Source organism: Muntiacus reevesi, chromosome 6, assembly GCF_963930625.1.
Source record: "Muntiacus reevesi chromosome 6, mMunRee1.1, whole genome shotgun sequence".
NCBI classification, from domain to species: domain Eukaryota; kingdom Metazoa; phylum Chordata; class Mammalia; order Artiodactyla; family Cervidae; genus Muntiacus; species Muntiacus reevesi.
The window spans coordinates 52,830,416-53,908,848 of NC_089254.1; the positions used below are offsets into that span (position 1 = coordinate 52,830,416).

Consider the following 1,078,433-nt stretch of genomic DNA (forward strand, 5'->3'; position numbering starts at 1 on the left):
ATTCTGTCTCCTGGAGGTGTGCTGAAATCTCTGGTCTGGCAATAGATCCCACCTACTCCCCACATCTTGATGGTTTGTGTTAGAATTGGAGCTGCCATGGACTGGGAGATTTTGCAGGAAAGAGGAAACCAGCCAAACTTTTGACAACACTATGGGTCTGTGAGACGGGACTGCAAGGTCAGTAACTGCTGACGTAATTCTGCCCCCTTTCCCTGGAATTTTGTCAAGGAAGTGGCAGTGAAGGAGGACCTTGTAAGTGAAGGGAATTCATGCAGCTTTGCCCGTCACACTTAATTGCCACGGTTGGAACCAAATTTAAATCCAAACTATGTCAAACAGACTTATTTTCAAACACTTTTTAGTTCAAACACTAAAAAGATGAAATCACTGGTTATCAGCAGATGAGGCTTGGGAGTTTACGAACTGGGCTAACTGAAGGTGAACTCAATCTAATTAAACCTTTGGCTCAGCTCTGGCTCAGTTCAACTTGTGGGGGATTCTGAAGGGTAAGTCCTTCACACTAACCACCTAGAATCTTTGAGACCCTATAGACTACAGTCCATGGAATTCTCCAGGCTAGAATACTGGAGTGGGTGGCCGTTCTCTTCTGCAGGGGATCTTCCCAACCCAGGTCTCCCATATTGCAGGCAGATTCTTTACCAGCTGAGCCACAGGGAAGCCCAAGAATACTGGAGTGGGTAGCCTATCCCTTCAGTGGATATCTTCCTGACCCAGGAATTGAACCAGGGTCTCCTGCATTGCAGGTGAAACCTAGAATGAAAGGCATGCTGTGTCTGCACAGACACCGATTATACTGTTCTTACATACTTCAGTTCAGTTCAGTTCAGTCGCTCAGTTGTGTCCGACTCTTTGTGACCCCATGAATCGCAGCACACCAGGCTGGCCTCCCTGTCCATCACCAACTCCCAGAGTTTACTCAAACTCATGTCCATCGAGTCGGTGATGCCATCCAGTCATCTCATACTCTGTCATCCCCTTCTCCTCCTGCCCCCAATCCCTCCCAGCATCAGGTCTTTTCCAGTGGGCTTCCCTTATGGTTCAGCTGGTAAAGAATCTGCCTGCAATGTGGGAGACCTGGGTTTGATGCTTGGGTTGGGAAGATCCCCTGGAGAAAGGAAAGGCTACCCACTCTAGTATTCAGTCCATGGGGTCACAAAGAGTCGGACGTGATTTTCACTTTCTTATATACATAATACAGACCAAAAGAGGAAAGGAACTGGACCATTCATCAAGAGTAAGCAGTCAAAAGACAGACTTGTAGATTACTAACACAGATGAATTTTCAAGCCAAATAGATGATTCTAGGACTGCTAATAAATATACCAGAAAATTTTAAATCACTGGATGGTACTTGGGGGGTGGGGGTCAGTACCTAGCAGGACGTGTCAGAATGTATAGCAGGAACCACAAAGAGGACTGATGTGGCATAGGCTAAGGAGGGCATCCACACCAGGGACTGGAAGAGATGATCATTGGAGATTGGTTACATAAGGATTTATCAAGTATTAAAATATTTTTAAGATAATGGGAGCAGATTCTCCTGATGAAGGAAATTGCAAACATGGAAGTGGAGAGAACTAGAATTGTCAAAGTTGTTGGAGAGAGGAAGTATTCGATATAGAAATTAATGTAGAGGTAATACGTGTAAGGAAGTGTGTGTTTTTATATGTATAGCCCCTAGCTTTGTTTACTAAGAAGGTCTGAGATTACTAGTGCCCGCATAGCAATGAACACACTTAGATCCCAGATCTGAATGTTATTCTGAGTATTATTCTCCACTGAAAAGGATCCAAGGCTCTCTGGAGAAGTAACTGATTACTTCTGCTGGAGCAGCAAAAGAACATGATGAACCTGGAACATATTAGTTCCAGAGAGCTTGGACAACTTGAGCATTAGGGAACTAAGTGCTCATACTGAGATATATCTATAGATATAGTATAGTATATTAAGTTGGTCAGTTGTGTCTGATTTTTTGCAACTCCATAGACTGTAGCCTACCAGGCTCCTCCATCTGTCCATGAGATTTACATATATATGAATATCTATGTGTGTATGTGTATATTTATACATACACACATACATATGTATTTCATGACTGGTAAAGAGAATAGTTGTATTAAAATGAGGCATATGTTAAAAAGTCAATAGAATACTAAATGTACGTATGTGCATGTGCGTGAGCACGCGCGCGCACACACACACATACACATATTTGATTCTAAAGAAAGTAGGAAAGAAAGATAGAGAACCATTAAGAAAAATAGAAAACAAATAGTGAGATAGCAAATTTAAAATGAACCTTATTGATAAGCATTGTTGTTTAGCTGCTAAATTTTATCTGACTCTGGGACCCCATGGACTAGAGCCCTAGCCCACCAGGCTCCTCTGTCTGTGGGATTTTCCAGGCAACAGTACTGGAGTGGGATGCCATTTCCTTCTCTAGGGGATCTTCCCAACCCAGGGATGGAACCTGCATTGATAAGTGGATTCTTTACCCCTGAGCCACCAGGGCTTTCCCATTGATAAGTATATTGAATGTAAATAAATTAATGGCTTCAATTAAAAGAGATTGGGGTTTCCCTGGTGGCCCAGTGCTTGAGTTCACCTTGCAATGCAGGGGACGCTGGTTCAATTCTTGTGCCACAACTACTGAGCCTGTGTTCTAGAGCTCACGTGCCACAACTACTAAAACCCTCTGGGTGAGAGTCAGTGCTCTGCAATGAGAAGCCACTGCAATGAGAAGCCATGATAAACAGTAGTCCCAGCTGACTGCAACTAGAGAAAGCTCAGTAGTTAACATTTTGGACCACATAAGTCTTTGTTGCAGTAGGCTCACTGCAGGATATTTAACAGTCTCTGTGACCTCTACCCACTAGATACCAGAAACACCATTCCTTTCCCTTCAATTGTGACAACAAAAATTTTCTCCAGGTATTTCCAAATGTGCCCTGAGGGACAAAATCACCCTTGATTGACAATGTCAAACACCCCAACATTCGAATCATAGGTGTCCCAGAAGAAGGAAGGGCATGAGAAAATACTTGAGGAGATAACAGCTGAAAACTTCCCTAAAATGGGGAAGGAAATAGCCACCCAAGTACGAGAAACCCAGAGAGCCCCAAACAGGACAAACCCAAGGCAAAATGCCCCAAAACACATATTAATCAAACTAACAAAGATCAAACACAAAGAGCAAATATTAAAAGCAGCAAGGGAAAAGCAACAAATAATACACAAGGGGCTCCCCATAAGGATAACAGCTGATCTTTCAATAGAAACCATTCAGGCCAGAAGGGAATGGCAGGACATACTTAAAGTCATGAAAGGGAAAAACCTACAACCCAGATTACTACACCCAGTAAGGATATCATTCAGATATGAAAGAGAAGTCAAAAGCTTTACAGAAAAGGAAAAGCTGAGAGAATTCAGCACCACCAAACCAGTTCTTCAACAAACACTGAAGGATCGTCTCTAGACAGGAAACACAGAAAGGTTTACAAAATTGAACCCAAAACACCAAAGTAAATGGCAATGGGATCATGCTTATCAATATTTACCTTAAATGTAAATGGGTTGAATGTCTCAACCAAAAGACAAAGATTGGCTGAATGGATACAAAAACATGACCCCTGTATATGCTGTTTACAACAGACCCACCTCAAACCAAGGGACACGTAAAGACTGAAAGTGAAGGGCTAGAAAAACATATTTCATGCAAATGGAGACCAAAAGAAAGCAGGAGTAGCAATACTCATATCAGATAAAATAGACTTTGAAATAAAGACCATGAAAAGAGACAAGGAAGGACACTACATAATGATCAAAGGATCAATCCAAGAAGAAGATATAACAATTATAAATATATATGCAACCAAATATATAGGAGCACCTCAATACATAAGGCAAATCCCAACAAGTATGAAAGGGGAAATTAACAATATCTTCAATAATAGTGGGAGACTTTAATACCCCCACTCACACCTATGGATAGATCTACCAAGCAGAAAATCAGCAAGGAAACACAGTGGTAAATGATACAATGGACCAATTAGACCTAATTGATATCTATAGGACATTTCACCTCAAAATAATGAGTTTCATCTTTTTCTCAAGTGCACATGTAACATTCTCCAGGATAGATCACATTCTGGATCATAAATCTAACTTTGATAAATTCAAAAAAATTGAAATCATTTCAAGCATCTTTTCTGATCACAATGTTGTAAGATTAGATGTCAAGTACAGGAAAAAAAACTATTAAAAATACAAACATATGGAGGCTAAACAACACACTTTTGAATAACCAACAAATCATGTAAGAAATCAAAAAGGAAATCAAAATATGCATAGAAACAAATGAAAATACAACCCAAAACCTATGGGATACAGTAAAAGTGGTGCTAAGAGGAAGGTTTATAGCAATACAAGCTTACCTGAAGAAACAAGAGAAAAATCAAATAAATAACCTAACTTTACACCTAAAGCAACTAGGAAAAGAAGAAATGAAGAACCCCAGGGTTAGTTCCCTAGTGGCTCAGACAGTAAAGCATCTGTCTGCAGTCCAGGAGACCCAGATTCAATCCCTGGGTCAGGAAGAACCCCTGGAGAAGGAAATGGCAACCCACTCCAGTACTCTTTCCTGGAAAATTCCGTGGATGGAGGAGCCTGGTGAGCTACATTCCATAGGGTCACAAAGAATTGGACACAACTGAGAGACTTCACTTTCACTTTCAGGGTTAGTAGAAGGCAAGAAATCATAAAACTTAGGGCAGAAATAGATGAAAAAGAAACAAAGAAGACTATAGCAAAAATCAACAAAACTAAAAGCTGATTCTTTGAGAAGATAAATACAATAGATAAACCTTTAGCCAGACTCATCAAGAAAAAAAGGGAAAAGAGTCAAATCAATAAAATTAGAAATGAAGATGGAGAAATCACAACACAGAAATACAGACACAGAAATACAAAGGATCACAAGAGACTACTATCAGGAACTATATGCCTATAAAATGGACAACTTGGAAGAAATGGATGAATTCTTAGAGAAGTATAACCTTCCAAAACTGAACCAGGAAGAAATAGAAAATCTTAACTGACCCATCACAAGCACGGAAATTGAAACTGTAATAAAAAAAAAAGTTCCCAACAAACAAAAGCCCAGGACCAGATGGATTCATAGGTGAATTCTACCAAAAATGTAGAGAAGAGCTAACACCTATCCTACTCACAGTCTTCCAGAAAACTGCAGAGGAAGGTAAACCGCCAAACTCATTCTATGGTGCCACCATCACCCTAATACCAAAACCACACAAAGATACCACAAAAAAAGAAAACTACACACCAATATCACTGATGAACATAGATGCAAAATTCCTCAACAAAATTCTAGCAAACAGAATCCAACAACATATTAAAAAGATCATACATCATGACCAAGTGGGTTTTATCCCAGGGATGGAAGAATTCTTCAATATTTGCAAATCAATCAATGTGATACACATTAACAAATTGAAAATTAAAAACCATATGATTATCTCAATGGATACAGAGAAAGCCTTTGACAAAATTCAACACCCATTTATGATAAAAACTCTTCAGAAAGCAGGCATAGAAGGAACATACCTCAACATAATAAAAGTCATGTATGTTAAATCCAAAGCAAACAATATCCTCAATGGTGAAAAATTGAAAGCATTTCCCCTAAAGTCAGGAACAAGCAAGGGTGCCCACTCTCACCACTACTATTCAACATAGTTTTGGAAGTTATAGCCACAGCAGTCAGAGAAGAAAAAGAAATAAAAGGAATCCAGATTGGAAAAGAAGTAAAACTCTCACTGTTTGCAGATGACATGATCCTCTACATAGAAAACCCTAAAGACACCACCAGAAAATTACTAGAGCTAATCAATGAATACAGTAAGTTGCAGGTTATAAAAGTAATACACAGAAATTCCTTGCATTCCTATGCACTAACAATGAGAAAACAGAAAGAGAAATTAAGGAAATAATTCCATTCACTGACTCACCATTGCGACTAAAAGAATAAAATACTTAGGAATAAATTTACCTAAAGAAACAAAAGACCTATATATAGAAAACTATAAAACACTGATGAAAGAAATCAAAGATGACACAAATAGATGGAGAAATATACCATGCTCATGGACTGGAAGAATCAATATAGTGAAAATGAGTATACTACTCAAAGCCATCTCTAGATTCAATGCAATTCCTATCAAGCTACCAATGGTATTTTTCACAGAACTAGAACAAATAATTTCACAATTTGTATGGAAACATAAAAAACCTCGAATAGTCAAAGCAATCTTGAGAAAGAAGAATGGAATTGGAGGAATCAACCTGCCTGAATTCAGACTATACTACAAAGCTACAGTCAGCAAGAGAGTATGGTACTGTCACAAAGATAGACATATAGATCAATGGAACAAAATAGAAAGCCCAGAGATAAATCCATGCACCTATGGACATCTTATCTTTGACAAAGGAGGCAAAAATATACAATAGAGAAAAGACAATCTCTTTAACAAGTGTGCTGGGAAAACTGGTCAACCACCACCTAGAATGAAACTAGAACACTTTCTAACACCATACACAAAAATAAACTCAAAATGGATTAAAGATCTAAATGTAAGACCAGAAACTATAAAACTCCTAGAGGAAGACATAGGCAAAACACTCTCTGACATAAATCACAGCAAGATCCTCTACGATCCCACCTCCCAGAATAATGGAAGTAAAAGCAAAAATAAACAAATGGGACCTAATTAAACTTAAAAGCTTTTGCACAATGAAGGAAACTATAAGCAAGGTGAAAAGACAGCCTTCAGAATGGGAGAAAATAATAGCAAATGAAGCAACTGACAAAGAATTCATCTCAAAAATATATGAGCAGCTCATGTAGCTCAATACCAGAAAACTAAATGATGCAATAAAAAAAATGGGCCAAAGAACTAAACAGACATTTCTTCAAAGAAGACATACAGATGGCTAACAAACACATGAAAAGATGCTCAACATCACTCATTATCAAAGAAATGCAAATCAAAACCATAATGAGGTACCATCTCACACTGGTCAGAATGGCTGCTATCAAAAAGTCTACAAACAATAAATGCTAGAGAGGGTGTGGAGAAAAGGGAACCTTCTAACATTGTTGGTGACAATGCAAGCTAGTACAGTCACTATGGAGAACAGTATGGAGATTCCTTAAAAAACTGTAAATAGAACTGCCAATATGACCCAGAAATCCCACTGCTGGACATACACACCAAGGAAACCAAAATTGAAAGAGACACATGTACCCCAATGTTCATTGCAGTACTGTTTACAATAGCTAGGACATGGAAGCAACCTAGATGTCCATCAGCAGATGAATGGATAAGAAAGATGTGGTACATAAATACAATGGAATATTACTCAGCTATCAAAAAGAATGCATTTGGGTCAGTTCTATTGAGGTGGATGAAAATGGAGCCTATTATACAGAGTGAAGTAACTCAGAAAGAAAAACACCAATACAGTATATTAACACATATATATGGGATTTAGAAAGATGGTAATGACAGCCCCATATACGAGACAGCAAAAGAGACACAGATATAAAGAAAAGACTTTTGGACTCTGTGGGAGAAGGTGAGGGTAGGATGATTTGAGAGAATAGCATTGGAACATGTATATTACCATATGTAAAACAGATGACCAGTCCAAGTTCAATGCATAAAACAGGGCACTCAAAGCCAGTGCACTGGGACAATCCAGAGGGACAGCCCAATGGGATGTCCCAGAGGGACATGGGAGGGGGGTTTGGGACCAGGGGACACGTACACCCATGGCTGATTCATGTCAATGTATGGCAAAAACTACCACAATATTGTAAAGTAATTAGCCTCCAATTAAAATAAATTAATTTAAAAAATTCACCCCTGATTGAGAACCACCTGACTAGATGAAAACCAAGATCCAACAATATGCTGCACATTCTCAAAGGGAAAGGATAGGGAAAGGATTCAAATACCAATTATAAAAAAAAGACTGGTATGACTATATTAATACCAGACAATGTAGATTTGAAGACAAAGGGCATTTGCAGAAATAGAAATACTTCATAATGATAAAAAGAATCTACCTATTAAAAGGACATAAATGTTCATGCACCTAATAACAGAGCTTCAAAATACATGAAGTATAGATGGACAGAAACAAAGGGAAAAGAAAATTTATAATCATATTTGGAGACTGAAACACTATTCTTTAATTAATTGATAGCATAACTAGATGAAGATCAGGAAGGTTATATAAGATTTGAACAATGCATTTAACCAACTTGACCTAAATGATACTTCTAGTATTCTAGGAGTGTTCTTAGTATTCTAGAGTACATTCAACAACTGCAGAGCATACATTCTTCTCAAGTGCACTTGGAATATTTACCAAGATAGACCATATGCTGGGTCAAAATGTAAGTCTCATTAAATTACAAATGACTGCAATCAAACAAAATATTTTCTATGACAACATAAATAAATTAAAAGTCAATAATGAAAAGGCATCTACAGAAGTCTTCAAATTTTTAGAAAAATAACATATTTCTAAGTAACTGCTGGGTCAAGAACAAAATCACAGGATAATTTTTAAATATTTAAAATTAAATGTCAAAGTTCTTCAAAACAATTTGTTTTCATACCACTCTTTCTCAGGACCAACTGGTTTTAGATAGTCCCCCCCAAAAAAGCTTCATTAAAATTCAATTGTTTTTGAATCCTTGGGCAGTCACCCTTTGTTTTTAATCTCACACCTATAGGAATGGAAAACCTAAATAAAAGATAGTAAATGTAAAGTTCACAGTTTATTATTCAGAGATAGGTGTAAAATAAATACAGATTTCCATCTTCCCTTATAAGCCCAGAAATCATTTTTAGTGTAGAGGATATTAGGGTTGCAGAAAATTATGGTTATAATTAGCTTTTTGCAAGTCATATATTTGCAACTAGGAATGATCTTATAATGTTAACTATGTTGTGAAAAGGAATTATTTTAGTGTAAGATTTTGATCAAGCTAAAATTTAAAAAAAATCTATATCTAGACATGTGAATGAAATTGCAGGAAAAAAAAAAAAGAAAAATCTAAAGTAACCAGTATTTTTTTAAAGGATAGGTTATCTTCAAAGAAGCAAAATGTATACTAATAACATTATTTAAGCAACAGCAGCAAGAAAAATCAACAGGCAATAGAATTATGCAATCAGTATGCAGAAAGAAAATAATGACCAACATAGGAAGTCTACACCCAGGACTTCCTATGACAGAGTGAATAAGAATCCACGTGGCAATGCAGGGGACATGGGTTTGATCCCTGGTCCAGGAAGAGTCCACGTGGAGCAACTAAGCCTGTGTATCATAATTAATGAGCCTGTGCTGTAGAGTCCAGGAAGCACTGTTACTGAGCCTGCATGCTGCAACTACTGAAGCATATTCGCCTAGAGGCTGTCCTCCTCAACAAAACAAGCCACTACAGTGGGAAACCTGCGCACTGCAATGAAAACCCAGCAGAACCAAAACTAAATAGAATTTTTTTTTTTTAAGTCTACACCCAGCACAAATATCCTGCGGCAACGAACATGGAATAAAGACGTTGTTAGGCAGCAGCCCCAGGGACATGAATTTGAGCAGACTCCAAGAGATAGCAGAGGACAGAGAAGCCTGGTGTGCAGGAGTCCATGGGGCTGCAAAGAGTTGGACACCGAACAACAAGGTAAAAATTAGAGAATTTGCTACCAGTAGACCTTCAGTTAGGAATTAAGTATATTCTCTGGGCAGAAGAAAATCATACTGGTTGGAAGGTTAGCTATGCAGGAAGCAAAGAATTCCCAAGAGAACCATAAATACATGGTAAATCTAAATGAACACTGAGTATGTAAAGTAATAACAACCTGTGGTTTAAAGTATCATGACAGTCGTTCAGTCATGTTTGACTCTTTGCAACCCCATGGACTGTAGCCTGCCAGGCTCCTCTGTCCATGGGATTCTCCAGTCAAGAATACTGGAGTGGGTTGCCATTTCTCTCTCCAGGGTTTAAAGTATAGAGAGTATTAAAAGCATAGGTAAATAATAGCATATTGATCGTATTTTCCAGTTGGAGTGTTAAAAGTACTAATTAACTTATAATTTCTAGGGTTAAAAAATGCCTAACTTTCAGACTAACACAGGAAAAACTATAATTAAAACTTGGTGACTTTCATTAAAAAAGCAAAAAAGAGGTGAAAATAACACATAGAACTGGCAGAATAGAAGTCATGTAAGATGACAGATTTAAATCCACATTTACTGTTTTAAGACTTAGAGCACAGTACATGGGAGTCTGACAGAAAAGAGTAACTGACTTAATCACTTTGTCCTAGTGAAAGTAAAAGTCGTTCAGCCATATCGAACTCTTTGAAATTCTCCAGGCCAGAATACTAGAGTCGGTAGCCTTTTCCTTCTTCAGGGGATCTTCCCAACCCAGGGATTGAACCCAGGTCCCCCACCTTGCAGACGGATTCTTTACCAGCTGGGTAACCAGGGAAGCCCAAGAATACTAGAGTGGGTAGCCTATCCCTCCTTCAGTGGATCTTCCTGACCTAGGAATCAAGCAGGTGTCTCCTGCATTACAGGCGGATTCTTTACCAACTGAACTACTAGGGAAGCTAAGAAGTCCTCTCTAGCAAGTTCCCCAAAACGGAAGTTTAAAAATGCAACTTGGTGAATACTTCAGGTATCAGAGCAGCAACAAGGCACTCTGCATCCATTCGATCTTCTTATCCTCACAATGAACCCCCTACTTGGAGGTGAGGATTGCCAGAGGGTGCTCAGTCAGTAAGCGACCAACAGGATCCAAAACAGTTCAAACTCATCCCAACCTGAGCATACATCCCACCATGACACAATTCCTACCATTTTATAAATCTAGTTTGGTCATGTTGTTTAAATATATCTTAAGCTTTTAACTGCTCAGAAGAAACAGATGGACAAACGTTTTGCAACAAACCCAACTTTTAAAAATTAAAATTCCTAAGGTTCCTCCAAGTTAAATAAACAGATTTTTAAGACAAATATACCAAACTTAGCCTATAGTCATGTGCACAGCTACTCATATTCAAAGCAAGCATTTACAGAGAGGCTATGCATCCTATATTTTTCCATTTTGTGGCCCACACTGCATATGCATTTCAGTTTCTCCTTGGTTATCCATTTAATTCTGCCAAGAATATGCATTCATTTCTTGTTAAAAGTAGAGTTTTCATTTCTGAAATGATTTATATGGGAGGACAATGTAATTACATTAGAAGACATTTTAATTTGCAAATTCATTTCCAGCCAAGATTTGTGCAAAATAAAATCTAATTTATGCCAAAGAATATCAAACTTGCTAATCAATTTTTTTAATGACTTCCCAAGAAGAAACTGGTGTTGGTTATGATTTTTTACACAGCACTGTTATCTTCCAACCATATTGCTTTTTAAAAGTATTCAATTTATTTTTATGCTCTTTCAGTAATGAGGATTGGGTTATCTATTTACCACAAAATGAGAACTTTGTTGCTCAAATGATAAAAAAAGGAAGATTTTCATTGTTTTCCTTCAAGTCATTTATTTCCAGGTACGTTCACTTTTATTTCTGTCACTTTTTTTTTCTACTGCTTAATCCCTAGGGCCCTCTATACTAATCTGTTAATTTTATATTATTCATACTGTTCATGGAGGAATTGATGCTTTTGAACTTAGCATTGGAGAAGATTCCTGAGAGTCCCTTGGACTCCAGGGAGATCAAACCAGTAAATCCTAAAGGAAATCAGTCCTGAATATTCATTGGAAGGACTGATTCTGAAGCTGAAACTCCAATAATTTGGCCACCTGATGTGAAGAACTGACTCATTGAAAAAGACCCTGATGCTGGGAAAGATTGAAGGCAGGAGGAGAAGGGGAGGACAGAGGATGAGATGGTTGAATGGCATCACCGACTTGATGGACATGAGTTTGAGCAAGCTCTGGGACTTGGTGATGCATAGGGAAGCCTAGTGTGGTACAGTCCATGGGATTGCAAAGAGTCGGACATGACTGAGCGACTGAACTGAACTATTATTCAATATAATGCTGAAGTGACTATAGCTTGTCCCAAGGCCATTACAAGAGAACAAGTTGGAGAAAGAAAAATTCTCACTAGAAAAAAACAAATGGATGACACATGGACCTTAAGCTCTGTTTCTAATGGAAACTCTCATGCAGCAGATGAAAAGCTACCAGGAAACATGAACTGCCTCATTAACTTTACGTCCTAGTTCTATCAGCAATTGATTTTTAATGCCTATGTTCATCATTTATGAGCTCTTCTCAGTCTTTATACACATTTACAATTAAGCTTTATAAGGTGAACTAGTCACATGGTGATGCTCACTGCATCAGTAGGAATAATTAAAGAATAATTCACAAAGAGGAAACAGAGCTTGCTGGGCCAGTACTGTTTTGTGATGCAAATTACTAATGATTAAATGTCGAATGTAGCAGCTATAACTGCCACTGTATGTGAATTGACCTTAAAAATCACCAACATATCATGAAGATACTTTTGGAAAATTGAAGTAACGTTGCTTTCTTTTTTTCATATTTCCACAGCATCTTTCAGCCAAGATCTCTGACAATACTGCACTGAGGCCATCTGCATCACCAACATATTTGTCACGGACTGAAAGATAACAGATTTGGAAATTGTTACACATCAAAACAAAGCAGATTACAGTGAGCCAAAAACATTAGTTTTCCAAATGGGTTTTAAAATGCCAATTCCATAGTCTCAGTAAATAATCCATTGAGCTTTTTAGAGTTGTTTGGAATAGCTCTTTTTTTATTTTAATAGAGAGCCATATTTTTTTAAAGTAGAAAACTAGGTTTCAAACATGCTTGTGATAGTTTTTTTTATAGTTGGAGGTGGGACAAAACTGTTAAGGCTAGCTTTGCCATTACTGCAACTAAGTTAAAAATAAATGTCCAAAACCAGATTGATTTGGGAGATATATTTGACTTTACCCCTAGAGGATAGAGGAATGCTAACATAGCCAACCTCTGTCATAAGCCTTGGTATATGTTAACTCATTGATTTCTTTCAACAATCATATGAAGGAGGTACTGTTGTTGTCATTATTTCAGGAATGAGAAAATGAGGCAGAGGGCTATGATAAATCACTAGGATCCTTCAGTAGGAAACAGAAGGATCCCATGTAGGTGGTCTGGCTGAGAAATCTAATTTCTAACCAATGTGCTGTCTCTCTTCAATTGTTCAAATTGAAGGCAAAGAGTTTTCTTTCATCAAAGGCACAGAAGCACATTTGGAGGAATTCAGGTGTATGCAGGAAGTCTTGAAGAATCTTTACAATGAAGCCAATCATTAATTCAATTAGTGGATCCTGTCAGTGGGTTCTTCCCTAATAGAAGACTGAACTGCAGACTTTCAGCCTCTGACATTTAAAGTCTTGCTCGATGCTCTACTATATATCATTTAATCCTCACAACAACTTTACAGACTGCAGTGCATTTATTATCTTAATTTAAGCCCACATGATGTGGACTTTTGGGAAAATGAATGCAGAGGATACCACAAATATTCTGAAAATGCCAAGGGTTTAATACAGTTCTACACCCCTTTTATATATTTGTAAAAAGTTGTGCCATAAAAATTTGAGGCCAAAAATATCAAAGTTATTCTGATAGTCTGTTCTATAATGAGTTTTCCTAACTGAAGTATAGTGGTTTTACAATATTGAGTTAGTTTCAGATGTACAACAAAGTGAATAGGTGTGTGTGTGTGTGTATATATATATATATATATATATATATATATGTGTGTGTGTGTGTGTGTGTGTATATATATGTGTGTGTATATATATTTAGATTCTTTTCCAGTATAGGATATTATATCAAATACAGTTCCCTATGTTATACAATAAATCCTTGCTGTTTATCTATGTCATACATAGTGGTATATACCTGTTAATCCCATACTCCTAATTTATCCCTTCTCCACCCCTTTACCCTTTGGTAAGTTTGTGTTCTATGCCTGTGAGACTATTTCTGCTTTGTGATATCACGTGCATTATTTTTTAGATTCCGCATATAAGTGATATTATGCAATATTTGTCTTTCTCTGCCTGGCTTTCTTCACTATGATAATTTCTAGCTTTTCTAACATAAATAAGTTAATATAGGAGGCGTATGAGGCAATGATGTTAAAATAATGTGGAAATAATATTGGCTGTTTCATAGACTGTCTAAATCCAAGGGATTCAAAACTGCAGAAATAGGAAAAGAAAAGGAAAAGCCCTCAGATGGGCTGGTAACCTGGCAACATGAGACTTTCAGGCTGTATTTTATAAAAATTACCAATGAAAGCCTGTTCACAGGGCTCTCTCCCCAGAGAGGTGCCCCAGCCTGGGGCAGTTCTTGGCTGCTTGGCAGGTTCACTACCTCCTGTGAGTACTAAGAGTGCAGCCCCATAAACTCTGATTTCCATGTCCTTTGGCTCTATCTCAGCTACGATTAGCCCTTACCTGATAAAATTTTGTCCTCATTCCTATTCTATTGCTTTGTGCAATCTAATATTCTTTACCACAGATTCCAGCTACTGTGTACAGAAGGAAATGGCAACCCACTCCAGTATTCTTGCCTGGAGAATCCCATGGACAGAGGAATCTGGCGGGCTACAGTCCATGGGGTTGCAAAGACTCCGACATGACCGAAGCGACTGAGAATGCACCAGCTACTCTGAGCAGCTTGCCTTGATGGGCCACTTTAACCCCTAGCTATGAATGAGGATATTTGGGGGGTGGGTGGCTGTTAGTTCTCTGGTTATCATTATGTAAGGTAGCTTATAATGCAAAACAATAATCATAAACAATCAGATGAAAGTATTTTTAAAATATTTTCAGATATTACAATTCTTTACCTTCACGTTAGTATTTTCCCACCAGGTTCTAAACCTGCTGTGTGAGAGGGGAGGATATCAAAGTCACCAAGGAAAAATTTTATATAACCCATACCTTTCTACCCTTCCCTTCTGCAAGACTATGTTATGATGAAAACTACCATTCTTAGCAGGGGAGTGAAGGGGATGTATAACCTACATTTCCCTAATTCCTCAAAACTTTTAAACTCAAGAGTTTCAGGATCCTTAGGAATTTATAGACTTTTTTTGATGGCAGGGAGGACAGTTCTATGTTTAAATTTACTTATGTAACAAGCTTTCCAAAGGGTAAAAGCATTCTGTTTTATGTTAAGTACTATCATGTAAGATGTATCAGTATATATTTTTTGCAGCAATTTTAATGATTCTTTCATATCTAGATTGATAAAGATGCTGCTAATTTTAGAAATATCAGTTAAAGGGAAAAACACTAAAGACTCCTCCTAATTCTCTGAAGATTTCAGAGTAAAATTATTTCTATCTGCCTTTTAACTTAAAGAAATCTTGGTCTTTAAATATGTATGTACTTTGTCATTTTCTGTATCTCCCAAGAGACTTTTCTATCCTGAAATCAGAAGGCATTCCTTTAGGTTGGTGGCCCTCAGGTGAATGAGAAATGCAGTTGAGATTGAAGAAATGATAAATCTGCTCAAACCATCTCCTCTTTCTTCCATCATGTCCAGCTATCTAGCTTGAAATATTCACCATTAAAACTGCACAGCTACATACCCAAGTTAGACAATTTGGAATTGTTGAGAACCTCTTTCATTAGTTGGCACTACTGATTTTATTAAATAAATTTAATAAATTTTACTTATTTACAATTTATACTCCATATACCTTTGACATATTTGAGATGATCAATAGTAAAACTATATCCATTATGGAAATAAAAAGTAATTCTTCCCCTCTTTCCTATTTATCCTTCCCAACAATAAGAAAAAAAGTGAGTCAACTTTGAATTCAACATTTGTTAAAATTATAGGAAAAACAATAAGCCAAAATAATATTTGATTATTTCATATCAGAATATTCTGGTAACCTTAGGCAAAGGCGAAACTGGATATATAGGGAAAAGGTTTTGTTTAGGATTAAGAAAATGTGCCAGTTACTAGGTTTTTGTCTCCCCTTCTAACTGTGTTATGTGATGCTGAAGTGGGGACTTTGCAAACCACTTTGCCAACTGGCTCCCTATTAAGCTCTGCCAATTATGGGTGTGTGTGTGAGAGAGAGGGGGGGGGTTTAAGTGTGTGGGTGTGTGTGTGTGTGTGAGAGAGAGAGAGTGAGAGAGAGGTTTTAAGTACATCCAACATCTTTCTCTTGTTTTTCCAGTTCTAAGGGAGGCAGCTGCTACCTCATTTTCTCTTTTTTTGCCTTTTCAGTCACCAAATTAACTTTACACTTAATTGATAATTACTTACGTTCTATTTTCTGTTAAATAAATGGTCTGACTTAGTCTCATGACTAGATCTAAATGGATACAATGATGGACACCAGGTCATGTCTCCTAATATATTTACTTGCATGAAGCAGCATGTCTCCTCAGAGAGTCACACACTCTTCCTGAGCTCTTAAATCAAAAGTCTTCCCATGAGATCAAGCTTTTGTTAAATATAATGTTTCTTTTAGCAAAGAAGCATGTAAAGCATTATTTTTTTTCCATTTTTAATTTTTGGTAAAATTCTTATCATTAAGATTGTCATTTGCTTCCTTTGGATGTGTAAATGGACTATGTTAGTCAGACCCATGACTGTATGAATTACACATGAGTAGAAAAGCTCCATTAGCTCCTCCCAAGGGCTAATTTTTCTATTTGAAAATGGTAAATAAAGTGAGGATGGGGGTCCTAGAAGGTTAAAAACTAAACCTAGCTAGAAGTCTGGTTTATTTAATGCTATCAGAATATTAAAAAAAAAAAAAATAAAGTTGGTAAGAAAGACTGCTAGTTCTATACAGAAAGATATTATATTGAGAGTCAGCAATTATTTTCTGCACAAAGTTTAATTTTCAACTTTCTGACAAGCCACCGTTACCTTCTCAACATCATTATTGTCATGGAAAAGTAAAGTCCACTTTTTCTTCCACAGACTAGTCCTTTCATAATGCACAATAACCAAGGCTCAGGGGTTTTCAAGACTATAAACCAAGATCATGAAGCAGGAAGGACCTGGATTGTGAGTTTAAAAAAAAGGTAGGAGCCAAATTTACTTAGGATTACTTTAACAGTGGAGCACAGAAGACAGAGAAATAGTATATTAAAGTATGGGAAGAAAAAACTATCAACCAAGAAATCTAAATGCAGCAAACTTTGAGAGAACTTAGATCTGCTTAAAAAGAAATACTAAATAAAGTCCTTCAGACTAATAAGAAATGACTCAGGATGTTAACTTGAATCCACAGGAAAAAACAAAGAGCACCAGAAATGGTAAATATGTGAATAACTATAAACATGTATAAATATTCTTATTTTTCTTATAATTACTCTGAGATAAAAGATTGTATAAAACAATAATTATATTGTTGTGTTTACAATATAAATTGATAATATATGGTACAAAAAAGAGGGAAGATACCTTAGAGTAAAGCTGCTATTTTACCAGAATTAGGTCTGTTTTAACCTGATGTACATTGTGATCAATTTTGATGTAAAAATAATAACTAGCATAATCACCAACAAAATAACTTTAAAAATGTACTTAAAAATTTGGCAGAGGAATTAAAATAATACACTGTTTGACATAAAAGAAGGATGTAGAGAAGGAACAGATAAACACAAAATGTGACTCATACAACTTAGTAGAAAGAAAATTAAACAATCTGATTTAAAAATGGGCAGAGAATCCAAATTTAAAATTTTCCAAAGAAGACATACAAAAGGCCAACATGTACGTGAAAAGATGCTCAACATCACTAATCAGGGAAATTCAAATTGAAACCCACAATGAGATAGTACCTCACACCTGTTAGGATGGCTATCATCAAAATGACAAGAAACAACAAGTGTTGGTGAGGATGTGAAAAAAAGGGAACACCTGTGCACTGTTGATGTGACATACATTGGTGTAGCCTTATGGAAAACAGTCAGGAAGATTCTCAAATAGTTAAAATAGAACTGCCATATATGAGCCAGCAATTTCACTTCTGGATATTAATCTAAAAGAAACAAAAACACTAACTTGAAAAGATAGATGGCACCACTACATTCATTGCAGCATTATTTACAACAGCCAAGATAGGAAGCAACTTGTGTATCCATCAATAGATGAATGAACACAGGCGATGTGATACACACACACATGGAATATTATCTGACCATAATAAAGAAGGAAATCTTGCCATTCATAACAACAGGGATGAACCTTAAGGGCCTTATCCTAAGTGCAGTAGGTCAAAGACAACTATTATATAATTTTACTTACATGGGGAACATTAGAAACAAAACCAAACGCTAAGCTCAGAGCTTGAGAGAATAGGTTGATGTTGCCAGAGGTGGGATTAGAGTAGACAAATAGGTGAAGGGGGTCAAAAGAAAAAACTTCCAGTTATAAAATAAATAAGTCATGCTGATGTAGTGTGCAACAGGGTGACTAGAATTAGTGATACTGTATTGCATATCTGAAAGTTGCTCAGAGAGTAAATCTTTAAATTTCTCATCACACATACACAAAAATATTTGTAACAATGGTGACAAATGTTAGCTACTAACTTATTGTGATCATTTTGCAATAAAATTATCAAGTCACTGCACTGTATACCTGAAATTAATAGAGTGTTAAGTCAATTACATCTCAACTTTTTAAAAATATAAGACATCTAGAAGATAACTGCAAAATGCAGACATTTTCAATGAAATCAATACTTGCACTCATGTGATTATACTCTAATTGAAAGGCAGAGATGGTCAGACTGGATAAAAAAAGCAATTATCCAATTATATGCTGTCTATGGAGACACAATACAGAGCCCAAGGCACAACTGGTCAAAAATAAAAGGATATTAATATACTTGGAGTGGCTACATTAAGATTAATGGACTTTAAGTCAAGAAATATTACTAAAGACAGAGGGACATTTCATAATGATGAATCAATATATCATGAAAATAAATCAGTTTTAATCTACACTTACTAAACAAAGGATAGACAATTAAATAACTATAATGCCCCACTTTCAATATTGGATAGAACAACCAGACATAAAATCAAAGTGGACATAGATAAATTGAACACAATTCATTTAATCTAAAGTGTAGATTGTGGTAAGTTAAGATGTATATAGCCACCCACATTCTATCCAACAGAGAATATATTGGGTTAGCCAAAAAGTTCACTTGAGTTTCTACACACAACAAACTCTCACAAAACTAAAAAAAAAAAACATATAGCTAATATAATTCTTTCTGGTGAAAATGAATGCTTTCTCCCTGATATCAGGAAGTCAAGGATATCTATACTCTCACTACTTCTACTTCAATGTTGTACTGGTGGTTTAGCCAACTTAATAATAAGAGAAATCAAGGTAATGTAGATTAGAAACAAAGATATAAAACTTTATTATTTGCACGTGGCATGATGTTATGTGCAGAAAACCCTATAGAATAAAAAAAACTACTTAAACTAATAAATCAGTTTAGCAAGTTTTCAGGATATAAAATACACAAAATTACATTATATATCTATGAAAACAATGAACAATCTGAAAACAAAATTAACAATTTCATTCACAATAGCTTCAAAAACAATAAAATAGGTATGAACAAACAGCAGAAGAGACATACATTTTATCTCCTGAACTTTGCTGAAAGCAAAGACCTAACTGAAGGGAGAGACATAACACATTCATGGATTGGAAGACTCAATATTGTTAGGATGGCAATTCTCCCCAAATTGATCTACAGAAGCAAGGTCAGCCCTATCAAAAAATCTCAGCAAGTTTTTGGTAGAAATGGGTGAGTCAATACTGAACTTTATATGGAAATACAAAGAACCCAGAACACTCAAAATTTTTGAAGAACAAAAGTTAGAGACCTTACACTTTTTTTTTTTTCAAAACTCCCAACTAAAGCTATAATCAAGACATTGCAGTGTTGACTTAAGAATTGACATATAGATAAATGTAACAGGAGAGTCTAGAAATAAACTTTTATACTTATGGTCAATCAGTTTTCAACAAAGTACCAAGCAATTCAATAGGAAAAAGAAAGTCCTTTCAGAAAATGGTACTAAAATAACTGAATATCCATATGAAAATAAAAACCTCAGATCTTCACATTATAACATTCAGAAAAATAAACTCAAAATGGATCACAGATCTAGATATATGAGCTAAAAATATGAAACTTCTAGAAGAAAACAGGAGAAAATCTTCATGATACTGGGTTAGATTTCTTAGAAATCCTTTTTGTTCCAAAACCATGATCAATAAAATAGAAAATGAATAAATTGGACAGACTTCATAAAATTAAAAACTTTTGCTCTTCAAAAAGCACCATTAATAAAAAGTCACAAACTAGTAGAATACATTTGCAAGTTATATGCCTGATATCCAGAATAGATTTAAAAAAAAAACAACACTTAAAACTCCATCATAAGAATTCAGGTAACCCAATTTATAAATGAGCAACAGATTTGGCAAGCATTTCATTAAGAAAAATATATGAATGGCTAATAAACCCATGAAAGGGTGCTCAATATCATTAATCATTAATAGTGTTAATTGCTCAGTTGTGTCCGACTCTTTGCGACCCCACAGACTGTAGCCTGCCAGTCTCCTCTGTCCATGGGATTTTCCAGGCAAGACTACTGGAGTGGATTGCCACTCCCTTCTCCAGAGGATCTTCCCGACCCAGGGATTGAACCCTGGTCTCCTGCATTGCAGGAGAACTCTTTACCATTTGAACTACAGGGAAGACCTCATTAATCATTAGAGAAATGCAAATTAAAATCATAGTGAGATACCATTCCAGACTCATCAGAGTGGTATAATGGAAAAGACTGCCAATACCAAGTGTTAGCAAGTATGAGAAGAATCTGGAACCCTCATACATTGCTGGTAGGAATGTAAAATGGTAAACAATTTGGCAGTCACTTCAAAAGTTAAATATTAGCTTACTATGATTATAGTTAACTTACAGCTCTATGGGGCTTTCCTGGTGGCTCAGTCGGTAAAGAATCTGCCTGCAATGCAGGAGACTTGGGTTGCCTTTGTTGGCAAAGTAATGTCTCTGCTTTTTAATATGCTGTCTAGGTTGGTCATAACTTTCCTTCCAAGGAGTAAGCACCTTTTAATTTTATGGCTGCAATCACCATCTGCAGTGATTTTGGAGCCCAAGAAAATAAACTCAGTCACTCTTTCCATTGTTTCCCCATGGAAATGTTTCCCATGTTTCCCCATCTATCTCCAATGAAGTGATGGGACCAGATGCCATGATCTTAGTTTTCTGAATGTTGAGCTTGAAGCCAACTTTTTCACTCTCCTCTTTCACTTTCATCAGGAGGCTTTTTAGTTCCTCTTCACTTTCTGCCATAAGGATGGTGTCTTCTGCATATCTGAGGTTATTGATATTTCTCCTGGCAACCTTGATTCCAGTTTGTGCTTCTTCCAGCCCAGCATTTCTCATTATGTACTCTGCATATAAGTTAAATAAGCAGGGTGACAATATACAGCCCTGACATACTCCTTTACCTATTTGGAACCAGTCTGTTGTTCCATATCCAGTTCTAACTGTTGCTTCCTGACCTGCATACAGGTTTCTCAAGAGGCAGGTCAGGTGGTTTGGTATTCTCATCTCTTTCAGAATTTTCCACAGTTTATTGTGATCCACACAGTCAAAGGCTTAGGACTGGAAATAATCCAAATGTCCATTGGCAAATGGAGGAATAAAGACATAGAGTATTTTCAAGGACAAGGAATTGACAAGGAATCCTAGGTTACCCTTCTTTAATCACACTCAATTCCCTTCCCCATTGTACCTCCCACTCCACTCCCTGTTCTGCCCATGATCCCTGGCAACCACTAAGTTCTCCTCAATTTATATAATTCTGTCATTTCAAGAATGTTGTATAATGAAATCATACAGATGGTAGCTAACCTTTTTGGATTGGCTCTGTTCACTCATCATACTGCCCTGGAGATTCATTCCAATTGTTGCATGTATCAATAATCCATTTCCTTCTTATTACTGAGTATTATTCAAGGATATGAATTCCAGTTTCTTTAGTCATTCACCCATTGAGGAAAGTTTGATCTGTTTTTAGTTGTTGGTTTTTCAAATAAAGCTGTCATAGACATTCATTTACGTGTTTTTATATGAGGACAAGTTTTTATTTATTTTATTTTTATTTTTTCTGGGATAAACACCCAAGAGCATAACAGCTGGGTGTTACAGTAGTTGCATGTTTAGTTTAAGAAATTGCCAAACTATTTTCCAGAGTATCTAGGAACTATCCCTTTAAAAGTTCTAGGCTGGGGAAAAAAAAAAGTTCTAGGCTGGGAACAGAGAGCAGATCAAACCTACTGAATGGGTTTGGCAAGGCCAGGCTATGGAGAAGATAAATGAGCTAAAGTCAAAGGTGACAAGGCCCTGAGTGCTGGCGACATGAATGATGCAGCACAGTGCTGCCCTCAAACAGTAAGTTAGGTCCCCAGACCGTGTGCTCTCCAGCAATAGCTCAGAGTCCTTCACCAAGAAAGGTGATCATCAGAAGGCTTACAAGGATGGTGACAAAACTGTTGACTTAAAACCTGACTGGGGCAACAGCTCTATTCCCCAAAAGCAGTAGCTCTTGAGTTTTTAAACTCATTCAAAAATCACCACTCAAACCTATGACAAGAGTTTAAACATGAAGCAAATAATCCTCAATCCTCAGCTCAAAGATGGTTTACAGAATATGGAGCCCCGGTCAGCAGAGACGAACTTCAAGAATTTCATCATGTCTGGTCTATACCAGAAGTTGGGTAGTGATTCCAGGACAAGGACACTGCTCATGGATCCTACCTACCAGGAACTGATGGAGCAACACACAACAGGCCATCTGACTAGGGCTAAAACTGCAAGATCCGTAGGTCACGACTACCCTCAGTGTCTCCTCCAAGGTGATCTGGGCAGTATGGATGAGGAGGAAGAAGCTGAGATGCCTCCACCACCACCATCTTCTCCCAAAAAGGAGACCAAGCCAGAGCCAATGGAAGAAAATCTTCCAGAGAATAAGAAACAGCACTGAAAGAAAAAGAGTTGGGGGAGGATGCCTATAAGAGAAAAAAAAAAAAAATCTTTGACTCAGCCTTAAATAGTACAACAGAGCCAACACCAGGACCCCACCAACATGACTCAAATGACCAATCAAGGAGCCAGGTACTTCACAAAGGATGACCAGAGTGAAAGTCAGGAGATTTGTGAGAAGGCCTTTGAAGAGCGGCTAAACAAGCAAGAAGGCTATCATCAACAGATTGCCAAAAGTTACACTCAAATTGGAAGAGCCTATTCCATGGAAGGAAAGTACAAGGATGCTGTCCATTTCTGCAAGTCTCTGGCAGAGCACCAAACTCTGCACTACATAAACCCAGGCCTGACTTTGGAAGAGAAGAACAAAGGCAATGAATGCATTCAGAAAGGGGACTATCCCCAGGCCGGAAACCATCAAATGGGAACCTGAGAGACACCAAACTGTACAGCAAGTGAGCTGCTTGCTCCATCGAACTCTTGGAGTTTCAGCTGCACTCAAGGACTGTGAGAAATATATCCAGTTAGAACTGACTCTCACCAAGGGTTATCCATGGAAAGCAGATGCCCTAAGAATCAACAAAGTGAAGCCGCTCAGTTGTGTCCAACTCTTTTTGAGTCCATGGACTGTAGCCTACCAGGCTCCTCCATCCATGGGATTTTCCAGGCAAGAGTACTGGAGTAGGTTACCATTTCCTTCTCCAGGGGATCTTCCTGACCCAGGGATCGAACCCAGATCTCCCGCATTGCGGGCAGATTCTTTACCCTCTAAGCCACCAGGTGGCTCAGACGGTAAAAGCATCTGCCTGTAAGCAGTATAAGACAGTATAACCATCTGTTGAAAAGAGTTGGACAAGAATCAACAAAGGATTACACAAAAGCCATGGATGTCCGCTATAAGGCACTAGACCTGGACCCCAACTGTAAAGAGGTAGCTGACAGTCACCATGGCTACACGGTGTTACAGAACCACCAACACAACAGCCTTGAAGATGTGAAGTGATAGGCCATGGCCAAGGTGCAATAGATGAGTGACCTGGCCATGTGGCTTATCTTGGAACAGATGCCAGAGAACCCTGGCACTCAGCAGACACTTAAAGAATCCTGCAATAACATGGACAATCCAGAAGCTGATGGAGGTGGGTCTGATTGCAACTGGATGACGACTCGCTCATCATCTCCTTCCCTTCACCCTCACATAGAAAAAGGAGCCAGAACTGTGGCAAGCAGCACGGAGCCGAAGGGACAGACAGGGAAAGGAGAACAACTTGTCTCTCTACGTTTATATAGATCTAGGTGGAAGACACAGAGGTTTGTACTCCAGTTGTTCATGCAGCCTCTCAGCCCTCTGAGCACTAACACTGTCTCTCTTGCTGCCCCCAGATTTCATGTCTCCCACCCGTGTTCCTCAGTCACTGTCCAAGCTGCTCTGCCACAGTTGGTGATTGGTGGGGTGGGGGGTTGTGGTGGGTAGGCAGGTGGCTCAGTTGTGTCCTTGACTCTTTGTGACCCCATGGACTGTAGCCCACCAGGCTCCTCTGCCCAAGGAGTTCTCCAGGCAAGAATACTGGAGTGGGTAGCCATTCCCTTTTCCAAGGGATCTTCCCAACCCAGGGATCAAACATGGGTCTCCTACATTTGTAGGCAGCTTCTTTTACCATTGGAGCCACCCGCCACGCAGGGAGGGGAGGCTGTTCTTTCCAACCTCAGGTCCCAACTGTCTTCACACTATAAACTCTATGACCCCTTCACCAACAAAACCAGCCAGTCAGGCCTGGTTACACATTAGAAAAAAAAAAAAAAAAAAGGACAGGAAAGAAAAAGTAGTTCTGTTTATTGTTAATACCAGACAAGATAAAGACAAAGAAAATATATCTTTGCTCAAGTTTAGGTCTTTTACAGGAAATAGGAAACCAGAAGTCTATTCAGATCTTCTTATCATAGCTTAATTAATAAAAGAAGGTGACTGTGCATTATTATCAAGGTTGTCTTTGGGGGGAGAAAAGCAACTAACAAAAGCTACTTAAAACTTCACAACTGTTTTTAATGTTGACCTAGGAGCTCCATGTTAGTAGAGCTTTCATGGTCTACTGATGTAATATTTGGCAATGAGAAGACTCTGGATGTTTTACTGAATATTTTGGGATTAAAATACAGGAAACATTCTTCCCATGTTCCCAAATGTATAACCTATTTATCTTGATTTATTTTCATAAAAGAACAAGCTCTCAGAATTATAGACACATGTTCTCTTCCCCAAAACAAAATAAACCATGTCTTTGAGGCTGAAAAATAAAAATTTCAGAAGATATTTGAATAATTTAGAAGATTCTAAGCCTTGAGACATAATATTCTGATTATGAAATCATTACTGCACAGCAAGTAATTTTGGCCCAATCTGTTCTCTTGAAATCTGAAGTCAACAGGAGTTCTGCGCAAGAGACAATCACGTTCTACCAGTACAGGACTACTCTCAAAGCTTTTCAGTTCATGAAATATTTATGCACTCTAAACTGGATTGAAAAATCTTTACAGGCATCTACCTGTGGGCAAACTATTCAGTGTTTTCTGCCTTTTCCATATACCAGCTGCCTAGAGTCCCACCCTCCCCTAAGTATTTTATACTATTCTCTACACAACTGTATTCCACCACATCTGAATATCTGAATGCAGATCATAGTTTCCAAAATACCTGGTGCAGAAAGGTCCCTAGAAGTCCTATTTATAATCATTATGTGGTCTGCAGTTCCTTTCATAAATACAAAAGTCACTTCTCATCCTTCATGACATTTCCCTTCTCATTCTATCCAGGCTGGAGCTGCTACAATGTCTGTCGTGTTCCTATCAGTTATGCACTATCAACACTCATTTTCCCCTGCAGCATTTTGTATTAATTCACTATTCCTATCTGGAAAATAAAAATTTTATTTAAATTAGTTTTTCCAATTACTCTAGTACAATTCCTTCCTTTCCCAAAATGACCTCTTATTAGTGTTGTAACACTGGCTTTTAGAAGCATTTCCTTATATTGAATAAATATAACATATATTCAATGAGTGCCTACTATCGCACTGATTATCACTGGAAATTCTGTGGTGAAAAAGATGGATAAAGTTCCTACCTTAATGGAGCTTACAGCCTAATGGTAAAGATAGACATTAAACAGATCATCACACAAGTAATTACAATGCTGGCAAGCATATGAAAAAAAAAAAAATGCTATAAATGTACATATAAAGGGACAAGTAGTCTGGCAGGAATTGTAGACTAGCAAAAAATGATGCTTAACCTGAGATCTGATAATAATTTGGAGTTAACAGAGACAAAGGGAAGAAGTGTGTCCCTAGAGTACAAAGGATTTTGGCATAGTTAGGAACTCACAGAATGTCACTGTGTCTGGAACTTAAGAGTATAAAGGGGAGAAAGCTACAGGGGAAGCTGGGGCCAGGTCCTGCGGAGTCTGGTAGGCTCTGAATTTTATTCAAATTGTATTTGAAATATTTTTAAGTAAGGGACTGCTATGATCAGCCTGCACTTTAAAAGGACCACTCCTGGAAAATAAAGTAACCATTTGACTTAGATGGTGGGGAGAACAAAAGTAGATGAAGGAGGACTATTAGGAACCTTTTATAGATGCCTAGAAGAGAAATGATGGTTTTCTTGGATAATTGGGTTGGCACTGAAGAGGAAAAGCACCTTAAATGTAGAACTAATGAGATGTGATTTTTAGCTAGTGCAACTGAATGACTTAGACAAGTTTAAGGTATGTAATTTCTGTTTGGAAATTGTTTTTCTTATTTTTTTATTTAGTTTTTAAATTGAAGGGTAATTGCTTTACAGAATTTTGTGGTTTTCTGTCATACATCAATAAGAATCAGCCATAGGTATACCCATATCCCCTCTGTTTGGGAGATTTTTGAGTAGGGGCTAGAATATAAGTTCTAGGATGATAGATTTTTGTTGTTGTTGTTGTTCACTGCTGCAACCCATGCCTCCAGAGATATTCATGTTGGAGGTGTTGAACAGGCAGTGAGGTCATATGCAATTGCAGCTCAGAAGAGAGATTTGGGTTGGTATTAAAAACGTGACAATCAGCAGGATGTAGCGTGGATCCTCTCAGAAGTCAGGACAATACGGAGCTCCTCTAGAGGAAGGCTGAAGAGGCGGAAAGTCAAGATGAAGGATTGTGCCCAGCTCACTTGCTAAGAGCTCTTTGCAGCACTACGTGATTGTCAAAGTATTTAATCTTTCTTATCATGTTCTCTGTGAGGCCCAGTCTCCCAGTATCTCCCATTAAAGTCTTCAGTTTGGACCTGTCCCACAGGAATACTAAGCCCTTCATCTCTCTCTCTTCACTCCTCCTTTCAAGAGCAGTGGATGAAAGGAAATTTAGGAAAGTGGGTTATAGTATAAATGGAACATGATGCCGAATTGTGGATGGAAGATATAGATTTAATGCTTGAGCCTTTCCAGCTATCAGCTGGCCCCAAGTCAGACTGGTAAAGTGCATTTTTTAGCCAAGAAGTCATTTCTATCTTCTTTATAACTCAGCATACATTTCACACTTAATTTCTCCTTAATAAAATAATAGTTAATAAAATGAGATCTTTTCATAGTATGACAGTTGCTAAAGAGGCAAATCTTCTAAAAACCAAACTGGTTAGAACCAGTTTCATTTCTAGAATTTCCCAACTTATACAACAATTAATTCAAAAGTGTAATTTGTTTATTCTATCTTCTGTGCTTAACAGAATGTAAACTGCACTAGGTAACCAGTGCAAATTGTCACCAAAATGGAAAAACCAGAAGTCACTGAGAGTTATGTTAAAAAACAAAAACAACACCCAAACACTCTTCTTTGTGTCCAGAATAATTAAACATTACTTCTTTCATAAGCAAGTTGAAATGACTTCTTTTCAAAAGCGGAGATTAAATGTTCATTCTGCTTAAGATACTTTTCTCATTGCATGACCCTCCAAACAACTCTAGTTAATGAAGTTCATTGAAAAAATAGGGCTATCATCATAACTAATTTTATATCATTAGATGAAAAGAGTTCAAATTTTTCAACCCTTGGTCCAGGAAGATCCCACACGCTGTGGAGCAGCTAAGCCCCCATGCTCCACAGCTACTGACCCCGCGTGCCGCACCTACTGAAGCCTGTACACACATAAAGCCCGCGCTCCCGGACAAGAGAAGCCACGCAGTGAGGAGCCTGTGCACTGCAATGAAGAGTAGCTACATTCCCCACAGCTAGAGAAAGCACTGGAGACCCACCACAGCCAAAATTAAAAAACAAATAAGTAAAAAATTGCAAGGTTTAAAAAAAAAATCTGTTAGTCTAATGAAAGTGTTGTTAGTCCAGTGACATGCAAATAGGTCATTCTATAAAATGGGAATAATGATGCCTGCCTCAAAAGACTGCTGTGAGAAATAAATTAACATTTGGAAAGCATTCAGAACAGCCTCTGTGATACACAGAAGCCAAATTATTTTTGGCTGCTATTGCTGCTGTGACTACTTACAGATACAGCTCCTGTTTATCTGCATTAAAGAGATCCTCAGGGTGGGGGTTATAGTTATGTTGAAATTACAGTGATTATTACAGTAGTCCCTCGAATCCTTGGGGGGTAAATTCTAAGACCCCCAGCAGATGTCTGAAACTGCAGATAGTACTGAACTCTATATATATTTGTTCCTATACACATATATCTATGATAAAGTTTAACTTATAAATCAGGCACAGTAAGAAATTAATAATAATGGCTAATAGAATAATTATTCTACACTGTAATAAAAGTTACATGAATGTAATCACTCTTTCTTTCAAAACATCTTGTACAAATTTAATACCTGTTCCATCTTAACAAAGCATGTAACATGCATCACGGCTGTAACATGTGGTTTGAGGTACACCAACAAAACTAGCATGAATTCCATTTTCCTTTTTCACAAAATCAAGTATAAAAGATCTTTGCAACCTTGGAATACAATTTTTTTTCTTTAGTTGAAAACTTTTATCTTTTCAATTAAAGGAAGAACTTTTTGGCTTCTCTTTGGCGTATTCAAGTTGCCAGCATCACTGCTCTTGTACAGTGGGGCCGTTATTAAGTAAAATAAAGGTTACTTGAACACAAGCACTAAAATACCATGACAGTCCATCTGATAACCAAGATGCTGCTAAATGACTCCTGGGCAGGATATGCTAGACAAAGGGCTGATTCACATCCTGTGTGGGATGGGGCAGGTTGATGAGAGAGAACTGCATGCAACTTAAAACTTATGAATTGTTTATCTCTGGAATTTCCCATGTAATATTTTTTCACTCATCTCACACGCTATTGCACTCATCTCACACACTAGCAAAGTAATGCTCCAAATTCTCCAAGCCAGGCTTCAACAGTATGTGAACCTTGAACTTCCAGATGTTCAAGCTGGATTTAGAAAAGGCAGAGGAACCAGAAATCAAAATGCTAACATCCTCTGGATTATCGAAAAGCAAGAGAGTTCCAGAAAAACATCTATTTCTGCTTTATTGACTACTCCAAAGCCTTTGAAAACTGTGTGGATCACAAAAAACTATGGAAAATTCTTAAGAGATGGGAACACCAGACCACCTGACCTTCCTCCTGAGAAATCTGTATGCAGGTCAAGAATCAACAATCAGAACCGGACATGGGAACAACAGACTGGTTCCAAATTGGGAAAGGAGTATGTCAAGGCTGTATATAGTCACCCTGATTATTTAACTTATATGCAGAGTACATCATATGAAATGCCAGGCTGGATGAAGCACAAGCTGGAATCAAGATTGCCAGGAGAAATATCAATAATCTCAGAAACACTGATGATCCCACCATTATGGCAGAAAGAAAGGAGGAACTAAAGAACCTCTTGATGAAAATGAAAGAGGAGAGTGAAAAAGTTGGCTTAAAATTCAACTTTCAGAAAACTAAGATCATGGCATCCGGCCCCACCACTTCATGGCAAATAGATGGGGAAACAATGGAAACAGTGCTAACTTTATTTTCTTGGGCTCCAAAATCACTGCAGATGGTGATTGCAGTCATGAAATTAAAAGATGCTTACTCCTTGGAAGGAAAGTTATGACCAACCTAGATAGCATATTAAAAAGCACAGACATTTCTTTGCCAACAAAGGTCTTTACTGGGGCCCTTGACAGTCTAGTCAAGGCTATGGTTTTTCCAGTAGTTGTGTATGGATGTGAGAGTTGAACTAAAAAGAAAGCTGAGAGCCGAAGAATTGATGCTTTTAAACTGTGGTGTTGGAGAAGACTCTTGAGAGTCCCTTGGACTGCAAGGAGATCCAACTAGTCCATCCTAAAGGAAATCAGTCCTGAATATTCTTTGGAAAGACTGATGCTGAAGCTGAAACTCCAATACTTTGGTCACCTAATGTGAAGAACTGCTTGGTTGGAGAAGACCCTGATGCTGGGAAAGATTAAAGGTGGGAGGAGAAGGGGTTGACAGAGCATGAGATGGCTGGATGGCATCAACAACTCAAGGAACATGAATTTGAGCAAGCTCTGGGATTTGGTGATGGACAGGGAAGCTTGGCATGCTACAGTCCATGGCGTCGCAAAAAGTTGGACACGACTGAGTGAACTGAACTGAATATTTTTGGACTATGATTGACCATGGGTAACTAAAATCATACAAAGCAAATCTGTGGCTAAACAAGGACTACTGTACTTTCAAAAATATGTTACACTGGTTACCAATCAGGAATTCTGGATATAAATCAAATAATTTTTAAGACACTAGAAGAGCCACCATTCAAAAAACTTCTTAAAAAAAAAAACTTATTTAAGCACATAATTGCTTTTTTGGGAATATCACTAAGAAAACAAATTTTCTTTCCACTACCACATTCCCCTAGCAGCCGTGCCAGTTTGCCCGAGACAGCCTAACTGAGAACTGTTTCCAGGAACCAGTGCCGGAAGGGACTTCATTGCAAGAGCTGACAAGGCCAATGACCTTGGCTAACACACGTCTCACCTCTGAAAATCGTTGATTTACTTTCTCCATTATCAGTCATTCTTACTTTTCCTAACAGTCAGACGCTGTCTCTCTGTCTCCCGTTCCAGACGTTGTAACTCCCTACACCTACTCAGAGTTTGTCCTGACCCTCAGCCAATGTTTGTCTTGGCTCTTCTCAATGCTTCCTGGAATATCAGAACAGGCCAATCACTGGATTCACCTCTGGATGGTTCTGACTCCCTCTCTCAAATCTACAGTCTTTACTGGGGCCCTGTGGCAGTTTCTCTGGTCCTGCTTTCCTGTAGGCCTGTCTGGGACTGTCTGCACCTTAGTAATGGGTTGACCAAAAAGTTCCATCAAGTTTTTTTCATGTTTCCAAAGTTCAAATGAACTTTTTGGCCTATTCAATATAAAAGGTGATTGAAGAAATCACTGTACACCCACAGGCTTCTTTATCTTTGAAGAGTTGTGAGTCCTCCTGAACTCTTTTCTTGCCTTCTGTTCTGTATCCTCCTCCCCTGATTGAACATTTTACAAGAAATAGAAGGAAGGATAAGCATACTAGTGGGTAGAGGGTTACTAATCATTGTGACCCATTTCAAAACTCTTTTCTCTCCTTCCTCCTACCCTATAATACAATCTGCAACAAAAAAGCTGGGTTACTTTCCTTCTGAGCTCCCATGATGGAGTTGGAAGGGGACCTGTCCAGAGTTGACTGACCAAGCTTTTTCATTTTGCTTCTTCAGAAGGAATCAAGAAGAAAATCCAGCTTACGTGGCAAAATCCCCCAACATGCCCACCAATGGAAACACCTGGAAGCACAGCTCAGCCTGGCTTACTGCAGACACAGACCAGGGCAAGTTAGAGCCACAGACCACTTCCAACACGAGCTCTACTCACTCCAAGGAGATGATCCAAACTTAAGGGTTATTGGTGCTTCTGAATTCACACAGACATATGGCTGTTGAGCCACATCTCAAGAAGCAAGTAGAGGTCTTTCTTACTCTTCCATCAACTGTTAGCCTGCAGCAGGTAAAGCCCACTCCACTAGAGAGGACCTACCACTAATTTTCTAAAGTGAGCCTACCACTGGAAGAACATTCAGAAATAAGTAGGAATTAATCACTGACACACACATGAATGAACCTTAAGATAATCATGCTGAGTGGAAGCCAGGAAACTTAAGAGCACTTACTGTGTTTCTACTTACATAAAGTTCCACATAATGTAAACTAACCTACAGTGACAGGAAATAGATCAGTGGTTACATGAGGATGGGGAGGGAACCCAAGAAGGAAAGGGAGAAAAGGATAACAACATGGCAGAAGAAAATTTTTGCGGATGATGGAGATCATTATCCTGACGTTGGTGCTGATTTCATGAGCATATATACATGTCAAAACTTACTAAATTGTAAACTTAAAATATGCACTACTTATTGCAGGTTAATTATATCTCAATAAAACTTTAAAAAGTGTGACTCCACCTCCAACTATTAATATGGCAAATCATATTACTAAATATAAAAAGCTAGATCAACTCTACATTCATGGAAATAAATCTCATGTAGTTATGATGTATTAGTTTTATAATGTAGTATTGGATTCTATTTGCCAATATTCTTTTTTGCATTCTCCCTCTTTTTATTTTATCCTTTATTTCTTTAGGTAGCTATTTTATTGTCAATACTGGAAAATCCCATTATCTGAATTTCATGTGATCTAAACTACTGTTTGTTGTGTTTGCAGACTTTCACTCAAACAAACAAGAATTTGCTTTCTTGGACTTCCCTTGTGGTCCAGTGGTTAAGAACCTGCCTGCCAATGGAGGGGACATGGATTACGTCCCTGGACCAAGAAGATCCCACATGCCGAGGAGCGACTAAGTCCAAGTGCCACAACTACTGAAGCCTATGTGCTCTGGAGCCCATGGGCTGCAACTACTGAGCCCACACACTTTGCTCCAGGATAGGGATGGTTTTTATTTACTTAACAACCTTGATTTCAGTTCACAGTTTTTTTCTTTTGCTCTTCAGAATTTACTTCCTTGCAAACTCAGTCATTTTTAAACTATATATTCATTGTTCAGGATCTATGTGCATTTCATTCAGCAGGGTAGCTGTTCAGAATATCTGACCCATAATACTGCCAAAAATGGACCCCCACTATGAGACCTCTCTTTTTTATTAAATTGGAGCTCTGTGTTACAAAGAATTTGGTCAGAGAGCAATCAGTATGTGAGTAGAAGTCTCATTCACATTTACTAGGCTATGCCTTTGGACTTTTTAACTTTAGGGTTTTGTGGACAATCTTTCCACAGTTTTCTAAACTGTTGATTGTGGCCACTGGGGACAGGAGATACAAATAACAAATGTTTATGGTGCTCTATAGCATGTTACCAACAATGAGAGTTGTGAATTTCTCAGTTCTATGATTCTCTTCTCTTAGCTTAGATAGCCACAGACCATTAGGCTTTGCATGTTTTATTAATCACACACTCACTGTATCATGACCAGTGACCTCAATCACTACAGCATAGAAACAACTAACCATCTCAGAAGACCATGTAGTTTGACTGGCTTTCTCACAACACAACGTAACCTTTTCTTTAACATCAGTTTGAACTCAAGGAAACGTGGAATATTCCTATGAGTTGAATCACATGAACCAAGTCACCTTGTCACAATGATTGCAGATCATATGTGAGAAGCAAGCTAAAGGATTCACACATCAATCAAAGTTTGCACTTCCCACCTGTGGTGGACAACCCACACCAGAAAGAGGGCGAAGACCAGCCCTGGTGCTTGAGACATTGGGCTATTACTAGGTACCAATATTAAGAGCCATACCTGTCCTGATATTTTTTTAGCCATTCCCAGTTTAAATTTTATGGGAATCAAGTAAAAATTCCCACATAATTACTTTCTCTGACTGTTGCTTTCAGGCTAGATCTCACCAAAGATGGAAGATTCCCACCTGAAAAAGAAGGGACTAAAACCATAGGGTGGGCATGGTGCTCAGTCAGTCCTGCCTTAGTGCTCAATGGCCTTGCCATTGCCCAGTCTCTCTGGTTGTTTCTGACCCACTATCTCACTCCTTCCTCACCTCTTCAGCTAGTGGGTCTCAAATTGTTGTCTGCATCAAGATCACAGGGGAACTTCCTAAAAACATTTTGTTTTAAAAAGTCCTGATTTCACTTAAAAACTAATAAGTGAATCCTGAGCATATATCCAGAGAAAACCAATATTTGAAGATACATGGACACCAATGTTCACTGCAGAACTATTTATAATAGTCAAGACATGAAAGCAACATAAATGTCCATCAACAGATAAATGGATAAAGAAGATGTGGTATATATACATACAATGAAATGTTGTTTAGTCATTAAATCATGCCCAACTCCTTTGTGACCCCATGGACTGTAGCCCACCAGGTTCCTCTGTGTCCACAGGATTTCCCAGGCAAGAATACTGGAGTGGGTTCCCATTTCCTTCTCCAGGGGATCTTCCTGGGATCAAACCTATGTCTCCTGCATTTCAGGCACATTTGTTACCACTGAGCCACCTGGAAAGCCCAATGAAATATTACTCAGCCATTAAAAAGAACAAAATAATGCCACTTGTAACACATGGATGGACCTGAAGTTTATCATACTAAGTAAGCCAGACAAAGACAAATATCATATGATACGGCTTATATGTAGAATCTAGAAAAATGATACAAGTGAACTTATTTATAAAACAGAAAGAGACTCATAGACATAGAAAACTTATGGCTGCTAAAAGGGAAAAGTAGAAGGTGGGGTGAGGGAAAAATTAGTAGGTTGGGTTAATATGTGTGCATGCATGCTCAGTTGTATCTGACTCTCTTCAACCCCATGGACTGAAGCCTGCCAGACTCCTCAGTCCATGGAATTTTCCAGGCAAAAACACTGGAGTGGGTTGTCATTTCCTTCTCCAAGGGTTCCTCCTGACCAAGGATCAAACCCACACCTCCAGTATCTCCTGTATTGGTAGGCAGATTCTTTACCACTGTGTCACCTAGGAAGCCCAGATTAACATATACACACTACTACATGTAGATGACCAACAAGGATGTATTCTATAGCACAGGGAACTACAGTTAATATTTTGTAATAACTATAAGGGAAAAGAATCTGAAAAAGAATGTGTCTCTGTGTGTGTGTGTGTGTGTGTGTGTGTGTGTATGTGTGTGTGTAGAGGAGGAGTAGATGGTTAGATAAGCATCACTGACTCAATGGACATGAATTTGAGCAAACTCCAGAAGACAGTGGAGGACAGAGGAACCTGGCGGGTTACAGTCCATGGGGTTGCAAACAGTTGGACAAGACTGAGCAACTAACACTTGCACTTTTCACTTTCAGGCACCATCTGAGGAAACTGCCACAACTACTCTAAGGTGGGTCCTTTTATTATCTCTCCTTTATAAGTGAGGAGATGGAGGCAGTAGGTATTCAATAATTTGCCCCAAATTACACAAATAGAAAACGAAACCATGATTCAAACCCTTGATCTTACCACTAGAAGAAAATAAAGCCCAGAGAAATGATACTGTTTGTGTAAAACCACACAGTTGGCTAGTCCTGGGGGCAAAACCAAGACTTCAGTCTTCTGATTACCCATGCAGGAGTCTGGGATCACCAGGGGTTGTGAACAGACACAGAGAACATTTTTAGCTGTCAGTTGGACAAGAGACTTGTTCAGAGGGCTAAGGGTAGGAAATGTACTCGGACGGCAAAGTCAAGTACCTATGTCTTCACCTGTAGCTGGAACAATAATCTGACTGCACATAGAATCCTTGCCTTCTGATAAAGTGGATTAAGGCTTCTCCTCACTTCCAACCAACACCAGACCAAAACTACTTCCACATGACCAGAAAGATAGTGAAGAATAAGGTACACACACAAAAAGACACAGCTGGGATTGTTCAAGGACATTGTTGCCGTGGGAAGATGTACCCCAGGGGTGGATAGTGCAACTGTAGAGGAATAGAAGGATTTTAAGGGGATGATTTTCTGGAATTAAGAGTTCACTAATGAGAAACCTGTATGCAGCTCAGGAAGCAACAGTTAGAATTGGACATGGAACAACAGACTGGTTCCACATAGGAAAAGGAGTACGTCAAGGCTGTTTATTGTCACCCTGCTTATTTAACTTCTATGCAGAGTACATCATGAGAAATGCTGGGCTGGAGGAAGCACAAGCTGGAATCAAGATTGCCGGGAGAAATATCAATAACCTCAGATGTGCAAATGATACCACCCTTATGGCAGAAAGTGAAGAAGAACAAAAGAGCCTTTTGATTAAAGTAAAAGAGGAGAGTGAAAAAGTTGGCTTAAAGCTCAACATTCAGAAAACAAAGATCATCGCATCTGGTCCCATCACTTCATGGGAGGTAGATGGGGAAACAGTGTAAACAGTGGCTATCTTTATTTTTCTGGGCTCCAAATCACTGCAGATGGTGAATGCAGCCATGAAATTAAGACACTTACTCCTTGGAAGGAAAGTTATGACCAACCTAGATAGCATATTAAAAAGCAGAGACATTACTTTGCCAACAAAGATCCATCTAGTCAAGGCTATGGTTTTTCCAGTGGTCATGTATGGATGTGAGAGTTGGACTATGAAGAAAGCTGAGCACCAAAGAATTGATGGTTTTGAACTGTGGTGTTGGAGAAGACTCTTGAGAGTCCCTTGGACTGCAAGGAGATCCAACCAGTCCATCCTAAAGAAGATCAGTCCTGGGTGTTCATTGGAAGGAGTGATATTGAAGCTGAAACTCCAGTACTTTGGCCACCTGATGCGAAGAGTTGACTCATTGGAAAAGACCCTGATGCTGGGAAAGATGGCAGGAGGAGAAGGGGACGACAGAGGATGAGATGGTTGGATGTCATCACTGACTCGATGGACATGGGTTTAGGTAAACTCTGGGAGTTGGTGATGGACAGGGAGGCCTGGCATACTGCGGTTCATGGGGTCGCAAAGATTCAGACACAAATGAGCAACTGAACTGAACTGAAATTGGAATTCATGATAATTCTAGGAAGCACTGAGCTAAAGGTGATATACTGGGATATACACATCATGATATAATAAGATGTATTTATGTTTTTATGGGATACTATTGGAAAAGGAATGACTAAACTATTTGTGAGAATAAAGTCTTTCAAATTGTTTGGAGCAGATGAAATGTTATGAGTAATAAATTTGACAGGACTCTAAGAAGAGTTGTCTTTAGTTCTCTGGGGAGTTTAGAGAAAATTCAGATTTCTAGGCTTTCTCTCAGATACTGATTCCTTCGACTGTCTGCAGACCTGGGAGTTTTTTTAAAGTACCAGCAGGTGTTTCAAATGCAATTGACTCATGCACAGTTTTAGGGAATCTCTGCTAATTATACAACCATGCACCTTACCCACTTATTATTATCTGTTATTATCCATTTATTTATTATTATCTATCATTTATTAACAGATACCTTAAGGACTTCCAGTCCTGTAGTAATTGAAATCTAGGAAACCTTTCAAAAATGCCTTGCAAAATTTGCCATTACTAGTTTTTCACAAACTGGAACTTTATCCTTTATTGACTTATCACGACTGCAGTTATACCAGATTAGTAAAATTTCATTTGCAATTGGCAGTCCCACACCCCACAGAAGTTGTAATTATGACAATGTACCTGGAACCTTAAGACTCAGCCCCACTCCAGGCTCTCCCGACAGTCCTTAATCAGTAGAATTTAAGAAACAAATGACCATCACTGTACCTTAGGTCTGGACACCCTAAAAATGGTCCTGGTACCATGTTCCAGCCTTAGCTCCAACTCCAGTAGTAGCATCTTTGTACCCAAGTCCCAGTACAGGGGTCTTTCCAGATTCTTTTTCATCAGTGATTTTGTGTATGTGTGTTCTGACCCCAAGGGCCAAAACCCCACCAATGAGCCAGCAATGGGCCTTTTTTTAGCTTTCTGACTTGACCTCTGACCTTCATGTACTCTCATGAGATTTCCCCTGATGGTCTAGCTGCCTTCATGGATTACCTTCCCTCATCCTTTAAGGGAACTTCCTACATCATCTCCCACCTTCTGCTGGGTCTATTTGCTATGGCCCTTCTCCAACCCAATTCAAGTTCTGATTTTGATTGTGTTTCTTAAAGCCTTGGAGCTCCCCCAAATACAGTGTTTTCTGAAATAATACCTCTGGCATACTTAAGAGACATTAAATCTCTGGTTATAATCACTTAAACAATAAACCTCTGAATCAATTTAAGAAATAAAATCCTCACATTTTTTACTAAAACAAAAAAGCAGCAGACTCACAGACAGCAAACTAGTGATTATCAATGGGGAGAAGGAAGCAGAGAGGGGCAATATACAAGTAGGGGACTAAGTTTGTATTAATATATAAACTACTATGTATAAAATAGATAAGTTATAAGGATGTATTGTAAACACAGAAAATAGAGCCAGTATAATAACTATAAATGGAGTATAATCTTTAAAAATTGTGAATCATATTTCATACCTGTAAAAAATAATATTGTACATCAACTATATTTCAGTAAGAAAAACCCTCATATATTTTTAACAGAATTTAAATTTTCTGGTTTTTTGGGATAGTTCTTTGTATTTTCTTCAAGTTCATGAATAATGGATCACATTTCTTGTAAGATGTCACATTATACTTGCAGCATACAAATACACAGTTTCTTAAAATGGCCTCCTGTCAAACACATATGATTTCTATTTGCTGTTAATGTAATTGACTAAACACTAGATTCTACTGATTATGCTTTCCCTTGTAAGCCACTTACTTTATAGGCATAAGCAGCTGTGTTTATGCTTCTGTGATTTGGGTTTCATTATCAAGTTTTCAGCACTCGATTCAAGAGCAATAGTCAGTCTAAGCACTCAGGCACCAGCTGGCAGTTCTTTACTGATAAAGGCAGTTTTCCATCAACACTTGTGTATGTCATGTAGGAGGAGATACAAAACCACCGCAAGCACAATGGTAGTGCATGCGAACAGGAAGAAGAAAATACTGTTACCTTGTCAGGAAAGAACTGATCAACAGTCACAGCCCTGAATTTAACCAAGGATGTAAATACTTCCTCCCCTGACCCTTCCTCAACAAAGAACGATGAAGAATTTTGCTTTTTAACTCAGGAATGTGGTTATAAGAATTCAGAGAGGAGGAGTTAAGAGAGGCAGGCAACCAGAGGGGGAAGGGAGAAAGGCTGACAGAAAGTAGCTACCAGGAGGATAAGAAGGGAAAGAATCCATGCAGAAAAACCGCAGGAAAAGGAGCCAAGGGAAGGATACGTCAGGGAACAGACTAATATACAGGAGAAATATTGTGGCAAGAAGCTCCATAGTACTCCAGCAGGAGTTTGTTTTCCAAACCCCTGTGACACATAACTACAGTTAGTTATTTTGACAACCTCATGAAGAAGAATATTGGATGAAGGACTTGTTGACATTTATTTTTGATTTGTGTATTGTTGGTTAGATGGTTCTCCAGGGTTTCAATTCTTCTTTGGAAAGTGTTTTTTAATCACACAAGAAATCTTCTCTTGAAAAAAAAAATTTTGATGACTAAAATCCAGTTCTAAGTTCAAGATTTATCCCCGGTCCTTCCCACCCCAACCATTTTATAGATTTTGGTGAAAATTCTTTCATACCTTATATTTTACATATATTTACATATTTTACATGTATGAACTTAATGTATGTGTTTCATTCAGGTTTCCATCAGATAAACAGAACTTTTTCATGTCCATGAGATTAATAGTAATAGTAATGGTCTCTCTTTCATTTTGGATAGTAGTAGTTTGTATCTTGCTTCTTTTTACCTGGCTAGAGGTTTATCAGTGTTATCTTGTCAAAGAACCAGCTTTGATTTTGTTAATTTTCTCTGTTAAGTTCCTATTTTCAATTTTATTGACTTCTACTCTAATTTTTTTTATCATTTATTTTCTTCTTCTTGCTTTAGGTTTATATTACTATTCTTTGTCTAGTTTCTTAAAGTGGAAGCTTAGATTACTGATTACACATCTTTCTTATCTAATATATGCATTCAAAGCTATGAAATTCCCTTTAAGCACTGCTTTTGCTACATTTCACAATTTTGATAGGTTGTGTTTTCATTTTTATTCTGCTAAAAGAACATTTATATTTCTCTAGAGCCTTCTATAACCCACAGTATTTTTAGGAAGTCTGTTGTTTAATCTCCAAATAGTGGGGATTTTCCAGCTTTCTTTCTGTAATTAATTTTTAGTTTAATTTCATTGTGGTCTAAAAACATACTCTGCATGATTTCTATACATTCATATTTGAGTTTTGTTTTATCTGTATTGATTACTAGAATGTAGTCTATCTTTGAGAATGTTCCATGTGAGCTTGAGAAGAATGCATATCCTGCTGTTGTTAAATTTGATTGACAGTTAATTGACAGAAATGTTCAGTTTAACTAAAACATCTTTACTGATTTTCAACCCACTAGAAAAGTCAATTACTATTGTACCCATAGTATTTAAACTGCTTTAATTCTAAATTTTGAAGTATAATAAAGAGTCAAATGGACATGTGTATGTGTATGTTTAACAATAAAGAGCTTGCTACTTCTTACATTCTAGAGTGGTTACCAGCTAAACTTTCAACATGGGGCAAGTATAGGAAAACCAGCTGCAAAGTAATATGGAACATCTAACTAGAGTAGACAGGAAAATGTAAGAATATTTATGTAAGCATCTGTTTGGTAAACTTGATACAATGCTAGTCCTTCCGTTGTATAAATAAACTTTCCCTCTGCCTTAACATGAAAGAATTTTAATTCTGTATAAACTGGGAAGCCTCTTTATAATAATACAATATGAAAATAATCTCATAATTTTAGTAACTGTGACCTTTACAACCTTGATATACATGCTTTCCTAGAAAATAGTTTTCTAAAATATTTGTTTAAGTCATTTCAATATCCAGCACTCATGAGTAAGATGATAGCTTATCACCTAGTGTAAATAGCTGGATTTTTCCTGTAAACTCTAATTTCCTCTCAAAAGTAAATTTTCATCTTTAGTTGGATTAAGATGGCAAACTTCCCTATGCCTTCCACCCTCCAGGAAAGAGAAAAAAAATGTATTTCTGAAAAGAATAAACTATTAACAGCACTAGATAATAATAAAGGGATCAAAAATTCTGAGAAATACTTGAAAAACAAAAAGTAGACAAGATCAGAACTGTGGGGGAAATATAGGAAATGAGAGCCCAAAACAAGACTCAAAGGGAAAGCTGCTATTGCAAGGGATTACTTTCAAGGAAGCTGCAAGTTCAAAGGACCCAGGAAGTAAAAGGAGGTCACTGGGCACATTTTAGGGTGGCCAAACTGGAGTTGGAACCCTGCCCCCTCCCTCACTTGCACTTGCTGAATAAAGTGTGTCTTCTGGCTATGGGACTCTATTTTGAACTTTTTGCTTTGTGTTTTTACTTTATATTTTGGATGGAGGCTTGCATGGGAACTAGCTGATGAGTGATAGCCTGCTACAGGCTAAAATGGGAACTATTCCCTCTGGTCTCAGCAAGGCAAGGCAGTGCCCAGGTTTTACTGTTTTACTACTCGCTTTATGGCTTACCATCCCTCTGGGAAATAGACACCCAGAAGATAAACTATGACACGCCCTTGATAAAGCACTAGGTCTTGCCTTTCTCCTACCATTTACAGAAGCTGGCTAACAGATCACCAGATTAAAAGATGTGAGGATGGAGCACTTATTCACATTTCTCATGATTCTATGTGAAGTTGCTTTGGCTAAACTAATACGCTTGGCCTCCTCAATGCCAAATTACCCACACACTTTTTGTGTGACTTAAGTCTGTTGATGCCACATCTGTCCAAGAATTCAGTTCAGTTCAGTTCAGTCACTCAGTCATGTCCAGTTCTTTGCAACCCCATGGACTGCACCACGCCAGGCTTCCCTGTCCATCACCAACTCCCAGAGTTTACTCAAACTCATATCCATTGAGCTGGTGATGCCATCCAACTATCTCATCCTCTGTCGTCCCCTTCTCCTCCCACCTTCAATCTTTCCCAGCATCAGGGTCTTTTCTAATGAGTCAGTTCTTCACATCAGATGGCCAGAATATTGGAGTTTCAGCTTCAACATCAGTCCTTCCAATGAATATTCGGGACTGATTTCCTTTAGGATGGACTCTTTGGATCTCTTTGCTGTCCAGGGACTCTCAAGAGTCTTCTCCAACACCACAGTTCACAAGCATCAATTTGTTTCTTGTCAATACTATCCCTATGAAGCTTTTAAAACAGCACAAAAGGAGATCAATATCAGCATAAACTGAAGACAGTGCAGCAAAAAGATGTTAAGAATGACGTTGCTTTAAATAATAGAGAGTTAACAACAGTTGGTTTGTGTCTCCTTTTAAACAAGCTTGCTCAAAGGACATACCAGTCTAGACTGTCCCCAGTCTCTATAACTGAATCCAAAGCAGCCTATCAGTTCTAACTATTACCTTCTCTATATACATGAAGGACAATGTTCTGTTTCTCTACAGAAGAAAACTAATCCGAGTGAGGCATTTCACTAGGTTTAGGACTCACCAGTCAAAAAAATGCTTAAACATCCCTGGGGGCACAGGTCTTCACTAGAACCTTGTGTGACCTTCTACTCTCCTCTAGGATACTTGGCAACCACCAAAGTGAATTAGTCATCCATGTCAGACAATTGATAGCATGCCAGGTGTTATCATACCCTAGATATCCTACTGCAATCTTATCAATCTCAACTAGAAAGAGTCCATTGACCAGAGGACAAAGTCTATTTAAGGCAAACAACAGAAGAAACCAGAACCAAGATTCATTTCTTTTCAGTTTAACTAATCCTAATTCTTTCCCTTGCCATTTGGCAAAATCCTTTTTCTGATTCAAGAGCTCCTTTTAAGATAATCACAAAAATGATAAATGAACATAATCTCCCATCTCCTCCACCACAGCAATGTATTGGTCCACTGCAATTTCCCACATGCTTTCCCTATCTTGTTTCCATTCCTTATCAGTTATCTCTTGGGGGGGGAAAATGTAGTCTGAGGAGAATAAGAAGACTAGTTGGGGGAAACTATCAGCTCAGTCGCTCAATTATGTCTGACTCTTTGCGACCCTGTGAATCGCAGCACGCCAGGCCTCCCTGTCCATCACCAACACCTGGAGCTTACTCAAACTCATGTTCATCGAGTCAGTGATGCCATCCAGCTATCTCATCCTCTGTCATCCCCTCCTCCTCCTGCCCTCAATCCCTCCCAGCATCAGAGTCTTTCCCAGTAAGTCAACTCTTTGCATCAGGTGGCCAAAGTACTGAAGTTTCAACTTCAGCATCACTCCTTCCAATGAACACCCAGGACTGATATCCTTTAGGATGGACTGGTTGGATCTCCTTGCAGTCCAAGGGACTCTCAAGAGTCTTCTCCAACACCACAGTTCAAAAGCATCAATTCTTTGGTGCTCAGCTTTCTTCATAGTCCAACTCTCACATCCATACATGACCACTGGAAATACCATAGCCTTGACTAGATCGACCTTTGTTGGCAAAGTAATGTCTCTGCTTTTTAATATGCTGTCTAGGTTGGTCATAACTTTACTTCCAAGGAGTAAACATCTTTTAATTTCATGGCTGCATTCACCATCTGCAGTGATTTTGGAGCCCAAGAAAATAAAGTCAGCCACTGTTTCCACTGTTTCCCCATCTATCTTCCATGAAGTGGTGGGACCGGATGCCATGATCTTAGTTTTCTGAATGTTGAACTTGAAGCCAACATTTTCACTCTCCTCTTTCACTTTCATCAAGAGGCTCTTTTGTTCTTCTTCACTTTCTGCCATAAGGGTGGTGTCATCGCACATCTGAGATTATTGATACTTCTCCTGGCAATCTTGATTCCAGCTTGTGCTTCTTCCAGCCCAGCGTTTCTCATGATGTACTCTGCACATAAGTTAAATAAGCAGAGTGACAATATACAGCCTTGACGTACTCCTTTTCCTATTTGGAACCAGTCTGTTGTTCCATGTCCAGTTCTAACTGTTGCTTCCTGACCTGCATACAGGTTTCTCAAGAGGCAGGTTGGGTAGTCTGGTAGTCCCATTTCCTTCAGAATTTTCCAGTTTATTGTGATCCACACAGTCAAAGGCTTTGGCATAATCAATAAAGCAGAAATAAATGGTTTTCTGGAACTCTCTTGTTTTTTTGATGATCCAGCGGATTTTGGCAATTCAATCTCTTGTTCCTCTGCCTTTTCCAAAACCAGCATGAACATCTGGAAGTTCACGGTTCACGTATTGCTGAAGCCTTGCTTGGAGAATTTTGAGCATTACTTTACTGGCGTGTCAGATGAGTGCAATTGTGTGGTAGTTTGAGCATTCTTGGGCATTGCCTTTCTTTGGGATTGGAATGAAAACTGACCTTTTCCAGTCCTGTGGCCACTACTGAGTTTTCCAAGTTTGCTGGCATATTGAGTGCAGCACTTTCACAACATCTTTTTTCAGGATTTGAAATAGTTCAACTGGAATTCCATCACCTCCACTAGCTTTGTTCCTAGTGATGTTTTCTAAGGCCCACTTGACTTCACATTCCAGGATGTCTGGCTCTAGGTGTGTGATCACACCATCATGATTATCTGGGTTGTGAAGATCTTTTTTGTACAGTTCTTCTGTGTATTCTTGCCACCTCTTCTTAATATCTTCTGCTTCCGTTAGGTCCATACCATTTCTGTCCTTTATTGAGCCCATCTTTGCATGAAATGTTCCCTTTTGTCTCTAATTTTCTTGAAGACTATAAACCTTAGGAATTAGCAGTACAAATGAGAAAAACAAAGTCTTATGACTAGATTTTGCACATATTAGAGAAAAGCAATGCTCTGCAGGCTTGATAACCATCTGGTAAATTTGAAAGACTCTAATGGTTATTTGTTGAGTTTAAAAAAAAAACAAACATTGCATAAAATGGCTTTTTACTTATTGGCTGTCCAAAATCCAGTTTCACTTCTCACAATGCATCAATTTCCTTTTAGTTCTTTTTCACATCGAATCAGCTTTTATTAAATGCACCCTCTTTGCTCTGATGACTTCTCCAGAGAGAGCTGTGCTGACTTCCAAGAGGGCATTTATTCAGCCTGAAGGGACAATTCTGTCCTCTCCACTGGAGTGCTACCTGAGGCCAAGATTGTTTACGCTCCTGCAGCTGTGGCTGTTGCTATAGGGTGCCATATTCCAATGTCTGCAGGGTGCAAATGACTTTCACAGGAGGGTACTTGCATTAGTTTGCCAGGGTTGCCATAACAAAGTATCACAGACTGGATGGCTTAAACAACAGAAATTTATTCTTCACAATTCTGCTGACTAGAAGTCCAAAGTCAAGGTATCTTAGGGCTGGTTTCCTCTGAGGGCTTCGCTCCTTGGCTTGTAAATGACTGTCTTCTCCATGTGCCCTCACATGCTCTTCTCTCTGTGTTTCTGCATCCCCAATCTTCTCTTCTTATAAGGACACCAGTCATATTGGATTAGGACCTACATATATGATCTCGTTTTACTTGAATCACCTCTTAAAAAAAAAAAAAAAATCACCTCTTAAAGATTCTAACTCCAGGACTTTCCTGCTGGTCCACTGGTTAAGTATCTGCCTGCCAATGTAGGAGAAAAGGGTTCAATGCCTGTTCCAGGAAGATTCCACATTGCCACGAGGCAACTAAGCCTAAATGCAACAACTTTTGAAGCCCACGCGCCTTAGAGCTGGTACTCCACAACAAGAGAAGCTACTGCAATGGGGAGCCTGGGTACCGCAACTAGAGAAAGATTCTGCACAGCAACAAAGACTCAGAGCAGCCATAAATAAATAAATAGATAAAACAAGATTCTATCTCCAAATACAGGCACATTCTGAGTTACCGGGGTCACAAATTTCAGGGGATAAGAGACACAATTCAGTTCATAACAATAGTCTTCTCCTGTTTAGTAGAGGGTGTTCAGATAGTGAGATCTGCTCCATGTTTCAAAATTTACCAGAGTCAAGCAGACCATGTATCAGAGGGTGGAAAGTTTTAGAAGAGCAATGAAGTTTGCACAAGCTGAATTCCCTTCAACATAAACATCAAAGTGAGATAGGTTGAATACAGAGCTATGAGGTAGTTTTTAAGTTCAATATTTGAACACATACTAACTCCATATTTCTTTGTCCTTCAGGTTGGTATTAATTATAAGGTTAGGAATAGAGAACGGGGTAGCAAGAAAAAGCACTATTTATTGTTCCTTGCCCCCAACTTTCCTCATCTCTTGGGAGACGAAGGCCACTCCATGCGGGCCTTCAGCTTCCCTTCCTCTCTATTCCCAAACATTTTGTTTCTTCATCCAGCCTGTCTTACTTCCCTCCACACTCAGACAGCACAGACCCTTCCACCTTCCCAAGGTCAACTTCACTACATGTGTCTTTGCTTCCATGGCAAGCAGAACCTCCAAAACTTCTTTCCTTTGATGACTTTTTCCCATCTCCACTGTCTCTCCCTCGCCAGGGAAAGGCCATAAGTCTCTCCTTCTCAACTGGTTATTTCTTCCACTATTCTAAAAGCAAAACAAATCAAAGTTCCCTCCAGTTGTGTGCTATCCCTCCTCCTGACTGTGGAGGTCTCAGGGTCAGCATACACTTGAATTCATTGATCACTCATCACCCTTAGTCCTGGCTCCCAGATGGGCACTGTTGACAACATCTCTTGAAGCAGTTTGCTCCGTTGCTTTGTTCTGGCCCTGCGGTCCTTGTTCTTCCCATGCTGAACTCTTGATCAAGTCCTCTTCTTGTCCCGTGGCCTCTCAGGAGGTGATCTCATCTGTTCCTATGACTCTACAATAAACCAATGCTCAAATATTTACCAAATCAATATAGTTCACCTTGACCCCAGCTGCTGACCCACCATGTCAACTTTTTTCACAGTAGATCTACCTGAATGGCCAATGGGCACCTCTGACATAGTATAAGCAATACCAAATCATCATTTTACCCTAATACCCACTCATTTTTTAAAATAGATAAACTGCTTTTTTTTTTTTAAAGAGAGAAATGTAAGGGACATTTATAGTTTAAGAGACTTAAGAGATATATCAACTGTATGGATCATATGTTGCATCTGATTCAAAAAAGCTGGGAAACATTATGGTATAATCAGGGAAACTTGAACACTGAGTGATGATATTATGAACTTGATGCTAAATTTTCTGTGCAATTAACAGTATTGAAGTATGTTTTTTAAAAAGTTATCATTTTGAGATGCACACTAAAATATTTATGGATGAAATTATGTGACATGTAAGATTTTTCCTTTAAATCCTCTGGGGCAGGAAAGGGACTGGGGGTTATAGATGAAACAAAATGAGGCATGAGTTGAAGCTGGTGATGTTTATGCAAGGAGTCATGCACATAATTATCTTCACTTTGACATCCATTTAAAATTTCTCATCATAAAAATGTTTTTAAAAAATCAACTAAAGGTTAAAAAATGAAATTAAGTTTTAAAAATATACATCTACTTCTCACTCCCCTAGTTTTGCTGACAAATCCTCTGCCCTTCATCTTTATCATTTTGCCATCCTTCTCCTTCCCATGACCTCAAACATAAAGGACCTGTATTGAGCCCATTTGCTTTCCCTCCAAAGAATACTTTGGTTCCTTCTTGTCCTCTTTCTTCTAATCACCAGGTTCTAATCACCTGGGAGTACAGGTTTTCATTTTTCTTTAATTTCTAATAACTTTCTGTCTCCCTATCCCTGATTTTCCTAAGAGCAGAGTTCATCCTAACCAGAATAAATACTATTTTAATCAGAATAAAACAATATTCTAGTTCCACTTGTATTCCCAGAACATCCCCTAGGGCAGACTTATTTTGAGAAAATAGAGTGATCTCTGAGAGGGCTTGCCACCTAGAATGAAGCACAAAAGGATTTCTGACCTTGGATTTGGTAGAAGTGAGATCATGAAGGAGGTTTGGGATTGATTTTCCTTTGGTCTTCGCAACTGGAGTTACACTTTCCTAATAATTGTTCAATAAGCAGAGATAGCTGGGCGTACTAGATAAGAGTACCCCAACTTCAGGGCTTCAGTTCCCTACTAAGAAAATAACTGTGCTTATACCATAGGATCATTATGAGGATTAAATGAGATAATATGTATAAAATGCTTAAAACAGTACCTGGCACATAGTAAGTGCTATTTTAAAGTTGGTAAGATACAATTCCTTTGGTGAGTTAGCAAATCCTTCTGTGATTAGAAACTGCCCTACCTCATAGTTTCCAGATTATATTCCCTAATTTTGATGAAACTAACCTTCACAAAATGAATAAAGAGCTTTAAAAGATGTCTGCAAAGGAAACAAGGAATAAAGATAGCCCTAATAATATAAATACAGGTAACAGTAAGAAAATGCAGACCTGATTTTTCTATTCCTAATATAAGCCCTTCGTAGCCATGCTGCAATGAAGAAGCAACGATGATAAAATTAAATCTGACAGGAAGTCAGCCAAAAATAAAAAGAAGCCAGAAATAACCGAGAATACTATTTGAAATATGAAATATGAGTATATACATCCATAATTGTTATGAATGAGCCTCTACAATCTGAAACACAGAGCTGCTGTTTTGTGAGTCAACAAATGGAAGATGCATCAGAGAAGATATAGTCTCAACAGTAAATGGTGTCTTAGGCTGAAAAAATGTTTTGTGAGAAAACTATGTTAGTTGGAGCTGCAACTTTAACTGAAACAATTTTCAATAGATTATTCTAGGTCACTATTACAGACAACGTATTAAAGTTGGGTGTGAACAAAATGCTGAAGCATATAGCAATGCAATTAATTACATAAAGACAGAATATTGAAATATAGTACATTCCTAATATTATACAAAGATGAGCAGTTGATAGTAAATTTTTAAATTTCAAGCAGAGATTCACTGGTTATCTCATATTTAAGAGAACTACCAGATTTAAAGATGCTGAATATTGCTTGTTCCCTGAAAAAAAATGTGATGACTGGTGGCAGTTAGTAATATGCTATCCATCAAATATTTTAAAACAAATGAACACACCTAATCTGTCCTTTAAAGGTAAAAGACAGAGAGAAAGCACCAGATTTTTGAAGGAAAGTCTTTCAAAATAAATTGTACTATATAAACACTACTTTGAAAACACATATTTGAAAATACTTTCATTACTATGCAATCTTTGGGGCAAAACCAGTGAAATATATCACAGAGATACATTTTTATGTCTAAACACTTTAAAAGCTTTGACATTATCATTTGTTTTAGAATCTTTCAAATGAAGAGTTTCATTGGGTTTGAGCTCCTTTTCAAAAAAAAAATATTAAAATGCAAAACCATCCAACTTCATTTGCAAAAACAAGTGATAGGCATAGGGAAGGTGGCATAGTGATAGGGAAGATGAACATTTACTAGCCACTTTTCAGTAAGTCTACATCATTGCTGAATAGGATTAGCAGTGATTTAGTAAGTACCTCCAATGAAGTACTTCTTCCATTCAGATCTAGAGCTCATTTTAGCTATTTTCCCAGCTAATTCACCATTAAAACCAAGTATCAAAACAAATTAAATCAGAACCAGGACTTTAAAAACAAAGAAGCATTTCTGTCACACTACTCTCACAAAAAATATTAGTATCATTATAATCACTTATACAAAGTACCTTTTAAAAAGTTCATTTGAAATAATTTTATCATTCAAAAATTTATATAGTAACCTATTTATAGCATGCATAATATACTAGTAAAGCATCTGTGTACACATACACATGTGTGCATGTGTGTGTGATTTCCAATTAACTAATATTAAATTCTATTTCCAACAAGATATTGTAAGGAGTTCCATAGACCATCTTCTATTTCACTACTGAATCTGATGAAAATTATTTAAAACAAACAAACAAACACCATTTAAAGTCAAGGGAAATGGTCCGAAGGATACGCAGCAAATAAAGAATTCAAAGTCCACTGAAATTAGTAACAACAGAGACTGTGATGTTTGAACCGATGTTCACTTCTCTACTATTCTCTCCCAGCTCAGTGACACAAAAACTCCTCTGCAGACTGGTGAAGACACACAGGGCTTCCTCTCCCCTCAGGGCCCAGCTGGAGGCCATCAGCCAAAAGAAGCCCAGTGTCAACATTTCTCATCCTGCCCCCATACCTGCTGCTGAGGCTAAGTTCTGATTGAATGCAGCTGAGAAGTGGGGCCTCGCTCCTTCCATCCATCACCCACCAGTGGGATGCAGGCTCTGCCTTAGTTATAGCATGCTAAGAAGGCTGAGGCCCACATCCCCTTTGCCACAACTGCTCATAGAATGAAGTATCACTCAGAGGGAAAAGCAAACTTGTCCCCACTTCCAGTTTAAGTCCTGGCTCACTTAGTATACACCCAAGAGAAATGATAGAATATGTCCATAAAAAACCTTGTATACAAAAGTTTATAGCAGCTCTACTTCCAATAACTTTTGAAAGTTATCTTTAAAAAAGAATGGGAACCATGTTCCATAAATTCTGTTGCTGACGGCACACAACCAAAAGAAGTTAGAGATCACTTATTAGCTATTTTTTTTTCCATTCCAAAGCCAGGGAAAACTTAATTTTTTTAAGTTTTCATTTTTGTCAGCACTACACTTGCACACAGTTTAAGACTCAACTAGCGTTACAAGATCAAAATACAGCCCCCAGTCATGTCCTCCATTTTCCCCTCCAGAGAGGTAGCCATGTTAATCTTTTCTAGATGTCTTTTGGTCATTATCAACTTATATCCAACAATATATTAGTATTGTTGTTTCTTGATTTGGGGGGAGGGTTTGTTTTAAGCATCATCTATTTATTTCCCATTATTTTAAAAAATGCAAATTTAGTTCCATTTCTTTCTCTTGTCCCACCAAACACATGGGCCCTTTCACCTTCCCATCCTCCCAGACTCTCCAAGGGGTGTCCACATTAACTTATTCGTTGTTCTTGGTGGATGGGTGTATTGAAGCTATATCCTAATTCTTGACATTTGTATCACTGTCTATAAGGCAGCCTCATCTATATAACTGCGGCTGTTTATGAACCAGCCAAGTTCTAGTGAAGAAGGGTGAAACCCCACAGATGGGGCTGAAACCAGTGCCAATCCCATTATATATACAAAATAAACTTTCAGGTCAGTTCAGTTGCTCAGTTGTGTCTGACTCTTTGTGACCCCAGGAACTGCAGCACATCAGGCCTTCCTGTCCATCACCAACTGCCAGAGTCCACCCAAATCCATGTCCATTGAGGCAATGATGCCATCCAACCATCTCATCCTCTCAACCCCTTCTCCTCCTGACTTCAATCTTTCCTAGCATCAGGGTCTTTTCCAATGAATCAACTCTTCGCATCAGGTGGCCAAAGTACTGGAGTTTCAGCTTCAGCATCAGTCCTTCCAATGAATATTCAGGACTGATCTCCTTTAGCATGGACTGGTTGGATCTCCTTGCTGTCCAAAGGACTCTCAAGAGTCTTCTCCAATATGACAGTGCAAAAGCATCAATTCTTCGGTGCTCAGCTTTCTTTATAGTTCAACTCTCACATCCATACATGACTGCTGGAAAAAACTATAGCTTTGACTAGATGGACCTTTGTTGGCAAAGGAATGTCTCTGCTTTTTAATATGCTGTCTAGGTTGGTCATAGCTTTTCTTCCAAGGAGCAAGCGTCTTCTAATTTCATGGCTGCAGTCACCATCTGCATGATTTTGGAGCCCCCCAAAATAAAGTCTCTGTTTCCATTGTTTCCCCATCATTTGTCATGAAGTGATGGGACCAGATGCCATGATCTTAGTTTTCTGAATGTTGAGCTTTAAGCCAACTTTTTCACTCTCCTCTTTCACTTTTATCAAGAGGCTTTTTTAGTTCCTCTTCACTTTCTGCCATAAGGGTGGTGTCATCTGCATTTCTGAGGTTATTGATATTTCTCCCGGCACTCTTAATTCCAGCTTGTGCTTCCTCCAGCCCAGCGTTTCTCATAATGTACTCTGCATATAAGTTTAATAAACAGGGTGACAATATACAGCCTTGACGTACCCCTTCCCCAATTTGGAACCAGTCTGTTGTTCCATGTCCAGTTCTAACTGTTGCTTCTTGACCTGCATTCAGATTTCTCAGGAGGCAGGTCAGGTGGTCTTGGTATTCCCTTCTCTTAAGAATTTTCCACAGTTTATTGTGATCCACACAGTTAAAGGCTTTGGCGTAGTCAGTAAAGCAGAGGTATATGTTTTTCTGAAACTCTCTTGCTTTTTCAATGATCCAGTGGATGTTGGCAATTTGATCTCTGGTTCCTCTGCCTCTTCTAAATCCAGCTTGAACATCTGGAAGTTCAAGGTTCACATACTGTTGAAGCCTGGCTTGGAGAATTTTGAGCATTACTTTGCCAGCATGTGAGATGAGTGCAATTGTGTGCTAGTTTGAGCACTCTTTCGCATTGCGTTTCTTTGGGACTGGAATGAAAACTGACCTTTTCCAGTCCTGTGACCACTGCTGAGTTTTCCAAATTTGCTGGCATATTGAGTTCTGCATTTTCACAGCATCATCTTTTAGGATTTGAAATAGTTCAACTGGAATTCCATCACCTCCACTCGCTTTTTTCGTAGTGATGCTTCCTAAGGCCTACTTGACTTTGTGTTCCAGGATGTCTGGTTCTAGGTGAGTGATCACACCATCGTGGTTATCTGGGTCTATGAAGATCTTTTTTGTATAGTTCTGTGTGTTCTTGCTACCTCTTCTTAATATTTTCTGCTTCTGTTAGGTCCATACCATTTCTGTCCTTTATTGTGCCCATCTTTGCATGAAATGTTCCCTTGGTATCTCTAATGTTCTTGAAGAGATCTCTAGTCTTTCCCATTCTATACAAATAAACTCTAGATCTAAACACTATGATACTTATAGTCTTCCACTCTAATTCCCTCCATTAATATCCAATCTCTTGGCCAGGCATCTATAGACCAGAGAGACTGACTTGCCTAAGATCAATTTACGTTTGTTGTATCATTCAATAACTGAACTTTTTTTTTTCTCTTCATCTTTTCCTTAACTTACATGCATGACAGACATTACATTACATTGCAGACATGACTCTTCAGGAGTAAAGATTGGAAAATTTTTCCTATAAAGAGCCAGAAGTAAATATTTTAGGCTCTATGATCATAAGGTCTCTGTCTCAACTAGTCAACTGCTATTGCAGTATGAAAACAGCCACAGACAGCCTATTAACAAATGATGAATAGACATTGGAACATAGATTTTCAAACCAAAGTTCCAGTATATTTTATTGTGAACACTGAAATTGGAATTTCATATTATTTTCATGTAAAAACTATTTGTGCTAATATTCTTTCAATTTTGTTCAACCATCTAAAAATATAAAAGCTATCTTAACTCATGGACCTTATAAAAGCAGATGGTTGGCTAGGTTTAACCCATGAGCCATAATTTGGTGATGTCTATCTTTGACTATGATTGACTAAGATTTAACCAGGGAAGTTTTCTAAAATAATTATTAAACTTTAGAAACATATTTATTTTCCCCAAATATCCTACTTAGGGATCATGGTGGGAGTAGGCAGAAACTATCAATAGCATTGCACTTGTGGTTTTAACACTTAACACCCCTCAAATCTAACTATATACAATTAAAATTAATTCTAGCATTGTCTGAGAACATAAACACAAACAAACAAACAATCCCCCACACTGTTTAGTAACCTGCTTGGCAAGCTTGTAAACTGAAAATTGAATTCACTGTTCAACTGAGTGAATTTTATGGTAACTGTAATCTTGAAAACTAGACAGTAGGGGGAGAAAAATCATCCAGTCTTTCTCAGGAACCTAGCTAAGAAACTTTCTTCCTTTTCTCAAGTTCTGTCTTTTTTTTCACTCCTTTTCTGTCTCCCTCTCTTTCTTTCTTTATTATCATTCATAACCTTTCACTTCTAATCACTGTATTATTTTCTAATACATAGATTATGACTAAGGAATAGAAAACTGGTTTAGAAAAGTCAACCTACCAAATTATTATTTTACTTATTTACAAGTTAATTTGACTGGATTTTCAAAATTGAACTGACACTAAACATCATCAGTTAGGAGCCAAACCTGTCTTTTGTTTCTGTGGAGATTTCTGGTAGCTTTGCTCCTAGTTGGAAACCTTACACATTCCCATCTTTACTAAATTATCATTGGCTTTAATTGCTTGAGAATCAATATTTATCCAGTTAACATTTACCCTCCCACTTTAAGTGTACATACCTAGATCTGAATACATCTTGTTAGAAGATGAAGTATATCTTTCTGATAGTTTTGCCACAGTGCTAGTGTGAGGGACGTACAGAGACCACAAAAATATAGAAGAAAGACAATTCTAATAAGCCAATGTAATGGTTTTCTTTCCTTGCCTCAATTTTCTTTACTGTTTGGCTATTTTAAATGTGATATGAACTCCATACATTTTTAACACAAAAAGAGTAAACGCTATTCACAATAGGAAAAAAAGAAAAATATTAAAACTGGAAGAAATTGTTACCTTCTCTAAACATAATCCAATACAGCAATAAGAAGGCAAATCACATTGATATACACTGGTGTGGGGGCGGAAATCAGGTTATGATTCCCGTTATATTTGGTCCTAGGACATGCACATTTATTTGACATGAGCATACCTATGCCTCTTTTCCATGGGTTTATGGAAGTACATTTGCTTTTCTGGTACCATGATCCTTTTCCATCTTTTTTCATTTTTTTCTCTAGCGCTTTGGGACAAATTTAGAGCAAAATGTACTCTTAACTAGTGAATCAAGGGTATAATCAAAGTAACATGTGTTAGAATGATTTGTTTAAAATGTTTACAATAATCTCTTCTGTATATTGTGATCATTTTATGAAAACGATTAATGAGATTTTATAATTAAATGACTCCTGGGGGGAGAAAATGCAAAACAAAAAACAACAAAAAAGTTTGATAGTTTATGAGTTAGACTCAAGCTTCTCTAGGTTTCCAAAAAGCTAACAGGAATTTCTGAATTATGAATTTCTTCCTGAGGCAAGTCAAACTGTAACTTTAGGAATTTCTGTAAGAAAACTACAATCTTGCATTATTTCCAGTCTGAAGCCAAAATATTCTTTTGAATTTTGGCTTAAAAACTTACATAATATTCCTAAAGTCACTAACTATCAAGCTCAGGGATGTTGCACAAATTTAATGTAGATACATTTTAAGTTCTCCAAGACCGGCAGACACAAATGGACATATGGTTAATTGAAACAGTCTCCAACTGCTCTAGAGATTTGGGGAAAAAACCCAGTGTATGAAATGTGACCATCAAATATACAAATGCCTATGTAATCATGCCCCACGTGTGTTCTCTCTCATCCCACGTGTCTGAGTCATTTATATTTTCTTGCTCTGATGCACAGTTCACAGTTCTAATAGTGACTTATGGGAAATAAAACCATTTGATAATGGTGTAAGTCATTATTAAGAGTTCTCATATCTCTTTTTTTTTTTTTAAAGCAGGAAAACTTTCCAAACAAAATTAAGCATGGAATCCCCAGAGTGGAGTGTTGATGATTTTTAAAAATAGGAGCTTTGAAAATGTAGATTTTTTAAAATAAGAGCTTACTTCATAAAACACGTGAGCAAACAAGATAGATTCCCTAAGTTGGGGGTTACCCACCAAGGTCTCAGGGACAAATCTGGCTTGTCACCTATTTTTATACAGCCCACAAGAATGGTTTTTGCATTTTTAAGCTGGTGAAAGTGAAAGTCACTCAGTTGTGTCTGACTCTGTGATCCCATGGACTGTAGCCCGCCAGGATCCTTTGTCCATGGAATTTTCCAGACCAGAATACTGGAGTAGGTAGCTATTCCCTTCTCCAGGGGATATTCCCAACCCAGGGGCTGAACCCAGGTCTCCTACATTGCAGGCAGATTCTTTATTATCTGAGCCACCAGGGAAGCCCTTTTGAAGCTGTTGAAAAGTATCAGAAGAATAATAACCTTTTATGAGACATGAAAATATATGAGATTCAGATTTCAGTGTCCATAAATAAAGTTTTATTGAAATACAGCCATGCTTATTTACTTACTTACTGTGTATGGCTGCTTTCATATTACAATACAGATTTGAGTTCTTGTGACAAAGACATTATTATCACTCACAAAGACAAAAATATTTACCATCTGGCCCTTAACAAAAAATGTTTGCTCACCTCTTCTGTAAATGAGAACAATCTAGCTCACTTCCTAAAAACATGCTTTACAGTTTACTTTCCACATGAGTTTGAGTAAACTCTGGGGGTTGGTGATGGACAAGGAGGCCTGGCGTGCTGCGATTCATGAGGTCGCAAAGAGTCGGACACGACTGAGCGACTGAACTGAACTGAACTAACAGGTGGGTACGTTATCTACTCTGCCAGTTGTAAATATCCCTGGGAACCGTTCATCACATCTACCTGAGGGCAAGTATCGTAACTAGTAAATTGGGTAGGTAATTTCTCAGCTCTCTGCTTCACCTTGTCAAGAACCTCAAAGAAATTAATGTGTCATTTCTGCCATCGAGGAGCTTAAAGTCTAGTTCAGAAGAAAACAATCTTCTGTTCTGCACTGGGTCAAATGAGAAACAGTTCATTTCTGTGATTTTTATCAGGAAACCATCCTACTAGGCCTGTGCTCAGAAAGCAAGTGAAAGCAAAGTCTGGAGAAAACCGGGAGGATATTTCCATCACAGCAAAGAATTTCAAGTCAATACTGGACTTTGCTGTTCTTAAGACCTTCCACCTTCTGCTTAGCCTGCCCCTTTGCTCTCTTTTGTTCTTTCCCATTCTTAGTTCTGCTCATCTCTAGTCCAGAGCCATCAGGTACTCCTTTTCTGCTTTACCTGCTGCTCACCTAAGCCTTCAATGTCCCATCTTTCACTCCAAGCAACTTATCAAAGTTTAGCTTTATGTTTCCTAAACAAAGATGATTCTCCTAAGAGAAACTCTGAAGCCACTTGTTAAGATAATACTACTTAAAAAAAAAAGACATAACAGCTGACAAGGGGAGGATGGGAGGAAAGCATCCTTGGTGAGAGAAAGGTTTGGAGATAGGTACAGGGTGGTAGGGAACAAGCTAGACAAGAAGAGAGTTTGTATAACAGGAGTTAAAAGGAAATAAGAGGCAAGCAAGCAAGATGTGGCCAAACGGCTTGGCAAAGGTAAAACTTAGCGAAAAAATGGAAAATCATTGTAAGTTTTTAAACATATGAGTAGCATGATGAAATTAGCACTTACTGAATGTGGATATTGAGGCTAGATTCAGGGGACAGGTACACGTAAGATCAAGAAGTCGGATAGAAGGATGTTGTAATAACCCAGTGGGATATGGTAAGAACCTGGACTTCAGCAGGAGCAATGGGGATGGAGGGGGAAAAATGACTATAAAGATTTTCTAGAAAAAAAAGAAATTGATGTGACATACCTTTAGGGGATGGGAGGAAGAGAGGAGGATAAAATTTGAGCCTGGATGACTTGAAAAATGGTAGAAATTATCAAATATATTATCACTTTAAAAATAAATACAGAATTTATCTTTCCTACTTTCATAAAAAGAATCCAGTCTTCTTATAGAAAAGGCACGTACACATATACATAGGGAAATAAAATTAAGACAGAGTCTAAATTAATAGAAATAAAGGTAATTGAGGATGATGTCATCCTCTGCCTAAGTACTAAATTTAGCTCTGAAATTCCTTGCAGCTGAGGCAGGTGGCTTTGCAGCTGTAACTATCTATACTATTTTCTTCAGAGACCATCACTTGTCTGGCAGTAAATTCTGGGAAAATAATCACAGTGATCTTTACTGAGTAATGCAATAGATATGGTATTAGTAGTGGTTCCTTAAAAAGACACAAACATACACACAAAAAGCTCTTCATATGGCCAAAGCATTGATCAGCAAGGGGAGAAAATCTGTGGGCATGGTGTTAAGTCAGTTCTGTGAAGGCTTTTCTAAATGAAATGAGGCAGGTATGGATCAAGTATGGTGATATGTGAGCCTGTTCAGGACTAGGGCATGGAGCTGGGCTAGAGTGCAGATGCAAGTCTTTCTTGTACTAGAAATACACAACCTGTATCCTGGAGCAAAAAGGAGACGCTAAGACTTGACTCAGGAGTGAAGGAACGAGAGGACAAGGTGAACAGTGAAGCTAGTTGGCCACAATTCTTCAAGAACTTCAGGCCACTTCTCCATCTTCTCTGGAATCTCATTAACAGAGAACAACTAGTCCATTACTTTCACAGGATCCTCACAAAGTTAACGAAAACCACCTTTCATGGTAACAGGAAATTGTCACAGATGCCTCCTTCCCGACCTGTCCCTTGGCATAGGGTGGGAAGTGAAGGAATGCTGAGGGGACGAGCTTGGTGGGGACCCCTGGGGAAGTCACATGCTCCACCTGGACTCTGCAGGAAAGGAGCATGGCCCATGTGAAATCTTAAGAAAAGGGTATTTGGACTTTCCTGGTGATGCAATAAGGGATACAAATCTGCCTGCCAACACAGAGGATGTGGGTTCAATCCCTGGTGTGAGCAGATTCCATATGCCACCGAGCACTAAGACTGTACCCACAGCTACTAAAGCCCGAATGCCTAGAGCCTGTTCTCTGCAACAAGAGAAGCCACCGAGATGGGGAGCCCGCATACCACGAGGAAGAGCAGCCCCCAACTACTTCAACTAGAGAAAGCCAACACACAGCCAGAAGACCCAATGCAACCAAAAATTAAAAAATAGAGAATTTTAAAAGAATAGGGTATTTAATAGTAACAACTTTCTCCCTTACAGTTGTTACCGTTAAAAATTTCAGAACATTTTCCTTCAACATTTTCAGAAAAACATAGTAAATCCTAGGCTGAACACAAAACGCATGCTCCGTAATCACCCTGTCCTTAACACACTGTAATTACTTGCTCTCTTGTCTGTTTTTCCCACTGAATAATAAATAAGTTTCAGAGGACAAGACACTGTCATCTCACTCATCACTGCATTGCCGGCACCTATCACCGTGCTCACTACATTCTATGTTGAGTAATGTCGAATGAAAGCCTTCCCACATTTTTCTCCTTTAGCTATTTGGACTATTCCTGATCCTGACTCAATTTCTTCCTAAAGCAAAGGGACTGTCTCTCATTCTGACTCAAGAAGTCTGAAGCTGTTGTATTGGTAGTCATAATTATTAATTGCATAGAATTTTGTCCTATTATTCTTGAGTAGAGTTGTTGTAACAATAAGGGTATATAGCAAATATTCTTTTCTCTTCATTCCCCTCTATTTCCTTCTCCGTAGTTCTTCCCAAATTCACCAAAAAATCCCTACCACCTCTTTGCCTCAGTTGTAAATAAAATTAATGACAACATGGCATTTATTGGATGTTGACCATATGACAGCCTTTGTTCTAAGCACTACATTTACAAAGAAGGGAAAAGAGACACAAAATAATTTTTAAAGTTGCACTCCCCCCCCAGTTCTGACAACCAAAAATTGGGGGGGGGGGGGGGCGCGGGCGGTAACTGACCCAAGCTGAAAACCATTGAGATAGACAAAGGCTTAGAAATGGAGACAGAGTTGAATGTTCCAGGTCAGTGGTTCCTAATTGAATGGCCCTTAGACTTGCAGAACCAACATCACCTGGGAGCTTGTTAGAAATGCAACATTTCAGGCCCCTCTCCAGACACATGAATCAGAATCTGTACTTTAACACCATCTCCAGGTGATCCATGTGCATACTGAAAGGTACTGCTCTAATCCTACCAAGAAAATGTAGGCATTTCTGAAAACCTTTAGGTATTAAGTTCTAGATAGTTGAGAGAAGGGAAGACTGATGAAGGTCTGGATAAACAGTGAGGAGGAGAGCAACATGGTGTCAGGCAAAAATTGTCTAAGGCAGATGGTTAAAAAAAACCAAAAACAAAAAAAACATAATGTTCAATTTTTTATTCAATTGTTTCCTGTGCTGCGAAACAATCTCTGGTGGCTTAGACAGTAAAGAATCTGCCTACAGTGCAGGAGAGCAAGTTTCAATCTCTGGGTTAGGAAGATCCCCTGGAGAAGGGAATGGCAACCCACTCCAGTATTCTTGCTTGGAAAATTCCATGGACAGAGGAGCCTGGCAGGGTACAGTCCATGGGGTTGCAAAGAGTTGGACACGACTGAGCAACTGACATTTCCACCTCCTCTGTCCTCTGTGTCCCCAAAGCTGCAATAGAAGGAGCCCTGCGTCTGTATTGAAGAAAAGTCAGCTGCTCCATATCTATGTTGATGAGGGGCAGATGGAAGAAACCAGTTGCAGAAGGCAAGACACAGGAGACAGAGCAAGAGTTCAGAGAAAGCAGAAGCTTCAAACAAGAGAAACACAGGCCCCAAGGCTCCAGCAATGTGTAAAGGGGCAGGGTTGCCGGTTCCAGGCATCACGCTCGTACTCAGCTGTGTCCAACTCTTTGCGACCCCACAGACTGCGGCCCACCAGGCTCCTCTCTCCATGGGATTTCCCAGGCAAGAATACTGGAGTGACATTGCCTACTTCAGGGGATCTTCCCCACCCAGGGATCCAACCCGTGTGCCCTGCATCTCCTGCACTGCAGGCAGATTCTTTACCACTAAACCACGTGGGAAGGTGGTTTCATGCATGGAATGGGGATAATATCCATTTTCATGTAAATGGAAGAAAGCCCCAAAGAGTAGGAAAGGGGACAGGCATCTGTAAATTTGCACCCAACTCTCTACATGTCCTATGGCTTGTGTGTCAAACTCGGTCACTTCTTGTTTCTAAGGAGATGTGTATTTTCAGAAATGAATCTTTTTCTGAGATCTCCAGTCTCATTTAATCTGTATTTATAACTAAAATTTCCATAGAATGCAAATCCTAATGTGGATATTTTAGTAACAATCTTTCTGTTAACCTCAAAATAAACAAGGGAAGAAGCAGCAGAGCAAGTGACTAACATATTTGTGTGACAGCCCATGCAATGAAATGGATGCTGCAAATGGATAATGAAACGATATTCGGCATATTAGCTCTCAATAGATCGAAAAAAAAATCTATTGGAGCAAACTTTAGCATGTCAATCAAAAATTTTAAAATATCAACTCAATTAAGACTAATTGTATTAATTAGTTTGAACAATACACACCAGCACACCAGGAGTCAACTGTTTCAAATAGTCGCAAGTTAAAATTTATGTTGAAGAAATGTTTGTTTTGAAACAATCTGCTTGATTTCCATTTTAGAAAACAGTTTGGTAGTCTCTTAAAAAGCTAAACATACACTTATCATATGATCCAGCTACCCTACTCCTAAGATAACTGAAAGACTATAGGCATACCAAGACTTGTACATAAATGCTCATAGCAGCTTTATTTCTAAGAACACAAATTAGAAAAAACCAAAAGTCCATCAACTGGAGAATGATAACCAAATCATTGATCATCTGCCTAATGGAATACAATTCAGCAATAAAAGAGAAAAGAACTATTTATACACAGTAACAACATGGACAAATTATTTATGCTAAGTGAAAGAACACGACCAGAAGTGCACATGTTGTATTGTTCTATTCATATAAAACTCTAGAAAAAGCAAACCACTATGTGGTGACAGAAAGCAGACCTGTGGTTTTCTAGGGAGGGGGCCGTGGGAAGGGAATTACGAAGGGGCACTGAGAAAATTTTCAGAGTGATGGCTATGTTCATTATCTTGGTTGTGCTAGTGGTTTCACAAGAACACATGTATGTCAAAACCCATCAAAGTGTACACTGTAAATATACGCTAGTATATGTCAATTAACCCTCATTAGAGAGGTGAGAGTTGGACCATAAAGAGGGCTGAGTACCAAAGAATTGATGTTTTTGAATTGTGCTGGAGAAGACTCAACAGACCCTTGGGACTGCAAGGAGGTCAGACCAGTTCATCCTAAAGGAAATCAACCATGAATATTTACTGGAAGGACTGATGCTAAAGCTGAAGCTCCAATACTTTAGTCACCTGATGTGAAGAGCCAACTCAGAGCAAAGGACCCTGATGCTGGGAAAGACTGAAGGCAAAAGGAGAAGGGGGTGACAGAGGAGGAAGTGGTTATACAGATATCACCAACTCAATAAACATGAATTTGAGCAAATTCTGGGAGATGGTGGAGGACAGAGGAGACTGGCGTGCTGTAAGCCATGGGGTCACCAAGAGTCTAACATGACTTAGTGACTGAACAACAGCAAAATTGTGAGAAAACATCATGCCACAAACTGTTTTTAAATGATAATCAGCCATAAATTAATCACAAGAGGAAAGAGTGCTAAGCACATTTAACATTTTCAAGCATCATAGGAATCATTCCATTTCTTCTTCAGCAGCACTGGAGCTGGGTGTACCTCTCTGTGAACAGTCCAGTGCTCAGCAGGCAGGCTACTGTAGTTCTGGATGTTAAACTGCTCTCATCGTGTTTCTCATATTAATTAAATCATGGTACTCATGTTGTGATTGTTATTTGGTCCACGTAAGAAGAAGTTGGCTAAAACTCAACATTCAGAAAACTAATATCATGGCATCTGGCCCCATCACTTCATGGCAAATAGATGGAGTCATAGTGGAAACAGTGGCAGACTTTATTATTTTGGGCTCAAAAATCACTGCAGATGGTGACTGCAGCCATGAAATTAAAAGACACTTGTTCCTTGGAAGAAAAGCTATGACCAACCTAGACAGCATATTAAAAAGCAGAGAAATTCTTTTGCCAGCAAAGGTCCATCTAGTCAAAGCTATGCTTTTTCCAGTAGTCATGTATGGATGTGAGAGGTGGACTATAAATAAAGCTGATTGCTGAAGGACTGATGCTTTTGCACTGTGGTGTTGGAGAAGGCTCTTGAGAGTCCCTTGGACTGCAAGGAGATCCAACCAGTCCATCCTGAAGGAGATCAGTCCTGGGTGTTCATTGGAAGGACTGATATTGAAGCTGAAACTCCAATACTTTGGCCACTTGATGCAAAGAGTTGACTCATTGGAAAAGACCCTGATGCTGGGAGGGGTTGGGGGCAGGAGGAGAAGGGGACGACAAAGGATGAAATGACTGGATGGCATCACCGACTCGATGGACATGAGTTTGAGTAAACTCCGGGAGTTGGTGATGGACAGGGAAGCTTGGCGTGCTGCCATTCATGGGGTCGCAAAGAGTCGGACATGACTGAGCGACTGAACTGAAGTGAAGCTTTTTACTCAAATAGGCTTTGGAACAGAGTTGAGCTCTATGGTTGTGAGAAAACCATGGATGTATCATTTTGTTTACATAAAGAGCTGGTTGAAGGCATGCTGCACTCACTGCAGGTTCATTTATCAAATGAGATAAATCTGTGAGAGCACTTTGTCAATTATAAAACAGTAGAGAGCTGGAAATAGTTTCTGCTACTGCTTCTGCTGCTGTTGATTAATTAGGATGGTGACTGTGATTATTAATTCATTTGGTCAATACAATTAGCTAATTTATATAGAAGCCTTGAATTCCAAAGTGAACTGATGCATTAATCATAAAGTTCACATGAAACTGATAACTAAGTAAATGAGCTAAGTGCTCCATGGGCACACCCGCAAAATGAGTGTGATCAGCACTGCTTTTGTCTTCTCTAAAAGAGGTATTATATTTATACATATATACACAAGTGTGTGGAGAGGGCCGGGGTGAACCGCGTATATATAGCAGCCCTGGGGATTATTAAGACTGTAAAGAAATGAGAAAGATTAAGTACAAGCTAGGCATTTTGTCCGGAGAAGGCAATGGCACCCCACTCCAGTACTCTTGCCTGGAAAATCCCAAGGATGGAGGAGCCTAGTAGGCTGCAGTCCATGGGGTCGCTAAGAGTCGGACACGACTGAGCAACTTCCCTTTCACTTCACTTTCATGCATTGGAGAAGGAAATGGCACCCCACTCCAGTGTTCTTGCCTGGAGAATCCCAGGGACGGGGGAGCCTGGTGGGCTGCCGTCTATGGGGTCACACAGAGTCGGACATGACTGAAGCGGATTAGCAGCAGCAGCAAGCATTTTGTGTGTCAAATAATACTCTAGTCAATGAGTGTCGTAAACAGTTAACATGAGGGCAAATAAACATCTCAAATAGTAACTCCTCTTTTACTTCTCTGCATGTTAGAGAATATTGACTTGAAGCAAAGATACCTCACAATCTCCCATTTTACAAGTGTTTACAGCTTCTTTTTCTGCCCCCTACATTTGACCTTCCCCGTTTCATTCCCAACCTCCTTTCTTTAATTCCCTCTGGCCTGCCGGGCCCTTGTAGGACAAAGCATAGGTTCAGTTTCTCTGCCTCGTTCTCTTCCTAGGATTTTCCTTTTTGGCAAGGATAACATATGTCAATCAGGGCCTACACAACTCCTCCTTTCACATACTTTTTTTTTTTTTTTTCCAGAGCAATGTCACAATGGTAAGTTTTTGCTAAAATCTAGTTTTTTGTGCTCATTTTGAGCACATCATATACACAAAGACCTTCGCGTGCTTCTTTGCACATTCCAAAAGGTTTGAAATGAAGACAGTTTCCTACTTCTCACCCGAAGCCTTCTTTGACTCAGGCCTCTCTCTCATTTCTGAGCCTGGAGATGGTCTGGGATTATCACTCTTGGGCCTAATTTCCCTCCTCAATGCACCATATAATGGATTTTTAAAAACACAACCTCAAGAGTGCTGATTTAATTAGTAGAGGCCCGTAGACTCAAATTTGGGAATCATGTAATATAATGATATAAATGTTGGTTTATATTTTGAATAATGTGAATGTTGGTGTGGAGCAAAGAGTAAATGTCTGGGAGGTCTGCTAGCAACTGGCAAGAGCCATGACACCCCATGAGCCTCATAAAAGATTCCTTTCCCATCAACTTTCTTGGATTAGCATTCTTTCTTTGGCCAACTATAGGAACTACCTTGTCTGCTGGGACCTGCAACAGAAGGAACTATAACCCAGGTCCCAGGGGACCGGCAGGAGGCTAAAGTCTGATTCTACTAAAATAGACCGAATACCACCCAGCTGGAGAGACTGCAGGAATGCACCTCTTACTGGGGAACCCTCTCACCCATAGGAGAAAGTATCAAAACCTGTATTTTTAATGCAACGCACATGGATATGACTGCTGTTTGCTGTAAAACACAGACAAAAGATAAAACATGTCAGTCTACGTCCACCATGAATACAGTCCACAAACCAATCCAAGTCTATCTGATTTTCCTTCAAAATATTTCTTAATTCCCATAACTGGTGTCCAGCCCAGGCCTTCCTTGGTTTTTTCATGTGCAGATTGCATAGCTGACATTTCTTAAAGGCCTGAGATGGGGCAGGCACTTTACATGCACAACTATTAATTCTAAAAGTTACATTATAACTCAAGAGTAAAGCTTTTACAAATGAGGTGTGGAGGAGAGCTATTGTTTCTGTCTGCCTGGCACCCCTTTCCTTCCTCTTATAGTCCTTTGGGGCATCATTCCTACCCCACCCCACTCCCAACAACAGAGCATTGATTAACCCTCCTCCCAGGCATGTGTAGGTCAACCATGGAACTGTAATGATGGGCTGGGGATGAGCCAATGACAACGACACAACAACTAAAATAGCTTTGTGCTGGCAACTATTCCAAATAGTTTCAATATTCAATCCTCACAACAGCACTATGCCATAGGCCCTAGTATTTTCACCCTTTATCAGATAAGGAGACAGAAGCACAGACAGGTTAAGGAACTTGACTATGGTCATAAGCTAGTTTTTTTTCTCAAAACTTAGAACTGTGGCTCTAGAAAGAGTCCTTTTTCTCTTGGTGAAGAAACCAGGAAGAGCTACAGTTACCAGTTACCACATTCCCTATTTCATAGTGAAATCTGCTCACAGCCCTTCCCCAGAGAGGAAGAGAGAATCCTAGTGGTTTTGAATCTCTAGTTTCATTTCTTGAATTCCCGCAGTTGCCTTAGCTTGACTGTTCAGCTTTCCTTCAGCTTTGGGAGTTAATCCAGCTTACTGTACAATGCCTTTTGTCTTAACACAGATTGAAAAGAGATTCAATCACTTGCCAGCAGAAGATTACTGGTTAACACCAGGAAAAAGAGGCTTAGAGAAGCTAGATGGCAGAGTTGGGAACACAGCCAGGCTTTTCTGATTTGAAAGCCCCTGTGCAGTCCACATGATCAACCCTCAGCTGGCCTGCCTGTCACAGCATCTCACCATGGCTGTTCCTTCCACTCACAACTGCACAGTAAGTCTTTCTTAAACAATGCTTTCATCACTTCAATTTCTCTAACACTTTTCCCCCTTTCCTGATGTATCTAGTCCACACCCCTCTCCCTAGTTTCTGATGCCCTCCAAATCAGGCCTCACTTAAACTTGAATGTTCCCACCATCCCCCACACATCAAGAACCCAGCCTAGTAATTTACACTGCTATCATTTCTTTACTCAAGTCCTTTCAAATGACTAAAATTAAACCTACTCAAGACTCAGTTCAAGTCTTGCCCTTTTCCAGGAATCTTGACCATCCTAACAATTATTAATTTCTTTAACCGGGAGCACCGGACTATTTTGTCTGACAGAAAGTTAGTTTAACAAGGCAAGTGAGACCAGTATATCCATCTTCATAACATATATACTTTATTTCATCTGTTAGCTGTTACATGAAAGTATTACTAACTCAAAGTGTAAAATAGGAGTTGTAAAAAAAGAAAAGAAACCAAATTGTAGAACTGATTCCACTTTAATAGTTAAAATGATTTCCTTTAATACATTTATCTCTTAAGTAAACGACTCAAGTTTTATTTTCTGTTAAGCGTCAAACACCAGAATTCAGATAAAAGTCCAACTGAATGGAAAAGAACAAGGACTATGATTTTCTCCAAACATATATTTCTTAGTTGAGATGATTGCCTTTTTTGCAAGTTCAAAGCCCTTCTTCCTCTGTGTGAGGTGTTTGGCCCCCCACTGATGGTTTTCGGTGAAGCTGGACTGACATTCCTGACATGCCCAAGAACTCAGTCTTGACCACACTCAGGAATATTTCAATCCAATTAAGTGGAAAATCACAAAGCTCACAGCCACCAGGATGAACTACTACTGTTTCTAAAAATGCTATTTATATCTTTCTTCTTCTGAACCTTAGAGTATATAACTTTCTGTTTAAGTAAAAACTGCTTGAGCCCTTGACTTGGAGCCACATATCATCAAATTTAAGATACTCCACTTTTACTAGATAATGTCCCTACAAGCCTTGTTTGGTCTGTACCACAATGTTCAGAAATGATTGTTAAAGGCAAATCAATAACATATTTAGACAATATAGGAAATATTCTTATGCCTTCAGGATGAGAGGCTGACTTCTTTAATAGAACATACAAAGTGGTAATAATAAAAGAAAATTGACAAATATGACTTTGTTGAAATTAAAAATATATATTCATCAAAAGATACAGTTAAGACAAAAAAGGCAACCCACAAACTAGAAGGCAATATGGGTACACATATAATCACAGATCAATAAGAAACAGACAAGCAACCCATTTTTTAAAAATGAGCATGAGCCCTGAATCATCTCTGCAGATAAGAGGAAATCCCAGTAAACAAGATACTTGTGAAAAGTGACACATTTCACTAGTAATTAAGGAAATGAGGGTTAAAATGCAATGAGATATAACTAATTACCTACCAAAATAGTTAAAATTAAGACTCAAAATAGCATGTTTATAGAACTAGAACTCACACACAGCTCTGGTAGAGGTATAAATCGTCACCACCATTTTAAGAAACTTTTGATCGATGACGACACCCTCTCATGCATTCCTTGGAAAATCTGAATAACATGAGTGAGAACTCACTACCATCTCCTCATCGAAACAGGTCCAGCACGTTGCCAAAAAAAAAAAAAAAAAGAAACTTTCCGGCATTATCAACAACAGTTGAAACTATTCACGCTATGACATAGAATTCCACTCCTAAATATATAACTCAACATAAATATGAGCATGAAAATTCATGGAAACATTATTCACAACAGCCAAAACCTGGTCAAAGGCCAAATGTCCATCAGCAGTAAGATGGATAAATTATATTCTATAATAGAATTTCAAAAATACCATATGAAGCAAAAGAAATGGGGGAGGGAGTTGCATGACTGTAGTTACATAAAGTTAAAAAATCAAGCAAAACTAAAACATAAAGTTAAGGATAGTGTTTACCTGTAGAAGAGAGAATTCACTGAGATGTACAGCTATAATCTGCATTTTTCAAAGTATAATATTAAACATTTAAAAATATGTTAAGAATTATTGGCAATGACAATTAGGAAATTATTTAATTTCTCAGGACACTTTCAATAGAGTAATTTGGCTAAAACAAAGATTTTAAGTTTTTATATATATAAGGTGAAAGTGAGAAAGAAGCAGAGGCAATTGGTAGGCAAATGCTGAAAAGAAGGAAGCTACTGAGATAGGCTGGGACCTGGAACCTTTTTCTGGAGTGCCTGTACCTGGACAAAGGTCTCCTGGAGCAACAGAACAGAAGGAAGTATAAGGGACTAAAAATAACTACATTTATGTGCAGTTAGACACAAAAGGGCCAAAACCCACTACCTCTTGTGAGGTGCCAGGCACAAAAGCAGGGCACATGACGCTTACACACGGCACCACCAACGAAGTGGGCAAACCACCTGTCTCCCTTCTAGCTTGAGCCAACTGTCTATCCCTACCCTCAGCCCATTTAAGAACCCCCAGCCTGCCCTCCTTGGGGAGCCTGCAAGGATACCTGTCACTTGTTTTTAAGTACCTATAACAATTGATGGTATGGAGCAGCGGCTGTGCTTTGCTGGAGCAGCCCTGAAGAGATACCCCACGTCCAAGGCAAGAGAAACCCAAGTAAGACTGTAGGTGTTGCGAAAGGGCATCAGAGGGCAGACACATTGAAACCATAACCACAGAAAACTAGCCAATCTGATCACAGGACCACAGTCTTGTCTAACTCAATGAAACTAAGCCATGCTGTGTGGAGCCACCCTAGACAGATGGGTCATGGTGGAGAGGGCTGACAGAATGTGGCCCACTGGAGAAGGGAATGGCAAACCACTTCAGCATTCTTGCCTTGAGAACCCCATGAACAGTATGAGAAGGCAAAATGGTAGGATACTAAAAGAGGAACTCCCCAGGTCAGTAGGTGCCCAATATGCTACTGGAGACCAGTGGAGAAATAACTCCAGACAGAATCAAGGGATGGAGCCAAAGCAAAAACAATACCCAGTTGTGTACGGGACTGATGATAGAAGCAAGGTCCAATGCTATAAAGAGCAATATTGCATGAGAATTGGAATGCTAGGTCCATGAATCAAGGCAAATTGGAAGTGGTCAAACAGGAGATGGCAAGAGTGAATGTCAACATTCTATGAATCAGCGAACTAAAATGGACTGGAATTGGTGAATTTAACTCAGGTGACCATTCTATCTGCTACTGTGGACAGGAATCCCTTAGAAGACATGGAGTAGCCATCATAGCCAACAAAAGAGTCTGAAATGCAGTACTTGGATGCAATCTCAAAAACGACAGGATGATCTCTGTTCGTTTCCAAGGCAAATCATTCAATATCACGGTAATCCAAGTCTATGCCCCAACCAGTAACGCTGAAGAAGCTGAAGTTGAACAGTTCTATGAAGCCCTAAAAGACCTTTTAGAACTAACACCCAAAAAAGATGTCTTTTCATTATAGGGGGCTGGAATGCAAAAGTAGGAAGTCAAGAAACACCTGGAGTATCAGGCAAATTTGGCCTTGGAGTACGGAATGAAGCAGGGCAAAGGCTAATAGTATTTTGCCAAGAGAACGCACTGGTCATACAAACACCCTCTTCCAACAACACAAGAGGAAACTCTACACATGGACATCACCAGATGATCAACACTGAAATCAGATTGATTATCTTCTTTGCAGCCAAAGATGGAGAAGCTCTATACAGTCAGCAAAAACAAGACCGGGAGCTGACTGTGGCTGAGATCGTGAACTCCTTATTGCCAAATTCAGACTTAAACTTAAGAAAGTGGGGAAAACCACTAGACTATTCAGGTATGACCTAAATCAAATCCCTTATGACTATACAGTGGAAGTGAGAAATAGATTTAAGGGACTAGATCTGATAGACAGAGTGCCTGATGAACTATGGACAGAGGTTCATGACATTGTACAGGAGACAGGGATCAAGACCATCCCCATGGAGAAGAAATGCAAAAATGCAAAATGGTTGTCTGAGGAGGCCTTACAAATAGCTGTGAAACGAAGAGAAGTGAAAAGCAAAGGAGAAAAGGAAAGATATTCCCATTTGAATGCAGAGTTCCAAAGAATAGCAAGGAGAGATAAGAAAGCCTTCCTCAGTGATCAATGCAAAGAAATAGAGGAAAACAACAGAATGGAAAGACTAGGGATCTCTTCAAGAAAATTAGAGATACCAAGGGAAAATTTCATGCAAAAATGGGCTCAATAAAGGACAGAAATGGTATGGACTTAACAGAAACAGAAGATATTAAGAAGAGGTGGCAAGAAGACACAGAAGAACTGTACAAAAAAGATCTTCATGACCCAGATAATCACGATGGTGTGATCACTCACCTAGAGCCAGACATCCTGGAATGTGAAGTCAAGTGGGCCTTAGAAAACATCACTAGGAACAAAGCTAGTGGAGGTGGTGGAATTCCAGGTAAGCTATTTCAAATCCTGAAAGATGATGCTGTGAAAGTGCTGCATTCAATATGCCAGCAAATTTGGAAAACTCAGCAGTGGCCACAGGACTGGAAAAGTCAGTTTTCATTCCAGTCCCTAAGAAAGGCAATCCCAAAGGATGCTCAAACTACCACACAATTGCACTCATCTTACATGCTAGTAAGGTAATGCTCAAAATTCTCCAAGCCAAGCTTCAGCAATACATGAACCGAGAACTTCCAGATGTTCAAGCTGGTTTTAGAAAAGGCAGAGGAACCAGAGATCAAATTGCCAACATCCGTTGGATCATTGAAAAAGGAAGAGAGTTCCAGAAGAACATCTATTTCTGCTTTATTGACTACGTCAAAGCCTTCGACTGTGTGGATCACAATAAACTGTGGAAAATTCTGAAGGAGATGGGAATAGCAGACCACCTGACCTGCCTCTTGAGAAACCTGTATGCAGTTCAGGAAGCAACAATTAGAACTGGACATGGAACAACAGACTGGTTACAAATAGGAAAAGGAGTATGTCAAGGCTGTATATTGTCACCCTGCCTATTTAACTTATATGCAGAGTACATCATGAGAAACGCTGGACTTGAAGAAGCACATGCTGGAATCAAGATTGCCGGGAGAAATATCAATAACCTCAGATAAGCAGATGACACCAGCCTTATGGCAGAAACTGAAGAGGAACTAAAAAGCCTCTTGATGAAAGTCAAAGAGGAGAGTGAAAACGTTGGCTTAAAGCTTAACATTCAGAAAACTAAGATCATGGCATCTGGTCCCATCACTTCATGGCAAATAGATGGGGAGACAGTGGAAACAGTGTCAGACCTTATTTTGGGGGGCTCCAAAATCACTGCAGATGGTGATTGCAGCCATGAAATTAAAAGACGCTTACTCCTTGGAATGAAAGTTATGACCAACCTAGATAGCATATTAAAAAGCAGAGACATTCCTGTGCCAACAAAGGTCTGTCTGGTCAAGGCTATGGTTTTTCCAGTAGTCATGTATGGATGTGAGAGTTGGACTGTGAAGAAAGCTGAGCACTGAAAAATTGATGCTTTTGAACTGTGGTGTTGGAGAAGACTCTTGAGAGTCCCTTGGACTGCAAGGAGATCCAACCAGCCCATCCTGAAGGAGATCAGTCCTGGGTGTTCATTGGAAGGACTGATGCTGAAGTTGAAACTCCAATACTTTGGCCACCTTATGCGAAGAGTGGACTCATTGGAAAAGACCCTGATGCTGGGAGGTATTGAAGGCAGGAGGAGAAGGGGACGACAGAGGATGAGATGGCTGGATGGCACCACCGACTCAATGGGCATAAGTTTGAATAAATTCCGGGAGTTGGTGATGGCCAGGGAAGCCTGGCGTGCTGTGATTCATGGGGTTGTAACGAGTCTGACATGACTGAGCGACTGAACTGAACTGAACTGAGCAATTGATACCTCTTATTGATTGTTATTGATTAGAGTCCAAGGACCTGAGTAGGTAATACATTCACTAATAAGTGATCCCAATGTAAACAGTGGTAACCATATCTGTTTATGTGCACATTAAATATACTGATTATTCCATTGTTAATTTCACTTGAGTACAAATTTTCACAAAATTGTTCTGCTTCTTATTGTTTAAATTAACCATAGTAACCATAAACTCAATAATGAACATCCATATTTCTATTCACTGAAATAAGAAACATTTTCAGTTTTGACATATAAATGGCTAATTTCGGAGGAAAAATCATTTTGACTTCAAATAATATATCTGGCGTAAAAATTTGGTCTTGAAAAAGAATATTGAAATAGAATATTGAGTTTTAATCAATGTACTTAAAGTTCATCTCACGTTGCAACCGCAGTCTATCTTCAGTATTCCTATTCTATTTTTCATATTCTGAGTGAGATGACTCAGCAATACCTACTGTAATTAAAAACATGATATAAATAGAGGAAATACACTCACTTATGAAAGTTAATGCAGAGGTAAATGGAAAAAAACAAATTTTCATTAAAGAAAGTAATTAATAAGAACTTTGCTGTGTTCATAAGTCTGGTTTCCTCACTAAAATTAGTTATTCAGGCTTCCATTTTGGAACTTGCTTACTTTCTTTTTATATAACACAAAAGCCATTATCATTTAATTAAAACTATTCTATTAAATAGCTGACCTTTCACTTCAGAAGACTTTTGGTGCTAAATTTGATCCAAATTCTAAGTGAAAAGCACCCTCAGCTGAAGGCAGCAGTATGTTCGTGAGTTTCAGAAAATCAGCGAGCTGGCTCTAAACCAGCCCTCTGTGCAATAAGTTTCTCTGCCTGAGTCCACACATCTCAGGGAACGGTACCCTTTGGGAGTGATTACTGCAACACTAATAAAGCATCTGCCCGCAATGCGGGAGACCCGGATTCGATCCCCGGGTCAGGAAGATCCCCTGGATAAGGAAATGGCAACCCACTCCAGTACTCTTGCCTAGAAAATTCCATGGATGGAGGAGACTGGTGGGCTACAGTCCATGGGGTCGCAAAGAGTCGGACATGACTAAGCGACTTCACTTTGACTTTTTTTTTGAAGCCACAGACTGGACAGTGTTAAATTCCACGGTCACAAAGCTATTCAAGAAATATTTTGAAATACTGATTAAATTTTGTATTTCACAGAATCATAATTTATGAAGTTGTTCTCCAAATGAAAGTCAATATTAAATGCATTTTGAAAATTTACCAAAAATATAAGCCTAATACAAGAACAAACCTTTTTGATTGCTATAAGATTGTTAAGATTATGTCAGAGGGTATGATCATTTTCCTAGCTATTAATACACATTGCCAGGTTTCTTCCCAAAGCAAGAGTACTGGGTTCTTTTCTGTGTGCTAGATTCTGTTTTACTTGGATATTTTTATGGAAGAGCATTTTATAGTATATTTATAATGTTAAGATGAGGCCATTGCCATAATGCATTAATGTATTCATCTCTCAAATACATGAAGCCAAATGATCTGCTTCATTTTTTATTGGTCTGCTGCTTGCAACAAACAACCACTAACTGATATACCACCCCACATGTAGAACACTTCACTTCCAGATAGTATATGTGCCTTTCTATCTGGACCTGAAGTCACAAAGAAATAAAGGTGAATTAAGGTAAGACCCAGCTCGAGAAGGGTGAGCAAGTAAGTATTTGGCTATGGGATTCTACTTTTCTTGTTCTAGTTGCACATTTTTCCTGATACCCAGATAGGGGACTGGAAGAAACCTGTGCAGAGCAGCCATCTACAGGCTTGCATTTCTGCAAAGATTAATAGGGCCTAATAAAGGCAGAGGCAGTATTTCATGCACTCCCTCTGCTCACAGGATTGTAGGTCAGCCCAGAATGCCTGTCCTGCTAATGTGTGGATGACCTTAGATCACATGCGCCTTCCTCTCTCAAGGAAAGCGCTGAGGGCTGTCACATACAAACAAGACAAGCTGTGAATCTCTCTCTAGTGTTACCAGAAGAAGATAGATGATGAGAAAATCACGTTTCTACATGTTTCTGTTTTCCAATTCCATTAGATTCCAGATCAAACATCTAAAAATCTGCGCAGAGAATGGTTCCCAGCAGGCTCCTGAGGACAAATAAAGGCCACCAGTCTAAAAGTAAGCAGCACTTTGTTTGTCAAAGAAAGTGAGATTAGTAGCTTGCCAGTAAATGCAGTGAAATGGAAACGGAATGGAAAAATACTTATTTTTAAAACAATAATGCAGAATTTAAATTTCCTATTGCAAAAATCTTGATAAGGCATTGGAAATACCATCTTGAAAAGATAATGATTTAGAATGAACACAGCAAGTTTTCCTGGTGTAGTAAATAGAATGCCATTGTTAACTTTCTTCCATGAAACAGCTGTATACGTGAAATGCATTTTAACAATTCCAGATGGTATCATGTAGGCCTACACCTTACCAAGTATACCTAACAATTTGCATACAGCATTCATTTCCAAAGAATAAGGGAAAAATAAAACTAGTAGCTAAGCAGAAGACACAGCTGCTAAATTCAATGAACTGAATAGCTGGTGTGAATCTTTAAGTGCATACAAAAGAGGCATTAAAAGATTCCTAATACACAAAGATATTCAGGATGTCAAATATTTATGTTTTTTTTCCCCTCACCAAAGCCCCAAAATTTTATGCAAAACTTCCATTTGAATTTCACGCAAAATTTCAAAAGCATTTTGTTTTTAAAAAATAATCACTAATCTGTTCCTCCAATCTGTAAGGGAAAAAAACACAAAAACTTGTCTGAACTTTCATCTCTGTTATCAATAATCCCTGAATCCTCCAGGATATACTGAATTTAAAAATTTTCCACCCTACCCATCAAAACAGGCTGCAGATAATAATTTGTATTTACTTTTTTCTCTCACCTGAGCATAAACCCTATGAGGGCAGAGATTATTTGTCATGATTGTACTCAAGGCCAGACACAGAGCAGGCAGGCATAGTACGTCTCTTTAGTCAATACACACACAACTGTTCACACTGAGAAAAAAAATTACATGATTGAGGAAAAGCCTTTTTTTGTGGGCCTTAGGAAGCATCACTATGAACAAAGCTAGTGGAAGTGATAGAATTCCAGTTGAGCTATTTCAAATCCTAAAAGATGATGCTGTGAAAGTGCTGCACTCAATATGAAAGCGTCTTTGGGCCTAGAAAAAAAAAAGAAAAAAACAGTCTCAAAGGCTCTTGCTGAATCATCTAACTTCAGAGAAAACAAAACTGAACTTTAGGTCCTGCCCTGATGCTCCCGGCCGGTTGTATCTACCTGGGATGTATTTCCCCTGCCCAGAAATCTTCCACCCCCTACAAGTGCCAGGGGCTCATCACCCCTTGTCCAGGGAACTTATCACCCCCTGCCCAAAACCTCCCACCCCCTGTTCAACCACAAATGCCATCTCAACTAAAGAATACCCAAAATGTCCCACCTAACTAACATTTCCCTTATTGCTTCCACAAACCTCCCTTTAAATATGGAGCCTCCCTGATCCCTCTCACGCTCAGCCTGGTCGTTAGGCTGACTGCCAGCCCTCCTTGCCTAAATAAAGGTAACCTACCTCCATTGAGGTCGTCTCTCCTCCTTTTCTGCCTCAGCCCGAACTATACCTTAGATTTTTGGTGCCAAAACCCAGGAGAGGGCGAGGCATTTGTCTCTCTCTCTCACTCTCCCTCCCTCTCACTGTTTTCCCTTTTCCCAGAGTCTGGGAGCATCAACGCCTGCCCCCAGCTCCCTTTCTGCCAGGGCTCATAAATTCTCCTAATGCCTTCATGAGCGGTGCAAGCCTTGTCCTAAGTTTTTATTGGTGCTTTGCCTACCCCCAGGCCTCTAGCTCTATCCCCTTTCTCTCTCTGACGACCTCCGAAACAGGGAACTCTTGCCATTCGACTGCTCTACATGCAACACTCCACTCAAGCCGGCCCCTAGATTAAGGTAAGATCCGTTCAGTGTTCTAGAGGCGCCCTAAACCTCAGTCCTCTCCGGGTCCCAGGGACCCCCCAGCCTCAGGCCACCATGTACGCGATGGTGGGGGATGCTCCACCTCGACACAGAGCTCTCTTCTCGTAACTCCTATTGTGACTATGGGTGACAACTCAAAATCCCAATAGGAGCCTCTGCTTGCCTTTCAATTATGGGGTCTGGCCAATCTGTCCCAAAAGAATCCCCTCTGGCCTGTGTTCTCAAAAATCTCAAACCGCTCTTACTGAACTCAAAGCTAACAGCTTAAAACAACTCTGCGTACAGATCTGGCCTCAATACCAATTAAACAACCAAGACTGCTAGCCTGAATATGGCACATTTGACTTTAGCATTTTTTTAAATCTCACTGACTTCCTTAAATGGAATGGCAAGTGGTCAGAGTTTCCATATGCCCAAGCCTTTTGGACCCTTCAGAGCAGGCCCTCCCTATGCCAGGCCTACTCCACCCAGGAGGTCCTTCTATGCACCTTGCCTCCCAAGCAAAAGGGCTCTTCTTCAACTAACCGCCAATAGCTACCATCCACACCCCCGGAGTTCAACCCCATGGAGGAGCCCCCTCCCTCCCCACCATCCCGCCAACCCTCTCCATCCCCCTCATCCAACTCACCTACTGACCCTGAAACCTCTCCTGACTCTCCCTCAACCCTGCTACCCCATCTCCCCGACTCCCCCTCCCCACTCCCCTCCCCATCTGCCACGTGGGTGGTCACGTACCCAGCACATGTTTCCCCTGAGAGAGGTGGCAGGACCAGAGGGCTCCACCTGAGTCCATGTGCCATTTTCATTGTCAGACATGAGCCAGACAGAAGAAAAGTTAGGATCATTTTCTGAAAATCTCACCAGATACAGAAAAGAATTCCTGAGACTCTCCCAGGCCTATAACCTCACATGGAGTGACGTATATTATATCCTAAATGCCACTCTCACCCCAGATGAAAAAGACTGTATCTGGCAAGCAGCAAAAGCCCACGCTGATCACTTACATAACCCAGACTATGATAACCCAATTGCTGATGAGGCAGTGCCTCAATTAGATCCCCACTGGACTTACCAGCCCGGTGACCCAGGTATCAGGAGACTCAATCATATGATTACCTGCTTTCTAGAAAAAATACTCATATCCATGTCAATTATGATAAAGTCAGGGAAACCACCCAAGGGGCAGACAAAAACCCAGCATTATTCTTGGCAAGCCTCACAGAGGCAGTCCAGAAGTACACCAACCTAGATATCACCACTCCTGCTGGTTACTCTACCTTCATGTTCAGTTCATCAGCCAGTCTATCCCTGACATTAGACACGAGCTTCAACAACTAGAGAAGGGCCCTGAGACTCCCCCAAAGAGACCTTCTAGAAATAGCCTTCAAGATGTTCAATAATAGAGAGGAGGAGGCTAAGAGAGAAAAAGACTATGAGAGAAGAGCTAAATATGCCTTTTTGCTGGCAGCAATTAAGGGAAGAGATCAGCCCGGCCCAAGTCATCCCAGACTGGGACTTAAAAGCGCTCCCCCCACCCCGCCCTGAACCCTGCTTCCGATGCAGCCAGTCAGGACACTGGGCAAAGGATGCCTGAACCCATGGCCCCCCACAAAAGCACGCCCAACCTGTGGTCACTGGGGACACTGGAAGATGGACCGTTCCCAGGGACACCCTGGCACTGCTGGGGAGGTCCCCATCTCCCAGACCTGGAGAGTGGAATATCCACAGGGATGCCCTGGCGCCCCTGGGGAGATCCCCACTTCTCCCCAGAACCCCAGCCCAACCCTATGAGAGTTGTTCCAATGGCGGGGCCCGGGTTCCAGCCCCCCAGCCCATGTCACAGACACGAGTTCGGAAGTTAGGGTAGACAGGGTAGTGGCCAGGAAAAAGACCTCCTTTATAGTAGACACTGGAGTCACTTTCTCTCTCTTAACTTCCTACTCTGGCCCAACTCAAGACTCAGAACTCACAATCAAGGGAGTCTCTGGAGTTCCCCTAAAGCCAAAAATCAGCCCTCCATTACTCTGTCGATTTGGAAAATCGACCCTCATACACTCATTCCTCATAATGCCTCAATGCCCGATGGCCCTCCTAGGGAGAGATTTGGTATCCAAATTGGGGGTCTTTATTACCATAACCCTCCTCGATACAGTCTCTATATTCTGCATGAAGATAACACCTGGACTATCCCTATCCCTCACCCCTGACCTCCCCTTGGATCCACACACCTTAGACCCCCCAAGTCTGGGACACTGACCACACATCCATAGCCAAACATTATCCCCTCGACTATAATCACCCAACAACAGTACCCTCTTACCCTGGAGGCCCACAAGGGACTTAAGCCTATCATAGACCGTCTTCTTCAAGCCTCTATCTTAATTCCTACCCATTCACCACACAACACCCCTATTCTGGCAGTAAGGAAGGGACCAAACTCTTGGAGACTGGTCCAGGATCTGCAAAAAAAATCAATGAGGTCGTCACACCAACATTCCCAGTAGTCCCTAACCCTTACACCCTCATGTCCACCATACCTCCGACTGCAACCCACTTCACGGTATTAGATCTCAAAGATGCTTTTTTCACCATCTGCCTCCATCCCCTCTCCCAACCCCTTTTCACTTTCAACTGGCAAGACCCTGAGACTCATGTTTCCCAAAAACTAACATGGACAGTTCTTCTCCAGGGGTTCAGAGACAGCCCCCACTTTTTTGGACAGGCTTTACAAAAGGACTTATAGACACTTGACCTAGCCTCGAGTTCCAGAAAAGATCTATTTCTGCTTTATTGACTACGTCAAAGCCTTCGACTGTGTGGATCACAATAAACTGTGGAAAATTCTGAAAGAGATGGGAATACCAGACCACCTGGCCTGCCTCTTGAGAAATCTGTATGCAGGTCAAGAAGCAACAGTTAGAACTGGACATGGAACAACAGACTGGTTAAAAATAGGAAAAGGAGTATGTTAGGGCTGTATATTGTCACCCTGCTTATTTAACTTATATGCAGAGTACATCATGAGAAACACTGGGCTGGAGGAAGCACAAGCTGGAATCAAGATTGCTGGGAGAAATATCAGTAACCTCAGATGTGCAGATGACAACACCCTTGTGGCAGAAATCAAAGAAGAACAAAAGAGCCTGTTGATGAAAGTGAAAGAGGAGAGTGAAAAAGTTGGCTTAGAACTCAACATTCAGAAAACCAAGATCATGGCATCCGGTCCCATCACTTCATGGCATATAGATGGGGAAACAGTGGAAACAGTGAGAAACTTTATTTTTGGGGTCTCCAAAATCACTGCAGATGGTAACTGCAGTCATAAAATTCAAAAGATACTTACTCCTTGGAAGAAAAGTTATGACCGACCTAGACAGCGTATTAAAAAGCAGTGAAATTACTTTGCCAGCAAAGGTCCATTTGGTCAAAGCTATGGTTTTTCCAGTAGTCATGTATGGATATGAGAGTTGGACTATAAAGAAAACTGAGTGCCAAAGAATTGATGCTTTTGCACTGGGGTGTTGGAGAAGACTCTTGAGAGTCCCTTGGACTGCAAGGAGATCCAACCGGTCCATTCTAAAGAAGATCAGTCCTGGGTGTTCATTGGAAGGACTGATATTGAAACTGAAACTCCAATACTTTGGCCACCTGATACAAAGAGCTGACTCATTTGAAAAGATCCTGATGCTGGGAAAGATTGAAGGTGGGAGGAGAAGGGGATGACAGAGGAGGAGATGGTTGGATAGCATCACCGACTCAATGGATGTGAGTTTGAGTAAACTCTGGGAGTTGGTGATAGACAGGGAGGCCTGGCATGCTGCAGTTCATGGGGTCACAGAATTGGACATGACTGAGCAACTTAACTGATATTTTGTGGAGAGGAACTATACATAAGTATTTAACATTTACCATACAGGGTTCATTTGAATCAGGCCAAGTACCAAACTGGGATTCACCCCTTATAATTTTCAGTACTTGGCTAAGATTTGAGGGGGTCCAGAAGCAGCCTTTGATGAGAAGCTGGGTGGGCAGGAGAGACCATGGATTGTAAAGAGGACTGTTCACTTGGATGAGAAGCTGTGGGTTGTAATAGACACATCCCTACCCTGATGCTTTTAGTCTAGTAGGTCCACACCACTCACTGAATATAGCTTCTAGAGCCTTAAAGGATACCTGACACATCCTCTCACATTCAATATACCTCTGAAACTATCATGTAAGACCCATTCATTCTTCAAAAATAGTCTGGTACTGGGCAGAGAGTGGAGTAAAAAACAAAATTCTCACTTTTGGGGAGCTTTGGTGCAGAATTGAAGAAGCCTATCCCCAAACCTGATGGAAAAACAAACAAACAAATAAATAGCAAATAACAATCAGTACTGAGGATTGGAAAGAGTCCAAAACTCAAACCTTACACTTGGAGAAATATTATCTAAAACCAGATCAATTTGGAACTAATGTGGGAAAAATGCTAGAAATCAACATGCCTCTTGGGAAAACAGTACAGTGGGCTGAAGAAGGAAGACAAAATTCTGAAGAAAAAAAATATATTAATGCTACTTTGAGGGACAAGACTGGGTACATGACAATCTGTGATAAAAATAAAGTATGCCCCAAGAGGAATTCTTCCATACAGTCAGTGGACAGAGACTTGATCTGGACTGAGAGAATCACACAGACCCTGTTCTTTACAAATTTCTACCAGGAGAAGAAAAGCAAAGATGGTATAAGAAAAAACATTTTAAGGATAATGTTCTTGATAACACACACAAGCTTGACCAGATGGAGGGGAGAAGAGTGAAAGGAAGGCAAAGCCTGAAGGAATTGGAAGCTTGTGCATCAGATCAGAATGAGAGCCCTTCGGGGAAGACATGGAACTCAAGCCATTGGTGGGGGGGGGGGGGCGGGTGTGCATTGTGTGGATGTGGAACATAATTTCAGGATAAAAGGACACAGCAGACCTGATTCAGCTATTCAGGACTGAGTCCCCTTCCTTCCCCAGGCTCTCAGACTTTGGTGTTGATGCATGTTTATACCAAGAGACCTCCCAAAATTAAGCTGATTTCATGATAACAATGAATTTTTTTAAAGTAACTAAAATTCTTCTCATCTATTACTGCATTTACTTGTCATAAAAATAAACCATTTTAGGACTGTTGAAGTCTGTAAAATCTAAAAAATGTTTCTTAGTCAGGCATATTTTACAAACCTATTAAAGAAAAAAATGATATCTCAACTGCATTCATGTGAATTGCTAATGCTTCATTCATGATGCTCAAATGCAATGATCACTGGGTGAACAACACTGTGGGAAATTTTTAATCTCAACCGTCATTATTGTTTTAGGTCATTTGTTTGCTTATGGTGACTAACTGTATACTTATTATTATATAAAAGTCTATTTCTGTGGTGCAAAAAACTGTTTTCCAATTATAAGCAATCTAATAAATGAATCTAAATAGCTTGATAATAAAGTAAGCAACCAGTGATTCATTCTTCATGCAACTCATTGCTTCACTACAGTAATAAACATCACTGTTCAGAAATACTTATAGAAGAAGTTTTTTAGACCCATGATTATTAACTTTTTCAGAAAACAGCAGGTTGACTCTACTTATAACTCAATAAAACCAAAATAAGCTGCTTTATTTACTTAATTGGAGCAAAGATCCCAGAAGCCAGGGTTTACAAATAGATGGTTAAAATAACTCTCCATTCCACTGCATTGTCAGAGGGTATTCATTTAATTCTGTTACTTTTGAGCATATGAAACCTGTACAAGAGAACACTATCCCTTGTTTTTCCACATTTTCTCTTCTGGAGATTAGAAAAACTGTTGCTGGCTTGCTATAGCCCTCAATTATTAAATCTTTAAGCTAAGGTCAGAGCTAATGCTCCAAGTACTCATTAATTCAAACTGGAATGCTTCGTGTTTGGGTAGTTTCTTATTCAGTATATTATCATCATGAGTGTGTATGGATGTATGTGTGTGTAAATAGAGTATTTTTTAAAAAGAATCATCTGGTAATTAGAGGGTTGCTTAGACTCTGAAGATAAGTTTCAAGTACTGTGAAGTCATAGAAGAGGTCAACATTTACATATTAATGTGGAAAGATGTACTGTTAAGAAAGCAAATTTCAGAATAATATTATGGTATCTTCTATTTGAGTATCATTAAAGACTATGACTCCTCTAGGAAAAAACCACCTGCTTATACTTCCAGGAAGGATATCCTGGAAACTGCTACTGACAAGAGAGCTGGAAATCAGGAATAGAAAGAAGATTCACCTCTCATTGTACATCCCAGACTCCCAATCTCTGCTTCTTCCTGCCCCTCAGTCTGCCCTTTGTCAGTTTCCTTGACTTGTTCCTCCTATAGTACTCACATCCGAAATGCTGGCAACCCTCAGAACCTATCCTACACGCCCTTCTCTTCTCCATTCTCCAATAATGACCTCATTTAGGGTGGTGGCTTTCAATATCCTAAAAAACTGATGAATCTCCAGTCAAAATTCCTATGCCTTACATCTTTCTGAAAATCTTGAACCATACAGCACATTGGTCCCTTAATGTAAGCACATAGTTGATGAATGCTATCTCAAATTAAATTTGACAAAAAAAAAAAATTCTTGTTTTTATCTCTGAATCTTTTTCAGTTAAATAAATTAAAACATTATTCCTCCAGGTGATTAAGTCACAATCCAGGAATTATCCTTCACTCCTCTTTTTCCTTTACACTGAATGTTCAGTTTATCAAGGAGTCTTCTAGTGTTCCCTCCAAAACATCCCTTATCCATTAATTTCCTTCTATCTCTCTGACTACAGTCCACATATAAGCAACCATCACATCCCACATGAACTTCTTATAGACTGCTCTCTGCTTCTTTTCTAGTTTCCCTATAATCCATTTCCCCCATGGTAGCCAGAATGATCCAAGTTGTTTTCTTTTTCCCCTCCTCTATTTAATATATGCCAATGTCTTCCCATTGCTCCTAGAACAAGTTACCCTGGATAGGAAGATCTCCTATTTGGGCTTTGCCTGCCTCTATGACGTCATCTTGGGTTGCTCCACTTCTTTTCCACTAAGTTCCATTACACGGCTTTCTTTTGGTTCCTCAGCTAGACCCAATGTGCACCCACTTTTGCACTTTTTCACTAACTGTTCCTTCTGTCCAAATCTTCTCCCCCTTATTTCTCAAATGGCTTATTTTTTCCTGTAAGAGACTGATACTCAGAAGTGGAGTGCTGCCATTATGAAAGCCTAAAATATGGCACTGGCTTAGCAGTGTCACAGCAGGAAGAATGGACACAGACTGCAAGTGAAAAAATCTGGTGACTCTTGTTCTGCTGCTGCAAAACTTTCAGTTACAGGATCTCCCGGGATAGGGCCTCTCAGGTGACTCAGTGCTAAAGAATCCACCTGCCAATGCAGGAGGCACAGGGGATGCAGGAGACGCAGGTTTGATCCCTGGGTTAGGAAGATCCCCCAGAGAAGGAAATGGCAACCCACTCCAGTATTCTTGCCTGGAAAATCCCATGCATGGAGGAGCCTGGCGGGCTACAGTTAATGGAGTCCCAAAGAGTCAGACATGACTGAGTGACTGAGAGTGTACATGTGCATGTGCGCACGCACACATACACACACACACAATCTCCTGCGATAATTTGGAAGGCAAATCATATGCCTACATGTCTATATTCTAGGAGAAGAGGCTAAACAAAGCCAGAATATCACCATGTAGCTGCAGCTCCTTGCCACCTTTTGACAAGTTATTACAAGAGAGAAATGATATCAGGCAAGAACTATCCAGTTTGTAAGAGGTCTGGAGCTTGACAAGGTTGGAAAAACTTAACTTACATACGCACTCTCAAATATCAGGAGCTAAGACTGTTTTCGCTCATATTCTTTTTCAAAAACCTTACATAAATCCAAACAGAGGAATAAAGCAGTGATTCTCAACTGGGGACATTTTGCTTCCCCAGGTAACACTTAGTGATGTCTAGTGACACTTTTGGCTATGACAACTGAGACAGAGTGATACTGGCATCTCCTAGATAGAAGCCAGGGATGCTGCTAAACATCTTTGAAAGCACAGGATAGCCCTACACAATAAAGACTTTACTAAGGTTCCCATAAGCCTCCTGGAAGAAAACACAGGAAACAAGTTCTTAGACATTGGTTTTGGCAGTGATTTTATAAACACAATACCTAAAACACAAGTGACAAAGCTAAAATAAATAATAGCACCACATCAAACTAAAAAGTTTCTGCACAGGGTGTGGAGAAAAGGGAACCCTCTTACACTGTTGGTGGGAGTGCAAACTAGTACAGCCACTATGGAAAACAGTGTGGAGATTTCTTTAAAAACTGGAAATAGAACTGCCATATGACCCATCAATCCCACTTCTGGGCATACACACTGAGGAAACCAGATCTGAAAGAGACACGTGCACCCCAATGTTCATCACAGCACTGTTTATAATAGCCAGGACATGGAAGCAACCTAGATGCCCATCAGCAGACGAATGGATAAGGAAGCTGTGGTACATATACACCATGGAATATTACTCAGCCATTAAAAAGAATTCACTTGAATCAGTTCTAATGAGATGGATGAAACTGGAGCCCATTATACAGAGTGAAGTAAGCCAGAAAGATAAAGAACATTACAGCATACTAACACATATATATGGAATTTAGAAAGATGGTAATGATAACCCTATATGCAAAACAGAAAAAGAGACACAGAAGTACAGAACAGACTTTTGAACTCTGTGGGAGAAGGTGAGGGTGGGATGTTTTGAAAGAACAGCATGTATATTATCTATGGTGAAACAGATCACCAGCCCAGGTGGGATGCATGAGAACAAGTGCTCGGGCCTGGTGCCCTGGGAGGACCCAGAGGAGTCGGGTGGAGAGGGAGGTGGGAGGGGGGATCGGGATGGGGAATACGTGTAACTCTATGGCTGATTCATGTCAATGTATGACAAAACCCACTGAAATGTTGTGAAGTAATTAGCCTCCAACTAATAAAAAAAAATTTTAAAAAAAAAAGTTTCTGCACAGCAAAAAAAAAAAAAAAAAAAAAAACAAAATGAGGTTATCTCAGAGTGGGATAAAATATTTGCAAACCACATATCTGATAAGGGCTTACTATCCAAAATATATAAAGAACTCACATAACCCAACAGCAGAAAACAACAAAACAATCAGAAAAAAAAAATTTTAGTTTGAAAAATGAGCAAAGGATCTGAATAGACATTTTTCCAAAAAAGACATTTAAATAACTAACAGGTCTATGAAAAGGTACTCAATATCACTAATCTTCAGGGAAATGTGAATCAAAACTACAATGAGGTATCACCTCACACCTGTCAGAATGGCTATTATTAAAAAAATAAGAAGTGACAAGTGTTGATGAGGATGTAGAAAAAAGGAAAACTTGGGCCCTGCTGGTGGGAATGTAGATTGGCGCAGCCAGAATAGAAAACGGTACGGAGGGTCCTCATTAATTAAAAACAGAACTACTGTATGATTCAGCAATCTTGCATCTGGGTATTTATCTGAAGGAAACAGATCACTAACTCAAAATGGTAACCACACCCCCTTGTTCACTGCAGCATTATTTACGAGTGTTAAAGAACCCGCCTGCCAAGGCAGGAGACACAAGAGATATGGATTCAATCCCTGGGTCAGAAAGATTCCCTGGAGGAAGGCACAGCAATTCACTCCAGGATTTTTGCTGGGAGAATCCCATGGACAGAGCAGCCTGGCAGGCTACAGTCCATAGTGTCACAAAGAGCCGACACAACTGAAGCAATTTAGCACACACACAAGACATGGAAATAATCTAAGTGTTCATTGATGGATGAATGGATAAATAAAATGGTATATACATACATTATATAATGGAATATTATTCAGCCATAAAGAAGAAAATTTTGCCATTTGCAGCAACATAAATGAAACTTGGAAGTTTTTTATGCTAAGTGGAGTAAACCAGACAGAAAAAGATAAATACTATATGATACTATGTGATCTCACATAAATATGAAACCTACTTAAACAAAAGGACTAAATCCTATAATTTTTTTTCCAGTTGAACTCTAAGTATTCCACAAGATTACTTCAGGTTCATCACGCGAGTGCCTCTCCTATAACACCAAAAGGTAGCTTCAGATTCTGCAAAGCAGGCTTGGGGCAAAAGTAAAAGGACTATTTGCAACTTATCTCATGCTTAATTAATGGATAGATGCCAGAAATATGACAGTGAAATAACAAGTGTAAAAATAAACATTTCTTTCATGCATTTCTTTCCAAGACAATTAAAAGTGTAAAGATTTAAGTATCTTCTTTTACAGGGAATTAACCTATAAAAAGGGTATGTTAGTATATTCTACTTTGAGAGTTGATGTAATATACCTTTACATCACTTCTGTATACAGGGCCTTATTTTGTTTTATAATGTGGCTTGGGCAGTGCTATCATGATGCAATAATTTTTAAATTTCTCCCACCAAATTATAATCACTAATACAGTGCTTTTCACATCACATTTCTCATTTGAGTTAAAACATTAGACAATAGAAGTAATATGTATTCATTTCAAATTTGTGAGGTCAGAAGCTGTTGAAAATTATGTTTACCTTTTCACGATCTTTACACTCAAACTAATAATTTTCATCTCCAATAGACTTAGTGATAGCCCCTCTTAATATTAAAGTACAAATGCAAGAAGGATTTAGCTGGAGGCCATAGTTTAAATCATAAGTGGCTCTTTCAGTTTCTTTGCATGAATTCTGCAGAAGAGCCCTAACACAATACACTTCCTGGAAAACATAAAACTCATTTTTTTTTTTAATGTGGTTAATCTTTAGGTTTAGAAGAAATCCAGAATCAAAACAAGTGAAAAAGACACAAGTCAGGCTAAAGTCGCATAGTTTTAAGAGCCCCAGCCCAGGAGATCTGGATTTTTGTTCCCTGAGTTCCATTAACTGACAGGGTGGTACTGACCATGGAGCCAAGCACTGGAAACTCAGGAGCACCATTCATGTGGCCCAAACTTGACCATGTGAACCGTGCCCCTTAGTTTTCTCACCGGCAAAGTAAGACAACGGCAACAGATATCTTTTAGGCTTCTCAAGTTATAGACTTGCAACCATCTTCTTCATGCATTTTCATTAATTACATAGGTTAGCTCTGCCTATCTTTTCAGAAAACTGCATATACCATTTGGCAATAAATTATTCATAATGTCAACACAACATTTCATCAATCTATTCCACAGAAAGTGAAGCTTGTAAAGGCACATTTTATGAAGACAGTATATGGTAGTAAATAAGTTATAGTCTACTGTTATTGATATAATAGTTTTTAACTTAAGGATTCCTATATTTCATTCTTCTATCCCAAGGTGCACAATTTTTACTAACTTAAAAACTAGTCAAGGAAATATATAGTGGTACATACAGAAAAGTGAAAGTGAAAGTCAGTCATGTCCAGGTCTTCGTGACCCCATGGACTGTATCCATGGAATTCTCCAGGCCAGAATACTGGAGTGGGTAGCCTTTCCTTTCTCCAGTGGATCTTCCCAACCTAGGGATTGAACCCAGATCTCCTGTATTGTTCACTGGGGCAGAAGCTTTACCAGCTGAGACACAGGGAAGCCATACATAAAAATAGGGAGAGGTAATTACAATATCTAAATAATAGCAAGTAGAGAAGATAAAGGGAAGAATTTTTGGAATAGCACACTATTATTAGTCATTTACTTACACTAAAATTTATCAGGTTAAGAATGTTCAAAGAAATAGCTTTATTAGCATCTTTTATTGCTTCTCTTATATCCTAAGTCACTGTAGAGAAGGTGGAAAGTAAGTGTATTTTTTCATAGTCTCTCTCTTCACATTTTATTGCCAAGGATAAACTGGAAATTAAATGCTTTTCATATTCTGATAAATATTCATTTATATGATGTTTATAGGTGGTTTCAATTTACTGAAAAGGTACTACAGGACATGCTGAAATTCTTACAGATTTATAAAGAGATTTTTTAAAATAAAAGTGAGACAGTGAAATCTAAATGCTATTGAAGGACCTACTTCCCTCAAATCAGATCAGGAGGGTTGGCTTTGGACATGGCTTGAATTGGAAGTGAAAAAAAGCAGATATAAAAGAGTTAGAGAAGAAAATAGAAGATTAATCTGAAAATAAAACTGGTTTTAGTAATTCTTTACTTCTTTGAATAGAAGCCTATTAAAATACTTCAGAAAGATCTGACAAATCTTGACAAGATGAAATGTAATTGTTTCCCACTTAAAACTTAATATTTTAACTACTTTTATAGACTGGGGATGAAAGTAGAGATTACTAGGGGCTTCTGCCTCCTATGCTAATGCCTTAGTTATCTATCGCTCATTAAAAAATCACAATACAAAGACGCTGGCCAAGGCTGGGTTCTCACCTGGTGATATAACTGGGGAAGGATCCATCACTCATGTGGTTGTTGGAAGTATTCACTTCCTTGCAAGTTATAGGATCTATGGAAGATGACTTGTTTAAAAACCAGAGGTGGAGAGAGAAAAAGTCAGCTAGCCAGACAGATTCTAACATAACATAACATAATCATTAGGCTGACATTCCTACACATTTGCTATAATCTATTGGTTAGAACCAAGTAAGTCACAGGTCCAGGAAAAGGAGGTAATTACACCAGGAAACCGAGGTCATGGGGGCTACCTTAGAGCTTTTTTGCCACAGTCCACCCTCTGGAATCAATAATTCACATCTCTTTCCTTAAAAAACTAGGAACAAAACCATCTTATGACCCAGCAATACCACTTCTAGGCAGATACCTTGAGAAAACCAAAACTGAAAAAGACACATTGTACCCCAGTGTTCATTGCAGCACTATTTACAATAGCTAGGACATGGAAGCAATTTAGATGTCCATCAACAGATGAATGGATAAAGAAGCTGTGGTACATATATATATATATATACAAAGGAATACTACCCAGCCATAAAAAGGAATGCATTTGAGTCCGTTCTAATGAGGTGGATGAACCCAGAGCCGATTATACAGAGTGAAGTAAGTCAGAAAGAGAAAGACAAATATTGTATCTTAACACATATATATGGAATCTAGAAAGATGGTACTGATGAACCTATTTGCAGGGCAGCAGTGGGGACACAGACACAGAGAACAGACTTATGGACAAGGGCAGAGGGGAGGAAAGAGAGGGTAAGATGAATGGAAAGAGCAGCATGAGAGCATATACACTAACATATATAACATAGACAAATGGAAATTTGCTGTGTGAACTCAAACTGGGGCTCTGTAACAACCTAGAGGGGTAGGAAAGGGTGAGAATTGGGAGGGAGGTTCAAGAGGGAGGGGAGATATGTACATCTATGACTAATTCATGTATGGCAGAAATCAAACCAATATTGTAAGTTCAATTAAAAAATAAATAAATTTTTAAAATTCATATCTTTTCCACATGCAAAATGCATTTATCTCTTCTCAAGATTCTCACTGCATTATAGTATCAGCTCAAAGTCTAAAATCTCATCATCTATATTAGGAATTAGGTTCAGGTGCAGATTAGGCTCTTGGGTGTAATCTGTTAAGTATAGCTCCTAAGAAACAATTACTCTCCATACTCAGACCTGATCCTTTGTATATTCTATCAATATTTATTCTAACTGGAATATTTGGTCCATTTCCAGCCAGCAGTACATGCATGTGTTGGTTAAGTTTCTTAATATTCAGGCATGGAAGTGACCTGTCAAAGTTGTCTGTCAAAATACTGGATTTTACTCTACCTACATAGGTTCTTTCTACCTCAAGTCCTTACCAGAAGAAATAGTTGGGTCCCATTTATTAGAAGAGAGTATCCATGGGAGACTATAGGAAAGATATTGGGTCAGCCAAAACCTTCATCCAAGTTTTTCTGTAAGACGTTACAGAAAAATCCAAACCAAATTTTTGGCCAGCCCAGTAATGCAGGATCTATGGACCTCTAACTATATTTGACTTTATTCTTGACTCAATCCATCTCTTTGGTTCCTGACCTCAAGTGCAGCTCCCACCACATTCCCAGGTGGATTTCCTCATCCAGTCAATCCTAAAGGAAATCAACCCTGAATATTCATTGGAAGGGCTGTTGCTAAACAGGCTGAAGCTTCAATACTTTAGCCACCTGATGCAAAGAGCCGACTCACTGGAAAAGACTTGGATGCTGGGAAAGATTGAAGGCAAAAAGAGAAGAGAGTGGGAGAGGCTCAGATGGTTAGATAGCATCACTGACTCAATGGACATGAATTTGAGCAAACTCCAGGAGATAGTAGAGGACAGAGGGGCCTGGCGTGCTACAGTTCATGGGGTCGCCAAGAGTCAGACACAACTTAATGACTGAATAACAACAACAACAACAACATCTTTAGAATTGTTGTCAGAGATCTGCTTCCAGCTCTAGTCTGGGCCAGGTCTATGAACACTCCCCCTTCCCAGGTTTTTCCCTCCTAAAGATTCCCGCCTATGAAAAACAGCTGCATCTCTTTGGAGCATCAGATTAACTTTATCTGCACTCTACACTGTAGGATTCATTAAATCATTTATTCACTCAATTAATGTAACTTCTATTGCAACCTCCTCTCCTCAACCCACAGAAGTGGATTTCTCTCCAAATTAGGTTTTGGGAAATCTAGGAGTTGAAGGATAAAAACAAAGGGATATTCATTCATCTTCCAAGGGACGAAAACCTTGGATTTCAAAGTACATCTCTCCTGACACAAAAAGCATGATTTTTCTAAGTGGTACTTTCCTCAAAAATTCTATATTTGAATCTCTGGGATTAAGTTCTGTATTTGAACATCTGGGTTTTTCCTGAGCATATGAAGATGTTGTCCCAACGCACTTGGAAGATGCAGTGCTTTAATCAAGCTGATTGTAAATTATGAAAGTATAAAAACATTTTAGTATAGGAAACACTTGACATTTCAAAATAATGGCTTTTTGTTAATTACTGCTTCTATAGAGTGAGAGTAAGGTCTCCAGTGGAAACTTAATATCATAGAGGAAACAGGTTTACTAGTTTGAAAATTAGTATCAGCCCAATTCAGAGAGAAACAATGTATCTTACCACATACTGCATTGAGAATATGCCATTCTTGAAAATCTTGGTGTGTGGAAGAAATTTCATATTTACAGCCAACATTACTGTAAAATAAATGAAAAATATTATTAATATATTATGAATTAACATTTTTATTATTAAAACAATAGTACAGAATATTCAAAAATAGATAGGGAAATAGGTAATCCTACCATCTTAAAAAAATTACGAATTATTTTATATGTTTCCTTTCGGGCTTCTCTACATAATTGTATATAGCTATAATAATAGTCTGCTTTCTAATTTCATGTACTTATTTTTCACTTATTTAAGGTGATTCTATGTTGCTAAGTCCATGATCATTTCTTCTAGTTGCATAGTCTTCTAACAAGTAGGTTCACTCAATTTACCTATTAAGATATTATTGTGGGGTTTTTTTCTTCCAATTTTTTTTTCCTGTTATCGATAATACTACAAGGAACATCTTCTTCAACAAGTTTTTCCTTTTATTTTAGCTTAATTTGGTAGAATGCATTCAATAAATTGACTTGCTTGTTAAAACATTACAAATCTTTTCATGGCTCTTGTTACCATGGCTCTTGTTTCTGTTACCACTCCGCCTTCCCTGAGGGCTCTATCACTCATCTTCCCACTTGCAAGGCATAAAAAATACCATTTTCATTGTTCTCAATCATTTCCTCTGAGTAGAAAAATAACTTGTTCTGCCTTTTAATTTCATTCTATGATTACTAGCAACCACAAACCCATTTTTACTGTTTCCTTAATATTTCTACTTCATTTTGGAAAGAAATTTTATTTGTATTTGCCAATTATCCTGGGGTAAAACTTTTTTGCTTATAACTGAATGTTCTTTTCATATGTCATCATTAGCTCTGATTACACACAATAAAATACTTTTCTCTATCATTTCTTTGGTGGTACAGTTTTTAAGAGTGATTGAATCATCAGCTAGAACTGCCAAATATAAAAATCCCTCACAACATATCTAACAATATTTGTAAACCGTAATGGATGAGCACAATCAGTTCTTTATTTTAAATCACCACCTTTATTAATCTTAACAGTACTCTACAAGACTCCTCCAGAATTTCTGCTATTCCTACAGGGCTAACTTATGCCATTATTCCATAAATGTTTCTTCTAATAACACTCAGTTTTTAAAAACAATCTGAACACCTATGAGGTTATTAAAAAAAACTTCAACATCAGTGACATGTTAATATAAATCAGTTCACATCCTTAGAGATTATAATTTTTTAAGATACATTTAACAAACATAAAAATTACAGTTAACAGTAAATATGGCTGAGACAGGAAAGAATCTGCCCCAGTGCGGGAGAAATGGGTTCGATCCCTGGGTCAGGAAGATCTCCTGGAAATGGGAATGGCAACCCCCTCCAGTATTCTTGCCTAGAGAATCTTATGGACAGAGGAGCCTGGCAGGCTAAAGTACATGGGGTTGCAAAGAGTTGGACACAGTTGAGCGACTAGCACATTTTTTTTTCATACTTTCAAACACAAATGCATCACATAGAAAAATTTATTAAAATGAAAAATAAGCATTTATGTTAGGTTCATTTGTAAGCAAGTATTATCTTCAATGTCTGCCCAAGAGTGATCAATACCCATAGGAAACAGCACCACTGCAAGGTAGGAAGATGACAGATTCTAGAGTCAGAAAAACTGAGTTCAAATTCCGCTCTGCCAGTTAGCAGGAACTGAGGGAATGCAACCATGTTGATCCACATCTGTTTCTCATCTACAAAATAGAATAATACTCCTCTCCACTCAGCATAGGGAGCTTTGCATACCTTTATTTATCCCACATTTTTACAAGACTGCTTTCAGGCAGAAATTTTAGGTTCCACTTTACATGGAAATTTCTGACTTTTCTATTTAAACAATGACCTCCTCTTATACTCCAGACTTCCTTTCTCCCGTTATCCATCTTCATTGTTCTCCATAGCACTGCTCACCTTCTGATACACTATTTATGTTTATGGTCTGCATTCTGCCACTAGAAAGTAATCTGGAGAGCCAGGATTTTGCTTTTTTAACTTCTGTATCTTCAGCCCTAGAAAAGTATACTCATAGGTATTTGTTGACAAATAAACCATGATACCTCTCTTAAGCCAGGTTTCTCATAGAATTTTTCTTTTATAATTTCTTCAAAAATTATTTTATAGGAAAAACATATTCTAAATTATGATAAATTTTTCACTTGTTATCTAATCAGTAATGAGATAACATTTTTCATTTTTGACTGGGAAAACTTTAGTATTGTGCTTGAATCCCTCCTACACATATTTAAAGTGCTATTTCTTTTAAACTAGAGTGTCAAATCTATTTTTCCCAATTTATTTTAAGTTGAGATTCAATGTGAAATTACCAAGGCATTAGATAGTGCATTCAATAAAATCTCTGGGCATTATGTTGAGCCCTTGGTGGAGTTCTCCAAGCTGAACCTCAAAGTCTAACTAAGCTTGAATCTAAAGAGTTGAGAGTCTTCACATGCAATATACATATTATCCTGTACAAAGTTATAAAAAGAGGCAACACATTTTGGTCTTATAATTCCATGTGGAAAAAGAGATGTAAGAAGTTTTCTCATGTGGTTGACTGGGAATGACCTCTTTGAAAATAGCTAAATCTGTCTCCTGGCTCTGCTGCTTATTAGCTGTGTGACTTTATTTAATAAAGTATTTAATCCCCTGAAACCTCACTTTCCACATTTGTATGTGCCCTCCAAGAATGGAACCTCCAAGAATGGAAACCCCTAGTCCTGTAGAAGGCCTGGAATCAAATTCTGCTGACCTTCAAAGTCAGATTCCCTGGGGAGTCCCAGTCGCTTTGCCAGATCCCCAGGCTGATGTGGCATTCAGAACCTTCACAATGTGGGAGAATTTCTTTGGTAAGTTAGTTGGTCGCCCACCCGGTGGGTATGGGGTTTGATTTTATCATGATTGTACCCCTCCTACCTTCTCATTGCGGCTTCATCTTTGGACATGGGGTATCTTTTTGTGGCGGGTTCCAGCATCCTCCTGTCGATAGTTGTCCCATAACTAGTCGCAATTTTGTTGCTCTCACAAGAGGAGATGAGCACATGTCCTACTCCACCATCTTGAACGGGAAGTCAGTTTCCTTGTTTGTAAAACAGCAAATGTAAAAGACAAGCTTTACCTAGTGAGTCTGTGAGGAGGATGCAACAAAATCAGCAAGGGAAGTAACGAGCACATCGCCCTACCTAGAGAAGCTCCAAAAACCACATCCTTCCCTCTGTTCCTTTCAGAGTCAGGCAGTGGGCTGACTGCAGGGAACTGAGTGTGGATCCACTTTCCCTCATCACCAGTTTCTCGACTTTAGGCTCATTACATTCAATGCAATCACTCTGGGCTTCCACTAACCCACCTGGATTAAGTTACTGGGGTTCCTGCCAGTCTCCTAGGTTTCTTGTGAGAACTAAGTGAGATAATTTACATGCAGTGCTTAGCATTTGGCCCCAAACACGCCTAGTGCTCAGGGAGAAAGTATATTTTTAGTAGTAATAATAATACAAATAAAATGTAAGTATAATAAAATGATGTTGAAGAACAGTCAGAAGGGCTAATTTCTCTGTAAGCTTATAATTTTCCCCTAAACCTACTTTGTGTGTCCATGCATGCTAAGTTGCTTCAGTCGTGTCCGACTCTTTGTGACCCTATGCACTGTAGCCCACAAGCTCTTCTGTCCGTGGGATTTTCCAATCAAGAATACTGGAGTGGGTTGCTATGTCCTCCTCCAAGGGATCTTCCCTACCCAAGGATCAAACCCACATCTCTTATGTCTCCTGAATTGGCAGGGGCGTTCTTTACCACTAGCCCAACTAGGAAGCCCAAGTTTACTTTATTAGACACAAATGTAATGGAAAAGAAAAATTCAGTTCTTAACAGAAGTCTCTCATTTAATTATTTGAGAGTGATATCTTTGTTTTAGGAAATATAGAAGGTTTTTCAAATTCCTACAACTTTCACCTTATTGAAAATTCTAAGCAGTAGCCCCCAGGTTCACCTTTGGGTCGGAGGCTATCCTTGAGGCACTTGTTAATTGCTAGAGGACTTTCTTGTGGAGATTCAGGTTCTGGAGAGCAACTGCTAAATGAAAATGGTCCTCATAGAACTGGAAGAAAAATGTTGTGTCAAAATACTTAAGGTTTTTGTGGTTTTGTTTTTGCTTTGTTGTTCTTGTTGTTTCAAATAGCAAGATTTTGGCTAAGTTTAAACTATAAAACAGAAGTTCTTTCTGTCCTTTTACTAATATCATCCATGTCAGGGAAGCAGCCTTAGGCTCCCCTAGTGCCACTGAGAAATAGAGAGAGAGAGAATATGTGTGTGTTAGTCACTCAGTCATGTCTGACTCTTTGCAACCCTATGGATTATAGCCTTCCAGGCTCCTCTGTCCATGGGATTTCCCCAGGCAAGAAATCAAGAATACTAGAGTGGGTAGCCACTCCCTTCTCCAGGGGATCTTCCCAACCCAGGGATCGAATCTGCATCCCTTACATCTCCTGCATTAGCAGGGAGGTTCTTAACCATCTGAGCCACCAGAGAAGCTCCATGCCACTGACACCAGTCCAAAGACACATAAGTCAAAGCAAGCTCCTGAGTCTATGATGACACATTTTATATATAGATCCCTACACAGTACAGCTCCAAACTCTCACTAGTCTAGGAGTTTAGTGGTTTGAAATGGCAGACACATCCTTTTACAGTATGCACTAGCTTACAGTTCAGTTGGCAGTCGTGTCCAACTCTTTGCAACCCCATGGACTGTAGCACACCAGGCCTCCCTGTCTGTCACTAACTCCCGGAGTTTACTCAAACTTACGTCCACCACGTCGGTGATGCCATCCAACCATCTCATCCTCTGTCGTCCCCTTCTCCTCCTGCCCCCAATCCCTCCCAGCATCAGGGTCTTTTCCAATGAGTCAGTTCTTCACATCAGGTGGCCAAAGTATTGGAGTTTCAGCTTCAGCATCAGTCCTTCCAATGAATATTCAGGACTAATTTCCTTTAGGATGGACTGGCTGGATCTCCTTGCAGTCCAAGGGACTCTCAAGAGTCTACTCCAACACCACAGTGCAAAAGCATCAATTCTTCAGCAATCAGTTTTCTTTATAGTCCAACTCTCACATCGATACATGACTACTGGAAAAACCATAGCTTTGACTAGACGGACCCTTTTGGCAAAGTAATGTCTCTGCTTATTAATATGCTGTCTAGGTTGGTCATAGCTTTTCTTCCAAGGAACAAGCGTCTTTTAATTTCATGGCTGCAGTCACCATCTGCAGTGATTTTGGAGCCCAAAAAAATAAAGTCAGCCACTGTTTCCATTGTTTCCCCATCATTTGCCATGAAGTGATGAGACTGAATGCCATGATCTTAGTTTTCTGAATGTTGAGCTTGAAGCCAAGTTTTTCACTCTCCTCTTTCATTTTCATCATGAGGCTCTTTAGTTTTTCTTTGCTTTCTGCCATAAGGGTGGTGTCATCTGCATATCTGAAGTTATTGGTATTTCTCCTGGCAATCTTGATTCCAGCTTATGCTTCATCCAGCCCAGCGTTTCTCATGATGTACTCTGCATATCAGTTAAATAAGCAGGGTGACAATATACAGACTTGATGTACTCCTTTTCTGATTTGGAAACAGTTCTATGTCCAATTATAACTGTTGCTTCTTGACCTGCATACAGATTTCTTAGGAGGCAGGTAAGGTGGTCTGGTATTCCCATCTCTTTCAGAATTTTCCACTGTATGTTGTGATCCACAGTCAAGGGCTTTGGCGTATTCAATAAAGCAGAAGTAGATATTTTTCTGGTATTCTCTTGCTTTTTTGATGATCCAATGGATGATGGCAATTTTATCTCTGGTTCCTCTGGCTTTTCTAAATCCAGCTTGAACATCTGGAAATTCACAGTTCATATACTGTTGAAGCCTGGTTTGGAGAATTTGGAGCATTACTTTGCTAGTGTGTGAAATGAGTCCAATTGTGTGGTAGTTTGAGCGTTCTTTGGCATTGCCTTTCTTTGAAATTAAGACTCACATTTCCTGTAGGTTCCTGGATACTGTGGAAGTTTTTGTCAGTCAGTTACCTCCACCTGCCAATCAGGAGACATGGGTTCTGTCCCAGCTCAAAATAATGAAAGATGTTCTTTAAAAATTGCTTCATTTGGTCTAGGGTCTCCCTCTGTTCTGTGACATTGGCACAAGTCAAGGTACAGTCCGCCCTTTGAAACTGCAGTTTCCATGCCCACAGATCTACACTGTATTTACAACTATGTACATAGTGCTTACATTGTATTATGTAATATAAATAATCTGGAGATGATCTGAAGTATATGGGAGGATGTTCATAGGTTATAAGCAAACACTATGTCATTTTACATAAGGGATTTGAGCAGTCAAGCATTTTGGTATTGGGTGGGGGACCAGTCCCCTGTGGAAATCAAAGAAGGACTGAATACGTTAGTTAGAAGAGAGCCTAAGGCTTTAAACTGACTCTCCCTATCGTTCCAAAGCCACATGGAAACACATTAGGAAGAGGAGGGACCTGGATCTGGCTCAGACCTCCAGGCCCATTTCAGAAAGCATCTCAGGTGGGAGACACTCAACCACTCTGTACCTCGACTTTCCCACCAATAAGATGAATCAGGATGCACTGCTGAGGGCCTTCTCACTGCTAACTTCATGTGGTTCTCTGACTTTGCTGATACTCAAGTTCTGGGCAAGATTTCTAAGGCTTGACTCAGAAACACTTTGAGAAGCAATCATTCACTCTTTCTGTCAAAAAAGGACAATAAGATTTTTAATATTTTATCAATATCTTATTACCTTAATAAGATATCTTTTTAAATCAAATACCAGAAATGAAACAAAATAAAATTTTAAAACAAGTAAGACAAAATAAGCGTAGCAACGTCCACTGCTACTGATAATTACTATTTATAATAGTTTGTGGAAGTCACCAAATCTGTATTTCTTCATTCTCCTCCATTTCTCTGAAAGACTTATATCCCATGCTCATCTTTTGGGAAAGTCTCTCATGGGTGGGGTCTTAGTCCTATCCTCATTCTCCATCCCCTTTTATGATTGCTTCTGACTTACTTCTCTCCTACTTGCCCCATTTTAACTCTGCATTTACCATAAAGTTAAACTCCTTTTCCTCTGCTCTTCTTTCTATATATTCTCTTTCTTAGGGGAAAAAAAATCACACTTTCTCATTTATTAACCTACATTTTCTATTGTAAAGATTTTTCCAATCCACATCCCCAGTGCAGATTCTGCCCTAATCACATGCATCTGTCTCTAGGACGGATATTTGTATATTCTGACCTGTAATTCTAACATGACCAAAATTAAATCAATTGTTTCCTCCTTCTCCCTTTGCAAGAAAAATCCAGGCTAGATCATCTCTCTAGTTCTTTCATTTTCATTAATAATACTGCTCTTCTCTCAAGCCATTAGGCTCAAAAGCTTCGGCTCTTTTTTTTTTTTTTTTTTTTTGTATTCTGTTGTGGTTAAGGGGGAGTCAAACTACCTATGTTTAAATCTCAGCGTGGCCACTTGCTGGTTTTATGACTTCAGAAAGCCATTGAACATTTCTGTGCCTTAGTTTCCTCATTTGTAAAACAGGAATGGATAATGAGGAGAAGTGCAAGAAGTAAATTCTAAACACACTAACATATTTAGCATATGCCTTATAGCCAACGCATAAAAAAGGGAGAGATGTCTAAGTGACAGCTTAACTTTTTGAGGTATCATGAAAAGCAACCATGATCTCTGAAAAATGTCCCTTATCACTGTGAGGAATAGAAAGCCAGGTTGCAAGGAATTCTAAATCTGACCAACAATCCAACAATTCAACAGGCAGGTTTTTTTCAAGTATGAATATTTATTCAAATTGTGGTCAGGCCCAAGACGGTTTAGGTAATATGTTCTAAAATAATTTTGGCTAATAACTTTTTATTTAAGCATGACAATTTCCATTTTTATTGTTTTATAATATTTCCTTCAGATATCACTGCCAATATATACTCAGAATAACATTTGTGGAAACCAATTATTTGCAAACATGTTGAATTTCACTGTCTGAAACTATAGCTTTAGTACAGACAAAAAAATTCCTCTAAATATGTGCTACCTGATAAATTTAAATGGGCTTGTTCTTCTTTCTTAAAACACGAGACCAACAAAATTTATGGTATTTAATAAAAGTGAGGCATTCAAAATCTCCAACTAATAATTTTTAGTAATTAATGGCTTAGACAATGATTTGTTAAAATTGTCTAAACCCAATTTGGTGGTAGGAGGACTGGAAGAGACCTACTGGGGAAAATGCCTTGAGGCTAATTTCTGCTTTGTTATAACTTGTTCCACAGAGCTTTTGAAAACCAATCTTGGCTCATAAGTACAAAAACTCCATCTCTGCTATTGAGCTAAGAATAAGTGGGTGGCTTTCTAAGGAGGAGGAGTACCACTCGGATGCTAAGAGAAGTGTGGGTTGGCAAAATTAAGGGCATCATCACAGAAGATCCTCAGATAAAGCTCTCAAAGTGCACATTCAAGCACTTGGCATAGCCTTAGTCCTACCTCTTCAATATCTTTTAGAGAAAGAAAATAAGTTCATCAGAAGAGTTATTTAAGTCTGAATATGTGAATAAATGAAAATCATCTAGAGCCAAAAAAACACACAAAAAACAAAAACCAGTGAGTGCTTGTAAAATCAACCATCTTAGTGTCTCCACAAGAAAGACAACACGGTTTGATGAGACTTCTTTTCACACTCAGGTTTCAAGTCATAGTGATGAGCATGCCATTTCCAGACACTGCCATGAATCAAATTTTTCTCAGATGTTTTCCTTTCCCTGATCTAAGGCACTGGGTTTCAAAGTATCACAATGAATTAAGAATCTTTTTACACATTGCTTTCTTGCCTGCAAGTCACACCATTTTAGTTCCTAGTTATTCCCTTTTGCAGTCAGAAAAACAGTATTAAAAGAACCCCACATCTGCTTCTATGATCCCCACATTAAAATTTACCTGTGTTTTAAATTTAGGCTCATGTTTAAAAGGCTTTTATCAAGCTTTAAGAGAATGAAATTCATTAACAAGGTGATACAGTTGGCAGCTCAGGCAGTAAAGATTTTGCCTGCAATGTGGGAGACCGAGGTTCGATCTCTGGGTCGTGAAGATCTCCTGGAGAAAGGAATGGCTAAAGAATTCCATGGACAGAGCAGCCTATGGGCTTCCCCTTCCATGGGATCACAAGGAGTTGGACACATCTGAGTGGCTAACACATTCACAGATATGCTAACTGCTCCAACTCCACCACCCATTGAAACTGCACAACCCGGGTAACATTTCCAGAGATTCTGATGTACAGCCAGGGTATCTGAACTTTTATAAGCTCCCCAGGTGGGTCTAATGTGCAGCCTCTGTTGATAAGCACTGCTCTGGAAAATTGGTGATCTCAATACTACAAAGTGTTTATATTTATCAGCCTCATTAGGTTGTACACGCTTTGAGCAGAGCAGATAGATTAGGTTTTTCTATCTACTACTTTAGCTTCTGTTTTCTTCTATTCTTTGCAAAGGTAAATCCAAAAGAATGAGGCTGCATAAATATTTATTTAACAAAGACCTAATGATAACACTGATCCAGCCTCACTAGTTGTTCTGAATCACACACACAAAAAAACACTACTTTGTATTCACAGCCAAGTACTTCTTAGGATAATAATAATAAACAAAACTCAATAATGAAAATCATAATACACAGTTTGCACTTTTCTTTTTTATATATATATTTTATTTATTTTTTTTATTAGTTGGAGGCTAATTACTTCACAGCATTTCAGTGGGTTTTGTCATACATTGATATGAATCAGCCATAGAGTTACACGTATTCCCCATCCCGATCCCCCCTCCCACCTCCCTCTCCACCCAACTCCTCTGGGTCTTCCTAGTGCACCAGGCCCAAGCACTTGTCTCATGCATCTCACCTGGGCTGGTGATGTTTCACCATAGATAATATACATGCTGTTCTTTCAAAACATCCCACCCTCACCTTCTCCCACAGAGGTCAAAAGTCTGTTCTGTACTTCTGCGTCTCTTCTTCTGCCCTGCATATAGGGCCATCGTTACCATCTTTCTAAATTCCGTATATATGTGTTAGTATGCTGTAGTGTTCTTTATCTTTCTGGCTTACTTCACTCTGTATAATGGGCTCCAGTTTCATCCATCGCATTAGAACTGATTCAAATGAATTCTTTTTAACGGCTGAGTAATATTCCATGGTGTATATGTACCACAGCTTCCTTATCCATTCATCTGCTGATGGGCATCTAGGTTGCTTCCATGTCCTGGCTATTATAAACAGTGCTGCGATGAACATTGGGGTGCACCTGTCTCTTTCAGATCTGGTTTCCTCGGTGTGTATGCCCAGGAGTGGGATTGCTGGGTCATATGGCAATTCTATTTCCAGTTTTTTAAGGAATCACCACACTGTTTTCCATAGCGGCTGTACTAGTTTGCATTCCCACCAACAGTGTAAGAGGGTTCCCTTTTCTCCACACCCTCTCCAGCATTTATTGCTTGTAGACTTTTGGATAGCAGCCATCTTAACTGGCGTATAATGGTACCTCATTGTGGTTTTGATTTGCATTTCTCTGATAATGAGTGATGTTGAGCATCTTTTCATGTGTTTGTTAGCTATCTGGATGTCTTCTTTGGAGAAATGTCTGTTTAGTTCTTTGGCCCATTTTTTGATTGGGTCATTTATTTTTCTGGAATTGAGCTTCAGGAGTTGCTTGTATATTTTTGAGATTAATCCTTTGTCTGTTGCTTCATTTCCTATTATTTCCTCCCAATCTGAGGGCTGTCTTTTCACCTTACTTATAGCTTCCTTTGTAGTGCAAAAGCTTTTAAATTTCATTAGGTACCATTTGTTTAGTTTTACTTTTATTTCCAATATTCTGGGAGGTGGGTCATAGAGGATCTTGCTGTGATTTATGTCAGAGAGTGTTTTGCCTATGTTCTCCTCTAGGAGTTTTACAGTTTCTGGTCTTACATTTAGATCTTTAATCCATTTTGAGTTTATTTTTGTGTATGGTGTTAGAAAGTGTTCTAGTTTCATTCTTTTACAAGTGGTTGACCAGTTTTCCCAGCACCACTTGTTAAAGAGGTTGTCTTTTTTCCATTGTATATCCTTGCCTCCTTTGTCAAAGATAAGGTGTCCATAGGTTCGTGGATTTATCTCTGGGCTTTCTATTCTGTTCCATTGATCTATATTTCTGTCTTTGTGCCAGTACCATACTGTCTTGATGACTGTGGCTTTGTAGTAGAGTCTGAAGTCAGGCAGGTTGATTCCTCCAGTTCCATTCCTCTTTCTCAAGATTACTTTGTCTTTTCGAGGTTTTTTGTATTTCCATACAAATTGTGAAACAATCAACTTCACCTTTTTCTCAAGTGCACACGGAACCTTCTCCAGAATAGATCACATCCTGGGCCATAAATCTGGTCTTGGAAAATTCAAAAAAATTGAAATCATTCCAGTCATCTTTTCTGACCACAGTGCAGTAAGATTAGATCTCAATTACAGGAAAAAAAATTGTTAAAAATTCAAACATATGGAGGCTAAATAACATGCTTCTGAATAACCAACAAATCATAGAAGAAATCAAAAAAGAAATCAAAATATGTATAGAAATGAATGAAAATGAAAGCACAACAACCCAAAACCTATGGGACACTCTAAAAGCAGTGCTAAGGGGAAGGTTCATAGCATTACAGGCTTACATCAAGAAACAAGAAAAAAGCCAAATAAATAACCTAACTCTACACCTAAAGCAATTAGAGGAGGAAGAAATGAAGAACCCCAAGGTTAGCAGAAGGAAAGAAATCTTAAAAATTAGGGCAGAAATAAATGCAAAAGAAACTAAAGAGACCATAGCAAAAATCAACAAAGCTAAAAGCTGGTTTCTTGAAAAAATAAACAAAATTGACAAACCATTAGCAAGACTCATTAAGAAACAAAGAGAGAAGAAACAAATTAACCAAATAAGAAATGAAAATGGAGAGAGAACAACAGACAACACTGAAATACAAAGGATCATAAGAGACTACTACCAGCAGCTCTATGCCAATAAAATGGACAACTTGGATGAAATGGACAAATTCTTAGAAAAGTATAACTTTCCAAAACTGAACCAGGAAGAAATAGAAGATCTTAACAGACCCGTCACAAGCACGGAAATTGAAACTGTAATCAAAAATCTTCCAGCAAACAAAAGCCCAGGACCAGATGGCTTCACAGCTGAATTCTACCAAAAATTTAGAGAAGAGCTAACACCTATCTTACTCAAACTCTTCCAGAAAATTGAGATGAAGGTAAACTTCCAAACTCATTCTATGAGGCCACCATCATCCTAATTCCAAAACCAGACAAAGATGCCACAAAAAAAGAAAACTACAGGCCAATATCACTGATGAACATAGATGCAAAAATCCTAAACAAAATTCTAGCAAACAGAATCCAACAACATATTAAAAAAATCATACACCATGACCAAGTGGGCTTTATCCCAGGAATGCAAGGATTCTTTAATATCCGCAAGTCAATCAATGTAATACACCACATTAACAAATTGAAAGATAAAAACCATATGATTATCTCAATAGATGCAGAGAAAGCCTTTGACAAAATTCAACACTCATTTATGATTAAAACTCTCCAGAAAGCAGGAATAGAAGGAACATACCTCAACATAATAAAAGCTATATATGACAAACCCACAGCAAGCATTACCCTCAATGGTGAAAAATTGAAAGCATTTCCCCTGAAATCAGGAACAAGACAAGGGTGCCCACTCTCACCACTACTATTCAACATAGTGTTGGAAGTGTTGGCCACAGCAATCAGAGCAGAAAAAGACGTAAAAGGAATCCAGATAGGAAAAGAAGAAGTGAAACTCTCGCTGTTTGCAGATGACATGATCCTCTACATAGAAAACCCTAAAGACTCTTCCAGAAAATTACTAGAGCTAATCAATGAATATAGTAAAGTTGCAGGATATAAAATTAACACACAGAAATCCCTTGCATTCCTATATACTAACAATGAAAAAACAGAAAGAGAAATTAAGGAAACAATACCATTCACCATTGCAACAAAAAGAATAAAATACTTAGGAATATATCTACCTAAAGAAACAAAAGACCTATACATAGAAAACTATAAAACACTGATGAAAGAAATCAAAGAGGACACAAACAGATGGAAAAACATACCGTGTTCATAGATTGGAAGAATCAATATTGTCAAAATGGCTATTCTACCCAAAGCAATCTATAGATTCAATGCAATCCCTATCAAGCTACCAACGGTATTTTTCACAGAACTAGAACAAATAATTGCACTTTTCATTCCAGAAATTCAACTCTATTTTCAAGAATCATCTTATCACCACCCAAAATAAGACTCTTTGGTAAGAAAGTTAAAAATTACCAGTTGGGCCAAAGGAATATCAGGGTTGGGTATCAGGTATATTTCTACTTGGTTTAGAATGTCCAGCAGTTCAACAACCTAAAACTGGAAGGAAAAATTTAATACATTATCTAGCTTAGTCATATTAAATTCTAGTGTTTGATGGTCACCCTTATAATGACCATGACAGAGCCTTATTTTAAGAGCAATAAGAACTTTTGGCTTCACTGTCTAATCTTAACGTGACTAGATCAGGGTTTATCCAAATGATATTTTTCTGATATTAATATACATAATTACTTTTCTTAAAAGAGATTGCAGCCTCTTGAATTACATCTCAAGATATTATAGACTAAAGGTAATTTTTCTGGTTTAAAATTGGTTTCTTCTCTGTTTAATACCTGTAGATTCTTTTGCTGTTTCGAGCTCTGTACTTCTGCACTTAAAAGGTTAACACATCCCCTAGTACAGAAATTGAAGGACCCACAACTTTTAACTCACTCAAGCTAGTCAGCTTTGCCTCCAGCGAACTTCTTCCAGTAGTTATCATTGATACATTGCTTCTAGCTGCTTTATCTGGAGAATGAGTTAAAGTTTCTGCTTGGATTTGAATCCTGGCCCCACTCCTTGGAAACTACAGGTTCTTTAACCTCTCAGCTGCCTCAGTTTCTTCATCTGTACACTAGTGAAAAATACTACCTACCTCACATAGGTAATTGAAGAAGTACTATCAGTGCTAATTACTGTCCTTGTGCCTGGTTGTCTCTGCCATTGCTTTTCATTTTTACTTGTTTGATTGTTTGTTTAGAGGGAGTGGAGGTGAGGAACCCTACCATTTGCAACTCCATCCAGCTTACAACATAGCCACATAGGAGTAGCAGTCTATCCTTTCTAATTTGTCGGCCCCTCTGACTCAGGGACTGTAATTTTGGTGTGGCCTGGTTTGCCAAAGCAAAAGTAAGGCACAGGGGAATTTCTGGCACTCATTTCCCAGAGACTATAAGTCACACACACACACACACACACACACACACAAATGCACATGCACACAAACTCACCTGCACACATGCACACCTCTTTTTGGTGGACAATGAGGAATAAATGTGAGAGTAAGCCTGAGGCTGGGAGGCCTCCTGGAAAACTAGTGCAACCACCTCTCTGCATTTAGGGAGGTGGGGGTGCAGTTGCAGAGACTAGTATAGAAACCAGAAAATGATGCACTTATAGCAGCCAGAATCTGAACAGTACATTTTACATGTTTTTGATCCACCCATGTTTCTCAGGACACTAGGAACTGGGCTATAATCTCAATGATCCACAGGGCAAGGAGGGATTTGTGGGAACTGGGACGGAGGAGCCTGGCCCAGCCTTGGCCCCTGACAGCATCTGGAACCCAGCCTTCCCACCGTAGCCCCACTAGCCCAGTGTAGTTACCTTCATCCAGGAGCACTTGCATTCAGTAATCAGAGCCCTGCATAGCGCCGGGAGGGCCGCGTTCTACAGCTGGGACTGCATCTGCATCCCCAACGCTCTGTGCTGAACACCAGCTGGACCAGGATTTCTGACCCCTGGGGCTGGGCCTGAGGGCCGCCAGAGCAGACAAGACTGAGGATGCGAATGGAAGGCAGTCATTGTCACATCTCCGTCCTGGGCACCTTTATTAGCGTCACAGAGAGACCCTGAGGACCAACTCACCTGGGGAGAAGGGGAGGGGTAGACTCTGAGAAAGGACGGTGCCTCTCTAGGAGGCCACCTAGACCCAAAAGGCAGAGCCTGTGGGGGTTACCCTGAATACTTTGAACAAAAACTCTTTCCTCGAAGCACATCCGGACCAATATTTCCACTTATTGGCCTTACCGCTGCCCCCCGTTCTATTAATAATGAGACAAATTATTGTTGTTTCCTTGTTAATTTTTACCTTTGCCTCCCGCTTACATTCCTGTGCTAGTGTCCAAGAACGCCTTCTCCCTCGCTCCCTGTGAGCCTCTAGGTGCAGAGCCCCGGGGATAGGTCCCGCCCACGTGGCTAAGCCACGCCCACTCCCGTCCCCACCGCCACAGGGCGCGGCTGGAGGGCTGTAGCCCCGCCCAGACCTCTGGGAACCTCTGACTGGCGAGGTTGTTCCAGTCAGAACCCAGGCTGATAGGCTCATGTTTGCCTGAAATTCTTCACTGTAGTTGTCTTAAAACTCACTTAGAAGTGCTAAGCTTTCTATTTAAAATGCAGTTGGTCTTTTTTACCCAAATCGGATGTGTTCAGTCACATTTTTTTTCTGAAAGGCTAAGACAGCCGTTTCAGAGGGAAGCTGGTGTTCCGGAATCAGAGAACTTGGATAAGGGTGGATAAGGGACTTGGGGAGGACAACTCTGTCTAACACGCCAAGCAGGGATTATATTTGCTACGGATACCATGGGCAACATAGGCACCCCAGGCCTGAAGGAAACCAGGGCTCAAAGAATCACTTCCCTACTTTACCAGGCCCTGGTGGCGTTTGGGTATTTGGCATAAAAAGCCAGGGAAAGGAAGCACAGGTTATGATACAAACACTAACATGTTAATTACAGTTAAAGAGCTTGAGCCAAAAATAATCATTAAGAAGAAAGTTAAGGACTTCCCTGGTGGCAAAAATGGATAAGAATTGGCCCGCCAATGCAGGGGACACAGCTTCCATCCCTGGTCTGGGAAGATTCCACTTGCCACCGACCAACTAAGCCCAAGCTTCTAGAGCCGGGGAGCCACAAGGACTGAGCCCAGGTGCGGCACCCAAGGAAGCCTGTGGGCTTAGAGTGTGCTCGGCGACAAGAGAAGCCACTGCAAGCAGCAGCCCGCACGAAGCAAGGAAGACCCAAGGCAGCCAAGTACAAAGAAATAATTTTTTAAAGAGCAACTTAAGACTTTAAAAATCTGCAAAGCAGGTAGGGAAGACTTCACAATCTACAGTAAAATGTAATGACCTCTCCCCGTGTACCCTTTCTGTATCTCATACACACAGTATAAATGCCTCTTCAGGTCCTTTCAGCTGCATCTCACACTCCCTTAAGCTTTTCACCCCAACTCAGACAGAACTGGGCTGTTTCTGTTTTCTTAATCTATACTCTTTGATCTGTTGGAACTAAAGAGAAAATATCCTCTCTCGTTATTCCTTGATAAACTTTTGTCTAAACTTTCAGTAAATGTGTCACAAAAAGAGAAAGGAAGACTGACTTTATTTTTTAATGAGACAAGGGAGTTGATTGTTTTGTCTTCCTAATTTTCTATTTCTTCATGATTATTAGCTTTTCTTGCTTTCTAAGACGCAAGACACATATTCCAACCTCCTTGTTCGCGTAAGAGCAGTTTTGTTTTTCATCTGAAGGATCACACAGTGTCTGATTTTTACACTCCAGAAAACTAGAGATGACATGATCATCTTCAGTTCCTGAAATTAAGCAGATATATAAACATATAAGCTAAAACAGGGGGCCACACTGATTTGCAGTTATTTCACAAAGTTCTAGCAGAGTTTGCAAATATAAAGACTTGTGGAATTACCAGTAACAATGGCCCATGGGAACAAAATAATTTTTAATTAGATTTTAAAAATACAGTTCAGAAGGAACAGACTGACACTACATATCTCCTGACTAGGTATAGAAGACTGATCACCTTCCCTTTGGACTTAATACACTCAGCAACATAGGATGATCCCAGGAGAATGTCCAATAGTAGACATTCTAAAAGATCACGCCATGCTGGGTGACCTGCCATCCCAGGCAAGTGAGGACAACAGGAAGTGAAGAAGTGGGAACCACTCCATTCCTAATTGAAATGCACATCAACTTCCTCTGTCCTCCACTTTCAGCTGCCTCCCCCAGAGATCATTTTGGAATACAATATCAACACTGCTCCAAATCACTTTTTACTAAGCTCGTTTTCCTCTGCCAAAATCTTCTTCCTAATTACTTAGCTTTAGAACACTTAACTGTATGCAACTTATAAACTTCCTCATATGTACAAGATCAGGAAAAGTAGAGAAAAGCAAAGTGAACGCAAGAAGAGTAGACAGGATAAGGAGAGGGAGAAGAGGATAAAGAAAAAAGAGAATGATGGTTTCTGGCATTGCCTTTGACCTCCACTAATACACAGTGTTGTCACCATGCCCAGAATACAACATGACTGCCGGAAAGAGGAAAGAGGGAGCAGTACCCTTGAAGTAGTTGCCTATTCACATAACCACAACTGTCATACTCTTTGGTAGGTCCTGCAGTGTTTATCTTCAGCCACAAGCTTTCTCCTCATTTCGTATCTCCACTTGTCTGTCTACTAGATTATTTCCACTTGGATATCTTACTGTCACTTCAAAGTAACCATTTCTAAAATCATTTTAACTGGCTTCCTTCCCAACCAGCTCCCTGTCCCTGCATTTTCATTGCTATTAATGGCCCCAAAACTTTCTAAATCACTCAGTCCAATTCCCAGTGCCAAAATTGATGCTCCTCCCACTTCTTACCTTTGTACCATCTATGTTTCCATTTTCCTGATACTATTTCTCTCCTCCATCCCTTGCTTTCCATTCTTAGTCCTATCAACCCCTTATCATTTTATGGGCACTTGAAGTTCTAAAGATGAACAATAAAGTCACATATTTTTCTGACTGACTGAGGATATTCTGAACTGAAAGGAAAAATTACTAAAGGGAATCAACTAAAGAAGAGGTAAAAACTGTAGTAATAATAGTTAACATTTCTTAAATGCTGTCAAGTACTTCTTAAAGGTCCTTTACATAGATTAACACATTTAAGACACACAGTAGAAGTCTGTGAAATGGACCCCATTTATACCTTCCTTAAGATAGGTAGAAAAATGCAGCAGTGTTAGAGAAATTTGTATGGTGTAATGGATTGAAGGTCTCAAAGTCATTCTTTTTAAGATTTCCCCTTGGATATAAGATTCTACCTCATAGCTGAAATAAGTAGAATTCTCCAAATTCTATTCTATTCTCAAGGGGTTATCTGTAAAGAAACAATGATTCAATCATTCAAAACATTCACTGAGCACCTACTGACTACCATTGGCGATGGATGGTTTTTGTGTCATTTCACAGACTTCTCATCTGTGTCAGCTCCTCCCATATTATGTGGGAAGCTCTTCCCTTATTATGGCTAAAGCCTTACCTGCAGCAGATAAGAGGCCAGAGAAAAGAAGAGCCAAGAAAAGGTAATGAATCTTCATAGTAAGGCAGCTTGGAAACAACTGTCTTAAAAAGACAAACCAGTATAATGGAGATGATTCTAGAACCAGTATTCCTGTACTTAGAGATCTTTACACAAGAGCAGGACCGTACATGTCTAGGTCTCAGATTTGTGGGGAAGCCAACTCCCCACAGCCCCTGTGTACTTCCTATTTGTTTAGATCACATTATGACATGGGTAAGCCCTTATTACATCTTTAGAACACTTCTTGCTCATCAGCACCCCTCCACACTATCTCAGTGACCCACCATTAGGACCTGACTGTGGGGCCTCTTATCACTTAGCAGATCTCTATTTTGATGGCCCCCAGCAAGGCAGCACCATCTTTCTGGACACCTATTCCACTCCCTCCACAAAGGAACAGTATTTCCTTTAGTCTATACATCATTCCTAGTCTAATGGCCTGTTCACAAAGATCGTTATTGCCTGAAACACTCACATAAGGTCATTAAGTAAACCTGAAACTTCAAGACTTTAACTCAACTTCCTCTCCTCCTAAGTCTAACAAACATTGTTGAAGATTGTTCTGAGTTTGCGCTAATATTTCACTTTCACTTGCTTCCAACTAGGCCCTGAGGGTAGCCTATGTGTTAAGCATGACACCCACTTTCTGTGGACTATCTTCTCTGACCCTGTGCCTACAGAGCATCTTATCACAGTAATGTTCACAGAAATTTGCTGAACTGTTGAACTGACAGCCTAAATTTTTTCTTTTTTTACTCTTTTATTGAGTCTTCTCATCTCAATAGGGTGTATAGATCAGAACTAAACCCAGTTTCATTTTCTTTTTTTTACACATACTTAAAATCTTCCTTCTTTTTTTCCTGAAAATATTGAGCCATCACTTGTGTATCCCTTCATCTCACCTTCAGTCCATGTTAGAATCTCTCTTTATCTCCATCCTTTCTTTTCAGAAGTGATATCACTCCTTCCTTCAACTGTAACCTGTGTGTGTGTAAGTCGCTCAGTTGTGTCCAACTCTTTGTGACCCCATGGACTATAGAGTCCTTGAAATTCTCCTGGCCAGAATACTGGAGTGGGTAGCCTATCCCTTCTCCAGTGGATCTTCCCGACCCAGGAATCGAACCAGGGTCTCCTGCATTGCAGGCGGATTCTTTACCAACTGAGCTATCAGGGAAGCCCTTCCTTCAAAATCTATGTCATCTTCCTAGGCTCTTTCTCTCCCATCTTTTTCTATTTTCCTCAGGTAGGCCACAGTTGCTAATAGATTGATATCATCTTGGATCACAATCATTTTAAATATTCCCAAAAATGAATGGAGAAGTTATATTTGGGCATAGATGGCTAATGTAAACCATAGCACAACATTAGAGTCTGTTTGACACAAAGAATTAATGATGAATCCTTCAAATAAGCTATGATTTTATATTTTTATCATATATCTTTCTAAAAATAATTTAAGGCAGCTTACTTAATATACACATAATAGATTAAAAATGAGCAATTATAAAATTAGGTTGGTTTCATAGATAGAAACTCCTCTGAGAATTTAATAAAATACAGGCTCTCTTCATCTTGAAAAAAAAGAAATACCTCCAGACACATATCCATAGAAGTCCGTATACAATTTAAGAATTTCACAGACTTCCCCATCTCTAGCCAATGCCTTAAGGATACGTGATCCCAAGTTGAGGATCTCTGCTGTAGAAGAAATCATATAAAGGAAGAAATAAAAAATCTAAGCGACCAAAACTTGGGACAATCCTGGGGAGTCAGAACCCCAGCCAACAAGCTAAACAGCTAGGAATTATGAATCACAACACTCAAAAAGACTGAAGGTCAGGGAATGACCATTATTTTGCCCTCAGGGTATCAGTTCCCATAACCCATTGTCGAAGTAGAAAAGTAACCCTAAAGGCAAAGAAGCAGCAAAGTTCTCTCCCCTCCTCACCACCCTGCCCCCCTTCTCCAAATAAAGTGTACAGTAGCCACAGGGCAACAATCACAAACCTTCTAGCTAGAGATCCTTACTGTTCTATTCAAAATCCCCTTGTACATTCAAAGGCATCAGCCAATTCCAGGGCAGGTCTTAAGGCAGAATAAGTCAAGTGGGATGAAAGAAGTATTGGAAGTTTAATAACAAGCAGTTACGGTGGCTGGTGGGGAGGGAGTAGTGCAGTGGTTAAGAGCACAGATTCTAGAGCCATACTACCTGGATTTGAACCATGAATTCTCCAACCATGTGACCTTGGGCCAGTCACTAACCTCTTCATGCTTCAGTTTCTTCATCCCTAAAACGGAATTAATTAAGTGGGCGTGTGCTTAGTCGCTCAGTCGTGTCCGATTCTCTTCGACCCCATGGACTGTACCCTGCTATGCTCATCTGTCTGTGGAGATTCTCCAGGCAAGAATATTGGAGTGGATTGCTGTGCTGTCCTCCAAGGGATCTTCCCAATCCAGAGATCGAATCTTCCCAACCCAGGTCTCCCACATTGTGTCTGGATTCTTTACCATCTGAGTCACCAGGCAAGCCCAAATAAGAGGTGACCCCATATTATTTGAATCTGTTTGATTCCTGAATTAAGACAGAAAGGCATGGGGCTTTCTGAGCCCCTTTCTGAGCCCCTACCTCATGGGGCTATGATGTGGAGTAAACATTGTTTACGCTTGGGACCTACTAAATGCTATGCAAGTGCTTGTTATTCTTAGGCACTATGTTTACCTACTAGATGAGACCTCAGCCAGCACATATCTGTCCTCCAGTATCTGTCCAGTGCCAGGGTGCAGGAAGAGCCCACACCATGCACCTTCCCAGCTGCCTCTGTCTTACTGTTATTAATTGGGTCATGCTCACTGAGTCCATCTCTGAAAGGGCACTAAATAAGACAAAAAAATACGTTCATCCTTTAAGCAGAAGACAAATGACAGCTTCTGAGGCAGAAGACAGACAGGGCCCCCAGGGTTAAGCAATTGGAGAGTCATTCTCTATTGACTGACACTCCAAAGACAAGAATAGCAGGGCAATTAAGGGAGGAGGTTGGAGACTGCACAGACCACATATTTCTCATTCTGAAGTCTGGAAACCTCCCTGACCACACGCGAGCAGAAAAGGCTCCTTGGAAGTGAAAGGAGAGTCATGTCAAGGGACAGTCTACTCAGCTGGCTTTTCAGTAGGATCCATCTTGGTTAAGAGATGCACACACACACGGGAGGATCCTGAGTTATACCAAATATGGACTGTGAACCAGGCAAATCAAAATACTTGGCTGAATGAAACCTGGAAGAAATACTCCATAAAAGTAATTCAAACTGCTACAAGGGTGTGACTCAGGGACTCTCTGCTTGAATCTGCCCGTGTGTCTATCCACACATACTGTACTCTTTTTCCTCTTAATAAATACTTCACTTGTTTCACTACTTTTCATCTTTGTGGGAATTCTTTTCTGTAAAGCCAGAGGACCAGGGCCCTTGTCACTGCCCATTGGCCTGGAGACTAGGATCTGGTGCTTTCACCACCATGATCCAGCCCAATCTCTGGGTCCAACCCAAGCCCTGCTCCAAGCCATTGCAGGCTGAGGCCATCTGAGATCAGTTCCAGATATTTAGTAGAGGGGCAAAGCAGTAAAAACCCTCTAGTCTAGAAAGAAGAGGTTAAAAGAAATAAAATTCGCTCTGTACTCAAATAAATGAATGGCTCAGACAGGAAGTCCCTTTGTGGGCAGGACCTGTATCTCTTCAGTTCACCAGTGTATAGAATGTTGCATAGGGGCTGCCCGACACAGGGGAAACACTCAATGCATGAGCGACTTAAGTCTCAGCAGTTTACTTCAATACTGCGATTGAAGTCACAAAGACGTGAGTGGGAACTCCAGGCTGTCTTCCTCATTTTCCCAAGTCAGCTGACAAGATAAGACAATAAAGAGAAACCCATCTCTCTGCTCTCCTCACCCCTCACCCACTGGCATATCCTCTGAGAAATATTTATAGCTGGCAGAGATTCGCTTCAAATTCTTTGACCCTATCTTTTAGAAACTAACTTTGCCTTTTAAGTTTTGTTTTCAAATTTAAAATACATTTGATAATACATTTCAAAATACTATAGTTCATTCTTATTCGCTGAGTGTCAACCATTTTTTCTTAGTCTTTCAGCTTTAGCAACATCATTTGCACTTTTTTTTCCAGCTCTACGATAACATGCCTAAAGTTAAAGAAATCTATTTTTAATAATCCATATGTATTTCTTGAGTTCAAAAGGTTTAAGACCAAAGAATTGCTTTGAAATCTTAAAATAGATATATATAGAGAGATATGTATGTGTGTATACATATACATATCTATAGATATATATGTGTAATTTTGATGTGGAGACACTGCATAATGCTTTTAATGAAAGATTTGATGCCATGATGCAGAAGAGCCAAGCAGCTTAGGTCAGCCCTATAGAACAGGGCTTCTGTGAAACAATACATAAAGCTACCAATTTCAGGGGATTTATTTTACTTTCAAATCCTTAAATCAGTTAGGGAAGACCCGCATACATACATTTTTAAATTGAGGTTTCTGACCTAAGTAAAAATCCATCAAAAAGCAATTTTTTATACTGAAGAGGAAATAGAAATATTCTGTATTAAAATTTAGAACAGGGAACATCAAGTCGTTCTATATTTTAGGTCTGTACTATATTCAGTTAAGGTAGAGTGTAACAGATGAGAGAGAGGAAAAAAATACAAGGAAAATATAAGAAGTAGGTAGACAAAAAATCAGTATTCCTTACATTCTAAAAGAACAAAAGTTGAGGGCGTTCACAAGAACTACTTGAAGTCATCCTTACCTAACCTCAGAAAAATCCAACTTTTTAAAAATTATTTTTATTTTTCTAAATTTAGACTGGAAACAAACAGGCTTTACAAAATTTATAACCACTGAGTGAAATATATACTTTAATAACATCAATTACATTATCTAGATGGTTTCCATTTGGGTCCCACAAAAAAAATTGCTGAATCTTTTGACAAAGAAACAGCAAAAGAAGTAGTCAGTTTTCAAGAATGATGTCGATTGACGTTCTGCCTGCTTCCCAGGTGGCTTAGCAGTAAAGAATCTGCCTGCCAGTGCAGGAGATGGAGGTTCGATCCCTGGGTCAGGAAGATTCCCTGGAGTAGAAAATGGCAACCCACTCCAGTATTCCTCCCTGGAGAATCCCATGGATAGAGGAGCCTGGCGGGCTCTAGTCCATGGGGTTGCAAAGAGTCGGACACGACTGAACAACTAACACATTCACTGTTACACTTTCACTGTAGTCTTACAGCAACGTCTGAACTCTAATCTCTCTTTCTACAGTCATTTTTCTGCTTCTTTTAGTGTTATTATAGATAAAGCATTTCTTCCCTCAGATTTATCAACATGATACTGTAAATAAATTGTGACCCATTCATCAAAGGAAACCATAGAGTAGCTCAAATTTATAAATTGGGGCTATATTTATTTTGATAGATAAAATAAACATTATGTGTTTAGAAAAAGCAATTTGCAAAAGGATACATACAGTCTGATCCAAATATATAAAGCTTAAAAACTTTATGTAAACTCTATGTTGCTTGTTAGTTAGTTAAGTTGCTCAGTCGTGTCCGACTCTTTGCAACCCTGTGGACTGCAGCCCACCAGGCTCCTCCATCCATGGGATTCTCCAGGCAAGAACTCTTGGCACATGTAAATGTAGCAAATAGAAAAGCATGATGAATACATAGCTTAGGGTAGTAGTTTTCTCTTGTGAAAGACATATGCGATTTACTAGCTGAAATATTTTGTTTCTTAAAAAGCTCTCTGAAGCAAATATTGCAAAATATTAAGATTTATCTAAGTTGTATGAGGGAATATGGACATATCCTTCTCTAAACTCTTATTTGCTTGATGTAATCTGTAATTTTAAGGAAAAAATAAAGTAAATAAGTTAATTTCTCAAGTAACTAGAAAAACAATAATAAAATATCTTCAGAGGAAAAAGGAATTCATAAAAATTAAATTTAAAAGAATGCAATAGAAAACATAAAGGAGTTAAACCAATCAATAAAATCAAACACAGCACTTTGAAAAGCTCCATAAAATAGATAATAGCTTTGAATCTTTCATTTAGAATAAATGAAAAAAAACAAATAAACATCATTAGTAATGAGAAAGAGATATTTCTTAGGTTGGTGCAAAACTAATTGTGATTTTACATTATTGAACTTTACTGTTTGATATTGGAATACATTCTTAAATAAATGTGGTTATGTTATACATCATTTTAATGCACATTTCTCACTTTGCTTTTTTGCTAAGGACTTACTACTTGCTATTTATTTTTTATTTATTTTAGACTATAGAAACCACAGTAGACAAAAAGCAAATTCAAGTGATTCTTTTATTTGAGTTCAAAATGGGTCATAAAGCAGAGCAGACAACTCACAACATCAACAACACATTTGGCCCAGGAACTGCTAATGAACGTATTGTGCAGTGGTAGTTCAAGAAGTTTTGCAAAGGAAATGAGAGCTTTGAAAAGGAGCACAGTGGGCAGCAATTGGAAGTTGCCAGTGATGAATTGAGAGCAATCATCAAAGCAGCTCCTCTTATAACTATACAAGAAGGTGCCAAAGAACTCAGTGTTGACCATTCTAGGGTCATTCAGCATTTGAGGCAAATTGGAGAAGGTGAAAAATTTCGATAAGTGAGTGCCTCATGAGCTGACTGAAAATTTTAAAAAATCACCATTTTGAAGTACCTATTGTCTTCTCTTATTCTACACAATAACAATGAGTCATTTCTCTATCGGACTGTGACATACAAAGAAAAATGGATTTTATACAACAACCAGTGATGACCAACTCAGTGGTTGGACCAAGAAGAAGCGCCAAAGCACTTTCCAAAGCCAAATTTGCACCCCAAACAGGTCGTGGTCACTGTTTGGTGGTCTACTGCCCATTGGACCCACTATAACTTTCTGAATCCTGGCAAAATCATTATATTTGAGAAGTATGCTCAGCAAATCGGTGAGATACACAGAAAGCTTCAACAGTTGCAGCTGGCATTGGTCAACAGAAAGGGCCCAATTTTCCTTCACGACAATGCCCAACCACATGTCACACAACTACTTCAAAAGCTGAACAAATTGAGCTATTTAGTTTTTTTGTTCTTTTGTTTTAGTTGGAGGCTAATTACTTTACAATATTGTAGTGGTTTTTGCCATACATTGACATGAATCAGCTATGGATTTACATGTGTTCCCCCTCCCAATCCCCCCTCCCACCTCCCTCCCCATCCCATCCCTCTGGGTCTTCCCAGTGCACCAGCCCTGAGCACTTGTCTCATGCATCCAACCTGGGCTGGTGATCTGTTTCACCCTTGATTATACACTTGTTTCAATGCTATTCTCTCAGAACATCCCACCCTCACCTTCTCCCACAGGACATGGAAGCAACCTAGATGCCCATCAGCAGACAAATTGATAAGGAAGCTATGGTACCTATACACAATGGAATATTACTCAGCCATTAAAAAGAATACATTTGAATCAGTTCTAATGAGATGGATGAAACTGGAGCCCATTATACAGAGTGAAGTAAGCCAGAGAGCTATTTAGTTTTACCTCATCTGCCATATTCACCTGACCTCTCACCAACCAACTACCACTTCTTCAAGCATCTCGACAACTTTTTGCAGGGAAAACACTGCCACAACTAGCAAGAGGCAGAAAATGCTTTCCAAGAGTTTGTTGAATCCTGAAGCATAGATTTTTATGCTACAGGAATAAAGAAACTTACTCCTTGTTGGCAAAAATGTGTTGATTGTAATGGTTCCTATTTTGATTAATAAAGATGTGTTTGAGCCCAGTTATGATGATTTAAAATTCACAGTCCAAAACTGCAATTACTTTTGTACCAATCTAATACAAATACAGGTGAGATTTCCCATACTATAAAAAATATTAAATTTTCCAATATCAACTAATTTAAAAGTATTATTATTTTATCCTAAAAATATAGATTATCAAATTGAACCAGAGAGAGGGGAAAAGTGTGACTATAGCAATAACTGTAAAAATAATTGCAAGGATTGTCAAAGCTCTGTCCTAAAAATAGGCTCCAATCCCAGATGGTTTTATAAGTTTTACTAAACCTATAAAAGGCAGGTAATTACTATGTTATATAAAGTCTTTCAGAGCATAGAAAGCATGAAAATCTTCCTATATCATTCTATAACAACAGTCTAACTTTATTTCAAAAGTAAGGATGGCTTAAAAATAGAATGCTAAAAATTATCTCATTTTAAAACACTGATGTAACAATCCTAAATAAAATGTTATCTAACAGCACCCAGCAGTTTGTTTTTAAAGTAACACATCAGAGCTATCAGAGACATTAGTCATTCCTCTGGGTTGCCTGGTGTCTGAAAACTGGCCCTTTATTTAGGGAATTCCCAATCTCCTATCAAAGAGGCTCCCCATGCTACATATGATATTCCCCAAATTCTCCCAAAGCTAAAGCAAGAGGTACATGACCCAGGCTTTGCTCATCTGGTACCACAACTCCAGACTTTGAGTTGGAAGCAACTGGTATGAAGAAGCAGGGACAGTTCAGAATCCATTTGTTGGGCAGTAGAGGCTACATCCAAGCACAAAGATGATGGAGCCAAAGGAAGTATCAGCTGACCAGCTTAAGTGATAAAAATAGCAGCATTGTGCTCTGCAGTGTATCTTCACTGGACCAGTTCTTTGAAATAATGTAAGGCTTTCTTCTGGATCATGCAGCCCGATTCTTCTGACTTCCTAGATATTCCTTCTCTGATTGCTTTCTACAAACTGCTCTCCTGTTTAACTTAGCATGAGTTGGTTTTGTTGCTTGCAACTAAAAACATGAACTAATTTGCTGACAAAGTAGAGTTTATACCAGTAATGCAAAGATAATTTAACATTAATAAATCTATCTATGTGATTCAAAGACAAATAGACTAAAAAAGAACTATTATTTTACTGCCCAAGACTGTTTGATGACATTCAAAATCTCTTACTGACTAAAAATAACACAAAATAAAATCTTATCAGCTAAGAATAGTAGGAACTTTTCCTAATTCATAAAGGATATCTACCAGAAACAAAAAACAAACATCATACCCGATGTGAACCCACTGGAAGTAATTCCACTTGATGTCATGAACAGGACAAACAAGTCTACTCTTACTAGGACTATTCAACCACGTACCAGAGATCCTGCCCAATGTAAACAGATAATTAAATAAATGAGATAAATAATAGAAAAATGATCAAACTATCATTAGTTACAAGGAAATGTGTTTGCTTACCTAGAAGATCAAGAGAAACCAAATGAAAAACTGTTAGCTTTTTAGAGGGGTTAGTAACTTGTTGTTGTAGAAACACAGGCAGATGTAAAAACATCTATAAATTTGTGATATACTAATAATAATTATTTGAATACAGTAGAAAAGCTACCATTTATTTATAATAGCAAAAGAAATATAAAATATATAGGAAGACACCTATCAAGACTGTTTAAAAAGTATATGAAGTATACAAAACTCAATTGAAGGACATAAAATTATATTTGAATAAATACAGAGGCCCACCTTGTTCTTGAATGGTTTTCTCCCAGAGAGTTATTATTGAAGTGAAGTGAAGTCGTGTCCAACTCTTTGCAACCCCATGGACTGTAGCCTACCATGCTCCTCCATCCATGGGATTTTCCAGGCAACAGTAGTGGAGTGGGTTGCCATTGCCTTCTCCAGAGGATCTTACCAACCCAGGGATTGAATCCGGGTCTCCCACATTGTAGGCAGACGCTTTACCATCTGAGCCACCAGGGAAGCCCATGGGAGTTATTATTAACTTAATTAGTATAATTTTATTCAAAATCCCAACAGGATTTTTGCTGTGTATGTAACTTAACAACCTTATTCTAAAGTACACTTGGAAGGAAAAACATACTCAATCATATCCAGAAATGTTTGAAAATAGAAAGAACAAGAGAGGAACTGCCCTAACATTTATTTAAATATACTTTGCAGCCCTAATAATAAAGAGTATTGACTTGGCACTGAGATATACAAACACAGATCAGTGAAACAAACCAGAGAGTTCAGAAATTGCCCTTCAGATGCTCCATGGTTCTCCATTTCCATAATGGAGTACTTGATGAAGCTGATGTTTAATATCTGTGTGGAAATGAAGAAATTTCTAAACATAATATGACAACTGGCTACACCTTAGAGTGGGGAGAATTCAATCTCTTCTCCCTATCAAACATAAAATTAAATATCTAAGCACAAGAGGATTTTTTAAAAATGAGAAAAGTTTTTAAATCTTGGTAAGACAGACACAAATGTGTCTAAATCTAAGACAGACACAAAATGCAGAAACTATCAAGAAAAAAATCTAATAAGTTGGACAACACCAAAACAAACCTTTATATGGTATAATGTACAAAGTTTTTAAAAGGGGAGAGTGAAGACAGAGTATCAGAAAACACTCAGTTACAGACAAGGATCTGTGCTCATAATACATAAAGAGAACATACTCATAAAAAGAAAATTCCAGTTTTTCACTTGTTTCTCCATATACTTTTATATTGTTTGACTGTTTAACAAGAATTTTCTCATACATGTTTTTTTAAGATTAAAAAGCCAAAAAGAAATTTTGACGTAGAAAATAGCATCACTCTCTATCAAGGTTGTCTGTCTCAGCTTTTCTACCTAAAAATATCTCAGGTTCAAGACTTCAAAGTCTATGAAAAATATTGCTCCATCTACTCAGCTGTTTAAGTTTAAAATAATCTTACTTAAAAGGGGGAAATCAAGCATTATATGTCTGTTCCCTGTTGCAGCATTAACAAAGACAAATAACATTGCCATAACTTCCAGTCAAGATGAATTTGCAACTTGGGCTGCTTTAATATTCTTAAACTAGAATTAAAAAACGCTTGATAAATGATTCGCAAATAGTAGTGCTATATCATCAAAATAAGGATACCAGAAATAAATTAGCGGCCTTGTCTCTTCTTAATATGACTGTTTAACTACCACAATGACTATCTTGGTAAGAAAGTCCCATAAACTTGGTGGCTCAAAATGACAGAAATTTATTCTCTTACAGTTCTGAAGGTCAGAGTCTGAAATAAAGGGGATGGGAACGTGGGTTCATTCTGGAGTTTCCAAGGGAGAATCTGGTCCATGACTCTCCTCTAGTTCTAGTGGCTGTTGGCAATCCTCAGTGTTTTTTGTCTTGACTCATGACTACAGTCCAGTGTATGCCTTCTCCTTCACGTGACATTTTCCTCTATGTCTCTCCTCTGTCTGTGTGCCTCTGAGTCAGCTCCTTTTCTGGGGATGAATTGCACATAAAGCCCTTGGAGAGAACTTTTAACACCTATTAAGTGTTGTTATAGGGACTAGATCTGATAGACAGAGTGCCTGATGAACTGTGGATGGAGGTTCATGACACTGTACAGGAGACAGGGATCAAGACCATCCCAAAGAAAAAGAAATGCAAAAAAGCAAAATGGCTATCTGAGGAGGCCCTACAAATAACTGTGAAAAGAAGAGAAGCAAAAGGCAAAGGAGAAAAGGAAAGAGATAACCATTTGAAAGCAGAGTTCTAAAGACTATCAAGGAGAGATAAGAAAACCTTCCTCAGTGATCAATGCGAAGAAATAGAGGAAAACAGTAGAATGGGAAAGACTAGAGATCTCTTCAAGAAAATTAGAGATACCAAGAGAACATTTCATGCAAAGATGGGCTCAATAAAAGATGGAAATGGTATGGACCTAACAAGAAGAAGATATTAAGAAGAGGTGGCAAGAATACACAGAAGAACTGTACAAAAAATATCTTCATGACCCAGATAATCACAATGGTGCGATCACTCACCTAAGAGCCAGACATCCTGGAATATGAAGTCAAGTAGGCCTTACGAAGCATCACTGCGAACAAAGTTAGTGGAGGTGATGGAATTCCAGTTGAGCTATTTCAAATCCTGAAAGAGGATGCTGTGAAAGTGCTGCACTCAATATGCCAGCAAATTTGGAAAACTCAGTAGTGGCCACAGGACTGGGAAAGGTCAGCTTTCATTCCAATCCCAAAGAAAGGCAATGCCAAAGACTGCTCAAACTACCACACAATTGCACTCATCTCACATGCTAGTAAGGTAATTCTCAAAATTCTCCAAGCCAAGCTTCAGCAATATGTGAACAGTGAACTTCCAGATGTCCAAGCTGGTTTTAGAAAAGGCAGAGGAACCAAAGATCAAATTGCCAACATCTGCTGGATCATCAAAAAAGCAAGAGTGTTCCAGAAAAACATCTACTTTCACTTTATTGACTATGCCAAAACCTTTGTGTGGATCACAATAAAGTGTGGAAAAACAGATGGGAATGCCAGACCACCTGACCTGCCTCTTGAGAAATCTGTAGGAAGGTTAAGAAGCAAGAGTTAGAATTGGACATGGAACAACAGACTGGTTCCATATCAGGAAAGGAGTTATGTCAAGACTGTATATTGTCACCCTGCTTATTTAACTTATATGCAGAGTATATCATGAGAAATGTTGGGCTGGATGAAGCACAAGCTGGAATCAAGATTGCCGGGAGAAATATCAATAACCTCAGATATGCAGATGACACCACCCTTATGGCAGAAAGTGAAGAAGAACTAAAGAGCCTCTAGATGAAAGTGAAAGAGGAGAGTGAAAAAGTTAGCTTACGGCTCAACATTCAGAAAACTAAGATCATGGCATCTGATCCCATCACTTCATGGCAAATAGATGGAGAAGCAATGGTAACAGTAACAGACTTTATTTTCTTGGGCTCCAAAATCACTGCAGATGGTGACTGCAGCCATGAAATTAAAAGACACTTGTTCCTTGGAAGAAAAGCTATGACCAACCTAGACACCATATTAAAAAGCAGAGACATTACACCAACAAAGGTCCATCTAGTCAAAACTATGGTTTTTCCAGTAGTCATGTATGGATGTGAGAGTTGGACTATAAAGAAAGCTGAGCACTGAAGAATTGATGCTTTTGCACTGTGGTGTTGGAGAAGACTCTTGAGAGTCCCTTGGACTGCAAGGAGATCCAACCAGTCCATCCTAAAGGAGATCAGTCCTGAATGTTCATTGGAAGGACTGACGTTGAAGCTGAAACTCCAACACTTTGGCCACCTGATGTGAAGAACTGACTCATTTGAAAAGACCCCGATGCTGAAAAAGATTGAAGATGGGAGGAGAAGGGGATAACAGAGGATGAGATGGTTGGATGGCATCACTGACTCAATGGACATGAGTTTCAGTAAACTCTGGGAGTTGATGATGGACAGGGAGGCCTGGCGTGCTGCAGTCCATGGGGTTGCGAAGAGCAACTGAACTGAACAGAAGTGAACTGAAGCGTTGTTATGCTGGAAGCTCAGGTATGTTTGGATGAGCAAACCTGAGTTTTCTGAGTGTGATCTGAAAAGCTTAACAATGATAACAACAATAACAGCAACAACTATGAAAACAGCCTCCCTAGATTTTGTATCATTTAGGGAACTTCTCGGGGTGCCCCACCTATACTCCATCCATTCTTGTCTATCCTCAAAGGAAAGCATTTTTCTTTTTCCTTCCCAAGAGAGTTGCTTGGGCTTTGGGTTGGACATTTGGAGCTTCCCCCACGGTGGAAAAGAATGTGACGCCTTTGACTTGAAAGCTGAGACCCACCCCCTCCACTCCCCGCAGAGCTGGACTGTCTGAGGGAGAAGAGCTCCTAGCATTAAAACAGGTGGAAACAACCCACCCAAGGGAGACAAAAGCAATGAGGGAGCAGAGGATGACACTTGTCCCCATTCCCATCAACATGTCAGTGCTTACAATTAAAAAGAACAAACTGTTAGAACACTTCTATAACGATTTAAAACTGCTACCTATCACCATTTAGAACAGGTTGAAGAACTGGATTGGGGTTGATGCCAAGGATGAAGAAACAAGTACCATCTGCAGAACTGAGGCTGCCTGGCACTGCCTAGAGTCCAAGTCCAAGCTGGGGTGGATTAAGTCTATAAGTTGGAAGATGGCACCAGGATCAAGGTCATGTAGAACTGAGTGAGAGGTCATCATCCAGAAACAACAAGAGGTACTTGATCAACTCTAGGTGCAGCTGGCCTGCTGGTTCCCCCAACAGTGGAGCCAATCAAAGACCAGTCCTATGAGAAGGGTCCATCCCATGACATAGGGCCTGTGTGTGTGTCCGTACTACGCCACTCCAGCCGTGTCCGACTCTGTGCGACCCCATGGACTGGAGCCCGCCAGGCTCCTCTGTCCGTGGGATTCTCCAAGCAAGAATACTGGAGTGGGCTGCCATGCCCTCCTCCAGGGGATCTTACGACCCGGGGGTGGAACGTGCATCTCTAACATCCCCTGCATTGACAGGTGAGTTCTTTACCACTAGAGCCACCTGAGAATCTTGCCCTAAAAAGTTTAGAAGAGGAATGGAGCTTGTAGGAGGTCATTTTTTAAAGATTAGAGAAATAAGTTCCTTCAATTATTAGATCAGAGGTTGTTATTTAGAGTCTTTTCCAATACTATGCACTGATATAATGGAAACAGTGAGAGACTTTATTTTCTTGAGCTCCAAAATCACTGCAGATGGTGACTGCAGCCATGAAATTAAAAAACACTTGTCCTTAGAAGGAAAGCTATGACAAATCTAGAGAGCAGAGACATTACTTTGCTGACAAAGGTCTGTCTAGTCAAAGCTATGATTTTCCCAGGAGTCATGTATGGATGTGAGAGTTGGATTATAAAGAAAGCTGAACGCTGAAGAATTGATGCTTTTGAACTGTGGTGTGGAGAAGACTCTTGAGAGTCCCTTGGACTGTAAGGAGATCCAACCAGTCAATCCTAAAAGAAATCAGTCCTGAATATCCATTGGAAGGACTGATGCTGAAGCTGAAACTCCAATACTTTGGCCACCTGATACAAAGAACTGACTCATTAGAAAAGACCCTGATTCTGGAAAAGATTGAAGGCAGGAGAAGGGGACGACAGAAACTGAGATTGTTGTATGGCATCACCAACTCAATGGACATGAGTTTGAACTAGCTCCGGGAGTTGGTGTTGGGCAGGGAAGCCTGGTGTGCCACAGTCCATGGAGTCGCAAGGAGTCAGACATGAATGAGTGCCTGAACTGAAATGAATAAAAAATAATGCTAATCATAGCCAAAGTCACTATTTTGAATTGGTTAAAAAAATTATATAAGTTCTCAAAATTAATAAGTGAACTAAAAACACATGCATATTTTTATCAAGAGTTAAGTATGCAGTTTTGGGTGAGAATGTGGGGCCATAAGATACACAATCACAGAAACATCTTTGTATGAAAGGATTCACTTTTGTTTTTGAAATGTAAAAACTGGCATCTTTATTATTTCTAGTCTAATCTGGATCCTTATGTGATAATGAGCTTTCACATAAAAGTAGTTACCATGGTGGCCAGAAACCTCCTTCTCTCTAGATGAAACATTAGTATTAATATTTTAGACCCATTATTTTCAACTGTGTTCCTTCTATGTGTGTCTTCCTCATTAATATTACAGCATTAAAATGATCCACAATACACTTAAACTCTTCACTCTGACTATCAAGATGACTCAGCCACCCTGTCCTGTAAATAATAAGGTTCCGACATTTACAGATTACTCCTGTCATCTAAAAAGTGGTTAAAGTGAAAATTACCCAGTCCTGGGAGACGTTCATGTGACCCAAGGTTTAGGTTTTTTCTTGGGATTTATAACCTTGACAGTTAATTTTGCAGGCCTCTTTTAGAGCCTGTCATTTAGCACAAATTGACATTTAAGCAGCTTCTTAAATGGTATCAAAATGTTAAAACAGCCTGGGTTTTTTTTTTTTTCCTATTAACATCACCTATTATTTATTATTGTAGTCAGAGAAGTGAATCATCAATTTTCCCCTTTCAACATTTTCCTAGGACTTAGAGGCAGTAGAGAAGACAGAACATCCTCAGTCAGTTTTATTTTCTTCTTCAAAGAGGAAAAATAAACCACCTAGATTAACATTAAAAACTGTGTGCAGCAACAGACATGACAAAGTGAAGACAAACCCCTGACTGAGAGTTACAGTGCATTAACCATAAAGCCTTAGCTACCATTAAAAAGACAAGCGATAATAAACGCTGACAAGGACGGGGAGAAAAGGGATCTCTTGTGCAGTGTTGGTGAGAACATAAATTGGTACAGCCACTGTGGGAAACAGTATGGAGGCTGCTTAAAAATTTTTAAATAACTCATATGATCTAGCAATCTCACTCTGGGGATTTACCTGAAGGAATCAAAATATTAATTCAGAAAGTTATTTGTACCCTGTGTTCATAACAGCATTGTTTACAATATCTAAAACATGACAACAACATAAGTGTTCATTGATGGATGAATGGGTAAAGAAAATATGATATATATGTGAAATTTACACATATATACACAGTAGAATACTATTCAGCCATAAAAAAGAAGGAGCTCTTGTCACCTGTGACAACATAAGTGGACCTTTAACCCATTAACTAAATGAGATAAGTCAAACAGAAAAAGACAAAAAACTGTATGACCATATTTGTAGTGGAATCTAATAAACAAACAAAAAAACTCCAAAAAAAAAATCACTCTGCTATATTTAAAATGGATAGCCAAAAAGGATCAACTGTATAGTACATGGAACTCTGCTCAATGTCATGTGGCAACCTGGACAGGAGGGAAGTTTGAGGGAGAATGGACATATGCATATGTATGGCTGAGTTCCTTCATTGTTGCTCTGTAATTATCACAACCTTGTTAATCAGCTATACCCAGATACAAAATAAAATGTCTTAAAAAATAATAAAATATAACAATAAAAATGTCCTTGTTGGAAGGGCACACATGTGTATATTTATAGGTTATATATAAGTACATAATTTATATTTTTTTAAAAAATCAGAATTGTGGTCACCAGAGGCAGGGGAAGGGAGATGAGGGAATTGGAAGAAAGGTGGTCGGGAGATAGAAAATTCCAGTTATGAAATAAACAGGTACTGAATGTAAAATCATGACTGTAGTTAACAATACTATATAGTATATATGAAAGTTACCAAGAGAATAAATCCAAAAGTTCTCAACACAAGGAAAAAATTTTTTCTTTCTTTTTGTGTTTTTACGAGGTGATGGATATTAACTAAATTTATGTGGCAACCATTTCACAATGTATGTAAGTCCTTATGCTATACACCCTAAACTCATATATGAGTATGTCAACTATATCTCAATAAAACAGATAAAAGGGCTAGTCCAGAATATATGTTTATATTTGTAGAACAACTATAAATACTTAGAAAAAAATAAAACAACTCAACAAGGAAAAGGGAACAGAAAGTAACAACTTAGAAAGAGAAGGGCTGTTTAAAAGATGCTCAATCCTAAAAGTCATTAAAGAAAGTGAAATTAACATAAGGAAATGCCATTCTGTGCTTGTTGAGACTGACAAAAATTTGGCAGTCAGAGGGGAAGGTGAACTGGTCTCTGTTCTCTTATATTCAATCTGTCACACCACTTTCCAGCCAAATGGCTCCTGAGCTTAGAGGGTGTGGGCAGGCTGCAACTCTGGCCAGACCTGATGGAGAGAGATGAACCACAGGAACATCTGGAGACCAACAGCAAAAATGCCTGAAAGGAAGGGGAGACCAGACTGAGGATTCTAGATAAAGCTTGGCATGTGGAGATCCTTGGTCCCCTGGATGAAGGCTACTGCTCTTTCTGTCCCCTGAGGAGCTAGAGAGGAGCCACAGAGGAGCCAGGCAGGTGTACGAATCTTCCCCATCCTCAAATATGGGAGAAAGACACCCTTTGCTAGCATTTTGCTTCTTTTAGGAAGATTGTATTTTATTTTATTTTTTTGAACTCCAGAAACAGAGTTTAGTTAACTTGAAGGGATGCATATTTATTACAAAAGTCCACACAGCAATACCACAGAAGGACTTCAATCGCATCAGCATAGAACTCAATCTCTTTGAAAAGAAAAGGACAAGGTCTCCTTGACAAAAAGTGAGGAAGTAGAAAGGAACTCTCGACTCTCTATCATTATATACAAAACATCACCAAGGCTGCCACTTTGGTCTTTTATTGCAAGGTGAGGTCCTTGTATGTTTACTTTCTCATCAAGATCGTTCTTCAGAAAAATGGATCTCTTCTTGAAATCTGAAATTGCTTGAATGAAAAATATATCCACAAGGATGGGATAAGGCCAGGTCATTACTTGTTCAATATCTCAAACTGAGAAAGGTGAATTAATTCTTGAATGAAACAACTGTAAACTTGTATTGAATTCCACTGTTTCAATTTTAAAAAGGTACGCTAGTTAAAAACAAGAGTATCGGAAAGATTGTGGATGGTATGTGTCTCTGACAAAGAAATAGTTAAGTGGACAGATGAAAACCATGCGGGAGCTGCCCAACTCTAGAAACAATGAAATCCCCAAGGACACTCACTACCTGTTTGGGATGTTTAAAGAGCACAATTGAAATCATCTGTTGAAAAACAGGTGTGAGAATAAAATAAAGGCATTTTGAGATATTTAAAATCATTTCTAAGTAATTCTTATATTAAAGGAGAACTCACTAAAATTACTGATAAAATCAACATCAGTGGGAGTATGGCACTTTTCCTGCATGGCAGACAGCCAAAGCAGAAATATACATTCTTAAGTACTTTTATTAGAAAGCCAGAAAGACAGAAAATAAATGCAGTAAGGTTTCAACTCTAGCTGATAGAAATAGAACCAAACCAAACAAAAAATTCATGAAGGAATTTAAAAAGATATAAGCAGAAATAAATAGAAAATAACCCACAAAGGTAAGCTTAGATTAATTAAAGTTAGTCCCTTGAAAAGCCCAATAAAATTCATAAGCCTCTGGTAATTCTGATGATAGGGAGAGAGAGAAATAACACCAGAAATAAGAATGAAAACATAGCCAAAGATAATACATGCAGAATTAACAAATTAAAAATTCAAGAGGAAAGAACTATTTGGGACATAAAGATTATCAAGACAGTATCAGAGAAGATGTAAAACTGAATAAAGAGTCATAGAAAAATATTGAAAATATAATTTTTAAAAATCTGCCTTTTAAAAAAGGCAGAGGTCCCAGACTATGTTTTATGGATGATTTCTGCAAAATCTTGAGAGCAGATTGCTTTTTTGTTTTATTTAAATTGTTTCAGAGCATAGAAAAAATATAAAACTCCCTTCCTTGTTCTATAAGGTTAGCATAACACCAAATTGAGCAAAAATGCCAAAAATAGCCTTTTCTAAATCTTACATAAAATTATAAAAGTAAGAAAAAAAGTTTAATTACAAAACAAAACTAGCAGCATATAACAAGAAGAATATGTCATGACCAAGCAGGATGTTTCAGAGAATAAAAGTGTGGTTAAACTGTTAAACAATGGTATGTGTATTAACTCCTCGTATAAATATCAATAGAAATACAGAGAAATTTTTTATGATCTTGCAATAGATGCTGACAAAGGAGCTTTAAAAATCCCAAACCTACTCCTGAAACAAATTTACTAATTCAGGAATAGGATGAGAATAGGATGCTCTGTAAGAAGTTAATAAGAATTTTGCTCCCACTCTTTTAGTCTGGTTAGTGAGGAACAAAAGAACGTGTTACCCCTTCTCAAGAGGACAACCAAGCTATGGTCTAAGTTCTCCCCACCCGTAGCAAGGATGGAGCTTTTGTGTTTCCCGGCTAGTAAAGGAGACATTAGCTAAACTCAAGCACTGGCTACCCTGGAGATTTGAAGGCTCTGTGATTAGAAGACCTGGTCCCACCCTCCCACCCTGGGCTATTTAAACTAGACTATCTAAGAGATGGCAGAAAAAAGGGGGCTTTGACTTGGTGGAATTTGAAATAACAGCTTGACTGAGAACTCAGATGAGGAAAACACTAGTTTTTACAGAGGAGGTGACTTGAAGGGTGCCGGATGACCTGAGCCAACTGGTATGTTGCTGTGGCTCTGAGTTGGCTGGGATCCTGTTGCTGGAGAGACAAATATCAAGGCCTTGGAGACTCTGAGCCTGCAAGGCTGAGACTCCAAGTGCCTGCTGAGATCCTCTTGGCTCTGCGGCACACCATGCATGCTCCTGTGTTCTTGTATATGCTTGTGTGTGTACACACGCTTCTATGTGTGTACACATTTGTATGTGGTGCTCTGAATTTTGGCTTATCAGTTATCACAGTGAATATGCAATACTTACAAGGCACTTTAAAACTATGAGAACAAACAGGAGAATTTTGTCAGATGATCAAATGTAAGATCAACATGTGAATGTGGCTTGTTTTTCTGCATGCCAGCATTAACAAACCTGAAGAGTCATGGGGAAAGTATTCACTCGTGCTAATAACAAAATCCTATAAAACAACTGGGAATAAACATTACAAGACATGTGTCAACACTGTGAGAAAAAAATTGTAAAACTTTATCGAAGGAAATATTTAAATGCTTGATTAAGTGAAATGACATACTATGTTTCTGGATATACTGTTTTTCTAGTTGTGTAAGAAGTGTCAATTATTTAATGTTTCTGTGCTGTTGGTAAGATGGAAATAAAAATAATATTTACTTCACTGGGTTGTTATCAGAATTAAATGAATTAATTTATGTAAAGTATAATATAATCATTATTATTAATATAAATATGTCCATTTTCATATTTATCTAAAAGTTCAATGCACTTCTAAATAAAGTCCCAAAGAGACTTTCATGAAGCATGAAAAAGATATCCCTTATTCCTCTACATGTACATAAATATTAAAATTATCTATGGACATTAAGAAAATTATGATAGGTAACTTGCCATGCTGAATTTCAAAACACACTTTGAAGAACTTCAGTAACCAAAACCCTGTAGTATTTCTTAATAGAGAACTCTTTCAAGAATAAATAAGAGAATAAAATAAAGGACCTAAATGTACTCCTGTATCTGTGTATGTGGGATATGATATAAGATAAATGGAACATTTGAGATCTATGGAAAATAATTGATTAATCAAAGAATTTTATTGGAACTAATAACTATCCAATATACTTTTATCCAACATCAAACACAAAAATATTTCTGGACACATTCCCAATTTAAATGAAAAACCACAACTACAAAAGTTTTAAAAGAAAATATAAGAGAATGAGTGTCCAGCTTCAAGGAGATATTGCCAAGAATGTTGATCAGGATTCAGTTGAATATAACAGAAATTATTCTCTCTGGCTTAAGCAGAAACCATTAAATATAGAGAACCTGAAACTTTGAAATGGGCTTCCCTGGTGGCTCAGATGGTAGATAACCTGCCTGCAACGCAAGAGACCTGGGTTTGATCCCTGGGTTGAGAAGATACCCTAGAGAAGGGAGTGGCAACCCACTCCAGTATTCTTGCCTGAAAAATTCCATGGACAGAGGAGGCTGGTGGGCTACAGTCCACAGGTTCACAAAGAGTCAGACACAACTGCATGACTAGGCATGCACAAAGCTTTGAAAATTATCAGAAGGGATTTGTGGAACAAGATCTAATCAGAATTTTCAAAAAGATTTCCAGAACTTTACTGCAGATCTGGCCCACCACAAAATAATCAATAACAAATTCTGTTGTGGTCAGAAAACTCCATGATCAGAAGTGGGGAAATAGCTACTTGTAGAACACTCCATGGATAAAGAAAATGTAACACATGTATATAATGGAAAAGTACTCAGCCATTAAAAAGAATGAAATGATGCCATTTGCAGCATCATGGATGAACCTAGAGAGTGTCATCCTAAGTGAAAGAAGTCCAGAGAAAGGGAAATAGTGTATCATTCAAATGTAGAATTTTTAAATGATAAAAATGAACTTATTTACAAAAGAGTAACAGACTCATATACTTGGAGGACAAACTCATAGTTACCTGGGGGAAAGGTGAGGGAGAAGGGACAGTTACAGAGTTTGGGGCTGACACATACACACTGCTGTGTTTTAAATGGATAGACAGCAAGGACCTGTTACACAGCACAGGGAACTCGGTTCAATATCATGTGACAACCTAAATGGGAAAGAATTAGAAAAAGAATAGATATATGTATATGGATAACTGAATCACTTTGCTGTAACCTGAAACCAACACAACATTGTTAATCAACTGCACTCCAATATAAAATAAAAAGTTAAAAAAAACACCATTCCATTTCAATCCTTCCCACACCAGCTAACTGAATCCCTGCACCACCATCCACCTTGTTTCTTGATATTCATGGAAGTAAAAATGAGGAATTGTGGTTTCTACTACTGTTGTTTCTCTAAGCCAAGTGCCCCTTCCACCATGCTTGCCTATGGAAATAGCTAGAATAGCACAGTCACAGTCACACCTCATGTCCATCTTCTAACTACTGGGGAGAAGGTGATTTTCTGCTAGGAAATACTAGTTCACATGTAGAACCCAAGTTTTGATGGATTTTATAAAATGTAATCTTTTACATTCTACCCTTCTACTTTGTAGTCTTTATCATGAAAAGTGTTAGTCGCTCAGTTGTGCCCGACTCACCCCATGGACTGCAGCCTGCCAGGCTTCTCTGTCCATGGGATTTTCCAGGGAAGGATAGTAGAGTGGTTTGCCATTTCCTTCTCCAGGGGATCTTCCTGACCCAGGGATCGAATCCATGTCCCCTTTTTTGTAGGCAGTTTCTTTACATACTGAGTTATCAGGGAAGGCATGCTACAAAAGGGCTGGAATCTCACCAAGGGGGTTTATTTACATTTCACAATAAGATAGACAGAAAAGTCAGAACCCATAAAGGAAAAGATTGAGAGACAAACTACATAAAATTTTTATATAGCAGTAGAAGCCATGAACAAAGTACAATAAACAACAAAAAGCAAAATACAGGGGTGAATACTTACAGTATAGAAAGCAGATGAATATCAATATTCATAATATATAATGATCTCTGCATCAGTAAGAAACCAATGCAGTAGAAAATGAACAAAGCATCAGAACAAGCAATGAATAGAAAAAGAAATATACATGAAAAATAAACAAAGAAAATATTCTTAACCCAACTAGTAAAGAGTGGAATGCACATTGGAACAAGGTAATGTGATTTTTATCAATTTAGATTAGATTAGAAAAAAAATTAACTGGTAATATACACAGTTGATAGAAGTATAAATTGCCTTTTTGGAGGGCTATTTTTTTTTAATAATATCTGACAAAAATTTAAATGCACATGCCATTTAACTGAACATTTTCACTTCTATGAATCAGATTTACAGAAATCTGTTTAATGAAGCATTATTTGTGCTTCTGAAAAATGTAGATAACTTAAATGATTTTGAAAAGAAAGCATCTTAAATGACTTAAGTATGGCCATTATATGAAATAACAAGTCATCAGTTTTTAATATCTTTATTTATTCATAGTATCCTGAAAATAGGCACAGGATTTCTGGGGCAGGGACTACTAATTACAATAACAACACTGTTCCTATTTGTTCCAATTCCTCCTTTTCTTGGGATGATAGAATGAGAGCCTGATAATTGTCATCCAACATACACAGGGGACTGTACTGAAGGTGAGAAGTCCCATAAATATGGGACACCTGTTTCCCCTACATCTCTCCTGAGAAGGAAAGAAATTTTGCTCCCTAAAATAAGCAAACTCTCCTTGGGAACAAAAGGAAAGGGGTGATGAGCTCTTTCCCTATGGAATATAAATATAATAAATGTCTCCAGGAGGAAGAAAGGACAAATATCTCTAAGTTTACAATCTTGGAGTATTTCCAAGGAGGAGGAGATAAGTTTATTACTCTGGATGTGAGCAGATGGCTCTAGGTCTAAAACTGTGGAATGTGAGAAACAAATGGATCTGGGGAAATGAAGACATTCTGTAGCTTGTCAATCTCCTTTGCTAAGGAAGTCAAGGCTTTGGGATAGTCAATACAGCAGAAATAGATGTTTTTCTGGAACTCTCTTGCTTTTTTGGTGATCCAACGGATGTTAGCAATTTGATCTCTGGTTCCTCTGCCTTTTCTAAATCCAGCTTGAACATTTGGAAGTTCATGGTTCACATACTGTTGAAGCCAGACTTGGAGAATTTTGAGCAGTATTTTGCTAGCATGTGAGATGAGTGCAGTTGTGTGATAGTTTCAACATTCTTTGGCATAGCCTTTCTTTGGAATTGGTATGAAAACTGACCTTTTCCAGTCCTGTGGCCATGGTTGAGTTTTCCAAATTTGCTGGCATATTGAGTGCAGCACTTTCACCAGCATCCTCTTTCAGGATTTGAAATAGCTCAGCTGGAATTCCATCACCTCGACTAGCTCTGTTCATAGTGATGCTTCCTAAAGCCCACTTGACCTCACATTCCAGGATGTCTGGCTCTAGGTGAGTGATCACACCATCAAGGTTATCTGGGTCATGAAGATCTTTTTTGTATAGGTCTTCTGTGTGTTCTTGCCACCTCTTCTTAATATCTTCGGCTCCTGTCAGGTCCATACCATTTCTGTCCTTTAGAAGTGTCCATCTTCACTTTATTGACTACACCAAAGTCTTTGACTGTGTGGATCACAACAAATTGTGGAAAATTCTGAAAGAGAAAGGAATACCAGACTACCTGACCTGCCTACTGAGAAATCTGTATGCAGGTCAATAAGCAACAGTTAGAACTGGACATGGAACAACGAACTGGTTCCAAATCAGGAAAGGAGTATGTCAAGACTGTATATTGTCATCCTGCTTATTTAACTTATATGCAGAATTCATCATGCAAAATGCTGTGCTGGATGAAGCACAAGCTGGAATCAAGATTGCCGGGAGAAATATCAATGACCTCAGATATGCAGATGACACCACCCTTATGGCAGAAAGTGAAGAAGAACTAAAGAACCTCTTGATGAAAGTGAAAGTGAAGAGTGAAAAAGTTAGCTTATGGCTCAACATTCAGAAAACTAAGATCATGGCATCTGGCCCCATCACTTCATGGGAAATAGATGGGGAAGCAATGGAAACAGTAACAGACTTTATTTTGGGGGGCTCCAAAATCACTGTAGATGGTGACTGCAGCCATGAAATTAACAGATGCTTATTCCTTGAAAGGAAAGCTATGACCAACCTAGACACCATATTAAAAAGCAGAGACATTACTTTGCCAACAAAGGTCTGTATAGTCAAAGCTATGGTTTTTCCAGTAGCCACGTATGGATATAAGAATTGGACTATAGGGAAAGCTGATTGCTGAAGAATTGATGCTTTTGCACTGTGGTATTGGAGAAGACTCTTAAGAGTCCCTTGGACTGCAAAGAGATCCAACAAGTCCATCCTAAAGGAGATCAGTCCTGAGTGTTCCTTGGAAGGACTGATGTTGAAGCTGAAACTCCAATACTTTGGCCACCTGATGTGAAGAATTGATTCATTGGTAAAGACCCTGATGCTAGGAAAGATTGAAGATGGGAGGAAAAGGGGACAACAGAGGATGAGATGGTTGGAATGGCATAACCGACTTGATGGACATGAGTCTGAGTAAGCTCCAGGAATTAAGGATGGACAGGGAAGCCAAGCATGCTACAGTCCATGGGGTCGCAAAGAGTTGGACATGACTGAGCAACTGAACTGAACTAGGAGGTCAAACAATGCAGAAACATAAAAATATTCTCATCCTGACAATAAACAGATGAATAAAATGTAAACTAATGATATTTATACCCAGGATAATCAAAATATAGAATATTAAATGAAAAGTCAAGTACAAGGACAATGTATAAAGTAGGATCTCATCTATATGAAATTGGTAAATCAAATCATTAACATCGTATATGTGGGGGGAAAGAAGACAAAAAAGGGACTTTAGCCTTAACCATATATATTTGTTGTTGAATTTGAGTATAGAATCAGGGGTTATTTTAAAAATATCTTCTCTTCTATATTTTCCAGATTTCCTACAATAACCATATATTAGTTTTATAATAAATGATATCTTTTTAACAGTCAAAACCAGTTGTTCATTCATCACCAGTTCATTCATCTTTAAACTTCAAAACAGCCACAAAATTAATAAATTGAATGTTATTGAGTTAGTCCAAAAGGGAAATGGTATACTATTATTGATAGAATGTGATTCTTCTCTTCTACTGTTTACGGATGTTTGTCTCACAGTAACTTTTTAAAAATCACATTTGTTTAGAAACATTTATTACATATCTATTACATACTTGGCATTATAACTGGCCCTGATGCTATGAAAAATTACAGCTTGTTCCTCTTTGAACAGCACACAATCTACTGGGGTAATAGACCTGTGGTAGAATATATTGTGGTTCCCTGTGATAAACAACAATGTGTGAACTAAATGTGGTGTGGACCTTGCAAGGGAGGTTCCCTCCTGCCTGAGAGATACGGGAAAGAGTTCATGGAAAGGTGACATTTGAAATAGCTCCTGAAGAAATAGCACAATGCTGATGAAGGGAATTGCAACACCAGGTCATTTGATCTTTATCAACCCACTAAAGAGTATTAAGACGCAGTGCAAGCTCAATTTGCAATTTGATTTTTGAACCAAACAAAAACACAAATTTCTACCATATCAGAGATGCTTAGTCCATGACAGAGGTACTCTTAAAAGTCTCTTGGACAGCAAGGAAATCAAACCAGTCAATCCTAAAGGAAATCAACCCCGAATATTCATGGGAAGGACTGATGCTGAAGCTGAAGCTCCAATACTTCAGCCACCTGATGCAAAGAGATGACATTGGAAAAGACTGATGCTGGGAAAGATGGAAGGCAAAAGGAGAAGAGGGCAGCAGAGAATGAAATGGAGAGCATCACTGATTCAACGGACATGAATTTGAACAAACTCCAGGAGAAATTGAGGGACAGGGAAGCCTGGTGTGCAGCAGTCCATGGGATCGCAAAGAGTCAGACATGACTTAGTGACTGAACAACGACAATAAGACAGAGGTACATTTGACTGAGCTGAGTGGGGGTCTCTAGAACTGGTATTATCACAAGTTGGGGGAGTTGTCTAGGTGGATACAATTCTTAACTCTTAAAATGTAAGTCATGTGATATAAATGTTCTGGACAAAATTAAAGTAGGAAATAACTTAGGGATTAAGTTTTGAGTCTTAAGGTCCTTTGGCTCAAAGTGGAAGTTCTAGCTCCTGCAACATCCACTCTCCATTATCCCAACAGAGATTCAAGTGAGAGGGAGTCAGATGAGCATGAAGACTAAGTCAGTAGATCTCACAGTATGGTCCTCAGGTGAAAAGCATCAGCATCGCCTCCAGATATGGTAAGAAAGGGGAAGTCTCAACACCCACTCCAGACCTACTGACTCAGAAACCCCAGAGACGGAGTCCAGCAACCTGCATGTTGACAGGCTCTCGGGGTGATTCTGATGCACACTGCACACTCAAGTTTGAGACCCACTGTGCTAAGGCAAGCTCTCAGACATCAGTGTACAACCAGGTATCAGATTTCATTTAACCAGCTATCTTTTATTGGCAACCTGTGTGTTAACAGGCTCTCGGGGTGATTCTGATGCATACTGCACACTCAAGTTTGAGACCCACTATGCTAAGGTAAGCTCTCAGACTTTAGTGTACAACCAGGTATCAGATTTAATTTAACCAGCTATCTTTTATTTATGGACCACTGGTGAGGAGGAAGCATGGCAGGAAGGAGGATTTAAGAGAGATATTTTGCTATTTTTCTCAAATACATGTATATAAATAATATTTATGTCAATGTATGGCAAAAACCACTATAATATTGTAAAGTAATTAGCCTCCAACTAATAAAAATAAATGGAAAAAAAAATACTGTTTTTGTTTTACAGAAAACCCTTCAAGTGGTAGAATGGGTCTTTCAGTTGCTATTGTTCTGGGACTTCAGAGAATCCATGGAGGCTCAGTCTCCTAGGATGAGTCTTTACAATGACAAAGCAGATGATCTTTGATTTGTTATGACTTGGGGAAGGCAGGAAGATGCTCCTTGCCTCAAACACATGTCCAACCAGAGGCCATGTGACAAAAAGTCTACTGTCAAAGACTCATTTTTCCCCCTTAATCTAAGCATTTCCCTGAGTATCTACTCAAAATTCAAATCCCATCTGGAGCAATAATATTTCAAACTGTGACCAGGCTGATTCAATCGTGAATTCACTAATGACAACATTTTCTTTTGAAATAAGAGGTTCAGGAAGTGTACACAGTAAAGCCCTGGCCTGCTGGGGAGGGGTATGATTCTGATAAGGGAAGAGTCATTGGAAATAAATTTCTACTTTTTTGCCCACAATAGATGTAGATTCTTCAGAGTCTAATTTCAGCCTAAATTTAGATAAACTCTCCTCCCCTTCAATGCCTTAAATTCTCAGCTGTCAAAAGTCTAACAGGTTTAGGGTTTTAAAAATGTTTGACAGTCTTTGAGTGCTAAATATGTTGAGGAGGAAAAAAAAATCCACATCAATGTATGAGAGAGCATCATTCTGGCTAACTTCACTCATTACTCCTATTATTAGTGCCAATCTAAGAGTATCTAGAGTCGTTGATGAAACCAGGGAAGTCATTTATCTGGCACCCAAATACTATCTCCTGGTAACAGCTTGTTTTACCCCAGTGAATGAAAGGTTGATTAAATTATAACCAAATGGTAACAGATGCTCAAAGTCTTGACTTACTTACGGAACTGCAGTGGGAAGACAAGTACTATTTTTCATTAAGATACACACTTATATTGCTTATTTCATATATTTTGCTTTCCTTGATATTCCTACAAGATGAGGAGAAAGGATTCCCTATATTTTAGTATACAACCAAGCTAAGTGGTTAATTAATAACTTAGACAGGGACTATAAACCACTTCCCTTGATGCCTAATGAAGAATAAGATGTCTCAGGATTTTCTTTCCATTCCTGGCAGCAGAGGTGCTGAAGAGATAAACAGCTAGAGCCACTAACATAAATCATTCTTGAGGAGATACACTCTGTGACCTTTGGGGGAATCATTTATACTTGTATAACATTGAAACCCAAGGTGCTCAGAACTCTTGGGGAAAGTTATTGTGCATATGCATCTTATGTATTTAATCTTGCCACTCCTTAAGAAAGGAAACAGACACAGAGTTAAAAATATGTTTTCCTGGAACTATATTCCCCAGCAGGGAGAAATCAAAGAAAGCTCTCATCCTGACAGTAAAGAATCTGCCTGCAATGCAGATACCCAGGTTCAATCCCTGCAGAAGGGAAAGGCAACCTACTCCAGGATTCTTGCCTGGAGAATTCCTTGGACAAAGGAGCCTGGAGGGCTACAGTCCACAGGGTCACAAAGAGTCAGACGACAGAATGACTAACACTTTCACTTTTTCACTGTAACATCCTAGTTCTGTCTGTTCTTCAGCTTTTCCCTTTACAACAGAATTTTCTTGATGGCAAAGATACTCTTGGGCAATAATTCTTGATTCTCCATCCCCACTTCCACACCCCAAAATCCTGAGCCTCAAAAGAAGACACTAGCATCCTCCTTGTGCTCAAGACTAAACCCTAGGAAACATCCCAGATTCATCTCTCCCTGTGCTCCACTTCTAGTCTATGAGTCCAACCAAGTCCTACTTCCAATTTACACATATCGACACAACCATTTCTCACCACCTCCACTGATACTCTGCCTTGCCACCAGAATCCCTCACTTGAACCCACTTCCCTTGCCCCCCACAGTTCACTCATTACATAAGAGTTTGAATCATCTAAAATACAAATCAGGTTTACGACTACCTTACTTCAAACTCCCCTGTAACTTCTGAGTATAATTTGATTTCAAATTCCTATCATGTTCTATAAAACCCTGACTGTTTATCCTCCTTGTGTTCTCTTTGTCTGCTCAGTTAGGACCCTTTAATTTCGCTGTTCCTCTGGGTTTTTTGGTCCTTGAAACACACTCAGCTTCTTAACTTCTAAGACTCCTTCCTGGAAAGCCCATCACCCAGATCTTTGCACAGCAGGCACCATCACATCATTCAAGTCTCAGCACATATGTTACCACCTCAGAAGAGAATTTTCTGAAATGTTCACCCAGCCCCTGACCCAGTCATTTTATCACCTAATTCATATATATTTTCTTTGGATTACTGACATGCATGACATGTTCCTACTTACTAAATATCTGTTCCTCAGCACTAGACCATAAACTCCATGAAAACAGGAATTTTTGTTTCACCATGGAATTCCTAGAGCCCAGAGCAGTGCCAAGCACAGAACAAGCCTTGATATTTGTTGAATTAATGAATAGACTCTTCAGAAGAAACCCACTCTATAAAGGTTACAATTTTATATGTAACACTAAGAACAATGAATTCAGCAAATATTTTTATGTGTCTATGAAGTGTCATGCACTGTTCTAGGCATTTCTTTGGAGTTGACTTGCATTCATCTACTAAAGTTGAATAGAACATGATTTTGACTGTAACGATATGCCAGTTAACATCCCTTTAAAGAAAAGCCCCAATTGAGAGATTAGGATTGACATATTCACACCACTGTATTAAATTAGATAACTAAAAGGACCTACTGTAGAGCACAGAGAACTCTACTCAATACTCTGTAATGGCCTGTATGGGAAAAGAATCATAAAAAGAGTGCATGAATGTATATGTATAACTAATTCACTTTGTTGTATACCTGAAACTAACACAACATTGTAAATCAACTACACTACAATAAAAATTAAAAACCAGAAAAGCCCCACCTGAGGTGCATAAGCTGTACCACTCACTCATGACATGGGTGTTGCTACTAGGGCTTTCAAGGGCATCACTAAAATGCACGGTCTTGCTATCATTTCTGGAAAAACGAATCATAGAACACCTTTCCTGAGGATGGTGGAGGAAAAATGCCTTTGCAAGTATGCAAGAATAAGCAGACAGGGTGCAAGTCTTAGGTCTGCTATTTACAACATATGTAACTTTAGACAAGTTACTTTATCCCTCTGAACCCCAGATATATAATTTTTAAAGATAATAGCCTTAATAACTTCCCTACCTACTTCAAAGAGTTATAAACATCAGTGAAATATTGCAGCTAAGAATACTTTGCATCCTGAATACATTTGTGGCTTAGGATTATAGACATGCACCTGCTCACCTACACAAAAAGGATAACAATCAAGTATTAAATGATTTATGAATTATAGTTGCCATATCATCAATTAGCTCACATTCAATGCAAATGACTCTTCACTAGAAGAGTAGCTGAAACTTTCCAAACACACTTGTTTGTAATAAATTTCATTACAAATAAATTTTTATTACAAATTAAATTTGTAATAAAGAACACAGCCTCATTTCTGAAGTCTCTTCCTTGACCTGTCCTTGTATTCGAGTCTGCCACCTAAGAAGGAGTCCCAAGCATTCAGTATGATCATCAACAGTATAGCAATGTCTCCTTCCTAAAAAGAAACAGCTCAGAACACAGACCAACCTGTAATGACTGCAATGACATGCTTAGTAAACTAAAACTCCCCAAACCATTTCTTCCTGAAGCTAAATTTTAGCCACCGATGATGATACCAGTTGAGAATAACCGGCGTACTGAACCCCAAGTGTGAGTGTAACAGGTAGGCAAGGCCAGGATCATCCACTCTGATGGAAGAGTCTATGTGGATAATTCCTAGGCCTCTCTGGACACAGCATAGATACTCATAATCAATGACTTTCTCTACTGGCATACATTTTCCAGCTACAGATTTGATAAAAGGGAGAGGAGAAAGTGCCACTTAAAATTCTAGTGATTTCTTGACAATTGTCCCTAGACAAACCCACATGATATTTTTAATGCTTTCTCTTGAATACCTTGCCTTGGAGGCTGTCTGCTGTTGCTCTGTCTCTCTAGTTCAAAGTCATTTGTATTTCATCAATTATTAGGTACCTATTTAATTTGATGATTTCTTGAGGCTCCTTCTTAATTATTTAAATACTCAAGAATATAAACTAAATAAGCTTATGTGAATGACCAGCTTAAAACGACTTTCCACAATTTTCTCAGATGGGCAGGTTTGAGAATTTGCCTGTAAAAGCGCCAAAAACATTTAAGGAGGATATGACTTTGTAAAGGAAAAAATGAGAGGTTGTTCCAGTTGAGGTATCCATCAAATTTGCTTGAGACTATAACCTAAATGTTAGGACTCATCCTTTTTTCTGTCTTACATGCCCAAGTCTACCCTCTGTAAACTTACTCCTTCTGAACCTCGCAAGGGTCAAACTGTAAGGCTGACTTGTAAGTGACCAGAGTGTATAAGGAGATTCCTGGTGAGAGAAGAGGGTAACTTCAGAATCAAAGATCTTGGTGCCTGCTGCTGATTGCTGCCCCATTATAGTTCTGTAGGTGGTCTCCGGGCTTGTCACTGAATTCTGGGTCTGCATCCAATCTGGAGTCTGTGTTGGGTGACTGTTGATCTAAACATTTGTAGAGAGTCCGATTGCTATGGAGCTCAGAATTAGACACAAACTATGTGTGTGGGGTTTTGTAAGAAGGAAGACAAGTTTAACTAAAATTGAAGAACCACTGATCTCCACTGTCTGTTTTCTCCTCATTTCTGCATTCTTTCTAGTTTGACTCACTGCCTTGCTGCAAACTCAAACTCAGAATATGCCCAGCTATGAAACACAACCTTCCTTCCTCTGGCCAATGTGGACTGCTTATCTCATCCCAGCCCTAAGCTCTCCTTAGCCATCTTCCCCTGGGCACTTTCCTGGTCCCATCCTTCTCCTGAGTCTCCCCCTATTCTCTGCACATCTTGCGATAGTGTTTGATCTTAGTCCAAAGGTCAATATGCAAATTCATAGATCCACTATACATGATAATCTCTGACCCAGTTCTTAGGAGCCTACTCAATGTAAAAACTATTTTCTCTCACTGATTTTAAGTACATTACCCTAACAGACCCCTTTTACTTGCTATTCTACACTATGGAAGATATATATACATATATATGCACACACACACATTTAACAAGAACCTAATGATACACTGTGCTAGCTGGCCTGTGGAGTTGTTCAGGAAAAGGACTTTTCACTAAGTATATGTGGTTTTAAACATAAGCCAATCAGAACAGGGATTTTGTATTAGATATCTATATAGCTGTCTATAAATGAATTCTTGATACTGGGCAACAGACTTAGGAAAGAATGAGTCCTCAGGTCTGGCAGGTAACTATCAGGAAATTTCTAGGTAATTTTGGCATTAAAGTGAGCCTTCAGAAGACCTGAAAATCCAGCCTCTAGAGATGAGCCATTTCACTCAAAATTCAAGAGGACATATATCTTTAAATTTGATAAAAGATTTTATACCCTGTACCCTAATTTCTGGCTTACATATAACGTACAAATGATATTGTATACTGTCACAACTGATGTTTTTCCCAAAGGTACCAGCCATGTTATCAGCTCATAAAAACTGAATAATATAGATGGCAGGTATAATATAGATTATATATATTTATAAATGATAGTTATTGTCTTATTATTTAAATACTGTTCTTGTCTGTTTTAGCCAGAATTCCAAGATGGATTCCCAGATTTCCTATCCTCTAGTTATTCAATTGAACAATAATATCGGTACTGCTGTGATAGAATTTTTAAGTTATAAATCCTCAAATCAATTGACCTTAACATATAGAGGCTATATGAGTAGACCTGACCTAATCGTATCAGCCCTTTTAGAGGCAGAGTTTTTTGTGGCTGGTAGCATTGAGGCAAGAAAAACGTTCTGATGCACAATTGCTGGCCTTGAAAATGGAGACGGCATGGTGCAAGGACCAGAGAGCAGCCTGTAAGAGCCAAGAGCCCCCCAGCCAACAGCCAGCAGAGTAATGGCAACCTCAGTCTCAGAGCTGGGAGGGAGGGAATTCTGCCAACAACCTGAATGAGTGCATTCCTTCCTGAGCCTCCAGACGAGAACTGTTCCCCTCTCACAAACCAATGCCTTGATTTCCACCTTGTGAGACCCTAAGCAGAGAACTCAGCCAAGTTCCTGCCAGACTTCTGGTTTACCTAATAAATGAGTGATAAGCCACTCACTTCATGGCATTGATAGAAAAAATGGCTAATCCATTATTCTTCTATAAACTTACATGTCAGGCTTCTTTCATATCTAACATTTTCATGCAGCTTTGTACAACGTTAAATATCACATTCACATGGAGAAACAGCAAGGCCACTGGGTGACCATCAGGAAAGGTCCGCTGACTATTCTGAAGATCATGTGTTGAGCTACAAAGGGCTATAATAAGAAAATTATTCACTTGGCTTTAATAACAAGCCTAAATAGAAGAATCACCAGAACCATCTAACCAAAATGATTCGAGCAATCATTTTTAAGACTTGATTGCATATTTGGAAGTTTTAGCAGAGATCTCTACTGAGGTTAAATGCTTAATTTTAGAACAACCAATCTTCCAATAAAAGTAAGTGATTGTGAAAACAAAGAGGCAGAACTATTTTGGATGATTCCGTGGAGACACACAAGTAGACTCATACTTACAGACATGCAAAAGCAGGTTTTAACATTCCACTACCCAGCATATCTTAACATTGCTCAGCAGGGCTTACCTTTCTCCAACTTTCTGCCTCCCTCTCCACAGAATAAATATGTATAGTTGGGGGATGAGGAAGTTGGTGATCCTCAGGGACCACAGACATGGTGCATTAATCAGAATTCCACAGGGAAGGCAGTACCATGTTCCCTCCACTCAGAGTCTGGAAATAGCTCAGCATGATTCTCTGATTAAATATTAATGAAGTGAATAAGACCCTGCAATACAAAGCAGCAAAAGAAAATTAAACATTTCCCCAGGGTAAAGTCTACAAATCATAAAAAATTAAAACATAAAACTAAATATTTACAAATATTCTTTACAAACTTAGGGTTGTTGATGACTCATGCCCATGGCAAGATCACAAGTCCTCGGGGAGCTTCGAGACCTTTCAGGGATCAAGCAAACCTTGTCCTGCTTGAATGTGCACCAGAACTACCACGTGGGGGTTGGTAGGGACAGATGATAAAGCATAGACCCTCAGAACCACCCCACCCCAACCCCAGAGAGGCTGACTCAGAAGGTCTGGGAGGCAGAAGACCTGGTTCGGCAAATGTAATAAGTAACCTGAAGGGATTCTGGTGGGCATCTAATCTAGGCAGCTCTGGTAGAGTCAGTTTCTTCACAATTATTTCACAAATCTGGAGCCCTCACAGTGCAACATGCTGGCCACTGTTCTGCAGCTTATGCAGGACCTACACTGTATCTGTGAATTATTCAGGCACTTGGCAATTTTCTTTCACAGTTACAAATGAGATCATCCTAAGCAGAACTAACTTGAGAATAAACATCAGTGAATAAAATTTTTCCCATTGCTATTTCTTTCATCCACTTATTAATTCAACAGATAATGAGAAGCTATTTTATGCCTAGCACTGGAAAAGGTCCTGGAGATTTAATGATGCATAAGTAAGAAATTGGTGACTCAGGCAGTAAAGAATCTGCCTACAATTCAGGAGACCTGAGTTTGATCCCTGGGTTGGGAAGATCTGCTGGAGAAGGGAATGGCAACCCACTCAGTATTCTTGCCTGGAGAATTCCATGGACAGAGGAGCTTGGCAGGCTACAGGCCACAGGGTTGCAAAGAGTTGGACACAACTCAGTGATTAACACTTTCACTTTCAAGTAAGAAATAGCCTCTACTCTCAGGGTGCTCACAGCATGATGTCATTAATAAGCAAATATAATATAATATAGTGGATGGCAGAGAGGAAAAATACAAGGAGTAGAAAGAGTATTCCTGGTAGTAGGAACAGCATGTGCTAAGAGCTAAGAAGGAGGCTTAATATGGTGGGGTGGAGTATGTTTGTCTGAGGGAAAGTGTGAGAGTAAAAGAAGCATTTGTCAAGAAGGAAGTAATTGTGGCATTCAAAGGAAGGAACGATGCTCTCTGGGCCAGTAAAAGTTAAATGATCCAAATAAATTAAGGTAGGCCATATGCTAAGTCTAGCCTGTGAGCTGGATGTATTTCACTTGCTCTTCCAGAGCAATTTCACTCTTGAGGCTTCTCTTCCCTGCTTTGCGTTCCAGAGGCTCATGTGTATGAAGTGTATCAAGGGGCTGTGTTGCTTTCTGGCCTCCGATTGGGTCCAACCAATGGGAGACACTAGTAGATCAAAGAGAGAGAGAGAAGAGTGACACTAGCTACATGTCCCCTTGACCATGGTGAGACTCTGTCCCTCCACCAAAGACAGCAACACCTCTCAGATAGACCCCTGCAGCTGCTTTCTCTCCCTGAGTTCCAGTAACTTCTTTTCTTGCTGCTGCAGGCCTAGAGAGGTGACATTTCTCTACTATTGTCAGTTCTATTGTGCTTCACCATTTCCTGCTAGTTTACTTTGACCTTGCCCTCTTTCCATACATCTTTGTAAGCAGTCCTTTCACTAAGCTCTCCTCCTTTACTTGGTTTAAGTGAGCCATTTATTTTTTGTCTGCATCATGACCAATAAGCTACCATGGATTGCATGCTTCTTACACTGACAATGCAGAATTAACCTGACTGTTAAAACAGTAACTGTCATTGTTAACAGTTACATAGAAATTACAGTTCACTAAGTATGTTTACATATATTATCTCTTTTTTCATTCTTTATTCATGACTAATAAAACTCAGACTTCACCTGCTCTACTGGAATAGTAATTATACATAATGAATGTAAATGTGGATGTTTACTAGTTAGTCCAATTCTAAACCATATTCTTAAGAATTTCATAGCCCAAATGTTGTATAGTCTTTTAAAGCTAAATAAATTGGAACCTCATTATATAAATTGGTTCTGTATCCTTCATCTGGGTTCCAAGTTTCTCAAATTAGCTAATACTCATTATTCAAGATTTCATTTCTACTGGAAAATTTCTAAGGGCAAATTGTCAGAAGAGGCAGCATGGTGAATCAGAATTTAGTCATGAGCTGGTGGATATCTAAACCATATTTTACAATGTTAATTGAATCAATTAAGAATAGAAATCTGACAAACCAGTTGTTTGTCATACTTGGAATGGGAAATCTGACATTGTTAGACTTGCTGCTATATAGACTTGTTCCATTGTTGCTATATAGATAGATTGAAACTGCTGTTGTTCAATCATATCAGACTTTTTGCAGCCACATGGACTGTAGCCTGCCAGGCTCCTCTGTCTATGGATTTCTTGCAAGAAGTACTGGAGTGAGTTGCCATTTCCTTCTCTGGGGTTCTTCCCAACCCAGAATCAGACCTGGACCTTTTGCACTGCAGGCAGATTCTTTACCATCTGAACCACCAAGGAAGCCCCTATAGGTAGATTAATGACCATATTAACTGTTTTCCCTCTTTTCAACCACTTACTTCTTCTGTATATGGACACAACCCAAATCTCCTCACAACCCCTGTTGTGATTGGCTTATGTTTAAAACCACAGATACTTAGTGAAAAGTCCTTTTCCTGAACAACTCCATAGGCCAGGTAGCACAGTGTATCACTAGGTTCTTGTTAAATGTGTGTGTGTGCAAATATATATATATATGTATATATATACATATATCTTTAATAGTGTGGAAGAGCAAGTGAAAGGGGTCTGTTAGAGTAATATACTTAAAATCAGTGAGAGAAAATAGTTTTTACATTGAGTAGGCTCCTAAGAAATCTCCTTACTATATCAGTAAGCAAAATCTACAGAATTATTTTAAAAATTTATAATTCTAAAGAGAGAAATGCAAAGAGGAACTATATCTACTGATATAATAAATCTGATAACCAACTTCATGGGATACTCAATTCCCAAAATAAGTAACTCCACAATGATTGGAGTTACACAAAATGGAGTTAAGAAATATGCAAAATGTAACCTAATATTTGAGCGGACAGTCTGTGCCTTCATAGTGAGGATACTGTTGTTGAAGCTCTTATGGTAAATCAAGGGAGTTTGGTAGTCTTCTTTCTAAGATAAGAGAAGGTGGATGGGACAAAGTTAGAACTCAGATTACCTATAGAAAAGTTGGACTTTCCCCTCAGACTCCCAACCCCTATACCCCAAAGCCAAAAAGCCTAAATCAATGGATGTCAAAAAATGAGATTTCTAATTTACAATAATCAAGACATATAATAATCACAACAATCTAAATGTCCATTGACAGATGAATGGATAAAAAATATGTGGTGTATATATGGGTTTCCCTGGTGGCTCAGATGGTAAAGAATCCGCCTGCAATGTGGGTGACCTGGCTTTGATCTCTGGGTTGGGAAGACCCTCTAGAGGAGGGTATGACAACCCACTGTATTATTCTTGTCTGGAGAAACCCTATGGACAGAGGAGCCTGGCAGTCCATGGGGTCGCAAAGAGTTGGACACAACTGAACAACTAGGCACATACACATACACACACACACAGCAAAATACTACTCAGCCATAAAAAAGAATGAAATAATGTCATCTGCAGCAATGTGGATGGACTTGGAGATTATCACACTAAGTGAAGTAAGTCAGAAAGAGAAAGGCAAGTAACATGATATCATATATATGTGGAATCTAAAATATGACATAAATGAATTTATTTATGAAACAGAAACAAACTCACAGACATAGAGAACAGACTTGATCCAATGGGGAGTAAAGGGGTGGAGAAGGAATGGAGTGGGAGTTTGGGATTAGTAGATGCAAATTATTATATATAGAATGGATAAACAACAAGGTCCTACTATATAACACAAGGAATTATGTTCAATATCCTATGAAAAACCATAATGGAAAAAAATATGAAAAAGAATGTATGCATATGTATAACTGAATCACACTAGAAATTAATGGTGTGAGTCAACTACACTTCAATAAAATAATTTTTAAATGAGATTTCTAAAATCCATGCTTAATTCTGATATATGTCTATCAAATATAAAATAATCCCCCTGAAAAATTGTACACAAGACCCCATCTCCTTTCAGGAGAGAAATCATCATCATTAGAGGGTATATTCCAGATGTAAAAGAATGTAATCTAGGACTTGAATATATGACTTATAATACTCAGAACCTCAATTTGAATAGCTTTTCCCAAATTTATCAAGTCACACTTATTAACACTTTGTCCAGGATAAAGCTTTTCTAACCAAGCTCCTCCAGTTTGAGATAAAGCTTTCCTAAACAATAATGATTTGAGCTAATAGTTCTAGAAAGAAATAATTTGAGGGTGTGAAGAGGTGAAGAAAGTTGTATAATAAATACACATAATATGTATGATAGAAGGAAGAGAAAGCATGAGAGTAAAAGAAATATTTATTTTATTTTATTTTTTTAATAAGGAAGTAATTGGTGACATTCAAGGCACAGCTTAGTAGGGGGTTATGTATCATACTGTCACAATGAGCAGACAGAGAGAATACAAAGATAGTAATCACAGTCAACAAAAAGAAGAAATAAGAAGTTTTAAAAAGGGAAAGCAATCTCTGTGGTGGTTGATCTATCTAACTAACAATATAAGCTGTTTCAGGAGGTTTTTATCCTTAATGGATTTATCATTATAAAATATGGTCTTAAAGACATGTACCTGCCCATGATTAAATTCCAATGACTTGGAAATTTTGCTTATGAAAAGGAAAGAATCTATTCTTGTACTACTCTGTACTCCTAGAACCTAGCAGCTAATGCCTGGTACACGGATACCCAGAGCTTGTATATCAAGTCAATCACTAACTCGACTAGTGTTAGAAAGGGCTCAAGACCAAGGGAAGGTTTCTTCATGTTCGAAGGGAACTGTGTATTTTTGAAGGCAAAGTAGATGAAATCAGTGGAGGGAAGAAATTGATCATGTTAAAGAAAGACCTTGACTAAAGAAAGCCATGGAAAAAAATTCTCAGTAGTGATAGTCAAGGAGGGTACATGAGCCTACCTCACTGTTACTTGGAATTGTTTCCATTTCTATGCTTCCTTTCTGTACTCTCTTCAGTTTTCCTTTCCCCTCAACTTCCTAGTCCTTCCTTTTTATTTCTTCTTTTCATCTTCTCTTTGCCTCACCTTACTTCTCTCTCCCATTCAGCTGTAATAGAGAAGTAAAATAAAAATAATAATGTTCAGTTTTATAAAATTACATTGTGTTATGATTGTTCTTAAGCTTAAAGTAGGTGAATAGAATGTTTAATATTTATCTCTCTCTTTTTTTTTGTATATAGCTCTAGAACAAATAGGTTTTTCTTTAGATAAAAGACAACATTTTAAAAAGTCTCATTATAACCTAGACTCTTGGAAAAAGAATTTAATTTTTGGGAGAGAGTGGGTGGTTTGTGACAGGAAGCATTATGATATAGTTTAAAACATGGTATTTAGGGTTAAACAAACCAAAGTTGAAATCATACATCTACCACTTGCTAACTGTGGGATCTGAGCAAATTTCATCACCTATGAAGTGGTGCTATTATCTTCCTTTATAAGAGTGGCCCTAAGTTGTAAATACAGGAATGGTTTTAGCCTAGTACCCAGCACAGAGTAAATAATAATGGTAGCCATTGCCATTATTAGCTGCTTTGCATATCCTAATCTCTCTGAACAGATGAATTAAGCCAAGGAAATATTCTTCTAGACATGCATCTCTTTATGGTCCCAGTTTGCACTGATAAATTTACCATCATTCTCATTATCCTTATCTAAGATCAAAAAAAGAAGAAAAGGAAAACAAAATCAACCTAGTCTCTTGCTAAAATATACAGAATTAACTACTGATTGCAGCCAACTGCCCCAAGATGCAGCAATTTTGAAAGTAAAAAGTGCATGTGTTGATTCGACAGTTCAAGAGACAAATAAGCACATCAATTTTAATTTAACTTCCCAAGTTCACAAGCTGTCAGTCAAGATCATTGTTATGCCAATCATCTGGCATTAAATATTGTTATGATCTGATATCAAATCCACAGAAAAACACTCAGAGTGACAGTTCAGTGGAAAATTCCCAGTACTTTCCCTCTGTAGTCTGGGCTGGTAAGGTTTAATTAAAACAACCAAATTACAAACTGCTTCAGAAGATTTTGTAACAAAATTGCTGGCTGGCCTTTAAGTGATAATGGTGCTACAGACCACTGCTTACTGTCACATGGGCTTGCTTAGACAGGAAAGAATTGGTCATCGATTCAGTAATAGAAGCTAAGACTTTTTATTGCCCTCCTTTTTGCTTCTTTTACTGACAATGATAGTAGGAGATTTAAAGTTTCAGTTATTCTCATAAATAAGCCCAATCATGGAAAAGCAAAGGGAAGGACAGATACTTTAAAGGTCAGGTATCTGAAAATCTCTGAAGGCTAAATAATGTAAAATCTTAAAGACTTTGAATTCTATTTCAAACAGTAGCAGAAAATTACAGTTTGGTCTGGGCTCAGGCAAGTCACAGCTTGCCCCTACAGCTTATTCCCAAGGGTTTAGAATTGGAGGAAAAAGCCACTTGGTGCTTCAGGCCTGTCGAGTGAGGATGCAAATAGAGCACCAAGCTTCTTACTTCAGGAACAGTGTGTTTTCCTGTGAGCACTTTAGAGCCAGAGAAGCCTGTTAAGGCTTGAGTGTTTCCTCATTTTTTATGGCTGAGTAATATTCCACTGTGTATAATCCATGTGTATATATACATACACACACCATAACTTCTTTATACATTTATCTGTCCATGTGTATGTATGTACATATACATACATACACACACACCATAACTTCTTTATACATTTATCTGTTGATGAACGCTGAGGTTGCTTCCATGTCTTGGCTATTGTAGATAATGCTGCTATGAACACAGAGTCACACATGTCTTTTATAAGTTAGGGTTTTCATTCCTTTGAATATACTCACTTAAGTATAACTGCTGGGTCACACAATAGTTTTGTTTTTAATTTTTTGAAGAACCTTCATATTATTTTCCCTAGTGACTGTGCTAATTTACAATCCCACCAACAGTGCACAAGGGTTCTCTTTTCTCCATATCCATGCCAGCATTTGCTATGTCTTATTTTTTGATATAGACATTCTAACAGATATAAAATGATATCTTATTGTGGTTTTAATTTGCATTTCTCTAATGACTAGTGACTTTTGAGCATCTTTTCATGTATCAGTTGTATAGCTTATTTCAAGAAATATCTATTCATGTCCTTTGTCCATTTTTAAATTTAGTTGTTTGTCTTTTTGCTGTTGAATCATATCACAAGATTTTTTAGATATAAATTCTGGTTGGGGGCTTCCGTGGTGGTTCAGTGGTAAAGAATCTACCTGCCAACGCAGGAGATGCAGTTTCAATCCCTGGTCCAGGTGGAACCCACATGCCACAGAGCAGCTAAGCCTGTGCATGACAATTAGTGAACCTGTGCTTTAGGGACTAGGAGCCACAGCTGCCGAGACCACAGGCCCCAGAGCCTGTGCTCAGCAGTAAAAGAAGCCACGCAGTGAGAAGGCAGTGCAACGCAGCTAGAGAGTAGCCCCTGCTTGCCACAACTAGAGAAAACCCACGCAGTAACGAAGACCCAGCGCAGCCAAAAGCAAATAAAATTGCTTTTTAGAAGAATCTGGTTGGTGAACCATGATTCATGATTCACTTGGATATTGGGTATTCCTGCATCCATATGTAAATAAGTAAATAATTGTTTTAGTACTTGCTGATCATGTACAGTTGGCTTAGAAAATGCACACTAGTCAGAAAGTCCTTAATTATATATACCAAGTTAATTTAAATGTGAATTTTTAATTATATATAGTTTGAACCACAAAAAGACTTTTAATACAATGTCTCTCCAAACTGTCAATGTTTCTAGCCATCAAAAATGTATGAAAAAATTTGTATATTTTGCTCACTCATTATCGACAATATTCTGTGAGCACTCACAATAAGCCAGGACCTCTGTTACATATTGGGAATTAAAGATGATCCAGTTCATAATATAGAGAGAGTTTTATTCTTGTATTCCAAATTTCATTATTTTAGCCTATAGTATTATATAATTTGATTTACCTTCTATTGTCCTAAGAACAGTAAAATAAAACTTTAACTTAAACTTCCATTTATCTAACATATTTTGAATCATATCAAGTCACTTGAAATTATCACAAGCCAAAGGAAACTATCAGTTTCACAAGACTGAATATCTGTGTCAAAATAGTCTCTTACAATAGAATTATCATCTATTTTTATGTTTATGGATTAGAGAGAAAAGAAAAACCTAAAATTGATTAACTGCAAAAAATTTACTCTAACTAGAGGGCACACTGGACTTACAGCATACAGTCACATTGTGGACTGGCAGGGGAGTGAAGTAGGGCTGTGGTTCCTAGAAAATGTTTATGAGTTCTTTAGCAAATAAATAATCTGTTGTCATTAACATATTCATTGGTACTGTTCAGATACCCTAAGTACGATTTTCTAAATGCTTTTGAAAACAGCTTATTGGACTAAGAAACTTCACTCAAGTAAATTGTTCATTTCCTTTGCTTTCATGATTAATGTTCACATCCAACACATTTTTCTTAATGCAAAGATAAAAATTCTGACTACAGGTCAGAATTATCATCAATTCCGATTAAATCTGTTAATGAAGTGTTTGTTTTTGTGAAGAGTACTATTCAAACCATTAATGTACATCCCAAGTAGTTCATAGTGACTTTTTTTTATTATGCAATCAAGTGTATTCACAGGGATAATATGCCCTTGTCTATTTACTCTGTCCTTTTGTTATTTACTCATTGATTTATGAAGTGCAATACATTGTAAAGGCTCTCTTAGTAATTATGGGAAATTACTAAGGTTCCTCTGTATAGCATTTTTCATTATGCTGTAACAAGAGTTCATAGAGAACTCAAATATGTAGACTAAAGATTAATGTTTGTGTCCAAGTGATAACAAAAATTTAGTAAATCCAGTGCGAATGTCAGTTAATTCAGAGAAAAAGAAACTCACCCAATGTTTGATTGATCATGTACATCAGTGGTTGGTAATCTTTTGAAGGTTCAAAGACCATTTTGAGAATTTAGTGAAAGTTATGGATTCTCCCTCTCAAAAATCTAAACGAGGTAAAGAACTTACAGTGGAGAAAAAAAAGTGATTTTTCATTTATCAATCAATTATTGTATGTTATTAGATAGTCTCCTACTGCCAATGCCTTATCGCTTTCTGAGCTCTAAGGGTTTCTACCAGTACATTTATTAAACAAGTTCCACCTGAACCACAAGTTCATAATTATAACTTGAAAATAAGTTCATGCCCTAGAGGCTTGCTGTACTCCTACTTTTACCTACAAGTTCCCACATAAAGGTAAGGTTCCTAAGATGTCTTGTCACTGAGATAAATATTGAGACCCTTGGACCCTCTCAGGGTAGAGACTTCTCATCCATGATTTTGTCTCTGCCCTTTTAGAAGTTCAGTACTCTTCCACCACCACCAACTTTCCCTTCTCTCAATACATCTCTGAATCTAATCCATCACACTACCCCATCTTCCCTTCCAAATGATGCTCTTGAATTCTTCAAAGTTCCTCACCAGTAGACACTGTATCTTCAATGTCTTTTCTGAACATTCCTTCTCTTTGCCTTAAATGAAACCAGGTCACCTCCTAACAACATGGCTTTCTCTTCTCAAGTAGAGGCTATTTATTTCCCTCTCACATTGCACATACAAAAGGGTTGGAAGATAGATCGTACTCCATGCTTTCCAATATAACCGCAAATCATTCCCCCTTCCTTTTTGGCTTTGAAGCTCATCCCAGCCAGCAATAATAACTGTTCTACCTTCTCAATGCTACCATCATCTTATCTCTAGTTACTTCTCTCCTTTGACAGGATTACATCCGAGATCTTAGACTGGGATCTTCCTTATCATCACAACTTCTGTCATCATTCTTAAAGTGATGACATCATCCACACAGATCACCCATCAGACATCTCAGTGTCTCAGTTTGTCAGCCACCTCAATTCCAGGGATGTTTTCTTCCACAGCATCTCAGTCAGCCATTCCTATGACCATATCGTGAGTCCTTCCATAATGTTTCAACATCCCACTTCTAGCTCCCACCTTCTATTTCTCTGAACTCACTTATTCTATTAACAATCTCCTCCACTGCTACAATTTTCAATCTTAACCTTCTGTCTGTTACTAACATGCTCATCTTCTATCTTCAACTATCTCTTTTGGTAATCATCAAGACTATCAGTGGCTGTATGCTCTTGCCTTTGACTGTACTGTCCTAAAAAACCATGGTTGAACCTGAATATCCACTTTTCCTGTACCTCGATGATGCAAAAGTACATCATTTAAATTCATGAACACTCATCTCAAATGGGCAGGCAACACATCCTGGAATGTCTACAGTGTTTCCTTAGTAAGTTCACTTTCCCACTCTCTAACACAATTATTTCATATGCCCTCCCCTCTCAAAAAACCTCCTACCCCCCTTCCCTTTGTATTCTCGCTTGATGACCTTGACTCATACTTCATGAGAAAACCCACATTATTAGCTTGGAATGCGCTCATATCCTCACCTCCATATGTGAAGCCTGCCTGTTTCGATACCTGTTTCCCCATTCTTCTTCATGTTACAATGGAAGGTATGTCTCTCTGCTCTCAAAGGTGCATCTTTCACTTGGACTCCAGTTCCCATCACATCAATCTTTTTTTTTGTGTGTGTGGTTTTATTTTTTTTTTTTTTTCATTTATTTTTATTAGTTGGAGGCTAATTATTTTACAATATTGTGGTGGTTTTTGCCATACATTGACATGAATCAGCCATGGATTTACATGTGTTCCCCATCCCGATCCCCCCTCCCACGTCCCTCCCCATCCCATCCCCCTGCGTCTTCCCAGTGCACCAGCCCCGAGCACTTGTCTCATGCATCCAACCTGGGCTGGCGATCTGTTTCACACTTGATAGTATACTTGTTTCAATGGTATTCTCTCAGAACATCCCACCCTTGCCTTCTCCCACAGAGTCCAAAAGTCTGTTCTGTACATCTGTGTCTCTTTTACATAAATCTTCCAAGTTAGACAGGTTGCCCTCTCACACATCTCACAGCCTGGTGAGGATGCCTTACAGATTCATAAATCCTAAATGCCAGAGGCAGCACTGCTCTGTCTAAACTCCAATCCAAACACTACTATACTCCCTGAAGGATCTTGTCTGGCTCTAATTATGGAGCCACCACAAGACACAATCTGAGTACCAGTCATGTGGCAAATCAGGGATCCTTCCAATGATTACCTTGTTTTCCCAACCCCAGGCTAGGTATCCATTTTTTTTTTTTTTTTTTTTTAGAAATGGACAGGGAGCCCTCCTGTGATTCATGGGCTAAGGCACCAGTCTTTTCACCTTGGAAGGATATGTAAAGATTTTGACTAAACTTTGCAATTTTTTATTCTCATTTTGTAGGGAGGCAATCTGTCAATGTACCTTCTAAAGTCTTTTCAACACTTGTTGCACTCAAGAATTTTAGAGTGAGTGAAGAGGTTAGAGACTATTCACTTAACTCCCATTTTAAAGCCTCAGCAAAGCAAAGTGACTACGATAAAATCACACATTAAATAGTAAAGAGCACAGTATTAGCATCATGTTCTCTTAGACAGAAGCTATTTCTACTGTGCTATTTGTGATTGTGAGCTCCTTGAAGTAATCATACCCTAGAAGTATTATTACATGAGCATCTGACCAAAAGAATACGAAGTAGATTTACGAATTCACATAATGGATTCTATATGGATACCCAAAAGATACCCATAATTATAGGCTGGAAATCACTTACCAGTGTGTGAAAGTAATGCCTGGAGTGAGCCAACTCATTAACTATGTTGTTTATGACAAACTCCTTCAGGGCCTTATTGTGAAAGAAAACCCAGTTCTGAAGAACTGTGGCCTTAGAAGCTGCCTTTAAACAGCTGGACGTAAAGACAGCTACCCTCAGTCTCCTTTTTGTTTTAAGAAAACCCAGGGAATTATTTAAAAATTAATTTTACTTTATAATTCATCAACCGATGACAAACTAAACAGCCATGCACCAGGCACCTGCTCTTGCCCAAAAGTGTGCTAGGGGCTGGGTGTACAGGGACGCCTTGATGTCACTTTAGCTCTCAATTACCCGTGGTCCTACATTGAGGCACCCATAGTACGTTGGCATAGTGCAGCCACCTCAGAAGGCTAGCACAAGTGATTGTCTATTAATAACAAAGTACTAAAGTTTGTAAATGTTTACTTTAAAAGATTAGAACAGATTCAGTTATCCCTATAATAATTTTGTATTCATTTACTAGCATCATGATATACATTCCTGAGTAGGATTAGAAGGGATGGAGTTACAATTTATCTGAATAAATCCATGGGGGGTATGCCAGCAAATGAAATATGTCAAAATAGAAAGAATTATTGACAAGCTCTAGACTACATTCAGTGGGAGAGGGAGACAGGCAGACAGACAATGATCACAGAACAGTCTGTTTGGTGCAATCATCTGCACCCGGTGTAAATACAGGATACTTTGGTAAGGCAGAGAAAGACGAAGTGTCACAGAATTGTCAGATCTATCCTGAGGAAAAGAACAAAGCAGGAGGCACAGCTTTCCCATACTTCAGACAACACTGCAAAGCCACAGCAATCAGCATAGTGTGGTGCTGACACAGAAACAGACATACGCGTCAACGTTACAGAGTGAAGACCCCAGAAATAAACCCACACACCTAAAGCCAATTACTCTTTTACAAAAGAGGCAAAAATACACGGTGAGGAAAAAGTCTCTTCAGCAAGGATCGTTGGGAAAGTTGGACAGCTGCATGTAAATCAATGAAGGTCGAACACACCCTCAGACTATACACAAAAATAAACTCACAATAGCTAAAGACTTAAATATAAGATATGACACTGTAAGACTTCTAAATAAGAACATAGGCAAAACTCTCTGACATAAATCATACTAATGTTTTCTTAGGTCAATGTCCCAAAGCAATAGAAATAAAAGCAAAAATAAACAAATGGGACCTAATCAAACTTACAAACTTTTGCACAGTAAGGTTAACTATAACAAAATGAAAAGACAACCTACAGACTGGGAGAAAATATTTGCAAATGATGCAACAGACAAGGGCTTAATCTCAAAAATATACAAACAGCTCATACAACTCAATAACAAAAACAAACAAACAACTCAACCAAGAAATGGGCAGAACTAAATAGAAATTACTCCAAAGAAGACATACAGATGGCCAACAGACACATGAAAAGATGCTCGACATTACTAAATTAGAGAAATGCAAATCAAAACTACAATGAGGTATTGCCTCACACGGGTCAGAATGGCCATCATTTAAAAGTTCACAAATAACAAATGCTGGAGAAGGTGTGGATAAAAAGGAATCCTCCTACACTGTTGGTGGAAATGTAAGTTGATACAGCCAAAATGGAAAACATCATGGAGGTTCCCCAAAAAACTAAAAAAAGAGTTGCCACTCGATCCAACAATCCCACTGCTGGGCATATATCTGGACGAAACTATAATTCCAAAAGATACATGCACCCCTACGCTCATAGCCGCGCCATTCACAATAGCCGAGACACAGAAACATCCATTGATAGATGAATGAATAAAGAAGATGAAGTACATATATACAAAGGAAGTACATGTATACATATATACACTCACTAAAAAGAACAAAATAATGTTATTTGCAGCAACATGGATGGAATTAGAGATCATCATGCTAAGTGAAGTAAGTCATAAAGAGACAAATACCATATGATATCACTTATATGTAGAATCTAAAATATGACACAAATGAACTTATCTATGACACAGACTCACAGACATAAGAAATAGACTGTGGTTACCAAGGGGGAAAGGGTTGGGAGAGGGATGAAGCTGGAAATTGGGGTTAATTGGAGGGTTGGGTTTGTTTCTACAGAATGGATAATAACAAGGTCCTACTGTATAGCACAGGGAACTATGTGATAAACCACAATGGAAAGAACATAAGCATGCATATGTATGTGCTATGCTTAGCTGCTCAGTCGTGTTCAACTCTTGCAACCCCATAGACTGTAGTCTGCCAGGCTCCTCTGTCCAGGCAAGAGTACTGGAATGGCTTGCCATTTCCTTCTCCAGGGGATCTTCCTGACCCAGGAATCGAACCCAGGTCTCCTGCATTGCAGGCAGATTCTTGACCAACTGAGCTACGAGCGAAGCCATGTATTGCTAAATCATTTTGCTATGTAACAGAAATCACTACAATATTGTAAATCAACTATATACTTCAATTGTCTAAAAAATACTTATAAGAATATTATTTTTTTAAAAAGAAAGAGAAAGGATCAGAGAAAACTGTACCAGTAAGAGAAGTTGCAGTTAGGATTAGAGGAAAATGTGCCCCAAGACATAACTAATATAAGGCTGATTAGGAAGACAGAACCAGGAGCTGGGTTAGGATAGCTTCAGCAGTGCCCACATTACAGGTCTTGGCCCCACCAGTTTAAAATCGAAACACAGTTGTTGGTAGTGTGGGCTATCTAGTTTAACTGGAGAGACCCGGCAAGGTTCACAGTCCAATACACAGTTCTGCAGTCAACTTCCAGAAGTATAAGTCCAGCAGGGACCAGACAGGGTGCATGCACAGCATAGCCAAAAACTTGTTGGTAGGGGCCAGAGCTCAGATTCAGATTCATCATTTGGACAGATAATCTGGAAGGAGGCTGTCTGCAGCTACCAGAATACACAGGATCGCATAGCAGCAGGGGAAGGGAGTGAAATAAACCAAGATAGAACTCTGATCTTTCCTCTTAAGCTTCAGTTTTAGTATGTGGCAGAGATGAGCCAGCAGATGTCAAACAGAGTCAAGCAGCAAGAAGCTGCAGAGGGAAAACAAAATGGCAATATCTTTGCCAATGAAAGGCTCACAGTCTAAATAGGGAGAAAGAAACACATGAGAAACAAGCTCCAGAGAAGCTTGGAGACACTTCTGTACAAGGTACAGAGTGGAGCACAGAAGACAGAGGCATCAGTTCAGCCTAGGAAGGCTGGGTAAAGGTATTGAAACGGAGGTGACCAGTGAATAGACTTGGAAGATAAGTAGGTGTTTTGTTTGGCAGGACTCAGAAGGGGCAATTGGGAAAGATATTCCGAGCAGAGGACACAGCATAAACAAGAGTTAATTGGACACTGGGAGAGGTCTGGAACATCCAGGGACTCTATGTGGATGAAACAGAGTCAGTCAGGACTGATTACATGATGGTGGAGCCCAGTGATGGCGTATTTCTGAGTATTTTTGAGTATGAACCCAGTCCTGCACAGAATGTAAAACTGATCAATCTGTGCTTTACTATGTAGATCACAAAAGATTTTTAGATTTGTTTATTCTAGTAGCTTTGAGATACAATTCATATACCATATGATTCGTCCATTTAAAATGTACAGCTCATTGATTTTTAGTATACTCACAAATGCACGCAACTCACAATTTTAGAATATTTTCATTATCTCAAAAAAACCCCACAACTTTTAGCTGTCAATCACCACACTCTGTGCTCTCCACTAGTCCTGTGGTGGTTTAGCCGCTCGGTCGTGTCCGACTCTTTGCAACTCCACGGACTGTAGCCTGCCAAGCTCCTCTGTCCATGGGATTCTCCAGGCAAGAGTACTGGAGTGGGTTGCCATTTCCTTTTCCATCCACTAGTCCTAAGCAGCCACTAATCTTCTTTTTGTCTCTATAGATTTGCCCATTCTGGACATCTAATAAGAATGGAATCATGTAATATGAGGTCTTTTGTAATTGGCTTTTTTCACTTAGCATAATATTTTCAGGGTTCATCCTTATTGTAGCATGTATCATGTATTTCATACTTTTTATAACTAAATAATATTTGTTGTATTATATACTATATTTTGTATCATCCATTCATCCTTTGATGGATATTTGGGTTGTTCCTACCTTTTGGCTATTACGAGTAATTTGACTATATGTATTTGTGTACAAGTTTCTTTGTGGACATAAGTTTTCAATTCTCTTGAGTACATACCCTACTGTGGGATTGCTGGGTTATATGATAACTCACATTTAATGATTCAAGGGAGCCAGACTAGTTCCCAAAGTGGATGCACCATTTTATAATCCTACCAGTGGTGTATGATTTTCCACATCCTTGTCAACACTTGCTATTATTGCTTTTTTAGATTCTAGCCATCCTACTGGTTATCAAAGAGTACCATTAGAGGTTTGTAAGTAGGGAAGAATTAAAATCTTGATTTTAGGAGGATGACACTGATATCGAGACATGAAAAGAACTAAAATAGAAGTGGGACTAGAGATAAAGGATTTAACAAAGAATGAACCTGTCTCTTCATTGGCTGCTTAGAAAAGATAACAAGTGAAAATGCTACCATTGCTCCAACTACTTTCTCCATATTAGAGTCTTCCCTTCACATTGTTTCCTCTAAGAAATTTTCCTTATAATTTTAACAACTACTGCAGGAAAATGGGGGGCCACTTTCTGAGAATGCACCCTGCAAGGGCCTCCACTTCTCAGTTACCATCAATTCCAATCTTCCAGTTTGTTCTTCCAGGTTTTATCCACCCCCAGTGATGCTTCTGGACACAACTAGAGACATTCCAGTTTACAGTGGATTAGCAAGTGCTGGCAACTGATTGGCTCTAGAAGGTGGGAAAGAGAGAAGAACCTTCCTCTAGAGACTCCCTGGTTTCTATCAGTGGTGTCTGAGGAAAGTAGCAGTTCTCATCACTCAGATACAAAAATAAGACCAGGAGAGAGTGGACTGAAGTACACTGACTTCATCTCTGGGGGATGGCAAAGGAAGGCCTAGGCAGATAGCTGGATAGAAGTCCCTGAGGTAGGAGTTCAATTGCCTGTTTTAAATGTTTAAAGTATATAGACGCACAGAAGCTGGTATTTGCTATTTTAAATGCCTAAAATGTGCCATCCAACTTGCCCTTTGCTTTAGGAAATGGAGTTTAAAATCAGGAAATTTGGCCTGGTATTCAGTCAAAAAGAAATTTGGGGGAGGTGTTCAGTTAAAAAATAATAGCTATGCATTTCTCCAGTTCTCTTCTGTTCTTTGCTTGTGATGTACACCTTGTCTCAAAGTCTATAACTAATTACAGATTTCCCCCAGTACCTGAATTCATTCATCCACCCAAATCAATCATTCACCATAAATTTGCTGAGTGACAGGTTCTGTTCAGGTGCTCAAGATACAATTTGTTGAACAAAACATAGCCCAGCCCCTCCATGGAGTTATTTCCATGGTTTTTGTCACTCAAAACTATTCATTTTTCTGGAAAAGGCAATCATCTAGCATCTGGGAATTGAGCTGGATAGGAATATTTTATTTCATGCATCAAATAATTTTTTAATAACTGCTTAAACCATCTTAGAAAAAGATTTAAATTGTTGGCAGTTCTCATAGGATATCAAACTTTATGAATAGCATTGAAAAAATGGTTATAAAATTGTTTGACTCTCTAAAGGATATGTTTTTAATTTTCTAAAGTAAGATAAGAACTGAAAATCTGGTTTAAAAATGGAAATGCAGAATAAATGTTAACTGAAGACTGTAGCACTGCTTGCTTCTGGCTCAAAAAAAAAAAAAAATAGAGGGGTGGATGGCAACATTGATGTTTGCAAGACTTTTATTTAAGGGTACAATTTCAGTGATAAAAACGATTAAAACCCTAGACTAACACATTAGCACCTTTTTATTCAAACAGTAATTTTTGTTGAAGTGTCATTTACATAAAACAAAACTAACTCTGAGTGTACAGTTTGATACGTTTTGACTAGTGTATACAGTGGTGTACAAACAGAATTTTTGGTGATGATGAAAATGTTCTGTATCTATTCAATATGGTAGTCATTGATCACACTGGCTATTGAGCACTTTAAATGGCTTTGGGACTGAGGAACTGAATTAGTAACTTTCATTTTAATTAATTTAAATCTTAATTTAAACAGCTGCATGGGATGCTGGACAACCATATTAACGCCCAGCATTTCCATCACCCCAAGAAGTTCATGCTGCTATCATCTTGCAATGTTACTTTAGTGTCCTCTACTGACAAAGCCCGGCATTACACTAACTGGCAAAGAAACGTTTACAGGTTGCAGCTTCTTAGTACAAAACAGGGACCGGAGGACCAGGTTGGGAGCTGAGAGAAGAGACGACTTGCTCAATACATGCATGTTTAAATGTGATGGATCTCAATTTATCTATTTTTTCTTCATGTTTTTTGTGTCCTGCCTTAGAAATCTTTGGACTTCCCTTATGGCTCAGCTGGTAAAGAATGCGCCTGCAATGTGGGAGACCTGGGTTGGATCCCTGGGTTGGGAAGATTCCCTGGAGAAGGGAAAGGCTATCCACTCCAGTATTCTGGCCTGGAGAATTCCATGGACTGTATATTCCATGGGGTTGCAAAGAGTCAGACATGACTGAGCAACCTTCACTTTTACAAATCTTTGACTAATGTATGATCATAAATATTTCCTTCTATGTTTTCCTTTAGAAGTTTATAGCTTTAGCTCTTACAATCATCAACCTGTGTCAGAAATTCTGTATGCATACAAGCAGCTCATGCAGTTCAATATCAGAAAAACAAACAACCCAATCAAAAAATGGGCAGAAGGGGACTTTGCTGGTGGTCCAGTGGCTAAGACTCTGCACTCCCAAAGCAGCAGGCCCAGGCTGACCCCTGGTCAGGGAACTAAATCCCACATGCCACAACTAAGACCTGGTGCAACCAAGTAAATACATTTTTTTAATGGACAGAAGACCTAAATGGATATTTCTCCAAAGAAGGTATACAGAAGGCCAACAAACATGAAAAAATGTTCAACAGTGCTCATTATTAGAGAAATACAAATTGAAACTACAAAAAGGAATCACCTCACACTGGTCAGAATGGCCATCATCAAAAAATCTACAAACAGTAAATGCTGGAGAGGATGAAGAGAAAAGGGAACCCTCTCACATAGTTGGTGGGAAGGTAAATTGATACATCCACTATGGAGAACTATGTGGAGATTTCTTTAAAAAGCTAGGAATAAAACTACCGTATGATTTAGCAATCCCACTACTGGGTATATACCCTAAGAAAACCATAATTGAAAAAGACAGATGTACCCCAATATTATTGAAGCACTATATCCAATAGCTAGGACATGGAAGCAACCTAGATGCCCATCAACAGATGAATGGATAAAGAAGTCGTGGTACATATATACAATGGAATATTACTCAGCCATAAACAGGAATGAATTTGAGCCCATTCTAGTGAGGTAGATGAGCCTAGACCCTATCATACAGAGTGAAGTCAGTCAGAAAGAGAAACAATTACTGTATAATAATAACGCATGCATAGGGAATCCAGAAAATGGTACTGATGAACCTATTTGCGGGGGAGGAATAGAGCCTCAGACACGGAAAACAGGCTTGTGGACACAGTGGGGGAAGAAGAGGATGGACACAGCGGGGGAAGGAAAGGATGGGATGAATTGAGAGGATAGCACTGAAACATACACATTACCACATGTAAAACAGCTAGCTAGTGGGAAGTTGCTACATAACACAAGGGGCTCAGCTCAGTGCTCTGTAACAACCTGAGGGGTGGGAAGGGGTCGTGGGTCTGACGGAGCTTCAAGAGGGAGGGGACATATGTATCCTAGGGCTGATTCACGTTGGTGTATGGCCTAAACCAACACAACATTGTAAAGCAATTATCTTCCAATTGAAAATAAAAATTTTTAAAAACTTTATATGGTTTGAGGTTAGGATCGACTTTACTATTTTTCCATATGGATATTCAATAGCTTTAGTATTTGTTGAAAGACATCTTTTCTTTCCAGCCCTGAATTACATTAGCACGCTTGTCAAAAATCACTTGAATGTATATATATTTCTATTTATATACTATTAGAATTAAGACAGTTACTACGATGAGGTATCACCTCACACTGGTCAGAATGGCCATCACCAAAAAATCTACAAGCCATAAATGCTGCAGGGGATATGGAAGAAAGGGAGCCCTCTCACACAGTTGGTGGGAATGTATCTTGATACATCCACTATGGAGAACTATGTGGAGATTTCTGTAAAAACTAGGAATAAAACTACCATATGATCAAGCAATCCCAGAGAGAACTAAGAGTATGCTAACAGAACTAAGAGAGTTCTATTTCTGAACCCTCTTAATTATTTCATTTTATTAGAAAATATTTGACTAGGTAATACACATACATGTAGTACAGCATCCATAAAGTACAAAATATCCATGGTGAAAAAAACCTCCTTCACTCCCTGTCCCCCAGGAAGTTCTCTCTCATGTTTTCTTCTGTAACTTTCATTGTTTTATTTTTTACATTAAAGTCTTCGACTCATCTGAAAGGTATTTGTTTCAGCCTCACTGAGATATTATTGACATATAACATACATAAATTTAAGGTGTACAGTGTGATGACTGGATACAGATACCTGTTGTTAAATGATCCCCAAATAAGATCAGTTAACACATTCATGACCTCATATAATTGTGTGTGTGTGCGTGTGGTGATAATGTTTAATATCTAAGTCTTAACAACTTCCAAGTATATGACAGAGTGTTGCTAATTATAGTCACCATGCTATTCATTAGATTCCCCAAATCTATTGATTTTACAGCTGGAAGTTTGCACCCTTTGGCCAAGATTCCCCTTTCTCCCACTCATCTGAACCCAACCCTGCAACCACCATTCTACTTTTTATTTCTATGAGTTTACCTTTTTAGAGTCCACTATAAGTAATATCAATTAGTATTTTTCTTTCTCTGTCTGATTTATTTCACTTAGTAAAATGTCCTTAAAAACTATCCATAGTCACAAAAAAGAGGGTTTTCTTCTTTTTTGTGGCTGAATACTGTATGTGTGTGTGTGCGCAGGCACACATTGCATTTTCTTTATCCATTCATCATTAGACACTTAGGTTGCTTTTATGTCTTGAGTATTTTAAGTAACGCTGTAATGAACATAGGAGTGGAGATATCTATTCAAGAGAGTAGTTTCACTTCCTTCAAATATATACCCAGAAGTGGGATTGCTGTAGCTCTGGTTTTAATTTTTTGAGGAACCTCCATGTTGTTTTCCACAGTAGCTACATCAGCTTACATTCCCACCAACAGTGTACAAGGGTTCTCTCTTCTCCACATCCTCACCAACACCTGTTATCTCTTGTCTTTTTTATGACAGCCATTCTAGCAGGTGTGAAGTAATACTTCCTTGTGGTTTTGATTTGCATTTCCCTGATAATCAGTGATGTTGAGCATCTTTTTGTGTGCCTGTTGGCCATTTGGATGTATCTTGGGGAAAATATGTGCTGCGACTACTGAAGCCCGTGTGCCTAGAGCCCGTGCTCCGCAAGAGAAGCCACCGCAATGAGAAGCCCATGCACCGCAACTAGAGAAACTCCGCATAGCAACAGAGACCCAGGGCGATCAAAAATGATAATAACAAAAAGGATTATACAATCTGCAAAGAGATAATTTTACTTCTTCCTATTTGATGTGGATGACTTTTAAACCTTTTTTATTTTTTAATCTCATTGTTCTGGCTAGGAGTTCCAGCACTGTGTTGAATTAGAGTGGTGAGAGTGGGCCTCCTTGTCTTGTTCCTGGTATTAGTGAGAAATCTCAAACCTTTCACTGTTGAATATGATGTTAGCTTTTGGCTTGTAATAAAGCAATTCAGACTGTATACATCTCTTTTTCACTTTGTCATATCATTGCTTAATTTTGTGTTTTTGTTTATGTGATGACCAAAGAGAAATTTTAATGAAAAAAAAAATACTTTCATGAAATTTACTGAAACATTACTCAGAAACAGTTTTTTTTAATCAGCATTTATAGAATATCTATTAAAAACCAGGCAACCCATTAGGTATTAGAGAAATGAAGATGCTTATTTTGATTTTAAAAATCTTTCAAAATTTATTCTATGATAGACTATCTCTGAAAACATAAGAAACTGTTAACAGGTTTACCTCTGGTGAGGAGACAATTTTTATACTTTTTTTTTACTTTTTGAATTTTGTAGTCTATGTCTATTAATTACGCAAATAGTCTTGTTTCTAAGATCCTACACACTCCACAAATCCTCTAGAAAATAATTGGTAACATGTAATGGGTTTTCATAGCTCATTAAAAGTCACTCCACATTGTAGCAAATTAACAAATTCTGGCAAACTTTTGTTCATCTTAATTTTTTTCTAAAGAAAGGAGTCTGTTTACCTCAGTTTTCCAAACAGCATAGCTTATTATTGGTTATCGAGGATCTTATGACCCTGTTCTTAATTAACCTGTTCTTAATTAACCATGATAGTTCCGTGGGGAAGATTCACGCATACAGCACACATTTCTACTTGAAAATCAGCTTATCTGTACTTAGCACCAGCTCTTCCAAAGTGCTCCCATGGCTCTCAACTGAGTCCTCCTTCCCATGGTGATGTAGCATGTCAATCCCTGTGTCGATAGAGATTATGAGACCCCTTTTCATCTGTTCCCAGGCACCTCAGCACTTATCTCCGTCAAGGTACTGAGGAAAGCTGAAATGAACCCCTGTGAGTACTAAATACGGTGAGACTGAGCTCTGAAAGAACGGCTGATGAACTGCTGTTTCAATTGCATGAAAGTGAAAGCCACTCGGTCGGCTCCAACTCTTTAGGACTCACGGACTGAAGCTTGGCAGGCTCCTCTGTCGGTGGGATTTTCCAGGCAAGAATACTGGAGTGGGTTGCCATTTCCTCCTCTAGGGGATCTTTCCAACCCAGGGATCAGAACCCTAGTCTCCTGCATTACAGGCAGACTCTTTAGCGTCTGAGCCATATAAAACAATGAATTAAAATGTCCATTATCCTGGGGGTGTAGAATGAAAGAGAAGACAGGTTAAGTATCGCATGAGACACCACTTTGAGAATGTATAAAGGAGTAGTCTAACAGGGGGGTAAATGCCAAAGGCTTCCTTGGCTTGCAGTCAGTCTCAGAAAGGGGTGCAGATCCTGCTACAGAGTAGAGAGCGCTGAAGGAAGATAAGACAGAGCAGAGAGACCATTTAGAGGACTGGATTAAGGCATCACGAGTGGGATAGCCAGGACAGGCCAAATACATCAGACAGTAAGAGGAAAGATCTAAAATATAGTACCTGGGTAAAGTCAGTAAGACCTGAGAACTGACTGGCAGTTAAAGAAAAGAGAATAAAAGCAGGACTCTGGATCCAGGGAATAATGGCCCTGTATTATTAATAATTCTGGCTTAGTAATAGTAGCAGAAATATCAGCTATTAGTAGTATTAATTACATTGGATTGAAACAGAGAGAGGGGTGACTTTCCAGGTTCCCGGGTTACATGACCAATAAATAGACATGCCTTTCACTGTACTGGAAATACAGGTTTGGGTGAGAGGAAGCAATGAAAAAGATGCTGAGTTAGAGGTGCTTGGGAGATAGCCAGTGGGAAGCATACAAATGTTGCATTTGTGAAAACTAGTCAAGAGAGCAGTTGAGGTCTCATAGATTTGTGAGTGGTCACACATAATTGATAGTTGATGCCATCAGTGTAAACGAGAAGGAGAGAACTAGAAGAAACACACAGCATGCAGGAAAGGGGGTGGGGTGGTGAGACGGAAGTCCAGAGAACTTGCAGGGAAACCAGAAGGAGACAATGGACAGGAGAAAAGAGAGAGTTTGACAGAGACCTGATCAGGTGTTCCTTCCTCCTCAGATAAACCCAAGTGAGGTTTTGTCTAGAAATGAACAAGGTGTGAGGTCCTTCTCGAGGACCTCAGGCCCAGCTATCCAAGAGCAGCCCCTGGTGTACAGCTTCTTGGAAGCCTCCATCATAGCAGTGGCTCAGGATACAGATGTCCTCCTCTGCACTCATATCTCAGGTCAGCCAGAGGCTCGTGGATTCCCTGAAGCAGAGAAGTGTTGATCCCACTGTTCAACAGCTGGCCCAAAGCAGCTTCAAGTCAATGGGAAAACTTTTAGAAAGCATGGAAGGTTGACAAACAGTCTGCCTGTTAATAAATAAGTTAGAGGCTACATTTCATTGGAAGTGTAAATCTGACACCCTCAAATTCCTCTATGTTATAGTAGTAGAGCGATGTCTTATTTGTACAAGGGAAATTTCTAGATAAAGTTTACTACTTAGGAATTAAACCTTTAATCTGAGCCATCTTTTTGTCAACCTCACTAAAATTTGCCTACCTTCTCAATACACAGTATACTAGATGTAATACAACCTTGCTTGTAAACACAGCATCATCGTTATGATCATTATTTATTATGGGAAAAGATGGAAAGGGTGAGTGGTAACATTTATTGTGCACTTACTGTATGCCTGATGCATAATACTGAACTTCACCAATGATCCTATACACTAGGCACCATCTCCATTCTGCAGATAGAGAAACTGAGGCTTAGAAAGATTAATTTATTTAAAATCAAGCATATATCTTCAGTAAGAATTGACATCTACTGTCTGATTCCAAAGCTTTCCTATTATCCTTCCCATGCTTTCCCCTCCAAGTTTTGAAAGTTGTTTTTTATAGCCATTTCTTGCTGGGGGTTTCCTCAAGGACTGTTTACCCCTTAGCTAAACAGGACAAGTTGCTGAACTTTTACAAGATGACTTACCTCTCTCCTCCCCTGGTATCACTTTCAGCATATTAGCTTCAGCAATAATCCTTCCCTCCTCCTAATATCTTTTTACTGAAGCTTAGGCAGCTTGCCAGGGAAAACCAAATTATCAATTTTATTAAATGAGTAACATAATTTAACACGATATTTAAAAACGACTTCACATCTCTCTTGTGACTCTTAGAGACTTGTCCTTACTATCAGTTTTATGAATATATTCAAGAAAGTTAAAGTTAACCAAAGTCTAAATTGCTCTGTTTGTCCAACAACAAGCCCTTCTCCCAATCACCTGCCCATATGTGGGCCCCAGAGATTGGTCCAGAGAAGGACAGGTACCCAAGTCAAGCAAACAGGACCTTTCTTAGAGATTTCCCTTGCTGGGGTTAGCAGGAAAAAGACACTCTCATCACTGGAAGCTATTACAAGATGAGCTCAGAGCTTCCCACGAGTCTCTGGAGACAGCTCACTGCTGTGGTAGAGAATGACTGCAATTATTCCTAGCTCTGCAACTGCCATGATCTTATAAACTTGTAAATCTTTCTCCTCTTTTTCCTGGGGGTAGTGGATGTGTCATGCATGGACTTTAGTTTCCAAATCAAGGATCAAACCCGCATACCCTGCAGTGGAAGCTCAGAGTCTTAAGCACTGGACCACAGGGAGGTCTTCCTCTTTATTTTCCCTAAGCTACTTAAACTTGTATTCTGTCACCCATCACTAATAGAGACTTTTGGCCAATAAATATAGGCATTAATCATGAATAGTAGTTCTCAATTTTGACTGCACATTAGAAGCATCAGGGGAGTTTTTAAGAGTCCCAGTGTCCAGGCTACATCCCAGACCAATTAAACCAGAATTTCCAGGGGTTGGAACCAGGCATCAGTATTCTTATAAAACTTCCCCTGGGGTATCCAGGGTGCAGCCCGAATAAGAATCACTGCTCCGGAACAGCTTTAATTCTAAAGTAGTCTATCAGAAACCAACAGCAAAGAATGAGTCTTTGTATGGTTGTAGTACAAGGATATACTTATAGATCGGTGGAATAGAATTCTAAGTCCAGAAATATAAATATGTATTTTTTTTCAAGGACAACTGATTTTTGACAAGGGTGCCAAGATCATTCAATAGGAAAATAATGGTCTTCTCAGCAAAGGATGCTGAGACAACTGGATAAACACATACACAAGAATGAAGTTGAAACCTTACCTCACACAAAATACAAAAATTAATTCAAAGTGGATCAAAAACAAAAATATGAGACCATAAACTCTTAGAAGAAAATACAAAGGTAAATCTTCACAACCTTGAATTATGCAGTAGATTCTTAGATATGGTACCAAAAGCTTGAGAAAAAATAAATAAATTGAACTTATCAAGAATGTTCTTCAAAGGATACCATGAAGAAAGTGAAAAGACAATTCATAGGAGAAAATATTTGCAAATTATATATTTTATAAGGGACTTATATCTGGAATACATAAAGAGCACCACTAGAACGTCTAGCCTTTAAAAAGTGAGATAATAACAAGTGTTAACAAGGACTTGGAGAAATAAGAAACTCTCATACACTACGGATGGGAACGTAAAATTGCACAGACCCTGGAAAACAGTTTGCAAGTTCCTTAAATGATTAAATGTGAAGTTACCCTATGACCCAGAAATTCCACTCCTAGGTATATACCCAAGAGAAAGTAAACATATGTCCACACTAAAAACTGCTCATAAATGTTTATAGCAGCCTCATATACAACGACCTAAAGGTGGAAACAACTCAAATGTCTATCAAGGATGAAGGGACAAACAAAAGGTGATTTATCCACAGAAACGAATATTAGTCGTCTATAAAAAAGGAACTAAGTACTGATATATGCTACAATATGATGTATCTTGGAAACATTATGCTAAGTGAAAGAAACCAGTCACAAAAGACCGAATATTATATGAATTCATTCCCAGAAAATGTCCATAACAGGGAAATCTAAGAGACATAAAACATGTGAGTGATTGCTTAGGATCCCGAGAAGGACAGAAGAGAGGAAACCAGGGTGGCAATAGCTAACGGGCACAGGTTTTCTTTTTTCAAATGATGGAAATATTAGTATCCTAAAAATCATGGCGATGGCTGCATAAAGCTATGAATATACTAGAAACCATTACATTGTTTACTGCCATTGGGTGAATATTGCATGGTATGTGAATTATATCTCAATAAAGCTGCTAATAAAAATCTGCTATTGAGTTCAATAATATGTAGGACATGATTTTACACTATATCATTTATTTCAAGTTTACAAACAAAATAATTGTAATGTTTATAGATACATATACAGTATATGTCTTTAAAGTGGTTCAGGCAGAAAAACATACACATTTCAAGATAATGGCTTAGCTTTGGGAAAGAAAAAGGAGTAAAATTGCAAAGGGTGCAAAGAGGGCTTCAAACACATCTGTAATATTACATTAAGCCAAAAGCAGAATAATTATATAAAAGCAAGGTGGTTTTCTTTAAAAAAAAATTCAATTACTCTTTCTTGTTGGCTCTAGTAAAGACCAAATTGACACAAGCAGCAATCATCCTAATTGCTAAGTCGATATTGCCAAAATCTATCTTAATAGAAACATAAAATTTGTAAGATACCTCTATGTGCATGCATGCTTAGCTGCTTCACTCGTGTCCGACTTTTTGCAACCCCATGCACTGTAGCCCACCAGGCTCCTCTGCCCATGGGATTCTCCTAGCAAGAATCCTGGAGTGGGTTGCCACGCCCTTCTCCAGGGGATCTTCCTGACCCAGGGATTGAACCCATGTCTCTTATGTCTCCTGCATTGGCAGGCAGGTTCTTTACCACTAGCACCACCTGGGAAGGCCCTAAGATATATTTATACCTCTACTTGGTAAATTTTGAACAGAAATAAGGATCTGGGTCGATGGTTAATGAGGACTCGCTGTACTTTCTATCTCTTGATCATCTTAGTCTCTTCAAAACTCCTTGCTTTCTACCCTATTTTACTAAAGAGCTTTGACCAAAAATAGATGAAATATAATCTAACAAGTGTCTGACTAATTGAGGGATTTTGCATATGATCTCATTTTCATTCAGTCTAGAATCTGACACTTTTCCTCCACAAATGACCTGGGCTATATAGGCTCAGTCTCAGTCTGCAGGCCCTCCCCTGCGATGGTGTTGAGCCACAGAAACAATCATGGGAACCAGCATGTAAAATATCCTGGCCTAGCAGCTCTAAGACCAAGAGCTAGATTGCTTTGTTAGATTTCTTGTTGCCACAAGATGGGAATGATAGCCCTTTCACAATGTTTGAAATACCTCCTGTGAACAGATCTCGTGTGATTTTAGTTCAGTAATTTCAGTGCAGAGATCTGCAAGACTTCTTTGCCTCTGTCTCTGCATTTCCCAATCCCCTACCCCACATTGTTGACCCTGGTTTTCAGACAGATGCCACAGTGCCTTGGCAAAAGAGACTCAATATATTATAGATAACGCTTCAAATGTGTTTCCAATAAATAGTCCTCGTTTCAGACCAAAAAAAGGGGGAACAAAAGAACAATTTTCTTTTTTTTAACCATGCTTGTTTCCCAGACAGAAACCACAAATTTACTAAATGACAAATATCTAGAAAATAATATGTGCATTTAAAGAACATGATTTAAACTCTCCTTTAGAATGACACTAAAGTATTTTTAAGTGCTTTTTTTTCTTCATAGCCAGTTTGCTTTCTGCATGCTTGAGTCCTTACTTCTTTCAGTGATGAGGGATGTGTTGCCTGGGTCCCTCCAGAAACACAGAGAAGACAGTCATGTGAGGTGATCTGATGTCATCACAAATGTAATAGAAATGAAATGCCTCCCAACCCTCTAAAGCAATATTTCAAAGCAGATCTGATTCAAGCCCACTCTTCCTCCTTACTCAACAAGACTGAAAAGAAATTAGGTATTTATGGATTTTGAAGCATATCATCTCCTAGGATCATACAGGAATCCCAGTCTTTACAAGATCTAAAAAAATGAGGAGGGAGGTCTGATTCTCAGTCCCTGTGGGTAGTGCCTGCAGCCACTGGTTTCCATGGCAACTCCACTCCCAGCATCCCAATTTCAGACAAGGAAACCTTCTCCACAGTCCACGTGGCCAAGTACTTCCTGGTGAGCCCTCTCCAGGACCTGTTTAAGTCCTTGCAGCCTCATCAGGTGACAATAGTCCTCCCACAGTCCCAGATGATTTCCTCCAACAGAACTAGGTATGCCTCCATTTCCCTTCTCCATTAGAAAGGCAGGTAGATGGTAGACCACTGCCCACTTCAATTCTTCAGCCTCCAGGATCTCAACCTTCCCACCCAAAAACCTGTCTTGATTTGTCTCCAAGGCGAGTTCTCCTGCTTCACCACCCTTTGAAAAGTCTCCTCTTTCTAAGGCACTCTGTTCCATGGGGATTCTCCAGGCAGGAATACAGGAGTGTGTTGCCATTCCCTTTTCCAGGGGATCTGCTAGACCCAGGGATTGAACTCAGATCTCCTGCATGGGCAGGCGAGTTCCTTACCATCTGAGCCACCAGGGAAGTCCCTTTTAAGACACACACTCACACAAAGATAGTTCACTCGCCCTCACCCTTACCACCTCAACCTCTGAGGAGTTCTCCTTCTTGGGAAAATAGAAAAGGGGGCAACACGGGAATTTTCCTCTCTGCTGAGTCTATAATATGAGGCAGAGAGAGAGATTTTTAAATAAATCAGAGTTTGGTTTATAAGATACCGACTACCCTATATCACCTAACAGCCTGAATTTTACCTAACACTTTCACCATTAGATCTAGTTCTGATTACAGCACTGTCCACAGAAGGCCATAATTCATTCATTTACTCACTCAAAGGAGCAAGTTTGAGGATAAAGATGAAGAGTCCAGTCGGGGATATGTTAAAGTTGAGGTGCTAAATGGTGACCTGAATGTAGGCAATGAAATATAGAACATGGACACAGACATCTTGTTCCAGTGTTCAGTGCTATAGGCATGAATGACAGGCTATGGATTAAAAGAGAAAATGGCCTCAGACCAAGGCCTGAGACACCCACCAGCAAAGGAGACTGAGGATGAAAAGCCTGAGAGGCATAAAGGAAAGCGACTGTGTGGCCACAGACGGCCAGGAAGACCAAGTTTCAAGGAGCAAAGTATAGGCAGCTCTTTGAAATACAGCTAGCCAAACATTCCCTTGGGCGATGGGAGAGAGGTCTCAGGATCTATTTCTTTTCCATTAAGAGTTTAGCCACCACTATCATTCAAGCCAGTTACTTTAGCTGATTAGAGCTGGAACTTTGGAGAGCAAATGGGCCCTGAGGGAACTGGATGAGATGGATATAAAAACATTCTGGGGGACTTCCCTGGCAGTCCGGTGGTTAAGACTCCACTCTCCCAATACACAGGGCATGGGTTCGACCTCTTATAGGCAAACCAAAATCCCACAGTGCAGCCAAGTTAAAAAAGAAAAAAAAAAAAAAGAATACTCTGGAGCAAGCCTGAGTGCCGTCAGTCAGTCCTGGGTGGACTTGAGCTTAATCTTCATCCACTCCACACTGATATTTTATCTCCTTATGTGGTAAAATGACTGTCTGGCTGCAAGAAGCTCTGCCCTTCTCTCTTCCATCTATGGACAGTTCCCTCTCTGCTTTTCCATTTTCAAAATTAATCCTAAAGGAAATCAATCCTGAATATTCATTGGAAGGACTGATGATGAAGCTGAAGCTCCAATACTTTGGCCACCTGATGTGAAAGGCTGACATTAGAAAAGACCCTGATGCTGGGAAAGACTGAAGGCAGAAGGAGAAGGGGACAACAGAGGATGAGGTGGTGGGATGGCATCACCGACTCAATGGACATGAGTTTGAGGAAGCTCTGGGAGTTGGTGATGGACAGGAAAGCCTGGCGTGCTACAGTCCATGGGGTTGTAAGGAGTCAGACACATCTGAGCAACTGAACTGAACTGAACCATGAATGTATATTGTGTTCTGTATTCACAGTTGCATGTGCCACACTTTTTAAATGGACATTTCTCAACTGAAGTGGTTTCAAAACCAAAATGTGCAATAGCTTCTCTAAGCCTCACCCTACCCTTGGGCCTAAGAGGGTAGGATCGAGTGAGAGTGTTTATGACATGCATTGCTTGATTTTAGGACAAATGCTTAGAGATCTGCCTGTTAGGACACCTCAAAATGCCATATTCCTTCTGTCTTCCCCATACTCATTTTATGAAGACCTATATGTAGAGGAAAATATCGGAAAACTCAATTACCTCCTGAATTTGGGATGGGCAAGGCAGCCAATCTAAAGAAGAAGAAATAGCAAAACCTCACAAGGGAACACGTCTAGCCATGTAAATAGCCCTATAGAGAAATGTAGTAAAATTAAAAGAAAAATGCTTCTAAAAATGACATCTTGTCTGAAAAAGCCAGTGTTGTATCTCTTCAATAAAATATAAACTTCTAAAATAAAACGCTATAATCACTAGTTCATCTCTGGTCTTTCAAGAAGACTATAAAGAAGTCATTTTTCTCTCTTTACACATACTAGCCCACCATCAATTTAAGTGACTTCCCTACAACCACAATGATGGTGCTAGAGGGTTACCACTAGAACCCAGTCCCAAAAAGCTTGAAAACTGGCGTAAGACAAAATTCAGTCTTGGATCCATAGATTGTAATCCTCAAAACAAACAAAAAAAAAATCACTTCACTATATTTTAATGAATTCATAGTTCTTTGATACACCTCCCAAAATCTGTTTTATGGTAAAACTTCAGAGTATTTGACAATCATTAGTTCTACAATGTTTAGTACTGTATTAAACAAAAGTCCAGTTTCTCTTCAGACATGAAAAAGAGTAGACACTCCCTTGTGAAGACATCCATCCACATATGAGTTGCCAGGGTATATTCAAGAGCAGAAAAGAAAAAAAGATATAAAAGAAAAAGTGTAGTAGTTGTAAAAGAAAAAAAATTTTTTTTTGCTTCAATTGGTGTTGATTCCAGGTGAACATTTGAGGCTGAAATTTTAAGACCTCTCAAACAGAGGCTGCTGCCACTTATGATTAATCTTAAAACAAAAATTTCTTCAACAACGACAAAAAACCAAACAACTTGATTTTAAAATGAGCAGAGGATCTAAATAGACATTTTTTAAAAGACATACAGATGGCCAACAGACACAAAAAGATGCCCAATATCACTAATTATTAAGGAAATGCAAATCAAAGCCACAATGGGATATCACCTCATACCTGTTAGAATGGCTATCATCAAAAAGACAAGAAATAACAAATGTTGGAGAGGCGGTGGAGAAAAGAAAACCTTCATACACTATTGGTGGAACTGTAAATTGGTGCAGCCACTGTGGAAAATAGTACAGAGATTCCTCAAAAAGTTAAAAATAGAAACTACCATATGATTCAGCTATTCCACTTCTTATTATTTATCCTAAGAATACAAAAACACTAATTCAATAAGGTATATGCACCCATATGTTCACTGCAGCATTATTTACAATTGCCGAGTTAGAGAAGCAACCTAAGTGTCCATCAACAGATGAACAGATAAAAAAAGATGTGGTATATTTATAGATACAGATCTGTATTATACATATACACTATATATACATATAATGTATAATACATATGTATAATGGAATACTACTCAAGCATAAAAAAGAACAGAATTTTGCCATATGCAGTAACATGAATGGACTTGGAGGGCATTATACTAAGTGAAGTAAGTCAGACAAAGACAGATACTTTATGATATCACTTATTTTTGGAATCTAAAAGATACAACAAACTAGTGAATATAACAAAAAAGAAGCAGATTCACAGATATAGAGAACAAACTAGAAGTTACCAGTGGGAAGGAGTTGGGGAGGGGCAATATAAGGCTGGAGGATCAAAAGGTACAATTAATCATGTATAAAATAAGCTATAAGGATATAAATACTGTGCAACATGGGGGAATACAGCAAATATTTTATAATAACTATAAATAGAGTATAATTTTCAAAATTGCAAGTCACTGTATTGCAAACCTGTAACATATAGTGTATTATACAGAAACTGTTCTTCAATTAAAAAAAAAAAGGACCTGGAATAGGTAACAGGGAAGTCAGCAGAGCTCTCTATCCCTTCTTTCTGATTCTTTGTATCTGCTTTGTCCTTCCTCCCAGGGCAAATGCATTCTATTTTCTAGCCCCCATAGGGGTACATGGGTCACCCCACAGATAAACCCGAAGTTCATGTGTGTAAATGATTACATCATTGGCTTTGATCCTTCTCCTTACCCACCACTCATCCCTCAGGCCTCATATCCACGCACTGCGCCTTATGACTTATAGCTCTACCAAGGGGCAGAGTGTATTTGTCTACATCTCAATGTTGGGTTCCACCCTTGACTTACTAGGCAAGCAAAAAGAAGGTGATGTTGAAGTGTGCCAGCTCCAACCCCAGGCTCTAAAGGCCTGCCTCATTTCCACAAGCTCCTCTGTGTTCTGCTGTTGCCCTATGTCCTGGCCCATTCAGGCTGCTCTGACAAAACACCATAAAACTAGGTGGCCACAGATTTATTTCTCACAGTTCCGGAGGCTGGGAAGTCACTCACAGAGATGACATTCTGCTCATTCACAGAGATTAATCCCACTCTCACAGTTCCCACCTGAAGGTGAGGTGGGTGGTTATTGTCAGCAGGTACCCCAAAGGAATCTGTTTGATGTACAAAGTGCTCCCTGCAGGTAAAAATTGTTTCCTGTGAGAAAAACTGTCTCCTGCAAGAAAGCTCTGAATTTCAGAGGCAACTTAACTTAGGAGAAAGAAAAGAAGAAAAACAGCCATGTTCTTTAAAGGGGGAAGCTAGACAGCAAGAAGACTTGTTTAAATGCTGTGAATCACAGGATTTGGGTAGAATGTGATCAACAGTTCACAAGGAAATCAAGTGTGGAAGAGAAGGAACAGAAGGCAATTTCAGCGCTCAGTCCTCTGTGAATTCAGAAGCATCGCTGCTCCCGACCACTCATGCAGGCACAGATCTGTGCCCCATGGAGGGGGAAGAGCTATCTCCTAAGGAAGAAAATAGTCCAGGAGAGAAAAAAGAAGCTGACATAATCACAACCACTTCAACTTTAATGAGTACACAGGTGATGGCAGTCCCTCAGTTGAATGGGCATTTCAGATCAGTTAATAAACTCTTTAAAAAATTATTCAAATTAGCTTCATGATAACAGGAAAAATTGATAAGTTTCTAAGTTGTTTTTGTCCTAAACAGTGCATTCTTTTTCCTCTAATCATTATTTTTGAAAAGATATGATGAGAATTTTTGAACATTTAAGTGGAGAGAAATGTTTTAAACATTTAAATGGAGAAATGTTCATAAAAATGCACATTTGCATCTAATATTTAAATAACTCTGATTTCCAAACCATTTCCCAAAATACTAACATGAGGAGAGAGATTACATTTTTCCTTTATGTCACTTCTAGAGAAGAAAAGACTGATTATGCTTTTATCTACTTACATAAAGAGAAGCAAACATCCATATATCCATATTTTTGAAATACCATGATTATTACACTCTGTGCTGAAATTTAAATTGAATAAATAACATTATATAATAAATCATAGCCAAATGGACTACAAATGGTTCTTAAAATAACTGATATAATTCTGAAAGCAATGCATAGTACTTGCCAAGAAGCAAAGCTTTCTGAAGGGTTCTTTTTGGAAACAATTAATTAATAACAGTCACTAATGATAATGAGGGTATTTGGGAGGTACATGGTGTCCCACCAATTATTTGCCAGGCAAGCAAGAAATTTTTGAACAAAGAATCTAATTTAAAGAGAGAGTTGAAGAAAATTGAGAAGAAATAGAAAGCTGTTCCAGATATTTCACAAGAAATCATGCTGGGACCAGAGTCAGCTACCAGACCAGCTCTTCAGTGGGTTTAGGTTTTAATAAAAATGGAAAGAAAGAGCTGGTCTTTGGGTTGTGTTTTCTCCTAGGCAAAACTCCCAGAGGGAAGGAAATTCAAATGACTTCTACCTACCATGAAGACAGCGTAGATCCTTACACTTACCCCAGACCTACTGAATCTGACCTATTTCACTGAATTTCCAATTAGATGGAGAATATGGAGGAGTTCAGTATCCTTTGCTATCCCACTTCAGAGGAATGTAGATGGAGCTCGATAGAGCAGAGAGAGAGAGCAGGCTGGTCACAAGAGTGGGACTCACCTCTCCCTGGGATGGAGAAGTAGGAAAATGACCTGCATTTGGGCTCCTCTCTGGTTGATGGGTGGCCTCACCACACCAGCAGGGGGAAGAGTGGGCAGGCTGACAGAGAGGACCAGCTCCTGAGCACACGCAAATCATTTCATCATCTTCCTGAACCAGCTGGAAAGATCTAAGAACCACTTGAGTTTCCACAATTACAGATGGGAGCAAAGCTAAAGAAATACTTTTCTATCCTCTCTTATATTTTAACTCCATTTTAACCTCCAGGATGGCATGGCCCAGAAAATTTTTTTTTTTTAAAGAATGTGATGATGTAATTGCAGATGGCTCATATCTTGAACTAGCATGTAGTATTATCAACAGATAAAATGAGATATATACACAAGTGTGTACATTTATATACACATATATATTATGGCAGTGTTCATATATATGTAAGTACATATGCATTTACATATACCTTTTTTTTTCCAGAAATGACAGATCTTGCTGATGAATTTGATGATAGTACATGTGGTAGATGGTGATACCATTTACTGAGAAGGGGAAACGAGGAGAAGAGTCAGATTGGATCAGTGGGGAGCTATAAACATGAGCTCAGCTCAGTATGTGCTCTGTTTCAGATGAAAATGCCAGGTAGGCAGCGGATACAGTCTGTAGAGTTCAGAGGAGAGACAGGGTGGAGAAGTTAAATTGGGTGTCCGTCTACCATTAAAGCCATGGCCCTAGATGAGCCCTCCTGTGAGGAGAGGACAGATAGAAAAGAAAAGCCATCTCAGATTTGAGCCCCGGGGAATAATGTTTCTGTGACTGCTTAGACAAAGCAGGAGAATGGGAAACTAAGTTTTATGCTTAACTCAACAGAATTTCATAGAATTGTGTTTTTCCAACTCTAGTCCATGGGATACTCAGTGAGAAAAGGGTTTTATGAACAAATCAGCGTGTGATGTGCTGCATACATAGTTCCCCTTGGAGCTTCAGAGTACCAGAGTAATATGTGCAGATGAAAGATTCAGAAATGCCCTACAATGAAAACCTTGGTTTAATTTTATTGAACAGAGAGTTTCCTAAGTCAGAGGTCCTTGAAATGTTGCCCCAGCCCAGCAGTGGAAGCATCACCTGAGAACTTGCTAGAAACATCAATTCTTGTCCCATCTGAGACCCACAGAATCTCAGGCTTTGGGGTACGACCCTGCAGTCTGTGTTATCACAAGTTCACCAAAGTGACTCTGACGTATAGCCTGAGTCCTACACATTGACCCTTTTTATAGTTTTGGCAAATAATAGCGTTTTCCCAAGTGATTTACTTTTATCAATAAAGGTTTTACTTGCCAAGAAGTAGCAACTGTTATGAGAATACTTTTTCCACATTAAAAAAAGTGAAACCTCTTGCCTTCCTAAACAGGTCAAATTATCTAGATGTGCACTATCTGACAAGGTCGCCATTAGCCACCTGTGTCTCTTTACGTTTAAATTAATGAAATTGATTAACATAAAAATTCAGTTCCTATGTCACATTAGCCACCTTTCAAGTACTATCTATGTGTGGCCAGTGGACAAGGCAGATACAGAACATTTGTTGAACAGCAGTGACTTATGCAAGAAATAATTCCCTTTTTTTTTTTTTGCTACCAATGAATGACTCACAGTTAACAATTCAGAGAGCAGAGCAGTTGTGATGCATGAGCATAATCCTCACTCCTCCAGACATCAGTCTTGAGAGCGAGCAGAGAGTGATGAACACAGGTGAGAAAAGCCAAGGTCTAGAACTTTCAGCTCAAATGTCTTCCTCATTTTCCCCACAGAATCTTAGGCGCTTCCCACTCCAAGTCTATGAAAATTCTCCTGCTGCTGCCCAGGAAACCTTCTCACTCACAACCTAGTTCATTCACCACTCCTCCACCACTGGTGTAAATTCTGGCTGTCAATGCCATTCTTCTACATGAGACATTCTGGCCCCTCAGCATCTTCCAAACTCCTTTCTGTGGTGGTCATACCCAGTAAACGAACCCAGGCTTTCTCAAATTAGATGTCTTCCCTTTGCCAGCCTCCCTTGCAGGCTCTGGATAGGCATGTGACCTACACTCCACCCATCAGATGCATCCATGGAGATTTCAACTTGGAAGAAAGCAACACAATTAGAAGTCAACACTCGGGTACTCCATGACTACCTGCTGGTGAAGATTGGGGAGGGTGGCAAGAGAGAGCATCAACTTATAGAGGCAGCAGGGGGATGAGCTAAAGGCAGTGCACATGCTCAGTGTCAGGACCAGCATCACAAGAAGACGTACACCAGAGCAATGAACTGACATAGCTTGCATCTTGTTCCCGGCTTAAAAAATCCCAGTCCCAGTCTCTGGCTTCTTGGAAATCCTGTGAGCTACTTCATCATTTAATAAATTCCTTTTCAGTTCAAATTAGTAAGAGTGGGTTCCACTACTTGTAAATAGCATCCAAAGCAGAAATTCCTACCAAGTGGAAAAGAATTCTCTCCACAGCATTTACCCACACACATTGATTAGTGACTTGTGTTAGACTCTGCCAGGGACTGGGGATGTATTTATAGAACTTGTTCTCAGGGTCCTTAAAATTCAGAGAAAGACAAATCAGCACACCAAGAAGAACTTTAAAACATTGTAGGTGGCCATGAAATACAAATGTAGCAACAGGGAGGCCCAACAGATAGGGAGGAGGAGGGCAAGTTCAGAAAATCTTCAAGGAGATGTCCCTTCAGCTGAGTTGTAAAATGTAAACAGATGGTTGACATGCCAATGAGCAATAGGACAAACGAGAAAACATTAGCGAAATCAAGGAGATAGCCGTGGTCTTCCATGTTCTGGGGAAACAGTCAAGACATGGGGTTGCTGGGAGAGGAAGTAGGCAGCAAGAGAAAAGGTTCAAGAGGTCAAATCAACACACTGTACACCTTAAAGTTTTACACTGTTATGTGTCAATCATATCTCTAGAAAGCCAGGTAATATTTTTAAAAGGCTGGGGAAACAGTAATAATAATAGCTAAGATCACCTGCGTGCTTGTCGTGTATACTAAATAGTTTGCATTGCTTTTCATTCACTCCTCACACAGCCTCAGGTAGTAGATGACTACTTTACCATTATTTTACAGGCCAAAAAAAAAAAAAAAAAAACTGGGGCACAGAATAAGTGACGTGCCCAAAGTCACTCACACCTAGGGAGTAGCGGAGGAGGTTTTCACCTCCTGACCCAGCTCAAGTCCGCACTCCTAAGCCCTGCTGCTGCCGTCAGGCGGGTGCCAGTTCAGAGAGGATTCTACTCCCCATCCTAAGGTGTTTGGACTGGGTTCTCTGGCAGCACTGAAAGATTTCAGGCAGATGAGTAATATTATCAGACTTATGTTTTAAGATAAGCATAAAGTGTTTCTGGAGTGGAGAGTGAACCCATGTGAGTAATGAAGGGAGACGACTTGACTCCAGTCCCCACCACACTCATACACACACGCCCCTCCTCCTGGGGCCTACTCACAAAACCAGGGTAACAAAAAGGAGAGATTCAGGGGACATGATTCAAAACCTAGCAGAAACATGAGTTTTTAGCAGAACAGCTCGAAACAGACCTATGTTGGAACCATAGCTCTCAGTGGAGGAACTCTGGGACCCCAGACAAATTACTTCAACTCTCTGAGCTTCAGTTTTTCTATAGAAGCAGAGAATGGAATATAAATCCCTTCCCCCAAACTCAGAGTGGAGTCAGATGTGTTTCCAGAAGTTAGACTTTCTGTATTACAGAACAGTAACACATTGCCCTTATCATATTTTATCCAACACAAACAGCAAGGTCTGACGCAGTCCCCTATAATCAAATCTATTAATATTTCTGCAGCAAAGCATATGACTATTCACACTGAGTGGGATAAGTCAAAACTATAAATAGCTTCACATAAGATCAAGTCAGGTTTTCCTGTCAAAAAAATTCAGGTCAGTTTCACATTCAAATGTGTTATTAAAAAAACTTTCAAAGATTTTGGGGTTTCAGAATTACAGATAAAAGATTATGCTCCCCTTATAATATCCTTCTCTTATTTGCTTCATAGCTGTTTTAAGATTTGGGGTAATGCATACAAAGCCCTTGGAATCTGATATTCTCCTGCCCGACGACAAGCGTGACCCAGTATCCCACTTACAGAGACCTAGCTTCAACTCTGCTGTCTTCAAGAGCTCCCAAAGCTGGGTACGTCTTCAATCACAGCTTTTATCATGAATTCTAACCTTTACAGTCTCTGAGCCCTACCACCAGTCATAATTCTCACTTCACATTTTTCTCGGGGGCCCTAGCAAGTCTGTGCAAACAATCTCCAAGTTCCTAAAGTGGGTCTTAATGACCAGTCCTCCCTCATCACCCCCATACATAGACCTGTCTTCGGGGCCATTCTGGGAGTATGAAGCTAGGGTGAATCTCACCATGGGGGACTTCCCCTGCATGCACACTATTTTTGAAGGCAAAATAGTGTTAAAATCAGCAAAAATGACCATGAAGTATAAAAGATGGGGGAAATGATCAGAAAACCACATAAAACCTCAGCAAGACAATGATCCCAAGGAAACACTTACAGACTGCCTACCATGACCCAGGCATGATGCTGCTGGTCCCCTTGATGTACCCTAAGACAGCACAGTGTCTGCCTCCTCTCCTCTCCAGCCTCTTCTGCTCCCTTGCCTCAATCAAAGTTTGGCTGAATCATCATCACCAGCTTCCATGAAACCGTGTTTTTAAAATCTACTTAGGGCTCGTATACATCAACTAGTTTCTTCCTCATAGTCACAAGGGGTTGCTATTATTAAATCTATTTCACAGGTGAGGAAACTGATGCTGTGAGAAGGCTGGTGGTTGGAAACTATGTCTTATCCTTCTTCTCTTTGGTCATGATCTCAGCCAGCCAGCCTTCTCACAGCAGATAATTTCCATAAAATTCTGGTTGTTTTGGTGGGCAAAGCCATAGAAAAAAAAAAAAAAAAAGGTCCAGTGATGCAAACGAAGACCAATAACACCCACAGACCAAGTCACTTTGCATGTTTGCCTGGGGATCAGACTGGCGATCAGCCCTGACCGGAAGAATTTCAGTAGAGAACAGGAGAGATGCTGTTTTGTCATTTACATGGTTACTACAAAGAACAGTGATTCCTAGACTTTGACTGAGAATTAGCCTCACCCTGGGAGATTTTTTTTTTTAAGCCCTTGAATTGTATACACTTTATTTATTTAATTTTGGCCATGCCACGCGGCATGTGGGATCTTCGCCCCCCGACTAGGTATTGAACTCATGCTCCTTGCAGTGGAAGTTCAGACTCTTAACCATCTGGACTGCCAAGCAAGTCCTACTCTGAGAGATTTTTTTTAAATCCAGATTTCCAGGCTCTGTCCACAGAGACTCTGAGACCATGGACATGAGTCGAAGGCTGGGAAACTGCCCTTTATTATGCTCCCCAGATGATTCTCATGCAGAGCCAGTCTTGGGAACCAATGACCTAGAAAATCAGAAAACACAAATGACGGGAAAAAAATCACTTTGCACATACCAAATTCTAATTTCTGGCAACTATGAACTCTGTGGCTACACTGGGGACAGAAAGAAAATGACCTTGGAATATTAATACATGCAGCTGTAATAACTCTTCACACTGGAGAATAACCTTTGGAGAAATGATACAGAGCCTTTATGAGGGAAGCACAAAATTATAAGTTGCAAAGCCTAAAATTGGGCAGAACAACATGTGAATAGCGGGCATCTAGAAGATGCTCTTCAGTAGGTCTGTGTGAAGACTTTCTGCCTGTTCCTCACCCCCTCTCTCCCCTCCAGCTCCCCACAGCCCTCCTGCTTCGCTTCCCAGGTGGAAGCTGCCTTGGGTTGCAGGGAAGATGCTTCAGAAATCACATGGAAACCAAAAAATTACTTCTCTGGTTAGCATCTGTGTGGCAATATGTTTATTGCCTCTGTTCAGCCCTGAGCAATTGCCAGTGAAGCCAGAAAAGAGGGCAAGAGCTCTATTCATCTAATTACTTCAGCAGAAGAAAAATGTGTTAATTAACTGACCTTAATAATTCATACATATCCAAACCGAGGGATCACTACATTGCATGCAAGGGCCAGGGTCTGAAGAAAGGATCATCAACAGGATCTCAGGGACAGCCTCATTTTGGAAAGGTGATCTATTTTTGTTTTCTCAAGAACAAATTTACCACCTTCAGAATAATTGAAGAACCTCTCTGCAAATTATGAGTTTGCTATAATACCTTGATTCCTCCAATTTCCACAGCCCCTCCGGGGGATGTGAAATATTTTTAGAATCACAACAGCCTAACGCATTAATTGGATTTCATTATGCTGGCTGCTGATTGGAACATTCTACAGGAAAGGGAATGTGACTGTATGTGTCCTCTGCAGACTTCCAGATTGAAAAGATGAGGGAAAACAATGAGGCTGGCTTTTCTGAGGAGTTAATAGAGTCATTCAAATCACAGTTTTCCATGCAATATGCTGCTGCATAGAAACCAGCCAGAAAATTAGATCAACAGGCCTCCGCTCTTAAAGTAAGTCAGAGACAGAAAAAAGATGTTGATAATTTCCTTCTCAAAGACTGTGGGACCCTCAAGCAGGTATACTGTTTATGTGTGCCTTCCTGGGGTTGTAGCAGGTAGAGGGGGAGACCAATTTTTAAGGCCACGGAGAGAAAGGGGGAGATGGATCACGGGGCACCTGCAATTGGGATGAAGTCATTTTCCAAAAGCACCTATTAAACAATTACATGGACATTGCAGACACACAAGCATATATTTGGAGGCTTGGAGTCTATTTTGCAGACAATGAACAGAAACAGAGAACAAAGACAAGCAGGAGGTTCGCCAGCAGGTCAGCAAGACACAGTGGTGATGACAAAGATGCAGCTGGCAGGGGAGGAACAAATGCGCCCCTGGCAGCGACTCCAGCCCATCCAGCCAAGGCCATGGCTGCAGCGTACGTGCCACAGCTGAGCCCCAGAGCCAGCAGCAGGGCCAGGGGGACACCTGCCTCTGCGGCACAAGGGACCTTGCCAGAGACCCAGGCAGAGGCAGGAATAGGCCAAGAGGACTACCTGGAGGCAGGACCCCTCCCTGGCTCCCTGGGTGTTGCTAAGTGTTGAATTGTGTCCCCTTCTTCCCCCAAATCCATATGTTGACATCCTAATCCCCCAGTGCCTCAGGATATGATCTGATTTGTAAATAGGATTGTTACAGGTACAACTGGTCCAGATGAAGTCATCCTGGTGGAGGATGGGTCCCTGATCCTGTATGACTGATGTCCTCATAAAAGTACACCATGTGAAGAGACAGACAGGCACTGGAAAGATGCCTTGTGAGGATGAGTTACACTGCTCAAGCCAGGACACCACCAGAAACGAGGAGAGAGGCCTGAACTGATCCTTCCTGAGCACCTTCAGAGAGAGGGCAGGCCTGCTGACAGCGTCACCCCAGAGTTCTGTTCTCTAAAACAGTGAAACAATAAGCTTCTGCTCTTCTAAGTCACCCAGAATGTGACCCTTGTGACGGCAGCCCGAGGAAACGCACTGGGCCAAGAAGGAAGGTGGGAGTGGGCGAGAGGGCTGCAGCCCCTGACACTGGAATCCAGCCGCCGCGCTGCAAAACCCAGTCCTGTGATTTCACACAATTGGCCAGCTCCTTAAGCCTGTTCCTCCAACTATAAAACGTTTAGGGATTCCCTGGTGGCTCAGTGGTAACGAATCCGCCTACCAATGCAGGAGACTTGGGGTCGATCCCTGGTTCAGGAAGATCCCACATGCCTTGGAGCACCTAAGGCTGAGCGCCATAACTACTGAGCCTGTGCTCTGGAGCCCACATGCTGTAACTACTGAAGCCCACAGGCCCTACAGTCCATGATCTGTAATAAAAGAAGCCACGACAGTGAGAAGCCTGTGCACAACACCTAGAGAGTAGCCCCCGCTCACTGCAACAAGAGAAAAGCTCAAGCAGCAATGAAGATCCAGCACAGTTCAGTTCACTCACTCAGTCATGTCTGACTCTTTGTGACCCCATGAACCACAGCACGCCAGGCCTCCCTGTCCATCACCAACTCCCGAAGTTCACCCAAACCCATGTCCATTGAGTCAGTGATGCCATCCAGCCATCTCATCCTCTGTCGTCCCCTTCTCCTCCTGCCCTCAATCTTTCCCAGCATCAGGGTCTTTTCAAATAAGTCAGCTCTCCGCAACAGGTGGCCAAAGTATTGGAGTTTCAGCTTCAACATCAGTCCCTCTAATGAACACCCAGGACTGATCTCCTTTAGGATGGACTGGTTGGATCTCCTTGCAGTCCAAGGGAATCTCAAGAGTCTTCTCCAACACCACAGTGGAAAAGCATCAATTCTTCAGTGCTCAGCTTTCTTTATAGTCCAACTCTCACATCCATACATGACCACTGGAAAAACCATAATCTTGACTAGACAGAACTTTATTGGCAAAGTAATGTCTCTGCTTTTTAATATGCTGTCTAGGTTGGTCATAACTTTCCTTCCAAGGAGTAAGCTCCTTTTATTTTCATGACTGCAGCCATCATCTGCAGTGATTTTGGAGCCCAGAAAAATAAAGTCAGCCACTGTTTCCACTGTTTCCCCATCTATTTGCCATGAAGTGATGGGACCAGATGCCATGATCTTGGTTTTCTGAATGTTAAGCTTTAAGCCAATTTTTTCACTCTCCTCTTTCACTTTCATCAATAGGCTCTTTAGTTCTTCTTCACTTTCTGCCATAAAGGTGGTGTAATCTGCATATCTGAGGTTACTGATATTTCTCCCAGCAATCTTGATTCCAGTTTATGCTTCTTCCAGCCCAGTGTTTCTCATGATGTACTCTGCATATAAGTTAAATAAGCAGGGTGACAATACACAGCCTTGACGTACTCCTTTTCCTATTGGGAACCAGTCTGCTGTTCCATGTCCAGTTCTAACTGTTGCTTCCTGACCTGCATACAGGTTTCTCAAGAGGCAGGTCAGGTGGTCTGGTATTCCCATCTCTTTCAGAATTTTCCACAGTTTATTGTGATTCACACAGTCAAAGGCTTTGGCATAGTCAATAAAGCAGAAATAGATGTTTTTCTGGAACTGTCTTGCTTTTTCAATGATCCAGCAGATGTTAGCAATTTGATCTCTGGTTCCTCTGCCTTTTCTAAAACCAGCTTGAGCATCTGGAAGTTCATGGTTCACATATTGCTGAAGCCTGGCTTGGAGAATTTTGAGCATTACTTAACTAGCGTGTGAGATGGTGCAATTGTGGGGTAGTTTGAGCATTCTTTGGCATTACCATTCTTTGGGATTGGAATGAAAACTGACCTTTCCCAGTCCTGTGGCCACTGCTGAGTTTTCCAAATTTGCTGGCATATTGAGCGCAGCACTTTCACAGCATCATCTTTTAGAATTTGAAATAGCTCAACTGGAATTCCAGCGCCTCCACTAGCTTTGTTCGTAGTGATGCTTCCTAAGGCCCACCTGACTTCACATTCCAGGGTGTCTGGCTCTAGGTGAGTGTGGTTGATCACACTTTGTGATTATCTGGGTCATCAAGATCTTTTTTGCACAGTTCTTCGGTGTATTCTTGCCACCTCTTCTTAATATCTTCTGCCTCTGTTATGTCCATACAATATCTGTTCTTTATTGAATCCATCTTTGCATGAAATGTTCCCTTGGCATCTCTGATTTTCTTGAAGAGATCTCTAGTCTTTCCCATTCTATTGTTTTCCTCTATTTCTTTGCATTGATCACTGAGGAAGGCTTTCTTATCTCTCCTTGCTATTCTTTGGAACTCTGTATTCAAATGGGTATATTTTTCCTTTTCTCCTTTGCTTTTCACTTCTTTTCTTTTCACAGCTATTTGTAAGGCCTCCTCAGACAGCCATTTTGCTGTTTTTGCATTTATTTTTCTTTGGGATGGTCTTGATCCCTGTCTCCTGTACAATGTCATGAACATTCATCAACAGTTCATCAGGCACTCTATCAGATCTAGTCCCTTAAATCTATTTCTCACTTCCACTGTACAGTCATAACGGATGTGATTTAGGTCATACCTGAATGGTCTCATGGTTTTCCCCACTTTCTTCAATTTAAGTCTGAATTTGGCAATAAGTTGTTCATGATCTGAGCCACAGTCAGCTCCCGGTCTTGTTTTTGCTGACTGTATAGAGCTTCTCCATCTTTGGCTGCAAAAAATATAATCAATCTGAATTTGGTGGTGACCATCTGGTGATGTCCATGTGTAGAGTCTTCTCCTATGTTGTTGGAAGAGGGTGTTTGCTATGATCAGTACGTTCTCTTGGCAAAACTCTGTTAGCCTTTGCCCTGCTTCATTCCGTACTCCGAGGCCAAATTTGCCTGATACTCCAGGTGTTTCTTGACTTCCTGCTTTTGCATTCCCGTCCCCTATAATGAAAAGGACATCTTTTTTGGGTGTTAGTTCTAGCAGGTCTTGCAGGTCTTCATAGGACCGTTCAACTTCAGCTTCTTCAGTGTTATTGGTTGGGGCATAGACTTTGATTACTGTGATATTGAATGGTTTGCCTTGGAAATGAACAGAGATCATTCTGCCATTTTTGAGACTGCATCCAAATACTGCATTTCAGACTCTTTTGTTGACTATGATGGCTACTCCATTTCTTCTAAGGGATTCCTGCCCATAGTAGTAGATGTAATGGTCATCTGAGTTAAATTCACCCATTCCAGTCCATCTTAGTTCGCTGATTCCTAGAATGTCGATGTTCACTCTTGCCATATCTTGTTTGACCACTTCTAATTTGCCTTGATTCATGGACCTAACATTCCAGGTTCCTATGCAATATTGCTCTTTACAATATTGTTTTATGTGTGGGGCCACCCACAATGGATGGCTCATGGTGGAGAGGTCTGACAGAATGTGGTCCACTGGAGAAGGGAATGGCAAACCACTTCAGTATTTTTGCCTCGAGAACCCCATGAACAGTATGAAAAGGCAAAAGATAGGACATTGGAAGATGAACTCCCCAGGTCAGTAGGTGCCCAATATGCTACTGGAGATCAGTGGAGAAATAACTCCAGAAACAATGAAGGGATGGAGCCAAAGCAAAAACAATACCCAGTTGTGGATGGGACTGGTGACAGAAGCAAGATTCGATGCTGTAAAGATCCAGCACAGCCCAAAATAAATAAATAAATAAAATTTTTTTTTAATTGTTTAGATAGTGCCTGTCCATAGGTTTGTTATGAAGGTTAAATGAGAGAATCCTAGTCACATGGTTAGCCTCACATGGTAAACATAGAATAAATGTAAGTTAGCTTCTGTTAAGAGGCTACAGAATCGGATTATCAAAGTACGGGTGACGGGGGACATCCATCTGTAATCTTTGCATCCTAGATTTTGCTTTGTATACCCCATAAACTAATGCACATTTTCTGCCATGACAGCTAAAATTATTTATCTGAGTGACTGATTCACAAACATCACAATTCTCTTCAAATCCCTTTTTCTATATGGCTGTTTCATTAAATTACTCTTAACTTGCAAATCCTCCATTGAACCTTCTTTTCTTTATGCATCTTCATCCATCTCCACCCACAGCCTTTCCTCCTGGGAAGATGTGTTTTCCTCCTCACCCTTTCTGTTGACTTCACACACCTATGACTATAAATCCTCCCTGCTCTCTAGGTGTTCTGCCTGGAGACACCTCCCATTGCGGGCCCTACCCTCCTTTCTGTAAGCCCCCTCTAGTCCTACCTTCTCCCCCAAAACCCATCCACATTTGATTATCGTGACTGGAAATAAGAGGCTGGTTACCACTCAAACCTAAACCACATCAACTACCTTCTGACTCCATCTCACCCACAACTGATAAAATTAAGCCATTAAAAAATAGAATAGATTAATCCAGCATCTCCTCATTGCCCCAGGAGGAACTCCTTCTCCACGCCCTGGATGGAAGCAGCATGTGCAAGATGAGGGAGGTCTGTGTGGGTGACAGGTCACAGGAGAAAGTCTCTGGGCTCCTCTCCTGCCCTGCCCTACACCAGTGTTTCTAGACACTTGCAGGGAAAGGCAGAACAGAGGACCCAATAATTCATCTGCAAACTCACACAGAAGGAAGCCAAGTCACCCTCCCTTCACCATTTTCATCACCAGTTCAGCCCTTGGGGGTCTCCCCCAACCCATTTCAGAAGCAGCGTCCAAGATATGGGTTGGATCAAGTGCCACAGCACACAGAATTCTAATGAGAGAAGCTCTTCCACTCTACCCAACATCTTGCTATCAATCAACAGCAGTAGATGGTTCCCATTTTTGCCTGCCAGCAACTCTCTATTTGGAGGAACCAGTCCCTTTCTGTTCTGTATGAATCTCATGACAATCAGGCAGTGAAGCCACTCCACTGACTCTTCAGTGAAAGATCTAGCCCCAGGTGATGCCACTCACTAAGAACAGAACTGTCAGTTTCTCTCAAATAAACAAGGCTCAAGGACAGCAGCCTATGGGGCCCCTTGTTGCACAGATGGAGGCAAATAGATGCATGAGGGGAAAAGTTGTCACCCCATATGCCAAATAAGGCTGCACCTCTCTTTTAGGTCTTGTGATACCAATACAGTTACCAACCTGGTCTCCATCTCACTGAGACCTGTTGCATACAGGTACTTCTGGGAGAAGAGTTGAGGGGACATGAGGAGGTGTGCCCTCAGCAGAGAACTGTGAGGACAGTAACAGTGGCTGGTCAGGTGGATGGTGTGTCGGAGAGACTGGCCTCTGGAAGGGACCCTGATATGTCCCTTCCTCCCAACTTTAGACTCTGTTAAGAGTGTGGGAAATTCTGAGAAACAACACATACCGGTGGCTCATCTCCTTTCCACACTCGGAGAGACACATAGACAGCCCAGCCCTGCAAGGATGGAAGATAATCAACAGCAGGGAGCTTTGCAATCTTTCAGGACAGTGAGACTCGACGCTTTATGACGCTTTGTTCCCTACATTCCTCCTACCCTCATACCCCAGCCCCACCTCCCCACCCCCACAAGGGGAAGAGAGGAGAAGTCCCTGGGCTCCTGAAGTAGCCCGGCCTGTTACCTCTCCGAGAACTTGTGTGTGTGTGTTTTCTGAGCTCCAGGAACATCTGCATAGGGCTTTGCAGAGCCCCACTGAAATTCCTGGCTTTGGCTCTTCCTTAATTTACAGCTTTACTGCCATCATCAGGAAGGCTCCAGGCAAAAGCAGTGGTAATTCAAAGACTCTGTAGTCGAGAGGGCCCAGAGGTCTTGGAAATTTTTTGCTTGGTTGAAAGCAGAAGCATACCCAGGGAAGGCTTTTTAGCTCTGTTCATCCCCGAAACATCTTTACAAAGAAAACTCAAAGGCAAATTTGAACTAGAATAAAGTAAGTGTTATTGTAAACAGGAAGTGTTATGGGTCTGCTAGGAAAATGAACATTTATTTGGAAGTTACCAAGAGAAGCCAGTCTGAGATCTGTATACCCTGTGCTCTGCATAAAGATTAGGTTTGTTACCGGAGGCATTTATGAAGAGCAATTGCCCCCAAAGCGCCTGGTAGGAGGACTATTCAGAGGTCATTTTTCTAATCTGAGACTTGTTGGGCAGGGTAAGATGTGCATACAGGTGTCCCAGAAACTCGAGTCATCACTGTCTGTCTTTGCGGCCTTGAAACCATCTGCACTCCCCACCTTAGCCACTGACCTCCACCTCCCATGCTGCTGGGACAGGGTTGCCAGCTCCACCACCACTGCCATTCTGAAGTCGATTAATGTTCTTGGATGTGGGACTGTGTCGACACAAAAGCATATTTCAGGAACATGCTCCTCTGTTCCTGTTCTCATCTCCCAACCAGATCCACTTCCTAGCTCTGTTTCTTACAAGAGCGCCTCTGTTTTCTCAATCACCAGACATGCTTTCCCTCCACTAACCCTACCCATAAACCCACTGTGTAGTGAAGAGTTAACCTCACCCAGAATAGAGGTCTGGCCTTTGCCCTTGGCTCCTGGGAGGTGATCTCTAGGCCCTTGAAATGTCCTTCCTGATTTGTTGAGCTGGGGCCCTCAGATAATACAATGTGTGATTTATGGGATGTTAGGTAGGACCTGGGTTAGGAGGATTTTCCAAAGATGGTCACAACAATATCTTTTATTCCATGTGCCCTTTGAAGGTCTGAGCTGACTGTGTAAAGGATCCAACTATTCTGAGGCTGTCATGTTGTGAAAAAGGCCATATGTGGGTATTTCAATTGATACCCTCTGCTCAGGTGCCAACATGTGAGTGAAAACACCAATGATTCCAGCCCTCAGCCATCGAGTTACCCGCAGCCGTTTGAGTCTTCTTGGCTGAGGTCTCAGATATTGTGAAACAGAGAACTGATTCCACTGTGCTCTTCCCAAATTCCTGAACACCGAATTCTATGAGCGCAACAAAATGGTGGCATTGTGCCTCTAAGCTTTCCTCCAGTTTGTTACCCAGCAGGTAGCTGATACACTTTCCTGGTCATCCAAGTATGGATTAGACTCCCATTCTCTGGACTCCTATGACATCTTGTGCCTTTCCCATTCTAACATTTTGTACTCTATTATCATTGTCAACTCACTCACCTGTACCCCATGCTAGACATTTTCTGTGAAGTCAGACACTACTTTAGGTATCCCTCAGCACTCTATGCAGTGTCTAGCAAAAAAAAAAAAAAAGGCAATCAGTAATAATTTTTCAACAAATAACCCATAAAGTTGTGCCACAGGAGCACAAGACAACCTTCCAAAAACAGCATACAGCGGGACAAAAAGTCCAGAACGTGCACCTGGTGAGTCAGATGTATCATTTTACTGTATGAAGCGAAGCACCTCAAGTCAATGAGAGGGTTAACAAGAGACCAAGCCCAGTTCCACTACAAAAATAGCTTTCAATTTGTGAATTTTTCATGAAAGGAAAGCAAGTTCTGCCCTGGAAGAAAGATCCAGATAACAGAGAGGCCAAAAGGTCAGGAGTATGGCTCTGGATGGTAAATTACACTTTGAGTTTAGACCACAAAAGGATTCAAAGAAACAATATCCAGCCAAACTTTATCTAAGGCCTAAAATTAATTATTAATCATAAAGCCTGACCCAAAGCTACCGAGGTGAGAACTGAATCCTGTTTTCAAGAAAGTCTTCTATGCTGCTCAAAAGATCTAAGGAGAAGGGCCAGGGTGTCACACAGGGCAATGATGATAGGATCAGGAAGATTCATTTACTGGATATGGAAAATTAAAGATTAACTATTAATTATGGAAATATAAACACTTAACTCCTTGGCCAAGTAAAAACTTTAAAAACATGGAATATTATCTAACCTTATTTAATCTAATTTAATCTAATCTATGCAGTCCATGGAGAAGGCAATGGCACCCCACTCCAGTACTCTCACCTGGAAAAATCCCAAGGATGGAGGAGCCTGGTAGGCTGCAGTCCACGGGGTCGTTAAGAGTCGGACACGACTGAGCAACTTCCCTTTCACTTTTCACTTTCATGCATTGGAGAAGGAAATGGCAACCCACTCCAGTGTTCTTGCCTGGAGAATCCCAGGGACGGGGGAGCCTGGTAGGCTGCCGTCTATGGGGTCACACAGAGTCAGACACCACTGAAGCGACTTAGCAGCAGCAGCAGCAGGCAGTCCATGAAATTCTCCAGACCAAAATATTGGAGTGGATATCTTTCCCTTCTCCAGGGGATCTTCCCAACCCAGGGATGGAACCCAGGTCTCCCACATTGCAGGCAGATTCCTTACCAGCTGAGCCACTAGGGAAGCCCTCATTTACTGGAAATGAAAAATTAAAGAAGTTTTCCTAAGGAGAAAAGATTTTATTCAGAGAAGCAAGATAAAACAACCAATTCTGGCAAATGCTGGAGGAACATACTTGCTAAAAGACACTCAACCATTGGAGAGGACTAAAGTCTTTGAAACATTAAAGATGGTTCTTTAAAAATTTAAAAGACTCAAATTTTTACTGATTTTTTTAATACGTAAAACACACACATGATATAAAGTTCAACAAGTATAATAAACCATAATGGAAAAGAATATGAAAAATATTATATTTATATAATATAGTTATATAGTTTTTTATATATAGTTATATAGTTATAGCACTTTATATATTACATATATTTTATGTGTATATATATAGTTATGTATACATAGTTTTATGTATATATATAACATATATATAGTCTTATATATATAAAACTCTTTATATATTACATACATTTTTGTGTATATATATAGTATAACATATATATACTTATATAGCTATATATATAAAACCCTTTATATATTATATATATTTATGTGTGCTCAGTCACTTCAGTCATGTCCAACTCTGCGATCTTATGGACAGTAGCTGCCAGGATCCTCTGTCCATGGGATTTTCCAGGCAAGAGTACTAGATTGGGTTGCCATACCCTTCTCCAGCAGAGCTTCCCAACCAAGGGATCAAACCCTCATCTCCTGCATCTAATGCATTGAAGGCAGATTCTTTACCCACTGAGCCATTGAGGAAGCCCAGTATATTTATATATGTATATAAATGCATACATAATCTTATATATATAACTGAATCACTTTGCTTTGTACCAGAGGCCCAACACAACATTATAAATCAACTATACTTCAATTAAAAAAAGAAAAGTAAAATAATTCAATGGGTATTAAAGAGTATAAACTACAAACTAAGACTCCCTAAGAGTGAACTTTAAAGACCCAGTTTTATTATGAAATTTTAGAATCTTTGAATTGTGCTATTTTTGCTTAATTCAAGAATAGCATTAGGAATAATTTTCTCTGTGCCAAGAAAAAAAAAATCTATTCAATCTGTGTGTGGGGTCATTATTACTGTCACTTTCCATCTTGACTCAACTCTTCTTAATTTCAAGTTACTTTCCCTCCTCTCCACATTTTGAGACTTAGGACCATGGCAAAATCCTACCACCTAGTGGAAAAATTCTCCATCCTGCATTCTAGATCCTTTTTAGAATTCAGAATGCATGAGCTGTTTGCCTTTGGTTACATATGTAGGTTTTAGGGGAATGAGCTGCTAAAAAAAAAAAAAAAAAAAAAAAAAACCTTTAAGCAATGAAAGATTGTGTAAATTTTGGCCTCAGAGATTTCAGTAGTGTTACCACCTCTTAGGTGGGAAGTAGTCACTGGGAAATGCAGAGATCTCCAACCACTGTGAGGACTTTTTTCCATTTTTGTGTTTAGCATTGATAACATCAAGATATGGGCACAAGTGGGTGCCAGGAGGCACAGTTTTAATCTCCTGTACATGTTGAGCAAGATAAACTCACATCCACATCTGTCTCTAGGAGTCAATCAAACTCAGACAAAATGTAACCTTCACCCTGAAGTCTGTGAAGCAGGATCCCCTTCTTTCAATAGATTTTGAGGTTGCATGTTTACAATGAACACACAGCAATTCTGCTTATTCATAGATGTGAATTTCCTGATGCTTTATTTAGCTTGACTACTCTATCACAGGAAATCATGTTGAAGGCAGAAAACTTGCCACAGAAAGTATAGACTGAAGATCTGACTAAGGCAATGGAGCAGAGAAAGAAGAGGAAGAAAAAAACTGAAATTTTCCTGGGAGACCTCTATTTCAACAGTCTATTTCAACACGAGATCAACATGAATTGACCTTGAAAGAAAAATAAGATCTTTGCACTTTTCCACAATTGCTTTCATCTTCCATATGGAATCTTAATTTTACTTCATGCCATCACTGGCCCCAACCCGAGATGACTACAGACAGGGTAGAAGAAAAAATCATCTCTCTCAATAGGGACACAAGAATAATACTGCTGGTATTCCAACATCCTGCCTGGTATGTGTTATGTCTTGCCTGCTTATCTGCTAGAATATTCCAGTGCTTCCACATCACCCAGCATTTGATTTGTTCACTTTGGAATTCCTGCACCATGAAATAGAGTGTTTCCCCATTCATCTTGCACTTTCACATTTCACACTGTAGAATCCATTCCCGGTTACTCAGTCCTGATCAGAAGCAGAAGCTCCATCTCCCATTTCTGAAGGCTTGTTGCCAATATTTTTCTCAGATTTCTTCACATTAACTGATGTCCTTCAAAGAAATTCCCTTTTGGGCCTAAACAGGAGCATCTGACACATTGAACTAGTAGAACTCATGTGCTTTTTAAATTAATTCTTTAAATAAGAACACACACAACTATATTTTTGTCTTCTGTACCTTTAAATCTCTTCATGGAAAAGCAAACATTCTTCTGATCTTGTGGGGGAAATGCAAGGCAGACAGTTTGATGGGAGTACTCAACTTCAGCATCTTTTCAAGTATACCTAACTTCCTAAAAAGGAGGAAAAAGAGAGCAAATTGCACGGGACATATTACATCTCTGATATAGGTCATAGCTTTGCAGGGAGTGTCAGGAAGTCCAAAATAAAAATAAAATAGAATATATAAACAAGTAACTAAAGAGAATAATGTAACCAATACCATAGGCTATAGATCCATAACATCTCTTATTTCTAATTTCTCAGATGAGCTTTGGAGAACCACTCTAAGTGTTCAGTGGTGTCTGACTCTTTGCGGCCCAATGAACTGTAGTCCACCAGACTCCTCTGCCCTAGAATTTTATAGGCAAGAATACTGGAGTAGGTTGCCATTTCCTATTCCAGGGGATCTTCTCAACCCAGGGTTCAAATCCATGTCTCTTGGGTCTCCTGCTTTGACAGACAGATTCTTCACCACTAGTGCCACTTGGGAAGCCCTAGAAAACCACTCTATTCACCCATAAAGTAGCCTTGAGTGTCAGAGACAGAATTCTAAGCTAAATAAATCTCTGATCTAATGCTTTCTTAAACTAGGACAACAGTAAAGACCAAAGAATAAGTAGATATGGAGCTAAAGAGCAGTGACTCAAAAACCACTCAAAATGCAACTAAAGGTGAGTGCTAAAACAATTGGAAATGGAAACTCTGTCTAGGAAACTGATACTAAATAGATACAGGAAAAGCTTGAGAAGAGGAAATGCGGTGTCACCCTGTGCGTTGGCACAGAACCCTGGTCTTGGTTTAAGGCTCCACTGTTGCCTTCTTGAAATTCTTAGTAATTTACAGACAAGGGGCCTGACTTTCCATTTTGCACCAGACACCCACAAATTTGTTGATCCTGCAATAAATTCAGAGTGTAAAGAACTTTACCACTATTGGCAAAGTGTCTGTTTTCCCTCACATCCGAAATAACAGACAAACCTGCAGAGAGACTAAAGCAATAACAAGGCAATCCACTCACCTCCTTTCTCTGCAAGATCCCCTTCCTGTCTTCCCTGACAACTGAGCTTCCCACAGTTATCCCGCCCCAGGACAGCAGGCACATGTTTAAAGAAGACATGACTTGACAGCCTCTGACTCAGCCTGGTCAGAGTCCACCAAGCAGTGAATTCCTCCTTAGAGGCTGACATTAACACTCCATGTTAATAAAGTCTTTCTTTGCTCAACTGACAACTCAAATCTTTCTGTATCATACCACATTTCTTCTTGCAGAATCCGCAATCTGCCTTTGATGAGTAAAGAGCTACCACTGTTAAACAGGAGAGTGGGCCTTCAAGGCCTAGGGTGCACGATAGACTCATTACTCCAAAATATTATCAATAAGCAGAAGATTGTAGGAAAGACACGTGTACATAAATACATCCCTAAGAGCTGAAGATTCTTTATTCATTCATTCAGAAAGTCTCCTGTTGCCAGACACTGTCAGGCACTAAAGATTCATGGATGAATAAGAAAGACATGGCTTCACATTAAACCAGAAGTTGCTGGTGCCATGGTTCTAGTATCTGGAAGGACAAATCTGTAGGCAAATAAAAATAATTAAAAAGAACAAAGCCAACACAGAGAAGACAGAGGATCGAGAGAGGCCCTGATGGTTTATGAATTCCTAGTTGCAATTGTTCCTGAGACCCAGGTTCTGTGAGCCAATAAATTTCCCTTTTGCCATAACTGATTTTTTTTTTTAAGACATGGTTTCTGTTGCCATGGTGATTAGAGTCCAGGTAAAACTGACTATGAGCCAAGGGCTATGCTAAGTGCTTCACAAGCATGTTATCTCTCTTCAAACATACCATTAGGTTGATGATTATCATTCTCACTTTTATAAAGAGAACTAAGGTGGAGAGAGGTTAAACTCCCTTCCCAAAGCCAAACAGCTATCAGGAAGCAAACCTAAGATAAAAATCTAGTGTGCCCAACTCCAAGTGTTTCTGATGCCTGAAAATATTAGGGTAAGTCTCCCTGAGGTAATAAATCCAAAAATGTTTTAGAGACGCTGTCTGAGAAGAGTCTGATTATCTGAAGAAGAGGTGTTGAGATGGAGGGATTAGAAAAGGTCCCCCCAAACAGAAGAGACACCATGAATGAAGACATTGCAGTGGAAACGACATGCTATGAGTAAGGACCCACAAAGCAGGATTTGGGAACTATTATAGATTTTTTACCAGGGAGAATATGGATTTACATTTTTAGAAAGTTTATTCTAATGACTTCACAGAATGAGAACTTGAAACAAACCAACCTTGAGTCTGAGAAACCAGTTAGGAGGATGTTGTGATCGTTCAGACAAACAACAATGATGACGCTAAGTAGGGCACAGCTGGGCAGGGGGGGGGTAGGGGGAGGAAAGAATGGATATGAGAAATGATTTATCAATAGAAGGTAAAATAAAAAAACCTTGATAACTAAATTGCATATGGTAGTAAGGAAAAGGGAGCAGAGGTGGCCCTCAAGTTCTGATTTGCAGATGGTGATGCTCCCAGCTAAGCCAGGGTATACAAGAAGAGGAGTAAGTTTCATGGGGAAAGGCAATTAGCTTTATATTGGACATGTTGGGTTTATCTAAGTCTGGATACTGGATACGAAATTAGCTCCATACCTGAAGCACAGTAGAAAGATCTAGATTGAAGAAACAGATGTAGCAGTTCATCTATAAGTTAAAAAGGCATTTGAAAACATAACATGAAGTAATCCAGAAGAGCAGGAGCAGCAACAACGAAGAGGCAGGTAGAGCAAGAGGGGAACTAGGAAGAAATAGAAGAGAAACCCTACAGGTACAGAAGGAACCCAGGAGAGTGCTGGCCCAGAGGTCAAGGGGGTGAGGAGTTTTGCAAAGGGAATGATCAACAATGTCAAACGCAACAAAAAAGATTCGTTAAGAAGTTTAAGGCCCTCCCTGGTGGTCCACTGGTTAAAAATCCACCCACTGATGCAGGAGACACGGGTTTGATCAGTGGTCTGAGAAGACTCCATGTACTGCAGGGCAGCTAAGCCCACTGCTACAATTACTGAGCCTGCAAGATGCAACTTCTGAAACCTGCACACCCTGGAGCCTATGCTCCATGACAAGAGAAACCCCCACAACGAGAAGTGCGTGAACCACAACTAGAGAGTAACTCCTGCTTGCCGCAACTAGAAAACATCCTCGTGCAGCAACAAAGATCCAGTGCAGTCAAAAATAAATAAATAAATTTGTTGGGGGAAAAAGAACAAGTTTGAGAAATGGTCATGGGATCTAGCAATGAGGTCATCCATTATAACCTTAACAAGGACAGTTTCGGTAGACAGGTATCTACAAGTGTCAGATTGCATCGTGCTTTGAGGAATGGATGGGCGGTTAAACAATAAGAGACAGTGAGTGTAGGCTATCATTTTGAGAAGTCTAGACAAGGAGAGTAAGAAAAAAAGATAATGGCCAGTAGGGGTAAATGGAGAAAGATCTCTATGAATGGGGGAGACTCAAACGGGTATCTACAGGAAAAGAAGGAGCTAGTGGAAGGGGACCGATTGACTAATCAGAGCATGGTCCTAGGTTAGGAAAAGAGGTTGGTATCAAAGTGAGAAGGCAGTTCACCTTGACCTGAGTCTTGAGAAGAAGCCATGGTTGGGGTGAGGTTGTAGGTAGGTCTACAGAGAGAAAAGGTAGCATCTGGAGCAATCTTCCAGATGGCATCAACCTTCTCTCTGAAGGTAGAATGACCAACCATCCTAGCCTTCCAGGGAATGAAGACTCCCATGAGTGATGGTCAGCCTGTTGTCTGGGACGGTGCCTTCCCTCCTCTGAATTTTTCCAGCTCTTAGTCTCTGGGCCACAAAATTGGAAACTTAACCATGATTTATCTCTTGTTTTGCCTCTGTGTGGTAATCTTGTCTCCCCTCTTAGGGATAAGTTCCAGGAAAGCAGCATGTCTGCATGGTGAAAAGATTCTGGAACTTAATAAATTCCTGTTGTTTCATAGGAAGATACTTCCCAACAGAGGCCTGACAATCAGTTACCTTGTGTGGACCTTCCTAAAAGCGGGGTCAGAGAGGCCCCTTCCAGAGAATTTCTCCAAATCCAAAAGAGCTATCAGCCCCTCACTAGAGCCAGCAGAAAATCTCTCCCTCACCTCAAACCCCACTCTCATCTTCTTTATGTGAGTAAGAAAATGACTGGCCACTCTCATTAACCAAGTTCTTACCAAGTGCTAGGTGTCACTCTGTCCAATCTTCATGGCAACACTGTGAGGCAGGTATTTTTCTCATTTTTTAGATGATGTGACCTAGGCTCAGAAAAGGTAAGTAACTCAGCCAGTCACACAACTCATGAGCAACAGATCCAGATTCAAAGGCAAGTCCTTCAATCCCAAAGCCCACCATCTTCCCCACCATCAAGGTGGTCTCCTAGCCGGGTGGCTGTTTCTCCCAGGTGTAGCCCCCAGCTGTCCTATGTCTGATGCAACCATTCACTCTCCCTTCAGCATCACCCACTACATTTTAACTCTTGCCTTCTTTCTTCCTTTCAAATTGTCCTCCTTCCTCCGAAATAACCAACTGCCACCAGGTGTCCCTCCTCTCCTATTTGTCCGCACCACTTGGCTCTGTTGCAAGTCAAAGCAATGCAGACAGCCTGGAAACCCATCCTAGCTTAATCCAGTTACACAAATTCCCATTATTGAGCCATCAGTTAGAGCCTGGGGATGCCCAAATGCGAACATCATGCAAAGGGTACAGCACAAATACACAATGACAAGGCAAAATCTGAGAGGGTCACATGAAGTTCTGGGCTCAGAGGAGGTACAGCTTGCACTGAGGACATGAGGAAACAATTATGAATGATTCCTTTGTGACTGCCACAAGTATTCTGGAAAAAACCTGGGTTTTCTCTCATCTGTTCTAAATGAAGTTTAAAAATAGGTCCTGGAATGTACCTCAAAGGCTAGCTAATGTCTTTTCCATCATTATTTTTTGAGTCTATAAGAAACTGTTTTTGAGCCCCTAAATGGATTTACAGTAATTCAGAAGTTGACCCCATCTCATCAATATTAAAGAAGTTTGCTAAGTTGGGTGGGATCAGTGAAGAGGATGTGGAATAGAATTCTAATTTAGCCTTTTTGTGGCAATATTTGAAACCACTTTGGGGCATGGAACATTGGACATTTTTAGCCTTCAAGAAATGGTAATTAAATTATTAACTGGTTTTTTGATTGTTTGACCTGCCTCGTTTGTTCATCAGACAATAAGTGCCCTGTAGCAGCAGTATTCCACATTCAGGAAGGATATTCCTCATAGAATAAGCTTGTTACAATCCATTTCTTTGAGGATTCATGCATGAAGAATGAATCATGTTTCACAACTTAAAAGAGGATGTGAGAGTCAGAGGAGGCCAAGAAACAAAGAGAAATTAGGATCCTGACTTCTGTTTCCACAGTCCATTTATTCTTTATATGTGGAGAAGACACAGGCAGCATTTGCCAGCCTCCATCCGAGAAATTTAAGATGCCACAGCCTGACAGGTGGGATATGTACATCACTCCAAAGGGGCCTTATCTGCCCTTATTAACCTTTACATCCTACTCCCCATGAGGCAAGTGCATGCTCAGATATGTCCAACTCTTTGCGACCCCATGGACTGTAGTCCCTCAGCCCCCTCTGTCCATGGAATTTTCCACACAAGAATACTGGAGGAGGTTGCCATTTCCTACTCCAGGGGATCTTCTTGATCCAGGGATTGAATTTGCATCTCTGTCTCCACTGTATTAGCAGGCAGATTCTTTACCACTGTGCCACCTGGGAAGCCCCACATTCCTGGCCTAAAAACAATTGTCTACAGAAAAATCCCTACGTATTTTATTGGCAAGACCAACCTTGAAGTAAAGAAGAACAAAATTTAAAATTTCTCTGATTTGTTTTTGATCAATAATGTCACCTTCCTCTAGGTGCAGTTTAACTTCTCTTGGATGGTGAGAAATTCAGAGGTAACACAAGTTGTATCCAAATGAACTCTTAAAAAAACAGAAAATGCAACTAAATTGGACAAGTTTTTAATCCTTGCAGTTTAAAGAGTTGCATCTCACCGCCTAATAGCTGATCGAGTCCCTGTCTCAACAGTTTTGCTCCTCAGGTGCTGAAGATTGAATTAATCACTTGACTCACTTCATGGCCTATCACTGTCATTGGCTTCAGGTGACTATTGACTACTTGTGGTATTGACTTTTTTTAATCCCACCAACTCTGAGTCACTTAAAGCTGTTATATCAAAGAGAAGGGTGACCATTTCTAGATGTGATTCTCAGTACCCAGGAAATGTCAATATTCTGTCCAAGAATCCATAAAACGTCTTCAGATGAAAATACACAAGACAGGAAGGTTCCATTCCAAACAACCACAAGGCATAGTCTGATGTAACTGGGGTGAGGGCAGGGGGATTCTAAGAACCCTGAGCAGCATCACTTTTCTTAAAAACAAAACTGAAATCTGTGTCTTGAGATTAAGATTGATCACAATTTTTTCAACCTTTGAAAAGACAAACTGCCAGAAAGTTGACCAGCCTGGCTAGGCCTGTCTGTCTCATGTTCCAAGAAGCCCTCAGGTTATGATACTGCAAAGCTTCTACTGCAAAAATAATTATTCTCTGCTCTCCTGGGACAGAAAGTTGAGCAGACCCCTTGTTTGGCTTCCCCCGACAGACTCCTCACCCTTCAGCATTCCCAGGTTCTCATTCACATCTTCTGCTATTAGAATAGCCCTCCATGGGTCCTCCAGACAAGTGAACAGCCCCTTAAACTGGAGCCTCAGCCAAGCAGGTTGAGAAAGCAGAGAGGAAAGAAAAATATGTGCAGGAAGAAATGGTGGATTCTTCTGAAGACTTTTATGGGTCCTTTGACTAGAGACTAATAGTGTTCCCTGGGGATTAAAACTAATAACCACAGATGATCAGATGGTCCCCCTATTTATATACAATTTATTAGTAACTTAAAAACAACAGAGCCTGAAAGACTTTCTATCAACTTCCTGGTTCTCACCAGCAGCAAAACACTCCCACTTTACAGACAAAATTCTCTAAAATCAGGAACAGAGTCAAGAGAGGTGGAGACCTCACTGTAACTCATGCATAGAGAATCCAAACACAAGCTTATACTGAATCCATCATTTGTCCAGCCACTCTACCAAACTGTACATCAGACTCATCACAGCAACTTTGTAAGACCGTGAATCCCCAATCCCAAGCCCTACCTGCTAAGTCAGAATCATGGAGAGTAGAATCCAAGAATCCGGGTCTAAGTCTCCCAGGTGATACTTGGACAGTCATGGACCTGCTTTTTCCTGTCATGGTAACAGATCATGACTGGTTTCTTACACATTTTATTTGCACAACCAGATCAGAAACCCATTTGGAGCCAGGATGACACCCTAGACCCTTAAATCCTCTGCAGTGTCAGCCCACACAGGGGGGCACCACGTATATACCCAACGCTTGCTCATTACAGGGAATTAAGTTCATTCTGAGTTGCCTTTCTCTGTTCTTTTTTTAATCCTTTCATCTTCCTGCAGAGCAAAATTATATTTCAGTAAGGTTTCCCCTATATAAAAAAAAATTTACTGAGAAGTTTTTATCTTCACCAAATGAGAATAAGCAGACATATGGATTCCAATAAGAATATTTTTAATTTCCTCTTTAAAATATATTTCCTGACTCTGTGGAAAGATAGTTCGTAGTCCTAGAATTCTTTCTCCTTTTCACAGCTTCTTCCGGGCAAATTCATTCACAGAGGAGATAGATTACCAATCTTTTCTGGTGATCTGTTTCTTTTGCTCATCCTCTACTGACTTTAAATGGGGTCATTATTTTAAGCGGGAATAAAATTATTTTATATACCATAACTCAGAGAGATCTTGTTTCCATTAAAATTCTAAGACATAAAAATGGGTTATAATACAATGGTTTGTGCAGTATAATTCCCCAAGACGCCTCAGTCCAAATGTCACACACACCAAAATTGTTCTCTTTTCCATCACAGACTGCTGTTAGAAAGAAAAGGAAAAAAGCTATTGTTTTGTGTTATTTTAACCCTCCTGGTTTTCTTGTTCTTACCCAAGAGCCTTGCTTTGGAGACTGGAGTCCACTGGGGGAGTTCTGGTCAGATGACCCTGGTCTTTCCGGGAGAGAGAGGGCCCATGTTCCCTAAATTGCGGCCGGCATCCACACTGTGAAGCTGGGACCTCCTCCTTCCAGGCTGTTCCACACCCCGATGGTCTCCAGGTGTCACAGCAGGGTGTGGTGTGTGGGGCTGGGCCTGGGTCACCCACAGGTGGTTGCCCATCAGAACCACCTAAGGAGTGTCAGCAAGGCTCCCCAGGGGCCTCACGATGGATGACCCTGGGGTCAGAAGACACGGTAATCCTTCCACCACCGCAACACCAGGAAGGGCATGCAGACAGCCCACTGCCAGAAAAAAAAAAATCATCTCTTCCTGAGCCTCTTGTGAACACTTTCCTTCTCTTTCCCTGTCAGGACATGAATCAGTCAAACAGTCCCTTCTATTTATTTTTCTACTCCTTTGCCTTCCTTTCCTGTCCTGGCTCTCCCCTGACACTGCCCACTCGTGGAAAAGGCATTAATCCAGGACAGACAGACAACTCCTAGCTCCACTCAGGGAGGCAAATGCAGATCCTTCTGTTCTTCAGACTAGATCATTTAGGCAACAACCAATCCTCTGGTTTATATTGACCACCTCTTGTAAACTGATGGCTTGGAAAAAGAAGGCTGAGTGCCAAAGAATTGAGGGTTTGGAACTGTGGAGCTGCAAAAGACTTTAGAGTGTCCCTGTGACTGCAAGGAGATGAAACCAGTCAATCCTAAAGGAAATCAACCCTGAATATTCACTGGAAGGACTGATGCTGAAGCTCCAATACTTTGACGACCTGATGCAAAGATCCTACTCATTGGAAAAGACCCTGATGCTGGGAGAGATTGAGGGCAGGAGGAGAAGAGGATGAGATGGTTGACTGGCATCACTGACTAAACGGACACGAATCTGAGCAAACTCCTGGACACAGTGAAGGATAGGGGAGCCTGGCATGCTGCAGTCCATTGGATCACAAAAAGTTGGACACGACTTAGCAACTGAACAAGAACTTCTAAATTAGCTTAAGTTGTTTTGCCAAAAAGCTATCTATCTCCACTATCCCTGGTCAGATCAGATAAGGATGCACAGCAGAAAAACATTTAGCCCTAAGGTCCCATCAGGAGATGTTAAATTTAGTTATTTCTCTTATACATCTACTACTTTTAACATTAACAATAATAATTACAACAAAAACTAGCATTTATTGAGTACTTTGTTTCTGACACTGTTGTAAGCCATTTATCATTTCTTTTAAGACTCACAATAGTAACAGTAGATTTCATAATTATCCAACTTTACTGATAAAAGAGGAAAGAGGTTAGTTTCCCCAAAGCCACAGTAAATGGTAGCACCAGGACAAATCAGACAGTTGGGTTCCCCAGCCTGTGTCTCAACCACCATATCTGACTGCCAAGAGACTACTTGTAACCAAAAGGTATAACAAATTCTCAAGACCTAATGTCCGGTATAGTGACAACAGTTTAGCAGTACTGTATTGTATACTTGAAATTTTCTAGGAGTATAGATCTTAGATCTTTCCATACACAGCACACACATTCATACAAATAGCAACTATGAAGGTGATGAATATGTCAATTAGCTTAATTATGTGACCATTTAACAATGTATGCATAGATCAAAACATCACTACAGACCTTTAATATAAACAAATCTATGTCAATTATACGTCAAAGCTATTTTTTAAAGGAAAAAAATGCATGATTTTAAAAAAATTTATTTTTATTTGGAGGATAATTGCTTTACAATGTTGTATTGGTTTCTGCCATACATGAACATGAATCAGCCATAGGCATACATATGTTCCCTCCCTCTTGAAACTCCCTCCCACCTCCCACCCCATCCTACCCCTCTAGGCTGTCACAGAGCACCTGGTTGAGCTTCCTGCATCATACAGCAAATTCCCACTGGCTATCTATTTCACATATGGTAAGGTATATATTTCAGTGCTACTCTCTCAATTTATCCCACCTGCTCCTTCCCCCACTATGTCCCCAAGTCTGTTCTCTATGTTTGTGTCTCTACTGGAAGTGTTAGTCGCTCAGTCATGTCTGACTCTTTGCAACCCCTTGGACTACAACCTACAAGGCTCCTCTGTCCATGGGATTCTCCAGGTAAGAATACTGGAGTGGGTTGCCATTCCCTTCTCCGGGAGGTCTTCCCGACCCAGGGATTGAACCCCAATGCATTGCAGGCAGATTCTTTACCATCTGAGCCACCAGGAAGCCCTTGTGTCTCTATTGCTGACCTACAGATAGGTTCATCATACCATTTTTTCTATATTCCATATATATATGCATGATTACATGATATCTGCTTTTCTCTTTCTGACTTAACTTCACTCTGTATAACAAGCTCTAGTTTTATCCACCTCACTGGAACTGATGCAAATTCATTCCTTTTTATGGCTAAGTAATATTCCATTATATATATGTAACAAGACCTCTTTATCCATTCATCTGTCAATGGACACCTAGGTTGTTGCATGATTTTATTAAATAAAAATTTTCCAAATGTTAACATTTACCATAGTTCCTTTAAACATACACACACACACACACTTTTATTTTCCAAACCATTTTGGAATTGAAGACATGATGTCACTTTTTCCTTAAATGCATACATCTGTGTTTCCTAAAACAAAGATTCTCATATAACCATGATATGATTATTAAATCAGGGAATTAACACTGACATAATACCACTATCTAACCTACAGACCCTATTCATATTATTCCAGTTGCTCCAATAATAACTTTAATAGCAAATTTAAATCCCTGTGTTGCAAAAAAGGAGACTACATGTAGCCAGCAATATTTTAAAATATAAAACACCATCAATACAAGTTGTGAGTCTGTGAATTAAAATACCTGGAGCTAGGGTGCCTGGAGTTCCCCAGGCTGTGTGGATGACTATGGCTCTATAGACACCATACAGGCAGGACAGTGCAAATCCAACAGGACGGACCCAAAAAGATGGATGAAATGATGCATCAGGCACTATACTACTTCACATTATAAAAATCATGTATTTCTTACAATAAAGATCACTTATTACTGAGCACAAAATATCCACTTTGTAGGTAGAAAGGGGGAAAAAAGCATTACAAGAACAAATGAGTTCAAAGAAAAATGGCTATTTTTAAAGAGTTGTTGCATCAGCTCATCTGTGGTCTCTGACACAATGTTACAACAAATCTTGGCAAATAATTTTGCCACACCACATCAACAGGTCAATAATAATTTTCCAATAAATACAAATTTCAGTTTTAAAATATCCTGCATGACATCAATTTTAAAAAAATAACTATGCAGTACAAATGTTTTTGAGTGGGAGAGAGCTTCAAGAGGAAGGGGACATACATATACCTATGGCTAATTCATGTTGATGTATGGCAGAAACCAATACAATATTGTAAAGCAATTATCCTTCAATAAAAAATAAATAAATTAAAATAAATAAATACATTAAAAATTAACTTTAGAAAGGGTTGAGTGTAAAAATGAATAGGTGAAACATCTTGTGTTTATTTCATTAATATTTACTGTTACAAAATGTGTTTTTATGTATATAACTTTAGAATAAACTCAAATTTTTTTTCAAATGTTTTTAATGAACTCAAAATGATAGAACAATAATATATTTCACACAACAGACTTACACAGTATATTTATAGTAAACATTTTCTAAGATTCGTGCTCTTAAACTCATTTATATTGCAACATATCTAATTTCACAAACTCTGTGCCTTACCTTTTTTGCTGAAACAAGGCAGGTTCCAAATATTCCAAATATACAATTTCTCACTGTAATTTAATAAACCTATAACTTATAAACCTATCAGATTTCTGCAAAATCAATCACCGGGTACTGAAGGATTTTTTTTCCTGTCGGAAAGTCAAAAAGCTTATTTATCTATATATAACTACATATCTCCTTTGTTCCCCACTTGAATGTAAGCTTCTGTAGAATACAGTGGTTTGCAAAAAGCAATAGCTCAATAAACATTATTTTAATAACTCAGGCTCTCTCTTGTGGTACCCACCTACCATATACACTTAACTACTATCAACAAATACCTGTAGGCAAATAGCTCTGAGTCGATCCATCCCCCATCCCTGAAGAAGTAAGAGTCAAGTATAATCACCTGAGCAGAATCTGTTTTATTGAAAAGAATTATCACCTGATTCCTTTGAATACAAACAATTCAAGAAATCCCTTAGGCTTTCCCGGGAGTTCATAAAGATACATGAGGGGCCATGAACTTTACTGGCCACCGTGACCTTATTTTGGTGACAAATCTCCTTTGGTAGAAGAAGCTGACATGCAGAGCCAAATTCCCTTTCTCATTTACTGTTGTTTCTCCTCCGTGCCTGCCACCCTTGATCCTGCGAAAGCTGAAGGACGCTGCCACAAAACGAGCCCCTTTCTGGCAGCTGCCCCCAGCCCCCCTTGCCTTGGAGTTGCTCCCATCCCTGTAAAAGAAACTCAGCCTTTCATGACCCACAGAAATGCCCTTGGTGGTTCTTAAACCCTACACCCTCCCTGGACCGTGAGAAGCTCAGGTGTTAGCAGTTGCTCTTGGACGATTCATTTCTTTAGTTCTGTTCTGAGTCCAGCTGGTTGAGTCGCTTTACGATGATGCTGTTGATTTTCTTAAGATCATCTATGTCCTTTCCTTCAGCTGCTAGTCGTCTTGACACATCCTCCATCTTGTTGCCGGTTTGAACTTAAAAGTGAAAAATAGACAGCGTTATGCTGGTTTCCAGAGTGTTCCATTGCAACTCATCAGAGCCCATGGGGGTGCTCAGCTGGAAGCTGAGATGCCCTCTTGGCAAATCCTCTGCTCCAATGACCCATGCAGCCCAGAGGCCCAGGAGAGAAACTGCTGAAGTTTCCTATGAAGTGAATTATTTTTACAACCCTTTTGTGCCAGACTTGACTACCTTTGGCAGCTCTGCTCAGATTTTGGCTGAGAAAGACACTGCATGAACAACCACAGGAAAACTGCCAGTGTCTGATTATCCCTGGAGAAGGGATTGTTATGTTATCTCATTCTGAGACCCGTTCTCAGCAAAGGCTTTTCACTCATCATTTGGGAGGTGAGATATTTTGGGTTCCAACCCATAGGTCTCCTGGTTCTAAATTACTAGTCCATAATGAATGTATAATAATAATTCTCCCCAGCCATTTTGAGAGCAGAGAGACCATATTTACAAAATAAATAGAACCCCTGGGTATTGAGTAAGCCAGGAAGTGGAACACTCTGAGGCCTACTTGGCAGTTAAAATTTCCAAGAAAGGCAGCACAAAATCAGTATTTAATACGTGGACTCTGTATTATTTCCATTTCAGGCAAGTGTTTTCCAAGATAGCTTTCAGGAACTAATGAAGGTGGTGACATACCACTGAGTGACCCAAAAACTACTGTGGGAAGGTGTCAGAACTTCACCTTCCGGCCTTGGGACAAACTGCTGCCCAGAAGCTACCTCCCCTTTGTGTCTGAAAATTACGTTTGGATGAACTGTGGTCTAGAACATGAGTGTGTTGGCGCAGAGCCAGACAGAAGAAACACCACTCGCTGCTGGAGAGAAGTGTGAAACAAGGAAATCCATAGCATGCGACATCCTTTCCTCTCTCTGGAACCTTCTACATGAGTCAAACACAAAAGGAAGTAGCAGGCATGTTGGACTAAGTCTGTTCCACAGTATATTACCTCCAAATTAAATTCCAAAAGAGAAAAAGGATTCTATATGCAAAAACATTAGAGAAAAATCACATACTGACTTGCACTTTGGAAATTCACAAAAAGTAAAATAAAATACCTTGAGTATTACCAACCCAGCAATTCTCAAACTCACTAGACCATGGAACCCTTTCTTAAATGAAGGCAATACTTAATCACATCCCACACACCTAGTATCTAACATTGCTTGGCCCCTGTAAACCTACAGAGGCAGGTAAGCATCCTGGGTAATCTACCCTTGCTGGCCGGTATTCCTCTTCAGAACAGCGATTGTGACAAAAACACAAGGCCCAGTAGTTTAATCAATGTAATCAGTGTAAAATAGCCTATTTCTCTTGCATAAAAATGCCAGATATAAGTTCTTACACTTCAGTTAAAATGATACAAATGTGCACCAAATCCCAGTGAGAGCAGAAAGTTTCTCTCTTCAAAGATGAGCACAGGCCAAGTTCATTTACCGAGGCCTGTGCCAACAGGGCTTCCCTGTTGGCTCAGATGGTAAAGAATCCACCTGCAATGCGGGAGACCTGGGTTTGATCTCTGGGTTGGGGAGATCCCCTGGAGGAGGGCATGGTAAGAATCCCCATGGACAGAGGAACCTGGCAGGCTATAGTCCATGGAGTCGCAAAGAGTCAGACACAACTGAGTGACTAAGCATGCAGGCACATGCCAGCTCTGGTCTTAGGTTGGGCTAAAGTTTATCTGCAAACCACCGGAAGCCTCTTATTGTTACTGCAAAAGGCAGTGGAGTGCCAGGAGTTCTGGAGGCAGATGGGCCAGAGTATGAATCCCAGTCCTGCCTCGGATTAGCTAAATAAACAGGGAGAGTTAAACTCTCTGGGCTTTCACCTTTCATCAGTAAAATAGAAATATTAGACACTACCCTGAAGGGTAAAGATTTAAGATAATGAATTTAATGCATCTGGCACAGAGGAATTGTCCAATAAAAAGACATTCTTCTTTATTCCCATCTTCTTTCTGTCTCTTGATATGACTTTGCCCTTAATATAAAACCCTAGAAGCAAACATAAAATAAATCCTATTCATAAAAGAGGGTATAAGATGGTAATAAATAACATGGTATTTGATGTCAGGCAGGGGTGTCTCTGAGCCCTGATTAGGCACCCTTGTCTGTGGACCTTCAGCACAGTAATTAATCTAAGCTTTAGTTTCAGTATTGATAAAACCAGAATAACAACAGGTCCCACACAATAGAATCGTTATGAGGTAGTGAGCAGACATGAATGTTTACCATGGTGCCTGGAAGAGAGTGAGAACCCAATACATCATATTTTTAATTATCATTACCCTTAGCCTTTTCCCAAAAAAGAAAGCAGTCCCTCTGGGCTGCTTCCCTGTAGAGATGACAAACCTAAAATTTCCCAATAGTTTAACTCAGTCATTTCCCCAGACAGTGAGGCAGGATGATATTTGCAGCATCCAATTTTGTGGTATAACATTTCTGAAGAGTAATCCACGCCGTCTTTCCTGCCCATCCTCCATAGAATAATCAGATCCAAGGGCACCGTTACTGTAAGGAGAGTTCACACTGTAGCTTCTAAGTGCAAAAGGGCATTAGCAGGGTGACAGAGAAGCAATTAAATTACATCACCCCTTCACGCCAGCTCTGAAACCTAGACCAGAGATAGAGCTTTAAGCTGGATGGGAGATGAAGTTTTGGGGAGGAAAAGGGAAAAGGTTAGAAGCTGTGAGAGGCATGCCCTCTGCCCACCTCCCATCACCACCACTGCTACCTCCACTAATCCTGAGTGAACTTGAATTAGAGGCATTTCAAACACGTGGAATCCACTTCTCATTTAGGCTTTGTGAAGGCTACAAGGCCTGCGGGGCAGAAGCAATGACTGTGGTGGATGCAGGCAAACAGGTATCAAGGATGGCTCCCTCTTCTCGGCTCTTCCACTCTTGGCGGGTGTGGGAGAGAACTGAAGTGACTCCAGACGGTGGTCTACAGGGACTGCTCAGAGAGAGCACGGGGGCTCCCCTGAAGGGGCAACACGCACAAGGAGAGCGCAGCATTGAGTGGACAGCACCCCGCCCCAACCTGAGGCGGAGAAGCGGGGCACTGGGGCTCCGGGCATCTCCTGGCTGAGGAGCTGTGTGGGAAAGCGTGGCCGCCGCTCAAGGGCGGACGTGCGGGGCCGGGACGAGGACAGGCGGGACACCAGCCCAGACAGGGTCATGCAGTAGACAAGCGATCGCTTCACATCCCAGCCCTGCCTCTGGGCCCTTGCAAAGCCCAGCTGGTGCTTCTAACCCATTTCAGGAAAGTGAGGAAAACTGGGAGAGTGATGGAAAGTTACAGGCCGAATTCATGGAGAAACTGTGTGTTGGATTAAGAAAACCCAGAATTAACTAGGATAAGCTGCCTACCATTAGCAGCTAGGGACTCTGGGTGAGAAATTAAAGTGGTACAGAAACAATATCTGGCAAGGAGGGTTTCTGTGTGCCCCAGTAACCCACCCAGAGCAGCAGGGTGCCCGGGGCATTCGCGCCATCTCATCCTTCAGTGGCAGTTCTGGGTGCAGGAGGCACTGCCTCCTTACGGAAGCAAAGCTAAACAAGCAGCTGTCAAGTAAGGGCAAAGCAGTGATGAATGGTACCTACCTATCAGAAATATCACAAAGGAAACCAGTGTCAGGCTGATGATCAGCACGATGATCAGCCCCACCAAAAACAGACTGTGGCTTCCATTTCCTGAATCAGTGCTGACGTCCTGGAGTTTCTCCTCTAGAGCTGATGTGAAATAACAACAACAACAACAAAAAAAGGACTCCTCAGCATACAGGCTGTCAGTGAACTGAACAGTCCCCCAGAGTTAGAGACGTAAGATGATACAACATTGTAAATCAACTATACTCCAATAAAATTTAAAAAAGAGAAAAAAAAAGGTGTGAGTAAGGGATACACACCCGTTTTCCCTCTGATCACTCTGAAAAGAGACGTATACTTTAGAAATGTCTTTGCACTAGTGCTCTTTGAGAAATTTTCACCTTCTTTTACATTAGTATATTCAAAGAACAAGCCTGGTCAAGCTGTCTCTATAACCCCTGTTTGGAAAATTCTTTGACGATCGTGTTAACACTGGTGTAGCCAGACATGGATCTTTCTTTTGCATGGGGTGGGGATGGGGTGGTGTAAAGAAGTTAAGGACTTGGAGTGACAGAGGCTCTATTGCCCTTTTCCCCAAAGCGACCCAAGAATACAACACAGCTGGCTGTGGGCCACTTACTCTGAGTGAAAGTCTGAGCATTCTGATATATCTCCCAGAAAACTTTATTTCCTATAAAAATAACCAGCTATTCCTACATCTCTTTACACAACAACATCAAAATGAGCCTAATGTACTTGGTTTCTTAAAGTTGTTTTCAGGATGGACACGCTCTGAAAGCAAGATTCTCTTAAACGCTTTGCTGTTGAACTGAGAATGCAACTATGCTTGGCTCACCCAAACCATGAACTGTCTGCATTTGGTCGCTGCTTTGTAAGGCCTATTTGCTTAATAACACCCAAATTAAATTGAAAAATAAATACAGAAACTTGGGATCATGGAGATCCTTGAATTACCTTCTGTATTTTCTCCTACTATGTATCAGTCCCACACCCTCTACTGCTTGATTACGGAGAGAGGGGGGCAGAGGTCCCATGCTTTATAAAGATATCCTGCCTCACACCCTCCACAGCTTTTCCTTCCTAATCACAGCCAAGGCATAAGCTGGCACTCAAACACCAACCTTTATTAAGACCAACTGTAGTAAAAACCGGTGAAATTCTGAATGAATGAAAGAGAAAAACAAGCATTCAAAAAGGATACAGAAGAGAAATAATAGACATAAAATTGGGACAGTATGAGTTTCGAGTACATGTGAAACATCAAGTGGACATTTACCCCCTGAGTTGAAAGGTCAGCATTTAAACTAGAAAAGATAGGGCACAAATAACCTGATAGAGCTCATTTATAATATTTAGGGGACAAGATACACAAGTAGCATTTAGTATTTAGTGTATTTTTGTTTTCCCCCTCTTCTTTCTAATGTGTTCATTGAGGAGATTTGTACATTTAAAAAGTTGAAGATGACTTTTCTGCCCAACAGAACATGAATGATCTTTGTTATACTAGATAAATGTGTGGAACATTTTCTCAGCAATCTGCTATGAAGTCAGACCTGTCTAGGAAAGTGGGCACACTCAGTAACCTGGCTGTGGTCCCCAGAAGCCACAGAAGCAGCCAAGAGGCATGCATTAGCCTCTCGGAGGCCATCTCGCAGCCTCCACTCCTTTCCAGGGAGAGAAACTCCACAGGAAACTTCTCAGAACTTTTGAAGATAAGAGTTTGAATCCTGCTTAAGAGCCAGGAAAGCCCATAGCCTGGCAAGTCTTCAGAGAGCAAAAGCAAACATTGCCTAATACTCAACAGCAACTCTAGTGCCCACCCCGCCCCCACCACACCCACAGGCCCAGCTCAGCGCTGGCTATTTTTAGGTGACCCAGAAGCCAGGACTGGCCGCCAGGCCTGGGAGGGCACACGTACGGAACAGCTGCTGTGATCCGGCAGGACAGAGGTTTAGTTTGTTCAGATCGTTTATGGAATCCACAACGTAAAGCTTTCTATCTTCAGGAATGTTGCGAGAGCCGCTGTCCTGGGAAGAACGTTTCATTGTCCCTGGAAGAAAACACTGCTGTTAAGCCAGAGAGGCTGGGCTGGGGAGCTGGCCTTCACATCACAGCCCACAGGAAGCTGGGCCGGCCCGTAAAGACCCACCCACACATATGACTGTCAGATGAAGGGCTAGAGAAGTTAGCTTTTCCTTTGGGGGATGACACTGTAACTCTTCTTTCTGCTTTGCTTACCAGGGAGCTCAGAGTCAAGCACAATTTTAACGCTATCATACCCTGCTTATCAGAACATGCTCCTTCCTCCTGCTCAGATTTCTCAATTTTGTCTATATTTCCCCTGGGTCTCTCTTTTTTTTTTTTTAATTTTGTAGTTGATTTTTAAATATTTCATATTCTGGTGAGACTTCTCAAATCCTTTGTACAAGATGACTATGTTTAAACACATAAAAAGATAAAATTATGCCAAGCAAGCCTGTGGTCATAAAGATTCTAAGAGAAGAAGAAAATATTGTGAACTATTCTAATAGAATAGGCTTATAATACAAAACTATACTTCTTATATTCCCCTTCAATATGCTAGAAGTTCATATCTTAAATATATCCTTTAGTCATTACAGACTGGCTCTGAGACCTCAGGACAAAATCTTAGCAAACTGAGATGATACAGAGAGAAATGTTTCAGCTGTTGGAGGCTAAACTTCAGGACCTCTGAGGTTTCCTCCCCCGAGCTCCTTTAGATTTTGCCCACTTACGTAGTTAATTCTGAAATTGTGGTTTACATTTAAGGTAATATTCTCTAATGACAGCATAAGTTCAAGCTACGCTGAAAAAATCAGAACATATTGAAAAGTTCTCTTTTTAAGTTGTCTCTCTAGCACAACAGAGACCTTGTGGCATCTTAATTACATGAAAAGAAGGTTATAGGAACACAAATTCCAATTGCTCTCAAAGTTTTCTCTTTCACAGTCATCTCTTTTCATAAAATGAGTCTAATAGTGGTGTGTGATTTTTTGATTGAGAAAGGATTTTAGACATGCTCTCATTTAAGCCCCTTTTCATTCCACAAATGAGGAAACTGAAGTTCAGAAGGTAAATGCCCAAAATCACACATTAGCTAGGTGCAGAGCTGGAAGCAGGCCTCTTGCTTCTGAGATCACTGCCCCTTTCCTGTGTGACCTTTCTTCTCCATCACCTTCCCTAACCCTTTGTGAAGACTCAGCTCAAACCTCACCTCCAACCTGTCTTTCCTTTGTGCCCTTGCTGGATGCTATACTTTCTTCCATCATAACATCTGTACTATTTCTTCACATTTATTTGCTTACTTCTTTGATTTCCTCAACTGACTGAACACTCTGTAGGGTAAGTACCCATTCTATTCTTCAAATGTCCAGTGCCAAGTTTAGAAGCCAATATCTAAAATATTTTATCTAGGATTTAAATCTCACTATTTTCAAAGGGATTTGAAGCTGTTGATAATAAGAACACTAACATAAAACTGAGGTTAAAAATCCTCGTATCTATCTGAACTTTAGTAAAAAGCAATGTAATAAGCTTCATGCCTGCCTATATATGGCAACACTATTGACTTCCTCTTAACATTTTAAAAATTTCCTTTAATACACAGCTACCAAATAAAGAGAAATGTGATTAGAGTTAGGAGAAACCAAACTCAGAAATGGTAAATGGTAATCAATCATTTAATAAACAGATTAAACTGCATTCTAAAAACATTAAAACCCATAAATTTCCTAGCAATACCTAAAAACCTATTAGTACTTGTAAAAAAAAAAAAAAAATGCCATCAGAACCCTAGCTAAGAAAAGCAGGGGGCTTGTAAAGTTATGGACTAGTTAAAATTTTTTTAAAAGTCTAAAACTAAAAGGGCATTTCAGTTATTCTGAAATTTTAATTAACAAGAACAACTAACTCCCTGAGTATTTTAGATAAGATACTACTGAAGCACTTTAGATATACTGAATTCCAAATATACTTCATGGAGCATTCTGAAGGGAATGACTCTGACCAGAAATTAAAAAAAAGAGCATGTAGAGCAGCAGGGCCTAAGAGATCAATCAAATCTTTTTCTTTCATAGATAAAACCAAATGTGTTGACTGATGCATGGTTACAGATTTCTAAACTACTCTTTTAAAAGGGTTTTATATTTTATCATCACTTTACACTTTGCTATCCCAAACACCAATATTGGATGAGGCATAAAGGTTGTGTCACATCACAGGATCATCATTTAAACACAGCTTCTATTTTAGGCTTGGTAGCTGACACGTGCTTCATTTTTGGATCTGACTTGCCATCCTTGAGCCTTAGCTTCCCCTTTAGGAATGTAACTGCCATTGCTTAAATCTCATACTGAGGCTGAATTAGCATTTACAAAGTAGAAGACTAGCTAGAAAAATCAGAGCCACAAAAACTGACTTAAGAGCCATGTAGCTAATAAAATCTCCAAATCACTAACCTTGCTGTCAACTTAAGTAATTCAATGCAACATCAAATACAAAAGCACTAAGATACAACTTAGAATGAAAAGTGCTCTGAAAGGAATAATCTTTATTTGGGTAAAGTCACAATGTAAATACTATAGATGCTATGTCAATGCATTTTTAAATTAAGTGCAACATGCAAATGGCAAATAAACAGCCAGTGAGAAAACCAAGTTGGGGGGTGGTTCATGGCAGCTAAGAGTCAGCAAACAATCCTGAGTAAATGGATACAAGATCACATGGCCCTCAGACCAGGACCCACAGCTGTTTGACACCCAGTTGTTGCTATCTTTGGCATTTCCGTATGAGGGGCATCTGAGAACAACCAGTACGGCTGGAAAAGCCAGAGTGTTACTAAATTCTGCGCTTCTCTAACTTGACCCTCCTTCTTGACTGCGCTGTGCAAATCTGCAAAGCCTCACCCGTTTCCCAGAATCTTTCGAATATTAATACCTCTAGCCCAAACATGTAAGTAATTTCATTTTTTCTCCAGTTTAGATCAATGCTAACAGATGGTTCTTTTTGTCTTTTAAGAATTCTTTAACTGCCTACTAATAAACATTCTGACCAATGTAATTGTCTATAAAGTTTGCTTTGCACTTTTTCCCAAAGGTGCTTGGTATCATACCACAGAAATAACTCATATGGGTATTGCTTATACTACAAAATCAGAATTGTTATAATAGAGCTTAATTCAAATCTAATAGAAGCTTTATTGAGTGAGCCATGGTAATTTGTTCTTTAATTCCATTTCAGAGGTAGTGTCTCTTCACATTCAGGAAGTAATTTTTAAAATCAAGGCTAAATCATTTCTAACACAAGTTAGAAAAGCACACAGCACATCCAACAAAAGACATCCCAACCTCAAGAATCAGAATTCAGTCTGAGTAACAGCATGCAAATTACTTACGAAAACGAGAGCTTTGACTCCTGGGGTGCCAGGGGGAAAGAATATTCAGAGGCAACTATAAGACTTTCTAGAAATTCTGTAGCTCTTTGCCTTCCTTCAGCACATGGGTGCTCCTAGAAGGCCCAGAAACTCCAGCGTGAAACTGTTGGTCTATATCCAGTGTTAATTTGGCCAAGTAGTTAAGATCCCAAACATTGATTTTTTATAATGTCTAAGGTTTAAATAAATATATTACTGAAACTATGCTTTAAAAAGAAAAAAAAAAAAACACCACACTACCATGCCTTGCTTTAATTGGTAACTGATGAGGTTCTTACTGGACGGAGATTTACGTCCTTATTTGGCTGATATGGAACCTGACGCAGCTCCTGCATTCTGCCACGGGAGCTCCCATGGATAAATACGGGGAAGCAGGCTGGAGCTGCCACTGACAGCTAACCACACAAGACTCCAGACCAATCAGAGGACGACAGTCAACAGGAAGAGAATGAGGTTGTGACAAGTCTAACCAGGAGGACAGCAGATCAGAGGACTCCAGAGCTTCCAGCAGCTACAAAAGGGGATGGTGCGTGGGAGATTACATGGCTCCTGGCCCACTGTCCCCACTGCCGGTGGTGGAAGCACTTCATCTCATCAACTTTCCTTTTCAAAGGCTTTATTCTGTGAGTTTTTAACGCATCCTTCTTTCTCGGGAATGTCAGCCTCTGATATGGTTCCCTCTCCCATGTATAGCAAAGAAGCTGTGGTGAGACAATCCCACAGGCCCACCGCCCCAGACTGACTGCCCGGGCAGGATACTAATGATTAAGTGGTAAACAGATATGTAACCCTTTATGATCCTACTCTCTCTTGCCATGACTAGACATACACTACCTTGCCGACAAAGGTTCGTCTAATCAAAGCTATCTATGGTTTTTCCGGCAGTCATGTGTGGATGTGAGAGCAGAACCATGAAGAAAGCTGAGCACCAAACAATTGATGCTTTTCAACTGTGGTATTGGAGAAGACGCTTGAGTCCCTTGGACTGCGAGGAGATTAAGCCAGTCAGTCCTAAAGAAAATCAGTCCTGAATATTCATTGAAAGGACTGACGTTGAAGCTGAAACTCCAATACTTTGGCCACTTGATGCAAAGAACTAACTCATTGGAAAAGACCATGATGCTGGGAAAGACTGAAGGCAGGAGAAGGGGATGACAGAGGATGAGGTGGTTGGATGGCATCACCGACTTGACATACATTAGTCTGAGCAAGTTCCAGGAATTGGTGCTGGACAGGGAAGCCTCGTGTGCTGCAATCCATGGGGTCGCAAAGAGTCGGATACAACTGAGCAACTGAACTAACTGAACTGAGACAGACATTAACTCACCCTTGAGCACATCGATTAGAAAATGTCTGCTCTACAAAATTTCTTTTATATCTGTATTTAGTATGGACCTCACTCTCCTTTGGGGGAAAAGGAATGTCATCTTCTAAAATTCATGAAGAAAGACTGTTAACCAGTAACTGTTTTCTCCGAAGCACATAATGCATTAAAAGTTATGCAAAATTTCTTGAAAAAATAAGGATTTTAATCATCATGTTCATCTTTAATCTCCCAACTACCTGATCTGTTTTAAACCATCTATTCTTCAAAGAAAAAAAAAACCCTCATTTTGAACACTATGTATTTTTCTCTCTCCTGTAAACCTAACCCTTGAAGTATTAGTCACCCCCTTTTGCCCTCAGGGACAAAGAAAGTGGAAATTAACAGTTCCTCACACCAAAGTCTGGATTCAACCATATTTTACATCAGAGAGGGGGATAAGGTTTTTTTTATGATGTGTGACCAGTAAACTTCTGGAGAACCACTTAAGAGCAAAGCAAGACAACCTACTTCATTTTATCTGCTATGTATCTAAAAGGTCAGATCCTGAAGGGTTTTGAGTCACAAGAAGAAAACAGGTATTTTCATAAGAACTGATCAATTTGGGGATATTTTCAACTATCTTACTTTTTCTTTCAAATATTATATCTCATTCCCAGGAAATTAAAGTATATACTATCAAAGACTTGAGTCAAAGATGCCAACTGATTCAAAATGAATGACTAAACCTCAAAGAGGTTACTAGGCAGGGACCATTTAAAATTCCTGTAAGCCAGCAAGGTTAACCAGTATCAAAGAATAAATTGGTCTATCTACACACCATTTTACTGCTCTGAAAAAAACTCAAGCACTTTCACATCAAATCCCGTTATCCTGCCTAGCAGCTACTCATCAATTTCATGAAAATTGATGTATATTTAATATAATTTTATAATTATAATTTAATCATATATTTATATGTGATTAAATATTTATATTTTAATATTTAATTTTATATATTTAATATATCTATATTATTTATATTTATAAATATATATATATTTATATATATAATTAATTTATATTTAAATATACTTAAAATATATATTGTATATAATTTAATATTATATATTTAATATATATATTAAATATATATTATATATAATCATAAATTTAATGTATAATTAATACTTGCTTACTACTTCTTCCTCCCAAAATTCCAATCAAAAAGGCAGAATAAAAGTTATAGAGCCATAATAATAAACATAGGAGGTAACAATCCTGAGCAAGATTTCAGCAAATGTATTGAATACAGGAAGGAGAGAGCGGTTGGTATGTAGCTTAGCAGACAGTCACAGGACCATCACTGCTGAGTAAGTGATGGACCCTATAGAATTCAAGTAGGCTCAGGAACTGAAGGCAACAGTGAAGTACGGAGCTAAATACAGGCAGGTAATTTCATGTTAGCTAAAAATATAATGCAACAGCAAGATTTGAAAGCTGTTACAATCTCTCCCAGAAAGAAAAAGAAGTAAGGCCAGAGGCTCAATCCAGCAGCTCTACCATTTCATGGGAGTTCCAGCTCATAGACAATGTGCATGTGTCTATGTGGAGGATGGGGGTTTGGTGTCAAGAACTTAGGATTTCCCAGATCGCCAGTCTACCAAAACACAGTACCACACATTTTTACAGCAGAGACAGATTCAAAGAACAAAACAAATCACAAAGTAAAATTGCATCAGACATTGTCGCAACACTTTTAATTAGAGTAGAGCAATGCCTTCAAAATTCCAAGTTTGGTTTTCTACCTAGAATTTTATATACCAAGCCAAAGTACCTGTTAGACACGTAAAGTTTCAACATAATTGACCTCCCACACACTCATTCCCAGAAGTTTCACTCACTCCATTTTAACAGGGAAGTAATGGCTCAGAGGGTAACGCATCCACCTGTGATGCGGGAGACCCAGGTTCAATCCCTGGGTCGGGAAGATCCCCTGGAGAAGGAAATGGCAACCCACAGCAGTATTCTTGACTGGAGAATCCCATGGACGGAGGAGCCTGGTAGGCTACAGTCCACAGGATTGCAAAGAATTGGACACGACTGAGTGACTTGACTTAACTTTAATAGCAAAGACATGGGGTCCAGATGTGGAATCCAACTTGAGTGGAAAACAGATCCCAGCATGGAGCCTCAGGCAACAGCTGTACACTCAGATGAGAGAAGGTAGTCTAGACTGAAACAACAAAGAATTCAATATTCTTTTGGGCACTATGTGACAAAGAGACTAAAGAGGAGTTTTGCAGACTTACTGGGACTGTGGAAGAGTTAAATGATGTGTGTATAAAACCAAGACAAGATGTCCTGAGAATGGTAATGTAAGCACAGGAAACCATCCGGTTCAGAAATGAATAGAAAATATGGTGACTATAATGTAAACAATGATGCTGATTTAGGAAAAAAATGGGGAGGGGGGTTGGTAAAAAGGCAGAAATCCTTACCTATCAAATTGAGAAATAGCTGTATAAGCATTTTACTTAGCACTCTGAAACCAAAGTGCTAGGAAAAAACTAAAGGCTGAAATGAAAGCCTGAGAAATGGGAAAGAAAGGAGCAGGGAACTAACTTGCTTATAAGCACTGAAGTACTACTGAAACCATATATATACATCCCTGGCGGCTCAGTGGTATAAAGAATTCGCCTGCACCGCAGGAGACTAGGATTCAGTTCCTGGGTTGGGATGATTTCCTGAGAAGGAAATGAATGGCATCTCACTCCAGTATTCTTACCCAGGGAACTCCCATGGACAGAGGAGCATGGCAGGCTACAGTCCGTGGGGTCGCCAAGAGTCGGACACAACTAGTGACTAAACCACCACTATACATTGCTTTAATAAAAATTCATTAATGTTCTAAAATATATAAAGAGTAAATTGAAAATTTAGAAAAACTACTACTTACAATCTCTTCTCCATGGTCCTAAACTACTCGGAATATAAAGAGGTGACAACATGCAACCCCAGATTTGGGATTCCAAGTTTGTTTTCCATTGCATTGTATCTGAGGGCTGGAATTCACCCTCCCAGCAGCAGAAACAGCTCCATGAGGCAGCCAATAGGGGGCACATCAGACCTTCCAGGAGAGGGTGAAGATGTGGCAGAGGAAGACTAGTTTAGAAAAAATACCTCTGTGGATTTTGGTCCTTATTTGCATGCTGCTTCCACCCCCCTCTTATTACTGTTTACTACATTAATATAAAGAAATCTGTAAATTCTAAACTGCAGGTATTACATATGCAATGTTATTTTAACATAAAGTTTTATAATAAAAAATCCTAGTACATTGTCAAAATGCCTACAACTTCCCATAAAGTAAAAAAAAAAAAAAGCATCTCATGCATCTCATGGGACAACCAAGAAACAATGGTCTTAGAAGTAGCTGAAATGTCAACAATATACTGCACCATTTTTTTCATTTATTTTCATGTTTCCAAATATACAAAAGGAAGTTCTGTTTTACTCTCACTACCCCACTTTATCATTTTGAACTCTATACATAAACTCATAAATGTTTCTTCTACTAGAAAAGAAGCACCTTTAGTGTGAAAAGATCTTTATTTCAAAATAAAGAGCACAAGGTCTTACACAGCAGATAAAATTAGTGTTACTGCCCTCAGTGGTCAAGGTTAGCAACTTTTCTGGCTTATATTAATTCATCATCAACAACGGATGGACTGATTGGCCTGTAAGTGTAGCTGTAAGTCGCATGGTATAATTCCTTTTGTTGATCCTAGTGAGAAAATTATTAGGTTCCACTTAAAATTGAAAAAAACAGCAGCTTTTCCATATCTAGCTCCCAAAATTGTATCCTGAACTCATCTGTGTAAGATCTTTAAGTTAAAAACTTTATCTATATCATTATAGTCAGTATTTCTGACAATCACAGCATAAGAAATTTAACTTTGGCTAACAGTTTTTCTCATCATGAAATCAAGTGAAATATCTTATGCTTGCTTTTTGCATAAATAAAAAATGACCAAACATTACAATTTATTTATGTTTACTGATTATATATACAAAGAATATTCAATAATCAGGACTTACCATCTGCAATACTATATACATTAAATTATAATATAACCCCTACTACAAAAGCTATCTGTTGACCAAGATAAAAACTGTCTCTAGAGATTAAATACATTAAAATTACAAAAAAAAAAGGGAAATTAGAAAGTGGTCTTCAAATGCTAAAAATCTAGAAGAATTCTCCAACATCTGCTCTCTTATCACGACATTTGCTTCGAGCTTTTGTTCGAGCTTTGAAGGCTGCAGAATTATATAAATGCTGAAATGGAAAAAAAGGAAAATATGTGTGAGCCAATAAAGTTTTAGATATTCTTATAAAGTAAGAAAAAAAGGATTATAATGTAAACAATGATGCTGATTTAGAAAAAAAAAGGGGGGGTGGGGGGAGAAGTAAGAAGGCAGAAATCCTTACCTATCAAATTGAGAAATAGCTGTATAAGCATTTTACTTAGCACTCTGAAACCAAAGTGCTAGGAAAAAACTAAAGGCTGAAATGAAAGCCTGAGAAATGGGAAAGGAAGAAGCAGAGAACTAACTTGCTTATAAGCACTTAAGTACTAGTGAAACCATACATATGCATCCCTGGTGGCTCAGTGGTATAAAGAATCCACCTGCAATACAGGAGACCGGGGTTTAGTTCCTGGGTTGGGATGATTTCCTGAGCAGGAAGTGAATGGCATCTCACTCCAGTATTCTTGCCTGGGGAACTCCCATGGACTGAGAAGCCTGGCAGGCCACAGTCCATGGGGTCGCCACGGACTGAAAGGAAAGAAATGAACTAATCTGACTTTAGGTATACTTTAAATGTTTAAAACACACAAAGAGTGAGGGAGAAGATTAACACATGATAGTTCATGACGATTCTGTATGAAAAAAAATCCAACATAAAATGTCAAGAAAATTTTTTAAATAATAAAACCAATGCTGTCAAATATGTTTAATAGCTACATGCATTCATTCAACACTGAAAATAATTAAAAGTAGTAGAATAATTTTGGAAGGTAATTTGGCAATACATCTCAAAAAATCATAATCAAGCCCTATAGTCCCATGCAAGGACTTTATCCAAGAAATAATCCAAAAGAGAAATAAATGTAAAAATCTCTGTATTTATTAGAAAATTTTACAATGCCCAACAATCAAGTATATGTCCATCAAAATAATTAAATATAAAGGTTTTATAAACATACAATAAAATAATTCACATCCACTAGGATGACTATAACTTAAAAGGAAAATAAAAACAAAAAAAAGTATTGGTAAGGATGTCAAAATTTGAACTCTCATATTGCTAGTGGGAAAGTAAAATACACTGCAGCACTGTAGAAAACAGTTTGGTGGTTCCTTAAAAAGTTAAACAACAGAATTACACATGACTGAGCAACTCCACTACTAGGTATATACCTAAAAGAATTGAAAACAGGTGCTCTAATAAAAACTTGTACATATATGTTCAAAAAAAGCGCGATTTAAAAGGATCAAAAGTGGAAACAAGCCGAATGTCCATAAACTAACAGAGATAAACATGTGGTGTATTCATACACCATTCATACACCTCATTCATGAGGATTATTCGGCCACAGAAAGGACTGAAGTACTGACCACCCTACATTACGGATGAAACTTGGCAACAATATGCTGTGATGTGAAGTCGCTCAGTTGTGTCCGACTCTTTTCGACCCCATGGACTGTAGCCTACCAGGCTCCTCCGTCTATGGGATTTTCCAGGCAAAAATATTGGAGTGGGTTGCCATTTCCTTCTCCAAACAATATGCTAAGTGAAAAAAAAAGGTCACAAAAGGTCACATTATATGATTCTCTGTGAAATACCCACCACAGGTAAATCCACAGAGAAAGAATGCACATGAGTGATTGCTTATCAGCAGCTGAGAGGAAAGAAGAGGTGAACAGAGAGTGAATATTTAATGAACCTCAGTTTCCTTTTTGAGGTGATGAAAATGTTTGGGAACTAGACAGTGGTGATGGTTGTGCAACACTGTAAGTGTATTAAATACCACTGAACTGTACACTTTATTTTATGTTACGTGAACTTTACCTTAGTAAAAAAAAAAAAAATAACATGGATTTTTGAAATGTTATGAAATTCTCCAGGCAAGAATACTGGAGTGGGTAGCCATTCCCTTCTCCAAGGGATCTTCCCCACCCAGAGACTGAACACAGGTCTCCTGCATTGCAGACAGATTCTTTAATGTTGAGCCACTGGAGAAGCCAAATAATATTAATCACTATTTAATGTTATAAACTCTCTAAGCACATTTGTTCTCATCTGTAAAATGAATCTGGTACTGACTAAGTTTAGGCTCAGTCATCAGATATGAAAGCACTTTTGTCAATATTTATCCTTAAATATATAAACTTCATAGAACAAAAGGAAACAAAAAATGAAAATAGTTTTTATGTTAATAGGATTATGGATAAAAATTTCTCGTCTTAACCCTCCATACTCTAAATGAACTAAAGTTTCTATACTTATTAGTCGAGCTGTCTGAAACACCATGGAGAACTAAATATAGTTCATAGACATAGCTAAATGCCTGTCACCTAGCAGAATCAAAGCTTTGGCTCCACTTTTGTGCATTCAGTTCTCCTGAAAACAAAAACCAAACCTACCCTTTCAAATCGAGAAATCTTCATTGTCTTCAATGCAGCAGCATCAAGCATCACTGGGGGTCCAAGTTCAAATACATTGCGGAGGAATTCATTTGACTTAAATAAAAGAGGCAATAAGGCTCAGTATTAAACATCAGTTTTTCTTTTTTTTTTTTACTACATAAACTGAAATCTGAAATCTGGTTAACAGAAGTTACGTGGAGTTTATAAATATGAACGTATGTCACTTATTTTCTTTCTGTTTCTCATAAGACCAATTTGTTTCCCAATGCCCTGAGTTCAAGAAAGCTATGTCAAACTAGTTGCTTTCCTACAGAGATGTCAATAGTGCTCCAACAGTCAGAGATGCTCCACCGAGTTTACACTATACAAAAACAAAAAGGACAGCTTCATATTTATTCACCTTAACTTTCAAAAATACATTTGCTATTGAACATAACATATACTGAAAACAGTCTGTATATTCAAACTAATTTCAAAAGCAGTGAAGTGAGGTACATTCAAAACTACTCTCAAATTTAAAAGTAAACATACAGAAAGGATGTCACCCACTCACCTGCAAGTGGTACTGCATTCCTGATCCGAGAATCTCCTTAAAGGTATCATACGTATGTTTTTTGACCCAGCAATCAATATACATCCTTTCAGGACCAAATTTAACAGTTTCTGTTGGAAAATCCCGTTCCTGGTCAATAGAAGAATAAAAATTTTAAGAGGAACCAAAATGATCTAAAGAGATCCTACATAACCCACATTACTAAATACACACATACATGTTGAAATGAATAGTATGGTTTAAACCAATACCTCCATCCCTGAAATAGGAATAGACTGGAAAGCAGAAGTACTATCCTACATAAAGAGTGCAGAATTTGTCTAGCTGCAGTAGACACAGCAAAACTACCTTCTTGTGAATGTTTTTTCATTTCAAAAGCACTCAACAAACACTGGAAAAGTCAGATATTTGTACTGGTTTAGGACTGGGGGTAGGGAGGGTTATAGGACAAGTCAGAAAGACAAGATGCCCCCACAAGCCAGTGGTGAAATTAGGGAAGCAGAAATCTAGGAAAGGAAGTAAAGACAAATGGTGTTACTAACAGACCAACCAAAAAGGAGGAGCAACCAGAGGGTTCAGAGGGCCTTTGAAGATCCTTATTAAGAAAATGAGAGATAACATTTACAATTTCAGAGATGGAGTAATTTTGCCGGAAGACAATTTCTAAAGTATAACCATGGGGGGAGAAGAGGTAGTGGTGGAAGTGAAATGGAAACAGGAACAAATACAGGATAGGGTTTTCCAAATGAACAGAGAAGAAATCCAGAATACTGACAGAACTTGAGACAAAAACAAAATAGGTGCTCTATATTTTAATAAATCATGAACAAGGAAGAGTAACCCACGTGGTGCAGTGGTAGAGAATCCACCTGCCAATGCAGGAGACTCAGAGACATGGTTTCCATCCCTGTCGGGAAGAGCCCCTGGAGGAGGAAATGGCAACCCACTCCAGTATCCTTGCCTGGGAAATTCTATGGACAGGAATCTAGTGGGCTACAGTCCGTGGGTCAGACAGGACTGAGGGACTTGAGCATGCTCACACAACCCAGAAGGGAGGAAGTGATTTCCACAGAGGCAGGAGGAACAAAGCGATGGGACCTGACTGGGTGGGACCAATCCAACCGCTGTCCCCACCTCTCTCAGCAGACACAGGATCTCATGTAATAAAAAAGAATGTGAATGCTAGATTCACATGGATATGCCACTCCCTGGGCTTGTGACTTTGGCAAGTAATTTAACCTGTTTGGGTCTGTTCCCTTGCCTATAAAGGCCATCTATACGTCTACCACATAGAATTATTACAGGTATAAGCATGTTTTGTGAAGCACATAGAGTGCTTGGGCTATTACAACAGCTCAAAACAACGACAATGAGAAAACAGTAGAATTCTATCATTTCATCATTTCTTATTTCAGAAAACAGAGACACCAGGAAAGAACTCCCTATAAACTCACGTGTATCCTTACCTATTCCTCTCTCTTAAATCAGACAGACCCTCCTCCCCAGTTCAAGGCTAATCATTCTTTCAACGCCTCATACCACAAATCTTTCACTTTATTTTCACAGGCTCCTTTCTCCATTGACTCCTTTTCCCATAAACTGTCTCTAGCATTTAAAACAGCAAACCCTCCCACAATCCAGTCATCAGCCCTCTTCTTCCCATCACAGCCATGTTTTTTAAGTCAAGACACACTATCTCCACTTTTTCACCTCCCATTCACTTTTCAATTTACTTCAGCCTGGCTTTTCTCCCTTCATTCTACTGAAGCCGGTCTTACAAAGGTCACGTCCTTTGTGACAAATCTCACTGACACTTTCCGTTCCCTCTCTGGACCTCTCCGCAGTGTTTGGCCCTCAAAGACGGCACAGTACAGTGCATTCAGATGCCAGAGTTATTACTTGCTGTTTTTTGACTATTCCTCTGGTCTCCATTTTTCCTTAAAAAGATAATTCTACTGCTTAAGACCTATACTGGGACCGAAACAAGAAAACTGTATGTCAAAGCACCAACATATCAAATGTTTACCAATTTAATACATGAACTTCAAAATGGGTTTTTGGATGAAAAGAAATGGTGTGGCTAAACAACCACACCCCAAATGGACCATTGTCTGCAGCATCTGAACAAGATCCAACAAGGAAGCAGAGTCCCTCAAAGAAAGCTGGGTTTCAATATAAGAAAAGAGACAAGATCACTGAGGAAAGCTCTGACACACGCAGGTAGACTGGAGCTGAGCTGGAGGACAGGGAACCAATCCAAGGGCACAGAAGGAACAGAAATGAGATGAAGAGGAGACGGTGGGTCAGGCCTGGGAGCGAGGTCACCAGAGGACAGAATTATGAGGCGAACGCAGGGCTTTCACTTCTACTGATAGCAGAGGGGGTGGGGGGGCAGAGGGAGGAGACAAGAGGCCTGTTAAAACTGGTTCACATCGAGATTTCACACGTATCTTTCTCAAGAGACTCGGTACTTTCCACCATGACTGGCCTTGGCTGAGGGACTTGTTAACAGAGTCTGTGGAATCCTACTGACCTTAAAATCTGTTACCCAGAGAGGATCCAAAGACAGAAAATTAGAAATCAGCTATAATCCAGAAAATCTACAACATGTCATTATTTTATCTTTTGGAGGCTATAGGATCTAAATACAGGAATAGTTTGTTTCTAAATTCCACTCAAGAAAATCACTTGCTTATTTGGGGATTTTACCTCACTAATTTTAAGACCAACAAGATCAATGCTTAGTATGTATGTAGGTCTGTTCAAGTCAGGGTTTTTTTTCCTCTCATTTTGTTTTTAAAAAAACATCCTGAATAAAGTATTACCTGAGTAAACATAAAATATTATAATAAAGCAATTAGTATTAACATTAACCAAAAATTTAGATCACAGAGGACCTGTATACTAATTTATACCCTAGGTTTTACTTTTTTTAATGTAAATTAAAATGAAGAGAGTAGTTCTTAAGCAGGCTACATAAGAATCATTGGAACACTTGAAAATTGGATCTGAGAGGGGCTTTAGTATTTTCCTTTAAATGCCCATTCTAAAATTTCATACATATCACACTGAAGGACTCTTTACTAATATTCTTGAAAGAAATGCCCTATTAACATTTATCGAAGAAACTTATCCTTAACCATGCACTATAAGCCCTAAAGGTTTCTAAATCAATTTATTTGCCAGGTAGGCTAAAGCAGGTTAGAGGTCTATAGAAAGGATTCAAGCATCAGAAAATGATATGCTGGGTTTTGTTATTTTGGCTTTCAGCACCTAGCTTTCCCAAGGAGCTCACAAAGGTCTCTGCTTAAAGGTACTGAGGGATAGGCAATAATTTACTATTTACAAAAATAATTCACTATTCATACAATACTAAGTATCTATATGCTAATGATAAGCACCAGGTCTTGAATGATGGCAAGTACACCAAAGTGAAGTATATTTCTATCACTATGAATCTTTTTTATCTTTTTCAACATCAACAAAAGAAAAAAAAAATAAACCTTTATAACATCAGAATTAATTTTTCCTTTGTTTAAAAAGAAAGAAGTTTTTTTCATTTTTGTTGTTAAAAACTTGCTCAGTCTTAAAATGAGGAAATGAGGAAATTATTTAGCTCAAAGGTGAAGTTCAATCAGCAGAATCACTCAATTGACAAGTCTGGCTTAAAACAATCTATTTTCAAAAGAATTAATTAACTATTAAAGCATTAAGAAGCCTACCTCCACCGCCCTCAGGATGTCTCTGAACACTGACCGCTGCTTTCTCTTGTCCACCTTGGCCCGGTGCTTATTTCCATCTGTAGCCAAAGTCCTAAGGATCTGAGTTAAAGACTCCATGTCTTCATAAAAAAAGTCCTGGTCAGAAAAACACTTATTAACATGTAAAAATTTAATCCAGAAATACTGTCTACAAGATGATACACTACCACCAAATAATGAACATTCCTCTTCTAAGTATATCCAGATACACTCAACTAACACTTAACTGTGTTCCAACTGTATTCAAGACGTTACTGGGACTTCCAAGTTCAGTGACAGTCAGATACACATAAACCAATATAGTTTCTACCCTCTGGTTCCTCAGACCCCAAGGTGCATATCCCCAGAACTCCAAATTTCTTTATAGCAAAAGGGCAAGCTATTAGTAACGCTTTTTAAAGCTCCTAATTTCTAATTCACTGACCACATTTCAAATAAACAACCAAGTATTTACATCAGGTGCACAACTCAAGTGATTAAATTATTTCAGAAAGAAATATATTTTAATTCCTTTTGGAGGGAAGCCACAAATATATTACTATTTGCTATGACCTTAAGTTGACTATAGGCTTCTTTATTACAGTTTAAATGGCTATACTTTTAAGAAGTCTATTTTGGGTGTTTTTATTCTCTAACTAAATTTTACAACACATTAAAAACTAAGCGATGATTCAGAATTATTTAGTTGACCAAAACTAAAGCAGACAGAAGGTGAGACATCTCCAGCTCTAGTTATTAACCTTTTTTGCATTAGTGGTAACAAGCATTTAACTTATTCTATTAAAACAAGAAACTCTTATTTCGGGCATTCTTCACATTGTACTGTATATATTTATTAATTGTTCAAATCTCAAAAGGTACAGATGTAAATTTCTGTTAATGCCTAAAATGAAAAAGATTATTATACTCATGGAAAATAAGCTTGAAATCAACACAGCTATTTTTTTAAGTACAAGTATTTTCTTATTGTCAGTATTTTAGAGATTGTATATTCTTAACTGTTCTAATGAATGTTTTCTTTCATGTTCTAATTCAACTTCCTATGGCTGACTTAGCTGGAAATGACACCTGTTAATAAGACTTTCATCTAGAAAAACGGTTACCAAAACTGAAAAGGTATTATTAAAACAGTTCAATGTTATATTGATGTCTGTATTTATATTTCACTAAATTTGATTCCATCATAACAAAATAAGAATTGTTTTTAGCACTTGTGTTTGTTTTTGTTTAATTTGTGGACAAAGACTTACAAACAAGTTCGAAAGTAAGTCCTCTTTTGCAACCCACAACTCATTGTTCAGTATGAGTTTTGATACAGATAAGAAGGAACATGATTCATAAAATGGGTGTCTATTGATGAGCATAAAGATTGCTTCCAGGGCTATAAAGTTAAATAAGCTTTTAAATTACCAGCTGTATTGATCCTAGTACTCAATTTTAATGTTGCCATAAAACAAACAAAGATGGGCTCCTTTTCTTAGGCTTTTATTTTCGGAATACAGTGTCTGGATTTTCCAAAGGTATTGGCATATCCCAATGATCTCTGTCAAGTTTTAGGGTGTGATAACTTAGGAATTAATATGATTTGAACTTGATAAGCTTTTAGAGAACTAGACATCCCATCTCCTGACCCTAAACAGGATCCTATAGTGAACTGCTTGAGGAAACTGGATCTTAAAGACATCACAGCTGTGGACTGAGCAGAACATTTTGTAAGGGCTGCCTTGAAGATGACAACTTTGGAGGAACTATGGTGACTGGCAGTGGAAAGAATCAGAACGTGTGAAAATCCTTAAAAATTTATTGACTTAAATAACTTTGCCTATGTTACGAATAAAAAGAAACCTTTGTGCAGAAAAAAAAATAAAATAATTGTTTTACTTGTAGAAACAAGTACATTTTAGGGACTAACAGTTTCCTGCTTATTTCACTGGCTATTAGTTCTTTTGTATTATTCTCAAAAAAAAAAAAAAGTATGGAAGATTTAAACATATATATGGGAGAATACACCAAAAATTAACAAGACTCTATGCATTACCATAATTTGTTCTAAGCACTGGGAATCACTGCCAGTGGTTCTCAAGAATCTTATCTCCCAGCAGACATTTTTTTAATCAGAGGAATCTGATATAAAAAGGGGATAGTTAATACCACCCACATCTCGTAAGTTTATTGTAAGGCCTAAGTAAAATATATTTATATATTCTAAAATTACATAAAACACAGTACATAAATATCCATTATGCTATAGTTTTTTTATGATAGTCTGTTTCAGTATAATAATTTAAATGCTTCAAACAAGTCTAAAGATAATTATTTCAAACAGCTGTAATAAGTTAAATGGTTTCAAAAGTTGAGTGGAATTAAAATGAAATGAAACCATAGAAAACTTAAGAGTTCAAGTACACAAGATGAGATGCTGATGGTCACAAAAATCATGCCCTAAACTAGTATTTTCTATATAGTAGTCACCAGAGCACTGATTGTAAATAAAATGAAATAAGCTGTACTAAGTGTTAAGAAATAACCATAGGGAAGCCAAACATTAAAACAGTTTGATCCCTCCCCACTTCACTGCAAAGCGCTGACTACTATTTCCAGAATGGTTTTATCTGACAATTCAACTACAGAAACTTTTATTCTTTTCACTCCTGCTAATTGAGGCAGAATGTCAGGGTATGAGAGACATTTTTACATGATCCGGTTATCCTACAAACAAAATCAAGAAGTGAGAAGCATGCAATTTAAGGCCTGGGAAATGTGTTTTGAGTACTCAGATTTTACTTCCACTGTATCTCTGTCCTGAAGCACTGCCCCTGTCAGCTTAGGTGGAAGATGGAACAGAGAGAATTAGGGACGGTCTGAGAATACTGTATTTTGGTACAATTTCCTGAACTAGTTTATCACATGGCCCTCAGACCTATAATTTTATCCACTAAATAGTCCTTCTCTTAGTTTAAGTTTGACTAGAGAGCTCTAAAAAGGCTACTACTAGACTACTAGCAAGGGGGAGATGACATGCAATTCAGCTAACAGTGTAGGAATAGCTACAGGTTTCATGTGTGGCTTGCCATGTGCCCAGCTCTGTGTCAAGTGTTTCCAGGGTGCCCCAGGAGGTAGAAGGACTATTATCCTCTTGTGTAAGAGGATAAATGACTCACAATGGTCCCAGAGGGGTGGTAGAGCTGGGATTTGAAGCTAGGTACCTGTAGGTCATAAAAAGACTCAGAAGTTTTCATTGTGTGAAAGCTTTGATGCATAAGCCAGAGATGTAGCCCCTAAAGAGGTACTAGGGCCTCGGGTCACATTAACAGAGGCTTGGGGCCCCCCTGCTCACTGGATCAGCCCTCTGACCTCATACCAACCCTGTGAGGGTGGCAGGGCCGGGCTATCATGCCAGGTGACAGTTGGGGCAACCAACTTGCCCCACGAGGTCACACGTGAGTCCCAGGCAAAACTAGGGTCTGTGAGCCAGATACCCTGCCATCCCAAGCCAGAGTGAGGGACTAGCTTTCTGCCCAGCAGAAGCTGGGAAGGGAGGGGAGTGGAAAGCTTCGCCTGCCAATGTAGGGGGGATGGCTTCAATCTCGTCAGTGAAGAGCCCACACGCTGCAGGGCAACTAGCTGGTGCACCACAACTGAGACTGTGTCCTCTGCAGCCCGCCTGCCACTAGAGAAGCCTGCCCGCTGCAACAACGATCCTACCAACCACAACTAAGACCCAAGGCAGCCAAATTAGTAAATGAATATTTTAAAAAATAAACAAATACAAAACTTACTTAACAAAAATAGCAAACAAAACACTTTCGTTCTGTTTTATAACACAGTTCATTTTTGTGTTTGACAAGGATTTGGTCAAATTAAACATGTTTAAGTGACTTCTCTTGACTATCACATATGATTTATTAAGTCAGAGAAGGTAAGATATGCAGGTGGCAATACTATTTACATTTATGCAAATTTAAACAAATTCAACATATATAATTTAAATTGCATCATTAGTTCACTTTTAGGATGTATTTCAAAGGAAAAAGAAAAGAAATTACCATTTCTAGTCAGTAGAGGAATACAAGATTAAAAACTAGGACACCTGGCTTCCGTGCCTTGAGGTTAAGGTGCTATTAACTAATTCAATAAAATTAAATGGATTGCTAAACTTGAGTCCAATTTCTCACATATGGAGACTCATTAGCTACTGACAGTGTGAATAACTTACTTTTAATTCATACCAGCTTTCTTTCAAAATAAGGAAGGTAGGCGGGGGGCAGCCAAACACAGGCCAATAATGGAATGTGAAAAACCAAGGCAACTCAGAACATGTATTAATCTTATTTAGAATTATCCACTGTTAACTAACTTCTTTAATTGCAGAAAAGTGTCATTACAGAAAATAATCTTTCTCCTTAAATTGAAAAGCAGCTAGGAAGTAACCCAAGATTCACAAGAGAGGTCACAAACCAGGGTGACCAACTGTTCCATATAACTAGCCTAAGACAAAGGGCTTCAGGACATAGGACTTTTCAGTGCTAAACATGGAATACCACCAGGATGGTGGATCATCTCTCGGTCACCTACCACAAACTCAAATACCCCCAAAAGCAAAATTGTGGTATTAAAAAAAAAGAAAGAAAAAAAGCAACCATGAGTGGCCAGCAGTAGAGAACTACAAAGCACATGTCCCAGGCTAAAGGGACATGTTTATTTTCATTTGTGGCTTAGAAAGGGCTTCTCTGGTGGCTCAGACAGTAAAGAATCTGCCTGCAATGCGGAAGACCCAGATTCCATCCCTGGGTAAGGAAGATCCCCTGGAGAAGGAAATGGCAACCCTTGCCTGGAGAATCCCATGGACAGAGGCGCCTAGCAGGCTACATTCCATAGGATAGCAAGGAGTCGAACAGGACTGAACGAATAACACACTTGGCTTAGAAAAGTTAAACATGACGGTAACTAAACTCATCTAACTTAATCCCAAACCTACACTGACATCATATTTCATCCATTTGTCTAACATTTATTGTAAGTGCCTAAATTACCTTAATGTGCCTCAGGTCTGAGAAATCTAAGCAGATCCAAAAGATTATACAGGACAACTCTCCATGAGTAATAAGAGTGTACTTTAACTTCAGTTCTATAGGCAGCAATGATTAAGTATAATGAACTGCACTCAAATACTGCTCTACCAACCAACCAGTATTGGTTTATGCTCTTATTAAGTATTACATCATCACTGCCAAGAAGCAGGACAACCAATCATTAGGTTCTCAAGCGGGCCATGCTCTTGAGTTATCATTCAATTCTTAATTGTGAGGGTAATGACAGAATAATGGTTCTTGTGACATCTTTACCATCAAATACTTACACTCTCCATTCCTCTGGCCAATTCAAACAGAAGTGCCAAAGATTCACCAGCAGCTATTCTCATGTTTACATCATCAGAAGAAAGGAGACTTGGAAGTTTATGGAAATGCCTGGAGAACAGCCAGTCATTACTATGTGAACGCAACCAATTATATCAATAAATGTTGTTTTTATAAAATAAGAACAAAAAATACATACACCTCAAGCTTTTTCTTCACTTCATTGATTGGGCATATGGTCAGTAATAATGTCCACGCGAGAAGTGAGCTGATATGAAGTGCTGTATTAGGGGTGCTACAGATAACATTAGTGTCTTTCTCTTTGAGATAGGACTTGGTGAAGATGTTTTCCAAACACTGCAGAGTTGAATACAGCTCCTAATGCATAAGAGCAGGAAATAAGATTACCATCTTAAATGAGAAATGTGCAAATAACTGGATTCAGAAGGCTCTCTACTTACAGTAATGTCATCTGTGGCAATAAAACAGCAAACACCAAAGCAAGTTGCACACTAAAAAAAGGAAAAAATAAGTCAGACATTAATTTTGCCATTTTCTTACTAATTTTACATATTCCTGCTTTTATAATTCAACATGAAAAACTCATCAGCTACATGACTATGTTAGGTCCCAAGTATAGTATAAAAAGAAGGAAAAAACAGGGTTAAGAGTTAAGGGAAGTGGGCTTCAGCTAAAACCCAGTAAGGTCTGCTAGTAAACTTAAGAGTTCAACTTTAGCAAAGTTACTCCATTTCACTTGGGTCTTCCTTCATTCATCTAGCAGATCATTTCAAGCCAACTCCAACTCTTTAGAAGAAAAGCAAAGATAAACCTAGACAGCATATTAAAAAGCAGAGGCATCACTTTGCTGACAAAAGTCCGTATTGTCAAAGCTATGGTTTTTCTAGCAGTCATGTACAGATGTGAGAGTTGGACCATAAAAAGGCTGAGCACTGAAGAATTGATGCCTTCAAACTGTAGTCCTGGAGAAGACTCTTGAGAGTCCCTTGGACTGCAAGGAGATCAAATCAGCCAATCCTAAAGGAAATCAACCCTGAATATTCACTGGAAGGACTGATGCTGAAGTTGAAGCTCCAACACTTTGGCCACCTGATGCAAAGAGTCGACTCATTGGAAAAGGCCCTGATACTAAGAAAGACTGAAGGCAAAAGGAGAACAGGGCGGTAGAGGATGAAATGGTTAGATAACATCACTGACTCAATGGACATGGATCTGAGCAAACTCTGGGAGACAATGAAGGGAAACCTGGCGTGCTGCAGTCCATGGGGTTACAAAGAGCTGGAAACAACTGAGCAAGTGAACAACAAGACATCCAAGATTACCAAGGAAAAACCTACCTAATAAAACAGATTCAGTATATTTATATATAATCTACTTCCAACATTATAGGAGCCATTAAGTCTCAGAACACTTGTGCTAATTATATAAAAGCAGAATTTGAAATTTATAAAGTTTTATTACTCTTCATTTCCCTTTTCTCCATACATTATCACTAAAATGCCCTCATGTTGTTCCAAGTACCACTAAGGTGTAAGTCTTTAAAGGCATCATTCACATGCCCCCAATTTTAGCGAGTTCTGTTCCAGTACTATGAGGACACCTGTAATGTTAATCTGCTTGCTGCCACTATTTTATTCTCATTAGGTTATCGTAAAAATTAGACACTGTTAAAGTTCGAAAGTAGCTGAAGCATTATTTTCAGTAAAAGAAGATTTCAATATGTAATCCTCTCCTAAGTAAGCAGCAGAAGCCAGAACACATCTCCTAAGAGAAATGGCAGATTAAAAAGTAGAACTGCCTTCATTTAATAAAGATTCCTTCTACTAATATGTAGAAGAATGCCAGAGTTTTGCTTTTTTTTTTAACTCACAGAAAGAGTGAGAAGGATGAAGAAAGTGCCTTGGACAACCACAACTCACATGCAACCAAAACTAAGTGATCGCCCCAAATACCAACAACAGTGTTTTCTGTCAAAACATTTCAAATACCCCTCACACTCCCGAGCAATTCTAAAGCTGCAAGAAACTAGCCAAAAAGGAAGAACAGAAAGGTAAAGAGATTACTAACTACTGGGGGGCAGAGATTCCTATAAAATTACCAAACTCCTACTCCTTTTCCTCTAGACTCCTCCCAGCATCTAAACAGTTGGTAAACCAAGGAACTCTCAGCAGAAGTGACCTGCCTCCGTCCTCCAGCTTTCCTCATCTCACTACCACTGCTGTCATTTGAAAAGAACCTAGAGGCAGGGCAGAGCTGCAAGACGGATATGCCAAGGGACCTTGCTGGCCTGACCAGGCACTGATATGTACAAGAGTAAGCTTTTATTAAGCCACTAAGACTTCAGGGTTTACCTGATAGAGTAATGTCATTTAGCTCGTGTGTGTGCATGCTAAGTTGCCTCAGTTGTGTCTGACTCTCTGCGATCCTGTGGGGTGTAGCCCACCAGGCTCCTCTGTTCATAGGAGTCTCTAGGCAAGGATACCAGAGTGGGCTGCCATGCCTTCCTCCAGGGGTTCTTCCCAACCCAGGAAAGAACCCAAGTCTCCTGTGGCTCCTGGACTACAGGTGGATTCTTTACCACTGAGCCACTGGGAAAGCCCATCATTTACCTTAAGTAACTCTAAAGAGGAGGCTAATAATTAGTATTAAAAAGTTTTAAACAAACTGGCTCTCTTGCTAGAAAAACAGCTTAAGATTCAAATTCACTAACAATAAATCCTTATGATCTATTAAGGCTCTTAAGATTCTTAACATCCATTAAGATTAAAATCCACTTCCTAAATCCGCTAAGACTGCCTCATGTTTCTGTGATAAAGCAAAAGATGTTTTGTGTGATCATTTAAATCACTTATTTAGCCTCACAGAAACCAACAACCAACTCCTCCAGCAAAATTCACAATCTTACGTATATAAGTGGTAAATATCAATCAGAAAATGAAAGCTTTTCCAAGCCCCCCAAATCAGATGAATATTTCAAAAGCCAGAGTTCCCTACATCAAGCAAAGCTACCCATGTAACTCCAGCACTCAGCCCTCTCAATGAGGACTCTGGGTCAGAATTAAGACAACAACAACACTCCATTACATCTCTTGGAATTAAAAAAATAACTACACAATAAACATTGTCTAGACCATTTGTTTAAGCTCCAATAAAAAGTGGGTAGTCCTAAATCAACATTGCACTGTACTTCATATAAGCACATGATCTTCAATTTCAAAGCTGTAGAAATCTGCTCTATAAGGGATGTTCTATTGAGCATCAGAAAATTTAAGAAAAGAATTGTCATATTGAATCTGCTCACTAAAAAACAAATGAGAATAAAATGATAATAAAACCTTCTATATTTTTGAAGATGCTATTTTCCTAGATCATCACAAGGTCTGAGTATCATGCCTAGATAGATCTATAATTAAAAATTCTATACTTACAGTTTGCCTGGCCTGGATACTAGCTGTTCCATCACAAATTATTTTCTTCAGGATTGGTCCAAGAGTCTTTAAAACCTCTTCACTTTCAATTCCAGGGCCCAACTGAATACAAAGAACAGACGCTAATGCTGCAGCTGCACGCTGCTCATCACCTTTACCTATAAAAGAAGTCACCAGCAATTATGACAAATCATTTTCAGTAGACTTCTTAAGGCAGCAATTTCCCAAATTTGTTCTATTTCAAAATAGCATCTACCAATTATGAAACTCAAAGTATGCTCAACGCTTTGGCATGACCTATAAATCTAGTGAGGTTAAAGATCTCAAACTCTGGAAGCAGGCCACACTCGAATCCTAGATCTATCACATACTAGCCAAATGACCTTCAACCAATCACTCTTATTCTCAAAACAGTTGCTCGTCTGTAAAATGGAAATTAACACCTATTTTAAAGAAGAGTACTGTAACAGGTCAGCAAAATAATGCATTTCAAGCTAATCTGACTTTCTAAATCCTTCATGAACTCACAGAATAGTGCACAAAGAGCTCTTGAAATAACTTGTCAAGCATTTCAGATGTACACAGCCCATGAGGTAAACTAAACCTTCAGGGCTCTCCTCCACCAATATTGTTTAAAATAAGCAAGGGATTAAAAACACGTATTCTTGGGAATTCCCTGGTGGCACAGTGGTTAGGACTCCACATTCTCACCGTAGAGGGCTTTTTTCATTCACTCTTTCGTTAGGGAACTAAAGTCCCAAAAGCTGCATGGCACAGCCAACTATAAATAACAGAGTCTTTAAAACTATACAAATACGCCAATATAAGTGAGTGAGTGAGTGAAGTCACTCAGTTTTGTCTGACTCTTTGCAAGTCAATGGAGTGTACCTGCCAGGCTCCTCCATCCACAGGATTTCCTAGGCAAGAACACTGGAGGGGGTTGCCATTTCCTTCTCCAGGGGATCTTCCCGACCCAGGGATCAAACCTGGGTCTCCTGCACGGCAGGCAGATTCTTTACGATCTGAGCCACCAGGGAAGCATGTTAATATAAAGATAAGTGTAAACTAACTCTCTTGACAACTGTATACATCAAGGGTCTGCACAAATTTTGAATTTACGTTATTATCTGATAAATTAAATGTCTATGCAGGTTGTAACAAAATTTTAAAAGGTCTAATCCAACTACCTTATAGGATACAGTTTCAATATAAATACTTTTAACACAGCCATTGTAGTCTCTCAAAGAAGTTGGCTCTGCTATCAACTATACCAATAACAAGTTATATAACTTTAGACCAGTCTTGAATTTCCTAGGCCTTTCATTTCTCTGCACAGTGAGAGGTGGATTAGACCAAAGGTTTCCAAACACCCATTCTTGACAAAGCTTTCACCTGAGGGAAAATGAGAATAAAGACAAATGTTCTTACTTGGCAAAATAATTAAGCTGGTATCCCCAAACCTTTTGAATTCTGGCATTTTCTAAAATTGAAAGTCTTTGATAATACTAGACTTAATCTTTAAGGTCTCTCTTTATTCTTAAAAGTTCTTTGATGATAGAGGATCCTAATATGAATTCTAGAATCTCTATGACAAAGTTCAAGAATTCAAATATTCCAAGGGATATTCTGAAATGATGTCATTAAAAGTATGATCAATGTTTTAAATAAGAAAATGAGGTAGATAATTATGGTACTGTTTTAATTTTAGAAAAATGAAGTAGGATGGCTTTTTAAGTAATACTTTTTGTTGACATCTGACAAAAGTTTTCAAGCCTTTGTTATGTACAAGAGAATGGCAAACACCTCTTTTAATACAACTGAAGTTGACAATCCACCCCCAGTCTTTCCTAGTTTCAAATGCTTACTACATTTTTACATTTTGAAACTACAGTTTCAAAAGCTAACAAGTTTGATTTTGAGTTTTAACAAGACTGATATATTCCCTGTCAAGTACAAGGTTACAAGAGTGAGCCAGACTTTTAGTGTTATTAACAAATGTTACTGCACAGAAGGTAGCAAATTCCTTTTAGGTTCTGTAACTGTGGCTCTAAAGTAAGGACATTACCTTTTTTCAGGCAGCGCTCAATGCTATCAGTTAAAGTCATTCTTCTTTCCAGAATAAATTCATAAAGCATCTTTGAAGCCAGTGCATTTTTAATACCTTCAAGGGCTGCCTGCCTTGTTTTCGCACTATTTAAAACAAAATGTAAGAGAAAGAAGATAGAGCTGGAGTGTACCATCAGTCAATGAGACTTGTAAAAGACTAGTTTCCTCTCAATTTTTTCTATTTATAGATTTTTTAACATATAATTTTCATGCTCACACCACTTTTCAAATAATAATTTAATTTTCATCTACAACTCACCCTACTACATATCATAGCATTTTTCTGCTTATTCATTTAATAACCACAACATTAAATGACCACATAGTATTTCATAGTTTCAGTGTATAAGGCATGTTCTTCTACATTACATATTCAAGTAAACACTTTTTTTTTTTTTTTTTTAACAGAACAAAAGTCCAGAGTTCTTGTTTGCATCTTCTGGGGTTTTTAATTCCATTTGTTTTAATTTGGTTCTAGAGTTACTGTTAAGTAAGAAAACAATTTGGCTTTAGTATTTTTCAATAGCTATCCTTTCTAGTTGAAGATTAACTTTTAATTCAACAAATACACTTCAATTATCAAACACAAATATGTGCTCTTATTCTAGAACAACAACTAACCTGAGTCTATTAATCTAAATTCTAGTGGCATGCTCCTATCTACATTAAAAGTCCAAAGGCGCAAAAAACTAAAATATCCAAAGTAAACAAATCAAGCTTTAGGAAAACATAATGCTCAAAGAAATAACTGCACATATTTTATATAAAAGGTGGCCGATCAAAATCAACCAGAATGAAAAGAGCTTCCAGTAATTCCCACCTCTTATCCAGGGTCAGGTCAATGAATCCCTTCAATTTATACTCTAAGTCTTCTTGAGTTCCTTCCTCGTCAAGGACTTCTGGCCCTACGGAATAATAAAACCAACCACTTGTAATTTAATCAGAAAAAAGCAGATAGGGAAAGTAATAGAATACTTAGCTACAAGAATTCCTTCACCTTAACAGCCTTTTATCTAATGTCGAAAATCTAGACTGAAAACTCATACCATCTTCAGCAAAACTGGAAGGATCGCTGTAACCACTGCAATGGCTCATTGTTTCAATCGATGCATCCTCATCACTGAAAGGTTGAACATTTCGATGCTGGCCACCTAGTAGGTAAAAGAGGGTGGAGGTAAATGATTTTGTTGTCATATATGCAAATACTTAACTTGGGAATTTTAAAACTTACTTAAAGCCAGTAATAAAAACCCAAACTTACTTAAGAGATAATTTTTTTTTTAACAAAAGAACTCACTTAAATATTCCTAATATAAGTCAACTCACCTACTATGTATTTCAGACCACCAGCTATTTACAATATACATCAACTGCAGAAATATATCAATCATCTAGTATGTGACCATTTTTGGTAAAACAAAACCAGTATTACGGATAAAAAAACTACTTCCCCATTACTTCAAATCATTAAGACAATAAAAATAGATCAACATAAAAATAAGAAAAATGCATTTTCCAATGAGAATAACATTAACTGGTGAATAGGTTAGTTTTTAGGTTACACATGTCTTATACAAAGGGAAATGTGAGGAGTTGTGGGATGGTAGTTTTAAGTAAGACAATTTGAATTGAGAGGATGAAAAAAGTTTAAGATAGAAGTTTTAGATGCTGATAAGTGGATCCAACATGGCACAGAAAATGACGACAGCAACTGGATGAAGAGACTGATCACAAAAGAACTAGTGTTAGTAAGATGTGTAAGAAAACACAAAGAGCTCTGATGGACTTTCTACATGATACCAGTGCAGTGAACTGCAGGATTTTTGTTCCCAAGTCATGGAAGACAGAAGAGCTGAGAAGTCTTGCGAACTAGCATACAAATCACTTAAGAGGCAGGACTATGAAATGGTCCTCAAGCACTGCACAGAGGCCCTCCTTCCTCTTACCAGCACTCTACGGTGGACTTCACAGGGCCAAGTCCACTGGAGAAAGCATCTACTCAAGAGTCCTCTTAACAGAGTTGTCTCATGTTTGCAAGTAAAGAATTATAGGCAAGATGCAAGCTGATAAAGATTGTAAGCATTGTGTGCTCAAAATTGGGAATCTGCTTTGAAGACCTTGAGCAATGCTCAAGACTTGACTTTTTTCACATGCCAATTTCAGAAATGACTCCAGTATTTTAAAAACCTACTTTACTGTAGTGACTAGTGACTAAGCTGGATGATGACTTTCCTACTGTGATGGCTGTACACATTTACATTTGTTCCTAGTCAAGTGTTAACATTCCTGTCACTCCCCTGGGAAGACAGACAGAGCTCTTTCAGTTTGTCTGAGTATTTTTGGTCAACTAAGAGTCGAATTTTAAGACCTTAAAAAGATGTTCTGGTATTTGATATAGCATAAAAAGCCTGTTAGACAAATCACATTCAAAAGAAAGGTTCTAATATACCCAAAAGTTTTAAAATATCAGTGCTATTATTAAAAATTTAAAATCTTCCTTTTAAACTAGAATCTTCCTCTCAATTTCATTAATCTAAGGAATAAATCTATACTCCTAGTCACTGTCACTTCTAATTATTTTTGTTTTGTGGGAACTTCATATTAATAGAAAGATTATTCAGTCATCAATTGCAATGAGCACTGAGTTAAAAGAAGTCCCCAATTCCACCCCAAAAGTGACCATGAGTCACCTGATTTAACTCTGAGTTCCAATCAAAGATTGCACTAGATATCTCTTAGGTCCCTATGTTCAAGAAATCTGTATCATTTAATAAATCTTAAGAAAGGCTTCTCAAAAATTCTCTGCGTATAATTAAGCCTGTTGCTGTCTTTTTTATAGCTTTAAAAAATCAAAACAGAGATGAGGCTTTAGCAGATTTTTAAATCAACACAGGAAGCAAGTGGCCTTCAAATCTGCTTGCTATCCAAAAGAGAATAAAGTGTGCCAATCAAAGTAGTGAAGTATAAAGAATAAGCAATGAAGCCAAGACACCAAAACTTCCTAATCATAGTGCTTAGGAAAGAATAAACAAACAAACAAAGACCTATGACATCATATTCTATTTTTGGATCTGTCTTCATGTGTTTTCATGATCTGAAGTCATGGCAATAGTTGAGTCATCAGCTTAATTTTTACAAATATTTATTCACAAATAATCTTTTATTTTTCACATTCAGCCTATTTTTAAACTGTCAAAGAGAGTGTCCTATCCAGGTGTTACTCAGCTCCCTTCTCTAAGTTTCAATGATTTCCCAAAGCTCAAGGGGAAAGAGATCATTTAAAAAAAAAAAAAAAAAAAATCGAGGGGAAAAAACCCTGTATGAGTGTCTAATATCTAGGTCACACTCATCCACCTTGTGATCCTAAGTACCATTAATGAGGTGGCCCTTTAGACACATTAAGTTCTTATTTCTTAAAGGGCTTACTTACTAACAAGGCTTTGTTCTTTCCTAAAAATGCTCTCTTCAAAATAAGTACTATGAAAAACACACACACTTGAACAACAGGTCAATTTTATTAGCTTCCTGGACCCCCTCCACTAACTTAAAAAGTATTTAAATGGGAAACCCAAAACAATAGAGAGAAGTTGGTTATTTCTTGGTTGTACATGTGAAGATTTCATATGAATCCCATTTCTTCTATAGATGTCATTTTAAAATATCAGTAAGGTAAGAGACTTTTAAGTACAAGTTTGTGAAAATTTTCCATCTCTTCTACTCAACTATTATTTATTTGAGTAAGTAATATTCAGGTGGAACCAATTTAACCTTTTCAAAAAGTAAATCTCACCCCCAAGCCCCAATCAGAGGCAAGCACAGCTAACAAGTTCTAGTGTAAACTCCAAAGACAGTCAAAGCATGTACAGTTTTATAAATTATCAAAGAATTGTATTCCTGCTGCTGAAGTCACAAATGAGAACCTCAAAGTAAAATTTGCAAAGGCAACCCCCCCATTGCCTCCTGAGATTATTCTCTAAGTACCAGGAAGGAAGGAGGCTGGACAGGAAGCTTCAGAAGGGAATAAATGTTCCTTAGCGAATCAAGGAGGCCATTACCATTTTCAAAATGACTTTAGCTTGCTCCATCTCTGTGTTTGTTTCAACAAAAGGTAAACTTGAAGAATTAAAATTAATAAGGACCTTCTGGACAGAATTTAAATGTTTACTTCTGACGAGGAGAAGACGAAGCAGAAAGGTAAAGAGGTATCAATTCACACAGAGCAACTAGATGTATTTTATATTTTGATCAAGAATCAACTTCATACACACCGAAAGCAAGCATTCAATCAAAATAAAGATATTAAAAGGGGGGGAACTGCATCTATAATAATTCATTTCTACTGTCAATTATTAAATAATACATAATCGCAAGTTTTTCGTCTTGCTTTTTAAATATCAGTTTCCAATTCTTTAAAAAAAAAAAAAAACTGGCCTATTTATTTGCTAAAGAACGAAGGCATATCAGCCTGAGGGTTAAAGTGGCAACTGTGTTCACAAATATATATGGCTAAGAGATTCGAAGTGATAACATCTGCGGTTATTTTAATACTTAATTTCAAAGTTTCAACAAAGCAATTATTAAGTGAGATGGCTTTACCAGGTTTAACACTAGCTTTCAGTATGGTGTGTCTCGTTGGGAGTTTCTGCTTGAAGTCATTTTTTCTTAGCCGTATAGTTAGGACTAAAAAATCATTAATTCAGTTAAGCACCTACCCATCCAGTAAAAGTTTCAACTCTGCAAAGAGGAATCAAAAAAAAAAAAAAAACCCTAAACTTTTGGCCAACTGCAATCTGAGCTCCTCACCACTCCCGCCTATTCCAGACTCCCAGCGGAGAACCTACAAAATATAGCACAAAGGAGAACGCAGTTTCTGCCCCCGGGAGTAGGAGCTGGTTTCGACGGGTCGCACCAGAGCCGGGGACTCGGGATTTGTGCGGGTGCCAGATAAATGTAGGAGCAGAGTCTACGCTGGGACAGTGGACCCCAGCCTCTGGCGCCTCGGCCGGGCCAGGTGCACACGCGGGATGCGCAGGAAGGCAGCCGAATGGGATGGATGCCACATGGGTTCCTCTGCGTCACCCCGGCCCCACGGCGCAAGGCCCAGGCCGCGTGACGCAAGAGCCGGTCCAAACCCGCCGGACGTTTGGCATTCCCGAGAACTCCATGTTGGAGCCGAGTGGTCCAAGACGACCAGTGACAGCATGGACAGAACTCCGAGCTCGGCACCACCCTCTGTGAAGAAGAGCTCTAGAGAGCCAGTACCAGTCTCTGAAAACACTTCCTCTCCCGCCCAGCTCCCAGTCACCCCCAACCACAACCCATTCTCAGGGCAAGAACCCATCTGTCCCTCTCCCTGCCCCGCGGCCGGTGCCCAAGAGTTCGGTTCGCACGCCAGATCCAAATCGCGCGAGGTTCGGCCCCCAAGGCATGCTGGGAAGCGTAGTCCGCCGGCCACGCCAAGCGCCCCGCCAACGCATACGTCTAGAGGAATAGAACTACAAATCCCAGGGTGCCCTAGGCTAAGCGACTCGCCAACCCGGCCGGTATCTGGGATGCCGGCGGCGGGGATACTTTCTTACCTGCTGTCGCCGCCGTCGCTGCAGCTGCCCCTGAGCCGCCGCCACCACTGCCACCGCGGTGGGCAGTGTTCCGCTTCTTATTCTTCGGCATCGTGGGACGCCCGGTGCCGCCTAAACTCTAGCTTAGCGAGGATCAGCCGATGGAGCTGCACTTTTTACTCGTGCGTCTGTGCGACGGGCGGCTGAGTGGCGAGTCTTCGGCTAACAACAGAGGCGAGAAGCGGCGCGGGTAAGAGCGGGCGATGGCGGCAGCTGAAATCCCCGTGAAGAGCTGTGATCGGAAACGATACATGTTTCTCTCTAGCGCGGGAGCTAAGGCGGGGCGGTCGAGGCCACAACGCCTTAAGTAGCAGGACCGCCGCCTGTCGTCACCATCCGTGGGCGGGACTCGAACTCTCACTAGCCAATCCCCATATAGCTCCCCACCCAAGGCCGACTTCGGGCGGGCGAAGGATGCTCACCACAGCTCCCATGCCGCAAGTCTTCCAGCGGCGCCCGGGGAGCCGGCCTTCGCTGCTGTGCTGAATCATGGGAGATGTAGTCGGCGCCGTGGAGCCGCCTCCCAGCTCCTCCCAACTGGCTTTTCTGCGCACATGCTTCCTTTCTCGTGACCCTTCCACTGCCTGCTGGCGGCCCAGCCTTGGAATTGACGGAGGTGGCCGCCGGCGGTGAGCAATGCCGCGGGTATGCCACATGACGACAGCCAGCCTCCAACTGGGAGCTACGCAATCCGCGTCGCTGGTCTGTCTCCAGAGACTCGCGTTCTTCTCTTTAACCTTTCCCTTGCTTGCGGCCTCTGCCCTGGCACAGAAACCTCTCTAGTTGGGAACGTTTCCGTGGTTTTAGTAGTTGAATTCGTTTAGCGATAATCAGTATCTATAACTGAATTGTGGTTCAGGGCTATGTGCCCCCCCCCCCCCCTCACCTTCAAAAAGATGTGCTTTAATCTGCTTGGGCTTCCCAGATGTCTCAGCGGGTAAGGAATCCGCCTGCAATGCAGAAGACAGAGGAGACTCGGGTTTGATCCCTAGGTGGGGAAGATCCCCTGGAGAAGGAAATGGTGACCAACTCCAGTATTCTTGCCTGGAAAATCCGATCGAGAGAGGAGCCTGGCAGGTTACAGCCGATGGGGTCACAAAGAGTCGGACACCACTGAGCACAAGGCACGTTGACAATCTACTTAGTCGTGTAGTTCTTCTATTTCTCCTAAACTAGAAAGATCTGGCGACTCAGATTTCTATGAAAGAATGTGTCCTTTGACAAATTCTTCCTGCCAGTTAGGAGGTCAGTCTGGGAATAAGTATTGGGTTTGGGGAATTTAACAGCTGGTAAAACAAACATGAGCTATAAATACCAATAATCTCAGCGTTTTTTATTTTATTTTCCAAGGTGAGTCTAAGATCTGTCTTCCTTGTTATATTTGCTACATATTTAGAACCTGTTATTGAGTTCATATATTATGCTTATGACAGACCGAACTCACTGACTCACTTCAATGTAGGTGACTCATCCCCCACTCCACCTCTCTCCTGAGCTGCTTCTCTTATTTTCTTTTGAATGGCGTATAGCACATTTCCACCTGAATGTTCCATATGCACTCAATCCAGCTTCTGGAATACTGCGTTTCCCTCTCCCTGCCTTCCTTTCATGTGTTCACAATTACTGCTATCCTCCAATATGCCCAAATCGAAACCTGGTTTCCCTAAAACAATTAGTTTTTCCAAAAACTCCTGAATTCATAAGCTCTTCTCCAATTACACATGACCTCAGTTGGTGCCTAGGCATTTTAAAGGATCTTGCCAGTCATTTAATTGACATTATGCTATCTCATGCATGATAATGTTGCCAAATTTATTGATATCTCCCCTATTTTATTAATTCACATGGTTTAGTAGTTGCTCAAAAACATTTTTGGTTCCCATTACCAATATGTTAAATGCCAGTCCTCTTCCCCTGATCTGCACTCCCTCTGCAGCCCACGTTTCACTGCTTCCTGGTACATGCCCTGTACTTCAGCCACACTAACCTGCTCCTCATCAACAGTACACAGCTCTACTCTCCTAACTCCATTTTATCATTCATTGTCCAGTGTTCTTGTAATGTTCTTCCACCCACCTTCACCTTAGAATGTTATTCATCTTTCAAGATTTAGCTCAAATTCTACTTCCTTCTGTTAGAGAAAGACAAATATCATGATACCACTTCTATGTGAAATCTAAAATACAATACAAATGAACCTATTTACAAACCAGAAACAGACTCACAGAAAACAAATTTACGGTTACCAAAGGGGAAAGGTAGACGGTGGATAAATTAGGAGTTTGGGATTAACATATAGGCACTATTATATATAAAATAGTCAACAAGGACTGATTGTATAGCCCAGGGAACTCTACTCAATACTCTGTAATAACTCTACTCAATACTCTGAAAAAGAATAGATATATGTATATGTATAACTGAATAACTTTGCTATACACCTGAAACTAACAACATTGTAAATTAACTATACTCCAATACAAAGTAAAAATTTTTTTTAACTTTTTTTAATAAACAAGATAAACAAGAAGGTCTGGCTGTATACCTCAGGGAACTATATTCAATATCCTGTGATAAATCATAATGGAAAAGAATCTGAAAAAGAGTATATATATGTAAAACTGAATCACTTTGCTATACAGCAGAAATTAATGCAATATTATAAATTGACTATACTTCAATAAAATTTAAAAAAGAAAACAATTCTACTTCCTTCATGAAGCCTCCAACCAGAAATGTTTCTTTTTCCTCACAGCTCTTAAAACTCTTTAAAACTGTCTGTAATGCACCCATGACACTTATTACATCCCCACAGGCCACACATCCTATTCAAAGGGCAACATTTCAGGGTTGCTTTTACTTTGTTTAATCCTGAAGCAGCAAGTAAACCTGATAAGGATGCAAGTTGGTGGACACAGCTCCTACTGATGACTGTGGCGTTGGCCCACGTTGAGTGAGGTGACCCCAGACTGGAGGATCATAGAACGATACCTTCCAATAACCCCAGGCTCTTCATCCTTCAGAAACAACTCATACTATTCATAAGGCAATGATTTTGCTACTCTTTGAGCCAGATAACCCAGGTTTCATGTACCAGTTCCAAGCCTTGAAGCTTGTGCTTTGCCTGCATTTGGGGCACAACCCTTTCATCTGCATTCATTCACATCCACTTAGAGGCTTTTCTTGGGCAAGCCTAGTCATGGCCTACCACATCATATACATACTTGTTTTACGTTTATTTGTAAACACATCTGTCATCTCATGAAATTAACTCCCTAAAAATGAGAACCTTGTTTTCATTATCTCTGTCTTTCATGCCATCTTTGTAATTACAGATACTATGTGTTAAATGAATGTTTGAGAAATACTTGTTGACTAGATTTTTCTGGGTCAAGAAACAGCAGAAACATTACATACATGGAATGTCACTTTCAGCATAATGAACCCTACAAGGTATTTTTGATAAAATCATCTTACTATCTCTTTACATCCACAGTTAGTTCCAAATCAGTACAAGTACCTGAAAAGTGTACCCATAGACCTTATAAAGCTGTGGTCCTTAACTCAGTGTATTGGTTTTGCAACATATTTGAAGAAATTATAAGACTCCAAACCATATCAAGAAGTCACAAAATAAATACAAATACCAGGAAGAAAGGGGAACAGAACAAAAAGGCTTTCTCCCAGCCAGTCTCTGCCTCTGCAGGGACTTCAGCCTATATCTCAACAATTACATTTTAGTCAAATATGACTCCAAGTCACACGGGAGTCTAGAAGACAAGATTTTTAGTTAAGCTCATTGATAATCAAATCTGAGGTTTTGTTGATGAGAATGAAGATCACGGATATAAGACAGGAAATAGTCTAATAAATAAATATTACTTATTTGTTACCAACTTGACCTTATGCATTTCTTCTTACTTCTTGAAATCAGAGGAAGATGTATCTTCCTAAAAAACACAACCTACCCAGTTTAACATTTCTCCTAACAATTGTCACCATCATGTTGCAAAAATAAATTTTACATTAATCTGAATGTGTGGTCACACTTGAGAAGGGTTCTAACCTTTCATGAGGTCTATACATTGAGGATTTGGGTTCAGGAACAAGGAACACAAATAAGACTCGGTATTCAAGTCTTGGTATTGAAGACAAACATGAAAGGATTTCTTTGACTGGCTTTAGTCATGGCTTCCTTGGAATTCTTTGCATAGCTTTAAGCAGAAATAAATGCCTCCCAGATTCTCCATGTAAGACTTGTCATCATCTGGTTCCTGCCTGTTTGTCCCAACTCACTTGTCCTCCCCTAATAACACAGACCTTTCCCTCCTGCCCCCTGGGATGCCTTGCAGGTCTGTGAGGTCACCATGCTCACACAGGCCTGGTACTGGCCCACCTCTCTGTCTCATCTCCTGAGCCTCTTCTCTCCCATGCCACTTCAGACACACCTCAAGTGTCTTCTTTGCCAACTAAAAACAGAGTTCATCCCCCCTTACGACTTGTAACAGTCTTCCCTGGTGCCTCAGACAGTAAAGAATCTGCCTGCAATTCAGGAGACCCAGTTTGATCCCTGGGCTGGGAAGATCCCCTAGAGAAGGGAATGGCTACCCACTCCAGTATTCTTGCCTAGAGAATTCCATGGACAGAGGAGCCTGGTGAGCTATAGTCCATGGGGTCGCAAAGAGTCAGACACAACTGAGCAACTAACTTTAAAGGCTTGTAACAGCTTTTCCCTCTGCCTGATACGATTATCTTGTGAGCTTCCTACGGTTGCCATTTAAACCTCAGCTTAAAGTGATGCCTCCCTGACTATGCCTGCCGCTCTCTACTCTCATGTGGAAGGGGCGCCAACCCAACCCAACCCACCCCCCCTGCCTGGCCTGTGTTATTCTCCTAAAGCACATCTCCACTACCTAGTATTTTTCTAGTTCAATTACCGTCATCCTTCTGCCCTACCAGAATGTTAGGATGTTGAGTAAGGAGTTTTTCTTTTATTATTTACTGTTTTTTTCTTCAAGTTCAGTACTGGAACTTGGTAGCTATTCAATTTGTGTTTACTGAATGAATAAATGGATAATTCAATTTCACTGCTCTGCCTGGAACATTCTCCACAATCTGTGCCCCCTGCCACCATCCTTTAAGTCACAGATTCTGAATACTCCATTCTTCATGCCATCTCATTTAAGTGTCTCTTTTCTGTGTTCCTATAGTACCTTCCCTGTAGTAGCATTAATTATAGGTATTGTAACTCCTGATTGCTTGTCCATTTCCCATCAGTCACAAAGTGGGCATAGTTCAAATTCATTATCCCTGAATCAGATGCTGGGGCTTTACACACACATGTAGCACCTTTTTGCAAATTAGAAAGAAAGGCCCCGGCACCCAGCTTGATGAGTGCTAATGGACTGGAATTCACCCTCCTCACCTTAGCAGGGAACAACCTGTATACCTGTACATAGTACGCCTGGTAGACACTAATTGTTTAATTCAATGAGGGAGTCAATTTCCTCTACGTCTTAGTTTCTTAAAGGCAAAAAAATTAAGGTGGGGGAAAGGATGAGACCGAACCATTACCAACAGTCTGTTCTGTCACTAGTACTATTTAGGGTTATCGGGTTTTTTTAAAACCACTATTGAGGTATAATTGGCATATAAAAAGCTGTATATGTTACACATTACTATTTTAAAAATGGATGACCAACAAGGACCCATTGTATAGCACATGGAACTCTGCTCAATGTTATGTAGCAGCCTGGATGGGAGGGGGGTTCAGGGGAAAATAGATACATGTGTATGTATGGCTGAGCTCCTTCCCTGGTCACCTGAAACTATCACATTGGTAACCGCCTATGCTAAGTCACTTCAGTCGTGTCTGACGCTTTGTGACCCTGTGGACAGTAGCCCACCAGGCTCCTCTGCCCATGACATTCTCCAGGCAAGAATACTGGAGTGGGTTGCATTTGTTAACTGCTTATACTCGAATACAAAATAAAAAGTTTTTTTTTTTAACCTGTACATGTTTAATGTATACCATTTGATAAATTTGGATATAAGTATGTACCTGTGAAACCATCAGCTAATCAATGCCATAAAACATATCTATCATACCACCTCCAAAAGTTTCCTCTCACCCTTGTGTGTGTGTGTGTGTGTGTGTGTGTGTGTGTGTGTGTGTTAAGAACACTTCATTCTAGGTTCTTTTCACACATGTCATGTCATGTACTTCTTACAACACCCCCATGAAGGAAAGATTAGTTTTTCTATTTTGTGGATGAAGAAATGAGCTCAGAGAAGTTTTGCAACTTCCCCAAGATCGTACCATTAATAAACAGTGAGTCTGTGATTAAAACCCAGGCCCATGTGACTCCAAGGTCACCCCTGGCTGGCCTTGGCTACACAGGAACCTGACTGCATGTTCCTAGGAGTCGCAGGTTATATGTGCAGTCTGCTAGCACAGGTCCATCTGGGCAAAATCTTGCCTTGTTCCTTTTTTATAGTGTCTCTCAATTTCTAGAGTTTCTGACTGCCTGATGATCGTTCAGTAGATTTAGATTTTTCTGATATTTCTCAGGCTGTGGCAGAATTATATTGTCAAAGAGCAATATTTTTCAATCAAATAATTTTTAAATATTTATTTTTTAATTGAAGGGTAATTGCTTTACAGAATTTTGTTGTTTTCTGTCAAATCTCAACATGAGTCAGCCATAGGTAAACATATATCCCTTCCCTTTTGAACCTCCCTTCCATCTGCCTCCTCATCCCACCCCTCTAGGTTGAATTTTCATTGTTACATTTTAGATTACATTACTTTCCTAAATGTTTGTAAGTTTTGTTTTGTTGCTAGGAATGGTGATAATGCAACATGCTAAATTTGAGGTCCCTGTTTGTTTTAAGAAAGGAAGAAAGGATACAGTGGCAAATTTAGCTAGGACTCTGAAGCCTTAAAATATATTTTATTTGCCTTTTTTCTTATTCTGGAGACATTTCTTTGTGGTTTTCAGTTCTGAAATTGCATTTCAATTTAATGAAATTTCTGACAAATAAAGGACAGTAAGAGTAAGTTTAATTGTCTTTTTCTAAAAAGAGAATGTTGCTTATCTCTCAAAGCTATGGTATTATCCATAACACAGTGTAAGGCTGTGTTAGAGGAATACTGTGAGCTATAAGCAACATCATATGTACAACTAGGCAGTAATTTTTATGATATCTTATATTGGAAGAACTTTTCATGCCAACAGCACACGTATGAATTATTTTTTCTTTCAACATAAAGATACTGTTGGAGTTTTTCATTTGGATATCCTCTGACATTCATACCAAACAAAATCAAAATCAACTTGCCCTCTACCAATTCCTCTATCCTTATACAACCAGTTCTCCTTCTCTGCTTTCCCTGTATGTGGTAGCACCAATCTTGCCAAAATATCAGAGAATCTCCAGGTTGAAAAAGACTTGAGAGGTGATCTACTTCAAAGTCCTGTCTCATCTAGAAACACTTGAACAACATGACTAAGATTCAGATCTCTAACTCAGTCTTCCAGGATTTCAAACCCTGGCCACACAACTTGCAATGGATTCTTGAGCAAGTCATTTCACCATACTATGCCTTCGTTTCAATGAGGATAATAATAGAAAATGTTTCAGGGGAATGGAGTGAGGAATACATGCAATAATACATGTAGAACACTTAACCCAGTGCCCAGCACATAGTAAATGCTCAATAAACATTAGCCTTTAAAATTAGCAAACAGACCACTATGGAGCACACTATAGAAGTTCCTTAGAAAACTAAAAATAAAGCCACTGTATGACCCAGCGACCCCACTCCAGGACATATATCTGGAGAAAAAGACACATGATCCAAAAAGATCCATGCACCCCAGTATTCATTGCAGCACTGTTTACAACAGCCAAGACATGGAAGCAATCTAAATATCTACTGACAGAGAATGGATGAAGATGTGGTACATTTATACAATGGAATATTGCTTAGACATTAAAAAGAATGAATTAATGACATTTGTAGCAAAATGAATGGACTTAGTAATTGTCATACTGAGTGAAGTAAGTCACACAGAGAAAGAGAAATATGGTAGGACATCCCTTCCATGTGGAATCTAGATAGAAATGATACAAATGAACTTATTTGCAAAAGAGACACAGACTCACAGACTTAGAAAAGGAACTTATGGTTGCCAGGAGGAAGGACACAGGGGAAGGGATAATTAGGGAGTTTGGGATGAACATGTACACAATGATATTTAAAGTGGATAACCAGCAGGGACCCACTGGATAGCACATGGAACTCTGCTCAATGTTTTGTGGCCGCCTGAGTGGGAGGGGCGTTTGGAGGAGAATGGATACATGGATTTATACGGCTGAGCCCCTGCTGTACACCTTAAACTATCATAATATTGTTAATCAGCTATACCCCAACACAAAATAAAAAGGTTTTAAAAATTAGCAAGCAGATATTTATCCATCTTAAACTCTGCCAGTGCTAGGAATCACCGAACTTTTCAAGACAGTTCATTCGAATATTGAATAGTTATCATTTTTAGGAAAGTCTCATATTCCTTCAACAAACATTCATCAAGAATCTGCTATGTACCAAATACTGTGCTAGAACCTGAGAACGAACAGGTAAGTGAGAACAAAGTATCTGGCCTCATGAAGTCCCCAGTCTAGCAAGAGAGCTCAGCACCAGGTGACCTGTGGCCATCCTGCCCTCTCTGCCCACTTGGGTCCCCCAGGGACATGACCAAGGAGCTCCGTCTTCTCCTAAGCAACTAGTCCAGCTCCCCAGGGAATTCAGTCTTTCTACTACTTGCCTCTGTGAGCCTCCATTTCTTTATCTGTAAATGAGAGTAAATAATTCCAGAATACTACATCACTGGACTGTTGTAAAATAAAAGGAGATTATTATGTGGTCTTTGAAATCTGTTAGCTACTCTATAATGATGAGATACTCTTTTGTGTTAAGTCAAAGAAAGAAATGACTCCTCTAATGATGAGAAGGGAAGCTCTTTTGGCTGGGAGTTGACAGAGGCAGTGAGAAGAGGAAATATACCAAGCCCCCAAATCAGGTTAATCTCTAAACACAAGTGGACTGAGGCAACAAGCTGTCAACCATTGTTTCCCCAAACTTCACTAGTGCTTCCATATCTTGTTGGAAGGTCTCCAAGTTTTAGATCCAAACAGACCTAAAGTCAAAATGCCTTTTTCTACTGCTTCCTAGTTGGGTGACCTTGAACGAGATGCTTCATCTAAACCACAGCTGAATCATAACTGAGAGACACTGAAAGTCTGAACTAGCCTTTTAAGCAGAGGTGAAGTCATATCAAGCAGTAAATAGTGACTCTCATCTGCCCACTACAGACATGAAAAAACATTAAAGCATTTGCAGAAAGAAAAGAATGAAATAGGATTATAACAAGAAGTAGACACAAAAGATGGAACAGCCCGGCTTCCAGTCCTCTTCCACTTCTAGACAGCAGAACTTCCAAAGACTCAACTGAATTCCTGCTCTGGGTTCCAACATACAACCCTGAACTGTTAAAATATAAACTCTTTCTTTTTGCTTAGGTTAAGTCTAGTCAGTTACAAGCCAGAGTAACTGATAATTCTTCTTGGCACTCCTCCTGTTTTCTTGAGCCTAGTGTCTCTGGGAAATCCAGGAAACTGTCCACGTAGCAGCAAGTGGGACTTGCAAAGCCTATCTTTTAGTCTCAGATGAAAGGCAGTAGGAAGTAGGAACAGATTCTCCAACACTTTTGAGGCATGTTAGCATTTTTCTAAATTATGGAGAATGAGTGAACTGCCAAATTTCATTCATCATCAGTGATATTTACTGTGAACCAATCCAGCCAAAAGAATTCTGAAAAGCTATTTTAAAAAACTTAAGCCAAACTAAACTGACCATACTAGGTTTATCACACTGAAATAATCATATTAAATAGTTCTAAAATTATCATTCTAATTATTTTACCAAAAATAAGAGAAAACTGGCTACTGAACACAAACTAAAAGACAAATTTTTATTAATAAGAAACATTTAATATTTTTTCATTCCACTCAAGAAAGGCTTTTGCAATTACTTTGTACGAGACATCATTGATTGCCTACCCCAAAACTAGGTGACCCTCCTGCATTCACAAAAGTCCAGTTTTGTCCAGACTGGCAACTGCTGTGAGTGGCCAGGTGCTTCAGGGAAGGCTGAACCCAGCCTCATCTCCAGGAGTTGGGTCATTATGGATCCCATGATTGATTCCTCTTACAAATGGTTGGTTTAGTCTTAGACACTTAGATGTAATTCTAGTCAATGAAGTCTAAGTGGTGAAGGGTTTTACAGAAGGATTTTCCAAGAGAAATACAAAGGAAAAGATGGTTTTCTCTTTCTTTGAATGTTGTCATTTGTGACCATGACGACATACAAAGTTAACATTCCAGGAATGGCCAAAGTGAAAATGAAAGTCGCTCAGTTGTCTCTTTGTGGCTGTATAGTCCATGGAATTCTCCAGGCCACAATACTGGAGTGGGTAGCCTTTCCCTTCAGGGGATCTTCCCAACCCAGGGATCGAACGCAGGTCTCCTGCATTGCAGGCAGATTCTTTACCAGCTGAGCCACAAGGGAAGCCCAAAAATACTGGAGTGGGTAGCCTATCCCCTCTCCAGAGGATCTTCCCGACCCAGGAATCAAACTGGGGTCTTCTGCATTGCAGGTGGATTCTTTACCAACCGAGCTACCAGGGAAGCCCCAACAAATGGCCAAAGGAAAGGATTAAAGAACCTGTATGAGACTTTTTAAAAAATTAGTTTATTTATTTTTAACTGAAGGATGACTGCTTCGCAGTCTTGTGTTGGTTTCTGCCAAACACCAACATGAATCAGCCATAGGGATACCTGTGTCCCTACCCTTCCTCTTAAACTTCCCTCCTGGCTCTATCACTATCCCACAACTCTAAGTTGTTACAAAGCCACAGTCCAGATTCCCTGAGAGAACCTGTATGAGATTTTTGAGTCACTCACCGAATCACTCAGCAACTGGCACCACCTACCACCCCTAGACCACCCATTATGTGAGATAACAAAGTCTCTCAACATTTCAGTCAATTTTAACAGGAGATTTCTGTGACTTGGGGCTGAAAGTATCCCAATTGATATGTTATATCTAATGATCCCCTTAAAAAGATGGTAGCATTTGGCAATTTCTAACATTCTTATATGTGTTTAAGAGTGAGTTGAATAAAAATAATCCCAACTCTTCCCCTACAACCCTTAAAATTCCCATATGGTTTCAGAGAGAAAATGTCTTTGGAATCCTCACTCCTGTCATCTGCTGTTTTGTACAGAGAATGTGCCAACACAGTACCACTGCCCACTTCATGCCGCCTCCACAGGATTCTGTCCAAGAACACCCTGTTAAAACTCTTTCTTTGGAGAGTTTCCTTTCCTCCACTCCCGCCATTAGCATGTACAAGTGTTTTATGGGCTTTTCCCCCCAGTGTCCTTTTCTTTCTCCATCTTTGGCATTCCTCATTAAGAGTCTGTGTTTCCCTTAATGTTCTTAATAGAGTCATTTGTTGCTATTGTTAATTGGCATCAGAATTTTTGTAACTGAAACATCTTTCAATCGGAGGAATCAATTTTTCTGTCACTGGTGTCCCAGGTAGCTAACTTTCATTATGCTTAGGTTGATGACTCATGAGTGGTAGTCTTCCTTCTAAACAAGGACTGCCATGATGGGTTAGCAATGGTGCCCTCTCTATATTCTAAAGATCAAAGGACTAAAATGTATTCTACCCACATGATAATAGGGTTAATTTAATTCTAAACACATAGGTCATAACTGTAATTTCTTTCAAGATTATTTTTTTTGTTGGCCTGATTTCAATAGCCCAGACTTTTTATATAGGAGGTATCTTCTAGTCTCAAATTATTTCCATTCATGCATCCGTGCAAATTTGCCTTTTGTCTCCTAGTTCTGGTTTTCAGCATGCATTTTAAGAAGCCTCAGACTGATCAATGAACTCTCAGAATAGGAAGCAAACCAACAACTTTTATACTTTTGTGCTCTCCATATGCTTAAGGCAATATTCAGTAATGTTCTTTCCTACTCTTGTTCTCTGAAGTTCTACCTCTTATATCTTAAACCACCTTATCCCCATCCCTGGTGTTTCTCACCAAAGGTATGCACAGTGCTACAATACCATTTTTTCACAACCTCAGAAGCTAGAAGACCTGCTTACATGTTTTCTTTAAAATGGAGTGGCACATTTTGCCAGCTCTACTGTTTACTTTTTATTGATATTATCCACTTGTTATATTTCCCCCGATTTTTTAGATAGAATCAATAGCTCTGATTTGACACTTAGATACCTTCAATTAACTAATATGTTAGTTTTTAAATTTTCAAAGATGACACCCAATGTAATATCTAGCTTTGATTTTTCTTCTAAATTCTAATACTGTGCATCCAGTCACTGACTTTTACTGACATTTACTGCCCCCACAAACTCCACATATTCAACAAATTAAAAATGTACACATCTACTCTGCCCCTATCTGATGCCTGTTTCTCCTTTGGCATTATGAATCATGGTTAAGGGCTCCACTATCCACCTTGATATCCAAGTGAGAAGCCTACCCTCATTCTCACTGATAACTGCCAACTGTTACCCAGCCTCCTAAATCACCTTCTTGCTTCTGGTCTTGCTCAGCTCCAAGTGGACAGAGTGATCTTCCATAAGACAAACCCCATCACTATCTTCATGAAGATTTTCCAGATCCTACTTCTGTTTCTGCAGAATGGCTCATGTGGCCCCTAGTACTTAGAATTCAGAGAGGTTTCTGTCATGGGGAGGCAGTGTAGCCCTTAGTGGTAAAAAGTGCATTTTCTGGAGTCAGACCATTAGTATTTGAACCCTGGCTCCACCACTTACCTGGGACAAGTTACCAAATTTCTGTGCTTCAGTTTCATCTTCTATAAAATAGCTTCTATAAAACTTCTATAAGTTTCATCTTCTATAAAATAGCTCAGTTTCATCTTCTATAAAAAATCTTAGTGTTGTGGGACTTATTGGGAAAATTAAATCAGACAATACATTTTAGCAGTCACTGCAAGCCTGGAACATAGTAAGTGAAACTGAAAGTCACTCAGTCATGTGTGACTCTTTGCAAGCCCATGGACTATACGGTCCATGGAATTCTCCAGGCCAGAATACTAGAGTGGGTAGCCTTTCCCTTCACCAGGGTATCTTCACAACCTAGGGATCAAACCCAGGTCTCTCATTGCAGGCAGATTCTTTACCAGCTGAGCCACAAGGGAAGCCCCCGTAAATATAATAATAATGATATCATTTTAGAAAACCCATGACTTCCATTGCACTAACTTGCTTATAGTTTTCTTTAATATATTTTGAGTTTCTTGCATCTAATTCATCCTTGTAGCTTAGCACCTGGCACTGGTCTGAAAAGTAGTGGACATGCCATAAATACTTTTTGATTGATCGACCATGTTACTGCCTGGCTTGTCACCCTTCACTGGCTCCTGACTGCCTGTAGTATAAAATCCATACTCTTTAGAACAGTTTCCAAAACCTCTGAAATCTGCCTCCTACCCATGTATTCTGTCTCATCTTCTACACTCCAGCTAAACAAGATCACTCACAGTTCCCCCAAAGACACTTTTCCGTCAACCATGAATGTCTTCCCAATCCCTTTCCCCAAACCCAGTGAACTTTTGATATTCAAGACCGTAGTCAACTATCTTTTCTTTAAAGTCTTTCCTGACCTTCTTACAGATAACCAGCACATCTGAAAACACAGGCAAATACATAAGAAATGGTCTGTTTATATTATGTTATAGAACCTTGTGCACCAGGACCCAGGAGAAAGGAGCAGTGACCCCACAAGAGACTCTTCCAGGCTTGCCCGTGAGTGTCCAGGGGTCTCTGGCGGAGGCGTGGGTCAGTGGTGGTCTGCTGCAGGGTTGGGGGCACTGAGTGTAGCAATACATTCATGGGATCTTTTGAGGGAGGTCAGCATTATCTTCATTGTCTTTATCCACCATAGTTTGGCCCCAGGTAAATAGCAGGGAGGGAAACAGCTCCACCCATCAACAGAAAATTGGATTAAAGATTTAATGAGCATGGCCCCGCCCATCAGAACAAGACCCAGTTTCCACCTCAGTCTCTCCCATCAGGAAGCTTCCATAAGCCTCTGATTCTTCTCCATCAGGGGACAGACAGACTCAAAACCGTAATCACAGGAAACTAACCAATCTAATCACATGGACCACAGCCTTGTCTAACTCAATGAAACTATGAACCATGCTGTGTAGGGCCACCCAAGATGGCTGGGTCATGGTGGAGAGTTTTGACAAAATGTGGTCCACTGGAGAAGGGAATGGCAAACCACTTCAGCATTCTTGCCTCAAGAACCCCATGAACAGTATGAAAAAGCAAAAAGATAGGACACTGAAAGATGAACCGCACAGGTTGGTAGGTGCCCAATATGCTACTGGAGATCAGTGGAGAAACAACTCCAGAAAGAATGAAGAGATAGAGCCAAAGCAAAATTAACATCCAGTTATGGATGTGACTGGTGATGGAAGTATAAGGTCCGAAGATATAAAGAGCAATATTGCATAAGAAACTGGAATGTTAGGTCCATGAATGAAGGCAAATTGGAAGTGGTCAAACAGGAGATGGCAAGAGTGAACATCGACAATTTAGGAGTCAGAGAACTAAAATGGACTGGAATGGGTGAATTTAACTCAGATGACCACTACACCTACTACTATGGGCAGGAATCCCTTAGAAGGAATGGAGTAGCCATCATAGCCAACAAAAGAGTCCGAAATTCAGTACTTGGATCCAATCTCAAAAACGACAGAATGATCTCTGTTCATTTCCAAGGCAAACCATTCAATATTACAGTAATCCAAGTCTATGCCCCAACTAGTAATGCTGAAGAAGCTGAAGTTGAAAGGTTCTATGAAGTCCTACAAGACCTTCTAGAACTAACACCCCATAAAAGATGTCCTTTTCATTATAGGGAACTGAAATGCAAAAGTACGAAGTCAAGAAGCACCTGGAGTAACAGGCAAATTTGGCCTTGGAATACAGAATAAAGCAGGGAAAAGGCTAATAGAGTTTTGCCAAGAGAACCACTGGTCATAACAAACACCCTCTTCCAACAACACAAGAGAAAACTCTACAAATGGACATCACCAGATGGTCAACACCAAATTCAGACTGATTATATTCTTTGCAGCCAAAGATGGAGAAGCTCTATACAAGCAGCAAAAACAAGACCGGGAGCTGACTGTGGCTCACATCATGAACTTCTTATTGCCAAATTCAGACTTAAATTGAAGAAAGTAGGGAAAACCATGGGAGAAGGCAATGGCAACCCACTCCAGTACTCTTACCTGGGAAAATCCCAAGGATGGAGGAACCTAGTAGGCTGCAGTCCACGGGGTCGAGAAGAGTCGGACATGACTGAGCGACTTCACATTCACTTTTCACTTTCATGCACTGGAGAAGGAAATGGCAACCCACTCCAGTGTTCTTGCCTGGAGAATCCCACGGGAGAGCCTGGTGGGCTGCCATCTATGGGGTCGCACAGAGTCGGACACGACTGAAGCGACTTAGCAGCAGCAGCAGCAGCAGCAGGGTAAACCACTAGACCATTCAGGTATGACCTAAATCAAATCCCCTACAATTACAGAGTGGAAATGAGAAAGAGATTTAAGGGGCTAGATCTGATAGACAGAATGCCTGATGAACTATGGACGGAGGTTCATGACATTTTATAGGGGTCAGGGAGCAAGACCAGCCCCAAGAAAAAGAAATGCAAAAAAAGCAAAATGGTTGTCTGAGGAGGCCTTACAAATAGCTGTGAAAAGAGGAGAAGCAAAAAGCAAAGTAGAAAAGGAAAGATATACCCATTTGAATGCAGAGTGCCAAAGAATAGCAAGGAGAGATAAGAAAGCCTTCCTCAGTGATCAGTACAAAGAAATAGAGGAAAACAACAGAATGGGAAAGATTAGAGATATCTTCAAGAAAATTAGAGATACCAAAGGAAAATTTCATGCAAAGATGGGCTCAATAAAGGAGATAAATAGTATGGACCTAACAGAAGCAGAAGATATTAAGTAGAGGTGGCAAAAATACACAGAACTGTACAAAAAAGATCTTCATGACCCAGATAATCACGATGGTGTGATCACTCACCTAGAGCTGGACATCCTAGAATGTGAAGTCAAGTGGGCCTTTGTTCATTATGAACAAAGCTAGTGGAGGTGATGGAATTCCAGTTGAGCTATTTCAAATCCTAAAAGATGATGCTGTGAAAATGCTGCCCTCAATATGCCAGCAAATTTGGAAAACTCAGCAGTAGCCACAGGACTGGAAAAGGTCAGTTTTCATTCCTATCCCAAAGAAGGGCAATGCCAAAGATTGCTCAAACTACCACACAATTGCATTCATCTGACACACTAGTAAAGTAATGCTCAAAATTCTCCAAGCCAGGCTTTAACAGTAGGTGAACCGTGAACTTTCAGATGTTCTAGCTGGTTTTAGAAAAGGAAGAGGAACCAGAGATCAAATTGCCAACATCCTCTGAATCATCAAAAAAACAAGAGAGTTCCAGAAAAACATCTAGTTCTGCTTTATTGACTATACCAAAGCCTTTGACTGTGTGGATCACAATAAACTGTGGAAAATTATGAAAGAGATGGGAATACCAGACCATCTGACCTGCCTCTTAAGAGATCTGTATGCAGGTCAGGAAGCAACAGTTAGAACTGGACATGGAACAACAGACGGGTTCCAAATAGGGAAAGGAGTACGTCAAGGCTGTATATTGTCACCGTACTTATTTAACTTATATGCAGAGTACTTAATGAGAAATGCTGGACTGGATAAAGCACAAGCTGGAATCAAGATTGCCAGAAGAAATATCAATAATCTCAGATATGCAGATGACACCACCCTTATGGCAGGAAGTGAAGAAGAACTAAAGAGCCTCTTAATGAAAGTGAAAGAAGAATGAAAAAATTGGATGAGATGGTTGGATGGCATCACCGACTCAATGGTCATGAGTTAAGTAAATTCCAGTAGTTGGTGATGGACAGGGAGGCCTGGCGTGCTGTAGTCCATGGGGTCGCAAAAGTCAGATCCGACTGAGCAACTGAACTGAACTGAACTTATATTATATTACCATTCAGGATGAAATAATGTATCTTCACTTCCAGACTTCATGGCCACCCCATGGCTAAAACTGATCCTTCCCTTCTTCATTCTCTCACATCAACGTCTTCTGTAAGCCTCTTCTGTTTGCCTCTTCTGTAAGCATGGATGACCTAGGACTCAGCACACAGAGGCTCTTATTCATCTTTGTATCCCAACCACCCAATTCTATGACTGACATAGATGACACATGTCACTGAATACTTTTTGAATGAGTAAAATTTCAACATTTTTGGATCCTCGATGTATAAGGTAAGGAAAATAGCTACCCTCTGAATCATCGATAGTGAATATCTCCAACATAAAAATCCCCTCCTGCAATCACGTTATCCCTGTTGTTCCAGGCAGGGAAGCAAAATGCTTGCCATGTGCCCTACTGATCTCATGCTGCATTTCCTGCACTTAGCAGTCATGCCTTCTTTGAATAAATATTCCCAATTTTGACAAAGGAAAAATTTAAGAAAATGGGTCTACTTTAATCAGTCATCATTATTTGATAACTTCAAAAAGAAAAATATTGATAGACAGTAAAATAAATAAAGGGATTCCCAAAAGACTTGGTGTTAAAGAAATCACCTGCCAATGCAGGAGATTGATCCCTGGCTTGGGAAGATTCCCTGGAGAAGGGGATGGCAACCCACTCCAGTATTCTTGCCTGGGAAATCGCATGGACCGAGGAACCTGGTGGGCTACATACAGTCCATGGGGTCACAAAGAGTTGGACACAACAGACCACACAAGCACAAAATAAACAAAGCATTTCAAAATCAGTGGCACATTTAAATATGAATGTTCATATTAATAAAAGCCAATTGAAACTTTATAAAGAGCTAGTTTCTAAACTGGGCTTCTTTGCTAGCTCAGTGGTAAAGAATCTGTCTGCCAATGCAGGAAATGCAGGTTTGGTCCCTGGGTTGGGAAGATCCCCTAAAGGAAGGCATGCAACCCACTTCAGTATTCTTGCCTGAAGAATCCCATGGACAGAGGAGCCTGGCATGCTATGGTCCATAGGGTCTTAAAGAGTTGGACACGACTGAAGTGGCTTAGCATACACTCACCCCTCTCACCCACAGCAGATTTCATCTGGCTTATGATAAAAATCCCAAGTCAGTTTCCTTTCAGCAAACTCTTCAATGAAATAGTTCTTAAAAATGGCATTTGGGAGACTCAAAGAAGCATCGAGAACCGGAAGGAGACCATAGCAGGAAGAAGCCAAGGTACAAGGCAGGAAATATTCCTACCTACTCAATGGGAACACATGATATCCAGGAGGTCCATGAAGAAAAGTCCCAGAGAAGCTAATTTGTACTACTCTGATCTAAACAAACTTTGGTATGAAAATACAATGGACCATGTTAATGTTCTAAATTAGCAGAGCACAGCAGATTAGGACAAATTTGAGGTCAGCTTTCTTAACTTTTTTGAGCCACAAACCACTTTAGCAGTCTGGTGAAACCATGGACTCTTCTTACATTTATGCTTTTAAAAGTATAAAATAAAATTCATAGCATTACAAAACAAAAAAAATTTGAAACAGAATCTCAAAATATTAAAGTAAAACAAACTTTCATTAAAAAAAAAATGACATTTGGCCAGGAAAGTAAACACTTAACATGACAGTTTCATGACATAGTCTGTGATGTGGAAGACAGCCTCTGGCTAGTGATCATAACCATACTGCCAGATGGATGTTCTACAGTCTCACACTGACTGGTCTAATGAGGGAACCATTTAGAGGCACTCTCTGCTTCAATAATGACTCATTGTCCTGGGAAACTTCCCTTTCTATGAGAATGAGCCCTGGAGTAGCTTGTAATTTCATGGTCACTATGACAATTCTGAACCTTTCAGAGACGCTCTGGATCTGTGGATCTGATTTTTAGGGAGTGCTGGAGTAGGGAGGTAACAACACCATCACTCATTGAAATCTAAAGTAAAATTATCGTCATCCAATAAATTCAAATTACTCTGTTCACCATTAATCCAACCTATAAAAGGCACCTAGCAAAATGAGCCACAATAAGTACGTATTCATGGCACAGTAGCACCCAAATCTAGGCACTTTCTCAGAGGAAGTTGCTAAATGAGAAGAGTGATTCAAAAAGAATTAAACACTTCCAAAATGGATGACTCAGTAACCAGTAAATATACATTCTGTGGTGACTTCTTGAGTGTTTAGCCATAGGGAAAGTATTAGGTTTCAACTACATGTTTATATTTGCTATAAACAAATACCATAAACACATTATATTGTCAATTCTTTTTGAATCATTCCGCACTGTAATATGGGTATGCTAATCTGTGGTCTGAAATAGAACTTAGATGGTCTGTGAAATCTCTGAAATTACATTCAAAAATATTGTGTAGTTGAGAATTAAAGTTGTTTCATTTTATTCCACATTACAATTTGGTTTTATGTAATAACATGGAATCAATAAAATTTTTCATTAACAGATTTTACAATGTTGTTGGTTATTACTTAATTACTAAGTTAATCTTTAATTTAGAATGTAATTAACTCCTATGGTATTTTAAAGTCTACAGTAGAAAGATAGAAAAACCATCATATTAAGCACCTTCAACCCTGGGTGCTATAGTACCATTATTATTGCTCTTGCTGTGGGACCCAGCGTCACTGCAAACCCATAAACAACCTTTTCTTACTTGTACAAAATTTTAGAAGGCACCAAGATGTCCTTCCTTTTGGGAGGGAGGCAGTCTTGTGCTGGGGAGCATTGTTGGGCATGGGAAATGCAGACTAGATTTCAGTACCCTCTTTACCCATCTGGGTACTTCTGTGTAGTACACAGATCATACAACTGTACACAGCCCTGCTGGGACCCCAGTGAAAGTGAAAATATGTTATGACCCTTCTCTACTTTCTCTACTTAAAATATCTGAACACAGACCAAGACATACTCTTACTAAAAAAATAAACAAAACTAATCAATTTTAAGATCTGCATGTTTTTAGCAATTTAACATCTCTGAAAATGAATTGTTTCTTACAGTACTATACCCAGTCAGTCACTCAATAAATTTTATATAATGAATACAGTTACTAGGCAAAAAAGAGAAGTAAAATAATTCTAACTCCTATTTATTATGTTTTTACTTAGAATAATATATTATTTCCTGCTTGAAATATGATACCCTGTAAATTATAGAGTGCTTTTCCTTGTCCTCTGTTTTCAAATACTCCTTAGACTAAAATAATCCCTGCTCAATCCCACAGCACTTTTTTTTACGCTCTTCTTGTGGCCTTATTCCATTCTGCTTTGTGTTGTAATAGCCTGCTGTTCTGCAAACTCCTGCTGAGCAGGGTCTGTGAACCTCTGCCTTCTCTGCTACGCGGGCAACAGAGAGGACAAATAGAAGCCGTGTGGCCCTGGGAACCGACTGCCTGCAAGATCATGAGTAAGGTATTCAGCCCCTCCAAGTCCTATTTCCTCACCTGTGAAGTGGAGACAATGACACTGAACATATGAGATTGGTCTGAAGGCTTGAAAACAAATGAAGCTGTGAATGACTGGCACTGACTATCACTATTTTTTGGAGGCAGCCTGAGCTTTGGGACTGGACAGATTCAAATCCCAGCTTGTCACTCAGGGTGTCTCCTGACTACAAGTCACTTCTCTGAGTTTCAGTTTCTAAGCATTGTGAATGTTAGATTTTTCCCCCCTGTCTCATTGACTGATGTCTTTACCTTCTAACACAGAACCTAGCAGTTGCTGAATGGACCAATGAATGGATGAAAAAATGAAGGTAATTCCTTACAACACTATTGTAAAAATTACAAAGAGTGTATATATAAAATGCTAGTCATGGTTACAGTGCCTGGTAAATAGGCCACAATAACTGACTTCTGATTCTCAAAACAAATGAATATGAAAAAATTGGACTCAAAATGCTCTGAGCAGGCTTTCCAGGTAGCTCAGTGGTAAAGAATCTGCCTGCCAGTGCAGGAGACACCAGTTTGAGCCCTGATCCAGGAAGATCCCACATGCCCCAGAGCAGCTGAGCCTGTCTGCCACAGCTGCGGTGCTTGTCCTCCGGAGCCCAGGAACCACAGTACTGAAGCCCTCAGGCTCTAAAGCACATGCTCCACAACAAGAGAAGTCACAGCAACGAGTAGCCCCACTTCTCACAACTAGAGAAAAGCCCGCGCACCAACGAAGACCCAGAACAGCCAAAAATAAATAAATAAAAATCATTTTTTAAAATGCTACGAGCAAAAACAATGCTATGAACACCCACACCCATGTATTTATCATGTAATTACAGGAAGAGGCAATAAGAGCATGTGGCTGTATGACAGGCCAATGACTAATACCTTCTACTATTAAACTAATCTCCAAAGCAACACTGATACTGGCAGCAAGAATCATGTGTTTAATAACTTTGTGGAGCACTAAGGATGTGGAAAACACCAAAATGGATAAAATATTTAGGAACAAATGCATCTATGTCAGCGACATAACATGGCCATGCCTGCTTTCCAAGAATCTGAGATCATAGATGATGGGAATTTCCATGTCAAAAAGAAGTTCCAGGGAATTCCCTGGCAGTCCAGTGGTTGAGACTCCAAACTTCCACTGCAGAGGCAACAAGTTCAATCAGTGGTTGGTGATATAAAATCCCACATGCTGTGCAGCGCAGGTTTCCTCCCACCACCCCCGCCCCACCCGCCACCCCTCCTAAAAAAGAGAGATTCCAAAAAGAGCATAATGAACAGAATCAGTCTTTTTTTCCAAATATTACTTTCATAACTGAGACCTTTCTGCTCCTACCTATTAATATTTTGGCAAAAGGAGGTAGCCTCAGTGACTTTTGTCACAAATACAGATAGTATAGAAACACAAGTATGGATGTCAGGACAAGGGCGTTTTCTACTGCCCTGGATACTACACTCCCATTAGTGGAAGATGAGGAATGGGTGGAGGATGGATAAATCAAAGCTGGGAGTCTAAAGGTAAATGATTACACGTCATCTGTAACTTGGCTCCCAAGGTGATCTCACCTAAACATTGCAAATCAACACACATCATCCTTGTTCTCCAAGGTAGGAAAGCAGACTCCATAAACCATATCAGAGTACTACTGATGAAAGAGGGAGAAGTCCAAGGCTGTTATGCTGAGTGATCAATCTGAATTTCCCATATCTATATATTGAGAGTTTTAATTCAAAATACAAAGTAGGACATAGAGTTAAAACGTTTTGTGTCTTCATATAATCATTTCTAGGCAAAAAGGTCTAAGCAGTAACCTTGAGGCCTAGACTTGAGCTTCCGCGACTCCTTGTGTGCTTTTTAAGTCTTTGATGGGGGGAGCAGATTTCTGGCTACTGCAGGGAACGCAGGGCACGGGGAGGAGCAGCAACACTGCTTGGAAGATGCTGACCAGAAAACTTCCTAGGACCAAGGATGCAGGAAGGAAAGACGGGAGGGCAGAGAGAAGGTGGGAGGAAGAGGAGAAGAAAGAACGACAAAAGAAAGAAACGAACCTAACAAGTTCCATCCATCTCAAGGAGTAACGATGTAAAACACTGAGTCGAAGGAGCTCTGAGAAATAGCCCTTCCACTCAGCCTGGCCTCTGGGTGACGGCGCCGGGCAGGGCTGGGGGTGGGCGGGGCGGCGGGGCTGGGGTGGGCGGGGCGGCGGTGTCTATCAATTAGCTGAGAAACGTGGTGCCGACCTGTATAAAACAGGATGCTGGGAGAACCCTCGATTTCAGACATCCGGCTTCCAGTGCCCAGGGCCACTTCTGGGGGTACCAAGCTGCAAACAGATGAGACTTTGACATGAGTCTTTGACACTCTCCTTGCTCCCTTTATATAAAATAACTTCTAGTTTTCTCCTCTCATTTGAGCAGTCCCCATCGGAAGAGACAGAAGTGGAATGAAAGGCAGCTAGGAGTGAGTGGGTGTGTGGAACGGAGGTGGGAAATGGCCCCACTCCTGGACATGGGTTCAGCAGGGTTTAGTCTGGGCAAGCCATAGATCAGAGACCTTGCTAGTCTTCCAAGGCCAATAAGGTCAGAGCTCATGCCACGTTTAATAAAAAGGAAGCTTATCTTTTACTAGATTCTTCTTCCAGCTACCTCTGAGAATCCTTGAGGACTACTTTCCTGCTCCCAACCTCTGCACCGGCCACTGTCTGTTCTCAGGGAGCAGCAGGAAGCCAAGCTCAGCTCTCAGCAGGTCATCTCTCCCGTCTCATAACTACCTTCCTAGGCTGCTACCAGACTTCATTTCCTGCTTAATTTACTCCAACCATCCATGCACAAAGCCTCAAAGATAAGAAGGCTAGGGCTGTAGAAGAGAATCACAATATAACAAACAAGGTTTTCCCAAAAAAGAATTGGGCTGCCAAGTCCTGCAGCCCTAGGTTGCATCCATTCTATGTCACTTAGAATCAGAATTTTTTGTTTTCTTTGGTTCAAAATTCCTATTGTGGAATTACGATGGACAGACCCAAACCTCTTTGTCTAAGAGAAGGCCCTTGACCTCTGCAGGTGCTGTCAGCTGTATCACACCTTCGATTTGTATCCGCCAACATGTAACAGAGAGAGAGAGAGAGAGAAGTAGTGTGAGGATGCTGAGAAGGAGGAGATGAGAAAAATTCAGTATGTAACAGCAGCATTGGGCTTCCAAGCTCAGAACTGTCTCCTAATATTAACATTCTAGCTTTATTTTATTTACGTAACAACATTTCTCCATAATAAGTTTTCTCCTTACAAGAAAAACTGAAGGACTATCAGTGGGAATTTGAACCAAGCTGCAATTTTTGTAACATGAGGCCATAGAGTATGTTCTTTTAAGGAAGATGCTAGGCCTGCCTTATCTCTGAAGAAAAATAACACAATGAGACTGCTCTGTGTACTGAGATTGCTAAGATATTATGAGTCCCATTTTAATGTGTCTGAGTGAGAATCTGTTGAAGCAGAAGGGACATTATGGGGGAAAGTCTTAGGGAGTGAAATTAGATTTTTCATACCTGGAGTAGGAGCTGCTCAGATAGCAGAAAAATCCTGCAAAGCCATTCATCAGGTGGCAATGCAGCAAAAAAAAAGACAACTCTTCTTACAGGGGAGAGGATGGTCCGGGACAGCTGTGTGACTGCAGTGGACAGGATGTCATATTCCAGATATTAGAACCACAGAATAACTAACGTTCAAGGCCTTATAGCCCAGAATGAACATTCTAAAGTACAAATTGTCTTTGACTTAATATTATCAAAAATCAGAATTTTAAAGTGTCATCACATGTTGGCTATATACCAGGGCCATAATATACAGTGATGTCTGCTTACCCCAGAGGCTTTCTGTGGGTATGAGACATTCCCAACACCAGTCACCACTGAAGAGCCAAGTCAGATTACACACGTATTTAAGATAGAGAAGCCACAACTGGTATAAAAATAAAGCAAGAAGATTGCTAGTAAACAAAGTTCAACAGAATACAGTTGGCCCTTGAACAATGGGACTTAACTGTGTGGGTCTACTTAGACAGGATAGTTTTCAGCAGTAAACACTACAGTACCACACTGTCAGTGGTTGGTTGAATATGCAGATGCTGAGAAGCTGAGGATATGGAGAACTGACCATAAGTTATATGTGCATTAACCCCCATGTTGTTCAAGGGCCAACTGTAACTGCAACTAAAGCAGCTCTACAGTAGATAGGTCATAAAGGGCTAAAGCACCTTTGGCAGACAGGGATGCTTGAAACTATAAACATTTGGAGAGCATTTCAGAGAGAGGAGGTAAAAGTAGCCTCAAGGTAAAAAATGTCAAGTTGGCAAAAGGCTGTTGACAAGATGACAAAAGCTTTTGAGGAGAAGAATGATACGATGTCAATGGTTTTCCTAGGGTGATGACTTAGAAAGAACTACAGAGTGAAACCAGGTTTCATTTTTGTTTGTTTTGATTTTCTTGAAGGAGGAATACCTGTGCTCATAAAAATGCTGGAGAAGAATTAAAACTAGTGATTTAAGCTTTGGAACATCAAGACTCTGTTCCTGAAAATGAAGGAAGCGGGATAGGACAGTACAGAGGCCTTGATATTGAAGTGGAGAGGAGGTGGGTTGGGAGGTGACACTTCCCACCAGTTCTCCAATGTCTCCTGCCCTAAAGCCCCAAGATCCAAAGTTACCCATCCCTAATCCTACCCCACCACACCTCCCCTTAACATGTTCCCTGCAACCCATTCCTCCCCATTTTCTACTCCGCAAAGGGAATGGATCAGCAAAGGCTTTCAGGGACACTCTGCCTCTTGTTCATGTCTTTCATTCATTTATTTATACATTCTTAATTCCATTTATAAAGATCATTTTCTACGTTCCTAGGGAGGTAAGGCAAGCAAGACAAAATCCCTGCCTTCACAGAGTTTGATTTTGAAGGGAAACATGTACATTTCAACAATAACCTTCTGAAGACAATGCCCAGCCTCTACAGCCTGACACAGTTACTTGAAGAGTGAAATTTCCAGGGAGGGTAGAAGACGGAGTGACAGTATGAGAGATGCCTCATACTCACATACTCAATGTGACATCATTCAGATGTCACACGGAATATACATCAGTCCCTTGGTGGTTGGAAGAATACCGATCAGGTAATAAGTCCATGGTATATCAGGTAATAAGTCCTAGGTAATAAGTCCATGGAACGCATACATGAAAAGCAAAGATAACAAAACTTGTCCATCTTGAAGACATGTTAGCAAGGTAAACAAACCTCTAGAGAGGACTTTATGTGCCTATAAAGGGGCAGTGGTTTTCCCACCCTGATTTTCCACCAGCAGCATATGCTTCCCTCCCTCTATTCTTCTCTTCTTGTCACATTCTTGGTCTGCTATGTGCTTTTCATTTTCTCCATGCTCTCCTGCCCAGGATCACCTTCTGATTTGTGTTTAAGCTCAATAAACCATTTCTCATCTCTGCCAGGCAGTAGAGGGTACAGGTGAAGAGCATAGACTTAAGTGAAAAGGCTTAAGTTGGACTCTCAGTCTCTGAGCAATGAACATCTCTAAGCCTCAGCTTTCTTGTCTGCAAATGCAAATAGTAACACCTACCTTGTGGCCTGCTTCTGAGAATTAAAAGCGATGTTCCTGTCAAGTCTTCATGAAATGTCAGCACCTGGCAATCACCAATAAATGACAATAAATCAATTATCATTTATGACAATAAATCACCAATAAATAGGTGACAATGTGACCAGATAAAACAGCTGATGTCAGCCCACCCAAAGCCTGACCAGTTTGGGCTGTTGAGTGAAATTAAAAAAAAAAAAAAGAAGAATAAAAGAGCATTAAACATCAGGATGAATTACACAACCCTTCTGGATCAACCTTCTACTACATTTACCTAGAATGAACCAGAGGCCATAGGAGAAGGAGAATAGTCCAGTTTTAACAGCTCAGCCTTGCTAGGGCCTCTGGGGTTGACCTTAATAATAGTAATAATAGGAAATGCTGAGTCATCCAGCCCCCAGGGTGAGGTGGGAACTGAAATTCTCTATGGCAGGCCTCCCTTCCAGAGCCTACTCATCCACTCTGATCTCCTGACCCACTTGCAGCTGACCTTTTCTTTGTCTCAGGCCTCTTTATGTTCTCATCTCTTGCCCACTGATCCAGCTGGTTATTTTCCTTCCATGGACATGAACCTCCCAACCTCAGTTCTTGAGCCACAGCCAAATGAGCAGGTGCTCTTACCTGGGAATTTCCACCCACTAATCAGGGGAGGCTCTGGGCAGAGGAAGGTGCTAACTTTCTTCCTGGGAACATTGCTCAGATTCTTCTTTTAAAAGAGCTGAATGGGGGGAGGGGGAAACAAATTTTAAAACTTGCTCACAGTGGAAACGGATGAAAGTGAAGGAAAGGGAAAAAATTAGATGTGTTTTGCAGAAGATAGATAAGTGCAACTACTCATCTATTTCTATGATGAATTTCCTAATCCGATCTGTGCAGTCTGAGGGTGCTGCCAGAGTTATGGAGGTGGCTTGTCATCTCTTCTCTGTTATAAATTCTCCCATAATAAATATCAGTGTTGGTAACTAATTGACCCGTGCTTTATGCAGTAGGACCATGAGATGAATGGTTGGTTCTGATTTTCAGGCTGCAAACCCATGAGACAGGCTGCAGATGCCCAGAGATAGCGAGCTGGTCAACACCCTATTAAAATAGAGCCACACGGGAAATGCATTTCAGCATCTTCACTAACCGGAGAACCTGTGTTGACAAAAATACTTGCCCTTTGAAGTCCTGAGTGTACAGCTGCCAGCCCTACGCTCCCTTCTAAGCCCTCACTTCCTATTTCCCCAGTTGTGAAATGTGGAGTGGTTAGAAGTCTCATGCACAAGGTCTGAATGGTCACAAAGGCCTTCTCTGTCCCCACTGCCCCTCTTGCAACCCTGACCACATCCCCTGCAAGTGACAGCAGGTGGGAGTGGCCAGCAGTCCAAAGAGCAGCAGCCATCAATTCAGCCACTTCCTTCCCTCTTGGGTTCCAATCTCTGATAAGCGGCCTCAGCCACCCCCCCCCCCACCCGGTGATGCAAACACAGCCATCTGGCTGTGGGGACATGCACAACCTGGCCGTGACATCTTTCTCCGTACTGACCACCAAGCGTGGCTGTAGCGTGGGTGAGGACTTCCAGCCTGGCTGCTCCATGCATGACCCTCCAGAAGGGCCACTGAAGAGGATCCCTTCCCAGCAGAGAGAGAGGGTGCAGCTCTCCACAGGAGACATGCACCCCCCACTCTACTCTCTGGCTCATGGAGGCCACTCTGTTGACCAGCACTTTAAAGACTTACAGGCTTCCCTGGTGGCTCAGTGATAAAGAACCTGGCTGCCAACGCAGGGGACACGGGTTTGATCCCTGGTCCAGAATGATCCCACATGCCATGGGGCAACTATGCCCGTGAGCCACAACTACTGAACCTATGCTCTAAAGCTCAGAAGCTGCAACTACTGAGTCTGTGCTGCACCTGAAGTCCATGCTCCCAAGAGGCCACGCTCCACAACAAGAGAAGCCACGGCAATGAGAAGCCTGCACCTCACAACTAGAGAACAGCCCCCATTTGCCTCAACTAGAGAAAAGCCTGCAGAGCAATGAACACCCAGCACAGCCATAAATAAAGAAATATTATTTTGGTGCAAAAGTAATCACAGTTTTGCATTGTTGAACTTTGCTGTTTGCTATGAGAATACATTCTTAAATAAATGTGGTTATATTATACATCATCATTTTAATGCACATTTCTTACTTTACGTTTTTTGGGGTTTTTTTTTTTTTTCTTTTTTTGCTGATGACTTATTACTTGCTGTTTATTTTATATTTATTTAGACTAGGGAAACCAGTTCAGTTCAGTCACTCAGTCGTGTCTGACTCTCTGCAACCCCATGGACTGCAGCATGCCAGGCTTTCCTGTTCATCACCAACTCCTGGAGCTTACTCCAACTCATGTCCATCGGGTCAGTGATGCCATCCAACCATCTCATCCTCTGTCGTCCCCTTCTCCTTCTGCCTTCAATCTTCCCTAGCATCAGGGTCTTTTCCAGTCAGTTCTTCACATCAGGTGGCCAGAATATTGGAGTTTCAGCTTCAGCATCAGTCCTTCCAATGAATAGGAAATGTTAGAAAAAAAAGAAAATTTGAGCAATTTTCTTATTCTAGCTCAAAAATGAATCATAAAGCAGCAGAGACAACTCACAACATTAACGCATTTGGCTCAGGAACTGTGAAAAGAAATTTTGGAAAGGAGACAGGAACCTTGAAAATGAGGAGCGCAGTGGCTGGCCATCGGAAGCTAATTGAGAGGATCACTGAAGCTGATTCTGTTTAAAAAATATAATTCTGTTAAAACTATATGAAAAGTCGCTGAAGAACTCCACATTGAACATTCTATGGTCATTCGGCATTTGCAGCAATTGGGAAAGGTGAAAAAGCTTGATAAGTGGGTGCCTCAGGAGCTGACTGAAAATTTTTTTTAAAAATCGTCATTTTGAAGTGTCATCTTCTCTTACGACAACAAACCATTTCTCAATCAATTGTGACTGGTGGCAAAAAGCGATGACCAGCTAAGTGGCTGGACCAAGAAGAAGCTCCAAAGCACTTCCCAAGGCCAAACTTGTACCAAAAAAAAGGTCATGGTCCCTGTTTGGTGGTCTGCTGCCTGTCTGATCCACTACAGCTTTCTGAATCCCAGCAAAACCATTGCATCTGAGAAGCATGCTCAGCAGAAGGCACTGAGAACTGCAAGGACTGCAGCTGGCACTGGTCAATAGAAAGGGCCCAGTTCTTCTCCACGACGTGACTGATCACACGTCGCATGACCAATGCTTCAAAAGTTGAACACATTGGGCTACAAAGTTTTGCCTCATCTGCCATATTCACCCAAGCTCTTGCCAACTGACTACCACTTCTTCAAACATCTAGACAACTTTTTGCAGGGAAAATGCCTCCACAATCAGCAGGAGGCAAAAAAATGCTTTCCAAGAGTTCATCAAATCCCAAAACATAGATTTTTACACTACAGGAATAAACAAACTTATTTCTCATTGGCAAAAATGTGTTGATTGTATTGGTTTCTATTTTGATGAATAAAGATGTGTTTGAGCCTAGTTATAATAATTTAAAATTCACAGTCTGAAATTGCAATTACATTTGCACCAACTTGGTAAAGACTTGTCATCTGCTCACTAGGTCCTAAAAGTTCTGATTTATTCCAACACTTGTGCCAAAGATCAAGTCCTCAGTTTTCATTCTTATTCACATTTGTTTGCAGGCTGATTTTTCTTCAGGTCCTGGTCGGTGTGTTTATATCAATTATTTTGGTTGTTAATGAAATGAACCAACATGAATTCATCTAGTTAGTTGGATTTTTTGTTGTGAATTATTACTTAATGAGAAATGGGACAGAATCATGGAAAGAGAAAAAATAATTAACTGTTAAAGGTTATAAAAATGATCATTTTATTAACATTTTCTGATTATAAAACTACTATATAATCATTTTATAAGATATAGCAAGCCCAGGAAAGTTTAAATCACCAAGATAAAAAGCACAATAATCTCAACATCCCACAGTAATAACTGTCCACATTTTGATATACTGATATTTCCTTCCAATCCCTTTTCCCTACAATCTTTAGTGGGACTAGGAGGCCTGTTTTTATTAACAACGCTCTTCAGCCAAGAACAGGCACTGTGCTAGGAAACTGACATAAATATTTGTTTGCATTTCCAGCAACTTGGAAACATAGGTGTTGCTGAAATTGTGGAAACTGAGCCCCAAGAAGATAAATTAGCTCAAATCCAAGTTAGTTCAAATCACTCCCAGAGCAAAATTTTCTAAGAAGTGGACTCCAAACTGAAGCCTGCTAGTGAATTTTACAGAGAGAGTGAAATGATGAGAGGAATGTGGGAAGGTTGATGCTATTCTTAGTGAGAGTTCGATCTATCTAGTTTATTATGGAATTTGATCTACTGAAAGAAATTTCTTCATTTGTATATAGCCATTTTAAAAAGAGACACTTATTTCTAAACCCCAAACATTCACTGCTGGTCATTATAAGAAAGACCAGAAAGAAATAGCTGGAAAGAAATGGAGACATACTTCTGAAATATCTGCAAAGCAGCTCAGCTGGAAGTTTGTACACAAAAGGAGAAAGAGTAAATCGTTAGCAATTTGGGCCACAGTCAACACAGCATGAAGCTGAGCAATGTCTTGGCTGCTAGGGACTGCCAGCTGCAGATAAAGTCCCAGTGATGGGGTCCCGGGTTATTGGCCAGACATGAATAACAACAATGAGGACAGAAATGTAATTGGAGTTCTGCTAAAATCATCTGGGCTCAGACAAAAATATATACTTAGCAATTCCTGTACTAGCCCACTACTAGCTTTGGAGCATTAAAGGAAGAACATACAAGAAATGGCTTCTTTCATTTGCGGCAGCATGAATGGACCTAGAGATTATCTCATTAAATGAAGTCATACAGAGAAAGACAAATATCATATGATATCACTAATATGTGCAATATTAAAAAAATGATTTAAATGAACTTATTTACAAAACAGAAATAGACTCACAGATGTAGAAAACAAACTTGTGGTTTCCAAAGGGGATAGCTGGGGGCTGCGGAATAAATTAGGAGTTTTGGGTTAATATATACATACTGCTATATATAAAACAGAAGGAAAATAAGGAACTACTGTATAGCAAAAGAAATTATATTTGATATCTTATCCTATAATGGAAAAGAATCTGAAAAAATACATATATATAAAGAATACATATATATACACACAAACTGAATCACTTTGCTGTATGCCTGAAACTAACACAACATTGTAAATTAACTACACTTCAATTATCTATGCTTTTATTTTTAATTTTTAAAATTATTTGTCTTTAAAAAGTTGGAATATAGTTGATTTACAATGTTATCTTAGTTCCAGATGTACAGCAAAGTGAGTGAGTGATACATATACATATATTCACTCTTTTTTAGGTTCTTTTCCCATATAGGCCATTTCACAGTACTGCTAGAGTTCCCTGTGCTATACACTAGGTCCTTATTAAACTTCAAATTTTTTAAAAAAGACTAAGAAAAAAGAGAGAGAGAGAGAAAGAAATGGCTCCATTGCCCACAAGGAGCTTAATTCATTCAACAAATATTTATTGAGTTCTTCCTATATGCCAGAAACTGTGTGAGCTGTTTGGATTATCAGTGAACAAAACAAATACCAACCCCTGCCCAGTAGAGCTGACTATTCAGTAGGAAAAGACAGACAACAGAAAGCAACCAGTAAACTGAGGCAAGCTGTACAAATTCCACAACTTTCGATGGTTAGAGTAAGAAGAGGAAGCCTTACCAGGTAAGCTCACAAATGGACGGTCAACAAGGAAACATACACGGTCCTTCAATCAGTTATTCACACGAAATGCATTTATTTTCAATGTTAGGGTCTGCTTTTATTTTCCTCTTTCATTTTATATTATTATTAGTTTTAAAATTTGTAAGCTGTTTCCACTGTTCACTATATTTAGAGAAGTGTAACCTCCTCCTCAAGAGGCAGGTCAGGTGGTCTGGTATTCTCATCTCTTTCAGAATTTTCCACAGTTTACTGTGACCACACAGTCAAAGGCTTTGGGATAGTATGTATGGATGTGACAGTTGGACTGTGAAGAAAGCTGAGCGCCGAAAAATTGATGCTTTTGAACTGTGTTGTTGGAGAAGACTCTTGAGAATCCCTTGGACTGCAAGGAGATCCAACCAGTCCATCCTAAAGGAGATCAGTCCTGGGTGTTCATTGGAAGGACTGATGCTGAAGCTGAAATTCCAATACTTTGGCCACCTCATGCGAAGAGTTGACTCACTGGAAAAGACCCTGATGCTGGGAGGGATTGGGGGCAGGAGGAGAAGGGGACAACAGAGGATGAGATGGCTGGATGGCATCACCGACTCGATGGGCATGAGTTTGAGTAAACTCCAGGAGTTGGTGATGGACAGGGAGGCCTGGCGTACTGCCATTCATGGGGTCACAAAGAGTCGGACACGACTGAGCGATTGAACTGAACTGAACTGAACTGAACTGAATCTCCTCCTCTGTCTTCTTGGTCCCTTTCTCCTGCTCCTTCTAGGAAATCATATTTACTAACTTTTTTTGAGAGCCAGCTACTGTTTTCATTTCTTTCTTATCTACTTATTTTTTATTTATTCCATGACCTTTGTTTTGGGCAAAAATAAGCAAATAATTTTATTTCCTTATACAAAAGGTAGGGCTCTCTGCCTGTTATTTACTTATCTAATCTTGGTTCTGAATCTTGCAAAAGCAAGCTCCTAAAAAGGGAGCCATTTTTTCTTTTTTAATAGCTTTTCTATTTTTTATGTAACAAGTTCCCTATTGATGGATATTTGGATTGTTTATAATCTTTTGCAATTATAAACAATGTCAGAATGAATAACTCCCTGCACATAGTCATGAATTTATAGAGAATTTTAAAAATAGAACTGCTAAGTCAATAGGCAAAGGCATGTGCAGCTGTATTAGTTAAGTCCAAATTACTTTCCATACAGGCTGGACCATTTTGAACTCCCAACAATTATGAGAATGCCTGTTTCTCCACAGCCTCACCCACAGAGGGTACTATCAAACGTTTTGAGTTTTGCCAGTCAGATAGGTGAGCATTTGTTATTTTAAAACAGTTAAAATTCACTTTTCTCTTAATAGAAGCAAGATTGAGCAGCTGTTTAGATACGTAAGGGACATTTTTCTGTTTTGTTTTGTTTTCCTTTTTTGAACAGACTGTTCATATCTTTTGTCCAGTGTGCTTTCTTTTTTTTTTTTTTTTTTTTTTCAGAGTTTTCCTGAGTATTCTTGTTTGGAATCAGCTTTTCCGATTCCAGTGGGGGTGTGGGGGGGAAGGTCACTTTGAACACAGTCATCATAAACGTTCATATTAGCTTGAGGAGAACCGGCATCTGGCACTGTGCTGTTGAATCCAAGAACGTGGTGAGTCTCCATGTCTGTTCAACTCTACTTCTGTCCTTTACAGGAGAGCTTTGAAGTTTTCCTCCTATCTGTTTTGCACATTTCTTTGTACTCATCTGGCAAAACCACAACAGGATGCAGCTGAACTGAACGTGGTTGGAGAAAAGTCCATGATCATACTGACTGGTCTTACTTTACATTTATTACCACAAACCTCAAGTGGTACCCTAGTGCTCATAGGCAGTCACACTGCCCTGTCTTTCAGCCTCCTGCTCTCCTAGACAGTTATTCACACTCTCTCTTCCTCTCCTCCCCTATTCTCACTCAGCTCACCGAGAAAACCACACACAACAAAAAAGAAGAAATCAAAAGAGAACTTCTGCAGCTTTCCCATAGGAAAATAATGCCAGCCACCCAAATTCAAATCTACTCACATACCCTCCTGCTGAGGGGGGAAAAAGATACAGATCAATACAGAGAGAGAGAAAAGCTTGTATCTTCAGAATAACTAGGAGATAGAATAATGCAAATTTTAATTTAGATGTAAATAAGAAAGTAGAAATCCAGAGTAGCAGTCACTCAGAGTTTACCCCAGAACATCAGACTTGTGAGAACTGGGTAGAAGAGAAGAGAGAGCAGCAGGGTAGCAGAACCTAAATAACATCAGCTGGGGTTCACCACCAGCAGGAGAGAGGGGGGAATCAGGTCTAAGACGGTGAGCTGGTTCACGCTCCTCCACTGAGCTCTCCAGGGAAGGGCTGATCTTACCCAAGTGTGTGTGGTCCATCTTGACCACTGCAGGGAGACTGGGGGATGCCCAGGAAGGCAGGTCACAGCCAGAATGAGGGTTCCTGCATCACTCCAGGAAAGTCTAGGGCATGTGTAAAGGTTTGATTTCCATGACTGAGGCCTCTTCTAAATTCAGTTGATCGGGGTGAAGGCCTGGAGAACTGACAGTCACACTGGGAAAACAAGACAAACACCAAGCAATTAATAACCAGCTTATATTTACACACTGATATATCTTAAATTATGCAGTAGAGACAAGTCAGGAATAGTACAGTATACAATAAGGTGCCAATCAAAGGATGCAGGGGTAAATACAAAAGATGGTTGAGAATGGACATGTGTCCTGAGCTAGAACCATCAGGGCATGGGTATCTTGATGAGAAATGGAGCCTCAAGGTAGATTCTTACCCCTGGCAAAAGATTAAGGAGACTGTTGCCAAATGGACTTAAAAATTAACAGGTCAGAGGGTGTACATTGGTGATCATAAGGTGGCTGATGGACGTGTTTCCATTAAAAGGTCTCAACTTAACCAGCAGAGGGCAAGAGAACACAGAAATTGTTCCAGAATTTATGGTTTTATAAATGTTCGGAATTGAAGGACTGTAGATAGGTGTGTCTTTCCAAAAGCAAACAACAGAAATAATCACAAATGTAGCCATTTTGAAAAAATAATTTATTTAAAAACTGCATGTCTAAAGCAGAGACTGATTACTGTTGATGTTTCAACAAATTCTTGCTGTTTTAAAATTGAAAATCACACTTTCTTTAAATGGTACATGCATTTCTTTATAGATCCTTACATGCTTGGCAAAAATATGAGAATATGTCTGAATAATACGACCTAACATTTTGAGAAACACTCTTGTTTGAAGATCCCATAAAGGTTCTAAAACTTCAATAAACATACATAGCAGTGATTAATATGATAAGTCTCAGAAACAGATATCTCTGAAGAACTTAATGCTATTGTAAATGCAGCATGTTTGGTAAAATGGGCTAACAAATGCCAAAATGTTAAATGGGTTGTTTTTTAAAAACAAACCTGTTTTATCTACCAGCTAAGTAAAAATGGAGGCAGAGCTAGTGAGAACGGCCCTTTCTAGTAGACAGAGAGCAAGAGCAGGCTTGAACCTCAGCAAACTCTTGAGGGCCACAGGCTGCATATCTGCTCCCTCCAGGGTCCATCAGCTCTTCTCATGCTGCAAAAACAATCTTTACTACTCAAATGAAGTTTCAAACCCACAGACTCCAGACCCACATATAGAAATTGCAGCAAAGTTCCTCCAGGTGTTTAAAATGTGCCAATGTGCCATTCACACAGTTAATTTGAGAATGGCAGGAGAATATAAAATCCCCCAGACTGAAAGCCTAGAAACCAGGGTTCTGGCTCTAAGGTGGAGATTAACTGGGTAAACCACCGAACCTCTCTGGTCCACATAGTTTTTCATCTATGAAAGGAAAGTATAAGAGCAGGTGATCTCAAAGATCCCAACCAACTCATAGATCCTAAAATACTGTTCATTTTGTCCCTGCCTTCTGTTTCCCCATCTCAGTTAACATGTGAGCTAACAAAAGTGTAAGATACTAGTCTCTGTACAGGAAAATGTGTCATTTAAGAGAAGACTTGTGAAGACAAGACCCTGAGAAAATAAATCTCTACCAATAGACTTCCAAACTTGAAAGCAGGATGTAAGGACATTCATTTTATTTTATTTCATATGCTGAGTGGAGGATTTTGGTGCTGTTCAAACCACATTTTTGAAGTCAGCTTCAGCTTGGATATACAGCCTGCTTTTACACATCCTTGAGTCTTACTGAACCATGATTCTTGGGCCTCCTAGGTCATTGAACAATCCATGTAGCAACGAAGACAATTAACAGAAGGTAGGTCAGCTAGTTCCAATACTCCTGTAGGCTGTGGAGTAAGGAAGCATTATTTCCTGCCCGGACTTTAGACCATCTGTACTGGCTGAAACATACTCAGCGCTAATGAACAGAAGAGTCAACCAGAGGAGCTTAAACCATAAGGAATGAGAAGTTCAGAGCTGCTTTTCCAGGGTGGTTGGCAGCTCAGTGGTTTCATCCAGAGAATTAAAACCTGCTTGTCTCCAGATGTCTGCCAGGTCGCAGGCAGCCCAGCCTCACATACCAGCTCTATAAGCAGGGAGGGATGAAGGGGCAAATGTAGCTTTCTTCTCCCGCATCTCTTGTTCTTCTCAGGGAGGAAAAACACTTCCCCCACCCCTTGACTTGCTCTTATATTTCATTGGCCAGGGCCAGATCACGTTTATTTCTAACAGTTCTAGAGGCTGGGAAGTCTAAGATCAAAGTACCAATTGAACGAGAAATCCTCAACAAAATACTAACAAACCGAATTCAACAGCGTTATAAAAGGATCATACACCATGATCAAGTGTGGCTTATCACTAGGACGCAATGATGAATCAACAATTACAAATCAATAAATGTGCTACACCACATTAACAGAATAAAGGAGAAAAATCACGTGATCATTTAAATCAATGTAGAAACAACATTTTAAAAGAATTTCTATTCTTATTGGGATGTAGTTGATTTGGGGATTCCCACATGGCTCAGTGGTAAAGAACCTGCCTGTCAATGCAGGAGACCTGGGTTTGATCCCTTCATCGGGAAGATCACCAGGAGGACAGAATGGCTACCCACTCCAGTATTGTTGCTGGGAAAATCCCACGGACAGAGGGGCCTGGAAGGCTATATAGTCCAAGGAGTTGCAAAGAGTCAGACACGACTGAGCATACATGCATGAAACAAACAGCTGATTTACAATATGGGTGAGAGCAGTGGTTTCATAAAGGCGCTAAGCCCATTCACGAGGGCGGTGCCTTCATGGCTAATCATTTGCCAGTGACTGCACTTCAAATACCATCACACTGAGGATGAGGGCTTCAACATATGAATCTGGAAAGATAGAAGCATTCAGTGCCCCACAAATGAGTTTTAACATATTTTGTTTTCTGCTCTACTACTTAGCTTACTGGGTTTCTCTTGCCCTTTGGCTGAAAGAAAAGTCTCTGTGTTGAATAAGCAGCCAGACTATTCCCAGGGAAGTGACTAGAGACACTTCCTTGGGAAGACTTTCTTGGCAGACAAACAAAATGCATCCTGTGTGTTTCCGCAGCAGCCCAACAGAGAGCAGCACTGCGCGGCTCACTCCCTCCTGGGGGTGGGACCGCACCAGTTGTCAAATTAATTTCTTTCTTCTTTCTGAAACGCATAACACAGTTCATTCTGGCTCCTATCTATTCAAGAGTTTAAAGCCAGAACCTTAGACAAAGGGATTTTAATTGCATACTGATAAAACATCAAAACTATTGTGCATAAAGTAACTGTGCAGTTTTAAAAAATAGTGCCTTCAGGATTACAAGAGAGATTTGCCCCTGTGAGTGAAATCCCATTTATAACCCATCAAAAAATCTGTAACCTTCAAGCAAATTCTTTGCTGTAAGCCATGAGACTCTGTCTTTCTACCTTTCAAATTGCACAGTAACACAGTACACTAAAAAGAGTGGTCGGCAAATTTGGTTAACCTGTTTTTAACTTGAAAGGGTGCTTTTTACCTCCCTGTGAAAGCCTTAATGATGACTAAGGGTCATTGTTTGGGAAAGTTGCTTATTTCACAGAAAACAGCTAGTGTGCCTCATGCTAAACCATGAGGAGTGTATCAGAAGGTCACCTTCTCTAACCATCTTTATTTAAAAGAAAACACCCAAAGACAGCAAGGATGTGACGTGACCTTCACGGTCATTCAAATGAGATAAAGAAGTATTCTAGGTTAAGGCAGAGATATTCAGTCAAAGCATGGTACTGCCACTGGTACCCAAAATAGTCAAGATGGGCTAAAGGGTTTATAGGACAATTGATGAGACCATTGCTAATACCTAGAAACACAGAATCATCTCCCCAAAGGGAAGTTTTTGTTTCTGTTTGGGTAAGACACTTTCTATCAGGGAGTGATTAATGAGAGGCAAGATATAAAAGGTCTTACCTATTTGTCACTATCCTTAGTATTTAAGCCATAAGGCAAACATGAGTATATATACACACAAGTACCTATTTCTATTTGAGGTGAGGAACTGCCCTTCAGTCACCTAGCTTACTTTTTAGTCCAACTGACTCTTTTTTATTTTAACAAAAGAGTTCATATACATCTCGGCTCTGAAAACCCTAACAAGTCTGAAGTTACAAAACAAACAAACAAAAAAAACCCCCCACATATACCCCTGCATTCTCATTATCAAATCAAAAGCCTTTTAGCAGCTGGAATTCTTTCACTTGCAGCCCTCGAAAACCTCTAACTCTTCTGTTAGATTCTCCAGGGTACGCAGACGTTGCCTCATTATTTTGGTTAACAGTGATTGCAAATGAACCCCTAGGTCACATAAGTACGCTCACCACTGCTTTACGGAAACCATGTGGCATGTCCTCATGTAGCTAATGACATTCCCCACATGCGTGTGTGTATTCCTAAACTTGTCAGGGGTTGTAGCTGAGCAACAACTCCATTGAAGTTGTAACTGTCAATGCAAGATAAATGTTCAAATAGACTTGTTTACTGAAGTTTAGCATACTTGCAGAAAATTACAAAAATATTAAGAGTATAGGTCAATGAAAAATTACTATTGGGAGGAAGAATACATTAGTAGGAGTTTGGGATTAACATATACACACTACTATATATAAAATAGATAAACAACAAGAACCTAGTGTATAGCATAGGGAACTCTACTCAATATTCTGTAATAACCTTTACAGGAAAAGAATCTGAAAAGGAATGGATATATAAAAATATACGTTATAAATGAATCACTTTGTCATACACCTGAAACTTATACAACATTGTAAATCAACTATACTCCAATAACAAGCGGGGGAGGTTGGTATGAATGTGATTTTGGTGAAGAGGGTATGTGTAATCAAGCATGCATCTCGGTAGAGTGTTGCTACTAGTCAATGAGAAACAGATTTCTTTTGAATGCTTTAGTGCCTTTCTAAGTATAAGAAGATGCAAGAATCCAGGTTCATAAAAAATTTATCCCGAAAATATCGTATTATCTGGGGGCCAGTTCTGTCAGTTTTCCTATAGCACAAAGTGTTTGGATTCTTCGGCAGGATTTGGGGTGAGATGGGGAAAATTTTTAATAAGAGAGGCTAGTGTTCCCAATGCAGGGGACCCAGGTTCGATCTCTGGTCAGGGAACTAGATCCTGTACGCCGCAACTAAGAGCCCACATGTGGCAACTAAGAGCCCGCAACTTAGCACCGCAGCTGAGACCCAGCACAGCCAGAATAGAGAAAAAGAAATGTGAGAGGCTTATAGCAGGTGATTCACATTCTTCCCGGAAATTCAAAGCAGGAAGATGGAAACGACCACCTGGACACCTTAACCATCCTAAGAACACACAAAAGTACTTACTGAGTATAGTCTATAGTCTAGGATTTCTCTCCAAGCTTCCTGAGCTGAAATAATCTGCCTCACTGGTTATCATTTATCTCCCTGGCTCTGCCACAACACACCTGAGTCAAGGCTTTCGTTCCAGAGGCCTCACTTTTAGAGGCAAGTGACCTCAAAGCAATTTAAGAATTGTGAAGAGGAGAGGGAGAAAATTCCAAGCCTTGATAGATGAGCAAGTGGATGGAACCCAGGATGTTAAGCCTGGAAGAGACTGAAGGGATGCATTTCCAGAGCCGAGGCCTGTCTCCTGCTGGCAGTGCTTCCAAATGGCACACTACCCTCTGGGAGTGTTGGAGGGTGAGCTTTGTCTCAGGAACCTTTGTGTTCCCCCAAACTGTCTTCTCAGAGAGAGGGTTATCCTCAGGCATAATGGACGAGGTCATTCCCTCTTGGCGAGCTCCATCTCCCTTGAAATGTCCAGTGTTGAGGAGAGAATAATTCTTCAGACATGGATTTGGAACTGAAAGGTGGGCTGAGAAGCTAGCAAGAATGGACTTGCATATCTTAAGTCTAGTCCTCCAAGGTCTGCATCTCAAGAAGGAAAAACCTTCAGAAGTGAATCCCGGGGGAAAATGGGAGAGATCATGGTTTCTAATACAGCATGAGGTCGGCCAGAATGGAAGAAAGAAATCTTAGCAAATCTAACCAGGTCAAATATAATTCAATTTAATGATTTCAAGTTATTTTCAAGGCCTGCAAATTCCCATATTCCCTGTTGCTATTACCAATTGGGAATTCCAAAGGAATATATAGATTTCTGGTCCCATGGCTCCTTGGTCTTTGGGGGTGAATGGTGGACAGTAGCAGAGAAGAGACCCTAGTGTCAGAGAGAACCATGTGTTTTTCTCATCAGCCACTCAATTGACTTCAAGATGTCGCTATGGAGACCTGTGGGACACAATTTTGAAATATAAGAAATCCAGACCAACACTCTTTGGCAAGTAATATCTTAAATCTCATCTAAGAACTCTTACCTCCCACTTCTTGTCCTTGTTTTTCATAGCATCTGTAGCATATTTCAAGAACAGGATGAAAAAGAAACTCTTTTTTTTTTTTTTTGCCCTTTAGAAGAATCATTTCAAAACTTGTGTGGTAGATTGATGGCAGTGATTTAAATGGACAATGCACCCTCATCCACCTCATCTTTTGCTGCAAGGGTGATCCACTGGTATTATCACAAGATCCTTGAGCTGTTTTATCTTAGTAATTTGTAGTGGTGATAAGTTTGAACTGCTCTACTCAACACTCTTCTAATGAACACGTGTTGCAAGGCAGCCAGCTTGGCTTAGAAGTACAATCAATCCATGGAAGGGAGCAAATACAGATGGGTAAAGAAACAGTCATTATAAACAATACTTATTGAAAGGTTGGTAGGTGCCAGGGCCCATTCTAGTGTTTTATTCACATGTATAATTTCATTTCATCATCACCATGGTCTAAAGGAGATAAGAGCTATCATTATCCTTCTGCTATGGAGGAGGAATCCAAGGCACAGAGAGGTCAAGTGACTATTCCAAAGCCAAACAGTTTGTAAGGGCTGCCATCTGGATGCTGTGCCCATTATTTTGTATTCATTCTCACAGCAACATAGTAATTCAGTGCTCCCAATAACAGCCACTTTCTGGAGACAACCAGTTTGCTCCAATATATGCAATTCTAAATTTTCCCCAAATACCTATGCTGTCTGCCAAGCGTTTAGCCTTTTGAAAGCAGTAACAGAGCCAGGTGGGTCTGATTTGATGCAAATCTTGAGAATGAGCTCAAGGTTTCTTAATATTTCTTAGCATGCACTGATTTGTTTGACACCTTAAAACAGCACTTGCAAGTGCTTCTTAAGAGTGGATCCGTTACACTACTTTTCTCTTTAAGACAAAAAGTTCACTATGTCAGCTGTGGGCTGTCATTAAGTTCAGTGTTCAATTTCTCTGAAGACAATATGTTTTTCCTGCCTTATAACATTCACTCTACATTGCTAGTTTCCATCTTGGCAAAATTTGCACCAAATACTACCAGTCTTTCCACTCTGCCCCGCCATCCCTGCTCCCACTGCCATGAGATTTTATTCCTTCCATTTTGCCCCTTCTTTTATCCATCTGACACAGCTTAGGCCAGGATAAGGGGCTCTGGCACATTTTAAATGAATTGGGACAAGTTAAAATTAAGAATCAGATTTCTGAAACAACAAAGTGGGCATAAAAAAAACAGGCCATTAGGTCAGATTGCTACACTTACGGCAAAGAGGTTTAGCTCTGAAAGAAATGGAAACTCCGCAGGTCTTAATGTTTGTAGGAACAAGGGCTCAGGTAAAACTAAATCTTATTTTTTATTGGGCTGACTGAGATTTTCTCTGAGCTGTACTGAAGTCTGAGACTCTTTCTACCCAAATTTCCTTATTTTCCTCTCTCCTTTCACAGGTGTGAGATCTACTTTGTGGTCCAAAGGCTTTTCCTGCCCACTCCTGTTCCCTCTTCCCTGTGCCTTTCACAGGCATCTCCCCAAATAAATCTCTTGCACTCCCGACTCTGTCTTGGCATTTGCTTCCTGGAAAACTGAAACTGGCACAATGTTCTAGAATTTAGTAACCATTTAGTCAACACTGTAAAGAAGTGGTATTGCATTTTCCTCATATTACATTTAGGCCTACATATAAACAAATTTTAAAACAATATGAATAAATACTGCAAACTATTTGTCAGCTACCATATGCAATTGCTGTGAACTATGCTCTGGAACCACAGATTGGAACATGAGGAAAAGCAAGGACATGAGCACTCAGCACAGCTGGAAAATGATATTTCACTGTGCAAGAACCTATTGCATTCAAGTTATCTGAGAGGAGGTACTCAACAGTTAATCTGTCTTCTCTTTACTATACATCTCTGCTACTCAAATCCTCATGCCGAGGCAGCATTGATCTCTAACGTCTGCTATAGTCAAACACAGACATTCAGGACACTCAGATGCCATCACCTGTTGCCTAAAAGCACTGTGGGCAGGAGTTGTGGATAAGTGTCTCCCTGGGTCCTGAATAGCAGGAGTCATGAGAGTGGGTGTATGATGTTACACGCTGTACTACACCAGAGCTGAGTTCTGGATCCCAGTGACAGGGTATTGCATGCTGTTAATAAACTTACGCTTTCTGTATCGGTGAAATACAGATGTTGAAAGCACAGGGCTCAGGAGAGAAAACCATCTTGCTTGGATCTAAGGATGGTGCTGACCCTTAACAACGACATCCAAAGGACGAAAAGAGGGAGGCAGTCACAGCAGTTCCTGAGCACATACAGAGGGAGCACCTGGGAGTCCAAAGGTCCTAGCCACACTTGGCTGCACATGATCCTTGGCTGCTCCAGCCAGTGGGAAAGTCAGGATAACAGGCACTCGGCAAAAATGTTTGTTCAGGGAATACTTGCTGAATCAAAGCACCCAGGCAATCCAACAGTTTCCTTGATATTGTGTCTTCTGCCATGAGAAGAAGACACATTTTCCTACTTAACATTTTCCTACTCTTTCAAAAACCTCCTACATACCTTCTTCCTATATGAACTCCTCGCTATTCAAGACACAGAGAAGCAACTACATCCTAATACTTAGTACAGGCTCAATTACAGTTCAATTAGACCTAAAATGAAGATCATGCTGTACTCTAAAAGTTCTTAAAAGTAAAATTCTATATTTATTTTGGTTTCATCATAAATATTCCACTACAAGCCAAGATGGAATAACAGGGACCATATTTATTCTCTCACCTCAAATAGGTAGAAAAAATGGAAAAAATATATGAAACAACTATTTTCACACATTGGAGAACAGGCAGAGCAGATCCATGACCTCTGAAAGAAAGGAAATAAACAAGGTCAGCCCTACAATTGTACCACACTATCTGGAGGTAATTTCCAGGCTGCAGTACAGAAAAAAGTAAAAACGGGAACCCAAACAGACCCCAGAAGTCTTGTTGAGCTGAAAAGCAGATACTGGCCAAGGCAAGTAGAATTTTCAAGACAAATTACCAGAAAGAAGGGAGTTGCTGAGAAAGAGAGCTCTGGAACTCTACAAATACCCTCAAGTATTTGGCTGAGTTCTACTGTTCTCTTGTGTGAAAGGAAATTACCCGAGGCCAGGAAAAGACCCACTGGAAATGAGAAGGCATAACAATTCCCAATGCTCTCACAGGGCTGGCAATGGTGTCTGCTCTACAAGCCTGATGGAAAAGTTTTTCATACGTGGGGCACTAAGAAGAATCATCAAGAGTGTGCCACCTTAGCAGGAGGGCTAAGTTATTTCCTGACTGAAAGCAACTCTGGACTTGCCCTGACAAAGCTTAAAGGCAAGAAGTTGAAAGAATCCAACTGACTCCAAGTAACTTAACTGTGTGCCAAAACAAAATCCAACACAATTTAAAATAATGCAGTATAACCAAACATTCAAAAATGTAAAGTTCACAATGTCTAATATCTAACCATAAGTCACCATGCATGCAAAAAACATGAAATATTATCTATAGCTAAGAGAAATTTTTATTAAAAAACCATGGAACTAGAAAAGAAGAAAATGGTGGAAGTAGCAAAGATGCTGAAACAGTCTTTATAAATGTGGTCTCTAATCAAGAAGATAGAGGAAAACATGACCATTACGAGGAAAGAAATAGAAGATTTTTAAATGACCTAAGTGGTGCTTTTAGAGATAAAAAATACAATGTTTGGTTGGAAGATATACTAAATGAGATGGATAACAAGAATGATGATGCAGAAGAAAAGATAACTAAAGTTAAAGAAACAGCAGTAAACTATCTGTGCTAGGCAGAATTCTAAAATGTCCCCAAAGATTTTGTGTCTTGCGTATGTGCATGTAACATAATCCACAAGACAATGAATATAACGGATTCCACTCTGGTGATTGTCATATTCTAGGATACCGATGAGGCTTCCCAGGTGGCTCAGCCGTACAGAATCTGCCTGCCAGTGCAGGAGATGCAGGTTCAATCCCTGGATTGGGAAGATCCCTGGGAGTAGAAAATGGCAACCCATCCAGTATTCTTGCCTGGGGAATCCCATGGACAGAGGAGCCTGATGAGCTAGAGTCCCTGGGGTCATAAAGAGATACACACGACTGAGTGACTAAGTATGAGGATACAGATGCTGTTAAAAAAAGACAGATCATCCAAGTGGGTCTGACCTGAGGATGAGAGGCTTTGAAAGCATAGTGCTTCTCTGGATAGTCACAAAGAGAAAGTAAGGGATCAAAAGCAGGAGAAATATCCAAAGTACTAGTGCTGGCTTGATGATGGAGAAGCCAATGTGGTAAGGAATGTGGGCAGCCTCCACTTGCAAAGACCAGCAATGGGCTGAGAAGCAGCAAGGAAATGGGGACCTCAATTCTACAGCCCCAAGAAAATAAATTTTGTCAACAACTAGTGAGCTTGAAAGAGGATGCTAGCCTCAGATGAGAATCTCATTCCCAGTGAACACCTTGATTTCAACCATGTGAGATCTTGAGCAAAGAATCCAGATGTATACTATGCCAGACTTCTGACCTACAGAACTGTGAGTTAATAAGTCAGTATTATTTTAGGCCTCAAAGTTGGTGGTCGTTTGTTACACAGCAATAGAAAACTTATCCATGAATCAGAGATAAAAGAGATAAACATACTTGTGCACACACATAACATCAGTGACTGTAAGGAATATCAAGGAGACCAACAAACGTATAGTTGGAGTTTCAGAAGAGAGGGGGAGGAGAGATATTTGAAGATATAATGGCCAAAATTTTTCCAAATTTGATGAAAACTATAATCCAGAGATCTGAACATCTCAACAAACTCCAAGCAGAATATATATTTTATAAAATGCCAGACAAATGTGAAACACTATGTACAGAGAACAAAGATAAGAATGATAGAAAACTTTTCATCAGAAACCATGCAGGCCAGAAGAGTCTGGTACAATATCTTTAAAATACTGAAAGAAAATTGTCATGTTAAAATGCTTGACTGAAACATTAGATAAATAAAAACAGAGCATTCATTGCTAGAGGATCTGTATTAAAAGAAATATTAAATAAAGTTCTTCAGGCAAAAAGAAAATGATATTGGTTGATTTTATCATAATGTATCTTCTGCTAATTGATATAAGCACCTCGAGATTCAAGTCATGAACGCACACATACACACACACATGATTTGCTTTATGTTTAGAAAGCATGAATAACATTTAGCCCAGTCATGCCAAATATACAATAACCCAAATTCTTACCATGTAAAATATACTTTCTGCTCATTAGTTTTTAAACAATGGGAGGCATACAATAGGAATGTGCTATATGACTCAGGGAACCCACACCTGGGCTCTGTAACAACACGGGGCGGGGGGATGGGGAGGCAGGGGGGAGGGAGATTCAGGAGGGAAGGGACAGATGTACACCTATGGTTGATTCATGTTGATGTTTGGCAGAAACCAACACAATTCTGTAAAGCAATTATCCTTCAATTAAAAAAATAAATATTAAAAAATGGGAGGCATAGAAATTAGTTTACTAATTAATTTACTGAAAGAGAATTTACTAGATGAATTATAATGAACCTATAAAAACTACTATGTAGATTTTACAGGCTCAGTGCCTCCAAGTAGATCATAAAACTTGATTGACATTAAGCACATTCTAGGAAATTATCAGCAGATATCTAACCTCACTTTATTAACAAATATTCAACATTAGCTATTATGTAAAAACAAAATAATTTATTAAACTGAGGATCATCTGCCAAATAATTATTTCAAAACTCCAATGCCATTGTTGTAAGAAGCCACTATGATAATCCCTAATGATTCCCACTAGCTAATATTCATGCCCTTGTTTATCCCTCTCCCCCCCCAGTCCTATGGACTGGATTTATTGGCTCACTTCTAATGAACGAAATATGGCAGAAGGGATAACATGCTACTATGGGGATTAAATTATAAAGGACTAGCTTCTGGTTCTCTCTCTCTCTCTCTCACCGGCCATGAAAAGCCAGTTTCCATGTCATGAGGCAGCCCCGTGGAAAAGCCCTAATGGCAAGTGACTCAGGCCTGCCGATGACCACGTGAGGGAGCTTTAGGGTGGACCCCGGCTCTACCCCAGCTGAGCTGTTAGATGATACCACAACCCCAGCTGACAGTTGACTGCAAACTCCTGACAGACCTGGAGGCACGCAACCATGCTATGCTCGGATTCCTGACTCAGAAGAATACTTTAAAAGTCTCTAAGGATTGGGATGATTTATTACACAAAAGAAGATAACTAAGACAGTTATCAAAGGTTCCACTGTTTTACTTATAAAAAATTTCTAAAGATCCTTTCTATGTAACATATGGGGAAATCATTCTACTTGTTACTTTGTGTACAATCGTATTATCATAGATTGGTTAGCAAGTCAGCATGTGGTAAGCTATTACATGGAGATACAAAGTCAGTAATAATTAGGTACCACAATCTACTCAACTGTTGTCATCAATGAGCAATGTTGTAAGAAGACAGAATTTACCAGGAACCAAAGTAACACTGGTATTATCCATCTCTTGTTACTGTTTTATAATCTTAGAGAATGATTAGGTTCTTTTAAAAGTGTTCCAGAGATATCTGTAATTGCTGATGCTAGGTTCAAATTAAACAACTTTCTACCCACACAAATGGGTAGAATTACATGATGACTCACTAATTCTCCCACTGAACAGAGCTGCACACAACCTTTTGGCCATCTGGTTAAGAAAGCACCTTTGGGACTAATAATCTAGAACTCTCTGGGACCTAATAATTATATCAGACTAATGCATGTTAACTCCTGCTGGCTAAATAATAACATCTGGGCTGGAACCATGACACAAGAAGATAATTAAAATAATACTGGTGGAGCAGTCTAAAGTTGATAATGTTATTTGTCATTCATAGTTTCATTTGCTTCTTACCAAAATTCTTATGTACTAAATGCTGTTTTTATTACAAGCCTCTTTCACCATGCTACATTCTTTGCCATGTATCTAAGACAGGGTTTGATAACTCTAGAATTCAAAGACAATGTGCCACAGACTGTTGTTGATCCCTTAAGCCATGAAATGCCTGCATAAGAAGTAAATAGACCTACTGTAATGAGAAAAATCTTGCTACCCTATTACCTTCCCAATCTACACTTGGCTGGACTTTGAAACTGTGTCTATTCCACATTGCATAAGAAAAACTTTGGTTGCTTTACTCTGACTTAATGAGCCAAATTCTTTGAGCCAATGATACCTTCCCTACCATCTCCATAAACAAAATTGACCATATTTGTTATGGGAAAAGGCAGTCCAAAGACATGGTAATGAGTGCCTACTGTGGGATTTCCATCTTCTGCAGAAATTCATGGCCCCATTCACCACAGCATCATATGCCTCCTAGAAAAAGAAGCAATGGGTAGTTCATTCCTGTCTAGAAATTGGTGTGTAGCCAGGGGTAACATGTGCATGTTCACATCTGCCTAAGGCAGGGTGTAAAATGTGCCCATGAATTTAAAAATTCTCTAGTCAGAACTAGCTTCAGGAGGCATGCTTTTGCAGCCAGGCTTCACTTAGCTGAAAAATGTTCGCTACAGGTTCTTTTGACTCTAATGTTGCAAGATATGCGGACAAGCCAAGTTAGTTTTAAAAATCTTCTTAAGCTGTACTAGCCATGTATTGGATCCTTGATGTTATCTAATATTTTTCATGGGTGTTTTGGATTAGAAGACATAGTACATACATGGGAGGATATTAAACAATAACTATTGCTGGCAAGAGTCATCAAAAGCTGGAAAATTTTTGAATGAAAAAGAAAATACGTTGTACAATAACATGTTTGGCAAAGACCACTAGTGGTGTCCCAATTTCCATTCTCCACTTCTATTTTTTTTAAATAATTTATTTATTTATTATTTTATTTTTGGTTTCATTGGGTCTTTGTTGCTCTCTGTGGGCCCTCTCTACTTGTGGCCAGCAGGGGCTACTCCTCCTTGCAGTCCGCTGGCTGCTCACTGCGGTGGCTTCCCCTGTTGTGGAGCACAGGCTCTAGGTACACGGGTTTCAGTAGTTGCAACACGCAGGCTCAGTAGCTGTGACACATGCTCCATGGCATGTTTAATCTTCCCAGACCAGGGATGGAACCTGTGTCCCCAGGGTTGGCAGGCAGATTCTTATCCACTGTACTACCAGGGAAGTCCCAGCCTATTTATTTTATATTAGAACTCTTGGTTTTAAGCTAGGCACATGGTCATTTGAAGCAAAGCTATTTCTCAGTAGCTCACCAGGAGATATGGTCATATCTCCCAGTTCTGGCCAATGAGACATGTGTTGTGTGCAATATCTGAAAAATGTCCTGCTGACTGGAACGCAGACAAGATGACTGAAGCACAGGTAGCCGTCCTGAACCATGAGGTAGAACTTGTACAGTGAGGATGGTGGAACCACAAGATAAAGGAACCGTGATCCCTACACCATGAGGACTATCTAAAACAGCCCTGAGTTACCTCCAAACTTTGCTTACGTAATAGAGTAATAAATTATCTTGCTTATATTATTACCATTTTGGATTTTCTGCCACTCACACAACAGAATTAATCTTGTCGACAGGGCAAAAATATGTGTATTCCATTTCAGTAAACCTATGTAGGTATGTTTGCATAAGGGTTGTGTAGGTGTATGCGGGTGTGTTGCATCCAGCCTCCCAGCATTCATTCTACCATTTTAATATCATTCTGATTTCCTTTTAGTGAGTTTCTCCTCTTTTGCTGTGTGATGCCATGGTGGATGGCCAAAACCAGGTGCCTCCCTCCCAAGGTGGTCCCTGGACTCACTGTTCATCAGGTTCTTCTTTCCACTGCCCTGTTTCAGCGAGAGGCAAGGCAGAATTTCTTAAAGCTCAGTCCTAAACACTTTCCACTTCTTGACTGCACTTCCCCACAAAGAAATTTAATTTAATCCACATCAGTTTCTGCTACTTTTAAAAACAGGTAATTCACAAAATACATCTCCAGGCTTAACCTGTGCTTTGAATTCTGTACACTTCTATTTCCCTTCATGGATCACAGCCTTGTCATGATGAAGGGATGTGTGTAACTCAGTGAAGCTCTGAGCCATGCCATGCAGGGCCACCTAAGACAGACGGGTATTGGGAAGAGTTCTGACAAAACGTGGTCCCCTGGAGGAGAAAATAGGAAACCACTCCAGTATTCTTGCCTGGAGAACCCCATGAACAGTATGAAAAGGCAAAAAGGTATGACACTAGATGAGCTCCCCAGGTTGGAAGGTGTCCAATATGCTACTGGGGAAGAGCGGAGGGCAATTACTAATAACTCCAGAAAGAATGAAGCAGCTGGGCAAAAGCAGAAACAACACTCAGGTGTGGATGTGTCTGGTGGTGAAAGTAGAGTCTGATGCTATAAAGAACAATATTGCATAGAAACCTGGAATGTTAGATCCATGAATCAAGGTAAATTGGATGTAGTCAAGCAGGAGATGACAAGACTGAATATCAACATCTTAGGAATCAATGAACTAAAATGGATGGAAATGGGCAAATTTAATTCAGAAGGCCATTATATCTACTACTGTGGGCAATAATCCCTTAGAAGAAATGGAGTAGCCCTCACAGTCAACAGAAGAATCTGAAATGCAGTACTTGGGTGCAACCTCAGAAATGACAGGATGATCTCAGTTTGTTTCCAAGGCAAACCAGTCAACATCACAATGATCCAAGTCTATGTCCCAACCACTGATCCTGAAGAAGTTGAAGTTGACTGGTTCTGTAAAGACCTACAATATACACTGTAGCCTGCCAGGCTCCTCCGTCCATAGAATTTTCCAGGCAAGAATACTGGAGTGGGTTACCATTTCCTTTTCCAGGGGATCTTCCTGACCCAGGGATCGAACCTGGGTCTCCTGCGCTGCAGGCAGGCTCTTTATTGTCTGAGACACCAGGGAAGCCCTAAAAATACTTTCTAGAAAAAAAAGATGTCCTTTTCATCATATGGGATTGGAATGCAAAAGTAGGAAGTCAAGAGACACCCAGAATAACAGGCAAGTTTGACATTGGAGTACAAAATGAAGGAGCACAAAGGCTAACAGAGTTTTGTCAAGAGAACATGCTGGTCATAGCAAACCCCTTTCCCAGCAACTCAAGAGACGGCTCTACACATGGACATCACCAGATGGTCAATACCAAAATCAGATTGATTATGTTCTTTGCAGCTGAAGATGGAGAAGCTCTATACAGTCAGCAAAAACAAGACCTGGAGCTGACTGAGGCTCAGATCATGAGCTCTTTATTGCAACATTTGGGCTGAAATTGAAGAAAGAAGGGAAAACCACAAGGCCATTCAGGTATATATATAATATATATATATATGATATATATATATAATCAAATCCCTTATGATTATACAGTGGTGGTGATGAGGAGATTCAAGGGATTAGATCTGGTAGACAGAGTTTCTGAAGAACTATGGAGGGAAGTTTGTAGCATTGTACAGGAGGCAGTGACCAAAACCATCCCGAAGAAAAAGAAATGCAAGAAGGCAAAGTAACTATCTGAGGAGACTTTACAAATAGTTGAGGAAAGGAGAGAAGTAAAAGGCAAGGGAGAAAGGGAAAGATATACCCAACTGAATGCAGAGTTCCAGAGAATAGCAAGGAGAGATAAGAAAGCCTTCTTAAATGAACAATGCAAAGAAATACAGGAAAACAATAGAATGGTAAAGACTAGAGATCTCTTCAAGAAAATTGGAGATATAAAGGAAACATTTCATGCAAGGATGGCACAATAAAGGACAGAAATGGTAAAGATCTAATAGAAGCAGAAGAGATTAAGAAGAGGTGGCAAGAATACACAGAAGAACTCTACAAAAAAGGTCTTAATGACCTGGATAATTGTGATGATGTGGTCACTCACCTAGAGCCAGACATCCTGGAGTGTGAAGTTAAGTGGACCTAAGGAAGCATTACTATGAATAAAGCTAGTGGAGGTGACAGAATTCCAGCTGAGCTATTTCAAATCCTAAAAGATGATGCTGTTAACGTGCTGCACCCAATACGTCAGCAAATTTGGAAAACTCAGCAGTAGCCATGGGACTGAAAAAGGTCAGTTTTCATTCTAATCCCAAAGAAGAGCAATGCCAAAAAATGTTTCATTAATAGCGATTTTGTGTGTGTGTGTGCTCAGTCGTGTCTGACTTTTGCAACCCTTTGGAATGTAAGCCACCAAACTCCTCTGTCCATGGGATTTTTCAGGGAAGAATACTGGAGTGGGTTACCCTTTCCTACTCCAGGGGATCTTCCCAACCCAGGGATCAAACCTGTGTTTCCTGCATTGCAGGTGGACTCTTTACTGCTGAGCCGCCGGGGAAACACCACATGCTAGCAAGGTTATGTTCAAAATTCTTCAAGCCAGGCTTCAGCAGTACAACCCGGATGTACAACCTGGGTTTAGAAAAGGCAGAGGGACCAGAGATCAAATTGCCAACATCAGTTGTATCATGGAGAAAGCAAGGTAATACCAGAAAAACATCTACTTCTGCTTCATTGACTGCACTAAAGCCTTTGACTATGTGGACCACAACAAATTGTGGAAAGTTCTTAAAGAAATGGGTGTACCAGACCACCTTACCTGTATCCTAAGAAACCTGTATGCAGGTTAAAAAGCAACAGTTAGAACCAGACATGGAACAACTGACTGGTTCCAAATTGGGAAAGGAGTGCAACAAGGCTGTATACTGTCACTCTGTTTATTTAACTTATATGCAGAGTACATCATGTGAAATGCCAGGTTGGATGAATCACAAGCTGCAATCAAGACTGCTGGGAGAAATATCAACAACCTCTGATATGCAGATGATACCACCCTAATGGCAGAGAGTAAAGAGGAACTAAAGAGCCTCTTGATGAGGGTGCCAAGAGGAGATTGAAAAAGCTGGCTTAAATCTCAACATTCAAAAAACCAAGATCATGGCATCTGGTCCCATCACTTCATAGGAAACAGATGGGGAAAAAGTGAAAGCAATAACAGATTTTATTTTATTGGGCTCCAAAATCGCTGCAGATGGTGACTGCAGCCATGAAATCAAAAACTGCTTGATCCTTGGAAGGAAAGCTATGACAAACCTACAGAATGTATTTAAAAAGCAGAGACATCATTTTGCCAACAAAAGTTCATATAGTCAAAGCTATGGTTTTTCCAGTAGTCATGTACAGATGTGAGAATTGAACCATAAAGAAGGCTGAGTGCCAAAGAATAGATGCTTTTGAACTGTGGTGCTAGAGAAGATGCTTCAGAGTCCTTTGAACTACAAGGAGATCAAACCAGTCAATCCTAAAGGAAATCAACCCTGAATATTCATTGGAAGGACTGATGCTAAAGCTGAAGCCCCAATTCTTTGGCCACCTGATGCGAAGAACTTACTCATCAGAAAAGACCCGGATGCTGGGAAAGATTGAAGGCAGGAGGAGAGGGGATGGCAGAGGATGAGTTGGTTGGATGGCATCACTGACTCGATGGACATCAATCTGAGAAAACACCAGCAGATCATGAAGGACAGGGAAGCCTGGTGTGCTCAGTCCACGGGGTCACAAAGAGTCGAACACAACTTAGTGAATAAGTAACACGTGTATCAGCCAGGACCCTGGAAATGAGCGGTATCACTCAAATTGTACCCTCAGATTGGTGCAATATGAGTGGGTGGACAGAATATAGGAAAACCACTGGAGGCAGCACAGTGTTCTGAAACAAGCAAGAGCACTGCTGGACCCTAGAGAGAAAGGGCTTGGTGGGTGAGGCTGTCTGAGAAGAGTAATGGCATTTGGTTCAGGGTTGCAGTCAGCCAGCAACTCTGCAGGGAAGAACCAGGTAAGTAAAGACCTGCCTCACTCCTTTTCCTCCTTTGATCCTCTGCAATTGCTCCCATTGAACCAACCCAACCTAAAGCCAAAAGCAAAGGGAATTGTTTGCTGTAGGAGAACTTCCCAGGGCTGCAGGCAGTGTGGAGAGGAGGCTGGAGATGCAGATAGAAAAGCTGTGGCACAACCCATGTATCCACTTGCCTACTTCACATCTTTTGATGTCTCAAGGCACTTCAAATTCAGCATGTCCCCAACCAAACCATTCATCTAACCCCTCTTAAGATATAGCCAGCCTGGTCTTCTTTCATGCTCCATTAGCAATATATTTATGGAAGCCAGAAACCTGGAGGTCATTCCTGACTCCTTTCCCTCTCCAGAGTCAGTCTATCACCAAGGCCAGCTAGTTTTGAGGTTTTTTTTTTTTTTTTTCTCCCTTTTCTTTTCTTTTGGCTGCACCACAGGACTTGAGAGATCTTAGTTCCCCAGTCAGGGAATAAACCTAGGGCCTGGCAGCTAAAGCTAAGAGACTCATCACTGGACCTCTTGGGAATTCTCCCAACTGGTTTTATATAACCTAAATTCAGTGAAAGAAAAAAAAAGAAGAAAAAACACTTTCTCATGGCACTTTGATTTTTGAGGAGAGATGGGAAAACAAGTAAGGAAGGCCAGGCCAGGACTGCCAGATCCCTATTTTTTATAAGCCCTGTTGGGGACTCCCCTGGTGGTCCAGTGATTAAAACTCTGCACTTCCACAGCAGGGGGTGTGGGGTCTATATCTGGTCAGGGAACTAAGATCCTGCACGTGGCGCAGTCTGGCTAAAAAAAAAAGTCTTGTTCTTCAGCTTCTCTTCAATCTCATGAGACCGCTATATTCTTCTGGTAGAACATCTTTTGCTTAATTTAGCGAGAGTTAGTTTTCTGCTGCTTGAACAAGGGCCTTAATGAAGAAAGCAAAATGTTTAATTAGGAAACTAACTGAAAAAATACTTGCTCCTCAAACATGTTATCACTCTTCAGAACTTTCAAGGTGTCTGAAACTTTTCTCTATTTTTAAATGTATTTTCCAAATAGAAGCCGTAAAAGAGCATTATGTTAATTTAAAAATGTTGAGTACAGCTATGTATAAATTCAATCACAGTACATGTTCCTACGTGAACAACAGGCATCTCTTGGAGGAAGGAGTAGAGGTGATTTGTATTTTCCTCTTTGAGTTTTGGTCCCCATGTTTTTTATTCTGGGTACCTTTTATTTTTATCATTGGGTTTTACAAAGCAAATAAGTGTTGTCTTAAACATAAACTATACAAATTATAGTGTATTGGTGCTGGGAAAAAGATAAGAAAGCTCAATACTGCATACCAAGGCAAATAGCAAGAAATAGCTATTATAGAACTGTTCTAAACACAAAACTAAGGGCTGGGTCTGAGGCAAAAGACAAGAGAAGGGTTGCTTAAATGAGAGAAAACTACCATCAAAAGGGATTTTTCTCACCAGGTTTCAAACTACTCAAGAAAGTGGTTACACTTCTGCATATTTAAGAGTTGTTTCTGAGCTTATCAACAAGAAAGTGTTTTCTTTTTCCAAATTAGGCTATGGAAATTCATTTTCAACCAGTCTAAAAGAGATTAATCACACCTGGGATGCTTCCTTAGAGCATAGTATAGCAACATCCCCAAGGTGAGCCTCCAGAGGGAACTGCTGGGTTCCTCCTACAGCTAAGGAGACAAACCATCCAATGCAGACAGTGATCCATAGCAAAGTCTCAGCAGAAGACTCCTCTGCAGTGAGCTAATCGAGTAATAACAATCTTGTAGTAACAGTTACACAACAACAGCCATGCAGCTTTCTAGAAGCTACTTATTAAACCTCATGTACTTTATGTTTTCCTACCAAAATGAACAGTTTCACTAATAGGTTTTAATTGATAAAGTAGAACATTTGCCTCATACAAGGAGGAAATCCTTAAAAATATGTGTGTGTGCACATATATGTGTCTGTACATACATATATATATAACTATAGAATTGGCAAAATTTTATCATCCACACTAAAATGTTTAGGCATAGAGCCAAAAATCTCAGAGGATGCTTTCTTCTGGCACAAATAAGTGTGTGTTAGTTGCTTAGTCGTGTCCAACTCTCTGCAACCCCATAGACCGGCACAGCCCCAGCAGGCCCCTCTGTCCCTGGGATTCTCCAGGCAAGAACACTGGAGTGGGTTGCCATTTCCTTCTCCAAAAGGAACTATAGAAAGAAAGAAAGTAAAGTCGTTCAGTCGTGTCCAACTCTTTGCAACCCCATAGACTGTAGCCTACCAGGCTCCTCCATCCATGGAATTTTCCAGGCAAGAGTACTGGAGTGGGTTGCCATTTTCTTCTCCCCAAATAAATAGTAATAATGGATAATTTAAAAGAGCTCACTAAACTGGATTATAACAAGTTATCTAAGTATGAGATCATGATGTTACATATTTAATGCACTGTTCAATCAACTGCTTTAATTATAGTTTTGGTTACATCTGTGAAATGTAACAACACTGTCTATCTCATAAGATGTTATGAAGATCAAAGACATATTAAATTTAAAGTACCTCAGAACAGGGCCTAGCATACAAGAAGGTTTAATAGGACAAATGATATTTCATTAAAAGGATATATCATAACTCAATTCCCTACAGATGGTCCATGGACACATTCGGTAGATAGCTGCTCAGAGAGAGTCAGAAAGGTGAGAGCACACACCAGCTAACCTCTGAGATGAGAGGGTGTTGGTGGCATTTAGTAGAGAAAGAACAGCAACAGTGACAGAGCTACAAGGACAGTCTTGAACTATGAAGAATTCGCTCACCTCTAAGGTCACTATAGAGTGAACTATTGCCGTTCCTCTTAACGCAGCGATCCCACTTCCTGTCATTCTCTTCCCATGGATTTACTTGCAGACAAACAAGCAAAAATGGTAAGTGTAGAAGTTTATTCAATGTAGTTTTGTTTATCATAGTAACAGTTACAAAATAAACTAAATGTCCTTGTTAACATGGGACTAAATAATAATATGCAGTACATTCAACTAGTGGAATGCTATGCAGCTGTTTACAGAGATTGAGAAACTTCCCTGTATGCTAATATGGAAAGATTTCCAAGATGTCTTCAATATTAATTTGGAAAAGAGTGATATACATAGCATGCTAACACTTGGGGAGCAGATAAGAAGCCATATTTACATATTACTTTATTTGTATACAAAATACAAGAAATTAAAAAACATGGTTATGTAGAAAAGGGTTTGCAGGCAGAGGTAGGAATGAGGTAGATGGGATAGGTAGATTTTTTCAATGTTTGCCCTTTTCTTTTTTTTTCCATTTTTAAAAATTTTTGCTGGGCTCCACAGCAAGTAGGGTCTTAGTTTCCCATCCAGACATGGAACCTAAGACCCCTGCATTGGAAGTGCGAAGTCTTAACCACTGGACTGCCAGGGAAGTCCCTGCCTTTTTCTAAAAAAAAATAAAAGAAAAAAATTAAAGTCATGAACATTGTGCTGTTTTTTTTTTTTAACTAAGAAATAGGGGGTGGGGTAGGTTTCCCTCAAGCATTTGTGGAATCTGGGCCAAGAACAGAAATGGACGCCCACAGACTCTAAGTCTAAACATGTAGAAGTTACACAAAGAGATCAGGCTTGTTCAGGGTAGCGCCATACACTGTATAGAAGCCATAAATCAAACTAACAAACTGTTAAATAAAATATGTTCTCTTCTCCTACCTTGAAAAATAAGTTTCTTAATGACAAAAAAAGATAAATAAGGGTGGTCCATTGATGGTTTGGTGATGTTTGGAAGAGTGATACAATAATGATGTACATAATACACAATGTGTTTTGTATTTACTCCACACTTTTTTTTTTTTTTGGACTTCATTTCAATAAAACCACTAATTATTTAGTTTTAATCAAGATTTTTGAAAGTGAAAGAGGAGAGTGAAAAAGTTGGCTTAAAGCTCAACATTCAGAAAACTAAGATCATGGCATCTGGTCCCCTCACTTCATGGGAAATAGATGGGGAAACAGTGGAAACAGTGTCAGACTTTATTTTGGGGGTCTCTAAAATCATTGCAGATGGTAATTGCAGCCATGAAATTAAAAGATGCTTACTCCTTGGAAGGAAAGTTATGACCAACCTAGACAGCATATTAAAAAGCAGAGACATTACTTTGCCAACAAAGGTTCATCTAGTCAAGGCTATGGTTTTTCCAGTGGTCATGTATGGATGTGAGAGTTGGACTGTGAAGAAAGCTGAGCACCGAAGAATTGATGCTTTTGAACTGTGGTGTTGGAGAAGACTCTTGAGAGTCCCTTGGACTGCAAGGAGATCCAACCAGTCCATCCTAAAGGAGATCAGTCCTGGGTGTTCATTGGAAGGACTGATACTGAAGCTGAAACTCCAATACTTTGGCCACCTCATGCGAAGAGTTGACTCATTGGAAAAGACCCTGATGCTGGGAGGGATTGGGGGCAGGAGGAGAAAAGGACGACAGAGGATGAGATGACTGGATGGCATCATCGACTCGATGGACATGTGTTTGAGTAAACTCTGGGAGTTGGTGATGGACAGGGAGGCCTGGCGTGCTGCGACTCATGGGGTCGCAAAGAGTCGGACACGACTGAGCAACTGAACTGAACTGAACTGAATCAAGATTTTTGCAAATTTGAGTTCTATAGACAGTGTGTTAAGTTAGCAAATCATTATTGAGTAATTAAAGTTTTTTCCTTAATTAGTTTCAGTTTGAGGAAACTGCCCTGCTGAGGCTGAAACAACTAGAATTGTCAATAATTTTTAAAGCAATACTTAGATTGGAAACAAACTGAAATTTAGATATCATATTCAAGCATTATAACAGCATCCTTATTGCAAAAATTATTACAAAATATTTACATTTATCCCATTAATGCAGAGTACATCATGTGAAATGCCAGGCACAAGCTGGAATGAAGCACAAGCTGTAATCAAGATTGCCAGGAGAAATATCAATAACTTCAGATACACAGATGATACCACCTTTATGGCAGAAACTGAAGAAGAACTAAAGAACCTCTTGATGAAAGTGAAAGAGGAGAGTAGTTGGCTTAAAACTCAACATTCAAGAAACTAAGATCATGGAATCTGGTCCCATAACTTCACAGCAAATAGATGGGGAAACAATGGAAACAGTGAGAGACTTTATTTTTGGGGGCTCCAAAATCACTGCAGATGGTGACTGCAGCCATGAAATTAAAAGATGCTTACTCCTTGGAAGAAAAGCTATGACCAACCTAGACAGCATATTGAAAAGCAGAGACATTACTTTGCTGACAAAGGTCCATCTAGTCAAAGCTATGATTTTCCAGTAGCCATGTGTTGGACTATAAAGGAAGCTAAGTGCCGAAGAATTGATGCTTTTGAACTGTGGTGTTGGAGAAGACTCTTGAGAGTCTCTTGAACTGCAAGGAGACCCAACCAGCCCATCCTAAAGGAAATCAGTACTGAATATTCATTGGAAGGACTGATGCTGAAGCTGAAAGTCCAATACTTTTGCCACCTGATGTGAAGAACCGACTCATTTGGAAAAGACCCTGATGCTGGGAAAGATTGAAGGCGGGAGGAGAAGATGATGAAAGAGGAAGAGATGGTTGAATGGCATCACTGACAGGATGGAAGTGTGAGTAGTCTCTGGGAGTAGGTGATGGACAGGCAAGCCTGGTGTGCTGCAGTCCATGGGGTCACAAAGAGTCGGACATGACTGAGGGACTGAACTAACTGACAGACTGATAAATTAATAGCAGTCAGTTGTCCTTTTAATCATCTCTCAAAAGTGATATTTTTATCTATACTCGTGCTAAGTCACTTTAGTCATGCCTGACTCTTTGTGACCTATGGACTGTAGCCTGCCAGGGATTCTCCAGGCAAGAGTACTGGAGTGGGTTTCCATGCCCTCCTCCAGGGGAATCTTTGTGACCCAGGGATCAAACCCATGTCTCCTGTGGTTCTTGCATTGCAGGTGGATTCTTCACTGCTGAGCCACTGGAGAAGTTCCATTTATATCTATATAGTATTTCATAAATTCTTTTCATTTTTGAATTTTCAATGCTGAGATATTACAAAGAAAACTAGAAATAGCACACCTCCTTCAGTGCCCTACTTCAAAGGACTCAAAATCTCAGAATTTGCCCAGATCTTCCTGAAGTATGAATACCACTGGTTTCTTCTAAGTTGGGAAACTAAAGGACATCCCTGGTGGTTTAGTGGTTAAGAATTCACCTGTCAATGCAGGGGACCCAGGGTTTGACCCCTAGTTGGGCAAGATTCCACATGCCTTGGGGCAACTAAGTCCGTGCACCACAACTACCAAGCGTGAGGGCCCTAGGGCCTATGCTCTGCAACAAGAGAAGTCACAGCAACGAGAAACCTGCTCACCATGAGTAGAGAAAGCCCACATGCAGCAACAAAAACCCAGTGCAGCCAAAAATAAATAAATGATAAATATTTTTTTTAAATTGGGAGACTATATACATCAAAATAAATTATGGAAAAGTGTCCGTAATACTTAAAATCTCAAGACTGATAAGATGGTAAAAAAGGACCTCTGAAGTAAATTGACACAAGTGAGGATGTGGTCAACATAATGCAGTCAGCAATGAATTACTCTTCTTTCAAAGTATCTCAAACCACGACAGAGCTGAGGATGTAATGGCAAATAATTTCACAGAACCACCAGAAGCACGTAGGAAAACCCATACCAGCCATACAAGACAGACAGAGACAGATGCTGAGAGCTAGGCGATAAAACCTTCTCTAAAGAGAGCTGTTAGGGGGAGAAAAACCCCAAGCCACAGAACGAAAGGCAATTAATCCAGTTATTTCAATAAACTTGGACTTCTTACTACAATATTTCTAGAACATCCATGTGACTGTGATCTTGACAGTACAGTCATCTATTTATAATAGAGCAGCAAGGATTTGATACAAAATTACAATATTCCAAGAGTACTTTATTAATATATACAGTTAAAATTTGATACTCTGATTACTCACTAACAGGATATATCTTAAAGTAAGGGGAAATGGTTATTAAGGAGTAAGAGGAAAAGGGAAAATTAAAGGCGTTCATCTATATAGAAAGATGATTGTATAAGGTGAGCACTGAGAGGGCTGATTTATCAGGGTGGACCTATTTTTATCCATAACTCCTATGTTCACTTCTTACAGCATGTGTGTAGATTGTGTTGCAATGACCTGTTTATCTGCTTCCCTTACCACTATACTCTAAGCTTAAGGTTAAAGTTGGTGACTACAGTGTTCTTCACTGTGTTTCCAATAATTACACGTGGTCTAACACACAGTAGGTACTAGTAACTGAATGGATGAATGGGTGGATGAATGGATGAATGGATGGATCGGTGGGCAGATGGATGGGTAGGTGTGTAGGTGGGTGAATAAACGGATGGGTGGATGGGTAGGGGAATGGATTAGCTCAGGTGTCTCTGGTGTTAGGGAGCAGCACAATCCTTGGCGACAGTAAATAGGAAAGTTTCCTCATGCCCATGGGAAGCTGGGCTGCAAATGCCACAATCACAAACATCTGTCAGATACCACTAACCTCTGCAACTGTTTGCTCAAATTCCTGGTGCTTACCTTCAAAAAATTTCATATGTTGGAAGAATAATCTTAGAAATCCAAACCTAAAAACTGATATAAAATATATCATATTCTCACAATCGGCAACACCTTTCAGAGACAGCTCTGGTCAGTCAATGCAAAGTTATCTTTTTTTGACTGAAATCTTTCCTTATTTTAAAGCCTTATTGAGAAATAATTCACATACCATATGATTTACCCATTTAAAGCACACAACTCAATGGTTTTTAGTATTTTCACAGAATTGTGCAACTGCCAAAATGAATTTTAGAACATTTTCATCACCCCAAAAGAAACCCTGTACCCAATAGCAGCCTCTTCTTATTTCTCTTTCCCTCATCTCCTGGAAACCACTTATGTCCTCTCTATTTCTATAGATTTCCTGTTCTTGACATTTCATATAAATACAATCATGGAATACGTGGTTTTTTGTGACTGGCTTCTTTCACTTTGCATGATGTCTTCAAGGTTCATCTACACTGTAGCATGTATCCGTACTTAACTCCTTTTGATCACTGTAAAATGTTCTAATGCATATCACATTCTGTTTACCCATTCAGCAATTGATTGACTTCTGGGTTGTTTCCATTTTTTGACTATTATTAACAATGCTTCCATAAACAGTCATGTGCAATTTTTTGTGTGGACATAACATTTTCATTTCCCTTGGGTATGGCACAGAGGGGAATTTTGGGGTCATTCATTATTTCTATGTTTAACCATTTGAAGAAATGCACACTCTCCCAAAGCAACTGTACCATTTTACATCCCATCAGCAAAATATGAGGGTTCCCATTGTTCCTCACCCTCATTCACCCTTGTTTTTAATCTTGTTTTTTTTTTTTTTTTTTTTTTTTTAACACAAGACAATCTTGTAAGGTAAGCAGATTCTGACTCCTGGACTCCTATTCCCTGACTCCCATTCCCTTTTATTCCCTCTCCTTCCTAACTGGGTCTTCTGTCAAGAACCCACATTCCCAGTGCAATGTCTCTTTTCATTCCTATAAGCTGCTATTGCCCAAGCTCTAGAGCACTGATTCCTTCTTAATTCCTCAGCCATTACGCTTTATCCTTGAAGTCCCTGAGGGGTGCCACACTCAAGAAGTGCAGATTAACAACCCCAAACATCATTTTACAATAACTCAAGTTCTTTCCTTGATTTCTCAACACCAAGAAAGGAGTTGGGGTAGACACACAGACACATGGTCCAAACCCCTCTGAAGGAAGGAAGGACTTTCTTCCCAGCTGGGAGTAGAAGGAGGAACGTGTGGTGCAGTCAGCTGCAAGGAGCTGCTTCTCCTGAGTTCTCTCCCTTTCCAAGGCAGCCCACATTCTCTGACTGAGCAAACTGGAGATTTAAAGGCACATTCATTCTGGTCTGGCAGAGAACACTCTCTCCACAGTTACTTGCCAAATTGGCCAAGGTTCTGTTGAGCCTGCATTTTAGTTCAGCTTCAACCTCCGCCCAATACTGTTTCCTTCATCTTCCCTTCACAGGTGCTGATTCCTAATAAACATCTTACACCCATCTCAGCATCTGGTTCCAGAGAACCCAAGCTATGTGAGTTTGTACCAGGAGCAGTCCAACAAAGTAGGCAATAAGATGGGATTATCATTTACCTCGGGCAGGTGGTGAGGACACCAGTTACTGGTAGGAGGAACACAGCTCTGGGGCAAGGTGGTAGCCTAACTGTTAAAACTTTCACCTGTGGTGAATTGGGAGCATGTACTGGTAGGAGGGGAGGTACCAGCTAGAAGGATTTATCAGGCATTTGAGATGTGTGGAGAAAAGAGCAGGTGCATGGATAAGAGTATTTGTGTGATCGCTAGGAGTCAGTGACGTGCTACAGAAAGATAATGAGCCCACCCTGTGTTCTGTTCCCCTCTCACCAAATGTACCATTAGACTGACATACTTGGCAACTGGTGTAACTCCCACGTCAAGTCCTTGGTCTGCAGGGTTAAGAACTGTCATGGGAAAGGCCATGTGGAAGACTCTTGAACCCCTTCTCCCTTCAAGACAGTGACTCTGCATCCTGGGGGGAAAAGTAGAGATTAGTGTCACTCTTAAAGATAAAAAAGATGCAGGGGTGGTGGTTCCCAAATATCTCCATCTAATTTGCTAATCCAGACCCTGAAGAAACCAAATGGACCCTGGAAGATAACTGTAGACCAGGGGTCAATGAACTTTCTCCATAAAGGTAAGGGTAATAAATATTTAGATTTTGCTGGTCATAGAGTTTCTGTTTCAGTTACTCAATTCTACAGTTGTAGCATGAAAGCAACTACAGAAATTTGTAAATGTGGCTGGCTTCCAAAAAAACACGGTAATATATTTTTTAAATAAAATAAATTTAATACACAAAACAGGCAGATGTGACTCTCAGGCTCAGGTTTGCTGACTCCTGCTAGACCACAACAAGCACGACCACATTGAGCCTAAATTACAGCCACCATCTTTGCTCGATAAAGTAGCAAGGCCTCCGGAATATGTCCTGTGGTCTTGACATGGTGAATGACTTTTCTATCACAGCCAAGAAAGGTGATCAGCCCCGACTTGGGGAAGCCACAGGTTTTAGATCCCCCTCATTCACAAGCTGGGAAGAGTGACAGGGGCATGTGCAGAGTGAGGGATGTCCTCCACTCCTCACCCCCTTTCTGCTCTCTCCTTTCCTCCCTCCTCAGATGCGAATGCTCAGAGTTGCCTCTGCCTCCTCTCTCCTCTCTGCATCCAAACAGCTCCTTCTCTATCCCCCCTGCCCTTGCTTTCTCCCGTTTGCCTTTCCCTTATGCTCTGGGGCCCTTAGCCCTGGCATTTCAGCTCCCTCCTTTCCTCCTCTCTTGGCACTGGAATCTTGCCGTGGCTCAATCCTGCCACATAGCTTCTCCTGGAGGCCCCTTCCTCCACTTTCAGAGCCTTACCCCATAGCACTTCCCAAACAGGTGTCCTGTGGACTATCCCACAAAGTATGCAAACGTTTCCATGAGCCACTTGGCTTGGGAAATACTGGGCTAAATAAAATTAGGGTTTTTTTTGTTGTTGTTGTTAAAAAGGCGGGGGGGGGGGGATCAAAAATAGTTCACATTCACATCAAATGGACAATATACATTTTTAGTTTTACCCTAGAGCTATGTAAACTTCTGCCTTCTGTTGTATTTATTACATAGATATATTACAGGAGATCTCTGTACTATCCTAGTATTCCTCAGAACATGACACTTACCAATTACATTATGGGCATTATGTTGATTAGGCCAGACAAGCAAGAGGTGACAACAGGATAGAGGCCTTGGTAACACCTTCACAGATGTTCCAGGAGATGTGAGATAAACTCTGAATATATAGGGGCCTGCTACATTTATAGCTCAGTGGTCAGGGGTATGCTGAAATCCCCTTCTAGAGGAAAGACAAATTATACATCTTTTACCATCTACCATGAAGAAGGATGCACAATGCTGGTAGGCCTGTTTGGATTCTGAAGATGTTGTTTTCTACAGCTAGTGATAGCTTCATGGCCCATGTACTGAGTGAGGTGATTGGCTGCTGGATTTTGAGGACTGCAAAATGGGAAAGGGCTCTAGAGCAGGTTCAGGCTGTGATGTGAGCAGCCCTTCTGGCCACAGTGGCAAAGATGGAGGTGATTCATGGGCCAGAAGTATGGACTCTCACTTAGCAAGACAGATCTTTGTAATGGTCACCCCTTTTGAGTGGAAAGAGAAGGGCCTAAGGCTAATAATTACCACTGTTGAACAGAGACAAGCAATGAGCCAGCCCCTGGTATGACACCATTCCTTGAAGAGACCAAGTGGCCAACTTGCAACGAATTGACTAGACTGGGCCCCCTCAAACCTAGAAAAACCAGCACTCCAAGAATATACACACATTTTGGCTATAGATTTGCCTTTTGCATCTGTAGGCCTTAGCCACGACCACTATCTTAAGGGCTTACAGAGTGTTTGATCCACTGGTATGAGATCCCATACAACATCACATCGGACTGTGGGCCCACGTCCCAGCAGAAGAGCAAGAGCGGGCCCAGGACCACGGGCTCCATGGGCCGCAGCACATTCCACATCTCTCAGAAACTGCCCAGCCGAGAGCGCCTCGGCCGTCGGCTGAGGGCGCGGCTGAAGAACGGTCATTGGCATTACTCTGACAGGATGGGGTCCCAATCTCCAGGGTGCGAAATCATCATCAAATGAAAGACCTTTCTACGCTTCTCCCAGACGTACCGACTGGTTAGCCTTCAGAGCATAGACTCCATCTTCGTCCTGCTTCTGGAGCACCTGGCCTGGAGTAATAATTATGTCGACCACAGCAGTGGTGCATCAGAGTCTCTGTCCCCCTTCTCCCACCAACTTTCTTCTAAACTTTAACCGCCTCAAGTTTTCTCTTTTTAGTGCTTCCCCAAAGCACCTTCTTCCTCCTCAGGCTGCACAGTGGAAAGTGGGCCCCAGACTTCGGGCCTACCTGTCAGGAATCCCTGGGGACCCAGGACTATGGACCCGCCCCTCCCTCTCAGCCTCTCTCTCTTTGAAAGCATATTTCACCTCATTCACTGCCAGTCCCCAGGGGAGACGAAGCTCTGGACAATCACAGGTTATATTTTTGTCCCAATCACACATATCCTTTCAGTGACAGTGACAGCTAATAGCTTAATGAAGTAAACCGTAGAGCTATTTGCATTTTTTAAAAGTTGTTAACCCCAAGAATGCCTTTATAATGAAGAATTTCAGGCAACAATGACTAATAACAAAGTTGAGTGCTCCCTCTACCCTTCCAAACACACTGTTGGCTGCATGCAACCCCTTGGTTCAGTCCAAGAGCATTAAGATAACAAAAATAACAAATGACTGAGTCTTTATTATATGCTAGCCATGGGCTGGGCCTCTTACATTCCTCTAAACCCCACACCAACTTTGGGTTAGATACATAGCTGAGACTTGGAAAACCAAGTGGTTCCCCAGGGGCACGCAGCTTGGAAATGACAGAGAGAAAATCCACTCAGCTATTTTGACTTTGAATGCCCGGCCCACTGGAGCAGCCGGAAAGCCACTCCCAGCCGACACACAAGCCAGGCAGCCTTAGCAACAGCTCAGCAGGACAGCACAGAGATCTGCACACAGTTTACTGTTGGATACACATCCAAAAGGTATTGTTCGCCATTTAAGGTCTGAAATAATACACCAGCCTGCGGACAAAATGTTTGAGTGGCACATTCTTGGATCAGTAGAGAAATTTCCAAAGTTTTGTGTTAATTTCCTTACTTTAAGCAATAATGAAGCTATGTACTTACCCGTGTGAGAGCTGTGAGTTAGGAAAAGGCCCTTATTTTGGCGTGTGAGATGTCATATTGGTGAGGTGCTCATGCTCTATTGTGTCTGGCTCTTTGCAACACTACGGACCAAGTCCATCAGGCTCCTCTGTCCATGGGAATTCTCCAGGCAAGAATACTGGATTGGATTGCCATTTCCTACTTCGGGGATCTTCCTGACCAGGGGTCAAACCCATGTCTCTTGCCTCTCCTGCATTGACAGATGAATCCTTTACCACTGCGCCACCTGGGGAGCTCCCATAGGTGGGGATGGAGAGCTGCTACTTAGCCATTTTCATTCAGAAATCTGAGTATAGATCTCAGTGAAGGTCAGCTGTTGTAGATGTGTGCTCAGAGCCAAGGAGAACGCTGTGGCCTCAGTCCTTCAAGGACCACACAGTGCTTGAGCCCCAGTGCAGGGTTTAGTTCAGTGAATGACAGCTGACAGGGTAGAGGCAGAGCACCTATGAGCTGCTTCCCCTACAAGCTGCCTCCCCTTCAATGCAACATCGCTGTTGTCTGATTCTTTGCAACCTCATGGACTGCAGCACACCAGGCTCCCCTGTCCTTCACTATCTCCTGGAATTTGCTCAAATTCATGTCCATTGAGTCAGTGATGCTAACCATCTCATCCTCTGCTGCCTCCTTCGCCCTTTCCCTTCAATCTTTCCCAGCATCAGGCTCTTCTCCAGTGCAATACTGTCATTCCTGTGAATTTTATTAGGTCCATCCGGTGGTAGCCCTTTTAGAAAAATATAGAGAAGTGGGACCTGGGGGAAAGGCAAGCAGGACGCTGCAGCCTTGGGGTGGCCAGGTGGGCATTGGGCACGTTTCCCTGCAGGAGGACAGTCCCTCTCCCAGGAGGGTTGGGGTCTGATAGCTCTGGCAGCAATGGTGGGAGGTGGATGGGGAGGGGGGAAATGCAGGACGACCTCAGGCAGCAGAAGACTTAGCTGGTTCAAAGGCTGTTCCGCTTTAGTGCCCACCAGGGATTCCTGCAGCCAGGGTGTCTGGAGAGGTGGAAGCACACTCAGAGAGCTCAGACCAGTGCCTAGTCACTAACCAGTTAAGAAGCATTTAATATTTTCCTGATGCTCACTAATGTACTGGGAACGGCCCTGGTTATGACACATGGGGACAGGATAGGCTCCTGAGGAATACTGGAAGATCTCTGCACAGCGCTGTGACCAGAAATCCTTGGGCTACTGATCATTTGTTCCAGGGGCCAGTCTTCTTCCAGAGTTGTCTGGACACCTGGAGACACACTGCAAATAAAATTAAATACAGAGGAAACCACATATGTTAAATAAAGTCAAAATACTAATGAAAGTTAAGATACGGTAATATATGTGCATCTTTATTAATGCATTCAACAACAAGATCCAGCGGTGGGTGAAGTAACTATTGAATTAGTAATGAATGTAAATGGTATTTTGAGATGTCTGTGACAGCTGGATGTGATATGAATGTACCTGTGGTTTCTATTCTCAAAAGCACTGCTAATTCGACTGTGATTTGTTGCCTATATTCACAGTAGAAGGAAGTACTAAATTTGACTTTATGACTGTAAGGTTAATGGCAATAAAGATATCATTTCTCCCATTCATATTCAGAGAGCCAGTGGGGAAAGTCCGGGGACCCCAGGTTGCTAATCTCCATTTAAGACCGTAGCACAGACCCAGTCCCTGATGTTTCATGCTAAGACATCCTGAATTCGTGTACACTGAAGTCCTGAGTTGTGCGCCCCAGCAGCTGGTGCCTAAATGCTTATCAACCCATGATTCCATGGGAGGTATGAGGCGGGTACACTAGTGTCCTGATTTCCATTATGACCCAATTCCTGGGAAAACGCTCCCTTTATTATGTAAATTCCTTGGAAAGCTCGGGTTGCCCTGGGGTCTCCAGTATACAGCTGCACATATCAAGCATCCAGGTACCCAGTGAGGGGACAGCTCCCTGTTGTCGTGTGTGAGTGTGATCACCAACTGCCTTGGTAATGCCTGAGACACAAGCTAGACACAAGCTAGAATCCACCTGTGAGGGCATGGACGGCACGTCCTTGACTGTGTTTGTAAGATTTATACCTATGTATAGGTTGATGAATTTACAATTATCTCCTGGTAAAAATAGGGTTGAAGAAAGACCATCTCCCACACAAAGACCTTTAAATAAAAGTTAGCAGTAGTAGATTTACTATGGCATGAGTAGAGTAAGCTGGGACTAACAAATTTTGCAACATAAAATGAAACTCAAATTTGGTCATTACCATTGATGATATTTAAGTTGTAGCTATTATTTCAGGGAAGAAAAAAGCAAACAGCTTCCACCCAGGACACCAAATAATGCTGCTCTTTGTGCTATACACCTGAAACTGACACAATATTGTAAACCAACTATCCTGCAATAAAAAAATTTTTTTTAATTGTTGCTCTAAGAGAATGTCAACCCACAATTCTGGAAGCTGCTGATAAACACTCAGAAACTGTCTTGACTCTTGTTAAGCCTTTCTGAACACCAGAAGTAGCTGTAGCTGGAGGCAGTGAAAACCACACGCCCAAATCTTGACCTCTGAGCTATCTGCCCAACATTTTCTTTCTTGACCTCAAGGATGCTCTGAAATTACCTACACAATGAAATTCTCCTTTAGAATGTTTGTTTTAGACTCTGTGCTGTCAGATATTGACAATGTACCCAGCAGTGTGGCATTCAAGAATATAAATACCATTTGGCCATCCATACACTGAAGATTCTGTGTAAATTATTAACCGGGCCCACGGTTCCATAATTGGCTTTGTGTGAGCTATAGCTTTGCCTTTAGACTTGCTGACCAGTAACTGCCAGTGGTGGGACAAAGATAGCTCCTTCATTTCTACTCAAAACCCTTTTGTTGTTCAGTTGCTCATTTGTATTAAAAAGCAGACACCTTACTTTGCCGACAAAGGTCTGTCTAGTCAAAGCTTTGGTTTTTCCAGTAGTCAGGTATGGATGTGAGAATTGAATCATAAAGAAAGCTGAGTGCTGAAGAATTGATGTTTTTGAACCGTGGTGTTGGAGAAGACTCTTGAAATTCCCTTGGATTGCATGGAGATCCAACCAGTCAATCCTAAAGGAAATCAGTCCTGAATATTCACTGGAAGGACTGATGCTGAAGTTGAAGCTCTAATACTTGTCCGATCACAAAGAGTCAGACACAACTGAGTGACTGAACTGGCTGACTGACTGACTGACTCTTTGTGACCCCATGGACTGCAGCATGCCAGGCTTCCATCTTTCACTATCTCCCAGAGTTTGCTCAAACTCCTGTCCATTGTGTTGATGATGTCATCCAACCACCTTATCCTCTGACGCCCGCTTTTCTCCTCTTGCCCTCAAACTTTCCCAACATCCAGGTCTTTTCCAATAAGCCAGGTCTTCGGATCAGGTGGCCAAAGTACTGGAGCTTCAGCTTCAGCATCAGAGCTTCCAATGAATATTCAGGGTTAATTTCCTTTAGGATTGACTGGTTGATCTCCTTGTAGTTCAAAAGACTCTCAAGCATCTTCTTCAGCACCACAGTTTGAAAGCATCAATTCTTGGGTGCTCAGCCTTCTTTATAGTTCAACTCTCACATCCATATGTGACTACTGGAAGAACTACAGTTTTGACTATACAAACTTTTGTTGGCAAAGTGATGTCTCTGCTTTTTAATGCATTCTTCAGGTTTGTCATAGCTTTCCTCCCATGGAGCAAGCAACTTTTAATTTCATGGCTACAGTCATCATCTGCCGTGATTCTGGAACCCAAGAAAATATAGTTTGTCACTGCTTCCATTTTTTTCCCCATCCATTTGCCATGAAGGGGTGGGACTGGATGCAATTATCTTAGTTTTTTGAATGTTGAGTTTTAAGTCAGCTTTTTCACTCCTCTTTCATCTTCATCAAAACCCTGGAAGGTAAGGTTCTGTCAGGTTGACTCCTCATGGCCTAATGAGACTGGAACCTGTTCTTCCTCATTTAATCCCTACCTAAGTCACATTTCTCCTTATACCCAATCAAAACTTGCCAAACTCAGTCTATGAAGAAGTAAAAGAAGGAATCTGAATTAAATGACTGACATCAATATTCAGAATATAGAGGAGGAGGCCAGGAGAAAAATGGGTAATTATAATCAGGATTCATGATGATGAAGATGATGATGGCACATTTATTAAATGCCTCCTACACGGTGGAAACTCTGTGATTTATGAGCTAACACCTGTGTGTCTTTATGCTACCACCACACTGCTTTGATTACCGTAATGTTGTGATATGCTCTGAAATCAGGAAGTGTGAGATCTCCAATCTTGTTCTTTTCCAAGATTACTTTGGCTATTTGGGTTGCTTGAGATTCCATATGCATTTTATGAGAGTTTTTCCATTTGTGCAAAAAAATGCCTTTGACATTTTGATAGGGTTGCACTGTGGGAATTAGGGGATACACTTTAAAAATACAACCTTATTTATTTCTTGTGACACCCTATGAGATAGGTTCTATTATTTCTGAAATGCACATAAGAAAGTGGAGGCAGTGATCTTGTACCTCTTTACAAAATGTTGACACTGAGCTGTGGAAATTCAGGCAAGAGTTTTAAATTTCTTTCCCACTACTAATAATGAATATTATTATCATTATCATCTATCTCCATTCTTTTACCTTATTCCTATAATCTACTTTTGTCTGTGGAGTGTCTTTATAGGAGTGAGAGATTTGGCTCCAGAGCCCCAGGTCCCCAGACAGGGCTTTGACAACTGGATTATCCCAGCGGTGAGATCACAATCTGCCTGGAAAAATCAACCCCCACAGCTCTAACAAATTAGCATTGTAGGTACTGGGATGGTTGTGCTCTTCACAGAGGACTATGCTAGGGCCATGACTAAGCCTTACCCCTGTACGTGTTGCTGTGGGAGCAGCTCTCCAGTGATTCACATGTGGTAGGAGTTCCAGAGATGGTGCCTGAAATTTATTGCCCAGGTGTACATTTCATGTGATATTAGTCAGAATCATCCTTAGGGAAGGTGTGTGTGAAGCAGCCCAAATGAATAATGATTTTTAAAACAATTTTTCTTAGGGAAAAGTTCTAACATATTCATAAGTACAGAGTAGTATCATGACTGTTCATGTCTGTGAGTATTTTTATAAGGATGAAATCAAGTTAGAAAGAACATCAAGGACAGCTCTGAAGAGGAAAACAATTTGAGAAGACACAAAGGAGGGAGTGATAAATGGGAGGGGCTGTGCTCAGACAAAGGCTCTTTGTAAAATGGATGACAGAGTGATGGTGCACCACACCCTCAGGAACATTCCTGATGCCTCCCACAGGATTTAGGAATAAATCCATCATAACAAAAGTTAATATTTATTAAACCTTTCCTATGTGCTAAGCATGATCTTATAAACTTAAGAGGCAGCCATTATTACTATGATGCTAAACACCATCAAAAAAGCAAGAGAGTTTCAGAAAAACATTTATTTCTGCTTTCTAGACTATGGCAAAGTCTTTGACTGTGTGGATCGCAATAAACTGTGGAAAATTCTGAAATAGATGGGAATACCAGACCACCTGATCTGCCTCTTGAGAAACGTGTATACAGGTCAGGAAGCAACAGTTAGAACTGGACATGGAACAACAGACTGGTTCCAAATAGGAAAAGGAGTATGTCAAGGCTGTATATTGTCACCCTGCCTATTTAACTTATATGCAGAGTACATCATGAGAAACGCTGGACTGGAAGAAGCATAAGCTGGAATCAAGATTGCCGGGAGAAATATCAATAACCTCAGATATGCAGATGACACCACCCTTATGGCAGAAAGTGAGATGAACTAAAAAGCCTCTTGATAAAAGTGAAAGAGGAGAGTGAAAAAGTTGGCTTAAAACTCAACATTCAGAAAACTAAGATCATGGCATCTGGTCCCATCACTTCATTCGAAATAGATGGGGAGAGAGTGGAAACAGTGGCTGACTTTATTTTTGGGGGCTCCAAAATCACTGCAGATGGTGATTGCAGCCATGAAATTAAAAGACACTCCTTGGAAGGAAAGTTATGACCGACCTAGACAGCATATTAAAAAACAGAGACATTACTTTGCCAACAAAGGTCCGTCTGGTCAAGGTTATGGTTTTTCCAGTGGTCATGTATGGATGTGAGAGTTGGACAGTGAGGAAAGCTGAGCACCGAAGAATTGATGCTTTTGAACTGTGGTGTTGGAGAAGACTCTTGAGAGTCCCTTGGACTGCAAGGAGATCCAACCAGTTCATCCTAAAGGAGATCAGTCCTGGGTGTTCATTGGAAGGACTGATGCTGAAGCTGAAACTCCAGTACTTTGGCCACCTCATGCGAAGAGTTGACTCATTGGAAAAGACCCTGATGCTGGGAGGGACTGGGGACAGGAGGAGAAGGGGACGACAGGGGATGAATGGCTGGAAGGCATCACTGACTTGATGGGCATGAGTTTGAGTAAACTCCGTGAGTTGGTGATGGACAGGGAGGCCTGGCGTTCTGCGATTCATGGGGTCGCAAAGAGGTGGACACGACTGAGCAACTGAACTGAACTGAACTGAACTGAAGCACCATCTTACAAACTTATGAGATAGCTATTATTATTATTATTTGTAAGATGCCCATCTCACAAAAGACAAAATTGCAGCTTTGAGAAGTTAAAGTTCACTTTTAAAAAGTTCTGTGGCTGATCAATGTCAAAGGCAAGATTTGAACCCAGGATCTTCTGACTCAAGAGCCTCTACTAATAATATGCCTGTGTTTACAAAGCCTGATTCTTGGGCTTTTGGACTCAAAACCACTAGGGGACTTGTTAAAAGTAAGTCTGCTTATTATATGTACCATGGTGAGAGCTTGCTTTTATAATTTAACCCAGGTTACTTCAATGGTTGGTGTAATAACATGCTACTGAAAGAAATTCACTAACCAAGGCATTTAAAAAACATGATTAATACTGTCATTGGTTTCAAGGGAGATTTAAATAACTATATTGTCATTTTCTGAGGGAAAGAAGAATGTGCAAAGATGAAAGCTATCTTTTAAATTAATAAGCCAGATTCTCTCCAGGGCTTAAATCATTCATTGATTGTAAGGCAGGGGCATGGAGAGTTAGAAGAACTCTTTAATTAGTGCCTTGGAATTTCATTGATAACAGGAAATATTAAGTATCACGCTGAAATTTCTTTTAGCCGTTTGTAACTGGACTACCACAAGGCTTTCTTGGGTCCAGGTTTTGCCTGGTACATCCCCCCCCCCCCCCCCCGAAAAAAAAAACACCAGATCAACTCCAGAAGCCTTAATAAGAAACTTTCATCAGGGAATATTCTTTTCTTAGTCTTAATGAATTTTATTAGAAGGAATAATCTCAAAATAGAACTGATGATGGTTAAAATGTCACATTGTACAATTTGTTGGAGATTTTTAAAAAGACCAAATTGACTTGATGAAATTTAGATCTGCAAATATTTGTTAAGGGTAATTAAATTTGATAAAAACAATGGTCACAAAAGAAAATTTACAATGGTAGAAGCTATAATGGATGCAATTTGATATTTGATAGATGTATTAAATACTTCCTGAGGTGGTACAATGGTAAAGAATTTGCCTGCCAATGCAGGAGACATAAGAGATGGAGTTTCGATCTCTGAGTTGGGGAGATCCCCTGGAGTAGGAAATGGCAACCCACTCCAGTATTCTTACCTGAAAAATTCCAGAGGAACCTGGCAGGCTACAGTCCATGGGTCATAAAAGAGTCGGATGTGACTGAGCATGCACACACACACAACACAAAATAGAAATAAATTCTCACTTCAGAAAATGTATTATGCCAGCATTCGTAAACATGGAGTCCAAGGGACTGTAGTCAAAACATTCACCTGGCATGAATGGTCAGAGTCACGCTAGGGAGAGAATGCCCAGTGCCCACCAGAGGACGGTTTCTGGAACTCAGGCCTATGTGTGGAGACAGCCTGGTTAATTCTGCTAAAACCCCATAGCCATGTCTAGGTATTACCCACCTCTCCAGCTATCCCTCCTGCCTTCCCCTGACCTCCTCTAGTTAACTTAAGCGATTCCCCAGCTTAGGTTCCCTGGCTAACACTGTTTCCCTGCCTGGCAGGTCTTTCTATGCCCCTAATTCCTACCCTTCCTTCCAGATGCAGGCCCAGCTCATCCTTGTTGCCTCCCATGTGGCCTCCATCCTGCTGTGATCCAGACCTTGTCCTTCCGCATAAACTCCTCCTTCCAAAGTCACCAAGGACCTCCATGCTGCCAAATCCAAAGGAGACTCTCAGATCGCCTTCTCTGTCTACTACTCCCTCCTGATAAGAAACCATTTCTTCCAAGTTTCCACTACCTCTTGTGTAATACAACGCCATTTGGCCAATGACAATGCTCAGAAGAGCTGCAGCTGTGGGCTCTTATCAACCTGCACTCAGGGCAGCCCTCAGTCCTAAAGAAGGAAGTTGGGCAGTATCCACCACACACCCCCAAACTCAGCAGGGTCCAAAACCAGACGCATTTGATCCCGACCATTCTGTTTTCAACTTTTCCCTCTGACTTTCACTATCCTAACTGAAGTTCTCATCACCTTCTGATCAGATTAATTTGCTAGCCTCCTTTGTAAGCTGGACCCATTCCAGTTCATCCTTCACACAATTAGCTAGTTTTTCTTTTTTTTTTTAATCTATTCTTTTTTTTTGGAAAACTGGTAAAATATGCCTAACATGCAATTGACCATTTTGACATTTTAAATGGCATTAATTAAATTCACATGTTGTGCAACAACACCAGTCTATTTCTAGAACTTTTCCCTTACACTGAATGGAAACTCTATAATTGTCAGTCACTCCCATTCCCCCTCCCCAACTCCTGGTAACCTCTAATCTATTTTCGGTTTTCCAAGGAATGTATTTAAGGAAGACAGCTTACATTCTTCCTCAAAATATCCTCAGAGTCTTCAACTCTCTCTGCACTGGATGGTCTGCCCTCTCTGACCCCTGCAGCCTCCCTCATCTTTACCATCTTGCTGCTGCCTCTCCCTTCACCTTCTCTTTGTGTCCCACCTCCACCAGCTCTCAGCCTGAGACCTTCTCCACCCACATAGCCAGAGGCAAAGTGCAGTCTGGCTTTAATCTCACGGGGAGCAGCCTCTTGTACTCCATTTTAACTCCAGAAAAACTTGTTAATCACTCATTCATGTCTGACTCTTTGCTACCCTATGGACTGTAGCCCACCAGGCTCCTCTGTCCATGGGATTCTCCAGGCAAGAATATTGGAGTAGGTTGCCATTCTCTTCTCCAAGGGAGAAGATTCAGGGATCGAATCTGTGTCTCCTGCAATGGCAGGAGGATTCTTTACCGCTGAGCCACCAGGGAAGTCTAGAAAAACTTGATGTCCCCACAAATCTATTCTATAATTTCCTCTTAGAGGTGACAGTGGAAGGAGACCAAATGCAACATTTGCCTGTTGCACCCAAGACTATTTCCAACTCACAGCCTGACTGTCCCCCTCTGCTTCTCTTACGGGGTTGCTGAAACTGCACTGGCCTTTGGAAACTGCACTGCAGGGATAGAAAGTGGGCTGGGCCAGTAGGTGGGGCGGGTCAAAGTGAGGGTGGAATGTTGAGGAGACATTAATGTTAAAGAGCTGGGGCAATAGCATACAGATGGAGAGAACATACCAAAGTAGGAAAATCGAGGTCGGTTCAGTGAACAGGAGGAGGCCTGGTTGCCTGGAGAGTAGCGGGCACAGGAGAGTGACATGAAATGAGGGTGGAGGTGAAACTCTTGGGGGCTTTGGGGATTGTGTAAGAAGCTGCCTTGCCTCCACATTTGATGGGAAGCTCTCTCTGTATGAAATATAAAATCCACTATGAGGGTTTAAATAACAAAGGGGATTTATTGATTCAAGGAACTGAAAAGTCCAGGGGACCTTGAGGTGAAGGCTCTGGTTTCATTTCTCAGGAATTCTCTTCTTCGCCCTTCTCTTGAGAGTCTTTGGGCTCGTTTCTCTCAAGGTTGAAAGGTGGTTTTGGCAGCAACCAGGGTACAGGTGTCTTTTTTCCAAAAGGAAAGGGACGGTCTAGCTTCCCTGAGCAGCGTAACAGAATTCCTCACCTTCACTCTGGGTCACCCTGCACCAGTCATGGTGCGCAGGCCTCTGCTACGCCCCTCTCTGCATAACCCAGTCTCTGCAGGGACGTTCTTACCCGCAGCAGGATCCCCCTGAAGCTAGGGCTGGGGTCCATCCCAACGGCATGGCTGCTGGTTTGGACTTCATCTTCGTAGTCAGCAACAGAGGTGTTGAAATGAGTTGCCTTTTGGGACAGTAAGCAAGTAATGATTTTTATTTTTTGATTTGTCTTTCACTTTCTCTTCCTCCTTGATTCTTTTTTTTTTTTTTTTTTACTGTTTGCAATTTACCACAGCATATTCTTTTGTTCTTCTAATGCTTTTGAAAATCATAATCTACATGGTTTTACTAGAGTTTTATTTACTGCTCACTGTGTATCCAAGTCAAGTGACTGAAAATATCCTCAAAAATGCTTTTTGTAGTCTAATTTTACAAGCCCAAAGGACACAGCTTCACTTGAATATTAGAACACTGTGAGATTAATATTAATTTAGCTGAATGTTTTCAGTTTGAATTAACATGCTTGCAATGCCATTCAATCTTGCAAATTGCTATCCTCAGGAACTGAATGTGCTTTAGCTTTTCAAAGTATCAATTATAAGGCCTAAGAGTTCAACTACAGCTCCTGGTTTAATCCTTTAGCTATCCATCATCTAAAGCTTACAGATAGTTGAATTAAACTTCAAGGATGCAGGGTGGCTATTTTTGCAGACTAAGCAAACAATAGGCGCAATTTGATGCCCTTGATAGAAGTGGACTGGTACGTTAATTCTACATATAAATTCAGCAAAGTAAAGAATTTACTCTTGTTCTCATTCAAGTTCGACTCCATCCTCTCAAAAACAATTCCGATTACTTCATTCATTAAAGAACTTCGGGACTTGGCTTTGTCTCATTTTGAATTTCCATGTATCATGTCATGGATTTCTTTGCTGTGCTCCGCTCCATCTCTCTGATCGCCAGTTATCTTGACCTCTTTTTACTCCTGTTTAGGATCCAAGTTCCTGACTAGATACCTCACAACACTGTTTTGAAGGTCAATATGGAGAAGCTGTGAGGACTGCTAAGGTTTAAATAACACGTTTACTTTTGTGATAATACAGCATCTGTAGTTGTAGCAGTTACTGTCCAGGCCCTTTTGTATTACAGCTTCTTCAGTCTTTGTGTGAGGGTTTTCGCCAATCTCCTGAGGGCACCGGACCTATATGCAAGGCTCAACCCATGACCAGTGGAGTTGGTGGACAAATATCCCCAGCTTTTTGCCCCTTGGTGGTGCTGGTAGGCAGAGGGCAACTCTAACAAGTGTTCTATGCAATCTCTCAGAGGTACTCAGTAAGGCTTCTTTAATGCACACGGTTCTGTGCTCCTTCCATTTTATTTTTCACTTTCTGAACTGGTATTTCCTGGGTTTACCTCTCAAATTGACCACCTGTCCTCAAATTCTTAAGGTCTGCTTCTGGGGAGACTTAGCCTAAGACCCTAGTTCCAACGGCTTTTCAACCAGTATTCGTGCAGCCAGCTCACCAATGACATTCTAGAATTCTAGGGCTTTATCGCTCAGCCTTAGTCCTGAAAGGAACTAAGTCTGCTTTGTCTCCTGATTACTGGGACTTAGTGTATTTAGTGTTAATTCTCTGAGAGGTAGTTTCCTAGTAATTCTGGCCACACCTACCATTTGCTGAGAGACTGTACCTTACAGAAAAGCCAGCTGAAACATGAGTCAAGCGGATGGAGATGAAATATCACCATTATTGCTAATAAAGATGATATTAAAAAACATGGCTTACAGCTGTGGGCAAGTGAGTTTTCTAACACTGAACCCCAAAGCCGGGCAGTCTTATGCACAAGGTCATAGGCAGCGTTGGACAGCTGAAGGACTCCAACTGCCCTGGCAGAGCCTGCTACTCTGAAGTCTGCAGAGAGGAGGAGCAGAACAGGGGGTGTTTTCTCTGTGGAGGCATATCCCAAAGAGAAAAAGGAGGAGGAAGGGGCTGCGTCACACATGCCGAGCTCCTATTCTCCAAATTTCCCGTTAGAAAATTCATTCCTCCCTTGTAGGAATAAGTGGGGCCAGAAAGAAACCCAGAATGTTATTGTAATGGATTCCTTTCCTCATAGAAACAAGATGCTAGGGGAAAGGAGTTCCCTCTTTCCAACATTCCCCAGGTTTTTATTCTCTTAGTTCCCTGGGTTTAACCACTACACTCTGGGCCGACTCAGAGTGTGACCAGCTCCCTTGCAGGAGATCAACCATCTTTTAATATGATGACAGTGTAGCCCCCACCATTATCATACCTCCCACCCTTCCCACTCAAATGGCAACTACTCTTTCTTCGTGTGTTCTCCTGGTCCTGGTGGTGAAAAGTGTAGCTATTGCCCTAAGAAGGCAATTTAGTGACTGAAGTAATCATAGGCCATGCTGAACCCAGTTGAAAGTTCTCCAGTTCACTTTTCATTCTGAATTATATCTAACCATGTTGTTTCGGACAGTCTATCAGAGGTTCTGCCAGGAGATTATATAACATTGTAAAGATGTTTTTGGAGAAAATATTCCAGTAAAATACTGGTGTTCCCAATTTAAATACAACCCCTCTACCATTGTGAATTTCCCAGGGAGAAATCAGAGTTCTAAGATTAGAATTCTCTTTTCTGCGTGAGTTAAAGTTAAAAGGCATTAGCCTAAAACTTATCCTTCCCAGGTTCTAATTCTTGCCTGACATCCCCCCCGGCCCCAACCCCTGCCCCCAGCTGTGCAAGGCAGCATGTAGGATCTTAGTTCCCCAATCAGGGTTCAAACCCATGCCCTCCACAGTGGAATCTAAGTCTTAACCACTGGACTGCCAGAGAAGTCCCTAATTCTGCTCATTGTGAACCAGAGGGGTTCTTCATATCTGTGGTTCTTTCAGTAGCTTGGACAGGGTCTCATTAGAACCACTGGTGTGGCTTTTTTCAGAGTCGCAGAAGTTAAACATCACATTTCCATTATATGTCACTTTTTAAGGAGTATCATCAAAGCACTCAACACCAACAAAATGAAACAATAGAAAAAAATCAATACCAAGACCTTCAAGTAGTTATCAAGACAAAGTGATGCTTCCAGAACTTTGCACTTTTCATAAATGAGACTCAGTGTCATCTTGATTCTGGCTTCACAGGATGCTAGCCCATCTGTGTAAGTTATCTGAATCCTTGATCTGTAAACAGACTCAACTGGGAGGAAGCTCCCTCAAGAAGTTAAAGCTGGCAACATATTTTGCCATTCCTGTGGGAAGAATCAACAGATATTTCTCTCAGGGTGACATATGAGACTGTAGGAGGTCAGAACACACCATCCCAATATATGCCCTCTGGCATAAGGATTATTTTGAGCTGAAGGCAACTGAGCAAAAGCAGGTACAATATGAGCTCTTTGCTGTCTCCTATCTTGTGAAAAATGGTATCACAAATTCCTCTGTGAAGGTTTCCCCATCCCAGTGCCAGCCCCTCATTGTCCATACCAGAAAGAGAATGACAACTTCCAGTAATATAGGAGACAGGCTGGCCCCATGAGTCTACACAACCAAACCTTACTAACTAGGTTAGTTAGCTACCATTGGTTACCCATATATTTGCCTTCCTACAGTTTGCTGCCCCTAGAAGCTCCCAAGACCTTTCCATTTGTCTTTGCATTTCTAAGAGTATCATGCCCTACTGACTGAGCTAGCCATGCACCCTTGACACCTTTTAAATGTAACCATTTGTTCAAATGATATAAAACCTCCAGCTTTAAGCTGTTTCTTTGTGAGTTTTCTCTCTTTCTAGGACACTCCCTCATCATGTAAAACTTGTAACATCAAAGAAACTTGTATGTCTTTTCTCATTTTAATATGTCTGTTAACAGACTATTGTGCAGACCCAGCCAGAGAACCTAAGGGGGTAAAGAAGAATGTTATTCCCCACAATTTTTGCATCCTTGCAATGATGGGAAGGCCAGCCATGAGTCTGTTGTGAGATCTTTCTCTCCCACCTTGACTCTTAACACCCCTTAACTTCTATTTCCCCTTTCAACCCTCTGTCTCCAACATTCCCTGATCCATGGAATCTGGGCTTTAAATAATGACACAGTGGCTCCTACTGTTGCCTTTTGCTGTGGAATTGCTTGGGCGTGTGAAGCCTGCCATGTAAGGGGAGTTTTTCCTTCATTCCCCGCAGTTTGTTTCAGCTGGAAAATGTCCTCACCAGGCTCCTGAACTAAAGCTGTTGTTGACATTTCTGCAGCTTGAATTTCTAGGTGTATTAGGATTAGTTTCAGATATGAATGATAGGAAATCCAAAATAACAGGGAGAAGGCTGAGGTTTACTTTGCTCACATAAACGTCTAGGTCAGCATTCCAGTGCTGGTGTAGCCTTCCAGCCACACTAAAGCTTCCAGCTACACCTCACTGTCCCATATGCAGACATCTACATCCTAACCAAAAGAAGGTAGGAAAGGATCAAAGTAAAGCAAAGGGTACTTCTGCCCAGTTTCTTAAGGAAGACATGTAAGAACAGGCATACCGTAGAGACACTGCAGGTTTGGTTCCAGACCACTGCAACAAAGTGAGTATCGCAAGAAAGCAGGTCACATGAATTGTTTGACTTCTCTGTGCATATAAAAGTTGTGTTTACACTATACTAAGTGTGCAATAGTGTTATGTCTAAAAAAACAATGTACATACCTTAATTTAAAAATACTGCTTAAAAAAATACTGCTAAAAAATGCTAACCATCATCTGTGAGTCATAATCTTTTTGCTGGTGGAAGGTCTTACCTTGATATTGATGGTACTGACTGATTAGGGTGATGGCTGTTGAAAGTTGGGCTGGCTTGAAATAGAACAACAATGAAGTTTGACTCATCGACTGACTCCTCCTTTCACGAATGCTTTCTCTGCAGCATAAAATGCTGTTTAGATAGCATTTTATCCATAGCATTTCTTTCAAAATTGGAGTCAATCCACTCAAGCCCTGCTGCTGCTTTATGAACTAAGTTTAGGTAACATTGTAAACCCTCTGTTGTCATTTCAACAATCTTCACAGCATCTTCACCAGGAACAGATTCCATCTCAAGACACAATTTTCATTGCTCATCCTTAAGGAGCAACTTTGCTTCCATTCATGTTTTATATGAGGTTGTGGCAGTTCAGTCACATCTTCAGGCTCTACTTCCAATTCTAGTTGTCTTGCTATTTCCACCACATATGCAGTTATCTCCTCCACTGAAGTCCTGAACTCCTCAGTCATCCACAAGGGTCGGAATCTTCTTTCAGTCTCCTGTTAATGTTGATATTTTGACCTCTTCCCAGAAATCACAAATACTCTTAGTGGTATCTAGAATGCTGAATCCCTTCCAGAAAGATTCAACTGGCTTTGCCCAGATCCATTAGAAGAATCACTATCTTTAGCAGCTAGAGTCTTAGAAAATGCATTTATTAATAATTAGACTTAAAAGTTGAAATGACTCTGATCGATGGGCTACAGAATGGATACTGGGTTAGCAGACATCAAGACAACACTGATCCAGTTGCACATCTTCATCAGAGCTCTTGGGTGACCAGGTATATTGTCAACGAACACTAATATTTTGAAAGGAATCTTTTTTTCTGGGCAGATCTAAAGAGTGGGCTCAAAATACTCAGTCAAACATGTTGTAAAACAGTTGTGCTGTCACACAGGCTTTTTGTTCCATTTACAGAGCACAGGTAGAGTAGATTTCACATAATTCCTAAGAACCCCACAATTTTCAGAATGGTAAATGTGCACTGGCTTCAACTTAAAGTCACCTGATGCATTAGCCCAAACAGGAGAGTCAGTTGGTTTCTGAAGGCTTTGAAGCCAGGCATTGACATCTTTCCTCCAGCTCTGAAAGACCTGGATGCCATCTTCTTCCAACAGAAGGGTGCTCTGTCTACACTCAAATTTGTTGTTTGGAATAGTCACCTTCGTAAATTATCTTCTACCTTGCAGCAGCTTCTGCATCAGCACTTGCTGCTTCACCTTGCACTTTGATGTGATGAAGATGGCTTCTTTCCTTAAACTTCATCAACCACCCTCTGGCAGTTTCAAACTTCATCTGCAAGTTCCTCTCCTCTCTCAAGTTTTCAGAGAACTGAAGAGAGTTAGGGCCTTGATGTGGATCAGGCTTTAGCTTCATGGAATATTGTGGCTTGTTTGATCTTCTATCCAGACCATTAAAATTTTCCCTGTATCAGCAGCAAGGCTGTTTTGCCTTATCATGCATGTGTTCACTGGAGTAGCACTTTTCATCTCCTTCAAGAACTTTTCCTTTGTGGTCACAACTTGGCTGTTTGGCAGGCCTAGCTTTTCTATTTCACCTTCCCATGCGCCTTCCTCATAAGCTTAATAATTTCTAGTTTTTTTATTTAAAGTGAGAGACATGTGACTCTTACTTGAACACTTAGAGGCCAATATTCATTGGCCTATGTTCAACACTGTGTTTCAGGGAATAGGGAGACCTGAAGAGAGAGATGGGCTGTTTTGGTGTGCTCATGGCATCCCAAAACAATAACAGAAACATCAAAGATTGATGATCACAGATCACCATAACAAATATAATAATAATGAAAAAGTTTGAAATACTGTGAACATTACCAAAACGGGAGAAACGTGAAGTAAGCAAATGCTGTTGGACAAATGAAGCTGATAAACTTGATTGATGCAGGACTGCCATGAACATCAATTTGTAGAAAATGCAGTATTTGATAAATGCAATAAGTGAAGTCGCTCAGTCTTGTCCAGCTCTTTGCGACCCCATGGACTGTAGCCACCAGGCTCCTCCATTCATGGGATTCTCCAGGCAAGAGTACTGGAGTGGGTTGCCATCTCCTTCTCCAGGGGATCTTCCCGACCCAGGGATCGAACTCAGGTCTCCCGCATTGTAGGCAGAAACTTTACTCTCTGAACCACCAGGGAAGTCCAATACAGCAAAATACAACAGATACTCTGTACTGCAAGAGAGGCTGGGAAACGTGGTCTTCATTCTAGGCAGTCATTGTGAAGTGAAAAGGAAAGTGAGTCACTTAGTTGTGTCTGACTCTCTGTGACCCTGCAGCTTGCCAGGCTCCTTTGTCCATGTAGCTTAGTTGTGTCCAACTCTTTGCGACTCTGTAGCCCACCAGGCTCCTCTGTCCATGGGGATTCCCCAGGCAAGAATACTGGAGTGGGTTGCCATGCCCTCCTCCAGGGAATCTTACTTGGATCTAACAGGGATCAAACCCAGGTCTCCCTCACTGCAGGCAGATTGTTTACCATCTGAGCTACCAGGGAAGTATTATTACTAGAAATAAACAAATCCTGAAGGGAACTGGACTACCAGACTAAGTGCAGTGGTGAGGATACGTACCTCTGGCAAGCCTCCTCAGCACACCAGAACTTCTCCTGCTTTTGACTGGTCCAGGCCTCTGGTGGTAATCCTCTCTGCTCTGCCTTTTCCAGCAATAGAGGATATGTCCTAGTGCCTGATTTCCTCACTATACCTTTCTAGAAGGAACAGCTGAGTTTGTCACAGTATAACTTAATTCTTAAGTTGATCCCTGTCCTTCTCTAACACATATAGGCTAATAGTATGTGTCAGATCTGATGCTTCCCTTTAAAAAAAACAAAAAAAACAAAACACTTAACTCTCCTTTCCGGTCCAGTGTTACCTTTCTCACCTAGATTTTGTCTAATGGAGTCTTGTGTTCTGAGAGATAAGTTACTAGATTCTGGTCTTCTCAAAGGCAATCATTGTTCAAAAAAACCTTGGGCACTCTCACTTTTCAGAGTTAGATATTCAGCATGGATTTTTTGACTGGGCTCACGGCCAATTCAGGGTTGTATTTCATTTATCATTGTTCTGGTCACTTTTGCCTATTATGTTTCGCCTTTCTTGTTGCCTTCATTTAGAGTCTTAATTCTCAAAATTTCTCAGGTGTGCTCTCTCTGGGCACATTATAGTGACATCTGGAAACTCCTTTAATAATCGCGTGAATAGTTTACTTGCATTGGACTGCTATTCCCCTCTCAAGTGGTCCAGACTTTCAGGTTCATTTGGCACCACTGTCCAGTCTTGGAGGAACAGTTCCCTAGGGGTTCTTTCCAAGGATGCTCTGCGTGGTTCTAAGAGAGCACCTGCACAGTAGTGGCCTGTATCTGTGCTCCGTGCTCCCTCTGGGACAGTTGGTACAGTTCGCTGAGGCTTTCCTTATATTCTTACTCAATTTCCTTGGAACTAAGTTAATTATTTCTGTCCTTATCTTCCAGATGATCCCACCAAATATCTACCAATTTAAGAAATGATCTCTTAAATGAATGAAACTTCAAGTACAGTATCCTGTCCCTTCAAGTACAGGACAGACATTGAAAGTCTGTCCTTCAATTTCACTTTTCCGTTAATGTCTATTGAATCCGTTCTGCAAGATCTCAACTTTATCTCCAAAAAAGGTTTCTCCTTCTAAAGCCTAGTTACCCTTCACTTATTTGTTCTCATCCTGTCATTGTTCCTGTCCTGAGACTGAAGCACATTCTAGGAACACTCCAGACATTCCCTGATTTCCCGAACAGATCTGATTTCTAGAGACCCAAGTTTCTAGGCACAGGATAATCACCTTCTTGACCTTTTTTCTTTTTTTTAAAAAAAGATTTATTTATTAATTTCGTGGCTGTGCTGGGTCTTTGTTGCTGCATGCGGGCTTTCTCTAGTTGTGGCAAGTGGGGGCTCTTTATCGTGGTGCACGGGCTTCTCACTGCGGTGGCCTCTCTTGTTTCAGAGCACAGGTTCTAGGTGCTCTTGCCTAAGTAGTTGCAGGACGTGGGCTCAGTAGATGCAGTTTGCAAGCTCTAGAGTGCAGGATTAGTAGTTGTGGCCCATGGGCTTAGCTGTTTCATTGCATGTGGGATCTTCCGGGACCAGGGATTGAACTGGTGTCCCCTGCATTACATGGCGAATTCTTAACCACTGGACTTCCAGAGAAGTTTGACTTTTGTTTTATTTAAAACAATTTGTGTCTTTAACTCAGGTAGTTTTTTCATTCAATAAGGGCTCCTATTTATTATTTGCTGGTTTTCAATGAAAAGCCTTGTTATGGGTGTCTGCATGGGACCTTGGCCAGAGCTCATAATAACTTACAATTCTAGTCAATTTTGGATCACATAGTGGGAGATTAGTCTTGAGATTCTGCACAGGTCATACCATACAACTTCAAGATTAGTCTTGGGGCAGTGCCTCCATAAGGTGGCATTCATAACTGAAAACTAGAACTTCAGAATGGAGACACAGATGTAGAGAATGGACTCGTAGACCCAGGAGGGGAAGGAGAGGGTGGGAAAATGGAAAAAGTAGCACTGACATGTTATACACGCTCATGTGTAAAATGGACAGCTGGCAGGAAGCTGTCATTAGTTTGGCGCTCTGTGATGGACTGCAGGGGTGGGTTGAGGGGAGAGAGGCTCCTGAGAGAGGGGCTATATGTATAATTATGGCTGATTTGAGTTGCTGTGGGGTAGAAACCAACACAATACTGTAAAGCAATCTTCCTCCAATTAAAAAATAAATTAAAAAAGAAAACGAAAACTTCAGACTCCAGTGCTCTCGAGCACCCACGCTGTAAGGAACCCATTGGTAAAGAAATGATAGAATTAGAAAATCACCATTTTGCAAGCCCTAAAAAAGTATTCTAGATAATATATACCAATGGACACTAAAATGGTTTGATGGCAAACTTTATAATGGTGCTTCAGACTGACAGCACCAGATGCAGCAGACTAGACACACTTTTCAACTAGGGACAATGGAAAACATGATACTAAGATATTGTTAATTTTATTTAAATGTTATCATGTTATTGTGGTTCTGTTTATAAAAAAATGATACTTCATGTGTTAGCCATGTACACACTGTAGGGGAAAGTGAAGTTGTCTTGAAGTTCATTTTTAAGGAGTTTAATAACTCTAGGTGGAAAGCAATAATAATATAGTCAGATCTTGATTATCCCCAAATAGTGTCCAAAGAGTGCATCGTCCAGGACTTTGGCCATTGCTCCTCTCTTCTGCGGCTCCTCTGATGGTCACTACATTTACAGCTGACCCCATGTAGTACGAAAGGCACACATCTATCAGATTTTGTGACTTGTTGGATGAAGAAAGTCTGTGGGGAGGAGGCTGAAACTACTGGTTGAAATCAGATTTATAAATAATTTGAACATTTCATTTCTTTCTGATTTACATGTCTTCCTTATTATAGATATGAGTTACAATGATTACATAATAAAACTTTAGAGTCAAAATACAAAAAGCCTTCATTTTATTTAGTTTCTACTTTACTTTTGGGAAAAAAAATCATTTTTTAAAAGTTTGTTTTACCAAGGACTAATCCTTTGCTGATGTTCAACTTTAAAGTATTCTTTCGTGTCTGTCTCATAGGAGAAGACATGAAACATTGCTTCTGTGGCAGTTTCTTCTAGTTTTTCAAGGACTCATGTAGAAGCAACTGGTTCAAAATACTGCTTTGTTTCAAAGCATGCAGTTTAGATGTATCTTCACTAATGACGGCAATATTTCCATTTTGTTCCTGAGCTGTCAGGTCACTTTCACTGTCAGACAGTGTACAGAGCAGAGTGTCATTTTCATAAGTTGGAAAGTAATACCTGAAAACAACCACAAATATACTGAATAACCAAAACTATAGATTATCTAGAAAATTTCTCAGCAGTTGAATGCACACATTACTATAATTTTGCTAGTTTTCTTTGCCAATAGTTTCAACTACATTTTGCAAAGGCTGTAAAGAATAGAACTTATGAATTAATTTTACTTTGACCTTTATTGGCTGACATCAGTTTTACTAGTATTTTTGTTAGCTGGCATTTCAGCCTTTGCTTGATATTTAACATAACAAGATACCATCTTAAAAGGTAGCCTACACTACTATCAGGCAGCTCTAGCTATTAATTTAATACCTTCTTGTATAAAGCTAAAAACGACATTCCTCTCATTTCTATTCAAAGGTTTCAGTTCTCCCCTAGGGATAGCAAAGTTCAAATACAGTTACTCTTTCATACACTACTCCTTCAAATGTCCAATAAAAACAACTGTTTCCGAGTGTGGGGTTCCCCCCCTCCAATCTAATCATCACTATTTTCTTCATTATAAATTAAAAAAATTAAAAACATCTATGGAATTTTAAGTCTACTACTCTGGTTCCTTCTCTGGACAACACACTCTGGAGTTAGTTCTGAAATATAAAGATTTCGACTTGTATAAGAATTATAGGAAAAAAAAAAAAAAAAGAATTATAGGAACTGGGTCTCAGGTTAGTCCAGGGCTGACTCTGCCTCTCATAAATCTGGAATTTTCTAAAGAGGAAAAACTAGAGCTTTTTGCCTTGACTCCTGGGGGCTTTGATTTAACATCCCCTGAGAATAGAGGTATCTCTCTGGAGCTGGAATCCCACAACCTCCCAGAAGTTCCCTCAACTGAGATTATCCAGAGTGATTTGAGAACCATCTCAGAAGGCGAGACTGGCAAAGGATACCTGGGAGTCTGAGACCATCTCAACAGGTACATGCTAGAAGAACAAATGCTTGATGTTTTTAAAAACGCCAGGATGCAAAATATGCATCAAAAGCCCTAGTAGTGGTATACTGTATGACACAGTAGTTTTATGTCTAGGAGTTTATCTAAATGTAATAATTATGTAAGTGTGCAAAAATGCAGGCATATGCATCTATTTAGAAGAGCAAAACATAAAAATCCTAAACATCTAGCAAATTAGGGTAACATCCATACAATGGAATATTTGGCAACCATTAAAAATGATTCAATAGATGTGTAGTGGATATGCTTTTAAATACTTAATAAAATATAACTTAAAAATCTGTATTTCTATACCTGTATATAGCTATTCATATCACTACACCATAAAATTTGAAGTAGTTGATTACGTCTGTAACAGGGAGATTATTTTAAAAGCAAGGTTTTTGAAGATTTTTACTTTTTACCATAGATTTGCATTTATTTTTCATTTACGTTTAAAGGAATTAAATAAATGGATGAGATAATGGAGAAGGAGCAAAGAAATATATGTCTGGTTGAGCAGAACTCACTGTGGTTGATCCCATGTCTGTTTTTCAGGAAGCAGCGAAGTATGTTTAGCTTCTTCCATATGAATCCTTAAGTCTGCTTTGGACCTGAACTTCTCATGGCAGCCATAGCATCTACATTGGTGAATCTGCCTCCGAATGAAATTGACCAATTTCACTTGCTGATAGAAATTCAATCCTGAAAATGATAGTATACAGAATCATCAGACAGTTGACCAGACCCATTTTTGCACTGTTGCAATTTTTTTTAAAAGAACCACTTCTCTTTATTAACCAACCTTAAGAGGCAGTGCAGATTTAAAGCAAAATAATAGATAGAAAATAATAACAGCCCAGGCATTGCTCTAGTCACTTTTCATGCATTGATACGTTTAATCTCCACAATACCCTACCACATAGGTGTTACCGTATCCATGTTATACACCAGGAAACTGTCCAAGGCTGCACAGCCAGTAAGTGGTAGAGCCAGGATTTGACACCAGGCTGTTGGCTCCACAGCGCATGTTCTTGACTATTAGCCTATCACATACACAACACATATACATGTCTGTAAGAGCTATAAAGTAAAGTAACACTTTCAAGAGTCTAGGAAAGTAGTCGGTGAGTTGAGGGGTGGGACGTGAGCTTTTATGGTCTTGGATATATTAGCAAGTCAGTACTTTACGTCTTCATGACACTAATATTTCTGTCACAGTGATCTACTTGGGTACATCTACAATAAACACTTGAACTACACTACCAAGCAGTGCAGTAGGTGTTTTTCATTCACTATCCATTCTCTACAACATTCTGCTGAGCTGAGGCCCAATGTCACACAGCTAGTAAGTGCTGGAGCTGGACTGTGAACTCCAGTCTGACTTCAAAATCCATGCTTTTTCCCATTAGCCCCTCCACTTTATGATAGATATTAATCATTAACTTGTATGCCCTCCTCCAGGGGATTTTCCCGACCCAGGGATCGAACTAACGTCTCTTATGTCTCCTGCAGCGGCAGGCAGGTTCTTACCACTAGTGCCACCTGAGAAGCCCTGTTTTATTTGACATCATATATGTAGGAAAAAAAAACTATAAATCAAAACCATAATTGAATGTTGTAGTTCAGACTGTGAATCACTGTTTCAGGCAGTCCCACTGAGACCATCTGTGGAGAGACACGTTTTGGCTGTACACTGTCCAATCACAACTGCAGAATGTAGGCATCGTTCACGGAACAGTGTATGAAAAAAAGCAGCATCATGGAAAACAATTTCCGAATCAAACTTACCAAGTTCTGACTTTATTTTGAGGAGATCAAATTCATGTGCATCCTAAAAAAAAGGAATGAATGTATCTGTGAGCATATAAATTATTTAATCTTTCAGGATGAAAGTATAAACAGACAGCTTACTCACAGGAGTTTGAACACTGCAGAACTCAGTCTCAGTTCATCATCTGTTTGCAAAGTCTTCGAAATCTACATCCAATTGCTTTATAAAGCACAGTCCAAACAAGTCATGTCAATCAGTTAAAACATTTAGTTGTTCACAGCTTCTATCTCCAGTTTTTATCATTTACTCTGCATGCATTCTGCAGTCTGACGAAAGGGTCCTCAGTCTCTAGGTAAATGCAGACCTACTGTACTGTGTCTGGACTAGAATTATGACTATAGGTCCTTTGCTTCACAAGTAGCTGGGTAATTTTAAATATTCTGCTTTTCCTTTTATACTGTCAAATATGGTGTTTAAACCTGCAAGTTTCTTCTCACTCATATCTCCCCACAAATTACATGTCTTTTGATTTTTACGATGCACAGGCTTATTTTTATTCTGCTCCATTCCTGCAATCGCCCATCTGGGTAAATGCTTCAACTTACAAGCTTACAGAGAATAAAGACCATCTAACTCTCTGTGAAGGCATTCAGTGTAGCACCACAGGCAGGATAATTAAGAATTCCATGATATGTTATCACTTAAAGTGACTCAGCAGAGGTTGAGGACACCAGTCAAGGATCCTGCAAAGGGAATTCTTACGCAGGATAGAGGGACCAAGGCACCTTTCAATTCAAAGAAATTAGGATATTGTGAGATTAGGATATTTAAGACTGGAAACTATACACCTGCTTCAGTGACAACATGCTTCAGACAAAATAATTCTCCTTTCTCTTGAGTAAATGTCTATAGCCTTTTGAACACCTTCCAGGTCCTTGTTTTACTGAACTAAGAACAGTTTTTATGAATGAGAATGAAGGTGGGTCAAACAGGAGAGTCTGCTCCACTACTGAAGAGCTGAGTGGGGGGATGGGAGAGAGGGCACATCAGAATAATCCAGTAATATTTTTCTATTATACTCAACTCAGCTCCCAATATAACAAAAGAATAGCATGCAGAAGAGAAAACACGAACTGGAAATGTCCTCAAATTTCTTCTCTTCAAATCCTGGTAACTGAGGGAGCTGTAAAACCACACCCTGGGCCCTGTCCACCTCCATGGCTCCCCACCCTCATCCGTCCCAAGGGCTCTGTAAATGGCAGCTTTCTCTCTCCTGCTCTCCTTGTTCACCACAGGGGAAGCACTGGGAAAAAGACTCAGAACCTGTCCACACCCCGGGTATTGTTAATCGTGGTTGCAGATCCTACAGGTTAAGGCAGGACTCTCATAAACACCTCAGAGGTGGGATGGCATCAGTGGTCTGTGAAATATCAAACTGACAGTCCACCCAGGTTCAGTGAACTCCATTTAACTGCCCTAAGTTCTGCTTCTCTTTGATGGACCCGCCCTGACTCCCATTTTGCTTACAGCACTTTAAGGAAGGGGAAAATAATCAAGAGACTAAAGGTATAAATGACTAAAGGTATGATGAGGTTGCAGTAATCATCAACTTCTCCCTGTCAGAACAACAAAACAAATGTCAAATGAATCAAAGTATCTCACCTCCATGTGGACACACAATTTCTCAATTGTTTCTGCTTGCTTTTCACAAAATAGGCAGACAGCAGACACAGGGTGTTCTTCCCAATCAGACCAGTCACTGTGTTAAAAATAAAACAGCAAACATGGAGCTTCAAGGGTAACTGAACAGTGACCTGGTATTACTTTCTGCTTCCTAAGAAACCCTGCCAGTCCCTTTCAACTCTGACATTTCTGTAAAGACTGTCATATTATATTATGACTTTTTGATACAATTTTTGAAATTCAAAGTAGCACCATGAAATTAATATAAATAGCAAACAGGTGCTGCTCTATTTTCTTATATTTGCCTCTCTTTCTGAGCAGTTATTTCACTACAAAATCAGCACCATGTCTTTCTGAGACAACCAGATTTAATCTGCAGAGAAGACATATCAGGAGATGGGATGCTCTCTCATTAACTACAACCACTAAGTGCGCATGCTGAGAGGTGCAGTCAGTGCTGAGTGTGTTTCTGCATGAAAAATGGCGTCTTTTAAAAAGGCAACCTTGTATCTTTCATGTGGGAAATACTGATCATTTTAAATGGGGTAAGTGTTAAATTTGATGGCAGATATAAAAAAGCATACAGGGCCCCTTTTTTTTTTTTTTTTTTACCACTTTCTCCCTTCCTTGCATTTATTTTTTGAGATACTATCAACTTCTTGTCACTGCTAAACCAGGAGAAGCAAAATCCCAGGAGAGACAAAAGGCTGAACAGCTTTGAGTGAGAGGAAGATGAATAATGGGGAATCCTTTTAGGTTGAAAAGAATACTTCTTGAGCTTATAATTTCAAGCAAAGAAGCTGTGAATGTTTTAAGTTAGTCATCAATGGGATGAACACAGAACAAAGTTAACCGCAATTTAGTTGTTAAATTCTCTAACAGTAAGAAGCATGAAGAGTTCAAAGATCATATCAGTTTAAGGTCTAGGGATCAATGGACTAACTAGTAAAGAATTTTGGAGTATATTTTCTCTGAATTATATATTACCTGTGTGTTCAACGATCAGCTGTAGTAGCAAAACACTATTTAGTTGGAATAACAGTTGTTTTAATTATGTCCAACTTATTTTGGTGTTATCATTAATTTTATTGAAGTATAGTTGATTTACAATGCTGTGTTAGTTTCAGGTATGTAGCAAAGTGATTCAGTTATATGTATATATTCAGTTATATATGTATATATTCAGTTATATATGTATATATATATAATCATTTTATCAATATATGCTTTTAATAAAATATCTGATAAAAAATCTGGTATTTTTATCAGATTCTTTTCCATTAAAGGCTATTACAAGATATTGTCTAATCTCCCATGTTATACAGCAGAACCTTGCTGTTTACCTATTTTATATATAGGAGTGTATATCTATTAATGGCAAACTCCTAAACTTATCACCCCCTTTCCCTTTTAGTAACCATAAATTTGTTTTCTATGTCTGTTAGTTTATGTTTTGTAAATAAATTCATTTGTGTCAAACCTTTAGATTCCACATATAAGTGGTATCAATTGATATCTGTTTTTCTTTGACTTACTTTATTTAGTATAATAATCTCTCAGTCCATCTATGTTGTTGCAAATGGCATATCATTATATCATTGTTTTTTAAGGCTGAGTAATATTCCACTGTATACCACATCTTCTTTATCCATTCATCTGTCCATGGACATTTAGGTTGCTTCCATCTTTTGGTTACTATAGTGCTGCTATGAATGTTGGGGTACATGTATCTTTTCAAATTAGAGTTTTCATCTTTTTCAGATATATACACATGAGGGGGATTGTTGGATCATATGCTAGCTCTACTTTTAGTTTTTTAAGGAACCTACATAATGTTCTCCACAGTAGCTCCACCAATTTACATTCTCATCAAAAGTATAGGAGGGTACCTTTTCCTCCACACTTTCTTCAGCATTTATTATATGCAGACTTTTTGATGATGGCCATTCTGACTGGTATGAGGTATCAAAAGTTATTTTGATTTCAAGTTTTGGCTATATTACATGAAATGATGCATGGCTTACAAAAAGGGTTCTCTTTCTTTTTATTCTATCTTTTCAGAAGGTAACTTAAAATCAAACTAAAGAACTATTTTCCTTTTCTTAAAATACTGTGATTAAGTACCATCAATAATAAGTCTTACTCTTCCTGATGCTCTAGCAACTCCCGATCATCTTCTAGTTGAACTTCTTCCCAAGATTTTCCAAGTTCCTTTGAAGGAAGAACAGAGGGGTTAGAGATAAAGAGGGGAGGTGAAGGGGAAGAGGGGAGAGGAGAGAGAAAGTAGACAATGAACTCAAAACAAAACAAGACAGTACCTAAACGCAAATAGTTTTAAAACAATATAAGCAGAATATAGCAAAGCTGCTATTTCAGGGTAAGAAATGATACATTCTAACTCAAAGTTTAGGATTTAGGATATATCCTAAATGGTTAGGATTTCAGATATATCCTAAATCAAACATTTAAAAAGCATGTAACAATGTTTAATAACATTTTAATATGCTTTTTTTTTTTTTTTGGAGAAGCAGAGATAACCTTTCAGTCAAATTCTTTCCTCTTAAATGTAAGTTAGCGTTTCTCAGCCCTGGATGTACACAGGAACCTCTTGGGAATCTTTCAGAAAAACCGCTAGGATCTTTTGAGAGAGACTCTCCTAGCTGGACTCTGTTTCCATTTGAGGTTCCCAAAAGTCAGTTTCCCAGACAGCAGCACAGTGACCTTTCTGCAGGGTACCTCGCTGTTTGTCTAACCCCTCCCAGGGCTTCTCATACTTAAGACAAAATTCAGAGGTCTTCCCATGGCTTATAAGGCCTCCATGGTCTGCCAGGCTCCCTCTCTATCACTGTGTTCCAGCACTTTTTCTCACGCTTAGCTGGCTCTGGTCAGACCACTCTGGTTCTTGCTTGAACACAGCAAGTCGACTTCCACCTGGCTACTTCTACACTTGTTGGCATCATTTGCCTCACATATCCTAACATGGTTCTGTCATCCTGAATGTTACCACTTCTTTTTCTGAACACTGTCTAAAACACCCCTTTTTCAAGTTACTTTTTATTCTGCTAGGACGCTTTATTTTTCTTCAAAGCATTGATCATACCCTGAAATCATTTTGTGGATCTGTTTTCTTATTTTCTGTCTTCTGCACTAGAATGTCTGTGAAGACACGGGTTTTGTTCACAGTTATATTTCCAGAGTCGGGCATACAGCGGGTACTAGAAATTATTTTTTTGAGTTGAACTGTAACTGAAAACATCTAAAAAATGTGATGCCAATTTAGATTTTACTTCAGAAGTTCTGTGCATGTTGAGTAAATAGTTAACGTATAAAAATCACATGGTACCAGGTAATAGTTGGTACTCAAAGCCCTTTTATCTCTTACAGTTCATGGAGGAGTTTCGCCTTTGCAGGGCTATGTCAGACAGTTAGCCATAGTTTCAGCAAAACTTAATGTGGTGACGAGCAGGAAGGCTTTCCTTTGGCCCGACCATGTCTCTTTTCCCCCTTGAGTCATTTTTCCTTTCCCTTGGCTTTTCTTCTCTCTCTACTCAATCTTCCCACTGCGCCACGCAAAAACAGACACTGCATTAAGAGGGATACAGAGAAATATTACTGGGCACTTTCCCAAGCAGTTAAACTATGCTAACTGTCAAGTCCAACCTCACCTGATATAATACAGATATTCCTGTTTTACATCCTCTTTTTTAGAAAAAACATTACCAGAATTCACTCTCAGTTAGAAACATTTTCTCAAGGAAGGTATTCATTTAACTAAAAACAAAGGACTACAAGAGCCATTATGATTTAGACAAAAAGAAAATCTATCATTTGTCAACTTAATGAGAGGTTTTGCAGCTGTCATTATCTATCAGCTAAATGATGCATAAACTCAGACACGCAGAGATTTACCATAACGTCATTAGAGACAGTTAATTTGGACTCCATAATGGACTTCCCTGAGTCGTCATGAAGTGTCTAAGCATCATTATGAACAGTAAGAATGGCCTCACCATTGCCAACAGGATTCTTATTAGATGGAATTTTTGGTGATGAATTAAATCTTTTATGCACTGGTTGGTCTCTTTGGACATGGACTCAAGGCCACTGCTGCAAGATATTACTCAAGGATGGGTCATTTGGGGTATTACCATTCAACAATATAGGCAAATGTTACTTATCAATAAATGTTTTGAGCCCAAAATGATGAAAAATATCTTTCACTGTCAAACTTCCAAAGTCAAAGCATTACTTTACAGCTTTGTCAGTATTGAGTACAACACAGGGATTTATCTAGGCAATACAGCACTAACCATTTACCGCTTGAGAACAAAATGGAACTCTGTGTTCATTAGTATAATAGGAAACAAGTGATTTGAATGTGACAGTGGCTGAGACTTTCCTAGAGTGTTCTGCCTTGGTACAGTTAAATGTATGATTTATTACAAGAACAAGACACAAAGAGAAAAAAAAATTTAGTCTCTGATTAAGACACTGTGCCTACTAATGAATCATATCAGGAAAGAGAAGAACACACACACAGAAAACAAAGTTGAGAAGGCATGTCAGTAAAGATGTTCAGAACACCTCCTCAAACCTCTGCATCAGATGGCTTGTGATCAATGAGAGGGTGGGAAAAAACATGGGGAAAAAAAGGTCCCTTTCACCCAGCACCCTTTCATCTCTAAAACTCACACACTTATACATGCTTACACACAAAAAAATCCATCAGAAACAGAGACAGTGTTTAAATGTAAATAATTACAGTAGAGAGAATTATAACAAAACTGAAAAACAGGTTAAGAGCCTACTTTTGTTGGGGCTTTCCTGGTGGCTCAGCAGTGAAGAATCTGCCTGCCAATGCAGGAGACATGAATTTGATTCCTGGGTCGGGAAGACACCCTGGAGAAGGAAATGGCAACCCATTCCGGTGTTCTTGCCTGGGAAATCCCATGGACAGAGGAGCCTGGTGGGCTACAGTCCATGGGGTCACAAAGAGTTGGACATGCCTCAGTCACTAAACAACAACAATTTTTTGTTACAGATGGGTTTGTATATTTTAAAACTAAAAAAATTTAAATAAAAAAATGATACCACTGCAAAAATACTTCCCTTTAGTAAAACTCAGGCCTTGAACCATGAGTACCTACAGAACATGTAGCTGAAGCCTTGAAGATGATGTTAAACAGTCTGCTGCCCTCTGAGGCAAGAGTATTTGAACATGAAACTGCCTGGGACCTTCTCCCCTTAGCTGTTCCCCCCATTCAACCCCCATTTCATTGAACCCTTCTGTTTGTGAGAAAACAAAGCATGAACTCTAAGTAGATCATTTAGATTATTCAAAAGACATTTATATATTTATTTGCAAATCTATCAGTATTTAAAAACTGACATGAGTTATTAAACAGGAAAATTATTTCTCCCAAGAAAGAAGATGGAATCTATCAATTTGCTGAGCCCAAAAGGGACCCCAAACAGCCTCTTTGTTTGTTGTTTATTGATCTCCCACCTTTTGTGACTCTCAGAGTGTATCTTGCCAGGAATACCCTGGATGCTTCCATTACTGCTGGTCTGAAAATTCTGTTCTAAAGAGGGACACTCTGTGGGTGCATGACTCAATTGCCGCACAGATCTACTACAGGAGAGGTCAAAACATTAATTCTGCACACACCATTACAAAGTGTTGAAATTAATGTGCTTACACATCTGGTTCTCATACCAACCTCTAAGTTCCTTGAAAGTAGCAGCTGTTCTGCCATATTTTTCTTTCTGTTCCACCAGCATCTGGTACCTGGAAAGCACTCAAACCTTTGTAGAATGTATGAAGTCAATGAAATTTCTTCTGAAGGAAAGAGGATGTGAGAAATGGATGTGTAGACACTAGCTACTAAAACAACAATTCAGTCTTTTGCCTACATCCACGTACTCATGTCAGCGTTTTCCCTCAGAGGAATAAACAATGAATGACTCTCATTTCTGTTTTCCTTTTCTTCTTCTTTTTAATCCTTAAAAAAAATAAAGCAGGAAATCCCTGGTAGTACAGTGGTTAGGACTATGAGCTTCCACTGCTGGGGGCCTGGGTTTGATCCCTGGTTGGGGAACTAAGATCTTGCAAGCTAGGTAGCGCAGCCAAAAATTTATAAAATAACAATAAAAAACTGACCTGCTCTTTAAAGTCCTTAAGAAAAAAAAATGTGTTTATTGCTTAACTAAACTTTTAGAATAGTTTACTCTTGATAATATTTATTTTTCATTAATGAAGTCTAAAAGAAAACTAAAATGAAAAACCACTGGCCCTCATTTTTCTCCAACTATACACTATTAATATTTGGAACAGTTTTTTAAAATATATTTAGCCTATATATTTTTTATACCTTTATTTATAATATTCCAAGAACACTGTTAAGATTAATACTTCTGATAAGCACTCCTCTAGCTTAAGGCACTGATACATCTTTAGAAATGTTATTAGCTTTTTCAATTCTTTCCAAAGGTAAGTTTACATCATTTCCAAGCTATGACAAACCTAGACAATGTATTAAAAAGCACAGACATTACTTTGCCGACAAAGGTCCATATAGTCAAAGCTACGGATTTTCCAGTAGTCATGTATGGATGTGAGAACTGGACCACAAAGAAGGCTGAGTGTCAAAGAATTAATGCTTTCAAACTGTGGTGCCTGGAGAAGACTCTTGAGAGTTCCTTGGATAGCAAAGAGATCAAATCAGTCAATCCTAAAAGAAATCAACCCTGAATATTCATTGGAAGGACTGATGCTGAAGCTGAAACTCCAATACTTTGGCCACCTGATGCGGAGAGCCGACTCACTGGAAAAGACTCTGATGCTGGGAAAGACTGGGGGAAGGAGGATAAGGGGATGACAAAGGATGAATCAGTTGAATGGCATCACTGACTCAATGGACATGAGTTTGAGCAAACTCCGGGAGATAGTGAAGGACAGGGAAGCCCGGCATGCTGCAGTCCATGGGGCTGCAAAGCGTCGGACACGACTGAGTGACTGAACAACAACAACAAGGCATCATGACACTTTAAGTTTTTTTAAAGAAAATCTTTCCTATGGTTTCCCTGGCAGTTCAGTGGTCAGGACTCTGAGCTTTCATTGCCAAAGGTTCAATCCCTGGTTGGGGAACTAAGATCCCATAAGCTGTGTAGCGTGGTCAAAAAAGGAAAAAAACAAACAAAACCAAAAAATCCAGAAACAAAACACTTTATTGTTTTTGGCCTCAATGGAAAAGCATAGAGAGCTAAGACGGTTAGGGTTGTGGGTTAGAGCCCTTAAGGATCCAATTAAAGTCAGCTTTACCTTGACCATGGGTCATCTTCTCCTTTGGTATAAACGATAATAGGCAAAGGGTGTGTATGTGTGCAGATCATTAAGAATTTATCACCATTAACTGACCAAATCCCCAAACCAACCCAAAGTATAAGAGGTGGGTACTGGTACTATTTCAACTGTAAAAACGGAGGAAAAATTGAAGGAAACTGATGCAGAAAGCTTTAGCTATGTGACCCTGGAAAATTAACTTCTCTATGCTCTAGTTACCTAATCTATAAAAGAGGATAATGACAAAACCTGTGTCACAGGGATGTGGTTAAGAGTAAATGACTTAATATAAATACCTAAGACAGTACCTGGCACATCCGTGCATGCGTGCTAAGTTGCTTCAGTTGTGTCCGACTCTTTGCCACTATATGGACCATAGCCCCCTCAGGTTCCTCTGTCAATAGAATTCTCCAAGCAAGAATACTGGAGTGGGTTGCCAAGCCCTCCTCTAGGGGATTTTCCTGACCCCAGGAATGAACGTGGATCTCTTATGTCTCCTGCATTCGCAAGAGGGTTCTTTACCTCTTTACTAGCACCACCTGGGAAGCCTGTACCCGGCACATAGTTGGTACTCAAAAGCTGCTAATTAAAACCAAACCAGGGAGAATGGGTACGTGTACATGATGTACGGCTGAGTCTGCTGTCTACCTGAAACTATCACAACATTGTTAACCAGTTATTTCCCAATACAAAATAAAAAGCTGAACCCCCCCCAGCAAAAGCCTTAAAAAAAAAACTATCAATATTACCCTGAAGTGATTTAATTTTCATTTTATATGTTATTAAAGCCTTGACATTCTCCTGAAGTACCTCCTTCAAGCCATGATTCATCCCCCATGAAATCCGGGCTCTCCGTGGGCAGTACAATCTAGCGCGCTCATCCAGAGCCAGCTGGTCCTCACGGATAATTCCAGTTTTCCCAGCCGCACTATTTGATGCCCGTATCGAACTTTTCTAAAAGTGCCAGCAAAATCTGAGTGAGCAGTTTCTCTGATGTCTCCTCTAAAAGATAAACACCTCCAGCTATGTACAAGGTTCTGCTAATCCTAAGCTCTTGACTATTAGTTTAAAAGAGCCCCAGAAGGAAGTACTAGTAAATTGCTTCCACAGCTTCCTGCAGTAGCTGAATATTTCTTGGAGCTAACACTGAAGTCCATTCCGTTAGACTGGGCTGGGCCCTGAAGTAGCGTTTGCTCTAGGAATTAATGGCTGAGTGATTTCAAGAGAAGACTGAAAGACTCAAAGGGTGCCTTTACCTTTAGCTAGTTGTAAAACATTTGTAGCAAACCACAGCAACCTCTCAGAGACAATCTTTAAACACATGCTAACCTTATTTCTCAAGGGGAATTTTAATATGCTAAGGATTAGTTAGAACAGGCAAAAATTTTATCCTAAAGCAGAGACTTCCAACATAATTCAGAATATGCTTTCTGTCCAATAGATAAAATGGCTCATTATTATCAATTATGCCTTTTGTGGCCAATGGACTTGGATTAAAATTCTTTCAAATTAAGAGCAAAAAACACTTTCTATTTGCTTTAGAAAGCTGTCAGAACTGGAACTCCTCATCTTTTTATCAATTCCAATGCAGGATTACTTAACTCCTTCTCTTGTCATGAGTAGTTTTGTTAGAGAACCACTGACTGCAACTGCCAATCCTAGACAGGCACAATAACAACCACTTTGTATGAGTTATCATAAACAACAGGAGGTCCTGGGAAGTAATGCACAACCAACAAGTTACCACCAACTGAAAGAATTCAGGAAAGGTCAAAAGGAGAGAGGAGATGCCAGTCCATATGTCCTACTAACTTCCCAGAATCCTTCCTGCTGAAATCCATCTTAGCTGAGAGATGTGCACGCCACCAGGAATACCCATGAGTCAAAATGATTGGCCACAGACAACCAGGAAACTAAACCACTTACCATAAAACCTGAAACTGTGAGCCATGTGGCAGAACAGTTCTCCTGGGTTCCTTTTGCTGCTCTTCCCCTGGTGCCCCTTCTCAATAAAGTCTCTTGCTTTGTCAGCATAAGAATCTCCTTGGACAATTCATTTCCAAGTGTTAGACAAGAGCCCACTCTTGGGCCCTGGAAAGGGTCCCCCTTCCCACAAGAGTTTCCTTCCTTTGCTATGTATACGTAAAACAAAAATCAGCAGGCTGGGTGCAGGGCTGGTATCACTCTCCAGTCAGTATGTCAATCAAAAATCTCTTTTTAAATTTACAAATGCACCTAAAGAGAAGGACATTTGCCTCCAACTGAATACCTCTTCTTACACAAAAAGGACTGTAACTACAGAGGCCAGTAAATGGTACGGAGGTTTCTGGGCAAGGAGAGTTTACAAAGTATTTAAAATCCTTGACATGGTAACCCCATCAATCCAAAATATATATATATTTTGTGTGTGTGTGTGTGTGTGTGTGTGTGTGTGTGTGTGAAAGAAAGGCAAAGATATTTTAAAGGGGGAAAAGGTCATGAGTGAAGAGACTATAAACGATTATCTAGCACAGTACCCAGCACACCCAGAAAAGAATATAGAAAAGAACTTAGAAAAGAATATAGAAGTCCCTGTATTAATATATACAGAAGTATATAGTATACTGGAGAAGGAAATGGCAAACCACTCCAGTACGCTCGCCTGCAAAATTCCATGGATGGAGGAGCCTGGTAGGCTACAGTCCACGGGGTCGCAAAGAGTCGGACATGACTGAGCGACTTCACTTTCTTTCTATAGTTCCTTTCGGAGAATGAAATGGCAACCCACTCCAGTGTTCTTGCCTGGAGAATCCCCATGGACAGAGGGGCCTGGTGGGCTACAGTCTATGGGGTTGCAGAGTTGGACACGACTAAGCAACTAACATACATACATACATATAGTATACGGAATATAATAGTATATAGAATATAGAAGTCCCTGTACTCAAAGTGGTGGTGGTGGTTTAGTCACTCAGTCGTGTCTGACTCTTGCGACCCTGTGGACTGTAGCCCTCCAGGCTCCTCTGTCTATGGGATTTTCCAGGGAAGGATACTGGAGTGGATTGCCATTTCCTTCTCCAGGAGATCTTCCCAACAAGTAACAGACAATAAATGGGTGGCAATGTGTGGCTATCCAGATGTTTTACATTTATTTATTTGAGCAAGATCCCTATGAGTTCTAGAGACACAACCTTTTTACTATATAAACAGCTGGCAAATTAAGAGACAAATCAAATCACGTTACCTTTTGTAAACTAACCATTTTAAAACTAACCATTGCTTCAAAGTATCCCTCAACCACATTCTGATGTTTGTAGACAGGCAATCAAATTTTAAATTATGAAGAGAAAAGAAAGCCTTACCAAATAATTGATGACATAAAATCGGTCATATTCTCTGTTCTTAGGATTGATCCGACGATGCTGTTTTTTCCTCATATGATCTTTAAGTGTATTTTTGTCCCTAAAGGTCTTCTCACAATACAAGCACTGCAAGCTACAAGACACAAACATTGAGATTAAATAAGTCCCTTGAATAGCTGTTGCAGCAGACCTTTATTATTATTATTACTGGGCCTTAAAATTTACTCATTTTTTAGGTCTCATAGAGTTTTCAAGTGGGATGTAATATCTTTTTTGGAATCCCTCTCCCTTTATTCATTTGGCTTTAAAGGATGTGTATTGTGGTTTATTTTGTAGTTGGCTATACTGGTCAACTTGGCTATTTAGTTAAAACTATGATAAAGGTATCAATTACCCAAAAATGATTTTGGTGCTTTACTAATTGAATTGAAATATCTATTCTAAAAATGAAAATGAAGGTATAATTATATATAATTATAATATAATTCTTCATATAATTATAACGATAACCAGCACTGGCTGCTTCCACTGAGTGTAATGATTAGTCTGTGGTTTGGCATACCCTGTGACCTGATTTGCAGGGTTTAACTCCTAGCTCCAGCTGTGGGACTTGGTCAAGTTACTTGCTATCTCTGTTACCACTCATTTTCTGATCTCTAACCTGAAGATAACACATTTTAGAGTATACTTATGACAATGTATACATATAAATTTATAACCATGAGACTAATTTACACAAAATATGAACAATATATGAACACATTTAAACCATGCTTTATTTCTATATATATGAATAAAATGCCTAGCATATTCATGGCACACAGTAAGTGCTACTTTTACTATCTTATCATTCACATGTACCTTCTGCTAGAGTATTTTCCCTAACTGGGAATCATTACCTATGAGGCAGTAATGACCAGTTTTGAACAGATTACTAGCAAAATGTCTTTTCTCATACTAAGCTGGACAGTTGATACTGCCTGGAACTTCTACCCTACAGTCATGAGTTCTACTTTCTAGTCACAAAGAATTCATGAAAACACTAAAATTATAACCGAGCAGGACACTGTGGGGCATTCCCAGGACACAACACTTCCACCATGTCCTCTGCCTGCCTCTTGCCTGTAGAAAAGTTGCAGTCTTCCAGGCCTCCCCTGAGTCACAAAAGTCTATCTCAAGAATTAATGATTGACAAGATAGGAACATGTAGTGACAAAAACAGCAGTTGGGTCAGGAGAACTTGCATGAATTTGAATAGTAAATCAGCCATATGGCAGTCATGGCATCTTTAGTTCCTTCTTGAAGTACCTGATGACCATGGGCACGTGGGCTCCAGATCTACTGGAACCTGAGGATTGATAATGTTAACCCTTGTGACACCGGCCTGTTACTGCAACATCAATCAATCAGAGAACTGTACATAAGCTGATCAAACATCCTGTGATTATCCTCCCTCAACTTGCCTTTAAAAATGCTTCCCTGGATACAGACATAGAGAACAGATTTATGGACACGGGGTGGTGGGAGGGAGGAGGAAGGAGAGGGTGAAATGTATGGAGAGAGTCACATGGAAACTTGTGTTACCATATGTGAAATCAAGAGCCAGGGGGGATTTGCACTATGACTCAGGGAACTCAAACAGGGCCTCTGTGACTATCTAGAGGGGTGGGCTGGGGAAGGAGGTGGGAGGGGGTTCAAGAGGGAGGGGACATACATATACCTATGACCAATGTTTGGCAGAAGCCAACAAAATTCTGTAAAGCAATTATCCTTCAATTAAAAACTAACTAAATTAAATTAAAAAACTGCTTCCCTGAAACCCATTAGGGAGTTCTGGTCTTTTGAGCACGAGCCACCTGTTTTCCTTGTGTGGCCCTTGCGATAAACCTTTCTGTGTCAAACTGATGTTTTGGTTTGCTTGGTCTCACTGTGTGTTGGGCACATGAACTTGGGTTTGACAACAAAATGACTGAAATAAGTTTCTGTTGCTATTTTGAATTCTTTTCCATCTTTACCAAACAACATCTCAATTAATTTTTATGCCACAGAAGTAACTATATTCTTTTATAGTAAACAATTTATGGGCAATAATTTGATTAAGGATATTCATTACTGCTAGTCTTGCTAGAAAACACACCTGGTATTATTTTATAAATGAAGGATCATTCATTAAAAGAGTGAAGAGACCTGTTTTAATGTACTGTTGATACCAGAATATGAATTTAGAATTTTATAGTAGGTATTTCTTGCTCAATGTTACTGCTCCAAATGTTGTGGGCTGAGACACCACATTATTAGTACTATATTTAAGTGAATAAAGTTAGGGTTTGAGAGTAAAACCTTGAGCCCTTCCTTAGAAAGAAGAGTGAACCCACATTTTGGTGATGTAGAGAATTTTCTTCCCTATTTCTACAAGTTAAACAGTCAGAATATAACCTCAAGAAAAGTGGAGTGTTATGATATATAAATGTAAATTAACACTAAAGTTAAAAAAATACAAGCAGGATGCTATGTTTCACCTAAAGTTGAAAAATATCTAGGAATCTGACTTTACTAAATGTGTAGAATAATTATAGAGAGAAGTATAGAAATTATGAATCCAAAGTGAAGAACAGTAGTTACTCAGGGAGATACTAATGAGGAAGGGAACAAAGGGAGACTCAAGGGACATAGTAACATTCTCTTTCTTATGCTGGTAAGTATATTTTTCATACCCTATATAGTGGTATATACATTGTTTGCTACATATGACATTTATATTTAAAGGTGACTAAAAGGCAATATGATCTACACAAAATAGACTGTCATATAAAATGTGAACTCCTCCAACATGAGAAATGAGAAAATTCTATTTTTTTAATTACTTGTGACTATTAATTTTTAAAAATTCACAATGGAGTCCAAGGTTAAGATAGCTTTAGGTTGTGTTTCATAAAGATGTACTTACTTGTCAAGCTTTTTCTGTAATGTACACAGAAATTCACTGCAGTTTACAATGTTATCTGGCAATCCAATGTTGAAAGCATGTTCTCTGGCCATGTGGTTCAAAAGAACAGATCTAGGAAGAAATTTGAGCCATCTGCATTATTTATAACTCATCTAGGAACAAATCAGGTCAGAAGTAGCATTTATATAATGATAACAACACTAATTAGAAGACAAGCAAAGGTTAAACACGGCGACATACCAGAATGGGTTACCATTTCCTTCTCCAGGGAATCTTCCCAACTCAGGGATGGAACCTGAGTCTCCTGCATTGGCAGGTGTATTTTTTTTTTTTTTTTTTACCACTGAGCCACCAGGGAAGTCTATGTAATAGTATGCATAAACATATCAGTTCTTTAAAGGGAGTCCACAATCTGTCACTGAGCAGGATTACACTCTACTGGTAAATTGAGCATCTGTCCTTTAAACTATTAAATAAATGTGCTTTGCCTACCCTTCCAATTAATGAGGAAGAGACAACCGCTCAAGCGAAATATATAAACAAATATAACCCAGGATCACAGACATTTAGTTAGCTTATCATTGGATGCAAAACTGGAATCCACAGTTCACATATCTAATTTCATGTAAAGGTTATGATAACTTGCATACACAATGACCATCTTTTTGATCATTTCATGTATAGAAGGAAAATTTTAATTTATGTAATATAGTGTAACTTTTACACAGAAAAAATCTTATGTGTAAAATACATACTTTGGGTGTTTACCACAAATTTAGTTCATAAAACAAAGGTGACAGTTTTGGGGAACTTATTAGTACACATACCAATGATAGACTATGTACAGTGACATTACACAGTTTATTTTTCCTAGCTTGTTTAGATACATAGCTGGCCCCAAATTGCTTTCATTGTTTTTTTTTTCTCTTTAGAAAGTAAAATATAGCAACCACCTTCATGAAAATGTTTTTTTTCTTTACTATGTAATAGATACATTTATTAATCTCATAGTTCATACGTCCATTTGTAAAATCACTTAAGTATTACAGACAAATATGAATAAAACTAGTATGTGCTGGACTACTCCACAGTACCTTCTGGGCCTGTAAGGGGGTCCCCAGGGACAGCCCAGACAGAGCTGGACTTTTCCAGGGGTTCTAGGCATGAGGCCCAGGCAGAGGAAGGGTCCAGGCAGAAGCAGAGGTGGGGTCCTCTTTCAGGAATTGGGATGGATGAGTGGCAGGCTATGTGAGGCAGACAGTTGGAGAGCCTCCCCTAACCTCAAGGCTGTACTGGGGCAGAGTTCAGTGCCTCTAGATCCAGACCCTATATTGTACCTGGAAGGATTCAACAATCATTAACAGCTGGTTCAAGGCCTATGGATGAATTAGGAGGATTACTTCATCCTAGTCTGTGTGGCATTAGGATCTCTCACTTTTTTAAGAGTTGTACTGAATGTACTTATGGGAGATTACTGCTCTCATTTCTCTGGGACCTAAAGACTTGATATCTAGGGTCCATAAGTTAAGAGATGGGAGCTAAGCCAATGCATTTTTCCTCTCTCAAATATTTCTCCCTTGTTTCATTGTAGGAATAAAAGTTTCCCTACATAGTTAAACAATGCAGTTTGCCTGAAGCAGCATCAATTGGGATAAATGACAGGTTGGCCACAAAACTTAAAAGGAAAATCTGGGGAATGAGATGATCATAGGGGATTTTCAACAAAGTTCAAGCACCCTTCTAAGTATCTAGAAACACACATGTGCAGGGCTATGTGCATCCCAAGGAAATCCCTGAGAATACCCTAATCTTTCACCTGTGGCTGACTCTGAGACTCTACACAAGCAGGGAGTGAAGGTTAAGGCAGAGTTGTAAACTGATGGAGCACTGAAGATAGGTCTCAAGCCAAACACAGAACTCCTTGGCAAAGGGAAGAAGGTATGTTTTCTCAAGGCATTTAACTAAATTGCTGCCATATCATCATTGAATGCTGAGCTGAGTAAATATGTTCAGCAGCCATACCTGACAAAGAATACATGCTTCAGAGAACGAGTTCAGGACACTCACTAAATACACAAATAACAACAACAAAAAGTCTGGTTGGGTAGGGACAAATCTAATTTCTGTAGTTATCACATTATTTAAAATGTTGAGTTTTCAACAAATTACAAGATGTGCAAAGAAAAGAAACTATGGCCTACCATATGAAAAGAAAGTAGTCAGTAGAAACTGTCACTATTTCTGAGTTAGCCCAAATGTTGGACATAACAAAGATCATAAGATAAATTAGATTATAAAAATATGTGCAAAGAACTAAAGAAAACCATGACTAAATAATCAAAAAAAGGTATGAGAAGGATACCCTGACCAAAATGGGAATACTAACAAAAAGAAAGAAATTCAACAAAACAGACAAATTCTGGAGATGAAATGTATAGTAACTGAAATGAAAAATTCACTAGAAGGGCCCAAAAGAAAATCTGAACTGGCAGAACAAAGAATCAATGAACTTGAAGATCAATTGAGATTTTCCAGTCTGCAGAAGAGAAGAAGAAACAATGCCGAAAATTAAATTGAGCCTCAGAGATTATTACATCTACCAATCTATGTAAAATAGGATTCCCCAAAAGCAAAAAGGATAGGGGCAGAAATAATATTTGAAGAAATAACAGCTAAAAACTCCCCAAATTTGATGGAAAACATTAACTCAAACATTGAAGAAGCCCAAAAACTTCATGAAGAATAAATTAGACAGACTCATACCAAGAGAAAAAATGAAGATGAAATCAAAGACATTCCCAGAGAAAATTCATTGTTAAAGGACTTGGCCAATAAGAAACTAAAACAAATTCTTTGGGATAAAATAAAATGATGCTAGACAGTAATTCAAATATACATTAAAAAAATAAGCACCAGTAAAGGTAGCCACATAGTCAAATATAAAAGGCAGTATAAATGAATTTGTTTATAAATCTTTTCTTCCCATATCTGATATAAAAATAACTGCATGAAACAAAAATTTTAAAGACATGTTAATGAGTTTATTATGTACAAAGATGTAATTTATGTGACAACAATAGCACAAAGGAGTAGGGGAGAAGCAATCCATCTTGGAGCAAATTTTTTGTGTACTGTTGAAATTACACTGGTATTAATCTGAGTTCAACTGTTTTAAGTTAAAATCTCAATTGTATTCCCCAGTGAATTATAGTGGATAGTGAGTGGACCACTAGAAAATAACTCAAAAAATAAGGTAAAAGAAACAAGGGAATTGAAATGGTGTGCTAGAAAATGTCTACTCAACAAAAAAGAAGGCAGTAATGGAGGAAAGAACTTCTTAAAAAATTAATAAGTAAAGAAAGTAAACAGCAAAATGGTATAAGTAAATCCCATCTCATCAGTAATTACACTACAATAAACATAAATATAGGATAGCAAGAATGTACTCATTTTTCTATCCTTGACCATTACCCACGCCATATGTTTTTCTATTCTTTTTATGCCCAGGCTGGAAGAACAGAAATATAATCCCCAAACATTGCTAATATCGTGCATAGCCAGAATCAGATTATATTATTAATCTTTCATTATAAACAGACCTTTTCATAAATAAGAGCTGCAGAAGGAAAGGGGACATTTTATAAAAATAAGACACTGCTTATCTTTATCATTGGTTAAAGCTATCTGGCAAGTGGTGCAGTGATAAAGAATTTGCCTACCAACGGAGAAGACGCAGGAGACACAGGTTCGATCCCTGGGTTGGGAAGATCCCCTGGAGTAGGAAATGGCAACTCACTCCAGTAATCTTGCCTGGTAAATTCCATGGACAGAGGAGCCTGGCAGGCTACAGTCCATGGGGTTGCAAAGAGTCGAAGAGTGAGCACCCACACATGCATGTGCACTTGGTTGTATGGTGCAAGATAAAGCAAACTTCTCTCTCTGCAACAGGCTGACTGCCTTTCTCTATCAAACTTTCACTCCTTATATCCTTATACCCATGTATCCCTGAGTTTAATATAAATCATAAGGATATATATTTCAAATCATGTCAGTATCTACATTTATCATAAAAACTTAAGCTATAGAAAACAAAAATATTTGTAGATTTTTAATACTAGAGATTCTTAATAATAGTCACATGGCTCCTCATTGAGTTAATAATAGTCTTAATGTTAAATCAGAAATAACATGTTAAAAGGAAGTAGCAGTGCTTGGTAAGATTTTTGATAGGGAGGTGGTCCTCACTTCCATCCCCATAAATCCCTTTGATATAGATAGTGTTAAAAGCATAATGACTGGCCTGGCATAGGTTTCCCTCTATGCTAACTTATCTATATGAGTATCAAATCTTCTAAACTGGTGTTTTTAACATTGATGCTTCATCCAAACCCTTTTCTAAATTCAAACAAATAGTTACCCTCTCCTTTTCCATGTTTTTCAGACAACAATGTCAGTTACTGTGCTTAGCCGTTTTTTTTTAAACTAAAGACTGCTTTCCTTCAAGTGGGCAGCAGAATGATTGTGCACTCTAGGTTGTCACTAAAACTATTCTCATTCCCTAGAGGTTACAACTTCATGACTTGTATTTAAGTTAATGTACACTTGTAAATATTACTGTTGTATAAAAAGAACTTAGTCTGGTCTTTGTCTTTGGCTCCAGGCACTGAACTTCAAAAATCCTCGGAAGTTCTCTAAGATTATTTTTGTTATGCCAATAAAGTGACTTGTGGTAGGCTTCTAGAATGCTTCAGAATGGGGGTTGATTGCCAGAAAGACTAAATAACTAAGTGATCAAAGTTTAGGAACCCAGAGCCACCCTGACCTTCAGAAAGGAGAGAGGATCTGGAGACTAAGTTCCATAATTAAATTAAGTATGCTCACATAATGAAGCATGTAAAAATTCTGGATACCAAAACTCAGTGAAGATTCTTGGTTGGTGAATACACTGACATGACAGGAGGTGATAGATTCTGATTCTTTGAGAAGGCACAGAAGTTCTGTCTTAAGGACCCATCCGGACCCAGCTCTACGTGTCTCTTAATCTGACTGTTCCTGATTTGTATCTTTTATAGCTAACACTTTTCTGAGTTTTGTGAGTCATTCTAGTGAATTAATGAACCTAAGCAAATTAGAAGCACAAGCTGGAATCAAGATTGCCGGGAGAAATATCAATAACCTCAGATATGCAGATGACGCCACCCTTACGGCAGAAAGTGTAGATGAACTAAAAAGCCTCTTGATGAAAGTGAAAGAGGAGAGTGAAAAAGTTGGCTTAAAACTCAACATTCAGAAAACTAAGATCATGGCATCTGGTCCCATCACTTCATGGGAAATAGATGGGGAAACAGTGGAAACAGTGGCAGACTTTTCTTTTTTGGACTCCAAAATCACTGCAGATGGTGATTGCAGCTATGAAATTAAAAGACGCTTACTCCTTGGAAGGAAAGTTATGACCAACCTAGACAGCATATTAAAAAGCAGAGACATTACTTTGCCAACAAAGGTCTGTCTAGTCAAAGCTATGGTTTTTCCAGTGGTCATGTATGGATGTGACAGTTGGACTGTGAAGAAAGCTGAGTGCTGAAGAATTGATGCTTTTGAACTGTGAAGTTGAAGAAGACTCTTGAGAGTCCCTTGGACTGCAAGGAGATCCAACCAGTCCATCCTAAAGGAGATCAGTCCTAGGTGTTCATTGGAAGGACTGATGCTGAAGCTCAAACTCCAATACTTTGGCCACCACATGTGAAGAGTTGACTCATTGGAAAAGACCCTGATGCTGGGAGGGATTGGGGGCAGGAGGAGAAGGGGACGACAGAGGATGAGATGGCTGGATGGCATCACCGACTTGATGGACATGAGTTTGAGTAAACTCTGGGAGTTGGTGATGGATAGGGAGGCCTGGCATGCTGCGATTCATGGGGTCGCAAAGAGTTGGACACGAATGAGCGACTGAACTGAACTGAACTGAAGCAAATTATTGGTGGAAATCCCTGAATTTGTAGCCAGTTCGTCAGAAGTGCAGCTGTTCAAGGGAATCTCTGAACTTGTGTGGTGTCTAAAGAGGGGGCAGTCTTGTAGGGGATGACCGCCCTTAAACCCACAGTGAAGTGAAGTGAAGTGAAGTGAAAGTCGCTCAGTTGTGTCCAACTCTTTGCAACCCCATGGACTGTATAGTCCATGGAATTCTCCTGCCCAGAATACTGGAGTGGGTAGCCTTTTCCTTCTCCAGGGGATCGTCCCAACCCAGGGATCGAACCCAGGTCTCCTGCATTGCAGGCGGATTCTTTACCAGCTGAGACACAAGGGAAGCCCAAGAATACTGGAGTGGGTAGCCGATCCCTTTTCCAGTGGAGTCTGATGCTAACTCTGTGTGGTTCGTTTTAGAACTGAATCAGAGTATATCAGTTGGTTTTAGGCCAGTTGGGGTTGGTGACAGAATTACCAATTCCCCATTTATTTTCCCCCTTAGATCTTTATCATTTTTAATGCTTAAAAATAAAACACCAAAAGCTGCTGAAGGTTTAGAGTTTACAAGTTAATACAGAAGGGCACATCTGTTGCACATGATCTTGGCCTGTCAACAGATATTAAAAAGCCCTACAACATTAAACACAAATCTATTTCTGGCTTTTAAAAAATTTTATTCCCCTACTTTGCTTAGAGCAAAACATTCCATCTTTGATGTTTGGTGTATTAAAAAAAAATTACTGTGGATATATTAAAGGGGACCGAGCCAATTCATGTAACTTAATCTATATAAGATTAAAACACCCACTGTGAGTGTTTTGATAAGTTTTCAGATTAAAAACAGTAACATTTAAATACATACACAACAGCTACCTGTTTCCGATGAATTCCTCATTGCAAAACATACAAATGCCATGAAAGCTGTTGTCATTTCGTTCTTGTTGCTGTTGCTCCAGAATTTCTTTCTGTAAAGGAAAAACAGATACATTATGTTATCTTTAATAAATGCATAGCTAGCTAGTGAAAAATGTCATGGTCTGGTTGGGAGGAAACTGGAGAGAGGCACAAAGGAAGTATATGAACACTGATGATATTTCAAATTTCTGCATTCCTGTTCTTGTACCTAAACTCCAGGTCTATACAGTTAAATGCCAGACAACATAGTATTTGGATAGCCATGTGGGAAACAAAGTCAACAGGGTCTTACCATCCTTTCCCGACTCTGTCCTTTCTCCTCTCTTTATCAGTCATCTCCCAATCTCACTCTCTTCCAAAAGCAAAAATGTGCTCCTTTCTGGAATTCTCAGTTTAGTTTGTAATCAAGTTCTGATCAACGCTTTTTACTTGATCTTTCATGTTACTTCTTGCCACCAATCCCAGTGCCATCACCCTCAATCCAGTCTTTAGTCAGTCATTACGAGATTACTATGAGTAAGTCCCCTAGAGGGTCTGCCTGATTTTAATCCTTTTTTCTACCATATTCATCCTCTCTTTGGCAGGTAGAAAAATCTCTTAAAATTATTTTCAGGTACAATTATCTTGTTACTCTCCAATTGATATAATTTAAAACATGCATCAGTAACATCCTAGTCTATTCCCATTTCTGCCATGTAGTCAGTTCTGAACTCCAGTACAACAGTTAAAGAGTTCAGAATCTGAACCACTGAGAAGAACTAGATTTGAAGCCTGGTGTGCTGCACCCCATGGGTTTGCAAGCAGTCGGACACAACTTAGCGACTGAACAACAACTACAACTCACTTGTACTTGGTATTTTATTTAACCTCTATAATACTTAAGTTTTCTCAATTTTAAGGTGAAAATATTACCTCACAGCATTGTTTACAGGATAAGATCAGAAATTTGTGTAAAGAATTCAAATTGCACATGTGTATGGTCAGGTCACTCAAGATAACTGTTCTCCTGCTCTCTGTACATCTCCTGCCCTATCAGCTCCTGCTTCACTTCTATCTTACGTACATGACTGACCATAAAGAAGGCTGAGTGCCGAAGAAATGATTCTTTTGAACTGCCGTGTTGGAGAAGACTCTTAAAGAGTCTCTTGGACTAAAAGGAGATCAAATAAGTCAATCTTAAAGGAAATCAACACTGAATATTCATTGGAAGGACTGATGCTGAAGCTGAAGCTCCAACACTTTGGCCACCTGATGTGAAGAGCCCACTCATTGGAAAAGACCCTGATGCTGGGAAAGACTGAAGGCAGGAGAAGTGGGTAACAGAGGATGAGATGGTTGGATGGTATCACTGACTCAATGCACATGAGTTTGAGCAAGCTCTGGGAGATGATGAAGGACAGGGAAGCCTAGCGTACTGCAGTCCATGGGGTTGCAAAGTGTGGAATACGACTGAGTGACTGAATAATAACAACACATGACTGACATTCCTACATACAAGCCTTAGGCCCCAGCTAGTGATTGTTCTTATCAAAGGGGCAGTGAGGGGCATGCCCCTTTACTGGTCTCCTGGTAACCAAGGAGCTCATCTGACCTCACTTCCCCTCTAATTGGTAACTTGCTTTACCATCATCTCTTTTGCTTGCCTTATCTTCTGAATGGATATGAAAACTCTTTGAAATTAAAAGAGAGTATTTTACGCTGTTCTTATTTTACATCTGCATACTACTTTTCAACTACTCTTGTAACATGAAGCTCAAAATAGGAACTTCATAAAGTCTATTACTGACTCTATAAATATTTGTAGGACAGCCTAAAAATGAGCTAGTATCTAGAAGCTTAACAAATTCCATTGGTATGTCTGGAAATTTATCACCAAACATTTAGAAATATTAATTCACTGAAGAAAAAAAATTAAGATACTGCCACAATAAAAATCAATTCAATCAACTTTTGCTTTCAGTCATGATGAAAATAATGGATACTGGACTTCCCCTTCTTCTGTAAACTACTATAAAACAAGTTGCTTCATATATTGTATCTGTTTTCAGAAAATGGATAATAGCACTGTGATGGATGAGTAAAAATAAATAACACATTGCCAGTTTTCTGTTGGGTAGTATTTTCCAAATCACAACACAGGGACCCAAATGAAGGGTATATATCTACCTCAGTTGGTGGAGAAGAAAAAAAAAAGACTGGCATTCAGCATACTTTAAAAGCAAGAGAAATTTGTGGGACAATGTACTAGAGGGAAGAGAGCTTCAGAGGAAGAGCTCAAGAAACCCGGACTGGGATTCTTTATATCTTTGTCCAAATACTGAGCTCTCTCTATATAGGGTTAGTCCCTGGTGGCTCAGTGATAAAGAATCCACTGCAGTGCAGGAGACACGGGTTTGATCCTGGGGTTGGGAAGATTCCCTGGAGAAGGAAAGAGTAACCCACTCCAGTATCCTGCCTGGGAAATTCATGAATGGAGAAGTCTGGTGGGCTACAGTCCATGGGATCGAAAGGGTTGGACACAACTGAGTGACTAAACCACCACCACAACCAATGTACAGGACAAGACTCTGTGAGGCCTGATAGGGGAGTTCCCAGGGGCTGTGAAGCTTAATGGCGATTCTAGAAGTCACAGCACTGGACTCAGTATGTTGGAACCTGACACACAGAATGAAGAGACTTTACTCAACACTTCAGGCACACAGCAAATATAAAAGAACACTTTTTACTTCATGAAGCTTGGGGCTTTCTGTTGGTGGCAAGTGGATAGATAAAAACAAAAGAAACAAAGGGAGTAAAGTTGATGTATCAGAAAATTTTAATTATCACTTTTTAAGTTAATCTTACATAAAAACTGAAAGTGACAGTAAAAGTCAAATTAAAGGAAAAGTGAACCTTCACAAACATGTATAGCCCAACTAAAAAAGAGAAAACACATCTCAGAGCCCTTTATTTACAACTATGTTAGCAGCAACCAAAAAAACCCAACAGATAATGCTCTTGATAAATAAAGATCACTTTAAATACCCTGCAGTAAGGCTGAGCAATACTTTCTTGGCCTGCTCCTGTTTTTGGACTATGAGACCAGTTAACACTTATTAAAATCATCACTCTGGCTCATATTTCTCAGGCTGGTGATGATATAACCCAAAGTTGGCTAAAGAAATATCTTACTGAATATTTCCCTGGTTTTGATTCAGCACAAACATAACACATTTCTGAGTTTAAACCACAGTGATACTAAGCCATCTACAGTTTACTTTGGCCAAATTTAAGTTTTATCAGTTGACCCTAATTGGTACAACCTAAGTACAGACACCTGAAGCTGTGTGTAAATTCTTCTTAGGAGAGCCCAATTTGCATTCTGGTGAATTAGAAGGAGCATGGACTAGACAGGGCAGTAAAGCCAGAAGCCACTTTTTAGTGGCAAGTAGCTAAAACTGCTCTGTTCTATTTGCATGCTTGAGCTTCTCTCACGTGGTGGTACTATGGCTTCCTGGCTGGTTTATCTGCACTACCTACAACCACAGTGAGAGAGACAAGGATTCTAGTGTTCTTGTGTCACCCTTGATCTGGCTGGTCCTGTACAACTTCTTTCATTTTTATTTAAGTTCATTCTTTCGAGATCTGCCTTCTGCTCGTTGCCCAATCTCTTTTTAAACTCTTTCCCAGACCTTTTGCCAAGTGAAGCTGCTTAAACCATGTGTTGTTTCACCTCTGCTTTCTGTTTATTTGCATAAGACCTCCCTCATTTTAATATTATCAATGTAAGAAAGAGTTCTATAAGGCAGGGAATAATGGACATGGCATGCCAGGTAGTTCAGCTTTACTCAGATTCTCTGCTCCAATTGTTCAGTTCCAACTTGTATTCTGGCCATATTTGACTCTTGTGATTGCAATGACATGCATACTCTACCTATTCCTTCTTGGTTATTTTCCTATCTCTCTATTAACATATTCTATTTCTACTAACCACAACTAACCTCTCCAATAAGATTTCCTTTCTGACCAATACTGCTCAGTACTGACCTTTTAGAATTTGAGAACTGAAAGGGACCTTATGAAACTACTTACTAACTCCCTATAAAGAGATGTTAGGGTGACCTGGTTAAAGCTACAAAGCTACTTGGTGCCATATTTGAATACCAAATTTGCTTTTTTCCCCAGATGGCACCCAGTGCAGCATATTTAGACACAAAGTATATGACAATAAGTGTTCTATTTAGTAAACAAACCAAGTTCAGAATCCAAGGTGTAGATATCTGCAAAGGCAGGGCAATTTAAAAAATTTCTTACAGAATATCGACACACTATCTTCTTATGCCACAGTCTACAATGTTACACTGACATCTATATTGTTTAGTCTTCAAGAAAACTATGTTCCAACCATCTCTACTAATAGAACATGAGCTCCTTTATGCACAACTTATTAGAGTAGAGTCTTAAAAATACCAGATAACTAAGTTTATACTGCTGGTGCAACAACAAACTCACTACAAACCTGAATGCTCTCTTAAAATCAAAATAAAATTCTCAAAGGAGAGGAGTTTATAAAACACTTGATTATCCCTTACTCATAAAAGATTGGCACATCCTAAAAAAAAAAAAAGGATTGGCACATTTTATGCCAATTCTTAATAGCATCTCATATAGGCTATAAAGAGGTGGCAAGAATACACAGAAAAACTGCACAAAAAAGATCTTCACGACTCAGATAATTATGATGGTGTGATCACTCATCCAGAGCCAGACATCCTGGAATGTGAAATCAAGTAGGCCTTAGGAAGCATCACTACAAACAAACCTAGTGGAGGTAATGGAATTTCAGTTGAGCTACTTCAAATCCTAAAAGATGATGCTGTGAAAGCGCTGCACTCAATATGCCAGCACATTTGGAAAACTCAGCAGTGGCCACAGGACTGGAAAAGGTCAGTTTTCATTCCAATCCCAAAGAAAGGCAATGCCAAAGAATGCTCAAACTACTGCACAATTGCACTCATCTCACATGGTAGTAAAGTAATACTCAAAATTCTCCAAGTCAGGCTTCAGCGATATGTGAACCATGAACTTCCAGATGTTCAAGCTGGTTTTAGAAAAGGCAGAGGAACCAGAGATCAAATTGCCAACATCCGCTGGATCATTGAAAAAGAAACAGAGTTCCAGAAAAATATCTACTTCTGCTTTACTGACTATGCCAAAGCCTTTGACTGTGTGGATCACAATAAACTGGAAAATTCTGAAAGAGATGGGAACACCAGACCACCTGGCTTGCCTCCTGAGAAATCTCTATGCAGGTCAGGAAGCAACAGTTAGAACTGGACATGGAACAACAGACTGGTTCCACATAGGAAAAGGAGTACGTCAAGGCTGTATATTGTCACCTTGCTTGTTTAACTTATATGCAGAGTACATCATGAGAAATGCTGGGCTGGAGGAAGCACAAGTTGGAATCAAGACTGCCAGGGAGAAATATCAATAACCTCAGAAATGCAGATGACACCACACTTATGGCAGAAAGTGAAGAATAACTAAAGAACCTCTTGATGAAAGTAAAAGAGGACAGTGAAAAAGTTGGCTTAAAGCTCAACATTCAGAAAATTAAGATCATGGCATCCAGTCCCATCTGCCATCGTGGCAGATAGATGGGGAAACAGTGGAAACAATGGCAGACCTTATTTTTGGGGGCTCCAAAATCACTGCAGATGGTGACTGCAGTCATGAAGTTAAAAGACGCTTGTTCCTTGGAAGAAAAGTTATGATCAACTTAGACAGCATATTAAAATGCAGAAACATTACTTTGCCAACAAAGGTCTGGGTAGTCAAAGCTATGGCTTTGCCAGTGGTCATGTATGAATGTGAGAGTTGGACTATAAAGAAAGCTGAGCACCGAATTGATGCTTTTGAACTGTGGTGTTGGAGAAGACTCTTGAGAGTTCCTTGAACTGCAAGGAGATCCAACAAGTCCATCCTAAAGGAGATCAGTCCTGAATATTCATTGGAAGGACTGATGTTGAAGCTGAAACTCCAATACTTTGGCCACCTGATGTGAAGAACTGACTCACTGGAAAAGACCTTGATGCTGGGAAAGTTTGAGGGCAGGAGGAGAAGGGAATGAAAGAGAATGAGGTGGTTGGATGGCACCACCGACTCAATGGACGTGAGTCTGGGTAAACTCTGGGAGTTGGTGATGGACAGAGAGGCCTGGCGTGCTACGGTTCATGGGGTCGCAAAGAGTCAGACACGACTGAGCGACTGAACTGAACTGAATAGGCTATAAAATGGAGAGCTTTCCTCAGCAACAGTAAGTTGGTAAGATATTTACATAAACAAATATAACAGCGTACTCTATATGTAAGTTATCCTAAAAATTGGAATTTATTATTGGTTATTAATTTAAAAGTTCTAAAGTGCTTTTTTAAGAAGTCACAACTGATAATTTTTAGAAACAGAGGTTACACAGAGAATTTTATATTGTTATGGGAAAGGAAAGTGGAGGATGAGTTTTACTTTTTTTCAATGAATTGCTTTCACTTGATACAGCAATATATTTTATTAAGTATATATCTCAAAAAATTTTTTAAAAATTTTACTTATTTATTTATTTTTGGCCATGCTGGGTCTTTGTTGCTGCGAGGGCTTTCCCTTAGTTGTGGCAAGTGGGTGCTACTCTTTGGTTGCAGGGCGTGGGCTTCTCATCGCGGTGGCTTCTCTCGTTGTGGAGTGTGGACTCAACAGCACGTGGGCTTCAGTAGCTGCTCAGTGGTTGCTGCTCTGGGGCTGTAGAGCACCGGCTAAAGAGCTGTGGCACAAAGGCTTAGCTGCCCTGCAGCACGTGGGATCTTCCCAGACCAGGGATCGAAATGGTACCTCTTGCACTGATTGATAGGTGGATTCTCTACCACTGAGCCACCAGGATGTTCAGTTCAGTTCAGTAGCTCAGTTGTGTCTGACTCTTTGTGACCCTACAGACTGCAGCATGCCAGGCTTTTCTGTCCATCACCAACTCCTGGAGCTTGCTCAAACTCACCGTCCATCGTGTCCTCTGTTGTCCCCTTCTCCTCCTACCTTCAATCTTTCCCAGCATCAGGGTCTTTTCCAACGTGTCAGTTCTTCACATCAGGTGGCCAAAGTACTGGAGTTTCAGCTTCAACATCAGTCCTTCCAATGAATATTCAGGACTCATTTCCTTTAGGATGGACCGGTTTGATCTCTTTGCAGTCCAAGAGACTCAAGAGTCTTCTCCACCACCACAGTTCAAAAGCATCAATTCTTTGGCACTCAGCTTTCTTTATAGTCCAACTCTCACATCCACACATGACTACCGGAAAAATCATAGCTTTGACCAGACGGACCTATGTTGGCAAAGTAATGTCTCTGCTTTATAATATGCTGTCTAGGTTGGTCATAGCTTTTCTTCCAAGGAGTAAGCATCTTTTAATTTAATGGCTGCAGTCACCATCTGCAGTGATTTTGGAGCCCCCCAAAATAAAGTCTGCCACTGTTTCCATTGTTTTCCCATCTATTTACCATGAAGTATGGGGCTGGATGCTATGATCTTAGTTTTCTGAAAGTTGAGTTTTAAGCCAACTTTTTCACACTCCTCTTTTAGTTTCATCAAGAGGTTCTTTAGTTATTCTTCACTTTCTGCCATAAGGGTGATGTCATCTGCATTTCTGAGGTTATTGATATTTCTTCTGGCAATCCTGATTCCAGCTTGTGCTTCATCCAGCCCAGCATTTCTCATGATGTACTCTGCATAGAAGTTAAATAAGCAGAGTGACAATATATAGCCCTGATGTACTCCTTTCCCAATTTGGAACCAGTCTGTTGTTCCATGTCTAGTTCTAACTGTTGCTTCCTGACCTGCATAGAGATTTCTCAGGAGGCAGGTTCGGTGGTGTGGGATTCCCATCTTTTTCAGAATTTCCCACAGTTTATTGTGATCCACACAGTCAAAGGCTTTGGCTTAGTCAATAAAACAGAAGTAGATATTTTTCTGGAACTCTGTTTCTTTTTCAATGATCCAGCGGATGTTGGCAATTTGATCTCTGGTTCCTCTGCCTTTTCTAAAACCAGCTTGAGTTCACAGTTCACATGCTGTCAAAGCCTGGCTTGGAGAATTTTGCACATTACTTTGCTACCGTGTGAGATGAGTGCAATTGTGCAGTAGTTTGAGCATTCTTTGGCATTGCCTTTCTTTGGGATTGAAATGAAAACTGATCTTTTCCAGTCCTGTGGCCACTGTTGAATTTTCCAAATGTGCTGGCATATTGAGTGCAGCACTTTGATAGCATCATCTTTTAGGATTTGGAATGGCTCAACTGGAATTCCATGTCCTCCACTAGCTTTGTTTGTAATGAGGTTTCTAAGGCCTACTTGATTTCACATTCCAGGATGTCTGGCTCTGGATGAGTGATCATACCATCATGGTTATTTGGGTCACAAAGATCTTTTTTGTATAGTTCTTCTGTATGGTCTTGCCACGTCTTCTTAATATCTTCTGTTTCTGTTAGTTAGGCCCATATCATTTCTGTCCTTTATTTTGCCCATCTTTGAATGAAATGTTCCCTTGGTATCTCTAATTTTCTTGAAGAGATCTTGAGTCTTTCCCATTCTATTGTTTTCCTCTATTTCTTTGCATTGATCACTGATCTTCACAATGATCACCAGGATGCTGGGGAAATTAAATAAGTCTTGTTTAGGCTTAAGAGACAAAGCACAGCAGGCCTCTGGCCTTGCTTCCAAGCTGCATGGACACTGCCCTGATGTGCGTGCCCTGATTGCCTGCTGTGAGTGTGAGCCTTGCAGTGCCATAGATAAGATATGGGAAAATCCTGGCACTGTTGAGCCCCTGGAGGGGGTTTGGCCAGCCAAGCCCCAGGCTTAACACTCAAGTTTTACAGGATAGAGCAAACAGCATTATAATGAAACAAGAGCTGCAATCTGCTCACAGATTGATGATACCACCAGTTTGTATCCTGAGACTGCAACCGTGAACCCTGAACTTTCTGAAGTCTCACCCACAGAGCAGACGCACTGCTTGGGACCCTTTCCCAACGGGGACTCCAGATGTGCTGCAGCACAGGATTTCCGTGCTGCATCCACTTTAGTCTGGATGTTGGTCAGCACCCAATTCAGTGATATATATCCTTTGTTGTTTCTATTCTCTTTTTTCTTTTAATGTTAGTATATTGAAAGTAAGCTAGATAATTCTCTAATAAATATTGGTACTATTTATTTGTATATAATGAGTGACTTATTTTGTTAACAAATCCTTTGAACCTAAGATGAAAGTGAAAACTCTCAGCAAAATACAGGGAAGCCCTTTAATAAGTATATATCTCAAAAGCATAATTACATGTTTGTCACTAAGATGACTTTTTGAGAAAAACAGGTGCATCTACATCTTGCATCTAAGTCAAGATGCAAGTCATGATGCAAGTCAAGATGTAGAAATGAACTAGAATGATAAAGCCAATAATTAAGGAATCTAAATATATTGAAGTAGAATGTAATTGTTTTTGTTTTATTCTTTAAATATATTAAGAAATAAAATAATGGCAATGTGCTTTCCCTCTTATCCATTCTAACAGAGCCTACTCTATGAAGTTTCTGTCTATACATTATAAAACAAATAGGAAATTATTATTTCTTAATATAGGAATAACAAATATATACTGATATACTTTGAATCAAATTTTACTTATGCATAAATCATGTGAAGATGAAAAAGAAACTATTTTAATTCCATAACTATTATGTCTATAATAGCTTTCCTCATCTTGTAATCAACTCAGCAAATTAAGGAGACAGTTATTTATTTGCTGAAATTGGCTCTGCTGACAGTGATGTTAAGAACACCAAATAGTTAGTAAACCTGGAAGCTATTCAAGTCAGGTAACTTGGTCACTGTCTGATTTATTTATTTTTTTAATTGTGAAAAACTTCACAAGCAGGAAAGTTGAAAGACTAGCACAATGCACATCTGTATACCGAATCAGTTCAGTTCAGTTCAGTTGCTTAGTCGTGTCCGACTCTGCGACCCCATAAACTGCAGCATGCCAGGTCTCCCTGTCCATCACCAATATCTATACTCAATAACTTCACATTTTGCCACAGCTTCTCTCTCTCTCCTCCCCTCCCACACACCATACACACATATATATTTAGCACTAAACACCTCTTGCTTTGCTGAACCACTTGAAAGTAAGCTGCAGACTTCACAACACTTCATTCCTAAATACTTCAGCATTCTTCTACTGAAAATAAGGCCATTCTCCCATATACAACCACAGTGCCATTATCATTGTATCTAAGAAAATCAATAATTCCAAAGTAGTGTCTAACACCTGGGTAATAGTTAAATTTCTTCAGCTGCCTCAAGTGTGTCTTTTACTGTTCATCTCTTCCCCAGCTCCCACCAAGACCTTCCTAGGTTTACACATTTCATTTGTTTGTTAGGTGCTTGGGCTTCCCAGGTGGCTCAGAGTTTAAAGTGTCTGCCTCCAATGTGGGAGACCTGGGTTCGATCCCTGGGTCAGGAAGATCCCCTGGAGAAGGAAATGGCAACCCACTCCAGTATTCTTGCCTGGAGAATCCCATGGATGGAGGAGCCTGGTAGGCTACAATCCACGGGGTCGCAAAGAGTCGGACACGACTAAGCGACTTCACTTCACTTCTGCCTCCAAGTCCACCTCCCTCCACCCATTTTTTTAAATCTTTTTAATCCAATTCCCCCACCCTCTGAATCATAAACCACAAAATAACTAAACAGCCTGATGTCTGTTAACTAAATGACTCTGATGTCTGGAAAAGGGAAGTTTTTCCCAACTCAATAATGGTCTTCTAAAGTATATGGACAATAACTGTTCAATGGAAGTGCTCTGCTTCCTAAGATCTCTACTTACTCAGACCCTTTGAATGGTTAGCAAAAATCTAGGTGAAAGACAGCCACATCACCACTATGCCCCTCCACCCTTATTTCCATTGATGCTAACTTGGTGTGATGAGATAAAACAATACAGAACTTTAAGGATTCTGTATTTCTTTCTTCTGTAGCATATATATTGCTCACTTCTGATGAAGTATTAGTGAGGAAGAAACTGAGTGGAAGACACTTGTGACAAATAAGAACAATTTTTTTTTTCTTTTTTCCCCTTTCCTCCTGCTCTTCCTTCCTTTCTTCCTTTGGTAAGATTAGTGTTGGTTAGGATTAATGATAGCTATGCTTGAAGTCATTTACAAACAGAAAAATATAAGTTTTGGAGACAATTCATAGAAAGCATCACAAAGATGCTTTCTACGGCATCTTTGACGGCATATCCGAGCCACCATTTTTGTGCTTTTATTTTTTCTAAAAAAGTCCCATGCTGGGTAGATATACTAGATTTTATTCATGGATTTATAGAATAGAGGGATGAAGAGAATGTCACAGATGTTATCTGTTTGAACTGCTCAAAGTGGCTGATGAAATCAGATAAAATTTTCATTACAAAATAGGCTTGGATAAAAACCATAGTTGTAAGAATATAACATCAGCTGATGTATTAAGCAAAGAGTCATAATAACAAGCTGTATGTTTGTGTAATTGGTTTAAAATGTCAAGAATGGTAGCAAAGGGGTCAGCACATAGTGTTTCATCTTTATTCATAAGCTGAAGCAGAGGAAACATTAATGAAACGGCAGACATAGCAGATGGTGTGCAACACAGTCATAGAGGACTGACATGTAGGTAGAAAATGAAATTCGTGAGTTAGTTTGGAAATTATAAAAATCAGCCAATTTGGGAAAAAGCAATTTAGAAAATGTCAATTTAGGTAAGTATTTGTATACAGGAAAGAAAAAAACTGATGCTTAAATGACAAATCCAATGGAAACAGCTTGTATTAACATAGGGAAGTAAAACTAAGGTTGATGTTATTCATACTATATCAAAAACACTTCATAGATACTGACATATCAGATTCATAATAGTGTCCTGGCTGAATGGCTACACGAGTGATTATGAGAGAAAAGAGCAGACTCCTAAGGTTCCCTCCCAACCAGCTCAGAGGCAGGAGCATGGCAGAACCTGCTAGGAATTCTCAGTCCAGGGGCTGAGCTGCGCTCCTCCCATACAGAACACCACAGATCTCCCTACCAAAGTTAGAACAGTGGCCCAAAGGCTCCACAGAAAGGCAGCAGAACTCCTTATTCCTCCTGCTTTCCGTTTCTAGAACCATGGATTATCTCTGAGGTATCTGGGATTATTTAATTTACACCTCCATCTTGTTCTCATAAGTATTTCAAGTGGTTATAAAGCAACATAGCAGAAAAACTAGTAAAGGAAGAAAGAAAAATTAGGGTGGGAAGGGCACACAAATTGAAGATAAAAAATAAAAAGAAGAAATAAAAATGTACATCCACACATTCAAATCTCTAGGTGCTTCAAATTTGGCTATTGGCTTTCTTAGAAAAGGGAAACAGCTGGACAGGAGTTCATGTAACAAAGAATTTTGCTGGCTTTGTCCCCTGTTCCTAGGAGATAACCTCTAAAGCCCAGGGATTCCTTGAGTGTTTGGAGTGTCTTTGTTACTCCTGGTGGGCCTTTTGAAGTCACCTGATAGTTTACGCTAATGAGATAAGTCCAGGATGGGACTGCGATGTTCAAAAACCAACATGTGATCAGTGGGCTATGGTTTTTTTTTTTTTTTTTTTTTTTTTTTTGGGCTATGGTTTTGAACCACAGGACATCAGCCTGAATTCAGGAAGGGGAAGGGAATGGGAGTTTGAGTTCAATCATGTGGTCAGTGAGTCAGTCAATCAAACTTAATGGAGTTTCAGCAAAAACTCTAGACACCAAAGCTCAGGTAAGGTTTCCTGAGTGTGTACTGTTATAATATAATACTGTGTGTATTGTTATACACTGATGTATCAGAAAAGCAATACCTCCCTGGGGATGATGAAAGCTTTGTGTTTGGGGTTCTCCCAGACCTCACCCTATGTATCTCTTTGGCTGGTTCTGATTTGGACTTATTTCTACAATAAAATCTGTAATCATAAATGTAGGCTTTCCTGAGCTTTGTGAGTTATTATAGCAAACTAATGAATCTGAGGGGGCATAGTGGGAACCCCCTGAATTTGTAGCCAGCTGGTCAGAGCTGAAGGCAACTTAGAGAGCCCACAATTATGGCTGCTGTTTGAAGAGAGGATAGTCTTGTGAAGTCTGGCCTAACTCTGGGAAGTCAGAAGCCATTAATAATAAGTATACCATGTGACAGAATGGGCAATACACTTAGAATGTGTATGTGTGTTAGTCGCTCAGTCGTGTCCCACTCTTTGCGACCCCATGGACTGTAGCCCTCCAGTCTTCTCCGTCCACAGAATTCCCCAGGCAAGAATACTGGAATGCATAGCCATTCCCTTCTCCAGAGGAACTTCCCAACCCAGGGACTGAACCCTGGTCTCCTGCATCACAGGCAGGTTCTTTTACTGTTTGAGCTACAGTGAAGTCCATATACTTAGAACAAATAGACCAAACAAGATAGACTGTGTCTCATATTGATTCTCCAAAGTCAGTTCTCATGCCAAAGCATATCCCAAAACTTAGTGAAAGCAATGCAGAGGGGTAGGGTAAGAATCATCATGATACAATAGATAGCTGTTTCCTTCTGTCTGGAGGTTGACAGCTTAAGATTTCCTAGAAAAACTGTGGCCCTCCGTAAAAAAATTTTCCCTGAACATGTCTTTATAAATATTGGCTGATAATATTCTCAACTTTGTCCTTCCGGTCAAGTAGCTTCATTGTTGCTTTTCTAAGCTCTGACTTGGATGCGCAGCCACTGGCCTTAGAAGGCAACTGGGAGACACCTGAGTTGACTCTGTCTTATAAAAGCTGCAGAGTCCTAAACATGGACAGGAGTTGACATGGGAAGTCATTTCATTCTTTGTCAAAAATGACTCAAGGGGACAGCCACACACTAGATAAAAAAAGAGTCCCCTAAAAAAATCATTTTTATTCCCCATCTCACCCCCCCAACACCAACTACTAGCCTCCAAAGTTGTACCTCATTTATCATGGTCACAATTTTTAACACAGATTAAAGTTTAAAGAAGGTGTCACCAGTTGCCCAGCTCTGATTTTGGGGAGGGGGGTAAGTTGGGGGCTGTCAGGAATGTACCCAAAGAACACCTGCCAATGAGTGACATAATTTGTTGGCACATCCTCCAAAGACAAACTTCCAGCAAAATGTATACCAAGGTACATTAAACATAGTAATTTACTAATACAATATTCACTGATAACTATGCCAAAAGGCCAAGACCGACATAAATCACAGCAGGATCTTCTATGACCCACCTCCCAGAATATTGGAAATAAAAGCAAAAATAAACAAATGGGACCTAGTGAAACTTAAAAGCTTTTGCACAACAAAGGAAACTATAAGTAAGGTGAAAAGACAGCCCTCAGATTGGGAGAAAATAATAGCAAATGAAGAAACAGACAAAGGATTAATCTCAAAAATATACAAGCAACTCCTGCAGCTCAATTCCAGAAAAATAAATGACCCAATCAAAAAATGGGCCAAAGAACTAAACAGACATTTCTCCAAAGAAGACATACAGATGGCTAACAAACACATGAAAAGATGCTCAACATCACTCATTACCAGAGAAATGTAAATCAAAACCACAATGAGGTACCATTACACGCCAGTCAGGATGGCTGCTATCCAAAAGTCTACAAGCAATAAATGCTGGAGAGGGTGTGGAGAAAAGGGAACCTCTTACACTGTTGGTGGGAATGCAAACTAGTACAGCTGCTATGGAGAATAGTGTGGAGATTCCTTAAAAAACTGGAAATAGAACTGCCATATGACCCAGCAATCCCACTTCTGGGCATACACACTGAGGGAACTAGATCTGAAAGAGACACGTGTACCCCAATGTTCATCACAGCACTGTTTATAATAGCCAGGACATGGAAGCAACCTAGATGCCCATCGGCAGATGAATGGATAAGGAAGCTGTGGTACATATACACCATGGAATATTACTCAGCCATTAAAAAGAATTCATTTGAATTAGTTCTAATGAGATGGATGAAACTGGAGCCCATTATACAGAGTGAAGTAACCCAGAAAGATAAAGACCAATACAGTATACTAACACATATATATGGAATTTAGAAAGACGGTAACAATAACCCTATATGCAAAACAGAAAAAGAGACACAGATGTACAGAACAGACTTTTGGACTCTGTGGGAGAAGGCGAGGGTGGGATGTTTTGAGAGAACAGCATCGAAACATGTATTTTACCAAGGGTGAGACAGATCACCAGCCCAGGTTGGATGCATGAGACAAGTGCTCGGGACTGGTGCACTGGGAAGACCCAGAGGGATGGGGTGGGGAGGGAGGTGGGAGGGGGGATCGGGATGGGGAATACATGTAAATCCATGGCTGATTCATGTCAATGTATGACAAAAACCACTACAATTTTGTAAAGTAATTAGCCTTCAACTAATAAAAATAAATGGAAAAAAAAATTTTTAATAAAAAAATAGATATTAAACAATAATAGGTTTTGGAATTTATTCATGACAACTAGTTAGTAAGGCCAATTGTCTCTTTTAGTAGACAAATACATATGTGTGCATATCTTTCTAAATTCTATGAAAAGAGGAGAAGCATCTACTTTAACCAAATTGGCATTTAATCACTTAGAATTGATACTTTTGAACTGTGGTGTTGGAGAAGACTCTTGAGAGTCCCTTGGAATGCAAGGAGATCCTTCCAGTCCATCTTAAAGGAAATCAGTCCTGAATATTCATTGGAATGACTGATGTTGAAGCTGAAACGCCAATACTTTGGTTGCCTGATGCGAAGAACCGATTCATTGGAAAAGACCATGAAGCTGAGAAAGATTGAAGGCGGGAGGCGAAGGGAACAACAGGGAATGAGATAGTTGGATGGCATCACCGATGTGATGGACATGAGTTTCAGCTCTGGGAGTTGGTGATGGACAGGAAAGCCTGGTGTGCTGCAGTCCATGGGGTCGCAAAGGGTTGGACACGACTGAGCAACTAAACTGAATTGAACTGAATCACTTAGATATTAATTAAAATAAAGCAGAGGGAGGAAGAATTTCACTCTGCTTAGGATGAGGAAAGCCACAAGAGAACATCCTTACAATGAGAAAAAGTTGGATTAAAAAAAAGACAAACCCCAAACAAACAAAATCCCTGCACAACTTATTTTGACTCCAAGAAAGCTGAAATCAAAAGGCAACCAGACAAACTGAATTCCAAAAGGTGATAAACTCTGAAGAGAGGCAGGGATACAGGAACTATTTCACCTTTGGCAGAGCAAGAGATGTAAAGGGCAAGAAAGAAGAAAAGAGCTGATATTTTAAAGAGCCCTGGACAAAAGGGGATCCAGCTCTTTTCCATAGGCTTCCTCCGAGATCTCGGGAGAAAGACTGGCAGTAGGGCAAAGAAACATGAACAATGGCCCTCCCATGGTGTGATAGTCAGTCATGTTCGACTCTGCGCCCCCATGGACTATAGCCTGCCAGGCTCCTCTGTCCATGGAATTCTCCAGGCAAGAATATTGGAGTGGGCTACCATTTCCTTCTCCAGGAGATCTTCCCAACCCAGGGATCAAACATGGGTCTTCTGCACTGCAGGCAGAATCTTTACCATCTGAGTCACCAGGGAAGCCTACTATTAAGAGACATTTCTAAGTATAAAGACAAGTCAATTAAAAAGTATCTGTAGATAACTTGCTTGACTTTATCTTATAATGTATCGATAATATATTAGAATATTTAATGAATCCATACACCTTTTTCAAAGGAATACCTGAAACAGAAGTAGCAATAAAGTTCTAAATGATAATCATCAATTAGATGAGATAATTTAGATGAAGCTTGTCTCTCTTGAAGACATGAGGACTGGGCAAGTAGTCAGGAAGAAAATACAATGTGCTTTTAACTTTGCATGAAAAATAATGTTCAATTCCCTGTTGCTTAACATACTTCTGTTTTCGTCACATAAATCACAAATTACTGTCTGAAAACTTTATTAAAACTCCGCTTCCGGCCTTTGTGTTTGAATCTGCTTGCTTCCTGGGACCTTGCTAGCTTCCGTCAGTTCTTTAGCACACAGCTGCTGGCCAGGGGAGGGACTGTGGTACCACACGGATAGAAAGCAGAAGTCTGCGCTGCTGGGGGATGGGGCGGGGATACTAAGAAGTAAATTAGAGTATCACTGAGTTCTTTCTGACTGTACAAGAGTGTTTTGTGGTATAAGAGCTGGATATAAAGACAGACCTGGAAGATCCTAACTTGGAAGTTTGTAAGCAAGTCTGACTGCATTTTTCTTAGAATGTTCAAGAAAGTTATAGGCATGTATTTTGGTATAAAAGGATTTAAACATAAAATAAAAAAATTTACAATGCTTAAAATTTACAGAGATGAAGGTTTTTCTGTTTAAGCTTGGGGCAGGTATAGCAAGAAGCTGATGGAACAGCAGGGAAAGACGGCAGATGGAGGAGACCCGCAGCACCAGTCTCTGCCCATTCTGCACACCTGGCTAAATCCAGGGACCTGAGTATATTCACTTTTTGCTTACACGCTGAGATTATGAAAGATCCTCGCAAGAAAAATGGATAAAACATGAGCGTTTGGGAATCTCTGAGGAGGACACGCCTTGAAGAAGAATCAATCCTGGAACAGTTTAGAATTTTTTTGTGTTTTCAGCTACTTGATTAAAGTTCAGGGTAAAAAATGAAGCAGTAGATGGTAAACAAAATGGAGGCTTAAAAGAAAACTAATAAAAATTCTTTTTAGGCAGATGCAGAAAAAGGTCTGTACTGTTGATACAAATGAGTCACTGGCTTTCTTCTGAAGTGACTTGTTTCCAATACGAAAACCCAGACGGCATACCAAATGACAAAGCCCCTGATACACATATGGAACCCTGAGCAGCCTTTGCTCTTAAAGAGTGGGAACAAACATTTGCTACTTCCAAGCACAGCACTGGGGATTCTGGACTGGCACTCCTTTGGGGAACAGACATCAAGGCATGAAGAATGGTACGTCAGCCATTGCTGGTAATAAAGAAAGCAATCAAAGAAGTCTACTGCCTACTTCCTACTCTTCCTCCCCCGTACCAACCAGAGTAAATGATTTGAAAATAACAAGGATAGGTCTATTTTAAACAGGTGACATGGACACTTCATCTGGCTAAAACACACGTCACTTATTCAGCCAAGATTTCTCAAAAGTTAACTAAAGATTTGGTTTTACAGTGGGCATTGCAACCTATGACTTCTTCTGGTTCATAATTTCAAATTCAGAATAGGTTTCAATTTTTCCTACCCACTGAAAAAAGCCTTTAGTAAATTAACCAGTCAACATAAGTTTTGAGTATCCACACTGTAACTGGTAGCTGAATCAATGCTCCACAGAAGGCAATTTTTCTTAAATCATTCTAGTCATCGATTTGAATTACTCTAAATATCTTTATGTTCCAGAAGTATTCCAAAGGCATTCATTAGCCTATAGATCCATTTTAAAGGCTTATCTTGAATACAACCATCTCCAAAATCTCTTCCTTTCCCTTCAGAAAAGCCATGAGATTTTAGAGAAGAGCATTCAAGTAGAATAAATAGTGAGTGGTGTTGGCTGGAGCGTCCTGTGTCTGAGGAACAGAGACACAGCCAGGGTGATGGGACACAGTGAGCATAGAGAGTGGGTGAGGGGGACAGGTACCCACCTCTTGAGATCTTGGTAAGGAGGCTGGATTTTTATTTTAAATAAATTTAAAAGTATCGGCAAGTTTTAATACTAGAGTTATGTGAACTGAACAAGTTACAGTAAAAGCTTATTTTTTTCTATCATACCCTTTATTTTATCTAACACTCAAAATGAGAAAATTAAAGTATAAAAAGCCCGATAACATTAATAATATAAGGATTAGGGGACAAGTACATAACAAAGAAAAATGGAAACATGGACAAATTTTATATATGATATTGATGTCCTGTTTCAACCACTTTCAGGACAGAATCTGCCTGTAACTTAAATATTTTAGAAACTCTCTGACCTAGGGTCAAGTAAAAAGCTACTTTTCCCCAAAGAATTGCTCTCTTAAGTGTCAAAAACTGCTAGATAACCCTGGGAAAGACTAACTTGCCTGCCAGAATCTGATGATGTAAGCATTTGAATTTATGTTAGCAATGTAAATCATGCAATATACTTAAAAACACATCTCTGCAGGTAGAGGCAGGAATAACTGCATTAAAACAAGGATTATCAAAGGTACAATACAGTTTCCTAAATGTAAAAATCCAGTGTTCTCTGCATTTTGAGATGGTGAAAAGTTAAGTTCATGGCAATATCAAGATGTCTTAAATGAATAAGAAAATGTATGTCAATGACTAAAGGAAGACAGTAAAACAAAAAAGTCAGGGAGAAATTTCTTAATTGGATGATGATACACACTCCCCCAAATCCATGAGATCTGATCTGACTAATATCTCACCTTTTTGAAAGATATCAGTACCTCCCACCCTTTTTGAAACTGCAAAGATGAAGGCAATAACCATCTGTTTGCTACACAGGACACACTGTCAGTAATTTTCTCCTATTTTGAATCTCTATGAGGTGGCTTTTGAAGAGTAAGGAAGAGACAGGATAGTGAGAATATCTTTAAAAAACTAACTAGAAGAGAAAAAAAATTATATAGCTTTAACCATTTACATGGAATAGATCATCACAATGAAAAAAAGAGAAGTTGAACTGCAGAACAAAAAATTGCAAGAGTTAATTAAACACATGAGAGCTAGAAAAGCCCAATTTTTTTTCTTAATTAAATCGCTTAAAAATTCAGGACTTTATTTCTTATTGTATATATTACTTGGATTACCTACATTTCTTAATGAAACTTTTGTTTAAAAGATTTTTAATTAATTTGTTACAATATTGTTTCTGTTTTATGTTTTGAATTTTTGGCCATGAGGTATACGGGATCTTAACTGCCTAACTAGGGAATGAACCCAGACCCTCTGCATTGGAAGGTGAAGTCATAGCCACTGGACTGCCAGGGGAGTTTCTTAATTTCTATTTGTAAAGATATAAGGGACTCTACCCTACCTAGGCAAGAAAAGACAGACTTTAAAAAACTGAAAAGTGCCATGGGAGACTGTGAAATACTCACTTGCCTTTTACACTAAAGAAGAGAGAGGCTATCAGCATGAATCAGTATAGTATTATCTACCTATGAAAGTATTTTATTGGCTAAACTCAGGGTCAGGTATACCTTATGTTTCTATAAAGATAGAAGAAATTTGAAAAACACATAACCTTCGAGTTTTAAAAGAAAACATAAGCAGCTTTGTGCTCGTGCTCAGTCACTTCAGTCGTGTCGGACTTTTTGATCCTGTGGACTGTAGCCCGCCAGGCTCCTCTGTCCATGAGATTCTCCAGGTAAGAATACTAGAGTGGGTTGCCATGCCTTCCTCCAGGGATCTTCCTGACCCAGGGACTGAACTTGAGTCTCCTGCATTGCAGGCAGATTCTTTACTGCCAGGCCACCGGGGAAGGCCATAAGTAGCTTACGCTGAAAGAAATAAGAACTTCTATTTACCACTGACCTAAGATAACAAGAAATTGGATGAAAAAAAATCTTAGCAATGGAACCAGAATACTACTATTTATTTTCCTGTTCATCCACTTTTATTAATCCTAAAAACTGTCTATTTTGAAAATGTCACATTTGCTTATAGAAGGAAGTTCCAATATGATAAAGGATCCTGGTAAAGAATGGTGCTTGGGCTTGGAAAACAAGAGCTTGAACTCTTTCATTCCTACTTAATACAGAACAGGACTGAGGCCTTGAGCACATCTCCTCGTATCTTCAAACTTGTTTTTCCATCTAAACAGAGACAATGGTATTGCCTTAGTGATCTCACAGAGCCAATGTATATACAAATTGCCATGTAAATTTTAAGTTCTTGTTGAAGTTCAAAGTGGTAAACTTTAGGATTCAATTTAGTATTGTTTCAGACTGTGCTTATATTTGTTTCCTAAATGAAAACATTAACTAAAATGAAGGTTAATATCACTCAAAGGTCACTCAAGCTAACTTCATCTCTGGTTGCATTGTTAATAATAATGTTATAGTCAAAGGGAAACATCTTATATTTGGGAGTTACTCTAGATGCAATTATAAAATTTATGCTACAAAGCTAGGAATTATGCAAGAAAGGTATAAATATATATTACTTTAAAGTCACTGATATAATTTGATCTTTTATTAAAAATCTCTGAAATCTATAAAGAAAGTGGCACAAGGGAGAAAAATTTTAGTGGGGATATATAATTTCATTTTGCTGTCTTACTGTGGGGTGGGGAGGTGGGATATATGAAGTAGCATTAAAAACAACCACAACAAAAAACCGTTTCTCTCCAGAGGAACAAACTGTTATATAGGTTAAATTTTTCATAAAATATTTATAGTTGTCATGAATGACCTCTCAGGCTGACATTTATAACAGGGACCAAAAAAAAAAAAAAAACCCAAACACTCACTTTCATGCAGCTAAATGAATGCTTCCCCTCATCCCAATTTAATTAAAAGTTATATCTTGCCCTGAGAACTTATGAATGTCATTTATCTTCTACTGTGGGCAAATGTAAAAAACTATTATTATTTTTTTTTTATGCTTAAGTGAAAAGTGTATGCCATGATTAAGTATGTCTGCCTCAGCTATTTTATCTCTCTTTCTTTAATCCAGGAGATCTGACTATACGGCACTATAGAAATACCACACCAATACTTCAGGATCAAATTTAAGTTAATACTTTATGAACAAGGCTCAGAGAAGATAAAAACTGAACCTGACAGTCTCAACCATTAAGAGGCATCTAATCCAGTAGGGAGGACAGGTTTTTAAATAACTATAATTGAAAAGCCAAGTAAAATACTGTTACTAATCGAGTTTAGAAAAGGTTATTAATTCTGACTGGCAGCATCAGGATGTTTTTGTGGAAAGTGTGGTATTTGAGCAATGTCTTGAGAGGTATGTTATTTACACAGGTGAGGCTGGCGTTCCTGATTGATGAAGCATATTCCTGAAAGCACCTAACACGAGTAACTGAGAGATATGGAGTGTTTTCACTAGAGTGCAGTCTCTTAAAGAGTAGGGGCTGTGGCCTATCTCACCCACTGCTATATCAACAGCATTTGGAACAGTGTCTGGGGCAAGATAAATATTAAATAAATGAATGAATAAACTGGACCCTGGGTAATTGAAAGAAAAAAAAATGGGGAAAGATACTGGAAATGTAGTTTGAGCCCAGAGAAGCTTAACAAAATGTAGGTGAAAAAGACCACTGTAAGTTTTAGGAGGATAAAGTGATCTGCTATGTGTTTTAATATTAAACTTCTAAAGGCAATGCCAACTGATTAGAGAGGTGATTTCATTTACAAGGTAACGTAAAAGGCACCAGGAGCACAAAGAAAAGTATGGATACAGGACTCAGAGTTGGAACTGACAGGACTTGACAAATGACTAAGGTGTGCAAATGAGTTAAAGATATTCCAGAAATTTCCAAACTGAGTGACCAGGGAAATGGTGGTACTATTATGTAAGAAGAGGAAAACAAGCAAACTGCAAATTCTGGTTCAGAAAAAAACAGTCAGTTTTAGGCACATTAAAATTAAGGTGCGGATTGAAAATTCATATGGAAAAGTTCAACATATCGGAAGTTAGAATTGGCATTGAGAGGTAAGCCAGCAAGAAAGCTGGAGATGAACTCAATCAATGGATATTGACTCTGACTGCCTATTTCTGTGGCAGCATCAAAATTTAAGCCATCAGCATAGCAGTGGTATTTATGAACATGCATACAGGGACCTTGGAGAAGTTACCCATTTAAAACAAAAGAGGGGAAAGGATTACTGGAAGAGATTAAGATAGAATGATGAGATCAAGGGAGTATTTTTAAAGAAGGAAGCTAAAGGGAGGAAGGGGTACAAGGTATTCAAACCCTCAAGAATCTTTCCTAATTCTGTCATTCTCCCTTCAGAGTGCACATGAAAAAGTTCAAGTAAGAGTCAAGTAGGAGTCAAGCTCTTAAAAAAAAAAAAAAAAAGCAAACCTGGAAACAGAGACAAATCTTGTAAGTGTCACAAGGAACCAGTGTGGTCTAGAAGAAAATGGAAAAAAGCGGATCATTTAGACTCTATATACCTCTGTTACTTGTTCAGAAGCAAGTTTTTAAAAAAATGAAGTTTGTAAAAAATACTAACATGAATTTAGCAGTATAGTGAGTACTACTGAAGGATATTTAAATACAAGACATAATTCCTGCCTCCAAGATATTACAAAGCCATTTTGAACTAAGAGTAAATCATACAAAGGTATTTACACCAAATCCTTTCTTTAGAGTTCCAACTGAGAGAGTAGAGATGAAGGATATCAATGCAAGTCTCACTAATGCAAATCAGGAGGGCAAATGCCACTCTGGTTTGACGTCCTCTCTCACGGACTTGAGATCCTATTGACACTGAGTTGAGATCATTCAAACACAGAATGGATTATATACCCATTACCATAAAGCAAGTTAATGGGTTTAAACTACATTTACGCACCTTTCAGGTATAGTATACCAATGCACACTATTTAAAGTGGTTGAAAAAGTGCTTGTCTTTTAACATCCTTACCACCATTCACTGTTACTCTTCTCAAATCTTGTTAACATGATAGAAGGAAAAAGGTGTATTATTGTTTTGGTTGAAAGTTTTCATTTGATCATTTGGGTTTCTTTCTGGAAATGTCTGTTACTGATTTGTAGAGCTTGTTATACCTAAAAGACATCTTGTTGTCATTGCAAATTCCCAAAGTGACAGACTATTTTCTTGGGCTCCAAAATCACTGCGGACGATAACTGCAGCCATGGGATTAAAAGACACTTGCTCTTTGAAAGAAAAGTTATGACAAAGCTAGAAAGAGTACTAAAAAGCAGAGACATCACTTTGCCAACAAAGGTCTATATAGTCAAGCTATGGTTTTTCCAGTAGTCATGTACGGATGTGAGAGCTAGATCACAGAAAAGGTTGAGCGCCAAAGAACTGATGCTTTCAAACTGTGGTGCTAGAGAATACTCTTGAGAATCCCTTGGTCAGCAAGGGGATCAAACCAGTCAATCCTAAAGGAAATCAACCCTGAATATTCACTGGAAGGATTGATGCTGAAACTGAAGTTCCAATACTTTGGCCACCTGATGCAAAGAGTCAACTCACTGAAAAGACCCTGTTGCTGGGAAGGATTGACAGTAGAAGGAATAGGGGGCAACATTATGAGATGGTTGGATGGCATCACTGACTCAATGGACATGAGTCTGAGCAAACTCCAGGAGACTTGAAGGACAGGGAAGCCTCATGTGTTGCAGTTCATGGGGTTGCAAAGAGTCAGACATGATGGAGCGACTGAACAACAACAGTGTGGATCCACATGTATTTTCCTCCTTTTTCTACAACTCTTCAAATACCCAGATCAATGTCACTGTTAAGGCACAATATTATTGTATTTTTTTCTTTTTTTGGCCACACTGACGCTGTGAGGCATGTGGGGCCTTAGTTCCCCTACCAGGGATCAAATCCATGCCCCCCTGCATTGGGAGCATGAAGTCTTAACCACTGGAGCTCCAGGGAAGTCCGAGTATTATTGTTATTTGTACTACTGGCAACATTTACTGAGTGCTTTCTTCCTAACAGGTACTGTGGTAAGTATATTACATACATTATCTCACTTAATCTTCACAAGCCCTATGTTCTATCATTATCTCTATTCCTGAGATAACACATTTGCCTTTATTTCTCTAGATTCTACACTCTCTTATGACATGAATTACACCTTGTATAAACATCTAGTTAAGCTGGAATTCAGTGAATATGCATGTATGTATGAACTGACTTCATCATTTTTTTCTTTTAAGCTGCCATAATGCTCACTTTCATCAAATTTACCACTTTGTCAGAGTATAAAGTTGCTAAAAAGATGGGATGTTGTGATTTGTTATAAGAAATATGTATTTGGCTTTAGTCCCCATTTCTGGCACTTAGCTCCTAAAATGCTGGGAATTTCATAAGTGTTGAGAGCCATAAACGTGTTTCTTGTTATGTTAATGAACTGACTTTTGGAGAGCACATAGGCAACTTAAGGATGAAGGCATACAATGTGATTTTGAAGGTTGGAACTTCATATACGTCAATGGCCAATGATTTAATCAATCATGCCTAGTATTTAATGAGGTTTTAATAAAAATCCAAGCACTACCTGGGAAGCCTACCATAAAACCCCAAAAGGACACGGTTCAGAGAGCCTCCAGGTTGATGAATCAGAACATGTCTACATGCTGCCTTGCATGTGTGCATGCTCAGTCGCTAAGTCATGTCCAGCGTTTTGCCACCCCAAGGACTGTAGCCCATCAGGCTCCTCTGTCCATGAGATTTTCCTGGCAAGAATATAGGAGTGAGTTGCCATTTTCTCCAGGGGATCTTCCTGACCCAGGGATTGAACTCATGTCTCCTGAATTGCAGGCAGATTCTATACCACTGAGCCACCTGGACATGCTGCCTTGGTGGGCCTCAGATTTCATGGGGACAGAGCTTCTTTGGTATCTCACCCTAAGTATCTTTTCATCTGGATGTCAGTTCACATTCATTAGCATGCTTTGTATCATTACCAGTAATTTAGTGAGTAAACTAGCTTCCTGAGTTCTGTGAACCAAAACCAAGGAAGGTGGGTGGTCGTGAGAGCCACTTTATAGAGGTTTATAGCCAGTTGGTCAGAAGTACAGGTAAAACCTCGATTTGTGAATGGTGTATGAAGTAGATATATAAAGAATGCTCAAACCACCACACAATTATAGTCATTTCACATGCTAGCAAAGGAATGTTCAAAATTCTCCAAGCTAGGCTTCAACAGTATGTAAACCGAGAACTCCCAGATGTTCAAGCTGGATTGAGAAAAGGCAGAGGAACCAGAGATCAAATTTCCAGCATCCGTTGTATAATAGAAAAAGCAAGAAAATTCCAGAAAAACATCTACTTCTGCTTCACTGACTATGCTAAAGCCTTTGACTGTGTGGATCACCACAAACTGTGGAAAATTCTTCAAGAGATGGGAATACCAGACCATGTGACCTGCCTCCTGAGAAACCTGTATGCAGGTCAATGAGCAACAGTTAGAACCAGACATGGAACAATGGACTAGTTCAGAACTGGGAAAGGAGTATGTCAAGGATGTATACTATCACCTTGCTTATTTAACTTAAATACAGAGTACATCATGAGAAATGCTGGGCTGGGCTGGATGAAAGACAAGCTGGAATCAAGATTGCCAGGAGAAATATCAATAACCTCAGATGTGTAGATGACATAACCCTTATGGCAGATAGCAAAGAAGAACTAAAGAGCCTGTTGATGAAAGTGAAAGAGGAGAGTGAAAAAGCTGGCTTAAAACTCAACATTCAAAAAACGAAGACTATGGCACCTGGTCCCATCACTTCACAGCAAACAGATGGGGAAACAATGGGAACAGTGACAGATTTTATTTTCTTGGGTTCTAAAATCACTGCAGATAGTGACTGCAGTCATGAAATTAAAAGACACTTGCATCTTGAAGAAAAGCTATGACAAACCTAGAGAACGTAATAAAAAGCAGAGACATTCCTTTGCCAACTTCCAGTAGTCATGTATGGATGTGAGAGATGGATCATAAAGAAAACTGAGCGCTGACGAATTGATACTTTTAAACTGCAGTGTTGGAGAAGACTATAGAGAGTCCCTTGGACAGCAAGGAGATCAAACCAGTCAATCCTGAAGGAAATCAACTCTGACTATTCACTGGAAGGACTGATGCTGAAGCTGAAGCTCCAATACTTTGGCTACCTGCTGTGAAGAGCTGATTCTTTGGAAAAGACCCTGATGTTGGGAAAGATAGAAGGCAGAAGGAGAAGGGGGCGCCAGAGGATGAGATGGTTGGATGGCATCACCGATTCAATGGACATGAGTTTGAACCAGCTCCGGGAGATGGTGAAGGACAGGGAAGCCTGGGATGCTGCAGTCCATCAGGTCACAAAGTGTCAACTGAGGGACTGAACAACATATGAGGTGGATGTCAGTCTTGCAGGTCTGAGCCCTTGACCTGTGGCATCTGATGCTGTCTTTGGACAGACAATGTCAGGATTGAGCTGTACTATATCGACAGAGTATCCAGCTGGTGTCAGAGAATTGCTTGGTGGTGTGAGTTAAGAGCCCATATGCTGAAGCTGGTGTCAGAATCTTCAAAGGTTACCTCAACTTTATAGATGGACATATTTCTGGAAACTTGAATCTATCTACAGGTATACAGTAAAGATTCTGTGTGCTGAGTAACAGTAACCACCGAAGTAGTACAGTTTAAGTTCTTATAAAGAAACCTATAGGAGTACTAGGATTATGATAGCTGATTATTCTTGACTAAGAACACTGTAAGAGTGAAAAAATTCATGAAAATAAAAAATTATGAATAAGTACTACCAAACAAAATTCATAAAATGATAGCAAATTTATCCTGACTCTGCGGATTTCTTATATATTACAATAAGGAAAGAAGAGAAGTCCTCTTTCTTCATTGGGTTTGTTGCTACAGGAAAAGCATAATTTTTCTTATATATAAATCAATACCCAACAATACCATCTCTGCTTATGGGAGAAATAAACAGCTGGGATGTTTATAAAACATAATGTGCTTCAGGGGACTTTCTCAAATCTTATGACTTTAGTAGACAGAAATTATTTTCCTCCTAGATCTCTTGAGGATTTAGCAGAAATACTACATTCTCTTACAATATATCTAGCTGAGTCCAAAGATACAGGGAACACTTCAGTAAATACTAAAAGAAGAAAAAATGAGCCAGTCATTTTCAAGTAATAGTTGAGATTTATTGACAAATAATGGAAAATTGGATACTTTTAAATAAAATTAGTAACTTCAAAAAATCAACCAATTTCTATTCAACTTCTGAAAATGAAAATTTTCATAATTGTATATGCTGTTATCTTTTGAAAAGATACTGCAATTTTCAAATTAGTGTACTTACTGTTAAGGCGGAAAATGAGAAAGGGTATTACCATCAAACTATATGCTTAATTCATAAAGAGGAACAAAAGAAGTGCTCGTGCATAGCACATTCCAGTGGGAGAAAAAAAGTTAATCAATTCAACTCAATTTTAGCTGAGGGCATTTTTCCATGACTGCTGAACCCTAGCATGTCTCAGGCAACTAAAATTACACTAAAATGTGTAAGCTCTGTTGTTATTTTAGAGATAATCCAGGAAGCAAAACAAAGCCAAAAATTCTCTCTGCATTTTTAACATGAAATGCTTTAATCTTCAATCAAGTGTATACTTTTTCTGTTTTAAGATCTTTATGCATTATCTCCTTTTTTGTGTATATTTGAAAGTTTCCAGAATAAAAACAAACAAACAAAAAGAACAATAACAAAAATGATTCTGTATTTCCAACACACTATTCATTGTTTAAAATAAGTCTTACTACTTACCAGTCTCTGCTTTTGAAGTTCTTCTCTAAGAATTCTATCTTCTGGTAAAACATCACATAACAAAAAATAATTGTCTTGTTCTTCTGTTGAGATATGAGAAAAATAAATGAGAAATGTTATTTTTCACTTAAAAAATTTTTTTTATTTCTTAAAAAAATCTCTTCTGGTGTATAGTTCTGTTTTAGCTTCATTGAAGTTATTAGAAAATATAAACAGAGAAATTTAATTTTAGCTATTATTTTAGAGAATTACAACTAAAGAAAGATTATTCATTTGAATTTTTGGATTGCAGGGGAAAGATGGTAGTCAAGATGTACACTTACCAGATGGAGCTGCAGAGTTGATTCTTATCACACTACAAAAATCTGTAACGGGCTGTTCAGTGAACCTTTTCCTCCAATATAAAATGTACCTTAGAACAATCATAAAGAAAGAATAGTGAGAAGACGCAATGAACTACTTACTTGAGAATGATAGGATTTTATTAGAACATTTAATTATCTTAAAGCAAATAATCAAATGTTGACTGAAAACTGCTAGAAAATTTGTGAATAGAAAGGCAATAGAGCATTGTAGAACCATGAAATATTTAATGAAATAACATTACCCTGTAAGGGCATGAAAATGATTATGTTTTACCATCCATAAATTCAATAAACAGACATACGGGAAAATTAAAATGAATTATTTTTATGCAATAGTGAAGTTTTTTTGAAAATCACATCTATGTTTATGTGAACTTAAAATGCAACAATGATTAAAAAGGCTTCATCACACATTTTCCAATAAATTGAAAGCTAGGTGTTTATCTTATACATCAAAAGAAGAGATCATGATGACAATGCAACAAAAGGTTTGTCTAAATTGAATATCTATATAACAAGATAGAACAATTCCATATTGTCCATGCTGTATATGAAAGGAGGGAAATTTAGCTTTTAGAAAAACAGCCAAGCTTACAATTCCTGTATCTAATGAGCTGAGTTAGAAGAAGGACACTGGCTAAATTTAAAAGCAAAGCATAATAGCCAGACTTGTGTCATTTGATGAAAGAGGGAGAAAGATGACAGGATTCAACAAACTGCTCATCTTTCCATTTACCTAAAAAGATTTATATTAACAATTGCAATCCCATTTATCAAATTATACAAAGAAGAGAATGTGATCTCCTTCATGGAGGAGAAAGGAGATGGAAAGGTAGACTATATAGTTGACAATTTATCAGAACACATGGATAAAAAAAGAACCTTACAACAAAGAACCAAAACCTGTGAAAGAGATGGAACGTAGTGATACAGATAAAGTACACAGAAGCAATACATTTAAATGGCCTGCTACAGCACCAAGCAGTGTTCTGCATATATAGGTCCACACTAAATGCTTTAAAGAGGTAGAAGAGTATCTAAAGACTCTTGTAAGGTTCTCTAAGTAGCCTCCAACCCCCAGTATTTCAGCTTTTTTTAATTCTCTCCTTAATTTCCCAAACCTATAGTCCCCTATAGAAAGGACATACATTACATATTAGGGGGAAAAAATGTGCTGGGAGAGAGGTCTGAGAGAGATAACCATGACATGAGCTTATATAAAATATAAATGGATAACAACACCATGTATAGAATATACAAGTAAAAGAAGTAAAAGAATAATGTGTAACAATAGAACCAGATGCTTTAGTTCATTCTTCTCATGTATAACCATGCTATCAACCTGGATGGGTAAGAAGGGGGAGAACCCTTTCCTTATAAAACAGTGCTAGACCTTATTTTAAGAGATCTGAAAATGATTATCTTAGGCTCCAGCTCACCCTCAAATGATAAATAGTATAAATAATGAACTACGACCCTATGGCTAGCTTACTAGCTTCCACATTAGAAGTAACAGAGCAGAAAGCATTTCAGATCCATCAAAGAACACAGAAAGAGAAAAGGCACCTCTAAAAGGCTTATTTCCTTTGCCATCCTGGCCAGCTTCAGCAATCTTCCACTTCCCAGTTATCTTACACAGTTACTCTCATTCTCCTCCTTTCCATTTCCACTAGTTGCTTTTTTTCCCTCTCCAGGGGAAAGAGAAAAAAAGGCAAGAGAAGACTTAAGAGAATAAAAGTGACATTCCCAGGCACTTTTCTTACTCTTCCCTTAGCATATTTTCTATTGCAGAGTGGTGACACGGATGAAGGACCACAAGAGAACGTCCAGTAGAGATGTCAGGAATAGAGGACGGATCGTTCTTCCAAACGGAAATACACAGACATCTATTTTCATGACTAATCAAATCCACACAGCAGGACCAGGTGCTAAGATAACTGACTTAAAAAAACAGAAGAGTCACGTTTTATCTGGAGCTCCCTCATGGCTACCCCTAGAATACACCAAGGAGAGGTTCATCATTCTTGATTACTATTCCACTGAAGTGGGTGATATCCTCTGGGAAAAACAGAATAGTGACCAGCCCATTAGAGTACAGTTTGTTAAAAGGCAATGATAACTGCATGAAGCAGATGACCAGATAAGAGCAGATACTAGTGATGAGACTTTCCTGTGAACTGTCATTGATTAATTCTGTAACAGAGTCAACACAATAAGAGTCTCTTACCTGCACAAATTGTGAGTTAGAAGTAGTTTAGCTTTCCAAATTAAATCTATGGTCAAACCCTCATAGTTGATGTTTTATCAACTGATTACACCAGCCCCGCAGGCAACAGTGAGTAGAGAGAAGCAGGAGGGCCTTTGCCTTTAGAGATATAAATCTGAATTGAAAGGTTTTTTAAAACTTCTGAAATTTGGCTTACTCATTTGCAAAATGGATTGCTGATAATTAAATAGGATGATACATGTAAAGCGGCACCCACCATTCTGGGTGTTTAATAAATGACCGGTTATTATTATAAGGAAAAATAACATAATTAGATAAAACCAGAGTAATAAAGAATTTGTTTATTCCAAAGAAATCCTGGCATCCAAAACAACAACAAAAACAATGATAACATTTCATCAAACATGTAATGAGCAAGTTACAACAGTTGTATTAGCAGTGTCAGAAGGCACACACGGGTGCCTAAGGTGGAGGAAGAGTAGAGTGATCAGAGGATGATAACTACGAGCAGCTCCTGTTACTGAGACCCTACCTGCCCAAGCTCACACAACTGTGACCTTTCAAATTGGGATCTGTTGTCTCCAAATCTTAAGTCTCCTACAACATCATGTCTCTCATGTCACTTGAGGACCAATTTACATAAGAACCTCAAAACAAGAAAAAAGCAGGAGAAAGCCTCTAGGATTATATTATAGTTGTAATGGATAGTTGAAGAATTTCCTCAGAGACCATGGAGAGACTCAACTTCCTTAGAGCCCTTGGAAAACAGTTTTTGACAGGGCAAGACCAAAGTACAGAAATGAAGTCTGAAGGGAGAGGGAAGGTCTTCCCTTTCTGAAAAGCATACTCCCTAAAAGCAGCTCTTAATCTGAACTGCTCCTAATCTCCTGTGTAGGTATTGAAAGTTTGCACCAGCTGTTTGGGGCTGTGGAATTGGAACTGCTTGACGAGGCAAGAGAGATTCTGAAGTGAAGTGAAAGTCACTCAGTCGTGTCTGACTCCTTGCGACCCCATGGACTGTAGTCCGCCAGGCTCCTCTGTCCAAGAGATTCTCCAGGCAAGAATACTGGAGTGAGTTGCCATTTCCTTCTCCAGGGGATCTTCCGAACTCAGGGATTGAACCCTGGTCTCCTGTACTGCAGGCAGATTCTTTACCCACTGAGCCACCAAGGAAGGTCCCAAGAGAGACCCTACAGTGGCACTAATTCTTCTGAAGTGCTGATTCCAAAAGTCAATGACTCTGAGTCTCCAAGGACTTCCACGTTCACTCCTATTCTCTATGGTCTTTGAAGAGAAGGTTCATGTCACATATTTGTTTTGTATCACTGTTTACCTCAATGTGGTAGGCACAAGGGACATGATAACTAACAGCAGCTGACTTAAAATCATGGAGACAGCTTGTCTGACAGAACCTCAGTTATGCTCCTCAAATTGTTAAGGCTTCCCATGGCGTGAAGGGAGAGAAATTGTTGTTATATTCTTATAGTCTAGAGGCCTTTACAGTCATTAAAAGTTATTTTATTGCTCCATGAACAAGTAGTTATGAATTCTGGAAAGGATGTTTTTTAGACACCATCTCTAGGAACATCTCTGAGATGTTGTTAGCCAGTTTCTGAGGAAAAGAGAATAATGCAGGTAAGAGGTCACTCCAATAGACACAAACTTGTCATTTGAGTGGTCTCCTCCTGACCAAAGGTTGGGTGACACCAACATCAAATGAAAAAAATCATGCTACAAAAGTGAAATATTATCATAAACTACCATATAAGTTAAATATATTATCATATCTTATGATATATGAACAGATCTGAACTACAATAAATTTTTGACCTAAGTCTAGATTTAAGATACATCACAGTTATCACATAATAGTACTTTTAGTTTACCACAGAATTAAGAAGTGTCAATATATCCATTTTCCTGTGGTTGGTAAAAACATTCGGATAAATTGTATTCAACCAAGAGATGTCTTAAAGATAGCAGATGTTCAACACATGCATTTATGGCATTTTTTCCTACCCACTAAAACTTATTGTTCCATGTTAAGAAATCATTTAGTACTTCTTCATTTTTTCCCTACTTCTTTAGTTTACTTAAAGCTACAGTTGCAGCCACCTAATACCTAAAGGAAGCCAAGAAATAATATGTGGTATGGATCCTTTATTTGGAGGAGAGTTATCACAGCATTTCATATTTTATTAAAAAGCCACAAAAGTAATTATTTGGTCATCAGCAAATACTTTCTTTCAAAGAATTTTAATCATGTCTAGCCAGAAATCTTTGTAGTAATACCATCTCCCCTGTCCAACTCCCCACTGTAACTGGTGTGCTACTGACAGAAGCATAAAGATTTGAGATATAGTTGTTAATTAAGTAGCATGGAATGAGTGGAATCTAATATAGAAAGGAGCAAAGAATTAAGAGTTAACATTTTTCTTCTGGAAAAGTTTTATCTATTGCATAAAGCTAGCAAATAGCTTATATAAATAGCTATGTTAATAAATGGATCAAAGGAGAGATTTTGTTAATTCGCTCTTGGAAAGTTTTACTGTTACTTTGTTCCAATAAAGAAAATGTTAAATATATTCCACATTTTTAGATGAGAGCTTATTTCTTACAAAGGATGAGGTAAGTGCATCTCTTATCTATTATTTATCATCTTGATTACTTATTGTACTCAGAAGCAACAACTCTTCTCTGAGAAGCGTATATAATAATTATTACATATATTAATTATTCAAGCTATAAAGCAGTTCTGAGTGAATTAATCCATGCCAATTGAACTCACTGTCCCTTCCTCCCCTCAATAACTGTTAAGAAAAAGTCATACAATGCTGAGAAGGTTCCAGTTTAATTCTGATCACAGCAGTCAATGCGTGTACTGTTTTGGAGAGGAATTTTTAGTTTCCTTAAAAGCAGGCAGGTAATACCTCAAGGAGGCTGAATATTTTAAAAGATACTAAAGCCTATTCATATACATTCCTGGTCAATTTGAATTAATCATGTTTTTACTTCCTGAGAATGAAACTAATTTAATTATGGGACAGTTGACAAGGAAAATCTAGATTTCCAAATTTAAAGTACACGCACACATTTTATTTAGAAAGCACTTCTATCAGACAAACATCTTTTTCTTTTTAATTAAAGCATCCATTTTATTACATGGTTGCATTTAGAATGTGATTGATCTTAACATTTGATTATCAACTCCTAAGGCCTGAGACCTAGCAAATAATTTGATTTTCCTGCCCACATACAGATGAGATTGACAACAATGATAAAAAGGGAGATTGATTAGAACAAATATAGCCACTTAGCTATCTTACATAAGTACAGAGGATAAAATACAAACTCTGATTCAGACATTCCTTACAGATTTTAGAAGAGAAAGAAAAATTCAACATTACTCAATTATCACTGGTTGATCATCACATTTTTCTGCAATTTCTGAGGGAGAATTTGCATTTATATCACAAAAAAGAGTAAGGAAATATAGTTTTACATCAAAGAAAAGCCAAGTGATAAAAAATTTAGAAAAGCATAACTTAGCTGATACTCCTATCAATGGTTATTTGAATAAGTAAACAATTCAAAGCTCTCTAGCTTAAGTGTCTAAAACAAAATCAACAGATATGACTACATGTAACTTTGTAGCATGTAAGAGAAAACTCCCAAAACACACATACACACATGTATATACATATATACATACATATACAAATATTTTAATTGAAAATAAAGAACAATGGATGAGAATGAGAAGCACAGCTTCTCCACTGAAAGCTTGTAAAAATCAGTTTATTCTAGGAAATTCCTTGCTGGTTTAGTGGTTAGGACTGTATGCTCCCACTGCAGGGGGCCCAGGTTTGACCTCTATTCAGGGAACTAAGATTCCCACAAGCGTTGTATGGTGTGGCAAAAAAAAAAAAACAACTCATTTTAGGAGTTGGTGACATATATTCTTCATATAACTTTCTATGCCCCTTAAGCATACAGCCCCAAGGCTACTCAAATGCTGAGTGGCAATGCTGAATGGATAAAAGCAGCCACCACACAGGAGGCACACAGCGGACATTCAGAATAGGTGCTACGCAGCTGCGAAGGACCAAAGGGCTACAGAATAGCTAATATTACCCCTGTGGGCACTGTGCTTATTTGTCCTTAAAAAACAAACTTACTCTAGAAGTTTAGAGTACTTAGAACCTGAAACAAAAATTTCTCAAAACAAATTTTACAAACCATAATTAGATTTTCAGGTCAGCAACAAACGCCTATTGAAAACTTAAGCTCTAGTTGCAGAAAACTAAGACTTAAAATATGCCTTTTGTAATCAAAACATAATTAAAAATTTGGCTACTATTTATTGGGTATGAAAGATATCAGATGCTAGTTGGTGCGACACATACCCTGTTTTTATATAATGCTCAACAATCTTATGAGGGGTGGTGTTACCCCCATTTTATAGATAAGAAAACTGATGCTTAGAGAAGTAAGTGGCTTGCTGGGAGTCATATGGTAAGAAAGTCACTGGGCCTGCATTCAATCCTAGGCCGGCTGGGTTTCACAGTCTACTCTTAATAATACAGCTTGATGTTTGCAAAACCCATCCTAAGAAAGAAGTCGCTTGCTAAGAATAATGTGGTCTGGCAGATACAGAATTTAGATGCAAGGACATTACAATATCTGGGCTACTCTAATGTTCTGTAGGGAAACCAATGCAGAACATCTCAAAATGGGACTTTACCAGATATACCAAAATGTGTGCTTTCAGTAACTATACTAAGCTAGTTAACTACCACCATATTGTTTGCATGGTGTTTTCAACTAATAATGACCTATACATAACTACTCCATTAGACCTGCTTAAGAGAAGGCATGTCTCTTAGACAATCACTTCTGAGAAGCAGTCTAGAATTGGCGAGTCTAGCTCATTTCAGGATCCGGCTACACACATTAGGTTCCTACATTTCTCACCACGTCCAGTGTTGGCAGTTACTCAGCCACTCACACCTATCTTCTCTTCATCTTCTTCATCCTCTTCCTCCGAGCACCTCAGTCACTGACCTTAGCTGCTGTCTCCTTTTATACCCCTTATACCCCTCGGGGTTGTTGAAAGACTCAGTCTTTTTCTGATTTTCAACTTTATCATAACACTTAAGATCCAAGGATCCCCTTTCCCCCAAACCTCCCTTTGGGTGGCTTAAAAAAAATTTTTTTTTTTTTTTTTTTTACCAAATTTATTCTGGGCTGTCAGGAAGAACTTACTTAGCTGGAGAATGTATGTATCCTGAAATATAAAAAGGACATCAATCTGATAGAGACCAACAATGCCAAAAATTTCATGAGATGTGGTAAAGGGAGTATTATCAACTCTTTAGAAAGTTGGTCTACTTCCAGAATTTGTAGAAATACAAGAGCATGTCACATTTTCAAATACAACTTCCTCAAGAATGCAAATAAGCTCAAAGTTGAAAAAAGGCTAAGGTGAAACCTGAAAAAGAGTATGAATTTTCATATTTCTACAGGAATAATTAAGTTATACGTTTCCACTATGAAATAGTAAACCTAATTCTTCTATGGATGAAAACAAAATTTACCTTCGGAAATCAGCAACCAATTTGACATCAGCTATGACAATCTTATGTTCAATAATCATGTGTTTCAGAAGTTTGTCTTGTTCAACCACAGGAAAATGTTCTTCACAGAAAATACAAGGCACAGATGGAGAACCTTCTAAGCTGGTGGTGCCACCTGGACTTTCTGGCAGAGAAAGCGGCTCCAAGATATAATCCTTAGTATCTGGGAGAGACAAAAAGTAAGAGGAAGAAAGCTGAAATCAAGTCCCTTTAGAAGGATGATTTCTTGACTATTGCATTAAAAGGATCCTAAAGATGTTTACATAATTTCAAAAAGAAAATACACAGTACCAGAGAGCAAGATACTTTATTACATCTTAAATAGCTTCTGCAACCCAGAGGCAAAGAGTATTACAAAGCAGTTCAAACTCCCCATTTGTTGGCTTGAATGGGGGAAACTCATTTGTCAGGACAGCTGTGCAACCTCATTCTTGGACAGTGGCCAATGGCAGCAACTCTAGGGGGACTTGAGGGGGAGGCAGCAGCAGGCTGGGTTAAGGCTGTAAGTCTCAAAGTGACCTATGGCCGAGAGTCATGACACTGGGAGGTAAATGGTATATACTGAGGCTACAGGTGCTGCCAGGACAATCTTCGAAGCTGCTTCCTCTTGCACCTGCAAACTTTTTCCTGTGTCCGCTCATCTGTCATGTGAGAAGAAGGCAAGTCTCATGCTGGGTTGACACAGCATGTGCTGGGTGGCCCAGGAGGCAATCTGTGATTTGATTTATGTCTATCATTTGCTTATTACACAGCTATGCATCATAATTCAAGTTCTTGTGAACAAAGAGATGAATGCTCAATCACTAGACATACATGATGAAGCTTTTTCATGTCTACACTATTCCTTTCCCTAACATCACCTACAGAATCTTTAAGAGTTGAGGTGTTTAAGGTCTACAGCTCTGAATTAAGGGCCTTGAATTAGAGACAGTTTTATCAGGAGTCCTCTTCAGTCTTCTAGACTGAACCTGTCACTGTAGGTACACTACTGAGTGGTTAGCAACCGGGTAACTAATGGAAGGCATTCGGCGTTTGAAGAAGGGCAGACAACGTTAGAAAGACAGCTATTTCACAGACAGCAGTCTCTGGAATTAGGTTACTATTTAATTCTATTGTTAAATTTTATTTATTTTTTATTTTACTTTACCATATTCCTAAAGGCCTTCTTAAATGAATAACTAATTGAATCAGTTACTGGTACACTGCTGACCCTGGTCTCAGAACTGGATCAATGATGCAAGAGGGCAGCATTCATTCACTCATTCAACAAAACCTAGCTAAGTATCTACTGAGTGCTGGCTGTTTCCTGTTTGATGCTGCATGATACTATTCTTACCATCAAGGCTAAGGGGCAGATAAGTTAAAAGGATAAAGAGAGAGAGAGAGGAACAGAGAGAGGCAGGGAGAGAAGAAAGGGGAGAGGGGCGGGAGAGACAGAGAGAGAGAGAGGCAGGAAGGGAGAGAAGCAGGGAATGTACAGGGCTTACGGGAGCATGGGATAGAGGAGTTTAAGTGAGCTTCAGGAAAGTGTCCTGAAAGGAATGTCCTCTAACACATCACTCGTAATAGAGGATGCTAAATCAAACTGTTTATCTTAATTACATAAAATTATTAAATATCAAGAAAGGAGAAAACAGGGTACACATGACAGTAGGGAGAATATGAAAAATGTTTAAGCATTTTAAAAGCATTATTAGTAAAATTGGCATGTTACCAATTATTACATTCATTAAATCAGGTAATGAAATCAAGGATTTCTGGAATGCTATAGCTCTTTAGTTGTAGGATATATTTTTCAATTACCTGTTAAATTCTGTAGGAACTTAAACCTGCACATGATATAAAATAGGTGAGGAAAGAGATACAGATATACTTATGAAACTCTACAATATTTTACGTTCCCTAGAATAAGATAACAAAAGGCAGCGGATTCTAAGTAGGCAATAACCTGCCACTAGGAAATCATCTTCTCCTAAATTTGCCTGAAATATCTGTAAATTCACCTATCTTGACTGAAGAAAAGAAACAATATATTAATAATCACCATCAACAGCAAGAACTGACCTTACTAGATGTTCACTATTTGTAAATAAGCAGCAAAGTGTTTAGAGAACTTTCTAAATCCTAAATTTCTTGTTCGATTAGTATTATCACAACCCCCATCTTTCAGATGAGAACTGAGACTTAAAAAATTAAATAATTTCCCAAAATCACAGTGTAAGTAAATGGTCTAAGCCTTACAAATAGCTGTGAAAAGAAGACAAGTGAAAAGCAAAGGAGAAAAGGAAAGATATACCTATTTGAATGCAGAGTTCCAAAGAATAGCAAGCAGAGATAAGAAAGCCTTCCTCAGTGATCAGTGCAAAGAAATAGAGGAAAACAATACAATGGGAAAGACTAGAGATTTCTTCAAGAAAATTAGAGATACCAAGGGAACATTTCATGCAAAGACCGGCACAATAATGGACAGAAATGGTATGGACCAAACTAACAGAAGCAGAAGATATTAAAAAAGGTGGCAAGAATACACAGAACTGTACATGTATTCTTTACATGTATTCATAGAATTGTGACTGGTACCCCTATTCATACAGTCCTTTCAGACAGAAACCTGAGCGGCTTCCTCATGTCCTTCTCCTTTACTCCCCGTGGTCAACATTAATCAGGAACTCTCAGTTTAATCTCCAGAGCCTCTTCTTGTTCCTCCCTTCTGAGCACTGCCAACATTGCTGCCTCAGACAAGCTTTTTTTTTTTTTTTTTTTAAGTAGGTCCTTGTTGGTCATCTTACTATTTTTTAAAAAGAATACATTCGAATCAGTTCTAATGAGATGGATGAAACTGGAGCCCATTATACAGAGTGAAGTAAGCCAGACAAGCTCTTAAACTTGAACATCTGAAATAGTCTTCCCACTGGTTAGTCTCCCCCATCTTCAGACATGACCTCTTTCCAATCCATTCTCCCCATATCAGTTTAATAAAGGAGTGGCCCTTCTTCCTGTAGGAAAAGGCCTAAACTCTGAAAGGATTTAGGTATAGGTTGAGAGATCAAAAAAGATCTTAATGACCCAAATTATCACAGTGGTGTGATCACTCACCTAGAGCCAGACATCCTGGAGTGTGAAGTCAAATGGGCCTTAAGAAGCATCACTGTGAACAAAGCTAGTGGAGGTGATGGAATTCCAGCTGGGCTATTTCAAATCCTAAAAGATGATGCTGTGAAAGTGCTGCCCTCAACATGCCAGCAAATTTGGAAAACTCACCAGTGGCCACAGGACTGGGAAAGGTCAGTTTTCATTCCAATCCCAAAGAAAGGCAAAGCCAAAGAATGCTCAAACTACCGCACAACTGCACTCATCTCACATGCTAGTAAAGTAATACTCAAAATTCTCCAAGCTAGGCTTCAACAATATGTGAACCATGAACTTCCAGATGTTCAAGCTGGTTTTAGAAAAGGCACAGGAACCAGAGATCAAATCGCCAACATTCGCAGGATCATCGAAAAAGCAAGAGAGTTACAGAAATAACATCTACTTTCGCTTTATTGACTATGCCAAACCCTTTGACTGTGTGGATCACAATAAACTGTGGAAAATTCTGAAAGAGATGGGAATACAGACCACCTGACCTGTCTCTTGAGAAACCTGTATGCAGGTCAGGAAGCAACAGTTAGAAGTGGACATGGGACAACAGACTGGTTCCAAATCGGGAAAGGAGTACCTCAAAGCTGTATATTGTCAATGTGTTTATTTAGCTTATATGCAGAGTACATCATGAGAAACACTGGGCTGGATGAAGCACAAGCTGGAATCAAGATTGCTGGGAGAAATATCAATAACCTCAGATATGCAGGTGACACCACCCTTATGGCAGAAAGTGAAGAAGAACTGAAGAACCTCTCGATGAAAGTGAAAGAGGAGAGTGAAAAAGTTGGCTTAAAGCTCAACATTCAGAAAACTAAGATCATGGCATCCAGTCCCATCACTTCATGGCAGATAGGTGGGGAAACAGTGGAAACAGTGGCAGACTTTATTTTGGGGGGTTCCAAAATCACTGTAGATGGTGACTTCAGCCATGAAAGTAAAAGACGCTTGCTCTTTGGAAGGAAAGCTATGACCAACCTAGACAGCATATAAAGAAGCAAGAGACATTACTTTGCCAACAAAGGTCCGTCTAGGCAAAGCTATGGTTTTTCCAGTAGTCACGTATGGATGTGTAGTTGGACTGTAAAGAAAGCTGAGCATCAAAGAATTGGTGCTTTTGAATTGTCATGTTGGAGAAGACTCTTGAGAGTCCCTTGGATTGCAAGGAGATCCAACTAGTCCATCCTAAAGGAGATCAGTCCTGAGTGTTCATTGGAAGGACTGATGTTGAAGCTGAAACTTCAATACTTCGGCCACCTGATGTGAAGAGCTGACTTACTGGAAAAGACCCTGATGCTGGGAAAGACTGAAGGCAGGAGGAGAAGGGGACAACAGAGGATGAGATGGTTGGATGGCATCAGCGACTCAATGGACATGAGTTTGAGTAGACTCCGGGAGTTTGTGATGGACAGGGATGCCTGACGTGCTGCAGTCCATGGGGTCGTAGAGTCAGACAGGACTGAGTGACTGAACTGAACTAGTAATTTGAACCCAAATTCAAACAGAACATTCTTCTGCCTCCAACATCAAAAGGCAATTCCTCAATCTGTATTTCTTCTTTAAACTCTGTGTTCAGTTTTGAATTCATATGTACTTATATTTACATATATTCTGCCAGTGTCCTCAAATCTCCCTCGTATCACCCCCACCAGCAACTCTCAAATCTCAGCAGCCCACATACTTCAAAAACCAGTGGGCATAGTTATCACTCAGTTCAGTTCAGTTGCTCAGTCTGGTCCAACTCTTTGCGACCCCATGGACTGCAGCATGCCAGTCTTCCCTGTCCATCACCAACTCCCAGAGCTTGCTCAAACTCATGTCCATTGAGTTGGTGATGCCATCCAACCATCTCATCCTCTGTAGTCCCCTTCTGCTTCTGCCTTCAGTCTTTCTCATTTATCAGCATCACGGTCTTTCCCAACCAGTCATCTCTACAGTTATCTTTACCACTGTTATTATTTCCTGAGGCTTTACTGCAAACTCTCTACTATTCTTCTGTGTATCATGTGCCTTCCCTTTTGTATATGTGTTCAATGCCAGTTTCTCTTTTTTTCAAACTATTTCTCAATGGACCTAAATGTTCACACATACTAAAACCAATTGCTTATTGTTCCTGTAAGGGGATATAGGAACAAAATCATATGAGTCTTCAAATTTTATGTATGAGGCATGTGTGGTTTGAGAGACACTAAGTTGTACTTGGGAAGCTGAGTTACTATGTATCCAGAAAACAAAAAAAATTTAACAGAACAATTTTAGATTACAAGAGTTAATAATTTTCTCCTTACTCCCTGATCATTTAGCATTGTGCTCAAATTCTAACAGCATTGATTATAAGACGCAATTTGTTTGCCTTCAGATTGTTAGTCTCTGGAAGACAAGGGGAGTACTGGTCATCTTTATTTACCTGGCACATACTCTGTGTACTATTATCCTACCATGAGTACCCACCATCAAGCAGTGTATTGACTTTGTGCCAGGCACTGTTAAGCACTTTACATGTACAGTATTGAGTCAATTAATCCCCTCAATAATCCTATGACAGAGAGTCAGTTTCTACATCTATACTACAGTTGAGGAAACATAGTCACTGAGAGGCTAAGTGGCTTGCCCTAGACAGCTAGTAAGTAGTAGAGCCAGGATTTGAATCCAAGCAGTTTGGCTCTCAAGCATTAGTAGCACTCTCAACCTACGTTGTTCTGTTGCATCTGACTCTGCAACCTCATGGACTGCAGCACATCTAGGTTTCCCTGTCCTTCACCATCTCCTGGAGCTTGCTCAAACTCATGTCCATTGAGTCGGTGATGCCATCCAATCATCTCATCCTCTGTCATCCCCTTCTGCTCCTGCCTTGTATCTTTCCCAGCATCAGGGTCTTTTCTAATGTGTTGGCTTTTTCTATGATCCAACAGATGTTGACAATTTGATCTCTGGTTCCTCTGCCTTTTCTAAATCCAGCTTGAACATCTGGAATTTCTTGATTCACATACTGTTGAAGACTAGCTTGGAGAATTTTGAGCATGATCTTGCTAGCATGTGAAATAAGTGCAATAGTGCAGTAGTTTGACCATTCCTTGGCATTCATTGCCTTTCTTTGGGATTGAAATGTAAACTGATCTTTTCTAGTCCTGTGGCCACTGGTGAGTTTTCCAAATTTGCTGGCATGTTGAGGGCAGCACTTTCACAGCATCATCTTTTAGGATTTGAAATAGCCCAGCTGGAAATAGCCCATCACCTCCATCCACTAGCTTTGTTCATAGTGATGCTTCTTAAGGCCCATATGACTTCACACTCCAGGATGTCTGGCTCTAGGTGAGTGATCACACCACTGTGGTTATCTGGGTCATTAAGATCTTTTTTGATCTCTCAACCTATACCTAAGTCCTTTCAGAGTTTAGGCCTTTTCCTACAGGAAGAAGGGCCACTCCTGTTTTAAATTGATATGGGGAGAATGGATTGGAAAGAGGTCATGTCTGAAGATGGGGGAGACTAACCAGTGAGAAGACTTGCAGATGTTCAAGTTTAAGAGGTTGTCTGAGGCAGCAATGTTGGCAGTGCTCAGAAGGGAGGAACAGAGAAGAGGCTCTGAAGATTAAACTGAGAGTTCCTGATTAATGTTGGCCACGGGGAGTAAAGGAGAAGGACATGAGGAAGCCGCTCAGGTTTCTGTCTGAAAGGACTGTATGAATAGGGGTACCAATATCACAATTCTATGAATTCATGTAAAGAAGCAGGATTTTATTTACTAAAAAGTGAAAGTCGCTCAGTCATGTCCGAGTCTTTGTGACCCCATGGACTATACAGTCCATCGAATTCTTCAGGTCAGAATTCCTAGGGGATCTTCCCAACCCAGGGATCGAACCCAGGTCTCCCACATTGCAGGTGGATTCTTTACCAGTTGAGCCACCATGAGCCACTAGGGAAGCCCTATTTTGTGAGAGGGATGGTAATAAGAAAGTTTTAGATAGCTCAGGTGATCTGCTCAGAATTTTAAGATACTCCTGACAGGCCTGGTGGACAAAGACAGCACTTACTAGTGTCTCATGTGATGGATCTGTAGCATTCTTTGTGTCTGCCAGCTCCCCAGCTGCTTGACCTATTCCATCTCTCCATGCTCAACAACAGCAAATATCTCTGCTGTAATTAATTGTTTTCAGGTATATTTCTGCCACTAGGGTGTGAATTCTTCAAGGTCAAGGACTAAGTCTTACTGATTTCCAGGTCTCTGGTGTAATTATACAGTGCCTGAAATATAGATTACATTTGACAAGTGTTTGCTGATAGATAGTGGACCAGAGGTTCTTACACCTAGACTTACACCTTTAACTCAGTTTCTAGGTAAATTCTATTTTAGGGAACACCTGTGGCTGTCTATCTTTAGAGGAACTTTCTCTGCCCAAGATTGAGAGTAGTCCAACTTTATTTATAGCCAGATCTTCAGTGCTGTGGCCCTTGGGGCAACATCGCACTACTAATTAATAAATAATGATATAAAAATTACATTGAATTCCAAGATCACAAAAAATACTATTGAGTATAGTAAAAGTATTTTACCTTTAATAAGGGATTTAAAAAGTACTCTTGATTTTTCCTGTGAATTAGTAATGCAAATTGTAAAAAAAAAAAAAAAAAGTAAATAGTTCATGTAAATTAGTCTGGTTGAAGCGAGCCCCTCAAATACTAAGCACTGTATCAGCAGAGGCAACTCAGTAAGATTTTCCTAACAGTTTATTTCCAGCAGTCACCATAAGAATCATATTTATATCTTACCAAGTGGTAAAAAGACAACAGAAGCAGAAATATATAATTCTTTGTTACAAGAACCTTAAACTCTAAAAGGCCAGAGGAAGTAAATTGTATCTAGCTCCCTTTAGCAAGCAAGCAAAGCATCTTGGAAATTCTGTTTTGGCCCCAAATTGGCTTCACACATTTGTTACAAATTAACAACAAATTATCTGCTCTAGTTCTCACTTTGAACAGCAACTCTGTTCAAATGAACTGTGAAAAATACTATCCCCAAAGAACTGCATTTTTGAGGAGACGCTATGCCGATCATAAACAATTTTATTGACTGTGGGTAAGATCCTCAAAGTGGCAAATAAGTATTCTAGAATAGTGCTTCTCAAGTTTAACGTGCACATAATCACCTGGAGATTTTGTTGGTGCACCTGATTCAGAAGGTATCGCGGTCAGGGAAACGTGCCAATGAGATCTCTGGCTGCTATGACCGTAATTGAAAGAAAGCCTCAGTGCGTGCTCTGAAATTCCACTTCTACTGAAGCAGAGCTTTCCATACAGTGCTCTCAGTAAATGACTGGAGGCAGCAGAAATAGTAAGTCAGACTCATTCCTGTGAGAGATGGAACTTCAAGACATGTAACATTGGCTGGAGGACTCCCCCCTGGCTTGCCAGAAAACTGCTTAGCACTGTGCTACACTCTTAGATCCTACACAATCCTCCCTTAGCTCTTCCTTCACACAGGTCAGACCTACTTCTCCTTTTTCCCTCTGGCGTTTTCCCTAACACATCTCTTAAGATGTCAAATCCCATCTCGGTGTGTGGTTCTTGGAAGACATGAATGATCAAAGTAGAACGAGGAGGCAGATAGGCTTAAAATTCTGCGTGTCTCAGTTCCCAGATGTCAGCCCACTCATCCATCCATAAATCACACTCTGAGTGGCAAGGTTCGATCCAGGGAACAAATTAGTCACAAATTCACAACATACCGAGGTGGTAGGAGAGGTAGTCCTAGACTTTACAATACATCATTACTGCCAAACAGATAGTTGGCTGCTGGCACCTTGAAGAAAAAACAAGATGACTGATGTTTCTGTTGGTCTTAAGTCCAGTGAGAGAATAAAAGCCCAAGTCAACAAATAACTGATAACTTCCCCAGCATTCCTTTCTAAGGACCTTCGGTATATCCCACACATCATTTCCCCTTTAAAGAAATCCCTGCAACCTGCTTTTGCACACTGTAAGTAGTCATGCCCTTCGCCAGGGGATCTTCCTGACCCAGGGATTGAACCCAGGCCTCCTGCACTGTAGGCAGCTTCTTTACTATCTCAGCCACCAGGGAAGCTCCACTATCACCACACCATTAGTGAAACTGAAAACAAACAAACAAAAAAAAAAGGAGTAATTTGGTGATATACTCAATCCAGATAAAGCTGGCTTAGTTTCTTCTCTCATGTGATCATCCACTTAATTGAGCAGTTCAGCTCAGTTGAGTCGCTCAGCTGTGTCTGACTCTTTGCGACCCTACAGACTGCAGGATGCCAGGCCTCCCTGTCCGTCACCAACTCCTGGTTCACTCAAACTCACGTCCACTGAGTCGGTGATGTCATTCAACCATCTCATCCTCTATCGTCCACTTCTCCTCCTGCCCCAATCCCTCTCAGCATCAGAATCTTTTCCAAAGAGTCAGTTCTTCACATCAGGTGACCAAAGTATTGGAGCTTCAGTTTCAGCATCAGTCCTTTCAATGAACACTCAGGACTGATCTCCTTTAGGATGGACTGGTTGGATCTCCGTGCAGTAGAAGGGACTCTCAAGTCTCCTCCAAAACCACAGTTCAAAAGTGTCAACTCTTTGGTGCTCAGCTTTTTTTACAGTACAACTCTCACATCCACACATGACTACTGAAAAAAACAGTTTTGACAAGACGGACCTTTGTTGGCAAAGTAATGTCTCTGCTTTTTAATATGCTATCTAAGTTGGTCATAACTTTTCTTCCAAAGAGTAAGCGTCTTTTAATTTCATGGCTGAAGTCACCATCTACAGTGATTTTGGAACCCCCCAAAATAAAGTCTGTAACTGTTTCTGCTGCATCCCAATCTATCTGCCATGAAGGGATGGGACTGGATGCCATGATCTTAGTTTTCTGAATGTTGAGCTTTAAGCCAACTTTTTCACTCTCCTCTTTCATTTTTCATCAAGAGGTTCTTCAGTTCTTCTTCACTTTCTGCCATAAGGGTGGTGTCACCTGCATATCTGAGGTTATTGATATTTCTCCCAGCAATCTTGATTCCAGCTTGTGCTTCTTCCAGCCCAGTGTTTCTCATGATGTAGTCTGTATATAAGTTAAATAGGCAGGGTGACAATATACAGCCTTGACGTACTCCTTTTCCTATGTGGAACCTGCCTGTTGTTCCATGTCCAGTTCTAACTGTTGCTTCCTGACCTGCATACAGGTTTCTCAAGAGACAGGTCAGGTGGTCTGGTATTCCCATCTCTTTCAGAATTTTCCACAGTTTATTGTGATCCACACAGTCAAAGGGTTTGGCATAGTCAATAAAGCGAAAGTAGATGTTTTTTCTGGAACTCTCTTGCCTTTTCAATGATCCAGCAGATGTTGGCAGTTTGATCTCTGGTTCCTGTGTCTTTTCTAAAACCAGCTTGAACATCTGGAAGTTCAGGGTTCACATATTGTTGAAGCCTGGCCTGGAGAATTTTGAGCATTACTTTACTAGCCTGTGAGATGAGTGCAATTGTGTGGCAGTTTGATCACTCTTTGGCATTGCCTTTCTTTGGGATTGGAATGAAAACTGACCTTTCCCAGTCCTGTGGCCACTGGTGAGTTTTCCAAATTTGCTGGCACATTGAGTGCAGCACTCTCACAGCATCATCTTTTAGGATTTGAAATAGCCCAGCTGGAATTCCATTACCTCCATTAGCTTTGTTCATAGTGATGTTTTCCTAAGGCCCACTTGAGTTTGCATTCCAGGATGTCTGGCTCTAGGTGAGTGATCACACCATGATTATCTGGGTCATGAAGATCTTTTTTGTACAGTTCTTCTGTGTATTCTTGCCACCTCGTCTTAATGTCTTCTGCTTCTGTTAGGTCCATACCATTTCTGTCCTTTATTGTGCCCATCTTTGCATGAAAATTTCCCTTGGTATCTCTAATTTTCCTGAAGAGATCTCCAGTCTTTCCCATTCTATTGTTTTTCCTCTATTTCTCTGCACTGATCACTGAGGAAGGCTTTCTTACCTCTCCTTGCTATTCTTCGGAACTCTGCACTCAAATGAGTATATCTTTCCTCCTCTCCTTTGCCTTTTATTTCTCTTCTTTTCTCAGCTTTTATAATGACTGTCCTCAGACAACCATTTTGCCTTTTTGCAGTTGTTTTTCTTGGGGATGGTCTTGATCCCTGCCTCCTGTACAATGTCACGAATCTCAGTCCATAGTTCTTCAGGCACTCTGTCTAAAAGATCTAATCCCTTAAATCTATTTCTCACTTCCACTGTATAATCGTAAGGGATTTGATAGGTCATACCTGAATGGTCTAGTGGTTTTCCCTACTTTCTTTAAGTCTGAATTTGGCAATAAGGAGTTCATGATCTGAGGCACAGTCAGCTTCCAGCCTTGTTTTTGCTGACTGCATAGAGCTTCTCCATCTTTGGCTGCAAAGAATATAATCAACCTGATTTCAGTATTGACCATCTGGTGATGTCCATGTAGAGAGTCATCTCTTGTGTTGTTGGAAGAGGGTGTTTACTATTACCAGTGTGTTCTCTTGGCAAAACTCTGTTAGCCTGTGACCTGATTCATTCTGTACTCCAACGCCAAATATGCCTGTTACTCCAGGTATTTCTTGACTTCCTACTTTTGCATTCCAGTCCCCTATAATGAAAAGGACATCTTGTGTGTTAGTTCCAAAAGGGCATAAAAACTGGAATATTGAGATAGGTAGAGTATTTTTTTTTTTTTTGCTTTTGCTGTTTTAATTTTGAAAATGCTATAAATAAACTCCTAGTTTCCTAGGCAAACATTTCCTTTACATTTGTTCTTTATAGATATTAATGTAATTTATTTGATTATAGCTTGCATGCGTGCTTACTCACTCAGTTGTGTCCAACTCTTTTGCAATGTCATAGACTGTAGCCTGCCAGGTTCCTCTGTCCATGGGATTTCCACGGACAAGAATACTGTCCAGGAAAGAATACTGGGGTGGGTTGCCATTTCCTCCTCCAGAGAATCTTTCCGACCCAGGGGTTGAACCCATGTTTCCTATTTGCAGGCAGATTCTGAACCATCTGAGCCACCTGGGAAGCCTTTGATTACAGTTTACTTACATATTTTAACAAGCCTGGACAATATTTTGAAGTCTATTCTCTAAGCTTTTGATCTGAAGAAACCATGTCTTTCCAGAGGATTTAAATGCCTAATCAATTCATTGGTTATGTGTTGATTTTATTCTGAAAAAAATTAAACTCCAAGGCTGATTGATTTCTAAATTCTTGAAAGTAAAATTACACTACAAAATGGCCTTCTACTTCCTAAACCAGTCAGTTCTTTGATTTCTACAAGTGGCTCCCCTTGCAGATGCATTTGAAAAACTGCGAAGATGGGGTCTAGGATTTAACCATAATTAATCTATAAAGCTCAGAATAAGGATATAATTAATATATTTATTTAATTACCCTGGGGCTAATAATTCATTCTGTAAATTAATGAGGCCCAATATTTAAAAGGCCAATTTACTAAACTCCTACTAAGAGTGGGAGTCTGTGTGGGGATGGACATACACCAGCCCCGTCACATGGTTTCAGCGGCACACTGGGACAGAGGATGAGGCTGCGCTGGGTCAGTACACACATCGATACTGGTGGAAGGCCCGTCCTGTCCTCTGGTGTGAAAAAGTTAACAGCGCATTCAACCCTTCAACCTAATAAATTCATACTTGAAAATTTAAGGAGCTAATTTAACAGGCAAAAAGCTATGAAAACTTTATTACAGCATCATCTATAAAGTAATAGAAACAACCTAAATCTCATGCAAATGGAAATTGTTCCATAATACATGGCCAATGTGTGCTGCATAACATTATGAATTTGCTAAGTGGCAATTATGAAAACAATGGAGAAACACTGACAAACATGTTTGATATTATCTGAAAAGAGCCTAATCCACAATGCTGCTGCTGCTGCTAAGTCGCTTCAGTCATGTCCGACTCTGTGCGACCCCATAGATGGCAGCCCACCAGGCTCTCCCGTCCCTGGGATTCTTCAGGCAAGAACTCTGGAGTGAGTTGCCATGTCCTTCTCCAATGCATGAAAGTGAAAAGTGAAAGTGAAGTCACTCAGTCATGTCTGACTCTTAGCGACCCCATGGACTGTAGCCTACCAGGCTCCTCTGTCCATGGGATTTTCCAAGAGTACTGGAGTGGAGTGCCATTGCCTTCTCCCTAATCCACAATGAATTGCAAACAATTCCTCACACATACACAAACATACATGTACATACACTCAAACATAACTGCAAGGTTTGAAAGAAAATATACAAAATAATGAGATATTATGAATGCATTTATTTACCCTAAATTTTCTTTAACATTGAAAATTTCTTAAATAAAAATATGCTATCTGATGAGTTCCTAAATGTGACAGTTTTACTCAGTCACTATGTCGTGCTACCTGAGATGAAAAATTTTGATTAAACTTGCCATTTAAAAATTGAATGCCTATTATGCATAAGGTATATTCTAGATACTATAAGAAACAGAAAGATCATTAGTAAAATCCCCTATCGTGAAGAAGTTGTTAGTCTAGAAGAAAATATGAGACAACTATACAACAATTATAATATGAGTGAAGTTGACCATATCAAGGGCTAAGGATAAGGATGAAAAAATAAATCTGGAGAAACAAGGGGGTGTCTTCATTGAGGATTCAAAGGTAAAGAATTTCAGGAAGTACACATAGGTTGTTTAAAAGTCCAAATAGTTCAACTAGTGCTAGAGTCTCATTAAGAAAAGGCTGCAAAAGTAGGTGGATCACATGCTGAACCTTAATGCCAAGTCAAAGATTTATATTTAATTTGAAAGTTGTGAGTAGATCCTGAAAGTCTTTAATCAGGGAAGTAACACGATGTATTAGGTCACAAAGCAAGTCCTAACAAAATGAAAACACGACATACAAACATTTGTGGGATGCAGCAAAACTAGTATTTACAGAGCAGTTTATATTGGTAAATGTGTATGTTAAAAGGAAGATCTCACATAAACAAATTGTAACTCAAGGAACTAGTCAAAGAAGAACAAACCAAGCTTCAAGTGGACAGAAGGGAAACAAATAAATGAAATAATGAAATAAATGAAATAGAGAATAGAGATAAAGAGAATAGGAAAAAATACAGAAGAAAGTCAATAAAATTAAGAGCTGGTGTTTTGAAACGATAAACTCAAAATCAGGAATGAAAGAGGGAGATACTATAACTGATAACACAGAAGTACAAAGGATCATTTGAGGCTACCACGAATAATCATACTCCAACAAACTGGATAACCTAGAAGAAATTAATACATTTCTAGAAACATACAATGTACCAAAACTGAATCACGAAGAAACAGAAAATCTATAACTATAAGGAGATTGAATCGGTAAGGAAAAACAAAGAAAAGCTCAGGAACAAAGGTCTTCACAGAAGAATTCTATAAAACATTTGAAGAATTAGTGCCAATCCTCAAACTTCTCCAAAATACTGAAGAGGAAGGAACACTTCCAAACTTATTTTATGAGGTCAGCATTACTTTGATGACAAAGCTAGACAAAGGCACTAAAGAAAACTACAGGCTAATATCCTTAATGTGTAAAGATGCAAAAATTCCCCACAAAATGCTAGCAAGCCAAATTTAACAGCACATTAAAAGGATCACACATTATAATTGAGTGGAATTTATCCTTGGTATGCAAGAATGGTTAAGCATATGAAAATCAATCATTATGGTATATACCACATTAACAGAACGAAAGCTGTAAATCACAGGACCATCTCAATAGATGAAAAAAAGCACTGACAGAATCCAACATCCTTTCGTGATAAAAACACTCAACAAACTAGGAAAAGAAGGAGTTTACCTTTTAAAAAAAGTAGATCACCTTAACATAATAAAGGCCATATATAAAAAGCTCATAGTGAATATCATATATAATCATTGTGAAAATTGAAGGCTTTCACTCTAAGATGAGGAACAAATTAAGGATGCCCACTCTTGGTATTTATATTCAATATAATACTGGAAGTCCTAGAGACTAGGCTAGAAACAAACAAGAAACAAAAACGGCATCCAAGTAAGAAAAGAAATTATCTTTGCAGATTACATAATCTTGGATGTAGAATATTGTAACGGTTATACACACAGAAAAAATAGCATAGAACTAATAAACAAATCAGCAAAATTGCAGGACACATAATCAACATATAAAAATCCATTGTGCTTCTGCTATATACCAGCAATGACTTTTCTGAAAAGTTAATTCAAGCAATTCAATTTATAATAGCATCAAAAAGAAAGCAATATGTAGGAATAAACTTAACCGAAGGGGCAGAAAGATTTGTACCATGTAGTAGATTAGAGGTTGCAGAAATGGCTTGATTTCCTGCTCAGATTACGACTCATGAGATGATATTAAGCTCCTTTGCATTCCTGTAATATGAAGGCTGTGCAGAATCTAAAATGTTGGCTGGGGCCTCATTACCATGCTACAAATTCTTACTTTCAAAACTAGGGAATGGTGAACTGTGGTTAAGTTTCCTTTCTCAGGCAGCTTTCTTGGCAATCGATTACTTGTCTGGTTTACACATGATTCATTCTTATCTTAATCCATTCCATAAAGAGGAATTAGTAGTGTCTACTTTAATAATGCAGTAGTAACAATAATGTGAAAGCAACAGCTGTTTGAAATATAAGTTCGTGACATTTCAGAGGGAAATAAATCCTAGGAAGAGAAAGTAAATGGATAAAAATAAATCCTTTCTTATTAATATGATAAATGATTATTTGTAGATTTTAAACCAGACAAGATTTCTACTGTTAAAAATGTACTTTAAAACATATATGGTTAAGTATATTTATTTCAACAGAAATATTTTCTCTAATGCTAAACTTTATTGGCAAGGAGAGATTTCAAATCCAAAAGGAGTTGGAATGAAAGATTAAAAAACCATACTTTGTGTTATTATTTTAAAAGCTGCCTCACATTACTGATATCTCACATCCTCTACTGCTCTGACTGTATACTATCAAAGACACCTCGGAGTATTTCAATGTAAAACTACTATAAGTTTTTATTTGATAGAAGTGCTGGGATTCCAAGTAGAATTCAAGGCTGTGTGTGTGTGTGTGTGTGTGTGTGTGTGTAAGTAGAGTTCAAGGTTGTGGTGTGTGTGTGTATTTCATTCTAAGTAATGCAACAAATAGGAATTATGTCCTCAACTTTATCTCCCTCCCACCAGTAGAAGGCAGTAGTAGGCAAGAGGCAGACATGGATTTGGGACTATAAATCTGGAAATAAAAAAGGTATTAAAATTTTCACCTCAGTTAATGGAAAACTTAGTTAACCAGGATAACCTATTTCAAACAATGCTGATGATCCTGACAGAAGACAATTATAACAAAAGACACTGACAAACAAGACTTTTAGACATGAATGAAGAAACAAAGCTAACTGGTGAATACTCTTATTTACTGAAGCGGTAAAGAATCTGCCTGCAGTGCAGGGGCTGCGGGAGACATGGGTTCAATCCCTGGGTCAGGAAGATCCCTTGGAGACGGGCATGGCAGTCCACTCCAGTATTCTTGTCTGGACAATCCCATGGACAGAGAAGCCTGGCTGGCTACAGTCCAAAGGGTCGCAGAGTCACACAACTGAAGCGACTTAGCATGAAGTATGCACACACGGAGGGAAAAGATGGAAAGGAAGGAAGGGTAAATGCTGACTCATAAACACCTGATGGTTATTTGCCTACCTTATGCTTTCAAACAAGCGGTGTCCAGTGGAGATTTCACAGTGCGGCCACAGAGGTTGGGTTTAACCTAATTTAACTGATTTGATTTGACAGACAATTACCTTGGAATGAATATTCTAGTCAATATTTTAATGAAATGGGTTGGCAACTAGAAAATTGTAAATACCTATCTGATATTTCCTTATCAAGTATAATTAGTGTTTTTGATAGAATCATAATTTTTTCTGAGTTATAGAACTAATACATTTCTAGTTAAAAAATTAAAGAGCTATGTCATCTTTTACTTTTAATGTCTGATATCTTAATTCATCAATATAAATAATTTGTTACTACAAGAGACAGTTTTGTTTACAGGACAAGTTAAAAATATTTTTAGGCACAGAAAAGTACATTAAGAAATAGGAACTTCTCAAAAGCACCACAGAGCACTGATTCAAATTCTTGTTTTAGAACATTTTACTTCTTCACTCTTATATACATATATATGTATGTATATATCAGATGTCAATGAGTTCCCTGAAAAAATTAGTTTTTTTCTTTCACTTAATGAAATGTGTCGTTAACAGTTCTACAGATGCATTTCTGTATTTGGCTTATGTCCCAAACATATTAATAATGTAGAATAAAGACAAGCAGTAGTTTCAAATCAGTATGTGTGCTGAATGGACTTTCATGTGGAGAAAAGAACACATTAACTGAGTATGTTCTCTGCTCTTTTGACAAGCAATTTTGCTATTTTTAATACTAAATACAATGACAAACTGTAAAACTAAGAAAACCTGTTAATTCTTTTTTGATTTTTGAGTGATATGTTAAAGTTAACAACTACTAATTTATTCTAACTCCTTTAGAAGAAAATCTATTATTAATACAGTGGACCTTGGCTATGGTAGTACTACGAGATTATTCAACACTGGATAAATCAGCTGAGATTCCATGTGACGGATTTTAACTGTAGAAATAGTAAAAGACCTCTTTATAAAAGCCTTCTCAGCAATAAAGCAGCTCTGTAATAATGAGGCTCTAAAGAATATGAGGATAAAAAATAATAACAGATTGCTTCTAAGCCCTGATATTGAAATAGAAACTTTCCAAAAGTTAGGCAAAGTCTTAGCTGATAGTCACTGTATCATTCAGTTTTATAAAAATATTTCTCTAGAAAGTAATTTTTCCCTCAAGCCCACTTTAAGGCAAAAGGTTGTGCTAGATACTGGGGAGCAAATGAAGAAGAGCAACTCTGCCTTCAAGGAACTCATGTCTTTTCCACCAGGGAGGCTGGTCATGTTCAGATACATCTCACACAACCTAGAATGTCAGAAGAACCAGAGGAGAGAAAAGAACGAAGCACAATGCCAAGGCAGCCTGCATCCACCAAGTGAAATATGAAGCCCTGGATGCGTTTCTCAGTTCCAGTCACACGCCAGCAAGCGTGGGTAGTTGTTTGGTCTTACTTTGAGGTCTTTAACAAATCCTTTCTCTTCACCTTATCTGGAGCTGCTGCTTTTATAACAACATTACTTATGAGTAGTCTTTTAAAAAGCTTCGGCAAAACGCTTGAGATTCGATCATTTTATTTCAGGACAATTAAAGGAAATAATTCTTAATTTACTCGTCCACTGACAACCTCTCTTGTATCTTCAGTGAAGTTTAGTATAAATCCTACCTCCATAATACAAAATAATCTTCTCTAAATGTGACTATATCACAAAAATCACTTGACTTCCAATACAAAAAAGAAGAAATAAAAAGAGGCTGGACAATAAAACACACAACAGATTTTAGTTCTAGAATTTCAGATATAGTACTAATTCCCCATGGTTTACATCATAATTACAAAAATTAACCCAAAAAGTGATATAAATTTTTTATCTCTAAAAGAATAGGTGGAAGGTAGTCTACATAAGGTTGTACATGTTGCAAATTATTCATGCAACAGCAAATACAGACTTTTGCCAGCAGTTAATCTGACTAGTGATGTCCAAATGCAACTTTACTAAAAATGATACTTAATAAATACCTTTAGCTATTTCTATTTTCAGGTAGTGATTCTCAAACCTGACAGTATATATAACTCACCTAGGGAGCTTTGGGAACACGCTGCTTTTCACACAGACATTCTAACATAATCACTCTATGGTGACTGGAACATGTTTTATGTACATCCACAAAGTACTGTTGAAAGGAAAATGTGTTATGATCAATTCTATGACTTCATAATTTAGTATAAGAGTAAAATGACAGACATTTTACAGAGGAAGATTAAAAAATGATTTCTGGATTTTAGAAAAACAACATCTTTTCTATAGGTTTTAGAAGGGCTATTTTGTGATAGATATAATTATATTTTGTAGATAATACGCTGACTAGAGAGAGAAAGAGCTTACCTGGAGGCTCAGACGGTAAAAGAATCCACCTGCAATACAGGCGACGTGGGTTCGATCTCTGGGTTGGGAAGATTCCCTGGAGGAGGGCATGGCAACCCACTCCAGTATTCTTGCCTGGAGAATCCCCATGGACAGAGGAGACTGGCAGACTACAGTCCATGGGGTTGCAAAGAGTCGGACACGACTGAGCGACGAAGCACAAGAGCACAAAGAAAGCAAGCACTGTATTTATGAAAGGTAATCAAATTAGTCATTACAATATGTTTCTTTAATATAAACCTGCTCATGTGTGTGTTAATCACTCAGTTGTGTCCAACTCTTTGCAACCCCAAAGACTGTAGCCGGACAGGCTCCTCCCTCCATGGGATTCTCCAGGCAAGAATACTGCAGTGGCTTGCCATTCCCTTCTCCAGGGGATCTTCCCGACTCAGGGATCGAACCTGGGTCTCCTGCGTTGCAGTCGAATTCTTTACCGTTTGAGCTACAGGGATGGGGGAAACCTGCTCATATACACTGGATAAACTGAAGAATAATATCAGCATAACAAGGAAGTTGTATTATTTCATGTGTATATTTTTCCCAGCAAAATAATGATTTGAAGCAATCACAGCATGCTTTCTCATTATTTAAAGAAAGTCTTAGCAATATATAACAATCTTTAACAAAACTCCTGAGAATTCTAGTTAAGTTCTTCCTTACAGCAAGCAGGGGCTTCAAGACTGCTACTCTTTCCATTAAATCAAGCTATTCAAGGAAGCTGATAATGCAGATGAGCAAGGTGCAATGACTTCTCTTCCTGTATTTTAAAAACACCTGACTGACAAAGAGAGTATTTTCAACAAATGGTATGGAATAAATGGACATTCACAGGCAAAAAAACAAAACAAAACAAAACAAAAAACCCAAAAAGAATCTAGGCACAGACCTTACAACCTTGAAAAAATTTAACTTAAAATGGATCAAAGATCTAGCTGCAAAACACAAAATTGTAAAACTCGTAGACAACAATGCCAACTAAAGATGCCACTGGCCATCTGGCTCTATAAGGAGTGAGTAATTAGCCACCATGGTTGCTAACCTTCAACACACCCTGAAAGGAGTTCAGGGAGATCAGGAAAGAGGCACTCTGCTCTGGGAAAACTGGCAGAACAGGCCTTCAGATACTGAGGTATTTTCATGAGAAAGTTGTTTTTTTTTTTTTTTAATGAACCTGGATTCTTGCATCTTCCTATACTTAGAAAAGCACTAAAACTATTAACTAAGATATCTGCACCTCATGATTAGCAGCAACCTTCCACCAAAAGGAGTGCTTAGTTGCATATGCCACCTTTGCCTAAATCATAAATATATGTCCTTGATTACCTCTTTGGAAAGGATTCTCAGAGTTGTCTGAGAGGTTGTCTTCTGGGCAACAGTACTTAGTAAGAAACTGAATAAACTAGACTTACAGCTTTTATGTTGCTCATTTTAAAGTTAATAATAACAGAGGAGAAAACTTTGATGACGGTTGTAATGCCTTTTTAGACACAACCCTAAAGAAAAGATCCATGAAAGACAACTGATAAGCTGAACTTCATTAAAATTAAAAACTTCCAATCTGAAAAAGACAGTATCAATAAAATAAGAAGCTGAAGCTGAGCCACAGACTGGGAGAGAAGATTTGCAAAAGATATACCGGATAAAGGACTGTTATCCAAAAATATACAAGAACCCTTAAACCTGAACAATAAGATAAAAAACAGCTTGGTTAGAAAACGGGCTGAGGATTTTTATTACCTTTTCATTTAATTTTTTCATTGAAGTATAGTTAATTCACAATATTATATGAGGCTGAAGACATTAACAGACATCAAAGAAGATATACAGAAGGCAAATGAGCATGTGAAGAGATGTTCTATATCATACGGTTCCAGGTAAATGCAAATTAAAACAAGATTCCACTATCCAGCTATTAGAATGGCCAAGACACTGAACACACCAAATGCTGGTGAAGATACGGAGCAACAGGAACTCTCATTCACTGCTAGTTGGAACACCAAACGCTGGTGAGGATATGGAGCAACAGGGACTCTCATTCACTGCTGGCTGGAACAACAAATGCTGTGGTTACTTTGGGAGGCTGTGTGGCAGTTTCTTACAAAACTAAACATACTTTTACCATACTATCCAGCAATCGCACTGCTTGGTGTTTATCCAAAGGAGTTGAAAACTGATGCCCACACCAAAATCTGCACAGTTTACAGCAGCTTTAAGCACAATTGCTAAAACTTGGAAGCAACCAAGATGTCCTTCAGTAGGCAAGTGGATAAATCAATCTTGGTACAATCCAGAAAATGGAATATTATTCAGCACACAAAAAATAAATGAGCTATCGAGACATAAAAGTACATGGAACAATCTTAAATGCATATGACTAAGCAAAAGAAGCCAATCTAAAAACGCTGCATAGTGTATGATTCTAACTATATGACATTTTGGAAAGGCAAAACTATGGAGACCATGAAAAGATCAGTGGTAGCTGGGATGGGGGTGGGAACAGACGATTATGTAGAGCATAGATGATTTTTAAAACAGTGAAAATACTCTGTATGATATTATAATAATGGATATATGCCATTACACATTTGTCTAAACCATTAGAATGTACAACACCAAGGATGAACTATGTAGTCCAAAATAAACAATGGGCTTTGAGCAACCTCATGGACTATAGCCTATCAGGTTCCTCTGCCCATGGGATTTTTCAGGCAAGAATACTGGAGTGGGTCGCCATTTCCTTCTCCAGGAGATCTTCCCGAGCCAGGGATTAAACTCTGTTCTCCCGCATTGTAGGCAGATGCTTTACTGTCTGAGCCACCAGGGAAGTCCCTAATGTAGGTTCACCCTTGGTTAAAAAAAAAAAATTTTTTTACCATTCTCGTGAACAATGTTGATAATGGGAAAAGCTATTCGTGTGTTGGGGTAAGGAGTATATGAGAAACCTCTGTACCTCTCGATTGTGCTGTGAATCTCAAACTGTTCTTAAAAAATGTCTTAAAACAAAATACCTGATTGATAGATGTCTACACACTGAGTCGCATATTTAATTTTGATAAAACTGACCTTCATTAGGAGCAAATGTCTCCAAGGAGCTACACTTTGAAGGAGACAGCGTGAATTCCAGTGTTCAATGACAAAGAATTAACTGGACTGTGATTCTGAATGTAAACCCAGTGGAAACTTAACCATGCTGCTCTTTTTACTAGGACTGCTCTGGTTTACAAAGTTCTATTGGTTTTGAGTCATCTCTCCTTACCCTTATCTCTCAGCCTCCACTCCCCAACAAAGCCTATTTGTATTGCATGCTTCAGTAGAATGCAAAGTTTTTCAGGAATGCATATAAGGTTACTAGGATAGAAGCACCTTTGTTACTTGTAAATAATGAAGTATTTTTAGGGCTTCCCCTCCTGGTTCAGCTGGTAAGGCATCCACCTGTAATGCGGGAGACCTGGGTTTGATTCCTGGGTTGGGAAGATCCCATAGATAAGGCAAAGGCTACCAACTCCAGGATTCTGGTCTGGAGAATTCCATGGACTGTATATGTATAGTCCATGGGGGTGCAAACAGTCAGACACGACTGAGTGACTTTCATTATTTCACACTGGGACAGAGGAGGGCATCTAGTGATAATATAGCTCAGCTGTTAGACTTAAAAACCCTTAATAAGAGAACCCTGGGGCTAGGGAATCACAGTACTCCACACAGAGAAAAAGTGCTTCTGCTACAGCACATCCTAGCTATAGCTAGTGAGGACATAGAATCAAAACTTCACTTTAGGGATAAGAAAACTGTGACCTAAAATATTTTTTCTACTTTAAATCTTGTCTCCCTAGTAAAGTATTACAACAAGCCTTCTTGAAGAGGCCAATGCTCATTATGCCAAATGACTGGCCATCATAACAGTTTCTGCATCACGTTATAGCCAAGTCAACAAGGAGGCTTTGTCCTTCCCCAATGCAGTTCCAGTTTTATTCTGCAAAACAATTACAAAATAGTACTTGTCTTACCAAGACAAGCTTTATAACAATTTTACTGGAATGAATTTATTCTCCCCAAATCTAGATATAAAATTGCCATTCTGAGAGAGAAATACTAGATAGAGAAAGACAGTAGGTATCACTCAAGAGTCCCAGTCTGTAAGATTCAGGGCACTGACACGTGGAATATCAAAGAGGTGCAGAGTCTTAAAAGTGAAGAAACCTCTCAAGAAATCTAGACTAAAACAAAGTGCTCAAGTGACCGTGCATTTGAAGTTATTAAGTGGCAAATCAATGAAACCTCACTGTTTATCTAAACCACCTAAAATAGATATACAGTAATTAAAAAATTACTGTCAATTAAAAAATTTACAGTAATTTAAAATAAGCAACCCAAGGAAAGAGTATATATACTGACAAAATTGCAGCCCATCCCTAGTTTTGGTATGATTTACTTTGATTTGAAGGTACATAATTCCACAAAATCCACTTTGGATTTTAATTTGGACATGCAAAAAAAAAAAAAGAAAGAAAGAAAGAAAGAAAAGAAAGTTCAGAAGCAATGATCTATAAACCATTCTTTGTAATTCCTGTGTTATAAAATCACTTCTAATTTCAAGTTTTCACCACATGATTCTACGTGGATAAAATTCTATACAAAAAGAACAGAAAAAGACAGAAAAGAAACACATTGTAAATCCTTAAGGACCATACAGATAAACTCACCTTCATACCAAATTGTCATGAGGTACCTTAGACTTTTCAGAAATCCACTCAAAACCATTCAGAATCATTTGGATGAGTCTTACAATGAGCCAGAGTTAACAAAACTTCAGCTTTCTCCATGAAAGGAGATGCTGAGCTCCACTTCGTGAGAATTTCAATTATCAGAGGGAACAAGCAGGGAAATCTTGGGTAAGGTCTCCAATGGAACAAGCTGCCACCACTATTATTTTGAAAGTGCAGCGGCCTCAGATCCCTTTGTGGAATGAGACATCAATAGTAGAGAACACCCGGTTCTCCCCTATGCTTCTCAGGTCTGATGACTCAAACCTCCTAGTCCTCTTCCAGTCAGCAGATATTCACTACCAGTGAGACGTACACTACAAAAAAGAATGGAAAAACAGGAAAGGGAAAAAAAAAATGAAGAGAACTTTTGGAAGCAGGCAAGAGATTAAAAAACAAACAAACAAAAAACACTCCAAACAGCCAGCAAAGCAAGTCACATGTTATCAATCATTAAAAGGGCTGTTCATTGCCCTTGCTCTCTTCCCTCCATTCCCCCACCTCTTTTCATTCTCAGATCTGACTCTATAAAGCTTTAAAGCACATATGAAATAAGACTTAAAACATAATAGGGAAACATTTGATTGATAAAATCAATAAAGATAAGATCAGCATCAAACTGGAAGGACTGATGCTAAAGCTGAATCTCCAATACTCTGGCCACTTGATGCGAAGAACTGATTCCTTGAAAAAGACCCTGATGCTGGGAAAGATTGAAGGCAGGAGAAGAGGACGACAGAGAATGAGATGGTTGGATGCCATCACCAACTCTATGGACATGAGTTTGAGCAAGCTCTGGGAGTTGGTGATGGGCAGGGAGGCCTGAAGTGCTGCGGTCCATGGGGTCGCAAAGAATCAGACACAACTGAGAGAATGAACCTAACTGAACAGCATCAAAAGACATGAGATTTTCTTTAACAAGTGGTGCTGGGAAAACTGGTCAACCACTTGTAAAAAATAAAACTAGAACACTTTCTAACACCATACACAAAAAAAAACTTGAAATGGATTGAAGATCTAAATGTAAGACCAGAAACTATAAAACTCCTAGAGGAGAACATAGGCAAAACACTCTCTGACATAAATCACAGTAGGATCCTCTATGACCCACCTCCCAGAATATTGGAAATAAAAGCAAAAATAAACAAATGGGACCTAATGAAACTTAAAAGCTTGTGCACAACAAAGGAAACTATAAGCAAGGTGAAAAGACAACCCTCAGATTGGGAGAAAATAATAGCAAACGAAGCAACAGACAAAGGATTAATCTCAAAAATATACAAGCAACTCCTGCAGCTCAATTCCAGAAAAATAAATGACCCAATCACAAAATGGGCCAAAGAACTAAACAGACATTTCTCCAAAGAAGACATACAGATGGCTAACAAACACATGAAAAGATGCTCAACATCACTCATTATCAGAGAAATGCAAATCAAAACCACAATGAGGTACCATTACACGCCAGTCAGGATGGCTGCTATCCAAAAGTCTACAAGCAATAAATGCTGGAGAGGGTGTGGAGAAAAGGGAACCTCTTACACTGTTGGTGGGAATGCAAACTAGTACAGCTGCTATGGAGAACAGTGTGGAGATTTCTTAAAAAACTGGGAATAGAACTGCCATATGACCCAGCAATCCCACTTTTGGGCATACACACCGAGGAAACCAGATCTGAAAGAGACACGTGCACCCCAATGTTCATCGCAGCACTGTTTATAATAGCCAGGACATGGAAGCAACCTAGATGCCCATCAGCAGATGAATGGATAAGGAAGCTGTGGTACACATACACCATGGAATATTACTCAGCCATTAAAAAGAATTCATTTGAATCAGTTCTAATGAGATGGATGAAACTGGAGCCCATTATACAGAGTGAAGTAACCCAGAAAGATAAAGACCAATACAGTATACTAATGCATATATATGGAATTTAAAAAGATGGTAACAATAACCCTATATGCAAAACAGAAAAAGAGACACAGATGTACAGAACAGACTTTTGGACTCTGTGGGAGAAGGCGAGGGTGGGATGTTTTGAGAGAACAGCATCGAAACATGTATATTATATAGGGTGAAACAGATCACCAGCCCAGGCTGGATGCATGAGACAAGTGCTCAGGCCTGGTGCACTGGGAAGACCCAGAGGGATCAGGTAGAGAGGGAGGTGGGAGGGGGGATCGGGATGGGGAATACATGTAAATCCATGGCTGATTCATGTCAATGTATGACAAAAACCACTACAATACTGTAAAGTAATTAGCCTCCAACTAATTAAAAAAAAAAAAAAAGACATGAGGTTTTCCAAGTCCCAGCACTCTACTGAATACTGAATACTGAACATGCACAATAACTACTAATTAAAACAGAAAAGTCAAAATAAGTTATTTGGGTTGTATAAAATAAGCTAATGGGATAATAATTCTGTTTAACACACGCAATATACTTACGACTATAAGAGGGTATAGCAGTGGTCAAAGGAATCTATTACAGAGCAGAAAGGTGCTTCACTCTGAATTTCACTACCAGCTGTCACTTCTGCTGTGTTTCAAACGTTTACTTTACAGCAGGGGAAGGGGATATTGTTATAATAATTTGGGAAGCTTTGTAAACCACTCATCCAGATGAAAGCCATTGTGTTGAAGAAATTCTTATTTAAAAAAATGAAGTATAGAAAGTTTATTGATATTAAAGAGTTGAGTTCTACATTTATTAAGATAAATACACTGTTCTGGTGCATTAAGGGATTACAAGAATGAGTTCTTCAAAATTGAACATATGTGTGACATCAATAGTTCCCAAAGAGAAGACCTAGACCTATAAATAGCCAAGGGATATTTTACAAAACACGTTATTGGCACTGCTATTTCTGGTAAGCAATTGTTTTAGGAGTACAGTAAAACTTTAGAGCTTTCAATGGGGTTTTTAGTGTTCCACAAACCTAAGCCTTATAATTATTTTCAAAAGTAAGTTTGTTATGATATGCTGGTGAGGTCTTCAAATATCTTACTGGATATTTCTTAAGTTATTGTAACTCTTACCCACCATCCAAAAAAGTAATCATTTCTCGGTTTGTGATTTTTATAGCCAGTGATAACCCTGGACCATTGTTAGTGATCCACGGGCCAGACAGTAACTATACTGTCATCTTAAGAATTTAAAAAAATGCAGAAATGTTGATAATAGGCAGAGTTGCCTTTCCCTGTAGTAAGATGACAAAACTCCTCACAGTTTCCATTTATTTCTACCATTTAAAGGCTGACAGAGCACAGTCAACAACATGATTGCCTCCAGGAGCTTCATTCTGCACTCTCTGCTCTGACAAAGCTGAGCTTTCCTCCCTACAGAGAAGCATCCAGAACTGTTCTGCAACTTTCACCTTTCCTTCTTATTCAAAACAAAACGTAAGAAAGTGCTCTCAGCTATTTTCTTTACATCTTGGTTGACTGGTGTAATACTTTGATTAAAACTCTCACTAAAATAGTTTGTCATATAAATTTCTAAAACAAAATTTTTAGACAACAAAAATGAGTACACTGTAGAACTTTTAAGCAAAACCATTCAGAAATAAGCATAATTAACATTATGATGATTTTTCTTAATATATATCTCAGCACCTATTTTATTAAAAATCCCCAAAATACTTTCCTTATACGTGTTTTTTCCTCCACTTAATATGCTGTAAGGAACTTTCCATACCACTAAATAGTCTTGTAAAAATTACTTACAATAACCAGAGTTTTCTAACCTTGGAACATAACAGTTCACAGATTTCTTGCTATTATAAACAAAATTGCAATGAATATAAGTGTAACTAAATTCCTGCCCTTTTTAAAAATTTTTTATTTTTCCTGCCCTTTTAAAAATAATAATTTTCTTAGGATTAATGAGAAGCAGAATTTTTAGGTCAAAGGGTACCAATATTTTAGTGTGGATCATTTATATCTTTTATTATGGAATTGGTAAAGACAGTCTGGTCCCTAGTTAATAAAAGGTGACATTAGCAGAGGGAATTAGACATCATACTGCTTGACTCTGGACATAAACTTGATTCCTTTCTTTTATTCTGATATGAAGAGAGTCCGGAAAGACGGTCAATAATCTCCAGCTATAGGAGATTCCTCTCTAGGGAAACAGGGCCCCACAGGGAGGGCCATATTATAAGTGTGACTTACTCCTGCTTACAGATGCAGCCTTTGCTCAAATGTTTCTCTCAACTGGATGTCAGCTAGGGCCCAGAGGAAGCACCCTGCATTTTACTGAAGTCAGGGTTGCTGGGTATTTTTTTTTAATCTTACTAAAAAATTTGCTTACAAGATTATTTCTGCCCTTGTCCCATTCTCTCAAGCCTGAAGACACTTCTGCAATACTTTTATTGATTGTTAGCCACTAACCAAGAGCAATTACCCCATGATCTAGAGTTATTATAAATAATTACTTAATATGAGTTAAATCATTGAGTTTGAATGGCTTGTATAAACACTCTTGGGTTTATGACCAGTGGTAACTGGGGTCTGAGGGCCAATTACATATCAATGCCCAGAGCAGTAGTTCTCAAAGTGTGGTCCCTGGACCAGGAGCATCAGCATCACCTGAAAACTTGCTAGAAATGCAAATCACTGGGCCCCCATCCAAGACCTAGTGAATCAGAAATTCTGGGGTGGGGCCCAGAAACCTGCATTTTAACAAGTAACCTGTTTTAACAGGTGACGCAATTTAAGAACGAAAGGCCTACTGACTTGACACCACAAAATCCTCTAGTGAAATGTTTATGTTGCTTTGGAGGGTCCATTAAGGTACAAGCGCCACATATACTTTAAAAAATTAGACTAGAGAGGAAGGTGGGGAGAACTTGCTGTGTCATAACAGTGTTTGGCTTAGAAAAGTAATTCAGAAAAAAGAGAAAAAAAAAAGAAAAGTAATTCAGTTTTTCTCTAAGAGTAGTTAGGACTAGAATCATCTAAAACCAAATATACAAAAAGCCTCCTAGTGTAGAAAGCAAATGATATCTGTTTAAAGGTGAAATAAACATGGCATAAAATGCTGACAGTGTAAAGTCATGTATTAAGCATACATAAAAATGAAAACGAACATCATGTGCTATGCAACACTGGGGAATGAGGCAAATTTGAGGTGGTACACTGCCCTGATATGATGATCTAATGGTCTAAAACTGGGCTTTTATAGTTTAAGGCCTTTACTCTGTTTAAGGCCAGATTGAGGAAGATGATGGATTGTTTCTATTAGGCAGTATGCTAGGAAGTTCTACACAATCTCTGATTTAATTATCAGAAAATATTCTATAAGCAAGGCAGTCTTATTAAGAAGTAAGAGAATCACAGTTTTTAAATTTCTCCGAATGGGTCAGTGACAACTCAATCCATTACCAAACTTCTGAAAATCACTTAACAGGCAGCAGCCTCATTCAGTGTCTCTATTGTGTAGCTAGCTAAAGGTCTACCAACGCCCCCTCCCCACTGGACAGTACTGCTTCTGAGAGTCCAACAGTCTCTGATCACCATGGCTCCCCAAACCCAAAATATGATCAGCACTCTGCTCTGTCAGAAAGACTATGCCTTTCAAGTCCAGCAACAATAAATCCAGCTTTTTGATTCAGAGATTGAGTAATGACCTCCTTGACCAAAGGGTTACGCAGAGGATTGGAAGCCAGGCAGTCTGATTTCAGAACCCGACCTTAGAGTCATTATACTTTCCTTGAGCAAATATCCTAATGTTTGAACTATAATGGAGAGATCTTGACACCCTCTTTCCTTTCATGACCACAGAAATATTGTTATTTAAATACAGCATATAGTGACTTATTATTGCTCCTTTCTATTTTTATTATTTTTATGGACACTGTGAATGGCAAAGTCCTTATTAAAGTTAGGCAGTACTAATCATCAACATTTACAAGCAAAAGTATCCATATTTTAACTGAAACAAACTTAAAATAACAAGCTTAGAAGAATTTCTAAATATGAATAACAACATACTTTTGTAGTAATAAGACAAAATGTATTTTTAAAAATAGACAATCAACTATATTGTTTAGAACATTGAGAGATAATTCCATGGAACAAATTTTTTACGTCATTAAATGATGCTTATTTATATAACTAACTTATTAAGCTTTTAACATATTAGTGCAGAAAATAAATCACATGCAGTAATTTTTTCATAGATAAAAAACATTTAAGGCAAATAGACAAAAAGAAAAAAACCAAAAGAAATGAAACTAAAAATATTATCTGTCATGGGAACTTTAAGTCTAAAGTTCTCTTTTTAATGACAATATTCTCTACACTGTTCTCCCCTTGGCTTTCTTTCTGAGCTTTAATATAAAGTTGAAAATTCCTGGCCAGTAGCTTGACCATTTTACAATCCATAAACGTGGACAAGCAGTCTATACACATGGCTCAATAACAATCTTTTTAAATTTAATTGCTTTTTAAAACATCTCAGTAATTTGGAAGACAGAACATGAGAGAGAGAAAATCTACTAAGGCCAGAAAGCTAGAGGGGCAGATTGTAGGAAGGAGAGTTATTAAATGCAGGCAGGCTGAAAGCAAGCTCCGAGAGTTGGTGATAGACAGGGAAGCCTGGTGTGCTGCAGTCTATAGGGTTGCAAAGAGTCAGACATGACTGAGCAATTGAACTCAACTAAGGCTAAAAGCAGTGTACAGGATTCATTGTAGAGAAATATAAAGTAATGATTAGAGAACACCAAATTCTACAGGAAATGAATATACCCTTGGTACTCATATGCTACAAGACCCTGAACAGAAGCATAAATATTTAGTAGAGGATAAGACTCTATTAGCACAGTGCTTAAAAAACTAAGTAGATTTTTTAAATGTTTATTGCCTTGGTATAAGTCAAAGGATGCTACTTAAAAATGAAATAACTTTATTTGGAATAAAATGTAGTTCAGGTCACCTTGCTTTAAGAAAGTCTTTTATTACAGAATATTCAAGTAATAGCAAACACAATGACACAAAAGCTTTGACTAAAGGCTTTGATATTCAAGAGGATTAAACAAATGAGCACTGGTGTCTTTTAATGGAGAGCAGATTATGAAGAAACTCATAAAAACACAATTCTAAAGGGACCATGAAGGTTAAAGAATGTAAGGATTTGGGACCAAATGTTACATGTGGTAAATTTCAGACAAGAAGCACAAAAATAAATTAGGGGAGAGGTTAACACTAGAAAATGAGATTTTTGTTTCCACCTTCAATACAAATTATCATTCTTTTCTCCCAGAAAAAGCATGAAATCAGGGCCCAAATGAAGTACAGTTGACCCTTGAACAAGGCGGGGGTGAGGAGCACCAAGACCCTTGCAGCTGAGAATCCGCATTAACCTTATGGCAGGCCCTCCTCCTCTGTGGCCCCACAGCCTCAGCAGCCACTGCGGATCATGCAGTACCACTGTATCTACAGGAAAAAAATCCAGGTGTAAATAGACTCTCCTTGTTCAAAACCCTGCTGCTCATCAAGGGTTAAATATAAACACCATTCTTGATCTGAAAAATCGAAAATACAATCAAAAAGTAGACACAGCTAGGCATATAAAAGGCCATTCATTAACTCTTTATGGAATTTAGAAAACTTATTCAGCATCTTCTCATTTTTTTTGGTTTTTAATAGGCAGAAAACCTTTGTTGGCTGTTACGTAAAACAGACTTTGAAAGTAAAGTGAAAGTGAAAGTCACTCAGTTGTGTCTGACTCTTTGTGACTCCATGGATTGTAGCCCACCAGGCTCCTCTGTCCACGGAATTCTCCAGGACAGAATACTGGAGTGGGTGGTAGTGGTTTAGTCACTAAGTCATGTCCGACTCTTGTGACCTCATGGACTGTAGACTGCCAGGCTTCTCTGTCCATGGGATTCTCCAGGTGAGAATACTGGAGTGGGTTGCCATTTCCTTCTCCAGAGGATTTTCCCAGCCCAGGAATCGAACCAGGGTCTCCTGAATTGCAGGCAGATTCTTTACCGGCTGAGCTGTGAGGGAAGCTATTCCCTTCTCCAGGACATCTTTGCAACCCAGGGATCAAACACTGGTCTCCTGGATTGCAGGTGGATCCTTAACCGTCTTAGCCACCAGGGAAGCCCAAAACAGACTTCATGAATTGTGAAATGAGATACAGTTGGTCTCCAGGTACCTTATGACTACTTTTGAAGGAAAATGTCAAAGCTGAAACTTCATTCCAACCAACCAAGTACCTGGCTGAAGCAGACAATGCCATAATATATATAGGGGATGCTCAGCATGGAATTCAAAGATTCTAATGCTGTTCCTAGAAAGACACTCAAAATTCATGAAGCTACTTAATACCTCAAGTTTTTATACTTGTTGGAATTATCTCAGTCTGCCTGAGCAACCTTCTATGTAGGAGAACCACTGAGGCAAGTTCTGCTTAGAGATTGTTATTAGGAGTTATGGCAGCCTACCATCACAAGGCCTAATCTGTTTCTCACATACGCCTCCATGGTTGTACGTGAATGATATTAACAATTCTACCAAGTCCTTGGAAGAACTGTTAAAACTAAAAGAAAAATACTGCGAATCTGTAAGAAGTAAACCTCAGATGAAGAAAAAGGCACTTATCTATGCTCTAACTATTCATCACAGAGGTTGGGATGGTACAGCAACCGGCAGCACAACTTTCGGTTCCATAACCTTTGCTCTCTGCCGAGCCGACCCTCCTGATTTCATTCTCTTCTTGCCCTAGTTTTTGAAAACTGTTGCATTCCTTACACTCTGAAATGTACTGTGAATACTAAAATTTAACCAGCACCTAAGGCTGCCTGCTTCCTAGAAATAACACCCCTATAAAAGTAGGATTAGAGGGTTTACTAAAGAATACCTTTTGGTTTTAATGATAGAAAAAAAAAAAACAACAAAAAAACAACCTAATATCCAACAATAAGAGAATAAATGAATTACAGAAACAAAGCAAGTCATCAAAAAATGTGTTTTGAGAGATTTAGTGGGATGGGGAAATACTCAGGAAAAAACCTGAACAAACCCATATTCATACTATGATCCTTACTTTTAAAAAAATACATATTTTTAAACAGAAGGAACTAGCAAACAAAAAACAGAAGCAAAGAAAGCTAAGCTAGAAGGGTGAAAGGAATTACTCTCGTCTTCCTTCCTCTTTCTCTTTAACTACCATGCAAGCCGTTATGCCCCTATGTGCCCAGGATGGATGACCTGAATCATTTGGTAATTTTTTAAAGATTTTATTTTTTCTCTAATATATTTGCAATTTACCCTGTGTCTGAGTAATGCTTAATTCACATCATCTATAAAGAAAGCTGAGCGCCGAACAATTGATGTTTTTGAACTGTGGGGTTGGAGAAGACTCTTGAGAGTCCCTTGCACTGTGAGGAGATCCAACCAGTCCATCCTAAAGGAGATCAGTCCTGGGTGTTCATTGGAAGGACTGATGCTGAAGCTGAAGCTCCAATACTTTGGCCACCTGATGCGAAGAGCTGACTCATTTGAAAAGACCCTGATGCTGGGAAAGACTGAAGGCAGGAAGAGAAGGGGACGACAAAGGATGAGATGGTTGGATGGCATCACCGACTTGATGCACATGGGTATGAGTAATCTCCGGGAGTTGGTGATGGACAGGGAAGCCTGGCATGTTGTGGTTCATGGAGTTGTGAGGAGTCGGACACAGCTGAGCGACTGAATGGACTGACTGACTTGGTATCTGGGATGCTGCACAGAACCCTTTAATCTCTTTCCTAGGAAGGGCGTGCTAGAGGCCGAAGCCCCAAAGTGAGGGCTGCGCAGTCTGTCTGAGCTGTTACTTTTGGGCACACGCTAACATATTCAAAACTTCCCCTGCCAGCTTCTCTAATAAAAGCCCTGAACAACAAAGTCTCTCCTAAAACGTTGTCTTTTTCCTTTTCTCTTTTTTAAAAATAAAAGTCCCTTTGAACATTGCAAACAAAACTATGAAAAGCAAGCAATTAAAAAACTTCACTAGATAGTGTCTCCAGAATTATAGTTAAGTAACTTTTTTAATGGTTAATAATATAGAAGATACACCCCCTATCAAAGTACTGGGGGAAAAAACAACTTTGGGATGTATCTCGCGTTAGTTTCTTTTATACAGATTTGAGGGTCAGGATATTCTTCACTCCTCAACTTTACTCTTGTGCCAATTAGAGTTAGGTGTTTTTTAGAAGGAAACTGATTTTCCTTCTGATATTTGGAATACAATGGTAACAAAACTCCATCATTTACTCCTTTATAATACATGGTAGAATAACAAATCTTGATTTGGCTTAATTTATGCAAAAACAAAAAAAATTCATTGTATTTTATTTTATTATATTTGGGGACCATTAAACAAAACCAGAACATCTGCTGGCATGCTAAATGTCTTTCTAATTAAATGTAGCAGCTGAATGAATCAATTCATTAGCAACAAGCCTGGTTTATTAGCTCATTAATACAGATGGTTAATATCACGAAGGGAAGAATAGGAGAATCTCAAAAAGTACACAAGCACTGCCAAGTGATGTGGCCATCAGGGAGAATACTACTGAAGCAGAGTGCTCAGAACTTGGCTTTGCAAAGATTAAACTAAAGATCAATGTGCCAATATGGAAAGGACACTTGCAGAGATCCAGCTTGTTTCGCTTTCTTTTGTTTAAGGTCATAAAGGCAAGCTGGTAACATGCGAATAAAAATAGATAAAAATGTTCACTGGAACTACAGAATTACTATTTTTGTGCTAAACAGTAAAACATTATGAAAAACATTTTTACAAGTTTAAATATAATGACTAAATAAGAAGGCTTCCCCATTAGACGGCCAGATTTAAAAACAATACAAAGAAACAAGCAAACAAAAAACCCATTCCTATTTGAAGATATGCCCAGGTTGCACTGAGTCATCATTTAATAGAAATAAAAATTTTAATTATTAATTATTAGTGAACAGGAAAAATGATGAAATATTTCACCAATAGGTCACTTATCTGGCAAATTTAAATTCAAAACAGGAGACAGTAGTAGGAATAGGGTTGTCAGATAAAATATAGAATGCCCAGTTAAATTCAAATTTCAGATATACAACGAATACTGTTTTAATATAAGTATGTCCCAAATACTGCATGATATTGCAGGGTATATGCTGAGTAATGTTTGGGGTATATAATAAAAATGTTATTAGTTGCTTATCTGAAATGAAAATAAAACTGGTCAGCAACCTTTATCTTCATTTGCTTAATCTGGAATCTAACAAGGAAGGGAGAAAAAAAGGCTGCTGTGTATTCAAATTAGATGTTAAAACTCATGCAGTTTATTCACAGGAAGCTCAAGATTCTCAGTCTATATACTAGCAGCCTCATGCCAAATCTACTCATCTGATATATTTTACTTGATATGCACAGTATTTTAGTATCAGTTAGCTACCAGCATTAAAACTGAAAGAGTACATTACACATTAAACATAATAGTTTCAGATTCTGATAACACTGGGAGTCCATTTCCGCATGTCAGTAATTCAGACCGGATGGTTGCTTTCTTAGGCAGCGGAGGCACATTCCCACCTGCCATGACCCTCACCACTCCCTATTATTCCAAAATCATGCTGAAGACAGCAGTAATTTAGAGTGATATTTTCTACCCACTTCCAACATTTCTGTTATATGGCGGCTCCTTGAATTTCACTGAATTTGTGGCCTGGGTTCTGCTATACATATTTATTTTATACCCAGTTATCTTTACCAAAGATCTGAAGCCACAAATTATGATATGGAGAGACGAAATGCCACTAAAGTCTACTTCTCCACTTTAAAACTTTAAAACTGGTTCCATCCCCCAGCCCAGTGCCCAACATACAGTAGATGCTAAATGAGTATTTATTCGATTAATTGAATGATCATCAAAGAGGGTGAAGCAAGAATAACTATGGCAACAAAAAAACAAAACAAGGAAAGCTATTTAGAAATATCTGAATGGAATTAGTAGGTAAAAATATGAATGTTTGTTGTTGACAGCCATCAAGACATGATGTCTGCAGTCAGTGATATATGAAAGCCTTTTGGAAAAATACTCAACATAATAATCTTCAGAAACCTGGCAAAGCTCCTTAAACAAAACATCATATTGTTTTCGGAGATGCTGTTGGTAAATTAAAGGGCACTACAATCTGTTACCCATGGAAAGGATTTGGAATTTCTTTTTATTTCTCAATTCTAACCACATTCCCTTAGTACTGTGAATTTTGGAATAACACGGAAATGCAAAGAGAGGAAAGAACAGAAGAGTTTTTCTATAAGGCTTGACCAATTCAGTCCAAGAATTATATTAATTAAATACCTCAAAAAAGCACAGAAGAAATATCCTATTCTAAACTCCCACTTTCAGATTTCACTAATGGACTTCCCTGGAGATTTTCTTAAATGACTAATATATACTTCTATTTCTTCCATCTTTCCAGATCCCTGGTATATTGTAGCTTTATTTAAAGGATTTTTGTGATATTGCATATAAGACATTTAGGAGATAAATCTGGGGTCACTGAAATAGCTGGAGTTGGACTAGTTGAGAGAAAAGGACAAAAAGACTTCAAATCAGAATTATTTCAGAAAATTCAAAATCTGTTTGCCATGCCTATAGTAGGTAAAAATCTCTTATTCATTTCAAAAATACTTATTGAAAATCTACAGTCTAGGCACCAAGCCAAGAGAAAGGATTAGAGAGATGAAAGCATGGATCCAGCTACCAAAGTGCAAGTAGAGACACAATTACAAAATGTGTGCATCTGTTATAAATAATGCTAAGTATAAGCACAGGGAAAAATACAGGGTACAAAGAGCACTTCAGTGTGTCAATCAAAGCTGAAGAAGTTCACTGCCTGAACTAAACCTTAAGGGCAAATATGAGCAACTGAGAGGAGCACACCTAGCTGGAGGGAGCAGGGTGGCCACAGGCACTCTGAGGAGCAAGAGAGGCAGAGACAGGACATTCAGGGGACTATGAATATTACTGTTTGTTGGATCACAGAAAAGGCAAGAGAATTTCAGAAAAACATCTATTTCTGCTCCATGGACTATGCTAAACCTTTGACTGTGTGGATCACAACAAACTGGAAAATTCTTAAAGAGATAGGAGTAGCAGATCACCTTACCTGCCTCCTGAGAAACCTTATGCAGGTCAAGAAACAACAGTTAGAACCAGACATGGAACAATGGACTGGTTCAAAGTTGGGAAAGGAGTACGTCAAGGCTCTATATTGTCACCCTGTTTATTTAACTTATATGCAGAGTACATCATGCAAAATGCCAGGCTGGATGAAGCACAAGCCAGAATCAAGATTACTGAGAGAAATATCAATAACCTCAGATAATGCAGATGACACCACCCTTATGGCAGAAAGTGAAGAACTAAAGAGCCTCTTGATGAAAGATTAGAGTGAAAAACCTGGCTTAAAACTCAACATTCAAAAAATGAAGATCATGACATCCGGTCCCATCACTTCATGGCAAATAAATGGAAAACCAATGGAAACAGTGACAGATTTTATTTTCTTGTGCTCCAAAATCATTGCAGATGGTGACTTCAGCCATGAAATTAAAAGACGCTTGCTCCTTGGAAGAAAAGCTATGAGAAACTTAGCATACTAACAAGCAGAGACATTACTTTACTGATAAAGGTCCGTCTAGTCAAAGCTATGGTTTTTCCAGTAGTCATTTATGGATGTCAGAGCTGGACCATAAAAAAGGCTGAGCACCAGTCCATCCCAAAGGAGATCAGTCCTGGGTGTTCACTGGAAGGACTGATGCTGAAACTGAAACTCCAATACTTTGGCCACCTCATGCAAAGAGCTGACTCATTGGAAAAGATCGTGATGCTGGGAGGGATTAAGGGGCAGGAGGAGAAGGGGAAGACAGAGGATGAGATGGCTGGATGGCATCACTGACTAAATGGACATGAGTTTGAGTAAACTCTGGGAGTTGGTGATGGACAGGGAGGCCTGGCGTGCTGCGATTCATGGGGTCGCAAAGAGTCGGACACGACTGAGCGACTGAACTGAATTGAACTGAACTGAAGAACTGATGTTTTTGATCTGTGGTGTTGGAGAAGATTCTTGAGAATCCCCTGGACTGCAAGGAGACCAAACCAGTCAATCCTAAAGGAAATCAGTCCTGAATATTCATTCATTGGAAGGACTGATGCTGAAGCTCCAATACTTTGGCTACCTGATGCAAAGAGCTGACTCACTGGAGAAGACCCTGATGCTGGGAAAGATTGAAGGCAGAAGAAGGGGTGGACAGAGGATGAAATGGTTGGATGGCATCACCAGCTTGATGAACATGAGCTTGAGCAAGTTCCAGGAGTTGGTGATAGACAGGGAAGCCTGGCGTGCTGCAGTCACAAAGAATTGGACGTGACTGAGCAACTGAATTGACTAACGAATATGATGAACGAATTCTGATGAATATTACTAATACTCAGGGATCTGACCCCAATATGGAAGGAAAGGCAACAGTCTTGGTGAGATAGAGAGAGGGTCTGAACTAGGACAGTGGTGATCAAGAGAAAGGAGCAAGTGCCAGGTGCTGATCAGAATCACTCTGTTTGTAATGTTTGGTTGGATCAACCTCTGGATTCCCAACCAAGGGAATCTTACTGATCTTGGTTTCTGAACTCTGTTTGGCTCATTTTTGTAATGCCTGAACATCTGGCTTTAAGACTGGACCTAATCACCAACAAGTACAACTTTCTTAGGCCTTGTTCCAACATCCTGGTATACAGATAGTTCAGCTTTGTGATAACCACCAGTTTAAAATACCTTAACTTTCAGAGTGCCTGTCTCCAGCTCAAATTTCTGCCTGGATATCCATATTTTGGGTTTTTTCTGCCTCTTAAAATTTTATATAACAAAATAAACTTATCCTTTTTGCACTTCTCTGTTCCATCTGATTCCTATCTTTCGAACAAAAGTTCTCTAAATCATGCCTCCCAAAGATTCTTGCTTTTACTGCCTGCTTTTGGTGTGTTTCTGCACATAAAGGATGAATTAGTATAAGCGGAAAAGGCACTATTTAAGATACAGTTGACCCTGGAACAGCATGAGTTTGACCTGCACAGGTCTACTTATGTGTGGATTTTTTCCATTAGTAAACACTACAGCACCACGTAATCTGCAGTTGGGTGAATCTGCAGATGTGGAATCGTGAATTTGGTTATATTCATATCTACAGCTGTGTGGAGGGTCAGAGTTCCTAACCACAGTGTTGTTCAAGGGTCAACTGCACTCCTTTCAAAAAGGCAGATAAGTGTCAGCATCTACGCATACGGAACAGAAACAGAAAACAAAAACACCACATGCTTTTATGGTCTGAGCCATTACCGATTATCATAGACTTACTGGCAATTAATTAGCTTTTTAAAAAGGCTGTTAATAATGGATAAATAAGGATCACAAAACATTTTCAGGAGCTAAAATCAATTACACTCTCCACTGTCATATTTTATCTCAACAAAAATTGATATCCAGCAATGTTTCATAGTATAAACAAATTTAGGTGATATAAGAAACAAAAAGTAAAATAATTTCTAACTTTGTTAGCAAAATCCAGCAAACTGGATGTGACGCTGTTGCCTACTACAGTTTTATTTTAGAACTTTACACCTATGGTTCTCAAACTTCAGTGTGCATCCAAATCACCTGGAGGACTTGTTAAACCAGTATTAGGGCTTCCTGGTGGCCCAGTGGTAAAGAATCCACCTGCCGAAGTGGAGACATCAGATCCCTGATCCAGGAAGATCCTACATGCTGAGGAGCAATGAAGCCCACGTGTCACAACTATTGAGCCTATGCTCTAGGGCCCAGGAACTGCAACTACTGAGCCCATGAGACCCAGAGCCTGTGTTCTACAACAAGAGAAGCCACAGCAATGAAAAGCCCCCAAACTGCAACTAGAGTGAGGCCCTCACTTGTCACAATTAGAGACAAGCTCACACAGCAATGAAGATCCAGCACAGCCGAATAAATAATAAATAAAATTATATAAATATAAAAACAGAGTACTGGGATCCATCCTGAGTAGCCGATTCAAAAGGTATGGGATGTGGCAAATGAATTTGCATTTCTAACACGTGCCCAGCTGCTGATGCTGCCGGGGAAACACATTTTGAGAACCACCGCCATACACCAACATGGGGCATGAACGTGGGGAGAGAAAGTGGTATTCCAATTGTGGTTTATCACCTTCGAAAAATCCTCTCTAAATCACAGGCTCCAATTCAAGCCAGAAAGTTTAGCAAGTTAAGCCTTGATCATGGGGAAAATTCCAAAATAGCAATTTCTTTTAAGCAAAGAAAATAATAAATGCAACCGTGTTTCATGGCTATTTTAACAGAGATGCTCTGTGGGAGAGAGCTTAAGATGTTGCAGTTTCATTAGCATTATCCAGTGTTGCTATGGGGACCAACTGGCGAGGAATCATCAGTACACAAGAAAATGAAAAGAGGGAATTGTTGAATTAAAAAAAAAAACCATTTCTGAGAAAACAGTCAAGTCATATCGCCCATTTTCTGGCACTTATGTAAATTAAGGTATAAATTCTCCTTTAATAAGGAGATCTATAAAGATTCACATACAAATCTTTCCGATTTCAGAAGATGCAGAATTCAGGGAAGGAAATAAAATTTTAAGAAGAAAGGAAAGTGGCATTATGGGGTTTACGGTTAGGCATGATGACCCCAAGGCTAGGGGCTATGTGGAAAGGATGCACATTCTGCTCAGTTAGATCCACCTTTGCACAGAATGGGAAACAGAAGGCTCAGGCAGATACCACACATCCTCTGTGGAGGGGGAAGCGGGGAGGATAGGTGGATGGCCTGCTTGCAGTTTCGCAAATGATGAAACCAAGAGGAAGAGAGGAAGAATAACTTGAGACAGAGAGGAAGGACTAACTTGAGAATAAGAATCAATTCGGTTTCTAAACCATCTTGCACCTGCTACCAATCTTCCCTCTTCAAGTCTGCTTTCATTACATCAGTTCCTAAGATTAAGCCCTAGTGCCTCCCTATTTTCTTTCTCAACAAATCTCAAATTTTCTGCCTGCTTTTTTAGCTTAGACCTAATGTCTACCTACCTACCTTAACCCAGCTTTTTTCTCACTGTCCCTCATACTAAAAAAAGTTGTTGTCTTTTTTTTTTTTTTTTTTTTTACAACTTGAGGAGGAATTCCTACTTGGGATTTTCCTCTCCTTGTCAGACCCAGAGTGTATTTTCCCTTCTGTCAACTCACCCCATGTTTGTGTGCTAAATTTAATCATTTAAAAAAAAAAAATTTATTTATTTATTTATTTCTGGCTGTGCTGGGTCTTCGTTGCTGCATGTCCCTTTCTTTAGTTCTGGGCACCTGGGCCTACTCTTTAGCTGCAGTATGAGGCCTTCTCATGGCAGTGGTTTCTCTTGCTGCAGAGCAGGGGTCTCGGGCGCAAGGGTTTCCGTAGTTGTGGCGCATGAGCTCAGTAGTTATGGCTCCCGGGCTCCAGAGCACAGGCTCAACAGTTGTGGTGTACAGGCTTAGGTGCTCTGTGGCATGTGGGATCTTCCCAAATCAGGGACTGACCCCGTGTCTCCTGCATTGGCAGGCAGATTCTTCACCACTGAGCCACCAGGGAAGGCCTAAATTTAATGACTTTTAATTGTGATCCCAAATGCCGTAGACTCCAAGGAATCCCTTCAGGGATGAAAGAACACCTGGAGCAGATGGCTCCTTTGGCTTCCTCCCACTCTCTCTAACTAAAGAAGCCCAACTTTTAGAGGTTTTATATATTGGGATTTTGTGTAAGATAATTTGGAAAATAGTGCTACTGCTTAAGGAAAAAGCTTGAGAAACACATCTTTCTAATGTACCAAATCATTTGTTATTCAATAAAATATTGTTACTGGCACTTCTGTTTCATGTATATATGTTTTGTCTCATAAATTATACTGGAAGCTCGGTAAAATAAGCTTTTTTCCCCCAGTGTGCTCAGCTCAGCAATGAGCAAAAGGAGTCCATTTTCTTGACTGACTCATTTTAAAATTCATTTTGTAAATGAACTGGTAAAATTCATACTGAGCTGACCTCTACTGAGGTGAGTGACATGATGTTTTGCCTCTCTGCAATGAATATTTCAGATTTTTAAAATCAATGCTTCACAGAAGGTAGGGTATAATGCAAAGCAATGAACTGATAAAGACATGATGTTTTAAATATCAGCAGAAAAGAAGACACATTTTTGTGGAATGGAGGTTTTTCAATGCCTATTAAATCAAGCCACCTAAATTAGCAATTTGTGGCACTAGATCAGTTTTGGGACATATACTTAACTAACTAACTCTGTTCATGCCTTTTAGGTTTACAAAAATTTTTGTAGACTGATGCACAAAAATACAAATTACTACATTTTGCTAAACTACATGCATTGCTAAGACTGGTTATTTATGTTTCTCTTATCTCATTAGTTAGGAAATGTACAACTAACAAAACATTCACTTTGGTTATTTCCTTTGGATTATGAGGGCATTTGAGATGCAAGAGGTTAGCTTATTGCAATTAAGGAGAAGAAAGACAAGGCTGCCAAGTGGAACACTGAGCTGAGAATAAAGTGTCTTTGTCACCATAGGGCCCTGTTGTTCTTTAAGCATTTCCTAAAAGGGTGAATGAAGAGAGCAGGACAGCATGGTAATACTGTTCCTGTGTCCAGTACAGGAGTAGAACTGTGGTTTTCTTGAGTCACTGAAAAAACAAAACAAAACAAAACAAAACACCTCTTTCCTGGCCAAAGAGTACATTATACATAGGTAGGGGCTTCCCAGGTGGCTCAGTGGTAAAGTATCCGCCTGCCAGTGCAGGAGGCACAAGAGAAACAGGTTTGATCCCTGGGTCAGGAAGATTCCCTGGAGGAGGAAATGGCAACCCACTCCAGTCTTCTTGCCTGGGAAATCTCATGGACAGAGGAGCCTGGAGGGCTACAGTCCACGGGGTCACAAAGAGTCAGACACGATTGAGCACGCACACACTCTCATATGTATATATACGCCCAAAGGAATCTAACTGCCTGATTCCTGAAGTCAGGGTAGGATAGCAAACCTAGAATCTAGGGACCTGCAATGTTCTCTGCCAATGATCTCAGAAAAAACATTTGATACTTTCCAGCTTTGCTTTCTTATCTGAGAAGTAATGATGAAGCACACTCAAAAGCGTTTAGGCCTTTTCATTTAAGTGCAGTGACAATATGAATAACATCCTGACCATGAGATCCAGTAAGACACTAAAGATATTCAGCATTTCAGGTTTGCAGAATTGGTAAGTCAGTACACAGAGAAGGAAATCAACTAAAGAGTATTTCTGAAGTACCTACACAGACTGTTTCAGGAACCGGGCTAGTTACTGGGCACAGAACAATGAATGAACATTGATCTTGTCCTTGAGGAAGTCAAGAGAGGAGAGCAGGACTCTAAACAGGTAAAACCCAAGACGGTCTACTGAGTGGTGTCTTATGAAGGGAGGTGACAGGCAGGTATTTTGACAAGGAATGCTCATGGGGTGAATATGATATCTGGAAGTTTTCACATGGGATGCTGTAACAGAGAAGTCTCCAAGAGGAGGTTTATTTAAGTCTACGTTACTAGGCATTCAACATCAAATCTGAGGTATGATAAATCTTGGTTCTTTGTTATAGAAACATAAATAAGAATTTAGTAGTCTAAATTGTTTTCTAAAATCAAAGAACTAAAATTTGAAACAGAAAATGGGGGAGAAAGTTCCATGGAGACTGGCATTTTTGTTTGCCAAAACTGGGTGAAGCCTAACATTCTACTGTAAACATCCTTTTTAAACCCAGGCAAACTAGGATGCATAAACAATCAGGGGCCACTAATTTTATTTTTTGGCTGCGCTGGGTCTTCGCTGTGGTGTTTGGGCTTCTCTAACTGTAGCACATGGGTCTAGTTGCCCCACAGCATATGGGATCTTAGTTCCCCCACTAGGGATCAAACCAACATCCCCAGCCTTAGGGTGGCTTCTTAACCACTAGACCACCGGGGAAATCCCAAGGGTCACTGATTTCCTAATGATACTTGCCCTCAACCTCCTTCCATTGTGGAAACTGCTTATCAAAGAAAAGGTGAGTGTCTTGATTTAGGATGTTCTGGGCATGGATTTTTATAAGATGTCCAAACTTATGGGTTGAATTATGTCCTCTCAAAAAGACACATTTAAGTCCTAGTCCCTAGAATAGCTCAGAATCTGACCTTATTTGAAAACAGTGTTTTTAGAATTAAATTCAAATGAGTCATTAGAGGTCATAATCCCAACATGACAAGTATCCTTATAGAAAGGGGATATTTGGACACAGAGCAAGCCACACACAAATACAGAGAATACAACGTGAAGGAGATGGCACAGATGATGTACCTACAAGTCAAGGAACGCAGAGATGACCAATAATACCCCATGGACTGCAGCACGCCAGGCTTCCCTGTCCATCACCAACTCCTGGAGCTTGCTCAAACTCTTGTCCATTGAGTTGGTGACACCATCCAACCATCTCATCCTCTGTCATCCCCTTCTCCTCCCACCTTCAATCTTTCCCAGCATCAGGGTCTTTTTCAATGAGTCAGTTCCTTGCATCAGCTGGCTAAAGTTTTGGAGCTTCAGCATCAGTCCTTCCAATAAATGAATATTCAGGACTGATTTCCTTTAGGATTGACTGACTGGATCTCCTTGCAGTCCAAGGGACACTCAAGATTCTTCTCCAACACCACAGTTCAAAAGCATCAGTTCTTCAGTTCTCAGCTTTCTTTATGATCCAAACCACGCATGACTATTGGAAAAACCATATCTTTGACTAGAAGAACCTTTGTCTGCAAAGTAATGTCTCTTTTTTTTACTATGCTGTCTAGGTTGGTCATAGCTTTTCTTTCAAAGGGACAAGAGCCTTTTAATTTCATGGCTGCAATCACCATCTGCAGTGATTTTGGAGCCCCAAAAATGGTCTGTCACTGTTTCCATTGTTTCCCCATCTATTTGCCATGAAGTGATGGGACTGGATGTCATGACCTTAGTTTTTTGAATATTGAGCTTTAAGCCCCCCTTTTCACTTTCCCCTTTCACTATCATCAAGAGAATCTTTAGTTCTTCTTATGGCTTTCTGTCATAAGTGTGGTGTCACTTGCATATCTGAGGTTATTGGTATTTCTCCCCGCAGCCTTGATTCTGGCTTGTGTTTCATCCAGTCTAGCATTTCATACGATGTACTCTGCCTATAAGTTAAATAAGCAGGGTGACAATATACAGCCTTGATATACTCCTTGCCAAATTTGGAACCAGTCCGTTGTTCCATGTCCGGTTCTAATGTTGCTTCTTGACCTGCATAGAGATTTATCAGGAGGTGGGAAAGGTGGTCTGGTGTTCCATTCTCCTGAAGAATTTTCCCAACTGTTGTGACCCGCACAGTCAAAGGTTTTGGCGTAGTCAATAAAGCAGAAGTAGATGTTTTTCTGGAACTCTCTTGCTTTTTCAATGATCCAACGGATATTGGCAATTTGATTTCTGGTTCCTCTGCCTTTTCTAAATCCAGCTTGAACATCTGGAAGTTCATGGTTCACATACTGCTGAAGCTTCGCCTGGAGAATTTTCAGCATTACTTTGCTAGCGTGTGAGATGAGTGCAACTGTGCGGCAATTTGAGCATTCTTTGGCATTGCCTTCCTTTGGGATTGGAATGAAAACTGACCTTCCCCAATCCTGTGGCCAATGGTCAGTTTTCCAAATTTGCTGGCATATTGAGTGTAGCACTTTCACAGCATTATCATTTAGGATTTGAAATAGCTCAACTGGAATTCCATCACCTCCACTAGCTTTGTTCATAGTGATGCTTCCTAAGGCCCACTTGACTTCACATTCCAGTATGTCTGGCTCTAGGTGATTATCTGGGTCATGAAGATCTTTTTTGTATAGTTCTTCTGTGTATTCTTGCCACCTCCTCTTTATATCTTCTGCTTCTGTTAGGTCATTACCATTTCTGTCCTTTATTGCGCCCATCTTTGCATGAAATGTTCCCTTGGTACCTGTACTTTTCTTGAAGAGATCTCTAGTCTTTCCCATTCTATTGTTTTTCCTCTATTTCTTTGATCACTGAGGAAGGCTTTCTTATCTCTCCTGGCTATTCTTTGGAACTCTGCATTCAGATGGGTATATCTTTCCTTTTCTCCTTTGCCTTTTGCTTCTCTTCTTTTCTCAGCTATTTATAAGGCCTCTTCAGACAACCATTTTGCCTTGTTGCATTTCTTTTTCTTGGGGATGGTCCTGATCACTGCCTCCTGTACCATGTCAGAAACCTCCATCTATAGTTCTTTAGGCACTCTATTAGATATAACCCACTGAATCTATTTCTCACTTCTACTGCATAATTGTAAGAGATTTGATTTAGGTCATATGTGAATGGTCTAGTGGTTTTCCCTACTTTCTTAAATTTTAGTCTGAATTTGGTATTAAGGAGTTAAAAATTTGAGCCACAGTCAGCTCCTGGTCTTGTTTTTGCTGACCTTGTAGAGCTTCTCCATCTTTGTCTGCAAAGAATATAATCAATCTGATTTCAGTGTTGACCATCTGGTGACATCCATGTGTAGAGTCGTCTACTGTATTGTTAGAAGAGGGTGTTTGCTATGACCAGTGCATTCTCTTGGCAAACTCTGTTAACCTTTGCTCTGCTTCATTTTGTACTCCAAGGCCAAAGTTGCCTGTTATTCCAGGTATCTCTTGACTTCCTACTTACGTGTTCCTGTCCCCTATGATGAGAAGGACATCTTTTTTTGGTGGTAGTTGCAGAAGGTCTTGTAGGTCATCATAGAACCACTCAACTTCAGCTTCTTTGGCACTAGTGGTTGGGGCATAGACTTGGATTACTGTGATACTGAATGGTTTACCTAGGAAACGAACAGAGATCATTATGTCATTCTTGAGACTGTGCCCAAGTACTGCATTTCGGAGTCTTTTGTTCACTATGATGGCTACTCCATTTCTTTTAAGGGATCCTTGCCTTCAGTAGTAGATAAAATGGTCATCTGAATTAAATGTGCCCATTCCTGTCCACTTTAGTTCACTGCTTCCTAAAATGTCGACGTTCCCTCTTGCCATCTGATTGACCACTTCCAATTTGCCTTGATTAGCGGATTTAACATTCCAGGTACCCATGCATTATTGTTCTTTACAGCACTGGACTTTACTTCCATCACCAGTCACATCCACCACTGAGTGTTGTTTTTGCTTTGGCTCTGTCTCGTTATTCCTTCTGGAGTTACTTCTCTACTCTTCTCCCATAGCATATTATGCACCTACCGACCTGGGGAGTTCATTTTTTAGTGCCATATCGTTTTGCCTTTTCACATTGTTCATGGGGTTCTGAAAGAAAGGACACTTAAGAGGTTTGCCATTCCCTTCTCCAGTGGACCACGTTTTGTCAGGACTCTCCACCATGACCCGTCTGTCTTGGGTGGCCCTACAGGGCATGGCTCATAGTTTCATTGAGTTACACAAGGCTGTGATCCATGGGATCAGCTTGGTTACTTTTCTGTGATTGCGGTTTTCACTCCGTCTGCCCTCTGATGGAGAAGGATAAGAGACTTAAGGAAGTTTCCTGATGGGAGAGAGTGACTGTGGGGGAATCTGGTTCTATATCTGAGGTGGGGGCGGGGGTGGGGGCTGGGTGGAGGGCGGGGCTATGCTCACTAAATCTTTAATCCAATTTTCTGTTGATGGGTGGCTGTGTTCCCTTCCTGTTGTTTGGTCTGAGGCCAAACTATGGTAGGTGTAATGACAGTAATGGCGACCTCCTTCAAAAGGACTGATGCCCGCACTTTTGTATTTCGTGCCCCTGACCCCACAGCAGGCCACTGCTGACCCACACCTCCGCTGGAGACTCCTGGGCAGTCACGGGCAAGTCTGGCTCAGCCTCCTGTGGGGACATTGCTCCTTTCTCCCGGCTCCTGGTGTGCACAAGCTTTCGTGTGTGCCCTCCAAAGTCAAATTCCCTGCGGGTTCTCAGTCCCTTTGCTGGATCCCCAGGTTGGGAAATCTGCTGTGGGTCCTAGAACCTTCCACAACTTTGAGATGACAAATTTCTCCTGTTTAAGGTATCCAGTTGGTGGTACTGTATTATGGCAACCATAGCAAACTAACTGTGAACGAAGCATCTCCCTTGGAATGGTGTGGAAAGAACATCAGGACAAGGTCGAAGAGGTCACAACCACAAAGAGCCCAAGTTCTTCACTTCCTTTCCTCTGCCTGCTCTTCCTTCTTCTCCTTCTTTCACTTTCAACCTGTGTGAAAAGGGTGGCTTGAAGCTTTAGCTCAGTCTTTCTCACCTTCACCCAGCTGCACTAGCCCTCAAAGCTGTGGATCCCAAGGCAATGTATGGGTTAACTGCTGTCAGTGGCTTAGGGTGGAGGTGAAGGGACAACTGAAAAGAGAAAATGAGGACCTGAAGAAACTATGAGGAAAAATGACTGGTAGAAGAGTAGTCACAAACCCATCAGAAAGCCAAGGAGTTAAGTTCCTGAACAGAAAGTTAGTTAAAAAGAACATGTATGAGAAAAAGAATTTTTTTGGATATTGTAAACAAGAATAAATGTTCAACGGACATAATCTGAGCTCTTGTATGCCAGTAACCAGGTATTCAAAGTGAAATAAAATAACAGAATTTGTGCTTCTTTTCTTAGATTAGCAGTGTGTACAACACATTACACTTCATTATACTTCAACTGGTTATAACTGCCTTTTGAAAATTTTTTCTAATCACACAAATAATTCTATATTAGGCCTTAAACTACTAAATTATAAAAATTACATTTAATGCATGGAGAAAATGTAAATTAATGTTTTAAGAAACATATCAACTGATCACAAGACCATAAATTTTAATCTAGATAGTTAATACAATTAGGAATCTAACTGACTTCATAAACATAGACATTGTCAGGTATCTTATCAGAAAGATATATTACAGAATATTTAATATTTACTTTTAAAAACCACCTGGTTAAAGAAAATGTATCTATCCTTTTTTTTATTCTGTGTACCTCTCTTTATTTAAAAATTCATATCTAATAAGGTTTCTGTTTTAATTCTAAAGAAGTTAAAGTCACCTGTAGCAGAATATACTGACCTGATGAAGAGAGGTATATAATGATCTAAAATTACAACAGAAAAAACGACTTCAAACCTCAATAGGTTACACTGAGTCTAGAAGAATGCCTGTTATTAGAAATATGGGTGACAAAGAAATACAAATATATGTTTTAATCATGTTTAATAATGCATTCACTGTCACAGGAACTATATCTTATTTGCACAGACAGACCTCCTTTTATAAATGCTTCTAAAAGTGTCATTTGGGTTCTAGTTTAAACTATTAGACTGTGCTTAATTTCAAACATAGAAAGTGAGTGATTGCTAGTGAAAAGATAATGTAGAATTTTAAGGATCAATAAAACTTAAGTTATTTACCAAAGCACTCACAACCATTTAAGCTTTTCATTCTAATATTTACTTACTTCAACTGTACAACCTGGGTGCTCCATTAATACAGACTCCCAGGAAATCCTCTTTCTCATCCATATTTTCTTTACCTATTCACTACCGAAGGAAATAAGAAATTATTGACCCTACATTTTGAAAGACTAGCAGGGGCATGGAAGACTGTCTAACAGACTCAATCTCTAACCAGAAGAAACTAAAGCCCAGAAAGGCTCAGACACCATCTGCCCCAAATTACTACCTGGGTCTAGTGTAATTAAAGAACAGCACCTGGAAATAGCCCATTAAGAAGAGTTACGGCAAAACAAAGGGTTACTACTGCTGGTATGCCTTTCTTTTTTGATCTCAAATGCTAAAAAATCAGCAGGTAAGTTAAAAAAAAAATCTTGAAACAGAAAAACAAAGTTGAGTGTCTCACACTTAACTGATTTCAAAACTTTCTAAAAGGCTATGGTAATTAAGACAGGGTGGTACTGGCATAAAAAAAGATCAATACAGGTCAATGGAAGAGAACTGAGAGTTCATAAATTTATCCTCAGAATTTATAATCAACTGATTTTTGACAAGGATGCCAAGATAATTCAGTTGGGGAAACAGTCTTTTCAACAAATGGTGCTGGAACACCTGGATGTCCACATGCAAAAGGAAAAAGCTGGGTCACTTCTTTGTACCATACACAGAAATTACCTAAAAATGCTATCCATTCAAACAGATAAGTAAAATGATAACATGAGAGAATATGTTTTGGTATAATGGTAATGCACTAAGAGTAAATAGATTTGGGGGTTCCAATGACAGCACTGCTTGCAAAAAGCTAGTTGTGTGACTTGTAATTTTTGCTCAGTAACTTGCTTATCTTCTAAATGTAGCTGAAGTGATAAAATGAGATCAAGCATGGAATGATGTTCCAGAAAATATGACCTGGTAACAACATGGGGAGGACTGTGGAGGACACTCAGTGTCCTGAGTCTGCAAGGACAGTGGCTTCCAATAGCTAAAAGGCAGGAGAAAGAAGACAAATCCAATGGTGCCTCAGCTTCAGATCTGGACATACAGGAGACACATTTCTAATCCCATCCCAGTGGCCAGTGTTACGTCAGATGTAATTCTGATATCACTGACTGAGCATCTGAATATAAAATACAGGAGCAGAGTGTATTGAAGTCACAATCCCAAAATGGGAGCTGAAACCAGAAACTGATGATGGAAATAAAACACTAAGAAGAGAAAACGCTGGGTTATCTTTTGTGTGGTGGCAGGCAGTCAACAGGAACATTTCACTGAAAAGGTGAAGGTGCTATATAAACTGGTCTTGAGGAATAAGTAGGGGTCTGACTCCAGGGTTGGGAAGATCCCTTGGGGGAAGAACGTCAACCTACTCCAGTATTTTTGCCTAGAAAATCCCATGGACAGAGGAGCTTGGCGGGCTATAGTCCATAGGGTTGCAAAAGAGTCAGACACAACTTAGCGACTAAACAACATAAAGTAGAATGTTAGGGAAAAGAGATTCTAGGCAGAGACTACGAGTTAAGATTAGATTGGTAAGAAGATGACAAAATTTCTCAAAATATGCAGAGATAATGGAAGGGAACTATTGAAGTAACCTTAGGCTTTGGAACCACCCGCCATCACTCTCAAGATTACATGGTACTCCAATGGCTACAGACAAAAATTCAGTGTCATGAGGTTGATGGGGTAAGAAATGCATCACTAGACTCTCGCTTTGGACACTGCATAAAGCATATGATACACAACCTCTCTAACAACAAAACTGCTATTAAATTATTACTCAGATTCAGGACTCAAGGGGATCTTGAGGAGAGGACATGCCAGATAGCAACCAGTTTCAACTCTTACCCATCCCTTACAATGCCTAGACTATCATCAACTAGCTGTGGATCATTTATGCACACGTATGTCTACACTTACAGTAACTTCAGAGAAGTGGGCTCAATGCTCAGCACTTTATTTGTAATCTGGCTTTCAAATTAATTCAAAGAAGGCAAATCAACTCAAAGCAGGTGCTGCAGAGGAACACCTGAAAATTCAGAACATCGTCCTGCATGAATTTAAGTGTTAATTTACAAACTATTCCAGACAGGATGCTGCTGCTGCTGCTAAGTCACTTCAGTCGTGTCCGACTCGGTGCGACCCCATAGACGGCAGCCCACCAGGCTCTCCCGTGGGATTCTCCAGGCAAGAACACTGGAGTGGGTTGTCATTTCCTTCTCCAATGCATGAAAGTGAAAAGTGAAAGTGAAGTCACTCAGTCGTGTCTGACTCTTAGTAACCCCATGGACCGCAGCCTACCAGGCTCCTCCATCCATGGGATTTTCCAGGCAAGAGTACTGGAATGGGGTGCCATTGCCTTCTCCTCCAGACAAGATGCTTTGTTCTTATTCTCTAAATGGACACATCTTATTTGATTTCACAAAGTTTCTTCTATTGTCTAGTTGATACCTTGTTCCTTTTTCCTACAATTCATGTTGTCTTCCCCTGAGACTTTAATTCCAATTATGTTGACTTGAAATCTCTATCTTGATTCCCCAGGTCTCATTATTCACTTTCAAAATAATCTATCTAGTCTTTAGTGTACTACATTTATGGGACAAAGGCTTTGAAAACACTGTAGTTAGAGGGGAAAAAACCCTTTTTTAGGTGAAGGGGGTGGCAGTCCCTGGATACTACTCCATTTTCATTAAGAGAACTAGAGAAAATAGCAGAATATTTTAAATTGATATCAATCTTCTATCCTAATGAAGTGGAAACTACTATCTTGTCTGCTTTTCTGAAATAGTAGATTAGACTCCTCTCCCACAAATTACTGACTTCAAGCAAATGCAACTGATATTAAGAAGGAATACATAAGATAAGCCATACACAGATCAACCAAAAGATTCTTTTAATTAGTAAAGTCTTACAGGTGACTTGTTCCTAATACACGATATAAAACAGTACCATGCTGATGCTTCCTTACTTCAGAAATGAAAAAACATGTCATTCATGTTAAAGAAAAACAGTAAAGGACATTTATGGGCAATGAAGTAATCTCTTACAACAATAAATTATCAAAATGGAAAAACAGGAGAATGTGGAGATAGAAGCACAAAAAAGCAATATGAAAAATCACAGTCTGTCTTTAGGATCAGATGGCATTCATTAGACACTTCAGAAGTAACTTGACTGCTCTCTCATAGATACACACACACAAAATGCAGCTTATCACTAAAAAGAAGTATTACAGTGGAAGACTAAATACCTCTGAAAGGATAACTTTGGACTTATCAGCTGTGCTAAATCAGAGTTAAGGATCTGTATTAGATATGTATGTAAGTTTTCAATAAGAGAAAATTTACAGCAACAAAGCAGCATTTCCCCATTTGGGTTAATCAGACTAAACTTCACTCCAATTAACACATCAACATTTTTTTTTACATAAATACAATAGGCACAATTTTAAAGATATATAATCATCTTCTCTCCCAAATGATGTGAGGTCTTGGTTGAAAATTCTTAGACAATCTGTAAAAAATCTGGAGCTTAATTAGGAGTACTAGACAAAACTTGACATTGATCAAAGCAAAAATTTCAGGGGTATATGGTCATTTTTAATTATGGAAAATATATCAAATTTTCTGAGAAAACAAAAATTTCATAGAGATAATAAAAACACAACTTCAAAAATATACTTTCATCTAGAAAATAAAATTTAAAAGTGCAGATTTCCATATGACAGAGTCCAGTGAGCACTTCATGAGCAGGCTTTGCTCTTCCATTTGTGCCCCTTAATCATCTAATGTGGGACTCACACCTGAAATGTGGTTACAAACAAGGTAGAAAAAGAAAACTCACAGCTATCCCCATGGTTGAGAAGCAGGAGATTAAATTAGCAGGGCCAGGCAATGAGGAGTCCTGAATAAAAATACTCTTTCATTTTAGGATTTTTCCTATTGACACAGAGAAATTATAGCTGGTTTGTCAGCCGGAAGGTTATATGATGCTTTAGAGAGACTTATTTGGTGGCTCAGTGGTAAAGAATCCGCCTGCCCCTGTAGGAGATTGCAGGGTCAATCCTTGGATAGGGACGATCTCCTGGAGAAGGACATGGCAACCCACTCCACTATTCTGGCCTGAGAAATCCCAAGGACAGAGGAGCCTGGAGGGCTACAGTCCATGGGGGTCACAACGAGCAGGACACAAGTGAGCATGCACGAGGACGTTTAGCGTGGCATCCAGTCTGGACTACACGAGGACTGTGCTCTCTCACAAGAGCCTCTGAAGGCTGTACTCGTCTTACATCAGAACTGTCGCAGGGCTGTTCCTCTCCAGCAAACCTGCTTCATATCTCTCACCCATACAGCACTCCTCACCACGTAGGAGCTAACCCAGGCTTTTTTGCAAGGCCCGCCAACGCCTTTTGAACACAGCCGTCGTGCCCCGTCTAGCCTTGCCTCCCCCTCCACCACGCCATCTCAGGCTCTGGTGACATGCCGAGGTGCGGGTTCTCCTGGCCTTCTCTCATGCAGCCTCCACTATTACGAAGACCCACCGCACCCGGCAAAGACCACTGCCTAGGTCTCACTCGTGAAGCCCACCCGACCTCTCCGACAGGCCAAAGACGGAGGCAGGGGCTACAGCTATGCCGCCACAAGCCGAGGAACGCCCCGTGCCATCAGGAGCTGAGAGAGGCACGGAAGGGCTCCTCCTCTCAGAAGAGGCAGAGTGACACTGCTGACAGTTTGATTTCTGCCTTCTGGCCTTCAGAACTGAGACAGAATCAATTTCTGCTGCTTTAAATCACCCTGTTTGTATAATCTGTTACAGGCAGCCCTTGAGAATGAACATAATGCATATCAATGGAACTATTAGCATTAAAACTTTTCTCTCTACAAGCAGGTAATGGGATTCTCCTAGATAATTATAAAGTGTAATATGATTAAAGCTACAAAGAAGTGTGTAGCTAATTCATACTATGGTTCAAGAAAAGCTTCACATAAAAAGTGACACTTAAGCTAAGATTTGAAAAATGAGTATGACTAGCCCAGAAAGAGAAACGGAGGAGGTATATATTTATAATGAGGATTATAATATTTATGAAGTATAACTTATGAAGGATATAACATAAAAAATGTTGCCCATAAGTATATGAAAATGTGTTTTAGTTTACACAAGCATGTGTGCATTTCACAGAAGGGTCCAAGGATCAGCAAACATTGATAACATTCTAATAATTTTTGATATCTATAAATAAGGTGAATTCAGAATCTGATTAATATACTATCAAAAAGGCCAGCAAACATGTGATTTTTAGAAAAGGTGACAAAAGAGCAATTCAGTTGTTTCACTCATACACTGCTTGCCTAAATCAGTTTACTTGGAAACCACATTTAATTTAATAGTGAGAATCCTGAAGAAATGGAGACTTGCCAGTTGGCTCTGAATACTGCTAACTAGAAGTGAATAACAATGGCCCCATGAATCATTTCTAAATTGTTAAAAAAAAAAAAAAACTTTCAATAAAAAATTCCTCTGCATCACACTAGTTGTGGATTTTTACATCAAAGAGATGTCTGGATTCATCATTTCATTTATAAACAGTAATTCAGAAACTCTGACATTTCTGACAATGATGCCAAACACAGGCAATGAAAAAAACTGCAACTAACCTATATTCTTGAAGTTGATGAAACTTGATAGGAGAATGTAAATTAAAATTTTATAACCTTAAATAATGCATTAAATAGCTATGGTTACCTGGTTTAATAAGAAGCACAGGCTTGAGTGCTCTGGAACAGCAGATCAGAGATTGGTTACTTAGGAACAATTTCCTTTTATATCGCTCAATATTCAAATCTCAGTTCAAATATACTAAGAGCAGGACACTAAAATAAACAAAAGAAAATTTGAAGAGCTCTCATATTGTGCTAAAGTGGGTAGGTTTTGTTTATACAAATATTAATTTCAATGCTTCCTGGAACGTTTTCAAAAGAATTTTGACTTTCTGAATATGGGAGGGGGGCGGGGTGGGGCGCGGGGAGGGTGCGGAAGAATGCTCCTTAGAGGATGTCACATCTCTTTGAGATAGAACAAATAGCTGTATTTACTGTTTTTATCGTGTGTTTAGCACTCTACACTTATTCCTTCTCCACTAAGGGCTTGAAGTAAAACAAGAAAGCTATAAAATGAACAACAATGGTTATAGCTATTATTATTGAAACAGGGTGAACAATCTCTTCTTGAAGATGTTTATAGATGGAACTACTAAGGGTGTCTAAGCTCTTAATAAATATGATCAGTTTATGGAGGAGATGACCCTGATAAGCATTTGCCAAATCAAATTCCATGGAACACTAGGGTCTCATTAAATGTTAATAGGTGCTATTTGAGAAAAAGATAGTGCAGTTAAATATTTGGGAAACTGTAATGTAACATTTATCTCTTTAACAGCCACAAAAATTTGTATGCTAAAAAGTCCTGAAGTAAGAATGCTTTGACGTTCTGTTTAACTCAGTATTTGCACATGAAAGTCTCTTTGGTTAAAATACTTTTTCCACCTTAGAAATCAATGAAGTCCTGAAATACTGTCCCTAAAAACATAAATAGATAGCATACTAAATTCACATCAGCCCTACCTACTTCCATCACACAGATGAACAAAAACAAGAACACAATTTTCTATGAATGTTTCTCAAAAGTATGATGTCAAAGAAATGAAGTTCTTTTCTGTCCATTACTTACAGGTTTAATTCATTTTTAAATTCATTTAGACCCTAAGAACATGTAAATCTATATGGTTGGATGTACTCTGAGTTTCATTAAATGAAAGTAAAACCAAACTGTGCTCTATTTATGGAAACAATGATAACAAGTGATACTTAAAAATACCTTATTAACAAGTGGGAAACAATTAACACTGAATTTTCATCTGTTTTGTCAAAAAAAAACTAAGATGTTTCAAAAGGAAAAAGACCCAAGACAGGAATCTTTCTCTGTGGCATCAAATACCCACGTAGTCTAGGGGTCATGAAAAAGAAAGGCTATTATCACCTTATACTTGAGAATTATATTACAACTGGCTGATTATTCACGATTAATGAGCGCAGGGTTAGGAGTTCAGTGGCCAGATGGGCAACTGTAATGAGCTGCCTGGAGCTGGGGCCCTGCCGGCACAGCCAGCCCGCGTGGCAGGGGCCCTACAGCAGCAGCTTGGCTCTGCCCCAGCAGGGACCACCTTGAGCCAGCGGCTCTAAACCAAGTCAGTCTTGTTGGCTTCATCTCCATCTGGGTCTGGAATGCTAGTCACTGGGCATGTGACTCATTTCTCAGAACAAAGCCTCAACTTGTATATCTTTTTTGGTAACTGAGCCTTCAACCTGCTGTCCTGATTCTGTAAACTGTCTGATTTCATACCTCAGCCAGAATAAATGTCCCTGTAAACCTGTTTCCCTAAGGCTTTTTAACTGACTTGAATCCTGTCTCTCAAGTCCAGTTTTCTTGTGAGTGTGTTCCTGTTACTGACAAAGACTCTCTCCTTGACCAAACTTTATAGTCAGGTTCCTCTGAATCTTTTTCTTGATCAGGCCACGCTAGACCTGCATAGACAGGTTTTAGCAAGAATCCTGGTAAGTCAGTCTGGAAAGAATCCCCCATTCTCCATCTCTGATGGGGTTCCTCTGTCTCTACTATCTTCCAGGTGATACCTTACTACCATGGCAGACCTGTGGCAAGAGTCTTGTTGAGTCTGTATAACCCATGAAACTGTGTCCTCCTAAAATGCAGTTGCCCTGCTGAGTTTATGACTACCTCTCTATCTGAAAATTTATTCCCTTTCATGTCCCCTCTGACCTCAATCCTGTGCTAACTGAACACTAAACAACCAGAGTCAGGTGACTAAAATCGCCGTTGTTGATATTATCATTAACATACAAACTCAGGTTCTTTCTCCAGGGCAAGATGAGCTAATAGACCCCCGAGCCATGGATTACCTGGCCTGAGAATTGTAAACCAGAGACATCCTAACTCCCAAAACTACGATTAATGAATGTCACAACCAGCTTCTTTCTTCTTCCCCTTTAAAAAACCCCTAACTCCAAGACCAGGTTGGAGCGTTTGTGAGGCTTGTTTCTCCTGCTTGGAGCCCGGCCGACGATAAATTCTGACTTCGCTGCAAACTCCTGCTGTTACAGTTTGGCTTTCTGCACCAGAGGCACATGGACCCTTTGGTCCATTACACCAGAATGTCCCTAATGTTTCCTATTAGGAATTTTCTATCACCTAACCTACCCAACCTGTTCCTTATCTAAAAATCCTACCTTTCCTTAAACTAAGAATTGAGTCCAGTTTTGTATTGTGGTCTCTTCCCTTCCATTCCAATAGTTGCTGAATAAAATCTATTTTTTTACTCCTGTACTGTCCAGCTCTGGTTTTCTTTAACACTACCAGACACCAGACTTTCTACCTGTCTGTGCTCTGACGCCTGTTTTGTCATCATTATGGAGTTCTCTGCCTACCCTCTCAGCTGGTTCCTGATGACAGAGCCCAAGCAAACCCCAACCTATAAAAGAAAGAATCTCCATACACAGCCTGCTTTGTCCTGGAATGTCTTTCAAATCTCAGGAATTTCCTTACAGGACTGATGGATCACCTGACTTTATTAAAGACAGCATATAATTAAAGTCTAGTAATGGCAACCCATTTCAGTATCCTTGTCTGGAAAATTCCACGGACAGAGGAGCCTGGCAGATTATAGTCCATGGGGTCGCAAAGAGCCAGACACGACTGAACACACACCCTTGAGTCTTCAGTATCTCTTTCTCTGGCACATACCAATGCCTCCTGACTCAACTTTCCCTCTTCAGTATATTATTATCTGATTAAAGTTTGATCTTATCATTTCCTTTCCTCAAGTCTGCTGAGTCAGGATCTAACATTTGAAATCACATCATCTGCCTCAAACTGTTCAAAACTCTTTTCATTGTTCCATCTACCTAACATTTTCTCGGGGCAAAATGAAATGAGTTGTTACCTGATGCCTTTAGTTTTTCACTGTTCCCTCCCTTTGCCTAAGCCTAGGGCGCTTTGCCTTATTTCTGCATGTCCAAATCCTACTCAACTTCAAGGCCCAGCACCACCTGCTGGGTACCATCTCTTTCTTGCTCAACTCTATTCTGATCACTCTAATGGTCCTTAACACTTTCTACTTTGTAATACAGGTACTTATACCTCATTATCTTTCCTATTAGGCCATAAAACCCTGGACTGCAAGACTTATCTTGTTTCATCTTTGTATTCTACAGCATCTAAAATACAGAAGCTTGCACACAGTAGATGCTTAATAGAGTTTTTTGAATGAACTAATTCTCAGTTCTATCAAAGCCCTTTCAGATTTGCATCATTTATTAAAATATGGAAAGGAGAAGGGATGGGGTAAGATGAAATATGTCATAATGATCTATCCGTAACCTCTTGGATTAAGAAACTCTAGAAGTTGTGTGTTGCCTGTGGCTCTGCACCAATTTTCTAACTTGATACACTCGATTAGTGACATTAACATGTGCAACTAATATGTGTCTAATTCGAGAGAGAGAGAGAGAGAGAGAGATTCTTTCTACACAGACTCTAGAATTAATGTATAATTAGACTTTCTAGATGTTAAGTCTGTCTTCTCTTTCTTTTGTGGATGTACGGATGATCAGTTGAAAGAATGCTAACATAAAGAATTCCCCCATTTGCATACCAGAAAATCTTAAATACGAGTGCAAATAACTTCTCTAAAACTACAGAGCCAGTCAGAAGCAAAAGAGGGATTAAAACCCAAATCTTTTGACTCCTTGTGAACGCGCCACCAAACAATATAGTCTACGATCACTGATGCTGGAAAAATAACTCAAAAGTCCCAGTAGGTTACAGCATTACTTTCCCTCATGAGGATGCATATTTACAAAGCTTTCAAAAATCATCCATCAACTAGTATGTAAGCAATTCCAATAAGCTTTCAGACTCTTTTTCACTTTCCTCTTCCCTCCTCCATTTGTGAAAATTAGTTGTATGGTGCTTTAGCAAAGATAGCTTGATTGATGTTATGTTACTGTTCAGCAACAGTTCCTGCTATTAATTGCTTTATAATGGTAATTACGATTTGTGGTACAAGATTATTTTCTTTTCTAATTGGCTATTACTGGTGAATAGCAGCTTGTTACATAACAGAAAGACTGTGTTAAATAAATAACCACAATTACAATTCTGAAGTCCTTCTCTTAAAAAGCAAATCGAAGTTTTGAATAAAACCACTAAAAAAATTGTTAAAGGCAGGGCCTCAGTAATTACTCGGGGGAGGGTTCATCTTTCAGTTTAGAAAAAAAAAAAAAACACACGAAATAAGGACAGTGTTAGGGAAACCAGGAGATGGAGCATGCATTTCCTTTCTTTTAAAAATAACCACGTTTAAAAGCTTTATTCTGCTCAGCTCCTCAGTCAATGAATACAAATTGCAGATTCAAATGTTTCCAATTCTTCCCAGAGTACAATATGGAAACAGAAAGGACTTTCCAATTAGCTCCGGTAAAATACAAACGTGGAGCCCCACCAACTGCACTGAAACATCCTCAAGGATAAGGCCAGGGGTTCTTCATTTGTGCCCCATAGAGCACCCAACATGGAGCTGACTAACAGTCACAACCCATTCAACAGCAAATGCCATCACAGCACAGCACTGTCCCAGAAGATGAGGTGATCCAAAGCTATATGTGACAGTCCCTGTCCTCAAAGGGATTATTGTAAAATCAGGGGTGTATCTTGATTCAAACTCTAATGCTAATTAGTCTGTAATCATTTTAAAGTTCTACCTCCAGACTGCTGCAGTAGTGGCAGCAGTTGTGATGACAACAGGGAGGTCATATGACTTGTTAAAGGTCACGCAGGTTTTAACTCACAGCTACTTTGGAATCCAGGTTGTCTAATTCCAAAGACTCACAGTTGCCTCTTGTGATATACCTTCATCAACATTATTCATCTCTATCTTCACAGTATATCAAAGCTTACAGAGTGCTTTCACATATAATGCCTCACTCAACCTTCCAAAATATCAGTAAGGTAATTAACCTGCAGCATTTTTATGAGACTGAGGCTCAGAGAGGTTAAGCAATTTTTACCCCCCAAGTTCACACTGTGACAAAGCAGCAAATTCAGGATCAAAGTGCAGATTTCTAACTCTTAATCCAGGTTTTCCTTCCACATAGTTTTACTCAATGTATTAATTTAAATATATCACACATAAAGAAAGCCCCAAATTATCCCATATTAGATTATATTATTAATACTTAAAATATTCTACCATTTATTATTGAATCCCCCCTAATGTCCCTCTGCACCCTTGATGAAGCAAAGGTTTAAGTCCTGTTTAATACTAGAAATTTTACTTGGTTCCTGAAGACTGCACCTAACTCCAGTTGGCTATTTTACAAATAAATGACACTGGTCACAAAGACCATTGGCTGAGACGTAAAGAAAGGCAGAAGACTGATAAGTCGAATCCATCACCACTTCTGGAAAAAGCTGCCCTGCTCACCTTTGGGTCAAAGAAGTCAATACAATACACTTGTTTCAGCGAGAGATGGCAATTCTTCAAGGCACTGTCAGTGAAATGACAATCCATTAGGTCTCATAAGTTTGTTAAATAAATCACAGCAAAACTGAACCCCAGTTTGTGGCAAAGTTCCCCATGAACAGTTAATAAAGGTATTTAAAGATTCAATGACTGGAAGGACAGTTTAGGTACACTTCTTATTAAATGCTCATGAATTTATATATAGAAGAAGTATGATTTTTATTTTTCTATTTTATTTTTCACAGAATCAGTTTTATTTTATAGTTTTTAGCATTACAGTAACTGATCCTCTTTACCTCTGCTCGCTTCCCTTTTAAATGAACTCTTTGATACCTGGCAGAAAGTCCTTTTAGGGAAAGACTTTTCCTTCAGCTCATCTGTCCAACTGGAGAGGAAAGAGTTTTCAGGTATCAAACGGTGATGAGCATCAGGAAAGTATTAATATGATTTTTATTATCAGTCTGGTCAATATCATCTTCAGTGTTTCAAGATGGGTTGTATACGGGTATGTGTTGTGGAGGCTGGAGCTATTCTTCTCCATGAATGGATTATCTGTGTCAGTATACTCAGAAGTGTAGATTAACTCAGTGTGTCTCGTACCACAAGGACTGATCAAGTCCCTTAATAGAAACCTGGTCATAAAATGAAAAAGAGCCATTAAAGTTGTAGCACTCAAAACCAGCACCTGGAGCACCACTGGCACACATGTTGGACGCACTCCTGAACCTATGGCTGAAATAGAAGTCAGCATTTATTGAAGACCAGGAATTATACCCATCATTTCACTAACTGTTTGAATATTCCAGCAAGACAGACATGATTAGCTCCCATTGTTCATAGGTGAGAAACTGAAGATCAGAGGTTGTTTAACTTGCCTGTGGCTGGTTAAGTAACCAGGGTTTGATGCTAAGTTGGCCTGATCTCTTTTCTCATACTATGTTGCCTTTCTATAGTAACATAAGCTTTGGAACAAATTTATGTTTCAGGAAAGTCTGTTTCAGACCTCATCCAATGGACTTTAGTTACTATGAGACATGTTTCTAATAGTAATTGGACTAAAAGTTCTCTTTCAGTTACTGTGTGACCTTGTGCCAGCCGCTCTTTGCACCAGTTTCCTCCTTTGTAAATAAAAAGGGGATAATATGAATATCTATCCCAGGGATGCTGTGAGACAAGATAAGATCTCCAAAAACATTTGAAACAGTACTTGGCACAATGATTGCTCAACAAATGTTAGCTACCATCAGCATCATCATTATTATAATATCTCCTCTTAATATCCTACAAGTTGGGTCTCATGTACATTTTAAAGGAAAACAAAGGATGTTCTAAAGAAGGCCCCTTCAGAACCTGACATCAAACCCAGCAGCTATAATTCTTTTTCTTCCTTCACACCCTCTGGCCTGTACTTTCCAGGCCATCTGAGTATGGAAGGTTGTTTGAGCTTCTTGCCCATGAGTCTAAATGTGGGTGGTATATGTGTGAAGAGCTGGGAGCTGGGTACGAGGGGGCTGCACTGGGCAGAGCTGAGAAAGGGCATAAAGATAATACAAACGGCCTTCAGAGCACATAGTTGCAATACCAGTACAGAGCACCAACAGACACTCTGACAAGCCCTAGGAATGCATGGGCAGCCTAAGCAGTTATCACCACTACATTCCTAAGCTTCCCCTTGGTTACACTATAATTTGGACTGCTTCTAAGTGAAGCAGAGTAGGCAGTTTTACAATTCAATTAGGCATATTTTTATACTTAATTCAACTGATATTTACTGATTTCTAACTTTATAAAAGGAAGTATGTCAGTCTTTCATAAATATAAAATTCAATGAAATAATCACAAACTCTGCAAGGTAGGTATTACAGCTATGTTTTCATAAATGTAGCAAATGTGCAATAAATCTACCGCACACAGCTACTAAATGTCAGAATTGAAATTTTAAATACAGTTTTTCCAAGACAGGCTCTAGTCCTCCTTCCACTGTCATGTAAATATATGAGACTGGACTTAAGCCTTAATTCTGAATGATGACAACCAATGGAAAACTGGGTAACAGCCACATAGAAAATGGAAGACAGATTTCAAGGTCTATGTAGCAGTTTACTCAGTTATGAGTGCAAGGTTATAAAGGGCAGGTCTGAAGTATTCTTTCAAAAATTTAATCATTATCTAAAAACTAATCCTTCACTTAAAAAAAGACTGAAAAACTATGCTAAAATGCTAACTGTGATTATCTCTGACCAAGTTGACACTTCATGATGATATTCTACATCTTCCAATTGATATGCATAACTTTCACAAGCACACAACATCTACTGAGTTTTTCATTCTACTTCATTTCCTCTGCTTAAAACAGCAGTCATTTCAAGTACTTTGGATACATTTCAAACAGATTCTAACCATCAAATTACTATAGAATGTTAACTACACACAGTTCTGATAAGCACTGGATGTATAAACATAAAATAAGACACCTCTTACCCTCAAGAAGCTCACAGTCTACTGGTGTAGACAAAATTGCCACAAATAACTAAAACCTATTATGTTAAGTGTGATAATGGAGATTTGGGAAGGGAAGCAGGGTGTCTGATGATGAGGCTGGAAAAGTCGATTAAGAACCTTAAATGTAATGCATTAGAATTACACTGAAGATGTGAAGTGAAGATCCATGAATACATTTGGGTTTTGGAAGGTGGATTAAGAACAGCAAAATCAAGAGTCAGTGAGATCAATATGATGGTTTTGCAATCATCCAGGCTAGAATTCAGTTCGGGTCAAACATTTATTAAACACTGACAAGATGACAAGAACAGGGTCAAGCAGACAAAAACAAAAGACATGGTTTTGGTCCCCAAAGCAGAGTCTGGAGCATGGGGGATATGCATTGTAAGTCCAAAGAAGCATTATCCTTATCATCATCTACTGGGCATGCATTTGTAGGGAAAAAAATTGACTCTATCAGAATGCTACAATATGGAAGCACAGATTAACTGTCAGAAGAAATCACCTCCATCAGAAAAATTTCCCCAGTAACCTCCCCAAATGTGAGAAGTGTTGAGTCTATTTATTATCTGTTCCCAGTTTTAGGGAAAAATATGAAGTCCTAGTCACTGTTTGAATGTTTGGAAGGTGGTGGTGTGTCTGATCAGAGGATTCCCTGAAGGAAGATGGAGTCTAGCACACAGACCTCAGGGAAGGTGTCATACCTGCCTGCACACCACAAAGTGACTCATTTCAGCAGAAATCTTGCACAGTTGGGAGGGTTTCTATAAAAAGACTCCATAGTTCCTTCTGTCCCAGAATATTAAACACACAGATTGACATTTTAATTAGAATTAGAGGGAAACCTCTTAAAAGAGACAGTTTTTAAGAAATTAAAGATTTTTACAGGGAAAGACATAATTGATAACTGAACTGGCTGCTTAGCAAAAAATTATGAATATGTATACTTTTAACATCTGTAGTTCCACCCAAAATTTGTATCACACTTTATAGATTTTGAAAAGAATGTGGATAAAGTCACATGAAACATGGGTTATCAAAGGAATTCTTAACGACAACTTTACCTTATGATCTAAAAACCAACCATTACTGAGACTACTGGGCAGTTCTGAGTCAGGGTGAGGAATTTTTTTCTGGTACAGATAGCAAATTCACTGTTCAATACTTTCATTGAAAATAAACTGGAATCTAAAATTATGCTTTCCATCAGATACTCAATTCACTCTAATAGTCATCTAAACATTTATCCTGAATTAATGACAGTAATCACAGTTTTGTAAGGATCTGGAGAAAAGGATACTCATATTATTATTGGTGGGAATGTCTACTCACCATTGAAGGGGAAAATCTGACATCTATCACAATTATAAACATGTGTCACCTTTGATCTAATTTCTCAAGAAATACACACCCAGTGGACAAGGATATGTACGTAGAGCTGTTCTCTACATTAGTGAAAAACTAAAGCTACACTTACATGTTCATTAACAGAGGAATGGTTAACATATGGTGCATTCATATCATGGAATACTATGGGCACAGTTCTTAAAAACAATGAAGCAGCAGATGTACTGACGTGGAAGAATGTCTATAATAGAACACTGGAAGAAAGAAGGTGGCAGGTCTTTAAGCTTACACTGAATGATCCTTTTTTATTCAAAAGAAATAAAAACCATATAGACGTGTGTCATACATAAAATTTACTGAAAAGAATCCTTACCCAACCCCCAAGAATTGTTACTTTGGGACTGAGACTGTGTGAGGTGCAGGAACTTTGATTTTTTTACCTTACACATCTCTGAATGGTTTGAACTCTTGGTGATTAAAAGTTTTATAATTCTAAAATGACTAATGTATTTAAAAGTCACACAATGCTTTTGAAAGGCATACCCAATTTTCTTTTTTATGAGTTACTTTGTGAGATAAATTTACCAAAGATTCCACCTTCAAATGTTAAACAGGTAGCCTTTTGGAACTTTGAGAATCTGGAAAACTTTTAGTATGTTAATCCATAAGATAAGAGTTGACTATATGGCATATCCCAAAATGAACTGTTTAGGGTATGAATATAACACAATATTTAAGAATGGAGCTTACTAAAAATTTCTACAAAGAGGTACTGAAATAATTTCAGAACTAGGGGTTCCACTGAAGTGGGAAGAAGTAGCACTAACTCTGCTAAGACAAAAATTTAAGACTAAATGTCAATTTAACCATGAAAGCACAAAAAAAGCAAGAAATTAACAACAACAACAACAACAAAAAAAACCAGTGACAAGGATGAAGAACCACATTTAAGCCTCAAACCACATTTGTTATGTTAGGAAGTTAGACATGAGCAGCAAGGGAGGCCTGGCTGAAAGGGATGCAAGCTGATCTCTAAATTCCATCCCAGACACACCCAGGAGAGCTCACAGATATGCTACAAAATAAGCACAGACTTTTCAACTCTTGCACATGTGCCCTAGGGACACAGTGTGTGGATACAAAATAATCAAGGGGCTTCTCCAAGCAACCTTAGGCACTTAGGAGCCCAGTAAGGCTCATGAACATTCTACATCTAATTATAACAGACTGAACTATGAGAGGACACAAACAACATATCCTGCATATGTTACAACTGTCAATCAGCTTTGAGTATATGCCCATTTGCATTCCCTTTCATTGACTGGTGGTGGGTACAAGTTCTACTTTGCACACACCATAGGCAAAAGGGAGAGACTGGAAGTATGAAAGTGAGACACTGAATAGGATCAACAGGAAGGAAGAGGAGAACTCCTTTGGAGTCAGTCTGCTCCCATGTTTTAGGAGTGTCTGTCTGTCTAATAAAAGATCTGTCTGCCTGAGTCAAACTGAACTGTAACTTTTCTGTTATTCTGTACCCTTTAGTCTATCACTCTAAGTTTTTGGTGTGACAAGGCAAGAAACTAGGAAGAGAAATAAACTGACCTCACAGAAAAAACATCAACAGACTTCCCTGGCAGTCCAGTGCATAAGACTCTGCAGAGGGCCGAGTTTCCACTGCAGGAGGCCTAGACTGGGTCCCTGGTCAAGGAACTAAGTCCCTGCAAGCTGCACGGTGTAGCCAAACAAAACAGAAATCAAAAGGAAAAAGACAACTAGCTGTGTTAAATTATGTATCAGACAAAAAAAGAAGGGGGTAAGGTTGGTGATACACAGACTGTAAGGATACAGTTATGACAAACTAGACCGTATATTAAAAAGCAGAGACCTTTTACTTTACTGACACTTTACATCACTTAACTGACAAAGGGCTGCCTACGGTTTTTCCAGTAGTCATGCATGGATGTGAAAACTGGACCATAAAGAAGGCTGAGGGTCAAAGAATTGATACGTTCAAACTGTGGAACTGGAGAAGACCCTTGAGAGTCCCTTGGACTGCAAGGAGATCAAACCAGTCAATCCTAAAGGAAATCAACCCAAAATATTCATTGGAAGGACTGATGCTGAAGTTCCAATACTTTGGCCACCTGATGCAAAGAGCTGACTCACTGGAAAAGCCCCTAATGCTGGGAAAGAACAAGGACATGAGGAGAAGTGGGCGACAGAGTATGAGATGGTTGGATGGCATAACTGACTCAATGGACATGTGTTTGAGCAAACTCAGGGAATCAGTGAAAGACAGGGAAACCCAGGAATGCTGCAGTCCATGGGGATGCAAAGAGTTGGATAGGACTCATTGATAGATGGAGAGATGATAGATGGATAGAACAACAACAAAAGAAAGAAGCTAGGGATTCTAAAGATAACCTCCTCGGCAGCGTTCAAAGTTTGATTTTTGCTCTCTATACTAGGTCAGAAGACAACCTGAAAGGCAAGCAAAGCCAAAGTAGCTGCGATGACTTTCTCTGAAACCATGACTACAAATTACCATCTCCTTTCCTACTGCTCTAAGAACCCAGAGTTTGGGAAGATCTCCCAGGCTCGACGTTCAATCCTGGAGAACGCCCGGGGCAGTTGACAGGGGAAGAAGCTGTGAGAGCCATGCAGACTTTCTTTTCAGAGGCTGCTCCAGCCAACAACTGAGAAAGATCTGTAAAGAGCAGTGACCAACCAGTCTGCAAATGGAAATCCGCCCGAACCCAAATAAAACCTATCTCCCGAGGCCAAATCAAGCAAACCGAGGCAAGGGTAGAGTACTGGCGAGGAAAGAGGACAGCTAACTCCAGAGTTACAATCACACACGCGCAAACGTTGTCCCACGCCCACTCGGCAGCGAGAGCAAAGGTGGGAACTCCACACGTAGGACAGAACCCAGGGAACTTCCCTGGCTGCGGATAAGGCCATTTTATCCCATTTTTTCTTCCCTCCCAGACAGTCTCCAGCAAGTAGCCTCCTCCCACCCCATCCTGTCCCGCGGGGCTCCACCCGTGGCCCCCTCGCGCTCAAGTGGCCTTAGAGCTGAGGTCCGTCCAGCAGTCAGCTGTATTCCAGGTCGGAGAAAAACGAAGACAAAAAACCATTTGCACCTCAGAGGCACCGTACTCACCCTCATAACTGACACCGCCAGCTCCACCACAGTTGCCATCCCTGTCCTCCCCTTGGGTAGCAGCCCCCTGGGTCTTGGGAGCAGCCATTACGCGGCTGAGAAAAAAAAAAAAAGGCCGCAGAACAGGCGCGGGACCAATGGAAACGCGATTGGAAACAAATTCCCCATGACGCGGCTTTTCCTCCACGCCCACTCCGCGCCGTCACGATCTGGGCCAATAGAGTGTGGCAAGCGGGACGTATCCCCGCCCCTAGCCTCTAACTCCCGCCTCCTTCCGGGATGGAGCTGTTGCAGAACTACAGTTCCCAGCGTGCTGCGGGGCGCTAGGCAGGGAGGGCTAGAAGAGGCGCTGACGGGCGGGGGTGCGCCGGAGAGTGCCCCGGCGTGTTCGCTTAGTTCAGTGAATCAGAACAATGACTGCGCCTCCGGGTTCCCGGGAGCGCGTCGGAGGACTGTGAACAGCCGCCGCCGGGAGAGCGGCGGGCGGCGCAGCCTCGGCCGTGCGGTGTCAACGTTAGCCTCGGGAGCCTTCAGCGCAGACCCTGCCCAGAGACCGCAGCCCGCGCGGAGCCGCGGGGCTCCAGCGCTGCAGCCACTACTCGGGAGCTGTGCATTGTTGTGAGCCGGAGAAGGGGCGCGGGGATTACAAAGCCTGAAGACCCTGGACCCCTGTTTAGCCATGTGGATACCTACGGAGCACGAGAAATACGGCGTGGGTGAGTCTCCGCGGGGCGAACTTTTATTCTGCTTTGGTCCTAGTCCGAGCGAGTGCGAATTTCGCGTCCTTGCCCCTGTGCCCCTCTCGCTCAGCCCGGCTGCAAATGCCTGATTCTGGCATCGCGCTGCGGGTTCGGGGCTTTGCTCAGCCACCTCTTGGCAGAGGGGTGCGCGTCGGGGTCTCGCCCCTCAACGCCAGATGGGAGCTCTCGGCACGGGCTTCCCGAGGGAGCGCCGGGACGGCTCCGGGGAGCGCGCGGCCAGCCCGCCTGCTGTGGGCTCTGCCTGCGGAGTTTGGAGTGGCTACCGGGCGTGTGTGTGTCAAGTTGGAAAAGGAGGACGGACGGCTTTCCTCTCCCTCCTTCTCCTTTACCTTAAAGATGGCAAGGGCTGCAACGACTTCCCAGGGTGGAGAGGGAGACAACAGTCGAGGAGAGAGAACATCCCCAAAACAGAAGGGAGGCGCAGAACCTTCCCTGTGCCTTCCACATTCCCGGAGTGCGGAATGTGGCACAGTCCTCAGAAGAGCCGCTCTGACAGTCCGGCCCGAGCCTTCCTCTTCCCTCCCATCCCGGGTTACCCGGTGTGTGTGTGCGCGCTCGGAGAGGCGGGGGGAATTGGTAAATTTCAACATCTGCGCCGCTCTGCTCTTTGGTCTTTGGAGGGGAACGGGTATTTCAGCAATGTTTTTACTTCTGACCACCCTCTCTGCCCATGGTGGGGGTGGTGCTGGAGGACAGCTGTGGAGTGTTAATAGGGAGAAAGACTCCGAAAGCCTGGGTCTTCGAGGCAACGAGACAGCTTTTAGGAAAGACTACCCTGACACGGGTGTTAGGAGGAAAAGGAGCAGGGTAGCGCTCGCTGTTCTGTGTAAAGGTGAACAACAAAGGACATTAATATTGACGGATGAATACAGGAGTCTCCCTTCCTTTCCCTCCTCCCATTTCAGGCGGATTACAGTTCCCGTTTTTGTTGTTTGATTTCAGCTGGGTCGCTCCTTGACAGTTACTCCTTTTAGGTTGCGACTGTTAAGAAGGAAGGCTCTCTGACAAGCCTGAAGCAGCCAAATGCAATTATAACCTCTCAGAAGGTTTGACAGAGAAAGTATTATGATTTTATAGTATAAAATAAAATTTTATACTAAAAATCCATAGTACATAGTTTCCTGTAATGCCCTGTCCTGCTTATTGGTTTACTTTTTAAAAAATTGGGTGTAGATCTAATGATTCAGATGATATGTAGGTATCTACTTATGTTCTAAATTCATTTTCCTGTAATTTAAAAAATCTGGAAAGCCTTTCCAGGGAGTCATAATTACAGGGAATTTTCTTTTTCCCCCCAACTTCATCTGGGGATAGGACTTTGAAGTGTCCTGAAAGGGCTGTAGGATTAAACAGTCATTCCCCTGTATTATATGAGCTTTCATTTTGGATTTTGACTGATCAGCAAGACAATAGTTTGCCCAGGACCCACCTTTGGGAAGGAGTTCCAGTTTTCCCTGTCTTTGAAATGTAAGGGGAGCCTTTATCAGGTGCTCAGCTGGCAAGGAGATGTTTCCTTCTCTTCACCTGCCTCCGTTTTGGGGGTAGATTACTTCTTGTGAGGAAGAGACATTGTTTTTGCTGAAGTGTTGAGGACGCGGAGTGGCCCCTTGTCACCGGCTTAGCACTCAAGGCAGGAAGCACAGACATGGCCAGCAGCACTGTCCCGCTTGGAGTTGATCCCAGATGTTGCTTTCTTCCAAGTGTTAAATTATACAGATTATGGATGGGATTTATTTTCTTGATTTCTTTATGTGCCAGGTCACAGCTGGGGTGCTGGTATCGATTAGATCTTCTCTTGCTTTTCTCTTGCAAGCTGTGGGCAGAGGATTAAAACACACTCTGGGATTTCCTGGAATGGCAAACCGGATGTTATCAGTCAAGTGTTTTGGGCTGCAGCAGACACCTCGCCTTTGGGTGGTTGTGATTTGGTTGCAGAGTAGGGGATGTAGATGGGTGAGCACACATTTGGAGAAAGGTGGGATGAGATTTGAGATGAAAGCAGAGGGTGGGGATCTGTTGTGCTCATTTATGCAGTATAATACAGGATTGTTACCATCTTTTATTATTAATTTTTGAGCATTTGACTTATGAAATGCTTAGGTGTTTTTTAGACTCCATCTGTTACATGTGTGTGTGTATGGTGAAAATTTTGCAGGGATTCTTATGTGTGGACTTTATTTCTCACCACAGAAAGGACTATTTGTAGCTGCTTGTACTGAGCAACTAAAACACACACGCGCTACAAGTTGGTTTTTTTTTTTTTTTAATAAACTTGGTTACTGTATGTGCTTTTCTTTCTAGTATTTTATAAATACTCAAGAAAATTTATTTTATGGGCACAGATGTTTTGCTGATATTAGGTGTAGTAGTAAATCAATTTCCATATTCTTTGATATAAATCGATCTTTGTAACTTTGCTTGAAGTTTCCATGCACATTGTATATTTCTAACATACTTATCTCTCACTATCTATGAGAGAATTATGTATCTTTATATATTATTGTTTCAGTCTCAAGCAACATACTGTAAATATGGATAAAGTTACTTAAATTTCATACCTGTAGTAAGTTGTATCAGCGATAGGAATTCCTTTTCAAACCTGATGTGTGGGTACTATCCCCTCCATTTAATTGATGAATGGTCTTAAAACAATGCATACTTAGTCATATATCTAAGTGTTCTAGGGTATTAGACAGGTATAGTGATTAAACTAGAGTTCTGAGTAGTAAGGAACCTTGTCTCTTTGAAACATGTTAATAGGCACAATTGTAGACATATTTTATCTTGGGAGAGTCTGTTTAGCTCTTGATCTTAGTCAAGACAGTGCTTGCTCGCAGCTGTGTGACCTAGGGTAAGTCACTTAACCTTCCAGGGTCTCAATACACAGTTGAAGAATAGCCAAGGTTTTTCTCAGTATTAATTCTGTGGAGTTCTTCCAAACAAGTGTGTCCTTTGGTTAGGAAGATAGTTCCATTGTGTTGAGATTGTTATGAGAAAGGCAGGTTTGCTGTGACACATCCCACATGGTTTTCAACTAAGATCACAGGTAAGCAAAAGCTACCTGGCAGGCTGCCAGAACCAAGGTGATTCAGGTTGTTTGATTCTCTCTCTCTAGCAGGAACTCAATGGGCAGTGACTAAAACATTCTTGACCACCCCCTGACAACTTTCCTCACGCTGACTATCTGCCTTCTGTATGTTCTCATCTGTCATAGTCCCTGTCCCCTCCCTTAAAGTGATGGTAATTAGTCACAGAGAAAGTTAGGGCCATTACAGGTCTATTTCTACATTCATTTGCTCAGCAGGCATGCGTGAGCCAGTGAGCCTTTGAGAGCTGCAAACTGAGCCCCTCACCCAAGCCAGATGTTTTACATTTGTGAACCTGTTTAGGCTTAGAGGGGTAATGTGGGCTGGATTGATCAGTGCAAGAAAAATCCCTAAGGCATACAGGAAACAAAACTCAGAACAAGCTGATCTGAAGGTCACAGATATCCTTTAAAAAATGAAGTGTCATCATACTCATATCACTGAGTCCTCACAAACATTCCTGTCTTCCATTTATCCTAAAGTGGTTTTTTAAATCATCTAAGTAGGAATTCAGGTCTCCTAGGTGGCTCAGTGGTAAAGAGTCCGCATGCCACGCAGGAGATGTGGGTTTGATCCCTGGGTCGGGAAGATCCATTGGAGAAGGAAATGGCAACCCACTTCAGTATTCTTGCCTGGAAATCACATGGACAGAGGAGCCTGGTGGGCTACAGTCCATGGGGTCACAAAAGAGTTGGCCATGACTTAGTAACTAAACAATAGCAAAGTAGGAATTTTGTTCCTTTTTAAAGTCCCTTCTATTTTAATGGGGAGAGGTACCATCTCTTATTTACTCAGGATCTTTAGAATGTCTTTTTCTTCAGAAGCGTAATTTATTGGTAGCCTGTGTGGAAGAGTTATGAGGGAGTGTACCTTTCCTCTTAGCTGTTTTCAGTTTGTTAGCTGGCAGTCTTGAGATGTTTCTTGTCTTGTCGTACCATGATGTGTGCAGATAACATGTGTAGCTAGATAAAGATGTGCTACCTGGAATTGTTTGTGGCATTTAGAGACTGGTACAGGATTCTAAACTTTCAGTGGGAAGCAAAGAGCAGTGATTTGTACCTCCAAGTAAAGTATTACTGAAGTGCTGTGCAGACAGTGAGATGGCAGCCTACATTCATGATCTGGCCTCCTGTGGGAATAGCCTGTAAACATTTCCCCCTTTTGGTCATTCTCATAAGTGATGATTCTTTCACAAGGCCCCACAGTGACACTGAGATGCTGCCTTTCTTCTTTAGTCTTATTTTTTCCCCTAGAGGCTGTATAGTCAGAACTACAAAGGAGATTATAAACATTTCAAGAAACTTAAGGATTTCCTGTCTCTAGCTCCATTTTTTTTAGGAGACTACATTTGCAGAACTATCTTTGATACAGTATGCACAAATTTTAGCGTAGTCATTTTATGTTGTGAACATATACAGCCGAGAAACATTAATCTAAACCCAGCCATAATGCTGTAACCTTAGCATATTAATACAATGCTTTATAGTTAAAAAGATGTTGTGAAATTATTTTATTTGAATCTACTCTCTGAAGTAGAATACTTTCCATTTAAGAGATGAGGAAACAACTTCACAGAGTGTAAATGACTTACAGGCATGCGTTGGAGATATTGCAGGTTTGGTTCTAGACCATTGCAGTGAAGCAAATTATCACGATAGAGTGAATCACACGCATTTTTTGGTTTCCTAGTGCATATAGGTTATGTTTACACTATATTGTAGTCTTTTAAAAGTGCAATAGCGTTATGTTTAAAAAACCCTGTATATACCTTAATTTAAAAAGAAAAACAGCAATAAATAAATAAATATAAAGGGAAACCGCAAGCCATCATCTGACAATGCAAGGTTGCTACAAACTTTCGATTTGTAAAAAATGCAGTATTGGTGAAGCATAGTAAAATGAGGCACTCTCCATCAGTGAGTTTTGACATTGCTTAACTGTCATCCATAATAGGAAATTCATTTCCTGATTCCAGCACCACCCTACACACATATAAGTGAAACAATATTTACTCATACTTTCTGTGATCTATTGTTTTTCATTTAAAACATACATATATACAAGACTCAAATAATTATATTGTACACCTGAACCTAATAGAATGTTGTTATATTCTATATATGCCAGCTATACCTCAATATATTCTATATATGCCAGCTATACCTCAATAAAATAAATTTATTTATAAACTTAAAAAGACTATCACTAACTTTACTTAATGACTCAATGGGTCCTCACCAATAGTTTGAATGGCACTGCTTTAGATACCTCATTTGTTATACAGGAAGGACTGAAATTTAGGCCTTGTTGGGTTTCCTGATAAGTTCATTCATTACGTTGTTATTTTTTGACAAATATGTATTTGTATTTAAACTTAGACTTAAATCATATGTTTTTCTTATAAGTTAAAGTTTGTCTTTTTATATAATATTTCTCATTAACTATGAAACAAGTATCCAAAGCCATCACATGCGTTGCATGAATTGTTTCTTTTAGGCTAGGTGTGTCTTTCTGCTAGGGTCTTTTTGACAAGGGCTGGGATCAACTGCATAATGACCAATTTTAAGTTTTTATATATATATTTAATTTCCTTTGACAATGATCTCTGGCCTCTATAGCAGAAGAATGAATCTAATGAGCTATTAATTTCTTGCCAATTGAAGGGTTACCCACACCATTCTTTCCATCCTTTTATGTATTGCTGATCATTATTAGAAGAAACAAGGCAACTCATGTGACTTGTTTTCTTAAAAACATAAACTGGTAAGCTTATTTGGTCAGAGTATATATAATACTAAAGAATGAAGAAGTAATGTCTCCCAAGATATTTTTATTTTGGCTTCCCTGGTGACTCAGAGATTAAAGCATCTGCCTGCAATGCGAGAGACCAGGGTTCGATCCCTGGGTCGGGAAGATCCCCCGAAGAAGGAAATAGCAACCCACTCCAGTATTCTTGCCTGGAGAATCCCATGGACGGAGGAGCCTGGTGGGCTACATTAGTCCATGGAGTTGCAAAGAGTCGGATACAACTGAGCGACTTCACTTTCACTTTCTATAAATGTACTTAAGGAACAACTGTTTTACTCTTTGGCATTTAAAAAAATGTGTGCTAAGATACATTGGATATTTACCAAGTAAGAATCACCAAAAATATTGTTAATGCCTTTTGGTGACAGAATTGCAATAAAACTGATATGCAGTACCCTACTGGTTGTATTAAATATTAACGTGATCCTTTTGGAAATGAAGGTGTATGTATATGGGTGTGTGTGTGTATAAATATGTAAAATAGGCTTTGTGGAGCACTTGCTTTTCACCAAGCTTTGTTCTGAGAGCTTCTCATCTGTTTTCTGTCTAATCCTCGTGACAGCTCCATAAGGGAAGGTTCAGTTTTCATTCATTTTACAGGAAACTGAGTCATAGAGAGGTTAAGTAAGTTGTCTAAGGTCATGCAGGAAGTGGTAGAACTAGGATTGGAACCTCAAAAGTCTTCGAGTGTGCTTTCTTAGCCATCTGCTGTATTGTCTAACATGATGGTCAAAAGCAGGAGCTTGAATCAGTAATTCCACCCCTCAAAGTTCGCATGAAAAAAAATCAATAGTGGCAAAACACTTTATGGCAAACACTATATGCAGTTATTCCTTGCCATGTGGTCTGTGAAACAACATCAGTTCCAATATAGGAATAGTTGAATCACATTTGATTATCAGCAGAGCAGAATACTTTTAGTCATAAAATGAAAGAATTCCATAAATAATGCCATTTCTAAAATACATTCCAAGAGACTTATCAGGCAGTGCAGGGGGTGCAGGTTCCACCCCTGGTCAGGGAGCTAAGATCCCACCTGCCTTGCAGCCAAAACACCAAAATGTAAAAGAGAAACAATATTGTAACAAATTTAGTAGCAACTTTCAAAATGGTCCATGTTAAAAAAATAAAATACATTCCAGGTACCTAGTGTCAGGTGACAAAATAAATGAAACATAGATAGTGATTGAAATTCCATAAAATGCATAGCTTCATAGAGAAGATGGTAGTTAATGTGTAGCATATAGAGAAGATGTATTCAATAATTAATGCACAGGTGAGAATTGTTAGAATATTAAGATTATCAGCAAGTTATTTTTTTAAAAAACTCCTCCTGGTTGGAGATATGAGCACTATGCACCTTTAAAGCATGCACATTGTTCCTTCTGGATGATGGAGGTGACATAAAGGTGATCTAAGAAAGATTATTGCAGTATTTGAGGTTAAGAGACAAGTTCCTGAATCAGGTGAGCAGTCCTGCATGGTGTAATGTGGATAAATCTAAGATGTTTGGAATATGGAAACAACAGAGTTTATCATTGAGTGAGGAGTTAGGGGAAGGAAGAAGTTTAGGATGTCTTCCTGATTTCTGGATTGAACAAGTTGGGGAACATAGATTGTTGTTGTTTAGTTGCCAAGTTGTGTCCAACTCTTTTGTGACCCCATGAACCGTAACCCGCCAGGCTCCTGGGTCCATCTAGTTTCCCAGGCAAGAATACCGGAGTGGGCAGCTTACCATTTCTTTCTCCAGGGTATCTTCCCAACCCAGGAATTGAACCTGAGTCTCCTACATTGGCAGATGAGTTCTTTACCACTGAGCCACCAGGGAAGCCCCAGGTGAACATAGGTGCCATTTAACAAAAGAGATGTTTTTGCAGGGGAGGCTGGTTTATAGGGTAGGATTAAGAGTTTTGTTTGGCTTCCTAGAGTTGGCCATCCCCATCAAACATTCAGGTGGCAATATCTGCATAAACAAGAATAGGAGAGAGGTTATAGAGTAAAGAGCATGATTTGAGAGTCATTTGATTTAGGTGTGATAACTGAAGTGATCCGCTTGATTAATTGTATTGATTTTGATTATGTAGTCCGCTTGTCTAAGTTTTAAAGTGATAGAGCCTGAATTTTCCAAGAGCAGTCATCTCGAAGCACTTTATTAATACAGATATCCGGGGACTATAAAATAAGAACTATTAGCTGTCATGTAGAGTTGGTAGGAAGCTAGAGTTCATGGTTTTTTCTTGCTTCCCATTGGTGCATGCCTGGGTAAGGCATAAGTTACTTCTGTTTCTCTGACAGTTCTTTCTGAAGCAAATGTCTCATGCCAGATTTTGCATGTTTGTAAGATTTCCCCAGCAGGATGTTGAAAAACAGAAACCACAAACAGTATTTCAATAAACATGATTTATATATCCCTCAAACAGCATCTAACTGTATACACACATCTGGAAATGGGAAAATGCTCAGATACCCAAAGCAATATATTTGTGCATACAGACTGTGTGTATGTGTGTGTGGTAAATATGTAATACATCTTAGGAACCACAAGGTCAGATTTAGAATTCTTAAAGTTATACCACTGTACTCCTGAAAAAATATGTGATTTGAAGTGAGGGATTCCAGCTTAAGATAGCTTTATGTTCCTTTTCCCTAATGTAGCCTGTCATAACCTCCCACTGACATACTGCTAGATGTACACAAAGAGGCAGACATTAATGATATTAGAAATGAAGTCTGACAGAAAACCAACTGCCAAATTCAGGAGCAATTTCTCCAAGGTAGGTGCAACTACATTGTGAAAACCAGTTGGTGGCTTCCCTCTGCTTTCCCTCCTTAATAGAGAAGCTTCAGGGACCTCAGTGACCTGGGCAGGAAGACCCATTGCCCCTCTCTACTATCACCAAGTTGGAGGCCAGGTCAATACCTTCATCATGTGTGTCCTTTACCACCTGAGGTATCTCTAGTCCCTCTCATTCCAAATCATCTCTGTATGAGAGATGACCTGTGTAGAAACAGCTGGGACCGGAAGGTGGGTGGGTGGAAAGGAGTCTTTGAGGACACCATTTTGTCTTTGACAGGTGTACTATGGCCTTCATACAAAGTGTGCCTTCATGGGCACCTTTGAAGTACTGCAGTAACAAGGCATGCTGGATATTATATTGATAGTTTTGCTTGCAGTCTGTTGGGTACAGAGGAAGAAGCGATGGGATTAGAGATAATCTCATCTTAATTGCTGTAAACCATGGTGCAGTTTCCCTGGTGGCTCAGACCATAAAGAATCCACCTGCAATACATGAGACCTAGGTTCGATCCCTGGGTCAGGAAGATCCTCTGGAGAAGGGAATGGCTACCCACTCCAGTACTCTTGCCTGGAGAATTCCATGGACAGAGGAGCCTGGTGGGCTACAGTCCATGGGGTTCCAAAGAGTCAGCCACGACTGAACAACTAACTATACTTTCACACTTTCACACAATGGTACAGGATGGAGGGCTTCCCTGGTGGCTCAGATGGTAAAGAATTTGCCTGTAATGCCCGGAGAATTCCAGGGACAGAGGAACCTGGCAGGCTATAATCCATGGAGTTGCAAAGAGTTGGACATGACTTAGCAACCAACAGTTTTTCATGGTACAGGATGACTTATCACTGGGAACTTGGATTGGAGCAGTGTACCTCTTGCAGGAAGGAAGACTTGAAAATGGGACTGAACATACTCCTTTATGTTTAGCCCTGGCTTTGGTATTGCAGGGAGGTTCAAGACTCAGGTTGTATCAGTCAGGATCACATTTGTGTCCCTATCGAAGAAGAAAAGCAACTAAATCCAGAAACAGGCATCTGTCACTCTGTAATGAACTAGAACATGGCTGCTTCTCAGCTGGGAAAGAAGAGAGAAAGCATGACATTGGCACAGAAGGCTTTGGGAAATTGCCAGCCACACATGTGTATTTGTTTTCCACCCCGATTCATGACCCCTGTGTGTGTGCCAGAAAGAGGAAGTTGGTGGGATTGAGGCTGGTGAGAACTCTTCTGGTTATGAAATTTGCATGTCTTCTTGGGTGAATTTGATAACCTTTCCTCCCCCAAGTTGTGAACTGTTTTCTTAAACCAAGCAATTCATTGTTCCATTTTATGACAGTGTTAATTGGGCATTTTAAAAATAAAGGTAATATATTATTATTTTGTTTTGTTTTTGGCTGTGCTGCACAGCATTTGGAATCTTAGTTTCCTGATAAGGATTCAGACTTATTCCCCCTGCTTTGGAAGTGTGAAGTCTTAACCACTGGACCACAGGAAAGTTATTTCTCTAAACATGTCTCCCTGAGATCTTTAAGCAGAAATGTAGAGATGAGGTGTTTTTTTCCCTCTAAAATGAAAACGATCATCTCTGCCTTGGTGACCAGGGGTGAGCGTGTTCGGGAACATGGGCATATATTTGTGTGTTGTTGACATTGTTTGGTTTCTCAGTAGTGTCCTACTCTTTTGCCACCCCACAGACTATAGCCTGCCAGGCTCCTCTGTCCTTGGGATTTCCCAGGCAAGAGTACTGGAGTGGGTTCCCGTTTCCTCCTCCAGGGGATCTTCCTCACCCAGGGATCGAACCTGTGTCTTCCTGTGTCTTTTGCACTACAGGCGGATTCTTTACCACTGAACCACCTGGAAAGCCTGAATGTGTGTGAGGCAACTGAAAATAGCCCTAACCCAGGTCCTGGAGAAAACAGTACTCACTATCCTGGGGAGAGGAAGAAACCTGTTGGCCTTTCTCGAAGGATGTTCAGAATGGGTTGAAGAGTCTGTGGGGCTTCCATAATAACAGGCTTAGTGGTTAGCCAGACTCTCAATGAAATAAGAAAATCCAAACATGCATAAGCAGTTCTGTAAAGAGCCAAAAGAAGAACAATGTCTGAGAGTTTTCTCCAGAAATGTGAATGATGAACACTAACAACAAAGTATGAGAATTCCTATAAAAACTTTGCATATGGGTAAAAGTTAGCCCTTAGCCCTTTTCTCAGTTTTTTTCCCTAGGAAAATCATATTTGTATTAATTGCATCCTACATTTCATTTAATATTCCCATTTGTAGTTTATATAAATTGATTCAGAAAACCAGCCATTTATGTTCTTGGCCCCAAGTTAGAAGAGGAAATATTATGCATAAATTATGTAAAAATTATGGTAATGAGTTTCAAAATGAGAAAATTCCAGAAGTGAAGAATTGGGATACAAAGTTACATATTGCAGTGTTGTTACAACCAATTGTTACCATTGAGAGGTGGCATTTTTTTAGACTTTCTACTTTTTAATAATTTTCAAAAGTTAACATGAATTTCTTTTGTAATCAGAAATAATTATATGAACTCTTTTATAAGCTGAGCACTATTTCCTATATAGAGTTTTCCTTTCAGGATTAGAGGTTAGACTGGTGGAAATTGAGTCTGGAAGGCCTGAGTTTAGTTTGTCATTTATGCCTGAAAGTTTTTCTGTTTCAAAGTGGAAAAAAAAAAGTTTCAAAGTGGCTTTCCTTGCCCTAATATGCTTGATTACTTGTGATGTTGCTGCTTTGTTCATTTCCCAGTAATCACAGAACGGTGTTTTCAGAGGCTGTGGGGTACAAATTTTAGAAAAGAGCCCCAATTCCTCTTTGAGGAAGAGCTTCAAACAAATTCGTCTAAGATAAAAAATACTGTTCTTTCCAAGAAGTGTTTGTTCAGAAGATGAATGTTGATGTCACTGCTCACTTACATTGTTCTGTAAACTCTCCAGTGAGAATGTGGGTCCTGGGATAATTTATGTAAGAGAAATTGATCAATGTAGAGGGTCAAGAACTTGAAGAGGTTTTATTTGGCCATGGTGGGGGATAATTGCTTCTTTATGGGTGTTATGGCCTGGATGTTTGTTGTTGTTCAATCGCTCAGGCATGTCCGACTCTTTGTGACTCCATGGACTGCAGCATGCCAGGCTTCCCTGTCCTTCACCATCTCCTAGAGTTTGCTCAAACTCATGTCCATTGAGTCGGTGATGTCATCCAGCCATCCTGTCCTCTGCTGTCCCCTCCTCCTCCTGCCCTCAATCTTTCCTAGCGTCAGGGTCTTTTCCAATGACTTGGCTCTTTGCATCAGGTGGCCAAAGTATTGGAGCTTCAACTTCAGTATCAGTCCTTCCAATAAATATTCATGACTGATTTCCTTTAGGATTGACTGGTTTGATCTCCTTGCAGTCCAAGGGACTCTCAGAGTCTTCTTCAGCACCACAGTTCGAAGGCATCAGTTCTTCAGCCCTCAGCCTTTTTTATTGTCCAGGTCTCACATCCATACATGACTACTGGAAAGCCATAGCTTTGACTATACGAACCTTTGTAGGCAGAGTAATGTCTCTGCTTTTTAATATGCTGTCTAGGTTTGAATATTTGTGTCTCTCCAAAATTCTTATGTTGAAACTCTAACACCCAGCCTGGTTGTATTTGAAGTAAGGAGGTAATTAAGGTTGAATGAATCATGTGGAGCCCTGTTCTAATTGGATCACTGTCTTTATAAGAAGAGACCCTAGAGAGCTTGCTAGCTCTCTCCAGGAATTCAAGCATGCATGTACCTGAGAAAAGGCATGTGAAGATATAGAGAGAAGGAGACTATCTGTAAACCAGAGAAAGAGCCCTCACCAGAAATTGACCAGACTGGACCTTGATCTAGGACTTACAGCCTCCACAACTGTGAGAAAATAAATGTCTGCTGTTGAACCACCCAGGTTATTGTATCTTACTTCACGTAAAGTGAAGTCGCTCAGTTGTGTCTGACTCTTTGTGACCCCGTGGATTTTAGCCTACCAGGCTCCTCCGTCCACGAGATTCTCCAGGCAAGAATACTGGAGTGGGTTACCATTTCCTTCTCCAATCTTACTATGGCAGCCTGAGCTAATTCAATGGGTTAAAGCAGTTTTAGGCATTGTAGGAAGAGGAACAAAGAAAATAGAAGCAGAATCCTGGATCTCTGTGTAAGACATGTCATCACTGTAGCCCTTTTCTGTGGTCTGAGATCTAACTCCCTTAGTCTGCCCTTGGGAGCACAGAGTTAATTGAGTCACTGTTTAATGATGTTTATCTACCAGTAACTCCAGGAATGTGTTTATTTGAATAATGGCATTTATGTAGAGTTGCTCATAGCATCTTAAGTCATTAAATCACCTTAGGTTCTTTCAAAGAAACCAGTAAAAGTAGGGTCTTGAAATGAGTCATTTCTCCCTGCTATAATTATTTATGAAAAACTCAGGTCAATAAGTTTAACCGTCTGGGTTAGCACTTAGAACAGGTCATTGAAGTTTTACTATATTGAAATTTGGATGGAGACATCACTTCAAGTGTACTTTTTTTTTTGAAAGGCCTGCCTGGATATAGTACATACCAAGTCCCTGAGGAGAATAAATAATATTAGGTAATTTTTTTTTTTCCATTTTCTGTCCTTAAGTATGTGTTTCCTGGTAGCACATACTACATCCTGTTAAGAGTTTGTCACATTTTTTTTTCTTTAGTGATGATAAATATAAAGGCATATCCTGTGACACATTGATGGAAAAATTTATCAGGTGTGCCCGCTATCTATGAGGCATTGTGCTAACTTTATGGGGGCATATGAATAGGTATAGAATTGAGTCCCTGGACAAGTGAAGAAGCTAGAAATATTTCTTAGTTTTCTATTTAGTTTTCATAAAACATTTTTTTCAAGGTAGGTGTTATCTTTTTTTTTTTTTTTTTTTTAATATTTACTTGGTAATGCTTCACGCTCAGTCACTCAGTCCTGTCCGACTCTTTGCGACCCCATGGACTGTATGTAACCTTCCAGGCTCCTCTGTCCATGGAATTTTTCATGCATGAATACTGGAGTGGCTTGCCATTTCCTATTCCAGGGGATCTTCTCAACTCAGGGATCGATCCCACGTCTCTTGCATCTCTTGCACTGGCAGGCCGATTCTTTATCACTAGGACCACCTGGGAAGTCCCAGGTGGGCTTAGTAAGGCAATGTATAAATATATCAGAGAGAAATTAGTGTGAAGCTTAGGACATATTTTCCCTCAAGCTTTAAAAAGAAGATAAGGACTCAAAATGGTGATGCTATTCACTTGTGAGCCTTAGGAAATAGCCCCGAGGAGGGAGTGTCTCATATCCTGGATAACTCAGAACTTATCCAGAAGAATAGAAGGTTCATTTTAAGATATTCCCTGCACAGTGAGTCACCAGCTGCTGAGACTGTCCAGTATAAACACCTGAGTGGAGCTGTACTTTAAATAGCTGGAAAACCTTCTTCCTCTTCCTTCTGGGTAATTTCCACTTTCCCCTCCCCCCAACCTTGGACTCATTCTTGTCACCTAAACAATGTTAAGTATCTTGGACAATGGGTTGTCTTTTTTTGTGATTTCCTTCTGAGACTGGGTAGAGGAAGAAAGATGGATTCGGTATTAACTACGAGTGGGTGCTGTGTCCAACTTAGACACTCAGTCTTGTCCGACTCTTTGTGACCCCACGGGCTGTAGCCTGCCAGGCTCGTCTGTCCATGGGATTCTCCAGGCCAGAATACCAGAGTGGATTGCCATGCTCTTCTCCAGGGGATCTTCCCAACCCAGGGATCGAACCCAGGTCTCCTGCATTGCAGGTGGATCCTTTATCATCTGAGTTACCAGGAAGAGTGGGTAGGCAGGGGAAAATCCAGCCTCAAGATGCATGTTTTCTAGCGGTTAGGCCTGTGTGATTGGTGCCATGTATACACACTGAAGCCTTAGCAAATCTAGAGGGCAAGAATTTGTTCAAGGTGACTGACTGAGATTCGGATGCATAGTCCAAGTCTGAAGCCTGTGGCCTCTCTGCACGCAGAGAGGCCTGTGGTCAGAATCTGGAGGCCTAGCCCCTGGCTTTGGGTCCTGTGGACAGTGATGAAGAAATTGCTTACTAGTTGTATAAGATGCTGGCTTCCAGTATTATATGAAATAAGTATCTGCATTGTCTTTTCACTTCAACCTTAGCTTCTGGTGGTCATGGTCAGCCCCTCGTGTGCTGCTGTGCTGCCTGCCTGTGGGTAGGGCATGTGGAGCCCAGTGATGCTGGGGGGGGGCCTTGAGTGGGTCAGGAAATGGCTGGGTACCAGAAGGTTTGGGGGAAATATGGGGGCCGAGAGCCAAGCACCAAACAAGGTTGCATGATAGGAAGGAAGTAAAAGTGTGCATCTGTGAGTGAGGATGGACCTCGGCCAAGTGTGACCAGGACCCAGGAAGAACCCTGGAGTAAAATGCAAGTTCTCAGTGATGATGGGACTCGAAGAAAGAGAGCTAGCTGGGAGGGCGAGCTGATCAGCATTGATTGGAACAGCCATGGAAACCCTAGTCTTTGAGGCTGATGGTTCTGATATTGGAAGCTCTTGCTTTGCATGGACCTGGGCCCCATCCGTGCTCAGAGAAGCCTCATCTTGCTGGGCTGAGGATCAAGTGCCATGAGCCACCTGGGTGTGCTGGGTAGGCACCCCTTGTGGGGGCTACTGCAATAGCCTCCTCATTTGTCGCCTGCTTGTAGCCCCTTCTTTCTCTAGCACATGCCTTGCATTTTAACTGCAAATGATCTTTTCTCCAGGCCAAATTTGTTGCACTTCATTTGGAAACCCAAAAACAAATACCTGTAATGTTTCCTGTAGAGTCAGGATAGAATCCAAAGTCAAATGCACATCAGGCCCTTCGTGAGTTGGCCCCCAACCATTGTCCAATCCCTCCTGGGCATTTCTTCCTCCCGCACCCTGAGCTCCATGCTCAGGGCCAGGTAGAGCTTTTCAGAGGTGCTGAGCTGCGTCTGGACTCTTGGTCTTTGCACTTGGCTTGCACTCATCCTGGCTGGTCCATCCTCCTTCGGATCTTTACCTGAGAACCTAACTGGGGTGTCTCTTCTCTAAAAGCTCCTACATCTGACTCCTAGCAGAAACGAAAACCGCTCTTTATTCCACATCTGTGCCTGCAGCTGCCTCTCCCAGGGCTCTTGTTACTATCGTTTGAAACCGTCTACCCCTGCTACAGGCTGGGGAAGCCCTCGATGCTCTTCTGTCCATTTGATTTCCCTGGGGGGTAGCACAGAGCTAGCTTTTAGTAGGCTCAGTAAGTGGTGAATCAATGAATAAATGGTATTCTAGTCCATTCAGGCTGCTCTGACAAAATACTGCAGACTGGGTGACTTATAAACACCAGCAATTGATTTTTCGCAGTTCTCGAGCCTGGGGGTTCACAGTCATGGTGCCCACCTGGCCGGGTTCTGGTGAAGGCCCTCTTTGGGGTTTCGGACTTCTCATTGTCTCCTCACATGGTGGAAGGGATCAGGGAGCTCTCTGGGGTGTCTTTTACAAGAGCACTAATCCCCTTCATGAGGACAGGGTCTTCATGACCTAAGCACCTCCCAAAGGCCTTGCCTTCTAATACCATCGCATTGGGCATTAGGATTTCAACCTGTGGATGTAGCAGGGACACAGTCCTTGAGACCGTAGCCAGTGAGTTCGGTGGAGGAGGGGGAAACCTAAGCTCACTGTGTCGTAGTTTCTTGTTGAGTTTATCTGTCAGGTTGTCCAGAGTGTATAAACAAAGCTCTGAGGAGAAGAGGTCAAACAGACTAATCATGGCCTGCCCCCTACACCCTACAGGGCTCATCCAGAGGAGACAAGTAACTGCCAGCGGAGTGACAGAATTTGTCAAAAGTATGTAAAATTACCTACAGAAATTCTGAAGCATGCGACATAGTTCTGTTTGTTCTGTGACCATGTAAAATTGGCATCCAAAAATCCAGATGGAGAATAAAAACCAGAAAGTTGTGAGTGGTATTTCATAAAGAAACCTACTGCTAACCGCTGAACTCCATGAAGACAGGACTGGATTTTTCTTCCTGTTGTATTTTCTGTTCTTAGCGTAATATTTGCTACATAATACATTATAATTTATGATAAACTATAAAAATAAATTCTATTTGAGCCAGTATGTGAGTGATGGTTGCTCAGTCATGCCTGACTCTTTGCAACCCCCTGGACTATAGCCTTCCAGGCTCCTCTGTCAGTGGAATTCTCCAGGCAAGATTACTGGAGTGAGTTGCCATTTCTTCCTCTAAGGGATCTTCCTGACCCAGGGATCCTGCATTGCAGGAGAGTCTTTACCATCCAGACCACCAGGGAAGGCTTTGAGTCAGTATGGACAAGTCTAAATTTTTAAGAGTGTTTATCAGTCAAGTCTTCACGGTAGCATGGCTTGGATTATACTTAAATACCAGAAGATGCTCAGGCATATCTGTTTTTACATGCTTTGGTCACCATGTTCCAGTCAACTGTAGATAATTCTCTGGCGAACAATGTATCTTAGACATTCTTAGTGCTTCTTGCAAGTTTGGGATGCTTTTCCAACTTCTAAGTGATTCAGCTTTGCAACAAAAATTTCCTACCTCTGCTTTTTCAGAATAAGAGTATCCTGAGATTGCAAGGCAAGGCAGGCTACTGTCAAAAGACAGAAACAAAACTGTTATCAAATATGCAATTAGCCATTGGCAAGAAACATCATTTTTTACTCTACTGTGCAGCAAAAACAAAATATAGAGATATGTGGCATGTTGAAGAGAGAGACTACAGTTATCACTTACAACTCCCTATTTAAAATTTTTGTTTTCATGGGAGCAGCCTTATTCATTAGAACTTTTTGTTAGAAGCCATCTGTCATGTCCCATGTGTTGTATTGCAGGATGTGCTCTGCCCAAGGTGGCTGGCTGTGGGAAAGTCTCTGCTGGGAAGGAGAGGTGTCCTCTTTCTGGTCTGCATAGTGGAGTGATATGGGCTCACAGGAACCCTGATCAGTGTCCTCACTGACTGATTTGATGTGTATTTGTGCATGTGTTCTCAGTCATGTCCAACCCTTTGTGATCCCATCGACTGTAGCCCACCAGGCTCCTCTGTCGATGAAATTTTCCAGGCAAGAATACAGGAGGGGGTTGCTGTTTCCTACTCCAGGGGATCCTCCCGACCCAGGGATCAAGTCTGTGTCTCATGTCTCCTGCATTGGCAGGTGGATTCATTACCAACTGCGCCACCAGGGCAGCCCTACTGAGCAGATAAATATTTGAAAATATAAATTTATTAGGATAAAATGTTGATTTTATTGATGTTAGTTATTGAGGTTCTATTTAAGAGCTCATTTAAGAAAAAAAAAAAACAGGATAACTTTACTCTGAAAACCAAAAATTGAAAACCATTGACATAGCAGAATTTCTTGACATGAAACTGGAGTATTACAGGTAAATTTCAGTTACAACAGGCTTCATAATTCCTGTCAGAATTCTCTTGATGAGCTCACCTCTTTCTGCTGTGATTGGTGGTAGGGAGAAATCTGGTTTGGGGTTAGGAATTGTCATGGAATTATTGCATTTTCCAGAGCACATTTGCCATCTGGCACAGTTCGCACCATTTATATTGATGTAATAAAGCTCTTCATGTCTGAAAAAACCATTTGCTACCATCATGCTATAAATTACATACTTATAAGTTTGTCTTACGAAAGTAGGAGCTTAGGGTTCTAATTTTGGTTCCTTCATAATAATTGTCTGAACTGTAGGAAAGCATTTCTCTCTTAGGGCCTCTGTAAAATTATAGAGTTGGATGAGATGGTTTTCAGGTTTGCTTGAAATTCACTGTAAGTTAATTTCCTTGGCCAGTCATTTGACTAGATATCAGTGGAACTGTCTGGAATATTCTGTATCTGAAATGTTTCGGTTTGTGTTTAGGTAACTGAAGGTGAAGTGTATGAGATGTTTACTCTTTGTAGTGGTCTCTTCTGCCAGGCAATTTACTGCCTGTGTGGCCTTGTGTGTTTCTTGATGCTCTTGGGCAGTTCCCTATGGAATTTGGTTCTGTGAATTTGGCAAGTGTTTATAAGTATCATATAAAAGCACTCTATTCCCCTAAGTCTTTCTGTCCCTACTAAGGCATTGCCAGGTTTATTAACATGCTCATTTGAATATACTAAACTCCATACTCCCTTTCTGAATTGCAGTGTACCAATTCATAGAGAGCAGATTGGTGGAGGAGGTCAGATTTGGAAATAATTTATTTAGGAAGCTTCTTTTCTCTTTTGGATATGAAAAAGGAGCTCGGGGATGGAAATACAATATTACACTTAGCTGTCAAAAAGAAAAGAATCATCTTAGATCTTATTCCACATTGAAATTATAGCACTCACAGATCACACTATATAAAATTGGTCAGATTCCACCAACTGGTTGTGATTATTTCCCTAATTGGAAAAAATTAAGACTATTAATCATTGTGACACAAGGCAAAATGTCATCGTGGCATGACAGTCTTATTTTCCACCTGAGAAATGGTGGCTTCTGAGGGCAGAACCAAACCTCCTTCCCCCACTTTCTCTTCCCATTTCCTTTCTGGCTGTAGCTCTCTGCAGTAGATCAGACAAAGACTTACAAAAAGGCAGAGGGCATAGGAACAGAGGAAGAAAGCGTTCCTTTGTTTTGTATTCCACAGAAACATCTGTGAAAATGAAAATGGGGGAGGGGAGGGAAGACCTCCCAAACCAAGGAAATGTTACACAGACATTTAAAATTATTGCATGTAGCTAATTGACAAATAGACAAAGTCTTCTTAGGCATGGGGACATCAAAATGACTGAACTCTGAATTTCCCTTTTATTACTCCTAAATGCACTCAGAAGGGCAATGTTTGAAGCAATTTGCCAGAATTTTCTTATGAGGATAATAATTTTCTTAGTATAGAACTAATTATGGTTGTAACACATGAATTATTTTGGTATTGAGTTTTGTAATTTCTTAATGTTTTGGCATACTTAAAACTTAACTTGGGCAATTGCACACTGCACATTTAAAACAGGATTTAGAAGAAAAGGGTAATTGACAAATGCTAGTCTGTCTCATGTTTAGCTTTTAAAAATATAACTTTTTTCTTTAGGCATCAATATTAACTTGTATTAGCTTTTTTGAAAAAGAGAAACAAGCCTAAGTATCTGTTGAAAAAAAAGTGTAATTAGAGACCACCTCTGCCTCCCCCCCCTTTAATATAATAATAGCATTTTTGCTGTAAGATTTCTGTTTCTCTAATGTAAGCAACTTCTTCTATATGTCCCTAGAGTTTCTCTCCCCCTTCACAGAATTCTTGCTGCTCTTTAAAGAAGGTACTAACCATTTTGGAGTCTTTAATCTCTCCAAGAGGGAAAACTATTATGACATATTTGGTGAACATCATGTTCAAATACTGCAAACTTCCTTTTTTTTTTTTTGAGTGTCTCATTAAGCACAATGGGACATTTCTTGTATTTATATTTCCTCCTCAAATACTAATGTTAATTTGGTGTCAAATTGTTGATGCAGCAATATTTTCTGATGATATAGTTGATTACAGGCGGTACCTTGCTGTTATAATAATAGTGAACATTGTGTCAGGCCCCATGCCCAGGTTGTGTGCATGATATTTCATTTCATGCTCCTGACAATTGCATGATGTGGATACTGTTCTTATTATTATTTGTATTTTTATAAATGAGAAAACTGAGGCACTGAAATGTGTCAGAACCTGCCCATGATCTCAAAAGAGGTGTGGAACTGTAATTTGCTGTCATGCCTTTGCCATACTGTTAGTGTCTCCCCAGTCAGGTTTTTTTGCTCATTTGTTTTGTTTTGTGTTGGTGGTGGTAGTGTGGGACTGGAGGCTGTCAATTACCCTCAAGTTAAACTGTTGACAAAAGGCGTAGTTATTACTGCAGCATTTAATTGTACTTTTTTTTTTTTTTTTTTAAAACAGGCAAGTCCCTTGGGATAAAGGGGTGTAGGTAGCTACTGACACAGAGCCAAGGCTAATGGTTGGACCGCTCGTGACTTTGAAATCTTTGCATTGGGTTGGGCCCTTGACCATCAGTTCCCCTTGAGAGCTCCCTTGATGTCCTAGAGAGGTTCTCCAGACCAACTCAGCCCATCACTGTCATAGGGCTCAACAGAAGTGTGGACTGAGACTCAGCTAACTTAGGGAGTGTTTGTTGGAGCATCCCTAAGTGCGCTGGTGAGATGGCCCCTACATCAAAGTGACCCCTTCCCTCAACTGCCGCCAATGGTGGCAGGCAATCTCCCACCTTATGGTAGTTGCCATTTGCCAGGTGATGTGTAAAAGACTAGGTGCCACTTAGGAAAAGCAGTTTAGGACTGTGCCGTCATAATGTGGGAAAGGCAGATTACGAAAGTAGAAGTGCATAACAGTGGAGACCTGCTGGACCTTTGGGTTGGGTCAGGGGGATCTGGGCAGTATCAGGGAAAACTAATTATAAATCATTGTGCAAGTATTGCGGTCAGGCTGAGTGTCTCTTTCATTTCAAGTGACTTTTACCCCAGATAGCTGTCTGAGGGTGACCCATGTTTGGATTCCCTTGTGAATTCTTTGGGCCTGATAGACAGAATGTGACTTGACTGCTTACGTCCTAACTTCCCTGTGTATAAAATAGTAATACCCTGTTCCATTTTTAGGGGGGGTTTTAACTATTTTCAGTGCTTTCTCACTTGTCCTTTCAGATCCTTTTAGCCTCCTAGAAGGTGGCTAGGAGGGAGCTATTCCTTTTTAAAGAATGAGATGGTGAAGGCACAACAGATGAAGTGGCCAGTGGGGCATAAATCAAATTTCATTGGTCAAGACAGCCCAGATCTACTGTTCATTTGAAGAACCATCTCAGTTTATTTCTCTGTGTACTTACTTTACACCTCTGTACAACTTCGACCGTCTACCACATGCTTTGTGCATATATGTGTCCAGACAGTGGATCCAACCAGAACTTGATGGGTGGCCACCATCTTTAGATGAAAACACCAGCGTGAAGCCTGTACTTTGCTGCTGCATCCACAGACCAACCTCAGGACCATGCTGCAAGTGGTGCAGCTCTGTACTACAGTATCCTGCCTACTCTATAGTACAGTATTACTGGTGACCTATAGATTCTTTGGGCTTGCTAGGTGGCTCAGTGGTAAAGAATTTGCCTGCCCATGTGGAAGACGCAGGAAACAGATTTGATCCCTGAGTTGGGAAGATCCCTGGAGGAGGAGATGGCAACCCACTTCAGTGTTCTTGCCTGGAAAGTCCCATGGACAGAGGAGCCTGGTGGGCTACAGTCCATGGAGTTGCAAAGTGCTGGACATGACTGAGTATGCAAATGGATTCTTTATCATTTTTACAGTCCATGTCATTTCTTTTTTTTAAAAAACATGTTAAGTGTCCTTTTAAGGGAAACTAATGGGAAGCTTTAGTTTCTTGCTCTGTAAACAAGGCTAGTAATATCAGCCTTGCTTATTCAGGGGGTAATTATCATGATCAGGTGAGATCATTCTTGTGAAGCTGTGTACATTATAAAGTGCTTTACAAGCTTAAGAAATTATTATGGACGGATGACCCTGTATTCAAGATGGAAGTCTACACTAGTTAGAGTAATTGTGCATGATACCATCCATATCTGCTTCTCTCAAGACCCTCTATAAGCCCAAAGGGGGAGGTGTAGGGGTCACCCAGATGTTTGTGAAGGAGCAGAAAGACTTCTAAGGTCCCTTGAGAAAGACTTGGCTCACTTCCGGGAGCCAGTGTCCAAGGTGTGTGACCATAGAAACAGAGTTCTACTATCAGGAAGGAATCACCAGCTAATCTCCAGGAATCAGCTGGGTATTGATAAGGAGGGTCAGTGACATATTGCCTGGAATGAGCCAAAACAAAGATAGTAGCTTGCATCTTTAGTCTCCAAAAAAAAAAAAAAAACCAGAAAGGGAGAAATGAGAGACAAGTTGGAGCACATGCTTTACTAAACCTTGAATCAGCTGACGTTAGCCCAGATGCTAGTGTTTCCTGCACAATGCTCCTGTATGTGGCTGTGGTGGAGAGTACATTGCACTGTGAAGAAATTGCCTAAAGCAGCACTCACAGAAGGTGCCCACTGATGATGCAGGGAGGGAGGGAGGGAAGGAAGGTTTGAAATAGCCTGTTCCTGCCCCGATGTACAAAGTGATGGTCACCCATGCAGCTATATTCCTGGGATAGTCACTGGTTTACAGGGTCTTCTTTTGCCAGGCGCTGTGCTGGTGCTGTATTAACATGGGGAGGGGAGGGATTTGGGACCTCAGGAAATTTACTCCTCCATTCAATATGTGTTAGGTACACGCACTAGGCGTGTGCACTGTGCTGTGATTTCAGAGGTAAACAGCGAACTCCAAGGAGCTCAAATCTGCATGGACAAGGCAGAGAAGCGATCACTGATTGTGGTCCTGGGAGAGGCAGGTATGTCCAGAGGAAAGGCCCCTTCAGTCAGGGCAGGTAAGTGTCCTGGAGAAGTGGTATCTAAATAGAGTTGAAGGAATTGCAGGAGGTTGTGAGGTAGAAGAAATATGGGAATGAAATGGAATAATTAAACACAAGTAAGCTAAAGGTGTATGTGGAATGACTGGGAGTTGCACATAGGCGACTTCCATATAAATTATCATCATCTTAAAACTGCTACATGTAGCTGACATGTTGCCTTATTCCAGTTTAGATCGGTGACTCTCAACTTGGCTGAATCACTCACCCCCTACCCCTACTCCCAAGAGTGTTTGGAAATGTGTTGTTTTTGACAAGTATTTGAAAAGTCCTGGTGACTTTCACTGGACAGGGCCAGGGATGGTACATGCCTTTAGAAGAAAGAACTCTCTTTTCTCAAATGCCTATGATGTACTCACTCTTTGCAAAGCCCTCATAGGCTTCATCTCATGAGGTCACAAGTCAGTGAGTATGTCTACTGTTAATCTTAAGACACAAAAGTCAAAGTCCACAGCTTGTAGGTTATTAGTAGGGTCTGGAATGCTTGTTCTATTACTCTCTTACGTTTGAAATTGCTTTTGCTGCTTCTAGTTTCCATGTTTAATTGCTATTCTGATTTATAAAATTTTAATACCTTAGGTTGCCAGTATCTTTGTTAAGAGCAAGCACTTATTTTCTTCCTGTTCCCAAGTGGAGAACTCCACTAATGTAACAGTCTGTCTCTTCTCTGGCCCTTCTCTCCTTCCTTCCCTGCCTGGTTTGATTGGCAATTGGTTGGCCAGTTTGAGCCTGGAGACCAGGGTGACCTGGCTCAATCCTTCCTGTCCCCGGGGAATCTGCCTTCTGATTTGTGAGCTTAGTGATGGTGCTGGAGGCCTGCATGTTCCTGACCTAAACTCAATCTAGGGGAGTGTCAGCCGAGTCCTGCTTACAGTAAGGCGGTTTGTGTACTGCATAATGGGGGTAAGTGGCATTTGGAAGCCAGCCAGAACTCCACTGGGCCCCACCAGCTGTACTGGGACCCAAGCAGTTCCTTTTGCTCATTTGAACGAGGCCATTGTGTAGAGTGGTGGTCCTGTTGCACAACCCCAGAGGGCACTGTTGTGTTCTCATTGTGGTCTGTGTCTGCTGTTCTAGGTCTTGTATGCACTGCCTTGGTAGTGAGCCAAAGGTCTGCACACTCAATTGTGTCCTTCCCTGTGGTGGTAAATGTCAGAAGTTGACGTTTTGATCCCCATTGGTTTGACCTGCTTCCTTTATTTCTCCAGTGGATGAAAGGAATGCTGTGTGTGTGTGTATATATATACACACACACACACACATATATAAATATATCTGGTCCTTTAGTTTCCTTAATGGAATGAGGTTTTGATGTTCTGTGAGATCTAAATTTTGTTTCTCTCACTTGCAGTTTATACCTGATTATGATTACAAGTTTAATAGTATTGAAGAATGTAAATCATGAAGCTGAAGTCTCCCTTGACCTTTTTCTCTGCTTTCCTTTTTAGAAGCTATCATTGCTAGTGGTTTGGGGTAGAGCATCAGATCCTTTTCTGTTTTGTTGGTGTGTATATTTTTAAAAATGTGATCACGTTATTTTCTGTGGCTTAAAAAAGATCATATCTGTTCATGTACGTATACATTATAAATCTAGCTCTTTTATAAACTAATATATTTTAAAATTTATAATAATCATAACTATAATACTTAAATTTGAGGCTTACTGTGTGCCTGCACTGTTGTAAGCATTTTTTGTGTATGAGAACAACCTTATGGGATGTGTACTGTTCATAATGTTTTTTAACTCAAGAAACTGAGGCACAGAATCCAGGTAACTTGTCTAAGATTATGCAGAACAAGGGTATAAAACTGGTATTTGAAGCCAGGTGGCATGGCTCCATAATGCATGCTCTTAAATATATTTGACAACATATGGTATCAAATTCAAAAAGTGCCAAATATTTGTGATACAGAGATAGAGGTTCCCATCCATTTCATCCATGTAATCATGCTTCCTGTTACCCATTCTTTCTTTTGTTTAATCCCTGGAAACCACCATTCTACTCTTTACTCAATGTATTTGAATATTTTAGATTCAAAATATAAATGAAATCATGCAGGGTATTTCTTTCTGTGTCTGACTTATTTCATTTAGCATAATGTCTTCTAAGTCCATCCATATTACAGTTACAAATGGCAGGGATTTCTTTCTTTTTTAAGACTGAATAATGGTTCATTGTATGCATATACCACTTTTCCTTTATCCATTCATCACTCAATGTATATTTTACTTGTTTTCATACCTTGGTTATTGTGAATAATTAATTCACAATAATAATAATAATTAATTGTGAATCTTTTTAATAGTTGCATAGTGTTCCACACTGGGCTTTCCTGGTGGCTCAGACAGTAAAGAATTTGCCTGCAGTGCAAATTTGGGTTTGATCCCTGGGTTGGGAAGATCCCCTGGAAAAGGGAATGGCTACCCACTCCAGTATTCTTGCCTGGAGAATTCCTTGGACAAAGGAGCCTGACAGGCTACAGTCCATGGTGTTGCAAAGATTTGGACACGACTGAGCAGTTAACACTTTCACTCCACACTTGGATTATGTGATAATTTAAACCTCTTTTTGTGGTTTCCCGTTCTATGTTCTTCTGAACAATACTGCCTCAAAGAGTCTGCTTTTATATTAATATGCAACTATACGCACTCATGTAGTTATGCATATGTGAATATCTCTGTAGAAAATATACTTGGAAGTGTAATTGCTTTGTCAAAAGGGATGCGCATTTAAAACTTTTTATAATTTATCTTGACAAATTATATTCCCCCAAACCTCTACCATTTATATTTCCACCAACCTGCTTTGCTTTTCCCATGCTGACATTGGATATTATCACTAGTATTTTATTAGTCTATAAAAGTGATGTCAGGTGAGCAAAATCAGTAATGTTTGACTTTGGTGATCTTTTAGCTTATCCTATCATGCTAGGATTCACTTGCTTAAGAAGAGTTATGTGTAAGTTATTCAGAAACTCCCTGTATTATTAAGAAATATCTTCCAGTCTTTAAAAGACTTTAAAAGTGCCTTTAAAAGTGCAGCTATTACCTATCATTTCCACCTACTTTAGGAAAACCACCTTGGCAGCTTCACAGCCAGGGAATGCTTCCTAGGCTAGGGCAGAGCAGTTACTGATTAGGGAGTCTGTACTTCAGCCCTCTTTGCCAGCCCCTCCCTTGAAAGCAGAGAAGCAGCGAGGAGCCACAAAGTCCTGGGTGGCACTGTGGGGACCCCAGCTACTCTAAAGAAGGATGTCATCACTGAGGCAGTGTTTCACACAAACTGGCAGGAAGCTCATGCTGTCACGTGGAATTGAGAAAGCTCCGTAAGTGTCTCTACAGCTTGTGTTTTTATCTCCGTCTTGTTTCTTTTTTTTTTTCCCCATTTATTTTTATTAGTTGGAGGCTAATTACTTTACAATATTGTAGTGATTTTTGCCATACATTGACGTGAATCAACCATGGATTTACATGTGTTCCCCATCCTGAACCCGCCTCCCACTTCCCTCCCCATCCCATCCCTCTGGGTCATCCCAGTGCACCAGCCCCGGGCACTTGACTCATGCATCCAACTTGGACTGACAATCTGTTTCACACTTGATAATATACATGTTTCGATGCTGTTCTCTCAGATCATCCCACCCTCGCCTTCTCCCATAGAGTCCAAAAGTCTGTTCTATACATCTGTGTCTCTTTTTCTGTCTTGCATATAGGGTTATCGTTACCATCTTTCTAAATTCCATATATATGTGTTAGTATACTGTGTTTGTCTTTATCTTTCTGGCTTACTTCACTCTGTATAAAGGGCTCCAGTTTTATCCATCTCATTAGAACTGATTCAAATGTATTCTTTTTAATGGATGAGTAATATTCCATTGTGTATATGTACCACAGCTTTCTTATCCATTCGTCTGCCGATGGGCATCTAGGTTGCTTCCATGTCCTGCCTATTATAAACAGTGCTGCGATGAACATAGGGGTACACGTGTCTCTTTCAGATTTGGTTTCCTCAGTGTGTATGCCCAGGAGTGGGATTGCTGGGTCATATGGCAGTTCTGTTTCCAGTTTTTTAAGGAATCTCCACACTGTTCTCCATAGCAGCTATACTAGTTTGCATTCCCACCAACAGTGTAAGAGGGTTCCCTTTTCTCCACACCCTCTCCAGCATTTATTGCTTGTAGACTTTTGGATAGCAGCTATCCTGATTGGCATGTAATGGTACCTCATTGTGGTTTTGATTTGCATTTCTCTGATAATGAGTGATGTTGAGCATCTTTTCATGTGTTTGTTAGCCATCTGTATGTCCTCTTTGGAGAAATGCCTGTTTAGTTCTTTGGCCCATTTTTTGATTGGGTCATTTATTTTTCTGGAATTGAGCTGCAGGAGTTGCTTGTATATTTTTGAGATTAATCCTTTGTCTGTTTCTTCATTTGCTATTATTTTCTCCCATTCTGAGGGCTGTCTTTTCACCTTGCTTATAGTTTCCTTTGTTGTGCACAAGCTTTTAAGTTTAATTAGGTTCCATTTGTTTATTTTTGCTTTTATTTCCAATGTTCTGGGAGGTGGGTCATAGAGGATCCTGCTGTGATTTATGTCGGAGAGTGTTTTGCCTATGTTCTCCCCTAGGAGTTTTATAGTTTCTGGTCTTACATTTAGATCTTTAATCCATTTTGAGTTTATTTTTGTATATGGTGTTAGAAAGTGTTCTAGTTTCATTCTTTTACAAGTGGTCGACCAGTTTTCCTAGCACCACTTGTTAAAGAGGTTGTCTTTTTTCCATTGTATATTCTTGCCTCCTGTGTCGAAGATAAGGTGTCCATAGGTTCATGGATTTATCTCTGGGCTTTCTATTCTGTTCCATTGATCTATATTTCTGTCTTTGTGCCAGTACCATACTGTCTGGATGACTGTGGCTTTGTAGTATACTCTGAAGTCAGACAGGTTGATTCCTCCAGTTCCATTCTTTCTCAAGAGTGCTTTGGCTATTCAAGGTTTTTTTGTATTTCCATACAAATTGTGAAATTATTTGTTCTAGTTCTGTGAAGAATACTGTTGGTAGCTTGATAGGGATTGCATTGAATCTATAGATTGCTTTGGATAGTATACTCATTTTCACAATATTGATTCTTCCAATCCACGAACACAGTATATTTCTCCATCTGTTTGTGTCCTTTTTGATTTCTTTCATCAGTATTTTATAATTTTCTATGTATAGGTCTTTTGTTTGTTGCAATGGAGAATGGTATTGTTTCCTTAAATTCTCTTTCTGTTTTCTCATTGTTAGTGTATAGGAATGCAAGGGATTTCTGTGTGTTAATTTTATATCCTGCTACTTTTCTATATTCATTGATTAGCTCTAGTAATTTTCTGGTAGAGTCTTTAGGGTTTTCTATGTAGAGATCCTCTATGTAGAGGATCATGTTGTCTGCAAACAGTGAGAGTTTCACTTCTTCTTTTCCTATCTGGATTCCTTTTATTTCTTTTTCTGCTCTGATTGCTGTGGCCAAAACTTCCAAAACTATGTTGAATAGTAGTGGTGAGAGTGGGCACCCTTGTCTTGTTCCTGATTTTAGGGGAAATGCTTCTTCTCTGAGTGTTTTCTAAAGAAAAACCAGTGCCTTTAACTACATGCCCTCAGATTCCCTTTTGGAAATCTTTGGCTCCACAGGATCAGCTCACTTTAACTTTCAAGCCTTGAAGAGCAGAATTTCCGTCTGATCTGTTGGACGAATCCCAGATTGTTTTCTGTGGGATACTAGATTGCTTGCTGAAGGAAGAAGGGAATATTGTGTATCAGGGTGTGCTATGCCTCTAGGCCTCTGATCCTTTGAGTAGTTATTAAGTAATTTGAGACGGAATAGGTTTTATAGCCAGCAGGGGGTTCAGGGTTGGGCTAAGTTGGGTGCTTCCTTGTTGTGTTCTGTGCTGCCCAGCCTTGGGCTCAGTGGATGCTGTTTCTCATCTGGTCCATTTTCTGCCTAATGAATTCCGGGTCTGTCATGCTGACAACCGCTCAGGTTGACCTTGAAGTTCTCAAGTTGTAGTTTTCACTTTGGAATTTTGTTTGCTAGTCGTGTTCTTTTAAATTTAGACTTTTGAACTTGCTATAGAACAAGAAACTGATGTCATGCCCCTCCCCTTCCCCTTTAAAACTGAATTGACAGCTTGTCAGTTTCCTAACGACTTACTAGAAGTGCGTATAATAGGAAGAGTTTAAATTGAAAGTGTTTATGCTTAAGTTAAAGTGATACCAGTGTAAGTTTAATATTCATCACACATTTCAGATGCCTGTTTCATTGGCACATTCCTGATTTTGAGGCTTTTCAATAAAGCTGTCCTAATCTCCTAAATCTAGACAGTAGAACTGCCAGTTTTATTTCCATATTTCTAATTAAGCTAGGTATCTGTAAGATGGGGAAGAAAGGGTTTTAAGGTACACTAGTTTGTGTCAGTTAAAAATCAAGTAGTGATTCTAGAAAAAGTTTCTTTTGAAGCAGTTGTGTTCTTGAAGGTGTTCTTTGAGTGCCAAGCATCTTCATTTCAGGTTTTTTATGTTTGTGTCTTGGTTTAAAAGAAGACTCTTTGTGTTGGGTGTTTTACTGAAACTCTGTAATGAATAATGGTACATTAACACTGTATTGCTCAATGTCTATAAGGGAGGATTTTTAGAGAGTTCACATAGAATCTTTTCTCTTGTGGTCACCTCTGTCTATTTCTTTTTTTAATTTATTTATTTATTTTACTTTACAACATTGTATTGGTTTTGCCATACATTGACTTGAATCTGCCATGGGTGTACATGTTTTCCCCATCCTGAGCCCCCCTCCCAACTCCCTCCCCATCCCATCCCTCTGGGTCATCCCAGTGCACCAGCCCCGAGCATCCTATTCCTCAGTAAGCATTCTAACTTTCTGGGTACTTTTAACTTTTGAGAAGTTGGCTACAGGCATACACAATTCTTTTTTTGTTTTCACTTTTTTAGTCATCATAGGTTCATTTTATGTCTGAAGTTGCTGCATCTTTCAGGTAACCTTTATAATAAATATTGTCCTGATTTCTTGTGAATTGATATGTGTAGTGAGATCTTACACAAACCCCAAGTTTAGTAGCCTACTGTCCTTTGCACATATATTCTGTGTTCAAACTCTTCTGTGGTTCTGAACTGAGAATGAAAGGGACCATTGAAGGGAAGTGTGATGGATAGAAATATTATTTTTACTCTTTGCCTCACTTTTTTTCAAAGCATGCAAACGAGTCATTTCCACATGACTACCTGCTAGCAGCAACAAAGTGATGGCTTTGTCTTTGTAGTTCAGGCATCTGCTTCGTAGGCTGGGACTCTTGTGTGTGGTGTGTGTGTCTAGTGCTTGCAGACTGATAGGAGGAGAAGGTATAATAGCTCTTTTCCTAGTGTTTCTCTGCACTCCCTTCTGGTAAGTGTTTCTGGCTAAATTGTGGAGGCTAGAAGCAGAGAAGTTGAAAAGTTTTGTTATGTGAATCTTTTGAATACATATGGCTGGGAGATCTGAGTACTGAGGTCGCTGAATTCTCTCACAGCTCCCTCATTCCCTTGCTAATGTCTCATCTTCTCCTCTCCTTCACTCTCTTCTGGGAAAGCTCTTTATTTATTTATATTCTAGAATGATTTAGGACCATTCACAGTTAAGTAAGCAGAAAGGTTTACCTTAGGCTTCACTTCATAAGTACCTAGGCAAGTGATATGGCCAAACTCCTTACAGCTTGCGGCAAAAACACTGCAAGTTTTAGTACTAGTACCACGTGTTGATTTCATCTGTAGCTATGATAAAGAAGAAGGAGACCAAAACAGCCTTCAGGAAGATCTTAGGAATGAGAGAATGCTTCTGGTATCAATAAGCATTTTGAGATTGTCCTAATCCTGATAGTGGTCATTGAAACAGTTTGTTTATTGGGTTGACCATGGTTCCACAGCTGTTTTACCATGACTGAAAGTCCCATGGGATGAATATAGGCTGTGTTGTGTAGAGCTTGTGCTCAGCAGATGACGGCTGGTGGCCATCATGCCCAAGAGACTGCCCGGGGTGCCCCCATAGCATGAAGAACAGCATTTCTGCAAAGCAGGTGTCTTTTTTGTTTTAAGCACACCTCATGTCATGTTGATAAAGATTCGGATTTCCCCAAAAGGGCAACTGGTTTTTTTTTTTTAACCTTATGAAAAGGCTTATTTCAAATTTCTGTGAAAAAAAAAAAAAGATCAGTATTCCCCTTTTGTATTTGACATATCTAGGAATTGATTTTAAGAGAAATTGGTTTGCACATGTGTGAGAGTATTTTCTTTAATAATGATAGCTACTGGTATAAGGAACAATTACATTTGTCATGTACTGGGTTAAGTGCTTTTAAATGGATTATTAGCTTGTCTACGTCTCACAATAACCTTGTGAAGTAGGTGCTGTTAATATCATCCCTATATCTCAGGAGGGGGAGCCCCGGTGGTGCAATGGTAAAGAATACGCCTGCAGTGCAGGAGATGTGGGTTCATTCCCTGGGTGGGGAAAATCCCCTGGAGGAGGAAATGGCAACCCACTCCAGTACTCTTGCCTGGAGAATCCCATGGACAGAGGAGCCTGGTGGGCTGCAGTCCATGTGGTGGCAAAGAGTTGGACTTGACTAAATGACTGAACACACAGACACATATTCCAGGAGAGCTGTGTAAGATTTGGAAAGGTTGCTTGACCGAGGACACACAGGTACAGTAATTTGCACCCTGGGTTGTGTGATAACTGAGCATAAACTCGTGACAGATTCCCCGGTGTGTCCTGATTGTGGCTGATATCTATAACTGCAAGACAGGCACCACTTTTTAGGGACATATTCCCAGTGTCTCTGCATAACTACTTGGTCTGACTGTAACTGTGTGCCCTGGAGCTTAATTGTCTGAGTGGAATGAGAAGTTGGCTGGCAAGAAAATTCTTTTCCCTCCCACCCTTACCCTATCTCACTGTTTCTATAACCTAGGTCCCAAAAGGATGACCTTACCCAAGGTCTTGATGCAGAATGGTATATCAGTCTTGTCACATTTAGATGATCAGCATCTGTGCAGTAATTTCATTAAACACAAATAACTCACTAAACTTGCTTTTGTCTTAAGTGCAGCATCAGCCCTGAGCACTGTGCTTTCAGAGCAAATGCACTTGGTTAAAGAAGTAGATACTCATGAGACAGCTTACTATAATGAGCCAGCCTCAACATTGTTACTGAGCAGGACGTGGTGGTTAGAAGACTCCAGGGGGTTAAAAAGGGCTGTAATTAAAATACAGTAATTGGCAGGTTTGTGCACAATACAGATTTTTCTGTTTTGATTCTGAAAAAGCCAAATCTTTCTTTGTTTGTATGAGACTGATTTTGCATTGTTTGTATGAGTTTTTTTTCCTCCTAATAAACTGAAGGGCATTGAAATTTTTTTATTGTTAATAATGGGAAGGTAAAATGAGACGTGAGGCAGACAGAATTGGATTACTGTAGGAGGGAAGGACAGGACTCCCAACCCTGTGTTATTTATGAAGTCAGAACAAAACAGAACATAGCAGGGTCAGGGGAGATCTTCAGACGGGGTTCATGGACGAATAGACTTGTGATGAGTATGATGTGGTGGTGAGTGTGAGTGGACTTCAGGGAATCTTTTTAGATCTCACCTTTCATAAATGTTCTTGTAGTACTTGTAGTATCCTTTTCCTCCCACTCCCTTCTCAAATAAGTCTTCTGCCTCTGACCCGTCTCTCACATCTCTAGTCTTACCAGGCAGTCCTTCTGACTCTGAGTTCCAGACTCCTGAATTCCAGACAAAGGGATGATTGAAGTAGTGGTGTTGGTGTTGATGAAAATTAATGACTCTAATGACAGGATAACAAATACTTTTGCGATTCAGGTGGTGTCCAATCCTTTATTTTCCATAAATTGAAAGAGGACTTAATTGAGTTGTCAGTTGATCATTAAAAATAATTTTGATGATAGATCACCCTGAGATTGTTTTTGGCATATATCCCAGAAGGACTTCAAGCTATTGAGGAAAATTATTACGACGAATTTGAATTTCCATGTAGTTATTTGTGTGAACAAGTTTTCTCAGCTTTTATATTAAAAAAGAGGGAGAGGCAGATAGGAATAAAATTTATGCTGAATTTTGTCTCATGTTAGCCATTTTCATCTATAGATGCTTAATTTAACTGGAAGAAGTAACTGATTCATCTCATTAACTGATGCATTTCTAACAACTAATTTTTATTTTAATAATAATTTATAAAATTGTAATGTTTATGGTATTAGTTGTATATAACTAATAAATAATGCACATCAATTCAGGTGAAAAAATGAGCCTCTTATGGTTACAGGAAATTTAGATACTCATGTTTACATTTTTATGTATGGAAATTTAAGGATCCTGTGACCATAAAATATTTATATGTAAATTTTTAAAGTTTCTTGAGATCATAAGATTTACATATATATGATATTTTCTGTAAATTATGCATATATATATTATACATCCTTAATTTGCAGAGATATTTGGTAGAATGACTAATAAAATTTTCAAATGTTAAAAATTTTTTATGTTAAGATAAAATTCTTTGGGGATACTGGAATGGACATATAAATTCAAAGGGAATAAGGAACAATGAAAAGTTTTGTTATGCAAGAGCTTTTCAGTTTGTTTATGAATAATAATAGACATCAAGTCGCTCTGGTGTTTTAAGTTGGATACATTTTAAAGAATCATATTATACTTAATTTTCAAATTCATTGTATGATGCGTTGGAAATTTAATTCTTTCAAACTGTTGAAATTTCAGACGGAAAAACTTAGGTGTCAGTTTAAATGTGTGCAAGGGGAAACGTTGTAGTTCTTTTAGCAGACAGGCAAGCAAAAACCTTCTGGAAAACACTGGGATCTAGTGGGAACTAGGAGCTGGTCATGCTAGAATATTAACACAATGTGAAAGTGACAGAGCCTTAAAATCAGGAGATTTCATGCATCTCTGAAGCCCTCTGGGGTCACATGAAGAAAGGTACTGGGAGAAGCATTGTTTACTATCCTGAAGAGGTGGTGAGAACTTTAAGTTAAACTAGTAGTGATAATTATTATTATTGTATTATTTAAGAGCCTGCCTTTATTCCTTAAAAGCTGTCTTTCGTATATTTATGGATGTGTTTGTATGTGTCTGTGTGTGTGATCATATGGTGTGATGGTAAAGAGAAAGTTTTGGGAGTCCTTATACTAGAAGTAAAAGTCAGGGAGTTTGTGACTGTGTGCCGGGAGGCACACACGTACCTTTCTGTGATGGAAAGCCCACAGCTGAGCCTTCAACAGTGATTTGGAAGAGTTTCTGTGTCTTTAAGGTCACTGGGGGAGAACAGATCAAGGTAGGAAAGGCAGAGTGTGATTCAAGACTGTGATTCAAGGATCGCAGTCTCTTCCATTCAATGTGTGCACATGGCAGTTTCTGTTCTTTGACGATAGGGACCATCTCGGGCTGTATACTACCGTCTGATGGGATCTCACAGTCTCTCCCGGCCAACTGCTAAGTGGAGGGACTTCTGATGGTCAAGATTGAGAGTCTGCAGATGACGTGGCTCTGGCCATGCTCCACACCATACCTGGCAGGTCAGAGCAGAGCAGAAGAGTTGACGAATCGGGAGGGAATTGGTGTAGAGGAGGGGAGGTGGGGAAAGGCCCAGAGGAGGGGATAGCCTGTGCTGGGAGGGCCAGAGCCGTCCTCTCTGAGATGTCCTGTGAGTTACCTGCCATACTTGCTCCTGGAGGCCCAGTCCCCCTGCTGTCAGCTTGCACAGATACCTGCTTGCTCTCTTCTAGACTTACTTTGGTCAGTGTATTATTAGATGTAACATTTGCTTAGGTAACTTTCTTGGAGGCCATTTTCCACTTGGAATTTCTAGTGAAAATGTCTTGCTGTGGCATGGTGCTGGGCCAGCGCCTGTCCTCGGGCATTTCCAAGCTTTCTCTTGACTGATATAGCCGTGACCTGGGTCTTGGGGAGGTCTTTGTAGTGTACTCAGAATGTGTGGTAGCTTTGGGGAGCCAGTGATTCCTAAATATTGCCCAACTAATAACTATCTGGAAAGCCAGACTGGATCCCAGTGGAACCCTTTTGAACTAAGTGCTGCCTGTCTTTAAAAGAGCAGTGCAGGCTTCAGAGCCTCTTCTGTCTGGCTCTGTTATTAATCTCTTTAGGAGATGATTCCTTAGGGAACCAGGATAAGAGGACCTACTGCCTACAAAACAGCTGTCTTTAGATAGAGACCATGGAAAATAATCTAGTACAACAAGGGCTATTGTCCAGAAGTGACATTTTCCTCCTTCCGTGGAGTTGAAACTGTTGTGTGGAAACATGGAAAAGTAATTATAAATTGAGGAGGGGGGACATCATGCCTTTGACTGTTTCTTTCTTACCCAATGCACAAGGGAGATAATGCTTTTTAGCGATTTGTTTCCTCCCTGCTTTTTGAACAGAAATTCCATAAAAATCTGACACTAAATTAATCAGGCAAATGTATAGAATGTCAGACGGATTACATTGGATTCTGGGTAATCATTGGTTGACCTTTGAACTGTTGACATGCCAGATGTCTTTGGTATCAGTGAAATGATAAATATCCATGCAATCAGACTTGTTGTCATGAAACACTCACAGGAGGTGATTAAGCTCCTGCTAGTTCCTTCTTTCTCAATTTTGTTTGGATCTGAGACTGTGGTTAAGGTCTGCCCATGAGGGTCCTTCAGGACAGTAGGCTGTCATTTTTACCAGCACATCCATGGCAGAAAATAAGATTTTATACTTCATGGTTGAAAATGTGGAGCTATCAAAAAGTGTTAAGAAAAGGAATCAAAATTTATATATATTTTCACTACCAGGACTAACTTACTATTATTTTTTAAGGTCTATTCTTCATGTATTTTATATTTTTTATTTTTGTGTTTGATCTATTCTTTCTAGTAACAGGATTGTGTAATATGTACCATTTGGTAGTATGGTTCTTCCACTTAAGAGTAGAGTTTAAGCTAATGAATTTGTCTCTGTTTCAGAAGATAAACACTTGAAAATGTGAAATGTGAATTACTGTAATTTTAGTTGATTAGTGTCATCTGGCTTTGGAAGGAGCAATTGTCCTGATTTTTACCTCTAACACTGACAGTAACTAAAAGTCACTTGTTCTCTTCATGTGCTGAAAACAGCATTACCTGGCCTTTATTTGAGATTGTATGCTTCTAAAGGTTTGTTTCTGTCAGAGATAGAGGATAGATCCCAAGTAATTTGGTCAAAATTCTCTTCTTACAGGGACCTACTATAGGACCAGAAGAGAGAGACTGTCACACTAAAGTAAGCCCACAAAGAAGAGATACATTTTTCTTATTCTGGAAGTATTTCTCTTCTTTTTGAGGGCCTTTCTTGTGGCTAAATGAATATTGACTTTCTAGATGGAATATTTCCTTATACAACTGTGAAGAACCCTGAGATGCACAGCACTGGAAACTTATTGGAATATTGGCTTTGAATTTTATTTGGTCAATGATAACAGGGATGAAGGAGGAGGAAAAGGGCGTGACAGAGGATGAGATGGTTGGACAGCATCACCTACTCAATGAACATGCTGCTGCTAAGTCGCTTCAGTCGGAGCAAATTCTGGGAAATAGTGAAGGACAGGGAATCCTGGCATGCTGCAACACATGGGATTGCAAAAAGTCAGACATGACTTAGCAAACTAAGCAACAACAACAATGGGACCCCGCCAAGTTTATATGTTGAAGCCCTAGTTCCCAGTACCTTAGCAAGTAGCTGTCTTTGGAGATAGGGCCTTGAAAGAGATGGTTAATTTAAATGAAGCCTTTTAGAGTGGGTAGTAATCCAGTCTGATTGGTGTCCTTGTTAGAAAAGGAAATTGGGATATACAGAGTGACTCCAGTAGCTTGTTTGCACAGAGGGACAGCTATGTGAAGATACAGCAAGAAGGTGGCTGTCTGCAAGCGAAAGAGAGAGGCCTTAGAGGAAACCAACTCTTCCCACTAACTGCATTGACCTTGGACTTCCAGCATTCAAAACTGTGAGAAAAATAAATTTCTGTATTTTAAACCATGCATACAGTCTGTGGTTATTTTTTTCATGACAGCCAAGCAAATGAGTAAAGCAGGGTAGTATGTGTGTGTGCATGCTAAGCTGCTTCAGTCATGTCCGACTCTTTGCAGCCCAGTGGACCCTAGCCCACCAGGCTCCTCTGTCCACGGGATTCTCCAGACGTGAATACTGGAGTGGGTTGCCATGCCCTCCTCCAGGATTTCATCCCGTCCCAGGGATTGGACCCAAGTCTCTTAGGTATCTTGCCTTGGCACGTGGGTTCTTTACCACTAGCCCCACCTGGGAAGCCCATTTGGTAGTGTATTTTCTGAATACGTTAGTACAGGAACATTTCTCTGTGGATGTGAATGAGTCACCTTAGGAAGCAGGGATCTGGGAGAGGCATACCTGGATGGATGCAGAGTTTCCATAAAGTTCCCGATCCTGGATCTTGTGGTCTGTTCATTGTGTTTTTTGACATTACTGTGCTATATAACTTACATCTTTTTAACATTATGTGATTTTCCATGTATCAAATGGTCTATTAAAAATAAAGAAAAGACCTATTAAGTATAAAAAGAAAAAAAACACTTGTTTTTATGGATATTTAGTGAAATGAAATATGACATGGTCAGAATACTTTCTCATTGCCACCACTGCCTTAGTTTTTCTTTTCAATAGCTAGTCTGTTCTCTCAAGCAAATTGAAATGGGATTCACTAGTTATTTCTTAGAGGAACTAGATTATTTTTCCATTTAAAGGGAAAATTAATATCAGAAGTGAGCCATTCAGCTTTGCCAGTGTTGAAATGTGGAAGCTTATGCCACTGAAGCATGATCCTAAAATAGTGGCTGTGAAGGAAGATCAGGACTGTTTGTGAAAGCTATGTAACATTTAGAATTAGAAAGTAGAGTGTGGGAATGAGGGTATTTATTTTTAAATTTTAAATAAATTTTATTTATTTTTGGCTGTGTCCCATGTGTGGGACCTTAGTTCCCAGACCAGGGATTGAACTCACGTCCCCAGCATTGAAAGGCAGAATCTTAACCACTAGACTGCCGGGGAAGCCCTTGGGGGTGTGGGTATTTAGTGAAAGTGAGTCCAATCCGGGTTCATGTCACTTTAGCCTTTTTTTTTTTTTTTGGTACTGTGACAATAGAGATTTCTCACATTGATAAATCACATTTGAAATGCATGGCAGTGGTTGCAAGGTGTAATTGACTGGAGCATTGTGCTGGAAAAACACCCTTTTTAGCACATACGGTACTGCTTCTGAGTAGTCTGTCCTCTGAGGCAATAGCTGACAACGTTTCTGCATGTGTCAATATCTTGATAATTATTCATAGAGAGCTTTGGGCTTTAGCATTTCTTAGGTTAAATAAAGCATTTTATCAGGCTTTCTGGATACCTAAGGTTTTCCCTTTAGCACCCTAATTAAAAATATTTCTAAGAAAATTTTTGTAAAAGATGTTAGTTATCCTTTCCCTCTTAGACATTCTGAATGGAGCTTGACCTTTTGTGTAATTAATCAAGGTCATGATTATTTATGAAAGCATTTCTTGTTCTGCAATATAATGATGTCTTTGAAAAAAAAAATGATGTCTTTGGAGCTATGGAATTCAGTAGCGTTTGTTCCTGTGATAAATAACCCAAATATATGATTTTTTAATGTTTTCTTTGCTCTTTTACTTTATTCCTTTCCTGTTTTGTAATTAGATTATCACTTGTAATTTTCTTTGTTGCTTTTTGCAGCACTTCTTCCTCGTTTGCTGTGTGCTTTGCGTGTGGAGATGGAGATTGTAATAATTGAACTAATAGTGATTGTATATTAATCAGTGACCTTAGAGAACTAAGAACCTCTGCTTTAGGGAAAAAAAGTGCTAATAGACTTTGTGGTATCTAGTTGAGTTGCTCACCTATTAAGATTAATATAACCTCTCCTGGGTGCCTGTTACAGGTAAGCCCCACCCAGTGCAGGCACCTGTCAGTTCCTTACATTTCAGCTGGTGAAGCACAGAGGTGTTCTATCTGCTTGCTGTTTTAACAGCTATGACCATTTATGCAGTTGAGAAATAAAAATTTCTGCTTTTCCCAGTCTTGATTTGTACTTTGGGATGGGGCCAAAAGTCTCATCCGAGGCTATAAGGGAAAGGGCCACACATGCATCATTTAGACTTATTTACCTAACTCTATGTCCCTTAGCTATTGTCATATTTTTCAAAAATTTCTTCATGGAGTCAACCACAGAAGAGTTGATAATCTTCCCCCATAGAAAGTGCTTCTTCTAAAAGATTAAATATTTGGGTCGTAAAATTCTCACTTTAATCCTTCAGAGACTTAAATGAGCTTTTCCTAAGAGGCATCTTAATTTCAGTGTATAAAATTTCATCCTTCAAGTTGTGTTACTACTATTTTACTTAGAAAACTGTGGCTTCAGAGTGATAGTGATAACATAAATGTGTGTGTAGGTATCATCTTATGAAGGACCACCCAGGCTGATGGGTTCTTTTCAGATCACTATGCTTAACTTGCAATTTTTCATGGACTTCTGACCCAAATGAGGACACAGATGTACCTGATTTTCTTCTTCAGTGGTTTACAAATAGAGCTGCAAGTAGAATTAAAAATTAATTTTTTCATCAGCCATGGTCAGCGCTTACCTTGCCTAATTCCATGTATTACTTAACTGTGTTTATAGAGGAACATTTTGTATATGAGCTGGCAGTTTGTCCAAAAATGATGAGCTACTTTCTCTGCAGACTTTGCCTAAGGTGGATCAAAGATGTTATATTTAAAACTTGATTAATACTTGAGTTTTTCTTTTACTAGCAAATGCCAGATAGCTTTTCTTCCAAACAGAGATTATTTTCAAATACTCGTGAAGAATAAAGTTTTTCTGCCAGAAAATGTAATGTGTGATGAATTCAGTGATTCAGAAGTGTGATATGGTCTTCAGATTTTAATTTAAGTGAACCACGATCTTGACTGTATTATGCATCTTAGTCAACAGGTTTTTAGCATGTAGGACGGTTGTTATCTAGAGTCATGGAGAGTGAGAAGGAGCTGGTGAAGAATTTGGTGGCATAGAAGAAAGTCAAGATGTTTTAATTTTATAATGATGAAATGAAAAGGCTTGAATAAGCCTTAGAGATTATTTAATCTAGTACAGTTGACCCTTGGACCATGTGGGACATAGTCATACCTACCCTCTCTGCAATAGAAAATCAAAGGTAACTTATAATTGGTTCTCTGTATCCACCGTTCCAAATTCTCTGATTTAACCAACTGCAGATCATATAGTACTGTAGTATTTACAGTTGAAAAAAATCTGCATAGAAGTGAACCTGTAAAGTTTGAATTCCTGTTGTTCAAAGGTCAGTTGTATGTCTCTCTTTTTTTTCTTTTTTCCTGAAGAAACAATCAAGGCCTAGAGTGGGTAGTGGAATTTCTCAAGTTTACTCGGGTATGTGTCAACCAGTGATTAAGGAAACAGTATAGAGTCCTAGAGCATGTAAAATGAACCATGAACTTTATAAAGGATGATCACTAAGAATGAGGGATGGAGAGATGAACAGTTTTGATGATTGATAGCTTAAATTCTCTGAATATACATGACCCATCTCCACCAAGAGTTTTTGGTATCTTTGCTGTTCCTCTTTTAGCCATGAGTATTGTAAACCAGTGGGCTGATTTTCTAATGTTCAAATGGCACTAATAGATTCTGTGTTCAGGTGTATTTTCTTGGACATCTCTTTTCTTGTCTTTCACAAGCATTTTCTTCTAAAGGAAGGACTGGCCGCTGTGCAGCTGTGCATTAGGGAGTTACTGGTGACCTCAGCCAAGACTGAATTCAGGCCATCCGGCTACTGGCTAGATGTGTTGCCAGTTTAGCTACTTGACCACCTGCTTCTGTTTTTCTGTTTCACTTGCAAATGTATGTTGTTTGTTCTTCTGGCATCAACATCAATTTCCAAAAAAATTCCTTGGAAAAACTTGGAAAGGGGAAGTAAAAGGTTGATCACTGTTCCTGGTTTTGTTCCCTAAAGAATAACAACTCTTAATTGAGACCCCAGCACGTTGGTCCATCTATAGGCCATTTGACTGAAAGAAATTTTGTCCACTGATAAATTCTTTTGTAGTTGAGAACTATTGGAGATGTGTCTGATGGGAACCTTGAAAATTGTAAACCATTTTGCATATTTTTCTGTTACCCCTGCCTCAATAAATATGCAGTGGATTTCATTAATGAGAATTGAAGCAGTTATAATCATCAGAATTTATTCTTCCAAGCAACTATTAGAACCTAAGAGAAATTACTTTAAATATTTAATGTTTTTCAGTACTATTGCCTTTATTGAAAACAGAAGAATTGTTAAAAATTGGAGTATAGTTGCTATGTAATATTATGCAACTTAACAGGTATACTGTACAATGATTTATAATTTTTAAAGGTTATACTCTATTTCTAGTTATTTTAAAGTATTGGCTGTTTTTCCTGTGTTGCACAGTTTATTGTTGTAGCTCATTTTATACCTAATAGTTTGTACCTCTTAATCCTGTACCCCTGTATTGCCCTTCCCCCTTACCTCTCCTCACAGGTAACCACTGGTTCGTTCTCTGTATCTGTGAGTCTGCTGCTTTTTTGTTATATTTGCTAGTTGTGTAGATTCCACATATGAGTGATATATAGAATTTGTCTTTTGTTGACTTATTTCACTTAGCATAATGTCCTTCAGGTTCATCCATGTTGTTGCAAATGGCAAAATCTCATTCTTTTTATGGCTGAGTAGCATTCCATTGTATATATGTACCACATCTTTGTTTATTAACAATCTATTGATGGACACTTGTGTTGTTTTCATATCTTGGCAATTGTAAATAATGCTGCTATGAACACTGGGTGCATTATGGTTTTGAATTAGTGTTTTTGTTTCTTTTTTCCAGATATGTTCTCAGGAGTGGAATTGCTGGATTATTTGGCAGTTCTATTTTTAGTTTTTTGAGAAGCCTGTACACTGTTTTCCACAGTGGTTGCACTGATTCATATCCCACGAACAGTGTGGGAGAGTTCCCTTTTATCTATATCCTCTCCATTATGTTACATTAATAATTACTCATTATTATGTACAATCTTATACTGGAGTTTGTCACCCAAAGAAAGCAACCCACTTTATAGTCCATAGTGGACAATTTTTGTTTGTATTCATAAATTGAAGTCCAGATTAATGGTCTGCTTAATATTAATACTCAGTTCAGTTCAGTTGCTCAGTCATGTCCAACTCTTTGCGACCCCATGGACTGTAGCACGCCAGGCCTCCATGTCCATCACCAACTTCTGGGGTTTACTCAAACTCACTTCCACTGAGTCAGTGATGCCATCCAACCATCTCACCATTTGTTGTCCCCTTCTCCTCCCGCCTTCAATCTTTCCCAGCATCAGGGTTTTTTCAAATGAGTCAGCTCTTCACATCAGGTAGCCAAAGTATTAGAGTTTCAGCTTCAACATCAGTCCTTCTAATGAACACCCAGAACTGATCTCCTTTAGGATGGACTTGTTGGATCTCCCTGCAGTCCAAGGGACTCTCAAGAGTCTTCTCCAACACCACAGTTCAAAAGCATCAGTTCTTTAGTGCTCAGCTTTCTTTATAGTCCAACTCTCACATCCATATATGACTACTGGAAAAACCATAGCCTTGACCAGACTGGCCTTTGTTGGCAAAGTGATGTCTCTGCTTTTTAATATGCTATCTAGATTGGTCATAACTTTCCTTCCAAGGAGTAAGTGTCTTTTAATTTCATGACTGCAGTCACCATTTGCAGTGATTTTGGAGCCCCCCAAAATAAAGTCTGCCATTGTTTCCACTGTTTCCACATCTATTTGCCATGTAGTGATGGGACTGGATGCCATGATCTTAGTTTTCTGAATGTTGAGCTTTAAGCCAACTTTTTCACTCTCCTCTTTCACTTTCATCAAGAGACTCTTTAGTTCTTCTTCACTTTCTGCCATAAGGGTGGTGTCATTTGCTTATGTGAGGTTATTGATATTTCTCCTGTCGATCTTGATTCTATCTTCTGCTTTATCCAGCCCAGTGTTTCTCATGATGTACTCTGCACAGAAGTTAAATAAGCAGGGTGACGAGAATTACAGCCTTGCCGTACTCCTTTTCCTATTTGGAACCAGTCTTGTTCCATGTCCAGTTCTAACTGTTGCTTCCTGACCTGCATAGAGATTTCTAAGAGGCAGCTCAGGTGGTCTAGTATTCCCATCTCTTTCAGAATTTTCCACAGTTTATTGTGATCCATACAGTCAAAGGCTTTGGCAGAGTCAGTAAAGCAGAAGTAGATGTTTCTCTAGAACTCTCCTGCTTTTTCAATGATCCAGCGGATGTTGGCAAGTTGATCTCTGCCTTTTCTAAAACCAGTTTGAACATCTGGAAGTTCACGGTTCACGTATTGTTGAAGCCTGGCTTGGAGAATTTTGAGCATTACTTTACTAGCGTGTGAGATGAGTGCAATTGTGTGATAGTTTGAGCATTCTTTAGCATTGCCTTTCTTAGGGATTGGAATGAAAACTGACCTTTTCCAATCCTGTGGCCACTGCTGAGTTTTCCAAACTTGCTGGCATATTGAGGGCAGCACTTTCACAGCATCATCTTTTAGGGTTTGAAATAGCCCAGCTGGAATTCCATCACCTCCACTAGTTTTGTTCGTAGTGATGTTTCCTAAGGCCCACTTAACTTCGCATTCCAGGATGTCTCGGTCTAGGTGAGTGATCACACCATCCTGATTATCTGGGGCATGAAGATCTTTCTTGTATAATTCATCTGTGTATTCTTGCCACCTCTTCTTAATATCTTCTGCTTCTGTTTGGTCCATACCATTTCTGTCTTATATTGTGCCCATCTTTGCATGAAATGTTCCCTTGGTATCTCTAATGTTCTTGAAGAGATCTCTAGTCTTTCCAATTCTATTGTTTTTCTCTATATCTTTGCGTTGATCAGTGAGGAAGGCTTTCTTATCTCTCCTTGCTATTCTTTGGAACTCTGCATTCAAATGGGTATATCTTTCCTTTTCTCCTTTGCTTTTCGCTTCTCTTCTTTTCACAGCTATTTGTAAGGCCTCCTCAAACAGCCATTTTACTTTTTTGCATTTCTACTAATTAATCCACTACTAATTAATATTAGTAGTATTAAATATTATTAATTAGGCAGTTTATGCTGATGTTAGTGTTTAGAAAGATAAAGATTTCTTTACTTCTTTACAGATACTTCTTTGCCCCGTGAGGGTGTAATAATGTGTCTATCACAATGGGTGATATTTTTCCAAGTCTGTAGTGGAGCTCAAGCAGATCCTGGTTTGTATTATGGCTTTTCCACTTAGTAGGTTTTTGAGCCTTAGCTTCCTCATCTGTATAATGAAGTAATAGTATCCACCTCAGGATGGCCATGAATATTAAATGAAGTAAGACATGCAATGCCCTTTACACACTGTAGGACACATTAATGCTATGGAAGGGTTTTGAAAATTTCAGTTGTAAATAATGAGAGCATAATATAAGCTCTCAGGATCGTTGCAAGATTGGGTACATGAGATATCCATCTTTGAACTTTAGATAGAGCAAGTAGGCTTGGGGTATATGTACAAATGAAAGAAGGCATGTTTAGTGCAGTTTCTGACACAGAGTGAATAAGTGATCCAGATTGGTTAAAGAGCAATAGCTCTGATTATTGTTATTTGTTCAGTTTTTATAAAGTCTATCAAATGGGTACTTTATTAATATGGCTAATATAGACTATATAACAAGAATAAGATTATGTATTCAAAAACACCAAGTTTGCTTTGTAACCAGTAAAGATGAACAGAGTAATCTTAATAGGATCAGATATAAATTCCTCAAGGCAAGGTGTCTGGGTGTTTTGTTCACTGTTGTCTCCTCAGAAACTAAAATGTGCCTTGCATATAATAGATGCTCAGAACGTGTGAATGAATGGGTGGATGAATGTATATTAAAGTCATTTTGGAATGTGTGCATGCCCAGCTTCATGCAGTCCTCATTATGAAAATTTCTGTGATATAGTGATTAACAGTATAGATTCTTCTCCCAAGACAGTCTCATCTCAGATCCACTTATTGATTGTGAACCTTGGGGCAGTTATCCTGTATGCCTTAGTTTTCTCATCTGCATAATGGGAAAATAATTGTATTTCCCCCACTGGTTTATCATGAGTACTAAATTAATGAATATGTGTAAAGTGCTTAGAAAAGTATTTGCCTTGTTTCTACTAAGTTCTATGTAAATGTTTGTTAAATAAATTATTAAATAAACAATGAAGAAGTAAATAAAAGGAATTTCTTTGGTTACAACTAATTGTGTCTAGAATGGACACACAAGCCAGAGACTGTCATCCATCAGCTGAATTTGGGTGACGTTAGCAGGGTGTCCATCTAGCTCTAGAACAAGAGCTAGACCACATTCCGGGAAGTTACCCTTGGGAAGTTGAGAAATTAAGCCAATTAGCTGTGAGAAAAGTGATTGACCGTCCTGAGAAGGGCGGCCACTAGAGGCAACCAGGGCTGCGGCTAGTCTGGGCAGTGTTGTGGGTGGTGTGTGTTGCGCATAGAGAAACGGTGAAATGGGGCAGGGGGGCAGGGCCGAAGGAGGAGCACGGGGGCCGGGCTTTGTGAGAGCGCTCTGTTTGTGTAGCATGTACTTCCTGCCTCTCCCCACTCCCCATCTTATTGTTTGTTTGTCTTGTAACTTGAGTGAAGCTCTGTTCCATGCGTGACAAAGGACAGGGTGTGATTAGTCATTCACAACAACTAGCTTGGCGTGTCTTTATTCTCCTTTAGTAAATGGTTTCTGGTCTGTGCATGGTCTGTTGTGGGATGTGGCAGTAGAGACAACTGCAAGGGAGGACAGATCCACATCTGGCCCCCACTCACTCAGGCAGTGTTATGTGGCTTAACATATAATAAGCCCAGAAATCTGATACGAAGCAGTGTTGCCCTATTTAGTGAGGTCGGGTATACCTGGATAGTTCAGCAGTGCTTGAGAACACACCTTAACATTTAACTGACTAGATCCATAAGGAAAGGTTAAATTATGTTTACTATGGTTTATTTCCTTAAACTAAGAAGCATGCAGTTTATTTTGGGAAGTTTTCCTGTAATATCAAGTAAACTTTAAATCAGATAAAGTCTGGACATTGAATCGCAATTCTTTTAGTTGCAAGTGCTAAAAACCCATCTGGAAAATATTGATCATGTGAAGAGTCGTTCAAAGGCCTGGCTGACTTGGGGCAAAGCAGTACCCAGGAGGTTAAGTGGAATTTCTTAGGGTTCTTTCTTCTGTTGCTTTTGCTCCAGATCTACAAGGTTGGAGTTTTTAGATAAACGAGAAAACAAACCCTTTTCCTCTCAATGTCCCTACACAAAATTAAGTGAAAGAGTGCAGATACTATTTCGGTCTCATGCTTACTTCTTGATGTACCACTCTGTCCAGGGGTTGTTGGCTGTGATTAAACCAGTTTGGATCACATGCTGCCAGGAGGCCTGGATACTATGAGTGACAGTCCAGCCAGGCCAGGCAGAGTGGAGGAGGGGAGGTTGAGGGGAGGAGCGCTGGCAGGAGAGACACTTCCACTCCAGGCAAATGAATGGCAGAGTGTTTGTTATTCAGGAAACCACTCCTCTAGAGCTCTACTCTCTTGATGCCAGATACATAAGGTTTCACCCTATTTAGAGTTACTTACTCTCTTTGGAAACATGCAAAATAAAAATTGTGATGCAGTTAAAAAATAAAAAAATTAATCATCATTTTTAGCCAAACTTTATTACATATAGTATGGTGGAAAATGAGCCTTTTTTCAATGCACTTTTTAACCACTACAGTAGAAATGATGTACCCTCTTTCCACCCTCCCAATCTTAAGAGGAGAGTTGAAACCAATCCGGGTGGGTGTAGCAACTATGAGTTTAGTATGCCATACTCTTTAGTTAGCATGCTCAGGATGAAGGCTTTTGTCATCCGTTTCTTACAGTCACAGAGGAAAAAATTAGTTTGGCATGAAGTTCCTCCAGTTTTGTTATGCCACATTAACTAAGATGTGTAAATGTCGTAAGTGAACTATTGATACTGCTTAAGTGGTCCAGAGAGACCCTTCGAGAGCTGAAGTTGTTATCCCCCGGAGCGCTTAACCTACCTCCTTTCCATAAATAAGGCATCCCTAACATCACATAAATTAACCCAGTCTTTCTAGACAGTCAACATGGACTGCATTTTGTTTTACCCTAAAAGGCTTTGCTGTGTGAAATAGGAATGCAGAATTAATAAGCTGCTTTCTTGTTACACAGGTTGATGCTGAGATTAAGACAGATCCTAGGATCAAAGCAGAATCCTTTTATTTCCCTTTCGTGTCTAATTAGAATTTATCGGAAGTGTAGCCCTCCATTAGATTTTCCCTGCTGGGCATGAAAGATGTATTTAGCTTTCCTTCCTCATACTGTGTGCCCAGTCAGATTATTTTGTGCTCTTCACTACCAGGTTACGTGGTAAAGTGAAAGAAACTGGTTCCTTTCGCTTAGGATTCTGCAGCAGACATATGTGTCAGTTTTCTAAACAAGTACAGCAAATTCAGTAGTCCACAGAAGTGTTTTCTTAGGCTCCTCATATGTTAAATTTTTATTGGTAGTGGTAAGCATGTTACACAAATATTCTGGAAATATTTCTGTATCGGGTATTTTTGGAGGCTAGCTATCACTTGGTAGACAAAACAGGAAAGAAAACAACAGGAAATTTGACACTGATTGGCCTTTTCTGTACATCTGCTTTCAAAGCTTTTAATTGTTAAAATCCTATGACTCACTTTGGTCGGAAATTCTTTCTGCCCCCCTGCAAATGTTAGTTACATGCCTATATCAGAGGAATTGCAGGGTCACAGTGGCGATCCTGATGGTGGGCCTGAGGTCTTGTGTCGTAGAATCCAGAGTCCATGTTAGCCCAGGAAAATATTTGCTAAGCCTGCATTCTCAGGAAAAAGTTGTGAAACGCAGGCTGATAAGTGGAAGACAGTGATAAGTCGAGACAGTGGCCAAGTACTAGGCATTTAGAAAGATAAATGTATAGAACAGCTAAAGTTTAACAAATTTATTGTTGTTCCCTGCTGAAGGAACATTGTGTTTCCTTTTCTACGTGTCCGCTGACCTCTTGCTGGGGAAGGGGTGGTGCCTGTTGAAGGAGACCACCCAGCACTTTCCCCAAGATTTCCAAGTAACCTCTGACTGCCGAGTGCAGATTCTTGATGACTTTCTAGGAGATGAAGATGTTTCAGGAAGACTGGACAGGCTTTGTAGGCTTCCTCCGTCCTCGCTGCTCCTCTTCTGTTTGTTAATAGAGATCCTGCACCTCCCTCAGGGCTGGCCGCAGAGCCTCCTCTCTAGGGAATACTTTCCCCAGGAATCCCGTGGTTGCCTGGAGCAGTCCTTGCTGTCTTGGAGTTCTGTGGCATCTGATAGCGTCAAGCTTGAGAGCCTGCTGCCTTGTTTGGGTCTCTGGTATTTTGTGAATGCACCTTTGCCTCCTCAGTGATGTTGTCCTTTGCATTCAATTTATAGAGTGTTTTCCAAGAAACCTTTTGTTATCTCATTTGGTATTCACAAAGGCCCTTAGAGAGAGGTACCATAGGAGCCTAGTTTGCAGAGTACTGAGACCCAGATTCATGGTCCCCGAAGTCAAGTTATTTATGGAGCATTGCTCTGAGTGCAAGTGTGATGTGGTGGACAGATGGGGTGAGTGTCGGGAAGTGTGATGCACAATCGTCGTGTAGAAGCTTACAGTCACTTCAAGCAGAGTATGTACAGTTACCTGAATTAGTGACAGTTTTAGTCTGTGGACAGTGGGGAGGGGATTGTTTATTGGGATAAGGAAGGCTCTTGGGGAAGAAGGAGCCATACATGTGCTGTATCTCAGTAGATGAGTAAGACTTCCCTAGGTGCAGGGTATCATTGTCAGAGAGGAAACCGTGCAAAAGAAATATGGAAGCAAATGGCATTTTTTTTTTTTAAGATTCTAAAAGATAATGCAAGTTTATTGTATAAAATTTGAAAATTTGATAGGAAACTATCAAAAACATAAAAATCACCAGAAACTCTCCCACCCAGTGTTCTGATAAATTTTCCTTTAAGTCAGACCTGAGTATGAAGCCCAACCTACCCTGTAGTGGTGTGTTCTTTAATGCTGCTGCTGTTGCTAAGTCGCGTCAGTCATGTCCGACTCTGTGCGACCCCATAGACGGCAGCCCACCAGGCTTCCCTGTCCCTGGGATTCTCCAGGCAAGAACACTGGAGTGGGTTGCCATTTCCTTCTCCAATGCATGAAAGTGGAAAGTGAAAGTGAAGTCGCTCAGTTGTGTCTGACTCTTAGCGACCCCATGAACTACAGCCTACCAGGCTCCTCTGTCCGTGGGATTTTTCAGGCAAGAGTACTGGAGTGGGTTGCCAGTGCCTTCTTTAATGGGCTACCTGTTATTTTTAAAACCTGTGTTTCTGCCTCTTAAAATGGGGCTGATACTTCTTGCCTTCTCCCTACTTCTCAGGATTGCCATGTGAATTAAATTCCAGGCACAGGGTGTTGGCTTGCTAAGAGCTGTTGCTCTCATTACTGTTGAAGAAGACACCCTTGGCTTGCATGATTCTAGCATTGAAGCTCAGACAGGAATCCCTCATAAGTCATGATCGCATCACCCTTTCAGGGTCTCCACCCTCCAGGTGTGTGCTGTGAGCATATATTCTAGATTAATAAGCAAACCAGTATTCTTATTTACCACATTGACGTAATGACTGTGCGGTAATTTCCCAGCATAAATATTCTTGTTTTTTTCTTACTTGAAGTGCCAAAAGGCATGTTTTGATCAGAGGAAGCAGAACAATTTGGCTGGAGTGAAGAGTTTGTTTGGAGAAGCAGGAAGGAACTTGGTGGGGAGCTCAGGTTGGGATCAAATGATGGAGGACCTTGGTTGCCAGATCTAGAGTCTTGCTTGGGCCAGGAATGTGTCTGAGGAAGAGAGGGTAATGTGATAAAGGCTTTGTGGTGGGAGTGCAGCAGACAGCTTCTGGGGAGGGAGAGAAAGATGAGGGACAACTATAGAGGCCTGCCTGACAGGCCCTTGAACAGGGGTGATGGGAGCTAGGGGCAAAGAAATTCAGGTATGAGCCGGATTGTGAAGGAAAAAATAACACAACTCCAGGCAAGTGATGTGGGTGGGGCTGTATAATTTGTATAATGTTGTGGACCTGGAAGGGCTTCCCAGGTGGCGCTAATAATAAAGAACCTGCCTGTCAGTGCAGGAGACTTAACAGAAGTAGGTTCCATCTTTCTGTTCGAAGATCCCCTGAAGGAGGACATGGCACCCTACTCCAGTGCCCTTGCCTGGAGAATCGCATGGACAGAGGAGCCTGGCAGCTATAGTTCACGACTGAAGCAACTTAAAACACACAAGTGGACTTGGAAAGGTCCCAGAGCTTCTTTCCAAAGGAAGATAACATATTTCTGAGATGGATGTGTTTGTGGAGATATCCCCATAGGTAGAATACCAAAGGGATTTGGTAAGGCTGCTCCCAGAGCTAAATTTGGCTTTCTCTTTGGCTTTTGCAATCTCCATAGCAACCAGCGCAGGGCAGGCCTTAATACGTGTGGACTTCAATAGTAGGAGTTTTTTAGTTGACTTGTAGTAACTTAGGTGAATCTGTGCTAAATCTTACCTTTCGTGTAAACTTTACACTGTGGTTATAGTAAATGAGAACGGAGGAGGAATACTGAAAATATTATGGAAAGAAAAAATTTTTTAAAGCACTGTCAGGAGCTAGAGAAACATCCATTTGTAACTAAACTATTGAAATGCTAAGTGAAAATAGTTTTTAGTCATTTATTACAAAAGATTCCCTGAAATCTCTCTATGGACAATTCTTTGAATTGTGCTGAGTTTATTAAAAGTGATAGTTTCTTTGAAATGTTCAGTGTTTGACACTGTATGCCTTAATAAGAGAGAGATTCCTTGTATATGAATAAAGAGGATTCAGCATTTTTACCAACTGCCCAAGTAATATTTTAAAATGTAAATGCATACTTTTAAGTATTTTTCTTATATATAGAGGAATATAACTGGCAACTTGAAGGTCATTTTCTGATTCTTGTAAGGAGGTGAATCAGGACTTGTAAATTAGATCAAAACATTGTAATTCATTGTCTTCAGGACTTCCAAGGATTACAGAAAAAGCATTTAAAAAAATGAAGCTATAACCTAGCCAAATATTAAGCACTAAATTCACTATTATATCTGTATTGCTGCTTCATTTGTTCACAAAGTACTTATTGAATTCATACAGTGGCAGCCATTCCAGGATTCTTGCTGGAGAATCCCATGGACAGGGGAGCTGAGCATGCTACAGTCCATGGGGTCTCAAAGAGTCGGACATGACTGCACGTCCTTAGCGACATAGCATGCATGTACACCAAGCTGTAGGCTCTGGGGATACAGAAGGAAGGAAGCAAGCGTATCAGTGGTACCAGTCCACTTAAGTTTCTAGCCAGAAACCTGGGTAACACCCTGGTAAATGGTTTCTAAGTGTGTTCTCTAGACCAGCATCGTCAGCATCATGGAAACTTGGAGGTGGGGTCTGGAAATCTGTTTTATTTCTTAATTGAGATGTAGTCGATGTATGATATTTTATAATTTTCAAGTGTGTGTGCGTGCATGCTCAAACAAGTATACAGACTAGTAGTTTACAATTTTTAAAAGGTATATCCATTTATAGTTATAAAACATTGGCTATGTTTCCTGTGTTGTACACTATACCCTTGTATCTTATTTAGCCAGCAGTCTCTTTTGGGCTTCTCGGGTGGCTCAGTGGTAAAGAGCCTGCCTGCCAATGCAGGACATGTGGGTTTGATCCCTGGGTCCAGATGATCCCTTGGAGAAGGAAATGGTAACCCATTCCAAGGAAATGGTAACCCATTCCAATATTCTTGCCTGGAAAATCCCATGGACAGAGGAGCAACAACAACTGTTTAAACAAGCCTTCCTAGTGATTCTGAGATGGACTAAAGGTTGAAAGCCATAGGCTCTTAGGGCTTCCATGGGGAGAAATGTATTTTGGTATTATTGTTGTTCAGTCACTAAGTCGTGTCCGACTCTTTGCTACCCCATAGACTGCAGCATGCCAGGCTTCCCTGTCCTTCACTGTCTCCTGGAGATTGCTCAAACTTGATGTCCAATGAGTCAGTGATGCCATCCATCCACATCATCCTCTGCCTGCCTCTTCTGTCCTCAGTCTTTCACAGCATCAGGGTCTTTTCTAATGAGTCTGCTCTTCGCATCAGGTCACCAAAGTATTGGAGCTTCAGCTCTGGCATCAGTCCTTCCAATGAATATTCAGGGTTGATTTCCTTTAGGATTGATTATTTTGATCCCCTTGCTGTCTAAGGGACTCCCAAGAGTCTTCTCCAGCACCACAGTTTGAAAGCATCAATTCTTTGGCACTCAGCTTTCTTTATGGGCCAACTCTCACATCCATACATGACCACTGGAAAACCCATAGCTTTGACTAGATGGACCTTTGTTGGCAAAGTAATGTCTTTGCTTTTTAATAACACTGTCTAGGTTTGTCATAACTTTTCTTCCTAGGAGCAAGCGTCTTTTAATTTCATGGCTGCAGTCACCATCCGCAGTGATTTTGGAGCCCAAGGTCATAAAATCTGCCACTGTTTCTATTTTTTCCCCATCTGTTTGCCATGAAGTGATGAGACTGGATGCTGTGATCTTAGTTTTCTGAATGTTGAGTTTTAAGCCAGCTTTTTCACTTTCCTCTTTCACCTTCATCAAGGGCTCTTTGGTTTCTGTTTGCTTTCTGTCATAAGGGTGGTGTCATCTGCATATCTCAGGTTATTGATATTTCTCCTGTCAATCTTGATTCTAGCTTGTGATTCATCCAGCCGGGCACTTCATGTGATGTACTCTGCATATAGGTTAAATAAGCAGGGTGACACTATACAGCCTTATGTACTCCTTTCCCAATTTGGAACCAGTCCGTTGTTCCATGTCTGGTTCTAACTGTTGCTTCCTGACCTGCATACAGGTTTCTCAGGAGGCAGGTAAGATGGTCTGATATTTCCATCTCTTTTAAGAATTTTCCACAGTTTGTTGTGATCCACACAATCAAAGGCTTTAGTGTAGTCAATGAAGACAAGTAGATGTTTTTCTGGAATTCTCTTGTTTTTTCTGTGATCCAGCAGATGTTGGCAATTTGATTTCTGATTCCTCTGCCTTTTCTAAATCCAGTTTGTACATCTGAGAGTTCTCAGTTCCCATATTGTGGAAGCCTAACTTGAAGGATGACCTTGCTAGCATGTGAAATAAGCGCAGTTGTGCCATAGTTTGAACGTTCTTTGGCAGTGCCATTCTTTGGGATTGGAGTGAAAACTGACATTTTCCAGTCCTGTGACCACTGCTGAGTTTTCTAAATTTGCTGGCGTATTGAGTGTAGCACTTTAACAGCATCAACTTTTAGAATTTCAAATAGCTCAGCTGGAATTCCATCACCTCCATTAGCTTTGTTTGTAATAATGCTTCCTAAGATGTTATTAGCTTCTTTTAATTCTGTGTTTTTTATTTCATGCACTTAAAAACGTTCTGAGAAACATTGCTTGGCCTTACCACACTACAAAAGCAGTTTGTAGCACAGAGGAGCTTAGTTAGGAATTCTATGACCTTGAATTCCTTCCTTTCTCCCTCCTCCTCTTCTATCAGTTCATCAAATCCTGTGGATTTTACTATTGAGATATCTTTGAAATCTGCCCTTCTTTCCTTATCCCCACATTTGTTTGTTTAGCTTAAGGCTTATCTCCTTCTTTAACTATTGCAGTCATAATCAACATGTCCTACCTCTCAGAAGGCTCTCCACTCCCGCAGTTCATCCTCCTCACTGCAGCAAAGGGATGGGATAGTTCTTAGCTGCAAATCATCACACCCCTTTAAATCAGTCACTAATTGGATAGGATCATCTCCAAATTCATTAAACTGACATGCAGGTTGTTTTCATGACCTAGACATTGTCTGCATTTCCAGGTTCCCCTCTTAGGCTTTTCAGCACATGCGTTGGGCCTTAGCTTTTGCTGAAGCTATTCCCCTGGTTTTGAGAGTCCTGTGACATCTCCCCTTTGTCCTAACTGTTCCTCCATGTGGAACACCCCACTCTTTCCTTGCCTGTTTAACTTCTGTTTACATGTAAGTTCCATAACCAGGTATTCCTCAGAAACCCAATCTGGGTTAGCAGCTCCATTCTCTGAGCTGTTGCCGTGGTTTTCCTCCAAAGAGTTATTCCAAAAATGATTAGACCACAGACCTCATTTAAAAAGCAAGTTTGGGACCCTATGAAGACCTTTCAAGCAGGTTACTTAGGTGTGTCATTGCTATTGGAGGGTATTTCTTCCCACTTTACATGTTCCTTTCTCTGGAGAGCAAGCCAGCAGCTTGTGTAGAACCTGGTATGCCATCATTCAGGGCATGGAGGAGAAGATGGTGTCGCCAGTGGTGACCACAGGGAGGGTGTGGGCTGAGCACTCTGTAATCACTCTCATTGCCTGGTTGCCAGGCTGCCGGCAGCCAGAAAACATTTGAGGTATTGTGGTTTGAGCTCTTGTCTTTCCCCGTATAGTGAGCTGCTTTCAAATGATGGGAAACAGAGATGATTCGGGTTCCAACACAGTGAATAACTTTAAAAGCGTTTGTGCCCACCACCCACCCTCAAAGTCATATATACTCATTACTGAAATCTAGGAAGACAGGAGAGAAGTATGAGGGAAGAATTATATGTTGCTCCAACTTTTAATGCAACTGGCTATTATTATTATTAATTTGTTCACCTTTTCCATATATATTTTTAATTTAAAGAGTTATGCTGTATATAGGCTTCTCCAGTGCCTCAGCAGTAAGAAATCTGCCTGCAATGCAGGAGATGTGGGTTTGTTCCCTGGGTTGGGAAGATCCCCTGGAGGACAGCATGGCAACCCACTCCACTGTTCTTGCCTGAAAAATCCCATGGACAGAGGAGTTTGGTGGGCTACCGTCCATGGGGTCACAAAGAGTCAGACACGACGGAAACGACAGCATGACAAGACATGCTGTATGTAATTTTATAGTCTTATTTATTATGCTATACACCTCTCATTATAAACTCTTCACGACTACATGAAATTCCATTGAATGAATGTATCTCTGGTTACTTATATAATTCCACTGGAATGGAATGCTAAAGTTTTTGTCCACATTATTCATTGTAAATAAACCTACATGAAATGTTGTGAATAATGTTTGTGTGTATAAATAGTCTTTTAATAATCTCTAAGATCAGGTATACAGTTAAGGATATCAGTAGTTCCTCTTGAACTCTATCCACCTGACTATCAGTGAAACATTTAACACTAGAGAAATGCTGGATAGTTCATCCCTTACACAGATACGAGGGAATTTCCAATCTGCTTCTTGTGAAGACTGTATCATATAAAGTAATGTTGAAACATTATGTGGTTTTTATCATCTCTGTTATAGAATGTTATGCTTTGTGAGATAAGAGATGAACATGATTTAGCTTTCCAGCTCATAAATAAAACACAGTTATAATTAACCAAATATTGAAAAATGAGTACAGTTTATAATTCTTTGTTGCTGTAAAATTTTTGCCAAGTTAAAAAATGTTAGCCAGGTGTTCTTTTTTCTTTTTTTTTTTTTTAACTGATTGCTCATGAAATTCTATCTTATAATTGCCTGGTAGCTTCCAAGTGTACAGTTCTTTTGGATTGAGGAGATGGGGTAGAATGGTAGGGGAGAGGGACTGTTGTTTTACAGAGTGTTTTGTGTGCTAGACATAGAGGGAGGGAAGCCCTTCCTTCTTACTTATCCTGAGAAATGGATGTTGAGATCTCTACTAGAGAGATATAGAAGCTGAGACTCAATAAAGTAAACTTGCAAGGTGGTACAGCTTGTTAGAGACCCTAATCTGTCAGCCTCCAAAGCCCATGCTGTTTTCATTACACCCAGGTGCCTTGGGGTCTGAGTTCTGTGAAACAAACTGTGCTGAGGGTCCTGCATGGAGCAATGTCATTGCTCTTGGCTTGGGCTGTTCATGTGTTGGTCTTTAGATTTAAGTAAATTTACATAAAATTGAAAATGTATTTTTCTGCTGCACTAGTCTTATGTCAAGTGTTTAATAGTCACGTGTTGCTTGGGAGTACCACATGGGATAGTGCAGATATAGAGCATGTCCCTTGTCACAGGAAGTCCTGTTGGACAGGGCTGGCCTGGAGGCTGCCTCTGGAGCAGTTATTTCAAGTGCCCATCCACTGTCTTCGTTGGTAGCATTACTAATACACCTAGAAATACTGTTGGGACTCTTGAGTTCTGCTTACTCTTAGCCACTCATACACTGTCCTATCTTTTTGAACTCTGGAATCCCCATAGTCTGTGCTTTCCAGGTAGCTCAGTGGTTAAGAATCTGCCTGCAATGCAGGAGATGCAGGTCTGACCCCTGGGTCAGGAAGATTCCCTGGAGGAGGAAATGGCAACCCACTTCAGTGTTCTTGCCTGGGAAATCCCACGGAGAGAGGAGCCTAGAGGGCTGCGGTCCAAGGCGTCACAAAAGAGTTGGACACCGCTGAGTGACTAAACAACAACAACAATCCACATTGTCCACAGTCCAGAGCCTCTTGACTGAAGAGAGGAGGGAGCTTGCGTAACCCATTGGTTGGTGATTGCAGCAGAATCATGATACTAGTATATGTGGCATATTACCCAAAGAGCGTTTGTTTCTTGAATAGGTCAGGCATAGAAGAGGAATGATTTGTTTCTTTGCATGATAAGGGCCAAAATGTATCTCCCAGGTACAAATTATCCTTTTACATCTGTTTAATATTTTCTTAACACAAGGTCTTAATTCATTTGGAGAAGGATAAACCAGAATGGGGAGAAATTAATCAGAATTGGAATTTAGAATATACTCTGGTGAATACCAAAATCCTTAGCATTCTCCTCAGGAAATTTTTATGGTACAGGGAAAATAGACTTTTAAAGGACTTTTTGGGGAAGGGGATACATAAAAGGAGTTTTTAACCTAATGTGTATATATTTTATTATTATGATTTTTTAAAGTAGTTCAGTAAAAAAGATCATTTAACAACTGAGACAGTGTCCTATAAAAGAAAAAATGCTTTACTTTGGATCTCTGAGAAGTCATTTAACCTTCAGTTTCCTTATCTGTTTCTTCATCAATAAGTTGGGACGGTAATATCTGCCTTGCTTGTCAGAATCATTGGAGTCTCAATGAAGTGATGGTAATTCTTGGGAAATTACTGGTTCTTTCCAAATGTCAATGTGGCATTGTGTCTGTATCCTTTATTTTCTAAATCCTTTTTGAATCTAAAGAACATCAAGGTTTTGCATGAGGCCCAGCTCTCCTTAAGGGCACTCTTGTTTCACATCTCTGGCATGCACTTTCAATGACAGACCTTGTTCTTGAGAGTGGGTCAATGGTGATAATGATGATGTGATGAAAAATGCCTTGTTTGGGGAGGAGGAGTCCTGATGCCATGGACTCCATGAGCTGTCTTCACTTTATGAACTTGTTCACTCTGAGCCAGCCTTCCTGGGAAATGAGAGAGTCTTTATCTCATGGAGGAATAAATACCAGTCTCCGTCTTCGCATATCTATAGCAGAGAACAGTTGTCTTGATATGTAGTAGACACTACTCTGTGTATCAGCTGCCATCTTAATTCATGAAAGGGAGAAGTTATCTAATACTTTCACTGGTAAGGCCTAGAAGGATGTTGTGACAAATGTAGAACATCATTGTGGAATTTCACAGTACTCTGTATTTCAGAAATCCAGTGCAAAGAAAAAGGAGTCATTCAAACAAAATCTAAGCAGAATGGAGATGTTGCTCTTAGTTGGGAAGGTAGCACAATTTTGATTAGTGATGTTTGTAACTTTCAAACCTGCAGTTTCTTTGTGTATGGTATCATTTAAAGATTACTTGTTTTTTTCACCTAAAACAATATTAAAAATTTGCTGCATCATTAGATTATTTTGACAGGAAGTTTGTCACCTCTGTCTCAATGGTTTGTTTTTATTATTGTTAGCTTTTAAACTGAAGGCTGATTCTACTGAAATATTATTGCTTTTGGTCCCCCTAAGAACCTCTTATGATGCCTTGTGCACATCACTTGTTGATTCAGTAAATGCAGTTGGTAGAAACTGGAGGGTGATCTCTTTATTTTGCGAGAACTATGTGTCCTTCACACATATCCCACATTCTATATTGGAACTGACAATTAGTTTTCCAGTTGAAATAATGTTATAAATAATGGATTTGTTCCCAGAATGGCCCACCAAACTAAATTAACCCATAATATGGTTTAGCTGAAGGAGAAACATACTGGGTTGGCCAAAAATTTCATTTGGGTTTTCCTATAACTGTTTCCAGAAAAACCTGGGAGAATTTTTTGGCCACCCCAATATTTGCTAGAATCTGGAGATGCTCTCAAAAACTCAGAGGTACATTTTACGTAACTGATAACTTACACTGAAAAGTTGGTAATTGCCTATTCATTTTTATAGTATAAATTATAAATGACTATCGTGTCTGTTACATTTTTGGCTATTTCTGACTTCTCAGTGTATGAATCATCTCCCTTCATAGGAGCTTTAACTTACAATCTGAAACAAATAAAAATTCAGCAACTGGTGGATGCTGATCTAAATTTAGTGTTGCCTGTTTATGTGTCAAAAGTTTTGCTAAAAGCTAGCACCATGGTTTAAAATTTTTTTTTCTTTTGATTAAATATAATTTTGAAATGGTCTCATTTTATTTACACTATTTTTCCTATGTCATACAGAGAATTCTTTAAAAACTCAACAAGACAATGTATAGTGGTGTTTGTTCTTGCTGTTTAGTCGGTTAGTCATGTCCTGCTCTTTGAGACCCTAAAGATTGTAGCCTGCCAGGCTCCTCTGTCTGTGGAATTTCCCAGGCAAGAATACTGAGTGGGTTGCTCTTTCTTTGTTCAGGGGATCTTCTTTACCCAGGGATTGAACCTGTGTCTCTTGGATTGGCAGGGGGATTCTTTACTACTGGGAAGCCACATGGTGGTGGTAGCACAAGCATAATATGAGAGTTTATTGTGCCAAATCCTGAAGAGGTAAATGCAGTTTATTGTAAAGTAATGTTCATGTTATATATAAAGATTACTTTATATAGGTATTTCCCATCTTCCATTCCAAACTGTAGTCTTTGAATTACTGTTGAAACTGACACCAGTATCCGGTGTGAACACTGATCCTATTGGTGACATGTTATTGAAATGACTTAAAATAAAAATATGTTTGCATTCTCTTTACATCATAGACTATACATTTACTCTTATAGGACCTTAGTTTGAATAAATGTTAATGGTTTCATTTTTTGTTATTCAAGATATGTCCTTCAGCTTGATGGATGTAAACTGTAAAAATACTCTTAAGAGTCAATCTTTGGTACATTTTGAGTAACTGGTGAGTTTTTTTCTGGTTTAAAATCTGTGATGGGGACACTGAAACTGCGCATATCCCCATTTGTTTATTTTTAGTTGAATTGAGGAAACAAAATCTTTCCAATACTGCAGGCTAAGACTTGCAGTATGCACGGCCGTCCTGTGGGGCTCTGTGACTTTCTCCCCATCACACCACAGAACTGTGTCCTTGGGAGGCATGTGGGCCCAATTATTATCCTCATGACTATTTCACTTGATGGAAAAATCTGTAGTAAATCAAGAATATTAAGTCTGTTTGTTAATATTGAAGTCTTCAGAAGCCAGCTGTGCTAGAAGTATTTACTGCTTATATTTTTAGATGAGTTTGTTAAATGCTAATATTCTCTGTCATGGAATGGTCTAATTGTCCATTTTCTGAGATTGTTACTTACATAGTAAATGAAAGAGTTATTTTTTTCTTGAGGTCTTCTAAACTTAAAGTTGAACATGTGCCTTTATGTAAATAGAACATTTGCAAAAATAGCATTCATTTATACATCTTTGAATGGATTCTAGTTTTTCCCTCTGTCTCAAATGCAACTAGGCATCAGCTTATTGCATATTAGCTGGACTTAGTTGGAGTTTGTTTTGTAACAAATCAGCAGCAGTTTTTGCTGTAGTTAAAAGTATTCTACAATCTGCATTTGTGTGTGACTGCTTTCTTCTTATCAACCTCAATCTACAGCCACACACAAGTTCTTTTCTTCATGATCAAATTTGTGTAGGTGGTTGGGTCATAGAAACCTTTATGCTCAACCACATGTCTGCAGTTTTTTGAACTTTCTCTTATTGTAAAAAGATATCCGTTTGATAAAAGTAAAAATAGCAGAGTGCTCTGTGAGAGAAGCATTTAGAGGCTCACAATAACAGAAGCTTATGTTTGCTGAGTTTAACCTCAACATAGAAGTGAGATTTGGGAAAAGAAGCTCCACTACTGTGCATAACGCAGAGGTGTGTGTTGGTGAAGAGCTCCACACACAGGGGTGTCCATCTGCGTCTCGAATGTGCCTGCTTTCCCACTGAACTAAAAGTTAAATCAGTCTTGCAACTGTCTCTTACCCTGGCTGTGTGAAGGTTGTGGTGAAGTGTGTATGCTATTGAGTTACTCTTTTTTTTTTTTAAACTACTGCTAGTAAGTAATAGGGGCTTCCTTGGTGGCTCAGTGGTAAAGAATCTACCTGCCAATGCAGGAGACGGGGGTTTGATCCCTGGGTTGGGAAGATCCCCTGGAGAAGGAAATGACAACCCACTCTAGTATACTTGCGGAGAATCCTATGGACAGAGGAACCTGGTGGTCTTCAATCCACGGTGTCCCAAAGAGCTGGACACGGTTTAGTGATGAGCGCAGTAAGTGATGTGTCAAGTACCTAACATGCATTGTTTTATTTGCTCTCTATAGTCCTATAAGGTAGGTATTTTTATTATTGCTATTGTACCCGTGAGGAAACTGAGCCTGCAAGAAACTAATGTGGCTGCTGAGTATGGGCCACTTGCTCAGGTTCAGATGCCACAACCCCAGGCTTCAGCTACTCAGCTGACCTGGCTATAAATGCAGATCTTTACTGTTGTAAAACTGCTTTAGACATGGCTCTTGCATCGTCTCTCCTAGGAACTCTCTCCAAGGTATAAGAGAAGTATCCAGAATTAAGTTACTCCCTGAGTAGTTGACTGCCACTTACTTTATATGTTTTCTTTAGATATAGGACTGGTTTCCCAATCTCCACTTACTAACTCTGGAAGACCAACCTTGAAGATATGCTTTCCTAAGGTTTTCAGCATCCCCGGTTGGCTGGTGCCCGGCGACGTGTTGTAATTACGCTGTGAAGATGGTGTTAGTCTTACTAATGTTTTAGAAGAAGGTGACTAGGAATTGGCATCTGAACTTATGGAAGCCCCGAGAAGGTACTGTTGGTCCCAGGGTGGACTTTGAAGGCCTTGGGGAGGTTGGGGATGGGGTTTGTTAGGTCACGCTGGTGCTGAGGGCCTTGAGGCATGCTGGGGCAGAGAACGTGGAGGTGTATCAGAAACTGGACCCAAGGGGTGAGCAGTTGCTGAGTTGAACAGATGATGGGAAAGTGGGGAAGGTCTGTGAGTGAAAACTAGGCTCCATCAGGAGGGTTCCACGTGCGAGCAGGACTGACTTGCTGTTGAAATGCTGGGCTTTGTTCCTTTTTTGAAGGAATGGTTCTACGAGGGCTGATCTCTAAGGATGGAGTGGAGGCTGAGAGTTGGGAACTCAAAAACCTGGAACTAGTGTTGACAGAGAAAAATCCTTCCTTCTTTTCTTTGTCTCTCCCTCCGTTTTCTTTCTTCCTGTACTCTGTTACAGGCTTTTACTAGGTAATTGCTATAATTCTCTGCACTGTATACACAGCAAGCTTATCTGTTTTATACATCATAGTGTGTATCTGTTAATCCCATACCCCTAATTTGTCCCTCCTTGCTTCCCTCTCCCTTTTGGTAACAGCAGGTGTGTTTTCTATCCCTCTGAGTCTGTTTCTGTTTTACACATACATTCACTTGTATTTTTTTATATTCCACATATAAATGATACTCAGATTTGTCTGACTTATTACACTAAGTGTAGTATTCTCTAGGTCGGTCTGTGTTGCTGCAGGTGACAGTATTTCATTCTTTTTATGGCTGAGTAATATTCCATTGTATTAGCATACCACATCTTCTTAATCTATTTCTCTGTTGTTGGGCAGTTGGGTTGCTTCCATATATTGCAAATAGTGCTTCTATGAATATTGAGATGCATATATCTTTTTCAGTTAGGGTTTTTGTTTTTTTGCAGATATATACCCAGGAGTTGAATTGCTGGGTCATGTGATAGTTCTGGTTTTAGTCTGAGGAATGTCCATGCTGTTTCACACAGTGCCTGTACCAGTCTACATTCTTACCAACAGTGCGTGAGGGCTCCCTTTTTTTCCCACATCCTCTCCAACATTTGTTTTTTGTAGAATTTTTGATAATAGCCATTCTGACAGGTGTGAGGTGATATCTCATTGGTTTGATTTGCGCTTCTCAGAAAGACTCATTCTCTTTTGAACAATTTAAAAAAATGAAATTAATTTACAGTGTTGCGTGTTTTTCAGGTGTGCAGCAAAGTGACTCAGATTTGTTCCCCTATGGGTTATTATAAGACACTGCATATGGTTCCCTGTATAGTAGGTCCTTGTCGTTTATTTATTTTATACATAGCAGTGTATGTATGTTAATCCCAAACTCGTATTTTATTCCCTACCCACCCCCCATGCCCACATTCACTATCCCCTCTGGTAACCATAGGTTTGTTCTGTGTATATATGAAAAAAGTCTCATTCTTGAAGTAAAGATAATTGAGAACATTGGAACTATTTATCTATAAACTACCTGATTGTTGGGTAATTTGTACTTTGATTTTTAATTTGATAATTTGATATTTAATTTGTAATTTGATATTTCTGCCAGCGATAATAAAACATTTGCATGGTTTTATGCACTTACCACTGCAATTACAATATGCTGTGGTCGTTTTGGGAGATGCCTGTTTAAAAACGTAGTCTTCCAATCTTAGGAGTAGAAATTCCTTGGGCAAGGAAGTATTTGAAAGCTTTGAATTCCCACTTAGGTTCAAATCCAGGCGTAGGCTCGTAACTAGTTTTGTTATTTTAGGCAAATTAATAAGTCAGTTGTTTGTTTTGTAAAACGGAGGACAGTGGTGCTTTTGTGAGAATTAGATAGTGCATGAGAAGCACTTGGCCCACAGTAAATGTGCAGTGAGTGTCAGCAGCTATTGCCTCTTCCCATTCTCCCGGAAGATGCACCAGGCACAGGCCGCTGAACCTGACCCAGACATCTCTGGGGGCTGCCCTTAGGGCATGTTTCATGAGTCTTTGGGTACTTGCCAAGCAGATCTGGTGGCTTGGCCAGATTCTATTCTGTTTCTGTTTTCTGTACCAATATTTTTCATCCTTCTTCCAGATATACTGAATCCAGGAAATAAGAACTTTAGAAATGATATCTTCTAATATGAGATGAACCTTCTGTTCTGAGTGTATGTGAACTTCGGTTCTCCTGTTGATGAAGGATGTTCTGTTCTTTGATAGTCTTATTTTCTACAAAATAGGAAACGCTGTATATTTTTATAATGTTCTTTTCTTCTAATTTTCTTTGTAAGATGTTTTCTTTTATATAGAAGCTTTGAAAGTGAAAGTTGCTCACTCATGTCTGACTCTTTTTGACCCCATGGACTGTACAGTCCATGGACTTCTCCAGGCCAGAATACTGGAGGAGGTAGCTGTTCCCTTCTCCAAGGAATCTTCCCAACGCAGGGATCAAATCCAGGTCTCCTGCATTGCCGGTGGATTCTTTACCAGCTGAGCCACCAGGGAAGCCCAAGAATACTGAAGTGGGTAGACTATCCTTTCTCCAGGGGATCTTTCCGACCCAGGAATCAAACTGGGGTCTCCTGCATTGCACGTGTATTCTTTACCAGCTGACCTGCATGGGAAGCTTTTAAGACCCTGTATTTTCATGCATAGAAAAGTTATCGGACCCATGTTGGCATGTGAGTGATAACAGGAAAGTTATCATGTGTGCTCTGAATCTGTACTCTGAAAGGCCCAATTACTGAAAATATGATGGTTTTGCATTTTTCTCCCTTAGTGCCGGAGTTATATCAGCCTATGGGCTCAATGCTTGAGCATAGAAATAGTGATATATTCAAGTGGGAAGCTAAGAATTGGTAATGACAAAGGGATGACAATGACTCTGTCTTGCAGAGCCTGGGACTGGTCCTATAGCTGCACCATCTTTTACTCCACAGATGTTAAAGAATCATAAGTCCCTGTTGACTGGCATGAAACATTTCCATAGGGAGTCTCTTTATCCACATGCCAGAAAGAGATGTGTTAGCAAATAGCACTTCATAAAATGTGAGAAAAAGAAATGAGAAAGTGTTGTTCCAGTAATCAGGAATTGAGCAAGACAAAGCCAGGGAGCATAGTTGAGAATGTGGATCCGGCAGTCATACCGCCTGGGTTCAAAGCAAGTTGTGCAACTTAGTAGCTGTATGTGTGCATATGTGCTCAGTCGTTTCTGACTCTTTGCAACTCAATGGGCCATAGCCCTCCAGGCTCTTCTGTCCAATCAGATTTTCCAGCCAAGAATACCTGAGTGAGTTGCCATTTCCTCTTCCAGGGGATCTTCCCGACTCTGGAATCAAACCTATGACTCTTGTGTCTCCTTGCTTTGGCAGGTGGATTCTTTACCATGGAGCCACTTGGGAAGCCCTAGTAGTTGTATGAATCTGAGCTCATCATTCAACCTCAGTTTCTTCATCTGTAAGATGGGGATGTTATCTACCATCTCATAGGCTTGTCTTGAAAATTAATCGTGTTAATGTTTATGAAGTGTTTAAAATAATACCTGGCATTATATAAGCATCTGTTAAATATTAAATACAGAAAATGATAATAATGGGTATTTGCTGAGCTGATTGGTTGGCATATTTCTGTGTAAGACTAAAATATGAATAAGCATTGGTTAAATAGATTCCATGAATTCATAAAGTCTGTTGCCTAATATTTTGAGACTTTATGTAACATTTCACTTCTCAAATATCTTCAGCCTAAGCACAACTATTTGGCATACTCAGAATAACAAAATCACTTACAGTTTTTTTTTATTCAGTTCTAAGTCTGAGGCATTCTACCCCTCCCGCTATACTTTAATGTCTGGAAATTATATGCATCTTAAAATCCATGGATGTACTTAATATTGCACTCCCCTCTCCCCCCCTCTCCCCCCCTCTACCCCCCTCTACCCCATAAAGCTCTTACTTTGTTAATGTTGCAGTCAAAAAAATGATCTTGTCTTTGAATAGGAAACAGTGATACAAGAGTCCACACAGATGTGTTTATGTATCTTCAGTTGGAAAGTTCAAAATTAATGTCTAGGAATAAGGGAAATGGTGCACCTACCTGTTGAAGGAAGGACCAGCATTCTCAGCGGCCAGAGTCGTCCACCTTAGTTCCAAGGAATCGCACTTTAGGGCTGTAGGGTCTCCGCTGTATTCACACAACGCTGGAGCTAATGTTCCATCTTCTTGTACAGTGGTTGTGTGCCAAATTGTGGCTGAATTGGATGTGGCATTGGAGTTGCATCGACATGAACTTGGAGGTCCTTCTTTAAGTTAGGGTCTGGGAAGAATTAACTGTGGCAGGGGCTCTTAACCAGGGAGCCCATGGATAGAATTCTGACTCTCCGAACGTGGATGGGAAAAAAAAAAAAAAATTCTTCGTTTTCTCTAATCCCTAAGTGAAATCTAGCATTTCCTTTTAAATATGAATGTAGGCAACAAATCATAGTAGCATTTAGCCTTTGAATTATAGTACTTATGAAATATGCCACTATATCCTGTTATTCAGTGTTGTAATAGAGAAGCAAGAAGGCAGCTGTATCAGAATTTGTTTTTATAAAATAATTTTATCACTGTCTTTCAGTGCAATTGTGTTCCTTTTTAAGTCCTGTGTTTTAATGCTTTTAAAAAGATTATTCTGAGAAGTGATCTCTAGACTTCAGCAGATTGCCAGAGTTCTGGGGCAAACAAAGGTAAGAAGCCTGCTCTCTGTTGGTCCTGATTCTTTGCCATGCTTCTGTTTTCTTCTGCACCACAACCCTCTGCCTGCACTCTGGAGAGCTGAGAAACAGACTTTTGAGAAGTTCAGCATCAATTGCATTGCTAGAATCTGTTCTGTATTCTTGACTCTGGTGATGAAGTTTCTTTGGTTTTGTCTGCGGTTTACGTGTCTTAAAAGAGCAGACTTTCTTTAGCTCTTCTGCTGTTCTAGGACAGTATTGTCTACAGAAGTTTCTAGTGAAAGACGTTGATTCATGACAGTTCATTGGAAAGCTGGGTGCTGAAAGCAAGACCCAGCAAGCAGAGCACATTTAGCCATGGGAGTGCGGAGGAGGGAGAGTGTGAGTGTGCTTGTACAAACGGATAGTAGGAGGCCTGAAAGGAGAGCTGGTGGAGGCTGTGAGATGAGGTGGGAAAGGAAGGAAGCTGGGTGGAATAAGAAGATGGAGAGGTAATTAAATTGAGGCTTCCAGTCGATTCCTGATGGAGGCGTCTCCTTGTCCAAATCTACATCTGCTCCTGGGAACTGTTCCTGTGTAGTTAAGGGTGGATTCTTCACCTGTAACTACAAGCAGTTCAGTTCAGTTTAGAGCTTCTGTGACTCAAGGCTTTTCTGTGAAGGCTCCCTTGCCTTCCAGATAACTCCCTTATTTTAGTTCACACTGTTTAACTGATGTGTTTTTGTCAGATTTTATACTAAATGGGGGAACATAGGCAAACTGATGACTTTTACCTTTGAGGGTGTTTGGAAGTGTTGGGCATGGAAATGGGTAGAAAATCATTCCAAAAGAACATATTTTTAGGCAGTATCTCCAGTAACAATAAGAATGTCAAGTCTTTGTGAAGCTAAAAGATAAAAGTTACAGGTCAAGAATGTAAAGTGACATGCATGTACTGATTGATATATCTATTGATATATCTATAAATGGCTATGCTTAAAAATTAATTTTGGGGAATTAAAAATGTTTCTTCTGGTAATAGCAGAGTCCAGGTTCAGATCTTGAAATTCCTGCCTTTTGTTTGGCGCTTCTGAAGTTGGGATAGCCAAAAAGGAAAGGGATCAGCTTTTGGCTGTTTGTTAAGGGAAGGCTTAGTAAACCCTTTGCAGGATGACCAAGCTCTCGGGACTTCTGTAGCTCTGTGTTGGAGACTTCAAAACTCCTCCTCATGCCAGCCTTAGAAAAGGCTGATTTTGCAAAATCTTTCTGGCAAAGCATTTAATATCCAACTGCTTCCCAAAGCTGAGTCCCTCTGTAATGTCACCTTGGATTCCTGCTGCAAAAACTGATGGATGTTGTTAGTAGTGTTTGATAAATACTGCCACATTGTGACTTTAGATGTCAGATCTTCGGATTTGTTGCATGGGTCACTTACTGTTGGAAGCATGTTTTATCCTGTTAGAATATTGTATCTTCCAGTTATTTCATTTTCTATATTGGAAATGAACATTTGAGCACATTCTAATGAAGTATGCAGTTTAAGAGAACTTAGATGGCGCCAAATAATAGATTGTCATAATTTTGCATACTTGCTCTCATGCCCCGCCCTCATTTTGTTTTAATTTTTTGACTTGGCTGCTGTGACCTAGACTTCTGACTTTAGAGTCTAAGTCAGATGAAAATAAGCATTTCCATGCAAATCATGTTTCTAAAATCATCCTTGGAGTGCATGTATGTCTAGTAAAATGCAGAGCTTACTAGAGAGAAGGATGAATTTAGGTGAGCCTGAAGAAGTATAAAAATCTTGTTTAATGACTATGTTAGTTTTTTTATATAGATTAGCTGTTATTAAGTAAGGAATGCTCAGTCTCTCTGGAATTTCTCATCCTCTGAATAGCCAGTTTTGCTACTATAAACCGAGAAGACTTCTGTTGTATCTCTTAATATATAATACTGCAGTATCGCAAAGCCTGAGGCTCTTTTCCAGAAGAGCATATGCTTGCATGTAGTCAGTTTTATGTGAGCTGAACCAATCTCAGGTCTAGGATAGGGGCTTACTAGTGCATGTATATGTGCCTGTGTGTGTTGTTTAAGAGAGATTTTAAGGCCTGGAATAATGAGACATGGCCAGTTACAGTAAAGCATTGCCTAGGGACATGGTTTCTTGATCACAGCCTGATCCTTAACACTATGTTTACAAAACACCCTCATTATAGCCCTTGAGTAAAGCCGTGGTCTTCCATTTACACCCGCCTTTTTCTGTCCTGTTTTCCTGCTGCTGTTTCCCTCCCCTCTGACACCTGCCTTTATCCCCTGCAAGGTACCCCATCCCTGCCTTGGCTCCTACATGGTTCCTTCTCACAACATAAATATTGTTCATCACAGAGCAAACTGCTCTTACAGAGGCACAAGAAGAGGTCTGGATTTATAACTTAAGAAGTATAGCACTCTTTGCAATTTTAACAAGCAAAAGGTGTTTTATAATCCAGTAGGAAACGAATCTCTGATGATGAAGCTCAGGCTTTTGGAAAAGGAGGTCGTTACGGGGTGGGAACCCTCTTTTCACATCTTGGTTCTTTGTCTGTCCCGATAGTCCCAGTAGGTTCCTTGACATTGGCAAGCATCACTCGGAGAATGAGCGTACCGTGGTGTGTTTCAGAGAGATGGCTTTCTGGCGTAGGGTGCGATTCTGAGATTCCTCTGATGAAAAGACACGTGGTTCCAAAACCACTAGGGTATTTTCACAGCTGTGCCAGAGATCTGGGCAAATGGGCATTAGATTATTAGTTTTGGCATTGTGGTGCTGAACCACACAGCTCTGTGTCTGCTGCTCTGTATTGCTGACCTGGTGTCCACTAGGGCCCCCGGGCCCCCCAGACCTGACTCAGGCTGCAGCTGGGAGCTGGGTGCCGGCTGCCGCCCGCGTGGGCAAGTGTGGGAAATGCCAGGCGGCCTGGCAGGTTTTAGTGTGGCCTTTGCATCCTCGCTGAGCCATATGGTGCTAAAATGTCAAACTGCTCCCGAGTGTGGGCCACGATTGAGGAGGCTAGATAGAGAAAACACCCTTCAGATAAAAGATCTGCTGAGCTTGTTTATTCCCCAGCCACTGGCTTCATCACTTGGATGCTTGAGCGAACATTTATTAAGTAATCTTTGGTTGATAGTGAGCTACTTATATTTGGGGAGGTAGCAAAATAAAATCATTTATTTCTTATTGGCAAAGATTAAATCTCCCAGGGTTCCTGTATCTTGCATGTAATAAACTGTCAGTAGAAGAAAGTGAAATGAGTGGATGATCTATAAATAGAATCTAATGGGAAGCAATAGTCTCAGAAACTGAAGAAAGAGTTTGAAGGATCTAAATCTCCCCAAAGATGATAACATCCTTAGGCTGTGGCTGCAGAGATCTTACTGGAAACTAAACATTCTTCTAGTTTCCAGTTCGGCTTCTTTCTGCTATATTTTGGCAATTGCCCTTGTTGATGGACTGACATAATGCCTCAAGAAGTTTACGATCTGTGTAGGAAGACAAAACAACATAACAGGGACTTACAGATTATCCCAATCAAAACATCCACAAGTGCTAAGTGATTGAGGCCAAAGAAAATGTGCAAGTCCAAAGGGAGAGAGGGGGAGCTGAGTGATGTGGTTCAGATGAGGTTAGTCCTGGCAGGCTTCCTTGGGGAGGCGGTTGGGCTTGGATTTGGTGCATTAGCTCTTGTAAGTCCCACACTCTGAACCTTTACGTAAACACGATTTACTCATAGCACAAGGAATCTGCCCTCTTGGAAAGAATAAGAAAAGAAGGAAGAAATGTTTGAACTCAGAGAGGTTTTTTTCCCCTTTCATACTTTAAGGGGCCTCAAACTTTTAGATGTGCCCCGAATGCATAGAATTAAATCTTAGATTTTACTCTATGAAAATGACAAGTCATAACATAAAGAGAGGTGCTATAGCTTGAGAGTCTTTTTGACTCTAGTGAGTCTTTGCTATCTTTTCAATTTAAATAGCTTCTTCCTGTCTTGGTTCATAAATATGCAAGGAATTGCATTGATTTTACTTAACATACTTGACCATATGTAAGCTCAGATATTTGAGGCATTCTAAACAGCCACATTCACATGGTGGAGCTGTGACATTTCTGGGCTTGGGTGCTGAAGAGGCAGCCTCTTTGTGCCCACTGACTATGGAGGCCTCATCTGTGTTTGGTATTTAGCATAAAGCTTTGCAGTCATATGGAAGGATTCCTTTGAGTGGCCTCAAGAAAATTAAAAAACAAAGCGAAACTTTATTTTGAATTAATTTTAGAATTACAGGAGAATTGCAAAATTATACAGAATCCCCTTATATATCTGACTCATTGCCATAGTATAATTGTCACCTCTTGTCCACAAGAAACACGTGTAAGAACATGTTTTGTTGCCTTGTGCATAATGTGAACTAGATATCTAATAACAAACAAATGGATATGTAACCTGTTTTTGTCATACAATGGAATGTTATACAGTATAGAAAGAAATAAATGTCAAATGCATCACAGTGAGAAAATAAAAACAAGTTGCCGAAGAGTATATATACCTTACGGTGCCATTTTCTTCAGGTTTGAAAGCATGCAAAGTGGTATTACATGCTGTACTTGCATGTAAAGTAATAGTGTAAACACTGCCGCATACAAATAGATGATACACACAAAGTTTAGGATTCTGGTTTCTTCTGTAAGTGGTTAAAAAAATACTGGTGAGTTTTCTATTGTACTTGTGGCATTTAGTTTTTTAAACTAAGTGGTGGACACTCTGGGGTTACTATATTTACTACTGACTGTTTTTCAGTGACTATAATGTTTAATTTAAAACTTCGTAAATTATAATAATGCAAAAGCCCAGCCAGGCCATTCATTAGAAATGCAGTAGTGATTAGCTTCTCTGAGAATTGTGTACCCTCTGAGTTGAAAGGCAGAGGAGAGCGGCGTCTGTTGAATTATTGGCTTGACTACTTGGGTGAACCCTTCACTATGTCTTTAGTTTTCTGAGTCACATTTTCTCCACCTGTAAAGTTTCTGTGGCTGTCTTTATGAGCCTATTGTAACATCCAGAAATGAAAAGTCAGAGTTTCAGGCTCTTCAGGGTGAGAACTGTAGACAAAAGGTAAGCAAAATTGTCTGTGGCTATGTATTCTGCCGGAATTGGCGTCCTGGCTGCCCCACTTACTAGTCATGTGACCATGCTTCAGTTTCCTCATCTGCAAAAATAGCATAATAGTAGTATCTGCTTATGACAATGTTTTCAAGACTAAATGAGTTAATGTATGTAGAATCCATAGAGCCAGTTTTCCTTCTCTCTCCCTTCTGGCTCACAGACTTATTTTATTTGATCTCTGAAGGATTGGATTATCGGATGCTTTAAATTTGATTGGGGTGGGGAGTTAACTTTTAAAAGTATGGACTTCTGGCTTCTGTTTAACAAATGGAACATCTACTGGCACTGATTCCCCATTGCAGCCTAGCAGCACTGCCATCTCCTGTAGGTAGACGTATCCACCGTTCAGTGTAATTCCCGGAAACCTCCTCTTCTGGGCACTAAGGCAGCCTGTGTATTGCTCTCTGATGTCAACCACCCACTTCTTCCCAGTGATGTTACCTCCTTGGCCTCCCATCAGCATTTGAGTTTACAATTGACTTTAATGGGTTTGCAGTGATACAAATATGGAACTGGATTATGTATCAGCAATGGGGCTTTCCAGAGAACTTGAACTGGTAGGAGATTTTTATATCTATCTTTGTATTTATGTTATATCTCTCTCTATATAAGGAAACCCTTGGGCGAGAATTGATGCTGCAAGTCTCGAGTCAGAATTTCTTCAGGACATCATTGTTTTTGTTAAGGCCTTCCTAATGGTTGGATGAGCACCCCCCCCCCCCACATGATCTAGAATAATTGTCTTAAAGTCATCATGTTATAGGTGTCACCATATCCATAAAATATCTTCAGAGCAGTTAGTTTTGATTAGATTAGTATTTGACTGAATAACTGGATACCATAGCTTAGCCAAGTATGAAACAAACCATCCCAGTTTATGTTTTTTTGGAGCAATCTTATGTTATCTATAGGGCTTCCCTGGTGGCTCAGACGGTAAAGCGTCTGCCTACAATGCGGGAGACCCGGGTTCGACCTCTGGGTCGGGAAGATCCTCTGGAGAATGGCAACCCACTCCAGTACTCTTGCCTGGAAAATCCCATGGATGGAGGAGCATGATAGGCTACAGTCCATGGGGTTGCAAAGAGTCGGACACAGCTGAGTGACTTCACTTCACTTCATGATATCTATGTGGCACCTGTAGACTTTTTTCTGTTCTTTATAGTGAAGGATAGTGGTGGCATTTAGGATTTTTTTGGAGGAGCTGAACTTAAAAAACTCTGAGAACCTTGAGCTTTGCAAATAAAGCTTCTATGCTGGGTTGGGATCTAAGGCTGAATGCTGTGACCCATGATATGATGTAGGATGCTTCCTCCAGGAAGGGTGTAACAGAGATCCTGGGTTTGGCAGTACTGGTTCTGCCATTCAGGGTGGAGACTAGTCGTTTGCAGATGCTCAGAGGAGTTTTGGAGGAAGACGGGATGTTGAAGAAGAACTAGATTTCTACAGCAGTTGTAGAGCCTCCTATAAACCAGGTGTAGAGGTGTGTGCTGTTCCTGCTTCAGGTCGGGTATTAATGCAGGTTCTGAATACCTGTCTCTATTGTTAGCCTCTGTGTGGCTTTGTGCATTGGAAGGCTGTCAGCAGAACTCAAAAGGAATCCTCTCAAAGCCTTCTTTGTTTCCTAGAGATTTTCCGAAGCTGCAAAGGAGAAGCTGAAACACAAGGCAAAAACAATCTTCCATGTATGTTTGTCGCTGCATTACTATTTTTTGTAAAGCATCAGTTAAGATGATTCTAAACTTAGTTTTTCATTTGTGGAGAATAGGTGAATAGGGAGTTTGAATAAAGCCTTAAGACTCTATTTCTGTGTGTGTTGTGTTAATTTACAACAACTTAAAATCCTGAATATTTATGTTTTATTTCTGAGAAAAAATAGACTGGCTAGAAGATCCAAAAATAATCTTCAGGAATGATGCAAAAAATCCGAGGAGCTCAGCCTCAGAGCTTTAATCTCAAAGAGTATGTTCCGTGTGGGACATACTAAGATGCTGAGGAGCAAACATATAAGAGCTGAGATCATGGGCTCTGGGTGCAGTCTGGACAGCGGCTGCTTTGCGTGAAGGACAGTATCTTACAGGTGACCAGTAGTTTAGTTCAGTTCAGTCACTCAGTCGTGTCTGACTCTTTGTGACCCCTTGAATCACAGCACGCCAGGCCACCCTGTCCATCACCAACTCCTGGAGTCCACCCAAACCCATGTCCATCGAGTTGGTGATGCCATCCAACCATCTCATCCTCTGTGGTCCCCTTCTCCTCCTGCCCTTAATCTTTCCCAGCATCAGGGTCTTTTCAAATGAGTCAGCTCTCTGCATCAGGTGGCCAAAGTATTGGCGTTTCAGCTTCAACATCAGTCCTTCTAATGAACACCCAGGACTGATCTCCTTTAGGATGGACTGGATGGATCTCCTTGCAGTTCAAGGGACTCTCAAGAGTCTTCTCCAACACCACAGTTCAAAAGCATCAGTTCTTCAGTGCTCAGCTTTCTTTATAGTCCAACTCTCACATCCATACATGACCACTGGAAAAGCCATAGCCTTGACTAGACAGACCTTTGTTGGTAAAGTAATGTCTCTGCTTTTTAATATGCTGTCTAGGTTGGTCATAGCTTTTCTTCCAAGGAGTAAGCATCTTTTAATTTCATGGCTGCAGTCACCATGTGTAGTGATTTTGGAGCCCCCCAAAATAAAGTCTCTCACTGTTTCCATTGTTTCCCCATCTATTTGCCATGAAGCGTTGGGACCGGATGCCATGATCTTAGTTTTCTGAATGTTGAGCTTTAAGCCAACTTTTTCACTCTCCTCTCTCACTTTCATCAAGAGGGTCTTCACTTTCTGCCATAAGGGTGGTGTCATCTGCATATCTGAGGTTATTGATATCTCTCCCGGCAATCTTGATTCCAGCTTGTGCTTCCTCCAGCCCAGCGTTTCTCATGATGTACTCTGCACAGAAGTTAAATAAGCAGGGTGAGAATATACAGCCTTGACGTATTCCTTTTCCTATTTGGAACCAGTCTGTTGTTCCATGTCCAGTTCTAACTGTTGCTTCCTGACCTGCATACAGGTTTCTCAAGAGGCAGGTTAGGTGGTCTGGTATTCCCATCTCTTTCAGAATTTTCTAGTTTATTGTGATCCACACAGTCAAAGGCTTTGGCATAGTCAATAAAACAGAAATAGATGTTTTTCTGGAACTCTCTTGCTTTTTTCATTATCCAGCGGATGTTGGCAATTTGATCTCTGGTTCCTCTGCCTTTTCTAAAACCAGCTTGAACATCTGGAAGTTCACAGTTCATGTATTACTGAAGCCTGGCTTGGAGAATTTTAAGCATTGCTTTACTAGTGTGTGAGATAGAGGTGCCAATATTTCTACTTTTCAGAGCTTCCTGTTCAAGGGCAGATCATAGAGCTTTGAAGTGACTGGGTTGTTATTCCAACTAATCTTCTACTTGTATCCTTCATTAGAACCATGAAGATTAGCTTTGATTGTTTCTTGAGAGAATTCTAGCTATATTAATTTTTATTCTTGGACAAGGTCATTAGGAAGGAAGAGCAGTGAATTTGGACTTGGGAGCTGGGTGTCCAGTCTCTGCTCAGGCAGTACCTTAACTTGGCAACCTTAGGCGGGTCACTTGGGCCGTGTCTTCCTCTAAACCACAAGGAGGTTGAATGGGATAGTAACTAAAATCTAGAGATACTCTAAAAGTTTTCCTTGCTTTATAAACTGTTCCTTGGGAGAAACTTTTAAGTTTGGTTGGAGCCTTGTTGGAAACTCTTACAGTCCCTTGATTCCTTTAGTTTTCCTGCAACTAACATCCTATCTTTATTCAGTGGTGAGCTGCATGGTCTAGCCATCAATTGCTCTCTCAGCGGTGTCTCTTCTCTCTTCATGCGGCCTGACTCTGCTATTTCTTCACTCCTCCTCATCAATGACTACTATCCTTTCAGCATTATCTTTATTGGTTCTCTTAATTGTATGGCTTTGATTCTACAAACCCTCCCCCCGAAAACTTTTAATTGTCACTGTTAACCTGTAAAGCACTGTACTATTTTGTCACACCAGGCTACAGAATTATCAGCTTGCTGCTGAATTTAATTTGATACTTTCCCCTTTCCCTCTCAGTTTAGGTTAGATAAAATGAAATTGCATTCTCCCATATCCTAAGGTTAGATTTAGTTCTGTCCTTTTCCTAGGTTGTGTCTTATCCACAGGTTGTCCTTAATATTTAAAAAATGATACTTTTGATGACAGTGCTGCATAAAGAAATGATGGGAGTACCTGCCATTGGGATTAATGGTTACTGCTATTGGGATTATTGGGATCACTGGAAGTAGAAATTCTTTTTTCTTGTGAAAGACTGCCTTGCTTTGGGGGCTCATAATGGTTTTATTCAAAGGAATCACACCTTTTGGGGGTTATTTTCATGCTTCCTACTTTACATGCAAGAGCTAGGTTCTTTGTTAGTTAGAGGTGCCTTTGCCATTTGCGGTTGTTTTCTGAATCCCTGAGGCCCTGGTTTTAGAAAGTGTATCAGTTGGTTACTGGAGCTGCTGCTGCTGCCAGCTTCTTGTAGGGTAGGTAGTTGTGGTGGAGCTGGATATGGCCAGGAATGCTTCGAGTGGCTTCTCTTAGAATTTGGACATGTAATGAGTTTCTCTAAGCTATTTGGAGTCAATGACCTCTCATGGCCTCTTCCTGTATGGTATTCTGCCCTTGTAGTATTCATTCTTGATCTCTACGTGTGTTACCTGAATGTTTAAATTGTAACATTTCATCTGCAGATTCTCTCCTAGTCATTCTACGTTAGCCTATCAAAGGGACCATAGCCTGTTCTCTCTATTCATTGTCGAGAGTACGGGCAATAATTGTCCTTCTGTATCATATTCCAGCCAAACCACTGATAGTATGTTGGTTCCTTTCTGGATAAACCATATCTTAGGAGGATGTTGACAGGTTGGAGTAGACCACAAAGTGGCAAGTGTCTTAAAAACCATGTCATGTGGAAGATGATGGTAGGGAGGGAATTATTTAGTTTAGAGGTGGATGATGCTGGTGGCTAACACTGAACTGAGTGTTGATTGTATGCCAAACAGTGTGCAAAAGTGTTTATGTATGTTATTCCATGCATTGATCATATGAAAAGCCTGCAAGGCAGGTATAGATGTTAGGCCCTTTATACAGATGAGGGAACTGAAGTACTGCATTCCATTTTTCTTTCTGGTGAAGTTCAGGCTTTTCGGCTTATTAACACTGGAGATATTCTTTACTTGTATCCATCTCACCTTGCCTGCCTTTTTGCTTCTTCTCAGATCCTGTAGCTGAATCCTATTGTCCTTCCCCATTGAAAAAGGATTATGAGATACCATACATAAAAGCTCGTAGCCTGGTGTTAGCATATGTACTAGACCTCTGAGGAGTGTCAGCGTTCTCTTCTTATTTTTCAAATTATCCATCCATCTCTGCTTTTCAAAATCCTCTTCATCCTTCAAAACCCAATCTAAATGTGATGTGCTGCAAAAAAACCCTGCCTGATCACATAAACCGAGGATAATCGGCCCCTTCTTGCCTCCTAGAGAATCTTGTTTATTTCATTGTAGTGCTATTTACAGCATTTGACCTTGACCTCTGGTTGTTTGTATCTGGTCTTTTGTCTACCACCTGATTATAAACTCTGAGAGGGGTGGAGGCACATCTCCTCCCCCACATCATCCTCCAGCAGAGGGCTTGACACATAGCTGGTGTTATATGCATATGTGAATAAGTGAATGAATTACGGCATTCCATAGCAGGCTTATCTTTTCATAAGTGTCTGGATTAAACTAATAAAAATTATTTTGTGTTCCCTGAGTGCATTGTACTTGTCTGTGGGAGTGGGAATTGTGCCATGATTTTAGGCTGAGTGATTTACAAGCCAGCCTGGGATTGGAGACATGAAATAAACCACAGAGAAAAATCTTCAAGCAGATAATGGCTTTTTCTGTGTTGCTATTCTTCATAGTTTCTATGATTTTTTTTTAAAGTATGATAACACTTAGACATAAAACAGGTTTCATTTATTCTGTTCTCAGTTTCTTCAGAATTTTGAAATTTTGGAAACTATTGATTTGAAACCACAATGAGATAAAAACTTATGCGAGCATGTTTAATTTACAGTGACATCTTTGGAAACTGGTCAGAATAATCCTGCTTTTTACCTGTGGCAATGGCGTATGACACAAGAGAAAAATATGATTACCTTCGACTGCTAACACTTGGTTTTCTCCTTTTGGCTGTAGGTTTAGATGATTATTTGGGGGAAAATAGCCTGTAATTAAGATGAATGTGGAAGGGAATTGATAGGGATAGTTGATGTTTTACATCATTTTCTGTACCCATTGGTCTTTTCAACTGGTCTTTGAGATATTCCTGGGAAAACAACAAAATTCAGCTTTTCATTATTATATATTTGGGGTAATCTGGAGTGATTTAATTTTTTGATGAGAGGAATGATTGGAATTTTATATAACATTTGGAAAAGAGAGTTAGAAGATTTTTTTGTTTGTAATATTTCTGATGGTTGAATTTCTTTTCTCTATGTTCTTGAATTCCTTGCATAATAGTCTTCATGCAGCTTAATCAAGGCAGCAAGCTGTCAATTGAGAGGATATAATACTCAATGCTTGGATTGATGGCTTCCTGTTGATTAAAGAAGACAGGTTGTAGAGGTAGAAAGAACTTGGGGGATAAAATTAATAAATAAAATTAATAAATAAGTTAGGCTGTAATTAGTGTTAGAATAAATGTAATGTCTTTTGCAATCTTTCAACTCAGAAATTTTTTTCTCAAAGTACCCACTATACATATGGTACTATGTCAGGGAAGTATAAAGAAAGAAAGACGATTAATTGCTAGATGGAGAGATGTATGAATAGATAGATAGGGATATCTTAATACCCTAGTTCTGACAAAAGTATAAAGAAGGAGAGGAAGGTAAAGCTTAAATAGATAATAATAAGCCTTTTACTTGCATGGTTTTAGTGATTTTTAAATGACTTTAAATAAGTTCAGTCCACCTGAATCAATGACCTTTATCAATAAGCTTGAATCATACTTACTTGAAAAATACACTGACTTTTAATTTAGCAATGTAAAATGACCAATTTAAAGAGCCCCAGTTAGAATAATTATGCCTTTGTTAAAGCAAAGTTGATTAAAGATGTAGAAAGAGTGAATTATACAGAAAGGAATTTATTAAATATTGTATTTTTATTTAAAGTTTATTTGTGTACGTATGTTCTAAGGATGAAATAAATTTTGCAGCAATCAAGAATAAGTACTGATTAAGAAAATTATGGAAGTAAGTTATTTTTATCATGACATATTACTGATATTCTGAGATGCCTGGTTGAATCATAGGTCAGGCATTTTTCTTACTAAAAACATAATATACATGGAGATTTTTGAAACATACTTGATATACTTATTTTACAGTATACTTATTTTATTTTTCTAGTCTTGGATATTTTATCTATTATAGTTTTTTAAGTCATTTAAAAATATTAGTGAAAACCCTTCTGTGGTTCACTGGGTCTGTCCCACAGTTCGTGGGGTCGGGATGCCATGTCTTTGGAACAGATTGCTTTAAAAGATACAGGATCTTGATGGTTTGGGTGGTGGATTTACACCTTTTTCCATTTGCTGGTCCATGCCTCAGGGACGAGGAATGTTGTTGTAAAGGCTCAACCCATTTTATTAGTTTTCTTTATCTTGAGACTAAACTGTGAAGGATTTGAGACTTTGTCTAATTACAGCTGAAATGATTCTGAAGCATTGTAATGGAGTGAGAAATTCAAAGTAATGTGAATGCTATGAATAGTGCATTATATTTTTCAAAATGTCAGTTTGACATCATCCAAAGTAGTGGTTTTTTTATTTTAAAAACCAAATCTTGGGTCAGCACTATAGTAAAATTTTCACCAAATAATAGCCTGACATTATGTGATACATTCTAATATTTTCCTTTCTATTCTATTTCATTCCCTTGTATTTTATTCCATTAAAAAAGTCAATTTCACAAGCCATTTTAGGAACCATGAATGAGACACAACTCACAGTTCAAGAACCACCGATTCAGAGTAATAAACACCTGCTTGTATATAGTGCTTTTCCAAAAAAAGCAATTTTTGTCCTTTAGAAGTGTACATTCAGGCAGCCTTTTTAGAGTGTATCCTTTCTTCATTCAGGCAGAGAGATGTAAGATCAAGCCCCAATTAAAAGATTAAACAAGAAAGCATGGCTTATTTATTTGAGGAAGTTTGAGAAGACTCATGACACAAACATTCATGGATTGATAAGATGATGTTCTGCCTCCATCAGTCCTGGCTTCTATTCTGGTTTCTTTCTAGACGTGCTCCTGTGTGTTGGAGGCTCAGTGGCTCCCACAGGTACACACAGGGCTGTATCATCCTCAGCCTCCTGCAACACTTCATAGAAAGAGATATGACCTGTGTCTGTATTATGGGAATTAGGTTGGAATTGTTAGGTAGTTAGAACAGGATAAAGGAGTCCAGAATGGTGGTGGCTAAAAGACAAGGAAGGGAAAAGCCCGTGAAAATAGAACAAAGGAAGGTCCAGGACCAGAATGAGGATCTCAGGTAGAACAAACAGCAGTCCTGGCTAGCCTGATTTACATAGGGCAGGCCCAGGGGGAGGAAAAAACATATAAAAAAAGGAGCCAGGAGTGCTGTTTGTTCTACCTGAGGTCCTCACTCCGGTCCTCAGACCTTCCTTTGTTCTATTTTCACAGGATTTTCCCTTCCTTGTCTTTTAGCCACTGCCATTCTGGACTCCTTTTTTCCTGTTCTAACTACCTACATTTAACAGAATGAAGATTAAGTCTCAGGGGTATATCAGTATCAGAGATGTCGATGATTCTTTTGAGATTTAAGGATATGTGGTGATTCTGGAATTTGAGATTCTAAATTCTAGGGAACCTGAATACTAAATGTCTGAATTCATCCATTTCACTTCCATCCACTGTCAGTTGAAACTTAGGAGTGGAATTCGGAACTTCTGATAGGGAAAAAGGACTGGTTTGTATGGGCCTCTGTGCTTAATGAACCCTGCAAGGAGAATGGGTCTGCAAACTGTGGGGCCAAGTGCCCAAAGAGCAGTATAACCAGGAGTAAATGTCCCTGAGACCAGAGAATAGTCTATTTATCCTCTAATAACCTTTCTTTGTCCCATGCTCCCTCCTACTCTGTAACCAGGGATATTGAATGTAGGTGAAATAGCAAAATCAAGGGCTTTTTTTTTTTTTTTCCTCTGAAGCATTTCTCCAAATGTCTTGCTGTGTGCATGCATGCCTGTGGTCTGTAGCTTCCTCCTTCAAGGTCCTTTCAGGGGAGGGATGCCATCAGTCTTTGTCCTGTTTCTAGATACCATCTCCACGTGAATGTTTGTTGATTCTATTTTTAACGTTGCATCCTTTGTGCGAGCTGCCACCAGGCTGGGATGACCAAATGTCCTGTTTTCTCCCCCAGGTTTTTCCTGGTTAAGTTCCATTCTTTTGTTCAGGATAGCTCAAAATCCTTTTGGGATGGTAATCTGTTCTTTGACTGTGTTGAACCGAATTTGAAGCAAAACCGTGCCTTTGAAATTGTGTGGCTTAAGCCTCTTTAAGAATCCCTGTGGTTAAGACAAACTGACCACAGAGAAAATGACCCCTGGCTCTGAAGTAGGGGGCCAATTTACATGGGGTTAAGGGATCCTATCTAAGTGAGACTCCTAAGCCAGACACCACGAGAGTCCACTGATTTCCTAATGGTCTGAGAAACTGCCAGTCCCCCTCCCCACATCCCTTTCATCTGAGCTCTTGTGCGGGATTAATAAATACTTCTGAAATGAGATTTTTAAAGCTTTCAGCCTCACGGTGATGATGAAGGCCTGTTGTTTGTGAGCTAGTCTTCGGGCTTTAGACATTGCCTATTCTCCCCACAGGGCATCAGCCTCTTTCCAGGGACAGAATTTTTAAAAGTGTCTCCTTCTGTCCCGGAACCAGGGTATCAGTTTGAAATCATGACATTTGTTAGGACCATCCTTAATCCTTTTCCCTTTCTTCTCTCTTTGGTCCTGTTTTTTCCCTGCTGTCATCAATCTGCTGTCTCCTATTGCCTGTTTCTTATTAGCTAGCATGCTGTTTGGCTCATAATAAGCACCTGATAAATGTTTATAACAAAAAAATAAGTGAATTAATAAGGCATTGCACCATCTTTTAACTGTTTTTTGCATTGCACCAATGCATCCATTCAGTCAGTCACTCATTTAGTCCAAAAATGTATTGAGCAGCATTGTAGGGACTGAGAACATGAAAAGACATAAGACGCCAGCTGTTAGTTGTTCAAATGAGTCCGATTATGTGACCCCATGGACTGTAGCTTGCCAGGATCCTCTGTCCATGGGATTCTCCAGGCAGGAATACTGGAGTGGGTAGCCTTTCCCTTCTCCAGGGAATCTTCCTGACCCAGGGATGGAGTCTCCTGCATTGAAGGCAGATTCTTTACTGTTTGAACCACTGCTGTTGCTGCTGCTGCTGCTAAGTCACGTCAGTCGTGTCCGACTCTGTGTGACCCCATAGATGGCAGCCCACCAGGCTCCTCTGTCCCTGGGATTCTCCAGGCAAGGATATTGGAGTGGGTTGCCATTTCCTTCTCCAGCGCATGAAAGTGAAAAGTGAAAGTGAAGTTGCTCAGTCCTGCCCAACTCAGCAACCCCACGAACTGCAGCCTACCAGGCTCCTCCGTCCATGGGATTTCCCAGGCAAGAGTACTAGAGTGGGGTGCCATTGCCTTCTCCAGTTTGAGCCACTAGGCAAGCGCAGAAGGAATAAGACTTATTCCTGATTAAGTCCATGGTTTATTAGATGTGAAGGTAGTTGTTTCCTTCCTTTCTTATAAGCTGGGTGGGGGAGGGGGGGATGGCGTGCGTTAAGTACTTGCTGTAGGTGAATGACCCACCCTGATGTTTGACCTTTAAGTGGCATCCCTGTATCCCCCTGGAATTGCTTGCCTCCCTCTGCCCTCCCCAGGCAGACGGGGGATCCCACGACTTTGTGTACCCTATGCTATGGTCATTGCAGAGTGATCCATCGATTCTGGGCCAAAGCACATTTGAAAACAATCTAAAGTGCTGAACATAAAGCTGACCTCATTCAGCACAAAGCATGTTTTTCATACTTGGGGTTTTAGGTTAATTCAAAGAACAGAAGACACCTCACAAACTATAAGAAACAGAATCATATTTGTTAGTTATGAGATATATTTATGAGATAGGGTGTACCATTTCTTTGATGTCATGGAGATTTTCACTGTTAATAAGCCTGCATATTTCAAAGCTAACTTGACATTGGAAGAAAGGACTCTATTTATTGTCTAAAATACTGAAAGTCAAATGGGTTTATTTTTGGTAACTTTTACTGATGTAATGACTTGACATAAAATAAAGACTGTGTTCCAGAGATTGTGAATTACTGCCCATGTGAATCCAACTTTGCAATGCCATTAATACTTTACTGCCACAGTGAACAAAGCTGTTAAATTTAAATCAAGAATTATTGGTTCCTTGTGGCAGGATTCCTCTGTATTTTTACTCCTCCCCTGAACATTTTATTTTTTTCCAGTTTACTAACTTAAAACATAGCTTATATTTATTTTGAGAGAATAAACAAGCTTTGAGAAAAGGTAAGATTGGATAAAAACAAATATGCATGGGATATGTTAATAAGATTAGCTTTTGTGTATAATTTGGTGTGGTGATTTTGATATCTTTCCTCCTTGGCTTAATTTTACTTCCCCAAAAGAATCTACTTGCTTTGCTTAGTCAGAAGACATACTGACAAAGCATCACATTATCATAATTATTGGGAGAATTGTTAGAACCATGATATCTTGTTTATGTTAACTAGCAGAAGCTACACATGTGAGGAAAAGAAGTATCATGTAGGTGTCTTAAGCAAAATAAAAGAGAAGTGTTAAGAGACCGCCTGTCCGCAGTGGTCTATGGTGGATATGTAACCTTGAGTTTGAAAACTTTCTGCTTATAACACGGCACTATGAGCTTTTATGACCTTGTGCCCCTTCTTTCCCACGGCTCCGTTGCACCTTTGTCACACCCTCCTCCCCCTTCCTTGCAGCCCTCTAAATTTGGGGTGCTGTCCCAGGCCCGTCCCTTCCTGGAATGCTCTTTCTTTCCAGTTCTGCCAGGTGACGTTCTTCTTAACCTTCAAACTCAGCTCCAGTTCCCATTCTTGGAAGAAGCCTCTCCTGACCTTTTCAGGCAGAGCTGATTGCTTCCAAGTCTAGATGTACTCATGGCCTTGTTCATTTGGGTAAAGATTCCCAAGGATTGGACACTGTGGGAATGGCATTACTGAAAGCCAGAGCCTATGGCTATGTTGGGCTCACCTGGTGGCTCATACCCTTCAATTCAGGAGACCTGGGTTTGATCTTTGTGTCGGGAAGATCCCCTGGAGAAGGGAATGGCTACCCACTCCAGTATTCTTGCCTGGAGAATTCCATGGAGAGAGGAGCCTGGAGAGTTACAGTCCGTAGGGTTGCAAAGAGTCAGACGCAACTGAGCAACTAACAGTATTACTATTATGGCTATGTTAATATGTTTGTGTTTTCATTGTCTTCCCATATAAAAGCTGTGATGGAGAATTGGATGGTGCGTCACTTGACATGGGTTCTAGTCTCTAGGCTGCTGCTAGTATTAAGAGTTTTGGGACAATCACAGTTTCGTAAAGGGAAGAATGTTGCTCAGGCTGTTTCGAAGGTTCCATATAAGGATAAGCTAAAAAACTGCTTGGTATTTTGGTTTTTTTTTACTTTCACTCTGGAACTAATTATGATTATAGACTCATTGAAAGTTACTGGTACATGAAGAGGCCTGTGTCCCCCTCACCCATCTCCCTCAATGACGACATCTTTTATAGCTGTAACACGGTATCGACACCAGAACATTGACATTGGCACGTGGCTTGTTCAGTCTGTACATGCTCTCGTGTGTAGGTATGTATGTATTTCTGTGCAATTTAATCCTATGCATAGATTCATGTCACCACCTCCATAAACATGATATGAGCTGTTTATCACCATAAAGGACCTTCCCTAAGCTATTCCATTATACATTCACTGATCACTCCACTTTTCCTGGCCTCTGGTAACTACTTTTCTGTTCTCCACCTTTATAATTTAGTCATTTTGAAGATGGTATCTAATTAGAATTGTACTGTATATGACTTTTTGAGATTGGCTTTTATTTAAACTAAGAATAATGCCTCAAGGTCCACACAAATTGTTGCATGTATGAATAAGTTCATCCCTATTTATTGAACAGTACTGATCTGTAGTATGGTTGTATCTGAGTTTGTTTAAGCATTCATCCCTTGAAGAACATTTGGGCTGTTTCTAGTTAGGGGCTATAATGAATAACGGTGCAATGAATGTTCATATACACGAATTTTTTTGTGTGTGCACACGAATTTTATTTTTCTGGGATAAGTACTCAAGAGTACAGTTGCTAGGTCATATTGTAAATGCATATTTAGTTTTATAAGAAACTGTCAAACTGCTTTCCACAGTGACTCAACCATTTTAAATTTTCACTAGCAATGTATGAGAGGGCTCAGTTTTCAAGGTGGTAGTAATTTAACACTGAAAAAACATCTGGGTACAGGATTCTAAGTCTTGTAAGATTGGAGAAAGATGGTACTGGATCTTCCCTTACCGAGACATATTAAGAGACTATCTAAATTATGTTTCTCCATCTGTTTGTGTCCTCTTGATTTCTTTCATTAGTGTTTTATAGTTTTCTATGTATAGGTCTTTCATTTCTTTAGGTAGATATACTCCTAAGTATTTTATTCTTTTTGTTGCAATGGTGAATTATGTGTTTATGGTGCTGTTTGTCTAATTGAATGTTGCTTTAAATAAATGAGCCATAGTTTAGGCTTTCTTAACAAGGACACGTGTGTACATACTTCTTGATTATGCTATATTGGTTTATTTTGTTGCCGTTCTTCAGTGTTTTCATTGGCAAACATTTAGTGAGATATCCTAGTATCAGACACCAAGGGGAACAACCTGATCTCATGCGTGGATCTAGATTTGGGAGTGAAGAAGATGGTGTTTAACTCACAGCTCTTCCTTCATTTTAACTGTGATTATTTATCTGAGTTTTAGCTTTATGTTTAATTTGGAGATGATAATACCTAATTCACTGGCCTGTTGGGAGGATTTAGCAGGATAATAGGCTGTTTTTCTGGATTATGGTAGGTGCTCAGAGATTCTGTGTCTTTGAGGATTTCGGTGCCTTTTAGATGAGTTTTTATGGTGATTAGAAATAGCTAATATTTCCATTAGCTCCTAGTTTTCCAAAAGAGACAAAAATTCATTGATAATTCTTTATTATTAGAATAGTGTGATGAGCCATGTGTTTATTGATAACATATTGAGTGCGTTGCCATGCTTGATGAGTGGGGATTACCTGTCTCATTTAAACTTTACAGCAAATCCATGGCTAGGTATTCTTGTAATACTTAGTTTCAGATGAGGGAAACTGAGGCATAGAGAAATTAGTTAACTTGACAAAGGTCACAGGCACGTGTCTTGGGAAGCTGGAATTTGAACCTAGAGAGTCTGTCTCTAGTGGGCTCATCATTAACCTATACCTCTTTCTTGGCATCAGTTGCTTTTTCAAATACAATTTTCTGCACCATGTTTTGTAACTGAAGAGGCAGCTACACTCGCTGCATTCATTAGGAGCCAGCTCCACTAGGAAGTGCTCTTAAGTTTAGTCTAGAGGTCAGTGGAAGCAACCACACACACAAGATCACCTCACATTTCAGAAAGAAGGAATCCAACTAACCTTAGTATTTTTTAAATAACTGGTTTGGATTTTTGAGAGGCAGGATAATTGCTCGAAATGACACGATAGAGAAGGCTTTGGGTCATCCTGTTGGGGGGGAGGCAGGGAGGCATTGTTTCTAAAGCATATGATTTTCCCCACACTGTAATTTAGATCATAAAGATATTGTAGAAAGTACTAGATATTACAATTACCTGAGAGTGAACTCACCCATCTCTTCATCAGGCACATAACCTTTAAAATGTATAATTCAGGCTTGTTTTTAATTTCAAACTTGGTGGAGCTGTGGGCTTTCAGGTTAATTGTTTTTACAGGGAGACCTGGTTTAACTCAGTGCTTTAGGGCTGTGCTCACATAGGAAATTTCCTTAAGTAAGAGGTTTTTATACTTGGGGAGTGGAACTCATTTTTGATATGAATGTTTCATCTATGTCTGTTCGTTTCTTATCATTTATTAGTACACTAATAGGTTGAAGTAGAGCCTATCTTTTAAAAGATTCAGCAGGTTGTATTTCAGTTCAATTCAGTTGCTCAGTCATGTACAACTCTTTGTAACCCCATGGACTGCAGCACGCTAGGCTTCCCTGTCCATTACCAACTCCCAGAGCTTATTCAGACTCATGTCCATCAAGTCAGTTCTTATCCATCGAGTCCTCATCTATCAGAGGGCAGATAGAATGAAAACCACAATCACAGAAAACTAACCAAACTGATCACATGGACCACAGCCTTGTCTAACTCAATGAAACTATGAGCCATGCCTTGCAGGGCCACCCAAGACAGACAGGTCATGGTGGTGAGTTCTGACAAAACATGGTCCACTGGAGAAGGGAATGGCAAACCACTTCAGTATTCTTACCTTGAGAACCCAATGAACAGTATGAAAAGGCAAAAAGATAGGACACTGAAAGATGAACTCCCCAGGTTGGTAGTTGCCCAGTATGCTACTGGAGATCAGTGGAGAAATAACTCCAGAAAGAATGAAGAGATGGACCCAAAGCAAAGACAATAGCCAGTTGTGGATGTGACTGGTGATGGAAATAAAGCCAAATGCTGTAAGGAGCAAAATTGCATAGGAACCTGGAAAGTTAGGTCCATGAACCAAGGCAAATTGGAAGTGGTCAAACAGGAGATGGCAAGAGTGAACTTTGACATTTTAGGAAGCACTGAACTAAAATGGACTCGAATGGGTGAATTTAACTCAGATGACCATTATGTCTACTACTGTGGGCAAGAATCCCTTAGAAGAAATGGAGTATCCATCATACTAAACAAGAGTCCGAAATGCAGTACTTGGATGCAATCTCAAAAATGACAGAATGATCTGTGTTCATTTCCAAGGCAAACTATTCAGTATCAGTAATCCAAGTCTATGCCCTCACCAGTAATGGTGAAGAAGCTGAAGTTGAACAATTCTATGAAGACCTATAAGACCTTCTAGAACTAACACCCCAAAAAAGATGTCCTTTTCATTATAGGGGACAGGAATGCAAAAGTAGGAAGTCAAGAGATACCTGGAGTAACAGGCACATTTGGGCTTGGAGTACAAATTGAAGCAGATCAAAGGCTAACAGAGTTTTGCTAAGAGAACACACTGGTCATAGTAAACACCCTCTTCCAGCAACACAAGAGAAACTCTACACATGGACATCACCAGATGGTCAATACTGAAATCAGATTGATTATATTCTTTGCAGCCAAAGATGGAGAACCTCTATACAGTAAGCAAAACCAAGACCGGGAGCTGACTGTGGCTCAGATCATGAGCTCCTTATTGCCAAATTCAGACTTAAATTGAAGAAAGTAGGGAAAACCACTAGACCATTCAGGTATGACCTATCAAATCCCTTACGATTACACAGTGGAAGTGACCAATACATCCAAGGAATTATATCTGATAGAGTGCCTGAAGAACTATGGACGGAGGTTTGTGACATGGTACAGGAGGCAGGGATCAAGACCATCCCCAAGAAAAAGAAATGTAACAAGGCAAAATGGCTCTCTGAGGAGGCCTTACAAATAGCTGTGAAAAGAAGAGAAGCAAAAAAACAAAGGAGAAAAGGAAAGATATACCCATTTGAATGCAGAGTTCCAAAGAATAGCAAGGAGAGATAAGAAAGCCTTCCTCAGTGATCAATGCAAAAAAATAGAGGAAAACAATAGAATGAGAAAGACTAGAGATCTCTTCAAGAAAGGTACAGGTACCAAGGGAACACTTCATGCAAAGATGGGCACAATAAAGGACAGAAATGGTATGGACCTAACGGAAGCAAAATATACTAAGAAGAGGTGGCAAGAATACACAGAAGAACTATACAAAAAAGATCTTCGTGACCCAGATAACCATGATGGTGTGATCACTCACCTAGAGCCAGATATCCTGGAATGCAAAGTCAAGTGGGCCTTAGGAAGCATCACTATGAACAAAGCTAGTGTAGGTATAGAATTCCAGTTGAGCTGTTTAAATTCCTAAAAGATGATGCTGTGAAAGTGCTGCACTCAGTATGCCAGCTAATTTGGAAAACTGACTAGTGGCCACAGGACTGGGAAAGATCAGTTTTCATTCCAGTCCCCAAGAAAGGCAATCCCAAAGAATGCTCAAACTACCACACAATTGCACTCATCTCACATGCTAACAAAGTAACGCTCAAAATTCTCCAAGCTCGTCTTCAACAGTACGTAAACTGTGAACTTCCAGATGTTCAAGCTGGTTTTAGAAAAGGCAGAGGAGCCAGAGATCAAATTGCCAACATCCGTTGGATCATCGAAAAAGCACAGGAGTTCCAGAAAAACATCTATTTCTGCTTTATTGACTACACCAAAGCCTTTGACTGTGTGGATCACAACAAACTGTAGAAAATTCTTCAAGAGATGGGAATACTAGACCACCTCACCTGCCTTCTGAGAAATCTGTATGCTGATCAAGAAGCAACAGTTAGAACTGGACGTGCAGAAACAGACTGGTTCCAAATTGGGAAAGGAGTACATGAAGGTTATATTTAGGGAAGTGATTAAAAAAAAAAGAATGTAACTTATACATGGAATATACGTATCTATGAATGTATTATATTAATGAATGTGGATTTGTTCTTTATATTATAAACAAGGAAATTGACTAAGCATTTATTTTTTTGAGAAACAATATTTAATGAATACCTGTTAGGGGCCGGGCACCAGGCTAGGTGGTTGATAATACATTATTTTATTTTAGCCTTAAAATGATTTTATGAAGTAGTTGGTGATATTATTCTCATTTTTAAAATGAGAAATGAGGTTTCCCAAGTCACATGGCCAGCGAGTGGCTAAACGTTCCTTCTTTTATTGTTATTCTGTTTTCAAATTATGATCTTCCCTCTGTTAAACTGGAGAAAAGAGAAATAGAGCTGGGATTTGGACCTTGACCAAAAGAACGATCCCGCTGGTGGAGTGTCCTTTAATATGACTGTAAGGTCACAGGTGGACTAAAATAGCTAATTAATTTCTTATTTAAATGAAAATGACAAAATGTGTCCAGGTTAATCACTTCTCACTTATCTGATTGTTACACATAAAAGTAAATTACAGAGAGTGTTGCTTTATGATATCATCTAGAATGTTTTCTCCATGATCAATAAAATGAATACCCTATTCTTATGATAATGTCCTGATTATAATTAGTACAGGACAGAGTGATAGGGATGCCACTAACTGTGGATGCCCCTTCTGTTACTTCTAGACAAATTCCTTCTATATAGATAAGAGTCCTTCCATCAGCATTTAGAATATATTCTTTAGTTTTTAAAGCGGATTTTTCTTCCCTATTGGACTTCCCTTGCGGCTCAGATGGCAAAGAATCTGCGTGCAATACGAGAGACCTGGGTTCAATCCCTGGGTTGGGAAGATTTCCTGGAGATGGGAACGGCTACCCACTCCAGTACTCTGGCCTGGAGAATTCCATGGGCTATATAATCCATGGAGTCGCAAAGAGTCGGACACAACTGAGCGACTGTCCCTCACTTCCTTCCTGTTACAGCTGATTTAGGCAAGCATGAAAGTTAGTTTGAGTGACTTGAGTTCTAACAGAAGGACATAGTAACAAGATGGTTCAACGCCATGCTTGATTAAGAATGTATAGTTTACCATGAATATTTCACGGGTAAATGGTGGACAGTTTATTAAATAGTTGATACGGTTGGTGGAGTAATTTAGAAAATTATTTTCTTTTCTGTATAGGGATAAGAGGTTTCCTATCTTGATAGCTAAAACTCCAGATGCTTGAATTATAGAAACGATTAATAGAAACTAAGTTTAGTAACTAGATCTTTATTTTGCCTTTTGGCCAAAAGTTTGTGGTACTTTTTACAAAACCTCATCCCCTCAGGCCACTCTGTTGATGATGTTGGTAAATTTCTTATCCCTGCCTGTGAGAGAGTGGCAAGAGATCTTGCTCTTGATTTCATCATCAGAGGAATAAAGGGTTTAGATGTATTTGAGAACTTAAAGATAGCCACCAGTAAAATAAAAATAGAGTTCAACTTCGAAAATACTAAAATATATAAAAACAGGCAAAACCCTAGTCTTTATAATGAAGTGGAAGATAAAGTACATAGCACAGAAACACAAAGAAGAATTTAATAAAATATCAAAAATAAATGCAAACATATCTGTCATTTCAGTAAATACATTGGGCTAAACACTAGAAGGTGAAGTCTTAGATTGGGTTTTAAAAAATTCAAGTAAATACTATTTGTAAGACACAGTCTTAAAACATAATGACTCAACTTTTAAGTAATCGCATTCATAGAACTGGAAAGTAGAATGGTGGTGGTTTCCAGGGGGTGGAGGGTAGGAAGAGGGAATGAGGATTTGCTTTCTAATGGGTATAGAGTTTCAGATTTGTAGGATAAAAAGTTCTGGAGAACTGCTTCACAGCAATGTGAATATACTTCACACATTGAACTGACACTTAAAAATGGCTAAAGATGGTAAATTTTCCATTGTGTTTTTTGCCACAATTAGCCAAATATAACCTATCAAAATTAAAAAGACAGGATCTATTAGCAGTAGCAAGTAAGAGTCAAATGTGATAATATTAATATCTGACAAAGCAGAATTTAATTAATATTATTTGCTGCATTTTTCACACTCAAGAATAAATATAAATCAAATACTAATAGAAGTGGATGGAGAAACTGTTCGAAGTATAGTAGTGTTGGAAACTTTTATACTCTATATTCAGATACAAGATAGCTTTCTCTGTGTTAAATAAGTTCAGTTATCATTCTGCACCAGAATATCATCAGCAACTTTGATGAGAGCAGTCTCGGTGGATGGATGGGGTCAAAAACCACATGCCTCATGTAGAGGAATGAAAGGCAGCCATTAAGAGGGGACTCACAGACTAAAGTATCTACATATTGATCTGTGAGTCTTCCTGCCTAGAGTTATTCTTTACTGATATGTGCAAATGCAATCTAATTTGTGAACAGTGAAGGTCTTCAAACGGTGATGTTGTTCTCTCATGTTGGGGAGTGGGTGAGGGTTCCTCGACAAGGCTGATGAGATAATAGAAGTGAGAAGGCTCTGAAAGTTCAAGGGAATTGAACCTAATGCCAAGAGGTTTGTAACTGTGAGAGCATGAAGTGGTCAAAAAGGAGAACTGCTGTCCCCATGGATTTGTAGGAAACTACGCTGAATATTTTACCAGTGGAGAGTATGTGTGGACCTCTTTAAGCAGTGCTAGGACTCTGTGCTCAGCCAAACCCACAGGGGAACTCATCGAGTCTAATCACAGGAGGAAGTTCTGCTCCTGCCCCCAGAAGGACAAAGACTGCTTGAAAGTTAGAGACTTTTTACTGACAGACGAGTATCATATGTCATATATCATGATATCTATCATACATACTTATCATATATAATGTAGAAATGCTATTTGAGAAAGGAAGGAGGCATGAGATTTGGAATCAGGCTGCCCTAGGTTCAAATCTCAGCTTTGCCATTTTCTACACATGTGATGTTGGACAAGTTACTGAATCTTGCAGTGTTATTATGAGGATAGAACATACATAAAATACCTACCATGGTGTCTGGCGTACAGTAGGGGCTCAATCTGTGAGTGCTGTTAGTTCACTAATGCAGCTTTTGTAGGTTAACTGCCTGAAACCAAGGCCACAGAAAGTGGGGCTCGACCCTGCACCCATGCTATCTGACTTGAGAGCCCACACTTTGTCACCATCCTGACTGCTTCTTCATGAAAGGGCTGTGTTTCCAAAATTCATTTAGGATGCAGTTAAATGGAGTTGGGACACATATTGCTATAGATAATAATAGTATTCTGTGTTCTGGTCAGTATTAGGTTTGTGGGCCAACCTCGATATGTCTGAGGCATCCGAGTGTCAACAGCACCGTAGATCTTAAAACTCTAGTGAGATCCTGAAACAGTGTTGGTTTTTTCATGGCTAGGGACCGTTCACTCCACAGGGCAGGCATTTCTAACCTCTCCTGCAGCCCTCCACCTACTGCCTGGGCTTGGCGGTGGTGGGGAGGGGGCTTCTAGCAAAGCCTTTGGGATTCTGCTATTCATTCAGTGCCCTGTCTTCCTCTGATTTATTTTTTTCTCTTTTGCTTTTCTGCAATGGTTTCCACTTCTTGTCTTGAAGTGGAATTCCTGTCTCCTGTACTAGGGCCTTGAGGGACTGACATTAACACCTTGCCTGTTGCTATGGATGCTTCTATATTGGAATTGGAATGGTTGGAAGCAGGCAACTAATAAGAGTGACTAGCTCTGGCCCCAACCTGTCTCTTGTCTCTCTCTCTTTTGGGCTGTACCAAGTGGCATGTGTGATCTTAGTTCCCTGACCAGGGATCAAACCCATGCCCCCTGCACTGGGAGCTTGGAGTCATAACCAGTGGACCACTGGGGAGTTCTGAAACAACCCAACCAAATCTCCCAAAGCAAAAGATATGAGAACTCTTTTTTTAAAATTCTTACAGCTTGTTTTTATTTCCTTAGTTGCACTTCTCTGCAAGTGGAATCTTAGTTCCCTGACCAGGAGTCAAACCTGCACCTCTTGCATTGGAAGCACAGGGTTATAACCACTGGAACACCAGGGAAATCCATTAATCTCATTTTAAGATGCACAAGGTCATTAGGAAAAGATGAAGGCATATAAGAGCTGTCTGTGGACACTGAACATTTAATTTCAGAGGAAAGACACCTCTACATTGAGGGGGAAATGAAGATTCCATGCATCTACCGGGGAGACATTGAAGCAGTTGGGCTGCGGCTCCTTGTACACAGCGGACGTAAAGTTTGGGAAGTAGCAGGAGGGGTGGGTAGAGGAGTGACAATTGCCAGAGCTTCCTCCCCTCCTTGCCACTCTCTGTGTTTTCCAGATAGGCCTGTTTGATTCATAGGTTGAAGACAGTCCCTGGACTGGGTTTCGAGGAGTGAGAGAAGAAGATTTAGCCCCACAGGCTGTATTACAGAGAAGGGGGAGGTAAGAGGGGGAATCACAGTAAGCAGTGAAGTTCTAGTGGCCACCTGACTATAAGGTCTAGGAGGACAGCTTTTGGGGCAATTATTGCTATATATAATGTAGAGCCAATGAGTATTTTTTACTCTACCTTTTTTTGTTGGCCACGCAGCATGTGGGATCTTAGCTCCCCAACCACGGATCGAACTCTCAGCCCCTGCAGTGGGAGCAGGAGTCTTAATCTCTGGGCTACCAGGGAAGTCCTACTTTACTTTTATGTGAAGTATTAATTAATTTCAACTAAGTGGAATATTTGGGTACAGTAAGAGGCCAAAATGGGCTTCCCAAATTAATCTGAAATCTCTGATTGTCATCTTGCATCTCTCTGAATGATTTTCACTTGAAGTAGTTCAGTTCAGTCTTGTTCATTGTGACAATAACTTACTCAGTAATTCCCATAAATTCTTTAAACTTTAGGATGGAGAAAATTGAGTATAGTATAAGTAAGCCCCAGGGATTTTCAGAGAAACGATGTTTTAAATTTTGTGTCCATGGTTCTGGTATCGTTCATTTGTAAACAAGAAATTGGCAAGCAGACCACAGATTTTTGTGGAAAATGGGGATGATTTGGTAAGTGTGAAGAGAATTTTCTTACACAACAGCACTGCGTCTTGTGCAGGCAATCTTGCATGGATTTTTCTGACTGTGGAGTAGGAGGCCATTCCTATTATACTTACGATGGTGTGAGAGTAAGTTTTAAAGAGAGGTGAATAGAGAGAGACTTTTAATGAGTGCAGTGACATCTTTGTTTGTATATCCAGGATTGACTCAAAGGAAGATGCAGGTCATGAAAGCTTGGTCTTTGACCCAAGCTTCTACTTGGAATTAAAAGTCATCCAGTCAGTTCTGCTATAATGCAACTCTTGAATTTTTCCAAATCACCATGCTGCCCAAAATTGCATAACAAAACCCACAGCACTTATGGGAAAAGTCGGGACCCAACATGTAAAAATGTAATCAATGACACATTTTTAAAAAAAATAAAGATAGGAACCAAATAAAAATGGGAGTATGTTTTGCACGTGTTGAATGGTTAAGACATACATAATTACTGCAAAAATATGGCACTGCAAAGACCTGAAGTTTGATTGTGAAGGTGGGCTTCAGAGAGCTACAGTGTGGGAGTCACTGTGAAGTGATGGAAGGAAGGCTGTGTGAACTCTGATATATAACATCAATGCTTGTATATATTTATCATATATCATAGGGCGATATGGCCTTCCCTGGTAGCTCAGCTGGTAAAGAACCTGACTGCCAGTGCTGAAGAGACACGGTTTGATCCCTGTGTTGGAAAGATCCGCCAGAGAAGGAAATGGCAACCTACTCCGGTATTCTTGCCTGGAAAATTCCATGGACAAAGGAGCCTAGTGGACTACAGTCCATGGGGTCACACAGAGTCAGACTTGACTGAGCACTCGTGCACGCACACACCTCACACACATATGGAGATACATAAAATACACAATTTACCTTTGAATCATGTGGGAGCTGGGGCTCCAACCTTCCACACAGTCAAAAATCCACATAGAATTTATAGTTGGTCCTTTGTATCTGTGTTGCCTCTGTATCCAAGGCTCCTCATCTGTGGATTCAACTGCCAGTGGTCATGTAGTATTGTATTTACTATTGAAAAAACAATCTACATGTAAGTGGACGTATGTAATTCAAACTCATGTTGTTCAAAGGTCGACTGTATATAGATAAACACACATTGGCTTCCATACTATATCTATATATAATCCATAGAGACAGCAAATGAGTGGTTGCCAGGGGCTGGGAGAGACAGGGTTATGGGGAATGATTGCTAATTGAGGTGGGGTTTCCATTTCGGGTGAGGAGAACATTCTGGAACTAGAGAGTGGTGATGGAGCAACAGCATTGTGATTATACTTTGTGCTACTGAATTGCATGCTTTAAAATGGTGAAAATGGTAAACTTTATGTCTTGAATCTGTGTCCTGGGCAGAGCTCTGTGTTCGTCACTGCACGGGACACAGCAAGGACTGTGGTGAGGTGCTGTCTCAAAGGATTGTGCAGCTTAGCAGGGAGGTGAGATAAACAGAGCAAGAGCTAGATTACAAGATGGAAATGAGATGCTCTACAGAGAAGATGACAACAGATGGCTGCAGGTATCCCCCCAAAAGTGCACCTGTTCTTCTGGAGGAATCTGAAATGCTTTCCTTTCGGGCAGTAGCATGAAAGGTGGACTCATTGGATCTCAACTGAATGTCACCTAGGAAGCTCTAAAAAGCACCTATCCCCAGGCCTGGCCCTATTCAAATTAAATCAAAACCTCTGGCTCTCCCGTGGGATTCTCACATGCAGTGGAGGTGAGGACCACAGGTTTAAGGAACAGTGGGATATTGACAACTGCATTCTGGGCAGAGGAAATTAAAGAAGCAAATAAATGCCCAGCTGGGAAGAACGTAAATTTTGTTTTGACTAGACAAGAGGATATAAATGCAAGAGATGGAGGAGTCAGGCAGGAAAAGCAGCTTAAGCAACCTCACTGGATATCTTTCATGTACATGTGGGAATCTGCAGTTAGTTTTGTTCTCAGTGGGAAGGACTCAGATGATTTTGATGTAGGAGTGAGGAACAGATACCTGTGCTTTAGAGAGGTGACTCTGGCAGCATTTTGAGATAAAAATGATCTGTATAACTTACTAGAGACAGGAAGACCTGTAAGGAATGCATTTGAAAGGTGAAATCTGCAGGGGGTCTTTTCTGGGGGAGGGTCAGCCAAGACAAAGCTATTTTCATCATACTAATATGTTATTTGCCTTTTTCACTGGATTTGACATTTATACTGATGATGCAAAATCCATGCCAGGAAAACTTTTGGTGCCTTAGCACAAATCAAGGCCATGGCATCAAGCTATAGTCTTCATTTTTCTTTTTCATTTCTGTGCACCTACAGAAAAGGTTTCAATTTCACTTAAGAATATCCTTGAGGGAGCAGTAAAAATCTCAAACCTTAGGTTCACATCATTTTAATATTCCGTGCAGCAATATAAGAAGCACTCCTAAAGCACTTCTGCTGCATGCAGACAACATTGGTTGTCTTGAGGAGGAAAAGTATTCACACAAATGTTTGAGCTGCAGACTGTACTAGCTGCTTTTTTCCCCAGGAAACAGCCTTTTTACGTGGAAGACAAATCGACATATTGTAGTCATGCAGTCTTGAGTATTTGGCAGACATCTTTTTGGAAGTGAACAACATGAGTCTGTCACTTCAAGATGTTTGACAGCAGTTACTGCCAATGAGACAATTTGCCCTCTTGAACAAAAATGAGAATTTCAAAGATTTTCATCTGCCAGTGCACACCTGTGTACCAATACTTTAAAACTTTTCTGATGAGAGTTGTGACATCTTGCTATTGTATGATGAGATGTATCAGCATTTGGAATCTCTGTTTCTCTTAAGTGAACCAAGATTTTCCAATATTAGTCATTGGGAGTGACTGTGTCATGAGGGCTTAACTGAGATGGCTCATGTATTCATGCCTTCATTCGGAGAGCATGATGAGGTAGGTCAGATTTGCAGGATTTGGCCCTTGCATGAGGCATGGTCAGTCAAAAAGCCAAAAACTGCACAGATGTTTTGACCTAATGGACTTAGCATTAGTCCTTTTCATGAGAAATGAGAGTCAACCAATGGAGCTGATGTGGAGGCGGGGAGACTAAAGGAAAATGATGTTCTGCTTTTGGCTGGATCCTGATATGAAATTGTCTTAATCCTTCATCAGATCTTTTGACAAGAAGCTAAATTTAATGAAGCTTTTCTGTTTGGGGATGGCATTATGATACAGAGAAATTTATTTTCCCAAGTTTTTTTTTTTTTTCCTTAATAATCATGATTTTCTTTTTTGTTGCTTTTTAAAAAAGTCTTGTATGGTGCCAAAGTTAGCCTACTTGGGTCTACTGACCTCACTGTGAGAACCACTGGATTTTGCCCAGCTGCTTTCTCAGTACAGCTGTTTTCACCAGGGCCCCGGTTCTTCTGGTGCTTCTGCTCACTTGGGACCTGTCTTCCTGGTCTCAGGTACTAGTCAGTGTATTTGGGAACTCAGGACAGAGCTCTCTGGTTTATAAATTGCTCGAAGTGGCCTGTACCCCGCTTTGCCTCAGGAATTCCTAATCCTGGCTTCTTTCACCATAGCCTCTGACATAATTTTTTGCTTTTTGTTTTTTAATTTGCAAGCTTGTTTTGTTATCAGATATGCAGTAGTGTAATTTTTAATTTTCCTTTTGGTAATAAGATCTCCACCTTTCAAGGATCCTAGTTGTGGGACGTCTGTGGTTTGCTGAGCGTAGAATCAGCTTTCTCACAGTGATAGCCCGCTATGTCCTCAAAGACGGTGTTACGTGCTGGGTGAAGGGTACAAGATAAGAGGTAGAAACTGGAAAAGAACCAAGTTTTTCTGTAGAGGAAAATGGGAGAGGTGGAGAGGTCCCTGAAAATGTCCCCAAGGGGGCACAAAAGCCAATGAGAATCAAAGACCACTCATGGAAAGGTGATGAGAGGGTAGACTGGTGGCTGGAGGTTGAAAAGAAGATCTTGAGAAGAGCTCTGCTTACAAGGCTTGATGTGGTTGTATGGGTATAAACACCCTGACACCCCTCTGTGAAATCTTTAGCAAAATCCAGTCACTCACAGTTTACATGGAGGAATCTTCTTGATGAATGTGGAAAAATCTTCTTCCACGTTGGGGCTGAGAAGCAATGTAGAGGCCCTTGGAGACTGTTCTGAGGATTATGTAAACCATGTAGACTACTCATTTTTTCTTTATGAATGAAGAAGTCTATACTTAATTAAAATAGCTAGTGATCCGAGGTTGGACAGGCAGGTCCTACCCCATCCAGTATAGAAATTTCCGCCCTAACCCTTACACATAGAAGCAGGGCCTCTGCAGTTCAGAGTCCTAGTTACAGGCATTCTGAGAGCAAAAGCCAAGGATGGTAACTGAAGTGTTATGGAGTGATAAGTTTTATGAATAAAAACTTTATAAACATTAAAAACTATTCAATGGAAAGTTGCAAAAGATGTCTCACTATGTCAAATAGAAATCACTAGTTGGAATTAAAACAGATAACAAATGACTAGCAAAAATGCACAGGCAGAAGTTCTATGTATAGTAACTGATGTCAATGTAAATGAATGATTTTCACCAGCTTGTATAATTACAGTGTTTTTCTCAGTCTGATGTAAACAACATTGAGAACAGGAGTCCCACTTATGGCCTGAGGACAGGCAGGCAGAAATAACTGGAACTAAAACAATCCATTATCCCCTCCCCACATAAGGGAGTGCCCCCCCTTTTTTTTTTAGCTTTTTATTTTGTGTTGGAATATAGCTGATTAACAATATTGTGATAGTTAGAGGTGAACAGTGAAGGGACTCAGCCGTCCATATATGTGTATCCATTCTCCCTCGAACCTCACTCCCATTGAGAAGGGTTAGAAGGGAATGTCTGCATGTTCACTGCTCACACTTCAAGACCTTCCTAGACAGTCTGGAACCCTCGAAGTGGGTCCATTCTTCCCTAGGGAGTTTGCATCCCTTCCTCAGCATCATCTGGTCTACTTGAATGCTGTCAAGAACTAGCTGTTGAGGCAGGACCAAGAGTCCAGATGTGAAGAGCTGAAAGGGCCAACTCTTCTTGTGCCCAGGTGACGCTACCTCTTGTGGGTGTTTTTCAGAAAAGGCTGCACCCTTTTCTCATGGGAGTCACCTGGACATCCAGCACTCTGCTATGTGAAGACCCGAGGGTGGGTGTTGGAAGGGTGAGGGGAGCATGGAGAAGAGCAGTAGATGGGACATACTTTGGACTTCTCCTTGCTGAGGTTCAGGTGCGTTCTGAATGGGGAAGACGCAGACACCTGCATTGTACTGTGGAAGGTGAGTTGCATGGACTCTAGAGGACAGGCTTCTCCTGCAGCATGTAAACTGCATGCACCCTCCAGCTGAATACCTGTCTTTATTTCCCTGAGCATGGATTTTGGGTCTGTTGTGAGAGTGTCTAGAGGATGGGAATGGGGGGTGTCTGATCTGAAAAGGCTATAATCAGCAAGTCACCCAACCAGGGACCAGGTTGCCTCTGCAAACAGGACCACCGTCTTCTTAGTGGAGAGATTTCTGGATGACCCCACTATGTGTGATGCTTGCCAGATTCGGCCTTTGCTCTGCTTCGCCTGCTGATGGAGGTGGCCTGGAGGTCTGTCTGCCGTGTCGCTCTTCCCTAGAAAGACCCAGTGTCTGGGACCTGATAGAGGGGCTGTTCTTGTTCAGTCCCTCAGTCGTGTCCAACTCTTTGCCACCCCATGGACTGCAGCATACCAGGTTTCCCTGTCCTTCACTATCTCCTGGAGTTTGCTCAAACTCATATCCATTGAGTTGGTGAGCCATCCAACTATCTCATTCTCTGCTGCCTTCTTCTCCTACAGGGGTAGGAGATACAGGGGTAATAACATAAACGTTTCATATCCTATTTTATTTAGTTTCTTGGAATATAATAATCTAGTCCTGTCTTTGAAGCCTCAAGCTCTGAGCTGGATGGGTGAGTAGTAGACCTGTATCACTATGAATTCAATCCACAGAGTGAGGCGTGTGGGTGGAGAGATGCATGTCTCTGTGCACAGTTTTATGAAATACTCTTTGCCTTAGAATTTTATTCTAATCCTAATGGAGTTCTACAAATGTTAGCAGTGTTTCAAGACAAGGTTTTCTGGGTATTTGATTCTTTTTAAGCCTTTAATGGAAAGATATCTGTTAACTTAATATATTGCATTTTGATGAGAAAAAAAAGTTTCAGGAGATTTGGAGGCTCATTTTCATGTTTGGCCACCCTTTGACTTTTCTGGGAGCCCATCTGCAAATGACTTTGCTTTTGGATACAAATACTGCATTCAAAGATGATTTTTACTGCAGCTTAACAGAAAAATATTGCTATATATAGAAATTCACCCTGGTCGCTCACAAATATGTAGCTTTTGTTCAATAACCAGCCTCCCTCGAAAGTTTCTTAACACCTGAGGACTCTCCTTTTCTTCTGAGATACAATATCCCTAAAAATCAATACAATCTTATTTTTAGTTCAGTAGTTTTACCTTGAGAGAGCAGGTAGCCCAGAAGTTTCTGTAATGAAAACTGGTTGCATTTCTGTGAGAGTTGCATTGCCTGACTTTATATAGCACTTTCTTCAAGAGAACAGTCTTGCTTTTTATATTTTAAGCTTACCATATATATATATTTTCCTTCTCTGTGTCTCATTTGATACTGTGGAGAAATTGCGTTGGCCAGTGACTTACCACCTCAGTGTTGCCTCGTCCTTAATCCTACCTGGAGGAAGGAAGCCTGATCAGCAAAGATCTTTCATCTTGCCTGTTTGGAAGTTGGCAAGGGGTCCCCTGTTGTTCGTGTGTGTGTGTGTGTGTGTGTGTGTTGGCAAGGGGTCCCCTGTTGTTCACGTGTGTGTGTGTGTGTGTGTGTGTTGGCAAGGGGTCCCCTGTTGTTCACGTGTGTGTGTGTGTGTGTGTGTTTTGCCTGGGGAAGTGGCCCCGAGAGGGCATTTGGGAACCCGTGCCACAGCGTTCCCGGGCATCCTGTCCATTTGCTGCATGTGAGGAACCACAGCCTCCTGGCCATGCCAGTGCAATGTTATCATGTGGAAGAGGGGTAATTTCTTTCTCCTCAGTGAAGGAAACTTCTCTTTCTTTTTTTTTTTTTTTATTTTTTTATTTATTTATTTTTTTTTATTTTTTATTTTTTTTTAAATTTTATTTTATTAGTTGGAGGCCAATTACTTCACAACATTTCAGTGGGTTTTGTCATACATTGACACGAATCAGCCATTGAGTTACACGTATTCCCCATCCCGATCCCCCCTCCCACCTCCCTCTCCACCCGACTCCTCTGGGTCCTCCCAGTGCACCAGGCCCGAGCACTTGTCTCATGCATCCCACCTGGGCTAGTGATCTGATTCACCATAGATAATATACATGCTGTTCTTTTGAAACATCCCACCCTCACCTTCTCCCACGGAGTTCAAAAGTCTGTTCTGTACTTCTGTGTTTCTTTTTCTGTTTTGGAAACTTCTCTTTCTGAGAGAGATCCTTAAAGAGTAGCAAAGCACTTTCTTCTCACATCAGTTATTAGAAACGGTATAATGATTGTTTTTTTTTTTTTTTCCTTTCTCCTTTTCTCTTCCTCCAATAAATAAAAGTGGGCCAGATACTGGAAGAGGTTGGTCAACTTTACATCCCTGGTTCCTGGCAGCATGCAAAGAAGAGGTGTCTGGTTTTATTTACTGCAGATTGAAATTCCCTACATTCTACCAGATTAAATCCCTGTGAAGTGGGATTGTAGCATCCATATTCATGGATGTGATTTAGCAGTTGGTGGGTTTCTCCTCACACTGGAATGCAACTGTATGGGTATTTTGACATTTGTCTGTGATAAATAGAAAGGATATGGTGAAAGATCAGCTTCTGAAGTGGGTTTTTAGTTTGTTTTGGTACCACTGGAAACTTCTTGTGTTTGGCCAGTTCTTCTAATGACCACCCTTTTAATTATCTGAGTTTCACTAGAGTTTGCAAATTAAGGGAGTGTAAATAAGTGTCTCATTGCCAGGAGAGTGATCTAAAAGTATCCTCAATGGTGTGATAATAAATAGCTCAGTTAATGGTGTAAAGTATTACACCTTCTCATTTCTTAATTGAGGTGAAAATCTCAATTCAGGAGGAGTGTGTCTCCTTGTACTATCAAACTTAGCATGCTTTTCATGACAGATTTGTTTAGTTCAGTCATTTTTTCTATTCAGTTTCCTAGAAAGATATGTATCACTCCAGTGTTGTGTGTGACACCTAACAGATTATGTAATGAATATGTATTTAGTCTTCGGGTTAGTATCCTTTTTTAGAGAGTAACATTTATTTTTGCAAGCTCTTCAGAATTCAGATGAGCTTGCAGTGAAATAATATCAATGTCTATCTAAGGATGCAATCCCAGAAATGTTTGTATTACTCTAATCTTAGACTCTTTATAATAAATTGAAACTTGAAACTTTAGTGTGTGTATTTTTTGAAAAAGAAAAACTGAGAAGCTTTATTAACTTCACTGCTGTATATAAGACTCTTCTTCATATTCAGAAATAATCCTTCCTATTGCACTTAGGGCTATATAATTGACAGTTTATTTCTTATATGTGCAGCCTTGCCTCTACCAAATTTAGGATACATTCCTCATGCTGACATTCAAAGCCCTTTGCTAAAATATGCCTATAACAGGGTCTCACTTCCTTGCTCACAGGAAATTAGAATGTCACCAAACTGGGCAACTGGCTGCTTTCTAAATGGCCTCTTTGCTACCCTGGAATCATGGTTTATTCCTGGAATGACTCTTTTCCCCCCACGCTTCCCACCCCTTTATGTTTCATAATTTCATCCATCCATCCCATGAGCTTCTTCCATGAAACCTCTCCTGATTCCTTTAGTTAAGTAAAATTTCACTTTCCTCTTACAGTATGTGTCATTACCTCCCCCTTCAGAGTGGCTATATTAGTCTGCTAGAGTGACCGTAACTGAATACCACACACTGGGTGACTTAACCTACAGAAATTTATTTTCTCACAGTTCTGGAGGCCAGAAGCCCCAGATCAAGGGTGTCAGCAGGGTTGATTTCTCCTGAAGCCTGTCCCTCTGACTTTCAGAGTTCCTTTTGTGGCCTCACATGGTCACTGTTGCTGTGAATGCATCTCCCTTGTACCCTGGGATATCTTCCTCCTCTCAGAAGGACACCAGTCAGATTGGGTAGGGCATCCTGCGTATGACCTCATTTAACTTTAATTGACTCCCCGAAGGCCTTGTTTCTAAGTACAGCCATATTCTAAAGTCCTGGGGCTTAGAACTTCAGTATATGAATTTGGTGGTGGGGCTGAGGGGGGACACAGTTCAGTCCAAAACACTGACTCTTTGTATACATTACATGTCTTCTCCTCTTTCGTTCCCCTGGTTAAATTGTGAGAGGGATTCGAAGTCGAAGGTAGGGCCTTGTACAAATGGATTTACTAGATTTTAGTATAATGCCTCATACATAATAAATAATCAATAAGTATCTGCTGGATTTAAATTTAAATAAACTCTTCAGAAATTTAGTGTTATTATTATACTTTTATGGAAATGATCTATGGCCAAAACAGGCTACTTACAGTTTCTTGATGGATTTAGCTGAATGTTGCCAAGCAATTTATAAAAACTAAACACTGCCAGAATACTATGTTACTCTTCTTCCTTCAGACTTAAGTAATGCTCATATACCCTCTTTCAGTCTTATAAACTCAAGGTGAAAATAGAGGTTAAGACAGAACTTAATACATCTACCTTTTAAATCCACACAAGAATCTTCATTGCCTTTGGCTGTCATTTTCTGTGTTCGATTGGCAAATGTTAAATAACGCTTGGGTGTAACAAGCCAATTCACTTAGCTCTCTGGGGCTGGTGACATCAAAGGATTCATCAGCAAGCCTAGCTACTCAGAATTAGATGTTCCTTGGGAATATTTCTGAAGTTATCATTGGTTATGTTAAGAAAGTGGTTATTCCCACTTGAAAATCCCATAACGTTCAAAGCATTTCTGTCTTTCTCCAATGTGTGGGGGATGTCAAATACATGTCTGTGTGTCAGGGGAGAATCTTTGCTGCTGTGAAAGAAAATGTCTTGTTTAGCCCACAGCCTCCTCAGCACCCCACCTCTGGGGGGATGCTTTGTTTGGAAAGGTCTGGTTCAGTTTCTCAGTTTGATTTGCAAGGTCCTGCTCTGCCGTCTGCTGGTCTGATCTTTTGTGTGTTTATAGAGTTGTCCTCATCAGAGGTTTGAAATATCAATCTCTGGGTGCAGATTAGAGTGTACCCTCAGCCTTTCTGACAGCTTTTACCTGGAGGAGGGGGCTTTTAGCGTGCCTGAAGACTTGTATCCATTCACGCCCCAAGTTACCAGGTTCCTGCAGATTGCTTTGCCACCTCCCTGAGCTGAACCTGAATGTTGTGCTGCTGTCTGCTCTTGCTGAAGGCTGTGGACATGTCTTAGTCTGATCAGGCTGCTATTACAAAAATCCCACAAGTGGGATGGTTTATAAGCAACAGACATTAATTGCTCACAGTTCTGGAGGCTGGGAGGTCCATGATTAAGGTGCTGGCAGATTGGGCATCTGATCAAAGGCCTACTTTCTGGATAATAGAGGACCCTCTTCTCGCTGTGTCTTCACAATGTGGAAGGAGGCAGGTGTGCTTTCTCAGGCTTCTTTAATAAGGGCACTAATCCCAGTCATTGGGCTTCCCAGGTGGCGCTAGTGGTAAAGAACCTGCCTGCTAATGCTGGAGTTGCAGAAGACGCAGGTTCGATCCCTGGGTTGGGAAGATTCCCCTGGAGGAGGGCATGGCAATCCACTCCAGTATTTTGGCCTGGAAAATCCCATGGACAGAGAAATCTGGAAGGCTACAGTCCATGGAGTCGCAAAGAGTTGCACACGACTTAAGTGACTTAGCACTCACACATGTAATCCCAGTCATTAGGGCTTTGCTCTCATGACCTAGTCATCTCTTAATACAGTTATGCTGCTAGTTAGGATCCAAGGTATGAATTTACAGGGGTCAGGGGAGGGACAGCGTAATCATTCAGACTAGTGAATAATCCGTTAGGAGCCACCCAGTGGAATCTGCTGTGGAGTCCGTTGTCCATTATGTGCCTTCCCACCCTTCATGTAACCATAAAGATTCTTATAAGGACTTTCTGTTAATGTTTTCAGGTTTTATGCCTTTTCTTCAAAGAAGCTTAGAACCAAATTTGAAACTTCATCATGGTTACTCAGGTCAACTCATATAATTATCATGTTTTGATTTTGATTTTGATCTTCTGATTAAAAAAATATATATGTTTGCATAATTATTCACTTGTAAGAAGTTTTGAAACAATATAGAGAAGTCATGTGTACTCATTACTCAGCTTTCCTCTTGCTTTATGTCTACTTTTTATTTTAGTAGGGTTTTAGATTTTCACGCTAATTTTAAAATTTGTTTCCTTAAGATGACTGCTATGTTTTTTGTTATAATTTTCCATTATTTACTTAGAGAAAAGTTGAAAATAAGTAAAAACTGGTAAATAAGGAAGAATAACAGGGATCTGTCAACTGTGTGTTAACTTGAGCACCTTTCAGATTACTTTACTAGATAATAGGGATTAGGAGTTTTTCTTCCAAGATTCAAACACAGAATGACATTCTCAATGTTGCTCAATATGGTCTCTGACATGTTTCTGTTGGTCTTTTCTTATTTTTTAATGATACCAGTATATTATTAAACTAATGCTGTCTAGATAATCATCTAAAATGAGGATTTAACCTTTTTCTTGAGTCTTAATTATTCTTGAAACTATCATCCTCTAAGCATTACTGATCTCATGCTTGCTTGATTCTCTTTACTGCTTATTATTGATATATCACACCAGTTCACACTGGGTTAACCATATAGTGTCTTATATTTTTTCCAAATTTACTTATTAGTCTATTCTTCCCTTTTTCCTCTCACCTGTCCCAGATTATAAGCACTTTGAACCTTTCTGCCTTATGCTTTTAATATTCTTACTATATTCTTTAGCACAAATTTAAAATACAGGAGGTCATTTGGATATTTTTCTTCTAAAAAGTGGTATTTTCCACCTGGCATTCTACATCAAGCTGTCCAATATGGGAAGGAAGGAGAAAGCAGATTCCTTCTGATGACTGATTCTCTGGGTTTGCTAGCAGCCAAGGATAATTTTGAACTTTGGTGCTTCCCTTGCAATCAGAGAACCAGGCTTCACAAGTCTTGGCCTACGATTTTGTGCAAAGAAGCTGTAAAGGTTCTGAGTTGGGCATTTCCCTCCCTTCGTCTTAGAGTGCCCTCCCTCTTTAAATGATTAGTTTGCTAATGGAGAGAGCAGGGCTGGTTAATGAGGCATTCTGTTTCAGTGGTGTACTTGAAAGTAATTCAGTAATAATTGCTGTGTGTTATGATTCATATTCCAGAGCACACAGTGGCAATAACACGTCAGTTATGAAAGTACCATTATAAGACGGAGAGGGCGTTAACCCACCTGCCCTGTGTTCCCTAATGGCCGCAGTACCAGGAAAAAATTCAGACCTAGGGTTTCTCAAGTGCCTTCCCTGAAGCACTGGCCTCAGAAGGGAGAAGAGGGTTTCAGTGGGGACCAAAGAACTTGAGTGTATTCTCCTTGTCTTGCCCTAAAGCTCAGGCTGATAAAATGGGTCTACTGCGGAGAAGTTGGCCTCGTGTCTTGTCCCACAGAGATAAGCAGGACTGTATCCTTGGTCTCAGATCAAGGGAACTGGCACTTTCTTAGTAATGCAGTGGTTGACTCAGCTTCCATTGTAGGGGGCACAGGTTTGATCCCTGGTCAAGGAGCTAAGATCCTGAATGTGCACAGAGTGGCCAAAAAATAAAATAAGCTTATTAAAAAAAAAAGGAATGATTGTTTAGAGCTGTTCTTAGGACAAGAGCACTCATGAGTTTTCTTTTTTTTTTTTTAAAACAGTAAATAGACTTTTTCATCAATTTATCCTACCCCAAGACTGAGGGCCATAATCAAATATTCTGCAGCTCTGATTCCCTTGACTAAATAAGTCTTCTGTCCAGGTGGTGGCTCAGTGGGTAAAGAATATACCTGCAATGTAGGAGACGCAGGTTCAGTCCCTGGGTTGGAAAGATCCCCTGGAGAAAGGCATGATGACCCTCTCCAGTATTACTGCTTGGTGAAGTCCATGGTGAGAGGAGCCTGACAGGCTACAATCCATGGGGTCGCAAAAAGTCAGACACAACTGAGCGATGGAGCACACATGCATGCCCAGTTTAAGAGGTGGTCCTTCGGGCTTTCCTATCGCCTCTCAGGGTCTGGGGCTGAGATTCAACAGGTGGGAAGGAGAAGGTCTGAATTTGTGATTCTGACTTCTCTGGACTCAAGTTCCCACTCGTTTTTCAGTACTTTTGCATCTTAGTCTTGTTAGAAAAATTCCACCTTGTTCTTTACTTCCCATTTGCTTCCCAAATTTGGGGGACTTGTAGCTCAGTTGGTAAAGAATCTGCCTGCAATACAGGAGACCCTGGTTCGATTCCTGGATCAGGAAGATGGCCTGGAGAAGGAAATGGTGACATACTGCAGTATTTTTGCCTGGAGAATCCTATGAACAGAGGAGCCTGGCAGACTACAGTGCACGGGGTTGCAAGAGTCGGACACGACTTGGCGACTAAACCACCACCACCACCAATCTGAGAATTAGAAAAGCTAATGATGTGTTATTGTCCTATAGTATTCTGGAGAAAATGTGTATAACTGATAAGTTTAAAAAGTGGTAGTGTTTCATGTAACTGGAGTTAATTTTGTTTATATTTTAAGTGACTTCTTGGTTTTCACGTGTGAACTCAGGAGTGCACAAATCGGCATTACCAGAGACAGAGGTCTAAGCATCTGTGGGTTTGCTTCCTTTCAATAAGGAAACTGTAAAAAAAAATTTGAACTTATGATTTTACTAATAACTTAAAAGATTTTATTAGCTTAGGGAAACTAGAATTCTTTAAGGGTTAATCCACTGTGTTAATTTCCAGCATGCAGCATGTTTAGAATCCTTAAAGGCACTTTTCTAAGTGTTTAACATATATTAACTCAGGTATTCCTCATGACATTCACCGGCTAGGTACTTTTCCTGAGGACTAGAAGATGGCTGGGCTGGGATTTGAACCTTGGCAGTTTATTCTGGAGTTTTTCTTCTTAACCGCTGTGCTGTGTCTGCTTTCAGAATTTGCAGTGTTTCTAGCTTCTCTTTCTTCCTCACCCACTTCTCAGTGTCTCAGCCACTTGCTCACAATCTTACCTTTACTGAGACCTGCTATTAATTAGATGTTGTGGTTGAGTATATGTCCTGTCCTCAGAAACTCAGACTGTCAGTGGGATACAGATATATCAGTTGCAGATGAGGAGCATTCAGAATTGGGAACTAGAACAAGAACTGTTGGGGAGGTTGGGGGGAGAAAGACAGATCTGTTCTGTTGAGGGAGGTGGTAGAGGATGTGAATCTGAGGAAAGACCTCAGAGCATCAGCAGCCCACTGCACGCGCGTGTGTGTGCACACGTGTGCACACACACACACAAGATTAGGAAAAATTAGTCAGTGGGCATAAAATGTAGACGGTTCAGGAATGAACTGCAGTTCTATTCGAAGACAAAAGAAAAATGAGTATATTTACCAGTAGGTGAAAGGAAAAAAAGTTATAGCTGGAAAGTGAAGTATTGGAGTTAAAAATAGCAAGGGACAGAGGTTCTGTGGGATTCATTGTGTAGAGAATCATAACAACAATAAATATCAAATTCAACTGAGAATTGCTCTGGGAAGTTGGCAGTGGGTCATGACTTTTCTAGGGCTGATTGGTAGCCTTTGAAATAAGCCGTTTTATTGGTGCCATTTGTCTTTTGACATAAAAGTACTTGATGCTAAGCAACTGCATGCAAAAAATCAAGCCTTCCTTCTTTATAGCACATATTTCACCCCTCTGGAGACCAGAGCTATGACGTAGGTAGGGTCATCATTGTCTTAATTCAAAAGACATTTTGAGATATATTTTATAGATGAATTTCTAACTAGCATGTGAAATATATAGTAAATCAACATGATATTACACTGGGATAATGGAGCTGAATTTATACCTAGGAACTGTCTGCTTGTGATAAAATTGCTTGTTAATTCTTAGTAGATGATTTTTTTTTTTTGGTGGATTGCTGACTGTAATAGTTCTCATTTTTAGAAGTGATGCCAAAAGTGAAATCTTTTCACTTTGTGTGTTCCTTCATCCTATCCTTCCATAATACACACTGCATTCACTTCCTCAGAGACCCTCACACTTCTAGCAAGTGCTTTACATAGTTAACAATACCTGAATTGTAACTATATCAAAACATTCTATTAAATACTTCATGCATAATGTAATATTCCTTATTCACAGTTGGAAGGAGGTATGATAGCTGGCATATGTAGATTTGAAACACGACTCATTTTCACTGCCAGAGTTTATTTTTGTTATACTATTCCATGGAGTCTAAAAATAAAGATCTGATTGTAAAATTATAATAACCTAGAATTAAGAGGATAAAATACTACTTGGAGTTTGCAAATATTTATCAGTATTCAATTTTTACAATAAATCTACAGAAACAAAACCTGTTCATTATTTTTTCATTGATTTTTAAGTCTTTCCAACAGTTATGTCAGTAGGAATATATTAATATACTCAATTCCTCTAAATATATTTGTAAATGTGGATGAGGGAGTAGTTTTATCTGCTATTGTGTTCACATCTAGCTAGTTGTCTATTTAATTGCATCTGTTACTTTTCTTGTGCATATATATTATGGGGTTTCTTTATACTTGGTTGATTTGAAAGGCAAGTTTTTCTGATTGATTTGTCTATATAAGGTCTGTCAACCTAAAAGAAAGTAGTCTTTACTCACAGATTCAGCCAATCAATCTATCGATTTTAATGAATACCCACCACGTGCTAGGATAGTTGCTTAGTGGTAAACAGAACTGTCACCTTCCCTGACCTCATGGAACAGACAGTGAAGTCCTGGAGACAGGCATTGAATGAGTAAACAAACAAGTAAATACAAATTATCAATTGTGTTTAGGAATACAATAAACTTTTTCTTACTGTTAAAGAGAATAAGGGGCTATTATTAAAGAGAGGCTTGTGTGTGGAGGATCGTACTACAGACGTGGTTATCAGGGCTAATGCCTGCTATTTATGTGGACTTTTATTCACCATTCTAGACTGTACATAGCAATTTAAATTTGTTCTGCACTTTTTAGTGTTGTACAAATATTTCTTGGATGATTTAAAGTTCAGTATATGTTAATTTGGGTCTAGATATTTTTTCACATTGTGTCATGTATATATTAAACTATTCATTGCTAAAGAAAATTATATAATTTAACTATAAAATTATATAATTTGTAGAATAAGAAAATCTCCTTTAGTGGTAGTTTATATTTTAGAGAATTTAAGTAGAGGAATGTGGATTATCTTTGCATTTTTTAGCACTTATGACTTATAAAAAGTATTTATTTTTTACTTTTATTTTTATTTATTTGGCAGTGCTGGGTCTTATTTTGTTTGCAGCATGTGGGATCTAGGTCCCTGACCAGGGATTGAACCTGGGCCCCTGCAATGGAAGTGTGAAGTCTTAGCCACTGGACCACGAGGGAAGTCTCTAGCACTTACGACTTTTAATTTTGGTATTTACTCACATGTAAGCAGTTTCTAATCATTGTGCAGGATGAAACCATTTGAGATACAGGCAGAAGAGAAGGAAAGCATTTCCTCAAAGAGTGTATTATTTGTATGGCATATTTAAAGCTCTGATTATATAACAAAATTTCCATGCTCTAATACACTGTGGAATCCTTTGAGTTCCACCAAAACTTTTCAGTTTCCTATGGGTAAACCTCTGGTGTCCTAACTGTTAGAACTGGGAGTTAGTCTGGCATTCTGACATTTAGGAGTCCCTTCTGCATCTTGGCCTAATGACAGGAATATTATTAATACATTGTTCTCAATTTAGGAAATACCAGTTGGCCTTGAATTTGTAGGCCCACAACTTCTTAAGAGTTCTGTTTACATGTTCACTTCTATAAATCTCCAGAAGTATGTATGGCTAGGTGTACCATGTTGATATTTAAAAAAATTGTTCAAAACGTAAGTTTAGTCTACAGAAGGCTTGTGAAACAACCTAAATCCTCATCCCTTTATCTAGAGCTTATTTTTCTTTTAAATTAAAAAAAAAAAAATTTAAATTTTAACTGGAAGATAATTGCCTTAAAATGTTGTGTTACATTCTGCTGTAAACATGATTCCGCTATAAATATACATATATCCCCTCCCTCTTGTGCTTCCCTCCCACCAACCCCCATCCCACTCATCTAGGTCATCACAGAGCACTGAGTTGAGCTTCCTGTGCTTCCCACTGCTATCTATTTTACACATTAACCTAGAGCTTTATTTATTTATTTATTTGGCTGCATTGGGTCATAGTTGCAGCATTTGGGATCTAGTTCCCTGACCAGGGATAGAACCTAGGCCCTCTGCATTGGGAACCTGGAGTCCTAGCCACTGGATCACCAGGAAAGTCCCTAACCCTAGAGCTTTTAAAACATTTCAGTATGTTTAGACTTACCCTGAGTTCTGAAAATAACCCTTTTCCTAGCCCCAAAAGTCTGAAAACCCTCATTTTAAGGACTTAGGACCAGTATTCTCCTACCACTTGTTGCCTTTTGATTGGTTTGCTTGGGTTCTGTTGAGTAAGCTGCTGCCTTTTTCCCTTTGAATGAGAGTTGGCTCTCGCTGTGGTTACCAGATCCTGTGTTCACTCCTATGCCTGCCTTGGCATGTTCTCTCAGATACGCGTTGCATTTATTCTGTGTTGGTGCCCTGCTTTTTATAGACAGGCCCCCTTAGTGACTGAGCCTTGCCCCTAAACCCCGCCACTATGCCTCTTTTACACGGACGGTTCACTTCTCTGCTCAACACCAGCTGACTCTCTGCTCCTGTATTTCTCAGTGCTGTGCCTGTGGTCCTGGCTGGAGCATCCGCTTGCCCACGTCATGCTGGCTTGGCTGTGTCTCTCTGTTCTTCTCACTGGGATATTTACTAGTCAGCTACCCCTTGGTCTTTGAGTTTGGCCAGAACCATATCTCACTCGCTGTAGGGCACCTCACTGACATTTAACATTGTCGTGGCTCCTGTGTGGAACTCAAAGCTATGAGAATTCATTTTGGCTGAAGAAACCTTATTCTGAGCACCAGCTGGGTGTAAGGCAGTGCTTTGTATTTTGACAGAGAGATTAGTGAGACCTGATCTCAACTTCTTGAGCCACATAATCAGTAGAGAGAAGAAAATAAAATTGGTTCATGATACATGATTAATAAAGTAATGACCTAAAAATATAGCCCACACACCATTTTATATAATTGTAGAACTTGCTTCAGAAAGGCCTAATTATACCCATGCTTTTTCAGTTCTAGATACACCTAAATTCATGAAACTTGCTTATTCAAGTTCTTGAGGGAATCTGTTGAAATGTTTTATTGTTTCTTAAGATTTTTTGCTTTTACTTTTGTCCCCCTACCTCAGTGAACTTTTATGAAAGTATTTCAAATCAGCATACATGTTTTGGAAAGAATGAAACCATTTTATGAGAGAGTTACCACTATAACCAATAGGAGAAAGAAGACTTCTATGAAATGTTTCTGAATTCTCTGTCCATAGAATTCATAGAGTTAAATAACTTTAAGAAGTGTCATGGGACACTTAATTCCATATTATCTCCTTAATAGATTAAAACTTAGGGGTTTAACTTCCTTTTGGGTCCTGTTCACCATTTCTCTTTTGATTTTCAAGTAAATCTAAACTAAATATTTCTTATAACAATTGAACAACCATTCCCTATTTCTTCCTTTTCAAGTCTTATTTTCTTTTAGCAACTGAATGTCTTTATCCATGCCTCCATGATTCAGCATTACCCTCTTAACTCATTGTATTGCCTTTTTTTGACTCCAGCTTGTCCATGATCTGTATAAAATAAACAAGGCTAAATTTAGCACTCTATCTTTGAAAGGCTTATCAATGGTAAGTAAACCAGAGAATTTTTTTTTCAGGATTGTAAGTTATTCTATTGCTATTCAAAAATTAATGATACCTATGGCAGATTCATGTTGATGTTTGGCAAAAAGCAACACAATTCTGTAAAGAAATTATCTTTCAATTAAAAAATAAATAAATTTAAAATTAAAAAAAGAGTTAAGGGGAAAATTTTTTAAAATTAATGATAGTCTCTATTATTATCATTGAAATATAGCCTTAAGAGTTGATCAGTTTTCAATTTTAGAACTTTTTGTTGCTGTTTTTGTCATTTTCTATTAAATATATATATATAAGATAATTTCTATTATTATAATGTATATAGTATATTTTTAAAATTCCTACATGTATTTTTTATTTTTATAGACAGTTGTCATATTTCTTTCTTTCAAGTTAGTCACAACTAAGCTGGTGTAATTTACAAAGCTGTATTTCAGCTCTGTTTCTCATATTCTGTTTTCATTTGTATAGCTTGTCACTGTGTCACAGAGAAAATTCCCTGTGGCTCATCCCTGGGCCCTGACCTGATATTACTGCACTTTTTCCCCTTGTGATGGCTGTTAGTTTAACCTATGATAGACCAATGTTTTTGAAGAAAGAAGTATATTATCTTGGTGGAATTGAATCAATTACAATGTTTTTGAGAGAAAGATGGCATGAATGTGCTTTTAAAAAGTTCTTCTAATGTTCATTATAATATAAATATTTTCTAAACATCTGTCAATTTAAGTACATTTTTCTGCCTGCTCCAATAAGCCAAATGGTCTTGTATCTAGGTTCAGTATGTTTTTTCAAGATAGAAACTAAATTTCCAGTTTTTAGATTTTAAAAATAACCATTTTAGACAGTTTTTTCTTTTATTTTCCTATATCATAGACAGTCACTATTTTTTTTAATAAGAACCAATAATCCTGTTGGCTCAATTTCTTAATCTCATATTTCAATAGAATTTTTTAAAGGCAAGTTTTATAAAGTTAACTGCATATTAGATGGGGCATGGGGCATTCTGTTTCTTAAAAATAAGGATCTAAATCTGGATTTTTTGCACTAGTCTTTGAAATGATATATTATAGTAATAAGAGTTTCCTTATGGAAAGGTAATTTTGCTTATAAAGCATCTCTCATTTAAAAGAAACCACATCTTTGCTGACTGCCCACTCTATTGCAGGAATGTGTTAAAGCAGAGAAAACGGTCCTGCTTCTTAGAATTGTTGGCCACATGAATCAATCAGGGGCACAGTCATCACTAACTTCAAAGCAATAATATTAATATAATTGTCTTCTTCCCTTTTTGAAATACATGGTGACTTTTAATTCTGGCTGTAGTATTAAGTCATAGGTATTTTTGTGATGAGAATATTAATGATGGTTTGCAGACCAGCTTAAATGATGTTTTTAACAATATTTTTTAAATATTAAAATTTTAGAGAGAGAATTAATTATAGCATTAATAAGAATAGCGGTTTGTGGGGTAATAGGAAATAGAGGGGGCATTGAGAGACAGCACACAGAACAAGAACTCCTTCATGTTTATTTGTGATCAGGTGACCATTAGACAATTTCTGGGTAATAATGTACCCACTTGTATTCTTTCAAACCTTAGGGTAACTATCTGCCTCTTTAAGAATTCTGTGACACCCCTCCACTGTGTTTGGACTACTTTCTTTTCTGCTTCCTAATATAATTATCTCCACATGTGTTCAAATCTTTCATAATGACACCAGCATGTGAAATCTTCCATAATGACACCGATATGCAAAGAATAGAAAAGGTAAATCCTTTGTTGTTAAACTGGGGTTTGATTCCTTAGGACACCTTCAGTTTCTGGGCTGGTACAGATTTCAGCATTCTATCCCCACTTCTCCCAGATGCCTGCTGAGAGCAACACCCCTCTGACATCCCGAGGTGTGTGGAGGGTATAATTTACTGGTACCCAGAGCCTGCTGGCTGTGTTTTATTCCATCTTCTTGGGGAAGGAGGACAGTGCAGTTTCAAAACTGGAATCGTGATTATGACTTTCTGATCTACTGCTGCCTGCCAGGCATGTTAAAAAAGGAAGGAAGGGAAGTTTAATGCAAATCGCCATCTCTTTGAGGCCAGGTCATCTTTAGTTGTTTCACACTGCAGTAGCCTTTGGAGAACCTGTTTTTCACCTGAGTGCTCTCATATGTTGCTTTGAAGACACTGGACGCTTGGGGCTGAAGTCCATGTGCAGGTCCCAGGACAAGCCAGAGCCCAGATTCTCCCTGTTCAGGTGGAGACAGGCTGTCGCTCCTGTGGCTAGAGGTCTCTGATCTTTGATACCAAAAGTGCGCACAAGTCAGAGCTATAGGGAACTGTTTGGTGGACATATAATTGAATTTTAACATCTTCATCTGTGGGAAAGTGTAAGTAAACATATCTCACAGAGTTGTTGAAGGGATTAAAAAATAAAATGTGATAACTCAAAATAGTGTTTCATATGTGATAAGCCCTTAGTGAATGTTCATTTATTTCCTTGCATGTGACAGACCACTGTAGCCCACATCTTCCATGGTAGGTGAGCATGAGGCAGGATAAGAATATTTGCAGTATGTTAGTCAGGCAAGAAATAATTCATGGCAGTCCCTGGCATCTTCATTGATTAAACCAAGTTACTGCACAAGCAGCCTTGGTGAAGATGTAGGGTGCTAGAGAGCAGAGCTAAAAGTGGACCTGACTCTATAAGGATTCACCCAGAAACCTCTAGTACATCAGTCCCAACTTTTTCGGCACCAGGGACAAGTTTCACGGAAGACAATTTTTCTATGCGCCGGGGGAGGGGGAGATGGGTTCGGGATGATTCAGGCACTTTCCATTTATTGTGCACTTTATTATTATTACATCAGTTTCACCTCAGAACATCAGGCATTTGATCCCCAAAGTTGGGGACCCCTGCTTTAGCAGTTTGTTTGCAGAGTGCTCAGATTTGATTTTTTTGTAAGTCATTGTGAGCATCCCACCTAGGATAGAATGAATTGCTGATGTGAGCAAATGGGGAGTAGGGAGATAAGTCTAGTTAGGTTGCTTTGATGATACTCAGAAAAAGATAACAAGCTTCTAAAATGGACTTTATAGGCTTAATGCTTTTCAACTCTTGATGCCTTCAGAAGGTGCAGGAAAGATCCTAGGTGTCAGTTAGGGACTGCCATTCATTTCAGATCTCAGGAGCATGTACATTGTCAGTCGAAGGCTTATAGATGGGCAGAGCCTTCTCTTGGTGAAGAAAGACCTAAGGAAGATTATTGTTCTTTATAGGACTGTGGAATGTGTGGAGATTACATTATTGACCGTATATGCACAGATATTCTTAAATTCAGGTAAACCTAATTTGCAGCTCTGGATAGGGGGAGACATGATGGATCTCTGGTTTCAAAGATCAACCTTCTAGAGCAGTCCTGTCCAATAGAATGCCAGTCACACATATTATTTTAAATGTCTTAGTAGCTACACCAAAAAGTTTAAAAAGTGATAGAAGTAAAAGTGAAATTAATTCTGATACTATTTTATTTAACCCCATATGTTCAAAATGTTATCATTTCTATATGTAAACACATAAAAATTTAGATATTCTAAATTTTTTTTTTAGAATCAAATCTTCAAAATCTAGAGTGTCTTTTACATAGACACTGTATAATAACAAGCACTTATTGTAAGCTCTTTAAACATGTTATTTAATCAGATCTTAAATGTCAGACCCTAGGTACTAGTGTTATTTCCATTTTATAGATGAGGAAACAGGCTTAGGGAGGTTAAGGAAGGTCAGAGCAACTAGGTGGCAGAGCTAGGATACAGTCTCAAGCCATCCGGCTCCAAAATGTGTGCTGTTAATAGGAGGTTATGCTGCCGCAATTAACATGATCCTTTAGTGTAGGACACTGAATGAGTAGAACTCTGTCACTGAAAAAGAGAGGTCAATGGTGGAGACTGACATGGTCTAAACTGGCATCTTGAAATGTAAAAAGTGGAATCCTTTACCACAGCCCTGGTGTGGTCAGCTGTCTTGTCTGCACCACAAAATGTAGAACTGATAATCCGAAGAGTTTCCTCTTTAATTTTCTGACCCTTCTTCTTTCTTGCTCTGGGTTTAGCATGCAGTGTTCTTCATTGAAATCCTGTATGTCTTGAATTGTTTTTTCCTCTGGGGGTGGAGGTGATGGTGGTAATGGTGGAATGTTCCAGTCTTCCTGAGTGCTTTTACTTTCCTCTCCCTGGGACTCCTGACCATGTGAACTGTGATAAATCCCCATTCTGGTCTTTGGATACTATTTAGCTCTGCATATGCTTTGTTCAAGGGCTTCCCAGGTGACACAGTGGTAAATAATCCACCTACCAATGCAGCAGACTCAGGTTTGATCCTCAGGTCAATAAGATCCCCTTGAGAAAGAAATGGCAACCCACTCCAGTATTCTTGCTTGGAGAATCCCATGGATAGAGGAGCCTGGTGGGCTACAGTCTGTGTAGTCGCAAAGAGTCAGAGATGACTGAGCTTCTTAGGTTGTTTGTATGCACTTCATTCACACTTAACATTTAATGAGCTGGTGCAGAACAGCCTGGGCTCAGCATAAACCCTGTCAGAATCAGTTTGATAAGACTCTGGAGTTAAGTTTTATAAAGTTGATTTAGGAAATTGCATCTGTTACCACATCCTTTTTCCTGACGCTAATGGAGAAGCTGATATTTGCCAGATTTTTAGCAACCATTATTTTAACGAGAGGAATCTATGTCTCTTCCACAGATTTCCCCCTAGACTGGTGAGAAGTCAAATAGGGACTCAAATATTTATTAAGTGAATGAATTTTGATCCTCTCAGTTCTATTTCTTTTTAATTTTTGTTTCTTTGACTCTTGTTTTAGGAAACACTTCTCTCAAACTTAGTTATTTAATACAAAACTATAATTGTGATAATTATAAAAATTATAATTTTGATAATTATAAAAAATTATATAAAATTTTGAAAATTTCTCCTGAGAAATCTGTATGCAGGTCAAGAAGCAGCAGTTAGAACTGGATATGGAACAACAGATGGTTTCAAATCGGGAAAGGAGTATGTCAAGGCTGCATATTGTCACCCTGCTTATTTAACTTATATACAGAATACATCATGCAAAATGCCAGACTGGATGAAGCACAAGCTGGAATCAAGATTGCCGGGAGAAATACCAATGACCTCAGTTATACAGATGACACCATCCTTATGGCAGAAAGTGAAGAGGAACTAAAAAACCTCTTGATGAAAGTGAAAGAGGAGAGTGAAAAAGTTGCCTTAAAGCTCAACATTCAGAAAACTAAGATCATGGCATCCAGTCCCATCACTTCATGGCAAATAAATGGGGAAAGAATGGAAACAATGAGAGACTTTATTTTTTTTTGGCTCCAGAATTACTGCAGATAGTAACTACAGCCATGAAATTGAAAGATGCTTGCTCCTTGGAAGAAAAGCTATGACCAACCCAGACAGCATATTAAAAAGCAGAAACATTCCTTTGCCAACAAAGGTCTGTCTAGTCAAAGTTATGGTTTTTTCAGTAGTCATGTATGGATGTGAGAGTTGGGACTATAAAGAAAGCTGAGCACCAAAGAATTGATGCTTTTGAACTGTGGTGTTGGAGAAGACTCTTGAGAGTCCCTTGGACTGCAAGGAGATCAAACCAGTCAATTGTAAAGGAGATCAGTCCTGAATATTCATTGGAAGGACTGATGCTGAAGCTGAAACTCCAATACTTTGGCCACCTGATGTGAAGAAGTGACTCCTTGGAAAAGACCCTGATGTTGGGAAAGATTGAAGGTGGGAGGAGAAGGGGACACAGAGGATGAGATGGTTGGATGGCATCACCAACTCGATGGACATGTGTTTGAGTAAGCTCTGGGAGTTGGTGATGGATGGGGAAGCCTGGCGTGCTGCAGTCCGTGGGGTTGCACAGAGTCGCACACGACTGAGTGACTGAACTAAACTGATAATTTTGAAAATAAAGAATAAGGGCAGAGAGACAGGCAAGTAAACACCAAGTGAAATGTGACTAACAGTCCCTCTATCTAAGAGTTTTAGCTGTCATGTGTGTTTGTTTGTTTCCTTTTCTGCATTATTTTAGTATGGCAATTTGAACACATATGTATATAAAGGTAGTATAACATATCTTCATGTATTTTCTGAGCTTCAAGAATTAGCTACAGTTTGCTAATCTAACTTATCTAACATCACATCATGTCCTTTTATTTTTCCTGTTTCTGGAGTAACTTAAAGCAAATCCTAGATGTTATGTCATTTTACCTCAAAAGTCTTAGTGTGTACTTCTAACTAATAATTGTTTTTTTTTTTTTAATAATTGTTATTTCATCATACCTAATAGAATGAATATTAATATCAAGGGTTAATATAAGAATCAGCCTATGCGCACATGCTAAGATGTTTCAGTTGTGTCTGACTCTGCAACCCCATGGACTGTCGCCTGCCAGGCTCCTCTGTCCATGGGATTCTCCAGGCGAGAATACTGGAGTGGGTGGCCATGCCCTCCTCTAGGGGATCTTCCCAACCCAGGGATCTTGCGTCTCTTATGTCACTGAATTGGCAGGTGGATTCTTTACCACTAATGCTGCCTGAGAAGGGATATGTTTTTATAGTTTGCTCCCTTAGCTCTCTCTCAAATTAGGATCTAAAAAGAGTCTACATTTTGAAGTGATTATTTGGTCTCTTAAGTCTCTTGTTTTGTTATTGTCCTTCTTTCCCAGTTATTCTGGTTTTCTCCCCTCCTACTTTTGACTTATTGGCAAAATTGAAACAGGAGGGAAGGGGGCAGGGCACAACCTTTGAAGGAGTGACATAACTCAAAGACGCACCATAAACCAATTAGAATCAAATGGTCCAAGGTGGCAGACAAGTCAACTTGGACTAGACCTTGATCCTCAATCAACAAGCTAAATGACACACCCAGAGACGCAATGACAGTTCCAAGGCACCTTCAAAAGACCAAAATGTGGGCCCAATTCCTGGAAATCTCCACTCTTTCTCCAAAATAGTTGAAATAATCCTCCCACTCATTAGCCTATGAAATTACCCAGCCCATAAAAACTAAAAACTCACCACACCACGTTTCAGGGCCACTGCTCTAGCCCTCTGTGAACGCCTATACACTGCCTGTGGAGCGTGTTTCTCTCTGAATAAATCCACTTCTTACCTATCACTTTGTCTCTCACTGAATTCTTTCCACGATGAGACATCAGGAACCTGAGCTTCATTAGGTCCTGAAACCAGATCTGTGATCTCAATTGGAAGACCAGAAGTTTTGACTGGGTTCGAGTCCCAACCACATTGGTTAGAGTCCCAAGCAAGGATTTGGCTGAGTTCAAGTCCCAGCACATGGGCTCAAGTCCTGATCTGAAGTAAATGGTTTCAGAATGAGTCCGTGTGTAGATTCAGATGTCCATATTGTGGATTTAGCTGGTGGCTTTCTCATGTTGTATTAATCTTTCATTGGTTTCTCTACAACCTGTATTTTCTGTAAATTGGATATTAGGTCTAGAGATGTGATTAGATTCAGCCTTGTTTACTTGTTTACTTTGGGGAAAATATCTCATAGTTGGTGCTCTGTACCTTTATCTTCCTTCAACAAGAACTTGGTGTCACTGTCGCTCCTTCACTGGCACTACCAGCACGCCAGGCCTCCCTGTCCATCACCAACTCCCGGAGTTCACCCAAACTCATGTCCATTGAGTCAGTGATGCTATCCAACTATCTCATCCTCTGTCGTCCCCTTCTCCTCCTGCCCTCAATCTTCCCCAGCATCAAGGTCTTTTCAAATGAGTCAGCTCTTTGCATCAGGTAGCCAAAGTATTGGATGAATGTAGTATCCATTGATAATCATTGCCTAGATCCATTTTTTCTCTTTGAAATTAGATAGTGCTGATTTTTCTAATTCTGTCATGTCTTATACATTTATTGACTAGAATTCTCTTATAAAAAGGAATTCCCCCTCATCTACTGTTTGAGTACCTTGACATACAGTTTGCACAAAAGAGACAAGGTAAATGTTTGATTCTTTTTCCATGTTTATAAATTTGGAGGGTAATAAATTTGTGTCCTTGCAACCTCTAGTAAAGAGAAGTGAAATCTTTCCTGTAAGTATTATGAACTCATACATTTTTAGACATTGGTTATCTACTGCAGTCATTATTCTTTTTGCTCAAGTTGCCCTGTCTTAGGCCACTTTGACCCCTGTGTCTTTTTGACACAATCTTATCAGTCTTTGATCAAGAATGGATCAAATCTCTCATCTCGTTTACTGATTTCTAAAGGATGCTGGAAATAACTCTGTGGGCATGTTGAGTATCTGATGACAAGTTGGCATTCGGGGGTTGAGAGGGAGCAATTGAGTATTTCTCTAGATGTCACTGTGTTAGATCTTCTTTTTGAGGAGAAAAGTTTGGAAGGTAGCTTTGTGGTAAGATTTCTATGGCAGGTTCTGATGTTAAAATGAAGATTCTGGAACTGTTTTCTCATACAACATGGTATGAGTAAGGGCACTGGTCTGTAGTAAGACATACTGGCTCCAAATCCCCTGACCACTTCCTGACTCTACAGCTTGGTCACGTTATTCATACTCAGTACATTTCTGTTTTTCCAATTCTCTAAAATGCTGATGGTAATAATACAGACCTCTTAGAGTGGCTGTATGATTTACTTGAAGTAATAACAGTAAAACACCCAGTACAAAGGCTGGCCATGCATAGGAAATGCTCAGGAAATGGTTGGTAACATCAAAATGGCAGCAAGTCATATCCATGGGATTCTGGCATTGTCTCAATTTTTTACTTCACGCTGTACAGATGTGAAGCAGGATTTTTTGTGAAAGCAAGGGTTTTCTTTCATTTTCACTATGCAGGCCTTGAAGTTTCCTGTGTGGTTGATTTGTTTACTCAGTCCACAGCATCATGTGACTATTTCCTACCATCAGTGTGAAATCTCAGATGGAAGTATATTAACTCTGGATCCAGGACAACAGTTCAGCAAAACTAAGCAGACTTCATTTAAAGAAAGTGCTCGTTCTCTTTTTCTGGACACACAACTCATAACAACTATGCATTACATTGTTAAGTAGTGGCTTGGGGATGCTTTCATATAAATGAATTTTCCATTCAGTTGAAAGTTACTCTTGTCAAATGCTAAACTTTAAAAATACTTTAATAGCTCCTGATAAAAATTTTTACTAAAAATGTAACTGCCTTAAGCAGAAACTGTTGAAACATCTCTTAACCTTTTCTTTATGTCTGCATCAGACAACTATTGCTATGTAACAAATAATCCCACAACTCAATGGCTTAAAGTGATTTTCATTCATTTGCCTTTCCCCAGATGCTGAGGGATTGACTAGGGATTATTCTGGTAGGTTATATTGCAAGCCTATCTGACCTTGTGTTCTCACTGTGGATTGGGCTTGGGTATAGGGTCCAATATGAAGGGGCAGCAAACCAAGGAAAGCTTTTCTTAGAGTGATGGAAGAGATACAATAGAGCTAGTCCAAGGGTGCAAGCACATTTCAAGTTTCTTCTTGTATCCACTTGATTCCATTCCATTGGTCAAAGTAGGTCACATACTGAACCTAACATCAGTAACACAGAGAAGTACACCTCTTCCATAAATGTGGGAAAGGAAGAGTTTGCTAAACACCAATCTATTTGATCATACTAACCAGAGTCATTGATATGATTATGTAACATGGCTTTACGTTATGTACAATTATTATTTGTACCTTTAGTTGCTCAGCCATCAGTACTACTTTCAACCTGCTTATTTTGAACCACAGATAAACAAGTCTTTTAAGAAACATTTTTAGGTAAGGATAAATAAATTCTGTATGAGAATTTCAGGCCTTCTCCTGGGACGTGAAGCATTTTCATGGCTGTTTTGGGTACTTGGCAAACTTTTCCTTTACTTTTCTGTATACAGTTTGTTCTAAAAAGAATCTCTGATGTTGCCAGAAATTTGACTTCTGGGAGTAAGAGGTTAACTCAATATGTAAAGGTAAACTGCTAGGAAACAGAGGTTAATTCATTTTGTTATAGTAACTGAGTCATGTACTATACTAGTAACTCTAGACTTTCAGGTTCTAATCTTATATTTTCAACCGACTCACGGAACAGCAGGGGCAAATTGTCTTGTCTCTGGGTGCTTGTAAGTGTAGCCAGTGGAGATGATCAAAATGAAAGCTTGAAGAATTGTGGTAGCAATCAAATAGCAAATAAAGTTATTTTCAACTATTTTAAAATCCTATTAGTGTAAAATTCTCCTGATTTCTAATTATTTTGCCTAAGATGCATTAAAATTCACTTTACCTTAGTGTAATCAGTGGAGAAAGGCATTTTTAAAAAATTAATGTTTTGAACATACTTTAAAAAAGTACATTATAAAAATTAGAACATTTATTTGGGAGTATGATCGATGCTAATTATAATTAGTGCTAATTTTCAGTGTGCTTAATCTGTTCACAAAGCAGACCCAATGGACTTTAAATTCACAATCTTCATAATGAATTAAAAGTAATAGAGTTTTTTACTTAAATATGTTCCACAATAAATCATATTTTCTTACTTCAAGGTTTATTTTTAACTAAATCACATGGATAGGATTTTACCACATTTACAAGATTGTGTATTTTTCAGGCACTAGAAGCACTGCCAATCTCATAATAATGTGCGATATGAAATGTCTCATGTTTCAGTAGTTGGTGGCTAGTATTTTTCTCTCCCTTTGAGTCCTCTCTCTCTCTCTCTCTCTTGTGTGTGTGTGTAAAGCCTTAAATGTAGTGTATTCTAAGTGGGAGGGAGAAGTGGAGTTGCCACTTCTACAAGTGCCTCCCTGTGTATGTTAGCTAAGGGTTTAATTTAACAATACATTCTCCTTTGGCCTTTCAGTTTCTTGTAGGAAGAAAAAAGAATTTTGTAATAAACCACTTTGATGCTGGACTTGATGGGAAATCCCAGGCTGCTGGAGGATTTGCAATCTTGTCATCCCTCGGTAGAGATAATAATAAAAAAAAATTTTTTTAAGGTAGATTTTGTACTACAGAAACCACTGCCCCTGTTTCTAGCCATTCTTCTCTCCATGATTCTCCTGTAGAATTAACCAACCCCGACCTCGAGGGTTCTTCCAGACCCACAGATGAGGATGTAGTGATGGCTGTTACAACCACCATTGACATCATGATTTATGAGAATTTCAGGGTAAAATATCATGTATTCAGGATCCCAAGGCATGCCTTCATTGAAGGCATGGTTCTCTTGACATAGATTTTCTATCATCCCAGGCATGACAAAGGTTTTTTAAAAAGTTTTCATTTTTAAATATTTTATTACTATTTCTCTTAGCATTTATTGTGGGTTTATTCCATGCTGGGCACTGTGCTAAGGACTCTACATGTGTAGGAATGTCAATTAATTCCCACAGCTGTCTTTGGTAAGTGTTCCTCCAACATCCATTGGATGCATCCAGGGTTTGGAGGTGCAGAGAGGATCAGCAGTTTGTCACATGGCTGGTAAGAAGCAGACTAGGGCTCTAACTCAAGCCTATGTCCCCTTTAAGGATGCACCCATGAGCACGATGCCATGTGCCCCATTACCCTGTGATCCGCTTCCTTTGGTCTTGACCTTTTGAATTATGGTACTTCATGTAGTTTTCCCTCTTTTCATTCTTGAGTCTCAAGTTTAGTTACCATCTTTCTTTTTAGTCCTCTAAAGGAAATGACCATTACTTAATCATTTAATTTAATAGACATTATTATACGTCAGATGTGTGTGGAGTACTGTGTTAGGAATTTGGAGCTACAAAGATTTTGTTTTTTGTTTTTTCTTCCTATTACAATCTGTAAAACATTTGAGGGAGCTGATAAAATAGATACAAATAAATCTCAAAGACCATGAAGATATGAAGATATAATAGCTTCCTTCAAGGGAACGAGAGTCCCACTTGCAGGGCATTCTTGCATGTTCTTTGTCTACCTGGTCTGTTCTGAGGGATTCTTCTGTGGGCACTTTCCCTCTCAGACTTCTTAGAGGTCTGCCCTCACCTTGAGCCCTGGGTTCAAGTCATCTTGATTCGTGACCATGATGAGCAGTGTCTCCTAAAGATTTTGTAGTGTGCAGAATAATTTCATATGGACTGTCTAGCTTGTTCCCTAGAACTTTGAGAAGCAGCAGTCAAATCGAAACTGAGTCATGTAAACACAGCTTGCCCACATTCTGTCAGGCTCCTCCAAACCTCGCTGCTTCCTCGAATTATCCACTGGACTTGCATTCTTCTGACTTGGGGTTCCTTCTTCCTGTTTCGCTTCTTCTTTCGTAGGCTTTTTGCAGTCCCCCACTCCCTTTCACATCTCAGCACTTTTGTTACTGCTCTGTTGGCAGAGCCTGAGGAAAATGATAGAAGCTGTGTTCTTTGACAATGGTCATTTTCAAGTATTTGGGTACATTGTTCGTGTAAATATGCTTACAGCAGAGGAACTGTGTTATCTGTGCCTAACAGAGTTGAAAACAGAAATTGACCACAAGGTCCGTATTCCTACAGCCAAGTGGGAAGTGATGTTCCTGCTAGTTGCCACAAGTAGATGGCTGATCCTAACCTCCTCTTGAGCAATTTAAGCTGGCACCGGATCTAAGATATGACTAAAGAATGCGTCAGGAAGGAAAATTTTCTTAAATGGTGTTAAACACAAAGTGGTAGATACATAACGTTTCCCTATCCATGTTAGAAAACATCTAAATTGTTAAAGGATCTTCAAAAAATTTGTTAAAAAATTTTTTTTTCAGAGACTGAGTTTTGTTTACGTTGACCCTTTGAGACCTTTGCCAGATTTAGCAAATAAAAATACAAATCACCCAGTTAAATTTTAATTTCAGGTAAATGATGGAATTTTTTATTTAAATACTTTTTTTTTTAAGCTAAAGTGTGTTCATGGAATTTGCTGGACCTTCTTATACTAAAAACATATTTGTCATTTTTATGAAATTCATAATTATTTGAGCATTCTGTATTTTATGGGCTTCCCTGGTGGCTCAGCTGGTAAAAAATCTGCCTGCAATGCGGGAGACCTGGATTCGATCCCTGGGTTGGGAAGGTCCCCTGGAGAAGGGAACGGCTACCCCCTCCAGTATTCTGGCCTGGAGAAATCCATGGACTGTGTAAGTCCATGGGGTCATAAAGAGTTGGACACGACTGAACGACTTTCACTCTGTATTTTATGTGCAAATCCAACTTTTAAAAAAAAGTTTAATGATCTATATTTACTTACTAGATAAGTTAGAGTACTTTTTGAAACGTAAATAATCTTTACAGAAGCAATTTCTCTAAATTTAGTTCTTCTGATAGAAATTTAACTTGGATAACCAAGGAGGCACAGGCATTTGTAACTTCTCACTCTGTACTTTCATTCTTCTCCCAAGTTATTTTGTTATCTTTAACATCATTAGTGTGAACTCTTTCTCAGGTTTCTGATCTCTACTTCATCTAGTTCTTCTGGTGTATTCTTTTGTTCTTTCTTCTGCCACCTCATTTAGTGTAGGGGACCAGATATGGAGAGCTGAATTGATCATCCTCTTGATTCATGCATACTATTTTTATCAGTTCATCAAGGTCTCTTTATTTTTTTTTTGTTTTGTATCATTTTATTGTTTTATTTCTCTCCTTATCCCCCAACTTTAACACATCCTCCCCCTCTTATGAGGAATCACTGAAATATCATTTTTGTATTTTTCTTCAATTCACCTTCCATAAAGTTACACTGAATTAAAAAAAAAAAAAAGCAGATGTGACTGCAACTTGATTAGATTAAATTGAAGAGATGGAATAGAATCCTCAAAACAGCAAAGCAGGATTTATAGCTAATATCCAGTCAATATTTGTTTTCCTTTAATGTTTCCCCATTGCTACTAATTCTGCCCTCTGGAGGTTATAGAAAAAATGAAGATGATGTTATTAATGATGGCACTATATTAATGAGATTAATTATGTGCAAGGTACTATTTTAGTGTTTGTTTTAGTTTATATAATCTTTATAACAGCCTTGTGAAATAGGTGCTTTTGTGATTTCTGTCTTACAGATTGGAAACTAAAGCGCAAAGATGTTAATTGGCTTAACCAAGGCCACATCTCCCTGTCAGTCCTTGAATTATCTTCTCTTTTATAGCCTTTGAGTTTTAGTTACTTCTGTCATACCTTGTAGGACAATGTCTCCAGACTCCTTTCTGTTTTCCCTCAGCTCTAGGCTTGCTGCGGTTTGCCAGTGCCCTTGACTATGTTATAGCCAAAATTTTGAAGTCTAGTTCGCATGTAATATAATTTATAGGCAGAGTACAGCGGGGTTTTTAATTGCCTTTGTACAGAATGCTGGAGTTCAGATAGTGGCCCAAGCATTATGGGAGATTGTTTGTTTGTTTTTTTGTGGCAAAGGTACTTCCACATAACACCATTGCCTCAGACTGAACTTCTAGTCAGGTAAAACTTCCGGGATCTCTATCTACACAAAATGCAAGGAAGCCAAGTCTCCCTCAGTTTGTACACTTATTTGTATAATTGTTAGGAAGTGTTTTGTTGTACCTCAGTCTTCCTGCCTGATATCATCTTTACAGTTTTTATTGATTTATTTTATTTTTGGCTGTGCTGGGTCTTCATTGCTGTGTGGGCTCTTCTCTAGTTGGCGCGCCAGGCTTTCTCCAGTTCTGGTGCACACAGGCTTTGTTCTGCAGCACGTGGGACCCTCCTGCATCAGGATCGAGCCTGTATCTCCTGCGTTGGCAGGCAGATTCTTCACTGCTGAGCCATCAGAGCAGCCCCTGATATCATCCTGTGTAATCCTTTGTAATATACACAATAGAAATGATGATACATGTTTAGAACCGAGACCCAGATTCCAAGGGAAAGGACGTGTAAGATGCATGAGCTCCTCTGTGCTCTTCCTCCCCTAGACCATCAGCAGTCTCTGCCTGTCTTCCCAACCGGCTTACATAGACATCCCATAGAGTGACATCAGTGTATCTGTTCTGTTTGACCCTATTGTCTTTGGGGAAGAAGGTTGGAGCTGTGTGACAGCATTTTTCTGACAGACTCATAATAAATCACTTTCCTTTCATAATACCCGTCAATCCAGTCTAGTCAGGTATACTATCCTGAAATCACTCTTTCTGTGCCCTATTTGCAGCTATAAAGCTTCTCACAAAATAATGAAACTGGTACTCATCATACTTTGCTCATAGTAATCAAAGTGTTAGAAAGTTAATAATAGGAAAAAGTATTTTCCTGGGCGATTTTAGGCTATTTCTGTTTCATGTAAGGAAATAGGACATCTCTAGTGGTATTAGATGGGCTTTCCTAGTAGCTCAGCAGTGGAGAACCTGCCTGCCAATGGAGAAGACAGGGTTCAATCCCTGGGTAGGGAAGATCCCCTGAAGAAGGAAATGGCAACCCATGGTAGTATCCTTGCTGGGAGATTCCATGGATAGAGGACCCTGATGGGCTACAGTTCATGGGGTTGTAAAAGAGTTGGACATGGCTGAGTGACTGATCAAGTGGTGTGAGATATAGCTGGGGGCAGAATATATTGAGAGAAGTGGAGTAGAATGTGAAATAAAAGGCACTTTTCGTTTGTTTTAAGGAAGGTTCTAACTTCGATGTCAATTAATTAAGCATTTCTTAATTTAAAAAAAGGAGACAAAATTATTTTCATACACTGATAACCCTAACATTCTAAAAAGAATTTGATAAATGTATATATTTTCAATTAATCCATCTACAACACCCATTTAGTAGAGAACAATTTTATATATTTGCCAGCCTTATCAATAAAGTGTAGCATCTATGAAAATGTTCAATAAAGTAGTCAGAATTTTACTCACTTTGCCTTGTACTTGTCATGAATACCTAGCACAGCATAATTGATGTTTATTCTTCTTCTGGGACTGCTTTGACATTTCTTTGCTACCCTTTATCCTTTAAGTTTACTGATTATAGTGTTTCCTTCCCCAGAGTATTAAAATGAATAGTGTTTTATAAAAATTTGAGAAAATTTTGCAGAAAATTATAAATATTACTTCACACTTTCTAGTATCAACATTCAGCATAAAATGCTGCCATAATAGTTTAGACAAATAACTGCATGTTAAAAAATATTTAGATAGCACAGCTAACTCAGTGAACATGAATTTGAGCAAGCTCCAGAAGACAGTGGAGAACAGAGGAGTCTGGTGTGCTGCAGTCCACAGCGTTTCAAAGAGTCAGACATCACTTAGGGACTGAACAACAGCAACAACATATACATAAATCTATACCTATATCTGTATATATAAAAATGGTCGGTGCTCTTTCCAAGGCTGTCTGTTACATACCATGGTTTAAAATAAGATTTCCTAATACGTGGTACTGCAACTCATTAGAGAACACTTATAAATGATTTATTAGTGAAAGACTTTTTCAAAATATTTATTCCATCATTAAGTACTGGCACTACCATGTACTTTAAAGTTTATAATTTTCTGTTTTGTACACAATTATTTTCAAAAAGACTTGTTGTCTTCTACAAACATTAAATTTTTTTTTTCTTTTTGACTGTACCCCACAACCTGTGGGATCTTAGTTTCCCGACCAGGGATTGAACCTGGGTCCCTGGCAATGGAAGTGTGCAGTCCTAACTACTAGACTGCCAGGGAACTTCTGAAATATTTTTATACTATAAGAAGTTAAAAATGAAGCATGTTCTAATTTGGTTTCCTTTTATGTGGTTTATTTTTCCCACTGTGTAGATGTGAATACTATTGCATTTTTATTCTTAATGTTCATAGGGGGCCCAAATATGTTGCATTTATTTTGGCTAGTAGGATATTTGGCTAACTTGTAGCATTTTCCTTTTTGTGTAATTTAATTTACTCTGTAGTCATTCATGTTGGGGATGAGGAAAAGATTTATTCCAAAGGTTACTTTGGTCAGAAAAGTGTACTGTTTTTGAATTTCTAACTTCTGACTACTGACAGACATTAACCTCATCTGTTGAATATTGGTTGGCATTCAGTTGCTCTTTCCTAGTCCTGTTGGTTTTTTTCTGCCTTTTTCTCATTTGGCATCACATTGAATAAAATTAAACATGTCTAAGTATTCTACTTACCATAATCACCTTGACGTTTATGTTTAACAGATCTCTTGGAGAAAAGAATCTTTTACCTATATTGTTTTGTTGTATACTATTGGAAATAATACTTGTACTTGTCAATCTTTAAGAACTAGTATATTTATTTATATCTTGATTGAATGTAGTATTTTTTCCTGAAAAAAATGAAATTCTATGTAACGGTTAGTTCTTCTCTACATCATACACAGAAAAACGAGATTTAATGACAAACTGAGTGGATCAAAGCTTAATTTCAGTTTTAAATTAAAAATTAAATTTTAAAAATTTCATTTTGTTTCATAAAACTCTGAACACACTCTGCCTAGAATTTAGGACTTAATTGTAACCGTAAAGAAATAATAATCAAGCTTCCTAATAAGATGAGTGTTTGGGGAAATGTGAATTAAACCAGCCGCCTGGAGAGTGTCCAAATATTGCAAAACATATTTTGGAATTATCAAGTGATACTTAGGGTGGAATTCTGTAAATAATCAAAGAAGCCAGATGTCTTTGATCATCAAATAATCTGTGGAAGTGTGCCAGTGTGTCCTAAGCTTTCCTCATCTGTTTTTTTCTTTTAACTAACCTATTTAATACGAAAATGAGTTCCAAAAATTTTAACTATTTTTGCCAAATCCAGTTTGTCGTTGTTAACTCTGGTTGTCCAGATCCTAAACTAATGAAGAATTAGATTTCAAAATATTTTAATGACCCTTGACTCTCAGACAACTCAAATCAGCAAATATTTATTGCATGCCTACTATGAGCAAGAAGTTATGCCTGTTTCCAGGGAATGCAAAAGTAAATAAATCACACTATTCAAGCTACTGAGAATTATTCTAAAAAAAAAATTTCACATACCACTTGTTAAAGAGTTCTTTAAACTATATCTGAAAATATTTTTAGCATACCTGTCAACAAAAAATACTTTAGGAATTTTTATTCAGTGTGAAAGACTCTAGGAGAATATAGCAAAAATGTCACATGTGATTCTTTCTCCTGACAAAGTAACTTTATGATCTTTAAGTAACTTTATGATCAAAGTAAGTTTAAGAGAGAATATAAAATAACAGATAATGCAAGGAAACAAGTCAATGATAATTGTATTAAAATTGTAAGTGCTACAAGAGTACAAAGAAAATCAAGTTAAGAGATCAGTAGTCACTGCATTTATTTGGGTACTTCTTTTGGACTGGAAGAGTTTATTACCATTATACCCTGAATTTGTTTTTCTAGGGAACTATTCTTCCCTCCCTCTCTTCCTTTCTTAATTAAGGCAAAATTTAGCCCCACTAATGTTTGCATAATCACAAGTTTCATCGTGGTTTTGTGTGTATGTGGGAGGGGGGTTGGGTCTATGTGGAAGTACTTTTTAATGAAAATCTTTAGTTCAGAAATTAAAGTTGTTACACCACTTTTTGAAGTGGATTGAAATTCCACTGTTTGCTGCCAATGAGTATGGCTCAATATTTGGGATCTAGTTATATTTAATTATAGTATTTAATGAACTGTGTCTGAATTTCCTGCTAAATTATATACATTTTTAGAGGAGAGACTATCTTAGCATTAAGCTGTCTAACTGATCTCCGAGTTCGCTGCACTCCCCTGCAAGCTGCCCTCTACACCACCATCAGTGCTGGGCCAGCCAGAGCAGGGAGCTGCCTGTGTGTCTCCAACAACTCTCTGTTGTCTCCAGCAAACATTGCTGAGCACAAGCAAAAGGTCTCTCTCCACCTTTGCCTCCTTCGCCTCCCCTGCAAAAATTCTGTGAGCAAGGCTCTGCCTTTGCTGTGTGGCTACTTCTCTTCTATCAGAATGTCTCTTTGCCCCATTTTCTACTGGGTGAATTCTTCTTGTCTTGTAAGGCTCTAGTTCAACAATTAGGTCTTCAGAATATTTCCCTGAGCCCACTGTTATAATACGTTGTTTTATAATCTGCGGTTCCAGATTTATTATAGCATGTCTGGGGTTGCATGTCAGCAGGAGTCCAATCAGCTGCAGTAACCACACTGATTACCTGAACAGAGATACTTTAATATAAAGGATTGTTAACTTGTGTAACGGTGTTACCTGAGAAAGCTGGGTGGGTTGGGGGCTGGTGGCAAGAAGAGGTTAGGTTACTGAAACTTAGAAGCTTAGAGGGGGACCCTACAGAATTGTCGGGCCCTACAGCCCGTTCATTGGAAGAGACCTTGAAGCTGGGAAAGACTGAAAGCAGGAGGAGAAAAGGGCGACGGGATGAGATGGTTGGATGGCATCACTGATTCACTGGACGTGAACTTGGGCGAACTCCGGGAGATGGTGAGGGGCAGAGAAGCCTGGTGTGCTGCAGTCCATGGGGTCGCAAAGGGTCGGACATGACTAAGCGACTGAACAGCAACAGCAACAGGACTGAAATCGACCTGAGGTGAGGGTGATGCCCTGGCTTGAGAGTCCTTGTGGGCTGGGACCCAGCGTGGAGCTAGCTTCCGCTGAGATCTCTGGCTGTGGCTTGTTCTGCTGATGTGTGGAGTCCAGCCAACTGGATCCCACGGCTGCTGGAGGGACTGGCCACTGCCCAGGGGAAGACGTGTTGCCTGGTTGATAATCATAGGAGCTGCCAACAGACAGGAGGTCACGTGGGAACATCCACCCACCAGAAGAAGTCCCTTCTCCCTCCCCAGTCTTCGAGTCTCCCAGGATGTCCTGTGGCAGGCAGAGGAGCCAGCATCTGGCAAAGCTGAAATGGGGTTTGCTGAACCTAGCATCCCAGAACAGAGCATGGAGGGGTGAACTTGGAGCTGACGGGTAATGGCTTTTAACTGACTCAAGGGATAAATAACTACTGTCATCTTACCACACCACGAGCTCCTTGATACAGGAGTATTACTAGTGTATCATTTACCTGTCATCCCCAAATCCCTGTAAAATCTCCATCTACTTATTTGACAGTAGAACCTAATCTAAATTGTTGATATGATACTCATACACGTTTGTGCAGAGACATTAACATTGATCCACATCTGTTTGGAAAGGTTAGTAATACTTGATATTTAATCCAAGTTACTTGGCGAAGTCTGGAAACATACTGAATCACATGATATGTCTGATGCTAAGGTTTCTGATAAGTGAACCTGGATCACAAGGGCCTAGCATTTGTATTTTGTTGTGGACGTGTTCAGTAGCGATTCAGTGAAATGCAAATTGTTGATTGCCTGTCTGTTATTTTATTTTGCAAGCTGATAATCTAGTCATGGATAGTTTCTTTTTTTCTTTCTTTCTTTTGTAACACAGGAGAATTTCTAAAGAGATAGCAAATCTGTGAACACTTTGTACTTTCTGAGTTCATGGAATTGTTAAGGTTTATTAGAACTTTCCAACTGGAAATGGGAGCTCTTTGGTTAGAGCCGTTGAGAAAAAGACCTGAAGTGATTGTGGATTCCCAGTCTCTATGTCATTTAGCAAGTTATGACTCAGGGATGAATTTTCCCAACAGTTTTTAGAAAAGTGAGTTCAGCAGGATGAAGGGGTATGTATTTCACATGAATTTAAGAGAGTCAAGAAAATTCCACTAAAATCTTAAACATATGAAAAGAGTAATTTGGGGTTTCATCTAATCTTTTTTACTGAAAATCATATCAAAAAAAGGCTCCTCTTTCCTTGACAATGCTCGGATGGTAGCTTCCTTCCAGCTTTATTTCTAACAGCGTTGAATATTGCTCCTGGTACAATTTTCTAAAGCTAGTGTACTTTTAGTTTTCTATGCTAAGGGCAAGGACATGCAAGTAAGAAGTAAGTATTTGGCAGGTGATTGTAAATAATAATAAATTCAAAGGGTAGAAAATATTCAAGAGGATTATACTTGCATTCCTTTGAGAAGATTGAGGACTGCTCTGAGAATGTAACACTTTGTCAGTTTGTATAACATTCCTATTGAAATAGAATCATTCTTGAGTTCATTCCAGTTAGAGAAGTAATAGAACTATAATTTAAAAAAGTGTTCTTGCCTTCAGGTGGTAGAGCCATAAAGATTTATAGCTTAAAGCTGGTAGAGTCATTGAAATTTCAAACTATCCTTAATAAGGATGCTAAAAAAATTCTTCTTTTAGTTAGCACTTATTGATCCTTCTCACATGTGTAGTACACTCTGCCAGGCAGGGGTTGTGGAAAATATTAATACAAAAGGTAGAAGTTCCTCATCCGAAAATACTTAAAACTGCTAGTTGGGAGGAAGATAAAATGAAGGAGAACTAAGTAATCATGGTTAAGAAGAGGAGGGGGAAAAATAATGGTGTAAGATGCCCATGTCAGATATGAATAAAAACGTCAGATTTTTGGGAGGAGAGTCCTATTGTGGGCTGTGGTAAAATCATATTATCACCAACGCTATTATTTTAGAAAGCAGAATAGCTTTGTAGAACAAATTGTCTTTCTGTCATGTAACCCAAAACACTGATTTGGTTGCAAGAAATTCTGTAGAATGAAGCATCTTCTGCTCCAGAGCTTCACTCTAGGCACTTTCCTGGCTAAGATGAGCAGTGGCTGCTGCTCAAAGAAAAACTGACCCAAGTGTGGACCATCTAGCTACATCCTCTTCTGACCTTCCAAGTTAAATGAACCCATGGGCAAATGCCATCCTTGGTTTGCCATCTTTCCTGTTCCCTCTTCGCTGTTTGACTACTTCTTTTCTTGTTGTTCAGTTGCGAAGTCATGCCTGACTTTTTGTGACCCCATGGACTGCAGCACACCAGACTTTCCTGTCCCTCACCATCTCCTGGAGTTTTCCCAAATTCATGTCTTTTTTGTGTCCTCCCAGTGAATTGGGTGCTCTTCATCTGTGCTGTGACCCCAGCCATGTCTATCTTGGCACGTCCTTCTCCTCCACCACCATGTCTGCCAACGATAGTCATGTCTTAGTTAGTCCGGGCTGCTGTAACAAATGACCATAGACTGGATGGATTAAGTGACAAGCATTTATTTGTCAGTTCTGGAGGTTGGTGGTCTGAGATCCAGGTGCTGGCATGGTCAGGCATCTTGGGGAGGGCTTTTCTTGCTGTGTCTTCACGAGATGGAAGGAGAGATAGGTAGCTCTCTCTTCTCTTCTTAGGAGAGTGATAGGTCCTATTTCCTCCCTATTATGAATAAGCAAACCAAGAATTGGAGAACTTAAGCCCTTTTCTCTAAATCTTCCAATAAGGGGCGGAGTTGAGATTTAAATAAGTTATTCTTACTGTTGAGCTTTACCTTTTAACAGTGACCCCATGCTGCTTCCCTCATTGGGCTGAGAGTCCCTTGAAAGCAAGAATTGTGTCTTTTGTTAATAGCCGATCCTATGACTGCCAAATGAGAAGAGCAAAGGTGTGAGAGTTATAAGTATATTTAGCCTATAGGGCCAAAGTTAACTCATTCTTCTCAGAAGAAAAGCATTGGGCCTGCATCCACCTGGTGACCTAAGGTTATGGTTTATTGTTTTATTCACTGTCTGGCAGTACTCATGTCAAGCAGTAGGTAATCATTTGGGTGCTCAGAATAGCCAGTCAGTGTTAATTCACGGATCTCACGGTGCGTTTTAACCGACAGGCACATATACCACTACTCTGAAGGAGGCTCCTTTTGTTAACATGGAGGGATGCGAAATGAAAGTTGGGAGATCATCCTAATGAGATCATTCATTAATATTGCTCTTTTTTGTTGTTTTGAACTGCTTCATTTGGGTACTTTCATGGTACCTCGTTAAAGAAGTGATTCCCTGGTGAACCACTTGGGGGTAATCCAGGGAGACAGAGATCCTACTTCCTATTAGAGGGTCTCTGAATCCACCAGAAGGATTTGGGACCATTAATTGAATGCAAGTGTGGACACCCCCCAAGTGCAGGGCCCTGTGGGAGTTGCCCAGGGATATAGAGATGAATAGGATACCACCTCTGTCTCTAGAAAGGTGAGACTCCCTCCAGCCTGTGGGGAGATTCCTGAAAGTTTCAATATGGGATGGTGTGCTTTTCTTAAGGTTACATAATAGGCTGATCCTTGCTCAAGACAGAAGTTATCGTTATTTATAATAATTTTTATTTGTAATGTATCTGGAACTGTGCTAAACACTTTATGTGGATTATTTTTTTAAATTTCATAGTAAACCCATGGGATAGATATTATTATCTCTGTCTTACAGATGAGGAAACTGAGGCTTAGAGAGAGGTTAATAACTTGTCCACATTCACATACCCAGAGGGATGGAGCTGGAATTCACACCCAAAGCCCGTGCTCTAAATTGCTGTGTTAATTTACCTCATCTGACCCAGAACAGTCTAGAAAAATAGAACCTTCAGAGCCATTACAGGATCCTTTAGAATCATTTGATCATTTCCGTGAACTGATGAAGGATACAAGACATCTTTTCTATTTTATAGTCGAAGAAACTGACCTAGAGGGCTTGTATGAAGCGAAGTTATACGTCTGTTACTAACTGGTAATACTAGGCTGTGAACACAATAGCCCAGTCTTCTTAATACCACTCCCAGTAGCAATGAAACAAATAGGAACCACTTACTATGCAGGAACAAAGCGATCTGGGGTTTATTATATTTTCCTTCAATCCATTTTCCCTTTCCCTATTGTGTGGCCATGCATAATTTTCTTGACTATATAATTACATACCTGCTTCAAGATGAATACTCTAAGCACAGTGAGTAATGGGCTGAGATGGAATGTGGTCACCCTGTAAAGTCATTCAGTATCTTCCACAAAAAATGTAAATAAAGAAGGTGCTCCTGGCAGCAGACAGCCAGACTTCATCTGATAGGTGTCTGCTGTGGTTCTCCGTGGCAGTCACGTGGCAAGGGTGTCAGAGCTCCTGGGGATTTCAAAGGGCGGCCTTTGAAGGCATGTTTTGTACCTCTGCTGCTCTGGGGAGTTTCCTCTTCCCTGTAGGTGCTAGAGGCCAGTCAAAGCTATCAGCTCTAGAAGGGCTGGCAGGAAACCGGTCCCTGCCTGTTTCCTGCAAGAAATGAATGCCTCTTTGCAGCAGGCAGCAGGCCCAGGGCCTTACCATGTCATTTACACATTTTTTCTTTCTTTTCTTCTTCTTTTTTTTTTTTAGCCCTCCAGTTTTCACTCCATGAGAGTGTACAAGACTTACTTTTTTTGCTCAGTATATTTTCCACTCCTTTACAACTTAGCTGAAGTGGAACCTCTGGGAACACCTCCCCAGCTACCTGCCCCCTACCCCCCTTAGGATGCCTGCATTGCTCTGGCCAGCCCTTCGCGAGTCGGATGCCCTGCCTCCACAGCTTTCCTCGGCAGGCCCTGGACATTCGACTGCCGGTGTGTTTTGTTTACTTGCTGTCATGGTGCTTTCCGGTTCGATTCTAGGAATAAGGTTACTTCTTAACTAATATGATTAGTTTTCCTGATTATAAATGTAATAATATTCATTGTGTAGCATTTTTTAAAAGAGAGGTAAAAAGAAAGGGTATGAAATCGCCCATGAACTTACCACCTGGAAACAACAGAGTTGACCTTTGGGGCCATTTGCTTTGCTTGTCAGATGTGAATGGCACTGTTTATGTTTATTCTGTCCTTGAGCAGAAGCTGGGCACCTGAAGTTTTATCACGTGGGGGCGCCATGGACCTTTTATTTATTTATTTATTTTTGGATCTTTGGCCAGAAGCTCTATGTTGTGACAGTTCAGCCCGTACCAGCTGCCTTGTTGTAATTGACAGTCCCCCATCATCATAGGAGCTTGTCTAACAAGACAAAACACCTGTTTTCTCACCAAGAGAGAAAGCTGTATTACTTTCTTGGATTGAAAGAATCATAAGCAAAAGAGAGACTGGCTTAGTGTCCTTACAACCTCTCATGTCGACGGAGCTGTGGTAAGTGGTGTGGAACTGGCTTATGAAATTTTTGCTCCACTTACCGGGATATTTTGCAGCTTCAAAACCTTTCATTTGCACAGAGTTCTGCATCTGCTAGAGTTCTCTGATGCAGATAATAGAATCCGCCCCAGCTGGTTTAAATGGGATTTGTTATGGGATATTAGCTGGCTTACAGACTCTCTGAAAAGATGCAGAAACACGCTCCAGGCTACATTTCCATGAACATTTCCTAGAACCACCCCACGGGACTAGCCTGACAAGCAGGCTGCCATTGCCGCCAGCCTCCGAACCACAGCGCCTCTGCCGTGACCCACGAAGCTGCCACACATGTGACTCCAGCCCTCATACCTCTGCCATCACCTGGGCCTGGCTCTTTTCTCACATAGTTCATTGCCGAATCAAATCTCACATGTGAGTGATAGAGCCTGTTCTCATGGCTATACCTTCTGTTCACAAGGGAGGAGTCACAGTATGGGGAACTGTCAAAGATAGCCCCTTCCTCTTTGGAAAAAACAGGAAAGAACAAGATTTTGGATGCCCACCCATGTACTTCTCAATAACCCTCTTTTCTGCTTACAACGGGAATTCTATGGCAGTCCAGTGGTTAGGACTCAGCACTTTCACTGCTGGGACCCGGGTTCAATCCCCGGTTGGGGAACTAAGATCCCGCAAGCCATGTGGCCTGGCCAAAACAAACAAATCAAGATATGCTCACATTGTAATGTAAGTCTCCCAACCCTACCCTGGCAAAATTGTAGAACAGGAGCAGAGTCTGTGTTCATTGTCTGTTCATCTTTGGGAGGGTTCAAGTGAGATACAGAGAGCATCAAGTAGAAGATAAGATGTGATGAGATCTTAAGCATCCCACTGGTTAATGCTTTTCATTTTTATGATTGTATCACGCAGGAGTGAAGGGGGATAGGAGGTTGTGGAGAAAGGCTGGCAGGTAGTAAATGCAGACTAAGTATTCTCAAGGCCTTTCTAGAACCGTAGCTTTCAGTTTCAAGAGAGTCTTTTCCATTTTCATCAGAGTGGAAGGTTTTGTAGGTGTTTTTGCTTAATGGTGATTTATTTTAAACTGGGGAATTTTTCATACTTTGTGACTTTGAGGTGGGCTCTCATTATTACTGAGTTTTCTGCTTATAACTTCTCTATCCTTTGTGGGGAGGGGGGAGGGGGGAGCATCTGTGTGGAAATGTCCCGCAGCATCTGAGTATATGCAAGAGGTCAAGATGATGAGCACTGTGGTCCCATCAGGGAGGGCACAGTAAGACTCACAGGATGTATACTTCTGTTTATGCACGTGTTTTCAAATAGAATTGTTTAATGTCAGCTCGAGCTATCACCGTTTTTGGTGCTGGGGATAGAGCAGCAATAAAGGTATATTAGCACATCTTAATGATCCTGACAATGTATTCATAAAGAGGTGCTGATTAAGGAGCTGAAAATTCATTCACGTATTGACAACTGTCTTTACTTTGGTATAAAATATAAGTTTTGAAAAATTAGCCTTTCTTTTATTGGAGACAGAACTGCCCCTTCAGAAAGTCTTATGAATGTTTATAATGCATTTTCCCATTTTCGTGATTCTATTATTTTCTTTTCCTCTTTGAAACTTACTTTGCTTTACACAAAGTGAATTTCACAGGTGGAGCAGATATTCATTGAATCTTTTTTTTCAAGTTTTTTCATGCAAGTTGGACATTTACAAAAATATGAGGTTGGTAGGAGGATAGATGTCATAATTATCAACGTTATTATTGGAGAGAAATACATATTAGGAGTATCCTAACTAGTATTTACCAACAGTAAATACTTCCTAGCTCACTGCGTGAGTGAATGAATGAATGGATGGATGGATGGAAAGCAGTACTCTTCAGCCAGGTCTGGGTTCAGATTTCTGATCTGCTCCTTCCTAGTTGTGTTATAATGAACTCTCTGAGTCTGTTTCCTTGTCTTTATACTGTACAATTTTACTTACTCATAGGTGTGTTTTGAGAATTAAATAAGCTAATTTATGTTAAAAAAAAGATTAGATGTTGCTGCTCTGGCTTCTGTTGAAGCACTCAGTAAACATTTCCATCAATGCCACTATCACCACTTTATTCTTCCCTGGGAAATTCCCAGTGAAGATTATCATAACAAAGACACTGGGAAGCTCTCCAGCAAAAGAATCTCTTAACATTTAAAAAAACTGTGTGTGTGTGTGTGTGTGTGTGTGTGTGTGTATGGAACATTATTAACATCTTCCCAGAGAAATTATTTCCACAAAATAAAATTTGGGAAAGGCTACTACAAATCACAGTTACACTGATAATTCTTTTTAAAGCAAAACTTTGGTGTTTTTATCTTGAAGACATTTTAAGTGGCCAGAGAGAACTTAGATTTTGCTGTGTGTGCTGGCCCCCATTCAGTATCACATGGAAGGATGGGATAGTGAATAGGGATGGTGGGATAGCAGGTGATGACTGCAAGGCTGGTGTGTAGCTGGCCCAGGGCTAAGTAAGCTCCCTTGAAGGAAAAGCCTTGTCTGCACCCTGGCTTCTGGGCATCTGTCTTGAGCTACCTCATGAACCAGAAGCCTGGCACTTTGGGACAGTCTTTTCTAGTGTGGCTCTCAGTCCCTCTATGACTGTGAATGTCTCTGTGGCTTAATTCTGCCACTGCCTGTTGGTGTAACCCATGTCTGCATTCCTCTAGGTGCTGGGGAGGCCAGCTGGGACATCATGCAGCTGTTTTTCAGAGGGTGCACAGCGATCCCTTCTCTCCAGGGGCTGTACACATCCACCCAAAGTGGTGATTATTGGAAATGGTGATGTACATGTGTGTGATCTTGTCTTTGTAGGAAAGTCATGCACAGATGGGTTGGGGGAGGTGAGCAGTTTTTAACTCCATCCTTTCCCTTTTATATTGGAAAGTATCTCTGCGTGTGAAATGAAGGAATGCAAAAGAGAGACCAAGTGGTAAAGTAGGACATAAGAGATTATCATTTCAATTACCTCATAACCTTGTGAATTCGGGCCATTCTTTTCCTTTTAGATCGTACATTTAACCTTTAAATGGCTTAAAAATCATGGAGGAAAACTCTTTTATTCTTTTTCTCTGTAATTCTCCTTGAAGAAGTTGGAGATGAAGTCGTCTCTCTGTTGGAGTTGGCAGTCCTTGGCATTTGTGTTTTCTCTCTGCCTAACCGTGAAACCTGCTTCATGGGCTTGATGTCAAGCCTGTGAAGCTGCTGAATTGAATGTGGTGCTCCTTTTTGTCACCACCTTGGAAATGATCTTAATTCTTTCTGTTACAACTAAGGCTTTCTCTTAAAAGTTAAAGAAATTCTTAATTTTAATTTTCAAGAAAAATATTTATTAACTTCTTAAATATATTCTCTTTCTTCTGAGTTGGTGTAGACCTTGACCGCAGTAGTTGCAAGTGGTTGTCTGCAGTGCACTGCGAGGGAGTTTAGTATTATAAATCCAAGTGTCTGAAAAGGAGGATTTCTCAAAGTTTTGGACACAGCCGTGCAAAAGTGTTCATATCTTCATCTGTGTAACTGTGTCTGTGTCCCATAGCTTTCATCCTTTTCCTTTGGATATGTCCATATTTATCTTAAATTAGTTTTATATTAATCAAAAAATCCTTGCTTGAGTCAGCTATTGCTGATAAATCCAGTGTGGGGACTTCTTTAAGGAAACAGGGTTGATTAGTCAGGGCTGCTTGTCTAGAATTCTCTTTTATCAATTATATCATAAGTTGATAAAATAATTGTATATCATTTTTGCTGTTAAATGAAATTGAAGGTAAATGCAAGATGCTTGTTATCATCACATCTTGACTTGATATGTGAAAGAGAATAGATTGCTAAGTTTGGTTAGGATGGTTTTCACTGAAGTGAAAAAATTCTGAAATGTAGTATAATTTTGTGATTGTGAAATTGTCACGTGTATATAAGAATATTACTGTGATTTGATTTGCCTAAGAATGTCATGAGTGGTTCCAAAGAAGGTCTAACTTCTGAATCTAAATTTCAGATTCTGAGTAGATGAGGTAACCCCTGATGTCCTCAGGTTAGAGTTTCATCTTTCACCCAAATCAGCTTTTCTTTCAGTTTTAACCTATGACTTAGGAAGAGCTTTCTCTCCTGTCTGAACCAGAGCTCCTCACTCTCATTTCCCAGTTTTATAGTGGGAGCCTCAGAGATGTAGGAAGAGGAATCAGGCTTTGACCTTTGTCAGTGTATCCCCACGGAGCCACTTCTAGAGTTCGCCTTTTTCCTTTTCTCCTCCTCCTCTCCTCTCCTGTTTCCTTCTCTCTCTCCTGCTTCACTCTATTGTCTTCATGCTCATTATCTGCCCCTGTTTCCTCTGAGACAACAGACAAGCCTATAATCAAGGCTCTTGCCTGACTGAAGCTTTGAGAATTGGTTACATGAGGCCTTTGCCCAAGGGACTCAATATTGACTATGTTCATGATTGAGTTAATGAAACAGGGATCAGGTGACAAATTTAGTTTATGGAACCCCATTCAGGACAGTAAGCATTTGAAAGGGTTGGAAAGACATACCAGAGATTCTAATCAAGCAGTGAGGCTTAGATGAAAGGTCACAAATGAAATTTAATGTGAATTAGGCTAGGGTAATTCATACTACGAAAATAATTTAAGCATATAACATTGTTATCACTCCATACTGCTTTTGAAACCTCCATCAGTAGAGGAGGTGATGCTTGCTGTTCTTTATAACAGAGATTTTAATGATTTATTAAAAACAAAGAAATTGCCTAGACCATATATTATAAAATAACGTTTGCCATGGTAGAGGTGAAGATAGAGGAATAAGAAGGGAGAATGCAAAGATAAGGTGCTGTCACTGCTACTGGACTTCTTTCTCGCCAAGGATCTATCCAAACGCTTTTCAAACATTTCTGTTGAATATAATTCATACAGTATCTCCTATATTAGTGAAATTCCACTAATAGAAAATTGATGTCTGCACACACAGGATATGTGTTTTTATTTACAAATTATATCTATGTACTATAGACTCTTATTAAGCATAACATAAAGCTCTTCCAAAAACACATTTTATAAGATAAACTGTGTTATTTATTATCAGTATTATAAAGTCTTTTTAATTAGGGAACAGATTCATATAATTTTAGTGATAGCAATGTGATTAAATATGCTTCATTATTTTTAACCTAAGCTTACTTCTTTTGATATAGATATTTGAAAGTTAGTTTATAAATACTGATTACAGCCTGTGTTACATAATTTGATTTTGCCCTCTTATTTTCAGATCTGATTGGATTTTCAATTTCTACCTATAACATATGGCTAATTAAGCTAAATCCATAGAAAGGTCCATTTTTACCATTTTCTGTCTGTTTGCATGTGCTTATATTAGTGCTAACCTTAATCCATGTTTTCTTTGCAGGAATCTTTTTAAGCCACTTGCACATTTGTAAATGACTTCAGTTAAACTGATGTAATCTTATTTATAAATCTACTTAGCCAGACTCAGGTGCATTGCAGTTTTCACCATATGCTGGGAACAAAAAACTGTGTGGATTCTTTCCTCTGGGCAAACCCCCTTTTCTCATGCCACACCTCACAGTTCCAGTAGCATGTGATTTAGGGAATGCACCAGGGAAAGCTCAAATATGAGCCTTTAGGAGAGCTTCCTTTATTTTTTTTATTTTTGGATTACATTTTTTTTAAATTGGAGGGTAGTTGCTTTACAGTGTTGTGTTGGTTTCTGCCATGCATCAACATGAATCAGCCACAGGTATACATATGTCCCCTCTCTCCTGAACCCCCTTCCCGTTTCCCGCCCTACCCCGTCCTTCTAGGTTGTCGCAGAACACTGGGGTGAGCTTCCTGTGTTACAGAGCAAATTCCCGCTTGGTTTCCATTTTACACATGGTGGTGTGTATGCTTCCATACTATCCTCTCAGTTTATCCCACCCTCTTCTTCTACCACTCTGTCCACAAGTCTGTTCTCTGTGTCTGGTCTCCATTTCTGCCCTGCAAATAGGTTCATCAGCACCGTCTTTCTAGATTCCGTACACATGTGTTTATACGCAATATTTCTCTCGCTTTTTCTGACTTACTTCACTCTGTATAATAGGCTTTAGGTTCATCTAACTCATTAGGACTGACTAGAATGAGGTTTGTTTTTTTTTAATAGCTGACTAATATTCTCTTGTATATATGTACCATGACTTCGTTATCCATTCATCTGTTGATGGACATCTAGGTTACTTCCATGTCCTAGCTATTGTAAAAAGTGCTACAACAAACATTGGGGTACATGTATGTCTTTCAGTTATGGTTTTCTCAGGGCATATGTCCAGTAGTGGGATTGTTGGGTCATATTATAATTCTCTTCCTAGTTTTTTAAGGTCCTTTATTTTTAAGGTAAAAAATTATTATATGTTATATATATATATCATATCATACACACACACAGAAATCCTCATTTGTTCTCCTGTTCCCCAGTGACTCATCTTGTGGACCTGACTCTATCAGTGGTCATAAATTTATGATTTAAAGTAGACCACCTAACTTCTCGCTCCCACCAACAACTTCTTGCACAAAGGCCAATTATGTAAAAACACCCAGAGCTGCTCTTCTTGAGGCAGCCGCATGGAAGGACTGGGAACTCGTCCGCCGTCACCTGCCGGGTTCCTTTCCCACCTGCCCCTTCCTCGCTCCCAGCCAGAGCTAGCAGAGCACAGTTTGACTCACGATAGTCAGGAAAGACTTCTCTCTAATCTTAGTATCAGATCTCCCTGTACTTCTCCTTTGCTGTCTCTTCGTTTTCCTCTCCTGGATCCCGAGATTCTTGTCAGTGATCACATTTCCCTCTTTGCCTTCCTTTAGGAAGAGCTTAGCACCAGCTCCATCTTTTGTACTGAGTTTGGTATGGTGTTCAGTTCCATCTGTTGTATCTTGCAGTGTATGGAAATGCATGGGATACATTTTTGATGCCAGCCTACTCCTGGCTTTATCTTGCTTTCGTGTCTTTATTTTCCTTTGCTTCATATTTAATTTACATTTTATTTTTGTATTAAATTAAATTTTAAATTCACATTATATTTGTGTGTGTGTGTGTGTAGCTTAAATTACTTTAATCTCTTTTGGAATAAGTACAAGGGCTCTGAAAATATGCCCTATTTTATTGTTATTCAAAAATCAACCTTAATATATTTGGAAGGAAAGTTCTAAATAAATGTAAGTGAATTCAAAATGCAGTGAATGATTTAGACTTGCTTTGAGAGTAGAGACAGGTAAATCTAATGTTACATGAAAAATCTTTTTTCTCTGTAAGAAATGGTAAATAAATCATTTTTATTTCTTTGTTTTGTAGATGTGTTGTCACTGTTCAGTAATTCTCAAGTTCAGAGGCTAGTTTAGAAAAGAACATCCAGGTTCTCTTTCTAAGTTAACAGTTAATACAGTCCTGACTTCTCTGTGGTTTTTGATCAGGGGTTTCACGCTGGGATTACTTGGAGAATGGGGATTGTGTTCTCTGGAAATTGGGGTCAGCTGTGGTAGAGACAAATGGAGATTTATCAAGGTGTGTAATGATAGAGTTCATTATTTTGAAATTGGAAAGTGATATTAAATAACTCTTATCTGAGGAATTAAAGGTTTTGTAGTCCTAAACAGGATGTGGGAGTCATTATTTTGCTACCTGGCCCAGACATGGAGATAGTTCTGAATGTCCCCATCCTGAATGCTTTAATTTGTTCATTGGTTCCATTGGAGGAGTGCTTCCTAAGAGGCCTTGAGACCTCACAGGGGGGTCAGGAGAAGCTTCCAGGCTGAGCTCCTGCACAGTCGGCCCCTCTAGCCACCGTTGCCTCCTCTTCCCTGACCAGCTCTCCTCTTCATTTGCGATTCAGCTTTCATTACTCCTCTTTTCCCCAGGTGTTTGGGTCAGATTCCAGTCCCAGGGATTGACTCATGGTCTGGTGGTGATGGTACAGCTGACATTTCCTTTCCCTGGGACCTCTCTCCTCCAGGTTCTGACAGACAGTACTGGTTCTGCAAGATCTAGTTACTGTATGCATACCACTGGGAGAGAAAGCAAGTGAAATTCAAATAAGCCATGGAAACAAATCCTCCTATTTTATAGCATAAGTTGAGTATTGTCAAGTGTTTGGAAAGCCTTTTTTGGTTGTTGTTACCATGTCTGTGTCACTTTGCAATTAAGCTGGATGCCCCCTTGGGTTGTACTAGATATTGGGGCTTTCTCATGATAGAGGGCAGTTACTTCTTAAACTTTTGAAAAACAGAGATTGGAGTAGGGAGGAAATGAGTGGAATAATTTTTTTCCCTTACAGAAAACTCCCTTTAGAGATATGCACATGGGTCCAGTCATAAGTTGAACAGGGGTGTGTTTACTTGCTTTGTGGTATGGTCTGTAGCAGTGAAGTCTGAGTGTGCCGCCTTGCTTGTCCTTCCCTTGAACTTCAAACCCTTGAACTTGATCTGAGGAGTAGAATATAAATAGCACCCTGGGGTCTTGCATGTGGCCAAATATTGTACTATAATTAGTAAGGTTTATGGACTGCCATTGCCTCTCCAGAATGATGGCTGGCCAGTAAGAATGAGTGCTTTTATTAGCTCCAGGTTTTGAATAGTTAAGAGAATTGAATCTCTTTATATATGAGTCCTTTGAAATAATAATAATTGAGATGAATAAACTCTGGGTAGGGGAGACTATAGTATTTAACTAGCTTTTCTCTTGGCCTTTAAACTGTCAGTTTGGTGATATGGAAAGCAGAGCAAGAAATTGGAATCATATGTGTGTGTTCTGTTAAGTGATTCTAAAACAGACAAACCTTATATGTGGTATGAATTATGCAAATTTGTAGCTCAGACAGTAAAGCGTCTGCCTACAATGTGGGAGATCCGGGTTCGATCCCTGGGTCGGGGATATCCCCTGGAGAAGGAAAGGGCAACCCACTCCAGTATTCATGCCTGGAAAATCCCATGGACCAAGGAGCCTGGTCGGCTACAGTCCATGGAGTCGCAAAGAGTCGGACACGACTGAGTTACTTCACTTCACTTTAGTTTGTAAAACTGTAACATGAGGATGAGAAGAACGAAGAGCTTAATAATATCGGAGAGGAGTGTTGAATCACTAAATGGACATTTTAAATGGGAGTGGTAAGAGGGAGTTGGTGTTCAAGTCCAGTGGCTGCTGTGAGGAAGCTGTAGCCATTATTGCTGGTGGGTGAGTGGGAAACAGCAAAACTTCTTATGTAATAGTCTGGGGCTGGGTGTAGGGCATCATGACAGAAAGTGGAGATACAGATGGTAAATTGATATGTTTGGAAACAACTCTGACCCAACACAGGCCTGATGATCCAGCACGGAAATAATGTAACTTTGTAATTGGTTTCAGAGAAATCTAGCATGGGAATCTGTAATACCACATATGCCCCAAAAGAAGGAAAAAGGGGGGAATAGGAAAGAATGTTGAAAGTTTAAAATTCTACTGAATGCAACACATATTTATAGAGTTTTCTCTAAGAGGAGTATTGAAATCTGATGTTAAAAGATAGCTTAAATATATATATTATGTGTGTGTGTATATATATATGTATATGTATATATATACATACACATCTAAGTGGTTTCCCAGGTGGTGCTAGTGGTAAAGAACCCTCTTGCCAATGCAGGAGACATAGGAAATGTGAGTTCAGTCCCTGGGTTGGGAAGATCTCCTGGAGGAGGGTATGGCAACCCACTTCAGTATTCTTGCCTGGAGAATCCCATGGACAGAATAGCCTGGTGGGCTATGGTCTATCGGGTTGCAAGGAGTCAGACACAAGTGAAGTGACTTAGCATACACATATATACATATAGTCTTGCCTGGAAATTCCATGAACAGAGGAGCCTGGAGAGCTACAGCCATGGGGTCACAAAGAGTTGGACATGACTTAGCGACTGAGCACATACTTATTTATAAAAAATTACCTGTCTCATATATGTGTGTAACTGAATCACTTTGCTATAAAGCAGAAATTAACATTGTAGATCAATTATACTTGAATAAAATTAAAAGTCTGTATATGTATATAAAGATAAATATGAATATAGACCCATAAATATAGATATCAATATATAGAGAACTATCTAGATCGACCTTTTTAAGGTTTTAATTAAAAGTAAGTCTTCTAAAAAATAAATTGGAATAACCTTGGGAAGATATAAGCAATTTCTTTTTTTGCCTTTTTGAAAAATGTCCTAATATTTTTCATAGTGCTATCAAATCATCTCATATCTCATACAGTATCATTTGAACAACTCTAGAGGTTCTTTCCTTCATATTCTCAAATTTTTATTGAAAAACTGTTTGCAACCAGGTGCAAATTAAACTTTTTATTGTTGCAAAATATCATTCTTTTCTCTGATCTTTTTCCTGACCTATTAATGGCTTCTCTGAAAATGATTCCCATCACTTTTAGATCTCTTATTTCAGAAATTAACACCAGAAGGTGTTGAGCCTACTTATTCATCTCCTAACTCCTCCTTCACTCTTCCTGGCTCCTGTTTTCCTCAATAAAAGAGGTCATTTTAAAAGAATCTGTAATGTAGTGTCATTGGTACTTCCCTACCTGAGAAGTATAACTAGTGTGTATGCAGAAACTTCAAGGTGTTTTGTAATTTGGTGCCACTAAATTTTCTCTCCATCATATGAATAAATCCTGCTGCTGAAATGTCCTACCACATCCTCTCTGAGTTTTTTAACCTTCCACGCTCAAAACCTTGAAGAATTCCCAACACATTCCTGAAACTTTTCATTACAATCCCTGCCCACCCTCATTTTGCTATTTCCATTGCCACAACTCCCTGAACCTTGAAGTGAAGTCGCTCAGTCGTGTCCAACTCTTTGCGATGCCACGGACTGTAGCCTACCAGGCTCCTCCGTCCATGCAATTTTCCAGGCAAGAGTACTGGAGTGGGTTGCCATTTCCTTCTCCACCCTAAACCTTAAACCTTATTTTTTTTTAATTGTACTACCAGTTGATATTAGTGTGAGGTTAGTATTGTATGTAGTATTAAATAGCACTAATATGTGTACCTAATACTGTCTTTAAAAAAAAAAAATTGAGCAATGGCTGTATTTCACTCTTAGAATTAAATACCTGATAGGCCATATTGCAAAGCCTCAAAAAATTTTCACAAATCACTGATTCATCTGTATATTACTGAATCAGGAATTATTAATTGTGAAATACTGAGCTAAACATAAAACAGCCCATAGATATTTTTGGTTCAGAATTTGCATTTTAGTAATATTTGGCAATCTTAATTTGTCTTGATGTGATGAAATCTTATGTAGACTTTAAATCAGTGAAAAATTAGAGTTTATTTCAGTCAGCAGTTTCCTTATTGTGAAAGTTAATGGTAAAAGAGGAAATTTGCACGGGAAGCTGGAGCTCTCTGTTGTTGCTTTTTTTTTTTTTTTTTTTAATAATTTCCCAGTGAATGTATTTGAATTTTGTTTAAGAAAGGACTATCATGACTACTTTTGTAAGTCATTCATAATAATGGCTACTTTTCATTTTCTACATAGATAGTTGTTTGACAATGTGGAAGAAAAATTTGAATTCAGTACTGAAAAGTATTTTTTTCCTGCATAAGTATGATGTTCTATAACCTATGCAGATGACGTGCTAATTCACTTCAGTCATGTTGGACTCTGTGACCCCATGAACTGTAGCCCACCAGGCTCCTCTGTCCATGGGATTCTCCAGGCAAGAATATGGAGTGGGTAGCCATTTCTTATTCCAGGGGATCTTCCTGGCCCAGGGATTGAACCAGGGTCTTTGAACTGTGGGCAGATTTTTTTACTGTCTAAGCCACCAGGGAACAGTTCATTTCAAGTCAGGGAATAAATCCAGTGACTTTAGCATTTATGGCAACAGAGCTACCCCACACTAGTCCACTTGCCTCTTATCTCAGCAGGAGGCTGCCCATAAAATTTAAACAAAACAAGACTGGTCCAAAGATGACCAATACTTTAAAGACTTTTAGGAGAAAAGTCTCTTTAAATTCTGGGAGGAAATGCCAGATTTTATTTATGATGGCGAACCTCTTATTTTAGAAGAAATGCTACAATAGATACTGCAAAAGGAAGGGAGAACAACCAATTCTGAGATCCTGCTCTTTATCAGACATGCTAAGTGTTGAGACAAATCCTCCTAAATCCTTAAAATAGGTAGGTTTGTGGTTGTCATTAGTATAGGTAAAGTAATGATGCTCAGGAGAGGTCTTACCACTTGCCCTGGATCATAGAATTAGCAGTGGTATTTCTAATATTCAGATTTAAGTCTCTAGGTCTCCAAGCACCATACTCTTTCCAGCCCATCTGACTTAGATTCATTTTGAAGATCAGTTGTTAGGTACGTAAATATTTTGTCCCAATACTGAGGCAAAACCCTTCTGTACTTCATATCCCATGAATTATGAGGAGTCTGACTGTTGGGAACAGGTCTTGTGTGAGTTCCAGACACTGTTTCTTCTAATCCTTCAGGATGATTCCTGCCCACCCCTGCTCCCACCCCCCGCCCCATACTCATGTAGTTTCCTCACATGCCTGCACTGATTAGTCTTCTCCTAAATACTCAAGGTAGACCTTCTGCAGACCTGTGCAGTTCTCTTTTAACTCTATCCTCTCTGCTCCTGTAAGCTTCCTTGATCTCCCCATACCCCCAACTCTATTTCCTCAACTTAAGGAGTCTGCTGGACTCCATCCAGGCTTCCTCTCAGGGCTCTATGGCCTGGACTGTCTTTCAGGGCAGAAAACTGAGATACCCATGTGTATCTCATCTCTCGGGGATCACTGTCCTTTGGTGTCTCATGTCCATTGTATTAAAAACTATTGTTACATATATTTTATTCAGATTTTTGGTTGTTTCAGTAGAAGACTATATCTAGTTCCTATTACTCCATCTCAGTTGGAGACTGAAGTATTAGATGTAAATTTTCACCAAAGGATTTTTTTTTTCTTTTCCCATTTGTCAGCTTTCTGGGAGACCATTTTCCTTTCCCTTGTTTTTTACTTCTTTATTCCTGGCCCTTATCCTTTATTACGGGGCTTCCCAGGTGGCATTAAGGGTAAAGAACTTGCCTGCCAATACAAGAGACGTAAGAGATGTGGGTTCAACAGGAGCCTGGCAGGCTACAGTCCATATGGTTGCAAAGAGTCAGACATAACTGAAGTGACTTAGCATATATGCATGCATGCATCCTTTATTACAGGGGTACAATTTCCCTGAATTGATTTTTTCTACTGTCTGAATTTTCTTAAATATCTCTAGCTGGGACAAACGAGAAACTTCGTTCTTTGGCACGAACCCTGGGTTTGAACAAAGGCTAACTGGTATCCAGTGCTCCGTGGTGGATGCTCTTTATATTAATTCAAAGGTTGTACAGATGATGATTGCTTACATGGATTTGACTGATTATTGCCTTTTATATTGTCTTGTGTCAATTTTAACGTATAATTGGCCAGGATTACTTTTTCCACTAGTATTAATAAAAGCTCCCAGAATCTAGCAAATAAAATATATATCCAGCAAAGAAACAAGCTCAAATAAGATGCAGGTTTTCTGTTGACAAGTTTCTCTGTTTTTTTTTAAAATAGAGTTGTTATGCAAGAAACAGGGTACTGAGCAATGATTTCCCTAAGCAGTTGTTCAATATGCCATGAATATAAACTTATGAATGATAAATGATAGCTAAGGGGAATTTGCTTGCTTTTTGTTCCATGAAAATGTACTATTATTTTTCTTCACATCATGAAGCATAAATTCTAATATACCTTTTTTTGTGCCAAATGGCAGTTGACATATATTCTCTCATCTTTTAAATGATATCCTTCTTAATGGCAGTGCCTTTGAAATATGTTAGGGTTTTTGTGTGTGTGGGAGAGAGTCGACAGTGCTCTCTTGAACAAAATGGCAAACTTTCACCAGCCTATCAGATTTAGAGGCATGGCTTTTAAATCTGCTAGTTATTAACATGCCATGTGGTAGTGGTGGTTTAGTCACTAAGTCATGTCTGACTCTTGCGATCCCGTGAACTGTAGCCTGCCAGGTTCCTCTGTCTATGGGATTCTCCAGGCAAGAATACTGGAGTGGGTTGCCATTTACTTCCCCAGAGGATCTACCCCACCCAGGAATTGAATCCGGGTCTCCTGCATTGCCGGCAGATTCTTTACCAACTGAGCTGTGACAGAAGCCCCTTAACAGGTCATAGAAAGGACTTAATTTTCAGGAGGAAATGCCCTCGCTTGTTTGACAAATATTACTGAGCAATTATTATCTTTAGGTAAGTGCTGAGTTTTGGGTGCATATGGATAAAAAGACTTGATCCTTGTCCTGAGCCAAGGATGTTTAGTGTCAGATGATTATTATACCACATTGTGATAATCACTTACTGGTTTGTTTGTTTGTTTGTTTAATAAGTATGTATTGAGAATCTGCTGTTTGTCAGATACTATTACAGTCTGTGTGTTCATCAGTTCAGTTCAGTTCAGTAGCAGGAAACAATTCCCTGTCTCATGGAGGTAACATTTTAATAAGGGGTTGCTGGGATGGGGGTATTTAGTAAATGCTATAAAAGTGAATTAATGTAAAGAGATAATTCTTAACAAAGGAAAAGTGCTATATTTTCCACTAGTTAGGAAAGTCTTTCTTTGTAAAATGACATTTGAGCAGAAAACTTAAAAAAATTAACACAATCATGCAGCCATGTGAGGAAAGAGTGTTCTAGACAAAGGTAGGTATAAAAAGTATTAAAAGAACATGTGCTTGACATGGATTGTAGAATCACAGAGAGAGTGGAGTGGCCAGTGGAATGAGCAGGGGAGAATGGCGGGAAGTTCACTCTGCCCAGAGAAGGGGTAGGGGCGGAGCTAGATCTCCTGACTTTCATTACCCTGGTGGGAAGAATGTGAGTGAACGATTCCATGTATAGGAGAGATCTGAGGAGCTTGGGTGTTAGAAGGAATCTGGTGGATTGCTATCCTGTGAAGCAAGGGAAGCTGCTTTGCGGGTGGTGGGGGGCCGTGAGACGCTATTGAAACACTAGTCCAGATGAGAGAGTACCGCGAGCTCTGGCTCAGGTGGGGTTAGTTATATTGTGAGAGTGGTCAGTTTAAGAATTCAGGATATATTTTGAAGGACACATTCTTCGGTTTGCCGAAGGGTTGGATGTAGGGTATGTAGGAAAGGAATGTAGGAAAGGAATCCAGGATGGTTCTAATGTTTTTGGTCTTTACAACTGATAGAAGAGAATTTTGTTTACTAGAGAGTTTGAAACCAGGATGGAATGAGGGGTTTTGGAGGAGGGAGTAGGAAGAAAGAATGTGATTTTGGACCTGGTATGTTTAATACACAGGTTAGACATACATGGAGATATCAAAGTAGGTACTTGACTTTATCAATGTAAAGTGAGGGGAGGAGTTGGAGCTAAGAGGTATAAATATCTTATGGCATATTATAATGAAAGGAGAATAAACAAATTCATGTATATGGCTGAGCAGTAAAGAGAAAATATTTAGCATTATCTAACACAGAACACATTTTTTTTTTTTACAAATGAAGGTTCTAAAGCTGGAAAACTAGAATGAGATGCCCAAGGACACACAAGATGTTGTGGCACCCATGTCACTCAACCCATCATCAGTACTATTTTCATCTCAGTGCATAGCTCACCATCCATGTTGCTGTAGTAATAGAATAGTTGGAGCTCCACTAACATAAAAGCTGAGGATGGTAGCAGTGGTGTTGGGCAGTGTTGTTTTTTTTTTCCACAGGCCGTTACTTGGGAGAGTTAACACACTGGGTCATGGTGACTTTCAGGGCCCTGGGGCAAATTATAGGACCAGATTCAAGTCGATTTTTCCTTCCTTCTTTCACTCATTTCTTCCCCCTCCCTCTCTTCATTACCTCTCTCCTTTTCTACTTTTCTTTTCTTTTTTTTTTTTTTTTCATTTATTTTTGTTAGTTGAAAGCTAATTACTTTACAATCTTGTAGTGGTTTTTATGAACCATGTCGTACATTGACATGAATCAGCCATGGATTTACATGTGTTCCCCATCCCGATCCCCCCTCCCACCAACCTCCCCGTCCCATTCCTCTGGGTCTTCCCAGTGCACCAGCCCTGAGCACTTGTCTCATGCATCCAACCTGGGCTGGTGATCTGTTTCACCCTTGATAGTATACTTGTTTCAATGCTATTCTCTCAGAACATCCCACCCTCGCCTTCTCCCACAGAGTCCAAAAGTCTGTTCTGTACATCTGTGTCTCTTTTTCTGTTTTGCATATAGGGTTATCGTTACTATCTTTCTAAATTCCATATATATGCATTAGTATACTGTATTGGTCTTTATCTTTCTGGCTTACTTCACTCTGTATAATGGGCTCCAGTTTCATCCATCTCATTGGAACTGATTCAAATGAATTCTTTTTAATGACTGAGTAATATTCCATGGTGTATATGTACCACAGCTTCCTTATCCATTCGTCTGCTGATGGGCATCTAGGTTGCTTCCATGTCCTGGCTATTATAAACAGTGCTGCCATGAACATTGGGGTACACGTGTCTCTTTCAGAACTGGTTTCCTCGGTGTGTTTGCCCAGGAGTGGGATTGCTGGGTCATATGGCAGTTCTTTCCAGTTTTTTAAGGAATCTCCACACTGTTCTCCATAGTGGCTGTACTAGTTTGCATTCCCACCAACAGTGTAAGAGGGTTCCCTTTTCTCCACACCCTCTCCAGCATTTATTGCTTTTAGACTTTTGGATAGCAGCCATCCTGACTGGCGTGTAATGGTACCTCATTGTGGTTTTAATTTGCATTTCTCTGATAATGAGTGATGTTGAGCATCTTTTCATGTGTTTGTTAGCCACCTGTATGTCTTCTTTGGAGAAATATCTGTTTAGTTCTTTTGCATATTTTTTGATTTGGTCATTTATTTTTCTGGAATTGAGCTGCAGGAGTTGCTTATATATTTTTGAGATTAATCCTTTGTCTGTTGCTTTGTTTGCTATTATTTTCTCCCATTCTGAGGGCTGTCTTTTCACCTTGCTTATAGTTTCCTTTGTTGTGCACAAGCTTTTAAGTTTCATTAGGTCCCATTTGTTTATTTTTGCTTTTATTTCCAATATTCTGGGAGGTGGGTCATAGAGGATCCTGCTGTGATTTATGTCAGAGAATGTTTTGCCTATGTTCTCCTCTAAGAGTTTTATAGTTTCTGGTCTTACATTTAGATCTCTAATCCATTTTCATTTTATTTTTGTGTATGGTGTTAGAAAGTGTTCTAGTTTCATTCTTTTACAAGTGGTTGACCAGTTTTCCCAGCACCACTTGTTAAAGAGATTGTCTTTTTTCCATTGCATATCCTTGCCTCCTTTGTCGAAGATAAGGTGTCCATAGGTACATGGATTTATCTCTGGGCTTTCTATTCTGTTCCATTGATCTATATTTCTGTCTTTGTGCCAGTACCATACTGTCTTGATGACTGTGGCTTTGTAGTAGAGTCTGAAGTCAGGCAGGTTGATTCCTCCAGTTCCATTCTTCTTTCTCAAGATTACTTTGGCTATTTGAGGTTTTTTTGTATTTCCATTCAAATTGTGAAATTATTTTTTCTAGTTCTGTGAAAAATACCGTTGGTAGCTTGATAGGGATTACATTGAATCTATAGATTGCTTTGGGTAGTGTAGTCATTTTCACAATATTGATTCTTCCAATCTATGAACACGGTATATTTCTCCATCTATTTGTGTCCTCTTTGATTTCTTTCATCAGTGTTTTATAGTTTTCTATATATAGGTCTTTCATTTCTTTAGGTAGATATACTCCTAAGTATTTTATTCTTTTTGTTGCAATGGTGAATGGTATTGTTTCCTTAAATTCTCTTTCTGTTTTCTCATTGTTAGTGTATAGGAATGCAAGGGATTTCTGTGTGTTAATTTTATATTCTGCAATATTACTATATTCATTGATTAGCTCTAGTAATTTTCTGATAGTCTTTAGGGTTTTCTATGTAGAGGATCATGTCGTCTGCAGACAGAGTTTTACTTCTTCTTTTCCTATCTGGATTCCTTTTATTTCTTTTTCTGCTCTGATTGCTGTGGCCAACACTTCCAAAACTATGTTGAATAGTAGTGGTGAGAGTGGGCACCCTTGTCTTGTTCCTGACTTTAACAGAAATGCTTTCAATTTTTCACCATTGAGCATAATGTTTGCTGTGGGTTTGTCATATATAGTTTTTATTATGTTGAGGTGTTTTCCTTCTATTCCTGCTTTCTGGAGAGTTTTTATCATAAATGGATGTTGAATTTTGTCAAAGGCTTTCTCTGCATCTATTGAGATAATCATATGGTTTTTAATCTTTCAATTTGTTAATGTGGTGTATTACATTGATTGATTTGCGGATATTAAAGAATCCTTGCATTCCTGGGAAAAAGCCCACTTAGTCATGATGTATGATTTTTTTAAATATGTTGTTGGATTTTGTTTGCTAGAATTTTGTTAAGGATTTTTGCATCTATGTTCATCAGTGATATTGGCCTGTAGTTTTCTTTTTTTGTGGCATCCTTGTCTGGTTTTGGTATTAAGGTGATGGTGGCCCCATAGAATGAGTTTGGAAGTTTGCCTTCTTCTGCAATTTTCTGGAAGAGTTTGAGTAAGATAGGTGTTAGCTCTTCTCTAAATTTTTGGTAGAATTCAGCTGTGAAGCCATCTGGTCCTGGGCTTTTGTTTGCTGGAAGATTTCTGATTACAGTTTTGATTTCCTTGCTTGTGATGGGTCTGTTAAGATCTTCTATTTCTTCCTGGTTCAATTTTGGAAAGTTATACTTTTCTAAGAATTTGTCCATTTCTTCCAAGTTGTTCATTTTATTGGCATATAGCTGCTGGTAGTAGTCTCTTATGATCCTTTGTATTTCAGTGTTGTCTGTTGTGATCTCTCCAGTTTCATTTCTAATTTTGTTGATTTGGTTCGTCTCCCTTTGTTTCTTGATGAGTCTGGCTGATGGTTTGTCAATTTTATTTACCTTTTCAAAAAACCAGCTTTTAGCTTTGTTGATTTTTGCTATGGTCTCTTTTGTTTCTTTTGCATTTATTTCTGCTCTAATTTTTAAGATTTCTTTCCTTCTACTAACCCTGGGGTTCTTTATTTCTTCCTTGTCTAGTTGCTTTAGGTATAGAGTTAGGTTTTTTATTTGACTTTTTTCTTATTTCTTGAGGTAATCCTGTATTAGTATGAACCTTCCCCTCAGCACTGCTTTTACAGTGTTTTGGGCTGTTGTGTTTTCATTTTGATTTGTTTCTATGCATATTTTGATTTCTTTTTTTATTTCTTCTATGATTTATTGTTTATTCAGAAGTGTGTTATTTAGCCTCTCTATGTTGGAATTTTTAATAGTTTTTTTTCCTGTAATTGAAATCCAGTCTTACTGCACTGTGGTCAGAAAAGATGACTGGAATGATTTCAGTTTTTTTGAATTTACCAAGGCTAGATTTATGGCCCAGGATGTGGTCTATTCTGGAGAAGGTTCCATGTGCACTTGAGAAAAAGGTGAAATTGATTGTTTTGGGGTGAAATGTCCTATAGATATCAATTAGGTCTAGCTGGACCATTGTGTCATTTAAAGTTTGTGTTTCCTTGTTAATTTTTTGTTTAGTTGATCCATAGGTGTGAGTGGGGTATTAAAGTCTCCCACTATTATTGTGTTATTGTTAATTTCCCCTTTCATTCTTGTTAGCATTTGCCTTACATATTGTGGTGCTCCTATGTTGGGTGCATATATATTTATAATTGTTATATCTTCTTCTTGGATTGATCCTTTGATCATTATGTAGTGTCTTTTTTTGTCTGTTTTCACAGCCTTTATTTTAAAGTCTATTTTATCTGATATGAGTATTGCGACTTCTACTTTCTTTTGGTCTCTGCGTGAAATATTTTTTTGCAGCCCTTCACTTTCAGTGTGGGCAGTGTTGAAAAGCACAGATTCTGGAGCAGATTTCATGGGGTTCTAATCCTGGACCTCTCACTCACCCTGTGTGTGACCTTGGAAAAATAACCTTGTTTCTCTGCACTTTAATTTCCATATCTGTAAATGTGATCGATAATAGTACTTACCTCATTGAGTAAATGGGAAGATTAATTGACAGGATATATATATATATATATATATATATATATATATATATATATATATAAAAAGCACTTCAAACAATATCTTTTAGATTGTTAATGCTATGCAAGTGAAGCTGCAGCAGAGGTAATAATAATAACTATTATTATTATTAATTTTTATTATGCTAAGTAACTAGTTGGGGTGTCTTCAGAAAGTCTGTTTTTTAGTCTGAGTGTCCATGGCTCATGTATAAAATATGTATTCTGCTAAATGTTGTCTTTAAGATTCTTATTTCAGAGTGGAAGCGAAGCACTTTTATTACAACTTCTGGGAGACCCAGAATTGTCTAGGTATCTGGGAATATTCAAATACTACTTATAAATCGTATTGCAGTCAGATATTCTAATATCCTTTCTATCCAAGTTTGTTCTCTTGCTGACATTTGGATCTCCTAGTGCTGGTAATTAGTTGGAAACAAACTCTGCTCTTTTGCATCATTTTGTTCTTTTAATTGACTGTATTCTGTGAGAGTGGCTTATCTGCCTCTTCATTAAACATTCATGATTCTGTGACACTTTATTCTCTCCATTGATGGCTTTTATGGATTTCTTTTTAATAGAGATCTTAATCTAGCCTTTAGCATTTTAAACAATGTCTTGGTTATCTGCACTGTAACCTCTCACTGGTGTGTTTTTATGTTATCAATGCATCATTGTATATGGATCAAAACAAGTAAGCTCCTGTTTTTAAGGCCCCCATCCTTTGTGGTTAAGAATTGATTTATAGCAATCTCTTGAAAGTAGAAGAATTGATTATGATTGTTAGTGAAAGTGTTATGTTTTTCAGAGGGAATGATGAGATTTTTGATTAGGTTCTTTTTGATTATAAAAGAGATTTAATGACATCATTTTGGTCAAGAAGTAGGAAAGTCTCTTTCTGTTTCATTGGGTAGGTAATGATGTCTGTTTATTTTCCTCTTTTGCCTGGCATGCTGATTGTCAGGTAAGGTGAGTGAAGAGAGTCATTATTGCCCATGGATAATCGGGTATTCCTATAGCAGGCAGTTGAACAGCAAAGATTTAATTTTGTGTAGCGTGTGCATGATCTACTACCTTCCCCTCCCCACCCATGATGTATTAGCTCTAATTCTTGTCCTGTGATATTCAAGGAATTATCACTCAGCACATACTGGCCTAGTCTTATATAACTATAGATTTTATTAATCTTTGCTGTCTTGGATATGAGTTTTACTAGTTGTGTTTGCTAACTGCCTGATTCTTTCTCATCTATAATCCAGTATCTTTCATATTTTGGCCTAATCTTCCTATCCCAAGGCACATAAGGCATGAGAATAATATCTCCCCATCATTGACTACTCTGGACTACAGTGATGTCTGTTCCAGTGAGCAGTGTTGGGGAGTCACTAAAATGATAAGTTAACATCCTCAGAGATTATCACTCTTTATCACCTTGCAGCTGGTTGTTTTTTTCATCCTGTGGAGAACATTTACTTTGACAGCTGCACCCCTATAAACCCACAGACTGGTGCTCTTAAACCAATGCGTGTACAGCTTGACTCTCCAGAAGTAGACTTTTCTGAGTAAAAAGGGTCAGTTTGGGGCCCAAGCAAATATCTTCTCTCTGCTGTGTAATCATAGCATTCTAGGGCTGGAGGGATCATGGATATCATGTCAGTTTGCTCTTTAAAGGAAACTTACAAATGGAAAGTGTCTGCCAAAATGATAGTTAATAGCAGCACGGGAACCCTAACTAAAAAGTCTTTGTAGTCCTGTGTTACCCTTATGGTGAAATGAAACAACAGGCAGAGTGATAGAGTAGAAACAGTATCAAGTTTACAATTTGAAGACTGGAGGTTTTATGCCCAGGTCTGTTGTTATATAGCAGTTTTATGATTCAAAGTAATTAACTGCAATCATTTTCAAAATTGTTCATTATCCATTGAATGGTGGATTTGTTGATGACCCTGCCTTCATCTAAAATTTGTCTCTTCATTGAGTTATATCATATTTTGATAACTAAAATTTGTTCAAAATTGTGATTGGATAGAAAAATGGTGACTAATGTGGAGATGCACTATGACCTCATTTTCTTTTCTTCCCCATTACCTTGAGGTCAGGAGAAATATATTTTTTAACTCCAATACTTGTGTATTCTTATCTACTTTGACAGCTACATCTCACGGCCTCGCCTCTCCTGAGAGATAATAATTGGGCACTCTGTGACCTTCCTGTCGCAATAGATGGGTACTAGAAACTCTGGAAGGATTTTTATCAGCAGTGTTCATCACTGTTTTCCCAAGGAAAATAGTTCATAAGATGCCTCAACTAATGGTTTCAACTTAGGGCTGCATCTCCGTCTGAACTGGTCTGTTTATCACTGCCTTACTGAAGAATAATATTTAGTTATCGTTAAAAATGTTAAAAAAAATGGGAAAACAATAATTACTTCAGAGTCCACCACCCAGAGATAACTACTTTAGACATTGTATATACTTTCTATCTTTTTAATTGCATGTTTATAGAATATCATATGTATAACTGTACATTCTTAATGCATGTATGTATACTTTATACATTTTTTAAAAGTAGTTACACTGAATATACTATTTGAGAATGTGATCCTTTCATTGAATGATACAGTGAGAGGGTAACAGGCAGGAAGGCCAGGGGTCTCCAAATGGAGGAAATAGGCTGCAAGTGTCTGTTAAAATTCTGTGTTGCTGTGATGACACCTGGTTCCACCTGAACTTAACTTTTGTCAAAGCTTGAGCTAACCAATGCATTTTTCTTATGGAAATGTTTTTCTTAATCTAGGTTAATGAAATGATGTATTTGCTTTGGAATTTGCCTTTCTTCAAAATGGTTCCTAAGCTAAGACTTTTCTCCTTTTCTCAAAACTTGGGCTAATACTAACTCAACAAACCAGTATTCATATCAATTGTTTTATGGCTGGGGGATGACACACCTCATGTCATCATATTTCAAAAATGCATATTGTGGGAGAGGGACCTGGTGAAACTCCCTCAGCCTTGAGATGTCTCACTGATTAATAACTTTCTAACAGACTTAAAGCAGCTTGCTAAAACTAGCAGGGGAGGCACTGTCTGTCCCCCTTCTGATGTCTGTGTCAGAAGGTTTCTCTGTCCCTTTTCACTTTAATAAAACTCTGCTACACAAAAGCTCTTAAGTGATCAAGCCTGGTTCCTAGTCCCGAAGAAGCTAAATCTTCTTCTTCGAAGATCACGAATCCAACACTGTTCACCATAATCTGTTAACATCTTGGTCAGTTTTTCATGTAGTTAAATTTCCTTCTATATAATATCATTCTTAATGCTAGTATCCTTCTGTATGGACATTATGAATTATTTCATCGAACCCCTATTATTGGACATTTTAAAGCAAAAGTACAGAGTCTACCTGTGGCATCATTTCCCATATTTTTGTCATTCAGTATGAAAGCCTTTCTATTTAGTATTCTAATCAGAAGATAAGATTTGATAGTATAGAAGCTAGAGATTTAATCTTGATCATTTGAGAATCCTGTTGAAGGATTTCCACTTAATCACTTATTGTTCTTTCATATTGATTAAATTTTCTTTGTAAAACATTTTGACCCAGTTTAAATTGGGTCAGCATGCATATGTGGAGAGTCTTTATTTTCCCAACCAGTGAGCTACATATAAGATGGCTTGAGGCTGTGCCTGAGTCATTCACATTTTATTAATGAAAATATATGCAGAATTGAATAAGGCAGTTACCAAAGAAATGCACTTGATTTGTAGTGGAGACTGAAAATTCAGATGTTTATTGGTGCCAGGCATGAGTAGATATGGCCAGGGGTAAGTACTAGGGGTATTCAGAGGCTGTTTTCTCATCTAAAGAGGTCAGCTGTTATTTAAATCAAATTACATTATTAGCATGGGAAATAAGGACTCTGATTAACTGGATTTTCTCATTTTTCAAGAAAAGCTGAAAATTAATTTATGAAAGACTCCCAATTCTCAAATGTTGATAGTAGTCATAATTGTTTGAAAACACAGTGCAGATGAAACAGGAGACATCTAATCTAGTCCGCAGGTCTATGTAGAGGTTGCTCTAGGGCAGGTCTTTAGCTCTTTGGAAATTGAGAAATCCTTCAGAAAGAGAAAGCTTTGCTTCCTATATCCATCTTTTCAGAGTTACTTTAAGGATAGATAAAATATTCAGATGATGAAACCCCTTCAAGTGCCACTCTAGAAGCTTCCCAGTTATCCCAAGATGAGACCTTTGCAGTTGGGAATGTCCCTGGAGCCAACAGGCATCAGACAAGAAGGGGTTGTGGAAACCAGTTGTCTTAACATCCTGTCATCTGGAGTGCCTTCATGTCTAGATCTCTGCTGCCCCAGCCTATGTTTTTTGGAAAACATGAATGACATGTGGCCAAAGTAAGATGTTGATGAAAACTAAGACTGAATGGTTAGTGGAAAGAGCACATGATTGAGAGTGACAAAACCCAGGTTTGAAGTCTCCTTTTACCCACAGATGTGAAATCCAGCAAGTCCAATCATCTCTTTGCGAGGCTAAGTAGATTTTTACTTAACAGTGACAGTCAAGCCTTTTTTAAAAAAAGATAAGTATGATAATATAAAAACCAGAAGTTTTCAAGTAGACAATTACTTAAGAAGAAGAAATAGAGGAAAAAAAGGAACAAATAACAGCTTATAACTAGATTTATGCATTTCTAAGGCACCCAAATGAAATCCTTTATAACCTTCAGTTTTCTTTGTTGCACAGTAAGTGCTTGATAATTCAACCTTATCAGCAGGAATTGTGGCAGGGTTCCTCACACTATGGGTAATCAGTAAATATATTTCCAATGAAATAATAATGTAAGAGCTGGAGATAATTCTGACATCACTTAAGAGTGGAATGCATTTGAAGTCTGTGTTTAAATATGGATGATGATTCTGGGGAAACGTGGAGATTCACTACGCCTGAAATAGTACAATATATTATGGTATATGAATGTAAACACTCCTACTTTTATGTTCTGACTCCCTTGTTTAAATCCCTTTCCTGTTATTTACTCTGTTGTGAAGAAACTAAACCATTTCTCAGAAGCCAAGGACCCATCTAAAGTCATGTGGATCTCTGTGTGAATGAACTTGTTGATGCATCAGTTCTTTGGTCCAGAAGGTACTGACTTTGGTCCAATATGCTGGTTTTCTAATAAGTTTCTACTGAGTGAAACAGACGTGATCCGCTTTATAGTCACAGAACATTAGAGCTGGTAATTAAGGAACAAGGGTTGAAATCAGCTGTAGCTGGTTAGCTCTAGCCAAAAGTTAGGTCCTTTCCATAGAACCAAACAGGGTGTGACTTACACCTCTGATTGAGGATTATCCACCTACTACTTGGATTTTATATTTCTGTTACTTTGCCAGCTGGGGGAGAAGCATGGTCCTACTGGTGTTGATTTTCAGGATACAAACTCAATGACAGGGTAGGGTGTACCCTGTCTTGGGTGCAGTTGAAGCTCCCCAGCCAGCCATCGCACTGGTATGACAGTTCTGCCATTTCCAAGCTGTTTGTTCTTGACCTCACTTGATATATTGATCTTCAGTCTTCATTCATTTTTGTGGCAGGATGACATTAGTATTCATCACCATTAAGCCTCTCCTTTTGCTCCTCTCTACAAAGTTTTTGAAGAATCAAAGTCCCCAGGATAGTGATAACCTGTTGATATGTTTGTTAATTATTTTTTCAAAAATATTTAGATTTCGTATCCATATCTTTCTCTGTGTGACTTTATATGGTGTCTAGTCCCCACTAAAATGACAGAAAACAACTTTACAATTTTTTTAAAATAGGAGATATGCTCATTTTTCTAAAACTCAAGAACTATAGAAAAATATAAAGAAGACAGTTACAAATCATCTCCAAGTCTTACCTGCCAGAAATAAAATGTTATCATTTGGGGAATGTCAGCATCTGAAAATTTATAAATAGAATGATGAATGACTGGATATAGGTAGATGGACACAAATAATTTTATAATAGTGTGTGTACATGTTATTTTAAAAGTTAAATCGTTATATTCAATGAAATGAAACTGGAGGAATTTTTGAACTTCTGATTAAGTTTCTTTATTTAAAAATCATTAATATCTAAAATAATGCCTCTAAGGTAATTCAAAGAGTTAAGAAGAACCATTAGGAGATTAGAGCCATCATAGTCTGAACACTGTGCACCATTTAACTATGGACATAATGTGACTTTTCATTTTGAGGACTCTTTTGCCTTATGTTTGTAACTGTATAATGGGGTTTTCTAACCATCTAAAAGCTTTTAATTTACAAATGGTTGTCCGAGCTCCTATGAGTACCACAGCCTCCCCCAACTATTACGTGGGTCCCTGGATCAGACACCCTCAATATGAGGGTTAGGAGAATATGTTGCCTTAACAATTTAGGGACCACGGCCCTAAACAGCAGGAAGTAGTTATGGAGTGAAAATGACGCCCCTTTCCCTTGGCAACATAATTCTCCTAAAAGAAAAAGGGGGAATGGGAGCGTCATTTCCTAGGTAGGTTGATAAGAAGTCTAGGGATCCCCAAGGAGAGAGAGGTCTGGAATTCTCAAGGAGGAAGAAAAGACAAACTTTTTACTTTTTTTTCTCTACATTCCTTATTTATGTAATAATAATGTATCCTGCCTGAGGACAGTCTCTGGATTAAACCTTCTGACTAATTCTGTTATCTTAAAATGTAAATTATGGGAGTAAGTCTGGTGAGGTCTTTACAACCTCCAGACATCCTTTGGATTCATTGGAGAGTATATGACTCCATTTCTAACACTAGCAAGCGGGTATTCTTCCTACCCCCTTCTGATGCCTATGTCAGAAGTTTTCTCTATCTCCTTTATACTTTAGTAAAACTTTATTACACACACACACACACAAAATACTGAAAATACAAAGTTTATATGGGGACATGGGCTTCCCTGGTGCCTCAGACAGTAAAGACTTTGCCTTGCAGTGCAGGAGACTTGGGTTCGATCCCGGGGTTGGGAAGATCCTCTGGAAAAGGGAGTGGCAACCCACTCTAGTATTCTTGCCTGGAGAATTCCACGGATGGAGATCATGATGCATGGGAATGCAAAGAGTCAGACATGACTGAGCAACTAACACTTTCACTTTCACAGGTATGGGGATGTGGAACAGCTGGGATTCTTTATTCTTACATTCCTAATGGGAATGTAACATGGTATAGACCCTATGGGAAAGTGTTTCTTATAAAATTAAATATACCTCTATCTGAGGATCTGGTAATTCCACTGTAATTTCCTCCCCGAAATGAAGCCCCATGTCCACAAGAAGATTTATGCAAGAATAGTCATTTCATATTCATTCATAGTTAAGACATGCAACAACATGAATGACTCATAGACATTGTGTTGAGCCAAGAAGACAGATGCAAAAGAGTACATATTCTTTAAACCCATTTATATTATGTCCTAGAACATGTACAACTGTTTCTCTGGTGATAGAAATTAGAAGAGGGTTTGCTGTGAGATGAATGGAGTGTAGACTGGAAAGGAACTTTCTAGGATGATGTCAGTATTCTTTATCATAATTGGGATATTGGTTAAATGAATGTATGTATTTGTCAAAACCCATCAAACTGTACACCTAAGAGCTGTGTACTTTATTGTATATAATTAAGTCTCAAACGTTTAAAAAACAAACTCAATTTAAACCTCTGAGCTGTTACGGATTGTCTTTCTGTTCAGAAACAAGAGGAATTAACAAACTTGTGCTTCCTCCCACCTGCCCTTATGTTGCTTATATTAGTTTTTCTTTTTTCAGGCTTCACAACATTCATACTCTGATTTGCAATCATAATGCCCTAGTTGTTTAGTCTTAGTTCTGTATTTAAATAGAACCACAGGTCCTTTTGCCACAGTTTTTCCATTTCTGAGTTCTTTATTTGGATTCATCTCTTGTTTATCCAGATTTTATGGTCAAGCAGTTGTTTTGGTTTGTTTATTCTAAAGGAAGACTCATGGATATCCTGTTTCTTGAGTTTTCAAATGTTTACCTTTTGCTTTTATACTTGAACTGTCAATTAGCTGGACCTAATATTCTTCAGGTATAAGCTTCCTCACTTACAGACATGGCCTGTCTTTAGATACTGCACTGTCTTCGACATTGAATATTACTGTGCTGATATCTGTAGTCAGCCTTGTTTTGTTTTCTTTCTCCCTCTAGTAGATGACTTGGTTTTTCATACTTGGTATCTGAAAAATGTTTAATTCTTATATTCAATAACTCAAGCTATTGCTTGATTTTTTTTTTTTCCTGTGTATAAATTTTCCCTGGCATAAGAATGTCCTTTTGATTTACAGTTTCAGTTCTTCCTTTATTTGAAGAGCTTTGGGGGGAGTGTGTTGTAAGCCTCTAGTTTTTAAATATGAACCCTTCTTTTCTCTTTCCTGTGTGTGTTACTTCAGGAACAACAATCGTCCTTAATTTTCTTACCCTGAGCCTCCATGTATCACCTCCTCTCTAGGTCCCTTAATTCCTTCGTTTTGCCCCATTCAGTGTGATTATCTCTAACCTTTACTCTGGGCCATTCATTAGCTGGCTTTTCTTCTCTTCGGCTCCTTGATGCTTCTAATTGGTTTATTGAGGACATAATACTGTGGTTTTGTGTGCATTTCTGTATATCAATAATTTTCCTTTCATTCTGTCTTTGAGTCTTCTAGTCTTTGAGTCCTTGTTTTATAGAATTCATAGTCTTAAGAAGTTTTTAATAGAATGCCAAACACTCACCGAGAGTTGTCTGTTTCTAGGGTTATGTTCCTTACAATCTTAGTTCCACATCTGTTGTTCACATGCTGGATCCTTTTCTTCCATTTTTGTTTTAGCAGAGTTTTATAATCCTTCTTATTTATTCTCACTCGTGAATGATAGGGGCCACTCTCCACATCATCTATTTGTTCTGATCAAGTAGAAGTGAATTTACTTGATCTTGTTTCTGCTTTGTCTGGGACTATATTATCTTCTAAATCCCTGCCTCCAGTTTGATGGCTTGCTGTCAGTTTCACTGCAGTACTCATAATCCAAGGGTGGAAGAGTGGGGAGAACACCCCTGGAGATGAGTACAGTCTTTGCTGGAAGACTTGGATCTAGCATGGCTAACCATCGTTCTATCTCCAGGACTTTCCCCAATTTCACACTGGAAGTCCTATATCCCAGGAAACCCTCTCAGTCTCAAGGAAGGTTGGTCACCCTATCTGGATCAACTTTCTTTTCTACTAATTTTTAAATATTCTAGGCCCCTGTCCACTCCATGTAGCTGCAGCTGGTTCAGCTTGACCCCAGTTCTCCTTCGTATCCTGGGATGTGACTAGCCTGGGGCACTTGAGGAAGTACAGGACTCTAGTCTCGTGGATTTTTTTTTTTTTCCTTTAAGACTTCTAATTCCAAGTCAACTTCTCACCAATTGAGAGCATTTGAGTAAGAATGTTCAGAGTTTCATCAGCTTATTCTTTTCTTCAACACCGCTTCTGAGGCAGAATATGCAAATAGGACTCCGGGCCATGCTGGATGCAGCTCTCAGAGTCTTGCTCTATCCCTCAGCTGCACTTTTCAAAAGATGGCAGGCACATGCATAGTTTCCTTTCCTTGTTTAGTTACTTTAAAAATATATTTTAAAATTTCTGCTTAGCCCTTGGGGAAATGGATTCAGTAATCCTGTTTGATTCTACTGCTGTTATCCAGTTCGGGCTTCTCTGGTGGTCCAGACAGTAAAGAATCTGCCTGCATTGCAGGAGACCCGGGTTCAATCCCTGGTTTGGGAAGATCCCCTGGAGAAGGGGATGGCAATTCACTCGAGTGTTTTTGCCTGGAGAATTCCATGGACAGAGGAGCCTGGCAGTCTACAGTCCATGGGGCCGCAAAGAGTCAGATACAACTGAATGACTAACATTTTACCCTGTTCATTATAAAGTAAAGCTGGTCAAATGATTCATCCTTATATATTCTCTCTTTGCTCATTCTCTTCTCCCCCACCAAAAAGCAAACATGAATCTCTCTTGCTTTCTCTTTCCCATACACGTATGCAGGAGGAAATATTAGGCACTTAAATAAAAAATAGAGCTTTGAGAGTGGCCTTGTAACCAAAACCCAATCAAAAGCATACTAGATTAGCCCATAAATTGAAAATGGTCTCCTTTATTGCAGGATTTGTCTATTGAGATCCTATCATTTAAGACTGCTATTTCTAGGGATTTTTCCAGACTGATCACTATATTTAACACTGAAACATTAATGCTGATATGGGTTTTAAGTTGAGCTTACTTGTTCTCCTAAGATTATTTCTTTAAAAGTATAAAGAAGATTATCTCCCAATAGTGAAGTAGTGGTTCATATTTCCAGGGACTGTGTTACTTGGCACAGTGAGTATGTACTTTGTAATCTAGTGCTGGGTCTCCGTTCATGTTGTTTGCAGAACTGCTTGAAGAAGTGTGTATCCTCTAAAGTTGATCCACCAGTCATAACTGGAAGAGTTGGAAGAGAAGCCCAATCTTGGGGACTTCTGATAAGGTCAGGAGCATAATGCTGCAGTGATACAGCCTGAAACAGGGGAAGGTTTGAAGTTTTGAATGAAGGTGAGAAAGCATTATAGGCAAATTTCAGGAAGAATTTTAAGGCACACCTTGAAAATGCCAAACTTGTTAGTAGGACATAGCATGTGCCATCAGAATAAAAGACATTTACCTCTACCCTCCCAAAGAGGGTTTTTTGTCTGGCTTTCTTTTGTTTTAAGGGATGGGGTTGGGAGCATTGAAACTCCATTTATAAATTTGAAGTTTTAGGCTTTTTCATCTTCCTGTTGGGGCTTTGCTGGTAGCTCAGATGGTAAAGAACTTCCCTGTAGTGCAGAAGACTTGGGTTTGATCCCTGGGTCGGGAAGATACCCTGGAGTAGGAAATGGCAACCCATTCCTGTATTCTTGCCTGCAGAATCCCGTGGGCAGAGGAGCCTCGTGGGCTACAAGCAGATAGGATTGCAGAGTTGGATACGACTGAAGCGACTTAGCACATTCAGGTTTCAAACAATAGCTAACAAGAGAAATAGTCATTTTTTTTAATATTTGCTTTTGTTAGCAAATTTTTTTCTAGTCTAGAAAGGTAAAGGAGTTTGGCCTATTTTTAAATTCTCTTTTATCTGTCTGTTAGGATACTGTATTTCTTTTGGAACTGTTTACTTTATATTGAACTTTTCAGAAATACTTGCAATTATTTTAATTAGAAATTAAAATAAAAAGGTAGAATATACCTTTATGTCTCATTGGATTGTTTGTTCAGATTTCTTATAGCTGAAAAAACAGATGCATGGAGTGATTGAAGTCAGAGGTGATTCCAGTGAGTTTTATTTTATTTACATTTGTTAGCTAAATAAATGAGTGCTTTAATACCTCCCTTTAAGGAGGTTGTAATAAAAAAAATTTCCCCTCAGAGGTTAGAATGTATTCTTCTTATGGAAAGTAAAAATATGTTGGAGAAAATTAATTAATACTTAAATGTTAATTTGAAGCTATAAATAAAAGGCAATGCAGTAGACCCTCTATATTCATGGATTCCACATCTGTGGATTCAACCTCCCGTGGATACAGATGGTCAGCTGGACTACTCCACTTTATAGAAGGGATTTGAGCATCCTCAAGTTTTGGTATTTGCAGGAAGTCCTGGGACCAGTCCCCCACAGGTACTGGGGGATGACTGGACATTGTTTTTCACCCCTTCCCTACCCATCTTCCCTTTTAGATGAGTGTGGTACATGAGGGTGAAATGAGACAAAAGTAACTAAGGTAGGGTCACAGTGCAGTGGGAAGAAATCTAGTCTGTCTTTCAGCCCTTCCTTATTTACTATTTTATATGGTATTCACATACCTCAGAGGAATTCAACTGCAACACAGTATCACATAGGGAGGAATTCAGATTAAGACAGATCCTTCCTCAATGCTTTGGTGCCTTGCAATGAATACCAAAACACCAAAAAGCCATTTTTAAGAATCCAAAAAAGAGGGACTGTATGTGTAGCTGATTCACTTTGCTGTATGGTGGAAATGAACATAGCATTCTAAAGCAACTATATTCCAATAAAAATTTTTATAAAGGAACAAAGCAAGCAGCTCCAGACATGAAAGTGCCAAGGACAGTAATTACATGAAATGTCACCCTAGTAAGACAGTAAAGATTTAGTTTTATTTAATCAACTCACTTGCATAGGTCACTTCTTAATATTTGATGTTTATAGCCATTCACTTAGAATTTCCAATTTTAGGTAGACAGCACTTTAAGCCTAATTAGTTAGCAAATATTTTAGTTTAAGATGGTGTAGTACGTCTTTCAGTTTCTGTTGGAGTAGATATTTTTGTACATGCTCTTCCTAAATATTTAATAATTTTAATGTTGCTGAGATTTGGTCAGAATAACAAAATACTGACTTTCCCTCCAAGATGATGTACACCTTGTCACCCATCACACTTTGTTTGCTGTCAAAATTTTTTAAGCTTGCTGTGACCTACTTAAGGGTCTTCTGACAAGATTAAAAATTCTGGTGAGTTGCACGCTGCAGACTGCAGTGGATTCAACAATTGTACGTTGTATTTTCCAGCCTTGTTCCTATGGAGATAATGGCCAGGCTTGTCATGCAAACCCACTGCCTTCTTTTTTTGGTAGACATGCTTTGTGTTTTGACTCTCAGGAAGCAATATCATTTGATATGGTTGAGTTGAGTTTCTAATGTACCCCGCATGTGTCTTTTAGTATTTTGACTGGAGACATTTTAATGATGTGTTCACCTCACTTTAATTTTGGTTTGTCAGCATTTTTACTCAGAAGTCTGTATTTTTCAAGGGTTAATCTAATGGTTTAAAAAATATTCTTGGGGTAAAGCAGGAAATCACCCTGTAGCAATAAGATTAATTTGAAGAGGCTTGAAATGATGAACCACACATAGCAAATTCTCTTTGAAACAAAGTCAGCCCATGAGTTACAGCTCAAGAGAGGGGAAGGAGGAGGGTGAGGAGTGAAGTAAGAGGCTCCAGTATGATTAAAGCTTAGAAAGCAGGACACTCTCTGAAAGCTTGTAAAAAACCAGACCTGGTTTTCTTTTTTGATAAGTTTGTCAGAAGATTTAATCTTTGACAAAATAAAGCTGATATGAAGAAGGACAGATGAGAGAGAATGAAGGGAGGGAGGGAGGCAGGGAGAGAAGGAGAAAGGAAGAGAACTGAAGAATAAGAGTGGAATTAAGGTTCCCTGAGGAAGAAAAAACTCTCTGGCATCTAACCTTAAGTAGGTGGGAGAGTGATTCTCCAGCTGCATTGAAGAGAAGCAGACAAGGGAATCCATTGACTGACTGAATGGAGGATGTCTTAGTTGAGTCAACAGTGAATTGAGTTGAAGGCTAACTTTACTTGCTGAATGTTTGTGTTCCCTCCAAACTTGTATGGTGAAATCTAACCCCAGTATGATGATATTTCGAGGTTGAGGCCTTTGGGAAGTAATCAAGTCATGACAGTGGAATCCTCATGAATGAGATTAGTGTCCTTATCCCCAGAGCTAGCTGACTGTTTTTTCACCATGTAAGGATTCAGTGAGAGGCTGGCCATCTGCAAACCAGGAAGATGATTCTAACTAACACTCTAATCTCAGACTTCCAGCCTCCAGAACTGTGAGAAGTAAATTTCTATTGCTTATAAGCCACCCAGTCCCTATGGTACTTTGGTAGAGCAGCCCAAACTGACTAAGACAGGATCTGAACCAGTTCCTGTTTCAGCATCCATGGTTCCAGTATCCTCCCTACATGCTTTTTCATGGTTGCTGGTAGCTCTAATTTTGTAGCCTAGCTGTTGTTAGTAATGACCATGGTTGTATAGTGCCTCTGCTACTCACTTTGTAGTCCTGCTCTTTCCCCCTCTGCTCTATTCTGGTTTGGTGGCACTAAATGAAGTGCACTGACAGGTCATGTGTTTACCATGATGAACATAAGTCATAGAGAATACGCATCAATGACTTCTGCCTTGTAAAACTCCATCCCTTGTCTTTCATTACATCCCTCTCTGAGTATTTGCCATGGTATATGGCCAGTACTCTTAGTTACAAAGCATCAACCCCCCCAAATGAACTTAAAAAACATTCATTAAAATGCGAAATCTTAAGTGCTAACTTTTGTAACACCTTCTACTAGATCCAGGAGTTCACTGTATCATCAGAGCTGTCTTCATCCCTCTAGCAACACTTCTGTTTTCTAGCAGCTCTTTCCGTATGGCTGTAGCCTTTCACGTCTCTTAGAGCTTCAAGTCCCTAAAGAATGAAAGATATTCTTTCTCATCAGCTCTTGCTAAAGTCGGAGCAAAGAATCTGTTAATTCCTCTTTGTTAATGGGCTGGGGGTGGTGTCAAATGTGTGGAGCCATCCCCTTTAAACTACAGGTGCCATGTAGAGTGATTAGAAAAGATGAGGTGCACATGGCACAAGTGTGTTCCCTCCAGCCATGTTGCATCTTCAGTTCAGTTCAGTTCAGTCACTCAGTCGTGTCTGACTCTTTGCGACCCCATGAACTGCAGCACGTCAGGCCTCCTTGTCCATCACCAACTGCCGGAGTTTACACAAACTCATGTCCATTGAGTCAGTGACGCCATCCAACCATCTCATCCTCTGTCATCCTCTACTTCTCCTGCCTTTAGTCTTACCCAGCATCAGAGTCTTTTCCAATGAGTCAGCTCTTCCCATCAGGTGGCCAAAGTATTGGAGTTTCAGCTTCAACATTAGTGCTTCCAATGAACACCCAGGACTGATCTCCTTTAGGATGGACTGGTTGGATCTCCTGAGAGTCTCCAAGGGACTCTCAAGAGTCTTCTCCAACACCACAGTTCAAAAGCATCAATTCTTCAGCATTCAGCTTTCTTCACAGTCCAACTCTCACATCCATACATGACTGCTGGAAAAACCATAGCTTGGACTAGACAGACCTTTGTTGACAAAGTAATGTCTCTACTTTTTAACATGCTGTCTAGGTTAGTCATAACTTTCCTTCCAAGGAGTAAGCGTCTTTTAATTTCATGACTGCAATCACCATCTGCAGTGATTTTGGAGCCCCCAAAAATAAAGTCTACCTCTGTTTCCACTGTCTCCCCATCTATTTTCCTATGAAGTGATGGGACAGGATGCCATGATCTTAGTTTTCTGAATGTTGAGCTTTAAGCCAACTGTTTCACTCTCCTCTTTCACTTTCATCAAGAGGCTCTTTAGTTCTTCTTCACTTTCTGCCATAAGGGTGGTGTCATCTGCATATCTGAGGTTATTGATATTTCTCCTGGCAATCTTGATTCCAGCTTGTGCTTCTTCCAGCCCAGCATTTCTCATGATGTCCTCTGCATATAAGTTAAATAAGCAGGGTGACAATATACAGCCTTGATGTACTCCTTTTCCTATCTTACTGTTTTATGATTTTTGTAATTTCATTGTGGTTTAGATGCACTTGGAAATGTGAATCCATTACTTAGCTGCATTAGTTGAGGCAGCATTAACACTGCCAAGTGTTTTCTCTGTGGTTGACTTTGGATGGTGATTGTGTTTGTACAGTGGGATATGTGTGTTGCAGACGTGAATATTTGCTGTTCACACCCAACCTGAGCTTCTAGGCTGGCCTCTTCGCCATTTTGATGTATGTTTTCCTTAGGAAATAGATACTGTAGAACTTGCTGTTCCATGCCCAACTGCTAGTTTAGGTTTAAAGGGCATCATACCTGCTTTCTATAAAACCAAGGTCCTGGTACTTTGGTTTGATCAGTAGGAATCTGAAACCAGCATTTAAATGAGAGACACAGCACACCAGTAGCAAAGTTCTTGACTTTGCTCTCAGTAAAGTTTTTCCTACAGATGTAGTGTTTGCACACTTAACTGGTTTGCTTATATTAAGAAAGCGATTAGTTGTTTTGAACCAGAAAGTTATATTTTTCGGTGGTTTAGACATTTGGATCTTTTTTGAATTATTATGGCTATTTAATTGTCAGACATGTTTAGAGAAACAATGAATTGTGATCCTGTTTAGGTTCAACCATACCACAAATAATTTCTTTCTGTAATGCTTCAGTGGTTTACCCTTGTACTTCCAAGGATTCCGTGGGATCAGATTCATCCATCAGAGTATCTCCTTCCATCGGCAGTAGCAAATAAACCACCCATTGAATTCAATTACCTTCTTCATTAACACTGCTGTCTGTTGGAACTAATGAATTTCCACCTAAGTTCAAGAGTGACTGCTGGCTGACATTTTAGATTATCCAAAACCAAGTGACAAGTTTTGTCCATCACATTAGCATGGAAGTTCAGGGGTTAATAAGAGTGCTCATCCAATGTCAGTTTGACTTCGCAGGAGATGTTGCCAGCACTAACCATTTGTCCTGAGAGGAAAATGAATGGTGACATCTTATGAACTATATTTCCCCATTCTTGTCCCTTGAGGCTGCTTAGGATTTTTCATTTTGACAGAGCAGATTTATATCCAAAACTCCCTATGAAAGAAGAGGTCCTATGCTACATAATTTGGGAGGTCCAAAAGGCTCCTGTGGGTGCCCAGGAAATCAGATGTGGTCAAATGGGAGAGTAAGTGGGTGTCCTTCAACTGAGAGGTTATGGTTGAAGTGCCTTTGCTCTCCAGGAGCAACTGGTTAGCCTTTCTGTAGCTGTGCATTCATGGTTAAGTAACCGAATTTGGTTTGAATCTTGTGGGTACAGCGATGGGGCACAGAACCAAGGAATGAAAAGAAACGTTTCTGAGCTGGGGGCCACAACTCAGTGACAGATCCTTCAAGGGCAGCTGGAAGGAGCTAGGTGCTTAGAGAAAAGAGAAAAAACTCAGAATGTATCCATACCTTTGTATCATGATATCGCCGGAACAGCCTGGCTCGGTATCTGATTTACATTTTGGGTAGTCAGTCGGAAAATGCTAGCTCTAGCATTATTATTTTTAAATGATTAGAGTTGTGGTATGATTCAGTGTGAAATGTGTGTTGTCCATGCTGAGAGGGAAATGGACTGAAGGAGCCTGGGGAGGCAATTAGGCTCAGAGTGCTGCTGTGACTCGCTGTGCAGAGGGTCATTAGAGATGTTCATTCTTCTCCAAGTTTCCATTTCACTTGATCCAGGTTCTTGCAGAAAGCTTTCCTTCTGGGTTAAAATTTTTCCCGCTTGATTTCAGCCATGTGCTGATTCTTTAAGAGAAGAGGTTAACTAGATCTTTTAAAGGTATAATCAGGCAATCGCAATGCAGCCAAGTAATGCTGAGCCCCTACTAGTGAGATGAAATTGGTCTGTGTTAGGAACAGTGGGGTAGAAGTTTTCAGACATACACTGATTGGTCCTTTCGACACACCCTCTGGCCTGGACTCTGCCAACAAAGTGCTTTTGCTCTTGAAAGAGTAGCATGTTTATTTTCACAGCGTTCTAGGAAGATGGAAATCCATTTCTTGTCTGTGTGGTCACCTGTTAGGTTGTCAGGCCTAAGCAAAGGAGGAGATATCTCTGCCTGAGTATGGGAGTGGGCAGGGGAAGCTGCCTGGGTGGAGGTGACACTCTGCTGAATTTGAAGTAATCTAGAATGAAACAGGCAGTGAAAGGCTGAAGGCTGTTCCCAGCACCAGGGCCCGCATGAGCCGGTAAGAGTTAAGAAACAGCATCGTGAGTGAGCAGGATTACAAGGACTGATGGAAGAGAAAGGATGATGAGACAGGAGAGGTGGGCAATTGGGCCAGGCCACTGAGGATGAGACTGTCATCTTAGCAGTTACAGGGGGACCATCGAAGGGTTTTGTGGGCGAGAGACCTGATCAGCTCAGCTGGGGGTAGATTACACTGTCACTGGAATGGGGGTCTGAGGTACTGAGGCCGGAGGCAGCATAAGGATGGCCGAAAAAGGAGTGGATCGTACTGGGAGAGTAGGTTGTCCTCTCCTTGGCTGGTCTGATAACTCAGCAGTTAGAACTGAGACAGAAAGGCCAAGACATATTCAAAACAGCTCTAAACACTGTGTCACTACCATCCACAATTTAGATCAGAAGCTGGATCTGTTTTTCATCCTTGTCTTCGCCCCGAGTGTCTCTGAGCTGGTGGTGAGTTCATGTGCATAGAATAAGAGCTGAAATGGAAGCTCCGTGAGAGCTTAGGGAACTCAGTGAGGGTAAGGTAGAAACAGCAGCTTTTTTTTCTTTTTCTTTTTTAAAAAAACAAAAAACACTTCGTTGGCTTCCTCGCCCCCAGCACAGTGCCAACATATGGGTAGTGCTGAGTGAATGTCGAGGATTTGTCTTGTGTCAGCATTTGGAAGACATCTGTACTATCATCAGTGAGTACTTAAGGTTGATCTTCTATATTTCTGTTGATTAGTGCTTTCTCGGTGACCAGCTGTGTTATGCAAACCAAGTTTCTAAACTTGGAAATTTGGTTATTTTGTAAATGTCTTTAGTAGCATGAAATACTAAGGAAGGAGTTGTATCACTTTGCTAATTTTGTGAAAGGTTTTGTATCACTTTGCTAATTTGACATTATGCATGGCTAAAAATACAGGTCTTGATGGCAGCACTGTTCAGAAGAGCAAAATAGATGAAAATAACCAATGTCGATGGGCAGTCGAGGAAGAGTTTGTGTTTATTTTGCACAGAGACATGGCATAATCTGTCTTCAGTTTTAGAAAAATCACTCTGGCTACAATGTGGAGAATTCACTATTTGAAAGTCAAGGTTTTGGAAGCCATGAGGGTTTTAGGAGACAGAATGTAATAATCGAGGTTAGAGATGAGTGGTTTGACGAAGTAGTTATTGTTAGAGAGGGTAAGAAGTGATCATACTTGATATATGCTTTACAAGTAGAGGACAGGATTTGTTGATGGGTTGGTTAAAGGGTGTAAGAGAAGAGGGACAAAGATGACTTTTAGGTTTGAGCTTGAGCAGCTGGGAGATGGCAGTCCTATTTCCTGAGATGGATGGCTGAGGGTAGAACAGGCTTTGGAGTGTGGAGATAGGTCATGTGGAAAGGAGAGATGAAGAGTTATTTAATGGAGAAACCAAGCAGAAAGTTGAATATACTAATCTGGTATTCAAGAAGGTCCCATGTAGATACATCAGTGTGGGAATCATTAGCCTTTAGATGATGTATAAGCCAGGATGCTGACAAAGGTCTCTGGAAACATTTGGATTATATACTTCTTAAATTTTTAGGGCAAATTAAGTATTTTTATGAAGTTTTTTTTTTTTTTTTAATTAGAACGTTGAAAGCATTGTATCCTTGATCATGCCTTCTAAAAGACGTGCAATGCCTTCTAAAAGACATAAGCAATCTTTCTCGAAGATGAACCAAAATGTACATGATAAACATTTTCTTGACTCTGAAGGGCATAAGCAAAGCAGCTTAGGAGGGAAAGCTATTGACCAGCACATGGCTAACAAACCAAAGAAAAGAAACACTTGTATGTGTTGGTATCACTTGGTCTCTTGGCTAGCAGTTAGCAACACTAAATATCAAAGTTAACAACATGAAAAGAACTAGAATGTAAATTAAAGAATAAGCCTGTCTTTGAGACTTATTTTTGTTAATTCCCCAAAGGCACATAATGAATGACAAGTTGAGGATTTTCTTTGTGGATTTTCAAGTTGCAGAAATAATGCACATAACCATCTTTCAGGGGACGGAGTACAAAATGCCCATCTCTCTCTCATTAGTATTCTAGGAAAATTCTAGTTCGATTCAAAGGACAAAGTTTAGGGGGAGGAAAAAGCCTTCACCATTACTGATTTTAAAAATAGCAAGCACAGTAATCTAAAATCTTTGTTCTTGGAATGAGAAGGCATGACGTTATCTAATAGTTTTCTTACTGAGCTTTTGACCCATGAGAAGCAGGTGATGTATCTGGATGAGTGAGAAATGCAGCTTTGCCCAGTATCCTGGCCTGGTTTTCTTCAATGCTCTCTACAACCTGAATGGGAATCGATACCAAATCCTTAGGTGGGAAACAGAGGCCTTTGCCATGGGCCCTGAAGAAACTTAACCCCGTGTCGTAGTACCTATCAGCTTCTGGGTTGCTACTTCCACATGCCTTCCTCACTTCTTGCAGTAACTCTGGAAGTCCCATCAGGATGGCTCCTTAGAAAAGGCTTCCCTGTGATTAGAAGTTGTACTTTATTTCTGGGGCAATTTATGGACCTTTAACTTTGTGTGCTTATTTTTAATAGAAAATTATAGCCAGTAAATCACAGGTGGGAAATAAAGGAAGTACTGGAAGTATTTTATCAAGGAAACATTCCTTGGTGTTAACTACTAGCCAGGTGATGGTAGTCATGGTGGTAGAAGGGAGGCAGTGGTCACAGCTCACAGGTACTGACTGCACATGTATGCCAGTCACTGTGCTGAGTGCCTTCCCTGTTCTCCATGGACATATGACCCTGTGAGGCAGATATTGTTATCACCTCACTTGCACAGTTTGAGGAAACCAAGGCACAATAAGAATAATAGCTTGATGAGGGCACTTGGTGAATAAGTAGCAGAAATAGGATTTGAGCTCATCTGTCCATTCAGTTCACTAGCTGAGTTGTGTCCAACTCTTTGCGACCCCATGGACTGCAGGATGCTAGGCTTCCCTGTCCGTTACCAGCTCCTGGAGCCTCCTCAAACTCATGTCCATCACATCGGTGGTTCCATCCAACCATCTCATCCTCTTTTGTCCCCTGCTCCTCCTGTCTTCAATCTTTCCCAGCATCAGGGTCTTTTCCAATGAATCAGTTTTTCATAGTAGGTGGCCAGAGTACTGGAGTGTCAGTTTTAGCATCAGTCCTTCCAATGAATATTCAGGATGATTTCCTTTGTGATTGACTGGTTGGATCTCCTTGCAGTCCAAGGGACTCACAAATCTTCTCCAACACCATGGTTTAAAAGCATCAATTCTTCAGTGCTCAACTTTCTTTATAGTCCAACTCTTACATCCATACATGACTATTGGAAAAACCATAGTCTTGACCAGACGGACCTTTGTTGACAAAGTTATGTCTCTGCTTTTTAAAAGGCGAAAGATTTGTACGATCTGAAGAGAAACCAGAGTATGTGTCTCTGCTTTTTAATATGCTGTCTAGGTTGGTCATAGTTTTTCTTCCAAGGAGCAAGCGTCTTTTAATTTCATGGCTGCAATCACCATCTGCAGTGATTTTGGAGTCCAAACAAATAAAATCTCTCACTGTCTCCATTGTTTCCCCATCTATTTGCTATGAAGTGATGGGACCAGATGCCGTGATCTTAGTTTTCTGAATGTTGAGTTTTAAGCTAACTTTTTGACTTTCCTCTTTCATTTTCATCAAGAGGTTCTTTAGTTCTTTGCTTTCTGCCATAAAGGTGGTTTCATCTACATATCTGAACTTATTGATATTTCTCCCAGCAATCTTGAATCCAGCTTGTGCTTCATCCATCCCAGCATTTCACGTGATGTACTCTGCATATAAGTTAAATAAGCAGGGTGACAATATACAGCCTCCTCTATGCAGAAGTCCAGTGGTGTTCTTCACCATGGCTGTGGTACCTGTTCTCCTCTCAAGCAGCAGTAATTGCAGCTGGGACATCCATCAGCCAACCGAGGTTTGAACTCTCCTGGGTACCACTTTTGAGTTTTGTGACCTTAAGCAAATGACTTTGCTTGTCTAAGCCCAGTCTTCCTCCTCTATGAGGAAGAGATAGAAGTAGCTACTGCAGAGAGTTGCTGAGAGAAGTCATTACAATGCATTTGTGGATGCTCCTGGCTCAGTAGAGGGAAGGGCTACCCTTGTGGCTCAGCTGGTAAAGAATCTGCCTGCAGTGCGGAAGACCTGGGTTGGGAAGATCCCCTGGAGAAGGGAAAGGCTACCCACTCCAGTTTTCTGGCCTGGAGAATTCCATGGACCGTATAGTTCATGGGGTTGCAAAAAGTCAGACACGACTGAGTGACTTTCACTTTCACTTTTTCCTGGCTCAGTACTGAGAGCAGTGCTCAGTCTATGGTAGACGATTTTGTTTTGTGGTAGATCTTTAATAAACATTTACTGATTCTAAGCTCATACCATACCCTCCTCTGGGAGAAACCCAGGTGGGGATAAAGGAGATTGCATGTGGAGAGGGAAGGGTAAAACTTGCCATTCTAGGTGTTTCTCACATCATCATGATACAGACATACCGAGGAAATTGCATTCCTTCTATTAACGTATAGTCTTTCTCAGTTTACCTTTTTAATATTAATTAACATAAATAATCAAGTGAATAGTTTATAAAAGCCACATTTTGTATGCCCTGAACATGATGTTGGACTTTCAGGAGACTATTCCAGATGCCCGCCTTGCAGTCTGTGGGTGGTGGGGACCAACTGTCTTATAGGAAATCAGGGAGAAGGTGCTTGGCAGTACACCTGTGAAGAAGAGCTGTGGTCCATTTGTGCATATCTGTGTTTGGCAGATAGGAATGGTTCTGGAATTGTTCGAGGAAGTTTTAAATGAGAACACTCTGTGCAGTAAGTCAATGAAAAGACACAGATTTTAAGAAAGCTGTGAAAAGATGCAGGGAAAGTAGCTTACTGAGTAGATGTGGGTGAATTTATGGAAATGATGATGAGATCCTTTGCAGATGATAAAAATGCTTAAGCTGCCACTCAGACTCATGGAGTTGGATCAGTGTAACTTGCCTGATGGAAGATGTTACACTTCCTCCTGAATTGCCAAGTAGCCTAGAGAGTTGTTTTTTAATTCACTTTATACGAGAGAACTATGTATGACATTCATGCACTCCTCCTTTTTCTAGTAAGATGGTCAAAGGATTGACAGGATTGAGTTTTTACCTATTTTTTCATTTGTATCTGCCCTTTTTCTTCACCAAGGTATAAGCACTTTGAAGACAGGTGCCTCGTCTTAGGTGTCTGTAAGATCCCGTGTTTCTGGGACTTACCACACCTTTATACCACAGGGCCAAGAACTAACAAGGGATTTTCTGAACTAACAGGGTAGGTTTGCTGAAGTCCGTGCTCTAAAGCTCATGATACTCATTCTAGCAGTTTATTGATTTTCTTTCATGATAAATCAAAGGGCCGATTTCTGGGCCAAAATAATTTAGAGGAGAAAAATTACACTGACTTTGGGTATTGGCCCTTACCCTCTGTGTACCATCCATGTTTGGGACGTGGTGATGGGTCGGGGCTGGACAAGGGGTCGGACATGGTGATGGGCCATTTCCCATCCTCACTAAGCCTCCACCTTAGGTCTAGCAGATGCTGTGGACCCTTCAAGCCTCAGTTTGCAGACTTCGTTCAGTGTAGACTCTGGGCTGTTGACTCTGAATTCCTGGCAGGAATGTGATTTTGTGTTCTCAGTTGCCTTCTACTGTCCTCTTAACTGGGAGAGTTTGTCTTGAGGGGAGGGAGGGATGTTACCTTATTCAGATCCAATTCATAACAGGCTATCATTTCTATTGTACTTTGGCTGCTGTTCTTATTGCCATCCTTTGCAAAGTACCACAGAGCAGGCAGGACAGACCTCTTTGCTTTGCCATTTCCAGACTTCATCAGGGAATCTATTCAAGCTTTTCCCCCATTCCTGGGTCTTGGCCCCAGTAGGATACCAAGCAGGTGCTATGCTTGTGTCAGTTCAGTTCAGTTCAGTCGCTCAGTCGTGTCCGACTCTTTGTGACCCCATGAATCGCAGCACGCCAGGCCTCCCTGTCCATCACCAAGTCACGGAGTTTACTCAAACTCATGTCCACTGAGTCAGTGATGCCATCCAACCATCTCATCCTCTGTCATCCTCTTCTCCTCCTGCCCCCAATCACTCCCAGCATCAGGGTCTTTTCCAGTGAGTCAACTCTTCACATGAGGTGGCCAAAGTGTTGGAGTTTCAGCTTCAGCATCAGTCCTTCCAATGAACACTCAGGACTGATCTCCTTTAGGATGGACTGGTTGGATCTCCTTGCAGTTCAAGGGACTCTCAAGAGTCTTCTCCAACACCACAGTTCAAAAGCATCAATTCTTCAGCACTCAGCTTTCTTCACAGTCCAACTCTCACATCCATACATGACCACTGGAAAAACCATAGCCTTGACTAGACGGACCTTTGTTGGCAAAGTAATGTCTCTGCTTTTTAATATGCTGTCTAGGTTGGTCATAACTTTCCTTCCAAGGAATAAGCATCTTTTAATCTCATGGCTGCAATCACCATCTGCAGTGATTTTGGAGCCCCCAAAAATAAAGTCTGACACTGTTTCCCGATCTATTTCCCGTGAAGTGATGGGACAGGATGCCATGATCTTAGTTTTCTGAATGTTGAGCTTTAAGCCAACTTTTTCACTCTCCTCTTTGACTTTCATCAAGAGGCTTTTTAGTTCCTCTTCACTTTCTGCCATAAGGGTGGTATCATCTGCATATCTGAGGTTATTGATATTTCTCCCAGCAATCTTGATTCCAGCTTGTGCTTCCAGCCCAGCGTTTCTCATGATACACTCTGCATATAAGTTAGATAAGCAGAGTGACAATATACAGCCTTGAAGTACTCCTTTTACTATTTGGAACCAGTCTGTTGTTCCATGTCCAGTTCTAACTGTTGCTTCCTGGCCTGCATACAGGTTTCTCAAGAGGTAGATCAGGTGGTCTGGTATGCCTATCTCTTTCAGAATTTTCCACAGTTTGTTGTGATCCACACTCTGCATATAAGTACAGCACCCCAAATACCTCTTTCTTCCCTCTCCCCCTTCTCTCCCTTCCTAGACTGGTAGAGATTTTCCCCTTCCATGTTGGGAAACCATCCTGCATCTTTCATGCTCTGTGGTTTATAGTAGAACTCTGAGATCTCTAGATTCTAATATAGATATTTAAAGTACAGCCTTAGGAATTTAGAGTACACTTCTACCAGTAAAGCCAGGCCCTTGTTCATAAAAGCCTTGGCAAACGGAAGCCTTGACTTTCACAACTATTGACTGGGAAATGAGCCATGTCTGTTTGGGAAGTAGAAGACTGAGCGTGTCTCCTTTCTTTTGTTGTCCCCAAGAAACCATTCAGCTGCCTCGGGGGGAGGAGGGCTAAGGAGCACAGGAAACTACTGGGAAGGAAAAACACAAATGATGATATGGAAACATATTGTTCGGCTAGAGAATGCAGTGTGGGCTGGTAAATCCGAGAACCACCCTCCCAGATTCCTGGATGTTGAAACTTATCAATGACAGTATTCTGTTTGAGTAGTGGGAGTGGAGAGTAGAGAGAGCAGAAATACAGTGAGGAAAGTTCTCTTTTTCATTATATGAGTCGATGGCAAGTTTTTATTTTTTTTACCTTCAATTTTATTATTTTAAAATATTTATTTATTTATTTGGCTGCATTGAGTGTTAGTTGCAGCTCACGGGATTTTTTTTTTTTTCCTTCAGTTTCACTATGTAAACTCTTTTCATAGTTTTCCCTTTCAGCTGCCCAGCATGACTTGTGGAATTTTAACTCCCCAGCCAGGGATTGAACCTGGACCCTTGTCAGTGAGAGCGCGGAGAAGTCCTAACCACTGGGCAACCAGTGAATTCCCTAAGAATTTTAAACTACATTATTGTGTAGATCCTGAAAGTCTTTAGGAGCTGATCTCCAGAGAGAATGTTCATCTTGAGCCAGGCCATTGTGATTAGAAGCTACCACACCCTCTCATTGTTTCTGGTTCCTTAACCCTCCTGCCCCAGAGAAGGCAATGGCACCCCACTCCAGTACTCTTGCCTGGAAAATCCCATGGATGGAGGAGCCTGGTAGGTTGCAGTCCATGGGGTCGCTAAGAGTTGGACACGACTGAGCAACTTACCTTTCACTTTTCACTTTCATGCATTGGAGAAGGAAATGGCAACCCACTGCAGTATTCTTGCCTAGAGAATCCCAGGGATGGAGGAGCCTGGTGGGTTTCTGTCTATGGGGTCGCACAGAGTCGGACATGACTGAAGCAACTTAGCAGCAGCAGCAACCCTCATGCCCAGCTTTTGCCCATTCATTAAATTTTTTAAATTTTTACTTATGGACTACCAGTGGCTCTTTGGCATGGAAAACAAAACTCATTTCTATGCCATGTGATCTTATAAGGCTCTTGGATTTGGGATACTGCAGATTTGATCATTTAAGCCAAAGATTAGTTTTCCAGAAATGATTGATATCTATTCATTTTCCAAAAAACAAATGGAAATAAGACGTTTGTTTTTCATAAGGCCAGTAGGTGCAAGCTGCAGACTAAATGGAGGGCATCAGAGATGGTTTTCTGTTTTTTAACAAACAGGAGGACCTGCCATATCTGGGGAATTGTGTGAAGCTGAGCTTTTTCACCCTGGGGCTTTGAGATGCATGCACATTAAGTAGCTTGACATATGTTACTTCTAACAGGACCCCACTAGTCTTTGGGAAACTGACAGGATGATTTATTTTTTCTGCATGTGTCAGGAACCAAAAAAGCTTCAATCTTATGGCAAAGAATGAAAATATTAGCTTGATGGAGGTAAGAAAAGATCCACCTTACCTATTTTGATGAGATTTTGGTTAATATGTTCTATTTGCTTACTGTGTCTGTCAGAATTGGGGCAGGTGGCAGGGATGAAATGATTGAGAAAACCTAAGACAGTTGTCACACAGCTTCAAATACAGTGTAGGGAAGTTTTTCCCTATAAGGTTTATTGTTTTTAACTGTGTAGTTCTAATTGTAAATTGAAATTTCATGGCATGAAATAACTTAGAACTACAAATTTCTCCTATATATACAAACAAAAAAAGTTGACCTTTTTGTGAATCTTTTTAGGAAGAACTCACAGAAAAATGCAAAATTTTCTTAAACTGGGTTTTATTTTAGGTAGATATACTATGCTGGATTCACTGAAAATGCTTAATGCACAAATATTTGGAACACAAAGACCTTAAAACTCAATGATTGAAAAATCTTTGAAAAAGTATCTTTTACTAATATTTCACTCAGCTGTCAGAGCTAGAGTTAAGAGAGATGGCAGGAACATTTATTTATTCATTTATACTTTTGTATTTGAATTTTATAAGAAGTTGATAAATTCATGATTTTTGAGCATATTATTATGGGGGTCTTGATAGCCTATGGGGGGATCCTGATCAGCTTTAGATCAATTTATTTATATTCAGTTCAGTTCAGTCACTCAGTCGTGTCCGACTCTTTGCAACCCCATGAATCGCAGCACGCCAGGCCTCCCTGTCCATCACCAACTCCCGGAGTTTACCCAAACTCACGTCCATCGAGTCGCTGATGCCATCCAGTCATCTCATCCTCTGTCGTCCCCTTCTCCTCTTGCCCTCAATCCCTCCCAGCATCAGGGTCTGTTCAATGAGTCAACTCTTTGCATCAGGTGGCCAAAGTATTGGAGTTTCAATAGCTAAATTATTCATTTATATAAATGAAAATACAATATATAGCTTTTTAACTTTAAGAATTCGTTACTCACCTATATTTATTGGCAATAGTAAAACTTTCAGTAAATTGTCAATGCTTTATAGAACATAACTAACATATGGCTATTCCCAGAGGTTCTAAAATAAGATGCTTTTAATTATAGTCATGAATAAAACAAGAAATATCCATACTTTCTTATATGTACATTTCATGTAGATGTACTTCTCTAGTGAAGCTTAGGAATTTGACCTCCTCATTTTTCTTTGTTAAATGGGATTATCCTCTAATTCCCACACACCTGTGGAAGAATCATCACATTTTTTATTAAATTTTTTTACATTGAGGTTATTTTTGGGAATTAGAGTTATCTTCGAAAAAATAGAAATTTCTATGTTTTTGAAATGTTTTTCACTTTTCAATCTTATTGTCTTTGGGCATTTGTTATTTCAGTCTGTGTTGGCTGGAATGTTAAAGTCATTCACTTTGTACATAACCCCAAGGGCTTTCACATTGTCAGATTTAGTTCACGAGCAGACTGAGTCACCTCCAGTGGTGCTCAGAAAAATAAAAACAAATGCAGAATTATCCTTCAAACCAAAGAATTGCAATAGATGGATTGTTCCTAATTAACATATTGTGAAACAAATGACTGGGTTTGGCCCTAACACCAGACCTGTTGTCTGTTTTTGAAGATATTTTGGAAAACGTATCAAATTTTCTTGGCAACTTTCATTGTAGAGGGGAGAAAGGACAAATAATTACAAAGATTTTAACCAAGCACAGTGATTTTTTTAATCTCTATTTAAAAAAAAAAGCAGTCGGTTTAAGGGGATAGTTTTTAAAAGTTTCTTTTCCATAGCGCATTGATTTGCTAACAAAGAGTGCAGATTTCAATTACTGTAGACAACACCTGGGACCAATAGTTAGCTGAAATTTACAGTGAGAAGAAAGATGTGGGAAGCAACTGCTTCATTAGTTCATAAAATTGGAAGAGTCAAAGAACAGAGGGCATGATCCCCAGAGAACTTGACACACTCTAAAAACCCCAAGGAAGGATTTAAAAGTTCATTTATAATTGATAAGTACTGAGTCGGTAATGTTGTTTTTATCCTGGTTCCCTGATTTGGCTATTACGGTTTCATGAGTTTTGCCTTAACTTGTGATTAATATCTCAATGATAAACTGGCAGCATTTCTTTTCTCAATATCTTTTAATTTGAAAAATAGTCATTGACAATTTATAAATTAGAAAGAGCAGGGTTCAACGAATTTCCTGGATAATATAAGCCACAATAGTACCAGGTTTACAAATACCACATATATAATGATGTCATTACTCCTGTAAAGTCCTTTCAGTTCTAATACTGTAAGTCTAAAGAATGATTGGGCTGGTCTCCTACCAGATTCCAGAGGACTTGGATGTTCACTCCTTCCTGTCTCACTGGTCAGATGGCTACTGCGTCTGCCCTGTGGCTAGGGGTGGGAGTGAGGTTGAGCGAGATATTCTAATACAGCTGTGTTTGCCTGGAGAAAAGGAAATAATGAAGGAAGGCCAAGATGGATTCATAATCATAGTCTGTATTGAGGGTGCTGAGGGATGTAGATGATTCACCAGGTCACCACAGAGTTGAAGTATGGTGGTGCTCCCCGTGCATGGGGTCTTATAGGAGTCCAGGATGAGAATTAAGGTACTGGTAAGGAATTAAGAGTATACCCACTCTCTCTCCACATTAACCAGTACTGCTCCACCTCTGCGCATAGTGTATCTCCTGGATTATAAATCCCTCCCATCCCTGAAGTTTCATTGCATGTGGAATGATTGTTTCAGTTTCTTCATCAATCAAATAAGACTATTACATGGTAGCTTGAGAATCCATTCATTTTAAATAACCAACTTTATAAAATTTCCAAAACACAAATCACTTATAAGTTAGACGTTCTAGTTTGTAGTCAATGTCTTAGTTTAAGTAAGATTTTTATAATCAGTTCTAATATAGTGTGCCAGAATTAATAACTTAAGAAGCTGTTGGGAACATCAGTAAAACCTAAGACTTTAGTTTAAAATCAGTATTATTGTACACAGTCATTAGGAGGGTGTATTAGGTCAGGGTTCTCCAGAAAATACATACATGCTATTGTTTAGTCGCTCAGTTGTGTCTGACCCTGTTGCAAACCCATGAACTGTAATGTAGCCTTTCAGGCTCCTCTGTCCATGGAATTTTCCAAGCAAGAATTTTGGAGTGGTTAGACATTCCCTTCTCCAGGGGATCTTCCGATCCAGGGATCAAACCTGTGTCTCCTGCGTTGCAGGCAGATTCTTTACCATCTGAGCCACCAGGGAAGCCCCTATAAGATACATACATATATACAGATACATACATATACATGTGCATATGTATATGTATATATTTCTGTATGTATATGACTTCCTATAAGGAATTATCTCATGATTATAGCAGCAGAGACCAAGGAAAGCCAGTGATGTGGTTGTGAGAACTGGAGGGCCAATGACTTAAGTCCTAGGCAAGGTGAGAGAAGTTTGAGGTCCCAGCTCAAACAGGCGGAGAGATCAAACTCCTCCTCCTACCTTTTTGTTGTATTCTGGCCCTCCAGCAGGTTGGTTGGTGTTTATCCATCTTAGGGAAGACAGTCTACTTTACTCAGTTCACCTATTCAAATGCTAATCTCTTCCAGAAACACCCTCACAGGCACACCCAGAAATAATGGTTTATTTGGGCACCCTATGTCCCAGTCAAGTTGACGCATAAAATTAGCCATCGCAGAAGACTAGATTCTCTCACTGAAATAAAAGAAATTGAAAAATTTCCCGCAATTCCGTATCAGTGACTCATAAGACTGAAAGGCTTAATTCAAACCTGTGAATGATTATAGTTAAGGCAAGCCCATTCAATCTTTCTTGAAAATATTGGCTGAAATAGTTCAAAAGCTGTCTTCTACCAAATGCACATATCCATTCTTTGGTTAAGAAAGAAGTACTTAAAGAGACCAAGAAGTATACTGAAAATTAAGCAAAAATGTTAATTCTGTTCATTTTCTGAAATGAATGAAGTGTTACGGTTGAGATTTTATTTGATATGATGAGTAGATCATGTCAAGAATACCTATGGTAGTAGTGGTGTTAATTCTATGCTTTCTACTTACGAAATCAAGGCATCATGGCTGAAGTCAGGATGTTGTGCCAGCTTCAACAAGGACCCATTATAGGTTTTAACTGCAACTGAAATAAACCAGCTGTGTCTGGATTACCCTATGAAAAAACACTAGAGTTGAATTTGCTAGGGTTCCAGGCAAGAACTATCAATGGATGCTATAAAATATGGTGAAAAAAAGAGGTATATTTGCAGTCTCAAAGTATGTCCCCACAAGATACTATAGTTAACTGCAAAGAAAAAAGTAGTAACTTTACAGTGGAGAAACCACCTTAACCAAGTGATCAAGGTTAACATCACCAGCAATGAGACACACTGCCGTTGTGTATCTTCTGATATGGCACACTGAGCAGGCACACATCATCACTTCTGTGGTATTCTTGCCAAAATCGCATATCCTGCACTTAATCAGGAGGAAACATCAGACCAAACTAAAGTCAGAGGCTTTCTGCAAAATAATTGGACATTATTCTTGAAAGCATCAAGGTCATGAAAGACAAAGACTGAGAACCTGTCAAATGAGAGGAGACTAAAGAAATAAAGCAACTGAATGTAATGTGGAATCCAAGATTGAATCCTTAACCAAAGGACATTGGTTGGACAGTTGGTAAAATCTGCATATGATCTTTAGGATAGTTAAGAGTATTATATCAACCTTAATTTCTTGGTTTTGGCAAGTGAAAGAAAGTGAGAGTGACTCAGTCGTGTCTGACTCTTTGTGACACCATGGACTGTATAGTCCATGGAATTCTCCAGGCCAGAATACTGGAGTGGGTAGCCTTTCCCTTCCCCAGGGGATCTTCCCAACCCAGGAATCAAACTGGGGTCTCCAGCAATGCAGGCAGATTCTTTACCAACTGAGCTAAGAGGGAAGCCCTGGTTTTGGCAAGTGTATTTTATTTAATATCTTAACATTTCCTGAAACTAACTGAAGGCTAAATCAATTTTTATACTACTTTCATAGGTTTTTTAATATATAAATCTATAATTTAAAAATTGAAAGTTAAGAAAATGAACAAGAGACTTAATTTTTTCTCCCACACAAGAATGATAGAATTATAAATGTGTTGGTTTTGTATAAAAACAATTTTACAATTAAAAAATCACTGGAAATATAAAATTCAGTGTTGAATTTTTTAGGAACGAAAAGATATGGGAAATATTCTTTCTCGTAACTTGTGAATTAGGAAAGTGAAGTGAAGTGAAAGTTGCTCAGTCGTGTCTGACTCTTTGTGACTCCATGGGATATACAGTCCATGGAATTCTCCAGGCCAGAATACTAGAGTGGGTAGCCTTTCCATTCTCCAAGGGATCTTCCCAACCCAGGGATCAAACCCAGTTCTACCCGCATTGCAGGCAGATTCTTTACCAGCTGAGCCACAAGGGAAGCCCGTGAACTAGGTGAAGCAGATGTAGAGTGTTTCCTTTGCCACTGTCTTTCCGGTACCGGCCACAGTGCTGGGGCATAGAAGATAAATGAAGGAGTAAACTGTACACGTGTTACATTGATCAGTATTTATTGAACAGCCACTTGATGGGATTGGGAACTTAAGAGGATCTCAAAGCCAGAGATGCTGGATATAGTTAAGTGTTAGAGAGATGTAAATAGGAGGGGTACCATGGAGTCAAGGAGGCTGGAGGTGATTTGAAGAATATCTGTTGGAAACAGGCAAAAGGGGATCCTGACTATAGTGAAAAGCATTTACAGCACTTGCTGAGACCCAGTGAAGAGGTTCAGTATGACTGTTGACTGTGGTTTGTAAAGGCTGAGATTAGAAAAGTATGCAGGCACCAGATTCTTAGAGAACTGTGAACTTTCTTCCTTTTCTCCATTCAGTGGTCAAAACCAGTCAGAATTAGTGTTTGTTCAAAATTGGAAATTGGCTTATTCATCAAAGGAGAAGAGGGAGTAATAAAGTATAAGAACATGGGATTGGTTCTCTTCTGGTGGGAGTTACATGGTTTGCAGGTAATATCCCAGTGGACCTCTTGAAAGGTGAGTATTGGGAATAGAAGTCAAATTCAAGTTGAAAAAAGAAAACCCTGTGGAAGAAAAAATTAGAGTGCTTTATTGTGTGAGCCAGACAAATAACCAAATGAGACAACATTTGGAGAGAACATTAGGAGAGGCTGCGAGAACAGATTGACCTCTCCCCATTTGGAGGTAGCTCAGCTGGTAAAGAATTCGCCTACAATGCGGGAGACCTGGGTTCAATCCCTGGGTTGGGAAGATCGCCTGGAGGAGGGCATGGCAACTCACTCCAGTATTCTTGCCTGGAGAATCCCCATGAACAGAGGAGCCTAGAGGGCTACAGCCCATGGGGTCACAAAGAGTTGGCCACGAACTCAGCGACTAAGCACACACGTTTGGGGGTGCCCTGTGAGTCCCTCTGGTGCAGGGGGAGAGGGTGAGATGGCTAGATGACTAGGCCCAGATGAACCACTCGAGTTCTTCTGTGCCATTTTGTGACTTTGAATATTTAGTACTTGGAGAAAGAAATTAGAACAGAGCACAGAAAGATGTAACAAGGTTTTGTTTTTTTTTTCCCTTCCCTTATAGCAAACTATTAAGTTTAAAAAAAAAGTGTTGAAGCTTAATCCTATGTTTCAAAATTTCTCTTAAAGGATGTAATTTTAACATTAACCATCTCACACTGGGAAAGGAAATATATTTTATATAATGATTTATATGCATGTCTATAAATTTTATATATACATTTTTTAAACCAAATATTTGGTGGTAGATTTAATATGTCTGCTTGGGAAATGGTATTTTACTTCTCAGTGAAAATTTTTCCCTTGGAGTATGGGGAAAGCAGTTATTATTTTCTGTGACATGATGTCTGCATTATAATTTTTCCTCCTGGTGCTGTCTAGTATTCCTAGGACAAATAATGCACTGTTTGGCAGAGAGTGTATGAAAAGCTGAATCTTCTTTCCTTCCTATCTCTGCTTCAGCATTTTAGGAAAATCTTTCTTAACTCTGTTACTTTCTTTTTTTAAAATCTGTCTCATTTGCCAAAGATACTTTCCTCTTTTATCAGAAAATGCAATAGTACCAGCCTTCTTTCCCCTCTGGAGCAGTTGAACCTGAATCTTTCTAAGTTTAACTTGTTAATAGTGGTTTCTGAGAATCCATAATCACAAAACGGAGCAAGGGTTTTTGACTTAATGATTATGAATGGAAATGTTATTTTTGCCTGTTATAGATTCAGACCTAGTCTCTAAGCTTCCAGTTAACAGTGACTATGAAAAAAAGAATACCCTGTATTTACTTACATATATAGGGTTACAAATCCAGTTCTCATACATTTGTTTGATCCTCATGACATTTCTGGGAGCTAGTCTGGGCAGGTGATGCCATTCTGCCTGCAAATGGTAGGACTCAAGACTGCATGGTTCGTAAATAGTGGAGCTAAACCCAGGTCCTTCATCTCGCTATTCAGTTTTGTCCCCTTAGGGGACCTCTCTGGTGATCCAGGGGTCAAGATTCTGCACTTCCAGTGCAAGGGACACAGATTCAATCCCTGGTCGGCTACTAAGATTCCCCATGTTGTGCACCCCCACCAAAAAAAGCAGTACTGTGAGCTTTCAATATTGTCTCCTTTTCCTTGGTGCTGAGATACTTCTGCGATAATTGTTTAAACTCTGTGTTTTCCAACATGCTCCTTTTGACTGGCATCTGACCAAAACCATAACCTTTTCTATCATCTGAAAGTTGTTTTTAGAAGTACTGATGGGTGGATGCAGTCATCAGTTCAGAATTTTACTGTTTGACCTTCAGTTGTTCTTGTAGCCACTTAGGAAAGTGTCTTTGCATTTGTAACATTAAAACCAAGGGAAAGAGTATGTTTATGACTCTTTGGGGAATAAATTGGGTTCCTTTACTGCCACAGTGACAGTGTCTTCAAATGAATCTTAGTGTGGAACAGTAGCCTCCTGAAGTTCATTCGTTCAGTTGTTGGCCTCTGTCCTCTTCTTTGTCTCTAAAGTGGGAATAGAAACACCCCCATCATAGAAGATCAGAAATAATGCACAAAAACTTAGCAAAACCACCAGATAGTATTACAACAAGGCTACTTTCCTTCTCCCTTGAAATGGATCTGGCAAGAAGTTGGTTCTGAACATGGGACACTGTAAGCTTGGAGCAGGTTGGCCTCCCCAGAAAGCAGACTTTGAGATGCAGAGATTAGCTTGCAGGGTGTGTATCAGAGAGTGTTCTTGGGTGTCACACCAGTGGAAGGAACAGGGGAGAAGTAGGACTGGGCAGAGGGAGCACATGACCTGTGATGCTGGCCCAGTGACAGCCCTTATTAGCTTCAGCTGGAGTGGCCCTTCAGAGTTGTAGCAGGAGGGCCTGGCCCTCACTGTCACTGGGTGCAGGCCCCCTGGGAAGAGGACATGGCCTTGGGCAAAGCAGCTCCCTTCAGCTGATCTTCCAAGATCTTGCTGTGGCCACACCCATGACCTTACTTTGTATTTACCTGGAGTCCAAAGGGCAGAGATTCAAGCAGAATGGAGTTCTGCAGTTGGTAGAAATGTCCTCTCAACAGTCAAGGACAGCAGTATATTTTCAAGTAGCACTTGTCAAATGTCAGAAATGAATACATTTTATTCCATGCGCTTCTGATTTTTCAAAGTCACTTAGGCCCGAGAGAGTCCTGTGACCTGTCTGGAGGCCTGACCGTGGTACCCGTGGCATCAGAATGAAGTCCTGTTGGTCAGTGTGCATATGTCTGCCCCAGAGGCATGCCTGCATAGACAGAACGGAACTGATCTCAAATGCATGGCAGTTATGAGGACGAGAAGATGGAGCATAGTGAGCCTTCCTTTGATTTTCCTATGGAGTTCACCTTCAGCATCAAAGCCATATTCAGGAGCAGGCATCCCATTGCCCCCTCCCACATTTCCTTTGAAATTTTTTTTCCAGTCTTTCTAGACCGCCTGCTCCCATGGCCCTGTTGTCATACTGATGGCCAGCTGGGAGTCCCTTGAAGGTAGAAATGACCCCTTTGCTCTTAACTTCATCTCATAGAGGGGGAAGATGTTAAGGGGCTACGAGACAAGTTCCATCCTACACTTGTGATCATACCAATAGAAATCTCCAGATGACTTCTATTTCATCTTCCCTCAAGGTCTATCCAGACAGCTCTTTAAAAAATAAGGTGGTGTCTTTGATAAGACTATTAACTTGGATTTCCCCATCATATTTTATCTTTCCCTACAGGAGAATTTTGTGCATGTGCAGAGGAGATGACCCCTTGTCCTCTTCTTCCGCTGTTTGCTATTTTATGAAGTAAAATCCCTGAAAAAGAATTTAGTTCTGCTTAATACCCTTTCTCTTTTCACTGTGTCCTCCAGCTCTTATCCAGAAAAAAATCTTCTGACACTTCAGAATTTCTACCTTTTCCTCCCTGCTTTTTTCCATTTGTGCGTGCCCCCAATACGCACAATGATACTCATAAAGCTGATAAACCTGAATGTAGATATATATTCATGACAAACCAGAGTGAAATATAGTATGAAATACATGTGAAGATGGAAAGAACCAGTTTTAAATGTCCCCTGAGTTCCTTTACAAAGCCCCGCTTTTGTCACTGCCTTCTCACTGTTGCTGACATACTTCAAGTACCAGCATTCAGAATTTTACAACTACTTGCATGAAAATGTTTATTTAGTTTCTGGTGCAGTCATAGCTCATTTCTATTGTGAAAAACAGGAGTTTCATTTATTTTGTGTTAAATGGGATTCCATGGGATAGTCTCAGAACTTGAGAAAAACAGCATCCATCGTGTTCTGTGTTGTAAATAACTTCCAAGTGACCTTTCAGACCACAACCTGTTTCTGAGTTGGAAATCCTTTTATCAGAAAGATGAAGCCAAAACTTTGACTTTGAGGGATGAGTTTCCTTCCTTTGTGTCACAAGGAACAAAACATTTCATTATTTTTTACCCCCCACATTATGTTCCATTCGTCTTAGATTGTCAACCCATAAAGGGCAAAGGCAGCGTTTGCCAGGCTTGACTTGAATTGTGGTGTGTAGCATCATCATCAATATTATTTTGATCTTGATGATGAATGTGGTATCATCTGTGATGTAGAGCTACATGATTGTCTTCTAGTAGTTTTTCTAATTTGTTTTTGTTTTTGCTTTTAAAAGTCACAACTCTGTGATTGAATTGCTCCATACTAAGTTTAAAAGTTTTACAGTATGAATTTGTTCTTTGCAAAAACAAGCAATGTCACTGAAACTGAGAAATAAGTTCCAGCTTCACAGCACGATTTTGCTTTTTTTTCCCTGCCTTCATAGAAAGCACTGGTGAGTTATAGATAGGATGCTTTTCAAAACCACTTAATTTTTAATAAAGTCACTAGATACTAAACTGATATTATGTAAAGGAATAATATGTGGTAAGAGGCAACTGTTTCTGATTTTCAAGATGCTTAAGCTATACATTTAATTAACACTTTCAGCTTATACACATAATTTTAGCTAGTTTTTCTTTTGGCGGGGGGAAGGTTGGCCATACTACATGGCATGCAGGATCTTAGTTTCCTGACCAGGGATCGAACCTGTGCCCCATGCATTAGAAGCATGGAGTACTATTGGACTGCCAAGGAATTTTCCACATATAATTTTATTTTATTTTTTTTGCGACCAAAAACGTGTTTGTATAAATTTTTTTTTTCATTTATTTTTATTAGTTGGAGGCTAACCACTTTACAATATTGTAGTGGGTTCTGTCATACATTGACATGAATCAGCCATGGATTTACATGTATTCCCCATCCCGATCCCCCCTCCCACCTCCCTCTCTACCCAAATTCTCCACATATAATTTTAAAAGACTTGAACATAAGCTATGTTTATATACATGTTTGTTAATCCAAATAAATTTCTATATAGTAGCAAATGGACAGAGATGAAAACAATACCATACAGTAGTTTTTATGTCTGTTTAAAACTGTACTCTCAGGATCCTTAGGACTCAAACAATAGCATTGAACCTTTGTATTTCCAGCTCTATGAGGCATTCATTCTCTATGATCTTTTCTGTAGCTCTTTTTCAATTTATCAGAAAATAAACAAGGGAATCAAGACAGTATGTGGTCATGTTCAGTAAACCCAAGTATTATTGGGATGCCCCTGGAAAGATAGGATGAGAAAACTTTCATTTGAAGGCAGAGCTACTTAATAACAACTGGTGGCAAGATTAATTTTCAGTTGTAGACTTGTTTCATGCAAAAATGCTTGGAGGATTTGGGGACTTACTTGAAAAGTTGTATCCAGAGTGGAATCTAAGCATACCATATGTTTCAAGTGCATTTGATAGAAATGCAGATTGAGATTTCATGAATGCCTGAGTTTTCTTTGAATCTTTGCTTTGTGAAACCAGTTTTCCTTCCTTTATGATACACTATATGCTACCATTAGTAAACACGAGCCAATCATGTTTTCAGATCTTTTGCTCTTTGGCCTAGAACTGCCTTCCCCTTTCAATTGCATAACCTGAAGCATAAACAGAATAGCATTTATCCATCCATTCATGAGCTTAGTACATTGCAAGGTAGAATTACTTGTGTAATTCAAAGACTGAAAATGGCTAGCCATTTTAGAAGGTGAAGATCAAAGTCCTGCCTTGAACTATATCTTAAAAAAGTGTTACTCTCCAATATGATCTGTGCTTTAATATGTTTGAGACATTTTAAGTTATGAGAGGTGCCCTTGACATTCTCTGACTCTGTTAAAACTTGAGTACCATTTTTCAGTGGCTTCATTCATTCATTCTGTGTGTTTATTCATTCTCTGTTCCTGCACTAACATAATCCAATGCTGGTGTATGGAAGATGATTTCAAAACAATTCAGGTTTTCAAGTAGAGAGACAAAGATAAGCTAAGTGTATGGGATACCTTGCTCTATTTAAGATATGGTCATAGTACCCTTGGAGCACAGATAAGAGAATAATTGATTTCATTTGGGTCCAAGGATGGGGAAAGAGGGTAGCATCAGGAAATTGAAAGGGTTTACCTTGGAGCTAGACCTTCAACTCAGGCTACTTTGTAGTTCGCTGTCTAGAAGGGGTGGGGAAGGCAACTGCCCCCAAGGGGGATAATATGTATGAGGACAATGAGTTCTGCATGAAAGAGCTTGATGAGAATTTGGATATGGTAGCGTGGAGGGCATTGTGTGGAGAGGCAGGTGGGATGGGAGCCTGGAAAGGAACGGGAGCGCAGTGATAAAGGACTTGGTAGGAGATGCTGAGAGCAGACCTTCCCTTCTGCTTTATCAGATGGTGGGGACCAATGTCCATTCGTTCAGAACTCAGGCAGTGACTAAAACCGAAGCAAGGCTGGTTTGGGGACAGAGTGCTTCAGTTATATATTATACCCTCTCCGTGCTGAGCTGAAAGACTTCTTCCAGACTCTCAGAATTGCAGGCTGGCAGGGACCTTTCAGTTCACTTTGTTCAACTTCTTTGTTTTATAGAAGAGGCATCTGAAGCTCAGTGAGACTGAAGAACATAATAGCTCACCTTTAATAGTTATCAGATATTATATAGGTGAAGAGTGAAGTCAGAATTCACCCACATAGGTTCCTTGGGCAAGAAATGAGATGATGCACAGTTATGACCCAGACAACCTGTCATCCCAATTTTAAACATTTCCTGTGAAAGAATGAGTTTTCACAGGTAATATAGTTTGGTTCTTAGAATTTTGTGTGCCCTCTTAAAATAGAATTGCCCATAAAAAAGGAACTTGACTGCCTAAGACCAGAACACTTAACAGTAATGGCCCTGCCCTCATTCATTCCCTCAGTGATTATTTACCGAGCTCAATTTGTGTGCCAGGCTCTATACTGAATTATGTAGACAACTGGGAGCTGAAACCAACCTAGTCCTTATATCCATGGAATTTTCAGTCTGTTGCAGGAGACATCCTTCCAAAACTTCCACAAATAAGGGAGGCTGGTTAAGTGGTATATGGTGCTATGAGCATATGGAATTAAGGTGACAGGATGTGTATCAAGAAAGTCTGCTCTGAGGAGCCTTATTTAATCCTTTACTACCTTTTGCACTTTCTTTATCATTGACCCCATTTTCCTGATGAGGTAATGGAGACTCTGAGAGATTGGTATCTTGGACTGAATCACACAGCTAATAAGACCTGGGCTCAAACCCACATCTCGTGATACCAAGTTTGATGTTCTTTTCCTATACCCAGCCTTTTTGTTTGTCTGTTGTTTTTGGCCACTCAGCATGTGGGTCTTAGTTCTCCAACTCATGTTCCCTGCAGTTCAAGCTTGAAGTCTTAACCACTGGGCAGCCAGGGAAATCCCTACACCCAGCCTGTTTGACATCAACATTTAAGAAGAAAGCTAACTCGGATATTAATGCATATATATGAAGTATCAATTCAGTTCAGTTCAGCCGCTCAGTTGTGTCTGACTCTTTGTGACCTCATGAATCCCAGCACGCCAGGCCTCCCTGTCCATCACCAACTCCTGGAGTTTACTCAGACTCATGTCCATCAAGTCGGTGATGCCATCCAGCCATCTCATCCTCTGTCGTCCCCTTCTCCTCCTGCCCCCAATCCTTCCCAGCATCAGGGTCTTTTCCAATGAGTCAACTCTTCGCATGAGGTGGCCAAAGTACTGGAGTTTCAGCTTCAGCATCAGTCCTTCCAATGATCAGGACTGATCTCCTTTAGGATGGACTGGTTGGATCTCCTTGCAGTCCAAGGGACTCTCAAGAGTCTTCTCCAACACCACAGTTCAAAAGCATCAATTTTTTGGCGCTCAGCTTTCTTCACAGTCCAACTCTCACATCCATACATGACTACTGGAAAAACCATAGCCTTGACTAGATGGACCTCTGTTGACAAAGTAATGTATCTGCTTTCTAATATGCTATCTAGGTTGGTCATAACTTTCCTTCCAAGGAGTAAGCACCTTTTAATTTCCTGGCTGCAATCACCATCTACAGTGATTTTGGAGCCCAAAAATAAAGTCTGCCACTATTTCCACTGTATAGAAAGGTGGTATTGATGAACCTATCGGCAAGGCTGCAGTGGAGATGCAGACACAGAGAACAGACTTGTGGATGCTGTAGGGGAAGGACAGGGTGGGACGAATTGAGAGAGTAACATGGAAAATATGCACTATCTTAGGTAAAATAGACAGTGAAAATTCGCTGTATGATGCGGGGAGCTCAAACCTGGTGCTCTGTGACAGCATATAGGGAAGGGATGGGGAGGAAGGTAGGAGGAAGGTTCAAGAGGAAGGGGGCATTTATCTACCTATGGCTGATTCATGTTGATGTATGGCAGAAACCAACACAATATTGTAAAGCAATTATCCTCCAGTTAAAAATAAATACATTTTTAAAAAGAGGGCTAAGAAAGTAGATCTACAGCAGGAGGCTCGAAGGTATGAGAGAAGTAGTAGAAGAGAGGATGGCCTCTTGAAAGGTGATATGAATGTAGTGACAGTGGGGGAGAGAGCAATTTCAGAACACAGTGAAGTGAAGGGCTGAGGCGTGAAGGGGTGGTGAAGAATGAAACTAATGAATGGTACTGCCATGTTCAAGAAGGTGATGGGGTAGGAGAGAGCCCCAGCAGTAGGGGAGGTATTTCTGGCTGCCTGGGAGTTAGCACGGGCATTCATGAGTGGTAAGAGCTATACACAGAGCTGAGTTAGGGCACCCACACCCTTAGACCTCTAAGAGAAGCATCAGTAGTGCAGGGTTGAACCACTAGCGTTGTGAGAGGTTACGGCAACTTCATGAGTGTAAAAAGGCAATTCTGAGGGTAAGTTTGCTTTGGAGTCTTAAATGGTACTCAATCTGCTGTCTCTTTGGTTGTTGATTCCTTTTAAGAAGAGGTCCCTGAAAGTTATTTGAAGTAATCTGTCAAGATACAGACCTTTGATTATTTTTTAAGCAAACACTGTTGAGGCCATCAACATGAGGTCATAGGGTATTTATGGGTATAGTTGGAAAATGACATCATGGATTAGTGCTTATCTAAAATGTTTTAACTTGGTTACTGTGTAGTTATTTTTATCTGCCTCATGTACTTTGGGCTATGTTTTCTGTCCTGTGCTTTGATTGCTACTACTAATTTTGTTTTAAGATCATAAAATGGCTTTAGACTTCTCTGAAAGCCCATTACTTATTGGCATGTTTTGATTTTTGAGAGATTCATGTGTTCCTTCAGGCTTTTAAAATACATTCACAGCAGTAACAATAATTTATTTGGGGGATTGGTGTTGTTTCTAAATCTTAAGATCTGAAAGAGAGAGAATTGTAAAATTCACTTCCAAAGTTGGAGGCTCTTAAAAATCAGGCGGTCGAAGCATTTACTATCATTTTTTGGATGTGAATTGCAAGAAGATTTTAGTGTGTGAAATATTTAACAGGAAATGTGTCTTCTCTTTCTGTATGTTGACTTCCTTTTCTTTATTTTCTGGCCTTGTCTCTCGTGACTCAGGTGTTAATTTCCTGGGAGGAATCTCTGTCCTTCATTCTCTCTTAACCCCTCAAATAGCCTCGGGATGGTTAATCTCTGGTGTTATATCCTAGTCCTGCCCAGCCCCGCACCGTGTTTCAGAAACCAGTCAGTATGTAAACATTAGGTGAGGCTAAACAGTGACTCCAATCTCTGTGTGCCCCCTTTCCCCCACATCCAAATTATCTGAGAGCTAAGGCATGTGGGGATTGTCATTTTGGCCATGTGTTTAGACCCAAGGGAGAGAAGTAATCATTACCATTGATTAATGCAGAGAAGAAGACTGCTTTAACACCACGTACTGGGCTAGACCCTGAGGACACAATAGTGAGGACACAGTCCCTTCTCTTGAGGACCTTACGGTGTATGGAAAGGAAATATGCTGAAGACAGCTTAGCAGAAAGGTCAACCAAGCTTATTAATGAGTAAGACATATAGTCCTCATTTATTATTGGACACATATTTATTGAGTCACTACCATGGGATGGGCTTCTGAATGGGGGGTGATTGTAGCAGTGAGGGAGAGGGACACTCCTTGCGCAGCTCTTACAGACAGTATCTTTGCTTGCGTATGTTATCGGGTGATGTTGATATTTTGTCTACTATCTTAGTAAGTATCACACCTTTGGAATTTGTATTAATAACACTTGTTTGACCAAGAGGTTAGCAAAGTCTCTAAACTTTGGTTTTCTTCCGAAATGTGTCACGTTAAAATATGACAGCCAGTTCTAGCTATCAGTGCATATTTCCTGCTCACGTTCATTTTCAGTAACATGCAATAGTAAGCAGTATAACTGGCCACAACTGACATGATTATCCCCATATATTCTGTGTCATTTCTTACAGTTATTGCCAGTTTTCGAGGAACTGTGCCATATGGTCTGTCATTGGAAATTGGAGATACAGTTCAGATCCTGGAGAAGTGCGATGGTAAGTACACTAGTATTGATTGCAGTTGGGTAAACGATCTCCTCAGCATTGGGCAGCTCATAAAGTGTACACATTCTTTTCATACTTCTATTAATCTCTGGGATTTTCCCCTTAGTCACAATGAACCATTTTTTACAAAACTATTTTCTTGCCTGTTCAATGTTTGGCTTATGAGAAAATATTGTTTGGTATTTTTAAGCTGATTATATTTTTTCCTAATATTATTTATTTATATTTGCTAGATTCTATTGAGACTGTTGAATTTCTGAGAGTTCATGACTCAGGGCCAAACTCGAAGGCCTTTCTTGGAATGTCAAGAGTCTTATGGGCTCCCCAGGACAGAAAGAAACAGAGGTCCAGAGCAGAAATGCTTTAACCAAGGTTGGGTAACCAGATTCCTTGGGGTGGGACTCCTGCCCTGGCCAACTCTGCTCTAGTCCTGTAACCTCTTCCTCCTCACCTCCCCCAAATTTGGACTGAAATTATTTACTCCATTTGAAATGTTAAGTGAACTTGTATGATTAATTTATATAAGAGGCACCTAATTAAATCAACTTAGTATATTTTCAAATGCTTCTGTTCCTTGTAACAAAACATCCTTAAACTCTTGTCCTTAAAAAGATCCCAGATAAAATGACTACTCTTTTTTTTTCTTAACAAAATGGCCATATTGTAAAGTTCCATCAGCATATCCAAATATATGGTTTTCCTCTGAATACATTGTCCTTATTAGGAATTTATAATATGGTAAGACTCTATCATATTAAGGCTCATTATTGATAAAATTGTGTTCTTCCAAATAGAACTATTACTTTTATTTAGAGCCTGTCATTAAATGGTGGTGATACACGACATTTATTTTGTACAGTGTCACTGGTATATTTAAAAATATAAGGTTTTTCTCTGTCATTGCCAGATATATTTTGTCTGTTTCCACTTCGTTTACAGATAAATATAAAATCTGTTATGAATGGGTGAAAATATACTTCCCAGCTAATGGGAGCTGTTTTGTAATGTAAAAACCTTTCTGTGTGGTGTAGTTGGACAGAGACCTCACTGTGACATTTCTGCATTTCTCAAGAAGTTTTGGTTACTGTTAAAATAATTATTTAAGAATGGATATATTTCTTGGATAGATGTCTTTAAGGAATCTAATAAATCCTGACATTATAGAGATTGCAATTCTCAATTCATTCTACTTTTTCCAGGCTGATTGAAAATGATGTTTTACAAAATATTTTTTTTAAGAAAGCTCATGAGGAACAAAAATATTTAAATACAAAACTCAAATACCTTTTTCTAAAAGTTCAATTAATCAAAAAGATTCAATTCAATAGAACATTGGTTTTATGATAAAATAATTTCTTCCAATAAGCAAAATGGTTTCTATAGTTGAAGAAACAATAAGTTGAAAATAATACATTTATAGGAGGCTGTATATTAGCTTCCTGAAGTAGGAAATGGTAACCTGCTCAAGTATTCTTTCTTGGAAAATTCCATGGACAGAGGAGTCTGGAGGGCTACAGTCCATGGGGTCACAAAGAGTTGGACACAACTAACCAACTGAAAACATACACAGCACATATATATTAGCTATATAAATTCATATATATATATAATATATTATATATATATATATATTTATATGCCCTGTAATTGTTTTAAGCTATAAAAAGTTATGTTGCCCCTTAAGGACAGTGCTGTAAAACTGATTGAGTCACTTTGGAGGTTAAATAATAGACATTCTGGAGAATAAAAATTATGGTGAGCTCAGTTGATGGGACATGGTGTGGATGAAAGAGTGCCGTTAATGCTCTAAGTGGATGAGACCTGGCTTCTTTCTTCTTACGCTATCAGACTGATCCTCACACAAGATGGTAGGCAAAGAATGTGTGAGTTCAGCACAGAATTGCTGGCTAAGCACTGCTCTTTGGTGGTAGAGTCAGGGCTTTGTATTCAGGCAAAGACAGTTTGGAACTGTATTAAGTCTTGCATAGATTCTTGAATTTCTTTGAGATATAGTGTGACATTTTATAAAGTGGAGTGAAACTAAACTCAGAGAGGTCACTTAACTTGCCCAAGATTCAACAGCTAATACTTATTGATAGTAAAACTAGAATTTAAAGCCCAGTACTCTGATTCCCAAGCCTTTACTTCCATTATGCATGTTTGTATTTTTTATGTACATTTCCAATACAATTTTTAAATGATTTTATTGATAGAAGACTTACACTTGTAGTTATTTGACTTTTATAGTCTAGCCTAATTCCAACTCCCACATGTAAGGTAAAATTCTGTCAGCAAAGGATAGAATGATTTCTAATCGTTTCTTCTAAGTATTGTAATGATTTATTGAAACATGACCATGATTATTTCTCCACAGGCTGGTACAGAGGCTTTGCCTTAAAAAACCCGAATATCAAGGTAAAAATAATCACTTTTACTATAATTATGGGATTGTAAAGAAAGACAGTTAATTTACTTTATTTCATTATACAATTGAAATTACAGTTGGGACTTAGTTGAAATACTAAATGGCAATACAGATTTTCATAATTTTTTGAAATTCCTTTGAACTTGGATTATACTTAAGACACGCTATTCAGATGATAATCCTGTGTCGCTCTTGAAATTTATACTGAGAAAACCTTAATAAGCTCATGATATATAAACAAAATCTTTTTAAAGTGTAAGCTTTGCAGAGAGCTAAATTAAAATTCAGGCAGTGGAAATATATATTCCAAAAGAAATAATGAATAGAGGTATTTAATCTTTGTTTTCTGTGATATCATTTGTAAAAGTTGGTGTGGAGAGTGGTTTATTTTAGGTATGTTATGAGTCCTTTTAGGTGTGAGGAGCCGAAATGTGGGAAAATCAAATTATAAAGAGTCCATCTTTCTTACCATTCCAGACAAGAACTAAGACTCATTATTGTTTATATATTTATATAAATCATAAGGAATTATAGTAGGAAGCAATATGATTTTTCTTTTACCTTTCCTTTGTGTAGTTTATGATGTTAACACTAATCCTTACTTCTGTATTTTTCTACTTTGTTCCTATCTTCCCATCTTTACCCATGCTACCCACATTCACTAATATTTTCTTACATGTCATGTTCATTTTTGGTTTAATCCTGGTTTTCTTAGGATTGTAGATAAGAAAGTATCATTTCTCATTTCCAAAATATAAGTAGTCTAATCTATTTTGCCTACATTTCTGTTTAAGTATACCTTTTTTCCTGGATCATCCAGCTGTGTTAATTGCTGTATTTCAATTATTTTAGTTGTTCTAAAGGAGAACCTATACTTTAGCTCTCATATAAAGTTATTTTTGGTCATCTGCAGGCACATGCATATGTAACTTCAATATTTTTCATTTAGAACATGCTTTAAAAAGTGTTAAGATTTGTTGCTTCTATTTCTCTTCTAAAGAACCTCAATTTCTGACTTCTTGTTAATTCCAATAATTACTCTTATTTGATATTCCTACTATATTGAGGTAAATTTAAATTCCAAAGGAAAAGGTGTTTTTTTTTTTTTTTTTAAACCTATGCCTATTTACTACTGTTGTATATACAGAGCTTGCTAGTTAAATTTTATGTTATCCTTGGACCCACAATGGTGATAATGTATTCAAATGACATTTGTTTTTCCTAAATATTTAATTGAATTTTCCATTTAATTGTACATAAAAAATCATTCAGAGAATATTGTCATTTAATGGATAATAAAATTGCTCTCTTTTTTAATTTTTTTTTTCAATTTCTCATTTAGAACAAAGGAACAATTTCCTTGCCCTAGCCTTTCCCTACAATAAAGAGCTTTAAGCTGGTGTGTCTTCTTTTGTTTAATTTTTGTTCCATCAGAATGGCAGCCTGGTGATGATTTGCTGCTATGTTTTCATTAAGGATCGTTCCTAAACATATATGTAATATACATACTGTTTCTAAATTCTTAGTAGTGCTGTTTTTTAGTATATATTTTCAAATAGACACATGAGTAGTTTGAAGAGAAGAAAAAGAACTTCAACCAAGAGAAGCAAACTAAAACCCCCTTTTCAAAACTGCAATATTAAAAAATAATATTTAGCATGCTTTCTATATAGAATTTTCTTGAAAATACAAAAAAAAATCTGTCATATGTAGAATATATTTTTGAGTGGGATTTAATGTTTTGGTTATATTTATTTTAAAGTATCTCTAAATTTGTAAACTGATAAATAGTAGAAATAAAATGACTGGTTCTAAGCTACATTAGATTTCACCTAGATAATGTGTTAGAGATTCCATCTTCCTGCTATTGTTATGGTTGTGTGGTGATATTTTATATATATGACTTATGAAATTTACTCTGCCGTAATAGACAGCTAGCACCATAACCTTCATGTTTTCTCTTCCAGGGTATATTTCCTTCCAGCTATGTTCACTTGAAAAATGCCTGTGTAAAGAACAAAGGGTAAGAAATAAATTTTATTGATGGAGAGTTTTCACACAATCATTGCTTAGTTTGGAATTTGAAAGACTTATTGTCTTGAAAAAATGAACCGATTCTTGCCATTGTTTGTGTTGTTAGATAAAAGACAGATGACATTAAGGCAGTTCGTGGAGAAAATGAAAGAACCACATCTATATGTTGCACAGCAGTACAATCTAGGGCACTGGAGGTCTCTCATTGGAAATCATGGAATCTACCTAATCTCAAGCAAAAGGAGTTGGTTCTTCTTGGTTTTCTGTTGTGTAGGAAAGCAAGCAATCATAGCCATCAAATGCTGAGTCATATCTCAACCCAGGAATTTCCTAGATTCACTGCTGATCATTAGTAGCTGAGTCTGTCATTATTTTCCTAATTGGGCTTAAAAACAAATCCTTGTGTGTTATTGTTATTGTTCAGTCGCTAAGTCCTGTTCAACTCTTTGCAACCCCGTGAACTGCATCACACCAGGCTCCTCTGCCTCCCGCAATCTCCCAGAGTTTGCTCAAATTCATGTCCATTGAGTGGGTGATGCTATCCAACCATCTCATCCTCTGCCAACCCCTTCTCCTTTTGTCTTCAATCTTTCCCAGAATTAGGGTCTTTTCCTATGAGTCATCTCTTGGTATCAGGTAGCCAAAGTATTGGAGCTCCAGCTGATACTGAGCTTTAGCATCAATCCTTCCAATGAATATTCAGGGTTGATTTCCCTTAAGATTGACTGGCCTGAACTCCTTGTAGTCCAAGGGACTCTCAAGAGCCTTCTCCAGCACCACAGTTCCAAAGCATCAGTTCTTCAGTGCTCAGTCTTCTTTATGGTCCAACTCTTACAACCATACATCACTACTGGAAAAACCACAGCTTTGACTTCTGTTGGCAAGGTGATGTCTCTGCTTTTTAATATACTGTCTAAGTTTGTCACAACTTTCCTTCCAAGGATCAAGCATCTTTTAATGGGTGCAGTCACTGTCTGCAATGATTTTGGAGCCCCCCAAAACATAATCTGTCCCTATTTCCAGTTTTCCCCCATCTGTTTGCCAAGAAGGGATGGGACCAGATGTCATGATCTTAGTTTTTTTAATGTTGAGTTTTAGGCCAGCGTTTTCACTCTCCTCTTTCACTCTTATCAAGAAACTCTTTAGTTCCTCTTCACTTTCTGCCATTAGAATGGTATCATCTACATATCTGAGGTTGTTGATATTTCTCCTGGCAGGCTGGATTCCAGCTTGTGACTCATCCAGCCTGGCATTTCGTTTGATGTACTTTGCCTATAAGTTAAACAAGCAGGGTGACAATGTACATCCTTGACATACTCTTTTCCCAATTTTGAAGCAGTCCATTATTCTATGTTGGGTTTCAACTGTTGCTTCTTGACCTGCATATAGGTTTCTCAGGAGACAGGTAAGGTGGTCTGGTATTCCCATCTCTTGAAGAATTTTCCACAGTTTGCTGTGATCTACACAGTCAAAGGCTTTAGTGTAGTTAGTGAGGCAGAAGATGTTTTTCTGGAATTCCCTTGCTTTCTCTGTGATCCAGTGAATGTTAACAATTTGATCTTTGGTTCCTCTGCCTTTTCTAAACCCATCTTATACATCTGGAAGTTCTCAGTGCACATACTACTGAAGCCTAACTTGAAAGATTTTGAGTATAATCTTGCTAGCATATAAAATAAGCGCAATTATCTGGTAGTTTGAACATTCTTTGTCACTGCCCTTCTTTGGGTTTCGAATGAAAACTGACCGTTTCCAGTCCTGTGGCCACTGCTGAGTTTTCCAAATTTGCTAACATATTAAGTACAGCACTCTAACAGCATCATCTTTTAGGATTTGAAATAGTTTAACTGGAATTCTGTCATTTCTACTAGCTTTGCTTGTAGTAATACTTCCTAAGGCCCACTTGACCTCACATTCCAGGATGTCTGGCTTTAGGTGAGTGACCATACCATCATGGTTATCCCAGTCATTAAGAACTTTTTTGATAGTAACAATAGTAAGTACTTAAAACATTAGATTGAAAACATATTTCTAATACTAATAATTGCCTCTACTATTACTCTTTTAATGAATGTTTGTTCTTCAGAAATGTTGTGCAGCTATAACCCACCAGAAATGAGTCAAGCAGAGTTACCAGTCCTTTTGGAATTCTCCAACCAGAGTCTATCCAACCCTCCTCAAGTAAACCAAGGGACTGTCCAGAAAACACACGCTTACTCTTTGTTCTGACCTTTCTGGCCTAGTGATCTGGATCTTTCTACCCTGTCCCTTAAAGGATCCACCTGGGCCAACCCCTGTAGCCAGTCTCTTTGCTGCCTTTGCCCCAAACCCAACCCTGATCCTAAAAACCCTCCAGAGTAGAGAGCCACCCTGCCCCCATCTTGCATGCAGACCGAGGAAGAGAAAATAGACAGCATGCTAGCAAAGATGATGTCAAGCATCGTTCTGTGTACTTTAAGTCCTCTCTCTGAAAATGCATTGTGGTGGGACATAGTTTTAATTGAAACAAGTACCTTGTTTGTTTGTCCTAGCCAGTAACTGGTGAATATCTGACTCCCTTGAGTCTGAGGAAGTTTAACAATAGATAAAATTGTCTCAAAATTTGGTCCTGTTAGTTTAAGACTTGGTGTGGGTTCGACACCGGACACAGGGCATGATGAGCATTATACAGCAAGAGAACTTCAGGGTGGAACCAAAGTTTATTTTCTTAAAAAAAAAAAGTTAGAATTGATGGAGACTTTAGGTTCTAGAACCATTAACTGGAAGAAAAACTTTAACCTGAAAACATTCCAGAACACGTATTGCCAGATGATTGCTTTCCCAGAGAGCAGTCTCTTTAGGCTTTTGATGTTGCCTGTCTTATTTTAAGGGGATTAGCAGGCTGATGGCCCACCAGGATGAAATAACTGCAATGTACATCTCAGAATAACTCAACAGAATATAATTTCAAGGGCAGTTACTTATGCCAGACTGCTTGAATGTTGATTTTGGTATAATTAAGAGGAAACAGCTGCCTCACCTAAAATGGCAATTTTGTGCTTCTTAAAAATGTACATTTTGGTTGAGCAAACCCCAGACCAACTTCCCACAGACTAAATTGCCTTTAAATTCTTTCCTGGGTCTCGGAGCAATGCAAGACTGATGGGGGTGGGGGTCCTTAAATTATAGTTGTGAATGGTGAGGTCACTTCTTTGTTATTTAATTCTTGCTGTGGTCATGTCAGTTTTTAAATGCTAAGTAGGTTGTTAAGTTTTCTTTGGAATTCATTGTTCCTGCCCAGACTTTGCATCTATCATTTTATAATGCCTGTCTCCAAATACTAGTCATTTAAATTGCAACAGCTGCTTGAAAAGCAAAATAAATGCACTACCATTTGAAAATGTCAATTATGTAGCCTTGATAAAAGGTTCTGTATATGTCACAGTTCATATATTACTGTTTACTTTTATTTCTGGTTTTACATCTTCAGCTATGTTTAAGCTCTAGAAAGAAGTAAAATATTCTCAGGATATTTTAGCAGCAGTATGAAATGAGGCTCTGTTGGTGAAGAAATCAAGGCAAGATTTTAATTCCCATACGTGCCAAGAAAACTTTACAAAAGACAGTTATGTACACTTTGGACTTAACATCAAGAAGGAACACAGAACAGTTAATAGCCTCATGATAAGAAATAAAAATTTCCCTTGATCATCTACATAACCTGGTTCAGTGTCCACTGAACACTGAATATTGTCCTTAGAAAAAGATGCTCAAATGAAGAAGATAATCCCCCTCAGTATGGTCAATTAGCGTACTTTTGGGAAGTAGTATTAAAGGCACTTACCCATTTTAACCTGCACAAAAATGAAGAATTTTAAAAAAGAAATGAGAGATGAAAAAAATAAAGGTTATTGTATGTCAAAGATAGGATGCAGAAGTCAAATTCAATCTGATTTTTTTCTCTCCATCTCCTTTATACATGCTTAACATCAGGACCACCATAGATACTCTGCTAATATTGGTATGAATATTTTCCAAGTATAGTTTCTGACACATAGGAAAGAAATAGAAGGAATATATTACCCTAATCATGGAGAGGAGCATTCTGCAATGGATATTCAAATACCTGTGATGTCTTAAACCCTTTATAAGTTCTGTGATGCATGACAACATTATTGATAGTAGTAATCATTTTTCATGGTCCTGTTTGCAAGAAATAAAAATGAGGTGTTAATGAGATCAAGTGAGTGTTCAGTCAGTACCTCAGTGTCTAGTTGTTTATAATACTGAGTTAGTTTGGATGTTTGCAGCCATCATATCCTGATCATTGAATGAGGCTTTCACTCTCTTTGAGCCCAATGGTCATAGCGCTTGGAAGGCAAGAGCCATCTCACAGTCTAGATAGCCTGGTAACCTCATGTTACATACAAGGATTTTTGGACTTGGAGAATTTAAGTGAGTTGCTGTTTAGAGGTCAAACTGTGCCTGGCGCACAACCTCGCTGATACTGTTGCTTCACCACACTGCTTAAACACTGATCTAGATGAAGCGGCTGGTCATTCTGCTGTTGTACTGCCATAACCCACATCACATTCCTCACACAAATTCGTATTCAGATCCTGATTTCTGTTTGCAGAACCAAAAATAACTAGGCAGCTTCCTTTCCTAGTTGGTCTTTTAGAATATTTAAAAGAAGATTATTGTCTATGTCATTTGCATATATACTTGTTGTTCAATTTCACAGACAATTTGAAATGGTTATTCCCACTGAAGACTCTGTGATCACAGAAATGACATCAACATTAAGAGACTGGGGAACTATGTGGAAACAACTCTATGTGGTATGTAACTTTTTAATGGCATCGTTTTTTCAGTAGAGAATTGTTTCAAAAAATATCTGAACAGGGGTCAGTGTCTAGTATTTGAGCACCTGCTGTAAGTCGCTACTACTCCTCTGGGAATTGGGGATGGAGAGCTTAATACAAAATAGTCTGATTTTTATCCCTATGTCCATCCAGCATGGATTTTGTAAGGTCTTTTTCAAGCTGCACAAAGGTAAAAAATTACTTTCCTGGCATCTAATCAAATAGGATGATGTACATGGAACCTAGGTTTAGGCTTTCTGAATAATTTTAATTGTCACAGAGAAATAAGCTTATTTTTCAATATAATTTTCATAATGATGACATTCAATTATATTCTAATTCTCTGTACATTGCTCAAGTATACTAAAAATGATAGTCTATTTAGAATCAATGAGAAGATTCTAGAACTACAAGAGAAAGGGGTGCTTCTTGGGAAAAAAAGGAGCCAGAGTTTTGGGTATATACGTATATATGGCTTTCCAGGTGATGCTAGTGGTAAAGAACCTGCTTGCCAGTGCAGGAGACATAAAAGTTGCAGGTTCGATCCCTGTGTCAGAAAGATCCCCTGGAGGAAGGGGCAGTCCACTCCAGTATTCTTGCTTAAAGAATGCCGTGGACAGAGGAGCCTGGCAGGCTGCAGTTCACAGGGTCACAAACAGTGGAGCACAACTCAAGCATGCACAGAAACACGTACCTAATTACATATTATACTTACTGAGAACCTTCTATGTTGCAAACCCTGTAAGAACTACTCTAGATGTAGTATCTCATGTAAGCCTTACAGCCACTCAAGGAAATAAAGACTCTGATCATCCCTAGCTTACAAATGAATAAAATTGGGAGTGAAGTACTTACTGGAGGCCAAGCAGTTAAAAAATGACCATGACTAAGCTGGGATTCACATGTAAGTCTAGCATCCTCACTGAAGCACTGTCTGTGGGGAGTTGGGGGTGATGTTTTGGGAAAGATGAGTTTATTTCTTCTTTGATTTTCAAAGGAATTTAGTGAACAGCTTAGTCATTTGAAGGGATGTGCTCAAAATACAAAGGTGTACTTATCCTGACAACACGATTTGAAATAGCCTGTCAAAGAGAAGAATCCAAATTAGTGAGGGACATGGACAAAGAATGACCATTTTTATTCTCTGCTCCATAGAAAATGCAATAGGATATTTCACTGAGGCAAGAAAATCTTTAAAAGTCACTAATAAAAACCCATTTGATGTTGGATTTCTCTGACCATGCCCTCTTGGAGCTGGTGGCTTTAGGGCTCGCTACTAAAATCCACAAGATGATCTTAGATGAAACACAGCATCTAGGCTTTGCTGGGGTGCAGTAAATGCTCTGTCAGGATAACTGAACTCAGGCTCTGGGCTGGGAGAGTACAAAGGAAATGCAGATCTCCTTTTTAGATTTTCAAAATTTGTCTTGGAAAGAATAAAACCCAAGTATTATTTCACTTAATATTGCACGACATTAAGATGAAAATTAAAACTATGTGAAATGTGCAAATCGCTGCATCTTAAATACCCACCATAAAAATAATGACAGTGTAAGTGTGAACCATTAATTGAGCTAAGTGATGAGCACTTTCCCTTTTATGTAGCTTCTAGTGAGGATCAAAGTTGAATTCCTCTTGATTCTGCCTCATCTAGCTATTTTTACCTGCTTTTGAGGCTGTGAGCATCTATTTTGGGGACTACTTGATTGGCTTGAAAATCTACGTGTTGTAAACTCTAAGAGTAACTCCCTTACCTCCTACCATCCTGAGTGATGGAGATAAATGATTATTTCAAAGTTTTCTTGAATACTGGAATAATAGTTCTCTTAGGAACAAATATAAAATTTAACCTGGAGATACTAGATTTTTAACCCTGAGAATTTGGCTGACTTGGATATGTTGGACCTTTTGATTTCTCTTTTCCTAATTTAAATGTTTTTGTTCAAGTTCATCATGCATAAGTGTATCAGGGTACTTATGGTCTTTCCTAACAGCTTTAAGGCACCTAGCTTCTCCGCTGGAAGGCATTTGATGAGCTACTCATATGTTGTCAATGGTAACCAGTATATGAGATATACTTTATCTTAATATAACGTAGAACATTTAGCATTAAAAAAAAAAAAACTCACATGGTAGATGCTCAAGAAGTGCTATTTGCTTTCTTCAGTACATTGGTCATGGTCTAAATAATGTCCTTTAAAGTATCACTTAATAAAATAGCAGTAACAACAAAAACATTAGGTGAAATACAGATCATCTTCTACCAAGTACCTTTGTGCAGGCCTTCGGCTGGGTATTGCACAGCTCTCTTCCTTGCGACTTTACCAGGTAGTTTTTATTTTCAAATCTTATCATAGATCATCTATCTAGGGTCACATGCTAAGTAGGAAAACCTGGCTGTAAATTGTCTGCTGCTCCCAAATTTATATTATTTCCATCTTAAGGTAAATCAAAACTTGCTCATTCTCTACAATGCTAAAATACTTACAGTTCATTTTTAGCAGATAAATGTTGCAGAAGTTTTCTGATATGTTGTAAAAATGTTTATGTATTTTTCTATTTTAAGTGTTTATTTACCCTGCCTCTTTCATTGAACATTAAATTAAAAGCATTTTTCATGTTTCCTGAAGAGTCTTCTTAACTATCCTTTTTTTTTTTTTAATCTAGTTTTTAAAGAGGTATCATTTTCTGACTAGCTATCAAAACAGTTATGTAATGTTTTTGTGCATTAGTGGGGAGGGTGTTGCAGTATGTCACTGTTCTGGCCACCCCTTTCTGAAAGGGAGAACAGACCGACCGGTTTTTCTTTTTGTAAATCCAACCTCTTCTCAGCTCAGTGTGCTCTTGAACTTAAGTGCTAGAGGTGACATTATTAGGAAATCAAGCCCATCCCTCTGGACAACACCAGGACACCTTTCCCGAAAGCAAGACAGGTGCCCTTCACATGGTGGTGGTCATGTTAAGCAGGAGTTGGCTGTCTCCCTGCCACATGAGATTTGGCTTGTGTTATATCTTCCTTAGGTAAGCAATTTCTTTGACTACTTGAGTGGACTTTTCCTTCTGCCCGTGGAGTTCCTCAAGTTTTTTGAGTTTTAATTTTTTAATTAATTTTTAATTGAAGTTTAGTTGATTTACAATGTGTTAGTTTTAGATGAAGAACAGAGAGATTCAGTTATATATATATGTATATGTATTTGTCTGTGTCTGTGTGTATGTATGTGTATATATGAAAGTGAAACTGTCAGTCGCTCAGTCATGTCCAACTCTTTGTGACCCCTTGGACTATAGCCCACCAAGCTCCTCTGTCCATGGAATTCTCCAGGCGAGAATACTGGAATGGCTTGCCATCCCCTTCCCCAGGGGATCTTCCTGACCCAGTAAAGGAACCCAGGTCTCCCGGCATGGCAGGCAGATTCTTTACTGTTTGAGCCCCCCCACCAGGGAAGTTCGTGTGTGTGTGTGTGTGTGTGTGTGTGTGTGTTATTTTTCAGATTATGTTCCATTATAGATTATTACAAGATACTAAATATAGTTTGTGCACTATACAGCTATAGTTCCCTATGCTATACAGTTCCCTTGTTGTTTATCTGTTTTATATTTAGTAGTATGTGTCTGCTAGTCCCAAATTCCTAATTTACACCCCCCGTTTACCCCTTTGATAACAGTGTTTGTTTTCTGTGTCTGTGTCTTTCTGTTTTATAAATAAGTTCATTTGTATCATTTTTTTTATATTCAAAGTATGATTGGTATCATATGATATTTGTCTTCCTCTGGCTTCCTTCCCTTAGTATGATAATCCCTAGGTCCGTTCTCCTCGAATTTTTCTTGATCTTCGCTGCTTATTCTCTTATATGATCTAACTAGAACCCACCTCTTAAGATTCCCTAAAGCTCCTTTAAGTCAAGGTGTTTCTTCCTTCATTCTCCAGCTACTGGGAGTTTCAGCCACTGTGGTTGGCGCTCTCATCAGATGAAGAACACAGGCATTGACCAGTGATTTACAGTAGTATTGCACTGCAGGGAGTGTATAACGTGAGGAAAGAGTGAGAGATCGTAGAACAGGCTCAAGAGAGTGCTATAGGAGTTGAGAGCAAGATTACTTCTATCTCAGAGTATCAGGGATGGTGTCATGGAGAACGTTTCTTACTCAACTGGCACATTGTCTAACCTGCTCAGTAAAAAAAACACTCCCAGTCACCAAGCATCAATGAAGCAGAAGATCCACCTCTACCATTTTTTTTCTAAAGAATTTTATGACTATCTTTATCCATCACACAGAATTTGATATTTTTGGCAGCTTATCTCTGTAGAGAACTTCTGGTAAATGATAATCTCAATACTTTCATACCATTATTCATATAGCTTATTAACAATTTTCATAGAACAGGAAAGCGTAGCTTCTGCTTAAGAAAGATGAAGAGTTAATGAAAGGTGAAATACTTACCAAAGGCTTACCCTAAATATCTGTGGGTAAGAGACATACACTTAGATTTTGATAAAGATGCAGTATTTATTAGAGGGTTTACTCTGGATCAAAACTGTAATGATAACAGCACTAGCAACACCTGATACTTACATGGTGTTTATTGTGGGTCAAACATCGTTCTCAGAGTTTTAATCTTCATTTAATCAATCTTCATAACAAGCCTATGAAATAGGTACTATGATAGCCACTCTGCAGATAGGAAAACAAGCACCTTGAGGTTGATACATTGCCACAGGTTTTTTAGCCAGTGAAGAGCAAAATTAGAATGCAGAGTGAGATACTTTGTCTTTCAAGTCTGTGCTCTTAATCACTGTCTTATCAGGCTCTCTTCACAAATGTTATCTCTAATAACCTTCCATGTGCATGTCTCACAGATGACAAAAGCCATACTCAAAGCCTATAAAACTAGTTAAGTGGCAAAACCAAGATTTGAAGCCAGGAGTTTGACCAATCTTCTTTCCAACTAAGCCTCCTCACTTGATGAATTTCATAAGAGATTAGCTTGAATTTACAAGAAAATTTAATAAGTAAGAAAGAAAATATTTTTTAAAAATCTAAATACTGGCCAGATGCTAAGCAATGAAAATTTATCAATAAGCGAGCGGTAGAGTCCTCTATGTACTCAACTTCTGATGGGAAACAGTAAAGCATTAAGACCAACACACAAGAAGTAATTGAAAAATAAGATTTTCCTTTGAACTGGCTTTCATTGCATGCTGCCATACTTCAGAGAAGGGAGAAAAGCATGTGAGCAAGAGCTGTCAGTGAGGATTTCCTGACGCAGGTGGAAATCAGTTGTAGCCTTGAAGGACAGTAGAATTGGATGGAGCTAAAGAAAGAGAGGATTTGAGGTGGAAAGGGAAGCAGAGAATGTAAAGTCAGAGATCGGGCCAAACTCAAGTGTAGAGACGTCATCAGGATCCTGTAACATGATGTGTGTTTTGGGGAGCCTGATAAGTGCAGTTGGATTTGGATTCTTGGGCAGGAGAGCAGCATCGTGAAACAGGATGAAAGGATCTAGAGAAGTGAGTGCGTTTCAGGACCAGAGGAGAGAGTTTGTTAATGGAAAGTCTGTCTTCAGAGTGCCCGGCACATAGAGGGTAAACGGGACTCGCCCTCTGCTCCTCTGTGGTTACCCCATGTCTCAGAGTCTGACCACTGAATCTCCGCATTTGCGTGTTTCCTAGAGAAATGAAGGTGATCTCTTCCACCGACTGTGGCATATCATGAATGAAATCCTGGATCTGCGGCGGCAGGTGTTGGTGGGGCACCTCACCCATGACCGGATGAAGGACGTGAAGCGCCACATCACCGCCCGCCTGGACTGGGGCAACGAGTGAGTACCTGCCACCCTGGGGACGAGCTCTGGTGGGTGCACACGAGGGTGTGGCTGCAACAGCGGTGTGAGCCGCCGTGTGCTCGTATCTCTGGAAAACTTTCCAGTTTCCTCCTTTGGGGGGCTTGGTGCAGACTGTCACTGATGGAGCTGAGAACGGCATCTTCTAGGGCTGGTGAGGGTCCCAGGACGTTGTCAGTTCTCTACTGCCCTGTGTGGTCTGACAGTGTGCACGTGCTCACGAAATGCAAAATGTCCACTGGGGTCAATCAGATATGACTCCCACTGAGAGTACTACTACTAATGTGTGCTCAGTTGCGTCCGACTCTTTGCAGCTCCATAGACTGAAACCCACCAGGCTTTCCTGTCCATGGACTTGTCCAGGCAAGAATACTGGAGTGGATTGCTATTTCCTTCTCCACACTGAGAGTACATCTTATTTCAAAAAGGCTTTGGGTTTGACATGTGTATTTCTTTCTAAATACATTCCTTTTTTCTGTTGTGGTCATAGATTGTTGATGTTATGCGGAGGGAGGTGGCTTCTGTTAAAAGTCTTAGGGACAGGGATCCTGGGTGGTGGTTGGGAAAGGCTGAAGGGTGGCTTTCCTCATTGCCCTGATTCTACCTGTGCATATATGTTAGTGTCTTTTGAGGAGCTGCCCGGGAAAACTTGCTAAAAAGCTGATCTTGACCAAGATTTGCTCTTAAATAAGATACAACTGACTAATCTAAAATAATAGCCAAGTACTTTAAATAGTAAATCTAGTCACTTAAAGCAGTGATCAAAGCTGATGTTGTGCTAAATATGAATGTTAATATACGGGTGAGAAATTAGAATAAGCCAACTTTGACTATGATGTTAGGCTTATGTGGGCTCAAGCATAAGGAAGGTAACTGGTCCCTTGGTATCCTATAAGGTCATGGCCTCCCTCTCTCCCCAAATCCCCATTCACTGTTTGGACCTTCAGAGCATCTTCTGTTCAGTTCAGTTGCTCAGTCATGTTTGACTCTTTGTGACCCCATGAACTGCAGCACGCCAGGCCTCCCTGTCCATCACCAACTCCCAGAGTTTACCCAAACTCATGTCCATTGAGTCGGTGATGCCATCCAGCCATCTCATCCTCTGTCATCCCCTTCTCCTCCCGCCTTCAATCTTTCCCAGCATCAGGGTCTTTTCAAATGAGTCAGCTCTTCGCATCAGGTAGCCAAAGTATTGGAGTTTCAGCTTCAACATCAGTCCTTCCAATGAACATCTAGGACTGATCTCCTTTAGGAGGGCCGGCTTGAATCTCCTTGCAGTCCAAGGGACTCTCAAGAGTCTTCTCCAGCACCACAGTTCAAAAGCATCAATTTTTCGGTGCTCAGCTTTCTTTATAGTCCAACTCTCACATCCATACATGACCACTGGAAAAACCAGAGCCTTGACTAGATGGACCTTTGCTGACAAAGTAATGTCTCTGCTTTTTAACATGCTGTCTAGGTTGGTCATAACTTTCCTTCCAAGGAGTAAGCGTCTTTTAATTTCATGGCTGCAGTCACCATCTGTAGTGATTTTGGAGCCCCCCAAATTAAAGTCAGCCACTGTTTCCACTGTTTCCCCATATATTTGCCATGAAGTGATGGGACCGGATGCCATGATCTTAGTTTTCTGAATGTTGAGCTTTAAGCCAACTTTTTCACTCTCCTCTTTCACTTTCATCAAGAGGCTCTTTAGTTCTTCACTTTCTGCCATAAGGGTGGTATCATCTGCATATTTGAAGTTATTGATATTTCCCCTGGCAATCTTGATTCCAGCTTGTGTTTCTTCCAGCCCAGTGTTTCTCATGATGTACTCTGCATATAAGTTAAATAAGCAGGGTGACAATATATAGCCTTGACGTACTCCTTTTCCTATTTGGAACCAGTCTGTTGTTCCATATCCAGTTCTAACTGTTGCTTCCTGACCTGCATACAGGTTTCTCAAGAGGCAGGTCAGGTGGCCTGGTATTCCCATCTCTTTCAGAATTTTCCATAGTTTATTGTGATCCACACAGTTTATTGTGATCCTGTGTGGATCAGAGCATCTTAGAGCAACAGAAAAAAAGAAAAGCAGACAGGAAAGGAGAAGGCAGTAAAAGATACCACAGATGAATTTTCCTTTTACTGAATCTGGAAAAACCAATTTGAAATCAAGAGTAATGCTTCCTTTAAGTATAGGACATCACTTTATCAGAAGCCAGTTTTGATTCCTGCTAAGACGTCATATACTACAGGAGTGAAGTATATAACACATTTTAAAGCTCTATCTTGTCCAGTCCTTCTGTTATTTCGCTGAGTGAGCTGCGCCATCCATCCTTTTATAGACAGTCATGAGAGCAGCCCTAATTCAGTTATCTTGGGGAGATTCATTCCTTATGGGGAATCAAGGGCAGGGGTGGAATACAGCAAGACACCGCACTCGGAACTCTCCTCTTTTAAGATGTGAGGCAAATTCCTGAGCCCTCCTTGACTTCATTTTCTTTGCTTGTCGCTTGTTGAAGGGGTAAGTTGGGCCAGAAGAGATCTAAGGCCCCGTCCACTCCAGACCAGTGTGATTCACAGCATGGAGCGCTTCCTAAGAGATGGGATATGCCAGCCACGTGCATGGAGCCTCTGGTCTCACTGTGTGTAATGGGGTGGCCCTTTGGGGGGTAGATCTGAAGACTGTTTGACCATGACCTAGGCTGCCCATCTTTCATGTTTCGAATGTTTTTGAATGTTTTTCCTTTTTGTTTTGAAAAAACTTGGTTTTCTGAATCATGTTGGCCCTTAGTCATCATGCCGGTTCTCCTTTAAAAGACTAGTTTGTAAATAGGAAGAAAGTTGGACGAAGTTAGCTTATCAAAAATAGCTTAGAAATACAGAGCAGGCAAGAAGATGATACTTTTTCAGTTTTAGGAAGGAAGATGATGACATAAGGAAGGGAAAAGAGGGAAAAACATTAATTACGACTGAATCATGGCTCAGTTTTGACTCATGTAAGTTCCAGCTTATGCTTTGGGCAATTCTATGGCTAATTTATGGTAAGTTGGTAAAACATGGATGTATGAAAATGAGCAATATAATTTATTTAGATCATCCTCAAATTCATGAATTTTCAGAGATCTGATTTTGCTTTCTTTGAGTTTGACAACTTATTTTAAATGACTTACAGTTTACAGATTGTGCATTTACTGTATTCCTTTAAATATAGTTTTCTTACTGAAAGGGAAAAACAAAAGTGGAGGAAACTTGGGAGGAGGAGGAGACAGTCATCTCATTCCCTGTCAGGGCCGTCAGAAGTGTTCTTGCCTGAAAGCCTCAGACAGAGTTGCAACAGTGGCAGCATCCCCATTCTCCACAGAGCCCTGTGCTGTCTTTTGACGCTCCTGTGATGGTACTGGAGGGAGAATCAATTCATTCTTCCTTCCTGATGTCCCAGAGCAGCTCAGTGACTGTGTTAACATAAAACCAACCCCTGATGCCAGGTCAAATCCTCACGGTCAGACTTCCCTCTCCTCAACTCTGTGTTCTAGAACAAAATTATGTCTAGTTTCCAGGCCAGCTCAATGAGGAAGGGTTTCTGTGGTAATAGTTTGTAGGGTGCTAAAAGCTCCCCCCTCTGTAGAACCAAGGCCCCCAGTGGTAAAGGCGTTGCACCAAGAGGGTCGGCCCATTCCCACCCCATCCCTGTTTCCTTGCCTTTATCATCTTCTGTTTCTCAAGTTATACCCAGTGTTCAGCCTACTTACTTAGTCCGAGCACAGAAAAAGGTTATTATAAGGTAAAACGTTTGGGTGGGAGAAGCACAATGGGTGATGCATTGAATTGTAGAGTGATACAGTTAAGATAATTATTTTAAATATATTCTGTTGAGGTGACGTTTCTTCCAAACATTTGCAATTTGTTTTCTAGACAACTGGGACTGGACCTGGTGCCTAGGAAAGAGTATGCAATGGTGGATCCAGAGGACATCAGCATTACTGAGCTCTACCGATTGGTAGGTACAGGAACCTGTGGCTCACAGTCTCACTGCTAATTTTGTGGTTTCCATGACACTTTTCATACTTGCTTGATTTTGTAAGAACAGGATGTTCCAGGTTTAATTTGGAGCAAGTAAAGAGAATTGAGAGCTAAGGTGACCCTGCCCCAAGTACAAAACTAAGATAATTTACCCGTCTAAGAATTACCTGACATTCCTACTGAGCCCTCAACTCCCAGGCTCTAGGAAGTAAAGCGAAAGAAATTTTAAGTTCTTTTCCTAAATCTTTCTACTTTGCCTGGACTAGTGAAATGCTTACAAGTTGTATATTTATCTGTTGTGTATCAAGACATTGTTATGACTAATGGTTTCCAGTTAGTGCTCATCAGCATGTTAACTCCCTTCCCTCCTGTCTTATCACTACATGCACAGACTCCTGAAAGTGTCTCCTCCTTGGTCTCCAAATGCTGGTCTTAGCCCCCATCTCTCCGAGACCATTTCTAAGTACTGAAGCTTATTAATAATCATAAGATATTTGGTCATATCGCCCACCATGGCATCACCCATGACTTGAGTTTTTTCCCTAGTTACATGATAGGTTACAGTCTAGTTATTTACTTGGCATCTAGGTTCCCTAAATGATCCGTCTGTCTTGTATTTTGCCTCATATTCTTAATGTTTGTATAAAGTTTACCTAATCTCTTGTTATTCACTGGTGGTGTGATGTTACAGTCGCTGTCATCTTTCACTCTTGCAACCCCAGGCTCTGTAGTCTGCCTGGGCTCCTCCGTCCATGGGATTTCCCAGCTAAGAATACTGGGATGGGTTGCCATTCCCTCTCTATGGGTCTTCCTGACCCAGGGATCAGACCTGAGTCTTCTTCATTGCAGATGGGTTCTTTACCAACTGAGCCACCAGGGAAGCCCCTGTTATTCACTAAGCTCTTTTGAAACCTCAAATCAAAGAAAAATGTGGCTGGAAAGACATTCAGTCACCATCCCAGGTGTAATTTTGCTTTGCTCTAGTTACTGCTGTATTTTTCCATAATGTTCCAAGGAGGAATCACTGTGGTCAACACTGGATTCCTTTTTTGGAAGATCCTGCCTCTTTGGAGGTAACTTCCCAAACTTACAACCTTCTTCATAGAATCGCAGGTTATTCTTGACCTGAGATTATCTGAAAAACATGAGAAAAAAATCCAGTATGCATATGTCTGATTTGAGAAAGTGATTTTTAATACCACATTCAGTTTTTTTTTTCCTTTGTCATCAATCTGTTCAGATGATTGAAAGCTCATCATGTCAGTTGGAATAAATTCTTTTTCTGTAAAGAATTTCGTTTACATTGAGCTTCTTGAGAGTGGTGCTTCACACTACACCCCTCTCTGACGTTAGTGCTAAGTGGAGTGTCAAGCCCAGAGCAAAAACACAGTTAAAGATTGGTTGGAGGGAGGAGGGCAGAGATGATTACAAGTAGTTTAAAGTCATCACTAATTCTTACCTTATGTATATATATGTATATATAACAAAATCATTAGAATTTGTCAGACACATCCTCTAATGAGGTATTTTTATTATAGTTTATTTAACTATTGGGTATCAAATTTTGTCTCTCACTTTTGTTTTAATTTCTCAATCAATTTGAAGTTTCTTCAGAGTGAGCACCATGTCTTATCTCCCTTTGTTACATCTGAGGTCATCTCGTACAGTGCTTTGCACTCAATAAGCAATCACTTAATGGTTTTGGCAGTCACTATGATATTATGAGAAGACCATGGCTGTAGATCAAGAAAACTAGATTTGAATTTCATCTCTTCCTTCAACCAGCTCTCTGATCTTGGATTTATTGCTCAGTGTTTCAGAGCTTCAGTTTCTTCGTCTATTAAATGGAGAAATCATTCTTATCATGTTTGTTTGGGAGATTAAATAAGACATTCATGTGAAATGCCTTTCCTTGGCAGATAACATTTGCAAAGCACCTAAGAATTCAGTCAGTCTTCATTCTTTTCTCATCTTTATTTCATCCTTGTTAGAGAGGCATGGTGGCAAGAATATTGTTACCTTACATGCTATGTCTTTGGGGTTTCCCTAGTAACTCAGGTGTTAAAGAATCTGCCTGCAATGCAGGAGACACCAGTTCGATTCCTGGGTTGGGAAGATCCACTGGAGAAGGGATAGGCTACCCACTCTAGTATTCTTGGGCTTTCCTGGTGGTTCAGCTAGTAAAGAACCAGCCTGCAATGCAGGAGACTGGGTTTGATCCCTGGATTGGAAAGATCCCCTGGAGAAGAGAATTCCATGGACTGTATAGGCCATGGGGTCACAAAGAGTCAGACACGACTGAGTGAATTTCACTATGCTACTTCTTAAAATTAGATTTGACTGCGTTCAATGAAATAAGTAATAGAAGCTTAGACATGACAGAAATTTATTTCTCTTTGACAGTACACAAGCCCAGGCAGCAGGTCTTGGGCTTGTTTGTGGATTCATGATGTCAGAAGCAAAAAAAGGATCCTTTATCCAGGATGTATCACAGTACAACATGGCTGCAAGAACTCCAGCCATTACATTGCTCTCCAACAGTAGGAAGGAGAATGATTTCTTTCAGTTGACTCAGCTACTTTAATGAGTCCTTTTGGAAACTCCACACAATACTTGCCCTTATATTTCTTTGGCTAGGGCATGGTCACATCCCCATATTTAGCTAGGGATGTCAGATATTTGATAAGCAACTAATAGTATCTGACACAAATATGTTTTATTTTCCCAAGTTTGATTTCATATGATGTAATTTTATCTATCTGCTTTTTACTTAACGTCATCCTATAGGATGAGAAATTCATTTCGTCTCTTTGAACTTTCCAATTTGCTAGTTGTGGCTGCTGGGAGTGTTATGTTGATAGGATTCTGGGATCTCATCTGGGCTGTGATGACTGCCAGATGAGAAGGATTTTTTTGTATTTTATAGCTCAGAACTTAGTCCACAGTCTTCATTCATCAGAAACATGATTTTAAATGAAATTGGGATTCTCCTCCTCCTTTGCATTTTACTGTTTCTAAAGAAAAGACAATACTCCAGGAAACCTCAAATGATTATAAACGTCAGAAGGACATGTTTTCTCTTTAAGGCAGCTTCAAGTTCCTGTTTATATCCTGGCACAGCAGTAATCAGGTTGTCTGTAGCACTGGCCCTTTTCTCTATGCAATGTAAACATGACTGACTGTCCAGACTTCACCGAGGAGAGTTGGCGGGCACCACCACCAAATCCCTTGTGGCTGGGGGTAGGGGTTGTCTTCACCATGTCATATTTGAAACACAGGCATCTTACTAACTCCATATTCCGTCATTAGGGAAAAAAAAAAGTCTTGTTTTCGGTTTTTGACAGCCCCGTTAGCAGATCTTTCTCACCTCATCGTGTTCATCTAAGCAGTAAAATGTGCTAAACCTCACAGTGTTAACATATGTCCACTTGGTTTACTGCCAATGACCAGAGTTCAATTCTTCGCTAAATAAAGAGGACCTTATTGGCTGGATTCTCTTGTTAATAAGGAGGATCTTTTTAGGAAACTTTCTTGGTTTTTATAAGATCTTGTTAGCAGCTTGCTGTGTGATCCTTAGTGGGTAGGCCAGTGGTTCTCAAACATAGAACAGGGTACATTTGGCCATGTCTGTAGACATGTTTTGATTGTCACAGTTGGGGATGGTGTGGGCTAGGGGATCAGGAGAGGTGCTACTGACATCTGGCGGGTACATGTCAGAAAATGGGAAACATCCCACAAAGCTCTCACAACGCAGAAAGAACCAGCCCCAATTATCAGTAGTGCTGAAGGTGAGAACCCTGGTAAATATAGACAGTTTACCCAGTAACTGATGCATTGGTGAGGATTAAAAATCTGTATCACTTTAATAAGTCTTTGGAATACATCTTTTTCTTTCCTCAGTCAAAGGTCTAGTTAAAATGTAAGTACATTTAGAATAACTGCTAGGTGCCTTTGTAACCGTAAATTATTTCAGAGATAGATTTGTCTATTTCAGAGATGGATTTTTGTCTGTGTGTTATAACTATCAAATCATAGCTCTTGAAGTATGAACTTGCCTTTTTCATTTTGCTGTTGTAATAATATCTTCACAGAGATATTTTTAGCAGTTCCCAAAAGTAGTAAATTACCAAAAGATAAACAAGTCTTCATAACCTACTCAAGTTCAAATCCATCTCAGGCTTGGAAACATTATAGGTGAGAGAAGAGAGGTGATTTCAGAGACCAAATATTTCAAGGCAGTAATTATACAAAAGATGAAACAATACGTTTTTCAATCCGCTAGGATTTGCGTCTCTCTTCGCGTGATCTTAATCAGTGATTCTCAGCCTTCACTGCACATTAGAATCACCTGGGGAGCTTTTAAAACTTCTCTTCTCTGGACCCCCACCCCCTGGAAATTCTAGTTTAATTGTTCTGGGATAGGACCTGGACATAAGTATTTTTTAAAAGCTCTCTTGGTGATTCTAAAGTGCAGCCAAGGTTAAGAACCACTGATCTAGATATATTGGATTCTCTGCATGTGTAAGGGAGCTAATTCTTCCGTTCAGCGTTTCGTGAATGTCATGATGGATGCTGGGAACTTTGCACTGTTTGAAGTAAAGACCAGACATCTCCTAGTTCTTATATCTGTTTTTCCAGCTCTAACCTTTAGTGGTTACTCATTTCTTCATAGAAGTTTGTGCTTTGTTACCCTGAACTTTTAAGTAGATCAGTAAATAAATTAACAATTTCAGAAAATAAAAAACTACTTGGGAAACTAAAGAGATATAGTTTTATGAATGTATGATACTTCCTTTGCCCTGTTTTAAGGAGTTTTTAAAGTACAAAATAGAGCAACCATCATAGAAAAAAGACAGAATTATGCTTTTTTTCTCTCCAGGAAGCCTTTTCTGGTAATTTTGGCCAACACATACCACAACGTTGACATCCACTTTAAAAGAAAATGCACTTACTCCTCACTTTTACAGAGGCGTGTTCAGTGTCCCTGTTGAGTATACAACAATTATAGATATATTTGGTTAATTGCATTTTTTTTTTTAGCTATTTACTTTTCAAGTGGTTCAGATTAAATGATAAAAGCATGAAAAAATTCTGGTGATTTTATGTTGTTACATTTATAACTAAATGTAAGTAGCATTTTTTTGCATTCAAATCTTGGTTAGTCAGTCATTAGTTTTTTTTTGTTTTTTTTTTTTTTCAGTCATTAGTTTTTGAACTATACTTAGAAACATTAAAAGGTGGCTGAGGTAGACGAAGAGTTTTGTACCTTAACTTCAAGCAAAGATATGGCTCCTTTGGAGTTAAGCACCAGGTTTTTTCTTTCCTTCTTTCTTTCTCCCTTCCTTTCTTCCTTTCTTTCAACTGTCCAGTGATGACAAGAAGCGCCCTCTTTAGTAGTCCATTATGAAAGCAGTAATCGTCCAGTCTTAGCACCTGTCCTCTTAGCTCACAGCCTTTCTGTATGTTTTCCCTGTGCCCTCACCCTGGGCCAGTTCTGCTCAGTGTGGTTCAAGAACTGGCTGAATCATGAACTGTTTGTAACTGATCCAAGTAGAAAGATGATGAGTAAATGTATAGAAGCCTTTATGACGTTTTGCCATTGCGGTGACATTTTGATTGTATTTTGTGAAAATATCAACCTGTGGTAGATTAGAGGGGAAGACAGCCTGGCCTTGACTGCAGGTAATTTGAGAAGCACTGTCTAGATGGTTCATAATTCCTTCTCCCCCTTTAACTCTTAGTTAAAGTGTTGCTTTCCCAAGATGCTTTCTCTGACTGCTCAGACACAAGTCAGATCCTCCATTCATCATAGTTGCAATTTTCTATCTGCTTGTGGGACAGTTTTGTTGATAGCTGTTCCCCCTAGTAGAAAAGCTCCACAAAGGCATAGGCTATTTCTGTGTTTACCCATCATTGCATTCCCAGTGTTGGGCATGTTGTAGACACATAACAAATATGTTAATAAATGATCATTTCCATGTTCTCCTCACCTCTGGAGCCCTGGGTGATTCCTTTCCTTCCTTAGCATGTGGGAACTCTTACTTCTGGTCCCACCTCTTACATGTAGCCTAGGCTAGCTGTATTAAAAGAGAAACTAGAGATGGATGCAGAGACTATTCCTGCCTTTAGACACTCACTGAGTTTTGTAGGTCTGCCTCTCTTTATCTCCACATCAGATTAGAAACATTTTCTTTTTCTAATGATTGAATATCATTTGCCACTGCCTGCCTTGGAAAACTACCAAACCTTTAGTATAATTTAAAAGAACTTTTAATTATGAGAAAAGTGAAATCATAGCTACATTGTTTAGCTCCCATCAGTGAAATGATCAGTTAGATTTTTAATTTAGTCTGATGTTTTAAAAGATGACCCATAATTTGTTCTCACCCTGGGAGTTGACAAGGGACCAGTAGAATCCTTTGCATTTCATGCTGTCTGTGAGTTGGTATCATTTTAATGTTAATAATTAAGAAACAAATCTTCTTAAAGCAGGATTCCTGATGGTCTGCAGACTTCAGCAGAAGTTGAAATAAAATTTGGAGTTTAACATCCATCTGGAATGTTGTGAAGTAATTAGCCTCCAACTAATAAAAATAAATGAAAACAAACAAACAAACAAAAACATCCAACTGGATACCAAATTCACAGCCAAAAAAAAAGCACAGGACATTATGATCACACCATAGGTAACTAGTTTGTTGGGGTCCATTGTTTCCCTTGGTCCATGCTGATCTTGTTTTTTTGGTGGACGTCATACAGATGGAGCATCGACATCGGAAGAAAGATACCCCAGTGCAGGCCAGCAGTCACCACCTCTTTGTGCAGATGAAGAGTCTCATGTGTTCCAACTTGGGAGAGGAGCTTGAGGTCATCTTTTCACTGTTTGACAGTAAAGAGAATCGACCGATCAGGTAAATGCATGTGGAGGTATGACTTGAATTCCTTAATGGTGGAGTGGTGGGTGTTTGCAACTGGCAAACTTTGGGATGTGTGACCTTGTACACTTTTACTCTATCAACCTATTTTCTCCCCTTTAGAACTTTATGAATTTCTAAGCTGTCTATCTTCTGAAGGTTTCCCTGAAAATTAAATGAGATGAGGCATGAAAAGGTTTGTTTTGAAAAACTCAAAAAGGCCATAGAACCATACTTATTATTAAATAAAAGTATGTCATTGATAGCAGGTCTACTATTTGTTTGAGTTGTTTTGTGTTGATAATGCAAAAGGACATAATATCTCTAAACCCTGAAGTTAATTTGCATCTCAAGGTCAATACATTGTATTCTTCAAATTTTCAGTAAACAGTTAAATTATTCTTACCCTGTTCGCATCAAATGATATTGAGGAAAAACTAAATACTTGAAAACCTTTCCATTAGAGTTCAGAAGTGGGAAATAATAAACAGTTTCACATACATTTTTTTCTTTCTCTGTCTTACCTGTTGTATTTCTTTTATGGCAAGTTTTCCGTATTTAAGAAAAGCTTACAATGGATGTTTTGGTTGTTATCCAGAAGTCTCAAGCTTTTTTGAGACTTCTTTATGTGTAAAAATGTTTTAATCTTAAAGTTGAGCACAATCCACACCATCTTTTACATGAAAAAATTTTAATTTGAAATTAGAATTAAAATTATACCACAAATCACACATAATGATCCAACTGTACCCCACTTTAAAAAATAATATTTACTCAAATAAGTGTTGACAGTTTTAGGCAGCAATGAGCTGCATATTATTTTATAAACACAAACTAATCGTGGAATATTTCTTTTCTGGTAAAAAGAAAATCTTTTTTTAAGGAAATCTGTGTGAAGTTTGTTTTTAATGCGTTTATAGCCATAAAATCTTTGAATTAGCTTATATGTTATTCATTGCCTGCTAGAAAGTATACTTTCCATTTCCTAACAGTGAACTGTGTCCATAGAGTTTAAAGGTGTTGGTTTATACAGCAAGGGCAAGATTTATGAGGTGTGGAAGTAATGATGGGAATACAGTTTCAAATCTACTTTATATACTGTTGCAGGAAATGAGTCAGTGAGTTAAAAGACCCTTTCCCCTTCCCAAATCAACACCAATAAAAAGGGAAGATAAAGGCCTGAAAAAAGGATCCACGTTACAGTGTAGCACTGACTTCAGAGATGTGAAAGATTCCTTAGAGATAATACCTGCTTACACATTGAAGTGTTTTAGAAAGCTTGGTTTCCAGGTAGTGTAATTCAACCAATGGCTTCGTAACATTGTCTGTGTCATGTATGGTCTCTGAAATATTTAATGAGCTGTATGGAGTGTAAAATGGAGAAAGGAGGTCACACTTTTGCTCATTCCTGTTCAGCTAAAGTTTTTGAGGAATGTACATTCCCCTTTGCCAGTAATTTTCAAATGGCATTGACATAAGATTAATATTAGCTTGTCTCTCAGTTTTGTCTTGTTATAAACATTTTGAGATTTTTTAAAACATTCCTTCAGGCTTTGACTGACAGAGTTCCTCCTCTTTTATTCCTGTTTACTTGATGAAAGTAGGAAAAAAATCTGGGTGCAGAATTTCCAAAACACTATTTCTGTGGTTCCTATGTTCCACCCAGGAGCTGGGCCTGTAATGTGACTGGGCTGTTTCTGTGCCTTACTCCCTCCTCCAGCCTCCAGGCTTCCCCTCTCTGCATCTTACCCCTTTTTCCCTCCACCCCTCTCCTCCTGCTTCCCCTCTCTAGTCTCCATTTCCCTCTGTGACACACCTGATATAGAATGACCTCGGAGAAATCAAGCCTGAATCTCTCTCCCCTGCTTCTACCTGATGAGTTTGGCCATGGGCTCTTAGCTCCCAAACTCACCATCTCTATGAAGTTGATTGGCAAAAGAATGAGGAAGAATGAAAATACATAATTACTAGGTGTTTGGAAGGATCTCAAATTTCTTAACTTTCTGAGGTTTCAGATGGTGGTGATTATTCTTTTAGGGAGTGTTCAAAACCTTGCTATGAGTAGCTTGGACTCATACTTACCTTTTGAAGAGGCCTTGGGATGCACAGATCTGAGAACAAGCTTGATTCTTGTCTCTGCAGTTGAATGCTGCTGCCCTGACCCTTTAACTTAACCTCTGTCTTGTTCTTCATCTTGAAACTGTTGACAAGTCTTGTTTCCTTCATTGCTTCTGGCAGGGCTGAGCATTGCAAAATAGTTGCATCTTCTCAGAAAAAGGTAGTGTAAAGCCAAAATACGATATTTGAGGCATTGTTGTATTTCTTCTTATGCCCAACAGCGAATGCAGTGTGAGATGTGTGGGTTATTTTTTTCTCGTTAACAGTTTTTCTCCTTTAAATATAACAGTATACTTTTTGTCATTTCTTGATTTGCATACATACAGAGATCATAAGTGCCTCTCACCTCCTTGAGTTATATTTGCAGGTTTACCACGTGGCAGGCCGTAAGATAAACTCTCCAGTGTGCTCTGGCATGTAATCTTAGAAACAATGAGGCAAATAACATCACTATCACCTATAAAAAGATGAGGTTTAGAGAGAGAAAGTAATGGATGTGTGAGTATTTTAAGATCAACTCATACTATTTTTTAAAGCTTCTTACTTTCAAAAATTTCAGATGTATTGGAAAGTAGAATAGTGTCATAAAGCTTCATAGACCCACCACCAGTGACAACAGTGATCAACTCAGGGCTGATCTTGTTTCAACTGCATATCTTTCCAGTCCTCCTCTTTGCTCCCAGCTTATATGGAGGCAAATCCCTGAGATCAAACTTTCATATGTAAATATTTCAGGGTACACCTATCTGTAAAAAAAAAAAAAGAAAAAAACTCTAAAAAAATTCTTGTCATTCAGTCACTAAGTCATGTCCGACTCTTTGCAACCACATTGACTGCAGCATGCCAGGCCTCACTGTCTTTCCCTGCTACCCCCCCAAATAAATATTCCCTTAACATCATCAAATATCTGTTTTTGGTCAGTATTCTGTTCTGCTATTGACCGATGATTATTGTTTTACAGATTCTAGATAAAAGGAATTTGTAATTCATGAGACCCAAATAAAGTCCACCCATTGTATTGTTGATAAGTTTCACGGGTCGCCTTTCATATGTAGTTTCCCTTTCCCTCTCTTTCTTTTAAATTCCTTGTAATTTATTTGCCAAAGAGACTGGATCATGATTTTCCTTTCTTTTTCAGCATTTGAAGTCCAATCCAAACAATGAAATTTAGTAGGCAAAAGATGGTATAATTCAGGGAATGCTGCTGCTGCTGCTGCTACGTTGCTTTAGTTGTGTCTGACTCCATGCAACCCGATAGACGGCAGCCCACCAGACTCCCCTGTCCCTGGGATTCTCCAGGCAAGAACACTGGAGTGGGTTGCCATTTCCTTCTCTGTTAGGGAATGCATTTGTTGGTAAATAGGATCATTAGTGCCGTAATTTACAAAAAGATAAAATGCAGTCTAAGTATAATTTTATGGCATTGTGCTGACCATTAACCATGGGAAATAACCTTGTCCAGGTACAGATGGAGGGGCCAACATGTACAAAGCCTGTAGAGGTTTGATTAGGAAAGAAATAAGTTTATTCCTTTCATAAGGCAGACAACTGGCTAGAATTTATTCATTTAACTTCTCTAAGAATCAAACAGCCAGCATTTTATTAAGCACATCTGCCAGAGTTTGTTTTAAATACTTTATATTATATGCCCTGATTGTATAGGTGAGGAACTCAGGCACAGTGAGGTCGGGAAACTGACCTGAGTTTACCAAACTGGTAAGAGGTGAAGCAGAGTGGCAGGCCAGCCACGTGGCCCCAAAGTCTGCCCTCTGAACACCACCCCATCGGCCTCGTCAAGGGCTTCTGGACATTTCCATCACTGAGCAAGATTTCATTAGCCAGAATGAGAGCTCCAGAGACTGGTAGCCCTAAATAATAAATTGTGGCAAGTTATTGGTAATGATAACACTGAAACTAATATAGGACCTCAGAAATATTCTATACTGTAGAAACTGTTTTTAAAATCAAGTCCTTTGTTGTGCAAAAGCTTTTAAGTTTCATTAGGTCCCATTTGTTTATTTTTGCTTTTATTTCCAATATTCTGGGAGGTGGGTCATAGAGGATCCTGCTGTGATTTATGTTGGAGAGTGTTTTGCCTATGTTCTCCTCTAGGAGTTTTATAGTTTCTGGTCTTACATTTAGATCTCTAATCCATTTTGATTTTATTTTTGTGTATGGTGTTAGAAAGTGTTCTAGTTTCATTCTTTTACAAGTGGTTGACCAGTTTTCCCAGCACCACTTGTTAAAGAGGTTGTCTTTTTTCCATCGTATATCCTTGCCTCCTTTGTCAAAGATAAGGTGTCCATAGGTACGTGGATTTATCTCTGGGCTTTCTATTCTGTTCCATTGATCTATATTTCTGTCTTTGTGCCAGTACCATACTGTCTTGATGACTGTGGCTTTGTAGTAGAGCCTGAAGTCAGGCAGGTTGATTCCTCCAGTTCCATTCTTCTTTCTCAAGATTACTTTGACTATTCGAGGTTTTTTTGTATTTCCATACAGATTGTGAAATTATTTGTTCTAGTTCTGTGAAGAATACCGTTGGTAGCTTGATAGGGATTGCATTGAATCTATAGACTGCTTTGGGTAGTACAGTCATTTTCACAATATTGATTCTTCCAATCCATGATCATGGTATATTTCTCCATGTAAGTAAACTTAAAAGTTTTTGCACAACAAAGGAAACTATAAGCAAGGTGAAAAGACAGCCTTCAGAATGGGAGAAAATAATAGCAAACGAAGCAACAGACAAAGGATTAATCTCAAAAATATACAAGCAACTCCTGCAGCTCAATTCCAGAAAAATAAATGACCCAATCAAAAAATGGGCCAAAGAACTAAACAGACATTTCTCCAAAGAAGACATACAGATGGCTAACAAACACATGAAAAGATGCTCAACATCACTCATTATCAGAGAAATGCAAATCAAAACCACAATGAGGTACCATTACACGCCAGTCAGGATGGCTGCTATCCAAAAGTCTACAAGCAATAAATGCTGGAGAGAGTGTGGAGAAAAGGGAACCCTCTTACACTGTTGGTGGGAATGCAAACTAGTACAGCTGCTATGGAGAACAGTGTGGAGATTCCTTAAAAAACTGGAAACAGAAGTGCCATATGACCCAGCAATCCCACTCCTGGGCATACACACTGAGGAAACCAGTTCTGAAAGAGACACATGCACCCCAGTGTTCATTGCAGCACTGTTTATAATAGCCAGGACATGGAAGCAACCTAGATGCCCGTCCGCAGACGAATGGATAAGAAAGCTGTAGTACATATACACAACGGAATATTACTCAGCCATTAAAAAGAATACATTTGAATCAGTTCTAATGAGATGGATGAAACTGGAGCCCATTATACAGAGTGGAGTAAGCCAGAAAGATAAAGACCAATACATATACTAATGCATATATATGGAATTTAGAAAGATAGTAGCAATAACCCTATATGCAAAACAGAAAAAGAGACACAGATGTACAGAACAGATTTTTGGACTCTGTGGGAGAAGGCAAGGGTGGAATGTCCTGAGAGAATAGCACTGAAACAAGTATACTATCAGGGGTGAAACAGATCACCAGCCCAGGTTCGATGCATGAGACGTGCTCAAGGCTGGTGCACTGGGAAGACCCAGAGGGATGGGATGGGGAGGGAGGCGGGTGGGAGGATCAGGATGGGGAACACGAAATCCTTGGTGGATTTACGTCAATGTATGACAAAAACCACTACAATATTTTAAATTAATTAGCCTCCAACTAATAAAAATAAATGAAAATAAATGAATAAAAGTGAGTCCTTCTCAAGATACTTGAAGAATAGCAACATAGCACTGACTCTTACCATGTACCAGTGATCAAAACGTTGAGTCAGTACTTGAAGATATCAAATGCAAAAGGAATCAGCACGTGAAGATTACTTCCTTCTACTTCACCATGTGCATCAATGAAGCACACAGTATTTCCTCAGTACCAGGAGGGGTATGTTCTCTGACAGAAACTTAGAACAATGTGTCATTGATGCTGTATGATATTTAGAAAGCCCCTTAGTATTTCCAAACAGTTTCTGCGTGAAGATGGCCTCTAGTGTTAAGCCTCTGATGCATGTTGCAGATGCCTCTTACTGTACCGGAAAGATTCAGACATATTCTAACAGCATCTTGCTAATGTACCCCTATCCCATGCTTATTTTCCAGTTTTCCCTCCTCATTTGTTTAATAACATCTGCCACAGTGGGTACAGCTACACACTGGACTCAGTTATAAGGAGAAATAACATACTTTTCTTGAATGAGTTTTTCCAAGTCTTTGACATAATTTCTCACCATAATTTCTTTTTTTTTTTTTTTAAGGTAATTTCTTAGTTTAAAAAAATATTTACTATATTAGGTTTTATAGGAGTAAAATGTTTTTAGAGCGCATCTATCTGGTTGAAAGTTTGTAACTTCTCCAGGCTGTAAGGTTATAGCTAGAAAAGTCAGGGAGTCAATTCCCTCGATAGCATCTGTAATTTTATTCAGTTCTATTCATTTCATTTAACTAACATGTATTGCTTACCATGTGCCAGACACTGTTCTAAGCTGTTTAAAAAATATTAACTTACGTATCCCTTGTAGCAACCCTATGAGGTAGGCACTATTAGTATAGTCTTTCCTTGGTATCTGTGGGGAATTGGTTCCAGGACACCCCTCAGGTACCAAAATCCACAGTTGCTCAAGTCCCTTAAATAAAATGACATAGTATTTGCATATAACCTTTGCACATCCTCCCATATACTCTTAATCATCTCTAGATTACTTAGAATGCCTAGTAAAATATAAATCCTGTCTAAATAGTTGCTTTTTTGGAAAACTTTCTGGAATTTTTTTTTTCCTGAACATTTTCTGTCTACAGTTGGTTGAATCTGCAGATGTATTGCCTATAGAAACAGAAGACTATATCCTCATTATTATCAATGGGGAAACTTATTAATCAGAGAGATTAATCATTTGCCAAAGGCCACACAGCTGGTATATACAGTGAGACCGTATTTTAACATGCTGTTTGATCAGGCATCTGTATCCTTAATAACTTTTCTATACCCATTCTCATCAACTTCAATGTTAATAGTATTCTGTTTGCTTCCTCAACCAATTTTTAAATCACCAGTATATAGCAAGGTGGGAGAAGGCAATGGCATCCCACTCTAGTACTCTTGCCTGGAAAATCCCATGGATAGAGGAGCCTGGTGGGCTGCAGTCCATGGGGTCACTAAGAGTCGGACATGACTGAGCGACTTCACTTTCACTTTTCACTTTCATGCATTGGAGAAGGAAATGGCAACCCACTCCATTGTTCTTGCCTGGAGGATCACAGGAACGGGGGAGCCTGGTGGGCTGCCGTCTATGGGGTCGCTTAGAGTCGGACACGACTGAAGCGACTTAGCAGCAGCAGCAGCAGCATATAGCAAGATGTCTGTTGAAGGTTTTTTTTGTGTGTGTGTGTGTGTTTTTAAGAAACTGAAGTGGAAGAAGCTTGAGCTTACTAAGAATTGACAGGAAGGATCCAGTAACATGGGAAAGGTTACACTCAGGGAATAGCAGAGGTCTGGATCAAGGTCCCTTAGGGGAGGTATCAGGAAACAGGCTTGAAATTGCAGGTGGGAAGACCAGTCAAGGAGCAGAGAAGGGGAGAAAGGGCAGAGTGTGGATATGCATAACCTGGGGTACAGGACTGGGAATATCAGGGAGAGGGGATTTGTGCAAAGATATCAAACCACAGCTTTGATATCACAGACAACTAAAATACCACAGTCAACTAAAATAAAGTGAGTATCACAATAAAGGAAGTCACCTGGATTTTTTGGTTTCCTAGTGCATATTAAAGTTATGTTTACACTATACTATAGTTTTTTAAGAGTACAGGAGTGTTATGCCTGGGAAAAAAAGGAATGTGCATATCTTAACTAAAAACACTTTATTGCTAAAAAATACTGACCATTGTCTGAGCCCTCCTCTTTTTTGCTGGTGGACTATCTTGCTTTGATTTTCATGGCTACTGATTGATCTGGATGGTGGTCAGTGAAGGCTTGATGGCTGTGGCAATTTCTTTAGCTAAGACAGAAGTGAAATTTGCTCTACCCATTGACTTTTTTTTATATGTTTGATCTCTCTGTAGTATGCAATGCTGTTTTATAGCCTTTTACCCACAGCAGAGCTTCTTTCCAAAATGGGAGTCAACCCTTTCAAACTCTGCCTTATCAATTATGTTTATATTATATTCTAGATCCTTTGTTGTCACTTCAACCATCTTCACAGCATCTTCACCGGAAGTAGATTTCATCTCAAGAAACCACTTTTGTTGCTCATCCTTAAGAAGCAACTTCTCATCCATTCAAGGTTTAAATGTGAGATTGTGGCAATTTAGTCACATCTTCAGGCTCCACTTCTAATTCCAGTTATCTTGCTGTTGCTACCACATGTACAATTACTATCTCCACTGAGGTTTTGAACTCCTCAAACTCACCCATAAGGATTAGATCAACTTCTTCCAAGCTCCTGTTGATGTTATTTGGACATCTTCCCGTGAAGCACAAGTGTTCTTAATGGCTTCTTGAATGATGAATCCTTTCAGAAGGCTTTCAGTTGACTTTGCCCATCTGAGCCACCAGGGAAGCCCTATTTACATATTAATATGTCAGTTAATCTACAACGGAGTGTAAGTTACATGGGTCAGTGAAAATGACATCGTCCTTTTGTTGACTATGTCCCATATAAGTTTTGCTACTTTGGTTACTGCTGTATTCTAAGTTTTAGGACTAATCTGTTACTGTATTTCATTCTTATCAGAGAATATATTTATTATGACCTAAATGCCACCAAGACTTCCCTGGTGGCTCAGATGGTGAAGAACTTGCCCTCAATGTAAAAGACCCAGGTTTGATCCCTGGGTTGGGAAGATCCCCTAGAGAAGGGAATGGCAACCCACTCCACTAATCTTGCCCACAGAATCCCGTGGACAGAGGAGCCTAGCAGGCTACAGTCCATGGGATTGCAGAGAGTTGGGCACAACTGAGCAACTAATATTCCTAGTGCTAAGTGCCGCCAATGGGTTCTCGGCTTATTATAGGTCTGCTTGTGTGTGCAAACTGCTGGTGTGGGCTTTTATTTGAGAAAATAGCAGTAGAGTAGTGCTTCTAAAAAAGTCTTGTTCTAGTGATTAAATGCAAAAAGTCTTTTAATAGTAATTAAGTTCAGATAAAGTTGACTTTCTTGCTGGTCCCTAACTCACTCACTTGACTAAAGTTGTGTTTTTTTCTACCATCACACAGTTGAACTCTCCATTTTCATTAATTGCTTCATTTCTGTATAAACTTTATATTCCCTAAAACTACCTTCTTTTTCAGTATACTCAAGTCTGTTATTTAAGAAAAAGTGGTGAATATTATTGGTGAGGCACAGATTTCTTTTATTTTTAATTGGAGGATAATTGCTTTACACTATGGTGTTGGTTTCTGCCATGTATCAACAGCCTAGATATAGATATGTCCCCATCCTCTTGAGCCTCCCTCCTACCTCCCACCCCACCCCTCTAGGTTGACACAGAGCACTGGTCTGACATCCCTGAGTCACATAGCACATTCCCCACTTGCTATCTCTTTTACATATGGTCACGTGTATGTTTCCATGCCACTGTCTCAATTTGTCCCACCCCTCTCCTTCCCCAACTGTGTCCACAAGTCTTCTCTATGTCTGCGTCTGCATTGCTGCCCTGAAAATAGGTTCATCAGTACTATCTTTCTAGATTATATATGTATATGTTAATGCATGATATTTGTTTTTCTCTTTCTGACTAATTTCATTCTGTTTAATAGGTTCTAGTTTCATCCACTTCACTAGAACTGACTCAAATGCTTTCCTTTTTATGGCTGAGTAGTATTCCATTATATATATGTGTGTGTGTGTGTGTGTGTATGTGTGTATATATATATATACATACACCATAACTTTATCCATTCATCTGTCGATGAACATTTAGGTTGCTTCCATGTCCTACCTTGCAGATTTTTTTTTACATGAGCCAATTCTGGACTATGAAATATATCTGAAATCCTTTCCATACTCAAGATGTATATCTTGTATCTTACAGGTACCATTCCATAGTACAGAAATGGTCAGACTCTGTAGTCAGAGGACCCTCCACTGTCGTTCAGTAGCTCCATCAGCCTGAGCAAATGAGTTCATGTCTCTTATGGCTGTAATTTGTCTGCTAAGTGAAGATAAGAATAGTACTTGTCTCATGGAATTGTTTTAGGATTACATGAGATAATGCATATACTTCTTAGTCTAATGCTTGACACTGGATCATTGGTAATTATAAGCTATGATGATGATGATTTAAAACAAAACAAAAAACTAGGAAATGCACTTTAACATAACCAGAAATGATATGTGGTATTTGGTCTTGAATTCTTAAAGGAGTCATATATTTTAAGGAATTATTATTAATCTTTAAGGTGTATGTTATTATAGTTGCATAAGATTTGGAGAGACTAGTAAACATGTGGAACAGCACCAGGGATATGCTTTGCTTTTAAATACTTTAGCAACAGGAAAAAAGAAAAAAAGAGGGAGAAGGAAGAAAGGGAGAAAGAAAAAGGAGAAGAAAGAAAGAAGGAACAAAGAGAAATAGGTGGAGCAATGTGGCAGAATTGAATGGTTGTAACTTTCCTGTGATATAAGATCTGTGGGTGCTTGGTTTACCTTTTGGCATATAGTGTGTATGATAATGCATTATCTCCTTAAAAGTATCAATTTTCTATGCATACAAGCAGTAAAACAATGAAGGCAGACCTTTTTCTCAGTTTCTTTGAAAGATGATAGATTTATTACTCTGATCTAGTCGCTAGCCCCATACATGGTTTGGATTCCATTCTGCTTGGAATAATATTCCTGGGTTCCTATAAATTGACAATAATATTTTTGATATTATATTTGGCAGAACTTAGCAGGAATGTTTTCTGAAGGTCTAGGACATTCAGTATTACAGTAAGAAATATATTATAGTAATATTGTCTTTAGAGTGTAAAGTCTGACTCATATATAAAATAAAATAGGCGACTTTTAGAAGATGAATGTTCTGTGAGAGGAAATACCTTATATGCTTAAGCAAAATCCTATATCTATATAAGGACCAGGTTCCCAGAAACTCTGAATTAATAGAGGTTTGTCCAAAACAACAAGGTCCTCCTGTTTAGCACAGGGAACTATATTCAGTATACTGTGATAAAGTGTAATGGAAAAGAATATGAAAAAGAATGTATGTATATATATACATATATTTATATGTGTATAACCTAGTCACTTTGCTTATACAGAGAAATTAACACATCATAAATCAATTATATTTCAATAAAATAAATTTTAAAAACAATAACAATAGAGGTTCATCCTCCCAAAGGTGAGGAATTTCTACATGTACATGACTGGCATGTTACCTCTCGCCACTTCCTGTTCATTCATGCACTGGTCTTACAGTCACAGAAGCAGCAGTGGGATGCCTGTGGCATGAGACCCTGCTGGAGACTCACAGGTGACTTCTGGAGCAGATGGCAGAAGGGATGCAGGGCACACATGAAGAAATTTATTTTGAGAAAGAGGAAGGTTGCTGCTTCTACTAATGTGGGAGGAAGGGAGGGCAGCGAAATGAGTTTCAGATGTTGAAATGGAAAAGAGGGCCTGGGTCTGTGGCCTTGACCTTTCATAAGAAAAGTGGAGGAACAAGATGAACTGCTGCTGGAGAGCAGAAAAGAGAATGAAAGGGAGTTCAGGGCTGAAAGTGAGTTGCACAAACGAGGTCAGTGGCCTTTGAGCAAAAATGTGATAGGAAGTGAGCTACTGATGAATAATGGAATCGCCGAGTTCAGGAAGGCCCCTGCAAGAGAGATGTCTGAAACTGGTGGTGAATCCTGGCTCCCGAGTTAGCTACCTTTTGACAGGTGTGCTCAGGAAGGAGCTGTCAGGTGGTAGAGCTGGAGTCTGACACATCATATTTAGAGAAATGTGAGAATGGGAATCTAGCATAATGAGAGAATTAAAAGAAATTATAACCATAACTTCCAGTTGGTCTCTTCAGAGGCTGACATGATCTATAAGCCTTTCATTTTTAAGAGGAAATTAAAGAACTCAGGCTTCTTTTGAAAAGACTTAGGTACTGGGAAATTTTTTCAAGGCCTTATAGCTTTTGGATAAAATAGTTATTTAGTCCACGCTTAGAAAAAAATGCTAATATTTTTGAGTCTATATTATAGTACATAACACAGTTAAGAGAGCACATGTGATTTTTTAATTCTTTGAGCACTGTGCTAGAATTTCTCATTTCATACCTCATTTACAACTTATTATAGTGTGATCACACAAATTCAGCGTCTATGTTTTTAGATAAATTAGGAGCATTTGTTGTTTGGAATGTAGAAAGATGGTTGGTGTAGATCTCTTTTTATAGTTTTATGTTATAAAATTAACTGGAAATTGTAACCTCTCCAAAGTAAAGCAATAATGGAGGGGAAAATTTCTGACTGGCCATGCATGCGGGGAGCATGACCGAGAACAGAAATAGAAGAAGGCATTCAGAGGTCCTCTTCGGATTGTGGCAACATCAACCATTCCATACGGCCCAGCGTGCTTCCTGCTGTGTCTAGACGCGCTGGCACAGATTTCTCTGTGGGTGTCTGTACATCACTGACCCCACAGTGACCTTCCCTCGGGCCTCCTGTTTAAAGGCATGAGTGCTTTCCACTCTCCCACATCTTTTCTATCATTTGACTCCTCCAGCAGGTGCACGAAAATTGAGATTGTTGTCACTTTGAAGTTAATCAGATTCTTTGGTCACATTATGTTGCATATACAAAAATATTGCTTTAGAGGTGTAGTGATGTTAATAGGAGAGATTTTCAGAAATGGACCAGGAGGAGGATGTAAATTAAAACAAAAGAAACAAATAACTATGTTCATGCTGCGAGAACACACAACATGGAAGTGATTCACTGATTTTCTCTGTAGCATTTTAAGAGCCATACAATTCCAGTTATTTTTTGAAATTGTAAATTATTATGTTATTATAAGAAAAAGTGACTGGAATTATAAGGGGTAAAAAACTGAAAACTCATTGAATAAGTGGATTTAGATTGACTTTATCATCCCCTTTAGCTCCAGACACTGTGCAGCCTATTTGTCTCATGGTACTTCGTGCAATGTTTTAGAAATTGATCAGATTTAACCCACATTCCTGTGTTTTAAAAGATTACCAGATTGGTGTTCTTTTCACCAGGATTCTGATCAGCTGTGTCTTTCCTCCTCTGCCCTGTGTCTGCTGCCTAGAGGGAATTCAGATTAATTTAGTTTCCCTTAATTTGCTACTAACTAAATCATGCTTACACAGAGCAACCCAACTTGCCAGGACTTCTTTGCTCTTCACTGACATTTGTTTTGTAAGTGATTCAACACCAACAAAAGAATTGTTCATGATATGGCCCTAGTTAGTTCCTTTTTTGAAGATAAGGCTACCCTCTTGTTATCTTTCTGTTCCCAGAACCTTGCAGAATGCCCTACACAGGCTGGGCATTGATACAGTTAATAGTAATTTACAAATCTCTCACTATTGTTGAGGCAAAGTATGAAAAGATCATGTCATTATTGTCTTTTTTTTTTTTTTTTTTTGCTGTTTTCCTTCATCTCCAGTGACGGTGTACTTCTTGATAAGAGAGAGAACTCAAGGTTGAGTGCATCAGAAAAGTCCATAGTTTGGTTTCATGCTCTCTTGGGTTAAGCAGAGGTATGCTCTTAGATATGTCTCTACAGGAGCAGGGAGCATCATTTGCAAAATCTGTTTTATAAAAAAAAAAAAAAGTAAATAAAAGCTGGCAGATAAATTTATAGACTATCCTCGACTTTCAGTGTTTCAGTAGGGTTTTTTGACTTTCCAGTGGTATGAAAGCAATGAACATTCACTGGAAACTGTACTTGGAATTTTGATCTTTCCCTGGGCTAGCCATGTGAGCTATAGAGCTACAGTACTCTGTTGAAGCTGAGTGGGTTTATCAGGATGTAACCCAATAAGCTGAGGAAAATCTGCGTAGCATCTTTTCCTAAGTACGTCCATTTGGAGATCCTTGACAAAAAAGCTAAACAGAGACTGAGTCTTTTTATTTCAGTTGAGCGTCAGAGATCACATGCTGTTGTTGCTGAGTCACTGATCTTCATTCATTCAGCGAACAATTACTGATCGAGCACTGTCCCCAGGCACTGATCTGGACTCTGGGGACACATCAATGAATAAAAAATTTTAAAATTCTTGCCCTCCCAAAACTTACATTTTGTTGATCTTCAAAAGACTATTAAGCTTTAAGTCAAGGGATATTTTTAAACACTAGAGTTTCTCTGTGTATGTAAGCAATATGCTGTTTTCATTTTACAAAAATATTTGTGGTGTCTAGAGCAGTGCTTCCTAAACTTCTCAGTGCATTTTCCAACTTATGAACACTATAGAGCTCTTCAGAAAATAATGTACTTATTCTCATACACATGAATATTTGCATTTCAATGCAGAGGCCTTGTAGTTTCCTGGTTAAAAAGAAAAAGCATTTGACCTTTAGAAAGTCCAATTGCATGCATCATCTAGTTAATAAATAGTATTGAATGATGAGTGTAGTTGATAATTTTTTTTGATTGAAGTATAGTTGATTTACAACATTGTATTAGTTTCAGATGTATAACAAATTGATTCCATTATACACATACATATGTTTTTCTCAGATTCTTTTCCATTACAGATTATTATACTTCCCTGTGCTATATAGCAAATCTTTATTATTTATCTATTTTTATATATAGTGGTATACATCTGTTAATCCTGTACTCCTAATTTATCCTTCCCCTATTCCCTATACCTTTCCCCTTTGGTGACCACCATAAGTTTTCATTTTTTAAAGTTATAATGAATATAAAGAATCTGTCAGTATCAGTAAGCTGTTGAAAGGGACATTTGATTTTGGTTTATTTCATTTTAAAATTTAGGACATATTTTTGAGATGATGGATGTATGAAAGATATTTTACTTACTGTTTTTGCAGGGCTTGAATTACTTGGATTTTTATTATTTATTCTGTTTTCATAAAGGTTTCCTTTACCTTTGCAAAGAACTGCATGCTTCAACCCAGAGTAGTTATAAAGAGCTCAGGTTTGCTTTACTTTCAAGATTCCTTATTACAGATACTTTCCCTAACAAAGAACGGTTGTTAGAAAGGTCAAAATAATTACTGTATATAAATCAAAGCAATTCCTCCTTCATGAAATGTCATAGATATAGTGTTTACCATAATCAAATTAATGAAAATTCCAAGAATAAGTATAAGACATTCTGCCTAAAAACAAGCTTTCTTATTTCACAGTCCCTGGTTCTGTTGACCAGATCGCATTATCACCTACTTTTAGTTACCTCTCAGGAGCTTTTTTCTAGTGAAATTCTTAATGAGTTCTCTAGAGATATACACAAGCATTTTCTTGAGTTGCTCAATTGAACAGTTTAACTCTTTCTAAGGATTTTACTTGAATTCAACAATGGGATTTTTAGAACATCAACTTTTTAGAACTTATTGCCATTATGGATTTCCTCAAATCAACAGTTGATCCAAATCTTTTCTTTCATTCATTGGTCTATCAGCAGGTGGTCTGTACATCACTTATTTGTAACTTTAAACCACATTCCTTTTTTGAGTTTTACCTTCCTAAAAAGAGTTCTGATTCAACTAGCTTTATACTCTGAAAGAAAAAAACAAAACATGAAATGGTTTTAAGTCATTCTAAGTAGTAAGGAAGAATCAGCTTGATGTTCAGCATTGGCTATAGAGTTGACTATACTTTAAAAAATTATCTTCTCTTTCATTGTTCAACTAAAGCAAAATCCTTTATTGTCCTAACAAAGCATCCCTTTAGTTGACTGCTTAGTCCTTCAGCTTTAAATATTTGTCAAGTGAATCTGGGTTTGGACAGTAATATTGAAAAAGAAAACTCAGAATCTGTCTGCTCTTTAAGTAAACTACTGTGGAAATCCTGGTATCAACGATCCTTCTTGTTTCATTTCCCTCTAGTTAGCAGAAGAGCTCATGACCCTTGTGTTGCTTTACTTTTAAAATTAGAAAACATATTAATAGCTTTATCTAGGAAGACTTGCTTGAGGAGTTGCTTTTATTTATTGACAAGGAAGCACTTTGTTTGCATCCGTCATATGTTGGGAGACAAAGGGGAGAAGCCATTGACCTGAACATATCAGGCATGTGTTGCCTGTTTCCAAAGGACAGTCAGCAATTCTGACTCATTAGAGCTTAAGCATTTGGGTCACAACTGTGGCTGTTAACTGTGACTGTGCTTTTAAACATTCAAGAGCTTTTAGATCCATAGTCCAGTAAGTCAGGAACCCCAGGCTGGGACCTGGACTTTCTACAGCTCCCCAGGGGAATGTTGTGCACACCCACGTTAGGAGATGGCCTGGATGACAGTCCCTTCTTCTGTGCCATGGTGAACACTGAAACTCTTAGTCCAGTGGCCACCCCAGGGCAGCTAGCGCACTTTCCCCTCACTTTCCTAGAGTATCTTACCTGACCAGTGGCAGAACCAGCTACCGGTACTGTGACTATTTAGAATGCTCCTTGGGTTGTCCTTTGCCACTTGTCCTAGGAAAGAACACAGTAACAGTTCCCTGCGCAGGTTGTTGGAAGCAGCTTACAATGTTAGTCAATCAGAAAGCATTTGAGAAAATGCAGGAGAAACAGTGAAACAGAAGCACTGAGATCAACATCTATTGTATACTATGGTGTTTTGGGGAGAGGCCCTAAAGTCAGCTCAGCAGAGCCTTTTTCCTTCCTCTTCTCCTTCCATCTTCTTGCTCTGAATGCTTCTTCCTTGGCTCTTGGCGCATCTCCCTGCATGACTACTCAATGTACAATAAATAGTAATTGTCCTCACACACAGCATAGTTACATTTAAGACAAGGAACTTGGTTCTTTCAGAGATGCTACATGGGGTATTTTTTTGGTACAGCTGTTTTATAAAATATGCATGCCTGTGTGCTAAGTTGCTTCAGTTGTATCTGACTCTGTGTGATCCCATGGACTGTAGCCTGGCAGGCTCCTCTGTCCATGGGATTCTCCAGGCAAGAATACTGGAGTGTGTTGCTGTGACCTGCTCCGGGGCTCTTCCCGACCCAGGGATGACACCTGTGTCTCCTGCATTGCAGGTGAATTCTTTACTGCTGAGCCACCAGGGAAGCCCTCTATCAAGTATAAGCACAAAAGAACCAGATAGTTGTTTTTCCAGTTTGTGTACCAGAACACGACCATCCAAGTGTTTTCTCTCTTTTGTTACTGTTGCTTTTGGAGAACATAAATTTATTTCTGTGTTTTAACTGTCCAAAATGATTTTGAAAGTATTCTTTGCAATTTTTGTGGATTAGTCAGACTTCAACTTCAATATATTATCATCATAAATTATTGTATAAAATATACGTTGTGTAACTTTCACAAACATTAAACCACTAGGCATTCCTAACTATAGGTACATTGCTTCTTATGAGAGGGGAGCTATAGAGTTATAAACAAAAATTCATATAGAGAAATAAAAAAAAGTCCTTGATGCTGGTCATCCCTAACTATGGGTACATTGCTCTGTGAAAGCAAATGATTGCCCTAGGAATGCCATATCGGAGAGTCACTTGATATGATGACTCAGAAAGCTGGGAGGACCCTCCCACATCTGTCCAGAAGGCCTCCAAGACCCTAGTAGGGCCTTTAGGACAGCTGCTTCTGCATGTTAGAAGGAGGAGTGGGAAGATAGGAGCATCCTATCCTGCTGAGAAGTCATTTAGGTCTTCAGATCCCTACTGTGCCACCCATGTTATTTACATCATTGGTAAGAACTTTTCTACCAACTATGCTGTTGAAACAGACCTAAACTCCCTAAACACAGATAAGTTTGTGGCTTTATTTTTGTCTGGCTTCATGCATTTTTTAATAATTATTTTTGTATTGTATTGTACATATTCACAATAAAAACCCTGGGTTCACATGATATGGTTAGACTTGCTCTTTTTGTGTCTGTTATGAGGTGTTCTGTTCCTATGAAGATAGCTTTGTGGTTAAGACCTGAGACTTTGGAATCAGACCCTGGAAATTAATTTCTTGGCTCCATCCTTGACTGACCATGCAACTTTGACCAACTTACCCAGTATCTCCAAGCTCCAGCTTTCTCATTTGTAAAATGAGGATGGGAGGGGCTCCTCCCTTATAGGGTGATTGTGAGACTTAGAGAAAATCCGTATAAAGTGTATGTATTCCAGGATGGGGTATATTTTGAGTTGTACTATTTTCCCCTGGGATGTCTGGGGATGAATATGCCCACTGTTACTTCATTATCTTGGTTTTCTCAAATCCTTTTTAGAAGAAGGCACATTATAAGTAATAAATAATTGTGATTTTTTTATTCTTTATTTCCAAAGACATAATTTACTCTTGTTGATTTATCACACAGTGATTCATAATGGCTCACACAAGGAATTCAGGTGAACACTAAATTTCTCTGGCAGTGAAATTTCCTCTGGGAACACACAGCACTGTAAGGGGAAGTCAAATGATGATTTTTCTCTGCTACTAATAATATCAAATCCCATTTCTTCAGTGTTGCTGAAAGTGTTCTATGTGCTAATTCATTGTTTGATGATGAAGAAGGAGGCATTCCCATTTGAAAATATGTCACCATAGATACTTCCATTACAATATATTTGTTATAATAAAGACCTAGAATGTGCATGGTGGACAGAGTTACATGGCATGGACTAGAATCTAGAGTGGCCTTGAAGTTAATTAGGTGACTCTCACGTCCGATGGTAAGGTGCCATTGATTGATATGTCCCTGGAGAATTTCATTGGTTCGCTACTATGAAGTGTAAAAGATGTTATATGGAAGACAGAGAACGTTGCTACCTAATAATTTGTATTTTTTTCCTAAAAGATTGTATTTGTTCAGTCTTTAAACACCTAGAAGGTACCAAATCATTAGTTGATATCTGGGAATGGAAATAGGAAGCATGCACATCTTCCAATAGAACACTTTTTTTGCTTTGTTTTTAAACTTTTTATTTTCTTGGAGTGTAGCCACTTAGCAATATTGTGGTAGTTGCAGATAGACAGCAAAGGGCCTCAGTCATACACATACATGTATCCGTTCTCTCCCAACCTCCCCTTCTCTTCCAGGCTGGTAATAGGACAATTTTTTAATTGACGAAAACTAATTTTTGTTTTTCTAATCAGAGTTGCCACTCTTTAAATCAACTGTAGAAAGTTGAAAATATCTTTGTGGGTGGCCACAAAAGTTTTTGAAAGAATTTTAGATGTGCCATAGTGGAATGTCATTGACTTATTTAGTTTCTTCCCTTGCCTTAAAGGCAACATGTGGGCATTCTCCAAATGTGTGTGAGTGTGTGAAAGCATGAAAATGTTTATCGTTCAGTGCTGTCTGACTCTGTGTGACCTCCTCTGTCCATGGCATTCCCCAGGCAAGAAACCTGGAGAGAGGTGCTATGCCCTCCTCCAGGGGATATTCCTGGCCCAGGGACTGAACCCACATCTCTTGCATCTCCTGCACTGGCATATGGGTGACAGGTTCTTTAACACTAATACCACCTGGTGAGCATGTGGGTGGGTATTTATTTGTAATTCAAAGACTCTGAAATGTTTTGCTGTAGTTCTTTTTTTTTCTTCTGAAATCATTTGCCGATTAAGTGGTTGCTGTATCACTAAAGCTGAAAGAAATTGAGTTTGTATACCAACAACTTGTCACCAGATGAATAAAAAAGATCTTGTTTAATTGACCAGAAGAGAGTTTTTCCCCCTCTTAGAAGTCTGTGTTTTAAGGAAATTGCACATGACTTTTTTCCCCGTAGTACCCATCTTCAGTCTATTTTTAGACTGAAGGCATGCTTAAGTTAAGGGATATGGCTTAGTAAATATTGATATTCTTTCTGAAACAGGATATGATATAATACTTGCATAATCAGGATTCTGTCTAGACTAGTGAAATTAAAATAGTGACAGAGCAAAAGGAATCTCTGAAATGGAATGCTTTAGAAAACATTTTACCAAAATATTGATAAAATTTGTGAATATAAAATATTATATCAACATTAAAGTTAAGGTCTCAATATCTGGAATGCCATATTGACTTTTGTATATTAATATTTTTGTTATTTATCATTTTGACTGACCTTTCGAAAGATAAAGTGGCATTTATTTCGAATGTTTTAGTCTGTAAGAGGAGTCTCAAACATAATGCACCTCAAAAATATAGAATAGAGCATGCTGCCTATAATCAGCAAAGGGGAAAATGATCACACTGCTTTCATTTGGGGCTAAAATATAATCAATAAATATGTCAGTAGGTGCTGACTAAGAAGCAAAACCAAATACTGGTCTTAAACTTTAGGAGCTTTGACCAACTAAAACCAAATACTTAAATCTTTCTGAGCTTTGCATTTGTTTAGTAAATAATTTATTTCCAAAGTCATTTTTCTAAGAATACTTCATTGAAAAAATTACCAAGGAATACTTTCAAGCCAGGGATGGCTTTGATACCTACTAAATCAAGTTTAGCCCAGAAAGAATATGGAGAGAGTTAGGACCAGGCTTGACTGAGTCAGTGGGTGTCCCTTACAGATGAATGACTTCTTCCCTATCTCAATATTCTGTAAATATGCTCAGTTATTCTATGAAGTAGAGAAAGAATTTATTTTATAGCATTCAAATGAACGTAGGTATTATGTGGCATAGAATTCCTACTCAGTCACACATCAGCTCTGTGATCTTGGACAAAACTATTTACTATTTCTTAGTTTTCCCAACTATAAAATGACATAATAAGAGTACCAACTTCCCAAGAGCATTGTGAGGGTAAAAGAGATTAATCCATGTAAAGTCCTTAGCAGAGTGCCCATTCTCAAATAAAAAATAGTGTTTTCTTAAAGAAGTAGTGTTACCTAGTGCTATGATTATTTTCAAGTGTAATTCACTTTTCCCCAAGATGAATTTGAAATAATAGTGAATATTCTTCCACTCTGAGCTGAGCTTGCAGTCCTTTGCCATGAATTATAGTAAATGACAATTGAATAAGATTAATTTAACTCTGCAGTCTTGGTCGAATCTGTCATTTCCAGCCTCTGCCTCAGAATTATATGGGAACTTCGTATGCTTCACTTGAGAATCCTTGCAGCAATTTATATTCTCTTCATCAGATCTCATTGGCCACTGCTCTATGGAATAAGACATAGGTAATAGGTGCAGGAAGTGACCCCATAGACACGTGTATTGCTTGCACTTTGTTGTGTGAAAGATCAGGGATAGGCATTAAAAAAGGACAGGGTGAGCCAGGTAGTTGAATCTGTTAAATATATCTGTCTTGATTTAGATGGCAAAAGAGAATAAAAATGTTCCAAAACAGCCATAAATTTAAAACCATATGCTTCCTTAGAGATCTGATTATGATTCTCATTTCTCCCCCTGTAGGGGAGAAGGGAGATTTTGATATAAAGACAGCACCATTATTTATGGCAAGAACCAAGTGATGAATATGCATGGAGATTTGGAAGGGTCTGAGCCCCCCTATCAGGGGGCTCTGTGCTCTCCCTTTCTCTGCCTGATCCCTAGACCGAAGGAAGCTATTGACCAAGGCCATGCCATTTACTAATTTCACATTTTGGAGATGTTAGCTGTGTGTTCTCTGCCTGAGGCAGCCAGCCATTTGATTCTATCATGGGCACCAGCATATTGAAATTCAGAAGCTTGTGGTAGCTGGTACATTAATGTGGGGGCAAGGGTGATACTCATTTTTTTTTTTGAATATAAATATTGTAACACATTACCTTGAAATGACTTGAATTAGTGGCTGATCAACAGCATTATTTGTATCTGCATTATATCCAGGTGTTGCTACAATTTCAATTGCCAGTTCTGCAGGCATTGTGAGGTTTTCTGTTTCTTTGTGGACCAAAGAATATTCAGGTTTCACTACCTGGTCTCTCTTTTTGTGTTTTGGATTAGGTTTATAAGAGCATAAAATACTAAACCTTCTAATGGATTGTTAGTACTCGGAATAGTGTTCATGTATGATGTGAAGTAAATACAATGACACAAAGCATGAAAAATAGTCTTAAGTACAAATACACAGAACATGTTAAGTCAGATTTTTTCCTTTTAGTGTCCTTGTTTCTATTTTTTAAAGTAATAGTGATGATTTCATGGATATGGAAGCTTTCTAAAAGTTATTTGTTTTGTTTGCATATGTATGTTTTCTGCTTTTGCACATTCTGCTTTGCCAGCTTTGTCAGAAGTGAAGCAAATGTTTACTGTCTTGGGTGTTCTTCTAATTTATATACACAGTTTTGATATCAGTGAAAAGCCTAAAAATTTTGAGTTTAACCCTTAGGACAAAGAGCAGCTAGAAAGGTGAAGAGTCCTTAAATATTAATCAATTCTAAAAATATTCAACTTCTTTTCTCTTGTAGTGAGAGATTTTTCTTGAGGCTAAATAGAAACGGGCTTCCCAAAGCCCCAGATAAACCAGAACGACACTGCTCTCTCTTCGTGGTAAGTGGATCTTGTTTTATCAAGGAGGCAGATTCTTTCTTAAAGACTTTATCTTATTTAAGAGAGTAAGTTATTATGAGAGAACATAGTGGGTTTGCTGAAACTTTGTAAATAACACACAAATTACAGTGAAAGTGGAATGAAAGTGTTAGTTGCTTAGTGGTGTCTAACTCTGCCCATCAGGCTCCACTGTCCAGGGGATTTCCCAGGCAAGAATACTGGAGTAGGTTGCCATTTGCTCCTCCAGGGCATCTTCCCGACACAAGGATCAAACCTGCAATGCAGGTTTGCTGTAAGAGTCGCCCGGGAAGAGTGTAAATTATAATAATGCCCTGAAATCTGAATGCCAGCTTTCACAACACACCTTTGTCCCTTCAGTGTGTGTGAGAGCCTGTTCTCTATGGCCGAAGCCCAGTGTGACAGGGCTCAGAGTGGCATGTGCTATTTAGTATTTATTTAAGAAATATTTAAAGAATGAGTGAATGGGCTTTTCTTTTTTAAGTCTTATTTGATATCTGTAGGCTTACAGTAAAGTTGATCAGAGTGGTGTTTTTAGAACAGGATTTGAATTATGTGCTTCTGCTCCAAAAAAAATCCATTAAAAATGTTCATATGTGTCTTTGTTCTGTTATTTGTTAAAACAATGTGCTATGCCCTTTAAGTGCTTCTGCCTAAAGGATGAGTTCTACAATGACCAGACTTTGCTTTTTGGTAGGATTTGGGTAGCAGCGAGCTCAGAAAGGACATCTATATCACTGTGCACATCATCCGAATCGGTAGGTGTGACACTTGTTGGTGTGATAGGAGCACAACGGGGAGAATTGCTGTGAGGTTTCTGTGTACTTGTGGTTTATGTGCTGTCTGGATCCAAAAGAAGTCCAAGCGAGATCTGAATCCTATATTCGCAGAATTTGGGATTCTGGTCTCCCCAAACGCTCACACCGCCATAAATAGAGTTTGTTCTCTCTCCTTAAGTCATTAGTTTGCTGCATTTCATTTTGTTTTATTGGACTTTCTAAAAATATTGGATTCATACACTTGGTATTTGTCTACTCAAATTCTAATTTCTGTTAACAGCATACATTAAACTTTTAGGAGCTGGATTTTCTACACATTTATGAAAACTTTACACCAACTGGCATTTCCCAAAGTGTGGAAGGCTGCAGAGCATTATTACACAGGGTGCTACAAGAAAAAGGCTATGAAAAACTGAATGCTGTATATATATTTTTCACTTGTATAATTTCATCAGCTTATTAAAGAGCCTGAGAAATCCTACAGGGAAGAATAAAATTGCTTCTCTAACTTTGTTGACCCTAGCTCTCTCCAGATTTGATTTGATTGTGGAAACACTTATATAATGTAACACTTACTAACCTCTTGCAGAACACACTTTCAGTGTTCTACGATGCCCTTGCACATCAAAACCAAAACATGGTCACTAGGTTTACACATATAAGACCTCTAAAAGCAGGCATTTTATGGCAGAGGAAGTACATGGTGGAACCTAAGTCATTTCTCTAGGAAAGCTAACCAACTGATGCTGAGAACTGGCTCCCCGTTCCTCACTAACTGCTACATGACTTGCTGAGGAGACTTCTACAGGGCAGTAATATCTCACCGTGCAGTCGTGCATGGTGACTTTTATTTTTTTTTATGGTTTTTTATTTTGTACACACAATGACCCCATTTTGCATTGAGAGAGACTATAAAACATTGTTTCAACAAAGATTTTCTCAGCATTTTTTCCTCAGAAAAGTCTGTTCTCAAAACCCATTTAATTTTATCCTCTTTTTATATTTGAGGGACAGCAGAAATAAGTAAATAAGTGAACTGTCTTTGGTTTTGTTTTAATTTTCTTTTTATACATGAGTATGGGATGTAGAAATTGGAAAGAGTCTTTTAAAATGGTCAACCTTGTAATGCGTGTTTCTGTGTATTTATGAGATAGAGCCTCTGTGCCCAGAATGGTAGGGGTGCAGTTTACATAATTCTTTGTGGTTTTTTAAAATGTATTCAAATTTGTCACAGCAATTGTTAATGTAAAATGTGATTTTGGACATCTTCATGTAAACATGGATACAATTTGAATATAATCTTCTACAAGGTTGAGATAAAAAGTAAACCACTTTAGCTTTCAGAACTTTTAGAAAAGTATCTACAGGTTTTTGGTGATAGAAAATGATCACATGTCTTGCTTGCCCATGGGCTGGGTATCTCTGTCCTTCACTCCCAGGATACAGTTGAGGAAACGACTGCATAGTATTACCCATCACAGGGCTGCCTTTCAGATACCTGGCATTTGATTAGTAGCTGTATATTTTACTAAGCTATTTATGATCATGAAGTCATCAGAATGAATGTTGAATCCCAAATTACCTACCTTCCTTCCCTAAGCTTTGGTCAAATTAATTCTGTATTGTCATTACTGCAAAAACTTGCCTGATGATCAGTCCAGTAATAATGGAGGTAAGAAACTCAGAAAGGTTAAGATTTAATCTGCTTCAGTGAAATGAAGGAGTGGAAGATCCTTGTCTATCAGGGACAAATAAAAAAATCATTCTAGAAAGAGTAAGAACTTTTTCTAGAATATTCCTTGCATGGACTTAGTAAGAAAAGGGCACACTGGCCTGCACTGGCTGCCGAGAGCGGGAGTGACAGCACCTGCCCTGGAATTTGAGGCCTGGTCTTCGGAAAGAAGGGGAGGAAATAAAGAGAGAGAGTTTCCCCACACTAGATTCATGAATAACTGCATGATTTCTATTTAGCAGTGATTGGTTCAACTTGCGACAAAACAGATAATGGCCATTCATAACTATAAAGGGCAGACCTGAACAGAAATACTTATAGTGCTTATTTATCAACCCAACAAACTTAGTTGGTCTTTTACCACATTCATTTAGACCCACCACACAACTTTTAATAATTTTAGGTATATTTATCCCTTTTTTATCATGAACAATTATTATAGGCTTTCACCATAAAACAAAAGCATCTCTAATGTATTTTCTACCATAGGGAATACCCATTCCTCTTACCAGTATATTTGTAGTTATTGAAACTATTTGCATATTCACCCAACCAGTAGCCCTAGCTATATGACTAACAGCTAATAGCTAATATTACAGCTGAACACCTACTAATTCATGTAATTCGAAGAACAACCTTTGCCCTAATAATTATTAGTCCTACTATAGCCTTCATTACATTTATTGTCCTTGTTTTGCTTATTATTCTTGAGTTCACAGTAGCCAGGTTTCCGTATTCACCCTGTTAATAAGCCTGGACTGACATGACCCCCTGCGCTGCCTGCATGTACACTCAGTTGTAGCTGATTCTTTGTGACCCCATGGATTGCAGCCCGCCAGGCTCCTCTGCCCATGGGATTCTCCGGGCAAGAATACTGGAGTGGGTTGCCATTCCCTTCTCCTGGGGGTCTTTCCGACCCAGGGATCGTACCCACATTTCTTGCGTCTCCTACATTGGCAGGTGAATTCTCTACCACCGCACCATCTGGGAAACCTTGTACCTACATGGTAATACCTAATGATTCGCCAAATCCATGCATGCCACATAGTGAACACCGGTCCCTGATCTCAGAGGAGTCCTCTCGACTCTTTTTATTGTGTTGAGTCTAGCACATGATTCCATTGTAAATCAGCATTCTTATTATCCTTAGGCCTGTTAATCAATATATTAGTAATATACCAATGAAAATGAAACATCATCCAAGAAAGTACATTTCAAGGCTGTCACACATTAATTATCCAAAAGGGACTTCAACAGGGAAAAACCCTTTTCATTATGTCAGAAATCCTCTTCTTTTTGTTGTTGTTTTTTCTGTGGTTTTTACCACCATTAAGTGGTATTCCAGCTTCTGTTTATAAGTATTACTCTGAAGTTGATATAGCAGAGGGGCAATTTTCCTTTTTTACTGAAGAATGAAAGCCAAATTGAATACTGCCATTCCTTTCTTTTTTCCTATTTAACATTGGATTTGGAAAGTACTAGAGCCATGCAGACATGTTTTAGGAGGACTTCAGCCAGGTGGAAACAATGTACAGATCTGTTCCCTAGCATCTGGAAACAGACTGACAGCCTTTTTTCATTACTTCTCTTCACTTTAGCTTGTTACGGTACAGCTCCAGTGTGCTTTTTGCTTTCCGTTTTCAAAATAACCCGTTGGTAATTAAATGCAACGATAAATTAAAACAGTATCTCAACCACAGTTTTAAAAACATCTAACAATTTAAACAAGTAGAAACCATTTCAGGGTTAAAAAAGGATCCCTGGAAATCTCAGTCTGCATACTGAGTCAGGAAAGAACATGCTCATTTGCTCATCTGTGCTTACTTGCTATACCTTCAGGTGATCTCAAATCACTTCTTTTCAGAGGTGAAATGTTTGAAATCATTGTTTGAAATATGGAGAATCTTACAAGTAGAAAATGAAATGGGGCACCCTTACTGCCTTTTTGGATGCAGTTCTCCTGGGGTGCCTTCGTGAATGCTTCGGGAAGGGTACCCACACATGGGCTCAGCTTCAGTCTTCATGTTTTATAGGTAACAGCCAATGGCCAGAGTTTGCAATGCGTACCCAAGGTCACACAACTATGTGGTCTGAGGGGAGAGTTCAGAACAGAAGCAACAGTTGCCCAACTCTGTGTCTTTACCATCACCCATTATATTTCATATTACTTAAATTATGGCTGTGTGTGTCTCGTCTTAAGCTGGATTAATCAAATGGCTCCTTGAACTGGGTGTGCTTTCTCACTGAACAGGTCGAATGGGGGCAGGAGAAAAAAAGAATGCCTGCAGTGTCCAGTACCGGCGACCCTTTGGCTGTGCAGTTCTTAGCATTGCTGACCTACTGACTGGAGAGACGAAAGATGACCTCATCCTGAAAGTGTACATGTAAGAAGCTGGCACATGATGTGGGCTGGGGTGGGCATGGGGGTACATGGGCATCCTATGTGGTGAATCCTGCTTTCTGTGGGTAATGGAAGAGCCAGGGATGGGCCAAGTTTATGAGCCATTCCTCAAAAATTTAATAATCTCTAGGTCTTCTACAATTGAGCCTACAAATCATCATTTGCCTTTCAGAGGAGTTATGAAATTGAGAACCAAAAAGAACAGATAGTTTTCCCACTGGGTGGACCATCCACTGCATAGAATACCTCCCAAGACTTTAAAACTTGTTATAGCTTTACCCTCAGAGAGTTCATTTGTTCTTGGAAAATGGAAATAACTTTTAACATAAACTAATTAGAATTAAGGAAAAGGAAGTTCAGATTGGGTGATTCCCCTCCTACTTCATGTATTATTAGTTTATTATGTGGTGGGTTAGTTGTTAAGTCATGTCTGACGCTTTGCAGCTCCATGGACTATATTCTGCCAGGGTCCTTTGTCCATGAGATTTCCCAGGCAAGAATACAGGAGTGGGTTGCCATTTCCTCCTGCAGGGGATCTTCTCAACCCAGAGATGGAACCCAGGTCTCCGGCATAGCAGGAGGATTCTTTACTGACCGAGTCTCCAGGGAAGCCCATTCTAGGGCTTCGCTAACAAAGCACCGTAACCAGGGAGGCTTAAGCCGCAGACATTTATGGTCTCGCTGTAATGGAAACCACAGTTCCCAGATCACAGGGTTGGCGACACTGATTCTGTCTGAGGGCTGTGAGGGGGCTTCTGTTCCTGCTTCTCTCCCCTGGCTTCTGGTGTCCTGTACATGCAGGGCCTGGTGTGTGCCTTCATCATCACATGACTTTGTCCAGGAGTGTGTGTCTATTTCTGTAACCACATCTCCCCTTTTTACACGGGCCTAGTTAGTTATATTCAGAGAAGGCAATGGCACCCCACTCCAGTACTCTTGCCTGGAAAATCCCGTGGATGGAGGAGCCTGGTAGGCTGCGGTCCATGGGGTCACTAAGAGTCGGACACGACTGAGTGACTTCCCTTTCACTTTTCACTTTCATGCACTGGAGAAGGAAATGGCAACCCACTCCAGTGTTCTTGCCTGGAGAATCCCAGGGACTGGGGAGCCTGGTGGGCTGCTGTCTATGGGGTCGCACAGAGTCAGATACAACTGAAGCGACTTAGCAGCAGCAGTAGTTAGTTACATTGGGTTAGGACCCACCATAAACAACCTAATTTTAACTTGATTTTCTGTGTAAAGACCCTATTTCCAAATAAGATCCTCAGAACATGGTTTATGCATCTTTTATGGGTCAGTGGCAGCAGATACAGTTCAGTTTGAACATTCCACGAAGAAAATCCACTGAATGTATCCCACATCCTAAGTTTTTAAAAAGGCACATGGCTTTTGATTGCCCTTGCCTGAGCACCTCCCCACAGGTCTGACAAAGGAGAGATGGCACACAGTGACATCCTCAGAGCAGATGCACTGGGGGGTGGGGGATCTGGGGTCCGCGTTCCTGATTTGAGGACCACAGTACTGACCTCCTCTGTGAGTGACCTTGCTTTAGTTATCTGTTCCGGCCGTTGTAGCGTGTGCCGATGGTTTTTCCGTATGCGGAGGGGACCCACGTGTCCCACTACCCGCGGGACATATACTTCAGGTTGCTTTTGACAACAGCTGCAGGGTTTCTTGGATTTACCCATCTTCTACCCGGAGGCCCTGGGACCTGCCCAACATGTTTGCTAATCAGTTGACAAAGATTCACTTATAGCCTGTGGTTTAGGACTAGAAACTCTCTTTGCCCCTTTTAACAGTGATAAAATCTGTGACCTTGATATTAAACTTGAAAACTTTTGGTGAAACTACTGGGTAGTAAAGCATGCTACTCTTTTCTCCCACAGTGGAGCGTAAATCCAGTATCATCCCCTTTCTAAATCTTACTGGTGATTGTGAAACATAATTTAATTGCAACAATACTAATGATAATAGCCACTAGTTACTTTGTGCTTACTATCTGCAAGGAACTATGTTAATAAGCACTTTGCATGTGACGTGTCACTTTATCTTCATGACAAACTCATGAAGCAGGTGCTGTTGGCTCTGTTTTCCACATAAGGGGACAGAGAGTCTAAATAGCACCCAAAATCACCTGACTAATCAGAACAGGAACCAGCTGTGAAGTCAGGACTGCCTAACTCAGAACCTGAGCTCTCATGTTACCAGGTTGTACGTGCTATTTCAGGGTGCTGTTTCACACCACTTTCTAGTGATGTGACAATGATGCTGTTAGGTGACCTTGCTTTTTAAGAAAAACTAAAATTTCTCACAAACATTCTCATTGTTTCTTCGAGTGATCTTTCCAGGTATGCATAGGAAGTGTTAGATTAACCTTGTCAATGGGAAAACTGAGGGACCTGGAGTTGCTTGCATTCCTCTTGATTATGCACCCAGCCAAGGAAGACCCATGAATTCGTTCTGTGGGGGATACTCACCCTCCTAGAATTAAGTTGTACTGCTCTTTGTGGTTGTTATTGTCTGTTTTTTCATATATATCAAATAAAGTTTGGGGTTATTCTTATTGCAAGAGAGATCCCTTAAAAATTACAGTTCAGCAATTTATGAATCCATTCCAGGATGAATGTTAGGCAGTCAAAACAGTTATTGTAGATGAAAAAGAAACTAGAATTTATTAAAACATTTTAGAGGAGTGACTGTTAGAAATAATTTGGAAGAAATTTCTATTTGTTAACGTGACCAAATCCTTAGCCCAAACTGGGACTCAAATAGAGAATAGCAAGAAATACCTCGTCTGAGCCTAGAAGATATTTCAGTCGCATACTTTAGGAGCTTTTATTTTATTTGGAGTTTTGTAGGTTAAAAGCATGAATTCCGGAGTCCCTTAACTATTTAATAGGAAGCAAGCTATCTTTCTTCCTTCCCCACTGAGCTAAACTAAGAAAACTAGAAGCAGGGTGTACTAAGTGGCAATTTGGTATCTTACAGCTGGACAAGTGGAATGGTTTTATTTCATCTTAATTTTCCAGCTTTTTCAGTGTCAATGCTCTTATTTGCTATCCTACTGTTAAGTGGTTCAAAAGTAACCTTCATCAAGTTCATCCTGGAAAAGCTTATGGTGGTGAAATAAATAAATATGTAAGCACATTGTGAATTATTGGCTACAGATGAGATCACAAGGAAGAAGTCTGTCTAAGGTGGAATATTTTGATTGATAGTTATAGAATCTTTGATTTCAGGACCCTTGGGAAGGAACCTTTGTTGCTAGTGAAAGATAGTAGTGAATTTACAAACACCTAACTGGGAGTGGGGGGGGGCGGGGAGTCTCAGCAGTAAGAAGAGAACAGACCCAGATATTAACAAATCATCAGGAGTAACAGTCAGAGGGATATCCATTCAGTCATTCATGTAGCCGGTATTTTTTTAAGCACCTCCAATGTTCAAAGTACTGAGGGAAACACAAGTATCTACCAGTCCTAGATCCAATTCTCAAGAATCTTCAGAGTCTCCTAGGTAAAATGTACCACGTACACAAAGATAGCATGAGTTGGTGAAAGACAAAAGCTGAAAGACTAAGGCACAGATGGCTGTCAGAGTGAGAGATGGAGAAACGCCTTTTGGCCTAGAAGTAGAAAATCTGGAAGAGTTACCTTAATTACTCTTCAGTAAATCCCAGGTTTTTGCCAGTTCAAGTTGTGTTAACCTCAGTTGCATTTTGATGCTAGCCAACTTGGTCACGATATAATAGGTGGAGATTCAATAATGAGAAATAACATTTACTGAGCATTTACTTCATGCCAGGGATTATTCTAAACCCAAGCTTGTTTAGGGTTCTAGTATATTACCCCCATTTCACAGATGAACAGATCAAGGCACAGAGTAAGTAACTCACCCAAAGAACATAGCTCAGTTAATAGTGAGGATCCAAATCCAGGGACTCAGAATCTTAGCCTGTACTTCCTTCCACTGTATGCATTGTTCTCTGAGCTTCTCATAACCGGAATTGTTCATCTCAGCCACTTCATGCATTACCAGATATGGTCATTCCTGCTTATCCTGGGGCAGCTAAGCCAAGCCATGTTCTCTGTTGAGAACTGCAGGGAGGTTTAAGGAAGTACATTATAGTGGTTATGTGAAAAGGGGCAGGTGTGTAGTAAGGTCATCTCATGCATCATCAAAGCTTAACAGAGTGGCCGTGATTTCACAGGTGTAATACAGAGAGTGAGTGGTATCAAATCCACGAGAACATCATCAAGAAGTTGAACGCGCGTTATAATTTGACTGGCTCCAATGCGGGTGAGTATATGGTCTGTCTGACTCCCCACACTCTTCATTTCAGTTGCTTTGCTTTATTTGTCTGTGAAGAAGAAGATTTGCAGCCCTTTGTTTTTCTCTCTACTCACTCCCTAAAAGCGCTCTGTCAGCATGCTGGTATGTCTCCTTACTCTATGATAGGTTTGTAACTATAACTCTAAAAGATCTATTCTTTTCTGGTTTGAATCAAGGTAGAGTATCTGAGTTTATTCTCTAGTCTTGGGATCTCCAGGTTGTTGCTGATTGCCAAAAACCAAATGACAAATATACCTCGGTTCATGACAGTTGTGTGGAATGGGCTTTATGAACAGGAATTTTTGTCAATAAGGTCCAAGAAAACCATGCTTCTCTGCCTATAGCTGTAGTGTTATATAGAGAAAAGCATATGCATGCCATCGGCAGGAACTGTAATATAACATAGCATTATAAGTTATATATAATATAAGTGGTTTAAATCACTGAGTGGTTTAAATCATTCAATTGTGTCTGACTCTTTGAGACCCCATGGACTGTACAGTTCATGGAATTCTCCAGCCTAGAATACTGAATTGGGTAGCCTTTCCCTTCTCCAGAGGATCTTCCCGATCCAGGAATCGAACCAGGATCTCCTGCATTGCAGGCGAATTCTTTACCAGCTGAGCTACCAGGGAAGCACATATAATAGCATCAGGTGGTGCATACTCTTATACTAGTAACACACTAGTATTATATAGCATATGTAGAGTATATAATATATTGAATGTCATCTTTAAGTTTGATCAGTATACAAAACATGGTGAATATTATTTGTTCCCTGTCCCACCTCCAAACCCATGTTGAAGCAGGATAAACTATGCAGTTGTGTGCTTTAATTAAAGAAACTTCTAAATCAACTGGTATTTGAACTGAACGCATTGCTTTTTGCGGCTGATTTTTAAAAGTACCCTGAATATAGATGGTTGTGTTATAGTCCAACTTGCCTGGCAGTTAAAAGAACCTGAATTTAAATATAGACTACCTTTTCTTCAGACCTGTGTACGTCTCACCAGGTCAAGTGAAAACATTAGTCACTCAGTCGTGTCCAATTCTTTGCAATCCTATGGACTGTAGCCCACCAGGCTCCTCTGTCCATGAAATTGTCCAGACAAGATTACTAGAGTGGGTTGCCGTTCCCTTCTCCAGGGGATCTTCCTGATCCAGGGATCAAACCCAGGTCTCTCGCATTGCAGGCAGATTCTACTGTTGCTCAGACAATAAAGAATCTGTCTACAGTGCAGGAGACCCTGCAGGGTTTGATCCCTGGGTCGGGAAGATTCCCTGGGTTGGGAAGATTCCCTGGGGAAGAGAATGGTTACCCACTGCAGTATTCTTGCCTGGAGAATTCCATGAACAGAGGACCCTTTGCATAGGATGATCCCACATCACCAGCCCAAAACAACCCACAAAGTAACTGCAGACAGAAACTCTGTGGTTTGTTCACATGAGAGCTGTAAGTATTCACAGTTCATTCATGTGGCAGCACTTCAGTCCGTAATGAATGGTGAGGTCAGTTTTCTCTCCAGTTTCCCAAGAGTGGGGGAGGGAACTTGGCTTTCTTTGATCCACACAAAGTCCTCCATCTATCACTAAGTAAACAAAATACTTGCACTTGCTATTGAAGGTAGAGTCTCTGAAGGACCAGGGGATTTTAGTAGTGAATATAACTTGAAATAAGAACACCTCAGAAACTGCTGTGTACACTTGTCTTCAATTTTTCTGTGAAAGAAATAGCACTTATGGTGTAGAGACCAAGCGATTTATTTTAAATGTACTTTCAGTAAGATGGTAGGCCTAGTGCTTTTTTAAAACTTACCTTGCCAAATTCACTGACAAACTTCTAACCAAATTCATTACTTTTGACAGACTTTTTGGTATTTCTTGATGCCATGGGTTATTTTTTATCATTAAATGTATTTTGTACCTGTGCTGTCCACCTTGATAGGTACCAGCCGCCTGTGGCTGTTGAGCCTTAGACAGGAGACTAGTATAGCACTGGGGTTAAAGTGTGAGCATGATGTTCAGTCGATCAGTTGTGTCCGACTCTTTGCAACCCTATGGACTGTGGCCCACCAGCCTCCTCTGTCCATGGGATTTTTGCAGCAAGAATACTGGATTGGGTTGCCATTTCCTTCTCCAGGGGCTCTTCCTGACCCAGGGATTGAACCTGCGTCTCCTGGGTCTCCTGCACTGCAGGCAGTTTCTTTACCCCTGAGCCACTGGAGATGTCATTGCAGTGTGTAGTACTTGTAAAATACATACTTGATTTTGAAGACTTGATACATATATAACAAATATAAAACACCCCTTTAAGAATTTTTACATTGATTGTATGTTCAAAGGTAACATTGTGGATATATTGGTTTAAACATAATATATTGCAAAAGTTAATTTTGTTTCTATTTTTTAAGTGGTTACTAGCCACAAAGGTGGCTCATATCATAGTTCTATTAGGCAGTGCTGCTCTAGACTGGATTTAAGAATTTCCCTTTTTAGCTCTTTTGACACCTCACATTCATTATGCCTTACTCCTTTGCTTCTGCCCACTGACTTTGGGTGGAGAAGTTTGTAGCTATTGTGTATCTTTTTCTTTCTCTCCCAGAGTCCCATTATTTTTAGTTTGCTTGCATTTGCCTCCTATGTGAATAAATAAATATAAAACTAACCCTAACCTTCTAATTTTTCCCGTGTATTCCCTTCCCTCCTTACCATCATAGATGCAGCGTTGACTAAGCAAGGTGTGTTGATCTGCTCCAATATACTTGTTCCCAAATTCCTTGTCAACTCCCAGGTCTTTCCTCTTTCCAGTGTGCCTTACAATTCTTCTGTTGTTGGATCTTTTGAGTTTATCATTGTCCTGACTGAAGTGATGCTCAGTGGCATCTTGAATCATGCTGAAGTCCTGGATAATGGGCTTTGATTTATTTATATGTCCAGATAGATTCCTTACATAATCGACCCTATATCCTATGAGATCGGGATGCCAGTCAAGCCAAACCATACATTTCTCTCTGCTTACAGGTGAGAGTCATCTCTTAGAGAGGATAGCCCAAAGATATTTGCTCCTAGAAGGGGGATGTCCTCAGTTTGAATCAAGTTTTACTGGGATACTTGTAGTATCATCTGTAAGGGTCATTGAAGGATTAAAAGAGAAAATATTGCAGAGCACATAGCACGGCGTTTGATACATAATGTATCTATTCATTGTTAGTTTTTTTTTTTCAACTTTGGAGTCATCCTCTAGAATATTTTGCCCTTCTTTTGTCAAGCACCTTGCTTCATTTTCTCAAAATGGATCCTGATTTGATCTTCTAAATGGAGACTTTGAGAATCATACAGCTGAATTATTGGTAGGTTGAATCATCAAATTGATTCTTCCTATTCTTTGTTTCTTCCGTCTCATCTGTGTTCAGTCGACTGCTAACCTCTCTTCCCAGGTCTTCCTTCTGACACATAGATTAACCCCAGGAAGGAAAGGCAGCATATTATGTTTCCCTGGGAAGTTCCCTGGATGTTACCTGTTGTGTTTACATCCATTGTACCGAAATGAAAAACCACTTGTTGCATCTTTGGAAAGAGTGAAAGAAACCATTTTACCATACAACCCTGCCTAGCAGGTTTTCTCTGCCTTTGGCAGAATCAATCCTGCATTTTGCTGCCTGTCTTGATGCTGAGATTCCTAGATTGAATATATACTCTTTATGCTTGGCTTTTGCTGCAAAGCCCTGCCTGCTCTCCTGTCCTTCCCCCTCCTATCAAGCCTGAGTCCCAGCCAGCTGCACCCAGCCAGCATCAGCTCGCCTTCTATTCCTTGGGTCCTTCTGGTCCCTTCTAGCTCACTCATAGCAAGGCAAACCCAGCCCTAAGCCTTGTCACTCCAAACTACTACTCCAGAGAGAGAAAGTTCAGACAGAAACTTTTAAAAATTAGTAAATAAACCCTTTACTCTTTCTTTCCATTTAAGTTTCTACTCTTCTTGGAGAGTGGAACATTGTTCTGTTGTCACCTGTCTTGAGGGAAGGCAATTATAAAAATAGTGAATAGAGTTTTAGGAGCTGTTTGGCTTTATTATTGAAAGGGAGGCATCTGCTAGTGTACTTAAGGGGGAAACAAGAATATAGGAAATTGAAGTTGGAAATTGGGATGCCTCATGATTAAATTATCACAGTGAAATGTTGACTTTTTCTCCTTGGACCATGGAATAGTTGATTAAATGGAAGCAGTGCAGTCAAATGTTTTCAAGAGAATTAAGTGCACTCGACAAAGTCTTGTTTTAGTCCCTGCTTTCCTCCTGCTATTCCTGGGTCATTATACTAAAAAAAGAAAAAGAAGAATAACTTCGAAATTAGTTTTAGAATCAAATTCTACCACCTAATTTTCAGGCCTTTTATGCTTCACTGAAGTGCTCCTATCTTTTGGAGTTGTAATCTTGTCTATTTAATAGGTAAAAGGATTTGTCTAGATAACTGGATTTTTTCTCCCCATCTAACCTAAGACTTGTGTTGCTAAAGTACATTAACCACTATCTTTATTGGGTTTAGAAACTGGAAGAAAATTTCAGGTGATCCATTTAACTTTTAAAGGTAAAAATATAATTGAATTAACATATCTGTATGGTTAGATTTAGTTCATTGCAGTAATTCAAAATTTCCAAAGTTGTACTCTGTGAGAATTTTTAAATCCAAAAATCATATTGTGAGAATTTGAACTTCTAAAAATAGTCACTAGAATCAGCCTGGTTGAAGTTTGTTGAGCAAATGGTTATTATTAACATCACCTCTGATAGACATTAGCAGTTGAATTCTAGGAATGTGAAATAAGACTGAACCAATATGATTTCCTGAGACACATCCAGTTCTATTATTTGAAATAAATTGTGTAAAAATCCTTGGCTCCTGTTCAGTATGTCCTAAAAGAAAATTCAGAATCTTTTAATATTATCTATGTGTTTATGAAATCCTCTTTCCTGTAGTTTGTACATGTAACTTACAACTAGAAGAAATCATATTTGCTAATCAGGTCAGTTTCTACAATCTACTTTTTGCCTTAGCCAGATGAGCAATGTGATTGCATTCCTGCCAGTTATACATTTTAACTCCCACAGAAGGTGAAACTCCTTCAGAATTACCTAGATAAGAAGCCCATGTACTTGTACACGGAGGGCAGTTTAACCCCGTGCAGGACATAAATGGTGTTCTTCATTTAACTGAGGTGAAAGGAGGCTTTTGAGAGAGTTAGACTGTATTTGGGGGAGTTGAGCATCCTGTCCTCACATAGACAGGTGGTTGTTTATTCAATAGTATTGAACTGGTGTAATTCTTAAAGACTGTGTCTATACGCCTGACTTTTGAACACTGCACTTGGAAACTTTGCTTTCTAAGATTGTTTAAAGAAAACAGGTACTCATTGGCGCCACCTATTGGCTAGACATATAGTATGTGGCCTTTTGGCTCACTTTTGGAATTTCCTAATTATTAAATGAAGGCACTCCTGGTGGCTCAGAGGTAAAAGAATCTGCTAGTAATGCAAGAGATGTGAGAGACCTAGGTTCAATTCCTGGGTCTAGAAAATCCCTTGGAGGAGGAAATGGCAACCCACTCCACTATTCTTGCTGGGAATATTCCATGGGTAGAGGAGCCTGGCAGGATACAGTCCATAAGTTCACAGCGAGTCGGACATTACTGAGCTCACACACACAATTATTAAATCATGCTTTATTTTTATTCTTTTTGAGTTTTTAGCTTTCAATTAATTTTACTTTCAGAAAAATTTTAAAAATAGTACAGCAAATATGAAACTTCTCAAAGTTTAACTTTTCACTGTATTTACATTATCCTTCTCTTGCTTTCTTTTTCTCTACATACACACACACAGGCACTTTATTCATATATATATATATATATATATATTTGTGTGTTATATATATATATATATTTGTGTGTATCTTATATAGATTCTCTCTATAGATAGTAACTTACTATTACTGAATTGGTGTAATTCTTAAGGATTGCATTAATGCCCCTGATGTTTATACATCATACATGTATATGTACATGCATATATATCACACTTACATGTTTTTTCCCACCTGAACTGTTTCAGAACAAATTACAGGAATTGTTCCTCTTTATCTCTGCTTACTCAGAACATGGCAACATAACCACAGTACAGTAATCAAAATCAGAAAGTGAACATTGATACAATAGTCTTACCTAATCTGTAGATCTTATTCAGATTTTGACAATTTTCTCAATGTCCTTTATAACAAAAAGAACTCAGGCTGTATTGCATGCAGTTGTCATATCTTTTTAGTTTCCTTTAAGCCATTCTCTTTTCGTGACAGTGAAGAAAAAAGATAGAGTTCAAAATATATTAAAATATGCTTCTCTGGTGGCTTAGTTGATAAAGAGTCTGCCTGCAGTGCAGGATACCTGTCAGGAAGATCCCCTGGAGAAGAGCATGGCTACCCACTCCAGTATTCTTGCCTGGAGAATCCCATGGACAGAGGAGCCTGGTGGACTACAGTCCATGGGGTCGCAAAGAGTCCAACACAACTGAGCAACTAACACACACACACCAGACTTAAATATGTCAACAAAAACTTTAATTCATAGTAATCTAAAAGAGAAATGATGTTGTTGTATGGCAGAAACAAGCACAATACTGTGAAATAATGATCTTCTAATTAATAATAATTAAAGAAACAGACTATGTCATACTACCAAAAAAATGGAAAATTTTCTTTAAGCCAACCTAAGAATTATAACCCGGGAGACCATCTCTCAGAGAGTCGGAGAACTGTTCTCAAGAAGTAAAAGTTTGGGGGATGGAGGGAACAGTATACATGTGATCTTGACAAAGGGGTATATGCAATCAAATATCTTGATAGAAGGTTACTGCTACTCTTGAGGAATAAATACCTTAGTTATTGGTGCTTTTCTCAGTATGGGAAGATGTGGGAAACTAGGTTCATAAAATTTTCTCCTGAAAGTAATCTGTGAGGACCAGTTCTACCAGTCTTCCCCTGAGCACAAGTACCTCATCCTGATCTCTGCCCTGTACTGTAAGTCAGCAATTGCAGTGACTTGATTCTTGTGTAACTGGTGATGGACAACATGCCTTATTTTTTTTCCCTTTCAGTCTTAATTTTGAGCACGGTTTTGGAGGCATTTTAAGACCAATTTCTCCCATTGAGCTAGGAATGCTCATTCCCGGGACAGGCAAGGATTTTGTTGTCGGGCCACTCAGGGTGCTATTTCTGGACCAAGTCCTGTTCACAGTAACCAAAACTTCTCAGCCACCTGCCTTACTAGTCTTATGGTCTAGGGAATGGTTCCTTCTTGTTGCTTGTTCTGGTATCTAGACTTACACTCTTAAAATCATTGGTCTTATGGGATTATATATTTGGTCAGTTGTTTCAAGTTTCCTAATTATCATTAGCTCAGCCATCCACTTGGTAATCAAGGAATAAAAATCTTGTAAAACAGGGAAAACACAAGTTGTATGAGTGCTCAGTCGCTTCAGTTGTGTCTGACTTTGCAACCCTATGGACTGTAGCCCACCAGGCTCCTCCATCCATGGGATTCTCCAGGCAAGAATCCTGGAGTAGATTGCCATGCCCTCCTCCAGGGGTTCTTCCCAACTCAGGGATAGAACCCAAGTGTCCTGTGTCTCCTGCATTGCAGGCAGATTCTTTACCCAATGAGCTACCTAGGAGGCCCAACAAGTAGTATAGCTAGTAACATTAATCAGGTCATAAGTGAGTATTTACATTAAGAGTTTCAATTAGGGTCAGCCCAGATTATCTGAGCGGTCTGTTCTGCACCAGTTGCTGTCTTTAAAAGAAATGGTATATCGGCATTGTACATAAAGTTGACATATAAGGTGAGTGGTGGGTACGTTACAGGATTAAGAAGGAAATGTTATCTTTCAAGGAGTTTCATGACTGGCACCACAAGAAGAAAAACTGATCTAGTTTATGGTTGATCAGGTGTTTCTGCCATTGGGGAGGTCTGATGAACACATTATAATGCACATGCACAATGCACGCAGAAGGGGAGAAAGGCCCAAAAAGGCAGAGAAAAATGTTATGTTTACAATTTTCTTGTCTTGCCTTGAAATATGAATTTTTATTTCATCAGGCAGTTTATACCTATTGCTGTTAGCTTCGTTATTCACAGATTGAATAATACATGATGAAAGTCAGAAATCAAGATATGACCCTTTAGAAAGAGGAGTGATTTTTTTTTATTGTTTACTTTATATGGCTTTGAAAGTGCATCTGAAAGAGGAGATTTGAGCTTTGCAACATTAAAGACATAAGTGTCTGGTTTTCAGTATGGAAACGTTAAAGAATTTGCGTCCTTTGGGTAATGTGGTCTTGCTGGCGGGAGGCTTTGAGCAGCTCGGCGTCCTCAGTCACGCAGTGAGCACACATTTCAGAAGGCCCGCGGTGCTGTCATAGCTCCCGTTTTAATTCTTCATCTAACCTTGTCCAAGCTCTGGTTTATCCAGTAGTTCCATGTATGGATGTGAGAGTTGGACTATAAAGAAAGCTGAGCGCCAAAGAATCGGTGCTTTTGAACTGTGGTGTTGGAGGATTCTTGAGAGTCCCTTGGACTGCAAGGAGATCCAACCAGTCCATCCTAAAGGAAATCAGTCCTGAATATTCACTGAAAGGACTGATGCTGACACTGAAACTCCAATACTTTGGCCACCTGATGCGAAGAGCTGACTCATTTGAAAAGACCCTGATGCTGGGAAATATGGAGGGCAGGAGGAGAGGGGACGACAGAGGGTGAGATGGCTGGATGGCATCACCAACTCAATGGACATGAGTTTGAGTAAACTCCGGGAGTTGGCGATGGACAGGGAAGCCTGGCAATGCTGCAGTCCGTGGGGTCACAAAGCGTCAGACACGACTGAGCGACTGAACCCAATTGAACTGAACCTGATCCATTTCTACATTCTAATCTCTTCCTAATGCTTCTTGGTTTTCCTCAGCTGACTCACTTTCCAACAGTGTTGTCTCACTTCACACCACTCCTACCAGACATTTGGCTTCCTTTCTTTCCTGTGTTCCAGAGGCCCTGAGACTGTCGCTGACTTTGCTGTGTGAACTCCTCGCCTGATCCCGTCAGGGTTTTACTGCTTGATGCAATCAGGATGTATCCCTGAAAGTTATATATGCTTCTGGTGTTTTATTTTAAAAGTCAATTATCTTAACTTACAGACACAGCATAGAACACTGTAGTGTCCAAAGCAAAACTCAGATTTTGTAAATCAAACACAAAGAGGGGAATAGAAGTAAAAATTCTTGCTCTGATAATAATGAGGTCTTAGGACTTCAGAAATTAATAGATTTTACTGAAGGTGAATTATGGAAGGATCTATTGATAATCACCTTTAGGAAGTTTTTCTGATACCAGATGATGTTAGTAATTATCATTCATGTTGAGAAATCCTGGCAATTAGGTTTTACCCCTTGGCCCATGCCTACCAAACACAATGCATGCAAGTACTGTCACGAAATAATGTTTTCAGAGTCTTGCCCCAGAATGGCAGCATAAAGCGCTGCATGGACTCACTCCAGACTATAACTAGTAATGATCATATTTTTTAAAAAGCATTGAAGTCTGAAAATTTTCTTGAGAGCATACAGCAAATGAAGAAATACTTACTCAAGAATAAAATTTAATACTTTTTAATTTTGAAAATTAAAAGTAAACAAATGGGACCTAATTAAATTTAAAAGCTTTTGCACAACAAAGGAAACTGTAAACAAGATGAAAATCCTCAGACTATGAGAAAATATTTTTAAATGAAACAACTAACAATAGGCTAATTTCTAAAATACACAAACAACTCATGCAGCTCCAATATCAAAAAAATAAACAACCCAATCAAAAATTGATGGAAGACCTAAGTAGACACTTCTCCAAAGGAAACATGCAGATGGCCAAAAAGCATATGAAAAGATGCTCAACATCACTAGTTATTAGATAAATGCAAATCAAAGTACCAGTAAGAATGGCCATTAACAAAAAAATCTACAAACAAAAATTGCTGGAGAGGGTGTGGATTTTGAAATGTAACCCTCTTACACTGTTGGGGGGAATGTAAATTGAAACATCCCCTATGGAGAACAGTATGGAGGTTCCTTAAAAAACTAAACATAGAGTTACCATATGACCCAGAAATCCCACCCCTGGGCATATACCGGGGGAAAACCATAATTCAAAATGATACATGCATCCCAGTGTTCAGTGCAGCACTATTTACAATAGCCACGACAAGCAACTTAAATGTCCATCAACAGAGAAATAGATGAAGAAGATGTGGTACGTGTATACAACAGAATATTACTCATCCATAAAAAGGAACAAAACTGTGCCATTTGCAGAGACATGGATGAACCTAGAGACTCTGATATACAGTGAAGTGAGAAATAGAAAAATTGATATCATATAACATCACTTAAACAGCATGTATATTATCTGTGGTGAAACAGACCACCAGCCCAGGTGGGAAGCATGAGTCAAGTGTTCGGGCCTGGTGGGCTGGGAAGACCCAGAGGAATCGGGTGGAGAGGGAGGTGGGATGGGAGACCAGGATGGGGAATTCGTGTAACTCTATGGCTGATTCATATCAATGTATGACAAAACCCACTGAAAAATAAAAAATTAAAAAAAAAAAAAGTGGAATCTAGAAAAATGATACAGATGAACTTATTTGCAAAGCTAAAATAAGAGATACAGATGTAGAGAACAAATGTGTGTATACCAAGGAAAGAAGGGAGTGTGGGATGAATTGGGAGACTGGAATTGACATATATACACTATTGATACTATGTATAAAATACTGGAACTTACTGTAGAGCTCAGGGATATATTCAGTGCTCTGTGGTGACCTAAATGGTAAGGAAATCCAGAAAAGAGGAGGTGTAGATACACATAGAGTTGGTTCAGTTTGCTACACAGCAAAAACCAATACACCATTGTAAAGCAACTATACTCCAATAAGAATTGCTAAAAAAAAAAAAGAATAATATTAAATCTTGATGAGAACAGAGAGCGTTTGTGCCACGTGTGTTACAGTCGACTTCTTCCCTTCCACCTGGCCCTACTCAGCATGATGGAAGTTCTGCTCTGGGTGTTTTGTGGCCAAGAAGGTAGGACTGCTTCTCCTTTCAGCTCTCAGTCAAGGGATACTGTATCTTATCAAGAAGTGAAGACCTCCAGTGTCTCTCACAATTGTGAGTTGCACAGGCTACATTCCTGGCAGAAGTGGCTCAGAGGTTGAGGTCTCCCTTCTACCATCTGGCTACCACTCATAAGGCAGAGGCTGTGTCCCAGACACAGAAAGTTGAGAATACTGAGGCATCAATTGCCCTTGCTCCAGCTCACTCATTGGCTGGAGATTCCACACGAGGAGACCAGAGGCTACTGCTCCAGCCTAGCTTTTGCCACATAAAGCAGGGGTGTCACTAAAGAACAGACTGCTGTACCCACCTCCAGTTCTGGAGCGGTGGATCATAGACTTGGCCCAGAGAAGAGGCAGTTTATAAAAAGAAGCTCTCCTGAAAGAAAATGGCTTTATTTGATACACTCTGCAGAAATTTAAATCTATAGGATCTCTTGAAAACAGTGGACATGGCAGGGAAAATTTTTTTTGTCAGAAAAGACTGAAAGAAAGGGAACAGAACCTCAGAAAAATTCCACCAAGCTCACCAACATATAAAATGAGAATACCAAAAGGAAAGGAGAGAGAAAAAGGAGCAGAAAACATATTAAAAGAAATATTGACAAAAAACTTTACAAATTTGATAAAAAGCTGATGTTCACGTCCAGGAAGCTCAATGACTCATCAATTTTACTCTTCCTCTTTCTGATCCCATTTTCCAGACAACAGTAAGAACACTTTCTTAAAACACAAATTGAATCATGTTTCCTTTATTTAAAATTCTCCAATAACTTCTTGTTGCATTTGTGTTAGATGTTAGTTGCTCAGTCATGTCTGACTCTTTGAGCCCACCAGGCTCTTCTGTCCATGGGATTTCCCATACAAGATGACTGGAGTGGGTAGCCATTTCCTTCTTCAGGGTATCTTCTGGACCTAGGGATTGAACCCCAGTCTCCTGCATTGCAGGTAGACTGCCATCTCAGCCACCAGGAGGGATCCCCTTGTTGCATTTAGAATAAAAGTAATTGATCATGGCTTCCATGACTGCTGCTTATCTTCTGGTCTCCCCTGCAGCCTCATTTGACTCTGCTCAGACACAGTGGCCTTCTTCCATCTTCTCCATCACCCCAAGCTCTTTTCTGTTGCAGAATCTTTACACATGCTCTTTTCTCTGTCTGGAGCACCGTCTCCCCATTTTTTGCATTGCCATTTCTTTCTCTTTCCAAGCTTGAATGTTACTCTTTCAGAAATGACTTCTAAAACCATTTACCTTTTATTATTTTTATCTCGACTTCTGGTTTAATTTCTTTATGACAATTATCACAGTTTAAAAAGAAAAATTGTGGTAGGATACTCAAGAAGTTGTTAAACATGTATTAATTCTAGTAAACAGAACTCAGTAATTGAGGTAAAGAAGTACATTTCCTTCCATAACAGAAACTTTAGTACAGTTTGACATATGCATGTACTACTTAAAATTTTTTTAATCTAGTTAAATTTTAAAATGCCCAATTCTTTAATGACTAATAGACAACATCTATTTCATGAATGAATCAAAGACACTTATCAGATATTTGCTTAAGTTTGTTTCTTTGACTTCCTAGTACCAAATAGGAAAACATTAAAAAATAATCTACTGAGCTCTAAGGAGGTTGCATTGTCTTTTCTAGCTTTGAGACTTAAGGCCCTAATTTCTGTATCCAGCTCTGCTTGTTAGACTCAAATGCTCTCAAGTTTTTTCACATTTGTAAGTAATAATGTGAGGAACATCTGTATTTCAGAATATGACTTTAAAATAAAGCCTTAGAAATGGGATTATTAAGGAAGAATATGAGATTTTTGATGAATTTTGCCACATTAACAAGGTAAACAGCAGCTTGGATGGTCATTTTGGGATAAAACCTGGGACAGGTTATTGAGGACATCAAAGACAGATGTCAGAGATTTTTGAAAAGTTTGGAACCTGTAGATTCAGGATTGCAGTATTAATTCATAAGAGTGGAAAAAAGAAGAAATTGGAGACTGAGTGGAAGAGACTGGTTTCAGACGTAGGTTTGCTTTCACAGTCTCTGTGTGCCCAAAACAATCAATGAAGTTCATGCCTATCCTCTGTGATGACCAATGATATTAACTTTAATCCCTCCTTAGTTCTCACCTAGACTGTTAAATTTATCCATAATTTGTATCCTGCCAAGTCTTCTTCTTTTGTGCTGCCAGAATCCTCTTTGTCATATAAAAACCTGTTCTGTATCTCTTTTCCCATTTCAGGTTTTATTGGTTCATCACTTGTGATGCCAACTTGACTCCTTCCTGTGTGGTTTGTAAGGCAGGCTTTCAGTCTGGCCTAGCCCCCTTTCGTGTCTCCCCCTACATTCTACCTTCAACCCAACATACCCTTCTTTGGATTTTGGAATTAGTAGCCACATAGAGTTATGGTACTGTAAGTGTTCATACCCCCAGAAGTGTATGCCTTTATGATAGTATTAGAAATTAAACTAGTGATACAGCCTTCAATAATTTTACTAGGAACTAGAAGACCTCAGTGATTTCAAAACAAAGCGAGGCGAAGACATGTCTTTTACCCATTCTATGTTTTTCTGTCTTTGCTCACAACTCCCTGCTGTATTTTATGTCTTCTCTTTACTCCATTCTAAAAAAAAAAAAAAAAATCTCCTTTGATAAATTATTCCCTGCCTTTTTTCATTTAGATTTTGCTATGTTATATATGATGATTTTTTTTTTTTCAAATCTTTTACGCTTGTTCAATTAGTCTTATCTTCCAAACTGAGTTTCTTTAAATTTTACAGTATTCTGGCTGTATTGAGATAAAAACCTAATTCAGGGTTCTCTATTTGCCACACTTTATTTTGAGAAAAAGTAAATGAAGCAAGTTTTTTGGCTTTCTTTTAGCATGTGGATGTTTTTAAATGCTGAAAATGAAAAGAAAAGACCATTTCAGTTCGGTCATCAAACTTCATGAGATTTCTAATTGAGAAAATTAAATGACTCAAGATTAATAGATATATGCCAACTATGTTCTTCATTTCCTCCCCTATAGGTCACTTCAGAAATTTGTTTGTTATTAGTTTGGGTTTGTAATTTGATCTTTGGATACCCCACTTGTGATGATATTTTTGCACTATTATCTATTCTTAGCTCAGATGTTTTTAGCACATGTATTTGTAGAACATATACTTTAATATGCTACCATTTTTCTTCTATACTTGTATAGAAACTTAGGCGAATTAAAAAGAAAAATGTAATTGTGTGGTGTCAAGTACTTTTTACATTTTTTAAGTCCATTACTTAATCTATTATGGTTTTATTTCATACTTTAATTTGGCACATTTGTAAAATTTTTTTGACGCAAAGGGCAGTCTTTGAATTAAATATTTGTGAGATTGATAGTTCTTAAATACTATTAAATAGAGTAAATTTTTGCTCACTTAATTAACTTACCCATTTACAATTTAATTGTGCATTAAGGCACACTGTTCTATATTCTTCACAGACTGCTTGTGTTATTGGGAAACAATAGAGATTGCAAAGATTGTTAAATAAATTGGCTTTTGACACATGGTAGACTGCCTCTTGTAACTTCCTCTTCAACTACAAACACATAAAAATGCTGGATAAATTATAACCAAGATGTGGTAAGAAATAGAAAACAAAGCTTCAAAGAAAGGAAGGGACATCTTGCTGACTTTTATGGTGGTAGTGGTGGTTTAGTCGCTAAGTTGTATCCGACTCTTTCGATCCCTTGGACTATAGCCTGCCAGGTTCCTCTCTCCATGGGATACTCCAGGCAAGGATTCTGGAGTGGGTTGCCATTTCCTTCTCCAGAGGATCTTCTGGACTCAGGACTCGAACCCTGGTCTTCTGCATTGCAGGCAGATTCTTTACCAACTGAGCTATGAGGGAAGCCCCACTGACTTGTATATGAAGGTCCAACTGGAGGGATAAACACTCCAGTCGGCGCTCCAACAGGGAGGAAGGGTGTGAACATAGGTCCTGACAGTTGGAAGTTTAAGTTTTAAATATTCCATGGAAGTCAAGATGTGATTTGTTATATCTGCTCCCTTTCCCTCATTGCTGATTATTTTATGATGGATTATTGTTGTTTATTTTACTGTGACCCATTTTCAGTGGGTGTTGCTTTATTCACAGGAATTCCATGAACTGTGGGAGTGAACATGGTAGTGTGGAATGAATATACATTTCCTTTTTTCAGGCTCCTCCACTGGGACTGGTTACTTACCCTGAATTTCATTGCTATGGATTTTTCCAAACTGCTGAGTTAATTTAAATTCAGTGGCTTAAGCTTAGGTTTTTCTGTCTCATTGGGGAATCATCTCCTCTCATCACCTTCTTAAAACAGAGAACAGTTCTTTCAAGCCCAGTATTAGAAGACTCATTTCTAAGCATCACTTGTGTATTCCCTAAACCATGTCTCCTAGAAGTTGAGATAATAAACTATCAGGAAAAGACTAAATAAAAGGTAGAAAAATGGGTTCATAGTGAAAAAGAAAATAGGAAGCAATGACCAGGGAGAGTTTTTTAATCCATTCATCAAAAAATATTAAGCATCTCTAATCTAATCTAAGCATCTCTAATCTAATCTAATCAAGAGGAACTAAAGAGCCTCTTGATTAAAGTGAAAGAGGAGAGTGAAAAAGCTGGCTTAAAACTCAGCATTCAAAAAACTAAGATTACGGCATCCGTTCCCATCACTCCATGGCAAATAGATGGAGAAGTAATGGAAACAGTGACAGATTTTATTTTCTTGGGCTCCAAAATCATTGTAGATGGTGACTGCAGCCATGAAATTAAAAGACACTTGCTCCTTGGAAGAAAAGCTGTGACCAACCTAGATACTAGATAGCACATTAAAAAGCAGAGACATTACTTTGTCGACAAAGGTCTGTCTAGTCAAAGCTATGGTTTTTCCAGTAGTCATGTATGGATGTGAGAGTTGGACTATAAAGAAAGCTGAGCACCGAAGAACTGATGCTTTTGAACTGTGGTGTTGGAGAAGACTTTTGAGAGTCCCTTGGACTGCAAGGAGATCCAACCAGTCCATCCTAAAGGAAATTGGTTCTTAATATTCATTGGAAGAACTGATGCTGAAGCCGAGGCTCCAATACTTTGGCCACCCGATGTAAAGAATAACTCACAAAGACCCTGATACTGGAAAGATTGAAGACAGGAGGAGAAGGGGATGACAGAGGATGAGATGGTTGGATGACATCACCAACTCAATGGATATGAGTTTGAGCAAGCTCTGGTAGTTGGTGATGGACAGGGAAGCTTGGGCCGCTGAGCTGGGGTTGCAGAGTCTGACATGACTGAGCAACTGAACTGAACTGTCCTCTTGGTGCTTAGCTTTATTGGTGAAAAAGAAATAAATAGAATTTCTTAAATTATTTTAAAGAAGAAGTCATTGAAGAAAAATTAGTGTACTGCTTAAATAGCAAATGAGCACAGCGGAAAGAGAAGCAATCATGTGATTATAACAGCAGTGGTAGTTGTAGTCGTAGCTGCTAGCATTTTTAAGCACTTCCTTTATAGCTGGCATTGCCCAAAGTATTTTATGGAGTTATTTTACAAATGTGAAAACCAAAGCAAGCACAGAGAAGTTAACATTGAGGCAGAGTCATGATGCTGTATGACAGGCTCCTTAAACTGCCCACTTAATCACAACGTGTATTTATCAAATATATTTGCCATGAATTTCCGTGTTTGCATTGGTATACATTTGCTATGTGTTATTTGGTTCATTGGTGGCAAAATGGCTGATCTAGTCTAAAATCAATTTTGCCTGCTGCTTAATAAACCTTGCTGTGCTTGCCATTTTATGTAAAAGTGCAGAATTTCATGAATTTAAAAGAAATCATCTCACAGAGTGAATTAGCTTCAATTCCTAAGAAACTAGAGTTCCCAAAGAATCAAGCACATTTGGTTTAACAGATACTAAGCCTTTCTCTCCTGCAGTTCTGCTCTGTAAGCTATTTAATCTTGAAAAAATGTTGCTTTGTGATTCTAGATTCATTATTAATTAATGACTAAGTCTCTGTTTAAAATTAGTTTAAAAATCTTTATAATTGGGTCTTAAATATCTAGAGTGATTTTTTTAAAGCTTAGCTTAATGCTTGTTTCTCCTATTAAGAGTAGCGTTTTTTCCTTAGCAATTTCCTTTTTGTTATTTATGTTAAGTGCCAGAAAAAAACTGATTGTGGTACATTATTGATCTATTTGTAAAATTAAAAATTTAACCTAATTTGATTGGTTGTCATAAAAATTCTTCCCTGAAATTTCAAATTCCATCAGTCATAATTTTTCTTTACTATAATATTCCTATCATGCATTTAACCCATACTGCTTCATATTCTACTTACGTGTGTGTGCCTTTTATTATTGGATGATCAGCTTCTATGGAGCAGGAACCCTATCACATATTAATACATTCTTATATCTTGCCTTTCATATTCCTCTCAAGCTGAAGTTATTGCCTTGCCCAAAGAGGACAGTTTAAATTGTGGTAGCAGTAAGTTAAAGTGTGCAGATAGAATTTTAGAAGTTGCTTCAGTCCTAGAGAGAGGGTTAAGGTGAGGATAGTAAAGTGATCTGACAAGAAAGAAAATAGGAAGAAAATACTGCTCTGTGAACATGCCTTACATCTTGAGCTACTCTCCTGAAAGGAGAGGATGAATCCTCAGGTCATCATAATGGGTGAATATTTGATAAGTCTCTCCTTTATAGTGAAGAATAGTTTCTTAGTGTTAATACCATATTTCTTATTATCTAGTGAGTCATTTGTCCAACCTGTTCATTGTAGTCAGCATAATTAAGAACCACTAGAAAAACAGGATCAGGAGTTTCCCTGATTGAAAAATAAATAATATTACTATGGCTCTTGGTGGGCTGGTTCCTATGGACTCACTATTATATCATGTTTCTTTGACTTGCCACTCTTTGAAGTTTGTTATGCATTGTGATTTTTTATGGAAATCGAATAGATGATTTAGGAAGAGCCAAGTACACTGTAGTCAAGCCCTTGGCCCACCTGACCTCCCCAGTTCTTAATTCTCTGTGAGTTCTTCATTCTGAAGAAATTGGGTCACTTCAACTGTACCTTGCCCTCCCTGCAAATTGATATCAGTTGGCCAAACAAATGAAATCATTATCCTGGGCTTTCATCTGTGTCTTTCTAAACCTTCAGATTGAGAACTACTATGTCTTCTAACCAAATGTTAGGATGCATCCAACTCTAGAATGTCTGGTTTTTTTTCTCCATACTATTTTGTATATTTTCCCTCATCACTTCCTCATTGCCTCCTTTCTGTCCATTGTCTCCTACATGGATCCTCTCTATCCTCTTGCATTCTCTCATCTCTATGACTCTGGCTGTCTGGAGGACATTGAGGCATTTTTTTGTTCATGATTACATCTATGTCTTCCCCGAAAACATATTTTTTCTTTATTTCCTATGTTCAATTGTCTTTAACATTCACATTGATTGAATGCCTTTATTTTCTCATTGTCTTATCCTTTCAGCACACGCGCACACACACACACACACTCATACTCTCACACACACATAGGAGTGCTAAGTCACTTCAGTTGTGTCCGACTCTTTGCAACCCTTGAACTGTAGCCCACCAGACTCCTCTGTCCATGGGATTCTTCAGGCAGGAATACTGGAGTGGGTTGCCATGTCCTCCTCCAGAGGATCTTCCCAGCCCAGGGATAGAACCTGCATCTCCTGTGGCTCCTGCATTGCAGGCAGATTCTTTACCACTGAGCCATAAAAAATATATGTTTTATATATATATAAAATATATAATATATATAATATATATAAATTATATATATATATATATATATATATATATATATATAAATTCACTGATGGTTAGATAAATTCTGGCTCTAGTAGAGCCAAACAAGAATCCTGGTCACTTTTCCTTCCTTCAACCTCTACCCTGAATAGCAGGATCTGTTTGTTTTTTCATTATTGTTTAATTCTTTTCTCTTCTTACTTTCTACATACCATATGAGGTCGCTAGTATCTCTGATCAGGTCCTTTGATGAGAAGTTCTAATAAAATGACCTGCTCTTGCAAAACATCACAGGACCTCAGGAATTTAGTGCATGTGATTCTCTATTTGAAAGCATTGCTGATAGTACCCCAGGACTGGAACAGTGTTCTGCCCAGCAGGAGAGACTGTTATTACATACCCTATCTGGCACACACTGCTATTCTACAAATACCAGACCCTGATGATGTTCATGATGATGGTGACAGTGTGGGTGAATGTTTTGAAGGCAAAAGGACAGAAGTAGGAGGAGAACAGAGACACCAGTAATGAGGTGGGGGTAGTGAAGAGCGTGAGTCAAGAAGAAATAGCTGCTGAGACAGATGGATTACAACATGTGTTAGTTTATCTTTGTTCGCCGGCCTCTGGGTTTGGCTTTTTTTTTTTTTTTTTTTGCCTCTGGGTTTTAAAAGGAGCCAATAGTACCACATCAAAGTTGTCACCATCAAATCTCCATTTTATCGCCTCAGTCACCCAGCTCACATGGGGTGAGGGTGGGGAGTAAGCTAAAAGATAGTTAGGTAAAAATAAGATGAAGATTTAATTAAAGTTCCTGAGTGCCTGCCAGATTTAATCTAATTCTCACAACAACTTTCCAACACCAACATTCTATTAGATCCACACGCCGGAGGACTCGGTGATGCAGCCACATCCTGGCCTTCTTTGCTTACATCGCTACCTCATCCTGGTTTGGTTTGAACCCCAGGAAAGACTTCATCTTCTCTCTGAGCATAATGCTTTTTTTAAAAAGACAATTTTTTCTGATGTTTTATGCACTCTGAAAAGCAAGCAAACAAGCCAACAGAGCACTGCTTTAGTTGTTGTTGCTTCTTATCACTGAAGGGGAGTGAAAGGGAGATCCTGATCTAGATGCATGGCAAATGTCTTACACATTGGTTTCATCCCAGCCTGATTGTTGCCAGGCTTATGGTGTATGTTGGCAATTAGCTTCATAGTGCTGTGTGGTAGGAATTGGGAGTAACAAGTGGCACAATAGTAAGGGTGTTATTGAGTGAAAAGGGTGATGAGAATGTAGATGGAGGATTTTTAGAGTACGGTTTGATCATCCTCTTGATTCAATCATCCACATTCATTTTGAGTTCAGGTTAATGATGATTGAAAGTTTTTTTAAAAAAATAAGTCACCTTTGACTGGTTTCATTTTCTATTACTAATGTAAGTGATGGGCTTATTTTTTTGTTTTAAAATAATAGATGGAAAAAGGAACAGGGAACTAAAAGGCTTAAAGAGAAGCAGCATGTTGAAAATAGGAAACATATTAAAAGAGATAAGACATTAATTTTTTTCTGTAGCTCTTGCCTGAGATTTGGAAAAATGAGGTATGAAAAATGTGTCATTTAGTGTCTTCAATATAGTCTACTGTGGTCATGTCACTATAATTGGGCTAACCAAAAAAGATAATTTTTGCCATTTTACTGACTAAATTTCTTTTTATCAAAATGGCCTGCATCTTGCTATATATGCTCACGAGAAAATAATGTGATTATGAGTTTGTACCGTATATAATATTAAGAATACAATGTTGGTTTCATTTTAATCACCTTTCTTACTTAAAAAAAAAAAGAAAGAAAGAAAGAAACAGCTATGGATATCCTTAAAATCCTTGAATTTTGATGTCTTTAGATTTGTGCTCATCTTTATGGTATTTGATAAGTAATTATTCACAGACTTTATAGAGTTTTTAAGAAATTAGAACTCCCATTTTAAGATCAGTGTCTTCCAGGGCTGAATAGCCCCTGCCATTTGCAAGGATGAGTTTGGTGCAGGGGTGTTTCTGTTAGGCAGGGAATGGAGAAGTGGGTGTTGGGACTAGCAGTCAAGCTTCCTCTTCTTAGTGTTCTGTTCCAAGTTTTTTCCAGCTTCTAGGAAGCTTCTTTATAAGTGAATAAACTAAGGTGGTCAAATTGGGAAAGTGTTCTCTAGATATTTGTCTTATAGACTGTTAATTTTGTCTGAATGTTAATCTTTAGTTTAAAACAATAACACCATAGATTTGGACTTGAAACAATTTCAGTTTCTGTTCATGCTATTTCTGACCTTCTGTTTTTAATTCTGTTCTCATTTAATTTAGGTTTAGCTGTTTCTTTACAACTCTTGCATGGAGACATTGAACAAATCAGAAGGGAATACTCATCAGTATTTTCTCATGGAGTATCCATCACCAGGAAGTTGGGTTTTTCTAATATTATTATGCCTGGTAAGTGACTCAGAATGAACCACATGATGAAATATGGCTATTTTGTCTCCTTTTGGCACTTGAGAAAGTTTCAAACTGTCAGCTTCAAAGAGTTCAAATGGGCCATGCTGAAGAATAAATTGAGATACTTAATTCTTTTTTTTTAATCTTTACATTTTTTTCACATCAGGATGGATAACTTGTGGGGGCCATGCCTGCTTTTCATTATGACCATAATAAGAAGGAAAACTGAAGTTGAATACAGAAAATATTTTACCCTTTGGTGTGAAGTATTATTGAAGTCACTTAGGGGAAATCCTTACAAATTTTGATAAGAACATTTATTAAGCAATGGTTAGCCTTTCTTGGAGGATTTTCCACCAGAGGTATATGTGTATGTAACTAAGCAGCCATATGCAAATGCCATATGTATTTTTGGTTCTATTTGTATATATACATCAGATCTATATTAGCAACCAAAAGAGGCTCCAAAAGAGAATCCAAAAAAACGTTTGAGTGGAAATGGTGGAGATTAAGGAAATTCACACTATCAAAGTAAACGCCAAGTGATAGTCTTTCGTAGGGTCCTGCATCCTACTGTACACAACCGAGCAAAAAAATAGAAAAACCAAACAGTCTCAAATTGTTGACAGTATTTTTAGAAATAAGATCCTTTAAGTCACTGTTTAAATCCCATGTGTATAAAGCAAACCGTGAATATTGCTTCAGACGAGGCCTCTATTAACAGCTGTAAGACTTAGTGGTGGGATTGTTGTCCATAAAGACCTAACACGTTGCAGAAACTGACCGGCATTGATCGCTGTGGCATTTGATCTTCTGATGGAAATCACTCATGCAGGGAGGGCTAAGAGAATAGCCTGGAAAGTTTCCTGAGATGACCTGACCCAGCCTGAAGACCCAGTCTGCCTGAGCATCTCCTGTTACTATTGTCAAAAATGACTGTTTATAGCACTGTTTACTTGATGGCATGTTATCCACTGGCTCTTGGAACCATTCATTATTTCCTTCAGTTGCTATAAATAGCTAGTATTTCCTCTTTAGCAGAAAAGAAAAAAAATTTCATCCCACTGGGAACCAAATTGAGGGGTAAATCTAATATAAAAAACATATTTTAGAACAGAATGCAGCCAGCTGCTAGAAGAATTCCTCAGCTTGGTCTCCGAGCAGTATCATTGAGAAATGGAAAAAATATCAAGCAACATGACACTTCACTGGCTGAATAATTGTCTGGGATGTGCTCTGCTCACGCAGTTCTTGTCTGGCTTTAATGATGGAAATGAACTTACTGTGGAATCAGGCTTGCTTCTGTCCCTTCCCTGCACCATGTTATAATGGCAGGGTTGATGCTGACCAGGGACTCAATCTTCCCAGACACATGTCTACAGTGCCTGAGACTGCAAGAGATTTTTTTTAAAGCACTTTCCTTTTCTTCTTTCATTTTTTTTTTTCCTTTGGCTTCTGAGTCTTACAAATTGGATGGAGAAGGGAGAGATGTGTGTATAAACTTAAACAGCTGAAAAGAAAGCAACTTTACAACTCAATGGAATGTTTTACATTGGCAAATGCAACAGCCATTGTTTTGTTTTTCTTTATTTTCAGAATTTTGACTTGCCAATTAATTTTCACTCTCTCACTCGTGGCTTTGATGAAAACTTGAGCTGAGTTTTCAATGAGAAAAATGTATGTGAACAGCATTTCTGATCCCAGTGTTGTACTGACAGTCTGCTAATATGATGGGTTTTTTTTCCTTTTTCTAGACTTGTTCTTCAGGGTTAATTTGGGTTCTGATAGAGGTCAGGATGGGTGAGGTGTGTGTTTATACTTACAGGACCTTCATTAATTTAGTCACTACCTTTCTGCAGAATGAATTATCTGTGGTCCTGACACTAATGGGAACATACACACAACTTTTCTTGAGGGTCACAGAGTGTCATCAATGCCATACTCTTTTTGGAATGGGAAAAACATGGAAATAGAAATTCAAGTCTTGGTCTGTCTTTTACATGAGTTGATCTCTGGAATGTCATCTGGTATAAGGAGGCAACCTGCCCCTAAGTTTTTGCCTTGTCACAAAGCCCTCTGTTACTAAGGGTCAGTCATTCAGCACTTTATTTCTTAACCCTACAGAATTTCCAAAGAAGAAAAGTTTCTCTCTATGAAGCTCCATTACTGCCACTTACAAACCAAATAACCCTACAGAAAGTTCCATGGTCTGGTCTCTGAGCTTATGAGAGGGGCGGCACTGAAAATGTTTCAATCAGTGCTCTCCAGCAGAAACATAATATAAGCCACAAATATAACTAACTTTTCTAGTAACCACTTTAAAAAAAGGTAGGAAGAAAGAGATGAAATTAACAGTATATTTTATTTAATCCAAAGCATCCAAAATATCCTTTTCATAGATAGCCCATATAAAAATTTTGTAATGAGTTATTTTACACTATTTCAGCTTAAGTCTTTGAAGGCTGGTAACTGTTACACTTTACAGCACATCTCTTTTCAGCCAAGTCCCATTTCAAGGACTCAGTTGCCACGTGTGGCAGTGGTTACAGGATTGAACAGCCAAGCTCTAAATGTCTTAACAGACTGTACTAAGCAGAGCTTGAGCCTTTGATGAATACCAGGAAGGACTAATTTTCCACCCGCCAGACATTTTGGAACAAAGTCGTCTGATGTGTCAGGAACGTCGTGGGCGATCAGGCCATGCCCTCCTCCCACCCTAGGGGTCCACTCTTATTCTGAGTTTGTGATTCTTCCTGGGCAGTCATCCTGGTCTCCATGCTTTATCTCCATACCTGTATACACTCTCCTGGAGACTCATTCTCATGGGTGTGTGTGTGTTAATTGCTTAGTCATGTCCGACTCTTTGTGACCCCATGGACTAGCCCACCAGGCTCTTCTGTCTGTGGGATTCTCACGTATAAACCAGTAAAACTGTCCCTGATTGTTTTGTGTGTATGCTCAGTGGCTCAGTTGCATCCAACTCTGTGTGACCCCATGGACTGTAGCCCACCTGGCTCTTCTGTCCATGAGATTCTCCAGGCAAGAATACTGGAGTGGGTTGCCATTTCCTCCTCTAGGGGATCTTCCTGACCCAGGGATCAAACCCACATCTCCTGAGCCTCTTGCATTGCTAGGTGGATTCTTTACCACTAAGCCACTCTAATTAATACCTTCCAGTGCATTCACTTTTAGTACATCTTTAAAGTTCCTAATCCTACAAGGACTTATAGGAAAGTCGTAGAATGATGGGGCCATGAAGGGTTGAGATTTGGAGACTAGAAGACCTTGCTAAAAATTACTAACAGAGCCTATGTGTCAAATGGTTGCCAACAATAGTAGCTGTGATAGTGACTTCAAGATTTAAGTTTATTTTCCAAGTGCCTTCAAGAGTAAGCCTCCTTTTTGTTTTTTAGGCAACAGTTCAGGTAAGTCAAATTTCTATTTGGTAAAGTTGACTAGATAATGATTTACAAGACTGGGAAAAGAAAAATGTTGTAGATATATTTGCCTCCCATTTAAGAAGATATGTAGTTTTATTCTTTTAAATATATATATTATTAGTATTATTTACCACTTACTGGAAGAGATACGTACATCACCAGATGGAATTGCCTCAATTCTTTTAGAGAAAGAGATGGGAACCTACTTGAATTGGTCTTCTCTAAAAAATATATCCTAAATCTAACTAAAATTCACCACCCCCTAGGCCAAGTCATGGACCTCGACATCACACAGTTGCAACTGGTCTATTTAAATCTGAACCCCCTCTTGATCCCCTTACCAAGGGGACAGTGATCTCTCAACCAACAAATGCCACAGTGACCAAGGAGAGAGAGAGGCTAAGAGTCTATTGTGTCACCCTAAGGGTGGATCCCCACCCAAGTTCACACTGGGGGAGAGGCTTGTGCCCCCAGATTAGTAAGCTGACATGCCCTACTGCCCATGGGTATAGGACTTTCCCTAACTGCTACTATCAGAGATGCATGTGTTGTCCTAGAGTGTAAAGGGCACCCTGTTCCTGCTCCTTTTTCTCTGCACTGCTGCCTGGAAAGCCCCTCATGACTGCTGTTGCTATCATTTGCCACTGCTTGTTTGATAGTCAACAAAAAAAAAAATTAAAAATCTACCCCCTCAAAAGTTCAACATCTCAGTGTACTCTTTTAAAATAAAACAGAAACAAAACACCAGGTATGTTTTACTCAAGCATACTCCATGTGAGAAATCCAAAGTTAATTTTTCATCCCATGCATAAATTTTCCTTGTATGTGGTTTGCTTTGATTTCAGTTACGTGGAAACCTTGCCCTTGCCCCTTGCTCTGTCCCCTCCTTGAAGATGTCCCGAGGTAATGGAAGTTTAAGTGTGCATCGCATGTTGTATTCATTTCCTATGACTGCTGTAACAGATCAGCACACGTGGAGTGGCTTAAAACAATGCAAATGGACTACAGTTCTGGGGATGAGAAGTTTGTATGGGTCTCTCTGGACTAATATCACGGGATCAGCAGGGCTGTATTTCTTCTGATGATTCTGAAGGAGAATCCATTTCCTTGCCTTTTCTAGCTCCTGGAGGTGGCCTGTACTCCTTGACTCATGGCCCCACATCATTCAACCTCTGATTCTCTCATCGTATCTCCTTCTCTGACCCTGACTTTTTGCCTCCCTCTTATAAGGACCTTTGAAATTAAATTGAGCCCATTCTCATAATCGAAGAAAATTTTCCCATCACAAGAGCCTCAACTTAATTATGTCTGTAAAGCCCCTTTTGTCATGTAAAGTAACCTACTCACAGGTCCATGGGATTAGGACCTGGACATCTTTGGGGAGGTAAGGAAGTGCCTGCTACACAGACAAAGGGCCATCCAGCTCAGCTACATGTCCAGTGCATGAATTTCTTCCTCGGGTCCCTGGGGATGGTTTCCTGGCTATACTTGAGTACTTAAATGGCCAAGATCACATCATCACATCTCATGTCATCTCTCAAAATGACTTCTTTCATGTTGAACTAGTTTCCTTCTACCTTCTATCTGCTGGGTTGAGTTTTCCTGCTTGTAACCTCAACATTTCAAAGTTCAGTTAACTTCTTGTCACCCTCATCTCTCCACTGATGAGTACTTTCTCCATATTGTTTATGGTCTGAAGCATACATGTTCTGTCTCATCCCTAGAAATGAAATCATTGCTTGACAACTAGTCTGGCCAATTAGGGTGGGACTAATATCTTCCTTGCTTAGGGCATTGGTCTTTTGGAAGCAAAGGCTAAATTGCGCTAGCTTATTTGATGAATGTTCTTACCTGTTGAATTACATTTTCATGGGTAAAGCAGAGATACTGATAATATATTGGACATGTTTCTTAATCTCTGTACTTTAGTTTCCTCATCTGTAAAATGGAAATAATAGGACCTTGTTTAAGGTTTTAATGAGGTTTTAATGTGAGGATTTAATGAGATATTCTACTTACAGTACTTGGCAAAATACCTGACTACTGTCTATCTACTACTAAGCACCATCATCATAATCTAAGTTCACAAAAATCCTATAGTCATTTACATATGGTCTTTTGTTTTTAAGAAGTACAGAAACTTATTTTCCAGCTCCAAAAGAGACAATTGTCTAGCACAGAAGAGGCCCTGGACTAGCCCCTATGGCTGAGGACAGTGTTTTATTTGGTGTGATGAGCTTGTCCTCTGTGACTTTATCCAAGGCATTCATAGGACAGAATCAAGGTTTACAGATACTGATAAAAAAGCCTGTTGCCCATTGAGGATAAGCCACAAATCAACCCCATTTGATTGTAGTTACTGAACTCTTTTTGAATTTATTCCTACTGCTGTGGCCTTATCTTTTTCTCATCTACAGTGATATTTTGAAGGCTTACCAGCAGAACAGGGCCTGTGAAACAGAGGAAAGTGTCAAACCTGTCAAATTTACAGAGTAATAAATTTAAGAGGTGCAAGGTGTTAATAAACGTTGTCAGGCAAATAACTTTTCATGACTGGTGCTGTGACTCCATTTCAATACTCACCTTATGATTTCTCTCTTAATTACCCAGGATTTGCTTTCTTAACATCATTTGGGCTTATTAGTTTTCTTTAGGTTGGCTTTCTCTAGAGTCAACCTCAAATGTATTAACTTTAATTAACACTTGTTTCAACTTTATCCTTCGACATATTGTGGCAAAACATGGCACCTTGCAGTATTAGAACATAGCAAACTATGGATTGCTGAGGGGAGTGGACACATGTAGAATGTCATCCGGGAGAAATGTTCTTGTCATGTGTTCTCTTTTCAGAGAAATCTTACTTCAGTCTAAAAACTTTGCAAAATAAAAATAAAATTTTTTTAAAAGTTTGGAGAAAGATGAAGAAGGTTTCAGGGACAATGACAGTTAAAGAACAGAAAAGTAAAATGTATGTATAAGGTGTTTTTATATATGAATGTGTTGTATGTTAGAAATTCTACAGAAAAGGAAACATAACATGATAAAGTAGCCTTGTCCCTGCTACTGCTCCCACCCCCACCTCTACCTTTACCGCATCCCACTTGAGTGACGCAAACGCTTGAGGCCCGAGGTTTATCTTGCCCTGTCTAGACTAATGTCACAGACAGGAGACAGTGGCAGGGAAGGGTGGAATCCAGATCTCCTTATTCAAGTCTTCCTGAGACCCTACATTCTTTAGGCTTATTTGAACTCAGAAGAGAGAGAAGAATCTAGCTCAGTCACCAGCAAAACCAATTGCAGGGGTCCATTTGGAAAGCGAAGGCCATGTTAAGCCTCCCTTTGGAAAGACAGCCTTGCTTCCCCGGAAGTCTCATCCTCTTCGTGAGGGCTCCTCTCAGGGGACAGCCCCTCTGCCTCATTCAGCACCAGTCCCCATGTCTGTCTCACTTTGATTCATAGTTCTTGGCATTATTCAGTGTGCTCTGTGTTTTTCTTCTTTGTTCAAAATCTTTTCCTGCTAGAATCTAAGCTCTGCAGTGAAGGCATCTTTGCTTTGTTCATTGCTGAGTCTGCTGGACTTAAGATAACATCTGACACATAGTAGGTGCCCACAGTCTGTTTGCTGAATGAATACATGGAGAAAGAATTCCACGGCCCTGGTGGTATTTTACTCTCCCTCCATCCCCGTTCCTCTGCAGGGCCCAGCCTGCATGCAGGGAGAAACAGGTTGTCTTGCAGGCCTCCCTCCCTCCACTTGGCTTAACCCAGAATTACTGGCCCTGCCAATAGATGAGAGTTGGACAAGTCCCCCTCCCAAGAAACACTTACGCTTCATTTTGCAGGACAGTTAATCCCCATGTGGTTTGGACCAGCTAATCACTCATTATGAGAAATTTCTAAGGTAAAAGCCCCTGTAGCTACACTTCCCATTAATCAGTGTGTGTTTTATAGTCTCTGTGTCACCTCAGCCACTCATCATATGTCACCTACTCCAGAAGCGAAGGAATTTTCCTACTGTTGTGTGTGTGGGTGTGTGTTCTAAAGTACCTTGATTTTTGTATTGTTTTTTCACCTGGCAGATCTGTTCATTGGAACAGTATTGTCAAGAATTTACCCCCAGACAGCTGTTGAAATAGCACATGTGCAGACCATTAGCACTGCAGGCCTGTTTTGAGTTGAAACTGGTGAATTTGGAGAACATACTTTGTGAGCTAATTTATTCTGCATTGGAATTGTTAAAATAAATAGTGTTGAGAATGTATGTGTGTATGTATGAATATATATATAAATAAATATAATGAACTTAATGATAAATATATAGAAATTAAATGAATCAGATTATAAAACTGTAGAGAATTTGTGAAATGTGTGGGGTCATATTTTCCTAATTTTTTTAAAAATTGAGATGGTTAAACAAGAAAACTTTAAAAGCATGCAAATGTAATTTTATATGTGTTGAAATATGTTGCTTTTCTCCTGGAGTTCCAAGTTCATTGCCTGTTCAAGTTGATTTGTAGGAGCTACATGAGAGTACTGAGAAATTTATAAGGCAGAGACCACTGTATCAATTGTTTTCATTAATGTATTCCTTACATACACTTTCTAAAGAGGGAGTGAGATTTCATCTTTTTTCGAACTTATTCAGTGTCTCCCTTTTGTGGCCCATCTGTTTCCTGGTCAGACAAGGTCATTTGCAGATGATGCTCTTACTAAAAGTTGGCCTTTGTGGAGGAAGGAGACCATGCACACTGGTATTCCCCCATGGTTTTGAAAGCTAGGGTACTTTCTTATATACATTTCGGTCAGGAAGTTTGATAAATTTCCCAAATGTGGGTACATTTGTATGGTTATTGCTCCTTCTGGTGATTTGCTTTCTTAAGGAGAGGGTTTTTTGTTTTTTGTTTTTTATTAGAACAAAGTAGTATTGCTTTTGAGTGTTCAAATGTTTGGAAGCTGTGTTAAGTAAAAGTACATTCAACCTTGCTGACCTCACCAATATTTACCTTCAAAAACTTTCTAGTCGCACGCTGTTGACTTACTTCTCATGTCCGTATCCACTTATTGCCTACCCCTAATTTAATTCTTACAAGAGAAATAAAAGCAGGTTGTCAAGGAGAAATAAAAGCAGGTGTTTGCCTCTCTTTGCTATTTGGCATACAATTTCTATTTTTTTTTTTCTTGCAGTAGTAAGAAAGGGGCAACATGAAAAAACATTCAAGTTTCATAAATAGCCAGTGTAGAAAAAACAATAGATGATATATGTGTACATAGACTATGTCAGTTTGAATCCAGGGCCTTTCTCATTTGTTTTATAGCTTGATGGCAAGAAATAGTAAGCCAAGTGTGTCTGTATGCCTGAATTATTCTACATCTGTGTTTGTAAAGCACTAACCTGGCTTCTTCCAGGAGTGAGATCATTTCGTCCATGAATTTTAGAAGATTTAAATTGTAGCTGTACCCTTTGCAGTCCTATCATTTTCTTCCACTTAAGTATTTCTTCTTCTCTAAGTGCCTTGACTATAAAGTATTGAGACTAGTTTCTTTGAACCACCCCTTCTCAGCTGTCATTCTGTAATCACACCTCATAAATGAGATGAAGGAAATATTGAAAAATGGTGAAACTTGACAGCAGCTTTCTACCTAGGTCCTTTATTTCCCACCTAAATGTACGTTTTCAGTATTGCTAATTTCAAGTTAGCAGAGGCTGGCCTTTGCTTTTCTTGGATGTTGGCAGTAAGGGTGAAGATCTTATTATAGAAGTATAAATATTGTATGTTGTATGCTATAACACTATTTTTTGTGAACTAAACTTTTCCTTGATAGAGTACCTTTATTATACTTCCTACTATATATATAAAATGCCATTTCAATTTTCCTCTCCTGCTAGGTGAAATGCGGAATGATTTATATATCACTATAGAAAGGGGAGAATTTGAGAAAGGAGGAAAAAGTGTGGCCAGAAACGTGGAAGTTACGATGTTCATTGTAGAGAGTAGTGGCCAGACCCTGAAGGTACGTTAATGCTGAATTCTTTTTGGTAAAACAATTTCACATCCTTGCCTTGGGTTCATCTTTAGTGTGATCAGTTAACTTATGATTTGCAATATTTTCAATCTTATTTTTCTTCTCCACCCCCATGTAGTTTGTTTGTTTGTTTGTTTTTAATCATGAAAAGAGGGAAAATAAGCTTTCAGTTTGTTTAATTAATCATGTCAAAAACATCCTCATAGCAGCTACTCCTTAAATACAGCATTTTTATCCCATTTCATTTTTTCTCTTTCATCTGTTATAGTTTGGGAGAGGTATACTTTTTCTTTGTGCAGTTGGTTTTTTTTATTTTTAGTCGCTCAGTCATGTCTGATTCTTTGCAACCCCATGGATTGTAGCTCTCTAGGCTCTTCTGTCCATGGGATTCTCCAGGCAAGAATACCAGAGTGGGTAACCATTTCCTTCTTCAGGAGATCTTCCCTACCAAGGGATCAAACCCTGGTTTCCCACATTGCAGGCATTCTTTAGTGTCTGAGCCCATATTTAATCCTATGTATTTTCATTATGACCAAAATAGGACGTGGAGATTAAAGCATTGCTAATCAGGGTGATCATTTCAGATTCCTTTGTGGAAGAAGTATTTCATGGGACCCCCGGGGCTTACTGAGTTTTGTAGGAAGACACAGAAGCCTTTTGGCTGTGGCTGGTTGAGAATTTTGCTTTGTAGTTGACTCTGAGTTGGGCACGCAGTTGCTCAGCTAGCATGTGTCACTGAGGTCCACCTTTGAGCAATTAGGCCCTGGGAGACCAGCCTCAGGATGAACCAAACACAGCCTGCCTGCAGAAGCAGGTGCAAAAACAGCCCCAAAGAGGACTGAGGACGTAATTTCACATTAAGTGCTGTTTTGGGAGCACACAGATACAGCAAAGCAATTGTTCTGCTCCTTCCAAAATCATCTTGAAATGAAGTGTCTTTAACCTGCGTGTTTCCTTTGTCAGGATTTTATATCCTTCGGCTCTGGAGAGCCACCGGCTAGTGAGTACCACTCCTTTGTGCTTTATCATAACAACAGCCCCAGGTGGTCCGAGCTGCTGAAACTTCCTATCCCCGTGGATAAATTCAGGGGTGCGCACATCCGCTTCGAGTTCCGGCATTGTTCCAGTAAGTGGATGGAGTGTCTCCGTGGCCTTGTTATGTTGGCTACTGCTTACTAAGCTGAAACAACAGTGTGGGATAGTCTGTCCAGAGACCTCCATGAGAGAGAAATGGAGGTGATTGGAACCCTGGGAGGTAAATAGGTGCCATTCTCAAAAAACCAATAAACTCTATGGAAAGAGATGAAAGAGAAGGAGGAAACGAAGTGGCTGTAGAAATCTACAAGGTTTTTCTTAAGGTGATCACTTTCATAAAAATCATTTCATCACTTTCACAGTCTAGGAAGACTACACAGAAAGAGGAGATGTGTAATTAAAGGCCTGACTGGCTTGTGTGGTCTTAGGCACCCCTGACTCTTGTGCTGTCTTTTCAGCCAGGCGCTGATCCAGCCCTTAGACAGCTCAAGGGAACCCTCATGGACTTTCCTAGGCATGTGAAGTTACCAGGAAAGCCTCTGATTGGCTCAGATTCTATTTGATTTGCATATATCTATTATCACTGTGCATTCTCAAACGTGATTGGCACTTTACAGGACTAGCAAGGAGGCCAGAATGAGCAAGTGAGAGAGTTGGAGGTGAGAACCAGAGAGGGACCAGCAGAACCAGATCCTCTGATGTGTTTTAGGTCATGGGAAGGAGGACTTTGGACTTTATTTGGAGTGAGAAAGAAAGAAGCATTAGAGGTTTTAGCTTGAAATTAAGTCTGCCAACTGTATGGATGTATGGATGATAGATTGTAGGTGGGCCAGATGGGAACAGAAAAGCCATTCAGGAGGCTTTTGCAGAATTCCAAGTACGAGATTTAAGTGGTTTGATTATTTTATACAGATTTATTGACAGATTGGATGTGAAAGGAGGAGAAAATTCAAGGTTGATCTCAAGATTTTGGCCTCAGAGTGAAGGGGTCATTTAATGAAGTGGGGAAGACAACAGGAAGAGTGTTTGGAGAGAAAAAATCAAACATTCCATTTTAAATATGCTAAGTCTGAGAAGTCTATTAGATATTCAAGACATCAAGTAGGCAGTTGAATGAGATCCAAGCTGGAGACTTAAACTTGATAATGAGAACATGTAAGTTCATTGGTGTGCTGTAAATATTTAACCAGCACTCAGAGTGATGGAGAGGGGAGGAGAAGCCCTAAATTATGGCACTTGCTGACTTCCATGGGGTAATTACTCCTACCATGCTCAATTTCAAGCTGCCAACATGACGTCACTGATCTTGAAGTTGAGGGAAGATGCATACTGTCAGTTCTTATGAACCAGTACAGGTCAGCTCCAGCATATCACGGATATCCGTGGTTTTCAAAGCCGAAACTGGACGAGATGTCTACGTATAAAGTTTAGATAGCAAAGGAAAGTCCGAGAATGGATCCTTGGGTCATTGACACATTTAGATTTGGGGAGAGTGAGAAGTAGTCATTAAGTAGATTAAAAAGGAATAGCCAGTAAGGTTGAAGGAGAATCAAGGAAGAATAGAACCTAGGAGACTAAATGAAGAAAGTTTTTCACAAGGGGATTGATCATGTGTCAGGTGCCAATGATAAATAAATTAAGGACCAATAAATGATCTCCTGATTTGGCATCATGGAAGTCATTGAACCTGACAGGTGGTTCTTTTGGATTTGTGGAGTTGAAAGCTGACTGGAGTCAGTCAAAGAGTAAGATGGAGAAAAGGAAGGGCAGGCAGTGAGTATAGACAGATCTTTTAAGAAGCTTTGCTATAAAGAATACTGGCGAGCAGAGAAGTGAGATAGTAGCTATAAAACAAATAGGTCATAGGAAGTTTTTGCTGTTGTTTCTTTTTTTAAATAGAACTTTTAAAGTATGTTTGTTTGGGAGAAATCATTCAGTAGAGGGGAAAGCCTGATGTTGTAGAGAGTGGGGACGTCTGTAGGAGCAGTGTCCTTGAGTTGGGAAAGGAGCACAGGACCTAGGACTCAAGGATAATAATTAGCCTTGGGTGGGAGCGTGGGCAGTTCAGGGCTAGGAGGGCAGATGCAGGTGAGTGATAGGTGGATGTGAGGGTGTGAGGGAGTGCTCTCTCCATGAGCTGAAAGTGAAAGTATCAAGGTATTGGAGGCTTGAGAGAGGAGGAGAATGGATGAAATTATTGTCTAGAAAAGTAGAGGAGTGTGCTGACTAGGTAAATGCAGAAAGTTTGCCTATCCCAGGACGCTTTTGTAGTTAGTGTGCATTAATTAAGCTTAGATTAGGCATAGAATAAGCCACAAATTGGATTCTGCCAAGGTGTAGTGTTATGAGTGGACATGTGGAAGGGGGAGAGTTGAGGGTATTTTCACTGAGGTGATTAGAATGATGGGCTATAGAAATGGAAAGTGGAAGTGGAGGGGTAAGGAGTGGTGAGTCAATATATTGGAGGTCCCAGGGGGCAGAATTGTGCAAGTTGAGCTACAAGAAGAAATATATTGGGAAGTCAAGTGGTAAAATCCATAGATTCAGGGGTTTTATTAATAAAAGGGGATTGTATTATACATATTATACATAACAGTCTATTTAGTTCATTAGTCCTGATCTAATAGCTTAGGGGAAAAGGCTACATACTTTAAACTTTACTTGGTATTTATATTATCTTATAACCAAGGGCACTTTTGGGGAAGCTATTGCTTTGTTCCTTACCTTTGCTAATTTTATGCATCTTGGAATTTTGTTTGTCTTTCCAAATTGAATACCAAAAACCACACCAAAAAGAAAGTCAAAGCAACTTAAGAAATTATTTCTAAATAAGTCTTGTCCCGTAAATCACAAGTTCCATACCCAGCACACTCACTGACGTAGAAATCTCTTTCCAGAGATCTTTGCTGTGACTTTTGTTTGAAGAGTGGCTTGAAATTAATGATTTTCTCTCTAGGCTTGAAATTAATGATTTAAAAAGAAAATCCTTTACTGTAATCACAATTCAGGGCTGCCCTCATGCCAGGAACCTAAGCCAGCCAGCTAGAATTAATCTGTGCACAGGGTTCCACATCCCTGTGGTTAAATGCCAGAAAGAATTGGAAGGGGATAATGTGTTTATTATTAGAGTCTCTTGTCTGATCCTCAGGATCTGACTCCTCTAGCATGGGGCTTACTGTATCCCAAAGCTGGACTTTTCTGTCAAGTAAAACCTCCACTTCCACAGTTGTGTGGGCAAGAATAACAGGCCAGCCCATGATGGCTGCTAGCCTGCAACTCTTCTCTGCATATCTAAATACAAGGACAGAGTCCAGTTGAACAAACCAGATTCTCTTTCATGTAATCTTCATTTTTGGAGAAGCTGAAGCTGGGTGGAAAGTACTAGAATGGCACACAAGAGATCTGGAGCAGGTGACATTGTAATCGACCTTTCAGTTCCCTTATCTGTAAACAGTTGCCCATGACCCTTGTTCTAGCCATTGTAATTCAGTTGGGCATCTGAAAACCTCATTGCCTCATTTCTGGCATACAAATACTACTGCAGTAAGCTCTTATCAAACTATTGATTGCAGTTTATGTTTGTCTGCGTGCCTGATTCCAAGGAGGTGGCTTTCAGAGGTCTCTGTTTATACATGTGTCTGTAGGGAGAGTTCATTCATTCACTCATTCATTTGTGTTCCATACATTTGTTGGGAACCTACTATGTTCTTGGCATTCTTTGAGATACCAAGCATAGAGTAAAATAAAGCAGACAAGAATCTTGTCCTCCATGGTGCTTATGTTAAAGGGTGGAGGTTGGGTTGTGAGGAGAAGAAATGAGAAATCTACAACTTCAAAAAACAAACAAAACACGTGATTTCAAATAGTGAATCCCTTGAAGAAAATTAGTCAAGGAAGATAACTTACGGTTAGGAGGCAGGACTATGGGGTTAGAGGGTAGCCACTGTAGACAGAAGTCCCGTCATAAGAGCTGCTCTTCATTGTGTAAAGGGAACGGGTGTGGGGGGGGCGCGGGGGGGTTCTATTTCTTCATGATCACTCATCTCCATAATCTGTGTGTCTGAACACAGTTGTGTAAGCATGCAGTGAAACAACTGACTGATTCTTTTTTTTTTTTTTCCCTTCTACAGCAAAGGAGAAAGGAGAGAAGAAATTGTTTGGCTTCTCCTTTGTTCCCTTGATGCAGGAAGATGGGAGGACACTTCCAGATGGCACGCACGAGCTCATTGTGCATAAGGTAACATCAGTCAGAGGTTGGGGGCAGTTGTGAAAAACAGGGCAGGAGTACTAACTCACAGTCTTACCCTCACTCTGGAAAAGAGTGAAAATGGACTGCGAAGATACTCTTTTGGATGATTGCTGGCAGGGGGAGTGCATTTTTGAGAGTAGTATCTCTAGATTCTGTCATATTCTAACATGTATTTTAAAGATTTTTTTTTTAACTTAACTGAAATAAGGATATTTGGCTAAGTCTATAGGGTGAGCTTGAAATCCTATCCATGGCTGTGATAGGATTAGATAAACCTTACAAATAAGGTTTTTAATATATTAATATTTTAAAAATATTCCCAATACTTGCTTTCTTATCTGTATACCCCAGAAGCAAATTTTGCAAGGTCACCTTTCCATTTGTCTTGTTTGCTGCTCTCACCAAGCAAGGGAGAAGTAAGTGGCTGTTCTTTGTCATGACAACTTCAGTGGTTGTTTCTCTCTATTTTTTGCTGCAAGAATTGGCATGCAAACATTTGGAGGAAAAAATATAGTGTAGTAGGTAGTAAAAAAAAAATTCACCTAACAGGGGATCCTTAGGAATTATCAGAGAATACTAGTAATAATGAAATACAGAACAGAAGCACTCGTAACTATGAAATCAAGCACTAAAGTATATGATTTTCTCCAAAATCTTTCTCCTTTGCATTTCTCCATTTCTGTAACCACATGGTCTTCCAGGCTCTTGTCAGCTCTTATCTGGGCTCACTAGTCCTGCCCACCTGGGCCTTCTCTGCCTTTAGTCCATTTCCCAGTCAGCCATTAGAGTGACCTGTGTAAGGTGCAAATCTTACCAGGCCCCTGCCTGACTTCAACCCATGGAAAAGCTTCCCATTGCCAACAGTGGAAATGGCAGGCTTTCAGGTATGTCGGGCTGCCTCCTCCCTTATGCCTCACGTCATCCCATTTCCAGTCCTCTACTTAATGCCCCAGTCACTTCCTGCCTGCTGGTTCCCCCAGTTCCACTTGACATTCCTGCAGCTATGCTTCCCCTGTCTCCCAACAGTTGGCTCCTCCTCATCTGCAGAGGCTCACCTGGGCCAGAACCTTTGGGAAAACAGTCCCCTCACCCTAGTTCCTACTCTCTGTGTTCCCAGCTGGCGATGTGCCCGCCCATGAGTTCCCCGGGTATCTGCACGAATCTCTTACCATTGTCCTCATTACATTGTCAGATGGTTGTCTGATGGCCCCTCAACTCACCAGGGTAGGTTTAGGAGCCCTTCAGGAGCAACAGCTGAGTCAGAGGGGTTCTGGCTTGTGGCAGATGTGCAGTGAAGATACACTGAGTGAAGGAAGGTGACAGAGACTTTCTTTACATTTGGATTATTGCTGGTAAAATGAGTGTCCATGCACAAGACACCGGGTAATTTTTGTTTGTGCATTGGTATGTATGTGCATATTTCTTGAATCATTTATTTTATGGTTGGTTGTTCAGCACATTGACTACCACAGACCACAGGGCAGACATTCTTCTAGCAACTGGGAATATAGTGGTGAATAAAATGATTAAAGTGCCTCCATTTCTGGCACATACATCCTCTAGACTTCAAAAATGACGTAAAGGAATTCGTGATGTTAAAAATACAGGGAAAAAATATTTTCAAGTAGAGTGACACTAAGGTACACAGAAGATTTAAATGCACTAGACACGTGAGATGATCTATTTATATAAATAAAGGTCTGCAGCCCCTTAATGTGAGATGGGTAATATGACAGGCTGTGTCTTCAGCTACAGTTTACCAAAAGACATAAGTGGTACTTGATATGAATTTTGTGATCTTGACTCTGTGTACCATAAAAGCTTCACACAGAAAAGGCAGGGCTAAGGTAATTATTAACTTCCTAATAATATTTAGAAGAATAAATCACTTCTTTATGACATTTCACAAGGCTTCCCAAGTGGCACAGTGGTAAAGGATCCACTCACCGATATAGGAGATGCAGGAAACATGGGTTTGATCCCGGGGTTGGGAAAAGCCCCTGGAGGAGGAGATGGCAACCCACTCTAGGATTCTTGCCTGGAAAATCCCATGGACAGAGGAAGCTGGTGAGCTACAGTCCACAGGGTCGAAGAGAGTCGGACACGACTGTGCATACATGACATTGCACAATGTAGGCTCTCTCACCTGTGGCTTGGAGGGTGTTTTTGGGTGGCAGGTACTAATTTTCCAGTCAAGTCTGGGTTGACTTCCTATAAAGAAGTATAAACAATATTAAGACTCTTAGCTGCTGATTAGAGACACCCATGTACTTAAAATGCCAGGAGGACAGGTAGCAGGGCTTGCTTCTACATGTGAGCATTTAGCAGTCCAGCTGGTATTGGTTCCCAGGCATAGGCTCATTCTACTCCCATTACCTGGGGTCTGTCAGGATGCCTTTGACAGAACCACCATTTTTCTCAAAAGTGGAGCTTTGAATCATCTCAAGCCCTTGCACAAATTTTCAGTGGATACACAGAATTCCAATCCAGAAAACATAAGAAAATTTATTTGAGTATCAACAGTGTAAAAAGCAACTCTTCCCAGTGATCTTCCTCCATCACAAAGGAGGCTCAGGATGATACGGGGCAGGCCTATGTTGTGTAGACCCATGAGGAAGCATTACCTCCACAGAACAACCCTGAGTAGCTGAGTCTTATGATTAGGATTATTCAGTGTTGCTTAAAGAGAATTGGAATACCTGTCAAGCATAACATCTTTTGTTTTTCATCTAGTTGATGCCATGGTTTTCTTTTTCATAGTACTGAGCCAAGAAGTACAATTTCTACTTAAGGGCACTTGCAAGTTATGATTATAAAACTGTATTATGAGCATAATGTTATTCTTCCTCTGCCATGATGGGCAGTCTCACAGCCTGCTGACAATTACAACCTTGAATTTATTAATTTAAAAATTTGAATGAAAAAGGAAGCTAGGAAGAGGAATGGATTTCAAATTACTGGGTAAAAAAATAGTCCATTTAATAAGTGATGTTGAGATAACTGAGATGACCACAATAGGTGTTGCAGGGAAAAATTAAGCTCTGGATCCATACCTTGCTTCTTATACCAAAGCAAATTCTGATTAAATGTAAAAAATAAAACTGTAAGAGCCTTTATAATATGAGTGAACATTTTTAGAAAGTTAAGGTAAGGAGGGCCTTTCTAATGATCCCTCTTCAATGTTAGAAATTGGGCTTCCCTGGTGGCTCAGACGTTAAAGCGTCTGCCTGCAGTACAGGAGACCTGGGTTTGATCCCTCAGTTGGGAAGATCCCCTGGAGAAGGAAATGGCAACCCGCTCCAGTATTCTTGCCTGGAGAATCCCATAGAGGGAGGAGCCTGGTAGGCTACAGTACAGTACAGGGTCGCAAAGAGTCGGGTGCCCCCAAAATATACAACTTTAGCTACATAAAGTTTAAAACTGATTTATTTATAAGATCATATGGACTGTAGCATGATAGTCTCCTCTGTCCATGGGATTTTCCAGGAGTGGGTTGCCATTTCCTTCTCCAGGGGCTCTTTCCAACCCAGGGATCGAACCCAGTCTCCCACATTGCAGGCAGACTCTTTACCATCTGAGCCACCAGGGAATCCCTCATAGTAGGATATTTAAAATCTACTTTCCTCCTCAAGTTTCTGGTTTAGAAGATTCATTTCTACAGTGAACTAAGGGAAAAAAAATGGTATGTTGAAAACTGTTTAATAGCCTAATTTGGGCCTAAAATTTATGAAAAGATAATAATTTCCCCTTGTGACAGTGACTGGATTTCTGAGTGTGTTTTAAGGAAATCATTGTGACAGAGTTGTTATCAGTCAGTGGTCTGGCAAGAACCTGGATTCATCCTTTAGAGCAGAAGCTGAAGAATTCTGAGGGCAAAGCTCCCTTTCAAAGTCATTTCACCTTTACATAATTGATAGTATGTTTGCAGTGGTATTCCATGGAGATAACCTCTGAAATCTAAAAAAATCCAAATATTATAGCTTTAGAAAGGGAAGTGAAAGAACTTGATTAGTCATCATTAAAGATTTTGTGCTTCCAGGGTCCCTTTTCACCTCTGAGGACATCAGTAATATTTCCAAGTAGTTGATAGCTAAGTCCAAAACTTGTCTTTGGAATTCCTAAGTTGATTGTAACAGCATTTAATCTTGCTAAGTTTTGTTATTTTGCTGCATTCTGCTAGGTTTGTTGTCTTCCTTAAATTTGTAGAGATATTTTTGGCTACTCCTTGCCAACTACCTATTGGAAAGCAAAGTTAAAAAAAGAGATTGAAATAATAAGCTTAGAAAATTCATTTTCCAAAGGTCAAGTCTGTTAAAGATAATAATATGAAGGTTCAAAAAAGAAGGATAGGAAGTTAATAACTGTGCACTCAAGTCTTCATTCTGACCTATTCTAGTGAAAGATTTTTATTTCTTTGAAGTACATGCCAAAATACTCTCGGGTCTAGTTTGTGTGTATAGATAAACAAATAATAATACAGTCTACTTTTAAAGAAATTGGGGTTTTGCAAATTCATTATGTTGATTAACACCACTATGACTCAAGTGACCCAACTCAGCCAGACTGGGAATTTGCTTAGTAGAGAATCTGATTCCTTAGGGTGGGATTTATTGTTTCTGAACAAGAAAAGGGTCAGATAAGGAATCAGCTAAATAGAGGATGATCGTGTTTCCTGGTTGGAAAGGGATTAGTTTAATATATGGCCTAGATTGCAAGAGTCTTTGATGAACTCATTTCACTTTTGCTCCCTAGAAGTTTGTTCATAAATGCTTTATGTCTCATTTTTTCCCTGCGATGTTTCAGTTTCTTATGCTATACTCTAGGTCCCTACCTGGTCCAGAGAAGTCCAGCACAGCCCCTCTGCACTAGTTACCTTCTTTGAGGTGAATTTCTCAGATTGAGTTGCTTTCCACTTATCATTTCCTATACGATGTTTGTATTTATAAGTAAAATGAAAAAATGACAGGAGTCTGAAAAATTTAATAGACTGATAGGTTTGCCACCCATCTTGCTGTGCAGAAAACTCTAGATACTTCTCCAACGATTCTGAAAGAGACACCCTTGTAAGTGAAAGTCACTCAATTGTGTCTGACTCTTTGTGACCCCCTGGACTACATAGTCCATGGAATTCTCCAGGCCAGAATGCTGGAGTGGTTAGCCTTTCCCCTCTCCAAGGGATCTTCCCAACCCAGGGATTGAACCCAGGTCTCCTGCACTGCAGGCAGATTCTTTACCAGCTGAGTCACAAGGGAACCCCACAAGAACACCCCTATAATCATGAACAATAGATCTTAGACAAGCACAAAACATATCTGTCCACCCTGGGCTTAGGCATAGGAGCATTGGTCACATAATTCTTGTTTTGTTACAGAGTGTGAGAGAAAATAAGTAGCATACACCTGCAAAATTAAATTAAAATGTAAGTAGCCTGGTAAATTTAGCATAAAAGTAAGCCAAACCAGACTTCCCTGTAGCTCAAACGGTAAATAATCTGCCTGCGAGGCAGGAGACCAGGGTTCAATCTCTGGGTTGGGAAGTTCCTCTGGAGAAGGGAATGGTAATCCACTCCAGTATTCTTGCCTGGAGAAGTCCATGGACAGAGAAGCCTGGCTGGCTACAGTCCGTGGAGTGGCAAAGAGTCGGACATGACTGAGTGACTAACACAGTCCAACACAAGCTAAATCAAGCAAAGAAAAAGAAAGGAGAAGACAGCTAAGATGACTTAATAAGTGAACTTGGTCTCAGCCCTGATGGCAACTAATGTGACGGGCAGAAAGTGCTTTCAATCTCAGGATTTAATACCACTACACAATCTTTTAAAATCTCTGCCTCTGCTGAACTCTGGCTCTTGGCTGAGAGAGCTTCCTGTGTGGCCTCTGGAGTAGAGAAAGCTCCTTTTCTGAAGCCTCGTGTTCAGTGTCCTGACGCTCAATCTCTTTAAATGCCTCAGTGCATGTAAAGATACCATTCTCCATCCTTTTGTAAAGAGTTCCCATGCCGTTTCTCTGTAAGGCTTATTCCATACAACATGGCAACTTTCTACGTGTCCTGGTTACTGTCTTCTTTGTTGTTCAGTCACTAAATCATGTCCAAAGCTTTGTGACCACATAGATTAAGCACACCAGGCTCCTCTGTCCTCCACTATCTCCCAGAGTTTGCTCAAATTCCATTGAGTCCGTGATGCTATCTAACCATCTCATCCTCTGTCTCCCTCTTGTCCTTTTTCCTTCAGTCTTTTCCCAGCATCAGGGCATTTTCCAATAAGTTGGCTCTTCGCATCAGGTGGCCAAAGTAATAGAACTTCAGCTTTAGCAACAGTCCTTCCGGTGATTATTCAGGGTTGATTTCCTTTAGGATTGATTGGTTTGATCTCCTTGCTGTCTAAGGGACTCTCAAGAGTCAACTCCAATACCACATTTTGAAGTCATCAATTCTTTGGCATTCGGCCTTCTTTATAGTCCAACTCTTCATGTCAGCAAAGAGATGTCTGTGCTTTTTTAATATGCTCTCTAAGTTTGTAATAGCTTTCCTTTCAAGGAGCAAGTGTCTTTTAATTTCATGGCTGTGGTCACTGTCTGCAGTGATTTGGAGCCCAAGAAAACCAAATCTGTCACGGCTTCCACTTTTTCCTTTCTGTTTGCCATGAAGTGATGGGGCCAGATGCCATAATCTTAGTTTTTCGAATGTTGAGTTTCAAGCCAGCTTTTTCCCTCTCGTCCTTTACCTTCATCGACAGGATCTTTAGTTCCTCTTCATTTTCTGCCAATGGAGTGATATCATCTGCATATCTGAGGTTATTGATATTTCTCCCAGGAATCTTGATTGCACCTTATGATTTATCTAACCTGGCATTTCATATAATATACCCTGCATGGACGTTAAATAAGCAGAGTGACAATATACCACGTCAATGTACTCCTTTCCCAGTTTTGAGCCAGTCTGTTGTTCCATATCCAGTTCTAACTGTTGTGTCTTGACCTGCATACAGATTTCTCAGGAGACAGGTAAGGTGGTCTGGTATTCCCATCTCTTTAAGGATTTTCTGCAATTTGTTGTGATCCACACAGTCAAAGGCTTTAGCATAGTCAGTGAAGCAGAAGTAGATGTTTTTCTGGAATTACGTTGCTTTTTCTGTGATCCAACTAATGTTGGCAATTTGATCTCTGCTTCCTCTGCCTTTTCTAAATCCAGCTTGCATACCTGGAAAGTTCTCAGTTCACATACTGTTGAAGCCTAGCTTGAAGGATTTTGAGCATTACCTTGCTAGTATGTGAAATGAGTGCAGTTGTACAGTAGTTTGAACATTCTTTAGCACTGCCCTTCTTTGGAACTGGAATGAAAACTGACCTTTTCCAGTTCTGTGGCCACTGCTGGGTTTTCCAAATTTGCTGATATATTGAGTGCAACACTCTAACAGCATCATCTTTTAGGATTTGAAATAGCTCAGCTGGAATTCCATCACCTCCACTAACTTGTTCAGAGTAATGCTTCCTAAGGCCTACTTGACTTCACACTCCAGGATGTCTGGCTCTAGATGAGTGACCATACCATTGAAATTATCTGGGTCATTAAGATTTTTTTTGTATAGTTCTTCTGTGTATTCTTGCCACCTCTTCTTAATCTCTTCTGCTTCTGTTAGGTCCTTGCCATTTCTGTTCTTTATCATGCTCATTCTTGCATGACATGTTCCCTTGTTGTCTCCAATTTTCTTGAAGAGATCTCTAGTCTTTTCCATTCTATTGTTTTCCTCTATTTCTTTGCACTGTTCATTTAAGAAATCTTTCTTATCTCTCCTTTCTATTCTCTGGAACTCTGCATTCATTTGGGTATATCTTTCCCTCTGTCCCTGGACTTTTGCTTCTCTTTTTTTCTTAGCCATTTGTAAAGCTTCCTTAAACAACCACTTTGTCTTCTTGCATTTCTTTTCCTTGGTGATGGTTTGGTCACCAACTCCTGTATGGTGTTACAAACCTCTGCCCATAGTTCCCTTCTTAGTCCTCATAAGAACTACTGACAAGACTTTACCATTCTGCCTGCCTCACCACTTCTCCTGTCCTTAACAGAGAAAACAGAGACCATGAGACAGAAACTTCCTTAACTTCATGTGTTCTCTCCTTTGCCACCTGCACACTTATCTGCCTCCTTCCTTTACCTCCTGCTTCCTGTCTCAGGGGGTGGGACAAGACTCCTTCCCTTCAAGACTGATGCTTCTACCTGCTTCTCTCAGGATCTTCCTCTTCTCCTGGCACCCCTGGGACCTTGCTCCTCTTAGCATCCCCTCTTGTTTCCTCTCTTCTGGCAGGGTTCTCAGATTTTTAACACTCTCAAGCCTTTTTCTTATTCTTTTTTTAAAAAAAAATATTTATTTTAATTGGAGGCTAATTACTTTACAATATTATAGTGGGTTTTGCCACACATTGACATGAATCATCCATGGGTGTGCATGTGTTCCCCATCCTGAACCCCCCTCCCACTTCTCTCCCCATCCCATCCCTCAGGGTCATCCCCATGTACCAGCCCTGAGTACCTTGTCTCATGCATCGAACCTGGACTGGTGATCTGTTTCACATATGATAATATACATGTTTCAATGCTTTTCTCTCAAATCATCCCACCCTCACCTTCTCCCACAGAGTCCAAAAGACTGTTCTATATATCTGTGTCTCTTTTGCTGTCTCGCATATATGGTCATCGTTACCATCTTTCTAAATTCCATATATATGCGTTAGTATATCGTATTGGTGTTTTTCGTTCTGACTTACTTCACTCTGTATAATAGGCTCCAGTTTCATCCACCTCATTAGAACTGATTCAAATGCATTCTTTTTAATGGCTGAGTAATATTCCATTGTATATATATATGTACCACAACTTTCTTATCCATTCGTCTGTTGATGGACATCTAGGTTGCTTCCATGTCCTGGCTATTATAAACAGTGCTGCGATGAACATTGTGGTCCACATGTCTCTTTCAATTCTGATTTCCTTGGTGTGTATGCCCAGCAGTGGGATTGCTGGGTCATATGGCAGTTCTATTTCCAGATTTTTAAGGAATCGCCACACTGTTCTCCATAGTGGCTGTCCTAGTTTGCATTCCCACCAACAGTGTAATAAGAGGGTTCCCTTTTCTCCACACCCTCTCCAGCATTTATTGTTTGTAGACTTTTGGATAGCAGCCATTCTGACCGGTGTGAGATGGTACCTCATTGTGGTTTTGATTTGCATTTCTCTGATAATGAGTGATGTTGAGCATCTTTTCATGTGTTTGTTAGCCATCTGTATGCCTTCTTTGGAGAAATGTCTGTTTAGTTCTTTGGCCCATTTTTTAATTGAGTCATTTACTTTTCTGGAATTGAGCTGCAGGAGTTGCTTGTATATTTTTGAAATTAATTCTTTGTCAGTTACTTCATTTGCTATTATTTTCTCCCATTCTGAAGGCTGTCTTTTCACCTTGCTTATAGTTTCCTTTGTTGTGCAAAAGCTTTTAAGTTTCATTAGGTCCCATTTGTTTATTTTTGCTTTTATTTCCATTACTCTGGGAGGTGGGTCATAGAGGATCCTGCTGTGATTTATGTCAGAGAGTGTTTTGCCTATGTTTTCCTCTAGGAATTTTATAGTTTCTGGTCTTACGTTTAGATCTTTAATCCATTTTGAGTTTATTTTTGTGTATGGTGTTAGAAAGTGTTCTAGTTTCATTCTTTTACAAGTAGTTGACCAGTTTTCCCAGCACCACTTGTTAAAGAGGTTGTCTTTCTTCCATTGTATATTCTTGCCTCCTTTGTCAAAGATAAGGTGTCCATAGGTGCATGGATTTATCTCTGGGCTTTCTGTTCTGTTCCATTGATCTATATTTCTGTCTTTGTGCCAGTACCATACTGTCTTGATGACAGCAGCTTTGTATTATAGCCTGAAGTCAGGCAAGTTGATTCCTCCAGTTCCATTCTTCTTTCTCAAGATTGCTTTGGCTATTTGAGGTTTTTTGTATTTCCATACAAATTGTGAAGTTATTTGTTCTAGTTCTGTGAAAAATACCATTGGTCATTTGATAGGGATTGCATTGAATCTTTAGATTGCTTTGGGTAGTATGCTCATTTTCACTGTATTGATTCTCCCAATCCATGAACATGGTCTATTTCTCCATCTATTTGTGTCCTCTTTGATTTCTTTCATCAGTGTTTTATAGTTTTCTATATATAGGTCTTTTGTTTCTTTAGGTAGATTTATTCCTAAGTATTTTAATCTTTCGTTGCAATGGTGAATGGAATTGTTTCCTTAATTTCTCTTTCTGTTTTCTCATTGTTAGTGTATAGGAATGCAAGGGACTTCTGTGTGTTAATTTTTTATCCTGCAACTTTACTATATTCATTGATTAGCTCTAGTAATTTTCTGGTAGAGTCTTTAGGGTTTTCTTTGTAGAGGATTATGCCATCTGCAAACAGTGAGAGTTTTATTTCTTCTTTTCCTATCTGGATTCCTTTTCTTTCTTTTTCTTCTCTGATTGCTGTGGCTAAAACTTCCAAAACTATGTTGGATAGTAGTGGTGAGAGTGGGCACCCTTGTCTTGTTCCTGACTTTAGGGGAAATGCTTTCAATTTTTTGCCATTGAGCATAATGTTTGCTGTGGGTCTGTCATATATAGCTTTTACTATGTTGAGGTATGTTCTTTCTATTCCTGCTTTCTGGAGGGTTTTTATCATAAATGGATGTTGAATTTTGTCAAAGGCTTTCTCTGCATCTATTGAGATAATCATATGGTTTTTATCTTTCAATTTGTTAATGTGGTGTATTACACTGATTGATTTGCGGATATTAACGAATCCTTGCATCCCTGGGATAAGGCCCACTTGATCATGATGTATGATCTTTTTAATATGTTGTTGGATTCTGTTTGCTAGGATTTTGTTAAGGATTTTTGCATCTATGTTCATCAGTGATATTGGCCCATAGTTTTCTTTTTTTTTTTTTTGTGGCATCTCTGTCTGGTTTTGGTATTACGGTGATGGTGACCTCGTAGAATTAGTTTGGAAGTTTACCTTCCTCTGCAATTTTCTGGAAGAGTTTGAGTAGGATAGGTGTTAGCTCTTCTCTAAATTTTTGGTAGAATTCAGTTGTGAAGCCATCTGGTCCTGGGCTTTTGTTTGCTGGAATATTTCTGATTACAGTTTCCATTTCCATGGTTGTAATGGGTCTGTTAAGATTTTCTATTTCTTCCTCGTTCAGTTTTGGAAAGTTATACTTTTCTAAGAAGTTGTCCATTTCTTCCAAGTTGTCCATTTTATTGGCATATAGTTGCTGATAGTAGTCTCTTATGATCCTTTGTATTTCAGAGTTGTCTGTTGTGATTTCTGCATTTTCACTTCTAATTTTGTTGATTTGATTCTTCTCCCTTTGTTTCTTGATGAGTCTGGCTAATGGTTTATCAATTTTATTTATCTTCTCAAAGAACCAGCTTTTAGCTTTGTTGACTTTTGCTATGGTCTCTTTTGTTTCTTTTGCATTTATTTCTGCCCTAATTTTTTTTTTTCACCTGCCCTAATTTTTATAATTTCTTTCCTTCTACTAGCCTTTTTTCTTTAAAGACAAACTACATTGTAATAGCTACCACACTGTCTCTTCCTGTCCCATCTCAGTCACCTGCAGGAAAGGCTGGTCTTCACTTACTGTCTCTACTTCCCTCCATCCCATCTGTCCCTTGGGCTACTCTCTGTCCTTGAAGCTCAAATGTAGCTTTCCCCTCAAGGTCACTAGCACCTATGCTGTGGCCCACCTTCTAGATACTTCCTAAATCTTCCCTTACTTGATTTCCCTATAACATGTAATACTATTGATTACCCTTTTTGAAAATCCCAAATTTCGTGGTCTGACAGTGTTCTCCTGAGTCTGATCCTTCTACTCCTTTGAGTACTCTTCTCTCTTATCTGTATTTTAAAAAGTTTTTTTAGTAAAGTATGTTTTTTGTTGCATGTGCTCACTCACTCAATCATGTCCAACTCTTTGTGGCCCCATAACTGTAGCCTGCCAGGCTCTTTGCATGAAATTTCCCATGCAAGAATACTACAGTGGGTTGCTATTCCCTGCTGCAGAAGATCTTGCCATTCCAGGGATCGAAGCTGCGTCTCTTGTGTCTCAGGGATTGAACCTGTGTCTCTTGTCTCCTGCATTGGCAGATGGATTCTTAGCACTAGTGCCACCTTGGAATCCCCTAGTGAAGTATAGTTAACTTAGAAACATTGTGTTAATTACTGCTGTACTGCAGAATGACTCAGCTATACACATATATATTCTTTTTCATATTCTTTTCCATTATGGCTTATCACAGTATGTTAAATATAGTTCCCTGTGCTATACAGTAGGACTTTGTTGTTTATCCTTCCTGTATATACTAGTGTGCATCTTACCTGCATCTTAAATCTTGGTGTTATCATGGATTTAATCTTTAGACCCTGTTTATGTCTTCTACACTCTGGAACCATCTCACCCACTTCTGTGGGTTAATTTGCTACATCTCTGCTGATGATGTCCAGATCTGGGTTTGTAGTTCAGGACCTTTACCAGCCTACTGAACATCTTCACTGGGGTCCGCCAGAGACACCTCTTAACTTGGCTTGTCCAAAACTGAATTTTTTTATTCCATCTCCATCCTCTCCTGTGTTGAATTGAAACCTTCAGTTTTTCTTGACTGCTCACACTTTACCTCACCATCTAAACACTTGGTTTCATGACCAGTCACTGCCTCTTCATTGGTGGTTCTTTAAGGAATTTAAACCAGAGACAGATATCAGAATCAGTCTGAGTTTTCCTTCTTTAAGAAGTTCAGAGTAGTCCCAAGGCTTTTTTGGTCCTGAAAAAAAATCACATCATTTAGGCCACACTCAACTACATATAGTTGTCTGACTACACCTGTACTTTTTTAAAACAGTTGTTTTTTCAGTTATTTTAGACTTAGTTGCAAAAATAGTACAGAAAATTCCCATATACCCTTCACCCAACTTCTCCTTATGTTAGCATCTTACATAACCACAGAACATTTATTGAAACTAAATTAACCTTGATACAATACTGTTAACACAAAACTCATTTGGATGTTACACATTTTCCCAGTACTTTTATTTTTGTCTTCTAGGATCCAGTCTAGAACCCATATTGCATTTAGTTGCCATATCTTCATCCTCTCATATATGTGTTTTTCTCCCCCAGTGTCTTTTTATGTTTTGTTTCTTCTGTATAACATGTCTTTCTCTCTCTTGCCTGGCAAGCCTCTTACTCTTTATGACTGAAGTCAAATAGCCTTTTTCCCCACAGATTTTTCTCTACTTCCCTGGCAGAGCTAAAATCCAGGGGTCTTTATTGCTGCTTTGTCATCAGTCTTAACAAATGAGTGCAGAGGTCAGACATGTAATGCCCTCATGTACAGAGACTATTTTTATCTCCTTGTTACATTCTTTATGCTGAATTAAAAGACTGTCAAATAGTAGGATTTTAATACATGTTTAATACTGACATTAAAAATGACAAATCATGTTGAAAGGATCCCCAGAAGAAGGTTTTTCCTGCCACAGCTATTGATAAATCTGGTTCAATTAACTGGCAGTAGTTTCAAATGGATTGTCTAACTTACTATAGTTTTTAATTTAATTTTCTACATCCTGAAACTTAAGGCCCCTTAATTTGATTAATATACTATGAATCTCTGTACTAGTTAATATCTGAAGAAACTTCTTGTTTATTTCTCTCCATTATATAGCTTGCATTTTTGCACCTATCCCTTTTCTGGATGACTGTCTGTGACTGACCACTGCATCTCTTTCTTGCTCAAGACAGTGGACAAATAGTGGCCTGGGGTGTGATGCATAATTCATTGCTCCACCAACTGATTTTCATTCTACGCAAAGAAATAGATTGTGAGCCAGGCTATATCATCTCAAAGAAGACAGAGGCTACTACTGCTGCCACAGAGCCTTTGTTTTAACTCTTCTTTAATAATCTAGGGAGTCCATCCCTCCTGTCAGATCTAATTTCAGTCTCGAGTAAAGCAGCAGGCTGCGTTTCATCTCCCTCTTCTCTAATTTGTAATAAATTAACTTCATGCCATTTTAAAATGACTTGCACAGATCCCACCCTATCAAAGTAAACACAGAGAATTGTTCTTTTCTGTGACAGTGACATTGTTTTGTTACCATAATCCAGGAGCAACCTCAGGGGGTTGTAGTCATGTGGCCTTGTCTCTCCTGGAAAGAATGGCTCAGTTGATTGTTCCCGCATCTCTCTGTCTGTTTCCCCCATCTAACATAATACCAGCAAGACTTTTGCTTTTGTCTGCTGCAAGAGGAGGGGAGGACATTTCTTTTTATTCTAATATCCATGTTGCCTTGTTCCATGCCCACACTGGATTTGATGAAAAAAATCATCCCTATGCTAAAACAAAAATAGTTGCATTACAGGTGTTCACCAGAATGCAAGTGGTCTGTATTTAACTAAACATCCCTAAACTCATCAGTTTAGGGATGTAACTGCGTTTTACTGTGGTGACAAAACCATCCATCAAAAAACACAGTGATGTAGCTTTGTGCAAAGCTGCAGTTTTTTACTGTTAAGATTCACAGGCATTCAGACATCTAGCCACAACTCTTTGCACTGATATTTCCATGCTGTACTTTACCAGCTTCATTTCTGTGACTTCCTTGACTTTTAGCCCTTCACCTGGGGGAAGACTGCTCCTACCCATTTATTCTCTCCCATCCTTACCCTTGTTCAGACTCCTCACAGTCCAGACTCTTCTCCCACCTGGCAGAAGAATGCTCGAGAAATTCACAGCTGACTTTCTCACTCCCTGGCTTCTGCTGGTAAGCTGAGCATTTCCTCTGAAGACTCTGGACAACCTTTTTGGCTTAACCCTTTGCAACATCTGCCATGCCCTACAGGCCTATCTTCTGGAACTTGTTTCTAGCCTTCACTGTTCTTCAGTCTCATTTCTTTTCTATAAATTCTGTTTCATCCAGTGAATGAACAAATGATCTCTGACTCATCTGTTGTGTTCCTCAGCTCCCGTGACTTGCCTTCTCTGCTCCTATATGCTTCTCCCCGCCAACTGCATCCAGATCACGTGATCCCTTTTGCTCCCTGGGTGGTTTCAGAACACGGATCATCCATTTCACTGTAGGACTCACAGGCTTGTTAGATATGAAACTATTTCAGCTCCAAAGACCACTCTAAGCTCTCTCCCAGGGTGTTTCCCACAAACATACTTTGTGTGTGTGAAAAATGAAATCTTGGGGGTGATCTTCCTTAACCATACCTACCATTCAATATGTTAGCTATTAATTAATTTTAAAATTTGTTACAGCAAAAGTCAAAACCTGGTTAAGACAACAGTGGAAAAGTCATTGTAGACATGACTGCTATTTTGTGTAGTAGTTGTAAGCATGAACTTTGGTTCACATCCTAGCTCTGACTCTAACATTGTAATATTGAGCAAATCACATAAGCCCCTCAGGTTATGATGTCCTGCCTCATAGGATTATTATCAGAGTAAAAAAACTCACGCAGAGTGCTTAGTGTGACATTTAGTAAGCCTTTGTAAATGATGGCAAAGGCATGTAAATAAATGTAAATGCAGACCATGGGGTCACAGAGAGTCAGACACAACTCAGCATATGACTTAGCAACTGAACAACAACAGAATGATGGTTGCCTGGATTGCCTTTAAAATCTCTAGTGCTGTGTGATGTGTTGAGGATGCATGCTGAAAACCTCAGAGGACAAGAAAGCCAGGCTGTGAGATTTTCCCTGAAGGCCACTTAAGTTCTTTGGAAATAGATTTAAACTGTAATCCCATACCTAACATATGATTTTGACTCCTGTTGGACAAAGAAAAAAAAAATCAATTTTGAACACCTAGTATTAGCAAATATTATAATACAGTAAATATTATAGCAAAGGGTTCACAGAGACCAAAGAGTTATTATGTACTTTCCTTTATTAAATTAATAGGCAGAATTCCTACCCATCCTCCCCACTTCCTCCCCACACCAGCACCAACATACACACAACACAGGCATAACACACACTGATATTATTTGTGGAAGGAAGGCCTTAAAATAACTTCTGTGTCCAGAGTAATGTTTGTATTAGTTACTGTGCTTTGTGTTGAGTAAGGGTGATAGAGTTCAGCTGTAAGAAGGTATTCAAGGTGTCACAGCTTGAAATGAGAGAGATTCTGATGCTGAGGTCTTGCCCCCAGCCTGGGGGAGAAGTGCAAGTGGCGCTCCCCTGGCCACAGTGACTGCCCCCTGTCAAGGCAGCCAAGGTGTCTATCCACAGTGCCCCCTATGGGTAGAACATGGCCATCGCATCTTCAATCACAGAAGTGGTTGACCCTTGACTGCTGGTTGAGTTGAATGAGTTCAGCAAGCAGGCATTCCAAGAGGCTTCCAGAAGTCTTCAAGAACCAGGCAGTCATTTGTAGGGATGAGGACAAGAAAGCAATCTATGACTTCAGGATTTCTGTACACTGATAGAGCATACCAGACCAAGGCGTGCTTCAGCTTCTGGAAGTTTCTTCTGGGGAAGAAACCTGGATGGTGTCTGGACTGGGTTTGTATGAAGCTTCAGTTTCAATAGGAAGGAGTGGTTCAACATACAGAGCACAGGTCATGCTGGGGATGGGAGCAGAGCATGTTACTGACCCTACAGACAAGATCCAGGCAGAAAAAAATAGGGCCAGTGTAGGACGCTGTGCTCCAAGCCCTGATACCAGATCAAGACTGAGGAGAGGGGGATGGTGAGCCCAGGTTCCAGAACTTTACTTTGCTAAGCACTTTTATTCAGGAAAGCATCTGAAGTGTTCACGTTATAATTATTTCTAAACTATATAGGCATTCTTCTGTCTAAGTGAAATACCGTACAGTAATAAAAGAAAGCATTTGGAGCCATAATGTGAGAAGAGAGTTATGGAGACTGTTTCTTGTGTTTATTGGTCCTCCTGTTACTGGGCAGGTGTGCCAGGAAGAACATCTTATAATATTCTGATTTTGTTTCTCTAAGCTTATTAGAGGTGTCTTTCTTAAAGATTTAGTATTAAAAATTTTTGTAAATCACACAGATTAGCCTAGAATACCCAAGAGGTTCTGTGCTTAATTTCCTACCTGTTCCCAAAACACTAACCTTAAAAATAAATATATACATTAAAAAATAATAAAGTTCCTAAATTTATACTCAAAATAAGTTAAGCTATACCGATTTCCAGTGGTCATGTATGGATGTGAGGGTTGGACTGTGAAGAAAGCTGAACGCCGAAGAATTGATGCTTTTGAGCTGTGGTGTTGGAGAAGACTCTTGAGAGTCCCTTGGACTGCAAGGAGATCCAACCAGTCCATCCTAAAGGAAATCAGTCCTGGGTGTTCATTGGAAGGACTGATGCTGAAGCTGAAACTCCAATACTTTGGCCACCTCATGTGAAGAGTTGGCTCATTGGAAAAGACCCTGTTGCTGGAAGGGATTGGGGGCAGGAGGAGAAGGGGACAACAGAGGATGAGATGGCTGGATGGCATCACCGACTCGATGGACATAAGTTTGAGTAAACTCCGGGAGTTGGTGATGGACAGGGAGGCCTGGAGTGCTGCAATTCATGGGATCACAAAGAGTCGGATACGACTGAGCGGCTGAACTGAACCAATACCGATTCTATATCTGTTACAATATATTTTTCTCAAAATTTTAATTTAAAGTCACCTTCATTACAGAAACAGTATATAGATAAATAAAAATACCATATTCTGATTGCTCAGATGATGTTAACTATTCATCCTTTAGGGTATATCTTTCTGGAGGTTTTTCTGTATGAACTTTTTTTTTTACCCAAATGATGTTATTTATTTTAGCAGACTTTTAAAAGAGTAGCTTAGTATATGGTAAAGTTGAGAGTAAAGGATAGAGACTTCCCTTCCACCCTCTGGCCCAGCATGCGTGTAGCTTCCTCCATTGTCAGCATCATTCACTAGAATGGTGCGTATTTATTTTAACCAGGGTTGAATCTGCATTGACACATCATCATTACCCAAAGCCCATAGTTTACCAGGGTTCACCCTTTTTTATATATAAGTGTATTTTTCTTGACTTTTGGCCGTGCTGGGTCTTTGTTGCTGTGTAGGCTTTTCTCTACTCACAGAGAGTGAGGGACTCTCTCTAGTTGTGGTGCTCAGGCTTCTCATTGCGGTGGCCCCTCTTGTTGCAGAGCACCGGCTCTAGGGCGCACAGGCTGCAGTCACTGAGGCACATGGGCTCCATAGTTGTGGCTCCCGAGCTCTGGAACATAGGCTCAGTTGTTGGGGCACACAGGCTTAATTGCTCCACAGCATGAGGGATCTTCCCAGGTCAGGGATCGGACCCATGTCTCCTGCTTTGGCAGATGGATTCTTTACCACTGAGCCACCAGGAAACCCTAGCTTACACTCTTGTTTTTGTGTATTCTGTGGATTTCGACAAATGTATAGTGACATGTATCCATCATCATAATATCATACTGCCCTAGAAAAATCTTCTGTGGTCTGTCTGCTCATCCTTTCTCCTGCTCCCAATCCCTGGAAACCACTCATTGTTTTTTTAACTGTCTTCATAGTTCTGCACTTTCTAGAATATTACGTAGTTGGAATCATGGAGTTTGTAGACTTTTCAGATTGGCTTCTTTCACTTTTTGATATGCATTATTTCCTCCATGTCTTTTCATGGCTTGGTAGCTCATTTATTTTTAGCACTGAAATGATATTCTGGTTTCTGTATGTACTGCATTTATCTTTTCATGTACTGAAGGATTATCTCAGTTGCTTTATTATATATTTTTTAAATTTTTTTATTGAAGTATAGTTTATTTACAATGTTGTGCCAATATCTGCTATACAGTAAAGTAACTCAGAGATACACATGTAATAGACAAGCTTTTTTTAATATTCTTTTCCATTATGGTTTATTGCAAGATATTGAATATAATTTCCTGTGCTATACAATAGGACCTTATTATTTTTTTAAATTTACTTTTGCCAGTTAATGACTTTTCCAATCATTAATTTTTTTTTATCTCATCTAGAACTTATTCAATGTATAAATTCCAAAAGAAAATCCTTTTCAGCAAGTTTGTCCAAATCCAGGACCATTATATTGTATCTGGCTCTTATCTCATAAGTATTATTTAATCTAGAGTAATCCTTTTTTTTTACCCCCCACAAAACTTGGCTTGAAGAGTCAAAGACAGGCACCTACAGAAAGCGCCGCCTTCTGGGTTTGTCTGGTTGCTTCCCCATGGCGTTCAGCATGTTGCTCTGTCCTTTGTATTTTCCATGAAGTAGAAGGTGAATCTGTCGGTGTCATCCGTTTAGGCTCCACAGCTTTGGGAGGAATGCATTGCGAGGATGATGTGTTATTTTCGTTGCCCTGCATCAGAGGGCTGACAGGCCAATCCCCCTATGTACAGTTATATTTGTCCCCTTGCCAGCAAGAGGGAATGTGTGTGGTAGCATTGAATGTTCATTTGCTCATCAACAATTTTCCTGCTGATTTTAACATTTAGCGACAACCCTCGACTAAAGAAAGAATTACACTAGGAATATGAAACTATATTTATAAAACCTATCATTTCTTTTACATTTGTTGACGGACATTTTCTGTAGGGATTTCTCAACATAGTGGGATTATTAGGTTATCATGAAATATAGAGTCCTTTAATTGCCTATTTTCAAGGTAAGGAGTTGTTTAATATCTACCTCAGAGGAGATGTGGGAAGAATTTAAGCACTTTTTTTAAAATGCTATGGTTGTGGGATGGGGGGGTGAGAGGGAGGCTCAAGATGGAGGGGTTATGTGTGTGTGTGTATATATAGTTATGTTGTGTATATATATATATATATAGTTGTAGTGTGTATATATATATATGCATATAGTTATGGTTGATTCGCATTGTATGACAGAAACCAACACAACATTGTAAAGCAATTATCTTCCAGTTAAAAGATTTTTAAAAACACTATGGTCACTGCAGTATGATTTCTTGAGCACTTCCAATGTATCAGGCTCTGTGTAAAGGCCTCATGTAATCTAATTCGTATGGGAGCACAGTGAGGTCATAGAGATAGAAAATGGAAATCATAAGAGGCTGAATAACTTGATACAGTTACTTGTGTGGGAAGTAACAGAGGTGGAATTCAAACCCAAATGGGTCTGCGTCCAAAATAAGTGAGATATTCCTCTTAGACACTTTTGTTGCATTTTACTTAAAAGCAAAATTCTGTTTGTAATGATATTTGGAATATTTCCCAGCTCTTAAAAACTAGAAATGGATATTATGCTTAATAATTCTCAAGAGGTCTCTTACCTCTCCCCCTTCCATTTTTTAAAACATTTTTTTGCAGTGTGAAGAAAACACAAATCTTCAGGATACTACCCGCTACCTCAAACTTCCTTTTTCCAAGGGCATTCTCCTTGGGAATAGTAATCAAGCCACGAAGGCCACAAAGGAGTCTTTTTGGATAACATCTTTTCTCTGCTCCACAAAACTGACACAAAATGGTAATGTATAATACTGTTTTATTTGAAAGCCCCTGTATTTAAGTACTCATGTGAATTTTAGTAGGATATTCAATACACATCAGTTTTATATTTAAGAACTTTGCACTAGAAAAATTGTTGTCGATCCTTCTGTTTGTGGTTTCTAATAATATGAAAATAATTGTGACCCAATGAACAGTTAAATGTGTATAGTTTAAGGACTACAGAATTATCCTAGTATTGGAACCCAAGTACACAAGTCCTGAAATAAACCATCAAAACCCAGCTGCTTAAAAAAAAAAAAAAAAAACAAAGATTACCACAACCTTAATCTCTCTTGCTTCATAAACCGTGCTAATTGCAGGCTTCAGAGTAAATGTTGTTTTCTGTTTAATTAGATGGATATTACTTTTCTATTCTAGCATTACTTTTTATGTCAATGATTGTTTAGCAAGTTATGATTAATAAAGCAAGCTCTTCTTCTTGGCAAATTGTCCTGAAAGCATTGTCTGTAATGAAGGAAGTAAATTAAATATTTTTGAATTCTTCATGGTTGCCATGTAAGGCTTCTGGAAAGCATCCTGAATGCCATATAATAAAATTAGTTTCATTCTGTTAAAAGACAATCACTTTATAATAAGGTATGGTTCTTCCTTGACTTTAGGATTGGGTTACATTCTTTTGATAAGCCCATGGTAACTTGAATAAGATAAGTAGAATATGCATTTAGTACACCTAACCTACAAAGCATCATGGGGCTTCCCAGGTGGCTCAGATGGCAAAGAATCTGCCTGCAATGCTGGAGATGCAGGTTCAGTCCCTGAATCAGGAAGATCCCTTGGAGCAGAAACTGGCAACTCACTCCAGTTTTCTTGCCTGGAGAATTCCATGGACAGAGGAATCTGGTGGGCTACAGTCCATAGGGTTGCGAAGAGTCAGACATGACTGAGCATGCACACACCACCACCACCACCCCAAAGCATTTAAGAAAAGAAGTTCTTTCTTCTGTGTCATACAGCTTAGCCCAGCCTACACTAAACAAGCTCAGAACACTTACAGTAGCTTACAGTTGGGCAAAATTATCTAACACAGAGCCTATTTTATAATAAAATGTTGAATGTCTCGCATAACTTATTGGATACTGTACTGAGAGTGAAAAGCAGAATGGTTGTATTAATAACCATATTGCTTCTTTACCTTCATGATCACTTGGCTGTCTGGGATCTGAGGCTCAATGCTCAGCATCATAGGAGGCTGTTGTACTGCATGTAGCTAACCCAGGAAAAGATCAGAACTCAAAAACTGAAGTATAGTTTCTAAATGATTTCATACCACTTTTGCACCCATGAAAAGTCAAAAATCTGAAGTCAAACCATAGTAAGTCAGGGCTCTGTATTGTTAGGCAAAATATGCTCCTGTGCTTAAACTTTTTAAAGTGTTATTATTACTTTCTTCTGTGTCATACAGTAAGAAATACATATATTTTCTCAGAATATGGGATGAGAAAATAAGCAAATTTTGATGTTATTATAATGACCACTTTTAATGATACCACCCAATTTGTCAAAGAGTGCTACTGTATTTATATAGGACCTTGGCAAATTATTTTTTTTACATTTATATTGGGTTTCAATTCTCCCCTTCCAGAGGTATTTTTGGAGACATATTTTAAAAAATAAACTATATAAGTTATTTTTAGTAAATTGGATTGAGGGTAGCTATTGCCAAGTTAGGTCGTTACACCAGACTATCAGTATTCAGTGGTTAATGATCTTACTTAAATAAAACCTTCATTGACAGAATTCTGTAATGACTATACAGCATTTACCAAATCTCAGGCCTTTTTTTTGTGAGAAGAGTCTAACCCCATAGAGGTTGTGAAAATAATAAAATCAACGTTATTGACTCCCTTAGGTGGTATTGTCATTCACCCTATATGGATGAGTTGTGTGTCTCTAAAGAATCTGGTTCATATTTAACTCTCTGCCTCCATTAGATTATTTTCAGCCGGTATTAGTTGTCAGTTACTGCTGTAGTAATTACTATAAACTTATTGGCTTAAAACAATTATTTGTTGTCTTATGATTTTGGAGGTCGAAAGTCTGCGATCTTATTCCCTGGGCTAAAATCAAGGTGTTAGCAGGGCCGCGTTCCCTCTTGAGATCTCTAGGAGGGAATCCCTTTGCTTACCTTTTCTAGCTCCTAGGAACCACCTGTATTCCCTGGCTACAGGCCCCTTTCTCCATCTTCCAAGACAGCAACAAAGCATATTCAGGTCTCTCTGACTCTGATCATCTTCCATCTTTTAAGGACCCCTGTGATGAGAGTGCTCCCACCAAATCATCCAGGATAATACCCCATTTAAAAGATCTTTAACTTAACCACACTTGTAAAACTCTTTTGTCAGTTAAGATAAATCCATGGATTAGAATATGGACATCTTTGGGGGCCATTATTCTTCCTAAGATGTAAACCTAACAATAGATTCTCTGCCGTGAAAATATTTGGCACTGCCTGCTTAATTATTTCTAGTTCTAGGGTTTAGGCTATTAGAACTGTGAACATAAGACAGAGGGAAACAAATCCTGATAACTAGAAGCTGCTGCTCTGTAAAAACAGAGAACATTTTTCAAGTAAATAAACTATTCACGAAGTCATTAAATTAAACATCTCGCTATATAGAAAGCATTGTTGAAGACTAATAAGTGCTTAATTACCATTGTGACTTTGATTAACCTTGTCAATGTTGAACAGCTCAAAATGAGGCAGGAAATGAATAGTGTGTTTAAAGACATGGGACAGAGGAAGGAAGGAAGTTCTTTTTTCTGAAATTTACATGCTAGACACATGTCTTTGCGTAGAAGTAATCCACTTCCAAATTGGAATTAAATTGCTTTGTATTCATTTTACTCGACTTGGAAAATATACAAATCCCATTTCCATTACAATTGGGCATTTAGTAAGTGATGTGGTCTCTAGGACAGTTTTCCTAGAGCAGATTTGCATTTCAGGATTTCTAAAGTGTGCCTGTCTACACGTTCTGTGTGTTCCAGTGTCGTTCTTAGATAATATAGTGAGGCTAGTGCACTGGCTGGACTGGACATCTGTGATTGCCAGATCAAGGAAATATTTTAAGTTTCTTAAAAGTGGGGATCAGAAAAGGAACCACTTTACTTGTTCGTTAGCTTCCTTGGACTGTTAAAAACAACTTTTTAAAACATTAAGAAAAAATGAAAACAATGCTTAAATTCAGTCTAACATTTGTGCCCATACTGACTGCTCCATATCACCCCCTCCTCCCAGTAACAGGTGGTTTATTCAGTCTCTTCCTGAGACTGTGGTTTTTTTTTTTAAAAAAAAAAAGGAGGGATCAGGTCATCCACCTATTTTATAGCTCTTGGCAGACCAGGCATACAGTCAGTACACACTTAAATGATAGTTGAATGGAATGTATAAAATTCTCATTTTCAGTAATAGATCCTAGCTGCAAATTTGCAGCTGATGTATCTTCAAAGGACTATAATAAAGACCTAAGAGATGATAATTTTTACTTGATTCTGAGTACATGGCATACATGATTAATTGTGTCCAGATGGACAAAGTATAACACTTTATTCTCCTTTTGGCTCCATTGGGAGCAGTCTAACAATTCCTCAGACTTCTTGCAGGAGAGATGAACAGCCCCCACCCCCACCTGCCCCCAGACCGCTGTCATCTGCTATCCGGCTCTGCTGATGACAGTCCTATCCTTGGTCCTCTACTGATGCCACTTTGCAGCCCATAGAGCCTCCTCCTTCCTCTGCACAGGGTCCACCCCTCACACTGAATGCTCCTGCAAAGGCCTCATTCTAAAGGGCAGGGAGAGAGAAGGAGGGGACAGACCTGGATGGGAGGGGGATTGGGAAGTGAATGGCAGGGCAAATTGTAAAAGAGGGCTGCCAGGGAAGGCGGCAGGCATCCTGAAGCTAGATGCGGGAAGTCAGACCGGGGCAGCAAGCAGACCAGGAGAGTCCTGGAGAACTTTCTTTAGTCAGCTGGTCTCACCCTGTAGAATCTCTCATCTAAATGTAACCGATCACATTTTAAAATGTTTCAGTCATACCTCCAGAATGTCTGAGTTAGACATGAATGTTCAACATTTTCGGGGGTTTCTGCTATAAAATAATCATAAATTTCTTTTTCAATGTCAGTTTTTGAAAAATTCCCTCATTTTTTCTAATTCTTAATCTTCCCCTTCCTCATCCCCCTATTTGTTGCAGAAAAATATTCCTATTTAGTGCTAAGTTTCCTACTTTTGGTTCCTTTGTGAAGTTTTTCCCTTGAAATTGGCTTTGGTGGAGGTTGCTTCTATTTCCTCTTGAGATTCTCATGTTTTTTCTCTTTATTCACTGTGTGTGTTAGATGCTCCATTGCTTCCAACTCTTTGTGACTCTATGGACTGTAGCCCTCCAGGCTCCTCTGTCCATAGGATTCTCCAGGCAAGGATACTGGAAGGGGTAGCCATTTCCTTCTCCAGAGGATCTTCCTGACCTAGGGATCTTTATTTATTACATCATGTTTTCTTTCTTATCATAACTGCTTCCTTGATTTTTTTGGATTATTTGTTGTTGTGGTTGGTGTTTGTATTTTTTGGTCTTTCTTGCCTCTTGGCAAGTCCCATTCAAGTTTCTCCTGAAACAAGTGCTTTGAAGCAGAAAACCCCTCCTGGCTTCTCTCATGGCCTCTAGTGTCTCAGCCCCACTGGGCACCAGGAGAATAGTCCTGGGCATGTCCTGCTTCCATGAGCCTTGTCAGTTGTTACTGCTGTCATTGGCCTCCGATGCCACTGACTCCTTGTTCCCTTTGGAGACCAGTGAAGATGGGCGCCATGTACAGGAGCTTCTGCCCGGGAAGGAGGAGGAAAGAATTTATTCCCTCACCAGTGAAGAGGTTCCCTGAGGACTCTGCTGGACACAGGGTTCACATGTTGTCAGGTCAGAAAGAAAAGGGAATTGAAGACCTGGGACCTGCTCTTGCCCAGAGTCTAGGGTGGAAGATGATCACGGAGTCCAGGAAATGGCCCTCTCAGGTCCAAGGGCTCATTTGATGGTCTGACAGTTGACTGGACTTGTCATCACTGTATGGTTTCCCAGGTGTCTCAATGGTTAAAACCCATCTGCCAATACAGGAGACACAGGTTCGATCCCTGGGTCAAGAAGATCTTCTGGAGGAGGGCATGACAACCCAGTCCAGTATTCTTGCCTAGAGAATTCCATGGCCAGAGGAGCCTGGTGGGCTACAGTCCATGGTGTTGCAAAGAGACCCGATTGAAGCAACTTGGCATGGCATGGCATGGCTTCATTCTGCAGGAACCTTCTCGTCCTGCCAGGTTTGGGTCACATTGTCAAGAAGACCTTCATTGCCAAATGGAATTGGTTGCTTGGCCAAGTGCTATGTCTTGGGAACAGAAAAATGAATCAAGTGGGATCCCAGCCCTCAAGAGTCTCCCAGTTTAATTGGAGGAGTTAGAAAATTCTTCAACCAGTACTTATCAGCTGCCTGCTGTGTGCCTCCTCTGTTCCAGTGCTAACACTGTTAGGGCCAAACTCAATGTGGTTTTTTCTCTCTTAGAGTTTACAGTCTTTGGGCAAATACAAGTAGCCTGAGAACTGAAGGATAAGCAAGAGTTTGTCAGTCAAGGGCACTGGGAAGGGAGAAAGAGAAGACACTGTAATAAATGCCATCTTAGAGGGTTAGTTGGAGTCTGGGGGAGCCTGCAGTTTGGGTGACCAGGTGGAAACATATTTAAGAATTCAGTGTTTACCAGTTAGAACACTTTCCTGTGAGAGCCTGTTCTCTATCAAGGCAATAATCTTCCTTTTCTATTTGGACAGGTGATATGCTTGATCTTTTGAAATGGAGAACCCACCCAGACAAGATCACAGGCTGTCTCTCTAAATTAAAAGAAATTGATGGCTCCGAGATAGTAAAGGTAAATGCATCCTGTTATCCTTCTCTTAGAAATTTGTGGGATAAAGAATATTTAGAGGGGAAATACAGAGGATATTTTATTTATGCTTTTACTTCTTTATCCAACAGTTTCTGCAAGATACACTGGATACCTTATTTGGAATTTTAGATGAAAATTCCCAAAAATATGGGTCTAAAGTGTTTGATTCATTGGTGAGTTTAAATTAACTTTATACCTTAATTTTGTCTTTAAATCTTGACTTTCATAAGACCATTTTAGGAATGTGCACTTAATAGAATGAGCTCACTTGAAAAGAAACCTTCCCAAATTAAAAAAAAAAAGAGAGAGAGAAGAAAAACAACAACAAAAAAACAAACAAACAATAAAAGAAACCTTCCCACTCCCCTGCCAAAAAAGTCTTGGTTTGCATTCAGTTTTGTAAAACTCTGTTTTGTTTTGTTTTAGGTTCACATAATCAATTTGCTGCAAGATAGCAAATTTCATCATTTTAAACCTGTAATGGACACTTACATTGAGAGTCATTTTGCTGGGGCACTTGCATACAGGTAAGGTCCTTTATCTTGTAATTGGTTTAGAAACAGTTTCTTTTGAACTTTTTAAAGCAGAACCAGCTATATAGGAAAATTTAAAAGAGAGTGTAGGAAGAAATGAAGTACAGCTACTCAAGTGTCTCTTGAGACAGTATCTTCCTTTTTCACACACCTTTTTTTGATGGCTGAAACTTATTTTGATTAAAAAGGAGCAGGTGGGGGGAGAACTTCCTGAGTTCTAGTCCTGAAAGCTAAAATATGTTTTCTTCTTGCCTCTGTTTCACTTGATCTTCTCTAGTCTAAAATACCTGGTTGTTTCATTTTGACAGTCAAGAACCCCATTTAATCATCACACTCTTTGGTAATTCTAGATGTCTTTAAGAAAGAAATATAATGGGAAAACAGCCTTTGCAATCATACCATTTTAAAGTCCTTTGTTCATCCATTTGTTAATATTTATTGAGTGTCCCCTGGATGCCAGGCACTAAGCTTTGTGCTGATTGTATGAAGAGCTGGCCTGTGGATGCAAGGAGTTGTTATTAGACTCTATCCTTTGTTACCAGCTGCCATTTTAACTGTTGTTCCTTTCTTATCAGCTCAGATAAGGCAAGCAAGACTAAAAGTGAATGAATAATGACATGCTGTAGCTGGTACCTGCCTACATGTAGCCTAGAAGATAGACTCCCCCATTTCTGTCCTATGGTGACATCTTCCTGGTCATGGGCCTCTTAAATACAGCCCTGAAATGTACCCCAAAGTTCCATCTCCTCATTCCACTGCTGTCATTGCTGTTCTGCCAGTTTTTTTCTTAGTTTATAATTGTTTTTTTATTAGAGGATAATTGCTTTACAATGTTGTGTTAGTTCCTGCTGCACAACAACATGAATCAGTATGTATACACATATCTCCTCCCTAGCCTCCCACCACCGCCCCCCATCCCACCACTTTAGGGCATCACAGAGCACCGAGCTGAGCTCCCTATGTTATACAGCAGCTGCCAGTGCTTTTATCTTATACACTAAACACCTGTGGGCTTGTGCACGCAGGCATCTATTCCCAGAGGTGCGTTAAAGGGGCATGGAGTTAGGGCTTTGCCCTTTTTCCCCATCTGTGTGCTGTATAGAAGATAGTAGGTAATCAGCTAAGCATTTCATCCAGTTCCTTTGGTTGTTTGCTTCCATAGCCTGGTAAGATTTACACCTCTGATGTTTAAGTGAATGGAGTCATTTTTGCAAGACTTGGCCTTCTACTGACATGAGTTTTTCAAAGGGTGAAATGTTTGAGCAAGGATAGTTTTGCCCATGACCTAACAGTTTGGGCCCTGGTGTGAGGGGTCACCATTCTCACTGACACTGTCACTGGAAACTAGAAAACAGTGGTGTAATTTCTAAACTTCAGATTAGCCAGGAAGGCAGCTGACCAGTTCTAATAAGACAAATAAGGCCCATGGAATCTTCATGGGCCAGAATCATGACCACTCATTCTCACAAGTAGTATTCCCATCAGCATCTACTGACTGGAACAACCATGAATTCTCCTCGGACAGAGAGAAAATTTTAAAAATTTTAAAAAATTGCTGTTTTCTAGATGCCAAGAATTGGCCGGTGTTAAAGGTCACGTAACTGCAATCTTGAGAATTTAAGGGGTGGAGGTTAATTCAATTTTTGTTTCTTAAAACAATAAAACTTCTAGAAATTACTTGGAAAAAATAAAACTTGGCTTTTCTGGAAATTACTAGGGCATTCTCTGATGGTAAGCCTCATTCTTCCCACAGGTCAGAGAATTGGCTTGATAAGTCCATAGGGTTGTGATTTGAACCCCACACCTCCTTTTTCCTCCCGCTAAATATTTCATCCAAATTAGGATTTCACTGGGGAGGAAATCCTAATTAGCAGTTGTCCGAGATTGACCGTGGCGGTCAGATTCAGACACTCTCCTGGCGGGAGTCCTTTCTTCTGATATTTGTGTTCACTCATTGGAAGCATGGCCAGAAGCAGCAGGGCTCATGGAATATGTCCAGATTGAAAGGAATCTCCCTGGGAGGAAATGTTGTTTCTCTCTTCAGCTTCAAAAGAGGGATAATGATGTTGATATGCAGACTTTGTAAAATTATCATATTATAACAGTTTGACAGAAACGTTGAGAACTGATGGAAAATGACACCTCCTTGTGATAAAAATAAGTGTTTGATTTGTTGGCTTCTAATTGAGAATGAGACCAAGTCTCCCTTCTGCACATTTCCCCTGTATTTTAGAGATCTCATCAAAGTACTCAAGTGGTATGTGGACCGGATCACAGAAGCAGAGAGACAAGAGCACATCCAAGAGGTGTTGAAGGTAATGACACGCTGTGGATAGCATGTCATAGCCCAACAGTGCTGCTGCGTGGCGATGCCTAAGCAAATTGGTTTCCTCTGCACAGACAGTAATTGCTGATGATGTATCACTGACATTCCAGTGCAATGATCTTAATCAGTTTGTGGCTTCTCTGGAGGTGATGAGATTTGAAAAGAACTTTGCCAGACTCACCTACTGGAACCTCCCTGGCATTAAATCCTTACTCCTCCAGGCTCTGAACACTTGAAATCTAGAAGGAAGGATTGAGAAGACAAGACTGCCGATGAGCAGTTAAGCTTAGAATTTCCCTGTTCTTGCTTCTACCACCCTGACAGAGACCATCTGAGAACCATTTGTCTTACATTTTAAGGGCTTCCCTGGTAGGTCTGCTGGTAAAGAATCCATCTGCAATGCAGGAGACCCCGGTTCAATTCCTGGATTGGGAAGATCCCCTGGAGAAGGGATAGGTTACCCACTCCAGTATTCATGGGCTTCCCTGGTGACTCAGATGGCAAAGAATCTATCTGCAATGTGGGAGACCTGGCTTCGATCCCTTGGTTGGGAAGATCCCCTGGAGGAGGGCATGGCAACCCAATCCAGTATTCTTGCCTGGAGGATGGCTTAGCAGGGATCATGAGGAAACCTGAGGTTTTACGGGGTCTTGTGGTTTAACACTGCCCATATCTCTGGGCCCTACGAGCTCTGTATATATGAAGATCTTGATACCTTTCTTTTCAACATATTTGTAAAGAATCTACCAATAGATTCTTTTTTAAATTAGTTAATTGATTTTAATTGGAGGGCAATTACTTTGCAATATTGTGATGGCTTTTGCCATACATCATCATGAATCGGCCACAGATATGCTTGTGTCCCCTGCATCCTGAACCCCTCTCTTACCTCCCTCCCATCTGTCAATAGATTCTTAAGAGGTTTGTCCAGTAACAGCCTTGGCAGCCTTTTGATTTCTGTAATTGAGTACATAGTATTTGATGTCAGTAGGTAAAAGTAAACAGGTGTACATTCTGAAAAACAAGCATTTTACTCATTCTAAATTTGTCATTTGGGGCTGATTGAAGGTAAAATGCAAGTGACAAGAGAACCTACCAGCAAAGCAGAATTATTTTTGAAAAACAGACCACCGTATCTTTGTTAATTATATTAAAAAAAATCATCTGAGGATCAAAAACAATTAATGTTCATACCTCTTTAGGAATTACATAGAATTTAAAAATTATCTATATGTTTGTTTTCTCTCATTAGGCATTAGAGAAAAACAGTTCTTTTGCTATGAGTAAATACTGTTCAAAAATCACACAGGGCCTTAGTACTTAAATCAATAATTTAAAAGTCTAATGTTGTACTATAGTTTTGTGTTGGGTCATTGTTAAATAAATACCTTTGATTTTCTTTGAAACTAACCTTTTAAAAATTTTGTTTTAAGGCCCAAGAATATATTTTTAAGTATATTGTTCAGTCTCGAAGGCTGTTTTCCCTTGCCACCGGAGGACAGAATGAGGAGGAATTTCGCTGCTGTATTCAGGAGCTGCTCATGTCAGTTCGTTTTTTTCTTTCACAAGAAAGCAAAGGATCTGGAGCATTATCTCAATCACAGGTAATTTTTTTTTCATCTCTGCTGAATAGAGGAAGAAATGAGTCCAATTTATTTATTTTTACATAGCCACCTAAGTGAATATTTTCTCCATCAGCATTTCATAACTCCAGGTTATATTTGTAGCTTAAATGACTCGGAATAGCCTTTTAAAAAGTCCCCCAGCTTCTGAGCACCAGCAGAGCAAAAGTTGATAATGTCTTTCTTTGGACTGTTATCACCCCAAATGGAGAGCCTGTTGGTTTGCATCGGCCTCCATTCCAGTTTCTAGAACTCACAGCGCTGATTGGAGACACCCTGTCAGTGTCACCTGTGGGGAGGAATTTTTCTCTAACTTGTCTGCTACTGGAAGGACTGATGCTGAAGCTCCAATCTTTTGGCCACCTGATGTGAAGAGCTGACTCATGAAGGCAAGACTGAGGGCAGGAGGAGAAGGAGGTGACAGAGGATGAGACAGTTGGATGGCATCACTGACTCAATGGACATGAGTTTGCGCAAACTCCAAAAGATAGTGGAGGACAGAGAAGCCTGATGTGCTGCAGTCCATGGGGTCATAAAGAGTATTGTTTTGAGCAACAAAAACAACAATCTGCTGCAGTTGTTTCCCCCAAGCCTGCCTTTTTTTTTTTTTTTTTTTTTTTTGGTACACTGTGTGAGCAGTTCCCCAACCAGGGATGGAACCCAATCCTGGGAATGAGACTGGTGAGTCCTAACCACTGGACCGCCAGAGAATTCCCTCGTGCTGCATTTTAATCCGTGCACTTGAGGCTTATTGTACTGGTCTCGGGTAAACTGCATGTTGTTTTGTTTCCAGTTGACCCTAATCATCCTGGGAGTTATTCTCTATCACCAGTGCTCAGCAGTCGCTGCCAAAGTATATTACCAGGAGTAGCTCTCATGTTTTGTTTAAGAACAGGATCTATCTACTTTTCACATAGTGTGCCAAGAGGTTATTATGCTGTGAGATCATTCTGAATACCTTTCTCTACACTTTCTTGATACTTCTTGTACCTGTTTAATTCTAATAACTTGATTAAAAAACCCGTCAGATGGGGAAGCAACTTCCTTATTACCCTCCCAAGACTTGAGACTTAAAATCACTGTGAATTTGGATACAAAAAGGGATAGTAGGAGACTAGATCCCTATGAGTATTGTTGTAACTTGGTGTTGTTTGCCATTTGGAAGGCATTATATCTAAAGGCAAAACACTAGAAATGTACAACCCCCCCTACAATAATAATGCCATGTTTTTCTGACTGTTTGGGAGCTGTTCTTGTTACTTTCTTCTTTGCAGAGGTGGACTTCTCTTCCATCTAGGTAAGGATGTTGTTATTTAGTCACTAAGTCGTGTCTGACTCTTCTGCGACCCCACAGACTATAGCCTACCAGGCTGCTCTGTCCATGGGATTTTCCAGGCAAAAATACTGGAGTGGGTTACCATTTCCTTCTCCAGGGGATCTTCCCAACCCAGGGATCAAACCCGTGTCTCCTGAGTTGCAGGTGGATTCTTTTACCACTGAGCCACCGGGGAAGCCCCTGGGTAAAGATACAGGCTCTTTCAATATCATTTTGGCTTCTCTTGTCAATGGTACAATCACTGAACTTTAGGAGACTTGCCAGAGATCTCAATGTCAAGTTGCCAACTAATCAAACCTTACTTACCAGCTGGTGATATTTGAAAAGGATATTCCAACAGGCTAACTATATATTCCTTTAGATCAGTATTCTCAGAAGTTCACTACTTTTATAGAAACTGTTGAAAATTTCAGTTTTCATTTTGAGATTTTTATTAAAAAAAAAAAAAAAGAAAAACCTCTATCAAGGATATAACATACCTAATTCATATCTGAAAAATATTCTCCTACTCTCAAGAGTAATCTTAAGTCATGATTTCTCAAATGAGAATGTCTTGCTATGGACTCATGAGATTTTTTTTTCTTCTTTAAAGTTAGAGAAACATTCTTTTACCTTAGTTATGTTGCACTGAATCCTAGCCGTCACTCTGAGAAATTTGGACTCTGAGGTACAGCCGTGATATAGAGCAGCTTCATTTTCTATGTTTAAGCTCTAACTGCTCTTGATTCTCTAAATTCTACCCCTCCATCAGGATAGTGAAGCAGTTGGGACTTCCCTGGACGTGCAGTGGTTAAAACTTCACCTTCCAATGCAGGGGGTGTGGGCTGTATCCCTGGTTGGGAAAGTAAGATCCCAAATGCCTTGGGGCATGGCCAAAAAAAACTAAAATATTAAAATAACCTTTTTTTTAAATAGTGAAACTGCTGCACCTTCAAAGAATCATATTTGATTTTTCTTTTTTGACTGTTAGCTTTTTATCAGGAGATAATATATAAAATGTATACATAGTTTCTTAGTTTGGTGCTAAGAGAAAATTTCTATAAATAAGCGGTTAGTTTTCTTCATTAAGCAAGGAGGACTTTGTCCCTCTATATTTTGGGAGGAAGGAGAATTTTAAACACTTCTTCCCATTCCAAGTCCCCGTTTGACCCCACACTGTCATTGCTCTCTCTTCTAAGATGGAAGGTGTCACTAATCTGATTGATCCCATATGTTAGGCTTCTGTCACTGCACAACAGATGACCATGATGGTGTTCAGTTCAGTTGCTCAGTTGTGTCCGACTCTGCGACCCCATGAACCGCAGCACGCCAGGCCTCCCTGTCCGTCACCCGGTCCCAGAGTCCACCCAAACCCGTGTCCATTGAGTCGATGATGCCATCCAACCATCTCATCCTCTGTTGTCCCCTTCTCCTCCTGCCTTCAGTCTAACCCAGCATCAGGGTCTTTTCCAATGAGTCAGCTCTTCGCATCAGGTGGCGAAAGTATTGGAATTTCAGCTTCAACATCAGACCTTCCAAGGAACACTCAGGACTGATCTCCTTTAGGATGGGCTGGTTGAATCTCCTTGCAGTCCAGGGGACTCTCAAGAGTCTTCCCCAACACCACAGTTCAAAAGCATCAATTCTTCAGCACTCAGCTTTCTTTATAGTCCAACTCTCACATCTATACATGACTGCTGGAAAAACCATAGCTTTGACTAGACGGACCTTTGTTGGCAAAGTTATGTCTCTGCTTTTTAATATGCTGTCTAGGTTGGTCATAACTTTCCTTCCAAGGAGTAAGCGTCTTTTAATTTCATGGCTGCAATCACCATCTGCAGTGATTTTGGAGCCCAGAAAAATAAAGTCAGCCACTGTTTCCACTGTTTCCCCATCTATTTCACATGAAGTGATAGGACCAGATGCCATGATCTTAGTTTTCTGAATGTTGAGCTTTAAGCCAACTTTTTCACTCTCCTCTTTCACTTTTCATCAAGAGGCTCTTTAGTTCTTCTTCACTTTCTGCCATAAGGGTGGTGTCATCTGCATATCTGAGGTTATTGACATTTTTCCTGGCAATCTTGATTCCAGCTTGTGCTTCCTCCAGCCCAGCATTTCTCATGATGGTGTTATGACACCCATTTATCAGGTCAGATTCTGTAGATCAAAAGATGTGGTCGGATTTTTGGTTTAGGGTCTCCTGTAGCCAATATCAAGGGGTTGGCTTTGATGGCTTATCTGGAGGCTTTTGGGAGGAATTCACCTTCTAGATCTTTCAGACTTTGGACAGGAATCAGTTTCCTTATGAGTGAGAGTCCCATTTCCTTGCTGGCTGTCAGCCAGAGGTGGGGAAGGAGCTGGGTGCTCTTAGCTCCTAGAGACCACACATTCCTTGGTGTATGGCCCCTCCAATCCTCAAAGCCAGGCACAGTTTATCAAATCTTTCTCATGCTTCAAATCTCTGAGTACCCCTACCGTGTGTCAGAGAACACTTCTGCCTGGGAACAGCATCAAGGGACAAATTTCTTGGAGATCATCTTGGAACTCTGCCTACTGTGTCCAGAGCCAAGGATAGCCATTGGTCCGGATTCTTGCCTTAAACTCAAAAGTCCCAGTTTCCTTGCTCCATTTTGGATTTTTTTCCATGTGAGTTACAACTCAGCAAATTCTGTCTCCTAGAGGCAGAATAGGCCATCCCAGCAATCCCTCCAGTTGGATCAGTAGACAGCTACTCTGTAGAGCTGGTACTGCTAGGAGGTTCATTTGGTCCTCCTGGCCTAAGCCCAGCCTGCTAATGATTCTGTCCCTGGGAGTAGGACAGAAGGCTAACTCGGCTATCTGTAGTCCATTCCAAGGGCAGCTCTCTACCCTGGGAACCCCAAGAAAAGAAGAACGGTAGAAGGCATTCAGCCCTGAGATTCCTATTAATTATCTTTTCTCTTTTTGTCTTGGATACCAGGAATTCCTGCCCCAAATTCCTATTAATTATCTTTTCTCTTTTTGTCTTGGATACCAGGAAGATCAAAACAATATTGTGTTTTTATTATTTGCAGTAGAAATCTTTAGCTTAGATACCTGTACAAGTCTCTTTCTACCCTCATCACAAGGTCCTTTTTTCTTTATCTTTTTAAATAATTGTATCTTACACTGCAGGCACAAATATCTTTTTGAAATAAAGAGGTATAAATAAAGAATTGATGCATACATTAAGGGATTTCTGAGGAACATCAAGCTAGGTGATTTTTCAGTGATCAGAAAGCTGGCCTCATTTACTCTTTTTATTTTTTATTTTTTTTCATTTACTCTTTTTAAACTTCATCTTATGACTCAGTTCTTTGCAGAGTGAAATGAAGGTTATATAAATATAGTCTTTACCAAAAAATATCAAGTTATTAATTTTAAAAGCATTCAAGTATATCTATAATTTTTAAAAGTCAAAGGGAGAACATAGCTGCTGACCCTAGCACCATGAGCATTCTGATGGTTCTGATATCAAAAACAGGTCTCAGCTCTTCAACGTATTTCTGCTACTGCTCTATAGGTAGATACCAAAGTCCACAAATTTGAATTCGATTCTGTGTTTGAATCAGCACATGGAGACTTGACCCACTTTCTGCTGGTGTCAGATCTCATTGATGAATCCGACAGCCATTGAATCTCAGCATATTAGAAACATATGCCTCTTCCTCCACCAGGTGGTTGATCAATTTTTCTTTCCACTGCCCTCCTTTTGTGGAATTTTAAAAGGCTGAGTTTTTTTGATGTGCAGTCTTAGCCCAATTTTTAAAAGTATGCCCCTCAGGGTTTGATGTTGGCATCTATTTTTTTTTTCTTTTAAAAAATAACAATCAGGTTTCTTTATTTATGTAAACAATATTGTTCTTAATACACACAATTTTGGATTTTCATTAGATCTTGAAGTAACCTGAGGGATTATTCTAATGATCTTGTCATTTTACAGGTGATGAAACTGAAACCTGGGGGTTTAAAATGACTTGCCCAGGTCACAGAGTTGATTAGAAATCAAGCTAGTCCTACATATAATCTAGGTCTTCTGATGCCTTCTGATGTCCTGTGTTTTTTCTTTAATCATAAATTGAGTGTTTTAAGGATTAATGTGTTTGACTTCTTAAAGGTACATGATATTTAAATGAGCACTTCAGAATGCTTTTCCAAAAAGAATCAAACATAAATAATTACAATCCAGATCTTGGCTGAGTATTTCTTCCATTTGATCATGCTGCCTTCTGCTGAATCTATGGGGGTTTTGTCCATCATTTTGCTAATGTCAGTTGTTTTACAGGATTTCCCAGTTTTTTACTATGTTGTACCTTTGCATATATTGAAAAATTGCTCTATTTTGGTATACCTTTTTCACTTAAATTTTGCCCTTTTAGTCTTTTTAGATTTAGGTACCAGAAGCATTTGACATTCTATTTCCTACCATATAAAAATATTTGTCACAGTCTTAAACTCACTAACATTTTTATAGCTGATTTCTCAGGGCATATCTGGGAATTGACTTAAATTCTTCTTTTAAAGGCTGTGTTTCTGAGCTCCTTCCCAGCTGTGTATTCGGAGCTGTTGAAGCTCTTTGACGTCCGGGAGGTGGCCAACTTGGTCCAGGACACCCTGGGCAGTCTGCCGACGATCGTGCATGTGGATGACGCCCTGCAGGCTGTTAAACTGCAGTGCATTGGCAAGACCGTGGAAAGCCAGCTCTACACCAACCCAGGTAAGGTGCTGTGTCTCTCGGATAAAACAGTGTCCCTAGAAAGCCATTGCTTACATTTTCTAGTCATAGGTCAGCAGAAGCAATTGAAAAAGGAAACTAAAAACTTCTTTCTCAGAAGCATTGTGTATTTGAATGGTAGAATAAGTTTATTAAATAGTCAGACACAAAAGTATGGCTCTTAAAATTTTATTTCTGGAAAGAATGAAAATTCTAATAATTAAATTGTTAATTCAGAGCACAACAAGTTGTAGTGTAGGGCATGCTTTTTTCCTTGCTGTAGATTTTTTTTTTCTTTTAACAGTCAACAAAATTAAAAATTTTTCTTTTCAGAGATGCTTACAGGGACCTGCTATGATCCTTGTTTGTTTATCTCATTTGTCCTTAAAAGTTTTCCATCAGTTTGTGTTCTAAAGTTACAGTGTGTTGTCATTGTTTATATATTTCATCCTAATAGCAAGTGACTACTTACTAAGTTGATTTTGTCATATTGTCTACTATGAAATCCCACTACATACTAGAAATTCCTCCAGTTTAAAAAAAAAATGCCAGTCTCATTTTAAATTATATTTTAAAAAGTTTCCATAATTATCACTGAATCAAAAACTTTAAAAAATTATATTTTGAGAAATCTCTTTTCACATGAATACATATATGTGTGTGTTATATTTTTGAAATAGGTCTAAAATATAGTTAAGAAACCTTTTTTACATTATTGTGAAACACTTTAAACATACAAACTAGACTAGAGCATAATAAATCTCAACAATGGGGGATATTTACTTTAGGTCTTTTAAGAGATTTGTCATTATAGAAATAGACCCTCTTGTATATACTCACTTCCTTCATATATGTTTCCACTATCAGATTCGTTTCTGTTTTCTATGCCTTTATTCTGTAGCTATAAAAACATCATTTTTTACCTTTGCAAATTTTTTCCATCTTTGAGTTTTTATATAATATTATATTGAATGTCATTCTGTAGAGTGCTTCTTTTTGATGAATATTGCACTTTTTAATTTTTCCATGATATTAGATATAGCTCTTGTTCTTTTTTACTGTTGTATAGTAGTCCAACGAATATTTGTATATCATGTTTAATTTGTCTTTTCAACAAATATTTGTATATCATGTTTAATTTGTCTTTTCCCTGTTGATAGACTGTTAGTATGTTTCTGATTTTTTTCTGAGATAAACAATGTTTCAGGTTGAAAGAGGCTTCAACCTTCTGATTTCTCCCCATGAAAACACATCTCATCCTGGAAAGATGCTTTTGTAGTAGTTTTCAGACTGTGCCTCTCAGAGTCCTAGGGTTCTGCTGCAGTGATTAGGGCCTCCTTGAGGGTGAAGAATAGGTGGTATGAAGTAGAAAGGATGAAGGTCCCAACTAGGCATCCAAATTTGACTAGAATATAAATTCTGTCAATATCAATTACCAAACTAAGAAGAGTTTATTCTCCTGTCAGAGGAATTGGTGATTTTTACCATATTTCTCTCTTGCTGGCTAGATAATTCTTTGTTAGGTTAAAGTTTGACATGAAAAGAGCAACATAGATAATGAAAACCATTTTTAAATGTAAGGAAATTATTTTTGTTCATTATTGCCCCTGGGAGATGTGTTCTGTCTGTGGACTCAGTTCCTTGTTGATTACTGATGCTCAGGAGGTGGTAGAGAAATCATACTGGGTCTCCATGGGAGGTGGTGAGATTATTTACTGGGGCCAGAATAGAAGGACTCACGAGACCCAGGGAACATGGACCCTGAAAGACCTGTGCTCATGACCTAGAGGAGAGACTCAGAGCCAGTGCTGGGGGTTAGTGATGATGACACTGATGTGAAGAGGGGCAGGCAAAGCCTGCCTCCCTTGTTATGTGGGACACTCCTCGTGGAGGGTGATGATGGGGAAGCATAAACTTCTGAGAAACAAGTGACTCCCAACCCATGGAACACATGAACACAGATGCTGGTAAGAGGCTTGACTCCCCTCAGGGCCCCCAGGAAGATGGGATTAGCTTGTGGTTTAGTGACTCATTGAGCTTCCCAGGTGGCACCGTGGTAAAAAGTTACCCAGGAACCATAACAGCAACAAGGAAAAACCATGAATAGCGTCACCAAACTATGGTGAAATCAGATTCATGTTTTAGATAAGTTTGACCTGTTAGTTTCCTGCTGGTGCCACAGCGACTCCCACAAACTTAGTGGATTAATGTAACACAAATTTCTTATGTTACATGTCTGTAGGGCAGAAGTCCAAAATGCTTCTCACTGGCCTAAAATCAGGGTGTGGATGGAGCAACATTCCTTTGTGTAGTGTCTAGGGAATAATTTGTTTTCTTGCCTCTGACAGCTTCTAGAGGCTACCGACATTCCCCCCTCCTTCATCTTTAAAGCCAGCAGTTTAGCATCTTCACATCTCTGACTCTGTCTAGCTGCTTTCACTTGTAAGGACCTCTATGTTTACATGGGTCCCACCTAGAATTCAGGATAATCTCCCCAGTTCAGTATCCTTATTTTAATGATTTCCAAAAAAATCTCTTTAACATAATCTATTCAGATAACATATTCACAGGTTCTGAGAATTAAGATGTAGATATCTTTGAGGGAAACAATTTATTCTGCCTACTACATAGGGGTAAAACGAATAGTTTAAAAGCAGCGTGATGGTGTAGCTCCATATATGAAAGGCAAAAACACTCAGGAGTCTATGAATTTTATTTACTTGTTGGAAGTAAAATAAATGGAACATGAAGTCCTACAGTTATATAAGTAAACACCTCTTGGCCAGATGGAAGTTACAAATGACACTTTGCTGATTAAAATTATAAATCTGAACAGGGGAAAATAAAATAGGGATAAGTACATTACAGGGTATCAACTGGCTATGTATTTAGCTGAAGACAAAGTATTTAATTCTTGATGGCCTTAATGACAGTTCCGTTTCTCAGAACACTGAGTATGGCAGAGATAATTGCTACTCTGAGCTGAATTCTGATCAACAAAGATGAACTGGTTAGTGATAGAGAGTGAGAAGGATCTGAGAAAGTGACCTCATTTTCTGGGGCATTCATATTAGCTAGAAAGGCGTACAGAGTACAGTCAGCCCATGCTTTAAGAAAATAGATCTCAAAATATTTTGGAGGACAAGACTGTAGATGTTACAAGCTCCTTAGAAGAGATAGAAAGTTTTGAAAGCTGTCTTTGTACTAGAATCCTATATTAGGCTTCTCCAGAGAAGTAGACCCAATAGTGTGTGTGTGTATAGACTTATTGTAAGGAATTGTCTTATGTGTTTTTGGAGGCTGAGAAGTCCCGAAATCTGCAGTTAGCAAGCTGGAGATTCAAAGTTGGTGACATAGTTCCAGTCTGAGTTCCAAGGTCTAAAAACCAGGAGAGGTGTTTGTATAAATTCCAGTCTAAATCTGAAGGCAGGAGAAGGTGGATATCTCAGCTGAATGACAGGCAGAGAGAGTAAACTCTTCCTTACTCCACCTTTTCTTGTATTCAGAGCTTCAGTGGATTAGGTGAGGCCCACCCATGCTGGGGAGGACAATCTGCTTTACTTAGCCTACCAAATCACACATAATTCTCATCCAGAAATACACTGGCATGCCAAAGATAGCATTTAACCTAATACCCGAGCTGCTGTGGGACACGTTGACATACAAAATTAACCAATGCAAACCCCAAAGAGAAAAAAAGTGGAGGAGATACACAAAGGAAGCGGTATGGTTGCAGAATACTTCTAGTTGAGCCTACATTAGAAATTAATACTCACAGAAGGCAAAGAGGGACATACAGGTCAACACCACAGAAGGGAACAACAACAACAAAAAAAAACGTGGTAGGAAGGTTCAAGCCATCTTGAGTCAAGGGCCAGGGGACAGCCTCAGGGCTGGAGGCATTCCACAGCCAGGCAGAACTGAATCAGTCCCTTTGAGCTGTACCCGCAAAGTGAGAGTCTAGAGTATCTGGCTAGACCTGACAGACTTAGCTCAGATTTGAAATTTAAGCAGGTTGTTATTCTTCCACGCCTAAATCATCTGGGGTCCAGGCAGGCTTATTTAAGGTATAAAAGTTGAGCTGCTCACTTTTCTTTTTCTCCCCACAATTCTATTCTTCCTGTTTTTTGAAGGCCAGTAAAGGTCTCAGTGATATTGGAGAAGACAGCTTGCCGTGAGTAAAGAGCAGATTTGAAGGATAGAGGTTGAGGCGGGGAGGGCAGAAACATGGAGAATGGGAGCTGAGTGGCAGTTGAAGTTGTGGGAGTGAGAAGGTGGACGCTGAGTCTTCTCAGACCACAGGGCAGGCTCTGGGGAACTGTGGTTTTGCCTCCGTTTTCATTGGGCCCCATCGCTTGGTGCTTGACTTGTTCAGCAGAGGTCTGCAGTCATTCCCGAGCTATTTGCTTGCTAAGATAAGGTCATACATGTTTTTCCTTTGGGATAATTGAGCAGTTTCTCAGGCAAACCACAGTGTAGGTAATAGAGGTGAGCATAAATGCACTGAGCATGTAGTGATGAGAAGCACGCTGGTGCTACTTTCTGTTCCCACAAACTGAAAAACCAGGTATCACAGGGATTTCGTAAGAAAGTGCCCAGAAGTCATTGTTTTTTTCCTTCTGCCAGAAACTCCCCAGTTCCCTATTAGCTCTTTTGTGGACTTGATGGCAGCTATGAAAAAGTAAAGGAGAAAGGGAGGAAGGTGGACTGTAATAAGACTGTTTTTTTTTTAAGGACATCTTTGTTGTTGTTGTTATTTTTAATATTTGGCTGCACAGGTCTCAGTTGTGACATGCGAGATCTAGTTCCCTGAGCAGGGATCAAACTTGGCCCTCCTGCATTGAGACCGTGGAGTCTTAGCCATTGGACCACCACAGGAAAGTCCCCATAAGACTGTTTTTAAAGTTTATTCTGGGAACGAATGCCTCTACCTGTCCATCCCACCCCCCATTTTAGGCCACAGTATAAAAAAAAGGATGTGTGATGGTGTATCTATTAATTTGACGACTTGAAGAATAAAATCCTACTACAGTTGGTGGGTGCCTGTAGCTTTTCTTTCTTTGAACTTTAGGTAAAGCCTAGTTGAGTATTGACTTTTCTTGCACTGTGATTAAATTTCTTTCACATTAGAAAATGTCACTTGCTCGCAACTTTTCTATTAACCGCAGCTTACACTGTAGCAGACAGGCCTTGTAAAGATGCACGGAGTTGCAGGAATGAAGAATGCTCTTTTCCCTCTCAAAGTAGAATGACAATGCCCTGCCCACCCGCCTAGTCCCATCTCAGTGTTACTTCACTCTGCTTGGAACCGACTTTCTCCTGTTCCTTTCTGAGTCAAGTTGACCCATCTTTACCCTTCAGGATTCAGTTGAACTCTCATTTTCTCAAGAAATCTCTTATCTGCCTCACCCATCCCATCATCAGTCTCATTCTTGGGCTTTTTACTTCTCGGATAACCTAACACATCTGAAATAACTGAAGAACTGGTGATTTAGTTGTTGCAAGTCTGTCTCTCCCGCCTCATCCCAGAAGAAGAGCCTAAGATAACGTGGGTTGTATTTATCCTGAAGACAGTTTTATCTCTAGCTTCCATAACAGTGCCTGGTACATAACAGATACTTGATAGATGCTTCATGAATGCTATGTACTAGGTCATGACCAGGATCAGGATGGAGCAAGAATTGTTGTTCAGTCGCTCAGTCAGGTCCAACTCTTTGCAACCCCATGGACTGCAGCACGCCGGGCCTCCCTGTCCATTACCAACTCCCGGAGCTTACTCAAACTCATATCCATTGAGTCAGTGATGCCATCCAACTGTCTCATCCTCTGTCATCCCCTTCTCATCCTGCCTTCAATCTTTCCCAGCATCAGGGTCTTTTTCAAATGAGGCAGTTCTTTGCATCAAGTGGCCAAAGTATTGGAATTTCAGCTTTAGCATCAGTCCTTCCAGTGAATATTCAGGACTGATTTCCTTTAGGATTGACTGGTTTAATCTCCTTGCAGTCCAAGGGACTCTCAAGAGTCTTCTCCAACACCACAGTTCAAAAGCATCAATTCTTAGGCGCTCACACATCCATACATGACTACTGGAAAAACCATAGCTTTGTTAGCAATGTCTCTGTTTTTTAATATGCTATCTAAGTTTGTCATGGCTTTTCTTTCAGGGAGGAAGTGCCTTTTAATTTCATAGCTGCAGTCACTGTCTACAGTGATTTTGGAGCCCAGGAAGAGAAAATCTGTCACTGCTTCCCTGCTTTTCCCATTCTATTTGCCATGAAGTGATGAGATTGGATGCCATGATCTTAATTTTTTGAATGTTGACTTTTAAGCCAGCTTTTTCACTCTCCTCTTTCACTGTCATCAAGAGGTTCTTTAGTTGCTCTTCACTTTCTGCCATTAGAGTGGTATCATCTGCATATAGGCCGTTGATATTTCTTCCGTCCATCTTGGTTCCAGCTTGTGGGTAATCCAGCCCAGCATTTCTCATGATGTGCTCAGCATATGAGTTAAATAGGCAGGGTGACAATATACAGCCTTGTCATATTCCTTTCAGAATTTTGAACCAGTCAGTTGTTCTATGTCAGGTTCTAACTTGCTTCTTGACTTGTATACAGGTTTCTCAGGAGACAGGTAAGGTGGTCTGATACTCCCGTCTCTTTAAGAACTTTCCAGTTTGTTGTAATCACACACTCAAAGGCTTTAACATAGTCATGAAGCAGAAATAGATGTTTTTCTGAAACTCCCTTGCTTTCTCCATGATCCAGTGTATGCTGGTGTTTGATCGCTGGTTCCTCTGCATTCCTTAGTATTTTGCTTTAAGGGTGGGAGATTGAATCCACTGGGTCAGAAACCTGGGCCACACAGAGATCATCCCTAGCCCTGGGCTGTTGTCTACCTGTGTGCTCCTGACTGTGTGTGCACGGCAGGAAGCCCCTAAATCATCATCGGTCCTATCCGTTCTGAGCGTTTTCTGCCCACCAGCGTCTGAAGGGCTTGTTTGCAGCTTCTGTTGCTGTGACGTCAGCAGTTCATTTCCTGGCATCTTGGATCACAGAGGCCTAAACCAGCTCTGATTGCAGGGTGCTGCCCTTCATCCAGCAGCTCTGCCGCGTTCAGAGCTGTCCCACACCCCGAGCCCCAGCCCCCGAGGTACCGCCTCCGCATCCCGAGGCTGCCACGAGCGGCTGCTGGGGAGCGCTGCTGGTGTCCGGCCTCCACTGGGACAGCTGGTGGAGAGTGGACGGAAACGCTGCGTGCCCCTGTAGGACTCACAGCCCTCACTCACCGGGGACAGAGGACTACAAGGACGATTGTCTAAAACTTTGTTCCTAGAGGAGCAAAGATGAGAACTTTCCATGAAATTAACCTCAAGGAGAAAGTTTATCAGCATTTCTTAGCTGCTGCTTCCTCTTCCTAGCCCCACATCTGTTGGAAGTTGCTAATGGGAGCTGGCTTTATCTCTTCAAGTGTGTACAAACAAAATAAAAAGTAAGACACACTATACAGTGAGCTTTATCTGAGAATCTGAATCTGAGTGTTTTGACCCTTTCAAGGACAGAACCTGCATAACAGATTCTACTGTTTAGAAACTTACTGTATGTTCAAGTCTGGGTTTTGTTTTTTCTTTGAGCCTTTTTCTTTTTTCCTTTGAGCCTTCTTGATCACTCCAGGTGTTTTGTTTTAAAGTTAAGAATTAGAATTTTAACCAGTCAGCTGTTTTGGCATTTACCCCTCGATTCTATCATGTGCATTGGCTGATATTGCCCTAGTAATGGAGAAGCAGCAAATCTTCAGGCAACTCATATATTTCTTTTTACACATGCCACACACCAATTATTTGTCTGCCTTGCATTTTGGCAGTAGAGATTTCCTTAACAGTTGGTTGCAAATTGAATTTTTAGAAATCAAATCCCACTGGCTGCAGGAACATATCAGATAAGCTTTATCTTCCTTCTAATTAAACATCACTAGGCAGTGACTCCTGTCATTTAAGCTTTCAGGTTCCTTTTCTTGGTTCTTTTTGTCAAGTAATTGTTTTGTAAATAAGTACAGCTCAGCTGGTAAAGAATCCACCTGCAATGCAGGAGACCCTGGTTTGATTCCTGGGTCAAGAAGATCCCCTGAAGAAGGAAAAGGCTACCCACTCCGGTATTCTTGGGCTTCCGTGGTGATTCAGCTGGTAAAGAATCCGCCTGCAATGCAGGAGACCCCGGTTCGATTCCTGGATCAGGAAGATCACCTGGAGAAGGGAAAGGCTACCCACACCAGTATTTCAGCTTGGATAATTCCATGGACTGTATAGTTCATGGGATCGCAAAGAGTCTGACAGAACAGAGTGACTTTCACTTCTGGTTTCATTGAAGTTCCCTGGTTCAGGCTTCCTGTTGCAGGGAAGCCTGCAAGGAGTTCTACTGTATTTTAACACTTTGTGTTCATTTTCTGAAAGTGAAGCACGACTGTGACTTATGTGGTTTGTTTTGATGCTAAACCTCAGGCTGTGCCTCATTGTGTTGGTAGTCTAGTGGCAGGCATTAAAAGAAATATAACTCCCAACCTCACAACTGAAAGAAACCAAGAAGACAAGAGAAGTCAGGCAAACACCAGTAAAGGCACTTTCTGAATTGTGAATACTTAAAATTTTTATTAGGATACAGAATCATACATTTTTTCACTTTGTTGGATATACCTTATTATACTAGCTAGGAATCTAGTGTAGTGTTGAATTGGTGAAATTGGCCTTCCTTCATTTTTTATCTTAAAGACAAAGCATTTAATCTTTTACTATTATGTTAGCTAACAGTAGATATTTCATCAATGCCCTTTATCATTTGAGAAATCTATTATTATTTAGCTATTCTTATCACCTTTTATCATTAATGGATGCTGAATTTTCCACATTTTTAATACATCTGCTAATATAGTGAATCACATTGATTGATTGACTTTCAAATGTTAAAGTGATCGTTCATTACCAGGATAAACCTATTTAATCACTGTATGTGTGTTATGCTAAAATTTTATATAAGAATATTTGCATCTATGTTAATGAGAGATAGCAAATCTGTAGTTTTGTCTTAAAATGTCTGACTAATTTTGGCATAGATAATGCTGACCTCATAACATGAGTTAATTGTATTCCCTGTTTATTCTGTATTCTGGAAAGATTTATGTAGATTTGATATGCTTTCTTCTAATTATTGCTTCATAGAACTCATAGAAGCCACCTGGGTCTGGAATTTTCCTTGTATGCTCCTAATAGCAAGTTGAGTTTCTTTAATAGGTATAGAGTTATTTAGCTTATCCATTTTTCCTCGAATGAGTGAGGTGGGATTATAGCTTATACAAGCTGTCTATAAGACATGGATTTGTATAAACCAAAATTATTTCATTTGAATTGTTTCACAGATGACATCTTTTAGAAAATCAAGCAGGATGGGCTGGGGTATTTGCAATTGGGCACATCCTATAAATAAAATTCCCATTATGGGCCCAAGATAGACAATAATTTTGTATTCATGACATCACATTGAAAAATAAACCTTCAGGACAATAGGCATATTCACTGTTACTTTTTCAAAATATTGAAATATATACTGCATATAAGTTAATTTTTAGATTACTTATCACCTTACTATTTCAAATACTTATGACAAGTTAGAGATCAAAAATATGAAAAAATATTTAAGAAAAGTAGATGATATTCATGACATGAATGTAGTCAAAGTTCCAGACAGAGGACAGAAGAACTATTAGTAGCAGGAAGGAAATAATACTAGAAATAATTCAAGGCAAGTTCCCAGATCTCAAGGGCCTGGGTTTATAGATTTTAAGAGCCATGACAAAGTATATGATCGTGACGTTTTAAATTGCAAGGATTAATTTCCTAAAAGCTTTCAGAGAGAGAAACAAAAATAAAACAAAAATCTGATCATGGAGAAAGGGTTGGAAATCAGAATAGCAGGAAATAAAAAGTGTTAATTTAGTCAGAAATTGTGATATAACTCTTTTCAGAGGCTGGAGAGAAGAAAAAGAGGTTAAAAAAATACCAAAACAAAAAAACTAAATTCTCATCTACTGTAGTAAGAAGTGAGTCGATAATCCATCTCAATGAAAAGTCTGGAGATAGCAAGAAAAGCATGCCATTTAGGTATTTGGTAGTAAAAACAAACAACAAACAAAAAAACCTGTTTCAATAAAAGAGTGAAAGGCCTTGTGAATACAGTGGTCATGGGCTGGGGAAGGGACTGCCGTTTTTCAGTATCAACTTTGTAGAACGAGTACTTTTCTAACTATATGTGTTAATAATTTAGCAATTAAAATTAGAGTAGATAAGGATTTGCACGAGGTTTGCATGGGCCTGTTAAATATGACACTAATACTTCTTCTCCCTCCAGATTCCCGGTATATCCTTTTACCTGTCGTGCTACATCACCTCCACATGCACTTGCAAGAACAGAAGGACCTGATCATGTGTGCACGGATCCTGAGCAATGTATTTTGTCTCATCAAGAAAAATAGCTCAGTAAGTAAACACAGGTCATAGGATATAGTGCCCATCAGATGGCTTCTGGAAAGAAAATTTTAAGTTTTCTGAGAAAGCACACCAAAGAGTCATCCTTGGAGACTCTCACTTTCATTTCCATCTGTGTTGGACTTTTTGCTTTTCTTCTAAAGGAATTTTTTTTTTTTTTAACCTTGTAGGATGTCTGTAGCCCCAAATAACCTGCATGTCTTAAACTTGTATTTCAAGGAAGAACTGAATACCCAATGAGAAAAATTAGAACTCTCAAAGCCTCCCACATGTGTCTTTAATCTTGATAAATACTCTGTGGCAAGAATAAATTATTGCTTGCAAAGACAGTCTGTTTGGGCCCATTCAGTGAAAGACTGGATGATGATGGTCAGAGCTTGGCCACGGGCCTTGGGCTGAGCCCTAGCAGATAGTGAAAGCTAAAGAGTGACCCAGGAACCTAGTGGTGTCTTGCACACATAATCACTCCATTGTCATGGCTCTAGGAATTCCTGTCAATGTTCCTGACTCTTGAGGAATTGCAGTTTGTATTAGGCAATAGAGTGTCAACAGAGAAAAATGGCATGCTTGCTTATAACCGGGGGTAACCCCCTGCATGCTCATGGTTCAGAAGTCTGGTGTGAAGTCCATGTGTGAAGGATGTCCTAGTTTAGTTACACCAGTTTGCACCTGTTTACTACGCAGCCTCATCCGTAACAACTTTTACAAAGTAAGATTGGCAGTGAATGTTGGGATACCTGTTTCTCTGCCTCCCACTTACTAGCATGCTATCGTTTCCCCATTTTCGTCCCTCTGAGTTATGATCACCTTCTGAAGAGCTTCCAGTAGAAGTCTTGGACATAGGACTCCAGTACTGTGGTAACAGTTGTTGTTCAGTTGCTAAATCATGTCCAATTCTTTGTGACCCCATGGACTGCAGCACACCAGGCTCCCTGTCCTTCGCCATCGTCCAGAGTTGGCTCAGACTCATGTCTATTGAGTCAGTGACACTTATGTAACAGTCTCATCCTCTGTCGCCCCCTTCTCCTCCTGCCTTCAATCTTTCCCAGCATCAGGGTCTTTTCCAACGAGTTGGCTCTTTGCATCAGGTGGCCAAAGTATTGGAGCTTCAGCTTCAGCGTCAGTCCTTCCAATGAGTATTCAGGGTTGATTTCCTTTAGGTTGACTAGTTTGATCTCCTTGCTGTCCAAGGGACTCTCAATAGTCTTCTTCAGCACCACATTTCAAAAGCATCAGGTCTTTGGTGGGAACAGAGTTGGCCCTTGAGAGAAAAAGACCAGACACTCTGTGTCTGAAAGTATGGTGCGAGATACCTACATAGGAGGGATCATTGCTTTTTATATACCCAATTCAGTAAAGTATAGCTATACCGTGCCTAGTGAGAATGTTTTAGCTAACTCTCATTGCTGAGAGTGAGAAGTAAGTTTAAAAGGTTACTGCAGAAAACCAAAGACGTCAGGTGTTAGTAGAGATGATTTTTTTTTTCCCCGTCCTATTTCATTGTTGAAGTTTTGGTCAGTTTTTGCACTTATCTGATAAGGATGTCAGAGCAGAAACTCTGTTCTGGGGGAAAATCTTTAGTAGTTTTCTTTCCAGTGTAAGAAAGTTTATCATAAAATCCCAGCCAAAAGGGTCTTTCCAACTCATACTTTATAAAAGTTTTCTTTGCAAAAGTAATATTCTTGCTACACAAAGCATTTGTCATCATAGTGCAGAAAACTTCGCTCGCTCTCTCAAGTTCTGGGGCTTAGATAGTATTCATTTTGCTTCAGGAGAGCAGTCCCACCACAGCCACTGACATTAAGTCCAGTCTGTAACTAACATCATTCATTCACACTGAATGCTGTTTGCTAATCTTTACATGTAGGGATTTTTAAAAATCACTTTATAAAAATAGTCATTTGCACTTAGGAGTTTTGGAAAATGACCCATGCAACTCCAGTGATGAGAAGAATAAATGTGAAAACAATCTGAAATCAAAAAATTACAAACTCTTAAAACCAAGAGGGATGTTTAGTGAAGTGTCAGGCCCAGAGAGGCAAACTTACCTCACAGAGCGACACACACAATGTTATTGGCATAGCTGGTGTTCTGAATTAGTCTGGGGTGTGTTTCAGACCATCACCCCACCTTTCTACTTGATCTCAGGTTCCCACTGCACTGCAGAGTCACGTACTCTTGGGTAAGGTGTTAATATCTCCGTGCCTTTGTTTTCTATGAAAGGTCATTCATTTAGATAAATTAGGGAGGTCCAGGACTGACGAGCTCGAGTCCTTTGTTAGGACTCTTATTTTAGGCCACAATTTCCTGAGCACATTATTTTTTTTTTTCCTTTAGGAAAAATCTGTGCTGGAGGAAATAGACGTGATAGTGGCTAGCCTGCTGGACACCCTGCTGAGGACCATCTTGGAGATCACCAGTCGTCCGCAGCCGTCGGGCTCCACCATGAGGCTTCAGTTTCAGGATGTCACGGTAAGGCCACGGCGCACAAAACTGCAGAGTTTTGCTTGTTAAAGCCTCAGTTGCTTTGAGGGTGGGTTTCTGTAAGAATCTGGCGAATCTGAACTTGGGAGGTTGATCTGTGTTCATTTCAAATGTGTGTAAGTTTACCTTCGTTTTACCAGGGGATGGGAGTAAGATCCATGTTTGTTAAAAGATCTTCGATTAAGATATTTCTAATTGCAGAAAGGCCAAATTGGCCCAGTTTCCCCCCCCCCCAATTTTGCCCAATTCAAGTTAATCTATGGCTCTATATCCTCAGTCTCCTTGATAACTATACATTCTGTTTTCATTCATCAAATTGCTTGAGAAAGTTAGAACAATGAAACTGAGCAATAGCAGTCAAGGGTGCTAAATTTTGATTGTGAATTTTTCACTATGGCTAGTAAGGATCTTAATTTGGTGACAGGTTGGTGGGAGAGGTCAGTTTCCTCAGCTATGAATTGTGAAAGTTTGACCTGGTGATTTTGAGATATCTTCAAGCTCCACCACTTTATGGATCTAATGTAACATGAGTTATAAATATTAAGACATAATTTATGTGATAGTTTATTTGTATACATATTTATATGTATGTGTGTAGAGAGAGAGATGTATAGATGGATGGATGGGTACATAAATTTTCACATTTGAAACTCACATTCAGTTGACCAATGTGGCCTTTTTTTTTTAAAGTTATGATTCAGAGCATTCTTCTAAATACCACTTGCAGAAATGGCAGTAGATGCTCTAGTTTTCACATATAGGTTATTAACCAAAATGTCAGCCTTTTGCTATTATTTTTACAAATTGTGCATTATAGAACCACTATCATAAGAATGTTTGCCTAGCTCCTGATGAAGATAATTTTTTTTTTTTCTTTTACTTAAGGAAGTAGAGGGTTTCCCAGGTGTCTCAGTAGTAAAAAAAAAAAAAAAACCCACCTGCCAATCCAGGAGGTGCAGGTTCGACTCCTGGGTCACGAAGATCCCCTGGAGGAGGAAACAACAACCCACTGCAGTATTCTTGTCTGGGAAGTCCCCTGGACAGACTGGGGCGCAGTCCATGGTGTCGCAAAAGAGTTGGGCAGGACTTAGGGACTACACAGCAAACAACAACAAAATAGAAAGCCCTCCCTGGCTGTCCTGCCAAGGTTGAATGTCTTAAGGATGGCCATCTTCTATTGCATTTTATTTTCTCTGCTTTCAGAGCTGAGATTTACCTGATTCTTCCTGCCAAGCTCCTGGTTTGGGAAGTAAAGTTACTCAATTTCTTGCAACAAGCAGAGGTTAAAGATTGTAAGAAAAAACTTCCTAAATATGTGATAGTTGTACTGCCTCATTAAAGACAAGAAGAGCAAGCTATTAATTTCTCATGATCTAGTGGAATTTCATTTGTAGAATGCCACCTACCTCACAGGGTTAGCTTTGTGTATTTGGCAACTCTTTGATCCACAGTAAATGCTCAAAACATGTTGTTTTTTCTTAAAACTACGGGAGATCATTATGGGTTTGAAAGTTTGCGTGAGTTTGTTTTGAATTTTTTTGTCCTGTCTTCTCATGTTTTTCTGAAATGTTTATTTTGTGATCATTTGAGTCACATGCAGTTGTGAAAAATAATACAGATATTCCATGTTCCTTTTGTCCAGTTTCCGTAATGGTATTGTCTTTCGGAACTATAGCACAGTACCACAATTAGGCTAGCAACAGTAGTGCAGTCAAGATGCAGAATATCCCGCCACCCCAAGAACCCCCTGTCCTGCCCTTTTATAGCCAAACTCAACTCTCTCCCAACTCCACCTCCTTCTTAAGCCTGTCAACCACAAAATCTGTTCTCCTTTTCTTGTTATTTTGTCATTTTAAGAATGCTGTGCTTGAGTCACTTTGCTGTACAACAGAGAATTGGTACGACATTGTAAATCAACTATGATTTTTAAAAATTTTTTAAAAAGAATGTTATACAAGTAGAACCATACAGTACATAACTTTTGTGATTGGCTTTTTTTTTTTTTTTTTAACTCAGCTTAATCCTCTAGAAATTCATCCAGGTCATTGTGTATGTGTATATATATATATATCTGTTCTGTTTTCTTACTCAGTAGTTTTCATGGTGTAGATGTGCTATAGTGTGTTCAACTATCTCCACTGAAGGCCATCTTGGAGATTTTGGCTGCTACTAACAAAGCTACTATACATATTTGCATGCAAGTTTTTATGTAAGCATAAGTCTTCATTTCCCTAGGATAAATACTCCCAGGAGTATGGTTGCTGGATTGTATGGTAGTAGCCTATTTTGGTTTTTAATAAATGGTCTTACCTACTTCCATAATGGGTGTGTAACTTTACCTTCTCATATATACAGTGTATAATGAATGATCCAATTTCTCAGAACCTCATAAGCATTTAGTGTTGTCACTTTGAGGAGTGGGGAAGGGATGGGGACCCTCGGATAGGTGGGTAGTGATATCTCATCGTGGTTTTCACTTGCATTTCCCTAATGATTAATGAGGCCAAACATCTTTTTGCATACTTGTTTGCCATCTATATATTGCTTTCAGTGGAATATCTTTTTATGTCTTTTCTCCTTTTTCTAATTGGATTGCTGTCCTTGGTTGAATATGTCATTTACAAATATTTTATCCCACTCTGTAGCTTGTTTTTTCATCCTTTTAACAGGGTCTTTTTGTTGTAGAGCAAAAGTTTTTAATTTTGATGAAGTACAGTTTATCAATTTTTCCTTTGATGGATCATGCTTTTGATGTCAAGTTTAAGAACTCTTTTTGTCTAGCCCTATATTCTGAAGGTTATCTCCTAGGTTTTTTTTTTTTCTTTTTGCCTAAAAGTATTATAGTTTTATATGTCACATTAAAGTCTGTGAACCATTTTGAGTTGATTTTTATATTCACTGTGTCAGATAATTTTAACATCTCTATTATCTCAGTGTTGACATCTCTTGTCGTTTTTCATTCGGTTTGAGATCTTCTTGGGTTTTTGTGTGACGAGTGATTTTCAGTTGAAACCTGGACATTTTTGTATTATAAGACTCCAGCTCTTATTTAAACCTTCTGTTTCACGTGGCTTTATGTGACACTACTTAGCAAGGAAAGGGTGAGGATGCCAACTCACGATGGGCAGTTGGAGGCAGAAATCCAGACTCCTTGCCTTGGCTTCACTGACACAGACCAGTGGTCATGAAAATACCTGCCCCCTATTTGGCTCTGTATTCTGGAGACAGATGTTGGGGTATCCCATCACAGCCTTGTAAAGATGGAAATCTGGCCTCCCCATTTGGCTCTTGCAGGTTTGAAAACAGCCAGATTTTTGTGATGTTGAGCTACAGTAGAGAAGTGACTGCTAAAAGTTTTGTCTTGTTAAACTTCCCCTTTCCTGGTCCTTTGGCTTAAGAGAGCAGGCTTTCTGGGAGGTGCCAAGCGGAGGTGGGGGGTTAGGGAGATTGTTGCAATTACTGTTATTTCAAGGAGGCCAGCTTCTTCAACTCCAGGGGCAAGATATAGGAGGCAAAAAGAAAACCCAGAGAATGCAGCACCCTGTCCTTCCTTGGGTCTGAGGTCTCTAGCAGGCCTGTTCTTTTCTTTCCACTTTCCAGAGTCATCTTGTTTGTTTTGTATATAATGGAGGGGTTTTTGTTGTACTTGGTAGAAGGAATTGGGAAAAGCATATATACTCCAGCTTCCCAAAAGCAGAAGAAAGTCTCCTTCATTTTGGTTTTGCTGGTAGCATTTCAACTGCTTCCTGGCAATACAGCTCCAACACAGTCCTAAAATTATAATGGCCAAGCAAACAAAATCACAGCAAATGCTCCATGTGGTCAAAGACTGCCCAAGGTCAAAAGCTAAAACACTTTGTCAAACTGCTTTGTATCTATCAACAGGGTTGAAACTGTCAAATTTTTATGGGCCATGCATGACCTGTAGGTCTTCACAGCGTAATGTTGTAGTTTAGTTGCACAGTTGTGTCCAGCTCTTTGCAACCCCTTGGACTGTAGCCCTCTAGGCTCCTCTGTCCATAGGATTTCCCCGGCAAGAATACTGGAGTGGGTTGCCATTTCCTCCTCCAGGGGATCTTCCCCAACCAGGGATCTAACCCGTGTCTCCTTCTTGGCAGGTGAATTCTTTACCAGTGAGTTACTTGGGAAGTCCTCACAGTATAATAATCAGTGCAAATTAAGAGACTTAAGAAGGCAGTGAGTGATGCTCATGGGTGGGTTTGGGCAGACAGGGGGTTTGTCCGGTTTGCTACAATTTTAGGAAAATGACATAAAGTGAAACCTTTCCCTCATATAGCTGTTTTGTGGCCCTTGCCATGTGCCAAACCAAACTCTGGGTATGTGGGATGAAGTTTGCAAGAAATGTCTACTTAAATAGTTTGGTATCTTAGATTTTATAGATTTTATGCTGCAAGATAGTCTTTTTTTTTTTGAATCCTCAAGCAGACCTGGTCTAAATCCTACTCTGCCCTTTGATTAGCTGTGCATGCTCTTGGGCAAGCTTCTGTTTAATTGCCTTTAAAATAGAGAAAGTAATTGTACTTATCTCAACGTGAGTTTAACGGTTTCATGAAATCTTTAAAAGTGTTTAAGCAACATGAGTACATTTTAGCCATTAGTAATTGTGGTAGCAACACCAGTCTGTAATATTATTATTATTGTAGAAGTAATATCTATGTTGTTATTGAATGAATCGAGTTCGGCTGCTTCCCACTTACAAGATCAATTACACACTCACAAATGGTAGAAAAGAAAGATGCCTTTAATCAAAATGCCAGCCATCTGGGGAGATGGTGTACTCAGCATCCCCCAAAACCACCTCCAAAGATTCTGCTCAGCAATAAAAGCTTTAAAAAAAAAAATAAGGAAGTGACCTCAGTTCATCATCGAGATCGGGTGTTAGAATCACCACCATTCTTCAACTGCGTGCAGGCTTGTCCTACCTTCATGATCTTCCTCTAGATGTTATCTTGTTCATACAGTTTGGTCACACATTTTGTTCAGATTACTGAAGGGAAAGCTAGAGAAGAGATCTGGTCATTTATTCATTACTTATTCCTCATTTCTGCTTTGATCTACAGAAGGAACAGACAAGTTAGGCAAAGTATTGTGTGATTAAAAGATTTGAAAGGTGTGTTGGGCTAGAGATGAGTAGAACATGAGGGTGCCTGGTTTAAAAGTTATAGTGTAGCTCTGCTAAAGTGACAGGGAAAAGGGGCATCCTGCTGAAGGCAGTTTCCTATAAGAGCTGCTTTATTGTTGTTGTTTATTATTGTTGTTTAGTTGCTGAGCCATGTCCAACTCGTGGCCCAGTGGACTGTAGCCTGCCAGGTCCTCTGTCCATGGGATTTTCCAGGCAAGAACACTGTAATCGGTTGCTGTTTCCTTCTCCAGGGGATTTTCCTGACCCAGGGGTTGAACCTGCATCTACTGCATAGGCAGGCAGATTTTTTACTACTGAGCCACCAGGAAAGCCCCTTAAAGAGCTACTTACTTTTTAACTAATTCTAAGGTGAGAACTGGGTCCTGATCATTGGCAAGGTTATTTCTCTGGGCACTGAAGACCTATCTGATTTCTTCCTCTTTCTGAATTAGAGAACAGGCTCTCTGAATAGGGAGTTTTTCCATGGCAGTCCTACCCTGAGCACCTTTCTGTCTTTACAGAAAAAGTGCCCACTATAAGTGGACAGGCTGTGGGTAAAAGCCAGTCCCACCGTGTGTCATGGTGAAGTGTTTCAGCTCTCTGTAAGTGCCACATCTGTCACCCTGTCTCCTGGTAATGCCAACAGGATGACTGGCTTCCACTCTTGTCATAATTCCAGATAACAATAGCCTTATTTTTACCATCTAAATGGGTTGTACTTTTTGTTCTTCTACCAACTGCTGTTTAAGCTTTAAAATACTCTCACTAGTTGAGGGGGAGTTGGGGGAGGGTAGAGCATCATTGTAATCAGTTCCTTTCAAACCTCTAATTGTACATGGAAGCAGGTTTTATAAAGAGGCATGTATGGCCATTTGTTCACACCCTCAACTATTGGACTCCAGAGTTGCTTACAGTTGGTAAATGCATCTGGGTACATAGTCCTCTTCAGCACCGTTTATAGTACAGGCGACTCAGTCAGCAGGAACCATGTCTAAGACATAGCTCTACATTCGTCTGCAGTTTTTGTGTGCTACGGGCTGTGGTTGGGGGAAGAAGAAGGCAGAATTCTATACGGGGGAGTTCTGGGGGAAATTTGCTTATATATAATGAAAGGTTTCTTGAAGACCTTATAGCCATCTACTAATCTTTTTCCCGGTTATTGGTGGAAGTGGCCATTATACTCAATCTAGTTGTAATATGGATGAAACCACTGTGACATGGAGTTCTTGCTAAAGGTGATTTGTACTTAAATTCCAACATTAAAATGAATTGAACCTTGGCCGATAATAATTTATTTTTTTGTTTTTAACAAATTATGAGTCTACGGCTTCCATGCAGACACTTAAAGTCTCTTAAAAACAAAATTGCAGGTGAAAAATATGTCAGTGAAATATTGGACATCTCGGCCTCTTAACAGGGTTAAATGTTCCTAAACTGATGAAGTGAATAAATAAAATGATATCGTAAGGTAGATATTGGAAATGACAACATGTCGTAAATGTGTCAGGATGAGATATTAGCATGACAAGTTGTTTGCATTGGGCCTAAACCGGATGTGACAGAGATAAATAGTCAATAATATGGATTCAGAGAGAGATTCTCTTAGTACAGTGACTGTAAAGATTTAATGAAATGAATATATTTTCATTTTTGAGTAATTTTTATGATTTACTAAAATCATTAAAAATAATGTCATTTAAGATATATCACTATTCATAGACAGAATGTATGTTGAAATAGTCTAAGAATGTTAATCTCGTAGATACATTGGAGATAGTTTGGTTAAGATGCAGAAAAACCGAAGATGAAAAATTGAATGCATTACTACTAACTTGTAGTAGTTAGATTTGTAGATTTGTGTTTTCAGGTTGAGACATAAGATAAGAGCAGCTAAAAAGCACAGACATTAACCAAGTAATATATTGAGCTTAGAGGGTATTTCTGCTAGCCCATACTGGTGAGCTTTTAAATATTTGCCCTAAAAAGTGTGTAGGAATATTAATTTGTCATATCTATGTGTTGCAAATTATTATACACATGCAAGGAATCAACTTGCATTTCTGGTTCTTGAGTGTGTGTGTGTGTGTGTGTGTGTGTGTGTGTGCGCGCACATGCGTGCACATTCATTCACTCAGTCATGTCTGACTCTTGCAACCCAGTGGTCTATAGTCCACTAGGCTTTTCTGTCCATGGGATTTTCCAGTTAAGAATACTGGAGTCAGTTGCCATGTCCTCCTCCAGGGGATCTTCCTGACCCAGGGATTGAATCTGCATCTTTTGCATCACCTGCATTGGCAGGTGGATTCTTTACCACTAACATGGCCATAAAGTAGCATCCTTGGGCCTCCCATGGCCTTGGTAGCTTTGACTGTCTTGACGGCTATTGCTATGGGTAAATTCCATTTCTCAAAGCTTTTAGTCTCAAGTTGTACATATGAGTCTATAATATTTTCCCATGTAAACTCAAAGAATTCTACTCCCAGTTAAACTGCATTTCTCTAAATCCACAGTCACTTATCACTGGTTACCTGTCTTCTTGTGCTTATACTGTTTCAAATGTACTTAAAAGTAGGTAAAGTCTTCGCTGAGCAAAAGTTTCATTGAAAACAAATATTTTAAGTTAGAAATGCATCAGGAAATGCAGCAATAATGATTTTGTGTGTGTGTATGTGTTCTCAGTCACTCAGTTGTGTCTGACTCTTTGTCACCCCATGGACTGAAGCCCTCCAATCTCCTCTGTCCATTGGATTTTCCAGGCAAGAGCACTGGAGTGTGTTGCCATTTCCTTCTCCAAAGGATCTTCCCAACCAAGGGATCTAACCCACCCACATCTCCTATGTCTCCTACTTTGGTGGGCAGATTCTTTTCTCTCTGAGTCACAAGGAAGCCTGATAATTTTATAAGTCCTCAAATCTATGGATGCTATATGTATTTTTTTCTTTTCATTATTAATTTTTAAGATTTGGATTTTATGGGAGTCAGTTGCATAGCACCCAAGCACAAAAGAATCACAATTAACTTTAACTATTCTTAGACTTGTGGTTGCTGGGGGAACTGGGGGTGAAAGGGGAGGGATGGATTGGGAATTGGGGGTTAGCAGATGCAAACTAGTATATACCGGGTGGATAAACAGCAAGACCCTCCTGTATAGCACAATGTACTGTCTTCAGTATCCTGTGATAAGCCATAATGGAAAAGAATATGAAAAAGGATGTTTATACGTTCTATATAACAATCACTTTGCTGTACCACAGAAGTTAATACAACATTGTAAATCAACTATATTTCAATAAAATTTTTAAAAATTAACTGGTCTTAAAAGGAGATTGAAACCAACATTATGCAGTGTATGGCTCTCTTTACATCCAGCAAGTTAGCTGATAGGCCCTGTAATGAACTGGAGAAGAACATAGGAATGCAAATATTGAGCAGGAAGTTACAGGAAGAGCTTTGGAGTATAAAAAACTGGAAATAACTCCAATTCTGCCAATTTCTTTTTTAGCCCACCAAACCTTTATTTTACTTTCTTTCAATTAGTATTCCCTATGCTATACATCAGAAATTAACACAACATTGTAATCAACTATACTTCAATTAAAAAAAAAGAAAGAAAGAAATTAGTATTATAATCCCTACCTTATAGCACTGATATGAAGCTCAAATGATGCAATGAACCAAGGCACAGTAAATGCTTAATAAATAGTCAGGAGCCTCATTGCCTCACCTTCTTTAAGTGTATGTAGTTACTGCCCTACTGAAAAACTTCCACCTAAGTTAAAAAAAAAAACAAAAAAAAAACTCTAAATTTTAAATTTTAAAGTGCATGTCTACCATCATCACAGGGAGAAATTTTGACTGTAATGTCATGGTTAATTTAGATTAAGACAATATCATACTGTAAATTTGGATCATAGTGGGTTTTTTCTTCAAGTGTTCTATTTGAGAACACTTTGAGAGTTGAAAGTAAGTTGCTGATGTTGCTTTATGTACTTGCTAAAACAATGTGCTTGCTCTTTTTTTCATTAGGGGGAGTTTGTTGCTTGTCTCCTGTCCCTATTACGGCAAATGACAGATAGACATTATCAGCAGCTTCTTGATAGTTTCAATACAAAAGAAGAACTAAGGGTAAGTGACATTATATGGTGTTCTTTAGTATATCTTTTTAGATTCTCTTTTTCTTATTTATCATCATTCAGATAATTTTTTCACCATTGCTTTATCTGATCCCATTAAATTCTGTTTTTTATCAGATTTATCTGTAGATTTGCTCTTCTGTAAATTGACTCTTTAAAATTTCTGTACCCAAGTCGAGAAATTAACTCTTATTTTGGGCAAGCATATAAGATTTGAAATACCTATCATCAAAGTCCAATAAAGTAACCTGGAAATAGAGTAACAGAACTAATGAGACAAAAATCAAATAGACTAAGTCTAATAGTGGTAATGTTGCCTTAATAGAAAATAAGGGTGAATATATTATCTTAATAGAAATAGCCTTAATATAAAATAAGGGAGAATATATTTTAGCTGATTTCATCCTGCTAAAACCGATGGACAGGGAGGCCTGGCGTGCTGCAATTCATGGGGTCACAAAGCGTCGGACACGACTGAGCAACTGAATTGAACTAAAAGCCACAGGGAGAAGTTCTGGCTACAGCATTCTGACTAGGGAGGCAGAGTTTATATTTGATATTCTCTATAGGCTATAGTCTAATCATTATGCTATGCTACTCTGAGAGTCTGACATTAAATAGAAAATATTGATGTCTGGTTTGTAAAAGTCTGATCTTTGCTAAGATTTAGGGAACCTTAATGCTTCCTTCCTTTAATGCTTCCTGGTGTGCTGCAGTCCATGGGGTTGCAAAGAGTTGGATACAAATGGGAACTGAACAACAATGCTTCCTTCATGGTGTTCACTAAAATCTTAGAAGTTGATTGTCCTCAGTGATAGGAATGATCTGTCATCTGTCATTAATTATGTCTATTTCTCTTCCATTGCTTCAGTTTCCAGACAGGTTCATACATAAACCATCAAAATGGAAAGGTTTCTTTAGTGCTGGTGAAACCACCCTCCTTCTCAGATGGGACTTAAACCCACAATCTCTGACTTAGAAGGGGACTCAAACCCCATCTTTCTATTGAAACTGCTCACCTTCTCATCTGAACTCACTGAAGCTCAGGTTCTTTTGTTCTGTCACAGAAAGAATTCAACAAGAGGCACAGTGATAGGCGAACAGTGAGATCATTAGCATAGAACGCTTGTGAAAGATACATAAGTGGGCCAGCAAGACAGTGCAACCCCAGGAACAAAGAGGGCTACATTTTTTTAAATCAAAGAAAAAGTGGGGAAAAGACCATCTTCTTCCTCGTTTGGGGGTAGATATAAAGGTTTTACATCATCAGTTCTGCCTTTGAACCCAGTGTGGACTGAGACTGTCATGGCACTATTTAAGTCGTGTGTATATTAGCAAATATAGTAATTCATCTCAGATTTTGGTATAATATCCATTTTCAAATAGTTTCTTTCCCCTTTCACCTGTATTCCTATCTTGACTACATACAGAAATGCTGCTCTTCAAAGACCATTAATTTCCTGACTTCATGTAACATATCTATTGTCTTGTGTTTTAACTATCACAACTTGTTCACAGGTTGAGTGTGCCTTGCACTTGAATGCATCTGATCTTCCTTAAAGGTGGTATAGATTGTTGCTATGTTACTGTCTTTTCTTGAGTGATTAGCCTATAACAGTCTCGCAAACCCTCTTAAAATTCTGTTTGTTTTTAATCCTCTAGTGAGATTTCTAAACTGTTTAATTTTCCTCCTCTGTCCCTATCACTACAGGATGAAGAATTATAAGACAGTGGATATAGTTCCACTGTAAGAATTACATGATTAAAAGCCTTCATGGTGTCAATGGCTAGGGAAAAAGTGGAAACAGTGTTGGATTTCATTTTGGGGGGCTCCAGAATCGCTGCAGATGGGGACTGCAGCCTTGAAATTAAAAGACACATGCTCCTTGGAAGAAAAGCTATGTCAAACCTAGACAGTGTATTAAAGATTAGAGAGATCACTTTGTTGACAAAGGTCCATATAGTCAAAGCTATGGTTTTTCCAGTGGTCATGTATGGATGTGAGAGTTGGACCATAAAGAAGACTGAGCACTGAAGAATTGATGCTTTTGAACTGTGGTGTTGGAGAAGACTCTTGAGAGTCCCTTGGACGGCAGGGAGATTAAACCAGTCAATCCTAAAGGAGATCAGTCCCGAATACTCATTGGAAGGACTGGTGCTGAAGTTGAAGCTCCAATACTTTGGCCACCTGATATGAAGAGCTGACTCATTGGAAAAGACCCTGATGCTGGGAAAGATTGAGGGTGCGATAGAGGATGAGATGTGATGGATGGTATCAGTGACTCATTGGACATGAGTTTGAGCAAACTCAGTGAAGAACAGGGAAGCCCGACGTGCTGCAGTCCATGGGGTCACAGATAGTTGGACATGACTTAGTGATTGAACAATGGTGTCTTAGAGCAAGATTCATAGTTTTAATATAGATAGTGCATAAGGGTCACTTCTTTCTGACTTTTAAATGTTGTATAATCTCAGATGAATTTTTCAATTACCTTGGATCAGTTTATAAGCAGAGTCATATGAAACAAAGAATAGATTTGGGCAGGTGTAATCTATTTGACAGTTGATTAGCGTATGTCCAAGCCTGAAAATATCATGTTTTTCATGCTTGTATTAATATTTAATCTTGAGGTTAGAATTTAAAATGGATAAATGGATCTTAGAGCTTATCTACTCTACATACAGAAATCCATGTGATTAAAAAGGAAAATAATTGTGCAGTTATGAACTATCATCACAAGTTGAATATTTAACACAGCTGAGGAATCATTAGATTTTACAAAGTCTATAACTTCGTATTTCAAAATTCACATAGGAAAAGATTACATATTTTCACAGAGCCTGGGAATAAAAAAAAATAGTGGAAAAGCATAAGCCAAAAAAAATTGTTTAATCTAGGTATTGAGTTTTATGCTTTAATATTCATGTTAACAATAATAAAGCAAATGAAAATAATGAATGATAATGGAATAATGAAAATAATGGAATGTTTCATGTGACTTTTCCTTTGGTCAGCCACATACTTTTTCAAAAGACATATGTCCCTCTTCAAAATAGTGGGGCCTAAAAACAAAACAAAATTGGACCTTCAGGTCAGGAAAATGATTTAATGATAATACTTTATCTATCCTTCAGGAAGTATAGATTGAGCAATTCAGGCATACCAAGTGCTATCAGTGTTGTTATGTAACCAGCAACAAAAAGGCCAGTTCCTGCTCGGGGTGGGATCAAACAGGTTAATGGGCAGTGGCGTAGTCAAATGAAGTGGTGAAGATACGGAGTTAACGCGCAGTGCCTCGGACCATCTAGGAATTGCAGCCAGCCCAAACTCAAGGGTAGAGGAAACCCTGCCAAAGGAAGTCTTGGCTGAAAACTGAGTAGGAGTGTGCTGGCCATGTTTGGCTAAGACATTCGGCTCTCTCAGCTATGTTCTTGCTCAGTCGTGAAGCTGTGTCTGACTCTTTGTGACCCAATGGGCTGCAGCATGCCAGATTCCTCTGTCCTTCACTCTCTCCGGAGTTTGCTCAGATTCATGTCCATTGAGTAGGTGATGCCTATCTCAACATCTCATCCGCTGCCACCCCCTTCTTTCAGCTGTAATGTCACCCAGATATCCTGATACACCACATCTGCCATTCTACCGTTATAATAGTTACTAGAATCTGGAATCTTTTTGCTTGTTTGTATATATCCCAACTCCTAGCTATTAGGTTATATAAGCTTCTTGACATCTGAAACTATTGCTGGTTCACTGCTGTATCCTCAAGCCCAGAACTTGCCTAACACATTGTCGGTATTCAGGCAACATCTGTGAATGGACTGACTGTAGAGTTTAGAAGAGAGTTGTAAAACAGAAGCCTCTCTCTCTCTCTCTCTCTCTCTCTCTCTCTCTCTCTCTCTATATATATATATATATATATATATATATATATATATATATATTATGAAGACATTGAAAAACTATGGATGGTTTTAAGAAGGGACAGACATGATCACATTTGTATTAAGAAAGACCTATATGGATGCACTATGGAATTATTGGATATTTGGTAAATTTGATGAGCATTTTCAATGCATTGGTTAGAGTGGGAAGCCAAGGTGTCATAGACTGAAGGATTAAAAAAGAAAAAGATGTAGTGGATGTAAACTGTGTTTCAAGAAGAGGAGTATAAGGTGTCTACTGAAGGAGAACTTGAGCTATTAGAGGAATATTTATCATGGAGAAAGCTTAAACATATTGAATTATTAATAATCAGAGCTGGTAGAAAGGGAGACACTAAAAATAAAAAGATTAAACCTAGGTTTAATATAAGTTAAATATTATATCTGTTACAAGTTTGTCAACAAGGAAATTACCTCGAGTGAAGAAACTTTTAAAAAATGTAAATGAGATATGAGTTTGTATTCTTTAAGAATATTCTTTAAGAATTCTACAATAGTCTCCCCAGATTGACATAACTTGAATTTCTAAGGGTTGTGCTAAACTAAGTATTGGAAGTCTATTAAATAATTAGGTCATTTCCAAATGAAATAAGATTTTGAAACATTTACTACTAAACACTGACTTCCTTTTACAGAAAAACTAAAGAGATTTGGGGCCATAAATGAATAATGTTTGATGCCATCCTAAAATGTTTTAAGAAAGCAAGGGTTTTAGAAATTATCACTGGTATTTATGCTCATCAATCTATAAAATGCTAATATAAAAGTTAGCTCTTGGTTGCTAAAGGAAAGCAGGAAGAGTGATTTCAGTAAAAAAGTATGAAAAAATACTAAAAAGAGTTATGCATAATCAGGATTTTCTAAAATTGGATTACAATTAGTTAGATAAGTGGATTTTGTTAGGAATGACATGGTTGTAAGAAAACTGCTTAGAGCCAATTAGGTCCAAGATGGCTGAGCTGACTTTCACTAGACCTTGAGCCTTGGTATTTACGCCCATTGTGACATATCAACAAGTTAAATGATACAGCCATCAACATTGACTAAATCTGACCAAATGTTCTAAAGGCTTTTAATTGATCTTTTCGATAAAAATTCCTAAATCGAATTCTTTTAAAGTTCCTTTGACCTCTAGCTAACTTTGGGGTGCTTCAGAGGGCCCCTGAAACATCCCAAAGAGAGATATTAAACTGTGTTTATTTGGTTGGTTAAATTACATAAAAAAGATTATCAAATGAGCAAAAAAAAAATCTGCTCATGTTATAATGTATGGTAAAATTACTAATACAGATATCCTAGAAATTATATGGAGTTCTTAACATTTTGATATGTCTTGGTGTTCTAATGAGAAACCTGATGACTTCACAAAAGTTAACAAAGAACTAAATGAACCAGCGAATATGCTTATAATTTTTATGGTTTCTATCTGAGAAATTACAGGTTTAAATCGTGTGTTTTCCGGGAGTAAGGAAAACATTCCTCTCAAACTAATTATGAAAATAATTTGATAAAATTATACGTTATGAACAAAACAAAAAATAAAAATAAAAATAAAAAATAAAAAGATGCTAACCCGCCGGGGAAAGTCCCTAAGAAAGCAGCAGGAGGGACCTAATTAATCTTACACCTTGCCCAGTGTAAGACTGGAAGGGAAATAACTGTAGTGAAGGCAGGCTGGAGGGCATTTATCTTATGAAAGGCTAATTAGTCATCTGGTTTTCATCTCTACTTAAAAAATTCAGATGCCACCTTTTAGCATATGTTTTTCATGTTCTCAATTTTCTTCAAAGTCAGATATCTGTATTCATGCTACTGAAACCTATGTTACAAGACTTGCCAAAGATGATTGCAGTGGTCCACAGTCCCTTAACTAGAGTCCTCATACCACATGTATTTCAGAAATCAGAATGTTTGCTATTCCAGAAAGATAGTGTAGCACATATACTGTGTAGTATCATCTATAGCATCTCCAGGAGATGTTATAGCAACTACAGTTTGATGCTATAGCAACTACAACTATAGCAACTACAGTTTGACCCTTGAACAATGTGCAATTGAAAATCCACATGGAACTAATGGTCAGGCCTCTGTATATGTGGTTCCTCCCTATCCCAGTTTCCTCTGTATCTGTAGCTCCACATACACAGATTCAACCAGCTACGATTGTGCAGTATTGGGGTATTTACTACTGAAAAGCTGAAACTATGATACTTTGGCCACCTGATGCAAAGAACTGACTCATTTGAAAAGGCCCTGATGCTGGGAAAGACTGAAGGCGAGAGGAGAAGGGGACAACAGAGGATGAGATGGTTGGATGGCATCACCAACTCAATGGATATGAGTTTGAGCAAGTTCTGGGAGTTGGTGATGGACAGGGAAGCCTGGTGTGCTGCAGTCCCTGGGGTTGCAAAGAGTCAGACATGACTGAGCGACTGAACTGAACTGAATTGAACTGAACTATTGAAAAAAATCTGTATAAGTGAATCTGCACAGCCCAAATCCATATTGTCAAGGGTCCACTGAATAATCAAACACTCAGTTTTTCTGCAGCTAAACAAAATATTCACTCTAGGTGGGATATATAAAGACCTGCTAAGTAGTTTGGTTTTGCTGCCAAAGGGATCCTCAAACCAAAAGTCTTAAGAGGACTGTGGGCTTTGGTATTCTCATAAAGGAACTGAGATCCTCAAAAAGCAAACATTTAGTCCCATGGAGCTGAATTTTATGGAAACCTGAACAAACTTTTTGACCAACTCAGTACATATGCAGCACTGTTCTAAGAGGTTGATTACCATTGACTCATTTAATCCTGAAAAGAACCCCATGAGGTAGGCACTATTATCATTTTATTGTGTCAGTCGCTTGACTCAATAAATATTTGTTGAGTACCTTGACTAGATGTCTGGGATATCAAGACTAATAAAACAGTCTCTATTAATTCCTTTATGTTATTAGGACATCTAAATCACTCAGTTATAAATGTGTGTGATATGTATTGATATAAACAACAGTGATGATGGCTAACAGTTATAGGTGAAGGTGAAGTCACTAAGTCGTGTCCGACTCTTTGCGACCCCACGGACTGTAGCCTACCAGGCTCTTCCATCCATGGGATTTTCCAGGCAAGAGTACTGGAGTGGATTGCCATTTCCTTCTCCAACAGTTATAGAGTCCCTCCTTACTCTCGCCCTCATAGCCATGAACCAGATACAGTGCTAAACTTTTCTTGCAGTGTCTCATTTTATCACCCCCTGCAGTGAAGATTGATACTATTTCATTCCCAAGTAACTGGGAGGGCTAGGAATTCTTTTAATGTCTCAGCTCTTGGCTTAGTCAGCAAAACTCAACTTTCCCCCATACTTTCATAACCCAAAATCTTTGATCTAAAATTGTATAACCTTTTCCTTTATCACCTCTTTGTAAGAAATGAGCTACTCTAGTCATGAATTAGAGGTGTCTGAAAATACCAAAGTAGCAGAGAAAGAGTTTGGGGAGACTTTTTTGGTTAGGTTAGAAATTGAATAAATAAGGAGTATCAGGTAAGGAAAGATAAAGCTTCATTGTTGTTGTTGTTTAGTCTCTAAGTCATGTCCAACCCTTTGTGACCCCATAAACTGCAGCATGCAAGGCTTCTCTGTCCACCACTATCTCCCTGAGTTTGCTAAAACTCATGTCTATTGAGTCAATGATGCCACCCAACCATCTTATCCTCTGTTGCCCCTTTCTCCTCTTGCCCTCAATTTTTTCCCAGCATCAGGGTCTTTTCCAGTGAGTCTGCTCTTCACATCAGGTGGCCAAAGTATTGGAGCTTCAGCATCAGTCCTTCCAATGAATCTTCAGGACTGATCTCCTTTAGGATGGATGGTTGGACCTCCTTGCAGTCCAAGGGACTCTCAAGAGTCTTCTCCAACACCACAGTTCAAAAGCATCAATTCAGCAGTCAGCTTTCTTTATGGTCCAACTCTCACATCCATACATGACTAATGGAAAACCATAGCTTTGACTAGACGGACCTTTGTCAACAAAGTGACCTCTCTGCTAACTTTCTAGAGTGATTAGTGAAACATCATAGCTGATACTGGAATTGGACACTGAAAATCCCAATAAGCCTACTGGTTTAAAGTAATAAAGCATGCATCCTCTTTTCCTTCACACATATGTATTCTAATTCCCAGAGGTAACTACTGTTAGCACATCAGGGTGTATCTTCATAGACTGTTTTCTTTGCTGCATCTGCATGCCTATGGATCATATTATTCATATGGATTGCACTTCTTTTCACACAATAATGTATCATGGACATTATATAGCCCACTGCATCATTCATTTTTCTGAATCTCATTACATAATGTTCCAAACTTAATCATTCCCCTTTTGGTGAGCATTCAGTATGTTTATGACTTTTTCCATTAGAAAGGATCCTTCATGGGAATGTAAACTGGAAAGCTATTGTGGAGAACAATATAGAGATTCCTTGCAAAACTAAAAATAGAGCTACCATATTGTCCTGTAATCTTAATCCTGACCATACATCTAGACAAAATTCTAATTTGAAAAGCTACATGCACTCCAGTTTCATAGCCACACTATTTACAATAGTCAAGATATGAAAGCAACCTAAATGTTTATCAATGGAGGAATGCATAAAGTTTTGGTATGTATATACAATGCACACCTGAAACTAACACAACATTGTAAATTAACTATACTTCAATAAAAAGATTTAAAAAATGAAATAGCTACCTTCTATCAAAAAATATACATATGTATATATTAATATAAAGAAGGGATCCTGCCATGTACATCTTAATGTCAATACATAGATCTCCATGGACTTGTGCCCTTATTGCTGTAGAATGAATTTCTGGAATTTGAACTGTTGGATCATGGGATATACACATTCTAAATCTTATTTGGTGCTGACAAATTACATACTGAGATTTTCAAATTACTGTTTTGGTTGTTCATTTTTTTTTTTCCTTCTTATCAATTCAAAGAGAGATTTTGCCTAGCAGTTCCCCATGAGTCTCTAACTCAAAATGATTGTTGAAAGTATGTAGTTCTCAAGTATCTGCTAAGCCTTGAGTGTTTGAATTCCATTCTTGCTTGGAAAACTGGGGTGTCTCCAGGGTTACTATTGGAGTCGCTTCTAGCGTGGTGGACAGTAGGCTGTTTCTCCTTGGTCTTCAGGTCCTTGTGTGTGAGTCAGAGAGTCAGCTGAAGTGTGGAGGAGCACGGCCCTCCATGCTAGTCCTCTGGATTGTTTCCTTCCTTCTCTAGAACCTGCCATTATTTTAGAAATGAATAAAAGCAAAAACTAAGCAGTGATTAGAGTTTTTTTCCTTCTTCTGTCATCAGTAATGTTTTATTGTAACCGACCCTTTATAATACACCCACCTTCTACTGTGGGCTAAAGTTTTGTCCATATCCCTGACATTTTATGTATATAGAGAGCAGTAAAAGTCCTGTTTTTTGTTGATTATGACTTTTCATATAGAGCTGTGAGGATCTTGCCCTCAGCTTGAGAGTATACATGTTCTGAAAGTTAGATACAGCACTATTATTACCTTTCATTGTCTCCCTTATATTAGCCCACTAGCTTGCAACAGTCATATCTGATCAAGTCTCAAGCCATCTGTAAAACTGAGGCCTTAACATTGTCTACAGGACAAAACCCAGTCTCTTCATCATCTTCCTTATCCTCAGTCTTCCTTCCATCCTCATTGTCCTCCATCCCTTTCCAAATACCTCTCATTCCTGTCACTTAAGATTACTGTGATTACTTGTATATTCCTCACAAGCTATAGATAATTTTAAATTCCTGTTTCACCTCCTGCTTTAAATCTGGCTCAGGAGTCACTTTTTAAAACATTGTATTTTACAGTGTGCTGGGTCTTCCTTGCTGTGTGGGCTTTTTCTCCAGTTGCAGTGAACGGGGGCACCTCTCCAGCTGTGGTGTGTGGGCTTTTCATTGCAGTGGTGTCTCTTGTTGTGGTGTCAGCAGCTGTAGCTCCCGGGTTCTAGAGCATGGGCTGAATAGTTGTGGGGCATGGGCTTAGTTGCTCTGTAGCATGTGGGATCTTCCCAAATCAGGGATCAAACCCACGTCTCCTGCATGGGCAGGTGAATTCTTTACCACTGAGCCACAGGGAAGCCCCAGATATCACTTTTTAAAAATGAAGCCTTCACAGACCACAATCCCTCTCAGTGAGAACATGTGCTTTTGTTTTCTTGTATTCTTGATGACTATGAACTCTCTGAGAGTAAGGACTCTGTGTCCTAACCATTAAATCTTTATTGAGTGAATCAACCCTCATAATAAATGTCTGATTGCTTCAGAAGCCGTCTTTTTCCATTAAGTTATTTCAACTTATAGTCTTTATTTTATTACAAAAAAAAAATTCTATAGTTCTTGAAGATTGAGGACCATTTGGAAGTTATTTTTGCATAATCTACTTGGTAGATTGTAAGGATATAAATTTCAATGTGATAATTTTGATGATTAACACTCTTTAATTGAGTTCAGACCCTGAATCAACAGTGTCACATATTTGAAATTTGTGCAGATTTTTAAAATAATATTTGACTATAGCCTGAATCATGTTGTTCTTGTTCAGGCGCTGAGTTGTGTCTAACTCTGTTAGCCCACGGACTGCAGTGCACCAGGCTCCCGTGTCCTTCACTGTCTTCTGGAGAGAATTTACTCAGATTCGTTTCCATCGAGCCAGTGATGCTATCCAACCATCTTATACTCTGCCACCCTTTTCTCCTGTTGCCTTCAGTCTTTCCCAGCATCAGGGTCTTTTCCAGTGAGTTAGCTCTTTGCAAGAGGTGGCATTGGAGCTTCAGTATCAGTCCTTCCAATGAATATTCAGGGTTGGTTTCCTTTAGGATTGACTGGTTTGATCTCCTAGCTATCCAAGGGACTCTCAAGAGTCTTCTCCATAACCACATTTCAAAAGCATCAGTTCTTCAGTGCTCAGCCTTCTTTATGGTCCAACTCCCCCAGATTTCTTAACTCAGGTTTCCTGATCTCCGAAGGTCTCCTTCTGTGTCTCACCAATTCTGTTTCATATACGGCTGATTTATATCTTGTGTTGTTCTGATACCATAGTATATTTAAACGCAAAACATTGTGTTGTATTTTGTAGTCAGAAAATCTTTGTGAAACAGGAGTGTGATCTTCTTACATGTATGTATAAAGTCCCTCAGTGTCTCTACATTGTCCTCAGAATGAATTTCCAAACTGCTTACCAGGGAAAAGGTAGGAGATTCATTTGTCTCTTTTTTGTTTATATATCCTTGGTCCATATTTATTGTTATCTTCCTGTTTATCTATCTATCCATCTTTTATGTATCCCTACCCACCTACCATTATGTCGACTACTGTGGGCAAGAATCCCTTAGAAGAAATGGAGTCGCCGTCATAGTCCACAAAAGAGTCCAAAATGCAGTACTTGGGTGCAGTCTCAGAAATGACAGAATGATCTCTGTTTGTTTCCAAGACAAACCATTCAATAACACAGTAATCCAAGTCTATGCCTGACCAATAATGCTGAAGAAGCTGAAGTTGAACAGTTCTATGAAGACCTACAAGACCTTCTAGAACTAACACCCAAAAAATATGTCCTTTTCATTATGGGGGACTGGTATGCAAAAGTAGGAAGTCAGGAAATATCTGGAGTAACAGACTAATTTGGTCTTGGAGTACAGAATGAAGCAGGGCAAAGGCTAACAGAGTTTTGCCAAGAGAACGCACTGGTCATAGCAAACACCCTCTTCCAACAACACAAGAGAAGACTCTACACATGATCTACAGATGATCAATACTGAAATCAGATTGATTATATTCTTTGCAGCCAAAGATGGAGAAGCTCTATACAGTCAGCAAAAACAAGGCTGGGAGCTGACTGTGGCTCAGATCATGAACTCCTTATTGCCAAATTCAGACTTAAATAGAAGAAAGTAGGGAAAACCACGAGACCATTCAGGTATGACCTGAATCAAATCCCTTATGACTATACAGTGGAAGTGACAAGTAGATTCATTCAAGGGATTAGATCCAATAGAAAGAGTGCCTAAAGAAGTATGGATGGAGAAGGTTCAGAACATTGTACAGGAGGTAGGGATCAAGATGATCCCCAAGAAAAAGAAATACAAAAAAGGCAAAATGATTGTCTGAGGAGGGCTTACAAACAGCTATGAAAAGAAGAGAAGCAAAAGGCAAAGGAGAAAAGGAAAGATATACCCATATGAATGCAGAGTTCCAAAGAATAGCAAGGAGAGATAAGAAAGCCCTCCTGAGTAATCAGTGCAAAGAAATAGAGGAAAACAATAGAATGGGAAAGACTAGAGATCTCTTCAAGAAAATTAGGGATACCAAGGGAAATTTTCATGCAAAGATGGGCTCAATAAAGGGTGAAAATGGTATGGACCTAACAGAAGCAGAATATATTAAGAAGAGGTGGCAAGAATAAAGAGAAGAATATACAAAAAAGGTCTTCAGGATCCAGATAAATCATGATGGTGTGATCACTCACCTATAGCCAGACATCCTGGAATGCAAAGTCAAGTGGGTCTTAGGAAGCATCGCTACAAAAAAAGTTGTACGACTCTTTTCTTATAGGTGATGGAATTCCAATTGAGCCATTTCAAATCCTAAAAGATGATGCTGTGAAAGTACCGCACTCAATATGCCAGCAAATTTGGAAAACTCAGCAGTGGCCACAGGACTAGCAAAGGTCAGTTTTCATTCCAATCCCAAAAAAAGGTAATGCCAAAGAATGTTCAAACTACCACACAGTTGCACTCATCTCACACACTAGCAAAGTAATGCTCAAAATTTTCCAAGCCAGACTTCAACAGTATGTGAACGAACTTCCAGATGTTCAAGCTGGATTTTAAAAAAGCAGATGAAGCAGAGATCAAATTGCCAACAACCGTTGGATCATTGAAAAAGCACAAGAGTTCCAGAAAACCATCTACTTCTGCTTTATTGACTATGCCAAAGCCTTTGACGGTGTGGATCACAACAAACTGTAGAAAATTCTTTGAGAGATGGGACTATCAGACCACCTGACCTGCCTCCTGAGAAATCTGTATGCAGGTCAAGAAGCAACAGTTAGAATTGGACATGGAACAGCAGACTCGTTCCAAATAGGAAAAGGAGTACGTCAAGGCTGTGTATTGTCACCCTGCTTATTTAACTTCTATGCAGAGTACATCATGAGAAATGCTGGGCTGAAAGAAACACAAGCTGGAATCAAGATTGCCAGGAGAAAGATGATGACACCACCTTTATGGCAGAAAGCGAAGAACTATAGAGCCTCTTGATGAAAGTGAAAGAGGAAAGTGGAAAAGTTCGCTTAAAACTCCACATTCAGAAAACTAAGATCATGGCACCTGGCCCCATCACTTCGTGGCAGATAGATGGGAAAACAGTGGAAAGAGTGACAGATTTTATTTTGGGGGCTCCACAATCACTGCAGATGTGGAACTGTAGCCATGAAATTAAAAGATGCTTGCTCCTTGGAAGAAAAGTTATGACCAACCTAGACAGCATATTAAAAACCAGAGACATTCCTTTGCCAGCAAAGGTCCATCTAGTCAAAGCTATGGTTTTTCCAGTAGTCTATGTATGGAAGTGAGAGTTGGACTATAAAGAAAGCTGAGCACTGAAGAATTGATGCTTTTGAACTGTGGTGTTGGTGAAGACTCTTGAGAGTCCCTTGGACTGCAAGGAGATCCAACCCATCTATCCCAAAGGAAATCAGTCCTGAATATTCATTGGAAGGACTGATGCTGAAGCTGAAACTCCAATACTTTGGCCACCTGATGCGAAGAACTGACTCATTAGAACAGACCCTGATGCTGGGAAAGATTGAAGGCGGGAGGAGAAGGGAACGACAGAGGATGAGATGGTTGGATGGCATCACCAACTCAATGGACTTGAGTTTGAGTAAGCTTTGGGAGTTGGAGATGGACAGGGAAGCCTGGTGTGCTGCAGTCCATGGGGTCGCAAAGAGTTGGACATGACTGAACAACTGCGCTGACCCACCTACCCGCCCCATTTCTGAGCACTCCGTTTGGAGTGAGCCTATGTTCTGTCTTGCCTCTGGGGCTGGGAGGTGCCCTTCCCTTGGTGTGAAATACCTGTGAAAGTGAAAGTGTTAGTCCCTCAGTCCTGACTCTTTGCGATGCCATGGACTATAGCCCACCTAGCCCGCCAAACTCTTCCATCCACGGGATTTTCCAGGCAAGAATACTGGAGTGGGTTGCCATTTCCCTCTCCAGGGGATCTTCCTGACCCAGGGATTGATCCCAGGTCTCCGCATTGCAGGTCCGCAATGCAGGTCAATTGCAGTGACGTACAGTATAGTCACTGCAATTAATGACCATATTAATTATTTTTAGTCTCTTCTAACTACAAGAGACTTTAAAATGTTATTCACTCAGTCATGTCTGACTCTTTGAGACTCCATGGACTGTCGTCTATCATCTGAGCTATCAGGGAAGCAGTGAAATAACTGGCCCACAGATTTATCCTTAAACAGATGAGCACTCATCTCTCCCACAAAACTGAGTTTGAGGAAGGCAAACGTCAGATTCAGCTAACTCATCATGGTGTGGCCTGTTGCAGATACGGTGTAAATCTTCTTGCGTGAATAAAGGAAAGAATATATTTTATCCCACTAGGTGTCCCCAGTCTCTTTTACTGTGCCTAGCACATATTAAAGCACCCAATATTTATGAATGAATAAATGTTAATGATAATCTAACACCATAACAATTACTTCTGCTTTCTTTTCTATTTGAATGTGAGACTTTTATTGTTTGTGAAGGTTTTCACCTGAACCTTCTTTGAACCCCTCGTACTGCAGAAAAGAAGTGTTGCTATAAAATAACTCCTCCATATTTTTTTTAATTTGATGGCTTATTTGAATAATAACCAGTAATGCAACTAAATACCTATGTTGTGCTATTTGAAGTTAACAAACATAGAAGAAACTGCTGCCAGGCTGCCAATTTTAAAATAATGGCGTATGAAACACTTATTTTTGTGTGCTATCCAAACCAGAGTATGATTGCAACAGTGTTCTTTTTTTAAATTTTAAAAAGAATATGTTACTTATTGTTTATATGCGCAAAATAATTTCACTTATCTGTGCAGACAGTCTTGTTTAGTGAAAAGTACTTAGAGTAGACAAGGAAATACCCTTGCAGTTGGGGAGGGATGGGATGGTGAGCCTCACAGTCAGGTCTTAGTGCTTTAAAATATGGGCACTGAGTTTGAAATGTAACCTGTCACAAGTAGTTGACAAGAATACTTGCTGAACCCGTGTAAGTACCGCTGTGGAATGTGCTTGTGTTACCATCTACCGAAACATTAACCTTCAGTTTAGAAATATAAAAAGCTTTGTATACTGCATGAATAGATGAGTGACCATATTAATTATTTTTAGTCTCTTCTAACTACAAGAGACTTTAAAGTGTTAGTCACTCAGTCGTGTCTAACTCTTTGAGACTCCATGGACTGTCGTCTACCAGGCTCCTCTGTCCATGGAATTCTCCAGACAAGAATACTAGAGTGGGTAGCCACTCCCTTCTCCAGAGGATCTTCCCAATTCAGGGATTGAACCTGGGTCATGCATTGCAGGCGGATTTTTTACCATCTGCTGCTGCTGTTAAGTTGCTTTAGTCGTGTCCGACCGTGTGCAACCCCATAGATAGCAGCCCACCAGGCTCCTCTGTCCCTGGGGTTCTCCAGGCAAGAACACTGGAGTGGGTTGCCATTTCCTTCTCCAATGCATGCTAAGTTGTTTCAGTTGTGTCCGACCCTGTGGGACCCCATGTCCAGCAGCCCACCAGGCTCCTCTGTCCACAGGATTATCTAGGCAAGAATACTGGAGTGGGTTGCCATTTCCTTCTCCATTTTACCATCTGAGTCACCAAGAAAGCCCAAGCCCTCGCATTATAAAGCCTCAGAGCTCAACTCCAGAGAGGTTAAATAAATTATCTAGGTCATTGAGCTTGTTAATGACAGAGGCAGGATTAAAATCTAGATTTTCTGATCTCAGTATAATGTTCTTTTATTTTTCATTATAAGATTTCTACAAATGAATGTGTTTGGTTCCACAAAGGTAGATGAAGCTCAGAAAGCTACTTGAGATAGTGAGAGGTTTTCTTCAGGGAAATAAAGGTTGATGCCAGTTAGTAGGCATTGACCCGAGGCCCCATGCTGCCATACCTTTTATTTTGTGAGATAAATGGGAGTAGGAAAATGAGATGGTACAGAAACAGGTTGTATGTCACCAATCCTACACCTGGAATAACTTTGCCTTTGTCCCCTGCACTACAAAATAGCAGTCAAAGTTGCTAGCCCTGAAGATAGATATCTTGCCTCCTGTAGCCAATTTTTCAGCCATTTTTTTTCCCTCTGTGCAACAGACATCCCTCTCTCGTATTCCCTAGTGAGGGTGCTGCCTCCAATTTCCAATTCTGTTTACTGATTAGAGGAGAAAAGATGAAACATCACCATTTTAGAACCTACAGTGGTAAAGATTCCACCTGTCAATACAGGAGGTGCAACAAGAGGTATGGATTCGATCCCTGGGTCGGGAAGATACACTGGAGAAGGAAATGGTAATCCACTCCAGTTTTTTTGCCTGGAAAAGTCCATAGATAGAGGAGCCTTTTGGGCTACAGTCCATGGGGTCACAAACAGTCAGACATGACTTAGCAACTGAGGGCACGTGTGCACACACACACACACACACACACACAAGTGCATGTGTGCTAAGCTGCTTCAGTAGCATCTGACTCCTAGTGACCCTATGTTCTATAGCCCACCTGAATCCTCAGTCCATGGGATTCTCCAGGCAAGAATACTGGAGTGGGCTGCCATTTCATTCTCCCAACAAAAGTACTTGTAAACTATGGAAAACAAGTGACTCCCCACCTTCAGGATTTTTCTTTAATATATATCTAAGCAAATACATCAAGACAGAAAACTAAAGTGAGGTATAACACTTTGAAAGGTAAATGCAAACAGTTTTTGCAAGGATTATATGTGTTCATGTCTGCAAAACTCAGAAGAATCAACAGGAAAACTGAAAAAAGATCTAGAAGTGCATTAAAAAGAGCTTCTCATAGTTTTGATATGCTAATGACCCCCTATCCCAGTGGAGGGCTAGAATGGGAGGTTTCCCAAAATTATCTGACCTGAAGGAGAATACCTTTGGGAAACTGTGGTAATTCTGCCAACACAGGAAGGGTCTGTCTCACCATTTAAAGACAGATGACCTAGTGGGCATGTTTCCACATGGCATGGACTACACATCGGCGTATGTTTGCTGATGCCAAAGAAACTAAATTAAATCCTTGTCAAAATATTTATGAGTTTGATCAAAGCTGTTAGAATATGTAAACACACACACAGACAGCTCCCACATGTTTCTAGCTTTTTAGGATCTTTCTGTCTACTGATGATATGGGTGACAATGATAATCTTATATTCAAGTGGCTTACATGTTTAACCTAATATGTTGTTAGGTTTGATAAATAAAACTCTTATATTTGGGGTGTTTTTCTAAGCAACACAATACTATTACCTTCAGTGAAATTGTGAAATGTGTTTTCCTAGCAGTAATTAAGTTACAAAACTATCTCTAAGTTTTCTAGTTAACAAATCTAAATCATAATTAGATTGAGCCGATCTCTTTTTGAGTAGGGCAAGCTCCATTTCATTCATTACCTGCGGTGTGTTAGCTTCTTGAGTTCTTGTTAAGTATAATGTGCTCCAGCACTTTGGGTCTGTTTCTTACAATGTTTTAAGAAATGGTATTTCCATGCCTGACAAAAGTTTTTTGTCAAGAGTGTTTCCAGGTGGTCAGCTTAAAGATACCATCGCCATAAATACCACTGCCCCCTAGAATGGCATCTCTGTGAAGAATACCTTGACACACTCTTAGTTTCTAAGAACTTGTCAATGGGCTTAGCTTCATACACGTCCCTCCCTCTATTTATTCTGCCTAGGACCTTCAGATTCTATAAACCTGCATGCATCCCATTAACCCTGCGTTTTCAGAATGCCCTTTAAGAAACATGGGTTTTTGCCTAAGATGCTTTCCAATGAGCATAGTTTTCTAAATTCTAACACCCACTTAAAAGAAAGCATAATTGAACTAAGACCCTTTGCAGTTCTCTTGAACTGAAAAGTTCTGAAGTTTAGGATACTATAATAGAAGAAAGAAAATACATTTCCCTGCTAATCTGTTAGTAGTTTTCTGTTTTATTTCTCAAACCTAAATGTTTAGAGCTTGGGGAGAAAAACAAAGCGTCATTTCCACTAGGCATGAGAAAGAGAAAGAAGGAGGAATGTTTGGGAAGGGTAGCAAATCAACTGGTCACTGAGAATGAGTAGGGAGATGATTTTTTCTCCTGGGTATAGTATTGAGTATGGCTCCTTTCTCTGTAAGTGCTTTGGAAATGGTAACAATAGCTGTGTGTGTGTGTGTGTGTGTGTGTGTGTGTGTGTGTGTGTATGTGAACAATGACAATAACTCAGTAAAATGGTCTCTTTCCTCCTTACCCAAGGATTTCCTGCTGCAGATATTTACTGTGTTCCGAATATTGATACGCCCAGAGATGTTTCCAAAGGACTGGACTGTCATGCGCTTGGTGGCTAACAAGTAAGACATTTACATCGATGATAATTGCAACTCACTGAATATGGGAAGTGGAGAATATGATACATTCACTTTGATCTCAAATTTGAAACCTCCAAATCCCGAAGTTCTTTTTCTTTGCTTCTGAGTTAACTCTCTCACTTGTTTTGTCTCTTTGCTTGCCTGCTTGCTTTTCCTAATCATTACTATTTGTTTTAAATAGGTAGTACGTTAACATAGTTCAAAAATCAAACAGTATAACAGAGTATGCCTCGAGAGGTCCCTCTCCCACCTACTTTATTTACCCCTACTCCCAGCCTGCAATAACCACTTTTATTTGCTCTTGCATGTCCTTCCACTGTTCCTTTATGCAGAGCTTAGCAGGTAGCAGAATAAATGAACTGTCCTGCAAATCTTTCTTTTAAATAAAAATCCTAGCAATCTTTCCAAATCAATATGTAGAAAGTCCCTCATTCATTTATGGTTTCTTTTTCTTTTGTAGCTGTATAATATTCCACTGACTAGGTGTACCATAGATTATTTAATGCCAGCTTTATTTCTGGACCCTTGAGTCATTTCTGATCTTTCTTAACTCATTTAAACTCAGAGAATACATTCAACATCTCCCATATGCTGAGCACTGGGAATAAGATAGGACCCCTGAATTAGACAGGTGAAGATTGAAGTTCCTTTTACACACCTGAGTGATGTGTATTTTCAGAAGGCTGAAAATAGTGCTCTGAAGGAAGTTCAGGAAGAGATACAGACATCTGGGGAGTTACTGATGTTGACAAAATTAGCTTATATTAAGCATACTGGAGGTGGGGGGGGAGTAAAATGATCTGAGGTCAATAATTGAATGAATAGGAACCAGGAAAGGAGAGTAAGGGGTAGTCAGAACGGCCTTCTATTCCAGGAGCTATTCCTGGAGGGTACAGCGTCGTGGGTTTATCTGCCCTCACACTTTTGGTCTCTATTATCTCAGGATTTGAAATGAAGATGAAGTGGGTTTTTTTGTTTGTTTGTTTTTAGGCAAATGGCTTGATCTTTACCTCCACATTTATAATTTACCCTATTTCATAAGCATCCTTTCCTTCCAGCCCACATTTGCCTCCCTCTCCTTCCTCCTCTTCTCCCATCCCCAAAACCCTCATGCTCAGGTGAAGCTTGGATTCTTCAGCTATCTGTTCATGGGTCAAAAACACCATTTGTCTTCCCCAGGTACCCAAATATGATGAAGGTAAGAGCCTCAGGAAGATAGGATTTGATGTTGATTAGAGATGCCTAATGTGGCTTCTGCTGCAGTACACATTTAGAGACGAGGAGGTGTTAAAATGCCGTGTTAAAAACTTTGTGAAGTAACAAATTGTATAATATGGCATATTATATTTTACATAAGTACAGAAACAGCTTTTCCATTTTGAAGACTAATTGAGAATCCTGAAATAGCTCTCTTTAGAGTTTAGCATATTTAGTTTGATATCTGTGAGTAGAATCAAGTATCTCTTCATCTGGATGTCCAGATGCTACAGGTTTAAGTGGGAACCATTGGTCATGTTTCTGTCCTCATTACCAAACAGCAAATATTCTGGGTATCTGGAGAGGGTGTTGAGTGGTCCAGGGAGCCAGCACAGGAAGGGGTCTATGCTGTTGACACCATCATCATACAGCATCATTATTTGGTCATCCTGCCTGCATCTGTGTGCAGAGGGATATTTTAACTTGAATTAGAATTTCCAGTGGCAGACATTCAAACTGAAAGTGAATTTAACAGTTTGTTCCTTTTGTACAAAGGTGGTGGTTTAGCTTCTGAAAACCATGACAATCATGTGGCTTATGATAGGAAATGCCATCTCACTCTGCCACCACCTAAAAATCTCTACTACACTTGGGAAGACTTTATGGTCATGTGAGTGGGGAGCAGACTTAGAAGTCAGATTCTGTTTTTGAGTAAACTTACAGTGTTCAAGATTTCCATCCCTAATGTTAGCTAAATAGGAGCATGGTTCTGTTAGAGATGAGCTCTGTGTAATGTGTTTAAATCAAAGATTAGTCCCATAGCAAACCTAAGAAAAAGGTCGTAAGACTTTGCGGAATGCAGTACCATCATTCCATTGACACCCAAGTCAGTGCTGATAGGAATCTGGCACTGCTTTTCCCCTGGTGATGTCTGGCTGTGGTATATCCAACCTAATTCATAGACAGGACTCCACAGCCTGTGAACCACCTGCCAAGTTGGAATAGACCTCCTGATTTCGGCTGTTCGGTTTCCTGTCCTCTCCTCATTTAACTGTCATAGTCATTTCCCATTCAAACCTTGAAAGCATGTGGGATCTTTCTTGTGTGATCATGGTTTTTCCAGCAGTCATGTATGGATATGAGAGTTGGACTATAAAGGTGAGCACTAAGAACTGATGCTTTTGAACTGTGGTGTTGGAGAAGACTCTTGAGAATCCCTTGGACTGCAAAGAGATCCAACCAGTCCATCCTAAAGGAAATCAGTCCTGAATATTCATTGAAAGGACTGATGCTGACACTGAAACTCCAATACTTTGGCCACCTGATACAAAGAACTGACTCATTTGAAAAGATCCTGATGCTGGGAAAGATTAGAGGCGGGAGGAGAAGGAGATGACAGAGGATTAGATGGTTGGATGGCATCACCGACTCAATGGACATGAGTTTGAGTAAACTCTGGGAGTTGGTGATGGACAGGGGGGCCTGGTGTGCTGCAGTCCATGGGCTCGCAAAGAGTCAGACATGACTGAGCGACTGAACTGATAGTTCAGAAATAAACCTTCAGCTATTTGTGTCTAATCTGTTAAAAAATATAAACATCAATAGTATTGATAGAGAAATAAATCTCTGAAAGATATTTTAAATATGTTAAAGAGCCCACACCAGAAATTAAAAGGTTTTACTTTGTTAAATTATATAGAAGCAAGTTTCAGAAGCTAGATCTAGGTCCCTGCAGTTGACCACCTTTTCTTCCATGTCACTAGAGAAATATTTGAGAAGTGCCCCTCAAAGAGGCATTTGCACCTAAACTTCCACTTTTACTACCCACTTGTATGCTTGATACATGTCAAATTGATGGTAACTGGCCCAGAAGACACCGTTGTCTAGGCTTGAACTCAATTGAATAGCTCATCTCACAAAGAATGTGTTCTTTTATATGTTGGTCCTTTCTTCCAGTGTTTTCAAGTCAGTTAAATGCTGTCTTTAAACTGTGCTGTCCCAAATCCTGTAGCTTCTCTGCATTATGTGAAGTCCTACCAAAAGCTATGACTATAAAAACCTGGCTGTTAGTATGGTCTTTTGTTTTTTTCTACCTGGATGTCTCACATTGTGTGTTCAGGCTAAATTTTCCAAGGATAAGAAAGCTGACTTCTGCTTGCCTGCAAAGCTTAATTGTGTCTGGCCACTGTAAGTTCTTAGTAGATGTTTCACATGAGGACAACTGCTCAATCTGAGAAATAAGGAACATAAGGAAGATGAAAATTGAGTACCAAAAATACAGGACACTTTGAGACAGACTTCTCTCCACCCTCTTCCATACACATTGCAAAATACAGTACAAAAATAAAGTCACAGCTTTATACATATTTTCAAGATTTGCTTACTGAGGAAAGTAAAAATTCCCTGGTCCTGCAGTTAAAATTTCAGACCCTTATTTTGTTTATCTTCTCTGCATGTTGGCTTCAAGCATTTACTTGTGTGTGTGTGTGTGTGTGTGTGTGTGTGTGTGTGTTTTCCCACCAAACACTGAATTGTTTAGCTGATTATTACCTTCACCAGTTTATGTTCAAATGAGATATATATCGCACATAAGTAATTTATGGAATCAGAGATTCTTAGGGAAGGTCATCCATTCTTTCACTGACTCTTTCATTCAGTAAATATTTTCTAGTGCCTAATCTGTAAAATAAATGTCATCATTAAAAAGCATGGTTCTGAGGGGAGCTATGAAAGGAACTTTGTTCTAGACTGGAATAGGAGGAGTTTTATGAAGGAGTGAAACTTGAGCAGGAGTTAATCTGTAGCAGGAGTTAATAGGCAGACAGCAAAGGAAGACTTCTTATCAGCAGGAATAGCATACACACAGGCCCTGTGGTCAGAGTGAAGATGGCACATTCAAGGATCTGGAAGACTGTGTGGAGGAAGTGTGAGGTGCGAAGGAACCAATAACAATGAGGTTGGAAGAAGACAAGGTCCAGATACTAGGGGGTAAAGAGACAAGAGAGAAACCAGGAAGGACCAGTTAGGAGCTTAATACAGCAGTCTGGGTAAGAGAGATGATGACTTGAACAGGTGGATTGCAATGATGGTAGTAGGAAGATCGATTTTTTTAATTTATTAATTTTTTTATTGAAGGATAATTGCTTTACAGAGTTTTGTTATTCTCTGTCAAACCTCAACATGAATCAGCCATAGTTATACATATATCCCCTCCCTTTTTAAATTCCCTCCTATCTCCCTCCCCTCCCCACCCTCCTGGGTTGGTACAGAGCCCCTGTTTGAAGACAGAGATGACAAGACTTGCAGATGGCTGGATGTGGGTGGGAGAGAAAAAAGTTTGAAGATGGCTCTTAGAATTGTGGCCTCAACAGAAGGATAAATGGTGGTAACATTCACTTAAATGGAAGATACTGAGAGAGGAATGGGAGAGGTGAGGGATCCTTTATTGAGCAGAAATTTAAGATGCTGTTAGATACCCAAGTGGAGATGTAAGAGAAGAGGCTGGACATGCTTGTATGGAGCTCGGATAAGTTAAGACTAGCGACATGCTAATACGTTTGAGGTCCTCGGCATTGGGTAGTATTTGAAGTCATCAAACTGAACGAGAGAACTCTAGAAGAAAGTACAGATTGAAAAGAGAAATCTACTTAAGACTGGGCCCTGGAACATGCCAACCTTCCAAGGTCAAGATGTTTGGAAGCCACTGGCAACAGAGATGGAAAAGGAGTAGCCTGTGATGTAAGATGAGAACCAGAAGGGCATAATACCAACCACATGAGGAAAGTATTTCATAAAGGAAGGAGGTAAAGAGCTTCTGGGAGGTTGGAGGATGAAGATTGACAATTATTCCTGGGTTTTGGCAGTGGGATGCAAATACTGGTGACCTTGACAAGTACTGTTTCAGTGGAGCGGTAGAGATGAAAGTCTTATCAGAGTGAATTCGAGAGCAGATGGGAATTGAAAAAATGAAAGCAATAATTATCAGCTCTTTAGAAGATTTTGCTATAAGAAGGAGCAGAGAAATGTGGCTATATCTGGAAGGAGATATGAACGCTAAGATTCATTTCTGAATATGGAATATTATACATGTTGGTTTACAGATAGGAAGGGCACAGGAAAAAGAAATATTGATAGTGCTAAAGAAAACAGGCCTAAGTGAAGAAACAGTGTCCTTGGGTAAGCCAGTAGGGGTGAGATCAAGTACAGGATTTCTCATTGTGCCTGTCTGAGAACACCTTTCCTGAAGGTAGCGCTGTCCACTGTCAACTTGCACTGGAAACTGGGTCAGCTGCGTAAGCATACAGTTTAGTTCCATTGACATTGTTTTTTGTGGTGAGACTTTCTCAATGAAGGAAGCTCACCACACTTAGGGTAGCACTGATAAAGTACCCACCAGGAAGCTTGGCTTTAGCTAGGAGCGTTGATACTTTAGCTAGGAGCATTGATCCATTGTAACAGGAAAGAAGACAAAGTATGTGATACTGACTATGAAAAGTTTTATGTTAGAGTAGATGATCTGTTGAAAGTGAAAAATTGAAAGTGTTAGTTGCTCAGTCATGTCCGACTCTTTTCAACCCCGTGGACTGCAGCCCTTTAGGCTCCTCTGTCCATGGAATTTTCCAAGCAAGAATACTGAAGTGGGTTACCAGTCCCTTTTCCAGGGGATCTTCCCCACCTGGGGATTGAACCATATCTCCTGCATTGCAGGCAAATTCTTTACCATCTGAGCCACCAGGGAAGCCTGAGGTCTGCCAGGCTCCTCTGTCCATGGAATTTTCCAGGCAGGAATACTGGAGAAGGTAACCATTCCCTTCTCCAAATGTTCTTCCAACCCAGGGATTGAGCCAGGGTCTCCTGGCTTGCATGCAGATTCTTTATCATCTGAGCCATCAGGGAAGTCCATCATCTGTTGAAGATCCATTGAAAAATAATTACTATTGTTTTTTGTTGATGGTGGGGTTTTTCTATTAGGGCTATTATCTTTAAATACTTTACTGTGGCGGGGGCCGGGGGGCGGGGGCATGGGAAAGATAGTGATTTTTACCAAAAACTGTATATTACTAAGAGAAATGTGCCATACTTCCAGAGTTATAGTAAATATATAAAAAAGAATTGCCTGTATCTCCTGGTGAAGTGTGAGGAGTTGGTAGAATGAATATATGAGGAAAGGCAAGAATATATTAGGATTTAAGTCTAGTAGGCCAAACAAACAAAAACTGAGGCTGTTGCCACATGAGTGATTTTGTACCAACACTGCCCAGAGGAGAAGGTCATGGAATTTCTAAAAATCCTTCCCTTTCAATCCTTGTTGATTCTTTTGACCTCACCTGCACTGCATACCTCCTTGACTAAAAGCAGAATCACTTCTTTTCCTGCCTTCCTGTTTTGGCTTATTCTGTGACCTCCATTTAGAGTGACTTTCTCCATCAGCTTTGCTTGTCTTAATCTCAGTCTCTTCTTCAAAATATCTATAGAAACAGTATTGGTTACTTCACAGTGATAAATGTGCCATACCAACAATAGATGTTAATATAAGGGAAACTGGGTATGACGTATACAGGAACTCTGTGTTATCTTTGCAATAATCCTATAAGCCTAAAACTGTTCTTAAAAAAAAGTTTATTTAAAAAAAAGTAGCTATAGAAAAGTATAAAAAGTTCTACAAGGCTTACATTTTAGAAATATCTAGCACAGCAAATAATTATCACAAACCATAGATTTAAATACCTGTTTGAAACTACAGTCATTCAGCAAACACTTACTGGACTAGGCCCTTGGTGATGCAGTGTTTACCATAGACAAATTTCCCAAATGTCATTGCTCACCAAGTTCCAACCCTCATCTATCTTCTTTTCCATCTCTAACACCAGACCTCAAAATGAATGATCACATGCATCAGAATTATGTGGCTGAGCCCTGGCGTGATCTCACCAAGCCATAGCCTCTGGTGAGGCCCTAAAGCCTTATGTATCTTTCAGGTGCTACTCATGTAATGACATTTGAGGACCACTAGCTTAGGTCAGTTTCCCTGATGGCTGTCCAGGGTTTTGATCTGCCCTCTTAACCCTCCAGCTTATAGGGAATTTGTCATCCTCCAAGTTTAGATCACCTTAGTTTTTCAGTGCACTAACATTAACCTTGTTGATGGCCAATTTATCCAAAAACTGGGTATTGGAATCCAAAATGTTCAGTTTATTTATGGAGATGGGCTTTTGCTTGAGCAGATTATCAGGTTAGAGTAGTTTTCAAAAGGACAGTTTATAGTATGAGGTTTCTCTAGGGGGGATGGCATTGCATAAAAATACTTTCCAAATGCCAGAAATGAAGTGGCAGCTGGAAAATTTGAAGAAAGAGTTTTGATTTCCTGTGTGCTAGTTTCCCCTTTATGTATACATTTATCATGCTGTGCCATAGATTAGGGTTGTCAAAAGTGATCTTTATGCTTGCATTCCTATGGCAGACATCAGTATTTTGACCATTTGTAATAACAGATTGCAAACCTTTCTTGGCTATTGAATTGGAGCCCTGAGATTTGAAAAGTCCACATATTCAGAAACTGAGTCATGAGTAAAAGAATAAAACCAAAGGAGCCACATGGTTTTGGGTAAATTAGAACAAGTAGAGAAAAATCCTTAAACACTACAGGTTTCCACCACAGTGAAGGAGCCATAATATATATATGCCTTTTTAGCTGATTGAGGGCCTGTATGCCAGGAAACTGTCTTAGTGCTGAGACATAAAAAGCTCTGGGAGCTGCCTCTTGGGCTGAGGATTATAAGCATAAATGAAAAGCAATAGAAATAGTCATTTTAAGATCTTTTTAGCCCTGGGAAGTCATATTTTTGAAGGTCTTATCCCTCATCATACCACCTGCCGCATGCCAAAATGAAAAGCAGTTTTTACGTTTTGTTTTTTAAAGTCTTGGCCTATGGAATAAATTGCCAGGCTTCCCTGGTGACTGAGATGGTAAAGAATCTTCCTGCAATGTAAGAGACCCAGGTTTGATCCCTGGGTCGGGAATATCCCCTGGAGAAGGAAATGACAACCCACTCTAGTATTCTTACCTGGAAAACCTCATGGACAGAGAAGTCTGGCAGGCTTCAACCCATGGGGTCGCACAGAGTCGGACATGACTGAACAACTAACAGACACACGCAGTACTTTCCAAAGCCCCTGAAAAGGCCTGCGCCCTGTACTTCTTATGCCTGATGATAAAGCACCCTTGGTATGAGGGTGAGATGTTCAGTGTCGAGCAAGGATGCATGTCCTGTTAAAGAAACACAGTAGTCACTGGCCTAACATTCTTGAAGGCAGGAGAGTGTGAAGCAGTGTTGTTTGGAATGTGTTTCTGAACCTCTCCAGAACCTTGCTCTTCAAAAGTTGGATTGTGAATCAACAGCGTGAACATTTCCTGGCGCTTGTAAGAAATGCAGAACTTTTGGCCCTATCCCAAGCCTGCTGAATCATGATCTACATCTTAAGTGATCACCAGGCATCCGTGGAAGTTTGTCTAACTTTTAAAAATGTTTTCTAGAGCTATGGTTTTCAACTCTGGGTGTACAAAGGAATCACCTGGGAGCTTTACTGATCCTGAGATTCACATTGCACCCCAGTCCAATTATTAAATCTTTGGGGTGTGATCCAGACATCTGTGTTTTTTAAAGCTCCCCAGTGATTCCAGTAAGCAGTCAGCTTGAGGCTCACAGGTCCTTCATAAAGCCAGAGAGAGTCCTTGTTGTTTACCAGCAAGCGCTGTTCAAGGAGCCATGGATTTTGTTCATGTGTTTGGGATCCAGCATATAAATTACAAATGAGTAGTCTTTGCCAAGGAATCATCTCACTTGGAAGGTTGAGTTTGTTGGCTCCTTTCCACAGCATTGGGCCCAATAATCCAAATCTCAGATACATCATGTTTTACTAACACTAGAGGTTACTGTTTCTGAACAACAGTTCAAGTTAGAGTTGCGGGCCAGAAGGTGGTTTTGATGTGAAACTCAGGTATCATGGTTCTGTGTATATTTCTTCATTGACTATTGAAGGAAAACATTTGTTAAGGATACAAATTTTTCTTCTTTAAACTTAGAAGCCCAACAATGCAATAGGTGCTGGACAGAGAGCCCTTTCCTTGTCTGATAGCGTTCCATTTTCTGATAATTAAGCTTTAGTTTTATATAGTAAGATTTAAATATACTGCTTTAGAAACTTAACCAGTTACCATATTGGGTTTTATCAGTGAACATTTATGTTCTCCAAAAACTATAAATATTCTTCTAATGAGTAAATATTCTTTTAATCTCTATTTTACCAGTAGGATAACCAAGGTGTGAGGTTGATGAGGTGTTTTGTTTTGTTTCATGTTATTTTACCTAGAGTCATACAACTACGTCCCTCATTTACAAATCCTGCAATGAGAACTAGGGCCTCATCACATCACAAGCACTTCCTTATGCATGCATCTTAGGAAAGGCCAGAGAGATTTTAAAGATCAATCATTTATAAATTGGTGCTTGGTTTCTGGTGGTTTGGGGAGTGACCTATCTTGTTTCAATAAGTGCTGTTATCTGACATTAAATGAGCCAATTGGAATTGCATTCAATTTTGAACATATGCTCTTGTAGCTGTTAAAAGGAGCAGATTTTTAACAAATTGCTTAACTCAAGAGTTAACCAAGGATGCTTACTAAATCTTCCTTTTATAATCTCCCTAGCAAGATACAGATGACTATATATGGCCGCTCTGACAGGCTTTCCCTAATTCTCCAGCCCAGAGATGCCCCATTCTCTAAACTGCTGTAACACTGTCAGTTTCACACAGCTTAGTACTGGGATATAGACAATTTCACAGTCTGTAATGGTTTCTTTAGTGGCAGTGTTGTCACCATGGAGAGGGAATCTGACTCCCATAGCTCTCACATGCCCGCTAACACCTTAAATAGGGAAGAGCAGGGAGAAGACAGTCAAATAAATACTCAATATAATCTATTGCTTTAGTCTGCCCATTTCATCTGTGGGCTCTCTCTCTCTTGCTGTATTATATAAGTTTTTATACTTTCTTCTATGTTAATAAAATATAGACTGTTGTAAATTTGTTTAAAAATTTTTGCTTTGTTTAGAAATTTTAAAATTGTAAAACATCAAGACAATATAATTCTGAGTCATATGAATTTATAGATTTTTCTGCATATCATTTCAGTGGCAGATTCTTTTACTTTTTTTTTCTAGGTGTCCTCTTTTTTATTTCAAATATGAATTATCTAATATTGTTCCACAGGCTTACTGAAGAGGTTTTCTTTTGTCTTAATTACTTTATTCTTGCCTAATAAATGGTTTTCACTAATGTGAAGCTTTTAACTTAAAATGTATTCTTTTTTATCACTAGCGTCATTATTACAACAGTTCTGTACCTGTCAGATGCACTTCGGAAGAACTTCTTAAATGAAAACTTTGATTATAAGGTCAGTATCCATTTAGATAACTATCTTGCTTGGGCTAAAAGGTTTTACATTATCCCTCAAGAAATTGCCTCATGAATTTTCTTTCTCTTAGTAATAGGAAAATAAAATTATTCTGGCTACCTCAAATTAATCTTGGAGCTTATTAATTTCAATTATGAATAATGTTAAGAGTTCCTCATTCTATTTGTGAATAAGTTAGGTCTATAACTATGGTCAAAATCATAGTGCTTAAGAGGAAAGAATGTTCTTTACTGTTACTGTAAATTTTAATTCTTTTTCTTTTTGATCCTCTGCATGACAAAAAGAACTTAGAGCATAATGTTTTAAAACATATTTTAAAATAGGGTTTATATAAAGAATATATTTACAAAGTAAATTGTTTAGTTCCTTTAGATCTCTATCTTCTTATAATTTAGAATGAGCTAGTGAAAGGAAAAAAAATGAAAAATTAGTAAGATTCTTTAGGGCAGATCTCTCTGTAAGTTTGTAATGTAATATGATATGCCTGGGTCTCTAGGAATTCTCAGTATACCATTTTTTAAATAGAGAATGAAAAATGATAAATAAAGATGGGCAGTACCTATCCTGGTTTCCCTTCTTAGTGGTGTTTTATGTTTTTGACATCTTAATTTCCCATTCTTTTAAAAGTAACATATTTTATATGAAACATTCAATAAAATTTCCTTATCAGAGAACTAGAAAATACAAAAAGTATAATAGAAACCAATGGAATTTTATTGGTTGCATAATAGATGTCTTTATACTTTATAATAATCAAAATATCAAAATTTCATAATCACCACATTACTTTTTAATATTCAGTTTGTTTCTACTGTTTTATTCTCGTAAATTACTCTCTTTATATATTTCTTACAAAATAAAATTTGACTTATATTCGTAATTGTTTCTTTGGATGAATATTTATAAATGAAAATGTTGAGGTAAAGGTTGTAATAATTCTATTTGATTGCCTGGGTGTACACCAGCACTAGAGGAGTCCATTTTGGGGGGCACTTTGATAAGCGGAACAATTTTTTGCTTTATTTACATTTCTCACTGAGGTGAAGTGAAGTCGCTCAGTCATGTCTGACTCTTTGCAACCCCATGGACTGTAGCCTGCCAGGTTCCTCCGTCCATGGGATTTTCCAGGCAAGGATACTGGAGTGGGTTGCCATTTCCTTCTCCAGGGGATCTTCCCAACCCAGGGATCAAACCCGGGTCTCCTGTGTTGCAGGCAGATTCTTTACTGTCTGAGCCAAGAGGAAGCCCACATTTCTCACTAGTTATGTTTTTAATTATTCATTGGTTATTAATTATTAACTAGCTATTAGCTATTGACTAATTATTGACTAAGATTCATGTTTTGTGAGGTATCTGTTCTTTTGTTCATTATTTTGCTTAGAGTTTTATATTCTTTTTTATTTGTGAGCACTCTTTATGTATAAAATATATTCTTTTTAATGTTTCATATTAATCTTTAATTTTACATGGTGTCAATAGAAAAGTCATTTCTTTCCCTATGTCCTCCATGTTTTTGGTTACATTTATTTCTGGAAATTTTGTTTTGATCTCTTTCTAATGCGTTTTTGGTGTAAGAGAACTTAGAAGGTTTGTCTAGGTGGGGAATTTTTATGTACTCTCTGAATTTAAATCAATTAGCATATCCAAAATAGTGTATGTATCTTTCTTTTTTTTTTTTTTTTTTGAGTCCTACATTTAAAGGGGTTCCAAAATGAAATCACATCGAAATAAAGTTATCCAGCTTATGCCTCAGCCTTCTTGGAGACACACAGACATGTTATGAGAGAAATGAAGTATCTACCATTTAGCATATACCAGAGAGCCCATGAAACTTGGGATACAGCAATATAAAAATAGTATCTATTTAGTTAGTTTGCTTCTTTGTTATAGGAAATTTCACGGATATATAAAAGTAAAGAGAATAGTATGATGAATCCCTCGTGTACCCATACCCAGGTACAGCTACTATCAACTCATGGCCCATCTTATTGCAACTCTCCCCCCATCCACTTACCACTTTTGAAGCAAATCCAAGATATTTTGTCACTTCACCTGTAAATATTTTTGTAACCCCATAGTATTTAAATATGTCATTCTCATTTTAGATCTGGGATTCCTACTTTTACCTTGCGGTCATTTTTATAAACCAGTTGTGTCTGCAGTTAGAGATGTTTACACCTTCCAAAAAGAAAAAGGTATTAGAAAAGTAAGTACCCGTGTATAATTGGGTAAGAATGTGAGGCAAATCAAATGTTGTGCCCTTTAAAAAGTATTTTACTTGGAGTGATTCATAAATCTGATCTCCATAACTAGAAATCAAAGTGGAGAGGCAATGACCAAGAGGACAGCAAGCGACTTTTCTGGGGATTCCACTATTTTGAACTTATTTAGAAATTTTTGTCCTCAGTCTTTCAGGATTCAAAAATACTATAGGAGCCAAAAATTCTGAGACAAATATGTTTCACTCAAGGGTTAATATGTGAATTTGAATTAGAGGCATCAAGACATGTATTAATACATTGTACAAATTTCCAGTTTTAAAATGAATGTCATGGGGATGTAATGTACATACAACATTGGTGATTCTAGTTAATAATACTGCATTGCATATTTGAAAGTAGCTAAGAGAGTGCATCTTGAAAGTTTTCATGGAAAGAAAAAACATTGTAACTAGTTATGGTGACGGATATTAACTGGACTTACTGTGGTGGCAATTTTGCAATATATACAAATATTCAAATTGTTATGTTGTGTACCTAAAGGCAATATGATATTATGTCAGTTATACCTCAGTAAAAGATGTGTACATTAAACATTTTTAATTAAGAACATGTTGTCTTTTAATTCAAAAAGATAGATTGTGTCCTAAAAAGACACAGATAGCTTCTTTTTTCTGGAGTCTTTGTATCAGGTTTGATTTCTGTTCTATTTCAGATATGGTGACATGCGGGTAACAATGGGTTGTGAAATTTTCAGCATGTGGCAAAATCTAGGTAAGTAATGAAAAAAGAAGCCACCCCCATTTTGTAGCTTATCACTGTCCTTGTAAGGAAACAAATGAAGATGGACAGTTTACCATTGACAGTATTTGAAACCAAGTGTCTAAATCAATAAAGAAGTCTAAAGAGACTAAGGGACACTTTGGCGTTGAATAAGGCTACAACTGATTCTTTAAATTGGTATCTATCTGAAAAATCACCTTTCTTTTGTGTGTTTCACTGAATGACAAATTTTATAATCTAGCATTATTCCAGTAAGACCTGCAATGAGCTAACCTTTCAGAATTTGGAATTATAGCAACTCAGAATGAATTGAGGCTGTGAATCATGACGAATTTAGAATAAGGTTCATGAAACATTGACTTGAGCATCTGTACTCTTAAAATTTTGAAACCAATGGCCTATATCATAAAGACTATAGCCAAAGGATTTTAAAGCATCTGTAGTTGCTAAGAAACGATTAGATCCAGTTTTGTTAATCTGCCACAGCAGATAGAGCATATTATCCAGCAAATTGATGACACAGATCTGGTTGCATAAAAAAGAATAATATTTAGAAGAAACGTTGTTTTAAAATCTCATTGTCATTGGGTTTCTTTATAGAAAGTCATAACTTACTTAATTTGACATGTTAATTATGCGTGTTTATAGCTCTGCTCTGCTTAGTTGCTCAGTTGTATCCCATTCTTTTTGACCCTTTGGACTGTAGCCCACCAGGCCCCTCTGTCCCTGAGATTTTTCAGGCAGGAATACTGGAGTGGGTTGCCATTTCCTCCTCCAGGGGATCTTCCCCACCTAGGGATTGAACCCACATCCCCTGCATTGCAGGCAGATTCTTTATCGCTGAGCCTTCCAGGAAGCCCTAAGTTCATAGCATTCATTTACTATTGTAATTCTTCCTTGTGATTTATTAAAGTGATGAACCTATTTGAACTGGATATATAATGACCTGAAACTATATTTTCTCTTGGACTTATCCAAGCACACTTGAAAAGGGCAGAATTTGTTTTCTGTAACTAGAAATACAACCCTTATCATTTTACTTCAATTCATGTTACAGAAGTGATATTTGACCAAGATACCCCTCAAATGTAGAATACATACAGGGCAATTTGAAGAAACCTTGTTATATATAATTGAGCCCAGGGTTTGATGCTCACTGATAATTTCAGGGGGGAAAAAAAGGAAGTTACCACTTGAAAGCAACCTCCAACCGTCTAAAACCAGCCAGAGAAGCCCATGACATATGTTTAGATTCAACTGAAAAATAACCTCAATTTGTCTTATTTGAAGAACACCTCTCAGTCTTCATGTTTCATTGATTCTTTGTGCTTTGTTTTTCAAAAACAGATCAAGACCCTTGGAATGTCCCTATTGCTTTTGGCATTAATTTAGCAAAGTGTTTTCCAAAGAAGGTTACATTGAAGTGTGGTTGTGGCTTAGGCTCTTGTCAGAGCTCGAATGATAAGACCTGGACAGTTCACTTGAGTTAACAGAATGTGAGAAAATGGCAGGCTAACATCTTCTAGATCAATCTTAGCACAGTCATGTGTGGTTATTTCCACATAAATCTTTCTCTAAGCCAGCATACCTGTGCCCTTAGGCCCATGGTCTGCTAAATAAAACTGGCACCTTTTGTTGCATTAAAGATGTCATTGTTTGCTTCATAAACTTTTCTCCTCTATTTTGTCTTTAACAAAAATATGTCTACCTCTCTGGGTTTTGTTTTCCTCAGAAACCTAAAGAATGTAAAACATCTCTAAAGCATGCTGGTCCCCATAACATACTATGATGTCAGTGCTCTTTAGAACAGTGCTCCCAGGAGGCTCAGTGATAAAGAATCCCCCCTGCCAAAGAGGAAATGTGGGTTCAATCCCTGGGTTGGGAAGATACCTGCAGGAAGGAAATGGCAATCCACTCCAGTATTCTTGCCTGGAGAATCTCATGGGCAGGGGAGCCTGGTGGGCTACAGTCCATGGGATCTCAAAGACTTGGACACAACTTAGGGACTGAACAACAACAACAGCACTCAGTAAACAGCATCGCCTGGAAGCTGGTAAGAAATGCAAATTCTTTGGCTTCTCTCAAGACCACTGAAACAGAGTCTCTCTGAGAACCTCTGAGAGGAGGCACAACAGTCTCAAGTTTTCCCAAGTTCTCCAGGTGATTCTTAGGCACTTGGCTAAAAATTGAAAAGCACTGCTGTAGACAGCACTCTGGCCTTTCTTTGTTTTTCCAACCCTAAAGTCTAGCTCTAGCACCCTGTTATAAAAGGCTCATTATAATCAAGTGCAAATCCCCAGCATCACAGGTGTGTGTACATTTTCACTTCATTCCTTGGTTTCTGCATTATTTCCCTAGAGTTGTGGTCATAGCCTTCCAAAACATGAGGTGAATTTTAAAGGTCATTGCTGCCATACAACAACTGGAATTGGAGACTAGAAATGTAAAACCTCTTTTCCAAAATATATTTTTACAAAATGTTAAGAAAAATTAAGTGTTCATGGTACTATTTTAACACCCCTCAAAGGGCTTAAGTCAGCATGTTACTTAAGAATATCAATATATATTAGTTATAATTTGGATTACCTAAATGTATAATATTGAGTATTTTGCTTGCTAAAGGAGAATTTATTCAGATAATTAAAGGTTTTTATTTTATACCATACACAAAAATTTTAAATGGATTAAAGACTTGAATATAAGACCTGAAACTATAAAACTCTAAAAAGAAAACATAGACAGTACAGTCTTTGACATCAATCTTAGCAATATCTTCCTAAGTATGTCTACTTAGGCAAGGGAAACAAAAGCAAATATAAACCAATGGGATTAAATAAAACTTAGAAATGTCTGCACAGCAAAGGAAACAATCAACAAAACAACAGACCACCTACTGAATGGGAGAAGATATTTGCAAATCATATATCCAATAAGAGGTTATTATCCAAATATATGGGGCATCCCAGGTGGTCAAGAATCCCAGTGGTAAAGAATCTGCCCTGCCAATGCAGGAGACACAGGTTTGATCCCTGCATCGGGAAGATACCCTAGAGAAGGGGATGCCTACCCCACTGTAGTATTCTTCCTGGAGAATCCCACGGACAGAGGAGCCTGGCAGGCTACAGCCCATGGGTCACAAAGAGTTAGAAACGACTGAGCAACTTAGCACTCATACAACTCAACCACAACAACAACTGATTAAAAAATGGGCAGAGAATCTGAATAGACATATTTTCAAAGGAGACGTGCAGATGACCAGTAGGCACATGAAAAGATGTTTAACATCACTAATTATTAGGGAAATGTCAATCAAAGCCAAATGAGATATCATCTCATGCCCATTAGAATGGTTTTTATCAAAAAGATAATAAGTAATAGTGCTGAACAGGATGTGAAAGAGGAGGAACCGTCATATACTGTTGGTGGTAATTTTCTGTAGTGGCTGCACCAATTTACATTGATAAATTTGGTAAATTGGTGCAGCCACTATGGAAAAAAGTATGAAGAGTCCTCAAAAAATTAAGATTAGATCTACCACGTGACCCAGCAATTCCGCTTCTGGATATCCAAAGAATACCAAAAAATTAATTTGTACATATATATGTACTCCTGTATTCATTGCAGCATTATTTGTTATAGCCAAGATATGGAAACAACCTAACTCTCCATTAACAGAAGAATGGGTCAAGAGATTGTATATACAAAGAATGGAATATTACTCTTTCATAGGAAAGGTGAAATATTGTCATTTGTGATAACCTAGAGGGTATTATGGGTGTCCCTGATGGTTCAGATGGTGAAGAATCCGCCTGCGATGCAGAAGACCTGGGTTCGATCTCTGGGTTGGGAAGAACCCCTGGAGAAGAAAATGGCTACCCACTCCAGTAGTCTAGCCTGGAAAATCCCATGGACTGTATAGTCCATGGGGTCAACAAAGAGTCGGACACGACTAAGCGACTTTCACTGAAACCGAAACTGAGAGGGTGTTATGCTAAGTAAAACAAATCAGGCAATGACAGTTATCATATGACTTCACTCATGAAGAATATTAAAGTAAATAAATGAACAAAGGGAGACAAAAGTAAGCATATAGAGGATGGATTAGTGGCTACCAGATAGGAAGGGAAGCTGCTGCTGTTGTTCAGTGCCTAAGTCATGTCCAACTCTTCGAGACTCCATGGACTGCAGCACACCAGACTTCCCTATCTTTCACATTCTCCTGGAGTCTGCTCAAACTCATGTCCATTGAGTCGGTGATGCCATCCAGCTATCTCATCCTCTGTCACTCACTTCTGTTCCTGCCATCAATTTTGCCCAGCATCATGGTCTTTTTCAATGAGTCAGCTCTTCTCATCAAGTGGCCAGAGTATTGGAGCTTCAGCTTCAGTGAATATTCCAATGAATATTCAGGGTTGATTTCCTTTAGGACTAATCTGCTTGCTGTCCAAGGGACCCTCAAGAGTCCTCCAGCATCACAGTTTGAAAGCATCAATTCTTCAGCACTCAGCCTTCTTTATGTTCCAACTCTCACATCCATACGTAATAACTTGAAAAATGATAGCTTTGACTATATAGACCTCTGTTGGCAAAGTGATGTCTCTGCTTTTTAATATGCTATCTAGTTTTATCATAACTTTTCTCCAAGGAGCAAGCGTCTTTTAATTTCATGGCTGCAATCACCATCTGCAGTGATTCTGGAGCCCAAAAAAATAAAGTCTGTTACTGCTTCCTCTTTTCCCCCTTCTATTAATATTTGCCATGAAGTGATGGGCCTGGATGCCATGATCTTAGTTTTTTGAATGTTGAGTTTTAAGCCAGCATTTCACTCTCCTCTTTCACCCTCATCAAGAGGCTCTTTAGTTCCTCTTCACTTTCTGCCATTAAAGTGCTATCATCTGCATATGTGAGGTTTTTTATATTTTTCTCGGCAATCTTAATTCCAGCTTGTGCTTCAACCACCCTGGCATTTTGCCTGATGTACTCTGTCTGTAAGTTAAATAAGCACAGTAATAATATATAGCCTTGATGTACTCCTTTCCCAGTTTTGAACCAGTCCATTGTTCCATGTCTGATTCTAACTGTTGCTTCTTGACCTGCATACAGATTTCTAAGGAGGCAGGTAAAGTGTTCTGGTATTCCCATCTCTTTAAGAATTTTCCACAGTTTGTTGTAATCACAAAGTCAAAGGCTTTACCATAGTCAATGAAGCATAAGTAGATGTTTTTCTAGAATTTTCTGCTATGTTTATGATCCAATGGATGTTGGCAATTTGATCTCTGGTTCCTCTGCCTTTTCTAAATCCAGCTTGTACATCTGGAAGTTCTTTGTTCATGTACTGCTGAAGTCTAGCTTTAAGGATTTTGAACATTACCTTACCAGCATGTGAAAGGAGTGCAATTGTACAGTAGTTTGAATATTCTTTGGCATTGCCCTTTGGGATTGTAGTGAAAATTGACCTTTTCCAGTCCTGTGGCCCCTGCTGAGTTTTCCAAATTTGCTGATATATTGAGTGCAGCACTTTCACAGCATCATCTTTTAGGATTTGAAATAGTTCAGCTGGAATTTCATCATCTCCACTAGTTCATTTCTTAGTAATGCTTCCTAAGGTCCACTTGACTTCATACTCCAGGATATCTGGCTCTAGGTAAATGACCACACCTTCATGGTTATCCAGGTCATTAAGACCTTTATGTACAGTTCTTCTGTGTATTCTTACCACTTCTTAATTTCTTCTGCTTCTGTTAGGTCCTTGCCATTTCTGTCCTTTATTGTGCCCATCCTTGCATGAAATATTCCCTTGGTATCTCCAATTTTCTTGAACAATTCTCTAGTCTTTCCCATTCTATTGTTTTCCTCTACTTCCATTGTTCACTTAGGAAGGGTTTCTTATCCCTCCTTGCTATTCTCTGGAACTCTGCATTCAGTTGTGTATATCTTTCCTTTTCTCCTTTGCCTTTCACTTCTCTTCTTTTCTCAGCTATTTATAAGATCTCTTCAAACAACTATTTTGCCTTCTTGCAATTCTTTTCCTTTGGGATGCTTTTGGTCACCGCCTCCTATACAGTATTACTAACCTCTGTCTGTAGTTCTTCAGGCACTTTGTCTACCAGATCTAATCTCTTGAATCTTTGTCAACTCACTGTAAAGTCATAAGGGATTTGATTTAGGTCATACCTGAATGGCCTAGTGGGTTTCCCTACTTCAATTTAAGCCTGCATTTGGCAATAAGGAGCTCATGACCTGAGCCACAGTCAGCTTCAGGTCTTGTTTTTGACTGTAGAGAGCTTCTCCATCTTCAGCTGCAAAGAATGTAATCAGTCTGATTTCCGTATTGACCATCTGATGATGTCCATGTGTAGCGTCATCTCTTGTGTTGTTGAAAAAGGATATTTGCTATGACCAGCGTGTTCTCTTGGCAACCTCTGTTAACCTTTGCCCTGCTTCATTTTGTACTCCAAGGTCAAACCTGCCTGTTACTCCAGACATCTCTTTACTTCCTCCTTTTGCATTTGAGTCCCCTGTGATTAAAAAGAACGTCTCTTTTTTGTGTTATAGAAGATCTTAGGTCTTCATATAACTATTCAACTTCAGCTTCTTTGGCATTAGTAGTTGGAGCATAGACTTGGGTTACTGTGATGTTTGCCTTGGAAATGAACTAAGATTATTTTGTCTTTTTTGAGATTGCTCCCAAGTACTGAATTTTCTACTCTTATGTTGACTATGAGGGCTACTCCTTTTCTAAGGGATTCTTGCCCACTAGAAGATATTATGGTCATCTGAATTAAATTCACTCATTCCCATCCATTTTAGTTCACTGATTCCTAAACTACCATCTCCTGCTTGACCATGTCCTGTTTACCTTGATTCATGGGCCTAACATTTCAGGTTCCTATCCAATACTATTCTTTACAGCATTGGACTTTACTTTCACCACCAGAAACATCCACAGCTGAGCATCATTTCCACTTTGTCCCAGCCTTTTCGTTCTTTCTAAAGCTATTTCTCCACTCTTCCCCAGTAGCGTATTGGACATCTACTGATCTGGAGGGCTCATCCTCTAGTATCATATCATTTTGCCTTTTCATACTGTTCATGGAGTTCTTGAAACAAGAATACGTGAGTGATTTGCCATTCCCTTCTCCAATGGACCACATTTTGTCAGAACTCTCCACCATGACCTGTCTGTCTTGGGTGGACCTGCATGGCTCATAGCTCCATGGAGTTACACAAAGCTGTGATCCATATGATCATTTTGGTTAACTTTCTGTGATTGTTGTTTTCATTCTGGAGGGCATGGGGCTGTAGGTCTTGCTTCTTCTGTCTGGCCTCTGAAGGGAGGTAGAAAAGGGTGAAATAAGTCAAGGGGTCAACCGTTCGATGATGGATGAAAACTAAATTTTTGGTAATGAGCATGCTGTAGTGTATACAGAAGTCAAAATATAATGTACACATGAAATTTATATGATGTTATAAACCAGTGTTACCTCCATTAAAAATGAAAGTGAGTAAAGCATGAAATCCCCTCAAATTTATTTATTTGTACCTATACTTGGAAGAGAAGTCTACAAAGAAAGAGGTGATTCTCCACTGCTGTGTTCCACCTTTGCCATTCATCATGCTGCAAGGTTAAGTTTTTTCTTTCTATTTTTAGTTGAACTAACATCCTTACTAAATATAAAGTGGGCTCCTCTTCCACATTTGCAAACACAGCGTCTTATAACTGCTGTAGGAAAATCAATACTTCCCTAACAGACTGCTATGTGTGCATAAATACACAACTCCAGCAGCCCAACTAGCAGGTGCCCTAAATACTTCAAAACAAGACCATGTGGCTGACAATTAGAGATGGGAAAAGTATACTAAATCTGTGATTTAAGAAGAAATAATCTAAGTGAAGTTTATTTTCCTGCTGCTATACATAGTTCAAGATTTTGCTTTGCGGATTGGGTAAGAGTAAAATTTTCTGTGGTGGAAAACTCGTACGGTTGCACAGATTCTTTGTTTCCAAAGTGTGTTCTCCGTAAAGAAGGCTAGCCTCATACAGTCTGCACAATAGTTTAAATGTGGGTATGGCTTCCCTGGTGGCTCAGCGGCAAAGAACATGCCTGCCAATGCAGAAGACACAGATTCAGTCCCTGGGTCAGGAAGAACCCCTGGAGAAGGTGAAAGTGAAAGTCACTCAGTCGTGTCTGACTCTGCGACTCTGGTCCATGGAATTCTCCAGGCCAGAATACTGGAGTGGGTAGCCTTTCCTTTCCAGGGATGGAACCCAGGTCTCCTGCATTGCAGGTGGATTCTTTACCAGCTGAGCCACAAGGGAAGCCCAGGAATACTGGAGTGGGTAGCCTATCCCTTCTCCAGCGGATCTTCCCAAACCAGAAATTGAACCAGTGTCTCCTGCATTGCAGGCATATTCTCTACCAACTGAGCTATCAGGGAAGTCCTAGGAAATGACTCCAGTATTCTTGCCTGAGAAATCCCATAGACAAAGGAGCCTAGCAGGCTACAGTTCATAGGGTCACAAAAGAGTTGGACACAGCTTAGCGACTAAACAACAACATGGTTTCTTTACTGTCATAGAAAATCAGGCTTCAAAATACTGTATGTATTTTGTTTGGATTGTGATTGAAAGAAGTCAACTATAAATGACATATTTTAAGACAATCTGGAAATTTGTAATATAGACTGGTTTTAGATTAATTTGAAGAATTACTCTCTGCCTTTTTTAAAGATGTGATAAAGGTGTTGTGATCCTATATTTATAAAATGACCTGCCTGTGAAAGATGTTTACTGATGTTTATACAAGTGGAATGTTATGATGTCTCTGACTTGGTTTAAAATTTCTCAGTGACAAAATAGTTGGGTTGATAAGTGAAACAAAATTAGGGGAAAAAATGTTGATAATTTTTGAAGCTAGATGATAGGGATGTGGGGATTTATCTTACTGTTCTTTGTAATTTTGTGTACATTTGAGATTTTTCAAAGTAAGAAAATTTTAAGAGAAATTCATGTTGTAAAATGCCTATAAATGGAAGAGAGTTTTTAAAAAGATTCATGGATGCTCAAAGAAATAGTGGTAAATAAACTAAGTGCATGCTAATGATGTTCTTTGCTAGGAGGTCAAAGGATGCCAGGCTCAGGGAAGATTAAAAGTAAAAATTCTGTAATGGAGCAGTTCTGAATATCATTCCACCATAGCAGCTGTAGGAGGACTATCTGGCTGGCAGGAGTTTTCATTTTATTCTGTATCTGTTGCTTCACTCATCCCCCTCACCCCATGCACACCCCAAAACTGTGCAAAGGATTGGTGTCTTACACAGTGTCAAGGAAGCAGAAAGGTCCTTTTGGTTATTAGTCACATGCCAGGAAGCAGAAAGGTCCTCTGGGTTATTAGTCACATGCCAGGTTGTTGTTCTGTGTACAGAGTCCCTTCAGCCCATGGCTCTGCGGAAGCAGAGCATCTGTGGCTGGACTCTGAAGCCCTGCAGCCATCTCCTGGGGCAGGGTCAGAGATAAGAGTAAGGCTGGCTGATCTCCAGACTTGCCAGCCTTCATCTCTGCAGAAATCTCCTTTCCTCTTTTCTCTTTCTTCCCCTCACTTGCCAGAACACCTTGAAGAAGCAGTGAGTGGGTTTAGACTTTTGCAAATGACAGGAAGAGTGATTGAGTTCAGGTTGCTCTGCATTCTGCCCTGACAAAAATAACTACAGAAAGGAATTGCAAATGATGGCTGCTAGTTACCTGCTCTAAATGTGTATGTTGGGAGAATGGGGAAAATGCAGGGAGAAGACCGTGAATCGATGTTTTTTTATATTCTGCCACAGTGAGTTTGTTGGTCTTAAAATTATTCATTCTTTTGGAGGAAAATATACAAGGGCAGATTAATAAGGACATTTCTTTTGATGAATAAGAGGGAAGTGTTCTTGCTCTGAAGAGGAAAACTAAGTAGTCCCTTGGAAAAGATAAAATATTCCCCAGGTCAAGAATAAAGTTAGGAAGGCAAAAAGAATTACAAACCATGTTTCCTCCTCACATGTAATGGATGCCTTGATATATAAGTAATTTAGAGATGATAACAAACTACGAAGTTACTTTCAATGAAACATGAGAAAAAGAGGAAAGGACCATGTGGCGTCACTGAAGTACCGGAACTTTCAGATACAGAGGGGCCCGACACTTGTGTCCTGTTATCATCCCATATTGAATACAAAGGATGAGAGCCACTTTCTGAAGACGTCAGAAATATCCCAAGGTGTTTGCAGTCACAAAAAACAGTGACTTAACAACACCTACTTGGGTTTGCCCATCCATCATTTTTCTTTTCTTTCCAAATTCTCTTCTTCATTTTCTCCTTCCTTTAAAAATCCCTCTAAAGTCAATACAAATTTAAACTGTATGTTTGCATCCTGGATTTATGTCTGTCCAAGTCTGTGTTCACCTTCATGCCTTCTGCTACAGAAACAAAATAGAGAAAATGATAATTAATGTGAAGATATTTAACTCCAAAATTGGCAAGTAAGTCTGAACAGCAAGATTTTGTGTGTATTCAACACTTACTAAAAAAGATCAAAGATGGAAAAATTAATAGGAGGGAAATGATCCTTTTTCATGAAGCCAGCTCTCTTCTGCTCAGCCTCCCAGGATCATATGCTTTTGTCCATGATGCAAAAAGTTGTGCATGTAATGTGCGTACATGAAATGTACATTGTACATTTTCTATAATGTGCAGTTTTTTTATTATAAAAATAGAAATTCTCTGAGATTTAACATAGATGACTAGGATAATAGACTGAACTCAACACATATCTGCTAGACAATATCATCTGTGTCCACCCCACCCTCCACTTTCCTTTGCTCTGAATTATCAACAGTATACTTTTCAGGACTTGCTAAATACCGTTTTGAATTCACTATTATTGCATTGTAGTCTTTTCAGAAAATTGTTCTGTTTGTTGTTGTTTGGGCCAATGTTTATATGCTACTTAGGCTGTTATGTTTATTATGTAAAGAAGGAAGACAAATTACATAATGCAGATAGGAACCACCTTTTTCATATATAAAAGTCACCAGTAATATTATCACCCAGAGATAACCAATGTGGTTGCTATTAGGGATATAACCTTTTAGACTATCATATATATATTCTTTTTAAATGAAAGATGTACCTTTGTGTATTGTGTGGTCCTCTGCTTTTACAGTTAATTATATTGAGAAACTTATCTGTGTTATTCTTCAACCTCATTTTTAATGATTGCATAAGAATTTTAATATGTGAAGTGCAGTAGTATACATAACGAATTCCTGATGATTTATATAATGTTTATTGTATCTTATGGCTTTTTTTAAACTGTGAAAAGGTAAATCCCTAGGTTTTTTTTCTTTAATTAAAAATGATTCAGAAATACTAACACATGGAAATCTACTGTTTATATAGCTGCTTAGAGAAATATTTTCTTGCTTGAGACAACTATAATCGATCGTGTTCTTGTGACAGTAGTTTTAAACAAGTCATATAATAATGATTTTCTGAAATCTTATTAAAACTAAATCTACAGAAAGGTAAATATTTCATTCATTTTAGGAGAGCACAAGCTCCATTTCATCCCTGCCCTGATCGGCCCCTTCCTGGAAGTAACCTTGATACCCCAGCCAGATCTCCGCAATGTCATGATTCCTATTTTCCACGATATGATGGACTGGGAGCAGAGGCGGAGTGGCAATTTTAAACAGGTAGGTGGATGTGCTCTCGGAGCAGTCAGAAGAGTCTCAGTTCTCTCAGAGTTGAGGGCGGTGGCTCAGAGATGCTCCGAGTCGAGGAATGAGCTCTGAACCAGATTTCAACCTAGGCTGCTTACTTCCAAGCTGAATACATAGCCTTGGACACCTTCCGGGGACTGTCTCCCTGAATCTCTGAGAAGCCCTGAAAAAAAAATTTCATTACCTTTCAGCTAAAAAAAAAAAAAAAAAAAAAATCCTGTGATTCCCGAGGTCTGTGTTTAAGAACGAGCAGAAACTTTATTTGCTCCCAGCTGGACACAGCACAGAGGAATCAGAAGGTTAATGATTCCTAAAATTGCTGACCTCTCAGTGGTCTGCACATTGTGTTTGGTGAATGGCTTAGCTTTGCGCATTTGATGCACAGTATGTTTTATTGCTCTTTGCTTGAAGTGCTGAGAATTAATTTAAAGGGAAAAGCAGTCAAAATTGTTGTAAAGAAAATTCCAAGAAGATGAGCATGAGCTTATCATTTCTCTTTGATACAGGATCTCCTTGTCACAGGCTCCAGTTTTGGAAAGACACTTGTTCTTATTCCAAAACCAGATCTCATAGCAGAAATCAACTGCCTTTGCCAGGGCAAGTCACTCCTATTGGAGACAGCAGGCCAGCTGTTCACACAGTCATGGCACTCACCTATGTGCACTCTGCTGCGTGAAGGAAGCTTTCTGCTTCTCCCTGTGAGCCCTTCTCAAGTCTTAGACATGATGGTCAACTGTGTGAACAAGCTGAATGCATACATAGAACCCTCCCATTGCCAAAAGCATGACATTTCATCTGTATCAAGACCTTCATTTATTGTCAGGAGAGTCAATACGTGAATGAAAGCCTATTTAAAAATTATATTGGGGAAAACACACTTTTCTTCCCTTATCTCTTTACCCATTTATTGAAATTTGATTCAAAGAAAATAATAGTGCTCAGTCCTCTGACAAAGTCAGATATCCCTCCATACCCCTAGTTGTTAACTCTCTGGCCTTGCAGAAACTCTTCCTTTCCTGTCCCCTCTACTGTCTCTGAGAGATGAAGGGATATTTATTTCTGCTTTCCTGACACTGAAGTCCTAAAGGATTTATGTTCTTGAAAATATAAATGTTTTGACTACAGTTTTCAGGAAATATGTCCTTTCTGTCTCATGCTGCCGATTGCTGACTTAGAATATGTCTGTGGATCTACCATCTGTACATGGTTAGGACAAATTCTCAACTTCAGCAAAGATTTAGTGCAACCTCAAACTGTTTTGAGAAAGAAAATAGATACAAAACACATCAAAGATTTAACTGAATGTTTGTGGATATGGTTTGCTGATGTTCTTATATATATGTATGTGTGTGTGTGTGTGTATATATATATATATATCACGATTTGAAAAAAACAAAAAAGCCTTGCCAGTTTTTACAGCTCCTAAAAAAAGAATTCAAACATTTAAGCTGGGCTGCAGGCATTTGTGTTTGAATCAACAAATAGAAGTCTTTCGCGGCAGCACACTCTACCTCACCGGGAGTTTGAAGTCATGTTCCTGCATCTAAATTGGCCCCCTAGAATTCCAAGGGGGTGTCTCCGGTTAACCACAGCTGATAAATTCACAAAATTTACTGTGGCTTTTTCCCTTGCAGAAATAAATATGTTTCCATGTGCCTAGAAAATCCTCCTTGTGAGAAGGAAAGAAAGAGAGTAACATTTGGGTCTGTTTTAGGTGGAAGCCAAGCTCATTGACAAACTGGACAGCCTGATGTCCGAAGGCAAAGGCGATGAAACCTACCGTGAGCTCTTCAACAGTATGTGAGTAACGTGTATCTCCAGTTGATTCTTGTTGGGGGATTTGGGTGTCAGTGTTAAGCAGCTGAGAGCTGCAAAGATAGCTTGGGTCTCCCCAGAGTGCTTTGTCTTTGTGAAGTGTGAAATAAAGGATCATTGCCTAACTCTGGTGAATGGATCTTATTATGCTGATGATTAGACATATCTCCTTGTATTAATCTCTGATTAGGACAGGTTACAAGTGTTATATAACAAATCTCACTCTTTTCATGACTAACAATTTTAAAATTGGGGCTGCAAGATAATGATTTTCAATTGGGTAGATAGTGGGAGAGGAAAACAAAATAGTGGTGCGACTGTTGTGTTTGTGTGCAATGCTTTCCAAGATGTCCTTGGCTGATTTGCTGTTAGGAAAATTAACCTAGTTTGCATCTGTTCTTCAGTGCTTGCTTTAATTCAGCAATGCTTATTGCTCATTCAGCATTATTAATTGCTTCCTAAATGTTCCTTGCTAGAATATCACAGAAGCAAATAATTTCTAGTAGATTCTGTGATTAGGATTTGTAAGGAGGATAAAGAAGTAATGGAGTATTTTAAGGAGACTTGAAATTGTCCTTACTAAGGTAAGACTGTGATCACTGTCCCAGGATGAAGTGCTTGTACTGAGTAGTCATTCACTGCGTAAAATGGCCACAGACAGTACATAAGAAGGTTCCAGAGCTTAAGGATTTTAATTCTAGCACTTGTTTTCTCTACAGCTTTCTAAGGATCTTAGTTGTTGTCTAACCTTTTATACTTATGAAGTGTTTCTTTTTGAAGGAAGAACCAGCTCATTGTGCTTGGGAAATGTTTGCAGTTCTTTCAGAAGTGCAGAAACAATTTAGCAATATATTTTTCTATTACAAAATATGCTTTTGCTTGTAGTTACAACCAAGTAAATCTAAAACTAAATACTACTGCTTTAGCACTGATAGCCAGATAGAAAACTCTGTAATTCATTTATGATCATAAATTTAGAGCAGCAGATATATTAATATATAGGGTTGAAAAGTGTTACTAATGGTTGATAGATTTCAACTTGCCTGATTTAAAGTCATTCTTGACGCTTTTAAGAAAATTATGTTAAAGGGAAAAGCCAAGAAAGGGTATACAGATCTCTTGTGGTGGTGGTACGTGATAAAATACATTCTTTGTACTGAATCCTGAACAATGGCATTTTCTTCTGATACTGTAATTAAACTGGAACTTTTAATAATTATTCACCAAGCCTTTGTTCATTCTACTGTACAAAGCATCTGTCTTTCATGACAGCTGGAGTTTAGCAAGAATTCTGATTAAAACCTCATCCAGTATAATAAATTACTTTTGAAAACCACTCTCAATTCCGTTACTAGTCTTTGGTTTGAACAAAGAACTAAAATGAGAAAGCACTTGGTGAAATGAATCTCTTGAGATTTGTGATTAATTATTTATAATAAACTCACAAGATTAATAAGCACTCACATAGTTCTGTAGTGCCTCTTATCTACTTTAATAAAGGCCTGATAGCATGCAATTTGGACTGCTTGTGTGTAAATATGGCTTTGAAATAGAAGATGTACCTTGACATTAAAATCAAACCAATAATTAAAATATTAAGCCTCTATAATTAGGACTATTTTAAGGTCCCTGATTCATTCACTGGAAATTTTTATTCTTTTCTTGATTTTCTAGCATATCACTAGAAATCTTACTATAAATATTTCTCATACTTTTATGATCAGCATATTGAGAATAAATAAAATCTAAAGTGATAATTAAATGTCATTACTATCTGGGCTCAGAAAAGAAAGGGAAAATCCAACTATATTTCAGGAAACAATAAAATGCTTTTTTGGCAATAGAAATCACAAAGAATTAGGGTAATCACACTGTGTCATTGCACACATTATGAATTGGGAACATGTGCCATTGTGGTACAGATTTTCATTTTTTCTCTGTAATTCATGTCTAAAACTTCTTAAAATTCGGTCAGAAGCTGAAAGTAGCTCACTGCTTCCTGAAAATGCGATATATACTTGCCAAAATAGCCTCCTTAGAATGGAACTATCAATTTATAAAGTACAGTCCTTCCTAAGAACTCGTCTTTCCCTGATCCTCATGTTATCCTCATTTTTCCACACTGCATCTTTTTGAAATAATGAAGGTCAGGATATATTGGTTTTGATAATGCTGAAATTGTGGATCATCGCTGCCCATGAGATATGCAGAATAAGGTATCAGAATGAAATTCTGCTTCCCTGCATCCACTTCGTTGACTCCTTCAGCTTCATTAATTGAGCATCTCCTTGTGCTTGCTGGTCTTCTGAGGCTGAGGGTGCATCAGTGGCTGGCTGTTGGGGCGCACAGTGAGGGTACTGACAGTCTCGGGGGTCACGAAGGGGATTTCCAGAAGATGTAACCTCACCTCAGTCCTCCACTGTGTTTTATTGTGTGTTGCTCTGAATAATTCAGTAAGGCTCCAAATACTTTCATAGAGCTGTGTGTGTGTGTGTGTGTGTGTGTGTGTTCGTATTTGAAGTGAAGAAATGAAGTGAAAGTTGCTCAGTTGTGTCCAACTCTGTGACCCCATAGACTGCAGCCCACCAGGCTCCTCTGTCCTTGGCATTCTCCAGGCAAGAATACTGGAGTGGGTTGCCATTCCCTTCTCCAGGGGATCTTCCTGACCCAGGGATCGAACCCAGGTCTCCTACATTGCAGGCAGACGCTTTACCATCTGAGCTACCTATGTATATAAAGCGTTGGTCTCCACACAGTCCTGTTAAGATACAGAGAGAGGTAGAGCGAGGGTCAAATTCTGCACCCTTCATCCCATCAGAGGGGAAAAGCCTAATGAGCAAGTGTATAGTCCTGCAGGATGTTATTTATGTGGCTCCTCATTGTCATGGCAGCCAATTGCCTATCATTAGTAATAAAAAATCACCTTGGAGCCAGGAAGCGAGTAGTGGGGAGATAAATTAGGAGTTTGGGATTGACACAGACGAACTTCTATATATCAACAGCAAGGACCTATTGTATAGCACAGAGAGCTATATTCAATATCTTGTAATAATCTATAATAGAAAAGAAAAAAAGGGAGATATATTTGTATATATATGTATCTGAATCATTTTGCTGTACCCTTGAAACTAACAACATTGTAAATTAACTGTAGTTCAGTTTTTTAAAATGGTTTTTAAAAGTTATAAAGAAATGATGCATCATTTATGCTCTTGTGACGTGTATGTAAAGTTAGCGCATTAGTTTATGTAGCAACCATTTATCATCTTATTGCCTCAAAAAAAAAAAATAGAAAACTTTCACTGTTACTAGATGAGTTCCCTGTGTACTCAGCATGGGCACATTGGCATGATTATAGACCAAATTATAGACCAGTGTCACCCAAGTTACCTAGAAAGACTCTTCTTGTCTGATAGCCTCTCCTTGTCCGGGTGTATCAGGTAAGCTTGAAGGGCCAGCTTTCCCACAGAAGGAGTAATCCTGGCCAAGAAAGCAGATGAACCAGGTTCTAGGCTTGGTCCTGCTAATTTGAGTCTCAGGTTAGTCAAGGCAGCAGGCTCTGCAGAGCTGTGCCTCTTTTCGCAAGAGGATTCTGTAGCTCTGATTTCTGACTGCATCCAGGGGCTGTGCAAGTTAGTGAAGCTCATGCCTATAAAAGAAGTCTCCCACTTATTTTTAGAATTATTACTTAACTTGAGTTCTTTGTTTTTCAGCCTCTAAAGTATATGAGGTGTGGGCTGTCGCTTGGGAAGAATTCTCCATCATCCTGCCTTTCTTTGGCAGGCAGAGTTTCATTTGCGTACTTGGTTCAATATCAGTTTGGCATTTAAGCTTGAAACAGGTGCTTTTCAGAGGGTTTTTTCCTTTTTTTTTTTTTTTTTTTAAAGAAAACACATTTAGAACAAACTAGGAGACTTTTCCCTGGGGGATTAGTCAGGTCAAGCTCCATTCCTTCATGTGTTACCTCTCCCTTCCTCCCCCTCCTTAGTTTAGGAAGCAGTTCAGAATAAGCCAGAAAAACAAATGATCAGGGATGCCTAGGCACCAGATGAGGAGCCAGGACAGAAGACCGGGCACTGGAAGGGCAATGGCAGGAAGAAGGTGGGGGGAGCAGGAGGGACAATTGGGAGAGAACATAGCCAAAGACCAAAAAAAGAAAAAAGCTTTGACAAAATAGCCTTTTTTTTCCTACTAAGCACAATACAGGCTAGACTGAGATGGTACTTGTGAAAAAAGTAAATAGTTAAAAAATGTCTTCTCTCTCTGTTATTCCTGAATCCAGGATAAGAGGGAAACCAGATTTTAGAAATAATCATCATTAAATTTAGGAGGACAGAGTATCCTCATGTTGTCATGCCTATGTTCTTTTCTTCTTTTGGGGAAAGTTCAGTCTTAAAGGGGTTTTGCCAAGTATATGGTTAATTTGCCGAGAGGTGGGAGTGAGAGTAAAAAGAGACCCTAATTATTATGATTGTGATGGTTTTGTGTTTACATAGCAGTGCCTCTTCTCCAAGGTGCTTAAGATTAGGGGGAAAATGTAGGAGGAGAGATGTGGTTCGGTACTTGTCATCAATCTGCTGTAACAACCGCATAGAAAATCCTCGGTGATTAATGGCAAAATGAATGAAACTGTTGAGTGAGTGCACAGATAGTACAATATGTATTGAGTGGGCAAATGTTAAGTGAAAGGAAAAAACGCAAAACGTCATACCGTCTGTACAAGGATTTTCCTGTAGCAGTTGCATTGCAGTAAAATTGCCTGGATGAAGATGCATTCCACTGAGAGGTAGGAAAACATTTTTGGGTGACTAAAGCAAGATCTTACTTAAAAGTAAACTTTGAGGCACTCCTGTTTTTGCTTTTCTCAGTGTTGTTTGCTGCGGGGAGGTATAAGCCTCTAATATTAGTGGAAGAGAGAAGCTAAGAAACAATGTCTTTGAGCTCTGAGGTGCTTGCATATTTTGAAAGTATGATTTATATGCATGTGTTTGTATTTGATGACTTGGATAATCTGAAAATCAATTTGCTTTGTCAATGCTTCCTGGATTAGAATTCCACTCTTTGGTCCCTATCCTAGGTAAGACATTGTTTGCATCGTGGTACTTGTGAGATGTTGCGGTGGTTGCTAAGGCATTTAAGGTACTGATGAAAGTAAAATGGTTGTCATGGTGACTGATAAAAATAAATGTTGAAAATGCCCTGGGTTCTTTCTTTTCCAGTCTACTAAAGAAAATTGAGCGGGAAACATGGAGAGAAAGTGGCGTTTCCTTAATCGCCACTGTAACTCGGCTGATGGAGAGGTTGTTAGATTACAGGTAAGCCCTGTTTCCCAGATACACTGCGCTCCAGTTAGGAAGTCGAAGAGTCAGAATACAGTTGCACTTGAGTTAAGCACTCAAAGAACTGATAATCAGACCATGGAACCTTGTGCAGTAAAATAGTGGACTTTTAACTAGCTAGCTCAGTTTCCTCTTTGTTTTTCCTTTTTTAATGTTTTGTTCTGGGGTTTACGGCAGTTCTTTTAAAGTTTTAGTAAATTGAGAGAGTCCTGTTATTAAGGAAATCCTTTGTTGCTGTTTTTGAAACTCACCCATTAGAATCAATAGACCCATTCATCTTAGTGTGACGGTGTTGTAACAGAGAATTGTATAACCATGCTGCTTTCTTATAGAAGGAGAGAGGGAATGAAACTCACACCGTTACCTTTCAGAGACATGATTTTTAAATTTTGAAGTGATCTAAACTGTTGAAGCAGGTCATCCCACTTAAATGCATGTTATTTTAAGAAAAAAAGCTTCATTGTTACTGCTGATGGCCAGGCTGACCGGCTCCTTTTCAGCCCAGTAAAAGGTGTGTCATAACATCCCCTCACTCCCCCTCTTCCTTAGCCCACTCTCTGTTGAGAGAGGGCACAGCCCACCTGGAAGTGAAATCTACAGCCACACTGGTGCTCAGGGAGGGTCTGACCGCCCTCCCCCCAAACCCCAAGCCTCTTGGGGCTCTGGCCTCCTTGATCCAAACAGCAACTTGCAAATAGCCTCTAGTCTCTGACAGTTTCCTTTTTTCCCCTAGAAGAACAAACTGTGTTTGCCCTTAGGAAGGAAGTTCTGAGTTCTGACTCTTGCTTCTTGTTTTCAGGGACTGCATGAAAATGGGCGAGGTAGATGGCAAAAAGATTGGCTGCACCGTGAGCCTCCTGGTTAGTCAATGACTTCCCTTTTCCACCTTGCATTCTAATGTTTGCTTTTTCTCAGAAATACTATGTTTTGTTTGTTTTTCTGCCACAGTGTGTCTTTATCTGAGTGTTTCTTAGAAGAGTTTAGAAGTGTTCTTTGCTTTAGTTTGAATTAAATGCTAGAGAATTCTCAGCTCCCCAGTGTTGCAGAAAGTACCCACTGTAAGATCCCAGGGTGATGCCAGCTTCTCCCTGTTGTATCGATTTTCTGCTCTGGAGTCCTTTGTTGCTCTCCTAGGAAAAAGGATGATGTCCCTGGGAAAAGGTCTTTTCACTTCTGTGTAAACAGTTCCTTTCTACCCTGCTTATATTCATTCTAGATTTTAATAAATATTAATGTTCCTTTCTGAACAAATGACAGTTTCCTGTTTAACACATATATTTTCACTCTATAGCATCTTTGCAAATTAAAGCCATCTGTGGTTAAGGTTTGGACTATAACTGGGATAACCATATAGTTTATCGTCCAAACAACAAATTTTTGAAAATAAAAATCAATATCATAAGGATAAAGGCTACAGCAGAACAGTTCTAGGGACACAAAATTTATCCTGAAAGTTCTCATAACTAATTATCAAATAGAATGGTATTCTCACTACAGAGCAAAAGAAGGACTATACGTTTACATTCCTTATTCAAATTTTGGTGTAGGAGAAATTGATGCTTTCAATAATTTACACTGATCAGATTTAAAATACAAGAATACTCTGTTTCTGGTTCTAAATTTGTGTATATCATGGTTTCTTTTTCTTATTTCACAGAATAGACACACCTCATCATCTACCCTAAGTATTTGCACAAACAATTCTAGCTCTTACTCTGATCCACGAGTCTCTTACTCAAAAAAAAAATGCCTTTTTGTTCACTATTTGCCTGCACCTTAAAGTTTTGTTTTTTCCCCAATCTGATTCTGTCTTGTCTTAGCTCATTGATTTCAGATTTTTTTGTTTTGTTTTGTTTATTCCCCTCACAGTCTCTCTTCAGAGCTCAGAATTTTTACTTTCTTAGGACTATCTTTTTCCTTTATTTCTTTTCTCGCTGTACTGTTCATCACTGAATATATGACTTTATCCTTCTTTTTTTAACCACACCCACCACTTCCTCCTCATTTTTGCATTTAATTGTTACATCCCACCTCTGATACCAGGTGCTAAAAATAGTGAGACCTGAATATCCTTTGTCAGGCCACCTCTTGTTATGCAGTTTCTTCCATAATTTTTATCATCAGACCCAATAGTAACCTGCAGGCCATCAGGCCAAGCTCATGGGGTCAGCCCATTACCTCTCCTCTTAGCACTTAATGTCTAACCTTGAGCAGAGTCATTCCCACTTCTAAATTTCCTTTCTGTGCTGTCCCCATTGTTTGCCAGCCTTTGGCCGTGGTCAAGGTCCTCAGCCTGATCTCCTTCCGTGTCTCTGCTTGTACGTCAATATTTGAGGAAAGAAGCCAAGTGCTCTGTCGTCTTCAGGTTTTCTCAGCCTGTCTCTTTAATCCTGGCTCTTCCCCAGCTCCAAGCCTGAAATCTCATAAATAACCTCAAAGGAAAGCCTTTACCTTTTCCCGAAGGAATCGTCTTCCATTGTCTCCATCTGCTTTCACAGCACCCTCTGTGACCTTGGGAGGTACACTCTTAAGTGTAGACTCTGGGTCCATTTCCTCAACTGGTATAAACAGAAGATATCATTTCCTCGGATGAAAGACTGAATACTCTTGACCTACATGTGTTCGCTCTAGTTTCCCAGGAGAAATGAGCCAGAAACAGTAAAATCTGTGGCCCCCATCAGTGTTCACATGAGACAAAGAATCTATCTTGTTAGTTTTGCACTGACCAAGAATAGTCCTTATAGGAAATGCTAACATTTTGAACACTGTTTTAATTTCAACTGCACAGGAATACTTATTATTAAAGGACCGAATATATAGCTCTGAAGCTGATCTTTTTAGCTTATACTCCATATGGAAAGTTTTCTGATGTTTTCTAGCTGCAATATGCTTCTCTTTAATCACTCACTTCCTCCTGGAGATTTTTCTTAACTCTTTGGAAAGATCAATTCCAGATTGTCTTCAGAAGAACTCTGACTTTCTCTACAAGCTCTGAGTTAAACGGTAGCATTAGACTGCTAAAAATGTGTAATCTTTGACATGACTAAAACTAGGAAATTAATTATTGTTTTGTTCTTTCTGTCACTAGTTTTGCCAGACATACATGAAAGAGACTCGTCTACTGACTGGAGATATCTTTTCTTTCTTTTTTTTCTTTAAAGAACTATTATTCATTTACAGAATGATCAGTTATTTTGTTCCCAAAGAAATCTGCTTCTTACCAGAAAGTTATTGGGAAAAAGCAAAACAAAACATTGTTTAATAATGTAAAGGTCTGCTATTGAGTGGTTAGATTTATGTTTATGGTACAATAATTCTTGCTAATTAAAATGATTTTGGTTATAATAAGAGAGAGGTGAAGAGCACTGTTTACTTAACTTTTTAAAGAATGCTAAGATCTACAGGAAACTGTAGCCTACCAGGCTCCTGTCCATGGGATTCTCCAGGCAGGAATGTTGGAGTAGGGTGCTGTGCCCTCCTCGGAGATCTTTCCAACCCAAGAATTGAGCCCAGGTCTATTATGTCTCCCGCATTGGCAACTGGGTTCTTTACGATTAGTGCCACCTGGCAAGCCACCCAAGATTAGTGCCACCCAAGATCTACAGGACACAAGAGGAAGGGGAAAGGATAATGGTATAAATTGGAGGAAATATTTTTCTATGATGCGTTCAACCACATGTCAGCTTCTTGAAGTTAGATGAGTCCTCATGTTGAAGAATGGATCCCTATTGGGTAGTGGCCACAAACTACATTGACAGGGTGCCCTCAGGCTTCAAGCCCAAGCACAGTTAAGCAGCCACACTGGCTAGTTTGGTCCATAACCAAAGCCCTCTCTAGCTAATCAACTTTAGAAATGTTTAAAATTCCTGGCCTTTCCCCCTAGAAAAACCTGTTACTCCTTCAAGTCAACAGATTTGTCTCCCCATCACTATTCATTTTTCATTCTCCACACCAAGTAGCATCTGTCAAAATAATAGCAATAGTAATGATAGTGGTTCAGATGACTGTAAGCAGAGATTTCATAATATCTGCAGTGATCTGCTTGCTGAAGGAGCCTTATACAGAGCCTCACAGCATCACGCTTTTGCTGAATTCCAACTTCTTACACTTTTGCTCCTATGTTTACAAAGTTCAGTGAGGACTAACATACTTCCTATATTAGAAAATTGATATTGATAAAGAAATAGATGTGGCGACCTGTAATGTAAACATTTAAAATGACAACATAATGTGTTCAGTTAAGTCAAAGTTGAGTTTTTGATGATGAATGTTAAACATTTTAGAGAAGTTTAAATAAGATCCAGATACTTTGTTTTCATAAACCAAATATTCCCAGTAAGCATGCCCTTGTAGCGATAATTTGAAATAAATCTCTTACAAATCCCTTTATGTTGTAGTCATAAACTGGAAACCTTTAATTCACCATAAAATAATTTTAAGGTGAAAGAAATTATCCTTTGACTATCAGTGATCAAATGTAATAAATAGGTTAATATCTTAACATGTATTTAATATTTTAGTTGATTTTTAGAGTAGTTCATTGGCAGTTAAACTTAACCAAAAAACAATAGAAAGTAACAAAAGAAATGTGAATCAGTGGTAATAACATCCCCCCAGGAGTTACCAGCCTATCCAGATATTGATAGGTAATTTTTAATACAGACAGTGTTGAATTAAAGATATGTCTTTTGCACTTGACTGGCAGTCCAAAGGTTAAGACTGCACTAACAATGCAGGGAGTGAGGGTTCTATCCTTAGTCAGGGGACTAAGATTCCACATGCCATGTTGCACAGCCAAAATAAAATGAAAGAAATGTCAAAAATTAAAAAAAAAAAAATATATATATATATATATATGAATGACTGTGTCCCTTACTTAATTTTGTAAGACATTTATATAGAAAAATTTGTCTGTTTTCTTGGTTCAAGACATGAAACCTCAAGCAGAGTAAAGGGTAGATACCTGCCAACCTAACTGTTGAAAAATTATCCATACTTATACTCTTGTTTTTCTCTTAGAACTTCTATAAGACTGAACTGAACAAGGAAGAGATGTATATACGCTACATCCACAAACTCTATGATCTGCACCTCAAAGCACAGAATTTCACAGGTAATTGTGTCTTCTGACTTGAGTTGGGGGAAGTGGACTGGTCACTGTTTTATTAAACATAATTCCTCTGTTTTTTAAATTAGAGCTGAAGACTCAACCATTTCTCCTTTTAAAATTGGAATTTAGAACTGGAATATATATATGTTTTTTCTTTACTATATCTATTTACATAATTTTTTAGGAGTTGGTTTTGGGGTTGCTTTTGAGTGGTTTATAAAATACACACCTAGCTTTTCACAGTCTGTTTAGAGTTAGTATTTCACCCCTTCAAGTTAAATATAGGAACTTTACAACCTCCCCACTGTACATTGTAATAGTCATAAGCATATATGTATGTACATTGAAAAATTCCATTGGATAGTGTCATAATTTTTAAGTCATACCTATTTTAAAGAATTTAAGAGGATAAAAATTATCTATTATATTTACTCAGATATTTACCATTCCTGTTGCTCTTTCTTCACTCATGAAATTCTCAGTTTTCCTCTTAACATTTTCATTCAACCTCCAGAACTTGTTATAGCATTTCTTTTAGAATATATCTAGTAGTGAAGAATTCTTAGTTGTCCTTCATCTTTATTTTACCTTTATCCCTGAAGGAAATGTTTGCTGGATACAGTTGGACAGTGTCTTTTTATCAGTACTTTAAAACTTTTATTTTCTTTTGGCCTCCATTGTTTTTGATGAGAGCTGTAGTCATTTAAATTGTTCCCCTGTATGTAATGTGTAATTTTCTCTGGTTGCCTTTAAGACTCTGGTTTTCAGCACTTTAATTATGATATATATGTCAGCATGGTTTTTTTTTTTAAGTCTATCTTGGTTGGGTTTGCTGAGCCTCTTGGATCTCTAAACATTTCTTTCACCAAATTTGGGAAATGTTCAGGCATTGTTTCTTCAAATATATTTTCTACACTGATTCTCTGTTTTGGGACTCCAGTTTTATGGATGTTAGACCATTTGGTATTGTTCTATAATTTCCTGGGGTGCTGTTTTGTGGGGGGGGTTCAATTTTTTTATTCTTTCTGTTTTTCAGATTGGATAATTTCCATTTATCCATTTTCAAGTTCATTGGCTCTTCTTTATCATTTCCATTCAACTACGGAGCCCTTCCAGTGAAGTTTTATTTTTTTTAATTTTTTATTATTTGTCTACAAGTTTATTTAGTTATCTTTAATAGCTTCAATGGCTTTGCAAAAATTTGTATTTTTCTCTTCATTTCACAAGTGTTCGCTTTTACTTCAAGTAGCACGGTTATAATAGCTGTTTCATAGTATTTGCCTATAATTTCAACAACTGAATCATCTTAGAGTTGGCATCTGTTAATTGCTTTTTCCCTCTGAGATTTATTTAGTTTTCCTGGTTCTCTGAATGTCAAGTAATTTTGGATTGTATCCCAGACATTTTGAATACTGTGAGATTCTGGGTTTTGTTAAAATCTTCAAAAAATCAATCCAGCTAAGTTCAGACTTAAAGTCCTGAGTTACCTTTTAAAGGTCGATTTAGTTTTCAAAGCCTTTGCTGCACTTCCGTGGTCTTTCCTGCTTGTGTGCCCCCTGGGGAGAGCCTGGGACAAGGACAGTTATCTATACCATAGTTCATTTATCAAAAGCTTTGTTATGTTGATTCTGATTCATTCTATACTTGTACAGCTTAAGGGTGAGCCCAGGAAGTCATACACATAATTTGAAAATTCCTTTCTCCATCTCCTTGCTCCCTCTGATCTTTCTCCCTCTTAGCATCTCCCAAGGGCTCCTTTTCCCAATACTCTCACTTAATCAGAGCCAAGTACTCAGAGCCAAGACTTGATCCTCCACACTTGATCTACTATGTATAGTCGGCCTCCCTGGTAGGGGAAAGGCAGTGAAAGAAAATAGCAGGATGGAAGCTGCCACTGTGACTGCCCCTCATGTCACAGTGCGGGTTTGCAGCTTTGTTCCTGGGTCTCAGGGTGGACCAGAGGAACACAAATTACTCCATCACACAGAAGGTCCTTTTCCCAGTTCTCTGACTAGAGGAGCTTTTTCTGTCTGTTTTCCATTCGAAGCTACAAGAAACAGGGAAGGCTAAGCCTGGAGATATAAAAGGCAAAAAGGTAAAAACCAGGAGCTCACCACTCTGTCATCCTCCTTTGAGTATTGATTTTCCTGTTCTGTCTACCTTCTCGTTTCCTTTTCAGAATTCTCTAATAGTTGCTTTATATATTCTGTCTTGGGCTTTTAGTTGAATCAGTGAGAAAAATACACTAAAATGTGCATACCACATCTTAACCAGAATGAGAACCCTTTAACTGGATTTAGAAATTACAAATCTTAGTCTTTTGGCACGCTGTTCTTCCAAGGAACTCCTGAATCTTGGTTCCTCCCCCAGCTTTGAAAGAGTAAAGGAATGCTTTCTCAAGTGATGCTCATGTTCCCAGGATTTAAGCATGCCTCTAGCTACGGTTCCACTATATCAATTAAGAGCATTGCTTAAAAGTTAAAAGTTCCCAGTTCTTGACTCAGACTGGAGGCCTTTATGATACCTTTGATACCTCTCATTCATGAGGTGCTATTGGTTCTGCTTCCTAAAAATGAAAGCCATATCCTTTCTTATTGTTTCCAGTTTCACTGCCTCAATCAGGCCTTCATCGTCTCTCTCTTGGACTGCTTCTTAACTATCCCGAGTTATTCACTAGAGCAGGGATCAGTAAACTTCAACCTGCAGCCCCATCATTTGATTTTTTAAAGAATGTTTTATTAAAACTCCAGCCACACCCACTTAATTACATACTGTGTATGGTTGCTGCAGCACTCAAATGGCGTAGTTGAGTAGTTGCAACAAAGACTGTGTGTCCTACAAGCCTAAATTTTTGACTGTCTGATCCTTTGAGAAAAAACTTTGTCACCCCCTTCTCTAGATGTAACGCTATCAATTCATGTCTTCTACAAAGTAAAGCTCAAAGTCTTTATTCAAGGCCCATCATAATTGAAGCAACACCTGTCCATTCAGCCTAATGTATTCATGTTTTCCTCTAATACTGTGTTAGTTCTTTTTCTCCTTCAGAGCCAGCTCCTATGTCATCTTTTTCATGAAGTCTTTATCTTCCTTCTCTCTCCCTCACCAACTCCATGAGCTCGCACCCCCTGCCATGGGCTGAATTAATGTTTCCTACTCTTTCCCCATCGCAGTTTTTTCAGGTTTCCATTCAAGTATTTGTCATATCATTTATTCATAGTTATATAACAAATGTGTGTGTGTGTGAGTGTTGACAAGTAGGTAGGTAGGTAGGTTGAGAGATCTTTAGTTGAAGGGTAAATTCCTTGAGGACAGAGATGATATTTTCTTCTTAGGCTTCTCGGTTCTTAGATTAGTGCCTAGTGCTGTGAGATTTAGATAAATGCATTACTAAGAATGCACTCAGATTTTAACACCCCAAGAGCAGATTTTTCTCCTTTAGTATTGTTAATTCCTTAATCACCAAGGAAGCCCCAGTATCTCTTCACACAGATGTCCTGATAATCTTGATTAAATAAACCAAGATTTTTTAGCTGACTCTGTTGTCTAGAAGTTTAAGTAGTCATTTTAAAGTAGTTTGTAGCTAATATTAGAAAAATGGTAACCTGTTTTTTGTTTTTTTATCTATGAAAACAATCTAGTAGACTTGTTTAATTTTGAAGCCCATAAAAAAAAAAAAAAAAAAACAGAAGAAATAAGAGAGGAAAGTGAGGACAAGCTCTTGCAGATATGTAACAGATATATTTTGGTTTTCTGAAACTCCAAATCTGTCACCTTATATTTTGAAAATGTGTAAATCTTTTTTCCTTAATTTGTTTACTCAGCTTGGAGTTTTTATGTTCCCCAAAACCATAAGAAATAAGTTATTTTCCCATATAACATTTTACTCATTTCTCCTCTGTCCTCATTTCTGTGGGTCCTTGGAGAAAGTGGAATTGATGGAAAAACTTCTGTCTTTACAGGATTTGTTTCTTATGGCTTAACCCTTTCCAGCAGTCTGTGACAATGCCCTCCACTGCATGATTCGTCTTCACATTTATCCTGTGTTACTTCTTTCTGCATATCGATATCTTCCCTGTGCAATTCTCAAAACGATGGAATGAGATGGCCCATATTTAATTATGTGAGATGCCCTTTTGTTCAAAATTATAAACATTTTAAAAAACATGGTTCATAATTTTGGATGTGAGTCATCTTTCTCATTTCAGTATGTAATACAGTCTTCTAAAGATACATAGGAATAAACATGCAACATATTGTAATAAAACGTCTTTGATGTGCTGATATTTTCCAAAAACCTCGGTAGTCTGTTGCTGACACCTCAGAGGCATACGTTTCCTTTAATGAAAATTCCCTGCAGTTTCCTTCACACACACCGTTTACCCCTGATATACATCGTTATCTTCCGGAATCAAATTCTGATCCAGGTGTAACTTGCTTTCACACTTTCCCACGTCACCCACCTGTCATTTTTCAGCTTGCTCTGCTGGCCTGCCAGTTGTTGTTCATTCACTAAAGTCATGTCTGACTCTTTGTGACCCCATGGACTAAAGCACGCCAGGCTTCCCTGTCCTTCACTATCTCCTGGAGTTTGCTCAAACTCATGTCCATTGAGTTGGTGATGCCATCCAACTATCTCATCATCTGTCACCCCCTTCTCCTCCTGCCATCAATCTTTCCCAGCATCAGGTTCTTTTCCAGTGAGTCAGCTCTTCACATCAGATGGCCAAAGTATTGAAGCTTCAGTTTCAGCATCAGTCCTTCCAGTGAATATTTAGGGTTGATTTCCTTTAGGATTGACTGGTTTGATCTCCTTGCTGTCCAAGGAACTCTCAAGAGTCTTCTCCAGCACCACCATTCAAAAGCATCAATTCTTTGACACTCAGCCTTCTGTATGGCCCAACTGTCACATCCATACATGACTACTGGAAAAACCATAGCTTTGACTAAACCAGACCCTGTCAGCAAAGTGATGTCTCTGCGTTTTAACACACTGTCTAGGTTTGTCATAGCTTTTCATCCAAAGAGCAAGCATGTTTTAATTTCATGACTACAGTCTCCATCTGCAGTGATTTTGGAGCCCAAGAACATAAAATCTGCCACTGTTTCCACTTTTTCCCTATCTCTGTACCATGAAGTGATGGGACTGGATGCTTTGATCTTAGTTTTTTGAATGTTGAGTTTTAATCCAGCCTTTTCCCTCTCCTCTTTCACCTTCATCAAGAGGCTCTTTAGTTTCTCTTTGCTTTCTGCCATGCAGAGTTCCAGGGAATAGCAAGGAGAGATAAGAAAACCTTCTTAAGCGAACAATGCAAAGAAATAGAGGAAAACAATAAAATGGGAAAGACTAGAGATCTCCTGAAGAAAATTGGAGATACCAAGGGAACCTTTCATGCAAAGATGTATACAATAAACAACAGAAACAGCAAGGACTTAACAGAAACAGAAGAGATTAAGGTGGCAAGAATACACAGAACTGTACAAGAAAACCTGAGAGTAGTTACTTCTTCCCATCCTTCTCAGGGGCAGCTCACCCACACCTGACCTTTCAGCCATCCCTTGAACCTTCCCAGGGCAAACATTATTTGAACAGCAGTTTACAGATTAGAAACACTTCATTACTCCCCCCCTTTTTTCATTTTACTTATTGTGGCAAAATGTACATAACATAAAATTTGCCGTCTTACCCATTTTTCAGTGTACACTTCAGTGGCCATTAAGTGCATTCATGTTGTTGGGCCACCATCACCTCCATCTTTCTCCAGAACTTCTTCATCCACCCAATCTGAAACCCTGTGCGCATTAAACAGTAACTTCCCATTTCTCCCTCCCCCCGTCTCTGGCACCTCCATTCTACTTTCTCTCTGTGTGAATTTGACCTTCATTGCCTTTTTGGTCCCTCCCTGCGGGCAGCTGAGATGTGGGAAGGGGTTCCCTCTGACCTCCCCACTCACTATTCCACCTTTACACAATGGCATGGTTAGTCTCAAGGATATTTTTTGAGAGCTCAGGGAGATACAAAAGAAATCTGAGAGGCAAAGATGATCATTCTGGAGCTGTGTCATTAAGAGAGGATAGGAATTATTCAGCAGCTAAAGGCTTGAAGGAACAGGCTGTGAAGGACCGCAGGTGTGGGTTGGTGTGATAAGGGAGAGGAGTCGTAGTTTGTTCAGGTGACAGGAGCAAAGAGTGTGGACAGAAAAACAAAGATGCCCTTAGGGTTTTCTTAGATGCTTGGCATTATAAGGGTATGTGGGTAATTAAAGATTAGGAAGTGATCTCAGGAGGCCTCAGGGAAAATGAGGATGCTGTTCAAATAGGCACAGCTCTGATGATCTTGTTATCATCATCATCTGTCTTGTCCCCTGCAAAGCAGTCTTCCATGGCAACCCACGTCATGGCAGATTTGGCTGCTTCTACATCCACTGATTAATCGACACCCTCCAGCAGACATTCGCTCTGTCCATCTCACCCCAGGAAAGGGCCTGCCCCGTGTCCATGCAGTGGAAGGCGCCTGTGTCCCTGACAGGCAGCCGCCTCTGGATCAGGATGCATCATGTTTCATTCAGCAAAAGTGATGATGGGGTTGGGGGGCTGGAGGCTTTTAGGAAGACAGTAGCAGGCTCACAGTAGCAGGCTCCTTCTTACCCATCATAAGTGGGGACATTGGGAAAATGTGAGTGGAGGGACCAGATCATGGGCGGCCTTCTGTGTCACTTTAGGAAGGCTAAATTCATTCTATTGTTAATAGTTACTGAAAATCATTGACTTGTTTTAATCATGGGAGCAATGTGATCATTTACAGTAAAGAAAACTTGTATTAGTAACAGCTTGCACACTGGATGCTGGGGGATAAGAGACTGCTGGTGGGTGATGAAAAGTTTTGCCGCAATCGTTGAAGTTACTGGGTTGAGCTCACCAAAGATAATTAGAGGCAAACCCAGCCAGAACCTGTGCCTTACAGGACTACACTTAAGAAACAAGAGAATAGTGATGGGACCCAGGCCTTTCTTATCACAGCTATATTTTATACATTGAGATGGCCAGACCACAGTACTGGAACGTAACATATTACTTAGGAGCCTTATGCGTAGTTATCCTTAAAGCAAATAAGTGAAGAAAAAGAATTACCATTTATGGATATTGTATTAAAAGTTACTACTGTGTCATTTCAGACGTGTGGGGATGGTAGGTAAATGGATACCTAACATAAGGGTTTTTTTCATTTTATTCAGTTTAGTAAATAAGTTGGCTGTTAGAGTGTCAAGTGAAAAAGTTATTATAGTCTTTCATCAGGGACAGTGAATTCTGGTTCCCATTCTTGATGTATTTGGCCATATTTATGGCTCAGGAAAAGAAGAGACCTGCAGAAAGGCAAGTATCCTATTAAATACATCGCCTGTCAACCGTGCTTAAGCCTGTGGGTCACCATTTCTATGCACGTGGATAGAATGGCATTCCTGTACATGTTTCCCCAGGAAATTCCCACTACACCAAACATGTCATGACTTTAGTGACCATTACTGAAGCTTTGTGGGGCCAGCCAGAGGGGCTGTCAGAGTACGCAGCCCACCCAGGTTGTTCTCTCTCTCTCTCTCTCACACACACACACACTCTTCTTACCCAATACTTCTACCCTTTCTGGTACTTTCTCTGTTGGCTGTTAAAAGATTTTAAAATTTTTTCTTCTCTGAACTCCGCTTTTCTCTAGCTTTTCCCCTTCTACATTCTGTCTGTACCCTGATACCCCCCCCACACATATACAATAAGTCCCCTACATACGAACTTTCAAAGATGTGAACATGAGTTCCATCAATGTCAGCGTGAGTGAAATGACAGCTTGCCCTCCGTCTCCTATTGCTGACGATCCTTCAGCTCTGCCGTCTCCCACCTCCTCTCACTTCTCCAGTGAGTAACTCTTCTTGCCTGTTCACTCGATGCCAGCCCCTGTGTGCCATCTGTTGTACCATACTACTGTACTTTCAAGGTGCTGCACTTTAGATTAAAGATGTTTTCTTTATTTTTTGTGTGTTTTTTTTAATGTATTATTTGTGTGAAAAGTGTTATAAACCTATTACAGTACAGCGCTATAAAGCTGATTATGTTTGTTGGGTACCTAGGCTAACTTTGTGGACTTATGAACAAATTACACTTAAGAACACACTCGCAGAACAGAACTCATTTGTATATAGGGGGCTCACTGTATCACATTCACATTTTTCAGCCTTTTATTAGTCAAGAGAATTGAGCTATCATTTTTTATTTCTTAAGCATGCCCTTTTTTGCCAACAAAGATCCATATAGTCAAAGCTATGGTTTTTCTAATAGTCATGTATGGATGTAAGAATTGGACCATGAACAAGGCTGAGTGCTAAAGAATTGATGCTTTTAAACTGTGGTGTTAGAGAAGACTCTTGAGAGTCCCTTGGACAGGAAGGAGATCAAACCAGTAGGGTCAAATCAATCCTAAAGGAAATCAATCCTCAATATTCATTGAAAGGACTGATGTTGAAGCTTCAATACTTTGGCCATGTGATGTGAAGAGCTGACTCACTGGAAAAGAATCTGATGCTGGGAAAGATTGATGGCAGGAGAAGGGGGCGACAGAGAACAAGATGGTTGGATGGCATCACCAATTCAATGAACACGAGTGTGAGCAAACACCAGGAGATGGTGAAGGACAGGGAAGCCTGGCGTGCTGCAGTCCATGTGGTCGCAAAGGGGTGAAGACGGCAGAGTGACTGAACAACAAACAACACAGCATGCCCTGTGGAAACTGCCCATAGTCCCTGCCACGGGATTCACCAGGGAACCTGTGCAGCAAACAAAAGCGCGTCTCCCCTACATTCTGAATCAGCTACAGAGCTATCCTTAAACATTTTTATTATGCTAGTACATATGAACAGTAGGGGGAAACATAGACGGGAAGGAGAGAAAGAGAAGATAAAGAGAACCAAAAGATTAAACACAAGTCTCCGGTAATTCCATCTCCCGAGGCACTTCTCGTTCATTCACCTTCCATTGCATATGTCCTGGACATGTGTTCTTCAGTATCGTGAAATTCAGAAAAAAGTGCTTAATGCAGCTTGTCCTGAGCCAGCTGCATTGGGGTCCTGTCTCGATCATCACCTTCCCGCTTGTCTTTCAGAGGCTGCATATACGCTGTTGTTATATGATGAGCTGCTGGAATGGTCTGACCGGCCCCTCCGGGAGTTCCTGACCTACCCCATGCAAACGGAATGGCAGCGCAAGGAACACCTGCACCTCGCCATCATCCAGAACTTTGACAGAGGCAAGGTAAGTGGCCCCAGCCACCTGTGTCCCTTCCCAAGGCGACTGTCACATTCCTTTATTTCTAGTTCATTGATGGCCACCTCTTCAAGCAAGGGCCCTCAAATTTTCAGTGCATTAACAACTCCCAAGAGTTGACTGAAATTAAGATCCCAGGCCCTACTCCTGCGAATTCTGATTAAGTAGGTCTCGCTTGGACCAGGGGATTCTGTGATTTTAATGAGGACCCCAGAAAATTCCAGCGTGTATGAACTTGGACCCCACCTTGAGAGATCCTCATCTAGAAGTTTCAACATCCAGGCATTTTATTATCTGAAAAACCACTATCACACCTCCCCTACCTCCCCAAACTGGCACATAGTATTCTGTCCCAGTCCACTTTTTTTAAGGTGAAATAAATGAAACTAAAGTTATTTACAGAATTTTATGACATCCCGTCATGTACTCAGAGTTGCCATGGGGTGTTGAAAACCTCCCTGAGCTAATAAAGCAATTCAGCATGTCACCTCCCTGCCACCTGCTCCCTCTTCAAGGGTTTGCAATGCTCTTGAAAAAAAAAACGTGAATCTGACCCCAGTTGATTTGAACACTTAGATGCTTTGGTGATACATGTCTTAGATTTAAATATATCTTTCAAAGTGCCAAGGTTAAACAGGAAATGAAAATACACCCAGTGGCTGTCATTCTTTTATAAAACATAATTGGATACTCCTAAAAATTTGATGCAAGGGAATTGCTTCTTTCCTATCCTCTTCTATTATTTATCTAACTACCCTGACATATTGTTCATTACGTTAATAGCAAAGAAATGCCTCGTGTCCTCCCACAGTAAACTTTCCACCTATAAAATAAGCTGTTACAGAACCTCTCTTGGCCCATTCCCAGGAGTCTGTGCTTTATGAGGACTTGGAGACTATAGCCCATGGGTCAAACAGCTCACTGCCTGTTTCAGTTCAGCCCACAGACTAAGAATCACTTTTATGTTTCTAAATGGTCAAAAGAACTCAAAATAAGAATGGTATTTGGCCTGTGAAAATTATATGAAATTCATATTTCAGTTGTCAATAAAGTTTTATTGGAACACAGCCAAGCTCATGTGTGTCTGCAGATGTTTTCATAGTTTAATGGCAGTTGTGACAAAGGTTGTGTGGCCCAAAAAACCTAAAGCATTTACTGTTTGGTGGAAAAATTTGCAGACACCTGAGCTAGATCAAAGAATTTTTGCATTTCTGCTGAGAGTAACCAGCTGGCTTAGACCCTTACAGTTTACAAGTACACTTACTTGGGCCAACAAGGAATTCACTGAGCCAGCTGTGGATAATTGGACCTTAAGGGTCAGTGGCTGTTCCCCCTACCCCAGCCCTAAGGGGCTGCTCATTCATCTCCTTGGCCATTGTGGAATTGTAGTTATTTCAGCATGATCGTTTTGTTTATTTTTTGCCTATAAATTATTACTTTATTTTTTTTTCATTTTATTGAAGTGTAGTGAGTTACAGTGTTGTGTTAATTTCTTCCGTACAACAAAGTGACTCATCTGTACATATATATATATATTCTTTTTCATATTCTTTTCCATTTCGGTTTGTCATGGGATGTTGGATATAGTTCCCTGTGTCACACAGTAGGACCTTGTTGTTTATTCATCCTATATGTACTAGTTTGCATCTGCTAATCCCAAACTCCCAATCCATCCATCCATTCCTTCCCCACCCCCGCTTGGCAACCACATGTCTGTTCCCATGTCTGTGAGTATGTTTTTGTTTCACAGGTGTGTTGATATGTGTTGTATTTTAGATTCCACATAAGTGATATCATATGGTATTTATCTTTCTCTGACTTACTTCACTTAGCGAGATAGTCTTTAGGTCCACCCATGTTGCTGCAAACAGCATTATTTCATTCTTTTTGATGGTTGACTAATAGTCTAGTGTATATGTGTGTGTGTGTACACCACATCTTCAGGATAATAGTTTTGAGATGATACCATGAAATGTTTTTGTACCATGTGTTAATGACTTGTAGGTTATCATTTTCAACTCTCTAAATATTTTTAATAATGAATTTGTTAATTACATTCTGTTTTCATGCTTAAAATTGCAGTGGTCCTATTAAGGGTAGGTTTTAAAGGTTAAGAAGTAAGGCTTGATCATCTGAGAGTGGTCCCCTCTTGACCTCTGGTTGGAAATTAGTAAATGCCATGAGATTGTTAACATTTATGTCATTCACTTGTCCACAGTGTTGGGAGAATGGCATCATCTTGTGCCGGAAGATTGCAGAGCAGTACGAGAGTTACTATGATTACAGAAACCTGAGCAAGATGAGGGTAAGGTACCTGCATGCATCCTAATCAGGTTATGGAATCATTTTTTAAATTAACTTCCCCACATGGTGCTAGGAAGTCAACTTTGTGATCGTCTTGATGTATCTTGTAGAAAGTTTTTGAAAGATACTTTTCCTCTGAAGCATACTCCTCTATTTATCCAGAGAAATAGCATGTTGACCTCTGTGATGCTTTTGATTAATATGCAAAATGTCAGCTGTTGATCTATTCTAAACACTACATCTGAAATATAAAATTTAACACAGGATTAATACTTTTTGTTGGAAGAGCTTATCACTTGCACACAAATCTCAGTAATATTCCATTCTTAGTCCCATAATTTGTGCAGTAAAATAGCAGAAATGGCTAGCTGACACATTTTGAAAGATTTGGGGGCTAACTTCTGTAGGTATCAAATCTTTTTAGCTTCTGAAATATGTTTTTATTTGCTAAAACTGAAACCAAGATCTTAGCACCCAAGAGCTCAAGGAGTTTAATATTCTGTGTCCCTAAACCAAGTCTTTTACATTGAGGTAGCCAAAAAGCTCGCTTGGGTTTTTGCGAAACATCATACAAAAACCCAAATGAACTTTGGCTAACTCAATACCTTTTCTTCTTGAAGGTTCAAGCAAGTCCCTCTGGTACTCCACATCCTTATTCATGTCAGGTCAAACATGTGATATCATCGTGTTACATTTAAGCTCTTCAGGGCTTCTTAAACAGGATCATCAGATTATATATACATATGCATATACATATATATTTTTAAAAATGATGATATTACCTTTTCATTCCAAGGTAGCAATATAAGAGATGATACTCATAAACCTTTAACAACCCAGTATCCCTTATACCACAAGTAACTTCTTCCTCTGGCAGGAGCCAGCCCTATATTTTGGGCATACTGTTTCATGTCAGGAGTTCATCGATATTTCTCGTAACAGGAAAACCAAGGAGGAAAAGCCTTGTTTTAACTTCAGCCCATCACGCTGGCTTTGGCAGGCACTACAGTTTCATATAAAAATGTCCCTGTGCTTCTCTTTGCATCCTGTCCCCAGAACAGACGCGAGGTTACAGTGTTTACCTGTGAGGGCCCTTGGGTGCCATAGTCACTAAGATTTTTATAAACCCAAAGCTTTGCACTTCATCCCAAGTGCTCTTTTGGGTGTTATTACTGGGGGTGGAGAAAGGGGAGATATTTTCAATTGCAATGTTAGTCTTTCTCTGGAAACCCTGGGGATGATAATACCATGAATGGAAAGCCATTATCTTTATGTACTTCATGCTTCCAACCTCATCAAAGACGCAGTTAACAGCCTTCAGCTCCCACAAGACTTTCACTATGGGCCCCGTTTGGTTTGTTGGTTTATCTCCATTCAACCTGTACAAGGTTACATCTTCCAGATGTCCTGAATTACCATGACCTAGGAGAACTGAATGCTCAGGTGAGTATAAGAATTCTCCAGAAAGATTTTGCCTCTAAGAGTTCATGTTAATTTTTATTATGAAGAAAATATTTTGATAGACTACGTGCATAGAAATCATTTCCTCTGGTGAGAACAAGTAGTAATATACTCGATCCTTTAAAGCAGAGGTCAGGAAACTACAGCCTGTGGACCTCACAGAATTGAGTAGTTTTGACAGGGACCAGGTGACTTGTAAGGTCTGAAATATTTATTGTCTGGCCATTTACAGAGTAAGTTTGCTGATCTCTGCCTTAAAGCATAGAAAAGGAGTCAACCTTCTTTTCTGCAAATGGAACTAAAGCGACGTTCTCCTTTTTTTATAGAAGAAATATCCTCTTCTATAAACTGGTGGAGCTAAAAGATGAGATAAAATGATTAAAATACCCCCTGTTCTTTGCTAGATGATGGAAGCCTCTTTGTATGACAAAATTATGGACCAGCAGCGTCTTGAACCAGAGTTCTTCAGAGTTGGATTTTATGGGAAAAAGTTTCCATTTTTCTTAAGAGTAAGTGATATACTACTTAATTTGCTTTCATGCTTCCAATATAGCTATCCCAATCAAGCAAACTAAGATATGAATGACATATTTTCCTTTTAAGGCAGGTAATAACATTATGAGATTCTCTTTTAACTTTAGTTTGCAAACCCCATACTCATATAGAATGCCTTGTTTTGAATAATTTCCCAAGATTTCAAACAATCAGTTGAATTTTCTTCCTACATTTCAAAGCTTATTATATTTTATGAGCAATCTTTGGCAATTACAGTTGTTTCCCTTGTATGATTGGTAGCATTACTTCTGTTCAGCCTGCAATTTCCACAGAGTTAGTCTAGAGAAAAATGGCGGGCGCTATAGGGCCAGGGAGTCGCAGACCGCAGAAAACACGACAGTTTCACATCTTGTGGAAACTCTGCCTCCAGGCTCCAGAGGACCATTGTTTGTCCTAGCGGACTTTGAAAAGGTAAATCCCACCCAGCAAAGAGATTCAACTTATTGCTAGTAGAAACTATTTCTACAAAGGGAAATTTTCGAGACTTTCTAAAGTACCTACCAGATAATAAAATATTTGACTCCATTCTTACCACTGTTCGCATTTGGCCAAGTAGTTTCTTATGTGCTGAAATAACTTAGGTAACACTTCAATTTGTAACATCTCATTATACTCACCTAAAAGCATTGGAAAGGAGGAGAATGCACCTTCTCCAGCAACTAAGGGGAGTGTCTGGAATAATTTGTAACATTGAGTGAATTCAGTACAAAGTTTAAATCTTAACTATCTTCCTTTAGCTGTTGGTACCTATGATTAGATACAGGATGGGGGTACTTGAAGGAGGACAGAGAGGAGAAACATTTGACTTCATTGCTTCTTTAATAATCATTCATGTGTCTGCCTTTCAGAATGAAGATATGTGTGTGTGTGTGTGTGTGTGTGTGTGTGTATCTATGTATAAAATACCTAAACACCATAGGCAAAGACTCACTTAGTATCGCATAAAACAAACACTCAGATAGCAGATCAGTCCTCTAACTGATTGAAATAACCATGTATTTGGGTGCCACGCAGACCTAAGTAAAATCTCTTTGCTGGGTTAAGGAGGATCCACATGACGGACATGTCACATTGTCGGCTCTGCTGATGGACCTGCCTGCAGACAGAGGAGACCTTCATTCCAAGCTAAAACTAGTGGCAAATTCAGAACACTTACTGAATTTGAAAGACTGTGTCTTGAAAGTGGACACGCTGGTCCTGGGCTGTCATCAGCCACTTCCTGCAGAGTGCGGGGTCTGGGTCCAAGTTCTGAGGGGAAGGAGGGACATTCTGGAGCTGTGAGCAGCGCAGAGGGCTGGAGAGCCCACAGTAGGCCCAGACATGATTCTCATGCTGCAAACCACCCCTTCTTCTCTTGGCTCAAAACAATGCAATGATTCTGCTTTTTTCCATATCATTCTCAGGGCTACCTGATCCATTATGCACAGTAGGTACAGTGCTTAGGGACCATAATATTCGTAGATGGTTCATAAAACTATTTTCTTTTAAAAATCAGAAGAAAGTGAACTTTCAGGTTAAAGAAAATGTTAAAATGTATATTATAGTGTATATTATGGGTGTGAGTGCACACTGTCATGCCCGACTGTTTGCAACCCCATGGACAGTAGCCTGCCAGACTCCTCTGTCCATTGAATTTTCCAGGCAAGAATGCTGCAGTAGGTTGCCATTTCCTCCTCCAGGAGATCTTCTCAATCTAGAGATTGAACCTGCATCTCCTGCATTGCAGACAGATTCTTTATCTGTTGAGCGATCAGGGAATCCCATAGTGTATACTATACACTAGATTGTTATTTAATAGTGTATATTGTACATTAGGTTATTATTGATATATTTGTCTTTATACCACATGAGTCATACAGTATGATTTTTAATACTTTTAATAGAGAAAGCAGCCCATAAAAGTTGTATTGTAGCCATGATCAAATTCTGAATTCAGCTAACAAGTATATTATAAAGTACCATAGATCTCTATCATGTATGTGTGATTAGTGTTAATTAAAAGTGTGAAGATTTTTAAAAGTCAGAAGTAGTTTAGGAGCCATAATTTTAAAGGAAATTTGGCAAATTAGAAGACGTATCAGCTAATAAAGTGAATTTTGTTAATATATCAATTGGAATAGATCAATATATCATCTTTCTTTTGAAAACAGCTTTTTTAGAAATAAATGGCATTTCCTTCTAAATGAAAGAGAAGTGTCACCCTCTATTGGTTTCTAAATGGCACTGCACCCTTTGGAATCATGGGACTAGACTTTTTAAGAAATCAGGTTCTATCTAGTCTGTTTGATTTAAAAACAAATATCAACTTTAAAAATTTCCTTTCATTGTGTGATCCATTTCCTGATAATTTTTAAAGCTCAAATAAATTAATATGTTTGTGTGATTGAGGTAGCTTTTTTTTAACCCTCGTGGAAAATGAGTTCTTTATTGACAGTGTTTAAATGCATAAAATATCTTTGAATAGTGATTTGTCTGAGGAGGATGACTGAGGTCAAGGATGGGAAAGATACTTACTTTTTATTGTATGCTTATACTATTTGGGAATTTTTTATCCCATAGGTATATATTTCCTTTTTAAAGAAAGACAATTTTAAAAATTAATTATTAACAAATTGTTGTTGTTCAGTCACTAAGTCCTGTCCAACTGTTTGGGACCCCATGGACTGCAGCATGCTATGCTTCCCTGTCCTTCACCGACTCCTGAAGTTTGTTCAAACTCATGTCTGTTGAGTCAGTGATGTCATACAACCATCTCACTATCTGTTGCCCCCTTCTCCTCTTGCCCTCAATCTTTCCCAGCATCCAGAGCCACACAAAGACATGTACATGAGTATTCACAGCAACATTATTCACAACTGCCTAAAAGTAGAAACAGTTCAAATGTCCATCCACTGATGAATGGATACACAAAATATGGTATAGCTATACAACGGGATATTCAGCAGTAAGAAAGGAATGAAGTACTGATAATGCTACAGAATGGGTGAACCTTGATAATAGTATGTTAAGTGAAAGAAGCCAGTTACAAAAGGTCACATGTTATGTAATTCCATGTATATGAAATGTACAGAATAGGTAAATCCATGGAAACCGAAAGTAGATTAGTGGCTGCCAGGTGCCAAGGGGAGGGGAAGTTGCGGAGTGACTGCTAATGGGTACAAATTTCTTATTTGCAGTAATGAAAATAATCTGAAATTACATAATGCTGATAGCTGCACAACTCCGTGAATATACCAAAAACAATCAAGTTGCATACTATAAAAGGGTAAATTTTATGGCTTGTGAACTATATCTCAAAACTGTGGTTTTAAAAAATAATTGATGGAAAGAAAGCTTAACTCCTTTTTATTTCTCCATAACTCAAATATCAGGCCCCAAATTTATCTTTATTCCAAAATGATTTCTTATTATCTTTGAATGACCTTACACTTAGAGGCATTCCCCTGATGTTACAAACCGTTGTGACGGATGAGCATTGCTTTAGAACTGTTTCAGTTTTCAGGTACTTATTTGGGGACTTCAGTAATATGCAAGAAGATATGTATTGTCTTATTTTATCAAGCAAATTTATTATATTTAAATTTTTTAATTTTCTACTGAGCATAGTTGATTTACAATGTTGTGTTAGTTTCAGGCATACAGCAAAGCAGTGCAGTCACATGTATACATGTATCTGTGTCTCAGATCATGAACTCCTTATTGCCAAATTCAGACTTATATTGAAGAAAGTAGGGAAAACCACTAGACCATTCAGGTATGACCTAAATCGAATCCCTTATGGTTATACAATGGAAGTGAGAAATAGATTCAAGGGATTAGATCTGATAGAGTGCCTGAAGAACTACGGACGGAGGTTCGTTACATTGTACAGGAGGCAGTGATCAAGACCATCCCCAAGAAAAGAAATGCAAAAAGACAAGATGGTTGTCTGAGGAGGCCTTACAAATATTTGAGAAAAGAAGAGAAGTGAAAAGCAAAGGAGGAAAGGAAAGATATTCCCATTTGAATGCAGAGTTCCAAAGAATAGCCAGGAGAGGTAAGAAAGCCTTCCTCAATGATCAGCGCAAAGAAATAGAGGAAAACAATGGAATGGGAAAGACTAGAGATCTTTTCAAGAAAATTAGAGATACCAAGGGAACATTTCATGCAAAGATGGGCACGATAAAGGAAAGAAATGGTATGGGCCTAACAGAAACAGAAGATATTAAGAAGAGGTGGCTAGAATACACAGAAGAACTATGCAAAACAACCCAGATAATCACAATGGTGTGATCACTCACCTATAGCCAGACATCCTGGAATGCAAAGTCAAGTGGACCTTAAGAAGCATCAGTATGAACAAAACTAGTGGAGGTGATAGAATTCCAGCTGAGCTATTTCAAAAGGGAGGTGGGAGGGAGGTTCAGGGTGGGGAACACAAGTGTACCCATGGCTGGTTCATGTGAATGTATGACAAAAACCACCACAATAAAATAAATAAATAAATAAAATAAAAGATGATGTTGTGAAAGTGCTGCACTCAGTATGCCAGCAAATTTGGAAAACTCAGTAGTGGCCACAGGCCTGGAAAAGGTCAGTTTTCATTCTAATCCCTAAGAAAGGCAATGCCAAAGAATGCTCAAACTACGGCACAATTGCACTCATCTCACACACTATCAAAGTAGCTCAAAATTCTCCAAGCCAGGCTTCAGCAATACATGAACCGAGAACTTCCAGATGTTCAAGTTGGTTTTAGAAAAGGCAGAGGAACCAGAGATCAAATTGCCAACATCTGCTGGATCATCAAAAAAAGTATGAGAGTTCCAGAAAAACATCTACTTCTGGTTTATTGACTATGCCAAAGCCTTTGACTATGTGGATCACAATAAACTGGAAAATTCTGAAAGAGATAGGAATACCAGACCACCTGACCTGCTTCTTGAGAAACCTGTAGGCAGGTCAGGAAGCAAAAGTTAGAAGTGGACATAGAACAACAGACTGGTTCCAAATAGGAAAAGGAGTACGTCAAAGCTGTATATTGTCACCCTGTTTTTTTAATTTATATACAGAGTACATCATGAGAAATGCTGGACTGGATGAAGGACAAGCTAGAATCAAGATTGCTGGGAGAAATATCAGTAACCTCAGATATGCATATGACACCACCCTTATGGCAGAAAGCAAAGAACTAAAGAACCTCTTGATGAAAGTGAAAGAGGGGAGTCAAAAAATTGACTTAATACTCAACATTCAGAAAACGAAGATCATGGCATCTGGTCCCATCACTTCATGGCAAATAGTTGGGGAAACAATGGAAACAGTGTCAGACTTTATTTTTTGGGGCTCCAGAATCACTGCAGGTGGTGACTGCAGCCATGAAATTAAAAGATGCTTGCTCCTTAGAAGAAAAGCTATGGCTAACCTAGACAGCATATTAAAAAACAGAGATGTTAGTTTGCCAACAAAGGCCTGTCTAGTCAAAGCTATGGTTTTTCCAATAGTCATGTATGGATGTAGCTGGCAATCAGAAGGTCTCTTTGGCCAATCTTTCTCCGAGTTGGACTATAAAGAAAGCTGAGCACCAAAGAATTGATGCTTTTGAACTGTGGTTTGGAAAAGACTCTTGAGAGTCCCTTGGACTGCAAGGAGATCCAACCAGTCCATCCTAAAGGAGATCAGTCCTGGGTGTTCATTGGAAGGACTGATGCTAAAGCTGAAACTCTAATACTTTGGCCACCTGATGTGAAGAACTGACTCATTAGAAAAGACCCTGATGCTGGGAAAGATTGAGGGCAGGAGGAGAAGGGGAAGACAGGATGAGATGGTTGGATGGGATCACCGACTTAATGGACATGAGTTTGAGTAAACTCTGGGAGTTGGTGATGGACAAGGAGGCCTGGCGTGCTGCAGTCCATGGGGTCGCAAAGAGTCGGACACGACTGAGCGACTGAACTGAACTGATTCATGTATCTATTCTTTTTTAGATTTTCTTCCCATGTAGGTTATTACAGAGTAGTGAGTAGAGTTCCCTTTGCTATACAGTAGGTCCTTGTTGAATATCTTTTGAGCAAAATAAAATAATACATCATCAGAATGTATGACTTCAATCAAGAAATTTTAAATACAGGATTATTTGTGGGGAGGGCAATCCTGATTCCTAAGGAGTCTGTCTTAGCTTGTGTTTCTCAAGGGTTTATTGGTTTATTGAGTCGCTTGTGGGGCATTGTAGCAGGTTCTCAGAGCTCACTTCTGTTGGTTCCTCTGCCTGCAGCTGCTTTTTCTCAGCTGCAACCCTGAGCCCCTTTCCCAGAGTGGTTTCTGACTTCCTCACTCTGGCCCAGAGTGTTTCCTCTGCATTTGGTGCAATCACAGAAAACCTCCCAGAGCTGAGAACTGCTGAGATCTTTGGGCCTTAACTCCCCAGACCACAAAGCACTTTACTCCTTAAAGATCTTCAGGGCATCTTATCCCACAGTCTTTCTTGGTCTCCGTAGCTCTTAGGAGTTTTTCCACCTACCAGGCCATGTTCAGAACAGAGGGAGCTAAGGCCCTGGACTCAGACCTGAGCTTAAATCTCATACATGTGGACAAATGATCTTGATCCTCAGTTCCCAGCTACAAAATGGGGGTGGGGGACACCCTCTCAAGTTTCTTTGGGTTAAATAAGGTATGTGCTGGCTGTGCTTAACAATTATAATTTCATTATCATTAGACTGTCATTAAACTTCCCTGGTGGCTCATGACTGTTCAGAATCCTCCTGCACTGGATTTGGGTTTGATCCCTGGGCCAGGAATACCCCCTGGTAAGGGAATGGCTACCCATTTCTGTAGTCTCACCTGAAGAATTCCATGGATACAGGAGGCTGGCGGGCTATGGTCCATGGGGTCGCAAAGAGTAGGACATGACTGAGCGGCTAATGTTTTCACTTTAAACTGTCAGGAAGAATAGTTCCATATCGATAACCAGATCATGGAGGTACTTGTTGAGAAGGTCCCCATCTGGCCAGCTCTGTGGCCTCCATCAAGGATAACCTTCACCTTTCTTACCTGAATGAGAGAGTCCTAACTAACAGAATATTTATATGTATTGTAAAAACAAAACGAAAACAGACAAAGATTTCTCCAACGTTTAGCAAGACCTTAAACGTCCCCAATCTTGGCTTCAGTCAGTTAACAGAGGTCCTGGCTGCAGGACGCTGAGCGGAGTCAGGGATGGCCAGGATGCTTGCAGCAGCAGCCCTGCTGAGAGCTGGCATGCAGGCGGCTTGGCCTTCCTCTCCACGGAAGGATCTCGGAGTGAAAGGGTTAAGGCCGATCTCTATGACCTTTATAGGAAGGATGCATAAAATGTATTTTCAGGGATTGCGCTTACTTTGCTTTCTTCAAAATTGAGAATTTGCCCACTTAACTTTGTTACACAGTTTTTAAAGTAGTCTGTAACATGTGTTCACTAACATTTGGAGGGCACACCATTGCTTTGTTTTGTATGTTGGTGCTCTGAGAACCAGACACCCCTTTGCACCTCAAGCAGGTGAACCTGGAAAAGTGAGGCATGCTGTGGAACTTACTAGAAGCAATAGAGAGTGATGCTTATGACCTTTGCCCTGTATTTCTAATATTTGGACAAATTCTCTAGACTGTTCCAGTGTGGTTTTTTTGGTTATATTCTATTGATGTTGGGCCTATGCTTAGTTACTGCCAGTGTTACATATTTTGGCTTCTCTCTCTAGTGATTGCACTCAATTACATAGTCCTAATGTTTCTTTTTCTGTTTTTATCTCCAGAATAAAGAGTTTGTGTGTCGAGGGCATGACTACGAAAGACTGGAGGCCTTCCAGCAGAGAATGCTGAATGAGTTCCCCCACGCCATCGCCATGCAGCATGCCAACCAACCCGATGAGACCATCTTCCAGGCAGAAGCTCAGTGTATCCACACCTAGAAAGGCCGGATTCTGACTAGGTCCCACTGGCCTTTGGCTGCAGAGTGTTTCTGTGCAGGTGCTTCAGGCACTGGCCCCTTGTCAATAGCCCTGTTTCACTCTCCTTCTTTCTCATCATCTTAATTTTAGCTTAGCTCCTTCCGAACAGAATTATGCTAGGTTTTCTCATAACGTCAGTTGAAAAGAAATCCCTTAAGGATTCTGTTAAGAGAATTCTTTTTTCCTTTTAGTTGCAGCTCTTCTATATCTCAACCCTGCTTTTAAAGCTCCTTTTTAGGGATTTCCCCTAGAATAATTTTGCTCTGGCATCCCCTGTAGAAATGGGCTTCCCAGGTGGCTCATTGGTAAAGAATCCACCTGCCACTGCATGAGACTTGGTTTGATCCCTGAATTGGGAAGATCCTCTGGAGAAGGAAATGGCAACCCACTCAAGTATTCTTGCCCAAGGAATTCCGTGGACAGAAGAGCCTATTGGGTTACAGACCATGGGGTCTCAAAGAGCCAGACGCAACTGAGTGTGTATGCATGCATGCACATGCGTGTGCACACACACACACACACTCTCACACACACCCTGTAGAAACTACTTCAGTTCAAGGAAATGATAGCATTATGTTTACTGGCATATATCACTTACCCACTTTTCCCTTAATATTTTTATTCTGAATGAAAGGGAAGAGAAGGAGGTAGCCACATATCTTTTGGGGACTCTTGGCCATGGCATTCCAGACAGCATTTAACAATTGTCGTGTAGTTGACACTCCCATTTGTGCAAACATAAACAACTCAACTGAGATTGCACAGGCATTAGAGACAAAGGGAATTTGCCCCAGCACTCCTTTGTGAATTGTTCTCTCTCTTCCTGAAGTTGACATTCTTAAAGAAGATCAGAAATTCCCCCTGAAAATTATGGATACCATTCCAAAATAGAAACTTAAATGTACCAGAAGCAAGCAATTACTTAAGGGAAAAGATGTTGCTATCTTTCTTTGAATGAGAAGGAAAGATGGTAAATGTATAAGTAAATATAATACCTCTTTAATATAGTTTTCAAAAATACCAACTGTAACTAAACATTCTGCTTATCAATACAAGGTTTGGGAGAGTGGATACCTCAAATGTGCAAAGGCTAGAGACAGGGAACATATGAGTTACTATCAGTACTGGTTGCTGTCTTTGGTTGCATAGGTGTTTATACATTATTTTTCAAACAAACACATTTTAAAAGGACCATACATGCACTAAAGATCAGAGCCTCATAAACAAGGGTTAAAATGAATACAATCCTTAGTACCTAGGATCCAAGTCATTCAAACCCACCCCCACCCCCCCAAAAATCTATGATAAATGAATTCACAGGATATAGAAATTTCAAACTGATACTTTGTCAGAATGACCTATGTGAAGCTATTTTAAGACTTTTAGTCTGACAAGTGATTTGCTATGAACTGAGTTCTTGACACCTTCTTGGCAGTTTTGACTTTACCCCAATAGAAACACTCGATTGTTCGCCATTCGATTGTTTGCCATCCTTTTCTTTCTGCCATAGCTCAGGTCGAGCCAGATGCCCCAGAGAGTCTGCCAAATCAGGTTCCCTCCTTGACTCTTGAATCCTAGATTTGCAGATATACGCCGTGACTCCCATCCCAGAAAGCCAGGAGGTCCTTCAGAGAGAAGGTGTCCCAGACAACATCAAAAGTTTCTATAAAGTGAATCACATCTGGAAATTCCGCTACGACAGACCGTTTCACAAAGGCACGAAAGATAAAGAGAATGAATTCAAGGTACTGAGCAATTCTTATGACACATGGTTTCCTCAAATAGACTGAGAGCTTTTTTTTATCAAGATGCTTGTTAAATATTTACTCAAGATACAGTCAGGTGATAAAACTAGAAGGTGGTCTAATTATTCTTAAACTCTACCATGTATCAGGGTGACGGGGTGTTTTCTACCCAAGCAGATTTCTTGGCCTGGAAATTCTGACTCATTGGGTCACAGAGGAGGCCCTGAAGTTTATGATGATTCTAATGGCAGTGGTCCTCTGTCCAGTTTTTGAGATCTCAGGGTTCAGCTCAGTCCTCCATTCATTCATGTTGAACTAACTGTGGGAACCTCGGGTATTTAATCTCAGATACAGGAGACTGACATGAATAAAGGATACTGAAGGAACAGGTGATTCTGAGATAGAACCACTGGGGAGGCTCCTGGCCCAGTGAGCGGGACTGTGCTGTCTTTTGCTGCTTTTTCTTAATAGAATAATGTGTAACTCAGGCTTCTGAGAGGACCAACCATAGATTCTTTGCATGGGTTGAATTTTCCATCCTCAGTTCTGATAAGCCTTGCTAGTTCTCTCTCAGCCAGAAAGGGCTAGGTTTCTCACAGCCCTACTGGGGGAAAGGGATGAAATTGCTCTACATATAAATTATAATCTGCCCTTTCCTTGATACCAGTGACAAAGTGAGACCATACAGGTCCCCAGTATCTCCCCCCAAGCAAAGAAATGTAAAATGAACCTAGGATCCTGGGTGACTTGGCCTAGCTTCTTTCATCGCAGTGAAGTGAAAGTCGCTCAGCATGTTCGACTCTTTGCGACCCCATGAACTATACAGTCCATGGAATTCTCCAGGCCAGAATACTAGAGTGGGTAGTCTTTCCCTTTTCCAGGGGATCTTCCCAACCCAGGGCTCAAACCCAGGTCTCCTGCACTGCAGGCGGATTCTTTACCAGCTGAGCCACCAGGAAAACCCAACAATACTGGAGTGGGTAACCTATCCCTTCTCCAGAGGATCTTCCCGACTCCGAAATCGAACCAGGGTCTCCTGCATTGCAGGTGGATTCTTTACCAAGTGAGCTATCAGGGAAGCTGGAAAATGTTCTTCTAACACTATCAGCTGTGATTGTCTGATGTGAACTCGCCTGTCACTCCTGCCCAAGTTTCGGTCCCTGGTACTCCTCACAGTAACTCCAGAATTGCTCACAAGCAAGTGATCAGAGGGAAAGCTGGATAGTTTTGCAGTGTTATGATGAGACCGAGCAAAGCACAGTCCTTTGGGCAAGGACGTTGATGGGTTAAACATCAAGGCCAGGAAACCGCTGGAAAACAACGCTACGATGTTACTGAAAAGATCCATGACCATTTTCTAATCCCTCTGGATAATTTTTCTTTCTGCCTTCCAAAACTGATTAAAGATCATTAGTGTATAATATAGTTTTCACTGCAAGTTTCCAGTAGGTAAAAAGGCCAAGGTCCCCCAGAATCAGGCAGGTGACTTGCTCAGAATGGCATTCTCACTACCCCAGACCCTGCACTGGAATGTCCATCTTCTGATGCCTTCTCCATTGCTTTTTCTGCTGTACCACATTTCCTTTCGGCCATCACTTTAAATATTTATCAATGGTGTAGCAACCTCCTTAAAAAAAATAATAAATCTGGCTGCTTTTTCCTGTGCTCACAGCCCTCAGCATCTGGCTCCAAACTGCCCTTCCAGAAGCCTCATCTCTGCTGCAGCCCACTCACCCACTCAGCTCTGGCAGCACGGAGCTCTCCCTCCATCTCCTGCCATGCCCTTTCACAAGCCGCTTGCGTCTCTGCTTCCTGCTGCCTGCCCGCTTCCCCCGCTCTCCGCCTGGCAAACTCCTACTCACTCTTCAAAATTCCGCTCACGTGTCACCTCCTCAGTGAAGCGCGGTCCTCCTCCCACAGGATGCCTCGTGTGCCTGCTCCCTCCTGGTTTCCCAGCACCTGGGCTGTTCCTCTCTCTTCTCCCTGAGCCCTTCTATTTTTTTAAATCTGTGCTGGGTCTTCGTTGCCACTCAGGCTTTTCTCTAATTGCAGCAAACGGGGGCTAGGGCTTCTCATTGCAGTGGCTTCTCGTTGCAGAGCACACTCTAGGGCATGTGGCCTCAGTAGATGCGGTTCCCCAGCTCTAGAACACAGGCTCAGATTTGTTGCACACGTGATTAGTTGCTCCTCAGCATGTGGCATCTTCCCGGATCAGGGATCAAACCTATGTCTCCTGCATTGGCAGGCAGATTCTTTTCCACTGAGATGCCAGGGAAGCCCCCTGAGACCTTCTTGATCTGCTTTGCCCCTCATCAGCAGCAGAGTGCTCTGGCCTCCTGTCACAGGGCTGCTGCCATATTCATCTCACTAGATCTTGGCTGGCACAAAGAAATCCTTCCATTTGTTGTTGTTGTTGAATAAATGGCAGTGTTTCAGGAACCCTGTCAGGTTTACTACACGTGGGAATACGTTTTGTTTAACCAGGAAACATGAGGCGGAAGTGCAGAAGCCTGTGGACAAAAGAGAGACCCGTTGTCAACAGCAGCTCTTACCAAAGGCACCTGTGATTGCATGTGTCATGGGGGTGCTCATCCTGGCCAGAGGGAGGCCCCGCGCTAAGTACAGATCTTCCTGGATCATAGCAGCGCAGATGGCCCAGTAACCGGAGCCATGGGGCAGTCAGGCGTTCTCGTGCGGGGTCCTGGGGCTGCAGTCCAGGTGATGAGGATGTTGCTTTGAGCAGGTCACATGCCTCTCGGGCTTCCCTGGCAGCTCAGCTGGTTAAGGATCTGTCTGTAATGCAGGAGACCCTGGTTCAATTCCTGGGTCGGGAAGATCCCCTGGAGAAGGAACAGGCTACACACTCCAGTATTCTTGCCTGGAGAATCCCCGTGGACAGAGGTGCCTGATGGGCTACAGCCCTTGGGGTCACAAAGAGTCAGACACGACACATGGCTTGGAGGGCTAGTGTCTTTCATCTTTAATACAGAAAGATTAGGCTATGAGATTCCTAAAGCCCTTTCCTTCTTGAGGATTCTGTTATTCTAATCTCATGACGATTAGCTGATACTACATCCCATTCCAAGTAAAAATGGCTAGACCCCCTTGAGGAGTTGAGAAACTTTAAATTAGAAATTTAGAGAAAAAGGAAAGAATCTGATGACCTGTTTTTACATTTTTAAGGTTACTGTCTGAAGTAGATCATGTATTCTGCACAGAAAAAAAGTTTCAGATTATATACAATGAAATTAACGTAAGCTTCAGCATGTCTTACTGAGATAGCTTCCTGAGTGCAAGGAGGTTGCTGAAGCACTGGAATGAATACTAAAGAAAAGCTGACAAAGATTGAGAACTTGGTAAAATTGAATGGCAAACATTAGTCATTGCTCAGTAACTGGAAAGAAGGTAACTTGGGGACTTAATTTGTTTTGTATTTCATAGAGTCTCTGGGTGGAAAGAACATCACTATACTTGGTGCAGAGTTTACCTGGAATTTCCCGCTGGTTTGAAGTGGAGAAGCGTGAAGTGGTAAGGATCAGAGCTTATTCTCAAGTATTGAATACTTGCTCAGCACAGTTGTTCACCTGGAGTCAGGCCATGTATTCACTGCTTCTGCTTTGGACTCCAAGTCCCTGGAAACACTCATAGTAAGCTAGTGAATGTTTGTGATGTTGACTGCTGTGATGAAAGCTGGAAGGGGACCCATTGGCCTAGACCAGCCAGTCTGAGTGATCCCTCCAAAATAGCTCTGACTGCAGTATGTCAACACCTCAGGCCCTTGAGTTAGAGAAACTGGAATTCCAGCTCCCCTAACCACTTCTGGCTATGAGACCTTCACTGTTTATCTTCAGTGGAAGAAAGTTATCTACATTATCTTATTTAATCACCATGTCGAAGCTACAAGGTATGTATGCATTTTTGTTTTGTTATTTGCATTTCTTTATTTTTAGATTTCACATGTAAGTGATAAGTGTTTATCTTTCTTTGACTTATTTCACTAAGTATAATACCCTCTAGGTTCATCTACATTGTTGCAAGTTTAATTCTTTTCAATGACTGAGTAATATTCCATTGTGTGTATGTGTGTGTATATATATGCAATTATATACATCACCTCTATCTTCTCTATCCATTCATCTGTGGATGGACACTTGGGTTGTTTGCATATCTTGGCTGTTGTACACAATGCTGCTATGAACACTGAGGTGCGTGTATCTTTTTGAATTAGTATTTTCTTTCTTTTCTTTTTTTTTTTTTTTTTGCTGTATAGCCAGGAATAAGATTGCTGGATTGTATGGTAATTCTATTTTTAGTTTTTGAGGAACTTCCATCCTATTTTCTAAGGTGAACCAATTTACATTCCCACCAACAGTGTGCTGTGGTTCTCATTTCTCCATGTCCAAGGTACATATTCTTACCCCTCTTTTCATAAGTTTTGACAAGAGGTTAAAAGCCTTTGCCACAGATCCTGTAGCAAGATACTGAAAGAGGATAAACTCAAACCCAGATTTTTCTGACTCCAAAGCCAGGTATGTTTATTTCTTCTAGCCTTATAAGCAGTGTGAGCCCAGTGTCAAGCCCAGCACAGTATCCGACACCCAGTAGGTCCGTGCGGTGACAGTTCACAGAAGGATGCCGCTGCGCTGTTCTCGCTGAGCTCCGATGGAGCAGTCAGCGGGTGTCACTGAGAATGTGGGAATCACAGCAACCAAAGAGCAGTCCAGTTCATTCAGTCACTCAGTCGTGTCTGACGCTTTGCGACCCCATGGACTGCAGCACGCCAGGCCTCCCTGTCCATCACCAACTCCCAGAGTTTACTCAAACTCATGTCCGTTGAGTCAGTGATGCCATCCAACCATCTCATCCTGTCTTCCCCTTGTCCTCCTGCCCTCAATCTTTCCCAGCATCAGGGTCTTTTCTAATGAGTCAGTTCTTCGCATCAGGTGGCCAAACTATTGGAGTTTCAGCTTCAACATCAGTCCTTCCAATGAATATTCAGGACTGATTTCCTTTAGGAGGGACTGGTTGGATCTCCTTGCAGAACCGGTAAAACATGCCCCCTGCTGTGGGAAGGGAGAGAGCGTTTGTGGAACGCAACCATGGAGTGAGAACCCCTCCCCAGCAGTTTTCAAGGCCCCAGCCCCTTGCTGTCAGCCACAGACCTATACCCCCAAGAATCCCCCCTCCCACCCTTGGCATATCCATTATGTCAGGGGCCAGCCCTTTGCCACAGTGCTGATGGAAAAATGTGCCAATCGTGAAAACGTAATGTACCCCTCCCTTTTTTAGGTACCAAGCCTCTGCCAGTGAATCCATAAGAGCAGAGCCCACCCAAATTGTCTCCCAAGAATGGCTTGGCCTACCTGCAGTCTCTCTAAGCATCGAAACCACCCTCAGCTTATTCTGTTCAATCACGCTAGGGATTAATGGCATTTTCATTTTGCAAGGCTAAAAAATTCATACAGCTCTCTTCACAAACTGCACTCCAGCCAGCAGATTACACCAGTGTGGGTGTGTTCTTGTCAAGTCTGACTCAGGGGTCCAAGAGTTGGTTGCTTCCATGGTGGACCCCGTGGCCTCCTGTGGAAGAGGCTGCTGAGTTCAGTGCTCAGAAAGTCTTAATGTTTTGCTTCCTGCTGAATGGCATGGGCCCAAACCACAGGAATGTTCTTAGTCATCCTTGCTGCATTAATGATTCTGAGAGCCTTGTCAGCTACTTACTACCCAGAGCAGTAAATTCTGTGAAGTCTCACCAGTGTGCCTAACCCTAGAAATATTATACACACACACACAGCCTGCTGATAAAAAGCAGCATGCTGATAGTGATTAAGGGAGAGTTGCTTAAACACAGCCTTTCAAATAGCAGCTGCCTACTTTATTAGAATATGCAGTCTTACACTGTCAAACAGAACAAATCCAACTGGGCTGTTTTGTTCCCTGAACACAGCCCACTTGTGACAGCCTCGTGTCCTTCTCTTATCCCCGCTGCCTGGCATATCCCCATCTTGTGTTAGTGTTGTTGGTTTCCTGCTTTAATTGCCAGTGTAGAAGTTCCTGACGATTGGGGCACTTAAGACGTATGTGCCGCACTGAATTGAAATTCCTTTTGGACCTTACCAAACTCTAGAAGATTCTGAGTACCAAAAGATGTTTTCATAAGTTTGGCTCCAAAATTCAACTGTGAATATACCTAACCCAATCTAAGACCCCTTATGATCTTTATCTCACTTAGTATGACTACTCATATACTTGACTACAGAAATATTAACACATTTGATTAAAGGAAACTTCTTCAGACCCTGCCTGAGGATGGTGTAATATACTATAGGTGCCCTATATTACCTTTCTGAAGAACTCAGAAAAATTCTGAGTTCTGATACATCTGGCAGCAAAGATTTCAGATGAGATAATGGGCCTTTATTCCCTAAATCATAACCCCAGAACATTATTGAACATATTATCCCATCTTTTCAAAGATGATAAGCCTCTTTGAACTACTGTTTCCTCAGTAATTGTTTTTAAAACAAAATATTTTTTATTAAAAATAAGCTTATTTAAAAAAAAATAAGCTTATTTAAAACATCTTAAACATGGTGAAAAAGCTATAAAATAGAATATACAGATAATGATATTTTTAAGCCTTACAGATAGTGACAGTATTCCCATGTGCTGTGTGCTATGCTAAGTCGTGTCAGCCGTATCTGACTCTTTGTGATCCTGTATGCTATAGCCTGCAAGCTCTCCTGTCCATGGGATTCTCCAGGCAAGAATACTGGAATAGGTTGCCACGCTCTCCTCCAGGGGATCTTCCCGACCCAGGGGTCAAACTTGCATCTCCTGTGACTCCGGCACTCACAGGAGGGTTCTTTACCACCGGTGCCACCTGGGAAGGCCCAATATCATCACGTGTGTGCTTCGTCGCTCAGTTGTATCTGACTGTAACCTCACGGACTGTGGCCCTCCAGGCTCCTCTGTCCTTGGGATTTTTCAAGAATAAGGGAATGGGTTGTCATTTTCCTCCACCAAGGGATCTTCCCCACCAGGGATTAAACACACCTCCTGTGTCTCCTGCACTGCACGTGGAGTCTTTACCCACTGAGAATATTATCATACTTCGCCATCAGATCCATCAGAAAGTTGTGTGGCTCTAGGTACTTTCAAAATTACCCAGCATCTGAGCCCTGCTCATCTCCCTTCTGATGGCACCATCTAGTGCCTGATTTCTTTTTAACATAATTTATTTTAATTGGAGGCTAATTACTTTAGGGTATTGTGGTGGTTTTTGCCATACATCTAGTGCCTGATTTTGAAGCAGTCTCCGAAGAGGTCACCTGCTTCTGCCTTTCTTCCCTCCCCCTGCTGCAGACACCTCTGTACATAGCAGCCAGTCTCCTTTTTAAAACTAAAGTTACATCATATAAAAATAGAGAAAAGATATAATAAACCTAGTTACCCATTATTTTACTTCAACAGTTATCAAAAAGGCTGATTTTGTGTCATCTACACCTCCCTCCATTCCCTTCTACACTGGATTATTTGGAAGTCAGTCCTAGACACTATGTAAGAATATTTCAGTCTGTATATTAATCAGAAACGTACACACAATAATAAAACCATTATTGTGTGTACGTTTTCCATCTAAAAATTTTAACAGTAATTCCTTGATCACAAAATATCCAGTTTATTCACAATTATCTAATTCTTCATTTTATAGGTTTTTGTTTGCTTTTGTCATCTGTTGTTTGAACCGGGACCCAGATAAGGGCCACACATTCACATTGGTAGAAATACCTCCTAGATCTCATTTGATCTATAGGTCCCCCCAAATTATTTTTTCCTTGCAGCTTTTTTGTTGAAGAAATCAGGTTGTTTATCCTGAAGTATTTCCTTGAGTCTGGATTTTGCAGGCTATGAATCAGTGAGATCATTTAGTGTGTTTCTTTGTTCCTATATTTTTTTGTAAATTGACAGCTATATCTAAAAGCTTGATAAAATGTTTTTTTGTCTTTTATCTTTTGCAAGACTACTTCTCAGGTAGTGTTATATGCTGTGGTTGGCAAGCAGCGCTGATCATTGCCCCTGTCCAGGAATCTATTAGAGGTTACAAAATGGTGATATTTCATCATTCTTTCTTCATTTATTGATTAGAATACTTCTATAGAGAAACATCCCTTCATTGACAATCTGATTACCGTAAGGTATAGGAAAGGAAGTTTAATACTTTTTTGTTTCCTTTGATTTACCAATTTTAAAAATAATAATTTGGTTTCCTAACACCCTATACGGGCTTCCCAGGTGGCACCAGTGGTTAAGAACCTGCCTGTCAATTAAGGAATGTGGATTCAATCCCTGGATCAGGAAGATCCCCTGGAGGAGGGCATGACAACCCGCTCCAGTATTCTTGCTTGGAGAATCCCGTGGACAGAGGAGCCTGGTGGGCTACAGTCCATAGGGTCATAAGAGAGTCGGACATGACTGAAGTGACAACACCCTATAAATAATAAAAAACCAGAGAGGGTTTTATTTTGTTAGCTTTGTTTAGCATCATGGATTTAAACATATTTGTTTTGTTTCAATTGCAATTATTACAATTGCAATTATTACTCATTACTTTTCACATTGTTCCATTTTGCCCATTGAAAGCATTTTCAGGTTGGCTCCTCAGTCCTTTTGACAATATCCAAGTTGTCTTTGTCACTGAGCTAATACACAGGTCAGTTGTCAAATCAAGCACAGGAATCAGCATCAAACTTTACTAACAACTTTTAGGCAGTCAAGAGGCTGGGATGAAGCAGAGAGATATCTGAGACCTCAAGTTTTGTCCTCCACATCCTTTTTCCCATATCACTAATAATTCAGATCTGGAGGCAGAGTCTCTAAGGGAAGTCCACAGAGTTCCTCATACAGAGGGCACACTTGAATCATAATATTTAAATTGTGAATCATTCCAATTTATACTCCAGAGAGTTGTCAGACTTCTCTGGAACATTCTCTAGTGAAGCATGCCTGAGGGACTCTGGGTTTATTTACTGTAAGCAATCTTGTAACTGGGGACTTCCTGCTAAGAGCATTCCATAGATACCATCTCTTCCTCTTAGCAGTTAATCTATATTGAAGCTTTAATTGACAAGAAGATAAGACCTCAATCACCTGCTTTCTTTCCTGTTCCCCAAGGACATCCCTCCAGTAAGGAGAGTGAATTGACAGCCGGCCAGCTGCTTTAATGAAGCCTTCCTTGCTCTCTGGGTAGTCCAGACTCACTTGTGCAATCTTGCCCCAGACCTGAAATCAACCATTTCTTCTATGACTCCTGATTCTTTTCAGTGGTGGATAGTAATTAAAGATCACAATCTGGGACCAATGGAAAATAATTTATTGATAAACATTTCTCCACATTATTCTTTATGCACTTCTTTGACCATCTCCTTAGAATAATTTCACCAACATATAATCAGTAATATTGACTCATGGATCAGCAATGGCATGTATTAATTTATGCCCTGTCTGGAGGAGGTAACTGTTCTTGGGAATAACCATTTTCCCAGCATTCTCTTCAACACAGGGTGCTGTATATTATTTTAAAATTTCCAGATATTAGGCCAAAAATGGTCACAGTAGGGTTGGCTTTTTTTGGCATTTGTTGAGTGCTAGTGAAGATGGTATGTTTTCATATATTAACTCAGTTTTGGTGAATACACTGATTATATTCTTTGTATAGTATTCATCAGTACTTGAGATATATTGATAATTCATCTGAAATATATGTTGGAAATATTTTCCTAGGTTATTATTTGTCTTTTGTCTGTATTTACTATATTTTATTTTGCTCACTTGTAAAATTTCTTCATATTACTAGCATTTAATTTAAAGGGTAAGCATAAATTTTTTAAAAATTGTGATAAAAATCACATACAAGTCACCATAATAACCATTTTTAAATGTATAATACAATGGTATATGCACATTGTTGTGCAATATCCTTTGAGCAGCAATTTCCCTTTTCCCCCATCCCCCAGCATCTGGCAACCACTGTTCTACTTTCTGTTTCCAAGAGGTTTTGTTGACTTTTTAACTTTCAGTTCATCAGAACTCTCAGACTTCTTCTTTGTGAGTTAGCTTTTGTGATCTCAAAACAAAAGCTTAATGTCCTAAATAAATAAAACCCTGTTCCCACCACTCAGGTAAAGAAGCAGCACACTGGCAGTAGCACCTGCTGGCCTCTCGTGCCTCATTTTTCAGTTGCTGCTCCCTCCCTTATCGTAACTTTTAGGTACTCATTCTCTTGCTTTGTTTATTACCTATATTTATCTCTTTAAACAAGTCAGTTTAGTTTACGTGGTTTTAAACTTTATACAGGCATATCCTGGAGATGGTGCAAGTTCAGTTTCAGACTACCACAATAAAGCAAGTCACACGGATTAGTTGATGTCCCAGTGAATATAAAAGTGATGTTCACATTATACTATAGTGTATTAAGTATGTGATAACATTGTCTAAAAACAATGTATATACCTTCAAGAATATGAAAGTACTTTATTCCTAAAAAATGCCACATCAGTTATAATAGTAACATCGAAGACCACTGATCACAGTTCACCATGACAAATATAGTAATGAAAAAGCGTAAAATATTGTGAGAATTACCAGTGTGACACAGAACATGCAGTGAGCAAATGCTGTTGAAAAAAATGATTCCAATAGACTTACTCAAAGGAGGGTGTCAATTTATGAAAAGCCTAGTATCTGTGAAGTACAGCAAAGCAAAGTACAATAAAAAGAGGTACACCTGTGCAATAATGTAATTCTGTATATATTCTAGTGTAACTGCATGTCAGTATGATTTACAATATTAGTCCTTGTTATTACATGTGACTTGTTTTCATTGCTGTATAGTATTCCATTGTATACTACCATATGTTTATGCATTCTTTTCTTGATGGATGTACAGATTTTGGAGATGAGTATGAATATTTTGTACATGTTTCCTAGTATACATGTATACAGATCTTCTACTCCACTTCTCCTCAGATATATGCCTAGGAGTAGAATTACTGGCTCACACAATATATAGATATCTTCATCTTTAATAAATAATCCCAAAGTGATTGAACCAATTTGAACATTCAACAGCAGGAATTAAGAGATTCAGTTCCTCACATTCTCACTTCATTTGCTGCTGTCATACTTATTTTGCCATTCTGGTGAGTGCTTGATAGTATATCAGTGTGGTATTATTTTCCACTTTTTAGATCAAAAATGCAGTTTTGACACTTTTCATATGTCTACTGGTCATTTCGGTTTCTTCCTTCATAAAATGGCTGTGTTTTTTGTCCATATTTAAGTGGGCTGTTTGCCTTTCTCTTAATGGCTTATAAGAGTTCTTTATATATTCTGGACATAGACTGATGATTTTTACATTACAAATATCTTCTCCTACTTTCTGGTTTATCTGTCCTCTTGTATAATGTCTTTTGATAAATGTACATTCTGAATTTTGACATAGTCAAATCATTCTAGTGCTTTTCAGTGTTGGTTTAAGATGATTCAGATGACCTTTAAAAACTATTTTCTTAACCAAGAATAATTTCTCTTCCTTAATAATCCTTAAGCTTAGATTATTATACAGATGAAAGCTTGGCAGACCTTCTCTTCAAAGAGTATGCCAATGTCAGTAACAGTCACAATGCTGTACATTTGAAGAGCAGTTTCATCATTTTCACAATGAGTCTCCCATTAAAACTCAGAGTGGAAAAGTCATTATGATTCTATTTGGCTCTCCTGGAACAAATAGATCCTGCAGCATATCTGATTATCTTATTTTCTATAACTCAAAACTGTGTGCCATCCTGTGCCACCTTATGGTGCTGTTATATATGCATATGGGGTCCAAATGGGCATCTTCCCATTTTCCCAACTGGGCTGAAATCTCCTTGACATCAGAGGATCTGTAAATGCATTTTGTTATCTCCTGTGGTACTTCGCATTAAGTACCTAGAAAGATGCTAAGAATATGCAGGGTCCTTGAACACCTAGCCTTCGAAAGAAAAGGAAAAATAAATTGTAAAATACATAGGCTTGAATTTTGTTTCAAGGATTAAATTGTTTTAGTGCTAATGTATAATCAGTGATTGCTGATTATTCGAACCACGTTTCAGCCAGTGAACATAACCACCTTCTCTTCCCAGGCCTTACAAACAGCTAATTTGTCTTCTATATCCTTGTCTGTTCTATACCTATGGCCCCTGGTAGAGATATTGAGGGGAGCACAGATAATTCAGAATGTGGATAATCTACTTTGTCTTTCTTCTTGAATGTCACAAAATCCAATATATATTTATGCTCATTTGTTCTCAGGTAGAAATGAGTCCTCTGGAAAATGCCATTGAAGTGCTGGAGAATAAGAATCAGCAGCTGAAGACTCTGATTAGTCAGTGTCAGACAAGACAGATGCAGAATATTAATCCCCTAACCATGTGCCTGAATGGAGTTATAGACGCTGCGGTTAATGGTGGAGTTTCCAGGTATCAAGAGGTAAGGATTTGGTATTGTTATGTGAAAGTTTTCATATGTGATTTCTTAAGGTTTCAGAAGTCTTTTTTCAAGATATGCCCATACATCAGCCTGCTGACATAGGGCCACAATCAATACAACCAGATTTCTTTGCTTAATAGAGCAAATGTGTAATCACTGGGGATGCACACTTACTCTGTGTCCCAGAATGTGATATTTTGAGGTTAAAAGTATGTGCATGTGTGTGTTTTCTTGAATAAAAGTAGTGAAGATATCACAATTGTTTAATAAATGGCTACCTAAACCCATTTCCCTAAGCAAAGAGCGATCCTTGGACATAAAAGAATCTAATCTTGTTTGGAAGATGGGGCTACCATCTTGATCATTCTGAGTCTTTAGGCAGCTTATTTTAGGATAGCATGTCATAAGCAGATGCTTTTCTGGAATTCCCTTGCTTTCTCTATGATCCAACAAATATTGGAAATTTGATATCTCATTTCTCTTCCTTTCCTAAACACAGCTTGTAAATCTGGAGGTTCTCGATTCAAGTACTGCTGAAACTTAGCTTGAAGGATTTTGAACATAACCTGACTAGCATGGGAAGTGAGCTCAATTGTCCGGTAGTTTGAACATTCTTTAGCACAACTTGGGCAAACTCTGGGAGACAGTGAAGGACAGGGAGGCCTGGTGTGCTGCAGTCCTTGGGGTCGCAGAGTCGGACACGACTGAGCGACTGAACAACATGATGTCATAAAAGCTTACGGATTTAGATTTGCTGTTTTACCAAAGATACAAAGTTCATGCAATCTCTGATCGCCTGTTAACAATCACCTCCTTGTATTCCCTCTGACCAGCTGCCACACTTTGAATCATTCCATCCAGCCCCCAAAAGTGGTGTATAATAGTGGTATTTCTTTAAAGAAGCCTTAGAAACAATAAGTGTGTCTTCCACTTCCTTTGTAACCCTCTTGAAGTAACCTGACTGCCCTTCTTCTTACCAGGCATTCTTTGTCAAGGAATATATCTTAAGTCACCCCGAAGATGGAGAGAAAATCGCACGGTTAAGAGAGCTGATGCTTGAGCAGGTAAGGGGGGCAGAAGCCCATCACCTTCTCCCTCTCCCATGCACACATGTGTTTGCCTACCCAGGGTCCCATCTACATGGTTTTCTCTGGGTTGGCCAAAAAGTTTGTCCATGTTGTTCCATAAGCTGTGTCAGAAAAGCAAACTTTTTTGGCCAGCCCCATATGTCAGCAATCTTGCAGTCACAGGTTACAGATTCACTTGTCATATATTCCTGACTTGCTAATTTCTACTTTTTCTTCCCACTTAGATGTAGGGGGAAAACGAAAAAATGAGTAGACTATGACAGCCCCTTATAGCAAACATCATGTCAGCCCTTGGCACGTTCTTTGAATACTCAGTCCCTAAAGACTTGATGCCAACTTTTCACTCAAGATTTTGGGGTCGTGTAACTTCAGGCCAACTTAACATGAATGATTCAGTAAATGAATGAATGAGATTTGTACTTAAATGTTAGACTAAGGAAGTGGGCAATCAGTAATAACCTTTGCTTTAAAACAGTATCATGCTGTGCAGACAAAGCCTGTAGATCATATGACATAGACAGATCTATATACAATCTCATCATTTTCAGTTCTACAGAAGCACAGTTGGCTTTGGTTTCTTTGGTTCCATCAAATATGAAGAACCAGGGTGAATAACCTGTTGCTTTCTCTTCCCCTGTTGATAGCTCTTAGCCTGAAAATGGTTTGAAAACCTCTGAGGTGGGAGACATTACGGTGAGAGGCTGGGTCAAATAGAAAATAAATCAATAGGAAACATTTTATATCTATGAAAAATGGAATATGTATGATAAAATGTGACAGAAGCATCTCTTTCCACTTGATAATGCCAAATTAATAAACAAACCATGTTCTGTTGGACTAGGAAATGATGAGGCTGTATCTGGTTTTAGTCCATATTTTATGCTCTGTAGGCTTGGTCCACAAAATTGATACTGAAGGGAGAGAAGTGGCCATGGACCAGGACCGTGGATGGAAGAGTCAGTTGGACAGCTTCTGGAAAAGAGGGATCACTTGAATTTGACCTGAAAGGAAATAGAGGAGAAGTTAAATTCTCATTGTGGCCCTGGGGGATGATGTAGTTGCTAGAAATGAAGTGAGCAGCTTAGGTCATTGAGTACTTAGGATTATGGAATGCCTTTAGCCTTTGTTGATTTTTAATTCTCCCGTGAGCAGTTTGTGTCACCCCAGGATTCTTACCTGCTGTATTCAGTATGACTGAACTCTTTCCCTCAAGTTAAAATCAAAAGGGCTAAAAAGCCTCTCAGTATGCCAGCAAATTTGGAAAACTCAGCAGTGGCCACAGGACTGGAAAAGGTCAATTTTCATTCCAATCCCTAAGAAAGACAATGCCAAAGAATGCTCGAAGTACCGCACAGTTGCACTCATCTCACACACTAGTAAAGTAATGCCCAAAATTCTCCAAGTCAGGCTTCAGCAATACGTGAACCATGAACTTCCAGATGTTCAAGCTGGTTTTAGAAAAGGCAGAGGAACCAGAGATCAAATTGCCAACATCCACTGGATCACTGAAAAAGCAAGAGAGTTCCAGAAAAATCTACTTCTGCTTTATCGAATATGCCAAAGCCTTTGACTGTGTGGATCACAACAAACTGTGGAAAATTTTTAAACAGATCAGAATATCAGGCCACCTGATCTGCCTCTTGAGAAATCTGTATGCTGGTCAAGAAGCAACAGTTAGAACTGGACATGAAACAGACTGGTTCCAAATCGGAAAAGGAATACGTCAAGGCTGTATATTGTCACCCTGCTTATTTAACTCATATGCAGAATACATCATGTGAAATGCCAGGCTGGATGAAGCACAAACTGGAATCAAGATTGCTGGGAGAAATATTAATAACCTCAGATATGCAGATAACACCACCCTTATGGCAGAAAGTGAAAAAGGACTAAAGAGCCTCTTGATGAAAGTGGAAGAGGGGAGTCAAAAAATTGACTTAAAACTCAACATTCAGAAAACTAAGATCATGGCATCCAGTCCCATCACTTCATGGCAAATAGATGGGGAAACAATGGAAATAGTGGCAGACTTTATTTTCTTGGGCTCCAAAATCACTGCAAATGGTGACTCCAGCCATGAAATTAAAAGACACTTGCTCCTTAGAAGAAAAGCTATGACCAACTTAGACAGCATATTAAAAAGCAGAGACATTACTTTGCTGACAAGGTCCATCTAGTCAAAGCTTTGGTTTTTCCAGTAGTCATGTATGGATGTGACAGCTGGACTGTGAAGAAAGCTGAGCACCGATGAATTGATGCTTTTGAACTGTGGTGTTGGAGAAGACTCTTGAGAGTCCCTTGGACAGCAAGGAGATCCAACCAGTCCATCCTAAAGGAAATCAGTCCTGAATATTCATTGGAAGGACTGATGCTGAAGCTAAAACTCCAAAAGTTTGGCCACCTGGTGTGACGAGCTGACTCATTTGAAAAGACCCGATGCTGGGAACAATTGAAGGCAGGAGGAGAAGGGGATGACAGAGGATGAGATGGTTGGATGGCATCACTGACTCAATGGACAAGAGTTTGAGTAGGCTCTGGGAGTTGGAAATGGACAGGGAGGCCTGGCGTGCTGCAGTTCAGGGGATCATAAAGAGTCAGACACAACTGAGCGACTGAACTGACTGAAGAAGTCTCTCAAGAAAAAGGTTGAGGAGCCTTTGTTTTGTCTGCATCATGGGACCCTGTGGAAAGAGCTGTGGCCTAGGAAGCATTAGATCCTACGAAGTCGGGCATGGTATAGCCTTGTGACCTTGGGCGAGTCACATGTCTTTGCAGGACTGTAGGAAGCTGGGAGGGCTGGAGAGCAATGGTCCTCTGGGAAGCGGTTCAGAGACCTGTCTAGTAGACTCGGAGCTGCACAGCCCCAGGGCTCCTTCCAGAAAGGACCTGTGGCCCCACCTGCTGGAAGACACCTTGGCCTCTCAGATCCTCCAGCATTGCCTCTGCTGCAGTGTCACCTAGCCAATGTCCCTAGCTTCCTGGATGACCTGCATCCGGTAACCGGGAAGGAGAGGCCCAGCCTGGCCATTCGGGGCACACACACTGCAGTTGTGACAAATCATGCAAGGCCCCGAGCTGCCCTGGGGTCGGCAAAGGCTTTCAGGCTGCCGTGCCGGTTCAGTTTCCTATTCGGTCAAGTCCCGCTCTGCCCCTGCCTCCCATGGGCAGTGATCCCAGGGGTACTCCCCAGTGAACAGCCCAGTCTCCATGCCGAAGCTGCCTCCAGGAGCACCCAGCCTGCAGCCTCACCTGGACCAAAGGGCTGGCCCTTCGCAGCCAGTCTCAGATGCAGGACCCAGGGCCTGTAGACTCGACTCCTCCCTGCCCACAGAGACCGGGCTTGCCCTTTGGCCTCAGACATACTGCACTTGACATTTATTTCAAGCTGGGTTTTTTTATCTTTATGCAAATGTTACAGGCAGAGTTGCCACCGTTCCGACCCTTAGGGAGGTAGGGATGCTCTCACCCCCCAGCGTCACTCATGTCTGCCCTGAAGCTTTCAAACTGGAAACGTCCCGGGCTGTAGAGATAAAGGACCATCTAGCAGTGATGTGTGATTTGTTTTCCTCTCAGCCTCTGAAATTTGTCCTTTTGACCCCTGTAGCATGGGGCGTTCTTTAAAATGTAGAAGATGTCTTCTACTCCCTTCAAAGGGATTAAGCACTTTTGACCTAGCTGTACAAAGGAAACTTGAATGTTTACATTCATCTCAGTTTAGGTTCTCAGAGCAGGAAACCTTTTTTGAAAATAGGAACTGTTCCGTTTTGCATTATAAAGGAGAAGAAGAAGAAGATTTTTTAATGAAAACAAGAAGCATAGCAACTGTTACAGAATACCCTCTCATTCCTTCCTCCCAGACAGATTCTGAAAATCTGAGAGAGGGAGGGGTAGGGACAGAGGAACTGACGGGAGATAGAAGGGTAACGTGGCTGAGAGAGTGCCAGCCAGAAAAGAGGTCCCGTGGGGAGTACCACGTGGTGCGTGCTAAGCCACTCCAGTCGTGTCCGACTCTTTGTGACCCCATAAACTGTAGCCTGCCAGGCTCCTCTGTCCATGGGATTCTCCAGGCAAGAATGCTGGAATGGATTGCCTTGCCCTCCTCCAGGGGATCGTCCCAACCCAGGAATCGAACCTGTGTCTCTTACATCTCCTGCATTGGCAGGCAGGTTCTTTATCACTAAGGGGAGAACCACCTGACCCTCCTAACAGGGAACTGCATCCCTTGCCCCCTCCTGAGAAGTGCAGGCAGGGGCCAAAGGGATGCTTAACTGTTAAATATGGTTGTTGTTACAGGTTGAAAATACATGGGAAAGAAACTTGGGGTAGTAGGACAGTTAAGTCCTTGGAATCAGACTTAAGTTCAGATTCCCATTTGTCCTTTAGTACATGCAGAATTCTTTTTTTTTTAATTATGTATAATTGCTTTGCAGTGTTGTTAGTTTCTGCTGTCCAGCGGCGCGAATCTGCCACATGTGTATATGTGTTCCCGCGCTCTGGATTCCCCCCCCACCCCCAGCCCTCTGGGTCAATGAGAGCACTGAGCTGAGCCCCCTGTGTTATATGGCACTTCCCACTAGCGAGCTGTCTTACACAGGGCATTATAGTGTATGTCAATGCTATGCTGTCAATCCATCCCACCCTTTCCTGCCCCAACTGTGTCTACCAGTCCATTTGCTACGTCTGCACATGCAGAATTTTCTGATCCTCAGTGTCCTCCGCAGTAAACTAACGATTGCTCCTGTCTTGTCAGATGGGGAGGTTAACAGTAATGCATGCAAAACGCAGGGCACCATGCTTGAATCCCCAGCAGGCACTTAAGGCGGTAGTCACTGATGGGGATTTTTTCCTTCTATTACTCTCAAGGCACAGATTTTGGAATTTGGCTTGGCCGTGCACGAGAAGTTTGTGCCTCAGGATATGAGACCCCTTCACAAGAAGCTGGTCGACCAGTTCTTTGTGATGAAGTCCAGCTTGGGGATTCAGGTATGTACACAAAGGGTCCGCCAGGGGGCAGTCTGACTTCTACCATTTGCTTTTTGTTAGAGGAACCGTGAAGTATACAACAGTGACATCTTTTGGTTTGTCTGCCAAACTGCACCAAAATTTTACCAGAGAGCCCTCAAATATTAAAATTGCATTAACTTCGGTTTACCACACTTAACTTTCATGAAAACAAAAAAGTAAATGAGGGAAGGCTTAATAACTTACATTCCTAAGTGCCTATATAAAGGTTTTATGACCATCAGAATGCACATCTAGTACAACACAGCACCTCTCGAGTGATTCAGCCCTTACCGTTACAATTCTGAAATATTTTCTTTACTACCTCTTTAGGAATTCTCCACTTGTATACAAGCCAGTCCAGTCCATTTTCCTAATGGAAGCCCGCGTGTGTGTAGAAACTCAGCACCTGCTTCCATGAGCCCAGATGGCACCAGGGTAATTCCTCGACGCAGGTAAGTCATATTCTGCATTATCTGACAATTTGGCATTCCCACAAGATGATGCGGAACGATTGTCTCGTTCTTTATGGCACAATTTGTCAAATACGCGGTTTCTTAATGAAATAAGTAACCCTAGAGGCAGCTGCAGACATCTGCCACTGGTAAAACAGCAGCAGCGTGAGAAATAAACTCAGACGTTTGATCACATTGAGGCAAACGGGAGGCGACAAAATGGGATGTATCTATTTTTTTTCCTTTGGTTTTTATACCATGCCAGCATGTGATAAAGTGCAATGTAGAGACTAAGGTAACGACCATTTCTTTTTCTTCCTGAAAACAGCCCATTAAGTTACCCAGCTGTCAACCGATACTCTTCCTCCTCACTGTCCTCACAAGCATCTGCTGAAGTAAGCAATATTACAGGGCAATCAGAAAGCTCTGATGAAGTCTTTAACATGCAGGTACTTGATCAGCTGTTTTCTTTTTGTCTGGTCCTGTTTATTCCCTTTCTGTCTCAATCATGAGCGTTTCCATTCACTCTGCTGTGCTTAGGAGCAGACCTACGAGCGAGAACTTGAGCTAAGGACAAACCTTTACACACCTGTATTGCCTTATTGGTCCCTGGAGTCTGCAAAGCTGATTCTCTCAAAGCTGCCCCGGCCACGCTAGGAAGACCTGAGCCAGCGGTGGGCAAGCCCGGCCAGGCCCTCCGAGGGGAACTTTGAGCTCTGCCTCTGAGTCAGGTCTTCAGTTGGGTGTCCTGGAGCTTGTCACCACCGACCAGCTGCCTCTTAGCATTCCTAAGTGTTTTGTTCTTTTCTTTAAGAAGATATGGTTTAGGGGCCCATTCTAAGATTTCTCTACTTAGGTATATGTTGGAAATTTCCCATAATAAAAAACTGTTTACTAAAGAAAAACAGAGGTTTTTTAGGGATTTAAGTGTCAGTGTAACTTTTGCAACAAAAATTTGTGTTTAGATACAGCTAATAGGACATTGATAATCACTCGGTAAGACTCAGCTGAAATTTTCCTCACCTCTGTCTTTGGAAAGGGGCCATAACGCATATTGCCAAATTTACGCTTTGAATGTACGACATTGGAGAAAAGGCACAGACGTGTTCTCTGCCTTTTAGAAGCACTCACCTGTTTACCTGCCCGAGGCTGAAAGCCTTTCTGCTAATGCTTTAGTCATAGGCTGTATGGAGCTGAATTGAACACAAAGGCATTCCTTTGGCAGGTGTCAAAAATCTCAGATTTTTTTTTTTTAATTAATTCAGACAGGCATCCGTATTGGTCTGAGTTAGTGAGATTTTCCCATAATTCTTAATGGGCTTTTTTTTTTCCTACTTTGAAAAAAAAAAAATGGTGATTTTGTTTCAAACGTGTCAGTGTAGTCTGCAGCCTCTAAGCCTTATCTGATAACAGCTCCCGTGTTTTCCAGCCAAGTCCATCTACCTCAAGCTTGAGTTCTACTCACTCCGCCTCGCCTAACGTGACAAGTTCTGCTCCCTCGAGTGCCAGAGGTCAGTGCCAAGGCGTGGGGTGGACTGAGGGTGCCCCGAGGACCTTCTAGCCCCCGCAGGCTCAGGTTTTCTCCTCCAAATGGTCCCAGCTCACCACCACCCCATCTCTTCCCAGCTTCTCCTCTGTTGTCCGACAAACACAAACATTCCAGAGAAAACGCTTGCCTGTCCCCGAGAGAGCGGCCATGCAGCGCCATCTATCCGACTCCTGTGGAACCTTCTCAGGTAGAGTGTGGGGGATGGAAATTCTAGGAAACAAGAAGTCTGGATGCTACTTCCAGGGCTGCAGAAAGTCACGGGAGCTGCCAGAGACCACAGACAGGCCGTGCTGACAAGTCCAGCTGGGTGAAGTCCACACCTCGGCCCCGGTGTTAGGAAGTTCTGTGTGAACCGTCGAATCTGACGTGGATGCCTGGTGGTTGCCCAAGCAGTAGAGCTGAGAGGGAATTGGGAAATGATTTTACCCACTTTGATCTGACTCTTTTGTTGCTGCCACTTGAACATTAAGAGAGGTCATGGGTGAATGAGTTAGGGGCAGGGGTGTCTGTCTGCAGAAATTTGGAGGAACTCCTTGTGCTTCGTGTCAGGTCGCTTCAGTCATGTCCGATTCTTTGTGACCCCATGGACAGGAGCCCAGCAGGCTCCTCTGTCTGTGGGATCCTCCAGGCAAGAACACTGGAGTGGGTTACCATGCCCTCCTCCAGGAGATCTTCCCAGCCCAGGGTTTGAACCCTCATCTCTTATGTCTCCTGCATTGGCAGGCGGGTTCTTTACCACTAGCGCCTCCTTGAGGAGAGGCATGGCTGCCACGGATTGCTTACCGAGGCATCCAAGAGTGAAGAGGGTGTCTTTTTGCCTCTGCTGTTCTTAAATGCACTGAGGAGGGAGTGGCTGAACCCTGGGGCCTCCCCGGCAGCCCTCTCCACCCGCTCGGACTTGGCTTTGCAGTGATCTCCCTCAGCCTCAGTGACTGCAGGGCCAACGTTTTCACCCCTGGGCCCTTTAAGCACCTTGAGGAGGGGTTTCAAAGGTACAGATTCCTATGGAGCCCTCAGTTTTATCGGTTATTTGTGGGTAACTCAGGAGCAGAGAGTAATCATTATTTATCCTCCAGCTCATTTTCTGTTTTTCCACACCATCCTGGCAGAAGGCTAGTTGCATCTGGAAATGGATGAGAATGAGGGGCATTTGTCTGGATTGGTTTCTTTGCTGATTCTGATCCTCCCAAAAGTTCCAGGGTACCCCGTCCGCACAGCACGGACGCGTTGCAGAAACTGTAGCCGAGTGCATTTTCCTGAACCACCTGGCTGGTTTAATTTCCCCTTGTCACTTGTTGCCCAGGACTTTCAGTTTGTTCCCTCTGCTCCTGGAGAGCAGGTCACCAGCGTGGGGAACTCTGAAAGACTTCCAGATTAGCCTCCTGAGTTTTCTGCTTTTGGTAAAATTTGAAGCAGCGTGTGTTGCCAAAATTTCCGTAATACACATTCCTCTGGTGTATCTACTTATAAGGACTTGGTGCCTTTCATTTAATATATTAGATAGAACTATGTAAAACTGGCATTTTTGTGGGTTAAAGATTGCAACATACTAACCATTTCATATGTTTTAACCTAATCTAGGATTTAAAATGTAAAGTTCATTGACTAGAGATTTTTTGAGCTAATATTTCTTCTTTCTTTCTTACATTTTATATTGCCAGTCTAGCATTTGTATTTATAAAGAGCACTATAGCTTAACTGCTACTTACTGTTTATTTTTTCCATATTTTGTTACAAAAATTTACTTGCCAGTTATATTCGGTTGGCCAAAAAGTTCATTTGAGGATGGTATGGAAAAACCCAAACGAACTTTTTGGCCAACCCGATATTTGAAATCCTGTATAGACTTTTAAAACACCATTTAGAAACACTGTTTGAAACCTAAGGGTCTTCTCCTTTTTTTCCCTTAAATATAATTGAGTCATTATTGAACAATAATTCAATAATGATAAGCCAATCATCAACGTTAAGCCAGTGATGTTTTATATGGCTCTTTTTGCCATATGAAACATTTTTTTAAACCAAAAGGTTCAGTAAGGGCTTCCCAGGTGTCACTAGTGGTAAAGAACCCGCCTGCCAATGCAGGAGACACAAGATCTGTGGGTTAGATCCCTGGGTTGGGAAGACCCCCTAGAGTAGGCAATGGTAACACACTCCAGCCTTCTTGCCTGGAAAATTCCATGAACAGAAAAGCCTGGTGGGTCAGAGGGTCACAGAGAGTCAGACACGATGGAGCAGTAGCATACACCATTCAGTAATAAAATAATCACCTCGTTTTCTAGATCTCACCTGTCAGTATCTTGCACCATAAAAATAGATTCTTGTGCCTTTCCAGAGGCTGCTGTTTAATCACATTGGAGATGGAGCCTTGCCACGCAGTGACCCCAATCTTTCTGCGCCTGAGAAAGGTGGGTATGAAGCCAGTGTCTTCGTCAGCCATGGAATGTGTAACAGCATGTTGTCTTCATTTCCTCCAGTCACCCTCGTGTCCCTGTGGAAGGCAGATGTGCAGACCTTTAATGATCAGGACCGACCTGCTCTTTAGGGGATAGATGGAAGACAGTTATTTCTGATACACTCTTCACAAACTGTTTTCTTGTAGGATTTAGCAGCAGAATCTGAGCAAGGTAGGGATGCCTCTGTTTAATGACTTTTGGTGTCATTCAGCGAGCCACTGAGGCAATCCCAGGGCTACCTGAAACAAAGTGGCCAATTAGGCTACTTGTTCAACACAAGGACAGTAAGCACCTTCCCAGATGGATCCTCGGTCCCACGTTGTGTCTGCCTTACCAAGCTCATTCGGTCAGCTCATCTGTTGCTTGTGGGTGACTCAGATGCTATTGAAAGTTTGCAATCCAGTGCATAATGGAGTGTGCTCTGCCTCAAGGTCACATGAAAAATGAGAAACCAACATATGCATAGCAGTTAATAGCCAATTAGCATTGGTCTGTGCAACACAGCAGAGGAAGAAGGGTGGATTAAATGTGACTTCCTCAGCTAGGGGGATGGGGACTGGCAGCAGGGCACTCGTTCACCTCCCAGAGTCAGCCTCAAAAATCAGAGCAGTCCCCGAGCCAGCAAATTAACAGTCACTAATGACATATCCCTGTAAAGTGCATTTTAATTGTCCCCATTAAGATCTCGACTGCACTGTCATTTGAGTACACCGATACATTAAAACTTTCCTCGGGAGATAGGAATCAGCAAGACTGTAGCCTAAATTATTTTAAAGCACACATTTTGCTTTACAGCTACAAGTCAAATATTGATCTTTGTCTGGATAACTTAGAAATGTGGTCGTTTTCTCACCTCTTCTACCAAAGAAAACCCACAAAGCTACCTTTAAAAGGACCAGAGGAAATGTATTTTACGCGTGGTGGTTCCATCCAATTCAAGTGGTAATATAATCATAAAATGTTGAAATTCTGGCTATGTCCACCAGGTGGCAGGGTCTGCTCAGCGAGCATCAGACTGGAATTCTCTAAAGACGATTTTGTAAACCTCCTCTCTGAGCTGCTATTTATAACCTTGTATGTCTTGCCCTTGTTCCTAACCGGGTTGTTCCATATTTCTGCATCTTACTGAAGTGTGCAGCAGATAGATTACAAAAAAGGAATGATACTGTCAGCATTCCAAATTATTTTTTTAGGACGTTCTCCACTATAGCCCTTTGACTTGAGGAACAAGGGCCAACAGGATGATGTGGTGTGGCTGTTCCTTGCCAGTAATTCTGCCAGGAAGTGGAGATATTAGCGTCCACTGCCTTCCCCCTTTTAGGGTGCTATTTGTCCAGAAAATTCCGCTAAAAATCAAGTTTTAAAATAGTCGAGTGACTACATCTTCCATCTGTTATCCAGTGTCTAAACACATTTGTAAATCTCAAGTTTCTACACTCTTTTGTCGAGATGTGTAGTTCTGACTGCTTGAGGGAAAAAAGAGAGAGATGCTATCACCCAATGAAATGTCAACTATAATTGTGAGGTGGGCAATTAAATAAAGGGTTCGCATTTAGGAAGTTTCCTTATTATTATTTTTAATCCAGCTGCTGTGTTCATTCTGGATAACTCTGACTGCTAAGATTGAGTGTTCGCAGGGTGACGTGCACCATGTGATTTTGGCTGTGTTATTCCCTTCCAGCTGTGAACCCCACCCCTAGCAGCTGGAGCCTGGACAGCGGGAAGGAAGCCAAGAACATGGCAGATGGTGGGAAGCTCATCTCTCCCCCAGTCCCTCCACGGCCCACACAGACTGGTGGGTATTTGAAGCATTTAACGATCATTTTTATAAAAATAACTTTTATTGACTACTCCGACCTGAATTCCTCAGAAAGGTTGGTGTTTGATGTGTCCAAGGTACTACAAGCCTTTGTAGTAGCTACAGAATTCATCTGCAGTGTTCCCTCTTTTTCCTCACCTCCTGTTATAAGTCCACAAGCGCACCACTCCTAAACTGCAGAACATTCTTTTCCTAGGTACCATCCTCAGAATTGGCGGGGGGGCACCCTAACCTTGCTGAACCACTAGCATCTTCTCTATCCTTCGCTTGAAGCACCTCATTCTTATCAGCCTCTGCGAACTCCAGCCACTTTCTGCAGGACTGACACCCCCGTTTCAGGTTGTCCGTGAGCAGGATTGACTGTGATTTGGATAGGCTTGTGGAGAACAGCCAACCAGCATCTTGCCCCTATGGCTTAGCCAAGACTGTATTCCAGGGTCATCTTTCTCAAAGGGTTCATTCAAGGCACTGCGTCTCCTAGGGAGGTGGTTTAAGCAGCAGACCTACTGAATCAGAATTTTACTATATCTGGGCCATAGCCCTAGAATCTGTGTTTTACCAAACCTTTCTAAATTTTGAGAGCCACTGAAAATTATTCTTAAGAAACTTCCTTTCTGAGTTTATAACAGTAACGGACCCCCTTTTCCTCTTGAAGAAGCCATTGCTGGGTGACCTGCATATGAGGGCAGTTTTTGAGAGAGGCTGCTGCACTTTACTGTGTCCTCTTGATGGGGAGAGCTTTTTCAACACTTCGCCTATATTTAGAGTCGTTTTGAAGCTTTACAAATACAACTAGCCTTAAGGCATGAGAAAATACGACACCTATGTTTTTCATGGATTTTTCTGGATTGACCACCCTGTTTCGTTTACTGTACTTTAACATCTTTCTAGTTTCTTTTTTTTTTAACCAAAGAAAGAAAAATGACTCTCTTTTTAAAATAAACTGTGTGCTACCCAGTTTGTTTTGTACATTCCAAAGCTAGAAGTTGCCAGTAGATTTGGAAAGACATGTGAGATCTTCAAACAGAACACAAGTAGCCTTCCTTGATAATCTGCATTGCTAGGTCCGTGTGGCCATGGACGTTTAAAACTCACCGACCAGTACTTGGTGTTTTATTCATGATGTTGGTACATTGCAGCAACTTCCAGCTTAAACCTGGCTGTGTCCCTAATGTTGGAAGCTTGAAAAGTGTTTTCAAAGGGACAATAATATTCATGGTATTTAGGTTCCTAGGCTAACTCTACCTTGTAGGCAAGGACAGGGATAGAACTATCTTAGGTCTTTTTCAGAGAAACATCACTCTAAACATGCAGAGGGTGCCGGGGCGGCTGGGTGGTCCACAGTGGTGGTGTCAGGGAATGCCTAAGTTGAGAGGAAGAGGGTCCCAGACAATAAAAATACCATTTCCCCATCAAGGCATGCTTCCCATGCTCTTATTCTATACTTGACACCCACAATTGAGAACTAACAGTGGCAATGGAACATGGCACGTGCTGACAGCATGCCCTGGTATGCAAGATGAATCTGCACGACCCCACGGCGGGGGGACCGGCCACTCTCCCTAGTCCCTTAGGCCCAGAGCACGCAGGTGACCGTACCTCTCCCCAGTTACCTTGGCAGCACTGCCTCCCCTTCTGCCCTGATTGCTGTCATGGTCTGTCCTCCTGTCATCCTGTGTGCTCACTGCTGGTGGGATCTATAACCGTCTCTCTTCCTTCGGCCTTTCTGTGGTTTTCTTACGAGCTGCAAACCCCACTGTGACAGCTGGGAGCATGGCAGCTCATCGCAGAGCAGCAAACCCCGAGCCCACTGAAAACGCTGTAGGCAGACCTGGGAAATCTGGCTTATACTCCCGTGCTGACAGTGTCACGGCTGGCTGTCGTATGTGTGCTTACGCTTTAGAGAGCTGGATTTGGTCCACGAGGGCACACACACGGCAGTGTCTTCACACTGGCCGTGTCCCAGGTGTACGGCTTGAAAATCTGCTGGGAGAAACACAGAGGGTTCTTCTCATCTTAATGATGACCTCCTAACCCAAGTACAGACGTTAAGCTTTTATATGAATGTAGCCAAGGGGTTTCTGTCAATTTCAGGAATATTGCAGGGGGGGCGGGGGGTGGTAAAAGAGGAGACTGATGTCAGTACATTCCCAGGGACCTATCCGAAGCTGTCTGGGTGACCTGGGTCTTTCCATTCCTGCTCAGCCCAAAGTCTGCTCCCTGACACCTCACGCGTAAAAGCATCTTTTGAAATAGACCAAGGGGCAGAGAAGCATCTGGGCTTTGAGGAAGTGGAAAGGACGCTGGACCAGTCACTAGGTTAAAGCATCATGTGTGCTCTGGTGACTTTTCACTGATTACCCCATGTCTTGGAGCTGCCATCCTTTGTGGGGAATCCATTTTGGGTGGGCACCATTCAGTCTTTCCACCCACACCCCCACCTTGCCTAGATCCTTGTATGGGTTTGTACACACGGAGGGCTTTTTCAGGTAGTCAGCTGTCTGGTTTTCTGAACTGAAATGATCTCTCTCTCTTCACAGCTTCACCAGCAAGGCACACGGCGTCAGTATCCCCCTCGCCTGCTGGGCGATCTCCACTGAAGGTACAGGCTCTTGTTTAGATGGGAGCTAGAAATTGGCCCCTTGCTACTTTTTCCCCTGTTACATCAATAAGGTGCTTTCATCTACAAGGACCAGGCAGAGAACATAGAAGGGGGAGAGGAAAATGGGTAAGAAAACAACATTAGATTTTCCCTTTGGGGAGTCTGCCGTTTGGTTTCAGATTATTAGCCTTTTTCTCCAAATGGTGGCAATGAGAATGTACAAACTAGAGTGAGTATATACACTGAATTAGAAAGAAATGATCCCTAGGTATCTTCTAGGATATTTTCAACTTAAGTGTTTGTTTTTGATGTGCCTTAAACTAAAGGATAATGCTGAAAAATAACCAAGATCTACTAAACATTCTCAAGTGCCTTTTTCATCAGTCTTACTCATTTTGAAAATGCCAAACCCAACTTTTTCTCTTTTAACATATTATGCCAAGGCTTCCATTTACATTAGAGGTACATACTTGATCATGAAAAACAAGACAGTAAAATGAATTTTAAAATCTCTGGGAAACAAACTGGAAAGCTTTAAAGGTCAGACATTTGATTTAATATGAAGACATAGACTATTTAACATCTCTAAATGTACAGAATTCCTCCTGAAGGTAAAGAATAATATTTAGTCTCTATACAAATTGAATCAGACTGGCTGCAAGGATTGTTGGTGCATTCAGAGGTAGGTGTTCAGAGCTGCTACACCAGAGGCTTAAAGATGAAGTGACTGTGAAAAGAATGATTTGTTCCTGAATGACTTAGGATTCGCATGCTCTGTGTCCTTTTTGTTGATGAGACATTTCGAACTAATGTAAAAGAAAAACAGAAACTAGCTTCTGCAAACACATAAGGGCAGATTGTGATCCTGTGCATCTGTGGTATTCAGGATTGTTGCTGGTAGAAATTGAGAATCTGGAAGGAAACCTCCCCTCCCCCACCCCACCCCTGCAGTGGAGAAAATTGCAAAAAAAAAAAAAAAAAAAAAAGCGTGATTTGCATTGCTGACATTTCTGATGTCAAAATTTGCTAGTGGGTGCAAATTATCTGCTGGTTTGGTTGTCATACTGCCATGCAACTGTTAATCATAAAGTGCATGGGACTGCATTCACCCCGGGAGCCATAGACTCTTATCTTAATGTGTTGGAAGCAAAGCAACACGGTGTTTCTGCATCATTACATTTCCCCTTACTCGCAAAGAACCCCACATGTTGCTATGGGATTCACATATGCACTTTTTAACTTGATTGTGCAAATTAGTAATCAGATAAAATTTAAAAAGAATAATTCCTAATAATAGAGTCAAAGAGTTGAAAATATTCAAGTAGCCACCAATTAGCAAAGTGGTGTATACTCTTCTTTCCACAGACCTGCCTGTGTTCTTGCTGGCCACAGGTAGCCTTGTAGCAGTATCTACAAATCAGGCTTTGAAAAGATGAAACATGGTGGTGTAACTCCGGGTGACATTAGAGGGCGTAGTACCACCACGTTACTAGCTTTGCTGTGCTTCAGTTCAGTTCAGTCCCTCAGTTGTGGCCGACTCTGCAACCCAATGGACTGCAGCACTCCAGGCTTCCCTGTCCATCTTCAGCTCCCAGAGCTTGCTCAAACTCATGTCCATCGAGTCAGTGATGCCATCCAACCATCTCATCCTCTGTCGTCCCCTTCTCTTGCTGTGCTTAGAATGCAGAAAACTCCTTAAGAGTTTTTTTCAGCAATTAAATGAGGGAATTAACCCTGTGAAGAAGACTCAGCTTACCTGCCCTATTTTGCACTCGGGGTCGAACTTTTAACAAAAAACACCAGTGAATTTGGATCTTTTAATTGGCCATTCTTGATCTTAGGCTCCTGATAAGTGAAAGGATTTGTGTCTACCAGCATTCTCATGTTTAGAAAGAGAGACTGAGGTAAAGTTAGTGTAGGATAACATTTGTTGGTTTTATAGGCCATTATGTGATAAATGAGGAGGTATGAAAAAAAAGGTCTGTGGTGAAATAAGTTTAGCAAACACTGGACTGAACAAAGTCATTGAGGTTCCTTTATTGTCAGACTTTAATGAGCTAATAGGCTTTGAATGGACTCAGGGAGTACATAGGATGCAATATTTCCCAGTAGAAACCTCTTCACAGAGCGCTGTTAGGAGAGAGGGAGAAAGGGGGAGAGAGACAGGGAGAGTGTGTGTGTGTGTGACTCAGTCGTGTCCGACTCTGTGTGACCCCACGGACTGTAGCCCGCCAGGCTCCGCTGTCCATGGCATTTCCCAGGCAAGAGTACTGGAGTGGGCTGCCACTTCCTTCTCCAGGGGACCTTGCCCACCCGGAGATGGAACCCAGGTCTCCTGCATTGCAGGCAGATTCTTTACCCTCTGAGCCAGCAGGGAAGTCCAAAGGGAAGTGCAGATCTTGCTGCCAGTGGGGATAGACAAGTTAACAAACGAGGCCTCTGTGTGATGTGGTGGTGATGGTGGGAAACGGACGGATTCAGGCCCCATCCAAAGGGCCAGCCCCTGCTCAGCAACAAGAGATTCTCTACCGAAAGAGATAGTGAGTCGTGTTGCTAGAGCTTTCCAGTGCTTAAAGAAACGCACATTTGGTGGGAAACCGTCCTATTTTACAGAATTAACAACCGAGGCTTTTAAAAACAGTGCAGATGAAACATCTGGTCTCTCAGGCTACATAGCCTGAGGGCTGCCAACCTTCAGCTTTTGAGCCTGGCAAGAGCCCAGAAGTCTCCAGGGCAGGGCCTGCCATGCCTTGCCCAGGGGTGGGGGAGAGAAGGGCTTCAGCCCCTGGGTTTGATGGGGGACGCAGCAGAGCTCATCACCCTGACGCTGAACGCCCTGCCGTTTCCCCTCCGCACAGGGCTCCGTGCAGTCCTTCACCCCGTCCCCCGTGGAGTACCACTCCCCAGGACTCATCTCCAACTCCCCCGTGCTGTCGGGCAGCTACAGCAGCGGGATTTCGTCCCTCAGCCGGTGTAGCACGTCGGAGACCTCAGGCTTTGAGAATCAGGTGAATGAGCCGTCCGCGGCGCCGCTGGGGTCGGAGGAGCCGGTGCGCAAGGAGAGCAAGACGCCGCCGCCCTACAGCGTGTACGAGCGGACTCTGCGGCGCCCCGTGCCGCTGCCTCACAGCCTCTCCATCCCCGTCTCCGCCGAGCCGCCCGCCTTGCCCCCCAAGCCCCTGGCGGCGCGCTCGGGCCACCTGGAGAACGGGACCAGGAGGACGGACCCCGGCCCGCGGCCCAGGCCCCTGCCCCGGAAAGTCTCCCAATTATAGGTCCCGTTTCTACTTCCCTGCGACGCATTCTTTGCCGTTTACAAGACATCAAGAGGTATGGTGAGAAGACATCTTTAGTGTAGGCACTTTAATAACTTAAGTCAGATTTGTCTTTAGATGAATGGAATTTAAACTCGCTTAATAGAATATGTTGCACAATATTAAAAGTTACTGATCCCCAACGCCAGATGTCCCAAGTATGGCTGAATTTCATGACACCGTTTCTCGTTTGAAAGTGATAAATAGTGATAAAGCCTTCTTTTGTATCTTTTTATGTTCACTTTTTTTTAACATAATCTCAACCAGTAAAATATTGTCGAACAATACGAAGCGTGATAATGTTGTATACTTTTTACTGAATACTTGATGCTTCATGAAAGCTTATTAAGTCAGTGCACATCCCAAGGCAGTGGTCCTTACTTTAGAAGACTTCTGTAAATAAGGTGAGGTTTCTGACTCTTTCTATCAACAGACAAATGAATGCACATCGTCATATTAAAAGTTAAAGCAGGCTAATGAGATACACACTAAAGGAGTTGCAGAGATTGGGACTGGAAGCGGTTTTGTTCTTGAAACATACTTCTTGAAGGTTGCTTTTTACCTTGACTGCTGTCTGCATTCTTCAGAAACTACTATACCATTTGGCTGGTAAACCGTTTAGTACCCTGACACCATGGTATCTACTGTATTTCTTTTCAAGGTGCAATTTACTTCCAGAGTTCCCATCAGGTTGATGAAGCAAAAGACCCCAGGAGAAATGTTTACTTGAATCTTGTGCTTCCTTAGATAATTTCTGCTACCCAATTTGTCATTGAAGAAGAGATGTTCATGTATTAAGTAGGCACAAATTAATGTGTCCCATTAACAAGAATTCAGGAATCAATACAGGACAGTATTAAATCGATAGAGTAAATGAAGAAAAAAAGTAGAGAAAATATATTAGCATGATTAAATGGCAAAAGGACTTTTAAAAGGCAAGGGCATTAACTTTCAGTCCTGCACAAAATAAGAAATTCCTCACAACTCCATTGTTACCAGTGGGGCTTGTCTGCTGAACTAATCCTGTTGTCCTTTTGTTGAAGGAGGATGGCTATAGACTGCGCTAGCTTGAACATTACAACATAGCATCTTAGATCTAGATAGGGATGCTAATGCCACAGTCGTAGGGGTGTGAAAAGAGAAAAGCACCTTGTATGTAGTAATGTATTTTATATCTTGTTTTCTTTACTGACTGTTTATAACACTCAACTGACAATAGATATGAACTGTATTTTAAATCATACTGTTGAATATTTTCCCTCTTTTGTTGGGAAGCTCATTTTAGTTTAACTGTGTGTGTTTTTGTTGATAGCTTACCCAGAAGGCAGTGACCACTTTTTTATATTCCCTTTGAAACCATTCAGCAGGTATATGCTGTTGAGACTGGTTATAGAGGTTTTCTATAATAAATGTTCAAGTATTTTTGTACATAACTGGTTAATTTTAATAAGAGATACCATTACGTGTAAAAAAATTAAAAATAAAAGCAAACTGTTGTGGATGCAGTATGATTGTTATAATTATGCCAAATACTTTATGTATGGAAAAAGAATATTTGTACATATGTGCTTTTAACAATAATTCTGCCATATTGACTACAGTTTTGAATGTCAGAAAAATTAATATATGTTAAAATATTTATGTTTAGTGAAAGTATTCTTAATAGAGAAAAGGAACATGAATTTTAGCTTTGTATCTTGCAAGTTTTTCAGTTGAAAATTTCTTGAACTAGCTTTTGCTTTTGATGATAACACTTTGTGTTTGTAATCACATCCTTAAGTATATATATATCTATATATATAGGAAGATACATATTTCTGTTGCTTTAAAGAAGTAAAGCCTTCCCTCCATTTAAATAAGGTGACATGCTTAAGATAACAAAGCTTTGATTTCCTTTTCTTCTGTAATTTAATAGATTTCTTGACTAGTGCTTGGGCACAGTGTAAATCAGTGTTATTTGCTCTTGAATCCATTTTTTTAAAAAAAAATTGGGGCAATGAACAGTCGATCATGTGCGTGTATTTCTGAAGCAGCTATATAGCAGAACATTTCAAGAGATTCTATTAGCCCGAATGTTCATGTTGGTTGCTGCTGAGTGGTAAATATTAAATAAAATTACCTGATTAATCTTGGTATTTCTGTCTTTATTCCTGTCATAAGCACATCCTGACTTGAACAGAAGCTGTGTAAATAATTGCCAAATGTACAGAAGGAACAGTTGAGTGCTGCTTTTCCCAGCTGCACAAACTGTCTGCATGCCTGCTTTCTCCCTGATGTTCGTAAAATGATAGGAAATATATTTAACACTGCAAAGTCCATTAACTACCAAATTTGCTAATAAAGCCTGACTTTTAATTTTGTGAGCTGCATCTATATATTGTGTTAGATTTACAACATTTAGGTCACTCAGTGCTAAGCAAACCACTGGCTAAATTAAGTACCAGAACTCACTTAAAGGTCATTGTCAATGTCTTCCTGATTATTTCTCAACATTAAGTGATTTTAGAGCATTTGGGGAACATTTTCATCACCACTGAATCCACAAGTGTTTCGATTCTACAAGCCTAATTATAATATGAATAGCTTCTTTCTCTACCTTAGTAGTCTTCTCTCTGGATTGATATTGATTGTTCTACAAAATACAACAAAGAAAATAAGTTACACAGCTTTGCCCTTTTTTGATCTTTACACATTAAAAGATAGCTCTACCAGAATGAATTCTTAGTTATTAACTGAAATAAACCTTGTCCTCATTACATAATACCATTTTAAAAAAACTTGAAAATTTGACAGTCCCCTTATGTAACTATTATTTTTACATATTCCTTTTGTTTTTTCTCTATGCATATATTGCACACTTTTCCTACATTGTTAAGTGCTGGTTCCCCAAGTATCCCAACATAATTAATAATACAGGGCTGAGTTCACTGCCAACTGACATAACAGAGAACATCACTTCAACAGAGCTTTGGCAGTATCTCAGAGGGGCAAGGGCAATATCAGATTTTACTGAAATTCCAGAGTTTTGTTTAAGGTATATCTTTGAAGAAGCAGGGCTTAAGACTGAGTACAGATCATGATATAATTATTGAGGATTGGTAAGAAACAGCAGGGTTCAGAGAGTCTTAGGAGATAACTGTTGGTTGATACTTTCTATTGACAACTTGATGAGTCTGTTGAAAAATTACATCATAAAAATAAAGTTATTTACCCAGCAAAAAGACTCCTGGAAGAGTAAAGTTATATCAGCAAATGTTGGAATATGGAGGTCATGTTCATGTAAACTGTATGGAGTAGATGGTTTCAGTTTTCAACATCTATGTTTTACATAGTTGTAAGAACAGGGTACTGGGCAGACTACTCAGTTTTTGATTGTTGTTTAATGTTACAGTACAGTAAGTATTTTCATATTTTTACATGTACATAAAAAGCAAAGTATATATTCCCACCATTTACTTAGCCATTCCCCTATTAATGGGCATGATATTATTTTCAGGTTTTCACCAATGCAAATAATACCGTTGGGACATACAGCTTTTTCCATGTTTTAGATTAATTCCTTAACATGGAATCCTAGACTAAAATTGCAAAGCCAAGGGAAGGATGATTTTTGTTGCTGTCTTGCATATTGGCAAATTATTTCTCAGATGTAATTGTAACAATTTTAATGCCACCAGCAGTATTCTTCCAAGGTTGAATATCCATGCCGTTATTTTTTGCTATGTGGGGAGAAAATATTGCTACTTTACCTAAAATTTGAGAAAATATTACTCCACTAATTAAGCATTTTACAGAATTGTGTATAAGGAAGTTGATATCTATAAAGAAAAGGAGAGAGAAGACAACATTAGAGTAATAGGCACTAACACTTAAGTATATCACCTACTGAAGACACTTCATCCCAGAGAAGGCACTTTAGATCCTCTGTTTGTATGGAATACTGGAAAATCCCCGACATTCTGAACACAAGTACCATCTCACTTATCCAGCTTACCTCGCCCCCCACCCTGGCCCTGCCATCGTTCACAACCAGTGAAGAAGCCAAAACCCTGTAAGTGAGGGCACTGAACAGCCATAATAAATGCCATCATCAGCTGAGTGGAATGTCCCAAGAAGATGAGGCTGATGGAATGCTTGATGTGTTTAAACTACTGACAGGAGATGAAACTTGTATAAGACAGTTGAGGGATGGATGAGAGAAGTACCTAGAAATCTATGCAAGTCAAAGGGAAAGGAAAAAACTTCAGAGAAAAAAGAAAAATGTTTAAATAAGTAAATGTAATTATAGTATACCATGGAGTCAGCTCTACATTTTACACAATCTTGGAAATGTGAAGTATTTAACTCCAAGTTATTTTGGGAAGATGAAGGTAAGGAAGACGTGTGTATGTGGTGAAAGTGAGCAAAAGTTGTTCAGTCGTCTCTGACTCTGCAACCCCATGGACTCTACAGTCCATGGAATTCTCCAGGCCAGAATACTGGAGTGGGTAGCCTTTCCCCTCTCCAGGGGATCTTCCCAACCCAGGGATCGAACCCTGGTCTCCCACATTGCAGGCAGATTCTTCACTAGCTGAGCCACAAGGGAAGCCCAAGAATACTGGAGTGGGCAGCCTATCCCTTCTCCAGTAGATCTTCTCTACCCAGGAATCAAATCAAGATCTCCTGCATTGCAGGAGGATTCTTTACCAACTGAGCTATCAGGGAAACCTAAACGTGTAACCCAGAGAAGGCAATGGCACCCCACTCCAGTATTCTTGCCTGGAAAGTTCCGTGGATGGAGGAGTCTGGTAGACTGCAGTCCATGGGGTCACAAAGAGTCAGACAAGACTGAGCGACTTCACTTTCACTTTTCATTTTTCCCTGAAGAATCCCAGGGATGGGGGAGCCTGGTGGGCTGCCATCTATGGAGTCGCACAGAGTTGGACACAACTGAAGCAACACAGCAGCAGCAGCAAACGTATACCCACCTTGAGTGGTAAGAAGGAAAATCTCCCCCGACCCGCAGAGGGATCAAACCTGCGACCTTGGCATTGTTAGCACCACGCTCGAACCAACTGAGCTAATAGACCATGATGTGTATATGGAGAATAACAAATTCTCTCATACAGGGATGTCAATCAGAAATGCCTAAAATTTAAAGACCATCAAAAAGTAGCAATTTAAGATTTTTTTTAAATCTAGATATAAAAGCAAAACTTAAGAAATAATTTGGAGATAATGCCTTCTGTGGAGTGAAATAATGGCTGCAGGACATTCCTGTTTTTCACAGTGGTTTAAGCAACTATATGCATATTTTAAGAGATTTTTAAAAAAATGATTTCTACAATGTTCACCACTCCGGCTTCACTCTTGTTTTTTTCCTTCCAAATTCAAAGCAGACCTGGATTTGGAACTCTTTGAGAAGCACGTATAGAGCTTGCCAGAAGATTTCTACTTCAAAACCATGGGTGGGACAGGTTATAGGGAGTAAAGGGGAGTTTGGACCTATATAAAAACTCCTCTGGGAGAAGTGATTGGCAGTAACACAAACATTTTAATTCCAATCATGACTTAATCCTGTCCACTAAGTCATTTGCAGTTATTTTTAAGGGGCTGGTCCTCCTTGTTTTTTAGTAGCAGCATGAAGCAGCCAATAGATAAAATTTTTAGGCATGTCTGAGAAGAACACTGCACACATCAACAGTTCACAAGTTCTTTTTTTGTCAATAACATGAATTTTCTCATCCCGAAAAAACACTCAGGTCTTAGTGTGACTGACTTGGGAACAACAGTCAACAGTCCCATGTTATTTCCCTTCAAGAGGGAGAAAATTACGTTATTAACAAATAATTAGTTTTTTTTTTTAAAGGTAAAAAATGGTGAGCATTAGAACTTCAAGCCTGAAATGAAATTTGGCAGAGGGTCTCCTGGCACATCCATTGTTCATTCCCTCACTATACCTCAACCTCTTGCCTCACCACCCACAACTTATCCAAATCTTTGTTCCAAAACCAGAAAAAGAAGAAACCCCTTCATTGGGATTAAGTTTTCTACCCTAGAGTTGATCCCACTTCATCTCCCTTGGAATCCTTCTTTATCAATGAGGAAGTGAGGGGAATCTGTGACCTTTGATCTACTTAAAGCAACTGATCTTGATGACTGGGTCTGAAGATAAGAATAAATATAACTAAATGTTTACCAACTTCAGATAACTTTCCCCTCTTTTTTTTTTTTCTCTCCTTGGTCAGGCAAATGTCTGAGCTTAAGAATTTATGTTGGCATTAAATTTCAAAACTTACATAAGTCAAAGAAAAATATAGCCAAGATGTAAGAGCAAACAGACTAAAAAAAATTGCACCAAATGTGACAGTGTTAATATCCTTGTAAAGAATTCATCAAAATTGATTTTAAAAAGTATTCAGACTGTTAAGAGGTATAAGTATTAGAAAGGAGGGGAGAAAATATGCCAACAGGCAAATAAATAGATAATTTACAAAAGATGAACCATAAACATATGGTAAAATAATTAACTGAACTACTAATCAAAGAAAAACACATGGAAACAATGAAGTAACATTTGTTGCTTATGAAATTAGCTATATGTATAAAATAATAGCACCCAGTTCTGGGGAGACTATGGTGACAAGTTGTCCTCAATGATATAGCTAGTGGCACTAAATTAGGATAACTTTTTGTAGGTTTATTTATTTAAACTTTTTATTTTGTATTGGGGTATAGCTGATTAAGAATGTTGTGATACTTTCAGCTGAACAGAGAAGAGACTCAGCCATACATAAGCATGTATCCATTCTCTCCCAAATCCCAAGCATAACCTTTTTGAAATGCAATTTGGCAGAATAGATCCAAAACCTTAAAAATGGTCATGTCCTTTGAGCCATAACTCATTACTGGAAATGTATGAGAAAATAATGATTCAAAATGCAATATGTGTATATGGAGAAGCAACAGGTAAAATTTTTAAGTCCTAGAAATGTTTCTGGGACTTTAAAGGAGGTGGTTACATAAAATATAACATCCAATCAAAAGAATGGTATATGCTATTTTAAAACATGTATTTGAGGTCAGGACTTCCCTGGTGGCTCAGACGGTAAGGCGTCTGCCTACAATGCGAGAGACCCACGTTCGATCCCTGGGTCGGGAGGATGCTCTGGAGAAGGAAAGGGCAGCCCACTCCAGTACTCTTTCCTGGAAAATCCCATGGAAAGAGGAGCGTGGTAGGCTACAGCTCACGGGGTCGCGAGTAGTCGGACACGACTGAGCGACTTCACTAACAAGAAGGAAAGGCTTCCCAGGTGGCTCAGAAGATAAAGAATGCAATGCAGAAGACCTGGGTTCAGTCCCTGAGTTGGGAAGATCCCCTGGAGTAGGAAATGGCTATCCGCTTAAGTATTCTTGCCTAGAAAATTCCATGGACAGAGGATTGTTCTGGGCCGCACTCCATGAGGTCACAAAGAGTTGGACATGACTGAGCAAATAAGCACACAAGCACAACAAAGAGGCAAAACTAATAGTGTTTAAAATGCAGGAAACGCATTTAAAGTATATGCACACTGGTGGTATAGGAGAAGAGACAAGATGGCAAAGTAAAAGAACGTGAGTGATTTCTTCTAACACAAACACCAAAGTCACAACAAACTGCTAAATAAACACCAATCAACAACAACAACAACAACAAAATGCTGGAACCTTAAAAAAAAAAAAAAAGATACCTTACATCCAAAGTCAAAGAAGAAGCCACAAGAGAAGGCAGGAAAGGCACAGTCACAGTAAAATAAAGTTCCATACATTCTAGGTGGCAACCTAAAAACTGGAAAACAGTTATACCACAGAAGTTCTAGCAGAGGAGTGAAAGTTCTGCCTCCCACATCAGGCTTCCCAGGCACAAGATGAGGAGTCCCCAGAGAATCTAGTTTTGAAGACCAATGGGGTTTGGTTGCGGGAATTCCACGGGACTGGGTGAAACAGAAACTCCACCCTTGGAGGACACACACAGAATCTTGTGCGGACCAGGCCCCAGGGGAAAGGGCAAGTGACCGCATAAGAGATCGGGTCAGACACATCTGCTAGTCTCCCGCGGAGGAAGGGGCGGGGGCGGCTCACTCTGTGGCCAAGTGCACTGGCAGGGGCAGTTCTGGCGAGCACTCACTGGCATGAGCACTCCTGAGGCAGCCATTTTCTCACCAAACGTGGCCCACCCAACAGCCTGCCTCACCGAGATATGTCCCCAGTGCTGTAAAAGTTCTAGGGCCCACAGATTTCCCACCCTGGGGATCCAGCAGAGGGACTGAGAACCCCTAGGGAATTTGACTTTGAAAGCCAGTGGGATTTGGTTTCAGAACTTCCACAGGACTGGGAAAACAGACTCTTGAAGGGCACAACGAAAGCTTGTGCACCCCAGGACCCAGGAGAAGGCACCAGCGACCCCAAAAGGGACTGAGCAGACTTGCCTGTGAGAGTCCTGGACTCTCTCGTGAAGGCGTGAGTTGACAGTGGCCTGCTGCAGAGTCAGGGGCACTGACCGCAACAGTCCTGGGAGCCATGACGTGCTGCGCTAAGTCCATTTGAAGGGGGTGGCCATTATAGCCATTACTCCTACCATAGTCTGGCCTCAGGCCAAACTACAGGGAGGGAACACAGCCCAACCCATCAGCAGAAAATTGGATTAAAGACTTACTGAGCATTGCCTCACCCACCAGAGCAAGATCCAGTTTTCCCAAGTCAGTCCCTCCCATCAGGAAGCTTCCACAAGCTTCTTATCCTCACCCATCAGAGGGCAGAAAGAATGAAAACAGAAATCACAGAAAACTATTCAAACTGATCACGTGGATCACAGCCTTGTCTAGCTCAACGAAGCTATGAGCCATGCCATGTGGGGGCACCCAAGACGGATGGGTCATGGTGGAGAGTTTGGACAAAATGTGGTCCACTGGAGAAGAGAATGTCAAACCACTTCAGTATTCTTGCCTTGAGAACGTCATGAACAGTATGAAAAGGCAAAAAGATATGACTCTGAAAGAGGAACTCCCCAGGTTGGTAGGTGCCCAATATACTACTGGAGAAGAGTGGAGAAATAACTCCAGAAGGACTGAAGAGGCTGAGCCAAAGCTGAAACAACAAAACAAAGCTGTGGATGTGTCTGGTGGTGAAAGTAAACTCTGATGCTATAAAGAACAGGTTCGTATTGCATAGGAACCTGGAATGTTAGGTCCATGAATCAAGGTAAATTGGACATGGTCAAGCAGGAGATGGCAAGAGTGCACATCAACATCTTAGGAATCAGTGAACTAAAATGGACATGAACAGGAATGGGGGAATTTAATTCAGATGACCATTATTTCTACTACTGTGGGCAAGAATCCCTTAGAAGAAATGGAGTGGCCCTCATAGTCAACAAGAGTCCAAAAGCAGTACTTGGATGCAATCTCAAAAACAACAGAATGATCTCTGTTTCCAAGGCAAACCATTCAATATCACAGTAATCCAAGTCTATGCCCCAACTAGTAATGTTGAAGAAGCTGAAGTTGAATGGTTCTATGAAGATCTACAAGACCTTCTAGAACACCAAAAAAAGATGCCTTCTTCATCATAGGGGACTAGATGCAGAAGTAGGAAGCCAAGAGAGATACCTGGAGTAGCAGGCAGTTTAATTGTGGTATACAAAATTAAGCAGGGCAAAGGCTAACAGAGTTTTGCCAAGAGAATGCACTGGAAATAGCAAGCACCCTCTTCAAACAAAATAAGAGACGACCCTACACATGGACATCACCGGATGATAACAAAATCAGACTGATTTTATTTTTGGCAGCTGAAAATAGAGAAACTCTATACAGTCAGCAAAAACAAGACCTGGAGCTGACTGTGGCTCAGATCATGAACTTCTTATTGCCAAATTCAGACTTAAATTGAAGAAATTAGGGAAAACCACTAGGCTCAGGTATGACCTAAATCAAATCCCAAAACACAAAGTGCTACACCCAATAAGCCAGCAAATGTGGAAAACCCAGCAGTGGTCACAGGACTGCAAAAGGTCAATTTTCATTCTAATCCCAAAGAAAGGCACTGCCAAAGAATGTTCCAACTACTGCACAATTGCACTCATTTCACATGCTAGCAAAGAAATGCTCAAATTCTCCAAAATCTGGACTTGAAACAACAGACTGGTTCCAAAAAGGAAAAGGAGTACGTCAAGGCTGTATATTGTCACCCTGTTTATTTAACTTATATGCAGAGTACATCATGAGAAACTCTGGACGGAAAGAAGCACAAGTTGGAATCAAGATTGCTGGGAGAAACATCAATAACCTCAGATATGCAGATGACAGCACCCTTATGGCAGAAAGTGAAGAAGAACTAAACAGACTCTTGATGAAAGTGAAAGAGGAGAGTGAAAAAGTTGACTTAAAGCTCAACATTCAGAAAACTAAGATCATGGCATCCAGTCCCATCACTTCATGGCAAATAGATAGGGAAACAGTGAAAACAGTGGCTGACTTTTATTTTGGGGGGCTCCAAAATCACTGCAGATGGTGACTGCAGCCATGAAATTAAAAGGTGCTTACTCCTTGGAAGGAAAGTTATGACCAAACTAGGTAGCATATTAAAAAGCAGAGATATTACTTTGCCAACAAAGGTCCGTCTAGTCAAGGCTCTGGTTTTTCTAGTGGTCATGTATGGATGTGAGAGTTGGACTATAAAGAAAGCTGAGTGCCGAAGAATTGATACTTTTGAACTGTGGTGTTGGAAAAGACTCTTGAGAGTCCCTTGGACTGCAAGGAGATCCAACCAGTCGATTCTAAAGGAGATCAGTCCAGGGTGTTCACTGGAAGGACTGATGCTGAAACTCCAATACTTTGGCCATCTCACATGAAGAGTTGACTCATTGGAAAAGACTCTGATGCTGGGAGGGATTGGGGGCAGGAGGAGAAGGGGGTGACAGAGGATGAGATGGCTGGATGGCATCACCGACTTAATGGGCATGAGTTTGAGTAAACTCCATGAGTTGGTGATGGACAGGGAGGCCTGGCGTGCTGCGATTCATGGGGTTGCAAAGAGTCGGACATGACTGAGCGACTGAACTTAACTGATACATAGAAAGGGGCTTCCCAGGTGTTGCTAGTGGTAATGAACCCACTTGCCAATGAAGGAGATGTAAGAGATGTGGGTTTGATCCCTGGGTCGGGAAGATCTCCTGGAGAAGGGCATGGCAACCCACTCCAGTAATTTTGCCTGGAGAATCCCACAGACAGAGAAGCCCAGTGGGCTACAGTTCATAGGGTTGCAAAGAGTTGAACTAAACTGAAATGACTTGGCATGCATGCATACACAGAAAATCCTAAAGATACTACCAGAAAACTACTAGACCTCATTAATGACTTTGGTAAAGTTGCAGAATACAAAATAAATACCCAGAAGTCTGTTGGAGTTCTATACACTACCAATGAAAGATCAGAAAGATAAATTAAAAAACAATCCCATTTACTGTTGCATCAAAAAGAGGCAAATACTTAGGAATAAACTTACCTAATGAAGCAAAAGACCTGTACTCCAAAAACTATGAGATGCTGATGAAGGAAATTGGAGATGACACAAACAGAAAGATATACTATGTTCTTGAACTGAAGAATCAGTATTGTCAAAATGACTGTACTACCCAAGGCAATCCACAGGTTCAATGCAATTCCTATCAATTATCAATGGCATTTTTCAGAGAACAACAACAAAAATTCTTAAAATTTGTATGGAGACACAAAAGATCTTGAATAATCAAAGTAATCTTAACAAAGAAAATGGAACTGGAGGAATCAGGTTCATGACATCACACTATACAGTAAAGCTACAATCATCAAAGCAGTATGGTACTGGCACAAAAACAGAAATATAGATCAATGGGAAAGGATAAAAAGCCTAGAAATAAACCCATTCACCTATGGTCCATTAATATACAACAAAGGAGGCAAGACTATATAATAGAGAAAAGATAGTCTCTTCAATAAATGGTGCTAAGATAACTGGATAACTGTATGTAAAAGAAGAAACTAGAACATACTTTAACACCATATGCAAAAATAAACTCAAAATAGATTAAAGACTTAAATGTACGATTGAACACTATAAAATTCTAGAGAACAATATAGGCAGAACACTCTGACATAAATCACAACCTATCTTTTTCTATCCACCTCCTAGAGTAATAAAAATAGAAATAAAAATAAACAAATGGAACCTAATTAAAATCAACAGCTTTTGCACAACAAAGGAAACCATAAACAAAATGAAAAGACAACCCTCAGAATGTGAGAAAATATTTGCAATCAATGTGATTGACAAAATTTACAAATTGTTCAAGTAGCTCAATATTAAAAAAAAAAAACAAAAAACCAAACAACCCAATCAAAAAATGGGCAGAAGACCTACATAGACATTTCTCCAGAGAAGTCACATAGATGGCCAACAATCACATGAAAAGATGCTCAATATCTCTCATTACTACAGAGATGCAAATCAAAACTACAACCAGATATCACCTCATATCAGTCAGAGTGGCTATCATCAAAAAGTCTACAAATAATAACAACTGGAAAAAAGAGAATTCTTTTTTGGAGAAAAGGGAACTCTTTTACACTGCTGTTGGGAATGTAAACTGGTACAGCCACTATGGATAATAGTATGGAGATTCCTTAAGAAACTAAAAATAGACTGCCAGATGACTCAGCAATCCTAGTCCTGGGCATATATCCAGAGAAAACTCTAATTCATAATGATGCATAACTCCAGTGCTCATAGCAGCACTACTGTTTAAAATAGCCAAGACGTGGGAACAACCTAAATATCCATGGACAGAGGAATGGATAAAGAACATGTGGTACATATATACAGTGGAATATGTAATTTAAAAGAAGGAAATAATGCTATTTCCAGAAATATGAATGAATCTAGGGATTATCATACTAAAAAAAAAGTCAGACAGAGGAATACAAATACTGTATGGCATCACTTAAAAGCAGAATCTTAAAAAAAAAAAAAAATGGTACAAATGGACTTATTTACAAAACAGAAACAGACTCAGGCTTAGTGAATGAATTTAAGGTTTCCAGCAGGGATTAGTTGTGGGGAAGGGATAGATTGGGAGTTTGGGATTGACATGTACACACTACTATATTTAAAATAGAAAACCAACAAGGATCTACTGTATAGCACAGGGAACTCTGCTCAATACTCTAATAACCTAAATGGGAAAAGAATTTGAAAAAGAATAGATACATGTATAACTGAATCACTCTACTGTACATATAAGACTAACAACATTGTTAATTAACTATATGCCAATATAAAAGAAAAATATAATGTATATGCAAACTATGATTACACCAGTGTTTTCAAAGTTGCATACTTTAAAAAATATACCAAAGTGATAATAGTAATAGTTGGTTGAAGTTGGTTTACTATTAAGTTTTAATAGTAATAGTTGGTTTAAGAAGTGAAATTAAGGTGACAACATGTATTTACTTTAAATTTTTTAAATTTATGAACATAGTTTTACAAGATAGGCAGATAATACCACCTTTATGGTAGAAAGTGAAGAGGAATTAAAGAGTCTCTTGATGAAGGTAAAAGAGGAGAGTGAAAAAGCTGGCTTAAAACTCAGTATTCAAAAACAAAGATCAGGGCATCTGGTCCTACCTCTTCATGGCAAATAGATGGGGAAACAATGGAAACAGTGACAGACTTTATTTTCTTAGGCTCCAAAATCACTGCAGCCATGAAATTAAAAGACTCTTGCTCCTTGGAAGAAAAGCTATGAAAATCTACACAGCATATTAAAAAGCAGAGGCATTACTTTGCCTCATAGATCCGTCTAGTCAAAGCTATGGTTTTCCCAGTAGTCATGTACAAATGTGAGAGCTAGACAATAAAAAAAGCTGAGTGCTGAAGAAATGATGCCTTCCAACTGTCATGCTGGAGAAGACTCTGAGAGTCCCTTAGACAGACAGGAGATCAAACCAGTCAATCCTCAAGGAAATCAACCCTGAATATTCATACCCTGGATGCTAAAGCTCCGATAATTCGGCCACCTGAGGCAAAGAGCTGACTCACTGGAAGAGACCCTGATGCTGAGAAAGGTTGAAGGCAGCAGAAGGGGACGACAAAGGATGAGATGGTTGGATGGTATCGTTGACTCAATGGACATGAGTTTGAGCAAACTCCAGGAGGTGGTGAAGGACAGGGAAGCCTGGCGAGCTGCAGTCCATGGGGTCGCAAAGTTTCAGACACGATTGAGTGACTGAACAAAACAATGTGTGTGTGTGTATGTATGTATGTGTGTGTGTATGTATGTGTATATATAAAGTTTCAAAGAAATGAGAAAAGGAGGCCAAAGAACAACCAACTTATCTAGAAGTGGGAAATTCTGCCGGGACCGGGAGAAGCAGGAGCAGCCCCAGGCCTGGATCTGGTCAAGTTCATCAGTCTCCTGGAATTGAGTGGGGTAGACTGATTCCTCCTACTTAGTAACGCTGGGGACCCCTGGAAACGGAGTGTAATCAGAGCATCTGGAATGTAATTTAAAGGAGAGAACTGGGGAGAAACAGAGGTAAGAGGCAAGAAAAGGGGTACGGGCCCACAATGGAATCAGTGATCCATGGGGTTAAGAAAATGGAGGAGTGTAAGCAGAAGAGGCAAAGTACCTGGGGAGGGGAGCAGGAGAGAACTGCAGCCTGGCAACTGAAAGACAGCATGTTGAGGATTATGGCTGGGGAAAGTGGCAGGCATGCTCGTGCGGACTAATAGAGTTTCTCAAATTCTGGTGCTTTTCCACTGTAAAGTTTCCACACATTTTTTGTAAAATGAAAAAAAAAATAAGAACAATATGATATCGATACATATGTGCTCAGTCAACTCTTTGCAACTCATGGGCTGCAGCCCACCAGGCTCCTCTGTCCATAGAATTCTCTAGGCAAGATTACTGGAGTGGGCTGCCATGTCTTCCTCCAGGGGATTTTCCAGACCCAGGGACCAAACTGGCATCTCCTGCATTTCCGGCATTGGCAGGTGCATTCTTTACAACTGCACCACCTGGGAAGCCCCATGATATCGATATATTGGCTTAAATTTCCAATTGTTGTAACTTGGGAAAAACCTTCCTTTGTGTGACTTTTATCTAGGGTGTTACAATTTTTGAACTGTTGGTGGTGGTAGATGAGGGGTTTTTCTCCAATATCTTCACTTGCACAACTAAAAGTCAATACCCTTGTTACTGTTCCCCATTTTCCCATCATACTGCTTCATGAAACCTCAAAGGCTGGGGAGCAGGACAAGGGCAATGGAGGTGGAAGTGATAGTTTATGATGAATGGTGTCAGATTCATGATCTCTGAAGTTGATTTAATTCAGGACCAGAGACCAGGCTTGATCACTCAAGAGATTTTGTATAGCAGAGTTTTATGAAAGTATAAAAAGGGACAGAGAAAGCTTCTGACATAGACATCAGAAGGGGATGGAGAGTGCCCCCCCTGCTAGTGTTAGCAAGTGAGTTATATACTTTTTCAATTAGTTATTACAGTAAAGCAAAAGAATGTCTGGAGGTTGTAAAGACCTTACTAGACCCACTCCCATAATTTGCATTTTAAGATAGCAGGATTAGCCAGAAGGTTTTCAGGAAGGAGAAACTGTCCTCACGCAGGGTACATTGTTGTTATACAGAGTTTAGACTGAGTTGCTTGCTGTATAATCATCAGATCCAGGCTTAAAGAGAAATGTTTTATGTGACTAAGGAGAGTAGAGGGAAAAAAAAAAGATGTTTGTCCTTTCCTCCTCCTTGAGAATTCCAGACCCCTTTCTCCTCCTTGAGGACCCCAGACTTCTTAACAGCCTGCCTAGGAATTGACTCTCTCAGAAGCCAACTCTCTAAATGGAGCATCACGTGGGTGTGGGTAGGGGACCAGGGCCTGGAGATTCCATTACTCTTGATGAAAAAAAGATGGGACAGATGCAGAAACTACCTTTAATTCTCCTAATCCAAGAGTCAAAGGATGAACTAGAGATTATCATTCTAAGTTCAGCCAGAAAGAGAAAGACAAATACCATATGATAATCACTTTTATGTGGAATATAAAATAGGACACAAATGAACCTATCTGTGAAGCAGAAACAGAATCACAGACACAGAGAACAGGTTGGTAATTGCCAAGGAGGAGGGAGGGGATGGAGTGAGATGATGGGGTTAGCAGATTTAAGCTTTGATTATAGAATGGATAAACAACAAGGTCCTACTGTATACCATAGAAAACTGTATTCAATATCCTAAGATAAATCAAAATGGAAATGAATATTTAAAGAATGTATATATAACAGAATCACTTTATCATATAGCAAAGATTAATACAACATTGTAAATCAACTATACTTCAATTAAAAAAATTTTAAAATAGAGCAAAAATGTATAGAAATGAGCTGAGTAGTTATCACTTTAGCCTCACATATTTAATGAGATGTAGTTTCTTAATAGTAATTTTCTGTCATGCAGTAAGTTTCAACCTGTTTTACCCCTTCCTCTCTATTTCATCATGCTTAGCTGTGATTTCAAAGCCTTTATAGGCTAAGAGCCTGGGGTTCATTTTGAACCCTGAGTGCTTCACTGCTATAGAATTCCAGTCAAAAGTAGTTGAGTAAACTGGTGAGTGGGTAATGGCTGCCAGAAACTGATTAGTTCTTCTCCCATATTCCTGCTACTGGCTTTAAAAGAACATTCTATATTCCTTAAATTGGTGGAAGACTGTTATTCAGAAAATTTGTTCAAGTCAGAGGCATAAAACATTAAGAACATAGTGCTAAAAAAACTAGTGGGCTGAAGGGTGGGGGCTGGGTTGTAACAGAAAGTATGCAGTTATTTGAACGTTGAAATGGTCCTTGACCTCCTATATGACTCTTAGCCAGCTGTCTCAGGCAAGATCATCCACTCATTACCACCCATGAATGACACTGAGTAGGGAGCACCTCCAGCTATATTTAATGAGTGTGGAAGGCAGTTAGGACTTCCCAGGTGGTAAAGAACTTGCCTGCCAATGCAGGAGATGTAAGAGACTCGATTGATCCCTGGGTCGGGAAGATGCCCTAGAGGAGGGCTTGGTAACCCACTCCAGTATTCTTGCCTGGACAATCCCATAAACAGAGAAGTCTGGTGGGCTTTGGTCCATAGGGTCTGAGAGTCAAACATGACTGAAGTCACTTAACACCCATGCACAAATGCAGTTAATTATCTCACTTGGTCCTTTATGAGGGATGGAAAACATTAGCAGAATGAGGCCCATGTCCCTCCCTTCCCCCTAGCAGTTTCATGATCAAGATTAGATTTATTGGGGTGATTAAAAATATTTATTGAGGACCTACTAAGAGCACAACTTCTAGACGTACAAGAAAATATAATCATTCCCATTTTCCAGGAATTTATTCTTAAGAAAAAATGGAGGTATTTATATTAACTAGTTAAAAAAAAAAATCACAAGAAGTGCCATGAAGAGCATGAACAAGTGATTAATCACCAAATGAATGACATAGCCCATAAATGCAGACTTTACATGATATACATCCCATTCAAAATATAGCTTCAGAACTTATGGTTACCATTGGGGAGGGCTGGGAGGAAGAGATAGTTAGGGAGTTTGAGATCAACATGTACACACTGCTATATTTAAAATGGATAACCAACAAGGACCTACTGTAAGGCACATGGAACTCTGTTCAAAGTTATGTGGCAGCCTGGATAGGAGAGGAATTTGGAGGAGAATGGATACATGGATATGTACGGCTAAATCACTTTGTTGTGCACCTGAAACTGTCACAAAATTGTTAATCAGCTATACTCCAATGTAAAATAAAATGTTAAGAACAAACAAAAAGCATAGGTTCAAACACCCTGTTCATCTTGCTGTTGGGTTTGATTTATTTTTGTGAAAACACTGGAACTAAACTTATGTGGGGCTGATGATCCTGATCTGTGTTGTGTTTCCTTATTCTAGACAAGGGTAATCAGCCTGATGACATGAATCTGACATGTTTGATGTGAGGCAGTGATACTTCCAAATGTGGCCCCGGGGACAAAGAAAATAACAAAACTGTTTCCAGCTTGTAGGAGTCTCTACCCTGATGGGAAGGAAGAGAAATAGACCAATACTTAAACACAGGGTGATTCTGCTATTGGACAAATAACTACCAACACACTCTAAAATTCTCCTTGATTCAGAAATTGAACTTCTAAAAGTTTAAGAAAATACCCTTATCAGAAATGTACACAAATATTTATGTATAATCATACTGATCATAATAAAAAACTATGGTCATAAACAACACTGATCATAAGAAAAAATACTGAGATATTCAATGAATAACACTGATCATAATAAAAAAAATCTAAGATATTCTAAATGGCTAACAGTAGGGAGTAGCTTTAATAAAATATGTATACACTAATTCTCTGCAGCTATTAAAATTATGATATGTATGTATATTTTTGACATTGTAATATATTTACAACACTGCTAACTCAAAAACTATATCATAGAAAAAAAATTTTAGTATAATACTCTATATATAATATAAACCCACTATCAAATAATTATTTATATATAACACTTAGAAATATAGTCTTAAGTATATACCCAAAAGTTAATATTGACTAAATCTTGGTAGAAGAATTTTAGGTTTGGTTTTTCTTTTTTTCTTATACGTATTTTCAATTTATCTATGATTAATTTACTACTATAAAAAATAACTAGCTAAAATGATGAATAAAAAATAAGGCATGATAAGGATTATAAAAGAATCATGAGGAGGTTGTGGTCGTGTTCAGGCATTTAACATAGAGTGGGGGTGCTGGGGTAAAGGGGGACAAGAGGAGACAACACAGAGTTGGGAGCCCTTATTCAAAGGCTTGAAGAACCACCAAGAATGACACGGCAGGGAAAAGACATTCCAGGGAGAGAAACTTGCGCAAGCAGAGACCTGGGAGCAAGCAAGAGTGTTCAGGGGATGGTAAGTGGGCTCTGATTGTAGGAGCACCTGGAAACAAGCTGAGCGTAGAGGAGTGGAGCTAAAGAGGTGGGCAGGGACAGGGCTACAAAAAGCATGGTTTGCCATGCCAGGCATCTTGGACTTTTTTCCAGTGGTTTAAAGGAGTCTGTAGAAGATTTCAAGCAGGACAAAACATGTTCAGACCTATGTTTTAGAAACATTGTTGTGCCAGTTTACAGGGTTGAGGAGGACAGACTGGAAGAAGCGAAGAATGGAGGAGGTAGAAAGACGAGCTAGGGGCTCCTATTGCGGTTTTCAGTAAGGGCAATCTGACTAAAGCCGGAAAAGTGGAGAAACAGGAAGGACAAAAAGAACAGATCTGTCTGCAACAGAAATAACAGGATGCATCTGGGAGAGACGTAGATGACCTATAAGGTAGGTCACCTGTAGGGAAGTTGACCTATAAGATAGGCTTCCCAAGTAGCTCAGACCGTAAAGAATCTGCGTGCAATGCGGGAGACACAGGTTCAGTCCCTGGGTTGGGAAGATTCCCTGGAGAAGGGAAAGGCAATCCACTCCAGTATTCTTGCCTGGAGAATTCCATGGACAGAGGAGCCTGGTGGGCTACATACAGTCTGTTGGGTCACAAAGAGATGGACTTGACTGAGCCCCTGGTACATACACACATAGGGTAGATGAAGATGTTTTTGAAGATAGGAAGGGATTCAGAGGGTAGATGAAGAGGAGGATGTCTCTTCATTTCAGACTCTTGATGATGACTATAGAACAGATTTTTTTTAAAGAGATGTAGTAAGAATTTATGGGCTTCCCTGGTGGCTCAGAGGATGAAGCCTCTGCCTGCAATGTGGGAGACCCGAGTTCGATCCCTGGGTTGGGAAGATCCCCTGGAGAAGGAAATGGAAACTCACTCCAGTTTTCTTGCCTGGAGAATCCCATGGACAGAGGAGCCTGGCAGGCTATAGTTCACGGGGTCGCAAGGAGTCGGACACGACTGAGCGACTTCACTACTAGTGGTCCTGTTTTATCCATGTAGTAGACGGAGAATTATTTGCTGAGAGAAAAAGACATCACTAAACACTTATATGTGTGTTACCAAACACATATAAGAATTATCAGGCAGTGGAGGGCCCACTGAGATTAGAAATCATGATTTTGTGATGGCATCAATTGGTGCAATTTTGTAACTTTCTCCAGGAGTACTTAGTGCTCAAGGCCTAACTCCCAGGAGGGCAGATGAAAGTTGCCTTCCTTTTAGTTCATCACAGTTGAATATTAGTGTGGCATGAAAGACCAAAGACACACATAAAGCAATGGATCGACTAGGGTGGGTCAGACAGAGAAGGGAGTGAAACTTGTGGGAGTCTAATAGACTTGGCAGAATGTGACTGGAGGTTTGGATAAAGCCAAAGAGGAGATGTTGGAAGGAGTGAGAGCTGGAAGGAGAAGTGTTGGGTCAAGAGTAGGGTATTGGGGATTATTTCAGAGAAGTTCTGGGGGACCAGTAGTCCACAGGGTACAGTGGAAGTGAATGGTTGATGTTAAAGGAAAGTGAAAGTAAAAATCAAAATGCAGCACAAGTATATAATCCTAATGTTTATGTAAATTGGTGTAATGGTCATTGGTGCATTCTTCTTTGGAATACTTAAACTACTTTATTATTTGTAGGCTAATATAAATTTCTACCCCAAATATACTATTGCTTACGTCTTTGTGTTGTGAAGTGTTAGTTACTCAGTCATGTCTGACTCTGCAACCCATTGACTGTAGCCTATTAGGCTCCTCTCCATGGCATTCTCCAGGCAAGAATACTGGAGTGAGATACCATTTACTATTTCAGCTCATGTCTTTAGAGATGTTTTATTTTCCATTATTCAAAACACTGAATTATTCCTCCTGTTCTATAGACTCAATTTCTTCAGGGTGCAGGTGAGGAGGGCCGCCCAGATGGCTCGTGGTAAAGAATCTGCCTGCCAATGCAAGAGATATGAGAGATGTGGGTTCCATCCCTGATTCAGAAAGATCCCCTGGAGGAGGAAATGGCAACCCACTCCAGTATTCTTGCATGGAGAATCCCATGGGCAGAGAAGCCTGGTGGGCTACAATCCATAGGGTCACAAAGAGTCGGACATGACTAAAGCAACTTAGCAGGCAAGCTCAAGCAAGGGCGTGAGAAGAGGGTGAGGTGGGGTCTCCTGGTTCACTCATTGACCCACACTGTAAAGTAGCCTTCTCCAGACTTTAACCTACATTTGGGAGATTTCTTTTTAACACCTCAATAGATTCATCACAAGAAGCTTTGGACTCCAAGATCCCTGTTTGATATTACTCAAAAACTCTTCTTCAGTAGAAAGAGCCAAGTTTTCCAACATTTCTATCTCCAAGGAACTGACAGTGAATTAAGTGAACATTTATTGACTCAAACCCATGGAGATACAACCTCAGAGATATTGTTCTTCATGAACTTGTCCTAAGTGAGCCCCTTCATCAATATTTTTAGCTTCTAGGTGGCAATTTATATGTTCTCTGTACCAACTTTTCTAGAGTCGTTATTCATGCTCCAGCACTTTTTCACTGACTAGTCATCACTGCAAATATGACTCCCCCAAATATTGATGTGCTACTTGAAATAGCAACAAAAAGATGAAAGTGTTTGTTTCCTTATTTTAAAACAAATGAAAAAAAGAGAGTCATTTTAGTGTCTTGGGAACACTGTCAGATGTAATGATTCCAACATCATCTGGTCAACCACACATGCGCGTTAAAACCAGGTGGTAGGGACTTCCCTGGTGGTTCAGTGGTTAAGAGTCCACCTGCCAATGAAGGAGACATGGGTTCGATCCCTGATTCGGGAAGATTCCACATGCCTCAGGGTAGTTAAGCCTGTGCAGCCCAACTACTGAGCCCGTGCTTTAGGGCCTGTGCTGTGCAATAAGAGAAGCCACCAAACCAAGAAGCGCGTGTGCTGCAACTAGAGAGTAGGCCTGCTTGCCACAGCTGGAGAGAGCTGAGTGTAGCAGTGAAGACCCAGCACAGTCAAAAATAAATAAGTAAAATGAAATAAAATAAAATATACTGCTTTTAAAAAAAAAAAAAAAAAACAGGTGTGGTGCCCATCAGGCCTGAGTGGATCCTGAGTAGCAGAGGTAGCCACAAAAGGCCTCAAAAACTGGACTTTACATTTAGCTATTTTCCTATTTTCTGCTATGAGTGGTGTCCAGGTCATCTGTGTCACATTTGGAATTACGAGCTTAAATGCTGAGATCATTTTTCCCCTCATGGAACTACAGCCATAAATCATGGTGTTAATCAGACAAGGCAGCGGCTGGAAAGAATTAAAGACTCCTATTTTCCTTATCAATTACAACCAGACTACACTCCCTGAGTCTTTTCAGAAGACAAGACTCCGAAAAGAAAGCCCTGTCATAGATTGCTTTGGGTAGAATAGCCATTTTGACAATATTGATTCTTCCAATCCATGAACACGGTATGTTTCTCCAACTGTTTGTGTCCTCTTTGATTTCTTTCATCAGTGTTTTATAGTTTTCTATGTATAGGTCTTTTGTTTCTTTAGGTAGATATACTCCTAAGTATTTTATTCTTTTTGTTGCAATGGTGAATGGTATTGTTTCCTTAATTTCTCTTTCTGTTTTTTCATTGTTAGTGTATAGGAATGCCAGGGATTTCTGTGTGTTAATTTTATATCCTGCAACTTTACTATATTCATTAATTAGCTCTAGTAATTTTCTGGTAGAGTCTTTAGGGTTTTCTATGTAGAGGATCATGTCATCTGCAAACAGCGAGAGTTTCACTTCTTCTTTTCCTATCTGGATTCCTTTTATGTCTTTTTCTGCTCTGATTGCTGTGGCCAAAACTTCCAACACTATGTTGAATAGTAGTGGTGAGAGTGGGCATCCTTGTCTTGTTCCTGATTTCAGAGGAAATGCTTTCAATTTTTCACCATTGAGGGTGATGCTTGCTGTGGGTTTGTCATATATAGCTTTTATTATGTTGAGGTATGTTCCTTCTATTCCTGCTTTCTGGAGAGTTTTAATCATAAATGAGTGTTGAATTTTGTCAAAGGCTTTCTCTGCATCTATTGAGATAATCATATGTTTTTTATCTTTCAATTTGTTAATGTGGTGTATTACGTTGATCGATTTAATGCAATCCCTATCAAGCTACCAACGGTATTTTTCACAGAATTAGAACAAATAATTTCACAATTTGTATGGAAATACAAAAAACCTCGAATAGCCAAAGTAATCTTGAGAAAGAAGAATGGAACTGGAGGAATCAACCTGCCTGACTTCAGACTCTACTACAAAGCCACAGTCATCAAGACAGTATGGTACTGGCACAAAGACAGAAATATAGATCAATGGAACAGAATAGAAAGCCCAGAGATAAATCCACGAACCTATGGACAGCTTATCTTTGACAAAGGAGGCAAGGATATACAATGGAAAAAAGACAATCTCTTTAACAAGTGGTGCTGGGAAAACTGGTTAACCACTTGTAAAAGAATGAAACTAGAACACTTCCTAACACCATACACAAAAATAAACTCAAAATGGATTAAAGATCTAAATGTAAGACCAGAAACTATAAAACTCCTAGAGGAGAACATAGGCAAAACACTCTCCGACATAAATCACAGCAAGATCTTCTATGACCCACCTCCCAGAATATTGGAAATAAAAGCAAAAATAAACAAATGGGACTTAATGAAAATTAAAAGCTTTTGCACAACAAAGGAAACTATAAGTAAGGTGAAAAGACAGCCCTCAGATTGGGAGAAAATAATAACAAATGAGGAAACAGACAAAGGATTAATCTCAAAAATATACAAGCAACTCCTGAAGCTCAATTCCAGAAAAATAAACGACCCAATCAAAAAATGGGCCAAAGAACTAAACAGACATTTCTCCAAAGAAGACATACAGATGGCTAACAAACACATGAAAAGATGCTCCACATCACTCATTATCAGAGAAATGCAAATCAAAACCACAATGAGGTACCATTACACGCCAGTCAGGATGGCTGCTATCCAAAAGTCTACAAGCAATAAATGCTGGAGAGGGTGTGGAGAAAAGGGAACCCTCTTACACTGTTGGTGGGAATGCAAACTAGTACAGCCACTATGGAAAACAGTGTGGAGATTTCTTAAAAAACTGGAAATAGAACTGCCATATGACCCAGCAATACCACTTCTGGGCATACACACTGAGGAATCCAGATCTGAAAGAGACACGTGCACCCCAATGTTCATCGCAGCACTGTTTATAATAGCCAGGACATGGAAGCAACCTAGATGCCCATCAGCAGATGAATGGATAAGGAAGCTGTGGTACATATACACCATGGAATATTACTCAGCCGTTAAAAAGAATTCATTTGAATCAGTTCTAATGAGATGGATGAAACTGGAGCCCATTATACAGAGTGAAGTAAGTCAGAAAGATAAAGAACATTACAGTATACTAACACATATATACGGAATTTAGATAGATGGTGGCGATAACCCTATATGCAAAACAGAAAAAGAGACACAGAAATACAGAACAGACTTTTGAACTCTGGGGGAGAACGTGAGGGTGGGATGTTTTGAAAGAACAGCATGTATATTATCTATGGTGAAACGGACCACCAGCCCAGGTGGGATACATGAGTCAGGTGCTCGGGCCTGGTGCACTGGGAGGACCCTGAGGAGTCGGGTGGGGAGGGAGGTGGGAGGGGGGATCGGGATGGGGAATACATGTAACTATATGGCTGATTCATGTCAATGTATGACAAAACCCACTGAAATGTTGTAAAGTGATTGGCCTCCAACTAATAAAATAATATTAAAAAAAAAAAAAAATAAAATCCTAATTAAAAAAAAAAAATAAAAATAAAATCCTAATAAAAAAAAAAAAAAAAAAAAGAAAGCCCTGTCATTACTTTGACCTGTTTCCTGGCCTTAGTGACTTACTGTTCATTCATTTAACAACTATTGGGAGCCTAGTACATGTTCATAAATGTGCATATTAATACAAACAACAATTTCAGGATATTTTAATAACAAAAAATGTTGGCTTAAAAGCAACTAATTACCCCTAGTGGCTGCTAAAATACAAACTAATATAAATTGAATGCTTACTATAACCTAGACACTGTGCCAAACATGTTTCATCACCATTATCCATATGAGGAAATAAAGCACAGAAGAGCGAAATTATTTACTCAAAAATCTCAAAACAAATACACAACAAAGCTTGAGTTATCAACCAATATAGTTCCCATGATCTCGACTCTAATGTTTAATTGCTTTTTCCCTCTAAAGAACAGACAGGAAGAGGTTTCTTGTTCAACAAGACATTCCTCTCTGTACTTTATTGCAACAAAGATTGAGCTGTGAAAAGCACTGGTAAACTCTCACACTTTACCTGTCCCCTGATTTGGTGGACATTGCTGAACTAGTATCCATTTTTTCCTTCTTCCTTGAGGGCTAGAACTTGTTTGTTTTAGCTGGACTCATGGCAAAGACTTTTCCCAGACTTTTTTCAACCAGGAGTGGCCATGTGACTAAATTCAGGCCAATGGGATGTGATCATAAATGACATATGCAAATTCTGAGGCAACTCTAATGAAAAGACAAACTGTTGAAACATGTATATTACCCTATGTGAAATAGATCACCAGTCCAGGTCTGATGCATGAGATAGGGTGCTCAGGGCTGGTGCACTGGGACAACCCTGAGGGATGGGATGGGGAAGGAGGTGGGAGGGGGGTTCAGGATGGGGGACACATGTACAGCCATGGCTGATTCATGTCAGTGCATGGCAAAAAGCACTACAATATTGTAAAGTAATTAGCCTCCGATTGAAATAAATAAATAAATCTTAGAAAAAAAGAGAAAAGACAAGCTGTTTGTCCTGGTCCACAGCCTTTCCTCCTTACTGCCAGTTGGAAATGGGATGAACTATAGCAGTGGCTTTGGGCCTGGAGATGGAAACTACACATTGAGAGCAAAGATTACTAGCCACAGAGTAAAGCCATTTACCCATCCTTAAACATTTGGATTATTATGTGGGGAGAAAGGGGGAAAAAAATCAAACTTAATACACAGAATTTAAGCAGCTTAGGCTAAACCCTAGCTAACACACGTAGAATTTAAATTAGAGAGTTGATGAAAGTGTGTCAGTAAAATTAAATTGTGTTTGCCAAAGGCTTCTTGTTGGATTTTTATACTGCAGCAAGCAGCCATAGGTAGAATGAGATAAATCAAAGCAGATGCTTAGCATATTTTTACATATACAGGAAAGATTATTTTCAATGAGTCTCTTTAAGTGTGTGTGCATGGCTTGAAAATACTTTAACTCCAAGAATATATGATGCCTTAAAAATATTTTTGAAGATTACATTCTCCCCTCAAAACCTAGGCAGATTTAATTCATACCTCAAACCATCTAGACCAAACATATAGTTAAAAGTGATGGCAAAGCAGATATTTATATGTGAATTTGACTTGATATTGAATCTCTGTCACTTAGTCAAGAAGATGTTATCTAAAACATTCTTTTAAAGTAGACACAAAAAATTTAACAAGTTTATATAGTGTATTTTCTGTTTGGGGAGAAATAACAACCTAGAAACCAATCTCCATTCCCAATTGGAGGATGCTTCCGCTGTGGGTAGCACTGGTAGGAGGTAGTGCTCAATTTTCCACCATATAAGCCAAGAGTGCTAGACCTTATTTCTTTATGCTCCCCAGCAGAAAGAGGCCTCTTTAACTGGATAGATCACCTCAGTATTTTGAGTCTTGCTCTAGAGATATAAAGACAAAGTTTCAATTTAGAATTTAGTTCAGACTTCCTCTCAACGTGGCCCAATCTACTAATCACACCCCAGCCCCCAACCCTCCCTGTGTCCTCTAACTTCCCAGCACTAATAAACAATGTTTTTAATCTCTTTCCTGAATACTCCTTTAACTCCCCCCCCCTTTTTTTTTCAGTTCTACCACTTTATTGCTACTAACCCATCTCCCTCCACCCTCGTGCACACATACTCAGTCATGTAACCCCACAGACAGCAGCCCACCAGGGTCCTCTGTCCATGGACTTTTCCATAACTCCCTGTCTTAACTGAAAAGTGACACCTCTGAGATCATCTCCCTTGCAAGTTGCAGCTCTCTCAAGTGGAGACTGTTTTCTCTTATATCCCATGGACTTCAAGACTCTGAGTTGGCTTAGGAGTTTTCCATAGTCCTTCCAATTTAGTTCAGGAGCCCAACCACATTTTACAAATCTTCCAAGGCCACAAATGACTTCTTTGTTGCCAAACCTGTGGATATTTCTCTGTTTTCACTTTACCTGATCTCTCCCAGCAGGCAAAACACAGTTGACCATGACACTTAGAGTGGGAGCATCTAAATTAAAAATAAACTTGGACTTTATCAAAATTAAAAACTTTACGCTTCAAAGGGCATCACTAAGAGAGTGAAAAGACAACCCACAGGATGAGAGAAAATATTTGCAAATCATATGCTTGATAAGGGACTTATATCCAGAATATATAAAGAATTCTTACAACTCAATTATAAGAGACAAATACTCCAATTAAAAATCTAGCAAAGGGTACGTCCCTAGTGGTGCACAGTTAAGAATTTGCCTTTCAGTACAAGGAGTGATTCCAAATCAGGAAAGGAATACGTCAAGGCTGTATATTGTCATCCTGCTTATTTAACTTATATGCAGAGTACATTATGGGAAATGCTGGACTGGATGAAGCACAAGCTGGAATCAAGATGCTGGGAGAAATATCAATAACCTCAGATATGCAGACGACACCACCCTTATGGCAGAAAACAAAGAAGAACTAAAGAGCCTCTTGACGAAAGTGAAAGAGGAGAGTGAAAAAGTTGACATAAAACTCAACATTCAGAAAACTAAGATCATGGCATCCAGTCCCATCACTTCATGGCAAATAGGTGGGGAAACAGTGGCAGACTTTATTTTTTGGACTCCAAAATCACTGCAGATGGTGACTGCAGCCATGAAATTAAGACTCTTGCTCCTTGGAAGAAAAGTTATGACCAACCTAGACAGCATGTTAAAAAGCAGAGACATTACTTTGCCAACAAAGGTCCATCTAGTCAAAGCTATGGTTTTCCCAATAGTCACGTATGGATGTGAGAGTTGGACCATAAAGAAAGCTGACCACTGAAGAATTGATGCTTTTGAACTGTGGTGTTGGAGAAGACTCTTGAGAGTAACTTGGACTGCAAGGAGATCCAACCAGTCCATCCTAAAGGAGATCAGTCCTGAATATTCATTGGAAGGACTGATGCTGAAGCTGAAACTCCAATATTTTGGCCACCTGATGTGAAGAACTGACTCATTGGAAAATACTCTGATGCTGGTAAAGATTGAAGGTGGGAGGAGAAGGGGACGACAGAGGATGAGATGGTTGGAAGGCATCACCAACTCAACTGACATGAGTTTCAGTAAGCTCGAAGAGTTGGTGATGGGCAGGGAAGCCTGGTGTGCTGCAGTCCATCAGGTCGCAAAGAGTCGGACACGAGAGTGACTGAACTGAACTGAACAAGGAGTGTGGGTTCAATCCCTGATCAGGGAGGTAAGATCCCACATGCCTCTTGGCCAAAAAAACAAAACATAAAAAGAAGCAATATTGTAATGAATTCAATAAAGACTTGAAAAAAATCTAGCACAAGATTTCTCCAAAGACTGACAAATAACCAGTTAGCACAGGAAAAGATACCCAACATCCATAATCCTCAGAGGAATGCAAATCAAACCTTCACATAGACTAGAAAAGCCATAATCAAAATGATGGACAATAACAAATGCTGATGAGGATGTGGAGAAATTGGGGCCCTCATTCATTTCTGCTGAAGAGAGTAAAATACTATAAATATAAAATAGTGAAACCATTTTGGAAAACAATCTAGCCATTCCTCAAAGAGTTCAACTAGAGCTACTGTATGACTTAGCAATTCCACTTCCAAATATATGCAAGAGACCTGAAGACATACACGCACACAAAAACTTCTATTTTAATGATCCTAGCAGCATTATTCATAATAGCCAAAAAGTCAAACAATTCAAATGTCCATCAAGTGATGCATAACAGATAAACAAAGTGTGGTATATTTATGTGATAAAATATTATTTGTCAATAAACAAGAGTAAGTTCTTGATAATGCTACATAACTTGATGAATCTTGAAAACATATGTACATGAAGCTAATCACAAATAATGACATATTTCATGATTCCACTGACATAAAATATCCAGACTAGGCCAATTCATGTTTTGAGAGGACCAAAATATTCTGGAATTAGTGGTAATAGATGCTTAGGGTTTCCCAGGAGGCTCAGTGGCAAAGAATCTGCCTGCGTGTAGGAGATGCGAGTTTGATCCTCAGACTGGGAAGATACTCTAGAGAAGGAAATGGCAACCCATTCCAGGATCCTTACCTGGAAAATCCCATGGACAGAGGAGTCTGGTGGGGTTCATGGGGTTGCAAAAGAGTTGGACAGAATTTAGCAACTAAAACAACAAACAATAGATGCTTAAGTCGCTGAACTGTATACTTTAAAAGTGTAAACTCTATGGTATGTGAATTTTTTCTCAATAAAGCTGTTGCTTAAAAGATCCTCAGTTGACCACCCCAGCCCTCTTGAAGTACTCTGCCTCCCAGAATACCGCACCCTCCTAATTTTCTCTGTGTAGCTCCATTTTCTCAGTCTCCTTTTCATTCCTTTCACCCTCTGCTAGGCCCTCTAGGATGAGTTTTCAAGCTCATCATAAGTTCTCTTCTCTGTCTTTCCTCTCCCCCTAGAAAATCCTCACCCCATCCCCACAGTTTCATATAGTGCTGTTAGGCTAACATCATTCCTTCTCCAAGTTCATGACTGCTTGATCAAATAGCTTACTTGAAATCTCTTCTTGAATATCTTAGAAGCATCTTAGCTTTAGTTTCACCCCAAAACTGAACATGAACTACACAAAGTACACAAACTATATTGGGAGCAAAACTATAGCTTAGGAGAGCTGCTAGGAGTTCGAGTGGATGATCATTTGAGGGAGGAAATAGAGGGATGCTCCATAGAAATGGGCAAGCTGTAGTCAGGAGGCATTCCAAAGTCAATTTGTGCCCTTGAAATCCTTAACTGAGGTATGAGTGCTTCAGTTGTATCTGGGATGAGTGATGCATTGAGAGTATATGTGAATCCTGATAACTTGCAGCCATCACCACACTGCGTCCATAATGAAGCACACAATAAAAACACAATCTCTCCTACCCACAGGAAAGAGACAAAGAAATGTGGAGAAAGTCTTATTACAAACAAAATCAGTGTGGTCCAAGTCCAACATTGCAACATTTATCTGCAAGCAAGGTCTTATGACCTAACTATATGTTATAACTTGAGTGTCCAGGAAACAACCTCTGAGAAAGAGATTTTGGTACCTGATTTTATTGAGGAATTCAGGAACACAGTTGTAAGCAGTAAGGAAAGCAAGATTAGACAGAGGGAGAAGTTGAATGAAGATGCTCCTGCCAAAGAGCCTGAGCTAATCCCACTGGGAGCTCTGGGGCAGAGGTTATGTAACAGAGCGAGGCATTTCCCTTTGACCAAGTGCAGTTACTGGGGAAAGGGAGAGAACACATCTGTGAGTCAAGCCTGCCCCAACTCCTAGTGGCTGGGGAAAGGAACAGCCTCAGTCCTGGAAAGGATTCAAGTTGGGTATGACAGGATCACTGCTCTGCCTGTTTACTTGTCTTACTGCCGTTATTATACCCTATCATCAGTCCCCGCAACAAAGAAAGCACTTCAAGCCTCAGAATTCTTTGATGTGCAGTGATTTATTGACTGGATAAAAGAGAAAGGGGCTTCATTTACTCCCTTGGTTTTGGAGCTAGAAGGGAATCGTTTAGATTTCCACCAACTGATTTTGGAAAATTGTTTTCTTGTTCAGGTCAGTTCAGTTCAGTTACTCAGTCATGTCCGACTCTTTGCGACCCCATGAATCACAGCACGCCAGGCCTCCCTGTCCATCACCAACTCCCGGAGTTTACTCGTCGGTGATGCCTGGGCGGCCATAAACAGGTTGAGAGGTACAGAACCATGGACTATATTGAGAGATGAATTGTAAGCTCTTGCAGGGCTGCTTGAAAGGGCCTCCACTGAAAAGGGTTAACATTTCATATGCAATGGATAAAATGCTCTACCCAGGAAGGGAAATGACAGCAGATGGTGAGGTCAGCTTGTTAGCTATATTTATCTAATTAAAGGCTTTATTCACATTGTCAGGTAAAAATCATCTGTCAAAAAGTCCACCTGGTCATAATCGGTCCTTATTAATAAGTCTGTTCTAGTCCCTGCTGCCAAATCTTTGTTATGATCACATAATCTCAATTAATTAAGAAAACAACTCAAATAACAGAGCTTGGCATTACTTCCCCCAACAGGAGTGATGACTGACAGCAGGGAGGGGGATGGGATGGGATGGAAAATGCTTGTCATATGGATATATTTTGATTCTACAGCCAGGTACCATTATAAATCAGAGAGCTATGGTCAAACTTCTCTGTTGGGACTGAATTTGATTTTGACATGCATTGTGGGCACAGCAAAATATTGATGAAAACAAATGAGTCTGGAATTCCTATTTGCCCTTTGAAACCAAATCCAGTTTGGGGCATTGTCTTGACCTTTATTTTAGATACCTTCACCTAAAATATCAATTTGCATTAAATCCATCGAGTAAAATTAGCCTTGCTTGCTAAGAGAGAAAGTTTGATATCTGGTCTCTCTTCAGAGAAGCAAGGAAGACTGATTAACAATTTTCATTTGAAAGGAATTCCAAGAGCCAAAAGAAAGTATTTCATCAGTTCTTAAAGATATCAACTAACTGGTGAAATTCAACCCTTTGGTATGGCTACTCTACCCTCTTACATGCATTTCAAAAGCAATTTATTAGTGTGATAGAGCAAAACCAGAACATATGCATTTTTTTCCTGTTCATTCTGCCAATGCTGTGGACTTTATAGTTGCTTATATAACACATATCCTAATATTTTAAATACATATTGGTATATTTTTAAATTATGTCTATTACAATGTCCATTTTTTCAGGAGTACATCAACAAATTTTTTCTTAAAAACTAGGCAGTTGTGACAAAGTAAAGCTAGCATGGGATTTGCACCTATCCATTAATACACCATCCACCAGAATTTTCAGACATCAAGGAACTAAAAGAAAGAAACAGGAGATCATATAAGGGTAATATGCCTAGAAACATGGTCCAGTTTCTAAGATGGGCAAAACTCCCTTTGAAGTCAAATACAGTTTTACTTACCTAAGAAGTAAAGTATTTAGTTCCCAAAGAATATTATATGAAATAATGTTAGCTTAAATTAGCTCTCAGCAAGCACGAAGTAGACATGCCTATAATTGGCTTTGTCATATAAAAAAAAAAAATCACATCAACTCAGACCTTCGAGCTCTGTAGATTATATTTTCTTGTAAAGCAAATTTCTCAGCCTCTGGGCCTGTTTTAATCCCGTTGGGATAGTTTTGATATTCCCAATGAAAATTTCACTGAAAGTGATAGATGATTTTAAGTAAAATATTGAAGTTTATCTAATACTTTCCAAAAATGACTTCAAAAATATAATATACTCAGCAATTCTTCTTCTTGCTTTTAAATTATATTTTCTTGGTCATTATGTGGGAACAAACTTGAAATGTTCAAGGAAGTGACTTAGCTTTATCATATTTAACCAAAAATCAGTGTTATATATTAGGAACTGCATATTGAAATCTTGACTTTTTCTTTTCTATAAGTGGGATATTTAAGAGAAAGTTATAATAGATCTCTGACATTACCAAGTTTAAAAATCACAAACTTGACTTGTTAATAGTGATCTTGGAAGTCTGTGATATTATAAATTGGAACTTTGCTAAGACAGTTTATTTTAATTGAACTGTAGTTGATTTACAGTGTTGTGCTAACTTCTACTGTACAGCAAAGTGATTCAATTATATGTATTAAATATATATATATACACATTCTTTTTCATATTCTTTTCCATTACAGTTTATCACAGGATATTGAATATGGTTTTCTATGCTATATAGTAGGAACTTGTTTATCCAACCTATGTATATACTTTCCCCAGTGACTCAGTGATAAAGAATCTGCCTGCAATGCAGGAGCACAAATGATGTGGGTTCGATCCTTGAGTCGGGAAAATCCCCTGGAGAAGGGCATGGCAACCCACTCCAGTATTATTGCCTGGAGAATCCCATGGACAGAGGGCGGGCTACAGTCCATAGGGCTGCAAAGAGTTGGACATGACTGAAGTGACTTAGCGCATACACAGCAAAACATACATGTATATACTAGTTTGTATCTGCTAACTCCAAGCTCCCAATCCACCCCTCTCCCTGTTGGCAACCATATGTCTTCTCTGAGACAAATTTGAATTCCATAAATTTCCAGTTGCATAGTTAATGTATGAGCCTAGTTCACTCACTACAGAATCCCTTTTGTTATCTAAAAGATAACCTTTTGTTATCTAAAAGATAACTTTTTTGTTATCTAAATTTAACATTTATTTAGCCGTTACTATGTACCAAGTACTGTGATAAAACCTATCACTTAGGTGTCTGCTCTGTTCATTAACTGCTATTGCTGAGATCTATCTTCTATCTATAATGACAAACCCTGAGACCACATATATACCACACACTCATGAGCATCCAGAGCAGGTATTGACACCTGACCAAGCTCAGCCAACCAAAACCCTTTGTCAGAAGTTTAGAAATCTGGACAGGACTTTAAGCCTTCATATAGACCTTTGAGGCAGCAGTGTATGTGGAAAAGCCAAGATAACTCATCTGCAGACAGAAGAATGAAGCTGGTGGGCTGATTACAGGTACAAAAGGACCGTGTGGCCACAGAGACTGAGATATACAGAGAGACAGACAAAGCCGTGGAGAGAAAGAGAATGGCTGCCTGATGGCTCTCCCAGTCTGGATTCCCCCAGACTTGACTATACTTTCTGCTTTGGATTTTGTGAAACAACTCTGCTAGAACTTAAGAGAAATTCTACATTGTTCCTATGCTGGTTTGCAATGGTTTTTATTTTTTTGATTCACAAACACAAGAGCCCAGTTCTCCAAGCAGGAGGTTACATGGCCCCAGCTGTGGAGGCCAGAAAGCCAGAGTGTCAGGGCACCATGTCAATGTGCACAGAGGTCTCTAAAGAAGGTTTTGACATTTTTTTTCCAAGTTCTGAATCACAGCTAATATTCATCACATAGTAGAGAATGAATAGAGGGAGTCCTTGTTGAAACTTCAGTGCTTCACACAGAATAATTTGTTAATGTAATTGATAAGTGTTGTCACTGAGTCAATGAGTTTCAGACCAGGAAGGGACTTTCCTATGATTCCCCTAGCAGATGGCCACACAGCCGCTACTTGGCTCATCTCACCCCCTCATGAAACATTGTATTCTCTTATTGAGAAGCTTGGGGGCACTTTGGCAGAGCCAAAGGCTTTCTTGCTGAATCTTAGCCCACTGATTCTTTGGGAAACAAGTGTCTCTGTACCCAAGGACAACTCTTCATGTGTTTAAATACATCTTAGTCTGGTTGGTGCCAGATTATACATTCCTCCAAACATTCTGTGGGCCATGGATCCAGGATCCCTTAACACTGAGATAAGCTCTAGTAGTTATCTCCTCCACAATGTGCTCAGAACCAAAGTGAGGTTCCCGTAAGCTCTGTGAGAATTATACATATACAGTTGTGCACATTTTGAGAGAGACCATTATTTACAAAAATCTGAAACTCCAGACATATATACACCTTAGAATGCCTTAATGATTTTTTAATATACTGATATGATTTAATAATGTGTTTATTTTTATTGTGGTAAAAATCCATGAGATCTGTTCTTAAAAATGTGTTAAGAGTATAGTACAGAATATTAACTATAAGCTCAATGCTGCACAGCAGACCTGTAGAACTTTTTCATCTTATGTAACTAAAACTCTAAACTCACTGAACAGCAACTTCCCATATCCTCCTTCCCTCAGCCCCTTGCAATCACCATTCTATTTTCTGTCTCTCCAAGTGTAACTGTTTTAGATACCTCATGTAAGTGGAATCATGTGGCTTTTACATAAAATGGAAATTATATGTAATTACATAAAAAGGAAATCTTGTCATACACTATGACTTGAATCAAACTGAGGATATCATGCTAAATGAAATAAACCAGTCATAAAAGGACACCCAGGACAAATTTTTTCATTGGTGAATCATATGCAACAATTATAGATGAATTAAATCCAATTTCTCCCAAATCACTCCAAAAGAAAAAGAAAAAAAATGAAAGAGGAGGGAACACTCCCAAACTCATTTTTTGTGGCTGGCATTACCCTGATACTAAAGCCAGATAAGGACACTGCAAGAAAAGAAAACTATAGGCCAATATTTCTGATCAATATAGACCAAAAAAGTTCTTGCCAGAATACTAGCAAACCAAAATCAACAACATATTAAAATGATCACATAGTGTGATCAAGTGGGATTCACCCCTGGGATACAAAGATGGTTCAACATGTGCAAATCAATCGGCGTGGTGTATCACTTAATAGAATGAAAAATAAAAGTCACAATCACCTCAATAGATGCAGAAAAGGCATTCAACAAAATTAAACATCCATTCACGATGGAAACTCTCAAATTGGGTCCACAAAGAACATACTTCAACAGAAGTGCATAGTCATTTCCTTCTCCAGGGGATCTTCCCAACCCAGGAACTGAATCCAGGTCTCCTGCATTGCAGGCAGATTCTTTACTATCTGAGCCATCAGGAAGCGCACTTCAACATAACAAAGGCTAAATGTGAGAAGCCAACATTATACCAGATGTACTATGCTTAGAACATTATGCTCAATAGCAAAATCTTAAAAGCTTTCAGAATAGTGCTGGAAGTTCCAGTCAGAACAATCAACCCCTGCCCCTCAAAGACAGAAAGAAAAGGCATGCAAGTAATCAGGAAGAAGTAAAGTTTCTCTATTTGCATATGAAATAATCTTTTATAGAAAATCACCAAAAAACTCCACCAAAAAACTGTTAGAACTAATAATCAAATTCAGTAAACTTGAAGATTTCAAAATCAATATTCAGGGATTCCCTGGTGGTTCAATGGTTAAGAATCCATCTGTCAATGCAGAGGACATGGGTTCAATCCCTGGTCCAGAAGATCCCATGTGCCACTCAGCAACTAAGCCTACATAGCCAAAAACAAACAAATTGTTTTAAAAAATTGGTATACAAAAATAAGTTATGTTTCTTTAAGTAACAATAAATTATCCAAAGAAGAAAATTTATAAAAAGCAACCCCACTTATAATTGCATCAAAAACAGCAAAATACTTAGGGATAAATTTAACCAATTAGGTGAAAGATCTATACGCCCAAAACATTAAAACACTAATGAAAGAAACTGAAGACGACACAATAAATGAAAAGATAATGGTGCTCATGGATTGGAGGAGTCTACAGCACGTCACCTTTTAAAGAGAACAGTGTCAAAGAATTTGTGGCCAAGTGTTCAAACCTCCACAATTGACCCAGTGGCCATAAATATGTAAATATTTACATACATAAATATACTTACATTCTTATGACATATAAAACATACTCACTCTCTATCAAGAACTCACAAAAGTCCCATTATTTTACAAGTTTAGGTTTGAGGTCTAGTTGTCAAAATCAGGTCTGGATGTGGATGAGACTCCTGGGGTATAATTCCTAGGATATGATTTCTCCTGATTTAAAAACCTGTGAACAGACACGCTAATTTCCCCCTATGTAGCAAATATATCAAAGCATGACAAGTCTAGAATTACTGTGATACTTTTCATCAAAAAGAGGGAAACTAATAAATAAGCCACTTAATGGATTACAATCTTGTTGTGACACCAGGGCAGCTATGAGCCCTGCCATGCAGGACCAACCAAGATGGACAGGTCATAGTGCGGAGTTCTAACAAAACATGGTCTACTGGAGGAGGGAATGGCAAAACCACTATAGTATGCTTGCTGAGAGAACCCCATGAACAACATGAAAAGAAAAAGATATGACACCAGAAGATGAGCCCCCCAGGTTGGAGGGTGTCCAACATGCTACTGGGGAAGACCAGAGGGCAATGACTAATAGCTCCAGAAATAATGAAGCAGCTGGACCAAAGCAGAAATGACACTAAGCTGTGGATGTGTCTGATGGTAAAAGTAACATCCAATGCTGTAAAGAGTAATATTGCCTAGGAACTTGAAATGTTAGCTCCATGAATCAAGGTAAATTGGACATGGTCAAGCAGGAGATGGCAAGAGGGAACATCAACATCTTAGGAATCAGTGAACTGAAATAGCCATGGATGGGAATGGGGGAATTTAATTCAATGACCATTATATCTAGTACTGTGGGCAAGAATCCCTTAGGAGAAATGGAGTAGCCCTCATAATCAGCAAGAGTCTGAAATGCAGTACTTGGGTGCAGTCTCAAAAATGACAGAATAATCTCTTTTCCTTTCCAAAACAAACCATTCAACATCACAGTAATCCAAGTTTATGCTCCAACCACTAATGCCAAAGAAGCCGATGTTGAACAGTTCTGAGAAGACCTGCAAGATCTTCTAAAACAGACACCAAAAAAAAGACATCCTTTTTATCATAGGGGATTATAATATAGAAGTAGGAGGTCAAGAGATACCTGGAATAATAGGCAAGTTTGGCCTTGGAGTACAAAATGGAGCAGGACAAAGTCTAACAGTTTTGTCAAGAGGGTACATTGGTCACAGCAAACGCCCTTTTCCAGCAACACAAGAGGTGACTCTACACATAGACATCTCCAAATGGTTAATACCAAAATCAGATTGATTATATTCTTTGCAGCCAAAGATGGAGAAGCTCTATACAGTCAGCAAAAACAAGACCGGAAGTTGACTGTGGCTCAGATCATTAACTTATTACAAAATTCAGACTAAAATTGAACAAAGTAGGGAAAACCACTATGCCATTCAGGCATGACCTAAATCAAATCCCTTATGATTATACATTGGAGGTGATGAATAGATCAAGGGACTAGATCTGGTAGACAGAGTGCCTAAAAAATTGTGGACAGAGGTTTGTAACACTGTATGGGAGGCACCAACCAAAACCATCCCAAAGAGAAAGAAATGCAAGAAGTCAAAGTGCTTATCTGAAGAGGCTTTACAAATAGATGAGGAAAGAAGAGAAGCAAAAAGCAAGGGAGAAAGGGAAGATATACCCAACATAATTCACAATTCAGAACAATTCAAAGTAGAGGAAAACAAGAGAATGGGAAAGACTAGAGATCTCTTCAAGAAGCTAGAGATATCAAGGGAACATTTCATGTAAGGATGGGCACAATAAAGGACCTAACAGAGGCAGAAGAGATTAAGAAGAGGTGTCGAGAATGCAGAGAAATGTATAAAAAAGTTCTTAAAGGACAGGTTAACCAGGATAGTGTAATCACTCACCTATAGCCAGACATCCTAGAGTGTGAAGTCAAGTGAGCCTTAGGAAGCATTACTATAAACAATGCTAGTGGAAATGATGGAATTCTAGATGAGCTATTCAAAATTCTAAAAGACGATGCTGTTAAAGTGCTGTACTCAGTATGTCGGCAAATTTGGAAAATTCAGCAGTCACCACAGGACTGGAAAAGGTCAGTTTTCATGCCAATCCCAGAGAAGGGCAATGCCAAAGAATGCTCAAACTACCAGACAATTGCGCACCTTTCACATGCTAGCAAAGTAATTCTCAAAATCCTTCAAGCTAGGCTTCAGCAGTGTGTGAACTGAGAAGTTCCAGATGTACAATCTGAGTTTAGAAAAGGCAGAGCAAGCAGAGATCAAATTGCCAAAGTCTGTTGGATCAAAGAAAAAGCAAGAGAGTTCCAGGAAAAACATCTGCTTCATTGACTACTCTAGAACCTTTGACTGTGAATCACAGCAAGCTGTGGAAAATTCTTAAAGAGATGGAAATACCAGACCACTTACCTGCATCCTGAGAGACCTGTATGCAGGTCAAGAAGCAACATTAGAACCAGACATGGAATGACAGACTGATTCAAAATTGGGAAAGGAGTATGCCAAGGCTGTATACTGTCACCCTGCTTATTTAAATTATATGCAGAGTACATCATGTGAAATGCTGGGCTGGATGAAGATCAAGCTGGAATCAACACTGCTGCTGGAAGAAATATCAATAACCTCAGATATGCAAATATGCAGATACCACCCTAGTGGCAGAAACCTAAGAGGAGTTAAAGAGCCTCTTGATGTAGGTGAGAGTGAAAAAGCTGGCTTAAAACTCAACATTCAAAAAACTAAGATTATGGCATCCAGTCTCATCACTTCATAGCACATAGATGGGGGGGAAGAAATGGAAACAGTGACAGACTTTATTTTCTTGGGCTCCAAAATCACTGTGGATGGTAACTGCAGCCATGAAATTAAGACTCTTCCTCCTTGGAAGAAAAGCTATGACAAACCTAGACAGCATATTAAAAAACAGAGACATCACTTGGCTGACAAAGGTCTGTATAGTCAAAGCTATGGTTTTTCCAGTAGTCATGTACGGATGTGAGAGTTGGACCATAAAGAAGGCTAAGTGTCAATAAATTAATGTTTTTGAATTGTGATGCTGGCGAAGACTGTTGAAGAGTCCCTTGGACAGCAAGGTGATCATACCAGTCAATCCTCAAGGAAATCAGCACTGAATATACCTTGGAAGGACTGATACTGAACCTGAAACTCCAATACTTTGACCACCTGATGCGAAGAGCTGGCTCACTGGAAAAGACCTGATGCTGGGAAAAATTGAGGGCAGGAGGAGAAGGGGGTGACAGATGAGATGGTTAGATGGCATCATCAACTCAATGGACATGGATCTGAGCAAATTCTGGGAGATGGTGAAAGACAGGGAAGCCTGGTGTGCTGTAATCCATGGGATAGCAAGGTCGGATATGATTGAGAGCATGAACAACAACCACCAGTTTGCCAGCAAACAAATTTTGTGGTTTTCATCAAGCATTCAGTATTATTTCCGCTGAACTCTATTGTTGAAATCTTCAAAACCTACCCAAATTCCATGAGAGGGGTACAGACTTCCCCTCTTAATGGGAGGAGTGTCAAACAATGTGAGGCCAGATTGTAAAAGCTTTTAAACAACCACAAACTTATTTTATGTTATCAATTTGACCATAGTTCAGAAATTGAAGTCCTCTTAAGTTTCTTTGCTTGACTAGCACATACTCTTATTTTGAAACACAAAAGCGTATCCAACCACACATGAATGGAATGAGATGTCGTGAATTGGAATTTCAAATGAACAATAAGTATCATCATGTAGCTGCAGGAAACAGTTCAAATAACTTTAAGGAGCTGCTGAAATTAGATCTTGACTCAACATTAACCTCAATAAAAATGATATATAACTTGGGGAACAATTGTATTTAACCTTATGAAGTAAGATCAATGCAATTAAAATGAATTTTCTCTTGAGACTGCCATATGACTCTGCTTGCTCTTATTTCATCTGCCTTTGGTTGGGGGAACAGAGAAGCAAAACTCTCCCAGAAAATACTCTAATTTGGAGAAGTAATTTTAGTTTTCAGGACCGACTTTTTTTTTTCTTTTTTACTAAGAATCAGTATGCAAATTGTAAGCTTAGAATATTCTAATTATGAATAACTCAAAGATGAAATACTTCTTAGAACTTCATTCTCTTAAATTATGAGTAAGAGTTTTTATAGGGAAAAACCACCTATGCCTTCCCCACTTTAGAACACAAGCTAACAGTTTTAAATTTCACTATAATAATATGTGTATGTTTTCACTCCCTTTCTGCCAAACATATTCCTTGTTTATATCAACAATTATATTAGGGAAAAGAATTTTATTTTCTTTGTCTGAATTAGAAAACCTTCTCAGATACTTCTCAGACCTTCTCAGATACTCATTGGAAATCTGTTTGCCAACCAGTTATCTGAGGACTCCTTAAGTGTATAAAGAAAGAAAAATGATTATTTGGTGCCTTAAAAACCATAGATAAATTTTCAAAATCACTTTTATTGAATCCAAGTTAACAATTTAAATGGTAAAACTCTTAAACAACCAAAGTTGTTTTTGAACATTTAAACTGGTCTTCAAACGGAAAATATTTGATCTATGAAATCAGAAATTAATTATGTAATCCATTACATTTTAGACTTGTTCATTCAGAGGTAAACAATTTTGGATTTAGCAATCACAATTACAAAAATTGGCAAAACCTAATATATACTTTGTGAAATTTATTTTTAGCAGGTTATAAAATCTCATGGAGGCAGACGGTTCTGGCGGCTGTTTCCAGGAAGCATGTAAGGCAGGAAAACCTTCCCTTTTTCCATTTGTAGGGGAGCAAAATTTACCATTCCAAAATATGTTTCTTTGGCATATTTTAAGCTGGTTATTTTCTAAGAAATAAGCAGACATAGGATAAACTGATAACCATGTAGGAGTTACTGTTTTGTAAGAAACAATTACACTTACATGAGAAATCTCCATTTGTAAGGGTGTCTCATTAGGAACTAAAAGATGGAGAAGGCCAGGACTTAAACCTGCATAACAACTTTACCCTCATTTTACTGTGCTTTTCCTGGTAACTTCTCTGACTACCCATGTTCATCATCATTCGTCCATAGCTGTGTATGGTTAGTTGCTCAGTTGTCTGACTTTTTGAGGCACCATGGACTGTAGCCTGTCAGATTTCTCTGTGAAATTTTCTAAGCAAGAATACTGTAGTGGGTTGCCATTTCCTACTCCAAGGGATCTTCCTGACTCAGGGATCAAAACCCACATCTCTCGTGTCTCCTGCATTGGCAGGCAGGTTCTCTAACACTGCGCCACTTGGGAAACCCTTTGTCTGTAGCTAAGGATGATATTCAAAGTGACAGCTTTAGCTACTTTGCTGAATTACTCAGCTATCGTGAGTCTCTCCCATGTAAACATGTTATTAAGCTTCAGTTTGGTTTTTTCCTGTTAATTCGTCTCACGTCTATTTAATTCATATCAGCAAGAACCTTAAAGGGCAGAGGAAAATTTCTTCCTTCCAACATCCTCTCTGTTCTTTGGTTGGCTTAATCATTAAACTGACATAAGATGGATTCACAGAAGAAAAACAAAATTTGAACATGCTGGAGTATGATCAAAACACCAGATTCAAAGTTATCAGCCAGGCAACTGATGCTCATGTTCATCTGAGCTAAAGGATGGGAGAGGAGCCTGGGGCTTCAAAGGAAAGGAAGACAAATCACAGGCAGATGTCCAGAGCAGATGTGAGGGAAACAGTTGTGTGACATGCCATGCAGGTGAGGCTTTCTCTTTAAAAATAAATAAATAAATAAATCTTTATTTGTCTATTGCATTCGGGATCTTAGTTCCCTGACCAGGGACAAAACCATGCAGTAGAAGCTCAGAATCTTAACCACTGGACAACCAGGGAAGTCTGCAGATGGGTCCTTCTGACATAACAAGTTATCTTTGGTACTAGCTTGCCCCGTTCCAGGCCCTCTATACAAATTCTTTTAGGCAGTTGAGAGAGGCAGAGAGGTTTTTCTTGAGTTTGCTGGGTCTTAATTGCCTTTAGCTCAAAGCAGTCCATATGTCAAAAGTGGCACATTTTGGGGTGGCATATTGCTGCGCCCTCTTAGGTACTTGCATTAGTTTATGTTATATCACCTTAGGTAGGTAGATAATTCTGGGTTATGTAAAGAAGAGAAATAATAAGGTTTGCCAGCACCTTCACAAAATTGAATTTAAATTTTAAAACTTGGGTGGCCCAAGAAATAATACGAAACCAAAAAGCAACTTTATATTACAAATAAACTGCGAAAATAGAAAGCATGCAAATGCTGAGAAACAACTGAGCACAGATTTATTTCCAGAAAAGATTACAGCAAGCATCACAAACGCATGGTACTTGTGCTGCCACGCCCAGCTCCAGAACCCATGGGAGACATTTCTAATTAATTATCTTTTCCTGAGAAACCTTGAAACTGTGTTCCAACGCAGAGCTTCTGCTTGTTTTTTGACATGGACATTCAGATGAAACCTATCTGCCATCTCTGAATGAAATGGTCATAGTGATCCCAAAATGAAAATGAGTTAGGGGCATACTGATTTGATTTTATCACTTGGAATATAGCAAGCAGAAACTTCAAGGCAATGGTACTGTGATCCTCAGCCATGAGGTGACTACTGAAAAAATTCCAACTCATTCTCAGAGGCAGCACCAGTAGGGGTGAACCAACAGGCCAGTTAAATCCCTTGCCGGGGTCCAGCCCTAGCAGGATCCAGGGGAACCCTCAGGATGAACGGCGTCGGCGAATGAGAGAGTGAGACAAAGCTTGGGGCTAAGTCTGAAGTTTATTTTCGCACGGCCCCGTTATACCCTTAACAACATCTTTTTTGGGGGGGAAGTGCATATTGCTTACACACAGGGCATCTCAAAACATTACAGCAACTTGACCTTCAACAGAAACAGGATGTCACCCACATACTTCTCGTTCACAAGAGTCTTTTTTATCATTTGGCCTTCAGGCCTGCTAACATTTTATGGCTTGCACCTGGTGTGACTTAAGCAACTTCAGTAGCTGACCCTGTTATTCTTATAATTAATCTATTTTCTTTCTAATAAGCGTCATCTCCATGGGAACTAGATAGGATTACATTTTTACAGAACAGAAATGCAAAGGACTGCAGAAACAGCAGATATGGCACAAAACAGGCTCTTAGTTTAAAAGTTAACCACCTGCAAGAAGTCACCAGCTAATCTCTGCCTAAAGTATTTTCTATTAGGCACATTTGTGGCTATAATATTTTTGGAACTTTTCTCACCCCGTGAAGGGGTCTATGCTTAATAGTTTCTTTTGTTAGCGTACTGTGTTTAGGATGTTTAGAACAATCAAGAGCATTTTTTGCAATGAGAGCACACGTTTATCAAACAAGCCAGAATGCCTGCAAAAGGGTTTGAACTGAAGCATTTCTTTCATCCCTGGCCCCTTCATAGGGTAGCAACGTCCAGGAGATTTATTAATTAGGGTTTTAAGTTGGTCCTCATTCAGTGAAAGAGGAGCAGGAGAGCTCTTGGCAGGCAACACAAGAATCTGCAACAGGGCAAACAAGAACAACAGCAGAAAAGGGGGGAGGATACAGGGTGGGGTAGAGACCGAGGCCAACCTGGAGGGTCCCTTATCCCAGACGGCCTTGCCTGTCAGGTTTTGCCCTTGTGACCTCGTCATGGATGGGGTCCTGGACGGCCTTGCTGCCCAGTATTTGCTTCATGACCTCGTCACGGGCGGGACCTCCCATAACGGCTCCCGGCAATCCCTATCTTTATAATGGACAGCAGAATTTTCATAGCATCTGTAGAACAGGGATGATGCCTATTTCTCAAGCTTGTTATGAAGATTAATAGAGACAGACCATGTAAATTACCTTAAAATAGGTGCTAGCTCATCGACACGACTTAGCGACTAAACAACAATAACAAACGTCAGCTCCAAATTCTAACAGCATGACCTTTAAAGGGACATGAAGAAGGGCCCACTTCCTAGGTGGTGCTAGTGGTAACAAACCCACCTGCCAGTAGAGGAGATGCAGAGATGTGGGTTTGATCTCTGGGTTGGGAAGATCCCTTGGAGGAGGGCGTGGCAACCTGCTCCAGTGGTCTTGCCTAGAGTATCTCATGGACAGAGGAGTCCATAGGGTCACACAGGGTTGGACATGGCTGAAGTTACTGAGCATGCACGCCCGAGAAGGGGCCAGAGCAACACACATGAAGTGGTTAAAAGTGTTGGAAAGTAAAATAGGGAAGATATTAATCAGAATTGTTTCAGGCACAAAAATGAAAAACAATCAGGAATTCCTACTCAACACAGACAGCAACAAGGTTTTCATCTGTTCTGATGCTGGGAACTCCAGCAATGTCATCCAAAGTGTGGTACGTGTATTAGCAGTGGTGCATGACCAATGGTGTCAATAAAAAATTAACAGTTGATATAAAGGAAAAAATGAGCATTCTCATTCAAGCCAAACTAAGGGTCATAACCTGGGAGACAATATCTCAGAGAGTTCTGAGAACTGAACTGAAAAGGCAAAGGGGGAGGTCAGTATATATGTGATTTTGACAAAAGAGGACCGTCAATGAAGCACACGTTTCAGTAGAAGGTTGCTGCTAGTCGTTAGGAATAGATACCCTAACGGTTTAGTGGTTTCTAAGATGTGAGAATTCAGATTCATAAAAAGTGGCTCCTGAAAACATCTGACTATCTGAAGCCCCATTCTTCCAATTTTCCTAGAGCACAGAGTGCGTCATCCTGATCTTTGCCCTGAATTCCTTGCAGGATGTGATGTGGGTCAATGACTACAGTGGCTAAGTGGCTAATGGCTTGGTTTTCATAGAACTGAACGGTGGGCAACATTATGCCACAATCCGTTCCCTTTTTAATTTCAACCAAAAGTTGGGAGGCATTTCATGACTAATTTGTCCCACAGTGCTGGGAATGCTCATTCCCAGGTCAGGTAAGGATTTCATTGACAGGCCCCTCAAATAGCTATTACTGGACTAGGCTCTGTTAAGAGTAGCCAAAAGCCTTTCGACCCACTGTCTTACTAGTCTGTTATGGTCCAAGAAGTGGTTCCCTTTAGCTACTTCTTCCCATAGCTAGAGTTACACTATTACAATCATTGATCTTATAGAACTACATAGTTGGTCAACTGTTTCAAGTCACCTAATCATTAATTTGATCTGAGTTTCAGTCACATGTTTAGTAATTCAAGAAATGATCTAGGGCTTCCCTGGTGGCTCAGTGGTAAGGAATCTGCCTGCCAATGCAGGAGATACCGGTTCAAAATCCCTAATCTGGGAGGATTCCACATGCTGCAGAGCAACTAAGCCCATCTCCACAACTATTGAGCCTGTGCTCTGGAGCCCAGGAGCCACAAGTGCCGTAACTACTGGAGCCTGCACACTCTAGAGCCTGTGTTATGCAATGGGAGAAGCCACTTCAAGGAGAAGCTCATGCACTGCAACTAGAGTAGCCCCCACTTGCTGGAACTAGAGAAAAGCGTATGCAGTAATGAAGACCCAGCACAGACAAAAATTTAAAAGAAAAAATCAATCTAGTAAAATAGGCAGTATACGGGTAATATGGTTAGTAACACAAATAAGTCAAAATCAAGTATTTAAGCTAAGAACTTCAATTAGGTGAGACTCAGTATCCCCCCATGCCACGCCTGCCCCAAGTCATCTGACCAGTCTGTTCTAAATCAATTGCTGTCTTTAAGGGGAATGATATATTAGCATTGCACATAAAGTTCAAAGATGTCTGCACATGCAATTGAGTGGTGGGTCATTATTAACCCCTTACAGAATTGAAAAAGGAATGTTATCTTCTAGGGTATTGGCCCCAGAAAGAGAAAAAAACTGATGTTCACGGTTAAGCAGGTATTTCTACTACTGAGGAGGCCTGGTTAGCACATAATGCTGATGTACAATGCCTACTGGGGGTGAGGGCAGAGGCCAAAACAGAAAAATTTTATGTTTAAATTTTTCTTGCCTTGCCTTAAAATGGTGACTTGTTAGTTGTTGTTGTAGTTGCTAAGTCATTTCTGACTTTTTGAGACCCCTTGAACTGTGGGCCAACAGGTTCCTCTCTCCATGGGATTTCCCAGGCAAGAATATTGGAGTGGGTCACCATTTCCTTCTTTAGGGCATCTTCCCAACCCAGGGATGGAATCCGAGTCTCCTGCACTGGTGGGCAGATTCTTTACTGCTTCCCCAGACTTGTTAGCTACCTGGCTTTAGATAGGACCTGAATGATAATTTCAAACACAGCCTTTCACCACATCCAAAGAAGATAATCAAGGGGAGAAACCTCTAGAGGTAATCAGGACCCTAGGGAGGGGCCCCATGAATTTTTCTGCTCTGTCAGGGTGAAGCAGATTTCTTGGCAGGCTAGAAACCTAGGATATGTTATGTATTTTGGGGGTGACTTTTGGCTCATGACAAGTAATATTGGTCATTGTTTAAGGTAGTCATCTCAAATTTGCCTCTTGTGTGCATTAAGAAAAGACACGAGCCACATAAAAATATTAATGCAACACAAGAATGGAAGAAATTTTTAAAGTATATCCTCTGTGGTAATGACTATAATTTGGCAAGGAGTAAACTAAAATGTGAAGGAGAAAGAAGGAAGGTAAAAGAGACAAGAATGTAGGTAAGGACCCTCTCATTCAGGTAGTCCAAGGTTTTCTTCATGGGACCCTGCTTTTGACATTATAATGCCTGTCCCCCAGCTCTAATCCAGAGCTGAGGATGAGTCTCAGGATTCAGCATGGTCACTTTAAACAATTATCAGGTCATTTAATTCAATTGTTTCCTGCCTTTAATTAAAAGACAATTCATGCTTTGCAATTTAGTCCCTTTTGACATTTAATTAGGGCTTCTCATCTGGGTGAGAAGTCATCAATCAAATCAGAGCAGCAGCAATGTTCATTCTCACATAAACAGCACAGAGGTGGTTACTGTCAGAGCCAGTCTGCTTTAAACCTGTGATCATTAATCAGGCAGATTTTTTTCCAGCAAACATTTATGGAGTACTTTCCCATCAGCCACTACATATGTGAGTCTAATAGTATTTTACCCATTTTAAGACAAGTAAAAGGAGGACTTGTAACACAGTATGCCCAAAAGAGTGTGGTAAGTACTCTGATGTAGGTAAACAAAATGCTGAGTTGTAGAGGGGGTCGAGGAAGACTTCCAAAAGAAGGGAAGAGCTCATTTTAGTCCTAAGCAATGCTACAGGACTAGCTGGAAGATGAGGTGGGCAAGGAGTTCTGCCCAGATGGTGCAGCTTATGCAGAGAGACCCAAGAGAGCATGGTGCTAATAATCAGATGCAAGTAGACTGTGGGGCTGGAGATTAGGGCTTGTTGGAAGAGTAGCAAAAGGAGAGTCTGGACTTGAACTGTGAAGGGCCTTCTGGGAACTGCTAAGGAGTTTGGACTTGTGAAAGAAAATGCATCCAGCAGTTAAGGAAATGATTTATTCAGGCAACTGCAATAGAGAGAACATTCATTAATGAGGACAGTCTCAGAAAGGAGACAACTCAAGGTTCTATAAAACAGGCAAGTCACTGAGGAATGGTGAAGGTGGGTCTTATCTGGGAAAAGGCAAGGTCAGGCTGGTCCCTCAGTGAGTCTTTTCTCAGAGCACAGAGGGATCACAAGGATAGAAGGGTGGTTTCTCTACCACTGCTGCATCTTGTAGCATATGTGGGGTGGGTGTGTGTGTGTGCGCGTGTGTGTGTGCGCGTGTGTGTGTGTGTGCATGTACATGCTCAGTCATGTCCAACTCTGTGACCCCATGGACTATAGCACACCAGGCTCCTCTGTCTATGGAATTTTCCAGGCAACACCACTGGTGAAAGTGAAAGTCACTCAGTCATGCCCAACTCTTTGCGACCCCATGGACTATACAGCCCATGGAATTCTCCAGGCCAGAATACTGGAGTGGGTAGCCTTTCTGTTCTCCAGGGGATCTTTCTGACCCAGGAATCTAACCAGGATCTCCTGCATTGCAAGTGGATTCTTTATCAGCTGAGCTATGAGGGAAACCCAAGACCACTGGAGTTGGTTGCCATTTCCTTCTCTAAGGAATCTTCCTGACCTAGGGATTGAATCACATCTCCTGCATTGGCAGGCAGATTTTTTACCATTGCACCACCTGGGAAGCCATGATAAAGTTCAGGATTGTCAGATTTGAAGTCCTAGTTGTACCACAGAGGATAATCAAGTTGAAACAAGAGGGAAGGGTGCAGGATTCAACCTTTAAAAGAATGACATATCCATAGGACGTAACAAAAACTGCTTGGAACAAATTAGGTTCAAGATAGTGGAAGATTTGACTTCTGGTGGACCTTGAAGCCCATTATACACTAACTGTAATACATTAGCATGCTAATTGACTCACCCAAAACCATAAAATGGGTGGTGGCCCAATTCCTGGAAATCTCCACCCCTTCCCCAAAATAATTGGAATAATTCACCCACTAATTAGCCTGTGAAAATACCCAGCCCATAAAAATTAACCACACCTTATTTGGGGCCTCTTTCTCACCTTCTGAGATGGCCCACACTATGCCTGTGGTGTGTGTTTCTCTTTAAATAAATCCACTTCTTACTTATAACTTTGTCTCTCACTGAACTACTGCTGTGACGAGACATCAAGAAGCCAAATTCACCAGGAACAGAGGTATTCAAGGTTTGTAAGCAGAAGTGAGACCTGATCAGATGAGTGCTGTAAAATGATGGATAAACAAGCCAGCTGCCACCACTTGCCCTCTCAGAAAAACTTGCCTCTGGCCCCTGTTCCTTGCTTTTGAAACTGAAAAGGAAGTGAAAGTCGCTAAGTCATGTTCAACTCTTTGCAACTCCATGGACTATACCCTCCATGGAATTCTCCAGGCCAGAATACTGGAGTGGGTGACCTTTCCCTTCTCCTGGGGATCTTCCCAACCCAGGGATTGAACCCAGGTCTCTCACATTGCAGATGGATTCCTTACCAGCTGAGCCACAGGGGAAGCCCGAGTCACCTTTAAAACCGAACTCCTTGCAAAGTTTATGATTAACCTCTTTCTCAAGAGAAGTAATTGTACTAGATCAGGAATAAGACAATCCTAGCTTTTCCTCAAGGAATATACCTAACAATCTGACTCATATCTTTGAGTTGTTCTGAGAAACTAAGACAGTGGTCCAGGTGGCTACATGCTGACCACAAACATAAACTCCAGACTGGTTGGAACCAGAAGATTGATTATCAAGATTCCTGGAATACCACCTGTTGCTTCACCACCAACCAATCAGAAGAAAGTCATGTACCCCTCAGTCCTAATGTTACCTTTAAAAACCCTTCTTTGAAGGCCAGCAAAGAGCTTGGGTCTTTTGAATATGAGCTGCCTATTCTCCTTGCTTGGTTCCTGCAGCAAACACAGTCGTTTCCTCCACTATAACCTGGTGTCAGTAAATCAGCTTCACAGTGAGGCAGGCAAGCAGAATGAAGTTCAGTTTGGCAACACTTTCATCTTTGACATCATCCCTGTGTTCTCTGGATCCCAGTCCAAGCATCATGCCTAGTTTGATGACCAGGGATCTCTAGTTCCTACCTCTTACCTTGGGATTTGTTCATACCTGAGACCTAACTAAATCATTACCATATTTTTACCTGTTCTCTTGGAGAACCTTACCTTTTCAATCCTCTCCATTTCACTCTTGGTCACAGTTTCCAATCCACTTCTATCAATGTCTTGGATCAACACCTCTTCCTGGGCAAAGAAAGATGTTGGCAAATCCTGCATTGCTGCAGCAGCCCATCTGCTCTCCCAACAGTTGGGGTGTTGTCCCACAGCCTAGACAAGGGATGGCCCTTGGGATCTATTCTCCAGCTCCTGCAGGTTGGGGTGTAAACTTGGCTTTGGACCCATGAGAAAGCACAGTTCTGAATTTGGCTGCTCAGCATCTGGCCATTCAAGCCCTGAGCCACACGGTAACAAGGGTTTGCAAACCTTGCCTTCTATGAATTAGCTCAAATAATTATTCTACTTAATCCATAAGCCCTGAAATGAGAATCAATAGATAAGATTAACCTTATACCATAAGATGGACTGGAGGGGGGGGCAGGAGGTAGAGAAACCACTACGAGTTATATGGGTTATGAAATTGTGTTACTAGATAAACAAGTTCAGCTCAGATGTTCTGTTTCAAAAAAAAAAAGAAAACCCTAATAAAATGCTAGTCACTTCTGATATTGCTGATGTTTCCCAAGAAGTAATCAAACACAAATAGGCAGCACTGACAGGCATTCAAAAGATATGTGGAGGAGGGAAGACCTCAAAGTAAATCCAATTATGATCGTGGTGGTTGGGGTGTGTTTCCTGGTTCAGCTTCACAGAAAACTAAAGATCCTCATGCACAAAGGCTTTTTTAGGAGACAGATAACAAATAAACAGCAGATCTTAATCTCTGTAACAAATGGTTTTAATGGAGGTGGTTAGGTTTGTACTAATATTACGAATTTAAACAAAATTAAACTGAGCCATGACACTTTATACCTTGGATTTATAGACCACTATTCTTGATAACTCCCTTTATTCCTGGGTGCTTATAAAATCGATTTGCTTCTGTCTGACATAATTTTCAAAGCAAAGCTTAAGACTTACCAATTAAATTCCCTTCCTCTCCCAGTAAATTTTACTAGCATTTTCCCTCACAGTAATCTTTTGCAGTTACATAGTGATTTCTATAGAAGGTCCTTCAAGTGTTTTGCAAACATTAATTAAGCTTTGCAATACCCCAGCAAGAGAGAAGACCAGCATCACACCCAGGAGTCCTCCTCCTGCAGAGAGGGTGATTGGAATGACATTTGTTCCTGTCACTCAGAATCAGCACATGGAGCTCTAACCTGTGGGAGGAGAGGATGTGCGGATCCTGCCAGAATTTCAGATGACACTATGATGCCTCTCCTGGCGCTAACAAAGGAAGATGGGGGTGACTCTATAAAGTCATTTTACTTTATTTTAATCTATGATTCTGAATAAATGATACTTTGTTTTATTAAATAAATGTTTGAAATCAGCTGAAATTCAATGCTCTACCTACCCTGTTTCATTCATAAATACTGTTTGAGTAGCACCACTTTATGCAACCAGCTATTTGAAAATGAGAAATTACAGAGTATAGCTGGAGAAGTGTCTGCTTCTAGATAATATGAATTTCATCCCACCTTCAAAAGTTCACATTTAACCTTAGCTTAAAGCAACTGGCAATTAAACAAAAATCTACATATAGATAATAACCTATATGTAGAAAAAAGTCTGAAAAAGGATATATATATCTGAATCTCTTTGCTGTACACCTAAAACTAACACATATTGTAAATCAACTATACCTCAGCTAAAATATATTAACAAACAAAGAAAAAAGAAAACACACAAAAAAATCACTAAAAAAAAAACTAGGCACATTGAAAAAAATGAAGAAAAGATGGTACTGAGTAAATGGTACTGACTCTTCTCCAGTCATTAGATGTGAACTGCAGAGATCAAGATGCTTCAAGTTAAACAAACAGATCTTTAATTTATTAACCTAAGTTAAACATTCCACGGGAACTTTTAAAAGCCATTTTCTTTCTAATGTTACTCTACCAGTTATTACAGTGATCACCTCTGGCCCAGAAATCTAGGCTGCCTATTTCCCGGTAAACAGAGAGCACAGTTGGCCTGCTCCAACCACCAGCACAGTCTTGGCATCTAATCCTGGAGGTGCCTGCTTCACCCTCCCACCCCTCATCCAGTCCAGGGAACTAGACTGCTGCCCAAGTTCCATGGGTGGACACGGTCTGCTAAGTAGGAGGTCTTCTTGGCTCTCAACCCTGACTGCCCCTCACAACCACTTGGGGAGCTCTTTGTAAATACACCTGCAACTACTACACGCCAACTAAAACACAGTATTTAGGAGTGAGGCTGGCTGCGGGCGTTTAAAAGTCCTCAAGTGATTGCTCCCTGTGGCCCTGGTTAATGGACCTTGGGGAGCAACTGAGGGGCTCGTCAGGAATGAGGTGAACCTGCCAAGCTTTCCCTGCAGGGTAACAACTATGCGACCAATTCTCAGAAAAGTCTGCTGCTCAAACCTTTGAAAGTTTTTGCACTTGTCATGATGCCTTGTGATTTCCATCTCATGTTTCAAGTACCTGGTTATTGGCTTGACACATTGGCCAGTGGTAGGGAAGGACTGCCTGGGTTTGAATCTCTTCTCACCTTTGAGGTCAAGGTGTGTTCCTGCTGATGTGTGATCCTGGGGCATCACCTACTGCCCATCTCAGGTTTTGCTCACCACCCCCAGGATGATGCTCCAGGCTCGGTGCCTAGATTCCTTATTGAGTCAAAGAAGTTTTGCAAAAGAGGATGAGCTTAGCTTTGAAGAGTAGAAGGCAGATGCTGTTGTAAGATATAGGTCAACAGACCAAGGGATACACACTACAAATATTGTTTGCAGAAATAGCACAAAACAGATCAACTGGGATGATCCCAAAGATGTTATCTAGGTTAGCTTTTAGTGAAATAAAGAATTTTTTTACTCCTATTCCATAGCTAAATCTTCCATAAGTCAGATTTTCTGCATGAATCTTAGTGGTGGAAGATGTGCAATATTAGTTGCTTCACAGCTGTTTGATACTTCTGATGGTTTTAGGTGGTGCCACAGCAACTGCATTATGTAGATGTTGAACTATTATAAGGAAATGTTTTTTCGATTCTTTTTCAGTTTTCTTAATATTCAAAATTCTTTTAATTTTCACCAAGTCTCAGTTTAGTGTTATTAAATCTTTAAAATCTTTCTGGTACTGATAATATCTCCAACAAAAAAATTGGGATGTAATGTTAACCAGCTGGAATTTAACAACAATTTTTATTTGCATTTATCTTTTACTCATGACAAGCAATAATGTTATCCGGTTTATAGTAGTGATTTAGAGCTTTATAAATTACGCTTAAACTCTGAGTTTTTTTAAAGAGAGAGTTTCACATATATAGCAAAAATTTTGAAAGGGGAAGCTAAAAAGCATCTTACCATCACTTTTTTTTTTTTTTTTTTTTACAGTGGTGAGTGATTTTAAAACAAATATCATTGCTAACTTGACCCTAGGACAAATGTAAAAAGTGTCAGGCCTAATTTTTAAAAAATAATTAATACTTTAAATTTAAACATACCTACCCTAGATGTATCATGCACACCTATTCCTAACTTTGTTTTCAAGTGGAAGCTCTGGTCATATGTGACCATGCAAAAATCCTCAATAAATATTGGCGAACTGAATTCAACAATACATTAAAAGAATCATACACCATGATTTATTCCAGAGAATGCAAGGATGACTCAACATCTGAAAATCAATAAATGTGATACATCATATCAACATAACAAAGGACAAAAGTCATATAACCCTCTCAATAGATGCAGAAAAAGCATTTGACAAAATTTAACATTCATTGATGATAAAAACTCTCAATAATCCGGGAATAGAGGAACTTACTACAACATAGTAAAGGCCATATATAAATCCATGGCTAACATTATACTTAATGATAAAATGCTGAAAACTTTCATGACAAGGAAGAAGATCAAGGTAACCACTCTCATCACTTTTATTCGATATAGTACTGGAAGTCTCGGCCAGAGCAATTAGGCAAGATAAGGAAATACAAGGCACTCAAATGGGAAAAGAAAAAGTAAAATTGTCTCTATTTGCAGATTACATTACATTTAATCAGAAAACTCAAAAGACAACACCAAAAAAACCTGTCAGAACTAATAAATTTAATAAAATTGCTAAATACCAAATCAATTTAACATCACTTGCATTTCTATATACCACCACCAAACAGAAAGAGAAGAAAACAATTCCATTCACAGTAGCATCAAAAGCAATACCTATGAATAAATTTAACCAAAGAGGTAAAATATCTGTGCTATGAAAATTATACATGATGAAAGAAATTGAAGAAGACAAAAGTAAATGAAAAGATGTTCTGTGCTGGTGGAGTGGAATAATTAATAGTGCTAAAATGTCCATATACTCAAAGCCACCTACAGATTCAATGCGATTCCTATCAAAATTCCAATGGTATTTTCCATAAAAATAAACAATTCTAAAACTTGTATGGAATCACAAAAGAATCAAAATAGCTGGAGGAATACTGAGAATGAGGAACAAAGCCAAAGGTATCACACTTTGATTTCTACCTTACAAAGCTACAGTGATGATGGCTCAGATGGCAAAGAATTTGCCTGTAATGTGGGAGACCTGGGTTCCATCCCTGGGTGGGGAAGATCCCCTGGAGAAGGGAATGGCTACACAGTTCTCCAGTACGCTTGCCTGGAGAATCCTATGGACAGAGGAACCTGGTGGGTTACAGTCCACGGAGCTGCAAAGAGTCAGACACAGTTGAGTGACTAACACACACATAGTGATCAAAACAGCATAGTACTGGCATAAAAACTGACACGTAGACCGACGGAATAGAATAGAGCCCAGAAATAAACACATGGATATATGGTCAGGGCTTCCCTAGTGGCGCAGTGGATAATAATCCACCTGCCAATGCAGGGTGCACAGATTCAACCACTAGTTCAAGAATATTCCATGTGCTGCAGAGCAGCTGAGCCCATGTGCCACAACTACTGAGCCCACATCCTGGAGCCCATGAGCTGCAACTACCGAACCAGCATGCTACAACTACTGAAGCTGTGTGCCACAACAACTCACGCCCGTGTGCTAGAGCCTGTGCTCCTCAACAACACTGCAATGAGAAGCCCTCACACCACAAAAAAGACCCAGCATGGCCAAAAGTAAATAAAAGCTAAAAAGAAAAAAAGCAAAGTCTACAAAAGCAAAATAACCAAAGTAGGACTACATCAGATTTACAAGTTTCTGCCCAGCAAAGGAAACCATCAACAAAATGAATAGACAACCAAGAAATGGAAGAAAATATTTCCAATAGCAAACCCAGAGATAAACCTATGCACATATGACCAACTAATCTATAACAGAGAAGGTGAGAATATACAATGGAGAAAGGACAGGCTCTTCAAAACAGGTTATTTGACAGCTAAGGTAAAAGAATGAAATTAGAAAACTCCCTAACACCATACTCAAAAATAAATTCAAAATGGATTAAAGACCTGAATGTAAGACCAAACAGTATAAAACTCTTAGAGGAAAACACAGTAAGAATACTTTTTGACATAAATTGTATCAAAATCTTTTTTGACCCACCTTCTAAAGAAAATAAAAACAGAAATAAACAAATGGGACCTAGTTATACTTAAAAGCATTTGCACAGCAAAAGAAACCATAAATAAGACAAAAAGACAACCCTCAGAATGGGAGAAAATATTTGCAAATGAAGCAAATAATAAAGATTAATCTCCAAAATAATACAAACAGTTCATGCAACCAAATATCCAAAAAAACAAGGACAAATGGGCAGAAGACCTAAATAGACATTTCTCCAAAGAAGACATATACAGATGGTCAACAAGCACATAAAAAGATGCTCAATATCATTAATCATTAGAGAAATGCAATATGGAATTTATAAAGATGGTAACGATGACCCTATATGCGAGACAGCAAAAGAGACACGGATGTAAAGAATAGTCTTGGACTCTGTGGGAGAAGGCGAGGGTGGTATGATCTGAGAGGGTAGCATTGAAATGTGTATATTAGCATATGCGAAGTGGATCACTAGTCCAGGTTTGATGCATGAGACAGGGTGCTCAGAGCTGGTGCACTGGGATGACCCTGGGGGATGGGATGGGGAGGGGGGTTCTGGATGGGGAACATGTGTACACTCGTGACTGATTCATGTCGATGTTTGGCAAAAACCACTACAAGAGTCCCTTGGACTGCAAGGAGATCAGTCCTGGGTGTTCATTGGAAGGACTGATGCTGAAGCTGAAACTCCAGTACTTTGGCCACCTCATGCGAAGAGTTGACTCATTGGAAAAGACCCTGATGCTGGGAGGGATTGGGGGCAGGAGGAGAAGGAGACGACAGAGGATGAGATGGCTGGATGGCATCACCGACTCGATGGGCATGAGTTTGAGTAAACTCCGGGAGCTGGTGATGGACAGGGAGGCCTGGCGTGCTGCAATTCATGGGGTCACAAAGAGTTGGACACGACTGAGTGAATGAACTGAACTGAACTACAATATTGTAAAGGAATTAGCCTCCAATTAAAATAAATTAATTAAAAAAACTACAAAGAGGTATCATCTTGAATGGTCAGAATGGCCATCATTTAAAAATCTACAAACAATAAATACTGGAGAGTGTATGGAGAAAAGGGGACCCTCTTGCACTGTTGGTAGGAATGTAAACTGACAGACTCTATGGAGAACAGTATGGAGGTTCCTTAAAAAAGCTGAAAATAGAAGTAACATATGACACAGCTATTCCTCTACTGGGTTTATAGCCAAAGAAAATCATAATTCAAAAAGACACCTCAATGTCCATTGGAGCACTATTTACAATAGCCAGGACATGGAAGCAATCTAAATGTCCATTGATAGATGAATGTATAAAGATGTGGTATGTATACACAATGGGATATTACTCAGCCATTAAAAGGAATAAAATTGGGTCTTTTGTAGAGATTGGATGAACCTAGAGACTGTGATACAGTGTGGAACAAGTCAGAAGAAGAAAAACAAATATCGTATATTAGCACATGTATGTGTAATCTAAAAAAATGGTACAGATAAATTTATTTGCAGGGCAGGAAAAGAGGTGCAGACAGAGAACAGACATGTGGACACAGGTTGGGGGAGAAGGGGATGAATGGGAATACTGGGATTGGCATGTAATAGTTAAAACAGACACTAGTGAGAATATGCTGTATATAGCACAGGAAACTCACTCAATGCTCTGTGGTGACCCAGATGAGTAGTATGGGGGATGGGGTAGGAGGGAGACCCAGGAGTGAAGGGAATATTTGTATACATATAGCTGATTCATTTTGTTGTACAGCAGAAACAAACACAATATTGTAAAGCAATTATACCTCAAAAAAAAAATTCAAACCACATATCTGATAAGGAGTTAACATCCAAAATGTGTAAGGAATACAGTTCAAAAGCAAAAAGTCAAGCAATTCAATTTTAAAATGGACAAAGGATCTGAATAGACATTTTTCTAAAGACAACATACAGGTAGCCAATAGGTACATGAAAAAGTGCTCAACATGGCTAATTATCAGGGAAATGCAGAATAATACCAAGGTGACATCCCCTTATACCTGTTAGGCTGTCAATTATCAAACAATGATAAAGCAAGGCTGTAGAGAAAAGGAAACCCTTGTACACTGTTGGTAGGAATGTAAACTAGTATAGTCATTATGGAAAACAGCATGGAGTTTCCTGAAGAAATTTTATCTAGAACTACTGTATGATCCCAGCAATTCCATTTCTGGGTATACATCCCAAGGAAGTGAAATCATCTCAAAAAGCTATCTGCACGTCCATGTTCATAGCAGCATTATTCACAACAGACAAGGTACAGAAACGACCTAAGTGCATGACAACTGATAAATGAAATAAAAGAAAATGTGGCACACATATATGTATGCACGTATATATACATATATGTGAATATACACATGTTTACATATATAATAGCTGAATATCATTCAGTTATAAAAAGAAATCCTCTCATCTGTGACATCATAGACAAAGCTGGTGGGTATTACACAAAGTGAAATAGACCAGGCAAAGAATGCCAAATGGTATCACATTTATGTGAAACCTGGAAAGAAAGTCAAACTCAAGTTTACAGTATAAAAGTGCTTTCCAGGGGTTGGTGGATGGGAGAAATAGGCAGAGGTCTGTAAACGGGTACAAATTTTCAGTTATATAGCTATAAAATAAATAAGGTCTGAGGGTGTAATGTATCACATGGTGACTACAGTCACTAACACTGTATTATATAATTGAACTTCGCTAAGAGAGTAGAACTTAAATATTTTCAACAAAGTAAATATGTGTATTGAGGGATGTATTAATTGACCTGATGGTGGGATTCTTTCACAGCGTATACATTTATCAGATATATCAATTCCTCACATTGTACACTTGAAAAACCTTATTTCACTTGTGAAATATAGCTCAATAAACCTGGAGAAAAACTTGTTTGTAAAAACAAATTAAATAATCATATCTTTTTGCAGAAACTGAAGTGTTTTTTTTTTTAATTCTGTGTTTTTGTGATTTAGACATTGAATTGAATCAAAGAGTAAATTTCACAGCAATAGCACTCTTGGCATTTATCCCAGATTAACAAAAACTTATTTCATGCAAAAGCCTGTACATCAGTGTTCACAACATTATTTTTAATAACCCCAAAATGGTAATAACTCAGAATACAATTTCAACAGGTAACAGTCAAACAAAATGTTAGATCCATACAATGGAATGCAACTCAGTAATAAGGCATAAGCTACTGATACACGCAAAAACCTAGGTGGACGTCAAGATCACTATGCTGATGGAAAAAAGCCCATCTTAACAGGTTTACTTTGTGTGATTCCATTTAGATTGTTGTTTAGTCACTGAATCATGTCCAATTCTTTTGCAACCCCATGTACTGTAGCCTGCTAGTCTCCACTGTCCATGAGATCTCCAGGCAGGATTACTGGAGTGGATAGCCATTTCCTTCTCCAGGGGATCTTCCCAACCCAGGGATCCAATCTGCATTTCCTGAATTCCAGGTGGATTCCTTACCACTGTGCCACCTGGGAGCCTGCGTACTGTTCAACTCACCTACAAATCGGTGATGCTCACAACTTCACTCTCAGATTCAGTAATTTGCTATAATGATTCACAGAACTCAGGGAAACACTTACTTACATTTACAGGTTTATATTAAAGGATATGACAAAGGATACAGATGAACAGCCAGATACAAAGGTACAGAGAGTGACCTTGTGTGTCCTTGATCTGTCTCTCTGCAGGATCCTCCTTGGCCCTGATGGGTCTACAGTAATCTTGGGGGAAGAGTAAAACATTTCTCCTTTCTCCCTTGGGAAACTGATTACAAACCAAAACAAACACTTGTCACCCACAGTGAAACTTGGATCCCCCATCCCACTACAGCCAATTTTCTTGTTTTCTTTCCCTGGCCTTTGTCTAATCAGCCCCTCAGCGTGCAGTCACTCTGTTAGATTGGAAACAGGTGTTCCTTCATAGTGACCCTGCCTCCACCCCCCACTCCACCCCTTAATGAACTTGAAAATTCTTTTCATCTAAAACCCTTGGACTTCAAGCTCAGAAATCAGGTCTGAAGCAAAAACAACAAAGGGAGCTTAATATCAAAGCAGACTCTCATCCTTTCAGGTGGTGTCACCTGCAAAACGGAGGGAAGAATCTGGAAATGAGCTTCGTTCTGCGGCGTGAATTGTGCTTTGGGGATCCTGTAGTTGCTGCAACACCAGAATGAGCTTCCCTTGGCTCCTACCTCTCAGTACACTGGAAGGTCTGAGGGTTACATTCATGCATACACCAAAACAAGAAAAATTGAGGTTCATACCTGAATAATTCGGGCTTCCCAAACTTCTTACCTGTTTTACCTCTCAGACATAGGTGTCTTAGGCTTAAACAGCTCACTTTACTCTTCCCATGTGGCTCCATAAAGCAATTAGAACATTCTGGTATCTGAGGAACACTAGCATTTTATTGGCTCCCCTGGTGGTTCAGCGGTAAAGAGTCCACCTGCAATGTGAGAGACTGCCTGCAACGCAGGAGACCAGGGTTCGATCCCTGGGTCAGAAAGATTCCCTGGAGAAGGAAATGGCAACCCACTCCAGTATTCTTGCCTAGAGAATTCCATGGACAGAGGAGCCTGGTGTGCTACAGTCCATGGAGCCACCAAGAGTCAGGTACAACTGAGTGACTAAGTACACACATACATCAGATGATCACCTCTGTGGTGAACACAGATTGAACACCCACAGACATGAGTGTGTGCAACCCAGCAATGACTCTGGTGCTCAAATGACATGCTGTATATCGATGACCATGTGGTTCACTTGCTGGTTTTTTGGAGTTTGGTTTTTCTATTTACCCATGGCCAGGAGTTAGGCAATTATTTCTGGGGCCATTTCTCAAAGACTACCCTCCCCTGATTGTCTTATACCCAAAATGAAACTTTTTCTAATGATGAGGCAGGTATTTTAAAAAAACAACAAGAGTGTGAATCATCAACCTACTCTCAAGTGGTGCTGGTATGCAATTGAAAACAGCTTCTACCCTAGAATTTGAATATTTCCAATCGATGCTTAAAGATTAATGTGTGGGGCTTTTGAATACCTTGGCGTCAGTCATCACACATCCAGAAATGCATGTACCAAGAGGCTTATTTCCTAACCCAAAACAAAAAGATGAAAGGCCTTGTATTACTTTTCTATTTCTGGCCTAACAAACAACCATAGCCACTTAAAACAGTACAAATTTAACTATCTTACAGTTCTATAGACCATAAATCCGATATAATTGTCACTGGGCTAAAATCAAGGTGCTGGCAAGAGGAGGCTCGGGAATAGAATTTCTTATCTTACCTTTTCCAGTGTCTTCCCATGTTCCTCAGCTCCCGGCTTCCTTCCTCCATTTTTCAAACCAGCAAGAGGGGTTCAAGATATCCTCCTACCACTGTTTCTCTGGTTTCCCACAGCTGAGCATGGTTCTCTGCTTTTAAAGACTTGGTCGAGTACATTGGCCTCACCTGGATAACTTGGACTAATCTCCACATCTCCAGGTCCTTAACGTTAATCATACCTGCTGAGTCCCTATTGCCATGTAAGAAACATTCACAGGTTTGGGAGTAAGATGTGGGCATCTTTAGGGGGCATTTATGCTGTTGACCACAGACCTCTGTACAGAAGCATGCCAGGCTAGGATTTCACAGTTATCTGAAGGCTAGAAGTCTGAGATAACTGTGCCAGCTTGGACAAATTCTAGTGAGATCCCTCTCCTGGGTTTCAGACTGCCAGTTTCTTATAGAAGAAGCGCGCTCTCTCCTGTCTTTTCATAAGGTTATTAACCCCATTCGTGAGGACTTCACCCTCATAGCTAATTGCCTCCCAAAGGCCCCACCTCTGATTATCATCATACTGGAGGTTAAGATTTCAAAGCATGAATGTGGGGACACAGCATTCAGTTTAAAGAACATAATGCAGTCTCCTAGTGCTCCTGTTTTAAGAAAACACAGGTAATCGAGAGCTTACAGGATGACTGCTGTCTACTCTCATCAACTGTTACTATTAGAGATTTACACTCCAAATCACACACAGACTGATGAAAGCCCTGTTGCCTTGGTGACAAAGCTGTAGACCTTCTCTCAACAGTACAACCTGAGGATTTTTAGATCATGTGTTGGGAAAGTCGTGATGCAAAATCCGAGAGGAAGAGGGGTTTGCATTAATTACATTTCTACTCTTAAAAAAGTTTCACCTTTATGGACTGTACCTCACAGGTGCCTTTGCCCTCTACCTTACGGTTGAGTTTGGACAAAAGGATGCACTATCTGCTAGTGACTAGCAGATCAGAGGGCTTGAAGAGTTCAAAGAGTATATTGTCAGTCTTTGTCCTTTGGGGCCTCAATGTGGCAGTATCTGCTTTTCTCTCTCTAAGATGACAGTATCTATCGGTACCCCCTCTCCTGTGGCTGCAGGTCTCTCCTGATTGCAGGGAGTGCTTCCTGCTCTTGGTCTTGGAGGCCTTGGGGTGGTCATCTTTCCCATCGCTGATTCTACCTGTCCCTGCCCACACCTCAACAAGCAGATCCTTCATTAAACTAGCCCCCATTATCTTGTTTAGGTGTACCAAGCTTCTCTGGCCAGGGCCCTGTCTGATACACCTGAAGGTGATAGCATCTCATGATCTTGGACAAGTTACTAAAACTTTCTCAAACCTCAGTATTTTCATATCTGAAATATAGATAAAAATAGCTACCTTGACCAGAGTGAGGGAGGAGTCAAGATGGTGGAGGAGTAGGATGGGGAGAACAATTTCTCTCCTAGAAATGTTGTTTTGTGAAGTTTGCTCTGTGTTCAGTTATTCTTTTGATGAATTTCTAGGAGAGAAAGTGTTCCCCCATTACTTCTTAACTTTCATTTTCATAAGATTTTTACGATTTTTTTTATTAGATAAAACAATTTTTTTCTCTTTTTTTTTCTTTTTCTTTTTTCCCTTTTTTTTTCTTCTTCTCTTCTATTTTCTATTTTTCTTTTTCTCATTTCTTTTAAAGTCATCTAGTACTCCTCTTACTACTCCTTAATTTTCATTTACAATACACTATAACCTTACAGGGAAAAAGAAAAAAAAAAAAGAAGAAGAGAAGCACTACTTTTAAACCAAACTTCATATATATTTCTAAATTTTTTTTTTTTTATGTTTTGGTTTTTGTTTTTAATATAGTATTTTTAAGAGTCTAACCTCTACTCTAGATTTTTAATTTTTGTTCTTCAGTATATGATATAAATTGTGAACATTTAAGAATCCAATATTCAGCTCCCATTTTTATTCAGGAGTGTGTTGATTATTCTCTCCCAATCTTGACTCTCTGTTTTCTACCTCAGAACACCTATTTCCTCCTTTCCCCTTCTCTTCCCAATCCAATTCTGTGAATCTTTGTGGTGTCTGGGCTACGGAGAACACTCTAGGAACAGACGACTGCGTAGATCTGTCTCTCTCCTCTTGAGTCCCCCCTTTTCTCCTCCTGCTCATCTCTATCTCCCTCCTCCCTCTCCCCTTCCTCATGTAACTCTGTGAACCTCTCTGGGTGTCCCTAACGGAGGAGAAACTTTTCACCATTAACCTAGAAGTTTTATTATCAGTGCTGTATGGTTGGAGAAGTCCTGAGACTACAGGAAGAATAAAACTGAAATCCAGAGGCAGGAGACTTAAGCCCAAAACCTGAGAACACCAGAAAACTCCTGACTACATGGATCTTTAAGCAATAAGTGACCGTCCAAAAGCCTCCAAACCTACACTGAAACCAACCACCACCCAAGTGCCAATAAATTTTAGAGCAAGACATACCACGCAAATTCTCCAGCAACGCAGGAACATAGCCCTGAACGTCAACATAAAGACTACCCAAGGTCACACCTTACACATAGACCCATCTCAAAACTCATTACTGGGCACTCCATTGCTCTCCAAAGAGAAGAAATCAAGATTCACGCACCAGAACACTGAGGCAAGTTTCGCTAATCAGGAAACCTTGACAAGCTAATCATCTAACCCCACCCACTGGGTAAAACCTCCACAATAAAAAGGAACCACAGACCTCCAGAATACAGAAAGCCCACTCCAGACAAAGCAATCTGAACAAGATGAAAAGGCAAAGAAATACCCAACAGGTAAAGGAACATGAAAAAACCCCACCAAGTCAAACAAAAGAGGAGGAGATAGGGAATCTACCTGAAAAAGAATTTAGAATAATGATAATAAAAATGATCCAAAATCTTGAAAGCAAAATGAAGTTACAGATAAATAGCCTGGAGACAAAGATTGAAAAGATGCAAGAAATGTTTAATAAAGACCTAGAAGAAATAAAAAAGAGTCAATTAAAAATGAATAATGCAATGAATGAGATAAAAAACACTCTGGAGGGAACCAAGAGTAGAATAACGGAGACAGAAGATAGGATAAGTGAGGTAGAAGATAGAATGGTGGAAATAAATGAAGCAGAGAGGAAAAAAGAAAAAAGGATCAAAAGAAATGAGGACAACCTCAGGGACCTCTGGGACAATGTGAAACGCCCCAATATTCGAATCATAGGAGTCCCAGAAGAAGAAGACAAAAAGAAAGGCCATGAGAAAATACTCGAGGAGATAATAGCTGAAAACTTCCCTAAAATGGGGAAGGAAATAGCCACCCAAGTCCAAGAAACCCAGAGAGTCCCAAACAGGATAAACCCAAGGCGAAACACCCCAAGACACATATTAATCAAATTAACAAAGATCAAACACAAAGAACAAATACTAAAAGCAGCAAGGGAGAAACAACAAATAACACACAAAGGGATTCCCATAAGGATAACAGCTGATCTATCAATAGAAACCCTCCAGGCCAGAAGGGAATGGCAGGACATACTGAAAGTAATGAAAGAGAATAACCTACAACCTAGATTACTGTACCCAGCAAGGATCTCATTCAGATATGAAGGAGAATTCAAAAGCTTTACAGACAAGCAAAAGCTGAGAGAATTCAGCACCACCAAACCAGCTCTTCAACAAATGCTAAAGGATCTTCTCTAGACAGGAAATGCAGAAAGGTCGAATAAACGTGAACCCAAAACAATGAAGTAAATGGCAACGGGTCCACACCTATCAATAATTACCTTAAATGTAAATGGCTTGAATGCCCCAACCAAAAGACAAAGATTGGCTGAATGGATACAAAAACAAGACCCCTATATATGCTGTCTACAAGAGACCCACCTCAAAACCAGAGACACATACAGACTAAAAGTGAAGGGCTGGAAAAAAATATTTCACGCAAACGGAGACCAAAAGAAAGCAGGAGTCGCAATACTCATATCAGATAAAATAGACTTTCAAATAAAGGATGTGAAAAGAGACAAAGAAGGACACTACATAATGATCAAAGGATCAATCCAAGAAGAAGATATAACAATTATAAATATATATGCACCCAACATAGGAGCACTGCAATATGTACGGCAAACACTAACGAGTATGAAAGAGGAAATTAATAGTAACACAATAATAGTGGGAGACTTTAATACCCCACTCACAACTATGGATAGATCAACTAAACAGAAAATCAATAAGGAAACACAAACCTTAAATGATACAATGGACCAGCTAGACCTAGTTGATATCTATAGGACATTTCACCCCAAAACAATCAACTTCACCTTTTTCTCAAGCGCACACGGAACCTTCTCCAGAATAGATCACATCCTGGGCCATAAATCTGGTCTTGGAAAATTCAAAAAAATTGAAATCATTCCAGTCATCTTTTCTGACCACAGTGCAGTAAGATTAGATCTCAATTACAGGAAAAAAATTGTTAAAAATTAAAACATATGGAGGCTAAATAACACGCTTCTGAATAACCAACAAATCATAGAAGAAATCAAAAAAGAAATCAAAATATGTATAGAAACGAATGAAAATGAAAGCACAACAACCCAAAACCTATGGGACACTGTAAAAGCAGTGCTAAGGGGAAGGTTCATAGCATTACAGGCTTACATCAAGAAACAAGAAAAAAGCCAAATAAATAACCTAACTCTACACCTAAAGCAATTAGAGAAGGAAGAAATGAAGAACCCCAGGGTTAGCAGAAGGAAAGAAATCTTAAAAATTAGGGCAGAAATAAATGCAAAAGAAACTAAAGAGACCATAGCAAAAATCAACAAAGCTAAAAGCTGGTTTTTTGAAAAAATAAACAAAATTGACAAACCATTAGCAAGACTCATTAAGAAACAAAGAGAGAAGAACCAAATTAACAAAATTAGAAATGAAAATGGAGAGATCACAACAGACAACACTGAAATCCAAAGGATCATAAGAGACTACTACCAGAAGCTCTATGCCAATAAAATGGACAACTTGGATGAAATGGACAAATTCTTAGAAAAGTATAACTTTCCAAAACTGAACCATGAAGAAATAGAAGATCTTAACAGAACCATCACAAGCAAGGAAATCGAAACTGTAATCAAAAATCTTCCAGCAAACAAAAGCCCAGGACCAGATGGCTTCGCAGCTGAATTCTACCAAAAATTTAGAGGAGAGCTAACACCTATCTTACTCAAACTCTGCCAGAAGCTTGCAGATGAAGGTAAACTTCCAAACTCATTCCATGAGGCCACCATCACACTAATTCCAAAACCAGACAAAGATGCCACAAAAAAAGAAAACTACAGGCCAATATCACTGATGAACATAGATGCAAAAATCCTTAACAAAATTCTAGCAAACAGAATCCAACAACATATTAAAAAAATCATACACCATGACCAAGTGGGCTTTATCCCAGAAATGCAAGGATTCTTTAATATCCGCAAATCGATCAACGTAATACACCACATTAACAAATTGGAAGATAAAAACCATATGATTATCTCAATAGATGCAGAGAAAGCCTTTGACAAAATTCAACACTCATTTATGATTAAAACTCTCCAGAAAGCAGGAATAGAAGGAACATACCTCAACATAATAAAAGCTATATATGACAAACCCATAGCAAGCATCACCCTCAATGGTGAAAAATTGAAAGCATTTCCTCTGAAATCAGGAACAAGACAAGGATGCCCACTCTCACCACTACTATTCAACATAGTGTTGGAAGTTTTGGCCACAGCAATCAGAGCAGAAAAAGACGTAAAAGGAATCCAGATAGGAAAAGAAGAAGTGAAACTCTCGCTGTTTGCAGATGACATGATCCTCTACATAGAAAACCCTAAAGACTCTTCCAGAAAATTACTAGAGCTAATCAATGAATATAGTAAAGTTGCAGGATATAAAATTAACACACAGAAATCCCTTGCATCCCTATATACTAACAATGAAAAAACAGAAAGAGAAATTAAGGAAACAATACCATTCACCATTGCAACAAAAAGAATAAAATACTTAGGAGTATATCTACCTAAAGAAACAAAAGACCTATACACAGAAAACTATAAAACATTGATGAAAGAAATCAAAGAGGACACAAACAGATGGAGAAACATACCATGTTCATGGATTGGAAGAATCAATATTGTCAAAATGGCTATTCTACCCAAAGCAATCTATAGATTCAATGCAATCCCTATCCAGCTACCAACGGTATTTTTCACAGAACTAGAACAAATAATTTCACAATTTGTATGGAAATACAAAAAACCTCGAATAGCCAAAGTAATCTTGAGAAAGAAGAATGGAACTGGAGGAATCAACCTGCCTGACTTCAGACTCTACTACAAAGCCACAGTCATCAAGACAGTATGGTACTGGCACAAAGACAGAAATATAGATCAATGGAACAGAATCGAAAGCCCAGAGATAAATCCACGAACCTATGGACACCTTATCTTTGACAAAGGAGGCAAGGATATACAATGGAAAAAAGACAATCTCTTTAACAAGTGGTGCTGGGAAAACTGGTCAACCACCTGTAAAAGAATGAAACTAGAACACTTTCTAACACCATACACAAAAATAAACTCAAAATGGATTAAAGATCTAAATGTAAGACCAGAAACTATAAAACTCCTAGAGGAGAACATAGGCAAAACACTCTCTGACATAAATCACAGCAAGATCTTCTATGACCCACCTCCCAGAATATTGGAAATAAAAGCAAAAATAAACAAATGGGACCTAATGAAACTTAAAAGCTTTTGCACAACAAAGGAAACTATAAATAAGGTGAAAAGACAGCCCTCAGATTGGGAGAAAATAATAGCAAATGAGGAAACAGACAAAGGATTAACCTCAAAAATATACAAGCAACTCCTGAAGCTCAATTCCAGAAAAATAAATGACCCAATCAAAAAGTGGGCCAAAGAACTAAACAGACATTTCTCCAAAGAAGACATACAGATGGCTAGCAAACACATGAAAAGATGTTCCACATCACTCATTATCAGAGAAATGCAAATCAAAACCACAATGAGGTACCATTACACACCAGTCAGGATGGCTGCTATCCAAAAGTCTACAAGCAATAAATGCTGGAGAGGGTGTGGAGAAAAGGGAACCCTCTTACACTGTTGGTGGGAATGCAATCTAGTACAGCCACTATGGAAAACAGTGTGGAGATTTCTTAAAAAACTGGAAATAGAACTGCCATATGACCCAGCAATACCACTTCTGGGCGTACACACTGAGGAATCCAGATCTGAAAGAGACACGTGCACCCCAATGTTCATCGCAGCACTGTTTATAATAGCCAGTACATGGAAGCAACCTAGATGCCCATCAGCAGATGAATGGATAAGGAAGCTGTCGTACATATACACCATGGAATATTACTCAGCCGTTAAAAAGAATTCATTTGAATCAGTTCTAATGAGATGGATGAAACTGGAGCCCATTATACAGAGTGAGGTGAGCCAGAAAGATAAAGAACATTACAGTATACTAACACATATATACGGAATTTAGAAAGATGGTAACGATGGCCCTATATGCAGGGCAGAAGAAGAGACGCAGAAGTACAGAACAGACTTTTGAACTCTGTGGGAGAAGGGGAGGGTGGGATGTTTCGAAAGAACAGCATGTATATTATCTGTGGTGAAACAGACCACCAGCCCAGGTGGGAGGCATGAGTCAAGTGCTCGGGCCTGTTGGGCTGGGAAGATCCAGAGGAATCGGGTGGAGAGGGAGGTGGGATGGGAGACCGGGATGGGGAATTCGTGTAACTCTATGGCTGATTCATATCAATGTATGACAAAACCCACTGGAAAATAAAAAAAAAAAAAAAAAGAAAGAAAAAAAAATAGCTACCTTGTGGGGTAATGATCACAACTAAATTATTTAATTCATGTATATCTTAACACAATGTTGGGTGCACAAACACTTAAATGCTTTTTTTTTTTTTTTTTTGCCAAAATAAATGGAATGGATTCTCTGAGGAACTGAAATTTCCACCTGGATTCAGATGTTCCACCATTTTTAACTTTACACAATGCACTTTTTACTCCAACGAAAAAGAGCTATTTTGAGCAACTATTAGACTAAGGTCCTGGGATTTACTGATAAACAATTGCTAGTGATATTTCTGGAGGTACCCAAACAGTGCCCACTTACTTACTGAGAGATATTTAAATTCAAGCATCTTTATTTTATGATCTGATGTTTCTGAAATTTTCTAATTCAATTCTGAGACTCTGCTTTCTAGTATTCTGGATATAGAATGATTTAAATAATGTAAGCAGAGAACTATTACAGTAGAATAGGTAACAATTGTAATAAAAGTTTGTCTACAAATAAGTTCAGATACATTAACTACTTCTCAGGTTACAAAGTCTACACCATGATCTGCTTATAAGAATATAAAGGTAGAATTTTGCAAAGCACATTCAATTTTTAAAAAGTAATGCTTATTGCAGAAGGATAAAATTGCAAAAAAACTTCAGACAGTCTTTAGCATTCTGGTGCATGAAGATTCAAGTTCAGAGACAGAAGTAGATTTGGATTTGGAACTTTCCATGTCACCTTTTCAAATATAGATGGAAAAACTAATTTAACAGCTTGCACCAGACCCTTTAGGCAGTGTTGCTGTTGTTGACTTGAGACTACACAGTGAAAGGTCATGCTCAGAGGGAAGACAAGACCCTCTGAGGGTGTGATCTAGAAGAAGACTAAACTACTCTGAATAAGAAATAAAAGAAATTTGGTGGTGAGGGAAAACAGAGAATGGAAGGAAGCAAAGATGGGGGTAGGAGATAAAAGAGGAAATAGTTATGCTAGATGCTGCTGCTGCTAAGTCACTTCAGTCGTGTCCGACTCTGCGACCCCATAAACGGCAGCCCACCAGGCTCCCCCATCACTGGGATTCTCAAGGCAAGAACACTGGAGTGGGTTGCCATTTCCTTCTCCAATGCATGAAAGTGAAAAGTGAAAGTGAAGTCGCTCAGTCATGTCCAACTCTTAGTGACCCCATGGACTGCAGCCTGCCAGGATCCTCCGTCCATGGGATTTTCCGGGCAAGAGTACTGGAGTGTGGTGCCATTGCCTTCTCTGATGCTAGATGCTAGAGCTGTGTAAATTTAAAGTTGCTTGCCTTCTTGGCGTTTAACCACCCTTTTCCCAAATCTTCAATAAAGACTAGCGCCCCATCTATGTGCTTTTCTCAAGAAGGAAATGGGGCTATCATCCACATCTGGGTCAGCACTTAGCAGAGAAAAGTGGAGAAGAGGCGAGGATGGGGGCCAGACAAAAGTGACACCGAGAGGTTAGCAGAAGTGAGAACTCAGAGCAGATACATCCATACAGATGTGAGTTCTAAGACCTTCGTGAAAATACCAGGGAGAGCATTAGCCTTCCCACAGGGCAGAACAAAGAGACTTAGACCAGTTTTATTTAAATTTGAAAGGGCAGGATGACCAAAGCTGATCCCTTAATTACAATTTATCAGGAATCCAAGTGAACAAATAGAAATATGAAATTGCAGCTACTGGTGTCAATCTGTTAGGAGAGCTGTATTCATCCATCAATCACCTGCTGTCCTGAAAATCAATGTGCCCAGGGAGCTTATAGATAATTGAAGAGACAAAGGAGGCAAAGCCTATATATATATATATATATATATATATATATATATATATATATATATATATATGGAATAACTTACCTCTGAGGTCTAATTTTATAGACCTGTGATGTTAACTTTGCTGGGCCTAGATTTTGGTCAAATAGTTCTGTGAAAGTTTTTTTTGTGTGTGTGTGTGTCTGGGTGTGGGATTAACAATAAAGCTGGTGGACTTTGAGAAAAGCACATTGCCCTCTGTAATGTGGGAGGGCCTCAACAAAAAAATCAAGCCTTAATAAAACAAAGCCTGATCTCTCCTGAGAAAGAAAAAATTGTGCCAGCAGACTGACTTGAAACACAAACTACAACTCTTCCCTCAGTTTCCAGCCTACTTTGCCAAGTCTGTACAATCATATGAGCCAATTCCTTAAAATAAATCTCTCTCTCTACACACACACACACGCACACACACACACAAACAAAATCTGTTGCTTCTGTTTTTTGGATAACCCTAATGAATATACTTGGAGAAGGCAAAGACAACCCACTCCAGTACCCTTGCCTGGAAAATCCCATGGACGGAGGAGCCTGGTAGACTGCAGTCCATGGGGTCGCTAAGAGTCGGACACGACTGAGCGACTTTACTTTCACACATTGGAGAAGGAAATGGCAGCCCACTCCAGTGTTCTTGCCTGGATAATCCCAGGGACGGGGAAGCCTGGTGGGCTGCTGTCTATGGGGTCCCACAGAGTCGGACACAACTGAAGTGACTTAGCAGCAGCAGCAATGAACATGCTACTGTTTAGGTAGTTCAGTTCAGTTCAGTTCAGTCGCTCAGTCGTGTCCGACTCTTTGTGACCCCATGAATCGAAGCACGCCAGGCCTCCCTGTCCATAACCAACTCCCGGAGTTTACTCAGACTCATGCCCATCGAGTCGGTGATGCCATCCAGCCATCTCATCAATCCCTCCCAGCATCAGGGTCTTTTCCAATGAGTCAACTCTTCACATGAGGCGGCCAAAGTACTGGAGCTTCAGCTTCAGCATCAGTCCTTCCAATGAACACCCAGGACTGATCTCCTTCAGGATGGACTGGTTGGATCTAATTGCAGTCCAAGGGACTCCCAGAAGTCTTCTCCAACACCACAGTTCAAAAGCATCAATTTTTCAGTGCTCAGCTTTCTTCACAGTCCAACTCTCACATCCATACATGACCACTGGAAAAACCATAGCCTTGACCAGACAGACCTTTGTTGGCAAAGTAATGTCTCTGCTTTTTAATATGCTATCTAGGTTGGTCATAAGTTTCCTTCCAAGGAGTAAGCGTCTTTTAATTTTATGACTGCAGTCACCATCCACAGTGATTTTGTAGCCCCCCCCCAAAAAATAAAGTCTGACACTGTTTCCACTGTTTCCCCATCTATTTCCCATGAAGTGATGGGACTGGATGCCATGATCTTAGTGTTCTGAATGTTAAGCTTTAAGCCAACTTTTTCACTCTCCTCTTTCACTTTCATCAAGAGGCTTTTTAGTTCCTCTTCACTCTCTGCCATAAGGGTGGTGTCATCTGCATATATGAGTTTATTGATATTTCTCCCGGCAATCTTGATTCCAGCTTGTGCTTCATCCAGCCCAGTGTTTCTCATGATGTACTCTGCATATCAGTTAAATAAGCAGGGTGACAATATACAGCCTTGACGTACTCCTTTCCTATTTGGACCCAGTCTGTTGTTCCATGTCCAGTTCTAACTGTTGCTTCCTGATCTGCATATAGGTTTCTCAAGAGGCAGGTCAGGTGGTCTGGTATTCCCATCTCTTTCAGAATTTTTCACAGTTTATTGTGATCCACACAGTTAAAGACTTTGGCATAGTCAATAAAGCAGAAATGGATGTTTTTCTGGAACTGTCTTGCTTTTTGATGATCCAGGGGATGTTGGCAATTTGATCTCTGGTTCCTCTGCCTTTTCTAAAACCACCTTGAACATGTGGAAGTTCTCGGTTCACGTATTGCTGAAGCCTGGCTTGGAGAATTTTGAGCATTACTTTACTAGGGTGTGAGATGAGTGCAATTGTGTGGTAGTTTGAGCATTCTTTGGGGTTGGAATGAAAACTGACCTTTTCCAGTCAGTGGCCACTGCTGAGTTCCAAATTTACTGGCATATTGAGTGTAGCACTTTAACAGCATGATCTTTCAGGATTTGAAATAGCTCAACTGGAATTCCATCACACCCACTAACTTTGTTCGTAGTGATGCTTTCTAAGGCCCACCTGACTTCACATTCCAGGATTTCTGGCTCTAGGTCAGTGATCACACCATTGTGATTATCTGAGTCATGAAGATCTTTTTTGTACAGTTCTTCTGTGTATTCTTGCCACCTCTTCTTAATATCTTCTGCTTCTGTTAGGCCCATACCATTTCAGTCATTTATCGAACCCATCTTTGCCTGAAATGTTCCCTTGATAGCTCTAATTTTCTTGAAGAGATCTCTAGTCTTTCCCATTCTGTTGTTTTCTTCTATTTCTTTGCATTGATCGCTGAAGAAGGCTTTCTTATCTCTCCTGGCTATTCTTTGGAACTCTGCATTCAAATGGGAATATCTTTCCTTTTCTCCTTTGCTTTTCGTTTCTCTTCTTTTCACAGCTATTTGTAAGGCCTCCTCAGACAACCATTTTGCCTTTTTGCATTTCTTTTCCTTGGGGATGGTCTTGATCCCTGTCTCCTGTACAATGTCACGAACCTCCATCCATAGTTCATCAGACTCGCTGTCTATCAGATCTAGTCCCTTAAATCTATTTCCTACTTCCACTGTATAGTCATAAGGGATTTGATTTAGGTCATACCTGAATGGTCTAGTGGTTTTCCCTGCTTTCTTCAGTTTAAGTCTAAATTTGGCAATAAGGAGTTCATGATCTGAACCACAGTCAGCTCCTGGTCTTATTTAGGTAGTTAGAATAGGGAAAAGGAGTCCAAAATGGCGCTGGCTAAAAGACAAGGAAGGGGAAAGACTGGGAAAATAGAACAGAGGAAGGTCATAGGAAGGTCTGAGGACTGGAGTGAGGACTTCAGGTAGAACAGCGCTCCTGCCTAAGCCCAATTTGCATAGGACAGGCCCCGGGGTGGGGGGTGGGGTGGGTAACATATAAGAAGAGAAGCTAAAATAGTCACCCTGCTTTAAGCTGGAGAGTGAGGAGATAAAGTGCATCTGTGGGATTTTATATCAAGTGTTTGGAGTAAGTGACATTTTAGCAGAAATCTGAATGAAGTGAAAGAGAGTCATGAGTGGGAGAAGATCCCAGCACAGAGATAGCCAAAGGAAAGGGCTGTGGGGCAGAAATGTGTGCAGGGAATTAGGGAAACACAAGGAAGGCAGTGGGTCTGAGGAGGAGTGAGCAGGGGAGTGTGGTAGGAGAGGAAGCCAGGAGTTCCCAGGACTTGACCATGTAGGGCCTTTTAGGTCATAAAGACTGAAGATTTTGTTTGGAAGGAAATGGAAAACAAAGGGAAGGTTTCGAACAGAAGCTTTGCATAATTGAACTTAAGCTTTAGCAGTCTCCCTTAGGCTACTCTTGATGAAAGTGAAAGAGGGGAGTGAAAAAGTTGGCTTAAAGCTCAACATTCAGAAAACTAAGATCATGGCATCTGGTTCCATTACTTCATGGGAAATAGATGGGGAAACAGTGGAAACAGTGTCAGACTTTATTTTTTGGGGCTCCAAAATCACTGAAGATGGTGATTGCAGCCATGAAATTAAAAGATGCTTACTCCTTGGAAGGAAAGTTATGACCAAGCTAGATAGCATATTAAAAAGCAGAGACATTACTTTGCCAACAAAGGTCCGTCTGGTCAAGGCTATGGTTTTTCCAGTGGTCATGTATGGATGTGAGAGTTGGACTGTGAAGAAGGCTGAGCACCGAAAAAGTGATGCTTTTGAACTGTGCTGTTGGAAGAGACTCTTGAGAGTCCCTTGGACTGCAAGGAGATCCAACCAGTCCATCCTAAAGGAGATCAGTCCTGGGTGTTCATTGGAAAGACTGATGCTGAAGCTGAAACTCCAATACTTTGTCCACCTCATGTGAAGAGTCGTCTCATTGGAAAAGACCCTGATGCTGGGAGGAGAAGGGGGCGACAGAGGATGAGATGGCTGGATGGCATCACCGATTCGATGGACATGAGTTTGAATAGGCTCCGGGAGTTGGTGATAGACAGGGAGGCCTGGCGTGCTTCAATTCATGGGGTCACAAAGAGCCAGACACAACTGAGTGACTGAACTGAACTGAACTTAGGCTACTCTAGAGACTGGAGTGTGGTGTATATAGAGTACATACGAATGTCAGGGAAAGAAGTGGTGGAAGAGCAGTAATCCTACCAGGAAATGATGATAATGGGACAGTAGAGTTGGATATCTTTCAAAAGTGGAGCTGGAAGAACAGAAAAATAAAGAGGGGAGTCAAGGATGACCACATGTTTTTTCTCTTGACCAAGTAGAAGAATGGAGTTGACTTTATTCAGATGCAAAAATCTGGGAGAGGAAAAACGGAGGGTGTACACAGGGGAGTGAATTAAGGAACTGGTTTTGGACATGGTGCCCTTGAAGTGTCAATCAGACAATTAAGCAGAAAGGTCAAGAAGGCAGCTAGATATATTAGTGTGGAAATCAGGGGTTAGGTCTCTGTCCAAGATGTGTATTCAGGAATTGCTAGTGTTTAGGTGGTTTAGAAAAGTCATGAGATTGGATGAAATACCCCAGAGGGTAAACATAGAAACTGAAGAGAAGTCTAAGGTTAAAGTCTTGGGACACTCCAGTGTTTAAAGGTCAGGAGAGGAACTGTGCCAAAGTAAAGACATTAAGAAGGAGCAGCCAGTGATGTAGAAGAAAAAGCCAGAGAAAGTGAGGTCTTAGAGGAAAAGTGAAGGAAGTGTTCCAAATAAAGGAATATGATCAACAGACAGGTCAAGTGTAATGAGGACTGAGATTTAGTGACTGGATTTACCAATGTGGAGGTTTATCTGAGTCTTGCTAACAGGAGTTTGACTATACTAGAGAAAACAAAAGACTAATCAGAGTCTATTCAAGAATGACTTAAAAGAGGAGTGTAGATAAAAACTTAGGTGACTCTCTTCAGAGTTTTGAGGTTTGGAGAGTGGGGAGACTCTCTTTTGACTGGCCAGTTTATTTCAATAAAGTAAAAGTAATAAGGACTGAGTGAAGATAGGGGAAGAGATGTTAAATGCCAGAAACTTTCTTTTTTGACAGTGGTTCTCTATTTTCTTCAGTTTAATTTAAGGAATTGGGAGGAGGAGACTATCTTATTCTCTACAAGGAGAAGGGTTTATAACTGAGAACATCTTTGAGTTTATTTTGGAAAAAAGTTGGCCAAGAACATCTACCAGATTTCTCATTGCCTAACCTGCTGCCCTTTCATTGCTATAGGCACCAGGGTCTGTTCAGAGTCATTGTTAATTGGAACACAATCTTGAATTTCTATCTCAGCCTAGATAAGAGCTTATGAGTGGTCCTGTTAGCAGTCCCTTCTTGATGGCTAATAACTTTTTTGCTCTAGTAAGGGCTGAGCCTTCAAGCACGACCGTCATTTAATACAGGTATTGCCCAAAGATGAGTTCATTCTGCCCTGGAAATGTAAGTGGTGTGCCACTGATATGTCTTTATAAAATTCAAGCAGGCTATCTTTTTATAGCAATAAAGATTGAAATATAGCCAAGGCATGGAAACAACCTGAATGTTTGTTGACAGATGAATGGATAGACATGTGGTACATACATCCAATGGAATACTGCTCAGCCATAAAAAATGATGAAATAATGCCATTTGCAGCAACATGGATGAACCTAGAGATTATCATACCAAGTGAAGTCAAAAAGAGAAAGACAAGCACCATATAATACCACTTATATGTGAAATCTGAGATATGACACAAATGAAGTTATTTAGAAACAGACTCACAAACACAGAGAATAGACTTGTGGTTGTTGAGGCAGAGGAGAGTTGCAGGGAGGGATGGAGTGGGAGCTTAGGGTTAGCAGATGAAACCTACTATATATAGAATGTATAAACAACAAGTTCCACTATATAACACAGGTAATTATCTTCAATATCCTGTGACAAAACATAATGGAAAATAATACTAAAAAAGAGTGTGTGTGTATATAACTGTATCAACTTGTGCAGTAGAAGTTAACACAGCACTGTAAATCAACTATACTTGAATAAAATTAATTTTTAAATGGAAAAAAAATTTTTATGAGTAAAACTGTGTTCTAGGTACTGCACTGGCTCTTGTTACCAGTCCTCCATTCTCAAAGAAAAATCTAATCCCCAAAGGTGTTAAGAACACCTGCTTTGGAATACAGTTAAGCACTGATTTTAAAAAAATCATTTCTCTGACAACTTACAAGGAATACAAAACAAGTACCTATTGAGTATCTACTATAAGAATGATACTAAGTTTCTGTAAGATCCATGAAGCAAAAGAAGCAATAATTCTCTGATTCTGCTGAAGGTAAATGTCTTAAAATTCTTCAGTTCAGTTCAGTCACTCAGTCGTGTCCAACTCTTTGCGATCCCATGAATCGCAGCACGCCAGGCCTCCCTGTCCATCACCAACTCCCGGAGTTTACTCAAACTCATGTCTATCGAGTCGGTGATGCATTCCAGCCATCTCTGTCGTCCCCATCTCCTCCTGCCCTCAATCCCTCCCAGCATCAGGGTCTTTTCCAATGAGTCAACTCTTCACATGAGGTGGACAAAGTATTGGAGTTTCAGCTTCAGCATCAGTCCTTCCAATGAACACTCAGGACTGATCTCCTTTAGGGTGGACTGGTTGGATCTCCTTGCAGTCCAAGGGACTCTCAAGAGTCTTTTCCAACAGCACAGTTCAAAAGCATCAATTTTTCGGTGCTCAGCTTTCTTCACAGTCCAACTCTCACATCCATACATGACCACTGGAAAAATCATAGCCTTGACTAGACACACCTTTGTTGACAAAGCAGTCTCCGCTTTTTAATATGCTGTCTAGGTTGGTCATAACTTTCCTTCCAAGGAGTAAGCGTCTTTTAATTTCATGGCTGCAATCACCATCTACAGTGATTCTGGAGCCCCCCAAAATAAAGTCTGACACTGTTTCCACTGTTTCCCCATCTATTTCCCATGAAGTGATGGGACCAGATGCCATGATCTTAGTTTTCTGAATGTTGAGCTTTAAGCCAACTTTTTCACTCTCCTCTTTCACTTTCATCAAGAGGCTTTTTAGTTCCTCTTCACTCTCTGCCATAAGGGTGGTGTCATCTGCATATCTGAGATTATTGATATTTCTCCCAGCAATCTTGATTCCAGCTTGTGCTTCATCCAGCCCAGTGTTTCTCATGATGTACTCTGCATATCAGTTAAATAAGCAGGGTGACAATATACAGCCTTGATGTACTCCTTTCCTATTTGGACCCAGTCTGTTGTTCCATGTCCAGTTCTAACTGTTGCTTCCTGACCTGCAATACAGGTTTCTCAAGAGGCAGGTCAGGTGGTCTGGTATTCCCATCTCTTTCAGAATTTTTCACAGTTTATTGTGATCCACACAGTTAAAGGATTTTGCATAGTCAATAAAGCAGAAATATATGTTTTTCTGGAACTGTCTTGCTTTTTTGATGATCCAGGGGATGTTAGCAATTTGATCTCTGGTTCCTCTGCCTTTTCTAAAACCAGCTTGAACATCTGGAAGTTCACGGTTCATGTATTGCTGAAGCCTGGCTTGGAGAATTTTGAGCATTACTTTACTAGGGTGTGAGATGAGTGCAATTGTGTGGTAGTTTGAGAATTCTTTGGGACTGCCTTTCTTTGTGATTGGAATGAAAACTTACGTTTTTCACTCCTGTGGCCACTGCTGAGTTTTCCAAATTTGCTGGCGTATTGAGTGCAGCACTTTCACAGCATAATTTTGAATAATCCTTGAAAAAGAATTCTACTTGATGGTTAAGATAATGTTAAGGGGAAACCAGAGGGCATTTTAAGGTTCAGTACCAGTATTTATGTTTCTAGGAAGATTCTTTTTAATTTTTCTGTATCAAATTCTAGGCTTTCCCTTCCCACTGCTGGTTACACTATAACAAGGATAGGAAAACAGGAGGGAAACTAACATCTTGCATCCAATATCTCTCTGGTGGTTCAGTGGTAAATAATCCACCTGACAATGCAGGAGATGTGGGTTCTTTCCCTAGTTTAGGAAGATCCCCTGGAGAAGGAAATGGAAACCACTCCAGTATTCTTGCCTGGGAAATCCATGGATAGAGGAGCCTGCTGGGCTCCAAGGGGTCACAAAGACTCTGACATAGCTTAGTGACTAAACAACAAGAACAAATCTGTCAGGCATTTTCCAGGAGTTAATTAAATTTTAAAAGAATATGGTGAGATTCATGCTGATGCATGTATGGCAGAAGCCAACTCAATATTGTAAAGCAATTAACCTTCAATTAAAAGTATATACATTAAAAATAAAATAAAGAACATGGTGCGACATGTCTTTGAGTTTCCATTTTGCACATTAGAAAACTAGCACAATAAAAGTAGCTCTAAACCACTTGGCATCATGGAGAGTTGCTAATTAATTATAGTGCCTTAGAAAATTTTGGAAACAAAACAGTGCTGCCATTTACTGCAACATGCCATAAGCCCTCCTGCATAGAAAATCTGCCCACTGTGTTTTGGCCTGGCATCCTGGCTTTGAGATTGTCCCACTCTACCAGCCCGACTTAATCAAGGTCATTGAAAACTGTTCCTCTCTTGCCAGGTGTAAGAGGCTGCTCCAGATTGGTGTTATCAGCAAATTTATTGAACTTATGTTCCCTTCCATCACCCTGTGGATGACTCTGGCCCTCACCCAACCTTTATAGATGGACACGACTTGATAAATGTCCTCAGGATGACAAGAAGTCACTGATAGCTCCTCTTTGATTGCAACTCTTCAGCCACTTGACAGCACTGTGAGCCAAGCTATGTATTACCAGTCGTTGAAAAGAAATGTCATGTGATATGGTAGCAAAAGCCTCGCTGAAGTCTAGATATATGATATCTATTACTCTTCCTTTGTCAATGTGTCAAAGAAAGAAATTAAACTTACTTTCCTGGTTGCTTCCTAAAGATATGTAGGTGACTATCCAACACCTCTTATTTATTAATTTGCCAATCAATGGATTGTTTGTATCTTACCAGAAGCTTTTGCATGTCAACTGCAAGCATCCCTAATACAATGTTTTAAAAGTCTTCAGACACTTTTAGACTGTCTTTCACTAGATTTCTATTCTGACTCTGTGTAGTATACAAATAAGCCCTTAGGACCCAGGAGTAGTGAAAAGATTCCTTTTGTCCATTCACAAGTCCTATTGTTGTTTGTTGTTGTTTAGTACTAACTCATGTCCAACTCTTTGCAACCCCATGGACTGCAGCAATGTGGTTCAAAAGCATCAATTCTTTGGGGTTCAGCCTTCTTTATGGTCCTGTCCAACTCTCACATCTGTACATGACTGCTGGAAAAACCATAGCTTTGACTATATGGACCTTTGTCAGCCAAATGATGTCTCTGCTTTTTAATACATTATCTAGGTTTGTCATGGCTTTTCTTCCAAGGAGGAAGTATCTTTTAATTTCATGGCTGCAGTCACCATCCACAGTGATTTTGGAGCCCACAAAAATAAAATCTGCCACTGTTTCAACTTTTTCCCTTTCTATTTGCTATGAAGTGTTGGGACTGGATGCTGTGATCTTAGTTTTTTGAATGTTGAGTTTTAAGCCAGTTTCTTCACTCTCCTCTTTCACCTTCATAAAGAGGCTTTTTATGTTTAAGGCCATTTCAAACAAATAAGTACTGGCCACTAGAGAATGGTTGTCTCTACATTCCACTTCTGACTGCAGAATCTCAGGGCAAAGTGTCCTGATTTGAATGAAATCAGCCAGCTTTGTGAGATGAGGAAGACTGAGGGTGTGAGTGTATGTGTGCTTGTGAAAGATGGTACACAGGAAGGAAGCAGTCACAGTTTTTCAAGGCATGGTGAATTCTTTCTTATTACTCTGTGTTGCTTCCTTTCCTTAAATAACTCAGAGAGATTTCCTCCAAATTTTCTATATCACCAATGAGTATAAATCAGTCCACAGTATATAAAACTAAACTCAGTGCACTTATATTTTGAACGATAGGCTTGATTTATTCTAAGTTTTCTATCATCCCCATGAGGAGTCATCTCTTTTTCCTGACACCACTTCCTGCTTCCTTGCTACCAAGTCTTCTGACTTATTATTCAATATCCTCCTATTTCAGGTGGAGATCATTAGACTCTGGATTTGATGCTGAAGCTACTCTTTTCCATGGGCTTCCTGGGTGGCACTAGTGGTAAAGAACCTGCCTGCCAATGCAGGAGACATAAGAGAGGCACTTTGATTCCTGGGCTGGGACATCCCCTAGAGGAGGGCATGGCAACCCACTCCAGTATTCTTGCCTGGAGAATCCCGTGGACAGTGGAGCCTGGTGGGCCACAGTCCACGGGGTCACAAAGAGTCAGACATGACTGAAGCGACTTAGCACAGCACTACTCATGCCTCCCATCATGATATTCTGCCTTCTGGGCAGGGCACAGGGCAGGGTTGATATACATATGGCACTCGTCTCCCATGAACATAGCAGACATAGAAAATAAATCTTAGCATTCTTTCCTTCTAGGACTAGTTGAGGCCTTCCCAACATAATATTCCAGACAACAGTCTTCCCAACATAATACCCCAGACCAGGAATCACCAAACATTTTCTGTAAATAAAATGTAAGTAAATACTTTAGGCTTTTCGAACCAGACAGTGTTTGTTGCAACTACTCAGCTCTGCCCTTGTAGGGTAAAAACAGTCACAGACAATAAGGAATAAATGAATGTGGCTGTGTTCCAACAAACCAGTATTTACAAGCAATGAGTGGCTGGCTGGATTTGGCCTATGGGTTGTAGTCCAGTGGTTTGTTGGACATAGTTTGCAGGCCCCTGCTCTAAATACCTACCAGCAGTCAGCCATCCAAAATTGGAACCTATCTGATCTTCCTGGGCCAAAGTACATGATGCTACAATGTTTCAGGTTTTACTCCCTTCATGAATTGACTTCCACCTGAGGAGCTGATTTAACTGAGTTTGGGGCCCTCAACTCTGAGTGTCTTGAAGTTAAAAGTCACTTTGGGACCAAGGAGAACAAGTTTCAGGGCTTCCCTGGTAGCTTAGTGGTAAAGAATACCTGCCAAAGCAGGAGACTTAGGTTTGATCTCTGCATCAGGAAGACCTCCTGGAGAAGGAAATGGCAACACACTCCAGTATTCTTACCTGGGAAATCCCATGGACAGAGGAGTTTGGCGGGGCACAGTACATGGGGTTGCAAAGAGTTGGACATGATTTAGCGACTGAACAGCAACAACATTCTCATTCTCTTTCACTTTGTCATTGCTGGGGCCAGCACTGGATTTCTTTACATTCTGTTTTCAGAGATATGAGAAGAAATGACATGAAACACCTCAAAGCCTTTGCCTTAGAATAGGTACTATCATATATAGCAGTTCAATCACCAAAATCTTTGCTCCTAAAGGATTACAAAGAAGGAAAAAAAATCCTAAACAAACCTAAGTTAAATTTTAATGGGATAGGATGAAGTCAACTGCAGCCTAGCAACCATAAACTTCATCTCAATTACTTATGAGACTTAAAATGTGTCAAACTAGTTTGAGGGTTCTATTCCTGTTTTCTGTTGGCTGACTCCTTAGACAAATGAATGTCTGAAGAGAAGGTAGGTAAGACTTTGAAAATCTAATGGGGCGTTTCAGGCAGAAAATAACATAAAATAAAAAAAAGAGAGAGAGAAACGTTAATTATTCTGAGAAGAATATTGCCTGAATGGAATTTATATTTTATTGTCTTCTAGTAAGGATAATTAACAAATGTCTTAGAACTGTTAGGTATTATTATGTAGTACATCTTTATATTTTAAAAAGAAAACTATCATTTAAATGATAGAATGTTAACATGGGCCCTCTTAGGAAGTAACTTAACAGAATTCATTCTCTTCTCTCAAGTTTTTACTTATCCTCTATCTGTTTTTGTTTTCTCTTCTTTTCTTGACATCATTGCAGCAGAGGTCATAAATGTCCACTTCTCAAAATTACTATACAGAAGAAAAAGTACAAAATACCTCATTTGATCCTTTCAAGCCCGACATTATATGAAAGGACAAGAAATCTATTTTTATATTCACTCATTACCTTCAAACTCTCTTTAATGTGACTTTATCAATTTGGACAATAAAATCTCATTAATTTGTACTTCAGCATTTTGGAATTTGAGATCATTTGGGCAGGGCTAGCTTAAAGATGATCTATTCAATATTTATTGGAAAATAAAATTATTCAAGCTGCTGATTAATGCAAATAACTTACCAAAGCAAGATAAAGTTCAACTGAGATTATTAAAGTCTAAATGCTTTTAACTAACCAGACCATACTCTCCAGCTTCATAAACCAACTCCATGCAGTTTCTGTCATTGTTGTTTTTGTTCAGTTGCTAAGCTGTGACCAACTCTTTGTGACCCTATGGACTGCAGCTTGTCAGGCTTCCCTGTCCTTCACTATCTCCTGGAGTTTGCTCAAATTCATGTCCATTGAGTCAGTGATATTATCTAACTATCTCATCTCTTGCTGCCCCCTTCTCCTTTTGCCTTCCATTTTCCCCAACATCACAGTCTTTTCCAGTGATTCATCTCTTTGCATCAGGTGACCAAAATATTGGAGCTTCAGTTTTAGTATCAGTCCTTCCAGTGAATATTCAGGGTTGATTTCCTTTAGGATTGACTGGTTTGACCTCCTTGCTGTCCAAGGAACTCTCAAGAGTCTTCTCTAGCACTACAATTTGAAAGCATCAATTTGTTGTCACTCAGCCTTCAAAGCCAAAGATCATCCTGTATTCTCCTTTTTTACGCCTTCTTTGTACTCTTCTCTGTATTGGGAATGCTCTTTTATTCTTCTTCTAATTATTTATTTCAAAATTCTATTCAGAGGGCAGTCCCACGATGGTGGAGGAATAGGTCAGGGGATCACTTTCTCCCCCACAAATTTATCAAAAGATCATCTGAATGCTGAGCAACTTCCACAAAACAACTTCTGAATGCTCTTGAAGGACACCAGGCACCCAGAAAGGCAGCTCATTCCCTTCAGAAGGAGGTAGGACAGAATATAAAAGACAAAAAGAGAGAAAAAAGAGTTAGGGATGGAAATCCATCCTGGGGAGGGAGTCATGAAGGAGGAGAAGTTTCCAAACAGTAGGAAACGCTCTCACAGGTGGGTCTGTGGGGAGTTTTGGAATCTCAGAGAGCAACATAACTGGGAGGAAAAAAAAAAACAAAACACAAACCCACAGAATACGCACCTCATTGCAACTGCCAGCACAGAAGCAGCCCAGATGCTCACGTCTGCCACCAGCCAGTGGAGGCAGGACAGGAAGGGGCGGGCTGCAACATTGGTTCTTAGGGTAAGGACCAGGTCTGAATGCCCTGAGGACAATCTGAGGGAGCTAAGGTGAAGTAGCAACCCAAGCTGTGGGATCGCCAGAGAGGGGAAAAAGAGAGAGAACTTTCCTGTGAAAGGCTCTAATGTGCAGCCTGGCCCGCTCACAGAACAAAGGATTGAGTGACTGCCAAAGGAGAGCTAACCAGCTACATACGGGCCCCTCCCTTCTGCCGGAGGCAGAGAGGCAGGCGAGCCACCGCCAGAGGCTAAAGGCAAGGGGTTGCTGCAATCTCAACCCGAGACCAGCATACTCCACCAAACTGTGAGCAGGCTCCCAGTTGCTAATCATATCTTCCTAGGATCCTGGACAGTTGATATCCGCCAGGAGGGTCGCAGCCTGAGATCAGCTCCCCAGAGGAGACACATGGCGCACTTGGACAGTGCTGTCACAGCGCACCCAGGAAACCGAGTGGCCAGGACCGGGAAGGTAATTAGGACACCCGGTCCACCTGGGACAGTGCGCTCACCAAGCACCTGGTCACCTCTACTGCTGGAACCTGGGAAGGGCACAAAATGCAGGGCACAAAATCCAGCTGAGACTGTGCCTCTGCGGAGTACCTGAGAACCTGAAGGTGAGCGGCTTAGACCTGGGAAGTGCAAGAAATGCAGGGCCCACTTTGGATGGTGCTCCTGCAGACCCAGAGCCTGAGCAGTGTAGACCCGGAAAGCACACACCAGAGAGCTGGGACAAACCCATTGTGGGCCATACACCAGGAGCACTCCCCACCCGCCAGCGATATTTATTTGCAGTGTGCCTCCCTCCCCACAACACAACTGAACAAGTGAGCCTAAATAAGTGACCACCTTTGCCCCCTTGTGTCAGGGCAGAAATTAGACACTGAAAAGACTTGCAAACAGGGGAAGCCAAAATAAACAAAGAAGCGGGAACCGCTCTGAAAGTGACAGGTGCAACAGATTAAAACCCTATAGTTAACATTAAGCATTAGAGGGGGCGCCTATAGACCTTGAGAACAAGTACAAACTGGAAAAAGGAAATATTTGAAACTGAACTGACCCCACACTGCCCACAACAGCTCCAGAGAAATTCCTAGATAAATTTTTACTATTATTACTTTTTAATTTTTTTAAAATTTAAGTTCTTTATTACTCCTTTAACTTTCATTTTTATAAGCTAATATTACCTTGAAAAAGAAAGACCCTATTTTTAAAGAAAATTTCATATATATATATTTTATAATTTTTGTGACTGATTTTGTTTTGTATTTTAATCTATTTTTGAGAGTCTAACCTTTATTCTAGATTTTTAATCTTTGCTTTTTGGTACATGTTATCAATTGTGTACCATTAAGAATCTACTCTTCAGTACCCATTTTCACTTAGGGGTGAGATTACTGACCTGATTGCTCTCTCCTCTTTTGACTCCCCCTCTTCTCATCCTGGTCATCTCTATCTCCCTCCTCCCTCTTCCCTTCTCCATGTAACTCTGTGAACCTCTCAGAGTGTCCCTCGCTGTGAAGAATTGTTTCACCATTAACCTAAATGTTATATCATCTGTGTTGTATGGATGGAGATGTCTTGAGGCTACTGTAAGAATAAGAATGAAAGTCAGAGGCAGGAGGCTTAACTCCAAAACCTGAGAACATCAGAGAACTCCTGATTCCAGGAAATGTTAACAGACAAGAACTCATTCAAAAGCCTCCGTGCCTACACTGAAACCAAGCTCCACCCAAGAGCCAACAAGTTCCAGAGCAAGACATACCACACTGATTCTCCAGCAACACAGGAACACAGCCCTGAGCATTAAAAGATAGGCTACCCAAAGCCTTGCCAAACCCATAGACACCCCAAAACCCACTACTGGGCAATTCATTGCACTTCAGAGAGAAGAGACAAAGCTCCACCCACCAGAACACAGATGCAAGCTCCCCTAACCAGGAAACCTTGACAAGCCACTAGTCCAACCCCACCCACAGGGAGCAGGTTCCACGATAAAGAGGAACCACAAACTTCCAGCCTACAGAAAGGGCATCCCAAACACAGCAATCTAAACAAAATGAAAAGGCAGAGAAATATTCAGCAGGTAAAGGAACATGATAAATGCCCACCAAACCAAACCAAAGAGGAAGAGATAGGGAGTCTACCTTAAAAAGAACTCAAAATAATGATAGTAAAGACATCCCAAATTTTTAAAAACAAAATGAAGTTACAGATAAATAGACTAAAGACAAGGATTGAGAAGATGCAAGAAATGCTTAACAAGGACTGAGAAGAGATAAAGAAGAGTCAATCAATAATGAATAATGCAATAACTGAGATCAAAATCAACCAACAGTAGAGGGAACCAACAGTAGAATAACTGAGGCAGAAGACAGGATAAGTAAGGTGGAAGATAAAATGTGGAAATAAATGAAGCAGACAGGAAAAAAGAAAAAAGAATTAAAAGAAATGAGGACAACCTCAGATACATCTGACACAATGTTAAACACCCCAACATTCAAATCATAGGAGTCCCAGAAGAAAAAGGCAAAAAGAAAGGGCATGAGAAAATACTTGAGGAAATAATAGTTGAAAACTTCCCTAAAATGGGGAAAGAAATAGTCACCCAAGTCCAAGAAACCCAGAGAGTCCCAAACAGGATAAACCCAAGACAAAACACCCCAAGACACATATTAATCAAATTAATGAAGATCAAACACAAAGAACAAATATTAAAAGCAGCAAGGGAAAAGTAGCAAATAACACACAAGGGGATTCCCATAAGGATAATAGTTGATCTTTCAATAGAAACTCTTCAGGCCAGAAGGGAATAGCAGGATATACTTAAAGTGATGAAAGAGAAAAACCTACAACTGAGATTACTATATCCAGCAAGGATCTCATTCAGATATGAAGGAGAAATCAAAAGCTATACAGACAAGCAAAGGCTGAGAGAATTCAGCACCACCAAACCAGCTCTTCAACAAATGCTAAAGGATCTTCTCTAGACAGGAAACACAGAAAAGGTTTATAAACTCAAACCCTAAACAACGAAGTAAATGGCAATGGGATCATACTTATCAATAATTACCTTAAATGTAAATGAGTTGAATGCCCCAACCAAAAGACAAAGACAGGCTGAATGGATACAAGAAGAAGACCCCTATATATGCTGTCTACAAAAGACCCACCTCAAAACAAGGATGCATACAGACTGAAAGTGAAGGGCTAGAAAAAGATATTTCATGAAAATGGAGAAAAAAAGAAAGTAGGAGTAGCAATACTCATATCAGATAAAATAGACTGAAATAAAGGCCATGAAAAGAGACAAAGTAGGACACTACATAATGATCAAAGGATCAATCCATGAAGAAGATATAACAATTATCAATACATATGCACCCAACATAGGAGCACCTCAATATGTAAGGCAAATGCTAACAAGTATGAAAGGGTAAATTCACAGTAACACAATAATAGTGGGAGACTTTAATATCCCACTGACACATATGGATAGATCAACCAAATAGAAAATTAGCAAGGAAGCACAAACTTTAAATGATACAATGGACCTGTTAGACCTAATTGATATCTACAGGACATTTCACTCCAAAACAATGAATTTCACCTTTTTCACAAGTGCACACAGAACATTCTCCTGGATAGATCACATCCTGGGCCATAAATCTAGCCTTGGTAAGTTCAAAAAAAATGAAATCAATGCAAGCATCTGTTCCAATCACAGTGTGGTAAGATTAGATGCCAACTACAGGAAAAAACTATTAAAAATACAAACATATGGAGGCTAAACAACACACTTCTGAATAACCAACAAATCACAGAAGAAATAAAAAAGGAAATCAAATATGCATAGAAACAAATGAAAATGAAAGCACGACAACCCAAAACCTATGGAATTCAGTAAAAGCAGTGCTAAGGGGAATGTTCATAGCAATACAAGCCTACCTGAAGAAACAGGAGAGAAATCAAATAAATAACCTAACTCTACACCTAAAGCAACTAGAAAAAGAAGAAATGAAGCACCCCAGGGTTAGTAGAAGGAAAGAAATAATAAAAATTAGGCAGAAATAAATGAAAAAGAAACAAAGGATACCATAGCCAAAATCAACAAAGCTAAAAGCTGGTTCTCTGAGAAGATAAATACTAGACAAACCATTAGCCAGACTCATCAAGAAAAATAAGGGAGAAGAATCAAATCAACAAAACTGAAATGAAAATGGAGAAATTACAACAGACAACACAGAAATGCAAAAGATCATAAGAGACTACTATCAGCAACTATATGCCAATAAAATGGACAACTTGGAAGAAATGGACAAATTCTTAGAAAAGTATAACCTTCCAAAACTGAACCAGGAAGAAATAGAAAATCTTAATAGACTCATCACAAGCACAGAAATAGAAACTATAATAAAAAATCTCCCAACAAACAAAAGCCCAGGACCAAATGGCTTCACAGCTGAAATCTACCAAAAATGTAGAGAAGACCTAATATCTATCCTACTCACACTCTTTCAGAAAATTGCAGAAGAGGGTAAACTCCCAAACTCATCCTATGAGGCCATCACCACCCTAATACCAAAACCAGGCAAAGATGCCACAAAAAACCAAAACTACAGACCAATATTACTGATGAACATAGATGCAAAAATCCTCAACAAAATTCTAGCAAACAGAATCCAACAACATATTAAAAAGATCAAACATCATGACCAAGTGGGCTTTATCCCAGGGATGCAAGAATTCTTCAGTATTAGCAAATTAATCAATGTGATACAGCACATTAACAAATTGAAAGATAAAAACCATATGATTATCTCAATGGATGCAGAGAAAGCCTTTGACAAATTTCAACACACATTTATGATAAAAATCCTCCAGAAAGCAGGCATAGAAGGAACATACATCAACATAATAAAAGCCCTGTATGATAAACCCACAGCAAACATTATCCTCAATGGTAAAAAGTTGAAAGCATTTTCCCTAAAGTCAGGAACAAGACAAGGGAAAGCTTTGGAAAGTCCACTCTCATCACTGCTATTCAACATAGCTTTGGAAGTTTTAGCTACAGCAGTCAGAGAAGAAAAAGAAATAAAAGGAATCCAGATCAGAAAAGAAGTAAAACTCTCATTGTTTGCACATGACATGATCCTCTACATAGAAAACCCTAAAGACACCATCAGAAAATTACTAGAGCTGATCAATGAATATAGTAAAGTTGCAGGATATAAAATTAATACACAGAATTCCCTTGCATTCTTATACACTAACAATGAGAAAACATAAAGAGAAATTAAGGAAACAATCCCATTAACCATTGTGACAAAAAGAATAAAATACTTAGGAATATATCTACCTAAAGAAACAAAAGACCTAAAAAAAAAAAAAAGAAAGAAAGAAACAAAAGACCTATATGTAGAAAACTATAAAACACTGATGAAAGAAATAAAAGATGACACAAATAGATGGAGAAATATACCATGTTCATGGACTGGAAGACCCAATGTAGTGAAAATGAGTATACTACCCAAAGCAATCTATAGATTCAATGCAATCCCTATCAAGCTACCAACGGTATTTTTCACAGAACTAGAACAAATAATTTCACAATTTGTATGAAAATACCAAAAACCTCAAATAGCCAAAGTAATCTTGAGGAAGAAGAATGGATATGGAGGAATCAACCTGTCTGTCTTCAGACTATACTACAAAGATACAGTCATCAAGACAGTATGGTACTGGCACAAAGACAGAAATATAGATCAATGGAACAGAATAGAAAGCCCAGAGATAAATCCATGCACCTATGGACACCTTATCTTTAACAAAGGAGGCAAAAATATACAATGGAGAAAAGACAATCTCTTTAACAAGTGGTGCTGAAAAAACTGGTCAACCACCTGTAGAAGAATGAAATTAGAACACTTTTTAACACCATACACAAAAATAAACTCAAAGATTAAAGATTGGATTAAAGATCTATTAATCCAAAGATGGATTAAAGATCTAAATGTAAGACCAGAAACTATAAAACTCTCAAGAGGAAAATATAGGCAAAACACTCACTGATGTAAATCACAGCAAGATCCTCTATGATTCACTTCCCAGAGTAATGTAAATAAAAGCAAAAATAAACAAATTAAACTTAAAAGCTTTTGCACAGCAAAGGAAACTATAAGCAAGGTGAAAAAACAGCCTTCAGAACAGGAGAAAATAATAACAAATGAAGCAACTGACAATGAATTAATCTCAAAAAAATATAAGCAACTCCTGCAGCTCAATTCCAGAAAAATAAACGACCCAGTCAAAAAATGTGCCAAAGAACTAAACAAACATTTCTCCAAAGAAGACATGCAGATGGCTAACAAACACATGAAAAGATGCTCAACATCACTCATTATCAGAGAAATGCAAATCAAAACCACAATGAGGTACCTTCTCACACAGGTCAGAATGGCTGCTATCCAAAAGTCCACAAACAATAAATGCTGCAGAGTGTGTGGAGAAAAGGGAACCCTCTTACTCTGTTGGTGGGAATGCAAACTAGTACAGCCACTACGGAGAACAGTGTGGAAATTCCTTAAAAAACTGGAAACAGAACTGCCATATGACCCAGAAATCCCACTGCTGAGCATACACACCAAGGAAACCAGAATTGAAGGAGCACGTGTTCCCCAATGTTCATCACATTACTGTTTACAATAGCCAGGACATGGAAGCAACCTATATGTCCACTGGCAGATGAAATATCAACAACTTCAGATAGGCAGATGACACCACCTTTATGGCAGAAAGCAAAGAGGAACTAAAGAGCCTCTTGATGAAGGTGAAAGAGGAGAGTGAACAAGTTGGCTTAAAACTCAAGATTCAAAAAACTAAGATCACGGCATCCAGTTCCATCACTTCACACCAAATAGATGGGGGGAAATGGAAACAGTGGCAGATTTTATTTTCTTGTGCTCCAAAATCGCTGCAGATGGTGACTGCAGTCATGAAATTAAAAAGATACTGGCTTCTTGGAGGAAAACTGTGACAAACCTAGATAGCATATTAAAAAGCAGAGATATCACTTGTCTGACAAAGGTCCATATAATCAAAGCAATAGTTTTTCCAGCAGTCATGTACAGATGTGAGAGTTGGACCATAAAGAAAGTTGAGCACTGAAGAAATGATGCTTTCAAACTGTGGTGCTGAAGACTCTAGAGAGCCCCTTGGACAGCAAGGAGATCAAAGCAGTCAATCCTAAAGGAAATCAACCCTGAATATTCATAGGAAGGACTGTTGCTGAAACTGAAGCTCCAGTAGTTAGGTCATCTGATGTGAAGAGCTGACTCATTGGAAAAGACTCTGATTCTGGGAAAGACAGAGGGCAGGAGAAGGGGGCAATAGAGGATGAGATGGTTGGATGGTATAATCAAGTTTGAGCAAACTCTGTTGATAGTGAAGGTCAGGGAAACCTGGAGGGGTGTGGTCCATGGGGTTGTGAAGAGTCGGACTCAGTGACTGAACAACAACAATCCCTGCTAAAAATCTTTCTTTTCACTATAGCAGAAATGAGATTAAAAGAGGGATCTAAAGCTTTTGAAAACATAGAATTCTATATCTGGGCAATTTTAATACCAGATTTACAGTTTGAAAGAGACAACACAGTCAACATATTATACAAATATGTATCATCTATAAGATTCAGGCAATGTTCTTTATTTACAGTAATAAAAACTGGATAGATAAAATGTATTAAATTTTAATGCATATAGTTAATGAAATACTGTGCAGCAATTTAAAAGAATGAAGTAGAACTTTATATGCTGTAGAGAGAGTTTGAATTATATATTAAAAAGATGGAGAACAGTAAACATAGTATGATTCAATTTCTAGGCATAATATAAAGTATACACATATATATGGCAACATTTTTCTGGAGATTAACAAGAAACTTGATAGTGGCTATTTGGAGAATCAAGAGTATTTATGTGTTCTGGAGGGGTGCTGCTGATGAAGAGTGTGGCAAGGAGGGAGATATTACCTCTAATTTTCTATTTCGCTGGAATTTTTAATGTACATTTTAATTTTTATAACAAAGGCAGTGTTATGTGTCATTTTTCCTTTTTTATATGTCCCTGTATTAAAAGTAGGTATGAAGATTACATTGAAAATGAAAATTCTCTATTTCTGCTTTGGAAACATGTTCGTCTGTGGACACGGCGGCAGGGCCGGAGGGTAGATGGGAGCAAACTGGGAGATTGGAATTGACATATACACACTGTGTTGGGTTGTGCTTTTGTGACCTCATGGACTGTAGTTCGCCAGGCTCTTCTGTCCATGGGGATTCTTCAGGCAAGAATACTGGAGTGGGTAGCCTATCCCTTCTCCAGGGGATCTTCCTGACCCAGAATTGAACTGGGGTCTCCTGCATTGCAGGCAGATTCTTTACCAGCTGAGCTCCCAGAGAAGCCCCATAAACGTGTGTAAAATGGACAGCTGGTGGGAACTTGCCGTAAAGTACAGAGAGCTCAGCTCTGTGGTCTGTGATGACCTAGAGAGGTGGGATGGGGGGGGAGGGTGGGAGGGCAGTCCAAGAGGCAGGGAATATACATATGCATATGGCTGATTTGCTTCACTGTACATCAGAGACTAATACAACATTGTAAAGCAATTATATACCAATAAAAAGCAATGAATATTCTCAGGTGATTCTCAAACTTCAGGTGCACCAGAATCACCTGAAGTGCTTCTTAAAAAGCGAATTCCAGATTCCCACCTCAAACCTCTGAATTAAAATCTCTGTATGTTGGGAGTCTAAAATAATAAAATCTTAACAAGGGTTTCAAATGATTCTGGGTCGGGAAGATCCCCTGGAGAAGGAAATGGCAACCCATTCTGGTACTCTTGCCTGGAAAATCCCATGGACAGAGAAACCTGGTAGGCTACAGTCCATGGGGTCGCAAAGAGTCAGACACAACTGAGCAACTTCACTTAGCACTTCACTTCAAATGATTCTGGCACAGGCAGTCTGAGCAATATACTCTGAGAACAACTGCAGAGCAAATAATTAATACTTCACATCCATACCTCTGCATGTCTAGGACATCTTCACCAGTAGTAATAGTAACAGTCAATTGCTGTGAGGATAAAATTAGATAATCCATGTAGATCTCTTAGTATGGTGCTTTCCACACAGCAAATGCTACTGGGGGTTGGGAGTTACCTGTCATTTTGTTTGGTTTGAAATTTTTATTGTTGGCCATTATTACTTGTAGTTTAAAGGTTACTGGAAGGAAACTAACCTATTTTTAAAAACAGACAAGTGTACACTTTGAAAAATTGTTCTTTGAGAACTTTTAAAAATGCTGAGTGTTCTATTCTTCACTGACAATAACCACTTTTCCATTAGGTATAGCAATTATATTTTAAATCATATTTAACAATCTAATGCTATTCTTTCATTATAAAATTGCATTTTTCAGCTAAAAATATGAATTCTTCACAATGTTTTTAAAGTCAAGATTTATGCTGTGTAAGAATGTATATCTTATAAAACAAAAGTCAATGGCAGAGTATGATTTGATTTACAAGAGTGTCGCTGTCTTCAGACTTTTTAAAACATGCTATTATGTAAAGTGGGATACACAAGACTATGGGGAGGGCCTGCATTGATGCTGTGCATTATGATTCATACTGTGTTTGCCATTTTTCTGGCCTGGAGGATGCTTGTAAGTCCTGTGGTCAAAAGTAAGACAGTAAATCTGTTGGCAAACATAGTAGTCAGATTCTCATGCTTCATATCTGCCAGAAAACTGACTTAGCAAAACACAGCCGACAGCACAAAAAGAGCAGCCAGATTTGTAGGGAGTTGTAAATCCTGATCAGCTAGTTCCACTTAATTCCATCTCTGGTGACATATTTTGGAGCCCTGGGGACAAGTAGAAAAGTCTGCCACGTATAACCCAGCTGGTCCTTCAAGGTATTGCACAAATGTCATAGCTGTAGAGAAAAAGGGGGCACAAACCAGCCCTTTTCCAGGGTAGCCAGCCTTTATTTCCCCCACAGCGCTCAGAGATCTCTTCCCCAAGGCCACCTTCAACAAGCAGCTCTGCCTGGGATGTATCTTGATTTCTTTGTGCATGCATGCTAAGTCACTTCAGTGGTTTCTGACTCTTTGCAACCCTATGGACTGTAGCCCATCTAGCTCCTTCTCTGTCCATGAAGTTCTCCAGGCAAGAATACTGGAGTGGGTTGCCATGCCCTCCTCCAGGGGATCTTCCCAATTCAGGGATTGAACCTGCATCTCTTGCACCTCCTGCATTGGCAGACAGATTCTTTACTGCTACCAATAAGGACAGTTGACCTCAATTCTGCAAAGAACTGGGTTATTGCCTTGGTGCTAAAGGACTGACACACTCAGCCACCATTATTGGAATGTTTCCCTCCCATTTCATTCAGCTAAGAGGAGATGGCCAAAAAACTTTTTTTCTATCAGCCTCTGAATATGTTTTCAATTTGGCTTAAGTTATGGTTATAAAGTTATTAAATCTCTTCAAACATCTTGTCAGGTCCCTGCTGGGACAGGCAATGATTATTTCTGGCAATATTAAGCAGTGTTTTGGATTCAGGAGGTATCTCCCCAAAGGGTGTAAAATATATTATTTTTTGCAAGATCTAGAGTTGCTCCCAAAGGCCAGCCAAAAGAAAGAACTGACAACTTGCATGGCCCAGGGAGGCAGATAGCAAAGCCAGGGACTTAGAATGTAAAACAAGACAAGAAGAAAGGAATAGCTATTCCAAGGACGGGAAGATCAATGACCAATGGGTTTTGGTTTGGAAAGGGAGGGACAGTGTGATATTTTATTTCCTTTCATGGTGACACATTACATGTAGATATTTGGGAGTGCTGGCTCTGATAAGAAACCTCACTTTCTCTGACCTCTGCCAGTTTTCCTAGGATGCCCTCTGCAGGCTCTGGTTTTTCATGAATTTTAATTTAAGATTCCCTTGACAGTTTAAGGACTTCCCTGGTGGAGTCTTCCCTGGTTAAAGCGTCCGCTTACAATGCAGAAGATCCCTGGGTTGGGAAGATCCTCTGGAGAAGGAAATGGCAGCCCACTCCAGTATTCTTGCCTGGAAAATCCCATGGACAGAGGAGCCTGGCAGGCTACAGTCCATGGGGTCGCAAAAAGTCAGACACAACTGAGCGACTTCACTTTCTGACAGTTTAAGGGAATAATGTAGCAGTTTACTAGAAATTTCCTCCGAGTCTCATCAACTCTGGGCAGAGTCCATACAGCTGGTCCTCCTTTGAAGGTAGATAGGGGGTGTCTGGGAGGCCATTAACTTCACTTTTAGAATGTTACTCAAAGGAACTTTAGTTGAAGAGTTCTACTTTTTAAAATAGAGAGTAATTTACTATACTATATCAAATTATCCTGGGGAAGAAAAAATCATAACCTTCTTGAAAGAGAGCAATTTACTGGCTTCTTACCAGCAAGCTCGGGCTGAACTCAAATGTCTTTTGAATCTGTCAACTCACAGGTGAGTGCTTTCTTGATTGATTTTTAGACTTCTAACAATACTCTTCAGTGTTCTCATTCACTCCTTGAAACATAACTAAACTTGGTTCTAGGGTACTGGGAAGTCTATTAGAAAAGGTAATCTAGCAAATGGGATTCTTGTAGCCTGAAACAGTTCATGCAATACTAGAGAGGAGAAACTTAACTGCCTCCCATCCACAGGTATCTTACATCCTTAAATGTTCTTCAAGTTGTAGCAACCTGTCAATAAAGCAAAGATATCAACAGACTAAAGAACCTAAATAATGGACATTTGTTATATTCACGAGTAAGATTTATATCTGATGATGTACATGGCTAATTAAATATTTGAAATGGTAGATATCTAAATGCATTGACATTTTTAGCCATATATACACATGGGTATGGGCTTCGCAGATGGCTCAGTGGGTAAAGAATCCACCTGTAATGCAGGAGACACAGGAGATGCTGGTTCGATCCTTGGGTCAGGAAGATCCCTTGGAGGAGGGCATGGGAACTCACTCCAGTATTCTTGCCTGGAGAATCCCATGAACAAAGGAGCCTGGCAGGCTATGATCCACAGGGTCACAAAGAAGCCACTGAAGACAATTAAAGTGACTAAGCATGCACACACACACACACATTATACTATGTATATAAATATGTATATATCAGTTAGACAACAAAATAAGTGAACAGTTGCTATTTGATTGTTTAGAAACAAATGAGAAGAAACTGTCCTTTCTTCTTGAGCATTCTTGACAGAGTGTGAAACAGTCTGTCAGAGAATAATTACTTTTTTTCTAGCATTTCTAAAAGGAAGAGGTAAACATAATTTAAAATTGCTCTCTAATCACTAAAATACTTTGAATGTGCTTTGAATTGTGTTGTTTCCACTAAAATCTGAAACTACACATCTGGAATAATGCGTAAAAACACCTGCAGCAGAAAATTAGCCCAAAACAATTATGAGCGACTAATGACAGACACGCACCTTTTTCTTACAATCAAGCACTTCAAGGTGATCATCTTCCTCTTGAAATTCTTCATACAAGAAGAGATGTGATCACATACTGCTGTGAATGCAAATCTCTGCGCACTTTTCCCCCTGTGGCTGACATATTAAATAATAAGAAACCAACATAACATTACAGATGAGCGCTTGTCTAACTGCTCTGAGAGTTCAGGCCGACCAGTCTGACTGATAGTCTGGAATCATTTTGATGCAATTTACTAATGCCCCTTCCTAGAAGAAGATGAATAGGGTTTAACATTGAGCAGCCTGAAATAAATGGCAATAGGGCTGAACACCATCGTGTTTATAATGCCTTTCTGTGAAAGGCATTTTGTTATTTTCTTCTTTGGCATTTGGACAAAAACTGGTGGGTGTGTTGGTAAAGTGTTTTGCAGATTTTAAATGCATCATTGATACTGTCAACAAGTCCACCACCATATTCTAAACTGAAGTAGGGCTCTTGTCCTCAGCTGTATCTTAGTTTGTGGCAATTTTTCTCCTGGTATCCCATTCTTTCCAAGTCCCTGCAAACCAAGACAGATTTCATAAGAAGTGTATGTAAGGACAGTGTCAAATAGCCACAAAGATATAAAGTTCTCTCAGAAGAGTAAATTGGAAAAGTTTTTAGAGAGGAGGTGATAAGAAAAGAAAATGGTATTGAAAGAACACAGTAATAAGGAAAATGGCTGAGACTATTTTGAGCCACTGACCCCACTGGCAGTCTCTGAAGGCTGAGAAGTCTGAGAGTCTGAGAAGGCTACAGACTCTCCTTTTCAGGAAAACTTGCAGATGCAGGAAGATATGGATTTCTTCCCCATGTAAGCCCACAGAAATGCTCCTCCTAATAGTGGATGAATCTGGCCAGCTCAGGCTGAAGGTGTAAAGTGGGTTCAATAGGTTGTGGATGCTCGGCAGGCCTTCTCTTTCCACATGCACGTCCTCTCCCGGGTTCCAGTGACCATCGAGCTTCCTACGTTTGGATGTCTGTCCAGGCTTACCCTCTCTGAGCAACACTCCATCTTTAAACCCCTCCCCTCTCTTCACACTGTTCCCACCCCCTCAGTTCCATACATCCACTCTCTCAGGTTTTATTCTCATAGATTAGAAATTCTTAAGAGTGGGATTCACTTTCTGGCAAAACATATCAGATTTTTAAAAACATAACAGTTTTTTAAAAAACACATCCAAAACACACACATCCTAAAAGATGTATCTTCATGGGTATGATAAGAGAGGGATATCTTTGGCTTCCACTGCTGGTCCCCATTGAAAATTGGCAAAGGGACATCTACGCAAAGGCATATAATGAAAATACGGTCACCGTGAAACAGGAGAGAAGGAGGCAGGGCACAACCTTTTCAAGAAGGACATAGCTGTTGAGGATATGAGGTAACTGGGTAGAACAAATTAGGCACAAGATGGTGGAAGATTCGACTTCCAATAGGCCTTGAGCCTCATTATATGCTCATTGTAATATATTAGCATGCTAAATGACATACCCACTAGCGACTTGACAGTTCTAAGGCTGAACATAAAAGTGCAAAATGTGGTCAGTGGCCCAATTCCTGGAAATCTCCAGCCCTTCTCCAAAATAGCTGGAATAATATTCCCACTCGTTGCTGTGCTGTACTTAGCCGCTCAGGGTCTCATGTCTGACTCTCTGTGACCCTGTGGACTGTAGCCTGCCAGGCTCCTCTGTATATGGGGATTCCCCAGGCAAGAACACTGGGAGCGGGTTGCCATGCCCTCCTCCAGGGCATCTTCCCAACTCAGGGATCGAATCCAGTTCTCCCACATTGCGGGAGGATTCTTTACCATGAGAGCTACCAGGGAAGCCCAAGAATGCTGGAGTGGGTACCCTATCCCTTCTCCAGGGGATCTTCCCGACCCAGGAATTGAACTGGGGGTCTCCTGCATTGCAGGTGGATTCTTTACCAGTTGAGCTACCAGGGAAGTCCCACTTATTTAAGCCTATGAAATTATCCAGCCCATAAAAAACTAGCCATCCCATATATCAGGGCCTCACGCCTTCTGAGATGGCCCACTCTGTCTGTGGAGTGTGCTTCTCCCAGGGCCACTCTTGTCTTTTGAGACAGATGGCATTCTGTCTATGGAATACGTATCTCTCTAAATAAAACCCCTTCCTATCATTTTGCCTCTAGCTGAATTCCTTCTGTAGTGAGACATAACCTGAGCTTCATTAAGTTCTGAGACCAAGTGTGTGATTTTAACTAAAAGACAGTGGGTTCAAGCCCCAGTCTGGGTTTTGGCTAGGTTCAGATTCCATCTGAGTTAGGCTGTTTCCATAGGTTACTTTTTTCATTGTCAAACCAGGAAGAGCCCTTGCCTGAATATATGATATCAAACTTTACACCAACAGTTGCTAAACTATAATTTTCAAAAAGTCAGAATTATAAGTCTTATCTAAATACACAAAGAATACATGTCAAATATTTTAACTCATTGTTTGGTAAAGGAACTAGTAAGATGTTAAAACCAGTTCAAACATTTTTTTTTGAAGTACAGACATACATAGAGGCTACCAGAAATTCTGAAATGAACTTGTCAACAAATGCAAATTGGTTAATATTCTATGTGTGGGTGTGCTCAGTCACTGGGTTGTATGTAACTCTTTTGCAACCCCGTGGACTCTATAGCCCACCAGCCTCCTCTGTCCATGGGAATTCCTAGTCAGGAATACTGGGGTGGGTTGCCCTTCCTTTCTCCAGGGGATCTTCCCAACCCAGGGACTGAATCTGCATTTCCTGCCTGTCTTGCATTGGCAGGCGGATTCTTTACCACTGAGCCACCTGGGAAACACAATACTTTATAGGGCAATAAAATGTAATATTTTGGGTGGAAATCAACTGTAACTCTACCAGACAAAATTTATTTGGATTTTTATGAAAAAAAATCACTTGCAATATTATGGACAAGAAACATTTGTGTTGTTATCCTTTTTCATTTTCTACAATTTAACTGCTTTCTCTATAAGCTGTAAAACAGTGTAATCAATCAAAGACAAGGACATGATATTTTATATCAAGAGTTATTTCACTCTGGCAGAATAAGTGTTCAGTGATTAGGGCATACTTACTTGTTCATTTTATTCTTCCCAAACTATTTAATACTCCAAACTTCAAATCAACTCTTTATTGTCTTCCTTTCCTCTTCATCAAACTTTCCATTTTGAACTTAAACAGCCTTCCAGACCACCTAGGCTAGCTCAAATTCTCTCTGTCAGATGCTCTTAAAATACTCCGTAGTTTTCATTCTTCTCAATTTCCATAATTTCGTTTGATTTGGAAAACTATTTGTTTAATACAGGTCTCTCCACGTAAGTTTCATGAGGACAAAAATCTCACCTGTTTTACCCATAATTACATTCTTAATTCCTAGCAAAATCCCTAGTACATAGTAGATGCTCAATAAAAAGCCATTGATGGAATGTATGAATTCTCTCAGTGCATTTCCTCTCAAGTAGGAAGTTTGTAGAGGAAGTATAATACATGTTTTTAAAAAAGGACTTTAACGCCACACTATCTGGGCTTGGCCTCTAATTCTACTATATACTAGCTATTATAAGGACAAATAAAAATGAAAAATAAGAGACTTAATTCTTCCACTTAAAAATAATAAATTTCTCTCATCTCTTCTTTTTAAGGCATTTACTTTAGAAAACTTTTAATCACAAGTACTTTCTCCTCAATTTGAAATATATAAAAATCTTTTTGAAAACTAGATATGCTTTTTGTCAGCTTTGCAGCCTAGTAATCCTTTCTGAAGGACCAGGAGTCATCCATGTGAAATGTAAATGTTAAGTGATAGCACACCAAGGCGGGGATGGGGAGGAGGTGGGATGGATTAGGAAACTGGGGCTCATGTATATATTTATACTCTGTATAAAATAGATAGCTAATGAGAACCTACTGGGCAGCACAGGGAACTCTACCAGTGCTCTGGTGACCTGAACAGGAAGGAAATCCAAAAAAGAGGGGATATATGCATAAGTATAGCTGATTCACTTTCCTGCGCAGCAGAAATGAACACAATATTGTAAGGCAACTATACTCCAATAAAAATTTAAGAAAAGAAATATATAAGATAACATCATGAGCAAAGTTTTGGCAATAAATGAAAAATAATATGAAATTAAAAAAAAAAAGAGCACCACTATCTCCTTATTTCTGTGAAAGGTGCAAGCATCCCTTATTTAGGCGTCTTGCTCCAAGTTGCAAAACTCTCTCCTGTCATAAAAATATAAGAGGTTTGTGTTTCCTCTGAATAAAATCAATTAGTTAATATGGATGGTCATCCCCATGTACATCTAAGTATCCCTAGGTACATCGAAGATGAATTATGTGTCACAAAAGGAGCTATCTAGGTCTCTTACTTGAGGACTAGCTATCATTTATCTTGAGAACATGTATGTCATGGTTGTATCTGTTTGACTACAAAAAAGGAGAAAAAAAGATGAGACTTCCCCTGTCTTTGTTAGTGGACTGCCTGTGATGTGCATCACACCCTGGTTTGATGTTTGTTTGATAATAAAACTGTTTTCTTTCTCTTCTAACCTCTCTGGGAAGATTTTCTCAGTTGGCAGATTTCATTTTAATTATATTTCCCCAACACTCTGTAACCTTAGGCAAGTTACTTTTAACTGTAAAACTGTGCCCCAGTTCCTGCATCTATAAAATAAGCATCCTAAGGTACTATCCATGGAGCCACTGGGGAGATTCAGTGAATTAATACCATAAAGAACTTAATGCAGAGCCTACGGGAAGTCACGGTGGGTCTTCTGGCAGAGCGCCACTACACACAGCTCCATGATCCATGCTCTGGAAATGGACCTGGAGAAGGAAGGGTGGGGGCAGGCCAGGTGTGCCAAGGAGCAGCTCCAGGGAGGGTGAGGGGACCCAGGGGCCTGGCCGAACATGGATTCAGTCAGGGACAGTGTACAGTTCAGTTCAGTTCAGTCCCTCAGTCGTGTCCGACTCCCTGCAGCCGCATGGACTGCAGCACGCCAGGCTTCCCTGTCCATCACCAGCTCCCAGAGCTTGCTCAGACTCATGTCCGTTGAGTCGGTGATGCCATCCATCATCTCATCCTCTGTCGTCCCCTTCTTGAGGAGAAGGGACAGTGTACATTGAGCGCTTATGGGAGCCTATGCTGTGCTGGGCACCATTCAAGGTGAGCCCTTGTCTTCAGGGACAAAGAATACACAAGCAAATAAGGTAATTAGCAGTATTAGTGAGGGCTGTAAAGAAGACAAAATATTAATAGATAATGTGGTAGAAGAGCAGCCGGGTTGTTTTAGGTAGCTGGGCAGGGGACCTTCTCCTGCTGGGGGCCACTAAGACACTCTTTAACGCTGTGCTGCTGTCCACTTGAAATGAGGTCAGTTAACAATATGAGTGTTAACTCATATTGGATTTCAAAGATTTAGCTGGAAAAAAATGTAAAATACCTTATTAATAATTTTATATTAGCATATGTTAAACCAATGATATCTTTAATATATTTGGTCAAATAAAATGTTTTGTAATTTTAAAAAAAGACAGATAAAAAACCACAAATGCTTGCTATAAATCAAGAACTCAAAAAACATTGGCTGTTATATCATACAGAAGTGATCACCATAGCCGCTTCTGGAGTTGATCCCCCCAAGACATATCAGCATCTAGAAACAGATCCTGAAAGTTACAATGTTCTAGATGGAAATATTGATGTAGCTTTGACAAGTAAAAAAGAGAATGTTACCACTTAACTAACATCTGTGCTTTGTTGCATGTTGATTAACTGTCTATCCAAGGCTTACGGGTATTTTGGACATATGTTTTCACATATTCTATAACTTCATTTCTGGTTATATTTTTTTAAAGGCCAGGACAGAGTTTTTATTCTTATTTATTTTTCAAACTTATCAAATAACTCAATATTCTCTCTGATCCCAAATTACCCCTTTTGGTTACCTACTGACTCTATACTTAGCTATTTCTGTTTTAGCTGCATTTTCAACATTCCAGCCTTGTATTTTTAGCAGTTCTCATTCCATTATGTTTCTATTTTAATTTCTTCTCAAGCTGATTTTTACAAATCTATTATTGAATAGAAGGCAAGGCAATTTGAAGGGAAAAGCAAACTATTTTAGTGATAATACAATAATAATACTTTTGTAACAAATTGTCCTTGTGGATCATGTGATAAATTCTAAAACACTAAAGTGTGTTAGCTGCAAACATTTGCAACAAAGCCAGTGCCAAAAGCATAAGGGTTATTCCAGAAGTTGTAGGTCGATGTTAGGGCTGAATTCAGTTAACTGGAGGCAATCCCTTAACATTTTAGCTGATAGGGCCACATTAGAAGTGCTGTTGTGTGATCACATTTTAGTGCCTATTATGTCTTGATTAAGAGTCCCCTGGATATTCCTTTTTAATGGAATTTGAGGAATTAAAAATGGCTTCACAAATCACTTTTTAATCTGGCGAAGTAAGCAGGGAATGAAAAACACCACACTGTCATCTTCAAGTGCAAGGAAAGTTGTAAATAAAGAAAACAAATTAGTGACTGGTTCACACCTCATCAGCTACCTAACAACCTGTTACCAGTTAATTACACACCTTTAAAATGCATGTACAAGAGAAATTATTCAGAAATCAGTTTCTCTAAGGGGGAGGGTGGTGGACAAGTATCATGGCAGAAGAGGCTATATTTAACTATTTAGACAACCAACCGTGAAGGGGAAAAAAAGAAACCTTTTTTTTTTCCTCAGAAATTATTGTCCTAAAAGTGCTATCTGTTATTGGTGTAGCCTCTGTGGCCTCCACACCAACAGATAAATATTTGTTGAGCACCTCCTGGGAAATAGTCTCCAATATCCCTTTGCGACCCACTGTAATCTCCATCTGTCAGTAGCGTCCACTGGTTACTATGTTCAGAGCCCAGTCCTGAGCAATTTGAGAATTAACCACAGATGACAAAGTTAAACACCATCATTGCCAAAAATTTAAACAGTCTGATCGCATGCTTTTTATTTCACAATATTCCTATTGCCTCTTGTTGTAGCTTTAGTGTAAATAGAAAACAGTTGGAAACTATACATAATGAACAAAAAAATAAATTTGGAATGGAACCTGGTTAAGTCTATTATGTTATTTCTTTTACATATACAGCCTTGTGAGGGACTTATACATGTCTGTGTTTGATTTATTTCAATAAAATTGCTTTCAATAAATAGAAGGCTCCAAAATATGGCTTTGCAAAATCAATACACGTGGAGCTGTCCTCCAGAAGATTGATCTGCATACTGGTTATCTGGAATCAATCATTTTCTCATCCTGTGCTCCTAGTTACCTCCTGTTAAACCAGGATAAACATAACCTACGTCACTGGGTTGCTCAGATGTATAACTGACAGAAGTAATTTCAATGCACTGAGGCTGTGGTAAATGTTGATTACTATTATTTGCCACGGTATTTGTGGTTACTGAACCATGACATTGGTTTGGTTGCCTGACTAAATCTATTTCCTATAGCACTTCAGTGTAACTTACGATCTAAATTCTTAAAGTGATATTATGTTATGCATCTACTGAAGGGTCAGCTTCAAATTAGCCTGTTTTGCAATTGGGAGTATATGCAGTTTGAAATCAAACAACTCCACAAATAACTTTTTAAAATATATTGATTCTATCTGCATTATATTCACTTGGAAGTGATTATTTACATGATGCATAATCAGATTTTTTGGCATTAATTCATCTTCCAGCAACTTAGTTCTTCACTGGGTACTACAGTCAAAAGACAACTAGTCATTTTTAACTTTAAAAATATGCATATATATATACACACACATATGTGAAGTAGGAAATGACGACCCACTCCAGTATTCTTGCCTAGAGAATTCCATGGACAGAGGAGCCTGGTGGGCTACAGTTCATGGGGTTGCAAAGAGTTGGACACGACCAAGTGAGTACAGCACATGTACATATGTATATACACATACACATACATACATTCCATAGTCCATAAGTTGTTCAAAATCATTTAGGTAAACTTCTCATGGTATTGGCCCAAAGATAAGGAGTTGGTTAGTAAAACATAAAGGGTATGACTGGTTTGGGCAGGGTGTACAGATCTTTATTAAAGCCTAGTCTGAATATTGTGCACAGGCACAGAAAAATCCTCTGAGAGTAATGACCTCTCTTCATTCCGTGTAGGTCAATTTCAGAAAGCTGTTGTACAACCCTCCCCAATCCTACTGATAAGCTTCCAATGAAGCATTGAAAAGATGAGCTAATTTGTATGATATGGTCCATTACATAATAGCGGAAAAGATACTGCCTCAAGTTTAAAAGCTTGGATTCTCCTACAGTTAAATTTTCACTACATTATTTTTGGATGCTATAAAAGTAATACAAACACATAAACAGAAAATGTGTAATGGTGGACTTTCCATAGTTGCAGCTGTCTAAGATAACTACTTTATATATATATATGTAATTTTTACAAACTACATTATTATATGCACTCTGTTCTGAAGTAACCCCTTTTGATGGAAATGTAGAGTGTTCCCGAAATTTTCTATTAGAACATTACTAGAAACAAATGTCCTTGAATATATATCATCGTATCCTTTTGCCAGTCTTTAACTGGTTAAATATCTAAAAGTAGAGTTGCTGGGTTAAAGGTACGTGTGTGCATGCTGAGTCTCTAAGTCATGTCTGGCTCTTTGCAACCCCATGGACTGTAGCCTGCCAGGCTCCTCTGTCCATGGAATTTTCCAGGCAAGTTTTGAATAAATATTACTAAACAGCCACATAAAGAGTTTATAACTTACTTACAAAGCAGAAGTGTACCTATTCCTGCTAGGCTTCCCAGGTGGCTCAATTGTAAAGAATCTACATGCCAATGTAGGAGACCCGGGGTTTGATCCCTGGGCTGGGAAGATTCCCTTGGAGAAGGGAATGGCAACCCACTCTAGTGTTCTTGCCTGGAGAATTCCATGGATAGAGGATCTAACCCAGGTATCCTGCATTACAGGCAGATTCTTTACCGTCTGAGGCACCAGGGAAGCCCAAGAAAACAGGAGTGGGTAACCTATCTCTTCTCCAGGGGAGCTTCCCAACCCAGGAATCGAACCAGGGTCTCCTGCTTTGCAGGTGGATTCTTTACCAGCTGGGCTACCAGTGAAACTCTAATTAATGCTTATCCTTTATCTTTACGTCACCCTCATTTTCTGGTTTTATCGCTTTGGTAAGAGTCAACCTCCCTGAGGCATTGCTTACTATCTATACACTGTTCAAATAAGACACATTCAAAACCTATGCATTTTGATTGTCCTTTTCTCTCTTACTTTATTTTATCTCCATCCCATTCTGAAATATATTATTAGAAGATAATTTTTTTTAAAAAGTAAAAATCATGACTCTCATGCAGATACACAAATGAACATGTGTTAAAGATTTTACTTTACTCATCTGATGAGGAATCCTGGCAAATGTTATACCAGTTCCAAGGAAAGTCAAAAGGCAACAATCTATGTAGAGTAAATGAATGGAATAGCAAATGGAGGAAAAAGTGTTTTTTTTCCCTGAGGGAAGAAGGAAGTCAATTGAAACTCTATCAAACAAGATAGAACATAACTATGAATTTTTTAAAAGTTGTAAAATAGCTCAAATACTATGAAAGGCTAGCATGTGTTAATACAAAAAACTAAGCTATATGCATATAATGTATCGTTTTACACTGAAACACAATTTTTTTCTACAGTGTTTTCTCTTTTGATCAAAAATGATCTCAAAAGATTATTCTTGATTATAAAATAAGATTGGTCTTAGTAGATTTGCCCTGGTAGTTTATACAGAGGCAATAAGACTACTACTTCACCCTGTAGGCCTTTTGAAATCTGCTTTATTGTAAGTTTTCATAAGTAATCTCAGAATGGACTTTTAAAAGCTTCTTGACATGTGTTATTCTGAGATTAGGAGACCAAAGTAAGAGCTCACCACTAGATTTCACCAGCATTACCTAGAAATGTGGACAAATTCCTCTCTTTTCCAGTTCTCCCAAGTATTCTAAGATTCTTGAGCCTACCAGGAAGTAAATTACCACACTTACCTAGAAGGCTGGGGATCCTGTGAAAGTGCCAGTCCAGTGTACCCATGAGGGTTTGTAAGCATTTGCTTGTAAAGCTTAAAATGTTACTTGCTTAAAAGTACATGTCATGCTTGACTAAATTATCATCATTCTCAAATATAACAACGGAATAACCACACACAAAACAATAAGGTTGGATGCTTTTCTTATATTGTACACAAAATTAATCAAAAATAGAACACAGACCTAAATATAAGAACTAAAACAATAAAACTCTTGGAACAAAATATAGGAGGTAAACCTTTGCAACCTTGGGTTAGGCAAAGGCTTCCTAGATAAAACATCAAAAATACAAGTGACAAAAAATTAGGTGAGTTGGACCTCATCACAATTGTGCTTCAAAGGACACCATTAAGAAAACGAAAAGACAACCCACAGAATGGGAGAAAATGTTAGCAAAACATATATCTGATAAAGGACTTGTATCTAGACTACCAAAGAAGTATTACAACTTAATAATAAAAAGATGTATCTCAAATTTTTAAATGGGTAAGGGATTTGTAAAAAGATTTCTCAAGGACTTCCCTGGTGGTCCAGTGGTTACAAGTCTGCCTGCTAATACACGGGCTATGGTGAGTTCGATCCCTGATCCAGGAAGATTTCACCTGCTGTGGAGCAACTAAGCTGTACACCAAAAGCCCTGAGCCAGTGTGTAGCAATTACTGAGCCTGCGTGTCTAGAGCTCATGCTCCAAAGCAAAAGAAGCCACTGCCGTGAGAAGCCCAAGCACTGCACCTAGAGAGCAGCACCACTCCCTGCAGCCAGAGAAAGCCCACGTGCAGCAACAAAGACCCAGAACAGCCAAAAAAAAAAAAAAAATAGATTTAAATATAAGAATGGCCAATAAACAGATGAAAAGATGCACAACATCATTACCCATCAGGGAAATGTAAGTCAAAATCACAGAGTGATACTTCCTTGGTGGCTCAGTGGTAAAGAATCTGCCTGCAATGCAGGAGACCCAGGTTCAATCCCTGGGTTGGGAAGATCCTCTGGAAGAGACCATGGCAACCCGCCCTAGTACTCCTGCTGACAGAATCCCATGGACGGAGGAGCCTGAAAGGCTGTAGTCCATAGGGTCACACAAAGTCGGACACGACTGAAGCGACTAGCAGCAGCAGCAGTGGCTAAAATAAAAAAGACAGAAAATAGCAAGTACTGGCAAAGATGTAGAGAAATTGGACTCCTCATACACAGCTGTATGTAATGTAAAATGGTACAGCCACCATTCTGGAAAACAGTCTGTCAGGTAAACATACAGTTATCATAAAAACAGTTAAACACAGAGTTACCATATAACCTAGCAATTGTACTTTAAGGTATATATTCAAGAGAAGTGAAAACATATGTCCACATATAAAATTGGATCTATAATATTTATCTATAAATATATATAAATATCTATAAATATTTATGAAAAAGTGAAAGTGAAGTAGCTCAGTCATGTCTGACTCTTTGTAACCCCATAGACTATAGTCTACCAGGCTCTTCCATCCATGGGATTTTCCAGGCAAGAGTACTGGAGTGGGGTGCCATTTCCTTCTCCAGAGGATCTTCCTGATCCAGGGATTAAACCTGGGCTGCCCACATTGTAGTCTTTACCATCTGAGCCACCAGGGAAGCCTATAAATATTTATAGCAGCATTCAAAAAATGAAAAAACCACACCAAATGCCCACAAACTGATGAATGGATAAGTAAAGTGTGTTATATTCATACAGTGTGACAACTGACAATAACAAGGAACAAAATGTTGGTACATATTACAATATGGATGACTCTTGAAATGTTATGCTAAGGGGAAGAAATCAATTACAAAAGATCACATATTGTAAGGTTCATTTTATATGAAATGTCCAGAATAGGCAAATCTGGGTTGGTGAGTTTGTAGGCAAGTGGGGAATTATTGCTAATGGGCTTTCAAACTGTGGTGCTGGAGAAGACTCTTGAGACCCAATTGGACAGGAAGGGGATGAAACCAGTCAATCCTAAAGGAGATCAACCCTGGTGTTCATTGGAAGGACTGACGCTGAAACTGAATCTCCAATACTTTGATTACGATGTGAAGAACTGACTCATTGGAAAAGACCCTGATGATGGGAAAGATTGAGGGCAAAAGCAGGGGGTGGCAGAGGATCAGATGGTTAGATAACAGCACCAATTCAATGGACATGAATGTGAGCAAACTCCAGGAGACAGTGAAGGACAGGGAAGCCTGGTGTGCTGTAGTCCATGGGGTCGCAAAGAGTTGGACATGACTTAGTGACTGAAAAACAACACAATGTTTAAAGGTGATAAAATTATTCTAAAATGGACTGTGGTGATGGTTGTATAATATACCAAGAACCACTGAATTATACTCTTTAAATGGTTGAATTGTACGGAGTTATATCTCAATAAAACTGGTATATAAAAAATAATAACTAAAATTATAACCCTACATTGTTGTAGAGTTATATAATGATATATATAACTTATATAATTTATATAATGATAACTCTACATTGTTGTTGTCTGATAGTAAGCAGAGTCACACCAGGACTCTGATAAATGGAAATATTTCATTGACAGTGAGGGAATAAGCAAATCTCCAGAAATGCCACATTTATATTTCAATTTCTGAAGTGTTTGTATTAACAAGCTTATATACAAATTTAACCTAGATTAGGCTAACCATCTTTTCTGATTTGAGAGCTCTTTTTATATAACTCATCAACAATAACATATCAAATAAACCTAATTTTTTTCCTAGCATGTCTCTTTTATAAGGTGAAGGAACAAATCTTTGTGATTTTCAAGGAGCCCTCTGGAAAATCTCAAAGACAGTTTTAATTATTTGTGGTTCTCAAGAAGCTTGAGGACCCCAGAGAGGTTTGGAGACCACATAGGCCCAGCTCCTTTGGGAAAGAATTATTCTTTTTCTCTCCAAATGGAAGTATATACATAGCTGTATTTCTTTGAAGCTATGACTCCTAAGCATAGTGTAAACTGTATAGCAGTTACAACTTTTACTCAAAGCAGTTAACTTCTATTTCACAGAAAAAAAATTGGGGAGTGAATAATTGTCTGTCACTCACCAGCATTCTGTAGTACATTTGCAGAGGCCATGAACACACCTAATGCAGCTTTCTAGAACCACACACATCATTTATATTTGCTTCTCAAAGTGGCAGAAATGAGCACATTCATTACCAACGCAAAGAAAGATTCATAAAAATAAGAAGGAAATGGATATTAACTTGAAATTATGATTAATAATTAATATTTCAATATTTTATCTTACTGTCTTAAGATACTTACTGCTATAGTAATTATCTAATGAATGTCCATTAATTAACTCAAGTTACTGTTGGTCCAAGGTTTTAAGTTACCTACAGTTCTTAGAAATTATCTTTAAGCTGACATATGACGAAACATAATTATCATTGACATAAATTTATTGGAATAATAATTTAAACTGGGTAAAATCAAATATATGTTTTCATAATCTTAAACATTAAGTAGAAGTAAGTTTATTTAATCAGTGAATCTATTTAAGATTAGGTAGTACATATTCAAGTAAAGTAAACATCTATACTTACGTATTTTACTTAATATTGACAAATCATATGATATAACTTTCAAAAAATAAAACCAGTAATATTAAACTTGTCTCATTAACTAAATTATTTGAAAGTGAAATCTTAAAACACTTCTGAGCTGAATACTTTTTAAATCTGCCACCCTGAAAGTCAGAGAACTTCAATTTCCCTATTTTCTGAGAATTTTGCATCCTAAATCCCTTCAGCGGTGTCTGACTCTTTGCAGCCCTATGGACCGTAGCCCGTCAGGCTCCTCACATTAGAGGTAAAAGCCTTTCTAAATTATAGCGCATACAGATACACAAGAGAAAGGGAGAAAGCTTATAGCATCCTTTCTAAAATTTTAGCCATGGGTCAAGAGTAAACACAGAAGTATAAAATTCATGAATGGACACAAAATTCTGAATTGATTAGGTCTCAAAACAGGCAAACAAGAAAAGACTCACAGCCAGATTCTCTGCTTTCTCTCGGCCAGCTGTGTTCTCTATTAACTATTACTTCGTTTACAGAGATCATTAATGATCTCTGTAAAATCAAATTTCTAACAACCACTGGGAAGGAACGTATTGACCCCCAAAAATCCAAATACAAATGTAAAACTGGTAGAGAGGCAACTTAAAATTAGAAAAGCAGAGAGGAAGGAAAGTTTTATTGCCATTTCGGGTTTACCTTTGGAAGCCAAGAGAAGACTACCCTGGGCGTAAGCTGCCCATGGAGTGCACTTCTCTCCTTATGAAGTTTTCCTGGCTCTGGTGCCTGAATCCGTTGAGCATCTCAGTGGAACCTCCAAAACTGTTAAAATATAATTTTTTCTGGAAAAGGTAAAATCATGACTCTCATATGGATTTTAAAGTGAGCATGTGTTGAAGATTTTATTATACTCATTCAATGAGAGAATCAGGTAGTTGGTGTAACAGGCTTAAAGAAGAAGTCAAAAGGCAGTGATTTCTATGAAGTAAAAAGGAATGAGAGGAGGGCATGGCAGCCCACTCCAGTGTTCTTGCCTAGAGAATCCCGTGGACAGAGGAGTCTGGCGGGCTACCCACCACAGGGGTCATAAAGAGTTGGACACGACTGAAGTAATTTAGCACAAAAAGGAATGGAGGGAAGTCAGCTGAAACTCTCCCAGGCCAGACAGAATGTGCACGTCCATCAGCTTATAAAAGTTGTAAAGCAGTGCAAAGGTTATGAAAGGCTAAAGTCTAATGCATAGTTTCCCACTGAAACACAAATTTATTTTTTCTATAGTCTGTTCTTCTACATGTCTTTATATAGCATCTGTTCACGTTTCCTGTAGATCCCATAAATGTTTAATTGCTCTTCATATAAAACCTGGCTCTCATATGATTAACAGTTGAGAAAAGATTCCTACTTCTGTGGTAAATGCAAAGAAGTTTTTAAAAATTTATTTTATATTGAGGTATAGTTGATTTACAATGTTGTATTAGTTTCAGGTGTACAACAAAGTGATTTAGTTGTACATATACATATATCTGGGGCTTCTCTGGTGGCTCAGATGGTAAAGAATCTGCTTGCAATGCAGGAGACCCAGGTTTGATCCCTGGGTCAGGAAGGTCCCCTGGACAAGGGAATGGCTACCCACACCAGTAGTCTTGCCTGGAGAATTCCATGGATAGAGAAGTCTAGCAGGATACAGTCCATGAGGCCGCAAAGAGTTGGACATGACTGAACAACTAACACTTCATACTTCATACATATATATATATATATTCTTTTTCAGATTCTTTTCCCATGTAGGTTATCCTTTCACAGAGACCATGCTAATCTCTGTATCATTCTGATTTTAGCATATGTGCTGCTGAAGCAAGCATGCAAACTGACTTTGTTAACACTTCCCCCTACTTATGGGATATAAATGATTGCTTTAACTATAATTTTTCCACTTCTCTATTAGTTGTTTGTGTATCATTTATAGATGGTATGCTAAAGAAAAGAGATTGTTCATTGTTAGGAACAATTGTATTTATAGGCTGAAGTGGAGGGACCCACAAAGTTCATTTAATTAACTGATTGATTGATTGAATAATTACTTATGGATTGTTCTCCATTGCTAGGCATCACGCTTTTAAAAAATGCAGTTTCAACTTTCAAGAATTTAATATTTATCAGGGTCAATAGACAAGGAAATAGTCACCTCTTGGTAGCACAGCCTGGGAGTAAAACTCACCTGAGACACCTGAGTTCAGTCCTCAAGGAGTTAGCAAGGTCAGGGTTGCTAATAGGTTTCAAGCGCAGTGAATAGCAAGTGCATGCGTTGGAAGGCCAGAATGCACATAGCACTATGGAAATTATGATTCCCTCTGTGTAGCTGGAGCATAGAATGTGAGGAGAAGACATAGCAAGAGATGAGATTGGGAGGAAAGCAGGGTCAGCCATGGGATGAGCCGATTGTGACAAGCTAAGGAGCCGGCTGTCTGCTGCAGGTAAAACATTTTAAGCTAGAGAGTTCCAAGATCAAATTTGCATTTTAGAAAGATCTCTCAAGCAGCAGGGTGAGGAAAGGACTGTTCACTCTAATGTTTTTCAGTGTATATTCTATTACTAATTTAGTACAGATTTTTTTAAACAAATTTTCACGTCCCCCCCACCCACCCCCTGCAATCTTTGTTTACAATGTTTGGTCTGTAGCCACAGTTCTGCTGCATTTTCAGTATGAGGCTGTGACATCGTGATAGAGAATAAATGAAAAGAAATGAAGGGGATAAAAGGATATAAAGCATGAGTCAGCAAGCTGTGGCTTGCAGGCCAAAGTTCGTTGCCTGTTATTGTAAATAACACTGTATTGGAACACAGCCAAGCCCATTTGCTTCTGTAGAGTCCTCTGGCTGCTTTTGTGTCCCTACAGAACAAAGCTGAGTACTTGTGAGAGGCTGTCTGGAATGCAAAGGTGAACACATTTACTATCAGGTCCTTCAGAGAAAAAGTTCGACAACCTTTGATGCGAAGAGTTAAAAGTCTGTATGTTAACTTATTTAGTTGATTTGATCATATTTCCTGGACTCAAAGGATTTATGCAAATGTGTATGGCCAGTCTTATGAAAAAATTTAAACCTTGAAAACTTTGCTGGTAATAATATGTATGAAGATGACTATATTAATTCCATGTAGAAGATCATCTACATGATTTTAATTCTTCTCAACATCTTCCAAGAAGGAGTAGAAAGATCTGGTTTATGTGCTGTGGAGCCTGACTTATTTTTGTTAAAGGAAAGATACTCGATTACAGATACATTCTTAAATATTCTGCATACTTTTAGGATTTTGAATTCGAAAATCTCCAAGACAATAAGTACAAGTTTGAGAATGGAGAATAAATAGTTACAATGCTTCCTGGATTTCTGGTGTCCTGACTCTGGCTTTAGCACAATGCCTTATTTGCTGAATTTGAAAATCTCCAGGACATTAAGTACAAATTTGAGAATGGAGAATAAATAGTTACAATGTTTCCTGGATTTCTGCTGTCCTGTCTCTGGCTTTAGCACAATATGGGAGAAATACACACAAGTATTTTGTCATTAACAAATTGTAGCCACTCTTTAGAGTCCCTATTCTAAACAACAACTTGGCTTGGACTGCACCAAATAGGTACTTTACAGAGAGTATGGGACTCAAAAAGGTCAGACACAAACACTTCACAGCTAAGTGTCCCACAAGCTGCCTGCTCAGCCATCCTTAGAACACCTTAGAACATGCTTAGAACACCTTGAATATTTGAAAATTTGGAAAAGAAGCAAAAATCCGTTTTATGGTGAAATGTTCTAGTGTCTCAGTACCCAACTCAGGAATCTGACTGTGACACATGCATCAGTAGCAGTTATTTAATAAGAAATTGCATTGATGGGTTTAAGGCCAGAGAACAGTGATGTTTAAAAAAAAAAAAGTGTATTTCAGTCCTTGATTGAAATTATCCAACATTTTGAGAAAAGTCAATTTGCATAACAGTTGGTGTTTCACCTCCTGGTGTTAAACCCATCTTCCCTACGCAGTCTTTTTGGATCTGTTAATCAAGTTTCCTGTCTTCACTAGACAGCAGCCTAATTGCTTCTGTCCTGCAGAAACCCCTTACCGAGAAAGAGATTTAATTTGTAGCTTAATCCAATATTTTTATGCAGTATGGTAAAAACACTCACTTGTTACAGTATTTTGTTAGCTTCATCATTAGTCTCCTAATAGAATCCCCTCCTTTGATCTTAATCTGACTTCTTTTTTTCCTACTACCTCTGTCTCAACTTTTGGTTTTATTCTTTGACCCAGAATATCCTTTCCTGCTAGAGAAAATTCATCATCATCACTGTAAGAAGTATAGATTGCTGGCCCATGGGGTACATTTCATTGTACCTGGTGCTGTGGGATTTTACCAGGTTTCATTAGCTTTCTTCCCAGATGTGGAAGAAAAAAGTATAAAACAAAAACAACAAAAAACAAAAATACACACACAGACACAAAACCTTTACTTTGTGTCATTCCTTGTAATTGTAGAAAATGAAAAACAGTATTCCAAAGTGTGAAGTAGGCACTAGTATGGATCTCAAAACTACGTGACTTAATTAGAAATGTATTCAAGCCTATAAGCGTATTAGGACTGAAATTTCACCTTGTTTGGTTTTCTGTTTCTGGCCAGCATGACTTTTTCTTCCATCTACCCTTTTCCTTTTTGCCCCCATCTGGCCTTCTGACAGACGCAGAATGAGTGTTAGCTATGTACTATTATTTGACATCCTTCTTTTTATAAAATTGAATTTCTCTTGATAAATGTCAGAAGGGCACACACATTCTTCAGTAAAATGAGCTGAGCCTAGAACAGATTTGTCATTGCCATCTCCCTAGTCATCTCTTTTGCTTCTGACAAATACAGTATGTCCTGAGCTTGTCTGTCCTTGGTGACCTTAAAGAAATGGAAAAGTGATCCCATCCTTTCTGATTTCAGCACCATGAATTGTCGCAGATGGCAAGTTAGAAATGATTAAAATGTTTACATATTCCTCCTTTGTTTGCTGTCCTCTCCGGGCAAATGTATAGAAGGATGACAGAACAAAGCAATGGGACAGACTTTACGGTAAATAAGACTAGCTTGCATTTTGATTAGAAAATTTTTAATATTGTAAAGATTCTATTAGTTTTTATTTTCCAAATCCTTTTAGCATCCCAACAGAGGGATCAATTTTAAAAATAGCTGACTCTTCATCATTGAATTCCCCTCTCTATGAATCATATTTTAAAAAAAAACAGGAAATTCGCATAAACTTTATTCCAGTGGAGAGGGGGAAGAATATCTTTTTCCTTTACCTTTCTAAGTTCTCTGTTGGGATTCCTGTAACACAAGGAAGATTAGCAAGAGAAAAACATGGCAATCTATTAAATATAAGTTTTATGTGACACAAGAGACTTCATAAAGTAACTCAAAAGAATGGTTAAACCTGAGTGTTTTTATACTAGATTTGATGAAGAATGGAAAGTTCTGAAAGACACCACGGGATAGAGTATGAATGAACTGTATAGTCAGAGGGACCATGGGGTGGATTAGGGACTGTGCACTTGGATTCTTCCCTGTGGCCCTCTATCTTTAGAGATTAGGATATTCCTTTCCTCCAGGTATAGGGAGGGCACTTCTCATGGAATGTTTTATGACCTGCTTCAGGGGAAGTGCTTCCCTGGTGGCTCAGACAGTAAAGCGTTTGCCTACAATGTGGGAGACCTGGGTTTGATCCCTGGGTCAGGAAGATCCCCTGGAGAAGGAAATGGCAATCAACTCCAGTATTCATGCCTGGAAAATCCCATGGACCCAGGAGACTGCTGGGCTACGTACAGCCCGTGGGGTTGCAAAGAGTCGGACACGACTGAGCCACTTCACTTCACTTCAGGGGAAGTAAAAAAGTCCTTCCTTTACATGGCTTTTTAAAAATTTCAACAGCTAAAAATATCTAGTATGCTAAGTTGCAATATTTGGGAGGTACCCTGCGTAGTGTCAACTCTAGAAAAAGGTACAACGTATGAGTTGTGAGTTAAGTTTTATTCGGGACCTTACTGAGGACTGTAGTCTGCACACTTGGTTCACACTATAGCTTTCTATGGTGACAGCTCCCTTCCAGGAGCAAGTCTTCTATCTATATTCTTTTAGGCATCCAGGAGAGGGCCAGTTTCCTTCTGAGTCTCCTGGGCGTTGTTTTCAGCTGGAAATAATCTGCATGCCAACAAGACATTTTGGGGTGGCGATTTTTGCTCCCCTGAACCTGTCTTGAATCTTCTCACAAGAGAATGATCATTCTTTCTCTAGGAACATGATATTATTGTTAGTTATTCCAATGTCAAAACTGCTCTGAAGAGCAGAAATAGGAGATAAAATGAGTATATGCCTGCAATGATATATTATCCTATTTTCAGGTAGTTGGTCCTAGAAATAAGTCCTTCTTTCTCAGATCTGGCTGAAGGCCTATTGTTGTCACATTACTTTTCTTTGAATTTCAAGTTAGAAGGAATTTCAGTGTGTGAACTGTCAGGAAGCAAGGGCTGTTGCTACCATCAAGCCAGCACATTACATTCACCCTGATCGTGTCCCCTGAGGGAACTCAGGGTGGAGACTGGACTTTACCTGTATCTATCAGTCAGTCACTGCAGCCACCGCTAAGGATACACCCTAAAGAGACTCAGGATGGAGTCTGTCTTCAACCTGAGCACAGGATACTGACCCCAGACAGCTGAGGTACATTTCAAAGGGTTGATTTCACCAAAGTCATACTTTTGCATCTTCCCAAACACAGTAAAGGACTCAATTCCTTAACTCAAGATATCTGGTATTCTTTAATTAACAGCAATCTTTTGATGTTTCCTGCAATGCGGGAGACCTGGATTCAATCCCTAGGTGGGGAAGATCCCTTGGAGAAGGAAATGGCAACCCACTCTAGTATTCTTGCCTGGAAAACCCCATGGACAGAGAAGCCTGGTTCATGAAGTCACAAAGAGTCAGACACGACTGAGCGACTTCACTTTCTTTCTTTCCTTCTTTTGATGTTTCAATTACCGGGTCTTTGTTGCAAAACCTTCTGTATGTCCTGGTTTCTGCCCCTTCAGAACAGTCCCTTAGAGTTATCTGAGATACTGTGTCCTAGGCTTAAGTCCTCAGTTTTGTCCGTGGAATAAAACATACCTCTCAACGTTAAGGTTGTGAATTTTTTTCAGTTGACAAATGTTAGCTATGTGAGAACGATTTCAACTAGACATTATAGATGAGTCATCATTGGTCATTCAAAGATCATTGAGCGAAATGAAATATTCATCAATTTTATTTCTTCTGCGGATGAGATGTTAAGCATGTAATGGGTGGGAAACTAAACAGACCAGGTTCTTGCCTTCATGGGACTTGTTAGGAGACAAGTAAGTTAAACTATAGATTATAATATTGTCATGAAGGAATAGGAAGATATAAAAACCTAAAATAAAACAAGGAAAGCCTACTTTGGATTGCAGTATGGAATGTGAGAAGGTTTTATTTTACATAATAATTTAATACCGTATTTGTGGATATTGATCATGTACTGAGTGCCTACTAATCATCACAACAATTTTAATGCAGAGGGTCTTATTGTTATTCCAGATTACAATGAGGAAACTGAGGTACAGAAAGGTTTAGTAATCTGCCCAAGGTCACAAAGATAATATGTAAGAGCCAAAATTTATCCTAGGTGATCTAGCTCCAGAGCCTGGCCCTTAACTTCTATTGTTACTGCAATAGATGCTACAATTATTACACAAATTACTTAAGTGCTGAATTCTGTGTTAGGTAATTGAGATACAAATATGGATCATTGCTCTCAAGAAACTCACAATTTAGAGGGGGAGACAGAATGATAATTACAATGCATTGGGAGAAATACAATACTAGAAATATAAATGAATTACATTATGAACACTGAGGATGCAACAACACTATGGTGTTGCTTTCTTATTAAAAAAAAAAAAAACAACTAATAGAGATAGCAATCCAAGGTGAAGTTTAGAAAGGGCCGCTAAATTTGCTACTAAGGCAAATGGGAAATTAAAGCTCTGCTAATGTCTGCTTCCAAACTTGTGGAAATTTGTTGATTCTTATAAGCCAAGTTCATTAACCCTCAACGATACTAGCTTTCTCCCCACCCCACCACACAGAAATAGAATTTGGAAATGGGAGGGAAACAACTGTGTTGAAGTGGGCAATTAAGCTCTACAATTATGGTCTAAGTTGTACACTACTGTTTGATGAAACTTACTTTTCTTTCCCCAGAATTCTCATTATCATTCACTCTTCAAGCCTAAGTCCATAATCCCAAACCCTGCCATATTCTCATCCCCTTGTTAATATTTCCCAGATGTCTTGTAGGCATGTTTGATGTCTACATGTCAATCCACAGTAGTGATGTCTTCCTAGACTCCTATGGTTCAAAGTGTCTCCCTCTCCTTCACATGTATATTAGTTTTCCAAGCTGCTGGGAAAATTTGCCACGAAGTCACTTAGAAAGCAGAAACTGATTTTCTCAGAGTTTAAGAGGTCAGAAATTAAATATCAAAATAGCAGACCCATGCTCCTTCCAAATGTTGTAGGGAAGGATTTTACTTTGCCTTTTATCTCTTCTGATGGCCCCCGGTGTTCTTTGATTTTGAGGAGCATAACTCCAATCTCTGCCTTCATCGTCACATGGCCTTTTACACTTTCTGCCTACATCTTATGACCACCATTCTCTCCTTTTACTAAACTCTACTCAGGCTCCTCTAAGCCCTCTTTTTGATGAGGCTTTAGCCTTTGTCTATTAAAACTGCAGAGTCAACAAATGATTTTGTACATCCTCCCTTCCCATCTGGGCTTCCTTGATGGCTCAGCTGGTAAAGAATCCATCTGAAATGCAGGAGACCCTGGTGCGATTTCTGGGTTGGGAAGATCTGCTGGAAAAGGGATAGGCTACCCACTCCAGTACTCTTGGGTTTCCCTTGTGGCTCAGCTGGTAAAGAATCTGCCTGCAATGTGGGAGACCTGGGTTCGGTCCCTGGGTTGGGAAGATCCCGTGGAGAAGGGAAAGGCTAAGCACTCCAGTATTCTGGCCTGGAGAATTCCATGGACTGTATAGTCCATGGGGGCACAAAGAGTTGGACACGACTGAGTGACTTTCACTTTCACTTTTCCATCTACACACAAAGACTTGAACAAACACTAGTGTGGTTTCTAACAGTTGCATTTTGAATTCCTAGGATGACCTTCTTAAACTCAAGACTGTCCAAACAATTTCCTGTTTGCATTAGCTCAGTTCAGTTCAGTTCAGTCGCTCAGTCGTGTAGGACTCTGCGACCCCATGAACCGCAGCACACCCGGCCTCCCTGTCCATCACCAACTCCCAGAGTTTACCCAAACTCATGTCCATTGAGTTGGTGATGCCATCCAACCATCTCATCCTCTGTTGTCCGCTTCTCCTCCTGCCTTCAATCTTTCCCAGCATCAGGGTCTTTTCAAATGAGTCAGTTCTTCACATCACGTGGCCAAAGTATTAGAGTTTCAGCTTTAGCATCAGTCCTTCCAATGAACACCCAGGACTGATCTCCTTTAGGATGGACTGGTTGGATCTCCTTGCAGTCCAAGGGACTCTCAAGAGTCTTTTCCAAACCACAGTTCAAAAGCATCAATTCTTCTGTGCTCAGCCTTCCTTATAGTCCAAATCTCACAACCAAACATGACTACTGAAAAAACCATAGCCTTGACTAGACAGACCTTTGTTGACAAAGTAATGTCTCTGCTTTTTAATGTGCTGTCTAGGTTGGTCATAACTTTCCTTCCAAGGAGTAAGCGTCTTTTAATTTCATGGCTACGATCACCATCTGGAGTGATTTTGGAGCCCCCAAAATAAAGTCTGCCACTGTTTCCACTGTTTCCCTATCTATTTGCCATGAAGTGATGGGACCAGATGCCATGATCGTACTTTTCTGAATGTTGAGCTTTAAAACAACTTCTTCACTCTCCTCTTTCACTTTCATCAAGAGGCTTTTTAGTTCTTCACTTTCTGCCATAAGGGTGGTGTCATCTGCATATCTGAGGTTATTGATATTCCTCCTGGCAATCTTGATTCCAGCTTGTGCTTCTTCCAGCCCAGTGTTTCTCATGATGTACTCTGCATGTAAGTTAAATAAGCAGGGTGACAATATACAGCCTTGATGTACTCCTTTTCCTATTTGGAACCAGTCTGTGGTTCCATGTCCAGTTCTAACTGTTGCTCTCTGACCTGCATACAGGTTTCTCAAGAGGCAGGTCAGGTGGTCTGGTATTCCCATCTCTTTCAGAATTTTCCACAGTTTATTGTGATCCACACAGTCAAAGGCTTGGGCATAGTCAATAAAGCAGAAGTAGTTGTTTTTCTGGTGCTCTCTTGCTTTTTCAATGATCCAGTGGATATTGGCAATTTGATCTCTGGTTCCTCTGCCTTTTCTAAAACCAGCTTGAACATCTACAAGTTTTCGGTTCACGTATTGCTGAAGCCTGGCTTGGAGAATTTTTAGCATTACTTTACTAGCATGTGAGATGCATGCAGTTGTGCCATAGTTTGAGCATTCTTTGGGATTGCCTTTCTTTAGGATTGGAATGAAAACTGACCTTTTCCAGTTCTGTGGCCACTGCTGAGTTTTCCAACTTTGCTGGTGTATTGAGTGCAGCACTTTCACAGCATCATCTTTTAGGATTTGAAATAGCTCAACTGGAATTCCATCAACTCCACTAGCTTTGTTCATAGTGATGCTTCCTAAGGCCCACTTGACTTCACATTCCAGGATGTCTGGCTCTAGGTGACATCCTGTTTGCTTCAGCTAGCACCTACTGATAGGCTTATCTCCCAGTCTCTGTGTGAGGGTAGCAGACTAACTCTGATAAGTGACAGTTAACAAACCCAGAGAAAGATAGAGGAAAACAATAGAATGGGAAAGACTAGAGATCTCTTCAAGAAAAATAGAGATACCAAGAGAATATTTCATGCAAAGATGGACACAATAAATGACAGAAATGGTATGGACCTAACAGATGCAGACGATATTAGGAAGAGGTGGCAAGGATACACAGAAGAACTATACAAAAAAGTTCTTAATGGCCCAGATAACCTCAATGTTGTGATGACTCATCTAGAGCCAGATATCCTGGAATGTGAAGTCAAGTGGGCCTTAAGAAGCATCACTGCAAACAAAGCTAGTGGTGGTGATAGAATTCCAGCTGAGCTATTTCAAATCCTAAAAGATGATGCTGTGAAAGTGCTGCATTCATTACGCTAGCAAATTTGGAAAACTCAGCAGTGGCCACAGGACTGGAAAAGGTCAGTTTTCATTCCAATTCCAAAGAAAGGCAATGCCAAAGAATGTTCAAACTACTGCACAATTGCACTCATCTCACACATTAGCAAAGTAATGCTCAAAATTCTCTAAGCTAGAGTTCAACAGTATGTGAACCAAGAACTTCCAGATGTTCAAGCTGGATTTAGAAGAGGTAGGGGAACCAGAGATCAAATTGCCAACATCTGCTGGATCAAAGAAAAGGCAAGAGAGTTCCAGAAAAACAACTACTACTGCTTCACTGACTATGCTAAAGTCTTTGACTGTATGGATCACAACAAACTGGAAAATTCTTCAAGAGTTGGGAATACCAGACCACCTGACCTGCCTCCTGAGAAATCTGTATGTAGGTCAAGAAGCAACTGTTAGAACTGGGCATGGGAAATGGGAACAATGGACTCATTCAAAGTTGGGAAAGGAGTATGTCAAGGCTGTATACTGTCACTCTGCTTATTTAACGTTTATGCAGAGTATATATCATGCGAAACGCCACACTGGATGAATCACAAACTGGAATCAAGCTTGCAGGGAGACATACCAAATGCATCAGATATGCAGATGACACCATCCTTATGACAGAAAGTGAAGAGGAAGTGAAGAGCCTTTTGATGAAAGTGAGAAGAGAGTGAAAAAGCTGGCTTAAAATTCAAGATTCATAAAATGAGGATCATGGCATCTGGTCCTGAAGTTAGTTAAGTCGCTCAGCCGTGTCCAACTCTTTGCAACCCTGTGGACTGTAGCCCACCAGGATCCTCCATCCATGGGATTCTCCAGGCAAGAATTCTGGAGTGGTTTGCCATTTCTTTCTCCAGGGGATCTTTCTGATCCAGGGATCCAACCCAGGTCCCCGCATTCCAGGCAGACGCTTTAACCTTGGAGCCACCAGGGAAGCCCAGAACTTCATGACAAATGATGGGGAAACAATGGAAACAGTCAGATACTTTTTTTTTGGGGGGGGGGGGGGCTTCCAAAATCACTGCAGATGGTGACTGCAGCCATGACATTAAAAGATGCTTGCACCTTGTAAGAAAAGCTATGAACAACCTAGACAGCATATTAAAAAGCAGAGACATTACTTTGCCAACAAAGGTCCATCCAGTCAAAGCTATGGTTTTTCCAGAACTCATGTATGGATGTGAGAGTTGAACTATAAAGAAAGCTGAGCACCGAAGAATTGATGCTTTTGAACGTCAATTGGAGAAGACTGTTGAGAATCCCTTGGACTGCAAGGAGATTCAGCCAGTCAATCCTGAAGGATATCAATCCTGAATATTCATTGGAAGAACTGTTGCTGAAGCTGAGCTCCAATACTTTGGCCCCCTTATTTGAAGAGCTGACTCATTAGGAAAGACACAAATGCTGGCAAAGACTGAAGGCAGAAGGGGGAGACAGAGGCTGAGATTGTTGATGGCATCACTCACTCAAGGGGTATGAGTTTCAGTAAGCTCCAGGAAATGGTGAAGGACAGGGAAGCCTGGCATGCTGCAGTCCATGGGGTCACAAAGGGTCAGACACAACTCAGTGACTGAACAACAACAAATGCAGATGGATTTCACATGGACAAACCTCCCTCCCCCTGCTTCCCACTTTTCATAAACTTCCATTTCTTGGCTGCTGCTCAATGCCCCACCTTTCTCCTTTCTCTTTCCCTACTCTTTTATTCTTTAATACAGTCACCCCTGCACAAGTTGAAGTTTAATTCAGTTTATAAAGGAGACTCTTCCCTATTGTGATGGTTTGTTACTGATTAAAATCTGTCCTTATCACTTTAACTAGTGTCTGGCTTTATCTCTGACATTTACAATGACACTCTCATTGTACACAGGGCTCATCCTAATCTAGTATGTTCTCATCACAATCCTTACTTTATTTATATTTTCAAAGGATCTGTTTCTAAATAAAGCCATATTCTCAGGTTCTGGTGAAAAGAAATTTTAGGGGAACACAATTCAATCCTCAAAATCTCCATATCCAATTAGTCACTGCGGCAAACTCTATTAATTGTCCACCTAATATCCAATGCCTATTTATTCCTTGGTATTTTTTCCTTTTTCCAAAAAGACATTGAGATCAGCTCCTAGCTATGGACCGTGGCCACTCCTAGGTAACCAAGCCCCTCCAGTCCTCAACCTCCCCAGCCTCCACTGCAGTTTGAGGCTGACAAGTGAGAAAGCCTCTGGCCCATGACAGCTAAAGTTGGCTGTGAAAGACAGGGTCGTTCAGCAGCATAGGGCAAAAACCAAGGGAACTGAGAATTTCCCTGATATTGGCAAGCTTCTGCACAAACACCTGCAGCCACCTGCATTTTCTTGAGTAAAATAAGTGCCTATGTGTTAAGCCCTATACAGCAGAAATTCTGTTTATTGCATACGAATTCATTTCTAATTGATTTGCTCACCAAGCTCAGTTAATTTTCTTTTTGAAATCTCCCTCTATTCATTGCTTCCTTTCCATTCAATCAAGTCTTCATCATTTCTCGGTAGACAATTATAACATCCTCATTAGCCTCCCAGCCTCCCTGCCTCATTCCAGTCTCATCTGTTCCCTGTGGGTCCACCAGGTAATTGTTCTGCAACACAGATCATGCCCTCTGCTCAGAAACGTTCCTCAGCTCCCAATTATTTAGAGAATAAAGTCTAAAATTGTCAGCATTAATGATCTGGCCTTAATCTATTGTTTTCTAGTCTCATTTACTTGCATATCTCTCATTCGCTCTACCCTTGGCACCACCAGATGACTTTCTTAGTGCGTGTGTGCCTGCGTGATAAGTCGCTTCAGTCTTGTCTGACTCTGCAACTCTATGGACTGTAGCCCTCTGTAGCTATGCTCCTCTGTCCATGGGATTCTCCAGACAAGAATAGAGGAGTGGGTTGCCATGCCCTCCTCCAGGGGATCTTCCAGACCCAGGAATCGAACCTGTGTCTCTTAGGTCTCCTGCATTGGCAGGTGGGCTCTTTACCACTAGAGTCACCTGTATATTTTCATATCTCAGCCTCTTTCTTCCATCTGGAATAATCTGGGGGACTCCTGTTGATCCCTCAGAATTCAGCCCAAATGTGTCCTCCTCCACGAAGGCCTCTGTAGTCATCCAGTAGGATTTTAATCCTTGAACCCACATAGGATGTCATGTGCTATTTCAGGAAGCCTCTAGCTTTAAAATGTGCGACTTTCAGATAACTTGCACTTCCATCTACTGTGCATTTACACAGCTAACTCCTCTTTCCCATGCTGAGTGTAGACTTTCATCCTTCAATGATAAACATTTCACACCATCACAAGGGCCTTCTACCTGACAGCCAAATGTTTGATCTTGACAGCTTCATCATCTCGATCCCTTTGCAATCCCCATGCAATTATTTGAATATCCTATCGCATTCACTCAATATTTTATAAACATGAAAGTGATACTACTAATGAAAATATAATTGGCACCAACATTAAAGTCATGAAATGGGCTCAGATTTGCTGTATCTTTGGCTTTAATCAGATACTCATTGCACTTAAATTGGTCCACCATGTTTAATTGTGAAGAAATGGCACAAAAATAGAGAATATGTAGAAAATGAGAGAATATATTGTTGCAGGTTATGACTTGAAGTCCAAGTCTAGTAATGGGAAAAGAAGACATATTTTAAATGATGGATTAAATGAACTGCAAAATATAGTGCAATTATCCAAAGGCATAGATAATATCACAGGTCCTACAGCTGTTTATTGGAATACAGCTTAGTAGAAATACTATTATCAAGAAAAAAAAAAAAGAGAATTGGTGCTTTATTTTTTTAAAAGTAAAAATGTTTAAAAGTTACAGACCACAAAGCCAGAATCACATTTTCTGCAAAATCTCCATTAGCAAGTCCTTCTCTCCAAAATGGAAATAACTTTTTAAAAGGAATTCTAAAAGTCATCTAAAGGAGATAGAGAGCTCTCAATTGAAGAAATAAATTACTTTGGAAAATTACTTTTATTGTCTCTATTTAACATTTAATCTATGTTTTTAATTTTAAAAAAATGTTAAAAAATCATCATGTACACATGCTAGAACATTTAGGGATAAAATAAACTGCACATTTGTATCATAATTACAGCTTGCATCACATATTGAGCCCCATATAAAGAGAATCCCCCACATAGCTGGTACATCTAGCTCAACTTCTACAGACACAGTATAAGGGAGATGTTAATTAACTGGACTTCAAGAGAACAGAGAATCCTGATCAAATAAGTTTAGGAAGGCCATTTACTAAGTCCCCATTTAGGAGATTCAAAAATGCACATTAGCATATTAAAGAAGTTCCATGTTTAAAATAAATCCATTTAACTTTGTTTAATTATTTATTTGTAAAAGAAAGAGTTTTTTACCCCCTGAACGCACCAAGCCTTTCCCAACAAAGAACACAAAACTGTATAAAAAATTGAACAGCTTTCCCCTAATCTCAATTTAAGAAAACTCAGTGATGGATTTCATGGAAAGAAAGATGTCTTATTTTGAATTTTCTGCTGTGCCTAGCACAGTTTTTAGTACAAAAGCTCTCAACAAATGCTTAACAATTATTTAATTTAATGAGAAGAAAAAAAGGAAGACAATTTGGAGTGACTAGAGCTTTGAAACCTACTTGAGTTCCAACCAGTGATGTTTAGTGTGTGTGCACTAATATATATATATTGAAAATTTACCATTCTAACCTTTTAAACATGTACAGTTCAGGGGAATTAAGTACATTCATATCATTGTGTGTGTTTCTCTCTAAAACCTTTTCATCATGCCCAAGAGAAACTCTGTGCCTATTGCAGGGGAGGAGAAAAGTTTTCCTCTACCCTCTTAGGGTCCCTGGATGGGTCTGAAAATTAAACTGACAAAGACAGATTAATAGGAGAAGAACATACAAATTGAGTTTATGCAAGTTTTATGTGAACTTGGGAGCCTTCATAAGGAAATGAAGACCCAAAGAAATGGCTAATCCTGAGTGTTCTCACACCACACGTGGGGAAGAGGGAAAAGCTGTGGGAGGATGTCAGAGGACAGAGGTGAGCCAAGCGTGGTAAACTGGGGGAATCTAGCAAGGCCAGTTAGTTCAGATGCTCCTCAGTGTCCCCCTCCTTAGAGATAAGGAGACTTTCTCCAGATGTAGGAATGGTACCTCTCACATAGGGCTCTTAAAACTTGCTTCAGGGGAAGGTCAGAAAGTCCTTCTTGCACATGTCATCCTCAGATCCCTTCAGCTTGAAAGGAATATTCATATTCAATGTGGCAAGTTGCCATATTTTGGAGTAGTGAGTCCTGAACCCCATCATTATTAGGCAATAACCCAATTCTGCACACTCTTCAGTTTCTGGAAACCTCTATTCTTTCTCTTTCTAGACATTTGCCAATTCTAGATACTTCATGTAAATGGAATCTTACAATACTTCACTTATTCTACTTAGCATAATGTTTCAAAGGTTCATTCACATTACATCATGTATCAGAATTTTATTACTTTTTAAGGCTGAATGATATTTCATTGTACTGAAAGGGTTCAAGATGAGCCTTCCCCAAATGTGTCACTTTGGTATGTGGGTTATTTTGAGCTGAAGATAATTAAAGCCCCAAAAACCTAGGAAGCAATTTTTTTAACCTTCCTATTAAATATCTGTAAGAAATTAGATAGGGGCCCTGGCTCAGAGGGAGCACTATCACCAAAGATAATTTTTATTTGAATGACCTATCTGTATGGCAGGGCAAACATCTAGTCACCGAACATCCACTCTTCTTACTGTCCTGTGAATCACTTTCCTCCGCTTTGAAGACTCAGGACCCTATCCCATTCCTTAGCTCAGGATGGCATATAAGCCTCTACTGCCTGACTACCTTTTGGGGTCTTATATTTTTAAGTACTCCTGTAAGTACAAAATGAAACTGGTTTTCTCCTGTGACTCTGTCTTATGTCAGTTTGCTCATTAGACTAGCTAAAAACCCTAGAAGGGTAGAAGGAAAAGTGTTCCTCCTCTGTAATATCTATATAATGAAAGGGTACAGAACATGCCACAATATATGCCACTGTGGCATATTAATTATTTTGAGCTGAAAGCACTTGAGAAAAGCAATAGATGCAGGAAGGACCCTCTCTTTTGTTTTGCTTTTTTTTTTTTTTTGGCTGTGTCACTGGTCATGCAGGATCTTAGTTCTCTGACCTTGGATGGAACCTGCGTCTCCTGCAGTGAAAGTGTGGAGTCTTAACCCCTGGACCACCAGGGAAGTCCCAGGAAGAGACCTCTGATCTCCCTTTTTCTACTTAAAATCGGATCATAAAATTTCCCATTAGAGGGGTGCCATCTCTATACTAGGAAGAGAAGAATGCTTTTATCACAAGACCGGGAACCTATACTGAAATGATCTATATAAATTCTGCTAAAATAAAACAAACCTATTACAAGAACTTCCATTAGTTTCCCTCATATATTTCAATTTGCTGTCCCATAATTTTTTGCCCCTGACCCAAAGCCGTTATGTCTTGTGATACCTGCACAATTTCTCATTCTTTGTTTAAAAAGGTATGCAAGTTTTGGAACCTAATGTCTTCATTTTCCTTTTGACTATTTCCCGAGTACATGGAAAAATATTAGATAACATTTGTATGTTTTCCTCCTGTTGAACTGTTCTGTCAGTTTAATTCATAGGCCCAGCCACAGAGATTACAAAGGTAAAAGGAAAATTTCCCTCCCCTATAAACCACATTTTGTTAATTAATTCATCTGTTAATGGGCACTTGGATTATTTCTACTTTTTGACTATTGTAAATAATGCAGTGTAAAACAAATAATATGGCTCACTATCCAGTTCTATGAGGATAGGAGTTTCAAGTCATTAGTCACTGTAGTAGTTGACTGACAGTAAACCCTAAAAGAAATTCAGGATGAAAAACAGGTAAGGCACTCCATGCTTTGGAAAAATAGACCCCTTAGATAGTTACAGATATCTCTGGAAAAATGAACCCAGATTTTTAACTCTTCGCATACACAGAATGGCACTAAAATCATTGACTGAGATACCTGATCCTCATGACTAGCAGTACGCTTTTACTGAGATTTATGCTTGACTGCAAGCATTCTATAACCAAAGTGATATAACTGGATATATACATATATCTGTGTAATACACATATGCATGCATACCAACTTGCTTTATTCATGTCCAACTCTTTGTGACACTATGGTAGGGTCTGTAGCCCACAAAGGTCCTCTGTCCATGGGATTCTCCAGGCAAGAATAGTGGAGTAGTTTGCCATTCCCTTCTCTAGGGGGTCTTCCCAACTTAGGAATCGAATCTGCATTTCTTTTTTTTTTTTCCATTTATTTTTATTAGTTGGAGGCTAATTATTTTACAATATTGTAGTGGTTTTTGCCATACATTGACATGAATCAGTCATGGATTTACATGTGTTTCCCATCCCGATCCCCCCTCCCGCCTCCCTCTCCATCCCATCCCTCTGGGTCTTCCCAGTGCACCAGGCCTGAGCACTTGTCTCATGCATCCAACCTGGGCTGGTGATCTGTTCCACCCTTGATAGTATACTTGTTTCAATGCTATTCTCTCAGAACATCCCACCCTTGCCTTCTTCCACGGAGTCCAAAAATCTGTTCTGTACATCTGTGTCTCTTTTTCTGTTTTGCATATAGGGTTATCGTTACCATCTTTTAAAATTACATATGTATGCATTAGTATACTGTATTGGTCTTTATATTTCTGGTTACTTCACTCTGTATAATGGGCTCCAGTTTCATCCATCTCATTAGAACTACGCATTTCTTATGTCTCTTGCATTGGCAGGCAGACTCTTTACCACTAGCAACACTTGGGAAGCCTGTATATTGGGAAGCCAATTTGTCAGACTCCATAGTCATGTACAGATGTGACAGTTTGACCATAAAGAAGGCTGAACACTGAAGAACTGATGCTTTCAAACTGTGGCGATAGGGAAGACTCTTCAAAGTCCCTTGAAAGACTCCTGAAAGTGCCTTGGACAGCAAAGAGATCCAACCAGTCAATCCTCAAGGAAATCAACCCTGAATATTCTTTGGAAGGACTGATGCTGAAGCTCAAATACTTTGGCCACCTGATGTGAAGAACTGACTCATTAGAAAAGAACCTGATGCTGGGAAAGAGTTAGGACAGGAGGAGAAGTAGGCAACAGAGGATGAGATGTTTGGATGGCATCACTGACTCAATGGGCATGAGTGTGAGCAAACTCTGGGAGACAGTGAAGGCCAGGGCAGCCTTGTGTGCTGCAGGACACGGGGTTGCAAAGGGTTGGACACGACTGAGCAAATGAACAACAACCTCATCGACACCAACATCTGTTATTTTCTGCTTTTTGATAACAGTCATTCTAACAGGTATGAAACAGTATCTCATCGTGGTTTTGAATTGTAGTTCCCTAATAACTAGGGGTGTTAAACATCTTTTTATGGGCCTATTGGTCATTTTAATACTTTCTTTGTCCATTTTTGAATTCCAACCAATCATCTTTTAACATGACAAGATCAGGGAATGCTTCAGCTTGCCAGTGATCATCTAGACATATAAAATGTTATAAATTATTATTTTTAAATATAATTTGTGGCAGAAGAATGAGAAGGTACATGAATAGAATCTATTAATTTTCTTATCTTTCGCTTTTTTCCAGTTCCCATCTGACCTCAGTGAGTAACTAGGTTTATTTGAAGAATGTGACAAAGAAGAATCTAAAAAGTAATTTTATGATTTTTCTGGATTATTCCATTTCTTATAAATTTTCATATGTCTTTTTAAAAAATATAAAATATTTCAAGCATTGTAAATTTTTATTTGCAGATTCCTGATTGGTAGAGTGGTAAAGAATCTGCCGCCAATGCAGGAGACATGAATTGGGAAGATCCCCTGGAATAGGAAATGGCAACCCACTCCAGTATTCTTGCCTAGAAAATCCATGGACAGAGGAGCTATGTAGGCTACAATCCATGGAATTGCAAAGAGTCATATATGACTAAACAACTAAGCAAGCATGCATGCAAATTTTCACTTAACCCAAGATTTCCCCAATTTTTCTCCTTCATGTCCTGTTAGGAAAATCCATTAGGAAAAATTGTTAAAGATTTTGAAATGGGCATGATTACTTGGTGTCCTTTCAATGGAACGTTTGACATCGCCTGTTCTCCCTTTAGGTTACCTGATCTTCTTGGGGCCTGTGCTTTGAACTGTCTTTGATTTAGCTATTTTATAAGTCAGGATATTATAGAAAACTGACTGATAGTAAAATGCTAATTATTCTTGTTCATAATTTGTCATAGAGACACAACTGCTTTCCTCTCTATAGAAAAGATGATTCCAGCATTATAATTTAGTGCCTATAGAATCTCTATTTTTTGCATCCATTAGCAAATGTACTTTAGGATTCCTGATTGCCTTCCATATGTCTGTTTTGATTCTTTTTTGCACAGGCTGCAGTAGCTTACTGGTTCCTTTGAGGAAGGAGATAGATGGGCTCCAGACTGAGCTGCTGGAATTTGATCCCTCTGGATAGATCCTCCAAGAGGAAGATAATAGCAGGAACTAGAGCGGAGCTGAGCCCCGCCCAGATAAAAGAGACCACATATTACTCGTTCTGGAGGTCGAGGTCTTTCCAACTATACATTCCCAGAGAGGCTCCTTGGAGTCAAGGAGGGAGTGACGTCAACCTACCCATAGGCCTCTTCACTAGAATGCGTCTTGGCTAAGACATGTCCATGCAAATATGGGAGGACCCGGAGATAAACCAAATGCAGACTCAGAACCAGCAAAATGAGATGACTAACCAAAGGAAACCTGGAAGAAATGCCCATATAAGTAATTCATACTACCAGGAGGGCATGGCTCTCTCTGGGCCTGCTTGTGTGTCTATCCACTTATACTCTTTTTCCTCATAATAAACACTTATTTCACTACTTTTCATCCCTGTGGGAGTTTGTTACTATAGAGCTGATGGGCCAGAGCCTCATCTCTGGTCACTGGTCTAGTAGCTAGGATTCAGCACTCTAGTTGCTGCAGCCTGACTTCAATCTCTGGCCGGAAACCGAAATTCTGCTTCAAGCCCTTTGCAAGCTGAGGCCACCCAAGATCGCCCTTGTTAATTAATGAGTTCAATAAAATCTTAAACATATGTTCACTTTGTATTTGTTTTTTACCATTTTTGAAAATCATCCTTGAACAACCTCCTTATTGACAATCCTGATTATGTACTTAGTCCCCTTGTGGCTTTAAGTAAATCTTTAATATAAGCTATGTTTTACCTTTGAACAAATTCCATTTTTTCCACTAATAAAGTCAACATTTATAAAGAAAGTCAATATTGCATATTTACCTATTAATAAGATAAACATTTACTAATTTTAAGAAGCATTATTTAATGTCATTTCATCTTCTTTCCCTCCCCACTCTGCCAAAGCATTCTAATTGTCTGTTGCTTATCAAATCTAGGAGTCATTTCTCTTCTGGACAAGGTTACTCAGCTAGTAGATTAAGGAAAATTGTAGAAACAGTTTGTCTGTTTATCTGATTTAAATATCTAAATATCTGGAGGTTATTATTTTCTTATAGCTTTCTGAATAAACTGAACAAGTGCAAACTGTGTGAGACTACAATTAGTGCTGGCCCTGTCTCAATGAGTATTTTACCAATGAGTGTTATATCCATTGTGGGGATGATTTAAATTAATTTTTATTGAACACATGCTGTTTTTCAGGCACTTCTACTGTATTATTTAAATTAGATGATACAGTAAAAGTGCCTGAAAAACAGCATGAGTCTGTGTTCAAGGGCCAAATTAAGATCTATAACTTAAAGTTACAGGGAAAATAATTTCACTGAATATAGAAGAGCAACTTTTTAGTTGTCAGGGCTCTCCGAAAATGGAGCAATATATTTCATGAGGCAGAAGAAAGCAGAGTGGTTAAGAACAAGAAGTTTGATGTCAGGCAGACCTATATATGTATTCCAAGTCCATCATACACTAATTTCATGACCTTAAAAAAGCTTCTTTTTAGTTCCCTTACCTGTAAAAAAAAAAAAAAAAAAAAAAGCATCTACTTCATAGTGGCTTATTTTTTCTTTCTGAGCAGTTAACAACCTTCTCACACTTTTCCTCCTACATAGTATGCCTTCACCAAGTCTGCGTCCACTCTGTTGAGGTGAATATTCTGGTAGAATAGAAGGTAATTTGCTACTAGGGTTGAGAGTCAAGTTACTAAGTTTCTTTAACAGAGACAGGTTGAGAGGCAGCTAGAACATTCTGGGAGTTTTCATTGATGGAGACTCCAGGGTCAAGGCTAGGTTAAGCTTTGATGAGTCTACTGGGAGTCTAGTCACAGCTTGAAGCTCGTCACAGATCTTTGGGTTTCAGTGGAGGGTGATGATTTAGGCCCTAAAATTGCTACAAAGTAGTCTGGAAGAACTGGAGAGCCAAAAAAGAGTGAGAAAAATCCAACCTTCTTCACAATGTTTTTATTAAGAATAAAAGAGGTAACACTTTTAAGTGTTTCTAGCACAAAATCTGGCACACAGTAAGACTTCAAGAGGCACTTTTTAAAAAAACACTGTTATTATTATTTTGCCTGTGATCCAAGGAGAATGAGAAACACATGGAATGGAATTAGCTCAGTTGAGCCCAGACTAGATCAGTCAATCCCTAGCTAATCCACAGTCATTAACAAACACGTGTTTGTTGTTTTGAGCCAGCGAGTTTTAAGATGGCTTGTTATTCAGCATTGGCTAACTAATACACGAAGATCACTTTCAGTTCCAACATAATATAATTCCATAGGAGTGTAGTACACCTCTTTGTCTCTCTTATTTGGAAGCTAATTACAGACACTTCCCAACCATGAAGTGAAGAGTAAAATCTATCAATTCTCAACACTGAAGTTTATACAATTGCTCAAGAATCTACACTTGATTACTGATTATACTTGCTGTTTCTTTCACAATTGTCTCGTAGCTTGTTTCTCAGACAGATATGATGCAGCTTATCACTACAAAAAAGCCAGTCTGTATTGCAAGTACACAATGACTTGTCAATTAATTTAGAAAGGACCACTTGGTGTTTCCAAAAATATTGAAACCCACATTCTTAAGCATTTAAACATTAACTCTTATGATCTGTTCCTGCCATTCCTAATGAAAGAAGAGGAGAAATCTTTACAGATTTCTGATAGTCTCCACATCCTGGGGAGTCTAGGAGTTCTCAGTTTAAGACTCTAATTAATTTTAATTATTTATGCTCAATGATAATCTTTGTGTTTCATACTTTGAATTTTTAATCTAATCTTAGTTATGTATAAGTAAAATACAAATAATAAATCTTACTTATTTGGGACTGATTATTTAAATCATTATTTCCCTTTCTTTTTAATTTTGCTCAATTTAAAAAATTATCTCCCTCACAAAAATCAAATAGGTCACTAAAAATAGACAGACCACACAGTTTTGTTTTATATTACATGATGGAAAGTATTAGAATACTTTAAACACAATTTTTAATTAAACTATTTGTTTAATCAGTAATTCATTTTTTTATTCCCATGTTAGCATAGTAGAGTTTAGGCTATGCTTACACAATTTAAAGAAACAATAAAGTTTAAGTGGGGCTTCCCAGGTGGTGCTGGTGATAAAGAAGCTGCTGCCAATGCAGGAGACCTAAGAGATACTGAATTGATCCCTGGGTCGGGAAGATCCCCTGGAAGAGGGCATGGCAACATACTCCAATATTCTTGCCTGGAGAATCCCATGAACAGAGGAGCCTGGTGGGCTGCAGTCCATGGGGTCGCAAAGTCTGACATGACTGAAATGACATGGCACGGATGCACACAAAGTTTAATTAAGTGACGAGTTTGAAAGAATTAAGTTGTCGAATTGAATTCAGCCTATTCTTCTTCTAAATTGTTTTCTAAGTTTGATGGAAGAGTAAACTGTTGAGACTCTATAATTGCTTATGTTGGTCTTTCTATTCAAAAACCCTAGTTTTCCCTACTAATTATTAATTTACAAGTCAAGGGTAACAGGGATAAAAGAATGAACTAAACGGTGATTGTTAAGACTTTTTTTTTTAGGTTCCTGATATTAATCTCCTCTATCGTCTTGAACCACTCACTGAATATTTATGCCAAAAGATGCTTATTTGGGGGTATTTGGTCATCCTTTCTTTCCTGGGGATTGGTCTTGTCATTAATGGGGTGGATCTCTGACAATTAGGTCTCCTCTACAAGAGTTTGACCAATTGGTATAGCTGATTGTAAGACAGGCAAGTTCTTAGTTGTAAACAACACAAAACGACTCTGGGATATTTGAAAATAAAAAATAATTATTGCAAGAATTTAGGAATGCTCACAGAACCCCTGAGAAGACCTGAAAAGCTGGGCTTGGGAAAAAATGAGCAACATCTAAAGGAGATCATAGTAGGACAGTCAAAGTCATGCTGCAGAAAGAATCTCGGTGACATGTAACTGATGTCATTGCCCTGCAGTCATCATTGTAACACCAGATATTGGAAGCTGCTACTGGTCCTACTGCCACAGAGAACTAGATGCTAGGGTCATTGGTGCCACAGTTACAGAAAAAAAAAATTTCAAAATGTTTGTATCACTTGTTGCAAATTCAAAGTTTCAGACAAGAGGATCTGCTTTTTATCAAGTAAGTTCAATTGAAAGGAAAGCTGTAGAAAACTCCATCTGTGCCCCAAGTTCAAGTCACATTATCCAATCCAGTTTTACTGTGGTTATTTATCAATTGGCACAGGAATCAGAAGGGAGAACAATGTGATGAATGGGTACCATAAAGTTCAAAATAATTGAGGCAGTCAGTCATTCTGGGCTATTCTCTTGAATGACAGAGATGTAAACTAGGGAGCCGTGGAATTTCTACCTATCATGTGGCTGCGAAGCACAGAAAATATATCTGTAGAAAAAGAGAACAAAGCAATTTATAGAGAGACTCAGAGTTGAGACATAGAGAAAGTTCTGTTGGCTTCGGTCCCTAGCTGCATTATACTACCCTCGTTGTTTAGTTGCCAAGTTGTGTTTGACTCTCTGTGACCCCATGGATTGCAGCACGCCAGGCTGTCCTGTTCTTCATCACTCCCAGAGCTTGCTCAAACTCATGTCCATTGAGTTGGTGATGCCATCCAATCATTTTGTTCTCTGTCACCCCCTTCTCCTCCTGTACTCAATCTTTCCCAGCATTAGGGTCTTTCCCCCCGATGAGTCGGCTTTTTGCATCAGGTAACCCTGTAACTTCAGCTTCAGCATCAGTGCTTCTAATGAATATTCAGGTTGATTTCCTTTAGGATTGACTGGTTTGATTTCCTTGCTGTGCAAGGGATTCTCAAGAGTCTTCTTTGGCATCATAGTTCAAAAGCATCAATTCTTCAGTGCTCTGCCTTCTTTATGGTGCAACACTCACATCTGTATGTGACTATTGGAAAAATCATAGCTTTGATTATATGGATGTTTGTCAGTAAGGTGATGTCTCTGCTTTTTAACATGCTGTCTAGATTTGTCATAGCTTTTCTTCCAAGGAGCAAAAATCTTTTAATTTCACGGCTGCAGTCACTGTCTCCAGTGATTTTCAAGTCCAAAAAAATAAAGTCTTTCACTGTTCCCATTTTTTCCCCATCTATTTGCCATGAAGTGATGGGACCAGATGCCATCATCTTAGTTTTTTGAATGTTGAGTTTTAAGCCACCTTTTTCATTCTCCTCTTTCACCCTTATCAACAGGTTCTTTATTTCCTCTTTCTACCATTATTGTGGTATCATCTGCATATCTGAGGTCATTGGTATTTCTTGCAGCAATTTTGATTCCAGTTTGTGATTTATCCAACCCAGCATTTCGCATGAAGTTAAACAGGCAGGGTGACAATATTCAGCCTTGGGTTCTAAGAAATAGCACTCTGTCTTATACAGTCCTTCAGTTTTGCTTAGGCTAGGTCAAGTTGCTTTTATAATTTACCAAGTATCCTAACCAACATAATTCTCTGAATTTCATTATTCTTAACCATAAGTGACAATTTTAACACTTATGTATCTCATGAAGAAAATAAAATAACAGAGTCAGAAAGAATCATAAACTTTTAAGAGTCCCTTTAATAATATCACCAATAAATGGTTGTCCAGCCTTTTTCCTTGATAGGAAACCACTATTTCTTGAGGCAATCTGTTCTCTTTTCAGTTCTCTGGTTGTTAGAAACTTTTATATATATATACACACAAAATCAAAATTTTCTTTCCTGTAACTCCATCTCATTTATCTTAATTCTATCCTCTTGAGTCTTACAGAATAAATGCAGTTTCTCTTGTTCAGGACAGCCTTGAAGTTTATGAAGATAGCTATCAAATTTTCACCAAAGCTATTTTCTTCTAAAGGCTGAACATTCTCAGGTTGTTTAAATATATGTCAAGATTTCCCTCCATCAGAGTGCCTACAACGACCAACTCGTTTGGATCTATGAGTTGGAGAGAGAAAAAAATTTTGATTAAGGTCTACATCATTGGAAAAAAAAAAAAAGACTTTGTTAATAAGGCCATCAGGCTGTGTATTCACACTTTTACAGTGATTTCAAATTCCCAACAGATAATTTTATGATTAAGAAAAAATAGGAATTCCACAACTCATAAATTATTATGAATTTTTTTATTGTATTTATGTATTTTTATATAATGATAAGTGACCATAATAATAAGCAGTGCATCATTTTTTTACTAACAGGATTATTCTGAAAGTTTCAGAGGTTTTCTGTAAAAATAAAGAGAATAAATGTGGGGCTTCCCTGATGGCCCAGTGGTTAACAATCCACCTTTCAATACAGGGGAAATGAGTTTGGTCCCTGGTGTGGGAAGATAACACATGCCAAGGAGCAACTAAGCCCATGCAGCACAACCACTGAGCCAGGCACCTGAGCCCATAAGTCGCAACAAGAGAAGCCACTACAGTGAGAAGCCCGCACCTCAAAGAGTAGCAGCCCTGCTTGCTAAAACCAGAGAGGCCATGCGTGCAGCAACCAAGACCCAGTGCAGATAAAAATTAAATAAGCAAATTAATTAATTAATCAAAAGCCAAAAATATGCACAGGAGTATATATTTGAATAACATATAACAATGATCTTTACCTCATAATAGAAAAAAATTAAGAGAAAATTAACACTAAATAAACACCCAGTGAAGCTGACTAAAAAATGAAAATTTCAGTTATCATTCTCAAAACAAATGAACAAAAATACAGAAAACATAAATTGCCCTGATGATCTTGATCTTCGTTTTGTAACAAATATTCTACATGTAGAAAATTTTATTTCCCATTGACGCCCATTGAATTGTTGAGTGTGTCTAAAAGCATCTTGAAATTGAGTATTATAGCACATTAACATCATATAAGCACCTTTATTAATTTTTATTTTCTCTGCTTCTTTTGATTTTGGAAATTGGTATTGTTTTAAATAATTAAGATATGAGATTTATTTCTTATATGTTGGACTCTCCATTGATGATTGTTGCCTGAATCATTTGTTTCAGGAAGGATTGTTCAGTTCAGTCACTCAGTCACATCCGACTCTTTGTGACCCCATGGACTGAAGCATGCCAGGCTTCGCTGTCCAACACTAACTCCTGGAGCTTACTCAAACTTATGTCCATCGAGTCGGTGATGCCATCCAACCATCTCTGGATCCAACATCCTCTGTCGTCCCATTCTCCTCCTGCCTTCAGTCTTTCCCAGCATCAGCATCTTTTCCAATGAGTCAGCTCTTTGCATCTGGTGGCCAAAGTATTGGAGTTTCAGCTTCAGCATCAGTCCTTCCGATGAATATTCAAGACTGATTTTCTTTAGGATTGACTGGTTGGATTTCCCTGGAGTCCAAGGGACTCTCAAGAGTTTTCTCCAACACCACAGTTCAAAAGCATCAATTCTTTGGCTCTCAGCTTTCTTTATAATCCAATTCTCACATCCATACATGACTACTGGAAAAACAATAGCTTTGACTAGATGGACCTTTGTTGGCAAAATGATATCTCTGCTTTTTAATATGCTGTCTAGGTTTGTTATAGCTTTTCTTCCAAGGAGCAAGGGTCTTTTAATTTCATGGATGCAGTCACCATCTGCAGTCATTTTGGAGCCCCCCAAAATAAAGTCTCTCACCATTTCCATTGTTTCCCCATCTATTTGCCATGAAGTGATGGGACAGGATGCCATGATCTTAGTTTTCTGAATGCTGAGTTTTAGGCCAATTTTTCACTCTCCTCTTTCACTTTCAAGAGGCTCTTTACTTTTTGCTTTCTGCCGTAAGGGTGGTGTTATCTGCATATCTGAAGTTATTATTTCTTCCGTCAATTTTGATTCCAGCTTGTGCTTCATCCAGCCTGGCATTTTGCATGATGTACTCTGCATATAAGTTAAATAAACAGGATGACAATATACAGCAGTGACGTACTCCATTCCCTATTTGGAACCAGTCTGTTTCTCCATGTCCAGTTCTAACTGTTGCTTCCTGACCTGCATACAGATTTCTCAGGAGGCAGGTAAGGTGGTCTGGTATTCCCATCTCCTGAAGAAGTTTCCACAGTTTGTTGTGATCCACACAGTCAAAGACTTTGGCATAATCAATAAAGCAGAAGTAGATGTTTTTCTGGAACTCTCTTGCTTTTTCTGTGATCCAACGGATGTTACCAATTTGATCTCTGCTTCCTCTGCCTCTTCTAAATCCATCTTGAACATCTGGAAGTTCATGATTTTGCTGAAGCCTGGTTGGAGAATTTTGAGCATTACTTTGTTAGCATGTGAGATGAGCGCAATTGTGTGGTACTTTGAAAATTCTCTGGGATTGCCTTTCTTTGCGATTGGAATGAAAACTGACCGCTTCCAGTCCTGTGGCCACTGCTGAGTTTTCCAAATTTGCTGGCATACTACTGCAGCACTTTCACAGCATCATCTTTTAGAATTTGAAATAGCTCAACTGGAATTCCATTACTTCCACTAGCTTTGTTTGTAGTGATGCTTCCTAAGGCCCACTTGACTTCGCATTCCAGATTGTCTGGCTCTAGGTGAGTGATCACACCATCTTGGTATCTGGGTCAGATATACAAAAAGATCTTTTTTGTATAGTTCTTCTGTGTATTCTTGCCACCTCTTCTTAATATCTTCTGCTTCTTTTAGGTCCCTACCATTTCTGTCCTTTATTGAGCCCATCTTTGCCTGAAATGTTCCCTTGGTATCTCTAATTTTCTTGAAGAGATCTCTAGTCTTTCCCATTCTATTGTTTTTCCTCTATTTCTTTGCATTGATCACTGAGGAAGGCTTTCTCTTCTCTCCTTGCTATTCTTTGGAACTCTGCATTCAGATGGGTATATCTTTCCTTTTCTCCTTTGCCTTTAGCTTCTCTTCTTTTCTTAGCTATTTGTGAGGCCTCCGCAGACAACCATGTTGTTTGGTCCTTCCAATTCTGGAAATTTCTTTCATGTATTGTAAAAAAACAACTTACCCTCAACAACCATTTGGTTTTCTGAAATACAATTAAATCAAGAAAGACAGTGAAAGTTCTAATTCTTTTAATTGACAATTTTAGAATAAGGGGTGTGTGCCCTAGTTACTTGAAATAGTGTATAGTGAATTTTTTATTTGTTTATTTTTGTTTCTCTCCTTTGAAGCATGATTAAGAATTCATAGATTTTCATATACTGAATGTGTTTCAGACAACAGTATTTATTACTTTTTTTGATTGTCCCATCTTTAGCCAAAGAGATCCTTTGATTTTGGTTTCAGTCATCTTTTGATACACTTATTTATTGTGACTGGATTCCTTTGTTTGTGTCACAAGATATCACATTTGTCTTCTGTATGTATTCTCCCCAGAGCTGAAATCAGACACTCCTCTGAGTGGCCCAGGTGCCTTTTAGTTGGAAATTGTATTAAAAATCCACAATGGATGACTTAAGTTATTTCATTTGTAGTAAAAATGAAAGCTTATACATATTAAGTTTTATTCCAAGGCAATAACTTTAGAACCTAGTATTTATTTAGGTAATAAATACTGTAATTGCCTGTTTTATTTTTATTTTAAGTTCACTTTTACATTACTTATGTAAAAGAAGATGTGCATTGTTCATTATAAGTATGCCTAAATTGGTTAATAGCTATATATCAATGTTTCATTTTTCCAGATGGCACAATTTATATTAAAAATTTCCCAAAAGTGTTTGTAATGAAGGATAAAAATGAAATCTCAAATGTTTTTATATGTACACAAAAAGAATATAAATTTCATCAGAGTTGCTATAGTAAAAGCTTTGAAAAAACTTTCAGAAATGGGATGGGTTTGATGTTAGCTGTCAAGTCAGAGTTTTAACTTGGAATAAGTGAAGGACTATAATTTCAGGTGTTAGTAAACTCTGGTGTGGGAATGCATGATATTCAAGTCAATGAAATGCAAAATGCTATCTGGCAGCAATTTTCAAAGTGAGGTCTGAAGACCCTTGGGGTTTTTTGAGACCCTTTTACAGGATTTTCAAGGTCTTTCCTTTTTCAACCAGGAATTTGATTGAGAGCCAGTTTTCTCCATAATATCTTAGCTATTACAACATATCACAACAGACTGAATACAGAATCAAAATGTGAGCTTCCAGCTCTCTCATGACAGAGAGTAGACCGACTTGCAAAACACGTGAAGAAACCCATTTTTCTCACTAATTATTTTTAATGTGGTCACCATTAAAAAATATTCTTTGGAGTAAACAAAATGGGCTTATTATCTTAAAAATGAGTTAATAAACATACATCTACATTTTCTATGTTAATTTTTAATATAGTAAATAGGGACATAGGTAACCAGCACAAACAAAAGCTCTTTAAAGTCCTCATTTTTAAAAATGTAAAGAGATCTTGAAACCAAGAATTTCAAGAACATTTATTCTATGATATCTTGCACTATTTGCTTACTAATTGTAAGTATGTATGAATAGGAATGGGCTGCCTAGGTGGTGCTAGCAGTAAAGAACTTGCCAGTGAATGCAGAAGACATAAGAGATGCCAGTCACAAGAAGATCCCCTGGAGGAGGGCATGGCAACCCACTCCAGTATTCTTGCCTGGAGAATCCCAGGGATGGGGGAGCCTGGTGGGCTGCCATCTATGGGGTTGCACAGAGTCAGACACGACTGAAGTGACTTAGCAGCAGCAGCAGCAGCAGCAGGAATACATGCACGACTGAAGTGACTTAGCAGCAGCAGCAGCAGCAGCAGGAATACATGATTCATTTTCTTCCTGATGTCATTAATGCTGAATGGAAGGCAACTCCACACAGGAAGCCAAATATCCTGTTTGGAATTTAACTGATGAATTTGAAGAATATGGGATGTTCTGAGGCTTTACCCCATCTTCTTTTTCTTTAAAAGTCTATTTCTTTTTAAAGACCAGTTTTATGTTCACAAAAAAATTGAGCAGACACTATAGACACCCCACACCTGCACAGCCTCCTCAACTATCAACATCTCAGCACCCAAATTTGTTACAACCAAGGAACCCATATTGACACATCACTATGACCCAGTCTGCAGATTACAACAGGTTCACTCTTGGTGTTATCCATTCCATGGGGTTTGACTAGTGCTCTGCCTATTTGTACCTTCTTCCATCATAACCCTTGTCAACCACAGATCATTTGACTGTCTCCATTGTTTTGCCTTTTCCAAAGTGTCAGATAGTTGGAGTCAAACAGTATACCATAGCCTTTTCAGATTATCTCAGCTTCTTTTTTAGAATTTCTTATTCATACTTTATTTTTAAATACATTTTTAATTGGAGGATATTTGCTTTACAATGTTGTGTTGATTTCTGCTGTATGACAATGCAAATCAGCCAAGTATATATATATATCCCTAATCTCTTGAGCCTCCCTCCTACCCCACCTCCACCCTAACCCCCACACCACCCCTCTAGGTCATCACAGAGCACCCAGTTGACCTCCCTGTGCTATACAAAGAGTCCCACTAGATATCTAATTTACATATGGTAGTGTACATGAATCAGCGCTACATTCTCAGTTCATCCACTCTCACCTTCCTCCTTGTCTACAAGTTTGTTCTCTATGCCTGTGTCTCTATTCCTGCCCTGCAAATAGGATCATGGGTACCATTGCTTCAGTTTCTTAAGTGAAGTCATTCAGGCGTGTCCGACTCTTTGCAACCCCATGGACTGAAGCCTACCAGGCTCCTCCATCCATGGGATTTCCCAAGCAAGAGTTTTGGAGTGGGTTGCCATTTCCTTCTCCAGGGAATCTTCCCAACCCAGGGATCGAACCCGGGTTTCCCGCATTGTAGGCAGACGCTTTACCGTCTGAGCCACCAGGGAAGTACATTTGATGAATCTTTGTGACAGGTCAGACTTAGCAACTCTTTTTGTATGTTTAATTACATTTCACTATAATAAAAATCACACACCTGTCTTGTTTGTCCGCATACGTTCCATTCCAGGCTGTCAGCTCCCGGTTGCCAGGAACTCCGTCTACTGAACTTGTGGTTGTTGCTTAGCTGCTAAGTGGTGTTCAACTCTCTGTGGCCCTATGGACTGTTAGCCCGCCAAGCTCCTCTGCCCACGGGATGTCTCAGGTAGCAATGCTTGAGTGGGTTGCCCCTTTCCTTCTCCAGGGGCTCTGCCCCACCCGGAGACTGAACCCGAGTCTCCTGCACTGGCCGTTGGAATCTTAATCTCTCAGCCACCTGGGAAGATTC

The 1,078,433-nt window shown here is 39.5% G+C and overlaps 5 protein-coding genes, 2 non-coding genes and 2 pseudogenes across 10 annotated transcripts; 4 read left to right on the forward strand and 5 right to left on the reverse strand.

The window, feature by feature from the left end:
• The first annotated feature begins 22,571 nt into the window (after nt 1-22,571).
• Nucleotides 22,572-24,414, forward strand: LOC136170315 (stress-induced-phosphoprotein 1-like; annotated as a pseudogene).
• Nucleotides 24,415-68,176: 43,762 nt separating this feature from the next.
• Nucleotides 68,177-68,267, forward strand: LOC136171277 (small nucleolar RNA SNORD116). Its single transcript, XR_010663821.1, has one exon. It is a non-coding gene; the product is annotated as a small nucleolar RNA SNORD116 (small nucleolar RNA).
• Nucleotides 68,268-211,137: 142,870 nt separating this feature from the next.
• On the reverse strand, nt 211,138-221,163 carry LSMEM1 (leucine rich single-pass membrane protein 1). Its single transcript, XM_065939332.1, has 4 exons — nt 220,784-221,163; nt 217,289-217,420; nt 215,365-215,493; nt 211,138-211,723 (listed from the first exon to the last, which is right to left on the reverse strand). The coding sequence occupies exons 2-4, from the start codon at nt 217,413-217,415 to the stop codon at nt 211,593-211,595; spliced, it is 387 nt and encodes a 128-aa protein (XP_065795404.1). The 5' UTR covers nt 217,416-217,420; nt 220,784-221,163; the 3' UTR covers nt 211,138-211,592.
• A 4,555-nt stretch (nt 221,164-225,718) lies between these two features.
• Nucleotides 225,719-249,870, reverse strand: IFRD1 (interferon related developmental regulator 1). The gene is made up of 12 exons (XM_065939331.1): nt 249,648-249,870; nt 245,115-245,219; nt 244,889-244,973; nt 244,028-244,152; nt 241,963-242,120; nt 238,975-239,025; nt 238,713-238,891; nt 238,516-238,624; nt 233,118-233,252; nt 229,396-229,524; nt 228,840-228,935; nt 225,719-226,467 (listed from the first exon to the last, which is right to left on the reverse strand). Exons 1-12 carry the CDS (start codon nt 249,736-249,738, stop codon nt 226,378-226,380), a joined length of 1,353 nt encoding a protein of 450 aa, XP_065795403.1. The 5' UTR covers nt 249,739-249,870; the 3' UTR covers nt 225,719-226,377.
• On the forward strand, nt 234,363-234,489 carry LOC136171296 (small nucleolar RNA SNORA40). The gene has a single exon (XR_010663836.1). It is a non-coding gene; the product is annotated as a small nucleolar RNA SNORA40 (small nucleolar RNA).
• LOC136170828 (uncharacterized) lies at nt 249,781-250,108 on the reverse strand. The gene has a single exon (XM_065939333.1). It carries the CDS (start codon nt 249,937-249,939, stop codon nt 249,781-249,783), a length of 159 nt encoding a protein of 52 aa, XP_065795405.1. The 5' UTR covers nt 249,940-250,108.
• Nucleotides 250,109-336,536: 86,428 nt separating this feature from the next.
• Nucleotides 336,537-467,523, reverse strand: ZNF277 (zinc finger protein 277). Of its 3 annotated transcripts, XM_065939294.1 has the most exons (14): nt 467,374-467,465; nt 423,120-423,496; nt 399,061-399,262; nt 391,195-391,283; nt 390,872-390,954; nt 385,421-385,468; nt 362,237-362,328; nt 355,397-355,507; nt 352,450-352,582; nt 343,910-343,977; nt 341,746-341,842; nt 340,101-340,143; nt 338,840-339,014; nt 336,537-337,381 (listed from the first exon to the last, which is right to left on the reverse strand). In XM_065939294.1, exons 2-14 carry the CDS (start codon nt 423,175-423,177, stop codon nt 337,195-337,197), a joined length of 1,386 nt encoding a protein of 461 aa, XP_065795366.1. In that variant the 5' UTR covers nt 423,178-423,496; nt 467,374-467,465; the 3' UTR covers nt 336,537-337,194. The 3 variants fall into 3 exon arrangements, with proteins under 3 accessions (XP_065795366.1, XP_065795365.1, XP_065795367.1); XM_065939293.1 differs by lacking the exon at nt 423,120-423,496 and having other exon boundaries at nt 467,374-467,523; XM_065939295.1 differs by lacking the exons at nt 385,421-385,468; nt 423,120-423,496 and having other exon boundaries at nt 467,374-467,523.
• A 237-nt stretch (nt 467,524-467,760) lies between these two features.
• Nucleotides 467,761-936,621, forward strand: DOCK4 (dedicator of cytokinesis 4). 2 transcript variants are annotated; one of them, XM_065939085.1, is made up of 52 exons: nt 467,761-468,089; nt 670,224-670,307; nt 672,691-672,731; nt 674,709-674,764; nt 679,496-679,592; nt 685,289-685,437; nt 689,350-689,434; nt 696,217-696,368; nt 719,074-719,155; nt 719,871-719,931; nt 723,936-724,068; nt 728,293-728,381; nt 749,783-749,908; nt 759,239-759,363; nt 760,339-760,501; nt 764,541-764,647; nt 785,058-785,214; nt 791,067-791,164; nt 791,272-791,355; nt 791,609-791,709; nt 793,949-794,030; nt 795,475-795,645; nt 801,521-801,713; nt 812,105-812,232; nt 814,579-814,713; nt 823,895-823,993; nt 842,539-842,633; nt 853,227-853,302; nt 855,429-855,529; nt 856,258-856,316; nt 867,908-868,056; nt 869,798-869,883; nt 875,118-875,213; nt 876,037-876,097; nt 880,257-880,350; nt 889,493-889,641; nt 891,872-891,958; nt 893,823-893,927; nt 901,737-901,878; nt 903,510-903,676; nt 907,118-907,204; nt 916,031-916,207; nt 917,188-917,271; nt 922,159-922,278; nt 922,630-922,751; nt 923,080-923,200; nt 924,181-924,262; nt 924,378-924,487; nt 926,636-926,708; nt 928,438-928,551; nt 931,116-931,177; nt 934,036-936,621. In XM_065939085.1, the coding sequence occupies exons 1-52, from the start codon at nt 468,053-468,055 to the stop codon at nt 934,450-934,452; spliced, it is 5,871 nt and encodes a 1,956-aa protein (XP_065795157.1). In that variant the 5' UTR covers nt 467,761-468,052; the 3' UTR covers nt 934,453-936,621. The 2 variants fall into 2 exon arrangements, with proteins under 2 accessions (XP_065795157.1, XP_065795158.1); XM_065939086.1 differs by having other exon boundaries at nt 923,080-923,146.
• A 110,430-nt stretch (nt 936,622-1,047,051) lies between these two features.
• On the reverse strand, nt 1,047,052-1,047,152 carry LOC136171270 (U6 spliceosomal RNA; annotated as a pseudogene).
• Between the last annotated feature and the right edge of the window lie 31,281 nt (nt 1,047,153-1,078,433).

What these genes read in the sequence shown, in the direction of transcription:
- LSMEM1 (XM_065939332.1), bottom strand. Translation starts at nt 217,415, where the DNA reads ATGAAACGTTCTTCCCAGGACAGCGGCTCTCGCAACATTCCTGAAGAT. An exon ending in CGGATCACAGCAGCTGTTCC is followed by an intron (nt 215,494 to 217,288) that starts GTACGTGTGCCC and finishes ATTTCACATCAG; the next exon opens with CTCTAGAGGAGAAACTCCAG. An exon ending in CTTTGTGATATTTCTGATAG is followed by an intron (nt 211,724 to 215,364) that starts GTAGGTACCATT and finishes TTCACTTTTAAG; the next exon opens with TTCAAACCGGCAACAAGATG.
- IFRD1 (XM_065939331.1), bottom strand. Translation starts at nt 249,738, where the DNA reads ATGCCGAAGAATAAGAAGCGGAACACTGCCCACCGCGGTGGCAGTGGT. An exon ending in AGCGACGGCGGCGACAGCAG is followed by an intron (nt 245,220 to 249,647) that starts GTAAGAAAGTAT and finishes TTTACCTACTAG; the next exon opens with GTGGCCAGCATCGAAATGTT. An exon ending in GACCTGACCCTGGATAAGAG is followed by an intron (nt 244,153 to 244,888) that starts GTGGGAATTACT and finishes TGTTTTAAATAG; the next exon opens with TGCGAAAACAAGGCAGGCAG.
- LOC136170828 (XM_065939333.1), bottom strand. Translation starts at nt 249,939, where the DNA reads ATGTATCGTTTCCGATCACAGCTCTTCACGGGGATTTCAGCTGCCGCC.
- ZNF277 (XM_065939293.1), bottom strand. Translation starts at nt 467,461, where the DNA reads ATGGCTGCTCCCAAGACCCAGGGGGCTGCTACCCAAGGGGAGGACAGG. An exon ending in AACTTCAAAAGCAGAGACTG is followed by an intron (nt 385,469 to 390,871) that starts GTAAGTAGTAAG and finishes ATTTTCTTCTAG; the next exon opens with ACCACACTGGTTCCTTGTGA. An exon ending in CAGACATGGGATCAACCACA is followed by an intron (nt 337,382 to 338,839) that starts GTGAGTTCTGCT and finishes GGTTGTTTTCAG; the next exon opens with GTATTACTTTCCAACTTATG.
- DOCK4 (XM_065939085.1), top strand. Translation starts at nt 468,053, where the DNA reads ATGTGGATACCTACGGAGCACGAGAAATACGGCGTGG. An exon ending in ATGGCTCCGAGATAGTAAAG is followed by an intron (nt 791,165 to 791,271) that starts GTAAATGCATCC and finishes TTTATCCAACAG; the next exon opens with TTTCTGCAAGATACACTGGA. An exon ending in AGTTTCCATTTTTCTTAAGA is followed by an intron (nt 893,928 to 901,736) that starts GTAAGTGATATA and finishes TTTTATCTCCAG; the next exon opens with AATAAAGAGTTTGTGTGTCG.